Here is a 1,128,760-nt window from a genome sequence, read left to right as displayed (position 1 = left end):
AGTTTATATAAAGAGCCTTCAGATAGCAAGTGGGACAAACTCACACAAATTGCAAAGTTTTCCAATACTCTAAGATTCATGTTGATTTTCAATAGCATTAAAAACTATTTTTCAGGAATTCAGTACCTATCTAGCAGACTGTCTAATCACATGAATACAATTTATATTTCATATAATGTTTTATATTTCCTATTTTATTTTAATATTTATGACATTTTATATAATATTTTCATATAATATGTTTTATATGTAATGGTCATTATTGCAGGCATGTTGTTTAAGTCACAGCTATGCAATCCTTAATGCCTCAAATGTACTTTAATCCAACCTGTAGTACATAGTTATTTGAATTTATATTAGATTCTCTGGTGTAAAATAGTCACTGGATGAGCTGGGTTGATAACTTTGTCAACTGATTTTGGGTGTAAAGTTCTATAAACACCTGCCTTATTCACTCATTAGTGGTAAATCTCCGTATTACTTCCCGCTGCTTTCTGGGATAGCGTTTGTCTTCTATTTCACAGCAGAGTTACGGAGAGTGGATCCTGTGACTGTATGTTCTAGGGGGTGGAGTGCCACTTCTGCAGACACAGGGAAGAGAAATGGGAAGAGAAATAGGAAAATATAACAGGAAGTAGGAGAGAGAGGTTGTGAGGGTGAGGGAAACGCAAGTAAGACGAGAGTTCTTTATTGCAGCCTTCTCTCTTTAATGTTTCATCCCTTTCTTACTTCCGTTCCTGTTTCCTCCTGACACCTCAATTAGAGGGCAATTGTTCAGCAGTGATTTTGTTTTACACTCTCAGCCCATCTATTCCTGTCTGTCAGTGACCAACTGGAGATTCCGCTTCCAGCATTTCTCATTCAACCAGTTGGGAGACTGACAGCAATCATGACAAGAATGTATTACCCTTAATTCACATTGTAGCATGACAGAACCTTTAGGATTAAAGAAAGTCTAATGAAGATGTGTAGCAGACATATGTGCCCATCCAAGAATACATATTAATAATAAAACAAACCAGCGCTGACATCTGATGACCGTTCTATAGCTTATATGAAGCGAATTTGGTTAGCTCGGTCCAACAGCCCATGAAAAGGAGTCCACACTACAGTCTCTTTATTAATCTCCGTAACATAATGGCTTTATTTTCATATTGCCGCCCAGTAGTTGCTCATTGTAAATATACTTGTGCATAAAGAAATTACTGGAAAGCTCCCAATTAGAGCTGATTGATATCTTTTGTATTTTCAGAACCTCTGACCAGCAGGCAATACTAACTGAAATTAATGGTGTGGGGGATTTATTTGGTTATTGATATGGCAATAAAGAGCGAGAACAAACTACAGAGACTCGACAAAACTGTCAAGGCAACTTTCTAATAAAAATATTCTAAAAATATTCAGCTATTTAGGGGATTTCTCAAGTGCACCCTCATAGCGCAGTAGCAAAGAAATCATTATTGTAGAAGGATGGACTGCTGATTACAGTGCGATTTTGGGATGCAGGAGACCCAGTATCAACTCCCTGCTCTACTACAGACTGCCTGTGTGGCCTTGGGCAAGACACACAGGCTATGTCTACACTGCAACAAAGACCTGAGGGACAGATGTGGCTAGTCTGGGTCAGCTGACTCAGGCTGCAGCGTTATAAAACTGCAGTGTAAAATTCAAGCTTAGGCTGGAGCCTAGGCACTGAGACCCGGTGAGAGGGGAGGGTCCCAGAGCCCAGACTCCATCCGATTGTACCACTGAATCTAAAAAACAAAAAAAAGGGGTTGGGGGGGGGGGGGGGGGAAGGAATTACTGTTGGTCATCATGACATCCAGAGATTACAAATTAGTTCCTGTTGCAGTGTTACCAGAAACATGAAGTCTGATTCAGTCCATGTTTGGTTACCCTAAGTACCCCTGGAACATAAGACACTTCTGCACTGTAAAGCTTAGATTGAATTTAAAAAAAAATCCACAGAGAATTTTACACCACATACACAGGTAAAGACTTGCACTTCTCTTGTGCAGATGTCATACATGTTTTAGCGTTTTAATTCCTGCAGAGTTTTTTGTTTGTTTTTTGCATCATGTAGTTTTTTGGCACTATTAAAACATCTTGAAATTAAATGGCACGATGATTTAAATTAAACGTATTAAGTTACAGAAAAAAAACCAGACTCAGTACTGTCACTTGTTCTTTGTCCTCCTTGACCCCAAAACTAGGAGACACAGAACAGCAAAATATAAATCTGTTAGCTCCTAAACACCTCTGACCAAATACTGCAAGACCGAGCTGTCTTAATCACGCAATCTTATTACCAAAGACAGAAGTTTATCGGAACCCTCTGTCTTAATCATGCAGTCTTATTACCAAAGACAGAAGTTTATCAAAATTCTCTGTCTTAATCACGCGGTCTTATTACCAAAGACAGAAGTTTATCAAAACCCTAAAACAGATAATCAGCATACCAATGGACACTCACCCTGGTTCCAAAAATAGTGCTACTACCTTGGAAATTGCAGGAATACATTGACTCCGTTTGATTTAGAATGTTAATTGACCATCTGGATTAAAGCTCTTTAACACAGTTTGAGGGCAATGTTACCAAGTAAATCAATTATCAGCCTTTTTCCATTTTACAATAATCCTATTAGGAAAAGAACACTCGTCTCCCTCTCCCTTAGAGGAATGCATTTCTTTGTGGTTAACAGGTCTATGTATACCATGGTCCACACCATTAGACCTAGCCAATCAGATTCCTTTCATGACCATGATAATGGAGCTGCTTTTTTAGTTTCCCAAACAGAGTGGAATCTGTATGTGTGCTGGTACAGACGGCTACATGTCAGAGGGAATAAACTTCTGGGATCTCATAAAAGGGTATTGCTCGTATTTCCCCTTTGCTCTGTGTTGTGTAGGATAACTCCCTGCATTACAATGCGAGTTTCCATGCCACAACAGACAATTCTTTTGGAATTTAGAAAAATTTCTAGATCTGTGGTCAATACAGTCCAAGTAATCCTGACAGCTGCCACAGGCTTTATAGTCTTGCAAATTTCCAGTGTATTTCTCCTCTAGTTACTGAAGCTGAAAGAGGGAAGAGAGTCAAAATTAGGGGAAAAATCAAATGTATTTGATAACTGCTAGCCTGCATATACGTGAGAATAAATGCTACCTTTTCTAGAATTGATATTACATTTAAAAACTATCACAGAGATATTAAGAGGCTATAGTGCTAACAGAGCACTTCATTTCATATTGTTCATCACAGTGCATCTGAGGCATGTGTCAGGTAGCGGTGTGTATCATGTTGTTCATCTCTGTTTAAATACTGTACTTAACGTATACATATTCAATAAATCCAGTTGAATGAAACAAAAAGTTATGGAGTAGAAATGGGAAACTAGGAGATGTGATGGATTTGTTTATCAAAGGGCTTGCTCCCCTTCCAAACTGCATTACGTTCAAACTTCTTGTTCTTGACTTCAAGGCCCTGCATAACTGGTCTACTTTCTTTGTCTGTTCATTCCAACAACATCCTGTGCCCAAACCGCCCCATTCCCTCCATTCTACCAATGCTAGCAAACATCAAATTTGTACAGGACTCAGATTTTAAGGATCACGATGGTCTCTCATGACTATCTGCATAAGCCCAATAGCTTCACTCTCCTTATGAGCGTGTGAAGATACTTCACACATGTTCATCAGGGCAACATCAACCCCATAACTTGTGGTTGAACTACAGCATCTCTTTTGGAAATACAGCCAATCTTAATTTAAAAATGTGAAGTGATTGAGAAGCCATCAGGTCTTTAGGGAGATTATTCCAATGATTAATTATCCTCCCTGTTCAAAATGTGCACTTTACTTTCCATTTGAATTTGTCAAGCTTCAACTTCCAGCTATAGGATCTCATCGTGTTTCTGTCTGCTATATTAAAGAACCTCTTCTACCAAATATCGTCTCTTGTTGGCACTTCTCCCATGCATGAAACACCCTTCTTGAATTAGTCTGCAAAGCAACTCCAATCCCCATATTTAAATCTTTCCAGAGGACCCACTCCATACGTGACACCTACAAGCCAGCAACCTGTGCTGCGTGTACCACACCCACCAGCTCTGTCCTACCCCACCGGCAAGGGAACCAGGGAAGGGTCCTTGGCTGGCACTAAGAAACCCAGCGCCAGGCGCACAGAATCACAGGGTTAGGAGGCACCATAAGGCTAAATAACCCCCCTCCTCCACCTGGTCTTACTGGGAGGAGGAAGCCACAGGCTGAGCCACCTTCTCAAGGCAGGGAAAGGCCCCCAGGTGCCTACTGTGAGTTGTGGAGTCAAGATTCCGGGGTCTGGTCTCCTAGGAGCCTGACTCCTCCCCTGTCCCCGCCATACGCCCCCAGGCAGAGCTGCCCCCTCGCTCCCGCCCATCCCACCAGGAGCACAGGGTGCCGCTCCCCCCGGCTGCGGCGGCTTCCATCACACGCGGGGGTCACGGTTCGCTTCCTGGCTCTCACCCCCCACCGCACACGCTGTCCCAGCGCCCCGAGCGGGAGCGGTCACTGCAAGAGAAACGAAACAAAACTCACCGGACACCAGCGGGACCCCCCCGCCCTCGGCTGCTTGAGCCAACCCCGCTGGGGCCGATGCCCGGGGCCGACTCCGCCTCCCAGCGTCTCCTGCCCGCCCGCCAGACCCGAGCGACCCCGAGCCCCAGGCTGGAAACTAAACACAAGTCGCAGCCCCGGCCCCGCCCCGCAGCCCTACCCCCGCCGCCGCCGCCGCCCGGCTCCGGGTTCCTAGCGCCCCCCGGGCAGCGAGCGCGGCAGCACCCGCCCCACACGCGGGCGGCCCCCGGGCACCGCGGCAGGGGGCGCCCGGCCGCGGCTGGAACCAGGGGCGGCTGCTGCGGTACCGGTGCGGGAGCGGCTGGCGGCGTCGATCGCTGCTGAGCGCAGGTCGAGTGAAGCGGCTCCGGTGGCGCTGGGCAAAGGGGAGGTGGCCTCGGGCTTGTGTTAGCTCCGCTGAGCCCCGGCGTCTCTCCCTCCTGTTCCCGGAAGCGGCCGGAGCCCCCCACGGGGCGTTTAATCCTTCAGCCTCCGCCCGTCGCTGCTTTCCTGCACCAGCGGGTTTGAGTTGTTCTGTTCGGGGTAAATTTCATACATGCTGCTCCCGGCAGGTTCATGGAAGCAAGTCACTAAGGCCCTGCCTAGACTAGGAAAAGGAGATGCGTTTGCCAAGTGTGTTCCCGAACATTGCAAATAACATGATTTTAAACACCACTGTGCAACCTGATGCACACAAAGACAATGGTCTTTCTAAAAGTCTCAGCTGGGGGTAATCAGTGCTTAATTGGTGCTAGGTCTTGCCAGGGCTGAGCCCAACACCTCTAGGCTTGGCAGTTCATAGCCCTGGCACCTCTGGGTTTGCTGCATCCGTTATGTATGTAAAAAATTGCTTGAGCCCTGGCACCTCTTTCATTACAAATTAAGCACTGGGCATAATCAACCCTAGTTAAGTGACTATCATTTTGGAATGGTAACAAGGAAACTATTAAAAGTGCTTGGAATATCATATCAGACAAGTGACAACCCCTCCTCCTCCAAAACCCCACTGTCTATAATCAGCTAAATCACCCATTTCAATAGTAGATACATAATCTCAGCGTGTGGTTTTTTTATTGCTTTAAGTGCAAGTCATACACTAGAGTTATGGCTTAAAGCAGGGATCGGCAACCTCTGGCACACGGCCCGTAAGGGAAATCTGCTGGCGGGCCGGGGCGGTTTGTTTACCTGCAGCGTCCACAGGTTCAGCGGATCACAGCGCCTAGTGGCTCTCAGTGGCTCGGGTTCGCCGTTCCAGGCCAATGGGGGCTGTGGGAAGCGGCGGCCAGCACATCCCTTGGCCCACGCTGCTTCCCACAGCCCCCATTGGCCTGGAACGGCAAACCGCGGCCAGTGGGAGCAGCAATCGGCCGAATCTGTGGACACTTCAGGTAAACAAACCGTCCCAGCCTGCCAGCAGATTTCCCTGACAGGCTGCGTGCCAAAGGTTGCCGATCCCTGGCGTAAAATATCAGCTAAAAGCACATTGGAATTTGTGTAAATAACAGGAATAGCTTTGGTAAAATGCATTCTTGAAATGAAAGCCTATTTTTTCTACTTTATTGGTGAAACAGATATCTAGGAATGGGTTCAAATTACAACTAGTAATTACATTAACAACACATTACTGTTGTTTGAATGCTGCAGGTTTTAGATCACATGTCCATACGCATTATAGTCAGATAGGAGGCATGGTGGTGAAAGTTTTCATATCAGTTGTGCTCATCAGACCTGTTAGACAATCTAATTTACAAACATTTTCAAAAGATCAGGCACAGGAACAAACGTTAGTATGAGCAACATGACACACCTGTATAGCCCTCTAGAAACAGCAGCTGGTCATGAAATGGACAAAGATGACAAGTTCACTGGCTGGGGAGGCTAGGCCAATTCACTAACTCTATGCCAACATTGTCAGAGAGCACTGGCAGAATGTTTAATGCCTCCTCCAGAGTCCTTCCTCTGACATCAGTAAAAACTGAAATGGGCCCTTAGGGAGGAAGGATGGTCTCACTAAATATAAATGTTTAGTTTAGAGAGTTTCTGGTGAGGACTGAATTTCACATGCTTTTGCCTTGGATTTTATGAAAGATAGTTGACGTTTTTGTATACCTTCAAGTTTATTACACATCAGACAGTAAGATCTCTTACAAATTTGTTACAGTCTATGGTGATAACATGTCAGTCAGCTGGATCACACTCACAGTGAAGTCAGTGAGAGAAGGATTTGGCCAAATGTCAATTTTCCTCTACTTCTGTGAGCAGTGTTATTATTAATTTATTAACTCTTTTAGTGCTTTTAAATGTACAATGTATGTCCAGCAGACTGACTCCTAAATGGTCCGGCATCTGTCATGTAGACAGAATGACCTAGTTCCAAATGGAATGTTGTGGACAGTATGTGATGGGGTTAAATTTCTATTTTAACACTCTGAAAGGAAAAAAGAAAATATATATTTTGGGAGGGAAAAACTTTATAAAAATACAGCTCAAGGCAAATATGAATTTCAGAGCTAATGCTGGCTCTCTCTATCATTATATCATTAACTGGCCTTGTTTTGCCTGGGATTTGCAAACAGGACTTACTGTGTTTTCAATTACCCTTTGTATACAGATCTGCAACACCTGTGAATAAGAGAGCTAATTATTAAGCACTTTACTGTGACATCAGGAATGGTCTAGATAATACTTAGTCCTGCCATGAGTGCAGGGGACTGGACTAGATGAGCTCTCAAAGTCCCTTCCAGTCCTATTATTCTATGACTGGGTCTAAGGTGGCCATGGAGCGATTAAGCGATGACAAAAGGAGCGATTAAGAGCCCCCCGCCCCCAAATCATTCTGCATGACTGCTTTAGACCTGTCCCCATCTTGTCTGCAGGCATGGGGATGAGGTCATGGCCTGAACACCCAGGTGCATTCTCCTGTCCTATGAAGATGTAGGTGGGGAGGGACAGAGGCTACAGAGCCATGACTCTGGCCCCCACAAATTATGGGGATTTTCAATGACGATTTGAATGTAACTGAGACCCAAGTCAGAACCACACAGCCGCATTGCTGGCTTAATAACAGATCATCATTATGAATCAGATGGAAATTAAATTAGACATATGGTGAGGCCATGTAAAATTCATGGTGGCTTATTATACTCTCTTTATTATTGGGCATCACTGTTGTGCTAGATGCTGTATAATATATAAAGGTACAGTGCTTCCCCAAGGGTTTACAACCTATATTAAAAAGACAATGCATAATATACGGAATGGCCATATGAAGGTGTAATCACAGAGCCATCAAATGGTAACGATCAGATAAACTTATGGTAAAGCATAGATTGATTAATCTTGTCCCATATCAACATCTTTTCTTAAACCCTGCAAGTATATAGTACTTGTACTCTGTTTTCTAAAAACTGAAATCTAAACTAAACTTATGATGAAAATGTGCAGTCCCTATTTTACTGCATGACATGGATGTTATCATTTAATCTGCCCTGTTGGCTGGGGTTTAACTACTTCAGAAGACGTTTCAAAGAAACCTAAATATGTCTAATACCAATATTACATTACCTCAGATTCCTGTGAGAGACAAGAAATTACTTGCCTCGTCAGCTGGGTTCTGGATCTGTTTTTTAGGCAATAAACACATTTAGAAATATAAAACAGCTGTGCTTCCTTCTGGCTATGCTTCCTTCTATCCTCCACTCTTACCGTCCAATATATTTCACCACCTATGTTTACCCCTCCTCCCCACCAGTTTCCAGAACTTTCTGTTGTAAAGTTTGCCCGGATTGTTGACATACCGTGTATTTCTTGGGCAATAAAGTTTAGAAATAAAATCAGATTGCAGCTCACTTTCCTTCTAGCCTACGTTCTACACCCCGAGCACCTATCCTGCTTAGGTAGGTACCTCTTGATAATCTGGCCCTCGGACCTTGGACTCTTCAGGTTCCATGGCTGGCAACAGGGTTCATTATGGAGTATCTAAACAAATGGATTCTTTTGTTATGAGAAGACTAACAAGAGGATTACAGAATAAAAATCTTTTTCTTCCCCCTGAGGGGAACAACAATTCAGTGCTTGGCCCACTTATTTGCTGTGTTGTACCATCTCACAGCAAGAGATTTATCCTTACTTATCTAATTTAAGATTGTAAGGAACAGATTTTCGGTTCCTCTGTTTGTTGCACTGAGGGCAGTGTTTAAATTGCAGATACTGCAGGGGAATGCTTATGATTTAATTAAAACAACTCTGACACATTGAGGATTTAGAGACTGGCAGGCTTTTGAAAATGGAGGGATTGAGGTCTCTCTCCAGCTTTTCTTTCTGTTCAAGCCCACTAGCATATATGAAATTTCATGGCCTAGTCACATACCTTGTTCATTCTGAAAGGTTGTTCCTCTGTAAATCCATCCTTAAATTTCTTTGCCCAGTTTCCTTTGAAGTAGAGGGCACTGACAAGCACCAGCTTGGTGAGTTAATCAACAGAGTTGACAGACAATAGCACCTGAATTTTAACTTTAGGAAATAGTGAGACAGTCATATCATTGTGCAGCTTTTATGCTTGGAGTAAATACCAGATTTGAGTTTTGGAGAATATATGTAAGAAAAATGTACTATTTGAGACCATACTTGTAAGGCAGCTTCCTGTCTTAAGAGATGAAATATCCTCAAACATATTGGGTTGGACTTTGTGGTATCCTTCAGTGACTTTGTCCTACTCAGGCTGCTTCTCGTCAGTAATGACCCCGATTGATAGTCTTAATCTACATTCCTCCCACGGAGAGAGAAAGAAGACTGAAGTCGACATTAGAGGCGACTTAGGTCGGCATAAAGGACCCGGTAGTGTAGATGCATACATTAACAGGTCGACTTAAGGCAGCTTCCATCTACCTTGTCTACCTAACTCTGTAGTGTAGACCAGGCCTCAGAGTTTATCACAGTAGCTGCAGAACCTCAAGCTGGTGCTGAAACATCTTCACCCCTTTCTATTTTTGGAGGAGAAAAGGCCTACAACCCCCCCCCCGCCCCGAGTAATTTCAGCAGAGTGTACCCTTTCTGTCAGACTGTTTCATGACACTATATATATCAGAAAATGAACCCCCTGAACATATTGCAGGGAATCCCATCAAAATGAAACACATTTTGCTATGTAGGTATTTGTATGAGGCCCAGCACTCTGGTATCTTATTGCCTTCAAACACATAAAGGTTAAATTGTTATCATAAATATTTGTGCAACTGGAAAGCAGTAGTCATCACTGTTTTCCCCTGTGGTGCGAGTAGTATTATAACTGAAAGGAGATGTCATTTTGGATTTGGTGTTACTGAACTTTCAAATGTAGTTATCTGCCTGCCTCCAACCGGGGCAGTGGGGCAGCAGCCATTTTGTGTTTCAGTTCAAATGCAGAATAGAATGAATCAATGTTTTTTCTCTCCCCTCAGAAACAATTTAGGGTGGAAAAATACATGATGTCTCTCTGTGAATGGTAAAAGAACAGTCCTGAGCTCACCTTCAGTCTGGCATTCAACACTGGAATTGATCTCTCTTCTGACTTCTGCTGCTGCTCCCAAGAAATCAACAGCTCATGGCTCTATGTGGTAATATTTTTTGATCAATTGTAAGTATTCCTACAAGGCAAGAGAGAGAGAAGTCTTACATATTATTTGGCAATATATATGGGCCAACTACTGCCAAATAGAAAAGAGAATTCATGTTATTACACAGTTTACTAGGATCATAAAGCTATATCTTCAGAGAAGCAAAATATTTTTAGTTATATATGTTATCAATCATTTACTCATCTATGATTGTTCATGTTTACATACAGCCCAGTCCAGAAAAGCAAATTAAAAGAATACCTGTAATCTTGATATGAATATCTATGAAGAGTCAGTGGGAAATAAATCTTAAAGGATAATAAACCTTTTTGCAGATGTAATTGAAATATTTGCATTTAGCTCTTGTATGGTTTGTTGTCCTAGACCAACCATAAAGATGAATTTTCTCCCCATTACACAGATAGATGAACTGCTTCACTTTATTGAAAGATGATGATTTTTCTCCATGTAACTAGTTGGCACTTTTAAGCAGGTAATTTTTAGTGGGTTGGTTATTAATTTCAGAGCTAAGTGCCTGAAACCCTGCGTGGATGTTACGGGCTCAGCCAGGCAGTAATGGCACTTCTGGCTGCCTGCTCCTCTGCTGCTGGGAACTCTGGGATACATCCAGAGGACTTCTGGGACCTGACCGAATTAGGTCAGGGCCCTGCTCTCAGAAGAAACCAACAGGGCTCGGACCCTAGGTCTCAGCTTAACACTGGCTGGGGCCCTCCAGCCCTGCAGGAACCTGGGACCCTGGGTCTTAGCCCTAGGATAGCACATTTGTAGGACGCACATGTGGACATGTGGACGCAAAATGGGGTTGGCTTGAGCCTGGGCTCAGACCTGGGCTTAAATTGCTTTGTAGACATAACCTCAGTGTCAAAGCAGAGAGGTTGAAATATCTGCATAAATAGTGACAAATAAATTGGTTCTATGAAGTTTCATTTTTTAGTAACCCTAACTAGTCATAAGTAGTAAGTTATAAGTAATATATATAAGTATATAACTTATATATAAGTAGTATAAGTTATAAGTACAAGAAAATTTAATGTTCATTCTTAACTACGGTATATTGTTTTCACCTGATCGTTTAAAAGTGACATTTGTCCTCCTTGGCCTTGTTGCAGAATACAACTAAGCCAGTGCAGATGATGTTCCAGAGAGGGAAATTTAATTGGACCTACATACAAACAGTGCACACTCATATTGTTGAGCTCCCATATGTCAATAATGACCTCAGCATGCTCATACTGCTACCAGATGACATCAGCGATGACATCACTGGCCTAGAAATGGTAAAGAAATTAATCCTATTAATACGGGGAATTCAATTGTTTTTATATCCCAGATGTTTATCTGGCTGCTGTCTGATGGTAAGTGATGCTACATTCTTGTATTAGGAACAGGTGAAAAGATCTGCCTCAGGAAAAAATAAGGATAGACCCAAACCTTGTCTAACACTCAGAGAACCTGAGCCTTTATTGACCTATGAGAAGATTTTCATAGACCCAACACTTTTTTGCACTTCTTACTGTCATCCAGTCCGAGAAGCAGAAACCCCAAAATCCTGCAAGAAAGGCAGTTCTTTCAGCCCAAGCAAAACCAGAGACTACAGGAACCCTTGACAAAAAGCCAGAATAGATAGGAACACTTCATACTAAACAAATATCTACATCTTTGAATGTATTTTCATACGATAAATATTTTAAATAAGGATAAATATAACTAAGAATAACTCAGCTAACCAAGTGACTAAGTATATATGTAATTAATTAACAAATATACTTTTCTGATACATTGCATATGGATATGCTAGAATGCCAAAGACTAAAGACATACAATATGGTTACTATCATGTAAAACAGGACTCTGCTGCTACTATGCTACAAATAGTCAACACTGAAGGTATTCACAAGGTGGGGTCGGGAAGGAATTTTCCTTCAGGTCAGCATGGCAGAGACCCAGGGGGGTTTCACCTTCCTCTGCAGCGTGGGGCATGGGTCACTTGCTAGTTTGAACTACAGTAAATGGTGGATTCTCTGTAGCTTGAAATCTTTAAAACAAGATTTGAGGATTTCAGTAACTCAGCCAGAGGTTATGGGCCTATTGCGGGAGTGGGTGGGTATGATTCTGAGGCCTCCAATGTGCAGGACATCAGATTAGATGATAATGATCATCCCTTCTGGCTTTAAACACTGAAATCTTCCAGTTACTGCACGAACCTGCCGTAAGAAAACATGCTGCTTTACAGTTGAGAAGACACCTGTAAACTAGCCAGAAGCTTTTCAGTGATCTTCACTATATTTATAAACCATCTCTATAGTTTCTCCATTCAGGATTGTGAAGGACATCAATGTTAAGGAAGTTTCATTTTCACTGTGTAATTTTTGATTCTCTCTTTTTTAACTAACTGTAGCTAGAAAGAGACTTGACGTATGAGACATTATCCAGATGGACCAGCTCAGAAATGATGGAGAAAACTGAAGTGGACGTGTATCTGCCCAGGATCAAAATGGAAGAGAGTTATGACCTCAACTCTACTTTGAGCAGCATGGGTATGTGAGATGCCTTCAGTCAGAACCGAGCTGATTTCGGAGGGATGACTGAGAAAAATGATCTGGTTTTGTCAAATGTTTTTCACAAGTGCTTTGTGGAGATCAATGAAGAAGGCACTGAGGCTGCAGCTGCCAGTGCGGCTTCTATGCCAGCACGAAGTCTCATTTCTGCCATTCAGTTTGCAGCAGATCACCCTTTCCTCTTCTTCATCAGGCACAATAAAACTAACACCATCCTCTTCTTTGGCAGATTCTGCTCCCCGTAAAAACTCAGATTTCTGTTCCTAAACAAGATCTTGCAGCAGCAGGACTGTACCATAAAGACAACGCCTCAAGTGTCTAAATAGCTTGGGTAATTTTATTTCACTTTCCTGTATTATTGGCCAATCTTTGTAGCTTGGGGAACAACAAATAGTGCAAATAATATTGGGCTATGACTCTCAAAAGCACAATAAAAATGCACTGGTTGCTTTCTAAATGACTGTAAATTGCACTCTTTCTTAATACTGTGCAACTATACAGTTTGCCAGAAGCTGGGAATGAGTGACAGGGGATGGATCACTTGATGGTTACCTGTTCTGTTCATTCCCTCTGGGGCACCTGGCACTGGCCACTGTCAGAAGACAGGATACTGGGCTAGATGGACCTTTGGTCTGACCCAGTAGGGCCATTCTTATGTTCTTATGTTATAAAGCAGAAGAACAAGTTTGATCTAGAGAAATACATCTCAGGAATAAAACACTTACCTGTGCAGGCACACAAAGAGTACACAAGCAGGGCCAGATCTTCAGTAGGTGCAGACTGGACCACCCCCACTGAAATCAATGGAGCTAGGCCAATTATACCAGATGACGATGTGGCCCACAGTCTCACGAATTATACTGAGTGAACATAGGCATGGCCAGCAATGCAATAAAACTATTTGAATGTAAATGTTTTGTAATATTTACATTTCTAATGGTATTTTTTCCTGTTTGCAGACTGCTTGCAAGTGTACTGGAAAAAGTGGTAAACAGTGAGGTGGCAAAATTTGCAGATGATACAAAATTACTAAAGATAGTTAAGACCCAGGCAGACTGCAAAGAGCTACAAAAGGACCTCTCAAAACTGGGTGACAGAGCAACAAAATGGCAGATGAAATTCAATGTTGATAAATGCAAAGTAATGCACATTGGAAAACATAATCCCAACTATACATATAAAGTGATGGGATCTAAATGATCTGTTACCACTCAGGTAAGAGATCTTGGCGTCACTGTGGATAGTTCTCTGAAAACATCCACTCAATGTGCAGTGGCAATCAAAAAAAAAAAGCTAACCAAATATTGGAATCATTAACAAAGGGGTAGATAATAAGACAGAAAATATCATATTGCCTCTATATAAATCCACGGTACGCTCACGTCTTGAATATTGCGTGCAGATGTGGTTACCCCATCTCAAAAAAGATATATCAGAATTGGAAAAGGTTCAGAAAAGGGTAACGAAAATGATTAGGGGTATGGAATGACTTCTGTATGAGGAGAGATTAATAAGACTGGGACTTTTCAGCTTGGAAAAGGGACGACTAAGGAGGGATATGCTAGAGGTCTATAAAATCATAACTGGTGTGGAGAACATAAATAAGGAAATGTTATTTACTCCTTCTCATAACACAAGAACTAGGGGTCACCAAATGAAATTAATAGGCAGCAGGTTAAAAGCATAAAAGGCAGTATTTCTTCACACAACGCACAGTCAACCTGTGGAACTCTTTGCCAGAGGATGTTGTGAAGGCCAAGAATATAACAGGGTTCAAAAAAGAACTAGATAAATTCGTGGAGGATAGATCCATCAGTGGGTATTAGCCAGGATGGGCAGGAATGGTGTCCCTAGCCCCTGTTTGCCAGAAGCTGGGAACGGGCGACAGGGGATGGATCACTTGATGATTACCTGTTCTGTTCATTTCCTCTGGGGCACCTGGCATTGGCCACTGTCTGAAGACAGGATACTGGGCTAGATGGACCTTTGGTCTGACCCAGTATGGCCGTTCTTATGTTTTTATGTTCTGTTTCCCCTGTAGGTAACATACCAATGGCAAGTGCTGTACAAGAAACAACTGTGTAAAATATAAAAAATAAAATGCATTTCCTTTGCTACCATCTGCTTTGTAATAATTTTACTTTCAGCTAGCATCATACTGGGGACTAATTCTCCACTGCCGTCTTCTAGTTTTATGATGGAGTAACCTCACTGAAATCAATGGAGTCACACTGGTATAAACTAGGGCAATGGAGAATCAGGCCCTAAATACTTATTTGTAAATATTGTCAGTATGTTTATGTAGAACCCATATCTTCATAAATGTTGGCGTTAAAGCTGTTTGTGCAAATTCCCAGCAACTGGTTACCGGGGAATAAAATATTAGAAGCACAGAGCTTTTTGAGTAATTTCTTCCCTTTTTTTGGGACTGCTCCTAACTCTTTGATTTCAGGGTAGAGATTAAATAAGCTGGGTACACGAGCGAACCTCTAGGTATATTGAAAATATTCCCACCAGCCTGCAAGCACTTTGGAAGTCCACGCTTCTAGGAAGCAACACACACCTTACTTCTTGGTTCTGCTTCGTAAACAGGAAAAGAACAAATATGAAATGACATTACATAAGGGTTTATTTATTTTATTATACTCACTATGACTGCACAAACATATTCCCTTTAAATACTGTCCTGTTGAATATAACGTGATAAAGCTGTGTGCTAAAATGTAACCCCAAAGCAGTCGCTTTTATATAGGTCTGCACGGACACACTTTCAAGAAAAGGGCTCCTTCATACAGCTAACAGACTTGGATTTTCAAAATACAAGCCCAACCTATGTAGAATGAAGGTACCTGTTTATTTCAGAATTCCTTTTCTGCTATCTCGGAGAGAGGGAACTCTTGGCTGCACACGAGCTATTAATTTTCATGGTGGGTCTCAGCATGAAATAAACAAACAACCCTTTGATTTAAAAAAAAATGTTTGTACACTTCAGCATCCACTGCACTGAGTGCGGATCAGATTGTGTATCAAGGGATGTTCTTTAATCCAGCCTTTAAATTAAAAAGGGATACTAGCCCTCATCCTTCTGTGCTCACAGCACCCACAACTGCCTTGAATTAGAGAGAAACTTCTGACGTGGGAATAATTTAGTGCTCATTCCAGGCATTCTTTGACAAGCCCATTTTCGGAGTCTTACATCCTCCACTTAAACATCCGGTATTGGTCACTGCTGGGACTGAATACCAGGCTCAAGTTGATTGTTTGTCTGATCTGGCATGGCAGTATCCATATCCCTAATGGTTTTAAATGAGGATGGTGGAGTCACAAGGCCTCACTGATCCCTGCATTACTCCAGTTTTACACTGATATGCCTCATCTGAAATCTATAGAGTTACACTGATTTAAAACTGGAATAATGCAGTGGAGACTCAGGCCACACAGAACACACATCCAGCAGAAAGACAAACATTTGTGTTGTTTGGTGTAAGTTAAACACTAGCTGTACTTATTTCAAACAAAAGAGAGTTGCAATGGACATCACCAGCCATTCTTACTGTAGGCCACTTGGTGTTATTTTTGCTTATCCTATGTCTAAAATACCATATCTTATAAGATCATTGTATTCATCTTCTAAATCTCTAAGTTTGCTGTTTAAAATACATACAATGGATCAATAATAAGGTCAAACTTTACAACAAAAATTTCTGGGAAGTGGTCGGGAGCAAGAGTCGTTTTAGGTGGTGAAACATATTGGGCACTAGGGATGGAGAATGTAGGCTAGAAGGAAAGGGAGGTGCAATCTCATTTTATTTCTAAACCCATTTATTGCCAAACAAATATAGGGTATGTCAACAATCAAGGCAAACGTTGCAACAGAAAGTTCTGGAAATTGGTGGGGAGGAGGTGTAAGCATAAGTGGTGAAAGATATAGACCTGTAAGAGGGGATGATGCAGGCTGGAAGGAAGTGCAACTGTACTATATATCTAAACTATATATATATCAATTGCCTAACAAACAGACCCAGAACTTGGCTGAGGACACAAGTAATTCCTTCTCTCTCACAGGACTCTAAGGTAATGTAGATATTTGTATAGACACAATTAGCTTTTTGACAATTATTCTGAATTAGTTAAACCCTGGGCAGATTAAATGATAACATCCATGTCAAGCAGTAAAACAGGGCTTGCCCATTTCCATCATGAGTTTAGTTTAGATTTCTGTTTCTAGAAAACAGAGTGCAAATATTATAAACTTGCAGAGTTTTAAGAAAAAATGCTGATGTGGGGCAAGATGAATCAAAGGAGGAATTTTCTTAGTTCCTTAAAATCTTGAATTAGATAAATAAGGATAAATCTCTGCAGGTGGTAGTTCTTGCTGTTAGATTGCAAAAGACAGCAAATTCATGGGCCAAAAACTAAATTGTTGTTCCATCGAGGGGGAAGAAAAAAGATATTTTTAGTTTGCCACCTTCTTGTTTGACTTCTCATGACAAAAGAATTCATGACTTAGTATGTGTTTGGATACTCCATAATGAACCATATTGACCGTCAGGGAAACCTAAGAGGCCAAGGCCTGAGAACCAGATGATCAAAGGTATTTAGGCAACTAAAGATGCATTTTGGTGTGTACTGGGATTTTCAAAAGCACCTAAGCAGGTTAGGTGCCTAAGTCCTATTGAAATCAATCTTTAAATAATAATAAAGACCATGGGTGATTTGCGTGTCATACAAGAACCTAAGGATCGATTTACAGCAGAGACAATAGGTCAGATAATCTAAGGGAGTCTGGAATTATTGTCAACTAGATACGTGTTCCAGTTTCTGAGGAAAGTTAGTTTGCCCCTATACAGAGAAAACAACACAAGCTGGAGACTAAGGTAAAATCCTGGGCCCACTGAATTCAACTAGAGTTGTGTGGTTGTTCTCAAATGAGCCAGGATTTCACCCCCAAATTGCTGAGGGTATCAGATTCTGACAGTGAGTAGCAACTCACTGCTTGAGTAGTCCCATTGGAATGAACAGGACTACTCTAGGAGAAAGTCCTATTCAACATCCGTAAGGGTCTTTGAAATCAATTGGACAAGTAAAAGAGTAAGGCACTACTCAATTTCAGTCCACATATCAGAATCTGACCCTTACTATTTTCTTAGTCCTTAATCTGGTCAAAACTTTCAACTCCAATGGGAATTTAGACAGTGGAAGTTCTGAATAAAGACAAATTAAGGATTTTTTTTCCATGATAGTACTGAATTCCATATTGATGCACAACATGTTTATAGGAAATGAAAAATGTTGTAAGTCCATTTGGCAAATCATTAGCAGAGGAGAACATTAAGCTAGGAAATTCACAGGTTCCTGCCAACCAAAGTCAGCAGGAAACCACAACTAAATTGCAGTTGTCTAAAGTGATACTGTTTTATAGCTATAAATATGGAGGATAGAAGACTATAGCTGGGTTTAAAAAATTAATTAATAAATCCAGTTAAAATTACCAGGTGACACACAATATATATGTGGTCAATCAAACACATGTCATTTGGGAAATCTATGGGTCTTTGGCAGCGCTGTGCTTCCTATAACAGATATCAGGGTAGTAAGGAAGTGCGGCGGACTGAAGGAGAAAACAATAGTTAACCAGTACATTGAGGAAGAGTCCTTCTTTGGCCCCCAAAAACTAAAATCAAGAACTACTACTCCAGGAATCAAAAACAAATGTGAATTCAATGGACCTTCTTACATGAATAAAGTTATGCATGTTCCCTTTTCACTACCCACACTCTATTCATTACTCTTGGCTCGAGTGGCTCTATGGCAGTGGAGGACCCCTCTGTGGAGAAGGATTCCCAAGGGGGCTGAATCCACCATATTTAGGGCAGCTCTGTGTTGGAGGATCAGTGCAAATATACAGCAAAGTGGGGTAGAATCTGACTCCTAGTGTCTTATCTTTCCTGGAGTCCACACACATTATACAAGGATGGTAATTACATTTTCTGAATGATAAAAGTTATTCTATGGATTGCATTCTAATTAGTTATGAAAGTTACCTTTAAGCAACCATTTGGACATAAAAAGCAATAATTTTGCATATATGATAATGCCAGTGGGTGTTGCAAATGCTTTATATCCCAAAACTTTGCAAGATACCCCACCATAATCTAGCAAGCTTCAAACTTCATCTCTGATGACCAGGTAAGCTTTTCTTCCATTTAAGGTTAACGTTTTAGTTACTGTTATGATTGGTGAAGGGAAGTTTTGTAAATCCTTTCGCTATACTCAATCCTTTTTAGATTTATACAGATTAGTCCAGCTTCTCCAGAATTTTACATCCACAGAGGATTGTGTGTTAAAGGTGCAAGGCTGGGGCTCAGGAGTCTATTCCTGCCTGTGTGACTGTGGGCAAGTCACTTTGGCAAAATTTTCAGATGTGGATGCCTAAAAGTAATAATTTAAACCCAGATTTAGATACCTAAATAAACAGCCTGCTTTTCAGAAGGCCTGATCCCCACAGATCCTGTTGGTTTAAGGTAAGTTACAATGCATTTATATCAGTGTAAGAGCAAAATTTGGCTTGCAGGATTTACATAAATTGTTGCAGGTGTCACCACTTTCCAAAGCATATCACATTGCTACATATAATCATCAGCTCTTGTGAAATGTGCAATTTGCCAGCTATTAATGATTAGGAAAAGAAATTCTCAGCAATTTTCTTACTTGTTCCATAACAAAGCATTTTGCATTAACAATAACACACAAACTTCTCTTCTGAAGCTCAGACGTCAGTAAATCTGTGCATATTTTTGAAAAGAGTCTGAGAGATGGAAATGAAATATTTAAGTAAGAAAATCACAGAATCATAGGAATGGAGGACTGGAATGGAGGACTGAACAGGTCATCTAGTCCAGTCTCCTGCCCCGAGGCAGGACTAAGTATTATCTAGATCATTCCTGACAAGTGTTTGTCTAACCTGTTCTTAAAAACTTCTAGTGATGGGGTGTCAGTCCATGATCTGTTCCTCCTTGCATTTTGCTGTGACCCTGAGAGAACCTTTCCCAGTCATGAAGAAGAGCTCTGTGTGGCTCGAAAGCCTGTCTTTCTCGCCAATAGAAGTTGGTCCAATAATAGAAGATACCTCACCCACCTTCTCTCCCTTGCAATTAGGAAGTTTTTCCTAATGTCAAATCTAAATATCCCTTGCTGCGATTTAAGTCCATTACTTCTTATCCTGTCCCCAGTGACTAAGAAGAACAATTTATCACTTTCCTTGTTAGAACAACCTTTTATGTACTTGAAGACTGTGGTCATATCCCCCTTCAGTCTTCTCTTCTCCAGACTAAACAACCCAACTTTTTCAATCTTTCCTCATAGGTCATGTTTTCTAGACTTTTAGTTTTGTTTTTTTTTTTGGTTCTTCTCTGGACTTTCTCCAATTTGTTCACATCTTTCCCAGTTGTGGTGCCCAGAACTGGACACAGTACTCCAGTAAGGGCCTTATCAGTGGTGAGTAGAGTGGAAAAATTATTTCTCACGTCTTGCTTACAAAATGGAAGGTGATGTTATATAACACAATTTCCGAGGAACAACAGTGGATTAGAATTTGGAAGGGGAAAACCACGAGGATCATCCATTTGCATAGTGAAGAATCTCACCTAAGATGAGGGAGACCCACATTCAAGTCCCTGCTCCAATGACTAATTTATATTAAGTGGAGAAGCTTCAGTGGAAGAGACTCACTGAAGACTACCTGATAGCCTAGGCCGCACGGCATTCTCCTGAGCAATGAGAGATTCAAATTCAACTCACTGTTCCAAATCAGGCAGCGGGGCGAACTGAATCTCGGTCTCCCACATCCCAGGTGTATGCCCTAACCTTTGGGTAGAAGTTATATGGGACATTTCCACCACCTGTTTACTGGGCTAAAGATAAAAGGGGGGGGGGGGGCGCAAGGAGCACAGCACCAGCCACTTAACAAATCTAACCTGAAAATGTTTTTTTTGGCCCAAACTCTTTGGTAAATTTGTGTCAAATTCGTGAATAGTTTCAGGTTGACCAAGATTACATTTTTTTTAACAGATAAACTATGTGTCAGAAAAACTTCACCTGGGTCTTTTTATCTATTTGTGAAAGTCTTGGAATACCTCCCTGGGAAGAAATCAAGGGTATCCCTTTTCAGAGTTAATGGAGACAGATTCCTATCAGTCAACCCCAATGGGAAAACGTATTGCAATAAATAGATGTTCACACATCTTACATAGTGTATATTTCTTTTATAACAGAATAAGCTGATTCAGTGATACCTTATCACATATTAATCAAATCATTTTCTACCCATTGTCTGTTGTTGTTACCTAGATACCAGGGGTCAAATTAGGCTCTCATTTACACCTGTGTCTATCTAGATTCACTCCTCTGAAGTTGCTCTAGCTATAACTGGGTGCAAAAGAGAGCCTAGTGTGGCCCTGATCACATACAAACAGAAAGTGGAGCATCCCATAATCCCTCTCAGGAAGGCTGATTTTGAACTCAGACTGCTGTAAATCATGAGTAACTCCCCTGAAGTCAGAAGGGGAGATGCATCAGTGGGTTTCATTGCTCTAAGAAACAGTGTTGGTAGAAGATTTTACTCCTTGTAGCATTGTACATTAGCCGCAGAAAAGGAAGAAAAAGGATAGTCTCAATTTCCTGAGTGGAGAATTGGAGATGAGTCTGTTTTCTTAATGGGAATTCTTTTTTTTAAAAGTCTGTATCACAAAGTTCCCAAAACTTATGCTCATTTCCACTCTGAAGCTAGACAAGAGTGTATAACTAGCAAGAAAGCCACTGAAAACATCTGATGCAGTAAGAGGTTGAGAAAAGAGACTGTTGAACTCTATTGATTTGATTTATTTTTTTCCTCAGCAGCTTTTCATTTTCACAATGAACTCCATCAGTGAAGCAACTACAAAATTTTGCCTTGACTTTTTCAAAGTACTGAACAAAGATTTTCCATCTGACAATATCATCTATTCTCCTCTGAGTATCTCAGGTGCCCTGGGCATGGTCCTTCTTGGGACCAGAGGTAATACTGCCACCCAGATACAAAAGGTAGGCATCAATAAATCGTTTGTTTTATACCTGCATTTTTGTTCAACAATGGCAGACCATTCCCACGTGCAATGTCACCTGAGCTCCTCAAGGCTTTTCTTTCATTGTAACTCAGAGCAGTTTCCTTTTCCATGGGTAATATAGCCGGCACAAGCAGCAATTGCCCTGGTTAAGGTCGAAAGGCACTTCTGTATTGAATGGGATTGAACTTTGTGCCGTTGAAAGTGTGCCTGGCAGAAGATGCAGGTTGAGAACATAATTGTGAACTGGAAATAACATTTCCAGCCCAAGAACAAGAGATTTCCCCCCCTCAAGCCCTGATCTTGCAACCATTCCATAAGTGTGTGTCATTACATACATGAGTAGTGCATAATGGTACTTGGGTGTATTACTGTTTGTAAGACTCTGGCCTGTTGCAGCTTCACTTACCCTCCGCTGAGGTTGGTCTATTTTGGCCCATAGGGATGTTTGAGCCTCTTGGCCAAAAGCTCAGCCCCAGCAGAAGAGGTCATCTCAGATAAAACCTAGAGAAACATTGCTTCAATATTTGCAATTTCTGGCCCCTCATCTTCATTTTACTCATACTGCTTGGTGACATTTCTCTGTTGTGCATTATACCAAAAGAGAGAGATGTAGCCTAAATGGTTATTTCATAAATCTGTGTATCTCAGATGCAGGGTCCTTTTTAGTTGCTTACGATGAACGTGCTGAGCGTCAGATTTACTAACGCTGAAGTGTCACAAGTTTGGTCGTAGTTATAAAAAATAATTTGAATATCTAGTTTGGCAAAAGTAGTAACCTATTTTGGATCCCATGAGCCTGTATGAGTCACATTTTTCATTAGAAATGGGTTTGAATTTCTCAAGCTTGGATTGCACAGGAGTTAGTACTAATCAAGAATCATGTGGCTTCAGTCTTTGAATACAGCTGTCATTATTAGAACTTCCAGATAGATATTTTGCTGTGAAGGCTAGACATGTGACCCAATACAGTTAGCAGCTGTAAAGGGATCTGCACATGAGAGGAATGAAATTAAAAAAAAAACAAACAAAAAAAACCAGGTTCCAATGCTAGGCAAAACTCCTGTCTGCTTAAATATGGGTGGGAGCTAACTCTACATTTGACAAACAAACACTACATTTGTTGGAATTAAACCTAGCAAACTCTGAAAGCATTTCCATTGGTTTTGAGACTGTTCCTTAAATTTAGGTTTTGTAAAAAATAAGCTTTTATCCAAGTCCCAATCCTGTGATAGGATCCACTATTGCAGATCGCTGCATGCCTGCTGAATTTATTGCCCTATTGCAAGGTGTAAAAACGGAATATTATGGGAAGAAATAGAAAGTGAGTTCCACAGTCATAGAAATATAGCTCTCCCTTCTAGAGATTTTAAGTAGTATTCACTAAATGGCTTACTGATTTTGATGTCAATGGATGGACTGGGTTGAGAACACCTGCCTTTTGACATCGTGATGTCTATCTCCAGTAGAAAGGACAGGAGGTAAGACAGACAACTGAATTTTCTCGTGACAAGTTCTGTTTCACATTTTGTCATAAGTAAATCAATACAGAGTATGACTGTTGCAATGTTACATTTCCACCTCAGGTTCTTCGCTTCATTGAACTTAGAGAAAATGAAAATCCAGGAACAGGAAGCTCTTCTGAAGCAACAAGAAGGGATGACAATTCAGAGGTAGTCACAGACTACCTCTTCCTCCCCAGCTGCCGGTATCTTAGAACAAATGTTGGAGCTGGACAAACTTTGGAATTTAGGTTCAAATTCCCCAAATTGGCAGATTAGAATTATAACATAAAAATGGGGGGGAATGCTGTGATGGTGGGTGACAGAAGGTAAAGGGAGAAGGATAAAAATGTACACAAGATAGCAAAGAGTAAGGTTTAGGGGTTTTTTTAATTGAAAATGCTATCCAATTATATGCTTGATCTGGGGCATTCAGAAGTGATCAGTTCAGTTTGCATCTTGCTATTTCCGTGAGCTCCTACCTACCATGATCATGAGCACATGTGCATGTATAACTCAGACATACAGAAAGCATTTGCAAAGTACTACCCTTAACATTTTTAATTGTTCAACAAATTTGCATGTGTAGTGCTCCATAAGTAACAAGTGGAAAATCCCAAAAGAGCCACAGATTACTTAGTCCTTATAATAGGACTTTTGCTCCATAGATCTCCAGATTATCAGGAACAAGAACAAGTCAGAGAAGGCAAAGCTAGTTAAGTTATTGAATCTGAATGGTTTAATAGGAGAACAATTATTTTAAAAAAACCAGTGTCTCTGTTACTCTCAGCCTTCTTCAGTCAGAAATAAACTACAGCAGCTTTGTGTTATTTGAAGGTTCCTGATGATCAGTGTGATATATCTGGAGGGATTCATTCCCAGTTTAATGACATCTTCTCCGCAATCAACAAACCTACCACTTCTTACGAACTGGCTAATGCCAACAGACTGTATGGAGAAAAGACATTCAATTTTCTTCAGGTGAGTTGCACTGGGATTCACATTAATGGCCTGGGACATTGTAGGACAGATAGAGATGAACAACATGGGCTTAGTTCAGCTGAGGTCCCATTTCCTGCTGACTTGTATGTGATGTGGCAACGTACCTTGTTCTCCTCAGCAGACTCAGTCCTTTTTAGCCTGGGAGACACTGGCTTGGGCAAGGCAAATCCTTACAGGTAGCACAGGGTCTGGTTAGTCCTTTCCCTGATCAATCCCTGGTGCTTACTTTCCCTCCCTGCTGGATAGGGAGTGCAGCCTCCCTTCCTGGAAGGGTTCTGTGTCTTGCTGCCCTTATTCTACTGGCGGCTTCCCTGCTTCTCTCACTCTCTCACCCCCTCCCCCTACTTCTACCCCGGGGAGGGTTAAAAAAAAAAGAAAAAAAAAAAGAAAGAAAAAGCAAAAAAAAGGTCTCCAGCAGTTGGAGCCAGCTGAACCTAATTAGTTCTCTAGCAACCCCTTTTCCAGCTGAACCTTATTTCCCCATGGTTCTCCTCAGTGGGCAGGGAGAGGCCTTTTAATCCCCTGGGACTAATTACTACTCCTCCCTTTTTTGTAGCTGTTTGTCCTGGGTTTACCACAATGAGTTGTGTCCACTTAGACAAGGGGTGGAGTTGATCCCATGGAGGTACTGAACAGTAGGGCAGAACAGCCAATCATCTTAAAATAAAGTGGTTCCGGAATGGAATATTTAAGATAACTTAAATCTAAGGCCTTAGTTACAGGCTCTGCTCATTTCTCCCCTGGTCATAGAGCATTATAACCTAACTGTAATTAGGTGTGTTGAACAGCACTGAAAGCAAAATTTCTAAGTGTTTACTATTACTATTTATATTATGGTAGTGCCTACAGGCCAGGATCTCACTGGGCTAGACACTGTACAAAAATATAACAAAGAGACAGCGTTATGTAAACCTCACCCTGAAAAGCTGTTTTATACAGTACATTATTGTTACCCAGGTTTGTCTTCAGCTTTGTAACTATTACTTAAATAATTACTTCAGTACATCAACAGCAAAATAAAGTTTAGAGGGTTGCTATAGTCAAAAAAGTAACTGTTTAATCATGGCACCAGATACTCAGATATATATTCAGAGTTGTATTTGTTTATTTCATTGACAAAATTAAGATTTTAATGCTTTTTACTCTTGTTAGCACTCTAGAAGCAATACAATGATAGAAAAGTGAGCTAGAATTATGAATTCTGGCTCATGGAAATTCAATAAAATTGCTAGCTATGTTCTGGGGTTTCATGCTACATTTTTAACCAGTTTATTTCACATTATTTACAAGGCCTCACCATTTCATTTGTGTGAAATTTCATAGGCCCAAAAACTATTCACAAATCAGCTTTCAAAATTTGCTTCTAGTTTTAAATTTTATGTGGCAGCACCATTGCAGTCATCTTTAGTTATTTTGGCTGGTGGGGAAAAAGAAACATTACAGAACAGTGCTTCAAAACATTCATGAATTACATATAAATATACAGTCATGGACACACTAAGTTAGACAGCGACAGAAGTGGCCAGACAGTATATATTGGTTTCTACTTCCAAGATAAATTCAGGGTTCTACCTGTAGAACTAACAGAAAGACCTGTGGTGGGTCCTGTTCCACCAGTTTCTCCTGTTCCGCAGTCTACCCAGGATAGAAAGTAAACTTGAGAGACCTAAGGATTGGTTGCTGCAAGAGGAGGCGCATCTATCAGATCTTTCCTCTGAATGGGAGTAGGAAGTGGCCTACGTGAAAATGGTCCCCCAGTCCTTTAGGGCATAAGCAGCCATTTAAGGACCACGAGAGGACCTGTGACAACCAGATATTCTGGTTATTCAAGAGCGACCTAGGTCCACCTTCCATTGTGTAACCAGAACCTGATGTTCTCTAAATGCCTGCTAAAGTGGCTAGGTTGCCAGGGGGCTGTATATGTTTATTGCATCTAAAAAACAGAGAGTAAATCAGCCTTACATAACAAGATCACATGGAAAAGCAAACACCAGCCTCACCACAGCAGTAGTGAGAAGTCTGGGGAGAAGTCATTATTATTTGTGATGAGTAGTATAACATAGGGGCCCCAACCAGTGATGAGCTGCCAAAATCTTAACAACGGGTTCCCTCCTCACCCCACGAGGGGGTTGTTGCCCACCCCCACCCTCTGGGACTCCTGCCCCATCCAACCCCCTCCCCTGTCCCCTGACTGCCCCCAGAACCGGGCAGTAGGGTCTCATGGGCCACTGTAGTGGGTGCCCACCCCACCCCTAAGAGCCAGAGGCACCTGCCAGAGGGCGAGGTGGGGAGCCCCGGCGGTGCTTACCTGGGGCAGCTCCCAGGAAGCATCCGGCAGGTCCGGCTGGCTCCTGTGGGGGGGGAGCGTAGCTAGGAGGGGAGCAGGAGGAGCGGCCGCTCCCACCACTGATCACATCAAAAGTGGTGCCTTAGGCACTGACTCCCTGGGTGCTCTGGGGCTGGAGCACCCAAGGGGAAAAATTGGTGGGTGCAGAGCACTCACCGGCAGCTCCCCGCCCCGCCCCGCGCCCGGCCCCAGCTCACCTCCGCTCCGCCTCCTCCCCTGAACCCACCGCCCCGCTCTGCTTCTCCGCGCCCCCACCGGCTTCCCGCAAATCAGTGGTTTGGCGGGAAGCCAGGGAAGGCAGAGAAGCAGGCCGCGGCTTCCCACTCAGGCTGAGGGTGGCGGAGGTGAGCCCCCACCCCCACAGGTTACCTGCTGGGGCACAGGTGGCCCTCCTCGCGCTCCCTCCCCGCCGGAGCTCACCTCCACCTCCCTGGGCCTGAGCGGGAAGCCGTCGCTTGCTTCTCAGCCCACCCCGGCTTCCCGCACGAACAGCTGATTCGTGGGAAGCCTGGGGGGGCGGAGAAGCAGAACGGGGCGGCGCGTTCAGGGGAGGAGGTGGAGGCGGAGTGGAGGTGAGCTGGGGCCGGGGAGCTGCCGGTGGGTGCTCTGCACCCACCAAATTTTCCCCTTGGGTGCTCCAGGGCTGGAGCACCTGTGGAGTCGGCGCCTGAGGCGCCACTTTTGGCTGGTTAAATTTAGAAGCCCTTTTAGAACTGGTTGCCCCTCACGGAACAACCGATTCTAAAAGGGCTTCTAAATTTAACAACCGGTTCTACTGAACCGGTGCGAACCGGCTCCAGCTCACCACTGGCCCCGACCAGGGTCAGGGCCCTGTTCTGCTAGAATGCTGTAGAAACATAGTAAAAGACAGTCCCTTCCCCACAACTTACAGTATAAATAGACAGGACAGACACAGGGGTAGGAGAAAAGCAGTATCACTATCCTTATTTCACAGATGGGGAACTGAGTCACAAAGATTAAATGACTCTCTCAAGGTCATACAATGAGTCTGTGACAGAATCAATCAGCTGACGGAACTTCAAAAAGGTTCAGTGTTTGCCTCTTTTATGTAAACTGTCCAAACCTATGTGGCCCTGTATCTACGCTCTACTCATCTGGTCCAGTTCCTTCTGCTCGTCCCCACACTGTCTCTAACATGTACAAACACACTTTTGAATATTTTGTATATTTCTTGCAGTGTTGCAGAACTAAAAAACAGCGACATTTTATTCTATTCAGGAGACAGCCTAAAAAGAGACCTGTTTTCTGATATATTCTTCTGATCTTCTCTCTTATTGTACAGCAATACCTGTCCTGCATCCAAAAGTTATACCAGGCTGAATTGAAATCAGCTGATTTTCTGAATGCTGCAGAGGAAACCAGGGAGCAGATAAATTTGTGGGTTGAAACCTTTACAAAGGGTAAGGACAAGTCAGCCATTGGCTGCTATTTCTTGATATTTAATAAAAAAAACAATGAGGTAAAGTGTACAAGGTGCTTAAAAACCTGGAGGAGAAAACTATTTTGTCATAATTGGAGCATGCCCAGTATGCAGTGGCAGCTCTCAGCAATTTGACCACCTGAGTGACCTGAAGATGGATCATTAATTCCCACCGAGAAAACATATTTGAGGAGAACAGAGTAGCCAGCAGACTCTGGACCTAGTACAACACCCATTGAAATCAATAGGAATTCTTCTGACAACTTCAGTGGGCGCTGGATGAGACCACCAGTGTGGTTGACTGCATGGAGTTTAAGGAATTATTCAGTCAGATGCAAGAGGTATTGGGGCAAGGAGAGGGAACCTTCAAAAAGTACCTTGATTTCTGAGCTCCTCCACAGAGAAGCAAAAAGAAAAGGAGGACTTGTGGCACCTTAGACACTAACAAATTTATTTGAGCATAAGCTTTCGTGAGCTACAGCTCACTTCATCGGATGCATTCAGCGAAGTGAGCTGTAGCTCACGAAAGCTTATGCTCAGATAAATTTGTTAGTCTCTAAGGTGCCAAAAGTACTCCTTTTCTTTTTGCGAATACAGACTAATACAGCTGCTACTTTGAAATCTACAGATAAGGTAGATGACAGCACACTACTTAAAATTGACTTGGATCCAAGACTAGTCAGCAGAAAAAGAATAAAATGGCCATTTTAGGAGATGTCATCTATTCTCCATTATTCACTTGAAGCACATCAGTGTGGGGAAGCGACAAAGATGCTGCTTATGTTGCACTTGTTCTGTGAATAGATAGAAGACTTCAGCCTGTTAGGCCTGTCAGTCTAATATCTTTCATGTGTGTCCAGGGTCATGTGTATATTCTTACACCCAGGTACATAGATGCACTGTACATCAATGTTATTACAACAGATAAATGGAACTAGAGTTACTGAACTGCCAAAATGAAATAATTTGCCTCCATTTTTTTAAGGTAAAATCAAGAACCTCCTTGCCCCAGGCACTGTTTCTGCTGGTACTAAGTTAGTCCTCGTGAATGCTGTCTACTTCAAAGGGCAATGGGAAGTGGAATTTAAGAGAAAAGACACCAAAGAAAGAGCTTTTCAGATTAATAAGGTAGAGTACAGAAATACACATATCACATCATTGCTTCTATTGTTTTACACGCTTGGCAGAAAATGGGGAGCTACCATGGGATATGGCCCTCTGCCTGGAGACCAGCTCTGTGGGTGGAGAGGGAGCTGTTTCCCAAAGCTTCTGCTAGAAGAGTGCATCATGCCTGACACATGTACAATGCCTCACAAAGCCACTTGGAGCACAGGGGAAGTCAGTGTATAAGAAGCTGTGGCCTGTCAGCTCTTCATTCAGGAGTGGAAGTGCTCAGGACAAAGCCCTGCTTTTTCCCCTTCCCCTTTGGGGTTGCGGGTGCAGTTAGGTTTACTACCCTTGTAAAGATTTGCACTCATGTGAGCAAAGACCGACTGGCCCCTGAGCAGAGGCCTAGCATAAGGGTGCTTCTTGTACCTTCCCCCACTACACCCCTAATTTGGAGCAGTCCACAGTCTGGCCTCTAATCATTTTCTTCATAGACCCTTAACTGGTTTCCATTGTATTCAGACCTACAATGAACTGTTCTGCTGCCACAACTACAATGACGGCCACCAAGAGATCCATTTAGTTTGTGTTCGGTTTCCACATTCTGTCACCAGATTGAGCTCTCTCCTCATTAAGGTTGAATACTGAAAGTGGGTTTTTTTTGGTGACATTCTGCACATTGTCCCAGTGCTACTCCCCCTACCCCCATCCCCCCATGTTGGGTGGGCAATGAATGTAGAGTAGCCAGCTTCGTATTGCTTCAGTTCCATTTCACCTTCTGTTGGTCACACATTAGCACAATGTAGCAAAAACAGGTTGGCAACGTTGCGAGGGAAACATTTGTTTAGCTAAAGGAAAATTGTTCCTAGTGGAATTTGTTTCCATGAAATTGTTTTGTGGATGTCTGTTGCTTTTAGGTTTTGTACATTTCTGGGTCAACTTGACCTAAGAACGTGCTATTATATTGAAATTTAAATTAAACAGAAGATGGAAAGCCTGTAGCTTTAATGTTCTTAGCATGGTTCTCAAGCTCGACAACCTAACTGTGAGGCACACACTATCAGTGGCAACTACTGAAAGTGTTGGTCCAAGGAAATAGCATTAACTGTTCTTCTAAACCTTCTATTCGTTGTGGGGTGGGTGCGCCTGAGTGCAGACACAGGGAGATGATAAATGGTATCTTAGCTTTAAAGGGGCAGGGGAGAAGCAACATGGTGGAATCCTGGATCATGGGGATGGGCTTTATGGGATTTCCCAGTCCCCCCTCCCCCGATGCCTCACTGACCCCTTTCCCTTGAGTCCAAGATAGAGATGAATCTGTTGTGAGATGCTTGAAGAGATTCAAGGGGACTATATACACCTTTCTTTAGAAGGTGCTAATCTGGCCCTAAACAATCACTGCAGCATTTGGGTCCAAGTGAAGATGTAATACAACGAAAAACATGTAAATACAGGAGGATATATTGTATGTATTTCATTTGTTTCTAATTGTCATTGCTTTCAGACTACAAGCAAACCTGTGCAGATGATGTACAAAATGGGCGAGTATAAAATAGCTACAATAGAGGAGCATGATTGTCAGGTGCTTGAACTCCCGTACAAGGGTGATGACCTGAGTATGTATATACTGCTGCCAAAAGACTACACGGGTCTAACACAGGTAAAGTTACCTATGATGAGATGATAACCTTATAACCAGAATATGAACATGGCAATATATCTCTGACCACGTGGACAGGCAGTATAGAAGAAAATTACCTTTCCTCCTCCTTGTTGCAGAGTATGCAGCATGTTGAATAGTAAATCTGAAGGCAGGCTGCTTATGCTGTTCCTGTGTCTATTGAATTTTCAGGAAACAAACAATGAGCCAGCCTTTTTATTCTCCAAATAGCTATTAATTACATTGTCACTGTGCCCTAATTGCTACATTTTTGTATTATCAACCTTTCTAAACAGTTAATACCCACACAGACTCGTCTAAAAATGAATGAATAATAAATGCAAACAATATAGGTAACGCATCGGCAGATCCACAGAGGCTGTCTGCCACGTATTGCTGCCAGACTTAACATCTGATCCATCTCCCTAACCCTTCTCCCATACAATTTAATTGCAAAACACCCATTGACTTCACTGGTGCAGGATCAGGTCCTTTAGCTTTAATGGTAGAGGTCTGAGCACTGAAGTTAAAAGTTTCACCGTTGACTCCCACTGTTGACCCAGCATTGTGGTCATTATATTTACGTTAAAAAAAAGAAAACAAGATTCTATAATCAACACTGGACAAACACTTATTTGGAAATCTTTAGGGTACAGCTACATAGAGATAAAAGCCCTGCGGCTGAGGGGCTAAAAATTGTGGTGTACATGTTCAGGCTTAGGCTGGAGCCTGAGTTCTAGGACTCTGTGAGGGTGGAGGGTCCCAGAGGTTGGGCTCCAGCCTGAGTCCAAATGTCCACACAGCAATTTTTCAGCCATGTAGCCCGAGTCAGCTGAGACGGGCCAGCTGTGGGGTTTTTATTCTTTTGTAGACATACTGTTAGTGTACGTCATGCTACTGACCCCAGTAGTATTGTAAGAATCATGCCTGATGTGGCTACCACAGTGTGAATGAAAAATCATTTTTTCCAATTTCTCACACAGTTGCATGTCTTGTTGATTTTGACTCATAAGCACAAGATTTTGATTCCCATGTATCTTTATACCTGTAGCTGGAAAAGGAACTTACTTATGAGAAATTAACAACTTGGATTAGCCCCGACCATTTGAAAGAAGATGAAGTGGAGGTGTCTCTTCCTCGGTTCAAAATCGAGACAAGCGCTCAACTTAACAAATATTTAGAAGCTTTAGGAATGACCGATGTGTTTCGCCCAGGAGTATCAGATTTATCTGGAATGGCAAAAACAGATGGCCTGTCTATAAGTCATGTTATCCATAAGGCTTATGCAGAGGTCAATGAAGAGGGCACTGTGGCAGCAGCTGCAACTGACATTGGCGTAAGTGGATCCTCATTAAGAATACCTGTACAGTTTGTGGCTGATCACCCTTTCCTCTTCTTCATCAGACACCAAAAAACCAAATGCATTCTCTTCTATGGTAGAGTCTCTTCTCCTTAAAGGGAAATCTCTAATTAACCCACGAGATCCTGGGCCACAGAATTATAGTACAGAAAATACAACAGAAATGTTATTCTCTTCCTTTTCTCTTTTCCTTGCACTCTAGCTAGGTAGTGACTCCATAGTTATGGGTGAAAATGCACACGGTACTCATAGCAGGACTGTGATACTAGCACCACAGTCCTACCTTGTCTGCTGTTTCCCTCCCCCGCAAACTTGCTTCTCGTTCCTACTTAAAGAATGTCCCACTCTCTCAGCACCTGAGGAAGGACACCTCTGCAAAGTCCCAAATCACTAGGAATCTCCTTGACCAAAGCTTTGCTAACTAGTAGTGAAATAAAGAACTATGAATTTTATTAATCATCCTGAACTGAATAGGTATCAACACAAGCATTGACCAAACTCTTGCAGTGGAGAACCTGGCCCTGAGTTGTAGCAATGTAACAGGTGAATAATCAGGCTCATTGTTTTCACAGTTATTGTTATTGCCCTTCTGCCACCTTTACTACTCCTGGAGGAATTCTGTGCCAAAAAAATTAAAAACTCTGTGCACAATATTTTAAAATTCTGCAAAATTCTTCTTTTTAATTTGGGAAAATAACACAAAATAATCATGCCAGTTTCAATTATTTTGGTAATTAATTTCAAAATATCTATCAGCAAGTATGTCTGTAACAATACAGACAAAAATATAGCCCGGAAATGTTTTTTGATTAATAGATTCCTTATTAGGCATATTCATACAGAATTTTGTGTAATGATTAATTTAAACTAAATTAATACAGAACTTTGTGTAATGATTCATTTAAAGTACACCTGTACTCACAGAGAGTTGTGTTTACTTCATAAGGAATCCTGCTGAAGTGAGTAGGACTACCGGGGAGGAAGGCAGTACTCAATATAATGTGGAGCAAGAGGGAGAAGGGAGAGCTGGAAAACAGAGTCTGACCCTTTCGCACCTGAATATAAAGTTAACACTGTACACTGATACAAACTCCTACAGTCAGGGTGAGAGTTAGGGATGTTGTGGAAACTTTGTACTTCCTGACACCTGCACTGAAAACTAACAATAATGTTGCTGTGACCCCAGAACCTCTTAATACCAGCAGGCAATGGGGTGCAGAGGGCTCCAGGGTTCTCCTGATTCTCATTCGTCAAAAGAACGTCATGTGAGGTCAGAAATAAGAGTCCGTGTTGCGCTCTTCATCAATACTGTTGTGAAATGTATGTGAGGAAACTATGTAAGGAGTGATGTATCTATACTGAACATATGTTCTTAAAGTCTGTGTCTGGGGGCTGGTCACCAGCAAAGATAAAAAACAGGTTTTTTGTCATACACGAGATGTTTAGCCACCTACATATTTACATGTACATTGAGCATTGTCTCATTCACAATGGGTCTCCTATCACCAGTCTGAACGGAATGAAAATGAAGGATTGTGAATACTTCCGAAAGGAACTAATAGGAAGAAAACAGCAGGGAGGGAGAACCTTATCTTGAAGTGCACCTCAATGGTTTGTTCTACTATATTTGGGGGGCAAAGAAGACACCCAGGCATCCCTCAGCTAGGAAGCAAATGGACAGCAGATTTGCTTCATGAAGGTGGAATCTCAGCCAGGCTGGGCTGAAAACACTGGAGAGAACTTTGGGTGAGATAAGCTTCTTTATTAGCTGGTCAATTTCTTCGTTAAGTTTAGCTAGTCTATAGAAAGAGTGTTATTTTGCTTTATATGTAACCATTTAATTCCAGTATTTTTGCTCACTTTTACTTGAATCTCTAATCTTTGATAATAAATGTATTCTTGTTTTCACTATAAACATATCTAAGTGCTGTGGTGTGAAGTAAAGGAATGATCCTGAGTTGAATCTTACAAACTGGTGTGTACTGTTTCTTTGGGAACGGCAGGCCCAGTAATTCTGTGATTGTTCAGTGGATCAGGGACCAGACACTGCAGGGAACTGCTCTGAGGACTCGAGGGTTGATGTGTGTCCATCACTACTTGTGCAGAGAGGACAAGGCCCGAGGGATTCTGGAGGGTAGTGCTTGTATTGCCAGAAGCTGTTGGTTTCAGGGAGCTGATCCACAGCAGGCCCAGACATGACTGCTTCACACTAAGGCCAGATGGGGGTGAGGTGCCTCAGAACCCTGGGTACCCCTGGGGAGCGTCACAGTTGCATTAGCAGTTTTAAAAATCATTTAATTTGTTATAGTTTGACTAAGTCCAGTTGTTTGCCACGAGCTGTGAGACTATTGTGACAGGAAACTTGGGATCTTCCAAATTTCATGTAGCGATTTCCTGCCAGTTGTTTAGAGTTTAACACAAAATTAGAAAATTTTGTTGACTTGTCAGAAAAATCTAAATTGTAATTAACCAATTGTCTTCCAAAAGGGCAACTGGGGAAAATAACTCTTTCTGCAGCGCTCTCGAGATTGTAATTTTATGGCTTTTCTTTGGTGAAGTATTTTAGATGTATTTTGCTTTTGACCTTTTAATTTGTGCAATTGCAATGCATCTATACCGCTATCAAGTCAAAGATTCAATAAATCACTACATATTTTGTCATTTTCAGTAGTGGCAGGGAAATAAGCCAAACAGAAGTTAAAGACATACCTGTGTGCATGTGATAAGAGTGAAGCTGCAAGAGTATAACACTACTATAAATGGTCACATGGTGATAGACAGTATGTAGACCCCCTGTTCCAGACAGCACTTGGGCATGTACTTATGTCCCACTGATTGTAATGGGACTCAAGCAGTGCTTAGCATGTGTTTAAGTGCTGTCCTGAATACTCTCGTCAATCACGGCTATAACATACACCTTCTTCTAATAATTTTTAAGGGACAAGTGAGTACTAATAATTAATATCGATATTTTGGCAATGCTACTCAGTTTCATTTTCCAGTTTTATACTCCCCTGTTTCCTAATCATAAATGGGGAGTCTTAAAACATTGTTTCTCTAATAAACCAATATAACCTACCTAGACCAGTTTTTAGCATACATTTATGTCCCCTGAAAAAATGTGCAAAAGAAAGAAGTTGAATTCTACAGACTACTCTGTACATATGAGGTGAAAAACAAGAAAGCAGCCTTCTGCCTGTAATTTAGGGCTTGAAGCAACCCCCTGGGAACTGGGAGGAAAGAGTTTGGAGCAGGCACCAGGAAGCCTGTCTGTGCACATGGCTGGAAAGTTAGCTGCAGTTGCAGTTATGGCAGGTGCACCACTTGTGGCTGGGTGGTGTAGCAGCTCACCATCTTGCACCCCTTGCCGACAGCTTCTACGGCCCTGGGTGGTGTCTCTTCTCGTGACTTGGCCTTCCTGCCACTTTAGAGTCCCTCTCCTTCCAGAGTTTCCGTGTGCCACATGTACAGTGCCCTACACAATACTGGTCATCGATCTGCCATCCTCCTCCCCTCCCAGACTACTCTTCCACTCTACTCTTCTATCAGACTTGCAGCCCCAAGGCTTCTCCCTGGAGTCTATTAACCCGACTCAAAAGCAAAACACAGATTTCAGGGAAAGCAGTGTCAGGCCCTTTTCCAGGCTTGAACTTTTAAACCATCCTGTGTCCACACACCCCCTCCCGCAAAGCTCTCCATTCTTCTGCAGAGTACTGACTTTCGGGGACTACCCTCCTTAAGTCTTGCCCTGTTTGGATCTTCAACTCCAGTCCCTCCCAATGCTTTCTGCCTGTGGGGTGGCCTTCTCTCAGGCCCACTTCAAGATTCCCCTTCACTCCTGCTCCCTCTTCCATCAGGACCAAGGTATAAACGTCCTCCTGAACTTCCTCTGTGCACTATTACCCAGAGAAAGTCCTTTTCTACTTTGGGCTTCCTCCCTTTACAGAAACCATGTACATCCTTCCCCAGCTGGGTACTCATCTTTAACAGGCCAGGCCAGGCCTACCCTCCTAGTGCCACCACCTGTGTGTATTGGTCTCTCAGGCCCACATTAACCATTTCATCACCTGTGTGCAGTAAACACCACATCACACACCTCTGTAAACAGTTCTCTTAAAAAAAGAGTAGTTTCGTTTTAGAAACATGCTGTGACATTCTGCACCCCAAAGCACCCCATATTTACCATGGTGATGTAATTATGATATGTTTTGTACAAAGTATGCTTTGTAAGGTATTATTCTAAATGTCTTGATCTGTTGAACATTAATATCCTGTTGGAAGGATGTGCTATGCTCATATAAAAAGTTATGAAGTTTTGCTATGTGTGTGTTACTGAAAGATGTTGTGAAGTCGGAAACACCCACAACTAGCCTTTCAGGTACAACGATGAAGAAGCTAGACAGTGCTAATGGCTCATCAACAAAGACAATGGACCATGGAAAGGGCTTGTCCTCACCTGGGGACCCTTCACCCAGCCTATGAATAATGGCTTCTATGACTCAGCAAGGCATGCAAGGGCATGTGACCAGACCACAGGACACTTAACTCCATTTTGGTACCTGTATTTTTCCACAGACTGGGCTGGGAAGCTGGCTTGAAACAAAGGGGTTCCTGCCATAGGAGAAACTATATAAGATGGGGAGTGTTATCTTTTGGTCTTCACACCCCCACAACTCAACACCGAAAAGAAACGCTGGAAGACAAAGTACTTTGCATAGGGGAGTGGGAAACCCAGGCTACAAAGCAGATGCAGCCTGTGCCTCAAGAATCTGTAAGCCTGCTTGTACCATCAGTTAGGGTGAGATATTGCTGATTCAAATCCTATCTAGTATATATGACTTAGATTGCATTTTGTTTGATTTCTTAGGTAACCTGCTTTGATCTGTTTGTTATCATTTATAATCACTGTGTGGTTTTGAGTGACATGTTAGGGAATCTTTGTTCTGTTAACACAGGTGGGTGCATATCTTCCCCACATTGAGGGGGAAGCGGACTAATTTAATGAGCTTGCACTGTACAGACCCCTCTGCAGTGCAAGATGGCACAAGTCTGGGTTTATACTCCAGTGGGGGTGTCAGGCTGGGGAGCTGGGAAATTGACTGGGGCTCCATTGTTGGTCCATGAGTGGCTTAGGCAAAGCCCCCAGGTGACTCAGTTGGGGGTGTGGCGCCACCTGCTGTTGTGCTGGGTGATAACAGGGCCTGGAGAGGCTGGGTGTGAGTTGCCAGCAGAGCAAGTGTGGGAAGCCAACCCAGCTAAATAGTTAGGGGCCAGTTCCAACAGCTTCCAGGTTTCACCCCGGGTTCCATCCCATCACACATGGTTCTTCTCATCTTATTACCCCACATGTGATATGTGAAACATGGTGGCAGTGGTCAGTCTAATGAGAGACAATAAGAGTGTGTGATTAATAGGCAAACAAAGCAGCACCGAGAAACAGAGGAAACATGCAGCATGCAGGGGCTCAGACCAGAAAGCTGCCAGCCGTTCAACTACCATGTTTGCAGCTAAGCTAGTAGACCAATGACCAGTTCAATTCCAACCAGCTTGATTAGAACACAGAGGCTGTACGTACACTAGAAACTACAGATCTATCTGCACCATTGTAGCGCTGTTCCCGAGGTCAGGCACTGGAGCAAGCAGGGTAGCAGCCAAGGAGGGGTTCAAGGCAGGGGCAGGGCTGAAGCAAGGCTGGGTGCAAGGCAGGAGCAGCAAGAACAAGGTAACACAGGAGCAGGCACAGTTGTGGTGGGCAGGAGTGTTTAGAAACCAGCAAGCTGCTGCTGCTGGCTTAAGTGCCAGCCTACTGCTCTCTGTAGCCAGTCAGGGTGTGAGGCTAATCAGGCAGCCTGCTGCAGACCAGCTGTAGTGATGAGGCTGCCTGGAGACTAGCTCTGGTGGAGGCCCTGATTCCTGACAGTACTACAGAAAAGGCTCTGGGAGTTCTAGTGGATCACAAACTAAATATGAGTCAACAGTGTAATACTGTGGCAAAAAAGAGAATGCATTCTGGAATGTATTAGCAGGAGTGCTGTAAGTAAGATACAAGAAATAATTCTTCCACTCTCTCAGAACTGATGAGGCCACAACTAGAGTACTGTGTCCAGCTCTGGGCCCCACACTTTGGGAAAGAGGTGGACAAATTGGAGAAAGTCCAGAGGACGGTAACAAAAATGGCTAAAGGTCTAGAAAAGTGACTCTCAACCTTTCCAGACTACTGTTCCCCTTTCAGGAGTCTGATTTGTCTTGCATACCCCCAAGTTTCACCTCACTGAAAAACTACTTGCTTACAAAATCAGACATAAAAATACAAAAGTGTCACAGCACGCTATTACTGAAAAATTGCTTTCTCATTTTTATCATGTAATCATAAAATAAATCAATTGGAATTAGGGTCATCAAGCGATTAAAAAAATTAATCGCAATTAATTTTGCAATTAAAAAAATTTATTACGATTAATCGCGTGATTAATCTCACTGCTAAACAATAACAGAATGCCATTTATTTAAATATTTTTGGATGTTTTCTACATTTTCAAATATATAGATTTCAATTACAACACAGAATACAAAGTGTACAGTGCTCACTTTATATTTATTTTAGATTACAAATATTTTACTTTTGTAAAAAACTAAAGAAATAGTATTTTTCAATTTATCTAATACAAGTATTGTAGTACAATCTCTTTATTATGAAAATTGAACTTACAAATGTGGAATTATATAAAAAAACCCTGCATTCAAAAATAAAACAATGTCAAACTTTAGAGCCTACAAGTCCACTCAGTCCTACTTCAGCCAATCACTTAGGCAAATAAGTTTGGTTACAATTTGCAGGAGATAGTGCTGCCCACTTCTAGTTTACAATGTCACCTGAAAGTGAGAACAGGTGTTCTTATGGCACTGTTGTAGCTAGCGTTGTAAGATATTTATGTGCCAGATGTGCTAAAGATTCATATGTCCCTTCATGCTTCGACCACCATTCCAGAGGACATGCATCCAAGCTGATAATGGGTTCTGCTCTACAACAATCCAAAGCAGTGCGGACCTGTGCATGTTCATTTTCATCATCTGAGTCAGATGCCATCAGCAGAAGGCTGATTTTTTTTTCGTGGTTCAGGTTCTGTAGTTTCCACATCAGAGTGTTGCTCTTTTAAGACTTCTGAAAGCATGCTCCACACCTCATCCCTCTCAGATTCTGGAAGGAACTTAAACCTTGGGTCAAGTGCTGTAGCTATCTTTAGAAATCTCACATTGATACCTTCTTTGCGTTTTGTCAAATCTGCAGTGAAAGTGTTCTTAAAACGAACAACATGTGCTGCGTCATCATCCGAGACTGGTATAACATGAAATATATGGCAGAATGCAGGTAAAACAGAGCAGGGGACATACAATTCTCACCCAAGGAGTTCAGTCACAAGTATAATTTACGCTTTATTTTTTTAACGAGTATCATCAGCATGGAAGCATGTCCTCTGGAATGGTGGCAGAAGCATGAAGGGGCACACAAATGTTTAGCATATCTGGCACATAAATACCTTGCAACGCCGACTACAAAAGTGCCATGTGAACACCTGTTCTCACTTTCAGATGACATTATGAATAAGAAGCAGGCAGCATTATCTCCCGTAAATGTAAACAAACTTGTTTGTCTTAGCGATTGGCTGAACAAGAAGTAGGACTGAGTGGACTTTAGGCTCTAAAGTTTTACATTCTTTTGTTTTTGAATGCAGTTATGTAACAAAAAAAAAATCTACATTTGTAAGTTACACTTTCACGACAAAGAGATTGCACTATGGTACTTGTATGAGGTGAATTGCAAAATACTATTTCTGTTTATCATTTTTACAGTGCAAATATTTGTAATAAAAATAATATAAAGTGAGCACTGTACACTTTGTATTCTGTGTTGTAATAGAAATCAATTATTTGAAAATGTAGAAAAACATCAAAATATTTAATACATTTCAATTGGCATTCTATTGTTTAACAGTGTGATTAATCACAATTAATTGTTTTAATCGTGATTAATTTTCTTGAATAAATCATGTGAGTTAACTGCGATTAATCAATGGCCCTAATTGGAATATAAATATTGTACTTACATTTCAGTGTATACAAATTGCCTGTATGAAATTTTAGTTTGTACTGACTTTGTTAGTGCTTTTTATGTAGCCTGTTCTAAAACTAGGCAAATATTTAGATGAGTTGATGTACCCCTAGTTGAGAACCACTGGTCTAGAACACATGACCTATGAGAAAAGATTAAGCAAACCTTATTTTTTTCAGTATAGAGAAGAAAAGACTGGGGGGGACATGATCACAATCTTAAAGTACATCAAAGATTGTAATAAAGAGGAGGGTGATAAATTGTTTTCCTTACTACTGAGGATAGGAAAAGAACCAATGGCCTTAAATTGCAGCAAGAGTGATTTCAGTTTGGACATTAGAAAAAATTTCCTAACTGTAAGGGCAGTTAAGCACTGGAGCAAATTACCTAGGGAGGTTGTGGAATCCCTGTCATTGTGGGTTTTTAAGAACGGGTTAGACAGACACCTGTCATGGCTGCTCTAGATGATACTTTAGCCTGCCTCAGTGCAGGGGACTGGCCTAGATCGCCTACCAAGGTCCCTTCCAGTCCTACATTTCTATGATCCTCTGTGGCCAGAATAGAGAACAAAGCACTGATCATGGAGGATTACTTGCTCTATTGAATATGTGAGCACTCCTCTAACTTGGAGCTAAGTTCTCTCTTCTGCTAATGTGCCAGACAGAGAAAGCAGGGCTCTTGTTTGGTTGGACTGTGGGAGAGGTGTTAGCCAGAGGTTCACAGATGAACTCTATTTCCACACTACTAGTAGTACTGAGGGAGATGAGTAGGACTGAAGTGGGGGAGTAAAAAACAAAACAATCTACACCTCCCCCTGCAGTGCTATGCAAATTTCCTTCAAACTTTTGGCATGAACTTGCCATTTCCTGTATTTATTATTAGAGTTAGAGAAACTACTGTGATTGTATTAACATTGCTGCTGGAGGTAACAGATCTGCCTGGGATGTTGGTATATTTGTTTAATTAAGAAAATTGTCCTGTTCTGAATTATTTATCAGTGCAAGTTGCTTATTTGTTGGTGACTGACACAATAAAAAAGGGAATCCCCACCCAAAAAAGCTTGCAATCAGCGGTCCTGCATGGCCCTAGCTTTGCATGGGCTAGGTCTTATATACCTGTGGTGCTCATGGCAGGATCAGGGTCTAGGGGACAGAAAAACTCAGGATGTTCTGAGTAATCTAGGGGATACAGATTTGTAACCTACCTTTTTTGAGTGAATGTGTAAATTGTAAGTATGGTTAATTATTTATATGGGATGGTGATAATTTATGGGATAACAGAGGTGTCAGCTAATACTTAGAACTCCTTATCAGTTTAACTGGGTACAGTATAATCAGAGATTCATAGATTAAAAGGCCAGAAGGGATCACGGTGATCATCTAGTCTGACCCCCTGTATTATATGGGCCATTGGAGTTCCCTGAATTAATCATTATATTCCACATCTTATTTCAGAAATATCATGCCAGGTGTACAGATTTAATAGGTTTGTATAAATAACCCATCAGGTTCCAGCAATCTGATTTGAATTCTAACTGCCATCTTTATAAAGATGGAAACCGAGCCAAAAAAGCAACAGACTGGTCAAACTATGAGAGGAAAGATTATAGCTGCAAAAAATCCACAAAAATCATAAACTAACCAAGCCAAACCCCACACATAATTTAGTGAATTTTCAAAATGACACATACTATGGTATTCTCTTCCCTGATTCTCTGCCTAAGGTCTGATCAAAGATTTGTTTGGTCCAGACTCTATTGTGACATCTACTGCACTGGTCTTAGTTAATGCCTTCACTTCAATGGAAAGTGGGAGAAAGAATTTAAGGAAGAAGACACCAAAGAAATGCCTTTTCGGCTGAATCAGGTATGACGCATGAACACACCTATTACTTTCAAGATATCATATTGTAGACTCCAAAAAGAGCAGTCTAGAAATAATACCAGACCCAGTTTTACTTCTTATTTATTCAGCTCATAGTTCCCTTAATGCATTGTATTCCTTATGGGGAGCTTTCCTATTAACTACATTCCTAATACTATGTTCTGCCAATATAAATGTGCAACCAAGAAAAACGAGACCCAAGTTGTCTCAGAAAGAATCTTGTTCTAAGATATTATTCAGTTAATTTTAAGCAGATGCATCAAGCATGTTTCTCACATTTATTTTTCAGCAAGTAAGCTAATCTGTGCAGATGATGCATCAGAATGGTCCATTTGCCTTCGCCGCCATAGAGGAAGAGAAGGTCAAGATCCTGGAGCTTCCATATGCTAATAGAGAAATGAGTATGATTATATTACTACTGTCAATGTTCCTCCCCCACTCTGAACTCTAGGGTACAGATGTGGGGACCTTCATGAAAACCTCCTAAGCTTACTTTTACCAGCTTAGGTTAAAACTTCCCCAAGGTACAAATTAATTTTATCTTTTGTCCTTGCAATAACCACTGCCACCACCAAACTCTAACTGGGTTTACTGGGAAACGTAGTTTGGACATATCTTTCCCCCCCAAAATCCTCCCAACCCTTGCACCCCACTTCCTGGGAAAGGTTTGGTAAAAATCCTCACCAATTTGCATAGGTGACCACAGACCCAAACCCTTGGATCTGAGAACAATGAAAAACCATTCAGTTTTCTTACAAGAAGACTTTTAATAGAAATAGAAGTAAATAGGAGTACAGGAATCACCCCTGTAAAATCAGGATGGTAGGTACCTTACAGGGTAATTAGATTCAAAACATAGAGAATCCCTCTAGGCAAAACCTTAAGTTACAAAAAAGACATACAAACAGGAATAGTCATTCTATTCAGCACAATTCTTTTCTCAGCCATTTAAAGAAATCATAATCTAACACATACCTAGCTAGATTACTTACTAAAGTTCTAAGACTCCATTCCTGGTCTATCCCCAGCAAAAGCAGCATATCAACAGAGAGACACAGACCCTTTGTTTCTCTCCCTCCTTCCAGCTTTTGAAAGTATCTTGTCTCCTCATTGGTCATTTTGGTCAGGTGCCAGCGAGGTTACCTTTAGCTTCTTAACCCTTTACAGGTGAGAGGATTTTTCCTCTGGCCAGGACGGATTTTAAAGGGGTTTACCCTTCCCTTTATATTTATGACAACTACCAAATGTTGTCTCTGGCCTTGATGAGGTAAAGCTCAGTTACCTCAAGTGAGTAATATAACTTGTTGCCTATAGGGTCTTTCATAGCCAAGGTATCCCAAAACAATTAACAAAGTACAGATTTGGACATTGGCAGTGTGATAGCTGTGAAGGTAAATACAGAGGCTTACATGAGGTCCGCAATCGCACATGCCAAGCACTGGGTGCTAGAATCTGTTTTATTGGAAAGTGTTGTCCAGGACGGAAAAGGTTCTTCTTAACAAAGCAACTATTATCCATGTGCCTTGGATTTCAAGGGTCTAATTTCCTGCATAACTGTATACTGATATACACTGGTCAAACAATCTATATTGGTTTTACTATTAGTTATTGTAGTTTTAAAGTTATGTTTGATGCTCAGTGTTTGTTTCATTGAAGCGATTAACAAAGTGAAAGTGCAACTGTACTGCATATGTTGAAAGTCTGTGCTGACAAACGCACATTTATGATGGAGTTTTCACAAAGTGTTCTGTCGCCAATTACATGTGAAAGCTTTCAAGCCATTCACAAGCTGAAGTTACAGTGATTTGCCCACACACAAAGTAATAAGGATCATGCTGTGACATACCAGCGGCTTATTTTTACAGGTAACAAAGAAGCTGAACACAAAACTCTGTAAAACAAATAAAGGGACTGTAGCAGGGTGGCCACCCGCTACTGCCCTGAAGGGCTTGAAATCAGCCCTGGGAGAGGGCTAAGGTGGCGAGAGGGCTGCTGCTAGGAAAAGCAGCAAGCCTCAGTTGATTGGGGAACCAGCCACAGATGCAGCCACACCCCAATCAGGGCCCACCTGGCCCTCATAAGAGGGCAGTGGGCCAGCAGCAAACACCCACTCTCTCTCTCGATGTGGAGAGGGATGGGCCTGGTTGCTAGGAGCTAAGCAGGGTACCAAAACTGGAGCAGGGCTGGGGGAAGGCCAGAGGAGCTTGGGAGCTTTGCCTGGAAACCCCCCAGGCTGCAGGCCTTGTTAAAGGCCAAAGAAAGGTGTTGCAGAGGGCAGCCCAAGGGTAGGCAGAGGCAGCAGGTCCAAACCCCCCTTGCCAGTGATGAGTGGCATTTACACTGCAGTCTGCCTCAGGGAATAGGGGCTAGTTGATGACTGGCAGTGGCCATAGACTGAGGTGAGGTGGGGATAGAGGGTGGGGGTTCCCCGGGCAGGGGAGACCCAGATCTGTGGAGGTACTGTCAGGGGGTAGCACCCTGGCCTGAAAGGGGCACCAGGGTCCAGGAGGGACTCAGGGCCCAGTGGCAAGTGGGACACCGGCCTGCAGAGGGCGCTCCGGAGGCTGGAAAAGCTAATTCCCTGGATGACCAGCAGGAGGTGCTGCTACAGGGATCTAGATATTACTTCCCATATTTGTGCTGCAGTCTTTCTTATAAGTTGTAAGCTCTTTGGCCCAAGGCTATGTGTTCCTATTTGTGTGAAGGGAGTTTTTTGCCCTAATCCCGACTGGGGCCTCAGGGTGCTAGCACAACAGAAAAAGTTCTGGCTTACACTGCTTAAAGAGGTTTGAATGGGAACACTTTGCACTGCTAGTGGCTGTGTCTATTTCAGCTGAGGTTGTTGGACTCTTAGCCATTTATTAAAACAGAAAGCTGCTTTCCTTGGCCCAGGGAGCAGACTAACAGACAGCATCTCCACTTGTACTCCAGACACATGTCTGTGCCAAGTTTGGGAATCTTTTGGTGCTCATTTTAGGAAGCAAACGCAGACTACCTTACATGATAGTCATTTTAAAGAGTCCCACTTTGCAGTGATGCTCTGTTCTGCTGGGACGTGTTAAGCATTTAGCCGGGGAATACTATAGTCTGTACAAAGTGACACTTTTTGAACCAACCCATTTTCACTGAATCCTGCCACAACAACAATCATAGTGAGCGATTATCACCCCTATAGGGCTGTACACTGTACAGCTGTTAACTGATACAGTGAACCTGTGAAGTAGATTAGCAGATGTGGAAATAGCGGCTCAGAGAAGTTACCTGAAATTTGTTTTAGGCCACACAGCAAAGAAGTGGAAGGAACTCCCAATCCATCTTCATTCACTGTTCCATGTAACCTCTCTTATGAAAGAGCTCAGAGTCTTTAACACTAAAGAGGTGAGTGCTTTACACGACTGTAAGAGTCATTCTGCGCTCTAAGGGGAAAAGTAGACGCACTGATAAAGTGGTGTATTTCCTGAATGGATTAAGCTAAATCCCCGCTCTCCAGCACCTAACCAAGAGCAGACACACAAGCGCTGACAAATCAAACATCACACACAGCATGAGATGATAAACCTGATCAAATATACTATGTCACTGATTTAAGTACTGAGAAGTGGCAGAATATCCAGCAACGAAAGAGAAAAGTATTCCATTATTTGATGAATTGGAGTTTGCAGGCAGAATTAGCTCAGATCTTGCCCAAATCTCAAGGGCATTTGCACACAGGATTCAATTCAACCCCATCTCTTAAAAAAATTCCAATGAAGCAACCCAGAAGAATGGACATACTGTCCATGTATTTCTTTGCCTCAATAAGTCCAAGTTATTCCAGCTGTATATCTGATAGTCACAGTGAAGTGTCAGTAACGTTTTAGTCTAAATCTCTTAGAGTAAGAGCACATAACTTAGTCTGGATGAGTGAAAGACACATTACTGTTTCCAAGAATTATATTAAGGGAATAATTGATGGGTCATCTCAGCCTCAGAAGGATGTTTACCCCGTCAAAAATTTTGGCAAAGAAATCTAAACTGAAAAGCAGGCTGCCCTACTATAACAGTTTGTGTTTGAAAGGAATTTGTGCCCCCATTTCTGGGACTACCAGGGAAACAAAACAAAAATGAAGCAGCCCAAAACCAACATTTTGCCAGGCCAAAAAGGACTTGAACCTCAACATTTTCCATTCTAACTTTAAATTTGCAATTTTTGAGTAAATTGAGAGTCTGACGAACTCTCATCACTCTAACTTAAGGAGACTAATGTTGAGACATTTAATATCTTGTAAGAATTCTAGGAAATGACTTGTGCAACCCGTTGAATAAATTCGCCATTTAAATTAAAAATATACTGACTTAACAGCCTAAACATTTTTAATGGGATTAAAAGGACTGCATTAAAAGCACCTGTCCCAGTCAGGATGTGTTGTCTGGGCACTTCTGCAATACAAATGAACAGCAAACCAGGGCTGGCCTTACCATGAGGCGAACTGAGGCGGCTGCCTCAGGTGCCAGACTGTCGCCGGGGGGGTCGGGGGGCATCGTTAGGACCCAGAGTGTAGAAAATTGTGTCTGCTGCTGGTGCATATGTATTCTCTCTGCTCGAGATGCACAGAGATGGTGCAGTGCTGTGCTGGAAGAAGGAGGGCACAAGAGACATACCAGGCAGGCAGGAGAAAAGGTGAGAGGGAATAACAGAAAGCAGCAGGAGCTGCAGGGAGAGAGAGGAGGAGGAGTCTCTTATGTACCTCTCTAGCACCCCCAGGAGCCTGGACTGATAAACACCAGCTTCTCAGGGAGCTTCCTCTTTCCTGCTGCTTCTCTGAACCCACTTGAGGAGAACAGGCAGTCAACTGAAGTAGTAGGAGTCAGTTAGGCCCTTAAGATGCTGATATCTTCCCTCACTCAGGCCCTGCTACCAGCCTGCTTATTTGTCCCCTTCAATTGAGTGTTGAGAGCCACTATAGCGGGCACAGAACAGCAGTCATGAGTGAAAGAAGAAAACACCCCTCTGGGGCAGCATTCAGAAAAAGAAAGAAAGCAAAGGAAGCTTTTCTATCTAAGCAGGCAGGAGCTCTCCTGAGATACATAGACACAAATGTTCACGGGGAGCCTTCAGGCCCCAGTGAGGATGTGAGTTGTGAGGAGATGCCTGATCGTCCAGTTAGTCAGAGTGCAGGTGACCTAGCAGCTACTGCAGCATCCATATCTCCATCTCAGATGGATGTAACCATGCACATTCCTGAAGAAAAGTGTAGATCAGAGAAGAGTGCGGTGGAGGTGCAAGAAACAGCTGCTGCTGAGTTTAGTTCCTTAAGTCTAGATGATCCAGGACTGTGGACTCACTTGAGCAGTAGCCTGAGGGACTTCCTTGTACTGCATGGGCCACAGCAAGTGAAAAACTTCATGTTCCCCAAAGACAATGAAAAAAGAAGTTTCCATCCAACACACTGTCGCCATTGGGTAATTGAGTAAAGTGGAGAGGCCATAGCTTATGTACTCAAAAACCCAGAATGCTGCATGCTGTTTTTGTTGCAAACTCTTCCAGTCTAATGTTCCAGCCACATTGGGTTCTACAGGAACAAAGGACTGGAAAAACCTGGCTAGAAATCTGGCATGCCATGAGAAGGCAGCAAATCACCAGAGAGCATTCCATAGGTGGAAAGAGCTTGAGATGAGACTAAGGTTAAAGGCCACCCTAGAGGATCAGCATCAAGAGACGATTGCATCAGAGTCTCTTTACTGGCAAAATGTTCTGAAAAGGCTCATTGCCATTGTGAGAATGCTTGCCACCCAAAACCTAGCACTGCGTGGCTCTTCAGATCAGCTGTATGTGCCAAACAATGGAAACTTCCTTAAAATTGTGGAGCTGATGGCTGAGTTTGATGCTGCACTCCGAAGCATTTAAGAAGAATCACCACCCAAGAAATGTACACACACCACTACCTTGGAAAAACAATTCAAAGTGAGATCCTACAGATACTGGCAACAAAAGTCAAACAGAAGATTCAGGCAGATCTGAAGTCAGCACGATAGTACTCTGTTATTCTGGACTGCACACCTGACATCAGTCATATGGAACAAATGACTTTAATGGTGCGTTTTGTAACAACAACAGAACCTAGTGAAAATGTCCCTGCAATGGTGACTGTCAGAGCATTTTCTAGAATTTATTGACATTGATACTACAGGAGCTTGTATAACAAATGTGCTTCTTAAAAAGCTGGAAGATACAGGAATTGCGATAGCTGACGTGAGAGGTCGGGGCTACGATAATGGTGCCAACATGGGAGGAAAGAACAGAGAAGTGCAAACACATGTCCGAGAGTTAAACACTTGAACTTTTTTTGTCCCATGCAGTTCTCATTCACTGAACTTGGTGGTCAGTGATGCAGCATGAGCTTCTAGTGACGCTGCTGAATTTTTTAACGTAATTCAAAGCATCTATGTATTTTTTTTTCTCTGCATCAACTCATTGATGACAAATTTTGAAGCAACATCTGGGAACATCCTCTCTGACACTGAAACCACTGAGTGCCACACGATGGGAAAGTCGAGTGGAGGCGATCAAGCCTATCATACACCAAATTGGGAAGATAGATGATGCCGTAGTTGCCATTATGGAGGATAATACTATGACAGGAACTGTTCATGGGAGAACAGTGGCAGAGGGAAATGGAATCACCAGAAACATACATAACTTCAAATTTCTGTGTGGCTTAGTGTTGTGGCATGATATACTGTTTGAAATAAATGTTGTAAGCAAGAGACTCCAAGGTGTTGACCTTGATATATCTGGAGCAATGGAACAACTGGACAAAGCAAAGTCATACCTACAGTCTTACCGGTCAGATGAGGGATTTCAAAACGTTCTGAAGAGTGCACAGAAGTTGGCAGAGGAACTTCACACTGAAGCTATTTTCCCACCCATTCAAGAATACAAGAGTCACCGAAGAAGACATTTTGATTATGAGGCACGGGATAATCCCATAAGAGACCCCAAACAACAATTCAAAGTTGAATTCTTTAACCAGGTGCTAGATTGTGCAATACAGTCAGTTGAAGAACGTTTCATGCAGTCAAGGAACACAGCAGTATATTTGGGATGTTGTATGATATTCCGAAACTCCCCACTATACCTGAAGAAGACCTACACCAGCAATGCAGGGCACTAGACAGTGTTGACACATGATGACATGTGCGATATTGATGCGAGTGATTTAGGTGATGAACTGAAAGCCCTTTCAAGATACATTTCAGCAGGATCAACTCCAAAGGCTGTTCTGGACTATATGTGCACAAATAAGAGGACCACCCTCTTTCCAAATGCTTTTGTTGCTCTGCGCATACTTCTAACACTTCCTGTAACAGTTGTCAGCGGAAAATGCAGCTTTTCCAAGCTGAAGTTAATAAAAACACATCTACGCTCCACAATGACACCGGAGAGGCTGGTCGGCCTTGCAACCATCTCAATACAGTATGGAACCATCTCAATAGAAGCAGTTCAAATCTTTGCAACCAAGAAGGCAGGGAAAGCACCACATTGATTATTCAAACAGATAAAAATGCCAGTGTTTACTCTGCAGACAAGAAAAGTTACATTTGCTGTTCAGGCGTTGGAAAGTTAAGTGTTCCTTAAAATTTTTGAACAAGGCATTTGAAGTTGTTAGTTCTCCTTTATTGGGGTAGGTAGCAGAGCAGTACCAAGAGAGGAGTAGAACAGGAAAAAGGCAGAATTGAGACCTTTCAAAGTTTTGGCCCAAGCTAGTGGGTATGGGGGGGTCTCATTTGAGCTCCCTGCCTCAGGTGCCAAAATGTTGTGGGCTGGCCCTGCAGCAAACACTGTGTTTCTTAGCAAGTTGTTTCATGTAGATATGAAAGCTCCCATATTTAGCACTCGTACTCAGCCGCAAGTATCTGGAAAAGTCATATCTGTGATAAACCAAGTCAGCCACTGGAGGTCAGTCTCTGAACAGGTGCTAAAAATCCACCCAACGTCCTTTTCCTCTCCAAATCCATGTTCTCTAGCCCACTTTTTCATCTTCTATTCAGGCCAAGCTCTACTAGTCCACCTTTCAAACACCCTAAAATTTGGAGTTTGGATTAGGATTGTCCACTGACAGGGGCTAGCTGTGGAATTCTGCTCTAGCTCTGGGTTTGGACACAATGTTGGTGAAGTGCCTCAATCTGTCCATGGGAATAGAGTGCCCAGATAATGTCTGTTATCCTACACTTATATGGCTACAGCTATCCAAGCTATATCAGTTTCAGTATACAATATGATTTCTACGAGTTTGTGAGAAAGGCTACATGTATGGCTTATCAGACACACAATATATTCTTTAGATTTTACTGATGCAAACAGCTTGTATTTAGAACTGTTCTTATTTCTTATGTTAAAAAATGAAGCCATTGATTATTCAAAATTTCACACATTGTATAGTGAAAGGGAACACAATGCCTTCTAAAATACAGGGACAGGTAAATAAAACTGGCAAGGAGTTTTCAAGTGATCTTTAGTGTATTTTCAAACAGCACTAAAGTCTCTCTTTTGGGGATTGTAGAAAATGTTCACCTTAAGGCAAACAACATTTAATGTAGACATGACCAACAAGTTATATTTTCAAAAGTCTTTGATTTACTAATTCTCTTTTATAACTGAAGCCAGAAAGAGAATTAGCTTATGAGAGGTTTTGCAAGTGGACCAGCAGAAAACTGATGGCGAAAGCTATAGCAGAGTGTATCTACCAGGGATCAAGTTGGAAGAAAAGTATTACTTCCATCCATTCTGAGCTGTATGTGAATGAAAGATGCTTTCAATCCACACCGAGCTGATTTTACAAGGCACCATTGTGAGCTCTTCTATGGTGCCATGTTGTTCTGGAGCCGTCACTCAATTTGTAGCAGATCACTTATTTCTCTTTTTTTATGAGGCATAACAAGACCAAGAGCATCCTGTTCTTTAGCACAGCTGATCTCAAATGGGGGTCTGCGGCCTCCTGAGGGTCCACGAGCCCTTTCAAGGGGGCCGCGGGGCCATGCGGCTGAAGCCCCTATCCCCAGGGCCCCCCGCGGGGCTAAATCCCAGAGCCCTGGTGCTGCCTGTGGGGCAGAATCCCTGAGCGCATGAGCAGCACTGGGGACATGGAGGGCATTGTCCTCCCCGAAACTGCAGTGCAAGATCACGGCAGTCCCGGGGGTAGATTTCCTGCCCTCCCCATCTCCTCTCCCCACCCGCTGGCCAGGTCGGAGGCGGGAACTGGAGCCGGGCAGTGCGGGGTAGCTGCTGCTCTGGCTGGTGCCATGGAGCAGTTAGCAGAAGCAGCAGCGTTCCCTCCTCTCCTGCTGGTGCCCCAGATTGAAGCTGCTCCTCAGCTCCCAGCCCCCTTTGTTCCTGCAGAGGCAGCCAGTAAGAGCCCCCCGGGTGGGGAGACTAGGCTCTATGGCGCACAGGACCCTCTGGGAGCAGGGACCGCAGGGGAGCCCTCCCAGCAACCGGCCCCTAATACTCCTCTCTCTGCACCCTGAGCTACCCCCTGCCCACACAAAGCCCTTAGCCACCCCCATCCCTACATATCCACAGCCACCCCCTGTGTGCATACAGTCCCAGCTACCCCTTCCCTTCACCCTGAGCTACCCCTCCCTGTAGCTTGAGCTACCCCCTGCCCGCACACAGCCCCTAGCCACCCCATCCCTGCACCCTAAGCTGTTTTTAAACTTTTTGAGTTTACGCTCCCACCTTTGAGTTATAATTTTTGATTGCACACCCACCCCCTAACTGAAACAGGCTGGGTGGCCTGCTGAGGTGAGTCAGGGGGTGGAGGTGGCACTCCCTCCCTGGACCCTGCCATGCAGAGGTGGCTCAAGCCCCGCTGGCTCCTGCTCCCCCAATAGAAGTCAAACTATGCCTATGCCCAAGGCCCCTGGCCCGAGCCCCCACCCCTCCCCAACCCTGCTGGGCCCTGGCATTTTTATAGCATGTTGAGCAGGGCCTCAGAGAGAAAAAGTTTGAGAACCCATGCGTTAGCAGACTCTGTGCCCCTTAAGAAGTGTAGTTTGCTGTTACCTAATAGGATCTTGCAGAAGCAGGAATGTATCACATTTTCTTGAGTGTCTAAACATTTTGGGTACTTTTTCTTCACTTTCCTGTATCTTGGTCAATTGTAGAATCAGGAATAGCAAACAGTGTAAGTGATCCTAATAAATTTAAAGATAAAAAGGTGTTACTGTCCCTACAGTAACTTGGGTGGACCTGATAATGGTAGTAACAAATTTCAACTTAAACTCTCAACAGGAATGTACCAAATTTTTCTTCCAATGATGCTATAAAATGCATCATTTCAGACTTTTGTAGTTTGTATTAAGCAGTAAAAAAGGCTTCATTTGAGAAATACATCTCCGCACAAAAATAAATAAATGTAGAAACAACCTCCCCACCCTGATTTCATTGACTTGACACACAGGCATGACTAGAAAGATGATTTTATTGTAAAGAGTGGTTTGTAGTCTTCACTAGCTAAACAAGCATTTACATTGTGTCCATCTTTATCTGAACAACAACTGACAAATTGTCAATGTGCATTTTCTATCCCATATTCTCAAATATTCTTACCTTTGGAAAAGTTTCAGATTTGGGACAGATTCTGACCCTGTAAATTCTCTGATCCTGCAAACACTTATATATGTCTTTAACTTTACACACACGAACAGTCCCCGTTAAATTCAGTGGGACTACTCACCTGCATGAAGTTAAGCATGTGTTCAAGTGTTTGTAGGACTGAAGTCTTACTCTATAAGAAAGGTATTACTTGGAATGAGTTAGGGTGGTACCACATAGTCAAGACCATTCTTAAAAATGACTTGGTGTTCTCTCCATTTTCTTCTTTTTATGGAGTGTTTCCAGATTGATTTGAGAATACTCAAAGGCTTGTGTATCATTTCTCTAGGTTCTTGTTGGACAAGCTATTTTCTCTGAAATACTAGAAATCTAGTGATTGGAGCTCTGGGTGGCTTGTTTTCTTTTGGTTCAGCACCATGGGTTCTGCGAGCTCTTCAAAATTCAACAACACTTACCTCTGTATGTTAGTTATTTTCAGATTCTATCTCCTGTTGTCCAGAACCTCCTTTTTATCCACACATCCACCTTTCCTGACATCAGCCATTTCTTTACACATCTCTTGAGCTTCTACATGGCTAATTCTTTGATCAGTCACATCAACTCTTCTAATAGTTTGTCTAACTTGGACTCAATAGGGTGCTTTTATACTTTTTAACTCACCCAGTGAGTGAAGAAGTCTGATGTTTGTGGGAGTTCTTAATGTTCTTGCTGAAATCTAATTTCCATGTTGGAGCCCTCAGACAAGCTGGCGCTGGATACCGTCCTCTCCCCTTGCATCCATGGGTTATTTGGGCATCAGCAGAAGAAGTGCACTGACCGTAGATGATCCTGACTGTTTCAACTGATATCTTACTCTGGATGGATCTCTTGCTCCTATTTATAAATATTCGATAATCAGCTCGATAGTTCATAAAACTAAGAACTTGAAATCAGGCTAAGACGGCTTTTTCTGGGAGGTGGTGTTCATGGGATCAATCAGATGTTGTGCCCAATCTAGGTGTATCTGCTCACTTCACAAACATGGTGAGTCCTTCAGTCCATGTTACTTAAGCTTAATGTATCAGAGTCTTTATTTGACACACAATAGCAAAGTGTGTAGGGTAGAAGGGGAAACACATCCTTGAAACAAACTAGGAATGTGTAGCATGAAGCAAATAATGAAGAATTAGTTGACCTGCATTCCTATGCGAGTGCTAACTATCTAGGAATCTGCTTTTCCATTTTTCAGGCAGTGGTTTGAGTTTAGCAGCATTCACAGTAGACTCCAGTGTGGAGTTCAAAGACCAAAAAGACCAGGGAGGCATTATTGCCATTAGAGCTGTAACAGGTGGTTTGTGGGAGAATCAAAATATAGGAAGCAAGAATACCTGCCCCCCACCCCAAGTATCTTGGCTAGAAATGCACGCAAATTCACCAGTTGTCTGTTTTTTCTACAAACATCTTTCTGATCTGGTCAGATATTGGGCTGCAGCTTTCCATACTTAGTCTCTATAAAAGGTGATTTTTCTTGTCATTTTTCTAAAGATTAAGAAATATCTTTGGTTGTTTTTAATCTGAGGGGGTTTCTACTTTCAAATTTCTGCATGAGGAAGACTTAAAATTCAGGACTAGTTCTTTCTTGCTCTTACAAATAACATTACTCACATGAATATAGTTACTCGCATACACAAGTGTTTGCAAAATTGGGCCCTCAATAGGCAACTGGGCCCTCTGGGCCAAATTCTGGCCCCCTAAGTCACTCCTCTTTGACAGCCCAAAAGGGAAGTAAAGCTCTGTGACACCCTGGCATCCCAATATTCACCACTGTCATGTAATTAGGATATGTTTTGTACAAAGTATACCTTGTGAGGTATCCTTCTAAAAGTCTTGATCTGCTAGACAGTTATCTCATTGGATGGTATGTGCAATTGTCATATGGGAAGTTATGAAGTTTGGTGCTGTGTGTGTGTTACTGAAACATGTTGTGAGGTTGAAAACACCCACAAGCAGCCTTTCAGGCTCAACAGTAAAAAGGCCAAACAATGTTAATGGCTCATTCAGGAAATTCACACAAGCACAAGAATTACCCCAGGAACTGTGTACAATAGAAACCTCTCAGAGAGAGCACTACACAAGGGGAACTGTTTGACCCAGGTCACAGCAAAAGAGCTTTCCAGCAAGTGGGAAGAAGATATAAAAGGGGGACAATGACGGTACTTCACTCTCCCCACAACAACACACCTGGAAACACCTGAGGGGCAAGGACTGAACTGTGGTGATGGTCCCAGGCTAGAGGGATTTTTAGGCTTTGTATGAAAACCTGGGAAAGCCACTGCAGGTTGTGCCTTAAGAATCTGCCAGCCTGCTTATCACTCAGGGTGAGAATTTGCTAATTCATATCCTACCTATCTAGTGTGTTAAGATCAGTTTGCAGGTTTGTTTACTTACTATGGTAATCTGCTTTGATCTGTTAGCTATTACTTATAATCACTTAAAATCTATCTTTTGTAGTTAATAAATTTGTTTTTGTTTTGTCTAAAACCAGTGTGTGGTAATTATAACTAGGGGCAGAAAGTTGTTGCATGTTTCTCTCCACATTGAGGGAGGGGGTGAATTTTATGAGCTTATGCGGTACAGTTCCCTGTGCAGTGCAAGTATAATTTTGGGTTTACACTCCAGAGGGGAGGATGTGCCTGAGCAACTGGGAGGTGCCTTTACTGAGCCTTCCCATGCAGAGCTGATCTCAGCATCTGTGTGTGAAGCTGCAGCTGGGTGTGTCCCTATTTGTGTGTATGCTGGTGAAAGAGCAAGCTTGCAGAGCTTGCCAACTCATCACAGCAACACAGTGTGAAAGGCTGGTGGGTCAGATGGGCTCAGTGGTACCCCAGTCCCAGGAGGTACCCCGAAAGTGGGGGGGGACCCCACACAAGCTCCTCTGAATATTTGTCAGGTGTGGGAAAGGGAAAACAAGTGTGTTTAATCATTGTACATTTCTAGGAAGATATGGGTCTGTTCAGAAGTGTAAACAGATGTGGGTTATTTTTAACTAAGAATCGGGGGAGGTGGAGGGAAAGAGGAGAGAGAAAGGGGAGTAAGTTCTATATCTGAAGGCTATGCATGAAGAATGCCCAGCCCCAGCTGGAGCAGCTGTACTGAACACAACATTGTCAGTGTGGCACAGTGCAAGAAGCCACCTCTCAAGAAGGCCTGCACCTCCCCTGTACTCAGCAGCTATTTCAGCCTCTACACTATTTAATTTCTCCCCATATAAAACAGCAGTGTGTTCTAATAATTATAAACAGAGAAGGAGTCCACTTGTTAAGAACACATTAAATAATGTGTGCTGGAATTGTTTACACTCTGTCCTAGAAAGATATAGTGAAAATATGGCACAGTGAAGGAAGGGGCACAATTTGAAGGAGCAGAGCGGGGGGTAAAGACAATGTAGGAAAGCCAGGGGTGGGGGGTATTCTTTCTCTGTGAAATTTGGAAAATACCAGCTGTTTGATGCAATTTGGTTCATTCAAAAAGGAAAAATCATTTGGTTTTCAGAAGCATTAATAAAAAAAAAAAAAAGCAAAAGTTTTAACAAGAGGCCCCCAGAGTGCCCTGCTCTTGCACATCAGTTCATTGATACCAAGCTATATTGTTGTAACTGGTTTCTGTTTGGTATTCTCCTCCAGAAAAAATGGGGATAGAAAAAAGTTCTTAGAGCCAGTTACAATAATGTAACATGAAGCGGAGAATTTTCTGATTCAGCAGCAAGGCAGCTGGCATAAGGTCACACCCTGTGACATCAAAAGAATCTCAGTGAAGTTTCTGTTCATGAATATTACCTGTAAACCTATCATTAATCACAGTGTGTTTCAGTGTTACTATGCTTTGTTACAGAGAAACCCAGGTTACCCCTCATACTTTTAGCCTTATAAGTCAACTGGAAAATTTCAAGGCTGCTTGCCTATGTCTGCATCATCACTGGGACTGCATTTTTGTGAATACAAGATCTAAAGGTGTGTATAGTTAGCAAAGTAGTAAATTTATATATGAATTGCACCCTCCCAAAAAGTGTTTAAGTTAATTTAGATTGTGCTTTTGAATAAGCAGAAAAACTGAACAGAATAGTCCCCTGCATATAAACATTGCCAGTTTTGAAGATTTTGACGGAACAAAGATATTATGCTTCACCGGCATGAAGAAACTTTTGATACTTCAAGATACTCAACATCCATTTCCTTCTAACATGGTTTATTCTTTAGATACAACAGAGAGCCACAAAACACATCAAATTTGAACCAAATAATTTTAACCTGAGAGTTCTGCATGAGCAAGATTTCTCACTGGAATAAATGTGTCTGTAAACAAATAAGAGTCATGAACAACTGTACAGATTTTGGCAAAACTTTCAAAAACCAAGTCACTTGTTGGCAGAAACCAGCCATGGAAAGTTTCAGTCCCTGAGCAATCTGAAAAAGTTGAACAAGACTCACAAGGGAGCAAGAGAAGAATACTTATAATAGAAGATGCATTGTTGCCTCAATTTTGGAAAGAAACTTATATCTCTTTAATTAGAGAGAGAGAAACACTAACCAGTTTAGAAAAATAAGTGAAGAAAAATACTGAATTAATTGCAGGAGGAAGAGACGTAGGCAGAATGCCATTACACAAATGGAAATTTGCCAGGTCACTGAAATGGTCAACATTAGTCCTGCACAGAGTACAAAGGAAGCTTGAATGACCACAGTGGACAATGCCTCACATTTACATCGCTTCAGAAAGATAGCACCACCAACCCAGTGTCTCCTAACAACATGCTGGTGCCTTAATTTAGCATTAGTTTAGAAGGAAGAGTACCTCAATTACCAAATCACCAGCACACTTTCTACTCCCTTTTGTGTTTTCCTTGGAGAACCTCAGTAAATGGAAGAACTTGAGGATGTTTTTTTATTGTTCTCTCTCATCCCATCACACTGATTTAATGTTTATTATCCTTTTAAGTATAATTTTGTGTAAAATATATGCACTTCTTGTAGATTAAATGTCACAAGAGAATAGGATTTAAGAGAAGACAGCTTTAAAAATATTGGGCTACTTAGAAATTACAATATATTGAATAACCACGGAAGTCTTTAATTTAACCTTATACTGCACGTGCGTGTACAGTGCACCACAACCATTTCCCAAGATCTAACATCCTCGCTCTAACACCACTGATTACGCTACGGGATGAAACGAGCCCAGTACATCTGTCATTCACCTAATGAATGGGGAAGGCTTTCCAAGATGATTCAAGCCAAATTAAGTCTCTTAAATGACAGACAAAAACAGGTTATAATTATAACTTTCCAAAGTGCAAACCAGTACCCCAGCACCTGAGACTAACAGAGCCCCCTCCTATGCTATGCTCATTGTGAGGAAGTCAAAATAGAAACAACCTGGAGACCGAAGCTTGAAATCCTATATACAGCAGAATTACCTACATTGATTCAGTGCCTGGTAAGTGAATATTGCTGCGTCTACAGAATTTTAAGTTAGATACTATTCATCCACTTTGGCTAATAACAGTTATTGGTAAAGAGTGGCCTTTGCTTTAACATAGGCTGTAGTGTAGACATATCCTATGTCGGCAAAATTATGTCACTCAGGGGTGTGAATATTCCACTCCTGGAGCTACCCAAGTTACATCGATATAAGCACTTACGGGCACAGTGCTATGAAGTGGGAGAACTGCTGCTGCTCATAGAGGTGGGGTTTTTTTTATGGCGATGGGAGCGCTCTCTCCCGGCAGCATAGAGCGTCTTCATAAGACGCTCTGCAGTGGCGCAGTGTGACATGGCCTCACGCTTTCTGTGGAATGAGCCTGGGGAAGGATGTCACCATCTTGTTGGTTGTTAAAGTTGCATGGACTTCCAAAGTGATGAAGCAACTTAGCACAGCTCATAGGAGTAGCCAGCAAGGTCCCGTGTCTCAGAGAGAACTGTTCTATTTAAATCACAGGGGGGAGTCAGATGAAAAATCCCTGTCTGTTCAGCAACCCTCTGACGCTTGTCTCTCTTGTAATGTTATAATTTCTCTAGTTCTACACTTGCGATAGGTAGACAAGACCTGAGTACCTAATACGAAAAAGCAAATATTTATAATATATATATTCCCCTGAACCCCGTGACATACACCCTCCCATGTATTTTGCATACATTATGGAGCAGTAAAAGGGTCACAAGGCCTTTCTCCATCTCCCTCCCTTGCAGGTCATTAACTGATGACCTCATGGGAGAAAGCAATCAAATATTGCATTATGTGAAAATCGACACATTACAAAGCAACAGTTGTTTCAAGTAGTGCTGGTTCAAGTCATTACTAGCCTGTTCCCATGAAATGCCTGTAGTAACAATGTGGCAGCCAGTCCCATACATGAGATCATTCCCACCATCCCTTTACATCCAGCTCTCATGGGATGGTTCAGTGCTTCCATAGCGATATTCCCTTTTGGCAAAACTAAACTGCAACATTCTGAGTCATTGGAAATCTTTCTGTGGGAGGGGTGAAAGAAACACTATATATTCAGCCTACCATGTGTGTGAATTGTAGCAAACCCAAGAAAGAAGCTGAGTGCAAGACTTCATCCTCGAGCAAAACAAGGTATTGTAATTACTTCTATAGGTTCCACATTTTCATTCTCATGGATATGCTGTGGTGTTAGTAAATGCATAGAAAGTATACATGGAGGGGCTTTGCATGGAAGCAAAGTAATAAGGAACATATTTTAACGAGACAGCAGACACTGTCTAGAAGAGAGAATTAACTTTAATCTCTTACAGAAAAATAAACAACAAGGTCAAATTCTGTTGTGACTTACATTTAGACTTGGCAGAATTTGGATTTTTTAAAAATTTTTGCTGGATAAATGTCTATTTTTCAGAACTGTATGGATTTAAATTGTCACCATTGAGTAAAATTGGTGTGTGTGTGTGTGTCAGACGATTGTGTCATGACAGTAGATGTTGAGACTCAAATGTTAAAGCTTTCTAAACTGTTAAATACACAAACTGTTAATATCAAAATATACAAATTAAATATTCTTAAATCAACAAACCATACTTATTTTTACTATTCATTTTGTAGTTCATTTGTAACAAGCCTAATTCAAAAGTATAAATCACTAATATGTTCCCAAGGAGCATTTTTCTTTCTTTGAGTATGTGTAATTTTGATTATGATTGATGGAAATATTTTTTTCATCAGTTTGTGTGTACGGTGAAATCAATGTTTACTGATAAAAATCTAATCCTTCCAAGCCTACTTACATTTTATGCAACTCCACTGAGTGATGTGTTAATCAGGATAGAGTACGGACCTGTGTATATATTAAAGTTACTGTATTCTAGTGTTATTATTTACATCAAAATAGTACTTAGATTGGAAACTGTCTGGGGTCTGGACTGTCTTGTTCAGTATTTGTGCTTTACCTAGCTCAATGCGGTCCTGCTCCATATCTGGGGCTGCAAAGGGTAATATAAATAGTAATAGTGTGTATATTTGTAATCTACCTCCTCCCCACACACACCCCAAAAGGAGTCCTTGCCCTGAAGAGCTGGAAATCTAATGACATGCATGAGTACCATGCAGAAAAATAAAATACTGAATAAAGTCAGAGTGACTACAGATTGTTACAGCTGGAATGTTTCACAGAAGGGATAGGATTTCAGGAGCTTTTTGAAAGACAAGAAAGGAATACATGGTATTTGACATATAGTAGTTCGCAGTCTAGCTCACTGAATATAGCAGTGTTCAAAAACATTTGTATGTTTTCTGAATGGATGATCAATTTGACCATGGTTTTTTTTTCTGATTTATTCACTCTTTACAAACTTGCAAGTCAAAGGGCTTTTGTTTGCACAAACAGGAACATTGGAATTGCCATAAACAATTGTATCAATGGTTCATTTACTTTAGTATCCTGTCTCTAGTCGTGGCTAATACCAGAGGAAGGTGCAAGAAGTCCCACGTGGCCAACTATGGAATAACTTGCAATTGAGGAAGCTTCTGCCTAACACAGTTAGTTGCAGGCATATGCAATGAACCATGAGGGGTTAGCCCTTATAATATTTGTATCATAGCTAAAATAACTATTTAATGTTCTCATTAGCCATTAACCATCTAATTTTCTCTTGAATCCTACTAAGTTCTTGATGACTCAATGGTACCTGTGGTAATGAATACCATGGGTAAATTTCTGCATTGTTTAAAGCTTTTTCCTTTATTGCTTTAAATTTATTACCATTCAGTTTCATTTAGTTCTCCTTCTTTCTTCTGTTATAAAAAAGGAGCTGTTCTGTGTGCATCTACCTATTTCACAGGTGAGCAAGAGTATTCATTATACACTGCGTAATCAAGAAGTAGAAAATTACATGCAATTTAAATGGCCAATCATACACCATGAATAACAGATAGCAGATGGTTGACTCCTGAGCGGCTGAAATGTGTTCCTTCAACTCCTAGAGCTTCCTTCAGTTCAAAACAAAATACTTTACGCAATATGTAATAAGCCTGCAGAACTCATTGCCACAAGGTATCTTCGGGTCACACCTATAAGTAGAATCAATATATTCTATCAGAGGCCTTTTGAAAAGAAAAAGCTTCAAACATACTGTAAAAGGGTCTCTGTGAAATAACTAAAGTGAGGGAAATGTGTTTTAACACAGACATGTGGCACATACTAAGGTCCAAATGACTATTTAGCTGCCTGCACTGAAAAGCTTAGCTCTCAGGGTAGCTGCACCTGAGAAACTTTCAATCCACTTTAGTTTCTTCAGTGGGAAATAGGGTTGGGCAGAAATCACCAGTATTATGCAATGAGCTGCCAGCTGAAGATGTATTTTCTTTTCTCTCACTTTCCAGGTTTCAAATAATGGCAGCTCTGAATGTGGCAAACACTAGTTTTGCCCTCGATCTTTTCAAACATGAGTGTAAGACACAAACCAACACAAATATCTTGTTTTCCCCTTGGAGTATTTCAACTACCCTGGCCACTGTGTACCTCGGAGCCAAAGGTAACACTGCAGATCAGATGGCAGAGGTGAGTTGGGACTACAGAGAATGTCCGCTTTTGAGGAATGCTGCTACTATTGAGTAACATGCTTTGTACCACAGCTGGTGCTTATTGATGTGCGTGAGGGACTGCTGTATTAATTTAGATGGAATATAGGGGCCAAAAGTCAAATTTGTTAACACGATTCTGTCACTGTCCAACATCAAACAATTTAAAACAAGGTTTGGAGATTGGTATAGAGAGACCACAGCCAGCTTGGTACCATGGCAAACACACCACTAAAACTCCTTTAAACCTTTTATTAAAGATACAGAAAAGAAGGAACAATAGTTAATATATTTAAAAAGGCTTTTATTTTTAACAACATCCCTTGTTCTCTTTCCCTTAGCTGAAGAGAAAACCTCCCCTAGTCTGACAGCCTTTTAGATGGTGTTAAAGATGACATTAAGGCCTTGTCTACACTATGGGGGGTAAGTCAACCTAAGTTACGCAACTCCAGCTATGTGAATAACGTAGCTGGAGTTGACGTACCTTAGGTCGACTCACAGCAGCGTCTACGCCGCACTGGGTCGACTGGCTCCACTCTCTGGTCAATTTACATTAATCTTCTCATTCCGGTGGAGTGCCTGAGTTGACGGGAGAGCGATCATAGCAGTGGAGACATGCCCTAACTGTCCGTCTGGGGAAAAGGGAAGAAGTGTGCTGAAATGAGCTGGAACTGTCATTGGTGCTGTTGTTGTTAAAGCGTAATCTTCTTTCCTAGAAGGCAAAACAAGACACAAACACACAAAAGGGGAAAGAAAAGAACAGCAAAGATAGAAAATGCAGCTACTGTCTCTGGCTTTGACTCTCACTTGAAACCTTACTGCTGGAGAAACACAGGCACAGCACATGATCTTGTCAGCTACTTGGAGACCAGGAAAAATTGTACAAGTACCAGGCTGTTTTGGGCTTGGCTTTTAGCTGCCTTTCTGGCCTCAGGCTTACAGCAGTGTTGCAAAACATGCAGTCCTGGCTGGTCAGAGAAGAAATAAGGTGGGGAAGGAAAAGGGCACAAAAAGAGTGTGAATGGGGCGGGGGTGAGAAAGAGACAGTCTTAAATCTTAGGTGGTGTTTGGGATTCAGCTGGAGACAGTGGAGGTGGTGAGGTCACTTGGGTCCCTCTTTCTTGGCCCAGTCTGGTCAGGACATCTCTCAGGAATAGGAAGAAAAAGGTGAAATGGTGCCATGTTAGATCCTGGGGTCCCAGGAGACAGAGGGGTGGCAGCTGTGATGGTGACATTCACTCCCTCCCCTTCTCTTTCCTTTCAGTCAGTCAGCGATCACATCCATCTGCCTTCCCCTCCCAGTCCCAAAGGCTCTTTTCTTTAAGAACCCCAAGAGGGAGTGAACGGTGGACTACCCCATCCCATAGGCGAAGCGTAGCAGGGGGCGGGGGCACACAGAGGGCACGCAGGGGGTACCTGCCCTGGTTCGGCGAGTGCCAAGCTGCCCATGAGGGCTTGCTTTGTTTGGCCTGCCGCCAAGGGAGGGTGGCTCTGTCCTTCTCTTTCTGTGCCTCTTCCTGGGCACTTCCAGCTCGCTCGGCTCCTCCCGCACAAAGCCCAGGCCAGGCAGGGAGCTGAGGGGATGGGATGGAGCCACTTCTCATGCCAGCTGACTCCACTCAGGATCACTGTCTGCCTGAAAACCCAGCTGGGGAGGCGGTGGCGGCAGCAGCCCCCCCCCCCCACTCCGCTTCCTGCCTGGGCCTGGCTAACGGGGACAGGGGCCAAGTGAGCCGGAAACATGATGGGGAGAGGGGAAGGGCAGGACTCCAACTCATGCTCCCTGTTCCTGTGTCCCGAGACTCCCAGGAGCTGGCAGGATTGGCTGCCCTGGCCCAGGGAGGTGGGGCTTGAAGTTCTTCCCAGAGGTGATGCGTGGAGTGGTCGTGTGCCCCCCCCCATTACATTGTGTGCCCCCCTCATCAGGCATGAGTCGTCTATGCCCCATCCCTCATTATTTTGTTTGACAGTTAGCCTAATATCTGACACGCCACTTTTGGTCCACTGATTTCCAGTCCCCACTTTTCTTGTTTTCGAGGCATGATCTTAACACAGTCCTTGACTTGCAGGAGTGGGTCTTTTTGTTGGGACTAATTCAGTCTGTCTCCCTTTTGCAACTTTTCCTATCAAATTCTATTGTTATAGGTTATTGTGACACTTTACAAGCTCTCACTCACTTTTCACAGTTGAGCTCACAATTAGGATAATTTGGGAGGCCCAATTATTACAAGAGGACTGTGGCTGGGATCCTAGAGAGAGACAGGTACACCAAGCTGCAGTCTTTGAGGTGCACTGCCCTGTCACTGTGCTTAAAGTTCTGCCCCCTCCCTCCACCTCTCAGAGGCCTGCCCTCCCAACCCTCCGTCCTACAAGGGGCAAGGACCTCCCCCCAGACTCCACATAGCTCAGACGTAGACACTCCCCCCTCCTCTGCCCCTGAGGCCAACGACCCCTTTCACCAAACCTACCTCATTCCCCTTAAACCATCTGCTCCTGGCTCTAAGGCTTAACCCCCCCAACCCAATGCTGCATAGCACTTCACTGACCCACACATATGTTAGCTTGCTGTTACACATTTTGGATGCTGCTGCTATATTTCTGGTTTCTAGAAAGTTGGTAGCTGTGGTGCATTTATAGCATGCTCATCGGAGGGCCAGAGGTAGTATTCCACACACTATTAAGTCAGGCAGAAACTGGAATAAAAGATCCGTTCAAGCTCAGACTGGAGCCCACGCTCTGGGATCCTTCCCCCTCACAGGGATCCTCCCAGAGCTCAGGCTCCAGCCCAAGCCCCAATGCCTACACCACAATTTTACAGTCCTGCAACCCAAGCTCTGCAAGCCTAAGTCAGCTGACCCCACCAGCCACAGGTGTTTAACTACTGTCTAGCCATACCCTAAGTGACTAGCCTACGACCACACAACAAGTCAGGGGCAGAGGCAAGAACAGAACCAAGATCCAGGTCTGCTGACCACAAGTCTTCTGCTTAACCATAAGATCTTATATATACAGTGATCTATCTCTCACCGCATCTATTCTGTTTGCAATTCTCATTGTAGGTTCTTCACTTTAACAAAGTTGGAGGAACTGGAGTTGACATCACAACCATAAAACCACGACGAGCCTATTCCAAAATGGAGGAGCTTCTATCAAATCCGTGTATCAGTGTTAAAAAGGTAATTCACCAAAACACATGTTGAAGGTGTCCAGGTTATAGGCATGTTCCCTTCTTTTTTAGACTGCCTTTCCTTCCATGTTTGAATTCACTTTGGTTTGCCTTTCTCCCGTTAAATGTACACAATGAATGAGTACAGTATTCTGAGAGGTTTCCTCCTGTAATATTGTCCCTAATACAACAAGAGAGAAACCCTTCACCTTTTATGTAAATTGCAAAAGGTGTGACTTGTATTTCGCCATTTGAGGGACTCTGCAGAGTTGCAACCATTCTCTGTGTTTCTTTGCCTTTCTCTTTTTTTCCCTTTCTTGATTTTGTTAAATTTCTAGTAATTGAATATTGAAGTGTGCTCTGCACTCTTAAAGACATGATCCCTGCTTACAACAGCACCAGGGCTGCTCTCACACATGTAAATGCAGTGCTGGGTGAAATTAAGATATTATTGGCTCATACAAGAGACATGCGTGTGAGATTTTGAGAGGGAGAGATTTTCCCCATGACAATGCTAAAGAAATACACTGCTTTGCTGAAATGTTCTGATATAGATCAAATTATTGTGCTGGGTGTAAATGGGCATAAAAAATCATGTTAGAGAATATTTCTATGGCACCCTGACAAGTCCTTTATAGTCATTATAGTGTGCTTGATTCATCATTTTTGATGTAAGGGAGAGCAAATCACAATCCCCTGTGCCAATAGGGGCTGCTGCATCTCTGGTAGGACTCCCCCATGGTGGAGGAGAGATGGTCTTTTCACTAACTCCCTACCCTACAGTTCAGCACCTTTAAAGTGTGGCTGGCTATACAGAAGCCCTGACAGCAGATGATGGTCAAGGGTGTTAATTAATCAGCGCATTTGACAGCCAAACTGTTCCTGGCCAACACCACCACCACCACCAACACCACCACCAAAGCCCTCACTGGCGGAGAAGGGGTTTACTTTCTGCCAATAGGAGCTCACCATACAGACTGGCATAAAGCCCAGTGTCTAGATCTAACTGTTCCCTATCTGTTAGCAATCATAGCTCGTACCGTTTGCAACGGCTTATCATTGTTTTGAGGTTATGGAAGTGCTGCAGGTGGGGCTGAGGGAACTTTCTGAGTGTTTAGAAATTTAAAATTGTTTGATACATCCTTCATTGTCATGTGCTTGTAGGACATGAATGTACTATGCTCCCAAATTCTGAGCCACATTGCAGTTTTTGAACGTTGATACGATCTTTATTTCTCTAATTTATTTTCTATAGTAAGTTTAATGGATTGTATTTCCTGTACTTTTCCCTCAACATCATTTTTTAAAAAGACTCCAGAGGCCATCCTGGCAATTACAGACTGGTAAACCTAACTTCAGTACCAAGCCAATTGGTTGAAATTGTAGTAAAAAACAGAATGGTCAGACACAATATGTTGTAAGAGTCAACACAGCTTTTGTAAAGGGAAATCATGCCTCACCAATCTATTAGAATTCTTTGTTCTTATCAACATGTTGATAAGGGTTATCCAATGGATATAGTATACTTGGACTCTCAGAAAGCCTTTGACAAGGTCGCTCAGCAAAGGCTCTTAAGCAAAGTAAGCAGCCACGGGATAAGAAGGAAGGTTCTCTCATGAAACAGTAACTGGTTAAAAAGACAGGAAATGAAGGGTAGGAATAAACAGTTTTCACAGTGGAGAGAGGTAAATAGCGGGGTCACCTGAGGATCTGTACTGTGACCAGTGCTGTTCAACATATTTATAAATGATCTTGGGGGGGGGGGGGGGGAGAACAGTGAGTTTGCAGATGATACAAAATTACTCAAGATAATTAAGTTCAAAGCTGACTGCAAAGAATTACAAAAGGATCTCACAAAACTGGGTGACTGGGCAAGAAAATGGCAGATGAAATTCAATGTTGAGAAATGCAAAGTAATGCACATCAGAAACCTAATCTCAAGTATACATACAAAATTATGGTGTCTAAAGTAGCTGTTATCACTCAAGAAAGGGATCTTGGTGACACTGTGGCTAGTTCTCTGAACATATCTGCTCAGTGTGTAGAGACAGTGAAAAAACAATGTTAGAAACCAGTAGGAATAGGATAGATAATAAGAAAGGAAATTACATAATGCCAGAAATGCCACAGAGAAGAGCAACACAAATGCTTAAGGGTATGGAACAGCTTCTATAAAAGGGTAGATTAAAAAGACAGAGACAGTTCGTCTTGGAAAAGAGATGGCTGAGGGGGGATATGATAAAGGCCCTTAAAATCATAAATGGTATGGAGAAAGTGAATAAAGAAATGTTGTTTACCCCTTCACAGATCCCAAGAACCAGGAGTGACCCAATGATATTAATATGCAGCAGATTTAAAGCAAACATAAGGAAGTACTTCTTTATACAGCACACAGTCAACCTGCGGAAATTGTTGCCAGGGGATGTTGTGAAGGCCAAAAATATAACTGGGTTCAAAAAAGAATTAGATAAGTTCATGGAGGATAGAGGATAGGTCCATCAGTGGCAGTTAGCCAAGATGGTAAGGGACGTGACCCCATGCTCTGGGTTTCCCTAAACCTCTGACTACCAGAAGCTGGTACTGAATGAAAGGGGATGGATCACTCAATAAATTCTGTTCATTCCTTCTGAAGCATCTGGCACTGGCCACTGTCAGAAGACAGGATACTGGGCTAGATGGATTATTGCTCTGATCCAGTGTGACTATTCTTATCTTCATTTATTCTTAACTCCCATAGGTAATAAGTACCTTGCAAAACTGTGCCCCAAATTACTGACTCCCTGCTTAACTTCCTTAAATAAGTTGACATCATAATTTTACTTGCTTCATGTGCAGCAATGCAAACAGTTTTCAAACTAACAATATCCGCCCATATTGGAATCACTAGTTCTACACATTTTGGGGCAAACTTTCAATGTGATATATGGGAATTTTTGGTTATGTGACTTTCATAAATGCTAATGGGCATCATATAGTTAAGTCTCCATGCACTGTGCAGAAACTGTACTGTTACTGTCTCTGTGCGTATGCTTTGTTTTTTAATAATCTCTCTAGATAACTTTATATTTCAGTGTATTACAGAGCTCCCTCTTGCTCACACAGTGTCTATGGTGTGTCCACTGTCTGGAGATTTTACTGATGGGTTTAGTGCCCCTCATTCATATCAACACACAGTTCACAAAAAATTGCTTCAGTAACTGTACAGGATATTACATGCAACTGTCACCAGTGGAGCTATGTGCAATATATGATATTAGAAGTTCTGAATCACTTGCCCTAGAAATCGCAGATAAATAACCAAAATATTTCTTCCTCCTTTCAAGGCCAATCTGGAGAACTCAAGCAATATCCATGTAGGGTTTCAGGCACTTAGCTCTGAAATTAACCAACCCACTAAAAATTACCTGCTTAAAAGTGTCAACCAGTTATATGGAGAGAAATCATCACCTTTCAATAAAGTAAGTGAAGCAGTTCATCTATCTGTGTAATGGGGATACAATTCATCTTTATGATTGGTCTATGACAACAAACCATACAAGACCTAAATGCAAATATTTCAATTACATCTGCAGAATGGTTTATTATCCTTTAAGATTTATTTCCCACTGACTCTTTGTAGATACTCATATCAAGATTAGAGGGTTTTTTTAAATTTGCTTTTCTGGACTGGACTGTATCTAAACATGAACATTCGTAAATGATTGATAACATATATAACTAAAAATATTTTGCTTCTGTGAAGACAGAGCTTTATGCTCCTAGTAAACTGTGTCATAACGTGAACTCTCTTTTCTATTTGGCAGTAGCTGGCATAGATATATTGCCAAATAATATGTAAGACTTGTCTCTCTCTTGCCTTGAAGGAATATTTACAATCGATTAAAAAATATTACCACACAGAGCCACGAGCTGTTGATTTCATGGGAGCAGCAGCAGAAGTCAGAAGAGAGATCAATTCCAGTGTTGAATGCCAGACCGAAGGTGAGCTCAGGACTGTTCTTTCACCATTTACAAAGAGACATCATGTATTTTCCCACCCTAAATTGTTTGAGGGGAGAGAGAAAATGTTGATTCATTCTGTTACAGTCTGCATTTGAACCGAAACCACAAAATGGCTGCTGCCTCACTGCCCCGGTTGGAGGCAGGCAGATAGCTACATTTGAAAGTTCAATAACACCAAATCCAAAATGACATTCCCTTTCAGTTATAACACTACTCACACCACAGGGGAAAACAGTGATGACTACTGCTTTCCAGTCGCACAAATATTATGATAACAATTTAACCTTCGTGTGTTTGAAGGCAATAAGATACCACAGTGTTGGGCCTGATACAAATACTTATACTGACATAGCAAAATGTGTTTCATTTTGATGGGATTCCATGCAGAGAGGTTCATTTCCTGTTATAAACAGTGTCCTGAAACAGTATGACAGAGTACATTATGCTGAAATTCCTCAGAGGGGTTTGTAGGCCTTTTCTCCTCCAAAAATAGAAAGGGGTGAAGATGTTTCAGCACCAGGTTAAGGTTCTGCAGCCAGTGCGATAAACTCTGAGCCTCTTATATCTTTGTATTGTACTTTTATCTATGAGCCTCACACAAAATTAGTTTCCTCTCTTGGAGGCGACACTGGATTTTTTTTATTTTGACACATCCCCACCTCTTCCTTTTTATTTCAGTCTTCTTTCTCTGTCCATGAGAGGAATGTAGATTAAGATTATCAATCAGGGTTATTACTAGCAAGAGGAAGCCTGAGTAGAGCAAAGTCACTGAAGGGGACCACAGAGCCCAGCCCAGTGTTTGAGGATATTTCACAATAGTCTCTTAAGACAGAAAGCTGCTCTACAAGTATGGTCTCAATAGCACATATTCCAAAACTCAATTCCTACATTTGCTCCAAGCAGAAAAGCTGCACAAATATATGACTGTGTCCCTATTTCCTAAAGGTAAAATCCAAGCGCTACTGCCTGTCAACTCTGTTGATTCACTCACCAAGCTGGTCCTAGTCAATGCCCTCTACTTCAAAGGAAACTGGGCAAAGAAATTTAAGGATGGATTTACAAAGGAACAGCCTTTCAGAATGAACAAGGTATGTGACTAAGCCATGAAATGTCATAAATGCTATTGGGCTGGAACAGAGAGAAAAGCTAGGGAGAGACCTCAATCCCTCCATTTTCACAAGCCTGCCAGTCTCTAAATCCTCAGGGTGTCAGAGTTGTTTTAATTAAATCATAAGCATTCCCCTGCAGTATCTGCAATTCAAACAGCGCACTCAATGCAACCAACAGAGGAACTGACAATACACAGAAGTGAAACTTAGGGTTCAGGTCTGTTCTCAGGCTGTGTCTACACAGCAATGTCCGCCTAGAGTTAGTGGGACTTAAGTCAGCTCACCTGTGTCAGGGAACCCTGGGCTTGAGTGTCTACATTGCATTTTAACCCTAGGTTAAGAAGTTTCTGACCAGTGCTTGAACCTAGGGCTCTGGCATCCACACTGCAGTGCAGAGACCAGAGTCAAAGTAAACATATTCCAAGGTGCCTAGTGCCCCCCACCCACCAATGTTGACACTGTAGCCTATTGCCCACCCTGTTTCCTAACTGTGAGGGTGCTACTGATGGGACTCAGGTGCCCACAGGCGCACAGGATACATAAACTGCATAATGAGCTCCTTTGGTGGCTGTCTCAGTAGAATGACTGCAGTTTGAGAAGGCTTTTACTGAACTATCTTCTAATCTCAGAATTGTGCTCTCCAGCTCTAGGCCAAGTTACATTGGCAGGAAAATGCCCAAGTGCACCTGTACTGAGGAGAATAAGGACATAGGTCTCCAGGGCTGTCAAACTATTGAAATGAAACTTTTCAATTCTTAATTTTTAAAATGAGAAGCTCAGTGAAGGTGTTTTTCTTTGGTTGCGTTTTTATTTATTCTTGTCTGTTTGTTTTGAAGTTTGACATAAAATGAAGGTACCTGAAGAGAACCCCCCCACCCCTCCAAGCCTGGCTGCTGCCAGCTGTGGAGTGGCGAAGTGCACCCCCATGGCCGGGGTGCAGTGTGCTCCAGCACCCTGTGGGGATTCCTTATCCCTGCACCCGCTGCACCCCGGGAGGCAGGGATCAGGGATCCCCAGGGGGCTGTGAGAAAGTTTTGGGGCTAGCTCCCACTCACCACCCTCACAGTGCTTGCTGCACCCCTGCAGACGCAGCTCCAGGGAGGGCGGGGGGACTTCGGAGCAAGGGACAGAGAGCAGATTGGGATCAAGCGCTGCCCTGCAGGGAGGAGGAGCAACAGAGCTCTTGGCTCAGCACAGCCAAGGAGGGATGACCCCCAACATCCCAGAGACTGGGAGCCAGCTCCTGCTTGGCAGCTTTGCTCCCTGCTCCGGGCAAGCTCCACGCAGCAGCAAGGAAGTGGGAACAGGCTCAGCCAGGCAGTAATGGCATTTCCAGCCACTGCTTTCGCTGCCTGCTTCTCTGCACTAGGAACTCTGGGATACATCTGGAGGACTTCTGGGTTCCGAGTCAAGTGAGGGCCGTGTGCACACAGGAAACCAACAGGGCTCGGTCCCAGTTAAACACTGGCTGGGGCCCTCCACCCCGCAGGATCGTGGGACCCTAGGTCTGAGCCTTGGATTAGGACATTTACAGTGTGGACGCAAGTGGGGGTTGCCTTGAGCCCCGGCTCAAACCTGGGTTTAAACTGCTGTGCAGACATAATCTCAATATCAAAACTGAGAGGTTGAAATATCAGCATAAATAGTGACAAATACATTGGTTCTGTGAAGTATCACTTTTTAGTAACCTAACTCATTATAAGTAACACAGGAAAAATTAACGTTAATACTTAACTATATTGTTTTCACCTGATCCTTTAAAAGTGACATTTGTTCTCCTTTGCCTTGTTGCAGAATACAACTAAGCCAGTGCAGATGATGTTCCAGAGAGGGAAATTTAATTGGACCTACATACAAAGAGTGCACACCCACATTGTTGAGCTTCCATATGTCAATGATGACCTCAGCATGCTCATATTGCTACCAGATAGCATCAACGATGACACCACTGGCCTTGAAATGGTAAAGAAATTAATCATATTAATACGTGGAATTCAATTGTTTTTATATCCTAGATGTCTATCTGGCTGCTGTCTGAGAGTAGGTGATGCTACATTCTTGTATTAGGAACAGGTGAAAAGATCTGCCTCAGGAAAAAATGAGGACAGACCCAAACCTTGTCTAACACTCAGAGAACCTGAGCCTTTATTGACCTATGAGAAGATTTTCATAGACCCAACACTTTTTTGCACTTCTTACTGTCATCCAGTCCGAGAAGCAGAAGCCCCAAAATCCCGCAAGAAAGGCAGTTCTTCCAGCCCAAGCAAAACCAGAGACTACAGGAATCCTTGACAAAAAGCCAGGATCGATGGGAACACTTCATACTAAACAAATATCTACATCTTTTGAAGGTTTCCCAGCACTAATCTGTAAGGACACCAGAGCCGGCAGTGCCCTTCCTCTGGCAAGACTCCCATTAACTTTAATTGGCGTTTTGCAAGGGGCAAAGCTCCGCTGGATCAGTTCCAAGAAGGGATGATGGAAACGCCCTTTTTTTTCCTTTCTAGCTCCCCTCTTGAAAAAATACTAGGTGGGCGGGTTTCCAAATATATTTTCATACAATCAATATTTTAAATAAGGAAAAATATATATTAGAACAACTCAGCTAACAAATAGTGACTAGGTATATGTGTAATTAATTAACAATCATACTTTTTTGGTAGATTGCATGCAGGTAAGCTAGAATGCCAGAGGCTCAACAGATGCAACAGTAAATTAACTGGGTTACTATCATGTAAAACAGGACTCTGCTGCTATTACACTACAAAAATTCAACACTGAAAGTATGCACTTTGTGGGTCAGGAAGGAATTTTCCTCCAGGTCAGTTTGGCAGAGACCCAGGGGGGTTTCACCTTCCTCTGCAGCGTGGGGCATGGGTCACTTGCTAGTTTGAACTACAGTAAATGGTGGATTCTCTGTAACCTGAAATCTTTAAATCAAGGTTTGAAGACTTCAGTAACTCAGCCAGAGGTTATGGGTCTATTGCAGGAGCGGCTGGGTATGATTCTGTGGGTTGTGATGTGCGGGACATCAGACTAGATGATCATGATCATCCCTTCTGGCTTTAAAGTCTGTTCGAACTTCCAGTTACTGCACGAACCTGCTGTAAGAAAACACGCTGCTTTACAGTTGAGAAAACACCTGTAAACTAGCCAGAAGCTTTTCAGTGATCTTCACTATATTTATAAACCATCTCTATAGTTTCTCCATTCAGGATTGTGAAGGACATCAATGTTAAGGAAGTTTCATTTTCACTGTGTAATTTTTGATTCTCTCTTTTTTAACTAACTGTAGCTAGAAAGAGACTTGACGTATGGGACATTATCCAGATGGACCAGCTCAGAAATGATGGAGAAAACTGAAGTGGACGTGTATCTGCCCAGGATCAAAATGGAAGAGAGTTATGACCTCAAATCTACTTTGAGCAGCATGGGTATGCGAGATGCCTTCAGTCAGAACCGAGCTGATTTCAGAGGGATGACTGAGAAAAATGATCTGGTTTTGTCAAACGTTTTTCACAAGTGCTTTGTGGAGATCAATGAAGAAGGCACTGAGGCTGCAGCTGCCAGTGCGGCTTCTATGCCAGCACGAAGTCTCATTTCTGCCATTCAGTTTGCAGCAGATCACCCTTTCCTCTTCTTCATCAGGCACAATAAAACTAACACCATCCTCTTCTTTGGCAGATTCTGCTCCCCGTAAAAACTCAGATTTCTGTTGCTAAACAGGATCTTGCAGCAGCAGGAATGTACCATAAAGACAACGCCTCAAATGTCTAAATAGCTTGGGTAATTTTACTTCACTTTCCTGTATTATTCGTTAATCTTTGTAGCTTGGGGAACAACAAATAATTCAAATTACTAAGAATTTTGCTCTTCTGTTCATGTGGTGAGAGGACTTGATAATATTGGGCTACGACTCTCAAAAGCACAATAAAAATGCACTGGTTGCTTTCTAAATGACTGTAAATTGCACTCTTTCTTAATACTGTACAACTATACAGTTTGCCAGAAGCTGGGAATGAGTGACAGGGGATGGATCACTTGATGGTTACCTGTTCTGTTCATTCCCTCTGGGGCACCTGGCACTGGCCACTGTCAGAAGACAGGATACTGGGCTAGATGGACCTTTGGTCTGACCCAGTAGGGCCATTCTTATGTTCTTATGTTATAAAGCAGAAGAACAAGTTTGATCTAGAGAAATACATCTCAGGAATAAAACACTTACCTGTGCAGGCACACAAAGAGTACACAAACAGGGCCAGATCTTCAGTAGGTGCAGACTGGACCACCCCCACTGAAATCAATGGAGCTAGGCCAATTATACCAGATGACGATGTGGCCCACAGTCTCATGAATTATACTGAGTTAACAAAGGCATGGCCAGCAATGCAATAAAACTATTTGAATATAAATGTTTTGTAATCTTTACATTTCTAATGGCATTTTTTCCTGTTTGCAGACTGCTTGCAAGTGTTTTGTTTCCTCTGCAGATAACAGGCCAATGGGCAAGTGCTATACAAGAAACAATTGTGTGAACTATAAGAAATAAAATGCATTTTTCTTACAACCATCTGCTTTGTAATAATTTTACTTTCAGCCAGCATTGTACTAGGGCAGTGTTGGGCCAACTATGGCCCGCAGGCCAGATCCGGCCCGCCAGCCAGATCCGGCCCGCCAGCCATTTTAATCCAGCCCTTGAGCTCCTGGTGGGAAGTGGGGTCTGGGGCTTTCCCCACTCCAGCCAGGGAGCAGGGTCGGGGGCCGCTCCATGCGGCTCCCAGAAGCAGGAACATGGCCCCGCTCCACCACTCCAGCTGGGGAGCAGGGTCGGGGGCCACTTCTGGAGACAGCGGCAGGGCCCTACTCCAGCTCCTATGTGTAGGGGCAGCCAGGGGGCTCTGCTCTGCCCCCTGCCCCCACCCCAAGCGCTGCCCCCACATCTCCCATTGGCAGGGAACTGTGGCCAATGGGAGCTGCAGGGGCGGCACCTGCAGATGGGGCAGCACGCAGAGCTGCTTGGCTGCAGCTCTGCATAGGAGCTGGAGTGGGGATACGGCCGTTGCTTCTGGGAGGGAGCCGCTTGAGGTAAGCGCCGCCCGGAGCCTGCACCCCTCAGCCTCTCCCCACGCCCCAACCCCCTGCCGCAGCCCTGATCCCCCTCCCACCCTCCGAACCCCTCAATCCCAGCCTGGAGCACCCTCCTGCACTCCCAGCCGGAGCCCTCACCCTCCTCCCCATACCTCTGCCCCAACCCTGATCCCCCTCCTGCGGTCTGAACCTCTTGATCCCAGCCCAGAGTACCCTCCTGAACCCCAAACCCCTCATCCCCAGAGTCTGCACCCCCAGCTGGAGCCCTCACCCCCCCACACACCCTACTCCCCCAGCCCGGAGCCCCTTCCCACACCCTGAACTCCTCATTTCTGGCCCCACCCTGGAGCCTGCACACCCAACCAGAGCCCTCACCTCCTCACGCACCCCAACCCCAGTTTCGTGAGCATTCATGGCCCACCATACAATTTCTATTCCCAGATTTAGCCCTTGGGCCAAAAAGTTTGCCCACCCCTGTACTAGGGAGTAATTCTCCACTGGCTTCTTCTCGTTTTGTGGCAGAGTAACCTCACTGAAAGCAATGGAGTCACACTGGTGTAAACTAGGGCAATGGAGACTCAGGCCCTAAATATTTATCTGTAACTACCGTGCAGTATATTTATGCAGAACCCATATCGTCATACATTTTGGTGTTGGAGCTCTTTGTTCAAATTCAGCAATCAGTGACAGTGGAATAAAATACTAGAAGCACAGAGTTTTTTGAGTAATTTCCTCCCTTTTCTGGGACTGCTTCTAACTCTTTGATTTCAGGGTAGAGATTAAATAAGCTGGGTACACGAGCGAACCTCCAGATATATTGAAAATACTCCCACCAGCCTGCAAGCACTTTGGAAGTCCACGCTTCTAGGAAGCAGCACACACCTTTCTTCCTGAATAGGAAAAGAACATGAAATAACATTACATAAGGGTTTATTTTATTATACTCACTATGACTGCACAAACACATCCCCTCTAAATACTGTCCTGTTGAATATAACGAGATAAAGCTGTGTGCTAAAATGTAACCCCAAAGAAGTCCCTATTATGGTATAGGTCTGCACAGACACACTTTCTAGAAAAGCGCTCCTTCATACAGCTAACCGCCTTAGATTTTCAAAACACAAGGCAGGGTGACGGTACCTGTGCCTTTCAGAATTCTTTTTCTGCTATCTCGGAGAGAGGGAACTCTTGGCTGCACATGAGCTATTAATTTTCATGCTGGGTCTTAGCATGAAACAAACAAACAAGCCTCTGAAGTTTAAAAAAAAAATGTTTCAACATTTCAGCATCCACTGCACTGAGCATGGACCAGGGATGTTCTTTAGTCCAGCCTTTAAATTAAAAAGGGATACTAGCCCTCATCCTTCAGTACACACAGCACCCACAACTGCCTTGAATTAGAGAGAAACTTCCGACATGGGAATATTTTAGTGCGCATTCCAGGCATTCTTTGAGAAGCCCATTTTGGGAGTCTTACATCCTCCACTTAAACATCTGGTATTGGTCACTGCTGGAGGCCAAATACCAGGCCAGTTGGATGGTTAGTCTGATTTGGTGGCATGGCAGTATCTATATTCCTAAAGGTTTTAAATGAGGATGGTGGAGTCACAAGGTCTAACCGATCCCTGCATTACTCCAGTTTTACACTGATATGCCTCAGTTGAAATCTATAGAGTTAAACTGGTTTAAAACGGGAATAATGCAGTGAAGAATCAGACCACACAGAACACCCATCCAGCAGAAAGACAGACATTTGTGGTGTTTGGTGTAAGTTAAACACTGACTGCACTTATTTTAAACAAAAGTCTCACCACTACCAAAAAGAGAGTCGCAATGGACAACAACACCAGCCATTCTTACTGTAGGCCACTCTGTGGTATTTTTGCTTATCCTATGCCTAAAATAGCAGATCTTATAAGATCATTGTATTCCTCTTCTAAATCTCTAAGATTTGATGTTTAAAATACAATGGATCAATAATCAATTACAACAAAAATTTCTGGAAAGTGGTGAGGAGTAAGGGTAGGTTTAGGTGGGGAAACATATTGGGGACTAGGAGTGAAGGCTAGAAGGAGAGTGAGCCGCAATCTCATTTCTTTTCTAGACGTATTTATTGCCAAACTAATATAGGGTATGGCAACAATTGGGGCAAGCTTTACAACAGAAAGTTCTGGAAACTGGTGAGGAGGAGGGGTAAACATAGGTGGCGAAACACATAGGGCAGTAAGAGTGGAGGATGTAGGTCAGAAGGAAGCACAACTGTTTTATATTTCTAAAAGTGTTTATTGCCTAACAAACAGACCCAGAACCCAGCCGACGACACAAGTAATTCCTTCTCTCTCACAGAAATCTGAGGTAATGTAAATATTCATATATACATAATTAGCTTTCTTTGAAACTTCTTCTTAACTACTTAAACCATGCCTGACAGGGCAGATTAAATTATAATAAATTAAATGTCATGCAGTAAAACAGGGATTGCACATTTGCATTGTAAATTTAATTTAGATTTCAGTTCTTAGAAAACAGAGTATAGGTATTATATACTTCAGAGTTTAAGAAAAGATGCTGATACAGGGCAAGTTAATCAATCAAAGGAAGAATTTTCTTGAGTAGATGACAATCCTGTTCCTTAAAATCTTAGATTAGATAAGTAAGGATAAATATATTCAGGTGGTAGTTCTTGCTGTGAGATGGTACAACACAGCAAATTAATGGGCCAAGCACTAAATTGTTGTTCCCCTGAGGCGGAAGAAAAAGATTTTTATTCTGTCATCCTCTTGTTAGTCTTCTCATAACAAAAGAATCCATGATTTACTATGCGTTTGGATACTCCATAATGCACCTTGTTGACAGCCACAGAAACCAAAGAGGCCAAGTACTGAGTCCAGATTATCAAAGGTATTTAGGCACCTAAAGATGCAGAGAGGAGCCTACTGGTATTTTCAAAAGCACCAAAGCAGGTTAGGTGCCTAAGTCATTTTGAAATCTTTATATAACAGTAAAGAGAGTGCATGATATGATTTGTGTGTCATACAAGTACCTAGGGATTGATTTACAGCAGAAACTATAGGTCAGATATTCTAAGGAAGTTTGGAAAGTTAGTTTGTTATGATACAGAGAAAACAACGCATGCTGGAGACCAAAGGTAAAATCTTGGCTCCAATGAAGTCAAACTGTTACACTCTGTCTTCATATATCTGTCTTAGGTTTCAGCAATGGACTCTCTCTCAGCATCAAATGGTAGCTTTGCTCTCAGCTTTTTCAAAAAGCTGAATGAATCTTTTAAAGGCAAAAACATTTTCTTTTCCCCTTGGAGTATCTCATCTGCTCTGGCCATGACTTATGCGGGTGCAAAAGGTAACACTGCAACCCAGATGGCTGAGGTAGGTTGTGAAATTTGGCTATGTACTGTATATGTCTCGATATGACAAATGGTTCCTACACATGCTACAACAACCTGATATACTACAGTATTAAACACAATATCTTTGAAGGAATGGTGACTGGAAACGCTGGGTAGATTACAGGGAAGAACAAATTCACTGCAATTTTAACTAATTTCAGAGTTTCCCATCCAATTCTACCAGGAGAAAACAACTTCCCAGAGTGGTGCTGCTGGTTTGCCAGATAGGAGCTGCCCCAATAGTTTAGAACCTGATCTTCCATTTTAGCTTTCCCTTAAAACTCAATTTAACATTATTTTAAACATGTTTCTAAGATGTGAATATCAGCGTTCTGTACACAAATAAATGCCAATACTGAAAATGTGGCTTGGTTCGTCTATAGCTCTTCCATGACAGTTGTCTTACACGCACAACTGAAACCTTTTCAGTTTAGTCCTATTTCAGTCTATTTACATTTGCCTGAATTTTGTTAATAAAAATGATAAAGTTGCATAACCATTGTAATTTGCAGGGATCATATCTTGAATTGTGTTTTGTTGTTGCTGCTACCTATGCTTTGAGCATAAATGTATCTGATCATTACCATTTGATGGCTCTGTGACTACACCTTTATATGGCCATTCTGTGTATTATGCAACTAAACTGCATTTGTCTTTTTAATATAGGTTGTAAACCCCAGGGGCAGCACTGAGCCTTTATATATCGTACAGCATCTAGCACAACAATGATGCCCAATAATAAACAGAGTATAATAATACATGGCAGAAGCCACCATGAATTTTACATGGTCTCACCATATGTCTAAGTTAATTTCCACCTGATTCATAATGATGATCTGTTATTAAGCCAGCAATATGGCTGTGTGGTTATGACCTGGGTCTCAGTTACATTCAAATCGTCATTGAAAATCATAGATATAGTGTCCTTAGCAGGCTAAGTAGCAACCATCTTTGCTGACTAATTTTAATAAATTTGAGGTTTTGCCAATTAGGTCACTAGAAATCAATTTGTGTGTACATTTGTCTTAGATAGCTGTCTTCAAATATATTTACTATCTTTACAAACTCTGTTTGCAGGTGCTTCATTTTAAGAAAACTACAGGAACCGGAGGAGGCTGTTTGCAGGTGACAAGAACTTCTCGTGGGAGGCCAAAGAAAAGGAGGATGGTATTCTTTAGAACAAAAATATCAGAGAAACAAATCCGCTGTTCTTTGGGAATAGGAAAGTTCAACAGCAGCATCAGTTTGAATCATGCTATTGGTTGTTTGTTTTCAGCTTACATCTATATTGACTCCCCCCTCCCCCAAATTGTAGTTAATAACCAATTAAGGTTGCTTAAGTGCAAAACACACACACTCAAACCTTCAAAGGCAGGAAAGGCACCTTAATTCACACTCCTGAACAGCAACGCAACACACCACTGACTCTGGACTTCCCAGGGAACTCCCTTCCACCTCACACATGTACAGATGGACAACACACACACAGAATTCCTCTAACCCACATTGCAATGCAAAACCTGAACTCTGACCTCAGAGACTGGATAGGTACAGACATATCCTGCAGGAATATGTGCAGTTGTAAAGGGTATGATGTGTTGATATAAAGAGGGAAAGCATGATGCGGAAGTTAAGGCGGGAGAGGGGTATGTGACAATATATAGGGAGTATAGGGAAGATTTGGAAAGTGCTTGTGGAAAGGTAGGAGAATGGCCAGGTGCATGTACTGCTGGAGAGATGGGGCGGAGGAGACGATACCCTTATTTCCCCAGCAGATGCATTCTGATGGATCTGCCTTGGTTCATTAGACCAGAGTGGGGAGCTGCCTGAGGTGTTCTGCTCCTCAGACAGCCCTAAGGACAAGCCCCTTTCCTCTCATCATTTTGGGAGTGGGTCAGGGATAGGGGTGAATGTTCTTCCTGAAGATGTCTCAAAAGCCTCTGTGCCAGCATTTTCTGCAGATGAACCAGCTGTAATTCGTCAGCAGGGAATCCCTGGCTGCTGAACTAAGGATGGTTTGTTAGACAAAGTCTTCTGTTTTTTAAGAGAAACAGAGGCCTCTATCTCTCACCTTCTAAGTTCCCTAACTTGCTCCCCTTTAATAATCCCTCAGTAATGGCACTCCATTGCTGCTTCTCATGCTGAGGAGATGTGATCTTCCTCATCTCCAACACAGGTGTGCTCCATCAGAGATGTGATCTCCACCAGAGCTGGGTGACCCTGTGTTGAATACCACAGTCTTCATGGTGCAGGAGTAGAGCTCAAATTTTGAGTCCCACCTAAACTGCAGCTCTAAGTACTCACCTGATGATGTTTGTAAAGGTCTTTGCAGCAAGGGAGAAACTGATCTGCTCACTGTCCAGTGGAAACAATAAATCTGATTACAGACAATTCAGTCAAATGCACAGAGTCAATAAACAGAAAAAATAGAGTAATCCCTTCCCCCCAGTAACTTCTGACAACTGTAGTAATCTTAGTACAATACTTTAATAAAGAAATGTAATTTCCAAGTTCATTGTGTCCCTTTTAAAGGAACCTGAGGACTGCAAAACTGAAGACATTCATTCTGAGTTCCAGGAATTAATCTCTTTAATCAACAAACCCCAAACTTCTTACTTGCTTAAAACTGCCAACAGACAGTATGGGGAACAGACTTACCAATTCCTTAGTGTAAGTTGAATATTTTTATTAAGCTGAAGAGAAAGTTTTGAAAGATATTTATGACACTCAATACTGATCAAAATCCAAGATTATTAATAGAGCGGATTGAAAATTTTCCAAAGGAACAATTTGCCAATGGGAAATGCTGATGTGCTAAAACTGAAATGTTCTGTGGGAATGTATAGATTTTGTCTACATTTCTGATGAAAAATTATCAAAACTCTTAATTTCGATAAAGTCAAAGTGCTTTGTTTTGACATTATCAGTTTAACTTTTATATTAGATAATATACATTTATATTATTACTTATAGTTCATATTATATACAGTTGAAACAATAAAGCATTTCAACCATATTAAAATGGAAAATGTTCATGCATTCTAAGGCCAGAAGGGACCACAGTCATCATCTAGTTTGACTTCCACAGAACATCCCCAAAATAATTCCTAGATCAGATCTTTTAGAAAAACATTCAGTCCTGATTTTAAAATTGTCAGGGATGGAGAATCCACCATAAGCCTTGGTAAATTGTTCCAATGGTTAATTACTCTCACTGTTAAAAATGTACATTTTATTTCAAATCTGAATCTGTCTAGCTTCAACTTTCAGCCATTGGATTGTGTTATATCTTTCTCTGCTAGTCTGAGGAGCTCACTGTTATACATTTATTCCCTGTATAGGTACTTATAGAATGTAATCATCTCTTAACCTTCTCTTTGTTAAACTAAGTAGATTGAGCTCCTTGGGTCTATCACTACGTTTTCTAATCCTTTAACCCTTTTTGTGACTCTTCTCTGAACCCTCTCCAGTTTATCAACATCCTTCTTGAATTGTGGGCTCCAGAACTAGACACACAGTATTCCAGTTATTCTTATCATTACATCATTTTGATATTTCCTAAAAGAATGTTTTCAGAATTATCCTTTCACAGGAAATTTCAAAATTTTAACTTTTCGTTCTGATTTGGGATGAAAGGAAATTTCCCATGGAATTGAAATAGAGATTCAATCAGTTCTAATTATCAAATATACGGTACCATAGATCTTACTTTTAAATTTCATCTAGCTTCAGTTGAATTATACTCTCTTTAGTATTGTAGTAGTTATGTTGTACAGCAATCTGAATTTTTTTAAGTGATGCCAATTTGAATTTATTTTAATAGCAAATTTTCTCTCCTACTTTTCAGGGATACGTAGAATTCGTTAAAAAATATTACCATGCAGAGCCACAAGCGATTAACTTTAGAAACGCTACAGAACAAGCCAGAAAAGAAATCAATTCCTGGGTTGAAAGCCAAACTGAGGGTAAGCTAAGGACAAACCACAGCTTTGCTCTTCTCCCACTATAGTTGCTGATTCCTTTTGGATAGGTGGTTGCATTTCTACATGTGTTCCTCCTGTAGTCAGGCACTAGTGGAGTGAATGTGGAAATTGAAGAGAGAGAGGTGGACAAATGAACAGCTGAACAGCTTCTAGTGCCTGATCCAAACTTTTTTGAATTCAATGGAAAGACTCCCATTGGCTTCAATGAGTTTTGGATAAAATCCAGAAAGAAAGAAAGAAAGGGAGCAGCCTGTAGAACCTGATTTCCTCTAAAAAAATCAATAGCTCCCGCAGGGCCTCTGGTCTCATGGGCCACCATCATTACTGGAACTACAGGAGCAGGATTTATGACCATGGACTCCCTATTCCATGAGCCTGATTCTTCCCAGCCTAGCCCCTTGTTTTATTTACTCCTGTGCAAAAGGAGGATGCAATGGGTATAAAATGCTACCATTCTGATTTGGCAGAGTTTTACACCCACTATCAACGAGTATAAATGACTTCACAAGGGGCAAAGCAGTGGAGATTCAGGCTTTATATTTTTAAGATGCTGCATTATTTTAATTTCTTTCCAACATGTCACCTTGTGCCACAATAACAAAGATTGGTTTTAGAAATGGGTTTAAAGGCCAAATTAATTAAGTTTGAAAACTCACTCAGGGGTCAGAGATTCTGAGGCACATACATTCCCAATGGATAACTAAAGAGAAAGCAAGATTAGAAATAGCCACTTGCTGTACTACACTGGAATAAAAACATCACTCTTCTCCTTCTGAAAGAGAAAATCCATAATCTGTTGCCCAGAGGTGCTGTTGATGGAAATACCACACTGATCCTGGTTAATGCCATTTACTTCAAAGGAAAGTGGGAAAAGAGATTTCTGAATGAAAACACGTCTGAGAATCCTTTCAGATTGAGCAAGGTATGTCCCACCAATGCTAATGTTGTTGAGCAGTAAGAAACCTCCATATAGCATGAAAATCTCTCACCCACAGTTCATATTCCATTGTAAAACTATTGTTAGCTCAAAGCATGGCCTAAAATAAATAGCTGTGACAATTTTAATATTTAGTTAGTACATCTACTGCATTGTTTAAGAAAAGGTTTGAAAAATGGCTTTTAGCTTCAAGAGGAGACTGTTGTTTGTTCATATAATGTTATATGAACCTAGGACCCATATAACATAGAAACATTAGTGAATATCCTGACTGCACGTTAATGTGACAGCTGCGCAGCTCTATAGACTATGGTAACCTTTTCAAAAGCACCTACAGGACTTAGGAGCCTAAATCCCATTTTCAAAAGTGACTTAGGAGCCTAACACTCATTTAAAGTCAGTGGGACTTAGATTAAGGCTACAAAGCACCGTTGTGATAGTCTAATCTGACTCTTGCCTAACACAGGCCACAGGACTTCTCTGTACTAAATTCCTGCTGCAAGTCCAATAACTGTACTTGAACTACTGCATATCTTTTAGAAAAACAGCCAATCTTGATTTTTTAAATTTCCAGTGATGAAGAATCCAACACAACCCTGGCAAGTTGTCCTCATGGTTAATTACTCCCGCTGTTAAATATTTGTGCCTTTATTTCTAGTCTGAATTTGTCTAGCTTCAACTTCCAGCCATTGGTTCTTGTTATACCTTTATTTGCTAGGTTGAAGAGCCCTATATTATCAGTTTCTGTTCCCCATGTAGGTACCTATAATCTATGATCAAGTCACCCCTTAAAGTTCTCTATGATAAGTAAATAGACTGAACTCCTAAGGTCTTTCACTATGCGACATGGTTTCCAATCTTTTAATGATTCTTGTGACTCTTTTCTGAACCCTCTCTAATTTGTCAACATCTTCTTGAAGTGTGGACACCAGGACTACACACAGAATTCCAGTAGTGGGTTGCAGCAGCACCAAATAAAGAGATAATATAACCTCTATATTCCTACTTAATAGTCTTCTGTTGATACATCCAAGTATCACTGGAGCCCTTTTGGCCACAGCATCACACTGGGAGCTCATGATCCACTATGATCTCTAAATTCTTTTTCACCATAAGGCCCCATCCTGCAAGTATGGCCTACATTCTTTGTTCTCAGATGTATGACCTTGCATTGGCCTGATTGAAATGCATATTGTTTGTCTGTGCCCAGTTTACCAAGCAATCCAGATAGGTCTGTATCAATGACCTGTCCTCTCTGTTATATACCATTCCCCCAATCTTTGTGTCATCTGCTAACTTCATCAGAAATGATTTATGTTTTTTTTCCAGTCATTGATATAAATGTTTAATACCATAGAGCCAAGAACCAATCCCTGTGGGACCCCACTAGAAACACAACTGCTCATTGATGATTCAGTTTATACTTCCATTTTGAGACCTATCATTTAAAGAGTTTTAATCCATTTAACGAGGGCCATGTTGATTTTATATTGTTCTAGTTTATTAATCAAGGTGTCATGCAGTATTACTTAAACGTGTACAGAAATCTATTGTATCAATTCCATTATTTTATCCACCAAATAATCTCATCAAAAAAGATAGTAAGTTAGTTTGACAGGATCTATTTCCCACAAACCCATGTTGATTGGCATTAGTTGTATTTCCCTCCTTTGCTTCTTTCTTAATCAAGTCCAATATCAGCCCTTCCATTACTCTGCCCAGTATTGAGGTCAAGCTGACAAGCCTATAGTTACCCAGGGTCATCCTATTTACTCTTTTTTAATATCAGCACAACACTTGCTTTCTTCCAGTCCTCTGGAACTTCCCCTGTGTTCCAAAATTTATTAAAAATCAACATTAATGGTCCACAATCTTCCCAGACAGCTCGTTTAAAACTTTTGGGTTCTATGGACCCCCTGATTTATAAATGTCTAGCTTTAGTGGCTGCTGTTTAACATTGTCCTTAGTTACTGTTGGAGTAGAAAGTATTTCATCATCATTTGATATGAATATATCATGTTTTTTTCCCAAATACAAAACAGAAGTATTTAACACTTCTGTCTGTTCCACATTACTACTGACAATTCTACCATGTCCATACAGTAAAGGGCATATACCATTGCAAGGATTCCTTTTTTTCTTAATATACTTAAACTCCTTTTTTATTGTCTTTAACTCTGATGGTCATAGTTTTCTTTGTGCCCTTTGCCTTCCTTTATCAATTTTCTACACTCTGTAGCTTCTAATATATATTCATTGTCCCAACTTTCTCTTCATTTGTTTTATATATTTATATATACATATATATAGGTGCTTTCACTTTTATACTAAGTCAAACTGGTTTTCTAACAAACGCACCCATATTATTTGACTGTAGGGTTGTGACTTTTCAGTATATAGAAAAATGTTCTCAAACAGTTCCCTAAGTCACTTCTGAAAATGAGATTCAGGCTTCTAAGTAAGTTAGGCATTGAAACACTGAATGGAGCAACACCTAAATACTTTAAAAACTGGTCCTCAAATACTATAGTGATGGGTGAAGTCTATAGATCTGGTTATATCAATGATACAGTTTTAAACAAATGTGGGCTTAATTTCAACTATCATGGAGAGATTTAAAAGTTTGTGTGGGAACGAAGCAAAATATCAGGAAAAGCCTGACAGTCCTGTCTGGCTTTCACAGTAAGATTCTGGGTTCCTTCACACCTGAAACTCAAACTGGAACTCAGGAGTTGCAAACACATATGAAGTGAAATTGTAAAGGACTTCATGAAACTCCTGCAAACCAAAATTACTAACTTTCTCATGCAGCTAAATATAGCACACAAACACACACCCTTTTGCACAGCACTCCTCCATAACTGAAACTAAGTGATCTTCCTGCATCCATGAAACTTTACAAACACTGAGTTTTTGTATTTATTATCCATGGGGCATCATTAATATCTGTAGAATCCACTCTACAACTGCTACTACTAAGCCACCAGAGAGTCAGCCAAAGGCAATGTTATTCTGTTCTGCCAGGGTGGAGAAGAGACCAAAGCAGCCCCTGCATGCAGTGACCTTTCTCCTTGTACTTAGAAGTTCCCCAGAATTTTCAGTGTTGGGAGCTGTGAGCCCCCCCTGCTCTGTCTCCTCAGAAGTCTTCCCTGTAATAGGAACACTGGTCAGGAAACTCATTGAGGTGATCCTTGCAGAATTTTCCGGTTCCTTTGTCCCATCTTCTGTGAGTTATTACGCATGTACTGGGGAAGAGTGGAAGATGAGTCCAGGTCACAGAAAACAGTGCTTTGAGAGAAACAACAGGACAATTAATATTTTCTCATGAAAGGAACCCTGTTAAACCATGCAATCAACGTTGGTTCATAAAACTGTATTCAAAATTTTATTCTTATTTCATCTGAAGCAAGTCATAAAAATTTACTGCTAACCTGTATGTTTCAAAGAAAGAAGAAGTAATATTTATTTTCTTATGGAGATATATAATTTCACAGACCAAGACTAAACCAGTGCAGATGATGTTTCTGAAAGATACATTTCCAATATGCTACTTGGAAACAATGAAGGTCAAAATTGCTGAACTTCCATATGTCAATAATGACCTTAGCATGCTCATCCTATTACCAGATGATATTGAGGATAAATCTACTGGTCTGGAACAGGTAAAACCATTATATCATATTTCTGGTTGACGAAAGTGGAATTCAATGTTTCTTCAGTGTGAGACAGCTACGGGATAATGCTCAGCATAAGTTTAGCAACATCCTATACATTAATGCATACGGCTATAGACAAATGTATGGCATACAAGTGCCTTTTTGTGAGCAGGATAAGAACTGGGAAGTGAAACTGAGCAGTTCTGACGACGATACCATCTAAGGTACAACGTTAAGAAGTATCATTGGCATGATGTATTATTATCTAGATGAAGCCCAAAAGAGTGCAAGGAATTTTCCAGAACAAACAGACCAGGTCTGCGTCCTAGAATAGCTTACAGCCTAGTTTCAGATGTGATGCAATGAGAGAATAACAAACCATAAGGAAGTAGGGTGAGGAAGGAGAAAGGGGGATAATTGGTTTCGTTATGTGCATGTTTTGTGGATTCCATAAAAATTATATGTGTATTTAGGGAATACATGATTCTCTAGTGTGATATGCCGTATTTTCAGAATTCTGTTGAGATACCTGCATTACTCTTGAGTGGGAAGTGTAGTGCTTGTTATACATTATGTGGTGATTCCCCTAAACAAGAATTCCATACTGGTTATTGAAGCCAGTTCTTTTGTCCAGTTTCTGTTGCCTGGGTAGCATAAAGTAGACCACAATCTGACTCTCTGGCCCCTTGCAGTTAATACTCTTCCAAGAGCTGTACTCCCTTTCTCTGTTTTCTGTGCTCTCTTTTTCTAGTGAAATAATTAATTAGTAACCCACCTCGCAAGGGACTAAGCTCCTCACCGCAGATGCTGAGTGCCTCCAACGCAATGGGAACCGAGAGATCTTAACAACATGAAAAATCAGATGCTCTGTTTGCAAACACATCAGGGCAAGGACCATATCCTCTTACTTGTCTGCAAGACCCTGTGAACACCAATCATATATAGTTGCAATGGGAGAAGTCTTCCTTGCACGCACATGTAGATGTTCTATTAACATTAACAAGAGCTCTATATGTGCATAAGGGAACATTCCCATGTATGTTTACATAGAAAAAACAAGGAACCCTTGTTCTATGGACTCAATCCTGCACGTAAGGTCACCTCCAATTTAGATAAATGGGAGTGACGTCACTGAGCACCTTGCAGGATCAAACCCTATTTGCATGTAGCACATCCTATAATAATGGCAATACCATAGGGGCAGCTATGTATGTTTCATGCCTTTATCAGCTTTTCTCATTTACTCATGATTTCATTTTTGCCCTTTAATTGCCTAATTCCCTCTCTTTCTTAACTCACTGTAGCTAGAGAGGGAATTGACCTATGAGAAATTATCCAAGTGGACAAGCGCAGAAATGATGAAGACAACTGAAGTGGAGTTGTTTCTGCCCAGGATTAAGCTGGAAGAGAGCTATAACCTCAAGTCCACTTTGAGCAGCATGGGGATGAAAGATGCCTTCATTCTGGACAAAGCTGACTTCACAGGGATGTCTGAGCATAAGGATCTGTTTTTGTTACAAGTTTTTCACAAGTCCTTTGTTGAGGTCAATGAAGAAGGCACTGAGGCTGCAGCTTCCGGTGCAGTCGTTGTAGTAGTGAGAGCATCTGTAAATGCCGTAAGATTTAAGGCAGATCACCCTTTCCTCTTCTTCATCAGGCACAACAAAACCAAGAGCATCCTTTTCTTTGGCAGATTCTGCTCCCCCTAGAATGTGTTACTTTCCGCTACCACATAGCATCATGTGTTCACCATGCAACTGGGAAATACATATTGAAGCCTGAAATTCAAAGCATAGGTCTAGTTTGCGCTTTTAGTTAGAGCCCTGAGCATGAGCTGCCTCTGTCAGGAGTAGCCCCAGAAGTAATTGTGCCTCAGACACACACTGAGGCACATTTTCTCCTGTGCTCCTCTGCTGCACTAAGGGGACAGTAATCTACTGCAGCCCATTACAGAGTGCAGCATACTACCCACTGCACTGAGCCTGCTCTCCTGGCTAGTGTTATGGGGGCCAGTCATGGTTCTGTAGCCTCTGTCCCTCCCCACCCACTTGTTCACAAGACAGGAGAATGCACCTGGGCGTTCAGGCCATGACCACATCCCCATGCCTGCAGACAAGATGGGGACAGGTCTAAAGCAGTCATGCAGAATGATTTTGGTGGGTGGGAGGCTCTTAATCTCTGCTACTGTTGCCCATGGACACATTAGACCCTGCTACAGTCAAGTGCTTAATAATTAACTCTCTTATTCACAGGTATTGCAGGTCTGTATACAAAGGGTAATTGAAAACACAGTAAGTCTTGTTTGCAAATCCCAGGCACAAGGCCAGTTAATGATAGAGAGTCAGCATTAACTCTGAATTTCATATTTGCCTTGAGTTGTATTTATGAAGTTTCTTCCATCCAAAATATATTTTCTTTTGTTCTTTCGGAGTGTTAAAATAGAAATTTAACCTCCACACATTCTGTCCACAACATTCCATTTGGAACTAGGCCATTCTGTCTACATGACAGATGCTGGCCCATTTAAGAATCAGTCTGCTGGACAAACATTGTACATTCATAAGTGCTAAAAGAGTTGTTAAATCAGTAACAACACTGCTCATAGAAGCACAGGAAAATCAACATTAGGCCAAACCTTCCCCCCATTGATTTCATTAGGAGTGTGATCTTGCTGACTGAAATGTTATCACATAGACCGTGATGAGTTTTTTAGAGATCTTATTGTCTGACATGTAATAAACTTGGAAGTGTACAAAAACGTTAACTATCTTCAGTCTAAATTTTCACTTTGAAAATTAACATTTTGGAAATTATTGTAATTTCATAAAATCTAAGGCAAAAGCATGTGAAATTCAGTGCTCCCTAGAGGCTCTTTAAACTAAACATTTATATTTAGTAAGACCATACTTTACCTCCCTAAGGGCCCAATTCAGTTTTTACTGATGTCAAAGGAAGGACTCTGGATGAGGCACTAAACATTCTGCCAGTGCTCTCTGACAATGTTGGTACAGAGTCAGTGAACTGGCCTAGCCTCCCCAGCCAGTGAACTTATCAACTTACTGTTTCTAGAGGGCTATGTAGGTGTGTCATGTTGCTCATACTAATATTTGTTCCTGTGCCTGATCTTTTGAAAATATTTGTAAATTAGATTGTCCAACAGATCTGATGAGGACAACTGATGAACTTTCACCAGCATGCCTCCTATCTGACTATAATGGTTATCGACATATGATCTAACACCTGCAGCATTCAAACAACAGTAATGTTAATGTAATTACTTGTTGTAATTTGCACCCATTCCTAGATACTTGTATCAATAATAAAGTAGAAAAATAGGCTTTCATTTCAAGAATGCAGTTTAGCAAAGATATTCCTGTTATTTACACAAATTGCAATGTGCTTTTAGCTGATATTTTACTCCATAACTCTAGTGTATGACTTGCAGTTAGAGCAATAAAAAAAACACTGAGATTACGTTTCTACAATTCAAATTGATGATTTAGCTGATTATAGACAGTGGGTTTTTTTGGTGGGGGGGGGGGAGTTGTTAGTATTGTTTTGTTAAGCTATAATATTCTAAGCACTCTTAATAGTCACAGTATGTTTTCATTGTTACCATTCCAAAATGATAGTCACTTAACTAGGGTTGATTATGCCCAGTGCTTAATTTGTAATGAAAGAGGAGCCAGGGCTCATGCAATTTTTATTTATTTATTTATTTATTTATTTTTATTTATTTTTATTTTATCTTTGTATGCATTAGGCTGCACAATGGTATTTAAAATCATGTTATTTGAAATGTTCGCTAACACACTTGGCAAACACATCTCCTTTTTCCTAGTCTAGACAGGGCCTTAGTGACTTGCTTCTATGAATCTGCCGGGAGCAGCATGTATTAAATTTAACCCTAACAGAACTCAAACCAGCAGAGAAGGCGGTGTGTGCAAGCTTCCCTGAACATAAGTAGCTCACTAATACAAAGAAAAATACTTAAAAACTTTTTTTCTATATGTACCCAAATACATATATATAAATATAGATTCAGACAACAAACCTAATTCATGTACACTGAAGTCAGTGAATTTGAATTCTATTACTGCAGGGTTCAGTTTGGCCCAGATTAAATGCTGAAAATTGTTTGTTTTGTGCCAGCTGCTTGTGACACCACTGGATCTGAGTTTTATTTGTTCAGCTGCTTAACAAGCCTGTTTTCACAGGACAGCTGTACTAGAGTCACAGATGCTGACCAGAACTATCTGTCTAAGCCAGCAGGGTTTATGCTGCCTGAAAGAAATACTGTAAAACTGATTATACCCAAACAAAAATAAATAAGTCTTACTTTTCTAGACGAGTGTACACGTCCACATAAAATATCATAATGAACCAGTTGTGCACCTCCCTCACAAGTGAAAAATACTCTGTATGTACAGTTTACACAATGTACATTTGCAGCCAAACCTGACCGTACAGTACATTCCCCTTTCCGCCCCTCGTCTATACAAACGAAAATAGATTTTCTTTTCCACCTGCATCACTCTCCTTCAGTTTTAAGGCGTAATAAATTATTATGGACTTAGATCTTTTGTTCTGGTAGAAAAAAATGGCCGGGGGGGGGGGGGGTCACAGACCGTACAGCACAGCGTAGAGGTCCCTATCTAGCCCCCCCCGCCTGAAACTTTCCAGCATGTCTCTCCTCCACCCAGATCTCTGTTCACCCTTCTCTCCTCCAACAGCGCGCTGGGGGAGGGGGGGGGGGGCTTAGAAAGTGGGGCCGCGTTGAAACTCAATAGGCAAACGGCAGAGAAGGGGCCCCAAGCGTCTCTCTCAGCGCGAGCAATGAGGATGTGCACCCGCTCGGTAGTAGGCCAGCCTCGGCCAACGCGCTGGCACGTAACTCTGCCGGATAAACATCGGTCCTGCAAACCGGGCCCCGCCGCGCCCTCCGCAGATAGTGCAGGAAAGCAGCGACGGGCGGAGGCTGAAGGATTAAACGCCCCCTGGGGGGCTCCAGGCGCTTCCGGGAACAGGAGGGCGGGACGCCGGGGCTCAGCGGAGCTAACACAAGCCCGAGGCCACCTCCCCTTTGCCCAGCGCCACCGGAGCCGCTTCACTCGACCTGCGCTCAGCAGCGATCGACGCCGCCAGCCGCTCCCGCACCGGTACCGCAGCAGCCGCCGCTGGTTCCAGCCGCGGTGCCCGGGGGCCGCCCGCGTGTGGGGCGGGTGCTGCCGCGCTCGCTGCCCGGGGGGCGCTAGGAACCCGGAGCCGGGCGGCGGCGGCGGGGGTAGGGCTGCGGGGCGGGCCGGGGCCGGGGCCGGGGCTGCGACTTGTGTTTAGTTTCCAGCCTGGGGCTCGGGGTCGCTCGGGTCTGGCGGGCGGGCAGGAGACGCTGGGAGGCGGAGTCGGCCCCGGGCATCGGCCCCAGCGGGGCTGGCTCAAGCAGCCGAGGGCGGGGGGGGTCCTGCTGGGGTCCGGTGAGTTTTGTTTCTCTTGCAGTGACCGCTCCCGCTCGGGGCGCTGGGACAGCGTGTGCGGTGGGGGGTGAGAGCCAGGAAGCGAACCGTGACCCCCGCGTGTGATGGAAGCCGCCGCAGCCGGGGGGAGCGGCACCCTGTGCTCCTGGTGGGATGGGCGGGAGCGAGGGGGCAGCTCTGCCTGGGGGCGTATGGCGGGGACAGGGGAGGAGTCAGGCTCCTAGGAGACCAGACCCCGGAATCTTGACTCCACAACTCACAGGAGGCACCTGGGGGCCTTTCCCTGCCTTGAGAAGGTGGCTCAGCCTGTGGCTTCCTCCTCCCAGTAAGATCAGGTGGAGGAGGGGGGTTATTTAGCCTTATGGTGCCTCCTAACCCTGTGATTCTGTGCGCCTGGCGCTGGGTTTCTTAGTGCCAGCCAAGGACCCTTCCCTGGTTCCCTTGCTGGTGGGGTAGGACAGAGCTGGTGGGTGTGGTACATGCAGCACAGGATGCTGGTACTTGGGATTTATTAAATCTGTTGCACATACAGGGGCCCTGCCTTGACTGTTGACTCTTGGGGGAGAGGCTCTGGCGATGGGAGGTGCCTGGCACTGCCATTCACTGAGGCAGTAAAACAGAGCAGGTGTCTCTAAATGAATCCCTGCAGCCCAGGAGAGAAGGAGACAATAAAGCTTGCAATGAACATACTACGGTTATTTTCATAACCTCTGTATCATGGCATAAATCCGCACTACCCATGACAAAACTGAGTCTGAAGATTTTACGATCCACTGCAAGGCCCGCATGTTGTTTTGGCTGGTATTTCAATAAGTATATAATGTTGTAGCCCTGTTAGTCCCAAGATATAAGAGACAAGGTGGGTGAGGTAATAGCTTTTATTAGACCAACTTCTGTTGGTGAGAGAGACAAGCTTTCCAGCTATACAGAGCTCTTCAATACCTTTCTGAGACCCGAAGAAGTTTTAAAACTTGTCTGTCTCACCAACAGAAGTTGCTCCAATAAAAGCTGTTGCCTTCCCCACCTTGTCTCTCTAATAAGTCTCTAAAACAGACAGTACAAACTCACTGGAAGGTTAGACTGTGAACCTGAATTAAATTTTAATTGAAATGTGGGGATTATTTTTTTCTGACTCATTGCTTGTATTATGCACATTCTGGGTTCCTCACTTTCTTTTCCTCGCTTTACAGATAGAGCTAACTGTATTTCTAAAGTTATGTGACATTGTGGTCACCAGATAGTCTTATGTATTAGAGTAAAACAAGCTTTTTCTTTTTGAGGGGTGGGGATAGCCACTTCTGGGTACACCCTTTAGGCCCCAGTCCTCAAGCAAACCCTGCATAAAGGCCCACTCACTGCTTCATGGAGTCCTACCAGGCTGCAGAGGTCCAGACTTGCAGACAGACTTACTGCAAGATTGTGGCCTTAGTTTTTAAGATAACTGTATATCTGCACAAACATTACAACTTGTTAAATACTGCCTTGGCTCCCATTACACTCCCACACAAGGGGAGATAGATATAGGTATGCATACACAATTTTTTATGAGATGAATTTTTAAAATTCAAAACTATTCACAGTATTCAGAGAGCAGAGAAGAGATTTTTGACATTGATTTGACAAAAACTAATCAGTTGGCTGCCTTGTAGATGTCACATTTGGAATGGGCCTTAAGGAAGGATTTAAATATGGGGATTGAAGTTGCTTTGCAGACTAGTTCAAGAAGGGAGTTTCATGCATGGGAGAAGTGCCGACGTGGAGAGAAGATATTTGGTAGTAGAGGTTCTTTAATTTAGCAGACAGAGGCATAACGAGATCCTATAGCTGGAAGTTGAAGCTTGACAAAATCAAATGGAAAGTAAAGTGCAAATTTTGAACAGGGAGGATAATTAACCATTGAAATAACTTACCAAAAGACTTGATGGTGTCTCAATCACTTCACATTTTTTAAATTAAGATATGCTGTAGTTCAACCACAAGTTATGGGGTTGATGTTGCCCTAATGAGCGTGTCTGAAGAACCTTCACATGCTCATAAGGAGAGTGAAACTCTTAGAGTTAGGCGGATGGTCATGAGGGACCACTGTAATCCTTAAAATCTGAGTCCTATACAAACTTGATGTTTGCTAGCAGAGGTAGAGTGGAGGGACTGGGGCAGTTTTGGCATTGGGGGCGGTGGGGGGGTGTTGAAATGAACAGACAAAGAAGGTAGACCAGTTATGCAGGGCCTTGAAGTCAAGAACAAGAAGCTTGAACGTAATGCAGTTTGGAAGGGGAGCAAGCCCTTTGATAAACAAATCCCTCACATCTCCTAGTTTCCCATTTCTACTCCGTAACTTTTTGTTTCGTTCAACTGGATTTATTGAATATACGTTAAATACAGTATTTAAACAGAGATGGGCAACATGATACACACTGCTACCTGACACGTGCCTCGGATGTACTGTGAGGAACAATATGAAATTAAGTGATCTTTTATTATTATAGCCTCTTAATATCTCTGTGATAGTTTTTCAATGTTATGTCAATTCTAAAAAAGGTAGCTCTTATTCTCATGTATATACAGGTTAGCAGTTATCAAATACATTTGATTTTTTCCCCTAATTTTGACTGTTTTCCCTCTTTCAGCTTCAGTAACTAGAGGAGAAATGCACTGCAAATTTGCAAGACTGTAAAGCCTGTGGCAGCTGTCATGATTGCAGGATTGGTTCTTTTTAGAGTGTGTTGACCATAGATCTAGAAATTTTTCTAAATTACAAAAGAATGATCTGTTGTGGCATGGAAACTCACACTGTAATGCAGGGAGTTATCCTACACAGCACAGAGCAAAGGGGAAATACGAGAAATGCCCTTTTATGAGATCCCAGAATTTTATTCCCTCTGACATGTAGCCGTCTGTACCAGCGCACATACAGACTCCACTGTTTGGTAAACTAAAAAACCAACTCCATTATCATAGTCATGAAAGGAATCTGATTGGCTAGGCCTAATAATAGGGCCCGTGATATACATAGACCTGTATACCACAGAGAGATGCTTTCCTCTAAGGGAGAGGGAGAAGAATGTTCTTTTTCCTAATAGGATTATTGTAAAATGGAAAAGGGCAGATGATTCAGTTACTCGGTAATATTGCCATCAAACCAGATGGTCAATTAATATTCTAAATCAAACAGAGTCCAAATGTATTTCTGCTATTTCCACGTTAGCACTATCTCGGAACCAGAGTGAGTGCCCCTTTGTACTTTGATTATCTGTTTTAGGGTTGGATAAACTTCTGTCTTCAGTAATAAGACAGCATGATCACAACGGATCGGTCTTGCAATATTTGGTCAGAGGTGTTTAGGAGGTAGCAGGTCTGCGATTTGCTTTCTTGTCTCCTCGTTTGGAGTCAAGGAGGACAAAGAACAAATGCCAGTACTGAGTCTGTTGTTTTTCTAGAACATAATAAATTTAATTTCAATCAACTTGCAACTTAAGTTCAAGGTGCTTTTAATAGTGCCAAAAAGATACATGATGCAAAAACCAAATAAGCAAAAAACACCACGGGAATTTAAAACTATAAAACATGTATCACATCTACACAAGAGAGAGGGAGATCCAATTCTAGTACAGGGAGGGGGCAAATTGGCTTACACCTCATCCGTATCCTCTGGCCCGTCAGTGTGGGTTAGAGTATCCCACAGGGCTTCCCTAATTTGTGCCCTGTCTGTCTTGGATTGATAGGCCTTGTGACAGCTGAGGAATAGCCAGTGCATAGGAATGCACTAGTCAAGCCTTCCTCCCCCAGCACACCATCTAATATTGAAAAATATGGAAAACAAAAATAAGATTGTCCATTCTCTCACTCTGTATGATATAAAATAGAAGAGATCTGTCTTCCACTCCCAACCCTCAATTTTCTTGACAAGTGGGATGTGAGCAGGCCATTCCAAAGAGTGTAGTTCTTGTCCAGTGGACGCATTACTGTAAGATTACTTATCAACTGCTGATCATGAGGGCTGGAAAAAGGGAATCAGAGCGGTTACAGTGTGCAGTTTGGCACAAGTGACAAGTTGTAAAGGTGCAGATCAGTCATGCTGAGCTTGTATTGGTGACTTCACTCGAATCATGTGGTTCGTCTCACAGCACACAATAGATCATGAACTCTAATTTTGCAATCTTTAACTAAACCGCTCATATTCTAGGCGGATCCATTCAGCTGTAAGTGACGTGAATAAAAAAACCAGCAGGTTGGGGCAAAAGGTCTGTGTTGCAGACTCTGTGCAAACTTTGAATCAGGAATTAAGCACCCCTGAGCACTGAGATTGCCCCCAACAGAGTGGTTCCTTTGAAACTTTCCATTTTAAACAAAACAACCTTTCTCACAGTGAACAACTCCTAAAAGAGACACATCCATTGATGAGAATGCATACCCTAAATTCAAAATGTTATGTCCCGATGGAAGGCATGTGGATACAATGGTACTGGGTGACCACGTAACAACCTAGATGGATCATCTTTGCATCGTTGTTAACGTAAATGTGGTCTACAAGTTTGGACATTTGATGAGTCTGACAATTTTCTCTTCTGCCTCTTCCCAAACCCATTCGCTGCACTTGGCTCTCAGACCTGTGTATTAATGGAACTATCTTGCTGGCAAATCAGAAGTCTTATCTGTGTGACAGCTGTCAGGACCATGATATTCTGTAACCTAGAAACCCAACACAAATAGTAACACTGGGAATAGAGTAACAGTCGTGTTAGTCTGTATTCACAAAAAGAAAAGGAGTACTTGTGGCATCTTAGAGACTAACCAATTTATTTGAGCATAAGCTTTCGTGAGCTACAGCTCCCTTCATCGGATGCATACTGTAGAAAGTGTAGAAGATCTTTTTGTGTGTATAAAAAGATCTTCTACACTTTCCACAGTATGCATCCGATGAAGTGAGCTGTAGCTCACGAAAGCTTATGCTCAAATAAATTAGTTAGTCTCTAAGGTGCCACAAGTACTCCTTTTCTTTTTACTGGGAATAGATAATCCAGTCCAGTGTTTCTCAAATGTGACCACCAGGGGCTTTTTGTGGGGCCACAGACCACCTGGGTGGTGATGGGGGAGAGGGAGCAAAGCATTATCTCCCCTCCTCCCCCCCCCTCCTGTTGTTCCCTTCCAGGATGCACCACCCTGAACCGCCTCTGGAGACAGGTGAGGCACAACCCTGAAGAAGCAAGGTGAATTCTGGACCTATGGGGCAGGGGCACAGCGGGGGTTGGGCTTCAGTCTTGGGGTGGTTGGGTGGTGGGATTTAGGGAGCCGGGCTGTGTGGACCAGGGCTTCAACCACGGGGCTTTGTGCGCCAACACCTGGCTGCAGCCGCGATGTTTTGGGTGCTGACCCCTAGCTCTAGCCACATGGCCCCGGCCTGCAGCCAGGCCCACAGGGCTTCAGGCTCCAACCCCTAGCTGTGCGGCGGCAGGCTCTGATTCCTGGCTCTGGCTCTGCGGCACCAACCCCTGGCTCCATGTTCTGACTCCCGGCCCTGGTCACGAGCCCTCAATGCCAACCCCTAACCCCAGCTGTACAACAGTGGACACCACCCTGGGCTCTGGTGGGTGCTGGTCCTGGGCGTCAGTCCCTGTCAGTGATTGCCAATTCCTGATGCCAGCCCCAGCTGCGGATCCCCAGCCCGGGCTGCTGATCACAGGAGCTGGCCTGGCCACTGACCCCTAGCCCTGGCTGTGCATCAGTGGATGTCAGCCCCGGGCTCTAGGAGTGCAGATCTAGCCCTGGGTGCAGATTCCTGGTGGCGGGCTCCAACCCCCGTCTGCGTGGCGGCAGGCTCCAACTCCAAGCCCTGGCTGCCGACCCCTAGCTCTGGACTTGCAGCAACGGCCACTGGTCCCAGGTACTGACTCCCCAGCCCCTGCCGTGAGTGCCGACCTGAGCTCTGGCAGGAGCTGGCCCTGGGTGCCGATCCCCAGCCCTGGCAGGTGCTGGCCCTGGGGCTGAGCCACAGCTCCGGGCACATAGCAGCAGGTTCTGACTCCGGCTCCTGACTCTGACTGTGCAGCTCCTGCCCCCATGCTCTGGCCGCTGGCACTGACCCCCGGGTCTGGTCACAGGGCTCACCGTCCACCCCCATCACTCCTGATCTCTGCTGCCTCACCTGGCCCTGCATCCGACCCCCCACCCCCATTGCCCCTGGACCCCACTGCCTTCCTGGTCCCACATCCATCCCCCCATTGCTCCTGACCCCTGCTGATTCCCCCTCCATCCAGGGCTTAATTTGTCCTGGGGCTTGCTGCAAAAAGTGGTATTAACAAACGTGCAAATATCACTTTTCACAGCATTATTTTTATTATTGAGTCTGCAAAAAAAAAAAACCTACATAAGTAAATTACAATGATTTGGATGTCTATATGTGCATATATATTTATTTTTCCTAAAGTGAATAAAGTAATTTAGGAAATAGTGTCAGTGCGACCACCAGCAAGAGTTGGTGGCCGTACTCTGAGGCCACCAAAAAATTTTTTGTGAGAACCCCTGAATTCTAGTCTCTGATAAAGGCCCAGTCACTACATGTAGTCAATTAGACCAATGGCAGAAAAATAATCGAAGTGTAGCCGACTACAATAAGCATACTGCAAAGTATGTCTGAAAGTGGAAACTTAGGAAATTTGCAAGGGCATGATGGTATTTTTCTTCCAATACTTTAAAAATAATTGTTTAGGTGTTAGCTGGATGGAATCAAAACTGAAAACTTTGTCACAAAAAATAATCTTTAAATAGCATTTTTTTTTATTTCAAAATTCTGGTAGTACTGGGTTATCCCTTTCTGACAGCTCAGAGGAATAAGATGTGGAGTTACTTATCTTAGACCACAGAGAAAGTCCATTTCAGAACCAGGAAAAGAGCTTCTGGTTCCCAGTCTTTTGCTTGGATTGCTGGAACAATAAAACGTTTCGATGGAATTACATAGAAAATCTGCTGTGTTACAACAGTTCAACTGGCTAGCGTGTGTGTCTAGTAGGATTTTTGCTACTGCAGTTGTAACATACAATGTGGTTGGAGTGTGTTTTCCAGTAAGATGGCTACAAAAATTTGCATGAGTAAACTTAACTGCATTCTGTGCAGGGCAAAATTTTTTATTTTTTGTAAGTCCCACAAAGTGACATCACTAAATATTATTGTTGCCGGCACAGAGTGCCCGAGGCAGGCAACAGCAAGGTTGGTTGCCCGGTGTGCGTCACCCAATAATCACAACGGGGTGGAGAAGCGGAAAAGTTTATTTGAAGCTTCAACTGGTATAGGGAGACAGTAACCTCAAATCCTGTACACAGAGCAGGAAGTTACACAGACTTTTATACATCCTTTCTTCAACATACTTATCCAATAGCAAGCTGCCCTAAATATCCATATAGCCGGCCAATCCAGATACCAGCTAGTTCCCTTTTTCTTTGTACCATCTGTTAAACCATATATAAAGCTGCTTTGTTCAGCATTGTTCTGCCATATCTGCCCTGTCTGGCCTTGTTTAGTTTCAGACAGTCTGATTTTGCAACATATTGTTGCAAAATCCCCAGCATAACTGTTGCGAGTGCCTCTGGGAGGGGGGGCCAAGGACACTTGGGCCTAGTGCGAGGGGGCTTCATTGACACTCGTGGTCTTCCATACCGTCGAGTTACCTAGTGGCCATGCCCAGTGTCCCCAACATTATCCTTAATTCAGTGTTGTAGAGTAAATGCCCTTCTTATTGCTTGAGCTCTGATAATTTTCAGAGTACACCTCAAATATCTAAAGATCAATCAGATGATAATGTAGTGTAGAAAACCCATCCTGGTTAATCTCAAATTTAAATTTTAGTTAATCATTCTCAGTGAAACAGAAAAAAAAAATCTCCAACTAAATGTTTTTCTCTTTGTGAGGGCTGGAGGGCTGTGGAGATTGGTGCTCTTATTTTTAATTTAAATGCAGTTCTTTTGCACTCTTTCCTGAGTTTAACAAAGCCTCTGTCTTGAGTCAGTTACAGTAACGTACAATATCAGACAAATATACTTGACAGTTTGGCAGGCGTGTTGAATAATGCCTTAGTTAACAGCAAAGCTGACAGCAAGCATTTTTCTTTTGTTGAAACAAGAAGTTAGTAGGATGTGGGTTTTTTCCTCTGTGTTAGACATTGTGAGTTGGGAATGTGAATTTGGTGTAGGTTTGTGTTTTGTAGCAATAAACATACCAATGTTAGTTGCTGCCTTAGGATAAAAGATTTGAGACATTTTGAAGTTTTTGTTACTGGCTGAGATCATAAAATGGCTGTAAATTGTTATCTGTAGTTAATCCACTATTATCATCTCAACTGCTCATGTTGTAGGTGGCTGGATCTGTAACCTCAGGTTAACATTTAACCCTCCCCCACTTCCTTCAGGTGGACTGTTCGCACTTATTTTCTAACAACCTCAGAAGTGCAAGTGCAAGTGTTTACCTGTGTGGTGTAAAATTCTCTGTGGATTTTTTTTTTAAATTCAGTCTAAGCTTTACAGTACACAAGTGTCTCATGTTCCAATGGTACTTAGGGTAACCAGACATGGACTGAATCAGACTTCGAGTTTCTGGTAACACTGCAACAGGAACCAATTTGTAATCTCTGGATGTCATCATGACCAACAGTAGTTCCTCTCCCCTCTTTTTTTTTTTTTTTTTCTTTTTCTTTCAAGAGTCAATGGGGCAATAGGATGGAGGCTGGGCTCTGGGACCCTCCCCCCTCATGGGGTCTCAGTGGCTAGACTTCAGCTTGTGCCTGAATTCTATACTGAAGTTTTATAGCCCTGCAGCCCTGAGTCAGCTGACCCACGCTAGACACATCTGTGCCTCAGATCTTTCACTGCAGTGTAGACATAGCCTGTGTGTCTTGCCCAAGGCCACACAGGAAGCCTGTAGCAGACCAGGGAGTTGATACTGGGTCTCCTGCGTCCCAAAATAGCACTGTAATCAACAGTCCATCCTTCTACAAAAATAATTTCTTTGCTACTGTGCTGTAACTGTGCACTTGAGAAATCCCCTAAATAGCTGAAATAGTTTTAGAATATTTTTATTAGAAAGTTGCCTTGACAGTTTTGTAAAGACTCTCCAGTTTCTTTTAGCTCTTTATTGCCATATCACTAACCAAATAAATCCCCCCCCCCAACAATTAATTTAAATTAGTATTGCCTGCTGGTTATAGGTTCTGAAAATACAAAACATATCAATCAGCTCTAATTCATAGAATCATAGAATAATAGGACTGGAAGGGACCTTGAGAGGTCATCTAGTCCAGTCCCCTGCACTCCTGGTAGGACTAAGTATTATCTAGGCCATTTCTGACAGAGGTTTTTATAACCTGCTGTCATAAAAATAAAGGGAAGGACAACTACCTTTCTGTATACAGTGCTATAAAATCCCTCCTGGCCAGAGGCAAAACCCTTTCACCTGTAAAGGGTTAAGAAGTGATGGTAACCTCACTGACACCTGACCAAAATGACCAATGAGGAGACAAGATACTTTCAAATCGGGAAGAGGGGAAACAAAGGGTCTGTCTGTGTGATGCTTTTGCCGGGAACAGATCAGGAATGCAGTCTCAGAAACTCTGTAAAGTTAGTAAGTAATCTAGCTAGAAATGCGTTAGATTTCCTTTTGTTTAATGGCTGGTAAAATACACTGTACTGAATGGAATGTATATTCCTGTTTTTGTGTCTTTTTGTAACTTAAGGTTTTGCCTAGAGGGATTCTCTATATGTTTTGAATCTGTTTTCCCTGTAAGGTATTTACCATCCTGATTTTACAGAGGTGATTCTTTTACTTTTTCTTTAATTAAAATTCTTCTTTGGAGAACCTGATTGCTTTTTCATTGTTCTTAAGATCCAAGGGTTTGGGTCTGTGTTCACCTATACAAATTGGTGAGGATTTTTATCAAGCCTTCCCCAGGAAAGGGGGTGTAGGGCTTGGGGGGATATTTTGGGGGAAGACGTCTCCAAGTGGGTTCTTTCGCTGTTCTTTGTTTAACACGCTTGGTGGTGGCAGCATACGGTTCAAGGACAAGGCAAAGTTTGTACCTTGGGGAAGTTTTTAACCTGAGCTGGTAAAAATAAGCTTAGGGGGTCTTTCATGCAGGTCCCCACATCGGTACCCTAGAGTTCAGAGCGGGGAAGGAACCTTGACACCTGCTCTTAAAAATCTCCAATGACGGAGATTCCACAACCTCCCTAGGCAATTTATTCCAGTGCTTAACCTGACAGTTAGGAAGTTTTTCCTAATGTCCAACCTAAACCTCCCTTGCTGCAATTTAAGCCCATTGCTTCTTGTCCTATCCTCAGAGGTTAAGAAAAACTATTTTTCTCCCTCCTCCTTGTAACAACTTTTGCGTACTTGAAAACTGTTATCATGTCTTCTCTCAATCTTCTCTTTTCTAGACTAAACAAACCCAGATTTTTCAATCTTTCCTCATAAGTCATGTTTTCTAGACCTTTAATTGTTTTTGTTGCTCTTCTCTGGATTCTCTCCAATCTGTCCACCTTTCCTGAAATGTGGCACCCAGATTGGGAGCTTTCCAGTAATTTCTTTATGCATAAGTATATTTATAATGAGCAACTACCGGGTGACAGCATAAAAATAAAGCCACTATATTATGGAGATTAGTAAACAGACTGCAGTGTGGGCTCCTTTTCACTGGCTATTGGATGGAGACAACCAAATTAACTTCATAAAAGCTACAGAACAGTCATCAGATGCCAACACAAACTTTGTTTTATTACTAGTATGTGTTCTTGGATGGGCACATATGTTTACTACTCATCTTCATTAGACTTTCTTTAATCCTAAAGAGTCTGTCATATTACAATGTGAATTAAGGATAATATTCCTTTTAAAATCCTCTTGTCATGATTGCTCCCAATTGGTTGAGTGAAAAATGCTGGAAGCAGAATCTCCTGTTGGTCACTGACACAGGAATAGATGGGCTGAGAGTATAAAACTAACCCAGTGCTGAACAATTGCCCTCTAATTGAGGTGTCAGGAAGGGAAGAGGAAAGGAAGTTAAAAATGACTGAAACATTAAAGAGAAAAGTCTATTATAAAGAGCTCTTTTTGTACCTGTGTTTCCCTCACCATCATAACCTCTCTTTCTTCCTACTGTGCCCATTATATTTTCCTACTTCTTTTCCCATTTTGCCTCAATCTCCCTATCTCTGCAGAAGTGGCACTCCACCCCTCTTAGGACATATAGTCGCAGGATCCACTTTCCATAACTCTGCTGTGAAATAGAAGACAAACACTATCCTAGTGGGCTAGAAACAGAGAAGTAATATGTGGATTTACCACTAATGAGTGAATAAGGCAGATGTTTATAGAACTTTAAACCCAAAATCACTTTTTAGTTGACTAAGAAAGTTACCAACCCAGATCATAAAGTACATGCAGTGAATATTTTACACCAGAAAATGTAATATAAATTCAAATAATTATGTACTGCAGGTTGGATTAAAGTAAATTTGAGGCATTAAGTATTGCACAACTGTGACTTACACAATGTGCCTCCAATAATGACCATTAAATATAGAACAAATTCAACATCTGCTGATAAATTTGGATCACCTGTATAAATATGAAATATAAATTGTATTCGTGTGGCTAGACAGTTCTGTAAGCTAGGTACTGAATTCCTGAAAAACTGTGTATAATGTTTTTGAAAATCAACACAAATCTTAGAGAATTGGAAAACTTTGCAATTTTTGTGAGTTTGTCCCACTTGTTATCTGAAGGCTCTTATATAAACTTGGATTTTGAGAGAGAGAGAGAGACAGAACACATTGTCCTTAAACTTATTTGACACTGTGCTAGATCCTGAGGTGGTGTAAAACCAGTGTGGTTCCACTGACTTCAGTGGAGTTATGGTGCTTTATACCAGCTGAGAATCTGGCACATTAAATACTCCATTATATTTTAAATCTGTATCTTATATGATCTTTCCTTTGTGTTTTATAGGTTCTGAACCATGGATAACCTCAGTAAAGCAAACACCACCTTTGCACTCAACCTGTTCAAAAAGCTGAGTGAAAATGCCAATACACAGAACTTATTCTTTTCTCCTTTGAGTATCTCCTCTGCTTTGTCCATGGTTTTTTTGGGTGCAAAAGGTAACACTGCAGCCCAGATGGCAAAGGTATGTCTGGATAAACGTGAACCACTTAACACAACTTTGCTCTAGAAGCTGAACTACAGATCTCTATTGAATGTTCTGTACCTATGGAAAACTCCCATTATTATCCTTGTGAGCCTGAGAGTAGAACTTTGGTGGCACCATACAGCTGAGGTGCCTTGAAAAAGAGAGAGCTGTCTAGCTGCCTCAAGAGTTAGAAAAGAACTTCTTCAATTACATTCTCTGCTATTAATATCAGATTATACTAGTAACCTAAATATGTCTTAAAAACATAGCCAGGAACATTTTCTTAAAATCAGGCCCCCTGTAAGGTGTCAAGTTGGGCAACCAAAAAAAATCACTAGTCGCTTTTGAAAATGTAGGCCTCGTTCATTAAATTCTTAATGCCAAATCCTGCTCCAGTGAGCACTCAGAACCTCGAGAGAGAAAGAGGGCCTAGGGAAGAAGAGTTGGGTCCCAAGTATGGAGCCCTGAGGTCCCACTGAAAGCTCAAGCAAAGACCTAAGAGGAGAACCAGGAGATGGAGTCACAAATGCTAAGGGAGAACAAGATTTAGAAAAGGAGAGTGATCAATAGTGGCAAAATTGGCAGGAGTCAGGGAAGATGAGCATGGAGTTGAGGCCCTGAGATCTGGCTGAAAAGAGGTTATTAGAGGGAAGGACTTCTGTGTGGCATCTACATCCTTTTAGGTTCTCTTAGCTTGTACTTCTCTTATATTTTTAGTATAGTCTACTTGGAGTCTTGGGGTGAGAATTACAAATTTCAAAACTAGATTTGTAGCTGTCCACTTAGAGCCTTATACAATATTTGGCTTGGGGAGGGGAAGAGTATGTCTAAACGTGCAGCTTCAACAGTAAAATAGGGTGGAGTTAAAACTGATTCCTTATAATCTGTAAGGACTTTTAGAATTGGCATGTATATGACTTTTTGTTTAGAATGATGTTGCTAAAAATTACATGCACTAGTGGGTGTGCCGAAGTGGCATGACCTGTGAGTCCGTGACAGTGGGTGTGAACATTCCCTTGTTCTGTGTCAATAAAATCTGTTGCTCAAAATATCAAGCAGTACAACAGCTCTGCAATTGTCCTGGAATTCATATCATGGCATTTTTTAGCAGTTATTACTTTGAAGCAAACCCAACATTTGGGAGGTAGTTTTTTTGTAAAAATTCAATCTTTTTAGTGTCACTTTAACTCAAACCAAGGGTGAATTTTAAGCTTTGATACTAGGGTTATTTATTTAAACTACAATGTTTAAATAAACACTGAGACAAATTCTTCTGTTGCATTGGTGTAAAACTGGAGTAACTATTAGATTTCAGTGGAATCGTGTCCGATTTACACCTATGTAAATGAAAGCAAAGTTTGACTTGATCTTGATTTTCAAAACGTTGACCTACTAGATGTGACATCAGTGAATTTAGCCCAGAGACTTACCATGGGTCTCCCTCAGAGTTATCCCAGACTGCATTTGGTTGAATTCGGCCTGTTGTGTCCGATGGGGACTGTGCCTTCGATGAGCTGCCCGTCTCCCCTGTTGTCTGTTTGGTCCTTTGGGAAGCCTCTGAGGTCTTGGGCTATTTTTGTCACTTTGGGCATTTGCCTCCCCACATGCAATGAAGCACTGTAGAGCTAAAGTTTTCCCTTAGAAAGGGATGTTCAGGGTGTCTTACTTCACTACAGTGTTTCATACTATAAGAGCCATTCTTGATCTCTATTAAATAAATCTCGTTCATATTAAAGCAAAGGACTAATGTACTGGAGCACTAAGTCATTCCATAACATTTCTTCATTCCACTAATGTTTAAGCTCAGATAAAAGCCAGATCTGTTCTTGAATGTATTCCCAAGAGAACCTGTGCTAACTATTGTACTATAAGGTGCTTCATCTTAGTGAAGAAGGAAAAGAATGGGGAATGGAACAATGCAAACATAAAATGATGCAACAAAAATCCATTATGGAAGGCAAAATGGAGACCATGTTGCAAAGACAGCAGCATCCTATGGTAGTGCTTGAATTGAAGGCATAGTTCCAAAACATTGCTAGAAGCTTTGGGAAAAGGACTGTTGAAAGGGATACCATCAACATAATCTTACCTTGTCTGAATTTTTTTTAACCTCTTAGTGTTGCAAGTAACAGTTAAGATTAGGGAAAAATAAGGGACATTTCCCCCAGTTTGTATACTTGTGCATTTGACAGCACTTGGTGCTTCACTGTTTCTTCCATAGAGACATTTTCCCTGTTTGTCAGGCTCTTTTGCACAATGAAACAAATTAAAAGAAAGTAATTATAAAGCTACAAAAATTGACATGGGGATATAGAGACAAGTATAGGACCCGAAGCTACTTTAAATTCATGTATGTTTTGAAACTGAGTAGATTTCAAGTTGATGGTTTTCCTTTAAACTCTCCAGAACTGTTCATTTTATGTGCCCTAAAGGTAGGACTGAGTGAGGGGTCTCTTCAGAACAGCTATGTTTATTCCCACGGTAAAAATTTGTATGCAGTTTCTCTCTCCTCACCTGCACAATGAGCTCCAAATGTGTTGGGTTTTGGGAAATCCTTTCCCTTTTAGGGCTGTCTTGGGTGTTCAGGCTGCAGCTTTCATCTCTAAGCTGCTGAAAGGCATTGTACTAACCTGTTCCAAAGTGCATGTTTCAGCACATGTGTGTCATGCTGAGTGTATTCCTCTCTTTTTCTATAGGTGCTTTCTCTGGACGAAACTGAAGACATTCACGATGGATACCAGGCCCTTATTTCTGAAATTAACAAACCAGGCACTAATTATTTGCTTAGGATTGCCAACCGGCTCTATGGGGAAAAGACGTTTAAATTTCTTGCAGTAAGTCAAACGTTCAGTTTGCTTTTGTGTTAACACATTTGCTACGCTTCCATTTCTGAGTGCAAATAAAGGTGTTGGCTTTAATCTGCAGGAACTATGTAGTTCAGGACCTGACTAACCAAAGCCAGTCTCCTTGTAAAATCCATTCATGTGCTCAGCTGACTGTTTGACAGTCCCTAGCTCTGAACTCTAGAGAACTGGAGCAGAGCGTTGTCAATGGAAGGTCCATCAAACCCCAACTCTTCAGCATTCCATTAATCACTCAGGTATTTTTGGCCAGGAGCTAAGATTAAGGATTTCCTTCAAATGGTGGACAGGGAGGGTAATAGGCATTATTGTGTGACTTTTTGCGGTGTCTTCCTTCCCCCTAAATTGGGCAGTGCATTCAAAGGACACAGCAACGGGCACATAATTATTTTTTTAAATCAGACAGAAGAATGATTAAAAATTCTCCAAAGACTTAGCTGAGAATAACAGCTACTGGGGTATACATTTCCCTTTTAAAATGTGTCCAAAAACGTGTACCCCTAATTTTAACCTTACTCTTTCCGATACCCTTCCTTCATCTCAAAAAATTAAGAGATAACTGAAAATCTCTCAAGTTTTAGATTCTAAAAAACAAACTTGCATTTTCAGTAAGGTAATCAACCTTACCTGCCCCATTTTACAGTAATTCTGTTACTAAAAGGATTGCCAGTATAAATTGGCTCAGATCAAGAGTTCCTCTTCTCAATTAAAGTTAAAACCACTGTGATTACATATTTAAACTTTGCATGTTTGGCATTTGGTCCATAAAACAGAAGACTTCAAAATACAAATTGGAGAGAGAGAGCATGATTTTGGCCTAACCACATAATTACTGACCTATTGATATTTGCACAGCAGGCCTTTTATAAGGCTGAAGAGCACGTGGTTATGGTCCACACATACTGTAGAAAAAGATATAGAACCCCCCTGAGGTTTCACTTCTGAACTAGATCAGGTTTGGGTTACTCTGGGAGGGTTACAAAAAACTTTATCTAGAGATTGATTTACAAAGCCTTGTACTCTCAAACGGAAGCAAATTGATTGCATTACTCTCAGCATGCAGTCTTGTTGAACTGTCAGTAAGCCAGCTGCTTGGACTAATGTAATAATAGAAAATAAAACATTCAGTTTGAAAAGAAGTGACAACAAGTTGGTGTTAAAGACTATTTTATGACCCCTTCTGAAGGGGTGGGAGAGGAAGAGGTAGATTCTATGTTTGAGTCTTCTACAACTGCACATCAGAAAAATATACTGTTAAGACATCCTGCTTTGTTTGTCCTAGACATTTATAGATTCCTGCCAGAAATTCTACCATGCAGAGCTAGAACAACTTGACTTCTCTAGAGCTGCAGAAGATTCCAGAAAACACATAAATGCCTGGGTAGAAGAAAAAACTGAAGGTAAGTAGCTTGCAGAGTTCCAGTGTCTTTCTGAACAGCCAAAGCCTGCTTAAAAAGCATATGGTCTTAGGAGAGATACAATAAGGGAAGGAGAGGAAAAACAGAACTGAATCCTTCAGATTAAGATGTAGTTCTTGTCTTGTGCAGTAGGTAGAAGATACTGTAGTTAATAACGCAACTAAGTAGATAGGTGTGTACCAGCTAAAATCTGTTCTTCCTTTAATGTGTCCTAAAGGTAAAATCCAGAATCTGTTGGCTCAGAGTATTGTTGATTCAATGACCAGACTGGTCTTGGTGAATGCCATCTACTTCAAAGGCAACTGGGAAACCCAATTCAACAAGGATTGCACAGTGGAAAGGCAATTTAAAATTAACAAGGTATGAAGTAGGGAAATGTCACTAATTTTGCAGTACTCTTCACCCAGAGAAAACAAGAAATGCTTTTAATCAGGATTACCCTAAATACACTTTACCAGAATCCTCTATTCTATCCCATCCCATCCCCTCAACACAACCCCTTTGGTTAGTTTATTGCAAACATCTTTGAAACTACATTTTCAATTAAATACATTAACTTAGCTGTATCCCTTGTTTCGCTTTCTGCTGCACCTCTCACTGTATCTTTTCAGTGTTGGAGGGAGGTAGCCTTTAACATAAAATTTTAACATGGAAGGGAAGAATGTGGATAAACGAGTGTCGGATTCCATAAATTGGAATCCCATAAATTGTTCAGTGGTTAGAGAACCTGGAAGTCATTTAACCTCCTTGTCCTCTAATGTGCTGCAGTTTTGTGTGCAGAACTACCACAGAATTAAGGTTACTTACAGAAACTGGTCCCTTCTGCTTCAGTTTTTACCCAGTGATAAAATTGGAACACAAATAATGCTCAAGTACCTCACGTCTTGTAAGGTTTGATTTGTGGCGATGGCTAATTCTCCTCACATCAATGTAAATCAGGAGCAACTCTACTGCAGTCCGTGGAGGTAAATGAGTGTATGCTCTTTGGGACAGGGACGGTCTTCTTGCTGGGACAGTGGTGTCCTGGTCCATGACTGGGATTCCAAGGGGTACAACAGTATAAAAAGTGTGAGAAGAATTGGGTCCTAGGGAACACACGTGTTCAGATGCTTTGGCACATGCAACACTTCTCTTTACAGCAAGCTTTGATCAAAACAAGATCATTTTTGCTTTAAAATTGATTCCACAATTAAATTGATACAAATTAGATCAGGTTTCTTTTTTTTAGCTACTCACATCACAGTGTGAAAATCTCATCTTAAAGTGCATCCATACTACCCCAAGGCATAATACAGTAATTCTCATTGTGGCAATAGGCCAGCCCTCCTTCTTGCAGAAGCTCATCCATCCTCATGGGACTGTCTCAAAATAGCACAAACAGGGACTGGTAACATGATTCTGGAGAGCTAAATCCATTTGCATACCAAGAAACTGAATGAAATGTGAGCCATCCTGTGTGACTTGTACCCATCCCTTCCTGGATGGTGAAAGACATTCAGGAGTGTCTGGAAGCACTACTGTCTCTTAATGCCATCTTTTAGAGAGAGAATTTTATTGTCCAGCCCAACACATGTTATAGTCAGGCCAGCACTCCAGAAGCCGTGAATGGAAACCAGACTTTACTAATTACTGCTTGAGGGTCTAACTTCTTTCCAGTTTGTGAATAATGTAATGAAAATGCAAGTGGATACACCTGCTTACCATCTGTATAGTTGACCTCCCCAAATCTGGGCTTCAGATCTTGATAGGTAACAGACAGCACAAGTAGTGTTGATGGATGACCTGCTCTTGTCCATGGATAAGAGACATACATTCACATTACTGGATCTCTCTGAAGCATTTGATAGAATGCTATTGTCCTGCCTTAGACCTACTGGGGAGTTGGTGCCAATCTTTCCTACCAGGCCATCCCCAGAAAGAGCCCTAACTTGTGAAGTTGCTTAGTTCTCCCTTTTCTTCTTTGGGGGTTGGGGGGAACCTGTACTATGCTGACTCCCCATTGAATACAGGGTCATATTAAGGTTTTGACCCTAATCTTCAAAGCTGTCTCTGAAACTAGGCTGAGCTACCAGAGGACTGCATTTTCTTCTTGACAAGGAATATAACCTTTAAAGGAATTCATTAGGAACTACAGAACTGTCAGTCACCAAAACTCGAGTGGAAGACAGCAGATGACCCACAGCTATGAAATTCACTTTATAAGGCATAGGAATGACCACAAATCTCAGTGCTTCCAGAACAAACTGTAAAACTTACTTTTATCCTCAGCCTGCTTACACTTACTAGTCATAATGAACTGTCAGAAATGAAGTTCAGATAAGCACTCAGAAATCTAGATGCTACCTGAGCTTTTAGGCTCCGCTCTGGTATCAACCGTGAACACTCCCAACAGCCTTTCCAGCATACTAATAGCCATTCTCTTTAATCTACTTACAGGATCACTGTTTGTTTTTGCTGCCTGCTCCTTCCCTAAAATACGGCAAGATCCTTAAGAAAATCTGACTTTGTGCCCCTGTCCACTCAACCCCTCCTTTTCTGTATTACCAGGCAATATCAGCGATGGCCATATTTGCCATTTAGCAGTCAGAGATTTGAAATCTCCTGCCTACTAACCTTTTAGATTTAAGTTTTGGAAAAGTTGGATTAATGGCCTTACGGTTTCAGGCTAATTCCTATTTTCTCATCTTGTTACTCATCTTGAATGACACGAAAATAATGAAAAAGCCTCACAAGCCTGTGCTCCATAAGAAAAAGGGTAGGAGATAGTGGATTTCAAAATGGTCATTTCAAACCATTAGTGGCTTTATAATTTTAGGATTTAATTATTTGTATAATGTCAGTAAAATATTTTATATTTCTTTTGAGATTGCATTCCAGGACCAGTAGCCTAGAAGAACTAAATATTTAAGCTGAAGATGTTCCCTGTCCATTTGAAGCCAAGATTAAAATGTTTTTAAATTAAAAGGCTTGAATCCAGGTGTGAAACTCTTTAGGCACAGAGGTCCAGTGTTTTTACAATTTTGTTGATAGGAAGCTACACACTAAGCAACTAAAATACCTCTGTTGTTTTCCTAAAAATAAATCTCAAGGGACTGGGCATTACAAATGGGAAAAGCCTGATGAAATTCTGGTTCATTACCTCCCAACCCAATGGGCAATGGTAGGATCCTTCCCTACAATATTTTCTAGTGCTCTGTCCAGCCTAGTTTCAGATGTCATAAGTGATTTGAATCCCAGTTCTTCTAGGTTAGTACCAACATGCTGGATCTGTATTACTTGTTGACACTGATACTTTTTTTTTTTTTTTTTTTTTAAAGAATGAGACCAAACCAGTGCAGATGATGTTCAAGAAAGCTAAATTTAACATGAGCTACATGGCAGACTTTCGGACCAAAATCCTTGACCTCCCTTATGTTGATAACGAGACTAGTATGATCATCCTACTTCCTGATGAAATCCAAGATAATTCCACTGGCCTGGAACAGGTAAGGCATTTGTACCGAATACAAAGGCAGCTCAAATCCTGCCAGAGAAGAGCATTTGACTAAATCTCATTTGGAGCTTGGGACTTGAATTCACAAATCTAAACTCACCAGTATTAACACAAGGTGGGAGAGCTGAGAACGCGTTGCATCTGTCCCCCAAGGGATGGAAATACCATGTGTCACTGTCAAGTAAACCCAGCTCTCTCTGATGTCCAGAGAAATGTTAAGTTCTGAAAAGAGAGACTTCTTGACCAGAGGAGGGGTCACAGGGAGTGGGATGAAGCCAGAATGTAGTGAGCGACAGACTGAAGGAGATCCTGGAGAGCTTCCATTCTCACAAAAATCACTTCCTGTTTGACAGATTTTCCCCATATTCCTTTCTAACTGTTGTGGGTTGGGCTCTCCCTCACTGTACCTAACAGTTGCTTCATATGGGAGCCTTCAAGTGCTCCTCCATTCAAGAGATACTGATTTCCTTTCTGTACTATATTGTTACTGAGCTGGCAAGGGATGGCGAAATAGTAATGCTTCTCCCACAGTAGCCATGTGTCATAAATATAAAGGGAAGGGTAACCACCTTTCTGTATACACTGCTATAAAATCCCTTCTGGCCAGAGGCAACATCCTGTTAAGGGTTAAGACGCTCAGGCTAACCTGGCTAGCACCTGACCCAAAGGACCAATAAGGGGACAAGATACTTTCAAATCTTGGGGGGGGGGGGGGGAGCCTTTTGTTTTGTGCTCTTTGTTTATGTGGTTGTTCTCTCTTGGGACTGAGAGAGGCCAGACAGAAATCCATCTTCTCCAACCCATCCTAATCCAAGCCTCCAATATTGCAACCAGTATAGGTAAGTCAGTCAAGGCGGATTAGTTTCTTTTGTTTTATGTGAATTTTCCCTCTGTTAAGAGGGAGGTTTATTCCTGTTTTCTGTAACTTTAAGGGTTTGCCCAGAGGGGGATCCTCTGTGTTTTGAATCTGAATACCCGTAAAATATTCTCCATCCTGATTTTACAGATTTGGTTTTCACCTTTCTTTTAAGAACTTGACTGATTTTTCCATTGTTCAAAGATCCAGTGGTTTGGGTCTTCGATGATTTTGTAACCAATTGGTTAAGATATTATTCTCAAGCCTCCCCGGGAAAGGGGGTGTGTAGGGCTTGGGGGGGATGGGGGCGGGGGGAAAGACGTCTCCAAGTGGTCTCTTCCTCTGTTTTGTTTAAAACGCTTGGTGGTGGCAGCATACTGTTCAAGGGTTCAAGGACAAGGCAAAGTTTGTACCTTGGGGAAGTTTTTTTTAAACTTAAGCTAGTAAGAATAAGCTCAGGGGGTCTTTCATGCGGGTCCCCACATCTGTACTCTAGAGTTCAGAGTGGGGAAGGAACCTTGACACCATGTCTTCCAAGTACACTTCATTACTAGTGACAACATGCAATTGTATTAACTTGTCACCATGAAAGATGGATTTGTGACGGTACTTGCATATAGTACAGTGGGGCTCTGATCCTAATTAGAGGACCTTTTGACTATACTGATATAAGAATGTATCTGAATGCCATTTATTTTTTGCTTCTGACTACAGCAGTAGCATTCACTCCAGACCAGGAAAGGATGCTAATCCCTGCTGTGTAAACACACACAGTGGTCATTGTTTCATTAGTATAAATTCCTGGCTTTTCTTCCTCTTTAATTTTGACTCTTTTTCTTATAGCTGGAAAGAGAACTTACATATGAGAAACTTATAGAGTGGATAAATGCAGAAATGGACTATAGTGAAGTGGAGGTATTTTTACCCAGATTTAAGCTGGTGCAAACTTATGATCTGAAGCCTGTTCTGAAGAGCATGGGAATGGCTGATGCATTTGACGAAAGGAAGGTGGATTTATCTGGAATGTCAGCCAGCAATGACCTAGTTCTGTCTGAGGTTGTTCACAAGTCCTTTGTGGAGGTAAACGAAGAAGGCACAGAGGCAGCAGCTGCTACTGCAGTAGTGAGCAATTTCCGATGTGCACTGATTGTACCACGGTTCACTGCTGACCATCCTTTCCTCTTCTTTATCCGGCACAACAAAACTGGCAACATTCTGTTCTATGGCAGATTTTGTTCCCCCTAAAAAGAAAAAATGCAGCCATTAACACAGTGAAGCTATTTCCATTGTACTATCTTGGGATTTTTTTTTGCATTCTAAGCAACAAGATTTGTACAGATGCTGTACGTTACATGGTGCAACCCTAAACACTCTTCTCTCTTGTGCCTGAAACCGCTTTTTGTAGTCCTCTATTCAAATTTAAGCAACAGTTTTAAATAATAGGATCATTTAAGAATGTCTGTTCCAAGTGGTAAGACTTAAAATGGCATTTACCATAGTTCACTGGAAAACACCCCTTGTATCCTGTATATCTAAATAAATGCAGATTTCTTTAGCTTGAGTCCTGGCTCATCTTTAGCCATAACTACTTGCTTAATGCATCCCTCCATCTCTGTACATATTCCCCTAGAAATCTGGTTCTCATACTTGGGGTTGCTTAGCAACAAGTGGTAAGATCTTGTGGGGAGAGGAAGAAAGACTGGCTTCTGACTGACCTCCAAATGCTTTTTGCAAATTTCCCTTCTCCCTGTCTTATTTTCCAGACTGGTTCCTTCCATGTCTAGCTGTGCAGCCATCTAACAGATTTTTATGAACAATACTAACACAACTGTCATTGGGGAATAATTGATTAAGTACTTATTCAAGACAAGGAATGAAGTCAACTCCACTGAAGTCAATGGTAAAACTTCTTATTGACTTCAGTGGGGTCAGAATTTCACTCTGCATGTATCTTATCACTAGTTAACCTGGGTTACATTAATGTTTTTAACACTTGTGAAATAGGACAGACATTTCTATCTATAGCAAAGATTATAATAAACTTCCAGGACACATACAGTAACTTAAATGTGAGAGCTCTCATTTGTATCTAATGTAACAAACCACGAAGGCAATATGTAACTCAGCCGTTTGTACAGCTTTTTTGCTCAGACGAATAATGCTAAACTCTCCAGCCATAGTGGCTTTATATAGTGATTTTGGTCTTGCTGTTTCTGCTCCTTGAACCAAAAATAAAGGAACTGATGTGAAGTGCTATGTCGTCAGGTTTTGTTTGGTTTTAATTGTGTAATTCTTCAGCTGTAGTGTGATCGAAACAAATGTGTGAATTTTTGCCATCGATAACTACCAGGGACAGGCTCTACCATTCTAAGACTGCACTAGCAGGGCTCCCACTCCATTGAAGTCCAGTATGTATTGCCTCCTTTATAATACTTGGCTGCCAAGAACATGTGTAAATAGAGTCAATAGAGTGGTTAACTTGGAACACAGAAGTTAGTGCTGTTCTGAGTGTTGAAGCTAATTCAGTTTCAGCGTCCAATTAGGTTTGCCAACAGCACCTCTTAACCTGGCAGAGTGAAGTCTGAATAGGTAAGGAATAGTGTCAATGAAAACCTTGTTGTCTGAAAATAACCTTTCACTGTATTATAAATTGCAATAAGATACCAGTCCTGGGTTGTATGCAAGGTTTTCATTCCCTCTGTCAACTACAAATCCTGACCCTTCACAATCTTTGCCCTTACAGGCACTGGTACAGAGTTCGGCATTATCCACAAAACTGTAAGGAAGTAGAAACACTGACTTGACTTTAAAGGAGGTGAAAAGGAACAATCCCTGTGGGCAGAGCTAGGGCATTCTAAGCTGCCCTGGGATTTGACAGTGGGCATGCACCACAGCAGTTCCTTAACTCTGGAGAAATTTAGGGAAACCCTCCTACCAGCTGAAGCAGTTCACTATTAAAACATATTTCATTATGTGTATTTCAGTAGTGCCTAGAGCTCCAACCATTACTGGGGGCCTATTGCGTTTGTACACCGCCTACTACAGGGAGACAAAATAGTCAAAACAGAAGAAGGGGGAAGTAAAGTGCCTCGTCCAAAGTCACAGCAGGTCACTGGCAGAGCTGGGAGTAGCACCCACATTTCCTAACTTCCAGTCCAGTGCCCTGTATCTTAGATCCACGCTGCCTTATTGTCACCACGGAGCCAAAAATCATTGGTGGCAGGAACAACACAACTGACTTCAGATGAGTTGCTTGTGCTTCCATCAGCAATGATTTTTGACCCATAATTCTTTCACTTGGCAGGAAAGAAATGAGAGACTTTGTTAGTTTCATTTATACTATTGCCTGCAACTTGTGTATTTTTTTTTTAAAATTGTCATCCATTACTCAAATGCAGTAGAAATTCTGTGCTAAAAAGTAAATGCAAGCTTAGAATTTAAGTTGCTCTATATGACTAAATTAAACTGAGTGATATTACTGCTTTACTTCCATAGTTTTGGGATTTTAAAATCCCAAAGTCACATGCTTCAGTATCAAGTTCCAAGACCGTGAAAAGAGAAAATAAAAGCAAGGGCTGTTTGCAGTGGTGTCCTGACCAAATCCCAAATTAGGTTAAGGCATTCTGAAACCTATATTAACCACTTCTTCAGTCTGTTCTAAACCAACGCTCCTATGCAATACTGAAAATCTGCTTCAGTTCAGAGGTGACTGCATTTCTGTGGTAGGTAAAGTAATACCATAGACTTGCTAACTGTACCTTTTACGATAATTTACTTCACCTCAATCTTTGGTGTATTCTAGGTGTTCCCCATAGTAAGTAAGGGAAAGTTTAGAGAATACCGAGGTAATCGTTTATAAAAGACAAAGCTGACAAATTTAAGGGGGACCACTGCCTCGGAATCACTTAATCCATCACTGAAGCATACCCACCTCTGAGGTAGAATGCTGCAGCTATTAACAGCACATCATTCACCACATACATCTTAAGACCAAAAGAATTAGATACATTACAGGCTCGATTAATATTTATGAAGTTCTCTGACACCTCCTGGATGAAAGGCAAAGTTGGCAGTGAGATTTCTCACCCAAGAGAAAATCAATATCAATCCCATCTGTTATAGCATAAAGTCCTATAAACTTGTTTAGTTCTACAAATCTGTTTGAAGTCATAATGTGCAATATTGTTGCCGGGAATGTTGGTCTGAAGCTTACATGAAGTTTTGGCATTTTTTAAGACTTCTGTAAGAACATTTCTTCATAGGGATCAAGGAGCGTAAATTTCCTCTCTCTATCTTTGGTAAGTAAGGGAAGTATTGTCCTCTTTAGGTAATAGTATTTGGAGAGATTTATCCATCATTTGTCTTTTAAATAAAAAACTCCACTATTAACACCCTCTACTGCACTGACATTACTGCAAGCTGTAGAGCTTGTTTTGGACCAGTAGTTAAGTATTTATGAGAGTGAGGTCTGCACTTGTGGTTACTATTTATACTGTGACCACACCCAATGGTTCCAAGCAGAACGGGAGCCCCACTGGTAGGCACTGTACAAACTCAAGAAAGAAAAAAGAAAAGGAGTACTTGTGGCACCTTAGAGACTAACCAATTTATTTGAGCATGAGCTTTCGTGAGCTACAGCTCACTTCATCGGATGCATCCGATGAAGTGAGCTGTAGCTCACGAAAGCTCATGCTCAAATAAATTGGTTAGTCTCTAAGGTGCCACAAGTACTCCTTTTCTTTTTGCGAATACAGACTAACACGGCTGTTACTCTGAAACCTGTCAAGAAAGAAAGACAGTCTCTGCCCTGAAGAGTTCAGTCAAAAACAAACAAGATCTACGCAGGGAGGGGGAAATGGGCTATGCTGTGCAAGCACAGTGATTGGCTAGTAGGCATGCATCTTATTAATTCCGTGGGGGCATTTTTTGTTTTTAATGTAAACTTTCATTGATTAGTCTTCCATGTAACCATAGTTAATCACTTAAAAAAAAAAAAGCAGCCTCCCCAGCTGGTGGTTTAGTTACCTTTCTGAGGACAACCATCCTATACCAACACGTAAGCTGGGCTGCTTCACTGTTTGCCTTCTGCTTTCCTACTTTGGACTGACTAAAATATCACTGCAGCCAGTCAGAAGAACCCTTCAACAACTATGCTGATTACACAGTTCCTGGAGCTCATCTCACCAGGTGGAAGAGAAGGGAAGATTTCCCATCTGGCTGTTGAGCAAACACACAACTATTGTCTCCAATTACATTACTCTACCTACTTTAAAAAGTGGAGGTTGTTATTGCAACAGAGAGGGGAAGGGTGCTCGTCATCTTCATTTCAAAGGTGGGATATTACCTAATAAATGGTCACCTGAACATCAGTGGTGTCTCCTGTAAGACTAGACTCATGAAGGCCTGGATAACATTTGTTGTTTCCTTAGTGTATTTCCTTTACATGATGATGTCATGGCCAGCAGTACCCAGTGTGATTCTGCACACTCAGAGAGGCAAAGGAAGTATTGTGGCTGGAAAAAGGCAGGTAGCTCCAGGGGTCAGGTACTTTCTGCCTTTCAGTCATGTAGCCCCATGAATTCTTCCAATGTTGTAACTACCAGCTAAATAAACTAAATGAACTTGAACAAAGTTTACCATACTATATCTATGTACACATGGGCTTACCAATCTGAGCAAAAAAAAAAAAAATTAAGAATAGAAGACTACGTTACTGGACCCCATATTATGTCATGCTAGAGTACAGCAACAAAGAAAAGGCAATGGTTGAAAAGGTGTTTCCCTCACTCGAGGCAGTAAAAATTGTCCACACGATTGAAGCGTGGATAATACCAGCAGTCTAGGTCTGTCCACCTTTTTCCAGCCTACATACTGCCTCCTGCAGAGTTCATAAAATCTCACTAGCAAGGGCTCCTATTCCTCTGAAAAGGCAAACAAAAATTTGGCATGACAGTTACATATCAGTATAAGGGGCTTAGGGATCTTTCCTGCAAATGTCAGTCTCATTCATCTGAGGGAAGTAATAAACCTCCGACTGATAGAAGCTGGGAGGGGAAGACAGCAGTAGATTTCCCTAAAATTGCCCTGTTCTGTACACTCCCCCCTGAAGCTCTGGTACTCACCACTGGCAAGAGACAAGATATTGGGCTTGATGGACCATTGGTTGGACCCATTGGTTCTTATGCATGTTCCTCTCTTTTGACACTCTTTTTGTGTAAATTTTAAAGTCATTTCCTCTCTTGATAAAGATTTTGTAATTTGTTTTAAGGGGATATTTCAGTCTGTCCTCATTGTATTATCATTGTTTTACATCTAAAGGTGTTGCCAAGCCCCTTGTGGGGGAATTATTTAAAGTTGCTGTGGTAACAATATGGGGCTAGAAGTTAGATCTGAGACATATAGACCTTGAGCAAATTATTTGACTGGTTTCCAACCCCATTCACCTATTTGTAAATAATCTTTGTATTACAAAGTTGGTTTACTTATTTGTAAAGCATTTTGAAATCCTTGGAAGGAGCTATAATGCAACATAGTACCAATTCCAGCCTTTTCTAAACCCAACTGGAGAGAGAGAACACCATAGTTATAGTACAGGAATTTTTTGTTTGGAAACTGTTCATTCTTCAATAAAGACATTGAGCCAAGTTTTGCTCAGTTACACAGTGTGAATACAAACTAGTGGAGTAGCTCTGTATTTACAGTGCAAGGCTGAAAACAAAATTCAAGACATAATCTGCAGTTAGATAGTACAGAGAAAATTGCAGTTATGACTGAATTTCTAGTGGAGTACAACGTGGCTGTTGAACCTGCTACTACCATGCTGCAAGCTGTGCTGTGCCCGGATGGGAAGGGCTTCTGGCAGGTGGCTGAGGAGAAAGGTGCCCACTCCCTGCCAACCCCCAGTCATCAATTTTCCTTGTTTCACAAACAGAAAACTGGGGCACAGACTGCAGGAAAGGAGAACGTAAGAGTCTGCTGTTTTCTCTCAGTCTCAGCCCCTTTCCTATACTATCTACTACTCGATTCTTTTCAAGTCTATTTATCACCCCTAGGCAATCCCAGCCCTCTTTCTTGCACCCACACATCTCTTTTCTCCTCTTCCTCATGATGAGTTTTCTGTTGTTTTTTCTGTTTCGTGTCTTGCCATAATTTTCTTTCACTCATTTTTTTCTTTTGAACTTTATTTTCTTCTTTTCTGCCTTCCCACCACTTCTTCCTAGCTCCCCCCTTCCCCCTACTGACTTGAAGCTTGCCCCCCTCCCCCTTACTCCTCTCTTCTGCCCACCATTTGGCACCCTCGCCCACAAAAGCCTTAGGGACCCTGAGAATTCACCTGCTACCAGGCTCGCCCTAGTGCCTCACCCCCCAGCTCTAGCAAAGGCAGAGGCGCTGAGAATGCTGGTCGAATAAAAGCTATTACCTCCCACACCTGGTCTCTACCCTGGGACTCAGGGGGCTACACCAACCCTGCACACAGAGCCAGCCCAACAGGCTTTCGTGCCTACGCCCTTCCACCCAGCCAGCTGTAGCCGGTTCATCCCCTTCCCCACCTTTCCTTCCTCCTCCCCTCCCGAGCCAGTCCCTCCACCCTTCCTCAAGAGAGGGCCTCCCCCTCGTGCAGTAACACCGCACCCAGCTCGTCTGGCCGAGCGGCCCCGGACCTCCCCCGAGCAGCCGCAAGCCGCAGCCGCACCCTGCCCTAAGGCTCGTCCCGTCCCCGGCCCAGCCCGGCCTGCGCACACACTCCTCGCCCGGGGCCTGGCTAACACACGCAGGGCTGAGTCACCGGCTCACGTGTCTCTTCCACTGCCTGGAACCAGTGAATCCCCAGCCGGCTGCAGGGTAAGAAACCAGCTTGCGGTGAATTTGTCCCAGTCCGAGAGCGGGGCAGGGGGATGCTCATTGGCTCCGAGAAACGGGGCTAAGGGGAGGTCCCTGGGCCACGGGCTGGCGACCGATCAGGTGCCTGCGATGTGCCCCCCTCCAGTGTATTAGAAACGTGCAGCTTGGGCTGGTCCTGACCGCCTTGGCCTGTTCTCCCGCCCGCCCCCGCATGGCTAGGGGGGAGACGGAGGAAGCAGTGCCGGAGCCTCTCCCACCAGCCCCCAGGGCGGGGAAGCTGCTTCGCAATAGCCTGCCCATGGCAAGTTCTCCTGCAGCCTTCCAGGGAGAGCCCTAGATGCAGTTACTCCTCCTCTTTCCTTACGATTTGTCTCCTCGACTTTCCCCCGCGGGCAGAAGCAAAACGTGTCCACACTTAAAACGGCAGCAGTTAAACATCGCAACTTCAGGTTTCAGAGTAGCAGCCGTGTTAGTCTGTATTCGCAAAAAGAAAAGGAGTACTTGTGGCCCATTAGAGACTAACCAATTTATTTGAGCATAAGCTTTCGTGAGCTACAGCAAAAATTAAGAACATAAGAACGGCCTTACTGGGTCAGACCAAAGGTCCATCTAGCCCAGTATCCTGTCTTCCGACAGTGGCCAGTGCTAGGTGCCCCAGAGGGAAGGAACAGAACAGGTAACCATCAAGTGATCCATCCCCTGTCACCCTGTCCCATCTTCTGGCAAACGGAGGCTAGGGACACCGTCCCTGGCCATCCTGGCTACTAGCCATTGAAAAGTTATAGAAGAGTCAGTACCTTTGGAAACCTGAATGTGTCCCTGCTGTCAGTTAAAGGGCCTAATCATACATTTTAGAGTTTGTGTAGAACTACCATAGCAGGGCACAGTTTTATAACATGGTTTGGGGATTTGTGTGTGTGTATATATGGGACAAAACCATGTTTTAACAATAGTCCTGATCCTGAGCAACAACTCTGATTTGTAGTGTCAGCAACATAGACTATTGAGTTTAAAATAAATTTTAGAATGAAAGGGAATTATAAATGGCTAAATCCTGCAGTCCTTACTCCCCCTGAAATCAGTGGGGGATTTGCCTGCAGGCGTAGGCAGACAAAAGAAATTGGGCAATTTAAATCAATATACAAAAGGATTTTGCAGCATCAGGCCCAGGCTTTGTATATTCTATATTTCACTTTTGATTTCAAAACTCCAGCTCTCGCGTACACATTTGGTTCCATTCTTGGGCTCTGATCCTGCAAAGATTTAGGCACATACTAAACATGATACACTGTGAGTAATCCCAGTAAATTCAATGAATTCTCACAGTGCATGAAGTTAAGCAGATGTGTAAGTTTTTGGAGGACTGGGACCTTAATTTGGTGTGGTATGCTCAACAGAAACAGATCTCAGATGAGATGGAGATTTAAGTACCTTTCACCAGCTACTATATTGGGTGTCTTACTGTATTGCAATTAATAAATCCACTGGTGGGAAAACAAGGAGGAGGTCACCCACCGGTTGTCTTGACTGTCTCTGGTTTGTGAATTTGGAATAAGAGGACTATAGTGTCTATTCCTGCAAGCTCCTTAACCTTTGTTTGTTCCAAATTTAGAAATAAGAGGCTACTGAAGTTTATTATATAACATCTGTAAGGTTGGTGTAACCAATCTACTAGCTGTTGTATCTTATTTATGTGAATTTGTTAATGTGTGAGGAAGGTAAACGGAAGTTAATATTCCTGATTTCCATATGGTACAAATGCTCGTTTGTTAGTTTCACCTTTGTTCTGCGTAACACAGGGCATTTAGTTTTTGAAAAATCACTACCTGGAGCCTTGATTGCACTTGTTTTGTTTTTCAGTTTGTAACCATGGAGAAACTGAGTAATGCAAACACCCATTTTGCTCTCGATCTGTTTAGAAAGTTGAATGAAACCAACGCAACAGGAAATATCTTCTTCTCGCCAGTCAGTATTTCTGCTGCACTGGCCATGGTCCTTTTAGGGGCCAAAGGTAACACAGAGACACAGCTGCTGAAGGTCAGCAAAAAATTTCTTTCTTGTATAGATTTTTAATATTACAGAAAATAAGTTTTAAGAGAAAAAATATAAGAATTCATTGACCCTTCATATTGTTTCCCACTTAATTCAGTCACTGATTAATTTGATCAAAACCTCTGGAACCAAATTATTTTTTAATTCGTTTTCATGCCTTTTGATGCTAAGATCAGGGCTGCCCCAGGCCCCCAGTTCGAAAGAGCCCACAAACTGAGTGGTGTTGCAACCTAGTATGCCAGGTCACAATGCCTGGAGAGGGGAGCAAAGCCCAGTCCCACAGGACAGGAGTCATCGCTCTGGGGGTGAGTGCAGGGTGGGCTCACTCTCTACTCCCCCCCCCCCCCCCCCCCCGATAATTTTTTTTTGGAAGGGAGGAGAGCCTCTGTTTCAGATTTTGCCCAAAGCCCCTGTGCGACTCTGACAAAGAGATCTGTGATTTTGTAATACATAATGTTACGCATACTGCTGCCATGTTAAAAAAAAAACAAAAAACTCAACCCACCTCCCCCTCCTTAATTTTAAAGTATCAGAACTATGATAATGCATGATGACAATGTCTTAGCATGAGATCATGAATTTTGTAAAATGACGGGATTGTTATCTCCCACAAGACACATACAAAAAGAAAGGGAGTACTTGTGGCACCTTAGAGACTAAGGTGCCACAAGTACTCCTTTTCTTTTTGTGAATACAGATTAACACGGCTGTTACTCTGAAGACACATACAACAGATGTGAATCTTATTTTAATTCCCCTCACAGTTAATGTTGTTTGCAGTGGTGGTGTAGCCATGTTGGTCCCAAGATATTAGAAAGGCAAGGTTGGTGAGATCATATCTTTTATTGGACCAACTTGTGTTGGTGAGAGAGACAAGCTTTTGAGCTATAGAGAGCTCTTCTTCAGGTCTCGGAAAGGTACAGTTACGCTAAACAATCTGTTCCAGCTTGTATTTAAGTAGTTAACACATCTTTCAAGGGACCATTCAAGGTGAAGTGGCCCATTAATACCCCTGCAGTCATAGGACAAAAAATGGGCTGTTAGTGGATTACATGTTGGTGTAATAAACCATAAATCCTGACCTCTCAGTCCCCATCCTCAAACAAAACCTGCACAACACCTTCCAAAGACAAGCCTGGAAGCTTAAATTCATAACTTTGCCAGACACCAAAAATCATGATCTTAATAAAGACACTGGATTTATGGTTTATTACAGCAATCTGTAACCCACTAGCCTCCCCTTTTTATTCTATGACTACAGGGGTATTAACGGGCTGCTTCATCTTGAATGGCCCCTTAGAATATGTGCTAACTATTTATGCTAAACTACCTGTTTTATCTTAAAAAGAAAAGGAGGACTTGTGGCACCTTAGAGACTAACCAATCTCTAAGGTGCCACAAGTCCTCCTGTTTTTTTGCGAATACAGACTAAAACGGCTGCTACTCTGAAACCTGTTTTATCTTGTATTTGGCTGTGACACTGAATACCTTTCCCAGACCTGAAGAGCTCTGTGTATCTTGAAAGCTTGTCTCTTTCATCAACAGAAGCTGGTCCAATAAAAAATATTCTCACCTACCTTCTTATTCAGAGTCAAGTCATTACCAGTCTCATATCAAAAATGATCTGAATGAGATCAGCCACAATAGTAATATGCAGCGCGTTGTAGACTAATATTTTCAAAAATTGGTGCCTAATGTTCTAAATAAGGCCCAGATTGGAGATTATTTCCTTTTCAGCACACCATTTAAGTGCTTAAGTCTTGAAGGCCTCAAACACATGCTTAACTTTAAAGGCTTACTGTATTTTGTGTTTTCACTGTATTTGCTATATTTTGCGCCTGATAGCCCTGATCCAGACCCCACAGAAATCAATGGAAAGACTCCCTTTGAGTTCAATGGGCTTTGATCAGGCATTTCCACATAACTTTACATTAGCCATATTTTTTAATAACAAAAGCTTTAAGGTGTTCAGTTTTGTTTTATTACTGTGGCTGGCCTCAATTCTAGTGAAATCAATGGGAGTACTGAGCAGGGGTTAACACTGTTGAATATAAGCAAGGGTTGAAGAATTGAGCTCTTTGTGTTCAGCCTTTATCAAATTCAGCCTGTGAACAAGCTGCAAACTGCATTAACTAGTGCAGTGAAGATTTCCTGTAGGTTAAATTCTGGTTTTAGAGATGGGAGATTTCAAAATTAGTATTTATTAATTTTAAATTACAAAAAACAATTCTGGATGGCAGTGTTGGTACTAATTTTACGTGGGATTTATTGCTTAAAAGTGATTCAGCTATTCATGGTTTTCTGTTTTATTGGAATGTCACATGCAGTTGTAAAAGGGTATGTTTGAATTCACTCTGCTGGGGGTCACAATATATTTGTTTAAGAATATTGTCTCCTTTGTATTGTTGGCTTTAGGGGGGGCTCTTTTAGGTTATGAGGCAGTATCGAGTGATCCATTAGAACAATAAAACTATTTAATCGCTACATGTCAGACCTGAACTTTGTACAGAAACTAACAGCCCAACCCAGGTTGAACCTATTCAGAGTAGAAATAGCATGAAAAGGGGCTAAAAAACCTACACTAAGACAACTTTCAACATGCTAATCTGTGATACTTTATGTTCTAATTCAAAGTACTTTGTAATATTTGTGAAAATACATTACAACCATCATCGGGGGCGGGGGGGCAGAGAATCTTGTGGGAAAGGTTATAGCTACCAAAGATTTTAAGTTGCATGTGGATATTTGTTTCTGTGGGTCATGGACCCATTTCATAGTGCCTTAATACTGCATCTTTTCACCTATACTAAGAAGATTGAAACTCCCCAGGACACCTAGGCCTGATGCAAAGCCCATTGAAGTCAATAGGAATCTTTCCATAGAGTTAAATGGGCTTTGGATCAGGTCCCTTTGGATCAGGTGCCGTGTCCTACGTGTGGACTCTGGTTTAGTTTAGCTTTATCCAAATATTTCTCTGTGCATTGAAGATCCTTGGTACACTCTCATTGGCCCATCTAGATTCAGGTAGATCTCTCCATAATGCATATAGCCTGTTGAGTCACTTGTCTCTGAGAAGTACTTGTGGCATAAGCTTTCGTGGGGGGCCGTCAGGGAACAGGGGTTTGGATGGGGCAGGAGTCTGGGGGGGCCCGTCAGGGATCCAGAAGCAGTGGGAGGGGGTTTTAATGGGGGGGGCCGGGCCATGCCCCCGTCCCCTAATTGGCCCGCTATACAATTTCCAAAACCCGATGCGGCCCTCAGGCCAAAAAGTTTGCCCACCCCGCACTAGCTGAAGTTTTCAAATAGCTTACAATCAGAAGGCAAGCAGTGGTTGTTTGTTTTTCCTCCTGACTCCAAGGACCTGATCGTTCAAACACTTACCAAGTATTCTGTATTAATTGATCATTTCTTTTAATCCAGACCTTTCATTTTGATGTTGTTGAAGAGCTTCATTCAAGATTTCAGACCCTGACCTCTGACATAAACAGAAGTGGAGCTACCTATCTGTTGAAGCTTGCCAGTCGGCTTTATGGAGAGAAGACCTACAGTTTTTTAGCAGTAAGTTCATGCAGAAGCTCATGTGACAGAATTCCTGTAGAATTTTTCAAAACTCAATCATCAGTTACTTCCCATTTCTGTTAGGGCTTGGTCCTGCCCCTCTTGAAGTCAGTGGCAAAACTCCCACTGGAACAGGATTTATATAATACCTTAATACAATTTGGAATTCATTTAGTAAACTGCATAACTGCCATGTTATTGATTGATTCCAAGCAGAATAACTTAATGATTTGCATATTTATGAGGTAAAAATTTTGAGGTCAGTTGAAGGACCCACAAGGCAAACTATTTTTGGCTACAAATTTAGCATCCTGTTTTGGGAAGTAGCAGTCTGATATCCAGTTGTGCTTCTGGCTCTCAAACTGATAAATCTGTAAATATGAGGGGGCATGGGGGAAGAGGGAGATTTTTAAGGGCACAAATGGTTTTCAGTGGGGCTTGTGCTGCTATGTCATGGAGGTATTTTTGAAAATTCCACCCACTAGCTATATCAGTGGTACACCACCTGATGTACTTTAAAACCAACATATCTTCAGTTGGTGAAATTCACCCCTATGCAGAGAGCCTACATGAGGGCTGATGGCCACTTATGTCCCACTTACACTCTCAGTGGGAGTTCACTAGTGACTAGGCTTGTATGGGCCTGTTGCACGGGGGTGAACGTCAACCAATTTAAAAAAAGTCTAAACACTGGAAACATCAGTAATAAGCAATCAGTTCATATTCGTGCATGATGGGAGCATTGAAATATTAGCATTGTTCACCTGTATCTGTCAGAAACAAAAATAATAAAATGGAAGGTCAGTTCATCCAACCCTTGAGACAGACAGATTCTTTAGCTGACCTAAGTTAGTGTTGTTTCATTAGGCTCTAAATAGGCTTGGCAGAATTTTATTTTTATTTTTTTATAATTTTGGCAGATAATATTTTTAAACATTTTTTCCTTTATATTTATCAATTTAAATTTTTAGTTGTTGGAAATTATAGGGGGGTTCTAACAATGGGCGGATCAGACAGTAATGCTTTAATGACAGTAGAGATTCAAAAAGTTAAGCTACATAACAGTTAAAACACAAATTGTCAACATCATATGTCAAAATATACAAACCAAAGATCCTTAAATCAAACTCTAGCAAGCAGCATTTTTTGTACTGTGCCTATCCGTAAATTTCAATTATTATTGATGGAAATGTCTTTTTATCAGTTTGTATATGTAGGATGAAATAGATGTTTACCGACAAGTACTGAAAAAAGTCTAATTCTTCCAAACATAGCTATAAAGATATCTATGTGCAATGAAAGCTATTCTTTCTGACTGTGTATTCTAGGACTTCTTGACTAAGACTCAGAAATTATATGCAGCTGATTTGGCTACGGTTGATTTTCTACGTGCTTCAGATGAAGCAAGGAAACAAATTAACCAGTGGGTAGGGGAGCAGACTGAAGGTAAGAGATTTTGGTTAGTTAAATAAATCTTTTTGTGGCTACTCAATAGGAATATGTCCTCATTTTCTGCTGCCATTAGAATTGTTCCATCTTGTTATGGGATATCCAATAACATGGCTGGTAAAACCAGAGAATGCATGAGCATGGTGTTTATGGCAGCTAGATAACTCAAAAGACATTTGCATTTTCATACATTAAGGCCAACAATTGTTGCCTAAATATGGATTTAGGAGCCTAAGTTTAGGCATCTGGTTTTGAAAATCTTGGTCTTATTATAGATTTCTAAATCATGTAGCCCTAATTTTTGGGTGCCCAACTGCAGGTTCCTTAAAGAAGCCCTGTTGCCAGATGGCATATGCTCACCACTTTCTGAAAATCAGGCCCCTTTAAGTTGTCTTGAGTTGAGCACCCAAAAATTGAAGCATTTCTGAAAATTTAGGCTGTAAGGGTTTATACTTTTGTGAAATTATATATGGACTGTTATGATATGCAGCATAATGAAGTACAGTACAATAGAGAATGGCACTTAAATATATTGTATTTGAATCAGGGAAAAATATCAGAAATCTTTTCTTGAATTAAGACAGTGGATTTTTTAAAATGTAAATATGTATAGTGTAAAATAATGTTGTAATGATTTTTTTATTTCTTTGAAGGTAAAATCCCCAACCTGTTGTCTGAGGGCTCGGTTAGTAATATGACCAAACTAGTGTTGGTGAATGCTATTTATTTCAAAGGAAATTGGGCTGAGAAATTTAAAGAAGCAAACACGACACAAATGCCATTTCGATTAAATAAGGTAATGTAGATACATTCTGTTATCTTTTTGCTTGTAGAATATCTATAAAGGGAAGCTGTCAGGTAATTTAGGCCCCAAATTAAAGTTTTTGTAAAAAATTTTAAAATTACAAACCAAATATGAATAGAAGCATTTTCATGTTTTTGTTTTTGTTTTTTTTAAATGTGTTCAAACAGTTTTTTGTTTGGATATATAAACATTTTCCTGCAGTCAGTGGGCTAGACTCTGTGTTTCACTGCTCGTCCATTTTCTGCAGGAATGGAAGAGTGGAGGAAAATGTGGCATGTAGGTACATTTGCCTCTCCCATACTCTGTCTCTGGTGAGGGACCTGTTTTCTCCAAATACAATTTAGTGTAGCTTTAAATTATGCTTTTAATGCCTCCCTGGAAGCAGTTATGCTATCTGAGCGTAGCTGAATCACCATATAGTTTGACCAAGGCTTCTTTTCTTGTCATATATGCCCCTTATGCCAGGGACTGTGGGAAGAACCATGCTAGGGTTGCTAATTTTGCTTGGACGTATTCCTGAAGGTTTCCTCACATGACAATAATCTTTAATTAAAGATGAATTCCTGGAGATTCCAGGACAGGCCTTGAGGGTTGGCAATGCAGAGCAATCTATTAGTTCTACAATGCCTGGGGATAGCTTTTACACTGGGGATATTTCTCACAGGCTGTTAACACAGTTTGTGGCCCCTCTTGCTGTTGGAGGAGCATAGAGGAGCTACAATTGAATGAAGAATCTGGGCTAGTTTCTACGATCGAAGAAGGAAGCATTATGCTAGGCAAGAGAAACCAAAAGCAAAACTGAACATAATAATTCTTAGCATTTACATAGTACCAGGTCTTCAAATAATTGTTAATAAATCCAGCATTAGTGAATCTGATCTGTGTGTATTTTCATTGCCTAAGATGACGGAGGTGGGCAGAGAGAGTAAACCATACAGTGAAAAGTAATTTAGATTTTAAAAGTCAATTTTAATCTAAGATATTGTTAATAACATAGGTAAAGAAATCTGAGTTTTAATTTGTCAGTCTTCTTTTAATTTACAAAACATATTAATTAAAAAAAAATTCTTTATTTTTTGTAAACCATCCAGAATGAAAAAAAGACAGTGCAAATGATGTATCAGAAAAATACATTTCCTTTTGGATACATTTCTGAACTGAAATGTTGTGTGCTAGAGCTTCCCTATGACGGAAAAGAACTTAGCATGATCATCTTGTTACCTGATGACATTGATGATAACTCCACTGGACTCCAGCAGGTGATTTATACAAGCCAATCTCAGTTTCTGCTTGGATGGCATTTCACAGTTTTCCTGTAATATAGAACCTTGTTTTTAGTCTGCTTCTCACCCATTCAGAAGCCCACAAATTGTAACCTTCAACATTATGCCTTCACCTCTTTGTCCTTCCAATAGAACAGTAAAGAATTAATCACAAAAGGGGAAAATCCTGCTGTTTCCATCACCATCCTCGGATAGTCCTTAAGTACTTTCATTGTTTATTTTAGAAGTGTAGTAGGAGTTTTACTAATCAAATAGAATGATGTAGGGCCACTTTCCAGTGGCGCATCTGCTATCCAAAGCGGTGCGTCTGCTTTGCGTCACGCTGTTGGAGGAATGTGGCCGTGGAGACTGTCTAACTATCCACAAGAGGGTCAGTTCTGAGTAGGGGAATCTTCTCAAGTTGAGTGGATGCTATGCTAGTCCTCTCTCTTCTGGTGGCATGGGAGATTTGCCCGGAGTCAGTGGCAGATTAATGATTTTGCCGTCCCGGTCCCATATGAACTTGTTTTAGTTTTTTTTACAAATTCATTTGAACCCACCGGCAGCTCCTCGCGGCCCCCCCAGCTCACCCCCACTCCGCCTCCACCTCCTCCCCCGAGCGCGCCACTGCCACTCCGCTTCTACCCCCTCCCTCCCAGGCTTCCTGGAAACAGCAGTTTCCCACGGCAAGCCTGGGAGGGAGGGGGTAGAAGCGGAGCGGCGGTGCACTCGGGGAAGGAGGCGGCGGTGGAGCAGAGGTGAGCTGGGATGGGGAGCGGTTCCTCTTCTTCCTTCCCCTCCCCCCCCAGGGTTACTTCCTGGGGCCCACCCCATGCCCCAGCTCATCTCCGCTCCGCCTCCTCCCCTGAACGCGCCACCGCTCCGCTTCTCCCCCCTCCCTCCCAGCGCTTTCACGCAGCAAGCCTGAGCAGGAGGGCGAAGGAGGGGAAACATGGCACGCCTGGGGGAGGAGGCGGGGCCAGGGATTTGGGGAAGGGGCGGAGTTGAGGCAGGGCCGGGGGCATGCGAGCACCCACCGGAGCCAGGTCAAGTCGGCGCCTATGGCTATTATACATTTGCTGCCCCTGCAAATTTGCCGCCCTAGGCCTAGGTGATAATATGCCGCTGCCCGGAGTAGGGCAGAAGTTTCCGTACACTCTGCTGATGGTCAGTTCAGTCCTTTAGAAATCCATTGGCAGCCCCTGTTACTTACAGCAGCCTTCACTTTGTCAAAGTGCTGCAGAAGCTTTAACCAATTAATTAATCCTCAGAACTGAGCCAGGAGGTAGTTGACAAAGTCTATATTTACTTTACTTTGTATACATATATCATTATAGACCATGTTTTCAATATTGCATTTTACATGTTTTTGGAAGAGAAATACTTTTACACTGGTGGTATTTCAGAATCTCTCTGCACAATTTAATGATGTCTGTGCTTGTAATTCCAGCTAGAGAAGCAGCTCACCTTAGAAAAGCTCCAGGAATGGACACAGCCACAAAATATGCGTCCCATTGATGTTCATGTGCATCTGCCTAAATTTAAGATGGAAAACAGCTATGACCTTAAATCAGATTTATCAGGTCTGGGCCTGCAGGATATATTTGACAGTGGCAAGGCTGACTTGTCTGGAATGTCAGGCTCACAAGACCTCTTTCTATCTGAAATTGTACACAAGTCTTTCATAGAAGTGAATGAAGAAGGCACAGAAGCTGCAGCTGCCACTGCTGGCATTGCTGTGTTCTGCATGCTTCTGGAAGAGGATTTCAATGCTGATCACCCTTTCCTTTACTTCATCCGTCACAACCCAACACAAAGCGTACTTTTCTTTGGCAGGTATGCTTCTCCATAAAAGAAGACAGAGCTACAGTTGAGGACCTGATCCTATTTCCACTTAAACCAGTGGGAACCTGTAATTAAGTTCTTACTCATTTTCATTTTAATTCTGCATTTCACAATAGAATGACTACTCAGAAATTGATACCTAAGATCCTTCCTGGGCTTTTTTGCCAATTCCTTAGCACTGATATCTGTTTGTGTACAGTAAAATATGCCTTATGCAATGACTCACAGGGCTGACAAAGTCTGGTTGCTCAGTACGGTTGATCTTCTGATAGAGGTGGACCAGAATTGAACATAGTACTTTTGAGGATTCTTTAAGGCAGTTACTTGAGTCAGAAAATTCCCTAAAGTATGAACATCCTCTTGTGTGACTTTTGCAATATTATTGTGAACTGGCAGTGTCTTCCCTTTGGTGTAATTCCCGTCTCTGCTGACTTTGATCCAGTACTTCAATGTGCTTGCTCAGCAGGATAAGCTTGCAAGGCTTTTCCTTTCTTAGAGTCTCTTCTTTTAGAGGCCTTTGAACATAATGCTGTTTGGCATCAGAAGGCACTCAACAGCCGAATGGGCCTTATTATGTTTTGGGATAAAAGGTCAATTAGCATTTGTCTAGAGACACTTTCTTTTCTTAGAGAAAGCATTAAGCTGTTTTAAACATGTGCAACCCTTACAATCACTGTTTCAGAACTCTAGTATGATATTGCTTCTGAATGAGGAGGCGGAAATGGGACAGGCAATTTCTTAATGGTTTTTTAAGAAATCTTAACACTTCTGTACATTTTAAACAAAATTTTTAAAACTGTTTTATCCGTTTAAAATGTATGGAGATTTTGAGAGGTCTTGAAAGATTTTTCAGATAGTTGAAACTAACTTTCCAAAAGGGCATGCAATCTTGGCCTAAAACTATAATAGCAACACAGGAAGGATTCCTGCTTTCCAGGGAACTGCTTTGTCGGTGTTCCAAATGTCTTAAGTGCAGTTTATGTATATTAATGCTACAGTGAGTTCTGGCCCACGTGGCTGGCTGGCTGCCTACTGCCTCTTTACAAGCTGATTTTTGCACCAAATAACAAAATAACAGTTTGACTTCTAGGAACTGGTGTACTTATGTACTCGTAATGTCCTGCTGTTGCTTCCTGTTAGTATTAGTAGCCTGTATAATTTCATGTATATTCTGCGCAGTTATGTCTATGCATTAACAGTATAACCTCAGGTATATTCTGTATCCCTAATTCTGTATTCCTTTGTGAGCCTCACTATAACTTTGCCTTGGAACTACAAATAAACGGTTGTATTTAAAAAAAAAAAAAAAAGGTATCTTTTTGTCCACAGCAGGCAATTTTATGCACAAAATGTGGCATTTGACAGCACAAAAACAGTTGTATACCTAAGTGATAACACCAAAGAAAGCAAGTGGTTTGGGTGTGGTTTGCTATATAAGTTCTCCTTTTGCATTTTCAGAATAGTTGGCTACTGGGCAACAGCCTGTTGCAATGGGAGAGGGAGAGCAGAGAACTGGAGATTAAACCTGGGAAGGGGAGGGCAGAAGTGTTGAGAGAACCAGGAGCCGCTGTACTACCTGTGGGCTAAATGCACCTGTAAATATTTGGAATGATGCCTGGAACTGAAGGAGTGATTGGTGGGCAGAACACTGATGCTGGCAGCTAAACCGACTCATTCTGTGGGTCAGGAAATTATGGTGTGGGTGTTCAGGAAACTGGCACTCCCTTAAATAATTTTTTAACTTCCTCTGGAAGTTCGTAAGACTAACTGTCAATGTAACAGACTGCAGCTAATACTTTTGAGAACTTAAAAGCAACGTGGGGAGAACAACTAACTGTTTAACAGTATAGTCTCCGCATCAGTAAAAAATAAGGTTGAATCTGTTACTAACATCTTGGTTTCAAAAGCTGTGGTTTGTTTGAACCAGATCAGAGGAGGAGCTGCTAGAATCTTTGTATGTAGAGTAGTCCAGATATGAGGGGCTATGGAAGGCCACATTGGACAGTGTGGATCTGTAAGCACAATGACCTATCCCTGAAGATTTAGAGTACATTTTTTTTTTTTTTTTTTTAGGAATAAGATAAGTCTGCAAAATGCCTCATATAGAATTATTTGCAGTTGTACTAGGTTCACTGGTTTCCCTTCTGAAAATAATTCTGGGCCTGATTGTTCAGTCTTTACAAGTCAAACTTCTGTTGATAACAAGCGGGGCTTTTGTCAAAGTAATGATTAGGTTCTGTTTCATTGCACACTCTTTCCGTTACTTTACGCTTAGGCCTGGTCTACACTTGAAAGTTATACCATATAACTATGTCTGTTAGGAGTGTGATTATTTCACTGATATTGGTATATCTCTACAAGCCCTAGTGTGGATGTCATTATACCAATAAAGGTGACTTTTATTCGTATAGTTATCACCTTCCTGTATGGGGAGAAGCTATACCCATAAAAAGCCCCTTTACACTGATATAATGGCATTGCTTTAATTATACTGGTTAAAGAAATACAACCTTTTAGTGTAGAAAAGACCATAAAACAGTTTGAAAAATATTGCCCTGAATGTAGAAACAAATTACGTGTCATGTTATGTTGTTCAAACTTGCCCTGTCTTTGGACTGTTATGTAGGGATTTAGGGAACAGAAACCCTCTTATTAAATCCTTCCTTTGGCTTCGGTTGTTTGGTGATTGTGAGGTACAAATATGTCTACTTTCTCCAGCAACATGATATGCAGAGTCCAAATGGTTGTAATACAACAACTGATAAAAGTAAAACCATCTACTTCTTGAAATATAGTCAATTTTAAAAAAGGTAAGTATTTTGCCATATTACACTTGTCCCTCAATCTCCTTGCTGAGTTTTGTGGTTCCACAATCAAATTTTCCTATTTTTTTTAAGATGGTCTCCCCTGATCTCATGTCAGAAATTTACTCAAAGAGGGAAAACTGATTATACAGGAGAATGGGTAAAGTGACTATAGCCATAGGCAAGATATATAAAAATGGTGCTTAAAGTCAGGCTAAAGCCTGATTTAGGTGTCTAGATAAGTGACCTAATTTTTAAAACTTGAGCATACACCACCTCCAATTTAAGACAGTGGGAGACGCTAGGTATGTGGGATTTTTGAAAATCAGGTCACTCATTTGGGGTCTTAATCAGGCACTATGGATGAAATCGGAGCCCCACTGAAATCAATGGCAAAACTCCCATTGACTTCACTGAAGCCAGCATTTCATCCTAGAGGCCTGAATATGGAATGAGGGGTATAACTTCCGGCACACGTCTTGGCCAAAGCACAGTCACACACACAAAACCTACAAAATATATATTTTTTTTTCTCTTTTTTTTAAAAAACTCATTTATACTAGTCCTATGTGTACTTGTTTCCCTTTAAAGGATTGGTAAATGTTTGAAAATTAGCTTTTCCATTCAGCCCCGGATCATAGGACGGTACAATATAGGAAGCCACAACTAAAAATTTCTGTAGCATAGGGTTGAGGATTTCTAAAGGATACCAGTTTGCTTCATGTTGGGGTCTCCTGATCAGACACTACCATGTGTCACAAAATGCAGAACATAACGTATGCTGATTTTGGAATGATGAGTAAGTTGGACTTAGTCTTGCTGCTTGCGTGGCCTCTTTATGACAACTCCTTGCTTCAAACAGTGTCAACATACATGCCTATGAGATACCAGAGGAATGTTGACATTTGGTCATTGTCGGATCTGTACACTTTGAACAGCCCTTTCTGCAAACCAAGCAGTGCATTCTGCATAAGGACTTCCGATATCTCCAGGTTAAAGTCTTCTGAAATTAGAAATGAACTAAATTGGGTTGATTAAAAATTTAATTCATAGAAGATTTAATATTAAATTACATACTCCATTAAACATTTGATATCATTTGCATATGAGCAACTATATCAGGGGCGGGCAAACCTTTTGGCCTGAGGGCTGCATTGGGTTTTGGAAATTGTATGGAGGGCCGGTTATGGGAGGCTGTGCCAGACTGTGCCCCGCCCCCGCCCCCCGCTTCTCGCCCCCTGACAGCCCCTCTCCTGGGACTCCTGCTCCATCCAAGCCGCCCCCCTTCCCTGACAGGCCCCCAGGACCTCTACTCCACTCCCCCACACTCCCTGTTCCCTGATTGCCCCCAGAACCCCACCCCCCACGACCCTATCCAACCCCCCCTCATTCCTGACTGCCCCCCCCTGGGCTCCCTGCCCCCATTCAAACCCCCACCCCGTTCCCCGCCTTCTGACTGCCCCAACCCCTATCCACACCACCGCCCCCTGACCACCACCCCGAACAACCCTTCCCTCTATCCAACCACCCCCCCCGCTCCCTGCCTCCTTACTGCGCTGCCTGGACCACTGGTGGTGCTACAGCCGTGCTGCCCACAGCACCGGGTCAGGCCGCAGCTCTGCAACTGCACTGCCGGGCCGCCCAGACCATTGTGCCAGCAGTGTGGCATGCTGAGGCTGCGGGGGAGGGGGCACAGCAGGGGAAGGGCCGGGGCCTAGCTTCCCGGGCTAGAAGCTCAGGGGCCAGGCAGGAGGGTCCCAGGGGCCGAATGTGGCTCACAGGCCATAGTTTGCCCACCTCTGAACAATATGGTCAACTGTATCAAGCTGGCTGGCCAAGTTATGAAAATATCTTGGAAAGAGACATTCGACCAGATTCTGCTTTCAGTTACAATGGTATAAATCCAGAGCAACTCAGCTGAAATCACTTAATTTGGGATTTACTGTGGTGTAACTGACATCAGAATCTGGATCTTGGACTCTATTTCTTACCATAGTTAAACCCTAGCTAGCTCTGGCAGGCTATTTGGAGCTTCCCACATGGTTGGCTGGGTTATATATATATTCCTACATGTACCTATGAGAATTGTTCCATAGCTGTCACTTACATTACACGGGGGGCGGGGTGGAAGTGGAATAAAAGACCTACTTCCTTTCATGTTAGTGGGAATGCCTAGAGACACATGAGTTCAAGGATAATGTATTTGCAGCTCTGAATTCAACTGCCTGGTGCTCAGCTCACGTCTGTTAGGAGACAGAGAGTGAACAAATCCAGAGATCTGCAGAACACAAAGTGAATGCTCCTTCTGCACCCTTAAAAGGTGACCAGGAAATCTGGCATTTTCAAACGACCAGCAGCCAGTTCACCCTGCTTGGATGGATCTACCCAGCTAGATTTTATTTTTACATATAATTATGAAAAATATTATGTTGCTTCTGCAAACAAGAACTTTAAACAAATGAGAGAATCTCCTTAACAGACAAAATGATACAGTCCATAGGCTAATTGAGGAGTAACTTTTTCGGAAAATAGCACAAGGAAATTGGGGGGGAAAAAAGGTTTTACAAATATTTATTACAGAACTTCTGCACAACTTCCCCCTCCCCCGCATGTTTTAACAAGTTGGTTCTCTCATCTGGTAGTGCAGAGCTGGGCAAATAATGGAAAGACAATCCATTAGCTAATTTATTAGAGCAATATCGCTTTATTCATCCATTAGATTATTCAACTACTATTGTTGGCCTCTCTCTATTTTTGAGGTTTGTATGTTACTATTTGGGTCAGCTGCGGTCCTTATTTTTTTTAATTTGTTATTTTATATCCTGGTTACAAGTTGTTCTTTACTGTCCATCAAATTTTGATGACAATTCAATAAATTTGAAAGTCCTACTTATGATTTTTTGATCCAGTCTCATTTTGGAGGGGCCTGATTTATGATTTTTGAATGTTTGGGTTTGGCAATATTGCAGAAAATTGAAAAAAATAGGGGAGATATCAGAGTGGGGAAGTGGACATTTTGGCCTTATATCTATCTCAGACTTTATAGGGGAGAGGAAGTGGTTCAAAGTTAAATGTCCATTTCCAACTTTGTCTGATAACCAAGGACTCTGTCATCTAGCAGGCACATGTATAACAAAAGCCAAAGGTTGGAAGATGAAGGTAGACAAATTCAAATGGGAAATAAAGTGCAAATATTTAACAGTGAAACTAATTAGTCATGGGGACAGGTTATCAAGGGACATGGTGGATTTTCCATCATCTTAGTTATAATGGTCCCATCTGATCTTAAAAATCAATGAGTGTGAATTGATCACCTATGCAACAACAAGCTTTGAAAATATCTTATTTCAGTTTGCCAATATTGTGGATTGTCATTCACTACAAATTACAGTTTGCTTTCACATGAGAGACTCAGAAATACAGCAGAACAGGATGTTGAAACCATTTACTTTTTAAAAACTTATGCCCTCTGGTGGCTGCCACATTTTACTCAGCTGACTAACATAAAAAATGTTGTACCTCTGACTGATGGTACCTAACTTAACCCAGAAATGTAACTGGCAAAGCAAAGTGAGGCCTCACGTGCAACTCAATGGCATTTCTCTGTTTGTCTGTCTCACTGCGATGTGAAAACTTTCAAACACCACAGCCAATAAATTCCAAAATTTTAGGGGCTGTTTTAGGCATTAATGGACTGATTTTGGTGAAGACTAGAAAATCAGAGAAGAGGGACGCATGGCATATGGTTAGAGGAGCCAGCAGCTTCAGCCACCCCGGTACTTGTCTATAGATCAAAGAACTTGTTGATGGCAGCTATGAGCATCTTCCAGCATAAAAACACTCCATCTCATCTCTGCCCATCTTCCAAATATGATTTTTAAATGTTGACACGCTGAATGACACCCCATCTGCTCCAGTCAGAAACAAAAAGTAAAAATAGGTGAGGGTGAAGGGAGGAATGGAGGCTCACACAGAGTGGGCGGGGGGAGAAAGAAAATGTGGGAGCCTGGTGTGCGGGGAGGAGTAATGGGAGACACACAGAGCCCCTGGCATGAGGGTGGGTATGGGAGAGTTTCAGGGTACCTCTGAAATAAAGTGGGATGGGAAAGTGATACATAAGGAGTTTGTGGGAGAGAATGGACAGCTGCAAGTATGAGATTGTGATCTAATTTAATGACAATATAATTGATTTTTTGTTCTAGACTGCAGAATCTCACTGTAAGGTACTGCATGTATCCATAAGTGAATTAGCAAATGTCAAGCACTCGGAAGTGATTTAATAAAAATGCAATGTCATCTACACTGTACGCAGTGGGGACCAATGAAAACTAGCCTTCACAGCAGGGTAGTGCTTAACTGCCCAATATATTTCCCTGTTTATTAATGGTAATAAGTGCTTTCTAGCCTCTTAATTTCTAGACTGCTGCACTGGACAAAACTGATGCTCTTTCACTGAGGGCTCAGTCTTCTACCAGAACTAAGTCAGGGTCATGCCTTAAATGCGGCTATTCCGAAGTAGTACACTGTGTGATCCTGCAGGAAACCTGCATTCCAATAGTATTTCCTGTAGGAAAGGTTTTCACAGCAGCTGTGGAATAATTTGCAGCACGCTACGGAAACGACGACATTTCGAGTGGGTGGCACATTTGCGTGCCCTTCTGTCAAGTCTTGATGGCAGCAACATTTGCCAGATTCAATCTATCCAGGAGTCCTTTTATAAAATAAATAAAACTACGGCTCAAGTGCCCACCCAGAGCTGTACTACTTCTGTCTCTGGGACATAAATAAATAAAACCTCCCTGGTCAGACTGAAAGGTTTCCCCCTCACACGCAATCATTCAAAAGTCTTTCCAGAACATGGCACGTTGTATGTTTTTATCTGGGGCGGGGAGGTGGGGAGGAATCAGTAAAAAGAAACATGGAAACTCAGTATTAGGTTTGCATATAAGAAGCTGAGCAACCCTAATTAATACAAATCCTCAGTCCTAAATAATGAATATCCAGTTTATGGAGATCCAGAACTCTGTCTCACCACATACCCACCCACCTAAAACCACACTCACAGGTTGAGTTAGTCTCAGTGTTGTCAAAGGCATCTGAGGGTGACTGTCCCCCACTGATCTGCTCAAGGCCTGACAGAACTGCTCCTCCTGCTCTGACGTACAGCTCTCTGGTCCAGTTTTGTGATTTCAGCTCTGCTTCCACCAGCCAGGAGGAAGTCAGCTCAGCAGCCAGTGCTGCTCCAGTCACTCCTTGCCCTGAAATCATCTCTACTTGCCACCACTGGTCCAAATGAATCCCCTCAGTCCTCACTGTCAGCTGTGCTTCTATAGCCACTGGTATGGTCCGGTCCAGTCCAGTCCAGTCCAGTCCAGTCCAGGAAATTCTTCCATAGAGAGTTCAGGTGAGGAACCCAAAATAAAACAGGTTGCTTGGATAGAGTTCATGAGATACCATTCTTCATCTCCAGGATACAACCTTTTACCATCCTTTTGCCTAGCCTAAGCTTCATTACCCAACTAACATCCATTACTCATAAAAGTCAGGTTGATCCCTCACCTAGAGTATATCCTACACAATTCCTGTGTCCTTTTATGAGTACCATAAAAATAATAATCTATTGTCACATTTATTCATCAAATCATAAGCAAATTCCAACCAAAACAGCAACATATTGCAGGTGGAATTATGGGTAAAAAACACTGTAATTCAAGTGAAGCTGGCCTGAGAGCTCCATCCCACTAGTTATTCTAGCCCAGAGGCTTACTCTCAAATGTCTGTCTAGGGCATTCCTCCAACCATTAGTGGTCAGCTGGTAAGGATCTAATGTAACATGATTGATACCATTACTTTTGAGGAACATCTGAAACTGACTGTGAAGAGTTCCATTGTTACAACCTGTTCAAGACACACCCCTCACCCACACCAATCCTTGAAAATAATAGTTTTTACACCTCCACAATCTCCATTGAATTAGTTGAGGTCATACAGAATATGACAAGGCCTTTAGAATGGGAATCTACTGCTATAAAAAACATCTGTCCCATACGTGGCTCAGCACAGACCATATATATGCATTGCTATTCATAGTTAGCCACGCCCAGGGATGCAATGGAGCATGTGGGGCATGTGTTGGGTTTGCTGACAACCTTGATGTTGTTTTGCCAGTTCCTCTATTTGTGTATCAATCCCTTGCCACCTCACAAAACTCCTGGTCAGGACTGTCATTTTTACCATTCCCAAATGGTCTTCATGTAATTCTTGGAGTACTCATGACTGGAATGTCATAGGAATAACCAATTTGGGGCCACATATCAGGCAACCTTGATATACACATAGCTGTTCTTTCTGAGCAAAGAAAGCTGGAAACAGTGTTTGTGGAGGCAGGCTGTCTCTTCCTCTTCCTCAAGGCTCGGGGGAGGTGGGAAATGCCACCAGTGGGAGCACTGGAAGCAAGGAAAGACAGTCTCCCTACTCTCAGTTCCTGCACCTGGTGCCACAGTGCCCCCCACCCTCCAGGTCCTGGAAGGAGCAATTGCAGGGAAAGTCCTGATCAATCCTTGCAACCCTGGGCTGGAGCAAGCCCTGTACAAACAGAATCATCAGAAAACATATCTGCAAAGTCTCTATGGAGCACATGCAAACTGTAGTTTTTCAAAGATTTATAAATTGGCCAAATTTTGGAGGAATTTTCATGGGGATAGCCACAGGCACATTCCTGCCACTAGGGAGAGCCTCTTGCCAAATTTTCATGTCCTTGCTCCAATGTCTGAGGACACTATAGCTTCTCAGTGAAGGGGTTGTAAGACTTTAATATGGGCAAAGTAACACTTTTTTTCTCCTATTTTTGGTGAAACATTCCCAAAAAATTGCCACAGGGAGACACCCCAGCATGGAACATTTCAGCTCCAATGGCCGACGTTTGACAAAGGAATAAGTAGCTGAACACAGGGTCTAATCATGGAAAGCATTAGGCAACCGTCATAATAGATGTAGCTATCAGCTCTCCCTAAAACAGGCAAGAAACTACAGTGTGGTGTTGCCCTGTGACTGCCACAGGTGAAAAGTGTTAGCTGATGCAGTCTGAGCTTCAGTCAGGCACACAGAAGCTCCTCTACTCAACTTGTTTTAAGCTAAGAAAACTGAATTAATTATTTTAAGGGAACCAGTTGAGTAAAGAAACCTACATGTCAGAATAGTTCTTACTGCATTAGCTAACCCTTTTCACCTGTGAGTTGGGTTAGCATTAACACCACTGGTTTCTTGTACAGTTGTAAGGAAAAATCCCTTTACATGACTCAGCTCTACTTATTTTGGGGTTCGTTTGTTTTCCTGAAGGGGAGGGGAAGGGACAATAGTTATCTGGCACATTTTAAGACAATAGTTATGCTGACACTACCTCTTAGGAAAAAAAATGAAAATGTTCATTGTACAAGTGCGTATGTAGTTTTACATAGAGTAGAGGTTAAAAAAAATTTAATGTAAAACACCAAAATTGAAGCATTTTTGACTTTAGTTTACAGGCTATTCAATAGATGCCTGCAGATACCTAAATATCCTTTGCAATAGGTGGAATAAACTTGATTTGTGCTCGCCGTTCCTCCTGTAATAAATAAGGGCATGATCCTGCCAACTTTTACTTATAGAAGCTGTCCAAATGTTAGTAAGCAGTGCCATTGTAGTAAATGGGCCTGCTCTTCTGAGTAAGTACTTTCATGAGTAAAAGTTTATAGGATCTGACCCTCGGCCTCCTATAAACACCTAAGAGATCTGTATAATAAGTGCCTTTTTGTAATATTATCCCGTATATTTTTAAAGGGTTACATGGGGTTTTGGCCCTGATTCAGCAAAGTAGTTTTAAGCATATGACTAATTCTATTAACATCAATGTAACTACATGCTTAAAGTTATGCATCTGCTCAGGTATCTTGCTGAATTGGAACTCTACCCATTTATCTTCTCTTGTATGTTCAAATGTATATAAAGAGCTAAAAGTTCCATGGTTGATTCCATAGCTACGGAGTCCTGGCATTCCCGGTAGCTGTCCACCAGATGGCTGGGTTGCACCACACACACGGCATGGAACAGAAGCAAGGGGTTTAATACTGCTTCCAACAGTCTTACCTTGTCAAATGCTTTATCTTTTACCAATTATCTTCATGGTGTGGCATATGGCCATCCCTTTTTTGTTGTCATTTGTTTTTAATCTTTGCATGAAATATTACAAAGAGGCACCAGCGAGTTTTCATTGAATCATATATTTAATACCCCCAAAAAAGAGAAGCTACAAGCTTTTTTCCTAGAGTACAAAGCAACATGCTAATATTTTTTTTTATATCTTTCTTATGTGATTAACAAGTATAATACAAAAGAAAAGAACATAAGAACCACCATACTGGGTCGACCAAAGGTCCATCTAGCCCAGTATCCTGTCTTCTGACAGTGGCCAATGCCAGGTGCCCCAGAGGGAATGAACAGAACATGTAATCATCGAAGTGATCCATCCCCTGAAACACATTCCCAGCTTCTGGCAAACAGAGCCTAGGGATACCAGCCCTGCCCATCCTGGCTAATAGCCATTGATGGACCTATTCTCCATGAATTTATCTAGTTCTTTTTTGAACCATTATGGTCTTGGCCTTCACAACATCCTCTGGCAAAGAGTTCCAAAGACTGTGCACTGTGTGAAGAAAACAAAAACAAAAACCTTCCTTTTGTTTGTTTTAAACCTGCTGCCTATTAATTTCATTTGGTGATTCCTAGTTCTTGTGTTATGAGGAGTAAATAACACTTCCTTATTTACTTTCTCCACACCAGTCATGATTTTATAGACCTCTGTCATCTCTTTTCCTAGCTGAAAAGTCCCAGTCTTATTAATCTCTCCTCACACGGCAACTGGTCCATACCCCTAATTATTTTTGTTGCCCTTTTCTGAACCTTTTCCAATTCCACTATATATTTTTTGAGATGGGACAGGAATGGCAGGAGGAGTTAATCTTGAATTATAAGCAAAATCTATCCTCAGTGGCCTTCTTGGTGGCAGCACAATGACTTGTTACAGCCTCTCTGACATCTTTGGGGGACATAAGCAGGTGCATGTCCTCCCTCTTTTGAGATCTGAGCATTCTCAGTTAAATTTCTGATCAAAGGAGATTGGAATTCTTATCCCCTTCAAAACAGGTGTAAGAAGCATCTCATTGTGAGAGATGCTGTCATAACTTAGGCTCTGTCTGCATTAAGGAAATGCATTCCATTGTAACAATATTAGTCTCAATGTATTTATGCCAGCAAACCCCTAAAGCAGACAAGCTGCACTGGTGAAGCTCACTTCAGAGTCACACTGGTATGAATTTTCTTAATGTTGACAAAGTCCAAATCACAGAAACAAGTTATTAGGCAAAAAACCTTTACAGGAAAGGAATTCTTTATTAAATGAATTGATCCACAGGAGGTCAAATCCAAAGCACGGCCCTTGTACACAGATATTTCTCTCTACGAAGGATGGCCTTGCTGCATGCAGGAGTCATTGATAATTAGTATGAAGTTCAATTCTATTATATGCAATCGGAGGAGGAAAGAATCATTCCACATCCAAACAGCTGCGGAGTAGACTAAGCCAGGTTGAGTGAGTCCATATTACTAGCACATCCAGAAAGGGAACTGCATAAAAAAAAAAAAAAATTAAGGACACAATCCTGTCGCTGGGATTATTCACAGCATGAGGAACATTTCAGTGTGAATGATGGCATCATCATCTGCCTCTATATTATTTATGACAAAAACTGACGGGGAAATCTTTACATCTGAGAAAATTAAAGAAGAGATCTCTCAGCTTTCTGGTTAATTAGACATGTCAAAATATAAACAGTAGAGAGGGTCTCTCTAAATTTTCTGTAATCAAAATTGCTCAATCTACAGCCAAACAGGTTTTTGTTTTTTTTAAATGTTTTGTTGGACAGAAAGACACTTGATAGCTTTGACTAGAAATCTGGATGGAATTTGAACTCTTTCAGAAGTGTGTGTTGGTTTATAACTAGTTGCTAAGAAATTCTCTTAGTATGTACTAACTTCCCTACTAACGATGAATAGTATTTAGACTTAAATTTTATAAATCCAGACAAATTAAAGTTTGCCAGGGATTTGATATTCTTCCACACCACTTGTATGGAATCTCACCATACTCTTAACAAGTAACAATAGTGGAAGGCCTGGATTTTTCTGACCCACGTTCTCTCTCCATGGCATAGAATTCACTGAGGAAAACAGCACTTGTTCATTTTGCGCTTCCCAGGTCACAACTGACACAGCAGTCTCAAACCCAAGACTACCCAAACTACGTCCCCAATGTTCAGAACAGAAAAAAAACAGCTTCCTGCTCTTCATCAATAGTAACCTGTGAAAACTGCTAATGAAACCATCAAAAGGATAAAACTACAAAAGGATGCAACTGTGCCATAACCACTATAATGCTATTTTGTTAAAATGAGATGGAGTATTTAAAGTGAAGTTGCTGAGATTGACATTCTTGTTCAACGATCTGGTCATATAACATTGGATGCATCATAAATTTGTTATAAAATTTGGCCACTAGCCCTTTCAGGAATTAAAGATAATTTGCCAGTATGGTTTTGTGTGGTGTATGGTTGTTGAACTTACTTTTCATTAGCCTCCCATGCAGCTCAGGATTTAAGTTCTTAGCTTTCGATGAAACACATACAATTACCCATAGCCTTCAGATTTTTCACTAGGAGTTGTTCTCTCATCAAATCTCTCAAGCTAAGCAGGGGCAGAGTGACTCTGTACTTGGATAGACCTCCAAGGAAAATCCAGGTAATACAGGAATCATTGTAACGATTCAGTAGATTTTGCTCTTTTGAGTCAGTCTTGAACCAAGATTGACTCATGTTACTGATGCATTATATTATTGAAAGTGGTATCTTCCAGTGGAGACTTCATACAAGTCCTGGCCAAACTATTTCACGGCACTTTCACAAGGTGAGGGCAATTTAGCATTGTGTCCATGCCCAGTTTGTGTGTGCATAATAAAATCCTTCCAACTTCGTTTCCTTCTCTCACTCCAGTTGAGTAAGTTCTCTTCAGCTACCCAACATGGATGTGTAGTAGTGTTATGCTCTATTTAACAGTTGCCAGCATTTCACCAGATAGTTGGCTATACGATTCCTGTATCTAGTGTGACAGAGTCAGACCTGACAGCTACAGGAGTTAAAGCCCTTTTTTCTATGCACTGATAAGAGGTTACCTCAGGTTAATTAGAGTCACACCTGAGCCCAATTAAGGACTTGCTGGTGACCTTTAAAAACCTCTTCCGGTGGGAGAGAGAGGAGAGCAGGGACAAGAAACAAGCTGTGGAAGGATGGCAGGGAGAAAAGGTTCCACCTAGGGGGAGAGCCGTTCGCCTCCCTACTGGGGAAATACTGAGTTTACTACGGTTTGAGGAGGGGTTGACGACCAGGAGCCAGCATAAGAAGGATCAGTGCTCTGGTGGGAGCAAGGAAATGAATTTGTGTTGGAAGTTATGCTTAAGGAAGCAATTCAGGCCAACTCTGAGGCCTAGCTTGTGAAAACTGTATATAAACTACTATTAAGAATTATAAACCTCTAGAGAAGGACTGATTTACTCCAGCCACAGCCCCCACCCCCAGCCTGCTGCCAGAGTGAGAACTGCTGAGGCTGACGTGGTGAGAGAGATGCGTTGCCACAATTTTATATAAAGTTTGGAAGAGGCAATATGTAAATAAAGGGACACTGTTAAGGTCCAAATATTCCTTCCCCTGAACAAATTGCTTGATGGTCTGTGTTGTTCAGGAGGTGAGAGTAGATGATCATATTGATCTCTTCTGGCTTTAAAATGAAAGTCAATATATGCCTATGGTCACATGTGAAAATGATGAAATCCCTTAATTCAAATGTCAGAATTCTTAGTCTGTTATCGTGAGACACTGAGTGGTGGGCAATATGCCAGATACACACTGGAGTGAAGGGCAGTATCCACAAAGGAGTAACTCCATCTAGCGATGTTGCCTTGCAGCAACTGTGTGTCTACATAAAGGCTAGGGGAGAAATCTCTAGCGGAGAAAACATCAGGCGGTTGGCACTGCAAGTCAGCTCTATCCTCCGACATCTCCTGTAGATGTGTTGGCTTCCAAATGTCTCAGCCTCCAAGCTTTTGGGCTCAGTCAGTATCACCAAGAGGGGCTTTGGTCCTAAGACAAGCTTCTGCCTCCTTATTTATTTCTGCCTAGGCATACATGCAGCAGGTTCAGGTACAATGGTCGCCTTCTTTAAACTTGCTTGTTGGAATGTGAGGACAATGTACACGATATGCCAATGACCCTATGAAGTCCACCATCACAGACTGCGAGCTAGAGAAACCTGATTGATGTAGCCCCTCTATCTGAAACCAGACTAGATGACAGGTTCTCTACACGAGATGCAGTACAATTTTTTCAGGCATGGAAAAAGCAAACAAGACTGCTGCGAGCACAGGATAGGTTTGGCAGTTAAAAATTCATTAGCACCCAGGGCCAAATGTCTTGTTACAACATCAAAATGCATCATAGCATTAAGAATATCTACCACAGGTGGCTTTGCTAAAATCAGGATATATACCCCAATACTTTCATCTGTGAACAGAAGGACTTGCTCCGTCAGCAACTTGAGAGCATTACCCAAAAGCTACCACTGGAAGATTTCAACACTAGAGTCGGCTCAGCTCATTCTGTGGTGGCCAGTGCATAGTGGCCACATCTAGAGGGAAAAAATGAACCACAATGGGCAAAGACTACAGGAACTCTGCACTCACTGGGGGCTGTGCATTGCAAACTGTAAGGAACTTATGCAGCCAGTGCAAGGCCCGTCACTGAATTAATTTGGCTTACCCTGGTTCGTCATCATCCACAAGAAACCGCCCACGCAGGCTATATAAGAACTCAACAAGTGCCAGTCTGTGTCTGCCCAACCCAGCAGCAGCCTGACTCTCTACTCGCTAAGTGCTGTGTTGTGCTTTTTGAAATAAAGTCTGATTCTGCTTCAGTTGAAGCAGAGTCTGTTGTGAGTGCTATCTTGTCCAACAACATCAACATCTACTTCCAAGATGGTCGTTGCCAGTGCTGGTCATGGAGACACCTCAGATTTGAACACTGGCACCAACTGGATTTAACTGTCACCTGCAGAAAACACCTACAGGATGTTCTCCATACTTGCAGTTTTCACAGTGAAGTCTGGGCTGTGCTGCAAAATAAGGCTTTTACTATGGAAAATCCATTGTACCGAACACCACTGCCACCTATACAATATCAGCTCAAAAGACCAAACAAGGTGTCTTCAATTCATTGCAAATCTCAGGGAAGCTATGTCATTGATTCCATTTTCCCTGAATGCTGATGTAGCATGGAACACAGTCAGAATGAATATCCATATAACTGCAACTTTGGCTTTTGGTAAAAAGACTGTAGAACATAAAGACTGGTTAGCAGCATACTCTGAGAAATACTTCCAGTTATTGAAACAAAATGCACAGCATATCTTTACCACAAAACGAACCCCTCTCCTGAGATAAGTGCTATCCTCAGGCTGGCCAAGAGCGCATTGCAATGAACAACAAGGAAATGTGCACAATGACACTGGATCAAACTGAGAGAAGGTAAAAATGTCCTTTGAAAATGGAGAGCTAAGAGGTATGTATGATGGATTCAACCAAGCAATATATCCTTCAGCCAAGAAGGCTGTCCTGCTCAAATCTCTTAATGGAAACATATCGTTGACAGAAGCAAACAGATGCTATGCTGGATGGAACACTATCACAAACTCTATGCACGTGAAATCACTGTTTCGGAAGAAGCACTAAATGTGATCCCCAGACTCCAGATTATTGAAGAGCTAGATATAGAATCATCTATGAATGAGCTTGAAAAGGCAATCACTCCCCAGGAAAGGTGACAAGAAAAGATGGAATTCCAGGTGACATAGTGAAACAAGGAGGACAGATTGTGCTTAAACATCTGCCAATGTTCTGTTTGCCTGTTGGAGGGAAGGAGGTGTACCACAAGGCATGAAGAATGCCACCATCACAACATTGTACAAAAACCAAAGGAGATCAAAGTGATTGCAACAGCTACAGAGGAATCTCTCTCCTTAGAGTTGCTGGCAAGACATTAGCACAGGTCACTCAAAAGACTGCAAGTTCTTTTGCATCTATGACAGTAGATCAATTATCCATCACTGTTGCACTAAGGCAACTGCCAGAAACATTGACACCACCAACTGGGAAGACGCAGCTAGCAACAGCCCATACTGAAAGGCTGTACCAGGAAGTCAGAGAAACCAAAGAGAGTGAAAGTGAGGAGAGCAAAGAGGAAAGCGCAACAGGCCTCAAAACACTAGTCATGCTCCAGCTTCATTTTCTGGCCATGCCCCTTATGCATGCATTATCTGTGGCAAGGACTGTTGCTCGAGAATTGGACTTTTTAGCCACTCACGATGTTGCAGGAGTGCACACAGAAACTGAACTGTTTTGATATAGTTAAACCATTGTCTTTCAAGACAGACAGTTGCCATTCCATTCCGATCATAAGACAAGTCAAATCTGTGCCTCCCAACTATCTTGACTCGAGGCTATTGGAAACTCTTGAGCAAGACTGGAAGTATTTAGCAGATAATTTAGTATTATAGGGTCTTGCATCTCAAAAGCTATATTTAAAGAAAGCATCACATTATCAAAAACAAAATAAAGAGAGCTACAAGTAAAATGTCAGTTATTTTTCAACATGATGTGGTCATTCTACTTTCAACCTCAATTAGTCAACCAGCAAATGATTTGAATTTGCTATGGAAGCTGGTTATTAGAAATAAAACAAACCAGAATAATGTTAAGAACCCCATCACTACCATAACAAGGGGTCACACACATACATATAAATAACTTACAATAATTTTGTAACAGTTTTATTGATTTATGACATCTTGCCATATCAAAAACAGTTTAGAACACGGTATAATGAGTATTACATTGTAAATACATTTTGTTTTACCATAGGATTTTATATTTTACTCTGTGCAATTTCAGTTTCTTTTTAAAATAGCATCCTCAAAATATGAAGTAAATTAAGGTGGCTTTTAAAATATATAATATTCCTTCATTGTGTTGTTCTGACAGTTGTAGTCTGTTCTCCTCAGTGTTACATTTATTTTCCTTAAAGGGAAAAAGCCATGTTGCTTCAACCACAAAATGTTATTAAGTTAATAAAAGCCACCTTTGGTTTCCTAATTTGTGCAACTGTAGATTGTTTTTAAAACATCCTCTAAAATGTTTACAAAACAGAAGGACAACAGTGTCATCATGGGCCCAATAGTTTCATCATGTCATCCCAGGAGGCACATGTCTGAAGTAAGAAGAGATTTTCAACCCAATTGCAAAAAAACCAAAAACTTTATTAAAAAAAGTCACAGTAAGACTATTACGTTTTTTGTCCCTTAAAAAAGTCCACTCCTTTCAGCGCTTCAGGCAGATATTCTTGCTCTGCAGGTTCCTTGTACATCGGGTTATATTTATAATCTTTACCATAGCCCAAGTCCTTCATGAGCCTGGTTGGAGCATTTCTCAAGTGCAGTGGAACTGGTGGAAGTGGTCCCTGGTGGTTTCTCAAACATGCTTTGACATTGCTGTATGCACTGTACACCTCAATAGACTTGGGTGCTCTAGCAAAGTAGACTACACATTGGGCTAGTATGACCTGCAAAACAGAGGGAGAACAATATTACGTGACTTTTAGATTGTAAACTCTTTGGAACAAGGACTATCATTTAGTTTGTTGTTTGTACAGCATGTAGCACAAGGGACCAGGTCCTTGTCTGGCCTGTAGTTGCTATTGCACTGAGACTGTTTAATAATAAATAACAACAACAACAACAACAACACTTCCTCTTGCTTCTGGCTGATTAAGAAGCAAAAGAATAGTTAACTTAGAGTACAAAGTTTTAAATATTTTACAAAGAAACCAAGAGTGACAAGACAAAATAAAACTGGTTGAAAATGTGCGTATGGTCATACAAACAAGTTTGTGACAGCTTTACCTCACATTCTGGCATTCCAATAAAATGACAGCCTTGGTATGCAGCAACTGCTTGTGTTAATGCCAAAGGATCTCCCAGTCCTACAACAAAAAGGATCATATGTGAGTAAATTAAGAACAGCAAGTACTGTCTTTCTTCAGCTAGGCTACGAAGTCATACCTCTGCTACTAAAGCGAAGGTATGTATGTCTATTTTGGGGTGGCTTTTTCACATAACAGGTCATTTTAGATAATATATGTATATGGTTTCCCCAAGACTGCGTCCATCACATCTTTACTAAAGTATCATAAGGGAAGTTTTGGTGAATCAGTCAGCTGTGGATAAGCCAGCAAGGTGTTTACAACTGGGAAAACAGCTAGCAGGCTTTGAAGTTTGAAGTCAGGGTGATTTATGGAGTTAGTTTCCTCAACTACCAGAAAATATGGGTGTCCCTAACACCCTCTGGATAATTTACGTTCAAATGAAAATACATTTTTAATCAAAACAGTTTATTTTATTTAACTATCTACTGAAACTTAAAAATTCAGGATCTGTGTTTTTCCTCTAAGAGTTTATCAGATCACTAACACCGAAAGTGGAATACTGAATGCAGTCACCCACTTAATCTGAGGTGTCAATTATATCATCATTTGTTGCAAAAGAAAAAGTTTAGCCCTGAACTCTAGTTATGGCAACAGACTTTGATTTGTTGTTTTTTTTAAGCAAACAGATTTTTCCAAAAGTAACTGATGCAAACTGAAGAATGTTTAGATATTATTTTTTAAAATGTTCCGGTACTATTATTGTGGTGCCCACCTATATCTTCGCTTGCAAATCTCACCAGCCTTCTTGCCACATACAGTGGATCCTCACCACCTTCAAGCATTCGGGCAAGCCAGTAAAGGGAAGCATTTTCATCGGAGCCTCGCATAGATTTATGAAGTGCAGAAATACAGTTGTAATGCTCTTCACCTATTTAGAGAGGGGGAAGAAATGGCGAGAAATGTTATGTGCAGAAATGTAACTGAACAAACCCACAAAACATCTATTTGTTTATTACTTGTGCTTTCACTGGTAAATACATTAAGGGATTTTTTTAAAACTGGGTAATAACTAGATATGGGCCAAAACTCCAGATTAAAACCCTAAATCTGTGTGTGTATATTGTGTCTGATATGCAGCAGGCTTGCCTTTTTTTTTTTTTTTTTTTTTTTTTTTTTAAAGTTTTTACCTTTTCTTTATACACTGAAAAACAAAACAAAATTGTTTTTGTAGTTTTCCTTTAAAATCTATCTTCAATAAGAAAAAATTAATAAATTTTAGGGCAATTAGGAATCAGGAAAGCCATACAGAATAGCTATTCATGAGGCCCAAGAAAGGGAAAACATATTCCAGGCAATTGGTGAGTACTACTGGGGAAGAAATTAGTCAACAAGCTTACTGTACCACCGTTTTTGAATATTCATGGAAAACTGTTTTGTCCAGTCTTCTGTCACTTCCACAAACACTGTACTACTGATCTAACAAAGAGAAAAGGAGCCTAGCAATTATATTCCCATAAATTGAACAATATCTCTGACGACATACAGCAAAAATTAAGGGAAAGTATTTCATTCCTATACCAATTTTTTCCAATTAAGACAGGGAGAAACCTGGAAAGATGCAATACTGAAAGATCTACAGATGACAGAAGACAGTAAATCAGATGTGAATTTGCAGTATTAGATATCAACAAAGAAACCAATGCAATTTATGATGAATACATAGAGATGTCATATCAAAGTCTGGAGGAAAGAGTTTTTCTCTACAGTGCTGGTGCAACTGCATCCTGAAATACTGGATTCAGTTACAGGCACTTTCTTTACCAGACAGACACTGACAAATGGATGGGAGCTCAGGAGGGAAGAAAGCGATTACATATGGGGCTAGAAGGACTGAAATGCAAAGAAAGTTTAATATATAGAGATTGATTAACTAACTCTCCCAGGGAGACAACTGAGGAACAGGAATTTCTGAGCAAAGCAAAAGTAGATACAACTAAGAATAAGAAGGGGGAAATTAAGAAAGGGAAAGTTTCTATTTACAAATTTGTGTGTACTTGATTAGCAAGTTTTTTAAAAAAAATAGGTATGTGTTTTAACTTTCCTTATCATCTGCATTTTTTTTTGGCTCAGTGTCTGGTGTGCTTTGGTTCACACATACCATAAATATAACATGCATTATTAAGACACCTGACTGCACATAAAAGCAATTGTTACATTTCTCTTCCTCCTTTACCCCCAAAAATTCACAACCACAGGGCCATATCTTTAGCATTCATAGGTATTGCGTAATAAAAGCTGTGCATGTTAGTTTGAGTATAGTTGAGTAACCTTCTGCCATTGAACTGAAAAGGAAAACACAGACTTTCATGGGAGCAAGACTGGACCCATGTCCCATATGGTTATTGTAATTATCATATTGTTATTCTATCTGGATTTTAGACTCACAAGTGTGGTCTTCTGAAACATAAAGCCTGCAGACAGCTATTTTTAATAAGTATTCCACACAGAGTTCACTGGTATGCAGTCATTATCATGCCAACATACGCAGCATATCTGTGCTCCATCATAGCACTCAAGCTTTCAACTTCAGCCGGTAGCAATAAATCCAAGCAGCTGAACTCGCATCATGCTCTTGGAAGAGGCGTCTCTTTGTCTCTTATAAGTAAAGACGACACACTTGCCCATCTCTTTGTAATGAAAGTGCTTTCGTGTGCTGTTTAGGCTGCTAGACGGGAGTTCACTTTGTAATACACCACCAGATGGGGAGAACCCACACATGTATGTATTTATATACATGTGTATATATACACAGCAGATGACTAAGTCCTGTTGGCATAGAAAAGGCCATATTACTATTCTACATTTACATTACAGTCACAGCTAGAGACCTCAACCAGGTCAGCATCTCACTGTGCTAGGCACTGTACAGACAAAACAAGCAATAGTCCCTGCCGCACCCATATTCCGCCCTTTTCAGCCAGCGAAGAATGTAGCCAGCCTGTGGATAAGGGATAGCAAGTACACAGTAAAAGGGACACCACAATAATAGAACACTATATACCTAAAGCATCACTGAACTACAGTGACCGCTAGCATAGAGGGAAATGGTCAAGCAGCATACATGACACTTCACAGACTAGGGAGAAGGGAAATGTTGGAGGAGGAGGATACAGGAGGGCAAACCGCGACTCTTAAAAAATGCATCATGGGCTCTTAAAAATTGTTTGCTCTGTGTGTTAATCTTTCAAAGGCAATATCTGATAAACTCAAACAGGTAAACTGCATGAACCCAGTGTATTTACCTCAGGGATGAGCAGCTGACCTAATATGCTTATATTTGAACTAGTGGCTTCAGACAGACACATACTATGGCACCTGGATACATTCTAACTAGACAGACAGACGGAGGACTGGAAGTTGAGGGCACTCAACACCTCACAAGACGTGTTGAGCATTTCAAAGGACTGGGCCATAAAGAGACAGCAAATTGATAAAGGGTGGGGAAAGGTATAACACCACACTAGTGAATCCCGGGACATGAAATTTGGCATTTGTCTCCTTACTGCCACAATATCCTCTCCTTTCTATCTCTATCCACTGCTTTTTTTTTTTTTTTTTTGGTGCTGTCTACCACTGGTCTTGTGTCTCTCCCCAATCAAATCAGTTGCTGGCTGGGTGTCCTTTACCCAAAGATTGTAACAGAAACCTTAAAAGCACCATACAAAGTTAAAAATACCCAAACCTACAAATCTCTCATTACAAATTTTGGTAAGTGTAATTACAGATAATCCATTATATTTGATCTACTGGAAAATTAAGTCAATCCATTTTCCAAACTTTTCTTGGCATAATTTTCAGAAGCTAAGATGCAGTGTCATTCACATATTTCCAAAACACTAGCAAATAAATCGTTAAGTATAAGGAAACTCATCTAATCCTTAATACTCAATCTCTAATTCCCACACATATGGCATAAAAAGGTACAAATAGCCAGCATTTGAGACACATAATGTTGCCAAGTCACTAATTTAGCAAGAGCTGGTATCAAATTAGGAATCCTTACATGCAGTTACACATACATGGCCTGACATTAGCAAACTACAAAATTCATTACCTTATAAAGCAACTCCAAAAATAAAGTGAACCATTCAGATTTTCAAACTGCATTTTGTTGCGAATATGAGCACTGAAAGACTTTTCAGAACGAACAGAAATGCCACTGAAGCATTCCATCTCCCCCACAAAATAAACTTTTAATTTAAAAAAAATCCTTCTCTCTCAAACACCTACCAAACAACAAACCAACCAAGCAAAATACATAACATTAGTTGACACTGGCCTGCCTAAAGGTCATTTAGAAACTCTACAATAGTTATGTTGTTGCTGGTATATAATGTGTAAAGTGCTTCTGGACAGTAGAAGCTGTATACAAATAAAATTTCTAAGCATCCTCTGCTCTGCCATTCCAGCGATTCCATTCCAGGCCTTACACATCACCCTGATACAATGCTTCTCCAGGGCTCAGATGAGACCTAGAGTTAGCGGAAAGGAAAGTCTCTCTCACTGGCATTGGAAAGACTCCCAACTCTTGCCTGCCTCCAGAAACCAGCACTCTGGGATTAGGCAGGGACTCAGAGCACTGGTGTTTCACAGCTGGCAGCCTCTGCCAGATTGACAGTCTGCAGGCACCCACATCAAGACATGAGCAGTGGACTATTTCACTGAAACCATGTGCTGCGATACGTGCTGGAACTAGGGGTGCTGGCTTGAAGTGGTTTCCATTACATACATCGTTTACAGTTTGGTTCAAAGGCTCTCCCCGCAACCCCACTACACAAATTGTTCCAGCACCGCTGTGTGGCACTCTCTTTTGTGAGACCGGCACACTACTTTAGGTCATGTGATTTGGGGTCAACCAACCAAATTACATTTAAAAAACTGAGGTTAATAAACATTAGGTTAAGTCTTAAAGTATTTGAAATGGAATCTGTGCTCTGTGACAAAAATGTGCAAACTGCTCCCTCAATTTCCCAGCAACATTTTAACTACTCACATGATTTTGTTTATTTGAAACCGCATTTTTGGATGCTTACCAGAAAAAAATCCATGCATCCCCTGTCAACACTGACCAAACCTATATTACTACCTTGCAGCAAAATACATAATGGGCTTCAATGGCTTCTTCTAGGCTCCAGATGGAGAAGAGATTTTAGTCACTTGGCTTTGACCCTCTTTGGCAAATTTTCCACATCAGGGGGCCTAGGTTTTATGCCAACATAAGCCTCGGTGAACCTCATCTGAATTTGGCCCACATGTGAAATGGAAAGAGCCCAGCTTTACTCAGTTCTCAGGACAAGTTTGTAGGGCTGGCAGTTAGAATAAAGTTGGAAACTGAGCACATCTGACCTGGTCATTAAGAGACATAAGAAACCAGAATATCTTTTTGGGGGGGAGAAGAGGGGAAAACAGACCTTTTTTCAGAGTAGAACCACAATTCAAGACTAGTTTTTTAATCAGTGACAGCTGGGAAAAAATAAATAATTCAAAAGATATACAAGTATATCATCAGTCCTTGCTGCATAGCACTACCTTCAGGGTAACCGCTCACCTGCTCGGTCATACAGGATATGGGATCGCTGTAGTCCTTCCTTCACATGGTCTTCCGTTATAAAAACTCCATCCATAGAGCAACCTTGTGTGCTAGCCTGATGAGAGGTCTTCCCTGCAGTTAATCTGGCCTGAACAGCCAACTGGAGTCCATTCAGTCCAGTTCTTGCATCACCATCACAAAGGTAAGCTAGAGTGCTTACAGCTTTTTCCTCTATGTACACAGGGGACCTGCAATAGAATTAGCCCACATGTTTTCATATTCACTTTACATCCTTTTCATTGCAAATTACTCACAACATTATGTGTTTTTGTTTGTTTGTCTGTTTTGTTTTTTTACAGCATTTATTGAGAAGTATCTGGGTTTAAAGAGCTGTCCTTTATTTCATGCCATTGTGCTGAAGTATGGCAGGGACTCTGAGAATCGTATGTGACCTATGTGCCATGTGTGTTATAATGCTTAAGCACAATGGCATGTGTAAAAGCTGGAATGGAAGATTTCAACCATCTCTGAACTTCCTTGTTTTTGCAAGATTAGATTCGACAGGGAAGTTTATTTAATGGTAGATTAGATGATTTTAAAGCTCATCCTGTCTGTCCTGGGACTGTTGTGGACGTCACTCAATCAATATTTAATAAAACACTGATACCCTTGGATGGAAGGCACTTCAGAACTATTCTTATGCACAAAAATGTGGTACTTTTAGCATGAAATTATCTAACTGCACATATAGACTAATGAGGCATTATGCAATCACTATGACCTTTGAAACTACTGTAAACAAGAATTGACACCAGATCACTTTTTTAAAGTTAAAAAGTGTAAAAGTGTATAAAAGTCTTAAACCATAGAAAACAGATAACAGGCAATTTGTCTTGGGACCAAATCTTCACGGGTGTGCACATAAAACTAAGGAATAAAAAAGTCATTATTATGACCATAATTTGTATTACAGTAATTGTACTAACACTGTACAAACACACAGAAAGAGACATTCCCAGTCCCAAAGAACACACAATATAAACAGAAAAGACAGACCGAGGGTTGGAGGAGAATGAGAAGCATAAAGTAAAGTGACTTGCCCCAGGTCACACAGCAGATCAATGGCAAACTGGAAACAGAGCCCTGTTCTCCTCCTGACTTTCAATCAAGTGTCCTATCCAATACATAGCAGAAGCTACTGTAATTAAAAGTGCAGCATGAACAATGACTAACTGTGCCATTTCCAGTAGTCGACAGAAAATAAATAAGTTCATCAACTGGGGATTAATGCATGGGGACAGGAGAGATAGAGAGAGGTGATTCCACACTGAGTGCCCTGACACTCCAAACAATTTAGGATTCACCCACAGCTCTGTACTTCATTCACTGAAAGATTTATCGCTATTATCAGAAATGATGCATGACGAGGCCAGCTACCAATGCCAGCGTTTCCAGACACACTGATCTGCTAATCTTTATTATTTGACCTGGGTCTTTATAGGGTTATGATAAATAGCTTAGCCAAACCGGCAACAGCTGCAAGGGCTCTGAAATTATAGGTACAAGGGCAGCAGTAACTCCCTCTTGTTTTAGCCTAGTCAGAAGCAGACCTGAATGGCAACACCAGATATATATATCCAGTTTTTATTCCTCTCATACTAAACACTTGCTGCACACCCCCAAACCAGAGGGCCATTTTTACTAAGAAAAAGATAACATAACACGCACGCCCTCAGCTATCACCCTCCTCCACACCTTAGTACTTTTATCTGAGGGACACAAATACAGAACATTAAACAGGTGTTGCTAATGCCTCAGCGGTGTAGTCTGTAGCTTATGCGTCCAATCTCCTTTATGTAGTGGATTTGAGGGATTGGGAATGGCCTATGGATCTGCATATTCTTGTGTCCACACCATCCCCAGTCTCTCCTCCAATGCTGCACAAGGATCCCCACAGAACCATGCTCTGCAGTGTGCAGGGAATGCACATCTACCACACTGAGATACTTTACTTTTTCCAATAACATTTCAGGGGAGGGGGAGCTGTGGAATGAAGGAAGCACTGTGCAGTACATCTCATTGTAATAATGCATCATCACAGTCTCTTTTAATATTAAGGTATCAGGATTCATCCTTCAGAGCTACAGTTGGCCACTGGGTTTTGTTACGTTTTGAAACAAATCAGTAGGTGCTAATCAGTTGTAGCTGAATAAAAGGTTATTTTTAAAGCACAGCAGGCAGCAAAAACACTTATACTACAAGTGCCTACGTCAATGGAGAGCAAGAGCAAACAACATGCTGTATGTTTAAAAAACAAAATACTTTGGCTTTCCCAGTGGGGAAGATTAGAGAGGAGGATTCACAGAATAGTTCCTACAGAGACCAGGCATTTGCCTGATTAAAAAATGGCATGAGGCATTTCAGGCTTCTTGCTTTCAGAATATAGGCTGAAACTGAACCCACATCCAGTGGCTAGGGCATCAGACTGGGAGTCAAGAGAGCTCTTAGGGGCAGGGATTATCACTTACTATGTTTGGATAGGCCCCAGCCTTGTTGAGGCCTACCAGCCCTATTGCAATGTAACTGTTAAATAAGAATACATTTGAGTTCTGTTCTTGGCTCTGCCATGGACTCATTGTATGACCTCAGTCTCTCAGTGCCTCAGTTTTACTGATAAGGTGTTTATATATCCCACTCCGTTGTAACGACAGGGACAATAACCTTTACCCTTCTTGGTAAAGTGCTTTGAGATCTATGGATGGTGTAGAAGTAGTGGTCTTATTTCCACAAAAGCAACATTATACCAAATGTGACCCAATATAGCTATTTTAAATAAAAAGGTTCAGTACTGCATTGTAGAAAATTTAGACTGTATTATACAACAAATTCTTATCAGCTCCATTATTATTTATTAAAAGTCAATAATATTCTTAATGCCGTAACATGATCGAGACAACAGGCTCTCGCCTCAAAAGCTTACTATTTATTAGGCTAAAATCCACCAGGGCAATAGGGAGAACATCTTGATTAAAGCCAGAAGTATCAGTGACATTGCTCTCTTAGTTTTCAGGTGAAGGTATTTTAGGCAGGCAATAATACGACTCCACAATAGGGCATTGAGAGCACAGATGAGGGTATAAATAAAAAAATCTGCTTCAAAAGGGAGAGAAGACTGAAAAATATTATATTTCACTAAGCACATTTAAAAAAATTATTGCATATTGAACGTGAGATAAAACAGAAATGAGTGGAGAAATTGCCATGCATGAAACAGTCATGCATACAATACAGTGCAGACAAGGGTTTTAAATAAGGTTGGGATTCCTTCCCATCCCCCCCAAAATATTTCAGTAGAAGAGAATACCCCTTCATCAGAGGAAATGAATACTTACAGTAATTCATTCAAATGCATTTCTTCCCTTGAGAATTACTATTTCAGAACAAATTGGAGCTGTGATCCAGAGACTCCAGATTAAGAGTTTCATACACAGTGCGTTTGCTAATTTTGCTTTAGCAGGCAAGATCCTGATTACAAAGTAGTGTTTAATTATGTCAACACTTCGGTTTCCAAAACCAAACTATTTTGTCTTTTTCACCCTGGCCTGCCATCCTATGCTCAGAAGCTCAAATCCATTCTCTGTGTTTTTACAGACTTGCCCCTTACCCTACATGCCTTAACAATTGCAAGGCAGGAATACCACTCTGACCTCTCAACAGATTCATGCTCATCTTACAAATGGACTGTCTAGTATTTAACAGGGAACATACTGGATGCCAAGTCTTGATGTTTGTACCTTGTAACTAAAGATACTTGGAGACAAACATATAAATAAACAAACAGGGATACCCCAGGAACTATCACTTACTGACAACAAGCTGGTATACCAACTAAGGTGAAGGAAAACCACAGCTAGATAGTTTTTCCAAGAGTAAATATCTCGCTAGCTTGTCTCCACTATGGAATCCATCTGAATCCCAGCATGAACTACCCTAAAAAATTGTCATCAGACCAAATTCTGAGGTGATGTGCAAGATGCTATAAGTGAGTGCAAGGGAGTCAAAGTGAGTGTAGCCTACTTGTAGAAGGGCTGGAAATATAACAAACAGCAGGGTGCAATATAAAATAGCCCCTCATTTCTTTATTGTCTACCCTCAAACCTTACAGTCCCACAGCAAGTTACACTAGCGCAGACTCCCTTCTCAACAGAGCCATATAACATCAATTTTGAAGCACAATTTTTAAAGAAATAAATAAGCTCTTCATAAAAATAATAAAAATAACTGATGGTACAATACGTAGCTTCCACCACCTTACAAGATCACTTCTGAATTTGGCCCTTCATCTCAGCTACAATGTCTGCAGGAAAGTTGGAGAGAATATTGCGATAAGAGGGGAACAACTTTCTGAAAGGCTTGAGACCAAAAAGGAGATTTTAATCAAGAGGATTAAGATAAAACGAATAAGTGGAACAATATTTCATTAATTACAATATACTAATTACTAGACTGAATTGCATGGCATCTAGTGGTTGCTAGTGCAGGGGACTAGAAATCAGGACTCCTACATTTTGCTTGACTCAGATACTACCTTGCTCGGTGACCTTTATATGTGTTTATATACATGGTTACCTAAATAGACAAAGTTGGGAGGATTAAAAAAATAAATATTTGTAAAATCATTTGATTTCCTAACATTAATGTTACATTGCACTTATACAATGTATCAGTGTATATAGGACAAGGCAAGAATGAATACATTTTATTGTCACATTGTATATCTGAAAGACCCCAACAAATGAAAGTGTTGGTAGCCTCTCTTTACATTTCAGAAAGATGTCTAATCTTTGGTATGGACTTTTTTTTCTTCTTACTTCTCCCCCTCACATTCTTGTCTCTCTTTTCCTTTTTCTTCCTGGCTCAGGTTTACAGTGACTGAGATAATGGTGCAAAGTTACAAGGGAGTGCTTTACCTGGAGTAGTTTCTTTGAGCACAGAACTAGGACCATAGAATTTGCAACATTTTTCATCTTAGTATTTATGTTCACAGCTGGCATAAGCAGGGGCAACTTGGCTACAATGGATTTGGAGCAAGTGTAACACAGAACTTTAATAACTAAATTCAAAGGTTGTTAAAATAACATTAGGAATCTAAAGTAATAATTGACAAAAATAAGGAAATAAAAATTAGGTGGACAATCCACTTAGTTGTAGTTACAGGAGGGGTTCCTAAAATGCCAGGTGTTAGACACTATGGCCAAGGTTTCAAACTTGGGTGCCCGTAGTCAGGCCTCTAAATCCATATTTAGGCACCCACATGTAAGGGGCTTGATTTTGACAGGTCCTCAGTACTCCAATGCCTACAGAAGTTGATGGGATCTGTAGCTGCTTTGCATATTTGAAAAGCATTTTACATAAGAATCTTAACATGAATTTAGTAGTGTAACTTCATGCACCCAAGTTTGAAAACTTGGCCCATACATGCCCACTACACATAAGAGTGACTTCAGGAGAGAATCATGCTGAACACTGAAATCTTTCGCTTATGCTTTTTTATGACTAATCCCCAGGTTTGTGCTTTAAACTAGTTGTCCCATCACCAACCTCCTTTGTCACCAAATAGAACATACTGTATCTTTCCGTGCATGTGCTCATAATGAAAACAGGAGGGGGGGTGGGGAGGGAGAAACAGTATAGATCAGTTGGTAGAACTCCTACCTCTGGGCCAGAAGAACAAGTTCTACATTAGGACCTGGGCTCCTACCCAGTAATAAACAAACATTCTATCCAATGCTAGCAAGAGAATGAAAAGACGTTCCTGAGCTTTAATTACCACCCTCATCTATATCACAACAATTTTATTTCTTGAGAGTCATTTATGGCCCAAAGTGGGTTTTAAAAGTTGTATTAAATAGATACAGTTTTGTGGACATGGAATTTGGAGGGAACTCGACTGGAACATCCTTCAAGGAGCTCCAGAGGGCACTTCCATTGATGCAGCAGGAGGCAGCCCATCTCCTGAAGACAGAAGACCTTCAGCTAGAGCAGGGGTCCAGGGTCCCTTGGGGGGCTGCAGACAGGTTTCAGGGGGTCTGCCAAGCATGGCCAGTGTTAGACTTGCTAGGACCCAGGGCAGAAAGCCAAAGCCCCGCTGTGAAGGATTGCAACCAGGGGCCCCAAGCCCCACCACCCAGGGCTGAAGCCAAAGCCTGAGCAACTTAGCTTTGTGGTCTCCCCTGTGGTGTGGGGTCCTGGGCAACTGCCCTGCTTGCTATCCTTTAACACTGGCCCTGGCTTTTACATGCAGAAAAACAGTTGTGGCACAACTGGGCCGTGAAGTTTTGATAGCTTGTTGGAGGTGCCTCAGAAAGAAAGAGGTTGAGAACCCCTGAGCTAGAGGACAAGAGGAAGTCCAGCATATGCTGTTATGCATTCACGTCGCACTTCCCGTCAGTACCCGCCCAAGCTGGGGAAGCTAATGATCCAACCAGAGGACCAAATTCAGTGATGAATCCTGGTCACGTGCAACCTGAGACGCTAAGACAATGACCCTTTAATTTATACATCTTTTGTGCACCCTAACTAGTCTGTCACATCACTCAACAGGGGGCATGTACTACTTTGGGAAATTCTGCCTTAATCTAAATATCCCCTTCATCCCTCAATTTCAGGGAAAACTTCATTTTATATGAAAAGAAAACACCACAGAAAACTTTTTAGGCCTCGGGACTGCATCCAAACTTGTATGCTTATCTCCCAGTGCAGCGTGATGAATTATCAGCTAGCTGCATCTACTGCTAGAGGTATTCTGGAGGTGATTGGATTGCTGATAGAGAAGAATGGCAAGCAGGGATGAGATGAAAGTGGCTGGGGTGGAGGGGAAGAGGGAACATGCACTGAAAAGAGAATTAGCAGGACAACAGAAAAGCAAACAGAAGAAAAGACAAACCAGAGAGGTAAGAGACAAGATGTATAGAAAAGGATTTTTTTGGACCACTAAGAGCACCATTTGTCAGAGAGACAAGAAGCAGGAAGTACCAGGAAAGACCTAAAGAAATCTTTAAAGTTGGAGTTTCATCTTTACTTTTAAAAAGCTGGGCCCCCATTTTTGTCACTGGTTAGGGACACTGTCCCTCATGGGCAAATTCCTGAAACTATGCTAGACAGACTTCTTTTGACTCTTTGTGCTGCTTAATTCATCCAGAGCTAGGAAGGTTACAGATATGGAGTCGAATGAAACCTAAACCCTCACCAAATGCAACTGAAACTATGCCTTGTACTTTAATCCCATATACAAAGGAAAGCCTCCAAAACCCAGTCAGGGTGTAGTCGCAAACACAGCTGTGCTGTTACATTAAAGTTGACATGCAGCCCTCCCTCCTCCAAGCTACAATTCACATCCCTGTGTAATATATAAAAGCAACAAATGGGTAAACAATGTCAGGAATGGTGCCCTAAATAATGTAACAGAATTCCCTCATTCACTACTCTAAACTGTACAATATAGGAATTCACATTGCTCATGTAATATAACAGAAGGACAAAATACATTCTCCGGGGCTATATCTTTCTCACTTTCTATATCTACACGGATATTCCTGCACTATTACTTACTTCCTATGAACATACTAAGTTATTAATTATAACACAGTTAAGCACTAGTATGAAAACAAATGAAATAATAACAAGCATGAAATTTAAACAGCGCTATGCACTATTTTGAAGTCATTAGTTGCCCATTTTAAAATGATGACTGCAAACAATTTCCAGTGTGGGGAAGAGGGAGCAAAATAGAGAATTTAATTTTCCAAGAAAACGTTACACTCCTCTCTACCCTTTTCACCCTCAAGATCACTCAGAAATACACCTGTAATCCCCATTGTAACCTGGGAAGAAATTATGATTTTAGTTTCTCAGGTACGATACCCAACTTTTAGTATGGCTTTATTTTAATGCAATTGATTTGGACAATTGGAGGAAGGAAACAGGAACTATTTTAAAATATTTTATTGACTTCACACAGTGAAGAGATAAAGTCGTATGTGGCACATATCAACTTCATTTGCTGTATAGGTTCACAAAGTTTCCCTCTCCAACTCATTTGAACAAGTTATGCAAAATACAGCAGCTTTTTGGCTAGTGGGCTCAAAATAAGTAACACGTGATGCCCTATCTACCACTGCACAGTAATATGATGCTTTTACAACCAACAACAAAAAGTACTGCATGAGGGTATGACAGGACCCAGTTAGAGGCTTCCAAAGCAAAGCCTCAGCTGCAGAACAGATTTACATATCCTATGGGTGAGTCAGAGGTGACAAATCCAAGTATAAAACTCTGTACTAATTCAGACAGTAGGGCTGGGTTTTTTTGATCCACTGGTAGCTAATACTTTGTATTCCCCCCCCACCCCCGGCTAGCATCCAACATATGTTGCTACTTCTTTTCTTTACTATTAGGAGTGGTTAAGATTTCCTTTCTCACCTCCAGCTCTCTCTGGCAGCCTGTCAATAGATTCCTCGGGTCGTGCGTGCTAACACATGGCAGTTTGTAAAGTACTTACTCAGACCTCTTGCTGCCGCTGCCATTCGCAGAATCAGTGTGTTGCTCGTCTTGGACTAAAACCCGGATCCCCAAGGACCTGATAGCCCGCATCAGAATAGTTTCCATCGCCTCAACAGAGAGCTTCTCGAGAACAATAACTCGACATCGACTCAGAAGAGCAGAATTGACCTGGAAGGAAGGGTTTTCTGTGGTTGCCCCGATCAGCGTCACAGTCCCACACTCAACGTGAGGAAGGAAAGTGTCCTGAACATGGGAGGGAAACAGAAAAAATTGATCAACGACAACCTGAACCATCCCAAGTGAGTAGGTTATTAGGCATTTTAAAGTACATTTTTCATGGCTTGCTATTCTCCAGGCTTCCAGTTGATATACCTTACGAGCTCACTGACAAGACAGCTCATCAGCCAGTTGCCTAAATGAATTCATTCCATTCACACAGTACATGACTGGTTATTTCACTTTAATAACCTGTCCTTTCTCCAAGAATGAACTGAGATACTGAAAAGAATGGCATTAGAAAAATGCAAGTCATTACCATTTAATGCTGTGATTCTGTTTCATCATTAGGCAGGCAGCAGATACCATGAAAAGCTGCCCTTATGGAAAAGTCTTATAGAATTTAGCAGCCAACGAGGATACTTCCTATAGTTTTTTGGATCAAGCTTTAGAATTCTATGGAAGGGATAATAATTCTCTATTAAATGCTACAGAATAGGTCAAAAAACTAAAGAAAGAATTTATGAGAAACAGCTAACCTACCAGTTTTAAAAATGATTTCTATATAGCCAATTCCATTTCTGTCAAACCCTATTGGTTTGATGCCTACCAGTTTTTGTAGAACTTTTTCCTAAGGGCATCTGAAGTTTTGAAGCTGTGGTATTAAAGTTTTAAAGAATATGAATAAAAGAAATGATGCTCGAGAAAGAAAGATTCATATTGGCTGTGGTGAGGTACTATTCATAAATACATTTCATGTCTCAGTTCGCTTCCTTTTCTCAGTAGAAAAGAGTGGGTATGTACAAACAAAAAACAAACAAGGAATGCCTGCAGGCTTCCTAGTGACATGCTTTTAATTAAAAACCTGAATGTAATATCACTGAAATGAAGGCTCTTCTTAATAGGCAGATATATAGGAGAAGTGAAGTTGTAAGACGGCTATAAAGAAGTAAAATTTCAGGCAAAAAAAAAAGTCAGATGTGACAATGCATGTAAAACTTCTACAAAATCCGATTTGGTTTTGAATTAAAGTTCTTGAAAGGCCCACAATACACAATTGAGACTCCTAAATTAGAAGCCTAATTTAATTTTTAACTTCTACAATAAAGTTTCTGAATATATCAAGCAGTGACTTAAAATATAAAGGTAGAAGAAACATTTATTGTTCAGCACCAAGGTACATACATTTTAGGCAAGTAATATGTTGACAGAAACTTTGTTCCTGACAGTTAGGTGGAGCAGTACCTGCTGAGATTTATTGAAACGGTGAATCTCATCAATAAAGAGGATGGTCTTCCTCTTGAGGAGTCTTTTTTCATTCTCGGCTTGCTTGATAACATCTCGGACATCATTTGTCTTGGCACTTGTTGCAGATAAAGTCACAAATCTTGTACCATTCTTCTTGCTGTTGCTGGCTATGATATGTGCTAGAGTAGTCTGAAACAGAGGAAAGAATTAGCTTTTTGAAATAATTTTGGATATATGAAGTATTTGCCTAAAGGAAAGAAGCCAAGAACAGAGCAGCATGCTAACCTAGGGAGAGTGTTGACACCTTAGAGAACAGGAAGCTCATGTTGTTCTAACACAGGGAAGATGTGAAAACATTCTGCTAGAGATCTCTGCCAGCTCCCATCCTCCACTTTCCAGAATTGCATGTTAAGTACCTACTTGGTATCAATATAGAAAGAGCCAGTGCCCCAATTTAGCACAGCTTTTGTGACAGCTGTTTTTTTCGCCCACTGAAGAAAAAGGAACCCCTTCCTCCAAATGTGCTGTTGCTACAGAGGACAGGAGATATGCTGCTCTTCATTGGGGGATATTGATATAAGTTACCACACAGCACAACAGCTGAGGATACTGAGATGCTCACAAAAAGTTACATGAAATTAGACAGCATTTGAGTATTTTTAAAAATCAAAACACAGCATTTGCTGTTCTCATTGCAAGGAAAATGAAACAATAAATGAATAAATATTCAGCAAAAAGTAGTTGTCCATATGGCCTCAGCATTTTAATAAAGAGATGTTATAATCATGCTAAAAAAAAAAAACCTGACTCTTTACAATCTAAATAGGATATTTTCTAGGCAACCAAACCTGGTCTGGATAAATGCAATGCAATTACTACCTGCCAAACAAACTTTTAACTTGTTTTAAAGGATGGTTTTCTTGTTTTCCTCTCCATGACCCTCTCTATACCAAGCACTCCTTCATAGCAGTTTTTATTTATAGGGATTTAAATTGCGTTCATTTTAGCATGGGAGCAGCCTGCAATGCTACTTTATAGTCTGCAGTGTTGTTGCAGCTGTGTTGGTCCCAGGACACTAGATAGACAAGGTGGGTGCCATAATATCTTTTATTAGATCAACTTCAGGACCTGAAGAAAAGCTCTGTGTAGCTCAAAAGCTTGTCTTTCACCAGCAGAAGTTGTTCCAATAAAAAGGTATTACCTCACCCACCTTGTCTTAATTCCACTTTATAGGCAGACACACTAAACTGAATGTGCACATTTCAGAATTTTTTTTTTTTTCCCCCCCCCCAGAACCACCTTTGCTTCCTGAGCAAAGGCAGGTATATTGGTGTGTCCCAAGCAGAGCAGGCAGCTCTGTGTTCTGGAACACTGCAACAAAAAGCTGAGAGTTTTTTCCCTGAGCTGCGTCCTCCTTCAATAATGATGCAGGGGACAAGTGCCAGCAAGCCAAAGATTGTCTTGAAAATATATTCCAAGGATCAAAATTAGTGTAGCAGGTGCACTGAACCTGATCCTCTTGCAGGGAAAGATGTGGAAACAGAGTCATCTACCAGTCTAAGAGTGACCCATAGTGCCAGCAGAAACCTGTTTGGGGTTCCTTCAGTAACAGCGCTCTCTTCCTTTAAATGGCTCCTCTCCTTGCCCCCAAGGTGGGTCTAAATCCGACTATCCTCAAGTAGGAGAAGAGTGACTAAAGGGGATAATATACCCTTAATGGAGCAATAAGGTATCTCTTGCTTGCTCTAGTCATTGTGTGCTGATGGAAGATGCCTTCCCCATTTTCTTTAGATGAGGTTTGGTTTCAGTGTGCCTGATGTTCTGAAACCAACACAGAGTAATCTCACATGCTGAGTCCACACCTCTGCCCATCCCCATTGAGCTGGTTCACTAAAATATTAATTTCCCTGTTCGAGTGCTCTAGAAGACTATGCGAGAACACTGTAAACTGCCTGTCCTGCTCTGCTCAGGAGATCACCACCAAAGCTGCCCCTCAGACCTGCCTTCAGTCAGGAAGCAAAAACATCCAAACATACATACATACATACAAACGAGACACACACACATTATCGCCTTAGAAATTAAGTTGCCAAAGTAAACCCAAAGTTGGTGCGTCCCTACAAGTGGGATGATAGATTCAGAAAGCGTTGAAGGAGAGTATGCCCACACTTTAAAATACTGGGTGCACTGACTCATTGGCTCATCCAGTCTAAAGGCTGAAAACAAAAACTGATCTCCCATTTTCTTTGAAAGCAGCAGAAGAAATGGATGACTTGACCAGCTGGCTGTTCACTTTCCTGAATTTGTCCTTTAGCTCCACTCAGCGAGGTATCCCCCACAGTGAATTTAGGCAGTGATTCCACATGTTAATGGGACCACTCACACACTTAAGATTGACATACACTTAAGTAACGTGCTAAATCAAAGCCCGGCAGAAGAATGCAGGGGAAGCTAGTTTTCATTTCTGACTTCTACAATTGTCAGTCAAAGTATGCAGGATTCATAAATGCAGGTCAGATCTGCCACTTGTTTGCAAGGGAGGGACATAAATACAACTTTAAAAAAAACAAAACCATTCATTTTCGGTATAAAAATAGTTTGCAATTACTGTATTTTCCTGTGAAGCAAATTTGAGCTAGGGTCCTTGAACATGCCACCTTCAAAACAAAACATTCTCCCCCAGATATATAAATATTTTTGGATATTCTGAAAAATTATTTAGATAAAGAAAAACATTTGGGGGGAATAAACCTGAGGATAACATTAGAGTCACAGATTTCAACTGAGAACTTGATAACAGTTTTCAAGCTGATGAATCTGGATACTACTCCCTTCCCCCCCAAAGGTCAGAGGTCATGCCATTAGGATAAGGTAAACTGCATTTGAAAATTAATGCTGAAAGCAGTCGTCATATTCTTGGCCTCTTCCTTATTATTCCATGCCATCAGTCCTTTAGAATTAAACTGCCTATCACATAGGTGTGGAACGTTTCCTTATTTCCCCTGAGTTCACTTCTTTTTCATTTATGCATTTTGATATAATGCCTGTAGCCAGAGCTAACAACATACTATACATTTTTTGTAGTGTATTAAGCTACAATGAAGCCAGGAAATATATACTGTAGTGGAAACATAATAGGATCCCAAAGTACAACTGCTCCCAAGAATGCCGTTGCTTGCACAGACAAGCTCAAGGAAATGTGCCAAACTACTATGGCGTTTTCCAACAAATTTAGTTATAGTGTATTCTGGGGATGAGATGAAATCTGACTATTACTAAAAATCCAGTACAGTATAAGGAGAAAAAAGCACCAGATATTATATGGACATCTGAAATTAAATTAAGTTCCTAGATTTTTACAACATAAGCAGGCTATATTGTTAGTGTTACACTGAAGCTTGTTTTTTAGATGAATTAACAGTATTTCCCATCAGAACATAACACAATAAATTGGAGGAGACATTTAAGCAAGGTAATAGTCTGCTTCCTCATACTGGCACAATGTACAAGTACTTCTTGTTTAGATAGTGTTCTTTGCTAATAGCCAATATGAGCACTGCTCCCACACCTGTTTAATTCAATGGCATTTACTTAAGTGAGAACAGGACTGGTCCCACAGTTTGAAGTCTACAGCTTTAGCACAAACGCGAAGCAAGGGGCAGGACTGGGAGCAAATGTTATTATAGACCAAGACAGCCAGCTGGGATGGAGCAGCATGAAAAGGAACTAAATGTGCTCATTTCACAGCCTTGCGACAGATACCTACCCGGCCAACAGCCCCGGGACACCAGCAAGGAGAGCAGTTCCCTGGGATGGGTTTACAAAACCTGTCTGTCCCAGCTGAACTATGGGTTACCAGATATATTACTGAACTAACCTTGTAGCACCCCATTCTGTCTGGGAGACACAAGGTCAAGTCAGCTTCAGACTAAAGGAAGCTGGCAGGATAGGAGATGAGCATGGCTCAACTGTGGCGATGGCTGTGGAAATAATATCAATTTTTAAAATTGATAACACTTAGCTATGGGGAGATTCCAATATGCTTACTCACCTTGGATGGTGTCTGACTCCAAAAATAGCCTACTATGGACTACTTGAGGAATAAGGTACTGATCACTGTGAACAACAGTTTCAGAATCTGGCTGATAGCACCTACAGAACCCAATTCAGATCAGGTGTAAACAGGCACAAGGCCACTGAATTATACTTACTGAAAACAGAGCTGTGCCTGCTTACACTAGGTCTGAATTTGTCCCTTTATATTCAAACTGCTTTACAAATACAATGGGCCGATTCTGATCTCACTTTCACCGGTATCATTCCATTGACCTCAATGAAGTTGCTCCTAATAAGAGCTGGGTAAGATTTTTTGTCCGAAATTTTTTTTGGCAAACAAAAACACAAAAAACAACAAATCAGATTTGGTGATACCAAAACGTTCTATGAATTTATGTTGGTTTCACCAAATTGTTTGTGTCCTGCCCCCATCTCAAAAAAAAAAAAAAGTTATGAAAAAGTTGAAACACTTTAACATTTTGATTTTTTGTTTCCATATGACTTTGTTTCAAAATTTCCTTCATTTTAAAAATTCAAAAATGTACAAATTGCTCAAAATCTAAATGACACATTTCATTTTGGATTGACCACAGCATTTCATTCAACCCCAAATGCAACGTTTTCCAACTTCTTAACTATCCAAAATTTTTGGTTTTGGTCTGACCTTAAATGATTTTTCCCCCCTGGAATTACCAGCAAACTCAAAAATCCCATATTTACACAACTCTACTCCTGATTTACACCAGTGCAAGATCAGAATCAAGCCCATTACGTTTGGAGACTGGTTCTTAATGGCAGCAGAGATCATCACTTTTCCATATCTGTTTTTAATTTTAAACTCTGCGCTGTTGTAGAAGCCATCTTGATTCTTAGTTAAGATCTGAACTAAAGCTCACTGAAAGACTTTCATTGACTTCAGTGGGCTTTAGCTTAGGCCCCAAAGGATTAGGAGGGGACATAAAATGTAACCAAATATTCAAATAGTTCTGATGATAACTCAATTGCTAATTAGAAGGGGAGAGAGGAAATCATTTACAGGACATTTTACAACCAAGAGACCAGAATCCCAATCTGCAAATATTTTGTGTCTTGTCATGATGAAGTTTTGAATAAAGCAAATACAAGGGACTGGTTAAAAATAGATAAAAATAAACCCAATGAAATTTAATACAAATTGCAAGGACAGCTTGCTATGTTTTGATATTACACGTTCCTATCAACATTACCTACATTAACCTAGTATAGGATTGCACACACAAACCCAAGCAACAGTGGCTAAATGCTCTCTGCCCTAAAATTCTCTAAGCAATAGTGTCCCAGATACCCAGTTATTTACATTTCCCTCCCCTCCCCCACACAGGTTAACACCTTCCTTTTTAAAAAAAAAAAAAAAAATCACATTGATCTACAAAATTGTTCAGGATTTTGCAGCCCCAAAACTTATCTGTAACAGCAAAGTTATTCTGTGCTTGAGCTACTTGTATGGACGTCCCCCTGCTGTCTCTTTACTAAAATTGGGTGTCCCATGGCAGACAAGCAAAAATCTAAATCCCCACATTAAAGTGTCATAAATCACAGCACAGCTTACTCAAATTGCAAACTTGGATTTAAGCAGCTGGGCCAATATAGACATTCTTAAGAGTTTCTGTTTTTTTTTTTTTTTTAATTTGAACAGTCAGGGTCCATTGGTAGATAACCTTGGCATTTCTTTGAAATGTGCTATTTACATGCTGTCTGCTCATTTTTTGAAGAGCAAGGTTATTGAAATACATAAAAGAACATAAGTTACTAGCACACTTGTAAAATATAAATAATACATAATAAAATAAAATAAGATGGGTTAGCAAGATAGTCAGTATCTTTTTGGTTTATAAAAGAATAGAGCAAAGGGACAAAGTTGCAAACACATCCATGACCTTATCAAACCCAACTGAGAAAGCAGGCTTTTAAAGACCGTACTCCTTTTGGAAAACATGACAAACCTTTCAGTAGCAGGGAAACTTAAAAAACAATTTATCCTAAAGGTACATTAATTTGGTCCCATTAATTTTGATCACACCCCCTCAAACATATAAATTCAGTCAAGACTGAATTCAACATAATTAGTCAAGTCTCTCACACACACACACACACCTCTCTCTACCATTCTCAGCAACAGATCCCCCTGAACTGGGACCAAATGTAGATGGGATAAAAACCAATTTGAGACCTGAGAGTGGGTGGATATTAACTGTGCCTCTGGGTACTCCCTTGTTCTTGTTTTTGAAGATAAGAAAAATAATGGGATAAGACTCTTTATGGAGTGTTTTTCATATACCTTAATTGTACGTATGCTCATATTATTCAATTTCAGTTGAATGACATGATTGGGGTTCATGTGGATTTTAATATTGTTGCTATTTAGTTGGTTTGGTAGGCTGGAAAAGACTTACTTTTCTTAGCAAGAAGGATATTGAGGCTTTTCTATGAACAGGAGATGGTACAGCCCATTCTGAAGTTTACAATTTCTGTTAAGCATTCTTGATATTGCTAGTTTTGGTTTTAAGGAGGTAATGTAAGACTGCTACCTATTTCACAGGACTGAAAAAACAATGATGGGGCTTCTACAGAAAAATTCTTAACAAATACTTTCATGACAATTAAGAGGCCTACAGAAATGTTGCAGGATCCTGCAACAACTGCATTCTCTGTTATGTCTACACTAGCGCGGTAAGTCAACCTACGCAATGCAACTCCAGCTACGTGAATACGTACCTTAGGTTGAGTTACCGCGGGGTCTCCACCGCAGAGGGGTCAACGGGAGAAAATCTCCCATCAATTTACCTTACTCTTCTCATCGGGGGTAGAGTACAGGGGTCGACTGGAGAGTAATCTGCAGTCGATTTGTCGGGTCTTTACTAGACCTGCTAAATCGACCACCAGTGGATCGATCTCAGAGCGTTGATCCTGGCTGTAGTGTAGACATGGGTAGAAGTTGTTAATAGGTCTAGGAGTCTAACTTACACCACCTTATGTATCACTTCTGAATTTAACCTAAGGTATCTGATGCTATTCCTATTTCAACACATGAACACTTGAGATGATTTCTCTGGCATCTACGGCTTAGAATCAAGATGTGATACACTTGAAGCTAAATTACATATGGTGTCTGTTAATATTTCTCCACTGGAAAACCTGGCTAAGAGGGTGGAGCAAAGTCTTAAGGAAACAGAAGGAAGTCTGTACTGGAGACAAGACCAAAGGACAAAAAAAAGCTTAGTGGAGAATTTTGATTAAGGGCAATTCTCCCCCCCACCTCCCAAAAAGACAGAAATATGTCAAAGCTATACTTAAGTTTTCAATATCCATGTGTTATGTTTTCACTTGACATTTAAAAAGGGGAACTTTGTGATTTCTACACTCTTTGTTGAGCTTCTTGGACAATTTTGATACTCCCCTCTGGATAATAAAGATTTTCAGGATTATTAATAAAAGGTTCCACGCTTTTGTCTTTTAATTAATTGTTTTTCAGATATGATGATGCAAAAAAGCATACAAGACTGAGAAACCATAATGAGGTTAATTTGAAAAAGAATGGGGAATATTTTCTTCAATAACAGAAAAAGCTAACATCTTTCCTGAAGTTTCAAAGGATACTCAAGCTAGATGAAAAAACTATATTGCTTTAGGATGAACTTATTCCTTTAGTCTTTTCTGCTTTTGTATCCTTTCCAGCCAAAACAAAGCTAGGTAATAATCAGAAATAAATATGTTAAGAATATGTTAATGGTAAAATTTTGTTTTGTGTTTTACTTAAATTAATAATAGCAAGTGTTCCTCTGAAAAATGGGAAATACAATATTATCTGGTTCTTTGCTGCAAAATACAGTTTTTGATTTACATTGCTTAGGTTACAAATAAATATTTTTCTGATTTTACAAATAAATCAGTCTTCTTTTTTCTCAAGATGTTTTGAGGTCTTTTAAGCTTTGATAAGATTTTATGATATGCCAAATTATTTTACCTTTATCTGCTATATTGTCCATGTGAACGGATACTGAATTATTTATTAATTTAAATTATTCTTAAAAGCTAGAAAAAGAAACGTTTAATCCTGAAGAGGTGCTTATTGGTGGATAGAGACTTTGAACAACAGAAAGCTTTCACCCTCTGACCAGTCACTGTGTGGTATGAGCAAACATCTTTCTCCCTAAGGTCTTTTTGATTTTGAATACTGATTGAGGTTCTCCCTTCCCTTCTCTGAAGAGGTAGTTTTTTCCCCCATCCGACTAGTTTCTTAAGAGTACTGTATCCACACACACAGTAAGATCCCCCATTATTTCTTTATCAAATAAGATCTTAGACTATACTTAGGTCTATCAAAGACAAAAAGCCAAGGAGGATGACAGACAGCAATGTAGTCCTGTTTCTCATCATTAGAGTCATCTTGGTTTAGCAGTGTGGACCACCTGAAATTTACAGACCAGGAATTTAGGGAAGAACATTTAATTAAAAAAAAGAAAAAAAAAGAAAGAAAGAATTTTCCAGCAGTTTATATGAGAAGTGATTGAGGTATAGTTTAAGATTTTAGTAGAAGAGGGACCAAGATAAAGCTGAATTCTACCAATATTCTGGAATATTAAAGTTAGGCAGATCTGAACACAAGGAAAATGGAGAACTTAAGGGTAATGGGGCTTTGTGTGGGCACAGAAAAATGTTGCAGGACTGCAGACATATATTCACGGTCCCAAAGAGTTTACAATTCAGGTAGCTTTTTGAAATTAATCAGTCAGTGAATAAAAGGGATAGAAGAAGCGTGGAAGCAGGAAGAGAGAGAGAACAGTGAGACCAGAGAAAGCTGAAAGTTAACTAACTTAGAAATACATCAAATTTATTTACAAACAGAAGGGCTTGAACAAAAATCAAAAGAAAACAATCCCGCCTCCCAAAAAAACCCCTCTCCCCTCAAAGATTCATACAGTGAATTTCAGGTCCTATCTCTAATAGAAACTTAATTATTATACACAATAAGTACATTGATAAGATGTAAATTTTAATGCGGCATAATTTTTTATCCACAGGAGCAACTAACCATAGGAACAATTTATCGAAGGTCATGGTGGATTCTCCATAACTGCCACTTTTTAAAATCAAGATTGGATTTTTTCTGAACAATATGCTCCACAAATTATTTTGGGGGAAGTTTTATGGTCTGTTATATAGGCGGTCAGATTAGATGATCACAATGATCCCTTCTGGCCTTGGAACCTATCAGTTAGAAGCAAATAATTGATCTATTAGCAGACTTTTTGAGATGAGGGAACATATTGTTGGTTATTATTGGTTGAGCGCTGGCAGCATACAGCTCAGCACCTTACAGAAGGTGAACACAGCCATTTTCTATAATATGTCCTACCAGGACCGGATACAGAGACACCGTCAGGTGTTCTGCTTATCATCACCAGTTGTTCCAGGGAAGGCCATGGAATTACCCTGGTAAGCACTGCCCCATGGCACTGAAAGCAGCACTGAGCCCTAAGGAAATGCACAGAACAATTAGAATACCTAGAGGAGCTGGACTGCAAGGAACTGTTTCTCCCACAGTTACAGCCCCGTCCATCCCAGGGTATTAAGAGAGACTACGTGCAGGAGACTATCTTGTATTGGACCAACTTCTGTGCTGGTGACAGAGACAAGTTTTGGAGCCACAGACACCTGAAGAGCTCTGTATGGCTCAAAAGCTTGTCTCGCTCACCAACAGAAGTTGGTCCAATAAAACATAACACCTCCCTCACTTTGCCTCCCTAATGCACTATTCATTTAACCAGGTGAGCAGAGAAATTCAGAGCAGGAACAGAGAATGGGAAGGAAGCTGCGTTTGGGTAAAACCTTCAATGTTGGCCGGGATTTGTGAGGCCCGTGTCAGGGTGCTGGTGCCCCGGGTGGAAGCCGGGCTGACCCCTGTGGAGGAGGCTGTGCTGCCTAGTGACATTCGCGCAGGGGCTCCCTTGGGGCGCTCAGGCAGCCCCGGCGCCACTCACCTTGCCGCAGCCAGGGGGCCCCCAGAGGACGAGCGAGGGGATTTCGTCGGCCTCCAGCAGGGACCGCAGCAGGGTCTGTTCTCCCAGCACCTGATCCTGCCCCACGTAGTCCCCCAAGGTGCCCGGCCGCAGCTTATCGGCCAGGGGCTTCCCCTCTAGCTTCTGGGCCACGGTCTCCCCGCTCAGGGCAGCCGCGTGGCTCCCGGGGCTGGCAGCCGGCCCTGGGCAGGCGGGGGCCGGGCTTGCCCCTCGCTCCTGGCCTCGGGCTGCAGCAGCAGCTCCCCTGTGAGCCCCCGCGCCCGGAGTTCCCGGGGGGGCTGCGGCCGCCCGGCCCTTGTGGAACAGGGGGAACACGGGGGCGGCGGGGCCGCTCCCGCCCTCCGGCTCCTCCTCCTCGCTGCTCTCCCCCGGGGGCCCGGAGAGGCGCATTTTCTTGCTGGGGGCCTGCGGGCTCCGCTCCGCCTCGCCGCCCCTCCCCGCCTCCGCGTCCTGCAAGCACCCGTCCAGGTGCGAGTTGATGTGCGCGGCGGGCAGCTCCCACAGGCACACGGGGCAGCGCACCAGCGGCCCGGCCTGCTGCGCCCCGGCCCCCTCCATGCCCCTGCGGCTCCCCGCGCGGGCCGGAGCCGCCGCCGCCTCCCCCGGCCCCACCCACAAGCGGCCTCCCTTGCCAGAAGCCGGTAAATGCTCCCCCCCGCCTGCTCAAAGCTACAGGCCCGGGCAGGCAGATTGCTTCCTCCCCCTGCCGCTGCGCGCGGGAAACGAATGTGGCCAGCCCGTGTCCTTCTCTTGTAGGCGGCCGCAGCGTGTAGACCTTCGGGAGCTGTAGTCCTGCGGCTGTGGGCTAGCTTCGCTTCTTTTCTGCTCTAAAAGAGACACAGAAAGTTGTAACTCATCTTCTCCTCGCCCCCCGATTTATTTAGACCTGCTCCCTAGCAAACTTGGGGGGGGGGGGAGGGGGGGACTTGTCTCTGCAGGGGGGCTGTAACAATTTATGCAGTGGGGGTGCTGAGATCCATTAGACCAAACTGTAAACGCTGTATATCACAGAAGATTAGGGTTGGAAGGGACCTCAGGAGGTCATCTAGTCCAACCCGCTGCTCAAAGCAGGACCAATCTGCAATGTTTGACCCAGATCCCTAAATGGCCCCCTCAAAGATTGAACTCACAACCCTGGGTTTAGCAGGCCAATGCTCAAACCACTGAGTATATGATGGAAACCACTGCACGGCGGGCGGAGGGGGGTGTGGTAGCACCTGAGGTTCTCTGTGTGTCCTTTCAGGTATCTGCTGGTGAAAGAGACCAGCTTTCCAGCTGCACAGAGCTCTTAGTCTTCTTCAGGGCTGGGCGCTGGGTCAGAGGTGTCCTTGGTACCACACACAGAGCTTCCCCGAAGAGAATATGGCCCAGAGTTTTATAATGAGAAGGCGGGGGTTTGCTGGGTCTTAAGAATTGTTGGGTTGCGCCCAAAAATCCATCTTATTTGAATGTATTCAAACATATTTTTATTCCAGTTTATTTTGTTTGGGGTTACTTCTGGTGCCATCTAATACTAATGCTACTTAATAGTATTTTGAAAAATTAGGAAGCAGAATCCTTAAAACAAATTTTATTTGTTCCTTTTTTAAAGAGCTCAGTCTTTTAAACTGTCACATATTTAAATATTTCTAGTAGTAATTTGTCTCAGATTTAGGCCCTGATCTGCACAAGTGCACATGGTTAACTTTGCACATGCAAGTGGTCTCACTTTTCTTTTTTTCTTTTCATCTACACTCTTTCCTTTCTTTTATTATGCTATGCACTTCTGAGCAATAACTATTGTTACCACTAATACCTGTACCAATAAAACTCATTATCATACCTCAGCTTCAAACAGTGAAAAATCATGAACTTTATTAAACATCCCTGAGATGTGTAATGTCACCATTGAAATTCACCAAAAGCTTGAGTTCCGGCTGCACACTTCAGACATTTTAAAAATAAATCCTGACTCCTGCAGGCAAATCGTGAAGTGTAACTTCATAGAGTTTCTCTGATTTCATACTGGTGTAAGTGAAATCAGAACTGGGCCCTGTGTGTTTGCTTTGTTAGATTCACAGGCCATTTATCAAAATACCTTGATGTTTGTTTTTTTTCTTGAGAAGAGTCAGAAATGTTGTTAGTTTTTTTTTTTTAAGTTTTCCCATTATCCTACAGTGTAAAAAACATAGCATGGGTTTTACTAGATAGGAAAGTATTATAACTAGTATAGTTATCATCATAGTTCATCAACTAAAGTTGACCTAATGGTAAATCTTTCCAGGTTATATTGGTTTTTCCTCCTATTATACATTTAGTTTTAATTATTCATTATTATATAACTGTTCCTATCTTGTAAATTTCCAGGTCAGTCTAATGTTAAAGATGTACTGTGCTGGGGTACTGAAATGTAAACAAGTCTGGCTACTATGTAATAGTACCTGTCTTCTGACTTAAACCTTGAAAGTGTCTGGCAAAATACTAGTATATAGAAAAGGTAACAGATGAAGTTTTGGTTTGAACTCATGATGAAGGTTTATAGATTATTATTAATACAGTGCCCAAAAGTTTGCAAGGCACGTTACAGAATATGGAGTAAAGCAAGTCCTAGCTGAAGAGCTTACAATCTAAAGAAACAGACTGAGAAAGAAAAAGGATATACATTTTCTTAGCAGTGCCTGTATGCCTATATTATATTCCTGCCCAGCTCTAAACACTCTCTACCTTATTTCACCTGGGTTATCGATATGTTGATATTATGCAAATGATAGAGATAACATTATACATGCCCCTTTCCCACATAATCATGCGAGCCTCTGTGGCTCTGTGCAGTTGAAAATAGCTGTGGCCTTTAGGCATTGTATGCCCATGAAGACAACAAATGCTAGCTCTGAGGTAAGCTATCCTGGCCAAAGAAGAATGCTGGCCTATTGAGGAAGACTGAAAGGAAAAGCCCCTCAGGAATGAGTTGGAGCAACACTTAATTCTAGGTCCATCTTCTCCGTTCTCACCAAGACAGCCCGGCCCACAGAGATTTTTTTTTTTCATTTAAATAACATGTATATTTTCTGAATTATTTGACAGTAAAATTATGCAGGACAGACAGATTTTTTTATTGCACATGTTAACTGTTGGGACAGAGTTACAAGGTAGATTTAGGGCAGATTAAACCTGTTTCTGTGGTAACAGATGGCTCTAGGCCCAGTCTCATAGGTTTCTGCTTCGTCAGATTACCAAAGAGTGGTGGGGGTGCTCTGCTGTCTATCTTATCAGTGTTGTAGTGGTGATCACTCACTGCTGTTGAATTCCATAATTGAACCCTGGAAGCCTTCCCTTGTTTACCATGTTGTTTTAGGAAGGTGTGAAGATAATAATGGAGAGGAGTGACGTAACATGTGGGCAGTGGGCCCCCATCTTCTTTTCTTTCCTTGCTCCCTGCCTCTCTGTACCAAAGATAATGGAGCAAATAATTAAGCAATCAATTTGCAAACATCTAGAAGATACTAAGGTGATAAATAACAGTCCTGATAGCTTTCTTGGACAGCATAACAAGCCTTGTGGATGCGGGGAAGCAGTAGATTTTTAAGAGCAGGTTAGACAAATACCTGTCAGGAATGGTCTAGAGATAATACTTAGTCCTGCCATGAGTGCAGGGGACTGGACTAGGGGACCTCTTGAGGTCCCTTCCTGTCCTATGATTCTAAAACACAGCCATGAGGATCACAACATCTTTAGGCTTGTCACCCCTTTAACATTTTCCCCAGCTGATTGAACATCAGTCAGCTAGGGAAAAATGTGCCCTTTTCATTAGGACATGTCACTGTCATTAGACAGATTGCTACATTTGGTGATCATGGGCTGGGGAAGGATGTGGTCTGTAAGTGACTACAGAGAGATTTAGACTTTCTGTTGCCATTGGGGTACTTCTCTCTCACAGTAGGAAGCACTCTTTGCAGCTGTGTAGTCCAAAAGCATTTCAGAGTCTATGAGTAATGAGAGCCATGGGATTATTTTTACCTGGATTACAGCCTGTCATTTGTCTAACAGCTTTTAAATATTTTCCTCCGCACACTTGCTTAAAGCAATCTTCAAAATATATTGTGGGCTAGATTCAGTCCTGGAATATACCAGCTAAAGTAGCTAATCATAGACTATCAGGGTTGGAAGGGACCTCAGGAGGTCATCTAGTCCAACCCCCTGCTCAAAGCAGGACCAATCCCCAACTAAATCGTCCCAGCCAGGGCTTTGTCAAGCCTGACCTTAAAAAACCTCTAAGGAAGGAGATTCCACCACCTCCCTAGGTAACCCATTCCAGCACTTCACCACCCTCCTAGTGAAAATGTTTTTCCTAATATCCAACCTAAACCTCCCCCACTGTAACTTGAGACCATTACTCCTTGTTCTGTCATCTGCTACCACTGAGAACAGTCTAGAGCCATCCTCTTTGGAACCCCCTTTCATGTAGTTGAAAGCAGCTATCAAATCCCCCCTCATTCTTCTCTTCTGCAGACTAAATAATCCCAGTTCCCTCAGGCTTTCCTCATTAATCATGTGCTCCAGCCCCCTAATCATTTTTGTTGCCCTCCGCTTGACTCCCCAATTTTTCCACATCCTTCTTGTAGTGTGGGGCCCAAAACTGGACACAGTACTCCAGATGAGGCCTCACCAATGCCGAATAGAGGGGAATGATCACGTCCCTCGATCTGCTGGCAATGCGCCTACTTATACAGCCCAAATGCCGTTAGCCTTCTTGGCAACAAGGGCACACTGACTCATATCCAGCTTCTCGTCCACGGTAACCCCTAAGTCCTCTTCTGCAGAACTTCTGCCTAGCCACTCAGTCCCTAGTCTGTAGCAGTGCATGGGATTCTTCCGTCCTTAGTTCAGGACCCTGCACTTGTCCTTATTGAACCTCATCAGATTTCTTTTGGCCCAATCCTCTAATTAGTCTAGGTCCCTCTGTATCCTGTCCCTACCCTCCAGCGTATCTACCACTCCTCCCAGTTTAGTGTCATCTGCAAACTTGTTGAGGGTGCAATCCATGCCATCCTCCAGATCATTAATGAAGATATTGAACAAAACCTGCCCCAGGACTGACCCGTGGGGCACTCTGCTGGATACTGGCTGCCAACTAGACGTGGAGCCATTGATCACTACCCGATGATCTAGCCAGCTTTCTGTCCACATTATAGTCCATTCATCCAGCCCATACGTCTTTAACTTGCTGGCAAGAACACTGTGGGAGACTGTGTCAAAAGCTTTGTAAAGTCAAGGAACAACACGTCCACTGCTTTCCCCTCATCCACAGAGCCAGTTATCTCATCATAGAAGGCTATTAGGTTAGTCAGGCATGACTTGCCCTTGGTGAATCCATGCTGACTGTTCCTGATCACTTTCCTTTCCTCTAAGTGCTTCAAAATTGATTCCTTGAGGACCTACTCCATGATTTTTCCAGGGACTGAGGTGAGGCTGATTGGCCTGTAGTTCCCCGAATCCTCCTCCTCCCCTTTTTTAAAGATGGGCACTACATTAGCCTTTTTCCAGTTATCCGGGACCTCCCCTGATTGCCATGAGTTTTCAAAGATAATGACCAATGGCTCTGCAATCACATCCGCCAACTCCTTTAGCACCCTCGGATGCAGCGCATCCGGCCCCATGGACTTGTGCTCGTCCAGCTTTTCTAAATAGTCCCAAACCACCTTTTTCTCCACAGAGAGCTGGCCACCTCCTCCCCGTACTGTGCTGCCCAATGCAGTAGTCTGGGAGCTGACCTTATTCATGAAGACAGAGGCAAAAAAAGCATTGAGTACATTAGCTTTTTCCACATTCTCTGTCACTAGTTTGCCTCCCCCATTCAGTAAGGGGCCCACACTTTCCCTGACCTTCTTCTTGTTGCTAACATACATGTAGAAACCCTTCTTGTTACTCTTAACATCTCTTGCTAGCTGCAACTCCAAGTGTGATTTGGCCTTCCTGATTTCACTCCTGCATGCCTGAGCAATATTTTTTATACTCCTCCCTGGTCATTTGTCCAAGCTTCCACTTCTTGTGAGCTTCTTTTTTGTGTTTAAGATCAGCAAGGATTTCACTCTTATGCCAAGCTGGTCGCCTGCCATATTTACTATTCTTTCTACACATCGGGATGGTTTGTTCCTGCACCGTCAATAAGAATTCTTTAAAATACAGCCATCTCTCCTTTCCCCCTCATGTTATTCTCCCAGGGGATCTTGCCTATCAGTTCCCTGAGGGAGTCAAAGTCTGCTTTTCTGAAGTCCAGGGTCTGTATTCTGCTGCTCTCCTTCCTTCTTTGTGTCAGGATCCTGAACTTGACCATCTCATGGTCACTGCCTCCCAGGTTCCCATCCACTTTTGCTTCCCCTACTAATTCTTCCCAGTTTGTGAGCAGCAGGTCAAGAAGAGCTCTGCCCCTAGTTGGTTCCTCCAGCACTTGCACCAGGAAATTGTCCCCTACACTTTCTAAAAACTTCCTGGATTGTCTGTGCACTGCTGTATTGCTCTCCCTGCAGATATCAGGGTGATTGAAGCCCCTATGAGAACCAGGGCCTGTGATCTAGTAACTTCTGTTAGTTGCCTGAAGAAAGCCTCGTCCACCTCATCCCCCTGGTCCGGTGGTCTATAGCAGACTCCCACCACGACATCACCCTTGTTGCTCACACTTCTAAACTTAATCCAGAGACTCTCAGGTTTTTCTGCAGTTTGATACTGGAGCTCTGAGCAGCCATACTGATCTCTTACATTCAGTGCAACTCCCCCACCTTTTCTGCCCTGCCTTTCTTTCCTGAACAGTACTCCAGTCATGTGAGTTATCCCACCAAGTCTCTGTTATTCCAATCACATCATAATTCCTTGACTGTGCCAGGACTTCCATTTCTCCCTGCTTGTTTCCCAGGCTTCTTGAATTTGTGTATAGGCAGTTAAGATAACTCGCTGATTGTCCTGCTTTCTCAGTATGAGGCAGGAGTCCTCCCCTCTTACACTCTCCTGCTCGTGCTTCCTCCTGGTATCCCACTTCCCCACTTACCTCAGGGCTTTGGTCTCCTTCCCCTGGTGAACCTAGTTTAAAGCCCTCCTCACTAGGTTTGCCAGCCTGCTTACGAAGATTCTCTTTCTTCTTTTCGTTAGATGGAGCCCGTCTCTGCCTAGCAATCCTTCTTCTTGGAGCACCATCCCATGGTCAAAGAATCCAAAGCCTTCTCTCCAGCACCACCTGCGTAGCCATTCGTTGACTTCCACATTTCGACGGTCTCTACCGGGGCCTTTTCCTTCCACGGGGAGGATGGACGAGAACACCACTTGCGCCACAAACTCCTTTATCCTTCTTCCCAGAGCCACATAGTCTGCAGTGATCCGCTCAAGGTCATTCTTGGTGGTATCATTGGTGCCCACGTGGAGAAGCAGGAAGGGGTAGCGATCTGAGGGCTTGATGAGTCTTGGCAGTCTCTCCGTCACATCATGAATCCTAGCTCCTGGCAAGCAGCACGCTTCTCGGTTGTCTCGGTCGGGACGGCAGATAAATGACTCAGTCCCCCTTAGGAGGGAGTCCCCGACCACCACCACCCGCCTCCTTCTCTTGGGAGTGGTGGTCGTGGAACCCCCATCCCTAGGACAGTGCATCTCGTGCCTTCCAATCGGTGGAGTCTTCTCCTGCTCCCTTCCCTCAGATGTATCATCTGTCCACTGTCCACATTCGTACCTATGGAGAGAACATGAAAACGGTTGCTCACCTGTATCTGCATTGCTGGTACATGGATGCTCCTCTTTCTTCTTCTGGAGGTCACATGCTGCTAATTTTCTTTACCGTCCTTCTGTCCCTGCTTTGCAGCCTGCTCTGATTCTTCAGAATGTTGTGCCCGTAGAAGCATATCCTGACGCCTGTCCAGGAAATCTTCATTTTCTCTTATGCAATGCAGGGTTGATACTTGTTTCTCCAGACTTTGAACCTTCTCTTCCAATATGGAGACCAGCTTGCACTTTGTACAGACAAATTTGCTTCTATCCTGTAGAAGAAAGAAAAACATGGCACATCCTGTGCAGGTCACAACAGCTGATCACTCACCATCCATATTACCTTCCTTCTAAGAGCTTCTTCAGCTGTTGCAGTAACAACTCAGAGAAGCCTGCAAGATGAAAGCCTCAGTAAGCTCTCCCCAGGCGAACTCCAAGTCAAAATCCCTTTGTTCACCTCTCCACTGGTTCGCAACTGGCTGCCTTTTTATAACAATCAGGCCCACTCAAGGCCCACCTGGAACAAAGCACTCCCAATTCACACTTTTCAAAGAGGCAAGCACACGGACAAACTGTCCCTGCAACAGACACTCGGATACTCACCAACACAGCCCCCTAATGCAGCTCTTAGCGTACCTCCTCTCGGACAGATCCCAGTGAAACTCCCTCTGTTAGCCTCGCTGCTGTTCGCGGAGGAAAAAGGCTCCAAGAATCTCTTTCCTGCACTGGGGAGTCACAACACAGCAACAAGGCACTGTTCCAGGAATGAGTGGGGCAAGGTCAACTGGAAGATATGCTGACCTAACACAGCCTAGCTTAAATGCTGTCAAATAAATTTTCTATTAAAGGGAAAGTGTTCACATGAACAGCACATATTTAATTACTTACGTAATCCTATATTATACAAAATTACTTATCTGTGTTACTAATAACAGTGAAAGAATAATTAAATTCTAATTTACTTTGTATAATTTATGGTGTTTGTCCAGGTTGAGCAAAATGCAAGCCATAAACAATGCAACTGGATTGGTTTGTTTCAGCTTTCTTGTGCTCATGAGCTAGCACAATGCTATTGTATTTGGGTTTACATCACTGCTAGACAAAGCTTACAAAAATAATTCAAACATTTTATTCACTTTAGATTTTAGGTCTAAAATAAATTGAGAGTCCCTTTCCTTTACTACTGAAATGTTAGATTCCACTGCTCCCCATCAAAATCTGTAGTACTAGGAGACATTTTTTCAATGCGTGAGTGCAACACATTTTTATACAGATGTGAAAATGGAATTTAGGGCTTGTCTACACAGGGAAGTTGACTGGCATAGCTCGCTGTGTGGACATTATTCTAGAATATAAATCACTTTATTCCAGAATAATGAGTGTGCTTTGGAATAGCTATTGCAGAGTAGCTTAATCTGCAATAGCTATTCTAGTCAATTTCCCTGTGAAATCAAGCCTTTAGGTTCCTAAGTCACTAAAAAACTGGTAATGATATCTAAGACAGGCAAAGGTTACTAGTGTCAGCAATGTTTCTTTTTTGAGCCTAGCTAGTTATAGCTACAAAAAAATACCCACACAGATTTTAAGAGGAAAAAATGTATAACATTTTTATTGCACAGTTGACTTGTTTTTAAACTAAAAATGCAAGAATCATGTTAATGTTTCATCTGTTTCTCCTCATTACAGACAAGAAAAGGAAGATGTCAAATGTCATGAGTATTCACTGATTTATGAAACCAAGCTGGAGAGAGATGAAGATGGTAACCTTATTGGATACAACACAAAGCTATTTAAGATTAACAGGATGGAAGAAATCAATACACAGTACAGCAGTACCAAACTAGGCAAAGTGGCCTTTTTTCAGTGCTTGGAAAAGGTGGAGAGGGTGAGAAGCTTTTGGGAAGAAAGAATCAGTGAACCAGAGCCTGGCACAGAAGATAAAGAGGTAACCAACTACAGAGATATTACCTTCTGTCCTGTGCTTCCCACATATAGTATTAGTACAGTGAAATTTCACTTTCCATGCTATTTTTCATATTTCCCATTAAATGTAATGCAGTTACTGTAGTTTTGAGAGATTTTTGAACTTGGGTGCCTAAAGTTAGGCAATTAAATCTGTATTTAGGCACATTACCTGATTTTCAGAAGACTCATGGGAGTTGTGAGACTTCAGCACCTCTGAAAAAGCAGGCTGCTTATTTAAATGTTGATTTAGTTGCCCCTCAAGTTTAGCAGGTTCCCAATTTAGAAAATTCTGAAAATATGTAAATCTCTCCATGCCACTTAGTTAAAAATGAGACAAATGTTTTACCATCATAGGTGGTGATCCTGCATGATTGAAGCTGTGGAGCTTATTGACCTCCATAGAAGCAGGAGCAGGCCCATAGCGTAAAGGTTTTGTGCAGAAAGATGATTGCATGTTCAGCTAAAATTCTCCTTTCTGGTGGTCTGAAAGAATAAAATATTTCCTGACATCATTACATTTTACTAAGGGGAAAAGCCAGAGAAGCTACTGACTCTACTCACCTGTAGTTCAGACAATAGTTAGGGAGTAGTACTTAGAACCAATGCAGTGAGAAATTATTTGTTTACATACCAGTTTGTGAAAAATTACATACATTTTAGTTTTTATCTGTGGGAGTAGAGTTCAGGGAAATGTAAATATTCAAAGGTTATAAATGGCAACCTGAGACATTTGTATAATTTTAAAGTTATTCTGAGATGTTTTGCTTTTATATTCAAACACCAAGAAATTTAGTTTTTAATTATTTTAATCATTATTTTCATCATGATATATTTGGGGGAACTAATTATTTTACTATTAAGTGTGCTGCTACTGTTGTTAGTCATTTTTAAAAAGAAAATATTTATGTATTACAAAAAACCCCCTCTCCTTTGTATAAAATGCATTTCTAGTCAATTTCAAGGTAAAATCAAGACTCTTCTGATACATTTCTGGGTCTCTATATAGGATTCACACATTGTATTAAAACAGCATTGTCAAAGCTACTAGTCCCCATGACTACAAGGTTAATTTCTGGGTGGTGGGTTGTTGTTTTTTTTGTTTAGTTTTTTTTTTTTTTTTGGGGGGGGGGGGCGGCGGGGAAGGGAATCTACTAACTCTCCAAAATGAGGGTTGAGTCAGTATTAAAGTCACAATTATTGGGCTGGAGTGTGGAAGCAGAAACCAGTAGTGTTGACTTGCACCCCACCCCGTCCGTTCTTTCTGTCTGCTGCAACATTCTTATCTGCAGGGATTTGGAATGAAGAGATTTCCTGTTGTTCTGAAGATTCTCATTCATTTCAGTCCACAGCCATGTAACAAAAATGTGGCAGGCAGGAATAGGAGGGCAGGATGAACTGTTAGCCAGTACTACAGTAAACCCAACATATCTACCATCGTCAGTTTATTGCAAGCAGGTTGTCCATTCTAAATTGGCATTTTAAGTTTTTTGCTGGTGCCATATATATTTTACAAATATTGCTGATTGCCCAGGCAATACAAGTAAAATATTGCTCAGGGGTAAAACTAGTTGCCGAGATTGTTATAATAACTTGGAACTAAAGAACTTGCTTTAATTAACTGGGTGGCCACTATCATCGCTAAGCACGCTTTCCTTCCTAGTGGCCTGTGAGTGTCAAAAAAGGAATCAGAACCAAATCTTCTGCTTAGCAGGGCAGAACCCTAGAGTTTCTGAGCCTTCCTGCATATAGCAGGTAGTAGTCTGGATGATTGCAAGCTTGTTTCCCATTTCTTGGGGGGGGGGGGGGGAAGGGGCTCCATTAATCATTGATTCTAACTTCATCACCTTTGATATGTTTCAAGAGTTAGTGCTTTGTTAGAAGTGTTGCTGGAACTGGTGCAAAAACTTCTGAGGTTCATTGGAAGAGGTGTGACTGACTACAGGCCTCCAGGAGGAAAAGGAGCAAGTGCAGAAGCAAGGTTGTGTCCTCCTACTCTAGCCTAACAGTCTAGTCAAAAGAACAATCTTGCTCAAGCTAAAAGGTAGTATAATTCCATTCTAATGACATTCTACCATCTTTCTTGAGCAAGAATTCCAAATACATAAGCTTGAATGATGTTTTTCCTAATACTGGTCCCAAATTAACTCACATAAAAGTCATTGGCAAAACTCCCAGATCCTAATTCAGCACAGCACGTAGGCATGCGGTTAAATTTAATGCCTAAAATTTTTGCTGAACCGATTGGGCCTAAACCATGGTGTAGGTGTAGAAGAAAAGTGAGCCCTGTATATAAAAGCCTTTAGTTTTATCCCCAAGCCTGTTGAACACTATCATAGTTTTATTATATTATACAATGAGAGGAGGAAGGAATAATTTTCCCTGCAGGAACGGGTGGCTGTGCAGGGAAAAGCAGGGGGTGGGAGTGCAGACTTAATTTCAGCGTGTGGGATCTCACTCAGATTGAACTCAATGGTAAAGCTCCTATTCATTTCAGTGGGAGCAGTACCAAGCCCAGAAAATATGCCAGTGAGGTTGTGGGGGGAAATGTACAATATTCAGAATATTTATAAAAGATGTGTTCATTTGAAAGGTAAATGTTATCAGAGGCTAATTGGGCATAATTATAGAAGAAAATACACACCCCACATCCCTGGAAATAGCTGTCTTTCTAGAGATGTTACTTTTCTAAAATAAACAAACGTTATCTTATTTTCAATATTACTTATATTTTATAAAATCAAAAAGCTTAATCTGAAGACAAACACCCAAGGAACCATTAGAACAATGGAAAACAAATAACTGTGCTGCCAATTCAGTTATGTGTAATACCTCAAAGAAAATCACTGGGAGAAAGCTGTGGTGTGCATTCCCCTGGTTGGCACTCTTCTTCAGATCCTCCGCGGGATGAAAAGTTACTCACTGGATACAAAAAGGGTTGTTCTGGCAAATTAGAATTTCTTTCTCTGTTCTTTGTATATATTTTTGTTCCCTCTGGTCCAGTGTTCAGAACAGGCCCTTCCTATTATTTTTGCAACTATATGAGTTCAAATTAAAGAACATTGAGCTACCAAAGAAGAAAAGATGGAAAGCATGAGAGTTAACAAGAAAAAAAAAAAAAGGGTAGTTTTCTGATCAACTTTTATATGCAGAATGTTCTATTGCCCTCCCTTTCTACCTGTGGATCAAATTCTGCCCTTGGATATGTGCACAGTAGCACAAAAGCTGCGCAACTGCAGTCAGGCAGAATTTGGCCCCCCAAACTATTTCTATATCTGAAGACCACTTATAGCCTGGCAATTATTTATGCCACCAGAGTTCAAGAATTTTGGAGTTAACTGATAGCATGATTACTTTCGTCAATCACAGTCAAGTTCAACCCCGTCTGATTAACTCGGTTGACTTCAGACTGCTCCAATTACAGGATGACATCCTGGCCCACTGAATTTCACCCTCAGTCTCTGCCCCTAGCCCTCAGCTGGTAGAGAAGTGTGGTTTGACAGCAAATGGAACATGAAATCCACATTGGTTGCAGAGATTCAAAATGAGGGGAACCAAGCATAAAAACAGAGCACACTCTTTTAAATGATATGGGATTAGTTTCTTTAGTTGTAAACATGTTCTTTAATCTCATTTCCATGATTCTGGTGCAAGTAATTTATTTATGATTTATTTGTTAATTTTATTGATTTTTTCCAGTGCCCACTGCTCTAGCTGCTAGGCATTTGTTTACAGAATTCATAAAACAATAAAACCACGCATGATGGGTGGTATTAAAAGACCATTTCTTTAGGACTACAAAACCAGCCAAACAGCTAACCCAGTCTTAAACTCAAACTCTCTAAACTCTGCCAGACTACCCAGGGGAACAAGTTTTAAAGACAGGGCCCCTCAACTTTAAGAGAGCTCTGCTCTTGGTCCTGGAGTGATGTAATTCACCCCCACAGCCTGAAAGCAGATTTCAATGCAGCAGCTCTCTAGCTATTATGGTCTGGAGTGGTGGCTGCGACTAGTCCAGGCTTCAGTGCAGGGTTTCTGGATTGTATGATTTTGGGCCTGGCCAACCCCCTAATTTCCTTTTCCTACCAGCTTATTTAGGATCAGCGCAGAGTTCATCTTTGCAGTACACTGAAGTTGCAGAGACCCCTCTATGCAGCCACTCTGTCAGCAGTTCCCCACAGTCTCACTGCGGCGTATCAGTGATGTGGAAGGCCTTGGGGTAGTCCTCCATCCCATGAGTCATGTTCACCCAGCTTGACTAATGCAGTCATGGGTCCTAGCATTTGATAAACAATCCAACTATGTCATTTGCAACTGATTACTACCTAAGCAATACCATAACTCATAACACCACTAGCCGGGCCTTCTTCCCTGCAAAAACAGTTACGACAGGACCATGGTTGTTATATTCTGATTGTTATAACTCAGTGCCTCTTAGAATTGCATTGGTAAAGGGACTAGGACAATAAAGGTCACAAGAGAGCTTTCTGGTGGCGTTTAGTGGATGGGGGCAACAGTTTCATGATAAACTCATTTTTATTCTTGAAAGATGATGGCAGAGTCCCCCTCTAAATGCCAAAGCAGCAGGTATATTTTTATAGTCATACAACATCCATCAACAAGGTTTGTTTGAATAGACAGTTGCCAAGGCAGTCCATCATGGAGTTTGTTGGAAAATATATATTTTTTCCCCCCGACAGGCAATCAAAATAAGTTTTCATTGACATTTTTTGTAGAGGATTTTGACTTTTCCATCAAAAACCTGAACTTTGTAAAGTTTTTTGGGGGGTTGATCTGTTTTCCAACAAAAAATCAACATTTTTTCACAGAAACCTGACAGGTTTTTTGGAAAAATTAGTTTAATCAAAGCTCCAATTTTCTGTTGAAAATTTTTCCTTGAAACTGTTTTTCAACTAGCCCTAGTTCCAATATTTAGATATAGGACCTGATTGTAACTGGTGCACAAACTAGGCATTTGGCATTCAAACTAGCTGCTCCATTGGTACAGCAGGTGGGGGCTGCTCATCATTCTCTCTTCTTACTCCCTGTATGGGAAAAGAGGCCAGTGGATGATCAGTGGGTCCTTCTCTTTTAAGTCATGTCAGTGATGATTGTGGGAGTGGTGGAAGCAAAGAGTCTCTTTCCAGAGCTTTGTCTTTTGGGGAGAACAAATGCCTTGGGCCAGCGACTCCCCTGCAAACTCCTACACTAATGGCACCCATGTTGCCATGATGAGTCCAACATTATTGTTTGTTTTACTTAATTGCCCCAGTTCCTGGAGTCATTCCATGAGAATCTCAGCTTTCATTTCTTTCTGTGTGTGTGTATCTCTCATGGTTATGGAGAAAAGTCTGAAATGTGACCTGAGTGCACCCTAAAGTCTCACAAGCTAGAAGCAAATAAAAAGAATGCAATTTTTTTTAAAAAAATCTCTTGATTTTTAAGCCAATGTCATAATTTTGGGGGACCATATTCATGACTTTTGAATGTTTGGGGTTGGCAATACTGTAATTGTTGTCCTGTAGAATCATAGAGGTGTAGCACTGGAAGGGACCTCAAGAGGTCATCTAGTCCAGTCCCCTGTACTCAAGGCAGGAGTAAGTATTAACTAGACCAGTGGTTCCCAAATTTGTTCCACCACTTGTGCAGGGAAAGCCCCTGGTGGGCCGGGCCGGTGTGTTTATCTGCTGTGTCTGCGGGTTCGGCCGATCTCGGCTCCCAGTGGCCGCGGTTCGCTGCTCCAATGTCCGTCGGCCCGCGCCGCTTCCGGCAGCTTCCATTGGCCTGGAGCAGCGAACCGCAGCCACTGGGAGCCGTGCTCGGCTGAACCTGCGGACGCGGCAGATAAACAAACCGGCCTGGCCCGTCAGGGGCTTTCCCTGCACAAGCGGCGGAACAAGTTTGGGAACCACTGAACTAGACCATCCCTGATAGGTGTTTGTCTAACCTCTTCTTAAAAACCTCCAATGAAGGAGATTCCACAACCTCCCTAGGCAATTTGTTGCAGTGCTTAACTACCCTGACAGGACATTTTCCTAATGTCTACCCTAAACCTTCCTTGCTGCAGTTTAAGCCCATTGAACCTATCCTCAGAGGTTAACAAGAACAATTTTTCACCTTCCTCTTGTAACAATCTTTTATGTACTTGAAAACTGTCGGTAGAGAAGATAATTAAGTCCTTTTCCTGCCAACCTCTGGAGAAGTGTATATACCTAAGCACAGGGAGAATTACAGTATTCTACATTCACACTGCTCTACTCTGCCCAATTAATCCTCTTTCATGTTCTTTGTCCATTTTATTTATATGCACCTGCTATGCAGTTAAGGCTTTAGTTCCAGCCAACTGAACTGCAGCTCTTATCTAACTCTACATGACATCCTTTGTCCTCCAATTTCGGCTTCTCATCCCTGGAATCGAAACAGTTTCTGTGCTTTAATTAGAGGTAGATCTGGTAGCACCGTCTATTGTTAAGGTTGCCTAACACTTCCCTTTATAAGGCCCTGTTATAACTTTGCCAAACTTTACCTGCTTAGGCCAAAACATTTTCATCCCGGGTGTCTATCTCAAGCTGATTTTTTGTTGTTGAAAATTTCAGCTAAAATAGTCTGGCTGTTTCTCAGAACGATATTTCAAATATGTTGTTTTGCTCATCTTAAAAAGAAAAATGTACTACTGCTTTTCTGAGAAGCTCCAGCACCTCTGTGCTTTGGAGCAGGGACTTTAAACTGGTCAGGAAGGTGTATATTGGATAGGGGGAGAGAGCCAGGAGTCAGTGTGGGGAGGTGGATAGAAGGAGTGTGGGGACACATTGTGGGTACATGGTCAAAAGGGTTTATAACCATAAGAGAATACTCTCCTACAGAGCCTGGAATGGAACCCAGGAATCATTGTTCGCTCTAGTCCTCTCCTGTAAGCAAATAGTGGTGAAACTCACAGGCAAAATATGTGTCTCCTTCCCCCATAGTGGCTAGTCCACATAGAAGATAACAGCCTACTATTGCTACCAATAGCTCAAGTGGTAGAGATCTGTGCTGTGGCTCTAAAGATCTGACCCCTGCTGTTGGGGGTGGTATAGTGCAACAAGATATAATTTCTGCTTTTTCAGTTTTTTGAGGGGGGTTGTTTTGGTTTGGTTATATTAGAAGAATGTCGAGTTTGCAAAGTCCAAGCACTCAAAAGTGAGGAAATATCAGAAGTAAGGTGGCCATATAGCCTTAATTCAGCCTCCTTATGCATATGCATTACCATATCTTTAATTACATGACACATACAATTTTTTCCCACAGTTTTACCATCCAAATGTTGCTCTTTGTGTATATTTTTTATCCCCTGCAAATTAAAAGGCAAGAAGGGACTAGCAGATGACTGACAGCATGAACTATTAACTATTATGGCTGATGCTAATAGTTTTGGCTCATATGAGAAGTGCTGGGATGTCAGAGTAAATTACCTTGCAAGCAATCTTGTCTGTAGGCCCCTCACACCTGTTTCTCTCTTGTCAGTAGGCCGTCACTTTTTTCCCTTATAGGTCCAGGGAATGTGTTGAATTGTGTGACAGGATCCAGCCTACCCAGCAGCATGCCCATCCCTTCTCCAGCTAGGTAGTGCTTACTGAGCTGGGGAGGACACTTGATTGTCCAGCAAATTACTTCTAGTAAACCAAGAGACCAAAGTAAATGAGCTTAAAAAAATGGATCAATCCTTGAAGGTAGATGTCTGGATTGCAGGTAGTTTCTGCGTCTTAGCTTCATTCCTCTGGCACACGTTATGGGCTGTGCTAACCCGTGGAAGAAACAGAGAGACCTCTGCAACTGAAGATACACAGGTAGTAGAAATACTTTTAAATGAGGTGGATTCATTTCACATATTAGCCATGGTAGTTTTAACCAGGCAAATACTGCTTGTAAAGAGAGTTAGAATGTATATTCTATTAATCCCCTTAATGTATGTTCCTTAAGGAAAAAAGACAGAGATAAATATAAGAGCATCATTCCCTTGGACCACATTCACTTCTTTCATAATCTGCAGTAAATCCTAGTAGTATTACTGTAATTTTTAAAAAAGCTACATCTCCCCTTTCATGCTATTTGTTAGTCCCTATTGAAACATTGTTCTAATGACCTCTGCTGGGTGAGACAAATAGGACTCCTTGTCTTCTTTGGCCACTGCCTGAATAAGCATGTCAGGCCCTCTACTAGTTGCCGTATTATTGTCACATGACCAATGCAGGCACCCACACAAGATCCCGAAAGAGGTTTGTAAGAATTTCAACCCTTTGGGTAGACATCTATTATTTCCCCACTATTAGCAGGTGAAGATATCATCTTCCCAAAGATCCAGGAGCTGATTGATTGATTGTAGTAGATTATAATTATATTATTGGTTGTTGCAACCTAACCACTAAGTTAAACATGTGATTTCACAATGAGAAAATGAGAACAGCACGTACCAGCTGGGGTTTAGCTTGAGCATTTTTAAAAATAACTTACAATAAAAAATGTGGCTTAAATAAAAACAGATGAATTTAGGTTTAGAAAGGCAAACATAAGGGCTCTTCTCAAGTAGCTTCTATCATCCAGATTGTCAGGATGATTAGACTTAATTACATCACTACAAACTGCTGCATTCTGTTCATGAATGCATTTGTGCAGTCTCAGAATTAGTTTCCTGTGTATAGTCTTTGAGTTCTGAAATATCGCCGAACTCCAGTTTGGCACATTCTTCTTTCCTGTTGTTATGAGCTGCAAGAGGCAATTATCTCATGCTTAATACTACAGAGTTTTACATTTTGGGAAGAAGGTCAGAGGACGGGGATAAATAAAGGATAAGTTAAATTGTGTGTCGTCAAATCTCTTTATGTTGTTGTATTTTTAATTTAAAAAAACAGCAAAAAAAATTGTTATAAACAGAAAGTAAAGCCAAAAAGTCAACTGAAATTGTTCCTAAAAGGCTTTCAATTATTTTTGTATTTCTGTAATTGTATCATTTCTGTGATAAGCTGAAATGACAACTCTGAGTTAGTGTCTTATTCATCACACTTTCATAATATTGTATTAGTGACTCTCAGTGAATTTCATTGAAAAGTAGTTCTTATGCTATGAAAGTTTTTGATACAATACATTAAAATAAGTTAAAAAAACACGATGCTTCCATTTACGCTACCTCTGCTTCAAAGACAATTATGAGGAGAAAAAAGTATAAAATTATACTTTCAGGGTAAAATATATTTAAAAATACTTCTTTATGCAGTGATTAATAGATCTGATTAAATACTATTTGTTGAATAATATATACTGTTTTTAATCAACTACCTGGTTTTATTATTTTATGTGTGTGCATTATTTGACCAGCTTAATAGCTGATTGAAAAATAGCCTTTGAAGGATATATGAGGCAAATAAGATATTATTCATCACATATAACATCAATTAATCCAGTGTTTGATTAGTTTTAATTACTAACCCCACTTAAAATATATTTACTTTTCAAGTTGTATCCTGTTTATCTCGTATTCAGTTTATGCAATGAAAACAGATGATTTCACTTTGTTTATAGTTACATTCTAAACAATTTGATTTTGCATTTCTCATGCACTAGCACAATGCTGCAGTTTTTGAATGCAAGTGCTATAGGAATACGTTAGAATCAAGGAAACATTTCAATTGCTTGTAGGTTTTGTAAGATCTTCTTTTTCCAAAATTGAAATTTTGGAAGAAATTTGGTTTGATAATGTCTCTTTAAAACCATATTATTGGGATGTTCTTTACCTATAATTTTAAAACATTTTGTATATTGTACTGTCGCATTTTCAGCTGTCTATGTTTACATTATACAGATGTACTTGGTGTAAAGATAAAACTGGAAATCTTTGTCCTGGAAATTTCAGAACAGTATGAAGAAATTTAGACTTTTTTGGACTTTGAATTTATGTACTTGAGCAAATTTGGCACACACTGAGCAACAACTGACTGATGAACTTTGTATTGTGCATTCCATCAGTGTTGGGTGTCATATCTTCAAATTATATTGATGTGATACAATAACCACATTTGCTCACATACAGCTATTTTGAGAGCTGTGAGTTAAGATTTTTAGCCCACACATTGGAGGACATGCAGAAACCTTCTGAGAACTTCTGCTTGTTTCCAAATAAGACTGCCTCAGTGAGACTTCTGTGTTTCTGCTTTCTGTCATATTTTCAATGGTCCTGCTCTGCTCTTTGTCTCCTTCTCACATGTATTCACTATCCACCCACACATCAAACCTTAGATCATCTCAAAACCTGGCTTCTGCAGGATCATTGTCAAAAATAAATGAAAAGTCAAGCCTGTGGGCATGATATACTCATGTCACTTCTGAGCTACACACCACTTACTTTAGAGAGAGTTGAATTTGGAGGAAGGTCCAATTCTTTCCTCAAATACATGCGTATAACTCCCATTGAAGTCAATGAGAACAGTACTAATGTATCCAGGGGCAGAATTAGGCCTTGGGTTTACAGAGAGAGAGAAGCCAAGCAACAACAGGGTTGTTTTATAGTGCTTGTCTGTGACTTCCATGCTTTTATTTGTTCACTAACTTTGGTTTAGTTTTCTTCGGACACGCAAGATCTTTCCTCTCAGTTGGCATTTACCTCCAGTTTACTGCTCCACTGTTATCAATGCTGGCCTGTCAGTGACAGCACTTGAGTACAGCCCTTAGCGCTCATAGTGTTTCACAGGAAATGAACCAGAAATGGAAGATTTAAGACTTTATAGTACTACGGTTTGGCATCTCCAAACGTGAGCCGGAGAAAAACCAAAAATGTATTAGGTTTTAAGATAGCCTGTTTTGTCCTTTAGTGTATATGGAAGTATATACACAATAGCAAGTGGGCTGAAAGGAGTTTTCCATTACATTGCAATTCAGCAAAGATCCCACAAAAAGTGCTGTTAGCTGAATCCTGTGAGAGACAACTGTCCGTCAAGACATCCCCTTGTGGCACAGTGTGGCCCTACAGATGCGCTGCTCTCTACTCCACCTACCTGGATTTTTGTAAAAAAATCACTTCCAGGCCAAGCTACGTTAAACTGAGATTCCCTGTGGGAGGTGGCGCCTCCTTTATTAAGTCATTTACAGCATATCAATTAGTCTGTAGCCCCTTTAGTCCAGCCCTTGTTCTCCCTGGATTCAGTGTTCCCGCTGCCTTCCGCCTGGGCTTGTGTGCTACTTTGGGTTGGTCCCCTCTGAGAGCCAGGAGTCACACAGCTCTCCTTCTGGGACCTGTGTATGGTACTTCCTACACGCTTCCCCTACTTAGGTCAGGAGTCTCACAGCCCTCCTTTTGGGGCCTGTGTCAGTAACTCAGGCCAGCTGCAGCCCTGACTCAGCTTCTCTGAGTTGGTCCCTTTTGATTTTGCCTTTTCTCCCTACGCAGGCCTCTTCCAAGCTAGCTGCTCATACTCACTCCTTCTTTGGCTCTCTAGAGGCTACTTTTTATCACTAGGCCTGGGACTGATTTAGTCACACGACCTACTTGTCATGTGGCTATGATAATTTTCCCCACCTGGGGATGAGAGAGAAGCACAGGTGGGCTGGACCTATAGCCTCTGTGAATAAATACTTAAAGAGCCACTGGGCTAGAGACAGAGTAACAGAACGATTCTAACACCTGGTGGTCAGGACACCATCTGGGCAATCCACTGTGTAGTCCTCCTAGTCCAATGGCTATTACTTATTTATATACAATGTAGCAGCTTCAGCAGGAGAGATTGAGAGCTCCCTGTCCATCCTCCAATCCTCCACATCAGACTGTCTCATAGCTCAGTGGCTAGAGCATTCTCTGAGAGGTGTGGGAGATTCCCGTTCAAATCATTCCTTTTTCCTCAGGCAGAGGGGGAATTGAATCCAAGTCTCCTGTATCTTGGGTGAGTGCTCTAACCACTGGATTAAAAGCTATAAGGTGGCCACCTCCTCCTCTGGCCTAATTTTTGAATGGGGTCTGATGCCATAGGCATGCTCAGAGCACATCGGTGGGATCGGGCCCCACAGTGAAGATAGGCAGGTGAACACCTGTTTTCCTCCAGTTCTTGGATTGCACTGGTGCTTAGGTGGGAGACAGGCATCTGGATACCTATAGTGAAACAGCAGTGCACATGCTCGGAGACAGAAATTCAGGCACCTAGGGAACTTTAGGTCCTGAGCAAGCTGAGGCACCAAAGGATTAGGCAAGAAGGGATTCTGTGGGTCACAGTGGAGCCTAAATCTGGGATTTAGATGCCTATGACTGGGGTTTAGGTGCCTAAGTACCTTTGTGAACCTAGGCCCCTGTGACAGATCTCCACTGTATATTTTGCTGGAGATTTTGTGGAACTCGTTGCCAGGGGATGTTGTGAAGGCCAAAACTGTAACAGGTTTTTAAAAAGAACTAGATATGTTCATGGAGGATAGGTCCAACAATGGCTATTAGCCAAGACGGTCAGGGAGGCAGCCCTATGCTCTGGGTGTCCTCGCCTCTGATTATCAGAGTGGACGACAGGGGATGGATCACTCTATGGTTACCTGTTCCATTCATTCCCTCCGAAGCACCTGACATTGGCCATTGTCAGAAGACAGGATACTGGGATAGGTGGATCAGTGGCATAGGGAGGTGGAGTGAACAGAGGGAGTGGACATAAAGAAAGGTGCCACCCGCTTGTACTCACCGGGTGGTGCTCCAGGTCCTTGGCAGCACTGGAGGCCCTCATCGCTGAAATGCCGCTGAGGACCCAGAGTGAGTGAAGGCCCCTGCTGCCGAAGTGCTGGACCGGCTGGCGAAGACCCGGAGCGCCGCCAGGTGAGTAAAAATTTTAAAAGGCGCCAAAAAATTAAAAAGGCGCCACTTGTGCTCAGTGGGGGAGCGGCCGCTCCTCTCCCAGCTATGCTCCTGGGGTGGATCATTGGTCTGACCCAGTATGGTCATTCTTTTGTTCTCATGATACTTGGCTGGACTGCAGTAATTTTTGCTGAACTTTACTAGGTTTCTGCAAATAGGTTATTGAGCTATTTGTTGACTGTACTTGCACATAGTGAAAATTCATCACAGTCCCATCGTTCAAACTCCCGTGTGTCGTGTGCTTTGAATCTCACCCTTACTGAATAAAAGTTTACCTTTTATGGTCCAAAAATCCTATTTGAAGTACAAAGCACATCTAGAAATGCCAAGGTCACCCAAACTCTCATAAAAATCTAAGTTGCACTTAAAAAGTCTGTCTATACTCTCAGCATGAGTGGGAGTGGGATGTAAACAGCTGTGAATGGTTTGCTTTACTTTTCTGTGCTCTGCAGAAAAATTTGCTATAGCCTTCTGGAACAGGGTTTGGCATAGCAATATCCTTTACTCATTATGGTGTTCCCCAAAGCAGTACCAAACAAAGGAGCAACAAGAGAGCAAGTTAGACCTGTGCAAAGCAACTTTCAGTTATCTCTTTTCCTTTTTGCACATGGAACCACAGCAGATATTGGTACCAGTGTCAGATCATTCTCTGTGGGAGGACTCAGATTACTAGTGCAGCGAACCAGTGACAATTATTTCACCCATTTGTGACGTGGATGTAATACTGACCTTGTAGTGACCATGCAACATACTGGTACTTGTGTGCATTGACATGTATGCTTTGTGATGTGCAGCTAATTGAGTATACAGGCACTGTGTTCATGAAAGATTTCTCTTTGGGTGGTTCAGATGTCTGTTGTGGATATGACTCCTCCATTTGTTTTACCATATAGATGATTTTTGTGACTGAATACAACCATGCACTGCATTCCCAATCCCATGTTCCTCAATGAGAGTACCTTTCCTGCGGTGACAGGCACACACACAGACTGGATATTGCATGTGCAGCACCGTTTGACATGGTACCAAGCCAGTAGAACATTGACTTCGAAGCCATTACGTTCTTTTCACTGGCTTTGAATTTGCCCATCTGTTCAGTGGGTATAGTTACCGGCATAATGAAGAGGCTTTATTATTTATTATTATTTGTATTACTGGAGTGTCTAGAGGCCCCAGCTGAGATTGTGCTAGGCACTGTACCAACTCACATTAGGAGACAATCCCTGGTCCCAAGGGTTTTTAATATTAATAGACAAGTTAGAAAGTGGAAGGGGAAACAGACATACAGATGGGTGAAGTGATTTCCCCAAGGTCATATAGCAGGTCAGCGGCAGAGACATATATACAATGAAATTGAGGTGGTTGACTCCCTGTCCAGTGTCTTGTCCCCTGGACTATAATTAGACCTGGGGAGGGACAGTTATGTGTTATCAGAATTCTCAGCCTGTCAGGTCTAAGCTTTTATCGAAGCCATTTTATAAATGTAAATGTATTTTGTGCACATCCTTCACATCTATTGTGCTAGATTATGTTGCATTTTCTTGGTTAGTGAAATCAGATACAGCAAAAAGTGGAGAAAAAAATATAGCTTCAAAAATGTTTACCAACTTGATCAAGAATGTGTGAATGTTGATATGAATGTAAAGAAAGGTGAAATGCAGAGTGTCATCCTTAGACGTATAGCATAGTGAAGATTCCCCCTTGCCCCCCCACTAAACCGTCAACGGTGTCCTGTTGCAGTTATCTCACCAGCCAAACTGTAATATACACTGGGAGATATATGCAGACTGCCAACCATGACCTTTCTCTCTGGCATTCATTATAGCTGTGTAATGTCTCATTGAACACGTTCAGTGATGGCCATGGTGCAGTAAAAATTACATTCTAATGCTGAGTGAATGGTCAAGGATTCTGACCAAGGGCTTTTCACATTGGAGAGGTCACATTCTAGTTACATCAGACTGGGGATGAATCTTCCTCTTGGGTGGTGAACAACAGAAGAAGCTGATTCTCATTTTCCCCTTAAATAGTCAGTCCACTATAGCTCTCCGTGTTTTCTCCTACAGTTGCTTAAATTCCAACTTCACCACTAGATCTCTCTCTTTCCAGTGCTTAATTTGTAATGAAAGAGGTGTTGGGGGTCAAGCAATTTTTTTACTTTCATAATGGACATGGCAAGCCCAGAGGTGCTAGGGCGATGAACTGCCAAGCCTAGAGGTGCTGTGGATCAGCTCTGGCAAAAATTAAGCACTGTCTCTTTCACCCTCCAGTGGGCCAAATTCTGGTTTCAGAAACTCATGCGTGGTTCCCAGCTGATCTGAGTGAGAATTGCTCATATGTGTCTATGTATAAAGGTTTCAGAGTAGCATCCGTGTTAGTCTGTATCCGTAAAAAGAAAAGGAGGACTTGTGGCACCTTAGAGACCAACAAATTTATTAAAGCATAACCTTTCGTGAGCTACAGCTCACTTCATCGGATGCATACAAAAGCTTATGCTCTAATAAATTTGTTAGTCTCTAAGGTGCCACAAGTACTCCTTTTCTTTTTATGTATGTAAAGGATGAGTTTTCTTCTTCATATGTATGGAAGGATCAGGATCTCTGCTTCTCCAGAACAGAAGGCGGAATATTGTGGGTAAGTCTCTGGTCATAGTGTGATCCTCGGTGGGAGTGTAGAAAACTGAAGTGAATAATTAAGCAATAAACCTCTCCTCTCTAAGGGCAAGTTTACACTACAGTGCTACATTGGTGCAGCCGTGCTGCTGTAGCACGTCTGGTGAAGACGCGCTATGCCGACGAGAGAGTGCTCTCCTGTCAGCATAATTACTCCACCTCTCCTGCCGACATAGCGCCAGTGTGGACAGCATGAAACTTGCGTCTCTCGCGGAGGTGCAGGCTTTTTCATACCCCTGAGCGATGTAAGTTAGATGGACTTAAGCAATAGGGTAAACCTGCCCTAAGTAATCCTTTCCATCCTAGATATTCCCCATTAGCACAGTATGAATACCACAGATACCTAAAATACTTAATATTTCTCTAGCTCATCTTCAATCCAATGAAAAGCATGGACATGTCTGATGCAGTGACATGTTAATATAACTCAAACTTTTAACTATTTTGTATTATTGGAGTTTACAAATTAAACCATTGGTAGGGGGGACATGCATATGGAGTAGCTTAAGACACTGTTGTTCATGGTAGAGAAAGGACAGGACTAGATTGTAATTCACATCAAGGGATTCGTTACTGAAGCTTTTGAACCCAGAGCGAACCCAGTATTTCTCCCTAGCTCTTTAGCTTCCCAGCTAATCAACCACAGCCCGTGTTGCCAAATGTCACCACACAAGGAGGCCTCCCTACATCCAAGCCAGAACTAAGAAGTCATTGAAAGGGCATGTGGATCGATTTAATTTCATCTGTCACCCCCATCTAATTATGAGCATATTTATTTGAGCTTGTATATTAAATACTGTCTGGAGTTGAGGATTATAGAAGAAAACTATGGCCTATTAGCTTAATTAATGGCAGGGAGACCATAGAAGATACAGGCTGGTTTTCTATTGGCTTGTGATGACACTACAGCCCCTAACACCCTCATTACACTTTTAGGGGGAATGCAAACCCAAAGATATTTTGGTTTTGCCAAACCAAACTCTTCTCTTACCTGCCAAAATCTATGTGAGGCCCATGCTTGATATGTCTGAGCCTGGAGAAATTTGCTAAAACACATCCAGATCCTGTCTATCCTAGGTGCTCCATAAGGTCTCTCTGTTCTTTTACACACTCTAGATTCCTTCCAACAGTAGGTTCAGGTATTAACATAAACTTATTACGATTTCCAGACGTGCAGAGACTTACTGTATGGGCGGTGTAGCATGCTTCTGAGTGTATCTGAAGTGATCTGGAAAGTGCAAACATGAAATTAATGGGTCCCACTGATCAGTCAAGGATGGCCCCCTATTTCATCTCATATCTTGAAGGCAGTATCCTTGTATGTATTACAGAGCAGGATCTTTCTCCCATTCTGGACATCTTAGCACTGCCTCGTGAAAACTCATGCTCTGATGTACACCAGTTGCTTTTTTGTAATTTTAAAAGTAATTTCCCTCATTTTAAAATGGGGGAAACATGCATGAAACCAATAGTTCACTGCAGAAGGGTGGATTTATCCAAATCTCATTGCCCAAGTGGTTGCCTTCATTGTCATGCTTCACAGCATGCTTGAGATGAGATGTGAGGATAGCTAATATATAACCATCTATCTTGTCATCTTTTATTGGTTAACTACACAGTACTATTTCCCTATGAGGATAGTGACAATATACACACATTATATCATTTGTACATAAAAACAAATCTGTACCACAAAGATGTCATAAATGCAAATCTATCTTCAGAAGGTTTTAACTGGTCATCTAGAGCTTGGTTCTCATTTACACTTCCATATTACAGCAGTTTCTATTACCCTTTCAGAACGTAAGACTGTAACTCTTTTGTGTATGTATGGTTACCTGCTTTAACCTTGTAAATAACTCTTATTTCTTTTCTTAGTAAATAAATCTTTAGTTATTTAGTATAGGATTGGCCACAAGCGTTGTCTTTGGTGTGAGATCTAAGGTGCAGTTGACCTGGGATAAGCGACTGGTCCTTTGGGACTGAGTAACCTGAATATTGTTGTTGTCAGGGACTATCTTTCACAGAGACAAGCTTGCCTGGGTGGTAAGATAGACTGGAGTATGTATGGGAACTGTCTGAGACTCTATGTTAAGACTGTTATAATGCTTGAGGAGTTCACACTTGTTACTCGGTTGGTGAAATCTAAGTATTAAACTCACAACCGGTTTGGGTTTGTGCCCTGCTTCTTCACAGTCTACCTTGAGGTTGGTACTCACGCTCCCGAGCCACTCTGAACAGCTTGACGCTCACCTTCATGAATTGTAATTTCACACAAGTTAAAATAATAAATTAATTGCTTCAAGTTTGCTTCAAGAAGATGAATGAACTTCTAAAGATGGGCTAAATTCATCCCTGGTGAAACCTCGCTAATTTGTGCGTAAGTATTCCTGTTCCTTTTACCCTCAGATTTAATAACTCAGATTCTTCTGCAGCACAGAAGGTGCAGTTCAGGAGGAGAAAAAACAATGATAGCTTTACTCTTCCCCTATTTTGGGCCAGTATAGCCCCTGGAATAGGAGAGTAGCCTTAAGGGCCTTACCAAGCTGCCCGTGGGCTGCTCTGCAGCTCAGAATTGCTGGAATGCAGGGCACTCCAGCCACTTCCCTTCTAATTCCTGAAATAATTCCTCCCACCTTTGGCACACCCTTATCCGAAGGGCTGGGAGGGGCGGGAGCAGGGGGGAAGCAGCATAAGGCCATGTACACCCATACTCTGCTCCCCTTGCACTGGGGGGCCACTCTGCTCACTTTATGCTTGTGCAGCCCCATAAAAGAGCTGTAGCATGGGCTGGAATATGGCTGACTGTGGTTTTTTTTACAGTTGAAATAATCTCAGAGAGAAGCACAAGAAAGTGGAGATAAATTATGTGTTTATAACTTCAATAGTGCTAAGGCTGAAGGAGAGTTGTAATTCAGGCCTTTCCAAATGTCTTTGTCAATCAAAAAACAACAACCAGTGAATCAGTTATCTTGGATAGCTCCAAGATTGGCATCAGTCCCTGATATGGGTTATCAACTTTTCTGCTGAAAAGATATGATGATATATGAGTTTCTTAATTAGTCCCATTAGACCTGGATTCTCATTTAGTATCACTTGATACTTTTATTACTTTTTTATCACTATGCACATTTGATTCTTATATAGTTACAGTCACGTACTCCTGATATAGAGCTGACTGCAGAATCTGTGAAAAAACAAGATTTTACACATAATTGGAAAATACTAGTTAATAACATAGAGGCTTTTATGTAACATGAGTCAGAGAATACAGTTGCAGATGAAAGAAGCAGGTGTGATGTATGAAACCTTTCATTGCAAAGGGGACACGTGATGGTGAGATAGTCTGAAGCTCAGTGAAAAGATTCCTCATGAGGCAGTGTGGCCTAGCAGAAAGGGTACTGGACTGGGAGTCAGGAGGCCTGGGTTCTGTTCTTTGCTCTGACCTACTGTGTGAGCTTGGGCAAATCTCTGTGCCTCTGTTTCCCCTCACAGACTTTTTCTCTCTTGTTTTTTTTAGATTGTAAGCTTATTTGTGCAGGGACTCTCTCTTACTGTGTGCATGTACAGTGCCTAGCACAGTGGAGCCATGGTCTTGGCTGAGGCCTCAAAGTTAATCTATAATCAAAATATTAAATAAAAAATCATTTGGAAGCATTTGATTTAACAAATTAGACATGAGGTTACAACTAGACATCTTTTTATTGTGTGGGATTAGTGGGGAATGACACTCCATTAACTCTTCTACTCACCCCAACCTCAAAGGGCTTGTGTTGCATCAACCATCTATCCAGTCAAGAATGTCTGGATGCAACTCCCTCTGAAGCCCAGCATTGTTGCTTTAGACAGATGAGGCAGCCAGAGTAATTTAAGGTAATCTCTCCCTTCATGAACATGCCACCTACTAGCCTTTGGTGTCTCAGGAAGCTTGAGATGAATTCATACAAAGTTAAAAGGTGAAATCAGAGATAAATAAAGTATCAAAGTAATATGTTGGTGCAAATGTTATCCTCGACTCTAAAATACTCGAGGAAAGATATGCTGGGTTAATGTGAATATATATAATTAGCTTGGCAGAATTCAATTTTTATTTTTTTACAATTTTGATGGATAATATCAGTTTATTTTTAAGCAATTTTTAATTTTTTATCAATTTAAAATTTCACATTTCTCCAAAAATCGCTTGTATGCATTTTTAAATATTTTTATCCATTTAAATTTTCACAGTTGCAGGGAAATTATGGGGGTGATGTCAGACAATAGGTGCGGGTTAGACAGGTTCGCCAACAGCAATTCTGGGCCCCAGAGCAGAACAGTCAATAAGCCCCCTAGAAAGGGATGGCTGAGGTTTACAACACTACTTTTTATCCTGTTGATAACACATTAGAACCCACTATACGTAAGTTGTGACGCTGCTTGATGTAGTTAACTTTTTTTTCCAGTTACAAGCACCAGTATTAAACAAATTGTAAGCCTAAATATAAGATGTAGAATTTGTTATTTTGAATTAAATATTTAAATTAAATAAATACAATATGGAATGAAATTGGAGAGAGTCCAGCAGAGGGCAACAAAAATGATTATGAGGAGAGGCTGAGGGAACTGTTCTTAGTTAGTCTGCAGAAGAGAAGAATGAGGGGGGATTTGATAGCAGCCTTCAACTAGTTGAAGGGGGGTTCCAAAGAGGATGGAGCTAGGCTGTTCTCACTGGTGGCAGATAACAGAACAAGGAGCAATGGTCTCAAGTTGCAGTGGGGGAGGTCTAGGTTGGATATTAGGAAACACTGTTTCACTAGGAGGGTGGTGAAGCACTGGAATGGGTTACTTGGGGAGCTGGTGGAATCTCCATTCTTAGAGGTTTTTAAAGCCCAGCTTGACAAAGCCATGGCTGGGATGATTTAATTGGGGTTGGTTCTGCTTTGAGCAGGGGGTTGGACTAGATGACCTCCTGAGGTCTCTTCCAACCCTAATCCTTTATGATTCTATGAAATTTAATAATATATAAAACATATAAAGAAGTACAAAGTGAAAAAACACCTAACGTATCAAGTAGGCTAATTACACATGAATCACAATTTGGTGTTTAATCTAATATAATCTAACTGATATACAAGATGTAACTGAATATGAACAACAAAGTTAAAATATACAAGAATAAAAGAACTACTTTAAAAGATTTTTTTAAAAAACATAATATCTGAATGTGGAAGTGGTCCTAAAATGCAACTCTTTTGCCGCAAAATCATCATAGAATCATAGAATATCAGGGTTGGAAGGGACCTTAGGAGGTCATCTAGTCCAACCCCCTGCTCAAAGCAGGACAGATCCCCAGTTAAATCATCCCAGCCAGGGCTTTGTCAAGCCTGACCTTAAAAACTTCTAAGGAAGGAGATTCTACCAACTCCCTAGGTAACGCATTCCAGTGTTTCACCACCCTCCTAAGTTTTCCCTAATATCCAACCTAAATCTCCCCCACTGCAACTTGAGACCATTACTCCTTGTTCTGTCATCTGCTACCACTGAGAACAGTCTAGATCCATCCTCTTTGGAACCCCCTTTCAGGTAGTTGAAAGCAGCTATCAAGTCCCCCCTCATTCTTCTCTTCCGTAGACTAAACATCCCCAGTTCCCTCAGCCTCTCCTCATAACTCATGTGTTCCAGTCCCCTAATCATTTTTGTTGCCCTCTTCTGGACTCTTTCCAATTTTTCCACATCCTTCTTGTAGTGCGGGGCGCAAACTGGACACAGTACCCCAGATGAGGCCTCACCAGTGTCGAATAGAGGGGAACGATCACATCCCTCGATCTGCTGGCAATGCCCCTCCTTATACATCCCAAAATGCCATTGGTCATCTTGGCAACAAGGGCACACTGTTGACTCATATCCAGCTTCTGGTCCACTGTAACCCCTAGGTCCTTTTCTGTAGGACTGCTGCCTAGCCATTCGGTCCCTAGTCTGTAGCGGTGCATTGGATTCTTCCATCCTAAGTGCAGAACTTTGCACTTGTCTTTGTTGAACCTCATCAGATTTCTTTTGGCCCAATCCTCCAATTTGTCTAGGTCACTCTGGACCCTATCCCTACCCTCCAAGTGCATCTACCTCTCCCCACAGCTTAGTGTCATCTGCTAACTTGCTGAGGGTGAAATCCATCCCATCATCCAGATCATTAATAAAGATATTGAACGAAACCTGCCCCAGGACTGACCCTCGGGGCACTCCACTTGATACCGCTGCCAACTAGACATGGAGCCATTGATCACTACCCGTTGAGCCCGACAATCTAGCCAGCTTTCTATCCACCTTATAGTCCATTCATCCAGCCCATACTTCTTTAACTTGCTGGCAAGAATACTATGGGAGACAGTGTCAAAAGCTTTGCTAGAGTCAAGGAACAACACGTCCACTGCTTTCCCTTCATCCACAGAACCAGTTATCTCGTCATAGAAGGCAATTAGATTAGTCAGGCATGACTTGCCCTTGGTGAATCCATGCTGACTGTTCCTGATCACTTTCCTCTCCTCTAAGTGCTTCAGAATTGATTCCTTGAGGACCTGCTCCATGATTTTTCCAGGGACTGAGGTGAGGCTGACTGGCCTGTAGTTCCCAGGATCCTCCTTCTTCCCTTTTTTAAAGATGGGCACTACATTAGCCTTTTTCCAGTCGTCCAGGACTTCCCCCGATCGCCATGAGTTTTCAAAGATAATGGCCAATGGCTCTGCAATCACATCCGCCAACTCCTTTAGCACTCTCGGATGCAACGCATCTGGCCCCATGGACTTGTGCACGTCCAGCTTTTCTAAATAGTCCCAAACCACTTCTTCCTTCACAGAGGGCTGGCCACCTCCTCCCCATGCTGTGCTGCCCAGTGCAGCAGCCTGGGAGCTGACCTTGTTCGTGAAGACAGAGGCAAAAAAAGCATTGAGTACATTCGCTTTTTCCGCATCCTCTGTCACTAGGTTGCCTCCCTCATTCAGTAAGGGGCCCACACTTTCCTTGACTTTCTTCTTGTTGCTAACATACCTGAAGGAACCCTTCTTGTTACTCTTAACATCTCTTGCTAGCTGCAACTCCAAGTGTGATTTGGCCTTCCTGATTTCACTCCTGCATGCCCGAGCAATATTTTTATACTCCTCCCTGGTCATTTGTCCAATCTTCCACTTCTTGTAAGCTTCTTTTTTGTATTTAAAATCAGCAAGGATTTCACTGTTAAGCCAAGCTGGTCGCCTGCCATATTTACTATTCTTTCTACACATCGGGATGGTTTGTCCCTGTAACCTCAATAAGAATTCTTTAAAATACAGCCAGCTCTCCTGGACTCCTTTCCCCCTCATGTTATTCTCCCAGGGGATCTTGCCTATCAGTTCCCTGAGGGAGTCAAAGTCTGCTTTTCTGAAGTCCAGGGTCCGTATTCTGCTGCTTTCCTTTCTTCCTTGTGTCAGGATCCTGAACTCGACCATCTCATGGTCACTGCTTCCCAGGTTCCCATCCACTTTTGCTTCCCCTACTAATTCTTCCCAGTTTGTGAGCAGCAGGTCAAGAAGAGCTCTGCCCCTAGTTGGTTCCTCCAGCACTTGCACCAGGAAATTGTCCCCTACATTTTCCAAAAACTTCCTGGATTGTCTGTGCACCGCTGTGCACAGCAGATATCAGGGTGATTGAAGTCTCCCATGAGAAGCAGGGCGTGCGATCTAGTAACTTCTGTTAGTTGCCTGAAGAAAGCCTTGTCCACCTCATCCCCCTGGTCCGGTGGTCTATAGTAGACTCCCACCATGACATCACCCTTGTTGCTCACACTTCTAAACTTAATCCAGAGACTCTCAGGTTCTTCTGCAGTTTCATACTTGAGCTCTGAGCAGTCATACTGCTCTCTTACATACAGTGCAACTCCCCCACCTTTTCTGCCCTGCCTGTCCTTCCTGAACAGCTTATATCCATCCATGACAGTACTCCAGTCATGTGAGTTATCCCACCAAGTCTCTGTTATTCCAATCACATCATAATTCCTTGACTTTGCCAGGACTTCCAGTTCTCCCTGCTTGTTTCCCAGGCTTCGTGCATTTGTGTATAGGCACTTGAGATAACCCGCTGATCGCCCCTCTTTCTCAGTATGAGGCAGGAGCCCTCCCCTCTCACGCGCTCCTGCTCGTGCTTCCTCCCGGTATCCCACTTCCCCACTTACCTCAGGGCTTTGGTCATCTATTATATCTTCAAATTTCAATGACCTGACAAGATCTTGCTCAATAGCAAGAAGAACAAGACCATTAAGTCTTTCTTGTTTGATTGTTGATCTTTGTATACTTTTGATTTGTTTCATTTTGCTAAAATATCTTTTGGCTTCAGAAACAGTGATAGGTGTGGTGCAGAATATCCACAGAGCTATGGTGACATGAGGAAAAATACATTTCAACTTAAGCTCATGAATTTTATTTAACAGCTCTAATGGTTTGAGAGGTGCACTTCCAAAGTTTGCCTTATAAATTGCTTTCATGTCTTTCACCTCATCGATGATGTCCGTGGATACATAGTTGTCACACTGCAAAAAGCAGAACACGAGTTTTCAATTTGAGTATCAGTGAATTCCAAATATAACCATAGAAAGCTGAAAAAATTGATATCTCTGGCCTTGACGAATCGCTGTGTCAACCCCTGATTACACAGTCAACAAGCCTGTAAAAAACATTCATTTAAAAATCTCTCTCTTCACTCTCTTCTCCCAGTTGAACTTCTGTTGTTTCATCGTGAAACAGCTTTTCCTTTTTTGTGCGTTTCTCGGAGATTTTAGTTTTGGTTGGCAGGTCTGTTGACATGGCTTCGGCTGCATGCTTGGCTTCTGATAGAAGAGTTTTCCACTTACCACATAACTCTTTAAACTCCTCAGTCAAGTTTTCAACGTTTTGTACTTCCACATCAAGAGTTGCCTCTCTTGATTGAAGAACCTTATTGCGTTGATCTATGGCAACCAGTATTTTGAGCCATATTGTTGCCATCAAACTACATTTAAATGTATGTATGTATGTAGCGTTGAATTCCCTTCAGCTCTGTTTTACACTCAGGAGACAGATTTAGTTTCTCGCACTCGATAAGTGCAAATTTTATTAGTGGCAAATGTTTTGCAATTGGTTTAACAGTTTCCACATGAGCTGGCCATCTAGTCTGAGACAGATTATGCAATGAACATCCAATCTCTGTTTGCAGTATCTCCCACTGTTTAGGGCTGTGAGCAAAAAAATTGTTGATCTTTTGTACGATCCCCCCAAATGTGATTACATCATCACAGCACTCCGCTGCATTTGGGCCACACAAATTTAAGCTATTAGCTCCACAATTAGAAAATTTGGCGATAGGATTAATTTCAGTACTAATGGCATGAGCACCATTATATTTGCCAGCTACATTCAAACCATTGTGATACCCCTGACCCTTGCAGTCTTGCAATCGGATATTGTGTTTTTCCAGTACAGTTATAATGAGGTTAGCAATATGTTGTCCAGTTTTTTTGTTGCAGTCAACAAACTCCAGAAATCGTTTTTTGACAGCAAAACCTGTATTGTTGTGTAAAATGTACTTTAGGATGATTGTAGTTTGCTCTGTGTGAGAAGAATCTGGGGTAGCATCAACAAGCACAGCAAAATATTTAGATTGTCGTCTTTCTGAGAATATTACTTGAACTTCTTTTGTGATGCATGCCTGGATAAACTCATTCTGACTGTCTGCAGAAAGATAATGAGCTTAAAGTCATTTTCCATTGTCTTGAGATTGCCTCACTTTACTTGCATGATCCTGAAGAACTGGATTGTATTTGGCAAGCAATTCAACAATTCCAAGAACATTACCGTTGTGGCGGTCTCCAGTTGTGTTTGAAGTTCCCCTGAAAGCAAGTCCTCTCTCACCCAGGAACAAAGTAACTGACAGAATTTGGTTAAGCCAGAGGTGGGCAAACTACGGCCCGTGGGCCACATCCAGCCCGTGGGACCCTCCTGCCCAGGCCCTGAGCTCCTGGCCCGGGAGGCTAGCCCCCGGCCTCTCCCCCGCTGTTCGCCCTCCTCCGCAGCCTCAGCTCACTGTGCCACCGGCACAATGCTCTGGGCGGGGGGGGCTGCGAGCTCCTGGGGCAGCGCATCTGCAGAGCCTGGCCTGACCCGGTGCTCTGTGCTGCGTGGTGGCGTGGCTGGCTCCAGCCGGGCAGCGTGGCTGTAGCACCACCAACCACCAGTGCTCCAGGCAGTGTGGTAAGGGGGCAGGGAGCAGGGGAGCTTGGATAGAGGGCAGGGGAGTTTGGGATGGTGGTCAGGGGGCGGGGGTGTGGATAGGGGGCGGGGCGGTCAGAGGGCGGGGAATAGGGGGGTTGAATGGGGGCAGAGGTCCTGGAGGGGCAGTCAGGAAGGAGGGGGGGGTAGATGGGGCGGCGGGGGGCAGTCGGGGCAGGGGTTCTGGGGCTGGTCAGGGGACAGGGAGAAGGGGTGGTTGGATGGGGCAGGGGTCCTGGGGGGGCAGTCAGGAATGAGAGGAGGGGTTGGATGGGTTGGCGGGTGCAGTCAGGGGCGGGGGTTCAGGGGGCAGTCAGGGGACAGGGAGCGGGGGGGTGGATGGGGTAGGTGTCCCGGGGGGGAGCCATCAGGGGGCAAGAACCGGTGGGTGCGGGCGGATAGGAGGCGAGGCCGGGCCATGCCGGCTGTTTGGGGAGGCACAGCCTCTCCTAACCGGCCCTCCATACAATTTCTGAAACTCGATGCGGCTCTCAGGCCAAAAAGTTTGCCCTCTCCACCCCCCGCCAGGTTAAGCAAATCCCTCCAGTACTTCGCTTTAGCTTCTATTTCTTTGTCTAGCTTTGAATTTATGTCAGTTCCTTGGGCAAGTCTTCTCTCTAAATCTCGCCATTTCGGATAACATTGCTTGTAATGATCACTGACTTTATGCGCAGGCAATTTATCATACAATTTGCACCATGACAATTCCTTTTTCCACTCGTCGTCACTTGCCAAAACTGATTTGCAAGAAATGGCGTCTGATCTGAATAAGAGAAACAAGAGAAACAAAAGACTGATTCTGCACTTTCACTCCACACAAGTCAATCCCTCTCAGAAACCTCTCCGGTTTTTTGGGTGAGTTTTTTGGTTGATTTTAATATAGAATTCGGAAACTTTCTTTTTCCATCACCGGGAAATGTGTTTGAATGCCCAGGTGGCCCTTTTCGAACAACAGTTTTGATCAGAGTTGCAGATATTGGACTATTATCAAATGGTGCACTATCAAATCCACATCCTTCATTCTCTTGGAATGCAATATTACTTTCAGCAGTGCTTGTTTTTCAGTCTCGTTTCTATCAAGTTTTTCTTCCCATGCAAGAACATTAGTTTGGACTGTTTTTGTACTTCTCACACATTTTAACAGAATCATCACAGGCTTGCTCTGAACTATTAGGCCCACTACTAGCTGTAGTGACTAGCGGTTCTGCCTGATCTTCTCTAGGCCTAACCCCACAATCAAACGACTACCCTTCCTACCTTTTTCAAGTTGGGCTTCTTTTTCTTGTTTTTCTCTCCGTTTCTGAGCTCTGGACTTATGTTTGTACTCATAATGATACTCTGCCAGACTGTCAGTCACACCACCAGGGTGCAGCAGCGCTCTGGGAAACTATTACTGTCCAAATGGGCTATTTTAAACCAACAGTTTAGGGGTTTTTTTTAGCAGTTGCGATGTGAATTGTGCTATTCTGGGCTTGGGCTATTTTGCTGACCCACACTCCAAAATATATTGTTTTCCAGAGAAGTGCTACACTTCCACCTTTCACCCACCAGAGGGCACTGGTGGGTGGCTTGGCACCAAATACAGCAGGGCGTGGTGTGTGTGGTGGACATGTGCACAGCAGGGGACAGGTTGTTGGGGCAAGGAGCCATTGCTGCTGTGCATCGTGCAGGGCGAGCTGGAGCCAGGCCCCACGCTGCTGCTGGCCTGGCGTGGCGTCCCCACATGGGCGTGGAGCTGGACCAAGTGCAGCGGCTGGTGCACGCACGCACAAGCCGCGCCCACACGGACGCGGTCCGCCTGACATTTGGGTGGAGCTGTGCCTTCACTGGCTGGTGCCTAGGGAGCTGCTGCTGGACGCGCTCTTCTGGCACGGCCAGGGCTTCCACATGCCCGTCCGGCTTCCTTCGCCACCACTGGTACCACCCTGTGTACCTAGGAGCCCTGTGGCCTGCCAGGGTGATTTAAAAGGGCCCGGGGCTCCTGGTTGGTACCGCAGCAGTGGCAGCAGACAGGCGCCGTCCAGGCCCTTTTAAATCACCCAGGGCCCCTGGGCAATTAACCCCCCATGTCGGTGGGCCTGGGGTTACACAATAATTGTTTAATGATGGTACACATTGAGATTCAAAAAGTTAAAGCTTTATAACTGTTAAAACACAAGTTGTCAACATAACATTTCAAAATATGTCAAGTAAATATAGTAGAACCAGAGTTATGAGCACCTCAGGAATGGAGGTTGTTTGTAACTGAATAAAACATTATTCTGTCAAAAGTTTGCAACTGAACATTGACTTAATACAGCTTTGAAACTTTACTATGCAGAAGAAAAATGCGACTTTCTCTTTATTTTTTTTAAGTAGTTTATCTTTAATGCCGTACTGTACTGTATTTGCTTTTTTTGTGTGTCTTTGCTGCTGCCTGATTGCATACTTCCGGTTCCAAATAAGGTGTGTGGTTGACTGGTCAGTTCCTAACTGGTGTTCATAATTCTGAGGTTCTACTGTATTCTTAAATCAAACTAATAAGTTCTCAAGCAGCATTTTCCCTACTTTTTCTGTAAACTTTTATTTTTGATGGAAGTGGGTTTTTTCCATCAGTTTCTGTGTGGATGCTGAAATCAATGTTTACAAACATTTACCTCTTAAAAATCTAATCCAGTGGTTCTCAACTAGAGGTCCGGGGCCCCCTGGGGGGCCGCGAGCAGGTTTCAGGGGGTCTGCCAAGCATGGCCAGCGTTAGACTCACTGAGACCCAGGGCAGAAAACTGAAGCCCCACCGCATGGATCTTAAGCCCAGGGCCCTGAGCCCTGCCACCCGGGTCCGAAGCCAAAGCCTGAGCAATGTAGCTTTGCAGAGCCTCTGTGGCATGGGGTCCCAGGCAGTTGCCCTGCTTGCTACCCCTTAACGCCAGCCCTGGCTTTTATATGCAGAAAACCAGTTATTGTGACACAGGTGGGCCATGGAGTTTTTATAGCATGTTGTGGGGTGGGGGGGGGCCTCAGAAGGAAAAAGATTGAGATCACCTAATCTAATCCTTCCTCATTTATATATAATGTATTGGTTAGTGATATATATGTGTAACACCGCCCTCTAATGGAGGGAGTCATACTTGCTTCAGTATTTGAGATTGTGTCACCTCATAGTAACTGGACTGCAACAATAATCAGCCTTAAAACTGCCAGTCGATTCTCCATTAGCTCAACTGGCAGAGTTTTGTGCCTTCAGAACAGAAAGTCCTGGTTACTGTTCCCTGTGCCTTGTACGCTGGCGAGTGTGGGGTTTGCGTAAGTGCTGTTAGTACAGTCTTGCACCAAACACCTACCCAATGTAATATAGACACAAGTCTTGATAGCTCAGTGTCTATCAAAGTTAGAAGCAAATGCTGCTTGTTCCACTAGGAATCTGGGATTCTCCACTTTCCAGTGGGATAAAGGCTCCCATTAGCTGATATGGACTGAGATTCTGAACCTTAAACATGTTGTTGTAATTAAATAGTACTTATAATGAGTCTGGACACATGCTTAAAGTTAAGAATGTATTTAAATGCTTTGCTGAATCAGGGCCATCAGTTATTATTAATACTATATTTATTTATATTGAACTAGTGACTCGGATGCCAGTTAACGTCCAGGGCAGGGGTGAGCAAAATTTTTGGCCTGAGGGCCACAACTGGGTGGGGAAATTGCATGCAGGGCCATGAATGTAGGGCTGGGGCAGGGGGTTGGGGTGCAGGAGGGAGTGCGGGGTTTGGGAGGGGGTGTGGTGTGCAGGAAGGGGTATGGGGTGCAACGGGGGCTCAGGGCAGGGGGTTGGGGTGTGGCAGGGGGCTCAGGGCAGGAGGTTGAGGCTCAGGGCACGGGGTTGGGGTGCAGGAGGGATGTGGGGTGCAGCAGGGGGTTGGGGTGCAGGGTGAAGGCAGGGTTCAGGGTGCGGGCTCCGGCCCGGTGCAGCTTACCTTGAGCGACATCCAGTAAAAAGCAGTTCCAGCTCTGAAGAGCTTACAATTTAGATTATGACAAGACAGAACAGGTGGATGAAGCAAATGGACAATGTGATGAGGTAACAGTTAAGCAAATGAGTTATCATACAATATGCATCAGCCTCAGCTCGTCGGTGCCTACCCCTGGTGAAGTAGTTGTGCTTTGCACGCATCACATCAGAGGAAATCTTTAAGATTTGCTCTATCGCGTTCGGCTTTGTTTAACATTTTGGTACAGTGACAATAACATTGGCTGTGCAAACACCACTCTGCTCTGAATGCAAATGATTCCTTGAAATAGGCTGCAATGAAAAGGAATAAAGAGAAAGCCAAAATATAAAGCAGAGAATAGAAGGGACGTCTGTCTTTTTTTTTCTTCCACGTTGACAGGGTTTCTGATTGCATCTCTTTTCTAAAATGTTCAGATGAGAGACTCCAAGTCTCACTAGTCGTTTCTGAATGCCCTGCAACAATTTAACTCCATACCTGGTGTCCCTGCATCTCAAGGATACAATTGAAACCATAATTGCATCAAGTGAATGAATCAATGATGTATGTTCTCCTTTACAGAATGCTGGAGGCCATGACATTCTCACAATATTTTAAAATTCTGCATATTTTATTTGTCAATAAATAAATGTGGAGGCTCCAGCATGGCAGTGGGAAGCACAGGTCACTGGCTGCACAGAGGTGGGAGATCACCCTGCAGCCTCTCTCTCTACTCTCCTCCAAGCGGACACAGACTTGGCAGTGGGGCTGCATCGGACCCTGACACAGTGCAAGGGTCGGGCCTACCCCAGAAACACCCTGGGGCCCTGCCCCTGCACGCCAGGTGCACCAAGACAGTAAGCGAGAGAGACAGAGTCTCACACACACACCTAGCCCTGGCCCCTGATCCAGGTAGGGGGCAAGCAGGCTCAGCTCGGCAGGATCCAAGTGTGGAGGGGCTTAGTGTGGAGAGCGATGCAGGTGTGGGGAGAGAGGGTTCTGTGTGGGACAGTCTGGGTGCGGGCAGCTCAGTGGGGGTTGCAGGTGTGTGTGTGGGGATCTAGATGCACAGGGGCTCGATGGGGGTTTTCCGGGTGCAGGGGGAATGAGACTCTGAAGGGGCATCCAGGTAAAGGTGGTTGGGGCTCAGGAGGGGAGAGTCTGGGTCGGGGGGGTCAGTAGGAGGGTCCAGGTGCTGGGGGAGTCGGGCTTGGTGGAGGGGAGGTCCGGGTGCAAGTGGTTGGGGCTCAGTTGGGTGAGATCCCTCCCCCCCTGGCTGAGGAGCAGTGAGGGCAGGAAGCAGTTGTGGGGGAGTGTGGAGCTTCCTGCAACTGCGGAGGTTTCTGGGGTGGGTATGACGCAGCTCTGGCTGCTCCTTGCAGGGGAAGAGGAAGTCCCGTCATCCCCCCCACCCACCACCACCACCAGCCCAGCCCAGCGGGGACTAGCAGCTAGGTCTGGCACAGGGTCGGAGCCACCAGCCAGGGCGTCTCCAGCCCGACCCCCCGCCCACAGTGATTCACCTCTCTGCTGGTGGCTCTGGGCACCCAAAATGATGCGTCTGCGCTGCTGGGGAGGGGTGCATGATCACTCTTGTGGCTTTCCTTTGCTTCCCCATCATTTTCTGCAAGGAAGCAAAGAAATGTGTGAGAGACTGAATTCTGCGCACGCGCAGTGGTACAGAATTCCCACAATAGTAAAGCCAGGATCGTGCAACAGTAACAGGGATACTGACACCTGCACTTACAATGGGATCAGCAAAATTCTTAAATTCACTTGTGCTAGTCTGACTGCAGATTGAGTATAGTTTGGAGCTTGTTTGCCTCGCTGGAGAATGCGGTGGCACTGTCTAGACAAATGCAGACTACATCTGAGGTGGAGATGTTTGGGAAACACTGAGCCAGTTCCTCAGCTAGTGTAAATCTGCAGTTTCGACTCCAGTAGAGATATGCCCATTTACACCAGATCTGGTCCATTATGTTATATGCAGCAGAATATTAAGGAATAGGTATTGTGATGCATTGTTTCCCACAAAGAGGAATTTCAGGAAAAAATGCACTTTTCAGCTGAAGCTATGAATACTCTGATGTTAACATCTGTCCTGAAAATTACAGAGCCGTCTTGATTTCAGCCTTTCCTTCTGCTCTGCACATCTGCAGGGCTCATATAATAAGCGAACAGAGAGCTGTTCAAAATCTAAAAGCTGTTTCTCTGTTTCTCAGAGTTTATAATAATTGATGTACATAGCAGTACATGTATTTTGCTATCTAATATAGTAGGGTGAAAGTGGGTTAAAAGGCTGTCTCCCAAAAATGATTGCTGATGTAGTGAAAAGGAAATTGCTCACATTGTATCACACAGGATTTAGAACTTGAAGTTTATGGGGTTTCATGGATTCATTGGGAGCTGTTCCTAAACATCTATCTTTTGAATCCTCTAATTCTTCTGCATTCAGTTTTTGAAAAGGTGGAAATCTTATGAGATGTCAAGGAAAACCTCTTCTCAGTTACCTGTCCATCAGCTGCTAACTAACTAGTGGTGAGATACTTGTCTGGGAGGCCTGCATACAATAGGTATATAGGCAAATGCAAAATCGTGGTTACCTGTGTGCCACGTACATACAGCCACCTGTTTAATTTACAGTAACCTGCCAGTTGCTTTGCTTAGAATGAGTTGGAACAGGGATCCAGTGAAGAGAAGAAAACCCATCTCCTTAGCTATGGGTATTTGAAGATGACTGCAGTAAGTGGTACTTCAGGTCCATTTTGTCCCTAGATGTAGGCTTAGCTTTAGCTTTTATTGCACATCTGATTTCCTTATTACTGAGGAACAGCTAAGGAATAACCAAAGTTTACAGTGACCTCCAGTGGTGAAAAATGTCTTTGGAAAAATGATGTAAGTAATATCACAGTGATATCTAAAAGCATTGAGCTGAGGGGTTGACAAGGACACAAGTTTCATTCTCAGAAAGCTGTTTATATTCAGAGTTAATTTTTTTCTTCTTCAGTATTTTGGGTTCTTTAAAATCTTGGATTTTCCTCCTTTTTCTCCCCTTCCAGCATCCTTTGGATCCTCTGTGCATACATCCCAAATAGTGACAGTAATATCATAGCACTGCTGCATATTTTCCTGTGGCATATACTTACCAGTTGCTGATTGTATTGTGCTGATTTAATGGTATGGGATCATTTTTTTTAAAATGGCTGTTTCCCTCCTACATCTTTCATCTCCACCTACATTTCATTTCTTTGTACTACAGTAGTCTCATTTTTTATATTCTTTTACTCTCCTCTGATCCTCTGCACTTACTGCTTCCTTCAGCTCCTCCCACTTTTTTGCACTTTCATTCAAGCTGTTCCCTGTGTTTGAAAATGTCTCCCACTTTTTATCCACTGAGGACCTTCCTTCTTAAAACCCACTCTTCCAGAATCCTTTGTAAGCTGGCCTGTAGTTCCCTCCACTCTTCTCTTTTCTTTTTTTCCTGTATTAAGACCTGCTCCTGCAAAGTCTTATTCATCTAAGTAATCTATACCCACATGAGTATTCTCACTGCATTAATGAGTATATCTGAAGGATTTGGGCATTAGAATGTAAGCTTCTTTGGGCAGAGATTTTTATATGGTCTGTAATGTGGCATGTACATTTACAGCACTTTATAAATGTTTATTAATAAGTATCTTGTTTATGCCATCTCTAACTTCTGTGGATAGGTAGCAACTAACCCGATTATTGTCAAAGTAACTCTAGTGTTTACTTGACCCTCATTGGCTTCATTGTCCCTGCCCAGTGCAAAGCTATCTGCAATCAATCATTGAAACAAAATGAAAATGAAGCTGAACTATACAAGAAGCTGTAAACAGTGTACTTTATTTGGAGCTCTTGATCTTTCATGCTCTGGTTTCTAGGAGGATTTTATTCCAGATGGAGTTTTGCTGGCTATATGATACAGGAATTGTTTGCCTTTCCCACATGATTTTCATTCTCTAACACTGCATGAACTAAATAAGTATGCATGTGTAGGATCTAAAATCATCAGACTTCAGCCAGCAGTCCTGAATATAAAACTGTGACTGCATAACACAGAAGGTTTATTGGTTCTCTGTAGCAAATGTACTAATACAGCGGACTCTCTTCTCTGTATGAAATGAAGGCAGAGGAGCAAACAGCACGGAAACAATGAATTAGAGTTAGAATTTGTAGAAGAGGAGCTGCTGCTGAGTTTCTAAGTTGAATTTTTCTGATTGTTATGGGTTATAATTCTTGTGGAACCAAAAAGATGTTTTCATTGAGATCTGATTGGACATGTTATTGTACCTGAAACTGAAGTGGATTGAATTCTGCAAGAAAAATAGATAACTAAATAAAACATCATGTCCCTGCCTGAAAGATGGATTAGTAGTTTAAACATTAACCTTGAAATACCTGGACTCCTTGAAACAAAGGGTTCAAATCCTGGCAGAGATGACTCAGGCTACATCTTGCAAGATAGATACATTCAATACTGTGCATTTTATTGTGTGAGTCTTTATAAACCAATATCCTGACTGCTTCATGTGGGTATTAAAGATGCCATGGTCCTCTTTGTAAAAGTAGGGGGTTAGCAATTTTCTTGACCAAACTTTCACTTCCCTCACTTTTGACGTTAGTGGCATTTTTATTCTTGTGAGTGAGCGTTGAAAGATCAAACTCCAAATGATATGAAGCTTTCAGTGTCAGATATGCATCTTATACCTGCTTAGTTTTCCAGTACTCTATCTTAAAGTTGCTCCTAGGAAACAGTTCAGTCTCTTGGAAGTTAAGGACATATTTTTAGTGTCCAATTAAATATATCTAAGAATAGTTTGTTCTTTCAAATTTCAAGGCAGACAAAAAGCAGGGCATGTACTGGAGCCAGGATGATAAGCTGGTAATAGACTTAGCTTTGGTTGCTTTTGAAGTGACAAACATGTGCTGCTCTCCCTGTCAGGTTTACACCAGTAATCTTTGTGTAGTGTAACACAGACATCAGGTTTCATGCCCATGTAAGAGATAACGGACCTCTGAATTGACGCTGGCAGTGTCAGAGCATCATGGAAATTTAGATGTCTATAGTTGTCAGCAGAGCAGCAGGTGCTGATATAATGAAGGTTCAAACCCACAACGTGACATATAGCGGTGTCATGCCCATGTCTGGCTCCTCTGCTATGGCTCATAAGTCTCTTTACAAATAAATCAGTTGGAAAATGGCAGTATCTGCAGGAAATGATGTCAGTTCCTGCGTTAGGCAGATTTGTAAACATGATGTACGGTGGCATGACTGTCAACTATAACAACTTCACTTGGTGCCTATTGTTTCATGTCCTTATATGGCTTAAGCCAGGGGTGGCCAACCTGTGGCTCTGGAGCGACATGTGGTTCTTCAGAAGTTAATATGCGGCTCCTTGTACAGGCACCGACTCCGGGGCTGGATCTACAGGTGCCAACTTTCCAATGTGCCGGGGGGTGCTCACTGCTCTGCCACAGGCCTGCAGTGCCCTCGCTCCTCCCCCTCCCCGCCCCGAGCCTCCTGCATACCATGAAACCGGTGATCGAGAGGTGTGGGGAGGGAGCGGGAGGCGCTGATCAGCAGGGCTGCCGGTGGGCAGGAGGCCCTGGGGGGACGGGGAGCTGATGGGGAGCTGCTGACATATTACTGTGGCTCTTTGGCAATGTACATTGGTAAATTTTGGCTCCTTGTCAGGCTCAGGTTGGCCACCCGTGGCTTAAGGCATGCTCTCCCATCTGTGCTAATAATAGATGGGATTTATAGATGCCACCCTAAATACCATGCAATATCAAAATGTGTCATAGCCTCACAACAGAAGTCTGGATGCACTTTTCATGAATGTAATGGGCTCTCACATCTGTCCTGTACTGTGCTTCACAAAGTGCTTCCACAGGACTGTATTGTGGCTTTAAAGCCTTAGGCACTGATAGAGGGCATTGAGGATGGACTGTTCCTGAGGCATGTACAGTGGGGCTGATTCTGATATCACTTACACTGTCATAAATCTGGGTAACTCTATTGAAGGTGATGGGGTTAATTCAAGTGTAAATGTGATTAGAATCAGGGCCTGTGACTTCAGGAGCACAGGAGAACAAATACAGTACTAGTCAGTGTTAGACTTGTTAGTGGGTGCTTTCCCCTGAGCCAGCTCAGTTAGGGTTCCCTCCAAGTCCTCTTTGGAGTTTCTAGAGCTGTTCGTGGCATTACATTCTCCTGGTCCTTGCTCTTAAAGAGAAAGGACTGGACCGTGTCTGGTCCTGGCACAAGTGTACAACGGAGGATGACTCCTTGCACCCTTTCCTTTCTCTTGCTCATTCGCTCAGGCCTTAACACAATTTAACCTAGAAAATCACTAACAGAAAGAAACACAGTGTTCTATGGCAGCAGATCCCCTTACAGTCTAATGCAGCCCTGATCTGATCGAGACTATTGATGGCTCACCCCATCCTCAGGACCCGTAACTCAAAAGACAGTCCCTGTGGACGTCTTTGTCCAGGAGCACAGGGAAGTATTGCAATTTGGGGTGATACACTCTCTGCACTTTGTCTGGCCCTCCATGATCCCCTCATCTACTGGCGAAGACAGGAAATCAACTTCCCTTCAGAAGTTTGCCATCAATACTTCTGGGAACAAGGTGACATTGATTCAAACTCCAACCCAAGAAAATCTCAGGTAAGGGTGGCCATACACTCTCAAAGCCCATGGCAGAACTCCTCTCCACCCTGTAAATATCAAGAGTTCACTGATGTGTTTGAAAAGAAAATTGCAGATATCCTCCGTCACACACCGAGCCCATGATTGCCCAATACATTTGCAACCAGGAGCACAGGTTCCATCTGGATAAATCTATGGTATCTCAGAGCCCGGATTGGCAGCATTACAAGATTATCTCCAAGAAAATCTAACTAAAGGCTTCATTTGTAAATCAGCATAGTCAGCTGGAGGATCAGTTCGCTTTGTTATGAAGAAAGATGGCAGCTTCCAGCTCTATGTCGATTACTGAGCTTCAAATCAAATCACAAATAAGAATTGATTGTCTCAGCCTCTGATTCCTGACATGTTGGATCATGTGGGGACTGCCCGATTATTTACAAAGCTAGACCTTCGCAGGGGGCTTACAATCTTTTGCATATTAGAACTAGTGATGAATAGAAAATGGCATTTAGGACCTGTTATGGTCTCTTTGAATATTCAGTAATGCCTTTTAGCCTAATGAATGCTCCAGCCACTGTCCAACATTTCCTCAGCGATGTGTTACAGGATATATTAGACCAATATGTTGTAATCTATCTTGATGTTATACTTGTGTTTTCCGACAACCCAGAGTAGCAAAGTTTCCACATCAGGACAGTCCTAGAGAGACTATGGCAACATTGCCTTTAGGCAAAACTAGAAAAATATGCCTTTGATCAAACCACTATAGAGTTCCTGGGTTTTATCCTGTCTTCTGAAGTAATTAAGATGGATTCACATAAGTTATTCGAAATTGGGCTGCACCCCAAAATGTCCATGACCTGTAATGCTTCTTAGGCTTTTTCAACTTTTATCGTCTGTTTATCCTGAACTTCTCAAAGCAGATCACACCTCTCACAGCCCTACTCAGAAAGAATGTTCAGTTCCGTTGGTGACCTAAGGTCCAAACCACTTTCAAACAGTTAAAGTTAACCTTTACCACTGCTCCTATATTGGCTCATCTGGACAGCATACAGGCTTTTGTTGTAGAAGCAGATGCCTCCAGTTGGAGCAGTACTCTCGCAAAGACATGGGACTGAACAGATTTTACATCCCTGTGCCTGTTTCTCCTAGAATCTCACACCTACCGAGCAGAACTATGAAATCCTGGAGAAAGAACTTCTATCATCAAAACAACCTTCAAGGAATGGCATCATTACTATGAGGGAGACCAGCATTTTGTCCAGCATTTTACTGACCATAAAAATTTAGAGTACCTGTGTAAGGCTAGAGCACTGAATCAGCGACAGCTTCAGTAGACCTTGTTCTTTTTGCAGTTCAACTTTGTTATTTTTTACCATCCTGGAATTAGAAATGGCAAAGTCAATGCCTTAGCCAGGAGACAGACTATTATACCAATCAAAAGGGTCTGAGCCAGTAACTATCTCATATAGTTAAACCCCATAATTTTCTGAACGCTGCTGTCTGACAGAATTCATTTTCTTTAATCCGTTCTGCTTCTGCTTCAGGAATACTTTCCAATGAGTTATCTGCAATAAACAAAGAGCCACATGACACTCAGGAGGGAATCGCATTTGTGAAGGGCTGTATCTATGATCTCCCTGGTCCCCCATGCACTATTCCATGATTTCCTCCTGGGACATCTGGAGTGCCTCAAAACCCAATGTTTGGTATCCCATTTCTTCTGGTGGCTCCAAATGCGTTCTACCACACTGTTGCTTGTTGTTTCTTGTAATGTATGTGCTTGGCCCAAGACATCACATGGTACACCCTTCAGCCTCCTTCAACCCCTGGAAATCCCACTTAGGCCTTGGGCAACTATCACACTTGGTTTTATTGTAGAGCTGCCAGAGTCCAATGGGTTTACAGTTGTAAACACTGACAGTTGTAAACCACTTTCTGAAAATGGCCCATTTTATTCCCTGTGCCCACCTACCTACATCTGAAGAAGTACCCCAGTTATGGATAACACATGTCCTTCTCCAGGGTCCCCCAAAGCACATTATCTCTGAACATGGCCTCCAGTTCATCTCCTGTTTCTGGCAGGAGGCACTGTGAATTCTGGGGATCATCACACACCTCTCCTCTGCAAACCATTCACAGACCTGCAGCCCAGTGAGAGAGTAAACCACATCTTGGCTCAGTACGTATGCTGCTACACCAGCTACCATCAGGATGATTGGTCCTCATTATTACCCTATGCGGAATTCACATACTACAGTGCAGATCATGCTTCCACAGATCAAAGCCCTTTCTATGCAAAATACGGTTCCACCCACAGTTCCACTCAGCGTTACACTGCTGCTACACTGCCACTCCTGCTGCTACACTGGACCCTTCCTTCTTGCCTGGATCCTGGTTCCTGCATTCCTCCCTTGTTCCTGATCCTTGCCCCTGGACTCCAGATCTGGCTTGGATTCTTGGCTTGACGCTCAACTCTGACTCCTGCTCTAACCAGTAGACCAGCCACCTATGTCTTGTCCCTGACATTCTATTTCAACGAATTGACATTTTCCAATGGAAAAATGTTATGTTGGTAAATTTTTGACCAGTTCTAGAAACAATCTTTTGTAACCCTGATGTCATGTCATGTGATTGAAGCAGGACTAGGGTGACCAGATGTCCTGACTTTATAGGGACAGTCCTGATTTTTGGGTCTCTTTCTTATATAGGCTCCTGTTCCCCGCCCCCCCCCCCCGGCATCCTGATTTTTCATATTTTCTGCCTAGTCACCCTAAGCAGGACATAAAGATCAGTTTCTTGCCATCACTTCTATGCATCACACCTTTATTACATGATTTCAGAAGAAAATCAAATCTTAGATAAAAATGCAGCAACTGAAGCCCCCTGAATCCATCAGTCTGCAAGGGAACCAGGCAGAAAAGTGGATGAAATGGTTACAGGGCTTCCAGATTTTTCCAGATGCAAGTAGTATTGAAGGGAAACCAAAGAGTGTGAAATCTTCCATGCTGCTAACCTGGCAGGCCCAGAGGCACTGAATATCTCCAGACGTTCCAGTTGGAGAATAAAGAAGACTGCAAACTGTTAAAGAGAGACTTTCAAGAGTACTGAGATTCATATGAGAGTGTTATTTAGAAAAGGAAGATATTCTTTACAAGAAATGAGCAGCCTCAAGAGACCATGGAACATTATGTTACACTGACTTCCATATTAATGCTAAATCATCTATATTAAAGCTAATATAATTAACAGACTAATCAGAAAAGAAATTAGGTATTATAGCTGACAACCAGGTCAAAGCAAGAGTATTGTGCGAAATGGACTTGACTTTGCAAAAGAAGTGGATTCTCGCAGGCTAGTGAAATGAAAATGAAAGATGTAACATTAGTTACAAGATTCATTTGATAGGGTAAAACCTTTAATTACTTTGACTCCTCTCATGTGGCTGCTCCTTAGAAATAACAGCCAATCTCCTACTAACCTGTCATACAACCTGACATATACAAAGTCTATTTCAACATGATTGTTGCTAACACCATTTTCCTGTCCTGCATCAATGGGATGTTTTTTAAACATGTGCTAACAGAAATTGTGCCAAATACTATCCTTACCCCCATCCCTTAACAAATCTCTAGTCTTACTGATTCAACCAAAATTAGTCTTGTTAACCAGCCAGTATAGAAGAGCTAAATGGTGTTACAAAGTCCTGGCTCTCCCCCAAGATTTACGCTAGAGCCTGGTTTCAAAACCTCCTAGCTGTGGAAATGTGTTTTGGTATATAGACCATATAGAGAAACAATTTTGGGAAGATTAGGACAAATTTTAACACCAAAGTAAGTGATTTCCTGCATATTTGAAATGGAAAGTGTTGAAACTGAGAGGGATTAGGTCTTGTGGATACATCCATTGCTTGCCATTTATTTCAGTTAATGTGAAAACCAGAGATCTCTCCAAAAATGTCACCCATACTTAATAACGATGGAATCAATGGTGATGGATTCTTCAGTAGTACAACAATGTCATAAGCATATCAACTGATTTTGTATTCTTCCCTGTTTATTGTCCCATCCTCAATGGTTGAGAGTTTGTGTATGTGTATTGCCAGTGATTCAAGAGACGGATTAAAAAGGAGGGGTGACGGGATACCCCTGTCATGTCTTCTTTCTAGTTGAAATGCAGGAGAAAAAATATCATTCGTTAATAGTGAAGCAAGGGGACAATTGTATGATACATTGATCCAATTCAGGAATATTGGTTCACATCCAAATTTTTCTTAGGATAGCCATCAGATAAGGTTATTCAACCCTATCAAAGGTCTTCTCTGCATCTAGATATAAGGCTATGGAGGGAATATCTGACTTCTGATGTTGCTGGATCAAGTGAGAGATTTCCCTTCTATTATCAGCAACCAATCCATCCTTTCATGAGGATACCACTCCCATCTTCTTGTAAGGAAGAAATATGATTGCTGGATAATTCCAGCTTAAGCATTCGGGCGAGTAGTTTACCTGCTTTATATTGCCATTCATAATATCTTTGTTTGACCCTGTTGAGTGTAAATTAGATTTGGCTGGTTAAGCATTCAGTACATCTATATTTGGAGTTGATTAGAGAATGTAGGAGGTTTTCATCATTTGGGTCAGTCTTGTGTGTTCTCTCGAAATCATGTTTCCTTAGCCAGATAGTTTAGTAACTTGTCTTTCTCTCTTCTTTTGGGGGGCACACTTTGTGTATTCATCCCTTACAGGAGCTTTAAGAGCTTCCCAAAAGATGGTATATTTTCTCGTATGAAGTTAGAGATGACTGACTTAACTGTGCAACAAAATTTTGCATCTTTTGGTAGCAGAGTGTTCAGCAGCCACCTATATATTAAAACAAATTTCCAATGAAATACCCACACCCTTAAGGAAAAATCTAATATTTGCATCTACACGGGGCATACTGCAATGTATTAAGATTATTACAGCATCCAATTTTACTAATTCTCCTCTCATACCATCATGGCATAACCCATTCCTCAGTCTCAAGGCCAACTCCACGCTTAAGACAATTTGGATAGAAAAAAGGATTAACAAAATTTAAAGAGATAATACAAAATGATAGACTGGCCTCCTTCAATTACATGTGTAACGAAAACCAGCTACCGCCATCTCACAATTCCCTCTTTCAGTGACTACACTCAAGGCTTGATGCCCGGATGGGGAACAGCTGGTCTGTGTCAACTCGCTCTCCTCTAGAATAACACGTTAAGAAACATGGAAACAAAAGTCACTATGTAGGAATTATTAATAGGGGCTTAATGCTTTGCAGTACCTTCTCAATCTCAGTCTCAAAGAAAAATCTGTACAACAAACATTTAAAGCAACAGTCCCTTTTTGCTTCCTAAAAAAAATTAATAATCTGGCTTCACGTGAAAGATACTTCAAGTTCTTTATCCTTGCAGTTCTTTCAGAACAAGACATTAAAGAGGTACTACTGGACTCCAGAGCATTTGTTAAAGGCTAGATCAGCAACACACTGAGTGTTGGAGAGATAAACAGCCACATGCCAACCTTTCCCACATTCTCTGTACCTGTCAAAAATGCATATGTTCTGGAACACGACATTCAGTGCTCTCTCCACAACTGTAATGTCACTATTTTCCCTTCTCTAAACTTGTGTATTTTAGGGGTGCTGGAATTACTAGTTAACATTAAGAAATGGATTGCAGTAACTATTCTAGTGGCCAAAAAGAGATATTTCTGAGAAAATGGAAATCTGCAATTCCTCCCTCATATGCAGACTGACTGACTGAGCTCTCTGCTACTGCATACTGGAAAAAATGACTCATAGAAACGTGGAAAAAATAGGAGGATGTCTGGTCACACAATAAAACCTTTGCAATTTAGTATATGTTAGTCCCCGTTACTCATCGACTATGTGCTCACTTATTTATTTATTTAGTCACTATAATAATTAATGCCTTGTATTACCTTTGCAGATTCAGTTCCCACCCCCAACCCTCCAGGTTTTGCAAATAATGACTTGCTGAACTTTATTATTTATATGCTCTTTCCACTTTGTGGAATATGTATTATGTAATTATGTAAAATGCATATTTGTATTTATATAGGGTTGGTTTTGTTATATGCTTATATTTCATATAAAATAAAATAAAAAATCCTTCTGGCTTACCAAACTGTGCTGGAACCCAATTTAATCACATCTGAATTTTAAACCATGTTGAAGTTTTCAATTAAAAACCCTATGTAGCAGAGACTAAAGCATGGGTGTGAATACATAACTTCTATAATCATTTTAGATATGGACACAAAATGTTTTACAAACCTAATGGCCGATTCGCCTCCTGCTTACACCAGTTTTACACCCCTGTAACTCCGCTCATTGTGGATAGTTCTGTGAAAACAACCGCTCAATCTGCAGCAGCAGTTAAAAAAAGCTAACAATGTCGGGAACCATTAGGAAAGTGATAGAATATAAAACAGAAAATATCATAATGTCACTATATAAATCCATGACACACCCACACCTGGTCTGGTTCTGGTCGCCTCATCCCCAAAAAGGTATATTAGAATTGGAAAAGGCACAGAGAAGGGCAACAAGAATGATTAGAGGTATAGCACAGACTCCATACAAAGAGAGATTAAAAAGACTCAGACTGTTCAGTTTAGCAAAGAGACAACTAAGGGATGAGGATATGAGTTCTATAAAATCATTAATGGTGTGGAGAAAGTGAATAGGGAACAGTTATTTACCCATTCACATAAAATAAAGACTTGGGGGTCACCTGTTGAAATTTAATAGGCAGCAGATTTAAAACAAATATAAGGAAGTACTTCTTTACATAGCACACACTTAACCTGTGAAACTCATTGCCATGGGATACTGGGAAGGCCAAACAAGAGAACCAGGCAGTAGTGTCAGTGGGGCCTATCTCTCTGCTTCTTTTCCTCCCAAACAAGGACTTGTTATCTGTGAACCCAAAGAGCTGTTCCATTTTGTAAAGTGAAAAGACGTTATGAATCTTTCTCCAGAAGGGACTGTTACGATCATCTATTCTGACCTTCTTTATTACACAGGCTATAGAATTTCACCCAGTGATTCCTGCACCAAGTCCAACAACTTGTGGTCGAATTAGACCAAGTAATATTATTTTAGTTCTACAAATAGAAGAAGAGAGCAGATGGGGATAGGTCAGGGAAGGGCGAAGAGGGCCTCTGAGGTAAGAAGAGAGTCTGTTTCATAACAAGATGTTGCTCTTCTCATGTTTCCCAATCTCAAGAGTAGAGTCACTGGACATTCGGGCATCTAAAATTAGTCTTTCATTAACATCTATACAACAAACATTTAAAGCAACTTTAAGTTTACTCTTTTTGCTTCCTAAAAAAAATTAATGATTAACACTGAGAAACAAAAGGAAATGCAAAGAATCTGGATCCTGCAGTGATGTTAATCAGCCTACACTCTGCACATTCAGAGTTTCTCTTATTCCTGCTGTTTTTGAAATTGTAGTTTCATATTTTTGGGAGGGGGTTAGGTATATACTACAAAAGAAGCAGGATGGTCAGTGTTGTCAGATGTATGATGCTGCAGGAGCCTTAATCTTTTCTATTTCTTATCTTAACTGTGCAAATATACGGTTAGATTGTGGCTAGCCTTGTGCTGATGCACAGGGAGGGAGCAGGTGCAAGAAACCTAGTCATAATCACAGTCTTTACACTTCCCAAGTCAGAGGATTGATTGATGCAGATGCCAATAGCAGCACTAGTCCTCCTAGATGGGGCAAGGAGGAAAAGGGAAAGGAGAGGATGAGGCCATAGCCCCAGATCCCTTCTGACTGGCCACAGGAGAGTATGGGGCAGACCTCAGGCACACATGCTGCCCCCTTTCCAAGGGGATGACAGGTGTCATTCTGCTCAAAGTCATGTAGCACGGCTGAATGCATTATGCCAGAGGTATTAATGTATGCATTTTGGTTCTGATCCAATGTACATAAGAACATACTATTTTTTCCACAATCTCCCATCAGTGCACAAGATGGCTGATGAATGAGACAGAGTGATAAAATTAATGAAGCTGTTGATTGTCGGTCTCTTGTCTCCTCTGTTGCCGAAGCTGGCAGATGTGTAGTGCGTGAGGTAGAGGCTTGCAGGAACAGAAAGAATGGTCTTGTAATTAAGGAATTTAATTGGAAATTGGGAGAGATGGTTCTCCACCTGCTCAGCCACAGATTTCCTATATGATGTTAGGCAAATCAATTGGGCCACCATGTCCAGAGGTGTCCACTAATGGTCTGTTCTTTATTTGCTGCATGTGTCTCAAGTTGGTCAGCCAATTGTTGACACCCAGATTTAGAGGACACTCTTGAAAATTTCAGCCTTAATCTCTGTGCCTCAATTCCCTATCAATAATAACACTTCTCTGCCTCACAAAGATACTACAGTGCTGAATACAATAACTCCCATGGGAGTTAGGCCCATAGGCACTTTAGGCACTTATCTGCATTTTAAGTGTCCAAATACCTTTACAAAGCTGGTCCTAAATGATGTAGGAGCCTAAATCTCATTGACTAGTCCCTTTTGAAAATGGGACTTAGACATTTAAGTCACTTTTGAAAACTTTATCCTATATCATAATTCAGATGCACTAGAGAACAGAATTAAGCTATTATAAATCTGAATATTCCTGACTTGAATACTTGGCTTTGCAAACTTAACATTCTTTTAATGTAGATTTTTGGTATGGAATACAAAATACAGCACCTTTCTTCAGAGCATCTCAATCCGCTTTACAAAGATGGGCAAGCATTCTTACTCCCCACTTTTTTTTTACATAAATAAGGAAATGGAGGCACAGGCAGTTTAAGTAATTTGCCAAGGTCACTCATGTAGTCAGTGGCTGAGTTAGGGTAGCACCTGCATCTCCTGAATGCGAGTGCCTGCTTTAACCACGAGACCACACTGTCTTCCTAATAGACTTGGCCTATTTGCCAGAGCATATGGCTTTGGTCCTATATTATTGTATTGTATTATATTATATTTTATATTTATTTGGTCCTATTGTATGTGCCATTTTGAAATTCTATGGAAGAATGATGACCTCACATTATCTGAAAGAGAAAATGGATAAGACTCTTCCTTAGTTCCCTGGGATTAATAGCTGTTGGGTATAGGCAGTAATATGGGACTAATAGGAAGTACTGTTTATAGGCAGTACCGTGGGATGGATAGGCAGTGCTCCTATGTAGGCAGTAGCATATCTCTAATAAGACAGTTCCTCTTATTAAATATTTCCACAATAAAAAAAAAAGGGGGGGGGAGAAAATATGCAGATTTCCTCATGAAGTAATAAGCAAGCTCTGTTTTCCTTTTGCTTTGGATGAGTTGGATTCATTTAGCTAGGTGTACTTTATTGTTTGTTTGAGCCACAAATGTATCTAGGCTTATACTTCTATGAATTCTTTAAAAAGTAACTTCCAGCTGGGACAAACTTTCAGTTTCAGCTTGGCCAAAGAAATGACCCTTTTTGCTGCTGCAAAAGGTTGTGTAGGTCACATCTTGGTATGTTTATGTGCATCCTGTATAGTAATGTATGAGAGAAACAATACCTCTGTTCTTGGGACTGTAATGAAGCATTGTGGCCTTCAGGTCATTGGGCTCACACTGTTCCCACATGCACCTCTGCCAGCAACTGCCTCAGAGCACTATTAGGAAGTGGAATCACAACCCATTTTGCCCTTGACTGGGTGCCTACCCTGCTGCTTCACTCCTCACTCAGTATCCCTTCAGTTTAGATAGTGTTCGAGTTCATTAGGCTGCACAGTAAATTTCAGTTTTCTTAAACAAATGCAAAAGACAGGACACAATAAAGAAAAGAAATAGTAAATAAAAAATACAGATAATTGGAAATAAATACATCTATTTGAACATGATCAAAAGCTCTGCTGGAGGAGGGGGTCTAAGGCCTGCCTTTCAAAATATCGCAGGAATTACCTACTGCATGGCACAGTTACATCTCTCCAAAAGGCTATTTCCTAATGCCAGTGAGTCTGCCAGTGAAGGGTCTCATCATACCTCAAGGAAGGCCTATATGGTGTCCCAGGTTTTTCTTCCATGTTAACCAGGAGCCACCACTCATACACTCCTATTTCTATTTATGTACATATGACCATTGCCATAGCTCAGTAAACTACTGTGCGGTGACATCATTGTTCTTGAGTAAAAATAATACTAATATACTTAGTTTCTTCCTGTTACTCTCCTAACTTCATTAAGTTAAATTTCATATATACTGTTGCCCTCTCATACAAGTTTATCTTAACTGGTCTTTCAGGTGCAATGAATATCAATGTATGCTTTAATAAAAAGGGTTTATGCTGCCTAGGTTTGACCTAAATAGGTAGTCGTAGGTGCTTCATTTGAAAACTTATTATCTGGTTGATTGCCCGAAACACTATCTTGAGAAATTTTTTCAATACTTTGGAAATAGTAAAAGCTGCTTTCTTTCCATGCAGAACACAAATATAGAAATTAAATAATAAATGACACACAAAAAGCTACATAAAAAATGAACATTGCAAAGTCAAGCTCTCAAATGTTAGGAAATGCCAGAACTAAGATTGCCTGTGTCAGAATTAAAATGGTCTGTGCAACCTTAGTACACCTGTTTATGCTTTATGCTTAGGAATTATGATACAGTCTTTAATTTCATGATCACATACTGTTTTTCCACAGGACCCTGCCTCATTCAGTGTGCAGGATTGATGGTGCTTCCTGAATGAGCAGCTATTAAATACATTGTTTATTTCCTCATTATTCACTATGTGGCCCAATGCCTTGTTTACTGTACAGCACTCAAACCAATTCTTCAACCCTCTGCATTCTAGGCAGGCTGCTTCCTCCTTTTCTTCCAGGCTGCCTAGGCACCATAAGAGAGAGCACAGAAGAAAAATAGTCTTCTGCGCTTAGTTTTTGTGCCTGGTGCCACAGCAGTCCCTGGCATTTGGAAGGAGCAAATTATGGGGAAAGTCCTGCCCAGGCCCTGTTGTCCAGGGATGGAACATGCTCTGCGCAGATGGAATATTCAGAGAATGTAGCTGCCAAACTCTAACAAGTGTACTGAGCACATGGAAACAGATTTTCAGAAGCTCATAAATTGCCCAAACTTAGGTGATTTTTCTTATGGAAATGGCATAATGTGACGCCTCCCCCCCTTGCCAAATTTATGTTCTTGCTCCAAATCATGGAGATGCTAGAGCATCTCAATGAAATCACGGTATGAATTTTTTTAACAATGTATTTTTATCCAGGCTTTTTATCAGAAATGGTGGAGACTTTTTAGCTGAAACTTCAATCAGAGGCAGATAGCCAATATTGGGGACTTTCAGCCTGAACATTTAAAGTTCTGGTAAAGTTATAGGTGACTGAAAAGAGGTCACTAGCTAAGATTTATATTGCAGGTACAATTCATATTGGACAGACTGTTTCGCAGGCACAAAATTGAAACTGTGGGATTTTCTGACTGAAAAATCTTGCTGCTTTATGGATCTGAACCAGGAAAATAGGTATTTTACTATTAATTAAAATAAGGTGTACAGAATATGGACGGTTATATTTTTCTTTCCATGCCTGAAAAAAATGCTGCCGTTGTAGTAAATAAGAGCTGAGTGCTCAGCACCAATGAAAATCAGATCATTTTTATTTAGGAGTCTAAATATGAATTTAGTTGCCTAACTTGATGCATCCAAATTTGAACATTGTGGCCTAAGGTCTTTTAAAGGAGACAAAGAAATTGCTACTCTGAAACTTGATTTAGCTTGGTGGGAAATCAGGCTTATACTATACTTTAGGATGTGAGGAATGGAATCCACTATTAGTTCCAAAGTACAAATTATTTGGTGAGAGTAATCATGATATAATTTGGGAATTATGAATGTGTGACTATTTGGACACCAGCCCCTCCTAGAGTACTTGAAGTTGAAAGTAATGTTGAAAGTTATTAGAAAGGTAGATTCCTTAAGATTTGCTATTGAGCCTTGCATTTCATGTGTAACCTAGCAATCTCAGTAATTTGAGCATTGAGCGCCTGTTCCTCAAACTGGTTGTTACAACTAATTAGGCAGGCATAATGGTTGTTAACAGGTGGGATTTTCAAAAACAACTCGCACTCCTAAATCAGTTAGGCGCTTTTGAACATCTCACCGAACGGTTTTTGCTATAACGCTTTTAACGAACAACTGCCAATTTCTTCCCTGCCTCTCTTCCCTGATTCCTCATTTCCTTGACATTTAGGCCCCCCGGAATGAAGCAGCAGGGGTGGTTCTACTCGGAATCTAATTTACTAACTTAAATTGCATGGAGTAGCAACAGAACATTTTTCTCCCTTATGGAAGCCTCAGGTGAATTTAAGCATTAGAGTATCTTTCAAAGTTTTGGAACATAGCAGGTCTCCTCCTGGACCTCAGAAGTTAGCTCAGAGTCTCCATTAGGAATTCAAGAGATGCCACTAGTTTTGGTTATTCTAAAGGAAGCTGCTGACATTGATAATTTCCCAAGTGTCTTTGAAGTGGCGTTCTTTGGTGCAGATAACATTTGCAGTTTTGTGGCCTGCCATCTGGAGCCATCATTTAGTTGGACCATGCAGTGGTTAAAGTAGATAAAAACAGAGGATGGTGGTTATGATGTGTCTCACAGTTGAGAAGTTATTAAATAGCATCATCTTGTGTTGATGGGATGCACCATGCGAAAGATAATGGGGGACCAAAGGAGAAATGTATCTGAATGGAATTTCTGTCCCCAAACACCAAGCCCAGAGCCAGCCAAGTAAGAATATATATGTGCATCTGTTGTGCAGAGCGTTGAGGAGGAGGGTTTCTGGTGAGCCCTTACCTCACTCCCATAAATACCATCATTTGGAATTGACCAGGACCAAGGGAACACGTTGAAATATTTGATGCAATTTCCTGCATTTGAGGACATTTTTATATAGCTCACACCCCTCCTCCTCTTGCTGAATAAATCTACTCCTCCAGAGGCAAGTTATGTTTTATTAAAATAACAAATATAAATCAGCCTAAAGCTTCACTTTCCCCAGACATGAAGAAGAGCTCTGTGTGGCTCGAAAGCATGTCTTTCTCACCAACAGAAGTGTGTCCAATAAAAGATATTACCTCACTCACTTTGTCTCTCTAATATCCTGGGGCTGACATAGCTACCACTACGTTGCATACAAATATATACCAAAGCCATCAAAATCAGCAGCCATCTCAATATAAAAGTATATCAGGCTACCCTTCTCCTATCTCTAAAAATAAAGGACCCCTCTTCATCCACCACCTACATAATCATGTTCTCTGACATCTATATTAAATATGAATGTGCCATTTATTGCAGTACTTTGGTACTAGACTTTCTACACAAAGAAGTGGTGAGTTACGGTAGTTAGGTCTTGCCTACACACAGCTTTTGCACTGATTTAACTAAATTGTTAGAAAAAACGATTTGCTTAAGTTGGTGCAACCCCCTACTATGGCTGCACTCATAATGGTATAAAGGTATTTGTATCGGAATAGGTTCTTTCAGTAAATTAACAATCCCGCAGTGCAGCTGGAGAATTAATGCATTCCCACTTTTGGTCCAACACACAAATTTTAAAATGTGGGTATATCGCTACGGTGCAATTGGGGGCAATTCATCTCTTAAAAATATGTTATGAATACATAGGCAAACACGGTCACTGTGGAGAACTGTTTTAATTAACACCTGATATTTGCTTTTTTATTTTTAACTTCACCCTTCTTCCATATTCCCATAACATGAGTTTTGTAACAAGCAGAGAAGGTTCTACCCAAAATGAAAAGAACTAATACAGAGTTTACTAGAAGAGCACTAGTCCCCTCTAGTTGCATGGCATTGTATTGCCACAGAGATACTCTGCTAGTCTAGGTATTCTATCTCTATAGTATTTTCACAGTTATAGAAGATACTAGAGGAGCTCTCAGTGAATGCAAAATTAACTGTTTGTTTTATAAAGCCAGCTGGACACAGATTGATAGCCTGAAACAGATTGAGGTTCTGCCTAGCTCTGTATCTCCCTCACGTGTTAAGATTGCCTGTGGTGTAAAAGGTCATCACACAGTGTCCGTAAATTCTGACGTGGGCTGCACAGTTATGGACTAGAGAGTGGAGTCATTTTGAAAATGAATGAAAAACTCAACGTTGATATTCATCAATATATTTCTGTTGGAAGAGCTGATATGTTACTTTGTAAAAGTGCTACATCCCAAAAGGCTAAGTGGCAGTTTTGGAACTCTTCTCCACAACTGTTTTAAAGGAATTTTCATCGGTACAGCTTCCCTTCACACTGAAATCACATTCACTGTGTTTTTAGGGTGTTCTGAGGGAGTGAATGGAGTTACTTACATCCCATTTTCCATATAACCACTTCTGATGACAGTCCCTTTTAAGTTTTTCAGGCTATCCATCCTGCATTAACTTTTTTTTTTGTAAGAAAAGGTCTTTCGTGGTTTATAAATTTTTAATACAGGATGCTAACTGCCAGAAAAGTTTTGGAAGGCAACCAAAGATTTTAACCAGTCTCCCTAGCACATGAAATGAGGTACAACATTGGTGCACCTGGAGACAGTGCTGCTTTCATTCCTCCATTTCAGAACTATGACACCTTTGGCTTTAGCCTCAGAAAGTCAGGAATTTTCCTTTAAACTGGCTTCCTGGAAATAGAGTTCTGTGCTATTAATGGGTAATTTATCACACTATATTCTTCAGCCTTGAGAAAATCTTTTTTTTTTTTTAAAATGGGTGAAAAAACAGGGACTACTAAGCAGAGGTAAGAATCTTCAGATGGGGTCTGACATCTCGGGCGGCTGGGGACATCATTAGTGGAGTCTAACCAGCAATAAAGAAGTCACCGACTTTGCCATTTATGCTTTAATATCAGACATTAGATTATTTCTGTGCATAAGACTGCTGATTAGGGGCGTGATATTACAATCCTTACTCAACCTTTGCAGCATTTCCTCACACAAAGAGTTCCATTTACAGCAGTGTAGTCACCTAGTGTGAATTCTATTTGAACTGAGCAAATATTACTTGGTGTGACTGCAGTGATACTCACCTGAGTAAATGCTACTCAGTATGAGTTAGGTTTGTAGGATCAGGCCACACAAGATTATATTCTTAGGACATCTTCTTAATCAATGTCTTCCATTATAGTATTCTGGGAGTCAAGCATTTTCCAGAGTGAGGTGTGCATTATGGCAAGCATCTTTTTGTAAAAAGTTATATGTTAAAAGCCTTTGGAGGCTTTCAGAAGCTACTTTTTAACAAGTGAAGCCTTAAAGGAAGATCCTCTACATGTCTTATAATTATGTGTCTTTCTATTTGCCTTTTCAAGGTAATTTGAGTCAAGAAAGACACAAAATTTTGGAGAGACCGAGCCAGCTACATTGAGAATGGTTACCAGACACTATTTCATGTTTATTGAGGCTGTATGACATGTAGGGACTTTTCAGTAAAAAAAAAAAAAAAAACCTCCTCCAGTCATTAGGTGGTTTCTAAAGATTCATCAGAGCACTCTGTTGATGATCATCTTTTAGTTTGTTTCAGGCACTTACTGTTGTGATTTATCACTAGGGGCATCTATAGAATATCTTGTTGCCAGAGAGATTACGGAAAGGGAGGTCAGAATTCATAATTAACAGGTAATAAAGAAGTTGTATGCAGAGAGCCCTATGGGGCTATAAATTCCCTAGTCATATCTCATGAAGCTCAGTGCCAAAATTTTCTTGCTATATGCTCCTAACTCGTGTGAAGCAGTTTCCTTTTCATACCCTAAGTGGAGTTCCAGATGAGTTTTTTGGGTGGATCCCATGGGATCCATAAACATAAGTCACGTATGACACAGTATGTCACTTACTTTTAGGCATATGATTATTTCAGCTGCTTACACTGAGATACTCTATGTAACTATTGGTCTTTGAAATGAGTTGATGTGGATAAACCCCTTGATCCCTGTTGATCTGTTTTTGTTGTTGTTGTTTGATTTTGGGGGGTTGAGAGTGTTCCTGAAATCTGTGAACTTTCAGTAAACAGCATGACTTTCTGAATCTGCTTCATAGCTTTCATGCTTTCTTTCTAGTCTTTCAGTTTCTGTAAGTTTATATTGTTTAGGGAGCCATTGCCATATATTAGAGCAGGAGCAGACATGCTTTAACCAAATCTATCTTTATGACACTACTGTATATAGTAGTCTCTCAGCTCCTGCTCCAGCATATACAAATTTATATTTTTGGATAGTGGATCTCTTGTGCCTAAAAGCTCAAATGCATTTCTCATTTGAGACCCTAGAGTTCTCTATAACAAATTCAGTAAGCATATGAGGGGCTTTTTCAGTGATGTCTTTCTTTTGCATAAGGATAAAAGAAAACAGTTTTCTTTGTAAATTACCTATAAAATCTGTGACTGAGGAAAAAATGCCAGGGACATAAATTATACAAGTTACACAGATATGGCTTCTAATGTTATAGATGTTAATATAATTTCTCTGCAAAAAACCCGCAACAACCCCCCCCAAAAAAACCTACAAAATGTACAGTACTTTCTCTATTAGAAGATGATAAAGGTAAAAAAAAGACTTTCTAATTATAATATTTTTTATCATTTATAAAAGTTATTTATATAGCCTGGTGAATTTTACAGCACTTTAAAAAGGTAGATTAAGATATGTTCCCTGTCCTGAATAATTTGTAACCGAAGCTTCACAAAATGGACAAACAGAAGCCAAGACACAGGGTAAGAGCTGGAGGGAGAGAGGTAGTAGGGATTGCTGAAATAATTGGATTTTAAAGAGAGAAGATATATTCTCTCTTCCAGGTATATAGGGCAGCATGATAAAAGGCATAGAACTGACTGTGGGACAATGAGACAAAAAGAGCAGTAGGATGGAAGGCTTGGGAAGAGTAAGGGGAAGTCAGCAGAAACTGAGAACAGAGTTGTATATGAGGGCAGGATTATGAAGAGCTTAGTATAAAAATATAAATCAGATTTTCATTTTTTGTCATTAAAAATGAATATTTGGAAAATTTTGACCTGCTCTAGCAAATAGTAATATACGTATGTGCATATGTATCTAAATGTACATTATATGTACTACAACCAACCAAAGCTATTATATGTGTTATACTAGTTTAGAAACTTTAGCTGCTGTGCAGTATTTTTTTTTTTTTTTTTTTGCTTCTTAAAAGGTGCATATTTTCCACTGGGGTTCTCCCTAATAATCTTAATAGTAACTGTGAACTGTAAACCTGATCTCCTGCTATTGAAGTCAATGGGAGTAGGATCAGGCCCTATCTACCTACAGTGCGAGTTTCACAAAATAATGCCTATCTACACAAGTGAGGTTTTTTGCTGCTACTTCTTTCTGAAGTGTGGAAGGTGGAGATCACAGTGGCCTGGGGCTGGTAAGCCAAAGCTACTTGCACTTGTGTTATTTTTCTTAATATACACCCCTCCAAAACTGATCCATGCCAGAATTTAGAAACAGAAATGTCAGAAGGATTTGTGTTGCTTGCACAGATGACTAAGCAATGACTGGAATGTGCGGTGTGCACCATACACGTGCTGCAAACTCATGAGTGGCAGGTGTTGGTGTTTTGTTTGGGGAGGGTGGGAAAAATAAATCCTCTTTAAAAAAAAGGAAAGAGAACAGTAAAATATTGCGCTGGATATGGAAACTTTGGAGACACATTGTGTAAAACAATTTGGTATTGATGACAAGGCATTTTGCTTTATATATGATAAAGTATAGAGACAGCAGTCTTTCATGAATTATAGCATAACCCAATGCTTGGCTTACAGCCAGAGAAAATTGGAATCAGACTCTACTACTCAAACATTTCCACTTGAGCTCTTGTTTATGATGTTTGGTGCCAGCAGCCATAAATTTATGAGGTGCTCTGTCTAGGCTTGTAATGAATAGGAAATATGAAATAACTAATCTGAAAGGACATGGGGAGGAGGGAAAGCAGGAGGGGGAACCCCTTTTGGAATTGTGCCTTTAGAAGAAAACAAGATAATGCCAGGAAGTTGGCATCTCAGTCGCACCACCAAGGGGCTAGGCAAACACTGAAGATGAAGCGAATGACTTGTTTAGAAGAAAACGTTCTCTAGCTTTCTACTTGCTGATAGATCCTCACGCTAGAAATGCAAAGAGCAGATATTTTCCCATTTTACTGACTGGTAACTCTTGTAGATTCTCAGGATTTACTGAGATATCTGTATTTTTCTAACTACTTTGAGCCTGATCAAAATCCCATTGACTCAATAAAAACGACTCCCATTGTGTTCAACTGGCTTTGGATCAGACCCCATCAGAGTTGGGAGCGAGTATCTCTGAAGCTGAGATTGAATGTTTAGAAGCAGATGGATACATTGATAATCAGACCTGCTGTGGCATATTGAATCATGTAGACTAATTTTTCCAAAATAGTAGCCACAAAATTTCCATTGAAATGAACTAAGAACATAATTTTGACAGGAGTTTGAGTGAGTTCAAGGGTGTGAACAAAATCATAACTCTAGCTTTCTAACCAGTCCATTCAGACACCTTCTTCTGTTATGCTCAGCTCCTTTTATCTGTGCTTGAAGAATTTGTCCCTAAATGTATATCCATTCCACAAGTACACTTGGGGATGAACTTATTCTAAATACAGAATTATCACTTCCTTTAAAAACCTGTTTTGTCCTATTCACACCAGCTGCTTGTTGGCACATACTGGCTGGACAGTAAAATATAGAAAGTTACAAGTACTTTTGTACTGTAAAAAAAAGGAGGAGGAAAAACGCACTCCCAACTCCACATGAGTTTTTTATATTTCTTTCAAAATTTGTGTGTGACTTCTCTACTCACCTGCAAAATTATATATGCAACGTTAAAGCCAGTTTTGACCTGTTTGTAAAAGGTCCTTTGTGTCAGTGCAGAAACAAAGATGGAAGGAAATGCAGGGGTATCTTGGGGGTAAACTTCTAATACATAAAATTCCTTTAAAAGAATGCAGCATTAGTAGACCACCAAATACAGATAGTATTCTAAAAATATTTTCATTTCTTATTAAATACTGTGAATTTTCACAGGTAATTAACACTAAGTTATTTAGCATAGGTGTTTCTGTTATTCTGTGGAAAATCTCCCAATGTTCACTAGCCTTCTGGCCAACACTGTCACCGTATGGTGTGGTGGCTGAGTGTTAATATTCTGAGCTATAATATAAAACACATGGGAAATGGTGGCTTGCTCAAAACCTGCAGAAAGGTTTCTTTTTACATAATCATATGGGTGAGTTTCTTTGTTTCAACATCCATAAAACACAACCACTGCCAAAGTTGAAACAGTTCATCTCTTATAGGCTGGTTAGAAACTTGTCTACAGAGCAAATGTATATGCTTTTTTCACTAGAGCACAGTATCACCTAGAGCTGATGAAAAGATGGCAAAAAGATATGGGTTTGCCATTTTTTTTCATCAATGTGCAACATTTTATTGAAAATGTTCATTGAAATTTCACAATGCAGAAAATTTAAACATGTCATATCATTAAACCTAAGTTTAGGAAATCGGAGAAAAAAGGTGATCGTGAGTCAAATTCTGCTCTTTGCTTGCAGTCTGGAAGACAACAGTTATTGGGGTTACTTTGGATGAAAACAGGTGTAAATAAGAGTAAAAATGTGGTCTCTTTTTTAAAGCTAGTTTTTTTATCAATATTTAATGGAAGGAGAAATCCAAAAGGTAGCAATGCTGAAAGAGACTTGGGGCTGATAGCGCAATGTGTTAGGGTAGCAACAAAGATCACTGCAATTTTGGGCTGCATCCATTGGCGCATTACTTCTCAGGACAGGGAGGCCCTTCTCTCTATGGCTGTGGTGCAATCTGGAACATTGCATTCAGTTCTGAGCATTTTATTACCAGAAGGATATTGACAAATGGTTGCAGGTTAGGTAAGAGTGATCAAAATACGTGAGGTTGGCGATGTGTTGATTGTAAGGATTGGTTTATGAGAACAGAATGAAAGAATTAAATGTGCACTGAATGGCTAAGCAAAGACTCAGAGTGCAGGGTGAAGCAGCCTACAAATACTGAAGGATGTAAACACCCAGGATGGAAATTCATTCTGTATCGTAATAAAGTCAGTCATAGCTGGGAGTAATAGGATTAAATTAAGAAAGAGCTTGTAAAGCACTTTGAGAGCTGCTGATTAAAAGTGCTATATAAGAGCTAGGTATTATTATTATTTTATTATTCTATTAATAGAGTGCATTGATGTAAGTGCTTGGGGAAAACCTTTCTAATTTTTGGTGATAGAATTACAATAATAATCCATATAATAGTGCTGTAAAGGAAAATAGTGTCCCTGCCCCCAGGAGCTTAAAATTTATATAAGTTCATCAAATTGGCTTATTAGTGTGTTTGTGCTGCTAAGTTTTTAAACATACATACTACGCTGATTTTATTAAAGTACTCAGTAAACGACCGTTTTGATGTATTTCTAATGACATTTCCCTGGGTAAGTGTTATGAGAGATTTAAATGTTTAGTACGTGTGGCCTAGTGTGTAGGTTAGACTTTAGATTTACTATCAGTGTAGCTGACCCCTCTTTTTATCATTTCCCTGCTCCCGCAAAAGAACATCCATTTTAAAGAAGAACCTCATGACTGACATGCTTTGACTGAGACGTCCACCACAGCCATCCTGGCTGGATGGGTGATGACATATAATAAACCATTGGTCTTTTGTGTGCAGAAGGAAAAAGCTCCAAAGTTAGAATTGTGAACCTCTGCACAGACATTATAGCTGAGATGAATGGCTCTGCAAATCTGGCCATTTTGCAGATGGTGCAAACACCTCTGCTGGAATTTTGTAACTAACAGGGGCTTCTGCAGATGTGTAACTGTCAAGAGAATTTAGTTTATGTTTCTAGCGGAGATGAATGGAAGAACACTAGGGGCCTTAAACGTAACTGTTCTTTACTGGAATCTCCATGATGCTCTTGTTTCAGCATTCTTTTTAGTGATGTCTGGTGTATTATTCTTTCCATGAAATAGGGATCCCTAAACTCTCTTTTTCTACCCACTTGCCTGCTTTTAAATCATTGCGTCTTTTAAATCAATGCAGTGGAGGTACTGTTAACCATAACATATGATTGCAATCTCTCAATAATATCTGCTGTGTAAAGAGGAGATCTTAATCCAAGTTTCAGGGTCATGCCTGGGCTCACTTCAGGTTTCAGTCAGGGTGACAAGCTGCTGTCACGAGGGGGCTAATATACCTTGGAACCTTTCTTAAAAACATATGATAACCTGAAAGCAAGTAAAAGCTCCTGAATCAATTTTCAGTGCATTATCAACACTAAGTGTACGTTAATTCTTAAATGACTAAAATAGGTTTCAGTGGAAAGCTTTTAAAAATCCATTTGTGAGTGGTTATGAGAGCGAGAGCTCAGGCAATTAAAAATGGAGAACATTTTAAACACTACAGGCAGAAAACAAAGTAAGTTTAAAATATGTAGCACTTTAAATATATAAAACTCTCTGTGCATGCTACCTAATTATTTCTCACCATCTCCATTTGACATATGTGAAAACTGAGACAGGGAAAGGGAATTATTTACCCATATCACAAAATAAGGCCTAGATCCTGCAAGTTGATCGATGTGGACAGACCTCTTGCTGCCTCCAAAGTCCCTCTGACTTCACATTAGTAGTGTAGCTAAACTGGGATTGGAACCCCAACCCTGGGTTAATTCTTCTAGCCAATACGCATAGCTGAACAGGGATTAGAACCTGGGGATTCCAGACTCCCAGTTATGTGATTCTTCCTCTAGACCCCACACTGACTTTATGAAAAGTGAAAGCCCTCAGGAAAACATTTGTGATAGTAATATAATGACTGGTTTTAAGGGAGCCGTTTTCAGGTAGGCAATAAAAAGAATGGAACTAGAAATCATTGCTAGTGAACTTCATTTTCTGAATTTTGTAGTCAGATCATTGCAAATGATAAGAGGCTTCATTGGTGTTATATTTAACTACACTGGATAACACACACGATTAAGCTAAAGCTCTGGTTATAGGGGGAAAGACTCTTTAGATTTTGGATTGCCTGTGTCTGATTTGTTGTGGTGATTGCCCAGTTTAAAGAAAAAGGCTGTGGCTTTCTATAGTGTCTGCATACCAGTGTCTCTCTCACGTTCTCCTATGTATTATTTGTATATCACATCTCTCTCTCTTGCTCTTTAATGCTGCCTTTGATAAGAGGTTTCTTAAGCAACTGCAGATTTGAATCTGAACAATTTACATTAAGCTGTAAAAATTTCAAGAGCCCAAATTTAGCTTCCCCTTAAGGGCCCCTATTCTCTTCAGAACAGAGATCACATTGCATACTAGATTCATGTTTCTGACAAGCAGTAACACTACTGCTAAAGTGTCTTTACCCATAGTGGCTTCTCAGATATCTTGTAGCCTTTACACTGTCAAATTCCATTCCCTCCTCCCCACAGGTTTACGTCACTGAGCAGAATGCATTTAGGTTGCTCAGCAAATGTCTGTCTCTATATCCATTTCACTTTAAAACAAGTAAAAAAAAATGAACAGGAGTGTTTTTTCCTTTCTAAGTAATCCAGCTGTCTCATTACTTTTCGATAGTAAAATGTATTTGGATGTTTTTCAAATAGCTTGAGCCTGATTTGCCAAACCCGGATTTTGTGTCTGAGAAGACTGGATGTGGAGCTTTCTGAGCAGATATTGGCCTTAAATAGCTGACCATCAGAGTATTTTGTTCCCCTAACTAGACCAGCATAATGACCACCTCCAGTAGGACGATTGCTGCTACATCCAGGGTAAACTCCTTGGTCAAAATATTTGATCCGAGTGCCTTACAAAACCAGGGGCTTGCTAATGAAGTGGAAACCACGCAAATTCCTCTTGCTGCAAGCAAACATGTCAGCTCCTCTGAAAGTTTTAACAACTTGGATGTGAAGTTTGCCTCCCTTGGTCAGAAAATAGATAAGTTGTTGACTGTGCAGGACAATGTCCTTCAGACGCTAAACAGTGTTTCCCAGGAAATGTGTTGCATTGAAAAAGACATTGAGATGTTAAAGGCAAAAGCAACTGAACCTGGACCCACCACAGAAACAAGTGAAAAGCTAAATAACTCTGAAATGAAGGGGCTGTGCATAGAAATGACCAATACCCTTTCTGACATGAACAAGAGTGCAGAACAGCAAGCTAAAAGATTAGATGGAATGGAACAAATAGTGCTGGGGTTACAGGAGCTTATAGGGTTTGTGACTGAGAAGTTTAAAACGTGTAAAATCACTGATTTAATTCTCAAAAACAAAGCTCCTCCTAAGCTTGTCAAGGTTGGTGGTTACATAAAGAAATATAAGGTTGGAAACAATTTCAGAATGCAGACTTTCTCAGGCAAAAGGGATATGGGCACATCCAGCAACAGAAACGAAAAGGTGAGCCCAGGTTTGCTTTTCATTTTGCTGAGGACCATTAAATTGTATGGTTGTATTTTGCTTTGCGCTCGGTATTTTAATTTATTTCACCTTAACACAACCAAACCTGTATGCTTTAATATTGAACTGTATTAGACAAAACTGAGCAACTTTTAATGAAAATGAGTCAGAAAATCTAGTCAATGGTAACTGCGGTCATTTTCTGTAATGCTCTATTTACAGTTTCCTTGTGTTAGAAAACATAGTTAGGGGCCCAATTCTGCTCCTATTGAAGTCAATACAAACTTGATATTGATTTCAATGGGAGCAGGATCTGGCCATGGATTTTGCTATGATATTCTCTGGGTTTATAATTATTTGGGAAAAGCAGTTCAGTGAAGATCTTATGTGGCCTCATTCAAAGCTCATTGAAGTTGGTGGAAAAACTCTCACTTGCTTCAGTGAGCTTGAGATCAGTCCCATACAAGTCACTTCATTACATGTATTTTGCTGCAGTACTTATACACTTCTGCTGATTTTCAGGGGAGTTTTATCTGAGTAAGAATTCCAGGTCTTGGCCCTAAGAAGGTTAGATTCACTGTAAATGGAACTTCAGTTTGTATAAAATCCCCTGAAATAAAACTTTTCACTCCGCTTCACTGGAAATGGAGCTTTGCTAGGTTTTCCATGAGCCTGATCTAAAGCCCATTGGAATCTATGAAACAACGTCCATTAACGCTAATGGGCTTTGGATCACTCCTGTAAGCTTGTTTCATTGTGCTCAGATCTGGTAACATTGATATTAGCCTCTTAAGTTTAGATGTTTTATAAAATTGTTCTGACAAGTGATTTTCAACATTAACTACAATAAAATGAATTAAAATGGGTGTTCCCAAATCCTTTGCTGCTTTATTTTTCATTTTGTTTAAAGGTGTAAGACTTTTTAGGGTTTCATACATTAGAAGACCCATTCTTCAATATCACAAGCTTTTTAGCAAAGGAAAAAAAATATGTGAAGTTATTAACAGGAAATGGTGCTACTTGTATTGAGAAGTTTCCACATTACTTCAGAATGTCCCCTGAATGGCTAACCAGACGCCTGGCTATCTTTAAACAGCTCTACTTCCTAGTTAGATAAGTAGTGCTAGAGCCAACATATGTAACTTAGTAGAGGCTAATGGAATCTGAATAGCAACAGAGGAATAACTCATAAAGCTCTTTCTTCCAGTCAATTAGTCCAATTCTCCCGTGTCTTGTGCAAACTTGTTTTCAGAACATAACTGGATAGAAAAACTACTGCTGTATAAAACAATGAAACGACAAATGATATTTTTACAGGCAGGATCTTTTTGACTGTCAGAAATTCTAATAAACAAAAAAGGCTTTCACCTTGGTACTGTCACCTCCATTAATGAGTTGTAGGCTGGTTGAGTGGAAAAAATGTTACTTATTTATAGTATCCAAGTTTTATTTTAAACTTTTTTTTTAATGTGTAAAACACCGTGATACAAAGCTAGACACATGGGGCCTGATTGTCCTCAAACTAGTGTAAACCAAGAGTAAAACTGCATAGATGCCAGTGGAATTACACACTTATGTAAAATTGTTGTAAGAAAGAACAGAATCAGGCCCATGATGCTAATGAAGAGTGGTAATACCCCTAGGGCCCAGTCAGAATCAGGGCCCCATGGTGCCAGATGCGGTAGAAATATAGAGTAAGAGAAAGGATGAGAGAGTAGTGGCCTTTACTGATGAATTTATGGAGGCATGCCAGGCATAAGGGAGAGCCTGGAAGACGGCCCAGAGATGAGTGTGAGAGAAGATGACAAGTGGGCAAGCGAGACCAGCATCCTTGGCAGATTGAGCAAAATGAGACAGAAAGACACAAAGAGAGAAGGGAGGACACGTAGAGAGAGGAAGAGTTGCAAAGGGCCTTGAAGGGGTGGAAAGGAAGCTTGAATTGGATGCAGTAAGATGGGGGAACCAGTAAAGGGATCCAATGAGCAGAGTGATGTAGTCAGAGTGAGGACTAGGAAGATGAGCCAGGGTTTCCGTGTAGTGGATGGGGCAAGGAGTGTGTTAGGGAGAACAGAAAGGAGGAGGTTATGAGGGCCTGAATAAGAGCATTAGCTGTGTGGAGAAAAAGAAAAAAAAAAGCTTGGTCTCTTAAAATGTTATGAGGGAGGAGTGGAAGTATTTGGACATTGTCTGGGTGTGTGAGGCAAGGAGAGAGGGAGGAGTCAAAGATAACCTCCCCGGCTATAGGCCTGAGCAACAGGGCGGATGCGCAAGAAGCTTGGAAGGAAAGATGAGTTCTGTTTTGGCCATGCTAAGTTGAAGTTGCTGGTGAGACACTCAGAAGATGCCACAAGGACAGGCTGAAATTTTAGGAACATTGAAAATTCACAATAGGCTAAGTCCTGGAGCCTTTACTCAGACTTTTGTCACTCTCTCTCAGGCAGATGTATCTGTTGTGTTTGCCCCACCATAACCAGAGGAAGGAGACTGGGGGGGAGGCAGAGGTGTAAGACCACCCCACCATCACTATTTCACTTCCAAGGATTTAAGAGAAGCCCCTGCTTGGAAAAGATTCTACTCCTGCTCCAACAAAGCCTTCTCAATGAGCATCATCCCTAGCTCACAGCTTCACCTTTTACCCAATATCAGTCAACAGCACTCCCCCTTGCCAGAAGGGGAAGGAGCAAAAAGTCAAATAACTCTTTGTCCCATCAGCCTCTCCCTGTCCACCAAGCACCACCTCCTTCCCTCGCTCCCACACTTAGTCTTCAGACTGACTCACTGACGTTAATTGGCATCGATAGGGGTTTGTCTAGAGTAAGGATTGGGTAAACACCTCTAGATTTGCCCTGTTGATATTATTACATTTAATATCTTTTGTTTATATATATATATATGCTTGTTGTTACCTTACTCTGTGCGTGTGCATGATTTATTATAAAAGAAACATCATGTGAAATTATCAAACAATCCAGTGAACAATAGCAGAACTTAATACACACACATATTCATCCGAGACTTTTAATTTAGCTCTCTGCTAAGTATAGTGGGACTTAGTAAAAGATCCTTCAGCTGGGTTTGTACATTTTTTTTGCTGAGCCTGTTGCTTTAGGGCTGCCATTTACTGATTTTGGGGGCAAATAGAATCTTCTCTCCCCTAGGGAGGACAACAGTGTGTTTGCTGCAGCATTACTGGGAATGCTGGGTCCTGAGCATGCATTGTAGCAACACTGCTTGTCTCTTTGCCCACTGCATGTTGAGAATGGAAGCACAAGTTAGGTCTTAAAATGTTCTTGCAAAAACAAAGAGAAGATTTTCCAAAAAAGAGGGGTGGTGGGATGGGGAACTAAATAACTCCTTACACTCACACATGCCCACTGTTATGCCTTATGAAGATGTATCCATGAATATCTGTGGTATAGCAGCAGAGATATTATATGCATTCCAAGTGAAATTCAGCCCTTGGCAGGGGCTTGTGTACTGTAGAGACCCTGCAGTTTCCCCTAAATGAAGGAATAGTCAGAGCTGCCAGGTGAGTGGCAGTGATGAAGTGTCTCTTTAGCCTGTTCTTCTTCATCAGCTCTGAATAGTCCAGATTAGGCAGGCTGCATTGGGAATTGGACCAAGAAAGGCAAATCTTACATGGACCAACAGGTCAGAAGCCCCTCATTCTCAAACAGGCGGAACATTGTTTTACCAGAGCAATATATCACTTTTTCATGGTCCTCAGACCTTTTCCCTCTTCCAAAATGGCTGCAAATTGTACCTCTGCTCCCACTGAACCATCATGAACCGGAATAAACATTTACAAGCCCCTGGTAACCCAAACCACACTGGGGGCTGCAGTGACATCCAAGCATTGACACAACCAAGTTCATTTTGAATGCAGACCTTTATAAACTTCTATGTGTGCAAGCCCATAGAAGATGGATAGATGAAAGCAGAGAACCCACTGCAAACTGAACTGGGCAGGGAAACCAAGATTCTAGTTACCATGAATTTGTTAGGTAACATATTGGCTTGTAAAAAAATGAATGTAGTGGTGAAATGCACTTATGGCTTGACATCACCAAGTGATAGTGGGGCTGCGGAGTTTGTCAATAGGGATAAGGCTGAAGCATATAAGAGGAGAAAAAAGTCAGCAGAACTCAGACATAATTAGATACATATTATAGGACTATTTCTAGATCTATGATTTTAAATGAAATGGACAGGGAAAGAACTTGGATGCTACACTGATGGGGGCCATGTAGGAACCTAGATAAACAGATAGAGTGATAGAAATTATAGGAGAAAAATAATGAGCAAAGAAGTATCACCAGTGCTATGGGTTATGCTTTATTTTTCACAACATATCTAGATAGAAACACTCCTCTTGTCATTCATCATCTAATTTAAGTCATGTCCTGACGGGCTGAAATTACTTGTAGGAAAAACAGATATATGCTCTCTACTCTTTGAGCAGAGGGGTAGAATTATCTTGAACAGAACAAATAACTGTCTCGAAGTTCCTTGGACAGGAAAATAGACAACTTGGTTATAGACACAAGCAAGTTATTCCTTTTCATGGAAGCAGATGAGGGGAATGAAAACTCCATGAGGGGAACTTCTTGGAGTTTCCTCAAAACTCTTCCTTCAGGGTTGGAGACGTCCCCTTTTTTCCACCACAAAAGTAGAGGATTGAAGCCACAAGCTTCAGATCTGGCTATGTCTCCACACCAGCTTCAAGGCCCCTGGTGACATTGCTTGACTCCATGTCCTGAGGCCATCCTCAGAATCCCCCCTTAAAGTCTTCTCAGCATAGAAAATGGCTTGGTGGGAAATTTAATACAGACCCAGGCTGTATTAATTTTTCTGCTGAATCTCTACAGGTTGGTGAGAGGACAATGTGTGGTTCCTAACAGTTTCTCCATGCAACACACTGAGAATGAGTAAGCTGGTCTTTCATGTGAGAAGAAATAGATCAGGGCTGGCCTTACCATGAGGCGTACTGAGGCGGCCGCCTCAGGTGCCACACTGTGTGTGTGGGGGGGCACCACTTGGACCCAGAGTGTCTGCTGCTGGTGCATATGTATTCTCTCTGCTCTAGATGCACAGAGATGGTGGAGTGCTGTGCTGGAGGAAGGAGAGCACAAGAGACATGGCAGGCAGGAGAAAAGGTGAGTGGGAAAAACAGAAAGCAGAGGGAGCTGCAGGGAGAGAGAGGAGAAGGAGCCTCTTATGTACCTCTCTAGCACCCCCAGGAGCCTGGACTGATTAATACCAGCTTCTCAGGGAGCTTCCTGTTTCCTGCTGCTTCCCTGAACCCACTTGAGGAGAACAGGCAGTCATCTGAAGTAGTAGGAGCCATTAGGCCCTTAAGATGCTGATATCTTCCCTCACTCAGGCCCTGCTACCAGCCTGCTTATTTGTCCCATTCAACTGAGTGTTGAGAGCCACTATAGCTGGCACAGAATAGCAGTCATGAGTGAAAGAAGAAAACGCCCCTCTGGGGCAGCATTCAGAAAAAGAAAGAAAGCAAAGGAAACTTTTCTATCTAAGCAGGAAGGAGCTCTCCTGAGATACATAGACACAAATGTTCACGGGGAGCCTTCCAGCCCCAGTGAGGATGTGAGTTGTGAGGAGATGCCTGATCGTCCAGTTAGTCAGAGTGCAGGTGACCTAGCAGCTACTGCAGCATCCATATCTCCATCTCAAATGGATGTAACCATGCACATTCCTGAAGAAAAGTGTAGATCAGAGAAGAGTGTGGCGGAGGCGCAAGAAAAAGCTGCTGCTGAGTTTAGTTCCTTAAGTCTAGATGATCCAGGACTGTGGACCCACTTGAGCAGTAGCCTGTGGGACTTCCTTGTACTGCATGGGCCACAGCAAGTGAAAAACTTCATGTTCCCCAAAGACAATGAAAATAGATGTTTCCATCCAACACATTACTCAATTACCCAATGGTGACAAAGTGGAGAGGCCATGGCTTATGTACTCAAAAAACCCAGAATGCTGCATACTGTTTTTGTTGCAAACTCTTCCAGTCTAATGTTCCAGCCACATTGGGTTCTAGGGGAACAAAGGACTGGAAAAACCTGGCTAGAAATCTGGCATGCCATGAGAAGGCAGCAAATCACCAGAGAGCATTCCATAGGTGGAAAGAGCTTGAGATGAGACTAAGGTTAAAGGCCACCCTAGATGATCAGCATCAAGAGAAGATTGCATCAGAGTCTCTTTACTGGCAAAATGTTCTGAAAAGGCTCATTGCCATTGTGAGAATGCTTGCTACCCAAAACCTAGCATTGCGTGGCACTTCAGATCAGCTGTATGTGCCAAACAATGGAAACTTCCTTAAAATTGTGGAGCTGATGGCTGAGTTTGATGCTGTACTCCAGGAGCATCTAAGAAGAGTCACCACCCAAGAAATGTACACACATCACTACGTTGGAAAAACCACTCAAAATGAGATCATACAGTTACTGGCAACAAAAGTCAAACAGAAGATTGTGGCAGATCTGAAGTCAGCAAGATATTACTCTGTTATTCTGGACTGCGCACCTGACATCAGCCATACGGAACAAATTACTTTAATGGTGCGTTTTGTAACAACAACAGAACCTAGTGAAAATGTCCCTGCAATGGTGACTGTCAGAGAGCATTTTCTAGAATTTATTGACATTGATACTACAGGAGCTGGTATGACAAATGTGCTCCTTAAAAAGCTGGAAGATACGGGAATTGTGATAGCTGACATGAGAGGTCAGGGCTACGATAATGGTGCCAACATGAGAACAAAGAACAGAGGAGTGCAGACACGTGTCTGAGAGTTAAATCCTCAAGCCTTTTTTGTCCCATGCAGTTCTCATTCATTGAACTTGGTGGTCAGTGATGCAGCATGAGCTTCTAGTGACGCTGCTGAATTTTTTAATGTAATTCAAAGCATCTATGTATTTTTTTTTCTCTGCATCAACTCATCAATGGCAAATTTTGAAGCAACATCTGGCAACATCCTCTCTGACACTGAAACCTCTGAGTGCCACACAATGGGAAAGTCGAGTGGAGGCGATAAAGCCTATCAAACACCAAATTGGGAAGATAGATGATGCCGTAGTTGCCAATTTGGAGGATAATGCTATGACACGAACTGTGGCAGAGGGAAATGGAATCACCAGAAACATACATAACTTCAAATTTCTGTGTGGCTTATTGTTGTGGCATGACATACTGTTTGAAATAAATGTTGTAAGCAAGAGACTCCAAGGTGTTGACCTTGATATATCTGGAGCAATGGAACAACTGGACAAAGCAAAGTCATACCTACAGTCTTACCGGTCAGATGACGGATTTCAAAATGTTCTGAAGAGTGCACAGAAGTTGGCAGAGGAACTTCACACTGAAGCTAATTTCCCACCCATTCAAGAATACAAGAGTCACCGAAGAAGACATTTTGATTACGAGGCACGGGATAATCCCATAAGAGACCCCAAACAACAATGCAAAATTGAATTCTCTAACCAGGTGCTAGATTGTGCAATACAGTCAGTTGAAGAACGTTTCATGCAGCTCAAGGAACACAGCAATATATTTGGGATGTTGTATGATATTCCAAAACTCCTCACTATACCTGAAGAAGACCTACACCAACAATGCCGGGCACTAGAGACAGTGTTGACACATGATGACATGTGTGATATTGATGCGAGTGATTTAGGTGATGAACTGAAAGCCCTTTCAAGATACATTTCAGCAGAATCAACCCCAAAGGCTGTTCTGGAATATATGTGCACAAATAAGAGGACCACCCTCTTTCCAAATGCTTTTGTTGCTCTGCGCAAACTTCTAACACTTCCTGTAACAGTTGCCAGTGGAGAACGCAGCTTCTCCAAGCTGAAGTTAATAAAAACACATCTACGCTCCACAAATGACACAGGAGAGGCTGGTCAGCCTTGCAACCATCTCAATAGAGTATGAGCTGGCCCAGACTGTGGACCTTCAGCAGGAAGCAGTTCAAATCTTTGCAACCAAGAAGGCATGGAAAGCACCACTTTGATTATGAATCAAAAAAAGATAAAAATGCCAGTGTTTACTCTGCAGACAAGAAAAGTTATATGTGCTGTTCAGGTGTTTGAAAGTTAAGTGTTACTTAAATTTTTTGAACAAGGCATTTTAAGTTGTTAGTTCTTCTTTACTGGGGTAGGTAGCAGAGTAGAACAGGAAGAGGGCAGAATTGAGACCTTTCAAAGTTTTGGCCCAAGCGAGGGGGCATGGGGGTTTCATTTGAGCTCCCCGCCTCAGGTGCCAAAATGTTGTGGGCTGGCCCTGAGATAGATCATGAGCTCATTTCTCTAGGTTTTTGTGATGCATTGCTGTGCAATAATTTATAGCACACTAAGAAAATGGACACCATTTTTGGGGTCCATTATGACTCTTCCTCAAGCCTAGAATGACCTTCTGAGATAAGAGGCAGCTGGGAACTGTGATGAAAGGAGACAGGTTATGTCAGGAGAGTGGGCAGGTGGGAAAGAGAGGGCTCCTGGAATTGAGGAAGTAGGGGCAGGATGGACTTGGGCTAGGCAAGAGTCCTGATCTGCTCCCCCTCACAGGGGTGGGAAATCCTCCTTTTGCAGGTCACCAGGTTTTAGAAATTAACCAGTTCTCAGGTGACAGCCCACCTGGGAGTGAGCTAGTTCTTTATATGTAATTTATAATACATTTGAATATTTCGTTCAATATGTCCATCTTTCTTTGGATTGCCAATAGAATTTTAGTTCATTGCTGGGTCTCTACCATCCTGTCTTTGAATGACGAGAGTAGTTTCTCTGAGTTAAATTAATTTGGTGTCATTCTGGCAACATCCCTCGTCCTGCACAAACACACTACTGATGAGGAGCAAAGACTGGCTGCGCAGCAGCCTCAGTGGACCCTGGGGCCATTCCAAGCACATTCCATTCAGAGTTTTGTTGCCCTCATGACAAGGTGCTGCAGGAAAAAGTGTTTCTACATAGGGAAAATAAAGAAATCCCAGATCTTTAAAAACAAACAAACAAACAAACAAACAAAAAACCCTTTGCTCATAAAATAAAGTGCGTAATTAGGAAGCGAGCCTGTGTGTGGAAATCCAGTTAAAAGGAATCATCAAAGATGTAGGGGATGGTTTTGAAGTCTGTAACCATTTGGAAAAGTCCCGACGGAAAGCTTTCCCCTAAAACAGTGCATGGAGAAGTCTGGACATACCTGCCATGCATGACAATGCATGCTTGACTCAGATGAATCAGTAAAGCTGAGAAATGTCTTCTGACAAGGCCAGCTGCTTAATTGCTCTTGTAGCAAAAGATTGCCTGAGATGGTCTGACAGGTGAAACTCAATGTTATTTATACTACAGTAAGAAAAGGGCCACTATTGCTTGGCCTTCAGGATGGATCTCTTCTCCTCTATCCTCTTCAACCTAAGCTGTGACAAGGTTGCAGTCCACAGGGGAAAATAAGCCCTTCTGTCGATAATTCTGGAGTATTGTACAGAGCAAGTTCTTCATGATCTGATTTAGGTACACATGCAGCTGATGGGCCCATGCAAATAGTAATATACCGAGGTGTTTGTAATAAAGGTCTGACACACACAAGTGATGGTAAATAGATTGGTTTATTTCCTAGTCCCAGTCACCTGACATAGGTGAGGGTTACACATGGTTAATACTCAGGTTATAGCAAAGGTCAGTATCCACTGATTCCAGTGGCTGCTGTTTCTGTACTATTGCATGTCCTCCGGAGCCATTAGAAGTATCTTCATCAACTACTTGTAAAATCCATCTACAGATGACTGCTCTCTGAAGTGATAGCGACTAGTATTCATGGCGAAAATCAAAATGTTTAAAAGCAGTTCATTATTATTATTACAAGTAAGTTGTGTTGTGCTTCTTTTAATATATCCGAGTGCATGTTACAGACTCAGATTGTGAGCCTGGACACCTACACAGGGAATAAGAGGGCATTAAGAACCCCTTTACTCCCATAGGCAGGCTACTCACTTTGCTAGAGATCCTCCCTAGCAGAGGAGGGAAGGGAAGGGAGAAGAGCAGTTGCCACGGGATAGCTACTCCCTCTACCATACAGGTGGATGGGAAGTGGGCAGGCAGGTTCAAGAAGTGGACAGAGCCTTGGCTTCACTCATCACCCAACATAGCTGAGCCTGTGCATTGGGAGAGGTAAGCTGTGGAAGAAAAAGTCTGGTTCAAAGGGAGCAAAGGGGAAGTAATGACTGAACTGTGACTCTCAGTCATAGTTCGGTCCCAACCCCGCCCCTGGGGCAGTGTAGCTATGCACTACCCTTGATGAGGGCTGTCTTGCAAAGTGCCAGTTCCACCCTGCATGTTTCTAAATTAGAGTTTCACAGTAAAATAGTCTTTACATATAGTATTTTAGAGCCAGCTGTTAGCTTTGCATGTTGAAAAATTTACTAAGAGCCCTCATTTTCCCATAGGCTGTCTTTGATCTCCCATCCTGATTGCTAACCTCCTACTTGAGGTATTGGGGCTATATTTAGGCATGGTTCCAACTGTGGTTTTACTGTGACAGTATTAGAAGTGCACTGCACTGCTGAACTAATATCTTTTAATAACAAGTGAGGAGCATCATTTTAATTTTGATGGACTGCGATATATTTGTTTACTCATATATTTGCTGTTTCTATCTTCTTGATTTTTTGTTCTTTAAGCTTGAGTACAGTGAAGTGCATTCCAAGATTTCTTGGTATGTGATGGGTGGCTTGATGCACATTTCCTTGTAAATTCTTGGTATGTGATGGGTGGCTTGATGCAAATTTCCTAGTAAATTCTGTCGTTGTTGCCAAGTTATTTCAGGGCTGTTGGCCACATATGCATTCTCATGTATATCCTAGTATGGAATCATACTTTACATTCTTTGATATGGCTGAATAGATGTTATGACTTGAAATTAGCATATACAGAATAATTATTTATTTGAGAGTGCACTCAGCACTATGAAGAACATGGAAGAGAGAAGATTTCTGCATCTAGGTGCTTACGGCCTTCGCAGACAAGCAATAAATAATTATTCAATTACACTGAGTGCTATCAGACATGGAAGCAGATTTACCATATGACAGTGGAGTGTGTGTGTTTTGTTTCATGTATATAATAAGTATCAGAATTTCATTCACAGGTCATTTAACATTGCCTGTCTTTGCAGACAAAGAGTGCTTTGAGGAGGGAAATTGAAGTGGAGAGAGTGGATTCCAGCTGTTCCAGGATAGGTAGAGAGTTATGGAGCCAAATACTTTCTCAGGAAAAGAAGGCATTACATATATTCTGATTCCAAAAGTTAGTATATTGAGGATTCAATCATATACAACAAGTTGTTGTATATAGAAATATGTACATGTAGAGAGTGGCCTACATACCAGTGCTTATGTAGTAAAATCCATGACATAGCACTGGGTGATAATGACTGGCTCAAGTACTCAGTGTCATCTCACAGATCAAGTAACTCAGTCATGTCTATTCCTGGGTAATGTTCAGCTCTTACATAAAAGCTGGATAGCCAATCCTAATAAATCTATGTGAACTATCTTGGACATCCCTAACACAGACACTAATGACGTCCATCTGTTACTGTTATTAGGAAATATCTCCAACAGTTGGAGATGGGACACTAGATGGGTAGCACTCTGAGTCACTACAGAGAATTCTTTCCAAGGTGTCTGGCTGGTGGGTCTTGCCCACATACTCACGGTCTAACTGATCACCATATTTGGGGTTGAGAAGGAATTTTTCCCCAGATCAGATTGGCAGAGACCCTGGGGGTTTCTCCTTCCTCTGCAGCATGGGACATGGGTCACTTGCTGATTTGAACTAGAGTAAATTGGCCTCTCTGTAATTTGAAGTCTGTAAGTCAAGATTTGAGGACTTCAGTAACTCAGCCAGAGGTTAGGCTCCATGTTTGTCATGGAGGTCATGGAAGTAACTGATTCTGTGACTTTCTGCAACCTCTGTGACTTCTGCAGTGGCCAATATGGCTGACCCCAGGGCCACCCAAGTAGCTGTCTCCAGGGCCAGCTGCTCAGGTGGTCCAGGGAACAACCATACCATTTGCTGCTGGAGCAGCTCTGCAGCCACTGCTGGAGCAGCCCCAGGGCCAGCTGCACCAGCCGCTGCTCAGGCAGTACCCGGGGCCAGCCGCACCAGCTGCTGCTCAGGTGGTCCCCAGCTAAGTTCCCTGTAAACTGCGCAGCAGCCTATTTAGTGCCGCGCAAGTGCTCAGGGAACCCGCCCAGCCGGGACCTGCCATGACTGAGGGAGGGACACCCCTCCCCTGGCCTCAACTCAGCCCCAGGGGGAGTCCTCTCTCCCCGCTGTAGCCGCAGGGCAGCCTGCACCCCAAACCCCTCATCCTCGGCCCCTCCCCGCACCCAGCCAGAGCCCTCCCCCTCCCACATCCCAACCCACTGCCCCAGCCCTGAGCCCCTCATTCCCCCACCCCAGAGCCCGCACCTCCAGCCGGAGCCCTCACCCCAACCCTCTGCCCCAGCCCTGAGCCCCCTCCCACATTCTGAACCCCTCGGCCCCATCACCGCCATATTGTTGCACATAACAAAATTCATTCCACACATGAGTGGGAAAAATTAGAGGGAACAGTGGTCCCTGGGCAGCTGGCCCCGGAACTGCCTGAGCAGCAGCCTGTGTGGCTGGCCCTGGGGACCGCCGGAGCAGCAGTTCCTGTGGCAGCTGGAGCAGCCACTGTCACAACCCACAGCAGCGGTCCCCGGGCAGCCTGAGCTGCTGGCCCCAGCCCAACCCACCCAGCCCACCCCCCCGATCCCGCACAGCAGCAGCCCTCCGGCTCCCCTCCAGCAACGGCTCCCCAAGATTTAGTCAGGGGTATTTATAATATAAGTCATGGACAGGTCACAGCCATGAATTTTGGTTTATTGCCTGTGACCTGTCCATGACTTTCACTAAAAATACGTGTGACTAAATCGTAGCCTTAGTAATAGGCCTACTACAGAAGTGAGTGGGTGAGGTTCTGTGGCCTGCAATATGCAAGAGGTCAGACTGGATGATCATGATCATCCCTTCTGACATCAAAGTCTATAAGCCTATGAGTCAATGAATAGAAAATGTATTTTTACATATGCAAATTTCTATATATTACAACCTGTTGAATGGGATCAAACTGAAGCAACAAAATAGTACCTTTTGGCATCAGAAGAAATGTGATGGAGTCACAAAGGAGATCTAATTAAAACCTTAGGGCTGCTTCATGAAGCTATTTATTATAAGGTTGCCTGCAGTGGGAAGAAAATCAAAGGGTTTTATTAGGTGAATAAGAAAAGTTGAAAGTTAGATAGAAAAACATTCCAAAGTTAGCCCTGGTGCAGTATAAAGAAAGAATTTAAGTACAGCACAGCTCATTAAAAAGGAGTCAGATGTTCATAAAAAGCATTACATTAATTTCTGACTGAATCTGAAATTGCTTTTAAAATACATATTTATATCTTTTATGATTGCTTTACGCCTAATTACTAAGATTTTTTTCATCACGTAGTTTCTAATGCAACTCTGAATAGTTTCTAAAATAGTCTTATGCATCAGTCCATACTGTAGGTTTATAAAGAGTCTTTATTCTGCTACCATGTTATTCTGCTGCCATTACATATGCTCTGTCTGTGTTGCATGGAGTCTGAACATGGTGGATGTTGGAAGCACAAGTTTATGCCTGGAAAATGTTTTTTGTCCGCATAACCCCAACTTGTGTTCATGCACACACCTTTTTGCTTGTGCATATTTTTAAGCACACAAAATGTAACCTTTAATATTTCCCTTTGGGGCAATTCTGGATGAAGAATGAAAACAGCATTGGAAGCTTTGGCCTCCCGTGGATGGGGAGAACAGATGATGCTGTAAACCTCGTTGTGCATATGAAATTCTTTTTTTTTTAATTGTTTGCATAATTTCCATGCCAGTCTGAGATGCTTTAGACTGTAGAAACCCAAGACTAAGAAAATTGTTTCCTATAATTTTAGAAATTGTGAGAGAAGAAATCACCCAAATGAAAGGCTAAAACCTCCCTGTAAGGGTTTGGATTAGAGGGATCCTTAGAAGCACCCTTAACAGCTCAGGAAGCAGTATCTCATGGGGCAAATAGGATCCGTAGGTATCCATAGTACAGTAGCTATTACATTTTGGGTATTGCAGAGGAATGAGTTGTGCCTTTAGGGTGACATTTTCAAAGGAGTCTAACGGAGTTAGATGTTCAGATCCTATTCCAATTCAAAGAGAATCGGTCGGCTAATTCCCTCTCCTTTGAAAATCCCAATGTTAAGGCATTGCTCTGCCTTGGGGTGCAGAGGAGTCACACTCCCAATAAGAACTTGTGCCTCACAAAAGTGCAGGGCCTCCTGCAGCTCCCACAGAATACAGCCACTAGTCCTAGGGTTGCCAACTTTGTAATATTTAAAAACTGGGCACACCTGCTGGAGTCTCCCCTACCCCGCCTTTTACCCCTGACGCCCCGCCCCTGCCCCACCTCTTCCCCCAAGGCCCTGCCCCTGCCATTGCCCCTTGCCCCTGAGGCCCTGCCCCCCATTCACTCCTCTTTCCCCCTCCGTCTGTCATTCACTGCTTTTCCCCTCTCCCCCATCGCCTGCAGAGCCAGGATTGGGAGCTGCAGCCGCCTGATGCAGGTAGGAGCCGGCCCTGGCTCAGTAGAGGCTGGCACGGGTGATAACTCAGTGCCTCCTTGCCTCCCCTGGCCGCAGTAACCGGGCTTTGGGTGTCCAATAAGTAGATCTGACTGTCAGGTCTCCTTTTCAACCGGACTTTCCAGTCGAAAACCGGACACCTGGCCACCCTAACTGGTCCACCCTTTTTGAAGGACACTCCATCTACTCCCCCGGTCCCAGCCAGCTCTAAAGGAGCCAGGCACAATCTGGCACTTTGAGAAAAAGCGATGACTGAAAGTTCATATTTTTACCCCTAAGCTAAGATTTGACAAGTCAAACACAAGGCACAATCTACCTGTAATGGCAAAAACCTCAAGTGTACAGCTTAACTTCCTGTATGTACTATGGGTACTCTCTCTCATAGTTCCAGTTGTGGCATTAATTGTACTTCATCCTAGTGGCCTTACAATGTGCAACTTATTGGTCACAAACAACCGATACTTACTGAGTCTGAAGGATGCAAGTAAATGCTTCAACCTATTTCATTTTGTACCAGCTGGATTAGTTTTTTCACTTAAATGAGCATGAGCTCCTCAACCCCTGCTAAAATATAAGTGTTCAAAAACTATGTTTGAATAAATACTGTAGTGATTTATGGAGCTGTCAAGCAGTTGCAGATACTCAGCATCATCCAAATCTCTACCAGGCAGATTTTCAAAAGCTGCCTTCCATTTTTCACACCTGCAGACTGCAAGAATATTTAGTAAGAAAGCACTGTATACCTGAAATTATTTTTGGAAGCAGAAATGAAATTTGGCTCCATGTACAAAAGTTCTTGAAGTCCACTTGCATGGTTATTTGCCCAGCTGACTATATTTGATTATAGTCAGTGTCCTCATCAACATTGCCGGGAGGGCATACTTACAGGAATCAGAGTGCATTAGTAATTGCATTAACTTCTCGGTCTAAGGTTTTGCCCTACCTCTTTTAGCACTTTTCATTGCAGAGCGGAAAACCAAAGCAAGCAATGACCAATTCTTTATGATCACTTCAGAATTTAGATTCATGGAGCATTCTTAGATTTAGGTTCATTGAGCATCTTAGCTGACAAGGCTCTAGCTTGTTTTTTGGGGGGAGTTATGTGCTCATATTTATAGCTTCATGTTATAGCTTGAATGCTGCTAGGAACAACTGTATTCAAAACAGTTGCCAGTCACAGTTCTTACAGCACAGATTCCCTGTCTGTTATGGATAGGGATTTTTTGTAATAGCCAGGCTAGCTGTAGATGCAAACTCTGTATCTCACCATTTCCAACTCCTTTCATACAATTTCTTTTTTTATTATTTCTCTTCGTTTCCTGTCGAGTTCAGTATGCTTTAGATACAGTAGCTTTAGAGAGTACATGTAGTTTTCATTTGATTCCTGTTATCTGCACAGTTCTGTTTAGTTTTGTATATAAAAAACATCCTATAAAGAAGCAACCAGGGAGTGTATATAGTTCTGGCATCAAGTCATGCTCATTTGACTCCCATGAGTAAACAGTAGGATTACTTGCATGAATAAGGCAAATGGTCCAGTATACTCAGCAGAAATAGGTATCAAGCTATTTTAGTGGGTGATTCAAAGAGAAAGAGTCAGAGTAACAGCCTAATCTGGAAGAAATCCTTCTGAAAGTTACTTGGAAGTATCTAATGATTTACACCTTTTTGGACCCATTTCTATGATTAACAATATATACATTTCATTTTTACTATGTAGAGGTTAGGAGGGAGCTAGAGAAAAATGGAATATTGATGAATCATTTATGTCACAGATCGTAATGTTACCATTTTACTCATACATTAAGAATATTTAAAGAAAAAGACAATGAACAAATTCCATAGATATATTATTACATAGCTGTAAATGTAACAATAATAGTTAAGTTTTATGGGATGTCTGTTCAGTACAAAACTCCTCTAGATGTCAGTATAACATTGTAGAATATAGACATAGTAGGCTACAAAGCTAAGATTAGGGTTTTATATCCTTTGATTCCTGGTAACTGTTTTATCAGCTTGCAATAAATTATTAAAAATGCTGTTACCAGATGTTGTATGTAGTGTAGTTATAGCCATGTTAGTCCGAGGATACTAGCGAGACAAGGTGTAGTAATATCTTTTATTGGACCAACTTCTGTTGGTGAGAGAGACAAGCTTTCGAGCCACACAGAGCTCTTCTTCGTGTCTGCTGAAGAAGACCTGAAGAAGAGCTCTGTGTGGCTTGGAAGCTTGTCTCTTTCATCTACAGAATTCAGAGTAGCAGCCGTGTTAGTCTGTATTCGCAAAAAGAAAAGGAGTACTCGTGGCACCTTAGAGACTAACCAATTTATTTGAGCATAAGCTTTCGCGAGCTACAGCTCACTTCATCGGATGCATCTACAGAAGTTACCAGATGTTGTTTAACAGCACAAATCTATTTCAGATCTATCAGTAAGGCTATTACTGAATATTTTACCAGCACAATAAATATAAACTGTGTTTTAGACTAACCAACCTAATTTTTAAAAGCTGGTAAGTTATTTTTCTTGTAGATTATTTGTCAGCCCAGGAGGCTTCATTCTGATTTTTTCTATACTATTTTTACATTAGTGTAACTCCATTGATTTCAATCCAGTGAGTTACTCCTGATTTACATTGGTACAAACAGAATCAGGTCAATGGCACCTAAAACTGAGATACATCATGAGTACTGTCAATAACACTTAAAGGTAGATTTTGAATTAATCCATGCAAAATGTTTGGTTTGGTTCAAAAGAGGGAATGCAGTTTTGCAAATAACAGTGCAATGTGAATGTTGTGCACACTGACTAATGTATTGCTTGCATTCCTACAGGCCATTGGGGATCAGAAAGAAAAGGAGAAGTCATGTTTAAGTGCGAAGGGAACAAAGTCTATAAAAAAGAAGAAACCACCTGATTCCACAGGTTAGAGTTTTCACTCTGTATAGTGTCTAAGGGCTCAGTTGTGGAACCCTTACTTACTCATACAGGTAGGCACTTACTCATATGAGTAGTCTGGCTGAAATCATTGGGGCTAATCTTGTGAACAAGTGCTCACCAACATGAGAAAGGGTTGCCCAGTCGGCACCTAGACACTGAAGGTTTATTTACTCTGTTACTTTCAGTGCATTATGTGTTACCTTGCCTTTGTACATGGTCATAAACTTTCCAAGAAGGTGCTTTTGCTTGAATATTTTATTAAACTAGACTTAGTTCACCATGAGTTTAAGTAAGAAAAATATCTGAAAGGGCTACATCTGAAGGCCAAGAATCTATAGATGTTTTATATAATGGGTTTTTAAAAAAATTATACTTTGCTTGAAAGCTCATGACCATTACTATTGCTTAGAAAACATTTCCATTGACCTTGGAAAGTGGAGGAGAAAAGCAGGTGCCTACTCAGTAAGTAATGGAAATCATGGTAATTACGTAAGTCCTTAGTTAATATGCTTGGTATTCTCTGATTGTTTCCAGAGGGAGCCAACCAGGAAAACCAGTCCTGCCCTCACAAAGAAACGGTCCATATGCTCAATAAAGAAAATACTGAAAAGGCAAGTGCTTTTTTGGTTCAAAGGAGTTCTCCCAAATCTCAAGGGCCAAAGGACAAGGAAGAGGATTTAGCTTTGAAAAGCCAGAAGGAACACACAAAGAGCTCTGTTCAAACATCCTTCAGTACAGGAAAGAGCCAAGGAGCAGAGGTTGCTGTTGATGATAACCAAAGGATAACAGGGCAAGATGAAGAGAAGGAAAGTGAATCCCTGGAAGGTGTGAAGAGGGCTGGTGGACAGCAAGTCCCTGAAGAAGAAAGGCAAGAGGAGAAAGAAGAAGAGGATGATGCTGGTCACTGTGGAGAAGAGGAAGAAGAATCAGCAACTGCTTCCCAAAATGAACATGAGGCAGAGGATGATGAGGGTCCAACAGAAAGCCAGGGACAAGATGCACGGCTTCAAAGGTAAGATTTAAAACCCAAAGCGTATATTAGTCTATTCTTAAAAACCCATATTCCAGAAAGCCATTTATTTCAAGCATTAAATCAAGTAAGTATATTAGCAATATTTATTTGGGAGCTATGTCATAAATCCAGCCCGATATCCAAATGAAAGTGGGTTTAACAGACTGTCTCTGTCTCCAAATTGACAACCTGCCACACATGGCAAAACCAGTACTGTCTTACATGTTTGCCATTTGCTCAGAAAGAAGGTCTGGAACAAAGAAAGGGCAGCTGGATATTCAACAGTTCTTCATCTCTAAGAAGCATCCTCCCCTTCTGTGTCATGTTTATGTTCCACACCATGTAACCTGTGGCCAAAGTAAGGTTAGAATAGAGAGTGTGCTGGTTTGGAATTGCACTGCAATATCTAATAATACACGTGATAACATAAAACTGTGACACTTGCCCAGGGAACTAAATTGATAAGCTCTTTTACTGTAATTCTTTCTGTGCTGCATTATTTATAGACCTTCAGAGATAAGTGGTTCAAGCTCTCAAGGATCTTTGTAAACAAAGAGAGTTCTCCCACTACTTTAAAGATGTGGTTGATAGTCATATATGAAATCGGCAGAATTCAGGCCATTGTTTCAGAAATAGGAAATTTTCTGCTGTCAGGATTATTTTATTCTACAAAAGGAAGCTTACCCTAGTTAGTTACCATTATTACTTTACACCATAAAGCAAAAATAAATAAATTTTATTTAAATGCAGCGTGCCCCTGGAATTTCTCACCTTTAGTTCTAAGTTCATTCTGCTTTAAGTTTATACCAATGTAATGTAATGCTTTGTCTTGCAGGTGTAAAGGCAGTGAAAAAGGCACAGGAAGCAAACCATCAGGGACGTTCTCCCAGAACCCTGAGCAGACCTGCCAGCTTGAGCATAGAGGCAGCAGTAAGCGTCGAGTGAATGATGAAGGTCTAATCAAAGCTGACAACAAAAAGAGCAGGGTAGACGCAGAGAGTGCTGGTGACAAATGTAAACGTAAAGAGGCCATTAAACCAAATACTCCACAAGACAAACCAAAGGCAGCTGATTCCACTGGTACAGAGAGTGATAATCAAGCAGAGGCATCTATAGAAGATGTGGTGACTGTAATTGGTAGGAAATAGCTTTTGCTTAAAAAAAAGGCATATGTATCGTAACTATGAGCAAAACCATTTGTTCATAGGGGCCAGAGCCCTAGTTGATGCAAATCGGTGTCACTCCATTTACTTCAGTAGAGTTATGTTAATTTTTTATCAGCTGAGGATCTGATCTGACCTTTGTTTTTAGAGTATTCTGTTCTGAGAGTTGGAAAGTATAAAGTATCTTGGGGAAATCTGGCTGAAAGCAGTTGATATCGCAGGTCAGACTAGAGGCTCGTACTGGTCCTTTCAGGCCTTAACAGTTATGAAGTTAACATTTTTTAGCCCAGAAATGGTAATATTTCACTCTCTCTTGGAAACCTGTTTTCTTATGTTGTTATAAAGTATACACTGGAAGTTTGCAGCTCTTCAGGGTCAAATCCTTGCTCAAGAGGAAGAGAACTTTTTTGCATGTTATAGGCCTCAGTAACATGGAAAGGCCCATGTTTAAAGTCTGCAATTCAACCCCTGCAGAATCCAAAGTAGGTGGCAGAATTCCAGGAGCCTTAGCTTTCTACAATTCCTTGACCATGAACTAACTCACTGGCCATGTAAGTTATTAACACATTAAAAAAATCTGGGTACACAGCTGGTGTCCTGGAAAAATGGACATGCCCAGTGAATAAGGACAATCCAATCTTATATTAATGACCAAGGATTCCTGCCAACTATATGCTGTCATGGGATTTCTTTTTTATCATTTTCACTGAAGTAATGAATGGTTTTAAAATTGCTCAAAAAGTTCCACACGCAAGACAGCCAGCATTCCAAACCAAAGAGCTCACATAGAAACATTACCATTCTAGCCCTTCTTTCCCTTGGTAGAAATGTTTGTCACCTTGGTCAGCCAAAGGTCATTCCGAGGAATATAAATCAATTGACAAACTGTGGGCATAAAACAAAAATCTTATCACCCCACAAAAATCTAAACACAAATTTAGGGGCTAAGGGCTTGTCTACAATAGGGATTTTTGCATCAGTCAGGCTGCATGGTCCAGTGGATAGAGCACTAGAATGCAACTCAGGTGACCTGGGTTTATGACTTACAGCAAGTGATTTCACCTTTGTGCCTCTCTTTCACCTTTCAGCCTTCTGTCTGCCTTCTCTATTTAGACTGTAAGCTCTTTGGGGCAGGAACTTATGATGTGTATGTACAGTGCCTACCCTGTACTGCTGGAACCTCTAGATGCCACAGGATCTTTGCATCTACGTAGCTATGCCAGTGCAAACTCCCTAATGTAGATAAGCCCTAAACCTGGCCTTTAAGAACAATAGCCATGCAAGGGACAATGAAAAGCTGTACCATTGAAGTGATAGAGGCTAGAGGCATTCTGCATTGGGTATGGCAGAGGTAGACAAATCGCCTAGTGGAGCTAGAGGAGAACACACTGAACAATGGCTCTTACTATTCCTTTAAAAAGTTGCAGCAGGTACTCCCATGTTGGTAACCTCTGGGCACTAGTAAGTGTGTGAGAGAAGACATGGTGATGCCCCCAATACACTTGTTCATGCCCCATTGTGGGTATGAAGTAATGCTGGCCAGCTATCTGCCCTCACCTGACTTGGGCGCCCAGTGTGCTGACACATGAATTCTTGGTGCCTCCTGGATGGTGAGTGTCTTCAGGGGGGTGGCACAAATATAGTTGGTACAGAATTTGGCAGTACGTTAGCAGAATGAATGATGCCTCGCTAAAGAGGAAATTCTCCTAGGCAGGAACGGGTATAGGACGGAGGCCGCAAAGGCAACAGAACCATGGTAGGAAGGTGAAGCGTTTGGACTGCACAGTGGCCTTTTCAGTGGGCTTGTAGAAGAATGACTTTGAGAAGGAGCACAAGGATAGCCACTGGGTCCAGTTCTATGAGGATCCACTGGCCAAAACCTAGGTACTGCAGTATCATCGATGGAATACTCTCTGCCCTAGCGGTAAGGATGGGCTCATTTTCTTCTTGTCCCTTGGATAGCTCCCTTACAAACATCACATTTACTCAGGCTGTGCTCAGGGAATAAAATTTGTCCCTAAGTCCTAAAGAGACGCCCCCGTGAATAAAACTTGCCACCTGGTCATTAAATCCATAGATGGTTTTATTTATTAGGAAACAGGGTTTAATGTAAGTAATAAATGGTGCATGTGGGTACTAACATTTTGTTTTGTTTTGTTTTCTGTTTTGTCTTTTGTAGATGATGGCCCTGCTCCTCCAGCACCATTTGATCACCGGATTGTCTCAGCAAAAAAGGCCGTGGTCAACAGTTTTTATGAAGTCAACCGGAACGAAGTTCTGGGAGGGTAAGTGGAGCTAACGCTGTCAACACAAAATTGAGCTTTCTTAAGCCACTAGGAAAAGATAGCAAATAGCATTGTAATGGAGGGTTATGTTACAGTTGAATGGAAGCAGCATGCCTTGCTAAAGCCTAGCTCACAAAAGTGCCATCTAATTGTAAATTGGAGATGGACTAAAATCAGCAGGCTGATATTTTTGTGGGTTTTTGCGGAGGTTTTGGTGGCTTCATGCTTTGGTTTATATTTGGTATGTAAACAATTTCCTGAGGCTGCAGCATCAGTGCCAGATGGGGATTATAGTGCATTCCAACACAGAGTTTTATCATAGGCATTCCCAGGCAGGCCACCACTTGCAAGAACACTGTAGAAGACCATAATACCAGGGGCGGGGCACCTCTGTGACAGTTCAGGTAGGGCTCTTGAGCCCTCTCCCTCCCTTGTTTGTAAGAAGCTTTACAAATTACTGTTATTGCCTTTAGTCCCAGAACTACAAGACCCAAGCCTCAGTCCACTGTTCTTGGAAGAAGGTAGCAGGGGAGGCAGGGAAGGGACACAGTTGTGAAATTTTGCAAAATATTTTGGTTTTATGACATTTTGTGGAAACGAAGTTATAGCTGTGATAGTGCCTAAGTGACAGCATAGTAGGCTCCATAGTCTGGACTGCTGTTTTGTAGTTACACTGAAAAAAATGCTATTGTACCCTTTAGGAATGGTTCAGATCACTACAGCCTACCATAATGACAGTGCGGGTGCTCGTGACTATTCACTGTAGTCTACTAGAAAAGCCGGTGCTGAACCTGAACAGTAGTTTATTCTGCTTATCTAAGTTGCCTCCCAATCAGAGGAAGTATCTGAAGATGATGTAACAGGAGCATGTATCATATTTTGTTAAGAGAATTTTCAAAAGGAAAAGAACTAAGAATGTATTAAACGGATTGGGTATAGTGTAGTTAGGGCAAGGTTGTAACCCTCTTGCCCTAACCACAAATAGTCCCATTGGCTTTACTGGGAGTACTCATGTGACTAAGCGGGTCATAAACTGGCTTTCATTAATCAGTGAATATTAGTGGATCAAATAATGGATAGAGTAATAGCAATCAGAACTGTGTGTGATTTTGATGTACCTAAACGTATGGTAATAGGTGTTATTTGTGGGCTAGAATAGCATTCCAAAGACTCAAATGCAGCATGATACATACATCAGGATTTGCCAATGCAGGACAGAGAATAATCTGAAGTGTCTAAAATCCAGACTCCATGCTGGATTCCTATCTCATTGTCAACCCCATATGGTGAGGGTTTTTTTCTTTTTTTCTTTTCCCCTTAGAGGGCGATTTGGTCAGGTGCACAAATGTGAAGAAAAAGCAACAGGTCTCAAGTTAGCAGCAAAAATTATAAAAGCCAGAGGTGCTAAAGAAAAAGTAAGCATAGACTGCATGGCCCCCACGCCATCAATACCACATGACCAGTCGGGTAATAGCTGGTTTGTAGATTCTTTTCCCTTCCCCTCCAGGACTGCAACCAGCTCATCAACCTCCTTTCAGTTTTTTCATCTTTTTATTTTTTAATTTTCACTTTTCCAACTTTTTCTCACGTCTTTTCATTTCTTCCCCTTTTTTTCTCCTTGTTAATTTTCTTTACAGTTTCTTAGTGAAAATGTTTGTCGACTTTTGACTTTGCATGTGTTCTCTGGCGTGCATTGCACACTCTGCTGCAATTAATTGATTTCATCTTGTTGGACTTGGTAGCAAGGATTTTCTGGGCTCCAGTCACCAATGCATAAGAGTGGAGGGGGATTTGTCTGGCCGTTCTGCAAACCTCAGGGCACTTCCCCCACCTTCATTTAATGAGGAAAATCAAGCAGGCATTATTGTGTGGCAGCTGTGTCATTAGTAGTGCCTGCCTTTCTCCATTTTCCCCATCAGTCCGACCTCACTGCCACGAAAGCCAAGAGTGCTCTCTCCTCACTGCTTCTCATTATCACTGACTGTCACATCGCCATATATGGCCTGTGCTATACAGGAGGTCAGACCAAATGATCTAATGGTCCCTTCTGATCTTAAACATGGATGAATATTCCTGTCACCACAACAGCCATTAAAGGAAAATGCTGGGGTTAGTGGGCATAGGTGAGCATGTGGGAAAGATGTATTTACCCATCCCCCCCAATTCAAGCACTGACCCTATCCCATTGTGTTAGGTGTTTGCTATAAAAGCCTCAAGTATAATATTCCTTACTCTTTTCACAGGAAGAAGTAAAGAATGAAATCAATGTCATGAACCAGTTGAACCACGTGAACCTTATCCAGCTGTATGATGCCTTTGAATCCAAAAATGACATTGTTCTGGTCATGGAATAGTATGTATATCTCTCTCTTTCCCTTTTTTGCTCTTCCCTCTTTTCCTGAGGGTGCAGCATTCCATGTCCATTTCTCCTGAAACTAGAGGTGGAGCTTCTCAGGGGTGAAAAAAGCATATGAAAAAGTTTGAGTCACAGGAAACCATATTGAAAGAAAGGGTTTTCCTGAGTAGTCGTTCGTAAACCTTGTTTAATACTGTCACGGTGATTTAAGGCACCGTACTCATTACACCATCACTCAAACTCCACAGAGAAAGAGAGAGAGAGCGCTTTAGATGAGTGAGCCACGGGATGTAGTTCTCTGTAATTTCCATTAGGTGGTATTGTCTGTCATCCATGAAAACAGGCCTGGTAAATCTCCAGTTATGTGAGGAGAATGCACAGCCTTACCAGAGGACAAGAAATACATGCTGGCTCTATGCCACTGAGGATTACCCTTACATTGAGCTGATCCTCCTGGGTCTGGTTAAAATATCTTGAGGGCCAGACTACATTGGTGGTGAAGCACAAAGCAGCTGCAGAGCACTGTAGAATCAAGTAGAGGTTGTCTAGACTCTAGAGAAAGCCAAAACTTGGTGTATCATGCACATGGAGGAGGGTGGTAAAAGGTGTAAGTTATATTGGCTTGGACTCTTCTGAACTTTCTTAGACTTAGGGCTTGTCTACACTACAGACATGGGCAGCGCATGCACCCCCCCTTCAGGGAGGATAGCCCCCTGTCCCACCTTTTCTTCCCAAGGCCCCGCCCTGCTCTGCCCCTTCTGACCCCTCCCTCCTGCTCCCCCCGATCATGCTGGCCGGCCTACTGGTGCAGCCCTGAACCCCAGCCAGCGCCAGGAGCAGCCCTGAACCCCGCCAGCTCCCAGAACAGCCCTGAGCCCCAGCCGGCCCAGTGGTGCCCGGAGCAGTCTGGAGGCTTCCGGGACCAGGGCTGCAGTGGGGAGCATTAGCGGAGGTTTGGGGAGGCTTAGCTTCCTTTGACCTCCATTATCCGTCACCCATGACTACACAGCCTTTACTGATATAGCTATCCCAGCAGAGCCCTCTTGTCCAGACACAACATAAACTGGCAAAAAGACTTTTCCTACCTGCGTAGCTACACTAGCTCCCGCATCAACAGTAGCTAGGCTGACAAAAGCACTCTTCTGTCGGCATAGTTGCATCTATACTGGGGGATTTGCTGACGTCAGCTGGGGGTGGGAGGGGTTGATTTTTTTCACACTGCTAACCATCATACCTATGGCAGCAAAACTTTGTAGTGTAGACTAAGTCTTTGATTTGCTTCTGAATTTGGCCTGCATACTTCAGAAATGGCAAAAGCTAAAATTCTGCAAAAAAAAATATCTAGTGTTAAACTGAGGGTGTTCTAGAATTCTGGAAGACATTTTAAAAATCTCCATTGTGAGTTGAGATGGGCTCACACTGGAATCTTGGATCCCAAATCCATCAAAGTCTGGGGAGGTTTGGATCTAGATCCAGGAGCCTGATTCTCAACTGCATTGCCTCAGCTTTATGCGGACATGACTTCGCTGATTTCACTGGCACAAAAACCATGTTAACACAGCAGAAAATTGAGCTCAGGTCCAGACTTTTAGATTTGGATTCATCTAAGATAGTTGGATCCAAGCTGGTAGACTGGATCCAGGCACCGTCAAACATGGGGAAGTTCAGGTCGGGCTGGAGCTGAGCCAGTTTGTAGGAGCCAACCCCATTGGGAAATCTAGGGAAATTCAGATCAGCATACAAACTTCATATTTTGGGTCAGTCTCACTTTGCTCATCTGTGAAAGAGTCTCAGGAAAATGGTATTTTGGACCAGTCTCCAGTATATCTTCTGCATTAATTTCAAGACATGAATTTGGACTCAGTGACTGTTCTACCATTTTTCTCTCTGCAGTGTGGATGGAGGAGAATTGTTTGACCGAATTATTGACGATAACTACAGTTTGACAGAGATGGATACCATCTTGTTCACAAAACAGATCTGTCAAGGGATTCAATACATGCATCAGATGTACATTCTTCATTTAGACCTGAAGGTACAGAACAAGATGCATGCTTTATGCAATAGCAACTCGGCCTCTACCATAGAAATTAATTTCCCTAAGCGAAGGCACCTAAGGTTCTGTAGATTCCCATGGCATATCATGGTCTCTGTTAAATCAGTGTAAATTTACTTTAACCACATTGACTTCCATTAAATCACTCTGGATTTTTGCCACTGTAAATGAGATCAGAATCTGGAGAAGATCTCATCAAGCCCTGTGGCTTGAGCTTTTTGAGGATGATTTTCCAGCAAATCAGCTACTGACTACAATATTTTGCACTTCTGTGTCATCTTTCATCCATGCATCTCAAGGCACCATGCAAACATTAATTCATTCAACCTCACAGTGTCTCTGTGACAAAGGTAAACATGATTATCCCCATTTTACCAGTGAGGAAAATGAAACACAAAGGGATTAAGTGGCTTGCCCAAAGTCATAAGACAGGTCAGAGACAATGAAAACCCAGTGTCCTATTCTAATGTCTAGATTGCACTGCCACTCATGAGCGTGAACAGCATCAAAGGAAGGTGTGGTTAGTGACAATTTTTTTTAAAAAATGAGGTAAAAATTAAATGAAATTAAAAATCATTGGTGATATATTGCTTTTAATCAATTTAAAACAAGCTCCTACTAGTGTGTGTATTTAAAAAAAAAATAAATAAATAAAAAGCAAATGCTTCAAATTTTGGTCTAACAGTATATATGTAGAGACCAGTTAATTTTTAATGGGTTAATTGGCAAGTTCAAAACATCAGTGCTTGTATAGGTGTCTCTAGTTAGGACACAAATTTGCAGCAGATCTTTATCCCTCTCCAAGGCCAAGTTTTTTGCTGAATAATAAACTTGTCAGTTATCTCTGTTGAGAGCAGGAATAAGAGAGAGATGCTTAAATGCCCTTATTTTTATGACTAGCTATAAAACTTACTAATGATCTGCCAGGTTTACAACAAAGGAGAAGGAAACAACATGTTTGGAAGTTTGTTTTTCTTGGTTTGTAATTTGCTTAAATAACTGGAAGTTAATATACTGTATCTTCAATGTATTTAAAGCACAATATTGCATATTTGGCTCTCACAGACACTTGTGTAAGTCAGTTGCAATTCCAGAGCAAGTCCCTTTTCCTTTGTAAATATTCATAGCCTGGAAACCTATAATCAAGAAATCTGCTCTCTTAATTGAGATTAATTTCTTAGAGTTGGCACAGTTTTGATGTGAACTCAAAATGCAGAAAAGGAGGCATGCTAACATCCAGGGAGTTCTCAACAGAAACTCTTCCAGGCACATAATGACCATCAATTGTGATTCTATCCAGTTCTCCTTGCTCATAGATTACTTTGTGATACGAAGGTGTTAAAATGGAAGAATTAATGAGACTCATCAGGGCCAGTGTCTGGGACACAGAAATTCCATTATGAGAAATATGTTTTAAAAAAATGTGAAATGCAAAGTGAATTAATAATGGTGACAATGGATAACTAATGTCTTAAGTGTTTAGGCCTGTTTTATTTCAAAGAGGACACCATCAGCAACAAGACCAGGGTAGCTATAAAACTGCTGGCAGTGAACATAAGACTACATTGTAGACATTTATACTTCAAAGACAATGGGCCAGATTCTGCTCTCATTTCATCTGGTATAAATCTGGAGTAATTCCATTGATGCTAATGGATTTATGCCAGTAAAACAGAGAGCAGAATTTGGCCCTATGAAAATCCAGAAGGGTTTAACCTATGAATCCCACCTCTAAATGTCTGAGAAGAGCGTAAAGCTGATTTGATTAGTATAATGTATCATCAGGCAGTTGCTGCCAGAACAGCAGTGAACTCAGAAATCTGGGGCACAAAGATAAACTTCAAAGCACTGCAAAATCATTTTTAAAAAGTTCTGATGTCAGCTCATTAAGGGCTGTAAAATCACAACGCCAACATCCTGAAGCCTGTTTGGAAGCTCCTTCCCCCTCCCACTAATGAGTCCTTTCTCTGAACTGCTGCATTATATCAAACTGAGACGCCATGGAGAAGAAAAAGCAGTACTGGCACAGAGTCCAAAACCTCAAATGCCACATGATTGCAGGAGGAAGTACCCACAAAGTGAAACCTGCCCAAAGATGAAAGCATTGAGATGCTTATTTTATGCTTTGCAGTGTTTTTAGTTTTGATTCCACTACAGTTCACTACAAATCCAGTTTGTCTTTGTCATTTCTCTTAAAAGTGTGTTTTCTCTTTCCACCTGGCAGCCTGAGAATATCCTGTGCGTGAATCGAGCTGCTTATCAAATAAAAATTATTGATTTTGGATTGGCAAGAAGGTATGTACATGTAATCATGCTAATCATAACACATGAATTAGGAAACAATCTCAAAAGTGTTATGCCTTTGGAAGGATGAAGCTGATACATAATAGCTTCCTACCACCTTTGGAACAAGTTTAAAATGGCTCTTTTAGTGATGAGCATCCTTAAATTAAACAATGGATAGTGGTATGGTACATTCACACGAGAACGTAGGGTAAAAAATGTTAGTTTAAAACCTGTTCTCAGCTGGTATGTCTAAACAGGGTTGGCCATAATAGACGAGACCTGTGGTCCATCTAGTCCAGTATACTGTCTCCAAAGTTGTCTCCAGTACTAGCTGCTTCAAAGAAAGGTACAAGAAACCTGCAGTACACAATTATGGAAAAACCTGAAGTCCTCATACTAAGACTGGATGTCTTTCTAAGAGACATGCTCAAGCTCATCCTCACCATGGGCTTGATGCAGGAATTACCGATAGAAATTCTCTGGCCTGTCATGTGCAGAAGGTCACACTATATTATCATACTGGCCCTTATGTCTACATCTACATTAGACACCCTGCTGCTGGAGCCATGCACTGCAGTGAGGAACGGCTCTGCCAGGGGCTTTCCTGCAGCGGGGGAAGACTCCAGCAGCAGGACATTACTCTGCTAAAAAATAGAGGGGAGATGGGGAGGCATGACTTTGGTGAGTAGAGACATAGGCGCCAACTTCTCATGGCGCCGGTGGGTGCTCGCACCCTCCCGCCCCCGGCCCCACCCCCATTCCAACCCCTTCCCCCAAAGTGTCTGCCCCCTCCCTGCCCCAATGGACCCCTCCCCAAATCCCTGCCCCAGCCCCGCCTCCTCCCCTGAGCACGCCGTGTTCCCCCTCCTCCCCCCTCCCTCCCAGCTGTTTCACGGCGGCAAGCACTGGGAGGGAGGGGGAGAAAGCAGGCACGTGGTGCGCTCATGGAGGAGGTGGAGGCGGAGGTGAGCTGGGGCGGGGAGCTGCCGGTGGGTGCAGAGCACGCACCAATTTTTCCCCATGGGTGCTCCAGCGCCTATGAGTAGAGAGCCATGCAGCAAGGTACATATCCTCACCCTTCAGGTGTGTCTGTACTCTACTTGCCTAACCTGTGCCTCAGTGGCTACCCTGCTGTTTTTATCTGCACTAGGGGGACTGCATGTATAGTGCTGCTGAAAGAAGGGTGCAGTGTAGACACAACCTATTAATCTGTGAAACCTAAGTTTCTTTCTAACCCTATTACATAGAAATCGTCTTATACCCTGAAGCATGAAGATTTCTCTCTCTTACAAAAACTTATTTTCATCCTTACTGTTGTACCTCTGATTGTTCTTGTTTTCCATATCAAATGTCCAGTCCTTTTCTGAATCCTACAACATTCTAAGCATCAATGTTAGAAGTTGTATTAGATGTGAAATGGGTATTGACTGTCCCTGTTTCCTTCATCTAGATATAAACCCAGAGAAAAACTTAAAGTGAACTTTGGCACTCCAGAATTCCTTGCTCCTGAAGTTGTGAACTATGACTTTGTCTCCTTTCCCACGGACATGTGGAGCGTAGGAGTCATTGCCTACATGCTGTAAGTAGGACTTGTATCTGTAATGTGCACACAGTAATTTATATCGACTTTCTGACGTTTGCTATTAAACTGGAATATTGACAAAAGCTGTATCTGGGTTTCAAATTCGTTTGCCCTTCTGAAGTCTTTATTCGGGGAAAACTCCCATTGATTTCAATTCTCACCTGTCATATCACACATACTCATTCTGTGCATGCATTTTCCATTGACATCAGTAGGAATTCCGCATGCTGAATGAGTGCAGAATATGCATAGGGATCCACAGTTTAGAGAAGAGAACTGCTGTGCAGATCATAGAGTAACATTTTGCCCTTCAAAGGTGCATGATCATTTTTACTTGTTTTATTCAACCTCAACAAAGTTATAATGAGTTAAGGCCTAATCCTGCAAAGTGCTGAATGCCCTACATTTCCATTGACTTCTGAATGTGCTCAGCACTCGGTAACTCTCAAGACCAGGTCTTAATGGACAGCAGCTTGCTGCGAGGGATTAGGAGCACAACCATGAACAATGAAACAATCCCAGAAAGAATATCACAAATCAAGAGTAGGAAGGAGGAACCACAGAAGAATTAACATAAACTATGTCCATTCAGATAAGTAGACGCTGGTAGTGAAGATGTGGGTTATGCAGCTATAGTGAGAGTTAAGCACTGGAAAAGGTTAGACAAAGAGATTGTGGAATCCCCATCATTGGTGGTTTTTAAGAACAGGCTACACAAACATCTGTTAAGGCTGGTCTTGGTTTACTTAATCCCACTACTCTGTGTGTGTGGGGGGGGGGCAGGGAAGGGAGAGGGGAATGGACTAAATGACCTCCTGAGTTCCCTTCCAACCATATATTTCTATGATTCTGTGTTTTTCATATGCTATATAATATTCTTTAGGCTCAGTGGATTGTCTCCTTTTCTGGGTGACGATGACAATGAGACTCTCAACAATATCCTGGCTTGTAGCTGGGATTTCGAAAATGAGGAATTTCAAGATGTTTCTGAAGAAGCCAAAGACTTCCTCTCAAAGCTTCTAATCAAGGAAAAAAGGTATTCAGATTCTCACCATTCCATACCTTTGAAATCTACATTTGGTGTCAACACATTACAGAACACCAAAAATGCTCTGTCACTTGTACTGCTACACTTGATGATTACAGTAGCCATTTTGATTTTGTTTTGCCTATGTAGAATATTGTTAAATTCCACACAGTGTCCTGAGATTACATGAATGTATTTTCACAGGAGTTAGCACTTCCAGTTGCCATTGTTCAGCTGCCATCTGGCACAAAGCATCACGCAATACCAAAAGGATGGACAGCACACATCACTGGCTAGGGCATAACTGTTGAATCCTAAGATCCTGTATGTATCACTTACTAGTGTTCTGTTTTTCCTTTAGCTGGAGAATGAGTGCAACTTCATCCTTAAAACATCCTTGGTTATCAGACCATAAACTCCATTGCGGACTACACAAGCAGGTCTCCAAGTTTAAATATTCTTGTTCTTTGCAGATCTGCCAGTGCTTTTTTGTTCTTGTTACCTCGTTATTTATTCTGAGATTCTCTTCTTCTGTACTTGAGTCTGTCCTCCTGCTCAATTATGTGTCATTGGGATATATAAACATTTGTTTGCTTTTGTTTATTTTTTAAGGCTGGCATGTTTCTGTGTGTGTTCACTGGCTCTTGCATGTCTGTGTGAAGAAGTACCCATGATGTTGGTTACTGTACATTGTTGAATGGATCGATTTGTTAGCAAAATAACAGATTGCAACAAACCATAAACATTGGTTGTGCAAAGTTTGCGAACTTTCTTTCAGTTTCCAAACAAACATGGGCAGGTTTGGCTTTTAAAATCTCTTCTGATTCACTTGGGGTCCTGCATGAAATCTTTTTAAAGGTCAATCCCGCCCTTTCCCTTCTGACACCTTCCCACCTCCTAACAGAACGTGGAATTCCTGCCAGGACACATCACTTACCTTAAACAACCTTCAGGGGACCATCATACCCTCTCCAACTTCAGTGTGTTTGGGGCTGGCCAGCTCAGTGCTAATCTCAACAGGAGCATCCCTTACCTTGCTCTAAACATTCCATTTGGCTGCAACAGGATCATTTTGATTTAAAGTAGTTTTTGATTATTACTAACTTAACTAGTCAGTAGGTTTTGGAGGTTAAAAGCTATTGACTATCTCATCATTGGGTGAGGCTGAGCCATGTGGTTTCATAACCCAAAACAGAAAAGCCTCAGAAGAAGATACCTGAGGCTGCCATACATTTAGGATTCAAAAGTTTGAGCCTTTAAAATGGATTCCTACATTTATGCAGCATTTGGAGCACAATACATCTTTGTTCTGCTTTTCTTTAGGCTTGTTATCGGCATGTAAGCAACAAAAGTCATTAAAAGGGCAACGAAAACGTAGCAGAAAAATGAAAGTAAATAAAATTACTGTAATTTACTGAGTCTAGCATATAGGTGTCAGTGGTGCCTTCTATTGAACAGAATCAGGCCTGTTCAAAATCAGAACTGTCATTAGTAGGTCAGGGTCTCTTCCTTGAGCTCAGCTGGTAGAGCCCTGTGCTTTTAAAGCTGGAGGATCTGAGTTCTTTCCCTGCTGCTGAAGTTCCCATTGTGACAACCAGAGCTGGTCAGAAAATGGCAGAAATTCACAAACATTTTATTTGTCATTTTTTCATTTGCATGGAAATTTTCTGAGCTGCTCTAGAGACAAATGTGGAGTCTCAGGTGTCCAAGAGCTTATTCCAATACTTAGAAATATCCACAGATGCACTGGGAGGTACAAAACACATTCTGATGGAAAATTTTTTTTGAAAGTAAATATGAAGGGGTAGAGGGAGAGTCAAAATTAAGAACTTTACACTTTTAGGTACACCTCTAGAGGGATTTCAGGATCATTTGTACCCCTATTGATATGGCTGCAATGAAGCCATGGATATGGGGAAGAGGCTGTCATGGCGTAGAGCTGCAAGAAGCCTGGACCTCTTCATGAATGACTGGATCCTATTGCCCCTTATATGTTGGGGAAACCCCTTTCCCCCAAGGAGAACCTCACAGAGATTTCCTCCACTCTGACCTCCCTGCTATAGTTTCTCTGTGCATTCTCGTACTTGTTTAAAAAGTAGCTGTATTAAATAGGCAGGTGTTTGCAGTGTTTTGCTATAGAGCCAGTCTATATATATATATATACCTGTGCTGAATATAATATATATATATGTGTATTATATTCAGCACAGGTAAGAGATGATGAAGCTCGACTAACTCTTCCAATAATGTTGTCTCCTTTTTTCTAGAGGAAGGCTAAGTGCCACTCAAAGTCTAAAGCACCCATGGCTCAATGACCTTTCCAAGAAAGCTGCCAAATGGAAGGTTTGTCTCAAGTCCCCTTGTTTCTCTTCAGAAATAAATGGTGCAACATCTATGGAAGGTATCAGTGGAATACCAGAAATGGCCACAGTTAATATTGCGGGAAGATTTACTGACCAGCACCATCTGCACAACTGTTTGACATGCAGTCTGTCACCAAAGCACCAAACTATAGGCTTGCTCCATTGATTATGACCATCGCAACAGTGTGAAAGGGAGGAACAGTGCGAAAAAAATCATAGTTTATATATGAAACTGCACATACAGCAAACTCAGTGGGTGAAATCCTGGCTCCATTGAAGTCAATGGTAAAACTCTCATTGACTGTAATAGAACCAGGTTTTCACCCAATAAACGTTCGGTGCTGGAAGCTTTCGGTTTCATATATAATGGTTGTACGTCTGGTTTAAAAAGGGATAGAAATATGCTTGTATAGAAATTTCTTAACAAAAGGCTATGGGCCGTGTCTCAACTGGTTTAATTGGTGTAGCTGCATTGACTTCACTAGTTCCAAGCTGATTTACTTGAGCTGAGGATCTAGCCTTAGATGAAGTTGCCCTGTGCTGTTGAGGAATCTGTATCAAACAGCGCAGTTGAGACAGGGCATCTCTTTCCTTTTTCCCGGATCACTGTCTTTGCCCTTCCACTGGCAAACACTTAATTAGTGGTTCTCAGGCTGACGAGGTTGCCTCCCCTAAGGGGGCCAGGGCGACACAAATCTGCTCTAATTTTCTGTCTCTGGTCTTTGGCTGAAGCGTATTCACTCAGCCACTTTGAAATTTACTTAACCACTTTCTCAGATGGCAGACCCCCCCACACACCGCCCAATACACCACTGCACCAATTCCCACAGCCTCTCTTATGAATTACCATAGGACTGGTGCTTCCTTTAAAGCACCGTGGGAACCAGTGCAAATGATTTGGGGACAGATCTGATGATGACTGGTTGTGGATCATGGTACGAAGAAAGCTGAGAAGCCATGCATCATAATAACCACTTCCTTTTAGCATTGCACCATGAATAATGACTGAGATACCAAAATAAAAATGGTACCACTTTTCATTGTTTGTGCTAATTGTTAAGGGTATTATCATCCATCTCTTAAGAGCCAGTCTATAATTGATGTTTGCTTTTGTTTCCAATGTGTTTTGTAAAAAAAACTATCATTGTTCAGCGGGGCTAAAAAATTCTTAGTCTATTATGATTCACTGTCACTTGCATTTGATATCTCCTTTCCTGAGCTGCCAAAGCCACATGGTTTCTTAGTATGCTAATGTAGTCACACCAAATATTGGGGAGGGACATGTTGGACCCTCTTTGTACTGATCCTCACAATACTGGAGCACTGCCAATTTACATCAGCTGAGGTTCTGTCCCATCTAGGCAACAGCCACACATTGAAAAATATTTTTATTTTTTATTACAAGAAAGCAATTATCTGTCTGAGAAAAAAAATCAAGTTTGAGATAACCTTGATTATTGATGGCCAGTCCAGTGAAAAAGAAAATAAAATGTTCAAATACACTTTTTAAGGCTTTATAAATAGTAGCTAACTTGCAGTCTACCTTACAGGAGGAGATTGTTTTTAAAAAATGAGTTTTTCAATTTACTCCACAAGTGGACTCAGTCATTACTATGTTTTGTTTTTAGAACACAACCTTTGGGGTTGCCTCATTTAGTCCATGATAACATATTCATGTGGCAATTGATTTAAACATGGTATGGTAAATGTTTGATGTGATTGAACAAGCAAATGGAGATAATCACATACTCCCATCCCATATGACAGTAGTGACAAAATGACAGCGTTGTTGCATTTCATGAGAGACTTCCTGCATTTTTTTTTCATTGAACAAAGAGACCTAGTCTTTTTTATGTTGTAAATAGCATTAAATGATCTTTCACAATCTGAGGTGCTGGCGGGGAGGGAGGACTCTTTGTAAGCAGTCAGATTCTGCATTGCTTTCTCTCTGTCACACAAAGAAACCACCTGTGATGTTCCTAGGGAATTGGACCAAATAATTGTATTGAAAGTATATTGCTGAATTAACTAGATTTTTGGTTTGTTTATTTGCAGAAAAGCTGCTGTGTGGTTACTGCTGGTAAGAGATTTGGAGATATCAGCAGTTCTGGTGCTTTGACCTTGTGATGACTTGAGGCTTTTACTAAGTGGACCAAGACCACTTTAGCTGCAGGAAAAGTTCCAGCATTACTGAGCTACTTTTTCTTGCTTCAGCTTTCAAAAGAGGAAAACAACTGCTGCAGTTCACAGGAAGGTGTCTCTGCCAGAACACCATGTAATCTGTGTCTGAGATTGCTATGCTAGTTTGCGTTCAGAATATTATCTGTCTTGTCTTTGCTTTCTTGATTTAGCTAGTGAGAGATCTTTGGGGTTTAAATAACATTGGCTGTTTCTCATCTCAGCCCAGCAAGCAGAAGATCCCTGCGTTACAACAGTAGTTGGAGTTGATTTGAGATTGAAACCTCAAATTGCTTTTAAAAAACAGCTGGCTGCACATTTAAAACTGATTATACTCTGACAGTGGAGTCAACAAGGACTAACCCCACTAAAGTAAAAGAAGCTGTGCCAGTGTATTAACAGGCTCACAGACAAGCTCTCAGTGTGCACAGGATGCCTTTAGAGTAGAGTATGCTGCATACAGGACTGCCTTTGGTATTTCCTAGCATATCACATTGGTACTGTTTTAAGTTCAGTTGAGTTAAAAACACACGAGGATATTTTGTTATCAGGACACCCAGATTCTTATCTCTAGTGTAAATGCAGAATTAAGCCCTTGACTTCAGTAGAGAACGACTTCAAATCAGTTACTTTGGATTTATGCCAGTGCAACTGGCTACCTTCCTTGTTGTCACTGGAATTACACTGGTGCAAAACTAGTTTGCGAGTGGAGAATCGGCCCTCTAATCCTCACAACATAGAGTGTCCTGTTTGCTTCTAGGAAATGGCTTATTTAAAAGATTGCAAAAAAAATTTAAAAATATTTTCTGTTGCTTCTCCAGATTCCAAGCTGTTCTGATACATGGCTAGAAGAGGGGACTGGGAGTCAGGCTACCTGTACTCTATTCTCAACAGTGTGTGTCCATGGGTTAGTCACCTAAACAGCCTGAGCCTCAGTTGTCCCATCTGTAAAATGGAGATAATGACACTTAATTTTATATAGTGCTTTTTGGGTTAAAGACTAGATAAATCCAAAGTATCATTATTATTTTACTTTACTGACATATTGTTGTGGCTTTGGATTTTTTTTTTGGGACTACTAAGTTTCTAATTAAGCAACATGTCAACACAGCCCAGTATATTTTTCTTGAAATAATGGCATATCTTGTTACAAGGCAGAAGGGTAAAGGTCAACTCAGTTTAACATTAGAATGGCAATAATCCCCACATAATGACTGTCATATCTTTGCCCTTATGAAGTGATGTTTGTATATAAAATTTCAAGGAAAGAGTCAGATGCATACATTTGTTGGACAGCATGCATATGACATCCTTGACAGCCAGTTACAGAAATCCAATTTTGTTCAGAGTTCAAAAGCTGTTTCATTTTATATACTCTTAATGTATATATACTCATATATACTCTTAGTGAAAGCTAGTGTGCTGTATTGCATGCTGCAAATACTTGCATACATACAGCAACATTACTACCACAGTACAATAAAAGAAGAACCTAGAAAGCATTGTCCCATTCTGACTGCTCCTACCTCCTGTTTAAAATCTTAGGGCCAAATCTTTAGGCCCAATTAAAGGATTAGAAAGCATAATTTATACTTACCGTGATAGTGTCAAGAGCTCAATCTGTTTAGCTTAAAGAGAAGGTTAGTGGGTCACTTGATTACAGTCTGTAAGTATCTATACAGGGAACAAATATTTAACAGTGGGCTCTTCAGACTAGCAGAGAAAGGTGTAACACAATCCAGTGGCTGGAAGTTGAAGCTAAAAGAATTCAGAGAGGAAATAAGGCATAATGTTTTAACAATGAGAGTAATTAACCATTGGAACAATTTCCCAAGGGTCATGCAATCCATCACTGACCATTTTAAAATCACAATTGGATGTTTTTTTAAAATGATCTGCTCTAGGAATTATTTTGGGGATATTTTGTGGCCTGTGCTATACAGGAGGTCAGACTAGATGATCAGAACGGCTCCTTCTGGACTTGGAATCTGTGAATCAATCATCATACGTAGTCCTAATTCAAATAAACTCCCACTGGCATCAATGGGAGTTTGTCTGTGGAAGTACTGAATAAAATCTAAGCAAGGGAAATCAGGATTTCGGCCTGTCAGCTGCTTATTGTCAGTCACAATTCTCCTTTGTCTATGCAAAATAAATGTGAAAGCTACTAGAACACCTTTCCGTAAAGCTAGAATTCATATGATGTTTTGCTGTTCTGACTACACGCAAGAGCCTTGATACTGCGAGCATTTTGTATGATAAACAATTCAGTGATCAGACTAAAAGCAGCAGGCTAAAACTGGAATGATGACATTTCACTTACACAGTTCAGGGCCAGTACTGTGTTGTTTTTTCCTTAGTGTTTTTTATGTAACTTGCATGTAATTTTGAATCTTTATAATTATACTAAAATAACTGTGTGACTATAGTCTTATAACCATTACCTGCTTTAATATGAAATTCAGCTGGTGGCATTTGGTGTTTCTGGGGAATAAAGAACATGCATGCCCTTGAATAATAATAATAAAGAGCTAGATAGTACCTTAAAGAAACAGACCCGTATTAGCAGGGTGTAGAGGGATTGCACTGAGTCGGAGTCAGCCACAATTCCTCCAGTGATGATAGGGGACTGTGGTCTCCGCTACACTCTTTTACAGAGAACAGAGTTCACTACCACCATGCCCTCTTTTGGGTACGCACACATACACATGTGAAAGCTATGGGACCCCAACGTTCTCCACCCACTTTGGGAGGCTAGTACCACTGTCAACATCAGTCTAAAACATTTTTGGAGCTCCATAACCCCAAGGCTGAGATTGGCTCTAAACCAGGGGTTCTCAAACTTCAGTGCACTGCCACCCTGTTCTGACAACAAAATTACTACATGATCCTGGGTGGGAGGAGAGGGGGCCAGAGCCTGAGCCCTACTGCCCCGGTGGGGGGAGAGGAGGCGGAACTCAAGGGTACCAGCCCTGGGTCCCAGCGAGTCTAATGCTGGCCCTGGAGACCCCATTAAAATGGGGCTGCAACCCACTTTGGGGCCCTGACCCACAGTTTGAGAACTTTTTTCAGAGTAACAGCCGTGTTAGTCTGTATTTGCAAAAAGAAAAGGAGGACTTGTGGCACCTTAGAGACTAACCAATTTATTTGAGCATAAGCTTTCGTGAGCTACAGCTCACTTCATCAGATGCAGTGGTTAGTCTCTAAGGTGCCACAAGTACTCCTTTTCAGTTTGAGAACTGCTGCTCTAAACCATTTAAGGGTGCAGTGTAGGGGAGAGGAGCGCTTTTTGTTCTCTCCTTCATTTGTGCATGTGTGTGGGGCCAGATCCAGTGTGGCCCCTAATATTGTAAATATACTCCGGGGACTTGACTTTCACTCAGATGCTAAAATACAAGGTAAAAGCCAGATTCCAAAGTCTTGGCTATGCTAGCATTTTTAAATTTTCTACCGACGCACTGTCAGCAGTGCACCTCTGTCAGTTGTGGCAATGGTGGAAGCTGTGATGTGATCAGGCTGATGGGGTTTTAACCCAAATCATCTAGATCTGCTATCAGTGAAGATGACATGTATTTTATCTCACCTGCTGTTGATTTACACTCGTGCTTCTATTGCTGATGAAGCTGCACCAGCAACAGAGCACCAATGTGAAATATGAAGGGAAATGGTAGTGTAGCCTACATCACTGATGTGCTATTATGTTCATGTGTGCAAATGGAGTAATGGATTTATTTATTTATACTTAGTGTATCTTGCAATGAGCACTGTATGTTGCAGGTTAGGATCCGACCCAAAGCATGGTTGCAGATTCACCTTCAAAGACCATAACTTCTATTGTCATGAATTCAACAAGAACTTCAAGAGATCAAATGATCCTTTATTCATAAAACTGTTAGGGGGAACTCTTCAGACAAATTAGGACACATTTGTCCTGCCCCAAGTTGTTTATAGTCTCATTTGCACACGCCAGTTTGTATTGATTTAATTATCATCGCATAGTTATTGAACAAAAATGTATTTTGTACCAACTGTGTTTTTTGCAGTCTGTTAAATTTACATCAACCAAGTTATGTACATCTGTGTGGGGGGGACACCAAACAGCTGTATTTTTTTAAAAAACCCTACTCTCAAATGTGAGTATTTAGCTCCCTTTAATGCCATGTATGTGCAGCTAGAGGTACAATTTGGTCCTCAAAATCACAAGCATGGTATAGAGTGGGGAAAATAACAGCACTGTTGTCAGTGTTGTAACATTGATAAAATACATTTAATTTCTGCAGTTGAATGTGAGACAATGAGGCAAAATGCCCCCTGTACATTGCTTTCACTATGCTTAATAACAAATGGCTTAAATAACTATTAATAATCATTAGTGCTAATAAAAGTGTCTTATAAAATGTTGTTAGAGATATTCATTTGTTTTCCGGCTGTTGAAATTTTAGTAAAATAATACTGACACAACTTCTTTCATAGAGTTTTCGAAAGGACAATACTGTCTCATTACACTTTGAACAGCATGCTGTCTTGTTTTCTTTTTAATTCTGGTTTGTTGGTTTCTTTACTACATGATAAGTACCAGCTATAGATTGCTATATTAAATTATTCGTTTGTTTAACACATAATTTTTGATTTCATACTAGCTTAAGAAAATGGATTTTAAATAACTATCTGAATGAGTAAGCCGTCTGTGTTTTTGCTTATTGATGGTTTTGTTGTATATCGCTTTCGAGATTTCATTTGGAAACTGTGAATTCCTGTGCTTGAGAACAAGTTTGGGTGCAAAGGGCACTTTACCAGCAGGGGTAATTGCATTCAGCTGTGTCTTCACAGATGGGCAGAGATGGCTGTAGTTATTGCAGGTGTAACCAGAGAACAGGGTCGAGTAGAAGCAACAGGATGAAGGAAGAAGGTGTTAAGATGCAGCATCCAGTTAGCTTTGCTCTCACGTTGTCCCCAAACAGCAGCACCTTTCCTAGGTGAATAAATGTAAGGGCCAGCTTATGGGAACTACATTGATTTAAATCATCTGAGGATCTAGCCCTAAGCTTGATTGTAGAGAGAAAAACAACATCCATTTGTGCACATAGACAACTCTAGAAATAATACTACACAGTAATTACTTTGAGGTGCTAACCAGTGGAAAGTCAATGGGAAGTGAGGGCACTCAATGGCTCTTAAGAGTGCTCAGTAACAGTATCTGAAAGGGTTGGGACAATACAGTTCTTTACATGTTCAAGTACTGTAGGACAAAAGTTCTCTCGTTAAGCCTCAGTGCCAATATGAGTTAGAAATTATTATTTCCATTTTACAAATGAGGCAGAGAAATAAAGTGACTTGCCCAAGGTGGAAGGCAGCTAGTGGCAGAGTTGGGATTAGAACTAAATGCATCCTGATTATCAACCCCAGACTCTGTTCTTTTAGGCAAGATACTGGTAGCTTCTCAATTTGTTACATGTAACTTACTGTGTAAGTTATGAGTGAGGAAAATCTGTATTGAGTCATGAGTATAGTAAAAAAAACAAAATGAAAAAGACTGAACATAAAATTATATTTAAAAAGAACCTGAAGCCATGTGTTTACCACAGCATCTTAACAGTGCTCGGTGACCATGTGATGATCTGAATATTGCAACAGAAGCTGAAGTTTTTTATTAAAATTATTACCTTTCAGATGCTTTTTGGTAGCAGCTTCTATATGTTACTGAGCTAAGACACTGAGTTAAATTCTGCTTTTGGTTGGACCCATAAAATAGCAGTTTCATGGATCTAAATGAGATCAGTATTTGGTCAACTTTTTATAAGACTACCAGTATAGAAGCAGTCTCAGAAATAGTAAAACCAGTTGCTGCCGGGCTTGATGGTCAGAAAAAAAGAAGCTTTATAGTTTAATATTGCAGAAAACTCATTTGAATGATTAACTAGAATATGTATTTTTGCAGTAGTTAAACCAGTAAGAGAACAGGCTAGAAACTCTCTCTCTTGTTTGCAGCTCTTGTGGCTTGCATCACAAATTAATGATGGTCTTCCTCAGCAAAATGATGTACGCCACCCCCAAGCACTTTTCAATTGCTAGTGATCTGATAACATTATGGGGTGATGTAAATGCTTCTCACACTGTGAACTTGCAATACAGGATAGTGAGCAAAATGAGTGCCATTTTCCTTTAATGTCAAAAGCCACAGCAGTGATAAACTCACACTAATGTTCCAAACTCTATTGAAAACCATCCATCCTTGCTTCCCCCTGAAAGGATGCTGCATCTTTACACATCATTTTGCATCATCATCAATATATAGCTGTGATTGTGTCTAGTGTAAATGAGACTTACATTGCATGAATCCATTTAGCGACATTAGACTGTCAATATCACCTTCCATGAAGGCTTATAGTGCAACAACTACCTACCTATTTAAAATACTAGATGAAAACTGCATCAAGGTATCTCTTTGTAAATATGTTGTTTTAGCTACATTGTTAAAGTCACTAAACTCATGCGTGATCACACTTAGATGCAGTAGCGCACATGTTTGTGTCCCATACAGCAACATCTTCTTCAAGCTCAACAATAGGTGTAATAGAGTGAGAACCTGGAAATGTGTGGATGCTTATATAACACATAATTTTATTTTTGGAATAGGGTTTTATAGATTAACACTTGTATCTGGGGGATGTATTCCCTTGTGAACAATATATAGCAACAATGTACACAAATTATACATGTTAGAATAAATACTGATTTTGTTTACTCTGAGGTTCTTTGGTTGGCTGTATTTAATTTAATGTGTCTGTCCATTTTTGAGCATCAGAAAAAAAGATCTGCTCTTTTTCATATGCAAGCTACAAGGTAAATAAAGAGTAACCTGCAGCTGAGGCAAGCTTAGCTGACTGCCTAAACACAAAATCAATTTTTGGCTTTTCTGATAGTCTCAGCTCCCTCAGCAAATACAGCTAGGGCTTAATTTAAAGTCCATTCAGTGGGCTTCAGAGCTGTGTCTGCCGATCAGGGAGGGGAATCCCTTTATTGTTTAAATACTCTCGTGACTCAAGCTGAAGTAATAACTGATTTTTTCGGTTCAGTGACTGAACCAAAACATCTAGGAGAGAAATTGTTTCATTTCACAAACCGCAACTGATTTTTTGTTTTGTTTTTCTCACCAAAATAAAAATCCTAAAAAAATTCATTCCAACAGAATGAAACCTTTCAAATATCATTTTGAAGCAACATTTTGAAATGAAAGTTTGTTTCAAAATGGATCGTTTCTGAAGTGCCAAACTATCTCACCTTTTCTTTAAAAAAAAATCCTCATTTCCTCTGAAACTAGCTGCTGAATTCAACTCAAATTAGCGGTGTCAGGGTAGCTGCTCTCTGTGGATAGACTGAGCTGAGGGCCCCTGGGCTGCAGCATGTGAGCCCAGTCCAGCTAATTACAGAGAGCTCAGCTACACCTGGATCTATAAAGGGCTGCTAGTAGGCAGGTGGAAGGACTGTGATAGCCTGAGCCCTGGGGAGGAGGATGTCACAGTGGAGTGAAGGTAGCTTCTGTGGTGGGTCCCTGGAACCAGGGGACAGGGGCTTAGGAAAGCAGCCCTGTGGCAGCTGCTCCAACAGGGAGGAGCAGAGCTGACAGAGGGTGGGAGGCTGACAGGCTGGAGTGCCACAGATCCCTGGGTGAGGTGGCCTGAAGCCCCTCACCAAGGATTGAGTTAAGACTGTGTTTGTTAACCCTGTTATGAAAATAAGCTTTCTTGACTGAGACTGGGTGTGGCAGCACATGTTTTGGGGCTGGGAGAGAAGTGACAACTCTGGTGAGTCACTCTCTCTCTCCCCTCCCCCTCCCCAAATAAACACCCCTGCATTTTTTTCAGTGAAGTAACTATTTGACTAAAAAATGTTCCACTCTGCTAGTGCCTGACCACCATACAGGGAAGTCTGTTGCACTCTTCTCCGTAAATTCTACTTTATAGCAATCAAGAAGTCAGTTATTGATTATTTGAGCATCAGATTTTTAACCTTAATTAGGCAGGGAGTTTACCTCATGTAAATCAGAAGAAAGACCTCCATTAAGAGTTGGATCTACCCTACATTGGAGTGACTGGACCAGTAACAGAAGTAAAAGAGAAAAAACAAAATATGGACATTTTATGAGCGAGGGTGTAGGGGAGCCACAAATATAGAAATGATTGGGGTAGCCTCTCATTGGCACTTGATATCACAGAGTGCTCTAGAGCCTATAAGGTCTAACTGTTACTTTTTCTCCATAACTCATTCATAAGACTGATCACAACTCTTTTGACATTTACTATGCAAAGGACACAACACTGCTTTCCTTGCAGTAGAAAACTCCCATTTGAAGTCAGCTGGAGTTTTGGCAGAACACCACAGGACCAGCTCAACTGGACAATATGAGCCCATCAAATTAATTTGTAAACCAAATAATATTATTTCAATTTTTATCTTCTGATCTCAGCACTTTTTAAAAGCAGTTAATGAAGCTAGTCACCAGGCACTATGGCAGTAGAGTTTAGAAGTTGGAGGCTGTGTGGAGGTGAAATCTTCCAACTCAGGATCAAGGTGCAGGATACATGGGCTGAAATAGCAGCTGCTGCCCCTCTGCATCAATTACACAGGATGCTGAAACCACCATTCAGATCAACAAAGCTACCCTGATTTACACAAGTATGGATCTGGCCCAAAGTGGCTTGTCAAACTCCACAGAGAAAGTCACCAGAAGAACTAGAAGCAGAAGTCTGGAGACCTTTCTCCAAGTTCCATGAATAATGCCAGATGCGTGGCCCCCCACATAGGCTTTTAAAGCATAGGAAACAAGTATTTCTTCCTCCCCCATGAATACTAGACTATCCTGCGGTAATGGTCCCAAACAGAAGTGACTATAATGACACAAGAGCATTTTGGGGTATTATAGTCCTAAACCCTGATTATGCATTGGAACAAACGAGTGTGGTGAATCTGTGTGTCCATGTGGAATCACACTGAAATCAATAGGACCCTGCATAGGTGCAGGTGTCCATGCTAGTGCATGCCAGTGTATGTTTAGGGTCTTATATTTTTGCTATTTTATATATATATGTGTATATATATATATAAAAAGACTGTTGCTATGTCTCAGCTTTGGGTGCCTTCAGTCTGCCCCAATGGGTTTCTTTTGGAAATATTAGACCTCTGCACTGCACTAGGTAGTGATGATGGTTGGCAAGGAAGACATTTTCTCTAAGAACATAAGAACGGCCATATTGGGTCAGACCAAAGGTCCATCTAGCCCAGTATCCTGTCATCAGACAATGCCAGGTGCCCCAGAGGGACAGAACAGCACAAGTAATCATCAAGTGATCCATCCCCTGTTGCCTATTCCCAGCTTCTGGCAAACAGAGGTTAGGGACACCATCCTATGCGTCCGATGAAGTGAGCTGTAGCCCACAAAAGCTTATGCTCTAATAAATTTGTTAGTCTCTAAGGTGCCACAAGTACTCCTGTTCTTTTTGCGGATACAGACTAACACGGCTGCTACTCTGAAACCCATCCTGGCTAACTGTAGTAGTCCGTCATCAGGCCTTTCACATACTCTCAGTGTGTGTGTATGTGTATATATATATATATATATGCCTCTGGCAAAAATAAAATACACATATAAAATAACAGCTCCCTGCATGTGTCTGCAAAGCAAACATACATTTTAAAAATGTGTTCACTTAGATGCATGTAATTAAAATATGTTGATTGGGTAGGAGGGAGTTCAACAGGGGACATTCATAATTCTTCACTAATTGATTTGATAGCCAAACCTTTCTCTTCCCCAATTATTTCAAAGAACCTGTTCACAGTAAATGTCCTTTGAAATTTTTTAATGCTACTTCAATATTACCCAGAACTTCAAAACACACAGGGCTTCTCTTTATTTTTAATTATTTTCAAATTAATTATTTTCTGAATCCTTTCAACCTGTCCATTTGTTCAATAAAAGAGAATTTTAATTTTTAAAGGCCTCCCAACACTTCCAGAGACTGCTTTATGGGTTGCTTTTAATGAAAGGCTTTGGAAAGGGACTAGAGATTTCCATAGTCCTCTTCAGCCAAAATAAGAAAAAGAAATCACTTCATGAACTGTGACTCACTCACATCTCCTACGTACAACAGGTATTAACTTGGGAGCTAAGCCATCTTGTTCTTGGACTGCAGAACAGAACTGTATACAGAAACTATGAGCCAGCCCATGTTAGGTGCTGAGCACCCTTAATTCTATTGATTTCATTGAGAGTTAAGGGTGCTCATCACCTGGCAAGACTGGGGCACAAAGGGCTGTACCCTTGCACCATTTAAGGGCCTAATACAAAACTCACTGAAGGACTTCAGTGGGCTTTGGGTCAGGCCCTTAGTCAATGAAAGTTTTGGCGCTGACTTCAGTGAGTGCAGTACATGGCCCAAAGTGATAGAATTATAAAATAAGGAAGGTTTATTCAGTGGCTCACAACTTTTAGGTGCTATTGTTACATCCAGAAACTTCTTTCTCAGCGTAGCTTTTGTTGTACCAAATTGGCAATGTTACTACTTGCCCTGAGCTCATGGCAATGCTGGGGTGGTGGGAAGGAAAGCTTCAGATTTGTAATGGTTACAAGCCTAGTTTGTTATTCCATAAAGCATTGTAGCCTGCTGCATAAGGAAATAAAAATGAGAGACTAATAACACTGGAACAAGGCAGGTAAGGTATAGATAGACATTGTGCAGTTCTTCCCCAACCAATGCTTCTATGCATCTATGCTATCCCACTACTGCCATATTGTCATTTATACACAACACACACACAGCTTGCTAGTACACTTATATGGGATTTGAGGCCTTTGACATCTAGTAGAGGAAGCAAAGCACCTGTAATAAGAAAGCAACAAACAAATTCACTACCTTTGATAGATCAAAGAAGGAACTAGATGCAGAATATCTGGAAGGTTATAGAGTAATTGCATCCACCCCTGTTTGCAAAGAGATAATGCCACAATTTACCATGCACTGCCATAAATGTAGGGACTTTGACCTAATTAGATGTGATGCCTGACAACTGAAGACAGGGGATGGTGAAATCTTCAGGGTGTTCTTGCTCCTTCACAGACAAAGTTTTAATGCTTTCACAGAGGAATGATATGAAGATTCCTCTGTGTGAGACCGAGAAAATTGCTTGAAAGCTAATCACCCTCATTTTAATGACATTCCAGTTGTTTGGCTAAGGGATAGTAGATGAGGCATAGGATTAGGAAAGTTCTCAACCCAGACAAAGCTACGTCTGTTTTATATGGTATCTCTGTGTTACACTGTTCAAAATGTTACCTACCAAAGCATTATGTCAGCAGTTTCTTTGTAATCAGTTTGATTGTTCATCCATCCATCTCACTTCATGGGTAGCATCTCAAAACCACCAGACTGCTGAAAGGAGCTTATTTAACTGGCACCAAAATTTTGTTGGGTTTTTATTTTTGTTATATTTCAGCTGAGAGACCTCAGAAAAACTGATGTGAGAAGCAGTTGTGAGATGCTCAGCCACTTCACTCTTATGCCAGATTTGAGGGCCTAAAAGAAACATTTATGTGGCAAAGGGTATTTTTTGTATGGCTGCTGTCTAGAAGTTTAGGAGCTTGGAATGTTAGACATAGTCCGGGGGGTAGAGGGGGGATGAATTAGCAGATAGATTATCAAAGGTGCCTGGTAAATGTCACTTGTCACATGAAGCTGCAGTTTATCCCATGGATAGCACTACTGCACACAAATGCACCAGGGACAGTTTCCGGTGTTCTACAGTACATTTATGTACTCCCTTCATCATCTCTCTGAAATTTTACAAAGTGTTTTTCATTATTTGTATGTGGTGTTTTCCCATTGCAAGTATGTTCATCTGCACAGTTCTTAGTTCTCCCATACTTGCTGTCATCCAAGTAGCTTATGAGATCACTACACAATCTGAGAAAGAGACAGGTAGGGAATAGTACTTATAAAACATGGCTTTTTCAGTCACTTTTCAAAGGTCCATATTATCCCAGCACCAGAATGCTCCTTTGCAGATCATTCTAAAAACAACATTAACTCTCTCTTCCCTCTACCACACCCTCTGCTCTCACCCAGTACTTCAGATAGTACCCTGTTTCACCAGCTTAGACTTAACTGCAAGCCGGGGATGGATTTCCTAAACCATTAAAGAGACAGGAGCAGAACTGATTTATCCATTTTGTCCCATGTTTAATGATGTAGGGGCCAAAGCAGGCAACACCTTTTTGAGCTATCTCATCAGCTGTCAACTATTAGCTTCTCTCGGATATTCATTAAACATTACAGTCATTCAACAGGTAGGGATGAAACACCTTCCTTGAGAGTAGAACCAGGCGTGCAGCACCATTACTGTTTCCAGGCTGCAGATGGACAAGCTACCTAATATATTTGCAACAAGCTGTATTGCTTTGCTGAAGACAGAATACTTACCCACCTGGACAACATTTCACAACCAAAGGTATCTAAGTGAATTCATCTCTATCAACCATGCAAACATAACTGTATTTTGTACTGTTTAACCAGTCCCTCTTTCTCCAGCTTTTGACATAAATTATGTCCTTTTATGGTTTGTTCCCTTGACTAAGCCTGCTTGTCACAACTCCTGTACAAACGGGTGGATATCACTTGATCCTTGTGTATTTATTATTTAAAAGTTTCAAAAGATGAAATAAACACAAAGCTCAAGACTGTCAGGAGCACATAACCCTCATCTGTTTACAAAGATTGCTCTTCCATTGATCTCTAGTTCTTAGGTTACATTGTTTACCCCTCTTGTCATTGACTGACAGAAAACTTCATAGGTCACATTATTTCCCTTAGGTATCTTAGTTACAATTTAAGTAACACTAGCCAAGCTTGCCCAGTGAGATTCTTTCTTCTTACCATCCTTAGTAATGGACCTCTTCATGGAATGTTTATAATTTCTTATATACAAAGGTAAGTTATGTGAATTTCCATAGTTACACAGTATATCAATGGCAGAGCTGGGACTACAACCCAAGAATCCTGTTCCATTTACTAGATACAGTATTAGTGATAAAAGTGTATCAGAGTCATTTACACTTCCTGGAGGCCTAGAGTACTATCAATATAAAGTAATCATAATACTTGCATTATGGGATATCTTTAAGGTACAAAGTTCACTAATAGAACAAGTTTTCTTCCTCTTTACTGAATACAGCTTTCAGCTGAGGGCTTTTTAAAAAGCCAGATAGCATAGTTAGGTCAAACTAGATGATCACAATAGACCTGTCTGGCCTTGGAATCTATGAAGAGTTCATTCCTATTAACAGTTCACTTTCTGCAGCTGTGAAGGGATGTACAGTTTATGTATTTCTAGGATAGATCGCCTTTCATCATGGTGCAAGGTGTACCTTATAATATCCTTTTGGTCTTCTCCCTTGCATGCTGGGAATTAACCGGTCTCCCACCAATGTACAGTTTTGATTCAGGAGGCCACTTAACTTCATTCTATGCAGGATGGCACCTACGCTGATGCTTCACCTTCAGAAGAGGTTTTAAATCCCATTTCCCTCAATGCAATTTAAGCATGTGCTTAAGTAGCATCCTGAAATATGTATGCTCTCCTGAATCTGGGCGCACAGTAGCAGTAATTCTGTTGAAGTCAATGAAATTACATTGTTGAAAACTGGTGCAAGAGGATTCAGGCCCTATTATTTATATCTCAAGATTAGTGATGCAGATTGAGTTAATCATTTGACTCGTTCCCAAGACTTTCTCCCCAGCCTGGGGGGGGAGGCGAGGGGGGAGTGCAGTGATAAAGAAAGAGAGTCTTACCTTTGCTATTAAATGACAGACTCCTACATTTTATTAAGCAGAGATTAGGTGCTGAAACAGATTTTTCTTGCACGTGGCGACAATGGTCACTAGAGGGCAGCGTTGTTGTTTTCTCATTTAATGGAATGTTCACTTCAATTTGTTTATCGAGTAACTGGAAAGTCAAATTCTTTGCGGAATTATCGTAAGTGTTTATTTGTGTTTCTGTTTGCGCAGCTTGAGGGTCAGATTTGGGAAAAGGAGAATAATGGAGGTTCTATGCTCAAGCTACACACACTGTCTCAGGCTCTACCCGTAAGCCTGTAATAGGCGGATGTTACGATAAAACAATTAGTGATGTGGTTATAGATTCATAAAGTATGAAGCCAAAAGGGACCACTTGGGTCATGTAGTCTAACCTCTGTATAACACAGGTCATAGTCCTTACCTGAATTAATTCCTGTTTCAAACAGAGCATGTCTTTTGGGGGGTGGGGAGAGAGGGGAATCCAGTCTTGATTTCTAAAAATGGCCAGTGATGAATAATCCATCATACCCCTCAGAAAATTGTTCTAATGGTTAATTACCCTCACTGTTAAAAATTTGCACCTTATTACTAGTCTGAATTTGTCTAGCTTCACCTTCCAGCCATTGGAAGTTGTTATACCTTTCCCTGCTAGATTGAAAATCCCCCTATTATCAAATTTCTGTTTCCCCACGTGGATACTTTTAGACTGTGATCAAGTCTTCTTTTAAACTAAAGGAATTGAGGTCCTTGAGCCTTTCACTATGGCATGTTTTCCAATCCCTTTATCATTCTTATGGCTCTTCTCTGAACCAGCTCCAATTTGAATTGGGAACACCAGAACTGAACACATTATTCCCGCAGTGATCACATCAGTGCCAAGTGCAATGATAATATAACCTCTGAACTCCCATGCAAGATTCCTCTAGTTATGCATCCAAGGATCACAGTAGCCCTTTTGGCCACAGCATCATACAGGGAGTTCATGGTCACCTGATGATCCCATGTCTTTTTCAGAGTCATTTCTTCCCTGGGTAATATCCTCCATCCTGTATGTATGGCCTGCATTCTTTGTAACATTCCATTAATGATGATGGAATTGAAATTGTAATAATTAGACTCCAGAATTAATCACATTGAGATGAGGGCCCAGTTCACACTTATCTGAGTTATTGTTTTACTTCATCTGAAGACTCACCGAAGACAGTGATGCATTAGGCCAGTCAGAAGGTTCTAACCAAGCCATCAAGGGCTAGAAATGTATGTTTTTCGTCAAAGCTTAAATGCTGGAGGAACTGATAAGGCCAGCAGAGAACTGTTGGTATGGAAATGCAATGGCCCAATCTGATCTCTGTAAATCGAGAAGAAGTCTGTGTGCAGTTCAAGGGGAGGAAACCATAAACAGCCAGTGTTTGGGCAAAACAGGCAGTAACCCTGTCTTATCAAACTGCCGTGAAACTGCCTTTACTATAAAGATGGTGACAATGAAAAAAACCCCTAAAAATACTCGATTTGCCCATGAAACACATGACTTCCCTGGGGTTAGTGGAATGAATTAAAATGAGAATGAAGAACTGAGAAAAATTAATCTGTCACTCCCACTTGTGTTACAATATGGGCCCAAAGGCTCCAACCAAAACTGGAGTCCCGTTGTGCTAGGCACTGTACAAACACACATTAAAAGACAGTCCCTTCCCTGAAGAGCTTACTCTCTAAACAGAAGCGAGAGAGAGAAGGGAAATTGTGGTGTGGAGTGAAAGTCATACAGTAGGTCAGTGGCAAAGCTGGGACTAGAACCCAAATCTCTTGACTCCCAGTCAATTGGCCTAGCCACTAGACCCACTGCCTACCCAATTATGGCACTCTAGTATTGCATAGATCAGAGGATGTGTCGAACATTTACAAAAGTTAATTGATGAGAACATGAATATGAGAACAATTCCCTCATTAACGTAGTCAAGCAACGACAAATTTTTGGGATGACAGGAGGACAAAACTGTTGCCAGCAAAAGTTACAAAAGGACATAGTAAAAGCAAAGCGGGTGACACAAAGGTTGTAATTAAAGAGTCATTGGAGTAGAGGGACTGGGCCTTGGGCATCCTACCTCAGGTGCCCTAACCACCAGGCTATAGAATCAATCTTATTCTTCTTTAGGAGGCTCCCTGTCTAGCATGCTGGCTTTTGTGGATTGGATTCTTTGGATTCTCTCTCTCCCCATTTATCGTACATGGAGCCTTGGTGCCTAACTCAGGCTTTGTGGATCATATTGTTCCTGTGATTTTTCTAGGTATCTAGGTTCCTTTGTGGATCCTGGCCTAATGGACCATTGGCTTGATTATCCTGTTGACTGCATTCACACAGCTCCCACTGAAGTGGGATAATTGACCCCATGATGTTCCGTGGATAGTATACCCTGCTTCCACACAGGTAAGTGAGATTTCACGGATGTCAGGCTAGCAAGGGCCTGTGGAACTGGTACTCAGTCTCAACAGACAAGGGAGAGTTATGAGGAGCTTCTCTAGTATTCAGTTTATAGTAACTTTTTTGGGGGGGGTGTTACTTAAGCAGAGACGATAAAGAATGGAATTAAATAGGAAACAATGCAGATAGATAATATTATTAATTTGTTAAGCACCAACACTGTGCTTGAACACACAGTATTGCCATTCCTAAGAGGCCCTCAAATCTTGAGTGGCTTAAAAATCATGAGATGTTTAAAATAATAATAAATGTTGGGTTCCTTTTCTTTGCCTTCTGGTTTCTGCTGCACTTGCTTTTCTCTGCAACCATTAGAGCTGGAAACTTGCTTTTTGTTCTGAATAAACAAGCTCATGATTCCTGCTTCTGGTGATGACAGTTGGCAACACTGCAAATACAAAAGCAGTCTGTGCCCCCCAAGAACAAAGGTTCAAACGTCCTACTCAGACTCTGATTCCTGCTCTCTTTTCATGAGTGCCAGGGAGAGCTTTCTTGGCAAATGCCATATCCTGGTTAATCAGAAAAGCCCATGCTCAGATGCCTGAGTCTGCAGAAAGTGAGATTTTGGGCAAATAGCAACAGTGTTAGCAGGGCAAAATGGACATTATGGGATTAAAAATCATAGGGGTAAACATCGGAGAGAGGTTGAAATGGTTTCATTTCTTATTGGAAGTAATAGACAAAAGGAGATAGGTGGGAGGGAAGTAGTTATGGGCTATACACTGGAAAGCATTTGCCACTGAAAGATATTAATGATCTGAGAGTGGATTACAAATCCACAAGGGAAATTAGAACTGAAAATGGAAAAGACAGAAAGCTAGTCTGGGGGATTTGTGTCAGGTTAGGTTGTCAACATTTAGAGATGGATGGACACTGTGGCTCAAGTAAGGAGAAATAAAAAAACAACAAAGAAAAATGAAAAGCTGTATGGTACAACAGTGCAGTGACTCCCACTGTACAGTAGTTAAGATTATCAGTATTTCTATTGTAACCTCTATTTTCATTGTTATGCAACTTGGCCTTCAATATGTGCCAGGATGTGGTGGGGCAGCTTGTTTGTTTTACAAGCTTTCAGATAATTTTTTCAGCTATTTTGACGTTATCAGAAGACAACTATTGTGATTTACATGACTTGATTTTTACTGAGATGAACCTGGCCCCAAAAGGTAGTACTGTCTGAAGGTGGCTCAAAGGCTTTTTGAAAATGAGTTGGTGATTGGGCAAGTTAAGCAGTGTGCAGGGAGGGGGTCATACTGTAAAACTTGGGGCTTTTTTTTAGAGCACCAAGTCTGGATCAGATTGATCTGTTTTGATCCTGCCTCTGCTTCTCATCAGGAATCTATTATGAGATGTAATTGGTGGAAAAGAGCACCTATTTTTTCCCATCCAGCAGAGTACATACTGCCCTTAACGTCTGACAATAACTTGGGCAAGTAAAAAGGCCACTAGTTTTGGGATTTTCAGGTTTTGAATGCTCAGTATGTGACAACTAAATGAGGACCCAAAAGCTGAGGCATTCAGAATTTGGAGTCAAATCCCAGCTCCTACTGAATCAGTGGAAGATTTTCCATTGACTTCAGTAGAAATATGTGAATTTTTGGATGCTAACTAATAATCATTCAAAAATTCACGTTTATCCAGATTTATCCAAACAGATTTGGAAATTGGTCCAGAAACTCACGAGAATGAGATTTCTTGTGGGTTCTTCAGCATTTTTTATTTCAGCTGTATGGGAAGCACAGATCCACTAGGGCTGTCTTTTTGTCTGTTTCAGTATTTCTTCCAGTTCTGAAAGCATGATGTGCTGAAGTGTATGAAAAAGGCTTAAAATAAATTTACCAAACAAATAGCATAGCTCAGGAGTAATCAAGTCATTACAAGCTAAAGGCTGTTTGATATTGTACATGAAATAAGTGGAGGGTTTGTAGCATTTTTCCACAGGCGGGTGTCTACATCACTAGAATTAACTTTATATATAGCACTACAGGCGGTCTCCGCAGAGACAGCCCTGGATGGAATGGGAAAGAATGGCAAATGAATTTCCTCTAGTACCAGGTGGGGTAATGTGTGCCTAGCTGTCTTGTTGCTGTTTCTCAATATGCCACCTTTCATGGGCCAAAAAAGTCACTTTAAAAAATAAGCTACCAGAGAGGATAATTTGAGTTCACTTACCTCCATCCTCGCAGTCAGCTGATCACAGTTAGCCTGACAGCCTGCGAGAGAGTGAGGTGGGAACCAGAGAATTGAGTAGGGGAAGGATAATTGGAGAGAGCCTTAAAAATACATTTAGAGCAAGAGATCCAAATGCAGGTGATCTACCCAGGTAAGGGAGGGATAGAAGTTCACAAGGCAGGTTGTCAACCCCACTTGCACTGTGATGAACAGTTACTCAGGTAGTTAACGGACTGCCTCATGTGAGTAGCTATTTCCCAGTGTGAGTGAGGGCTTCACAGTCAAGTACTTCATTCATTCGTAGGGTATGTTTACACTACAAAATTAGGTCGATTTTATAGAAGTCAATCTTTAGAAATCGATTTTGTACAGTCAATTGTGTATGTCCCCACGAAGCGCATTAAGTCGGCGGAGTGCATTCTCAATACCGTAGCTAGCATTGACTCATGGAGCAGTGCACTGTGGGTAGCTATCCAACAGTTCCTGCAGTCTCCGCTGCCCATTGGAATTCTGGGTTAAGCTCCCAATGCCTGATGGGGCAAAAACATTGTTGCAGGTGGTTTTGGGTACATGTCAACAGTCTCCCCTTCTTCTCTCCCTCCCTCCATTCCTCCCTACCTCCATGAAAGCAACGGCAGACAATCCTTTCACATCTTTTTTCTGGGTTACCCGTGCAGACGCCATAGCATGGCAAGCATGGAGCCCACTCAGCTCACCGCTGCTGTTGTGAGCATTGTAAACACCTTGTGCATTATTCTGGAGTATGTGTAGAACCAGACTAAAAGACGCCAGCACGAGGATGATTGTGAGGAGGACATGGACACAGACATTCCTGAAAGCATGGGCTGTGGCAATTGGGACATCATGGCGACAGAGGGGCTGGTTGATACAGTGGAACGCTGATTCTGGGCCCGGAAAACAAGCACAGACTAGTGGGACCGCATAGTGTTACAGGTATGGGATGATTCACAGTGGCTGCGATAAAATCGACCTAATTTTGTAGTGTAAACACAGTGATTCACAGTGGCTGCGAAACTTTTGCATGCGTAAGACCACTTTCCTTGAACTTTGTGAGTTGCTTTCCCCTGCCCTGAAGCACAGGAATACCAAGATGAGAGCTGCCCTGACAGTTGAGAAGTGAGTGGCGATAGCCCTGTGGAAGCTTGCAATGCCTGACTGCTACCGGTCAGTCAAGAGTCAATTTGGAGTGGGCAAATCTATTGTGGGGACTGCTGTGATCAAAGTAGCCAATGCAATCACAAATGTTCTGTTATCAAGGGTAGTGACTCTGGGAAATGTGCAGGTCATACCAGATGGCTTTGCTGCAGTGGGGTGCCCTAACGATGGGGCGATAGATGGAACACATATCCCTATCTTGGCACTGGACCACCTTGCCAACCAGTACTTAAGCCACAAGGGATACTTCTCAATGGTGCTGGTGGATCACAAGGGACATTTCACTGACATCAACATGCGATGGCTGGGAAAGGTGCATGACACTCACATCTTTAGGAACTCCGGGCTGTTTGAGCAGCTGCAAGAATATTCTTCCCAGACCAGAAAATTACCTTTGGGGATGTTGAAATGCCAATAGTTACCCTTGGGGTCCTAGCCTACCCCTTGCTCCCATGGCTCATGAAGCCGTACACAGGCAGCCTGGACAGTAGTAAGGAGCAGTTCAACTGTAGGCTGAGCAAGTGCAGATGGTGGTAGAATGTGCCTTTGGACATTTAAAAGGTCGCTGGTGCTGTTTGCTGACTAGGTTAGACCTCAGCACAACCAACATTCCCCTTGTTATTGCTGCTTGCTGTGTGCTCCGTAATATTTGTGAGAGTAAGGGGGAGACGTTTATGGTGGGGTGGGAGGTTGAGGCAAATCGCCTGGTGTCCGATTTTGAGCAGCCAGACACCAGGACGATAAGAAGAGCACAGCTAGGTGCGCTGCGCATCAGAGAGGCTTTGAAAACCTTTTCATGACTGGCCAGGCTACGGTGTGACAGTTGTGTGTGTTTCTCCTTGCTGCAAACCTGCCCACTTTGTTGATTTTAATTCCCTGTAAGCCAACCACCCTCCCCCCTTCAACCACAGCTGGCAAAGGAAATAAAGTAACTATTGTTTTGAAACCATGCATTCTTTCTTTATTAATTAAAAAAAAGTGAGATAACTGACAAGGTACCCCAGGTCGGGTGGGGTGGGGGAGGAGGGAAGGACAAGGCCACATTGCTTATTGTAGCCACACTACAAACCAAAACTGTTTGAATGACAGCCTTCTCTTCTTGGGCCATCCTCTGGAGTGGAGTGGCTGGGTGCCCGGAGCCTCCCCCCTCCCTGAATTCTTGGGTGTCTGGGTGAGGAGGATATGGAACTTGGGGAGGAGGGCAGGCAGTTATACAATGGATGCAGCGGGGGTCTGTGCTCTTGTTGGCTTTCCTACAGCTCCACCAGACGCCTCATCATATCCATTTGCTCCCCTGTTAGCCTCAACATCATCTCCTGCCTCTGCTCATCGCGGTCACTTAATGCTTTCCTGGCCTCTGCCACTGAATGCCTCCATGCATTAAGCTATCAGTGTGGGAGGACTGCATGAGCTCTGAAAACATGTAATTGCAAGTGCGTTTTTTTCACTTTCTAATCTGCGATAACCTCAGGGACGGAGATGATGGGGGAGCATAGAAACATTTGCACCTGCGGGGGGATAAAAAGGGAGAGTAAAATTTAAGATGATACATTTCTGAGAACAAAAGGGAGACTCTTTCACAGTGAATCAAGCAATTTACAGCAGACAGCACATGTGCTTTAGGTACAAGGTCGCATTTTGCCTTTTATATTGAGTGCCTACTGGTATGGTGACACATCACACATGGCTGGGCAACAGAATTCAGTTTCTAGGCAGCCATGGTAAGCCAAAGGGTATGCGGGGTTGGCTTCTTACGCCTTCATAACATGTGGGAATGGTTTCAAACTGCAGCACCCTCCTTTCCCATAGCAAGCAATGCTGGTTGGGTTTCACATTTAAAAGGAGGGGCTGCGGTTTTCAAGTAGATGTGCAGCACACAACTCCCCGCATGCCACCATGTTGCTATCCTCTGGGATGATCCCTTCACCCCTTCCCCTGCCACGTAGCTATTCTCCAGGATGATCCCTTTTAGCCAAGTGCAAACAGCCCAGCATGAATGGAATTCTTTTACTGTTACAAAAATTCTCCTATTTCAGTCAGGTGACTATGAATAATATCACTCTTAAGGCTAACACAGAAAGATATAGACTGAATGTTGCTTGAATGCGACCAAAACCCAGGACCATTTGCTGCCATGCTTTTTGCTGCAATGGTTCCAGACTACTTGCTACTTGCTTGGCATGGTAAAGTGTCCTACTGTGGAGGACGAAATAGGGCAGCCCTCCCCAGAAACCTTCTGCAAAGGCTTTCAGAGTACCTTCAGGAGAGCTTCATGGAGATATCCCTGGAGGATTCCTCCTCCATCCCCAGACACATTAACAGACTTTTCCAGTAGCTGTACTGGCAGTAAATGCATCCCAATTCTTCAGGGCAAATCAAACATTAAACACTATTGCTTTTAAACCCTGTACTGTAGTTACAAATGTGCATTCACCAGAGGTGCCTTCTCTGGCTTCAGGGTCGGGGATCCCACCTTGGGAGGGTATTGGCTCCAGTGGTAGGGTAGTGGTAGGTTCCCCCCCTAGAGTGCCATGCAGCTGATCATAGAAGCAGCATGTATGGGGCTCTGACCTGGAGCAACCCTTTGCCTCCTTTGTCTTTTGGTAGGCTTGCTTGAGCTCCTTAACTTTCATGCGGCACTGCTGTGTGTCCCTGTTGTAGCCTCTCTCCACCATGTCCTGTGCAATTTTGGCATATATATCAGCATTTCTTCTTTTTGATTGGAGTTCGGCCTGCACAGAGTCTTCTCCCCATACAGCAATCAGATCCAGTGTCTCCCTTTCGGTCCATGCTGGAGCTCGTTTACGATTCTGGGGGGCCTGCTGCTGAGCTCACCACGCTAACCAAACAGGAAATGAAATTCAAAAGTTCCCGGGGCTTTTCCTGTGTACCTGGCTAGTGCATCAGTGTTCAAAGTGCTGTCCAGAGCGGTCACATTGGAGCCCTCTGCGACAGCTCCCAGAGACCAGTTCCGTCGAATTGCATCTGCACTACCCCAAATTCGACCTAGCAAGGTCGATTTTAGCGCTACTCCCCTCGCCGGGGAGGAGTACAGAAGTTGATTTTAAGAGCCCTTTAGGTCGACAGAATGGGGTTGGTTGTGTTGACGCAGTCATTTTAAAATCGACCTAATGTGGCTAAATACAACCTAACCCCGTAGTGCAGACCAGGGCTCGGTAATGTTCTTTCAAGAAAGAGAACCCAAACCAACCAACAACCCACACTGAAATGTTTCTAGCACATCTAAATGCTTTTACAGAATATCTGGAACCTATTTTCAGCAAAAATTGTAAAGGTTTCACAAAACTCAGCTTTGTCTAGACTCTCCCATCCTCAGTGCAAGGAAATAGGGTAAATGGCTGGGCTGTGATATAGCTGCTTTTTTGTTGTTGTTTTGTTTGGATTTCAGGAAATGAACAAGATAAGCTGTGAATGGTCCTTTCCTGCTCTTGCCTTTATATTTTTTAGTTAGTCCCAATAAGAAATGCTTGGAAAAAGAAAAATCCAGCTGATTCTGTCCAAAAAAACAAATTCCAAAATCTGAAAATGAGAGATGGCCCCAAAGCAAACCCCAGAATCCAAGCACCTGGAATATATGGGAAATCTGAAGCAAGATCTGAATTTTGCAGGAGGGGCCTATCTTTTTTTTTTTCCCCATTCCAGTTAGAGGTTTAGGGTGCAGCACAAATATTGAGTATCTGATGGAATTAGAATATTAGTAGAATAAATCAAGCACTAATTATTCTAATTAGGATAGGAAAAAGACCCTAGGAGATCATTGCATTCATTCCCCTGCAAGTGCACACCAGTCTGAAACATCAGAATATAGGAACTTCTAGACCACATCAGGTCAGTGGTCCCCCTTGTCTCTGACAGTGGCCAGCACAAACTGCATCGCAGGAAGGTGCAAGAAACACCAGGCTGGACAATTATGAAATAATGTGCACCTGAGGGAATCTTCCTTCCAAAGTGCTGTCAGCTAACTGGTTTATGGCCTGAAGCATGATGTCTTATTCCCCTTATAAAAGTACTTGTGGGTGTTCTCTTTTTCCACATCAAGCTCTGATCCTAATATACAAAATGGCTTGAAGGTTCATTAAACTGACATAATTTCAAGTGCTGACTTTTTAGCATCCAAATAATGGTGTTGGTGTCACATTAAGCTACCTATATCTGAAAATTGGTCTCTGTAAGTTTCTTCTGTTTTGTCACATTTTACAGTGGCTTGTTCAGATGGAGGAGAGAGGAAAAACAGGTTTCTGGACAACGTGCATTTTCTCCCTTTTCTCCCTCTCCTCCTCCCTTCAGCTTCCTGGACCCTGCACCAAAAATAAATATTTGCTAGTACTGCTCTGCAGGAAGCAATAGTTTCAATCCTTGATAAACCAAATCTCTGGACACCTGTATATGATTGCATGTTGGAAGCTGGGGAGATAAATTCTGACCCTCTGCTGAAACAAGCTGGCCTTTCTCTCCTCTTGTTTGTTTGTATGAGCTGAACTAATATCACAGTGGAAATCTATACCACCTAAAAATGTCCTAGAATTTTTTTTAAAGGATCTTTCTTCACTAACCTCCTCAGAAGTGCTGGGTGTGTGAGGGTCAATTTGGTGTGACAGTGATACATTCACAGAGAGAAGTTGTCACTTCACTAGACTTGTGGGGGACCATACTTACTGGGAAAACATAAAATATTATGGAATATAAAGGATTTATGTATGAAATAGCCTGTGAAATGCTACAAAGCAAACAGAAGAGCAGTTTATAAATCAATGGTGACAAAACAAGCAGTGTATAACATAAAATCTATAATGTAGAGCCTTTGTTCCAAAGCAGTGTTATTATTTCCTCTATAATATAATAAAAGCACTTCCCTTTCTATGTTCTGTAACAGCTAGGTTTGAGCTGGAGCCCAAGCTCTGGGACCCCGTGAGGGGGGAGGGTGCCAGAGCCCAGGCTCCAGTCTGAGCCTGAACATCTGCACTACAATTTAGTAGCCCCGTAGCCTGAGCCCCGTGAGCCTGAGTCAGCTGACACAAATAATCTGCGGGTGTTTTATTGCCCCTTGATTCTAGCCCCAGCTCTCTCCCTAGCTCACTTTATCTCTCCAGGCACCTCTGTGCCTCAGTTTCTCATCTGTAAAATGGAAATAATCTATTTCACAGGGATGTTGCGAGGTTTAATTAATGTTTTTAAAGTGTTCAGAGATCTTCAGATGAGAAGGACTGTTAAGTAAATAGTATCAGTATCCCATTAGTACCAATTAATGTCAACTGTGGTGGGTTTGTGTGTGTGTGAGATGTTGTCACCTACCCAACAGAACGTGAATTGAGATCACCAATACATTCACAGAGGACTATGGAATAGTCATCAGATTGTAAAATATTTTATTACTATTCATTACCAATTTGGCCCATTGCCAAATTAGTGAATTAGTGTCAAAAGGTTGCATAGCCTGTGATCAATTCCTCCCTCCATGTATTTTAAATGGAAATAATTTTTTCTTTTGCCATTCATTTTGTTACTACTTTTCTTATTGTCTTCTCACTGTTTTCGTTTCAGCCATTTATTTGTCTTTCTAATAAGATGAGAGGACAGGCTATTACAAGGAGACCTCAAGCAATCTAGGTTTTAGGATATCTTTGAAAAATGAGTGATTTGTTATTTTATTACTATTATTTATTTGTATTGTGGTAGCTCCTAGGAGTCCCAATCCTAGAGCAGGATGTCATTGTGCCAGGTGAGGTACAAACCCAGAACAAAGAAGATGGTCCCTGTATCAAACAGCTTACAAGCGAAGGGTCAAATGAAGGCAATGTCAGCCCAGTTATTCACCCAGATGCACATTTTTGTATATGTTGTCCTGCTTAATCATTGATAGTATATTTAGGCCAAATTTTCTTAAGCTCGGAGCCCAGAGTTGACATTAATGAGAACTGTGAACATTCAGCACTTCTGAAAAGCAGGCTGATTACAGATTTAGGTGTCTAACTTTCGGTACCTATGCTTAAAGAATTTGGCTATAGTATCCATTGCACAGTGTCTTGTACCTATTCCTACATGTCTCGAGTGATTACTTCATGCATATCTGAAGTATTGTTGATAACAGAATGCTTTTCAATTTGTGGAAGGCATTTAGACAGAAAACCTCCATCCATCACCCCATATTCCACTCTTCTGAACATAATACTTCAATGCATGGAGAGGGGATATCAGCAATGTACTGTGTGTAGATCCAAAGATTGAGTTCCTTGACAGATTAAACAGCTTTAGTCTATGACAATTGATTACATTTCTGCTGCATGAAGGGTGCACAATGATGTTAATAGCTGGGAAAGAACACTGCATGAGAAAGTCCCTTCCCAGCCTCACTTCCTCAGGATGTTGTTTGGATTTAGAAATGTCTGCGGGCTGTAAAGCATCCACCCACGTTTCTAACTCCAATCTTTCCTGGTTGCTCAAGTTCCCTTAGGACCAACCTACCATGGTTTTTTTTAAGTTTGCCCTTTGGATCAGCAATACCCTTTGGAAGAACCCTTTGTTTTGCTGGCAATCAGCACACACATGCTGTTCAGAGCTGCAGGATCAGCAGAACAAGGAGCATTGCTCTTTAATGGCAGCTGTGGTTGTCTAATCTTAAAATACCTCTCAATATAATGACAATCAATGGCTCTACCTCCCTCTTCCTTCTGCAGAAAGCTTGCCCAGGCCCGGCACTACACAAGCGCTCATTTTACCAATCTGTCAGATGAGATATCAGTAAGAGTTTCTTCATCCTCTGTAATTTCCGGAGGGACAATACTTCACCTAGCTCTGTAACAAAAGGTTAATCCTAGGGAAAGAAAAAAATATATAAAACATATTAAGGGTATAGAACAAATCCTATTTCTACATCACAGAGGAGTTTAGAGGGCAGCCCATAACCTTGGGCCTGAGTCACTGCTGCTTTGAGATCTGAGACACTCCTACCAATCACCATGGTGTAAATAGCCGAACAGAATGCTGTGCTTTTTCGCTGACGCTCTACTGGAAATGTGTCGCTTGATGGGACGGAGGGGATGCACGATTTCGAGCATTTGGGCAGTGCATTTCTACTGTGAAAAGTGACTCTAAGGATATCTCTGCACTGAACTGGAGGTGTGATTACAGGACAGGTTGGCATACCTGAGTTTGTTTGGTTTTTGGTGAAATTGCAGTGAAGACATGGTGGTGTGGGCTTCAGCGGAGGCTGTGAAAGCTCGCCAGGGACCCCAGGTATGTACTCAGGTTGCTAGCCCATGCTGAAGCCCCCACCACTGTGTCTTCATTTCTATTTTCAGCCATGCTAGCTAAATTAAAGCTACCAGCTACACCCGTCCACGCTGCAATCACAGTGTAGACATACCAATTAAATGGCTTTGTGGGATTCCATGTCAATTGTGTCTCAGTTCAGCACTATCAAATCTGCTCCATTTATGATTTACAAGATGTTTTGTTCTAACTTCCAGCCTTAGGCATTCAACCCAGGAGCTGAAAATCAGCTCCTCCCCCCACCCCCACTTTGTGAATCATTGCGCGTAATAAAGGTTCTGCAGACCAAATTCTATGCTCAGTTCCACATGCTTTAATGCTGGTGAAGATGACGGGGGATATGTGGGTGTTACTGAGGGCACCATTTGGCCCTGCTGTTGGAATTTAGTTAGCAATTCTGTTGATAATGAATGACCCAGAATAGAATCAGGCTCATTCTTCCAGGGCTGTGTTGTCTTTGCAGTGCTAACAGGAATAAAAAATAGTAACAGCTTTTTTTTTTGGTCTCTTTCTAATGTAACGAGCCCATTTTACTCTGCGTCAAAGTAGAATCACACTTTAAGCCAAGTTATAAAAAGAGCATTACCATTATTATCCCTACAGAGCCTAACTTGACAGGAAATCAGCGGAACTGACCTGGCAATACTAAGAAGTGGGATGATATTTTGTACATGATGGACACCAGCTTTCACCTTAAGAATCACAGCGAAGGGCTGATGGCCTCTTTTGCTCTTTTTCTTCCTTTCAAACAGGTCAGTTTTCACCATTATCCACTGGCCAGCTATCCTCCCATTCTAAACTTACCCCCTTTATAGAAAGCAACTAGACCTTCACTTTCCAAGATACATGGTTTATAACCAAAAAACAGGATCAATTGTTCCTTTAAGAATCAGGCTTTTGTGTGTGTGTGTGTGTGTGTGTGTGTGTGTGTGTGTGTGTGTGTGTGTGTGTGCGCGCGCGCGCGAAGGGTTGGGGGAAAGCACCTTCCTAGACCTCTCCGGGAGGAAGTGTGCATCCCAAACTCCAGCTACCTGAGGGGAGCATGCCCATACTACACCCCTTAAAAGGGTGGAGTGTGTGCTACTCTCTGTGACTGGCAGCTTCTTCTTGTCCATATGGAGGCTAGGAGGAGGATATAACCATGCCTCCTTTCAGCTCTGGTCCCATAAGAGGGCTAGGTTCCTTGTGCTTTGCCCTCCTCTTGTGCACCTGTGCAAAGCCCTGTGGAAGAGCTAATACCATCTGGAGAAAATTTCCTAGTAGAAAAAACTATTTCTTGCTACTCAAGGGTCAAATCCAGAGGCCATTCTTCAGCGTGTGCCCAGTCCTTGGTCATTGAGGTCAGTCTCTGGAGCTGTGCTCCAATGGGACTTGGGGAAAAGTCAATCCCTTTGAAGTTTGCCTAGCGTGGGACTGAATAACAGCTGAGTAAAAACTGAGGTCCTGAATCTCCTCTCATTTATAATCTGTAACTACATTAAAGTCAGTGGAGCTATTAGGGTGGAATGAAGAGGAGCATTAGGCTCCGAGTGAGATGATCAGACTATGGCCCCCAAAGGATCATTAGCCTAGGGGAGCCATAAACTCCCCCCCAACCCCCGTATGTGTAAAGATACCATATGGAGTGAATGTGTAGAATGGCTCATTAGGAGCAGTATTTGTTGTGAAAAGATGAGTGCTTGGCTTGCAGTTTTGAGAAATCCACACTTTTTTGCCTTTTCCCCACCTTGGGACACAGCCATCATTCTGCATTAAGCCATGAAATGATGTGATATATATAAAAAAAAAAAACACTAAAATTTAAATTCTAGGGAGATTGAAATCCATGCTTCAACCACCCTCAGAAAATGAAAACTGATGTGTCCCCTACCACAGTTCCTTCAGTGCTGAGATGTCTCATGACGCACATACTGCACAGTGGGGAAGCCTCCATTTGCAGGGAGACAAAATATTTACACACATACACACAGGCAGAAATACAAAAATCAAAATAATCCTCATTATTGGATGCAAGGCTTGATTCAGGTGTTCTTTCCACACTCTCAGCTGGATGACTCTATAACTGTACTTTTGCAAAGTTCTCACACTAGTCAACAGTATGTTTGGGGCTAAATTGTAGCTATATAGTTGGCAGTTCAGGAGGGGTGAGTGAAAGATCCTCTCTATCCCCCTCCACACCCACCCTGCTGGGCTTGTGTACAAAGGGATGTGCTACCTTGAGTTCCTGGTAGTCAAGAACCAAAGAAGTCTTTTGGGGCTCCAGACTCTCAAAAGAAGAGGACATGGGTGGGAGAGATGAGATGGGGCAATACTCGGCCCTTCCTCTGCACTGTACAGCAGAACTGGGGTGCCTTAGGGCACACTACACCCTCCAGGCCTTGCTGCCCAAGCATACCCATAGGCATTGGGCCTACCTCACGCCTCATCCCTCTCAGGGCTGATGCCAATGTGCAGCCTCCGTTCCCCACATCTCATCAGCCCCCATGCTGGTATTGGCTGAAAACCAAATTTTTTCTCTCAGGATTCCTTCAGAAATGAAACCTTTGGAGAAGTGAACTCCATCCCTGCTGCAAGAGCCAGGGCATTTGGCATTTCAAAGGGAATCTAGCTCAATTATGTGATGCAGTACAGTGTGAGTCTTTCCTAGCACTTTGCCTGGCAGGTTATACATCAGGGCAGCAGTGGGTTAGTTCGCTCTTCTGCTATATTAACAGATGTGCATAGTGAGTCAGACTGAAGGAAGAGAGAGGAAACAGAGAGGTTCCTTCTGCTTCTGGACTTTTGTGCAGCACAGCACTTAGCTAGGATTGCATGAAGGTGCTATAGGCCCCAACTTTCCAAGTCATATGACTATGCAGAATATGAGCTTTCGTTTAAAAAATGTTGAGCCATGATAATGGTGGTGAAAACATTGAAAATGGGGCTCAGCTTGTACCTGATGCAATGATGTCTGTTTGAGTTTGCAGAGAGCCTGAAACAATAACTCTGAGAGGTGTGCACTGTGCCATTCATCTTAGCAGTGTGTTAACTCCAAAGCCTGCTGCACTGGGGAGCCCCAATAACATTATCCCAGCAGTAGGCTCTGTGTTGTGGTCTGAGGAGAAAGTGCCATGGGACAAACCCATTTACTTACCCAAGCAGATACACCCTGAGTCCTGGTTAAGTATGCCAGATGGGTCTGTGTTGCCACTGGTGCCTCTCTGGTAGGGGAGAGGAGACCCCCTATTGCTGCTCTTGCTACTCCCAAGGGGAAGGAGGCCCTCTGTCATTTCTTGGGAGAGGACACCTTATGCCACTGCCCCTGCCTTCATGGAAGGGGAAAGGGCTGCCCTGCCTCCATCACCCCAAATGAGGGGTGGGGCTGCAGCGGGCCACATATCACAGTATGCCTAGGCCCCTGAATTGCCTTACTTTGGCCCTGACTCCAGTAAAAGTCATGATATAAAAATGATAGATAACTATCTAATGTGTTGATGAGATGGTGAGCACACGCAAGTACGTGGCAGGGAACAGCTCTAAAACTTGAAGGGATGTTTTTCCACCAAGCTGGAGAAAAGGAGCCTCCCACTGCCAGAAGCCCGTCAGGAACAAAACCTAAGTACTGCGCTGCGTCGTCTGTTTTGGGGTCTGACAGGCTGTGGTGCAAGTGAGGAGCTGAAAAGGAATATTTATTTAACATCTACTGGTTTGCAACTCTTCAGAGAACAGGGTTAACATGCAAAAAACAGCAGAGTCGAATCGATGAGTCGTATGATAATGCTGCCGCCATTGCTGTGGCATAGTGACTTTCAGAGCCAGACTCAAGCAAAGTTATAAATGGAGCTCTGCCATGACTGTCTACAAAGGACTGAATTGGATGGGGACAACCTAACTGTACCAAGTATGGAAATGTTATTCTTTCTGAGTCAAATCCTGAGAGCCTTTGTCAGCTTTCATTTAGGGTCGGATTGGGACTCAGTCTCTGCGAGGCTGATCGTGTGAGTAAGGGCTCAGGAGATACCATTATCACCATGGTGGTTTTCCCAAAGTGAGGCTCATCCATTGCACGCCGGGTGTGCTGACCCCTGCAATTTCCCTCAAATGCAGGAAACTCAACTGCATAATTTGTGGTAGTGGGGGACTGTGTCTGTGCTTTCCCCTGGGGGGAAAAATATGTGAGTAAGGGTTACAAAAATTAGCCCTTAGTGTTTACCCATTTGTTATTACAGTAAGTTCCCATTGAAATCAATGGAAGGCTGTGCCTAAGTAAGGATTGTATAAGGACTGAGTAACACTGAGTAAATTCCTCAGGCTTCTGGGGCCTGTTTCTTCTTTACACTAAGGTCTCCCCACAGTTCTATGGTATTGTAACAGAGCTTTAAAGTGGAACTAAATGAAATTTACATCCACCTTATGTGTAAAGGAGTCTTAGTGTAAATAAGAATCAGGTCCTTTGTGTTTTCCACAGATGTACTTAGTTTACCTGGAGTTAAGGGTGGGAAAAACCTATCACTTTCTCCAGAAAAATTCCCTAATGAGAACATTGCAGCTTTCTGAAATGTGTCGAAAGCCAAGTTAGACAAAGATGCCATATAGGGCTACAATGGCATAAATCTTTTATGTTTGAAAATCTGTGGTGGTGCAAATGGAGACAAACATTGCTCAGTCAGCCAGGCATCAGAATGTTTTTATTTAGGCCTTGGAGGAGCCGAAGGGAGGGGAACAGAGTGTGGGTGTAGAGACAGAAATTGGGCTGAGCTGCCAAGTCCTCAACCTCACTGTTACCAGGGGACAGGATTAGCAACTGGCAAAGTCTCTGAAATTAGCTCACCCATCTCTCCTCCTGCTAGTCCCCCAACCCAGCTCTTACACCAACTCCTGAAGCAGATGTCACAGGGGCCAGCCTGTGAGAAAGCAGCCACATCCCAAGGGAGTAGCAGACAGTGGCTGTGGTCTGTTTTGCCAGCCATCATGGCACGAGTGGGCATGTACACAGGACAAAAGGGTAAGTAGAGGAGATGAGCCACTAGTGAGGAGGGAGGAGGCAGAGCATATGGGTTAGGAGGGGGTGGTGAGGAAAGGAACAAATCCACCATCAGGGATTTTGGAGTGGATAGAGTAAGGGTTAAGATGATACATAAGAGACTAGGATGGGTAAAGGAACAGCGACATGGATTAGACATTATATTTTGGGTGGTAAAAAAAAGGGTAAATTGTGTGTGTGGGATTCTACGTTGAGCTTGTGCTTGTGGGGGAGGGGCCAGCCTACCCAGCCACTGTGCCTGGAACTGCTTTATCTTGCATTTTTTGTAATGCAGAACACCAACTTCTTTTGTGTCTTTTGGAGCATTTTATACATATTTTAACAATTCTTTTCCGCTCAGAATTTAGGCTGACAGACCATTTTAAATGGCTTCTCTTGACGATGATCTATTCGTTGGAGTAATGGCTTCATATGCAAACTAGGCACTCCTTTTGTTCAAATCCCTTCTCAGGAGTCATTTTTGCTGTGAAACCTACAAGAAATTAGCCAGCTAATAATTAAATAGGAGGACTGTTAAGGATAGTTTATGCAACCTCCCCCACATTCAAACCTCCCCCACCATCAAGCCTTGGAACTACCTATATATACCATAGCCAACAACTCACCTGACCACTCTGCTTGTATGTTGCATTCCCTTACCACACCTTTCATCCATTTTGGTCTTTACTGTAAGGTTTTGGGGTCATGGACTGTGTCATTTTTTACCTGGGAAGCACCTACCACTTTGTGGGTGCTCCCACACACTAAGGAATGACACTAATAACAACAATACTGGGCCAAATTCTCCTCTCAGTTACTGCAGTGTGGCTCCACTCAAGTCAAGGAGGTGGCACCCATGTCACTGAGAGGAGATTTATCCTGTGATACCTAAAGAAGGAAAAAATCTATGATAGAAAAAAGGTAGCAGTTTCAATGGACAAGGTAAACAAGATGCAGCAAGCATGAATTTGGTTCTCTTCTCCGAAATCTGAGCTCCTATGGGTTTATGAACCTTGAGTGGAATAGGAAGGAAAATTGCCCACACTTGTATCTTATTTGATTTGACCATTTAAAGACTTTTCTAACCTGAAATGGGTGCTGTGCCCTGTCAAGAGACCCGTCACATGGCTGTAGAGTCTTGCTAATGCCACTAATAGTTCTAGTACCATGCACTACCTCAGTGGGACTTGCCACTTGCTTAGGAATCTTTCTGTCCACAAAACACAGGTTAACTTGTATGTGGTAAGGTGAGAAAGAGTGAGAGATTATATCCAATATTGAATCCAATTGTCCAACATTTCTAAAGGCAAATGCCATAAAGGGCTCATGGAACTGGGCAAAAAAGATGACAAAAGGTGATAGATATTTATTTTTCCACATATATATTTTAAATTGACACATGGTTATTCCTACTGATTATTAACCTCAAACTTGAACAAATGATTCCAGTTGGAAATTCCAGATTCTGTTACCCTTGCTTGAACAGAATAGTACCTTACTCTGCAAAATAATCCAATTGATTTCAGTGGGACTATTCATGAAATAAAGTACAACCATATAGGGTGGCAGAATCTGGTCTTAAATGGTTTTATTTATGGGGAATCTCTTCAAACAGATCAAATTGTGAATTCAGCTAAATTAATCCCTGGTATAAACTGGTGCCCACTATGCCCACTTCAGTGGAATAGTACCTACTTTAGCCAAACTCTCTCTAGCGTGTCTATTTTTTATAAATATGGAAATTCCACAATTCCATAAATATTGCTAGAATTCTTCATTTAAATATTCAAAAATATATACAGAACAATTAAGAAATTGGGTTAATAATTACCATTTAGCCCTAACTGCTTGTAGCACTTTTGAAACAGAAGAGTCTGAAAGTGCTTGAAGAGTGTGTGTGTGTGTGTGTGTGTGTGTAAAATGTTACACGTACATACCCACCAAAATGTAGCCACCTCTATTGCTCTGCAAAGCAATATTACACAATGATCTGGGTAGGAAATGAAGAAGAAAACTGTATCCAAATGCAGTGTATTTATTAAAATTGAAAACTAAAAAGTATCTTGGAGTGGCATCTCTTTGATAGAGCTGGTAGAATGTCTCTCATCCTTTCATTTTCATACCCAAAATTATGAATCTAATTGTGAGATGCCCATTGATGTGAATGGGAGTTACAGGGCTGTGGTGCTTTGAAAAAGTGCTCTATAATTTTCTGAGCGCTACCATCCTCCTCCTTAGCCTACTATAGGTGGAATGTGGAGGAGGTGACCAAATAGGAGTTATGAAAAATGAATCTATTTTGTCATATCAGGTCTTCATCACCTGCTTTATCTTCCCTGCAGGGATTATAAGACCCCTAAGAAGATTATGTGTCATTACAGCTGGTTTCTCCCTTATGCCCTCTTTCCCCTCAGGGAAGCAGTTGTGAAGTTAACATTTAGAAAGTGGTTCTAAAAAATGTGTGGTTTTATCCTAACCGTAAAATATCTCAAATCATTGGGATTAGCCCTTTTCTCCTTTCCTGTGTGCCTTCAATTAGCTGCATAAAAGCAAACCCATGGCTTTAGAACCAAAAATAGCTGGAGCGAAGTGACGCAGATTTCACCCGAGATGAAAGAGTGGATTCCAGAAGCCTAATTAAAAGCAACTGAGAAACCAGTATTTGATACAGAGTTTACTCACCTGAAAAAATAAACCAAGATCTGTAGCGCGGCTTTAGTGCAGCGTTGTGGGAAAGAGGCTGGAGAGTTTCACGCAGGTCACAGGAAGGCCCAGCTCTGCTAGAACACAAAATCTTTCTGTTTCTTCATGCTCAGAGTCAGGGGGAGGTCAGCCAGTGAGGTGAGGCCACCATCATTCCAGCACTATTTCACACTATATTCAGTAAAAAGATAACAGAATTTACCGTAGTGGTAACCCCCTTTTTATTTTTCTTTTCATTTCTCTCTCACCACAAGACAGGTTACCCGATTAGTTACACTGAAGATGAATGTTATGGTTTCAGATCACAGAGCCTGCTTTATTCTTCTTCATACCTTCCATTCTCCATTTCGCTACCTCTCCTTCCCCAACTCTGCATGGAAATATCCTACAGAGTTTAACAGAGAATGGAAATCTTTCTATGGGTTTTCTGTACCCTCCTATAGAATTGAGTTAATAGAAAATTATATCCCTGCTATAGGAGTCTATTTAATTATATCCCTCATTTTTAAAAAACCCACAAAACGGATCTCATGCTCTTTTACATTCTACTGGGTTTTAGATAAATTTATGCAGAACTTCCCATATTTCTATAGAACTCTGTTGGTTTCATCCCTGTCAGATTTAAATTCTACTGGCCTTTCCATCAGATCCTACTCCCTTAAATCACATACATTCAGAATTAGAGCTGAGTGAATACTATAAAACATTTTCTTTAAATGTTCACTCATTTTTTTAAATGAATTTTCTTCGGCCACGTTCGTAGTCTGTGGTGTTTCATACAACTATTATTTTCTGGCACAAATATTTGCAGAAAGAGAATTTCAAGCATGCATATGCAAGTATTTACCAAAAAGTAAGTTTTAAATGCATTCTCCTGGTTTATACGCTGACACAATCAGGGAACAAAATCTGTATGCATGGCTTATCTGACAATTACAGCTAACAATGCAATCTGAATAACAAATATGAAATACTCACAGAGAACAGCTCATGATCAGTATACATAGAATTAAAAATATTTTCAAAAAAATTCATAGTATACTTTCAAACAAATAATACATTGGAACAAACTACATCCATGTTCAAAGAGCAGAAAATAAGGTTAAATTCATCAGATAACTTACTGCAAATTATTCACTCAGTTCTATTTACAATACAGGTCAGTTCAACAACAAAAGTTATCCAGGCTTCTTTCTGCAAGGATAAGTTGACACCAGGATGGGGTATTTGAGCTAAATCTCAGTCAAGAGGAGGAAGCAAGGAAACCTTTTCTTTCAATTTTCATGTGAATCTCTTTCCATGACTTTCAGGCCAGTCACAGATGAACTGCTTGTATCAAAACAGATGAATTACTTGATGAAAATAGATAAATTGTTTGTATATAATACATAGAATTAAGTCTCATTTCAAATAACAAATTCAGATTCAATCTAAATTTAGCAATTTCACATTCAGAAAAGTATTCACAAATTCAAAAATGTTTTTCAATCATCAAGTTATATAACTGGCATGAGTGTGTTTACTAAAGATTTAGTGCTAAATTCCTCTCAAATTTACACCACTAGGGATCTCATCATGCCAACATTTATGCACGGGTTGAACTTCATGCACTTAATTTGATTCAGTCTGCTCTTACTTTGAGTCAGTGTATAAAGTTACAGAAGCATGCAAGTGTTCACAGGAGAAAGGTGTAGAATAGCAACAGGTGTAACTGGGTGTAGAATTTGAATTTGGTTTGGCTTTGGTTTAGATTTTAAATTTGGCACGATGATAGTTGAATCAGAGGCAAAATGAAAACACTTAAAATTTTATTAAATTCTATCTGAAATGAAATTTCCTTTGATCATCCTTTGAAATAGCAGTTGGAGTTGGTCTGATGTGTTCATATTTGTTAATAAATTTCTTTGGGGTTGGGAGATAGGTGCAAATGTGGAAGGCTCATTCTTCCTGCAGTGCACATATGTACGCAATACAGGTAAGTCAGCTTGGGATACTGGAAGTTGGCAAGAAACTCCATTTAAATGTGGTCGTGTTTACAAAGAGCAGGCAGAATACTTGTGCCATACATGATACGGGCCAGATCCAAAACCCACTGAAGTCAATAGAAAGAATTCAGGGGGCTGTGGCTGCTTAGGCCCTTATAGCAGGGTTCTCTGTTCAAACGGGAGGTCATATTCAGTGCTGAGATTTCTTATATAGCTGGGTGAAAAATATAAATTTGTTATGTTGCAAAGATAGATTGAATAACTTTGACAAGCACTGATATAAAGAGGACAATAGGAAAGAGGAAATTGTACAATAGGCACCCACTATATTAACAGTTGAAACATCTTACACATTGAACGTTCCTTATTGGAATCCTACTATAGCTATTCATGTCTTCTGTGGGCATAGGTCTGATATATGACTGTAGTGTCTATTCTGCTGGTGCTGTGAGTACAAAGCATATAAGAAACAGGCAATCTTTTTTAAAAAACCCCAAAAACTAAACAGAAAAGATATGGTTAGGTTCAGGCAAGAAATTGCAGAAAAAAACCAAGAACTCAGCAATAACAGTCATAATCAAACATTTGACTGAGAAGCTAAAGAAACAAGTAATTAATCCACACTGAAGGAAACGCAGGCATATGGAAGCAAAGCTTCACAAAAAAAATTGCTATATTTTGCAAGTTTGTATGAGGAATGCTTTCTCTTAGAAATCATTAGAGTAACATATTCCATGTCCTAAAGTTAACTGAAGTCTGAAACTTTATCCTAAAAGCTGTTTACTTATGTTCAGGCACACGGAATTCTCAAGGACAAACCTCCCAACTTCTTTTAAAAACATTTAAAAAGAGTTTCAGAGGCCTTCCTGCCCCTTTAAGGCATCTAGTACAGATCCCAACGCATTCAAGGTCTAGACCTATTAGGGAAAAAATCTTCCCTGATGTTATTCCAAAGAATCAAACCAGGGGTGAATTTGACCTATTATCTTTAAATGGTAACATGCAACAAGAAGCAAGCTCAAGCTAGACCTATGAAATCTGAGGTCCAGCACACAGTACTAGCCTTTCAAATCTGAAATCTTTACCTGTATGTTCATGGCAACTGATTTGAAAAGTACAGCCCAGAAATACTGTACAACCAATAGGATCAATAATATTGTCAAGCTGAATGATAAAAGAACCTCACACAGATTTTCTGGAGAGAATTATTTTTGCTCTCCGCCAAAAATCAAAAACAAAACATTTGATCTAACCATTGAAATGTTCCACTGTGAATGAACTAGCTTCTCAAAAACATATTCTAGAAAATAATAGTAGTATCAGTTAATACCGGTGGCAAAATAAAGTTTGCGTTAAAGTAAAATAAATAAATGGATCATGTTTATCAAAAAAAGAGATTTTTTCCTCTTTAGTAAGATTTTAAAAACTTGTTTCATTATCCCGTTAGAGAACAGACTGTTTAGCTACTGCTACATGGTACTGTTCATCTGTGTGTGAGATCGATATGAGGGGGTTGTATGTGGACGGGGGGCTGTGTGGAAAGGAGGCTTGCATAGTTGCAGGTGATGGGAAGATAGCAACAACTGGATACACTTTATTCTAGAATAAATTGACTTTAAGGAAACCGAATTACCAACACTGTGCAGCGAGACAGATAAAAAGATTATAAACAGTCTTTGTATTTTAAAGAATATGCCTTAGGATTGCTGGGCTTGTGAGTTATCCAAACTACAGTACAACACGTAGAAACTTTTAGAATTGCCTGATAAACTGTTCTATTACAGCTAAATAATAACTTTTAAACCCAACCTATATTTTTTAAATAAATAACCCATTTTGGCCTCTCTCAGTAATAACAGAATAATTTAATTTACTTATATTTTAACTCACATTCTATTTTTTCAAATGCAACTTTCATTCTGGAAAAGATTCATAGGCACCAGAAAGCCTGAACATACATTTATAAAGGAGCTCTGTCATGTGCCGATGTAGTGCTATTGTATGTTTTGGAAAATAGAAATTAACACAGGCACAAAGGGTCCTACTCAGCAGTCCTTATTTCCTAGATGGACAGAGCTCTAATTGACTTCAACAAGAGTCAGTGGTGAGCTTGGCCTATGCAAAGAGAGTAAGGAGGTCTGAATAGGATGCAGAAAAAGAAACTTCGTATAATATAATCACCAGATCATACCTAGTCCTGTGCAGAGGTCGGGGTGAGATTGTTTTTCTACTCCAAGGGCAAATGCAGGGGGCTTGGCCCTCCAGGCCTGTGACTGTGGCTCCTGTGGATCTTCCAGCACTCAGGAAATGAGGTTTAGAAGTGTTGAGCACCCACGACCCCACTCACAGTCAACGGGAGCCAGGGATGCTCCACACTTCTGAAAATAAACCCTACAAGGCCCGATCCAAAGTTCCTTGAGGTCAGCAGAAAGGCTCCCACTCACTTCAGTGCACTTTGTATCAGGCTCATATCCAGTATATCTACATTGCAAAAAAACACGTGCAGCAGTGAGTCTCGGGGCCCAGGACTACAGTTGGGCTTGCAGGGTTCGCCTTACAGGACTAAAAATAGCCAGGTAGACGTTCCTACTTGGGCTCTGAAACCCAGGAGGGGGGGTAGGGTTTATATTGTGCAGTGTGGACGTACCCATAGAGGGGCAGGGATTTTGTGAAGCGGGCCAATACCCCACACAGCTCATGGGGGCCCCCTTATTTCCTCCTTAATCAGCCCTGCTCCCCCTCCATCAGCCACTGTCCTGAACCTCTCTTGGGAGCAGGGAAGCTAATCATACTGAAAGGGGAAAAAGCATAAGTTAAAGTTGACTCTGTCAATATTACCTTAGGCTGCCTCTACACTGCACCCATTTGTAGCTTAGGTAAACACCCTGGTGCTAGTTGTAATGTAGCTGGCTCACTAAAGATAGCAGTGAGGCTGCTAGGATGAATGCTTCCACACGGGTTGCACAAGCCTCTCTGACCTCCCTGGGTACATCCTAGCTTGTGCAGCTGGTGGTGAAGCTGTGTGGCACAGGTACATCTATGTGAGCTGCAAATCACCCTCTGTGTGTCTCTCACCCCACATCTGTTCAGTGTAGCTCCTCTCCAGCAGTGGAATTGGAGGGGAAGATGGAGGGGTTTATTTTTAAAACTGCTAAATGACTTCCTTACATTATTGCTTCTTCCCTGCTAGGCCAGAGGTAATGAGACTGGAAGAGCTGCCTTTAGACTACGCATTGGGGTCTCAGGATTAATTAGGGATTGTCACTAGCCTACTCCTAATACTCTCAAGCCAGGGCTGCTCATCCACATTTGAGAGGTGTTGCTATACTCAAGGTGTCGCCCCTTAATCCCAGCAGAGGCCAGACTTTGTTGCCCGCGAATCCTATAGCATGCCACTGCTGCTCATACGAACTTTAATTCTGGGATCTTAAAATTGTCAAGGCTAATATCAGTATTAAAGGAAAAGTAAATCTCTAGCCCTTTTACCAGAGAGATGGCCTTGAAAATGTAAATGAGGGGTGGAAAGTTTGTTGTGGTGATTTTTGCTGAAAATCAAGGGTTATTCACAGCTCCCCTACAGTTGCCCAGGGCTTGGATTTAGGAGCCACAGCAGTAGGTCTCTAGGCCAATTTGAGATTGGGGGTTGCTATTCAGGCTTCTGCCAATGGATTGCTACAGGCTCCCTCTTGACCAATGCCTGAAATTGAATAAGCTCTCTGTTGAGCAGCTGCTGTAGCTAGCATCCATAAGAAAGGGTCCGCCCAATAGTGTGAGAGGCTAGTGTACTTAACATTGGACTGAAAACAAGGCACTCCTGCATTCTAGTCCTAATCTGACTCTAATTCTCTCTGAGGCTTTGGTCAAGTCACTTAACCATCCTACCTTGGTTTTCCCTATTTGTTTTATTCTTTTTCCATCTGGCAAACATTAATTTCTCCCGACCCTTTGTTTCTTAAAACTGACCTGGCTTTTCTTTTTCTTTTTTTAAATCTACTTCCTTGTTTGTTTCCTTCCAGCAGCATATAAATGTCAAAGGTCAGCACAGATCTGGTGGAATGGCATTTATTAGTTTACTCATGTTCCCTCTACTAGCTATGAAACTGCAGCAGGCCTGCTGTTTTTGCATCGTTTTTGCCTGTGGCTCTGCAGAACTGAACAGTTGGCTGTCTTTACTTTCAGGGGGCCTCAAACTCAATTTTTGTCTTTCAGTACCACTAATTTTGGGGGGTAGAGGAGTTTTAGACTGCAATAATTGAGTGACAGTGGCAAAAAAATGAAATAAATGACTTTTAAAATCATAACCAAGAATCAACAAACTGTACCATAATCTGTGTGTGTGTGTGTGTGTGTGAGAGAGAGAGAGAGAGAGATCCTGACATTCCTACAGCCACAAGATACAACAAATACCTTACATGACTGCAGCAACAAGAAACTTTTACTTTTTATTCACAGACAAGATCTTTGGGAAATGTAAGTCACTTAACTTTCAGTGTTATGGCAAAAGTTATCTACCCACTTACACTCATTTTACAATGCCCATTGCATGTATGAGAGTGTTTATGTTAAATCTTTGCGTTCTCCGAGTTAGGAAACTCTTTCTGTTCTTGCACTGAGGAAACTGGTCTGTGGGGAATAAAAGGCATCTCTTTCAAAGTATGCAAAGTCTAGTGCATACTGCAAGGAAGGGCAGGTCTTCCAAAAACCACTTCATACATTCCCATTGCTGTCTGCTGGAATGACTACAGCATATGCCAATTGGCAACTATTAACATGCATTTTTGATTCAGTCGGGAGTGAAACAAGGAAAACATTTTTGTAAGGCTGTTTAAAAATGATATGCAAGGGAAACAATTTTTTAAAATGTGCAGCCATTTTCTTGATGGTGCAGAAATGTCACATCCAATTCAAATGGGCCAGTTTTCTCCAACTAGATTTATGTAGCAAGAGCTGCCAGTTAGGCAGACACCTAAATAGCAAAGTGTTTCATTTTAGTATAACTTTAATTTAATAATAATGCCCAAAATATCCAGACAGGTTTATAAAGTACAAGTTATACTATTCCACTTTCTCTTCTAGTCCCCAGTAGATAAGTATGTTCTTGTACACCACCTTAAACGAGCTGGTAACTAGGTATCGGGTTGGATCTGGTTTGGATTTAAAATCTTCCAGACTTCATTAGGATTCAACTTTTCAACCGTAACCCCTTGTACATCACCCCCCTGTGCACAGTTGTGCTCTCTTGTCACAAATTTTATATTTAATTAATTTATGTATTTAAACAAATCTACCCCACAGCACTTTTCTGAATGCAGTTTTGTTTCTTCTGGGTTTTTGTAACACTTCACTGCTATTTCACTGCATATTGCATTATGGAATATTGGCTTCTCCAAAAAAACAAGAGCACTTTGCTTTCATACAGAGGATCAGAAAATATTTTCATTTTCAGCATGGATCAATTGAGAGGAGAGATATCAGCCCTGGAACTCCTGTTGCTATATCCTGTGAGCTGCGGGCCCCGATCACACCAGTACTTAACGCATGTACTTAGCTTTACCTATCGAAGTCAAATGGGACTGTTCACTTGATTAAAGTTAAGCATGTATTTATGTGCTTTGTGGGATCAGGTTTCAGCCAAGGGAAGGGAAGCGCCTGTATCACTGGATTTTCACATTCTTTGATTCTTTTACTCAATCTTACTACAGCAATATGCATTTTCAAAACACCGTTCAAAAGATTTGCTGTTTCCTCTGGCTTTATAAGGTATTTTACAACATGGAGCAAAGCACTGGTACAGATGCATACAGCACAACATGTTTTCCAAAAGTCGCTTGGTAGCCACTAGTCCAGTGGTTCTCAGCCAGGGGCACGCATAGCCTTGGGGGTACACAGAGGTCTTCCAGGGGCTACATCAACTCAGCTACACATTTGCCTAGTTTTACAAGAGGCTACATAAAAAGCACTAGAGAAGTCAGTACAGACTAAAATTTCATACAGACAATGGGTTTTTTATACAGCTCTATGTACTATATGCTGAAATGTAAGTACAATATTTCTATTCCAATTGATTTATTTTATAATTATATGGTAAAAATGAGAATGTAGGCAATTTTTCAGTAACAGTGTGCTGTGACACATTTGTATTTTTATGTCTGATTTTATAAGCAAGTAGTTTTTAAGTGAGGTGAAACTTGGGGGTATGCAAGACATATCCGACTCCTGAAAGGGGAACAGTAGTCTGGAAAGATTGAGAACCATTGCACTAGTCAGTTATGGCCTCACAAAGCTTCAAGTTACAGGCCTGTGCAGTCCCTGGCTGGACTGCAGTGAGAGAGGAAGGTCAGAGGAGTCTTCAACCCGGTGAGCTGATCCAACCTGGCTAATGGCTACTTTTCAGGGCCTTCAGCGGACACTAATGATAGGCCAAGATAATCCAGAAGGCATCACTGAATTCCGTCTCTTTGTGACAATTTTGAATGCTTTATAAAGTAGCAGCATTTACTTCTGGCAAAAATTAGGAGTCGATGAAGCTCCAGGGCTTTGTCACTTTTTTGGCCTCATCGAGACAGGAATTTTTTTCCGATTATATGCTGAGATAAGAAATTAAACTAATATAGTTATCCCAGTGTTACCCTCCATGTGAATAGTCTTCTTCTGATATGTCCCTGGGGAAGGGGGTTAAACTAAAAAAGTCACTCTCATACCCAAATAAGAATTTCCATATGAGGAGTCCTATGGTCTGTGATATGCAAAAGGTCAGAGTAGATGGTCTCAGTGATCCCTTGAAGCCTTAAAATCTATTAATCTATATTGGTTCAACTGTGCAGTGTAGACAAGGCCATTGTTTGGATAGGCATGTAAATGTCTGGATGTTCCTTCAGAGTGTCTCTGAAATATCCAAACCCCTTGGGTATGCGAAGAAAAGCTTTCTCACTAGTTATACCGTACCATGTAATTGAAAGCAGGCTACAAGGAAAACTCTGTGTGTGGTGCTTCTGCTTATAGCCCCAGAGACAGCCTGGAAGCTGAAAGTGAAGAGATGCACAGAAAGGAATAGTTATCTTTTTTTTTTTTTTTTAATCCTCAATCATACACTTTCAAGCCACAAAGAAGGCTGGGTCCAAGTTTGGGGTGAAGGTTCAAGGACTAATTCTTATTTTAATCAACCCAATTCACCCATCCCTTAAGCATATTCCATTTTGAGAGTTTAGCCTGATACAAGTCCACCTTGAAGTGAAAGGCTGGCTTTGTGGACAGAACACGCATGTGGGGTCAGGACCGCTGGGCTCTATTCCAACTTGGGCAAGAGACTTTTTATGTTACTCTAGGCAAGTCACTTAACCTCTCAAATGGGAATAATTAACTCACAGAAGTCTAACTTGTGAGGCTTAATTTATTACTGTCTAAAGCACATTGAGATGGGGGGAGTGGGGGGTGCAACAGTGTAAAGTACTGTGAACGGTATATGCATATTTTTTGTGTGGTCCCACCTATAGACAGAGAAAAACAACTCCTGTTAGGCCTGATCCACAGCTCATTAACTTAATGGAGAGACTCCCATTGACTTTAATGGGATTTGAATCAGGCCCATCATGCATACATAGACTTGTAAAGAAGAGAAGAGTCCGAACAATTAACAATTTAGCGTACAGAAAAAGAAAGCTGTTCTTCTGACTTTCTGCCTTCTCTTTTTCTTTCCCTTCTGGTGTCTTCAGATGGTTGACCTTGCCATGGAATTTTTCCCGTGGAGATATTTTCATTTGAAGTTGTTTTTTTTCACTTGGAAATATTAAATTACCCTTTTACCCCTTAGCTACAGAGACAGAGTTAGGGTGAATAAAAAAAGACAAATTTCATGTTCAGGATATGAATTTCTAGCATTTTGCCCCTAGGTACTTTGTTCCTGAAATACACGAATGTTCTTTGAATTCGCATTTCACCTCTATATGTGGCAGAGGTCCCTAGTCAAGAAAGCACTTAAGCATTTGCTTAACATTAAAGATACATTTAAAACAGAGAAAAGATACATTGAAAACATATGGAAAAATAATCCATTGACATTAAAGCTAGGCACATGCCTAAGTGCTTTCCTAAATAGGGATGATTTCCAGAATCAGGGCCATTTTTTATATTTAATATTATACTACTACCTGTATGGCTCTTGTTGGTATGTATTTGATGGATAATAAAAAACATGTTTGCCCCACTCTGACCTTCTTTCCTGTTGCCTGCCATTTTCAGCTCCTTTCTGTGGTTTGAAAGAAGATACTTGTTGTTTATTTATTAATTTTTATTTAGTTTGGTAAGCCTTACATTATATCAGTAATTATTTAGTTAGAATTTCAGATAATTATCCTTTGAAATGACAGGAGTCAAATAATACCAGATTCTGTACAGAATAAAAAAAGCTAGGTTAAGAGATAAACATCTCTAATTATCTTTTCACAATTACACGACTTTATCAATCACCAGCTATTTGGTTTGACTCATTCACTTTTTGAAATGTTTTTCTTTTAAAGTTTTTACAAAGTTGCTGCTTCTGTAGGATTTCTGTGGCTGTGAGCCCTTATGGCCAACTCCAATTTTTTAATCTGATTTTTGTCTTGATACCTTGAATATTTTGATTATATTGTTAGACTGTGGCTGGGCTAAACATATTTGAGGGAAAGAAAGCTAAGAAAGAGGTATTAAGAAAATTACTCAGCATGAGAAGATATGTTACTGAAGAAGCAAAGTTTTTATTATGGGGATTGTGCCTTTAAAATGGATTCTGATTTTTAGTATTAAATAGAGCCAATAGAAAGAACTTAGCATTAAAGTAATAATATCTAGCTCTTATACACCACTTTACAATGGAGAGGTAAGTATCATTATCCCCATTTTACATATAGGGAAACTGAGGCACAGATTGATGGGGTAACTTGCCCAAAGGTCACCCAGTAGACTAGTGAATGAACTGGAAATAGAATTTAGGTCTCCTGGGACCTGTTCTAGTGTGCTCTATTATCTACTAGTCGACACTGCCTCCCTATTTTGTTTTCTTTGAATTTTGTGTGTGTGTTTGTGTGAATTTTAGTGCTTTTGAGAAGTGCCCCGACAGCCATGCTGAAATTGTATCTTTAGCTGCAGATCAGGTACAGAAGCAGGTACACACCCAGTTCTGCCAAAGTGCCTATTGCCTAATATACTGTACAGGGTGAGAGGGTAGTTTAGTTTCCATGGCTTATTCTTTCCTTGTCCCCTCAGCAGAGAGTGCTGAGAAGTGTGGGGATTAGCATCAGATATACTTGTAGCTGTTGTGTTGTGAACTCCTGCCACTGGGAGCTTGACTGTGACCTCCACCCCAATTGACATAAATTTACCAACTGCTATTCAAATAGTAACTTTTTGTCTCTATTAACCTTGGCTGTATTTGAGACATTGACCTAGAGGGAGAAGTCTCTAAATCTCTTTAGCAATCTCTTATTCCATCCATTTTGTAAAGCTCATCGGGGGGGCGGGAGGGAGGGGAAGAGACAGCAGCAATGTTGAGAGTAATTTTATGGTGAAATTGTGGTGAGCTGCTTGTCTCTTTGATGTACTGCCCTTGAAACCACTTTGTGAACTTTGTAGCCCTTCCTGTCATTTTGCTAAGGGGAAATGTTATGTGCAGGGCAGAGGGCAGACTCAAGACAGAGCCACAGCTGGATTGGCTGAGAAAGGCCAGCAGGGGGCAGCATCCCCATGGTAGAAATTAAATAGAGTTTGTTTTTCAGCTCTTGCTATTCTTTACTACAAGGCACAGCCTAGAGCTGGAACCAGGAGGATGCGAGAGTGCACCTGCAAAGTGAGCACGGAGGGTCAAAACTGGCTAAGGCAGAGAAGGAACATGATGAATTCAGGATTTGGAAAGTACAGATTTGGTAATCAGGTTGGGCATGAGTGCTCAGGAGGCCAACAGCAGAATCTGTGATAGGATCACTTAGCCGTTCAGATTTCTGCAACCCAGTCCCGAAGGGTGTGATTCTGACACCTTTATTCATGGTGAGCAGAGCCTTACTCCAAATGGGCTACGAACATGAATAAAGGTGCTTGAATCGGGCCCTAAATGAGTATTCCCCACATTCATGTGGATTTGGTCTGTATTTCAGAGAGGGAGACTCGTTATCCCTGCTAACTAAGTTTCTAAGTTAAAATGTGTGTGTGTGGGGGGGGGAGGATTCACACCATTTTAATGCCCTGGGTTCGATCTGTCTGGCTGCAGATGCATGACTACAGCGTTGATGAGGGAAATGAGTGCATAGTTAACTTCTGTTTTTGTTCATTTTGAATGAACGGTACACCCAGCAGAAATTAACAAAACTCCATCAGAGAGCCTTTATTGTATGATTCTAAATGAATGGCGTCAGCAGCCCTGTCAATGGCACTGGAATAATCAAAATATTAGTCTCCATACATGCCAAAAAATTTAAACAAGACATCTTGCAATATTACATTTCCCTAGTTGAAGATTTCCCCAGTGTGAGAGACTCTCCAGAAGGCATAAAGCTGGCACAGCCAGCTACTGCATACCCTCTTCCCTGTAGCTCATGGTGGAGGAGGCATATTATGGGCATGGAGGAGGGGGCCTGGTCAGAGCACACTGTGGTCTGGCAATTCCCCGAAGGCCTCTCACGAGCCACTACCAGATACTCTAAAGTAGTAAAGTGGCCTAGAATCAGGAACCTGCAACTGGCTCTTTTGTGGCTCCTCTTTTGGGTGCTCCCCTGGGTGCAGCTGCAAAGGTTGAGATCAGCTGGGATATTCATGGAACAGTCCTTAGATTTAAACAGGATAGGGCATGTTCAGTGGAGAATCCTGGATGGTGAAATTCATTTCTCCTCTTGGTTCAACCCAGGACACGGTTGTCTCCCCAGACATGCTCGCAGCCTCTGTTCATACAAAGCTCAGTCATGCGTTTAGGCACTGACACACACTGTGTGGGGCACAGAGCCATACATCCTGTAGGAATTCAGGAGGAACGTACCAGGGCAGGGAACGTGCCTTCATTTGCATTTGTACAGCGCCTAGCAAAATGTGGGCAATAATAAATAATAGTAATCTTGCTAAAAGGGAGCAGAATTCCCCCTCAGAACTCTGGTACACTGGTGGAGTGTGCTCACTGATACCCTTTTTTAGAGATGCACCTACCTCCAAAAGACACCCATTTGTTTAGCTGCTGCCCAGGGCAGGGTGGCCACTTGTGCCCTCTTCTCTGTGTTTACCAGCCAGCAAAGGACCCAGACTCAATCTATTTCTTATGCTTTTGCAGGGAGAGTGAATTAAGTAGAGGAAATTAGTACAGCTGATCAATTTTTTTTTTCAAGTTTTAAAATTTAATCAGAAATATTTCAAATTTTGAAAACAAAATCCAGGGGAAATAGTGAAAATTTCCCAAAATTTCCCCTTGTTTTTCCAATCAACACTACAACTATTTCAAATTTTTCAAACTTTTTAATTTTGAAAAAAAGGTCAGGGAATTCAAAGAAATTTTCAAGAAAAGATTTTCCCCTTTATTTTTTCAACCAGTTCTAGGTTAGAGACTGCTTTTAATGTAATTTTTAAAGTATTATGTTAATTGGATGATTATTCTGCTCTGTGTTAATTTTTGTATTGTATGTGCACCCAGACTAGAGATGGTAATTGGCACAAAATATACATCAAATACAGTTAATCCATTAATTTAATACATTGATTTAGCTACCTACAATGGGAAGCATAAACCAAGCCACAAGGAGAAATACAACAAAATACAACAAAAAAGAAAGAAAAAAACAACCAAATGCTAAATCGAATTAAAATATCTTGCATTCCACCCTGAAAGTTGCCAAACCTAAGAGTAAATAAATGATAGAAAAATAATCATATAGTATATTTTTATGCTGCCTTCTGTCTGAAAGAATCCAAAAGCACTTTACAGGCTTCATATGCACAGAAATCACCACTGAAATGCTGGCATTTTATGGGAAATAAACAGTATGGCCAGAATGAAGTTGATTAGAGACGTCGCTGAACTTTGTTTGGTGTCAGAAGCCTGTTAAATCCTTCCTCTTCTAAGCTTCAGCCCAAGCTAGGTTTACATGTAAGTTGCAAAGGAAAAAACAGTTGTGAGCAGGTGACAATATATTACAACAGGAAATAGCGTCTGAAATTGTTTATAACAATGTGATATAATTGTTTATAATAACGTGATATTTCAGACATTATGGTATCTAAAGAGTTAACCACAAATGGATCCCCAGAGGCAGAATCTTGTGCCTAAACCAACCCCTGCTGAAATCAATGGAGCTTGGTGTGGGCAGAGCCGTGTGCAAATCTGATTGCAGGATGAGAGCCCCAGCCTCTATAACCCTGTTATGGCTATGATGAGAGATGGGGGCCATTTTTATTATTGGTGTACACAGATATAGAAATGATGGCATGCCCTTGCACAACAAGATTCCGTGCTTCCCCTGATCTTTTCACCTTAAATAGTATCTCACGCTGTCCTTTCCTAAACTGCCTTATGGATACTAACACATCTCACCCACACCAACAGCATCCCTTTGCCTGCCTGGGATGCCCATGAATAAGGGAGCTGAGAACCGGCAGCCCCTCTGTAACTAATTTACAGGGACACAGGAAGATATGGGACAGGCGGGGTCGATAAGAGTTCACCCCTCGTTTACATCAGAACACATGCAGAGAAATATCTGATTGCACTAATAGCTTTTATTACTTTTAACATGTACTCACTTAGCCAAACAGGTGAAAGTGATTTGTGCCAGGTTTTTACGAGCCCAAGGGCCAAGCGAGCAAAACGAGTTTTGTGTGACAGGACCTGGCTTCTCCTGGTTCTCATCCCAGTTTGAAATTTGTGAGAAAATTCAATTTGAGCAAAGCACCCTTTTCAACTCTGAGACAAGCTCGCGGCCACCTGAATCAAAACCAGATGTACTTATCAGGCCTAAAGATAACAAATAGCGGCTTGAGATCCTGTCAGCAGAGGACCACCAGAGCAAGGGCTACAATACTCGCTTGGCTCATGAAATTCTAGCATGATGCATATTAATGCTCACCAGATCTGGAGTCAGGCCTCTTCTATTTTTTTTTCTTTAATAAATTCTTCAGAACATCACTGCATTGTAAACTGGTTATTTGAGACTGTTTAAGTAAAACCAAAAGCCTCCACATATCCCGCTAATTCCCCCCACCTTCCCGATCCCACTTTCCCCAGGCTTACAAAAGCAGGTCTTTTAAAATATGCCCATAGCAGGAGATGGTTTGTTTTGGCAAGAGAGCAGGTGCCTTCCCAAGTTCTGAGATCTGGCGTGTCAGCAATGACCAGAGGCCTTGGGTGGCCGGCTTCACGCTTACACTTCCCTGTGTCAGCTGATATACCTACCACCCACACTCTGAAAGATTCCAGCAAATTCAGAAACTCTTAAAAAAGGGAGCTGACCTTTCTCTCTGTCCTTCTCCCTCTCTCACCAGCCCTTTCCCTCCTGTCCCTTTGGAACAGCCAGGGCATATTATGAATTTCAGGCTTTACTTCTTATAAACAGCAAGGTAGGGGAACATTTGAAAACTAGGGCCGTGTAACAGTAGCTTCTTGCACATTAAAATATGACCGAATAGACAAATGATGCCTTAAATCTCTAAAATATTCTTCTCTGCCCTTGGCTAAAGAGAAAAAAAAATTGGGGGGAGGAGGTTTATTTGGTTATTTTTCAGGCTAATTTTATTTGGTGCCCCCAAACAGAGGGTGTCCATTTCAACACGGTAGTCGGCTATTCTCCCATTACCTTTTAATCATTCTCTTCTTTCTGCAACAGCCAAACAAAAGCATTAGGCTACATAGTGTCTAATAATCTTCAAATGTAATCTCTATCCAAAACAAAACTAAAAATCTACTCCTCAGAGGTTTTGTTTTTCAAAATTGTTATGAACACAGCACACCCAGCAAGTTGCCCTGTTTCTAAACCCTTCTTTTTATTTAATCTTTGCTTAAACAGAAGAAGAAAGAGCCCATATTGAACTCTTGTCGGGTACTAGTGATGCTGTGTTAGAGTGGGAAATCCAGTATCTTTCATGTGGCCCATTTCTGACTTGAGATCCATTTGGTCTGATTCCACTCCCTTTCAAGCTCTGGCAGCATAAAAGAGCTTGAAAGGGAGTGGAAAGGACCTTCCTGCACACTGGGCCTCCCTGGTGAGCACAGAGTTAGCATAAAGGCTCTATACAGGCTCTCTACCAGGTATTGGTACATGGGGCACATTGGGGCAGCATGGAGTGTGTCTGAAGTGCACCACATTACCGAAATTCTGTGCTTCCCAAGGCCCAACAGGAACCATGGGAAATACAGTGGCCCTGAAGCTGCTCTGACTTACACTGGGGACCAAACAGGGCCCTGAAAAGCCCCAGCCCTTCCCTCCCCCCCCCACCCCACACACATTCCTACCCCAAGCAAAGGAAGGGATTAACTGAGAAGCACATTGATTTCAACTGCTAATTAGGAATAGCTAATTCAAGCATTTGATAGTACCAGTCATTGCACTAGAAATATAAAATGTCATTTGGTAAGGTTACATAATTATCACTCCTGGCATGTGTGATGCTGAATTGGAATTAACATATTTTTGTTTAGTTTCATAAACCTATTTTCTCATGATTGTATATAGACAAAATAAGACCCCTGACAATAAATCCCAAGAAATGATAAACGTGTCCATCACATTTCACCACTAATGATGGCCTCTGGGAGTCTTTAGATAGTGCAGGCCAGAGTCTGCTCTCAGTTACTATGCCAACCTCTCACTGTCCATATGGTCGTAAGGGTATAACTGAGAGCAGATTATGGCCCAGTCAGCTTTGCTATAATGCCTTGGGTAGTGGGTCTCTGGGAGAAACACATAAATACACCAGTCTGTCAAAAAAGGTTGCTACATGCTTGTGTAAGGGAAATTAAGCAAGCAGTATGGGACTGGTGTGATTCAGCAATCTCTTTAACCAGCTACTTGGCTTCCAACTTGACAGTATTGCTGTGGTTACTGGAGACAGGGAGTGAAGTTCCCATGATTAGAATCATGGTAAATAAGCCACTTCCTCTTCTAAGCACTAGTCAACATTTTTCTTTTGCCTTCCTAAGCAGTTGCGGAGGGAATTATGTCCCCTGTGGAGGTGAGAAGAGTTAAATGAACAAAATGGAGGCTCAGTAGGAATTCCATATCCCCTTAACCCGTGCTACAGAAAGTCATCGCACTGATGGTAATTTTCTTAAATGTGCTAGCAACACTTGGAATCACACCCAGCCTCTGCTTTCTCTCACCCATCCCTTGCAGTAATGGATGTCACATTCTCAAACTGTCTCTTCCGAGGAGAGGATGCTATGACAGTTGGCCCAATGGCCAATGTATGTGGAAACTTACTTTGTGCTTACATTTCCTTTGTCAATTTCTTTTCCACCTGATTGATTCTTCATGTAGGAATATGTTCAGATAATGGGTCCCACCTCTCTGTTTTGCTATGGATTAGAGATGGGTCTGAAACCAAAACCCCATATCCAACTACCCCCACTTTGCAATCCTTTTCTTCTTACCTAGACTGACGAATTTTTCTTGTTCTTCTGTAGTTAGCTGAACCAAAACCAAAGATCTGAGCACCCCTGAACTATGCAGGTTTTGCCATCCAGATATGGATCTAAATTTTCCAGATCAATCCTATATCTCTTGCAAGGGCCACATTGTGCCTCTGGTACTCAGGCCAAGTAGTACCATACTCGTCTGCAAGTAGCCCTATTGACTTCAAGGAAACTACTCTTGAAGAAAGGTATTACCATATTGTGAGTAAGGGTGGCAGAATCTGGTTTTAGGCTGATAATACACTTTATAAAGTCATCCCGAATTGCTGGAATAGAGTTCAAAGATGAGGCTGAAGACAAGGGTGAAGATCTGGGGATGAAGCCAATGGAAGGTCTGGAATATTTAGGGTTTTACAATGTTTTGAAGCAACTGCTTAGGTTAAAAGTTTTGTGCATTTGGGGAACCTCTCTGTCTAGGTAGGGACCAGCACTTAATGGAATATCTGAAACTAGAGGCTACACATAATGACACCTTCTATTTTCTAAGGCATCTATCAGTTTGGGTCAGTTCCCATTTTATGAATAATTATTCTTCTGCCACTCTCTTGCTGGCAGTTTGGTGCAACCATTCATTGTTCAAAATCTGTGATGTGATTAGTCACTTATATTACGTGGGCTGCGTCAGTTTCCTGATTGGAGGAGTATAACTCTTAGAAACAGGCTGCTGCAGAGGAAAGATGGGCCAGTGGCCAAGGGTGCTAACCTGGGAAATGTGATTTCAACTCTGTGTTCCATCACAGACTTCCTATGTGACCTTGGGCAAGCCACTTAGTCTCTGTGGCCCAGGCCCGTAAAGGAACTTAGGTCCTTATGTCCCAGAGTTAGGCATAGGGGCAATCCATAAAACCCTACTTGGCTACTGCTCAAATTTTCACTGTAGAAGTCTCTGGGCAACTCTCTTTCTGACTCTAGGCATCCCCACTGCTGCCTCCCCCGGGCTCTAGGCATCCAGACATTTATCTCATACCTCGGTTCCAGGGTGAGTAAAACATTCCCCATCCATCTCACCTGCTGGGCCCAATCTGGTAGGCAGGCGAAGCATGCTTACCAAAGCAGGCCTCATTCAGAATCTGGCAGTAGGATCAGGTGGTGGTTCTGCCCTTGTGACTTTTTGACCCAGGGGTTAGAGCGCTCATCCAGGATGCGGGAGACAGGTTCAGTTCTCCCCTCTGCCTGACATGGAGAAAGGATTTGAACTGGGGTGTCCTACCTTTCAGGAGAGTTTTCTAGCAACTCAGCTATTGGATATTCTGATGTGAGGCTCATTCAGTCTCTCATGTTGAAGCTACTCCACGGGGTATAAATAATTAAATAGTCATTGGAGCAGTGGGACTGGGCCCTGGGTCTTCCCTGTGCTATAGAGTTATTCTCACTCACTCTGGCCAGCCCACTGACTCTTCAGTTATTTATACACAGTTGAACAGCTTCAACATGAGACCCCTACATCAGACTATACCATTGCTCAGTGGTTAGCGCACTCTCCTGTTCAAATTCTTTCCCCCCCACCAGGCTGAGGGGAGAATTGAATCTATATCTCCCACAACTCAGGTACGTGTGCTAACCACTGGGCTACAAGGGAAGCACTGCCCCACCTCCTCCTAAAATACCTAAGCCACCTGACTCCTCAAGACGGTTCCTGGCTGTGGATCACAAGCAGGAATAGGTGCCTCCCTGCAGCCCAGACTTAGGTGCCTATTGCTGTGAGAGGGGTAGCACTTAGGACATCCCTCTCTCCGCAGCAGCTCCCATTGGCCAGGTTAGGCATCTTCCTACCTAGCATACTGGCTTTTGTGGATCATGTTCTTAGTCCCCTAGCTCTTCCCATTCATTGTATCTAGAGTCTCAGGATTTGACTACACTTGCGAGTTAGAGCGCATTAAAGCATCCCTGGGCGCCCTACCTCATGACGCGTCCACACTGGTAAAGCACGTAGAGCACCCAGACTCCGCGGCTAGAGCACTCCTGGTATTCCACCTTGGCGAGTGGAATAATGGTTTTGCTCCCCCGCTGGAGCATCGCAGCGCCAGTGTGGATGCCCTGGCCTGTTAATGTGCTCTGATCAGCCTCCAGAAGTGTCCCACAATGCCTGTTCTAACCACTCTGGTCATCACTTTGAACTCTAGTGCCCTGCCCTCAGGTGACCAACCGTCAGACCCGCCCTTTAAATTCTCTGGGAATTTTGAAAATCCCCTTCCTGTTTGCTCAGCCAGGCGTGGAGTGCTCTCAGTGAATCTTTCCAGGTGACCATGCCTCCATGTGCCAGGCGATCCCCAGTATGGAGCAATTGCAAGGTGCTGGACCTCATCAGTGTTTGGTGGGGAGGAAGCTGTCCAGTCCCAGCTGCGCTCTGGCCATAGGAATTACAATATCTTTGGGCAGATATCAAGGGACATGATGGAAAGGGGCCATGACCGGGACGCTCTGCAGTGCAGGGTTAAAGTGAAGGAGCTGTGGAATGCCTACCACAAAACCCACTACTGCAAATCCCGCTACCGCAAAGCCAGCTCCGGTGCTGCCCCCTCGACCTGCCATTTCTACAAAAAGCTGGACTCAATACTGGGGGGGTGACCCCACCACCATTCCAAGTACCACCATGGACACTTTAAAGCCCAGTTCAACAAGGCAGGAGGAGGAGGAAAGCAGGAGTGAGGGTGCTGAGGAGGAGGGAGACACTCCGGCATTCCTAGATGCATGCAGCCAGGAGCTGTTCTCAAGCCAGGAGGAAGGTAGCCAGTCGCAGCGGCCGGTGCTTTGGGAAGGACAAACACCAGAGGAGGTTCCCGGTAAGTGGCTTTTATTTTGGGAATTAAGTTATTCGGTGCAGGCTCTTGGGGTGAGGAGGGTTAGGGCTGCATGCATGCCTAGATGTGGAATAGGGTTTTGATGTGCTCTCTCACATCATGGTAATTGGCCTCAGTGATCTCTTCAAAGGTCTCATCCAGAAGTTGGGCAATGCACTTGCTCAGGTTTCTTGGGAGAGCCACTGTGGTCTTTGTCCCAGTCAGGCTAACATCTGTGCCACTGTGCCATGAGGGGCGATTTGCACATTGTGGCCGGAACCATTGCTGCACACAGGCAAGCTGCATATGGGCCAGGATGGAAGCCACATTGTATTAAAAGACCCTCCCTTGTTTCCCAGGTCACCCTCAGATATCTTCCAGGACGATCTCCTGTGGAAAATGTAGGGAGAATGTTCAGTATAGGGGCCCCCTGCACAGAAACCTGGAGGACAGTATGGCTGTGAAACAATCAGTCCCCCTTGACCTAGTGCTTACTCACCATTTTGGGGCTCCCGTGGGTTATGTGTGCTTGCTTTGAGGTGGGCAAATTATGCTATTTTGTAGACTGTGCTTGCCCTTAAGTATGGGGGAATCATTGCTCTGTCTGGTGTGAACAATGCTGTCTCTGTTAAGTGTTGCATTTTGCCTTTACAGATGCAACCTTGAGATCTCAGCCATCCGTGTTATCACTGGCTGAAAAACTTCAATGAATTAGGAAGAGGCCACATAAAAGCAAAGAAGACATGCTGCATGAAGTCATGTAGCAGTCCCTTAACAAGAATCTAAAAGTGCAGGAGTGAAGTGAGAGTGAAAGGAGGATCCGCCAGCAGAATGAGGAGCGCTGGCACAAAAGCGCAGAGCTCTGGCAGCAAAGCACGGAGCGGCTGATAAGCATCATGGAGCACCAAGCAGACTCGATCCAGGTGCTCGTAGCCATGCAGGCAGAGCACTACTGCGCCTGCTCCCTCCCCTCCCCCTGCCAGCCCTTGTCCCAAAACTCTTTCCCTTGTGCCCCCATGTCACCTCCACCCCACTATCCCCAACATCCAGGTTCTTATCGACACCAGCTGCCTCCAACACCTGTAGCTTCACCAGCCCTGAAAACTATGACCTTACCCCCTGCACTCAACCCCCCATCACCATGCATTATAGCCATCCTGAAGTGCAGCACTCATTGCACAGCACTCCAGACCGGAAGGCAGAGTATGATAACAGGACATACACAAATCTGTGATTGTACCGTTCCCCACCCCACCCCCTTGGCCTTTCTGTTTCCCAAGCAGTTGTGTTTCTTTTCAATAAATGGATTTTTTGGCTTTGAAAACATTCTTTATTATTTATTGCGTAAAGCAAAAGATACCTTAGCCCAGAAAAGCAAGAGGCACTGCAAGTCAGTGTAGCAAACACAGATTCCTACTAACATTGGAACCACTGCACTTCACTCCCATGCAGGGCACCAGACTTTACTAGAGGCTTTCAGCCTCAAATTTCTCCCTCAAGTCATCCCTAATCCTTGCAGCCCCGAGCTGGGTCCCTCTAATAGCCCTGCTCTCTGGCTGTTAAAATTCAGCCTCCAGGTGTTGAACCTCCAAGTTCCATACCTGAGTGAATCTTTCACCCTTCCCTTCACAAATGTTATGGAGGGTACAGCACACGGATATAACCGCGGAGACGCTGTTATCGGCCAGGTCCAGCTTCCCATACAGAGAGCGCCAGCGGCTCTTTAAACGGCCAAAAGCACACTCCACAGTCATTCTGCACCGGCTCAGCCTGTTGTTGAACCGCTCCTTGCTGCTGTCAAGGCTCCCTGTGTAGGGTTTCATGAGCCACTGCATTAAAGGGTAAGTGGGGTCTCCAAGGATCACAATGGGCATTTCAACTTCCCTTATGGTGATCTTCCGGTCTGGGAAAAAAGTCCCTGTTTGCAGCTTCCTGAACAGACTAGTGTTCCGAAAGATGCATGTGTCATGCACCTTTCCAGACCAGCCTGCATTAAGGTCCATTAAACGCCCACGGTGATCCACAAGCGCCTGGAGACCCATAGAGAAATACCCCTTCCAATTAACATTCTCGGAGGCTAGGTGGGCTGGTGCAAGAATTGGAATATGCATCCCATCTATCACCCCTCCACAGTTAGGGAAACCCATTTGTGCAAATCCGGCCACAATGTCATGTACGTTACCCGGAGTCACGGTTCTTCAGAGCAGGATGCGATTAATAGCCCTACAAACTTGCATCAACACGATTCCAATGGTCGATTTTCCCACTCCAAACTGGTTAGTGGCCGATCGGTAGCTGTCTTGAGTTGCCAGCTTCCAGATTGCAATAGCCACCCGCTTCTCCACGGGCAGGGCAGCTCTCAGTCCCATGTCCTTGCACCGCAGGGTGGGGGTGAGCTCCTCACACAGTCCCATGGAAGTGGCTTTTCTCATCCGAAAGTTCTGCAGCCACTGCTCATCATCCCAGACTTGCATGACGATGTGATCCCACCACTCAGTGCTTGTTTCCTGAGCCCAAAAGTGGCGTTCCACGGTGGTGAGCATGTCCGTGCATGCCACAAGCAATCTCGTGTCGTATGTGTTACTGGAGTCGATATCATCGTCAGAGTCCTCATTGTCAGTTTGGATCTTAAGGAGTAACTCGACTGCCAAATATGACGTGCTGGCGAGACTTGTCAGCATACTCCTCAGCAGTTCGGGCTCCATTCCCACAGACCAAAAGGGAAGACGGAGCGCGCAATACAAAAAATGTTGAAAGATGGCACCAAGTGTGGACGGAAGCACAGGGATTGCTGGGATGCGAACTGATGCATCACGGGGTGTTGGGAAAGGACCCAGAATGCCCCGCACCTCCCACCCCCTTCACACAAGCCACAGCACCTGAATGGGAAGAGGTGCTCTCTGGGATAGCTTCCCATAATGCACTGCTCCCAGTGCCACAAATGTGGCCATGCCAGTGCGCTTGTTGCTGTCAGTGTGGACAGACTGCAGCGCTTTCCTTACTGTGCTCTCCGAGGGCTGGTTTAACGCAAAGCACTCTACATCTGCAAGTGTAGCCATGCCCTAAGCACCTAACTCAGGTTTTTGTTTCAGTGATTTTCTAGGTGCCTAAAAATGAGGTGTTGCAACACCTAAGTCCCTTTGTGGATGCAGGCCTCTATGTGTCTACACTGCAATTAAACACCTGCATCTGGCTTGTGCTAGCTGGCGTGGGCTAAGGGGCTATTTAATTGCAGGAGAGATATTTGGGCTCTGGCTGCAGCCTGAACTCTGGGACCCTCCCACCTCGCAGGGTCCTAGAGCCCAGGCTGCAGCTCAAGCCCAAATGTCTACCCCACACTGAGCTGCCCTATGAGCCTAAGCCCTGTGAGCCCGAATGAGCTGACATAGGCCAGCTGTGGGTGTCTAATTGCAGTGTAGACATTGTGACGGGATCCCCGGGGTGCAGCCTAGGACTGTGGGACCGCTGTGCTCCCTGAACTCTCTCCAGCCTGGGTTGTCTCTCACAATGCTTTGCTAGTGACAAGCAGAAACCCCCTCCAGGTGCTGTGATCACTCAGCACAACTGCATGTGGAGCCCCACACCCAGCTAGATTGCATGAATGCTCCCAGAGCACTCATGAATCACACAGGGAAAGGCACCAGCCAAATCCCCCCAGCTCCCAGCGCTGTACCTCAGGAATATACCGTCTTGCACTGCTCAAGATGAGCAGTGCAAATTTATTAATTGGTTCACCACTCCATCAATGGAAAGTGGATATACACCAGCCTTTCCAGAACCTGAGCAGATTTGCCCCACACTTCATACTAACTCACTGATAAAGATAAACAGTTAAGCAAATTTATTGACTACAAAAGATAGATTTTAAGTGATATTAAATGATAGGCAAAAAGTCAGAGTTAGTTAGCAAAAGAAATAATATAAGCACGCAGTCTAAACTCTCAACCCTAATAGACTGGGCAACATCCAGACTAAGCAGGTTTTCTCATCCCACTGGATATTGCAGTCCATAGTATACAGATTTTACCCTTGAAATCTGGGCCAGGCCCCTCAGTTGGAGTCTTCAGAGTGTCCTTATTGCTTGCAGCAAAGGTGGGTAAAGGAGAAAAGCCAAGGATGTGGCCACTGTGTCTGTTTTATACCCTCAGTCTTATGTGCTTGGGGAGCACAAGTCCAGGCATGTCTGGGGACATTGCGGAGTCTCCAGGAAAGGTTGAGCAATTCCCCCAGTGTGGCCTCATACAGGTGAGTGATTGAATTGTAGCTCCCTTGCTGAACAATGGTTGTTGATAAGTTGTTTGAAACCCCGCCTGGGCATTGGTTACTTTCCTTGCTGTTGCCTCTGGGGAGCTAATAACTAGCTGATTCCCCAATTTACAGCATGTTCTAGTGACCACCATACAACACAATTCTCATAACTTCAGATGCATTATTTATATATATATATATATATATATATATATATATATATATATATATATATATAGTTAGAGGAATGACTTTCAGCAGATCGTAAGTTTTCCCCCGATACCTTACAAAGCATGTGTTTTATTTAAGATCATGATTTTATAAAAATGAGGAATATGGGGGTTACAAGACGCACCCCCAAGGTATAGTATGCCATAAATATATCCTGTGTCTCAGTTCCCCATCTGTAAAATGGGGATAATAAACTTTTCCTACCTCACAGGGGAGTTGTGGAAAGTACATTTCATTAGGAAGAGCATTTTTTGCCGTTAAAGATTGTGCGGCTGTGATACTACAGTAACGGCAGTCACTTAAATACCTTAGATAGCTAGTGTGAATGACAATATAAAGTTAATTTTTGTAATGAAATTAGTACAAAGCACTATGAAAGCCTTTAAATTGGACATAAGTGGCACACAAGGCCTTGCGTAACAATGTTTGCGATGCAAATCATTTGCCATATTTTTTAATTTCACACTGATTTTTGTGTAATTCTGCAGACTTTAGTTTTCAAATTTAGTGACAGGGTGCCGATAAAGTTATTAATCCCCTTAAAGTGGAGTTCAGTTTCTGCAAAGCCACACAGAATGCATCCTGTGCCAACTGTTTTTATTTTTCAAAAATTTCCCTCTCCACTGTGCTCATTTTAAAAGTGAAGTTTTTTTTTTCTCTAACAAACAATCAGCTCTGTATACTCAGCCTGGGATCAGAAGGTCAGTGTGGGTTCTTTTCTTGTTGTACATTGTCCCATGTAATAAAAATTCTTGCAGGCCCAATTAGCCCCTTAGTGACACTTGTGAAATCCATAGCCTTCAAATTATGCCTTCAGTGACACCTGTGTACTGATTGTGTTGGCTTGGTTTGCACAGGTGCAATTGACTGGAACTTAGTAAACAACTTTGCTAATGATGCACAGGAAGGAATAGAATCCTCTCTTTCTCTCAGCTATGTTGGCTTCTGCAAGGCTAAAAGGAGGGAAAAATGAGGTAAAACTATTTTTTCCCTGAAGTCAGGAGATGGGAGTCTGAATACACACTTGGAGAAGATGTGTTCAGAAATAAGGTACCCTTTATATATATATATATATATATATATATATATATATATATATATACACACACAGTTATTTTTTGCAGTTAGACCTGCACTTTAAGTTCTGCCAGTTTACTGCTCACTGTAAGCAGCTGAAATCCGTTTCTTCTACTCTTTCTGAAATGGCCTCTCTGTTATCACTGAGCATTACCTGATCCATAATCTTTCAGAAGTTTTCATTAGCAGTAAGATAGAGATATAACTGCTTAGACCACCATGGGATTTATGGAGATGCTATGTGGGAACAATAGGTTTTTTAAAGGCTGCGTTTTCTACTAGAGAACAAGGCCCTGATACAAAGTCCATTGAAGCCAACTGTTCCTACAGACATTAAAGGGCTTTGGAATAGGTTCTAGAAGAACTAGGGAGGATTAAGGAGCTCCTATCTGTCCAGTAGGCTGAATAAAGATTAAACTTTGGCATTATTCTGACTGGGAGAGAAGTAGAATTGCATCTTGAGCCTGACATTTTCCCCAAAGGTGGAGGACTGAGTATTCAAATATCACATCTCAGCCAGCCAGCACAGTAACTTCATTTAAAATACTTTAAGTATCATTGAAATAAACATAAGAGTACTTCTCCATTTTAAAAAAAAATTGTAATAACTAATGTGGCTCTCCTCTGTATGTCCCCTGCAGAATAAGATTAAGTCATTTCCTATGAACTTTTTCCAGTCTTTGTAGGCATCAGAATTAGTTGATGGTTGATTGCAACTCCTATTTATATGAGCAATTTATATTTTTTGCCTGATGTGACATTTTGATATATTTTGCTTGGTGATAACAGTGTAGAAATTAGAGGTGTGGTGGGAACTTAAAACTCTCCACAATTTTCTGGCTTTCTGCTCTTTTTCCAACAAGATCTGGTCTAAAGAACTTAACAGAAAATTTCTTGGTGGGTGTGGGGACTAAAGGCTGGATTGAGCAGTACAATCCAGCTGCTTTGTGTTGCCACCCAGTGCAAAAAAATCTGGGTTGTATTGATTATTATGGCCCTTTGTACCTTATTAACTGATGCCATCTCTAATGTTATCCTATAATAATAAAAAAGTATATTCTGCAACATAATCTCTGTGTGTGTTGTAACAGTTTGCTAATTTGTCAAAATCATAGGGCTGACTCCTGAAGTCCTCCCTCAAAGTTTTCTCTGACTAGACCCCATTGAAGCTGGTGGAAATTTTGTGCTAGGTCATGTTCTCTGTGGGTAGAACTTGCTGGAGGGAGCCCATGGGAGGAACACTCCATTAGATTTCCCCGACAGTGTTTCCTCAAGGAGGAGCAGAGTTTCTACCTCGAGAAAGCAATGAGTCTGCCCATCAGACCCTGAGGATCCCCTGAGATCTGTCAATAGCCAAGGCCATCTGCATGTGGTTCTTCTGTACTCCCTGACAAATCTTCTGCCAGGGCTTTCTTAGCTAATAACTGCTATTGAAGGGGAGGGGGCAAGAGACATTGAAGAGGTAACTTTGCCTCCACCTTATAGAACGTATAATGGAAAAGGATGTTAGAATTGTTAGTATGGCAACAGATGTTATAGAGAGTTAATGGTTATGGGGAAAACTATACCTGTATTGGGCAGAAGTTTTCAAACTGAGGGGCATGCCCCTCTAGCGGGTGTGTGGAAGAACATTTGGGGGGGGAAGGTAAGCAGCAATGCCACGCAGCTTGTGCCAGCCTCACATGGCGGAGTCCAGGCCAGCTCCCCATTGGGGGTGGGGCGTGAGTGCCATCTCCACCCCCCCGACTCACCTCAGTGGGCCACCCAGCCTGTGGGTCAGTGTCAATATCTGCTGCAGCTGCACCAATTTCCACTTCCAGCAGCCTCCATGCCCAGCACTGGCTCTGCTCCCAGAGACTGTCGCAAGCACTTTCTCCCACCCTGAAAACCTGATGGGGGAGGGGCAGGTATTGGCCCTGCCCTAGCAGTGAAGCCTGACTGCAAGGTAGAAGGAGCCCGCTGCTGAGGAAGCCTTGTCTGTGCCACTGGTAAGTGTCTGTATATTTGAAACTTACAGGTGCAGCTAATTTCATTAAAGTCATGTTAAGATCTCTGTTAGGTTTAGGGGTAGGCTATCAAGCATACTTTTGCATGTGTCTGTTTTTGTCTGGGTGGGGTGCAATCAAAAATTGTAATTCAAAGAGGGCTGCTTAGCTCAGAAAGTTTAAAAAAAGACTGTATTAAGGTGAGCACTAGTGTTGCTTATGAATCCAGTTCAGGGCAGGGGTGTGCATTTGAAACAATAGTTTTTTTTTTCTGCCCCGATTGTTCTTTAGAGATGGCTAAAGCTTTGCTTCCGTAGCGAAAAAATTGCATGGGCTCAGAACCCAGGCTAATCGCAAGGAAGAAATGAAGATGATGTCGTCCTTAAAGAAATCTTTCCCACAAGTCCAAGAAATAGAAAGAAGAGGAATTAAGGTGACAGTCACTTACCTAAGTTGTGGGAAGAAATGAGTGGAATAATAAGCAGCCCATATTCATTAACCATTATAAAAACCAGACATACTCATTCCTAATTTCAGCTTTACATTCCCGGTAATTGTAGTGGGACATTAAAATCTTGGGCTGTGACACTGTGATTGGTTGACCTGGCAATATGCCCAGAGAAATCTTTTTGTCCTTGGATGAATACCAAGGAGCCAAATTCTGCATTCTGATCCATAAATTGCAAAAAAGGGGGCGTTTGATAATGAATGCCACTCTCATCCAGTAAGATCTTGTTCCTAGTGGCCAATTTGTCTGACTCAGGATTGAATAATATTGATGTGGAAAGGTCTGATGGGCATGCTCTTCCAAATAAGAGCTGGATAGCCAAACAAGCAGCAGTTTATTCTAAGAATATTAGGTGGTGACACAAAGACAAATGGCCTGATGAAAGAGCCCTGAGACAGATTGTGGAATTACCTAATTGTGGATAAATAGAAGTAGAAGTCATCAGCATCCTGGGTTTTACTAAATTTAGGATGACTGGCCAAGGAAAGGAAAATAGCTTTCAAGAAAATATAGAATAGTGGCCAAGAGGTTAGGAGGTGGAAAAAATCAAGCATCATCAAGAGATCTTTACGTTTTACAGTATAAGATTTAAGGTTAATTTGTTACCTTCCTGATTTGCAACACAATAATCAAACATAATCTTTATATATGCTACCAAAATTTAGGGATTTAAGAGACTGGACAAAAGTTTTTGAAAACCCAAATAAGATCCATTCATGTGTGCATATACCCTGAGAAAATCAGGTGAGATAAAATCAAGAAAATCAGATATAATTTGGGTAAACCAATCAATTACTAACTGCTAGAGAAAGTAATTGGGATGTGGGGAGATTCATAGTGCTTCCCTTAGAACTATAGGAATATCCTTGATCAAAGTGAAGAAAAACAGAGATTAACAATAAGGTTGGTCTAAACCAACCACCTCTCCTGCCAATCAAACACCCCAAAGAATGTTTTTTGGGGAGATATGGAGGACTCAGAACAGATCCAAATTTTGTAGTTTGATGCAGTTTTCTTTCCTTTGAACTGAATCAAAAAGCCAGATTTGAACAACTTCAAATTTAGGGAATTCAAAATCTATATCTGAATTTTGCTGATCAGGCCCATCATTAATCATGACCATGTTGGCTAAACAGAGGTGAGTCAAAAACCAAGAAACTTTGAGACCCAAAACAAATAAGTTTAAAAAAAAAAAAAACCCTCAGTATTGAGAACAAATAACACCAAAGCCTCCCTGAGCTGTGAACTTTTGGCATCTTCTCATTTCTCTCTTAACAAGAAAATAATATGCTTAGAAGGCAGGATAGTGCTATAATCACACCTACTGTGTATCTGTGTTTCTCTATATCCAGAAGTAGAGGAAACTTTTTACAAACTCTGGTCATTGTCCTGTGCTGAGAAAAACCATAAAGATAGACTCCTGAACCTGCATAGTTGTCTGCAAAGCCAAGACCTATGATTATTTTCAAATGGATAGAAGATGAGAAAATGGAAAGAGTAAAGGCTTTCTGGTCACAATATGGCATTGGTATTCTTAACTTTAGCAGTGGGTTTTATGTGCACCAGTGCAAAGAGGAGGGTGGGGGAAGTGCTGGAAAATAGAAGGCGGGAAGAGAAATCAAATTAAAGAACAGCATAAAAAAGAAACAGAGAATTAAACTGCCAATCAAATGTAAGTTGCATTTAGCCACTAGCTTATTGCTGAAATATTAAACTGCAATTTAAATAGCAACATACATGTATTCCAGTCTGCTTTTCACCAAACTGCCCTATTAAAAAAACAAAACAAAAAAACATAAAGTGAGACAGTGGTAACTATGATTACTGCAATAAATTATAATGGGCTAAAAATTATATTAGATTCTGAATGCTGTAAAATTTATAGTAACTCTGCAGTTTCAATTCCAGTAATTAATTCTTATTATACTACAAAATAACTATTCTTTGTTCAGAGACTGAAAGCAGAAATTAAAAAATATGGCTTGTATATATAAAAATGTTTTACATCTAATAAGGGCATATTATGCTATGAAACCATTTAATCCAAAAAATTCAGCTAAGTCCTTATTTCATGACATAATATGAGGCACGATGAAGCAAGCAAGGTACCCATATGTTGCACCAAAAGAAATAAAATACTGTCCCATTTGTTTCAAACCTGTTGCTAATCACTTTCCAATCTGTATCATTAGAATAATCACAGGCCCTTACATTTGCCAGCTAAGTCAAATACACTGTGTAAATTTCGTGAGCACATCAGACCCATGAGCACGTGCATTGCTCAGAGCCCCAATCTGAAACTGGAGAAAAGTCTGTTGAGAGTCTTTGGGTTAAGTTTAGAGGCGAGAGCAAAAAGGGTAATGTCATGGTGGGCATCTGCTATAGACCACCAGACCAGGAGGATGAGGTAGATGAGGTTTTCTTCAGACAACTAACAGAAATTTCCAGATCACAGGCCCTGGTTCTCATGGGGGACTTCAATCACCCTGACATCTTCTGGGAGAGCAATAGAGCAGTGCACAGACAATCCAGGAAGTTTTTGGAGTGTTGGGGACAACTTCCTGGTGCAAGTGCTGGAGGAATCAACTAGGGGCTGTGCTCTTTTTGACCTGCTGCTCACAAACAGGGAAGAATTGGAAGGGGAAGTAAAAGTGGATGGCAACCTGGGCAGCGGTGATCATGAGATGGTCAAGTTCAGGATCCTGACTAAAGGAAGAAAGGAGATTAGCAGAATACAGACCCTGGACTTCAGAAAAGCAGACATTGACTCCTTCAGGGAACTGATGGCCAGGATCCCCTGGGAGGCTAATATGAGGGGAAAGGAGTCTAGGAGAGCTGGCTTCATTTTAAAGAAGACTTATTGAGGGCGGAGGAACGAACCATCCCGACGTGTAGAAAGAATAGCAAATATGGCAGGCAACCAGCTTGGCTTAACAGAGAAATCTTCGGTGGGCTTAAACACAAAAAGGAAGCTTACAAGAAGTGTAAATTTGGACAGATGACTAGGGAGGGGTATAAAAATATTGCTTGAGCATGCAGGGGTGTAATCAGGAAGACCAAAGCACAGTTGGAGTTGCAGCTAGCAAGGGATGTGAAGGGTTTCTACAGGTAGGTTAGCAACAAGAAGGTGGTCAGGGAAAGTGTGGGACCCTTACTGAATGGGGGAGGCAACCTAGTGACAGATAATGTGGAAAAATCTGCCTCGGTCTTCATAGACAAAGCCCTGGCTGGGATGATTTAGTTGGGAATTGGTCCTGCTTTGAGCAGGGGGTTGGACTAGATGACCTCCTGAGATCCCTTCCAACCCTAATCTTCTATGATTCTATGACTTATTTCTGAGAACTCACTATTGCAACATATTCATTTGACTCACCTTACATTACAATGATAATATACCACTGAGTCCAAGCTTCTGCACCTGGGTTGTGCTCCACTGCACTTCCTCACATGAGTAGTCCCACTGACTTGAATGTGACTTTGATGTTCAAATGGATCCTTACTTCAGGTGGTTGCCATGCTATCTGTGCTCAAATACTATGGTGATGGGCAACCTGATATTCATCTAGGTAGAATCTTACAGATGCTGACTTGGCTATAATTATCTCCATGATTCTGTGACTTTTAAATTGGATTATTGGACTGGGTACAAAGTGAGACCACTTGGAAACTGAAGTTAGCACAGAATGTGCCTGAGCACTTCCTAAGAAGTACACCATATTGGGAGCCTGTTACACCAGTGTCCTGTGCTCTTCATTGACTGCCAGTGGTTTCTGGGTGGAGTTCAGATGTTTTGGGAACCTAGTTATCTGAAAAATTACTTCTAATGTCTGGCAACACTGCTGCAATTGAGAGCAGAAGAAGACTTTAACTGGAGCTCCCTCATTAAATGGGAGGGAGCTGATAGCACTGTATTATTGGTTCTGGAATTTGCTCCCCCTGATTAGCCAGACCCCGGATTGTTAACTTTTTGGGCCTGCTGAAAATGCATTGTTTTCCAGGAATCTGGGGAGGTAGTGTGTTCAGGAGCTGGGATATATGAGGAGAAAGGGACAATTGTTCGTGGGGTTGTGACACTATTGAAATGCCATTTTAATAGTGTAAGAGGGTGACTTTATCTTAGTGTCACTACAATTTATGTGATGTGTCTAGCATTCTAGAGGTTTCATTCACATTTAATTAAAGAAAATAAATAAAGCGGAATAGGATATGGCTTGTTCTTTCTCAGCTGTAGTAACTCTGGAGGACTAGCGGGTAAAAACTTGTCAATCAGTGAACTATGCTGGTATGAGATCGAAAAAAATACAGAAATACTAGCTAGTGTATGCATATTCATTGGGTCTCTGCTGAGATCCAAGGATCTGTGATCCACTAGACCTTGGATCTAGTAGATCTAGTTGCTAGATCTAAGCCTAAATCAGATCATGGTAGAGCACAATCCTTTTACTTAGTCTGTCCACTGGTGTACCACTGTCCACTGGTGTATCCTCATCCCAATTCAGAGAAGAGGCCAGGGGTTAAGAAAAACACCCACAATGTTCAATGAAATACTGGGAAGATGTGGGGATAAGTTTTTAGATATGGGTCCATCTCAAATCCACAGACCCAAACACACTAAAACTATATCCTATCTCTACTATTCTTCCTTACTCTCCTGGACAAGGAAAGTACATGGTAGTAACAATGGCTGCCTCTTCCCTGTTTAAAGTCTGAATTCCCCCTCATCTGATTCCCATTTAAATAAAAAAAGCCAAACAAAAGTATTCCTGTGATAACCAGACTTACAGAAAGAGTGGCCTGCTATGAATATGATGGTTGAGCTCTTTCTGCTTTGGACTAACAAGCTCAAACAAACTCTATGAAAACTGTTTAAATAGTTAAAGAATATTTTAGTTTCCATGATGGACACAAGGTGGTGGTTCTTGCAATGTTCAGCATGTTAGTTTAATTATTTTAAAATGCTTCATTAGAAGAAAAACATACAAACAACTACGGAACCCTAATAAAGGGCTCAGTTGTGTAAGAATCAGCATTGATAATATAAGGATATCTTGTTTGAAGGTTTTAGAATGGGTCCTATAGTTAATATTAGTTCTATAAACAACATGCTAATTAAATTATTCATTGTTATTTCCAGTGCCTATTATGAATACTCTGGGAGTTTGCTTTAAAACTTTCCCTAGCTAAGGAATGGCTATGTTTGTAATGATAGCCAGCTAAGACAATTATAACTACCCAGTTCCCATAGACTGAGGAGGACCCCATGCAGAAAAATGAAACAATGGTGTATCTTTTCATCCAGTGTCATTAATCCGTCAAATATGGAAAACATGAATCATACTACAGACTTGGAACCAACAGATATGGGAATTGAACAAGATGTGAAAAATAGTGTTTTGGTTTTTTTTAATGTTAATTGTTTCTGTTTTCTATCAAGAATTTGCAACTGCAAAGATCAAACTTTTGTCAAGGAAAATTGATAAGCAAAGGAACATCAGAAACTTCAAATATTAACCCTTAGTAAAATATCCAGAGTCAGCTGGTAGATCAACACAATTCTGACTTTAGCGGAACTATATTTGTTTATATCACCTTAGGATGTGGCCCTGGCTATGTCACTTGTGGTAATATTTTACCACATAGGATGCCATCTTCTACTTCCACAATGAAAAAACCCAATGAAGTCAAAGACTAGAGGACTACGCCCAGAAGTAAATCCGCCTCATTCTTTGATGTTGATGTTCTGAGCAACTGCAGGCTGAGACTCAGTTTACTACCTTCACTGTCCCTTGGTGTGAGGAACACGAGATTAGCACTCTTATTTCTAATCTTGGCTCCTATGGGTTCATCTACGCAGCGAGCAGCAGTCCACAGCAGGGACTCTAGGGCCAGGTCAACAGACTTGTGTGTGCAGGGCTTGCGCTACAAACTAAAAATAGTTGTGTAGATATCGTGGTTCAGGCAGAGGCAGACTAAGGGTTTGTGGGGCCCTGGGCCAGAGAAAGTGGGGGACCCTCCCCACTCCTTCTGCCTGCAGTCCCCCTCCCTGCCCGGTCCTCCTGCTGGGGAGTGGGATTGGTGCATTGGGGCTTCCCCTGCTCCCCAGCAGGAGTACTGGCCAGGCGGAGAAGGTTGGGATGCAGGGTGCCCATTTTTCCGGGGGGCCTCCAATTGGCCAGGGCCCCTGGGCACAGGTCCCGTTGGCCCAGTGGCTAATCCGTTGAGGTTCAGGCTGGAACTTGAGCTCTGAAGCCCACCCTGCTCTCTAGGCTTCACGCCCCAAACTCCAGCCTGAGCCGCAACATCTACACAGCTATTTTTAACATCATAGCGCAATCCCCATGAGCCAAGCCTGTTGACCTGGCCTCTGAGACTTGCTGTCATTCTGTATAGATGTACCCTTACAGAGAAAGTGTGAAATCACAGCTCCATGGAAGTCAAGGGCAAAACTCCCATTGATTTCAATGAAGCCAGGATTTCACTTTAAGAACATGGGGTGATATTACCCATCAGTCACAGCAAGTGGGTTTTCACTTCTATATAAATATTTTAAGAGGTACTTTAGACATCCTATAAAAAGATAGAACTTTCAAAAGTGTTCAGAGCTGCTTAATAGTTGAATGACCAAAATCAACCAATTAATGAGGGGTAAGATGGGGGCAGTTAAGCAGCTAATAGTTTTAAGCATACATTATCTAATGGGACTTAAAGTTAAGTAGGTGCTCAAATGCTTTCCTAAGTCAGGGCCTCAGTGCCTTCCAAATTGTTACAAACCAAGGTATAACCCTACCAACTTTGGGCAAACAGTATGGAAAATAAATACAGATGCTTCCATTTACAGGTTGGCAGTTTTATAAGTATTTTAAAAAGAGAGTTCAATGGTGGCTGTCTGGTTTTGTTTTCTCCTCCAGTCTCTTGAGAAGGGAACACCAGCACATGGAAGGAGGAGATATTGCTATGAAAAAACTGGGATAGTTGAGATGTGTGGTAAATGCAGACTAGCAGTAATATTCTCCCATGATAATTTTCATTTCCCCATTGCAGTATCTTTAGAGAGTTAGAGTTGAAAGTACTTCACCTTTGCAGAGCAGCCTGGGTCCCTGTTCTGTAACCAAACATTACTCACACTTGAGGGACCTAGCAACATCGCTTTATGTAATTTAGATTTTTAAAAAGGTTTTCCGCAAAGTAAGAAACATAAGTTATATATCTGGCAACCCCCAACAACTGCTATCCTGACTGGATGGCAGAAGAGGGAATAACAGCCAGATGACTATTGTCAAGAGAGTGACTAATTGTAAGGTAGGACAACTGGACAATGAGGTGCATGAGGGTTGGTCAAATGATACTGAAAAAGTAATAGACAGACAGTATAGGAAGCAGAAGCCCAGGACCCAACATCTACTTTATTTCAGCTAAGATCTTTATTAAGCTGGGCTTGTACTGGAGACATGGGGAGAACAACCCACTTGCTCCTATTAAGATAATACATGGTAGAAGAGGAAGAGTGAAGAGAAGAATCCCCCATATTAAATATTTAGTTTTAGAGCCCAGTTTATATCAAATGAGTTGCAAAGGTGCTTTTCACTGAAGAAGTTTCACATATAGTGTGTCTAAATGCAATGAGGTGTGTGTTTTCATTTATTTAATTTCTTTAAACTTCAAATAATGTTGATTTAAAAAAAAATGCACTGTGTTCTCGCATTTTAAAAGGAGTGTTTGGGAGGGAAAAGGCAGTCAACATAGTTGCAAATAAACACACAATAAAATTGTCTGTAAGGTTAAACCCCAAATAAGCTTTAAAACAAACAGAGCTTTAATTTGAAACACTGAAAAGACTAATTTATTTTTTCCTGCTTATTTAGGTCTGAGAGACCCTAAACTTAAGATCCATCTGTGAATTGTTCTGGAAACCAGACTGCCCGCCTCCAGTAAATACATATTTTCATCCTTATTTTCTAGTATGTTTAAAATCTTAGGGGCCAACTCTTTCAATTAGGCATGGGCCACACAGGATTGGCTCCATGTAGGTATCTGTAAATGCAGATACGTTTAGAAACCAGCCTGTAAATCAAGTAGTCACTATGGGTGGTGTGAACTAAGATGCGGTTCAGATTCAGGTTCTGAACACTAATTTATCTTTCAGACTATAAACTCTTTGGGGACAGCGATTGTCATTTGCTATTGTTTGTACAGGGCCTAACACAATGGGGCTCTGCCATGTTTGAGGCCTCTAGATCCTACTGCATTATAAATGTTTCAAAATGAACAATTATGGAGAACATGTGTCCTGGGGGCATGTTCCTAGAGTATAATGAATTACCCCATTTGCCCTGAGTTAACCCCCATTGACTTGAATGGGGCCAGGACTTTACCCTTACTTTTTAAATTTACATGAAAGCTGGGATTCTCCTTTACAGGAGATTTCTCCTCAAAGGATATTTCTGTTAACGTGGGGCTGTGATATTCCTCAAACTCATCAGTGTTGCTTCCTTAAAAATCAACTTCTGAGGAATCAAGCCTTTTATAAAACACAGAATTCTTTACTGATGTCCTTGGATTTAGTGGCTATCTTACCTTTGCTGTCTTGGGCTAGATGGATGATATTCCTGCTCTCCATTTTTTAATGTATATGTTAAAAGCTTGCCACCTTTTATGCTGACTTATTTAATTCAAAAGAGAACATATTCTCCCTTCTTAGTTCTGATGTAATTAAATTCAAATATACTTTTGATTAATTCCTGCTCAGTGGTTCTTCATTTTAGCATTTCTCTTGCAAAATAGGTCCTGGGTTCTTCCAAATGGTGTTTCCAGTTTCTTCTTATGGATACACTGAAGGCAAGGAGGATGTCAAAGCTATATCTCTATAGCTGAATATGTCTCTCTATTTTTACAGTTTCTGAAATAATTTTTCTTAGTTGACTATTATCAAGTTCCAAAAAATTACCAGTGAAAGTATGGGGGCTTTAGGTTTCTCTCCTGTTTCTTCTGTCTGTGATCTACTTGGAGAAGGGATGAATATATACTTTGACGTAAAGTATTTACCCTTGTATGTCTGTCTTTGTGTTTTGCTCTTTGCAGGTAATAGCTATTTATTTCTTTTCTGCTAACCTGGATATGTCATAGATGGGTCATAATCGGAGAAATCTTGCCAAATATAGCAATGTAGTAATGTTGTTAATAGGATACCGATTTTTTTTTCTTCAAGCTTTTGAGCATGCTTGTCTCTTTCACACCATCTTTAAGCCACTATCTTCATTTAGTTTGTTCTAGTTACTCTTGAGTGACACTGCTATGAGTGAGATCATTCTAGCTTTTATGTGGCCTTAGGGAATTCTCTTGGGTACAAATTTGCAAAGGTGCCACTAACTTTGGTGCCTCCGTTTTTACTGTCCATTTTGAGACACCTACAGCTTCTTTCTCCATGACTTTGTGCGGTCACCTCCACTTGTACAAAATAAATGGGCATAGAGTGTAAAATGCTATCAATCAGACTTCTCCAGTTCTAGGCAGAGTGGCATTCTACAGCTGCTTTGCACTCACTGTGCACAAATGGAAAATGAGTGCATAAGAAACAAGGTGCCAGGGCTCTGATTTTTCAGAAATATTCAGCGTTCAGAATTCCTGTTGATGTCAATGGGTGTAGAATCAGACCCTAAATGAGAAACACATTCATGTTGAGATGTTCAGAGGAGTCCTTTGAAAATCGCAGCCTTAAAGTCTCCATAAGAGACAATGAAGCGTGATTCCTGTAACATTCTCCCTCCTGAACTAACAACTCTCCATATGAAGCTGCCTTACATGCACTGCCCATGCAGGCAGAGTCCCACCTACATTTTAAAGGTGCAGAAAATCGAATCACCACTGTGGTGTATTGAGAATTGTGTTGGAATTGCAAGCTGCTGCTTTAAGAACCTGTCTATACAGCGTGGCAACGCACATTAGAAGGGAGTGATTTCTAAGGAGCATAAACAGTTGTGCTCTAACTGGCATATGTAAACCCTGCTGGTGTGAACTAAAAGTTCCCTACTGTGCTCGAACGTAGCGCACAACGTTATGCTCATGCAAACTAGGGAGTTTTTAGTTCACACCTGCAGGGTCTACATATGCCAGTTAGAGCATATGTGCACTAGAAATCACACCCCTTTAGGGTGCATTGCTACACTGTGTAGACAAGCCCAAAGTGTGTGTATGGAGGGGGGTAGAGGGGTTATTGGCCCTACTTGTGGGCTAGGGGGCTCTACAAGGAAGAATGTGATCACAAGCAGTCAGCAGATATCCATCCTAGAGTAAGGTGGGGTGAGCTGTCTCTCTGTTTTAGAGAGCAGCTTGCTCTGTGTGTCTGTTTTTGGGATCTCTGTCTTATCGTTCTGAATTCTAAGAAATAAAGTCATGTATGTTGCAACCTTCCAGCAAGAGCCTTAAAGTTGAAATTAACTCTTAAGTGTTAGATAGAACAAGTTGATATCATAGCTGAGTATTTCAGTTCCTCTTGTATGCCACTCCCAGACTGACACCGATATCGACATCCTTTCTACATGTATTAGAAAACTTGGTGGACTTGATTCTGAGTCTCACTAGAGCACCTTTGTGCCACTTTGGCATTGTAAAGGAGCCCTAAAGTGAGTATATCTGTAAAGTGATTTGCAGTACAAAGTGGCATTGGTGTAAATGAGAATCACGCCCACCATTTCTTATAAGGCATGAATTCACATGCACCCATTTTCATTAATTTTATTTTATTAACTATTCCATTATCAGAGAAGACAGAGAAACGTATGTTAATAAAGTATCATATTTTTCCGTATTCTGGAGCCTGATGTTTCCCCATACAGTCAAGAAACGCCAGAGTGTGAAGTGGTGGGTATTTGATATCAAAATCAATGTCCTATTAAAAATTTGCCAGGGATCAACTGCACTTAGATTCCACAACATTTTTGTCCCATTATACACTGTTGTTCAGACAGCCAATCTGGGTGTTTCTAATCTTGCTGTCACTAGTGATTGGGCTTCAGTCTGGCAGCTTTTTGGCTGGAAACTCAAAACTTCTGACAATCTCCATAAAGACAAGAATTTGGCCAAGAAACTCTCTTGGCAATTAAAACACTTTATTCTGCAATTGCCATCAGGGGCCTTCTTGGGCTGACCTACTTCAATTTTCTGTCTGATTTTTGTAGCATTCAGAGTACAAATTCCAGTTATTGCAATTAAAGCCCCTTAAATACTGAAATGAACTCTGGGTCAGAGCCCCAGCTGGGGCAAATTGTCATAGCTCAATGGACACTGGGAGAGGATCTCCCTCTCTGGGTCGAGCTTCTATTCTGAGAGAAATAAAATATTCGAAAGGGGATTTCTCCTCATTTTTACTACTACTGAGGGAAGTTGTGTTGTCACTAACTTAGATAGTAAGGCCTTTTGGGTAGGGGGCATGTGTGTGTGCATGCACGCGCACACACACACACACACACACACACAGCACCTAACACAATGGGATCCTGGCTTTTTACCGGGGCTCCGAAGTGCTACCATAATACAAATAATTAACATGAAATGTAGAGCAGTCTTGTCTTAGGTACACTGTAGTCTGCATTCTTCCTGCTCCATGAAAATTCCTCTTGGCCAGTTCTTAGTATGGTGGCTGGGACATCAGAGAATGTTCTGAAACCTTGTTCATGTGTATTTGTTCTGTAGAAAATGTTGGACTCCCCTCTTGCACTAATAATAAAAGTACTAGGTAATAGAATCAATCGTACTTTCAGACATGATTTAAGTGCTGCCATCTGAAAGTGAGGACTTCCTTTATTTTCATTCATCCAGAGAGGGTACATTATAATACCATACTGAATAACTGAGAGGCACTTTGGAATGACCGCTACAAATTCACTTAGCAGATCAGGTGATTTATGATGTCAGGAGAACCCAAGATATAGTTATAGATTTCTTCAAAATTCTCCAATTTTTATTTCATTTTACGTCATATGAATTTCACTATAAACACAAATCTATAAGAACTGGCAAAGACCCAGACATCTGAAGTTTAAAAAAGAAAAAAATACTTTGTTTAATAAAATGATCTGTGTAAAGATTAATGTTCTTGTTCAGTATTTAGTATTGTTTCATGTGCCTTAAAATGGGAATGAAACCATGAGGCATCATTTGAAATAAGATAGTTTGTTGCATTGCAGCTTTTGCCCTATCTCTGTGTCTTCTTGCAACATTCCGCTTTGAACCTTCATCCAGCAGAGCTTTTCGTACCGAAAAATAATTACAAATACATTCCTGCAACTCCCATAGCTACAGCACATAATGGAGGCTGCTTTATGGTGGAAGCACCCTGTTGTCAAAAGGGTGTGCTATATTAGAGCCTAAAGTCTTGAATCTCTTTTCAATGGTGGCAATACTGGGAGGGTTCTTAAAGTGAAGATGTGCCATAAAGATAGTACCACAGAAAACGCATCAAAATATTTGGGGTGCACCCATCTGTCCTCAGGATGGGTTTCATCTGTGGGGCAGAATGCCTAATATCAGAGTTCAGACAGGAAACCCCATACAATTTTCTTTCTTGGTAGAAGAGAAGTGGGTAGGGTGACCAGACATCAAGTGTGAAAAATCAGGACGGGGGTGGAGGGTAATAGGAGCCTCTATAAGACAAAGCCCCAAATATTAGGTCTGTCCCTATAAAATCAGGACATCTGGTCACCCTAGAAGTGGGGGCCATCAGTCCTCCTGGACCTGTTGTGATCCCAGGGATCCATTCATGGGGAGTGGATGGGCCAGTAGTGGAATCAGATGACCCTCATCGTTCTCCACCAACCATATAGGGAATTTAAAAAGTTAAGCATTCTCCATGTTATGTAATCGGCTCTAGAAATCTTCTGGAGTTTTGTCTGAGCACAGACTGCAGGCTCAGGCAAGTAATGAATGAGACTTTGGGCCTGATTCTTCACTGTCCTGTGTGTGGTTTTGTCATTTACCGCTGTGCAAAGAGAGTGCATCTTGGGTGTAAAATGCTACCAAATCTGAATCAAGCCCCTAAGGTTCAAGACACAAGACTCGGCACACTTTCAGGTAAACATACTCACAGTTTTTGTGGTCGTATTTAAATAGACAGATGTAATTACTGAAGTAAATACAGCTATTTGTGGTTGTGTATGTATGGAGTTGTATGCAGACCTACATCGGTAGGAATTTCAGATAAGTGCAGGCTTATCTATCCAGAGCCACACGCCTTGCTACATCTTTTACTAGTACATTTAAAATGTCCTGTACATGCACAACAACACATGATTTTTTTCCCCCTAATATTTGTAACTTTAATTTTCAAACCCTTCTCCTTTCAAATGCCAGATCATTGTCAGGACTGAAAGTTAAGGGTCGTTCTCTAAGACCCCAGGTCAGGAAAGCACTTATGCAGGTGCATAACTTTAAGCAGCTTCCATTGTCTTCAGCTGAACTACAGCTTGTGCTTCCGTGCTTTTCTGAGTAACAGTCTAAGTGCTTGGCAAGCTGGAAGTTTTAGAACTAGACTCGCTTGGAATGGAAAGCTAAAAATGAAAATGTCATGATCAGATAATTCATAAAGGGCCAAATGGAATTCTATTAAACTATCTCCCAAAACTTCCCTTTGGGTTTCAAACCTAAGTAAAAGAAACTCCAACTCAAAGATTAAAGTATTAGGATTGTCCCAAGCTCACAGTTGCTTGCTCAATTGTAACGGTTATCACTAGTACAATATATTCGTTCTTAGCTTCCAGGACTATTTTAAATCACCTGAGTTGTCACTGGCTAGGAAGAAGAGACATTATCGACACAGGATCACTGGCAAAAGCACCCTGCAGGGCACAGCTATCCATTGCTTCCATTCTTTTTCCTTCTCTGCTAGGCTCTGTTCCATGTGCTAAAAGCATTCTTTTCAGATAACGCAAAGATAGATGTTGCCATTAGTGGCAAAGCTCCATCACTCTGTACGCTCACTAGAATACTTAGAATACTTTTTGTTCCGCTGTACTAACACGGCTTAGTAGGGACCCTCGTAGATGAAACAGCTATCTTCAGAAGAGCAGTGGTATTTACTTTGGAGCGCATGTACTGTCTCAGAAGGTGATAAACACTTTCAGTTCTCTTTAAAGACTTCTTAGGTAATTTGGCAATGATCATAACTTCGTAAAATTATTTTTTTGTTTTAAATTTCATTAAGTAAACCATGGATGAAAAGAATGCTGACATAATCTCGTAGTCCCCTGGGGTATATTAATCCGCATGATAGGAGGGAAGGACCATGGGAGCCACTGTATCGTTTGGGTTATATATGCTAAGAGGAATCCATGGTAAAACAAAAAACTGTCATGCTGGCACAGACAGTCTGTGAGGGGGGTTTTTTGTTTGTTTTTTTGTGTTTTTTGGTGGTTTTTTTTGGAAAGGGTTCATCAGTGTTTCCTGCTTTTGGATCAAAACACATGGGAGTGAAATTCTGCCCATATTCTAGTCAATGGGAATCTTGCCATTGATTTCAAAGGGACTAAGATTTCGCCCCATGCCAAATTCTGTTCTCCATTTCAACCCCGTTGGAACCAAATGTGAGTATAACTGAAAACAGAACTTGACCACTTCAGATTTCTGGCCTGTGTTTAAAGGATGGGAATCACTATTAGCAGAAGTTCACTATAGGGTGGTCTTATCTAAATATTTAGAGGCATTGGGTGAAATCCTGGCCCCAATAAAATCAATGGCAACATTCACACTGATTTCAATGGGCTCAGGATTTCACCCATAGAGCATATTGACCTTCATCTACATGTGACTCCCATAGATTCAATGAAAGTTATATGCACAGATGCAGAGCAGTATGTGATCCTTCTATCTTAGCATACTAAAACACCATATGCAATAAAACTATGGGGACAGGGTGCTTCCATTAATGCCAAAGAGTAGCAAGAGAATTTTCTTGTGACCTAAGAAACTATGGCCTCAGATTCTCAGCTGGTGTAAATTGCTGATGCATAGAGTTACACTGATTTATACCATCTGAGGATATGAGGCCAAATTCCTTTGACAGAGATCTCTGTTCACCATGCTAGCCATAGGGCTGGTTAAGTATCTACCAAAGAGATGCTGCTTTAAAGAATGCTGCAGTCCACAGTTGTCTTTCACAAATGCCCCTCTTACATCTACAAAGAATGTCCACTATATTCTTTTATCATTTCTAGATCTCTGAAGATGTCCCACAGGCAGGATTTCTGTAAGCTAGGGCTCGAGGGCAGTGATGGAGGTAGTATTGGAATAATTGTTTCTATATACATATAAGGAACCAGTTCAGACAAGTGTGGCTTACATTAAAATAAGTAATAAATGCTTTAAATGTACTGGTAAAAGACATACTGTCTGAGGTGCTTTGGAGGTTGTACTTCATTTAGACTTCTCCTGAGTCTGCTTAAACTTCTTATTTGCTGCTCCAAAATCCTTTGAAACTATTACCTTATATTAAATGTAAGGCCAATAAATTCTTTCCTAATGACAGAATCATTCAAAATTGATAGTTTGAAAGACTTATAGCTAGCCTTACACCAGGGATATTTTATAGTGAAACTAGACCTGAGCAATACCTTCCTTAAGTGTACCTTTCAATCACCATAACTAGAGTTGTCTCAGAGCCCAATGGGAGAGAAAATTACACAGGAGAAAGGTAATGATTTTCTTCTCTCCCGCTGCCCAGGAATATTTATAATTTCCTCAAGCTGAGTGTCTTGCCTTTTGAATAGAAGAGGTTTAAGACCAGACTTTGTTAAAAACAGCAAACTGTGTTCAAACAGTTGTTTGTGTTCTGAAGGGTTGTCCCATCCAACAATGTTTGTGCCCATTTTATTTGCTAATCACAAAAGTTTGTGTGAAAGGGTTTTATTTGCACAAATATTTGGGGAATGGCTGTGGGTCTCGTGAATATCTGTATTCACCTGCAGACAATGTTAGTGTGCAAAGAAGAATATTTTGTCTTCAATATTTGCTATCTGGTCATTGTTTTTCATTATTCTCATGTTTAAAAATGTTCAGTCATCCAGTCGGGAAGAGAGGTCACATGATATTGTTTAAGTGACAAATCACGCATCATGAACAGTGAATAGCAAATAATCAAAGTAATCCTTTTGTGACCAACCCAGAGGGCAGAAAATTGTTGGTCCAAACTGTTTGGTGGATACCTACAAATGACAAATGTATTTGCAAAAAATCAGGATTGTTTCATTAATCTAGTAATTTATATTTGCAATGACTAATTCAGACAAACCTGTTTGTCCATTTACAGATGGGAAAACTAAAGCACAAAGAAGTTAAATGACTTGCCCAAGGTCATATAATTAGTCAGTGGTAGGGTCTCAGAATAAAACTTGGGTCAACTGAATGTGCTCTAATGCCTTATCTTCCACATGAGAAGTTTTTAACATGGGGCCATGAACAGGTGTCAGGGCATTGTGTAGCCCTTCCTATGTTGTTAATTAGAAGGGGATGATAACTAGATAGGAAGGGATCCATGGATGGTCCTGGCATGGAAAAGGGCTCGTGGTATGCAAAAATTGAAAACTACTACTCCCCATCATATTTCCCCTCTCAAAGACAGAGCAAATGCTACAGTAATGAACAGCCTTGAAGCCCTCAAACAAAACTGGTAAACTAAACCCAGCTTTGGGCAACAGTCTCTGTGCACACCAACTGAAATGCCATTGAAGTTAATGGAGCTATGTTGATTTACACCAACTGAGGATCTGCCCCTTTATTTTGTATTTGGGAATATCCACTCCAAATTCACACTCCTCTCCCTCCTGCATGAGACAAAGCTCTGAAAGGGTTACTTGGTTGGCCATCCAAGATTTTGTCAAATGTCTCTATTGATGGAGGTTGTTGGAGTTACTTCATTTGCATAAAAAGAAATATAAAGTTGTTCAGAAGCCAAATAAAATATTCTTTGGCTAACAAAAGCACCTTGAACATAAATGCCATAATAGTTCAAAGTTTATTAGTGCACATTTACTGAGCTGGGTTTGGCACGCTGATTTGTTTTCCATTGGCATTAGGAGAGTTAAAGAAAGTAGCTGCCAGACACAATTTTAACAAACCTGACTATAATCAGAATGTTTAGCAAATAATCGCTATATCTGGGCAGATCATTCTCTAACACTCAGCAGCTTCAGATGCTGGCATGGAAGCAGACATGAGAACAGACATGTGGAAGAGAAGACTAGGGACACAATTTCATGCGTTATAAAGCTCAGATGCCAATTTCCAGGCTCTGCAAGGAAGGTGAGCCTTTTAAGCTGTGCAAAGCATGACATTGTGCCTCATGTTGGGTTTTATATGACACCTTTTTAATATTCAAAGCATCCCAAAGTGCTTCAAGATACAGAATTAGTTACAAGTAATGCAGTAACTATATGGGTAAAGGCTGCAGGCATCATGCACTCAGCCAGATCTTTCACATAACCTCAGACATGCAAATGTATTTTTACTAGAAGAGGGAATTCTGGCCAGGACATAGATTTATATTCTATACTGTTTTCAGAAAGTGCCATACAATCCTTGACTTCCATTTGAACAGCCACTAGAGATGAGGGGAAAGATGCTTGTTCTGTCTCACCCAACAAATATCTAAACATAGAATCATAGAAGCCAAAATTTTCAAACTTGGTGCCTCTAAATCTATAATTAGGTACCTTAATAAGAGGCCTGATTGCCATAGATGCTGAGCACCCAAAACTCCCACTTATGTCCATGCAGGTGCTCAGCCCCAAGGAATGTCCGGCTTCTTATCAAAGTTCCTAACTATTTACATAGACTCCTAACTCTGGGCATGTAACAAGGTTGTAGATTGTGTATAGTCCAATCTCTAAGCGTGACTGCTATTTGTGGGGCAAATCCTAGGTCCTTTCTAAGTGGCAGTAAGGAGCTTCGAAACCCTTTCCGAAGCCAGCTTCAGGCTGACTTGTTTGATCCTGAAGTTGGCTAATTTAAATATGGAGGTAGGCACACACACGCTTTGATGCCTAATCTCCTGTCTAGACCCAAATAGTTTTGTTTTGGTTCTTTTTATTATGGGAAGACGGGACAGGGAGATCACGCAGATGAAATTTCCACTCCTCTGATGGACTATCTATAGATCCTGGTCTTTTTCTAGGCCCAAAAACAACTGTCAGATTACTCAAGCCCTGGAGCAGCCATAACCTCTGAAGATGCCATGTAGGGAGAAAGTTGGAATCTAGAGCAAGGTGTCCTATGCTGTAACTAACCCAACAAAATACACCTTTTAGTAGAAAGTGGGAGGTCATGCGTGGAAAGGGGAAGGCTCTTTGACCAACCTCTTCCCCCTGAAAACAGCTTCAGACCTGCCATTCCAGACTATGTTCATGCTTTTCTACTTTATGCTTCCCCTGTATCAGCCAGAGTGAGTACCATGCATCCCAGCCAAGGCGTAGTCTTGGCAAGGATTACTTGATGCAATCCACAACAGAAGATAGCTGCATCTGGGTCTTGGGGGCGGGGGGTAGTGGGTGATCCTGGAAGCTTTATGCGGCGCTTACTGTCCATATGTGCGAGAGGATTCTCTGGATGTGTTGGCCTGGGCACAGGCTAGTCACAGTACAGAGTCTCATAGGACAGTACAGTTCTGGGTGGGCTCAGAACAGTGGGTACTACAGGGGCAGGATTTGATCCTATGTTATCAAACTCTTCACCTACGTCATCTTGAACTCTGAAGCAGTTCAAAGGTTTGTTTTCTTTTCATTATTAATTTTGCCATAAACTGCATAACCTGATGGGATGACTTGGCAGTAAAGCCTGACAGTTACAGTCAACAAGGTCTTTCCTTTAAGAACTAGCATTTATAACAAGAAACTGAAGCAAAAGGGAGTAAACCTAAAACTACCTATCTTAGGCCCTGATTCTCCACTACTTCTGAGCTGCTCTTGAATGTACTTTCTGCTCCTTGATCCTTGTCTACCTGGCCCTACTGATCCTCCTACTGCTCTAACTTCAAACTTCTACCACTGTCACCAACTCTTTCTCAGTGCTAATGCCAGCACAGCTTCATAACTCTGCTCCACCGTGCCTCCTCCCTCCTCTGGAATACCCACTTCTCCCCCTCACATGAGCTGGGGACATCTGTCATAGGTCCAAAGCAAACATGATGGACCAAAGAATCCAGCCCTTGAAGTTCAACATGGTCTTATGACTCTGAGCATAAAACCTTGCCTTCCCAAAGACATGTTGTCTGTTTGTCTCCACATAACCGCGGTATAGTCCGTCTTGTGAGGACCTCGACAGGGGGGGGAACAGAAAATCTGGAGTTACCCCTTTTTACCACTGCAATCTATTAGTCATTCAATCAGCATTGTTATTTTTCCCAAGGAATTTTTTTTCCTGTCAGAAGAGAACAGACAGCCATGCATGCTTCTCCCTGCAAAAGAAAGATAGATCACCCTGATTAAGTAGTGTTGTTTCTCTTGCTCATAATAATGAATCATTCTGTTCTTTCCCTCCCACCATTCCTTCTATCTACTGCATTTGAATGATGGAACAATTTTAATTGGTGCATTTCTGCTATTTCTCGTGATGAGAATTCCCAAAGCTCCAGCGCTCAAACAACTGGAGTCAAGAAAGATGAGTTCTGTCTTCTGTATCATTGGTTTAAATGTATAGCATATTGGTTCTCTTTCCTTGGTTTCATGCTTTGGTAATCTTACACAATGATATTTGATAGCGTCTGTTTAAGAATTTACAATTCTTAAACATTGGGTTTAAGCACTAGGTTCTTTACTTACTTTTCATATGGGTTACGCAAAAGGCAGTGTTTTAAAGAATGCTAAGTGTGTGCAGGTGTGTGACACAAACCAACAAAAGCTAGATTTCAAGTTAAAACAACACTTCATCGTGCTGTCAGATGAGTTAAGCATGAATTAATGGAAAACTTTTTCTCCCACAGGTTTTCCATATCCTTGTGGTTTACTTTATTAATTCTTACAAGATAATTTTTTGTCTCCCTCTCTCTCCGTGAACTTAGGATCCAACCTGTGAAGAAATATCGCTAGTTAGACCCAAGTATCGTTAAGCAGATGGCATGCAAGCTTTTCCCAGTCAGCCTTATCCATCCATCCTGATCTACAGCATCCTTTGCTGTTCCAGTCTTGAGCCTCTGCTAAACGGATTGCAATATTTTTATAATGAAGGGCCAATGCTCATCGGCCACCAAGCTCATTTATAGGTCTAGAGAAATAGCCAAACCTCTTATTATCCTAGTCAAATTATGTACTGGGCTTGAAATAACTTGTTTATTCTACTGTCTATTCCCCCACCCCGACACACAAAAAAAGCCTGCACCAACCGACACCCACAGCAGCATGTCTCAGATGCCAGGTCAACTGATTTAGGCTTGTGCTATGGGATTAAAAATAATAGTGTAGGTGTTCCCACTTGGACTCGGACTCTGAGACCCCTCCCCCTCCCTGGTTTCCAAAGCGCCCCTCAGCCCAAGCGGGGAACGTCTACCCAGCTATCTTGAGCCCTGTAGTGTGAGCCCCACAGGCCTGAGTCCGTTGACTTGGGCTCCAAGGCTCACTGCTGTGGGGTTTTTTTTTTGTTTTTTTGCAATGTACTTTTACCCATAGTGATCACTAGTAAGGCAATCACAAGAAGCAAAGTATGCCAGTGCCAAGCACTGGTTTTGCTTGTCATGGTAATTTAATTTATTGGCTCAGTGGGTTCAGAATTGCTCTAATTCTCTTCCCAACACAGACAATTATGAGAGGGAGGATGGTCTGTTGGTTAAGGACTTGAACGGAGATTCTGGAGATAATGGGTTCTGTTTCCAGCTCTGCCAGATACTTCCAGTATGGCTTTCAACCAGTGGTGAGCTGGAGCCGGTTCGCTAGAACCGGTTGTTAAATTTAGAAGCCCTTTTAGAACCGGTTGTCCCGTGAGGGAGAAACGGTTCTAAAAGGGCTTCTAAATTTAACAACCAGCCAAAAGTGGCGCCTTAGGTGCCAACTCCATGGGTGCTCTGGGGCTGGAGCACCCAGGGGGAAAATTTGATGGGTGCAGAGCACCCACCGGCAGCTCCCCGTACCCAGCCCCAGCTCACCTCCGCTCCGCCTCCTACCCTGAATGCGCCGCCCTTCTCTGCTTCTCCATCCCCCCTCCCCCAGCTTCCTGCAAATCAGCTATTATCGTGGGAAGCCGGGGGGCTGAGAAGCAGGCGGCGGCTTCGCGCTCAGGCCCAGGGAGGCGGAGCGGAGGTGAGCTGGGGCGGGGGGGGCGTGAGGAGGGCCACCCGTGTCGCAGCAGGTAACCCGGGAGGCGGGCAGGGGAACCTCTCCCTGCCCCAGCTCACCTCCGCCTCCCTGGGCCCGAGCGCGAAGCCACCGCCTGCTTCTCAGCCCTCTCAGGCTTCCCGAGCAAACAGCTGATTCGCAGGAAGCCGGGGAGCGGGGGCAGAGAAGCAGAGCGGGGCAGCGCGTTCAGGGGAGAAGGCAGAGGCGGAGCAGAGGTTAGGTGAGCTGGGGCCGGGGAGCTGCCGGTGGGTGCTCTGCACCCATCAAATTTTCCCTGTGGATGCTCCAGCCCCGGAGCACCCACGGAGTCAGCGCCTAAGGAGCCACTTTTGATGTGATCAGTGGGGGGAGCGGCCGCTCCCCCGCCCCTAGGAGCCAGAGGGACCTGCCACATGCTTCTGGAGGCAGTCAAGGGACAGGGGAGGGTGGTGGATGGGGCAGGGGTCTGGCGGGGGCATATCAAGGAACGCAGGGGGTTGGATGGGGCAGGAGTCCCCGGGGGGGAGGGGGTGGGCCACGACCCCCCTCATGGGGTGAGGAGGGAACTGGTTGTTAAGATTTTGGCAGCTCATCACTGCTTTCAACAAGTCGTTAATCCTTCTGTGCCTGAAGTCACAGTCAATAAAATGGAGCTAATATGGCTTGCTGCCCTCCACAGGAGGTTTGTGAGAGTTAATTCATTAATTAAGCCTTTCAGAGAGCATGGAAATGAACAGGATAGAAAACCTTTTAAATAAACAATAAATTTAATCTTAGGAGACTCCTGTATGCTAAATTTATCTAACAATGGGGAGACCACATCTTCCCACTGAAGCCAAGGGGATTTTTACCTTTCAGTTCAACAGAAACAGGCCCTGGGCTCCTACTGCTAATTGTCAGTATGGTTAACCAAAGCTTATGCTCATTACTTCCTGATGGAACACATTGGTGGTGGCATAACAGATGTACAAGTGGGGAAGAAATGTAGCCTCTCACACTGTCATTCCTTGTATTGTGAACCATTGGAAAAGCTTTTCCATAACATGGGACACCAGAACTGGGGGGGCTAGAGTTTCTTCAGATCCAGCCAATGTCTCCTCACTCCCCTCTCCACCAATACACACTGTTGACTGAATGCCCGTTAACTTCATTGAGATCCTAGACTTCCAAGATGATCCCAGAGACTGTTTAAAGCTGCCTGAGTCTCCTCTGGAGATCAGAGCGGAGATGGGCTTTTTAGTCTTTTCACACAGCGTGGTGCCATCAGCTGGGTCTTCCTGCTGGCGACGGCATGATAGATGGTGACGCGTCTCATGTTTGCAGCAAAGGCTGCCTTGACCTGCGTCTGTCCAACTAGCAAAATAAAAGAAGCTGCCAAGAAAAACAGTCCAATGTATGAAAGTTAACAGTTAGTAATAACTGCGGTGTGAAACATTCCCATGAAGTCCAGACATCAAGGATGCTGCTTGGAATAGCTCAAATGTCGTGCATTCTTTTCCAGTGAAAACAGGGTACTACAACAGCAGTGTGGGAGACAGCAGCCGAGGAGGAATACATGAGCCCTGAAGAACAGGCCATCAATTTTCTTTCTGTGGCTGGCTGAGGGGAAACTGGAATGTATATTACAGTGGCTTCTGACGCCAGCCGCTGTTATGCACACGGCACTTGAAGCTCAAAATAAGTTGCCCTAAATTTTTTTTTTAAATCTCAACTATTAATAGACCTGTACAAAAAGGTCCTTTGTAGTTTTTAATCATCTTCATCTGTGATGGGGAAACCAACCATAAAACATCAGCATGACTATTACATGGGTCACTGAAATGGGTTTATATTAGCTAATATGCTGAAATAGTAGATAGTTTATGGCCTTTAATTCCTTTGTTGACATGAAGAATCAGGAGCAGATTTCTTTTATGCTTGATCCACCACTGAACAAATAGCCAGGGAGTAATGATTTAAAAACTGGGTAGCAACGGGATTGAGATAATAAGTTGATTGGATATTGGATATCAGAACATTCTGTGGGTGCCTATGATCCTCATGGAAGTGAGGAGCTAACGGGAACTCAGAGGATAGCATATCAGATCAGACAAGTCCATCTATAATGCTATACCAAGCCTCTGGAAGTGGACAATTACCTGACTTCGTGGGAGGACAAAATACAGATTTAAAAAAAAAAATACCATGCCAGTTGAGCAGCCCTGTACACAAGAGGGAAAGACTCTTTTCTGAGACCCACAGGAGACTAGCTTGCTTCTTGAGGAATGAGGTTTTACCACATCTATCATCATCTCAGCATGCATACTGGTATTCCAAATGGTCATAAAAGTGGCTAGTCCTTTCCTAAATGCAGCCGTTATATTTCATAGGATGACTTATTGTGCCACTGGATTGCATATGTTATCTATTCATCATGATCCCTGACTCAGTGCTGGCCTGCTGCTCCTGTCCCAGTGTCTCTCCCTGGGCAAGCAGGGGCTGTATGGGCCTGGGAGAGCAGCTTATCCAAACCTTTTTGTAGACTTAAGTTAATTATTTCTGCCAGGTCTCCCTAACACAATGTTGAATTACCAATCTGTGAGAATCTAGCCAGTTAAGGAAACCCCAGTGATTTGATGTTGTAAAGATATTCTTGTCATACTGCACTTTCAGTAAATGCTGTCGATGATAACTTCACTCAACTTCTCTGGACTCAAATCAAAGCTCACAGGCAGCCTGAAATTCTCCGTTCAGAGTGGGCTAGGCTATGTCACTTACAACCTGGCCCACGTTGGAATGACGCAGAGGGAAAAGTGGTGTGCAGAGAGAGAGTGAGCACGTGTACTGTCCCTTCGGATGATACAGCCTATTCCCCATGTCTTTTATGTCTTTGAAACAGGGGTTGTCACATACTACATTTTTGTACAATGCCTTTGAACAATGAGAGCCAACCTGGTTGCATTCTGTAGGTGCTACTGCAATATACGTGTTAAATGACAATAATCACAATAAATGCTACAGAATTAGCCACTTTAATAGAGGGCATTTTCTAATTCTTGTAGAACATCCTGATGTGTCTTAATATTCTGTATTTCTTGTGCCAGGTTGTTTTAGCTGCATTGTTTTCTTGTGAAATGCCTGGAATACTGCTGCAGAAACACCACCTGCAATGGGGTTTCCTGATCCAGTTCAGAGATTGACCGGGAAGGAGTTAATACAATCTTTCTAGCTAGAGTCAACAGTCCTGAGAATGGGGATCTGCCCAAGATTGAGACAGCTGTGGGGAATTACTTTCCACCAGCATACTATAAAAGGGACGTGCTGTGGAGAACCGAAGACTGAGTTGGTCAGTAAACCAGGGAAGAAGGGTGTCGCTAGGGAAATGAGTGGTGATGAGAAGCAAGCCATGGGGTGGGGCAGTTATGTTACTCTTCACATTTTATCTAAATTTTTAAGTGTTGATGCAGCTGTTTTGATGGAAGAATGCTTGTTTCTGTCGACATAGCTACTGTTCTTGGGGAAGTGGTGTTCCTACAGCAATGGAAAAACCCCTTCCATTAGCGTAGGCTTTATCTGCACTATGGGGTTATGCCAACCTTGCTATGTTGACATAGGTATGTTGGTATAGTCTCAGGCTTTGTCTACACTGTACTTTTGTTAGTAAAACTTTTGTCATTCAGGGATGGTGGGAAAAAAACACACACCCGTGAATGACAAAAGTTTTACTGACAAAAAGAGCCAATGTGGACAGCGCTTTGTCGGCGGGAGAGCTCTCCCGCCGACAAAGCTACAGCCTCTCATTAGGGGTGGATTTATTTTGTCAGCAGGAGAGCTCTCTCCTGCCGACAGAGTGGCTACACTGCACACCTTTTAGCGGCACAGCAACAGCTGTGTCTCTAAAAGTTACGTAGTGTAGACATAGCCTCTGTAATAGTGTAGACATAGCCTCTGTACAACAGGTGTTAGAATCATAGAATATTAGGGTTGGAAGAGACCTCAGGAGGTCATCTAGTCCAATCTCCTGCTCAAAGCAAGACCAGCACCAACTAAATCATCCCAGCCAAGGCTCTGTCAAGCCGGGCCTTAAAAATCTCTAAGGATGGAGATTCCACCACCTCCCGAGGTAACTGTTCCAGCGCTTCACCACCCTCCTAGTGAAATAGCGTTTCCTAATATGCAACCTAGACCTCCCCCGCTGCAACTTGAGACCATTGCTTCTTGTTCTGTCATCTGCCACCAGTGAGAACAGCCAAGCTCCATCTTCTTTGGAACCCATGTTCAGGTAGTGGAAGGCTGCTATCAAATCCCCCCTCACTCTTCTCTTCTCCAGACTAAATAACCCCAGTTCCCTCAGCCTCTCCTCGTAAGTCATGTGCCCCAGCCCCCTAATCATTTTCGTTGCCCTCCGCTGGACTCTCTCAAATTTGTCCACATCCTTTCTGTAGTGGGGGCCCCAAAACTGGACACAATACTTCAGGTGTGGCCTTACCAGTGCCAAATAGAGGGGAATAATCAGTTCCCTCGATCTGCTGGCAATGCTCCTACTAATAAAGTCCAATATGCCATTGGTCTTCTTGGCAACTGCTGATTCATATCCAGCTTCTCGTCCACTGTAATCCCCAGGTCCTTTTCTGCAGAACTGCTGCTTAGCCAGTCAGTCCCCAGCCTGTAGCAGTGCATGGGATTCTTCCATGGGTTGCCAGAGGGCATTTGTTTTTGACCATTAAAGAGCCATGCCTTTCTTTAGTTACTCTTGTGTTTTTACAATAAAACACACACAAAGGTGTTCAAACTCCACCTCTCTGAGCAGGATCCTTTTCTGCTCCGGCCAGCGTGTCTCGGCACCATTAAGAAATAAAATGCAGGGTTGTTAGAATAGTGACTAAGGTATGGAGATTGGATCTAGATTTGAATCCCAAACTCTTCCACAACTGGGAGTTGGTAGGATGTGGGGTCCTGGTCCATTACAAAGGAAGCCTTATAAAAACTTGAGCTGTGACATTCAAATCAGGATCCAAACTTCTGAACCCACCTCCCACACCAGCTTTGGAGAACTAATGTTCCTGGAGTTATTTAAAAAAAAACCCAAAACACCTAAACATGTGAAAGTCAATTTATTTGTAGAACCTTTGCCTCTAGTCCACCCCATGCTATTTCCCAAACCTCCTTTTCATCTATGCCCCTGAGACATTATATTTACCTCTTCTTCTAAATTTCCCATATAAGCCTCATACCTCACTATACCATTCAATGCCACATACTAATGAACCATCCATCCATTACATAAGATTCACCTGCACAGTCAGATCTTACTGAAACTCTAGTTTGACCTAAGCAGCTATAGATAGTGTCAAGTATTGCCTGCATTCACAAGGTGGCTAAAATGGCATATTCCTGAAGATTTTTTGCCAGGGGACAAATCATACCAGCTGTTATTTTGGCAATAAAGACTCAGGAAAGGAGAGAGAGACTTTTTTTTTAATATGGGCCATTATATACTATTTAACATATCAGAAATCACACCAGAAAATGATCAATTGGGGAGAAGTAGTCTTAACGATCTTCAGACTTAAATTCTCTGTTCTCATTGTTGTCTAATACAACATGCACATCACTGATTTGAGAATCCAAAGAAGACCTCAAATGTTACAGCATGTACCTTGCTGTCATCATTAAATATAGACGTAAAGCTCCAGGCTGACATCCTGGGCACTTGTCTGCACTTTAATTTGTTGCAGGCCGTCACTGTATGAATCATGTCACGTGCTTCTTAAGCATTATGGAATCTGTGTGTAAAGACTCTCCAGGCTTGGTGGTCTCTTTGCATGTATCGTAAACAGATTTTTTTTGACAATGTTGAGTGGCTTAGAAAATCCTAGGCCAGTACGATACCAAATGAAAATGAGGTGAGAGAAAATTCCCTATTTACAAAAGCGTTGTTCTTGGTGAACTAACAGATTTTGGTTGAAGAAAGAGAGAACCACTCAATAGAACTTTACCTTTCTTCACTTCTGTTCATGTTGGCAGTAGAATCTCTGTCCAAAATGAAGTTACTCTACCACCTTGAAGGAATAATACTACTTGAGAAGTTAGCATTGGAGATGGATGTAGGTGGAGGATGGTAGCATGGTAGGTGGTCTTTTCTTTCAGATTCTAGGAAGTCAATACCACTTTAATTGTATTAATTAAAGTCTTTGGTTAATCCTCAGCATTTAGCATTACTTTTTACAAACCAGAAGCAATGGTAATCCCAGGGCATTGGTAAAGCTCACACATGCCTGATGACTCTCCATTCAAATTGGTCAGTCTCTTAATCCCTTCCTGTCTGAGCAAACATTTTCAGTGCGATGTACTTGTCCTAATCACTAAAAGATTGGTTTAAATGGTTTTCCCTTCCAGTCCCTTTTCTAGTAGGATCATTCTAATTTAAAATGATGATTTTAACTCACAGCCTGTATTAGAGGTGTTGCTTTTAGTTCTACATTAAAAGAATTAGTATGATCTGTTCTTTTTTTATATAGGAAGGGGAAACGTTATGTGTAATCCTTGAAGTGCTACATAGTCAAGGAAGGTTGCTGCTCATTCTCATGCTTTAAATTTATAATTGAGTACTATATGTCAGCTGAGACTTTTGAGGGGTGGGGAAGGGATAAATGCAGTCTGATGTTAAACCCTGTATATCTGCATATTGAAAAGAGAATGGCTTTCCATGGGGCAAAGAATTTCCCTTTATGATCTGTATATTTCATGGAAACAGAAGTTAAAGTATCTGTATGATGTGGTGGTCCAGCCCTGAAAATTAAGTGTGATGTCCTGGTTCCATTGAAATCAATGGCAAAGCTCTCATTGACTTCAGTGGGGCAAGATTTCACCCCATATTTGGAAGTGGAAAGGAAACCATGACGATATCCCTGTGCACTGAGGCCAAGAGTACATCAATCTCTTAGCCAGATGATCCCAACTCAACATTCCAAGACTGGAAAATGAGAGACTAGAAGCTGATGACATTGGAAAGTGGGTAAGCAGAGCTAAACTATAAATTTAAACTCAAAAGCCAGATAAAATGGTAAATATAACATCTGATTCAAACAGTATAGGTAATGCATGTACCACATGGACATATCGCAGACAGAAATGGAACTGAGCTGTAACATTTGAATATGAGTTAGGCCTGAAATAAAACCCAATCTCTAGTTACAAAGTAGTACAACACCATACACACACATTACAAATGTGCACAACACAAGAGCTAGTGGAAAAGGGGATTGTGAGAGGGATGTTGTTAGGTTCACAGATGTTTTTCTCAAAGGTATACTGGTGCATTTGTTTCATATTTGGGTTGTTTTACTAGCAGCTTTGTATTTAACCAGGTGAGCATCTGTGCCTAAGAGCCTATGAAACCGAAAAAGAGAACAAAGTTCTGTAAGGTGCATTTCTTATAATGGGTAAGCATTGTAGTAGGTGTAGAAGTGGAGTAAGAACCTGTCTGGATGTTGTTAGATGGATCTCTCATCCTCCTAATCACTGTTCCCTTTTTTTTATTGAGGAGCCCTAGGGCTGGAGATACTTTCTTAACTAGTTCTACTTCTCTGGTTCTTTCCCCCTGCCAATTTCCCTCTAGGGTTAGACAGCAGTACAGATATTACATGCTGTGGGCTTTGCCTTATGACCCACTCTGTGGAGACATTTGTGATCGAGTCAAAGTTGCCGAATAGGACATTTTTCTTAAGTCTATAGTGCTGGAGTATGCTAAATCTGAGTCCCCATAGTTCATGACAGCTAACAGGTCTTTCATGATAGAAAGGCAGACTAAAGAAAGCCATTCTTTTTTAAGAAAGAGCCAGTATCTGATATGATGGGAAGTCACACACAATGAAAGCACCTTCCCCCCTTATTCCTCCCAGTTATTTAGCTGGGTTCTAACAATCTCAGCATGTGCCCCTGCAGGAACTATGTCTGGGACTTTTATTAGTCGAATACTGTTGGCCTTTCAAATAAGCGGTGTTTCTATTATCTTTAATAGACAAGGAATTGTTAAGTGTGTTTCCCTGGAAAAGATCACTTGGAAATAAATGTTGTTTTCTCACAACTATTTATTAATGTAGGTTTTCACTGTCCAATAGCTACTATCCACCTCACTTTATAGCAGAGGAGGAGCCCCATGCTCATGGTTCCCTCTCCATCTTAAAAAGATCTTTGATGTTTTGTAGCGTGTTGCCAAGACACCATCTTTATATTGGAATCTTTTGCTTGAAAGTAATACTAATGAAAATGAAGGACTCTGCGCTGGCTGAAGCCAGGCAGCGTCAGCAGGGACAGTGCCAGCCTCCCACACACAGCTCTGCTAATGCAACTCAGCCCTGACCTGCAACAACCCTGTTATTCCAGCTCTGGGACTCTCCTAAGCACTGACTTCCAAATATGCCAAACTGTGTGGTAATTTTTTGTGATGCAGACAGATTTCCACTAGGGAGTAGGTCTAGACCACCCCTCTCATTTTTCCTCTTGACCAAAGCCTGGATTTGAACTTGGGTCTCCAGAGGTGAAAAATCTCTGCCAAGACTTTGACTATCATAATACATGTACTGCACCACATTGCAGACTGTAGGCACTAGAAATGGGTTCAGATAAAATAAAAATCAACAAGAACCTTCACTCATAAATTGACTCGAATCCAAAGTGAAACTCTTTTGAGGTTCAGAAAAGTCTGTTTGACTTTTGTTTCATTTTCTTGTGCCTCTCCACTGCCTAGTTCCAGGAAGGGTCAGAGGCAGCAGTACAAACATGCCATGAGAGCAACTATTCTTTTTACTTACGGATATTGATTTATAAGGCAGTATAAAAAGAGCCTATCCCAGGCTCTAGGTGCCCTCTAACGCTTTTTTAAAAAACACAAATCATGTCATCAGATAAGACTGGTAACATCTTTCTATATTTCTCACCTAATTGGTATCAGAAAGTGTCAGAAATCTTGCCTGAAAGTCTACTCTGACTTGATGTAGAGCCTGGTTTCTGGATCAAAAAGAGCTGGATCATTCAAATAAGCTTTGGCTAGGTATTCTAGCCTTTTAATGCTTATCCAACACTGAACTAATGAATTTTTGAGGTTCATCACTAGTAGCTGCAACACTTTATTACTTTCCATAATGTGTTGTTAGTGGTTTTTGTTTTGTCACAAGTTATTTATTTATAGTTGACGCTGTCAGAGGAAAGTATCAGTTCTGTGTCTGTACAGCACCCACCACAGGAGAGTCCTGGTCCATGACTACGGCTCAGGGGTGCTGTTGCAATACAAATAACACATCTGATCACAGAAGATGTTATACTATTGGACATAAGCTGAAATATCAATATAGCATCACCACCTTCCCATTCTTTACTGCTTTCCTGCAAACGGAGTGTGGGTGCTCTAAACAAAATGTCTGTAAAAGCCACAAAAAAGAACATACTTCGGAGATGCAAGAGCCAATGATCAAATGTAACGAATTTGTATTCATAATATTTAGTAGTTACACAGTCGGTTTCAATTTGAAGGATATCTCACAGACCTCACTACTACTTACCATTGAGACGAACTTTTGTTTTTAATTATTGAACCTTAAGAATCCTTGCTGTAATTTGGGGTTAGCGTTTAGCTCTCGACGGGGGGGAAATAAGCACAGCTTATAAATCCTTTTCTTCTGGCACATCCAACAATAGCCTCTGGGGGTCCAATCTACCAGCAATTAACTCTTTTTTTTTTTTTTTTTTAAGAAAAAATTGAAGAAGCTAAGCCTACGGCAAATATGGCACTGAGCAACTATGGAGTAAATGGAAACTCCCTGGCCTGGAGCCTTAACTAAATCAAGTGTATATGCAAAATGTATTAAAATCTAATGGGCCATGAGTGAAAAACTGAATCTCTGTATAGCAGAGCTTCTGCTTCAGATGTCAATCCGTTTGATACAGCTCAGTGGTGGGGGAAGCATTCAGAATTTTTTGTCAATTTATTTTCTAATTTGACTCTTCCTTAAAGAGCTGTCTTTTATTATTTATTATTATTTGGAAGGCTGAGGGCCAATTTTATCAGTTTATAAGTCTAACAAGTGGGGCTCCTCATTTTCTTCTGAGATTTCACATAACCAGCTAACATTCATGGCAGCTGTGGTCTCCTGTTTAAGGTTCTCTCCAGTGGAATCACCTGTCTTTATTTGTACTGAAACTAAGAGACACCCATAGTTTGCAAAAGAGTTTCCAAAGTGCTGAGTAGGTTGTGCCTGGATCTATCACAGTTTCTGTGCTTCTGTGATTCCATTATGCCACCATGACTTTCTTGTTGACAAAGCAGAAGAAAAAGTCACTATGTCTGCTCTTTGAGGCCCTCCAGTCATTCACAGTGTCTGGTTATACCCGTAACAATAAAAATGTAATACCCATGTTAGGGGCTTGCTCAGGAAACTTTCTATTGATTGACATTGAGAATCTCAGCAATTATTGTCCTGTCTCTAATCTCTCTCTCTCCCTTTGCTGGTGGGACATAAAGGGGAAGACTATTCAGCAGGTGGAGGTGAAGCAGCTTTGGCGATATCTGGAGTCTTTAGATGCTCTTGACTCTTAAGTCTGTATGTGGTATGGAGACCACATTGGTCCTGTTAGTCCAATAATCTCCTCCTGACTATAAATGAAAATCAAGTGTCTGGTGATTCTTTTACTACTGTGTACCCCTCTGAGAAAATATATTCATTTTTTTTCTTTTTAATGACTGTTTATAGGTATAGAAACTTGGAACTTCAGTAGATACTTTGTTGCAGGGCATTTACTTTGATGCCTTCAATGCAACACAAAAGGCATTAAGGTAAATGCAAACTATGACATTAAAGCTGAGGTGTTAAACTTAGCCAAAATGCACAACCTTTTATCTCTGAATTGCTTTCTACCTGTCTGATTGCAGACACCACAGTAATTCTCTCTTGTTAAAATTAACTACCACAGGATCAAGTTTCTGTATGCCAGGCACTAGTCACCCCTTTGGTAATGTCCTAAATACCTTGATTGTGAAACATTACCCTCTTTGGCGCTCTGGAAGGAAGGATGGGATTTGCAGAAGAGTCTAGGGGATTTTAAAAGAACAAACCAAAACCAAGTGCTATCAGAAATGTCATAGTAATTAGATTTTTTTTTCCTACCTGAAATGAGGAGTCTGATCCGTTCTCTTTTTGGTCTGGTTTTAAACCAGAGCCTGGTTAGTCTTGTCCCTTAAATTAAAGAATCTTAACCACCAAGAGGTATTCATAGGCAGGGTTATAGCTACTTCTGCTTCTAGCTGGTTGGTACAAATAAGTGGTATTTGTAGTCAGACAGGGTAAAAAAACAGCTTTTTGTATCCTATCTGAAGGATCATGCCTCTTCCATTGAGATGATCCATTTACCAAGGAGACCCATTTACACAAAGCTTATCACAAGCTTCTCCTATCTGAACTCCATGTCTGAAGGGATGTGTCTATTGCAAAATTGGCTAGTGCAAAATTAAAACAAGGACTTCCTCAAGGAGGGGATTTGTGTCTGTGCATATGCATCTAGGCAGTGCAGAGGAAGAACCTCAGCTCTTTCTCAGGACATGTGCATAGGAATATTGTTTCCAGGCTTGCCTGTTTTTTTTTTTTTTTTAAGTTTTTGTTTTTGTTTTTTTTTGCACTGGTCAGATTTGCAGTCTCTCCAACTGGGACACAATATCCAATGGCGGGGAGGGGGTCCTTCTTTGAAGAATTGACATCAGATGTGGGGAACTTCCCACTCTATGGCCCAGGGCAGCAAACACCAACTTAATCTGACAGGACCCCAGGATCATTAATTAGAAACTGGTAAAACTAGAACATCTGGACACCTTATCAGAGGCTTATCAAGATTACTGGTATGACCCATACAAAGCTTTAATGGAAATCAGCTGTCAAACAAGTGAAGTAATTTAGACAAAGATTGATTTTTATCACTACAATATGATACAAGCTTTGTTTTGAGATACCGTTATATCTGAACAGTTTCATAACCAACATTATGCTCTGTGTTAAAGATCCTAAATCAAAAAGAATCTGAGCCCAGATCAGAAGATGGGTGAAATTCTCAAACAGTAGTGCAGTTTCACTCACCTAGACAAGTTCTGAATTTGGTCCCCTGACTATTAGTTCCACTTCTTTTTTCCTTATGTTAAAATATGCTCCATTTTAGTTCCAATTTTAAGACCATTTTGAAGCTGCTTCCCACCTCTTCACACAGCCAGCCAATACATATTTTAGCAGTCCACAAGGGAGAAAATGAAGCAGGAAAAGCAGAAAGAACTGGCTGGAACAGAAAGAACATGTGGAGCCACTTCTTCAGTGGGGGTAAATCAGCATAGCACTGACAGTTTCACCAGTTCTCATCTGCTGAGCATCTGGCCTGTGGAATTAACGTATCTTTTTAAAGCAAATGAAGGTGGCCCATTACATTTGGTGATGCAGACTTAATTGTGCATTCAAGCATCACTGGATTCTGGGGGTTGTGGGTGCCTATTCCGTGTGGCAGTTCTCGTCTATGCTCGTGACTGGATTAGAGCAGTGTTTCTCAATGACTGGTCTGTGGACCAGTGCCAGTGCCTGAGATCTCTCTGGCACAGTTTAGGAAGGCTGTAAACGGGTCCCTGGTATTAAAAAGCTTGAGAAACGCTAGATTAGAGCTAGTGCCTGAGGCTCTTGAAGTCCTAGGATGAGATCAGAATATTATCTTTCATTGTAAAGAAAATGACATTTCCAGCCTTCATGGATGCAAAGATGTAGGAAAACATGAGCCAAGTACACCTATCTGACCCTAGTCTGCATACAGCCTGAAACCACAACTCCTGGTTGTCCCTTTATGTTAGCTCTGGAACCTGCTGGCAAGACCATGGTGTGGCAGCAGAAATTACAGTATGGGGACGGGGCTATGGGGCCCCATGGGGGACATGAATTGCCTTGCTTTGTCCTTGCTGGGCCTTCATTTTGATTAAGCCACAAATAGCCACACAAAACAAACTAGATTATTCCAGAAATATAGGGCTAATTCTTCCTTTTGATATGCACACTAATTTGCAAGATGATATCATGAACTTTCATGAACATTACATATGTGCGTCTGAGGGCAAAATTGAGCCCTTCACTAATAAAATGTTATTGTTACTTTGTTATGGGATGAATCCAGTATTGTCCCTGTAGGCTAATTTTACTTTTCTTAGATTACATTTTTCCCCCAAGTGAATGTATGGAACATAGCAGTAAGTTTTTTGTTGTTTCCAAGAAACATATTCAAATTAGGATTTATTGCAGTTCTGTTGTGGGTGGGAGGTAAAACAAAAAAAGGACCCAAGTCATTTACTGTGTACTAACTTTAGCTGTGACTTTATTGCTAATCTTTCTATGGGCACAAGAGAGGCTTGACAACACTTCTCCCTTTTGGAAAGATCAGAATCATCATTCTACTTTAGAAATGCAACATTCCAGACAAACCCTTGGGGGGTTTTCGTGCTCAGAATGTTCTGTTTTGGCAGCTCACCTCTTCCAAGAATTGTAATCCGTATAGAATCGGTGTTTTAAATGGGGACATAGGGAGGGAGGCATTGGGAACATTTTGAAGGGAGGATGGCTAGCTTCCAGACAATCACATGGGGTTTTTTCATATTGCCAATGTACTTTATGTTGGTACTTTGTTACATTTTCCATACACAGAAAACACCATATGCTTCCACTCCAAATCACCTTTATTTTATATTAAGATATTAATAGAATAAAAGAGAATAAATGTAAGGTTTCCATGAAAGAGCAGACCTTGTATTGTGGACCTGATGGTCAGTTATGCTATAAGGCCCTCTTTTGCCTTCTCTGGCAGTGTAAAGTGGCCTTAATATGTCTACACTGCAGCTGGGAGCAAGTCTCCCAGCCTGGGTAGACTGACTCATGCTAGCAGAGCTCAAGTTAGTGCTCTTAAAATAGCAATGTGGCTATTCCAGCTCAGGCTCTGAAGTCTAGGAATTAAATGGCTTGAGAACCTGAACTCCAGCCTGAGCCAGGATGTCTTCAGCGCTATTTTCAGTGTGCCACTTTGAGCCCCACTAGCATGGGTGGGTCTGTGTATGTGGGCTGGGAGACTCAATCCCCAATGCATTACAGACCTAGCTAACATGGGTGGAATATGAGAGTGCCCCCTGTATACAGGGTTCCCCGGTTGGTATAGTGCTGGCAGAAAACCTCCACTCTCGCTCTCAGCCCCCAGAGTCGGGTCATGTTGTGGGGGCACACCAGAGTATACATAACTGGCAATTCTCTGCTTCCTGGAGCCGAAAGGGGGCCACAGGGAACAAGTGTAAATTAGAGCAGCACTGAGGCTGAATGAGGTTCAGAATACCAGGAGGTTTAATTCCCCTTCTCTCCTGTCCCAAGCAGACTGAAAATCAGGCTCAGTCTGTATTTCCTCAGAAGCAGAATGCATCTGAACCCCATATGGCAACTGCTTCTGCAGTGGGGAGAGGGACTTCTCTCCACTTGAAGGTGCACGGCACAGAAAACAAGTCATAATGGGGACAAGCTATATAAACAACACTTTGTGGCTATTCACTTTTTTATTGCATAAACTAAATTTACAAAGTACAACAAATAAACAGGGCACACTAATATTTCTCCACTCATCCCTTGGTCCCTAGTCCAATTTTAGAATGGGTCACAATCCAAATTCAAAACAGACAATATCAAAGGAGGCCTAAAATGTGATGTGTCCCATGACCCATCTGGAAACTTTTACTTTTTGGAATTCATCCTTTTTGCTTTATTCCAAACTGGTCATTTGCTGCTGCAAAATGATAATTGAAAATGAACATGTGTGACTTTTGGTGAGTTCTTATTCAACAAACGTGGGCTATAACAGGATAAAAATGTGGCTTGTTTAACGGTATAATGCAGGGCCTCATGATTCATCAAAAGTCTGCGGTGCCTCATAGTTACCATATTGTTACATTCTGTTAGTTGATATTCCATAGCTACTTTACTGAATTAATGCTGTGACCAGATTACAGTTGAATGCTCACATTGCGTGAACTTTCTCCGTGGATTTGAAGAGCGCTTTAATATAATAAGGTGACTAATGTCACCTAAATTGACACAACACTGGGCGCCAGCTGGAATGTGCAATCAAAGATTCCGGACCTTGTAAATGTTTCATTATTGGAATCTCTGGGGGAAAAATAAGTTTTACTGTCCCTGTGGTTTCTTGGTTCTTGTGATGAATACAATATTTTGCACTTAACGATGTTCAGTAGGGTTTATTCTAGCAAGAAATATTTCTGCCCCAGCAATTGTAATCAGAACTCTCAAGTGTTTAAATTTTGTTTTGCTGCTGTGTTTTTACTACAAAATCCATTAATCTAACACATGGTAAAAGCTGATTTCAAAGCTCACACCCTTTGTCTATGTTAGAACTCAGCTTCAGCTACCAAGACATTCTTTCACTGAATTTCAGTTTCTGTATTAAAGGGGTCAACTTGGTAGGAAGCACAAGGTCCTGGAGTACTAGATTACTGGCCCCTCTAAACTGCTTCTTCCATAGCATTGATATTTATCAAAGTGCCTATCTACCCATTTCACATATGAGCTTGGGTATCAGGATTAGGGAATACAGGCAACTAAAAACACTAATGAACGTTTAAAAAGGGTGCTGATGATGCTGGTTAAGAGCAGCCATGAACTGGTTCTGATTGAGAGCCAGGGAAGATTACCCTTGAGATGAGACAGGCAAGTCCCTCTCTCCATGCGGCTGAGAGCTTCAGGGGAGACTAGAGATGACTGTGAGAGACGTGCATTTTCTGTTGACTTTTTGGAGTCGTCAAGTAACTTCAGAAAATCCAGAAGCACACAGCTATCCTGTGGGCTTGTGAAGGAAGGGACTTCGAGTGCAAGTTTCCATGATCAGGAGAGAGATGTTACAGGAGTGCTGTATGTCTATGTATATGTAAATAGCTAAGATGCCAGCAAATGGTGCTCAGGAATATGCAGCATAGTTCTTGGATTCTGTAGGGCCAATAAAACATGGTATTGTGCATTGCAAATGGCTTCCCTGGCAGCTCTTAATACCTTCTGGGTGCTTTTTGCAAGTGTAGAAGCTCCTTCCTATCTCTCTACTTTTTTCACAATTTTTGTTTCTCTTACTTTTTACCTGCCTTTTACTTAGCAATTTCTGGTTCTACGTTAACTTTCTTCCACTCATATCTAAAACTGGTATAACTACTGTATTTCTGAATGTAGCGTCTCTGATCCACCTCACTGCTTTGGAAGTACCTTAGGAGTGCCAAGGCCAGACAAGCAATCTGAAAGAAGGATCCTCTGACTTCACAGTGTACCTTATCATTGCTTTTTTTGATTGGTTTGTGCAATTGTTGCTAAGCTTTGAATTGGGCACAAATTGAGAAGATTCTCAATTTAAAATGTATAGCATGCGTTTTAGTGTAGCACACTGTCCCTGATGCTGGGATTAGAATTACGATCAACTGATGTATTAATGCCTTCTTTTTAGCAAGCTACTATATGTTGCTTTGGTTTTATACTGTAATGAGACCAATATACTATGAACTCAGTAGAGACTTCTTGCATTTCCCTTCTCTCGTTTCGTTGGCTTTCATCCCAGACTTTAACTGGGTTATAAAATAGAGGAAGTGATGGTGGCCACATATTATGTCTCCAATTTATCTATCAGTTTAGGCACTTATGGCATCACCATAATATACACGTGCCAGATGCCGTCTACGTATTCTGCTGCATGTTTTTTAACCACTCAAGATGGTTTGGTTCTGGCATGGATTCTGTACTTTCAAAATGTGCCTCATGGCTAGATCATCCTCCCACTCTGTCTAGTTGTTGCTGATCCCATTTAAAGCTCCCAGGTATGGCCAGAAGCAGCAGAGACAAGAATCTCATCAGTTTGAACCTCGAGAATTGTTCAGAGGAAGACCATAAAATGATGTACAATAGGGGACTTGTTGGGAGTAGAAAGCTGTGCCAAAATTAGGAGACCAGATAAGTGAACCAGGCTGACTACAGTGCATACTAATGGTAGGGTAATAAAATGTCTTAACTGTAATATCTCTTGTTGCCTGCACTAGCTGAATGACCCCATCAGCTTCCTCAAATAAGCCTGCAATATACCAATAGACAGCATTACATTATTCACAGTTTGGGCTTGATAGACACAGATGCTCATAAGCAGTGATGCAAAGCTAAATTGTTTGAAGAGGTGGGGAGGAAGAGCTTCAGGACTAACTATGCATCAGGGATCTCGCTTCCTCCCAGAACTCCCTGAATGCAGAGGGAATATACCCACTGCTACACCCCTTTAGAAGGTGTACCATATGCCTTTTGACCATGGACCCATCTTCTCCGTGTGTCTCCGTTCCCCATTTTAGGTGATTTGCACCCAAGAAGAGCACAGGACTACAACTCCATTTGGGCAGGGTTTGCAAGGGAAGAAGGCTCCTTATGGCCTCCACCTCCAGTCCCCTGTATTCCCAAGATTAATCCTATTAAATACCTTAAGGTCTGGCTGAGACTGAGTCATAAGAACATAAGAATGGCCCTACTGGGTCAGACCAATGGTTCATGTAGCCCAGTATCCTTTCTCTGACAGTGGCCAGTTTCAGATGCTTCCAAGAGAAGAAACAGAACACAGCAATTTTGAGTGATCCACCTCCTGTTGTCCAGTCCCAGCTTTCTGTCAGTCAGAGGTTTAGGGACCCTGGGAACATGGGCTTGCATCCCTAACCATCTTTGCTAATAGCCATTGATGAACCTATCCTCCAGGAATTTATCTAATTTTTTTTAACCCAGTTATGCTTTTGGCCTTCAGAACATCCCATTGAATGAATTCCCCAGGTTGACTGTGCATTGTGTGAAACAGTACTTCCTTATGCATGTTTTAAACCTGAATCAATGAGGTTTGTTTGGCTGAGGATCAATGAGGTAGAGGGAAGTGATATTGATGAGTTAGAGAAAACAGTGGAATATATGGTGAAGATTATATCTGCCCATTGATTGCCCAACATTTGTCACTTGAATTCAAGATTTGAGGTTAGATTGTTAGCTGCTGTTGGACAAGCCAGTGCAGCACTCCCAAGACTTCATGGCCTGCGAGCTATACCTGTCTTAGAGCTGGTTGGAAAATAGAGTTTTGCAGAAAGTTCTGATCTTCTGAAAATTGTTTTAATTACAAATCAGAACAAAAAGTCAACATTTCTTGAGGAATGAAAATTTTTAGAAAAGTCATTTTGGAAACATTGAATTGTCTCTGTCTTAAGATTTCTTGATGATGTTGAAATATAATATGTATGAATATGCATTTTAAAATTGTTATAATAAAAACAAAACTAAATGAGAAGTCAAAATGCAATTTTTCACTTTAGCTCAATGAAACTTTTCAACATTAGTTAACAAAACTAGAAAGACATACAGATTCATTTAGATTTCCCATCATATTTCATCAAAGCTGACATGTTCCCATGAAACAATTTAATAAAACTGCGTTTTCCAATGGAAAACTGTTCCCTTGAAAATGCTTTGACCAACTCTAATCTTTTTTCAGACATAGGTCTCGTCCCCATGATCCAAGCCTTTTGTCACCTCAAAATTAAATTACTGCAATGGTGGGAAAATAAGGCAGCTTACTTCTTAAACTAATGTATCTCACTGCTACCACATGACACCAGTGACACTGTGCCAGCAGTGGGCCTCTGAGCCAGGCTCAACAGACTCTGGCTCATGGGGCATGTGCGACAGTGCTAAAAATAGTTGAGTAGACATTGTGGCTTGGGCTTGAAGCTAAGGAGGAAGGTGGGCTTCAGGGCATGAGCTCCAGCCCAAGCCACAACATAAATGGGTTATGGGTCTATTACAGGAATGGGTGGGTGAGGTTCTGTAGTCTGCAATATGCAGGAGGTCAGACTAGATGATCATGATGGTCCCTTCTGGCCTTAAAATCTGAGTCTAAATGCGCTGTCATCGCAGTTGTTTTTAGTGTGGCAGTGCAAGCCAGAGTCTGTCAGCCACCTGGGCTAGGAGGCTCACTGCCATCAGCTGTGGAGATGTACTCCAAGAGACTGCTTCTCTCCTGTTTTGATGCTGCTCAAAGGGTGTGGTTGGACTGGATTTTAAAAGACAGGATGCTGCTGCTAGTGCATTCTTCAAGAGGAAAATTTGGAAATCCTCCTCCCCAATAGCCCAAGATAGCCTGAATTTGTTGCTCTTTAGGTGAATCTGAAAGGGTCATCTATTCTCTTAGGCTTTCAGGTAGCAGGGAGGTGGCTGAGGGTGGGTATGCTCAGGCAGAATGGAGTTGATACTGATAGGGGCCCAAGTTGAGGAAGTGCTCTGCAATTTCTGAAAATAAGGCCCTTTTAGAGGGTCTCAACTTGGGCAACCAAAAATAGACACTCCAAACCACCAGACGCTTCTTAAAATTTAGGAGGTGGTGGTGGTGGTGTTTTGGTTGCTTATTTTACTCTGGCAGTGCAGGGGGATAAGCACTGAATGTGTATATTTGCTGTTCTGTAAATTTTTATAAGAGGCACCTGCAGCCTGAGATCGGTGCCTTTTTTCTTTTAGGCTGAGACTTTTCAAAATGCCTAGGGGGGGTTATATGCCAAACTCTCAACTGCTTTTAATGGGAATTGGGCCCCTTTGAAAAGCCCAGCTTTATATTGATGTTAGGTTGCTATTTCACCTTTTATTTTAATCTGTGAGAAATTCTGCAATTATAGGCAATTGGAAATCTGCTTATGTCAGAAATCTTTCCACTTGGTTGTTACACATGCTATTGATTTTTACTGCTCTGCCATCAAAGAGCTGTAAAAAAGCAAGACTCTCATTGCTTGCTTTGCTCCTTCACAGGTTCTGCAACAGATGATCCAGTGGACACTGCTCTGCACTGGAAGTCAAGAAACCTAGGTTCTACTCCTGGTTCTACCACTGACCTGCAAATAAACCTGTGGGCAGGTCACTTCACCCCACAGTCTATACTTCCACCCTTTGTCTTTCTGTCTGTTTAGATTGTGAGTTCTTCAAGACAGAATCTGTCCCTTACTATATGATTATATAGTGCCTGGCACAGTTGGGACCATGATCATGGCGGGGCCTCTAGACACTACTGTAATATAAATGCAAATAACCATAATGAAAGCAATTATAAAGTCTGCTCCATAGGACCCCTGTCAGCAGAAGCTGAAGGTAGAGATTTGCTCAGTCAGTTCACCCCTCAGGAGCCCGGGCTACACCACTTGTTTTTTTACGACTGCACTGGCTGTTTGCACCTCTCCTGACAAAAGAGTTGCAGGGACAGAAAGCATCTGCAATCTTCTTCCATTCCACCCTTCCTTGTGGACTTTCTGCCACTGGTAGCCCTGCCCCTTGGTTTACATTGGCCAAAGCACAGGTGCTGACTTTTGTTTTTGCAGGGCCTTGTTGGGAAGAGGTCAGGTGGGGCCTCAGGGGAAAGAGGCCGAGTGGGGGAATGGGGCCACAGTCCGAAGCACAGGCCAAGGTCACCAAAGATTAATCCAGCCCTATGGGTGCTGAGTACCCCCTATTTTTTTCAGTGGGTGCTTGAGCCCCGGAGAACCTATGGAGTTGGCACTTCTGGGCCAAACCCAGCCTCTGTAGCTGTGGGCTACTTGCAGATTAAAACTATTCAGTTTAGAGGTAGAAGTATTTCTATGGTTAGAGCTGGGAACTCAATCAGCCTGCACTTAGTGTGACTGGGGGCTGATTACTTAACCTCACCTTTTTGATGTAGGTCACACCTTTGTAAACTAGAGATAGTATCTACCTAGCTCACAGTGCCGGTGAGGATTAATTGATGTTTAAGGGCTATGAAAGCTTAATATAGGTGTTTTTATATTGTGCGCGCACGCACACACCCCGTATATTGATGTGGGATTGTGAGAAGAAGAAAAGTAGCGTTTTCCAATGACAGACAGCAATATCAAATATGTCATTTTAAACCTTAAACAAAATTATCAAAAAGAGAAAAGAAGGAATGGAAACAAAGGTGAGGGGAAACAGTGTGAATACTCTATTTTATTTTCATATGTATCTTAACATGTTGTGTGTTTTCCACAGTTCCATGGGGGATCAAGGCAGGTATAGCCTTTTATTCCAATTAATGTAAATTCTACTCCAGTGGGTTCAGCTCTGGCAGCTACAGTCTCAAGTTCAACACAGTTATCTCTGTTTGTTCTGGATCTAGAGTCCATAGGAATACATGAAACCGCAGATGCTCTTGTAACTGTATGTGTCATTAAGAAAACTGCTAAAAGATAGGCTAACGCTACCAAGAAAGTTATAAATGTCACAACATAAACAATTCCTAAAGATAAGTATCATGTACTAGTTATACCTACAGACATGCTCACATCCTCCTCCTGTTGGCCCCCTCATGGATTGAGCATCCATACAGGAGTGGTTCCTGTGGGAGTTTCCCGTAGGAAGCTCAATTTTCCTGCTCTAGGCACCCTTTTTTATACTGTGATTCTGTCTATACCTACATTCTTCACATGTATATGAAAGTGTTAGTCCTCTCTTTCTTATTGGCCTGTGTCCCATAGAAACACAAGGGACCCTGCATTCTATAGGCTGTGTGGGCTCCCATTAACATTGACGTACCGCCTTTATCTTGCAATTAAGGCGCATGTTGGAGACAATGTGTTGTTACAGCATTTATAATTAAAGTTAATCTTCCCAGCTATACTTTCACAATATTACCAGTTGGTACATCTTTTCTCATAACCTCTCTTTCGGGGTTATTTCTTGGTCACTGACTTACGCCATCATTTCTTGTCTCCCAGGCCTAAAGTAGCTAAGCTAAAATCTTGCAGGCCTCAGCCCACAGTTTCTTGAGTTTCAGCTTTTGTCACTTATGTCTACTACATGGTTCCTCTAAATACTGATCAATCTTATACTTTTATACACATTACCTCTGATTAACATACAATGAATATATATGGTATAACCTATTGATTAATCCTATCACACAAAAAATGGATATTAAACTCAAATCATTGGCTACACAGGAGACAGGAACAGTCATGTATATCATTCTACCACTCAGATCTGAAAGGGGCTGCAATTCCCATATATATATAGCCCTATGGCAACAAACAAGTCCAGCTACTATTAAGACCTCTGAGATGCATACTGTGTGAGAAAGTGCATATGATTTTTATTTTCTTGGCTCTGTCAGAAGCTATTCAGATAGCAGTTTGGGGGGAAATCTTAATCATAAAGAGTTTTACATTCTTTGCAATGACATCATAATAAAATACACACAGTAGACTAATTACAATTTCATCTTTAATTATACTCCAAGTTAGCTGAAACTTATGCCATTATCATTATTTTTCAAATAAATGGCCAAATGCCAGTCACTTACTTATGTTCATTTATATTAATACATTTTCTTCAAACAGCTGGGTAATCTGTTATTATTAGTATGATCTCCTGCTGCTGGACTTCATCATCCTGTTGGAAGAAATTATCAAAGCAAATGTCTTTTCCCTTTAATGGACAGTGGAGGGTGCTGTTGCATTTGATGTTTACAAAAAACAGGCATGCTTCTGGGCTAATACTTCTATTCTCTCCACGCATCTCATAAATTGTGAGCACACAGACTGCAGCTATGGAAATAATGATCAGATCAAGATGCTCCGTCTTTAAATCAGCTAGTTGTAAGACTGGGTGAGTCAATGATATGTTGATGTGAATGTCTGGATTGCGGGGGGAGCAGGGGAATTGATTTTTAACTCCTGCCCTAAAATTTGTCAATATACTGAGCATTTACTACTTTCACAGAATATAGGCTGTCATGTAGGGTGCTGGGCTTCTCCTTCGAGGTGCTGAGCAGATGAGTTAAATATTCATGTACATGTACCATAGGCCCAATTTTCAAACTACAAGTTCGTAACACAGTTAGGCTTGACTAAAATCACTTCTTTAAAAATTATATAGGAAAAAATGGTTAAAAATAAACCAACATTATCTTTAAATTTTGACAGTTGTGTGAAATTATGGGTGGGTCAAACAACGGAGGATGGTATCAGGCTATAATTATTTAATGACCGTAGATGTTGAGATTCAAAATATTAAAGCTTTATAACCTTTAACGCACAAATTGTCAACATCACATGTTAAAATACATAGAGTAAATACCCTTAAATTCTCTAATACATTCTCAAGCAGCATTTCTTACTTTGCCTATCTGTAAATTTTGGTGGTTATCATTGGAAATATTTTTCGCCTGTTTGTATGTGCTTGGTGAAATCGAAGTTGATTGACATTTACTGAGGAAAATCTAATCCTTCCAAGCAAACTGTAGTCTATGAATATGGAATATATCAGATAGTAAATTGATTAGATCAGATTTAAAAATTTTATTAAAGCTAATGTTTAAAATCAAGTTTTTACACAGGTTAAGAAGGAAGGTACTGTACATCTGGGGTCAGGCTTGAGTTATGAGAGATTACAAGTATCGGTTACAAGGTTTACAAGATACATACATAGCACATAACCAGCATAGACCCAGATTGGGGTGCAGGAGTTTTTAAAGAGTCCATGAATAAGTGATCTTGGGTACACCACCCATAGAAAGTATTTAGAGTCCAAGTCAGTATTGGGGTAGCGAATAGGTACCTGGGTGGGTTGCATCCCTTGGTTTGTCAGGGAAGGAAGGAAGTGGGTTATTTCCCTGACCGGCGGTCTCGTTCGCTTGTCCTAGTACTGACGCTGTCCTGTGATGTGCTCTGTGTAGATGTCTCTGGACCACCTGATGGTGTCGGACACCATGAGCTGTCTCATGAGCCGGGCTTAGCACCAACAGACTCCGCACGCTCTCAGCACCAGCTTGTGGGGGTCCCACACCCCCAGGGCTCCCACGACCAGAGCATGGATCTGGACCTCTTAGCCCTGGGCTCTCAGGGTGTTGGTCAGCGGGTGTTGGCCAGTATTTCAACAACACCTTCTGAGCTCGGGTCTCATGGAAGGTCGGGGACCTGTTTTTGAATGGCACCGTGACGTCCACCATGAGGACAGATTTAAAAATTTTATTAAAGTTAATGTTTAAAATCAAATTTATACGAGTTAAGAGGGAAGGCACTGTACATCTGGGGTTGGGCTTGGGTTATGCGGGATTGTAAGTATTGGTTACAAGGTTCACGAGGTACATATCACATAACCAGCATAGATCCAGATTGGGGTGTGGGAGTTTTTAAGGCGTCAGTGGATAAATGGGCTTGGGTACGCCACCCATGGAATGTATTAAGAGTCCAAGTCAGCGTTAGAGTAGAGAATAAGTACCATGACTTCTACCATGAGGACCTTACTACACTTGACCCTAGCCAAAAGGCCAAGAACTAAGGAATACATACCAAATACTCTGTGTGGTGAAATTATGCACATTTCTTTAAAAAAAAAAAAAAAAAAAAAGCAGTGGAATACAGCTAACAAAAACAACTTTACTTGAAGCCTCGCTGCAGTGCAACTAGCCTGAACAATGGCAGTAATTATTTTGTCCTTCAGTAGTGCCTTTCATACAAGGATCCCCTGTAAAAAGGTTAATTCAGTTTCACTGCTAGCGGTGTAAGTGTATTACTCATCTGTTTCACAGATGAAGAAATTGAAGAGCAAAGAGGTTAAAGGATTTGCCCCTAATCACACAGTGAGATAGTGGCTGAGCAATGAATAAAACTCAGAACTTATCCTTTCCAAAAGGGAAGAAAGGAGGCAGAGCTACGGGCCCACTCCCTCCTCACATATCCTCCAGAGCTGGATAGCCAAGGAGGGTTATTTCTGCATCCTGCAGTGACAGCAGTGCCCAGGAGCTCTGGGAGACCAAGCCACTTGGGTAGTGTCTGTGTGCGAGTCCCTATCTCTTCCTTAATGGCACAACCTGGCCCTTAACAGTGCTTTAAAGGAGCAAAGCACTGTATTACCAATGTTAGGGATTAGCATCAGATGTAGTTTTCATCTCCCAGCCTCTAAATGAGCATATTTAGTCTTAGAAATGTATTTGTTGCTTTCTCAGTCACTGCTCAACAAAGAAAAAAGTTCTCCCCAAAAAGCAAAATGTTCTAATGTGGTGGTTTTTTTCACCCAATCCTGCATGAACTGAGAACTTGAACAGTCTTTTTTTTTTTTTTTTTTTGAAGCTAGTCCCTTCTTTTAATGCCCATGACTTGAATTTAGTGGATGAAGCACAGATCAGATATGAGAACACCTGTGGATCAGCAAGGCAGTTTTATAAAAAAAGTTCCTCTCATCTAGTTTGCTGAGCACTAATTCTGCTTATGGGAAATGTTCCTACCTGTCCTGTACTCAGTTTAATTTCATTTACTCTTAATTCGAATTAGTAAAGGAGCCTGTTTATATATGTCTATAGATTATAAACCTAGGTATATTCATTACTGACAGACGTACATATACTTTATCTTAGAAGTTTGTTTTTCCTTGTCCACCCCTTCTACAGTGTCACTGTATTAGGCCTCTGGTTTTCATTATGCAAAAAGTAAAAAATGGACCATTGTAAGTCTCTCTCCCCTTTTTTATGTGCTGTTCTGTAGCCAGTCTTCCATTCCTTGCCTAACGGCATCAACTACCACAGTGCACTATTCCTGGGGCTTTGGGGAATAAGAGGTGAGAACAGGGGAGTGGGGGGGAAAGAGGTTTGCTTGCCCAAGGCTTGTTAACCTGAGCGCACGCTCTTTCTCAAATTTGTTTTCTCAGCTGGTGGCACAGTGCACTGCCCCAGCACCATCAGTCCAGCAGAGAACAGCTTCATACAAGATCTGAAGGTAGATGTTAAAGAAGTGGTTGGGGCAGGAGTCGAGGGGAGCTTAATAACAGCTTAAAGCCTGAAACTCTGTTTTCTTAGTATATTGAAATATGAACTGTGTAAACACGCTGCATTCCACCTGCTCAAGCATCTGCCAAAGAGCTCACAAATGTTCTTTGCTCTTTTTACATCCTCCCAGTTTGCTAGCCCCTCTGCCGGCCTCCTACACCACCCTGCTGTCCCTGTCCCCTGTCCAACCTCTACAAACACACACTCTTTCCACTGGAAATACGCTTTTCCCAGATCTCCATACACCTGCAGTTGTGTACTTTCTGATCCTCCACTTTCCTAAACTGTGGGCTTTTTGTGTTGTTGGAAAACTGTTGTGTTGGTCTATATTATTACACATATTAATGAGGTAACTATGACCGTAGCATCTGGGCACCTATGCTGTAACTTAGAATACTTAACTTTCCCCAAAGAGGAAGTATAAACTTTGCACCCCCATGCACTACAGCTTGAACCACTCGCCGCATCTCTCAAGGGAATTTCCATCTGAGAGGCAAACTATCAAGGGGCTTCACACTCCTACACTTACTAAAAAGTCTGAACAAAAGTGCATTTTTCCTCATGCTTTAGAAGAGGCCAAGCTCTGCAGGGTTTCCTGTGAGAGCAAATTCTAAAGCTGGGGCCCTCCACTTGGAATGCCCTACCACTAACGTCCATGAGAGGGGAACTTATAGCTGTAGTGTACCTGTTTGCTATGACACCCGCATTCTCTGGGAGGAGAGGTGACTCTAGGTGATAGATAATTAATTAATCTCCATGAATGTTCTTCAAGCGCTTAGAACATTTTAAATGTTACAAAAGTATTTCATCATTAAGAATTTTGCAGAGTAAATTAATGGTAAGTTAGGTACAAGTGATCATGACTGGATCAGATTAATAATGTGCAAGCACAATAAAGTACATACCAGTAATATATATATATATATATATATATATATATAGTATATATATATATACACACACACACACACTTGGTGCTTTAATAGGACCAATTCCACAAAGCTGAAGACAATTATTAGACATATCAGTTGGGAGGAATAATTTAAGCAGAAAAATGGTAATGATAATTAAGAATCATTTAAGAACACCTTACTAGATGCCCCAAAAAGCCACAACTGAGGAAGAGGGCCATACTGGTTAAAAACTGACTTGGTTTAAAGGGCAAGCTGAAAAAATTATATACATAAAACAGATGGAAGAAAGGGGAAGTTGATAGTAATGAATATAAATCCGAAGGTAGGAATTGTAGAAAATTAATAAGGGAAGCAAAGGGACACAAGGAGAAATCTATATCCAGCAGAGTTAAGGACAATATGGAGGAGTTTTAAAGTATATTAGGAATAAAAAGAATGGCAATGATCCATTCTAGTTGGAAATGGTAGAACTAACAATAATAATGCAGAAAAGACAGATGTGTTCAATAAATGTTCTGTATTTGGAGGAAAAACAAATGAGATAATCTCATATGATGATGACCAGTGTTCCCTCTAATTTTTCCCATGTATGTGGGGAATGAATTTTATGTGCACCAATATGGAGGTGATGTCACACGTCACCTCCACATTGGTGCACATAACAAAATTATGTGGCTGGGGTGGGGCCGAGGAGAGATGTGAAAGGGGGCTCAGGGCTGGGGTAGAGGGTTGCGGGGGGCTGAGGGCTCTGGCTAGGGTTCGGGCTCTGGGGTGGGTCTGGGGATAAGAAGTTTGGGGTAAAAGCTGCCCCAGGGCTATGGTGGGGAGAGAGGACTCCCGCAGCTCACTCTCTCTGCAGCAGCACCTGGGCTGGGGGGGGGAGATATGCCTCTTCCCCGGCCGCAGCAACTCCGGGGCTGGGGCCACAGGTTGGACACCTCTCCCCCGGCTGTAGCAGGTCCGGGCCGGGGTAGGGGTGCCTCTCCCCGCTACGGCAGGTCTGGGGCTGGGAGAGCGATATCTCTCCCCGTTGTAGCCCTGAGCACCTGCGCGGCGCTTAATAGGCTGCTGCGCAGCCGCACAGCTTAGAGGGAACTTAAGTGATAACACTCCTTCCATTCCACTAATATCTCTGGAGGACCTTAAACAAAAACTATTTCAGTTAGACTTTTTTTAAAATCAGCAAATCCAAATAACTTGCATCCAAGAATTCTAAAAACTGGCTAAGGATCTTGCAGGACCATCAGTTCTAACTTTCAATAAATCCTGGAGCACTGGGGAAGTTCCAGGAGACTGAAAGAAAGCTAATGTGCCAATATTTTAAAAGGGTAAATGAAATGATCTGGGTAATTGCCTGACATTGATCCTAAGCAAAATTATAGAGAGGCTGATACAGGACTCAATTAATAAAAAAATAAAGGAGTGTAATATAACTAGTGCAAATCAAATGAGTTTATGGAAAACAGATTCTGTCAAACTAACTTGATATCTTTTTTTTGCTGAGACCACAAGTCTGGTTGCTAGAGATAATAGAATTGACCTAATATGCTTAGACTTGGTACCCAATGACATTTGGATTAAAAAAAAAAAGGTAGAATGATATAAAATTAATATGGCATGCAGTATATGGATTAAAAGATGGCTGTCTGACAGGTCTCAAAATGTAACTGTAAAGGGAGAATTATCATTGAACGGGTGGTGTTTCCAGTGGGGTCCCACAGGGATTGGTTCTTGGCCCTATGCCATTTAACTTTTTTTTTTTTTTAAATCCGTGGCCTGCAAGAAAACATAAAGTTTGCAAATGACACAAAATGGGGTAAATGGAGTGATAAATAATGAAGAGTACAGTCACTGACTCAGTGATATGGATTGCTGGTAAAGTGGGTGCAAGCAAACACTTATGCATTTTTAATACAGGCAAATGTATACATCTAGGAACAAAGAATATAGGCCATACTTACAGGATGGAGGATTATATCCTGGGAAGCAGTGACTCTGAAAAAGATTTGGGGGTTGTGGTGGATAGTCAGCTGAATGTGAGCTCCTAGGGTGCCTCTGTGGTCAAATGAGATCCTGGAATGCATAAACAGAAGAATCTTGAATAGGAGTAGAGAGGTTCTTTAACACAGGTGTGACCGCTGCTGCAATACTGTGTCCATTTCGGGTGCCCACACTTCAAGAAGGATGTTGATAAATTGGAGAGAGTTCAGAGAAGAGCCAGGAGAATGATTAAAGGGTTAGAAAACCTGCTTTATAATGATAGATTCAAGGAGCTCAATCTATTTAGCTTAAAAAAGGTTAAGGGGTGACTTCATTAGTCTTTAAGTACTGATATAGGGAACAAATATTTAATATATCTCTGCTCTTCTATCTAGCAGAGAAAGCCAATGAACTAGAGTGATTAGGGCTGGTTTATCCTAGGGCATATGATGACTACTGCTAATGTAATGCAGATGGGTGGGCCTCTGGGGGTGGAAATTTTGTGATCTCTTTTCTGCTTGAAGGGTCAAAATGAGGAAGCACTGTACTAAAATTGGGTGGTGTGGGCTGGTCAGGTCAGTATAGCCATTACACTCAAGAGACGTGCTTTATTCAGCGTATTTCCCAGACAGCTGAAATCCATTGGGTTTACGCTGCCTCCCCCGGAGATTAATTCTTTCACAATGCAGCACTGGCTGCAAACTGCAATCCTTGCACTAGCAGGGGTGAATCAAGCCCCTCATCTGTATACACGCTGAAATCTCCCAAGATGACTAGTCTTGGCCACTCCCAGACCAGGCCCCATGGAAGCCTCTGATTTCTGTGGAGCTGCAGGGTGGCCTGTACATCGGTAAGACTCCCACTGTAACTTTATTTTGTGTTTTTTATTGTGATAGCAGCAGGAGTGCTACGCAGGCCCTTTCCAGAAGAGATTATTTAAATAATTAGTCACAATCTCCTGTCCTTGAAATAAAGGGGCCGGGGGGGAGGAGAGAGAATTAAAAATGTGAGAAAAATTATGCCAAGCATGGTTGATAGGCAATTTGTCACTAACTGTCCTGAAGAAAGTTTCCAGAAATACTCCATATAATTTGAATGGACAATTTCCAGTTGTCTCGATAACAAGGATCCACAGTGTATTACTACTAGAACATAAAAGTGGTGCCAGGGACAACTTGGTGGGAGAGTGGCAGTGCTTCAAAGTGTACAGGGGCTGCCATGCAGAGGACCCAAAGTTAAGGGTAACCCTCCCAGTTCCCAACAGCTGGTGGTGGAGACTCACCATTTCCTGGGAGAGGAAGGATGCTCCAGTGGTTAGGGTGCCAGCCTGGGATTTGAGAGACTTTGGTTCAGTTTCTTCCTTAGCCATAGATTTCCTGTTTGACCATTCGGAAGTCACTTAGTTTCTCTCAGCCTCAGTTTCCCCATCTGTAAAATACGGATAATAGCACTTTTCAATCTCACAAGGTGTTGTGAAGATAAATACATTAAAGATTGTGAGGCACTACCTTACCACTTCTACCATTTCAAAATAAACATTTTAGCACAAGGTCATGTGGCATCTTGGTGTAAAATCTCTGCACTTGCATTGAATCTAGGGTTACCAGAGTAACTTGTGTCCTAGAAGTCTGCTGCTGCAGGCAAGTTGCCATTTTGGCAGGAAGAGTTGATGCGCGCGTGCGCACGCACGCACACACACAGAGTACTGTCTCAGGGCCATTCCATTTGTTCTTTCACACTTTGTTGCTTTTTCCTTACTCTAAAAGTAAATCAGGCTGAAAGTGTGATTGTTCTATATGTGTAGAAACACATGACAGTTTTCATTATAAAACAATAACATTTTGCTTCTACAGCTGTGCCTCAAACTTCCATCGAAAGCCTTTAGCCTCTCTTGCAATTTTTTCTTGTACATCCACCTGACACATGAATCATGCAAAATATTTGAGTTTCTTTTCAAACCCTGACTTTTAAAACAACCCTTTTCCCCCTTCTAACAGCAGAATATTCAGTACAACAGCGGGGAGGGAGAGGAAATCATCTGCCCCACCCTTTCAAACAGAAGTAGGGATGTCTACCTAGAGCAAACCGTTTGATGGAAGGAGGACAGATTTTAAAAAATCATGGATAAAATGATCCCCCGAAAATAAGGATGAAGTGGTGGGTATAACCCACAAACAGACACCAGAGGCATTTGACATCAGAAAACAAGAAAATAAATGCATGATTTAAACTCATGTCATTATGAAATGAGTTATAATCCTTAAGGAGGTGTGACAGACCCAGACCAGTGGGGTACAGGAGTCTGGTCGAAGGCAAATATACTGGCCACTAGATGAACAGTTTTCGTTCCCTGGGTGACCAGAGCAGGGGCTGTACTCGAACAATCAAGAACCTGCTAGAACCAATTAAGACAGGCAAGCTAATTAAGTCACCTGGAGCCAATTAAGGACATACTAGAATCAGTTATGGCAGGCAGACTAATCAGGACACCTGGCTTACAAAGGATTTCCCATCAATTAGGGGAGGGTGTGCTGCTGGAGGACTGAGGCATACAAGCATGATCAGGCTTCAGGAGGAAGATCCTGAAGTGAGGGTAAAGAAGGTGTTGGGAGGAGACCATGGGGAAGTTGCCTAGGGAGTTGTAGCTGTCGCACAGCAGTTACAAGAGACGCTGTGGACAGTTGTACTCCACAAGGCCTTGGGCTGGAACCTGGAGTAGAGGGCGGGCCTGGGTTTCCCCCCATCCCCCCTCAAACTCCCTATTTGAGACAAGAGGAGGTGACCTGAACTGTGGGTCCCACCAGAGGGAAAGGTCCCTGACCTATCCCCGACTGACTAGGTGGGTCAGGAAAAACTGTGGGGATTGTTCTCCTCCCTTTCCCTATGCTGGCTAGTGATGAGGTTAGCTGAGTGAACGGCTGGTTTGAGCCACTAGTAAAAGTGGCCAAACTGAGGGCTGCCGTGAATCTCTGAGGCAAGTAAATCCACCAATAAGCGCAGGACCCACTAAGGCAGAAGAGGAACTTTGTCACAGAGGTTATTTGTTCTTGGAAGGTGTCCTGGCATCTTAATCGATTTTTTGTTCTGTTCTACAGTTGTCAAATTCATCTCAATGAAGAATAAAAACTTGAACAGAACCTATAATATAGTTAGTGCAGTGTCTGTTTTATCTCCAGATGATTTTTGGAAAATGTGGACTGGTGGCAGCAAATTGTGCAGAGATGTGTGTGTTTGTGTGCACATGTTCTACGAAAGGAGGCAAGGTCACTAAACTGGAATATCTAGTATGCTTGTGAAAGTATTGTATTTCACCAGAAGGCGCCAGAAATAAGAGATCATTTGTTAACATTGTTAATCCATTAAATATACATTGGGCAACTGAAGTATTTGGAACTCCTTGCAATATCTCTTATACCAAGGAAACAATGTTCCACTGAGTTTAGGTGTGGTGTGTTCTAAAACCACATAAAACTTTCAGCAGCTTTGTATAAAGTTGATTTTTATTTTAGGTAACAGCACATATTGAATCATTTGGGGGAAAGAAAGCCCCCCTACCAGAAATACACTAGTAGTAAATTGTCTGGAATTTCAAATGATCCATGGATATTTTTATCATATTATTCTGGTATTTATGGGGTTTTATGTGGCTTTTTTCTCCAGAATTGTAATTTGTTAGTCCATGTTCAGTCTTTCTAACTGATATGAGTCATTCTTGCTTTTTCTTATAAATTGGATATAGTTAGAAAGGAATTCTGAACAGCTGACAAACGATTTCACCTTGTGTATATTACGGACACTACTTCCATACAGATTTTGAGCAAGTTGTTTTGTATGTGCTGCATTCTTCCTCGTTTTAATAAATTAATGAGCACATACAAAACAGAATGTGAAAAATTTCTCCTGTTTTTAATTATTTAACCTTTGATTTATATTGAAAACAAGAACTTTATGATCCTGTTGCATCCTACTAGAAAAAGTTTAGTGTGATGAACCTTTTAATCTAAGGTATTGCTAGGTCCCTGATATAGCTCTGAAATTAATGTAGTCTTCACAATGGTATTGACCTTTGAAGAGGAAAATGGCATTTTAAGGAAACTTTTTTTTTCCCCTTCCCTTTTCAACTGTAAAAGGTGGTATTATTACAGCCTTTTGTCTTCCTTTTCCCTGTATGTATAAAGGTGGCACAGTGACGCTGATCTAGTGCTTTTATGTTAGAGGTGATATGTTAGTGCATAAAATATAAGGTAGACATCTTAATGACTAAAGAGAAATCTCCTGAAAAGCCAAAAACTAGCAATATGAGCTAATAGCAAGCACGTCTCCTACAGTATATTCTCCCTTCTAAGAGAAAGTTGCCTGAGGCATAATAGCATTGCATGGCCAACATTTTCAATTTTGGTTGCCTAAAGTTAAGTTCCTGAATCTATATTTAGACCCTTAAATTAGTGGTCAGTTGATTAGAGGACTGATAACTTCCATTGGGAGCTGTGGGTACTCGGCACCTTTCAAAATCAGGCAACTTATTTAAATGCTTAGCTTTAGGCACCCGTGTGTGACTATTTGGCCATATCCTTTCTGTCTCAATTTCCACATCTGAGAAATGGGGATATTAATAGTTATCCACCCCTCTGGGGTGTTGTGTGAATGAGATAATGGGTTCTGTTAACTTCTGCTGGAACAGAAGCCTGCACATTGCAGCCTCCTACCCCAGTGGAGAATTTGCCTTTAAGGACAGCAGACGTTATTTATATCCCTTAGCTCTCCCAGAGGTTCAGTCAGAGGGAGGTAGCCTTAACCTGTGGAGTTGCCCAAGGGATACATTGAATGCCCTAGTCAGCACTGTTCACTTTTAGGCCTGTCATGACTGGCTTCATTTGGCATTATGAGTGCCCGCTAACACCACAGAGTACATCAGCAGAAGATGATTCAACTCCAGTGTCTACCTAGTGTTTGGAGTGTGAAAAGTGAGAAATTTTTGTGTGGGGTTTAAAATTATTTTTAACACCCTTTTGCCTCTTCGGTGCTGTCCTCCTCAAGAGAGAAAAGAGATCATGAGTCAGACCCCAAAAGATCATGAGATGGGTCCAAAAAGGAGACTTTTAACAAATTATATTTTGAACTGTCTTTTGATTTTTTTGAAGTCTCCCTCTCCACTCCCAGTCTGTGAGAGACAATCAGTGTTGGGTAAAGTGATTTTTGGCTCCCATGGTAGGAGCTCACTCCATCTGCCTGCCTCTTCCACCAAAATTAATTTTGCACCCCAGTCCTCACATCAGTTCAGCATCATCTCTGCTCCTCCTGGGGCTCATCACTCTCTCTTTCCTAGGCCTGGCTGGGTACCACAGGGAGCATAGCAGGGAAGGGCAGAGGTATTGCCCTATCTCTATTGCTCCAGGAGGAGGGAGCAAAACCATCCTGGGCTCTTCCTGCTCCCTATTCCCCACCTGTGAGAATGGCTTCCAGTTGTTGAGGGGAGGGGAAGCAAAGAAGAGAGCTCTTACCACAGCAGCTTTGACTGGCTGCTCTTCCCTGGCAGGCAGGCAAGTGTGGCAGTGTGCCAGTCAGAGGGCATGCCTCCCCACCTCACCCCCAGGATAGGGCTCAAATTCACTGAAGCCCTGGAGCTTCTTGTATTACTGAGAGACTGACGTCAGCCACCCCCGCCCTCCCATCATCACTCGTGAAAAAATCATGAGAGTTGACACTACTGCCTTCCATCTGTGAAACATGGGCCACAATCCTTCCTTCATCCAGTTGCAGGACTGGATACAGTGCCTCTGGTGCTGTGTATTTAGAGTGTTCATGAGAACCCGCCTTTGCATGTAGGCTGCCTGATTTAAACTCAGATATTACTTAGGCCTTGTGAGACAGCACTTATGGCTGGTGATAAGTCTCACAGAATAAGAACTCATTTTGAAGCCAAGAGCAGATTCTGTGGGCGGGTTTTGGAGAGAACATAATTCTGTCTGTTTTAAAACATCAGTAAAAGCAACTGAATAAGCTGGTGGAGGTAAAGGCGTTCAGATACAGTGAGCCTAATCCTGTTATTGCTCTGCTTCTGGCAGAGACTGATAAGAATTTGAGGAAAGGGATGAAAAAGAAAAGAACACATAGGGTATAGCTACACAGCCACAAAACAAAAAAAGGAACCCACAGCACTGAGTCTGAGTCCAGGCCAACTGACTTGGGCTTGCACTATGGGGTAAAAAATAACTGTGTAGACATTCCCCCTTCGGGCTGGAGCCCAGGCTCCAAGACCCTCCACCCTGACTGGGCCTTGGAGCCAGGGCCGGCTCCAGGCACCAGCTTTCCAGGCAGGTGCTTGGAGCGGCGTTCAGAATGGGGCAGCAGTCCACGTCCCGTGGTGGCAATTTGGCGGCAGCAGTTCGGCGGCGACTGCTTGGGGCGGCAGCATTGGTAGAGCCGCCCCTGTTTGGAGCCCAGGCTTCAATCCAAATGGGAATGTCTACACTGCTGTGTCTAACCCTGTAGTGCAAGTCCGAGTCAGTTGAGCTGAGCTCTGAGATTCGCTGCCGCTATGGTGTTTTGTTTTTTGGGGGGGTTTTTTGCAATGTATATAAACCCAAAGAAAGGATGGGCCTTCACCTCTGTGTCTGCCCTGACGTGAATTAAGTAATCTTTTTCACTATGAACGTTTAACACATTTTAAGTATTATTGTTGTAATCTCGTAACGGATTACCGGCTGCTCAATATTGCTCATTGCAAGTATCCTTGTAGTAGGATACTTCCTTAGCATCAGTCTTCAAAATGTAAGCTGCATGTCCTAGTCAAAGAGAAAACCACAACTTCAGAAACCTAAATAAACTAGATTTGATTCTGATTTCTAAATTGTGTTGTGTAAAATAAGTGAATTAGATTGTATTATACCTTTGCCTATTAAATAGAATGACTTCTCAACTGTATGACCTTTAGTGGAAAATCACCTCTAGATCTGAATCCAAATCTGACTACAGAAAGATGAGGAGTGTGCCAACAGCTAAGATAAGAAGTTTGTTTTTCATTGCAAAATAGTTTTGCCTTCAGGAAAAAAGAAAGCACTTAAACACACATTTATCTTGAATTCAATGGGACTTAAGCACATGCTTAAAATTAAGCAAGCATTTAGGTGCTTTCCTGAATCAGGGCTAAAATGAACCAGTGTTACTGAATGAGCCGGAGAGAACTAGGCCTATAAGAGCATTATTTTTAACTATTAGCAGTGACTGTTCTGTGGGGACTTTGTGCACAGGTGCCCACAATTACTGGTTAGAGCCAAGATCTTGGGGGAGATGAAGAAGAGGGGAATAAGAAAGCAACAGCAGTTGAAATGTGATCTCTGCTATATTGCCTTTTTTGTGTGTAGAAACAAAGTGTTGTCTGGCATTTTTATGTACAAAGCCATGTACAGCACATTAAAAGATTATTTTAAAGGTTGTATACAACTTAACAATTTTAAAGTTCCAGCTTAGGAGTTATTCTTATTAGGTGACTGGACAATCTATCATCATAATAAAAAAGGGGGGGTTTATGCTAACACACTTCTGAGTATTCAACCAAAATGGAGAAAGATGGGGGGGAAACACATAATATATCTCAGAAGCAGTAATGTCCTGTTATTGTTAAAAACTGCTGGGACCTCATTAGTGACTATGAAAACATCATCTGTGAGTACTGTGAGGCAATAAATCTGCAGTGTCCAAGGAAGAGAGCGAGGGGGTGGGGGAATAGAGAAAGATCAATGTTTGTACTTGCCATTTTTCTTACCCAGCTGTGAGTTAGTAATTTCCATATCTGCTTGCCAAACGGCTTCCAGAAACTATTACTGATTATGTGAATTCAATAGTCTGCTAATGAACGATAAGATAATGGGGCTGTGTTCAAGAATGTAGGAGACAAATAGTTATTTACATGTAGGGCTGCCCTTTTTCAATTTTTTTTATACATTTTCTAGGCCAGACTGTCAGCTGCTGTATATCAGTGTAGCTCCAGTGATGCTCACAGAGCTGTGATGATTTACACACACTGTCCCAAACATCATGAAACTGCTAACAAATGAATTTATCTATACTTATTTCTGGAGTATGTATTCCACAGACACTAGTTGAACTTTTTCTGTAGCTTTAGAGGAAAGCGGGTTTTTTGTTTTGTTTTGTTCTTTTTTTACTAAAAAAATTAAAACAGTAATTGGGATGAAAGAAAGGTAGATCATTTCTTTTAAAATATTCAAATAGCTCCATAAATGTATGTAGTACTTTACAAGACTTAGTCTAAGACCTTTGAATAGTTTTTATCACGCCCCCATCTACTGTAGTTACATTAATGATATTTTTCATCCCATAGGTATATGGGACTACTGCAGCCATGGTGCAAGCAGGCATAAATCCATCAATGGCAGAATGAATGCCCTATGCTATGGCTGCATTTGACGCTGGATATGCACCTGCCATTATAATGTGGACCATTCTTGGGTGGAAAATCAGTTGTCAGTAACTGTTTTTAGCAGGGGAAGTGAAGAATAATTGAGCCAAGGAATTTAGGTAGAAAGAGTGCACAGTAATTACTTAAGATATCTACCTACTCATCCATTTGTGAGAAGTGCCATGGGAGCCTGTAATGACCACAAATGGAATGCAGACTGAACAAGTGGGGACAATTTGCTGATGTGGAAATTATAGATTGGCTTTACGAGTAACTCCAATTTTTTGGATTAATAGATCTGTTTGCTCCAGGCCCTTTCCCTCCTTTTGGCATTGTGGCACCTTAGTGGCTGAGTGAGGCTACTGGCTTTATGTTTATTTGCACTATCTACTCCACACCATAGAAAAAGTAGGTCTTCACTGAAATCTGTGTTACTTTTCAAGTGGTGCAGACCGTGCGCAGTTGTCCCAATAACTGTAAAAGAAAAATGCACGTTTCTTCCTAGAGACATAAGGAACCTTACACCTCAGGAAGAGGGCAGCTGCAGATCACAGTAGGAGCATCCTCCTCTACAACACAGCTGCGGCTCATGCAGATCACAGTATGCATCTTGACAATTCATACCGACATGGACTTCAGGGAAATTAATACCTACTTCTTAGCACCTTTCATCAGTAGCTCTCAAAGCTGTGACACAGAGAGGTGAAGTGACTCACCCAAGGTCATACAGCAAGCCAGTGGCACAGCCAGGAATAGAATGTAGGTCTCCTGAGTCCCAGTCCCATGCTCTATCCATTAGGCCACACTGCGTTGCTCAGAAGGAAAGAAGTGAATTGGGAATGAGTCACCTCCAAGGATATTAGTTGGCCTCTATATGATAAAATAACCTCACAGATAGTCACTAAACATGCTCACAGTCCCTATCCACAGTTCCTTTTTGAAAAAGTGTTAAAATTAAGGCTATACATTTTATTTACACTTTTTTGATATTTGCTTTTGTAAATTTCTGCTTGCGTGGAACGTCCAAACATTGTCAGACTCTTCAGTATGAAATAACATGGGAACCAGTGGCTGCCAAACACTCATGCTAACCTCACACTCTGAGGTGTGTGTCTCAGGGAAATGTGTTGCCATGGGCTTTAAAAAAAAAAAAATCAAAGGATGGCTTATGATTAAGCACAAATCATCTTTCTCCTGTTGAGTTAAACACTAAAGACATGAACATTTAGAAATAAACAAGTCCTGTGGCTAAGGTCACATGACTCATTAAAAAAGAAAACTTGGGCCTTACTATTAGTTACAATGCTCCCAGTCAACCAGTATGACACCAGAAATATCTAACCAAATTGTATCATAACCCATAATTTGCTCAGCCTGAACTCCTTGACCATACTGAGTTTACTTATTACATTCATACACAAAAGCATTTCTAGAGTCAGGGGCTCTGACCTGTCAACCCAGTACCAGGTAGGGTTGCTAACACCTAATGCAACCTCCAGGAATATGTCCACCTAGAGTGGCAACCCTCCCTGATACTGAATCTCATAACTCATCAAACCCTGTTTTACAAGACTTTGAAATTGTGTCTAATGGTCAGCCAGGTACTCCTATCCCGATTAAACATCTTGAGTCTGATCACAAACTCTGCTTTCAATTCCATTGGGGGTAATTCCATTGTCTTCAAAGAGTTATTCTGGATTTAAACTGCTTTACTGAGATCAGAATCTAGTCCCACGTGAGAACAGCAAACACTCAGGTCCGTATTTTAAGAGGTGCTGAGCACCTCAATTCTAAATTAAATCAATGAAAGTTGCAGGGTCTCAGCACCTTGCAATTCAGGACCTCAAATTGGGCACCCCGAACCAAAGACACCCAAAAGAATGGATGTTTGAAAATGTTGATCTAGCTTTCTTTTTTCTTTGGGAGGTCCCAGCTTTGAACTCTCCTGTTTCACCTGCATCATTTTAGACAAGAACACCTTTAATGTATCTTTTCTCTCTTCCTTGCCCACTGGCTGTAATCCAAAACCTGTTAGTTCCCTGCTGAAAGAGCCTTCTTCAGAAACCAGTAGCAGTGCTGGTTCATAATACAGGCAGAGCCAACAACAGCAAAAATGAAATCTGACCATATCCAATCAAAGGTCATCTCCAGGAGTATATCCCATCAGTCAGGAGGCAAAGATGGTCAATCATGATTTACAGTAATCTGAAATAAAGCTCTAGTGCTTGCCTTGGAAGGGATCCCAAGTTTAGTAATGGATCTAACAGAATTACATGCTAACTTGGTCTATATTTATGTTTCATAAATGCAAAAAACCCAACAGGAAAGCAATGAGCCCCCGATGAGCTGTACCTTTCAGAAGAAAAATGACATTTTATTGGACTGGGCCTTTGTGTGATCTCAGTTAATAGAGAAAAGGACAGTTTGACATTCATTCCCAAGGGTCAGTAGTATCTTCCTTCTACTGGATTGTGTGTGTGCACACACATGTGACCACAAATTGCCAATTAACCTATATAGTGTATGCATAAAGGAGTGTTTAACAAGCAAATATAATTACAGTTTCCAATCTGGACAAAGGGTTGGAGCAGTAGGACAATTGTACACATGAGCAATCTTACTGCTTAACAGGAATGAGGCGTATTCATGCCAAAAACTCCTGCTCTCTCCATCATGTATTTTATTAGAGGAAAATTAGGTGCATGCCTTTTTGAAACCAATGACACACAAACACCTTGATTTTTTTCACTCTGTCCAGAAGTCTAAAGTAGCATGTTAGCTTTTAACATCAGATCAAAACAAGTATAGTAAAGTGGTGTTCTGACAGAGATGTCAGTCCATCTGATAAATAGCAAGAAGAGAAACAATGGAATATGAAACAATTGGAGGAAAAATAGTAATACAGTATATGCCATATTTCCACATTATGCATTTGATTATCACAGCTCTAGTATGGCTTTAACTATATGGCTGGACTGTCTAGCATTTGTGTTTTCTGAGGTGGGGATAGGAATGGTTTTATGTTTCCTCGCTGTTTTGGCTTTTTTTTTTTTTAAATTAAATCTAGTATCTTAAATAACAGTCCATCAAAAGTGGCGAGAAAAACAAATTACTGTTTATGACTGTGTGATACTGTGATTACTTACTATCTGGGTATATGCAGTATACCCAGACAGGCTGTGACTGGCTAAGAAGGTCAATACTGAAGCTGAGATTTGCAAAGCCACTTAATAAATTAATCAGAATTGGGCATTCATATTTCTTAAACAGTTTGGAAAATCTCAGCATACATGTTTATTATCCCCCAGATTCACCACTACATGCTCGCAGGCACAACGATTAACATGTGATTCCTCCATGCTAAATTAGATCGCCAGACTGAAATTTGCTAACTTTTGGGGGGGGGGGGGGGGCTTAATCTTTTCTGTACAGCCACATATTTCCAGCCTTAACATTTTCCTGCTACTCTATTGGTTTAATCTCCTCCTTCTTCAGAGAAGATGACTAACCCAAGGGCTAGTGTTCACATCTTCTAGCTGTGAATTGCAATTTCAGCTAATTCTTGAAGAATTAAGTAATTAATAGAAACACTCATCTCGATTTCAGAGGAAATTAATCTACAATGGCAAAAAGTTTCCTGAAATCTGTATAAAAAGCCATCTGACTAGAGCTGGAAAATCAGCCCAAACATGAAAGCTATTAATTGGACCCTTATGCCAGTTAGTAACTCTCTGTCAATTAAAGTTATTGAAGCAAATGAACACTCAGCAACTGCCAGAGTTTTTAGTCCACCCCCTTGGTCATGTGCGAGTGCTGATAATTTACCAGACCCGTGACTCTGCCATTTTGGCCTCTGATTCAATTACTTTAAAATGTTCCTAGCAGGTCAGTTGTTGTTGTTTTAGGCTGTTGACAATACCAGTAATATGCACCTGATTCTGATCTCACACCTGTGCAAATCAAGAGTAGCTCCATTGAAGTCAATGGAGTTAGACCAGTGTAAAACCACTGTAGGTAAGTTTAGAATCAGGCCTGCTCTCATTAATGGCAGCCCAAAATTCAACTATTTATCAAAACAAGGATGGCATGGATGACATCAAAAGTTGTCCGTGTTCCCAGGGAGACTGTCACCCTGGGAACAAAAGAGATGCCCCTTAAGGACTATGTGATCTTCAGGTGGACTTTTCCAATATTGCACAATATCTCATGAAAACAGGTTAGAAGTAAGCTATTACTTCTATAGGACTGAAACAATACTTCATGGGCATGCCTATGGACAGAAAAGACTTCCAAGCCATGTGCTGGGCAGTTTGTGTTTGAAACAAAGGAAGCACAAGCCGTATGGCAAAAGACTATAAAAGGCAGCTGCATCTTCTCCATTTTGTCTTCAATCCTGTTTCTTACCTCTAGGGGAACTTTGCTACAAATGGAAGCTCTGAACAAAGGACTGAATGACCCATCCAAGCTGTGGATGTATTCGAGAGGGACTTTCAAGCTAGCAAACTCACCAATACTGCTAGGAACCTGATATATGGACTCTGAAGTCTTTGTATGTATGTGACTACTTTGCCATTTAACAGCTCTCTTCTTGTCCTTTCTTTTTTCTTTATAATAAACCTTTAGTTTTAGACACTAAAGGATTGGCTGGCAGCATGGTATTTTGGGTAAGCTCCAAATCTATACTGACCTGGTAATGTGGCTGACCCTTTGGGGTCAGAAGAACATTTTATATATGTGAGCAGAGTTTAAAATTTTCATTGTACAGGACCTAGGTGCTGATTGGGAAGCAGAGACTGGAATGCAATAAAGGGGGTTGTGTGATTTTTTTTTTTTTTTTTTGCTCCTTGATAACCAGTGTGGGGGATCAGAAGCGTAGTTTGTGACTGGTTGGGAGGTTTAACTTCAGTGTTACCCACCAGTCTTGGGAGTATCCGTTCTCCCTTTGCAGCCTGCCCTGACCTTGGCATTACCAGTGAGGGCTGCACCAGTCACCCCAGGTCACAACTACTATTACTTTAAAATGTACTCCCCTAGAATTATATGAGGATTCCACATTGTGGGTACTTGGAGTGTAACTGCAAGTAGACAGTGTTTATTGATGACTAAGGCCCCGTGCTGCAAGCTGCTCTATGCAGGCAAATGCCTAAACCTTCAATGAATCCTAATGAAGTCAATGGCTCCATATAGATATAGGGATCCGCCAACGCAGAATTGCTTGCAGGATTGGGGATCGTTTCCACAAGTTGTTAGTGCCATTTGTGTTTTTTGTTTCAGAGCCCAAGTGGGAATGTCCACATGGTTATTTTTAGTGACCTATCAGGAGCCTGAATCTGTAGACCTGGGTTCTGAGATTCACTGACACAGGCTCTGAGGCTCTTTTTGCAGGGTAGTTGGTACCCTATGGGGTGAGACAGGAAAGGGATATCCCATTCCAAACATGGGGGGAGAGGGTGGGAATCACTCAGCAAAATGAAAATCATATAAATTCATTACTGGGGCGGGGGGGGAATGTTATAGTATGTAAATGACACCCTTTTTTTTTTTGCTTCAGTAATTTTTAGGCATTATTATTTCATCATAATTAAATAGCATAATTATACCATATCCATCAGCTTCAAAACATATTTTAAAACAAAGTTTTTATTTTAGTTTCATTCTTTTATTTCTGTTTTTATATAAACTTAAAAATGGAGGATAATGTAAAAGCGAAATATCGGATAATGAGATCAGAGATGAGCTCGTCTTTCCTCTACCCTGGTGTTAGAAAACAGAGAGAGAGAACTGGTCAGAACGCAACAAATATGTGCAATACTTCACCTTCCAGTTACACTTTTTAGTCTATATGCAGGAACTAATATAGCTCGAGCAGAACCCAAAGTTCAGTCACTTCTCTCCATTATTAGCCCTAAAGTCTTTTTCATTTTGAAAGGATTATTTGTATTGATGTTTGGAGAGTTAAGCAGCACTACTAGCGCTGGGCAAATACTGCAAATAATATTCATGAACATCCATGCAAATAAAAACCAGGCATTTGATGTAATGATCAGTGTTGACCCCCCCCCCCCTTTTTACTTGCCTTTCACAAACATTTGTGGAATATATATTTCTTTCAGAAGAAAGTTAGCAGAAAGAGAGTCTCTCCAATACCTATGTGAATATGTATTTACAGGAATATACACATCAGAGGTGTTTGTGTGCACATCTTGCAAAATCTGCATAAATTTAGGAGTAGAGCTGGGCAAAGTTTTCATCCAGAACTTTTTTCGTCCAAAAAATATGCATTTTTGGCAGCAAAGAAATGATTTGCAAATTTGTGTCCGTTTTATCAAATTGTTCGTGTCCCCTCCCCACCTCCAAAAATTCTAAAGGTTTTTACATGATTTTTTTAGTTCATCTTGTTCTGAAATTTCCTTTAATTTTGTTTTTAAAAATTCAAAGTCATTAAATACTCAGCATAGAAATTAAATATTTTGTTTTGAGTCAAATGAAATGTTCTGTTCCACTCAAAATTAAAGTGTTAATAACTTTCTGATTCCCCTAAAACTTGTTTTTGGTGTGACCTAAAGCAATTTTTTATGAGTATTATCTTCAGAATTGGCACTGTACTGCAAAATATGTTGTTCACACAGCTTTCTGCAGGAGTCAGTCAATCAATGGGGACAGAAGTAATACCATGTGACTTAGGTAGCCAATCACACAATACGAATAGCAATCAGTGCTTTGTAATTCATCGTGAATAATTTGATAGCAATAAGGATGAAATAAATGGCTTATATAAATGTCAAATAACTTCTAATAACAAATGTTGAGTGAATGTTGTTCATAATAAAGTAGTGTAATGAGAAGAGCAGTAAATGTAAGTCAGGTGTAAATTAGACAGTGTGCACTGAATGGGACAGATCTATTCACTGAACAGATTGAATATCAACAAGTTAATGCTGAAAGTACTATGTGCAGATTTCCTCTTCTGTTCTAATATGTTGTTGCAAATAAATATTTCACACCTGTCTTGTTCACTTAATACCATCCAGACTGAACATTGCAGAAGGTAGGGATCCTGCATGAGTAATAGTATATAGTCACATAATTAAACACTGCATCTTAGGCCCCAATCCAGCAAGGCTGGGATTTTCAAAGGGAGTTACAGGAGTTAGGTGCCCAATTTCCATTGTGTTTTTTTTTTTTATGGGATTTGGGAGCCTAGCTCCCTTAGGCCCCTTTGAAAATCCCACCTAAATCATTTAAGCACTTTAAATGTAAGCACACGTGCGGTTCCACCGAAGTCAATAGAACTACTCACATGCTTAAGTGCACTGCTGAGTTGGGGCGTCTGGAGGCATATGGGTGGCTGCATTGATAGATAATTTCAAGGTCATTTTTTACAGCATCTGTCCATTTTTTTAGGCAGCTTTCCAAACTCTACTGTGTTTATCCACCATAATAATGATCCCACCTGTGACAAACCTCTAGCTCTCAACCTATCCCAAATGCTTGAGAAAAATAATATGCTTTGCAGAGTTCCTGGACGCTAGTCTACCAGAGCTTGGGTGTGTTTAAAACAAGGTAGGAGTGAAAATGCCCAACCAGCAGGCCCATCTCTTTTAAACCAGGGGACTGCTTGCTCAGGTGTCTCTGCTAATCACAGCTGTAGCAGAGCACAGACAGGGACTGTGTTTAAGGTAAACAGAGTGAGAGACGATAGATGAGATAATATATTTTATTGGACCAATCTTTGCTGATGAAAAGTACAAGCTTTCAAGCTACACAGAGCTCTTTGGATTTGTAGAAGGAAATCAGTGTCTCTTATCCTGGGACCAACACAGCTACAACACTGCAAATGATAGAGAGACCGTAGATAAACAGGTCCCAAACCATTTAAGGCTGCTTAAATAAACTCTTACCTCTCAGAATGTTATACTGGTACCCTTCCTCCTAGTATCAAAGTGTCCTCAATGTGAAATCATAGCAACAGTGAAATCCCTAGTGGACTTCCTGGAGTCTGACACTGCTCCCTTTTCACTAGTCTGCTTGGAGTAGTGGCTTGGTTAATATTCTAGATTTTATTATTTTTTTTCACTTTTTTTTTCTTTTTGGTTGGTAGGTGTTTCTTGGGTAAAAGGAGGGGTGTCAGTGTTGGGAGTGTCATTCTAATTGTGGAAAGGCCACTAACACTGCAAACCCCACCTTAAGGCTAATGGGCAGCCAGTGCAGATGACCAAGCACTGGTGTAATGTACTGTCTGTGTGAAGCACCACTTCAGAAGGAAGGCAGCTGTGTTCTAGTTTCAGCTTCCAAACAGTTCCAGGGTGTAGTCTGCATGATAGTGGTGTTACTCCTTTTGTCCCAAGTTAGTCAAATTCTGTTGTGGGTTGTTCCAGTAAGGAGGAGAAACTGATGACAGAAACAGGTATTTTTATGCAGTTTTATTTACAAAGATTATACATCAAGTCCAGTTTCCCAGAACACAGTAGGAATCAAGCAATAGGAATCAATTCCTCTGCTCACTGTTCTAAGCCTACCTTGCCAGACAGTGCTCTGTGCCCAAAAATCTTTCTCTCAGGACCACATTACCAGCACTTCTGTTACTGTCTGCTTGGCTTTCTAACTGCTTCTACCTCTGTCCTGCTACTCTCTCTCACATACACACATGGTCTCTCATTCACTCACACACACAACAGGCAGAGGAGTCCCTGCCCACATAGTTTGAATTCCTAAGCAGACTCATATATCCCTGTTTTGGGTGGTGACATGCTTCGCTCTCTCTTACAGTTATCTTAAAATTATGAAAGGTGATGGTTAAACCTGTAAACAGTTTAGTCTTGAGGTGACAAAAACATGGATAAGTTTAGCAAGCTCCAAGACCAAAAAAAAAATTGCAGTAGGAAAACATATCTTTTTCTACAAACACAAAGGATTATCTAAGCACTCATTAGTCAGGTCTGATATTTTGTTATCCACTGCTGACCAGTTCAGTTAAATCTGTTGCTGTGCTTTCTCACTCCAGGGGGAGAAAAAATCCATGATCTGAAAAGAATTCCTGGTCCCACTCCAGTTCCTAGTGCACAATTGCCAAATCACAAAAATCATCTCACTATCCTAAAGGCTGTGTTTATCATTATTTCAGATATCACTGACTTTGCACTCTTGTTGGCAATCTCCCTGGAAAGGCCAACGACTGAGAATGGAGACAGAACTAACTTATCTATCTAGGTACTTATGTGGTCCTCATCATCCCCATATCCAAGGGTTTCTTCAGGGTAGGGTTTAGGCACACTGATAGGGGAGAATGGCATTGTCCATGCTCTTCACCTGGTCAGTGGAGAGAGGACTTTATTCTCCAAGGCTATCAATCTAGCAGCTCGGAAGGGCAGTAAGTTCTCTTTCACTCTCGCTCTCACAAATATGTTTCAGTCAAAAGAATCTGTAAAATGGATATATAAACTGATTGCCCCAATTATTTTTACTTTTAATCTCCTTTCCAAAGCTATTACTAGTCAACATTACCATGAACCCATCAGAATATTTTCAGTAATAAGCTCTGTCTTGAAAAGCTGAATTTAAAATAAGGGGAGAAAACTGCTCATGAGGCAGCCTGTAATTCAAACCTGGATCCCCTCAGGCATGCTATGCATACATCTATATTTTAGGGATAATGGTCCCACAATAAAAATACAGTGAGTGGTTTTGCCCTAATGATCCTGTACAAGTTATACACAACACACGAGGGTTCTGTCACTTGTAAGTAGGGGTCAAGAACCCTGCCTGGGTGGAGGAGGCAGAGCCAGTGCTTTCCTGAAATCCTTCCTAGTGCCAGGAAATGTCACCACACCCACAGCTTCTAGATTTAAGCCAAGGTGTTCCAGGGGCACAGTCTGTCATACAAGGCACGCCTGTGGAAAATAGTTTTATAAAGTGTATCCCGTTTCTTTCATCTTTCATTCCTTATTGCTGAAAAAAAAAATCAAGGTAGTTCGTTATGAGGGGAAAAATAGAGTTTTTGTTCAGTGTCCAAAACTGAAAGAGCCAAAAGCAAACTTTTGATTTTTCACATATTGCAGACTGGTCAAGACAGGGTTTATTTCCACTGGGTTAACCAGTGGATAATTAAAATTTGACCCTGTTGGCGTAAAGCAATCCTGTTGATGGAGTGACATGAGAGAGAGAGAGAGGGAAATAGGCAGAGGCTTCCAGCTCAAGTATTACTGCAAAAATATTTAACCACTGGTTGTTTCTGGTACATACGTTAATTTGTGTTTGATGAAGTAATCACCCCCACCATACTTGGTTATAAACTCTGGTATTTTGTAATTAGAAATTAAATGTTTGAGCCTACCGGTGTTACTGTGAAATAACTAATCCTGTTTTATTACCTCACTTCAAGTATAATTGTATCTCTGGCCAAAACATCAGGCTCCAAAAAATGAATACTTTATTTTAAAAGAATTAAAATGAAAACATTGTAGGATTGGTTTGGTTTTCAATCACATTACTGATTATTGTATTGGGGATGAAGACACGAGCTGCTAGTTCCAATAAGCAATCATATCATCTGTCTCACATCGGCTTCCCCAGAAAGTGTCCAGATTCATTTGATTTTACAGTCCATAAATTCTGTAAAGATCTTGAATATCTTCCTGTTTGCCTCCAGACGTATTTTAAAACTGTATGTTCAATGGCTTTCTCATACATGCTGGGGCACCATGTTTCTCATTTTCAGTGGAGGGTGGAGACATCTGAGACGTTAGTATGCACAACTGATACATACAGGTACCCTCGGAGATAATCTGCAGCAGTGGGTAAAAAAAAAAATCTCTAGTATATGACTGCCTGCAAATGGACAGGAAAATCTATGTGCTGCAGACAGAAGCCACAATTATTTTATGAATCAAATGCAGGCACAGACACACAAGTAAAATGGAGCTGGGATTAGAACTTCTGTCCCTGAGCACTAAAACACACAAGACTTCCTTTAATTCAAATGATAAGAACCCAGGTAGTAGTAGTGGTAGCAGATCTCTTATCCTTTGTGACCTAGCCATAGAGGTAGGGTTATCACCTTTGAAATGCAAAACAACCCAGCAACTCCCTGTCTCCCGAATAAGGCAAACTTGCTGCAACCGTTACCCAACCCCCAACCACAAGGCAACTCCACACCCGTACCTGCAACAGCCACTTATAGTATCTAGTGAGATGTAGTCTGTTTTGTTTAGTCAGCTGTCATTAAATGTGCAGCTTCTGACGCAAGCTTTTTATCCCTAGGGGTAGTAGGATCACTTCACCATCACCCTTATTTTCCATTATTTAATAGGTCTTGCACATCTCCTTACTCTCACATGACTCAAACCCTCTCTTGCACACACACACGTGGCACACTTGCGTGTAGGTGGGCAGACAGCTGCTGTTTTCAACAGTTTTGCTCTGTTATCACTTTAACTGCAGAAGTGGGAATGCTGCAGCTGCATCTTTAGCTGGACACAGAAATGTTTAACATTAGATATCTCAGTGTATTGTGGTGATAATGCAAATCTTTCAACCCATGTAAAAAAAACCCCAGATTATTTTTCTGGCAACTGGCAAATCCATAAAAAACCCCTGACCAGGCTGGTCAAATACTGGCCAGGTGGTAACTGTACATAGAGGGGTGACATCACTGAATCTCTTAAACATACAAAGCTAGTAAACTGGATACTTCCCCTGGTTAGACAAAGCTCAGCTAGCATGCTAGCTTCACAGGACTACACATCCTATGTTTAAATGCCATCAGTAAAGAATCTATGGACTGAAAACAATTTCTATAGACCATGGATTCGTAGTCATCAACACTAGCTTTGAACTCCTGTGAATATTTCACAGAAAGATACACAAGGAGCTGAGACTAGAACCCTGGTGAATTTCAGAAGCTCAGGATTAGCTTTGTCTAACTTGGTGGGGAGGTAAGTAAGTATTTAGGGTGAGGTCTTCACTGCTGCTCTGGCCCCTTTATGCTGAGCAAAAGGGATGGAGTGGCGTAAAGAGGGTGTCAAGGTTCCTTCCCGACTCTGAACTCTAGGGTACAGAAGTGGGGACCTACATGAAAACCCCCCTTAGCTTATTTTTACCAGCTTAGGTTAAAACTTCCCCAAGGTACAAACTATTTTTCCTTTTGTCCCTGGACTTTATTGCTGCCACCACCAAGCGTCTAACAAAATATAACTGGGAAAGAGCCCACTTGGAAACATCTTCCCCCCAAAATCCTCCCAAACCCTACACCCCCTTTCATGGGGAAGGCTTGATAAAAGTCCTCACCAATTTGCATAGGTGAACACAGACCCAAACCCTTGGATCTTAAGAAAATGAAAAAGCAATCAGGTTCTTAAAAGAAGAATTTTAATTGAAGAAAAAGTAAAAGAATCACCTCTGTAAAATCAGGATGGTAAATACCTTACAGGGTAATCAGATTCAAAACATAGAGATTCCCTCTAGGCAAAACCTTAAGTTACAAAAAAGACACAAATACAGGAATATACATTCCATTCAGCACAACTTATTTTATCAGCCATTTAAACAAAACAGAATCTAACGCATCTCTAACTAGATTGCTTATTAGCCCTTTACAGGAGTTCTAACCTGCATTCCTGCTCTGGTCCCGGCAAAAGCAACACACAGACCGAGAGAGCCTTTATTTCTCCCCCACCCCCCCCGTCCAGCTTTGAAAGTATCTTGTCTCCTCATTGGTCATTTTGGTCAGGTGCCAGTGAGGTTATCCTAGCTTCTTAACCCTTTACAGGTGAAAGGGTTTTTCCTCTGGCAGGAGGGGTTTACCCTTCCCTTTATATTTATGACAGAGGGCTATAAAAGTCCTGGTTCCGGCTAGGAGAAAATTCCCCTGGTGCAGGCACTGTGGAAGATGGTTGTAAAAGCCCCCTCAAAAGATCTGGTATATAGGTTGTGTGTTGGGTGTGCAGCAGGAGATGGATGGGAAGAGGCAATGCTGTGCCCCCCAGGGTGGAGGGGATGCTGTAACTTAGGCCCCCATGGCTCTCCAAGTTACACCAGGAACTGCTTAAGTCCATGAATCTGGCATATGTAGATCCCTCCCTCATGAACTTCAAGTTCTTTGCTGAGCCTCTTAGAGTAAGATTCTGTCCTATATCTCTTAGTGCACTAGTTTCCCATTTATTGGTAAGTGATGTTGCTTTCTAGTGGCTATCCCACAGAGAGGATATGAGATCTAACAATTGCAAGAGGTCTCCTTTAGTTCAAGTGGTAGAAGTCTGTTTTTGGAGCTGATAAGTTCACAAGAGTTCCGGTCTCCATTTCACATTTGTGTCTGTAAACTTTGTAATTTCTTGTCTGCTGTTTTGCAGTACATTGATTCATTACAGTTTCTCATTCTTGGCTTCAGACTTTGGGTTGCTGCACGTAAATAGTTGCTTCTTCTAATTGTTTTAATTTTGAGTGTTATGCACATTCAGCTGTTTTTAACTATAATGGATACAAACATAGGATGAAGTATTGGCTAGTAGCCTGACCTATGCAACACACCAAGCAGCTCTACTGACTTTGGTTGGAAGTTAGTTAGTACCATGCAGGATAAAGTCCTCGCAGATTTGATTCCTGGCTGTATGGCAGTCTTGCTTGGAAAGCCACCTAAATTTTATATGTATCTCAGTTTTCCTTTTTTAAATGGGGGTATAAATGAGATATTTTGAGGATATATTAACTCAGGTTTTTTAAAACACTTCAAGATCCCTAGATGATAGGTGCTATAAAAGTGCCAAGTGTCATTATTTATTTTATATTCATGATATTTCTGTATTTTAGTCACAATTCTGATTGGTTGAAACAACATTTAATAACTAACTTGTGGGTTTTTTTGTTTTGTTCTTTTGGCTGGAAAATCACTCTAGCTTATTTAAAAGAAAAAAAATCTGGCAATATACCCAGAATTCACATATTCTTACCACTATTATTCGCACAATATATATATAAGAATAATAAGATACATAGTTTTAAAGAGCTAGAAATTGTTGTCCTCTGGAGAGAGAAAGCCTTAATTGTGAAATAATTCCCAAAGCTGGATATTATCATTTTAAGTAATACATCTGTCCCTTGGGCAATATCTAGTATTATTGAATGACATAGTTATTATTGAATAACTGCGGTTATATCAGTTGTTTACAGCAATACTATCAATTGTCAAAAACATATACAGAGTATGATCTGAAACCCGTTGAAATCAATAGGAACATATTCATTGACTTCAGTGGACATTGAATCAGGCTCAGGAAATCTACAGTTTAACACATACAGTAGGAGGGACACTGTGAACGCTGTCTGTGTTATATAATGGAGGGCAATAACTTGGAACAACTGTTCTGAAAGCATCATTTTCCAGTCATTGCTTGACAATAACAATCACCATTTCTTCATTAGGCTTTTTGCATGTGTGAATAAAAGTGCAGGGGACATGTTACATTGCCAGCATATTGTCAACAGAAAGATCATGTGGCTTTATTTTAGTCAGTACTAAAATTAGTGGGTGAGGTAGTGTTTATGTCCTTGGCTGGAAGACACAGTCCACTTCACATGTCATGTGAAGTAACTAATTTGACACTCTTGAATGATCAATAGTTTTTCTAAACTAATAATTGGCTACCAGTTGGCTGGGGAAAGCCCATAAGAAGCTTTATGACAAGATAACTCTGACAGCATAGTATGTTTAGGGCCACACTTTCGGAGGAGCTCAGCTCTTATTCAGGCACCTAAATAAGCGATCAGATTTTCAAAAAGCATTCAGCATGGTGGATACTGAGCTCATTTGAAAATCTAGCCACAAGTGGCCCAATGAGTGCTGCAAAAAATTTTGAAAATCTGGCACCTATTCTGGATACTAAGCACTTGAAAAACCAGGCCATGAGCTCTTTTTAAAAAGTGCCTCTGATTCTGCCAGATCCTAAGTGAGGATTCTATGAAATGCTGAGCACATCAGCTCCCATTGAATCTAATGGGAGTCACTCAGCACTTCACAGAAGAGACACATCACCCTGCAAGCTGGGGCCCTGAGGGTTAAAAAGAAACTGAAAAATGCTGGCTTTGAAGCACAGGATTAAATTCTCCTCTGAGTTGCACCTGTTCAACTCTATTGACTCTACTGGTGTCCCTGAGAGCAAAACTTGACCTACTTAAACTTGTTACACGTTTTGGGCTAAATCCTTGTAACAGTTCTACAGGGTGGATCTCATCTCAGTGGCAGAAATGAAGGCTTATTTTGGCAGCAGTACAAAAGGGCTGGATGTTTCCAGACTTCAAATAAGGTTTTGCATGAGCTGCACGCTATGTCCCCATTGGGGCAAACTGATCTCCAAAAGGGCAGTGTTTTGGCCACTAAAAGGGTGTTTCTAGCCAAATCACCCCTACAGTACTTTAGATTCTATTGTCCTAACACTGGCTGAAATTAAAGCCATATGAGATGCAAAAGTTACTCCACCCCTTAGGTGGAAAAATTATCCTCAACATCCTCTTGAACTCTGGAGCCACTCGGGAGAGGAATGGACATACAGTTTGGGCTATGTATCCTCCACATACTCCAGGTTTGCCAGTGTAAAGTTCTGAATAAAAATATTTGCATTCCAGCTCACAGCGTGGATTTCGGACAATCCTTTATCAATTAAAAATTGTTTGGCTGTTATCACTTTGCTCCTACATTTCATGAAATATGAAGGGAATTTAGGCTTCCATAGCCCAGGTCGGAACTCAAAAGATTAGAGATGCTTCTTGTCAGGAATAGAATCAAAAACATAGATAAATAATATATGGGATGACCAGGTTTCTTTTCACTGCTTTTGAATACCCTTTGGGAACACTGTTAGAGAGCTTATTCATTCACTCTCCCACTTCCCTGGTCCTTCTCGCATGAACAGAGAGCAACAATACCCGAAGTCCGAAGGTGCAAACAATTCGATGTTTATTGGGGTGAGCTTCCAGCAAGCTTAAATCCAAGTTCCTTTTTCCCTATTTTCGAATCCCAACTTACTTCCTGTTTGCCCCTAATTTATACAGTAATATTCTTAGCTATACCTTAACCTAATTTCTACTGAAATTTACCTAACCAATCCTAACATATTGTACATGATTAGCTAACCAATTATATCCCACCACCTTAATTAGTTTATACCCAGCAAAATTAATTATACAGCAGACAGAAACAATCACAGAACCAGACAGAGACCATGCAAATAAACAATAACAAAGTGGGAACTATAATGACAAAACAATACAGAAGTGAGGATTTCACAACTACATCTATAAAGACATAAGGGTTTCCCAGCTGTGTTGATTGATAAGTGAGTCTTGCCAGACAGAAAACTATCAAACTAAATTTCCTTTTACATCTTCTAGGCTCTTCCCTTTCTCTGGAGGTGATAGATTGGATCACCTTCCTAACAGCCCCAGATTGACTAGTTTGGAATGTGAGGATGTGACGTTCGCTTCCCAGGGTATGGCTGCCTCTGCTGCTTAGCCAAAGGCATTGGCCTAAGAACAGGGCCACAGACTGTCACAGTGAGCGAAGGCCCTTACACAGATTCTTTCTTGTATACCTCTATTACTAGCTAAATGATAAACATATACCTACATTCTTAAAGTATAGGCCTTTACAGGCAGGCTTGAATATCCATATCCTAACAAACATATCATGCAGGAAACTGTTTGCCCACAATGTGAGAAGGTCATCAGCCCTTTGTGATCTGTTGGAGTTGTGACAATTAAATGACAGACATATCAGACAACTGCTTTTTACTGCTGAGTGCCACCATCTGCCAGATCAGAATTGTCTCACCACAGCCAGAAAGTAGGTGTGTGATATGCAAGTAATTTTGCTGAACGTATGCAAAGTGTTCAAGAATTATACAGATTCTGTTGCCTTTCTTGATTTTGAAACCAACTTTTCCACCCAAATCCTTAGCCAAAGTAGTGCAGTGAGTGCCATGGCAGGTGGATACTGCAACAAGGAATCTTGCCCCCACGCTATGGAGTTGTTGCAGTAGAGGCTATAGCCCTAAATCACAATTCAACAAAGTACGTAAGCACATGAGTAACTTTAAACATGTACTTAAGTCCATCCCTATTCAGCAAAGAACTTAAGCATATGCTGAAGCATAAGTGTGTGAGCTAGTCCCATTTAAATTCATGGGATTTAGGCAGTGATTAAAGTTAAGCTTACGTGCTTTGTGAATTGGGACCCTAATGTGTCCTCTCCATAGAGGGTAGGTGAATGGGAAGATCCAAGTAGCAGCATGTCATTAAAGAGTGAGATTCCTATTGTCATGTTACAATGCAATGCTGTCTTATCTTCTGCTTTAAAAAGGCTATGTCACTGCAACCCCGTAATGTAGCCCCCTGACATCACAGCTGTAAAAGTCATTTTTGCACATTGTAGGTGCTCCTAAAAACTGGATGTTTCTTATGTATGTGGTATAGCATACTGGACTATCTGCATTGTTTTCTGTATAGAGTAGATAGAATATGCAAATTTCCCAGTAAGAGTGAAAAGGGGAAGACTTTCAAAAGTACAAATGGCAGTTACATGCCAAATTCCCATGGGCTTTAGAAAATCTCCTGCAGGGGCACAGGAGGCTGGAAACAGGGGAGTCTGAGTGGAGGTCTGTTGGAGGAGAAGGAAGGAGGCAAGCCCCTGTTCCCAGGGACAGTGCATGAGTTCTTGGGTGTTTCCTTGCTTGCTTGCTTGCTGGGTATGATGTTTTGGGGCTTTTTTAGTTGGCAGGGCTGGTTGGAGGCAGCATGCTGTAAGAGAAGCAGAACCTTTGATCACAGCAGAACCCTGATTAGGGATGGGGCTTCCCCGATTAGGGGGCCTATAAAGGTAGCCAAGCAGGCAGCCAGTGGCACAGGAGCCAGCCAACAGAGCTGGAAATGCGGGAGTCTGAGTGGGAGCCTGTGGAAGAGGGAGGTGTAGTGGTTTCTTTTTTTTTCTCCTTGGCAGGAGTATAGGCAGAAAGGCTGTGATAGTTACAGAGACAGCTGTGGTAGTGACCCAAGGAATGGAAGAGAGAATGAAGATGACCGGCTGCAGAAGCTCTGGCTTGTGTGTTATCCTGGAACGGATACTGGAAAAGTGCTTCATTTGTATGAAGTGCTGCCTGTTAAAGCTGATGAAAGAGGAAATCGGCGGCTTGGAGATGCAGGTAGAAACTATGGTTGAGTTTTGAAGGGGATTCAAGCAGATGATGGAGGGAAGGTTGGAAGAATCTGAAGGGAAAACTCAAGACTCGCAGATGCAAGCTATACTGGAGAACTGTAAGGGTAGACGGCTGGATGAGGAAAGTGGCCGGTGGAAGCATGTGACTAGGAAAACCAGGCAGAGGAAAAGACTGGCTAATGAAGGATAAACAGAGCTCAGGAACAGGTTTGCTGAGTTGGAAAATGCAAAAGGGGCACAGCAGGCAGTAACAGAAGGTGGGAGGGCAAGGAAGAAATGGAGAGCACCTACTCCTACAAAAAGAGGGAGCCAGAGTTCAAAGCCCCAGGAAGATAGAGGATGATTCCTAGAAGATTGCAAGTGAGAACAAAAGGCAAGAGAACTTGCAGCCAGAAACAACAGAAGAGGGAAGGTTGGAGAAACGCACCACCAAGACCAGAAGGAGAGAGGTCTATGTCATTGGGGACTCCCTACTAAGAAGAACAGATGGGCCTGTCGCCAGAGTTGATCCAGAGAACAGAAGAGTGTGCTGTCTGCCGGGAGCTAAGATACAGGATGTGGATCTGAGGCTGAAGAGGATCCTAATGGGAGCCGGAAAGAATCCACTGATTGTCCTTCATATGGGAACAAATGATACAGCTAGATTCGCACTGGAATGCATCAAGGGAGACTATGCCAGGCTAGGGAAGATGCATAAAGAAATAGAGGCTCAGGTGATCTTCATTGGGATTCTACCTGTCCCTAGAGGAGGAGCATGAAGGTAAAACAAAAGTATGATGACCAACAGGTGGCTTAGGCAGTGGTGCTATAAGGAGGGCTTTGGGACCAATAGGTGGCCTTCATGGACTGAGAACTGTTCTCATGGGATGGACTCCACCTAAATAAGAAGGGAAATAGACTTCTGGGATGGAAGTTGGCACAATTGATTAAAAGAGCTTTAAACTAGGAATTTGGGGGAGATGATTGGGAGATGCTCATGTAATCTCCACACCTGATTCTAGTACTGACTGGGAGGAAACTCAAGTAAGAGAGAATACAACAATGGGGAAAGGAACAACAGTGGGTATGCAAATGGGCATTAAGAGGAAAGATAGTGCCAATACTAATGACTCTAACAGTCAGCTAGGCGATACTGGCAGTAGAATGACTGTACCTAAGCGGGGAAGGAATCTGGGTGAAGCCAAACAGAAACAACCAAGACGTTTGTACACCAATGCAAGAAGCCTGGGTAGCAAAATGAAGGAACTAGAACTACTGGCACAGGAAGTGAAACCAGATATCATAGGGATAACAAACATGGTGGAATGGTAGTCATGACTGGAGTACTAGTATTGAAGGGTATGAGCTGTTCAGAAAAGACAGAAAAAAGGTAAAGGTGGTGGGAGTAACCTTGTATATTAATGATGAGGTACATTGTAAAGGAATTAGAAGTGATGGGATGGATAAGACAGAGTCTGTTTGGATGAAAATCACCTTGGGGACGAAAGATAATAGAGGCCCCACTGGGACAGTGTTTGCTACAGACCCCCAAGATCTGATTTGGATATGGATAGAGAGCTCTCTAATGTTTTTAATTAAATAAATACTACCCGGAATTGTGAGATTATGGAAGGCTTTTTAATTTACCAGATACAGATCAGAGAGCAAATGCTACTAAAAATGATAGGGCCCAGATATTCCTGGAATTTGATAGCTGACAGATTTCTTCACTAAATAGTCATCAAACCAACAAGAGGTGATGCCATTTTAGATTTAGTATTGATAAGTAGTAAGTACTTCATAGAAGAACTGGTTGTAGAGGACACCCTTGGTTCGAGTGATCACGAGCGAATACAGTTTAAACTAAATGGAAGGATAAACAAAAATAGATCTGCAACTAGGGTCCTTGATTTCAAAGGTGTTAACTTTAAAAAATTAAGGGCATTAGTTAGGGAAGTGGACAGGACTGAAGAACTCAAGGATCTGAATGTGGAGGAGGTTTGGAATTACTTTCAGTCAAAGTTGCAGAAGCTATCTGAAGCCTGCATCCCAAGCAAGGGGAAAAAAATCATAGGGAAGTGTTGCAGACCAAACTCCATGAGAGAGTATCTCAGGCAGGTTTTTAAGAAGAGTAGAAAACCTACAAGGAATGGAAGATGGGATGGATCAGCAAGGAAAGGTACGTCTTGGAGATCAGAAGGTGTAGAGATAAAGTGTGAACTGCCAAAAGCCAAGTAGCGTTGGACCTTGCAAAGGGGATAAAAACCAAAAGAAAAAGGTTCTATAGCCATATAAATGAAAAGAAAACAAGGAAAGAAGAAGTGGTACCACTAAGCACTAGGATGGGGTGGAGATTAAAGATAATCTAGGAATGGCCCAACACCTACACAAATGTTGTGCCTCTGTTTTTAATAAGGGTAATGAGGATCTTAGGAGTAACACCAGGCTGGCTAATGGAAATCAGGATATAGAAGTAGACATCCAATGTGGAAATCAAACTCAAACAACCTAATGGGACCGAATTGGGCAGCCTGGATAATCTCCATCCAAGAATATTAAAGGAACTGTCACATGAAATTGCAAGCCCAATAACAAAGATTTGTAATGAATCCATAAACTCGGGGGTCATACTCTGATTGGAGAATTGCTAATACAGTACCTATTTTTAAGAAAGGGAGGAAAAAAGTGATCTGGGAAACTACAGGCCTGTTAGTTTGACCTCAATTGTATGCAAGGTCTTGAACATATTTTAAAAGAAAAAGTAGTTAAGGCTATAGAGGTGAATGGTAATTGGGATAAAATACAACATGGTTTTACAAAAGGTAGATCATGGCAGACTAATCTCTTTGAGAAGTTTGATAAAGAAAATTCTCTAGATCTAATCTACCTGGATTTCAATAAGGCATTTGATACAGTTCCACATGGGAAATTATTAGTTAAATTGGAGAAGATGGGGAGTAATATGAACATTAAAAGTTGGATAAGGAACTGGTTAAAGGGGAGACTACAATGGGTCATACTGAAAGGTGAAAGGAAGTTACTAGTGGAGTTCCTCAGGGATAGGTCTTGGGACTGATCTTATTTAACATTTTCATCCATGACCGTGGCACAAACAGTAAGAGTGTGCTAATAAAATTTGTGGATGACACAAAGTTGGGAGGTATTTCCAATACAGAGGAGTAACAGAATATCATACAAAAAGATCTAGAGGACCTTGAAAACTGGAGTAATAGAAATGCTGTTGCCGGCACCCAGTGCCAGAGGTGTGCATCACCCAATAATCACAACGGGGTGGAGAAGCAGAAAAGTTTATTTGCAGCTGCAAACAAGGTACAGGGAGAATAGCATCTCAAATCCTGCACACAGAGCAGGAAGTTACACAGGCTTTTATACATCCTTTCTTCAGCATACTTATCCAATAGCAAGCTGCCCTAAGTATCCATATAGCCAGCCAATCCAGTTACCAGCTAGTTCCCTTGTTCTCTGTACCATCTGTTAAACCATACATAAAGCTGCTTTATTCAGCATTGTTCTTCCATATCTGCCCTGTTTGGCCTTGTTTAGTTTCAGGCAGTCTGACTCTGCAACATATTGTTGCAGATCCTCAGCATAACTGCTGTGAGTGCCTCCAGGCGGGGGGGCCAATGACACTTGGGCCTAGTACGCATAACTGCTGCGAGTGCCTCCAGGCGGGGGGGGGGGGGGGGATGGAAGGGGGGCAAGGACATTTGGGCCTAGTGCTAGGGGACTTCATCGACACTCGTGGTCTTCCATCCCCTCGAGTTACCTAGTGGCCATGCCCAGTGTCCCCAACAATGGGATGAAATTTAATAGTGCAAAGTGCTAGGTCATGCATTTAGGGACTAACAACAATAATTTTAGCTCAAAGCTGGGGACATATCAGTTGGAAGCAACAGAGAAGGAGGGGGTGTTATGATGAGATTGTCTACAATAGCATGTGGTCCATCTGCAACTGCTAGTAGCAAATATCCCATATGGCCAGAGATGGGATACTAGATGGGGGAGGGCTCTGAGTTACTACAGAGGATTCTTTCCTAGGTGTCTGGCTGGTAGGTCTTGCCAACATGTTCAGGGTTCAACTTGTTGCCATATTTGGGGTCGGGAAGGAGTCTTCCCTCAAGTCAGATTTGTCACAGACCCTGGGGTTTTTTTGCCTTCCTCTGCAACATGGGGCATGTGTCAGTTGCTGGTTTGAACTAGAGTAAATGGTGGATTCTCTGTAACTTGAAGTCTTTTAAATCATGATTTGAGACTTCGGTAATTTAGCCAGAGATTATGGGTCTATTAGAGGAGGGAGTGGATAAGATTCTGTGGCTTGCAATGCGGAGGAGGTCAGACTGGATGATCATGATGATCCCATCTGGCCTTAAAGATTATGAGTCTATAAATACTGAGGTGTGGTAGATGTCCATTTTTAAAAGAGCACATTCTATATCCTTTCAGATAAGAGAATGACTTGGATAACTGAGGATGATCTTTAAAAAAAACACTGGATGTGATGGAATATTATACAGTTTCATTGTCATAAGTCTGGAATGTCCAAATTTCTCCTAATTTGGTGACTCATGCTAGCCTTCCCAAATAAGTGATGCACGATGAAAGGAAATGATTTACAGAGAATGTACTATTTAGCCACTGGTACTCATCTTAAGCTAGATTGCTGAGTTTAGGCACATCCACCCCACCCCAAGGGACACACTGAATCAGTTCTCTGGAACATGCACACTATTATACCCATTTAAAGGGTGCAGCATACATCCTCCTGAGAAGCAAGACAGCTCAGCAGAGCAGTGGACATGGCAGGGAGGCAAAAATAAAGAATCTGAAGGTAATGGAGTTCATGTACCAGGCTGCACCTGGAGGAAGAGCCAGGCTTACATGAGGATGAAGCCCATGTGGAAAGGGACCGGGAAAGGACTATAAAACAGGAAGTTGAGAGCAAAAGGGGGCTGCAAGGAGAGAGTCTGCCACCACTCTCTGGGATTACAGAGAGGAGCAACAGGAGGGTCAAGCAGAAAGCCCAGGGAAGAGAGTTGGCTTTGGGATCCTCTCCTAAGTGGAGAAAGGTGGCAGGAAACTAAGGGAGAGGCTAAGCAACTACAGGGAGTGGAGCTGACTGCAGTGGCCAACTGGTGTGGTGGCATGTGGGTGGAGAAGGGGACAACAGTGACAGAGAGCCCTGAGAAGAGGAATCCCACAGTTGGTGCCAAAGTCCTGGTACAAGGACTTGGACTTTGGTTTGTTGGCCTTTCTGTTACCCCAGAATGGGTGGACTTAGCAACCTGGCCAGAGGACTGAGTCACAGGAAGAGGCAGATCTTTGGAGGACTAAAGCAGCTCTCCACATAGGGTGCCAAATGGGGAGAGAGTCACTATGCCATGCCTCACCGTGAGGAGGTGCTCCAGTAGTGAGATCATCACTTTACACACAAAAATGTAAGGCTCAAGAGGTCATCCAGTACCTCTCCCTGCCCCTATGCTGAAGTATGATCAAGTATATCTAGACCATCCCTGGCAGCTATTTGTCTCAGCTATTCTTAAAATCCTCCAGTGATGGGAATTCCACTGGCTCCCTCAATAATCTGTTCTGGTGCTTAACTATCCTTACAGTTAGAAAGTTTTTCCTAATAGCTAACCTACATCTCCTGTGCCACAAATTAAGCCAATTACTTTTTCTCCTAGCCTCTGCAGACATGAAGAACAATGGATCACTTTATAGTAACCTTTTACATATATGAAAACTGTTATGTCCCCCCTCGAAGGCAGCTAACAGGAGAGTTTTGGAGGATGTAGCTATGGACTCTATGCTTGGAGGTAGTGGGATTTGGAGAGTGATGTGTTTGGTCCATATGTAGGTTGGTTGACTGTTTGTTAGTTAGTTCTTTGTGCACAGGCGGTGTGGCTGGCCTGTGTCCCCCTGAATGAGCAGCTGAGACAGGTCTATTTGTAGGTGTCTTGGTAAGGGCCATAAGGCTCTGCTCCCTGGAGCTTTGATCAGCCTTGCTGTTTGAAGTCTATGAATAATTAATCACTCCCTGGTGGTGAGAGGTGATGCTGAGCTGCTAAGCAGGAAAACCTGGAACAAAAAGTCACATGCTAGGCAAAAACTAGAGAACCATGAACAGAGACGGAGGAGAGTTTGGAGAGGGTGTGTTATTGCTGATTGTTGTAGCAGCTGCTGCTGCTGCATGGCTAGTTGCTGTTGGCTCTGTCAGCCATTTCAGCAGCCTGTCCAAATCCATCTTTCTTAGACAGCCCATGGGAATAAATGACTCCTTCTCCTCCCCACCTCACCCCAGTTCCCCTTACATCAGGGGTGATCGGATGCCTGTGTTCTCCACTATTTGTCACAGTTCTCAGATGGGTGATGGGTGCCTTCTACTGGACAGGCACTGAAAAATCCTTAGGGTGCCCCCACCTGCCTAAGTAGGAGTCCCTCGGACACAAATTTTGATCGGCAGTCTTTGGATTGATGGGAATGGGGCTCTTGGCTCCCACTCGGCAAGTCTCCTTTGTCCATTCTCAGATTCTGTAACCCTGAAAGGAGTAGATGGTAGCGGCACCAACTGCCTAACTGGCTTGCCTTAGGACTTGCCAAACCTGTCTTATCCAGCCAATAACCCAAAGTTGCTGTCTCCTTGTAAGCATGGAACAGGGGCCTGGTAAATGGCCTTTCCTGGAGATCAGATTCCAGGTGTTGCCTTTGGGAGTTGTAGAGCCACTATCTGGTCTCTCTCAGAGCTGCCCTGCAACTACTGGGAAATTCCTCTTTTTAAGCCCTTATTCCACTCTTAACATGATTCACAGCTAGGGTGACCAGAAGTCAAGAACAAAATATTGGGACACTTGGCGAGGCAGTCACAGGCTCAACCCTCCCCCCTCTCTCCCCCAACCAGGGCCGGCTCTAGATTTTTAGCTGCCCCAAGCAAGAAAAAAAAAAGCCAGAGTGCCGCCAAAGCAAAAAGGGGAAAAAAAGCCGGAGTGCCACTGAAGCAACATATCAGGACGTCTGGTCACCCTAGTCACAGCACAGGGTACAGCCAGCTTTGCCCACAGCAGTTCTTTAACTCCTTCATCACCCATCACAGTCCTGTATTATACACCCCATCATAGTCCTGTATTGTACAGGAGATCAGATTAGGTTATCACAATGGTCCATTCTGGCCTTGGAATATATGAATCTCTGCCTTCTTGTCTCTAGACTAAACATGCCCAGTCGTTTTAACATTTCCTCACAGGTCATGTTTTCTAAACCTCCTATCATTTTTGCTGCTCTCCTCTGGATTCTCTTCAATCGATCCATATCTTAGTGTGGTCCCCAAAACTGGACACAGTACTCCAGCTGAGGCCTCATCATTGCTGTGCAGAGCAGAACAGTTACCTCTTGTCTTTCTTATGACTCTCCTATAAATACATCCCTTTTCTGCCACAACATCATATTGTTGACTCATACTTAATTTGTGACCCACTATAACCCTCCAGATCCTTTTCTGCAGTAGTGCTGCCTAGCCAGTTATTTCCTATTTTGTATTTGTACATTTTATTTTTCCTTCCCAAGTGTAGTACTTTGCACTTGTCTTTATTGCACTTTGCACTTGTCTTCATCTTATTGATTTCAGACCCATACTTTCATTTATCGAAAGTCCTTCTGAATTCTAATCCTCTCCTCCAAAGTGTTTGCAAGCCCTTCTACCTTAGTGTTATCCACATATTTGATAGATGTACTCTCTGTTCCATCATCCAAATTGTTAATGAAAATATTGAATAGTACTGGACCCAAGACAGACCCCTGGGGACCCCACTTGATATGTCCTCCCAGTCTAACAGCAAACCATTGATAACTACTCTGTTAGTATTATTTTTTCAACCAGTTATGCACCTACCTTATAGTAATTTCCTCTATGCCTCTCTCTGCTCTGCGCCACCTTTGATGTCTCATGCAGCTCAGGGGAAGTAATTAGGATGCAACCGATATACTCTCTTGTGCACAGAAACTGCAGATCTCTCCAGCCTTAACATGGCCTGCGTATGATGATGTCTCTTTATTGCTTTCCCCAACTGTGTATTGGCACAAGGGCCCGATGAATTTGAGCCCTGCATCACAATGAACAAAAGAAAGTAAAACATTTTACTTCAGACCCTTTCTACTTAAAATACTCCTAGGTTGGCATAACTTTTGTTATGTTCCAAATATTCTGAATGATAGTCTTATACTAATCCTTTCTGAATAAAACAATTCCTTTCCATTGCCCTAGTGTGGTTTAAACCTACAAGTGAAAAGTAATGATTTATGCAGCTATATTTCTGAATGACATCTTGTCTGATGAAAATGTCATCTCACTTACTTCTGAGGGTCAGTGTAAGCTGGAGTTAAGGACAGGAGACTGAGAGTTTGGCGACACACTGCATCCTTGGATAAATCTATCATATGTATTTTTAAAGAACTGTTCTATTGTGAAGAGTGAGTTCACTTTTGTATTCAGCAACCTGCTCCCCAAGTGTATTCAGGGGCTGCCCTGCATAGCTAACACAGTTGAGAGTGACCTGGATTCTATTACCGGTACTTCCCCTGTGTCATCAACAGAATGGTTTACTAAGTCGCACACCTGTGTCTGGCTTAGTGAGGCTTGCTTAATTAAATTTACTAGCGCACTTTCAGATTCTTGGATTAAGATGCCATTTATGTTCAATATGTAATCATAATACTATTTTATTAATTTGTATTGTGCTAGTACCTAAGAGTCCCAGTCATGGCCCCACTGTGCTAGACAATGTACAAACACAGAACAAAAAGTTGATTTAAATATATTTTTACCATCTACATTTGCAATCTAAACAAATATATTGAGCCAGAACCTGGTGTAAAGGAAAGTAAATGGATTTACTCTGCTGTACACCAGCTGAGGATCTGGTCCACTAGTTATTAATGAAAGTTCTGGAACAAGTTACCATCATTTTATTGTTCTTGTACCTAAAATGCTCATGAGATATTTTTCTTATCTGTACAGATCTGACCTTACATACTTCTAATGGCCCCTGTTACCAAAGTATCTGTGCACCTCACATTCAGTGCAACACCCCTAGGAGGTGCAGACTGTGTTGTGTTCTCCATTTTATAGATAGGGAACTGCACAGTGACCAGCCCAAGGTCATACAGGTTGTCTTCGGGGGGAACAGGGAATTGAAGCCAGGTCTCCTGGGTCCTATGCTAGCACCCTGGCCACTGGATCGTCCTTCATCTCCAGAGAAAATGCTTTTCAACAGTCTTTTTATTTCTGTTTTACAATGCTGCATGGCAGAGCTTTCTTAATGTATACGTATTAAAGTATTTTTAAGTTAAAATTGAGTGTTGAAGATAAAACATGTGCAACTCAACCACTATGAGTTACTTAACCAGCTACCAAATTTTGCAAGCCCAATTATTTTCTTTGTCAGAGAATCTGCAGTTTGGTTTAAAGTTTAAAATTCATTACTACAGATTCAGTTCTCTATCTGTCCCTCACCCAAATGATTGCTTAGTTATGACTGACATCTTAATATGAGCCAATCATTTTACTGCTTCTTTAATTGTGGGTGTTGGGGATAGCTAAACAGTTCAAAGGGGGGGGAAGAGGAGGGAAAGAGAATCAGAACAAGCCAAATCTGTGGCCTAGCCTACATACTGAACTTGATCTCTTTTTTAGGCTCCCACCTACCCATCACTCTAGTAACACCGCCAGTGTTTTCCAGTTTCCAAGCTGCTATAGTATTATAACAGTTTACCTGCTAGAAAGTGACACTGGTCATTTTTTTTTCAAGCCATTTCATATGACAATATTCATAGAATATTAGAAGTCCGTATTCTCTTTCTGCAAAAGAAGAGGGGGGGAACACTCGCAAGGATCACGGGTGTAAAAATGATCGGTGATCATTTATAGCAGGCTTCAATACTCTTTTTACTAGTTTTATACCTCTGTGCATGACAGTGTAATACCAATGGAGGCATCTAGATTTAAATCCTATTGCATTTGTCTAAAAATTAAAATTTCAGTCAGACTAATGGACCTTAGCACTGCTATAGTGTTATGTGTCAAGGAATAGAAGGAAAAACTTTAAGAGCTAGACAGGGCTTGCAAACCTCCAACTGACACCTTGTTCTCATTATACTGTATTTGTGTAATATATGATAGGAGACAGCATTCTGGCATTGGGAAATTGCAGGAGAAAAAGACAGAATTCATACTACAATATAAATACTTGTAGGAGCTGATTTTCCAACTCTCCTTTTAACATAATGCAGGTTTTATGTGTTCTGCTCCTCTATAGCCCATACAGCGAATAACGACATCAGAGTATCATTATCAGTTGTAAATAACTGAGAGGCACATCCAAGTATTGAATGAAGCACATGCAAAATATTCAGAACCATTCTGAGATTATTCGATGAGATAAGTACTATACCACATCCTCAATTTAATTTTTGTTCGCGCTGTGAGCCTGTATTCTGCTTTTTGTAACGGACTGACAGATCTGTTTTCATCTGCATGGGGTTTGGCGAGCCTTGAGACACAGCAGTGAAAGCCATATACTCAATCTCTTTTCTACCCATGGTGAACTTTTTTGGCAGGTATCTCTTTGCTTCCAATAGAACTTAAGGTCTAATGACAGGAAGTGTTTTAGTTAACCTGTAGAGAGAAATACTGGGCTAAATCCTCAGTTGTGCCAAGTCTACACCTGGTGCAACTAAGGAGAGTGAGGCAGGGACACCACCTTTCTGCTCCCACAATAGCAGGCTGGCCAAGGACTATTTCACCCCAGGAGTTATTAGCAGCATTAAAGCCCCAGGACTTGGAGCAGCCTCAAGTGCTGCTCTAAACTACCCAAACTGCAACCAGATGCTGCCCCAGTCAAAGATCTGGCAGACTGCTGGGAACTCCACCCTCTACATGCTCCTACCGGAGTATGCCTCCTCCTCAGAATTCTCCAAGCCAAAAATGTCCCCTTCAGATAGGGGTGAGGATGGGCGGCAAAACTAGCTTTGCCCACTCTGCTCAAGCTGTGAATTCCCTGGATCGGGAGAATCCTCAGTTGCCCCTTTAGGGCAACCAGAGGAAGGGGCAGGGAGCCCCGTGGGAATAGACAGACATGAGCTTCCACTGCAAATTTCAAGTCCAGTTTTGAATTGTGAATATGCCAATGCTTGGGGGGGGGGGTGAGGGAGGGTTGGACTGGCATTTGGATTCAGCTCATTATCAGGATGCTGTAAAATCCATTTTCAGAATGAGATCTGGATTTGGATTGCAAACACCACCTCCGTTTGTTTGAACAGTGGACAACTCTCACCCTGCAGAATCTGATTATCCAACACTGAGGTCAGTGGGAGTTATCTGGATCCTGCAGAGAGAGGGTCAATGGCCCAGAGATATGGTTCAAGCCCCTCTTTCTCAAATTAAGACTAATCGAGAATGTTACTGAGTCTACACCATTAATTAGGGGGGAGAGTAGGAATCTGGGCTCTCAGATTAGACCAATCAGTGAATATCACTGGTTCATGAAATCTAAGATGAAAATCTTTTTCATATAACAAATTCATGTACATTCCCCAACACAGAGAGAGAGAGAGAGAAATATCCCTTTCTTGGCTAAAAAATTGTCCTTTCAGATATTTCCATTGTTTGCCAATTTATATTTGCATTGTTTTGCTGCAGCACATGATTGCATGGTTTTGTGAATACCTATTGGTTGTTGTTTTTTGTCAGTGCCCCCTTGTGAAAGTTGCTGAGTTATTTGTCTCTGAGGTTTAGTTGGTAAGATATTATGAATAAACAAATATACAAATGGACAGTCCTGTAGTTACTTGCTTCCAAGTTTACTATTTTAACTTTTTTTTAATGACTCCTTAACTGTTATATGGGTGGGTGGACAGATGTTTGCAATTATGTCCATATATGTGGTCCACAGGTATGCCAGAGCTGAGGAATTTGCCTTTTTCTTAAATATTTTCAAGTAACCAGTTGCCACGTTGCTCCATGCAGCCAAACCACACAAATGGAAACATACTAAAAGAGATGGGTACAGTGAAATACTTCTTTAAAAACAGAAAAATGACTCATGCTCATAAAATATAATTACTGTAGTAATTCTTTAAATATACTAACCAATGATGGGAAGGAAAATCTCAATTGACTATTCATTAGAGTGATTTTTTTCCCATGTGTCCATAATTGCTATGGCCTACAAACAAGTGAAGATTGGAAGGAAAGACTGAAAGGACCTACCCAACTCTTGACAGGCAATAATGCTTCCTGTAACTGTGTGCTAAAAATACTGCAACATCACCCAGTTCACGAGTCTGCAGTCATCTGTGAAGATTGGATAGCCTTGGGTTTTCTTCTTTTTTCTGTCTTCCAAAACCAAATCCATTCTAATAACTTGTGATGTTTTATACTGAAGACATATGAAACCTGAAAAACAAACATTTTATGAAAGAAGGAAGAAGAGAGAAATTTTCAAATTTTAAAAATATCCACCAGGTATACACTGGTGCCATGATGATATAGCTTCTGTTTTTCTGGCATCTTGGGGGGCCATGCAATTTTTTCCTCCCAGCATCTTGCAATGGGACATATTTCTACAAGCCACTGTTTCGGTGGGAAACAATCCTCAGAGGACATGGGACCATACAACTAGACACTTTAATGTAGTTCTGTTGTTTCTCCCAATTAATGCAACTTTCACACACATCCCCACTCTCTGGGCATGATTCCTCGTTGCACTTGTACCTTGTCTTGTCATGTATTACTCGAGTGGAAAAAGTGACCAGATTAGAATGGGTAGCATTATACACTCACTTTGCACTGGTGTAAATGTGAACAAAGGTATACACAGGGATTCAGACTCTTTTATGTTCCATGTAATCTTTGCTCTGTGTCAGTAGGTGGAGGATATATGACTACACTGCACACCACTGGCATAAGCATGCATAGCTACATGCCTCGGTGAAAATCTGGCTGCTTCCACACTGTAGTGTGTAGCTACACACAACAGTGAAAGGCTCCGGCAGGGAAGAAAGGCTCCAGTGGCACAGAGTAGCTGGAGCCTTTCCCCACTGCAGGGAAAGATTCAAGCAGTGAGGAATGGCTCCAGCAGTGAGGAGCAGCTGGAACTTTTCCCTGTTGTCTCCCCATTGCCAGAGCTTTTCTCTGCTGACAGAGCCTTTCCCTGTAGCAGGGAAATGCTCTAACAGCAGGGAGGCAGCAAGTTATTATGCAGCTGAAAATAGCAGCATAGATGGGGGAGGCACTGCTTGGGCATGTAGACAGCTATATAGAGTATATAGCCTAAGGTTCTGGCATGTTTACTCACCTAAGCCGTGCCTCATCATCTACTCTGCTCTTTATATCTGTGCTAGGTGGAAATGCAGTGTATGTACTCTATATGCTCCTGCAGGGAGTGTGCAGTGTTAACCTTACTCTACACACAGGGTATGGCTTTCACAAAAGCACAGCACCCTGGAGATCACATTCTGCCCCAGAGGGTTACATGCATGTGTATGGTTGTGCTGGAGAAAGAGACAGACAGAGTGGGAGGGTGTCTTCTATTTCTTGTTATGAGAAGTTGTATTTTTAGAGCATTGTCCCTTTATTAAATAGCTCAGCAACCAAAAGGGAACTTGACAGCCTCTGGATGAAATGTCTGCTTTTTTACTTTTCAAAATACCTGGGGACAGGGTGGGTGGGAAAAGTATGTTCTTCCAATTCAGTCACAGTAATGTAAGGAACTTTATATCAAGGTAAGACAACTGAGAAAATATTAGTGAACAAGATTGATGGTCACAGAAGAGAGAGACCAGAGCTTTGTTTTTTGGTTCCGTCTGCCAGAGTTGATTGAAGGCTAAAAAGGGGAATGATAGCCCAAAGGTTCAGTCAGGAGGTTCATTGGAGCTGCACAACTAGTTGAAGCAGGAGCCTGTGATATTTTTCCTCCCATCCCTGATCTTCTTTATAGGTGTTCTAATGCTCAGAGCTGAGAGGAATTTCTCTGGTGGAACTGAATTTACACTTGACTCCCATTCTCCAGTCCAGCTGTCAGTTTTGTCAGTTTTTGGGAAACAGCCTTGTAATTTTATGATAAATGGTGTCATTTATGAAAAATGGTGTCATTCTTATCAGCTCAAGTGAGTTCTTTCAGATGGCTCTGAACAGGCATTTGGGGCTTGGCCCTACACCACTGCAGTCAATAAGCATTTTTCACAGTGACTTCCATGGCAAGAGGATCCAGTCCATTCTGAGCAAGTAAATGTCACATCCTGGCTTTTATATTTTTTAAATATGAATTTTCTTTATGTTAATGTGTACAGAGGCTTATTTTTTACTCCCTTAGTAGAAAGCCTATCTCTACATAAATATAAAAAGGATCCTAAAGAAGAACACTGATAATCTCAAGGCTTACTTTAATGTCTTCAGGTAAATTCTGTAATACCCATACACTCTGTAGATGTATATGACTAGTGAGTTTGGGTCCCCACTTTGACACACCTAAGTGAGTATTTAGGATTTTCACAGCCTGGATTTTCTAAAAACCAAGCCCCTTTAAGGGGTCATGTTTGAGGCACAGTCACTACTCACTTTTGAACATTTAAACCAAATACATTTTAAATAGAAACAAACTCACAGAATGAAATAGTCTTAAAGAAAAAGCTGTAGGAGAACTTTTGGAAGCAAACTGTAATAGTTAATGGATTCACATCATTACATGATGCAGTCGAAAGATGAATGCATGTGGTGGTATAATAACATAGATTGAATAAATGCTGCTTACTTTCATTTAGACTTCAGGAAAATCCAAACTCTTCTTTGGAATACGCCAGAATTCAAAGAAACCATATATGGTGTGAAAAGGGCTTGAGAGGAAATGAAACAATACTAAAGTGATAAACAGCACATCCATACCATTATACGATAATAAAGTGATTTGACACTGTGTGCAGATGGAGATGTCATTTTGTGGCCAAAAGGAACAGTTATGTTCCACCTTATCTGGCACCTTGTTTATTTGTTTGTGAAAGTGTAGCTGTGTGGGAAGTTCCCTTTAGTTCCAACTTTTTAACCAAAGTAACTTTAATAAATAGAGCAGAACTGGGTAAACACCATAATCCTTCAAAATTGCCTGGAGCATTAAGGCCCTCCCCTAAGTTTTGCTGCAGAAACTTTGTTGAGTATATTGCCTGAGTATTTATAAAGTTACAGACACTCCATTGCCCTGCTAGCAGGAACAGAAAGTTCTCAGCAGTTTTGTGCCATGCAGAGTTCTCTCCCCAGGCCCTGCCTGTCGCCTCACGCACCTCCCCCAGAGTATTCCCCAGCTCCACCTGCCACCCCACGCACTTCCCCCGGAGCGTTCCCCAGCCCTGCCTGACGCCCACGCGGACCTCCCATGGAGTGTCCCTGCCTGCAGCCTGGGCAGTGGGCAGCTGTTGCTGCTGCCAGCTACAAAAGGGAGCATCGCCAGCTGCAGGCGGAACAGTGGAGGGAGGAGGGGAGGAGGCGCACGCATGATGGCAGCCCTCCCCACTCCAGCGCCCACCACAGGGGAGGGGAGGGGGCTTCCTGGACCTGAGAGGGGCCCAGCCCCTAGGAGCACGTATAGTGACTGTGCCGGGTGAATGTGCTGCCGGGAGGAGAGGACTGGAGGGACTATGGAGTCCTTCTCTCTGGCCCCATCCCCGGGGCAGCCTGACTGAACCCCAAACTCCTCATCCCCAGCACTGCCCCACCCCAGAACCCACACCCCCAGCCAGAGCCTCACCCCCCCGCACCCCAACCCTCTGCCCCAGCCCTGAGCCCCCTCTTGCATGTGAACCCCTCATCCCAGGCCCCACCCCAAAGCCCTCACCCCAACCCTCTGCCCCATCCCTGAGCCCCCTCCCACACCCCTCATCCCCAGCCAGAGCCCTCACCCCCCCGCACCCCAACCCTCTGCCGCAGCCCTGAGCCCCCTCCCACACTCTAAACCCCTCAGCCCCACCCCATTAATTTTGTTATGTGCACCAATATGGAGGTGATTTGTCACACATCACTTCCATATTGGTGCACATAACAAGATTCATTCCGCACATGAGTGGGAAAAATTAGAGGGAACACTGCCGTATACAGTATGCATGCCTGAGGGAAAAAACATGCAACTTAAATTCAGCGGTCAGTTTGGGATATGATCGTGTATCGCACAATAGTTGATTATTTTATACTCTTTAAAGTATATAATTGGTTGAAAAACATCACAAAAGAAGGGGCGACATTTTGTTTTAATTTTAGAAAGTATTTGCTTTTGAGGGTTATTGATCCAAGAATGCTTGGTTGTTTCCGTATTCAAAAGAGTATTAATAAAGCTGATATTCTTAGTTAAATAAATTTTTCTGATGATAGTGATATTGTGCAATATAGGGAAACTGTAAAACACTTACTGTTTCCAGTCCATTTTTACATTATTTTAAAAAACATATATCAGCTTACAAGGCAGGTAGTGGTGGGCGAAGCGGGACTTGGACCTGTTCTGGGCACCAGCAAAAATTATACAAACCTGCCACCCCTGTTTCTGAACACCTACGCACTATGCCAGTAGGTGAGAGATCCTGATTCGATTGGTTTTACTCTAAAAAGGATTTTTGCTTCGCAGGTTAGTTGGTGCAGTGTTCATAATGGTGCCACTTACCGCCCCTTTCTCAAATAGCTGGGTGTTTCTAGAGCAGCAATCTCAGAGATGCTGCTTTGCATTGACAGCAGCATGATAATTGTGGCAATCACAGCTGCTGCTGTGACAAAGAGATGAAGGAGGCTGGAAGAGAGATTTAGACAGGAAAAATTAGAAGCTTAGAAGAAAGGAGTGAGCAAAAGCCCAAGGACTCCAAGTTGGACCAGCTAGCTTTGCACTGCAGTCACTGCCTTTGGGAACTGCAGGCCCTTTTGGCATACATGTCCTTGGCCCGGGTCAACTGGGTGAGGAAAAACATAGGCTGAGATCTCTCTGCAGAAAGAATGAGGGAGGGGGAAAAAAACTTTGGATGGCTTTTTGGAAAACTATAAAATCAAATGCAGTTCATAACACATGCTGTTTGATCAAGCAGAGCTTCCCCTCGCTTGCCAGAACTCTGCCCGGGGACTGAAAGATCTTTTAAAAACTGCCTGTGATATTCTGTTTGCTTTCGTGTACCATAGAATAAATTATTCCATTCTGTGTGGAAACAGAACCCAAAACATGCATGGATGTTAATGGATCACATCCCTGATTTTTATTTACAATAAAGATGTATATTTTGTAAGACAGCCTCTTTCATCTGGTCCTTTAATTCCTCTGCTTATCAATGACCTGTTTCCTCACCACAATCATGATGCTTGAAAATCTCAGATGATTACAGCTTCCTGGCCTCCTACAATAAAGCTGTCTGCCAAAGTAGTAATTAATTAACCTTCAATGACCAGCCGTGTCCTTTTAAAGTTTTTTACCATTTGAAAACAATAGATATTATTATTCTGTGCCAACTGGAAATATGCATTGTTGCCTGTCTTGGTAAGATGACTATAAAGCAATGCAATAAAACAAATCTATGGTCATATCTAAACACATCAGTCTCATGTCTGCCAGGTAGTTAGTATCTGGAGGGTCAGTTGGATAACTAATTGAGGCCTTTTCCACAAGAAGCACTTCCCCTGGTAGAACATCCTGTCCAGACAGCAAATACAATGGGAAAACAAGACCACTGTAAAGGATGCAGTGAGACTCAGGAAAACCAGAGTCTAATATGTCCATGAACAAACACAGATGACCTGTACTGCCCTGTCAAAAAAGTGTTGTGAGAGATATATATAGCTGTCTGTGCTCCAGGGGTCCACCGGGCTTTATCATTCAGTCTGATCTATGACTGTTTACAATATAAGTGAACCTGCTTATTTGGGTGACTGGCCTTGGAAGGCAGCCCACCATGACAGTCAGGATTTGGGATCTGAAGATTTAGGAGATCATTAAAGCCTTTTACACCTTGACCAGTTTGACAAATGAGGCCTGGCCGACACCTGTGAGCATAAAACTTAACACATCCTGTCTAAAAATAATTCCTCCATGTTTGTTTGTTTGAAAACTGATGGATATCCTTGTCGGATTCAAAGACTAAACAATTTCATATGCCTGAGTTCCAGTGACTAACGGCTAATTCCTTTTATTTCATTTAGACTCTGTAAAATACTGTAGGAAATCCAAGCTGCTCTCCTTTACCTTTGGACTAATTAAAAGAAATAATTTAAGCTTGATTTTTTTTCTTTTTCAAATTGTCTTCACCCGTCACACTTCCAAGGCAAGTTATTCCCAAAATTTTCCTAAGGTTTATTTCTAGAATCCATAGGTAGCAAGACAGTGAGTCAGATTCAGTGACACCATGAAGAATATGAAAAAAATTGAATGTCTTTTAAAATTCTGGTCATCTAACCAGAGACCACAAGTACAATCAATGAATCAATCATAACTGTATGGTTATTGCATAAAGTCATTGACTGTTACTTTACCATGTATTTCCAGACCTTAATGTTTGGATTTCTTTTTACTCTCATTGGCCTGGGTTTATAAAGCTGTTTTGAGGGATAATATCTCCGTAATTTTTAAAGTAATTTTTGCCTGGAAATATATTTAATTTACAGTAAATGCCTTTTTTCAAAGTACCGAGCTGAAAGCTTGTGACTGGGTAGGAAAACACAACCACCTCTCAGCATGCAGCAATACTTCACCCACAGTGTTGGCCAGTTTTCTTGAATATGAGAATATTGGCCAGGAAGCTTCTGCCCGCTTCTCCTTCCCTCCCAAAGTGCCGTGGATTCACTTTCACCTGACCCACCACAAAAGACAAGCCAAAGGTATCAGAGCTTAACGTAGCACCCAAAGGTTAGACTGACAAAATAAGCCATACTGTAGTGTCTGTACAGGGAACGAAGGCAAGTTCTGGTTAAGACATTCAAACCCATGGGGACTTTCTGGTTCAGAAGTGAAAGTGCTAGCAAATGAATTATATTGACAACATGACTGATTCTTCATCATTTGCCTGGGAAATAAATCTAAGTTTGGAATCAATCTTATTCTGATAAATCTTGTATGTATAAACATTTCCAAACAGTATTTTATTAATACAGCTGGACAACTGGCTAATAAAATAACATCTTACCTTTAAGACAAGGTACCTTTCATCCTGAAGCATTGCAAACAATATGCTGATTCTGCAACCTCTCTGCTCCTGGAACTATCATTGGAGTCAATAGAAAGTGCTTTGTGGGGCTGCAGGGTCAAAGCCAAAATATATACAGCCACCAACCTCTGAAATGCAGTCACCCACTAGAACACAGTATGGGTAAGGGAAATGTTGGCCAAGAAGATGGCTAAAAACTCCTAATAAAATGGAATGAGATCTTTAATGTTCACATGGATCAGATGGTGTTACGGTGGCGGCAGTAGTGTTAATGAGTATTCTTACTGGGGTCTTGAAAATAATTCCATCCAAATAATAATTCAAAGGCAGTAAGCAAAGGTAATAAAGGTCACATATGGTACCATATTAAACAAGGAATACTTGCTTTAGAAAGAACATGCCATAAGATCACTATAGGAAGAGGGAGCCTGAGTCTCCTCGCCTGTATCGGTGAAAATCAGGAGTAAAATCATTATAACTGCGACAGAAAATATATTTAGGATTTTGGCATGTTGGGCTTAATCCTCTGAGGTGCTAAGCATCCCCTCAAGATGGCAGTGGCCTCAGTTGCCATGTCAGTCAATGGGAGGTGCAGGGCCAGCCTTAGGGAAAATGGCACCCTGGGTGAACTTTCTTTGAGTACTGCTCCCCGTGCAGCGGGCAGCCGCTCAGAAGGCAGAGCAGCAGTGAGTGGAGCGGCAGCAGCATTGCAGCAGTGGAGTGGGTGGAGAGGGGATGCACGTGAGCACTTTGCTTCTGCCCTGTAGTCCCCTTTGTCCCCTCTCCCTGCCTCCTGGGTGGGCACGGCCCTCCTGCGGCTTCTTGACCACAGTGTCCTAGGCAGTCACCCACACATAAGGCCAGCCCTGGGGAGGTAAAGGTACTAAATACCAAGGAAGTGGAGTTCAACACCTTGTAGGATTCAGCCCATAGAAAATAAACTCTGGGACATGTTTGCTGTCTATTAGTTCAATCAAAAAGGGAAAAGAATCAACAAATATTACTGATACATAAAAAACAAAGTGATCATCAGTGTGAACAACACAATGTTTAAGATCTCAGCAGCAGAAGGCCAGAGAGCATGTGAGAAAACAGACCAAGCCTTCTAAAAGCGCTAGATCAATGCCATGCCTACACTGTGCTGCAGTGCACTCTATGGGGGTGTGAATTGCACCAAGTGACTAAAATAATGGTTGGTTTCAACCACCCGATATTAAAGCCTATGATAAATATGAAGGTTTGCTTCTTCACTGTAAGATCTAATGAATAGGGCACCAGACTGGGCATCAAAAGTTTTGGGTTCAATCCCTGGTTTGGTTGCTGATTGCTGTGTGATCTTGGGCAACGCATTTCACCTCTGTGCTTCTTGGTTGGAGCCTTTCAGTGCTACTGTAATGTGAAAACTAATAGAAAATCATTTTAAATTTACTATTAAATTAAATAATAAGCAGGTTATTAAGAGGTTGTTAAAATAGAATTTGTCTTATTTTAATTTCTGAAAATAATTAATAATCTCACAAGAGCTACAAACTACTTTATCTATTTTCATGTTTGAGTAAAATGTTATCATTACCTTATGAAAGAAGTAGCTCAATATTTTTCTTGGCTTTCATACCACAAGGGAAGTGAATCCAAACATAAGCATTACTGTACGCAAAAACAAGAACAGTGCATAAGAAGAAATGTGGGAGGTATTATGCGTACATGGTGATTACATGACAAGATTTCTGCTAAACTGAGCTTCTCTGTAAGGGTTACACACTCTTTTACAGTTGGTGCTATTAGTTCTACTATAAATGTACAAGTGCACTTAATGAGCTACCCTGATGTAATATGAGCAAATCTTTCCTTACGCTCTTTGCAGCCCACACTCTCATGAGAAGTGTTTGCTTATGAGCAAAAATGAAGTCAGTGGGACTACTCATCTGAGTGAACTGAAGTAAATGAGACTACATGAGGGCTAGAGAAAGTCTATCACCTTTACTCAGGCTGTGTAGTGCTTCACTTTGCCTTTGGAATGAATGGGCCTGCTTCTGAAATAAGGTACTGCTCAAGAGTGGCAGAATCTTGCCCTCAGTGAGTAAACCCTTAAATGTTCTTTTCTACCCCACAGCAAGAACAATACTGCAATGTAATTTTTACATGATTTTTGTAATATGTTTACTGCAGGTTACACTGGGTTACCTCTTGCTTGGGAGTGGGAGAAAGAGCTTCCCACTACATTTTATAAATCTCCCAACAACATAGCAACAATACAAAATCAAATTAATGTTTACCTCATATGAGTACATATCTCATCTGGTCAAGGGCTAATACTAAACCCTTTATTCCAAAGATCACAAAGAAGAAGAAGAACAGAAAAGGAATGTCTTTCATGCTTTTAGCATATCTGATCACAACAATGAGATCCCTTACCTTGTTTGCAGTGAATGTTAAAACAGGATTGTTGTTATTACAGTTTAATTTTGACAAAAAGAGCCAGAAATGATTGGATTATTTTGAATAGGTTAGTAGTCTTGTGACGTCAATGGTTTTGTAAGTAGGTATTGGATGTGTAAAATTCACCTCCCCCTACCCAATAGTCCAATTAAATGGGCAGTGTGCAGGGAATGAAGTGGTGGCTGAAGTGAAAATGGAATCAACACCCCAGCGCTAGGCTAGGTCTCAGGGCAGCAGTGCATCCTCTCTGCAGCTGCTAATCAGCGTCCACTGGTCTTCCACATCCTCTGCTTGGAGAGGTCTCAGGCACTGGTTCCTGGGCGCCTGACTATAAGGGCTCCTTTCCATGTGGATCAGTTTCCCCCTGCGCACTCCCAGCAACCCTATGCAGCGAGCATAGAGCCCAACTCCCTGATGTGGGCGAGGTGCACAGCTCCACTCACGGCCTCTATTGTGCAGTGACCTCAGTAGTTCAATAGCAAAGAGGGCCTTCAACAAGTCAGTGCTGAACAGTGAAATTCACCTGTGCGTATACTTTTTACAGTACCCCATGGGATCTCTTCCTAAGCCTCCCACACTAATAAAGAAAGGAGCGATAAGCCTTTTATAATGGAGGATGTCTGTCATTTACAATAATCTTGGCAAACTCTGGGTAGGTTTGTGACTTACCATACTGAACATACTGTGAAGTAATGAGAAAGCAGGAGAAGATTTGGACATACTATTAATGGATTAATAGTATGTTGAACCCATCATGCAAGGCAGATATGTGCCAAAGAACAGTAATACCAGTCAGTGAAAAAGTAGCACATTTCCGTGAACTTACATTCCTTTTAGTAAAAAGAAAAGGAGGACTTGTGGCACCTTAGAGACTAACCAATTTATTTAAGCATAAGCTTTCGTAAGCTACAGCTCACTTCATCTGATGCATTCAGTGGAAAAATGCATCCAATGAAGTGAGCTGTAGCTCACAAAAACTTATGCTCAAATAAATTGGTTAGTCTCTACGGTGCCACAAGTCCTCCTTTTCTTTTTGCGAATACAGACTAACACGGCTGCTACTCTGAAACCATTCCTTTTAGTATATTTCAAGTGCACTAAGTCAAGTGTAATATACTTCATTAGTGCCCGAAAATTATGTACTTATTTTGAAACTGTGCATTTTCAAATTTTATGTTTATTGGTGGGGGAGGAGTTGTTTGTGATGCAGAATTGTATGGCACCTATCCTGGAAAATAGAAAATGCAATCTAAAAAAAAGCTTTTCTAAATGAGACCAGTAGATGGGAGTGTTGACTTTATCCCAGAACCTTCACAAACCCTAACATGAACTTTTCATTGCTATAAAAGGGTAATTCCCAAGAAATGAGCAAATTAATCTTATCTGTGTTTTGAGACTTTCAAAGATATCATCCTTCATATCAAATACCGATATGAACCCTTTCTCAGAAGTACGGCATTGTCCATCTATTGCTTTTGGCGCCATGTCTTATTCAAGAGATAAAGGAGAATTCTCTGATTTGTCAGGTTTAAGTTAATCCAACTCAGATACTTGCTTATCAGTCCCATAGGTGGCAGGGGATTACTGTTCATCCTGTTGAATACGTGATTTTTAGAGGAAATCTGAGGGGTTGCAAGAAAAAACATGACCCATGTTTATGCAGAGAGCACAGGAAAAAGCATCCGAACAACTTTAAAGTAACACTCCCATACTTACTTTCAAAACAGAGAGAGAGATTTTAGAAAACCTTGTCTACATTTAAAATGGGGTACTTAAATGGAGGGATGAGGTGGAATGAAAGGCATGTCATTCAGAAGAGAGAGCAGGACTGAGGGAGCCAGTAGCCTGCTGTGGATTCTGTTCCCAGCTCTGCAGCTGAGTCACAGTATGACTATGGGCAAGTCAGTCACTTAGTGCCAGATTTTCAAAAGGGACCACTGATGTTGAATATCTCCATTTTCAGGTGCCCAACCTCAGACACCTGTGACCTGATTTTCAGAGGTGATGAGCACCTGCTGCTTCCTTAACTTTAATGGTGCTCTGTGAAAGTTGAATCTGGCCCATTGTAATTACATGTGCTGGAATATGGCCATTATACTCCTGCCTCAAAAAATGTCATGCCCACAAGAACCTCAGTTTTATATCTCAGGAAGAAGAGAGCACCTCCAGAAGCACAGATTCCCCCTAACACTATGCTCAGGCTAGGGTTCAGCAACTCAGCGGAAACCATACCTGCCAGTGGACCACCAACATGGCCTTGCTTTGTTTTGCCTACGGCGGCTCCAGGAGGTATTGTGTCCATGTCAGGCATAATGCCAGCCAAAGCACAGGAGCAGTGTACATACCAGCAGCTGCCCGTAGGTCCTTTAACCCTGTGGGCCAGGTCAGCTTGGCAGGCTGGTGCCAAAAAGAGATTGTGGCCCAACTTTCACCTGTTTGCTTCCTGCTCTTCTGGTGCAATCAGCATTGAAATACCCAGTCATTGTGCCACTAAGGCCAGATTCTCTCTCAGTTCCAGGATATAAACAAAAGCCAAATTTGGCCCTGGGAGCAGAACACAGAGCCCAAGATTGTATCTAGTCTCTTCAAAAGGGGAAAACTTGGAGGACTAGGAATAGTCTAGCCCGTCATACACAAACAGCCCAAATTCCAGGTGATGGGAAAATATGCCTGATAAAAACAAATCATAACAACAGTATATGGATTGAACAAAGCATAATTTAAAAAATAATTTTTAAACTGTCAAAGTATCAGCACTACATACCTGCACTTATGGAGTAACTTCATGACCAAATGTAGGTGTTCTAAGTTTGTGTTTATTATTCATTTTAATGTATACTGTAATAAAAAGTGCACCTATCCAAGGCTCTCAGAGTCTCTACCACAAGTTATAAGAACAAAAATAAAATAAAACAGCAGCTTACCCTCTGCCAGCCAGCAGAACTCAGCCCCCAGCAAAACACACACCCTTTCCCACATACAGCCTAACACCCATCAAACCCAGCCTGCACAAAGAGATGCACCTGGCAGTATGCTCTGGATTTCAACAGACATGGGATGTTTCAGACTGGAAAGCTTGTTGCAGAGTTGAGGGTCCCACGAGGAGGGTCCCACACTGCCAGCCCCTCGCTTTTATATCAACAAGCTGGGGCAGTGCAGTACAAGGAGCGAGGCAGTCTTTTCAGTAGGAAGGTGCCAAGCTATATAGGTGTAACCCATTCTAGTGGCTGGGCCATGTAAAGGTGTTTACGAGTCTGTGACTTCCTCCAAATGAAGGACCTAGCCTTTAGCTTGGAGACAGTCACAGACTCATAGACCTCTTTATGTGGTTCAGCATTTGAGTGGGACAAAGATACACTTGCCCAGTGTCTCACACAGGGTTTTACTTTCTATCGTTTTGGCTGGTTGATACAATATCTGCAGAGATGTAGGCAAGAGCAGCAATATGATAAGCTTTGAAAGTGAAGATGAAGAATTTGAAAGGGGCCAGTGACAGGGGACAGATTCAAACAAGGGAATAACATGATCAGAATGGTGGAAGGAAGTTTAATTTGGCTGAAGCGTGTTGTATGGATTGTAGAGGGAAAAGATCAGAGGAATGTGGGGTCCAAGAGGAGAAAGATGAATGTCCTGCCTTTTCTGCAACTAAAGTCTCATCCTTGACATTGTACTAATGTAAATTTACTGCATGAAATTTCCTTTTTTTAAAAAAGTAAAGGTATGAAAAATAAATAGAAATATAAATAAATATGAAAGTTCATAGGTAGAAAATGGAGGAGTACAAGGAGAACTGTTTGAATGAGTTCCAGAAACGATGGACTCATGGTTACGGCCATGTATGCAAAAGATAGGGATCTTCAGTGGACTCTTTTTCTCCCTGGAAGTCTCCCATCCAAATGCTAACTAAGGACAATCCAGTTTATTTTAGGAGCTCTAACACCACATGAACCTGCAGAATATGGCCATTAGGTTAACAATTCCTTACTGTTGTAGGCTGTGATTTACAAAGGAGTCTAAGAGAAACAGGTGTGCAATTCCTATTGAAATTCAAAGGGAGTTGAGTGCCTAACATCTTCAAACCCCTTTGAAGATCTCAGCCATACTCACTAAAACATTGGGGAGTGAGGTAACAGGGTCAGAATTCAAACCCAAATCTTTTGCAGAATACTGCAGAGCTGTACCATTGGCCACTGGATAAAACAACAAATACACCATATTAAACCTTGACAATAAAAATATAATGATAAAATCATTAAGAGAAGCTATTGCTATTGCACAAAAACAACAAACCAGATTTTCTCCCAACTACTCTTCCCACTCTATAACCAGGTCCAAATCTGCTTAGCTCTTAAAATAAGACATGGGGTAAATTTTCAAAAGCACCTAAAAGACTTAGAAGCATAAGTCTTATTTTCAAAAGTGACTTACATACTTTAGAATCATAGACATGTAGGGCTGGAAGGAATCCTAGGCCCATCAAGTCTAGCCTCTTGACTGAGTAAACCTAAGTAAACCGAAACCATCCCTGATAGATGTTTGTTCAACAAATGATAGAATTGTAGGGCTGGAAGGGACCTAGGAAGGTCAGCGAGTCAAATCCAGGGCTTGGATGGAAACCTCCAAGGTCAGAATGCCTGTCTGGCAGGGGTCCCAACAGGTGCAGGCAAAGAAAGAGCTAGTAGCACTGTTGTCAACATGCCATTTTCTTCCCACTGTGGGTCTTCCTTGTAGAGTACCTGCAAATTAAGGGGAAAAAAACCCTACCTCCCTGCCTTCCTCTACTGGTGAACTCCCTTATCTCCCATCTGCCTTAATTTCACCAGCCACATGTCCTAATTCCTGTTGACTTTCAATGAGTCTTAGGCTGCTAAGAAACTAAGGGCTTGTGTAGATGAACAGTTAGCGTGCAGCAAACTGGGGTGGAAATCTACAGCACACTAGTATGCTGCACATTATCTATATATCAGGGGATAGCCGTGTTAGTCTGTATCCACAAAAAACAACAACAAGGAGTCCAGTGGCACCTTAAAGACTAATTTTCACTCCATGCATCTGAAGAAGTGGGGTTTTTACCCATGAAAGCTTATGCTCAAATAAATCCGTTAGCCTTTAAGGTGCCACCAGACTCCTTGTTATCATTATCTATATAGACCCTGCTGCTGTTTCCTAGGGCACATTGACCTACTCCTTTTTTAAAATGGAGGTGATCGAAGCACACTATGGAACTTTTAGTGTGTGATAGCAGAGTCCATATGGACAGTTAGGGCGCAGCAGACTAGAGAGTGGTAGATTTACACCCCAGCTTGCCATGTACTAACTGTTCATCTATACAAGCCCTAAGTCACTTTTGAAAATGGGATTTAGACTGCTAAGTCGCTTGCGTACTTTTGAAAATTTTACCAAGATCTTTCTACCCTCGGTGGGGATTTGTAGTAGTGTCCATCACCCTAGTATTTGAGTACCTCCCACTTAATTAGATTAGCAAAGTGAGGTCCCTAGATTCTCCAGATGAGGGTCACCTATTCATAGCCGATGAGCCATCTGTTTTATGCATCTATCAACTGCTCCTTCCCCTGCGACTTTCTGTGACTCCTAAAAAATTATTAATCCCAAGATTCGCTACTACATCTGTAATATCATTATATGAGTTTATTGTACCATTCACCTCCATGCTTTTACAAACTGTTTGTAAATGACAAATGGGAAAAATTATGGAGGGTTAATGTGCTGTTACTGAGCTATCCACATCCTGAGTAAAAGGATCAGCATACTTAGAGTTTCTTAAAGCTTGGCGCATGATGCTTATAAAAATTGCCTCATCAAATTCTGATTCAGCTAGAATCTTTCCTCTTGGGTATATTCACAAGTGTGAGCAGTTGGTGCATTGCACACTGGCATGTGTTTTTGAACTTAAGGATATAACACTGTGTATGCATCAGTGGCTATTTTAGCAGTCTGTAACAGCATTTTAAATCCAAATGCTTTCAACATGCCCAGAGCACTATGGAGGGATTCACAAAGGTATTTGGGCACCTAACTCCTAGCACCCTTCTGACACTCCCCCCTACTCTTTATTAAGGATTGAGTTCATGGCAAGTGTGAGTTTTTAAAACAAGACCATTTACATATAATTTCAATTTATGAAAGGTGTTGCCCCATTTAGCAGGTGTCTGTCCTGAGCTCAGACTGCCCTTATAAATTACATCAACACTTTTTATCCTACCATTATCCAACGTGACAAGGGATAGACTGCTCATTCCAGCCATAGATCAGCAGCCAACATGCCTCAGTTCTCCTAACAATAAATAAACTACCCTCTCAAACTCCCCAAGGCCTTGACCAAAACCCATTTAAATTAGTGAAAGTCCCTAATTTATTCCACTGGGCTTTAAAAAAGGCCCCCGTGTGCCTGGGAGAAAAGATGAGCCTTACAATGTCTGGAAGACTAGCAGATCCAGGCTCTTGTAGAGAAATGGGACAAGCAAGCTCCAGAGGAGAAGATCCTTCACAAAGGATGCTAGTGTCTTCCTCCTGTTTACCACCTGGGAGCTCCAGCTTCTGTAACTCCACTGATTGCAACTAAGGCAGTGTGGCATGGCCAGAAAAGTGATCTTGCAGGTAATCAGGTGAGCCTTTTAGCACTAGGAAGATTAAAACCAACACCTTGAATTCCATGTGTTGCTCTTTCACAGGGAGACATTTTGAGGTTATCTAAGCGCTCACACAGAAAAAAAAATCTGAAACTGTTCTAACCAAGAAAATGTATGCAGTGGTGTTGTAGCTGTGTGAGTCGCAGGATACTGGAGAGATGAGGTGGGTCACCCACCTTGTCTCTCTAACCAAGAATAGTCCAGGTTCTCCTTTCTGATTCTGTGAGCAGAAGGGAGCCAAACCTGGTGGAACCTACAGGGGAGGAAAGGTCAATGGAAGGGTAATCACTGGCTCCTTTACATGCTCCTGCATCCCCTCCCCCTGGGGAGTGCCTCATCTGGGTGCCCAAGACTATAGAAATCTGATGATGATGAGGCCAGGAGTGGACAGAGCAGGGAGAAGCTACAGGCTGCAGCATGCTCACCTGCGGTCTCCACTAAAATCTGATTAGGAGTCAATGCTGCTCCAAGAAACATCACCATCCAATGAGCCCACACTATGGTTTGCATAATTAAAGAGGAGGCTGCAACCAGGAGGCAGGGGACTGCACTTGTCCTGAGCTTTAGATGGATCCTTGGTCATGCACTGGTTTCTGGGAAGGAACCTAACCAACTGTCCTGTCCATTCCATAATGAGGAAAGCCCTTCTTCAATCATTAATGGCATAATAAGGAGGAAAATCTGCAAATTGAAATTTACAGAGTTTTTTTGCCAACTCTGGGCGGAGTCCAAAGCCTATGTAAAGTAATGCAAGGATTCCCACTGACTTCAAAGGTCTTTGGATCAGTGTCTTAGTGGATTAGAAAATGCGCGGTAGTAGAATTTGTTTTATAGTGTAGCAACTTTGAAAATCATGTGCCTTCTTATGCATTTTCCAGTTTTGCAGTTTCTATCATCATACTGGACTTTTTGCTGGAATTTACCAATGAAATAGCTGCCCTCAATTAGAGACACCAGCTCGACTCAGAGAGATACCGTAACAAGACCGGGTATGTCTACACGCTCATTTTGAACATTCAGATTTGAATATTCATGCTGCCATATGTAACAAATGCTATATTTGCTTAGGTACCAAACATATTCCCATTATTTTTTGCAATTCTCCTTTGAAGGTTGCCCTATTTTCAGGGCCGGCTCTAGGCACCAGCTAAGCAATCTGGTGCTTGGGGCAGTGCTGCTGAAGGGGCGGCTCTCTGGCAGCAGCGATTCCTCTCCGTTGTTTCCCGCGGTGGCAATTTGACGGCAGCTCCCTCCGATGTTCCTGTTCTCTCCAGTGGCAGCGTATTCAGCAAGTTTTTTGTTTTGTTTTTTTGCTGCTTGGGGCGGCAAAAAACATAGAGCCAGCCCTGCCTATCTTGACAGTTTCCCCAGTTTAGGAACAGGCACCTCTTCTTCAATAATAGTACAGGAAAGCCAGTCTTAACCACCAATGTGACCACCAAATATCAGTATCCTAATGCAGGTGAAGTCCTACTGACGGTGGAGCAGAATGGTACTCAGAAGGTTTGGAGATGCTTTCCATGATTCCCTCAAAACTGTCTAATAAGGTTATGTCATAAGTACGGCCTCTCTTACAGCTTTTGTATGTTTTTCCCTAATTCATGCATCCAAGAGAAAAGAAGCAAACAGTAGATACTGGGTTTACTGTTAGATTCACAGGACCCACTCTTGTAAGTTCTAGTAAGTAAGTTCTATTGATTGCATTTTTTTCCCTAGGTACTTGAGAATAGATTTCAGCATGTAGCCCACAGCAAATGAACTGTTCTGAGTGTGATTTCTAGTAATATGGCGCAGCTATCAATATTGCATTGATAGGAGTATTGTAAAGGGGAAAATATAGCAAGTTGAATGACTCATTTGGTTACTTATGTGTTGGCTAATTATGTGGAATTGAAATAAATTAACTGCTGTGCCACATTTGCTGTTGGTTGGAGCCTACTCCAAAGCCCACAGAAGTCAATGAGAAGACGCTCATGGATTTCCATTGGATTTTGCATCAAGCCCATTATAAACAATTCTGCTTTGACCCAGGCTAAGCATGGATAGTAAGTGTTGAATAGAAAAGTTATGTTATAGCATTGAACAATGTATTTGGAAATAAGACATTAAGAGGTGACTAAACTTCAGTAAGAAGCTGAGCTTTGATGCCAAAGATGGCTAATTAAGAAGCCAAGCTCAATACCATCGGAGTTTCTCTGGGGTCAATCTGACCTGGGATCTATGTTCTGAAGACTGACCTAATGGTGTGTGTATTTCAGTATGCACTTTGATCAGATGTCATGCTCCACTCTGTGGCAGTCTTCTTTGAAATGTTTCTCAGATCTTACTGCTGAGTAAGAGAGTGAATTTTACAAGCTGCAAATAAGCAATGAAACAAAATCAGAGCAAACTGGAGACAATCAGTTACTTGAAAATAACTATTAACTATCCTGACTGGAGTTACTGGGTCAGAGTAACATTCAAAAGAATTTTTGGATGCAACCCCAAGTCTTCTTAAGTACTGTGCACGTTCTTTGGCAAGTGGCATCACAGCAGATCCAGGAGTTGTATAAATTGACTACCAGGTGTGTTTTTTTTCTGCAGTGCAGCAGTACTAAAAGTAGAACCTAATTCTGGGCCCAGTTTGTATTTGAACTAGGACTGTCGATTAATCGCAGTTAATTCTCACGATTAGCTCAAAAAATTGATTATGATTAATTGCGGTTTTAATCGCACTGTAAAACAATAGAGTACCAGTTGAAATGTATTAACTATTTTTGGATGTTTTTCTACATTTTCAAGTATATTGATTTCTATTATAGCACAGAATAATCTATGAATACAAAGTGTACCATGCTCACTTTATATTATTATTTTTATTACAAATATTTGCACTGTAAAATGATAAAATAAATAGTATTTTTCAATTCACCTCATACAAGTACCATAATGCAATCTTTTTATCATGAAAGTGCAACTTACAAATGTAGATTTTTTTTGTTATATACCTGCACTCAAAAACAAAACAATGTAAAACTTTAAAGCCTACAAGTCCATTCAGTCCTACTTCTTATTCAGCCAATCGCTAAGACAAACAAGTTTGTTTACATTTATGGGACATAATGCTTCCAGCTTCTTATTTACAATGTCACCTGAAAGTGAGAACAGGCGTTCGCATGGCACTTTTGTAGCTGGCATTGCAAGGTATTTACGTGCCAGATTTGCTAAACATTCATATGCCCCTTCATGCTTCAGCCACCATTCCAGAGGACATGCTTCCATGTTGATGACTCTCGTTACAAAAATAATGTGTTAATTAAATTTTTACTGAACTCCTTGGGGGAGAATAGTATGTCTCCTGCTCTGTTTTACCTGCATTCTGTCATGTATTTCATATTATAGCAGTCTTGGATGATGACCCAGCACATGTTCGTTTTAAGAACACTTTCACTGCAGATCTGACAAAATGTAAAGAAGGTACCAATGTAAGATTTCTAAAAATAGCTACAGCACTCGACCCAAGGTTTAAGAATCAGAAGTGCCTTCCAGAATTTGAGAGGGACGAGATGTGGAGCATGCTGCGCATGCTTTTAGATGTCTTAAAAGAGCAACACTCCAATGCAGAAACTACAGAACCCGAACCATCAAGAAAGAAAATCCACCTCTGCTGGTGGCATCTGACTCAGATGATGAAAACGAACATGAGTCAGTCTGCACTGCTTTGAACTGTTATCGAGCAGAATCTGTCATCAGCATGGACGCATGTCATCTAGAATGGTGGTTGAAGATGAAGGGACATATGAATCTTTAATACATCTGGCATATAAATACCTTGCAACGCCAGCTACAACAGTGACATGCGAACACCTGTTCTCACTTTCAGGTGACATTGTAAACAAGAAGAGGGCAGCATTATCTCCTGCAAATGTAAACAAGCTTGTTTGTATGAAAGAATGGCTGAAGAAGATGTAGGACTGAATGGACTTGTAGGCTGTAAAGTTTTAAATTTAATATATTATTTCTTTTGTTTTTTACAGTGCAAATATTTGTAATAAAAAAATAAAATGAACAGTGTATACTTTGTATTCTGTGTTGTAATTGAAATCAATATATTTGAAAATGTAGAACACATCCAAAATATTTAAATAAATGGTATTCTATTATTGTTTAACAGTAAGATTAATTACGATTAATTTTTTTAATTCCTTGACAGCCCTAATTTGGACCAAATATACAACCACTCTGAAATCAAAGCCAAATACAATGCTGGAGGGCAAACTTATGCCTAACCAAAACCAAAAACCAAGGCTTAAGCCAAAAAGGTCTCTCCAGTCTTACCAGTCTTCTAATGAAGAAAAATGTAGAGGACTTAGAGTCTATGATAAAAAAGCAAAATCTGCCTTATTTTTGCTTATATAGTTTCATGCATGTGTTTTATACATGTATGTTATTTTAAAGTATCCAAAGGCTAGACTGTGACTTCCACTATGTGCCTGCACAAGATAATAAGGGAGAGAGAGAGAGAGAGCTTTATTCTGACATGTCCCAGTTTTGTCCATCCTGCAATAACAGAGGTGGCTGGCTGGGGATGAGAGGAAGAGTGGGCGATTTGCTGGCAGAAGGGATGGAAGGGACCACAAAGTATGCACCAGTTCTGCTTCATCATTGACACACATTCAGTGTTCAAGTTTTTCATTGAAAAAATCCGCTCTCCCTATTAATTCCCCAATTCACACAAATGCTTCGGATGTGTAATGTTTTCCGAACCATAGTTGAAAGGCCCATGTAATTTACATAGCTATATAAATCACTGCTCTCTCAGCCAGTAAAGATGTGACTAGTGTTAATGTAAGGTATAAAATTAACAAATTGAAAGCCTGAATCATTTACATACATTATGCAATCTTGGTTTGCCATAAAACCAAGCATGCATTGATTCCTGATTGAGTTTCAAATAAATAGCAGCTGTGCCTATACAGGCACAATGTACACTATGTACTTTTCACTTTCATGCAGTGCAATTGATCGTTTCATTCAGAGCTTGGTGCCTACCTCCTTAAGGCTCCTTTGAAATTCCCAGCTGTAATTATTTTTAATATCACCTTGCCACTGGCATGTGAGGAGTAATATTGGATTTTATTTTGTTTTTAAAATCTTACTAATATACAATATAGCATATCTACATGCAAGATGTGGAAAAGTATTGCAGATTAATCACCGCGGAGCAGTCTTAGGGCTGCAGTTAAGAGTCCTGATCATACTTACACTCTATACAACATAGTTTTACCTTACACTGTCTTTAAAACTCCGCTTTTACCTTTCCTCTGCTGATCTGTTCAGATACTATATTCTAGTCTCCTTCCCGCCATCTTGGGTGGACTTGGGTGCTTGGTTTCCAGCACTCCTAGAGGAATTTTTTAATATCTCTGTGCAATGTAGTCCTGATCCAAAGCTATGGAAATTAATGGAAGTCTTTCCATTGACTTCAAAAGGCTTTGCCTCAGACTCTCTATTAATATAACTATTGATGGGTTCATTGTTTAAGTGAGTGTCTTGAAAATCTGGTTGATGAAGTTAGCTAAACATGTTATTTATTTGTCCCCTTTCAGCATGGCAGATTATTCATTTCGCTTAGTGTACTTTTTTAACAGAGGGCCAGATCTGATGCCCGCTGAAGTTAACGGACTTCAGTACAGCATTAGATCAGGCCCATCAGGCTTGTTATATCGGATGATACAGGATTCAACCCTGTAACCCTTTCTCAAATGAGTAGTCCTTACACATGCTGATAACCCAATGTAAAGACTGATCATGTGAATAAGGCTTGCAGGATTGGGCTTTTTGTGTCTAGAGATTAAATTTTAAGAACTTTAAATTTTGAACATTAAGAAAAGATGTCAGTATTAACCCGCTACATAAAAGAACACAGAATACACATACTCTGTATGTAGCTAGCAATTTAGCCCCTGGTTTTCAAACTGGTTTTCAAACTCCATGGACAGAATTTTGCACCTGCCAGGAAAAAGCATGAATGACTTGTGAGTGCAAAATTCTGCTCACAAAAGTGGAGACCCATGAAACCTAGGTATCTTTTTATATACAGAACCACTCCTGCATACTTTCCACCCCCAGAAATCCCAGTGAAGTTGGTGGGTTGTTCTGGCTGTGTATAGAGTTCAGGATGAGGGCCTTACTAGAAGAATAATGTGTATTGATAATATACCTCAGACAACTCAGAAGAATAACAATCTTTCCCATGTTGTTTAAAAATTCCACAAGTCTCCTGCAGACTTTTAAAACCTTTGTGGTTTCTGTTTAAAATTACAGCAGATTTTTTCCAGTGGAGCATAGCAGCCCAATACGTTAGCTCCCTGTTGCAGAGTGGGAGGTTTCTCACATTTCCACCTTACAGTTAAACAGTTTCTTGGCAGCAATAAGTGCTAATTTAACAAATTTCTTTCCAGCATTTTTTGCCAGCAGGGATCCAGAAACACCCCCAGGTATTCAGAGGAGGTGATGCTGGGAATGGAAAACGGCAAACTTCATCCCAAGAAGCCAGGTCAGTTCCAGAGACTCTGTACTGGGACCCCCTCCTGCTTGATTTTATACAAAGCCAGCATCTGATCTTACACAGCTAAATACTTAAGTGGACTGATGTTCAGCTGCCATTGAGAAGAATGAAGCCTATGTACCAGTACCATTTTAAATGGGATCCCATTGTGTCTGACATATAAATGAGAGGTTTGAACAGCAAATGTCTGTTTGATCTGTTTCGCCTGCTCTTTTTAATTTTTGTTTTCCCAGTGACCGAAAGAGTGATCGTTCCAAAACTGGGGTAGGAATTTGTGTGTGTGTGTGTGTGTGTGTATTTACAGGAAACCTTTCAGTTTGACTCAATGAGACCAGTATTCTAGTTTAAAAGGAAGGCTATGATTAAAAAGTATAAACTCAACTTGATTCTCAAGGATTCATGTACAAAATGATGCTTGCCGCTAACATGGTCAGGGGAGAAAGCACTTTGAAGCAATTACCAAAGTAAAGGAGAACAGACGTTAACATGGATTGGTTGAAATTCCAAAAGGGATTAACCACCAGAATTAAAAGGATGCTTCTGTTAGCAATCTGGCTTGGACTGGGAGGATAATCTGTTCCAGAAGTGGTAGAAACTACCTGATTCTTTAAGCCATTCAGCCAGTGAAAGTATCTTACAAAGACGATCAGTAATTATAGTCTCTGGAACTGTCAGACTCTTCTGTAAAATCAGTGGATTTAGCTAATGCTATCACTTCCTGTGATGTTGACAAATTGGAGGAAGTCCAGAGTCAAGCAACAAAAATCATTAAAGGTCTAGAAAATATGACCTATCAGGAAAGAATGAAAAAAAATGGGTTTGTTTAGTCTGGGGAAGTGTGACAGAGTGCAGGGAATGGGTAGGTGAGCCTGCACTCTGATTACTTGGAGGCTAATTGGTTCCCCAGGAGAAGCTGACTGGTGTAATGATCCAGTCAGGCTACTGGCCTGGATGGGGTAAACATTCAATAGGCCCCATCAGCCCAGGGCTGATAAAAAGAGGCATAGGAAGGAAGGAAGTGTAGGGAAAGGGAGAACAAGAACAGGGCTAGCAGAGTCTAGTCATACAGAGGCCTCAAAGTAGGGAGATCTCACTTCCCCTCAGGTCCTGCTGAGAGGGAGTAAAGCTTGGCAAAGATTGTAAATAGTTATGAGCACAAGGGACTGTGGTGTTATTGGTGAAGGAAAATAGAAATAAAGTGTCACTGAAAGCAAACCTGATGGAGTCTGTGCAGTTTCTGCAGGGAAGAGGATGGCAGGGGGGAGGGCCCCAGTTACAAGAAGAGACGACTAAGGAGGGATACGATAACAGTTTTCAAGTACATAAAAGGTTGTTACAAGGAGGCAGGTGAAAAAATATTTTCCTTAACCTCTAGGACAAGGCTAGGACAAGACATAATGGGCTTAAATTGCAGCAAGGAAGGTTTAGGTTGGACATTAGGAAAAACTTCCTAACTATCAGGGTAGTTAAGCACTGGAACAAATTGCCAAGGGAGGTTGTAGAATCTCCATCATAGGTTTTTAAGAACAGGTTAGACAGACACTTGTCAGGAATGGTCTAGTTATTACTTAGTCCTGCTTGAGTGCAAGAGGCTGGACTAGATGATATCTCGAGGTCCCTTCCAGTCCTACACTTCTATGATTCTATTCCTAACACATATGGGCCAAGTCTACCACCAACATTCTGGCCAAACGCTTCAGCATGATGTCAGGAAAGATGCCAAAGAAACCTTCCCCTTGCAATAAATGGAGAAAAAAGTAGTTTATGGGGAGGTGGGTAGGGATGAATGGTATATCAACGGAGACAACAAAACACCAGATTCATTGATGGGGCTAGTCTTTCAGGGCAGGAGACTGCAGCAGTGCAAAATGGAAACAATCTCAATACAGCAGGATAGGATATAGCCAGGCAGTGCAACCCAAAATATAGGAGTACTTGTGGCACCTTAGAGACTAACCAATTTATTGGAGCATAAGCTTTCGTGAGCTACAGCTCACTTCATCGGATGCAGCTCACGAAAGCTTATGCTCAAATAAATTGGTTAGTCTCTAAGGTGCCACAAGTACTCCTTTTCTTTTTGCGAATACAGACTAACACGGCTGTTACTCTGAAACCAAAATATAGGAGATTCTGGCCAGGAAAGGGGATGTGGCTAGCAGAGCTGGCCTTAAGAGCCCGCAAAGACCTTTGCTCAGCCCCGCTGGATTTAGACAACAAGAAAAGGCAACACTAATCTGAGCTCTTTTATTAAGCAATCTTTTAAACCATTTCCTTATGGGGATGGACCTGAAAATGTGAATTGATAAGATCAATCACTAGAGTTGAAAGTGTGTCACAGTTGATTTTTCCTGAAGAATATGAATTATTCATGCTTCCTCTTACAGTTAAGCCAGGCGATCCTTTGGGAAACCTGAAACCCACATTACAGATCTCTTAAGTTAGGGGAATGCTGATGAATTTGCTTCTTGGAGGCTATGACACTTAGGCTGCAGCTGCTTGCCATATGACTGTCACATGCATCCTCCCAGCTGTCAGTCAGCTGCCTATAAATTAACTGGTTCCTTTGCGGAAAAGCCAATGCAGCCTATGGCCATAAGGAAGAGGTAGGTGAATACAATGAGAGGCAGCATCAACTAAGGGGTTTAGCATGGAAATGAGAGCACGAGTCTCCTATATTCTAATTCTGGCTTTGCTGCTGCTGCCCTTTGTGGCTTTAGAGAAACCCTGGGAAGGGAAGTAGTGGTACCACCACCTGCCATTGCAGTATAGATTCCACCCAGGCTGCAGGAGGTTTTACTTATGCAGGGAGGTGTAATTTATAACTCCCTGACTAGCATTAGAGAATCTAGGCTGAAATCCTGGCCTTATTGAAGCCAAAGGGAGTTTTGCCATTGACTTTAAAGGGGCCAAGATTTCTGCCCTACTGTTTTATATCCAAACCAAAAGATGGGCTATTTAGGGCAGTGACTGTGTCTTCCTGTGTGAGTTAATAGCATCTGGCAGTCTGTAGTGCTATTGTAATACAAATAATGAGGAATACAAATTATTATTTCTTATTTATTGACTCATCCATTTTGTTTTGACCGCTATTAGTCATAGTTTGTTTTGTCCCAGACACACAAGATTGTGAGAGACCATTACAAAAAAAAAAAAAAAAACGTGTAAAGGTATACAAAATGATATAATAGATTATACTATTTAGCTACATATAATCTTAAATCAATATATAAATAGCATGCTGAAAGTAGTATGCAACCCCACTTACACTGAATACTGCATATGTAGTACTACAAAGACACAATTTCAGCAATATTCAAAGTGGGTTAGCCATCCTCCATTGAAATGATAAGAACTAGCTTCATTCCCTCCTCTTTGCATTCATAAACCCACACAAGTGAGCTCTGAATTGCGTCATGAGGAACATATTAGCCCTAGTTATGTTTTGTTTAACTTCTCATTTGAACAGATGAGCTAACCCTTTCCTAATGTGGATTTTTTTATTTGTTTGTTTATTTTTTACTGACATCACACCTTTATATAGCTGAATTGTTCTTTTTGCTAGCTGGCCTTTTTTTAATGTGTGAACTTTTCCTGATGTGCAGCATACTGTACAATATTTTGTAAGGCTAAATCTGGAAGAAGAGAAAAGGATAAAACAGCTTACGTGCTATATTTCAATAGCTAACTAGAGAAGCATCCTCTGATATTCTCATTCTCATTAATTAATGGACTAGATATATCCCTCAATTGAAATCAGTGGAGTAGCACCAGGGATGAATATGTACAACTACATTTCAGACGGTTTGAGAGGCAATTTTAATTTTGGAAAAACAACACAACTACTTACCAAAAGATTAAAACTGTAGGTATGAAACATGGTAAATAGAGTTTTCAAAGTCTACCCAGTTCATACTTACGAGCATGATATGCCTCAGGCATTGTACTATTGTTTTTATATCTTTTTCTCCTATATATTTCTTCTTTCCTTCTTCCTAAGAGCTTCAGAGAAAGTGCAACAAAGTTTCTCTATCAACTTGTTCATAAAGAAAATGTCAACAAAATGTGTTGTCTTGACATACAAGATTACTGTACTATATTTCAGGGCCATACACAGAATTATACAAGTGTATTTGTTTACATATAAGGGAGTGTAAATCATATTTTTTATGAAAAAATTGACTTTTCTATAGTAACTCTGCCTTTTCCTTCCTTAAATTGAGTGGCAAGGCTTGTCACACAGCACTTTTATGCTGACTCTCTAGTATCCTTTCCTGGAACTCTCTTGTATCCTTTCCTTTAGCCATACACTTTTTCATATCTGCATAACTAGGTTCCAACCAAGTCCTGTGATTTTTATTGTTAGATTTTATTAATTGAATTTTATAAGCCTTTGTCTAGTGATATATATCTTTGTAGCATCATATTTATGCTAGAACTGGGCCCAAACCAAACTTTAGATCCAAGCACCCTGAACTCTGAGGATGTTTGGCCCCAGATTCTAATTTTACAGCTTGGTCCCATCTATAATCTGCATCAGTGCTACTAAACAATTTCAATATTATGTTTATGTAGTTTTCCAAACTCTCACATTTGGGTTTCCTTTTAATAAACTGTCTGAAGAAGCACCATGATTCTGAACACACATTGAAATGAGAATAGAAACATTAACTGACAGTCAGTTCTGTACAGAGAAATCACCCCAAATTCCTGTTTTCAAAAATCATTCTCTTAGAACAGAGGTTGGCAAACTAAGGCCCGCGGGTCACATCCGGCCCACGGGACTGTCCTGCCCGGCCCCTGAGCTCCTAGCCTGAGAGGCTTGACCCCTCCCCCGCTATCCCCCACTCCCCCACAGCCTCAGCACACCGCGCCGCCAGCACAGGAGGGGGCTGCACTGCGGGGGCAGGGGAGAGCAGGGAGGAAGGCTCACCTGCAGCCACAGGGGAGCGGGCAGGGGGTGGAGGACTCAGGAGGAGCACCGGGCGGCCGCACAACTGGCTGGAGAGAAGTGGCACTTTGAAGGGGAAACCGCCTCTTCTCTCCGGCTACACGGCTGCCCCTGCTCCTCCTGAGGCCTCCGCCCATGTTCGCAGGGCCGCATTCTGAAAGGGGCTTTAGTGGGGGTGTTGGATCAGGGAGGGGTTCCGGGGGGCCTGTCAGGGGGCAGGGGTGTGGATAGGGGTCAGGGCAGTCAGGGAGCAGGGTGGGTTGGATAGGAGGTGGGGTCCTGGGGGGGGTGATTAGGGGACAAGTAGTAGGGTGGGTTGGCTGGGTCAGGGGTTCTGAGGGGGGCAGTCAGGGGGTGGGAAGTGGGAGGGGGTAGATAGGGTTAGGGGAGGCACAGCCTTCCCTACCCGGCCCTCCATACAGTTTTGGAACCCCAATGTGGCCCTCAGGCCAAAAAGGTTCCCCACCCCTGTCTTAGAAGCTAAGGACCTCCCTTCTGTCACTTGCCCCATTTTTACACCAGTGTAACTCCTTTGACTCCAGTGGAATTACTCCTGATTTATAATGGCGTTAAGAAGAATCAAGCTGTATGTGTCCTAACACATTAGAGGGCCTGATTCTCATTTTATACAAAGTCCCTTTACACCATTTTTGGAGTGAAGGGGCATTTTTTTTCTGTTTGTACAGCACCTAGCATAATGTTCAAGCCTGGTATGCCTAGGTGCTACTACAATACTAATAAATAACAACAATAATGAATTAAAGTCTATTCACTTCAAGCAGCATGAAGAGGCCTTGCTGTGAATGAAAATCAGTTGCCAATATATTTCCGACATTGTTTCACCTGGCAAGTGCAAAAAAAAAAGTATTAGAGTCTCAAAATAACAGGCACACACCTGTTGAAATGAAATGAAATGAAAAAATACTTTTCTAGTAAGCTGGGTCAGAGCTTGGCATTGACATGTTGGTTCTTCAGCTTTCTAGGTGCATTTGATGTTTTAAAAGTGGTTTTGCAATTTTAAGGTGTTGTAATGTATATTCTGTATGAATGGTTTCAGAGTAGCAGCCGTGTTAGTCTGTATTCGCAAAAAGAAAAGGAGTACTTGTGGCACCTTAGAGACTAACCAATTTATTTGAGCATAAGCTGTATGAAGATATACAAAGGATTCCAGCAGTTCTGGGCTAACTAGAAAGAACTGCAGGAGCACAGCTAGAGTATTTAAAAGAAAAACTTCTGTAGTTTTCTCTTGTGCAGTGGATTACAATATATCACTAAACTACATATATTCCATATGTAGCCCTATATTGTATTCATTATAGATAATTTGGGCTTGATTCTGTATTGCCTTGCACTTTGTGTGTATTTTACCCTGTGCAAAGTGTAAGTAAAAACTCCACTCCTCTGAGTTGGTAACAATTTGCCTTCCCTTTGCAACCTTATGAGTGCAACATTAGCTGCCAGGCAGGGGAGAGTCAAGTCCTTTATTTTATAAAAAATGACAACACCCTTTCTTTACATCCAATAAAACAACAAAAATCCCCCATGCTGACCGCAGTATATCTTCTCTTTTAACTAGGGACTGATCCAAAGTCTACTGAAGTCAATAGGAATTCCATTGATTTCAGCAGGCTTGGTATCAGGCCTTAAACTGATTCACCACTCTGGGCACTGGGTAAACTGTCCCCACGTGGGACAAATTAGGGAGATAATTGGTTAAGGACTGAATAATTAACCAATTAGCAGGGTGGCTCAACTCATCAGCTGAAGCCAGCAAAAAGAGAGGCAGGAAGAGGAAAAGGGGTAGGCTGGAAGGAAGGGTGGGCTAGCGATGCCTGGGATCTCAAGTAGATGAGCATTTTTCCCCTGTGCCTAGTGAGAATGTAAAAACTTTGAGCAGTAGGGAATGTGGTCTATTATAATCATGCTGTAAATAAAGCACCGAGTGTTGAACTTGTCACAAGTTCTGTGTGAGGATTGTATGTTGTAGGGAATCCAAGGGAACTCCACCCTAAGAAGGACCCTTATATTGCCTTGTGTTTGTATTAATTATGTAGTATGACTATAGCACAGATCAATATTTATTTTGTTTTCAACAGATGTGGTCCCTATTCTTTGCCAAATGTTATTTCACATGCATGTAACCGTTATCATACATGGAATAAATAGGCTTTGCAGAATTTGTCATTTTGATGGATAATCATTATTTAAAGCATTTTTTACTTATCTATTTAAACTTTCACAGTTATGGGAAACTTAATGGGGGGGTCAAACAAGAGAGGAGGTCAGACAATAATTATTTAATGAATGAGATACTGAGATTCAAAGAGCTAAAGCTTTATAGTCATTAAGACAGACATTGCTGACATCATGTGTTAAAATATGCAAAGAAAATATCCTTAAATCAAACTAAGGAGTTCTTTTAACACTTTTCCTATTTTGCTGATTAGTGGAAATATTTTTCTGTGTGTACAGTGGAATTTGATTATTTCTGATCCTTCCAAGTCTAGGTATACATGACATCAAAATGTCTTTTGCAAAAAGAAACTCTTAGACATGCCCTGAGCTATAGAATTCAGTATTTTCTGTCTTTTATTCTCAATTGTTTCTTATATTGATCAGGTTTTTAAAGATATATTTATCTTGGTGGTTGGTTCTTCCTCTAGATTTTGTCCTTTGACTTACTACTGATAATGTCAACTGTATGTTATCTCGATGATCCAGGAAAAGGAGGAGTTTGGACAAACTCCTTGTGCTTTTGGCAGTGTTTAGGTTTATGGAAGACCTAGAAACATACATTTTGGTAGAGGGCTTTCCTGACTAATCTAGGGTTCTCATAGTTACAAAATCCTATCTCCTCTCCTCTCCTCTTTTTGTCTCATTTTCCATTCTGTTCACATTTATCTGACTCAGGAAGCCCCTTTGAAACTTTTCTTTATTGGCTCTGGTCTGAGGTATGGCTGAAAAATTAAGGAGAGTCACAGCAGCTCTACAGAAGATGGAGAACCTTGCTTGTTGTAAATAAAACTGTTGAACCTTTCAAACTCTATATTTACCTAATGTGGGCTAGTTAATAATGTTGCTTTCTTCTTTACCAGCTTTTCAGTCTCCTGGGCCGTACCATGCAATGACTGAATTTAGCTCCATCATTTCTGCATGTGGCTATAGCCATATAGAAAACTGAACATGCAACACTGAATTTAGGCATCATACTCAGCAAAAGTAACAAGTTGTTGACCCAGAACAAACTTATCTCCTGTGCAACATTAATATTTAATAAATAAGCAAGTAACAGACACCTTTAAAAAGATCTCCCTTTTAGATGTGACTTAGATTCAGACTTCCCATGCAATAGTTGTAGACTATCTTGCCAGCTGAGGTGGGTGAATTAGAAGAGGTGGATCAGCATCTTGCACGTGTCAGGACTAAACTTTCTCTGGAACACTAACAGAATCTTTGGCTTGAAGTAGGAGCAATAATTTGTCTAATGCACAAGCAATTTGAGAGATTAGGAAATGAAATTAGAGGCAGGAATCTGCAAATAGTTGGGTGCCAGCAGATGAAGATATTCTGGGTCTCATCAGATTTATGGAACATGTCATTTCAGATATCAAAGAAGATCCAAGGAGCCTTTGTAATAAGAAATGAATTTGTGCTCAGACTGAATTATTAAACACCATGGGAGCCAAGATGGAGTGTAATGTAATGGCTAAAAACTGATCTCTTTCTCCCCTGGATTTCAGATAAAGTGGAATGACTTGGTGGCTTGAAAGATGCTCTTTTCAGATTACTTGGTTTCCTAGGTTAAAACTTGGACCAATATTGTAATAATTGATTGTCCTCTAATATACAAATCTCAGCTCATTAATTCCACCCCCTTGCTCTGTTCATAGTTATATTTTCTTTAAAATATAGCAAGTATCTTGCATCCCTTATAAGGCTTTTCTACTCGGGTGTTGTAAAGAGCCCTCAAAGGCAGTGGCTCAACTCCTGGGTACTGCTGCATAACGGAGGACTCCCTGGCCACTGTAAAGCTAGCAAAACAGCTCCACACCAGGCAGGAGTACAGAAGTTGCTTAAAGCTAACTTTGCCCTGCCTCCCACCCATGCACACTGACTCCATTGCAGTTCCAAGTACAGAGAATGAGAGAATGGGGGCCTTGTGTCTAATCCTGATCCCGTTTAAGTCAACGGTAGAATTCCCATTCACTTTAATGGCTTGCTCCTGCTCTCCTTAGACGGTAAGCTCCTTCTGACAAAGACATGGAGCTGGATTCTCCTCGTTTACACTAGTTTTAGTTCAGTGTAACCTTACTGACTTCAATTGAATTACTGCTGATTCTCACTGGTATATATGAGGGAAAAAAAGAGGCTCTGTGCCCTGTAGTTATCTGTAATGCACCATGCACATCTATGGCACTGTGTAAATAATAATGTAATAGGAACTGGGTCTCAGCCTGTCAAAGCATGTGGGTTTGACTGAGAGTGAGTAAACAGTCCATGTATTCCCAACCGCTATCCCATATAAGGAAGAAAGTGGTTGCTGGGAAGGAAAGGCACATGGAAGAACTTTCTGTACTGTGTACAGATCGGGAGTGTGGAACTAACAAACAGCTCCATGTGGTAGACAACAGTATCATGTTTTCCTTTGTAAGTGTTAAGGTGAGGTGCCCACCTCCAGACTTCCGATGTCTCTGCATCGGCCAGTGGAAACCCCAAAATGCTAATGTGTAAGACCTTTTCCAATAATCAGAAGTGTGAGAATCATCTGGGAGGCAAGAGGCCCTGGCCATGAGTCTCCTCATCCAGAATGAATCCCCAAGTCCCCACGCCATTCCTCAGCCAGCAGCAGATTACAGCAAAATAGGGGACTCTCACTTTCACCACTTAGAAAAATGAATGTGACAAAGGCCTTCCCACCTCTGCTCTCATTCTTCTGCCATCCATTCAGAATGCAGTGGCTAAAATGATTGTTTTGCCCATTTCTTCTCTTCATTCCACCAGTGAATCCTGCCTCACCGCCCTTGCTATCATCTCCTCTCAGGCTTTGTCTACACTGGAACCTGAACAATGAAACTTTTTTGGGTGGGACTTCTTTGTGCGGGGAAAACACACACCCCTGAACGACAAATGTTTTGCTGACGAAAAGCACCGGTGTGAACAGCGCTTTGTCGGCAGAAGAGCTCTCCTGCTGACAAAGTTGCTGCTGCATGTTGCGGGTGGAAGTATTTTTTTGTCAGCGGGAGAGTTCTCTCAGGCTGACACAGTGGCTACACTGTACGTCTTTTAGCGGCACAGCTGTAGCGCCACACTGTGTCGCTAAAAGGTGCATAGTGTAGACATAGCCTCGGTCTCATCTCTGAGCCTTCTTCCATGCTGTCCTCTATTCCTGGAATACCCTCCATACATTTTTCACCCTTTTGCCTCCCCTTCCATCCTATTACATTAAAAAGCAAATGGAAAAAGGGAGAGAGAATAACACTGGGACCTAACTCTTCTCTGCACCTGTCCATGCCTTTTGATTTCCTATTGTATGTAGACGAGTAGCTCCTCAAGATAGAGACTGGCTCAGATCTCATGCTGTATCCATTTTCTGCTGGCTCCCTATCCCCAGTGAATTTAGAGCAGCCAAGAAACTAGTGTAAACTCCACCACCTGGTAACCATTCCCAAAGAGCCATCAGCTAGCTGTGGAGAATCAGCATGCCCCTGCTCCCCTCCCCCCACTCACTGTATACCCCTTTGCTGGGACCTATGGGGGCATGGTGTAGAAGCTGGTTGTGCTAGTTCTGTGCCTCCTGTGGACGATACCACACTGGGGGAAAGTCCAGTAGGGAGGATGGGGCCAGTTTTTGTCCCTATTGCTCTGCCGGTGTTATGCAAAGGGAGTGGAGCAGGATCTGGTCCAGCGTCATCTTTTGTGTCTTGTAAAGAACTGAGCACACTGTTCGGGCTTAAATAAATGATGGTGATAAATTTACATTTATTTTCTTTATTAAAAGACCTCCTGGGTTTCTCTATAAAAATATTAAACAAGCAGAAAGATCTGTGTTGTGCATGCACACGATTTGTATTCAATCTCGGGTAAATAAAACATATCTAATTCCCTGTTCCAAACTTCCTAGCAGGATAGGATTAATTTTAAAAAGAGGTCAGTGCAGGCAGCTGTATTTTTGGTGCTATCCATTGAAACCTGCTGTAGACAGACTACATTCTTTCTGGCTCTGCCTGCCTGCTCTTGGGAGACTCTACTAATGCAAGCGCCATGTTCTCAGGCCAGCTTCTATCTTTGGTGGACAAAGGTCTTTTTAGAGTATCTTTTCTAAGATCAGCAGCAAAATCTGGTTTGGAAGCTCACCCTCTAAAAGTGGTGCAGATGTCATTGTCTTTGATTCTAAAATAGTCTCTAACAGAAGTAGAACAGTCTGTAGTGGAATGGATCCCACTACATTGATCAGCAGGAAAGGGTTCTGGCTGAGCAGAAAGCATCACAGTTGCCTAGCCTCAGTCTGGACCACAAGTCTGAGGGCACTATGACTAGGATCAGCTAAACCCAAGAGATTATAAAAGGAGTGAGTGGTAGGCTGTTTCTCACCTTGGACAGAGCTCCTTAAAACCGTACCTCTAGTGCAGCTAAGGAAGGAGCTATAGTTGAAAATGGCTCTTTTGACTGACTTGAGGAAACTGTGGGTAGGAGAAACTCTTTTGAGTTATTTGTGGACACGCTGACGACACAATGCCTTTTTAACATTCATTTAGAAACCCTGCCTATGGGATCTCTTGCTCTTTCCCAGCTGCATGTCCTCCATTGTTGGTTCCTCCTATGACTTACCTGAATTATATCTCAGGAGGAAAGTAAGATTTGCATGGGAGTATGTTTGACAGGCACAGGCTAGAAATGACTAACTTCTCTCCCCATACAAAGACTGGAGGCCCCATGAATCCTGAGTTTTTGATCTGGGTGGGAAAAAGGGATTCTATAAATGTCTCATGTTAAAAAAACTTTGCTTTAAATGAAAGCATATTTTTAGCATAATTCCCTGAGAAAAGCCTTGAAAATCTAAAAAGAGCTTTATGGTTGAAAGGTCTTCTAAAGATCAGAGGAAAAGCTTGCTGGACAGGATTGACTTTAAAAAAAGAACAGGACTACTTGTGGCACCTTAGAGACTAACAAATTTATTTGAGCATAAGAGTGATCATAGAAGGTTAGGGTTGGAAGGGACCTCAGGAAGTCATCTAGTCCAACCCCCTGCTTGAAGCAGGACCAATCCCCAATTTTTGCCCCAGATCCCTAAATGGCCCCCTCAAGGATCAAACTCAGAACCCTGGGTTTAGCAGGCCAATGCTCAAACCACTGAGCCATCCCTCCCCCTCAAAGATTTCATGAGCTACAGCTCACTTCATTGGAAACCGTGAGCCCAGGACTTTTTAGTGGACTTACATTAGGTCACAGTTTGGCACTTGGTAATGCTGCCAGTGGTAGAAGATGTCCTGTAAACTCACTTCTAACTGGCTGCATGTAGCTGAGACAACTCCTCCATTAAAGTCATTGTGACCTCTTGGTACCAGCTCAATAGCATGGAAACAATGTGGTCTACTGGGCTAGGCAGGGGAGGCTATAATCTCACTCTGTTACAGATGCCCTCTGTGGCCTTAGTAAATTCACTTAAACTTTCTGCCTCAAGGGTTTTAGTGTGTGGGTGGTGTGGTTTCCCCTCCCGCATTTGCCAAAAATAGGGATAATACACTCATCACACAGGAGGGGTTGTGAAGACACACTAACATTTTTTTGAAGCACTATACTGGTGAGAAACTTCACCAACATGTGCTCACAACCCTCCAGTACACAGGGGCCTAGCTGCTTATTTGTTCCTTGCAAAAGCTTCTCAGCTAGTAACTAGGCACAAGGGCCTACAAAGGTACTAGGATTTGGATTCACAAAGGTACTAGGATTTGTGACACCCAGTGCTGCAACGCCTAACTTTTAGGTGTCTAGAAAAATTACAGGAACACACTGTTAATCACAAAGCTGATCTAGGAACCTAGACGCCCTGTATAATGCATGGTGGGGGAGAGAAAGGCACCTTAGACTGTGTGTGATGGTTCTCGCAGTACCCAGGACTCAGTCCTCTTGATACACCTGGCCTCTAGCATGAGGGAGTCTTGCCCTGTGGTAGCTGAGAGTCCAACACCACCAGCCTTTCAGTCATTCAAGAACTATCTCCTTGGCTATACCATCCCTGTCTTTGCTTTGCAGACTAACAATAGGTGCATCCCACACCCTGAGTCACTTGGAAATGTTCCCTTGTGATATCTAGCCAGTGACACTGATTAATCCCGGATCCTCTGCCTCCAAAGGAGCAGTTCATTAGTTTTATCTTAAATGACTGCTCTTGTATAGCACACAGCACTTGTGAGTGCATGTAATAAAACAAAAGTCAGCTTATTTAAGAAAACAGAGATTCAGCTAGAAACCGGGGGGGAGAACAAATGACTACAATACAAAACAAAATCATAAAAGATGAATTAGGAGCTATACTTATTAGATCGGAAAGGTAACTATTAATAACATAAAAAGAAAAGGAGTACTTGTGGCACCTTAGAGACTAACCCATTTATTTGAGCATCCGGTGAAGTGAGCTGTAGCTCATGAAAGCTTATACTCAAATAAATTGGTTAGTCTCTAAGGTGCCACAAGTACTCCTTTTCTTTTTGCGAATACAGACTAACACGGCTGCTACTCTGAAACCTATTAATAACATAGGTTCCTCCCCGATTCCGCTGCACACCGAAGTTCTGTCTGTTGCAAAGTTGGCTGGCTTCACAGAAACCAGGATCCAAATTTTCATGAATTCCCCCTCTCCTGGAGCTCTACAAGATGATTCCTGAGTGAATGGATACAGTGTGTCTCTCCCCACTCTGTTATACTGAAATAGTCTCTTGTCTTTGTTCATACATAGGATGCTCCCCTGTCTGTTCTATTTCTTTTCGACCTCCAAGTGTTTTTGATTGTTTTGCAGTTGTTGTGTCTGATGGTTTTCTATTGATAGCCTTGGGATGGAGCAAAGCTAGACAACTGAACCTAGCATTGCATCACTGACTCACCAGGGTGGGGTGACAACTCCCTGCTACTTCAATGGGCCATCACTGGGACATATTATCCCCTGGTAACTAACTTTTACTATAAGTCCATAAAGTGTGCTTTCAGTTTAGTTACATTATTCCTTATATATTACCTGTAATACGTCTCACAATGACTGAGTCTTGATAAGTTAAGAGCTTCTTGTAGATACCTTACATACCCCTTATGGAAAAATACCCTGCAAGACATACATTTGGTGTAGTGAGTTCATCAGGCCTGACACAGGAGTTGCTTAGAGAGGACAGTGAACCCTTTTGCCAGTTGACACCAATGGTTCTTAGTCAGACTGTGAGTCACAAAAAGCCAGCATGCTACACAGGGAGCCACCTAGGTTAGTCAGTGGGAGATGCTGATGAGAGGGGAGTATCCTAAGCCCTCTCACAAAGAGAGGCTCCTAAATCCAGGCTGTAGGGAGGCACCTGTCTCTGCTAGTGTCTCACAAACAGAAACTGCTCTCCTGGAGTCAGATGATTTAGACTCCTAAGCTGCTGCTCGTGAGAATGAGTTAGATACCTAGAGCACCTAGCTCCACGCACAATGGCTGATGGAGCTGTGGGCTCTGGGGCCCACCTTAGAACTCTGAGTCCACTGCTTAGAACACTCCCCTGGGATGTGAGGGACCAAGGTTAAGTTCCCCGCTCTGCCTGAGGGAGAGTATTTGCATGGGGGGGGGTTCTCCCACCTCTCAGAAGGGTGCTATAACCACTGAGCAATGGGATATTCTGACGTGATATTCTGATATTCTCAATCTCTTCTGTTGACATTGTTGCTCTGTATATAAATAAAGAGTCATGGGGTGGGGGGACAGGACTCTGGGTCTCCCACCTCCCAGGTAGGTGCCCTAACCACCAGGCTACCGAACTGGTCTCTCTCTGGCCCAGTGAAGAGGTTCTGCTGTAGCACCATGGGGGCCTGGAATCATGGGTGGCGAGTTCTGTGGGCCTGGGGTGCCTGGGCATCAGGAATATTTCTGGACCAGGGCCCAGCTCCAGCACTGCTTGAGGCTGGGTCTCTCCCTCGGCCCCGTCTTCTGCCCCTGTGCGCCCCCCGGGCAATTTAAAACAGCCCAGGGCCCACACTCACCACCTGCAGCGGAGCTGAGCAGCTTCCTGCCTGCTCATTCCACGTGACTGCCAGCCCCTCCCTGTGGCCCCTGGGATGGGTGGGATGGGTCTGTGTCCACGTCGCTGATCCCACCCAAAGTGCCGCTGTGGCCAATAGGAAGCTGCGGGGACAGTGCCTAGGAGTAGCAGTGTGTGGAGGCCCCCGGGCCCGCCCTACCTAGGATCCCCAGGTAAGCACCACACACCCCCACCCCTTTTCCACACACACCTTCCTGCCCCCCAAACTCCCTCCCAGAGTCTGCATCCCCACCCCAGCCAAGAGCCTGCACCCAAACTGTCCCAGAGTCTGCACCCCTCACCCCCTCCTGTACCCCCCAATCCCAGCCCGTAGCCAGCACCCAAACTCCCTCCCAGAGCTGAATCTCTCACCCCTTCTGCACCCAAACTCTCTCCCAGAGCCTTAGGCAGGTGGGGGGTGGAGTTTGGCGGGCGGGCTCTGAGCATTCTGGGCACCACCAAAATTTCTACAAACCTGCCGCCCCTGCCTGGGATGTAGGTACCAAAGTCCCTTTGTGAATCTGGGCCAATGCCCCCACACATGCAGCTGGGCTCCAGGTCTGCCACAGAAGACCTGGGGGCCAGAGACCTTAGTCCATCCAATGCTTTGCTGCACATTGGGCTACCCACATTTGCCACCCTTGTCTGTCAACTGCCCTTCTCTCCAAATCTTCCCATTTCATGTTCAGGTGCTTGATGTCATTCAGAATTGTTCATTTCTATGTTATTCATGGTCTTCCTCTCTTTCTTTTTGCATTTTTCTAGCTTCCACCCCTGAGCAAGAAAGTTGCAGCGCTGTAAAGTGCCAGTGTAGACAAGCCCTCAATCCTCAAGATGGCCCTGTGCATAGTGGTATGTTTATGATGGACAGGAATTAGCTATATTGGGAAAGGGGCAATAAAAACCACAGATGTGCCCCAAAATGTTAGATATACGTGCCACAATCTTTGCTAGAGGTGCAATTGATTGACTATTCACTCAGTATCAAATGGAGAGCAATTAAACTCTCTTCAAAGATGGAGTTCTGGTTGATTTAATATAGATTGTGATTTCAGCTGGCCAAAATGAAGACTTCGATGTATTCTGTAAACTTCAATGGTGCTGCACAAACTCACTAGAGGAGGTAAGAATAGCTAATTTGAGCATAACTTTGTGTGCTAATTCTCAGAAGTGATTGCTAATGGAAGGATGCACTGGGATTGAGGAAGTATATTCAATTAAAATATTTTTCAATGCTTCGTCTCCAAATGCTTTACAAGCTGGATACAGGAATTGTGTGCACTGTTGTATTAATTTAGATGGAATATAAGGGCCCAACGAGTCAAAGGAGTTAATGTGATTCTTTCACTATCCAACATTAAACAGTGTTAAACAAGTTTGAGGGTTTGGTATACAGAGACCTCAGCCTGCTTTACACCATGGCAAATGCACCATTAAAAATCTTTTTAACCTTTTATTAAACATACAGAAAAGAGAAAAAGTTACAACATTTGAAATGTAACATATTAAATAAGGCTTTCACATCCCCACTGCGCCCCAGCCCTGAGCCCCCTCCTGCACTCTGAATCCCTCATCCAAATCCTGCCCCCACAGCTAGAGGCCGTACACCCCAACCCTCTGCCCCAGCCCTGACCCCCCTCCTGAACCCCTCATCCCCAGCCTCACTCCAGAGCCTGCACCCCCAGTCAGAACCCTCACCCCCCCACACACACCCCAACCCTCTGCCACAGCCCCCTCCCATGCTCCAAACTCCTCAGCTCCACCCCCATCACACAAATTTTGTTATGTGCATCAATATGAAGATATGTCACACCTCCATACTGGTGCACATAACAAAATTCATTCCGCACATGAACATAAAAAATTAGAGGGAACATGGGTAGAGAGTTGGGTTTTTTCTTTTTAAAGATTGAAAAGCCCTTTATTTGACCATCTCTTATGGAAATAACTGTCCTTTTGGGGTTAAAATGTATGAATCTATGAAAGAGAAAACGTTAGTTGAGATGGGCTGGAGTTGTGGTTGAAGTCTGATCCCATTTTTCTAAAAGACAAACCAGACAGAGGGGAGAGAAAAGAAAAGTGAAGATAGAAAATGCAGCTTCTATTTCTGGTATTGACTTTCACTAGATATCTCACTGCTGAAAAAACACATGCATAGTACACTGTCATATCAGACACTACGAGATCTGGAAAACTTTTCACCAGTGTTGGGTGGTTTAGGGCATTGCTTTTAGTTGCTTCTTTGGTCACAGGCTTAGAGCAGTGCTGCAAAATACATAGCCTTGGCTGGCTAAGCCAGACTCTTATTAGATAGAAGGCAAAAGGAAAGGCATAGGAAATGGACGCATGGGGTGAGTGTTAGACAGTTTCACATACCTGGTGGTGTTGGGGATTCAGCCAGAGCTGATGGAGGTGGAGACATCATCTGGATCGTTCTCTTGGCCTGGTCTGGTCAGAATATCTCCCAGGACCAGGACACTGAAGGCCCAACACTGTTAGGATAGATCCCGCAGTCCCAGGAGATGGTGAGGGTGGCAGCCATGATGGTAAAGCTCAATGCAGCGGTGGTTGGAATATAGCTGCTTCTTCTGCTAATTTGCCTCTAAATGTATTTTACCTTGAACCTCAAATGGGAGTGAAAGGTGAAATAGCTGATCCCCTCATTATTTTGTTCACCAATTAAGTCTAACTTCCAACACACCAACTTTGGTTAATTGATTTCCAGTCCTACATTTTTCTTGTTCACCAGGCATGATGGTAACACAGTCCTTGAGTTATAGCCTTTTTGTTTTGTTTTGTTTGGACTAATTCTATCTGTCTTCCTTCTGCACCTTTTCCCATCAACGTTGATTGTTATAGGTGGCACTTTATGAACTTTCACTCACTCCTGACAGTTGAGGTCTGTCATAAATATAAAGGGAAGGGTAAACCCCTGTAAAATCCCTCCTGGCCAGAGGAAATCTCCTCTCACCTGTAAAGGGTTAAGAAGCTAAAGGTAACCTCGCTGGCACCTGACCAAAATGACCAATGAGGAGACAAGATAATTTCAAAAGCTGGGAGGAGGGAGAGAAACAAGGGGTATGTGTGTCTGTCTATATTTTGTCTTTGCCGGGGATAGACCAGGAATGAAGCCTTAGAACTTTTAGTAAGTAATCTAGCTAGGTACGTGTTAGATTATGATTTCTTTAAATGGCTGAGAAAAGAATTGTGCTGAATAGAATAACTATTTCTGTCTGTGTATCTTTTTTGTAACTTAAGGTTTTGCCTAGAGGGGTTCTCTATGTTTTGAATCTAATTACCCTGTAAAGTATTTACCATCCTGATTTTACAGGGGGGATTTTTTTTTATTTCTATTTACTTCTATTTCTATTAAAAGTCTTCTTGTAAGAAAACTGAATGCTTTTTCATTGTTCTCAGATCCAAGGGTTTGGGTCTGTGGTCACCTATGCAAATTGGTGAGGCTTTTTATCCAACATTTCCCTGGAAAGGGGGGGTGCAAGTGTTGGGAGGATTGTTCATTGTTCTTAAGATCCAAGGGTCTGGGTCTGTAGTCACCTAGGCAAATTGGTGAGGCTTTTTACCAAACCTTGTCCAGGAAGTGGGGTGCAAGGTTTTGGGAAGTATTTTGGGGGGAAAGACGTGTCCAAACAGCTCTTCCCCAGTAACCAGTATTTGTTTGGTGGTGGTAGCGGCCAATCCAAGGACAAAGGGTGGAATATTTTGTACCTTGGGGAAGTTTTGACCTAAGCTGGTAAAGATAAGCTTAGGAGGTTTTTTTTTATGCAGGTCCCCACATCTGTACCCTAGAGTTCAGAGTGGGGGAGGAACCTTGACATGGTGGCAGAGTGGTGGGATTAACCTGAAATCATTTTGAGATCCAGTTGAGATTTTGTTGAACTAGAAATACAGATTTTTAAAAAGGAAGTCCAGAAGCAGCTGAAACTGAAAGCAGCTTGTTTTTTTTTCTCTGCTTTGTGGCCAAGCAGAGACAAAAGGGGATTATCTTTGTGAATTGCAGGTTTTCTTTGCCTGGAGGCAGGGTACTTAACTCCTGCAGGGAAATTCACAGTCTTCCAACCCAGAGTTTTTTTTTTTTTCCCTAAAAGTAAATAGAAGGGGGGGTGTTCTACCCATTTGCCTGGAGACAAAAGTGGCAAGGGTTTTTTTTTTTGGATTTTGATTTTTTACAAGGAGCACAAGTTTAAAAAGGAAACTTGGTTTTTCTTTGGGCTGGGTAAACAGGTTTCAAAGTAGCTGGAAGTTTTTGTTTTGATTTGGGCCCAGAGCAGAGACAAGGGAATTGTTTTTTTTTTTTTTTTTTTTTTTTTTTTTTTTTTTTTTTTTTGTAGGCTGACAATCACTATCAGAGAATAGGTATTCTATTCCAGCACAGCAAAATTTTACAGCCAAGTTTTTTTTTGTTTATTTCTAAACCTCGGGTGTAAAGTTAGTTAAAAACAGAGAGGTTAGAATGACAATATCTGCGGCTCGACTACGGCTGGAATTAGCCAGATTTCAGGCTGAGGAAAGACAAAGGGAACATGAAAGACAGATAGAACTCATGCGGCTGAAGAAGGAGGAGAAGGAACAAGAAAGGGAGGCAGCGAAAGAGGCAGCGAAAGAGGCAGAACAACACCAAGCGGCTGCTCACAGGAGAGCTATGGAAGCAAGGGACAAAGAGCTGGAGGAGAAGGAAAAAGAGAGGAAGTATGTGGAGGAGATAGAGAAGATAAAGGCTCAGGAGAATATCCCAACAAACCCTAGCTATCCTTCTCCAAGTACCACTTCCCATCCCAGAAAGTTCCCCACCTACAAAGCAGGCGATGATACTGAGGCCTTCCTAGAAAACTTCGAAAGGGCCTGCCTTGGGTACAACATCTCTACTGACCAATACATGGTAGAGCTGAGGCCGCAGCTCAGTGGACCCTTAGCTGAGGTGGCAGCTGAAATGCCTAAAGAACACATGAACAAGTATGAACTGTTTAAATCCAAGGCGAGAGTCAGAATGGGGATAACACCCGAGCAGTCTCGTCGGAGGTTCAGAGCCCTAAGGTGGAAACCAGACGTGTCATTTACCCGACATGCCTACCACATTGTGAAACATTGGGATGCCTGGATATCCGGAGCAAGTGTTGAATCTCCAGTAAATTTGCCCTTCCTAATGCAAATGGAACAATTCTTAGAGGGTGTTCCTGAGGAAATAGAAAGATACATCCTAGATGGGAAGCCCAAAACTGTAATCGAGGCAGGAGAGATTGGAGCCAGATGGGTGGAGGTGGCAGAGAAGAAGAAAACTGGTCGCAGTTGGAGCGGAGACCAGAAGGGACAACCCCAGACCACACCCTATTACCGGGGGCCGCCCAAAGCCCCACCTACCTCCCAAAGAACCCTCCAGACCCCTTATCGTCCCTCCACCCCGTTCTCCAGCAACCCTCCTCGCCCCAGTGACCAGTCAGCTGGACGATGTTTTAAATGTAACGAGCTGGGGCATGTAAAGGCCAACTGCCCCAAGAACCCCAACAGATTACAGTTCATTGCACCGGAATCGCACCAGAGGTCCACAGGCCCAGATACCTCCCAGATACCCTTGGAGCGGAGGGAAACTGTGAGTGTGGGCGGGAAGAAGGTCACCGCGTGGAGGGACACCGGAGCACAAGTGTCAGCTATCCATGCTTCCTTAGTGGACCCCAATTTAATCAACCCAGAGATCCAAGTGACGATTCAACCCTTCAAGTCCAACTCTTTCGATTTGCCTACAGCCAAGTTGCCTGTCCAGTACAAGGGCTGGTCCGGAACGTGGACTTTTGCAGTCTATGATGATTATCCCATCCCCATGCTGTTGGGGGAAGACTTGGCCAATCATGTGAAGCAAGCCAAGAGGGTGGGAACGGTCACCCGCAGCCAGGCTAAACAAGCCGTGAGGCCTAGCTCTGTTCCGGAAACTTCTATCAGGACCCGGTCAGAGGTGATGGATCCGGACCCCAGACCAATGTCTGCAACAACAGTAGTGGATCCAGTCCCAGAGACCCAGACGGAACCAGTCCCAGAACCGGAACCAGCCGAACAACCAACACCAGACCCATTGCCAGCACTGAATCCAGTACTTGCAACCTCAACACCAGAGGGCCCCACCGACCCTGAACCGACAGCAGCCGATAACCCGACACAAGAGGCTCAGCCGGAGCCTGAATCCCAACATAGTGCACCAGCGGAGAGCGGTTCACAGTCAACAGAAACAGCTCCATCCCCTATATCGCTTCCAGAGGGACCAAGCCTAGGTCCACAATCCAATAAGGAACTGATGTCTCCAGCATCAAGGGAACAGTTCCAGACCGAACAGGAAGCAGATGAAAGCCTCCAGAGAGCTTGGACGGCGGCACGGAGCCACCCACCGCCTCTCAGCTCTTCTAATCGATCCAGGTTTGTTGTAGAAAGAGGACTTTTATACAAGGAAACTCTTTCTGGTGGACACCAGGAAGACTGGCATCCTCAGAGACAGTTGGTAGTTCCAACTAAATACCGGGCCAAGCTCTTGAGCTTAGCCCATGATCACCCTAGTGGCCATGCTGGGGTGAACAGGACCAAAGACCGTTTGGGGAGGTCATTCCACTGGGAGGGAATGGGCAAGGATGTTTCTACCTATGTCCAGTCTTGTGAGGTGTGCCAAAGAGTGGGAAAGCCCCAAGACCAGGTCAAAGCCCCTCTCCAGCCACTCCCCATCATTGAAGTTCCATTTCAGCGAGTAGCTGTGGATATTCTGGGTCCTTTTCCGAAAAAGACACCCAGAGGAAAGCAGTACATACTGACTTTCATGGATTTTGCCACCCGATGGCCGGAAGCAGTAGCTCTAAGCAACACCAGGGCTAAAAGTGTGTGCCAGGCACTAGCAGACATTTTTGCCAGGGTAGGTTGGCCCTCCGACATCCTCACAGATGCAGGGACCAATTTCCTGGCAGGAACTATGAAAAACCTTTGGGAAGCTCATGGGGTAAATCACTTGGTTGCCACTCCTTACCACCATCAAACAAATGGCATGGTGGAGAAGTTTAATGGAACTTTGGGGGCCATGATACGTAAATTCGTAAATGAGCACTCCAATGATTGGGACCTAGTGTTGCAGCAGTTGCTCTTTGCCTACAGAGCTGTACCACACCCCAGTTTAGGGTTTTCCCCATTTGAACTTGTATATGGCCGTGAGGTTAAGGGGCCATTGCAGTTGGTGAAGCAGCAATGGGAGGGATTTACACCTTCTCCAGGAACTAACATTCTGGACTTTGTAACCAACCTACAAAACACCCTCCGAACCTCTTTAGCCCTTGCTAAAGAAAACTTACAGGATGCTCAAAAAGAGCAAAAAGCCTGGTATGATAAACATGCCAGAGAGCGTTCCTTCAAAGTAGGGGACCAGGTCATGGTCTTAAAGGCGCTCCAGGCCCATAAAATGGAAGCATCGTGGGAAGGGCCATTCACGGTCCAGGAGCGCCTGGGAGCTGTTAATTATCTCATAGCATTCCCCACCTCCAACCGAAAGCCTAAGGTGTACCATATTAATTCTCTAAAGCCCTTTTATTCCAGAGAATTAAAGGTTTGTCAGTTTACAGCCCAGGGAGGAGACGACGCTGAGTGGCCTGAAGGTGTCTACTACGAAGGGAAATGTGCTGGTGGTGTGGAAGAGGTGAACCTCTCCATGACCCTTGGGCGTATGCAGCGACAGCAGATCCAGGAGCTGTGCACTAGCTACGCGCCAACGTTCTCAGCCACCCCAGGACTGACTGAACGGGCATACCACTCCATTGACACAGGTAATGCTCGCCCAATTAGAGTCCAACCTTACCGGGTGTCTCCTCAAGCTAAAACTGCTATAGAACGGGAGATCCGGGATATGTTACAGATGGGTGTAATCCGCCCCTCTGAAAGTGCATGGGCATCTCCAGTGGTTCTAGTTCCCAAACCAGATGGGGAAATACGTTTTTGCGTGGACTACCGTAAGCTAAATGCTGTAACTCGCCCAGACAACTATCCAATGCCACGCACAGATGAACTATTAGAGAAACTGGGACGGGCCCAGTTCATCTCTACCTTGGACTTAACCAAGGGGTACTGGCAGGTACCGCTAGATGAATCTGCCAAGGAAAGGTCAGCCTTCACCACACATCTCGGGCTGTATGAATTTAATGTACTCCCTTTCGGGCTGCGAAATGCACCCGCCACCTTCCAAAGACTTGTGGATGGTCTCCTAGCAGGATTAGGAGAATATGCAGTCGCCTACCTTGACGATGTGGCCATATTTTCGGATTCCTGGGCAGACCACCTGGAACATCTACAAAAAGTCCTTGAGCGCATAAGGGAGGCAGGACTAACTGTTAAGGCTAAGAAGTGTCAAATAGGCCTAAACAGAGTGACTTACCTTGGACACCAGGTGGGTCAAGGAACTATCAGCCCCCTACAGGCCAAAGTGGATGCTATCCAAAAGTGGCCTGTCCCAAAGTCAAAGAAACAGGTTCAATCCTTCTTAGGCTTGGCCGGTTATTACAGACGATTTGTACCGCACTACAGCCAAATCGCCGCCCCACTGACAGACCTAACCAAAAAGAAACAGCCAAATGCGGTTCAGTGGACCGAAAAGTGTCAGAAGGCCTTTAACAAGCTTAAAGCGACACTCATGTCTGACCCTGTACTAAGGGCCCCAGACTTTGACAAACCGTTCCTAGTAACCACAGATGCGTCCGAGCGTGGTGTGGGAGCAGTTTTAATGCAGAAAGGACCTGATCAAGAATTCCACCCTGTAGTGTTTCTCAGCAAAAAACTGTCTGAGAGGGAAAGCCACTGGTCAGTCACTGAAAAAGAATGTTACGCCATTGTCTACGCTCTGGAAAAGCTACGCCCATATGTTTGGGGACGGCGTTTCCACCTGCAAACCGACCATGCTGCACTGAAGTGGCTTCACACGGTCAAAGAAAATAGCAAAAAACTTCTTCGGTGGAGTTTAGCTCTCCAAGATTTTGATTTTGACATCCAACACATCTCAGGAGCTTCTAACAAAGTGGCTGATGCACTCTCCCGTGAAAGTTTCCCAGAATCAACTGGTTAAAATCGTCCTTGAGATGTAGAAAATATTGTTAGTCTTTATGTACTTGGTAGTATATTTAGAGATGCATGTGTCTTATTAACTCTGTTTTTCCTAGAGCTCCAGGAAGAAATCCCAGCCAGTGTTTCACCCTAGCTGAGATTTGGGGGGCGTGTCATAAATATAAAGGGAAGGGTAAACCCCTGTAAAATCCCTCCTGGCCAGAGGAAATCTCCTCTCACCTGTAAAGGGTTAAGAAGCTAAAGGTAACCTCGCTGGCACCTGACCAAAATGACCAATGAGGAGACAAGATAATTTCAAAAGCTGGGAGGAGGGAGAGAAACAAGGGGTATGTGTGTCTGTCTATATTTTGTCTTTGCCGGGGATAGACCAGGAATGAAGCCTTAGAACTTTTAGTAAGTAATCTAGCTAGGTACGTGTTAGATTATGATTTCTTTAAATGGCTGAGAAAAGAATTGTGCTGAATAGAATAACTATTTCTGTCTGTGTATCTTTTTTGTAACTTAAGGTTTTGCCTAGAGGGGTTCTCTATGTTTTGAATCTAATTACCCTGTAAAGTATTTACCATCCTGATTTTACAGGGGGGATTTTTTTTTATTTCTATTTACTTCTATTTCTATTAAAAGTCTTCTTGTAAGAAAACTGAATGCTTTTTCATTGTTCTCAGATCCAAGGGTTTGGGTCTGTGGTCACCTATGCAAATTGGTGAGGCTTTTTATCCAACATTTCCCTGGAAAGGGGGGGTGCAAGTGTTGGGAGGATTGTTCATTGTTCTTAAGATCCAAGGGTCTGGGTCTGTAGTCACCTAGGCAAATTGGTGAGGCTTTTTACCAAACCTTGTCCAGGAAGTGGGGTGCAAGGTTTTGGGAAGTATTTTGGGGGGAAAGACGTGTCCAAACAGCTCTTCCCCAGTAACCAGTATTTGTTTGGTGGTGGTAGCGGCCAATCCAAGGACAAAGGGTGGAATATTTTGTACCTTGGGGAAGTTTTGACCTAAGCTGGTAAAGATAAGCTTAGGAGGTTTTTTTTTATGCAGGTCCCCACATCTGTACCCTAGAGTTCAGAGTGGGGGAGGAACCTTGACAAGGTCACAATTAGGATAGTCACAACAGTTCCTAGCACTGGGATGGTGTGTGGCAATTGAGTGAGAGTTTATAGCAATGGTACACAGTAGCCCACAATGGAAAGGGGAGAAGAACATTGTATCCAATGGAAAACTACAGGGGGAGAGAGAGGATGACTAAGCACTTTTGCAAATCTTCCCCTAAAACATCAGCCAACCTATGGGATTTTAGAGCACAAGTCCTACTGAAAGGCAGTGGGCTCTTAAATTCATTAGGTACTCTTGCAGATCTGCCCCTTAACATATTATGGGATTCTAACCACCGCCTATGAGTATACTGCATATTCAACATAACACTCAACAGTAATAATAGTTCTTCCCCTGTCAACTACCCAGTTGTCTGGGTCAGTGGGAGACCCACATGCTTAACAAGCACTGTCAAAAGTACTTTAAATTCTAATTCAGACAAAACCTTACAGTGGTAAAGTATCACAGAATCACTATTGACCAGAAGTAGGCAGGATCGTATGTGTATTTTTGTTTTGTTGCTGGGGGTGCCACCAAAATGCCCCAATACCATGCTGGGGAAATGGTTTATTACAGTACCCACTCTTTCACGGATGCCTCTAAACCAGTGGTTCTCAACCAGGGGTCTGTGTACTCCTGGGGGTACACAGAGGTCTTCCCGGAGGGGGGGGGATGTCAACTCATCTAGATGAGTGTTTCTCAAACTGGGGGTTGCAACCCCTCAGGGGGTCATGGTGTGGATTTAGGGGGGTTGTAAGTGCAGGGCTGATATTAGAGGGTGGCAAGCAGAGCAACTGCCTGGAGCCCCCTGCAACAGGGGCCCTGTGAAGCTAAGTTACATGCTTCAGCCCTGGGAGGTGGGGCTTGGGCTTCAGCAGTGCAGTAGTCTGGAAAGGTTGAGAACCACTGCTCTAAACCATTTGTAAGAACATGTGCATGCCTTGCATGGTGTATTGATCCTGGGCTACTCCTAGATGCCTGTCAATGGCTGTGGCAAAGCCCTTTTTCTTTCTTTTTTGTTTTTGTTTCTTCTGTCTGCACCTGGAGAAAAGAGTGACTTCTTTTCAATGAGGACCTTGCCAAAATTATCCATTAAGATTTATATTTTTTGTGTAATGTGCTATGTGTGGAGTTACACTTCAGGACCATACAGAAATTGAAATTAATAAGTGGATTGCATGTTTGGATCACATTATGCCAACGCCCTGGGGTTTCATAGAATATCAGGGTTGGAAGGGACCTCAGGAGGTCATCTAGTCCAACCCCCTGCTCAAAGCAGGACCAATCCCCAATTTTTGCCCCAGATCCCTAAATGGCTCCCTCAAGCATTGAACTCACAACCCTGAGTTTAGCAGGCCAATGCTCAAACCACTGAGTTGAACTGTCTCCAGTAAGTTTCTGGGTCGCATTCAAGACGTTGGGGTTTTAACCTGTAAAACCCTAATACATCCCTACTAACTGGACAAAGGCTAAAGATCTAATTATAGATTGGGGTTTTTTTTGCAGAGGGGTGGAGGGCTGTGTCACAGACTGGTTATGTGTGTGCCAAGTCACTTAATCTCTGGTTCACATTTCAATAATTATAATCAGTGTTGCCTACCACCAGCATTCAAAAATTACAAGTCTGGATTAAAAATCACAATTTTTATTTGGGGTTATTTTTATTTGCCTTTTGGTTTCTGAACCTTTAGGTTGTGAGTTAAAACTTTTTTCCACAGCCATGAGGGCTAGAAATTTAAACACAAACAACTGCAGTTCTCCTGCCATTTCTTGATTCTACCAACTGGGGCTTAAAAACATGCACAACTTGTTATGAGACTCATGATGAAATTTTCTGTTTAAGACTAACAGTTGATGGTCTGACACACAGTCTGCACTCAGTCTTTGTCCATTAGCCATAAAATTAAAACTGAAAAAGATGTTTGACAGATCCACTGCATTTGGACTTGTCCAGAATCAACAAAAAATTAACTACATTTTGTCCAGAATGGGTTTGAGGCATTGGCACAAGTGAAAGAGAATAACCCCAACGAACTTTGGAATAACAGAAAAACTATTATGCTTAAAACTGCCAAAGTGCACATTCCAAAAAGTCAGTGTCGGACCACACCATGGTTAACTGAGAAAGTGTTTGAGCTGGCACAAAAATGACACTGAGTGAAAGAGATTAGCTTGGAGATGGAGAATATAAGGAACTGAACAGACTGATTTAAAAGCAGACTAGACCAGATGAGTGACTATATAAGGGCAAAATGTATGGAACTCCAGCATTGTGAAGACAATAATACAAAAGGTATGTTCACAGTGGTCAGACTTACCAAAAGGTTTTCCCTGTGATCAAACATAATAAAAGATCATGATGGTGGACCCCTCACTGAGGGTGATTAATATTAAACATGGGTGGAGAGATTACTATGCTAATCTGTATGCCTCATCAAAGCCACTTGTAATACATGATCACAGGAAAGAAAGTACAGAGCTGGAGTCATCAATTCTGTGAGAGGAAGTGGTGCATACTATTATGAAAATGAAGCCTGGAAAAGCACAGGGATAGATAACTTGCCTGTAAATGTTAATAGCAAATGGCAAATATGGTACTGATCTTGCGTCAATAATTTGTAATGATGTATTGATGACTAGAAATTAGCCAGAAGACTGGATGAAGGGAATTTTTCTTTCCTTACCAAAGAAGGGAGACCTAACACAGCGTAGTAACTATTGTACCATCTCCCTTATACCTCATGTGAGCAAAGTTCTGCTCTACGGAACCTAGGATAGCATGAAACATGAGATAGAAGCAATCACTACCACAGCAAGCTGGTTTCAGAGAAGTCCAAGGCATGTATGACCAAATTGCGAACATCTGTCACATCACTGAAAATCCCAGAGAGTACAGTTAACCATTGATCATTGTGATGCTATCAGACCAGGTGCCAGCTCATTCCAATGCCCGTAGGCCTCACTGAACACTGGCAAATGCATAGCTGGAAACCAATTTGGTTCCCCTGTGTATTAACATTGTTAAAATAGATGTTAAGTTGATAAATATATGTTTAGCATTTAGACTTGATCAAATGCTTGTAGGCTGCTGCATATATTGATCTCACTTATAACATTTGTAGCCCATGGTATAAAGTTTATATTGAGTCTTTGCATTGCAAATCTCTGTAAATTTGTAACGCACAAACAGGAAAGAAGCACTAATTACTATAAAGTGCTGGTCCTGCCCACAAGAAGACCTTTAGAAATCAAATGAGCCATTGTGAAACATCAAGGACAAAGACTTTGATTGCCTTCCTCATACCCATGAACAGGAGACCGGCACCAATACTTGTTCCATCACTTTGAATGCCGGGGGAAGGGAATAAAAATCTTTGACCAGAAGGAACTGCATCACTGTGCTGTTTGGAATTTGGAGAGGGCAATATTTCTAAGCATAGACAAGGGATCCCTAAACTCCTGAGCTTGGGTTAGCTCTAAAGGACATAGAAGGCTTGCACATCACAGCAATTTCTATTATTTTTTTAAACCTAAGACTGTAACTCATTTGTGTGCATATATTTACCTGCTTTAACCTTATAAAGAACCCTCTCATTTCCTTTAATTAATAAATCTTTAGTTTATTATAATATTGCCTACAAGTGTTGTCTGGTGAGAGATCTAAGGTACAATTGACTTGGGGTAAGAGACTGACTGGCACTTTCGGATTGGGAGTAACCTGAGCAATGATGATTAATTTGGTGTAGGGAAACATCTATTGCAAAGACAAGTTTGCCTAGGTGGCAAGATTGACCGACTACCTCAGGGGACTGTCTGTAACTCCATATTAAACCTGTCATAGTGCTTGAGGAGTTAGATTTCACCAACAAAGTATAGAACACACAACCAGTCTGGGGTTTGTGCCCTGTTTAAGCCTGCCCTGAGGTTGGCATTCTCTATCATGAACCACTCTAGGTAGCTTGACAATTATAAGCTTCATTGACTACTCAAAAGTGTTTGATACTATCTGACATGACTGTCTTTGGAGGATACTGGTAGACATGGGAATTCCAAAGCATCTCATTGAACTCGCAAATCTCTATGATCAACAAGAGATCATGGTGCAAACAACAGATGTCAGTGAATGGATTTCCACTGGGCAGGGTGTGAGACAAGGGTACATTTTGTTCCCAAGCCTTTTTAACATACACAGAATTTATTATGAGAGAAGCCTTGGAAGGCTTTGATGAAGTGGAAGGAGATGGGATTTCCATTGGTGGACTTTTAACTGACCTCAGATATGCTGATGACATGAAGCTCTTTCCTGCAAACACCAATGCAATGCAACAAATGTAAACAAACAAAGAGTTGTTGAGGATTGTGGACTATTCCTGCATGTGACGAAAACAAAATGCATGTATATTGACACACAAACCGGATGCAATCTGGAAAGGCAGTAGATGAAGTTAATTACGTGGGATCATATATAGTCAACCAAGAAGGCTGTTCCAAAGAAATCAGAAGATTAGGGATGACTTGCACAGTTGTGGCCTCCCTTAAAGTGTGAAAAAACCCATGGTATCTCAGTGTATGAAGGTGTGACTGGTGAAAAGCCTATTTTTCCATAACAATTTATGGATGTGAATCCTGGAAAACTAATGCTGCTGACATGAGGAAAATTGAAGCTTTTTCAAATGTGGGACTGGCAGAGACTCATGCATATCTCTTGGACAGAAAAAAAAGATGAATGCTTATGTTGGAAATACTGTTGGAGAGAACCAGATCCTGATGTTGGAAGTCAACGGATGCAAACTTAGGTATTTCTGCTTTCATTAATTGTGGACATAGAAATAACCTTGAGACAGTTTAATTAGTATGGAGGGAATGGTGGAGGATCATCGTAGAGAGGATGACTGGGGAGAAGATCACTGGAAGGTCAGTTACTGAGTCCTCAAAAAGAAAAGGAGTACTTGTGGCACCTTAGAGACTAACCAGTTTATTTGAGCATGAGCTTTCGTGAGCTACAGCTCACTTCATCGGATGCAGACTAACACGAATACAGACTAACACGGCTGTTACTCTGAAATGAGTCCTCAAAGTTAGTGGTAGATTGTGAATGTTAGGATATAGATATTCAGGCCTGTCTGTAAAGGCCTATACTCTAAGAATTTAGGTGTATTCTTATCACTTGGCTAGTTAGAGGTATAAAAGAAAGAATAAAAATCACTGTTTGCCAATGTAAGGTCCTTCTCTTACTGTGACAATCTGAGGCCCTGTTCTTAGGCTAAGGCCTTTGGCTAAGCAACAGAGGCAGCCATAAACTGGGAAGTGACCGGTCACCTCCTCACATTCCAAACTAGTCACATTGAAATAAGGTGCTATTGGGCTGTTAGAAATACAATCCTGTCCTGATAATGCCTATCACCTCCAGAGAAAGGGAAGTGCCTAGAAGATGTAAAAGGAAACTTAGTTTGATAGCATCCTGTCTGGCAAGAACTCACTTATCAATAGCTGGGATGTGAAATCCTCACTTCTGTATTGTTTTGTCATTATAGTTCCCACTTTGCTATTGTTTGTCTGTATAATCTCTGTCTGGTTCTGTGATTGTTCCTGTCTGCTGCATAATTAATTTTGCTGGGTGTAAACTAATTAAGGTGGTGGGATATAATTGGTTACATAATCATGTTACAATATGTTAGGATTGGTTAGTTAAATTTCAGGAAAATGATTGGTTAAGGTATAGCTAAGTAGAACTCAAATTTTACTATATAGTCTGCACTCAATCAGGGAGTGGGTGGGTAGGTGGAGGGGGGATGGAAACAGGGAATGGGGGTGGGGAAATTGGAATCATGTTTGGCTAAGGGCAGGAATGGGAACAGGGACACAGGTGTAAGGCTCTGTGGTGTCAGAGCTGGGAAGGGGGATACTAAGGAAGGAAACTGGAATCATGCTTGCTGGAAGTTCACCCCAATAAACATCGAAACGTTTGCACCTTTGGACTTTGGGTATTGTTGCTCTCTGTTCATGAGAGAAGGACCAAGGAAGTAAGTGGGTGAAGGAATAAGCCCCCTAACAGTGAAGGCTGCCAAAAATTCTGTAATAATGTCACCAATATTCAGATGTAAATAAATGGATTTACTTGATTGAAATAGAGCTATTTCCCTACTTGACAAGACCTCATGAGAGAATTTATTAATATTTGAGATCCTTGGGTGACAAGTATTATAAATACTATTAATTGATTTAAGCTGAAATTCCAAAATGGAATGGGGATGGGAATGAGAGAGAAATTATAGTTACATTGTGGTGAAGTAAATGAGGAACAGAACAGTAGAATCATAGAACTTAAATGGAAAATGCCAATTATTATTACAACATACATTCAATCCCTTACCACTGCCCAAATGTTTTGGTACATAAGAGTGGCAGATGTGGAGTGGGAGAGGGGGATAAAATTGTTGCAGTTTTGATTTCTTGCCCCCTCTCAGTTCCAGAACTTTCTTCTGTGTCCTTAGATTCCAAACAAACATAATAGCCCTTTCATACCCTTACAATCCAGTGTGGCTAATTCATGCTGTTTTATTGGAAGTTGTGAGTATCTGGTGTCTTTTAAAGCCCCTGCTCCTGGACTAGGTGAAGATTGTGACCAAGGGCCTGGGATGGGCCACACTGAGAATGCCACAGTCAGGGCAGACAATTCTCCTCTTCTCTTCTGCCCCCCCTCTCCCTCCATGGTGGTTTATTCTATAATTTAGATTCACCAAAGCCAGACATGTCCCTTTTAGGCATTCCAGCCTTTGCCTCTCATCTAGGCACCCCAATCTAATATAGTGAGAGATTATTGAAAACCCATTTCATCATATGTGAGGATCTTTCTAATCCCAAAGGATCAGACACATACCTCCAGGTCAATCTGAATATCACACAGTCAGCCAATCTTTAGTAAACTTTTAGTTAGCCATTTATAGCTCTTTTATTAATAAAACTAATAGATCATATACAGACAAATGATTACAAAGTCCTTTATATCAGGTTTGAAGCAGTGTTGGACTAGACTACTAGCTTCTCTGTCTCTCTGGTAGCTTTCAAAAGATTGGACGGTCCTCAGTCCATAGTTAAAGATGCTCCTTATTATTGTAAATCCACAGTCCAGGGAATTAGAACAGGCAAGAGGCAAAATGGGGGTGTCTCAGAGGTCATTTATACCCTCTGCTGTGTGCATAGAAATGTACTGTACCAAACACAGACCGCATATGTGTAAAGTTACTGGCCCAAGTAGGAGTCCAGGGTCACATGAGCATATTACACGCCCCTATATGTTTTGCTGAATCACAGCGGTTGGCCATTAGTTCTTCCTGAGGATGCCTCAGATAGCAAGGAGCCATCTGGAGGGGATGAATTTCTTCAATGGCCCATTGTTAGAATGGAGTGTCCTCAATGGGCCATCAACACGTAGCTGTCTAGCCCTGATGCAAATCTATCTGAGGCGGTATTACTGAGGAATATGACCCATGTTTTAGAAACAAGTATATAACCAATATTCATACCTTTAGCTACAAAGATGATACACAGATTTAATCAGGTTAATCATACTGAGCAAATCATAACTTTTCCATTAATAGCTTACATGACATATTCTGTACAAGACTTATGGAAACTGTGTAACAGTGATATAAAAGGCCTTAAAACCCTTATGATACTGTATGATTGATCTTTTTAAATAATAACACAAAAGGAAATTTCTAACTCCTGTGGTTGTAGTGAAAAGCTTGAAAATGTGAACCAAATGTACCTTAAAGGCAAATAAAAAACCAGCAACCTTGAATGTGACTCTCTCCTCAGGGCCTTCCACACCTCTAAGCCCCTGTGTTACCCCTCAGCCTTAGCAAGAGTTAGTTTTGCAGGAGATTAGGCTGTGCGTCTGCTTTCCTGCCACACCAATCTGTCAATTTCACCTGCAAACTCCTCAAACCTCTGCCAGTCTTAATCTTGATTTGCAGGTAACCATCAGTGTAGTGTCCAGTCCCTCTCACTGTATGCTCGTAGAAATTAAGTTTGCTGTCTCCAAAGAGATGGACAACACATCAGCCTATTAGTTTAGCTGAAGACTCACACTTTACGTCAGTCTAACAGCACTGAGGTAGTTTACCATAAAAATAACTTTATTATTAATAAAGAGTGGCTATTTAAGTGATATTAATCAAGAGACAAGTATGGTTACAAACTAAACAAAACACACTTTCTAGTGCCAAAAATTTAAGTTTAGCAAGGTACAATCATTGCCTAAGAAGTTTTCTCACTTACATCCAGTTACTAGCAACTCTAGCCCTCCTTGCCCTAGGATCCAACTTTCACAGGAATCAGAGAACCCTGTCTCCTTTTGTTTCTTAAGTGACAGATAACTAGAATGACTTTTTTGCTTCCCCTTATATTTTTCAAAGGCTATTGTCTTTATCTTAGGAGCCAGGAAGACATAGACTTTAAGACCAGAAAGGAGCATCGTGATCATCTAGTCTGACTTACTGCACATTGCAGGCCACAGATTCTTGCCTACCCCCTTCTGACATAGACCCAGGACCTCTGGCTGACTTACTGAAGTCCTCAAATCATGATTTAAAGACTTCAAGGGAATCCACCATTTATTTTACTTTAAACCAGGAAGTGCCCCGTGCTGCAGAAGAAGGCGAAATACCCCCAGGCTTTCTGCCAATCTGACCTGAAGGAAATTTCCTTCCTGACTCCAAATAGGGCCATCACCCTGAGCATGTGGGCAAGACTTACCAGCCACACACCTGTGGAAGAGTTTGCTGTAGTAACTCAGAACCCTTCCCAGCTAGTGCCCCATCTCCAACCATGCAGGATATTTGCTGCTAGCAGTTGCACATGGGCCACATGTCATTGTAGGCAGTCTCATCAGAGCATCCCCTCCATAAACTTATCAAGCTCAGTCTTGAAGCCAGTTAGGTTTTTTTGCTCTTATTGCTCCCCTTGGAAGGCTGTTCCAGAACTTCACTTCTCTGATGGTTAAAAATCTTTGCCTAATTTCAAGCCTAAACTTGTTGATGTCAGTTTATATCCATTTATTGTTATGTTCACATTGGTGCTTAACTTAAATACCAGGGAGGGAAGGGAGTTATTTATCTCTGATGTATTTATAGACAGCAATCATATCCCCCCTGAGCCTTTGTTTGGTTAGGCTAAACAGCTAAGCTGCTTGAGTTTCTTCTCATAACATATTTTTGATTCCTCTGCTCATCTTAGTAGCCCTTCTCTGCACCTGTTCCAGTTTGAATTTATCTTTTGCTCCCACTTCCTGGGGGGTGCAGACTGTCCTCTGGTGTGCTCGCTAAGCCGTTTCCTCCTGTTTCCTCTGCTACTACTTAGCTTCAATGCTTTGTTTATCTTGTATGTAAAATGTATTTTCATTGTCCTCTGCCTGCAAATCAAGCCAGGCAGACAGGCAAATTACCATTCATATGTCTAGGACAGACCTGATTTATGTGTTGCTTCCGCAATACATTTTAAGAACATAGTTCTAGCACACATATACAATTCTTTATACATAATGTGTACATACATCACACAATGCTATTGCTGCCCTATGTGTCATTAGTTTACATTTGATACCTTTTACAAAATACCTCCTGGAAACATATTATGACTAAGGTTAAGATTTTGTCATGGTTATTTTTAGTAAAAGTCACAGACAGATCATGGGCAATAAACAAAAAATCATGGAGGCCGGCCCGTCCATGACTTACCTAGCCCTGCCTCCTGCTTATTTTTAGTAAAGGGGGAGGTACTGAAAGAGCAAGTCCCCCGTTATGGCAGGTGTGTACAGCCCTGGCTCCAGCAGCAGCAGCCCCCCCCCCCAACCCCCCTTGGGTGCACAGCCCCTCTCCAGATCTGGTGGCAGCTGCAGGACGGGTGCGTAGCCCCTGCCAGGCCCTGGACAAGAAGCGAACAGCCCTGGGAACGAGGAGGGTGCACAGCCCCTGCCAAGCCCAGGACTGGGGTGCATGGGCCCTGGTACAGCGCTGCACCCGCAAGCCTGGGACACTGCGGGGCTGGGTTGCACAGCCCAGCTGTAGCCCCTGGTGGAAGGCAGCCCTGCTGGCAGACCCTGACAAGCCCTGGACACCGTGGGGCTAAGGCACACAGCCCCGCCTGCAGCCCCCAAGCCTGCGGGCCTGCGTTGCACTGCCGCGGCTGCAGCCCCTGACGGAAGGCGGCCCCGGCTGCAGCCCCCACCAAGCCCAGGTCCCCAGGACTGGGGCACACAGCTCCTGCTTCAGCCCTGCACCCCACCAAGCTTGGGACGCCACGTGACTGGGGCGCATGGCCCTGGCTGCAGCCCCTGGCAGAAGCTGCCAGGCAGGGGCTGCAGCGTCCTCCTGGTTCCAGCCCCAATTGCAGTGCAGGGGCGCACAGTCCCCCCTCCGCCTCCTGAAGCCTTAGAAGTCACAGAATCCATTACCCCCGTGACTAAATTGTAGCCAGGCTGCCACAGGGTGTTTGGGATAGTAATGAGTGTGGCATTGTGTGCTATGAGTTAGACGAGAGTGGGCCCTGTGTCAGTGAGCAGGGAGGGGCTCTTAGGGTCACACGTCTTGTGGTTGTAGCGAAAAGCTTGAAAATGCGAACCCAGTGCATTTTAAAGGTAAATAAAAAAAGAGTCTGAGCATCTTTCTTGTAAAACGACCAGTCTTGATGGATGGACTCATGAGTTTTGAACATGTAGCAAGAGGGCTGAGCTCTGCCCTTCTCCAGCCGCCTCCCTGAGGGGATCCCAGAGCACCAGACCATAAGTGGTTTTGCCCTTGTCCAGGGTCCCCAAATCCCTCCCCTGGGCAGTGGCGCTGTCCGCTCAGAGCTGACTGCAACGGGACGCTCAGCAATATTCCCGCCTTCTCCTGCCCTTGTTCCTCTCTTTGCCTCGGCTAGTTCCCGCCGGTGGCACGGGCCCGCACTGGCGCCTGCTCGGGGAACAGGGGCTGTGCCCCTGCGCACGCTAATCAGAGGGGTGAGTGGCGCCTCCCCTAAGCGGCGACGGCTGCTGCTCCCAGCAGGGGCTTGCGGCAGCAGTTCGCGCCTCCACGCTGCAGGGGGCGCTGTGGGCTTCAGGCGCAGCCGTTGGGCTGAGCTGATGTCGCTCCTTGCACTCGCCGCCTCCTCGATGCTGCATCAGGAAGTTGGGGTCTCGCTTTTGGCGGCAGCTACAGCCGCCGCGGCCGGAGCCGGCCTGAGACTTGACGCAGTCCCCGCCCCCACCTTACCCCATTATCCAATCAGCGGCCCCACCACTCTCCTCCTAACCCGACGCTGCCGGCTTCCGTGCCGGGGCTACTGTCTCTTTAAGGAAACGACGCCGTTCCTCATTGGTTGGCTAAGGCCGCCGTGGCTGCTTTTCAAGCAGGGGAGCGAGGGAGCGCGCGCGTGCTTGGGAGCGAGCGCGAGCCGGGGGCTGCTGCCGGGAGCGGAGCGCGGGGCTTTACCTGGGCGGCTGCACCTTAAGGGAGGAGCCGCTCAGGGGACGCGGAAATGCACCAGCGCCCGGCAGCAGCAGCCTGGGCAGACCCCGCCTCCTTGCAGTAGCCCAGTTTCCAACTCTTCATCCTTGGTCTAGGCAGCACCTTGCAGCCACTGCCCCTGCCCGCCCCGCTCCCCGTTTAGCACCAGCAGCCCACTGCTCCTCCCACGAGCGGCAGCCTCCGCAGGTCCTTTCCTTATCCTCTTTACTCCCTGCTCCACCTCTTGCACCTTGGTCACGGTCTCCTCCCCACTCCTGCTAAACCGCACTACCGGCAACCGGGTCCCTCCCCTCCAGGGTTATGGCACAGGACGCCTGCCCCAGCTCTGCACTCGCTGTAGAGGACTGTGCAGACATGAATCCCAGGAAGGTGGCTCTCATCACGGGCATCACTGGCCAAGTAAGTTTGGGGGCGGGGGGCGAAGAGTACAAATGTAATTGCTTCTTTCTTCTACCCCAGTCGTTAGGCAAGGCCAGGGGTTAGTGACCCATGTGGGTTGCCTCTCTCTACACGTATCTCCTTGATTGTTAGCTAACTTCAGTAAACTGTCTAATGCCACACTGATCCGTGTGTATCAGCTCCGTGTTGTGCATCAGTATATATTGCATTGATACCACACTTGAAATAAGGACTGCTATTACTTACCAAAACATGTTTGGCACAACTTCATCCTTAACTGATATTGACTGAAGAGAGGAAAGAAATATTTGCAACTGGTATGTGTTAGTCTCTAAGGTACCACAAGTACTCTTTTTCTTTTTGCGAATACAGACTGACACGGCTGCTACTCTGAAACCTATGTAAGAATAGTGTCTCATCTCCTGTTTTCTATAGTTTTACAAATTTAAGTACAGCACATCCTGTGCTATTTACATGCAAAAGTGAGGTCACTTGGCTCTTAATATACAGTTTATCTGAAGTTTCAGAGTAGCAGCCGTGTTAGTCTGTATTCGCAAAAAGAAAAGGAGGACTTGTGGCACCTTAGAGATGAACAAATTTATTTGAGCATCAGCTTTCGTGAGCTACAGCTCACTTCATCGGATGCATTCAGTGGAAAATACACTGGGGAGATTTATATACATAGAGAACATGAAACAATGGGTGTTATCATACACACTGTAACGAGAGTGATCACTTAAGGTGAGCTATTACCAGCAGGAGAGCGGGGGGGGGGGGGGGGAGGGCGGAAGGAACCTTTTTGTAGTGATAATCAAGGTGGGCCATTTCTAGCAGTTGACAAGAACTTCTGAGGAATGGTGGGGGGTGGGGAATAAACATGGGGGAAATAGTTTTACTTTTGTGTAATGACCCATCCACTCCCATACAAGACACAATTCTTAATCGTGTGTTTAATTTAAAATTTTGGATCAAGTTTGTATCATATTTGGGGAAAAAAGCAAGCTTTTTACAAAAGTCAATAGACATGAGCTAATAACGTTGTAACTGAAGCTGGATGTTCCAGTGTTTGCAACCCAGTGCAACAACAGGAACTGAATGGTGAAACTGACATTTATTGTCTAAGCTGTGAGAAATACAAAAGGGAAAAACATAAATAGTGACGATTGACCAAAGGTGGAATTTGCCTGCAGAACGCTGTCATTGAGGAAAGATTGGGCTTTAGTGAGAATATACTTGAACAGTGGCATTACCTTCTAATGGCACACCTTTTATCCAAAATGCATTCCTTTGATGTAGCACAGCTAGATCTTTTATAGGCCTTGGTCAGTGGAACTCATTAGATTCCAGAGGATAGACTATCAGAACCTATTCTTCTGCCTGGCTGAGAGTGGAGGCCTGGAGTGAAGGCCTGAGCCTTACCCTCAAAAGGCCCAACTTTCAATGACTTACCTCCATTCCCAAAAATAAGACGTAGCGAGTAGAAGGCTCTGTGAGGTGGAGCCAGTAACTACTTGGGAAAGGGTCGTAGTGACCATACAACCCTGAGCGAACCAGCAGGAGGAGTTGATGGTGTGGATATTGAGGCCATCTTTGATACTTAAACCAAGTGGTGGAAAGGCCCCTATAGAGAGGAATTATCTTAGCTCAGGTAGGGTGTCATACAGCCAGATATGTGCCTTGTTCTTAGTCAAATCACAGTACTGACTTGTACCTGTTAACTTTGCATTTAATAACACAAAGTGAAGAGTAGGGTCACTATTAGCCTACCCCTGAAAAGAGAACCTCTGAAACAGCTAGTGGGACTGCAGAGTGCTGTAGTCTGTCTGATTCCAAGGTCTCAATATTCCTTATTTCCACTCTTGCACCACTACAGCAGTAGAGAGGCTCAAACCTTTACAACCATTGTACATGCCAAATGCTATATACCCAGCTCATTTCAGTGCTGCTCACCCTTTTTGGTCATAATGAAGTGAACATTAAAAGGAGGCAATTGCTGCAATTGGATTGCTAATTTTTTCTTTTAACCACATGAGCACTGGTTTGTGTCAGGATTGCTTGTGAGTGGTGAGCATGATGCTTTGTTTCATTAAGGAAAAAACATTATGAACTTGATTTATGCCCACTTCAGAGCCCCTTTACTTTGCTGTAGCAGATGTTTGCAAAAATGAGTGTAAGTTAATAAGAATGAAATATAGTTTTTGATTAGAATGGTTGGAAAGAAACTTTTATAAAGACAAGCAAAATGTTAGGCTTTTAAACTTTCTGATGTTGTCCCTTTGCAAGTTTATTGAGAAAAATTTAAGCGGTTAATCAAATATTGGTGCAAGAAACAACCACTTCTCTTTGGGTGTTCGCTCCTTTTAACATCACCAGCTTGCTTTTATAAGTCAGGAAGCCTTCAGAGCAGCACTTCTCCTTCTCCTCCTCCCTTTCGCTTATCTCTGAATTCTTGAAGCATTTTCATGGGCTGGTGAGGAGAACTTGTTATACACCTGCAGAGTGTGAGTGTGAGTTGGTGTACACGCTTGAGAGATGAATGGAGAGAAATATCAAAGGCTGCTGCAATAGGAATAAAGTTTTTGGCTTGATGGGCAAAGGATTGCTTTTCCATGTAAGAATGAGGGAACATTGTCTTAACTTGGTGGCCAGGTGTAGCTTTGCAGGTAAAATGTTATCACTTTCCCCATTGAAACAAACTTCCTTACAGTTAAAACTTGATACAGAGCTCCTTTATGGCTGCTAATTATTGGATCTAAATTGAGGTGCCTAGAGGTAGATTTTCCCTGCCAGAGATGTTGAATGCCTATGACTCCAGTTGAAATATTGGGAGCTGAGAGTGCTCAGCATTTTGGAATGTCCATCTCCAGTTGAATACCAAAACTAGTGGGAGATTTTGCAAAAACTGGCTTAGGTGGCTTATCCAAACCCGTATAACAGGTTAATGATAGAGTTGGCAATAAAACCCTAATACATAGTCCCTTGTTCTGTGCACTAGATATTGCTGCCTTGTAGAAGGAAGTTTGCAGAGTTGCAGCAAAAGCTATAATCCTTAGGAGTCTTTTAATACAAATAGGTGTGTCTGAGTCTTTGGTTATAGCAATCCTTATACCAGAAAGTGTGAGCCCTATTCCGAGAGTAGAGCTGGACAGAACAAAAATGTTGCAGAATTCCTCTTCACTGTGCCTTGGCCTCCTTTTTGGAATTGTTGCAGAATAGGTAAATTCACCTGGCATCATGATAACTTTTTGGCAGGCTCCTTTGGGAGACATCCTTCCAAACTACCCTTCCGTTCCAGCCTGCTGTGTATGTAGTAGTGTAAGAAACACCCATTGAGAGAGAAATGGGGCTTGCACCTTCTCTAAGAGCTCAAAAATAAGAACAAATGCTGATCTTGACAGTCTAAATAGCATGACCTTGCCCCTATCATCTCACTTTCATAAGCTTGCATCTGGCGACATTGTCGCCATAAAAGTGGGCTAATAAATATACATGTTAGGTAGCAGTGCTTGGGTAATCCAACCTGGTATTTACAGGAAACTGTTTCCTTTACCCTAAATGCTTTTCCTCAGTTTAAATAATTGCTCCCAAACCCAACAAACTGTTAATTTCCAGTAGGGGACAATCAGTGACACATGATGCAGTTAACATTTCCACTTCTTTGTGAGTACATTCTTGTCATCCTTGTAAACAGGATGTGTAGAGGACACAAATTGGAAACAGTGGATTGCCAGAGATTTATAAGGTGTCAAGTAACCTTGTGAAGAACAAAGAGAATAAAGGACTTGCCCAGGACTTGTCATGTTTAACACTAGTGGGGGATGATTTGGGAAGGTGAGTGCCTGCCAAAGCACACAACCCCAAAACATACCTAGATATTTCTAGTATTTCTGAAACTGCATGGAGGAGCAGCAGCAGCCTCTTCCCTTTCTCCTTGCATCCAACCCCCCAAAGAGGGGAAAATCCTGCTTATTTCCTCTGGCCTGTTGCGCTGTTCCTTTGTGTTTGGTCTTCTTCCTCTCTGGGTGTCTCTCCCGAGCCTCTCTAGTCCTTCAAGCTTTTTGCTTCTGGGATTTAGAAACTGGGTAGCTTCCCTATCCTTCTGCATAATTAGGTGGCTCAAACCAATTGATGCCAAGCAGATCTTGGCACTAAGTGCTTATCAGTCTGGCTGATTGAGCTTCACAGGGAAACTTCTAACTAGCAACTCCTCAAAAGAGGTGTTTGGAGCAGTCACAGGATTGAAGTTATCCTATGTGCCCCTCCTGTTGCCCAGGCCCTTCTTCCTCCCAGGATCAGCGTTCTATTAGCCTCACCTACCCCATCGTGGAAATTCCATGCCTCTGTGTGAGACTCAGTGACACCAGAATCACGGTAATGGAGCTAGGAACTCTTTCCCCGCCCCTACGCCCCCCTCTCCCAACCAAACAAAAACCTGTATCATCTTCAGGCACCTTTTGAGCCCAGGATAGATGAAATTTTCTTCCTCTTAGTCAAACTCAGGTTTACTTCAGAAGGTTGCAGTTCCCTGGGCCTAAAGGACAGCGGCAGCATGAAACAGGATCAGCAGTCCAGTGTCCAGATTGTTCCCCTTCCACAAATGCAACTTAGTGGTAAGACCAAAATTCCTTGCACTCTGCAACAGACATGAATGTGTCCCTTTGCAAAACTGTTAGGTAGGCTTCCTTTTGTGCTGTGTATGATCTGTGCTGCAAGGTAAAATTTGAGTTTTATATGTTTCACATCAGCTTTCTCTCACTTACTCTCTCTCTCTGCAGGACAGAGTGAAGTGGCTGTGGAGAGACTAGTAGGGTGTTGGCAGTGGGGGAGGGGGGGAAGAGGATTTTTTTTTTAATTTTTAATTTTTTTTTCAAATAAAATGGGTTAGAGCAGGTAGGATTTAGAGCCCCTCTTTGTAAAAGTACTCAAACATCCCAGCTATTGTAGCTCTAAATTTTCCAGGTAGTATAGGTCTAATCTGAATTGGGAACATAGCATATGTATATTACCCTGTGTATCTGAGTCGGGGTCTCTTTCTCGTATTACTCCTTAGCCAAATAAATCAAAAATTGAAGATTTGTCTTCATTAATCCAGTTCCCCCGCTTCGTCACACAGCCGATTATTTTTCCCGGCAACTTTCTGGCTCCTCCTTATACTGGACTCCTATATACTAGTTGAGATGCTCTTATTTCTGCCTGGTCTAGGCCTTCAAACAATTAGGCAAAGATGTTGGAGGTAAAGGAGAAAGTAGTGGTATCGGAGCCTGCCTCCTTCTTGCCTTATTTCTGAAAAGTCACTATAGCCTGTGGTTGCATGTGAGGTTGGGGGAGGTGGAACAGGAGACATAAGCATAGTCCTTACAAAAGCTTTGTTTACCATAGGTTAAGATCCTTTGTTAAAATTACTAGGCAGATTGCTGCAACTCTATTAAAATCTGTTTGATTTCTTTTGCCACCCCTGCTTTCTACATGCATTGTTGAGCAGGCACATTTCCTCCCACGCAGATTAATTATTGCAGTTATTTATATGTGCATGCTAGAACTTGTATTTGCTGCACCTGCTCTGTAGATGGAGGACTTCCTTTTCTGGGAGTGCCCACCTGGCATCTTTTGCTGGTGCTAAAGTCTTAAATTAAAACAAAGAAAAATGGAAAATATACAGTATGTCATAAACCAAAAAAACCATAAAATCATAAATCAAAAATAAAAGACAAGTTGGTTGATTTTCTGAGATCAGGGTCTAGTTTAGTTCTAGGTTGCATTGAGCAGTAGTTAGCCTTTTATTCTTAACTTGATTTAAGGTTGTTTTAGAATAATGGTATAACTTGTAGGTCTGGATTAGTTGCATAATTTAATTGGAACATCCGTATTAAAGAGACTGACATAGTGTATGGACAACAAATGTAACAGGTACACGATAAGCAAATTCTCTGATCTAGCTGGTTTGTCAGCTACAGGAATGTACTTCCTTTGGGCAAAGGATGCTGCAGGTCTTGGCTTTTTTTCCTAGTGAGCTTACTAAAGTAGTTGAGTGTAGATAAACTTGTTTGTCAGGTAAAAGTGTGGTGGCTGTAGTATATTTGAACAGTGGGTTGGGAGGGGAAATAGACCTTTGTCGTTACTGTAAACAGTAGGTAATGGAAAATATTGCAGATTTTTTTGCAAGTCTTGCACTTATGATCTGGCCTACTCATCTGTTTCCCTTGAAATGCCACGTAACAGTATGCGCTGGCTGCAGTGAAATCTAGCGTAGAGGAAAGAGCTCTTTCTCAGTAGCTCCTCTGTCCCTAAAAGTGCCCAGATACAAGCTCATGCTATGGAGAGAGTCAATGGGGAAAAAATTGTGGCTCTAACTACTTCATGTACTTCACCTCCCTCCCCTCTGGATAATAAGTATTCAGCTTTGTTGTCTTCTGGCATTTCCTCTCTATCTTGAAGAGATGGCATGTCTTCACACATTCCGCTGTCCTGGGTGGGTATGCACTATTCTCTCTTTCTAATGAGTTGGTTCTGCCAGAATAGGGTTGAGGCACACGATTAACAGATGGTGTGCTGTCAGTTTCTGGCACTTCTCATGAGCGTTAGTCACTTCATTTTTGAAGCACTGTGTCCATCTATGACACTATATAAATCAGAATAAGTTAAAAGTTGAAGGAAATCCTGTGCATCAGTCCCTAAATTGTAATGACTGAGTCTGTCATTACTAGTAGTGCTTCACTACTTTTTTTTTTTTTTCATGTTCTGCTTCATGAAATGAGTGAACTTCTCTAGGGACATGGAAATATAAGACTGGTATGCATAGAAGGAAAGGAAGTGCCAAATAATGCAAGGAATATCTGTGCATACTCCCCTTCCAGTTCTTTGAGATACTTGCTTTCTACTTTGGAGGCTCTTCTGCTGCTAGCAAATACATGCTCCCTGGACTCTCTACCAGCTGTCCTTTCCTCCTTGTCTCACATTCACGTGCTCTTGCCAGTACGGAAACCAGAACTGCATGACTCCTGCAACACTAGTCTTGAGCCTCCACATTTGAAGGTTAATCTATCAGTAGTCACACTGCAGTGGTTCTGTGGTGCTACCAAATTCAACTTCCATTTGTCTTGCATATGATTCTGAATATCTTTTTTTGGTATTTTTATTAGATTGCCAAGGGATATTTGTCAGTGGTGCGGGTGACGGAATGCACGGGTTTTTTCCTGCTGTTACTTCCCTCAGTGCTTCCTATCAGAAGAAGTGATGCAGAATTGCCTTCTTGCATTTGGTGTGTTACAGGGAAGCCTAACCATTCTTTTCCTTCATGCCCCACTAATACAAAAGCTGTATTTGTAATTTTTTTTGCATTTCAGAGAGGAATTTATAGTACTAATGGGGCTGGCACAGTCTTTCCCTTAATGTCTTATACAGCACTGAGCACATTGTCATCACTAAACAGACTCTTTTTCTCCAAAGGCTGTATCAAACTTGCATTATTTACTTAGTTATATCAAATGCTTGCTGCATTTGATAATACAATATTAGCCCTGGGATTTTAATTGTATGAAAGTCAGGATACTTATATATGCAGTACAGTTGTCTTTCAGTATGTTCATACCTAACCTATGTATGCGAAAGTACAGAATGCCATGCTATCTCAGGGCGTCTGGCCTCTGTGAATGAATTAGGTATAGCTCCCCTGTGCCTGAACAGGTCTCCTACTTTGGCCAGTGAAGAGCAAAGTCCAGCACCTGGGAGCTAAAAAGGAGCAGGAATCTGGCAGGGGGGGAGCTTTGGTGAGAGTTAGTCGGGAGGAGGTGTCTGGGGAAAGCTGCAGAGAGCAGAAAGCTCCCCAGGCTCTCCCTGGGAAGAGAGAGGAATGAACAGGAAGCAGTGGAGGGGCCAGCCAGCTGTTCTTCCTGAGCCAGAGCGCGCCAACACCATAGAAGGGTGGACAGAGCTGACATCTAAGACCAGTGGAGGGTGATGCCTGATGGCTCTCGGAACCAGAGTGCTGAAGCCAGGGGGCCAGACAGGGCAGTGCTGGAGAGTCTGGTTGCGGTGAGGGGTGCCAGGGCTGTATTTGGTGGATTGCAGTGTTGGGAATCATTATATGCACTGGGCTTTATTTTGCAATAAATTAAGACCACAAGGGCTGTTTGCACATAGAAAGACTCTTTGGACTGTTTCTGGGGAGTTAGTAGGAGGGAAACTGAGGCAGGGGTGCATATCTTGCTGGGGCCTGCAGGTGGAGAGTGCTCTAGGTGTGGGTGCCATGTGTCATGCCTGTATGGAAAAGATACATTTTACTTTAGAGGTATTTACAAAATATTACATCCTATTACACTTTGCTCATATGGGCATTGTCTGTACTAACCATTTTTTGGATGTGTCCTGCTATTTGTGTGACCACTGGTTGGAACACTTACGTAGACAGGGTTGGTTGTCTTTACTATGCTTGTCTAGATCTACTCTGACCAAAGATTATCAATGACTTTTTTTTTAATTGCCTGGTCGTTAGAGGTTGAAAGTTTCATTCCTGTAGGATTCTTCAGTATGTGCAATGAAATTGAACAGGAAGTATTGTTAATTTTGGACTATTGTTTGCGTAACTTCTAAGTAGCAGGAAAGGCACTGGAGCTGTGGCTATGCAGACTCATAAGGAGAATGTTTCTTCCATTTGTTTGCACTTGATTCATAGTTCTACGGTTATATTTCACAGCTGCAAATACTAAAATCTTTTACATAAATGTGAGCTTAATTCTCTAGACATTAATGGCTTGGGGGCCCCCCCCCGAATAAGCAGCTGAGTCCGTTCTGTTTGTTGGTGCCTTGGTAAAGGCCAAGAGGCTGTAATCAACTCTTGGAGCCTTGATAAGCTCCTTTTCTTTCAGTTCTCTGTGAGTAATTGCTTTCTGGTGGTGAGGAGCTGAGATAATCAGGGAGACTTGGTGTACAAGGTAACTTGCTAGGTGACCTCCAGAGTTGTGAACAAAGACAGCTAACCAAAATGTTTCAGTGAGTTGAGAGAGTTGGTGTGTCATTCAGGTCTACATGCAATTTCAAGATGGCCAAAGGTGGAACAGTAGTCGTGACCTGCAACAGATGTGCCATGTTTTTCCAGCCTGAAGCCAGAAGGGACTTCCTGTTCATAAATTTGGTGGTTCGGGTATTACTGAAACCTGGTATGATGGTGGTGAACCTAATGAGGGTTCAGAGAAGAGCCATGAGAATGATTAAATGGTTTGAAAACCTGCCTTAGATTGAGCTCCTTCAGTCTATCCACTATATCTAGCTTAACAAAGAATATTAAGGGGTGACTTGATTACATCTTAAAAACACCCATATGGGAAACAAATAGTTAATAATGGGCTCCTCAGTCTAGCTTAGAACATGATCCAATGTTTGGAAGTTGAAGCTTAACAAATTCGGACTGGAAATAAGGCATACACTTTTTAACAGTGAGAATAATTAACCATTGGAAGAATTTACTGGGGTTGTGGTGTATTCTTTGTCACTGACAATTTTTAGTGAATTTAAATGTGAATGTTTTTTCCAAAAGAAATCCTCTAGGAATTGGCAGTTTTACTGCCTCTGTTATATAGGAAGTCAGACTGAGTTGTCTCTTCTGGCCTTGGAATCTGACACTGAGCCTTCAAGAAAAGCTTCATACTTATCCCTTGGAGACTTTATGATCACAGCATGGTATCTGTTCGTAAATGATTGCTCTTTTTAATCACTAACATACAGTGATTGCCATTAAGTTGCAGTTTTCATGCAATTTTAATATTGCAACCACTTTTATTCCACTGCACAATGCAACTACTTCCTTCAAATTTAGCAGAGCTAAAATAGTTTGAGTTAAAGGTAAACTTTGAAGAAATTCACAAGATACTGATAAGAGTTTAAGAATGGAATAACCATCTGAATGTTAACTGTGTATCTAATACACCCCTGTCTAGAATACCATGTGTGCAAGTAAAACTTTTGTGCTCTAGCATTAGTAGTGCATCATGCTCTGACGAAGAGCTCTGTGTAAGCTTGAAAACTTGTGGCTCACCAACTGAAGTTGGTGCAATAAAAGGTATATTACCCATCTCGTCTCTCTTCATATTCTATAGTCCAATATCCAGTAAGATTACCAGTACAAGTAGTGTTATATATATTTTAAAATTGTGAAATGCAGGTGGAATTCCAAATTATTTAATTTGTTTGATTCTTTTCCAAATTAGTGTGGAGGGATATTTTTGAAACCCACCTTTTCAAATCAGAAATGAACATTTCAGTCAGATAAGGAGTTAGTAGAGACTTTTAAAAATAAAGCAATCCAGATGTGCCACACAAAATCATGTGTTAGTATTACTTACCTTTATCACATCGCATAACATCACATCTAGTTGGCTTTTTAATCAATTAAATTACAGTGAAATGTAACACAGGCTCTGCAAATTGCAAATAACCATTAAAATTCCCTAAACAATAATGCTGTACTTGCATAATTGAATTAGCTATAGTTCAGAAGGGATGGTTTAAATTATTACCAATTTATAGACGTTTTAGTTAATATTGTTTAAACTGGGAAATGTGATAGGGAAGCTGTATATTTGGAATGCCTGTGTGCTCAATCATTTACATTGCTGTTGGCACTTGCTATCACGTACACGTACCACTTTCATTTAAAATTGATTTATCCAGACAAAGCCTGCAGATTCTCTATTTATGATAGGAGTTCTTCAAGGAATTTCAGAGTCTGCTAGCAAAACGCTCAGACCCTCATCCTTGGGATAGATTTTGTCACCTTTGCTTAGGTTGAGTACAACTCTACAAATAGTCCCTATAAAATCAATCGAGCTACTCATGAAGAACCAGTAAGTGACCGAATCTGACTGGTACTTTTATTACATGAAATTCTTGATTGCTCTATCGTATAGCCTATTGGAATTATTACATTTCCCATCTTTCTTCACTATCAGTGTAATATTGATGGTTCTACTAGGCAAAGTACATATGCCTGCAGTTAAATTCAGTTTTGTCGAGGGTACGGAGTCATATTTTATAGGGCTTGCTTTAGAGTTACTGATTAAAATTTGCATATGTATCAACAACATGGTGATTCAGGAAACATTACTATGTGATATAGTAAGAATTCTTCTCTATTCCACATTTATATTAAAATATAACCCAACAGTTGCTAACTGCTTTTATAAAGATTATTTTCCTGAGACTACTATATTTATTGTGGTATGCTGTACTATATTAAATAGGCCCATAGAGCAGCAACTGGAAATGTGATCTCTTCGCTCCTCCCCCGAATCTTGTACCACTGAAGTCTGTGGCAAGCTGTTGATTTAGATGGGACTATGATTGGGATCCACATCCATTTCTTCTTTCCAGATAGTAAAATTAAATATTTATTATCTTCATTTGTATTGGTCTTCTATTGTACACAACAAGGGATAGTAAATTACAGGTAATCCTGTATAATGCAGTATATACATAGGTGAGTAGCTGTAAAACAGAGCCTGGATTACCCTCTACTCTGCCTAACATAGGCTTGAAAATTCTGTAGAGGCAGTGAACAAACAAAATCAGAATGTTTTAAAAATCCATAATTCCTAAATACAATTGAGGTAATGCTTTCTTACATTAGTAGTGCTTAATCCTTATTTAAAAGGACACTGTCAAGGTATTTTAAACTGTTTTGAATTGCCTTTAACTTAAGTGTAATAGGAAATGCCTTATGGGTTTTCTATCTAGTTTTCGGTTGTGGCTGCCAGTTGGATTGTGAAAACAAGCACCCCTTTCCACACCACCTTGCCATGGGGCCTCCCATTATTGTATGTTGGCAAAGAGGAAAAACAACCCACTATTCCTTCTTTTCCTGTGGGATGCAGATATGTTAAATATCAGCGAAAGAATAGTGACTTCTGCTTGACAAGTAGTGGGAAAAGGACTAGATTTAGTCCAGCTCATAATAGTAGGAACAAAAAATTGTCCCGTACTTTATTTCTGACTCAAAAACCAAATGTTTCCTTTTTCACTAAGTTGCTCTTGCGTTAGAGGAGTGAGCAGTTCAGTTCCACTATCCTTGACTGTCTGATGTGTTGGGCTTCCATCTCACCTAGCCCCACTATAATGTGCATCACAATGCTCTGATGCTGTGGGCGCTACACCTTGGACATTAAACATTCTCGTTTCTCTTTTGAGTTTTCCAAGACATTGTTGGTTCTCATTCTCCCACTTAGGTGTGCTCTTTAGTTTACCGTTTCCATGCTGGTGCCTGGCGTGCTCTACTTTCATGTTCTTCGTGAACCATTTCTTTCATCCCACTGTACTTGGCGTCACATGAACTTTCAGAATTAACTTCTAGATGAACAGCTAGGTGGCCTTCATTTTTCCCTTTCAATAGGAATGTTAAGGTTTTCATGAAGGGTTGTGGATACTGCTCAGGAAAATAAGGGGTCTGAATTTTGCATTTCTGACGGGCTAATTCCATGTAAAAGTGCCATGTTGTGAGGAGTAAAATAGACCTGTACTTTTACGGCAAGAACTTAAACCTTTTCAGTCCCTTGAAAATCTCTCTCAAAAACTCACACTGTTTCCTCTGTTGGCTCAGGGAGGCTATGGCATTTCAGTGGGAGTTGAAGATTGTCCATATTTCTTTCATAAAATGTCCCTATAATTACTTTCAAATGTTGACTTCATTGTATATGGCCTGTTCATGTGTGAAGGGCAGGATGGAGGCCAGATTGTAGCCGCACATGACTGGAAAAGGGAGTGGGTGGCCAAAAAAATAAGTAACGAATGTTCTGGTGACACAAATGCAAACCCACACTTTTAATGAAGGTTTGAAGTCTTGAGAGGTGCAATGCGCTAGCAAACCACAGTGTATCGAATTCAGTTCTGACCACAATTTTAAAGAATCGCAGTCTTGGGGTTTTTAATTGTTTCTATCTGATTCATGCTAAGAAGCAGTTTGTGTTTAAAGGAACACCAACTGCTCTAGTCTGAATTTATCTATTTTTACAAGAAGCCATAAAGATTCCTGTACTTGGGAGTTCTTCAGCTCTATTTGTGCATTTAGCAGTACATAGTTTCTGAGATTCGCTTTCTTAAAGATAAGCCTATGTTATTTATCGACAGTCTCTCAGGCAAGCTAGAGATGAGGAGCCTTGCCTGAAAATACTTGACTTAAAGGAACACATTCAACCTTAAAATCTCATCAAGTATCTTAATGCATTTATTTTTGCTTTCATTGTGGATCCAGAGATGGGAACAATGGCAGGGGGCAGCAGAGTGTCAAACTGTTCTAATACATACAAGTGTGCTGTAGTAGCTTGCATCCATGTCATGACTTTACTCACATGGAGGGGGGGGCAAAAAAATCCAGAATAGGCACTGTGACGGGTTCGGTCACAGAGACCCCCTTTGGACTACCACCTGATGTGGTGAGACTACCTCTGAGCTCGTTTTCCCTGCCAGCTTGGGACTTTAGAACCCTGCCTTGTTGAGCAGACACACTAGCCTGCTGCAACACAAACCCAGGGTCTGACCCACGTCCCCAAAGCTGCAGGCTTAACTGAAAACAGCTTAGCAAGTGCTCCTGTCTCTAGCACCCAGACACTCAGCTCCAATGGGATCCAAACCCCAAATAAATCTTTTACTCTGCCTAAAGCTTATACAGGGTAAACACATAAATTGTCCGTCCCCTATAACGCTGATAGAGAGAGATGCACAGCTGTTTGCTCCCCCAGGTATGAATTACTCTGGGTTAATAAACAAAAGTGATTTTTTTAAATATAAAAAGTAGGCTGTAAGTAGGTCCAAGTAATAACAGACAGAACAAAGTAAGTTACCAAGCAAAATAAAACAAAACACGCAAGTCTAAGTCTAATACAGTAGGAAACTGAATACAGGTACACCGGACCCTCCCTAGAACGTGGGGTTCAGGCTCCATGCGCAGTACCGTGTTAACGTGGGGGCCATGTTACCATGGATCCAAATTTAAATATTTAAATGTGAGATCCATCGCCGCGACCGCACTGTATGTGAATCCGCGCTCTAGCAACGCACGCTCTAGCGAGGGTCCGCTGTAAATCTTACCCTCGGAGATGTTCCAATAAGCTTCTTTCACAGACTAGACTCCTTCCTAGTCTGGGCCCAATTCTTTTCCCCTTGTTAGCTCCAGCTCAGATAGTAACTAGGGGATTTCTCATGACTGGAACCTCCTTTGTTTTTTCCACCCCCATGTACAGCTTTGGCACAAGGCAGGAATCTTTTGTCTCTCTGGGTCCCCACCCCTCCTTCTAAATGGAAAAGCACCTGGTTTAAGATGGATTCCAGTACCAGAGGACATGGTCACATGTCCTGTGAGACCCCAGGCCTTCATTCTTCCTGGCCTGACTCGCAGGAAGGCTTGCAAGTAAACAGAGCCATTTACCACCAATTGTCCTAGTGGAAGTGTCCTTAATGAAAGCCATCAAGATTCCAAACCACCATTAATGGCCCACACTTTGGATAATTACAATAGGACCTCAGAGTTATATTTTATTTCTAGTTTCAGATACAAGAATGATACATTTATACAAATAGGATGACCACACTCAGATTATAAGCTTTGTAATGATACTTTACAAGAGACCTTTTGCATGAAATGCATATTCCAGTTACATTATATTCACACTCATTAGCATATTCTTATTAAATCATATGGAGTGCAATGTCAGAGGCACAGTTCCCAAACATATACCCATTTAAAAAAAAAAACCCCAAACTCCACCCACATTTAAATTACATCAGCACATTGCCAAACTCAACAAATTATCCTCGGATGAATGCTTTCAAAGGTAATATATTCACAATCCAGATTCATTGAGATACATGTCTTTAAACGTAATCTTGTTTTTCAGTTTAATTACTAGCCTACTGTAATTTTTTCGATGTGATCTGTTCACCTTTGTCTCTAGTGTATGATGGTTTATGATAACTATCAGTATTAAGATGGCTATTGTTAAAAGGGGGGATATTTTAAATTGGTGCAATGTCTAATATATTATACACATTAGGAGAAAGCTATTCTGCATTCCAGTTACATGCCCTTGGTAGTATGGCTTTGACATTTTTAAAAAAATTTACTTTATATTGCAGGATCTCCCAACCTAAGTTCCATCTAAGATGCGTGGCCACGCAGCAGCGTATTAAGCGCAGTGCAGGCGCTCAGGACTGCGGTGGGGAGAGATGTTTTTCCCTTGGACCTGCCGTGGCCCTCTCCCCCAGGCCCAACCCAGCCCTGGCCCGGACCTGCCGCGGCCGGGGAGAGGTGCCTCTCCTGCCCAGCCCAGGTGCTGCTGCAGGGAGAGAGAGCTGGGGGGAGTTCTCTCTCCCTGCCATAGCCCTGGGGAGTTCTCCCTCCCTGCACCCCAAGCTCCTCATTCCCAGCCCCACCCCAGAGCCCTCACCCCCCTGCACCAACCTTCTGCCCCAGCCCTGACTCTCTCATCCTTGGCCCCACCCCGAGCCTATAGTCCCAGCCGGAGCCCTCACCCCCACGCCCCCCTGCACCATAGCCCTGAGCCCCTCCCATACTCTGAACTCCTCGGCTCCATGCCCACCACATGAATTTTGTGTTATGCACCAATACAAAGGTGATGTATCACACATCACCTCCGTATTGGTGCACATAACAAAAATTCATTCTGCACCTGGGTGGGAAAAATTAGAGGGAACACGGCTCCAACAGTATATTCCTGACATGTGTTTGATTCATTTAAGTGTTGAATTTCTCCCCTTTTTCTGGGATAATCACTGCCCCAAGATCAGTTTAAAGAGTGCTGAGTCTATTTTCATATATACTTGTGGCTAGTTATTCATTGTTATTGGATTACATTGTATAGAAGAGTACATCTGCTTAATTGAAGAATTTCAGGAGACTTATCAAATATTCATTAGGGAAAATGTCTTCAAATCCACTGTTCTGGTGTTTGAGCACACAGTAGCCAAGTTCAGAAGATCTAAAGCATTTGACTGCATATCAACAGCATTCTCAAATCCTAAAGCTAACATGGTCTTTACATATGGATCCATTACTTTCTTAAACAATACATTTTAGAATAAAATATAGTGATATGTAATTTGTTCCCACAATACCTGTGGCCTGTTAAGCCCCCTTTCTGCTTTTAAAAAATGAGTAAAGTCTCTTGTTTGAGGTATTGAGTCATAGCCAAAGATTGGATTGTATTTTCCATTCATAAATTATATCAAATATAGTAGACTTTTTTGTTATTGGGTAAAACAGAAAAGTGCTCCCTATGGTTATAGCCCTAATTTACCTGGTTCTAACTGAAAGCCGTTTTTACAGATGGGTGTTTCTTTCCTGAAAGTAGAACAGAACTGTGAATATAGCATTAATCATAGTGCTAAAACCAGCACTTCTATATTAGTGAATGACCATTTCACTTGTACGGTTAATAAATGGTGTCTTACAGGTGTTTGTTCGCAGTAAATCGTCAAGACAACCCTTGTAAGTTTCTAAACCGTCATATAAATTCTTATAACCTTCAGCTAGACCAGTGGTTTTCAATCTTTTTTCATTTGTGGACCCCTAAAAAAAATTTCAAATGGAGGTGCAGACCCTTTTAGAAGTCTTAGACATATTCTGTGGACCCCCCAGGGGTCTGCGGACAATAAATAGGTTGTAAACCACCAAGATGACTCTCCTCTTGTAGGGTCTTTAGACATCATTTCAGAAATATGGAATTTTGGTTAATCATTGCTTTTAATTATCAAGGCAAATGGGGGGCTGTGGTGAGAGAAAGGTAGAAGAAACTAGCTTTCTGTTATGACCTGGACCTAGTCTGTTTTTAAATTTCGTCTCCTTGAAAATAGGTATTTCTCTCTTATTGCAGTTTTTCACCCTGTGCATTCAGCTGCCAGGATTTCCCAGGTGGCAGCAGTAGTGGTACCATCTTAAGTAAATGCTTGAAGGGGTGTTTGAAGTAGACACTGTTACCTTTCCTGTTCCTCACCCGCAACATCAACATGAATTTTGAACATGCCCAGCTATAGGAATTTCCTGGAATACATATACAATATCAACATGAATTTACAGCTACACCTATCTGTTCTGTTAAAGCATATAAAACCAGCATTTGATTGAATTATTCTGCCCTTTGCTTCTGCAGAGTCCCAATTTAGGCACCTGCATTAGGAAATAAATGAAACAATTTGGTCCATAGTGTCAGGTCTGGAGTAATTTAGTTAATGTTTCTCTAAGCTCTCTGAGGAGTGACCCACCTTCTTCTGTTATAGTGAGAACCAAAAACTCAGTATTCACTTCTGTGGTTACTATTTTTAATCTTATTAAAGTAGTTGGAGATTGATACATTGCTTCTCTGGCGTACAATAGGATTAACGCTCCAGTGCATAGAGCTAAACTGCCTACTAGAGAAATTAATTTGAGAGCAACTGGAATTCAGGGTTGACAGATTCCATAGCCCTACTTCTAGGAATGGCTTTTTAAATTGAAAACAGGAAGGAAAAGAAACTTTTTATCTTGGCTCAGATTGAAAACTCTTATGGACTGTTGTTGAAATATGAATTGCGGAAACAGGTAGTCCAGAACTTATTCAAAAAGTATTTGGTTTTTACACCTGATACTTGCTGCTGTTCCGAAAATGTGTGTGTATGAGGGAGACTCATTACAGTATTACTCCTATAGATTTTTAGGGTATATCAATGTAGTATGCACATGTGTGTGTATATCTGTACATTAAAATTTATTGTACAAGAAGTATTTTATTTGGATGTGGTTAATGTATTTTGAAACAGTTGATCCCTTTTTTATTTATATGTATTTAGAAATGCTTAATCCCCTTGAAAATGATACAGGAGATGGAAAAACAGGAATTAGGACCAGAAGCTTCAGCTTCACCCAATGTTACTCTTATCTAGCCCAACTAATTCCAATGGGCTTCCATCCTTGCTACAGGAAAAGCTGTATTGTAAAGACTAGCTAAAACACAGCACCCCCATACTCTGTTTTGCATGCTGGTGTGCCTGGGGGATTAATGTTCAAAGCCAGTTTAAAAATTATACTTTAATCTCAGGAAAATAATATTTGGCTTCCAGAAAATGCCTATTAAAAAGCCCTGTCCTCTAATTTATTTAACACTAGATGATTAGATTTTAACTTACTTTGCAGGATAACTGTAACCCGTCTGTAAAGCAATAATTTACCCTAATATTATACTTGTGTTTTTAAGGTTGCCTAATATTGTCAAACTTCTGATATAAAGTAGTAGATTGTCTGCTTCACCACAATCTGAATATTCCTTATGACCTCTAGGCCTGCCTACCCTTTACCTCTGCAATTGTGACCCCATGGATAAAATTATTGAAGTAAAGCTCATTCATGTAGTTTTTTTTCTTTTGGCAAAATATAGTGGTTTGAAATGCCAGCATGTCGCATACTGTAGCAGACAGGATTAAAGATAGATAAAATTCAGTTCTGTATAGGGGTCACATGAAAGACCCTTGTTAAGAGTTTAAGTTGGGTATAGTGCCTTACGTGGGCTCTCTACACAGAAATGAATTTCACCCAGAAATAGTATAATTCTTCTGGAGAAAGCTTACTACACAATTTAAACTGAGATCTGTTCTGTATGGATGTGGCAGTAATTATGGACAAATTTTGGTATTAGTATTGTTAGTCTTCTGAGGAATTGGGTGCATGCCATTAATTAACCATCAGTTTGATTTATTTATTTAGGGATATTTCATTATCGCTTGAATGTAGCATCCAGTTCTTGATTCTTTTAAAATTATTTTTATATATGTATGTAGGTATATGTAACTTTCACCTTTATTGCTTATTCACAAATTATAATTCTGTGATTGTGTAAAGACAACACTTCAGTAAATCCTTCTTCCCTTAATATCAGGGTTTTCTTCATCTTATAACTTTTTCATTTCTGAAATTTAAAAAAATTGCAATTGGCTTCTGAAACTGCTCATTATCTTGAGGCGCTACTCATTCAATGGAGGGGTAGGTCCTACCTTGGTTTTCCTGGTTGGGCTGCTTAATAGTACCATTCTGCTATAGTAAAGCTGTCCACCTAGAGGTAAAAGTCAAATGGTGCCATTTACAGGACAGAATTAATATAAAAGGCATACACACTTCATACAAAGGAAAATGGTATTAAATGAAGTCTGTTTTTCTTATGGAAGAAATTGTAGCCAGAGGCTTTCATTACATAGCTTTTATTTGGTACATCAATGCTATTTCCTCTTTCATAACAGTGTCCTAATACATCAGTTTTGGGCTCTCTTTGCTCACAATAATATGTATATTGTGAAAATTCTCCATCTCCCTGTAGGCTTAAAAATGAAAAGTGAATTAGCCTGTGTAATATCACTTCCAGGTGTGTGCACACTCTAATTTGAAAATAGACTACTTTAGATGAATAAACTTTCTAAAATAGCTGTTGCCCACATTACTTTGGCTTACAACAATATATTATGAAGCACTTTTTTTCCTGAATGCATTTGAACACCCACAGCTTATACTCTGAGAAGGAAATTAATAAGACTGAAACATTGATTAACAATATCTTTACCAATTTATTATTACTGGTGGTAAGTGCTGTATGCGTACAAGATAACGTAGCCATAAAAGGCTTTGTGTGCCCAGTAAAGTTAATTATCAGATCTTACGCCATCTCTTTTAGTCCTATTCTTTTACCAACTGTTCTATATTCTTGTGTTTAGTTACAGTATAGCAGTTCATTTCTGTGCCATCCACTTCCTCTGGATACCTGGTGAGAATCCCAGCCACTGATTTTTGTCAGGAAAAATCTTGTCAGTAGAGTCGTTTTCAGCTGCTGCTTGTTACCAGCTTTGAGGCTAGGCTGATGGCTAACTTTAGAGCTGACATCAGTTTTTTAGTTTCTCAATTTGAGTGGGAAGGGAAACTTTTCGTGAGCAGTTGTCCAGACGTCCATATGGAATTATGAAGTATGCGTCTGTAAGCAGAGTCAGGATGAGCTCTACCCTGACATCTGGTGGCGAGTCATGGTGGGTTGTGGAAAAGAACTTCAGGGGCTGATCTCATTTGCATAGACACACCCACCCCACCTAAATGGTCACTTTGGCTGCTATAGGAGCCCCAGTTTCTCTGTTATTGGGGCAGGAATAAACTGTTATCCTGATTATGTGAATCAAGGACAGTGGAACTGTACTTGGCCTTTTGTTATGATGGAGGAACTCACCATCAACTAAGCAGCACTCGCTAGGCAAGGGTCATGGGTTCCAAAACCCAGTGAATGGAGAGAGGCTGAGGACAGGTATTCATACCTGGTGGTATGGGTCCCCTGATGAGGGCCTTACATGCTTATTGCACTTCTTCCTCTCTTCACTGTGGAGTATCAGAACTAATTTTGATTCCATTAGGAGTCTAATTACAGGCTGCTGAGCTGAATTCATATTGGGCTAATGGTGCACCAGCACTGAGGCTCCCCTACTACAAGCTGAAATCACACAAGCTAAACTTACTAAGAACTGAAATCACTGAGTGTTGTGTTAAGTAGTGGGGGAGCCTGAAGATATAGTGTGGAGTAGTTTGCGGGACAGCTAGCAGAGCGGCTCTTGGAGCAGAGCAGTTCACAGGGCGGCTGGAGTGGCTCATGGGACAGCTGGCAGAGCAGAGCGGCTGGTGGAGTGGAGCAGTTTGTGGGATGCCTGGAACAGCTCATAGGGGCGGCTGGCAGAGCGGAGTGATTTGTGGGAGGGGTGGTGGAGTGGATCCCCATGGAGAGATGGGGCGATTGGCTTTGGACCATGTAAGGTGCCCCTTAACCCCCCCCCCCCATCTCCACACAGGTTGGGAGGTAAAACTCGGTAGATAAACTTTCAAACTCTGGGGCTGCACTGACCAGGGGCAGAGACTTTTGGGTTGTTGGACTTTTGGGACTTTGGGTGATTTTGGGTGCCTGGACTCAAGAACCAAAGGGAAAGGACATGCCCCAATTTGCTTGGGGTGGGTTTTTAGCTCATGGGTTGTGTTTATGAATTCTGTTGGTGGTGTTTCCCCAACATAATGCCATATTGTTTCTCTGTTATTAAAAGGCTTTTGCTACGCTCAGACTCTGTGCTTGCGAAATGGGAAGTATTGCCTCTTGGAGGCACCCAGCAGCGGTGGTATATATTTGTCCCAGGTCACTGGGTGGGGGCTCGAGCCGGTTTTGCATTGTGTTATTGGAATGGAACCCCTAGATACTGAACCCGGCCCTTGTTGCTGCCAATTCTGATGGGCAGAAGGGTTACACGTCTTTCTAAACACTGTCTCACTGCGTCACAGGTGGACTGCTCCATTGTGAGGTAGCTAGATAATAGATGTATCCTGAAGTACTGTTTTATCTATCTTACCCTGGGAATTAGAAGAGTTGCCAGTTTATTCCCAAAGTCAAGCTTTTCTCATGCTTGAAAAAAGCCACTGAGTTGGCCAACATAATATTTTTTTACTGTTTAAAGATTTAGTCTTGTCTAAATGTGCAGAGATTTACATACGTAATACCTTTTTGTATTGAGGAATTATTGCATTAAAGAATAATTTTAGGAGGTGCTGGAACTGACCAGAAAGTAATACTTTTCTTTTGATCTCCTTAGAGTAATTTCTAAAAATTCCCTTAAGTGTTTTCAGTGTAGTACTTTTTGCATTGGCCCCTTGAGTAAGTTAATAATTTACATTGCAAAAATACCTTCAGGAGTTTGTTGCTCTGTTTTAGTGTCAACCTTCCCTTCCCTACCCGCATTCTGCAGTCCTTGCTCACACCCATGTTACTCTTGGTTGCACAATTGAGTTCTTTTTCTTTTAAAAAGTGGATGGATTTGATGCTTGTGGAGAAGGGACTAGAGAGAACCCAGGCTTATTTGGGTAAACTTCCCTCCCCCTGCCTGGATTCCTGCCAATGCACCTTAGTCTATACCTGCAATAATCCTAAATTGCTGCTCTTCTATGCTGGGTCTCTGAGTAGAGCCTTCCAATTGAGCTGAATGAGCCAGATTGGGAGTGGGTTGGGATAGCTCAGTGGTTTGAGCATTGGCCTGCTAAACCCGGGGTTGTGAGTTCAATCCTTGAGGGGGCCATTTAGGGATCTGCAGGCAAAAACTGGGGATTGGTCCTACTTTGAGCAGGGGGTTGGAATAGATCTCCTGAGGACCCTTCCAACCCTGATATTCTGTGATTGCATGGTGGCTTCTGATATGGACCAAAATCCTGGTATATATTTGAGCATGGTTAAGAGACAGGATTTGTCCAGAGATGGGTCAAGCTTGGGCACAAGGGCTTGTGGTCTGTAGAGACCACTCCTCTCCAGATCTTAGAATGCAACCCTACATTCCTGACTCTCACCATTCCTTTGCTGTCAGCAATATACGTGAAACCCACTGGCAAAGTTTGTATGTCATTCTCTTCTACTGCTAGAGGATGGCAACCTACTATTATCAGTTAGTCCATTATGTGGCAGAAGTCTGGGACATAATTAAGGTTATCCAGCCAACCTCAATTTTTGCAGTTCCTAACTTCTGAGTGCTTGACTTGGCAAGCTTAATGATGCTCTTTTAGTGTGTGTGTGTGTGTGTGTGTGTGTGTAATTTCTTAGGGTTTTTTTGTCATTTTGCTTTTTCAAAAACCTAAAATTACACACACACTACATTAAAAGAACATCATTAAGCTTGCAAAGTCAAGCACTCAGAAGTTAGGAACTGCAGGAATTAAGGTTAACCTCAGTTAGGTCCTGATGCATTATGATCTTCAATCACATGATCCCATATGGTCTTTCTCAACATGCTACCTCATTAGTGCTCATAATAGAAAGAGCTCATTGAATTTTTCTTATTGTTCAGTCTTTGACCCCATGTCGTGTATTACTCAAACCCTGATCTGAAGACAGAATTATTGATTTCCTCATAGGCTTTTGCATGTTGTGTTGCTCATCACTATAGTATCAGGGTACTTCACAAATATTAATGAATTTGTTGTCAACATCCCAAGAGAAGTGTATTATCTCCACTTCCTAAATGGGGAGTTGAGACAGACATTAAAGTCAAAAGTTACCACTAATTTTGGGTGCCAAGTGTGGGAAACCTAGGACCTGACTATTTTAGATGTACATGGCATTAGATAGCACTTCATGTGTTCAAAGCACAGTTCCAGTTGCAGCTGTGCATGCTCAGTACTTCTGTAAATCAGACTCATCTGCTAGAGCCCATCAGGTTAACCTAGCATTCTGTGATTTGTTGATTGCCTGACAATAGCTTGTGGAAAGTTTAATGGCTAATCTGTTTTAAAAATAAAATAAATGAGTTTATGAAACTGAAACAATGTCCTTAACTGCCACTGAAAAATGAAACAAAGATGTGTTTTTCACATAATTAAATTGACCCCAATGTGTGTTCCAAAATCACTGCTTCCTGCAATGTACAGTGCTTAAATTATAGCCTATTAAGTCAAATACAGTGCTGCTACTTCAGTATAATGATAGCTAGGCTTGGAAGAATTAGATTTGTATTAGTAAATGTTGGTAAAAGTCAACTTCACCATATACACACACAAATGATGAGAAAATATTTCCATCAATGAAAATTGGTGTTTACAGATAGGTAAAGAGAAGAAGATTGCTTGAGAACTTAGTTTGATTTAAGGATATTACTTTGTCAACATCACATGTCAAGATATACAATGTGTTATGGTTTTAAAGGTTTCATTTTGAATCCCAAGGTGTACTATCATTAATTGTGACCGTCCCCAGTTGTGGCAAAACTGTGAAAAATGAAATAGATTTTTTTGAATCTGTTTAAAAAAAATTGATATCTGTTGAAATAAACCAAATTTTGTCAAGCCTCTACATAATCATCTTACTCTTTTTATGATAGAATCCTTTCACTATTATGTTGTGTGTCTCTATAGATTGCATTGTTCGAGGTTTTAAAATGTTAGCTAGAGGTATTAAACCTCACTCATGTAAACCATATAAAATGTTAGTAGGTGTTTAAAAACCATCCAGTGGATGATAAATTGAAATGCTGTATATGTAATTGCACTGAAGCTTTTTCATCTGGAGACAACACTTTGCAAATGCCAGAAACTTTTGGTTATGCTGACATCAATTTTAAAAAGTAAATACATGAACAAAGGGAAACTTTTTATAAAACTGTATTTCAGCTTCAGGTAACACTGAAGTAATTACTGCATAAAGTAGACAAACTGCGGACAACTTCTAAAACACATGAATTATAGGTTATTCCTTATATTGGACTAATGGAAGATAATGGTAAAAAAGCAAACTCTTGAGAGTATGACTCAAACAGCCCTGAAATGTTATGGTAATATGAACAAGTACTTGGCATTAGTATTACCAAAATTTGTTCAAATGCCTTGTTTGTCCCAGTAGCAGGAATTTGAAGGCTTGTCAAGCCATTCAGTTGACCGGTTAAATGTCTGACCACAGTCGGCTATTCTAGGAAGAATGCCCTGAGATAGGTGGCCTACCTTTTTGATTGCACCATGGAACTATCTGTTAGCAAGCCTACTTAAATGTCTTCATCACTCACTTTACTACATGCTAATACTATATGTTGGGAGGGGCAGGGCAAAGGTGAACTAATTAAAAGTTGAGCAGCTTGATTGGCTGGAATCTTCTAGAACAAACACTGTATGTATATCTTTATTTGTATGCCAGGCCGTGGGTGTAGATAGCAGTTTACGAAGCACATTAAACAAGTTAGTGTGTTGGCCCTGCCCCAAAGGTCTGGAATCTAAGTTGACTAGACAAACATCCAAAAAGTGAGTGGAGGAAGAGGAGGAGGGTTCAGTCATTAACCAAATAAAACAGGTGCTCTGCCATTTAGCTTCTCCCTTAACAAATAAAAGGTATCACAGCTATTAACTCCCCTCATCACCTCTCCCACCCTCAACAAATCAAACAACCAACTAAGCGCCCATATGAATAATACCTTCTACTTTGCCCCCTCAACAAAAGTCCCTTAATAATCTAGTCCTCTACCTCCCCGGCTAAACCCTTCTGATAATATGACAGGATCTATGCTAATGAGGGAGAGTTGACCTTACATTTCCCCCCTGCTGCTGCTTAAACTAACTTGTTTTTTGTAATTAGGCATACATATGCATCGAAGGCTAAGCCTACTGGAGACCCTGAAGTTTTACTCCGTTTTTTGTTACTGTTCTAATAAATTAGTGCTTTGAAAAAGTTGACCATATTTGACTGATCAGTTGACCAATTATTATGGGATTGGTCAAATGCCCAACCCTAACTTGAATTCTAAGACATTACACTCTCCTTCCCATGTAATAGTGAACAACTTTTAATCCAAGTAATAAAAACAAGTACCCCCCACCTGCAAATACTGTGCCAAATTCTGCATAGATGGCTCCTGATTAGACACTGATTTGTGTGTAAGAGGAGACTGGAATTTGGGCCATTGTGTGAGAATTGCAAATAAGCAGAAATGTGAAACCTACACCGTGAAATCACTACGGTGGCATTGTGCTATTTTAAAGTTCCCATTGATTTAAGTGAGAGCATTTGACAGGATTGAGCCTTCACTTTTGATGTAAAGACAAATTGTGGGTTTGGATATTTGCTTATTTTTGCAATTGCTCAGTTCTTTTAGTTTGTAATGTTAAATCAGTGTGCTAAATATGAGTACTGTTTAGGTATAGCTGTAAGAAGAGACCTCAAACTGAATTTTAATCACTTAAAATTAAAGATTAAGGGTTAGTTCACTGAAGAATTCCAGCGTAATACAGAAGAGTTAGAGGCCTTTTTCTATTACAGGTTTCTCTTTTGATCACAATGCAAGATTGACATCTAAGTAAAGCCAAGATTCTGTTTGTTCATCATTACACGTCATCTTAATAGACAGGAGCAATGATTTCAAATAGTTGCACACTAGTAAGATTTTCAGGTAGTTTTCATTTGGAAGTATTAAAGCAAATCTTTTGTATATTGTAAGCCTCTCTTCTCCTTCCCTTCCTCGTCCCTCCCTCCCTCCTCCTCCTCCTCCCCCCCCCCCGCCGCTAGATATGGAGCTATATGTTCATATAGACAATGGTAACAGTATTTTTTAAATACTTTTGTGCTTTTCGTTTCCAGAGAGTAAGAAACTGATGTAAGTGCAGCTGAGGCTTTAGAAACTGACTGTCAGGAATTGGGCAGTTGGGGGCTTGAAGTATTGAAGAGATCACTTGTTTAAGGATTTATGAAAAGTCTCTGTTCTGGTGCATTTAGTATTACTGTTTTATTAAAAATGTCTAATCTGTCAAATGGCCAAACTGTTTCATGTTAGTACAGTAACTTACACCAGACTGTTAGTGCACTAAACACTAGAAAGACTGAATACTAGGATGACTGGCTAAAGAACTGTATTTAATATAACTGAATATTGGAAGGCATGTGTAGGAACAATTAAACAGTTCTGCTTTAAAAAAAAGTTATTGCCCTTCCCTGGTGGACTTTTCTGCCAGCTGTTTAAACTCGTGTGCCCCTGCCTTATGAGGTTGAGCAGTTGAGACTACTGTACTAGCCGGAAACCAGGGCATTTATGATTGAGTTCCTGTTATTGGCTTACTCTAAAGGAAAATGCCAAGTTGTACTAGACATAGTACAGTAGGCCCTCTGTATGAATCTTGTGTGAATGCTGTTTTGGTATTTTTAGACTGTGATTTTTGTTTTCTATTTCAAGACTGACTGTCTTTGGATTTTTCCCCGCAAACTCTTAAGTTTGTTCTGTAGGTAATTAGGAAAATGGCTGAGCTTAACAAAATGCATGTAACTTTTAGCAGTATCTTAGTAACATAGAGGAACACATTTGTGAATGTTATGAACGCAAACTCATTTCTTTGTAAACGTGGGTCTTTTTTGTATGCCAATTGAATGATGATTGGTTTTGGTCTCGATGTACAATATGCCAGTATTTCACAATAACATTTTACAAATCTATAATTCAAAGCATATTAAAAGTGCTCAGTTCGGCTGCTAAATCTTGTGAAAAGAAATGAAACGTCACAGATGGCTTTATAGGCACTTTTAAAAATTATTCATTAAAGGGGTAAAACCTATTTCTAAGATTAAGCTGGAAGTATTTTACTTGAAAACTTTCCTGTTTGCATAGCTGCTGTAAGTCACCACTGATGCTGCATTGGCCGCTATTTTTCTCATTGTGGAAGAGGGGAGACTTACTGTATTTTTCTTTCAACTTATTTTTTCTGAATACTTCATTTGACTTCATAGAACCGGAACTGCTCCTAAGTGAGCTAATATATTCCAATATGCTTTCCTAAAAAGCTACTCCATATGAGAACAATTTACAGCTGTGGAGGGATGGAGTTGCCACTATCATACAAAAGTAGCTCTGGACATGTATGCACACTTCATAATATAAAATGTGAATATGCTGTGCATTTCCTTTAATTTTATCTGGATCTTTGTCTCCATACTTTTATGGGGCACTCGTACAGTATAAGAGCACCTCTCAATTACTAAAAAAAAAATAATCTCTTCCTCACTTTTTTTAGGAGAAATACCTTGGTTATTTCGTGTGTGTTTGCAGTACATTATTTACAGATTAAAAATGGACCACTCTGTTTTTAACTTTAAAAAGCAATCCCAAATCATTAGCAGGCCCATCTGTAGACTTGAAAATTACAACTAAATATATATAATTTTAAGGATCGTTGACTCAGTTTAATAACTTGATTTCATTCTTGGAGCACTGGATCAAATTACTTACTGATTACTCTTTGCTTGTATTACAGTAGAGCCTAGGATTGGTGCTTCATTGTGCCATATAGTAGGGTACAGACCCCTTCCTTTAAGAGCTTACAATCCAAGGCTCTGGTCCTGAAATCAACTCTATGTAGATGGGCTATTGAGCTAAGGCAGAACCTGGTTTTCTTCTGATTGCCAAACAGAGACCTCTTATCTTAACTAAGGCAACACAACTGAGTGTAGCAATTGGGAAATTGAGAGGATAAGAGTAATGTCTGGTTACACGGACTAGCTTGGTGTTGCAAACTCATGATATTAGTCCCTGCTGCTGAAATCAATGGATTACATGAGCATCTCAGATTTTATTTTATTTTTAAAAAAAAAAAGGTTTTTGTTACCAATCATGAAAGAAAACTAGCTTGAAAACGTGAAGCATGTGTACCCTAAAGGTCAAGTTAGAATCCATGTGTATTTTTATAACAATTTTAAGCTTAAATTCAAGATTTAAAAAAAATGTTTGGGGTTGGCAATACTACTAGGTATGGATACGTGTGATGGCCCCCACCTTGGGTGATACCGTGGGGACTAAACTGGGAACCTCTAGATTTAGAAGTATGAGTAGTGACTCCTTCTCCACAGTCTCTCCGTTCAGCTTGAGCTATTGCATACTTCCATCCTTTGTAGACTGGGCGGGGGGGGAGATACGTTATACAAAGTTAGCATCTGTCAAATCAAAATAAATGTAGCAAACGTCCACTGTGGCAAACTACTTGCCTGATTTGATAGTGTTTGGAAATACATGCCTGCCAGCCTTAGCCACAGTGTCCTACACTGCTATTTTTAGTGGGCTAGCTCAAGCCCCACTAGCAAGTCTGTGTTTCTGGGCTCCTAGCTCCAGTTAGGGCATACCCTGAGACAACAGCCTTATTCATTTCACAGCCCTGATTTATACCCGAAGGTCTGTGAAGGTGCTAGAGCATCTCAACAAAACTGCTGTAAAGGAATTTTTTTTTAACATGGTAAAAAAAACTTATTTTCTCATAACTTCATTCTTGGAAAAGCTGAACCACTTTTACTGAAATCCCCTTCTCCTTACCTCCCTCATTCCCCCCCCCCCCCCCCCCCCCCAAAAAAAAATCCGTCCCAAGTCAAATGTAGTGTAGAAAATCTCAGATTTAGTGGTTAAATTTTGTCAAAGTTCTAAGCAACTGAAAACAGGGTCTTTATAATGGAAGATGGCAGGAAACCTTAACTACCTGCCCCACCTATGCTGAAAGAAACGAAATTTATATTTGGAAGTTAATTAAAGAGATTCATGCTCCTGTACATTGCTTTGGGAGGCAATGAAATGAGTCCTGAGGGATACACAATTTCATATCTAGTACATATGAAAAAGAAAAGATCATTACAACAAAATGACTTACAGAAAACAGCTGAAATGTTTCTCTAAATGATAGCCTAAGTAAAAGTGGGCAAACCTAGGAAGTTTTACACCTCCTTGAATCTTTGTATGCTCATCAAGAAACAAAAATAGTTTTAATACAAAAATCTTTGCGTAGGGAAGTGACCTGTGAAACCTGTTGGCTAAATTAGTTAAAAGTATGAGGGAGGGAACCCCAACAACATATCTAAACAAGTCTACAAGTCATCCGAATGAGTTGGACAGTCATGACATCGTCAGAAATAATAGAATTGTAAAAATGAGTTTTAAACTAGTGAAAGATTAACTGAGCTACAAATTCATTTAGTTTTAAATTATTGGAAGCTCTATTGAATATGAAGGAAATAAACTCTGCCCCTGAGGTTCTCTTTGCAAAATTGGGGCCATAGAGTGGGATTTTTGGTGCATGTGACACAAATTAAGTTTTGGGTCAGGTTTTATAAAATAGATCACAGCCCTCTATATGATGCCAACAGTTGATATTGCAAAAACAAACTAGTATCCTCTGTTTAAAGTTGAGAAGAGGAATGTAACAGGGTTTGTCCCTTTTTTTCATTAGTATTTAAGTGATTATAGAACATTGGGCAGTTTTAACATAAGAACAGCCATATTGGGTCAGACCAAAGGTCCATCTAGCTGAGTATCCTGTCTTCAGACAGTGGCCAATGCCAGGTGCCCCAGAGGGAATGAACAGAACATGTAATCATCAAGTGATCCATCCCTGTTGCCCATTCCCAGCTTCTGACAAACAGAGGCTAGGGACGCCATCCCTGCCTATCCTGGCTAATAGCCATTGATGGACCTATCCTCCATGAACTTATCTAGTTCTTTTTTGAACCCTGTTACAGTCTTGGCCTTCACAACATCCTCTGGTAGGGAGTTCCACAGGTTGACTGTACATTGTGTGAAAAAATATTACCTTTTTGTTTGTTTTAAACCGTTGCCTATTAATTTCATTTGGTGACTGCCTAGTTCTTTTGAGAAGGAGTAAATAACCCTCCCTTATCTACTTTTTCCACACCAGTCATGATTTTATGGACCTCAATCTTATTCCACGTTAGTCGTCTCTCTTCCAAGCTGAAAAGCCCCAGTCTGATTGATCTCTCCTCATATGGAAGCCGTTCCATACCCCTAATAATTTTTGTTGCCCTTTTCGGAATCTTTTCGAATTCCAATTCATCTTTCTTGAGATGGGCCGACCACATCTGCACTCAGTATTAAAGATGTGGGCGTACCATGAATTTATATAGAGGCAATATGATATTTTCTGTCTCATCTATCCCTTTTTTAATGATTCCCAACATTCTGTTCACTTTTTTGACTGCCGCTGCACATTGAGTGGATGTTTTCAGAGAACTATCCACAATGACTCCAAGATCTATCTTGAGTGGTAACAGCTAATTTAGACGCCATCATTTTATATGTATAGTTGGGATTGTTGTGCATCATTGTGCATTATTTTGCATTTATCAACAATTAATTTCATCTGCCATTTTGTTGCCCAGTCACCAGCGGTGAAAGTAACTTAAATTTCTTACTGATATGGTCGTATCGCAATTAACTTCCACTCCTACGCACTTAACTTCATGGATCCCTTTGCATGAGTTTGATACAGAAATTAAAGCTACTACTACCAATACTCTATAATAACTTTAATATTGGAGTAAAAGCCTGAACTTTCTGTCACATTTCTCTCCTCTCTTCCAATTTAAGGGAGTCCCCATAGAAAGAAGACAGCATACGGTGAAGGAGGTGAGAATCTAGATACAAACCAGACTCAAAGGAAATGCAGCAGGGAGAGGGAGGAGAGAGGGAGCCAACCCCACCAAGCTCTGCAGGTGTAAGAGAAAAGTCCCCTGCAGGCTCTGACACCAGTTGCACAGCATGGGATCCTGCACCAGTCGTCCTAGCCCTTTCTAATCGCGGCCACAAGCCAAAGCCGCCGGCTCCACTGCCCTGCACAGCTTCAGGACAGAGCTGGTGTCTTTAAAAAGTTTCCATGCAGCTTGCAGGGATTTCACTTTTGGCACTGTAGCTTTTAATTTCTGTTTAACTAACTTCCTCATTTTTGTGTAGTCCCCTTTTTTGAAATTAAATGCTACAGTGTTGGGCCGCAGTGGTGTTTTCCCCGTCACAGGGATGTTAAATATAATTATATTATGATCACTATTACCAATTGGTCCAGCTATATTCACCTCTTGGAGCAGATCCTGTGCTCCACTTAAAACTAAATCGAGAATTGCCTCTCCTCTTGTGGATTCCAGGACTAGCTGCTCCAAGAAGCAGTCATTTAAGGTGTCAAGAAACTTTATCTCTGCATCCTGTCCTGACGTGACATGTACCCAGTCAATATGGGGATTATTACTGAGTTTTTTATTTTAATAGTATCTCTAATCTCCCCTGAGCATTTCACAGTCACTATCCTCATCCTGGTCAGGTGGTTGGTAATATATCCCAAGTGCTATATTCTGATTACTAGAGCATGGAATTACTATCCATAGAGATTTTATGGTACAGTTTGGTTCATTTAAGATTTTTACTTCATTTGATCTAGCTTTCTTTCACATATAATGCCACTCCCTGACCAGCACAGCCTGTTTCTGTATTTCCGATATATTTTGTGTCCCATTAATTATACTCATTCCACCAAGTTTCTGTGATGCCTATTATATCAATATCCCCATTTAATGCGAGGCAGTCTAGCTCACCCATCTTATTATTTAGACTTCTAGCATTTGTATATAAGCACTTTAAAAACTTGTCACTTTCTATCTGTCTGCCATTACCCACAGTGGGTCCTACCAAACCTGGTATTTTGCCACCTAAAGGGGAGGAGGGGTGGGTGCTACCTCACCTGCTTCGTGGAAGAGGGCTTTTCCCACCTAGGCTTGCTCCTTTTCAACACTTCCACTCTTCCGGTCCCAGGGGATGAGTAGGGTTGCCAACTTTCTAATTGCAACCCTTACCCCGCCCCTTCTCTGAGGTTCCACCCTAGCTCACTCCATCCCCCTCCCTCCATTGTTTGCTCTTCCCCCACCCTCACTCACTTTCATTGGGCTGGGGCAGGGAGTTGGGGTGTGGGAGAGGGTGAGGGCTCCAGATGGGGGTGTAGGCTCTGGAGTGAGGCTGGGGATGAGGGGCTTGGGGTGTAGGAGGGGGCTCTGGGCAGGGGCCAACAGGTTTGGAGTACAGAAGGTGGCTCAGGACTGGGGCAAGGGGTTGGGGTGCAGGAGGGGATGTGGGCTCTGGTCTGGGGATGGGGCTGAGAGGTTTGGAGTGTGGGAGGGGGCTCCGGGCTGGGGTAGGGGGTTGAGGCACCAGGGCGTGCGGGCTCTGGGGTAGGGCTAGGGATGAGGGTTTTGGGGTACAGGAAGGGGCTCCAGGCTGGGGCTGAGGGTTTCGGCGTATGGGAGAGGGTGAGGGCTGGGGCGGGGGTTGGTGTGCAGGAGGGGGGTTCAGGGTGTGGGCTCTGGCTGGGTGGTGCTTACCTCAGGTGGTTCCCCAGAGGTGCCAATATGTCTCTCTGGCTCCTAGGCTTTCAGGCAGCCACGTGGCTCCATGTGCCTCCCCTCCCCCCAGGCACTGCCCCTGCAGCTCCCGTTGTCTACCGTTCCTAGCCAATGGGAGTTGCGGAGTCGGCGCTCGGGACGGGGGCAACGCGCACATATCCCTTGGCTGCCCCTACACCTAGGCGCTACAGGGATGTGTCGGCCACTTCTGGGAGCCTCACAGAGCCAGGACAGGTAGGGAGCCTGCCTTAGTCCCGCTGACTGGACTTTTTAGTGGCCTATTAAAATCTACTGGATTGCTTTCAGTAGTCAGTGGGAGATCAGTGTCGAATTCTGGTAGACTCCCAGCCAGTCTGGGAGGGACTCAGGCAACCCTCTGAGTCACCCTCGCCATGCTGGCCCATTCCTCTCTTTGCAGCAGCTTCTGACCTCCCTTCACCCTCCTCCTCCATCTATAAAGCAGTGTTCCCTTTCCCTTGGACAGCAGCACCCCTGCTTAAAGATTGTGATGCGGTCATTTTCACACATTCATGTGTGTTAACATTTTTTCACATGCACATTTCTTAGAGGCTTGATCGTGGTCTTGGTCAGGTTGCTGAACTCTGAAGGACTAAATCAATTTTGCTTTAATTAGTTTGGAGGATGTAGTTAAGAACAGTTGGACCGTGCTCTGTATTCAGTCTGATATCATGTCAGATTTCTTTTTTTAAGTCAAATTTGTAAATTCTCCTAATAAGGTTAACAGCTTTTGTGTGTTAATCCTTGTATCTTCAGTTCCTTTTAAAAGATACCATGAAGTCAGGATAGACTCATATGGTTGCATTCTCTCAATCTTTCTAAAAAAGAAAAAGGAGTACTTGTGGCACTTTAGAGACTAACTAATTTGAGCATAAGCTTTCGTGAGCTACAGCTCACTTCATCAGATGCAACCGATGAAGTGAGCTGTAGCTCACGAAAGCTTATGCTCAAATAAATTAGTTAGTCTCTAAAGTGCCACAAGTACTCCTTTTTCTTTTTGCGGATACAGACTAACACGGCTGCTACTCTGAAACTCAATCTTTCTAGTTTGTTTTAGTGCTGTATGTGACTTTTTTTCTGTTAACCCTTGGGTATTGAGAGTTGGGATTTCCCCTATCCAACTGCAACTGCATGAGCACTTCAGTCTTGGGGAAATCCCTACTTCTAGCACAAGTGGGTTAATGTACTGGACTTCTGTTGTAAGCAAATAAAGAGACATTACCTAAATCTCTGTGCTCTTCAGAAAATTGTAACTTTCTGTTAAACATGTTCTAGGAAAATCTTTTACTTTTGTGCCATAATTATTTAGGTGGCAAATACAAGAAAGTTAACCACACAGTAAATTGGACCGAGTAAATATTTGTATAACCACGAACACCAAGAAGCCTACAGTATAGGATTATGCAGAATTTTATATGAAACAGATCATTAAATTTACTATACTGTCGCAGTTGAGGGGAAAATAAATAGTTGGGTCTCATTTATGTGTTCATTTTCATGAATAAAGCTACTGTATGAGTTTTCAAAATGTTAGATAAAAATTTCTGGCTTATGTATTCTTTAATAGAAAGTGAAAAAGAATTGCTCTTTTTTAAATTGGATGTCTAGACAGGAGAGATGCATTTCCTTTTAGTACTAAGAGCTGTTTTTTCTTTAAAACTAGATTAGAAATTTTTCAGGTGGACTGGATGCTGATCAGCTGCAATTACTTTAGAAAAGTTACTGGGAGCTGATGAGCAACCTAGCCATTTAAATGAAGGTACCCTATCTGCATAAGGCATTTTTTTTTCCCCGTCTTGCAATGCTCTCTGGACTGCTGAGTCAAAGTGAGTCTTTTGCTTTTGTCTTAATGCAGCCTTCATAATGCATGTGGATAAGTGTTTTGTTTCTGAAAAGGATTATTGCTTTAACATGTTTTACGGAATGCCACATAACCCTAATTGTATTTTTAGAAGTTGCATGTGTATATGGGTGGGCAAAACCAGCTCTGGAGTTCGAAACCTGACTGCTAGAGTTCAGTTTTGGGAATCGGCCAGCGTTTCAGGGTTATTTTGGTGGGTTTTTTTGGTACATCCCTTATCCTTCTTGTGTTCCCTGCCTCTCCTTACCCCACTCATTAAGTGATTTCATATTAACGGTTCCATAAATTAGATGAAGGGCATAATCATTTTCTGAGGCTAGGAAGTAACCAAGAGTTTTATGTTCCAGAGTTCTAGTGCTACATTTCTTAGTACACCTAAAATTCCAGTCAGTATCCATTGAGTTCTGGGTTTGGAATGAGTGCAAGATCTACCCCTTTCTATTATGTTGTAATACTGCGAGTATTTTCAATAGATTATCACATCTTCAAAAGTACACTTCAAGTTTGGTTCCTTGGATTTTGGTTTATATGATAGGTTGATGCCAAGTTGCTTCATAAATGCAAGCGTCCTACATATCTTTTAAAAATAACTTAGCAGATTTAGGTTTAATTTAGACTCCTTGAAAACTGGTGAGGTAGGCAATGAACTGCAATATCATAAGGTTGTATATGGTTACATTGCAACTTTGCAAAACATGAAAGTTGAAACCATTTAAAACTTAAAAAATAAATATGTAATTAGTTTGTTGCTTAAAGTATGCTTTGATCTAGGATCACTGACATAGATTCTTATTTAATTTTTTAATTTAATTTTATTGCAGTCATTTCAAGTTTAACTATAGCCTTTACCCAGAAGCCCTATAAATTTAGTGACATTGCAATAGAATGCAGCAGCAATCCAAGATGATTGTTACAATTTATTATTCATTATTGTTTTTCATGTTTTAAATCTCCATAGTGCCTTTCATTTTGAGCAGTCTCTAAAGAAGTCATGTTTTGTTCCCCACCCACCACCCCATCTGTCCCCAACGTGACTTTGATAAATTTGTTCTTAGGGTGCAAATCAGTCATTCACGATCAAGTTCCTACAGGACATTTTACTGTTACATTTACTGTTGTAACATGCTTCTGATTTTTCAAGCTGCCTTCTGCTTAGTTTACATACAGTATGACTGCTTATGCTTGACAGAGTAAAGATAATGAAGTTTCTGTTTAAATATATCTTATTTTTAATCACAACTGTGTGGATTTGATGGCTCTTATTGAAAGGAAGGATGAATACATAGTGGCATGTAAATCAAGAAGGACTGCATCAGTCACTGAATGTGTGAATGACAAAGGTAATGTAGTGTCTATACTCTTACATTACTCCATGCTGTGTACTTTTTTAAATTGTTCTTCAGTCTTGAAACACTCTCAGTATTTCCATCAGCCTGGTTCACTTCTTCAGTCAAAATTTTTCACTCACTGGCTTTCCCTATACTCCAGTGTTCTGACTCATACAGCAGGATCAGCATGACAGTTGTCTCATATGTGCTGATTTTGTAGTAATGTCCTTGCAGATTTTTCTAAATGCAGTAGCAGTTAGTCTGTTTCTTGCTTTTATGTCATCTTCACAATTCCCATTCTTTCATACTAGTCCTCCAAAGGTACACAAATGTTTCCACTTGTTCTAGTTCGTTGACTAAGTTTGATGTTTGCCTCTCTCTCCTGTCTTCCAATTGCCATAATTTTTGTCTTCTCTGTGCTAATCTTCAATCTGAATTTTCTGCTTTCCTGGTCTACCTTTTCAGTTATTCTCTGTAAATCTTCCTTGGTCAATGCTATGTCAATATAATCTGCAAATGTAAGGTTATGCACTATTCTACCAGATAACATGACGACTCCTCTTTCATCACTCAGTGCTACGGCCATTACTGCTTCCGGTACCAAATTGAGCAAATCTGGTGATAGTATGCAATCCTTGTCTCACTCCTACGATCATCCTGACCCATATTGTCAGCTTCTGGTCTACTCTCCACACTCAATGTAGATGTTTTGTTTCAGAGCAATCAATTTTTCAGGGATACTATACTTTCCCATCACTTTCCATAATCCTTTCTGCCAAATGCTCTCAAAAACTTGTTTGAAGTCTATAAAGCTGTTGTAACAACTTCAGTTGTGTTCTGTGTGCTTCTCCAATATTGGTCCCAGTCTAAATCTGACCTGTTCCTTTGCAAGTACTGCTTCTGCTTCTTTATGTTGCTCGCTTATCCAGTTGTTTCTCTTTTCACTTTGTCTAAGAGTTGAGTACTACATACTGACAAGAGGGAAATCAGAAAGCAAAGAGCAAGTGCATATGTACCCACACATACATAATGTGGGATACATCTCGTGTAATGCTAAGCAAATATCTAGAAAACCTCTAAGAAAGCTTTTAGTAGCCTTCATAACTCCCAGCTTTCCTGGCAAGAGGGGCCCAACTATTGGAGGGGCAAGGGGGAAAACTATACTTGTACCAGAGTTGATCTATTTAGGTCATGATTGAGACGAATTGGTGAGGGGAAGTTTATGATGTCACTGTCCACACTGCATCCACACTGTGGAAACCGACTTCAGGCTCCAGTACAGTCAACCTGCTTCGCAAGTAATAAAACCATTTTTTGAAAAAGGGGAACTTAAAGCTCGGAAACATACCATTTCAGAACAATCTTTAGGACCAAGATGTATGGTTTTTAAAGATGTCTGAAAGTCCATGACTCTTTTTTTTTTTTTTTTTTTTTTTTTTTTAAAACCAACCCTACATATTCAGAAATCACCAGAGAAATTCAGAATTACTTTTTTGCATGGGTTGTAATTTTAGGGAAGAATTTCTTCGCCTATTTTTCTGTTTAGGTGACATTTCTAGAGCGAGTCAACAAATCTTTTTTACCTAAAGAGACCCTATCTGTACAGACTGGAGAATCTAGCAGGGAGGAAAAAAAATGTTTATGCTGTATTAGTTGGTTTAGAACTGTCACATAAACAGTGAATGGACTCAAACGCTTAATACAAAGCAGTCTTTAGGTTGACCCTGTAGTTTTTGATAATATCTTTCTGTGGTGCAACCCATATTCAACAGCAGTAGGTTTTTCTTACTAAGTTAAATGTTGCTTTATGACCACATTATTGGTAAATATTACTGTGTGAGAATTCTGTTGGGTTTTGGCACCTAGAAGTGCATGGAACAGGTAAAGCAGAACACTATGTGGTGTTCTGTTCAAAGATGTATACATAATACTGGTGTTTAGCACTGCAATAAAGCAAACATGCCACTAGGTGGCTCAAGAATCTACCTCCTAAGACATTTTTAAAGCTATATATGGCTTACATTACATCATAGCAATGCATTACACTTTAGCACTAATATTGTATCAAAGCACCTGTGCTGTGTAACATGCTGTCTCTCTTACTATCCTGAGTTTCGAGAAAAATATTTTCTTGAATGCATTATGTGCATTTTACATTCCTTGGATGGTGGGGATAACATGTTCTCTCAACTAATTTACTGTGTGGTATTTCTTTTAGACTTATCTTTACTATAGCTTTTGAAAGAGGTGGAGGTGTGAAAATAATATTTAACTGACCAGTGGTAACACTTTCAGAAGTACTTATGGAGCCTATGACAATTTTGATCTAGGTCTTTTAAACCGAGGATTTCTTGCCCTATCTGGTTGGGGGAAGACAAAAGATGGGAGTACTATAATTTTTAGGATATTGGGCAGCCTAGGAAATCTTCCCAAAAAAGTCAAAAATAAAACTGAAGTCTGTGCAGCTGATTCATTGAAACGTGATATTAGGGTTTCATGCAAATATGTCAAGGACCAAAAAAGTGACTGAAAAGCAATCACTCTGTTCTTCATCAGGCTTTTTTAGTTTCCAATTAAAAACAAGATTCTCCCTCTCCAAATTAGCCTGGTATCAGAACACACATTATATTTTAATTTTCATTCTGTCTTGGATGTGCTCAATAAGTTTTAAAAGCAGAATTCAATTGGCAAATCTACTAATGGTGACAGAGCCACAGTACGTTGCAGTACTGCCAGTAGTAAGATTCGGTTTTGACACAAAGGAAGGCACAAGGGAAGTAGACATGTACAGTAACAAGATGCACATCTTCTAGATCCTGTCTTGATCACAGTGTCTCTTTGGGGGAAAATTCTGCTATCTGATATTTTATACAGTTACCTGTTCAAGGAATGAGTGGTCCCATAAGCAGATAACTACGTGATGGCCAAAACATGTCACAAACTGTCAATCTCTTTGGAGCAGAAACACAGGCCAGAACAAGCTGTGCTAAAAATGATTGAGGTCACGCTATTACCCCTGAAAGCTTGAAGCATTTTGGCTTGCATCTGTCTGCTTACTCTTTGTGATTAGTAAGATAGAATAATCAGAACTTCCACTTTGCTTTCTGCAGTGAGGCAAAATTATCAGATTGTATAGTATTACTGTTACCTTATTAACTTAAAAAAAGATCATGAGGGGGGAAACAAGATAGATAAAACAAATGCATCTTGCATTGTGCCTTGGAAAATGCTCGACTTGTGCTTTGATAGACTGCCAAATTTCAGTTAAAGCCTTGCTACCAGAGGCGGCATGTTCAAACATAGGTTGCAACATCAAGTGCTTCCTAGTTAGTTTTAACTGCTGATACTTGTTGTCCATCTAGTACTTTTTGCTAGTCATGGACTGTGAAAAGTACTCTGTCATCAATGATATCCAGAAGCCAAGAAGCAATGATGGGTCCAATAGGAACCTAAAGTGGGGTACCACTTCCTATAACTGGAAATTCATGACAGCCTAATAATTGGTGAATTTGTTTTAATATACAGCGTTTCTTGAGGAAGAAACCACTGCTTGTTTATGCAGAGCCCTTAACAGTGCAGGCATCAACAATGCTTATCAATATGGGCCTAAATAGCCTCTATGTAGGACCTGGATCTCTGGTGTCTAGTTGCAACTCTTTAAGCCCAGCCAGAATTTCAGAAAGTAGTTTTTAGCAAGTTTCAATCTGCACAGATTCCATGCTCCATGGCTACTGTCCCTTGCTACAGTACAGGGGTGTAGTGAGAATCTCCTCTCCCTGTCAGACTTAGACCTGGTGCTAAACATTTCTGCTGCAGTCAGCACCAAATATTAGGGAAGAGGAAATTTCATGTCGAGACTAAACCACAACTCTTCCTCTTCCAGTTTGGATAGTTCTTAGCTGCTTCTTCACTGTGTACATTCATACATCCCAAGGCCAGAAGGGTCTATTGTGACTTCCTGTATAACACAGGCCATAGAATTTTCCCAAAATATACCCTAATGCGTGTCTTTTAGAAGAACATTCAATCTTCATTTAAAAATGGTTAGTGATGGAGAATCACTGTTTCAGTGATTACTAAACCTCACTGTTAAAAATGTATGCCTTATTTCCTGTCAGAACTTGACTAGCTCCAGCTTCCAGCCATTGGAGGGCATGGTGGGACAGACTTAGTGGAAGGCCTTTCAAGGTGATCACTCCAAAGGCGGGCAAAGGGAAGCTGAGCTCCACTCCCTCATACTCACACATCTGTCCCAGAGATAATTGGACCCTGCATTACATGCTCAAGTAGAAGCAGAATATAGATTGTGGCCCCCCTCACCATTTACTACTTCAACATAAATGTATTTAAGAACTTCGCATGAAAACGTGAGTAGAACATGTGAAAGGTAAATGGATTTAAGTTTGTCTGATTCACTCTGGGGAAAACTTCCAAGTTAAGTCCCTCTTCAGCTTAGTATTACTTGACAATGTCTTTAGTTAAGCATCTAAGGAAGCCACAAATTGTAGTGTTCTTTCTCCGTAATAATAAAACACATAAGACAGCAATTTAAAATGTGCTTTTATTCCATACAAATTGAAATAAAATGTTAAAACTTTTTAGCTTGGCGAAAAGCTGCTGTGGCCTTAGTGTGCACGACCTTTGAACAAACTACAGCTATGATTACTTGAAACTGAGTGCAATATTAAATGAAAACATTGTTGGTGGCATAAGTATATCACCCATTTTTCTGTTAATTCACAGTTTTAAAATACTTCAGTATCTCTCCATCGTTGCGAGACTTTGGATTCAGAAAGGACTGTCCTTTTTTTGCTTCGCTTTCTGAGAAAAGGTGAAACAATCAAAACTGAAGAGTCGGAACAACAAATAGTTTTTACTAAGGTGCCTACATTTTAGACAAACCGAAATATTATGCTGCAGGGTGTCAACGCTCTTAAGGCAAAGGACAATGCTGTTTTTCCTTACTGGGTGTACACAGCAACTTCTTTCACGTATTGCAAACGAATGTCCTAGAATTGCAATTTGACAGAAGCACTTCTTCATTTGCGTTTTTGAACAGAAAGCAAATAATAATCTATAAAACAGGTTTAAGAAGTGTAGGTGGGGGAAGGGGAGGGAGGGTGGTTTGCAGGAGAAGAAAAGGATTTTCATACCAATTATGGAGAGAGAAATCCTGTACTCGCTGATCCAGGACCTCTCCTTTTGGTGCCTATTATTTATTAACATCTGTATTTAGTGTATTGTGTTTTAATGCAAGTAAACACATACTATTGAATCTAATTTTAAAACAAGATATCTACTTTTTATAGAGCATTATTGTATATAGTTTTGTGTTTGTGGATATATATGTTCCTCTCTCTGTTTCTGTTGATTTAGTTTTTAATTTAATTGTTTAAAACTAAAATTAAAAATCTTCTTATGGGCCAGAGTGGTGGTCTTGTTTATAAATTTTGCTCAGCTTGTATGCAAGCTCCTGAAACTAGAGAGGAAATGTTTGAAGTCTTCTGGCAAAGTTATTTTAAAATGATTCCAGCTTTTTCTTAACCACGGAGCCTCATACATCTATTCCATGTTACAATGGAGTAATTTGTCTTTTGCTTGAAAGGTTTTTTTTTTTTTTTTTTAAAAGAAGACATCCCTCCTCCCCTCCCCCCCATGTACACAGCAGGATAATGTTTTCTTACCTTGTCATGAACACCAAAATCTCTTGCCACCAGTCATAGCATTTTTTTTGCCTTCCATAGTTCGGGAATTTCGTGTGATGTTTCTTAAGTCTAAGACTGAGAAAAGAGGGGGTTGGGGGGAGATCTACAAAACCTATCTTCCTGCCAATTCTTTCCCACTATTTTATCGCCTAAACTTACAGGACCTAAACTGAACTGATTTTTGCAGCTGATTACCATAATTTTAGCTTACTCTGCTTATGTTTACTTGATAAATGTTTTCCATGGTCACAAAACAGATTTGACATGTTCAGAGCTGAAATAACTGTGGCATGGTGCAATCTGTGTGATTTAGTGGGTAGAGTTGGACAGAATATATATTATCCTGTCTACTCTGCGTCAAAGGATCAAAGTTAGGAACTGTTGTGGCTTAGAGAACAAAATGAAAGCCAACATCTAGGAGTATGTCTCCACTGCATGCTTCTTTTTATAGAGGTTAGTGTACATCTCCACATAGCCCTCCTAGCACAGGTACAAATAGCTCCATAGCTGGTGAGGCATTGCTTAGGCAAGTAGAGTACAGTCGTGAGTACACACCCTACATGCTGTGTACTTGCCCACACCATGCTTCCTGATCTATGTAGTGTCTTGCTGTCTCTCTGCTTCTGGAGCCTTTCCCCCCATCAGGGAAAGGCTGCGGTAGGGGGGAAAGGCTTTGCCAGCTCCCCGCTGCTGGAGCCCTTCTCTGCCACAAGGAAGGCTCTGGCTGTGGAGAAAAGCTTTGCCAGCTCCCTGCCGCTTTCTGGTGGGGAGGGGGGGGAGCGGAGAAGGCTTCAGTAAGGCTGAAACTTGCTTCTCTGCCAGAGCCTTTCATTGACACGTGTAGCTACATGCTGCAATATAGATGCAGTCTGCTTTTCTGCTGCAGTGTGTAACCCTATGTACCTAACACAACCCCACCACCAGTGATGTGTAGCTGGAGCCTAAAAGTAAGACTATATTAAGGTTATGAGAATAGAAAGGAAATCATAAGAAAACGGGATGGGAGGATTTTTCAAGGAAAATCTTTACTGCTTACTACTAAAAATGTGTGGGGCTTTTTGGCCAGGCTACGTGCTGGAGGAGCAGGTACACTAAAAATAGGATAGTATAATTTTGAAGGACAAACACGTCAGAAGTAAGTTCCATCTATTGTGTGGTGCTACTTCACGTAATCAGTTGTGAATTCATAGATTAATAGAAGGCCAGAAGAGACCACTGTGAACATATAGTCTGATCTCTTGTAGAACACGGGCTCTAGAACGTCCCCAAAATAATTCCTACAGCTGATCTCTTCGAAAAACATCCAGTCTTTATTTGAAATTAGTTTGTAGTGGAGAATCCACCACAGCCTTTGTAAATTGTTCCAGTGGTTAATTACTGTTAAAAATGTACAACTTATTTCTGATCTGAATTTGTCTAGCTTCAACTTCCAGCCCTGGGATCATGTTACACCTTTCTCCGCTAAATTGAAGAGCCAGTTATTAAATATTTGTTCCCAATATGAAGGTACTTTACTTCCCTTTAACCTTCTCTTCATTAAGCTAACTAGATTGAGTTCTTTGGGTCTATCGCTACGTTTTCTGATTCTTTAATAATTCTTGTGGCTCTTCTCCGAACTCTCTCCAGTTTATCAACATCCTTCTGAACTGTGGGCAGTAGAACTGGACATGAGAATCCAGCAGTGGTTGCACCAGTGCCAAGTACAGAGATAAAATAACCTCTACTCAAGGTTGCCCTGTTTATGCCTCCCAGGATCTCATTAGCTTTTTTAGCCACAGCATTGCACTGGGAGCTCGTGTTCAGCTGATTATCCACCAAGACCCCAATCTTTTTCAGAGTCCCTGCTTCCCCCACCTTCTGTTAGTAAGACTTTGTTTCCAGATTTACATTTAGCTGTATTAAAACACATGGTTTGCTTGCGCTCAATTTATCGAGTGATCTAAATCAGTGCTACTCAAAGTGGTGGTCCCCGGACCGAGCCATCGGCTGCCAGTCTGCGCTCTCATGGAAAAAAAATTGCTGGTCCCCCACATCAGATAGCTTGCGAAGCACTGCTCTAGATCACTCTGAATCAGTGACCTCTTCATTATTTACCACTCACCCAATTTTTGTCATCTGCAAAGTTTGTTGGTCATGATTTTGTTTTCTTCCAAGTCACCGAAAAAGATGTTAAATAGCATAGGGCCAAGAATTTGTCCCTGTGGAATCGTACTGGAAACAGACCTGCTTGATGACAATTCCCCATTTTCAGTTACATTTTGAGACCTATGAATTAGCTAGTTTTTAATGCATATAACATGTGCTATGTTAATTTTATTATCATTCTAATTTTTTAATCAAAATGTGTGGTATTAAGTCAAATATAATATACTTCTGTAAGGCTAAGTATATTACATCAGCACTATTACCTTTAACAACCAATCTTGTCATCTGATTTTAAAAAAATATTAATTTGACCGGGTCTCTTTTACATAAACCTGCGTTGATTTGCATTAACTACATTACCATTCTTTGAGTCCCGTATCAGACATTCTGTTCTCTTGCTTGGGGTAGATGTCAGGCGACAGATTTATAATTACCTGGGTCATCCCATTTTTACCTTTTTTTAAAAAAAGGCACAACATTGGCTTTCTTCCAGCCTTCTGAAACTTCCTCAGTACTCCAGACTTACTTAAAATCAACATTAACAGTCCAGTGAGCTCCTTAGCAAGCTCTTTTAAAAATCCTAGATGCAAATTATCTAGACCTGCTGATTTTCAAATGTCTAACTTTAGGCTAGTATAGACTAATATGTAACATGGTAGGTTACCTTTTTTTCTTTAAAGAGGGGTGAGGAGAAGAGGGTTCCCAAAAAGCAAAAATAAGTCTCAGTGTAATGTTACTTGCAGTGTGAACTTGGTGCCTAGAGAACTTTTTGTTTCTGATATTGGGATTAAAATATTCTTAAATCTCAGTTATTCAAAGAAATAATTCATAAATCAATAGATTAGTCTATTTATATACAGTTCATAGCTAAACCACTAGTTTAATTCCTAATTAGGCCCCAGTATTGCAAACAGTTCTAGGAACATACTTGGCTTCACTCATGTAGGTAGTCCCACTGTAGCCAATGGACATGAAAAAAGGTAAGCACATGTTTTCGGGATCAGGGCCTACATTAAAAGAAAGTTGGTAGGTTTTTAATACCTTTCCATTTTGCTTTTCTTTACAGGTAATTACATGTCTCTTTCTGGCTTGTGGTGGTAATAGATATACATTAACTTGCTGTCAGAGGGGTTTCATTGTTCCTAGGTATTAGGGAAAGATTATATTTTAAAGGTGTATGGTAAATTATATTTAAATACAGTTTTCTGTGCCAAATAATGTGAGTAACCACACTCTGTGGAACAGTTAACATAAAGATACATTTCAATGAAGTCTTCAAAATAACAACCTCTCATTTCCTGTCAGAGTAACAGCCATGTTAGTCTGTGTTCGCAAAAAGAAAAGGAGTACTTGTGGCACCTTAGAGACTAACCAATTTATTTGAGCATAAGCTTTCGTGAGCTACAGCTCACTGCATCGGGATGCATCCCGATGCAGTGAGCTGTAGCTCACGAAAGCTTATGCTCAAATAAATTGGTTAGTCTCATTTCCTTGTAAAGGGCTTGATCCAAAGCTCACTGAAGTTAGTGGATTTTCAATCAGCCCAAACTGCAGATATCCTTGAAAGTGACATTCTTTGACCTCGCATACCAAGTTTCCTAATAAGTTGCTATGGTTGGTTTTACACATCTTTTTACTTTAAAATTTTTCATCTAGCTTTTATATTGGGATGGCCTTTTGCCAACATGAAAAGGTTTCAGATATCAGATGTTCATTTTGATATTTCTACTCAAAACGTTCTGGGTACTGTGGGAAATTACCTTATGCATTTCAGAAAAATACACTGTTTTCATAATGGTGTAGTATGTATGATGGCAGCCCTTAAAGGCTTAAGTAAAATAGCTTGCTCAAAGTGCTAATTTAATATGACAACACATTGTGAGAATTAATAAGTACTCTTTGTGGTTTAATTTAAATCCTACTCTCTGATTAGTCAGATCTTGATAAGTGAAAGTTGGTTGTTTTTGCTGAAACTTTATAGATGGTTGTGAGGCCTTTGGCTCTTTTTTTTTTTAGGCTCTCCGTGTACTTCATTAAAAATGCTTACAGGCAACTGGCAGGAAGAACAAATAACTACCTACATTGTTTACTACTTTTAAAAAGTACTTCTATGTTTTTATTATACAGCAAGAGTTTTTTTATTTATTACACACACTTTTTTATACAACACTGATTATTTCTGTTGAAGTGACAGTTCATACTAGCTACATAAGTGGCAACTTTAAAAAGTGGTGGTCTTGTTAGAGTTAATAGGAATTAAAGTAGATAGAGGATGCAACTTCAGAAGTCTTTTTTGCAAATAAGTTAAGTTAAAAATGGAAAATGAGAACTTTATTGCCTAGCCTGCTGTTCAAGGAAGCTTCTGATTGTTTGAGAAACAGATGTATCCTAAATGTGTGTGGTGTTTATGTATTGGATAAAAATCTTTTGAAAATCTAAGTTTAGGATGTATTGTTTACATCAATAATAATAATAATTATTATTTCACTTATGTGGCCTGCCCTTAGCAAAATTTTTCGGTGAGAGAAATATATCAGAATTACCAAAATCTGCTCCAAAGCCAATGGGAACAAGGCTAGCCTGATAATATCAGTACCCCTTTACTGTGACATAGCTATGGACTGCTTGTACTTTCACTATTGCATATTAATTAAATCAGCATAATATTAGTGGTCATGTAAATGTCAGACCTATACTCCTATAGACTTAAATGCCTTATCAGGAGAATAGTATAACACAGCCAGCAGCATTACAAGCTTCCTGCTGTACTGTTGTAAGCTAGTGGGGTGATCTACTAGTAGCCAGGGAAGGGAATCATACTCTGTAGCAGCACAGTTCCAGGAGTTTGTTTTACTCAGGGCAGTTCTTGATTAATTTTGAAACCAAGATTCAAAACATAGCAACTCCAAACACTTTTCACCATCCTTCAGGGTGTTTTAGGCCTTCATTCCAGGGGTTCACAGTCCTTTACAACCCTTCTTTCAGGGCTTTGCAATTGAGACCTCCCCAGCTGAGGTTTCCCCTACTGGCTCCTACTTTCAGGTCTCCCTTGGAGTCCTTGCATTTGAGCGAGTGGCAAGTACCCTCTAAGGTCGTTCCCTGATCCTGGGTTTCTTTCTACTGAGGGTAAGGTGCATATGTTTACATCAGGTACTGCTTGCAGCCTGCAGTCATGTGACCCTTCTCTTGTGCTCCATTAATTCAGCACACTAAGTCTTGCAGGGCTTGGATCAGGGTGTTGGGGATGTATGGTGTGCGTCCCTGAGGAACAGCATTCTGTTACACTTGCGGTGCTGTTTTAACTTGCCCTTGATATGGAAGGACCAGCTATATGAGTAAAGTATTTAGCCAAAGGCTGTTGTGAGTATTACAAAAAATTATCCATCAGTCCACTGGATATCTTAATCATATTTTGTGATGTGGATGTTGTTACGCTGCATACTGGACAGAAACTGACAGCTCATTTCACAGAGATCATGGAATTGTTTTTATATGATAGTAACAGAAAGTTATTACCAATCTAGACTAGACTTATTGGCTGAAGCTTAGTATAGCTAATATTCCATTACACAATCTCCTGAGCTATCAAGTTTCCTATAAATATTTTGTATATTACTATTTCTTAAAATCTGTGAGAAGTTATACAACTTAATAGTGTTGTGGCTAGTAACCACTGAAAAACAGGCTCACTCTCTCTTTGTACCTAACTTTGGTGCCTAGACCTGTAAATTCTGTAATTAAGCCTAAACCTGGTCAAACCTGCCAGAAGCTGGGAATGAGTGACAGGGATCATAGAATTATAGATTACGGTTGGAAGAGACCCTAGGAGGTCATCTAGTCCAACTCCCTGCTCAAAGCAGGACCAACCCCAACTAAATCATCCAAGTCAGGGCTTTGTCAAGCTGGGCCTTAAAAACCTCTAAGGATGGAGATTCCACCACCTCCCTAGGTAACCCATTCCAGTGCTTCACCACCTTCCAAGTGAAATAGTTTTCCCTAACATCCAACCTAGACCTCTCCCACTGCACCTTGAGACCATTTCTCCTTGTTCTGTCATCTGCCACCACTGAGAACAGCCTAGCTCCATCCTCTTTGGAACCCTACTTCAGGTAGTTGAAGGCTATCAAATTCCCCCTCACTCTTCTCTTCTTCTGCAGCCTGACTAAGCCCCGTTCCCTCAGCCTCAACTCGTAAGTCATGTGCCCCAACCCCCTAATCATTTTCGTTGCCCTCCGCTGGACTTCTCCAATTTGTCTATATCCCTTCTGTAGTGAGGGGCCCAAAACTGGACACAATACTCCAGATGTGGCCTCACCAGTGCCGAATAGAGGGGAATAATCACTTCCCTCAATCTGCTGGCAATGCTCCTACTAATGCAGATTGCTTGATGACCACCTGATCTTTCCCTCTGGGGCACCTGTTATTGGCCACTGTTGGAAGACAGGTTACTGGGCTAGATGGACTTTTGGTGACCCAGTATGGCCGTTCTTATATCTGTTATGGATTACTGACAGTCTTTCTTTTTGGCTGCTACATATGGTATAGTCAATTTTTGTACACCCAAAAGTGCTATTAGAGAGAGTACTGATGTAATGTAAAGTGTTGGAACAATAGTTCATAATATTGTCCCCTAAAGATTATGCTATTAAACTGGAACCTTTTTTATTTTGCTTGATTAGATGGGCGTGCCTACTGATCTGTAGTATCTCCAATTAAGTGAGAATTTAACGGGTGGTGTTTATCTTGGGCATTCATCAAGCTTTGTGATCGGTGGTCAGATGTTTTTTTCTTCCTTGCAGAACTTGCCTTTTCGTTCTATGTGTAAATCACAAAAGTTACATGTTTAAGTGGTAATTTTTTGTTTACTTATTATAGTGACCTTAAAAGCTCTCTTCTACTGCTTGTGTGGATGGAATTCCTTGTGTGCTTATATATGACTTATCCTCTGTTGCTGTGTTTGTATCAAGGACTTGTACTCAGTTTGCTGGAAGACATGTACATGAGTGTGTGTGTTCTGTGCAGAACTATAATTTGTATTTTCCCAATGCACATCTTCAAAGCATTGTGAGAGTTCTGTTAAACTGTAACAAGATAAACCAACAGCTCAAGAGGTTAAAAATTACGCAAGTGTCAGTTTCCTCTATACAAACAATGGTTACTGTCTTCATTTTCCCTCTTATTCTACTGGTTCCAGTGGGAATGTGAGCTTCGTAATATGAAGGGAACATTTTGCTGCAATGTCTAACTTTCAGAACATAAGCTTGCAAATTACTTCCAATAATTATAAGAAAGAATGCAATAGCAAACTTCTTGGAACAAAATTCTTCCCTTCAGTTAGAGGGAAGTAATAATTCAAAGTTTTATATAGAGTAAGGATTTATTAAATGGCAACATCTCTTTGCTTTGCTAATTAAAGTTTTGAAAGTGACTACAAAGTAAAAAAAAAAAAAAAATTAAAATTAGGGGTAAGAAATCAATAACAGATATTCATAACTTTGGAGCTCCTGGCACCTTGGGGGCCTATCTTTAAATTTTATTGCAAGTAAATTGTGCATTAGAAGCAGTTTGATTTCTTATCATATCTTGTTACTTTCTAGGACCAAGAAAATCTTAGTTAGATGCCCCCTGGACAAAACCACCCAGAAAATCAGGCATTTTTCCACACATCAGACTTCTGCCTCATCAGCCATGTAGTGAGAGTCATTCAGCTCCAGTAGCTGCACAGTTCACACAAAGGCTGCCCTCTTCCGCCCCCCCCCCCACCAAAATACCCCCTCTATAGCCTACTTGAAGAGACAGTTACAAAAATAGATGCCTTTCGAAATTTATGCTGCCTACTTAGTGGCTAGACCTGATTCAGCAGAGAACAAATGCATTTTCTTCTCTTATCCAGATCTGTATGCTGGTCCAATAAAATCTATCTTTCTAGTGGAAAATAGAACTATGCCTCAGGAAAAAAGAAGCACATGACCCTTAATCCTACCAAGGGAATGGTCCCTATGTCCTCTCCTCACACTGCCTTGTGCATCCACTCAGGGCTAGCCACAATCTGGCTCAAATTCTACCACAAAGCTCCTGAGAGGATACAAGAAGGAACAAGTCTGAGAAAATTAAGAATGTGGTGTCCTAGGCAGACTTTGAATCTGTAATTAGGCCAGCACAACTTAAACAAGGTGAGGCAAATAAACATGTTTTTGTACTAGAAAAATAGAGATTTCCCCCCTGCTGCTCTGTCAACAATTTGAAGCAAAAGAAAGCAGTCTCTTAGAATATTAGCTCTTCAGTTCTCTTTTAGATGATTACTCAAAACAAATTTTCAGCTACTTTTGATTCACTACTTTTTTGTTTGATCTTTTTTCTTGCTGGTTAAACGAGTGACCAAAATGTAATTAACTTAATGACAAAAGGAATTGTAAATGAAATTAAGATAAGCGAGGTCATTTAAATTTTCTGCCTTTGAAGTTTGATACACTGAAACTATAAATAAATATAGTATTGCCTTTTTCTCTGGGGTCTTGATTGCTGGGGCATAGTATAGTTAATTCCAAGTAGGTACCAGTTCAATGTTTACCATACCTGATAAAATTAACAATTTTTAATATATTTGGAGGTGACATTGTTTGAACAACCACAACCTATTAAGGTTTTTTTTTTAAAAAAAACAAACAAAAAACCAGTGGGTGGGATTGAAGGATTTTTCAAGGTTAACTGGGAGCCAGGAGACTTATAAATTACTCCATACAATTATTTTGCTTTCCATTGGACAGCCTCTTTAATGAAAAGCTGCAGTTTTGGTTTTCCTTCTTTTTCATAAGACATTGCAGGATTTACTCTGTTTCATCAGGCAGTGACTTCTGGTTATAAAATGGTGGTATTCATGGTTGTAAGTATTATGTTAGGGCATAATCTGGTGAAACACTACCAAACAGGGCAATTTAGTAAATATTACAATTTTCCTTTAAGGTGTAACTGAATAATAGAATCATAACTTGTCTAACTTGCTCTTAAACATCTTCAATAACGGAGATTCCACAACCTACGTAGGCAGTTTATTCCAGTGCTTAACCACCCTGACAGGAAGTTTTTCCTAATGTCCAACCTAAACTCCCTTGCTGCAATTTAACTGTATTGCTTCTTGTCCTAACCTCAGAGGTTAACCAGAACAATTTCTCTCTCTCCTCCTTGTAACAACCTTTGATGTACTTGAAAATTGTTATGTCCCCGCTATCTTCTCTTCTCCAGACTAAACAAACCCAGTTTTTTCATTCTTCCTGCATAGGTCTTCTTTTCTAGACCTTTAATCGCTTTTGTTGCTCTTCACTGGATTTTCTCCAATTTTTCCACATTTTTCCTGAAACATGGCTCCCAGAAATGGAGATAATACTCCAGTTGAGGCCTGATCAGCACAGAGTGTAGAGCAAAGAATTTTTCTTTGTGTTTTGGTTACTGCACTCATGCTAATACAGTCCAGAATGTGTGTTGTGTTTTTTTTTTTTTTGCATCTGTGTTAAGCTGTTCTCACATATTTAGCTTGTGATCCACTATGACCCACAGATCCCTTTCTGCAGTACTCCTTCCTAGGCAGTCATTTCCTATTTTCTATGTGTGCAACTGATTGTTTCTTCCTAAGTGGAGTACTTTGCACTTGTCCTTATTGAATTTCATTCTATTTACTTCAGGCCATTTCTCCAGTTTGTCCAGGTCATTTTGAATTTTAATCCTACCCTCCAAAGTACTTGCAATCCCTCTCAGCTTGGTATCATCCACAAACTTTAAGTATACTCTCTATGCCATTATCTAAATCATTAATGAAGATATTGAACAGAACCGGACCCAGAACTGATCCCTGTGGGACCCCACTTGATATGCCCTTCTGGTTTGACTGTGAACCACTGATAACTACTGTCTGAAGATAATATTCATTAGATTTAAATTCTTGTTTGTTTATCTGCAGCTGTTGAGTTAGAAGAGGGAGGAAAACCATCGTAGTAGTGTATCCAGAATAGTAGTTAAATGTGACTGACTTAGTTTTGTGTTTTTTGGTTTTTTTTTTTTTTTCCTACACACTTCCTCTGACACGGAAGAGCAGATTTTACTTTACTTTTGTTGTTGTTGGATTTTAATAGAGCTCTAAATACCAGTCTCAGGCTTCAGAATGTGGTATTAAAATCAAATCAAATGCTGAAATATTTCATTTAGAACAAGTGCACAAAACTTCAAACCTTGTGTGTGTGCTATTGTTTGAATACTCTTGAATTATTGGTGTTTTTTTTAAAAAGAAAAGATGAATTTGTTTAGGCAAAAGTAAAGACTCATAACTGAGTAAGAATTTCAAGTCAAGAACACTTAATCACACCTCCACATGTTCATCAAGAATCTTCTTTTTATGTGGTTTAATATGGCACAGAACTGTCTGCTAGTCTTACTACTATAAACATTAAAAGTTTACTTTATGCTCTTAAGAATGTAAGAATGGCCATCCTGGGTCTGACCAATGGTCCATCCAACTCAGTATCCTGCCTTCTGACAGTGGTGAGTGGTCAGTGCCAGATGCTTCAAAGAGCAATTTTATGGAGTAATCTCTCCCTTGTTGATCCACTCCAGCTTCTGGCAGTCAGGGGTTTAGGGACACCTGGCACATGGGGTTGCATCACTGACCATCTTGACTAATAGCCATTGATGGACCTATTCTCTGGGAATTTATGAAATTCTTTCTGAACCCAGTAATACTTTTGGCCTTCACAACATCCCCTGGCAATAAATTCCACAAGTTTACTATGTGTTGTGTGAAGAAGTGCTTCCTTATGTTTGTTTGACCCCTGGTTCTTGTCTTATGTGAATAGGGTAACCAGATAGCAAGTGTGAAAAATCAGGACACTTCTCCCTCTTTCTCCCCCCTCCCCCCAAACCCCTCGGTGGGTGGGTGGGGGGATATAGCTGTGTATATAAGACAAAGCCCCTAATATCGGGATGGTCCCAATAATGTCGGAACGTCTCTGGACACCCTGTATGTAAAGCAGTAAATAACTCTTCCGTATTTACTATCTCCACATGATTCATGATTTTATAGACCTCTGTCATATCCCCCCTTAGCAGTCTCTCTTCAAAGTTGAACAGTCCCAGTCTTTTTAATCTTTCTTCATATGGAAGCTGTTCCATACCCCTAATCATTTTTGTTGCCATTCTATGTACTTTTTCCAATTCTAGTATTTTGTTTTTGAGATGGGCTGAACAGAATTGCAGCCAGCCTTCAAGGTGTGGGCGTGCCATAGATTTATATAGTGGCATTATGATATTTTCTGTCTTATTATCTATCCCTTTCCTAATGATTCCTAACATTCTGCTAGCATTCTTTGACTGCCTCTGCACACTGAGCAGATGTTTTCAGAGAATTATCCACAGTGATTCCAAGATCTTTCTTTTAGATGCTGTCATTTTGTATGTGTATTTGGGATTGTTTCCCAGTGTGCATTACTTTGCATTTATCAACATTGAATTTCATCGGCCTTTTTTTCCCCCCCAGTCACCCAGTTTAGTGAGATCGCTTTGTAGCTCTTAGTTAAGTCCAAAGCTGACTGCTATCTTGAGTAATCTTGTATCATCTGCAAACTTTGCCACCTCACTGTTTACCCATTTTTTCTCAGATCACTTATGAATATGTTGAACAGCACTGGTCCCACTACAGATCCTTGGGGGAACCCACTATTTACTGTTCTCCATTGTGACAACTGGGCATTTATTCTGACCCTTTATTTTCTGTGTTTTAACTAGTTGTTGATCCATGAGAGGACTTTCTCTAATCCCGTAACTTTTTACTTTGCTTAAGGACATTTAATTAGGGACCTTGTCAAAGGCTTTCTGAAAGTCTAAGTACACTATAACCACTAGATCAGCCATCTCCACGTTTGTTTGACACCCTCAAAGAATTTTAATAGTTTGGTGAAGCCTGATTTCTTTTTACAGAAACTGTGATTCTTTCCCAATGTATCATGTTCATCTAATGTTTGATGATTCTGTTCTTTACTATAGTTTCAACCAATTTGCCTGGTACCGAAGTTAGGCTTACTGGCCTTTAATAGTCAGGATCTCCTCGAGTCCTTTTTCAAAATGTTTGTTAATTATCCTCCAGTCAGCTGGTACGGAGGCTGATTTTAAGTGGTGGGTTACATACCTGTTACTAGTTTTGCAATTTCCTATTTGAATTCCTTCAGATCTCTTGGGCGAATACCCTGGTGACTTATTACTGTTTAATTTATCAGTTTGTTTCAAAACTTTGTTGACACCTCAATCTGGAACAGTTCCTCAGATTTGTCATCTAAAAGAATGGCTCAGTGTGGGAATCTCCCTCGCATCCTCTGCAGTGTAGACCGATGCAAGGAATTAATTTTAGCTTCTCCCCAATGCCCTTGTCATCTTTGATTCATGTTTCATTAAGTAATAAGTGTCGCACGAAATGCAGCCCAAACAACTTTTGTACTAGGGCAAATTTTTTCTCGTTGACCTCGGTAACTAAGTTCAGATCAGAGAATAAAAACCTGTATCTCTGAAATAACAATTTATGTTGCTCTCTGGCTAATTTCAAAGCCTGTCCAGATTATTCGCCTCTTGATGCACGATTATTAAGGTGCCACCCTTTTTTACTGTCTTCTCATTGGGGATTTTCTAGCATCTCTTGACCAAAAAAAAGTAATTGAGAGCTGATGCAACAATGTTAGTCATAAAGGTAACTGTCCTCACCTTCTAGTTTGGCAGGAAAGATGAGAACTTATGTTTTTGGCTTTCAACTTAGCCCCTACAATTTCCAGTCTTCTTTTAGTGCACTAAATATTTCTAACATGGCCTTTCGTAAAGCTTTCAGTTCTTGCACTGCCTCATCTCCTTTTGGCAAATGTCTCATGCTTTTTCACGCTCTGCTCAAAATCTTTTTGTTCAGGCTGTCTTACCTAATGGAATCTGATTTCTCATGCAGTAAGAGAGGCCTGAAGTTACAAATTTTCAGGCACAAAGGGTCTGTGTGTGCTCTTGGGGTAAGTCTACACTGTCAGCAGCTGGAAGTTGTGATTTCATGTTTGTGTAGACATACACGCACTAACTGAACTTTGAGCTAGCATGCTAAAAAGGGCAGTTTGACCGCAGCATGGATGGTGGCTCAGGGTAGGCTGCCTGAGTACTGTACCGCCTGATCCTCTGTGTACATACTTGGATGGTGCCCCCTGTGGTTCTGCAGCCAAGCTGCCATTTTTAGCATACTATCTCGAGCAGAGCTAGCATGTGCATGTCTGTGCGAATTGGGAATCGCACCTCCCAGCTGCTGTGTAGATATGTCCTTGGTGCTGGTTCGCCACCGGTTAGGGGGCACAGAAGAAAGGAGGCTAATAGTAGAGTAAGCATTCTCCTGTGGCCTGTTTAATTTATAAAAGTTGCTTTTCTGATCTTTATTTGATCTTTTGATACCAAAGATTACAAACATCACTGACCCTTCTGGAAATAGATTGTCATGTAAATTCATTATTATTGTTATTATTATTATTATTATTTATTATTATTATTATTTATTATTTTAGAAAACAGGCTAGAAACTGCCCTCAAACTGCAGGAGCACTTGTTTCTCAGAAGTGAATGTCTACCTCATATCTGTGCATCTGATTCCTTCTCCTAAATGTTCTTATTACTTACAATGTCAGACTTCCCCTTTTTGTTATATTTAACCATATTTAAATACATAATATATTTAAAAACAATATTTAAATTTATGAACTCTAAAAATCTTGATGATGATCCTTTAATTGTATTGCCCATTTAAATTTTCTCTGGTATAGTTAGGATTTTTTTATTATTAATGTGTCCTGGTATAGCATAAAGGTAAACATGATCTTTCTTACAATATACTGCAGAAACTGGAAGCGCTGTGAAAATGCAGGATCTTTGAGTATTAAGACAAAGTCTTGACAGTGTCGTAGTCCAAGTACAACTATGTACTGACCCAGTTTCATCCCACTTTCACTCCATTGACTCCAGGAATGTGAAACCAGAGTTGAATTTGATCCACTTGCTGGTTTTTAAATAAATTTTTGCTTTTGTTTCCATAAATTTAAATCAGCCAAGCAGATGAGATCGCCAAAGCACCTTGTGCCTGGTTCTGCCCCATTTAAGTAAATAGGAGCTTTACCATTGACTTCAGCGGGAGCAGGATCAATCCTGTTAAAACATAATTCACCTAAGTAATTTAATTTGCTTTAGTCCTAGAAGCAGTAATGTGTGTTGGAAAAACTGCAGACCTACACTCTAAGGACAGAAATAAAAAGGAGATGTCCAGTTTCAGAGTAAAGATAGCTGTAGCCAAAACTGCTTTGGGGCAGTTATGATTAAGTCTGAATGTTTCTTCTGTTGACATTAATATGTTTTTACTTGCTTATTTTAATGGCTTCTTATCTGCTTGAACAGGTTAAGCAATTGCCAATGTTTTTAGAATTTTTAAAGTATCTCTTACAATCAACTCCTTACATAGCTAAGTAGTTTGTTTGTTTGCAGTTTGCTAAACCTTGTTTTTCAACGTAATATTAAAGCTAGCCAAGGGCAGATCTGTAAATGATATTACTGGTTTAATCATCAGGAGGATTTGTGTCGTGTGTTAAGAGTACCAGAACCTTATGTGTACTCTATCACTGTTTGGATTATATAGTGCAGTAAATGGATTGTTCATAACTTTTAGAATTCACAAAATTGCCCAACTGTTGAGAACTTGAGTATATATTTTAACTGAATCTTTAGTTTGCCTATTTATAACAAAACACCGTGCTTTCACAAGCAATCCTACAGTAGTCTTTTATTTGCTAATAATATGCTAATATCTAGGATTAAATAAATTCAGTTTGGCATGAACTCTAGAATGCTTGCATTAAAGTTTATTCATAATGTAGTTTTCTCCATGAGCTCCATTCATTCTTTTTTTCCATCCAGTGATTGCTGCTATTCATGCAACTTGACACTAAATCAGTGTGCTTTTTCCTCTCCTTTGCTAACATATTTTTATTGCAACATGTATTTTTAGGATTCTCGTACATCATAGTAATGCTAAAACTTCCCTCCCTGCCCAGCCCCCTTTGAGAATTTCTTTGTCTTTGAAGAAACTAATGCTCACTTATGAAATACTAAATATAAATTACAGCATTTCTAGGACAGAGTCCACTGCTAAAGATAATACAGCAAGGACTAACGTCCAAAAATGGCTGCTTCATGCAGTTGCAGGAAACTTACTACATCGTGTTACATTTACGTGAGCCTAATCAATAATCCCTGTTATATGCGTCATAGACACAATCTGGCATCCTCTGAATCCCTCCACCCAAATGTCAGTGTGCCTTAGGGAAATATTCTTTTCTGACACTATTGGCAATCAATTTAACCTTTTGCATGTTAACACCCAACTACATTTCTACCTTAAGATACTACTGGTGTCCCAGTAATTTGAATTTTATCAGTTATCCTGGGATAATTCCCAGAGAATTCCAAATGATTACCTCTTGGATGAAAAACATACTCCACAATGCACTTAAGGTGCTACAGTATTTCAAATCCATAAAGAGGGTTTGAAAAATCCATTTGCCTAGTCACCATTGGTGAGTAGGAAACTTCCACTGATGAGCGTGGGAGCCTAAACCATCAATTACTATTTTTACAAATAAAAGTTTAAAATGTAATGTTTCTAATTCTTATGGCTGTGATGGTAACCTTCCAAAATGTAAATGTTTCTTCCTAGGACTATAAACCAAGAGCTTTAGTGTCTCTGCTACTTTCAATTACCTTTCCAAAGCTACCTGAAACTGACAAAGCCAGTAAGTTTCATGGCAGGCATTTAGAACTGGCTGTGTAGTGCTGACACTGACAAGAATAATATAAATTTTGCTGTTGTGAAGCTATTCATCTGGGGAGGAGGACGACCCCACAAAGGGGAACACATGGAGTTTGAGAATCCTGTTTCCTTTTCGCAGCAGCCTGGGGACAGTTAGCGTATCAAAAAACCCCTTCTCCCCCCTGGGTGAAGGGGAAAGAGGAATAAAGTTTTGTTTTTCCCGAGCTTGTGAGATCTATCAAGCTGGCCTTTAGATTTATCAGACACCTAACACCTGCAGGCTATTGATTAAAGATGGACTCCAGTGACCAGGGTTTATGGATATCACCTTAGCAGAAATACCAGTTGCTGGGTCTGTCATGGGAAGAGCCCAGTAAACTTCTCACTAGGATTTTGCTCCTGGGCCTTGCTGATTGGGCCCTGTTCAACTTCACTGTAGTGTATGGGCTAGGAGCAATGTAGTTCTTGTTTGATAATGTTTACAACTTTCTTAAAACTTTTCAAGTTGAAAGGGATTCAGATGCTATTTACCAAAGTCAACAAGACTTTTTCAAACTCTGGTCCTACACGAGTTTAACACCCTCCTGCCCTTCCATCTCCCTGCAGAGTCTTAGCTCCTGCTCTTCAGAGTTCTTTCTCTCTCCCCCCTCCCCCCCCATCTCAGGAGAGAGCCCCAAATTATAAGTGTGTCATTTGTACACTGTGTAGGTTTGTGTATTTGTAAGACACCATATAAATACTTATTATTTGTGTGTTCCCTCTTGATGACAAAATGGTGTGTGGGGGTTGGACATAGTTTTCATGACTACATATCCCTTAGGCTAAATCTTTTGTGTTTTTTGGTACTACTATGAAAAAACACTGTTGAGAATCTGTGCAAGGAGAGCAGTGGAAAACCTACTGTGGGAGTAGAACATAAAAGGTTAGAGCCTTCATGAGTAAAGAGGATAATGATGGTTTTGGGGCCATGGTTGGTTTTGCTGTAGTTACTATCTTCGATACAATAGCGAAAAACAGCTGAATTGAGGCAGGCAGGTTTTAACATGGGCACACACAAATGTTTTTTAGATACATTGGGAAAGTCTCTGAAATAGGCTGTGTTTGTTTCTTAATTTACTGTTGTAGGATGGGAAAGCCCTGTGGAACTGTCTCAACTGTCACTCAAGAGTTGAAGAACATAAGTGTATGAGGCAACAGATGTTAAATTGGATTTTTCTCCTGTGGTCTGTGCTTTCTTGAAACATTATCTACATAAAGAAATAGTGAAACAGTGTTGCAAGTGTCCCATATTCTGTACTTTACCCATTCTAAGAGCCTGATCCAAAGTCACTTGAAATCAAAGAGACTATCTCCATTGACGTTGGTGGTCTTCTGTAAACTTTAATAGTGATTTTAGCAGTGTTAAGACAAAATTACATTCCAGATTACATCTGTTAATGTAATTGATATATAAGCATGTGAAATCACTGTAAAAGTTTTATGTAAGGGTGTGGGTTGGAGCTATGTGACAGATACCCAAAAGCAGTATTGGAGTAGTGTGTTGAAAGTGTTTGTTTGTAGGCTACATGAAGGTAAAAAGGAATGCACAAGTCTTTTGCCTTATCTACTTATTTCCATGTTCGTCAGGTTTCGGGTGCTCGGGGTGTGTCCTGCTGCAACACTGTCACTAAATGTAGCTTTTGTTAGCTAATAGGTACGCATTTCTCTTAAAAACAAAACAAAAAACCCACCACTCTCAAACTGGAAGTGATTCAGGTACTAACCACCAAAGTAAACAAGCTAGCTTCCATTTTCCTGTTATGTCCCCTGTTAATCAACACAAAATAACACACTAGTATTGTGTTCTCTGAGAAAATATCCAGTGTCATCTTCATTCTTTCCCTATACTCTTTGGCTGCTTTTTAAATAAAAATCCAACAAATCACACTAAAAATGAATATACCTTGGTGAGTATAAAGAAAAGCAAAACATATTTGTTGTAAATATTTAGATTTTGTTCTATGTATATCGTTTCTCTTTGAGTAAATATAATATTGGCGTATCAGAAACATACTTTGATTGCGTTTTATGAGAAGGTTTTAAAGATTGGTATTCCCAAATTCTAAATCTTTCTTTGTGTCTCTTCTTTCTGAGAAGAGTTGTAAGTACAGTTGGTAAGTATGCAGAGCTGATAAATGGAAGATAAGGATCAGAGAAAACATGCATCATGTTTTTGGTATCCATTGAGTTCATGTCTTTTGCTCACCACAATGGTGCCATGCCACGAGGATTATAGTAGTTAGAGATGGAAAAGACTTACTAGATCAAGTCTATATAGCCCTTCTAAAAGTGCAGGGTAAGCTGTAGCTCACGAAAGCTTATGCTCAAATAAATTGGTTAGTTTCTAAGGTGCCACAAGTACTCCTTTTTTTTCCTCATCATAGGATATTATCAGATGGTAAACTGACCTCTTGAACTTTGCCCAAAACCTAAGCTTTGTTTCTTCAAGTTTGTCTTTATATAATTTTTAAATACTGTACAGAATTTCTGCAATTTGCATTAATATTTTCTTGTGCATTTTACTCAGTGACAAGTTGGCTGAGGTTTCCCTAACTCCTGGCAGTGTGAAATCTGAAAAGGTAGTAACTGGTAATAGCCTTACTATCTACCTATCTTATGGTTTGGTATAGGACCCATCATCAATATGTTGCTTCCATGTAAGACTGGAAGAGTGAAGTTCCTAGTAGAGTTCATGAAATCTTTGGCTCTGTTGCCATCTCTGTGAATGGGAAGCCCACTCTCAGAGGGCTTGAAGGGAAGAGCTGTTTGCTGTATGGGTATGGGTATGGTGAGAGAGCTTTATAAAAGAGAGATCTTATGGGATGATTCTGAATTTGTCTGATTTTTCTTCTGGAAGTTTGCTTTATATCTGGCTCTCATACCCTTCGTCGTGGTATTTTTGATATACATTGTAAAACCCTAGGATTGTTTTATGAAGCAGTGTATCTTTTTTTTTAATTTATACATTTTGAATATTTCAAAAAAAATTTAGATTGTTTACCTGGCAGAGTTTAAAAAGAAAGGGTAGATGTGACTTAACTTCAGGTTATACTCTTAAACTATAGATATTTAGTCATAAATATTCCTATGGGTCTAACTCGATCAACAGTAACTCTAAACTGGACTACAGCTTCTCTTTACATTGTAATTTAGTAAAAAATATGTTTAATTTGGTCAGTGGAGCTTTTTCAGGATGTTTCCTCCTACCACTGGTGTAATCTACAAGATGGATGCACTCTACTCCATTTCATGGTCCCTTAGTTCATACATGCAAAACATTCCCCTCCCCCGAACTTGGCTGTTCGAAGATTTTGTCAAGGCCAGTACATGTACATTACTTAGGTGTTTCAGTAATTATTTTTTAAACATAACACACAGCATGTTTGAGATGAGAGCTCAGTAAGTGTTGAGTCTTTGTGCATATACACTTTGTAATTGCTAAAGCTGAAAATAGCAGGAAAAGGATAAAGTTTTATTCAGTAGATATACATTGACTGAAGTCCTGGCAGCTGTGAAAAATGGATGAAGAGTTGGTTTAGTCTACCCATCACCAATTGTATACAGTAAGCAGATAAGTTGTTCTGGTGAACAGGTGCTCATATACGATGATGGATGTAGCAGAAATGGCTAGATAAGCAAATTTTAGTTAAATTACAGTACATGGGCCTACTGCCTCAAATTGATCACCCTACCCAGCTGAAAGAACTAGGTCAAATCATAGTGTGAAATACTGATGCCATCTTCTCAGTAATTTATGTTAAAGTAAATACATGAATAGGATGTTTTAACCAAAATTAAAGGTGTTTCTCTTTAAGAATTTATCCTTTTAATTATACCAGAATGACAACTGTTCTATCATTAAACTTTAAGATCAGCTTTCTGTTTAAAACTTGACTGTTGTAAGTACTCTAAAATCCATACAGTTAATCATTTGCTTTGAAATTTGATGTGCCTCATGTGGGCATGGGTGCAGCCAGTAATCCCAATTTCGGGCCATTTGACCAAGGGCATATACAGCTCCTGGGAAAACAGCTTTTCTTAAAACTGACACATTCTGGGAATGGCTTATTTGCTGACAGGGACCATACCAGGGCTTAGATCAGAGGTGGGCAAACTTTTTGGCCCAAGGGCCACATTTGGGTATGGAAACTGTCTGGCAGGGCATGAATGCTCACAAAATTGAGGGTTGGGGTGTGGGAGGGAGGGAGGGCTCCACCTGGGGGTGTGAGCTCTGGGGTGGGGCCAGAAATGAGGAGTTCAGGGTGTGGGAGGGGGCTCTGGGCTGGGGGGGATGAGGGCTCCGCCTGGGGATGCAGACTCTGGGGTGGGGCTGGGGAATGAGGGGTTGGAGGTTCAGGAGGGTGCTCCGGGCTGGGACTGAGAGGTTCAGAGGATGGGAGGGGGATCAGGGCTGGGGCAGGGGTTTGGGGTCCAGGAGCGGGTCAGGGGTGCAGGTTCCGGACGGCGCTTACCTCAAGCAGCTCTGAGAAACTGTGCCGTGCCATGCCCCCCCCCGCCTCCTATGAGGAGGCGCAGCCATGCGGCTCTGCCTTGTCTGCAGGCGCTGTCCCTGCTGCTCCCATTGGCCACGGTTCCTGGCCAATGGGAGCTGTGGGGGCGGTGCTTGGGGCAGGGTCAGCGTGCAGAGCACCTTGGCTGCCACTACGCATAGGAGCCAGACAGGGGACATGCCACTGCTTCTCAGAGCCGCGCGGAGTAGGGCAAGCCCCCGACCCCACTCCCTGGCTGGAGCTTGAGGGCTGAATGCAGCCCCCGGGCTGTAGTTTGCCCAACCCGGCTTAGATTATCGCACCAGGATCTCAAACATGCAAGGGTTTCCCCAAAAGAATGCATGAAACCCATGAGCCCTTTGCGGGAAATAAGATTAAAACATTATTTGAAAGACTTTGCTTCTCCAGTTAGGCATCCTAAAGGTCTGAACACACCTTCTTGCCCCCCGTGTGTGCCAAGCTCTGGGAGGCCCCTGCCCATCTGTGGTGGTCTGGACCCCCCCCCCCATCCCTCATGGTAGCCAGATTCTGGGTAGGTTGTGTCTGAGCCCTTCTGCATTACCCCCCTTATATGATCTGGGGTCATATAAGGAGGTCTGAGCCCATCTCCCTACCCTGCCCCCCATGTGAGTCAGGATGCTTAGAAGACCCATCAGAAACTCTCCAGCATTGGGAAGGAGATAAGGGGACACCCACTTATCTGAATGGAGCAGTTCATTTGTCTCAGTGCTATTGATTCGGGCTATGTTCATGGGTATTCTTTCAGTTGAGAACATCTTATGAGTTGAATGGGAAACTGAACACCTGTTTGAGTCTTCAGTGCTGCCTCTTCCTTCCATTCTCTCTCTAATTTCATACAATATACATCAGTCTTTCACATGCTTAAAGTCACTGTAACAACCATGTAATAAAACTGTCAAAGTTTCGGTACATAGACCATGGATGAGATTACTCACCAGCACTGTTAGCAGCTATATGTTGCAAAGATTTCAAAACATGACAGTTATCCCTGTTCTACTATAACAAAATATACAGGAGTGGGGAGGAAAACTGTGTGTGGCTTAGTGGAAAGACTACTTGTCTAGGAGTATTCCTAGCTCTGCCACTGGCCTGCTGGATGATGTTGGACAAGTCACATAACCTCTTTGTGCCTCAGTTTCTGATCTGTAAAATGAGAATAATGATGTAATGTTCTTTGACATTTACCGATGAAACAAACTATATAAAAGCTAGGTCTTTTGACTGTTATCCAGCCACAATAGCATATCAGTTGCAAACTCAGGTGAGAACTACAACTCTCTAAATAACTAACTTCTGTCAACAAATATTTCTATTTCTAATTTAAAAAGAAAAACCCTAGGGAATTAAATGGCAAAAGACTTCGTTAACACGGGACTAAGGTTTCCTGATGATAGCTTGTGCTCTTCCAGAATGCTGAGTTCAGCAAAACTCAAATTTCTTAAAATCCGGAAATAGAGTTAATAAATGCTCACATAACCTTGACTCTGCTCTCTTTGAATGATATCCCAGTACTTTGTGTCTCTCTCACGCATGCATGCACACTCACTCTCCCAGTCTGCCTCTTCAATGTAATGGACAGGTGCTCAAACACTGAGCTTACTCCCATGACAGAATATCACACTTATAAAATTTAACAACCTCTTCATACCCTTTTAGAACACTTTAACACTTGCGCACAGGATGCCACCTAAACCTGTGCTTCCCCCTATCCATCATTAAATTCACAGATTGCTCTCACATTTCACCTCACTACTGAGAATACCCAAGAAAAGAAGACCCCAACGCCCTGCTACTGATGCAACTTGCACCATTCAGCCTGGAACCACAAGATAAACAGGCACCTCCTTTCCTTTGATAACACACACCGCGGGACTAAGTCCCAGGGCTCCTCATATCGCAGTCATAGCTCAGTGACATTTCTCAAACTAATCCCCAGGTCTCAATCACAGTTCTTCCAAGCCGCTCTTATTCCTCCATCATTCAATACAGCTACACCTAACACAGTGAGGAGCTGGGGTGTGTGCAGATGATTCCCAGTAGCTATTGCCAGCTCAAGGATGGGGGTGGAGGTGGGCAGAATTAGAGCTGCATGGTTGTTTACTTTAATTCTGTATTTCCTGGTTTGCAGAAGTTTGAGTTTTGCTGAACTCCAGTTCTGGAAGGACACGAGCTATCACCAAGCAACCTTAACTCTAACCTAACTTACCTTGGTTAATTAACCAAGTATTTGCCATTTAATTTGCAACATAATAGATTTCTCACTGGTGCCTTTATTTCTGATGAATTTGTGTATATTAAGTTTGAATCACAAATTAGATGGAGGTTGAAAGCTTTAATCTCTTGTCTTTTTACTTATATTTATTTTTAGTCCTCAGTCAGAAATTTAAAGATCCGAACCAGAGGACTGTGGCATGCAAAATGATTTAGGTCCTGGTGGCAGAGAAGGATAACGCCAGTTATTTAAGTAATCTGAAACTTCAGATTGTCTAAATTAATTTAAATTTTTTTGTCTACTGTGGACTCTTTATTAAATCTTGGATTGAAAACTTTTGAGAGCTTTTAAAAACACATTCTGCTAGTAAATGCCAATGACTTGAGCAAATCTTTGTTTCCTTCTATACTTTGTGTTGTGGAAGGGGAATAGTTGTTTGAACCCTGCCTAAGGCTATATATTTTATTTAAGAGGGAGGAAAAATAGAAGTTTTGATGCAAGTGTGCTTGATTACATTTATGCAAACAATTTGATTATTAAAGGTTTTATAAAAATCATACTTTAGGGGACTTGTGTAGTTATCAATGCTAAAAATAATTTAGCTCTTTGAAGGTTAGAAGAAGCACTGTTATGAGACACAATTCATTAACACTTCATTTTTTTCAAGGTTGGATTGTTCCATAGATCTTGCATTAGCTGAAAAACGAATAGAATTGTAGTGGGGTTTGTAGTAACAAACTGCATACTATCACTTTCTGCTATGTGGGACACACCAATCTTCTGCTGTCTGGACGCAGGTAAATTGAAAGTCAAACAGTCATCCACTGGAATTGAGGAAATAAGATGCTTCCTTTTAAATGGTGAGGGAGTTGTTTATGAGGGGTGTCCAACATGAGTTGTAGTCTGCTGGTCATGAGGTTTTGTAACACAGGACATCCACCCAATTTTTAATGACTTTCAACTACAAATTGTGGAAGTTCAACTCTCTTTTGGAACCTATCCAGTATTTTAGGCTCCTTTATCAATTGCCAAATTAGTGCAAACCTTTTCACTAAACTACAATTCCTCAGCTCCTTCAGTCTTCCTGTCCCTTAATGTAATCGGAGGGAAACAGCAAAGACTTTTCACAAATGCATGATAAGAGAACAAGTTTTGTAATGTGTAGGTGGATATTGTGTTTCTCTAAATAAATGTTCAGTTTTACGTGCCTGCGTGAAAGAACCATTATCCTTCAATGGAGTAAGTGCATGTAACTTGTGCTATATAAATTTAGCATTTTAAATAAAAAAATAACCTCCATAGTCACCTTTTTGGAATAGCTGTTGTGTATTTTATATTTGCAAATGTGAGAAGCTACAAAAAAGTAGCTTGGCTGGTGTGATTATTTTTAAATGTGTTTTTTAATAAAGTGAGCAAAAGCTTACAACTAAGTTTGGACTTCTGTATTGATTCTCTGTTATGTTCAAGCAATTACTGAGAAAGTGTTATATAGCTCTAAAACTGAAAGTGTGACATCAAGTAGTTGCCAGGTTTTTTTCTGCTCAATGAACACATCAAGAAATGGTTGCTGTCTCTCATAGTGTAATGTATTTTCCAGTGTTTGCTCTACCACAGATGAAACAAAACAGTTTAAAAAAATACAAAATCACTTGTGATTAAACAAATTAAAAGGTTGAAAATGCCAAACATAGAACAGTGTGTAGATGACTTGGGGTAAGTCAGGGCTCGAGGGAAGCCTCTGACTTCAGAATGGAGCAGCACTGCCTTAAGACACATCTTTTTACTAAATGAGAGAGCATTTAGCTAGCAAAAGTTAGTGTTTAGTTATCTGAAGATATGTTTTGGTGTCCGTTTGTCAGTGGAGCCAATGCCATATCTCCCTAGAGCGTATCTTATTGCAAACCACATGGATTACCTGGAAGTGAATTAATTCACTGTCCTCTGTCCAAAACATGAATAGATTTGAGAAAAGATGAACTGCTGATGATTCTTCTTAAGCTTTTTGAAACAGGATCCTAATATAGGTGTTATATAGGTCATAACCTTTGTATTGTGATCTATATATAATTCTGAGAATCTAAGCAGGGTTTATCTAGGTCAGTATTTTCTGTAGTATACTCAGACAACTGGAATGGGGGAAATTCACTTTGTCTTGAAACTGATATGTGCACTGTTTGGATATGTTTAGTTGGACTGTTCTCTAAAAGGGCAAAGTTCTGTACTCATATTATTTAAAGAGTACTTGTGGCACCTTAGAGACTAACCAATTTATTTGAGCATAAGCTTTCGTGAGCTACAACTCACTTCATCGGATGCATACTGTAGAAAGTACAGAAGATCTTTTTATACACACAAACCATGGAAAAAATGGGTGTTTACCACTACAAAAGGTTTTCTCTCCCCCCACCCCACTCTCCTGCTGGTAATAGCTTATCTAAAGTGATCACTCTCCTCACAATGTGTATGATAATCAAGGTGGGCCATTTCCAGCACAAATCCAGGGTTTAACAAGAACGTCTGGGGGGAGGTGGTGGAAAAAACAAGGGGAAATAGGTTACCTTGCATAATGACTTAGCCCCTCCCAGTCTCTATTCAAGCCTAAGTTAATTGTATCCAATTTGTAAATGAATTCCAATTCAACAGTCTCTCGCTGGAGTCTGGTTTTGAAGTTTCTGTTGTAATAGCGCAACTTTCATGTCTGTAATCGCGTCACCGGAGAGATTGTTATAATTCTTGACATCTGATTTGTGTCCATTTATTCTTTTACGTAGAGACTGTCCAGTTTGACCAATGTACATGGCAGAGGGGCATTGCTGGCACATGATGGCATATATCATATTGGTGGATATGCAGGTGAACGAGCCTCTGATAGTGTGGCTGATGTTATTAGGCCCTGCGATGGTGTCCCCTGAATAGATATGCGGGCACAGTTGGCAATGGGCTTTGTTGCAAGGATAGGTTCCTGGGTTAGTGGTTCTGTTGCGTGGTATGTGGTTGCTGGTGAGTATTTGCTTCAGGTTGGGGGGCTGTCTGTAGGCAAGGACTGGCCTGTCTCCCAAGATTTGTGAGAATGTTGGGTCATCCTTCAGGATAGGTTGTAGATCCTTAATAATGCGTTGAAGGGGTTTTAGTTGGGGGCTGAAGGTGACGGCTAGTGGCGTTCTGTTATTTTCTTTGTTAGGCCTGTCCTGTAGTAGGTGACTTCTGGAAACTCTTCTGGCTGTATCAATCTGTTTCTTCACTTCCGCAGGTGGGTATTGTAGTTGTAAGAATGCTCGATAGAGATCTTGTAGGTATTTGTCTCTGTCTGAGGGGTTGGAGCAAATGCGGTTGTATCGCAGAGCTTGGCTGTAGACAATGGATCGTGTGGTGTGGGCAGGGTGAAAGCTGGAGGTATGTAGGTAGGAATAGCGGTCAGTAGGTTTCCGGTATAGGGTGGTGTTTATGTGACCATCGTTTATTAGCACTGTAGTGTCCAGGAAGTGGACACTAACATTCATAAACCAGTCGGAGAACACTTCAATCTCTCTGGTGACGCGATTACAGACATGAAAGTTGCGATATTACAACAGAAGAACTTCAAAACCAGACTCCAGCGAGAGACTGTTGAATTGGAATTCATTTGCAAATTGGATACAATTAACTTAGGCTTGAATAGATACTGGGAGGGGCTAAGTCATTATGCAAGGTAACCTATTTCCCCTTGTTTTTTCCACCACCTCCCCCCAGACATTCTTGTTAAACCCTGGATTTGTGCTGGAAATGGCCCACCTTGATTATCATACACATTGTAAGGAGAGTGATCACTTTAGATAAGCTATTACCAGCAGGAGAGTGGGGTGGGGGGAGGTATTTTTTTCATGCTTTGTGTGTATAAAAAGATCTTCTACACTTTCCGCAGTATGCATCCGATGAAGTGAGCTGTAGCTCACGAAAGTTTATGCTCAAATAAATTGGTTAGTCTCTAAGGTGCCACAAGTACTCCTTTTGTTTTTGTGAATACAGACTAACACGGCTGTTACTCTGAAACCTGATATTATTTAATGTTGCTATAGATGATTAAACAGATGCTGGTGTTCACAGTAAAGGTGACTGCGTTTCTGTGGTTATTCCTGTGTAGCTAGTAATTAGCTTATAGTGCTTGGGAATGAAAGACTCTTTTATGAGAGTGTATTTTTAGGGATTTCGTGCCCATAGTGAATATGAATATGTAGAATATTGTCTACTCTAAGCCTGGGGGCTTTCTGAAATTTGGGAAAGGGGAGAAATTCTTTCCCAGATTTATGCCGAAAATTACCTATCTGACAGTAATTTAAAAGCTGCATTTTCAGATTGCTGAAAATAACATAAGACGCCCACTAGAAAAGCAAGGCCATAGAACCAGGCAGCTTCATGAAACTATTCTTTGTCTAAAACCAAATCCACATATTTCTGAGGAAAATTACAAAATAAATATGCCTGGGATAGTTATTGTGCTCAAATAAGGAACTTCTCTGTAGCAGGAGTGATACTAATACATCAGACACTCATCTAGGAGTAAAAGATTGGTGGTTGTGATTATAACTCTGGAATCCTTTACACTTCAGCAATTGATACTCTTAGGATGCATAATTAAATCTTGCCTGGCTCCATTTTCTTGGGAAGGGAAACGGATGGACAGTGGGGAGAGTCAGCTCCACAACATGCTCCTCCTTGGTTCCCGCAAAAAGTTCTGTGGAGTCTGGTTTGTGGAAATCTTGGATTGGACATCTGTCTAGAAATGGGTGGAGCTGGGGAATAGTGGCTCTATGGTATGATCTTTTCTGGCTCCTCTGGATAGTTGAATGGGAATTAGAGCTGGATTAAAAAAAACAGCACTGATTGCTGCTGGATTGCTTCCACAGGTGCTATGGTACCCAATGTTAGGACAGGTCTGAAAGAGTTGGGGAGGGTGTAGAATCAGAAGGTCAGAGAAACTAGGGAACAGCGCAGAAAAGGGGCATAGTTCCTCACAAATTCCAGGCCTCTGTGGGTTTGAAGACTCTGAACTTTCTTGCCATGCAGCCCCCTAAATTCCAATACTCTGATAGGGAATGTAGAAGGAGCCTGGACTTTGTTGTAATGAACATAAAAGGGATTCTTTACTGAGGCTAATAGAGATCGTCTGACATCTGTAATCTTCCTAGATATGTCTATATTGCAATAAAAATAAACAACCACCCATGGCATCAAGTCTCAGAGACTGAGTCAGTTGACTTGGGCTCATGGGGCTCAGGCTGTGGGACTAAAAATTGCACTGTAGAAACTGGGGCTTGGGCTGGAGCCTGGGCTCTGAGACCTTCCCCTCTTGTGGGGTCTCAGAGCCTGGGCTCCAGCCTGAGCACAAACACTACACTGCAGTTTTTAAGCCCACGAGTCTGGGCCAGCCATGGCCTTACTGCAGGTCTTTCATTGCAGCATTCTAGCTGTGTTCAGTCAGTCTGTATAGCCATCAGTCATGGGCTCCCCAAGTCTTATCCTGCGCGCAGTCATTATGGAAAAGATCATACATGGAGCATCCATAGGGGACTCCAGAATGTGAACATAATTATTGTCTTTTGTCTGCAGATTTCTATCTTCTGTCTCTGTTGAGCAAAACGATCTGAATAAGATACTCACTAGAAGAATGACCATAATGAGTCTGTCTTTGATAGGATCCAGGACTTGAATGTATTAACAAAACACTTCTGGATCTGAGAATTTACAAAGAATAAGTTCTATAGTCTAGAGTTTCAATGTTTATCCTCTTGGAAGATTCAGGGACTTTCTTTACTATTTATCTTCAGAACAAAATGTCTAGATCTTATCTTAAAGTGGTACACACATTTTAGAGTAATGTTTTGATGACATAATTATTAACGGGATGTGGGGGTCGGGGTGGGGACTGTATCCCATTCCTTCTTCCCCATCACCCACATATCTCTCATATGTGGAATTTAAACAAAACACAGTAAGAACATATTTTGTTCTGTGATATTGTATCAAAAAGATAATAGAATTGTTATACAAATAATTTAATTGAAATAGTGTTGCACCATTCATTTTCAAATATTAATGATGTATTCTTCCCTTGATCTCAGTAGAAAACTTTCACCCATATCTGTAGATTACAGGTCTTCACTTCTCACTTGAAGTTATAATAGCTAATTCTCTGAATTTGAGAGGGAGGGAAGAGCATTTTCTATAAAGCTGTTTCAATGCATTTGTGATGAAATAGTGAGTTAATAGAGGAGAAAGCATGCAGCATTACTCATGCTTCTGAAAGTCCTCCAGGTGTAAAGACTGTAAGATGTAAGCTATAGCCTGAAAGTTAATTAGCTCCAGCTGACTCCCAAGTGATTCTAATCAACTATTAGAATTTACATATTTTTTTCATTATGCCAAGTCATGAGTTGACTTGACAGCTATTTCCTTTGCATAGGATTGAATTGTTTGGGGTTGTATTTGCATGATTCCTATGTCTTTAGTTGATGTCTGAGCAGATTTATGTGATTATCTGATTATCTGCTAAACTGCATGTACAAGTCACATTCCTGGTGGAATAATTTATACTCATATGAAGTTTCTTTCCTCTTTGTGATACATTATTAGGGTATTTTGGAACTTTTTGTAGTTCCACATTTTGTTCTCTCAATCAGAAGTTAGAGAATAAACAAACTGGGATATTTCTAATAAATTCATTATTACAGTAGAACATAAATGTCTTTCCTGTACTCTCTAGTATATACTGTCTGGTTTCCCTGCTCATGTAGATGAGTAAATCTAAACTGTTTTGGCTGGCCGAGCACGAGTCCATGGGGCTGGATGCGCTGCATCAGTGAGTGCTAAAGGAGTTGGTGGATGTGATTGCAGAGCCATTGGCCATTATCTTTGAAAACTCATGGTGATTGGGGGAAGTCCCGGATGACTGGAAAAAGGCTAAGGTAGTGCCCATCTTTAAAAAAGGGAAGGAGGAGGATCCTGGGAACTACAGGTCAGTCGGCCTCACCTCAGTCCCTGGAAAAATCATGGAGCAGGTCCTCAAGGAATCAATTCTGAAGCACTTAGAGGAGAGGAAAGTGATCAGGAACAGTCAACATGGATTCACCAAGGGCAAGTCATGCCTGACATCTAATTGCCTTCTATGACGAGATAACTGGTTCTGTGGATGAAGGGAAAGCAGTGGACGTGTTGTTCCTTGACTTTACAAAGCTTTTGACACTGTCTCCCACAGTATTCTTGCCAGCAAGTTAAAGTAGTATGGGCTGGATGAATGGACTATAAGGTGGATAGAAAGTTGGCTAGATTGTCGGGCTCAACGGGTATTGATCAATGGCTCCATGTCTAGTTGGCAGCCGGTATCAAGTGGAGTGCCCCACGGGTTGGTCCTCGGGCCGGTTTTGTTCAGTGTCTTCATATATGATCTGCAGGATGATGTGGATTGCACCCTCAGCAAGTTTGCAGATGACACTAAACTGGGAGGAGAGGTAGATACACTGGAGGGTAGGGATAGGATACAGAGGGACCTAGACAAATTAGAGGATTGGGCCAAAAGAAATCTGCTGAGGTTCAACAAGGACAAGTGCAGAGTCCTTCACTTAGGACGGAAGAATCCCATGCACCGCTACAGACTAGGGACCAAATGGGTAGGCAGCAGTTCTGCAGAAAAGGACCTAGGGGTTACAGTGGACGAGAAGCTGGATATGAGTCAACAGTGTGTCGTTGTTGCCAAGAAGGCCAATGGCATTTTGGGATGTATAAGTAGGGGCATTGCCAGCAGATCGAGGGACGTGATCGTTCCCCTCTATGCGATGTTGGTGAGGCCTCATCTGGAGTACTGTGTCCAGTTTTGGGCCCCACACTACAAGAAGGATGTGGAAAAATTGGAAAACATCCCGCAGAGGGCAACAAAAATGATTAGGGGATTGGAACACATGACTTATGAGGAGAGGCTGAGGGAACTGGGATTGTTTAGTCTGCGGAAGGGAAGAATGAGGGGGGATTTGATAGCTGCTTTCAACTACCTGAAAGGGGGTTCCAAAGAGGATGGATCTAGACTGTTCTCAGTGGTAGCAGATGACAGAACAAGGAGTAATGGTCTCAAGCTGCAGTGGGGGCGGTTTAGGTTGGATATTAGGAAAAACTTTTTCACTAGGAAGGTGGTGAAGCGCTGGAATGCGCTACCTAGGGAGGTGGTGGAATTTTCTTCTGTCAAGGTTCCTTCCCCGCTCTGAACTCTAGGGTACAGATGTGGGGACCTGCATGAAAACCTCCTAAGCTTACTTTTACCAGCTTAGGTTAAAACTTCCCCAAGGTACAAACTATTTTACCTTTTGCCCTTGGACTTTCGCTGCCACCACCAAATGTCTAACCGGTTACTGAGAAAGAGTTCGTTTGGAAACGTCTTTCCCCCCAGAATCCTCCCAAACGTTACCCCCCACTGTCCTGAGGAAGGTTTGGTAAAAATCCTCACCAATTTGCATAGGTGACCACAGATCCAAACCCTCGGATCTTAAGAACAATGAAAAAGCATTCAGTTTCTTAAAAGAATTTTAATAGAAGAAAAAGTAAAAAGAATCACCTCTGTAAAATCAGGGTGGTAAATACCTTACAGGGTAATTAGATTCAAAACATAGCGAATCCCTCTAGGCAAAACCTTAAGTTACGAAAAGACACAAAAACAGGAATATCCATTCCATTCAGCACAACTTATTTTCTCAGCCATTTAAAGAAATCATAATCTAACGCATATCTAGCTAGATTACTTACTAAGTTCTAAGACTCCATTCCTGTTCTGTCCCCAGCAAAAGCATCACACAGACAGAGACTTTGTTTCTCTCTCCCCCCAGCTTTGAAAGTATCTTGTCTCCTCATTGGTCATTTTGGTCAGGTGCCAGCGAGGTTATCCTAGCTTCTTAACCCTTTACAGGTGAAAGGGTTTTTCCTCTAGCCAGGAGGGATTTTAAAGATGTTTACCCTTCCCTTTATATCTGACAACTTCCTTAGAAGTTTTCAAGGTCAGGCTTGACAAAGCCCTGGCTGGGATGATTTAGTTGGGGAATGGTCCTGCTTTGAGCAGGGGGTTGGACTAGATGACCTCCTGAGGTCCCTTCCAACCCTGATATTCTATGAAAGATCTATGTACACCATACCATATACTTGTTGGATAGGCAGCCAAGCTACCTCCAACTTCTGCAAAAACTCATAAAACTGCACACATTCCATATTGCATATCACTTAATTTGTCAACAGTTTGACAATTTTGTTTTTGACCATACTGTACTCAGCCTTTATACTGTAAATTCTTCGGGGATTTACTCATTCAATTCAAGGAACCTAACATTCCATGCCATATATAATAGTAATATCTAGCCTTTGTAGTACTTCCTATCAATAGAAAGTGCATAACAAAGGAGTTAAGTCTTATTATCCCCATTAGTGTATATAATGGAGCTATGTAATGGTTAATGCATCTTTAAAAGATGTAACCATGATTAGCTGCACTGTACTGCGTGTTTAAAACCTGTGTAACTTTTATTTTTAACACCGTGTGATTTTGAAAATGGAAGAGTCTTAAAAATGAGTATGAAAGCACCTAACTAAAAATGTTCTGATGAAAAATCTGTAGCATAGGAATTGCCATCTCAGATTGTATAATTTATCTATCTGGGATCCAATTCTTTACAACACTGAGTTTTACTGGGGTAAGAAGGGCGGATTAAGCAGGTTCTTAGACTTTTCGGGTATGTCTACACAACTTTTTGGAGTGAGTGGGAACGAGCCTCCCAGCTCAGGCCGACAGATTCGGGATAGCAGGACTTGTGCTAGTGCTCTCAATATAGATAAGTAAATGGTGCTTTTGTCTATAGTTATTTCTAGAACAGTAGCATGAGCACTGCTAGCCCAAGTCTGACTTGGGCTGGGAGGCTAGCTCCTACTCCTTCCAAAGTGCTGTATAGATCTTTATTGTTTAACCTTCTGGGAATAATTGCTCTGCTAATTAAATTCATGTGGGGCAGGGAGTAGTGAGGAGACCTGTAATGTTTCTTGTCAACTGTTCTACAATGCATCACCTGGTCGATGGTGGACAGAGGTGGAGAAAATTCCTGCTGGTCCCCTCAGTTGATTATCTCTGCTCCCTGACTAGATTACCCAATTACCTGCCTTTTGTTTTCAGACACTACCTGCAAAGGTATTTAGTGATTGTAAAACTATGTGGTAATTCTGTGAATTCCTAAAGAAGCTTCTATTTAATTCTCTTAAGGGCCAATCATCTCTCAATATCCTAGAGCAGGCCAGGGAGGAATCTCTGGAGGCTGGTAAGTTTCATATTACCATAATAAAAATAATGGCAGTTGTTAACTATATGGGTTGAAAAGCATCCTCAAGACCTTACTTCCATATAAAAAAGAAACTGTGTTGCCAAGCCCTCTCCGTTATTTCAACAAAGCTGCACTAATTGAAATTACATGCGTATATCTTTCTAACACCAATTAACTAGTTCTTTCTCCAAATAAAACCAATTTTGGGTTTCCCAAATGTTGATTCCTCCACACTTAATAAATTCTGTCTCTTACCCCCACACCAAATCACGAAATCCTGGGCTCCTTTCTTCACTAAATACATTAATTCTGGGCCCCTTACTTCTTTAATTTGCTCTTACATGTGCGGCAGAAAGCTGTTTACATGGGTCACTCTGTTCCTTCCTCTCCTCCTCTTCTGAGGGGAAAGTAGCAGGGTCCAGCTTCTCTCTTCTTTGATAGGAGAAATGGCATCTGTGCTGCTCTGTTTACCTGCCTCTGTCCTCCCCTTCCGCAAAAGAGCAGTGGTTCTTTCCACTATACTTCCTGCCTACCCTTCCTTTCCTGTCTGTTAAAGGAGTAGTGGTATTTGGGGTATCTTAATGGGCAACGAAGGAGCCACTTGCTCCCCAGCCCAATTTAGTCGCCTTGCTTGGGCAAAGTTTCTGTTTGCTTTAGGCTAGTGAGTTTTTTTTCAAGCCCTCTTGATATTCCATGATAGAAGGGCGTGGGTTATTTTGGACAGCCAGTGAAACCGTTTAGAGCCTCAGTAGTACCTCCCTTACTGCATCTTATTTTTAAAATATCATGCATGATATAGCTGAGTGGTTCTGGCTGCAAGAGAGATGCTGGCCTAAAAGGCAGTAAGGAGCTGTTCATTCACAGCAGTGGTTTGGCAGTAGTGATTCTACTGAAGTATCTGTTTTGGAATTGTAATCCAATGCATCACTAAATTTATACAAATATCAGTCATTTTTTTATGGTGAGACTCCAGATATTAAGAGCATAGAAATCATAAAATCAACTGCCTTTCTGAGAATAAATTGATAAATGGCACATAGACAGAATTTCCACATGGCTCTGAGGTAATGATGGTAGTTAAAGATTATTATTTGGAGTGCTTTGCCCAAACTTTGCGACTTTACATTAATGATCCTTCACTGAGAGAAGACTCAGACACATTTGCAGTTGGCTGGAGGTTATTGGTCCACACAAGTTCAATAGATTGGGAGTTGAAATGGGTCTTGCTGAACCAGCTGGTCCAGAGAGCAAGATGAAATTACCTGCAGACCTGTTTCCAGCAAACGCCTTCATTTGCTCACGAGCCCATCGATTTAAATGGCACTCCTCATGTGCCTAAAGTTAAGCATTTGCAGGATCAGGGAGGGCCTAAATTCTTAGGTGGTAAACAGTATTGTCGTATCTGTATGCCTCCACATATTAATAAAGTTGCCCTCGCACCACTGAGGTTAAGTGTCATTCCCAGGGTCAAACAGGAAATTTGTGGTAGAGTCAAATAACTGAGCCCAGATAAGACTCTCCTTCCTCTGCCTATTTTGTGCTGAGAAACCTACCGGGGAGAGAGAGGCTATAACTATTCTTTGTTCTTAAGAGCTGAGACTCAGGTGGAGCAGGGCATGGTGTCTAATCCAAATTCTTGAATTGTTTTAAGAGTTAAACTCTGAGAATTGGCACTATGACATACATGTAAGCATCTCCAGAACTTCTCAGTATGGAAGTGTTGGAATAAGGTATCAGAGCCATGAAAAAATGCATCTTACATTGTGGAACTTGAACTTTTACTATGTGGAATCAGCACAAGTATACAGTTTTATTTCTCTTTTTATGCATAATACATAAAAAGGGCTTTGTATCTTAAAACAAAATTAAATCTAGTAGCCTCTTGTAGTTTGAACAGTTGTACTGTAGTTACATGGCCCAATCTCTGAAAATAGCCACAGCTATTGGATGGAACAGTTTAGTTACCATCTTAATATATGAGCTTTGTTAGAATTTTTTGTGGCGATTGACTCTTTGTACTATTCTTTCTAGTGAGAATATGAATGCTTTGAGAGGCTGGATGTTACTGTGGAACAAACATACAAGGCACACAGATTTGTATTTGACATATGGCTCAGCTAATCGCTATTTCTTTCCTGTTTCTGACCACATCTCACAAAGGTCATTATGATCACTGGGTTGTGACATGTTAAATTGCATCCAATGTGTTTGAATCTAGCTTTCTGTGAAGCAATTTTAAAATGTTCTAGTTAAGAAATTAAAAAAATTTAAAACAAGTTTCTATAAAACATTAATTTTACTGAAAAATTCAGTGCATTACTGTGTCATAGAATTCATAGCCTTTAATACATATATAAAATACAGTGTCAGTAGCATTGATACTTGGTCCTTATTCAAGGAGATTGCCATTAGCTTGAATGGGAGTTTGCCTGAGTAAGACTTGAGTGACCATTGAGTTAGAGTGCAAGGATTTTTGGCTCTGTGCATGACGGAAATACAGGATTGACTCCTCTTGGAGCTAACTGGCGTTGCATATGGGCGTTTCTTGTGTATCAGCGAGTAAGTGCACAAAATCATCTCTTTCAGCATAATGTATTTCTATTGTATATTAATAGGTAAATTGAGTGCCTACTTTAGAATAGAAGTGTCCTAATTAGTGAGAATGTTGTACAAATTAGGAAGTGATGATGTGTATGTAGCACCTAAATACTGAAAAACAAAATAATTCTTGCTCTAAAGTGATTCTGTCTCTTGTTGCAATGGAAGTTGTAGGGCATGCTATAAGTGCTTAGCATGTAATTACAGTTGCCTTTAGTAAGCTTGATGTAAGATGGCCATTTTGGCTCTGCTCTTGTGCATTTGAGGGTAGAATGAGCAACTTGTCCATTACCAGCCCAACCATAGTGATCTCACAGAAGTATTTATGCCCACACAAACCTGATGGCAACATTAGAAGTACTGAAGAATTTCTCCATCTCCAGTCACTGCAGCCAGGTTGTAGGGTCTGCTTCCCCCTTAAGATCATATGATGAGTAAACATATACTTGACAGCACCATTAAGCTGAAGAAGTGTGTATGCGTACAGTAAGACCAATCTGGGCATATCTCAGATCAGAACTTAAACACTAAGGTATATATGTATGGCTGTATACAAATCAATGAAAACAGTAACACTCGTGCATCAAGCTGAGAATGTGTATTCCCATATGTTAACTAAAATTTGCCATGGAATTTAGAAACTTCTGAGAATTTTCTCACTAGTGGTCTGGGATTGCTTTCTTCTTTGGAAAGAGAGATACTTTCCAAATGAGAATATTGGAGATTGAGCACTGGCCATCGCCTTGGAATGACCAGATAAACACCCAAGTGTTTGATTGAAGTGTAAGATGAGAACAACTTTATTAATATTATACTGAAAATTAAAACACCTTTGCATTCTCTAATGCTGTTAGGATAGCATTTCTAATAAACCATTCTTAAAGAAATAAGTGACAGATGAAATAAAAATTATACTGTAGTTTCAGATTTATTTATGGGTATTTGGAAGTAGGAGTAGTCTGTAGTTTAGAGAATTGCCTACATTTATGAACATGCTTCATATTTTGTTCAGTATTCCAAATGAATGAATGACCTGGAAAATATAGTATGCAATGACCAATGGGTGGATCATGATGTCTTAGGATATAAGGAGTACTTTTACCCATATCTGAAAGTAGGTCACCACTGCAGAGCTCTTCTCTAGGTAATGCTATATAAACAGCTTCCTGTTTGGGGGGGGGGAAAAACCAAAACCCCACAAATTAGTATCAGTGAATTTTTTTTCTATCAGGTAACAATTTGGTGGCAGGGAAGAGAATGGGGTTGTGGTGATACCCTTACCTTTGCTGAAATACTTGCATGTACTTTGAGTTTTCCAATCATATTTAACTTGCAACAACACAAATGTATTTTCAGATTTACAAAACATGTGACTAAGAGCTACTTCAGAAAACACGTATGCACAAGAGTAGTTTCACTTATCTGAATAGTCCTGTTTAGTATTGTTAGACTGGGAAGGTTGGCTTAGGGACAGGGGGAATTTGACTGAGACGGGAGATGTAGGTACAATTCCCGTGTCAGTCACAGACTTCCTGTGTGAATTTAAGCAAGTAATTTAATCTGCTCCGCTCCACATCTGTAAAATAGAATACTTCTCTACCTCACATGGGTGTTGTGAGGATAAAATCCATTCACGATCATGATAGGTCAGCTGCATTGGTGATGATGGCCATGTGAGTGGTTGTTTAAAAGGTAGTTTTCACATTATTATACAGTGCTGGTTTATTATTTTTGCAATGATATTGAAAATAAAGCTGTCTTCTGTCTGTTCTCTTAGTTTACATCAAAATGCATGTGTAAATGTTTGAATGTTTAAGAGGCAAGGTGTGACAATTCTGTTTTGTTTTTAAACTATATATTGCTCTTGTGTATTGGAGATATGCCAAGATTGAACTAATAAGCAGATATTACTTCAGGGGGAATTGTGTGTGCTTTGGCCTATTGTATTTAAATGAAGTAGAAGCATTGTTTAAAAATTTGGTACTAGTCATTCCAGACATTCGTTTTATGGTTTCATCAAGCTGCAGCCTAAAAAAAAAAGGCAAAAAAAAAGCACACATACACATTTTCTTGGTATGCGAACTTCTTACACTAATGTGCTTGGTTTCCAGACGTGTTGAGCGCCAAAATTTCTAAGTCAATTGCCATTGTTAATGTTCTTGCACCTCTAAAAATCAGGCCCTACTGTTCTTTGCTGTTGTCATGATATTTACAATTTAATGAAAGGTTTTATTCCTAAATGTTATGGACGTTCACTGTAACAGCATAGCAATGTTAGCCAAAAGAGTCTTATTTATCTTGTTAAAGTGATTTAAGTGGTGTTTTGCAAAAAACGATAGTAAACATTTCCTATATGTTTAGCTTTAACAAACTACTGTGCTCTTTAGATTTTCAAGGAAAAAAATCCTTAATCCAAAGTATTTATGTTTAAACCAGTAATACTGTGGTGTTTGGCTTCAGTACTTTGTTAACCTAATCAGAAATAAATTTTAGAGAGCAGCCTGTGAAGTAAATTAGACAGGGAGGTTTCCTTAGTATTTCCTGCAGTTTCCGGGATGCAAGGCAATTCAAAATAACTGCTAAAAAACCCTGCGATTTGAGGAAATTACTGTGAATACAGACAAAAATGTCTAAAATTTGCCCTATGTACTCAATCTCACCACAGCTTGTAAAGTCAGTTAAATTTAGACAATTTCAGGTCCTATGGAACAGCAAATAAGAAAAGTTTAAAGCAAGAGATGTTTGTGAAAAACTCTTTAAAGTAATTTGTGTTGACATTTCTTAGTCTTCTTTGTGAAAGGACTTTAAATAGTAGTTCTGTTTTCATAGATGTAAGATTATAAAATAACACTGCATTTAAAGAGAACTGGCGTAAGAATATTTTAAGCTATAATATTGCATTTGCTTCAACAACATGGTCACCTTCAACAACTTACTTTCTTATGAGGAACTTTGTTAGGATCATAAGGCAACCTGAATTTGTGCACTAAAATAACCGCTGTGCCTGTGCCTTGTGTGGGTGGTGTTATAACTCAATTCATAAATAGGATTTTCACTGTATTCTGAATAAAAGGAAGCTATCCAGATATCCCAGTGACTTTCTAGCAGGGTTGCCTGTCCCTAAGCGTGTTTCTGACAGATATGATAAACAAGCAGACTTCATTGCTCACTTTGTCTGATCAGCATTTGGACAAGAACCTTGGCAGTTAATGAAACTGATTTTTCTAAACTGCCAAAGGATAACCACCAAGTTTGTTACACAAGGTATTGTGTGGTATCTGCAAATTATAAGACATTCTTCAACCTTCTCTGAAAAAACATTTAATCCATTTGCAGTCTATATCCTAGATTTCCCCCCCCCCCATCCTGTTTGGCTTCTTGCCAGTGGGAATGTCAGTACATGTGCAATCTAAACATTTGATGTTTACAAAAGAGGTGTCTGCCATAGGAATATCAAGTTTAAGAGCTAATGTTAACCAAGCTGTATTTAATCTAATAAAATATCTTAAACACAGATTTTCTATAGAGGGTTAAGCTTCTTCATTCGTAAATGCCATTGTTTGTTGTCCTTTTTTTCTTGTGTATGTACTGTCTGAATTGCTGAATACTTTTATTACCTGGAGGTTTTGACACATCAGATCAGGATTTACCTCAGATAGTCCAGTCCAGGTATTTCATTTATTTTGGATTGCACTATACAGCAGATACTTTAAAGTTTCTGGACTGTTTTAAAAATGGTTTTGAAGGATATTTACACTGTTGCTCAAAAAAAAATCTGATAAAATATGAAGGTACTTGCAGGCACAATAAAAATGCATTGCATACATGGAATTATGGTGAGTGGTGATTTTTTTGAAAAACACATCATTCAGTCCTGTCACAAAGTAAGCATTTTGAAGTGGCCCTCTTAAGAAAAGGGAATGACACAGCAGAACAGTCTTCTTAACTATCTGTGCCCTGTTCTTTCTTGGTTGTTGATTCTTGAGTCCATCATAGGCATATTAAAGACTTTGTTTCGGATGTTCTGACCATCAGAAATTAGTTGAGAGGAGGGATTGTCAGTGAAGACCTATCTCAGAACTTGAAGTGCTAGGGACAGAGGGTGACAATGCACTCAGTTGGCTGCAGAGGATGTCATTAATGGCAGCATCCCTGTTCCAGTACTCTTTAGCAAATTCTATGGAATATAAAATTGAAATAGAGAAGGGCTGTAAAGTTCAAACCAAGTGCATTCCTTATTTTATACCAAAATTTCCATGCATACGAAACATAAAAATTAGAGTAAATTTACAGTGTTGCTTCTCCAACACAAACAGAACAAGAATTTTCCTACATTTTGGCTATAAATTTCTCCATAAATAAGGCACCTTTCAAATGATTTTCTGTATGTTATTTTAGAGCAATTAGGTCTCTACAAAAAAAACAAAACAATGAAGTTGAAATACTTGATCTTTCCCATGTCACACCTCAGATCTCCCCCGTCGACTTTTGGTCCTGTGCAAATTCAGTTATGAGAGCAGTGATCTGTTGTTGGCATGGTGTGAATAATTGCCCTGACAGCTTGGAAAATATATATGTTTTGGACCAGATTTAGAAAGTGGCATATACTAGGAACTGAGCGTCAGTGTTGGAAAGCTCACTTAATTCTGGGGAGGAAACTGCAGTGTTGAAAGTGGCTATAATCTCTCCTCTATGTTAGGCACCTGCGGGAGCAATGTTCCTGCTTTGCTTTCCTCTGGGTAAATTTCTGTTGGACGTAAGAGGGAAGGCTGCTGCAGGCAGATATCCTCTATACCTCCCTGTCCCAGGATTGATGAATCCTTTACCTGTTAAAAATAACATGACAAACATTGTTTTCTTCAGAGCAAATTTTATTTCTTATGATTTATTTCCCATTGTTATTCCAAAGGAGGAGTCACTGAAGTCTGTCTTGTCTCTATGTAGGGTTTGTGTTGATCTCCATCCAAGGTAAATTTTCTTTCAAACTGTGGCTGGTGTCCAAAACAAAAATTGAAATGTGTCTCAGTCTGGCTGATTTTCTAATATTTCACGGAGGTGTTTCTGTTTCTTTTTGAGGTTTCCATTTCTAAATACAAATTTAAAACAAGACAAAAACAAAAGAGGAGTCAACTGCTAATAATGGTGATAGCTTATTTGTTCATTTAAATATTGGAAGATACTCAGTAGGGTGAATGTTTTGTTGTTGGGATACAGACCTGTCACATCTTTCTCTGATTCATATCTGTGACCCAGTTTTGTAGTCACTGAAAATGGTATGATCTGGTATATTGCTGTTAGCAGGGGGATGTTCAAAATTACTTGCTGATATTAGCCCATATACTTGTAGGTGGCCACATGCTAAAAACCACAGCTCATCCTATTTTATGTAAATGAGTGTATATAGCTGTTGTCCATGCTGTACTTACTGTGTGGGTGAATAGAAGACTTCACTTTCTTTTACTATCACTCCAGCACCTTGCACAAACGCTAATTCTATCTTTATTTAAAATGGGCCCGGTTTTCTTACTTTTGGTTAGTATTGTATATTTGGCATGAACTGTGTAATCTGTTTGGTAGTTAACAATGGGCACTTGTCTCTGAAAACAGGAGATAAGTTTTTGAGTTGAACAAAACAATTATGCTGCTATAGTAAGGATCTCATTGTATTCCTATTACAAGTACCAAGATGAGTTTTTTCCTTAATTTTTCTGTGTGGGGGATTTTTCTGTGTACATGTCTTTTTGTGTGAATGCCTTCACATCCAGAAAAGTGTTCTAAATGTTTTACCTCCTTTCCCTTCCCAACCATTTTCAATGCCCCCATTTTGTGGTTGTCATTATTATTTTAGCTAGGGAGGGTTGAAAATGAGTGTAGACCCATCATTCATTGCTGCTAATTATTTATTAACATAGGCTGCTACCAAGGAGCATGAAGCTCTCCCACCATCAGCTTTGTTGGTGCTCCCAGCCCCTGTTTTGCCCACGGAGAGAGATCGCTATGGGTAGAAAATAACCACTGGTCTCCTGCATGGCAGAGGAAATTACTGCTAAGTCATGGCATAAACCCCAGCTGAGTAAAGAATTTATAATTTGTGTTGATTGACCTTGAACAAATTCTCAGCCCAGAAGAAATCTTGTATTTGGTGTTGGTCTGATAAAAATCTGAGAACCTTTTAAAAACCATTTGTCTTCAGAGTCCTCATTTTTGCTAAGAAACTTTTCCTTAATATTTCTTTTCACTGGACTTAAATTTTCAAATGTGTCCTCTACTATTGTCTACCTACATTTTTGAGTGCACAACTTAACTTGGGGGCCTTATTTCTTTTCCAAGCTATTGAGCACCAGTAACTCCATTTGACTTTAGTAGGAGGAACACAGAATCATAGAAGGGACCTCAAGAGATTATCTAGTCCAGTCCCCTGCATTCAAGGTAGGAGCAAGTAACCTCTCGACCAGTGCTTCTCAAGCTATCTGATGTGGGGGACTGACCATGTTTTTTTCCAATGTGCACACAGACCGGCAGCTGATGGTTCGCAGACAGGCACCGGTCCGCAGACCACCACTTTGAGTAGCACTGATTTAGACCATCCCTGACCGGTGTTTGTCTAACTTGCTCTTAAATCTCTCCAATGATAGATATTCCAAAACCTCCCTAGTCAATTTATTCCAGTGCTTACTCACCTAGACAGTTAGGAAGCTTTTCCTAATGTCCAACCTAAACCCTCCCACCAGATGCAATTTAAGCCCATGTGCTCATCATGCTTGGAAATCACATGCTGGATTTTTGGCACTCAAAATCAGCAAATGGTTTTTGAAAATGTAGGTCTTAACATTTATTGCTTGTCGATTTCAATGAGATCAGTGATATGGGGGAGAACCTCAGATTTTAAAAGTTGCTACTGTTCAAGGGGTTTATATCTGTTTTGAGAGGTTTACAGCTTTACTATACAGTATTCCATTTATTTTACTGGGACTTAGTTGCAAAGTAAAAATTGGTGCACAGTCAGGTCCATATAAATGGAAATGTTAGGAACAACATGTAAATTAAGTATGGGAAAGATCCTGGCAAATGAAATAATATGCCAAAGCGTAATGAAAAGAATGACACGTCCCACTGAAAAAATTGCAGAACTTAGTTCTCCTAGTCAGAGCAACAATTCAGCTGGTTCAACTGATATTAATGAATTCAGTATGATCAAAGGGAAGATGTTTAAAAAATAAATAGAAGAACATTGCACTAAAATGCTGTATTGTTAGTTTAAGTTAAACCCACAAAACAAGAAACGTCAGAGCTGAGGCTGCTATTCCAGTCTTCTATTCCTCCAGGCTTTTATTCGCAGCTGCATGGTAACATTGCACAAGTACTAACACCTGAGAGTACATGAGGATAATAGATGAATGAAATCTGAAGCACCTATTTCTGTATTAAAGTACAAGAGGGAAGACGGACAGTTTATCGGGATGTAGACTGAGCTGCATGAAGGCTGAACTGTTATGGGCCAAACACCTGTACCCGGTCTCTGAGATTTCACTTAGGAGTTAAAAAATGGCATTTGTACCTGCAGTTCAGCTAACTGTATCTAGCTACCTGATTCATGTGCATAAACATGGGTTTTTGACATAAAATTGGATTGCTTACTCTGTTTACATCAGTACCTTTAGGATGGTATGGTAGTTTCTTGTAGAAATTGTGCCTATGACTTGGAGTTGTTTAATTGTAAATAATTGAATACTTCAGTCTAAAGCTTGAAAATCTCAAATATATAGATAATAGTGAGCAGCATAAAGATATATGGAGGTGAGGGAGAGAAGGACCACCTTTAGGGGCTAAAGCAAAGGAGAAAAAACTTCTTATAACTTAATTCACTTTACTGCTTAAATGTCTAACACTATAGTTTAGCAGCAGAACAGTTCTACATTCTAATGTTGCACAGATTAGAAAATACCATGGTAATTTTGTTTTTCATACAGATACTTGATTTGCAAAAGAGCAAGATCTGAAGTAGAATTAAAATTTTTTTTGGCAGTTATAATTTTCCCTCCTAATAATACTTACATAATACTGCAGTTAACCTGTTACAGAAACTTGCAAGAAAGTGAGGAACCTTTTTTGAATATGACATTGGTTTACATTTATATACGTTCATTGCCTTCATTTTTTTTTGGTCTGTATAGACAAAAGGACACTTGTTTTCCTAGTCTTGGCTAGAATACAAATTGTCATAATAAAATAACTACTGTACTTGGAGAGTGGGAGCTTTAACAAATCAGTTCACAAGTCTTTTTTTTCCCCCGTATGAAGTTCTTTTTTGAACATTTTAAAGTTTTCCCTCAAATATTGCCTTGAAGACTGTAGACAAAGTGCAGCACTGTTCTGTTTATAGTAGCTACAAAAAATCTGTTTCCTCCATAAGTCATCAGAAATTATTGGAGGTATGTATTTTTCAGCAGAAATAACATTTTACTATATTACTTTCAGACTTTTTTGAAAGAGGGTTATTTTGGTAACTTGCAGCTATATGTAACTATATGAGCACTAATTATATATCTTCCTACTGTATTTTCCTTGCAGGAAATTCAGGACTGGTCTCAGAAAAAAGAACAGAGTACGAAGAGACTAACAAATTTATTTGGGCATAAGCTTTCGTGGGCTAAAGCCCACTTCATCAGATGCATGCAGTAGAAAATACAGTAGACAGACACCCAACAGGTGTAGAGGGCTTCTGGGAGTGGATGGATCATTACACAAAGTAAAAACTATTTCCCCATGCTAATTTTCCCCCTGCTGTTACTCACACCTTCTTGTCAACTGTCTAAATGGGCCATCCTGATTATCACTACAGAAGTTTTTTTTCTCTCCTGCTGATAATAGCCCACCTTAATTGATTAGTCTTGTTAGAGTTGGTATGACAACACCCATTTTTTCTGTGTGTGTGTGTGTGTGTGTGTGTGTGTGTGTCTTCCTACTGTATTTTCCACTGCATGCATCTGATGAAGTGGGCTTTAGCCCACGAAAGCTTATGCCCAGATAAATTTGTTATTCTCTAAGGTGCCACAAGTAGTACTCGTTCTTTTTGTTGATACAGAGTAACACAGCTACCACTCTGAAACCAAGCCCAATATATTAAGGATGCAGATAAGGCATCACCTACTAAGCCAAAGCAGTTAAACTTGATTTTGACCACATCGGGCTAAAGCTAATCTTGATCTGGCTTGTTTGTCCAGGGCCAAACCTTGTTATAACCTTATTAAAAGCAATTTCTTCAACCTAGCCTGTGCTATTAAAATGGTTGCTCTGTTCATGGACATGGGGTATCATTCTTCCAATCTTGATATTGTTCAACAAAATATCAAAATGCATCATACTATTAGTGTGCTTTACATTTAAAAATACAGTAATTAAACCAGAGAACTTAAGTGTCTCTAAAACAAATAAAAGAGCACATCACCAATAAAACATTTTTTTTTCACATTTGGGATAGTTTCCAAGTAAAGTGAAGCTGTTTTTTGCAGGTGGCTTTTAAGTGCGATAAGTGCTCATGCATATTGCTACAGAAAGATTCACACTGGAAATGAAAGTCCTTTATCTGCAAGAGACATTGGCAAAACAAGCTTTCCAACACTTGACAATGTGTATCCTCTTCTGAACTTTAATGCCCTCCTTTATGAGTATGGTCTTGGGGCTTTTTGGCTTAAAATACTTAAATCTGGTGTCAGTTACAAGATGGCCAGAAGTTCGCTAGGACAAAAGTGCAGTGATCTGACAGCAAAGTGCAGTGATCTGACATCAATAACTTTTGTTTAATCTTCACCTGGATTTTGGTTTGAACAGATCTATACTAAACGCTCTGTATCTGATTTCCACTTACCAGAAGTGTCTAGTCCCCACATTTGAGTATTAAGAATTAGGATCAGGATTGCCCTATAAATAGTTTAAGTTGGGGGAAAAAAACCACAGGCCTTACTTAGTTTCTTGCATGAGTCGTCATCTTCGTATTGTTCCACACCACTTCTAGACTAATGCGTGTTAAGATTGGATGGAATGGAATGGCTGAGGGGCATGTGACTCAAAGCGAAAGCTGAAAACAGACCGAAAAACCAATCTAGTATAGTTAAACATTTCCTTAAATATTCCCTCCATTTTTTTTCAGTAAATAGAGCTCTCAAATTTTTAGTAATTGTTTGTGGAGTGGAAGGTATCCGCTTTTGTTCAGCCATTTAATATCCTTTGCTCCTCAATCTCATTAAGAAAAAGATTGAAACTTTACTGTACCTAGCAAGTTGTAAACTTATGTCAGTTTAATCACTGTTCTGATTACAGCATTCATTGACAGCTACCACACTGAAATAAAAAGGGGGTGGGTGGCGGGGGGAGGGTAATGAGAAACTCTAGGACTAACTGTGATACTGTATCTCAGAGCAGGACCACATCAATCTGCATTGTGTGAGATTACCAGACAGTAAATCAGCTGTGCTGTGTTAAAGCCAGAAACCAGTAGCATTTGCACTTGCTCCCTGTTTCCCACTCATTGTAAAACCATGCCCTATCACTTGATAGACCTGGAAAGGAAGTGCAAAGGAAGTGAATGCCACTGCTGGTTCAGAATGTTCCAGTGTGGTTGGAAAGTTTGAGAAACAGCCCGGGTGAGAAGAACAAGACCTTACTGACAGGGTTCAATCCTGGTTAGGTCTGTTTCACATCAACTTTCTAAATCACAGCACTCCCTTTCTCCCCCCTACCCTCCCTCCAAGCCCCTAGGCTCACGCTCTCTCTGGGTCTCTGGCACTCTCACCTCTGCCTTTTTTAACAGGTTATGCAGCCAAGGCAGAACATTGAGCACTTTTTTAATTTTTTCATCTTAGGGGAATTAAAAAATGTGTAAATTACAGGTCTGCTTGCTTCTGAAAAACCTCTTACTTCTCAGGACTTTTCTACTGTAAATTTTATATTGTGAATGCTTTTTCTGTTGAGTCTTATTCTTTGTCCTTTGATTTATGGAACCACAGATTATTCCAACATTTCCGTTGGTGGCATGGCAGATCTGGCTTGTCATGTTCCAAATTAACCAGCATCATAATCTGATTTTTGTCTGACTCTGAGCATTTAAAAGCTGAATGCATGTATATCATGTATATAGTAGAAGAAATTATGTATATGCCAAGAGTCTTTTTATTTTTTCCTGTCTCTCCACACTGGTCTATAAAAGCGTATAAAACAGAATATTTAGGTCACAGAGTCGTAAGAAAAGCTGCTGGAGTTTTAAATAAACCACAAAATGTGTCCCTTGTATACCACACCCTGCCATTTTGCATGGATTTATGCACAACTTCAGCATCAATATAGTAAACACTCTCTACTGGCAACCCTGTCATTTTAGAGCCTCCTAGTGCATCTCAAGTTCCAAATTCAGCAACAAGGTTTACTTACTATTTTTCACCCTCCTCCAGGCTGTCATTAAATGAAAGATCAAGTAGCACAATTTGCTGGACTGAAAATGTCTTTAAAAATGGGACTAAATGAATGTATGTGTTCACTTTACTGTAGATAGTGTCTTTGGCCTTACCCTGCAAAGACCTGTGCACATTGTAAACTTTGTGTGTGAGTAGTCCCATTTCCTTTAAGGAATCACTACAGCAGGTTAATTGACTTCAGTAGAACAATTTGTATATGTAAAGTTCAGTACCCGCATACATTTTTGCATGATTGGGGTGTGATTCATTGTCATCTTAAACAAATAATGAATGTGAGAATAACAATAAGAAGAAGGGAAATTTGCAGGGAATGGATGCCCAGTTAATTTTCTATATGTGGCCTGTGACTTTTGATATTGTTTATAGACATTTTTCTATCATTGCAATAATGCCAGGTTTAATACATTAAGTATAATACAATGATTTATAGTTAGTGGTAATCCTATCAGTGATGATGAACAAGATGAAATTAACCCTTCCCCCCCCCCCCCCAAAAAGTCAAAATCGGAGAAACCCAGCAACACACACACCACAAATATAGTTTTTACATTCATGTTTGTACATTGGAATATAGGTCTTGATAGAGGCATTTTGAGAAACCAAACCAATGAAGTAAATAAAATTAAAATAAAAGGCCAAGTCCACGTTCTGTCACAGACATGGAAGCATTAATATTATATGGAATGATCAGTGGTGCTTAAGACAGAGGTCCATTGGTAAAAAAAAAAAAATGCAGTGTCTGCCGTCAGTATTCTCTCTGATGGCCCCACCGATTTTTTTTATTTTTTTCTTCCTCCTCCTGATCTCTGAAATAGTCCAAATCTGATGTACACAGCAAAACACCTCCTTCTCCTCAAGGCATTAAAAAATTGGAGTTCGGTGTAAGGCTTAAGGAGAGGAGGGACAGAAGTTTCTAAGTTACTGCTGATGGGTTATCTTAAACAATACTGATAGTTAAACTTAAAAATTGGGTGCCCTTTAGTTGTTGTTTTAAATGAAATATATGCTTTTATCCAGTAGATTCAAAATATTTTAAAGACCATAGTGAATCTAAATCTTCCATGCCCAGTCACTGTTTCTAACGTTTTCCTATCTCTTTCTTTTCCCAGGATGGCTCGTACTTGGCTGAGTTCCTGCTGGAAAAGGGCTATGAGGTGAGTGACTCAATGACCGACTGCAGGCTGATGGAAACACTTGGATACAGCAACCTCTAGCTTCCTTTGCTGCTGTCCTCCTTTGCGTATGTTTTCCACTCAGTCCTAGATAACAAATCAAAACTCTAGTAAAGAATGTGCAGCCTAGCCTGTAATCTTGCCAGCTTATTGTACTATTTATCATCTAGTGTCCACTGGTGGATTCTCTCTCCTCCTCTGGGTATATCTGCTTTGCATGCTTCCCGCTAACTTAGATAAGCGGCAACTTGTGAAAGCCAAAAGAATTAGGGAATAATTTATGATGTAATGCACCACATTTAAAAAACAACAACAAAAAAAACCTACTCCCAGTGAAATAACTTTTAATTTTGAAATTGCACTAAGCAATAAAAACCTTGCTAATCCATGGCAGGCTCATACTGAAAATTTAAATCCAGAGGTTGCTTTCTCATAGGCATTCTGGGTTCTTTATGGAGGTTTAGACTGGAGTGTAGTATTGTGCAGGGTTGTTTTTTTTAACTTTCTCAGATTTATGACTTCTGTGCTAAGAATTTGAGCCTTGTTTACTAACCTTGATGCAACAAAATGCATGAGACTTGTCATTTTGCGTCTTTTGTCCTTGAGTTTGGACTCTAATGTAAGCTGTGAAGTGACTTGGACTTTGACAGGCTTAAGTACAAGGAAAATAAATCTTTTTTGTCACATGCCTATCCCAGGGATTATACAGCAGTAATGTTCTTTTTGATGTCAGCAATGCAAAGGTCACACAGTTACCGTATCCTACAATTACTTAGTACTGTTGTGACTGTATAGCCACAGGTGTTTGCCTGCTCAGTATTGAAAGGTTGTCCCATAGTCTTAATCGTACAATAGAGAGAGAAAAAGAACCCTTATTAACCTGTAGCCCATCCCCTAGTAATGCAGTATTGTTTTATTTTCTTTTTTTTTTGATTAGTCTAATGTTAAGTGTCTAGGGAGACTGGCCTTCCACTACTTTCCTTTGGAAATTATTGCACAGCTTAGTAGAACTCACCATAAGAAAACTTTTTTTCTTGATATATCCATCCTAAATTTTTTTCTTCATTTCATCTTGTCACTCCTAGTTAATTCTACCATCTCTACCAACTTGGTTGTTCTTCACCTGTCCTTCTGAGTGTTTATGCATCTTTTACATTCTTTCACAGTACTTGGTTCTTTCTGTCCCTTCTTTTTTGTAGCAACATCTGATAGGAATAATTCAAATTCTGGGAGAAGGAGACCTGTGTAGTTTCTACAATAGTGATTTTCACTGTTGTGTATGTTGGCAGTTAATAGTTTTCTCTGCTTGCTTCCCTTTCCCAAACGGAAAGGGACTCTACATTTTTTTAGTGTAGGCAGCTTCGGCATTCCCTCCTACATTTCTTACAGATAAAATCGTGCACTCTGGCCCTGTTCACACTGGTACCAGAATTGTGCAGGCTATAACCACATTTAAACATGATTGTTTCCACCAGGTTTTTAGCACACTTCTCTGAGTAGTGTAGAAAGTTTTTTTTGAGAGACCCATTCTAACTTCTTTTTCGAGTGCTGGCCCCATGTGTATTCCACATGTGGGTATGCATGCGCACTATGTGCCCGAGTACAGAAATTCTCTCAAACAGTGCCCGTTAGCCTGCATATGTGCAATAGGTCTCCTTATGCTCCTGAGTGAGGGTATAAGAACCAGTGCTGGTTGACGTCTCTCCAGTTCTTTCTTACCGCTGCATGGTCTAGTCGCAATCCTGTGTCCTCTCTTCCTTCAGATTCTTTCTAGAACCTGTCAATATAATTGTAAATAGTTTTTATTCTGCTTAGTTCATGCATTTTTGTTGCTGGCTTCCTTGCACCCACTTCTAGTCTAAGGCCTTGCTTGTCAATCACCCATGTGTGGAATACAGATAGAGACCAGCACTTGAAGAAGAAATGGAGGTTACTTACTGTGACTGGAAATTCTTCAAGATGTGTGGTCCCTATCTGTCTTCCACTTCCTGCCCTCCATCCCCTCTGCTTCAGATCCTGTTGGATTTGTGGTCAGGGTGTGCATGGGTGCGCATGGGTGCACATGTGTGAGCCAACAGGTACTGCTTGTGAGAATTTCTGGGCTTGGGCATGTGGCACTCATGTGTACCAGCATGTGGAATACAGATAGGGGACACGCATCTCAAAGAACTTCCATTGAGAGTAAATATCCTTCTTATTTGCATAGGTACTTCATCACAGTATCTGAGTGCTACATTATCTGTGCTGAAAACTATCCTACCTAAGTGGTTCATAGTATAGTATTCTAACACCATTTTTGGATGAAAACATCTCTAGCCATACAGAAACTGTTAAACTAAAGCTTGTAGGTGGCATATTTCTGATCATCCTATTGTGGGCATGGCTCTTTCTGTATTCTGCAGTGTGATTACAAAGGCAAACTAATTTCCAACACAATTTAATAAATACACTAGTATTAAACACCCATTGAAAGATGTTATTGCTGTCTTTGGGTTTTTTTGTTTTTGTTTTTAATCCCAACCTGCATAAATAGAATTGGAGATGCCATATGAGGAAGAAATCTCTTCTGGTAGGACTGAAGTCTTTATCGTCCTGTAGGTCTTAAAAAAACTGGTGAAAATGCATATTTTCTTTCTGGCCCTCAGTAACATTGGCCAAATTGGCCAAACTAATTTTTTAATGTGTCAGAAAAATTAACTTACTATTTATAAGGGGATTTGAAACTGAAACATATCATGTAAATGGCAATTGTTAATATTCTATCATTGGCTAAAATTTGGTATGCTATATCTATAGTTTTAAACTTTCTAACATTTATTATAACTATTTGGATAATAGTTGATGTCCTATTGTGACCTACTGTGTCAAAAACAATGTCACTTCATACACATTCAGACAGATAAGCTGATATTTGGTTGTAATGGAAATGGGTTCCCTTCAAGCACACGAATAAGGAAATTTACTTTGATGTTCCAATCTTCGTTCATGATGTTGAAAGTGGAAGGGTGGGGAGAAGTACAATGGCATGAGCTGAGATTAAGGATGGTAGCATTCTTAATTACAGTATAAAGTCCTTTAAAAACATATTTGTTACTGATTCAGGACCTAATAAGCACTCGCACGTGCATACCTTTCAACACATGAATAGTGACATTGACGTCAATGGGATTGATTACTTGTATACTTAAAGTTATGCAAGTGCTGAAGTGCTTTATTGGATCTTGGCCTTAATGGCAGTGCCATATATGGCCATGTGGGATACTTGGGTATGATTCCTGGTCCCAGTCTATTGTTAAAGACTTAGAATGCTGTGCAAGCTTGTGCTCTCTGCTCCTTTAGGGCAGGAATTACCTAGAATCTCTCAACTGTAATCACTCTGGCCAATTAAGAAATAGGCATAGATAGGGTGTATAGGGGGTTCCATCCAGTTATTGTCTGTGAAGGGGATATTACCTGAGATGCAGGGCTTCAAGGATAGGACAGCAATGCATGGGGGAATGCCCTTTGCTTCAGTACATAGAAAATAAAACCAAAGGCGTGTTTCTATGGGAGATGCTGGTAGATAATGCTTTAGGATTGTACCAGTGCTTTTCGAAAATACAGATAGGGGTCTCACATACAGCTGATCTTAGACAATTCTAACTTTTACAAGTCTAATGTTCTCAACTGTGGTTTAAGTATGCCATTTTTTTATGCACGCTTGTTTTTGGAGTGGTGCTTTCTTGCTGCAGTGTTTTTAGCCTTGTACCATATTCTCTCCATTCAGATTAATGTAATTCTTCTTAGAATGACCATGAGCAAGTACTCAATGTCAGGTGTGTGTGATTGCCACATGCACTGGTGCTGGAAGTTTTTCCCACAGTGGAATCCAAAGGGGGCTGGTTCTAGCGCCCTCTGGAGTCGTGCACCTATGCGTCGATATAAGGGGTGCTGCCACTGCCGCTTTCAGTTCCTCCTTACCACCATTGATGGTGCTGGAACATCCTCTTGCATTGGCAAGTGGTTATACTAGTGGTTGTTTCTCAGTCATCTTTACAATCCATCCTGGAATACATCTCAAGCACCAAGGGCTGGCATTCTCGTCGATCAAGGTGCACCTGGTAGCTATTTTGGCCTTCCACCCTCCCATCCAGATAAGTCTTCTCACATGCAATGATGATCAGACTTCTTAAGGACCTGGAAAGGCTCTTCCCGCAGGTCCATGATCCGGTTCCCCAGTGGGACCTCAACCTAGTTCTGTCTACGCTCACTGGTCCTCCTTTCGAGCCCCTGGCATTCTGCTCGCTCCTGCATCTGTCATGGAAGATCGTCGTCCTTGTAGCCATCACTTTGGCGAGATTAAGGCTCTGACCTCCGAACCCCAGTATACAGTTTTCTATAAGGACAAGGTCCAGCTGTGCCCTCAACCAGCCTTCCTGCCAAAGCTGGCATCACAATTCCATGTCAATCAGGACATCTTCCTGCTAGTCGTCTTCTCAGAGTGCACAATTCCAACCAGGAGCGGCGTCTGCATACTTTGGATGTCAGACGTGCCCTGGCTTTCTACCTTGAGTGAACCAAGCCCATCCACAGGTCTTCTCAAGTTTTCATTGCAGTGGCTGACAGAATGAAGGGTCTCCTGGTGTCATCTTAGAGAATTTTATTCTGGATCACCTCCTGCATCCGTTCCTGCTGCGAGCAGGCAAAGGCTACACCTCCACAGTTAGTGACAGCTCACTCAATAAGAGTGCAGGCATCATCAGTTTTTCTGACCCATGTCCTGATCCAGGACCTCTACAGGGCCGCAACGTGGGCGTCTGTCCATACCTTCGCGACCCTCTATGCCATCGCCCAGCAGGCCCGAGATGATGCTGGCTTTGGCAGAGCAGTGTTAAAATAGACACGTCCATGAACTTCTGCCCACCTCCAGAGGCACTGTTTGTGAGTCACCTGACGTGGAATGGACGTGAGCAAGCAGTTGAAGAAAAAACTGTTACCTACCTCTTGTAACTGTTGTTCTTTGAGTTGTGTTGCTTATGTCCATTCCACTACCTGCCCTCCTTCCCCTCTGTCAGAGTTCCGGCAAGAAGGAACTGAAGTGGGGTGGGGGTGGCTGGCAGCACCCCTTATACGGACGCATATGCTCACGACTCCAGAGGGCACTAGAGCTGGCCCTACGGATATCACTGGGGGAAAAACTTCAGGCACTGGTGCATGTGGTGAGCACACACACACACCTGAAATGGAATGGATATGAGCAACACATCTCGAAAAACAGCTGAGGTAGGTAACCATTTTTTATGCACATCAGATAGAGGGAGATGAAGCTGGTGTGAGCAGACAGCAACTTGTCTGTCCATGTTCATTTAATGTAACTTCATCAAATCCCGGTATAAGAAATGGTGCTAGGCTTCCAAGTAGGGAATCTTAGTATTGTCTTGTATGAAATCACTAATCTGTACTGGTAATTAGGAATTTCAGTTCCAGTGTGGGTGAGTGGTGTTTTGTTACAAACTGTTGCTTTGTTTTTTAGTCATTTTGTTTTCATATATAGATTTAGCCTCTGTACTGTCTCTCATCATTAGAGACTAATAATTATTTTGTAAGAACTATTAATATACACAATATTGTACAAAATATAAATGACACAATTCCTGTCCCAAGGCTCTTACAATCTAAATATTGTTATCCATTATAATTAGGAACATAAGGTTCAGCTCAGATTAGTGATTTGTAGCGTTCCCTCTCAACCAACTAGCTTCATTCTCTTTCCAGACTTTTCAGGACTCTGATTGTTTTTGTCTCTGAGCCCTTTCTATTTATGGTATATCCTTTTTGAGATAGTAACCAGAACTAAATGCAATATCCCAGGTGATTGTTCAATATTGATTTATATAACATAATTATACTAGTCGGGAAGTAATACTGGGAGTTATTCCATATGCATTTTGTTTGTTGCTATACTTTGAGAAATAGTTTTAATTGAGCTTTCAGCAATGATTGTCAGCTCTCTTCTATGATGATTGCAGTTAACTAAGTATCCAGTAATTCCAGTAATGGACACGTATGGGTCAGAGTATTCCTTCCAGTGTGTTACACCTTGCATTTCTCAGCACATAATTCTTCTGCTTTGATGCCCATTCACCTACCTTTGTTAGGTCCCTCAGAAATTCCTCAGTCTTCTGTAAAAAGAAAAGGAGGACTTGTGGCACCTTAGAGACTAACCAATTTATTTGAGCATGAGCTTTCGTGAGCTACAGCTCACTTCATCGGATGCATACTGTGGAAATCGCAGAAGACATTTTATACACAGACACCATGAAACAATGCCTCCTCCCACCCCACTCTCCTGCTGGTAATAGCACCTGCACATCCACCAATGTGATATATGCCATCATGTGCCAGCAATGCCCCTCTGCCATGTACATTGGTCAAACTGGACAGTCTCTACGTAAAAGAATAAATGGACACAAATCAGATGTCAAGAATTATAACATTCATAAACCAGTCGGAGAACACTTCAATCTCTCTGGTCACGCAATCAGAGACATGAAGGTCGCTATCTTACAACAAAAAAACTTCAAATCCAGAGTCCAGCGAGAAACTGCTGAATTGGAATTCATTTGCAAATTGGATACTATTAATTTAGGCTTAAATAGAGACTGGGAGTGGCTAAGTCATTATGCAAGGTAGCCTATTTCCCCTTGTTTTTTCCTCCCTTCCCCCCCCCCCCCAGACGTTCTGGTTAAACTTGGATTTATGCTGGAAGTGGCCCACCTTGATTGCCATGCACAGTGTGGGGAGAGTGGTCAGTTTGGATGAGCTATTGCCAGCAGGAGAGTGAGTTTGTGTGTGTGGGGGGGGGGTGAGAAAACCTGGATTTGTGCTGGAAATGGCCCACCTTGATTATCATGCACATTGTAGGGGGAGTGGTCACTTCGGATGAGCTATTACCAGCAGGAGAGTGAGTTTGTGTGAGTATGGGGGTGGGGGAGTGAGAAAACCTGGATTTGTGCTGGAAATGGCCCACTTTGATTTTCATGCAGGTTGTAAGGAGAGTGGTCACTTTGGATAGGCTATTACCAGCAGGAGAGTGAGTTTGTGTGTGTGGTTTTTCGAGGGGGGTGAGGGGGTGAGAGAACCTGGATTTCTGCAGGAAATGGCCCACCTTGATTATCATATGCATTGTGAAGACAGTGGTCACTTTGGATGGACTATTACCAGCAAGAGAGTGAGTTTGTTTGTGGGAGGGCGGAGGGTGAGAAAACCTGGATTTGTGCTGGAAATGGCCCAACTTGATGATCACTTTAGATAAGCTATTACCAGCAGGAGAGTGGGGTGGGAGGAGGCATTGTTTCATGGTGTCTGTGTATAAAATGTCTTCTGCGATTTCCACAGTATGCATCCGATGAAGTGAGCTGTAGCTCACGAAAGCTCATGCTCAAATAAATTGGTTAGTCTCTAAGGTGCCACAAGTCCTCCTTTTCTTTTTGCGAATACAGACTAACACGGCTGTTACTCTGAAATCAGTCTTCTGTAATTTTGCATTATCGGCAAACATTTTCACATCGCTGCTCCTTTCTTTTACCAGAGAATTGATTTAATACCCCCAGTCCTAGTGAAGAATATTAGGTCACAATACTTTTTGACATGATTTGGAAGGTGACCACTTATTCCCACTTTTATGTTCTTTTATTTTTATTTGTCCATTAGCTAGTTTCTAATCCATAACATCACCTCTTGCCCTGTGACTACTTAATTTCCTTAATGTGAGGGACTTTGCTGAAGACTTCTTGAAAGTTCAAATAACACACACCAGCCCATTCCTCTTTATTTTGTTGAAATATTCAAAGAATTCAAATTAAATACATTTTCCTTTACAGAAATCACACTAGTGTGTATCATATCTAGTTCAACTAGGTATTTTTAAATTATGTTTTCAAAGGTTACTTCAACCAATTTACCTGTGCATTTTATAGTACCTTCTTCTTGGGGATTTCTGTAGAACCAGCTTCTTTCAGGAAAAAATATATTCCTTTTCAGTAAAATGGAAAGTGAATGTACTTTTTTCAAAACACATGAAATCTTAACAATTTACTCAGCTTTGTTTATAAAAGTCTCTTTCAGTCTAACAGTAAAATCAGCCACAACACTTTTTTTTTAAATTTGAGCTTATTTAAAAAAATCAGTCCCTATTGAGAGAAATCCATTAAACTTCACTCTTAACTAGATAATCCAGTTTGCACACATTTTGGCATTGTCACAAAGTTTGCATTTCACCTGTCTCACAAGCAGACAGAACACCTTTCATCAGTTCTTACACTAATATTAGCTGTCATGGATTAAGCATTTGGCAGGTTTTCTTTCTCTTTTGTACACACAGGAAAAAAAAGGGGGAGAGGAGGGGAAAAAGATAAAAATGGGGTTTGTATTTATCGCTGAATGCAAGACACTCTTGATCTGTTTATCTGTTGGAACTTCATCATATTTTGCACTTAACACATTTCAGTGGTTAGCTGTTGGTGTCATAGCCATTCAGCTGCCACATAAAACTTCGGCAAATACAGTCTTTCGTCAAGCTTTGAGCTGGCAGTGCTTAACTACTGGTTTATGGTTTATGTAAACTTGAACTTCAGAATAGCTTAATTCAGATAATCAAGATATATCCTCATCAATCAGGACTTGAAGTCAGAATATTTTCTTTTCCAGAAATAATCGTAGAGTACTTCAATTTACTTTAAAGAAATTTGAAAAGTTTTTTGCTGGTAGAATGCAAAGGTTGTTGATGTGCCTGTAAACAAAACATTTTGAGTTAGTAAATACAAAGTTTCCAGCATTTTGTGCAACCTTATAAAAACAAAATCTTAATGTCTTTTATGCCTATGTATTTTTTTATGCATTTTACTAAAATTGTATTCTTACAAAAATAACTTCTTCAAACAAGTTCTGCAAAGAACACAGCAGAATGTGGATTCTTAGTATGGAACATTTTCTTCACAGTACTACAGAAATGTGTGATATAATGGAAACAATAAACCTCAAGGCTCAAATTTTCAGAGTCCTTCAACTTGGCCTTTAAAACAGTAGGCACCATATTTCCATATCAGATTTTTAATACTAAAAAAAAAAAAAAAATTGAGCACAAATTACATCGTGTAGACAAATTATGTAAGATGGATGGCAAATGTAGTTTGCACACGCAGATCAGTGTCTTTGGGCATGAAAAAACTTCAAACGTAACAATATATGGCTACAATGTTAGGGTCTGCTTTCAAAAATTAGCTTGTGAATTTAGTTAGATTAAAACATCTTAAACTCTGAAAGTTGTATGGCTAGGTTATACAGTTCAGTTCTTCGGGTGTATCGTTTAGTCAATTTTTGTATGCTTTAGACAGAACAAAATGAGACTTTTGCATGTATAACCAGCGGTCGCCGTCCAGGTCGTTTAAGGCTGTTGGTCACAAATTAATCGGGGGGCGGGCGTGTGATGATAGAAGAAGAGATGGCCCAACCCAAGCAAGCGAGTTGCATCAAATTATGACGGGAAAACTTCAGAAATATCTGGAAAAAGTCAGGTGTTTAAAGTTGAAGCTTCCACTTGCGTGAGGAGCACTTGGTGACCTAAACTGACACAAACCTTGGCAGCAATGAGGAGGCTAGCTTTACAGAAAGAGGAAATGGGATCAGTTTTTGAACAATTTCTCTAGTGTGTTAGACACAAACAGGCTTTGTCAGGCAGGCATGTATTCTTGTTCCAGCTAATCAGTTTTTTTTAGTCATTTATCATGGTCAGTTCAGGGAAGTTACCTTTCTCCATTTAAGTCTAAGCTCCCTCGTGTTCTTCATCTCCTACCTCAGAACACTGAGTCAGGAGTTTGGAACAAGGTCCTGTTCTGTCTGTCTATTTTTGCACTTTCAACACACACAACTCTTGAGTAATTGAAAGTGTTTATCAAATATCTGCACAATGCAATTGTGCACTGGAATTAACAGGAGAGGATATAAAACATTTAGGATATCGGACTAAAGAAGGCAGCACCAAAGAGCTGAACATAAAGTACTCTGTGCTAAGTCACTGACAAATTTATGCTGCTACATGCTTTCTGTCTTCGATTCAGGAATGAAGAGAGTTGCCTGTCAATGGTACCTGATACACTTGTGTGTTTTGGATAGGGATGGGGTGAATGGTGGACAGAGCTAGAGCTGTCTTAAAATTTTTCTTAATTAGCCAATTATTTATGCAAAAAAATCCAAATCAAAGTTCACTGATGGTATCCGAACATTTTACCAGATGTGTGGTTAATTGCAGCATTTGTTGTGGAAAAAAGTTCTAAGAGCTGTTTTAAATTAAATATCAAGGTATGACAGAAACCCCATTTCTTTTTCTATCCTTCTATTCCCATTTAAACTACAGGTGCATGGAATTGTTCGCCGATCTAGTTCTTTCAACACTGGCCGGATTGAGCATCTCTACAAGAATCCGCAGGCTCACGTTGAAGGAAGTAAGGTTTTGTCTGTATAGTTTCTTATTCTACATTTCTTCATGCAGTAAATTTTGTTTTATAGTATATCTTCTCCTATCGATGTACAAATCATCTTTATTTAAAGCATACCAGCCTGTAATCACTATAAAGTTGTCTCTTCCCAGTGGAGATTTGGGATCTGTTGTAAAGTTTGTTGTTCATCAGCCAGCCATTCTTCTTGTCTGTCTTCCTATCAGAAGCTCTGTCTCAGTAAGAAATGAAAGCAGTTTTCAGATTCAATTTGATGCAAAATTTTATACTTATGAATTGGCTGGAAAGAATATACAAAAATATTTAAAGTAATTCATTGAGAGAGGGTGGGGAGGCATCTTGTACTCAGTACAAATTTTGATGTTGCAGTTTTCTTACACCGATATGATCAATAAAAAGAGAAGTGAATGGCTAGACATGCAAAAAGCTGCGTGAGGTTGAGAGAGCTTTAGGAGGCTGGCAATGTGAAGCATCACTGGAGTAAAACAAGTTTTGAGGGTAATTATCTTTTTAGTTACATAATAAAATGGAGGATCATCTTATATGCAACTCTGTATGGAATATCGCTCTAGCACTGAAATAGTTTTACTTTCTCATTGCCTTTAGGGCTTTTTTTTTAAAGCAAGCCAGCAAGCCCCAGCTACACACCGTAGCTTGCAGCAAGCCCCAGCTACACACCGTAGCTTGCAGCAAGCCCCAGCTACACACCGTAGCTTGCAGCAAGCCCCAGCTACACACCGTAGCTTGCAGCAAGCCCCAGCTACACACCGTAGCTTGCAGCAAGCCCCAGCTACACACCGTAGCTTGCAGCAAGCCCCAGCTACACACCGTAGCTTGCAGGATAGTAGCAGATAAATATAGTAAAATATGAAGAGTTCTTCCAAGTTACACAGTAGATCAAGGTTCAATAGAGTAAGAGAATTGCAGTTGGTGCACTGGGGTAGATTCTTTTGACCTATGAGACTAGGCACAGGTCTGGTCCAAAAAAAGTTTGCTGCATGTGGATTTTGCTTTTTCACTTTTTCGATCCTCCTTTTTAATGACTATTTGAAGCTGTTAAGGAAGAGTGAGATGTTTTAAGATGTATTATCCATACATTAGTGAGGCTTAAATCTGGATTCCATTGTCTCATGGCAAAATATGGGGTCTGGATGAAAGCTGGTTATCTGTGACTCAACATGAATAACGTTATCTCACACATAAATAATACGTGCAGCCTTGCATTCTCCTGTCTCCTTTTCATCACCACTTTAGAAAGTTCATTGGGCTTAGAGAGTCCTTGAAGCAGTCTACGTTCCCCCTCCTGCACATGACTTCTCTTCATAATCATGGATGCTGTTACCCCTCTGACCTTTGCTGTCAGTGCCCTTCTGCTCTTTTGCCCAGTTTCCTCTACTTCTGCTCTTTTCTCAAAATGGTGACTGAGACCTTCTCTTTTATAACCTCCAGTCCCTTTTGTCAGGTGATCCTCCGTTCACCTTTATCAAGTGATCCATTGCATGTCTACACTGCAGGTGCTACAGCAGCATAGCTATGGTACCCCGTAATGTAGATGCAGGCTACAGCGACGGAAGGGTTTTTTGGTCAGTGCAGGAACTCCATTTCCCCAAATGATGGTAACTGGGTAGATGGAAGCATTCTTCTGTTGACCTAGTTGTGTCTACAATATGGGTTAGGTCACATAGATACGGTGCTCAGGGGTGTGGATTTTTCACACCACTGAGTGTCATAGCTATGTTGACCTATGTTTTAAGCGTAGATCAGACCTTAATTACCAGCTCCTCTGGGCAAACTGGTTCTTCTTGGTAGCAGCCAACTCTGTCCAAGGATGCTTTTATTTGAATAGAGCACCATCTGGGTATAGTGACCCCCTATTTGCCCTGTGTTGCCATCCCATGGAATTTGTCTAACATGGAGGTAGAAGGACACCAGAGAAGTCAGCAAGCCCCACATTCAGTCTAATACAGATGCACATGAAGAACTCCCAAAATCAGAGTTCTTAAGCTGTACGAAGACAGATTCCGAATCATCACAAAGACAGAAGCAGTACTTGCTGACACTGGCAATGGCAATTCTTGCTGAGCATTTAGAGAAATAAATGTGTGGACCTCCTTATATGTCACTGCTTTTATTGAAGTTATATCACCATTTTTTTGCCACAGTGCTTCGGTCTTGGAAGGGTGCTACCTCTGTCATTGCTCCTGGATTCTCGGATTGCTAATGGTATTCTTTATCACCTATGTTTGGTGAGAAAGCTGAAACCATTTCTCTCTAATGTAGACCTCGCAACAAACTTCCCCACCTTTCTGTTAGGTATTTAACAATCAGATCATCACATCTGACAGAACTTTTTCATTTGAGGGCCTTTGTCTTTGAAATTTGCTCGCTTGGATGGTTTAACAGAGCCCAAGTCTATCAAGCCTCAGAACGTAATGTAAGATGTATTTTTATTTGGTTTGACTTTTGCTTGTTTTTATCTTACACAATTTGAAAAAAGACCAGTGGTGGTCAAAGCTACCCATTATGGAAGGCTTGTCTTTTGTATTTTAAACTTGAAAATAATCGTCTAGCTGCTATAGCAAAAGAGCATCTGAAGAGCAATAAAATAAATTGGTATATTTTTATGAGGAATGCTATTCCTAGTGTTTCCAGCGAAGACCGTATTAGAACTTGGTCTACTACAGTTTAAAATGTCATGGCTAACATGGTAAACTGAAGCACAAGAAAATAGATAAATAAGTATTCTTTTTTGGGTACCTCTCCTGAGCTCGTGAAAGGAAACAACTGAAAAAAATATAGAACACCAGAAAGAAAGCAAACACTAATAATTTTTGACATTCTTTCTCGATCATTTTTCTCTAATAGAGGAATGATAACTATCTGAATCTGATGTGGAAGAATTAGGCTTGGAATCTCAGGAAAGTCTGTTCCATGGCAGCTGTTTTGAAACAGGTCTCCAAGCAGTACTGGAGGAAATAAAGAAGCAATCAAGTAGCTTTAGTCTCGTCAGCTTCTAAAAGCTGTGTGTATTCCCTGTGCATTCTTCACAGGAACAACTGATTTCAGTTTGAATAAAAGCACACTGCAAGGGGTGTGTCTCAAGAAGCAAGTAGTGACATTTTATAAAGCAAGCTGGATTGTGACTATATGCCCAAAATAGATTCCATATCTATTGCTTTCTAAAGGAGACTTCTAAGTCAGACACAAAGAAATTTTAAATTACTGTGTGTTGAAAGTTCTATGCACTTTGCATATTTTGTAAAAGTGCGTACAGAACAAATAAACGCTGTCCCAAATAAAGTCTCTCCTTTTAAACTATTATGTATAAAACTTCTCCTTTCCACAGATAAAAACTTCCCATTTTTATCTCGAACAGTCCATTCAGCATAGCTGTATACATTGCTGCCCTATTGTAAAGAGGAATGAGGTGGTCAAGATGGGAGTCTGGACCCAAACTACTGTGAGATTTACATTTCCTGCATGGAATTCCACTCAGTATGCAGACCACTGCTTTCTCTCTAATAGCTGAAATTTCTGCGTAGTCTTCAGGCATAGCTTATGTAGAATGTATTACAGTGATGCAGGTGACCCAAGCCATGGATAAGTATAGTAAGGTCTGCGTATGGGGAAAAAACCTTTTTGCCAACTGCAAAAAAAGAGAAAAAAGTGCAACCTTAACCACCTCTATCTGGAACCTCAGGGGCAGCTACTGATCAAACATTATGCTCCTTCCTCACACCCACCTCACTTGCAAACCTGATTAATAAACAGTTGTCTCCCAACTTCCATGGAAGAAACTCATATAATCTCTGCATTTCTTACTCCTGAGGGAATTCTGTGACCAAAAAAAATTGTGCACAATATTTTAAAATTCTGCAAATTTTATTTGCCAGTAAATAAATATGGAGGCTCCAGCCTGGCAATGGGGAGCACAGGCCACTGGCTACATAGAGGTGGGAGATCACCCTGCAGGCCCTGCACCCCATCCCGCCCGGGACACAGACTCCGCGGTGAGGCTGCACCCAACCCTGACACAGTGCAAGGGCTGAGTCTGACCCAGAAACACGCCAGACACACCAGTTTTGGGTAGACAGGCTCAGCCTGGCAGGATCGAAGTGTGTGTGGGGGGGGTTACCAGGGGTAAGAGGTTTGTATGGAGCAGTCTGCGTGCCGGCGGGGGGAATGCAAGGGCTCGTTGGGGAGGGTTCTGGCTGCAGGGGCAAGGGGTCTCTGCTGGAGGGTCCAGGAGAAGGTGCTTGGGGCTCAGTGGGCGTAGGGGGGGATGTGGCTCTTGGGATGGGGGCGTCTGGGTGTTGCTTGTTTGGGCTCAGTGGGCTGGGGGTGCAGGGGACTCACTGGGATGGTCCAGGTGTAGGGGGGTGGGGCTCAGCAGGGTGGGGGTTTGGGTATGGGTGGCTTGGTGGAGAGTTTGAGTATGGGGGGTGAGGCTCAGCAGGGACGGCCGGGGGGGGCGTGTCTGGATGAATGGGGCTTTGGTCACTCCTCAGTTGCAGCTGCCCGTACAGCGATCCCTCCCACTGCAGCTGAGGAGTGAAGGGGACAGGAAAAGAGAGTGGGGTGCAGAACCACGGGAGGTTTCTGAGGGCGGATCTGACCCGGCTCTGACCGCTCTGTGTAGGGGAAGAGGAAGTGTGCTCCTCGCCCAGCTCAGCCCAGCCAGGACTAGCAGCTGAGCCCGGTGCAGATTGGAGCCACCAGCCAGCGTGTCCCCAGCCTCACCCCACCCCACCCCATCAAAGTGATCTACCTCTCCACCGGCTGCTCCGGGCGCTTGAAACAATGCGGCTGCGCTGCTGAGGAGGGGCATGTGGCCACTCCCTTTGCTTCTCCGCCAGTCATTTTTCTCCTGGGAAATAAAAAATCTGCGGGGGCATGAATTCTGTGTGTACTCAGTGGTGCAGAATTTCCCCAGGAGTAATTTCTTCTGGTTGCTGCTCTGAATCCAAAAGCATTAGCTCCTTCTTGTCTGCCTGAGTCTCAGCCAACTAGTTCTCATTTAGAGAACCCTTGGCTAGATGCTGAGTCTCTTATCTGGCTGGTTGATTCTAATGAGACAGACACACTGCTTGAGTGTTGTCCACGTACTGAAGACCCTGCATGCCATACCATCTCACTATCTCCCCTAGCAGTCTCGTATTCACGTTGAAGAGGAGGAATGACAAAATTAGTTCCCTGTAGGACCTAACATGAGAGATCCTTCAGGCAAGATGAATAATCTCTTCTCTTGTGGGACCTCTCAGAAACAAAGGAATGGAGCCATTCAGTTTCCAGTCCCCTTTAACAAACTCTGGAGACCAAAAACATTAGCAAATAATCTGTTAATTCAATGTCCAGGGTCTTGCTTTAGCAGATTAAAAACGTCTCCGTCCATGATTGATTTTTAACAAAATGGCTTTCTTTAAAAATGGAGGTACTGCATAAGCTATTCATGTATGCTATTTTTGGTACTAGAAATGTTAAAACCTATTTACCATGATGAATCAATTGTATTTTGAGAAGTTCTCTACAGGTTGTAGTTTGAGGACAAGGACAAAGTTGATAAGTTATATGGTGTCTTCGTTTTGACAGGAGTTGGCTCATGCTGATACCTCCTTTTTCACGTATCTGTTAGAAACTAACCAAATCAGGAAAGACTAAATACAGCTGCATGACCAGTATATCTGACCCCCACAAATGAGACTTTTGTCAGTAATGTCATGCAACATGGTGCATTGCCTGTTGTGGAGTGGTGGGGTTTTTTGTTTTTAATTACTCTTTCCTTAGTGTTACTTCATTTTTAGAACCTAAAGCTTTCAGGTCAGCAGTGCTGAGTTTGACTGTATTATCACCTACGCTTTCAGCCTATGAAAAGTTTAGTGATGTGAGCATTCCTTCTTTGCAGGTGTTTGAGAATCATCTTTAGCTGCTTAATACACAAGGAAGCAAACTGACTTGATCACAAAATCTTGTACTACATAGTTTTGTTCGGTAAAAACAAACCAAAACACACTCTCTGTGTGACTCAATTGTATATTTAATGCTAGTTGTCACTGTGAAATATACTGTAGAGGGGAAATTGGCCATAGCTACCATTGAACATTAGAATATTTTATGTATTATGTTTTCAAAGAAGAATAGTAGAAGTAAAGCCTTGAAAAATTATCAAAGAGCTGTCACTTATGGATAGTTTTGACTGGCTTTCTTGTCAGCTGGCCATGAACAGAACTTAGCAGAATGTTATTTATGACCTACATCCTTGTTACAAATTAGTAGTGGGTGACAAAGTTAGTATGTTTTGTTCTTTTCTTATCCTGGCACAAGACATTGTCACGAGTACCCATGCTGAGTGAAGGATAGACCTCAGTAGAGGTCAGTGGTACTCATCTCTAATTGTATTCCTAGAAGACATTGTGATTATAAAATTGCAGATGTATATAAGGCTGGGTTGTATATGAAATGTCTGGGGACAGGTGAAAAAATAATTGTCATAAATAGCCGAGAAAATGGTGTGCTCTAGTGGCCTGAGCTGAGTAGTTGGTACAGAAACACTTGAATTCTAATCATAGCTTGACTTTGGCTTTATGGTCTTGGTGAAATCACTTAATTTCTCAGCCCCAGTTTCCCCATCTTCGTTGTGGGAGGTGTGAGGAAATGAATTAGTTTAGTTAACTTTTTGTACAAATATTTTGAAGGTGCAGAACTCTATACAAGCATTTGGTAACGGCAAAAGTAGTGATAAGAAGATACTTTGGAAAGAAGGCATAAAAATGTAAATCTTTTCAAGGGATAGGGTCAAGTAGTTTAGCCTTCAAATTTAGACTTTGTTGAAAATCTATAGCAGTCAGCATTAAAAAAGATAGTCACCAATAGTTATCAGACAGTGGTATGTGAGATACTGCACTTATTTCCTGCTATAAATACGGGGAAAACATTTAGTTACTTAGGTTTGTTAACAGAAGACAAATTCTAGCCAAGATTTTCAAAAGTTATTAATGATTTGAATTGGCTGTCGGTAATAGAGGCCTGATTTTTCACAAAGCTCTGAGTATGCTCTCCATGAAGAACAGGCCCCTCAAAGATGTCAGGAGCTGGGCATTCAAAACAAGGATCCAAATTCACTAGTTGCATTAGAAAATCTTAGTCACTGGCATTTTAATGGTGGTGGCTAAAATCTGAATTTGACAATGTTGATTTAAAAACAAAAATAATCGGTAAAAGGTATTGTTAAATGTTCCCTGTAAGTGTTGGAAACCCAGACTAAACAGTTTTGTGCTAATGGGTGAGAATAAGTGAAGCTTCTCAGATGAGTTTAAATATCCTTGTTGAATGAAGTGCAACAGATTAAGCAAGTAATATAAATGTTGCCAATTTAATCTAAGGTGGTGGTTACAACTCTGGTAAGGAAGATCATATTTTTAAAAATAATGATGTATTATATAGATAATTTTCTTTTAATTTCTTACCTAAGTAGTGTATATATTTTTAAATAGGACCTTGTCTAAGGACACCATATTGTTTTGAGAATTGAATATATAACTTTTATTAGTCTAACTGTATTTTCTTGAAATCTGAAGACATGAAGCTGCACTATGGTGATCTCACAGACAGTACTTGCCTGGTGAAGATAATTAATGAAGTGAAACCCACTGAAATCTACAACTTGGGAGCGCAGAGCCATGTCAAAGTAAGTAACTTTTATCATTGAGAATTTTGAATGGTTAGTGATTGTGTGCACTATATCTCTATTCATAATTTTAGTCCAGAGCCCCTACAGCATTTCAACAATTACTAGTTATAACATGTGAGCACTGCTTTAAATCATAGCAAATACTACTAACTTGGTGCTGAATACTGTGCCAGTTTCCGTACTGAATGAAAAATTAAACCTCAAGTGGCAGTATGAGGTTAAATTGGCATTGCCAACGCTATCCCCAATTTTTGAGGCTTAGTGTATCCACCATTTGAAATAACATTGGTTTCAAAATGTCTTGAAAAGAAACCCTAATAGAAGACTAGCACACTGTTGGTTTGTGTCTGAACCAAAACATTGTTTTAAAGTAATATTTTATTTTTAGCTGATATATTTGATGATGTGTACAAACCTGACTAAAAAATTCCAAATAGCTGAGTGCTGTTCTCAGTTCTGGTCAGAAGCCTTTGGGGTGAAACATTTAGTTCCGTACTATTCCTCACCCAAAGCCTCTAACTAGCAGTCTTTGACTTGCTCCTCCTTTTCTGTCCACCAGCAGTCTCCCCTTTGATCCTGCTGGTATCTGTCTTGGAATGCTTTGGAGTAGCCTGTCATTATTTTATTTTTATATATTTTTATTTACGAGGTATTTGCAACTTTTTAGTGCAGGGATTCTCCAGCTGGGGGTTGTGACCTCTCAAGGGTCCCAAGGTGGTTATGTGGGGGTCACAAACTGTTAGCTCTGTGGGGCTGACAGCCCTGAGTCCCCATTAAATTAAATTACCTCTCCCCCATTTTTAATTTATAAGGGGTGTCACACTCTGAAGCTTGCTGTGTGAAAGGGGACACAAAACAAAGTTTGAAAACCACTGTTTTAGTGTGTATGAGTTGCATCTGTTGTTGCTACTAGTCTGTTAAATGTCTAGTGGGTGCCATAATGAAACATTTACAGTGTCCTGTATAGTACCTACAGAAAGTCTTTTTCTGAGTGAAGGAGACTAACCTCGTTTAATCCTTTACTAATATGGAAAAGATTACCCAGAAATGAGCATTTCAAGGTCATTGCTGTCCCTGGTGATTTTTCTCCAAAGAACAATTTAACCTTTTCTCTCTTTGATGCATTTCCTTTTCTTTTCCTTTTATCCTGGATACACTACTGATCTTCCAGTGTTAATTGACAGAACACTGGCTGTAACAGAACCACAATACAATAGCCACCATTTTCACAGCCTCTTCTGTTAAAATCGGTTTATTCTCGACATAGAAATAATTTGAGCTTCTGGCACCCTACTTAACAGCGAATGCTTCAAATTAGTTTTGTACCCAGTCTTATTGATCTTCCTTCATTTGCAACTTGTGTATTTGTTCATGAAAAGTAACATCTCCACTTCCCCAAGCATCTGCTTAAGAATGTGTCATTACCAGTGAAAGGTTCTGCCTGTGCCAGTTTTGAGGTAGACAGTGTCCTTTGAAAGAATGTGACATGTAAATGGAGAGAGAGTGCCATATGCTCCTTCTGAAGGGGAAATGGAAAATTTTAATACTGTCAAAGGGTTGAACTTGCAGCTAGAGACAAAAACCAATTTGCTGTGAGTTCAGGAAAGTGATGTGAGTAACAAGGTGAATTTTCTGTTAATGGGATGGGCAGCTGCCTAATGTGCATGTAACTTTACATAGAAAAGATAGAAATAAAAACGGCACCTTATTGTAATCACAGAATTCTCTTTAAACACATGTAGTTTCATTTACTATGGGGAATCATCATTTGCATTTGCTACTTTAGTTCTCTCTTATAAATTAGGATCCATAGACTACTCTTAACTACTTGGTAGCAAATCGTGATTAGAAAACAATGGTAAATCAGCCACATGCACCTTCTGCCTCCTTCCTCTTCTAAGGCCAGGAGCGGGAGTGGGTACATAATTGCTTTCAAACTCTTGTCTCTAAGCCAGCAAAAGCAAATCATGCCTAAAGACAGCAACTAATGACTGGTCTGATCATAGATATAAAAATTAAATGGAAGCTTTTTAAGTTTTAAAAATAATACTTTGGTATTATCAAGATGATTTAGAACTGGTTCAGCAGTGCCAAATGTTCTAAGACTGCTGCTGACACTAATGGAGTTGGGAAAGTCTTGACAAATCAGACGTCAAGAATTATAACATTCAAAAACCAGTCGGAGAACACTTCAATCTCTTTGGTCACTTGATTACAGACCTAAAAGTGGCAATTCTTCAACAAAAAAACTTCAAAAACAGACTCCAACGAGAGACTGCTGAATTGGAATTAATTTGCAAACTGGATACAATTAACTTAGGCTTGAATAAAGACTGGGAGTGGATGGGTCATTACACAAAGTAAAACTATTTCCCCATGTTTATTGTCTCCCTCCACCCCCCCAATTGTTCCTCAGACATTCTTGTCAACTGCTGGAAATGGCCGACCTTGATTATCACTACAAAAGGTCCCCCATCCACACACCCCCCTTGCTGGTAATAGCTCACCTTACCTGATCATTCTCGTTAGTATGTATGGTAACACCCATTGTTTCATGTTCTCTATATAAATCTTCCCGCTGTATTTTCCACTGAATGCATCCAATGAAGTGAGCTGTAGCCCATGAAAGCTTATGCTCAAATAAATTTGTTAGCCTCTAAGGTGCCACAAGTACTCCTTTTCTTTTTGTGGAGTTGGGAAAGTACCTGTTCCTTCATAATAAGATTTTGCAAACTGGTGAACATCCTCATCAGCACATGATTTAAGCAAAGCTTGCTTTAATCATAGCCTATGTAAATTAACTACTTTTTTGTGTGTGTGGTGCTTTCAGAGAAAAAGTTCTAATCTTAGCTTACTTTACATTCTGGTCACTTGGAATCAATGACGTCTGCAGTGTTTTTTGGTGGTGTTTATGTTGGCTTGTGTTTATGTAGAATAAAGTTTTCTATCACTCTCACTTCCAGTTAATTTTATGTGAGCCATGCTGAAAGTAAGGAAAATAAAATAATAGGAAGTTGGTCTGGTTTCCTGTAGGAAACCAATGAAGATGAAATTGGTTCTTGGAATGAACCCACAGCAGTCTGGGAAATACTGACAGAGAAGACCATTTTTCTAAATCGTAAACAGTGAGGATTATGACTCATGAGTAGGTCATTGAGAGGCTGATTTGATCTTATGCTGGAGAAAATGAGAGATGAAGACTGAATTTGCTAGTTTTTGGAAACTGTAAACTTAACATGATATCATCATCAGAGTAGGAACAAATTATCCAGTGTGTAATCCTGCCTGTTTTCATGAGGAATGGGGTTTATAACTTCTACAGAGGGTGTTCAGTAACAGTAGCACATTCACTTCAGAGCTGTTACGCTAGTAGTTTAATCTTAAATTCTGTTCTTTAGACACTGCTGTATCATGAATCGTCACTAACCATGCAAGTATTTTTTTTTTTTTTTCCGTTTGGGTAGAATTGATGGAGGTAATTGGTTACTGTGCATTGACTCCAAATGCCAAGCACAGAATAGGTTGTTTTATGTACATGCTTGATTAACTGAAACCAGTTATCCAAAACTCCCTGCTAGAGACCCTGACCTATGCCATGTCTACACTACCACTTACGTCGGCAAAACTTATGTCGCTCAGGGGTTTCGCTGGCATAAGTTTTGCCGGTATAAGTGGTAGTGTGCACAGTACTATGTCGGTGGGAGAGTTTCTCCTGTTGACATAGCTACCTCTGCTCATTGGAGGTGGTTTAATTATGTTGATGGGAAAGCCCTCACTTCAGCATAAAGCAGCTACATGAGAGCTCTTACAGCTGTGCCACTATAAGGTCTCTAGTGTAGACATGGCCATAGACGCATGTACTTTAAAATCTATTAACTATATTCAAAATTCCTTCAAATATCCGAAACCTAGTTTGACTGAATTTGTTTAATGCCGTTTCCTCACACCATTTGGCTAATTGAGGGGGGTATTGCATATTTGTGTGTGTGTGTATAGAACAGTGCACAGCATCTTATATCTATTTTAGGCAAACATAATTATGAACAGTATTAATTGCACTAGGAAACCACAGTGCAGTATTAACTGTAGGTATTTTACTGTTGCCATCTTAAATTAATCAAGCAGGTATATACTCAGCTGATGATAGAAATGTTGAAAGCAAAGGGCAGCATAACACTGATATAGAGAATTCTGTCTTATATTAAACAGCTTAGAGTTAAATTCAGATGTGGTACAAAGGGATGCAACTGCTTTGTTTATAATGGAGTTAGTTTTGCCTAGTTACTCTAAGTATGAATGTGGCCCTTTTAGTGCACTTGCTGTAATCGGTAGGAGATGACCTATTATGGGCTGTTGGCAGTGATTATTAGTGTCTCTTGCCAAAACTGTTGTCATAAAATATATATGACGTGAAAAAAATGGGCTGATGTATTGCAACCAGGGTGCCTAATGTTTGCAACACAGACACATTGGCCATGTGCCAGTGGCCCTAGCATTAGACCTTATTTGCATATAAACTAACTTTTTAAAAAATCCAAAATACATGCCCATAACCACTGTGTTTGCTGATACTTGTTTCTATCTTGCAAGATAAATACAAATAGTTGATTGTTTTTGTTCAACAATGATGAAACCCTGAAGTTGATCAGGTTTTTTTTAAACTGCAGTTGCTGAGAAAGGGTGGATCAGGGCTACATTTTCTTGCTACGTGGTCTGCATTTGGCACTGTGCTTGGACATAGACACTCTACTGCTGTGATACCAAAATATCAATCAAATAATAATATGCATCACTCTTAAAGCACTTTTCATTTAGAGAGCTCAAAGTAATTTAGGAGCCTTGTCCCCATTTTGCAATGGGGAAACTGAGATGCTAGGAAAGGTTAAACAACTTCCTGTATGTGTAGAATCCCAGTTTTCCGACTCTTTGGCCTGCCCTCTGTCCATTGAACCACATTGCCTCCCAAATGTTGTAAGCTGGGAAGAGTCAATATGTGACTAAACAAGAGGAATACTTCAAACAACAAGTTGTCCTCTGGTAGCAGATTTTATTCCATCTGCAGCAGCAGCGGCATCTCGGTTTTGTCTCAGATTTACTAATGCATTGCTAGATTTGAATATTTTGACACAGGGCCAGTGTTTGCTTCTAATCAGAATATAAAGGTACCCCCAAAATGTTGGTTAGCTGGAATATTTTATGCAGTAGAAAAAGAATTCACAGTACATTGGGGAATTTCAACATTATGGGCCTGATTCTAGAGTAACTGCTGAAATCAATTTAAGTTACATTGGTATAAAGCTTGTGTAAATAAGAACAGAATCAGGCCCATTGCATTAAGTTTTTTACTTTAGCATAAAATTTCAGTGGGTTTATTTCTGCTTATGTAGTTCTAAAATGCTGATTGTTAATATACGGTACTTTTTTGTAGTTGACAGAATTTTTCACTCGGAATTTACCACAGCATTGTTTTAAATATTCTGCAGAATTGCAGGTAATGCATAAGTACGTATATGCTTTGATTTTCTTTTCATGTAAATCGGATTAATTTTTAATGCTTGGGTGCCTAAACACCAATATTCGTTTCTATGAGTGGAAATGTATACTTGGTTCCTAAGCTTGTGCTGATGTTTACTATCTATGTCAATATTGGAATTAGCACCACCTGAGTAATTTTTAATATTCGCTAACAGTGAAACATAATTCAAGATGTAAATTCAGAATATCTGGCAATAAAATAACATTGGTCCATGTTTGTTTGGAAAAAAAAATAACATGCTACCAAGCTAAAACACTTCCCTTTAAATTTACATATCAGAGGGCTCTATGTCTACAATAAATAGGAAGTATTTGCAAACTGGTTTATTTTCCTAAAACATGTAGGTACTAGAATAAGGTTTTGTAAGTTCTACTGATGATAGTAGACGGGTTGGTATTTGTATAGTTCAGTAATCAGGTGGATTAATGTAGTCCTTTTTAACTGATCTTCTGGTTAAGGCCCTGATCCTGCAAACACTTACTCAAGGGCTTAGTTTTAAGCATGTGAGAAATCCCATTGAAGTAATAGAATTTATATGATACGACTGGTTCTAATACCTATCTGTTTTCTTAAAACAAACCAGTTTTAAAAATACCATCTCTATATTGGGGATCTGTGTTACTGCTACAGTGTAAATTTAAAAGGCCGTGTTTTATCTTGGTAGTGTCTGGATTTTTTCCAAACAAACATTAATCAACAACTTTAATGCAATTACTCATGTATTTAAAATTAAATGTGGGCAAAATGCTTGTAGGTTTGGAAGATTGGAATTGAGAGACTTATCAGTGACATTTATATAACTTGTATCCATTCAGTTTTGGCCCTGATCCTGGAATCCTTACTTAGGTAACCCTCATTGACTTGAGTTCAGTTTTGCTTGAGTAAGAATTGCAGGCTAAACCCTTTGTTAGGAAATTCTAAAGTGTTCCCAGTCCTTCTGCACTATCAAAAATAATCAGAACTATACACTACTTATAGCATATAAATCATAGTTTTATCCGGTATGCAGAAGTAAAATGTTTCTGATCATTCAGTTTGCACGTTTTTTGTGCTTTGTTGTTGTATTATATTAAGTTTCCATATATTTAGCTATAAGCATTGCAAAGGCCTAAGTGGGCAGCAGTTTGACCATTGAACAGTGAAACACTCATTGTAACAAAATCTAGTTCAGTTAATGGACAAGAATAATGGCTGTGCTAAGGGTAAGGATGCAGTACACACTGTATAAACAAAAATAATCCAATAAATCTCAACTTTATAGAATTTAAGAACTTCACAGTTAGGTTTTATAGAATATTTTAGTGTATCACAAGCTGGTATCAAATTATCTTTAATTGAAAGTGTGTGGGAGTTCATTTGATCAGCTAAGAAGTAGAGCCCATTCCTGGTTTTTGCATCAGTAGGAACCTGAATGCAGACTGCTTTGCTGTAGGGATCCTGCTCACCAGGATAGGATTCCATAGAATGGGCTAGGGCACCATGTTATGGTGCATACTTTGCTGCATCTCTTTGCCAAACCACTGTGCTCAGCTACCATCTGTTAGCTAGCCTAGCACTGGCTTCTCGCAGCAGTTTGTGCTTCTAGTTTCCAGACCATAACCTCTTGAGGAAGTGGTGTGTGAGCCATTTCATTATTCAGGACCATCTCTTAACACTTGTGTGCTCTGAGGAAGGATCTTGCACTGCTGCTTCACAAGAGGAAGAAGATCCTTGCATTACCTTATCAACCTCACCTGCACCAGCGAGTGGCTTAATCCTTTAAAGTGCTGATCCAGCAAAGCACTTAAGCATGTGCTTAACTTGAAGTTGGTGGGATTACTCAGGTGCTTAAAATTAAGCACTTGCTTAAGTACTTTGCTGGATTGGGGCCACAATGTTGGGCTCTTGAAGGTCAGAGCCTCAATGTGGCTGAGGGAAGCGTAGGGTTCTTTGTGTTCCTTTTTTAAAGTGTGTGTGTCATTTTGCCTATGTCTAGCTTTAAAACTCTCTCTCATTCCATTTCTGAGCAATCTAATTCAAATGTAAAGCCATTTAAAAATTCCGTTATACGCACATATTATTTTACGTGGGGGTAGGGTTGAGGAACACTATGAAAATTGTATTATACCTGTTCAAACAGATTGTTTTCTTTTATAAAATCTGGGAGGAATTGTCATTTTGATAATAGGTGGTGGGGGTTGGAATTTCTCTTATAATTAGTAGACCACACAAAGATATGTTTGTTTGCATTTTATATCATCAGTCCAATCATAATAGCTGCGTGCATTGGCTAGCCTAAACTAAATCTAAAATCAAAAATATTTTTAGTAACTAAATATAATTGTCACATGGCTTCAACAGATTAATGTAATTGTTAGATAAGTATACATACTGCGTCTGCTAATATTATAAATGTATGCAAATGAATAATGGGATTATATGATGGGATTATATGATTGCAGTAGTATGTACTAAGAAGAATATGTTGATTTGGTTCTTTAGCAAGTATAGTGTTACCAAATTCTTCACTTTGTGATCTGAAACAAGTACTTTTCAGGCCAAGCACACTGGGAGCCAAATTGAAGCAGTATTTTTATGAAAACAAATGGACATGTTTTAGTACTGCAAAAACCTGTAAAATTACCTCTTTGTGCCTTCTCCCACCTAAAACACCCAAATCAAATCCTCTCTCCCAACACCTCACTGTAGCAATTTTTCCTGGAATGGAAAAAAATGCTAGAGATTATATGCTTTTGATAAGCTTATATCATACTAATTTCCTTTGTATTGCACATATTTATAATTTGTTAGGTTTTTGCTTTTTCAGTCTCTGATGTTGTTGTTTTTCATGTGTCACTGTTGTGATAAGCACTAAGAAGATTACCACCAATAAATTTTATTTTAAAGTATCAGGAAAGCAGTCCGGGGGAAAATGAAGCATGATAATGTATTGAATACTTATCAAGGGTGTGAAAAAGACAAGACAAAGCCCTGAAGCAAAACTTTTCCATGTGATTGGATTGTTAAATAGCAAAGAGTGTAAATATTGTGATCAGCTAACTGAAAAAATTATAGACTACATTGTCGGTTGGTTATTTGTAAATTCAACAGTTTTATTTTTTGCAAGATATTTTATAAATGCAAGTAAAGGACTTTTTTTCTTTAATTCCCCTCTTGTGCAATACAGTATATAAAGAGGACTAGACACTTTGATGGATGAAGTGGTCCTTATCTTTATGATCTCGATGACTGATAAACTATGTTCTTAATCTCCTGCTTGGTGCGTTATTGGTATTTTAACATTCTGGGATGGATTCTGAACTCAGTTATGTTGTTGTAAATGTAGAGTAACAACTGATGCAGTAGAATTACATTGACTGCAGTGGCACTGAAGCAGGTTTTCATGAATGTGACTGAAATCCAAAATCTGAGCCCTTATTAAATCTATGTAATTGCTGACGGATATTCTAGCATAATTAAAATAACCCACATTTTAACAGCATTACCATGTACATATTAAAAATTGAAAATGAGTTATGTATACATTCTCTAAGATCTCAATTGGAAAAGGTAGTTAAATTGGGAGTGCCTTTAAAAATAAAGATTTTTATTATGTACATTTGTTTTATTTTAAGTAGCCCAAATTCTGTTTTTAAATTCATTTAAATTTAGAGGGAGGAAAAATGCAAGTTCTGTAAAGGTTTCTGTATTTTTTGGGAAGTAAGCAAATGCCCCTTAGTACTTTTCCTTAGGACAGCTGGTTCGGTGGAAGATAAATTTGATGGAAAGAGAAGGAAAATAGTTACCGTGTTTCTGGCATATTTCTTCTGTCAAATAGATGGCAGCAGAGTGTTATAGACAATGGAGCAGTCCAGTCCTGTAGTTGTAGTGAAAGAATGGTGACATTGCAAGCTGACTTTTATCAACTGCAGCCCGGTATAACTTGTAGTTAAACACAAAATAAGAAAGCTACCACTGATAATGCAGGAGCATAGAGGATGAAGAAGGGTATGAGATGCTATAAAGTTCTGAATTCTGGAATAGTCCCAGGTGGGAAAACTTAATCTTTTAAGGTATGTCGTCCTCTCATGCAACATGACTGAAATCAACTAAAATAATATGCATGTCAAATTAAAATGACAGAAATAGAAAGTATTCGCAAGTTGCAACTGAAAGTAATGAACTGCTGCCTTGGGGTACTCTAGAACTTGGCCTGCATGCCTATTTTTTAGTTAAGCAAGTTAAAGAGAGGAAATGTCAGTCCTCAAATCAGGCAAGCATTCTTTGGGAACGTTTGCTCAAATGTCAGCATTTTTTAGAAACAGATCTGCAGTCTGTTATGCCCCAATCCCAAAATTAGATTTGCCATTAAAAGGGTTCAAGTATTAAATGCGTCTTCAGGATAAGTGGTTAATTAATTAAAGTGGTGCAGTGTTTTAATTAGCATTCACTAGTTGCAAAATTAATAATGGGGGTACAAGGGGTGTAGTAATCAAATATTATATTTGATGTTTTCAATATTTTGTCTGTATCTGGAGCTTTTAGTGGGATTACCTTCAAAACAGAGGATGAAATCCTGGCTACGTTGAGACCAACGGTAGTTTTGCAATGAACTTCAATGGAGCCAGGATTTTTCACCTACAGTGAAGAAATTTTGAAGCCTATCAGTCAATTTCAGCCCAAAATTGTTGTCTTATGATATAATTGTAAAAGTAAAGAAACAATCCGAGATATGAGTGTTTAGTTTCAAGATTATTGTGGCTTCATTGTACTTCAAGATTTGGAAAAAATCAGCCCAGGACAATCTTAGTGCTACCAAACCTAGAAAGGACTTTATTTCCGATAACACTGTATTAATACTACTGTTCAGGGTAAACATATGCCACACCATTTATTTTCCTGCTGTACCCTACATGGTTTAGTTTCCATAAACAGAGTTCATTGTTACAAAATTGTTTTCAGAAGTGTATATAACAACTGAGTAAAGGCAATATCTGGCAAGTCTTTGTTGTGACAGAAAGTTATTTCTCACATGTTTTTTCCTTCCTAAATCTGATATCCTAAGAATCCCTACCCTTATTCGACAAGTTAACCCTTCCTCCCCTCCCCAATTTAATTTAATTTCTCATAGCTAATAAAGGCATTTTCACTCTGAAGTGTGTTGCAACTCACTCTAGCTATTACAACTAAGTAAGACTAGAAGGGAGTGTAGTTTCCAACTGTGTAGTGTAACAGTGCAAAAATTAATAACCGTGGCTGCTGATGTTTCAGCTTTGATTAAACTGCTGTTGGTGACACAGTATGAGTGGGCCTGTGTGATTCTTTTAAAATGCTTTTATAAAATGAGGTGTTTTGACAGTTTTAATAAAAGTGCTACAGTATCATATGTACTGAATGTAATTCATGTTATGTCAACATTGCTAAAACATGGACGGTATATGGACTACATACATACAGTACTTTAGCTATGCAATAAAATGATAGTATTCTATTCCTTTCTTTTAACTTTCTGTATTTAGTATCAGTTTCATTAAGCATGCCATGTTTTACAAAGAAATCTTCTGTTTTGCTTTCAAATACACTTCTGAGGACATTCCAAATTAACAATAGTGTTTAGAAACATACCATGTTTGTTTTAATGACTTTTATGCTAAAAAGCATAACAATGCTGTTCTAATCACTCTAAAAGGAAACCTGAGTAAGCAAAAGCATGCATTGAACACACACACTTCACTTAATAGAACAAAATATAAGAACATTTTAAGATCCCTTCAGAAAGCATTTTCTAAATGTATTTCACCTGACAACCTTTTGTATCGTCAGAATAAAATGTTGCAGGGCCCTGCTTAGGCAAAATCCCATTGAGGTTAGTGCTATTTTTCTGAACAAGGAATTTATCTTGAAAAGCATGATTTAATTTTCTAAAATCTGAAATACTTCTGTATCTGTCTTTTTTTTTTTTTTTTTTTTTTTAAGTACCAGCATATTTTTTTCTCCTTACAATACTTCACCCTCCTCCCCCTTGTGCTGATTAATACTAGGTTCATTTTCTGTGTTCTTAGTACGGTCAGATATGTATGGCTTATGTACCTCTTTGAATCATATATATTCACCCCTTTTATTTTCATGATCAATGGAAGAATTACAGTATAACTTTTTTAAATGAGTCTGTGTAGATTTTTAATGCATGTGGAATAGTTGAAATAAAATTTTACTTACTAAAAAGGGTTTTGCAGATTTGTAGTACTACGAGATAACAATAAGGTTACTGAAAAAATCCGTTTTTGTAGTCCAGACTATCACACTATGGGACACATTCAAGACTCTGGAACCTGTAATTATGAAATGCCATAGGTTCAGTAGTCAGAGCACAAATATTTTATGAGGGGTAATTACATTGTTGTAATAGTGAACAGGCAATAGTTTCATATTTTTTTCTTTTCCAATAATATTTTAGAAAGTGAAAATTAAAATGTGGCATTTTTATATCAGAAATTGCAAACTTATAATGGTACATTGCAATGGTGATTTTTATAGTTTCATCACATTTTTTAAACATTAAGGGTAGACATAGGCTGTGCAACTTACCCGTGTTGTTAAAAACCATTTAGAAATGAGACAAATATAATTATTCATTCCTTCACTGATCTTTGAACTTCAGTCTTTTTTATTCTATAGCAGTGATCTTGAATTGATACTTATGGAATATTGTTTTTAACCATATTTACAAGTTTGAAATGTAAATTAACGTTACAAATTATTTCAGTCCATAAACAGTTTAACTTTTGAGTAATGTTTATCAATAAAACTGTCCAAATGAAGAATCAGTAGATCATTTGACTATAAAACTCCCTAAGATCTAAAAAGAAACAATTTATAATTGTTTTCAGTGATGGTAAACTGTACCACTATGAAATTCAGCATGCAGGAAGAAATAAGGAATAAATAGAAGTATTGTCAAATACTTTATGAAATGGTAAGGGATTAGATCCCATGAGCAACTGAGTGCCATCAGCTCCCATTGACAAATTAGGCTTGGAAAGGGAAAAATATCTATCAATGTATACTGTGGTATACTCTTTGATTTGAACATGTTACATGTAATGCAGCTCAATCAGCTGTTGTCTGAGAAACTGCATGCTCCCCTAATCTCCCTGCATTTTGTCCTTCTTATATTTCACATCCTTGTGACATAGAAGAGGAGTTGTATCAAATATCTCTAACCATATCCATTGATTTCAAAGAGAGTTTAGCCAGAGTAAAGACTTCAGGATTGGACCACTACTATATTTTCTTCCTGGCCCCTATTTTTATCAGTAAGAATGACTGACAGCATTCTCCTGTGTTTCCATATTTTTAATTAAGTATTTAATGGTTGTATTGGAGTGAATATTTTCACTGCAAATGTGTTTGCTGAGCTGCATTTTTCTTACAACTGTGTGACATTAAGTAGTGGCATTTTCATTTTAGACAGGCATTCTTGCATGATGTTGTCTCTTGGTGATGCAATTTAATTGGCAAAATATCAAAACAAATAAACCAGAAAACATGTTATAAAAATAAATTAAAGGATGCTAAAAATGCAAACTATTGCTTCCAAGATTTAATACTTAATATTAAACAAAGCTGTTTTTTGTATGGGACAAATGAGTTTGAGGGGCTTTCCCAATTTTATACTTTGGTGCAATATTTTGTTTTCCCTTGATGTGTACCTCTAAAAGTTCACTGTGGCAAATTGAATCCCCTGTAAGTAATTACATTGCCTATGCCTCATAATTAACATACATAATTATTCACTTAACTGGGTAGTAAACTTTAATTGGAGAGCCCTAATACGCGTTCCTGAAAATATTACGTATTTTCAACTCACCTGAGAGCGATGCTAGTAAAAGAAGAATAATATCTGTAATTTGTGTCACTGTTCAACTACCTTAAATTCTAATCCATTTTAAAAAAGTTTTAGTGCCACGAATCAGGAAAATTATGATTTATTCTATCTGCTTTAAATCTTACTTTCCATATTTTAAATGCGATTTATGGTAGTGGTCATCACATACATTTTGTCTGAGTTAGAACAATATAAAATTGTCTGTGGATTTCAAAAGTTATAACTTAATTTAGTTAGGAACTATATCTTCTGGAAATAGCAGATAAAAAGTATTCTATTTAGATATACTGTAAATATCCTCCTTTCTTTTTGAAAAATACTTGGTTTTCCTGAGTCTGTTTGTAGTAATTCTAATGAGAGATAATAAGGACTGACTTTCTTGTATAAGGGTCAGATCCAAAGCCCGTTGAAGTCACTAAAAATTACTTTGGACCAGGTCTTTAGTGTTTATAATACTATGTTAAATTAAATTTAAGATGAGATGTCATGTACATTTCTTTGTTTCTAGATAACATGCACTTTTATGCTGGTAACACAATCAGATGCACAGTTCTGTGTTTCACAATCTATAGTCAGTAATATTACAAGTTCCATTGACTGCTTCCTCTGTATTTAGTTGAATAATTTTTTTATTATTAAAGGTTTTAAAAATACCTTATGTTAATGGGATATATGCTTTAAAAGCTGAATTCTAAATATTGGATCCTAATTAAGATTTAAAAGACCATGAGATAGGTCAGCTAAAACTACCAAAGGAGTTTTAGCATTCCAAAGGAACACATACTTTTAAACTCTATTTAAATTGTGTAAGTATTTTATTGCTTGTAATTCATTGCCTTACATTAGTGGTCAGAATATTAAGGTAAAATTCCCTTATAAATATTCATAGAAGGTATTCTTTATTTATACTAAATAAATCAAAGCAAATGTCTTGCACTTTCTCTTCAGTGTAAAGTAAATCATGGGAAATCTGATATTTAGAACCCAGTAATGCTGGACTCAGAACTTCATGATGATGATATTGAACTGATCAATACAAATTTATGATACTGTCAATATAGTCTTAGTAATCTAAGATTGGCAACATTATTGCAATTTAATGCTTGAAAGTAAATGTAATGGCATCTAATGTGCAAACCTACCCATTGTTCAAAAGGGCAGCCTTTTCACTAATTCTCGTAGGTCATGGTTTTCATATAAAACTTTAAATTCTTAGTCCTAGAATATGCAACGGGGATAAAACAAGATTATCTGCTACACATTATCCTTTCTGTCAACAAGTGTAGATTAAAGTTGATTCTGCTTCTGTAAGCAAATGCTAACATTTTTTTTATAGGAGAGGTATCTTTCTTAATGACACGTTACATGTGGATATTTACTGTAAGATGTTAACACATTCACAAATTGCGTTAACACAATGAAACATGACTTTCCAACACCAACAAGTGAAAACAGTTCTGAAGTCTTAAAGGTAGTGGTAAAAATATACAGAAAATAAGCTTACTTTTAATACAAACAGTTGCTCCTTAATTGAAATGTAGCCTTAATTTTTGATTTATGGCTTGTTTGATATTTAAAAAAGCAACAAATATCTCACAGGTTAATCCTTTCACAGCCCACATAAAATAGAAAAGGTATGCATTTTTATGAGTGTTTTGGTTATCTTTTATAAGAGGAACTAATTATTTCATATTTTAAGTATAATACAGTAATATTTAATTACGCTTACAAAGTGTTTCCTAAGTTTTGAAGTGGCTTTTATTAAATATGTCCTAAAAACGTAAAAAGAGACTATCCCAAGAGGATGATGATTTGTTGACAGCAGATCTTTATGTAGATGTTATCAAACTCTGATTATTAAAATAATTAATTTAAACTTAATATATTGTATTTACAATAGAGTAGGAATAGATTGTAAACTCTTCTGGGAATGGATCATGTCTTCATATATTTCTGTGGAGGGCCTGGCACTATGGTCAGGCACAGAAGTCATGATTATGACCTCTAGTCATAACTGCAGTAATATGCTGTTAAGATACAATTTGCTTCAGCTATATTTTGTAAATGGGAATGTATACTTAATATAAATGTTTTAATGACGCGACTTATATTTGTTGCAACGCAAACAGTAATGTAAGTCTCTCATTCTGGAATACTAACTAATGACTAAGGCTAACCTTTTCAAAAGGCTTCTTATTGAACTATAAACTTTTTCATTGTGAACAATAGAGTATTGCTGCTGTTGATCCTTGATCTTTATACTTTCTTTAACTTTTTCAACCTAATGATGACATTCTTGTGCAAATCCGTTTAAAGATTCTCAAACAGAAATCAGAGTGGATACACTTTCAGTTCTCTATTTGACTGCTAACTGCATAATTCATTATTAAGATTTCATGTTTCATTACTATGCTGTAAAACTGTAGTTAAGAAATTCCTTTTTGTAAGAGCATTTAATGTTTGTCCATGTAAATCCAGCTGGATGCATTCTGAAATGAAATACTGATAAGATGACTATAGTAGTATACTATAAATAAATACATTCATTTGCAATGGTTCATTTAAATCAGATTTTTATTCCGGTAACAGACTAGCCTGATACGGCCACACTGAATAGGTTAGTAATGGAAACAGTATTAGTAAATGCAACTGTCTGTAAATTTAATATTTAAAATAAAAAGCTCTGAAGACACTGTATAAAGCTTTTGTTTTACATTTGCTAAAGTCATGCAGAATAAAGTCCATATGTAATTTATCATGCTGCACAGACAGTCTCAAATTGCTATGTCCTATGTGATTCAAGAAGGGATAACAATATACCTTTTTTATGCCACTGACTATAATTTTATGATAGGTCATTTATTGTAATATAGAAGTTTTCCTACAGGGTTCTAATAACAATATTTTCCATAATCTCTAAACATAACTGACATTTTAATCTTGTGTTTTTAAGAGTTTTTTCTTACAATAAGGAGAGAAGTTACCATACAGTGAAACTTAGATCCTTATTTCAGTGCTAGTTTCATAGTAATATGTTGTCTGTAACTTTTACAGTTGGGTTGCTTTCTGTTTTTTCTAGAAGTGTAAGGAAGGCTATTATACAGAAGGCATATGAAATTTTGTACTACTTATAGTAGGAAAAAGTGCTCAACTATTTACTAAATTCTTCTTAGTTATTACACCATATGCATGTAGAATGATCTTAGAATACATTCAATTGTTTTGTATGGCATGGATGAATTACTTAGAATCCCATCAAGCTTTTCCTGCTTATTAATAATGCGAAAGGCTTCAAGTATTTGTCACGTCGCACTGGTAAATGTAATAACAGTACTATACTGTAGTAGATTTAATAGTAATGAAACACTGAAACTCCTGAAGAAAAGTACAAAAGCCAGACTGAATAGTTTTTCATCTTTTTTTTTTTTCTTCCCCCCTCCTGTCACCTTTTGATTTAAACTTTTTTTGCTTTGTTTTGTTTTGTTAGATGGGTGGTAAGCATGGGGAATATGTGAAAATGTTACACTTTGGAACTGATTTAAAGGAATTTGACTAGAACCATCTGTTCCCACCTCCTAATCTTCAAGCTGCTCTCGAAAAATAGGCCAAACCTTATCCCAGGGGGCTAGTGGATACAACTAGTTAGAACAATAATAAAAAGTAAAACTGCAACATCTATAGATACCAAAATTTCAGTGATCTGCAATAGCCTGCTCATTGCTTCTGGATACATTTACAAACATTTCTTCCTTTAAAATCAATCAAACTTCTAGGATTCACAAACTTAAAACACACCCAACCACACCCTCTTTATCTGCATGTTGGGATACCATGATACCAGTAGGATGAAATGTATAAAATAACTTAATATCACCTGTTTGTCCTCAACATACACACATTCCTGCTTTGATGAGGTGAGCCTACCACCAATACTCAAGTATGCAATAGGCCAATGCTAAAAACTAGGGCTGTCAAGTGATTACAAAAATTAATAGCGATGAATTGTGCTGTTAAACAATAATAGAATAACATTTATTTAAATATTTTTGGATGTTTTCTACATTTTCAAATATATTGATTTCAGTTACAACACAATGAACATGCATCGGTCCTCTCTGCTTTGGATAGTTATCAAGCAGAACCTGTCATCAGCATGGATGCATGTCCTCTGGAATGGTAGTTGAAGCATGAAGGAACATATGAATCTTTAGCATATCTGGCATGTAAATGTCTTGCGATGCCAGCTGCAGCAGTGTCATGGGAACACCTGTTCTCACTTTCAGGTGACAATGTTGCCCGCTTCTTGTTTACAATGTCTCCTGCAAATTGTAACCAAACTTGTTTGTCTTAGCAATTGACTGAACAAGAAGTAGAACTGAGTGGACTTGTAGGCTGTCAAGTTATATACACTGTTTTATTTTTGAATGTAATTATTTTTTGTACATAATTCTACATTTGTCAGTTCAACTTTCATAATAAAGAGATTGCACTCCAGTACTTGTATTAGGTGAACTGAAAAATATTTCTTTTGTTTTTTTACAGTGCAAGTATTTGTATTAAAATATAAATATAAAGTGAGCACTATACACTTTGTATTCTGTGTTGTAATTGAAATCAATATATTTGAAAATGTAGAAAACATCCAAAAATATTTAAATGTTATTCTATTATTGTTTAACAGCACAATTCATCGCGATTAATTTTTGTAATCACTTGACAGCCCTAGTTTTTAGCATTGGCCTATTGCATACTTGAGTATTGGTGGTAGGCTCACCTCATCAAAGCAGGAATGTGTGTATGTTGAGGACAAAGAGGTGATATTAAGTTACTTTATACATTTCATCAAGGGGGTTTAGATTTAGTCTGCACCTTGGATTTCTTTTGGACTTTACAATGCTATTGGATGCTCAGGTAGCTATCAAAAAATACCCACTTCCATCTGTGACTGGCCAGAAAAATGTGCCTCATTCTGTCAGACACAGACTTGGCCACAGTGATCTATGAATTTGTAACCTCCAGGCTTGATTATTGCAATTCACTGGATCTAGGAAGCCACACAACCCTGTCAAAGCTACAGCTGGTAGAAAATGCCACAGGTCAGCATGAAGACTTCACCCTGGTACCTTCTTTTTCTGTACTGGCTCCCCATTTGATGACAGAGTCCAGTTCAAGGTTTGCCCTGATAATCAAAAGCCTCTGTGGGATTTGCTCTAGGTCAGAGGTGGGCAAACTTTTTGGCCTGAGGCCATATCGGGTTTCCGAAATTGTATGGAGGGCCTGTTAGGGGAGGCTGTGCCTCCCCAAACACCCAGGCGTGACCCGGCCCCCACCCCCTATTCAAACCCCCTGCTTTTCGCCCCTGACGGCCCCCCGGGACTCCTGCCCCATCCAACCGCCCCCGTCCCCTGACCACCCCCGGACCCACCGTCCCTGACTGCCCCCCACCGCCCCCATCCAACCCCTCCTCTCATTCTTGACTGCCCCCCGGGACCCCTGCCCCTATTCAACCCCCCCGTTCTCCGCCCTCTGACTGTCCTGACCCCATCCACATCCCCGCCCCCTGACCACCACCCCGAACTCCCCTGCTCTCTATCCAACACCCCCCGCTGCTCTCTGCCCCCTTACCACACTGCCTGGAGCGCTGGTGGTGCTACAGCCGTGCCACCCGGCTGGAGCCAGCCACGCCACCGCGCAGCACAGAGCACCGGGTCAGCCCGTGGCTCTACAGCTGCGCTGCCCGGCAAGAGCTCGCTGCCCAGAGCACTGTGCTGGCGACGCAGTGAGCTGAGGCTGTGGGGGAGGGGGAACAGCGGGGGGGTTGGGGGCTAGCCTCCTGCAGGCCAGCTGCGGCCTCTTGGCCGTAGTTTGCCCACATCTGCTCTAGGTACTTCTGAAATCATCATCTCCTTCCATGACACCCCCCCCCCCCCCCAACAATGCCCCCACAACAGTTTTCCATTTGAACTATTGAACAGTGATGGAGAGGTTTGTTAAGTGTGAGAAACAGAACTTTTGTGGGAACTGGATGTAGACTTGGATACTCACTCCAGGAAGAGGAATAAACTATTGATCTCGCCACTTTCAGAACTAAATGCAAAGCTCATTTCTTTACGTAAATGCTGTCTTGTAAACAAAAACCTGCAGACTCATCTAGCTCTTTCTTCCCCTGGGGAGGTGTGTGTGTGTGAGTGTGTGAGAGCGAGTGAGAGAGAGTGAGTACCATCAGATGTAGGAACCTTAGTCATAGACCAGGATCCCATTGTGCTTGTAGTATGCTCAGGTATTATGATAGTGAAGGCCATGTGAGTACTTAGGGCTTGTCTAAACTAACGCTGTAAGTTGATCTAAGTTACACTAGTTCAGTTACGTACATTATGTGACTGAAATAAACATAATTTAGGTTGACTTAAAGCGGTGTCTACACCGCACTATGCTGACGGGAGACGCTGTCCTGTCGACATAGCTTCCGCGTCTTGGGGAAGTGGAGAACAGACATTGATGGGAGAGCGCTGTCCCATCGACTTAATGTGTCTTCACCAGACCCACTAATTTGACGCCTCTGCATCGATCTCAGCAGTGCTGATTTTCCTTGTAGTGTAGACGTGGGCCCTAGATAGGTGCTACTTTGTCAGCTTTATAGGTGAGCAGATGGACCTATTTATTTAGATAGGAGTTGTGCTACATAGGAGTTACTCAGCAGGGGCAGGTGTCGATTGTGCAGACGTTAAGTCCCCCAGGAGTGGAGCCCCAGATAGAAGGGCTTATAGTAGAGGAAACTGCTTTGCTTCATCCCCACTTCTCTTTATGGCACTGCCTATCCCTGCTCTCTCAGCTGCCCACAGAGAGCAAAGAAGATTTCCTCCTGTGGAGCAGTGCAGGAATAGAATTTATTTACTACTCTCTGAATGAATAGCAGGCCTTGGTTATATATTCTCATTTTATGGTGCTTTTTTAGTATGTTAATAAAATTAAGTCCTCAAGTGATTTTGTAGTTGGTAAACTTTGCTGTATATTTTCCAAATTGCCACTCAATTTAGTGCCACTTTGCTATATAACTTGGCAACCCTTGCTACATAATTGAAGGCAAAAAGTGTAAAATACGCAAGGTCTTGATCATAATGCCTTGGTTCTTCACAAAAGTAAAAATGCAGCTGGCTGCAGATTGTTTGCCTTTATGGCTTTTTTTTCTCATATTACTATATAATTTCTATATATAGGAGTATGGATTAAGGCACAAAGATGAGAATGGGAGAAGGTTACAAAGGGAGCTAGGCATCCAGTTTCAGCCTCGTAGTATGCTGGGTAAATGGTGTGCAGGATGGGTGGGTGTGGGTATGTGTGTTTGTACACATACATAGCAAGGGGTGTATTTGTAATGTATGCAATAAAATAGGAAGCATAGTCCCTGCCACAAGGAGCTTAGTCAATATAAAAAACACAATTGAGACCCACAAAGCAATGAATGGCCAGGAGAAAAAATGTATCACAGCAGTTTAACATCTCTTGCCTTTTAATAAGGAAATAAAACTGTTTTCTACTGTGGCAGATTAATGATATATTGTTTTATTTCCTTTTATATAGATAAGCTAAATTATTTTTATAATTTAGCCTATTGCTAAACAACCATGGGCCAGCATACAAAGTAGCTGAAACTGGATGACTAGTGCCTTTTTTGTATCCTTTTCTCCCTCTTGTCTGTGTGACTTAATTTGTGCTGCTCTTTGTGACTGGAACACGTACCCTATCTTGGTAGAACAGAATTTGTCTTCTCCTTACACTTACATCTTGGGAAGCCTATCAGCATTAATCTACTGCAGTAAGACAGTTTTATTTCCTTATTAAAAAACAGAGAAGTTAAATACTCTGAGCTACTCTGTGATATGTTTTATCTTCTGATCATCCAGTGCTTCCTGTGTCTAAGTTGTATTTTTTGTGGACTGTAAGCTCCTTGTAGCAGGGACCATGTCTCCTGTTTTATTATCAGAACCCCTGAGTGCATTTTACAAGGGTTATGCTGGGTTCATTAACATTCCAAATAAAAGGAACAAAACATGCTCCCTTATGGCCTCCCGTTTTGAGACCGAACAGAGTAGTTCCTAAAGGGCCCAAACATGAGCTCAGGACTTTGTTGGGTGCCCTTGCACTAGAAAAACGTTTACCTGTATTCCAGCAATGATGCAGTTGTCCTGGCAGTAAGTGCTGATGTAGGCAGGGTTTGGGCATGTTTTACCCCAGCATCCTTCAAACTTACTCTGATCAGACTTCATGATCAGACTTCATGGCAATATATCTGAGTCCTGTCTCCATTAGCATGTACACATTTGCTAGAACCAGTGCAGGTGCACAGTTGCTGACTGTACCTGTATTCCAGCGAGTGTGTTTGTACAGATTAAGCCATCACTGAATCTGGAGGAAAATGCTGGACGAAAGAGATTCAAGTACATGTTTAAGATTATTCATGCAGAGAGTGAATTCTGAAAGTACAGGCTGGGTACTGAGCAGGCCTGAAATTCAGTTCCTTTTACCACCATCAATTTGTACAAAGCCAAATGCACACATTGCATTCAACTAAAAAAAAGGTACTTGAATCACTATATTAGTCACGAATCTCATATTATACTTTTGAAAAACTGCCCAGAAAAATGTTCTTTGGCTTTTCTTGTGATTTCAAGATGATAACTATTTGACATATTAGATCAGTGGTCCCTTTAGTTTGGTATTCAGCAGTGGTCAGGGCCAGATGCTTCAGAGAAGGATGTAAAGGAATTTCAAGGGTATTGATGTAAGTGAACTGAGTGGAAAAGACTCAGTACTATTGTGCTGCTCTGTATGTGGATGGTAACTATTAACTCAGAGTAAAGATACACTGGATATATCATGATCAGAAGTTTTAAATCTCAAATCCAAATTCATAATCAAATCAAATTCAAATCCAACTGTATACTGGACGTGGAAATGTTAATCATATAGAGTAATCACCGGCCTACTTAGCTCTAACACAGTGCCAGCTAATATATTTGTTGTACCTTGAAATAGTATATTGACTAATGCATCAGCCTAAACCTTTCAATGCTGCGGCTGATGTTTTCTAGTTCATTGTTACTGTGCAACAACACTGTAAGCAGGCTTTATCAGTAACATGAATAGAAATTCAGGGCATATTGGCTGTCTTACTGACTTCTGTTCAGAGGCAGGAAACATTTAAAAAACAGAACTTATCACAAATAATATTGGTTTCAGCCTCTTCAGCACAGTCCAACTGGTGACAGGAAAGGGTATTATATTTAAAAAAAAAAAAAAAAAAAAAAAAAAAGACCAAACTGAAAGCCAATCAAACAAAACAAAAACAAACAAAACCCCCAATGTTTAATTATAGTTGTAGTTAAAAATAATAATTTTTCACATGTCAAGAAGGAATAGGTACATCCAATTCTATCTCAATGAAATCCAGTGAGGAAAAACTGATCTTTTGGGGATTGTTATAGGAAAATCCCACTGGGCTCTTTATAGTTTTACATTATTCTGGTGCAAGATGATGATTCTGATAGAAGGCAAAATTTGATGCCCACTGAGTTATTTCAGAGAATATAGGCAATCAATAAGGCCAGCTGTTTGATCATTAACATGAGAATTTTATGATACCTTCAAAAGTAATCTAATGAGCTACACTGCAGCTTAACCTTTTTATTATAACAGTTCATAAAAACAACTTTTTTCTTGGAGAAATTTATGGATGTATTCTACAGTCCGCAATGGAAGTTTTAGTCTAGATGGTAACCCTGTCCGTATGTAAATTGGGTGACTCACTTTTTATGTGTCTAATTGTGATCCTTGGCTATTAAAGCCAAGTCCTGCCCAACTTATTCATGCAAATCAAGGGGCTGGATTTGAACCGTGGCTTCTATCTTGTAGAACATGTTCAAAGCGTGAATTTAGAAGAAACATGGGAAATGATTTATTTACTGTATTTTAGAGATGCTCTATATGTTGAAATCTAGTCAGGCTAAAAACTGTCTGAAAAGTAGTTCCCAATATTCCATCTGACAATTTTTGGTTTTTCATAATCACAGGGTTATCCTGTTTTTTTGTTTTTTAAAAAACACAAACATTTTTCCTCTGTGTGGTAGACATATATATAACAATAAGGATGTGACAATACAGAGAATTATCAAACATAAAGTGAATAGAATATTTTCTTCCAGTTCAAGTAATCTTGGGTATTACTTTTAATAACAGTAGGTTAAAAATGCAGACAGAAGAGCGATGTTTAAAATGACAGTGATACTCTTAAAATCAGTAGAGTATGTACCAATAAAAAACATAAATGTTGAGTTTTACTATGGGAATTTTAAGCATTTCTGTATGATTTATGTAGTTTTTAGATATTAGGCATGCATAAAACTCCTAACCTATAATAAATTCATTGCTTTTGGACAGCAAGATGCCTTGATAATCTGCCAGTATCAAACTTCTGGGAATATTTTGGACTTTGGGTTATTCCATCAGTGCACATGAAAAGTAAGCAATAGCAGCTAAACATTTTCTTGGACTTTTCTGCAGTAAACTAGGAAACTATTTAGTGGCAACACTAGCCCAAGATGTCCTTGTAGAAAGGCAGATTTTAGTTAAGAATTCCCTCAAGGCTTCTTATGATTCCTCTGATATGGGCTACATGACTAAAGAGTTTTAGGTTATCTGAAGATCTCAATGAAAGCTGATTGCCATCTAATGGCATGCAATATGAAAGTGAAATAAAATATATTTCCCCATACAGAGGCAGTCCACATTTTACACCCTAAAGGGAAGAAGCGCTGACATGATACATAAAACACTTCTTCTTTATGAAGTCCCGGAATCTTAAAATATTTATTATAGCAGTGCATTATAGTTGAATTACATGGACAAAAATGCGTTGTCATTTGCGTCTTTCTCTACTCTTGGTATGCCTGATAATTCAGTCTTAAATGAAATCCTGGTTTGATTCTTAGTAACATTATAGTACTGTTGATAGTATTTTTGCAGTAATTGATGCCACTGAAAAAATACAAGAAAAGAACAAAAATGTTTGATGGGCTGGTACATGATCTAGAAGTTGGGATAGAGGACGAGGAGTTGGGAGATCAACCCTTGGCAAGTCATTTATTCACTCATTTTCTCAGGCTAATTAGGGGTGCTCATACCTCAAAGTGGTGTAGTGCTTAATTATTTTTGAAAAATTCTTTGGCGTAGAGATGGTATGGAAATTGATATTTTTATTCTTTTACATGGTTGACTTAACTGAGAAAAAGCCGAGTATCATTGAAACAACACATAGACTTCACAATAATAAAGCATGCATGAAATGGAAGGATAACTACAGGTCTTGGCATATAAACACATTCACTGGAAACTATTTAAAATTGGCTCTTTCATTTCCTTTAAATGTACTGTGCATGTAGCTGTCACTGGTGGTCTATTTAGAAAGCTTATACAGCTATACCACCAATACCAATATTGATTTGTTTTAATGGTTTCCGTTTTCATTTTGAACTGTTTTAGGGAAACTTCTGATTTTCTCCTTTTTTCTTCCCAGTAGTGATTTTGTTACAGTAGCCCATAAGCTATTGGCAAAATTGCAAATAAAGCTTTTAATGGAACAAGTACAGGCGGCTTCAGTCTGTTAGACACCATATATTGTGTTGGTCTTGACTAAATGTCTCTGTTGATCAAAGCAGAAGTGCTCAAGATGTATACAAAACCTTAAAGAATGTTGAAGATAAGCCAATTATCAGCAGAGAACAAAAACGAGCAATACCGTTGTGTAGTCAGGTTGCATAAAAACAGGTAGAAGGAAACATAGAAAGATCCAGAGAATTTTAAACAGATTCTGGGCATTGTGGGAAAGACTGAATATAATAGGACTGGAATTGGGGGCATACCTAAGAGCCATTTTATGCTCCAGAATCTAATCTTAATTGAAAATTAAAAAATAAGGGCTGGATTCTCTGGTCCTACAAGTTCAGTTTGTGTTGTATAAGCAGCATCAAGTGAATCTAAAGTTTCTGGAGGTTGCCCGTGGAGAATTCCACTTGTGTAGGAGGAATTTCCGGCAGAGACAGCTGTGCTGCTTCCTCTGCACCAGAACCCCCCACTTCCAGCATAAGCAGAGATAGTAAAAGGCCCTCTGGGGGTAGGAGGCTGGGAGAAGTCTCTTGCCTCTTGTAAAAAAACGACGAAAAACTGTAATTTGCCTTTCTGTTTTAATGTTTAAAATTCATAGAAGAGGACTTGGACGAAGAGCCCATCCCCCAGAGTCCATGTGGAAGTCAGTCCCCATTCTCTCCTGAGAATATATTCTCTACCACTGCTACTTTTATCACCAGTTTTTAGGATCTTGAGAACTTTCCAAATTTGCTAACCCACATGGCTACAGCCTTAGGTTTAGAATGCATGACTGTCCAAGGTGAAAACCTCAGTGTCTGATACTTCAGAACTCCAGTAACTCCTCACTTAACGTTGTAGTTATGTTCCTGAAAAATGTGACTTTAAGTGAAATGATGGTAAGCGAATCCAATTTCCCCATAAGAATGAATGTAAATAGGGGGGTTAGGTTCCAAAGAAACTTTTTTTTTTTGCCATACAGTACAGTACTATAGTTGGGAGGTGCCCCTGCCTTACCCTACACAGGCACAGCCCACTGGTGTTGGAGACAATGAGGCAGGCAAGGAGGCTGAAGGTGCTGTAGGCTAGGAGAAGCACGTTGCACAGCAGCAGTGGCAGCTTCCCCTACTCTGCAAGCACCAGGGGTGGGGAGGCTCCACCCTCGGCCCGCTCACTCCACCCCTTCCCCTAAGCCCCCACCCTTAACCCGCCTCTTCTCCCCCCCACCTCCTCCCCCTTTAGTCCGCACGCTGCATCCTTGCTCCTCCCCGCTCCTTCACCTGTCTCCTGCCTGTGGCAATCAGCTGGCTTGTGGCTTTCAGGAGGTAGGGGCGGGGAGCGAGGACACGGTGTGCAGCCTCCCCCTCCCTCCCCTGCCTCTTGAATACTGCAAACCAGCTGATTGCCCCAGGCAGGAGGCGGGGAAGGGAAGGGGGAGGTGCGCTGTGTCCTTGCTCTTCCCCCCTCTCTCCTGCCCGCGGCAATCAGCTGGCTTGTGATGTTCAGCAGAGGAGGGAGGAGCGAGGACTCTGCGCGCAGCCTCCCCCCTCCCTCCCCTGCCTCCTGCCCGCGGCAATCAGCTGGTTTGTGGCATTGGGGAGGGAGAGGGAGCCTGCGCGCCGAGTCCTCATTCCCCCCCTCTCCCTCCTGAATGCCGCAAGCCAGCTGATTGCCACGGGCAGGAGGTGGGGGGAGGAGGGGGAAGGCGCTGATCTGCGGGGGTCTGCCGGCGGGTGGGAGGTGCTGTGGTGGGGGGGAGCTGCCAGCTGTGGACAAAGCAGGCAGCCAAATGACATAGTGAAGCATTGCACAACTTTAAATGGAGCATGTTCTGTAATGGAGCAGGGACGTAAGATTGAAACAACATTAAGTGAGAGGACGTTAAGTGGGGAGTTACTGTACAGTTACCAGGCAGAATAGTTGTACCAATCGATGAGGAACCAATTGAGCTAGCCAAGGACTTTTGGTTGACTCTGGTATCTATTCCAGCAACTTCCAGAAAGCTGAAAAACTGTCATGCTCGAATGCCTGGATTCAGATATTTCTGCCAGCATTCTGCTTTGAATTCTTTGGTAGTAGCTGCAGGTGGTAAAGCTTGGGTAGACAGTACACATGAATGTGCTCCTTATTATAAAGAAACAAACAAATTGCAACTCTAACAGTAGGGCTCATTCTTCAGTGATTTTGCTGCAAGTGAATGGCTGATTATCAGGCTGTCTTGGTGTGATGGTTATATCCAGCAGGACAAGTTGGCAACCCCAATGATAATTATCTTGAAATTTAAGAAAGAAACCCAAGATGTCCTTGTAGAAAGGCAGATTTTAATTAAGAATTCCCTCAAGGCTTCTTATGGTGCCTCAGATATGGGCTTCATGACTAAAGATCTCAATGAAAGTTGATGATCTGCCTTTTGAGGTCACTCTTCTTGGGCAGGAAAAAAACTAAAATTTTTTTCTAAAATTCAAGGCTTCCAGATCCACTCTGTGTTGAGTTTGTATCAACCATCGTCAAGGAAATGAGCTGCCTTTTTAAACCAGTGACAATTTTGTCAGCATACCGACTGCTAGAGGTTCAGAAGTCAAACTCTCTCTTTAGTTGAGAACAGGGAACTTCAGGTTCCACAAATGGGTCTTACCTGACTGTGATATCAAGCTCAGGATCTTCAGCAAAACATAATTCATGGGAGTTTCAAACTGAAACGTATTCTTTGTCTAAACCCTTTTGGGGACACGTGTTCTTTTTTTGAGTGGCAAGGAATGGAACTATATTGGACAAACAGGTTTCCAAAATTTATACAAAGAGGTTATTCTATTCAATTGGATGCCATGCTGTCCCAACAATGCTCTGTATTCTGTGGTTTCAGGAATTTTTCCCACAAAACAGCACTGAAGGAAGACAGCAACTTTTTAAATTGAGAGCAACAGAAGTTGCATCTCAGTGTTATTAAGGAGAGGGATTATATTTCCTGATGTTCACAAGAACAGGGGGATTTCAATCCATTTGAGATTTTCCTAGATATAGAATTCTTTTGAATGAATTTGTTCAAAGTTCAGAATGGCAACCCTTGTTTTCTTTATTAAACTGACACACTCAGTGTCTGGGAAAAGTGGTCCAAATATAAAGACTCCTAGGAATATATCAGAGAAATTAGGTGGGTCTGCAGAACAGGGAGAAGAGAACGTGGGTCTTGTGTACATAAATCAGTGCAACTTTTTCTTCGACTAAATGAGTTTAAAAACAATTTATGTAGTGCAAACTCCTGTGTGGACACTGTGTCTGTCTTCAGTTTCTTTTAAACTGATTGCAAATTAGGGTAAAAAGAAATATCTTTTCACCAGTTTAACTAAATTTGTTTAAAATTAATCCAGTGTAACTCTCTCATAAAGTCTAGGTCGGTGGTTCTCAACCAGGGTTCTGGGGCCCCCTGGCGGGCTGTGAGCAGGTTTCGGGGGATTGGTTCTCCAAGCATGGTCAGCATTAGACTTGCTGGGGCCTAGGGCAGAAAGCTGAAGCACCACTGCATGGGGCTGAAGCCTGGGGCCCTGAGCCCTGCCACCTGGGGCTGAAGCCGAAATCTGAACAATTTAGCTTTATGGGGGCCCCTGTGGCATGGGGCCCCAGGCAGTTGCCCTGTTTGCTACCTGCTAACGCTGGCCCTGGCTTTCATATACAGAAAACGAATTGGGGCAGAGATGGGATGTGGAGTTTTTATAGGATGTGGGGGGTGGGCCTCAGAAAGAAAAAGGTTGAGAACCCCTGGTCTAGATCATGGTCATCTGATTTCCTCCCTCCCACCCCCAGTGTATATAAAGTACTTGCAGGTTAGAATATATAACCCTATCTGTGAAACTTGTGTTGAAGCTACCAAACATTTTGCTGTGTATTTGTATTGACTTGATTATTTTTTCCTAGTGCAATTTTTTGTCAGTATATGGCTGTTTTTAACTGATAAGTGGTAGCATCTAATTTATATGTCCAAGAGCAGTACCTATCAGGTGTCTGCTAACATCACACTATTTGCCAGTCATCAGATGGCAAGGAAAAAGCATATTTTACTGGAGTGCTGCTTTGAAACTAAGACACTTGCCTCCACGAGGATCATTTTCTAGGAAGTGGAAAAAAGTTTAACTGCATTTCATCATTTGAGATGTTGGTGTCACACCCTGCTCCCCAAGCCAATCCTGACTATTTAAGGAAGGGATTCTAACCTGGGTTACTGGTTCTGTAGAAGTTGGTTGTATCTGTTGGCTGCAAGTGGCTAGGTGTTCTTCCACTGGAAAAAATAGAGCTGGGGGGGGGGGGAGGTGTGGCAGGATTTTTGTATACTACAGAATTATTGTACATTTAGGCTTGGCAGAATTAGATTTTTTTAAATATAATTTTCAAGGATAATGTGTGTTCATTTTTTTATTATGGATTTTAAATGTTCACAGTTGCTGGAAATGGGAGAGTCAGACAATGGGTGGTCAGACAATTATTTAATGACCATTAAATAAAATTTAATGACAATTATTTAATGATTTAGACTTTGAGATTCAAAAAGTTAAAGCTTTATAAGAATTAAAATGTGAATTGTCAATGTCACATGTCCAAGTATACAAAGTAAATATCCTTAAATCAAACTCTAATAAGCTCTCAAGCAACAGTTTTCGTATTTTGCCTATCTGTAAATTTTCATGATTATTGATGGAAATAAGCTTGTTGGTTTGTGTATAGTGAAATTGACATTTACGGACATTTACCAATAAAAATCGAAGCCTTCCAAGCCTTTGTGTATTGTAAGTAGATCCTTTTAAATTGACTCCGAGTATCAGCCCAGTCTAGTGCATTTTTATTTAAACTGAATCTTTACAATATTTCACTCTTGTGACTGTAATCACCCTGTCAAAACTTTCTCTGAATCCCTATAAGCAATTCATGTTTCTTGGTAACATCGCTTTGGATGAACAACCTGACACTGGTGTCTTAGTTGAAGTAGAAAAGCTTCTAAGAGAGATTATGCCACTCTGATCCTTATAAATCATAGATGTGGTAATTCAGTCTTTAGAGGCACCATTCAATAATGTTAATAATTTATATGGAACATTATAGGATTTTCCAAGCCATTTATTTTATGGAAATTCAGGATTTTTATAAGGGAACAGACTTATTTCAGTACACTGACTTTTTCCCCCTCTCTAAACAACAGCAAACACATGGCAACAATAACACGCCAAAAAAGAAAAATATAATTAGTCTAGACAGTCTGCATCAGCCTTCCCCCATCACATCCCTTTCCATAATTCTGACCATAAAGGGTTGAAAATGCAGGAAACCACCTCCTTCTTTTTGTTAATCTCTGCCATTGAAGATGCAATAGGGAAATAAAATAAAGTTGATTTATGCTCAGAGAAAAAAATCTCCGTCGGTGACTTCCTGCTGTTTCCCATAAAAGAACAAGAAATACAGAAGAAAACTGAGGGGCTTCAATATTTCACCTCTTTGTGCTCCATTAAAGCATGACCAGCCTCAAGAAATCTTATCTTTTTTTATTGCAATTACTATTTTAGTTTAGGGACCAGCTCATTTCAAAGCTCATTCTAATATTTTTTTGTTTTATTTCTGTTTATTCTGATTTATACACAGTATTAAATGTTCACGCCGGAGTTCAAAGCCTCTTTATGGAATAATTTTGAAACAAAATCAGCAGACTCTTCCTACTCCCAAACCCAATAGTTACTACCTAGATGACAAAAGTCAAAGCCAAACTACTGCTTTCTACCGTAATGGCTGTCATTATACCCCCTTCTCCAGATGCTTATGTGGGCAGGAGGTCAACAAATTCAGAACTTTCAGCTGTCCCCCAACTCTAGTATTGTGTGTACAGACAAAACAGAGGGCCTTTGAAAATTTTGCCCAGGATCTCTGCTGGCAGAGCGATCAGCTGGTATCTGGCAGTTCTGTGATGGATTGGCAGACTTGAGTTGCATGATGTTGAGACGTGTTTCCTATTAATAATAATGCAGATATTAACGTCTGGTTAATAGCAACAGTTTGCCAGGAACCGATCCCATCCCTATGACTTTAATGTTAATGGCATTTGGATATTGTCAAGGGTGTACTGCTTACTAAGTACGCTTTTTGGAAGAAAGGCCCTAGTTGCAGGCAGGTTTCTGGGGCTGTAGCCAGGAAAGGAAGTGCTGGGATGTGCCTTCTGTGGCTGCAACCCCACAAACCTGCCAGCGCATAGGGACTCCACGGGAGATGAGGGCTGGTAGGGGAGGCTGTGGGCTGGGTGGTAATGGGAAGAGGGGACTGCAGCCTGGATTCTGGAGCTGCATAGTACCTCTCCCTGTGCTCTGTAGTCTGTGCCCTGTTGTGGGGCTGTGGCCAGGGAAAGAAGCACTGGGACATTCTGAGCCCTAACCCCTGGAGAGCACAGTGAGAGGCACCATTCAGCTCCTTGGGCCTCCAGTGCCCCCTCTCCCTGTAGAAAGCCCCAGCATCCAGGTGGCAGCCCTCCTCCCCTCTGCTTTTGTGGGTCTGCAGCCAGAGACAGCCCATCCCAGTGCTTTGTTCCCTGATGGCAGCCTCACAAACCTGTCTTCCGCTTATTGGCAACTGCTGGATAATGGCAACTTTTTCCTGGCAACTGAGGGGTTGCTAATGAGCAGAATCTACTGTACTGTGAGCAAATATAGTTACATTTGGTTTAGCTAGTACACAGCCAGCAAAGGAAGTGCACTGGCCAGTTATGGCTGGGTCTCATTAGTCCTATACTAAAATTTTTTCCCAAGGAAAGTCTAATGGCTAATAGAGAACAGCAAAACTTTTCATACAACTCAAGCTTGTTCCAGTTCCAACGAAGTCTGCTATTAAATTGGAAATGTACAGAAACGAATTTGGCAGTATCACATGTATCTAGCTTTTCATCTTCTGTAGAAGATAAGAACACACATAATACTGTGCTAAGTGTCGCACCAAGGTATTTTTCCTAAAGGAGGTTTGGTATTTCTTAACCTTCATAAATGCTTAGGATGTCAGTTTTACAGTTCATGTGAGAGACTACATTTCTGTGTACACTGTGCCCTCTGGCACCATGCTAAGGCATTGATTTAGTACAGACTGAGAGCAAACAGCATCGTCTACTCCTGTCCCAAGCATCATTTCTTGAAGGCACAGCCACTCTTCAGAGCTGTGCGATCCAGCCTGGCAGTACTTAATTTCTGGAGCACATGTAGCACCTGGCATATCAAACTATAAAATATGCAGAGAGTTGGTTTAAAAACTTCTACGGAAACATTTTTCTGAGGGGAAAAAAATGAAAAACTTTTTCTCTAAAGTTTTTCTGTTTTGAAGTTTTTGTTTTTGATCAACTGTAACTATGCATCGCAATAACTTAAAGTCGTAGGCTAGGTCTACACTTGCAAACTTTTGTTGGTATAGACTGTTAGGGGTTTAATTTTTTTATGACATTTTTATACCTGTGTATGTCTTATTGTAGATGCAGTTATCCCACAAAAAAGGGTAAGGAATAAACTAAGATGTATATTTTCTTCTACACATAACAGGAGTTTGTAACACTTCTGCATTTTTCACCCATGCAATTATGGGATATACATTTTTCTCTCAACATGTGAGTGTTAAACTGTCATACTACTCATCTGCTCAACAATGTTGTTTTTTTTAAACTGGATTGGTTCATAAAACGGGATTGGGGGAATAAAATCCATATATGGGAGAAGGGAGTAAAGAATACCCTTGTGTGTGGTAGGGGGGGGAAGGAGAAAGCGAGGGAAGTGTTTAAAACAAAACAAGCCAAAATCTTTAGCTAGGTTCCTTGAATATTAACCTGATCCTGCTTAGTAATTAGTTTTACGTGCAGTGTAGTGTTTTAACATTTCATTGTAGCTTTGCCTTAATAAAAAGCTAACATAATAAAAAACCACACCTATGAGGGTGGGTGGGACTGGGAATATCAAAAAACACCCTGAAATATACTGGTACCTTCGTTTATTTTACTTACACACACACACACACACACACACACACACACCCGAATTCAATTAGGGTGTATGTGGCCCATCCCAACAGTTGACAAGAAGGGGTGAATATCACAGAGGGAAAATTACTTTTTGTAGTGCTAACAAGGCCAGTTCAATCATGGTGGATATGACCTATTCCCAACAGTTGACAAGAAGGGGTGAGTATTAAAGAGGGAAAATTATTTTTTGTAGTGACCCAGCCACTCCCAGTCTTTATTCAAGCCTGAGTCACTACAAAAAATAATTTTCCCCCCTGTTGATACTCACCCCTTCTTGTCAGCTGTTGGGAATGGGCTACATCTACCTGACTTGGCCTCATTAGCACTGATCCCACACTTGGTAAGGCAACTCCCCTCTTTTCATGTGCTGTATATTTATACCTGCTTACTGTATTTTTCACTCCATGCATCTGATGAAGTGGGTTATAGGCCACAAAAGCTTATGCCCAAATAAATGTTAGTCTCTTTAAGTGCCACAAGGACTCTTCAAAGGAGTGAAGTTCCAGAACAGCCTTCGAAGGAGAGCAATGGGGGCAAAAAACCTAACTGAGACCTAACCTTCAATACTGAGCTTGATAAGTTTATGGAAGGGATAGTATGATGGGACTGCCTACAACAGGATGTGGCTGATCTGTAACTGCTAGCAGCAAATATTCCCAATGGCTAGTGATGGGACACTAGATGGGGAGGGCTCTGAGTTACTACAGAAAAGTCCCAGGTGACTGGCTGTTAGGTTTTGCCAAAATGTTCGGGGTCTAACTGACCACAGTATTTGGGGTTGGGAAGGAATTTTCCTCTGAGTCAGAATGTCAGACACCATGGGGGTTTTTCCCTTCCTCTGCAGCATGGTGCATGGGTCACTTGCAGGTTTAAACAAAGAAAATAACAGAATGCCACTAATTGTCACCTTCAGCCCCCAACTAAAACCTCTCCAGCGCATCATCAAAGATTTACAGCCTATCCTGAAAAATGATCCCTCACTCTTACAGATCTTGGGAGACAGACCAGTCCTCACTTACAGACAGCCCCCGCAACCTGAAGCAAATACTCTCCAGCAACCACACAACAAAAACACTAACCCAGGAACCTGTCCTTGCAACAAAGCCCAGTGCCAACTCTGTCCACATATTTATTCAAGTGACACCATCATAGGACCTAATCACATTAGCCACGCCATGAGGGGCTCGTTCACCTGCACATCTACCACTGTGATATGTGCCAGCAATGCCCCTCTGCCATGTACATTGGCCAAACCGGACAGTCTCTACGCAAAAGAATAAATGGATACAAATCTGACATCAGGAATCCCAACATTCAAAAACCGGTAGGAGAACACTTCAGCCTCTCTGGCCACTCAGTAAAAGATTTAAGGGTGGCAATTTTGCAACAGAAAAACTTCAAAAACAGACTCCAATGAGAAACTGCTGAGCTTGAATTAATATGCAAACCAGATACCATTAACTTAGGTTTGAATAGAGACTGGGAGTGGCTGGGTCATTACACATATTGAATCTATTCCCCTTTGTTAAGTATCCTCACACCTTCTTGGCAACTGTCTAAATGGGCCATCTTGATTATTACTACAAAAGTTTTTTTCTCCTACTGATAATAGGTCATCGTAATTAATTAGCCTCTTACAGTTTGTATGGCAACTTCCACCTTCTCTGTATGTGTGTGTGTATATATATCTTCTTACTATATGTTCTATTCTAAGCATCAGATGAAGTAGGCTGTAGCCCATGAAAGCTTATGCTCTTAATAAATTTGTTAGTCTCTAAGGTGCCACATGTATTCCTCTTCTTTTTTTAGGTTTAAACTAGTGTAAATGATGGATTCTTTGTAACTTGAAGTATTTTAAGTCATGGTTTGAGGATTTCAGTAATTATGGTTCTATTACAGGAATGGATAGGTGAGGTTCAGTGGTCTGCAGTGTGCAGGAGGTCAGACTAGATGATCACAATGTTCCTTTTTGGCCTTAGAGTCTTTGAGTCTCATTGCTCTCTTTAGAGAGATCTGCCTTTTACTGTAATGCCTGCAGGATGGAACATTGTATTGAAATGCCTTTACTTGTTCATTGTGCAAAGTTATGGTTGTATGTTTAAACACAAGAGGCACTGCAAAAGGGATATGTAGTAACATTGATAATATAGTAACATTAACTCTGTCATATTGTTGCTTCTCAATGCTGCTAGTGAGCTTTTCGGTACACAAAAACATATAAATACTTTACATCAATTTAATGTCCTAACCTTATACTTCGAAATATGATGTGTGCAGTGTGAGTGAGTCAGTTTTTTACATTTCCTGTCTCTTTTGTGATTGTGTGGCACATTACATTAATGTAAAGATTTTGCCTTTTAATTTGTTTGGATTTCAGTAAAAAAGGAAAAGAAGCGCACACACACACACACACACACACACACACACACAACTGCGCATTCAACATAACATTTAAATGGTCCTAGCCAGAAGTTCAGATCTCTTTGAGATGAATGAGCATATGTATAAAGGAGTTCACTATTTCCCTCGTGAAGAAGTAGCGTAGGGGAAGAGTAAGTTCACATCTTGACGTCTGCAGACTGAATGAAGACATTTCAATGCTTGGTTAAGACCACAGTAAAGCATCTGTGAAAGTAACACATGAAGGCGGTAGCAGAGAAACTCGGGGGCTCTCTTGTGATGGTTTCGACAGCCATGTGGTAAGGATATAGAGGTTTTTCTGCATAACCGTCAGTTACAGAAGACATTCTGCCTACATAATGCTGAGGCAAGCAGATTGCCTCTGGAGGTACAGGGTTCAAATGCACTTTGAAGTGGCTTTCTTCCTTTGAGAGGTACAGCATCTATTACCCTGGAACTGTTCTCAGACTTCCAGCCAGTGTGTATGGTGGATGGGTATTTAGCCAGTTTTCACTACATGCAAGTGAAGCCCCTTTCTAGTGCACACCACCTCTGGCTGTGCTAAGCTGCCCCACCCACAACACGCTTGTGCTCAGACAGTGTAGACACCAGCATTCTAGGGGCAGGTCTACGCTTTAAATGCTGCATTGGCGCAGCTGCAGCACTTTAATGAAAACACTCTACACTGACAATAGAGAGCTCTCCCATCGGCGTAGTTAATCCACCTCTGAGAGAGGTGGTAGTTACGTTGGTGGTGGATTTTTCACACCCCTGAGCAACATAGTGATACCGAAATAATTCTGTAGTGTAGACCTGACCTAGCTGTCCAAATGCAACAGTGTCTGTGATGGAAGGGCCCTGTGCTCCCTCTCATATATCCCTGCAGGGGCAGCTAAACTCAGGTCAAATTTTCAAACTTTGCAACCGTGAGGGCTAGAAATGTCTTTAAAAAAAGGAAGGCTGAGTTTGTCAATAATCACATGACTTCAGGAGCTGGAATTTTAAGAAAAAGGCCAAATAATATGGAATTCAGGATAAAATCATGAGAATTGACAACAAAGAAACTGGAATCAAATAATCACAAATCAGGGGAGAGGTCCTGTTATCAAACACCTGTCAAGAGTAAACTCTCAGAAAAATGTATCCTTTTTATGTCCTGAGTTTATTCTGTTCACGTATTTCCAATGTGTACATAGTTAAAGTATATATTGGCACTATACTGGTCTGCCCAACCAAGAAACCACAGAGACCAAATGTAATTGAATATGTTTGAAAAGAGGCCTCCTGAAAAATCCAGAGCCATTCCAGAGGTGCTCTTGTGAATCCAGCATGCATGTGGCATGTGCATAAATTAACTTGAGTGGCTGAAGGTGGCAGTTATATTAATTTTCTCTGTGCACTGACTCGCTAATCTAAACATTCCATTGTAGAAATCAAAACCCTTAGTTAATACTTAAAGGTAAGAGGATCAGTGAGCCTTTGATAGTCATAAGAATGAAAAAAGAGCCAAGAAGATTTTGAGAAGGGCTGATACAGAATATTATAAACAAAAGTAAGGGACAGTTCAAATACTCATTTAGCTTGAGGTATCCAGGCACGTTTTCTTATTTATTTACTTTTTTGAGAAAGTAATTTTTCATTTGGGGGGAAGGTTCAAATTGGTGGCAAGAGAAGAGCAAAGTGAACATTCTGCTTTTTCAGCAACTTTTACAGATACTTCAATCTGTTTTCATTTGCAAAATCCTGATGGTATGATCTTGAAAGAATTATGCCTGTTGTTCTTGGCTTTTAATGATCTTACTCCATGCAGCGTGAAGGACCTGCTGCTTGTCCCAAAAATTATGAAATCGAATGAAGATTGATTTTGGATGTTTTCCAGTATCATTCTTTAAATCTTATGTTCTGTGAGCCTGCCTTACCCCCTCCTGTTTTTTCCGTTAAAGAACTATGGGTGAAATCCTGGCCCCATTGAAGTCCATGATAAAATTCCTCTTGACTTCAGTGGGGTCAGGATTTCGCTCTGTACCTCTTGTCATTTTGCATACACAGTGGACTAAAAACCCTAGATAAACACATTCAAACAGTAATATGTCTCCCATGCATATAGTTTGGTTTAGGCTGATAAGAAGGTATCTTTCTATCTGCCTCCTGGATTATTCAAAGTTCTGAAACACTCAGACGTATTTTAACAGAGCATCTTGTCCAGCTTTCACAACACTGAGGATTTCTATTCTACTATAGTAAAGGCTTCTTGTGCTTCTACTTGTAGTGTATGTTTGTGAGTGGCAAGAACGAGGGCACAAATAAACTTAATATGGTTTATAATTAATTAAAAGATTCTTTAACCCCAGGTGGATATGTCTTATGATAGGAGTTTCTTTTCACTTCACGTATGGGTGCCAGCACTCCTCAATTTTACTTTATGGTGAACTCACCCATGCCACAAATGAATTCTGTGAAGGGTACCCTACCCCTGGATATGAATGTGTTTCTGTACTATTATGTGTCACAGTCTTCTAAATCTTTTCAGTTTTCTTCTCTCATGAAGTAAGTGCTGTGACCTTCCCAGCAAGGGGAATGATGATCTCATTCATTCCCAACACCTTTCTTCTAATTTAGTGATATCACTTTCTTGCCACTGACCTTTTTTATTATTATTTTTAACACAAAAATGTCTACTGCTGAGTAGTTGTTGATATTGTAGGATCTAAGGATTTTTATTGCTCTAGTGACAAAGTTCTGTACTAATTCATGGGGGGGGAGGGAGGGAGTGAAATGGTAGCTGAAAGCGGCTTGAATAGCTGTTTTGTTCCTGTCTCTGAATGTTGCAGTTCTGACACGCATCCTTTTCACAGGAGAAGTCGTAATTTACTCAGGTGTTTGTTGCGTGGTTGTTTCTAGAGACATTCCTTCAGCTTCTCACATTTTGAAAATATTCTAGGCAAAACATAAAAAAAATTTTAAAGGATTTATTTAGTTGCATAGCAGTGTTACTGGGGCCACCCTTCTCTAATGCATTATGTATCCATCATAGCATTATGAATGGTCTTTTATGCTGTTCACCTTTGTTGTAGCTTCTTTGACAATCGGTCTAAATTTCACCCCGTCATTTTGTATATTGATTTGCCTTTTTAACTTTAGGCAGGTAAATGTTGAAGTACTTCCTTACTAGTCTCTCCTCTTGTTTAGAGATCTGTCTGTAACTGCATTATTTTTCTTCGTCCTAACCCACCTAACATGGGAGAGTGAATTAATTCTTAATGTTGCTTGATATTGATTAGTCCTCAGCTTTCTGTCCTGCACAATGAAAATGTTCAAAGCTGATTTAACTGGGTGTTTTTGCACACTCTTGGAGTTCCACAAATCTGAAAAGCGAATCTTGTGGTTGCCTTTGAATCTGGCTCCCCATATTAAAAGCCACCCAAAGGTGGGTGGAGCAGCAGTAACAAACACTGTCCTGGGATCCTTTTAGCAATTCTGCGTGGAGGGAAAGTGTTCTACTAGCAATCTGGATTCATGGGTTCTGTTCCAGTCTGATGCTGGTTTGTCATGTGACCTCGTACAAATCACAAGTCTCCTCTCTGTGCCTTAGAATCATATAATATTAGGGTTGGAAGAGACCTCAGGAGGTCATCTAGTCCAATCCCCTGCTCAAAGCAGGACCAACACCAACTAAATTTTACTTAGCCTTACTTTACTCCTGTGTGAATGTCTCTATAAAAGTAGTAAGGATGTGTCTCTCTCATGGCCATGACTTCCATGGGATTTTTTCATTAAAGGTCTTTACTGTATTATCCTAGCTAGCCTTCCACATGGACTCCATGAATATCTGCATATTTAGTGCTCTGTGGGGGAGTGCTGTGCCTCTTGCAGACTAGGCGTATGAGAGGTTAAAGTGGCAGCTCCAGGGTTTGGAGAGAGACCTGATATAATTTTTGGACGCCCCGGATGACCTCTCTCAATTATGGTGGTCCTGTTGGCCACAGTGCTGCCTGAAAACTACGAAGTGCTGCATGCTGTGGCCCCACCTCCAGGAAGCCTTCCTCAACACCAATGCCAGGTTTAAGAAGGGAGTCCTTGAAAATCAGCCTTACTACCATCCTGCACAGTCACTGTGGCAGGGAATCCTCCCCCAGCTGGAACTGGGACCTCAAGTGAGCCTCCTAGTGCAGGTAGACAGACTTGCACGAGCGAGGCTTGAACTAGCGTGCAAAAAATAGTGGTGTGGATGTTGTGGCTCTAGCAGAGACCTGGGCTTGGCCCCGGGGGAGCTACCACCTGAGCTGCAATGTCTGCGCTGCTACTTTTAGTGTGCTACCTTGAGACCTGCTAGTGCACATCTGTCTAAGGGGTACTGGGGGCCTTGCCTTGCCCCCAGCTGCAGTGTAGACCCTAAGAGCACCTTGTAGGCCCTTTCAGTCCCTGTATGTGAGGTAAAGGAGCCAAAGGAAGGGCAAGAAGCTCATTCTTTGTTTTCAGAATTAAATGATTAGTTAAAATATTAAACGTTTTAAAATATTTTATTGTAAATTAAAGTATATTTGTGATTTTTCTCATTTTCCTATGACAAACCACTTAATATTTGTTGTAAACTAAAATGATGGCTCTTATATTTTACCATGACAAACAGCAAACACTTAATGTGCCATACGTGTGTGCTGAGGCTTAAAATTAACATCAGTAAAGGGCCTTTGAGATACATGGATGAAAATGTAAAGTATTACCATCTGTCTACACATTCCTACATTCTACTTCAGGTTTTCCTTCTCCCCCCAAAACAAGTATAGTTGTGATGTACTGGAATACAGTGATTATTGTATGTACTGTGGACTGTAGCTGGACTAGTTGTGGCAGAAATTTTTAAACTAAACAATGACAGATTACCTATTTCCTTATTTAAGCACCTCATCTTACATTGAGACCATATAAATTGTTATGTGAGTGCTCAGCCAAGAAAAGTTCTACATTTATATTTAAAATAAAGAATAAGAACGGCCATACTGGGTCAGACCAATGATCCATCTCGCCCACTATCCTGTTTTCCGACAGTGGCCAATGCCACATGCTTCGGAGGGAGTGGACAGAACAGGGCAATTATTGAGTGATCCATCCCCAGTCCCAGCATGTGGGAATAGAACTGATTTTTTTTTTTTTCAAATCTTTCAGCTTATTTTAGGAGTTCATATTTGCAAACCAAAAAATGAAATAGTGTGAAATAGTTATGAAAGTTACATTCCCCTCCTCTCTGTTTATAGGCAAAATATAATGTGATGCATTGTGAATTTCAGTGAGAGATGGAAAATATGAGATATTAACTTTCAAACATTTATTTCTGGGTCCACTTTATAAATTGTACATCATTTTTAAGTTGTGCAATATGTTCCGTACTTCATGTCATCTATTATGTAGCCTTGATATCTAAATTTAGACACTAATTGTGTGTTTGTAACTATATTTGTACCATCTGTTTAACTAAAATCCTATTTTTGAGCATAAACAAAGGTGGCAAGAATGATTTGTTATTTATTGGTTGTTTTTTTTAACCTCTTAGAACTCTCTTTACTCTCCAAAAGCTTTTTCCCCCTCTTTTGCTCAGAGCGCATTTGATACACAAACAAAAGTGACTTTTGTTTTGTGATGGAAATATGCCAAGCTGTTTGACATAATGACAGGTGGGATATTATTTAGTGCTTCTGAAATTTGGGTTGTATGGGTGCTTTGTTCCTCCTAGATTGTGTTTTGACTTGTGTATTTCTGACTGCCATTGTGGTATTAACCTCCTTTATTGGACTTGGAACATGCCTGCAAGAATTAGCCTTATAAATGGCATAGAGTTTTTCCTATATTAACATGTTTCTGAAACAAATTGTACCACAGTAGTTATTCTTTTGCATATTTTTCCACTTGTGAATTACCCATTGTATTTAGATGTACTTGCTTTTATGGACATAAATAAATATCTCACACAGGTAAACTGCTAATAAACATCTAAATTCCATTTACTTAAGCAACATTTATAAAATTAGAAGTTCCATTTATGCTCAAGGGTGAGAGAAGCATGCAGCACATACACAACTTACCTTTTTAAAATTAGTCCTGCAAATTCTACACTTGCTGTCTGTCTGCTAAGACATCCCATCAGGCACCATGCTGTGATATCATGGTTACAACAGACACTGCTGGAATGTAGCTCTGTCTTGCAGCAGTTCAGGCAAATTCTGTTTTTATTTTCATGTATTGTGTTTTTTCAGAGTTTCTTTGTATTGTTGATTTTATGTCTGATTCTCAGGGGTATATGATTGAAAAGAAATATCAAAAGCAGTACAATGCGTCAACAGGACAGGAGTTCTGTGAAACTGAAAAACAAAATACCAGGGGTGGTCTCGAGTTGATCTCCTCCTTCGCTGGGTGATGGAATCACTGTTTCCCTATCGTAGTCCGCTAACATGTGAAACTTTACAGATTACTGAACATAAAGACACAGGTTGTATTTTCAGTTAAGAGGCATACAGCTCAGAAGATAAATACTCAGACCTACTTTCTTTATTCACCTCCAGCTTTCATTGGAAGGACTGTCTTCCACTGAGTGGAGGAGCATAGGAATTGCTATTCAGAATCAGAACCAAGATCCATTTAGACCAATGTCCTGTCTCTGACAATGGCTAGCATGATATGCTTCAGAGGAAGGTACAAGAGCCCAATGTAGGTATATGTGGGGTAATCTCCTCCCCCCACCCCGCCCGAACTGTGGTCTGGGTTTAATGTACTTTACAGTAAGCTGGACCTAAATTCTGTGCTGAAGTCCCTGGACTCCATGACACTATGATGAGGTGGACCAGAAATTCTGCAACAGCTTCATTTAAATAAAACTGAAGTTTATAATGTATAAAATCTATAAACAATGCAGTCCCTTGTTTATATTGACAGTCTATTCAGAACTGTCAAGAAGCCCTAGTAGTAAAGATGTGAGTTAAACCACCCGTGACTCCCACAAATTCTGATGTAATGAAAAAGGAGCTTTCGATTCATATGGTTCTTCTGAGGAGCATGTGAGAGCTGATCTGAGACTAGGGTGATACAGAGCTGAGTTGTCAACCTGCCAAGACATGTGCCATCGATCCAAAATATTGTCCCGAACCACCTGTGCTGCTGTTCCTTAGAAAGGTTGTGTCTGAGGTACTGCTTCAGAGGCACAACGGTTTCAGAAAAGGGGCGTCTTGACTTTAACCAGCATTTTTGATGGGGCTTTGAGATGAAACTGTGAAGTAAGGTGTCTGGATAATTGGCTGCACTCAGTAATGTAGTTAGGGCCCTGCCCTCATGCCTCATCACCGATGGCGCAATGCCGGAAAGTTGGAGACTGGAGTTATCTTGGTTGCACCAGTGATGATATGAAGGACAGATTTGATCGTTGAGTCCAGCTTGCCCCAGTGACGACTGGAGCCCTATGCTACTGTGCAGCATTCAGCAGGTACAATAATTAAGGCCTGGGTAAATGTCCATAAGGTTGCAGTGCTAGCCCTTCGTGAGTTGCTGGCAATTATGGGAAGGAGTGTAACTCTTGACTGGCTTTTAAGTGTGTGTCTTCTAAATGTGTTGTGATGTGATGTCTTTTTGGTAGTGATAAGGCATAAATGCATGGTGGTGGTTGTTAAGGGCAAGCTGAGAGTTTTGGCTGCTGAGTAAGTTGTGGACCTTTGGGGCACTTTGGAGGTAGGACAGACTATTTGGGATGGTGGGATAAGAAAATTAGTTGGCTGTTGCTGTTAAAATGATTCTTTATGAAATAGTTCAATGTTCATACATTGTCATCTAGGTTTATTTAATAACATATTGAGACGAATGGGACAGTTTATTGCTCTCATGGCTATAGTTTCAGGGTGTCTGAAGAGTCAGGATGCACTAGTTATTACTCATCGCAACAATTTATACTCAGTTCATGTTTTTAAAGTTACCTTCCCAGCTATGACAGCTATATTTTTTTTGTTTTGTTTTTAATGAGAACTGACATTCTGAGGCAGAACTCGGTAGCAAGAATTGCATTCTGTGTCCAATTCCATGGCTGAAGAAAAATAGAAGTGAGGATGCCACTGCCTGGGCTGCACAAGGCCACCTCGTCCCCCCCATACTTAGTTGTTCAGTTGGCTCTGAAACCCATGGCACAGTGTCCTCACTTACATTGTTAGAGTATAGCCACATAAGCTGCCATTCATACCCACAGCTGTGATGTAGACCTACCTTTAGATACACATCCTTTGCCCCCACCTTTCTTGACTTTTTCTTTTGAATACTAACATAACTGATAAAGAAATGATACTTTACTAACTCCGTTTTGAGAGATGCCTTTAAAATAAAAGGGCTGATTTGTATTTTTGGCATCCTAATAATCATATTTGTTTTGCTGTTCCTCTTCTGAACGGTGATGTGCTCTACATATGGTGATGCTGTTAGCAGTTACTATTCTGTAAAATCCATTGTGGCAATGAGACTGACTGTGTGAGTAGTTCAGCACAATAAGTGGCTGAATTCCTGGTCCCACTGAAGACAATGGCAAAGCTGTTACTAACTTTAATGGGGTCAGGATTTCATCCAGTATGTCTGCTTTAACCAGTTTAGTGACACATTCACTTAAACGCAGTAATAGTGATAACTGCATGCAGCAAAGAATTAACATCTATACAGTACAAAACACAAATTCAAATATCTTTTGAATTTCCCATGAAATTCTCCCAACCTTATAGTTAGACAACCAGCAGAAAACTGCCCTACAGTTGTTAAATAGAATTGCTACATTGGGGATATAGGGACTTCTAAAATTAGGCCATGATCCTGCAAACACTTAGAGATGCTTGCATTGTTGCATGATCAGGACCCTTCATAGTGTGCTGCTTATGAGTGTTGTGGATACTCATTTTCATCCTACTCCCATGGGTATCCAGCTTTCACGCTTTCATCCACCACTTCAGTTTTATAGGGTGAGCTTAGACCAGCTGTTAATATCTGTCTCTATATAACTGAGTTTGGTTGATGTAGTGAGACAGAGCCCCATCCTGATCAGGAAAGGTTTAAAGATCTCAGTCAGCTCCAGTCCAGCCCACCTGTGAGGCCTGTTGCACCTGGAAGAGGAGTGGCTTCTTAGAAGTGAGGATTCAAGCCCAGTAGAGGGTGGCATTCAGTGGGAAGCAGAGCTACAGAACTGAGCTTCTTAGCCCCACAAAGCAGGGGCTGCTTACTCAGACAGCTGCTGAAGAGCCTCTGCTGCCTAGATCTGCTGGAGAGGTAGATGGACCTGCTTTGCTTTGCTTCTCATGAGACCCCAGGGCCTCTCAGACATTCAGGGGATTAGGATCCCAACTCCCTTCAGAGAGACTGTTTGCCTTTTAACTGGTGAGGAACAGCAGGGTGAGCGAGAACTATTTTGTTGGCTGCAGGATTTTGTTTGCATTTTCCTTTGTTTTGTGGCCGGTCGTGCCCAGAAACCGACAGCCAGAAGGTCACACCCTGTGCTCCACACCTGTGCTACAGTGACACAGCCAGCCAGCAAGAGACATCTGGGACAAGAGTAGCACCCAACCTCACCCCAAGGGGGTGCCCTAGAGGTACAGCCTATGACAGTGGGTCTGGCTGATGTCCATTCTGGGACAGAGGCACCACATAGACATAATCCAATATATAACATCATTTATGCCCCCATGTGAGATGGATCTTAAATTCCTCAGTGTGGGCAGAGACTTTATATTCGGACATTCTTTCAGTGTTGAGAGAATTTAAGCCTATTAGCAACTATTTATAAATAAGCTGAGTTCAAAATGCCATTATTTTACTCTCAGCCTGAAGATTTTTTTTATTTACTATTTTATTTTTATTTTTTATTTACATTTATTTACAACAACAGTCCTATTATTCTATTTTATACATTTGATCAATTTGGTGACAGAAAACCAAGTTCAACAAATGTTGTTGGATGGACACAATGCAGTAATTTACAAGATAAATTCCTTGACCTGTGGGTTTTGTTTTTGTTTGGATTTGGGGAGGGGATAAAAGGCAGGAAACAGGGCTGTTGTGCCAAATACCTTCTGTATCATTTGAATTTCTTTGTATTCTTTTTTCAAATGATTTTTTCCGTAGAATAGACATAGTTCTAGTAGACAGAGGCAACACCTTACTATTATCCATGTGTTTACAGTTTGTAGGGCTTTGGGAAAAAGTAAATAGATGAATCTTGCTTTAGTGGTCCTATCCAACTTTCACTGATGTTAATAAGTCTTCAAGCTGACCAAGACCTAAGACCTAGAAGAGGGTCTTACAAAATATGCATGAAATGTGTTTTAAAACTCTTTACTTTCACTATAATTTGGAAATTGTGTAAAGATTCTGACTTTTCCTATTGTACATATTGTGTCTGATTAACCTTTGTGTTTCTCCAATCTTTAGCTTGTGACTCTGCTGAAGTCACAGTGATGAATCAGTGCCAAAAGCATCAGGTCATCACGTTTGCTTGGGTTTTCCTGCATCTTTCTTGCATATATTGTCAAATTTTCAATTTCTATTGTATTTCATTTGAAAGTACAGCAGTAGCATTAAATGGAATATCAAATTATTCTAGGAAATTTCATATTTTGTTTTATAATTAAATGTAGTACTTAAATGATGATCATTCCCCATGCATCTGTTTTAAAATGTTTTCTGAAATAATTCTTTACCCTTTGATTTATTCTTTTCTAGCTGACATGCCCTTGATGTTAAATTGTTACTTTTGAGATTATTTGGAGAAATAAAAGTATTTCTTTTCTTAGGAAAGCCTGAACATAAGACAAGCTAATCAAAAAAATTAAAATCAAATAGTGCTCTATTGCTCCTGGGGATAAATTATTCACAGTAGAAACTGAGGAAAACATTACAGAAATTGACTGAAAACACATTTTATGTATTTGAAGTCGTCTACTAGTCAGTAAGGCTGGTCTTGTAACTTGGAAGATCAATACTGAAACACCTGTACTGAAATGAACCAAAGATACCTTTCAACAGCTTAAGCAACTGGCCTGGCTGTACATCTCTGACAGGGAGTATACTAAAAGACATGATGTCATCACTCTGTTATGACGATGCAGGGCTTAAAATGTTCTGCCACAGAGAAAAACAGAGGGAGAGGGGAAGGAGGAGAAGAAAAAAACTCTCATCCTTGAGGTAGGCTTTTGAACAGTGCAAATACCAGAGTCATTATACCCAGACATGACAGCATGCAGCAAGATTGTTACATGAAATCAGACACACAATGCACAGTGAACTGAGTGACAATAAGGTAATTGTTATAAACTGAGAAATTGAGAAATAGACTGCTTACACTTAAAACCTACAAACATTCCTTGTGAAAGAGGCACACATAAAGGCTACATTATGTGCTAGAGATTATAGGTTATTACGCCACAAGTGCTGTGAAATTTCTGTTTGTCAACATGCCAGAATGGAGGTTCATTACTCTCATTTCAATCTCTTCAGCACTGTATGTGAATTGAATTCCACTGTATGTGAACTGTTTACTCCTTCTGATCTCCTTATTTCAGCTTTCTGACTAAAAGTGAAATCTTAGTTTTTCATGCTGTGACACCTAAAGCCTGTACACTGGATTCCCTTCTCTGACAAATGTGCAATCTGTGTTTGAAAATAGGCTTCATAGGTTTGAGTTAGAGAAATCTTTTTATAAAAACTGTGTCTGCTATTCTATTAATTCTGTTCAGATTTGAGTGTCAACTATCAATTATTGGATGTTAATGCTACTCAGGATATTGGGAATATAACACAATTAAATGCACTGCCTTCTATCTGTTTGTTTTTTGTTTTTTCCCAAAATTATTTGGTGTGCAACTGTGGATTATTTGGTTGTTTGTTCAAGACTTTCATTTGGCTGTTATACAACAAATGTATTTAAACTGTATACTATCATGTTAAAATATAGTTTGAAGTCACTTGTGAAAAGTATGAGTTTATTCCATTGTTCTCTGTGTGTGTAAACCACACATGTACATATGCGCCAGCTATACAGTACATGTGTACAGAAGTTGTATAATACCCTTTTCACTGAATTAATTGTTAAATGTATCCAAACTCTAGTAGGGTGTTACACTATGTAGAAGCAATATTATCAAGAATGATTCTTCAGTATTCACAATGTAACTGTCAATTAAATGGTTTAAAATGGGGTGTTTAATAATTTTGAAAATGTTTTTAGCATAAATAATGGAGGAAAAAAATCAAGGGTTAAGTACACATTCAAATAGAATCTACATTTAATAATTAAGATTGCATGAATAAGATATTTTATGACCTAAATGAAAGTTAGTCTTTGTGTTTGTTCAATTGTTATGGCCTTCATAATATTATATAACATCACTTGGGCTCTGTCACAAAGGCCATGGCTAACTTGTGAGAATAAATTTAGTACTTTGGGTCAGGCTAGGTGTTCTGCGTGTGTGTGTGTGTGTCTGTCTCTCTCTCTCTGTGTGCATGCATACGTAGGGCCAGATTCTGATCTCAATTTACACCAGTATAACGCCAGAGTTATCTAATTTAAGTTGATTGACTCTGGAACTACACTGATGTAACTGTTTTCAAATGTTATAATGGATACTCTTTCCTAAACATATGTCATTAAAAGCACTTGAAATATTGTCCATGTCTATACTGTGCACCTAAAAATGTTTTGTGCAAAGGATTTTTCTTTTTCACTACAGAACATTAAGGGTTGGGAAAAACTGGGTGTAAATTCTTAACTAACATTTTCCAATCTGATTAAATAAATCAACTGGAATTTATCTAATTATATCTTTAATATTTTTTTTGAAAATGCAGTAAATGCTGCTTCAACATGGAAGGCTATGTAAAGTTGCTGAATATGTCAAACAAACGTAACTTCAAATAAAACAAGCCCATCCCTGATTTAAATTCACCAGCAGAAAAAACTTTTTAAAATTTTTGCACTGTTCCACTTTTTTTTTTTTTTTTTTTTTAAAGTTTAATTGAGCCATTGGGCATGGCACTGTGGATGTTTAATCAGGTCACTGTCCTCTTAATTTACCTGGACTTTATATTCTGGAGATATTTTTAAATTCAGGTTTGTGGCTCAGAATTATTCCCACTTTATACAGAAGTTACTCTCCTTTGTGGCTGAGAAATCTGATACATGCCTGATACTCCAAGTGTCTTTGTTTGTTTGTTTGTTTGTGTTGTAAAAATATAGCTGGACTCCTGCCAAGGGGAGAATTCCCCATCAATTGATGTCTTTATATCCCTGATCTCCTTGTTTATTTGTTTTGACCTGCATTTGGCATTTGTCTCTTTAAATGTTTTACCAGCTGACTGCCATGGCTGCTTTTTTTATCAGCTGGGTAAAACCATAAATATCACAAGTCCTGTGTCTGTAACACATGTTCAAGTCTCCTATGCTGGCCTCTCTCTCTCTGATCTTCTCCACACTAAAGGAGTGGTGAGAAGATCTCTAAGGAATTCCCCCATGTGCCATTCAAACCTGCAGGGGTTACTTATTCAGAATGTTGGGCTCTTAAATTACGTTTAGGTTCCCTATGGAAGCTTACAAAGCCTGTTTTGGTCCAAGGAGCCACACATGAGGAAAATTTTATTTCCAATAAAAGGAATAGCTCACATTTTAGGGGTTTTTTTTTGGGGGGGGGGAGGGAGATTGATAAAATTATGGGATTATTATTATTAAATTATGCCCTTGATGCGCACTATATCTAACAAGTCATGTTGTTTTCTTGTTCTAGTTGTCTTTATTTTTTCAGTGTAACATAAAGAGAGGTTTTGAAAACAATAGATGCACAGACTAGTCTGAATTAATGGTTTCTAGCTATATGTGCTACTGTTCACAGAAGAGAAACATCTTGTGTAAAATTTTCCATAAATCATATAAACTGAAATACAAGAGGGTAATTCATATGATAGACCGAACACATTGTTGGCAATTCTTTCTTTCTTGTCATGTTGCAGAACTATATTTAAAGCAACAGGACTGACATCTTGCAAACCTCTCCCCTTGTGTACTTCTGTTTTTGGAAATAGTTAGCTCTTAAATTTGAAGAATATAATAGGTGAGCACATGCATAGGCTATAGAGGAACTGGCTCTGCTGTTTTATTGTCATAGGTTTAACTAGAAAGATTTGTGATCCAAATCTCTCTTCTTCTTAAAAAAAATACAATCAAAAACTATGAATAGTAGGTGTGATATAAAAGCTGAATCATAATGTCACTGGCAGAAATCTGGTATTGCTTGTTGCTGCAAAGGATGGAAAGGTATATTAAAAATATAAAGAAAATGAGTACATTTTACTAGTATTTAAGCAGACTTGAAATAAATTTATACTTGTGGAAGAATGACTGTGAAGATATGCTTTGACTTCACAAAGACACATTCCCACTCTAGCATGAAGAGGATTGCTCTGGTTACCAAACAAAAAGTTAGTATTTGGAATGAATAAAGTGAATTTTAAAGAATGATGCTGGAAGATGTGTGTGTGTGTGTTTTTTAATGGATTCCAGCCAATGTCAATTGCACAAATGACTTGGGTATCAGTTTTGTTACATATTCAGACTGCTTCTGATTTTTTAAAAATACTTGGAATTTGTCCAAACATAATAAAAACAAGTAATTAATACTATATGCAGCATGTGTTGCCAGTAACTCCTGTATTTGAATAAAAAGACTGGTAAAAGTCTAATTTCCTCCTTAAAATGGGTTTGGTGAGAGTGGGGGTTTCCCCCAGGAAGAGGAGTGTGTGACATCCTGAGGATCCATGCCAATATTTCCTGAAAAAACCCACATCCCTTCAGTTACTATTGGTTTACTACCATTTAGATCCCTAAATTGGCCACAGATTAGGGGGGCAATATAGTGTGTCAGTTTATCATTATTATGTGTAGCAAGATACTTTCTCTGCAGGGCTGAAAATTAAACTTTGAAGTTGGGTCTTACCCATTTGCATATTGTTCCCATCAAGCAGCCCAGATGATAACGCAGGTAATTATGACGGATTTTAATTAACATATAATGTTTTTAATTTGCCTTTTCATTCTAGAACCTGTCTTCAGTCATTCATTACTTTGTGAAAAATGTTCTCTTTGAGCCAAAAAATTTTTCTTGGCTTCCATTCAGTGTAAACTTGTATATTGTTGGAATTTTATATGCATATTACATACAAAACAAGACAATAGTAAAACATTAATGTCGCAAAGTCAAGCAAGCCTAGGAAATGCTTCCCTGTTTTTGCAAATGTGAAATAACATAAAATAAAATAAATTTAGAAAAATGAAATAAAGTGGAAACACCCATGATAATGCTCATGGCCCACCCTGCCATCTTAGAGTTGCCAACTTTCTAATTGCACAAAACTGAACACCCTATCTCCACCCCTTTCCCTTGAAGCCCCGCCCCCCACGCACTACATTTCCCCCTCAGTGACTCGCTCTCCCCCATTGTCACTCACTTTCACTGGGCTGGGACTTTCACCTAATAGAGTTGGTTACTTGCATAGTGCACTTCAGGCGTTTTCCTGGCGTAAATGAAGGGATTATTTGTTATTTTTCACTGTCGCCTCATGATGGATAACAACGTATATGGAGAAGCCTGATTCTCCATTCTTATGCCTTGTGCAGTCATTTACACCTGTGCAAAGTGGGTGCAAAACACTACCGTTCTGATTTTGTAGCATTCTTTGCCCACTTTGTACTTGCTTTGTACAACCGAAGATGCAAGGTGCTGTATAATCAGGCCCACAGCTTCAGTGTATTAAAAGAATGACAGTACTAAAATATTTACTGGCCTGTGACACGGGACAAAAAACTTGATGTTCATCAGACTACACAGTTGGTATTGACCACATTGAGGTTGATCTGATGTACCTGAAAGAAAAATCAGTAATGTGTTTCCCTTATATGGGACCCTTCAAAATTTGTAATCTTTTTTTTTTAATGACTTATGAAACTTTTGCAATAATTGGTCTGAAAGACAGGAAATAAGCAGATACTGATGAGCTGAGTTTTTATATACATATCAGTGTACATGAAATATAAATGAGAATAACACAGGGTGGAGTTTATCCCATGGTATTAAAATTACAATAAGAAATAGTGATGGATACAAGCCATAGGCCCACTCAAAATAAAGTGCTGAGATGAATAATAAGATAAGCTTGGAGTTAGGAGGCCTAGGTTCCTTTTGATATCTGCAAGACAGAAACATGACAATATATTTAAAAACTTAGCCAAAAATAGGATATTTAGTATGAAAGTGTATCAGTACTTAAAATTTGGTCAGAAGTAGTTTTGAGGTAAGGAATAATAATTAGTGTAAAGATATTAGATTATGTATAGTAGTGACACTTCTGTAGTTGTCATGTACAACATAGGCAATACATCTGCAACTTAGCAGACAGTAAGACACAGATATTTACATTTAAGTATATTTTTATCTTGTGTTTATGGACTAAGATCAGGAGGGCTTCCAAATATACCAGGGGTACACAGCAATTACTTTGTGAGAAAAAGCTTTAAAAAAAGATATCTTAGAATTTATGATCTGAAATATAAGCCTGATCCTGATGGGTATAGAGCATCTATGATTCCCATTTATTTCACAATGGTTTCACTTTTTTGAAATTTCATGCCATATGCAATTATATATAAATATTTTTACATGCATCAGGATTTCTCTAATTTTTTGGACGTCCATTCAGACTGTTTAACAGCTTTCTTCAATAATTAACTCTGACGTCTTGCAGAAGGTCTTGAGAATTGTTAGGCTTAAATAAATCACCTGGAGTACGTTGAAAGTAGCTCAGTGTGGGAGGGTCTTATATAGTTCTTATGTTTGTGTACTCCACGTGTGCAGTGTCTCTAGAGAATGGGTCTCTGAATCCCCTTATGGTTATGTATAAACCATAATATAGTATTGTGCAACGAAAGAAGTCCAATATTTTGCAAACTGAAGCCTAAAGTGCACTTTTCAGGTCCAAGCATAATACTGTCATCCATGAAACCTTTGTTGTAAGCTTGAAAACTGGCAGCTGAAAGATGTACACTTTGAAATGTCAGAATCCAATAGAACAACATGAACCTTTCAATGCATGTATCCCTTGCATTTCTGTAATACAAAGTAGGCTGAGGAATCTGTGGAAACCCCAGATTTTATCAGACGTATGTTCTTACTCTTAAATGTCTGAAGGATTTTTTCCCAGGAGTCATTCAATATTTAGAGAGAGATTTTTTTTTAGTTCTTTCAGAGCTGTTTTCCTCTTAATATGACCCCTTGTAATTTCCATTCATGTTTCGGGGAGTTAGCCACATACATAACCTCTTCTTAATGTATCTTAGATGTGCAATTTTTGTTTGTTTGTTTCTGCTTTGTTGCAGCAGCATCATTTAGCAAGAGATAAATCATCTTCCAGATAAATTCTTCCGGTGCTGTTATTCCTGTTCCATGGTTTGAACTTTAGTTTAAGCATTCGTATTTGTTGTTCAGTGGAGAGCATGTGTACCTCACCCAAGCCAGCCTCCTTTTTAAGCCCAGTTGAATCAGTTGTGTACTGATATACCCAGCCTGGCTCTGCAAGAAAGTTGCCTAGAAAACAGAATGTATAGAGGAGTCTAGCAATCTGTGGGCCAGATGTTACCACTCTTGTTCACACTGCAATTATGCCCTTTTAAATCAATGCAAGTACTCATGAAATAAGATCCTGCTCAGCATGGATAAGTGTGGCAGAATCTGGCACATAAAATAGTAACTTGGAGCCAGATTTTTAAAGGTATTTAGGTGGTTAGCAGAATTTTCAAGAGCACCTGGTAGGATTTTCAAAAACATTATCAATGGGAGTTAGATGCCTAGGCACTTCTGAAAATCACACTAGTTGCTTATTAGACATCTAAATACTTTTAAAAGTCTGGCCCTTATTCCACAGGTGCTTAACTTGATGTACTGTGACTAACAGATGAGACTAAGTACATGCCTAAGTCTTTGTAGTAGTGGGGCCTTATGCTGTAATCTGCTCAATGCAAGAAATGCATCCTTGTACATGTTTAGGTAGCACCTACCAGAATGGGGCCCCAGTCGTGATTTTGGCTCTTGGCACTAGCATAATGCAGATAAGGACTAGTAATAAGTCAACGTATTGCATGTGTGCATAGAAGAAATAAATGAAAATGATTTCATTCCACTTTTACTTCCACATTTACTTTATTGTACGGTACTCTTGCTGTAAGTCTCATATTCGATTACTGAAAGTTGTAATTTTGTGACTTTTAAACACACACACACATACCTCCCACAAGCCCAGAAACGTAGTTATGCTGGCATGTTGGGAAGCATACTCTATAGCAGGTATAGATTTGTTGCAGTTTACTCCCTCTTCAGAGCAGCAGGGAAACTGTGAGGGTGATTGTTTATTACCTGAGGCACAGCCTCCTGCCCACCCTTGTCTAGGAGTAGCGCAACCATCTGATCCCCTTATGATGGCCTGTAGTGCTGTCAATGTGACCTTTGTTTGCATGTATGTATGTATTGTGGTAATGCCCAGAAGACCCCTCATTACTGAGGTCGCTTTGTAAGAGACACTATACAAAGACACAGTCCTTGGCTCACAGCTTACAATTGGATTTGAAACAAGTGACCAACAATGCATGGCAAGAAGCTAGAAAGGATGGCTGAATGACCTAAGTGTCAGAATTGAAATGGTGGTAATGTTCTAATGTTCTGTAAGGCAGGCACAGAAAGGATCATGAGCCACATATTAGATGGGTAAACTGCAGTACTGAGAGAATAACTGATTTGCCCAGGACTACCCAGAAATACCTAGACTCCCTGAAAACACATTTCCAAATCCCAGCCTTGTTGCATTTAACGTTTTTCTACTGGTTTGAGAGAGACTATCAGATTCAGTAGTAGTATCCACATTTTAAGTAGAGAAAAAATGTGTGTCTCACCCCCCACTTGAGCCCCTTTATGGCACATAAAAGGAAACAGTGAGAAGGGGCCTAAAACCCTGAGATTTGGCTGGGGGAGAATCTTCCCCCCCCCCCCCCATACATATATTGCAGAGACAGCTGAGGAACTCCTTTCAAATCCTAAGTATGGGGCATGCTGGGGACAAAGGTGGGGTGGGCTGCAGCTCTTGTGACATAGTCTTGGCGGGCTGTCTGTTACACTCAGTGCTTCTTTAGCACCCAGTATCTCTCAAATGGATAGTATCTTTGAAATGAAACAAAAAAATATAAGTGGGATCATTGTACTTCATATCATGTTCTGAGTAATTTATTGATGTCTAAGGCTTTCAGACTGTTAGTGTGTTCTGTCTTATGAAAGGAGGACCACAGCCAACCTGGCTATGAAACACTGCAAAGACTTTGAGTGAGCGAAACTTCATTAGACAGGAAAGTATCTTAGTAATTAAGTCGAGGCCTTAGAAAGCATGTTGTTTTATTTTACATGTAACATTTTTGTTTCCAATACTTCGGTTTGCTACTTCTTGTACCTCTATACTTGTTTTCACTATAAACATATCTAAGTGCTGTGTGTCAAATGGAGTAAGTGATCAGAAAGGAAATGGGTAAGCTGTGGTGTAAAGCTTCTTTGGGAACAGTGAATCTGTGAATACTGTGATTGTCCAGAGCATTCCCCTGACAGGTATCATGCTAAGGGCAGATGGCAGCGAGGTACCTCACAGCCCTGGGTACCTCTGGGAAGTGTCACAATAGCTCTCAGCTGTGTTTTGCATTTGAACAGTTCCTAAATAGTTAAATTAAAACCACATGAACAGTAGGTGCACTCAGTTCTTAGCAGTTTGAAAAGTTTTGCTGCTTCTACCAGTATTCCCCAATTGGTAGTATTTTCAAATTGGTAGAAAGATTAAGTAATTACTTCTGACGGACCTAAATACGGTAGTTGTGTATTGATTTCTTAGTTTGGTTAAATGCAAACAGAAGCAGCACATATCTGTTGAAGTTAACAGTGGAATAGTGCACTGAAGTACGGGAAACAAACATTTTGAGAAAACTGTGAATTATTGTTTCTAAAACTTTCTAGCTGACTTCACATTAAAACATTACTTCTTTTGTAGAATGGTCAACGTTTAACAGGAAAATTTAACTTAAAAAAAAGATTGTATTGACTAAAACTTTGAAGCTTTGAAGTCTTCTATCTAGATACTGTACCCAACATGCCTGACTCCATTATGAAACTTATGTGTGTATGGACATAAAACCATCTACATTATTGTATACTGTTCTTCAGAATTATCTGGGCAAGTAACAGCCACCCGGACACTTTAATTCTTCCACATCCAATTCCTGTTGGCTGCAATAGAAGTGCCAGAGCCAGAACAACTGCAGGATGAAGACTTTATTATCAATGAAATATTAGCATATTTTCCTAGTGAGATAAACTTTCAGCCTACTGTGAAGGAAATATTTCCAACACCTTCTACCAATTGCACTGTATTGAAATTTCACCCCATTGCATTTATGGAATGGTAATCTTTATTTATAATCTGCTTTTCAAATGATTTAAATAGATGGCAAGTTAAGATACACACATTTTTATACTAGTGGATTTTAAAAATATATAACTTGGGGACCTACTCTTAGCGTTTCAGTTTGTTAAAATATTAATAGCTTTTTTTGGAAATGTCTAAATGACGTGCACTTAATTAATGAGTTTATTTCCAAAGCTGCTCTGTTGATGCTCAGAAATTAATCACAAAGAATCTTTATTAACAAAAAGTAATTCAGAGTAAAAACAGACAAAAATTTATGCCCATCTGTTGCTGGCTTTTGGTTGAGCCAGACAAGCATATTTCAGTGGAGAGACTGTTTTTTAAACACTACCTTGCTGGTAACATTTTGGATGAGGAAAACACTTTTTATAAAAGGTTATACTAAGGGAAAATTTTTAGCAGAGTTTTATATCTTTATTTCCCATATGCACAGGATATTGCTTTGACATATCAAAGAATTAGTTTTCCTGCAAGCAGACAGAAAACGATCATACACCAAAAATGAATAAGGGGGTAAAATAACAACTGGGGAGCACTATGCAAAAGGTTCAGGCTGCTTCTACCAAACAAGTCATACATTCATTCCGAAGAGGCTCAGTCCTGGCTCTATTGCTAGTTTTCACCACTATGGCCTGCTTATCAAAGCACTTTATCAGTAGGGAAGGGATGTGGGTTAACCACTTCACTCAGCTTTAACTTCCCAGCTAGCAGTCTGTCACCAAACAGCTGTTTTTTAATATGCACACTATGCACTGCAGAGCTGATTCAGAGCCCCCGACAAGAACAGCATTGTATTATGGGGCTTGTTCAAATTTGGTGTTGGTTTCCTTTAACCTTCGAGGGAAAGGAACCTAAGCACAACTAGAAGCTTTTTTTATTTTGGGGGAGTGCTTTCACCATCACCTATATCATACAGTTCATACTTTTGAAGAGAGAGAGAGAATGCCTACGGTACTATTTACTGAGCCTACGAATAATGAAGTGCCCATCAATGTAAATCACTAATTTCATTCATAGTATCTCTGACTGGCAGGCTTCAGTGATCATTACAGCTACGCAGCCCAGAATCCTTACAAACTAAAGAGGCTGTCGCCTTAATGGAATCTATTTTATATTGTTATCTAATACTTCAGTCATGTGCCTCACACTGCATCATAATGACATTATCAAACTGTTTTGCATTATTTTTATTACAGCTTAAAGATAGTATCCTGCTGGTCCCGATCAGTGGGTCTGGTCAAAAGTGCCCTGGGCTGACAAGCAGAATAATCAATTTAGGAGAGGAATTCCGGGTGAAACCTCAGCGTTCTCTGGATTGCCCATTTCTTCTCCTCCAGCATTTTTCATTTCATTCTACAGGGAAGCTAGCTGCCCCTTTATGAATTCCATGAAAAGTAAAGGACATAAATGCCCATTATAGGTATGTACTCCCTGGTGTAGTCAGGGCTTAAAAATTCCAGTGGCAAGTATGGAGGGAAAAGTTCACTGACAAATGTGGAGGCCCCATGCCCCAATTTCTACAGCTTAGACATTTTTAATAAAAATGTCTAATCCTCATGACTGTAAAGATAAGCTGATGTAGTGCTGTCTTCAGTGAAGCAGCAGCGAAATAGACATGATCAGTTTCACTGCTACTATTCAGAATCATGTGGGTAACTATGAAACTAACAGTTATGCTAGTTTTGTTGTGAGGTTGCTCAGGAAAGCTGAGAGCAACATTTTTAGGCAGGCAACTGAGCTATTCACAGGGCTAGATTCAGGGGTGAAAGTAAGATAAAATACTTACCGGTACGGGGTCCCAGCTCTGAGCCCCCAGAAGGGAAGGGGCCTCGGGTGGAAGGGGCGGGGCTGGGAGGTCAGCCTCCCCCAGCCAGCCCTTCCACGCTGCCCGGCCTGTACTGCCCAGGGCTCTGGCAGTGATTTAAAGGATCCAGAGCTCCAGTAACTGCCGTGGTAGCAGTGGTGGCGGCTGGGAGCCCCAGGCCCTTTTAAATCACGGTCCCGGGGCAGCTGCCCCTTCCCCCTCCCCTGTTGGTGGCCGTGGTGGGGTGTGGGCAAAAGGGGCAGCGACCTTAAAGTGCTGCCAGGGCAGTGCTTTAATGTGGGCTGTGTATGGGCCAGTACCGGCGGCCACTTCTTATAGAATCCTTTGGTTTAACCCCCTTTAAACTGTATGGGACTTTTCTGTAAGGAGCAGAAATCACTGCCCATGAAGGAATGTCTGCAGTTTCCATCATTTTGCAAACAGATTGGGTAGAGAGCCAGTATTGGTATGGTAATCAGACTGGATTTCTGTAGTACTTTCCCTCTGAAAATTTCATATCACTTTACAAACATTTATTAATGACATCTCAATGAGAGATAAATATCTACAGTTTCAACAAAGTTTTTCAATGGTCTGATGGCTAGAACAAAGATTCTTTCACTTTCCAGTTGTGTGCCTTTTAACCTTAGGCAGTGTGGTTATGTCTCTATTGTATATAGTGTTTCTTTATGACCACTGCACTGTTGAACATTACTATATACAGTTATACTTTTCAGTGATCAGTATAATTGATTAGTTTGTCAGGTGGTCATACAGGTAGCACTTGGATCTAGAAGATTAGTGATCTTCACCAAAAATAAATATAGACATATGGCATTTCCATTAAATGAAGATTTCCATTACATTGAAGAATATGTCCTGAACTTTGAAAAGGAACCATGTAAAGGAAGATAATCAATAAAGATTAGATTTGAGGGCCACTTTTAAAATACTGACTATTTTGTAGTCTAGGTCTGTTGTTCTAAACCTGGAAATTCATTGCTGAATCCCTACATTTCTGTATGGTAACTGTACTTAGCTTCATAGATCACCTTTGAACAAACATTTTAAGATATCTTTCTCTGAATTATTTCGAATATCAAATTAATGTCCATTGAAATGATTGTCTATAATAATGGATATTTTGTAAAACTGTTGTACTGCTGGATGACTGCTTTTGAAAGGCATTCTTGGTATTACATAGACAAATTCAGTGTAGATATTTATCTAGCAAATACTGATTTTATTAACACTTTGGTATCTTCAAGACTCTCCACAGAAGGATCATATATCCTTCAGAAAACAGCTTTATTTTATCACTTAATTGAGTCTTGCTGATTTCTTTCATTGGCTACATCTGGGGGGCTGGGCTTAAGTTGATTTTCCTCAAGCATAAGACTGCGTCTGTTAAATTAAAATGTGGTGTTAAAAGCTCATTGAAATAAAACAGTATCATCTTTCTCTTAGCAGCACAATCCTTTGGAGACCAGTGACAATTCCCAAAGTACAATTGATTTAAAATATACTGAAATTGTGAGAGATATTAGGTGAGAAAACACTGCTTCCCCTTATAAAGAAACTCTGATCATTTTTATTTGTTGTGGTAAATAGATTATTGAATGGCAGAGATTAGGTTTCAATTTTGTGTCAGGAAGTCAGGATTGAATATAGAATTTCCTTTGCATCTGAAGGAATGAACAAGTGAAGATTTATTAGGTCATATTGTTTCAGTAATTATCATTAACTTGCAGACCAAGGGTAGCTATGTACCTGTTGAAGAATCGTGTGCACTTTGTCATCCTTGCAAAATATGAAAGAAATTATTTATTCAACAGGAACTCCTTTTCAAAATAAATGCATTCTAATGATGCAGACCTTGCCACCTTCCCTTTAGGAAGTGCTCTCCAAACAGTCTAAGGGAAACAACATTTTGCTGCTCTGACTAAGTAAAGGTCTCGTTCAAATATTTGGCCCGCTTTAGTGTAAATCTTTTTTTCCAGAAAGACTGTAAAGATTTACCTGGGCCACAGGACAAAAATAACAAAGAATCCACTGCCAACTGCTATAGGTTTGTTTTTTGTTTTGTTTTTTCTTTAACTGCCTTACGTTGATTAGTCTTGCAGTTGCCCCCTTTTAAGTTGAGCTCTGGGACTTTATCATGTGTAGCCTTTTCCTGTAGCCTTCCCTTGTAGGGCTTTTTCGTGTTTTTCCTTGTGATCATTATTGTTTGTTCAATTATCTTCTTAAATTTAACTGCTGACTGTTGCTAGTTCTGGGGTTGACAAAAAGAATTCTGTAGCCTTGTCAGATTTTATTTAGAATGCGTATCTTTCATGATATACCTAGAATGTATCATGCCTATGGGGAGAAAGAAACAAAAAAATCCTCTGAAGTCCACCTCCGCTGTTTTGTAAATAACAGAAATGAATTAATAAATATACATTAAATAGAAAACCCCTGACATTTAAAACCAAAATAAATATAATATATAGTTGGGCTACTAAAACATTTTAGTTAGATTTTAATATACATTTTTAGTTTATTTCAGTTAGGTATTGATACCTAGGGTGACCAGACAGCAAATGTGAAAAACTGGAACAGGGGGTGGAGGGTAATAGGAGCCTATATACAAAAATCGGGACATCTGGTCACCCTATTGATACCATGCCTCACAATGTCCCAGCACTGCAAAGATCCACCCAACGTAGGACCTTGATTCCTGACATGTTGGACTTTTTATCTCTTGCCTGTTTTCCTTTTAGTGGCCCTTGTCTTTTTATCTCTCCCTTCATTCGTTCACTTCTGTCTTGCCATTGCTTCCTTTCCCTTCAGTATTTTGTTCCTTCATCCTCATGGTACTTTTTGTGCTACTTTCCTGCCCATCTTTGGGCTTGTCTACATACGAAATTAGGTCGAATTTATTAAAGTCGACCTGTAGTCTCCAGTTTTACAGAATCGATGGTGTATGTCCCTACTGTGCATGTTCTGTCAGTGGAGCGCATCCCCACTACCATGGGTAGCATCAACTCACGGAGTGATGCACTGTGGGCAGCTATCCCATAGTTCCTACTCCCAATTGGAATTCTGGGGTAGGCTCCCAATGCCTCATGGGACAAAAACATTTTCATGAGGTGTTTTGGGTACATATCGTCAGTCTCCCATGATGCACTTGGCTCCTCTCTCCCTGAAAGCAACGGCAAACAATCATTTTCGCATCTAAAAGCCTGGGTTACTCGTGCAGAGGCCATAGCACAGGAAGCATGGACCCCACTCAATAGTACGCTGTTGTTGTGAGCATCACAAACACCTCGTGCATCATCCTGCGGTATTTGCAGAGCCTAGCCAGGAGCAGCCGCACGGAAGAATGTGATGCCACACAAATAGCCGTGCTGGAAGCCATGGAACGGAGCAATTTGCACATACTGGCAGCAGCAGCTGGGCTTGTTCATGCAGTGAAATGCTGCTTCTGGGCCAGGGAAACAAGCACAGACTGCTGAGACCGCATCGTGATGCAGGTATGGGATGAGGAGCCGTGGCTCCTTTTGAATGCATGAGGCCACTTTCATGGAACTTTGTGAATTGCTTTCCCCGATCTTGAAGCGCAGAAATACCAAAATGAGACCTGCTCTGACAGTTGAGAAGCGAGTGGCGATAGCCCTGTGGAAGCTTGCAACACCAGATTCCTACATGTCAGCTGGGAATCAATTTGGAGTGGGTAAATCTGCTATGGGGGCTGCTGTGATCCAAGTAGCCAGGGAAATCAATTCACTTCTGCTAAGAAGGATAGTGACTCTGGGAAACGTGCAGGACATAGTGGATGGCTTTGCTGCGATGGGGTTCCCTAACTGTGGTGGGGCGATAGACGGAACGCGTATCCCTATCTTGGCACCAGACCACCTTGTCAAAGAGTACATAAACCAGAAGTGCTACTTCTCAGTGGTGTTGTAAGCACTAGTGGATCCCAGGGGCTGTTTCACCAACATCAAAGTGGGATGGTTGGGAACGGTACATGACGCTCACATCTTTAGGAACTCCGATCTCTTCAGAAAGCTGCAAGAAGGTATTTTCTTCCCAGACCGTAAAATTACTATTGGTGATGATGAAATGCCAATAGTTAACCTTGGAGACCTAGCCTACCCCTTGCTCATGAAGCTGTACACAGGCAGCCTGGACAGAAGTAAGGAGCAGTTCAACCATAGGCTGAACAAGTGCAGAATGGTGCTAAATGTGGCTTTGGATGTCTAAAGGGGTGCTGGTGCAGTTTACTCACTAGGTTAGACCTCAGCGAAAGCAATATTCCTACTGTTGTTGCTGCTTGCTGTGGTCTACGTAATATCTGTGAAAGTAAGGGGGAAAAGTTTCTGGCAGAGTGGGGGGTTGAGGCAGATTGCCTGGCTGCCAAATATGAACAACCAGAGACCAGGCAATAAGAAGAGCACATCGAGGCGCACTGCGCCTCCAAGAGGCTTTGAAAACAAGTTTAATGAATGATCCAACTCTGATGTGACAGTTCTGTGTGGTGTTCCTTACCAACCTGCCCCCTTTTTCGCATGTACTGCCCTGTAAACTGTGTGCACAGTGAATAAAAAGCTTCTTCTACTTAATTCATGCATTTTTATTATGCTAACAAACACTGAACAGAGACAGCAATGAATAGCAAAGATAACCCAGGTCTAAGGGCCTGATAACACAGGGGGAAGGGGCAAGGATATGCAGCTTATTACAATTGCACTGTCTAGCAATCAAAGCTATGGGAATGAGAGCCTTCTGCTCCATGAACCGTCCCCTAGAGTTGAGTTCAAGGGATAACAGAACTCCCCCCGCCTTCCGCCCCTCCACCCTCTGCATTCTAGGACCTCTGGGAGAAGAGGATATGGAACTTCGTGAGGAGGGCAGCTGGCTCATCACTGGGTGCAGCGGGACTCTAAGGTCTAACTGCGTTTCCTGCACCTCAACCAGACGCCTCAACATGTCTGTTTGCTCCCCCATAAACTGCAACATCTCCTCTTGCATGTTACGCTCTTGTTCCCTGCTTGCTTTCCTGCCCTCTTGGTCGATGTGCATGCTCTCTGACAGTGTGAGCCTCCATGCACTCAGCTGGGCCCTCGGAGGAACGCATGAACAAATCACAAACATGTCTTCCCTTGTCTGCTTTTTTCGCCTTCTAATCTGGGACAGCCTTTGTGCTGGAGTGGAGGAAGCACCCAGAGAAAATGTTGCAGCTGCAAGGAAAAGCATACACTGTTGAAAACAAAAGATTAACTGTTGCAATGAATGAAACAATTCACAGTAGTAAGTACATTCCCTGAGGTACTCAGCCAAATTTTGGGTTTTAAAAGAAGTAAGGTTAAACACATGGCAGAGCTCTGGGCATCAGATTTCGGTTTGCAGGCATCTGTGGTAAGCACACAAGAAAGGGTAGGCGGTGTCAGGGCCCACCCAGGGACATTTTTTAGTGTGGAAACTGTTGGCACATGAACAGGCTTTTCCGGGGAGCACCCTTTGCGTGGCTGCACTGCCCGCCACTGTATGCCAATTGTTTACTTCAAATGAAACATTTAATGACCATTGCATTTAACCCCTGGAGTGTTATTACAAGTGTGCCCTCACCAGAGGTGCCTTCCCCACCAACAAGGTCCTGCAGCATTGTATCCTGGGAGGGGATTGGCTCCAGAGTTAGGAAAAGGTCCTCGCTGTTGGGGAGAATGGATCCTCCGCTTGCCTGCTGCGCATTCTCCTCTTCCTCATCAACAGTGTCCTCCTTGTTGCCCATGGCCGCATGGGTCCCTTGGGAGGTATCCACAGAGAGTGCTGGGGTACTGGTGGGTCCCCACTTAGAATCGCATGCAGCCGCTCATAGAACCAGCATGTCTGTGGTTCAGCACCAGAGTGACTATTCTCCCCCCCCACCCCCGCCTCGTCTTCTGGTACACTTGCCTGAGCAACTTTATTTTCACGTGGCACTGTGTGCCTGGTGTAGCCTTTTTCCCTCCCATGCCCTGTGCGATTTTTGCATAGATGTCAACATTTCTTATGCTGGTTTGTAGCTCTGCCTGCACAGATTCTTCTCCCCACACAGCAATCAGATTGAGTGTCTCCTGTGTGCTCCATGCTGGAGCGTGTTTGCATACCTCAGTAGCCATGGTCAGCTGTGGTGGTGAGCTCTCCATGCTGATCAAATAGGAAATGAAATGCAAAAGGGGCTTTTCCTGTTTACCTGGCTGCAGTGCAGTGGAGTTGAAAGTGCTGTCCAGAGCGGACACTTTGGAGCACTCTGGGTTAGCTCCCAGAGGCCAAACAAGTCGAAATACACTGTGCTGTGTCTACACTACCCCTAATTTGACCCAGGAAGGTTGAATCTAGCGCTACTCCTCTCGTTGAGGTGGAGTACAGGCGTCGACAAACATTATAAATTCAACCTAATCCAGGGAATGTCGATCTAACGACATAGTGTAGACCAGGCCTTTGTGTCTTCCACCCGCCATTAGCATGGGAGCACTATTCATGATTTTTCTGTCAGTAGGTTGATTCTTTTCTTTTCAGTGAATGCTTCCCTTCTAGATTTGCTCACATGCTTCAGGCAAAGCAGGGAGGAAAGTGATAGTATTAGAGGAGATCAGACAGCACAAGATCAACAATTAGCAAAGTTCAGAAGCATGCTGGGACATGGTCAGGAAAATGCCTTAAAACAGGATGTCCCATGAAATGCAGTACACTTGAAGAATGTGACAGCATTTAGAACCCTGAAGGGTTGTAACATATGTAGTTGCTTTTTGTATCCACAATTTGCAGATTTGACTACAAGAGCATAAGGATTGAAAGGGAGTTGACAGTTCAGGTAGTTTTCTAAAAAGTGGCCATTAAAAGAACCATTATCCTAAAATTTCTTGGTTTTGTTTTTACTTACTTGAAAACTTTGTTTCCTTACAAATGCACCTTGTCAGTTTCGGAGATTTCTGTAAATATGTGCCGTGTTGCGAGTCATCTTCTTAGTTCATCTTTCAGTTGATTTTTAAGTGCATTATTTGCTTAGTCAAACATCTATTTTGCTTCCGCAAATGAATTATTTGCCTGATAAATCCTATTGGTTTATTTGGATCCGTTACAGCCTGTAAGGTAAACACAGATTTTGGCATGTGTTGTGGTTTAGAAAACATGTATTATTTACCCATCAGAAAGTAATGGGGCCATTATGGTCCTGCTTGTAAATCCTTCTCAGTTATTATTATTATTGACCCAATAGACAGTAACAACTCTTGGGAGCTGTTGTGGTCTGTTCATATTCATTTGGTAGTCATGCATGTGCATAAAGTCTGGTTGCTGAAAATATTTTTAAATGTTTGGCTGAAAAAAATGTGTTAAGCTCTGTTTGTAAATGAAATTTCTTGGACAGTTTTAATTTCTCTCTCCCTCTCCCCCCGAAAGAGTTTTATCCCAGCGACTTTTTTTAAAGGCATATGTAACTTAACACACTGTCTAACTTTTTAGAGAATTTAAAAAAAGTTTTTACAGTGAGATTTGTATGCCAAATTTCAAATAAAAGCAAAGTTATACAGCTGAATTATAAAACAGGAGTTCATAATGGAAATGTAGACACATCCATAACTTTAGTGGTGCAAGTAGTTTTGCTATAACAACACTTTTGTATTTTGGAATTAGATGTTTATATAATTTTAGTCAAATAACTTTTTAAAAACCAAAAAACCTTTCACATGACATTTGAGTCAGTCTAGACTAGGCTAAAAAGGTGGTGTCACCAGTGGTATTAACACTTGGCATCAGCAACAAAATTTCCCACAACCATGAGCCAAAAGAAAAAAAAAGGACATGGATGTTGTTACCAGTGGTGGAAGTGCAGCAACTCTGAACAATATACATTGTATCCTCCTGTTTTGTGCTCTATCATTGTGGACAGGAACATGTAAAGATTACAGATGCTTTGATGCACCAGGTCCTTCCAGATCCATGCCACAATGATTTGACCTGCGCTTTAATGATGGCTCTTTGTGGTGGGTAAAAATTCATGCCTGTTTACAGGACCAACAGAAGGTCCAATGAAGTCTCACTGAAGGCCTCAAAATAGGGTTTAAATTGTGACATAAGAGGAATATAGCCCTTGTTCTGGCCTGCGGCAAAGAGGTGAATTTCACTCTGTATACAAGGTCTGCTGACATACCTTCTTTTAGTAGGCTCAGCAGTTGTTACAGTGCTTACTGTGCTCTGCTCAATACCTCTCAAAACTGCTCAGTCAGTCACTGAATCATAGGGCCCAATCCTACATACTACCGGTAATGCATGTGTCATTTGACACTGAGTTAGCAAGTCTAGAATTTAGACATAAAATCAGTGATTAAGCCAGTGCCATACAAGGGTTCAAAATTTGAAACCTGACACTGTGGTCTCCTTAAAGTTCCTAGAAAAATCATTTGATCCAAAATCAACACATTTTATAAGTAGCTATACATAGAAGGGAAGGCTGGATTTTGGGATTGCAAAAGGGCAATGTTGAACTAGTTTTTGGGTAACTTAAACAGTGAATTTTCATTTTTTCAGGTGTTTGGGCTTCTTGTGAGGGTTGTCCTCTCTCTTAACAAAGTTATTTGACTGGGATTATATCTAATGTATATATACACATTAACCTCAGCCTAATTTCAGTCTCCCCTGTGGTTAAATGGAAATGTAGGAATAAAATGAGACTATGACAAAGCAGTCAGTGGTCTTTATTGGTATTTAACATTTACTATCTGATATTAATGAAATGCACCCTTCCATGGTGCATTGCAGAATCCTTTTTTTACTACAGCAATGAACAAAGTCCAAAGAATTTAACAGCGAATAACAATAAATCAATCATTTAGTGAGTTTGTCAAGCTTGAAGAGATTAGTGTCACATTCTCAGATGACCTTACATGCAATCTAGTAGTTCTGAATAAGGAGTCTAGCTTGCTCAAGAAGACTTGAAGCATTTTAACCAACCGCTTTGCCACCCGAACCACTTCCTGTCATTCTTTGTCATTCTTTGGCCTTCATATAAGATCATTAGTCAGTAATTATAGCTCTTGTCTGTGAAATATAGTAATCAGTATTTGCTAACCTCCATTATGCAAACATAAATCAGTCGAGAAAAATGGTAGAGGACGTTTATTTGCAGTCTGTTTATTTTAGAAGTTCTTCACAGGTAGTCCACAAGAAGGCTTCATTTGCCAAAGCTAAAGCAGTCTATCGCTCTTTTCTGTAGACTTAGCTTATCATTAATAGAAAGCAGCATGTGTACATCCTGCAAACTCATTTCCTTATTTAAAGTGGGCATCCTTCCGTTACTGAGATATGCTTCCTCTTTTAATACAGGAGTGAGGACCAAGCCTTTGTAAGTTCTTAAAGGCACATCCCTTCCAAATGACCTTTTGTCCTGTCCTACTAAGTTGCATTGTTTAGTCGACGACTCTGTGTTCATTATAGTTACATGAGATGTCTTAAGAAAAGAAAAGAAAAAGTTTTTTGGTAATTAAATTTGGAAACATGTCACATTTTCCTATTATAAAGCATAAATGAAAGCTCAGTAGAATGCCTGGTTCCTTTTTGTATTGTACTGGATGAAATGAGTTCCAAGGAATAATATAATATTTAACAAGGTTCTTGTTGTTGAGTCTCAGACCATCTCTGCTCAGGCAAAATTAAAAATACCCACAAAATTTTGTCTAAATCTTTTAAAATCTATCATGCAAATACAATATTTTACTCCTTTATCTTCTCTTGATTTAGAATTAATAAAAGGCACCCAAACACAGGCTCTGAGCACCCGCTGCCAGTTATGCGAAATAATGAACAAAATGCAATACAGTCAACATGTGCCTCCTATCGGGCAGCAGCAATACATAATCAAATACCATTAGCCTGACAACACCCTGATCTGTATCTCAGTCTCTATATCTCTCTTCAGAGGCCAGATGAAAAAAATGGATCCTGTAGTGTACCCATACTGTTCCTTTTAGTATCTTTGATTTTTCACTGATTAAAGAGCTGTGTTTAAAGAGAACTTTTTTACCCTTTATGTTAAAAACGCCTCTTGCTTGATTTACTTAGCAATGCCACAAACAGTTGAATTCACACTTCATTGCTGTGGCATTATTAAATGAATCAAACAGGAGAAGGTAGGTGATTATAAAGGAGATATTTCCTATTTACTGTACCTTAGTAGTTGGCAGTGAAGGAAAAAGGAAATACAGAAAAAGTTCATGAGGCTTTGACAAAGTCTTGGAGCCAAATACTGCCATTGGATACTTGTGTAAGCTGTAACTGCATAATGGGTTATTTAATTTTTTTCTATTTTTATCCTGGCACCAGGTAATTCAGAGGGGAATGCTAACCCATCTCTGAGGTACTTCAGATGAACTCCTTTGTCTCAAGAACAGATTTATTTTTTTTCCCAGTAAATAACCAGAAAAAGTCAGTTACAACAATACTTTTCATTTGGAACTCTGGGCAATTCATAGACTGTCTTGTTTTGAAATTAACAGTTATGTGCTTCAGAGAAACTTGATTATCGGTACTTGAACACTCCAGACCTATTTTCATCAACAGGTATAATGTCTTTCAATCCTTTTCAAGAATTAGCCATCCATGGCAGAAACTCTGTTTTTAATCTTTTTATTACTACTATATAGTTTATTTTTAAACAATTTGTGAATCTTTTCTTGTTTAAAGGTCCTAGCCTGAATTGGGGATCTGCTAATGCAGACGTCCCCACTCTCGTGGGTTCCATTGACTTAACTAGGATGGATGAATGGCCTGCACAGGGGATCCTGATTCAACAGTTTACCCAGTGCGTATCTTTACATACTGCAAGTGATCCCAACTTCTATGGGACTCCCCACGTGCATAAGTCATTGCAGGTTCAGAAACTTATTTGCAAAAAAGTATTTTATTGTGAAACAGAGATGCCTGTGTAGAGTGTACAATAACCCATATTACAGTACCATTTATTTAGGACCATCCAGAGTAATCAGTAGAAAAATATGGCTATTTCTAGCTTGTGAAACAGTAAACCCAATGAGTCCACAGAAGGCCACTTGCAACAGGACACAATGAAAGGGATGATCTTGTGGTGAAGGCACTGGACTGAGACTCCAGAGATCTGGGTTCAGTTCCTAGCTCAGCCAAAGGCTTCCTGTATGATTTGCATTATTTATTGATATTGAGAGAGCACCTAGCGGCCTCAACCAGGTTGGAGCTCCATTGTCCTAGTCATTGTACATGCATATAATAATTGACAGTCTCTGCCCCAAAGAACTTACAGTCTTGGGCAAGCCACTTAATCTCTCATGCCTCGGTTCTCCATCTGTAGAAGGGATATGATAATACCCTTTCTTCCACTTTTTGTCTGTCTTGGCTATTACCTTGTCTATGTAGATTGTAAGCATAGCTCTTACTGTGTTTAGAGTATGGCACAATACAGTGAGACTCTAGTCTTGCCTTCAGGCACTACAGTAATTCAAATCATAAACAATAATCAACTACCCCAAAAAGAAAAGGAGTACTTGTGGCACCTTAGAGACTAACCAATTTATTTGAGCATAAGCTTTCGTGAGCTACAGCTCACTTCATCGGACTAACCAATTTATTTGAGCATAAGCTTTCGTGAGCTACAGCTCACTTCATCGGATACATCCGATGAAGTGAGCTGTAGCTCACGAAAGTTTATGCTCAAATAAATTGGTTAGTCTCTAAGGTGCCACAAGTACTCCTTTTCTTTTTGCGAATACAGACTAACACGGCTGTTACTCTGAAACCTGTCAACTACCCCAAGGCTCCATTTCATGTATATATGATCTGGGGTCAATTTATGGCTTGATCAGAGAAAAAACAACAATAATAAAAGACTTTCCAAATAGACTGATATCTTATAAACTGTGTTATATTTTTTCTCCAAGTAAATGTGTCTGTCCAACTAAAATACAATTATAAATGAATGACTTGATGGAAAATTAAAACTTGCCATTTATTCTGAGTTTAGAATTGTTTGACTCAAGTTGCACTGCAGAACAGGTCTTTGCATGACTTTGAATTTGAGTGATTAGTTTCATGGTGTCTGTGTATATAATGTCTTCTGCAATTTCCACAGTATGCATCCGATGAAGTGAGCTGTAGCTCACGAAAGCTCATGCTCAAAGAAATTGGTTAGTCTCTAAGGTGCCACAAGTCCTCCTTTTCTTTTAGTGATTACTGAGAATCTTTAGCCTTAAGTTCATTAAATCCACAGTGTCTCTCTTGTAAAAGCAACTTGTCATATTTACTGTGCTAAAGGTGGCTGGGAAAGTGATACCAGCGATCTGAGAAAGAAAAAAGTGGCAATTACAGCCTCCTGACTGTTAGCGGAGTTTGGAAACAAAAGGCATTAACCTCAGACCTCTTGGTGTGCATGGGCAGATGTAGCAGAAGCTATGGAGGAGCTATGTGTCCATTCACACAAAGCAGTCTGTAGGACAGATCATGTGGTTGCTCTTTTACCTTCGTTAGCGACTGATAGCTCAGTCTTTGAGGGACAGCTTTAATTTGTGCTGTCAGTTTGGCTACGCATCTTTTAGTGACACAGCTGTGCCACTACAGCCATGCCGTTAAAGGCATGCCACTTAAAGGCGTGCAGTGTAGCCGCTGTTGGTTGGCAGGAGACAGCTCTCCCGCCAACAAAAATCTTCCACCCCCAACAAGTGGAGGTAGCTTTGTTGGCAGGAGAGCTCTCCTGCGGACAAAGCGCTGTTAACACTGGCACTTTTTGTCTGCAAAATTTTTATCATTCAGGGTGGGTGTAATTTTTTTACACCTCTGAACGACAAAACTTTTGTCGTTCAGGTTCCAGTGTAGACAAAGCCTTACTGTAAATTGATCTGACAGGTCTCTTCAGTTTTGTTTAAAACCAAGTAATATGTGTATCATGAATAAAACTGTATAAATTTTGTACACAAAAATTTAAATGTTACCTGTTTTATTATATATTTTTATTATAGTAGGGTCCCAGTCCTGTTTGGGACCCATCATGCAAGTCAATGTAGTATATGTAGTAAGAGATATTTTGTGTGCTAAAGAGAAATGATGAACAAAGGGTGGAAGAAAGGAAATACTGTCCCCATGTTACAGATGGAGAACTGAGGCCTGGTCTACAGTACACGGTTATTTCGGAATTAGCCGAGTTAATTTGAAATAAAACTGATTCCGTCCACACGACCAAACCGTTTTTTTCGATTTAAATGGCTCTTTAATCCGATTTCTATACTCCACCTCGGCAAGTGGAGTAGCGCTAAAATCGAGATCACAGTTCCGGGTTACAGGTACTGTGGATGCAATTTGACGTTATTGGCCTCTGGGAGCTATCGCAGAATGCTCCCTTGTGACCTCTCTGTCACAAAGATTAAGGTGAAATCCTGCACCCACTGAAGTCAGTGGAATTTTTGCCTCTGAGTTCAGAGGGGCCAAGATATCTCCCAAAATGAATTGCCCGAGGTCACACAGGAAGTCAGTGGCAGAGCTGGGAACTGAATTCAGTTCCCTAAGTCCCAATCCCAGCTTAATGTATGAATTCTTTAAAAACTCCCCAAGCTGAACACATTAAGAACTTTCAGGTTTCAGAGTAGCAGCCGTGTTAGTCTGTATTCGCAAAAAGAAAAGGAGTACTTGTGGCACCTTAGAGACTAACAAATTTATTTGAGCATAAGCTTTCATGAGCTATAGCTCACTACATCAGATGCATTCAGTGGAAAATACAGTGGGGAGATTTATATACATAGAGAACATGAAACAATGGGTGTTACTATACACACTGTAATGAGAGTGATCACTTAAGGTGAGCTGTTACCAGCAGGAGAGCGGGTGCGGGGGGGGGAACCTTTTGTAGTGATAATCAAGATGGGCCATTTCCAGCAGTTGACAAGAACGTCTGAGGAACAGTGGGGGGTGGGGGGGGAATAAACAAGGGGAAATAGTTTTACTTTGTGTAATGACCCATCCACTCCCAGTCTCTATTCAAGCCTAAGTTAATTGTATCCAGTTTACAAATTAATTCCAATTCAGCAGTCTCTCGTTGGAGTCTGTTTTTGAAGTTTTTTGGTTGAAGAATTGCAACTTTTTAGGTCTGTAATCGAGTGACCAAAGAGATTGAAGTGTTCTCCAACTGGTTTTTGAATGTTATAATTATTGACGTCTGATTTGTGTCCATTTATTCTTTTACATAGAGACTGTCCAGTTTGACCAATGTACATGGCAGAGGGGCACTGCTGGTACATGATGGCATATATCACATTGGTAGATGTGCAGGTGAATGAGCCTCTGATAGTGTGGCTGATGTGATTAGGCCCTATGATGGTGTCTCCTGAATAGATATGCGGACACAGTTGGCAATGGGCTTTGTTGCAAGGATAGGTTCCTGGGTTAGTAGTTCTGTTGTGGGGTGTGTGGTTGCTGGTGAGTATTCGCTTCAGGTTTGGGGGCTGTCTGTAAGCAAGGACTGGCCTGTCTCCCAAGATCTGTGAGAGTGATGGGTCGTCCTTCAGGATAGGTTGTAGATCCTTGATGATGCGTTGAGAGGTTTTAGTTGGGGGCTGAAGGTGATGGCTAGTGGCGTTCTTTGTTGGGCCTGTCCTGTAGTAGGTGACTTCTGGGTGCTCTTCTGGCTCTGTCAATCTGTTTCTTCACTTCAGCAGGTGGGTATTGTAGTTGTAAGAATGCTTGATAGAGATCTTGTAGGTGTTTGTCTCTGTCTGAGGGGTTGGAGCAAATGCAGTTGTATTGTAGAGCTTGTCTGTAGACAATGGATCGTGTGGTGTGGTCTGGATGAAAGCTGGAGGCATGTAGGTAGGAATAGCGGTCAGTAAGTTTCCGGTATAGGGTGGTGTTTATGTGACCATCGCTTATTAGCACCATAGTGTCCAGGAAGTGGATCTCTTGTGTGGACTGGTCCAGGCTGAGGTTGATGGTGGGATGGAAATTTTTGAAATCGTGGTGGAATTCCTCAAGGGCTTCTTTTCCATGGGTCCAGATGATGAAGATGTCATCAGTGTAGCGCAAGTAGAGTAGGGGCGTTAGGGGACGAGAGCTGAGGAAGCGTTGTTCTAAGTCAGCCATAAAAAGTTGGCATACTGTGGGTACCCATAGCAGTGGGTACCCATAGCAGTGCCGCTGATTTGAGCTGATGCTCAAATAAATTTGTTAGTCTCTAAGGCGCCACAAGTACTCCTTTTCTTTTTAAGAACTTTCAGTATACCTGTTGCACCTCCAGTGCAGGTTTGAGGATTTGAAAGTTCAATATATCAAGTTTCTGTGTCATGTGCAAATACATCATACTTGCATAGGTGATAGTCTGAAGTAAAGTATTCACTAAAGTTGCTCTTACTGCCCAGCCATAAAGAATGGCCATCTCCTGCTTGCTCAAGTTCCAAAGACACATTGTGACCTAGCTTTATAAATTGTGGGTGAAATCCTGACCCTATTGAAGTCAGTGAATGATTTTGTGCTATTAACTTCAGTGTGGGTGTGTCTTTATGAAATGTGAGTGGTTAAAATTAAGGTACTGGCAGTAAAGGAGACTGATTTCTCCTCCCCCATTCTCTTCTCTCAAAATAAGATACTGTTCAGGCAGCTGTGTGTGTCTGTGTGTGTCTGTGTGTGTGTACGCAAAATCCAACTGGTTAATGACCTTAACACTCTTGGAATGCTCTGCTGTAGTAGAGTGGGAGGAAGGAGGAAAAGGGGGAGGGCAAGAAATTCTCACTGCTTGGGTGTTCAGTCTGTTAAGCAAATGGACATGAGAACACATTCCAGAAGACCCTGTATGTCTACAACTCTTATTAGAAAAATAAGAATATTTATATTTTTAATTAAACAAGTTGCAGTGGTTTCCTTCTGCAGCTGTATATGAATATTTTCACCTTAAACATTTACTGAAGGTATAAAAGGGTTTTCATTTCTTTTTTTGTAATACGAAGAAGGAAAAAGCCAGATCAACTGCAAATTATATGAATAAAGACCATCTAATCTGCCTTCATGTGTTGTCTACTACTGGGCAATTTCTGCAGTATGGTATAAACTGGGTGTGTGAATTTATGTAGTATTTGGATTTGCTGTTTTGTACATGTATGAAAGTAGTATTAAGGCACTAATGCTGCAAACACTAGTGTATGCGCTTAGCCGTAGTTCCACTGTGTGCATAGTTCCATTGGCTTCAATGAGACTATTCATGACCTTAAAGATAAGCATGCAGCTACGTGTTCGCAGCATTGGGGTCAATTGGGATTGTATAGTGATGGCTATATCAGCACTTATAGAATAAACCTCAGTTTTTAGCAGCTTATCTATGCAACCAGAAAATATGTTGCTTGGTGCATTTTATGTTTTTAACAAATCAGAAAACATAAGAACCTTTTGTTTCTAATTTAGAGCAGATTTTTAAAATGTTTTTAAAATTAGGTTTTTGGATCTAGTTCAGATATGGTATAAACTTATTTGACATTAATGGTGTTTCATGTATGTGTCTGAGACCAGGACATGCACACTTGTATCCCGGCTGCTGGTTTTAAGAGCAATCTGCCTACTTTTCTGACCAATCTGGTGCCGGCAAACTACTACAGCTGTGATCATTAGTCTGAAAGGAAATAAAATGGTGCCCACGATGGCAGCTTTAGCTTAAGTTTTTGTGTTCTTTTAAAAGCAGATAGGTGGTTACGGATTTTTTGCAGCGTAGTTGCTCTGTGCTATTATTTTAAAGGACCGTTAGGTTTCCCAGAGACTGACTGAGTTAAAGGTCCTGATTTCTGTCAGCCATGTACAGTACCAGGTTTGAATTTGAGCATGGTTATAAAAATGAGTTTTCCTACTTTTTAAAAAAAATGCCTTAAGAATCATTATGAACTATTAGCTTGATGCTCTGGGATATAAGGATACAGTCTGCTGGCTGGGCTCATAGAAACCAATTTTTTAAAATACTTGGTATATTAAGAGAGAAATGTATAAGTTAGCAAGTATCTTGTGCTGACCCTGGAAATTACATTCATTCTGCTACCCGTTGGTGCATATTTTAATAGTGTACTTAATCATGTGGGGTGGAGGAAGGGGCTAAAGGAATACTTATCTGATCTGTTGGATAAATTATCCATCTATTAAAAAATCTGGCCCAACATACTCTTTTTTTTTTTTCTTTTTAAGCAAGCAAAGAAAATTCACAGAGAAAAAAGAATTATAAACAAGAATTAAAGTTTTAGTAAAAGTAGTAAAATCAAGTTCAATCAAAATATTAAGATTCCATTTTAATCACTGCATTGTCGTGTTAAAATAGTAAAAAGAAATGCAAATTAACAAAATCTTCTTTTATATTTCAATCTCTGTGAAAATGTTAGGAAAGAAAATCTTTTCACTTTCAACTAAGAATCCATGTCATTCTATACTTAGGTAGATTTTTGTAAAAATGCCAAAACACCAGCACACCCTACCAAGCATACCTGACACATTTTGAAATTGAACAGTGATGTAATTATTCTTGGTTTTTGATATATATATGACAGGTCAAGAGGAATTTTTCAAATTAAGAGCATTTTACATTTAAGATATATTTTGTTTGCCAATTCACCGAAAATGAAGTGTACTCTTTGAAAGAAAAGAGTAAATGTTACTCTTTAAAAATTAATGAAAAATAAGGTTAATGTGAGATAAGTAAATCTAACTTTAATGTCAATACTGTAGCATAAACAAACAAACAAAACAACAAGGAAATTCAAAGTTAATTCAGTATTTATTCATTACATCTTTTAATTGGGCTAAATATTGCAAGCCTCTCTTGGGATTGACGTCAGTGGGACTTTTGCCTAACCCAGGACTACACAGTTCAGTCTATTATGAAAATGAAATTCTCCTATATATGGATTTTTCTCACCTAAGCAATGAAAAATAAACTAATGATATTACAGTACAAAACTGTTGGTCCCTAAAATTCTTTGGAATTGCCCATTTTCAATGTATGCAGAAATTTTTTTGTACAGGTGTCTCAAATTGGAGTTTTTGGGGTAGGAGCTTGTTTTTTTACACTGGTAATCATGACTAGTCCCTGTAGCAACATTAGATTTGTGATGTACTTGCAGAGAGACCATTACAAGTTTATAAACCCAGCAATCAAGGATGGTAAAGTTGCAAAATATTCTTTTTTTAAGTAATTATGTTTTGGATTTCTATCATGAATCATTGATTATCTTTGTTTTTCTCATGATTTATTTTACACTCACCTCTTGTAATGTCAGGTTTCTCATCCCCACATACTGGCCATCAGCATGGTCTAATAGTTAAAGCACTGAGAGTCGGAAGACCTGGGCTTGTGTTTCCATCTCTTGCAACTGATTTTCTGGGTACCTTTATGCAAGTCATTAACAATATTGAAAAAAAAAAACCCACCTGTGTCTCAGTTTCCCCCTGTGTAAAATGGGGATAATACTTAGTTTTTGACAGGTTTTTTTGAGATCCTCCAGTATAAAGGGCTGATAGTAAGTAAAGTAAAAGTATTGTTGTTTTTTACCTACCACCTGTGGTACACAGGTAAACTTGTGTACCCTTTTCCTTGGTGTCCTTGTGGTGTAGACGTGAAGGATGTAAAAGCACGACTTTCAGATCCCAAGTGGAGTTTGCAAGGGTGGTATTTTTTTTAAAAAAAAGTCCATGTTTTGACTTTTTAAACATAAATAATTTGAAATGGAGGTTACAGAGGAAATAAATATGGTATCCTAAGATGGCACCTTTTGCTTAGGTTTTTGTTCTCTTTTAATAGGTGATTAAAGATTTTTCACCGTGTAGTTGCTTTATGCCATTATTTTAACAAGACTGTTAACTTGTAGGTCCTGAAGATGAAGAGGATCTGCATTCTGGTCTTCAGAGTGGTAGTTAAAAATAGACTTGAAAATGGCAACAAGCTGGATTTGCTGCTTCTCTAACAGTCTTTTCAAATAGTTTAAAGCAAATGATTCATCAAATAAAGAACACTAAAAGAAATCTGCCAATTTGTAGAATTTGACTCCTCCTAATCAGAACAAGGCAACAGGATGTTGAGTTCCTGCTCTGCACCTGATTAAAGCCAAATGCACTAGAAACAGCTGGGAATAAGAGGAAGCGCCAAGCTCTTCTCAGTTGGGGGTAGCACAGAAAAAGAATGTTTTTTTAAAAAAAAATCCCCTCTACCTTTGTTGTTTTGTTTTCCTGACTCTTTGACAGATAAGCACTTATTTCCTCTGGTATTTTGGACCCGTTAGAAACCACGTGCAATGTGCAGAACCTAAGAAGCAGCTAGATGTGTATATAGTCTAGAAAAAATAATTTTTGTCACAGTATTTTAGGACATTCCTGGTCAGCATAGTTTAGCCAGATTGCTAACTTTACACACTGTGATCATGCAGGTGCCAAATTCTCAGAGTTCTGCCCACCCACAGTTAACAAGTTAAAAACTATACAAGAATAGAAAGCAGACTGAGATGTATTTTCCATCTGGATCTTTGTGGGAGTTTTCACTGCTGTACCCTACCACAATTCCTTGAATTGAATTAGAGAAATGTAAGGGTGGAAGGGACTTCAAGAAATTATGTAAACTTGTTTGTTATTTTTTTACAAGGTGGCAATGCACCCAAATTCAAAATCTTTGTTAGGGTTTTATCTGTGGGTCTAGAAACGCTACACACATAAGTCTTAAAGTTAAAAAAGTATCTGAATGCCCTAAAATCAGAGTAAGTGTATGATAATTCTTTTCATAAACTGATTCCAAAATGTGTTTTAAGAATCCCATAGAACAAAATGGAGCACAAAAAGAATCTTGCAGAATATACTGTAGATCTAGTAATAGTTTGTTTTGCTGTTTAAAATATGTTCATTATTGTGGCATCAAAGTTCTCTTAAGACCTTAAAACAAAACCATAGTAGGAAGTGGCTTCTAATGTGGCTATTCCCATGATGCCGGCTCTCAGCACTGGCATCTTAATGCTCTTTAGTACATGTGCAGCTTCCTCTGTGCTCCTAGTGTCAACACAAGCTGTTGTTGCATGTCCTCTGCCTTTCACGACTCTGATCCAATGATGGTTGAAGCCAGTAGAAATACTCCTTTGACTTCAGTGAGCTTTGGATCAGGCCCGTGATTGTAGTACTCAGCACTGTTACCACACAGCTCATATCTCTCTCTCTCTCTCTCTCTCTCCTCTGCTGGAAGAGCAGAGTAAATAATCTTACTGTGGTGTTTCTGAAAAGGGGATGATGAGTTCTATCCTCAGGCAAGCTTTGTTTTCAAATGGAAACTTCTCTTTTAATTTTCCCTCAACCCTTTTTCTTGCAATAAAGACCAGTGGGACTAAACCATCTATATGCTGTTATCTCTTCACTCTCAACTGAAGCTGAAAAAGATGACCCATCCCTATCTCCCCATTTCAGGGTGTATCCCTTTTTCTTTTCATCTATAGCCTACTTGTCGCTGGTATTTCTGTGAACTTCCTTGTTCCATGAAACTGCCCTTTCGTGAGCCTCATTGTTGTTACCAGTGCACTGGCCATAATAGTTTTGGGAGCAATACTAATTTACATTAGCACCATGAGAAGCAGGGTGGATTTGATTTAAATCAAATTGATTTAAATCACTAGTCAGGAAGACTCAATTTAATCATGGATTTCTACATAAAAGTGCATTCTTGTTGGTTGTTATAACCTTAATACATATTCTTCACAACTCAGAGATAGATGTACGTTTCATTTTTAGAAGGTACACACTATAAATTTTTGAAGTGATTTATTTTGAAAACTTTTCAGATTAGTTTTATAGCTAGATCAGAAAATGAATGATTGGTTATTTCATTTACCAAAGATAATTGAAGCAGATATTTATGAAGTCATTGGGAGGTGAACTATCTCCAATTCAACAGGTTAATCCTTAATATTTGGAGGATTTTCTTGCCATGCTGCATTAGGAGGAGAACATCACCAGACAGACATTTAAATTGTTTTCTTTTTAAACTAAAACAATGGTATATATTCTGGATTTTTTTCTGCAACAGCAAACACATAATATTTTAACAAAACAAGCATATGAATTTTTGAATTTAGTTAAACATTCAAGTTTTTTAAAATCAGGTTTGTTTGTGTTCAAATTGTTTTTAACTAAAATAGTTAAATGAAATATTTAAAAAAAATAAAAATTAAATAGACTATGTCAGCCAGGTCAACATGAGAAACTTAAAATATTGGCTTCGGCAGCTAATTCAGTCGTCTTCACCTTCATTTTCCTGTTTGTTCACAATCTGGAAAAGAAAGACAAGCTTTCCTGCTTTTTCAGGTCCCAAACAATTTCTCAATTTGGAATGAATTAGTCCAAAGGAAGAAAATATTCTTTCTACACTGGCAGTCGAAGCTACTGCTGTTAAAAGTGAGACGATCACTTCAACAGTCTCTGAATCCAAGTGCTTAACTGACTTCCTCCAGTTCACTGGTGTGACTTTCCTAGAACATCATCAGCAAACATATATTTCTTGAATGGTTCACTGTTAGCTCTGAAGTTTATTATAGTTGGCATTGTGGAGGGATGATTGCTAGATGTCCATGTCATAGCCCACGCCTCTTCTTCAGCAGTTAAGGTTTGACCCTGGTACTGAGTTTTGAGAATATCTGCAAGAAAATGAGCTGAAGATAGTACTTGCCCATTTGTTTTTTTTAATGCTTGTAATTTAACTCTGTCATTGCATATTTCTCTTTTTAAGATCTCACTCAGTTCCTTCCAAATTTCAACAGCGTCAGCAATAAAACAGCTATTTCCCTGCATTTTGTTCAAGGCTACAGAAGTAGTATTCAGGGTGCTCAACATGGGTTCAGCCTTTCTCTTAAGCCCAATGTTGAGAACTTTGGCTGTGACAGTGCCATCTATTTTTTCACGATTTTGTTCACCAACTCTCATCAGATTAGGCCAGTTCTTGATATAGTGCTCAAAACAGTCCACTACTGAGTTCCATCGCACGTCTTGTGGGAGAGTTAGTTTGGTTCCTCCCACTTTTTTCAGAGCAGCTGCTGCAGAGTGGTTGTTATGGAATATTTTGCAAATTCAACAACATTAACCATTATTTCTGGAACACTGAAGTCTTTGGCTAGAAGGTGCATCAAATGAGCATTGCAACCATACGGTATTATCTCGGGACTCTCTTCACTGTCTTCTAAATAGTTTTTTTTCATCTTGGATACATTTGCAGCATTGTCTGTGACCAAGCTTTGCACTAGACATTTGAATTTTTTTTCACAGTTTGTTATAGCTTTTACTGCTACTTCTTGTATGTATTCTGCTGTGTGTGCATTTCCTGATGTATCAATTGTTTCTGTAAGGAAGACATTCCCTTCTTCTGTTGTCACACAAGCACATACAACAGGATCATTGTGAACATTTCTCCACCCTTCAAGACTCAGGTTAACAATTTCATCCTCTAGATCTTTTGCACACTGCTCAATTTTTCTTTCATACACTTTATCCAGCAATTTGCCTGCGACATCTGCTCTGTTGGGTGGACTGTACCCTGGTCTTAATGATGGAACCATGTTAATGAAGTGTGGGTTCTCAATCATACAGAAAGGACACTTTGTTGCATAAACAAACGGGGCAATTTTTTTCATCAGTTACCTCTTTTTGTAATCTGCTGGTTCTTATCACAAACGTATCTATGGTTGTTTCTGGATGATGGAATTTTTCTTTTTGCTACAGGTGATATACTGTGGCTGTGTGACATACATTATGTGACTGAAACACTATCATTGGCAGATAACTCTGAAACTATAGAAAATGATGGTGATCTTGAAGGTGGATAGTCTTCAGAATCCTGTATGTTGAGGATGGATTCTCCTAAACAAAATAAGTCAGTGCGGTTATTTAGTTATTACCCTACTGCTCATTTAGTATTACTCATTGCATTCACTGACACTCAGTACTACTTTAAAGGTGAAACTGTAAAAGGAAGATCTGCCTATTTCAGCTGTTTATTTTTTTTATCACAACTGCATCTAAAATGATAGTACCACAGGGTAACAACTATATTTTTTGCTCAAACATGAGAATTCAAGAATAGTCCAGAAGGAAGACAGGCAGTCCTTAAGAATGAAGTATGAAATAATAAAGTTTACCAACCTGAAGATCCAGCATGTTCCTTTCATCATCTTCAACGCAGCTTCCTCCTGAGAAGGAACACTTCTCATGATGGTAGTTTCATTCAGGCAACCAGGCCTTGCACTTCTTTGTTGCACTGTTTGCATTTTGCACACATGCCTGTCTTACCCCCAGGTAGAGGAACTTCATTAAAATATTCCCAGACTGGGTCTCTTTTACGGCCTGCTGCCATTATAGGTTTTCCCTTCTAGTGAGAGAATGATATGGTAGATCTCAAATCAATGAAGGCTACACTCAGAAAGACCTCAAGACTTCGGGATATGCTGCTCAAACAGTTTCACTTTTGTTTCTACTGCCTGTCCCTCCCTTTTCACATTTATCTCCAGACTTCTTCTCCTTGTCCAGATCTATTCCACCCCCCAACAATCTTCTATTCATTGAACTTTTTGAAACTTTGCACTTTTAGAGAGAGGGACAGGATTGACTCTGTGTACACAAATTTGCAGAGGGACAATAGGGTTGAGGTCTGTTATTTTTCACCTCTATATTTTATTTATTTATTTATTTATTTATTTATGTATTTATTTTAAAACATTTTTGCTGTTAATAAGCACGTTATCTCTGGAGACACATATCCACAGTTTGAGAACTGAAAAACTAAGCATCTCTGATGGTGTCTTCTTGGCTGATCACTGAATCCCATTGGGTAGATAGAAAGATTAACCTAAATAATCTATACAGAAGCCCCTGAAACCCATAAGATTGGGTCCCTAATCCATGAACTATTGGACTTTTCTTAAACATTACATAAATATATTGTCTCATACTATAGAATTAGAATTTATAATCCCTGTTCTATGATGATCTTTGACCTATAATGTATCTCAATTAAAACTATCTTTAGATAGGTTTTTCCCTCAAAAAGAATTTTATCAAAAAATCCGATTTAAATAAAAAAAAATTTTTTTATCCACCCTGATGAGAAGAGAGAGAGCCAAAATATGATGGCCTCCAAAAATATGTATTTAAGATTTTAGTCTATGTCAACAAAAACAGAATGTCTTTTTTAACCAGCAAAGGGGCTTTTACTTGTAACTGTTGAAAAGCCAAAATAATATATGCCCATTGAAAGGAAAGGACACTTTAATATAAACTTGCTCTGTAAATATGAAATGTCAGGTATTTCTGCTCCTCTTGTGGCTCACTTTGGGATTCAGGAAAGTTATTCACTTCAGGTTCTGTAGGAAACTTGTAAAGCAGACATTTCAGCTCACATATTTGTTATGACTCGATCCTGTACTGTTGAAGTCAGTAGGAGTTTTGATATTTACTTCTACTGGGAGCAAGATCAGGCCCTTTGTGAGCAAACAACATTACTTTATAGAACAGTCATGCTTCTGTGATTAGCAAGTATCACTCTGTTACTATGACTGTTAGCACCTTTTAGACAGCAACAGGTTACACTTTCCTCCTTTTCTACTATATAGTCTAGGACGCTTATTGATTGATAATGTATTTGCTTAGTATAGCATTGGAAACCATTTATAAATTATTGTGCATTGTCTATACAACAATGTGACAAGTTTGTTAGATTAAGTTAAAACAGCAGAGCAATAAACTCCCACTCATCGCTTAATGTGTTTTTCCTGTCTCGTTGTGCCAGAAAAGGTGTTTGAAAATATCAAGAGATGCACTAATTGTCTATGACTTAATGGAACTTGCCTGCTGCTATTTTGGAGCACACAGTGATGATGTATTCTGAGATGTGCCTGTATTTAAAGCCCAGAGCAGATGTTTGGTATTGAGACTACTTGTGGAAACTCATATGTCAAGTATGCTCATTTGTATTTTATTGCTGCAAAACAGAAAAAAAATGTTCTAAATGTCAGAGAGTTCATTGCCTTTTTTTTTTATTTGAATGGAAATATGTATGGTACTTTTGAATAAGCGTGTTACAGTTTTCCATTAACTGACTCAGCTTAGATGGTTCTGAAAGTATGCAGTGTTGTTGTAGCCTTGTTTGGTCCCACCATATTAGAGAGACAAGGTGGGTGAAATAATATCTTTTATTGGACCAACTTCTATTGGCGAGAGAGAGACTAAAGAAGAGCTCTGTGTAGCTCGAAAGCTTGTCTCTATCACCAACTAAAATTGGTCCAGTAAAAGATATTTTATCTCTCCCACCTTGTTTCTATGCTTCTGAAAGACATTTTTGCTGTGTATAATGCATATTGTACATTGAATACGGTTGCTGCGTAGCTGCTACTAGTTAAATTGTTTTCATTAAAAATAGTTTCCTATTTAGCTTAGGAGATGGAGGCTTTGAGGGAGAACTTTTTATCAGCTTTGATTTCAGAAAAAAAATTACATTTTAATAAATACAATACATCATTATTATTTGTAGCACCTAGAATTTGTAAGTTTTTTTTAAATTGATTTTAAAAAGGGTCAAAAGGTCAGAATACATAGTTGCTGTTAAACGTATACCCATTTTGGGCTTGCTGTTGCTCCATAGAAATTTTTTTTAAAATGCCATTGTTTTCAGTGGATCAGGCCTTTCACGCGCCTACACGATATCTATAGAAGTGATCAACTTTCATTCATTCATCTTCGGAGCATGCTTCAAACATTTCATCGTGTACAGTGACATTCTTTTATTTCATTTGCATTCTCCAGGTCTGCCTATGCCAGAGAGATAAGTCCCCTACAAGAGGACCAATACAAGAAGAAAGCAAAACTCTTGTGGTTTTGGTCCTTCTGTACAAGCTGGTCCCAAAGGGGAAGGCTAACTGGTCCTTATTACTTGTTTTCCTTTCCTCAGCAAGCAGAGGCTAACTCTTTTGGCTAATTTACTGGCTAGAGCTGGGATCTGATTTTCTTATTTATACTGGAATATATCAGGAGTGCTGTCAATGAAGTCAACAGAGGCTCACTGAAATAAAATGAGTGTAGTGAAAGGCCAGTCAGGTCCTTTTTATTTGGGAATATTCCCCAAATATTTCTTTCTTATAAGGATTTTAGTTAGTTTTCTATTAAGGTGTTTTTCTAGTAACGATGATTATTTCTGACATTTGCTTGAGCACTCCATGGAGAGGGTTCCCCCGATAGTAGTGTATCCAGACTCCTCTTGTTGTCAGAAACTGCTCTGTTAATGGGATTACGGTCATCCCGATTGAACAGACCTGGAGCAGCACAGTTCTCATCTCCATGAAGGAGGCTCAAAGGCACACTTGTGATATTTTGTAGTTCCGAAGGCACGTGATGAGTTTCACCGTTTCATGGATTTAAAGAATTCAAACTCTGTCCTCTGAGTGCATTTTTTCTGGATGCAGACCTTTCATTACATGATCCATGATCTATGTGCCGTGAAGCTGAGGGATACTTATCTGCTCCATTTGCACAGCCCGTAAGAGATTTATTCTGTTTTTCATTTTGGATTACAGTAGTATTAGTTGTTCAAGAGCCTACTGTTCCATATAGCTGCTGCCATGGTTACAGCCTGGGTGTACCTTCATGGAGGCAGATGAATTTGACCACTGCTCTTCAGAGCAAGAAGCTTTTCATCTGCCTGTACACAGATGATTGATTAGTGCCAGTAAAATCAGAAAGAAAGGTTACTCTGGTGTTGAAGAAAGTGCCATCTTTTCTGGAGTTGCAGTGCTGGTCAAGTTTGTCTTTTTGGGAGCCTCCAAAAAGGCTTAGCAGCTTAAGACATTGGTATCTCAAGGCTCACAGTATTAAGGAAGCTTGCACTGCCTCTGGTCATGAGCCTTTTTGCTTTCTGCTCGTTCCCATTCCACACAAGTGGTCACTACCTCTTGGGCTTCTCGTCTGCAACTGTGTAAGGTGGTGCTTCTACGTTGTGTTTACCCAGGTCTTGGGTCTGGTTCCAGGGGTGAACTAGGGGCTAGTGCAAAACTTGTCTTTTGGTATTATACAGTTACCATGTTGGAACAATAAATTCTATAAATCAGCTCTGTATGTAAATTTAAGACATGTTTTCCAGCATGCCAACCAATGTAAAAATCCCACAAGAAAATACGTTTTCCAGCAAGCCAATCATTCTCCAAAGAAACCACATTATTATTTTTTAACAAAACAAACAAAAATTAAAGACAAAAAGCTGAATAATCCTGGGGAATCTGAGTGGTTATAGCCTCTTTGTGCCATCAGAACAACACTATTTCTCTTCAGGAGGATTCAGAAAATTTGGAGTAAATATCTTGTGCCATAAATGAGCTGGAATTTTCATAGGGCGTTGAGATTGTTTCCTCACTGTCTAATTCTTCTCAATACTAAGTGATGACACATTTTACATTTTTAAAGTAAATTATTTAGCCTTTATGTGTATGTATATCTTTCACAACTGTCAGGCTCTACTTTCTCTACTTACCTGGCTGGAATCTTTGTCAGACCATCTTGCCTGATTGCAGCTTCTGACTCAATCAACAAAGAATTAAAGGATGAAAATAAAATTAATCACAATCTGCATAGTTTTGTGGTTTTATAGGTCTTGTCAAATAAACTTAATATCCTTTTTTGACCAGATTTAGAATTTGGGTCATAAAGGTGTTGATTTAATATATGGTACTTAGACTTCTGTAAGGCATTTAACTTAGTACTGCATGACATCCTACTTCCAAAAAAAAATTAGTACTATACAAAATCAACATGGAGCCTGTTAAAAGGACTAAAAGCTGACTGATTAAGATCTCAAAATGTAGTTGCTAATGGAGAATCATCAATGAGTACAGATGCTACTAGTGGAGTTCCAGAGGGGTCAGTTTTTGCCCCAGTGTTATCCTATATTTTTATCAATGATCTGGAAGAAAGTATAAAATCACTCCTTACGAAGTTTTCAGATAACACACCGATTGATGGAAGAGCTATCTGGGTCACTTGGTAATATGAGGCCAGTCAAACAATGTACATTTTAGTCGAGCCAAATGTAAGGACGTACATCTAGAAATAAGGAATGGAGGCCATTTCTACAGGATAGAATCATAGATGGAGGCCTGTGTCCTGGAAAGAAAGTGTCATGGCAAATAATGAACTGAATATAAGCTCTCAGTTTGATGCTGTGGCAAAAAAAAAGGATTAACACACTCCTTGGGTGTATAAACGGGAGTATTTTGTAGAAATAAGGGGTAATATTACCTCTGTAAGTAGCACTGGTAAAACCATTACTGGGATACAGCATCTGTACTGACGTCCATGCTGAAAAATTGGAGAGGGTAGGTAGAAGAGGTACAAGAATGATTTAAGGTCTGGGAAACCTGCTGTGCAGTGAGAGACTTAAGAAGATTAATCTCTTTAGTTTATTGAAGAGGACGTGATGATGATCTAAAAGTACCTACACTGGGAAAAGATATTTGATAGGCAGTAATACTGAGATCCAGTGCTAAATAATGAGGCTAAATAAATTGAAACTGGAAGAAAGGGGTGAATTTTTAATGTGAGGGTAATTTAAATATTGGAATGACTTTGCATGGAATGTAGAGGAACCACAAGTTATTGAGCCTGATACAGAAATCACTGAGTGAAAATGTTGAGGCCTGGGTTACGTGATATTATTTCATTTTTATATATATATTATAGAAGGGAAAAATAATCCATGGCGCTGTTACTAATAACTTCAACAAATTTACTCTGAATTCAGAGTTTTGTCTTCTCTCCTGGCAATGTCCGAGCAGATTGTGCTTTCCTGATTTATATGTCATTCAAAAGCACTTGAAATTTTTTTTTCGCATCTGCGAGCTGAAATTGACTCTGTGGACTGAACACAAGCAGTTCAGTATATGAATTAAATATTTGATTATTTGTCTACATTAATTGCAGTTTGACCACATGCTGATGTCTCTTCTGTGATTGGATGAGCATAACTCTTGCAATCAAGACAAGGTTTGAAGCCACCATTAGACTTCAGATCTCTTGGAAAGGAAACAGGAACTAGGAAGCTTCAGAATTCAGTCAAATCTTTTCCTTTCTGGTCAGCGCAGACCTTGCCCAAGGCATCATTCAGAGGGGGGAAAAAAACAAAAAAAAGCAAGCTACATTAAGATTTATTGGCTGGGTTTCAATTTTAATTTTGTCTTCTCACATTCACACAGTTAAATACCTGTGCATTCATGCTTCTAGTTAGATGCTTGTCTCACTCCTTTAATCGTTTTTTTATGAGGGGCTTTGTATGAAGTCTTCCCCTCTGCTGGGCCAAGCAGTGTCCCATCTCATATACAGTACACATTTCAAGAGTGATTAATGGAATATATTTGTTAGTAGTATTTGCATACAACAACCTATGATGATAACACTTTATCCAAACTGAAAGAATTTTAACTACTTGTTGAGTGGGCTAAACTGCCATTGGCCCATTGAAGTCAGTGGTTCTCTGACAGTTTACATCAGCTCCTTTATTTGTTTTTCACCTTTAATGCCAATTACATACTTTCTGTATATCGCTCATTATTTCATTGACACTTTTTCTTTATGGTCCGTTTTTAGCAAGTTTCACTTTCTGACTCATGCACTAGCTCAGTGGTGCAACATTTAGGATGCAAACACTGAAGTGTAATGTTTAAATTAAAAACCTCTCTTCTTTGGGAAATTTCTATTCATTCTGTGTTTCATAAAACCAGTTGTTTACAAAACCTAAATTTCGAGTCTAATCAATTTATCAGTGTTATTTGTTACTTATATAATGCCCTGACGTATCATGCTATACAAATTCACTCACACGAATACAGAGTAAGAGACCCATAGCTCAAAATGCTTTCAATCTTAAAAGACAACATACAGACTATGGAACAAGAGCGATGATCTAGCACTGTATTTTTATTGTTTATAGGGAATTAGAGATTCTGTTACCTGTGTTACAGAATTTAAAACGCCGCATGGGTCACATAGGTTTTTAAATATATTTTTAATAACTCCACAATTATCAAACCAAACTTACCAAACCACCTAACAAACTTTCCAAAAGAGTCAGATTCCCAGTCCCTATTGTGCACAATATAATTAACCGGATCTGAACTTTTTAGGACCAACTGTTTTAAAGATATGGTGTTCCCAAAAACATCGGCACATTTTGCAAAACCTTTGTAGGTGTGCCTCCCCCTCTCCCCCCGCCCCATACTTTCCCTCCTGATTACTTCCTTTCATCCCCCTATTTTCCTGGGGGGAAATCTTTGGCAAGGACTATACTTCTAAACCAATGTTGATTTTTTGTTTGTTTCTTGTTTTGGCAAGCTTTGGCTAGAAGGGATATGGACTTAAATCAGCTACTATAGCAATGGCTACAACAAGAGAACCTAGCAGATACCTTACTTAGGTTAGATAGAATATAGTCACTATCTTTGCTAGGGAGACAGATTGCTACCTCTCCACACTCTTGGTTCCCTTTTTGAGATTATGTTAGAGGAGTTAATGAATGTAAGTAAAGGTTGGGGGCAAATATCTGACAGTTCAATGAGATGAAAAAATTGAGAAGAGAATATTTCAGCACCAGATTTATCAGGCTGAGACTGTTTGTGAGGACTATAAGGCAGGCATGTTGTTGGATAGATGATCTGAACCAGCGCCTGCTCCAGTCAGCCAAACACTCTTCAGTTAATTCATCACAGCTCTAGAGCACTTCAATTCTGCATACTTAAAAGGTTAAGGTAGTAAATAGTTTATTGCCACTGAGGCCTGTTGCACATTGATCATTGTTGAATTCTCTGTTTAGATGTAAGATCTTTTGAAATATACACTGAAGGTTTAGTCTGAGAGTAGGATAATTGCCTGGAGGGTTTAAAATTTGAAAGCAGACATTTCTACAGCCAAAATGTAATAGGCTGCCCAGACAGACTAGTGTGAAACAATAGTTATATTTTTGTAGGTACTGTATGAAGCAATATGAACAGTGACTATTTGAATTGGGGACGGGTTAAATCATTATGCAGCTTCCCCTTTTATGTCTATCCATTACCTTTTTCTTAGTGTTTTATTATCAAATTTTTGCAGTGTATGCTGTAATTTTGAGCAGTTGGCTCCTGTCCTAGACTTTGTGTTGGAGAGTTATTAGTTTATTCATCAAGAATGTAATTAAGCTTCCTCAGTACATGAAACTGAAACACTGTAGTTACATACATTTCAGAATAGAGTCTCGCTGTTTGTAGTTTAATGCTGTTTCAACAACGCACTTACTTGATGTATATAGGTTTTTCTTGTTTTTCATAGAAGCACTGAATGCAGCATTTTTGAGAATTTGTTGATAGTTTTTTGTCTATACATAGTACTGGTTTTGTGCCTAACCAGCAATGCAACAATAGTATCTGCCAGATGTGGCTTAATGGCTCCAGGCTTTAGATCCAAATTCACCTAACTTCTACTATTTTTTAAGAAGTTACATAAACATATAAACTATCTCACACTTACACTAGTACCCTTTCCTATTACCATGTCACTGCATTTTAATTGCTATTTTCAAAATACATTCCTTGGTTCTCTTTAAAAATAATTAAATCCTACAAATTTAGGCTGCGGTCCTTTAGTGGGGCTCTGCACAGGTGCAGAAATCCAACTGTGAGAAGCAACTTGCAGCACGGTGGATTAGTTAAGAAAATTTATGCTTGTAAAGTTCAGATCAAAATTAAAGAACATGTTGCTAATTTGTTTCTAAACATTTAGTGAGCTGCACTGTTTTTTAAAAAGGTCAGTTGTTAACAAAGCACATTAACAGAGATACCTCAATCATTTATTATCCTAACCATACCGAGTAGCTAGGATATCTTTTATATACCATATTGTGGTAAATGTTGACTTTTAAAAGTGGGTTTGTATTGTGAACAGTGGCACTGTAAAAACACAGTTTCTTGTTCAACATATATGCTTCCTGTGTGTTTTTTTAAAGATGCATCTGCTGACTTCAGTGACACAAAATAAAAATATTTATTTCTGTTAGCCCTGCAGAGCTCAAAGAGAGGGAGCTGAAGTGGATTTCTTCTTATGGCTCATCAATGGAATTATTTTACTATATCCAGTTAATTACTCCTGTGCAACTCCATTGAAAACATTGTGGTTGCAAAGGTGTCAGTGAGTTCACTTTTAAACAGTGAGTTTGCACAGGTATAATAGAGGGCTTAATTTGGCTTGCAGAACCTCTCTTACTGGGGATGTGGAAGAAGGAAAGCACACAGTTTGACTTTTAGATCCCTGGTTGAGTCTGCAAGACTGGAATATTGGATACACTAAGTATATCTGATCTGCGGTCATTGAACATGGTACCTCGTTATGTCATTCTATAGAGTAAAAGTGTGCTTTAAATCTGTGTGATGTGCTAAACAGAGTGAGACTCATTGACAATCTGCTGTGATTAATAAAACTTGTTTAGAAAAGTTAATTATAAAACCAGAAAATGTATTCTCATCTCAGTGGGCCATTCATGCATGTAACTGTCAGTGCATCAATATAGGAGCGGATCTAAATAGAATGAAAAATCTGAACAATATTAACCTTGATCTTTAGTGGGTCAATCTTGACACAATAGGTTAAAAAAAATCTGGTCTTCTGTCAGTGAAGCTATTTGCATTAAAAAATTGGGCCAGATTCTGCCATGCTTACTCATACTGAGTAATATTTTACTGTGTGTAGTCCCTCTGATAAAGCTGGCAGAACTTGGTCCTTTGTATAGGGGGAGAAAAACTAGACTCCTAAATTTAAAATAAATTTAAGTGGTTCATTATATGGAAGCAGAGACATTAAGAGAGCAGGATAAAAAAAATAGAAACATTAGTTTTATGCTTTTGTGGAGAACAGTTTTCCTTAAAAGGATCAACTTGTGATCACAGGAGGTCTAGATTTTTACCTCTTTTACAAAGCAGTCAATAAAATTTCCTTAAATGTGAACAAACATTCATTTCTGCAATTTTTTAAAACTTGATTTAACTAATATATTTAACATTCAATATCAGAAATAGAATGTGCACAGACAAACTGACAAGTTACAAATACTTCAATGCTGTTTTAAACAAAAGGCAGGTGTTTAAAAATCAGTTCTTCCTCTTTGTATCTTCCAAGATTTGATTCAGGATTCTGTTATGCTGAACATCACACTGTTAAAAAAAAAAAAAAAAAAAGATTCTTAACTGATCAAAATAAAATGATGTCTCCTGACTTTTGGGGGTGGGGATGGGTGGGCATGTTGCCTCTTAGGATATTTTGCTATACTTTTTTGGAAGATGGCAACCATTAAAGTGCTGAGTGGTATATAAATATATTATTATTTAAAATGTTTCTAGTACTCATAACTTTGTAAAAAGCTGTAATTTTTAAACAACGATATTACAACTTGTTGATGTGAACCAGTGGCTTGGATTATTTTTGGAGAAAAACAAGAAGTTTGAGCTATGGTTGCTGTATCATTTTGGCCTATTATCTTATTAGATCTTATGGCTGGATATATCATCATTCACTTCTGGTCCTAAAACATTGTATAATATTGTCATGTGCTTGTAAAGAGCTGAAATGTTTTCCCACAGTGTTGTGAAATAAGTGATTTTATATATATATATATATATATATATATATAATAATAAAAAATCTGTGTAACTAAGAGATAATTTATAAAGTGTTTTGGCATCCTTCAGGATGAAAGGTGCCATATATGTATGGTAGGTGGGTGTGTAGCATGTTGTTAGACTGATATATATTATATACTTTTATATGTGCCGTCAATGTTTTGTATATAAACCTTACAAGTATTTAGCATGCAGGAAAATGGGGTATCTGCGCTTGTCTGCTGGGGTATAATTTTGTGCACTCACCATTAACATGAATGGGATTTATGCAGCTAAGCTCATATGCATGCAAATGAGAATTGTGCATGGATAACAGCCGGATGAACAGCTGGTATGTATCAGAATCTTATCACTATTTAATCAGTTTCTTTAGTGTAACACTTTATAGTACTATCCACTTAACTTTTAGGAGGAGCAAACACATTTAAAAAGGAGTACAGCGGGTTGTAAGTAAAATGCCAGAAAACTACAGGGCTCTCAAGAACACTTTCTGTGAAAGATGGGAGGCAATGTGAGACAGGGAATTGGGGCATGACAGCCTTCGAGGATAACACAATTCACCTGAAGTTGCTGTGTGCAGAGTAGCCTTAACCAGGTGATTTTTAGTGGAATTTAATGTTACTTTCTGTTAATCCCTATTAATCCCTTACTGGAAAACTTGATTTCTTAGGTATTTAAATGGTTTACTTTTTGACTGATCTGTGTCACTGGATGCTATTTATCTTTAATTATTTCTTTATCATACTGACGAGATTCTTGATTTGCTTCTAGTTTATATAACTTGTTAGAAATAAAAAGAGCAATCTAACCATTTGAAATAAGACATGTTCCAGGCTAAAAGACAGGGAACCTTATTTGGTTGAGTTAACAGGAGGAAATATACATAGTTCAGTAATGACAGGTTTCAGAGTAGCAGCCATGTTAGTCTGTATCCGTAAAAAGAAAAGGAGTACCTGTGGCACCTTAGAGACTAACAAATTTATTAGAGCATAAGCTTTCCGATGAAGTGAGCTGTAGCTCACGAAAGCTTATGCTCTAATAAATTTGTTAGTCTTTAAGGTGCCACAAAGTACTCGTTTTCTTTTTACAGTTCAGTAATGTAAACTATCAATCTCATGTTTTTCTTACAGTCAGAAATACACCTCTTATTTCCAACCAGATAGCAAAGTGGGAGCTCTAAAGGGTGTGGTTGTCATTAGATAATTGCATCCCTGAGGGATCTGAGATCTTCTGATTAATTTCATAATTACGTGTCCAGGGATGAGTTTTTTTTCACACCCCACAGATCTTACTTTATTGCTTAAATCAGTCTGTGTGCTAAGGGGTTATTTACTATTTCTAATATTCCCAAGAGTACAAGCAGTACTCTTCCATTCAACTTCCTCCCTTTCTTTCTCTTCCTCCTTTAAAAAGAAAAATTGGCAAGACAAATTGGCAATTATATAATGGCACATTTGGTATTTTAATGCAGAAAGTGTACATTACCATAAAACCTCTCACCCCCAGAGTACTCTTTGTACTTCGGAGAAAATGCTGGATGGTCCCTTAGCATACTTTGCCACTATGAAATTTTAAAATCCTTTCAGTTTTGGGAAAGTGATTACTGTCCTAAACATAACAAATATTGTGTTTGCAATGGCAGGTATAATGTACATTTAGTTTAAATCTGTATAAACTGAGGCCATTCTTAGTACATCATTGATGCTGAAATCCATAGAAATGGAACTTGAAACAGTTACTTACTGAGTTTGTGGGACACTAATATTTTATAATTTAGTCATTTATTGTACTCTTCGTTAAAATTCCATCTTTACGTTTTGAACTCTTTGTCTGAAGCTTCTGCAGTTCGGTTCCTGCGAAACCTACCTCTGATACAGGATCAAAAGATAACAGGCACTGCAAAACCAAACCCCAAGCTTTGGCAGCTTCACCTCTTCTCCCTACTAATTCAGAGCAAAATTCACTTCTCTCCACATTCCTGCATCTGGAGGGTGGCTCACACTGATGAAACTTGCTGTATGTCAGGTGAGCCTGGACATAGCATTGTGTGGCCTGTTCAGAAGCTGACTGACCACATTATTGCAACAGATTGCTTTAAACAGCATTTCTGGACTGGGAATCATAACCCACATTTTTCTTTATACCCCATTGCTAAACAGCGGATATACCTTATGTACAATTACCTGTCACATTTGCTGTAGGAGTCTTTCTCTTGCAGTGCAAATATGTAAACTCTTTGGTAGTTTCCCTAGCCTCTTTTATGCATTTGCTGGCTACTTAGGATTATGTCTCTTGGTTTATTTGATGGATTCAAACTTAGCATGACAAATGCACAACTTGTGCCTTGAGCTCAGTATTCGTCTCTTAATAGCAGTGTCTGTAAACTCTAGCCTTGGTGAACTTCTTGTGAACATTGATTGGTTGAAAGGACACAGAAGCTTAGTACATTCACTGTGTTCTATGGGCTTGCAAGCATTTGCGGAAAGATGGAAAAATTAGAAGGAAAAAGTGGATGAAAACATGCCATCCTGTGGCATTACTTCAGTGAAGTAAGAATGCTATTGGCATGTGCTCTTGGTTCTAATGTTGCTTGAGTCATATGTTCATTGTCTGATTCAAAAAAGAAAAGCATGATTGAAAAGAAGTACTAATTTAAAATAAAATACTTGTATGCAGTAGAAACAGGATAGTATGAGCCCAAGCTATGCAGTCTTTTAAAGATCTTTTTATACAGAATTTCAAAGTGTGTGTGTCTTGCTTGTGAAAGATGCCATCCCTGCTGATTGTCATGGAGAATGAATTCATACACCACACTGGCAACTCAGGCTTAACTACAAAGCCCCACCCACCCTGTCTCATTCCTAATTTGCAGGGCCCAACTCAAGAGGAGATAGGATAGTCTTCTATGTCCAGTCCACTATGTCTTTAGTGAAGTGTGCTGCAACTCCCGTCAGTGGGGGTGGGGGAAAGGAAAGGAGCTAATGGGGCAATTAATGCCATTATGTTTGTATTTTATGCTGTGTACCACCTTATCTGCTAAGAATATGACCTAATTTTTCATACGCTGTCAATAAAGTCTTTTCTCACTGTCATCCTCAGCCAATGACCGGGAAGTGAAGGGCTGTACCTCCTCAGAGCCAGCCAATTCTCTAGAGTTCAATCTTGACAGATTTATAAAATTTTTAAAAAAGTATAGAAACACAGCATGGATATAAAGTGGAGTTTTGTGTAACCCAGTAATTGTTTTTTTATCTCCCAACTCAACAATACAGTAATTCTTTCATCTCTTGAATCCATGAAACTAGAGGGAAATAACCCCCAAAACGTTATGGTCTTATGTTACTATTCTGAAAGCTACATAAGTGGCATAACATTTCTACCTCCAACTGTTTCCCGAATTCTGTATCTTAATGTTCAAATGAAAGGTCGCTATTATTCCTATTTGCTTAATGTTTGTTAGAACATGATGATGGATGAAAAAGGGACCTGGGGGATGAAACTGGTTGCAGTGCACAAATCCCTTGTAATGTTCTTCTGTGATTTCAGGATTCACCTCACAAGTGTCAGAGTTGAAACCCAGCTTTTTAGATGAGTGCCAATCTGTTCTTATGTGTGAATTGTGGTGGAGCCACTTAAATTTTCAAAATAATAATTTTTAAAATTCCCATTAAAGGCAAATCAGATACCAGCTGCAGATCTGATATTTTTTGATTTATGAGATGGTGTCCTCCTTGTTCAGTAAAAAATAATAATAATAATAATTAAACAGAAGGGTTTAACAAATGGGTCTTGTCCCTGAAAACTGTCGTCCTCCCCCGCCCTCATACCTGTCAAGCCCACATGGATTATCTGGTTCATCCCACAGATTTCTGGTTACTGACCCACATCCCTCTGAGTCAGATAATTTCATTAAATGGAGAATTTTGTGAGGGGGTTGCTATTGAGTTCACAGAGGTGCTTGCTTTCACATAGAAAGAACAGCAGTCATCTTCCAGAAAATATACGGCTGGAGAAAATGTAAGGATTTTGCATTTATGCATAACCACATTGAAACTGCAGCGACAGCAGTGGTGATGGTAAGAGTGCAGTGCACTTTGTTAATGTCTTCCATGTCAAATATCTTCTGTAGCATCCTACGTGCAGTAATGAATGAAGCCTTTCCCTTTAAGGCATGTAATGATTATTATCCCCATTTTACAGATGTGGAAACCAAGTCACAGAGACATTAAGTAAGTTTGTTTCCTTTGCTAAAACACTGAAAGCCTCTTGTAGGCTTACTATTCCACTCCAACAAAGCAGTTGCTATATTAAAGAATGCTAAAAATATTTTAAGCTTAAAATTAGTCATTAACCTGTCAAATATAAGAATACTGTGTCTGTCTGTGTGTATTCTAGGTGGGACTGGTAGCGCTGCATGTTGTTAAAGTTGCCCAGCACTTACAAGATCATGTTTTCAGTTGCTTTGCCACATTTTAACAGCTCAGGGTGAAACTTCTATGCCTGGTGTCTGTCTCAAGCTAAATTTTTTGGAAAAATTTCAGCCAAAATAGTTCAGCTATTTCTGAGAACAACATCGGGGGCGGGGAGGGGAGGAGGGGGGAATGAAGAGACATGTTTTTGCCCATATTAATAAACTCTGGTGACCTTTTCCCTGGAATGCTCTAGCACTCCCGTGTATTGGAACAGGGATCTGAAATTGGACAGTGTGGTGGCCTTCATTTGCAAACTAGTGGAGCAGGGGAAGAAGATCTGAAAAGGAGCCACAATGCGGTGGGGAGGAGGGGAATTTGGACTAGCTGTTCAAAAAGATTGGTCAAGGAGTCATGTTGTGGGGTGACACAACGAATGAAAAGCCTGGGGCTGGGAGCCAGTGGGGTTGGTGAAGGTGTAGTTGTGATTGGAAGATGGGGATGGGAGGGAGGGACTGATTGGATGGGGAGCTGGGATGAAGGAAATGAGAGTGGCTGGGCAAAGAGATTTGCACTGGGAGTGTGTGAGGAAACTCAGGTAATGATGGAATGTCCAGAAGGGCAGGCTAGGACTGGTTGGGCAAGGAGGCTGTGCCTGGGATGAGAGGCCTGGAGAGTGGTGACTGGGGCTGGCTAGGTGAGGAGACGGTGCCTGGGATGAGGAGTCGGGGATGGTACAGCAGCAAACCTGGGAAAGGGATAGGTTGGAGGGGAAGGAGCAGAAGAAGTGAAGCTTGAGGAAGTGGGCAGAGTCTGTGCCCATTAGAGCACGCTTCCCTCCAGAGCATGGAATGGAATCCAAGATTCCAGTCTCACCATTGCTCGGCTGTGAAACCCCCACTGCTACTGTTCCACCTCAAGGATTTCAACCTGTACTGTTGTATGCAGTGTAGTTGTGTTGGTCCCAGGATATTGAAGAGATAAGGTGGGTGAGGCAATATCTTTTATTGGCCCAACTTCTGTTGGTGAGAGAAGAAGGACTCTGTGTGGCTCAAAAGCTTCTCTCTCACCCAACCTGTATTGCTGACATTTACTCCATTAACTCAAGTTGCAGAGATCTGTGTGGTAGATTTAAAGGTTCCAAACCTTCTGGGGGCCCACATACCAATATGGTGCCACATTATGGACTTTCTGTTTTTTCAGTTTGCTTTTTGAAAAACCTTGGACATTTTTTTTTTAAACATCAAAAGGACAATATTTATGTTGCGAAGTCTAGCACTCAGAAGTTAGGAAATGTCAGAATTAAGATTGCCTCATTCCATGCACAGGGTGGGTCTGCTCTGAGGAGGAATTGCTCTGTAGTGAAGGAGAATGTTTTCTGTAGGACTCCTGCCTCATCCATTTCAGATGTTGGGAGGTGTGTAGTGAATGCGGCAGGGAATGCCAGGAAAAGAAGGGATGGTCTCATGGTGCCCTGGAGAACTGGATTCTAGCCTTGCTTCTGTCAGAGTTTCTGGGCAAGTCACTTAAACCAAACCTCTTAGAGGTGGTAACTAATTGTGTGCTCCTCATTTTCTCGGTTCCTGACTTGAGACCCTGGGGTCTGATTTATAGAAGTGCTGAACATTTCACAGGTGCACATGAAGTCAATGGGAGCTGTGCTTGAATATACAAAATGCTATATAATGCTACAGTGTATGCCCCCCCTAGCATGGGTATAAATACCAGTGTAGATGGAGAGGCATTGCTTAGGTGCATAAACATGTCTGACTCTTAAGGGTACATCTACACAGGGATAAAAGACCTGCAGCATGGCCGTGGCTGGCCCAGGTCAGCTGACTCGGGCTTGTGGGGCTTTGACTGCGGGGCTAAAAATTGCAGTGCAGACAAGGCTCAGACTGGATCCTGAGCTCTAGGGCCCTTCACCCTCTTAGGGTCCCAGAGTTTGAGCTGGAGCCTGAGACCGAATATCTACATCAGTTTTTCAGCCTTTGCGCCCTAGCCCCACAAACCTGAGTCAGCTGACCTGGGCCAGCCGTGAGTTTTTTACACCAATGTTGACATACCCATACAGTATGTGCCCTAGACAGCTCTCTCCATGCCCAAGCAATGCCCCCCCCATCTGCCCTGCTATTGTAAGGGTGCAGATTGAATTAATAGAGGCTCTGCTTTTTGTTCGTAGTTTTCTGAGTGTAAACAACAACCTGGTAAAAACAGATGCATAATTTCTGGAAACTCCTTTCCTTTTCTTTCCTCTGGGAGGTCTCTCAAGGCCCAGCCATTCTTAATTTTTAAAATTTAATGATTGGCTCAAGTGTATTTAGGGTCTGACTGTCTATCAAAGCTATTTATGTGGCCCCCATTTCTATAGTATATGAACACCTTACGATCTTTAATGTATTTATCCTCACAACACCCCTATGAGGTAGGGAAGCACTATCATCCCCATTTTAGAGACAGGGAAGTGAGGCACAGAAGGATTAATTCTTGTAGGAGACATTTGTTTTTGTTGTGAAATTGTAATGGCTCATGCACAGTGACGGGTGCAAAGGGTAACTTTACTTCAGGGCACATAAAAGGACTCCCCATTTCAAAGTTTGCCCAATTCACCCTTCTCTCATCTCTGTTCATTCAATAGAAAACATCTGGAAAGTTTCAGAGCATCACACTTCAGTGTAGGTTTACAAAATTGAGGATGCATTGAAATTTAGGGGGAGGAGACACTGATTGCAGGTTATTTTCCAGTTTTAATATCTGTCATTTTTTTTAGAATCTCAACAGCCGTACAGATCTATTTGTTAAAAAAAAAAAGGAAAAAAAAAGACAAGGACAAAATAATAGTTAGGTCATTTGGAGAGAGAATCAGAAAATTTTAGTCAATGGAATTTCACCCAAAAATGAACAGGGAAAAATCACACAAAAAGTTTTGTTTAAAAATGGTTTCCAGTTTTCATCAAGTTCTATTAATTTGTAAATGCCAGTATTTGAGGTGTTCGTTGATTTCTATTTGAGAAATTAACTGATCTAGAAATTCTGCACCTGTTCAGTACATTTTATCTATTTCTGAACCAAGTGTCTTCATACACAGCCAGGGCAATAGTCCATATTCAAGGCTACATACAAGCAAAATATGGAATTTTATTTGTTTTTAAAGCCATTTTTCACTGGAGGAAATACTTTTTTCACATTTCTTGTGTAACTGAGACACAGCCGGATAGACTCTTTATTGACCTTTCCAAAACAAGGTCGTTTGGGGCTGAAAATAAGCACGAGAAATTGCAGCCCAAAAGGTAATTTTCTTAAGTGATCAATGACAAAAAAATATGTAATTTTGCTTTAAGTAGAACACTGATTAAAAAAGAACTTCTGGCAGTACCTCCAAACTTGGCCGAGAAGGTGTGTGTGCAGAGGATGTATGGAGGGGCCATGCAGTAACTGCACGCTCTCGAGAAAATTTTAGCTTCCAGACAGCATAGCTGTTGCACTGTCCTTTAAGAGGATGCAGCATATACTCCAAGTCTGGCCATTTTGTTGGAGAGAAGGAGGGAGGTAGGGATGAGTCATATGCTTGTCTTCACCAGTCTCCTCCTTGTCCCCTTTCAGACAGTTGTTGTTCATGGGAGGATCTTGAGCGAGCAGGAACTACACTTCCAACTGGGACTCTGGCCAGCTCCTGTGCAGGAGCACAGAGGGAATGGGGATTTCTCCTGGCACTTTCAGAATCTAACGTCTTGTTTGGAGCATTTATGGACAAACACTGCCATAGGAGTATTTAAGTAAAGAGAACTACATTTCATTTCACTTCACATTCTCTGTCCCTTATTCCCCCAGCCCAGTGTCACCTCCTTTAGATCTGGGGTGTGGACTGACAAGCTACAACTCTGGCATCAGTCAGTATTTCCAAATATAATTTCAACGCTGCTAACAGGCTGAATCAGTAGATGATCCTGCCTACCCATTGCAATGCAGCTGAAAGACTGAAAACGTCTTCCGTATACATTAAAATAGGACAGCAAGGAAACTGTTCTGCTTGAGTAACTTACAGAAAATACAATCAGTAGTCTGCTTTACTATGCTTGCCACTATATTAAACCCCCTATTCTAAATTTTGGACTGTTATTAAACTATTATCACAATAGACTAATCAGCTGATTACAGTGTAAAAATGTTCTTGAAGAGATGTTATGGGTTTCAAACTCCCAGTAAACAGGAGATTAACCTCTTTTTGAAGTTTACGAATAAACTGAGTCAAGCACTTGGGAAGCATTTTTGTTAGGTTATTTCATAATAGATGGATTAAAGGGGTGATTGTTTAGAGAGAAATGGAATTGTGGCCTGCAGTTGAATTAAAATCAACAATCCAACTTGCCTTCAGTAGCAGGACTCCAAAAAATGGTGTAATAAACTTTTTTGTTTTTTGTTTTCTGCATTTTGGTGGAGTTTTCATGATTTCATGTATTTAAAAACATTCTTGCTTCATGTTTTGAAAGCATCCAGGGTCACAGGAGGAAATTGTGGAAGAATGTCATACCGTATGAGGTAGAAAAATACATTATAATAATAATGCCTGGTTCTAACTTTAATGAGCGTTTTTAAATCCATTTCTTTATCCATGGAGATGTGTGTTGTTTTTTTTTAAAAAACATTGAAGGAAAATTTCCAAAGTGACTCTTTCCCTCTCACATTTTATTCATGGTCCTTTATTCCCCTGGCACATATAAAGTAAAATGAATTGGCTATCTTTTTACATCTTCCTTTCTAATGTTCTCTAGTGACTCTGCAAGTCGCCCCTTTAGCCTTTTTCGAATAGTGTTTAAAGCTTCTGGCACAGCTGGATTTCACTATGTAAGAAAACTTTCAGAGTATTATAGTGTCACTAATCATTGAAGTTACAACATTTCAAAACTCTTCCTGGCTTTGCTACATGCTTATTGTGCTTTAGTAGTGTAAAGTAAACATAGATATGCTCTAAATATCCAGTTAGAAAATGGTTTAAAAACTCCCCCCAAAACACGTTTTTCCCCTAAGTTTTAAAAAAAACCTTTCTGTAATTTGAAACTCAAGCTTCTTTGAACACTTGGTTGGAGATTGTTCTACAAGATAAATTCCTTGCATCACATAACCCTGACGACTCCCCAATTCCATCAAATTAATAATGAATGGATGGGAAGATAAGCAAAACTAATGGGAAGGTTACATTTTTGTGACAAAGGTTTATGGTCATTCTGAATCTCATGTTCTATGATATCCCTCCTCCTCCTCTTCAGCATTTTATTGCTATCAGATCTGAACATTCCATTATATGAAGCTCTTCTGAGGAGGAGAGATGATGAATGGCAAAGGTACGTAGGGCCTGATCCTGCAAAAAGATGTGTGCCTCCAAATTGGTGCCGAGCATCTCTCAACTCCCTCTGTGACAATTAGCTCACAGGATCAGGCCTTAGCTTGCAATCTCAGTGACTATTATCTACTATTTCCTATTCAAATAATACTACTTATTTAAACTTAAATACTATAAAAAGCTGACAGTCACAACTTACTGCTTTTCTTAAAAAAAATAAAAAAATAAAAAAAAATTTTGAGATGACTCAAATATTTTATACAGCCAATGAAGCCTTTGTCTTGTTTAAAGTAATTCTGAGAGGCAGCTAATACTCTAGTGAAGGAGAGTGATGTTGAAACTTGAAAATAACTAACAGTCAGTGGCTTTTCTAGACAGCACATTTTTCAGCTGTCAGATGTCTGCCAATAGATTGCTTCAAAGACACAGGTGAAAATTGGGTGTGTGTGTGGGGAGGGGGGCGCTCACTGGTGAACCAGGCACCTAAATACACCTGCAGTAATGCAGGGGGCTCTCTTAGGGAACCTCTATTATTAAAGTTGCCTGACACGTCCAGTTATAATCCCATGTTTTCAGTTTGCTTTTATAACTGTCAAACTTTAACTTCTCAGGCTAAATTTTTCCATGCTTACTCTGCTTCAGGTTGAATTTTTGTTTGCTAAAGATGTAAATTGGTTAGTCTCTAAGGTGCCACAAGTACTCCTTTTCTTTTTGCAAATACAGACTAACATGGCTGCTACTCTGAAACAAAAAGTGTGTGGCCATTTTTAATAAACAGGCAAGGGGAAAATAGGTAGTTTTAACAATGCTAACCCGTTTTTCTTGCTGTTTCTTTGAAGACCTCTGTCACCTCAGAGGTTTGGAGCAAGATCTTGAAATTTGTCAAGGGGATAGTCTTGGAGTCAGAGAGGTGCCTTGTACTGTCCCCATGAAAATTTGGCTAGATTGGCCAAGTTATAAACCATGAAAAAAATCACCATTTGAACATATACAGAGGATCATGTCTTACTGCTAAAAATCTCTGAACATTTCATCTGCACTGAGCATGCCACAGACACCATAACTCCAAAAGCCACCTTAGGCTGCTCTGAATTATGTCAGAGACTATTTTAATTACCAGCCAACCAAATTACTGAGCGTAGAAAGGTGTCTTAGAGCCACCACACCTTCATCACTTTTCATCTGGACTACAGCAATGCAATACACTTGGACATAAAACCTTCAGCGCTTAGGGTACTGCAGTTCAGACAGGGCCCTGCAACACATCTCATCTGTAACATGGGGTACCGCAAGCACATCAGTTCTGTCCTCCACTCGCTATACTGGCTTCCATAGAATACTGAAACACATGGTCCTTATTGTCAAGGTGCTCAATGGACTGGGTCCATGGTATATAAAAAAATCGACTGAAGCTCTGGGATGAAGATCTTAGTCAACAGTTTTGCTCCTATGGGACAATGGAACTTTCTACCATCGGGGTAAAGCTCACCTGTGTGGAAGATGGATTTCTCTGGAGCTGATCTGAGACTATAGAATTAATTCCCACAGGAACTAAGGACCATCACAAACCTCAGCACCTTCCACTACGAGTGCCAGGCCTGTTTCTTTGATCTTGCCATCTCTAACATCCACATGCCACGCATGCTCACCACCTCTAATCAACAAAATGTTCTGCTGCACATACAGTTTTCTGGGGAGAGGATGAGAGAGAGAGAGAACAAACTATGTGTAACCAATATTAGTCACATTGCTTAATGCACTACTGGAAGGATGTTGAGATACTGGGACAGGAATCAGCAACCTTTGGCACGTGGCCCGCCAGGGTAAGCCCCTTGGCAAGCCGGTTTGTTTACCTGCCATGTCCGCAGGTTTGGCCGATCACGGCTCCCACTAGCTGTGGTTCGCAGCTCCAGGTCGATGGGGGCTGCGGGAAGTGGCGGCCAGCACAACCCTCGACCTGCGCCGCTTCCCAAAGCCCCCATTGGCCTGTAGCTCACGAAAGCTTATGCTCAAATAAATTTATTAGTCTCTAAGGTGCCACAAGTCCTCCTGTTCTTTTTGCATGATTTAGATATTCTTAGGAAAAAAATTCTACTAGGAAATGACACTTTTTTTTTTTTAAATAAAAACAACCCCTCCCAGTTTTTTGCCACTGGTTGATTAACCCTGAGAAGCTGAGGGTGGATAAAAGTTAAATTTGTCCCAGAAGAACAAACAAACAAAAAACTGATGTAGGGCCCTAATACTGCTTGTGTATTTGGAGGATGAGGGTGGAGGGGAGTTGGTTTAGCCACAAACTTTAGTTTGATTCCGGTTTAGTTCACTGCATATGGCAGAAGAAGGTGGAGCAACAGTTTTGCTTCCTAAAGCAGATGATGGCCCTTTCTCTCTCTCTCTCTCTCTCCCCTTCCCCTATTTGCTCTTCTCAGGTTTGGTCTTAAACAGCTGTCTCTAGTAGTTTCAAGGGAAGGAATCATACTGAAACAACTTGGGTGATATGTTATTACAGCAAAAGTGTGTGCAAAATTGTATATATGTCTACAAATGCACTTTACAGAGACAAGCATTTCCAGATTAACTTCAGTCTTCTCCGTGGCATCAGACCCCAGCTTCTTTGCATTCCTGAAGAGACTGGCACTGTAAAAAAGTTTGGATGGCTACTTTTTCCTGTTTGTCATTTTCTTCAGATTAAGAAATGCATTTCTGCTATAAAACACCTTGTTTTCTGCAACAGTGAGTGGCAGCCTGATCAGCATATGGTTGGAGATAGGAAGCCATAAATCAACTAAACTCAGTTTACCCACTCATTTGCACTTACTTGTGTTTTTTTAAAAATAAAAATTAATATGGTTAAATTTAAGTACCTCCTCAGATGAATAGTGAAAGCCTGTTTCGGATTAGTTGTAGTGCTGCTTCTCACATGGGGTGAACTGAGCCCTAAAGTAATGTTTTTAGTAGTTTGTAATAGGTTTTTATTTTTATAGAGTAGTAATTGTACTTTGCACTTAAGATCACCAAACAGCAGATAGCTTAGACTGTGATCTTCTCAGTAGGGCCTGAGGGTGAAATCCTGACACTTCTGAAGTCAGTGGCAAAACTCCCATTGACTTCTGTGGGGTCAGGATTTCACTTATAGTCTGCAGCCCTTACTCATTTTAAAACAACGAGGAATCCTTCTGGCATCTTAGAGATAGACAGATTTATTTGGGCATAAGCTTTTGTGGGCTAAAATCCAATTTTATGCCCAAATAAATGTTAGTCTCTAAGGTGCCACAAGGACGCCTCATTGTTGCTGATACAGACTAACACGGCTACCACTCTGAAAGTTGTACTCATGTTAAGTGTCACATTGACCTTAATGGGACTTCTTGTGCCAGTGAGGTCTAGTCACTCTGAGTGTGGGTAGCAGAAATGGGCCTCTATTATTCAAATTCCTTGTTCCCTTGCTGTGCAAATCACATTTTCATCTGATTCCTCCACATGTATTCATAGTGGGACATACCTTACTCGTGAAATCAGAGTCTGCTTCAGGAATAAGATATTGCTCAGCTTGAAAATTTTCCCCTGCCCCTAACAAAAATGTTAATTCATCAGATCAGCTGAAAGGGTAAGGAACCTGGGACTATAACTTAGAGAGAGCTTCCATATTATTTAACTCATAATTGATATAATTCAAAGTAAAATTTCGCAGCGCAGTCTAAGACTAAAAATGCAGGAGGGGAGTCAGAAAAAGGAACAGTGACCTGTTTCTGCCTGGTTTCGAACCGGTGACCTTTTGCGTGTTAGGTGAACGTGATAACCACTACATTACGAAAACCCAACTTGAATATATCCTTCGCGTGGTCGTTATTATACTTTATGTAGTATGTGGTTGTGTATTATTAATAGTTTGGTGTGTCACGGGGCTTCTCTTTTTTTGCCACAGACTTTGCCTAATGCACAGGAATGTTTTCTCTAGCTACAGAAGCTACCTAATGCGATGTCTAGATCCGTGGCCTTCCTGTTCACAAAGCGGTCAGGCCCCCACCCAAGGCTGACACAGCACGGAGTGCATGTGACACAGTGACCTGGCTCGGTCAGGATCGCTAGTGCATTTGAGTTCAAAGTACTGTCCAGAGCAGTCACAATGGAGCACTTTGGGATAGCTCCCGGAGCCAATACCATTGAATTGCGTCCACACTACCCCAAATTCAACCTGGCGATGTCGATTTCAGCGCTAATCCCCTCGTTGGGGAGGAGTACAGAAATCGATTTTAAGAGCCCTTTAAGTTGACAAAAATGGCTTCGTTGTGTGGATGGGTGCAGGGTTAAATTAATCTAACGCTGCTAAATTTGACCTAAACTCGTAGTGTAGACCAGGGCTAAGACCCTCCAATCTAGATGCACTTTAAATGTTGACCAGTCACTGTAGATTTTTTTCTTTAAGAGCTCTTATTTGGAGAGGGCTTAGATTTTTTTTTTTATCTTTAATCTTTGATTGGCTTCATAGAACCAGTATGTATAGAGGAAAGGTAGATCATTTGATATTGGACAAATCCTGAATTTTCTGTGGTCCGATTCATTTACAAATCTGTCTATATAATCTACGTAAGGAATTTCTGTTTTATAAAGCTCTGTCTTCTATAGTGCCAGAATGAAGTCACAAAAAATATGTCCCATGTTAAGAAGGTATCCAGTTATTTACATGCAAGACATTACTGCCCCTGTACTGTGTAAAGTGTCTTAGAATACATTATTGGAGTTGGAATGTTTAGCTGATAAAGCACACATTTTTCACTTTCATGGCTGCCATTTTAGTCTAACCTGCAGTCCTAATTGAAATGAATTTAGTGGTTTGAGCCTAGTCCCTAGTGAACAATAGCCCACATTACAAAAACACCAAACGCACACAAAGCTGTCAGTTTCTGCTCAAGAGACACTCAGGACTGGGCAAACATGGAGGCAGAATTACCTCACACCCTCAAGAGTGATTTTTTCCAGGTGAAGATTGAGGTCATTCTCAAGGAATAGGGAAAAGCTTGCATTGTGCATTTGGTCTGTGCATAAACCAGTGAGATCAGTTTCTAGTATTGCTATTATAGGCTCCGTGTTCACTTTGGACAGAGAATTTGTAATTTGGGATTTTTTAGAAAAGATTTGTTCTCATCTGAGCTCACCTGAGGTACATTTACAATTTACATGTATGATAGTCTGCTACGACTTGCATATGAGTGAGGATTATCATCTGGGAATACAGTAGAAATAATATATACTATGCAGGAAATTCTGGCCCCATTGCAGTCAATGGGAGTTTTGTAATTTATTTCATATATACACACACACCTCAAATAGTTGGAGGTGGCATCCATATGATAAATTGGAGAGATGTGATAAATATATTTATTCATGCTACTTATCACATTCTTTGACCTTTCAAAGCCCTGAAAAGTTTCAAGCAGCAGCTACGTTTTAAAATCAATCTGTCACAAAATTGTTTATTCTCTCTCTCCACCAAATCAGGGCTTGAATTATGCTGGTTCACACCAGATCAGCAGACTCTCACTTTTTTTTTTTTAGGCTTCCATTTTGTTCTCCAGAATGTCAGGTTTCATTTTTTTTAAAGTAAGAGCTTGTCTACACAGTAGACTGGAACTGAAGTAGTTATATTGGTTTTAATTAATATCTTCAGTTATTTCAATGGAAGTTTGTGTGAGGACCCTCTTATTTTGGAATAACAGTACCTTATTTTCATATAATTTATGTTAAAAATCAGGATTGTACCAAAATAATTAGAGGTGTTGCATTACATTTGACTTGGTTACTTGCTATGTATGTTATCCAGTTGCTATGCAGACAAGCCCTAAATCTCTAGTTCTTATGATTGCAAGAAAAAATAACACTTAAGTGTGACATGAATGAAGTGTTTTCTGTCTGAATCTGCAGAGAGCCTGAAACAATATATCTGAAAAATGTGAACTACCTTGTTTGTCAATGGGATAATAGTTCAGATACCCAATAATAGTAATTTAAATGTCATCACTGTTAACTATTTCACTGTTGTCAAAACATGGACTACAGGAGAAGGAAGGATCATAAATCTGCACCATCTGGTGGGAATAATCTAGAGATGGGAATGCCCTTTGTGAGCAGATTACCAGTCTCCTAGACTTTTGCTTCTTTTTGCTTTTTCATTTTGTAGTCAAATTGCAGAAATCTGTTTTTAAACATCGTTTTGGATATTTTTGTAAATTAAAAATTGAAATCAGCCTGAACGTATATAGTTGGTTCTATTGCTAGCAAGGCATAAATGTGAATCCGTTGTGTATACTTGTTGCATTTGTGGTTGCCTTTAGTAAATCTCTGTCATGGTTTTACTTCCTCTCTCCCTTGCCAAGATTTCTTTTGACCTAGCAGAATATACTGCTGATGTTGATGGAGTTGGCACTTTACGGCTTCTAGATGCTGTTAAGACCTGTGGCCTTATCAACTCTGTGAAGTTCTACCAAGCCTCAACCAGTGAACTTTATGGGAAAGTGCAAGAAATACCACAGAAGGAGACTACCCCTTTTTATCCCAGATCTCCGTATGGTGAGTGTTCGAATGTGTGCATCTGTGCGCACTCTGTTCCTCATGTCTCAGGGCTGAAGTCATTTGGGTATGAGATTAAAGTAAAGATAGCACAAAAGTGACTAGACATGTTGAGAAGCATACCTTTATGAATTACTAAATAAAAAGTATTTGCTGCCATTGCCTGAGGGTTGGAAATTACCATCTCACTTCACAAAACCTTGTTCATTCAGATCTGGAGCGGAGAACTCTTTAAACGGGTGAGAGGGAGGGGTGATTCCTTCTTAGTGAAGAAGTGTAAGATAGCATTGAAGTGATAAGGTTTCATAATTTTTGTTGCCTGAGTGAATATTTCCCAAGAGCTCACTTCTCTCATGAACTAACTTGAAACACTTATTAAAGCAATGTGCTTAGAATACTACAGTGATAAAGTTTCAAATCAATTTAAGTGTTAAGGCACCAGATTTTCTTTTATTCCCCCAACGTAACTTTTTTTATTAGCAGAGGTCACCACCATGGCGTATTTCACACGCTCTGACTGTGTTAATTATATTGTCAAAGAAAAAGTGCTATGCTTGAGTGTGCATAGGAAAACAAGTGAAAGGTGCCTTAAAACTTCCTAGCCAGGACTATGGCTCTGCAGAAAGGAGTGTTTTCTCATTCAGTTGCTGTTTATTGGGCTGGCTTTTTTTATGGTGAAATATGGCACACTGAGAGAATTAATCAAACCCTAGTTCATCTTTCTATAAAGAAGTGCATTTCTTTTAGAGTGGGTGTGGGTGTGGTTGTATTATGTAATATTTAAATTATTTTTGTAGGAGCAGCCAAACTGTATGCCTACTGGATTGTGGTGAACTTCAGGGAGGCCTACAATCTCTTCGCTGTGAATGGCATCCTCTTCAATCATGAGAGTCCCAGGAGAGGTGAGAAAATCTTTGAAAAACTCTATTGCCGCCCTATTGTACGTCTGAACAGGAAAAATGGAGCAGTATATCCACAGGTCTAATTTAAATTTACCAGAGTTCTGAAGCAGGGATGTCAAACTCTTTGCCTGCTTGATGTGTTTAGTTGGCCCCTGTGACAGATTGAGTCTGCATAGTGCAAGTTTTCATTTTCAAACTTAAATTTCCATTTCTAGCCCTTTTGGTTTAGGAGGTAGTCCTCTTCATATGAACCAATGTAACAGTGTCCTACGCAGATTGAAACAACATCTGTAAACTTCATTATTCATCTTGATGGGTATGGAAACTCTAAAGCCTAAAACAGACATTTTAAGGGAAAGGTTTTCTTTAGGGTAGGCAATTGCACTTAACAGACACAGTTTCAGGCACTTGGGCATTGCATTTGTGCTCAAATACTATAAGGGGATAGAAATAGTAGTATTTCTAAATTCATAAGATATATTTATGGTGGTGTGCATGACAATATATGGATTGTAAACCAGCTGCAGTATTTTCTGTGAAGGTCCTTACACATAGCTTTAAAATGCCTTTCCATTTGATTCCAGTTAGTCCTTGATAGCAATGCCTGGGAATAGAATACAAATGATCTTATGTTCCATTTAATAAACCCTTTCCAGTGCATCATAAACAATTAATATTTGTCTTAAGTGTGAGTTATAAACCACAGTTAGTTTAGTTCCCTCTCATTTTATACTGATGAATTTCCACTAATCGTAATCTAGTAGAGCTTTAACTATGCACTGTAAATGAAAGCTGAATTAACACATGAAAGTAGCTTCTTGCTTCAGAAACCTTTTCTTGCAGCCTGTTTATAATGAAAAGTAAATTCAAATTATTCTTTCAGTTGTTTCAGACGAGTATTTCACTTGTGTGTGCGCGCCCAGCGCACTAAAGCTGGAGAACTTTGCCTAGCAGTATCCACAGTGCCTGTAGCCCTAGCCCCTGCCCCTGGCTATCTAAAGGTGGCTTCACTCTGGACAACCCTCTACCCCCTGCAGGTCCTTCTTATCGTCTATGGCTAGGGTTAGTTTGTTCTGAGTGGTGTTTTACCTCATACTTTCAGTCTGTCTTCTGAGATTTCTGGTTGTATACAGTTGTCAGTTTTAGGGTGGTTAAATAGTATCTTTTTGTTTAGTTTTAGTTTTTAGTAGGTAGTTTGCTCTCCTGAGTGGTGCCCTCGCCAAGGTTTAAGCATTGTTCAATGTGTGGGGTGGCTCTTCCCAACATTGACTCCCACCTGAGGTATTTTCTGTCTCTGGGAGAAGGGCACATTAAAGAAAGGTGCTTCCTCTGCAAGTCATTCAAGAGAAGAATGCAGGTGGTGAGGGGCTTGTGCCTGAAAGCAGCACCTCTTGGAGCAGGCCACTAAGCTCACTTCAGCACTGAGGGACTCCGCTGATTGACTGGCTCCCCTTTGGTGTTGTCAATGACGTTGCTCTGCGTTCGAGGACTGGTGCCTCCTCTAAGAGGAGGAAGGGTCATTTGCCTTTCCCAGGTCCTCTGAGAACCCATTCCAGGATTTAAGAAGATTGCTGATGGCACCATGGTTCTTCTGACACGTGGGATGCAGCTGGTCCATCTAACTGCTCCTCAGTACTGCATCTTGACCAGGGGGTGTCTGTACTATCAACTCTGGTACTGGCTGTCGGACATCCGTTGAGTCTAGTAGCAGTGACATCGGTGTCAGCACTAACTGTCATATGAGGACTTCCAGGGCTCCTTGGGATCTGATTTAGGGGCATCTTTCTCCACTCTCTAAGCACTGCTTTTGAAAGCATTTTAGACCGTTCCTGGATCACTATTGGTACCCGACAGGCACTGCTCCCATAGTAGGGAAAGTAGCTGCTAGCTCAGTACCCAGTGGCCTCCTTGAAACTCTTGGGACATCCTTCAGTCCATGAGATCCCGCTCTTCAACACAGTCCAGGATAAGTTCACTGGTCCAAGTTGCCCCCATTTCAGAGGCTGATGTCGTCCCTCCTGAGCTGGTTCAGCCTGATCCTCTTGTATAAGAGCTAGTTCCCCTGTAAGAGCCTCCATTAGTACCATATCCTGCTGCTTCTTCATCACCGGAGTACGGGACTCTGCTTCTCCTGTGCCTGAAGATTTTAAGGCATATCAAGACCTCCTGAAGTTTATGGCTTCCGCCTTGAGCATCCCCACTGAGTTTGTACAGGAGCACACGTGTAAGTTTTGGATATTCTGCTGTCATCAGCTCCGGGGAGGTGGCTCTCCCGATAAATGAAGATCTCTTGTAGCCTGTGAAGTCCCTATGGAACACTCCAGCTTCATTGCCTGCCACTGCGAATCGTTCCGAGAAATGTTATGTTCCCATCGGAGGCTTTGTGTGCTTCTATTCCAACTCAGCTTCTAACTCTCTCGTGGTAACCGCAAAAAATGACAGATCACAGCAGGGGAGGTATATGTCCACATCTAAGGACAACAAATCAAAGAGGCTAGATTTGATGGGGCGAAAAACTCTTAACACTTCATCTTTACAGATGCACATGGTGAGCAAGTAGGTAATGCTATGCATATATGACCTTTGTCAAATGGGACACTGTATCCAAATTTATGGATAAGCTGCCAGAAACCTCCAGGGAAGAGTTTAAGGTGTTCATTTTGGAGGGTTGTGTTGTGGCCAAAACTTCGTTGCAGTCAACTTTGGACATGGCAGATGCTTTGGACAGAGTTATGGCTTCAGCTGTGTTCCTGAGGAGGGCTTCATGGTGGCAGAATTCTGATATAGCTCTGGATGTGCAGCAAACTACAGAGGACTTACTTTTTTGTGGTTGGTTTTTGTTCTTAGACAAAACTGACGAGACCCTGCATTTGTTTAAAGACTCCCAGGCTTTATGTTCATTGGGAGTTTATATCCTGGCTACAAAGAGGTGCCACTAAGGCAGTCAGCAGCACTGTCGCTCACAGCGTTTCTTCCGACTGCCCTCCTTCCCTGAGAAAGCAGGACTTCCCCAGGAAGTCTCATGTCCCAGAGAGGAACGTCTTCTGGCTCTAATTTTAGTCACTCAGCTCATCATCCACCAGCACTGAGCAAGCAGCCATTTTGACTTTCAGGTCCCAGGTAGCACTCCAGTTGTGACCTCCCTATCCCTATGCCCTTGGTTTTGGGGATAAGCTGTCTTGCTTTTATGATACTTCGGATTCAGCAACCATGGACACATGGGTCCTAGGCACTGAGACTGAGCTGTACCATTCAATTCCTGAACATCCCTCCCCTCCACCCTCCTACCCTGTCCCCCTTCAGGGACCTGTCTCTCATAAGTCACTGTTTCTTCGGCAGGTCCAGATTCTACTTGCAGTGGGAGCTGTATAGGAGGTCCCTCTGCAGCAACAGGGAAGGGGATTCTATTCTCTGTTCTCCACAACCTCCACTAGTACATCAAACATGTGAAATTCTGGATCGTCACCCTAGCAATTGCTCTCCCTGCATTTAATCACAACAACTGGTTTGCTACCCTGGATTTTCATGTGGTGATTCTCACAATCCAAAGGAGGTTTCTGAGGTTTGTTGTGGCAAGTCAGCACCATCAGGACACCGTGTTTTCCTTTGTTCTGTTCTTGGCTCCCCACAATTTTACCAAGTGCATGACCCTGGTGACAGCATACCTCAGAAAGAGGGGAATTCATATCTTCTCGTACCTGGATGACTGGTTAGTGAGAGGTAAGTCCAAAGGAGTCCTCTATGCTGTCCAATGCATGTCTAAGTCTCTTAGATTGTCTGACCCTCATCCTAAACAAGGGACAATCGACTCTAGTACCAACTCAAAGAATCAAGTTCATTGGGGCCCTTCTAGATTCTATGAGTTTTTGAGAATGAGAGCTAGAAGTGGTTAAATGAAATCAATTACATACAGTAATGGCAAAGTTCTTGGTTCAGGCTTGCAGCAGTGATAGAATAAACTGCAGGTTCACATCAAATCTCTGGAGTACATCCACAGCTGAGATGGGTCATCAGTCCTTGGTTCAAAGCTTCAGTGTAACAAAGTTCCTCCAGAGGTAAGAAGCAGGACTGAAGACCAGATGGAGGAGCTGCAGCAGCATTTTATATTCTTTTGCCATGTGGCCTCTGCTTTCTTTGTTTCAAAGACAAGCTGTCCATCACATGGCATGGAAAAACCTCAGAATTCTGTCCATAGGCATGTCCCTGCATGCCTTGCTGAGTCCCAAGGCGTGTCTGCCTTCTCTCAATGGGTCAGTTGTATAGCTGATGGTCCTTAATGGGCTATGAAGCAGGCTAGGCAGAGTTGACCCCAACTTGTTTGGGGCGTCACCCAGAAGCATCGGATAAGTTTGAAATACAGACAGTATAGAGCCAATATGCATAACTTTAACTACAAAAATGATACACATATATAGACAGCATAATCATAACCAGCAAACCATAACCTTGCCCATACACCTTATTTGACCCCTGTCATAAAAATAAAGGGAAGGGTAACTACCTTTCTGTATACAGTGCTATAAAATCCCTCCTTACCAAAGGCAAAACCCTTTCACCTGTAAAGGATTAAGAAGCAAAGGTAACCTCGCTGGCACCTGACCAAAATGACCAATGAGGAGACAAGATACTTTCAAAGCTGGAGGTGGGGGGAAACAAAGGGTTTGTCTGTCTGTGTGATGCTTTTGCCGGGAACAGATCAGGAATGCAGACTCAGAACTTCTGCAAAGTTAGTAAGTAATCTAGCTAGAAATGCGTTAGATTTCCTTTTGTTTAATGGCTGGTAAAATACGCTGTGCTGAATGGAATGTATATTCCTGTTTTGTGTCTTTCTGTAAGTTAAGTATTTGCCTAGAGGGATTCTCTGTTTTGAATCTATTACCCTGTAAGGTATTTACCATCCTGATTTTACAGAGGTGATTCTTTTACCTTTTCTTTAATTAAAAGTCTTCTTTTAAGAACCTGATTGCTTTTTCCTTGTTCTTAAGATCCAAGGGTTTGGGTCTGTATTCACCTGTACAAGCCTTCTCCAGGAAAGGGGGTGTAGGGCTTGAGGAGATATTTGGGGGGAAGACGTCTCCAAGTGCGCTCTTTCCCTATTCTTTGTTTAACACACTTGGTGGTGGCAGCATACGGTTCAAGGACAAGGCAAAGTTTGTACCTTGGGGAAGTTTTTAATCTAAGCTGGTAAGAATAAGCTTAGGGGGTCTTTCATGCAGGTCCCCACATCTGTACCCTAGAGTTCAGAGTGGGGAGGGAACCTTGACAACCTCCTTTATACAAGATTTGGTGCTACTACAGGACCTTGATTGCAACCATGTTCTATATGGTCCGAGTTCAAGTCAATAACGTGACACCCATAGACCTGGTTCCTTGGGAGCTGAGGTACATAATCTTTTAGGGTTGTTTACACTGCTTTTGTTTATGCTACACAGAAAACTTCCCACTGATATCAATTCAGAACTATTGTACATGAGCATTAAATATACTAAAAATCCCCAAAGGTCATTGCTGAATCTGGGCCTAAGACAAGAAAACTAGATTTGCTTTAACTAGTGTCTAGTGTGAAGGGAAATCTTTGTTAAAAAATACTCAGTTAATCAGGTGGATTGATTTTAAATCAGAGATTTAAAACATCAATTTTAATTGTGTATTGCATTTGTACGTTAGTTATTTTATGAAAGAAAGGTTGATTCTTATTGGTTGGTAACCAGTGTTAATTTGCAACTAAATATAGTCTGTACACTAAACTTGGTACTACTTTTTGCTAACCAGGAGAATATACTATATCTTTATTAAATAAATAAATATTTATTTATTTAAGCAGTTATGTAGTTTAACTTACATTTATTCAGATCCTTAATTTTTACTTTTTTTATTATGTTAAAAATGTCAAATTATACATTTATTATATACTAGATGGTTCATTTTTATTTCCAAGCTCTATTTGGATGAAAATTCAAATTCAATTAAAGAGTCACAAAGATAGGAATTTTTTCTATTAAGTAAAACTACCTTAAGTGTTCTGTATAACTAAGAAAACCATGTTTATCAAAACATTGTTTGCCTTTAAAAACTAAGTGAATTATTAAACAGTTAAATTATAAATATTATATAATTATTACTACTCCATCTAGTGCATCATCTTCTAGATCATTCAGTAGGGAAACATGTTTCTCTGACATCCGTCCAGGTGAAGCAGTTGTCATCACACAATTGTTGTATAGCCAGAGGGAAAGGATACAACTGCTCTTTTCTGTGACATCTCTCAGCCATGAAGGAAACTGCTCGGTGTTAGATTGCAGGCTGCTTTTGTCAAAGTACTTGTTGTCAGATTAAAAGGGGAAAAAAAGAGGAAAAGAAAAGAAATCATAGAATTGAAAAGAGTGGTGGTAGTCTTAGCCATTATATTCACTTTTATTTATTTTATTTGTGATTTGTTTCATGTATTTGACTTACTGTAATGCTTACTTTGGGTGTCTTTGTACTGGTGGTTTTGATTACCTTCTCCATGCCTCTTTCGCCTGCATATCCTAAGAGGGCAGTTGTAGTATGCTGATATCTAATAGGAAGCCCTACAACATGCCAGCTGCCTCTACTGAGGCTCCCGTAAGAAGAGCTGGCCATTTTCTCTAACATTTCACCTTTCCATTTGTTTCTCCAACTGGGGAGACAAACTGGCAGATTCCCTCATGTCTTCTGCATAAGTGGAGCCAGTGAGCTCAACCCTACCAAAAAGACAAGAGCTTCAGCTGGACAGCTGACCAGCTTGACTTGGACAGAACTTATTAGAGAACCTGCTGTCCAGTGCTGTTTTTATACACTGAGCTGATCAGTTTATGTGCAGAAGTTTTCATCTTATATAAATATAAAATCTACAAATGTATTCAGTATTTGGTTTCAGTAAGCCATCAGTTTTTATCTGCCCCATGAGTGTTTGCTTTAGCTAGGTTTCAGTGTGTAACTTATATGTTTCAACGAAGGTAGGCCAATGAGAGGTGTTCTTGCAAGCCTATGGGTAGTAAACATCAATGAAGTAGTTTTGTTACTCATTTCTAAATGGCTTCTTGGTGCACAGGGAGGAGAAGGCGAGTTGGGTCATAATAGTAAATATCATCCACCTAGCCGTATTGAACGGCGAGGCACTTCAGCCAGTGTAAAAGCAGTTGCTTCAGACAGGTTTGTGTCATGGAGCAGCCAAGATGACTTCATGTATTTTTAGTTTGCATGTTTCAACAGCGAGAGCATACAGTGGCCTAAAGACATAAATTCTTACTGGCTCATGCTCCTTATTATGGGCCTGATCCTGAGAAGTCATCTGTGGAGGTGCATTCTTACAACAGCAGAGAGTCAAACTTCAATAAAACTAAATGTGAGCATAAGGGTCTGACTGCACAGACTTCTTTGTAGGAACAGTGACTATATTAATAGAAGATTATCAGACGCTGTCTATCTACCTACCTGTCTAGGTTCATGTATGAGCCCTAACAAGGTAGTATCTGAATCAAATATTTTTAAAAAACATGAATCTGGTTAGTCTTACTGCTCAAGAAGCTGATGCTGGCTAGGACAAAGCATAATATGCGCAGGTGCTGTCCAGCTTCTTGTGAGGGATCACAGGCCTCAAACCCGGGCCCCACAGGCCCCAGGCAGCGCTCAGGTTATGACTGCCATCCAGCAGCTCACCTTCGGAACTAGGGAAGGGTCCAGGGAAGGGCTAATTTGCAGAGGGCTCTACCCCCAAAGCTCCTGATTCTGGAAACATACATCCCCCTGATTGGCTAAGAAGTACTATATGAACCAGGAAGTAACAACAGGAAGTTGTCCGAGCATCTAGCAAAATCCTTAGCTGCGACTACAGACCCTTTCTGCTTACCTGACTCCTGAGCCCTGCATTCCTAATGCTCTTGGTTGCTGCTTCCCTGGCTGCTTCTGGTTCCTGTCTTCCTATCCCAGACCCCCGTCTACTCCCAGTTCATGCCATCCTGCCCTCCTCCAGGTCCCCGATGCGGTCTCTGACTCCTGGCCGAGTACATGATGTTATCCCCAACTCCTGACCCCTGGCTTAGCACCTGACTCCTTTTCTGACTCTGACCTTTGCCTGGGTACCTGATGCAGTCTTTGGTTTTGACCCCCTGCTCTGACCACTAGCCCTGACCGCTGCCCACGCCCTTGTCATTGTGCTTTTCTGTCGTGTTGCTAACTGTTCATCTTAATCTTGACTTTTATCATCTTTGCTTTTCTAGTACTGGGCCTCTACTGGACAAGGATACTGTGATGTGTCATTCCATATTCTTTATGAAAATATGCTTATGATATGAATGACATTACTGGGATATACTTTATGCAAGATGGCTCATATCATTGGAAAGGTTATGATTTACTGAATGCGATTATCCTATTTGTATGCATGTATCATTTCTGTATCTGAAATTAGGAATATTGACTATGTATCTATTTCAACTGTGCTACTATGCCCACTGCCAACGCTTCAGGTACAACAATTTAAAAGCCAGACCGTGTGGATGGCCCGTCAACAAGGACAATGGACTATAAAAGAGCTTAATCTTCCTGTGAACGTGTGGGTCAGCCTGTGAAGAATGGCTACAAGGGCCCTACAGAGTCAGGTGGTCTTGTCACCTGATATTAAAACATTACCTGGGACTTCTTGTAACTTTCCACTGTGAGGGAAGGGGGGTCAAAATAGGAAACAAAGGACTCCCGCCTTATGCAAATCCTATCCAAGGGTGGGGAGTGAGATAATCCAGGTAGTCAGTTCTCCCCTGCGCTCCCTCCCAAGATGATGTCTGGAAACGAGTAAGACTGAACAGGGGGAAAGAACTGGTCCCAGGCTGGAAGGGCATCTGGCCTGTGAAGAAGATTATTAGAACCACATTTAGGGTGAGAACTTGCATGTAACCAGTTTCTTTAGTGTATTAAGCTTAGTTTCCATGCTCCATTTTATTTTCTTAGTAATCTGCCTTGTTCTGTCTGCTATCTCCTTAACTACTTAAAATACACCTGTTACAGTTCATAAATTTATTTCTGGTGTATAATGCAACCCAGTTGATGTGATTTCTAACTCAGGGGGGTTGAGAAATTGTGCATACCCTCTTCCACATTGAGGGAAGAGGCAAATATAATGTATCTTTGGGTCTGTACTCCAAGGGAGGTGGACATCTGAGTGTTGGAGCAAGTCCCTCAAGCTGAGTCTTCCCAGAGCCGATCAGCAGCTGGGTGTGGCCCTGCCTGTGTGTATGTTAGAGGAGATTTTAAGAGCCTGGCTCAGCAAGACAGGTAAAAGGGGGCCCATGCTGGCAGAACAGGTAGACTCAGTGGTATCTCAGGACATCAGGTGACTTCCCAAGGGGTCCAACCCATCACATATACACAATCCTGCCTAAGTATGAGTTGGTTTCATTAGGGAAGAAAAAACTTTACAAGTAACTACAGTAACCTGAAACTTCCAAACTAAAGGCCTGATCCTGCAAACACTTATGTGTGCTTAAGTTTACACATGTGAGTATTCCCATTGATTTCAGTGGAACTACTCACATATTCAAAGTTAGGAACATGTGAACAGTAACTCCTCGCTTAATGTTGAAGTTACGTTCCTGAAAAATGCGACTTTAAGCAAAACGATGTTAAGCAAATCCAGTTTCCCCATAAGAATTAATGTAAATAGTGGGGGTTAGGTTCCAGGGAATTTTTTTTCACCAGACAAAAAACTAATATATACACACAGTATACTTTTTAAACAAACAATTTAATACTGTACACAGCGATGATGATTGTGAAGCTTGGTTGAGGTTGGGAAGTTAGAGGGTGGGATATTTCCCAGGGAATGCCTTACTGCTAAATGATGAACTAGCTTTTGGCTGAGCCCTCAAGGTTTAACACATTGTTGTTAATGTAGCCTCACACTCTACAAGGCAGCAGAATGGAGGGAGGGGAGACAGCATGGCAGACACACACCCTGTGTGTGAGAGAGAGATGCACATTTCTCCTTTAAGTACGCTGACCCCACTCTTAAGTACACTGCCTTTTTAAGTTAATCAGCAAGCTGAGATGGCAGCTGCTGCCAGGAAGCTCCCACTGTCCTGAGCCCTGTCATGTCCCCACCCTGCTCTATGGAAGATGAGATAAGTGGGGTGCAGGAGCAGGGGGGAGGGGGACACCCTGACATTAGCGCCTCCCCCGCACAGCAAGCAGGAAGCTCTGGAGAGCAGCTGCAAGGCAGAGGGCAGGAGCAGCACATGGCAGTGAGGGGAGGGACAGCTGAACTGCTGGCAATTGATAGCCTGCTGGGGAGCGGGGTGCTGATAGGGGGGCTGTCGATCCACCCTGGTTCCAAGCCCCGCCCTTCATCCCCCGTAATGGAACTGTTATAAGTGGTAGAATGTTTTGTTTTATCCACTTGACATCCTTCTCATAACACAAGGACTAGGGGTCACCAAATGAAATTAATAGGCAGCAGGTTTAAAACAAACAAAAAGGAAGTATATTTTCACACAACGCACAGTCAACCTGTGGAACTCTTTGCTAGAGAATGTTGTGAAGGCCAAGACTATAACAGGGTTCATAAAAGAAGTAGATAAATTCATGGAGGATAGGTCCATCAATGGCTATTAGCCAGGATGGGCAGGGATGGTGTCCCTAGCCTCTGTTTGCCAACAGGGGATGGATCACTTGATAGCCTGTTCTGTTCATTCCCTATGGGACACCTAGCATTGCCCCCTGTCAGAAGACAGGATACTGGGCTAGATGGACCTTTGGTCTGATCCAGTATGGACGCTCTTATGTTCTTATGTCAATTCAGCTCTGGGAATATGAAATAATAACAATTAGTAATTGCATAGTACATTTCATCTTCATGTTACTAATTGTGACTGAAGTACAGGAGCACAACATTTTGTGGGCTTGATTCTCAATTATGCTACATTTTTTGCACTGTTCTGGAAGCATAAAGGTACCTTAAAGTGAGTGGAAAGCCCCCCCAACCCCAGGGTATCCCATGTGCGGGGAGCATCCTTGGCCATTGTAAAGCTGATATAAAGTCTCTACACAAGCCTCTACTCACAGTCGCTGGCATGGGGACCAGGCTGGAGTGCATTGCAGCACAGCTATTCTCCTTTTACCAGGGCCTAAGAACTTCTGGCAACTCTGGCAGTATTGGAGGAGTTGGGATTTCTCAGATAGGACCCTCAGACATTTCTGGAATTTAACGCCTTCCAGCCTTGTCTCCACCTCTCATCAGCCCAAGGAGTGAGCAACTGAATTCCCCCATAGCCATCCTATTCCTAGGACACAACTTTGTTCCTATGCCCTTTCAGTCATCTTAATGTGGCCATCAAAGGGCCGCAGCTACTGTGGCCAGATACCCAATAAAAGGGATTTCATCTGCAACAGCATAGTGACCTACCACATCCCCAGCCACCAACAACAGGTCATCCCGTTATCCCATTAACCTCCCAAATAATTTCACTCTGCCATACTCTCTAAAACAGGAAGACTAATCCTCCCAAAGTTTATCGCAATCTCCACAAATACCTATTTTAAGTAATCACAAAGCGGGGTAGACTAGCAAATTTTAAAAAAAAAAGAAAGAAATAAAAAAAGAAATAAAATGGAAATACCTATTTGGCAATGCGCTACAATGCAAATCAGTTATCTCAGTGTTCATATTACAGCTTTCTTGGCTGCAAACATTACATAGTAGTTATTATTAAATACTCAGCATTTACCAAGAGCTATTATACAGTCCACTCCAGTTATCACATATTCTAAATCTAAAGGGAATTATGGTATCTCTGGTACCATTATGTGTTAAATATTGACAAATGTCAACTGTTTCTGTTTAAAAAAAAAATAGCTAAGGTTAAATATGCTACAAAGTTCCATTGTAATTCTATTCTCTCTCACTCCTATCTTTCTGAAATAACTAACTCTCTATTGGAACTGAAATTTTCTATGCTTGGTCTCAGCCCAGAAGTGATTTGAATGTGAATGCATGAGAGAGAGAAAGAGGCTGAAAGAAAATGCATTCAACCATTTGAATTATGGGAGACTGAAAAAAAAATAAGGCTTTTTGATTCAGTGTTTTCTTGAAAACAGCTGTAGAAGAAAATTTCAAACAGCATGAAACTGTTCCTCATGAAAAATAATCTCTCATTTGAGGTTGAAGGATTAATTAAAAAAATTGAGAAGTTTGAAGTAATCAAATGTCACTTCTGAACATGCTCAATAGCATATGGTCAGATTTTACAAGAGCCTAGTAAAGTGCTGCCCTCAGCATATCACGTTTACCTGAAGGAAATTTTAAGTATCTCATTGAAAACACAGTTGGGCTCCAAGTAAAACCCCAGATCCTAGGATCTCCAAATTTTGGGGAAGTTCCAAACTCTGCAGCTGGCACCTATATCTCCTTTATTCATTTTTGATTATATGGAGTGCCGATAGTCTCAGTCAGGATTAGTGCCCCATTTTGCTAGGCATCATACAAACACATAGTAAGACACAGTGCCTGCCACAACCTGCTTTCAGTCTAAATAAACAAGAAAAAACAACGGTTGGGAGGAAAAGAGAGAGACACAGGAGCGAAATGACTTGTCCGAGGTCATACAACCAGTCAGGCCAGAGCTGGAAAGAAAACCCAGGGGGCAGAGCCTCTGCTTGATGTTTGGAAATGGAAAATTTTCTATCTTGTGTTGAGCTAAATCATTAAACATTCCCACCAGGCTGTAGTAAGAAAACGCAATTCTAGTCTAAAATCAGATGGTTGTGACCCTTAAATGTGTGGTTCTTTCTGTATATAGACTGATGCATGTAATTTTTTGGTGAAAAGACTATATTTAGGCAAAAACCCTATGCCATCTTGAAATGTTTGAAAATCTAAACAATGGGACAGACTGTCCATTTGTGGCAGTCTCGTACTCTTAATTATGGGTGTATTTTAAGCATTTTGTAACCTCTTTGTTACCACAACATATTTTATTTTAAAGTACATACTGTACATTAAACCTGTTTTTCCCACACTGCCACCTGTGAATACATTGCCAACTGTACTAAAAATGTTTCTGCCTCACCGATCATATTTCATGGATGCTTACAGAGGACTGAAATGCAACTAAATGTTCTCTTGCATTCTTAGGTTCTGACTGGCTGCTGATAGTGATGTCCACAACATGACAAAATACACAGAAGTTTAAAATTACAACCCAGTGAAATAAAAATTAGACTCTTGTGATCTTCAGATTTGTCTGAAGATCAGTACTTGACAGGTTACTGGTTTAGATGTGAAGGAGCTACTTGAAGTTTATATTCATTATTCAGCATTTGAATCTGGAATTAGATTCTAACCTTGGACGAATAGAGCCAGTGCGTGCAATGCATCTCTTCCCAGGCTTTTGAGACGAGAGAGGTTCAGAAAGGTAGGCTTTCTTTAGGAACAAGTGTACTTAATCCAGGTGATATTGATAATCTTGTTGGGTTAAATTATTACCAGATTAAAGTAGAATCTACTCTTTATTATTTGCTTGAATTATTTTTGTGGGTGGGAGGGGATTACATTTGAACTTATTTTCCTGTGTTTGTACTTAGAACAGAGGAAGGTGCATTTTAACAATCTGAATACATAAGTGAGGAAAAGCAAGGGCAAATATTACACTTCTAAAGAAGTTAAACTCACTGTATTTATCCTATGTTAGTCTTGCCTGAATAGGTGAAAAACACCCATTTTGAAGAATGAATGTGCTTAAGTAGTTTCAGTAAAGAAGGGACTACTCACATGCTTAATTTTAAGCACATACTTCAGTGTTTTGCTGAATCAGGACCATGGTCAGCTATTCATCTAATTAACCATTTGTACGTACAGATACCTGTTTTTCTTTGTAATCATGGTATTTGTGTACACAAATTATATGTGCACAATTACATTCACCCACCATTGAGAGCCAGGCCAATTGCTAAATGTAACTTGAGTAGTAACATTGAGTAGTGTGTATTCATCAAGACCACGATTTCCACCTCCACCCCCTTCTCTGTGTTAAATCTCTGGGAGTTCTGGGATGCTGAAGGGGAGTAAGAGAGTACAGAGACTCCCCTTCCACCAACAGGCCAGAGAGCAGGAAGGATTCATGGTACCAGGGGACCCTGCTACCCTGTGTGTTTGGTGCACCCTAGCCTCAAGTGGGCATGGTCAGCCATTTAGGGGGGATGGAGAAGTCCCCAGTGCAGTGTGGAATGAACTGGCAGAAGGAAGCACATGCTACTGCTTTTCACAGCAGCAGTAAGATGCACTGTCTCATAGTGTGGCTGTTTGCCCTAGCAATTTTATCCTGCCCTTGTTGGAGGGCTCTGAGAACCTGAGTGTGGAGGCTGGCATCATTCTATCTCTCTCTCCCACCCATGGCTCAGGTAAGCAAGGACAGGGTTTTATTATCTTAAATGAAATTAAAGGCATCTTTTCCTTCCTTTTCCTTTATATTCTTCAGAACTCTGAACATATTGGGTGGGATTTTCAAAAGGGCCTAAAGCAGATTTTTTTAGAACTATCAAGGCCAGAAGAGGAACCACTGTGATCATCTAGTCTTACCTCCTGTATTTACACAGGTCAGAGAACTTCCCCAAAATAATTCCTAGAGCAGATCTTTTACAAAGTCCCAGTGACTTCCAATGAAAATCTTAGCCATTGTGCATATGAGACAAAAAATGACTCCATTGCTGCCCTTTGTACCTGGCATGGCCTCAGTGAAATGCCAGCATCCCAACTTTAAAAAATGTAATTTCACTGGACACATGCCTGCTTCATTGGTCTTACTACAGTCTAATTCATGAGTTGCATAACAGTACCTTTGGTGTTCCTGTAATGCATTTTTTCTGAGATAATTTTAGTGTCTTCATCTTGTGTTCTTTTTTTCATGCATGTTTAGGAAAAAAAGAAGCAGTTAATTAGTTGACTTGTTCATAAAACGATGCTCTTGAATACGCTCGTCAGCTGGGAAATAAGTTGACAATACAAATAATATATATTTTTTCTTTAAACTGTTAAAGATTCATGTTAAAAAATTGCAGCATATAGTGTTACAGTTCATCTTAGTGTTAGCCAGCGTAGTGGCAAGATTCTCCCCACAGGCCAGGCAATTTTTAATAAAAATATTTAGAACTAGATTGGTGTAATCGTAACTTGCAAAACTGTGAAATAGAAAGCTTGATTTCAGCTCTTGGTAACAGTGGGCAGATGCTACTTTCCTTTCCAATCCAGTTAGTGGCCTTGCCAATGTTACTAAAGAACTGGCAACAGTTTTGATCTTGCTAGTGAATCCAAGTAATGCAGCCAAAAGAGTGTCAAGAAACTAGCAAACCAATAAGTAACAGCTCATTATTTTATTTAGCCTTCTATCTCTTATAGTGATGTCTCGTCATTTCAAGAAGAACATCACAGTTGCACTTAAAGGAAAATTAAACTGTATGTTGTGAAACTATGGGATGAAGTAATTCTGGGGTTGAGTTCATTAGTGTGCTGCAGGTATTGCACAACAACATTTTACTTGCAAGTATGTGCAGTGTCTGCCTGTCACTTTGGAGCAGTCAGGATTTAGATACCCTTTCTGGGTTTGCTATTACGGTGACATCATCTGGTTTACCATCACATTTGTAGACTATGATAACTCTCCATGATGGAACACCACAAAGTAGTGTGGCCCAGTTATTCACTCTTTAAAATAGAGAGCGGGGCTGCGGGGGGGGGGGGGGGGGGGAGTGACTGTCTGGGTGTAATTGCTCTTATTTGAAAAGCTGTAAAAAGAGCTTGTAAGTTCAGTGAAAGTTGCTGTAAAATATTGAATGAATCAAGATTGATTGATTTATTGTTCTAAAGTCGGTCATGTATTTCAAGGTTCATTAAAACTTGCTATCCACCTTATAAGTTGAAGTCAGGGTTCTTTGTTTTTATATTTTTATGAGGGGTACACATTAGTCTTTACTCAAAAAGTCCCAGTATTGCAAAAGGCCCCAAAAGACTTCCTTATCATACTTTTAAATACACTTTTCCTTTAGATTCCTGTGGGGGGAACTTAATAGCATTAATATCCAGCTGGATATTATTTATTTAACTTGCTTGTTGGTGCAGAGACACAAAATAATTTTGGCTCTGAAAATTTGGGGTGTTTTTTAAATGTGGCTTTTGTCATGTTTGTTGATCCTGTTGTCTGACACAGTTTTCATCTTAATATTTTCTCTGTTGCTTAATAAAAGGAGAAGACTGGGAGAAAAGGTCCCGTTCAGTATCTAAATATGAACAAAATCTGTTTAAAAGAAATGCTCCTCACTAGACAGACAGGTAATATAAATCTGGTTATAAAACCATGTAACAAGCAATGATATTGATGAAGAAATCCATCTAAACGCAACACTTGGTGAAATACTAAAAAAAAAACCCAAAAAGCAACAACAAAAACCTTTTCAACATCATTTCACACACTTATCAAGGATATTATTTACTTATTCTACACACTTAACAATTTCACTATTTTCTAACATAATACTCTTATTTTCTTTTTCCTAATCAGAGTGCACACTTATTGTGGAATTATTTAAGATCATGTGCAATGGCAATTTTAGTAATCTGGTTTCACTGGATTTTATTGTATGTCTTTTTCATATCTGGACCATTAATATGGAAATTGTTCTCAGACATATGTTGTTTAACAGCAGATGCTGGATTTACAGTTGTAGATCACATTTATGTTGTTTTGTTCTCATTTCCATGAGGTTTCCTGCTATATACTTTTTTCCAGCAAAAAAAAAAATCATGAACATCTGCTGACTTATCCAGAGAACTGGATCTTTAATATCTAAATTCACCCCGGGGGGGGGGGGTTGTTTTGTTTTGTTTCGTTTCACATACAAACTAGGCTTTTAAGATGTGTTATTTAGTTTGTTTTAACTTGGATTATTTTTAACTAGAAGCAAAGTCACATATATGCAGTGTGCACATTTTTGCTGGTACACTTGCCTCTCTCCACCGTTAGAATCCAGACTTTCTCCTTTGGCACACTTGGCAACCACAGTGGTTCAGACAGGATCCTGAGAATCCATCACTCTTTCATGAGACCACCATATCCACCCACGTCCTCCTATCGTCCCTCCTTTTCGATAGGGCCATGAATATTGTTCTCATCCTCTGTCTGAAGGGGATGAGGCAAATGGCCTCCTCTGAGGTTAAATGCCATTTGTTGTTCTACAGAGCATCCAAAAGGAATGTTTATGCAGCCACCAGCTGCAAAGAGTTTTTCTTGAACCCTTCAGGGTTTTTTAAATACTTCTCTGCTGATTGGGAAGCTTTATTTTCTACATAGAGTATATAATCTGAGCTCTTCTCTTTCATGAACACCATGAGGGAGGGCGGAGGTTAGGAAATAAAATCCTAATTCTACAAACTGTTAGACACATGAGTGGTCCCATTGAATTCAATGTTTGTAGGATCTGGGCCTAACTTTGTATGTATGCATTAATTCAAAACTTTTCTGGTCATCAGTGAGAGGTAAATGATAGTTCAGTTAGGAGGTCACATTGGTAATTTCTACATTTGCTATTTAATATTAATAGCATCACTAACATAGTACTCATTTTCAAAGCACTGTGAATACCTCTGTGCCTAAATGCCATGCTGATTGATGCATTACAGAATTCTTTAGATAAACAGAACACAGTAAGAGTATAAGGTTAAGAAACAGTCTCCAAAAATTCACAATCCTGTGATTCCTTACTTCTTAAAGCAGAATTCATCGCATCTCTAATGTGACCAGGTTCAAATAAATAGAAAGTATGGATTTAGCTGCCTTATTCTTTTACTCCACAATACTTATTTATTGGGAAAGGACATAGTTTAGTTAATTCATTCATTTGAAAAAAAATCCTGTGTTATGAGCAATGTTCCCTCTAATTTTTGACAGGCTGTGTGCACAAAAAATTTCTTCTGTGCAAATTGTGGTACTTCTGTGCAAATTTTTGTGTGCGCGGTGTTTCGCCGTGTGCATGGGGTTTAGGATCTGTGTGCGCGCGCACAGCTTAGAGGGAATAGTGGTTATGAATAACACCATGGATTTCAATACTTGAAATATTTGAAAAAACTAATGGACTTTTCACCTTTAATGCTTTCTATTTACATTTTACACTTACATTTTGCTTGGATAAGTCAGCTTTACTTTTGTACAAAGTCTGTTTCACTTTTTGGCTCTCATGCGTGAATACAATGCTACAGTGTTGGTGTGGCAAATAATGTCGGAATATTTTGATCGAAGCAAAAAGCTGTTTTCATGGAAACTAAAATACATCAATGGAATTATTTCTGTTGATCTGACATTTTTGTTAAACATGCTTGGACAAAACATAAATTTGGGCCAAAATCAACATGACAGTTTCAACTTGATTGGGGAAATATGGTCAGTAAAAAACAAACAAACAAAATCCCCGCAAAACACCCCTCAAAATATGAAATCAGATTGTTGCACCAATATTTGTTTGTATTACCTACTTATCATAGGAATCGGGCAAATACAGCATTTTATATCATGAATAATATACTATTTAATGACTCTAATAATATCCAGTGAATGTGCTCGCGGTTATAAGTAGGTAACGGAACTCCTGAGAATCACCATTTTGCTTTTGCTTGGTACATATATGCCTATACTACTGACTGTCTTCAAATCCCTCCGCAAATTTATTGTCTGTGCTTTGGTATATGATTTGTAAGTAAGTTTGCTGGCATATTCTTACCTCCCTCCCCCAACACCTCATTTATAAATTGGAAGGTGAGATGTTATGGGATCTGGTTTGTGCAACAGTCTAAAATGTACCTTTAGTGAAAAGTAATTTCTTATTCAAGCCTAATTAGAATCTATATTCTTTGCTCCACATATATTTGCAAAATGTTAGGGTTTCTGTCTGTCTTATCCTGTTCTGTAAATTGTAAAATGAATTCACTGGGGCTTCACACAGGCAAGGGTCCAATGCTGTGGAACACCTAACAGGCTCGGGGCATTGCATTGCAACTGTGCCCAAATGTATCTCAAGTCGCTTGTATCTCCACTGTGCTGAACAAACACATCAGACTAAAAGGTTGCTTCCCCTAAAAGCTTCCAAACTAAGGCTTGGCCTATGTTTAAAAGTTAGGTGGATATAGCTATGTCAGTCAGAGGTGTGAAAACACTACTCCCCTGACTGAGTTAGCTCTGCTGACCCAGCCCCCATGAGACACAGTTATACTGATGGAAGAATGCTTCCGTCAACACTGGCAACTCTGTTCTAGGAGGTGGTGTTCGTATGCCAATGAAAAAACCCTGTTGATGTAGGCTGCGTCTGCACTATAGGATTATGCCAGCAAAGCTACACTGACAGAGCTTTGTGGGTACAGTCTTCTTGGTGTAGACACAGGCTTAGGCTTTGATCCTGTGAAGAATTACACAGGTATTTCACTGATTTCATTGAGATTACCCATTGGCTTGGTCCTACAAGGTGTTAAAACACTCAGGCCTGAACCCAGTAAAGTATTTAAACATATTTTTAAATTTAAGCACAGGAGCAGTCCCATTGAAATTAATGAGCTTGTTCATGTGTTTAAAGTTAAGAATAAATTAATAAGAATAAACCCTAAAACCTCAATCCTGCAATGAAACCAGCTAGCACAGACTGCATTGCCCATGCATAAGCCCATTAACTTCATTGGGATGAAGATGTCTGCACTAGCAGGTCCAGTTGCAGGATTTATGTTATAAAGACAAATCAGAGAACAGGTGATGTGGGAGGTGAGATGCAATGTATAAACTAAGCAGACATGACAAAAATAGGCACGACTAGTTACACAGCCATGCTGGTACAGTCTTTCTGTTTAACTCTGCCTGCTCCATTGTTTACAAATATTTTTAATCCTAGTCTTTGTTATTTATATCATTTTTCTGTTTTTAAATTTGCATTTTACCCTGCCTATAAGCCAGGAGAGTGAGAGTGTGTGTGTGCGCGTGCATGCATGCATACGTTTATGTAAAAAAAAATTGCTATGGGTATATTTTCTTCCTTTCCTTATTTTAACTATATCTCCCTTTATTTAAACCTTGGAAATCCATGTTTTGGCTGCAGCATCACCCCTTTTCGACTCCATAACCCCTGGTTCCAGCCCCATGCCCATCATCCTAATTTCTCTCCTAAAATTGGGGATGATAAGCATCATCTACTGTGGGGAGGGGAAATGTTGATATCCCAGGCCACTGGGATGTGTGAAGGTCAGTGATTGTTCCCCTTGGAGGGGATGGGGAAGAGGGGATGTCAAGCCTTGCCCCTTCCCACCTCTGGAACCGCTTCTTTTTTGAGAGGGTAGAGACATTTTGAAGTTCCCTTTTGGGAGGAGGGAAGTTCCTGGTTCTCATGTGGCTCCGTAGAGTGAGGAACTGGGTTCGGTTGTCCACTGCTGCCTCCTGTGTAATATCGTAGAGCTCACTTGCCTACTAGCCCTGACCCATGAGGAGAAAGTGGGGAATAGATGAACTTCTCCGTGCTTGGAGGATTGCACCCATGTGGAAGCAGCAAGGACTCAGCAGACTGGGAGCAGCTGGAGGGACATAAACTCACTACTAGCCATGGAGTTTCCATGCAAAAAAATAACACAGAACTGAGCTATATTACTTTTTCTCTGCCCCCTCTTCCCACCCAAGGATGGTTCCTCAAGCAGCGGTAGCCAGAAGATGCCCTGGTATCTGAGTTCCAATAGAAGCAAATTGCCAGAGACCAAAGGACTGCCATTGTCCCCAAAGCTAACAGGGGCCTTTCCTCCTGTGAACTGGAACCTATAGCTCATTATGTGGGGGAGAACCGATGCCTCCTGGAGGGATTTGGGGAAAATTTCAAGAGGACTTTCCAAAGAAGGGAGTGATGAAGGCCATGATTATTTTTCTTGATAGCTTTGCATGAAACACTGCAGCTGCTTAAACGTGAATTTAAAATAGGTGTAAGAAAGGTGAAGAATCTGTGTGGGATGCAAGCAACATATGAATCAAGAAACTCATAAATAAATACAGAGCCAAACTCTTAATAGATGTTTTCCATATCATAACAATTGCCACAGTGTTTACTCACAGGCACAAAATACTTAGATGCTCTCCTTAATCTTTAATTATTATTGACCTCTTTGCTTGACCTCTCTTGAAGTGTTTTATAAACAATTTAAAGAATAAATGAAGTATTAGAAACAGTTATTATAGGGGAAGCAAAGTTATTTGCTTTCCTTGGGTGAAAAGATATCATTTATAAAGGCCTGATTACACTCATCTGTTTTCTGGGTAGCCCGTAAGTTTACTTTACCACGGCAAGAGAGAATAACAGAGAAATTGTGTCATGGGAGCCAAGTAAGATATTGTAGTGGTAGGAAATCCAATTGCCTTGTTTTACAGCCATTTGTCTTGTCCACAGTCTCTGTCGAATGACAGTTTGGATCAAAAGCCTTTAAAAGGTTTTCCTGCTTCACAGTAATGAGAACAACAGAGACTTTTATATTGTAGGAGGTTCTTACTGGGCCTTTCCTGCTTTAACATGGCTACCTGCCAGTGCATTTTTTATTAAAAGCTGCTTCGCATAATAAATTATATGAAGTGGCTCTGCCTGGCTGCTTGACTGTCACTAAGGTTATGAGTCAAAAAAGGGGGCTGTTAGAGAAGGTCCTATTCAAAGAAGCTTAACTATGAAAGCTGTCAAAAAGAACATTAACAGCCACCTTTGTATTTCAAACCTGTTCTTGTAAGGATGCATGTCTATACTGAAAATAAAATACTGCGGAATGTGGGATTTATATATTTTTTTACTTAATTATTTTAACAAATGGGCCGGTCTCTCCTTTTGTTTACACTGGTATAAACCAGGAGTGACTCCATGGTAGTTGATGGGACACACAGGTGTAAAACCCACATACTTGAGATCAGAATCAGGGCTATTGTTTCTAATTCTAGTAAAGAGAAGTGATTTCCAGGAGGGAAAGGTCTAAGGATTTTAGAAGTCCCCATATGATGCTGAGGGCCTTGCAATATTCTCACCTTCACTTTGTGCTTCTGGCAGGCAGAGAGGAAATAAGACTAAATGGGGCCAGGAATCATCAAAACAACAAGGCCTGTTGGCTCCAAAGCTGCTGGGGTTGTGGGGGAGATGTCCGCTCCTCCTCTCACATGTGGCTTTTTCCTGTCTTCCTTCCTAACTCCCAGCCAGGCAGTCAGATTGGAGCAACAGGGAAGGGGAATGAGCGGCAGCAGCTGCCTGTTAAGAGCAGCAGCACTCTCAGTGATCTTTAGTGATTGGAACAGCACATAGTCACACCAAGCACTCGCCAGCCACAGCTCTGAAGCTCCTGTGGCAGCATGTCCCACTGTAGTGTGTTTGACTGTTCCCCAGAACAGAGATAAGGGAGAGTCTCAGCTGTTTTCATAATCAGTGCATGACTGCTGGGGTAGGGGAAGAGCCTATATTACAGACAGCTATACCTTCACTTCCTACTGCTGCTGGTTGAAGTAAATGAAGGTGAGGGTGGGAATGTAATGGCATATCATTACGTTTAGGAAGATGCATAATATGATTTGTTTTTCCAGTCCTAACTCAGTTCTTAAACAGTCCTAAATTTTTACATTCATCTGTTTGGAATGGACAATGCACTCTGTATGGAAGCGTGCTGTGCAGTACCCCTGAAAGCGTTAAGAACGAAGTACGGGACAAAGTGTGGGTCACAAACTCAAAACAGAGGGACAGAAGGAAAATGATACTGTAGGGACTTTAAAATGATCTTTCCTGAATCAGAATTTCTGGGAGCAGATTCTCCGACCATTTTATTTAGAATTGGAGGTGCCCATGAAGAGAGGTAGATTTGACTCTGACACGAGGGAGGTCCCTTGTCATGAAATGATATATAAGGGTTATGCATGTAGGTTCCAAGCCCTCATGCTTCCATACTGTGCAACATTTCAGAGCCTGGAAACAAACAGAGTGTAGCTGTTTTACAATAACAACTATGGATTTTCTCTGTTTATCTCCATTCAGTGGGATGACTATTAAGTCCTTTTTGTTTATTCTTTGATAAACCCTGGGTCTTCTCTGGACTTGTCTGTCCTTTAGCTCCAAATCAGGTGCAACTGTGAATACGATCTGAAAGAAAATGTATTAAATGGTGGCAACTTTTTTTTAAGACTCACTGATGAATAATTGCCAAAAGGTGGTAGCTACAGTATCCCCAACAAATGCACATTATGAATGGTCCTCTTTTAAGCCTAAAATTCCTTTAAACTTGCCTGTTGGGTTTTGAGTACCTGCAGTTAACTAGTGTTGCTTTTGGCAAGGCTTGGTGAGCAAATGAGGCATAATCTCTCTGATCTTAGTAGTCTGGTCAGTCAGCCATGACATTCTCAGTGTCTTTTCTTTCTACACCCTGTCTGAACAGAGCCATAGCCCAGGCAGCTCTCAGTGGGGTTGCCAAAGATTACCACGTGCAGTGGAGCAGCAGATGGCAGGAGAGTGGAAAATATGCAGCCTCCAAGGGTTGGGTTCATGTGGGGTTCAGGGTTAAATTTGAATGATTTTTCTCCCCCTCCAGAACATTTGACTCTTTACTGCAAGTTGGAAGCCCTGTAAAATGCAGGAGCCTGGTTTTACGGAGTAGAGTGGGTTCTAGATCAGAACTGGATTAAGAAGTTTATATGCTCAGTGAGCACAAAAGTTGTTGCTTTCTCTTTAGTCCTGGTTCCGTAGTGTGTATAAGAGAATGTAAATGTAAAATACATGAAAAGAACATTTAAGGGGGCAAAGTCAAGCACTCAGAAGTTAGGAAATTAAGGTTGCCTGAGCAGCCTGAGTTCAGCCCACTTGTGTGTATGTATTATGATATGATCTTTAATTACACAATAATATGCTGTTTTTCGACGGGACCCCTCCCTCATTTAGTGCACAGGATGGATGATGCTCACTTAGTGAGCAGCTTTTCAATATTTTTTTTTATCCTTCTTGTGTGGCCCCAGGCCTTATTTACTGCACAGTATTCAAACCCTGCTCTGAAAACAGCATTATTAATTTCTTCATTGACTTTTTCCGTACTGTGCATCACTGTAGTATCTGAGTGCATCATAGATATTAATGAATTTATTTTCACAACACCTCTGTAAGATGAGGGGATATTCTCTCCATTTTACAGATGGGGAACTGACGCCCAGAGAATAAATTCAAAAGTGTACACTAATTTTGGATGCCCAATTTAAGATACCTAGGACCTGATTTTTCAGTGTACTAAGCATTATATAGCACTTTATATGCTCAAAGCACTGCTCTCATTGACTTCAGTTGGAGCTGTGAGTGCTCAGCACTGCTGCAGATCAGACTCCAGGGTCTGAAGTCCGGCACCCAGAAAAAGAGGAACACACAAATCGTAAACATTTTGTTTGTGACGTACCCAGCATCACATAGGAACTCTGTGGCAGAGGCAGAGATAAATGGTGCTCTGGAGATCTGGGTTCTAACAGTTTTAACCAAATTCTCCTTTCTCTTCCTGCAGTCTCCTGCCTCCTTCACTATGCAGCTTCCAGCTTCTTAAACAAATGAATCAAGGGTCCTGCACACAATAGCCTCTTTCACTACACGACCCTGATTCATCTACAAAGCAGGTCCATCCTGTGCACTGATGAGACATGGGTCCTGTGGGAAAAAATAGTTTGTAATTAAAGACTGGACCCGCTCTGGGGATGTATTGTAAAACTATATCATAATACGTATACACAAATGGGCTGGATTAAGGTTGCACACACACAATTTAAAAAATATTTAAAGATCTGACTTACTAGGACAAAGCCAGGAAATGCATAATTTGGCTAACTTTCTGTCCTTAATTCACCCTATTGTGCTTAAGTTTTGTAGTGGTCTCAAAACAGTGGGTGATCTTGACTGCCTCTTTTGTCTGTACAGGATAAGTAGCCTGACTTAAATGGGAAACATCATAAAAACAGGATAATGTTGTAGAGCAGGAGTCCACAAGGAAAGAAGCATTCTGAAGAACACTGACTATAGCAGTAGTTAGGCACAACAGTTTGAATTATGGACCAAATGGAAATTTCCCTCATATGCTTTTCCTTTGGCATTTAATCAAATTCTTTGTATTTTTGTGCAGCTGATTTGTATTCTTTCTCACTGTTTCTTATTCAAAGTTATAATGTCAATGGAACTTTTTTATATCAGTTGTGTAACTCAATCACTTTGGATTTTATGGGCCAGATTCTTCGCTGGTAAAAATTGTACAGCGACATTGAGATCAGTGGCTCCAATTTATGTCTGCAGAGAACTGGGTCCTGTACATTTATCGAGTCACATTTAAAAGGACATTCATGCACAAGCTCATATACAATAAGTGCAACAAGACATGTTTCCGGTTACCTCATAGTAGTTCAACAGGTCAGTTGAACCTGATACAATTTCAGAGGAAATTTTACAGTACTGTAGAAACTCCCACTGGAAAAAAAAAGTACTTTTCAATAAAATGCTACCATTTTAATCTGTGTTAAAACATTTTTCTAAGTCAGTGGTTTTCAATCTTTTTTCACTTGTGGAACCCGAAAAAATTTCGAGTGGACGTACAGAGCCCTTTGGAAATCTTAGACATAGTCTGCATCACCCAAGGGTCCACAGAACACAGGTTGAAAATCACTGTTCTAAGGAACAAGGATAGGTTACACACAGTGTCGGTGCATTTTCTGTTTTAAAATGAAGAAAATAGCTATAGTTACCAACCGATACTGAGAATTAAGGTTCTAAATGGTTAAACCGTTTTTAGCTAGAGCCTGACAAAAACGCTGGAAACCAGCACACACATTTTTAACAGCTCTGCCACTGAAAAATCTGTTTCATTGAATTTGATTTGCGGGACAACTTGTATAGAGAATGTGATAGTCCTAAACAATTTAAAACACATGCACTAAATTCTTTGCACTAACAATGTTGCTTTGCACATATCTTTTAGTCCAGTAACTTAAGTGATTATTAATTGACAGTGTATGGACCAGGTGGGAATAGAATTGCAGGGCGTCTCACCCAGTGCTGTTTCAATGCCCTTCACAAGTGCCAGGGACAGTCATGGTGCATTTCTCCCCCCCCCATTGCTCTGTTAAGAAGGAGGTGGGATCATGCTTCTACTCCACAGCAGTCCGCAGAACCAAAAGGACAGTCTAGCCTACTTGTTCAGCCTGGATGCTGGGAGCTCAGAAGGGACAATCTGTACTTGTTCAGCTAATGGCAGCTTCATACCACCCTCAATGCAGGACAATGCCTAAATGACAGCCCTTTAGATGGGAGAGTGTACACTGGTGTGGTTCTTCCTCAGAATCTCAAAAGGGATGGTATGTTGTTCTTCTGCACTGGTCCTGGATCCTCCACTATCCCTCTCCTACCCTGTGACAGTGCCATTCTTATGAAACCATCCTGCCAGGGCCTCTCTTGACTGCAGCTTCTCCAAGAACCCCATAAAGAGAGGGTGGTCCATGAAAACTGCAATGCAGGTACCAAACTATAATACTGAGCTTTAAGGCTTCCCAGGCAAGTTGTGAGTTCAGGGACACCTCCACCAAGGAACTCTACAGATAGCACTATTAGATCCCAACAAAAAAAGGTCCAAATAACAAAGCTCAGGAAAGCAAGTGGGTGACTTTAATCAAACCTGCCTATGACCTCCTAAAAGTCTGTATCAGAGTAAAGGGATGGGCAAAGTTGCAAGCAGATTATCCTCCTCAAACCAGTTGATTCATCTCTCACTTTTTTTTAAGTCTTAAATTGGTGAAATACGTATCAGTGTGATTGTTGTTAAAGCTAATTCCACTATTTTCTATGATTAGTGAATTAAAACCTTTCTTTTCCCCCGATATGTTTTAAGTAAGTCATGCATATGTAAGGCGATCCAAGTACTGACAGTTGGCATTGAATTGCATAGGCAGAGAGGTATGGGAAATTCGTACAAAATCTGCTTGCACTGTATCAAGACAGGCTAGTGTCATTACACTAAATCCTGATCCCACAGAAACTGATGTCAAATCATCTTTCCCTTTATTTTTTTTAGTAGGTTACGTTTAACACCATACTGTACTGTATTTGAGGGGTTTTGTTTTGTTTTCTGCTGCTGCTTGATTGTGTACTTCCAGTTCCAAATGAGATGTGCAGTTGACTGGTCAGTTCGTAACTCTGGTGTTTGTAACTTTGAGGTTCTGACCGTAGTTCTGAATTTTTGTTGCCTCAAGGACTGGATTCAGCAAAGCATGTGCTTAACTTTAGTAGTTTAAGTGTGCTTAAACAATGTATGAGACTATTTGCCATATGCTTACAGTTAAGTATGAGAGTGTTTTGTTGAGTCATGGCCTAACTTAGCTGTTTGCTTCAATATCAATAGTATAATTTTAAAGAAAAATTAGGGTTTAAAAAAGTGTTTGAGAAAATCACCTATAGAACATGAAATGAAGTTTGTTTTAAAAAATCAGTAGTTTGGTGGAAAAGGGTGAGCATACAGTAAGAGAAACACTGCTCTGTTTATCTAAGTGCTGTTAACAGCACACGATAAACTTGGAACAGAAATAACACGTTTACATTTTAATGATGAAAACAATGTTCAATTTTTTTCCTCTAAAAGAATTCTTTGATGCCTGCTGTGTCCCTGTCCAGGACATATTTCCCGAGAGAAAAAAAATATTTTAATTAAATGTACTGAAATAACATTTTTGTTGCCAGTGATGATTATTGGCGTGTTTCTGTGTCCTTTTAATAAACCTGCATGCTAGGATTTAACTTTTTTGTGCCCACCACAGAATACCTGTGTAAATCCTACCTTTGGAAAATATAATAGTTTTGTATTTATTACAAACAATCCTTCAGACTGTTCGCTAATTAGATGTAACTTTTCACAGTGATTTACACAGTGCTGCTATTCGGTAGGGATAGAAAATATTCTGTCATTGTTTTACTTGGAGTTAGATCCTTTGGTCATTTTGAATGCAAAACAGGCTTTAAATACAGTTTAACTCTTAGAACACTGAGGCAAATATCCATGTCCGTTGTGAACTGAACGAAACTACCAAAGAATATACTTATCCATGCAGTTGCCTGCTGACAGGCACCCTGTCGGGCTCTCATCCTTTCACTGCATTCCCTAAGTGGCCAGACCCTAATATCTCTGACTCCTACCTACAGATTTCTCTTTTAAAGTGCCTTCTCCTAGCCTCCCATCTATGTAAATTTCCCATTATCTTTCTACCCACTTTCCTTCACTCCCAACTCTGTGCACTCTTAGTACTCATCCTCACGTGACACCTGAGTTCCACCCTTACACTCTCCAGTCGTGGAAACCACAAACTATGCCACCTCAGTCTCCATTTTATACCATCTTCAGTCTGTCTCAGCCTTCAAAATGCTCCAAGCATTTAGGCTCATTCCATTTTTAAATGTGATTTGGTTATTTAACCACATGACTGAGAGCCATGAATCCAGGTGTTCTGTTCATGGTTCTGATACTTGTTCCTTCTCAGGCCTTGATTAACTCACTTAGACTCAGATCCTCCAAAGTATTTAAGCACCTGACTCCTATGGAAATCAATGAGAATTAGGGGCCTAAATATCTTTGAGGATCTGGATCTTAACCTATCTGTCTGTAAAATAATGCCTGTAATTCCCAGAAGAGAGAAATCTCAGGTAAATTCGTATTTAAGGCCTCTTTTAAAACTGGTTTTGACAGTAACGTCTCCTTCATCCAGTCAAAAGATTACTTGAGGAGAGTTAAAATTGTAGGTTATTCAGACAGCAAACCATAAAGGCTCATTTAGAGCAACTGGGCCAAATTCTGCTCTGAGAGTAGAGTAAATCTGGAGTAACTGCACTGAAGTCAGTGGCAGCATGAGAGCAGAATTTGGCCCTTTGTGTTATTCCGTTCGTTGCACGAGCACAAAAAGTCTGCAAAGCAGATATCTTTTTTTCTTCAACTACCTAAAAGGCTATTCAGTGTGTTCTGATACATCTGTGATTACACACTCGTGGGCTACAGATCTTGACAAAACAACTATCTGAATTACAGAAGTTAAAAAGTGTTCTAAATCATGCAATCATAGAAATGTTGAGGGACCTCGAGAGGTCATCTAGTCCAGCCCTCCATACTGAAGAAGGACCAAGTATACCTAGATCATCCCTGACAGGTGTTTGTCCAACCTGTTCTTAAAAACCTCCGATGGTAAGAATTCTGTAGCCTCCTTTGTTAACCTGTTCTAGAGCTTAACTACCCTATAGTTAAAAAGTGATATCTAATCTAAATCTCTCTTGCTGCAGATTAAGCTGATTACTTTTAATCCTACCTTCAGTGAATATAGAGGAGAGCAATTGTTCTCCTTTCTCTTTGTAACAGCCCTTGTCGTATTTGAAGACTGTTATCAGTTATCCTTTCTCAAGACTACACATGCCCAGTTTTTTTAACCTTTCCATATAGGTCAGGTTTTCTGATCCTTTTATCATTTTTGTAGCTTACCTCTGGACTCCCTCCAGTTTGTCCACATCTTCCTGAGGGTGTGGCACCCAGAATGAGACAAGGTACTCCATCAGAGTAGAGCAGAACCAGTGCTGAGTAGAGCAGAACAGTTACCTCCCAGGTCTTACATATCACACTTTTGTTAACTTACCCCAGAATGGTATTAGCCTTTTTTGCAACTGTAACAAATAAATCATTTAGTCAAGAGCCACACCTTTGGCTGATTAATAGCAAGCATTTGAACTCTACAGGAAGTTCATTTCTGCCCTGTTGTAAAAGATGAAGGGTGCCATAAGGAGCATCCAAGATTAAGGGCAGGAGATAAATGGGAGGAACTTTTTTTCCTTAAAATTTCTCACCAGCGCTACCATCAAAGCAGCTCCACTGTTGAAGATAATGGCAGAAGCATTAGTGTAGAAAAGATTGTCAGCCAATGGCATTTTAGCTACTCCATCATCGACATATCTCAGAGCCAGTCTGGATGGTGGAGTGGTTAAAATCCCACCAGCCACCTTGTGCTCCGTCTATACTTATGCTCCTACTGTTACTGTTACCAGTGAGGCAGCTCTGGTAATAGCAATGGTGAGAAATTTTAGGGGGGAAAGACTAGTGCAGATACAACCTGCGAGAGTCCTGAAGACCTCTTAAGGAAGAAAGAAGCTAACCGTTTCTGTGCCGCAGCCCTTATTTTATTTTTAGCCATATAAAGATGTCCACAGAGCTACATGTAAATCTATAGATAGAATCACTCCTAAGCAGCAAGACATAATGTCTGCCAAGTTTCAGGCCAAAGCAAATTTATATAGCCAAATTATAAACCCTAGAAATAGGGCTTTATAGTGGAATTGCTGTCATAACTTTAACTACTGTGTATGGCTGTAGTGGGCATCAGTTTAAGTTCTAGTTTTGATGTGCGTTTAATGGCATGAGATCAGTCATGAAGTGTAATAGGATATTTTAAGATATTATGTTTGAAGAGAATTGGTATTTAAGCATTATCTATGAATCACATCATTTTAACGCCTCTGAAACGCCATTCAGTCCTTGGTACAGAGTCACATGAAAAAATTCCTGACCACATTTCTCAAAATGAACAGTAGCTTAGGTTTCATTAACTGCTTTATGTGGTATTTAGAATAAGAGAACTGAAATGTTTCTGCTCAATATTCAGCAGAATATTCCAGTAAAATAATGTTTCCGATTTTTTTATCCTGATCCTCTCTAATCTTTCATTTCTGCCTTTGGGGGTATACTCTGTTTGTGTTTAGAAGAAATTTTTGAACATAATTCTTTCTATAACAAGAAAAGTAATAAATACTTTTTGTAATGTTGCACCTAACCACTAATGATTGATTTTAGTGGTTGCCAGTGATACCTCTCCCATTTCCCACGTAGTATTGATTGTATTTGAATACTATGTTAACTTGATTGCTCAGAACCATTTTTCCCCAAAATATTTGTTTTTTATGTTCCCTCAGGAGATGATAATTCCAAAATTGAAGCTGTCATTCTTTAGCCTAGTAGTTCAACACAGTAAAGCTTGCTGCAATACAGATGATGATTATTACTCTCACTGCTGATACAGGGAATGGGAATGTGGTGATGAAAGCTGCTAGTTTTACTCCCTTGCAGTCTGAAACCTAAGACCAGATACTTTAACTCTATCCTTGTAAAAAGACTTTAGTGCTGAAAGTGCCTCTTGTGTTCATGGAGAAAGTATAACCTACTTTCAATACAAAATGTTAAACCTCAGAGTAGTGCTTAATAGTTTTGGCTAATGGTTAAAATATCATGATATAAATTCCACTTTTACAAATAATAAGAATACAAGTGAAGATCTCAAAGCACTTTACTAACTTTAAATAAGATGCAGAATATGCTGGGTAAAATCTTGGCCCCATCAATGTTGGTGGGAGTTTTGCCATCGACATTAGTGAAGTGCATCATTCATACTCATTTTGCAAATAACAAGCCAATGCACAGAGGAGTTACAGTACATAGCTTTTTCAAGACTGCAATAATATTCCAAACTTATCAGAGGGGATTAGCTAAGGACCTGTTCCTGCAATGAGCTACATGTAGGTGTTTGTCTGCATGGAGTTCATAACTGTATTGGGCCTAAGAGCAGAATTAGATCCAAAGTGTCCTAATCAGGATTCCGTGCTTTATTTTCTAGACCACAGTCTCTTCCATTATCCCACATTACTATCAAAAGGAAGGAAGTTTCATTTTCTATAATTCCAGGCCATATGCTTAGATTGTTTGTTTAGTTTCTGAATTTTTAATTTCAGCTAATATGTAACATTTCAATTTATTAACAAATTGTAATTATAGTGAATTGTTCCGTTGATTATTACTGATTGTTACACTCTGATGCACCCAGAACAGCAATCGTAAAACTCAAGGAAATTGAAGCAAGATACCCATGTCATCAAAACATGTAATAACCATGAACCAGTTAGTCAGCAACAGTGTGAACAAAACATAACAGTCCATATGGCAGGCGCTGAGTAACTGCACACACCCATCGCTATGTGTGTGTAGACACACATGCGCACAAACTGAAACACTGAGTTCAGGGAGCCTGAAAAGAGCATGAACAGGAAGTAATAAGCAAGAAGGCAGCACACCCACATCAGTCATCACATTGACTTTTAAAATATATGTATTAAAAAATATCACTTCAGGACTAGATTTTTCCTAAGTGCATTTGCACTTAGGTTCATCGTCCAAACCTCCCAGTGAGCATGCATGCCCACACTCATTTGCATATGCACATAGGCATGTTTGTGTTCACACATCAGAGTTTGCACACAACAGGGCAGGGGCACACATTCTGTGTGCACATTCTTTTGAAAATCTGACTCTCAGTGTCAAACTGTGCTGTGGTCTACTACATATATGAGTCACTTTTCCAGCGAATATAAAAACTGTAATCATAGAAGATTCCCTAACATTTTAAAATAACCAGTAAATCAGAATGTCATTTAGTCTTTAACATTTGACAAACAAAAGCAAAATATCTCTGAATCCTTTTGATAAATCTGATCTGAGGGACTTTAATTTTTTCAATTCTTATGATGCTCATGGTGCAAAAGAAATAATCCCATTTTTTACTTTGTGGGACAGTCAAACAGGACACAAGCAGTGTCTATGGTTTTCTTATTTTGTGTGACAGAAGGTTTTGGTCTGGAATATGCAATATATATCATGCAGTAAGTCCAAAGAAAGACCATTTGTAAGACAAACTATAGAAAATGTACAGGTAGATCTCATGAGAGCTGTTTTGTATCATGAATGTGTCTAGTTGTAGACACACTGATTTCCTTCCTATCTTTTAGTTATGAGCAATCCTTTATTCAAACTGAAACAACAAACCAATAATCATTTTAGAAAGAGAAATAATTATGTTCCATACTATTAATGATACTGTTTCTCTTTGGATAGAGTAGCCCATGTCACTAGTTAGTCATATTCTTTGGCCCAGTAAATGCCATGTCATTTTAATTCTAGTAGTGCATTAGGGTGCTAATATCATTGAGCTTGTTTAGCCTGACTGTCAGTCCCCAGTTCTGTTAACTTTCTTTTTTGGAGCAAACAGTTGATCGTTTGTTTCTTATTGGTATAGAAGTCATAGTCTTAGTATTAAGGTATCTAAAGAACTATGTTGTGATGAAAAGATATGAAAAGCCAAATGTAATTTGAAACAACTCTACAAGGAGAAGGCACAGGCATGTGAATTTCGCAATCAAATATGTAGAACCAGGCTACTTGTGGTATGGTATATCTGTGTGCAATTCCCAAATGGTAGAGTTTATCATCACTGTGTCAATGTCTTACTCAAATGTGGAGATAGAGAATCCCAAATTAATTAATGAATTTATTCTTCTTTTCTAGTTAACCAGTAAAACCTTTTGAAGGAAGTTTCAATTTTGGATGGTCTCACCATCAGCTTTACTAAGAGACAAAAAGTATATATATGTATGTGGGTTTTTTTTTTTTTTTAAGTGAGGATAGTCTAAGATGCCTGTCTTCCTTTCTTTATGTAACCTTTTGCATTTTGTGTTTAGAAACTGACATTCCAATTGATTTTCATTGGCCTTCTGCCTAGGTTGAATACTGAGGCAGCAAATTCGGAATGCTTCAGAAGTCCCACAAACAAAGACGGTTTGCTGTGAAAGTGGAGATAATGTGACACTTATATTTCGAGCTTCTTAGCTTACTCAAATGATAAATGATGGCATGGTTTGGGTAGTGTGTGGTGTGTGGGGGTTAAAGACTGAAAGAAGTTGCTTTGAGCTGAGCTTTGGGATTCTACTAGCAGACAGTTATCCATCATGTGACTATGCTGATGATATCTTTTATCTCTGTTTCAGGGGCTAACTTTGTAACTCGAAAAATTAGCCGATCAGTAGCTAAAATTCACCTCGGACAGATGGAATATTTCAGTTTGGGCAATCTGGATGCTAAAAGAGACTGGGGCCATGCCAAAGACTACATTGAGGTAGGTTATTGGCCATGTGCCCTTTTTGAAACAATGCCGTTGATCTGTTTAATGCAATAACTTCAGTGAAAATGCATGACCTACAGAGGGGTATCTCATGAATTTTTACCTACAGAGGCCTGTTAACTTAGTGTTGCTCTCAGTTTCAGACTAGGGAGTTCAGTAACTTAGTGGGCTAGCCCAGCCATGACCTGAACAGAAAAATAAATCTTTAGGTTTACATTCCTTTACTGAATTCCTCTGGGAGGGGTCTATAAACTGGAACTATTTTAAAGAGTTTTTCTCTGATTGTTTCTGCGAACTTTTATGTCCAACATTAAGATCATAGCAAGATGCAGTGAAACCTGACTTTAAAGACCTCTCTGCAGGCTGGCGGCCTTTTACTGTGATGGGGCAAAAACACCATTAATGCTGACAATCAAAGGTTTGGTTAGTTCTGCTTCAGAATGAAGCTTCACATTAATATTATGATGTCAAGTACTGTGTCACCTATGTGTCTATAGCTATTTACTTTATTTCAGATGTTTTTGTTAGTCAAAATTTGTTTAATTCTATTCTATGCATATACTTTTGTTTAAAAAAAATCTGCATTGTATTAAAAGAGACATGAATAACCACACCAGAAATATTATTTTTTTCCCAGGAGAACATTGTCCCCATTTTGCACCTCAAAGATTTCCTGTGGTAATTGGGCTATTTCTGGCTTTTAATAATTTCTCTATGGGAAACCAGATCTGGCGTCCATATTCATTGGTGTGATTCAAAAAGAAGATCATTGTTTGTGTTTCTTAAATTACAAAGTTAATACCAAAATAGCAAGTGCTTCATTGGGTAGGAAAAATCAGGTTTTTGGTATCTCGTTCCTGGTTAATTCTTTGGTTTTTAATTAATTTTTGAGCTCTTTGACCTTGACTTAAGCAATTAAAAGAGGACACTAGTAAGGCGAAAATATATTATAATTTAAATATTGTCTTGTGAGGTAATCATGGTAACTTACCAACCCTCTTGATGATGACGATAAAAATGGGAAATGGGAACATTACATATGCATCGAAGCTATTACCTCAGGTGAGTGGAGAAGTAGAATTTGGCCAACTGGGCTGTAAAGTTGAGCCCCAGTTCTGCAATGCATATAACTGTTAGGAGTCCTAGATGTTGGTATGATATTTCATGGGAGTAAGGGTCCACCTGCTTGGATATCATTTTCTGTTTGGGACCTTAGCATGGTTAATTAACCCAGGAAATCTTCCAGATATAATTAAATATATATATAATTAGGTATAATTACAAATAATTTTATACACAACATTTTATAACAGATAGAAAATTATGAACAAAATCTATGGTACAAAGGATCTCAGTTCTGTTATTTTTAAGTAAAACATAACCTTCCACAATAAACAAGCTTTTCATTTTTAAAAATTTAAATGGCATAAAACAGACATTAATATCAGAACATTAAAATAGTTATTAAAGTAAAATATCCAAAGAAAATATATAAATTGAGTTTCAATATGAATATTCAGGACTGAATTCCGCTGTCTTCTATGCTGGTATAAGTCCAAATCCTGGTCCTGCTGAAATCAATAGCAAGACTCTTTGTTAATGGAGCAAGTTTGGATGCAGTGACTCAGTGGTTTCACTAGGGGCACAGTTTGGTCTACATTCATCAGATTCTACCTGGGATGACCTGTGTGCAAACCTTAAAAAAACAAAACACCCTTCATCTTATTCAGCAAAACCACCAGATAGAAAGTTCTCAGCTGGAGTCTCCATCAAGGACACATGGTGGTAATGTAAGCAGCATTCCAGATCTTTCGTTCATATGTTTTTGGGACTGTCCCAAAATCTTCTGGAAAGAATTTCTCACTAGGATAGAGTTCATCTTAAGTATCTCATTAGTGGGTTCCCTTTGCCTAATGGGAGACTTATTAGTTCTTCTCTAAATATATTTAAAATGTGGTTACTTCCATTCTTATAATGGCTAAAAAAGAGAATAACTTTAAAATAGAAAATAAACTATTCCAGACTTTAATGGACTAGGTTGGATTTAGATATTTAACATCATTAGAATAAGTATGCTGTATAATGTTAGAAAGCATGATCACATTTATAAGCATTTTATGAGATTTCTTAAATGTACGATTGAATACATTCGGATCGATAGTATCCTCTCTGTATTTAATTTTAAATTCCATTGATGCAAATATGAATAACATATGCCCGTAGGGTAGACCCCATTCTGTCTTTTCTTTCTCTTTACTTCCTGATTAGGAATAATAATAGTAATAATAATAAAACCATAAATACAATCATACTTGTTTTATAAAATATTAAGGGTTAAATCCTGGTCCCATTACAGTCAATAGCAAAACTCTTACTGACTTCAATGGGGACAGATTTCATCCTATATTTACTGGGGTGGGTATTGGTATGAAGTGTTGTCTAGCGATCAGAGACTAGGACTAGGAGTCAGGACCCTTGGGTTCTAATTTCAGGTATGCTACTGTTCTTACATTATGATCTTGTGTAAGTTACTTCCTAATTCAGTAAAGTACTTAAGCACATGCCTAAATTGAAACATGTAGCTGTCCCATTGAGGTGGGACTACAGACATGCTTAAAAATTAGGCACATGGTGAAATACCTTGTTGCATCAGAGCTTAACTTGTAGATGTTTTTTTAAAAAAAAGTTTAAAAAACCTAATGTTAGGGGGAAAATATTTTTGTTTGTTTATAATTTCACCAGTATTGGTTGGTACTTAAACTTCCACCTGCAGAGATTGAAAATCAGATATTGGAGCATTGTGCTATGGATGAAAACCTGAAAATGTCATTTGCTCAAAAGAAGAGTATAACTCCTCCATCTAGTTTTATTGTCCAAGCAGAGCAAAACACAAGTAAGCAAATAGTGAACAGTAAATGTGATTTTTTTTAAATGTCAGTTTTCAGCTAAAATATTAGTGATAGATACAAAATGTTTTTAAAACATCTGATTTTTAACTTGTAATTGATCATTTTAATTACAATGAAGTTAATATTTGTCTGAATGTAAATTGGTGGGAGGAGTTTCTGATTATATTATGAATAGCAATCAATACCACTAAGTGGGGGAAGGAGGGGAAGTAATATGTCAACACTGTTGATGTATGAATCTTCTGTGTGCTGTTTTGTTTTGCGAGGTTAATTTATACCTTTTATTTTATGCAGAACGTTACAATAAACCATCTGCTAGATATTTTCAAACACTAGTACAATAGTAAGCACTTAACAGTCTATGACTCATTCCTATACCATGTGAAAAACACAAGGCATCATACAAATTTCCTCTCACAACCACCCCAAGAGAGTCTTATTTCAAATCAATACAGGTTCTCACAAACATTTAACTTAGAGCACTGAGAAAGTACCCATCAATCCATTGCTAACTCTTTATTTCCCAGCCGCCAAATACCGTTAACACTAAAATCATGAAGGGATATATGCAAGTGAAACCTTAAAGAAGTCTCATTGTATGGGAAGTGAGAGACATGTTTATTTGTAAAGTTGCAATAGGATATCCTGCAAATAGAACACAACCTCTGTAAAGCTGCCCTAGAGAGAAAGTGAGTTTGCCTTTTCCAAGAAGTTCTACAATGGAGCTTTCTCCTCCTCTCTTATAACCCCTTTGGCATAGTGTTCTGGGGCTGGGCAGTGCAGCGCAAAGTTAAATGTTGTGCAGGCAGGAGAGGTGCGGAGAAGAAAAGCACTCCAATAAGACAGAGCTAACTACCCAACCCCAGTGTTACTGACCTAGTTGAGCTCCCCCAGTTGGACACTCTCTAGACTTCTATGAATGGATCCAAATACTGAATCTCACTTTTACTTCCTGGGTCTGGGCAGAGTTTAGGCATGGTTCCTGGCTTTGGGTCTCTAGGCATGTACTCTAGATGTAGCCCTCATATCTGATGCTCGTTTTGGCAATGGGGACTCCACAGTCCAATTGCCTAGGATCTGAAATTAGTGCTATGCCTCCTCAGCACTCAAATGTTTTCCCCAGAATCCCATCGAAGGCTTACAATTTACCTCTTCACAGGAGCATGTGATTGCAATAGAAAGCCTAGAAATAAATAGGTATTAGGCAAAAGTCAAATTTCAAACCAGGGTAAAGTTTTAATGACCTGTAATTTACAACCTGTTTAGATTTTTCTACAGTGTCTACAAAGTTGAAGAAACATTCTCCTTTGCCTTCTGTGTAAATCTGTCAGTGTTTGGGGACAGGGAATATTGGATACAGTCAACAAAGCATTTAGGTATGAGACTATTCAGATGCTTATAGCTGAGCAGGAGCTTAAGTGCTTTCTGAATTGGGGCCAGCTTTATGCTGGAAGCTGGTTGCCACATTTTTGTATTGATTTTAGTAAAACAATAGAAAAAGTAAAACAAAACCAGAACACTTCATGCAATAGAATAGATTATAGCTGGCCCACAGTACCATCAGACATACTAAGAAACCATTTAAATAGAACCATCATAGCGTAGTAATGTGATATTGATCATGTTTGTGATTTAAAGTCAACAGGAAAATGCACTTGGCCATTTATCAAAGTTACTTTTTTAGTCCATTTTAAGTATTTTAACATAGCAAAATCTAGGTATTCATACTGAGGTGTCTTTTTTCACAGCAGTGTTACATTTATAACTCCCATTGGTGTTAACTGGACTTTTGTGCATGGTTCCTCTATATGCCATTCTATCCACTAGAATGTATTCTTAGTGTAGACAGCTGCCTCCTAGTACTGTTGTGAAGGGGAATCTCTCCCCTTCTTCCTATATGTTTAAGATATTTCTATATTTTTTAAATATATACATATTTTTAGTTTTTCTTGTATTTTGTGCACAGTACTGTCTTGTAAAAGACTCCCTAGCACTACTTTCACTGCAGGAAGTAATACAGTAAAATTGAACTTTCGTCCAACCAAACTGTCGGCCAAGACGCCTCTGATTCTGCAACGTTGCTTTCAAGGAATGTTAATGATCCGAGTTGTCTTCTCTGGTATGTTTTGCCACAATCTGCTTTTCTCTGCATTCTTTTTTGTGACAAATCCTGCAGTCCTTACTTGGGCACAGCAAAAGTCAGTGCGTGTTTCACCAGAGTAAGGACTACAGGAATTGTCCCTTAAGTAATAAAAGGAATGTCAATTATATCTATCTGTAACTGTCTATAGAATATGATATATGAGATCCCTCGCCAGCTGACAAACATCCTCTCTCATGAAGGGGTATTCTACCGTCTTCTGTTGTTTGCCCCAATTTTAAATGATTCTTTTCCCTTCTACACTCTTAGTTAAATTCTTGCTTTCCTCTCATAGTGAGATCACTTTAAACAAATGTTATGGAAATAAGTTACAGGGCCAGTCATAATTTCCAGGTGTTGGAATTTTTATTTGTTGAGCAGGAGGATAAATATTGTTGACCCTTCCAAGTATTCAAGAGTATTTATATATATGAACTCTGTAACTTTTTTTTCTGTCAGCTCTCTTGAGCCAGGATAATTGATTGCTTTATTAAGTCAATTTGATCTTTAAATCAGATCCTATCTGCCCTGATTGATGTGGTGATCCAGTGCACTGATTATCTTATCACTGGCTTCTAGGTGCAGTAATTGTGAGACTAGGGCTTGCATGAACCTTCAGGAGAAAGGTTTGATAGATTGTGGTCTTTTGTCTGAAACGGATACTGCACATTCATAAAATTCTTGACGCTTACTTGCTGGAGAAGTATCTTTTTTACATGTGCGTGTACTAGTGGTCATACCCCTTTTGACTTAGTTTCTAACAGTTTAAAGACCTGTTGGCCTCAGTAAAATGTGGATGTGAGTCTCACCTTGAAGCATTTTTATTTTAAAAAACAACAATTTCCAAAGAAAATACATATTTATTTATGCTAGAATATCCTTTTGTTCCCTAGTTCACATATTTTAAATAACTTGGAACAAACAAAGATATGTTGCATCCAAGAAAAAGAAATTAATATATGCCCTTTCAGACAGTGTTTATTCACATGGTGAATAAAATATAACAATCCAAATTATGACTAAAGTGACATGGTAGTAATAATAGTTATCATATTAAAGAAACTGTAAATCCCAAAGTGCTCTATCCATTGAAACTGAGATTACTCACCCTCTACTCAAATGCAGCCACCTCTTGGCAGAAATGTAGCTTCTTTTCAGCTGTGCAACAGCTTCATTGTACAACAGTTTGAAGAGGAATTGAAGAAGAATGCCTTCTACAGTTAAATGTATATAGAAAAATAGGTCGATGGAAAGCAGTTACACAGCTTGGACACCTGAGTTAATGCCATTTCACTTTAAATGTTGTGAAATCGCTGTAATGATCACAAGACCTGCCATGCTGAGTCAGACCTAAGGTCAATCTAGCCCAATATCCTATCTCCGATAATGGCCAATACCAGAGCTTTAAGGGGAACATTAAGAACAGGGCAGTTTTGGAGAGGTACACCTGTCTTCCCCTCCTGGCTTCTAATAGTCAGAGGTTTAGGGTTGCCCTGAGCATGGGATTATGTCCCTGACTATCTTGGCTATTAGCCACTGATGGACCTAATCCTTTTTTGAACCCAGTTATACTTTTGGCTATCACAACATCCCATGGTAATGACTCTTATAGGTTAATTGCATTGTGTGAAAAGTATTTCTTCTTGTTTCTGTTAAACCTGATGCCTATTAATTTCATTGGGTAACCCCTGGTTTCACACCATTCATGATTTTATAGACCTCTATCACATCCCCACTTAATCATCTCTTGTCTAAGATGAACAGTCCCAGTCTTTATAGTCTCTCCTCGTATGGAAGCTGTTCCATATCTTTGATCATCTCTGGTGTCCTTCTCTGAATGTTTGCCAGTTCCACTATATCCTTTTCGAGATGGGGCGACCCGAACTCAACACACTATTCAAGGTGTGGCCTACCCATGGATTAATATAATGGTGTTATATTTTCTGTCTTATTTTCAGTTCCTTTCCTAATAGTTTCTAACACTCTGTTAGCCTTTTTGACCGCTGCTGCATACTGAGGTGAAGTTTTCAGAGGACTATCCACTGTGACTCCAAAATCTCTTTCTTGCATAGTAACAGCTAATTTAGAATCCATCGTCATATATGTGTAGTTGGAATTATTTTTTTCAATGTGCATTACTTTTGCACTTATTAATGTTGAATTCATCTGCCAGTTTGTTGCCCAGTCACCCAGTTTTGTGATCCCCCTGTAACTCTTTGCAGTCAGCTTTGAACTTAACTTTCTTGAATAATTTTGTATCCTCTGTAAACTTTGCTACTTCACTGTTCACTCCCTTTTCCAGATCATTAATGAATATGTTGACCAGCATGGACCCCAGTACCGATCCTTGGTGGACCATGCTATTTACTTCTCTCCATTATGAAAACTGACCATTTATTCTACCCTTGGTTTTCTGTCTTTTAACCAATTACTATCCTTGAGGGGATGTTACCTCTTATCCCATGACTTAGTTTCCTTAAGAGCCTTTGATGAGGACCTTCAAAGGCTTTCTGAAAATCCAAGTACACAAAATTGACTGGATCACCCTGACCTACCTGCTTGTTGACACCCTCAAAGAATTCTAATAGATTTGTGAGGCATGATTTCCCTTTACAAAAGCCTTGTTGACTCTTCCCCAACATATTTTCATCTATGTCTGATAATTCTGTATTTTACTGTAGTTTCAACCAGTTTGCCTGGTAGTGAAGTTAAGCTAAGCTACCTGTAATTGCCAGGATCATCGCTGGAGCCCTTTTTAAAAATAATCATTACATTAGCTTCCTTCCAGTTATCTGGTACAGAGGCTTGTTTTAGCAATAGGTTACATACTACAGTTAGTAATTCTGCAGTTTCATATTTGAATTCCTTCAGCACTCTTGGGTGAGTACTCTCTGGCCCTGGTGACTTCATACTGTTTAATTTGTCAATTTGTTCTAAAAGCCCTTCTGTTGACACATCAGTGTGGGACAAGTGGTCAAGAGCTTGGTTTTACATTTCATCTGAACTAAGTGACCTCCTGTGTGTGTGTGTTGACTGAAGAGTGCCACTTAAACAATCATAGAAATTTAGTGCTGGAAGGGACCTCAAGACACTTAATTCAGACCCCTACACTGAGGCAAGACCAAAATACCTAGACTATCCCTGACAGGCTTTTATCCAACCTGTTCTTAAAAACCTCCAACGACGGATTCCACAGCCTCCCTTGGAAGCCTGTTCATAGTTAGAACGTTTTCCTTATATCTCACCTGAATCTCCCTTCCTGCAAATTAAGCCTCTTACCTTTTGTCCTAAGGTGGACATGTAGTGGACATGTAGAAATTGATCCCTAGCCTCTGTTTGTCAGAGGATGGAGATGGATGGCAGGAGAGAGATCACTTGAGCATTACCTGTTAGGTTCACTCCCTCTGGGGCACCTGGCATTAATCCTCCTTTTTCTTGTGAGCTAGCACTATAGTTGTTGCAGGGAAGGTGTGGAATCAGGGTTGGAAGAGGTTAGTGTCTTAAGAAGTGGTTCGCTAACATTTGAGAATCACTTGAATGGACTATCCACTTTAACTCCTGATAATTAGAGATACACTTGAAAGGAAAAGCAACTTAGAAAAGTTCTCCATACAGAATTCTCACTCTTCTATTCTTGACATCATCATTCGCCACCACATTTGTTTCCATTGCATTTTTGAGCCATGCAAATAAACAGTTGGCTAGCTGTGTAGAGCCCAGTTTGTTCTTGTTTCAGAAGGTTAGTTTGCCATCTCGCATGTTAATTGCCAGTCGAAAGCTCAGATACACATACGCACGTCTGCTGCCCGCCGCATGGAAAGTAGATCTTCCCCCCATCAGTGATGTCTTCTGTTTTGGTTTGTTTTAAAGGTGAGAAAAGAAAAACTAATTTCCAAATCTTTCATCTTTTTTTTTTAAATAATGGTGGGTAACTCCCATAATTAAAAATCCAATCCCATTAAAAACAAAAAAAAGGAAAGGAAAAACAAGAAATGTTTGGTTAGAAGAAAACATACATGGAGGCCCAATAATACAGTAAAATCCAAATGTGTTTTAAGAAGACATGTCCTCAACTTTAGTAACGGAAGAAACAATGTACTTGTTTATTTGTTTTCCAGTTATGTTTAAATTTAATTTCTCCTCTTAACATATTGTTGTTAATTTCTTAATTAAAAGGCTGCCGTTTCCAGCTCCTTCTTCTGATCCCCAAACTGGATAACAGTGAAACCTGTATTTCAGCCAGGAGAGAGCGATACGTCAGTACATCCACCATCTGAAATTGCTTGGTTACTTTAATAGTATGAAGCACATTAAGAATTCGGAGAAATCTAATCCTACATTTAGGATTATGGGGCATGTCACATAGTCACCAATCTGTCCTTCCCAAACCCTCTCTTTGGACTATATTCAGTTCTGGAACATAGGTAGTGCAACTCCCTATTTATGTCCGTAGGAATTGTGCCTGCTTTCACTATAGCTATAGCTGGACTTCTGTGTCTGAGTGCGCTTCTAACTGCTCTACCTGCTTGCTAAAAAAGCAAAAAGTCAAATGTTTTGCTTTCAGCCCATCCCGCTCCCTTTCTGAAAACATAAGTTGGGTTTTGTTGACATTCTGGGTACACCTGTTTTCATTATTTTAACATATACTATAATATAATATTATAATGTTTGGTTAATTTGAGAAATTATGTAGCCCTAGTTGGTAACCCAAATTTGGTGGGGCGGGGAAGAGAAACCTCTCTTAAGGGTCTGTCCTCAGAATCATGTTCACAGCTCCATTTCAATCAATAGGAGCTGTGCATTCATCTAAGGACAGAATGTGGCCTTTATTATTTAGTTTAGGAAGACCATGGATCAGGAATATACTGCTCCAGGTTTGAGTTAGCTGCTGCAGTCTTTCTGAAGCTCAATCTCGAAGCTTTGCTTAGAGAGACTGTTTTTAATACAGTATGTTAAAAACTGGACTGACAAGTGTTGCCCTTTCAGTTATATTGGATAATCCAGTTCTGGTGTAAAACCTTGTGATGATCAATTTATCCTCCTAATTAATTAAACCAATTTTTTAAATTTTTGATTGTCCTAATATGCTATGTATAATAAACTCATTAAGTGACCGTCTGTTTTACCTTGCTAAATAGATTTTGCATAGCTGTGGGCAGGAAACAGTTTCTCATATAACAAAAAATTTTGAGATTTAAGTTGGAAAATTTCTGACCAGCTCTAGTTTGACAGAGATTAGCCTTATTATAAATTGGTTATTGATTTTGTTATTATTTATTAGTATTTGTACTGCAGTAGTGCCAAAAGTTCCAAGTCAGGATCAAGGCCCCATTGTGCTGGGTTTTGTAAAAACACATACCCTGTCCAACAGAGTGTACAATCTAATTAAAGACCGCAGCAGTTGAGCATAAGCATAAGAGAGAAGGGGAGAGGACGGACCAAGGCAACAGTAATAAGATCGCACATTTACATAGACTAACAATGTGTATCTGTCTGTCTCCTTCTACATGAGACAGTCTCTCCATGGTGTATCTGCCGCACGCTTGTGAGACTGGAAAGATACTGGGGCCAAAGTCTTCTGCTCTCTCTACTGCTGTCAGGGAAGGGATAAGTCCCTGTAGGTATCAAAGTCCATTGATCAGTTGTGGAGCATATGGTCTAGTGTCCCTGTGAACTGGGGCTGAAGTTCTATTCCCATTATTTAACCCCTTTTTGACACCTTCCCCACTTAACTATCAATCTCCTACCCCCACACAACAGTTAACAAAGGCTGGACCTAGTGACATTTGGGCTTCTGAGGTTGTAAAGGGCATTGGTCCATTCCACTGCTTGGAGGGGAGGGCATACTTGCCCCAAAATCCTCGCTACACTAGCAGCATGGAGAGTAGGGAGACCACCCTGTGCTGCTGAAAGTGGCTTCTGCTCGTGCCGAGTCTCTCCCTGTGGACCGATGCTAAGGCCTTATTAAATACTTGTACAGCTATAAGCATTTTATTCAGTTACACCCAAATCACACTGATACAAGATCCTCAAGGTCATAATACCTAGCACGTTATAAAATACCTGGCTTCCACTGTACTCTGGGACAGATTAGGGAGGGAAAAATGGTGGTGGGTACTCTTCTAAACTCCACCTGCAAAATAAGCTCCACCCCCATTGGGTGCCAATCACAGTAGGTTGCACAGATTTTTAGAATATGATCACAAATGTTCTCTTGATTTTTTTTGGCTTGGCTTCCTTAATGATTATCCCAGATACATATATGGGCTTTGCTGGCCTACTCATGCATAGCTTCCTCTGGGTGAGGCTTCTATGTTCTACTTGTCTTCTTGAGCTTTGGGAGGGGCTGAGGGCTTAGATGCCCCATTAGGTTCTGCTAGGCTACTTGGGTTTGGCCACTTCTTTTCTGGCTGGGGCATGGTGAAAAAATTGGGGCCAAGTGTGCTCACTCGTGGGGCCAAAGTGAGCTCTCGCTCTCGGTAGATTCTTCAGATCTGCACAGTATGATCCTTCTCCTTTCTTACGTGCTTTAATGGAGCAGAGAAATGTCAGCATTGTTATCATTGGGTATCTGAGTTAGGACACTCAGAGATGAATGGGGCAGTTCACGCATCCAGAGTTCTTATTTCAGATTCTGCAAAGACAGGCAACACATCACTTATCTTAATACAAGTTGTTCAGGCCATTTCTTAATAATTAGAGATTTAAGTACCTGAATACCTTTGAGAATCTGGGCCTTACTTTAAAAGAAAAAACAAGCAGCTCAGATTATGGAGAATAAGAAAGCAGCACGAAATAGGTTCTCTGTGGGGTACCGGCATGGCATGCTGGCTGAATCAGAGCCCTAAATCCTTCCACCATGCAAATGACCATGGCCCCCAACACAGTGACATGCTGTCTTCTGGATTTAACTCGAGTATGGCACACTCAGTTACTGAAAAAAATTGCATGGTTTTTGGCAATAAGCCCCCTGTAATGAGGAAAATGTTTTTAAAAGATGTGATTGTAGGCAACTTCTGAAGTGTGGAATACAAAAGGAATTAAGAAGCTATGGGTTCAGAATTTTTTCCTGGCAAGTAGAAGAACCTAAAGTTGCTTCTATTAGCTGCTTTCTTGCATTTTTGGGGGGGCGGGGGGCTGGGATGATTGATTGGTAATAAGAAGTGGAAGAAGGAAGAGTGTAGGCCATAGTTACTTTAGACATGAATAGGCTCTGAATTTTAAAGCACATAAATGAGGCAAGAAAAGGGTTTTAATGATATTATGTAGGTGCTCTGTCTAATACAAATCATATGGCATTAATTTTCAAAGCTCTGCAGCAGTGCCTACTGTAAGTGTTGCTAATATTTTTCTTTAAGAAAACGATACTGATCTATTTCATAACTACGGTACCATTCTCCCCTTCCTTTGTTTTCCTACAGCCATTTTTTTTTAATGTGGATGGGAATATAATACAGAAAACAAGTTTATTTCTTATTTACATAAATCTCCCATTTAGCTTTCTGTTTCACCATATCTGCATTTTTGTGTTTGACCTATTAGGTTTTTTTTTGTTTTATAAAGCAACAAAAGTGCTTTCCTCAGCAAAACCATCTGGTTTAGTTTCCTGTGCTTCAACAACTATATGTGTATTATTATCGAGGCCACCCCTGTGGTTTTCTAAGTGGTCTTGTTACACCGGTGGTCTTAAAATTCAGCTGGAGTGATGGAGAGGTTAGACTAAAGGCTTCTTTCAAGTATAAAGTTTCAAGTTTGAGAAACTGTCATATTTTTGAGACCAACCTATTATTTCATTATTAACTAGAATGCAATATCTTTTAAAATGTGAATACAGTAGTCTTTTAACATGTTTGATTTTTCAGCAGTGCTCAGAGATTTGGAATGGAACAAATAAAAATGTAATTTTGGGTCCCTGCTTAGAAATTATTCATATGCTCACTACAGGAGTCAGGAGAAAATATGAGAAAAATCAGAACAGAGTATTTTGTAAAATATATGACGGATAATATGACAATTTAGTCATCTTCAGTGCTTTGTCCTTTTCAATACAGACTGAATATGTGCTGTATGAGTATATTTACTCATTAACAATGGATAATATTTCACAGGGGTGAAAACAAGCCAGACTTCTTAACGTGAGTTTTGGTCAAGTTCCCAGAGCTTTGTATTGCTTCTGGATTCTCCAGACAAGTGCCCCCCTTTACTGGAGGTTTAGGGAGGCATTGATATTGGACAAGGAGCCCAGGGAGGGATATTGGGACTGGGAGCCAAATGGGACATAGAATGGAGGACAGAAACAGACTGGCTGATGAGCCAGGAGGGAACTGGGACTGGCTGGGCAGCTCAGTCGAAATGAGCCCAGAGCTTCAATTGAAGTGAAAGGCTTTCTCAGCCCTAGATTGGAGCATGCTCAGTGAGAACAGAATCTTCTGGGAATTATGCTGTGAAGCATTGGCAAGTGTCTACGGAACATGTACAAACTGCAAACGTTCAAAGGTTTATAACATGGCCTAATTTGGGAATTTTCATGGCAACATAACTGACCCAGAGGCTACCCTGGAGCCCTCAAATTTCAAGTACCTGTTCCTGAGCATGGACACGCTACAGATTTTCTAATAAGAGCTCACCAGAATTTTTTAACATGGGTAAAACAACGTAGTTTGCACTAGCCTCATTCTCGAAAACAGCCGAACCATTTTAGCTGAAATTCAAAAAGCAAAATAAAAAAGGCTGCAGCAGACACCAGGTATGGAAAATTTCAGTCTCAACATCTAACGTTTGGAAAGTTTATAAGCAACTGAAAACTACATCTTAGAATGGGAAGTGTCAGGCTACCTTAATAATAGGTGGTGCTACCAGCCTCATCTAAAATAATTTAGTCATTTTCCCTTTATTATCTAAACTCTGATATTTGCAGATTTTCTTGAATCTTAGAATAATGCACCATGCTCTGTGAAGGCTGTATAGCATACTCATTTTTAATTTTAACAGGGAAAAAATATCTTAAAACTGATCATTTAAATTTAATGAGGACCTTTTAAAAAAGCCAACAAACCAGAATGGTTCAATTTACATCAGTGAACGGTAAAACAGTGAATGGTATTATTATGTCTGTGTGGTAACATCCTCACAGTACTATAACTCTTTTCATTTGAAAAGAAATCAGTAAAACATTGTGGGCAGTTGATTCCCAGAATTTAGATTTTCAGTTCTCCAGTGATTTCAGTGCATTCCACTGAGAAAACAAATATTTCAGGGGGTAAGTTTAACGTGTCAGGGCCCTTTTGTATTGTACTGTAGCTGTTGTTATTGTGTATATTATTATGGAGAAAATCAGTTCTCATCGAAGTATGTTCTTTGCTGTCTGCACATGGAAAAAAATGTGATTTGATTATTTATTTATTTATTTTTGTAGTGGGGAACATTCCCCAAATCCACAGGGTGTACTTAATGTGCCACTTTCAATTGTAGAAGAAATACTTCAGTTTTCAGTTGTAGGTGTTTTTGGATATAGCCTGACCCAACAACCAATATTAATGGTCCAAATAGAGCATCTGAACTTTCCAGTTGGCCTTCTTTGGCTGACATTTAACTATCTCTTGGGATAGCTAGGTCTGGTTACCAGGTTAAGTATGTGGAGAATGCTTATTGGTGTCAGGCACTTCACTGCAGTATTGTCCTCTCTTTTTCCCCTCCTAAAAAACACATTTTCTTTCTACAACAAAAACAATTGTTTGTTTCCTAAGGATTGTAGACTGGCAACTTTAAAATCTTTTCCACTGGGCTCAGATCTGCAGCTGTTAAATGTCCTGGGGTGGAGGAAGGAAAGAGACCTTGGAGACATCATGTACCCCCAGCTTGTGGGGGCAGGGAGTGGGCTGAATAAGGCTGTGATATTGATTCTACTGCTTTCAAACTCTTCCTACAACTACAACTCCACCTCCACACACCCCCACATTTACCAATGCCATGAAGACCCAAAGGCCAGCCTGTCAGGAGGCTGTTTACACTTACGAACCCATATCCTGGTCCCAATGAAGTTAATGGGAACTAAGCCTCGGGAACCAAGATTTTGATGTGTACACTTAGGCAGTTGGTCTCTATGGTATCTATGTCTGGTGAAACATAGTGGGATTTAGGAATCTTTCATGTTGGATTAGGGGAGAGGAGATTATGACAACCCCTAATCCCTAAAAATGAATGTTCCTGAAGTATCTGCTTTCAGGGATTAGTGGTTATTTTTTAATAACATTGCAGACAATCTAGGAAGTTTTTCCTAAATCAGCGATTCTCAACCTTCTCCACACTGGGACAACTTTACTATGTACCTGCTCCCTCCCAGTTAGCAACGTGAAAGAAGCGGGGTGATCACAATCCCCTGTGGGTCATGACCCCCTCACCCTCCCTCCAACCACCCACTTTAAAAACCCCATCCTAAATCAACATGTTGCTTCTTTTTGTTGTGTCCACACAATTATTAAAACTGGTAAACAAAATTCAGCAGTTTTTAACTAGTGTGTTATATTCAGTAAATGTTCCTATAAAAAGAACAGGTACAGTTATGAAGATTACAAAGTTCACTCTCCAGGTTTGAATTTCATAAAAGGTTTTATACATTCTGTAAATTATTATTCCTAGCATAAATGTGATTGTGCCTCAGATTTTTTCATCTAAAAATAGGCTTGATATTCGTGAAATCAAATAAGATTTTCTTTCTGCAAAATGCACCTACACAGATTTCTTTCCAATATGGTGAATTGTATTAGTGGAGCATTAACTCAGATTTGTGTCTTGACCTTTTACATGTGGGATGTTACTCTGCAAGTATTCTTTAACCACAGTTGTTTATCGTGGCAACCACTACTATATATCACTTGACACACTTGTTACTTTCGATATAATGAACACCTGTTTAAAAACTATGCTTCCTTATTACACGTGGTATAGCGTAAAATTATTTGTATGTTGTTTTGCATTGCTAAAAGAGAATACAAAACATTTTCTCTTTTACAAGGCAGGCATCTTTTTGTTATTGCTCATTTATTTTTCTCCGCATGTCTATAAACAGATCATAGTTTTGGAGTAACGGTGTTTACCCCATTGGCAGCATCTCCCTTACTTTGACTTGTTTAAAAAAAATCTCATGAAGTATAGCCTGTTGATTTTAAGGAGGAAAATGATTGGCAGGGAAAAAGTAAAAATTCCCTGTTTGTTTTATTGCTAATAGCTTTATTGCCATGGGAGGGCAGGGAGAGAGCCTGAGTGAGTGTCTGATTGGCTGCTAGCCTGCAGGGGGCGGGCATTAGGGTGTCTGTGTGTTTGCGTCAGGGAAGCCTGGCTGTTTAAAAATAGCCAGAGCCTCGCGAACCAGCTGAGCGGCAGCGAACCAGCTGAGCAGCGGGGACAGCAGAGCAGCTCACAGCAGGAGTTTGCCTGGGAGTTCGCCTGGAGTGAGCCCAGTGAGGCTTACATCTTGCCAACGTCTCTGAGGAAGCTCATAGTAGGTAGGTGATATGGAAGGGGGGGGTTCAGCTGTTGTGACCTGCACTGGATGTGCCATGTTTGTCTTTCTTCCACAGGACAGAAGCGACTTTGTCTGTACAAAGTGCAAGCTGGTCTCCATACTGGAAGAGAAGATTGAAGGTCTGGAGCAACAGGTAACGACCCTGCGTTGTATACGAGAGACTGAGGATTTTCTGGACAAAACTCAGGATAGGCTTCTAGGGGCACAAAGCTCTAAAGATATAGAGCAGGTTGCACAGAGGAGCCAAGAGGCCAGTGAAGAAGCTTGGCAACATGTGACCTCCAGAAGAGGTAAGCGGAATGTCCGGGTTCCAGTAACACAGACACAGGTAACTAACCGCTTTCATGTTCTCTCCACAGGTACCATTGAGGAGAGTGGACCAGATGATATGTCTGGGGGGAGAAAGCAGAAGGATACTCCGCTGGTTGGAAGGCATGAGATGCGATGTCCTGAGGTTGGGGGTTCCACGACCACCACTCCCAAGAGGAGAAGGCGGGTGGTGGTGGTCGGGGACTCTCTCCTCCGGGGGACTGAGTCATCTATCTGCCGCCCTGACCGGGAAAACCGAGAAGTCTGCTGCTTGCCAGGGGCTAAGATTCGCGATGTGACGGAGAGACTGCCGAGACTCATCAAGCCCTCGGATCGCTACCCCTTCCTGCTTCTCCACGTGGGCACCAACGATACTGCCAAGAATGACCTTGAGCGGATCACTGCGGACTACGTGGCTCTGGGAAGAAGGATAAAGGAGTTGGAGGCGCAAGTGGTGTTCTCGTCCATCCTCCCCGTGGAAGGAAAAGGCCTGGGTAGGGACCGTCGAATCGTGGAAGTCAACGAATGGCTACGCAGGTGGTGTCGGAGAGAAGGCTTTGGATTCTTTGACCATGGGATGGTGTTCCATGAAGGAGGAGTGCTGGGGAGAGACGGGCTCCATCTTACGAAGAGAGGGAAGAGCATCTTTGCCAGCAGGCTGGCTAACCTAGTGGGGAGGGCTTTAAACTAGGTTCACCGGGGGAAGGAGACCAAAGCCCTGAGGTAAGTGGGAAAGCGGGATACCGGGAGGAAGCACAGGCAGGAATGTCTGTGAGGGGAGGGCTCCTGCCTCATACTGGGAATGAGGGGCGATCAACAGGTTATCTCAAGTGCTTATATACAAATGCACAAAGCCTTGGAAACAAGCAGGGAGAACTGGAGGTCCTGGTGATGTCAAGGAACTATGACGTGATTGGAATAACAGAGACTTGGTGGGATAACTCACATGACTGGAGTACAGTCATGGATGGTTATAAACTGTTCAGGAAGGACAGGCAGGGCAGAAAAGGTGGGGGAGTAGCACTGTATGTAAGGGAGCAGTATGACTGCTCAGAGCTCCGGTACGAAACTGTGGAAAAACCTGAGTGTCTCTGGATTAAGTTTAGAAGTGTGTGCAACAAGAGTGATGTAGTGGTGGGAGTCTGCTATAGACCACCGGACCAGGGGGATGAGGTGGATGAGGCTTTCTTCAGGCAACTCACGGAAGCTACTAGATCGCATGCCCTGATTCTCATGGGTGACTTTAATTTTCCTGATATCTGCTGGGAGACCAATACAGCGGTGCATAGACAATCCAGGAAGTTTTTGGAAAGCGTAGGGGACAATTTCCTGGTGCAAGTGCTAGGGGAGCCAACTAGGGGGGGCGCTTTTCTTGACCTGCTGCTCACAAACCAGGTAGAATTAGTGGGGGAAGCAAAAGTGGATGGGAATCTGGGAGGCAGTGACCATGAGTTGGTTGAGTTCAGGATCCTGACGCAGGGAAGAAAGGTAAGCAGCAGGATACGGACCCTGGACTTCAGGAAAGCAGACTTTGACTCCCTCAGGGAACAGATGGCCAGGATCCCCTGGGGGACTAACATGAAGGGGAAGGGAGTCCAGGAGAGCTGGCTGTATTTCAAGGAATCCCTGTTGAGGTTACAGGGACAAACCATCCCGATGAGTCGAAAGAATAGTAAATATGGCAGGCGACCAGCTTGGCTTAATGGTGAAATCCTAGCGGATCTTAAACATAAAAAAGAAGCTTACAAGGAGTGGAAGGTTGGACATATGACCAGGGAAGAGTATAAAAATATTGCTCGGGCATGTAGGAAAGATATCAGGAGGGCCAAATCGCACCTGGAGCTGCAGCTAGCAAGAGATGTCAAGAGTAACAAGAAGGGTTTCTTCAGGTATGTTGGCAACAAGAAGAAAGCCAAGGAAAGTGTGGGCCCCTTACTGAATGAGGGAGGCAACCTAGTGACAGAGGATGTGGAAAAAGCTAATGTACTCAATGCTTTTTTTGCCTCTGTTTTCACTAACAAGGTCAGCTCCCAGACTGCTGTGCTGGGCATCACAAAATGGGGAAGAGATGGCCAGCCCTCTGTAGAGATAGAGGTGGTTAGGGACTATTTAGAAAAGCTGGACGTGCACAAGTCCATGGGGCCGGACGAATTGCATCCGAGAGTGCTGAAGGAATTGGCGGCTGTGATTGCAGAGCCCTTGGCCATTATCTTTGAAAACTCGTGGCGAACGGGGGAAGTCCCGGATGACTGGAAAAAGGCTAATGTAGTGCCCATCTTTAAAAAAGGGAAGAAGGAGGATCCTGGGAACTACAGGCCAGTCAGCCTCACCTCAGTCCCTGGAAAAATCATGGAGCAGGTCCTCAAAGAATCAATCCTGAAGCACTTAGAGGAGAGGAAAGTGATCAGGAACAGTCAGCATGGATTCACCAAGGGAAGGTCATGCCTGACTAATCTAATCGCCTTTTATGATGAGATTACTGGTTCTGTGGATGAAGGGAAAGCAGTGGATGTATTGTTTCTTGACTTTAGCAAAGCTTTTGACACGGTCTCCCACAGCATTCTTGTCAGCAAGTTAAGGACGTATGGGCTGGATGAATGCACTATAAGGTGGGTAGAAAGCTGGCTAGATTGTCGGGCACAACGGGTAGTGATCAATGGCTCCATGTCTAGTTGGCAGCCGGTGTCAAGTGGAGTGCCCCAGGGGTCGGTCCTGGGGCCGGTTTTGTTCAATATCTTCATAAATGATCTGGAGGATGGTGTGGATTGCACTCTGAGCAAATTTGCGGATGATACTAAACTGGGAGGAGTGGTAGATACGCTGGAGGGGAGGGATAGGATACAGAAGGACCTAGACAAATTGGAGGATTGGGCCAAAAGAAATCTGATGAGGTTCAATAAGGATAAGTGCAGGGTCCTGCACTTAGGATGGAAGAATCCAATGCACCGCTACAGACTAGGGACCGAATGGCTAGGCAGCAGTTCTGCGGAAAAGGACCTAGGGGTGACAGTGGACGAGAAGCTGGATATGAGTCAGCAGTGTGCCCTTGTTGCCAAGAAGGCCAATGGCATTTTGGGATGTATAAGTAGGGGCATAGCGAGCAGATCGAGGGACGTGATCGTTCCCCTCTATTCGACACTGGTGAGGCCTCATCTGGAGTACTGTGTCCAGTTTTGGGCCCCACACTACAAGAAGGATGTGGATAAATTGGAAAGAGTCCAGCGAAGGGCAACAAAAATGATTAGGGGTCTAGAGCACATGACTTATGAGGAGAGGCTGAGGGAGCTGGGATTGTTTAGTCTGCAGAAGAGAAGAATGAGGGGGGATTTGATAGCTGCTTTCAACTACCTGAAAGGGGGTTCCAAAGAGGATGGCTCTAGACTGTTCTCAATGGTAGCAGATGACAGAACGAGGAGTAATGGTCTCAAGTTGCAATGGGGGAGGTTTAGATTGGATATTAGGAAAAACTTTTTCACTAAGAGGGTGGTGAAACACTGGAATGCGTTACCTAGGGAGGTGGTAGAATCTCCTTCCTTAGAGGTTTTTAAGGTCAGGCTTGACAAAGCCCTGGCTGGGATGATTTAACTGGGACTTGGTCCTGCTTTGAGCAGGGGGTTGGACTAGATGACCTTCTGGGGTCCCTTCCAACCCTGATATTCTATGATTCTATGATCCTGTACTGATATATAGTAAACATATTGCCACTTCAGAAATTTTTCACATCACTGACTACTAATGACAATGTAATACATTCTACACATGTCCTAGCTTTTGTCTCTGCTGCATGGCAAAGTGTGAAAGTGTTGGCCTGCGTCTGTAAATGTTGCACTCTTGCATCTGCGGTCCATATGCATATCTAGCTTTGGAAGAGGATGCAGCTTTATAACTACAGCAAGAAGTGAAATAGATGTAATGAGATATTTCTGGATAGGGCAGATATCGCATTGATTCAGATTACCCCTAATTTCTTCATTAAGAGTTGAGGGGTCTCAGCACCTTTCACAAGTCATTCAGTGCCTTGAAGATTCATACTGTATCTATGGAGTTGCCATTGCTGCTCCATTTATACATGTGCACAGCACACACAATGTTTCACAAACCTTACAAATTACTTATACTCTACATTCATTTCACTCACTACTGAAATTTCGCTTTCTGCCTTTGGTTACAATGATTATTATTTATTCGTATTGCAGTAGCACCAGTCGGGCCAGTCATTGTCCAGAGCCGCGTAGCACTAAGTGCTGTACAAACACAGAACAAAAAGTCTCTGTCCGAAAGGGATTACAGTCTAAGCAGTATTTGAAGGTCCATGCTTGTACATATTTTCTTCCTAAGGAGAATATATTGCCACTTGAAAATATAATTCAGGAAAAAAGTGAAGATACATTACACTCTTTAAAAAAAAAAACCCCAAGTAATAAAACATCCTTTCTTTTGTCCTGTTCAGGGGCAAATAACCCAAGCACAGATATTCCGTTTCTAATGTATTGTCTTTAAGTACAGACTACATTATTTTACCCAAACTTTACCAATTAAAGGCGAGATATTGATTTTTGTTTTAAAGGACTTGCCTGCTGTTGCAGAGCTATATTACCCTTGAGCAGTGGTTCCCAAACTTGTTCCGCTGCTTGTGGAGGGAAAGCCCCTGGCGGGCCGGGCCGGTTTGTTTACCTGCCTCATCCGCAGGTTCGGCCGATTGCGGCTCCCAGTGGCCGCGGTTCGCTGCTTCAGGCCAATGGGAGCTGCGGGAAGCGACGCGAGCCGAGGGAATTACTGGCCGCTGCTTCCAGCAGCTCCCATTGGCCTGGAGCAGCGAACCGTGGCCAGTGGGAGCCGCGATCGGCTGAACCTGCGGACGCGGCAGGTAAACAAACCGGCCCAGCCTGCCAGGGGCCTTCCCCGCACAAGTGGTGGAACAAGTTTGTGAACCGCTGCCCTACAGCCGTGCTACTGAAAGTGGTGGTCCGCGAACCGGTGCCGGTTTGCGAACAATCGGCTGCCGGTCTGTGCGCACATTGGGAAAAAAAATTGCCGGTCCCCCACATCAGATAGCTTGAGAAGCACTGCCCTAGAGGATAAGTTCCAGGAGGGGGTTAACTGCAGGAAGCACAGTCCCTCCCAAAGCTTCCTACCATGCTTGGAGAGTGAGCACACTGCAAACCCACTCTGTATCTCAAGAGCTGATCTTGGGTGAAATCCTGCCCCTATTGAAGTTATTGGGACTCTTGGTCTTAATGGGGCCAGGATTTCACCCATTGTATCTTGCCCTTACAAAGGGAGGATGCAGGGTGGGCAGGAGAGAAAGCGGCTCTTTGCACACACAGCTTACTCACACACCCGCAATAGGGCCAGCCACAGTTTGGCCCTAAATGTGCCATTGAAAGAAGCAGTTAGAAGCTAAAAGACCTGTTTCCATTTGGCACAATATCCATTTTGAAAATAGAACTGGAATAAAGAGGCTTCACCTGACCCAGTCTCTGTCAACTTTCAGCAGCATGCGTGACAGAATGATGAAATTGATGTGTGACTGATCTCTCCTTGTAATTAAGTAAATTTATACTTTTCTCAAGGAAGGTTTTTGTACTGATTATCGTAACATCTAAGAAAGGCGAGCACAAAACCAACAGGCACATACGTAAAACTGTAACTGGCAGAAGAACAAATTGTAGTAAGTCTGTCCAAAACCAAAATAAATCAATCACTCATTGCATCAAAATTAATGCAGTAACTAGAATAAATAGTCTAGAATAATTGCAGCATTAAGTATTTACTTAAGATATTGGTATTTAAATGCCCAAACTGTGTATATATTTTTATATTAGTTTTTCAATAAACTATACAAGGAAATTATTCATTGATTGTATGCATTTTTATATTGATTTGTAGAATATTAATCATTTATGTGTACAATAGTCCATAAATATTTCAATGGGGAAAAAGTTACATTTTTACAATTTCTGATTTTTAGTTTTTCAATTTTGAGTAAATATAGCTCCCTTATAATGTACTATAATTACTTGTAAAATAGCAAACTTTTATCTAAGTTGATAGGTTTATAATTAGCAGATAGAAGAATTTCCTTTTTGAAGATGATTCTTTAGAGCTATGTTGGTTCATTTAAAAAACCTTTTCCAAATGTAAGCAACTAATTGGTCTCTCAGTTTGCCATTTTGCTCTCTCAAAATGCCAGTCTGTGTTGATATTAGAAAGTATTGCTACAGCTTATAGTATCACTACACTTTCTTAAAGGGAACAAATACATTTTATTTTTCACTAGAGGTGTTCTAATTACATTGTATGTTATAGGTAAGGTACATCCAAAATGAAATTAAAACCCTCTAGATGCTAGAATAATGTACTAGTTCATTTTTATAAAGGGGAAAACAAAATATGCTGTCCGATAGGTCCCTTAAAGAGAGACTGTTAGAACTGTGTTGTACCCCTTCTGCCAATCTACAGGTTTTATGTAGCCTAATATGAATAGAAATGGTTTTATGAATTTTCATAGATTTCAGCAAAAACTGTTTTTGATTTCAAGTTAAACATTTGTCTGCAATGTTTATAGCAGAGTGCACAGCAGTGTGCTAATTACAGTATGAAACCTGCAAAATGAAATGGACTAAAAACAAAAGTAAAATTCCAGTGTCAAGGTACAAGGCAGAAGTTAGACTCTGGAATCTTGCCCAGCCCCAGCCCTTAGGGCGGCTGTGGAAATGGATCAGCCAATAAATGGACACAAATCTGACATCAGGAATCATAACACTCAAAAACCAGTCGGAGAACACTTCAATCTCTCTGGTCACTCAATAACAGACCTAAAAGTGGCAATTCTTCAACAAAAAAACTTCAAAAACAGACTCCAACATGAAGCTGCAGAACTGGAATTAATTTGCAAACTGAATACCATCAGATTAGGCCTGAATAGAGACTGTGAGTGGTTGAGTCATTACAAAAAGTAAACTTAATTTCCCCAATACTAATTTCTCCCTACTGTTACTTACACCTTCTTGTCAACTGTCTGTAATGGGACACTCTCTTACCACTTCAAAAGTTATTTTTCCTCCCTTGGTATCCTGCTGTTAATTGATTTATCTCATTAGACTGACCTCACACTTGGTAAAGCAGCCCCCCATCCTTTCATGTATTTATACCTGCTCCTGTATTTTCACTCCATGCATCTGATGAAGTGGGTTCTAACCCATGAAAGCTTATGCCCAAATAAATGTGTTAGTCTCTAAGGTGTCACAAGGACTCCTCCTTATTTTTACTCATATCAAGGAGTGACTCCTAATCAGAGGAAGCAAGGCTGTGGCATCCTCCAGTCTCCTCGCCGTTGTCAAGAGGATGATGCTGTGGCCCTATCCTCTACTCCCGCATTACCCTGGGACAAAGTGACCCACCACTCCCCTGTCTGCCTTCCTGCTGCTTCATTCAAACCTGCAGTGGGGCTAGGCCAAATCATCCAAACTCAAAGGAGTTTGAAATGTAAACAAGCAGCATAAATAGTAGAGATGCTGGTTCTTAATTTGCTTAATAAAACATCTTGCCTAAGAGAATCCCTTTAAAATGCAAACAATGTGGCTTCTACTACTGAAACTAAAGTGGTCCAGTTCCCTTGCAGTGCATTTATTAGCATATGAATATATTGCAGTTAAACTATTTTAATTTTTGCACTCCTCTAAAATCGCTGCTCAGGGACAGCCAGCCTTGGGGAATGAGGTCCTCCATGTAACTAGAGACAAGGGACAGCACAGGTTGTGTCCATGAAAGCTTCCTTATATTATTTACTAATACTGAATTAGAAGGAATTCCTCTGGGATAATAATAAAATAGTTCAGTCTCCGTGTCCCTTCTTGCCGAAATACATACAAGCCACTAAGTAGCCACTGGATGGTAACAACTTCCAATGGCTATCATTCTAAAACAGATTTGAAACAACAACATAAAAGTGAAAGTCTCAGTATTGCATTACCAGTCCCCTTAGCTACCCACTGCCTCGTTTTATTTTTTAAAGGTGACCCATAAAAGATTTCTTTTAAAGCCAGGTTTGTGCTTTTTGTCTGTGTTTTGTTTATGATTGATATAGAAGGTCTTAAAGTTGGGGTTTTGTTTTGTTTTATTTGTATGGGGTTTTTTCCCCCATGGTGGGCTTTGGGTGTGGTCTTGTTTGTTTGTTTTGGGTTTTTTGTTTTTCTTTTTTTTACTCTTTAGAAATATCAGGAATGTGAAATATGATGTCCCCTTGTATAGCTGGAGAACTTTTTGGGGTAGCTCCAAAGAAGTTATTGAGACCTTAATAGAAAAGGACGTTGAATGTTTAACAAAAATATCTTTTCTGTCAATTGTTCACTCTAGGCACTGGAGTTTAATAGATGTCAACAAATAAAAAGTGCCAAATTGTTCATACTAAAAATCCTTTGCCTTTTCAATTGCCTCACTTTCCCCCTTTTCTGTAGTGAGATCATACTGCCACTAATACTCCAGTTTCCCTGTATCTTTCTGGCTAGACAAGACCTGGATTTCAGATATTAAGAAGTGTGTGGAGGGAGGTGGAGGGAAGGGTTGGTGGTGGAATAGATTATATATTATCTATCTATGTGACATTTCAAGCACAAGAGAACAGAAATCTATTTTTCCCCTTTGTAATTTGAACACTAGAGGTTTGTTCAACTGTGCATGCAACTGTAGCTGATCAGAGAAAACTGACCTAAAGTGGTATATGGGAAAAATTGCTAAGTTATCTGTTCAAGAGCATATTTGAATGAAACAAAACAAAAGTAAAAAAGGACACACTGACAGTGTTCGAAGAGAGTAAGCAATAAAACAACAGTAAGAAGTAAAAGAGTAAGAAACAAAAAGCCTTTATATTTCAGCAGATTGGATTTATTGTTTAGTGGCTCAGATTATTGTTTGTTGCTTTATTTAGATTAATAGTTTGGCGCTTGTTGCCTTGCTTTCTGTGCACAGAAGACTTGGCACATAGCATGCCTTTCACGGTATCGTCAAAGTGGGAAGACCAGTTAGAGGACATTCACCCAAGATGGATTGGCAGACAATAGGAGAATATCCTTTTCACAGAAAGCAGCTCATCAGGAAAGCATCAGCCAGTTTCTCTGTAGTTAGCTGAATGCAGATGAGAGTCATGATTAACTCTAATGAGTGACTGGGGATTTATTGTTTGCTTAGAGATAAGACGTGGGCTTCCTTCGTTGGCACTGTCAGCCAAGTAGTACAGTCTTAGTTTGCTAAACCATTTTTTTCTTTTACCAAAGCCTTCACATTACTTTTTGTTGTTGTTGTTGCAAACTGTCTGAACCCTTTGTCATTTGGGCCACAGAAATCTGGACGTTCTTTACTTGAATCACATGTTCTGCATCCAACAGTGCTTTTTCTGTTCAATGCTTGCCCTCCTCCCCAAAGCTGAAATAAATCAAAGTTGGTTGAGACTCAGTCGCAATAAATCAAGACCTGTCCAAAACTGGAGCCTGCCCAGTCAAAATGTCATAGCTTGGCTTTCACTGAGGATTAATTAAAGGCCTGATATAAAGCCCAGATGTGCTTCAGGAGAGTAGCAAAATGCCTGGTGGTGGCTATACTAAAAACCAAGTCTCCCCATGAATCTGCCCACCCAAGAACATGGAGGAGGAGAAGGCTGGGAGGGAGGGAAGGAGTAAACTGAATCAAGCATGTTCTCTGTGATTTTACAACATCTAGCTTGGTGGAAAACAAGACAGCTTTATGTTATAGCACCTTTGGAAAAAATAACAAAGGCTTATATAATAATTCTAATAGCAGCAGTGAACATAATTGTTAAAATTTTCTACATTAATCAGGGGGTGAGAGAAAACTAACAGAGTAAATCAACTTTTGCACTTATATGATATTTTTAAAAAAAACCCAACCAGGTCCAGTGATTGAATTTGTTTGGTGCCTGTTTTGCATTAAATTCCTGAAAGTCATTGTGACTAAAATAATTTAGCTGAAGATTCCTGAGGCTCTGATAGGGATGGATATGAAAAAAAAAATTGAATTAAATGCTGACCGCTTTCAATGTGATCCTCAGAGGATTCTAACTTTAGTTCCAGATAAGCGACTATCCAACTGAACAGTGTGCATGAAAGAGACACCATTTCAGCTCTTAAAATGAACCACATTGAAAAGAATGCTTTGACTTGATGTATAATGTATGGCTGTACTCACTTTATTTCCTGGTCACTAGGACCTGAAGCATTCCTGAAGTGAATAAAGTACTAGTGAGCATAATAAAAAATAATGTTAAAAAGGTATTGCTTGCAAACTGAGTGCTTCAAACAGCTTGTGTGAATATGATTGTCCCAAAAGCTCCATTGTCTTAATGCTTCAAGCTTGACGTTCCTGAATGATGAATGCTCATTTGATAAAATGTGATGTGAAAAATGCTCAATAGGACTGAATAGATACCATGGTGATGGCCATGATATGAGAAACTGAACGGAACTGTACTGCACCATTGAAATCTGTGTTGTGGGTCTGTGCATTCCAGTTGTTCGTGGCTGTGGCTGTTTTGTTAGTATGATCATATCATAGTTGTCAGCAGTTCTGTGTGAGATCGTCATTGAGAGATGGCCAACCCTTCTTATCTCTCTCCACCAATGGATAAATGAATGCTGTCACTCAGAATAGAGCTGGAGGCATAGCGGGCTTAAATCCATGTATCTACAAAATGAGAGTCAAGGGTATAGCAATTCTTTATTAAGGACAAAACAACAGGGCTTGCTACAAGCCTGGGTGTGAATGGTTAAATTCAATGGCAGACTTCAGAATCCTGCTATATTTGTTTTGTTTCTATGTCATATGTTTGATAAGTGTGTCCCTGTTCCTGTTTCGTGAGACGTAATATAACTGATCCTAAGTGTAAAGCGTGTCACATGGCTGGAGAGAAATTGGTATGTACAAAGGGCAAAATCCTTTTCTGGACAGTACAGTGAAGGTGAAGCCAGTGATTGTGACAGATGTATCCTCTATTCCAGAAATCCTACCTGCTAGATCAGACTTGGGCAGCATGTGGCAAGATGCACATTTCTGTATCTTAAAAAGGAGCAATTTACATCATCATGGCTAGTGCACGCTGCTGACTGTAGCGCATTCCTCCATCTCCATCCAACCACCCTCTTGCTGATCTCATCCCTATCCTCTTGCCATAAAACCATACTGCTTCCTCTGTCTTTCTCTCAGTCTTATGTTACTTTGGGAATGTTATCCCTCTTCTTCTCCAAATTCCCCCTCACTCTCCTCCTTAAACCCCACTTCTTCCTGTAACTTTTCTTTCTCTTCCTCTCCAATAATCTCTCCCCATTCTCCCAGGAAACTATTGTTCCACTCTTTGTGTGCATGTTTTACCTGTCTCTCTTAGATGGTAAGCCCTTTGGGGGCAGGAAGGATGGCTACCGTGTGTTTGTAAAGTGCTGTAGAAATATATAGTTGATTGTTATTATTACAACCCCTTTTTAATGGTGGTGGAAGAGGATTAAGAGGCTGCAATGAGCAAGTGGGAACATTAGCTTGGGATTGCCTTCTAACCCTCTGACGAGCCCTAAGGAGAATTCATGCCTTGTTGCTTGTGAATGTGGGAGGCAGAGAAGCTCCTGTGCAGTGAAGGGAAGGAACTAGTCCCCAAGTTTGTTTTCTTTAGCAATATAATAATAAAATTTAATTACCAAAAAACCCCTGTGGTTTAATTCAAGGGAGGGATTTACCTTAATTAACACCAAGTTACAACGGTTCTGTGTCCCAGAATATTGGGCAATGGAGAGTCACTCCCATGCATGCTTTCTCTCTGGAGAAACAGAATTACAGCAGCCTTGTATCACAGCAACTTAACTCACCTCTTAGAACAATGGGTGGCTTTGAGGTAGCTGGCATTGCAGCAGTGTTTTGCCTCACCTCCTATTTTTAGGTGGTGTTAGGTGAACAATGTCTGAAGAAAAGCCTAGAAAAGTGAGGATTACAGCAGAGTATCTTTATGTACTGTCTGAACAGTAACTGACCAGTGTAACGTATAACACCAGTTGTATTGTTATTTTATGTGATACATCTGAGTTCCATAACATAGCAACGTGCAGTAGCACCATTACGGCTAGGGGTCCCTCTCTACTCTTATATCATATTCAGTCTATAACTTAGCCATACGGTTTCACTGTGGCTTTAAATTTAGCAATGGACATCAAAGCCTGGGAGCATTTTAAAACTTTGGTTTTTAACAATTTTTCACCAAGTTCAGTCTTTAAGTTGGGATTTCAAAACACAGGGGTGGTTTTGTGCAAAAGTTAAAAGCCTTCTCTAGTTCTAAAAGCTTTTGCAGCCAAGTCCTCAATGTGTGTGGGGAAGTGGGGGTGAGGTGTGGAGGTGGAGAAATAGATATAAAACAGTTAAGTGGTTAAAATTTGACAATTAGCTACTGTACATGCTCAGGAGCTTCCCTTCTCCCCCCCACCCCCGCCGCCGACAACCCCCAATGTTTTCTTTTTCTCCTGGGTGGTCCTCAGCATCCCTGTTGGTTTTCCCAACATTCCACCGCCCCCATTTTCTCTATCTGTACTCCCCCTGTTTGGAGGCCCTCCCTTCACAGCCATCATCCTTCCTGCTGAAGAAGACAGGCGACGACTCCTTTTGGAGTGAGGCAATGATGCTCTTTATTGTGTGTGCATAGAACCAAGGAGGGGTGGGTTATACAGAAGATATGAGGAGAAATTTAGGGTAGGTAACAATGCTGAGTCTTGAATTTCCCAGGGCTGGGCACAATAAAGATGCCCTGTCTATTTGGGTATGAAAAGGTCTATAAGATGCTTCCCTAACCATTTGTCCGTGAACCTGCCTTATGGATAAGATATTGTCCAGCTAAGACAGGTCATTCTACGTCTTTCTCCCATGTAGGTGGTGGTTGTGGGGAAGGTGACAATGGGATAGTTGTCTGGATATTACTGTCAGAGAACTCCTAGGTAGCACTGGAAACAGTTCGCTCCCTCCTTCATAGAGGGCTAGATCTAGAAGAAGGGAGTTATGCTGATTTATGCTAACTGAGGAATTGCCCAGGGTATGGTTTAGTTATATGGGCCCATGTTTGTTATATTTATGGATGAGCTTTTTGTGGGTGTCATTTGTGGGTTTTATGATGCTTGTTTTGGCAAGTCTATGTGCGTGAGAGAGAGAGAGAAGTATATACACAGTACAGTAGGCTCATATTGATGGTGGCTCTTTGAAATCAATGGGAAATTTGACTTAGGCCTTGTCTACACTAGAAAGTTGTACTTCTCTAACCATACCGGTATAGTTAAAGTGGTGCAGTCCCCTTAGTGTGGAAGCAGTTATTCGTAGAATGGTGCTTTATACCAGAATAGCTATCCTGAATGGGAAGGGGAAATAACTGTACTGGTAAAAGGCACCTTTATGTTGGTATATTTGTGTGCACACTTGAGCTTTTCCACATACAGTAGAACCTCAGAGTTACGAACTGACTGGTCAACCACAGATCTCATTTGGAACTGGAAGTATGCAATCAGGCAGCAGCAGAGACCAAAAAAAGCAAATACAGTATAGTACTGTGTTAAACATAAACCACTAAAAAAAAAAGGGGGAAAGTTTAAAAAAAAAATTGACAAGTTAAGGAAACTGTTTCTGTGCTTTAACCATAATAATATAAATGAAATAAAGCAGCATTTTTCTTCTGCATAGTAAAGTTTCAAAGATGTATTAAGTCAATGTTCAGTTGTAAACTTTTGAAAGAACGGCCATAACGTTTTGTTCAGAGTTACAAACAACCTCCATTCCCGAGGTGTCCATAACTCTCAGGTTCTCCTGTATAACTATTCCAGTTAAAAAAAACACCACCACCACTTTAAACCAAAATAGTTATATCAATAAAACATTTAAATATAGACCGTACTTTCTGAAGACACATTGTACACTGCAGGCTTTGGTCTGTCATGATATGGGTAAGTGAAACTTCCAGAGTTTCACAGGAAATCTTTAACAAAGTTGGAAACAGAAACTTCATCTCCTCAGTCCCAGTCCTTTGTCTTGACCACATATTGCCCAGCAAGGTGCATGCTTGCAGTTCCCATTGACTTCATGTATTTCAGGATAGAATCCACCCCCCTTGTTTCAGTTTCCCATCAATAAAATGGGCACAATAATAATGGTCTGCTGCTTCTTCGAGTAGTGTCCTTATGGGTCCACTTTAGGTGTCTGTGTGCCCCTGCACCTCTAATTAGAGATTTTTGGTAGCAGTGTCCCGTTGAGCCCACGCATGTGCTCTCCCTCCCTCATGGTCTGCCTCGAGGCTATTTAGCACTGCACGGGCGAACTCCCCTCACTTCCTTCTCTACCGCCTTTGGCCTCTGACAGAACGAGCGTCCCTTCCTTATCTGTGTCATTAACATAAGTAGTGTTTGTTTTGTTATATTTGTTCTCCTTAAAAGTACTCAGGCATTTCTTTTCAAGGGCGCAACTTGCTTCCGTCCATACATACTCCATGAGATCAGTTCCTACCTCAGTCACATTCCATAGGGATACCCCTATCTCCCCCTCTGTCCATACTTTTGCAGAACATTATGCGATTACTGAAGATTTGGCTGCTGACACCATCTTCGACTCCGCAGTAATCTCTGTAGTAAAAGACTCCGCTCCAAAGTCCCAGCCTCCAATGGTGGGTACTGCTCTGGAGTCACCTAAAGTGGAGCACCCATAGGGACACTACTCGAAGAAGAAGAGGAAATTACTCACCTTGTGCAGTAAAGATGGTTCTTCAAGATGTGTGTCCCTGTGGGAGCTCCACAACCCGCCCTCCTCCCCTCTACTTCGGAGTTCCCTATCGGGCTCTGTGGTAGAGAAGGAAGTGAGGGGGGTTCGCCTGTGCAGTGCTAGATAGCCTCAAGGCAGACCACGGGGGAGGGAGAGCACATGCGTGGGCTCAGCGGGACACTGCTACCAAAAATCTCCGATTAGAGGAGCAGGGGCACACACACACCTAAAGTGGAGCACTCATAAGGGGACACATCTCGAAGAACCATTGTTACTGCACAAGGTGAGTAACTTCCTCCTTGTAGTGATTTTTGAAGGTCCTAGTTAATTCCTACGGTATGGAACTTCATCCTTATCTTAGCCCATCCTTGCTTTGAAACATCTTCAAACTTAAGCCCCTTGATTTGTTTGCAGTTTTAAGAGGGTATTTTTTATTACGTTTTACAGTGTTTCAAAATGTTGTTGTATGCATCTCCAGCATGTCATAGCAGGGTTGGGATGTGCTTTAGAAAAAATTATTAATATTTAAAGAAGTTGGACTTAAATTGAAAGTCTGTGGAAACAGTATAACCCAGAATTTGCTTACCAAAGTAAAATGGCTTACCATAGAATATAGTGATATTAGGTGTACCTCACAGAGTTTTCATAACTTTAGTAATTAAGGAATTAATGCCTTGAAAGGACTTCAGTGTATTGTGATCAAACAATCACTTAGCCTATGATGCCTCTGAACTTTTCACCATGTAACACTTTATACTGTATTTGTTTAATATAATTATGGAATAATCCTCAGTCCAGTTTCCTGGAACGATACAAGCGGTCTTTCTTCTCCCCATGTGTTCCTGGTTTACAGCCTGACTTAGAAGGGAGCTATGTTTGTGAACCTTTGTTTCGCTGCACTGCAAGGGCCAATTCCAACATATTTCTGATTTGATTTTTTTTTAAATGTGTCAGTCTAACATACATTTTTGCTGAAATCTCGTCCTACAGTTTTACATAACTGGATACAAACTGAACTAACAAATAATATATATCTATCTATATCTATATCTATATATATTTCATTAATATAAAAATTGAAACAACAAAAGGTTGGTTGTTTTTACAGTTTTGTTTTTCATCTCTTCAACCAAGTAGAAGATTACACTTTATTTTCAGACTCAAGTTACTTATCTTTTTGTTGGAGCTGTGTCAACACAAAAGCCCTGCATCTGAACAGCGCCAAACCTAGAAGCACTTCAAATCTGGATCAGACCTATCTCTGTTAAGGGGCCAGAACAAAACCCTGAATATTACCTACCCAGAACCTTCAGATCTTTAGTTCCCTCTTTATTAAGTATTTTTAATAAATATTTTATTTATTTTATACTGGGGAAGGAAGACTCAGAGGAAGACACCTGTTAACTTAAATATATTTAAGGTTTTAATTTTAGCAGAGTATTAGTTATATACAAGCACAAGGATCCTACTAATATTTTTATGGGATGGAAATATTTGAAAAGAGAAAATAGTTGGAAAATGTTGGCTTTGCTGTTGCCATCCTCTCCTTCATCCTTTAAAAAATGTTCATGGTTCCTTACACACACACTAAATGATCCATCGATATATCACCACTTACCACAGTACTTCATTCATGTAGGTGGTGTTTTTTGTGTGAATGCAAAAGATCAGATCTTTTAGAACTTAATTGCTGAATGCCTGAATTTTTGAACAAGACTTTTCTTTGAAATTGGTATATATATTATTTATATAATAATTCATCATTAAGGTAAGGAGGGGGAAAGCATTCCAGCTGTAGACCAAGTTTTCTAGGATATTTTGGTTGATTGCTTATATCTATAATATCACAGTGTTAACATATGGATGATATTGTCTATAGTATTAAAAGTGAGAACACACAACAGTCCCGAAACAGAACTGCATTGGATGAATTCTTGTTACATGAGATCTCCATTACTGGAGGTTTTCAACCATGCTAGCCCATTCTATACAATTCTCTGTTAATCTCTTTTTGTGGATGAACAGTCCTTTTGATCCATGCAGGATACCACATCATCCATCCAAGATCTTCTTTATCTGCCTTGCGTTCTTCTGCCATCAACTTTCCCTTCCAGTGCTCATAAACGTGCATTATCTGCTGAATCCCTTAAAATGTGTTCTGCAAATCAAATCTTCCTTTTCATAAGATCGCTGACTAGTGTTTGCTGAATTCTGATCATCTTCAGTGTGAATGAATTACAGAGCATTAAATGGTCATGGGAAATTATTAGAAAAAGAGTTAAAAAAAAATGTAGTCAGTAAATTATTTTAGTTCTATATATCATATTTTCAAAAGTTACTATAAGCTTGAAGTTAGTTCTTGGCATTGTTTAAGCTAATTCTTTACAAATCCCTTTAAAATGTGCACTCGACCTAGAACACATTTTTAGGGCCAAACTACAAAAACAATATCTTCAAGTCTGTTCTCTTGGCTGCGGGGGGGGCTGAGTCGGTGGTGAGGAGTCCCTTCCTTTTCATAATGTTTTTGCAAATAGAAGTCTTGCAACAGTATGAGGAAGGTAAGTTAAATGGGAAAGAAAAAGAGGAGTGCTTTCATGCACTTTATTCAATTGTAATTTTCATAGAAACTGAGATCTTATCAGTACATTAAATAAATAATGAAATATATCAGGATGAAATAATGAAACGTATGGATTAACAAAATACACAAGTAGATGTGCTAACTTCATATAGATTTAGTAACCTGGCTTTCAAAATGTGTTTTACAAATTTTAACACAGTGCTGCCTGTTCGTGTCAATATAAGTAAGGGTCTCTGAGTATTTCCATTACAAGAGTCTATTTTCTTGGGTTTATAACCCAGCTGTTAAAAAAATAAATAAAGAAAGAAAAATAAAATTGCCCTGGGCTTCAGTATGATATACAAGGTCTGAGAAAAATTTTTATACTAAATTGAATTTAAGCTGATTTGTTGTATACAGTTTGTAAGGCGCTCTGGGATTTTTGAGGATAAACGGGCACACCGTATGTAAATTTTTATCGTCAGTAATTAAGTTCTAGGAGTGCCATACGGCAAAAAATAAGGTAGAAGACTTGTCTGAGAAAATAACCTTTTCTTTAAACCTTTGTCTGGTTCAAAAGTAACTTTGCTTGTTAAACATTGGAGTTAAAAATTAAATCCTACAATAAAATTTAAAAAAGGAAATTTTGCAGGCTGCATTGAGGATTACTATTTTAAGGGAACTTAACAACATTTAAAGCTTTTGGCTATGATCCTGGGCTGTGTCCATGCTGTGGTCAGTGCAGCTCAGTAAGGGGAGAGAGCAAAAATGACTTGAGGGAGCAGGCTGAGGACGTTGCCTCAGCCTCAGGGCTGCTGTATCTTATACCCAGTTGCCTAGGGCTCTAATGGGTCATTCTGGTAGCTGGAGAATGTAGAGAGATACTCTGGCCCTTCTATAGGAGACATGGGGGGTGGCATAGATGCTGCTCAGACAGCTCTATGCCACCTGGAGATTCCCTCACACTGGGGGGAAATATTGCCCTGGTCAATTAAAGCCAGCATTTCTGGCTGGTTTAAACTGCCATAGCAAGGACCAGGACTTGGCCTTATGAATTTGTTATTGTGCAGTAACTAATTACTATAAACTGATAGAGTATTTTGCATTAAATATCCTATCTGGCACAATAAATCTGACAGTCAGTAATGTCAATATATTGTCTGATAATCATTTTCCTTATCAGCAAACCGTACGGTAATAGACCAAATTGTTCTCATTTAAAAAGTGTTGCAGATCTTTCCAAAAAAATAACACGCAAACAAAGTTGAAAGTTTCTGCAACGTGTTATATGGCCTGCTATGTTATAGTCACAATTCTGGAGTTCTTCTGCCTTTAAGATGCCTCGTTGAGCAGTAAACTATACTCAAAGGAGGGAATTTAAAATGCTCAAGGTGAAAATATTTAAAAATTTGAACTGTGCTCAGTTCAACCAAGAATTTAAAACACTTGGTGCTGATTTAGGCCCCAGTCCTGCAAAGGGTCAGTCTCAGCAGAGTTCATTGATTTCAGTTGCACAGCTATGAGCAGCTGCCTGAGAAGGATCCCTTTGAGAGATGGGCCTAAGGGTCCTTGTACAATGAACTTGCTCAAGGCTGCACACCATTTAAGACCCCCTATTAAGGGCTTATAAGGGACTTAGAGAGGCATAAGGTCTTGTGCAAGCACTCTGCACTAGGGTGAATTTCCTTCTGTAGCTGATTTAAGCTGTGTTCAAGGAGGCATTTTAAATCTCAACGAAAACTTTTAAAGCTTCACATGTGGCTGAATCAGGAATGGGCTGATACAGTGACACATCAAGGCTCTGGAATTTTTCTGTCTCACTTCACCAGAGTCCAAATTTGTGACCTTCAGGACACTGCAAAACTCACCTATTCTCTTTTGCTCTCCTAGGTGATGTGGAATTAATAATAAATTAAGAAGAATTTATGCTAGAGGTCACAATAAAGACATCATTGCTTGTTGGAAAGTATTCATTGTTTTAAAAGTTTGTCTGAAGTTTAGTTAACTGAATTCTGGCAAAAAAAAAAAAGAAAAAGAAATAAAGAAGACATTTAGTGAGATTTGTTTCCAGATGGGCCTAACTAATTAATTAATTTAGTAACTATAAGTAGCCACAGGAGATTTTTCTCCTCAATGGAGTAAGTGCAAGATGGCGGCCCAAATGATTATTCATGACTTTGCAGGATATATTATGCAAGATATCACAGGACCTCATGAGTCTTCAAGACTTTTAAAGTGAAGAAAGTATTGTTTGAGTAGACTGCTGTGTGACTGACCTGCAGATTACAGTAAAGTCACTTACAAGTCCATTGAGAAAGTCACTTTCAAGTCCATTTTTACCACCTTTTTTTTTTCTTTTTTTAATAAGACTTAGCACTTAGGGCTCTGACATGCTCCCAGGGAAGCAAGGAAATTGATAATGAAGTTTGTCTTTAAGCTTTCACAATCATGATTTGAAATGTTCTTTATGTATTTATTACAAGTCACTTTGTTTAATTAGATAATGATTCAATTTCAGTTTAGGTAAATATTTATAGATTCAGTATTTGTTTATGTAAATATTTTAGGGTTTGATTTCCAGCCATTGGCCTCCACTTGGACACGCACAATTATGCATGCATATACATGCACCTGCATGTGAAAAATCTGCATGTGTACATTAATAATTCTGAAATTCACATAAAAGTGTTAGAATACCTATTTCTCCTCATTTGTTTTGTGGGTGCAAATTCTAAACCTGCTCACAAATTATTAGAATTCCCAATACAGATGTGCACAAGTGGAGGCCTTGTAAAGTCCCAGTTAAAACTTTGTGCCTGAATATTAATCAAGGTGGAGACGTGTTGGTTATATTGTTTTATCTGAATATTTAAATCTTTGATTTATATTATCTTTTTTATTGATTTTTGCGGGTTTTCCTCCATGATGTCTGCAGAGTCCACTCTATCTGAGAAGATAATGTAAATGAATGATCAAATGTGAAGGTTACACTACTGAACGATCATCTATTCACCTTGCAACAGCTATAAACTTTCCATGCCTCTTTGTAGACTCTTCATTTGAACTCAGGGCAGGTCAAATTCCCACAAACAGTCAGCTAAATGGGTGTGTTCGTGGATAATATATGATGGGTTATATTCTTTTGGAAGACATCATAGTTAGACTCTGATGCTGAGAGAAGTCAGTTCTTTGGGAGTTACAGATACACTCTGTTGCTCCAGATCAGGCCCTTAAGGGAACAAATTTGCGTTTCCTTGTCTCTGTTGGTTTCAGTAACCAGAACAGACTCACCCATACACTGCATATGTTCCAGCAACAGTGTACATAGTAGAAGACACTAGCAGAATGACACAGAGAGTGTTCTTACTTTATGTACCTCCATTCTGCCTGGCTTTGGAGGAAATGAGTCTCCTGGGGCTGAAGTTGAGGTGAAGTGATGGAAAATCTGATTTCTCTCATCACCAAGTTCCTAATATCATGAGTCACATAGTTTGGAGGTGGCAGTGAAGAGGAAGGTAGGCACGATTTGGCAAGCAGAGAGGAGGGACAGACAAACTAGTCACCCCACCCTAGAAAGCTCCCTCATACAGTCACACTTGGCAGGGGGGGAAATGGCAGGGTGCCTGTGTAGTGGAAGGTTTCAGAGTGGTAGCCGTGTTAGTCTGTATCAGCAAAAAGATTGAAGAGTACTTGTGGCACCTTAGAGACTAACAAATTTATTTGGGCTTAAGCTTTCATGGGCTAAAACCTACTTCATTGGATGCATGCAGTGGAAAATACAGTAGGAAGAGAGAGATATATATATATATATACAGAGAACATGAAAAAATGGGTGTTGCCATCACTGTTCCCTCTAAGCTGTGCGCGCGTGCATGCGCACACAGATCCTAAACCCCGTGCACATGGCGAAACACTACACGCACAAAAATTTGCACAGAAGACATTTTTTGCACACATGGCCTGTCAAAAATTAGATGGAACACTGGTTGTCATACCAATTCTAACGAGACTAATCAATTAAAGTGGGCTATTTTAAAGTCTTTGATGCCTGAAGAGATCTGTAGTATACAGGTTTATTTTGAAGGTTCCAGAGATGTAAAAGACATACTGAAGATAAGTTAAAGATGTATATGAGGAGGATTTTGTTACTTACAATTCTTTTTGCTGATGCCTTAGTAATTGCTATTACTTCAGTAAGGCTTTATTTGGAAAGGGAGGGATTGATGGTTGGTTCTGTGTGCCACAGGTTCTGTTTGCTACTGACTTCCCATGAGACCCTGGGTAAATGAGTTAAGTTCTCTACTCAACAGTTTCCTCATCTGTAAAATGAACATAAATAGGTGTGCTTCACATGAGAGAAGATAAATTCATAGATAATTGCAGATCCTCTGGAGGTCATTATCAGTACAAACTATTATTAGAGGTATAATTCTGGTAGTTTAGAGGATTAAACATAGCTATCTCTAGAATATGAATAGAAGAGTTTACCTTTATTGTACATAGATATAAAATTAGAACATATACTGGTTGTGAGATACAGGGAAAACCTCTCACAACCAGGTGGCCTCTGATCTGAGTAGATTAACTATCATACTGAGCTGGCTCCAGTCTTTCTGGAATATGAGGTTGAACTATTTAGCTCTGCTATGGGGAAACAGATATCTCTATTGCCTCCAATTCCACAATCAGCCATTCAAAGGTGCTACGTGTAACCATAGAGCAACACTGCGATCAGATTAGGGAGTGTGAATAAAATATTATTGTAATGAATTATGGTATTAGAGTTTTTAAAGTTAATCAATAATCTTTCCAAAACAGGATAGGCCATGATTTCTTTTGATTTCAGGGGAGAGAGTTTTGGCAGCAGGGATAAAAAGGCATGTTTATTTTTTCTTTAGGTATCTGCTGATTAGTTAATTAAATATTTTCATCAGTCAGTGTGACCTCTGTATTTGGGCTGCATATTGTCTTACACTGGATTTGCCATAACAGTGACTTTGTGCAGGGCTGACTTCAGTTAACAGAAACAAAATTTGCCTCATTCACATTAAATCTGATTTTTTATCAAGTTAGGTAGTATTCACCCTCCAGAACCTGTGCCTTTGGCAGGGAATGAAACTGAAGTTAAATTGGTCCTGTTAGCCCAAAGGTTCCTGCTTTGTTAAAAGGTTAATAGCAGGTCAGGTATTTTTTAGTATATTTTTAAAGGGTTGGTTGAGCTAATTTAATTTCTGTTCATTAATTCCTCTCCCCCAACCCCCCCTACAAAATAAATGAATCCAATTTAGCTTCAATATACCTTATTCACACTGCTTTTTATTGCAAGCTGCAGTTCAGCCAGCTGTAAGATTGCCCAGCTGCCTCAGGTTTCCCAATTTAGCACTGGAAATGATTTCAGCATGGCTAAAACTTTTCAGTGGCCAATTTGGAAAGGGGATTCAATTTGTGAAAATGCCCCAAAATGCCCACTGAAAACAAAACAAAAACAAACAAACAAACAAAAAATTGGCTGGGGGAGAGGTGAGTGCTGGTGAGTGCTGTAATTTTTTGTTCTTGGGAAGGGGTGTGTGGATAGATTATAGAGCAGGAGAAGTTGAAAATCAATTCTTAGTCTTGCACTTTTGCCACCCTCTGAGGGACTTCTCTTCTTGGCCTGGGCTTAATTGCAGCACTGACATAAACAAGGGGTTTAGTGTGAAACTCTGTACAGGCAGCTGGAGGTGAACTGGCAGCAAAGACCAGGATCGAGTTTAGCACTGAGGCAAAATAGCATGGTTTTATCTGGGAGCAATAGTAGGAAGGAAAAAAGGTTTGCAGCTGTGTGGTGAGAATGCATGTCTAATCAAAGAAGTCCCCGGCATTAAATGTTCATATTTACATGGCCACGGGTAAAAAATAGTAACAGTTCCATGTCTCAAACACTATTGAACTTGAAGCTGCTTCACTTTTATACAGAGGGTCCAGCCATTGGATCTCAGTTGTATTTTACAGTGTCCATGTGTGTGCAGCTCAACAAAGGGTTGATTAAGCATGGGTTTATTGTTGCACTTTTATAGAAAACCTCAGTGTGTCTTGAAGTTTATAGAGACAGACATGTTAATGAAAGCCCGTTGGCAAACCTAGAATTCCAAAATAGGCAACAGTCAAATAGTCTGATCTTGTGGCTATGTGAAAAAATATGCATATACTGTGTGACTATATAAATACACTGTGATTATTCTCTATATAAATTGCAGTAATCAGAGAGAAGGTTGCAAGACTTATTTGTTAATCCTTTGCTTGTACCATGGACCATTTTAATACCTTAGGGATAAGGATCATTTCTTATTGTTCACAAGTGGGGTTATTTTTAAAATTTTGTTACTTAGACTTTTTAAAATTATTTATGTTTTGTTACTGGTTCATTTAATTATTTTAAATTGCCAGGGTGAAGAGCACTGTTATAACCCTATAAATATTTGTCTGTTTGTCTAGTTCAGGGGTTCTCAAACTTCATTGCGCCGTGACCCCCTTCTGAGAACAAAAATTACTACACAACCCAAAGAGTGGGGACTGAAGGCTGAGCCCGCCCAAGTCCCACTGCCCCATGTCGGGGAGCCAAAGCCAAAGCCCGAATCCCACTGCCCTGGGCAGGGAAGGGTCAAAAGCCCAAAGGCTTCAGCCCCAGCCAGGGGGCCTGTAACCTGAGCCCCACCACCCAGGGCTGAATCCCTTGGGCTTCGGCTTCAGCCCCAAGCCCCTGCAAGTCTAAGCCAGCCCTGGCAACGCACTTTGGGGTCCCGACCCACAGTCTGAGAACTGCTGGTCTAGTTAAAGAGAGAGTGAGTGTGATTGAAATCTGTCTCCAAATATATATACATATAAATTTTACTTTTAACTCTTGGTGAACAGCATACATTACTGATACTGTAGTTCCTGGTTTTCTCTGTATAGGTATTTGTCTACACAATCAGCAGCACCACTTTTGCAAAAAACCTCCGTGACGATGAAAAATGCCCATTCAATAGATCATCTTGTTGTTATATCCAAAAATTGCTGAAATTCCAATAGACTTTGTATGCAGGGCTCTATCCCACAAATATCACCATTAAAGTGTTCTGTCCTTCATGTTGTAGAAATCTTTGGTCAACCTTGAAAAACTTGGGTTTCCCAACAGGTATGCTTATACCTAATCTGTACACAGGAAAAAAAGAACTTCAGAGGCTAAAAATTCAGCTGGCATTTTCACAGTGGAACTAATCTAAGATGATTCCAAAATGTGGTCCTGCTCTGAAGAGCGACTCTGTGAAACTGGTCTTCTATGTTTATTATTTCTCAATGATTTTCTGATCAAATATGTCCACTTTATACAAATTAAAAAATGGCTCTTCTAACAGTCCAGCAAACTCAGCCAGGGATCTAAAAATCCCGCCATTCTGACACAAGCATCAACACTAGTAATAAAGGTTCTGCTATTAGAATTTAGCTGACAGTTTTACGGACGTTATGTTACAGAATAGCACTTGGCTCACTTTCTCATAGTTGTGCTTGCCTTATTGTGGGCATAAAAAAGGAATAAAAATGTATTTTTGTCAGTCAAATAAGTAGATTTGACTCTGAAAACACATAGTGAGCAGATCTATTGACTAAGAACATAATTTTCCATAGCCACTTTTCTGACTATAATAGCACATTAAAAATAAGAAAAAATTATTGACAAAATAAGCAGAATTTCAGTTCCCAGCAAAGTTGTTTTTATAATCAGAAGCAATTGTTTTTGTAAATTGTATCCGTAGGCCTGAATTTTATCCATAGACCTGAAGAATAGGATAATAAGTTTTAACATTTAAAGAATTACAATTAATTATAGAAATTCTCTCATTTGATTTTAATTGTTTATCTCAGCGTTCACTTAAGTCATGTATTTTTCTTCGTAACAGACTTCAAAAAATGTGATCAGAAGAAAGAAGCACGGTTTTTGCATATTAGATTTTACAAATATGCACATTGCAGTTTATTGACACTGGTAGAAGTTGAATGCAAATATCTGAGAGTAGAATTTGGTCCAGTGAACTTTCTAGATGAGTGTCATTTGGCTTCCAAAGGATGGGCAAGATGCACAAAATTCTTGCAACCTGACACCAGTGATTTAACCAACATTCTGGTATTTATAAGTCTATATGTAATATGACCTAGCCCCACATCCATCCCTCTGTCTCTTACGTGCACACCCAAAGATAGGGCATTATGTATGTAGCAGGCCCTGACAGCACAAACCTAAGTAGGTAAAATGTCATGACAATAACATAGCAGCACAAAAAAATAGTTATCTATGTATTATGTTGCTATTTATGGTCCTAATGCAGCGACATAATTAAGTATTTACTAACTTTAAGAACATGAGTAGGCCCATTAAAGTTAATGGGGCAACTCATGTGTTTAAAGTTAGGCATGTACTTAAGTAACTTGCTGAATCAGGGCCAAAGGTTGGACTTGAGCTGCAAACTTTGGATCCAGATCTAAACTTCCCCAAAGAGTTCAAGGGATTTTGAATTTAATGTTCCAGTTAGGGCTCATATCTGTCTTCCCTCCCCAGAACAGACATTTTGTTACTTCAGTTGTGATGAATGAATGGGAAGTGTGTATAAGATAGTGAAGTGCTCTAGTTGGCCTACACCTTAGTAGCAAGCATACTTTCCTTTGTATCTTAAACTGACATTAAAACAGCTCTATGCATTTGTATCGATTTCTCTTCTTACGCTCACTCACTCTTATTTGCCTTACATAAATAAACAACCCCTGAGAAACATAGTTGCATTTACACCAGAAATGTTTTGGATACCGTCTTGAAATCAAGAAAAAACTATAAATGCAAGACACTAATCTATATATAAAATGTATACAGTAGTTTGATTTAATTTCCTATGAGTTAAATAAACCATGTAGTTGCATATGTAGATTAGGCAGACAGCAGTGACAAAAGGAGTGCAGGCATAATTTATGGGAATCTGATAATATGCTCAGTTTTATGCCAGAAGTTATAATAATTTACTGGAGAAATAGGGATGTTGTGCAAATAATCATTTATTACAATTAAAGTCTGGTTTAGGCTGCCATAATTAAGTTTACTTAGACTTTTTAGGCATTCAAGTCTAATCTCTCATTACAGTAACCAGACAGTATTACCTTTTATATAAGAATTCTGTTCCATACTTCTTCAGTTACTGATGTTGATAGCAGTACTAAAATAAATACTGGGGGAGGGTTGGGGGGGGCGGCACAGGAGTGGACTTTGATTAAACACACTGTGATTAATTAAACAGAGGTAGATAAGGGAGTGGGGGAAAGTTTTGTTAGATCCCAGAAACTCTAGACCTAAATTGAAGATACTTTGATGTAAATCTAGTGCTCCAGGGAGCATCTGTTTCTGAACTTTCATTTTCTTTCTTAAGACTTTATTTGTGAAGTGTGAGTGAGTGTTAGAGTTGCCTTTCAAAAATAAATCTTTTTTTTTCCATAACTGCTCTCTTGAAATTGCTGAACTTCCCATGGCAAAAGTTATTTATGTCTGCACCTACAGTCATTATTCCATGTAGATAGTACCATCTGAAGGTATTATCTGATTTATTAGATTAAAGGTCTTGATCCTGCACTCCTTACTCAGGCAAAATGCACATTGAAGTCAACTAAAATTTTGCCTGAGTGAAGAGTGCAGTAATGGGCCCAGAACCTATAACTTCTGTTCACAGCTCATGTCCATTTTTTCATTGAACAGATACTTAAATCAAAGTTCTCAATTTTACAGATCCAGAAAGATAACATCCAAGGGGTTTCCATGCAGTGCAGAGACAAGATCCAAGGGGTTTCCATCTCACATCTCTGACAAATAGCAAAATGTAGTCATAAAGAGTTTCATTTTCCTTTTAAAATCCAAATACAACTGTAGCTATTAAAATGTCGTCATGTGCCAGCTACTGACGCACACTTATTACAGGTTGCCTCACTTTTCCCCTGTTTGGAATAGGAGATATCTTTGGAAATGGTTGGCAAATGTTGACTTTCTAATGTTATAAAGAGGTTGATAGTTGGAATGTGTTTGGTAACTGTTATTGACATGTAATACTGATATTAGTATTTTATCGCCTACATTGTTAAAAGTGACTAGTGATTCTGGGTGCCTCTGTTTTTGGCATCCAACTTAACGCATCTTTCCAAAATTTGATTTTCAAGAGGCCCTTTTAAAAAAGTGTTTCAAACTGGGCACCAAAAAATCAAGGTGTCCAGAGTCGCTAGTCACTTTTGAAAATGTAGGCCAAATTATGTTTTTTTTTAAATCTATCTATAGTAATATCTAAGGCCCACTATCAGAGCCATGAACATGCTTTTTAGAAAACAATTGAATCTCTTTAAAGGGACAGTCCTACTTCATTAGCTTAATTGTTGGCTTTGGAATGCACCCCTGGGTTTTCTGCTGTTCTGGTGCTTTGGGAAATGCCTTATTGAAGAAATGAGACTTGCAGCATGATCTGAAGCTGGCAAAATTGGGCTTTCCTGATTTGTGAGAATGTTTCACCTTAGACCTGCTATTGAAAAGGCTGTTCCTCCAGCTCTTTCAGGGTTTCAATATGGGCTCAGTTAGTCAACTGTATCAGATGAAGCAAATTCTGGAAGGAAGGGTGATGCATGTGACTGCAAGGAAGAAAGATTGGTAAGAAATCTACCTTGAACAAAGAGTGCAGCTTGTTAAGTTGGGTCTGAGTCACTTACTTTTTAAGTTTAAAAACTTAAAAGTTTTTACTTTTATTTGCTTGTAACCATTTTCATCTTTATTCCTTGTACTTGAACTTACTTAAAACCTTTTTGATTAAATAAACTTGTTTTTACTTTTAATCAAAACCAGCCTCATGCTGTGTTTAAATTGAAGTGATTGTTAGCTCCAGTTTAAGTAATCAGCTGTGCGTTTGTCTCTGCAAAGGAGCAACAAACCTTATTACATCATTAAGTATTCCAGAAAAGGGCTGGACGCATCAGGGCACATGGTGTTGGGGAAATGGAAATTCAGGACTGGGGATGTTTTGGGGTCACCCTGTAAGTAGTAACCAAGGCTGGTGGAGACCTTGGTGGGGTGGTTGTGTTGTTGGCAAGCTGTTGGGGTCAGAGTGCTGAACTGCATTGCACATGGACAGTCAGGGAACTGTATGTTTGTCTGCTGGCTGAGTGAGTCTGGTCTGTGAGCCTCAGCAGTGGAGCATTTTAAGGCATCCAGTGTTAAGGGGAAGGTGGAGACGCAACCTCTTACTGGTCTTCGCTGAACCCCAAAACATCACAACTCTGACTGCTTGAGGATGTATTAGGAGGCCCCTTTGCTGCCCTGTGCCGCTTCAGGTTGGGAGTTGGGGCCTTGCTGTTTCCAAGAGGAAGATGTCCCTTCTGCTGCTCATGGCATGGCAGGAGATGAGGAACCTGTGCTGCTGCCTCAAGGAAGGGAGGAGTCCCTAGACCACTGCCACTAAAAGTTGGGGGTGCACCTGGAAGATGGAGCTGCAGGAGGCATTCTATCATGGTAAGCCTAGGGTACTGGAGTGCCTTAATCCAGCCTTGGTCTTTAGCATACACTAAGTGATCTCCTGAATAAATGAAAATCCCATGCTTCAAGTTAAGCACATGCTTGAGTGCTCTTCTGAACATGGATGCTGTCCTGAATCGGAGCCTAAGATGCTCTGCCTATCAAAACTCCTGAAGGGGGAAGGAGCTTCTAGTTTGTCTTTCATCTGAGGCTCTCAGAAGGTTTTATATATTTTAGCCAAGGAAGCTTGTGACCCATTTCTGGGGTACTATATTAGTATAATGATTTGATTCCATAGCCAGGGGCACTCAGTTATCAAAACTAATTGTAGATTAATGAAGGTAGAAACAGCATATTGTGTGCTATGTGGGTTCTGAATAAACCTTTGAACTCCTGGTCTCCAGACTGCGGGCCACCTAGTGTGTCGTTGCAGTGATACAGCTGGGTCTTCAGGAAGTAAGCTACTGATTGGACAGTTGTGTGAACGCCCTGTGTGCAGCAGACTGATGAAGTAGCATTAGCGATGACTGGATAAAGGAGTAAAATAAAGTCAGTTGCAAATGTAGAAGGGTGGTAGACAGTAGTGGCCTCAGTAGCATAGCCACCTGTCCCTATCCAGATCAAAATTTCAGCAACCTTTAGGAGTGTTCTGACATCTGTGTGGCCCTAGTAAAACAGATCTCTAAAAATGAGGTAGGTTTTATGTAAGGCTATATCCATTTTTAATTCATTCATTGTGTTTTTCTCAACTTCCTAATAATGCTGACAGAATCAGAGTTTTGCAAAATCCAGGTAATTTTCTAATCTTCCCTCTGCTTAAATCTGATTGAATACAGGTTTAAAATAAAAGTTTTAGCTCTTCACTAGGATTTACAAACGTATTAAAAGTAAATATGCAAGGTAAACATGCAGTTAGAAGTGAAGGAGAAGTCCAGTTGTCCCTCAGTAACTTCTCTATTTGGCTTTAAAATGTGAAGTAATTGCACTTATCTCTACAGCACAGAACTATCTCCATCACTATTTAGTTTTCATCTAATAAACTACAGATCCATATTATTTTCAGGACATAAATGCCCAATATATAGGTCAAATGACTTGAGGTCTCTGATCTTGGTCTCTTTAAATTTTATTGCATCCCATTTTATCCATAAACTATTCAACGCATCCTTTTAACTTCTCAAAGGAGAGGTGTCAGATTGTTCAAGTTTTATATTTTATCAAGCAGTTATATTAATTTTTCATTTGTTTCAATGTAGTTTCCCCAGGCTTTGCAGTTAAATCAGTGTTTTGAAAGTTAACATGTAGTAGGGAGTTTATAGATAAATGATAAAACTTTGTAGCCTGAATAAATAAATCTTGAGTAGCTGCCAATAGGTAAATGACTAACTTCAATTCAAGCAATTTAGTAGCAATCAGCTTTGAGGTCAAGTAACTCTGGACAGTGTAGCTTAATATATTACTTTTTTACGAGTAAATCATTGCTGACTTCTACTCTCATAATTTAATTTTTTTATACATTTCCCATAGTCTACTCCTTTCAGAAGTCAAATAAGGTACTGTCAGGGCTGTAGGTGACTGGGAACATTGACAAATGGACACGACGCCGATGTGAACCAATGGATTATTTGCATTCCAGTGCTTAAGTTATCACTTAATAGTTATAGGCTCTGATGGCAAGACTGTGGACTGTGTTATGTTAGACTCAAGTACAAATGCTAATATCTTCGATGTTTGCAAATTCCCAACCATATTTGGTAAATTGTGCTAGTATAAACCTATGAAGGCTGCCAAGAGTCTCCTTGGCAAAAATGCCATTTTGGTGAAGACATAATTTCAACCATAAGCTTTACTTGTAAGCTATCCTTATTTAAAGCGCTATCATCTTGCTTTATTGGGACTCCGGTTTGGTTTGGTTTTATTTATTTTTTTTAACTAAATATGTTCATCTGGGGTTAGCAGAAATCTCCCCCACCTATGACATACTTTTCTGATTTAATGTTTTCATCTTTAAATCTCTTCAGCAATTAAACAAATGTAGTTAATCTGCTTGGCAAATTTATAGAAAGTTGTACCGATCCTTCTGACCTGCGTACGTGTACACAAGTAATTTTTTTAAAAACAAGTTGCCAGGCCTTGCTGAATATGTGCTGAGTTGTTTCAGCAGGTCTGACCAAGGCATTGGAATGGCACAAAATGAATTCTTATATATTTAAATTTAGGAATCTAGGCACTCCCATAATAAACCACACCAGTTGCCCATCTAGTCCAATATCCTATCTCTGACAGTGGCCAATAACAGGTAATTCAGAAGAAGGAGCAAGAAATCCTAAATGGGAAGTTGTAGAAATTTCTTTCTACTTTCCTCAGTTAGAGGTTGCATTATGCCCTGGAATATCAGAGTTTCATATCCTTTCCAAACTTCTGTGGATTATATTTTATAATTGTCTGTGGTTTTTTTTAAATCCAATCTACTTAAAGCTATTGGCGATCACTAAGAAAAATTATGTGTTGTTTATTTAAACATGAACCATATACAGATAATTAAATTTAAAAGGTCTAGGTTTAAATGATGTTATTGTGATAGATAAAAGGAAGTTTGGTTATTTTAAAAATCAGAAAAACTTGATTTGTATTGTGATATGGTGCACTAGGCCCTGAACCACCACTATCACCCATCCCCCCCCCCCCCCCCCCGGAGGCCTCACAACCCTGCCACACCGTGCCCCAGGAAAGGGCAGTGGAGAGAGTTCTGCAAGCTGCCTTGAGCAGTGGCCTAGGATGCTGCCAATCAGAGAGGCGCTAAAGGGAGCAGCCAATCCCAGCCCAGCAGACCTATATAAAAGGAGCTGCAGTGTAGAGCAGAATTCAGTTCCTTGGTGGAACTGGAGGAGAGTGGATGGTGTGCCTGACTGGCTGAGGGAGCTACAGGACCTCGGACAGAGCAGTTCTGGCAGAGACCAGCGGAAGCAAGAAGGAGCTCCAGGCTGGTGGCTGGGACTCAACCAGGACAAGGCCCTAAGGTAAGGGTGAAGAACGTGGTGAGGCCACAGGGAAATGGTCCATGGAATCATAGCAGCAATACAGCTTGGTTAAAGGGACACGGTGGATGGCTACTATCTTTAGGGTCGCTGGGCTGGGACCCGGAGTAGAGGGTGCCCAGATCCCCCCTACCAGCCACTGATGAAGTGGCCCAGAAGGATAACTGAACTGGTTAGGAGTACTTGTGGCACCTTAGAGACTAACCAATTTATTTGAGCATAAGCTTTCGTGAGCTACAGCTCACTTCATCGGATGCATACTGTGGAAAGTACAGAAGATCTTTTTATACACACAAAGCATGAAAAAATGGGTGTTTACCACTACAAAAGGTTTTCTTTCCCCCCACACCCCACTCTCCTGCTGGTAATAGCTTATCTAAAGTGATCACTCTCCTTACAATGTGTATGATGATCAAGTTGGGCCATTTCCAGCACAAATCCAGGTTTTCTCCCCATAGGAGAGTGGGTTTGTGGGGGGGGAGAAAACCTGGATTTGTGCTGGAAATGGCCCAACTTGATCATCATACACATTGTAAGGAGAGTGATCACTTTAGATAAGCTATTACCAGCAGGAGAGTGGGGTGTGGGGGGAAAGAAAACCTTTTGTAGTGGTAAACACCCATTTTTTCATGCTTTGTGTGTATAAAAAGATCTTCTGTACTTTCCACAGTATGCATCCGATAAAGTGAGCTGTAGCTCACGAAAGCTTATGCTCAAATAAATTGGTTAGTCTCTAAGGTGCCACAAGTACTCCTTTTCTTTTTGCGAATACAGACTAACACAGCTGTTACTCTGAAACCTGAACTGGTTAGTGGCTCAGCTGGAGCCAGAAAAGCCCAGAAAGGTGAAGAGTCTCCAGGGAGGGAGTCCTGGGAGACATGGCCCCACACCAGGGCCAGGACTGATTGAAAAGCAGGGACAATTGGACAGCGGCCAGAAGGGATTCAGAGACAGTCCGAACCAGGGTACTGGGATAGGCTCTGCTGGGCAGATTGAGGATTCAGCCTAGGGATAAGGCTGCAGATAAAGAGACCTTAGAGGGCACTGAGAGAGGCCCCTTGTTGGACTTGTACCCTGGAAGGGGTTTGATCTTTATCTCACAAATGGATGATGTGTGACTCAGACAGAGGGCTGAGTTGCTGAAGACTCCACCTCAAGCCAGAGAGAAAGTGCAGGCACATGCACTCAGACAAGGGGACGCTCGCCAGAAGTGAGTGCCACCCCATTACATATATATAAAAGGATAAATAAAAATAAACCTTTTTGTGCATTTATCTCAAGCTATAGAAACCTTTACTGTAGGTGTGGAAATCCCTGGTTCAGTCTCTGGGGTCAGCCAACACAGGGTCATCACATAAGTGAGAGCTCATCCAGGATTCTAACTGCTGTAGGCATCAGATGTTCAAAACAGGCTTCCTCTTTCTAAAGTTAAATGTGTACAAGTTTGATTGCACAGATGCTAGCAATGTTTAGAACCCTGCGGTAGACGCAACTCCTATGGCTGGAGCTGCTTTTACCACTATATCAATTGAACCTGCTTGTAGCAAGCTTAACTGACAAGGTATTGAAAATAGCTCTGGGCACTGTAGGTTTGTCTGTACTAGAGCTCCCGATACGTCTAATACTGGTGCTCTCTAGCTCCCTCGATAACTTTCCAATGTGGAGGGAGGTTGGGGTGCACACCAGAAGAGTTTGTTGAGCAAGGGAGAGGTACCTGAATGTCTTACAGTAGTGCAATGAGCAACAGGACTACCAATCTGTCACATGTTTGTTCTCTCATCCTGTCCCCACAGGCAGACGCATGTGCAGTGGAGTGTCTTAGGTTTTTTATTATATTTTAAATATACATTTGCTTTGTATATATTTGTATCAGAGAAAGCAATATCACAGAAATGAACCTTGTACTTGGAATGGAAAATGGTGAGGTTTGTGTTGGTCCTTAGTTCCTATATACAGTGTAGGACGGCCCCCAAGAAACTTCTGTCTCCCGCACAGATGAACTTTATCTTTATTGTAGAGTGTTCCATTTTGTGTCAGAAGAGAGTAGTTGTCCTGCCCTAAAGATTACCCCTGCGCCCCATAGCCTGTCCCCCCCCCCCCCAAAAAAAAAAAAAAAAAAGAATAGTCCTGTCAGATAGACAGAATACTACTGAACTTCCCCCGGATAGTAAGCGCTGAGGCAAGAATTCAAATAAATGTATTAAACAAATACTAACAATCTCCAGGGTCCCAGTGCAATAGCCGTACAAATATGTCGAGAGAGAAGAGATTGCCCTTGGACAGAATGATTCCTTTGATTGCACACATAGAAAGCTGAAGGATGCCATCCATGTTCAGACTACACAGTTCAGTATCTGGAACTGCTTTTTTACTGCTATTGCCCCGGAACTAGTCAGTGGACTAAATCCTGGTTTCTGTATTTAGATGTTACTTTTTTCTTCTTTTTAAATTTGTCCAGTTCTAGAGTTCTTAATCAGGCAAACTCCCTTTGAAATGTGTGGAAATTAGCTTGAGTAAAAATTGAGTAAAGAACTCAAGATTAGGCCCGAGGTTGGTGTGATTAGAGATTGGGCACTCTGTATATACACATACATAATGTGTGCACTTACATGCTGGAATCATTTTATAATGAAGTCATAATTTTCACAGAGCAGTTTCACATGAAACAGTTTCATTATAACTGGATTTTCAATTTTTTGCACATTGCAAGGCTCTGTAAGAATTTGAGCTTCACTATGTTAATATTTACTATAAGCTGACTCCTGTGTATGTGTATATATATATAATATTCCTGAATTACTATCCAGCCCCCTCTAGTTTGATTTTTAGTCTCTCCCTGGAATGTTGAGGGCTGAGATATAATCTGTTTATATACACACACATAATGCAGATGCTCTTTGGGGGTTGTTTTGTTTTTGTTTTTTTCTTTTTAAGCAAAACAAAACTTGCTGATTCCACTCTGTCTACTTTCTCACTAGAATGCTGGCTGCACCACACTGGCTGCTGATTCATTTGTTAAATCTTGAATGATGACTCTTGCCTCATCCCTGCTGTGTCTGAGATGAAAGCAGATGCTCTTGATCATAGTGTAATCTGAATCTTCAAATTTCAGCTTGACCTGGCAGGATTTATGAGAAGATAGTCTGTAGCACTCACAGCATTACACAGAACTGTAAAAAGAACAACACTGAGGTTTTGTGTGTGGCTTACAAAAATAGTTTCTGTTAGTAATTTAGTGTGTTATGACTTCTTCAGACTTTCATTGTTCTAGCTAGAATGCCTGACTTTGATTCCCATCCCATCTGCCATCTCATAGCAGTGTTCAAAACCTTCATGCATTTGTTCATCGAGTCTTTGATGATGCCCAGGGTTGTGCAGAAGGGTGGGGGTTTGCCCCGGGCCTCCAGTTGAGAGAGCCCCTGCCATTGCGACCTGGCCTGGAGGGGGTCACAAAGCCACTCAGATTTGGCTTGGTAGCCCCTCCATCACTCAGGCTGAACCTAAAGTCATAACTCCTGGAGTGGGGAGCCAGGCCCAGCTCCGTGGGACAGGTGCTGCCATTATGGGGAGAGTGAAGTATGAGCTTGCTCTCTAAACCCTGCCCCTCCCCAGCCTCCGCTCGGCAATTTTGTTTGGAAGGATTGGGGGGGGCCTCAGTTTCAGATTCATGTGTGTGGTCCTCATGATGCTTCAAGTTTGTCTACCAAACCCGCTTAGCTGTGTGCAACATTTCATTTCAGCAAAGACTTCTGTTGCGGGATTTCACTTTCAGGTGACTGACTGTTGCATTCACGTGCTGTAGAAACATTTTGCTAACATGACCAACAGCTACAAGAAGTAAACTTGCTTCAGATTCTGCAAATTTCATTGTCCTAGTTTGGTAACCTAAAATATTGGACTCTCTATGACCATGAATAGGAGGGATAAGTTTTTCTTACTGTGGCAAACTGGCCTTGAGGCAATTAGAAGGATGCAATGGAGCAGCAATATTTACTGAGGGAGAGAAAGGAAACCAGCATTTTATGAGCAGGCCTAGAGGCTATCTGGCCTAACAAACATGAACTAGTCGATGCACCAGAGACTCTGTCTGGTTTCAACACTTTCAGCTTTGCATGTTAGACAGACTAGCTAACTGGTGCAAACATTGTGCCACTGATTGGCTGAAACTCTTGGTTAGTAACAGCTATAGAAGGATCACTGTGTTCTAAGAACTCCTTCAACATTATTTTAATTAATGCCATGGGATTTAACAACTTTTAGCAATGTTTTTCACATCTTGCCTCTTGCCCTTCTCCCTTCCCTTCTTCAAGGGTGCATTACTATATCCTGTGCGCTTAACATCCTAGCGTGTCACAGATACCCACTCAAGGGACTGCACATGTCAGTCTGGTAATGTGAGATGTACATACAAAGGCTAAGAAATGGCTTAGCGTGGAAGAGACATCAATAAGCACTAGATAAAGTTGTCACATTTCAGGAGAGGGTGGAGTGGGAAACAGCTATTGGTTTTACCAAATAATGAAGACTTCATTTGATCAGAATAACAAGTAATTGGGCTGGAGAAGGGATATGTGTAATTACTGTTGCTAACATTTATGAGGGGAGGGGCTCGGGGGAGGCATGTACAAAAGTAATGGGATAAAGGAAAACAAAGAAAAAAAATCTCACAAGCAAATTATTTACTTTTTTAAAAAGTTTGGTCAGCCAACAATAAATAAATAGAGATGCAACAAGACATAGGAAGTTAAATCAAACTACCTTCAAATAACAATACTAATTAATAATATAAGGGAAAGAAGTGATAGAAAAGTATGTGACTCACGATGAGCTGCTCCTTGCAAAAGGAGCTACTGGGTAGACACTTATACCCACACGCTGTCCCATTGAGTATATTAATTGATACTCTACAGGGAGATTATGGTGTGAGTGGGTGGATCCCTTTGCAGGATTGGAGCCTTATTCCATTCTTGTCCCCTTCAGTTAGTAGAGGAGACAGTGAATTGTGACATCATAATATTTGGGACATATGTTTGGAATCATAACAAGTAGCTGTCAGTGGTAAGATTGAAACAACGCCACAGGACTTGTCTAAACGGTGTGTTAGTCCGCACTAAATTCTCATGCATGCCAGCGTGTTGTGCACTAAATATCCATTTGTGTTTCCTAGTGTTCATTAATGTAATACTGTTTGAAACAGGACTACAACAATGCACACACGAAGGAACTTTTAGAGTGTGCCAGCAAGGTCTACACAGACAGTTAGTGTGTTCTCAAATCCACTCCCCAGCTGGTGTGGACTAACACGTTGTGTAGACAAGGCCACACTCCAGTGGTATTTTTGTGTGTTTTTAATTGGCTACAGTTGCTGTTAAATACCAGCTCCCAAGATCTGGGTTAAGAGATTTCGGCGACAGTCCTATCAAATAATACATTTTAACCTGTGAATAAAATTTTAGTCTTCTTGGTAACACACAGTATGCTTCAAGACTAGAGCTAGTCGAAAACTTTTGAAATGTTTCAATTAAAAATGGGACATATTTTATGTGGAAAAAATCCCCAATTTTTCAATCACCTCTACTACAGACACTTCTATGTCCCCTTTTAGAGGGGGCGGGTCACCCAACTGCCTGTCTCCATTCCCTGTGCAGGGCATCGAATGTTCTGGTGGAGGGAGGTACCCTCTAGTACCCAGTAATAAGGCCCTACCCCCTACAAATAGTGTCACAGAAAAGAGTCTGAGAATATAGCCAATCCTAGTTTGTAGTACATTTGACAGAGGTATGGCTATTTGTTAGAAATGAGGCTCAGAGTTCAAAGGAGAGTAGGCTGGATGTCTGCAACGAAAATTTTAAGACTCTCTCATTTTTATTGAACGGGCATTTTATCCATCATCCTTTTTCTCAGGTAAACTACTGGGAAAGGATTGCAAAATGAGACCTTTTTTTTTTTTTTTTCTGATCACTGTGTGATCTGATCCCAAGGAAAATATGGTCATTGAGGCTCGGTCTACATGTAAAAAGTTAAGTCAACATAGCTGTGTTGACCAGGGGTGTGTGTTTTCCCCACAGAATGCTGCCATTGATGTGGCTGTCTTTGTTTGGGGAGGTGGTGTTCCTACAATGAGAGAAAAACCCTTCCATTGGTATATGTGGACTATGTCTACACTACAGGATTATGCTGCCATAGATACGGCAACATAGCTATACCAGGATAGTCTCCGAATGCACACCCAAAAAGGGACTCATGCAATTTGACTGCAGTGTATAAGTCTCAGTGAAAAGTGACATTCCAATGAAAGACAATTACAGTGGTTGTTGGCTATGAAGTACCTACATTATTATTTTGATATATCATACAGTATTGTCAACCCCGAGCATTCAAAAATCATGAGGCAGGCCTCAGAAGCCAGGACAGTATCTTTAAAAAAAACCCACGAGATTTTTAAAAATAATAAATTCTTTTTCTTTGCCTTTTTATTTTTGAACCTTCAAGATAACCTTTAGTCATGTACTCAACCCTCTTCTTCGCAACCATGAAGGCTAAAAACAAGTTTTTAAATGAAAACTGAGCTGCTTTTGTGATCCCATGGCGCCAGGAGGAGGGACTTCGAGGAAAAAGTCCCAATATCTTAAAACTCGCATTCAGATCGTGAGGGTTGACAACACTATGTTTACTCCTCAGAATATGAAATTTGTACTCTGCCGCTCATGACTGTGTGTCAGACGATTGAACTGGTAATTAGCTTGCTTCATTGTTTCTCTTTTAGAGAACCTCTCCCTTTTTCCTCCTCCTCCTTATTTCCTCCAACCCCTCCCCCCCTGCAGAATGGATGCTGGAGCCAGGTCCCTCTCCATCACCCTTCTCCTCACCCAACCCTCCAAAATGTGGCTTCTCTAGAAATATTTTTTCTTCAGAGTATGAAGTTTTTTCATAAGCTAGAGTAACAGCACAAGTCATTCACGGATATACAAAATGTGATAGATGGATTATTACATTAATGCAGTAAAATGACCTCTGGTACAGTGTTCAGATAGCTGTACTTTGTAACTTCTGAGCTCAGCAGCATCGTCTTAATGCATGGGAACAAAAGCAAGACTTGACAAAGATGTAGTGATGCCAAAAGAAAAGGGGTGAAGGACAAGATGTAAGAAGACTGATGAAATATTGTGATGTAGTTAAGTTTCTATAATGTTTAGCAAGAGACCTCTAGAATTTACAGATAATCATAGGCCTCTGATCTCTGTATGTAGCTTTTCCCCCACCCAAATAACTAGAAAGTCTCCATAAAACAATTTTGGAGAATGCATGGAGATGTGTAACTATTTAAAAGCTATTTCTACCATTTGGACCCACTATCTTAAAGTAGTCACAGTATCCAATGTATGGAAATATTTGTTCCATCTGAAAAGTTTATCTCATTTTTGACTCTTACATCCTCCCTGTAACAAAAATTTATTTATTTTGTACTGAAAAGAATTGAAATTTTTCCCCTGCTTTAATTTTAGCAAACACAAGGTATGAAACTGAGTTGTTCTTGTTTTCATTGAAAAACTGATGCTCTAACAAATGGACAAGTTAAATCTCTTGGGTGAAGTCACTGTGCAATAAATGATAGTTGTTAAACATTCCTCCATGCAGGTACTTTTCCCTCAAGCTATCTGGAATCACAGAGTTGCTGTAATACAGCTGCGGCTCTTGTGGAATGCAGAAGCACAATCAATGGATTGTTTCATTTTAATAAAATATGTGTGTTGTGTAAAGAGAACTTTAATTAGTTCTGCTACATGTCTGTAGCATGGGGGAGGGTGTGGGTAAATGGCTTGGACTGATCATTGTGAACATGAGCCTGACACCTGCCTTCCCTGACCCCCTATTCCCTCCCCCCACCCCGCAATAGTGTGGTCATAGCCAAATGAGTCAGGGTGTTGTGTTTTCTTGCTGTCACCAGCTCATTCCCATTGATTAATCTTGTCTTTCACCAAGCATAGCTATGTGCTGTTTCTATAACCACAGACAATATAGTCAAGCTCTTTGTGGCTTGTGAAAGAAGCTGCAGTAGTTTAGTAAACTGGAAGCTTCATCAGCTGTCTTCTTACCCCGTTTTTATCTGTTGGCGTTTCTAGACAATGATTATTTTATCTCTTCTTTGCATTGCCTCCCCCACTCCTCCTCCTTCTCTCTCCTTCACGCTCTCCCACCTTGAGCACCTGCTTAATATCACTGGATTTGCACGTCTTGTCATCAGGCTTCTCTTAATTTCTACGGCTTCTATTTGCCTCTTTTCCAATTACATTGGTAGCCCTTGGGCAGGCTTTCCTCCACAGAGATGAGGCTTGACCCACCGTTGCTGCACAGATCACTCGCTTCTGTTTAACAATGCAGGAGGTGCTTTGGCTGAGCACCATAGGGTGTGGGAGGGAGGATGAGGACCGAAAACGGTTAACTTTGCAATCCAAGTAAACACTTCCTTAGTTGCCAATAGTGAGATACAGGGGGAAGGGAAAACTGTGTATTATTGACAAAAGCACAAATGGTATAATGAAGATGGAAAAGAAGTTCAAAATATAAAGGAGGAAGATGAAACAGAGACGTACAAGTGAAAAAAGAAAAAAAGTTTTTAAAATGTCAAAAGGCTTAGGGTAGGTATCACACATTCTAGTCATTCGATAGCCTCGGGGTCAACAGCATGGAGTTTGGAAAGTTCTCCTGAAAGACCAGCACAAGAGAAGCAGCTGTTCAGTAGGTGTGCAGCATCCTCAACTGCATCACAGTTAAACAGAGGGTTGTCCCTGAGTCCCCAGGTGTGGTCATTTACCGCACACCTCACCTCCCTGTGTCTGAAACAGTTGAGCGTGCACCAGAGAGAATGTGGCAGGTCAAAGCCAGGCAGTGTTTCATCAGGTTGAGTGATGAGGAAGGAGTTTCTTAATGGGAACATTTCATTCCCATGCTGCTCACCATGATGTAAAAGCATCTGCTCTGGAGATGGTCGGTAACATAGTCCAGGTTGGTCTTCTGATGAGTTGGGGGGCGAGATGCTTTCCATATATCTTTGAAAAGTGGCAGTTGTGGTATCTTCTGGATTTTGTCAGAGGTTCTTAGCTGCAATATAATGCATGATGGTAGGAGGTATGATGTTAGAGAGGACTGGTAGCCACTCAGTGTTCGTTGATCTCAGAGCCCCTGTTGTTGTTCTCATCATTTGATTCATTTGTACATCAGTTAGCTTTGTGTGGGAACAGTCTAATCACAGAGATGCACAGCATTCTTCCACTGAGTAGTAGAGAGCTAGCACCAAGATGCACAGGATTTGCTCATTTGCTTCCCTTATTTAGGAAGCCATTTCTGCTCTTAATTATCTGAGCTACTGTGGTGAGGTGGTCGTTGTAGGTAAGCATGCAAGCTAGTTACTTCTAGATATACTGGCTTTGGGTCATATAATAGTCATTCTCCATTCAAGATGTTGAGCTCTCATGATGCATTAGAATGGTTGAGAGCAAAGTATGATGACACTGTTTTTACTAGACTGGGCTGAAGCATCGACGTTGTGCAATAGCCACTCATGGCAGCTTCAGAGGAGGTGGAGAAACACAAAATAGCCTCTGATTTCCATAATTAATAATGGAAAATCATATTCTAAACTGTAATATTTCTTAATTAAAATTGGACTGAGCCACTGGATTCAAATCCAGACTTTCCCAAAGCTTGAGCCTGTTCAGATTCATGCATTTGTTTGGCTCACTATTAAGAATGGTGCCAGTACTGGATCCCAACTTTCATAAGTTTCAGAAATTTTCTGATTCAGGATTTTTGTTCAGGCCCCTCTTCAGCTCTAATATTTCTCTTCTCCTACTTCACAATCCATGTAAACTTACAAAATTCCAGTAATTTCAAATGTTCATAAAAGCTCATTCATGATACAGACTTGAACTCTACTTGTCCAGTTTCAAGGTAATGTACTACATAGGTTTCATCATTTACAGCAGCTTGTAACTTGTAAGGGAGAAACACAAACTGCAAACACGTAAACAGCTGTTGGGGGGGTGTTGTGTAACAGAATAGGCTGCCAAATTCATCGCTGCCATGTGTGCTGTGTAATACTTGTCATCTCAAGTGAGTCATTAAAAGGTTTCCCCTAATGGTGCTTTGAAGTGCTGTGACAGCTTGAGAGCATCTATAAATTGCCACAAACAGCCCTCATACTGAGTTAGCTAATTGCTTGCTCTTTGACTTATTAGGAGTCACTGAGTTAGATAATTTGTCACATGTGTGGCTCATAATAAATAATGTGACTAGCCCATTTGTGAGCTGTTTTTGTGATATATAGTGCCCCTTTTGGATGTTGTCACACACAGCTAACAAATAAGTTCATTTTGACCTTAGGATTGTTAGAAACTTGTGAAGAAAATAAGGCCTGACAGAGCAGCAGGTAAGAAAAAAACTATAACCAAAAAGGGTGTTTAAGAAGAAATTAAGTTTGCAATAAAGCATTATATAGTTGGATCCTTTTATAATGGTTATTAGGAACACACACAATAGTAGAGCAAAAAGAACCTCTTTCTTTTAAGTTACATAGGTGCAGTCACTGGTTGTTGAAAAATCCTGTGAATAGTTTTTAAAATATGTTAGTGAGAAACTGATCACTTTTTCACATTTTATCAAGACGTGGGGAAACTTTCTGTCTGACTCAGTCTGACTTCTAATTCTGTGCATCCAAGTATTTGGGAGTACAGCTGACACTCTCAAATACGAGCTGGTTGGAAGCTCATGTACCTGATGTACAAAAACAACCTGGTGATTGTAGGTTCAAGCAATTTTGTGCATGTGAAATTAAAGGCTGCTTTTGAAAGAATGGATAAAACAATGATATAACATTCCAGTTATATGTTTACAGCTTCTACAATTAAATAGGAGAAGAGTCCCAATTGTTTTTTTCAGTTATGCAAATGGCAACATTCCTATTTGGTTTTTGTGGTGGCTTAAGACTGAGCTGCTCCTGTGATCACTCACTCACACTCACACTCACACACACTTCTGACTGTATTAACATGATAGACCCAACAGCAGTTGGTACCTGCAAGACTCTCCTTTTTGAATGCCTGGTACCAATGGCTGATTAAAGAGACTCACAGCTAGAGCTGGTAGGAAATTTTCTAATGAAATTGCCCATTTGCCAAACCTGAAATGTTTTGTGAAACCACTTTGGGTTTGACAATTTTTCCGTGAATCTCAGCTAGGGTCAGCTTCACCACTGCTATTCATTGGTGGGCAGCTGTGAAAGAGACATGAATCATATCAGTTTCACTTAGCTACTGCAGATCTGAAGCCCCTTTAAAAATTCCAGCTGTATAGTAGTGAATGGCCCTGGTGTACAGTGTCATGTCCACTAGTGAGTAGTATAAGATAAACAGGAGTGGCAGGGCCACTGCTATTTGATGCAAACACGCTGAATTGATTGCAATAAGTCAATATATTTTTGAAATAAAATATCATTTAAAATAATTAACGCTGCTTCTTCCAACTCATAGCTTTGCAACAAACACGGCAGTCAGACTTAAACAAATATTGGTGATATTCTTTAATGTTAATATGTGGTGGTGTTTAGCTCAGGTCAATCAATAAAGCTGGTAAATTAATAAGTCTGCTAGATGGCGATTTACAAAACTGCTGCCAAGAAAGGACATTCTCTTACTATATGTTTAAAGAGGCTTTATTCCTTATGGCCCCAGTTCAGAAAAGTACCTAAAACTGTGCTTAAAAAGTTTATGGTATTTAATCACGGCTTCAAGTTAAGCATACAGTCAGTGCTTTTTTGTATATGGTTGGATTTAAGCATGTGCTCACATGCTTGACTGAATTGGGGCCTATAAGTGGGATTTTCAAAAGCACTCAGGCCCAGCTCCTCACAGATATTTAGGTGCCTTAGCTCATTGATTTCAATGGGAGTTAGGTGCCTAAATACCCTCTAAGGATCTGGGGCTCGTTTTTGGCTTATTTTAGCTCCTATTGGAGTCATTGGTAAAACTCCCAGTGCACTTTAATGGGAGCAGAGTTAGGTCAAAGATGAGCTCTTTTGAAAATCCCACCCTAAGAGGGGTTGATGCTGCTCCCATTCAAGTCAGTAGAAAAACTCCCATGGACTTGAATGGTGCAGGATCAAGCTCTATATGTTTAAGGAACAACCTGCAGTGAAATTCCAATGATGTGCCCTCAGCATGTTCATAATATGCTAGTACAGGCGAGTGTTCAGTGCCACCCACATGCAGCAGAAGTCTTTTAATCTTATTCTTTGATTATATTTATTTGGATGCAGCTGAATGAACTGCAGTAAATCACAGTAAAGATACTCAATATACAGTATATTGAATAACCACAGAAACAACAGCCTTTAAAGAATTGACAATTTGAACACCCTAGTAGATGACTTAATCCCACCCACCCCCAAATGTTCCTGTTAGGCAGGCATCCTAGGGGAAGGGTCAGAGAATGGTTATAGGGATAACCTCAAAGGACCAGGAAACTAGAAGGGAAGATATTGTTCCCTATGCTGCTTGTCAAGAATTGATTCATTACTGTATTAGCATCAAATTTCTGGGGAGAAATGCATTTTGGCGGGGGGGGGGATAACTACAAAGTAACTGCTGAAAGTAAATAGAACTCAGAGCAAGGTTATCTCATGAGAAACTAGTAGTCAATTCAAGTAGTTAGTTCAATTGAACTAGTACTGTTTGCAGCAATAATGCATCAAGGAAAAAGCACGTGTACTGCCCTGGTTGGCTAGCACTTTTCAAATGGCAATTTAAAGATCTAAGATTAAACATATCAAATAAAGGACCAGTTTAAAAGCGAATTTTCTTCATGCATATAGATTTATTTGAGATTTTTGATCAAGAAAATGTGAAAATAATAGCAATGGTAGTTCACCAGCTGTATGCGGCTGTGCATGAGGCTGAGACAATGCAGGCCAAATTCAGGAAAGATGATGAATAGAGGGGTACATTTCATCTCTCTGTGCCAGCTAATCCTCTTGAATCCCATGGGGGAATCATGCCCGGGAGGCCAGGCATTAGTACCACTGCTTCATTTCTGTTTGGTGATGGGGGAGGAGGCAGTTTTAATTTATGCTGGTGTCTATGGGAACTCTACCAGTAGGAGTAGCTGAACAGGACTTAATCACCACACATCCTAACCACTTTGGTCTTGCCTCCTTCCCAGCCAGCACTGCCTACTGCTCTGGACCCTTATGGTTTCCCGAAGTAAGTGAGCCCTACTTTCTACTGTTACAACCTGCAACTGTTGCTGCCAGGCACTTCCACTAAGGTTAGTGCTGGCAGTATCTACAGTAAGTGTTCATTTGTATCAAGGTGTGTGTATTTCCGTAACTATGAAAACACTTGTGAGGGACACAAAAATTAAATGTAAGGACTGAAATCAAGGTTACACAGTTAAACCTTAAAACCAGGACTAAATATTTTTATTTTTAAAAATACATTTCACTTATCTGTCCAGATTCAGGCACATGCTCTACAAAGGAGTAAGTAGAGAAAGAGGCATATGAGAGGGAAATCACAAGGCATGACTGTTGTGTCTAATTCCTGACTTCTAGAAAACCCATGGAATTCACATTACAGAGTCTGAGCAACTATGGCACAGAAAAGGTGTGTCAAAGCAGGGTCTCATGTCAAGGTGTTAGACCCAAATCCTCAAAGGTATCTAGGAGCCTAATTCTCGTTGTAATTAATAGAAATTAGGCCTCTACATATCTTTAAGGATCTGGGCCTTCATGCATGCACTACTTGATCCAGCTGTCTTAAGTTTCACACTTCTACGCCAGGCAGTGATATACTGCATGGAGCCATGTGCGACCATGTACAGGCTCAGAATTCTGCTTTTTTTTCCAGGGTTAAGCATGCGCCCATTTTCATAGAAACTGGAATGGGGCACGAATTTAGCTCCTAGACAGCACATTACTTCATGTGTGAAATCAGGTTGGTTCAATCCTATTGAACTACTAAAAAGAAATCAAAGTGCAGTTTTGTTCCTCCTCAACAATTCTTCTATGTAGCCATTATCATCCTTGTGACAAAACTTTTGCCACCTACCAGAAAATTCAGGGAAATTGTATTTTACCCTATGCATGCAGTAACAAGATGGAAGAGGCAAAACATAGATATAGTAATGGCAAATAATTCAGTAATTCCAATATTACTGTATTTGGATTAAAAATGGGCCCAAACAACAAAAACAGATGTGACCCCTCGCCCCACCATAGCCCCTGAACTTAAGGGACAATTTGGCTGCAGATCCCAATTGAAACTTCCCAAATCAGGCTCTTTTCTAATTTTAATGACTTGCTTCCCGTCTAATGTCCAGATCTTATCTTCAGCTGTATGTAGTTTGAGTATTCAGTTAGTAGAGTGTACAAAGAGGCATGTGTCAAGCCCACATTCATTATGTCTTAACACGGGGTACATGGCTTGTAGCCAGCCAGTTTATTCACGGAGTCAGTAAGCCATCTTTAAGTGCAGAAAGCTCTTTAATGGAACATGCAGTTCAAAGCAGAAGAGTTATCTATTAAGCTTTAATCAAATGCCTCAAGAATCCTTTGCCTATAGGATAAAATAACAATCTTTAATAATAAAGGATGAAACAATGAATCATAGCATAAAAGGACATTTAAAAAATCAATCCCACGCTAAATGACACAAGCAAAAGCAATCGTCAGGTCACAGAGGGCAGGAAAGGGCTAACCTAGCTACACTGAGCTAACAAATATGACAGCACAAATTAAAGCAAATACAGTTCTGTGGATTAATAGGTACATTCCTTTTCTCAACCCCAGGCAAATGTTTCATCCTCTTGCTGCATCCGAGGCCAACCTCGGATTAGATGGCATTGTAAGGTTTAATCAGAGAGCGTACTTTCTCCACACCAAAAAGGTTATTTGAACAGTAATGTATCTGATATAAATGTGTAAACTGTTGTGAGCTAAGCCACGGTCTTAAGGGTAAAAAAACAAACACAAAAACAAATAAAATTACCACAAACAAGTCTATAACATTCAGCGGTAGCTGTTTGCACCTCTTAGCTTAGACTTTCTGTCACTTATATTGTCAGTTGTCCCAGTGATAATATGCAACCCAAGAGATATGTTAAATTGAAAGAGGAAAAAATGGGGGCCACATAGAAATTGGGAGACATATGTCATTCATTTGCTAACAAACCAAAAAGTTCTAAAAACAAGTTTGGTAAATAGGATAATTTTCTGATTTAAAGTCTAATGGGAAGTTTGGTATTGCCAAGGCTATGCATGAAAAAACTATGAACCAGGCACTGAAAGATCATGATTTAAAAAAAAAATAGATTTGAGGTTGTTTTTATTTGCCTTCTGTTTTTTTGAGCCATAGGGGTTTGTTTTCAAGCTTCTCTCTGTAAACACGAGGTGTAGAAACTTTTTTATTTTTATTTTTGAAAGTGACAGCCAGGATTCTTATGAAATTGACTCCAGGAGCTGGGGCTTTAAGAAAACACCACCATCAAATTGTGTGAGACCTGTGATAAAATCATGAGTTGGCAGTGCTGACGTTTGGTTAAAATATATATTCTGACACTGAAATGTTACAATAGGGATCATATAAAATTCTGTGAAGTGAGAGGGCTGGATCAAGCTATATTCAGAGAAACAGAAATCTTAGTTTACAAGTATGTATTGGTTAAAACATCCATTATGGTTATATTTGTTCACTTGTTGTTATAGAATACTTTTTAGAATACCTATTCTTTTAGTTATGAATACCTTGAACTGTTGCCAATAGAGGTGTACAAATTACCCAGAGGATGAGATGCTAGCCTCATTGAAGTCCATGGCAAAGCTCTCATTGATTGATTTCAATAGGGCCAAGATTTCACCAGTAGGGTCTTGCTGTCACTGAACTGTGGGGAATGAGGGAGACACCTGTATTATTTTGTATTAATATTATATGTGCTTCAGTTTACCTGCTTGATATATTCTGACTGCATAGAGTTAAATCCAAGCAGGCAGTTGTGGAGGGTAAGCAGAAAACAAAACAGTGAAAGAGAGACAATAATGTCTAGGGAGAATACCAAGGGTCCTTAAGAGAAACAATGGGTGAGCTAGTCATTAGGAAATCCTTACCTGCCTATCGGAGGCAAGGGGCTGGGGCCCATGGATGTGCCCAGCACCTGGCTGACTAGATACATTGTGCTGCTGTGTTTCACCAAGTTATAAAAGGCTCTGGGACTTTCTGAATCCTATGATCTCCTGAAAGTGGTCCACCTTGTCCAGTTTATCTTTAGAGTATAAGTGGGGTCTGCCTTTTTTATGGTTTTGTTTCAAAAGCCATTTTCTTTTGGAAAAAATGTGACCAAGCGCCAGTGGATCAAAATAATTAAACATGCTGTTGTTTGCTGTATCATTTCACTTTTGTGGTTTTTTGGCCTAACTCTTTGTGGACCTCTCAGGACATTGCTGCTGTTTGAGCACAGTGATGTTGTTGTGTCACTGCTTAGTATATTGTTCACAAGTTCAGGAGGAGGACCAGGAAAGATAAGAGGTGCTGCATTTTTCATCACTGCTGTGATCTGCTTATTTCTGTTTGATAATGATGATCTCATGGCTAAAATTGCAGAACATCCTGAGGAACATCGTGACAGTGCTCTTACCCATGTTCTTCATACAATCATTGCTTTCCTCGGAGTTGCATATCACAAGGGTGGAGTGCTGTTGCTGGCACTGGCATTGTGTTGCAAGGTTGGTTTTCACATGACTTCCCAAAAGCTCTCTGGAGACCAGGAGGATAATGGGCCTGTTTTTCCAAGGCCAGAGCCTAAGATCAAAAGATCACTAAGCCATAAAACCCCTCAGCCTAAAGGAGAAGGAAGGGGAATGGGCAACTGCTTCTTGGGGAGAGACACTGATCTAGACCCCCTACTGAGCTCCCTGCACTCAAACCCCTACCCTGAGTCCCACCCCCCACACCACCCTGAGCCCCCACATCCAAACCCCCACCCCACCAAGCCCTATTCCACCAGCACCTAGACTTTCCCACTGAGACCCCCACACACAGACCCCTCCACTGAGCCCACCCACCTTCACCTGGAAGCTCCTGAAGAGTCCCATTGCCCCTGCACCTGGAACTCCCCTCACTTCCCCCCAACAAGCCTCTGTGCATCCAGATACCCCCACACCTAGACCCCCACTCAGCTGCCTACATCCAGATTGTCCCACACAGAAACCTCCCACCCCACACCTGGGTCCCCCCACACTGAGCCCCTTCACACTTGGAGCCTACCTGGTTGAGACTGCCTGTCAGGCACAGAGGGGCAGGGCCCCAGGATGTTTCTGGGCCTGGGCCAGGGCCAGGCCTTGTGCTGTGTCAGAGTAGGGTGCAGCCTCACCGCTGAGACTGTTTCCCAGGGGTAGGGGTGCTGCAGAGTGGTCTACTACTTTCGTTCAGCCAGTGGCCTGTGCTCCCCTCTGCCATGTTTATTTATTGAAAAATAAAACTTTTAGAATTTTGCAGAATTTTTAAATTTTGTGCACAGAATTTTTATTTTTTTGGCGCAGAATACCCTCAGGAATAGTATATGTTTGCTTTCTGAAAACTTTTGAAATATGAAGGACGATGGAACTACTCGCACCCGATACCTTTTATTACAGGCTTAACAACTCTTAATCATATGAACTTCGGCACACATGGTGACTGTTGAATTTGTTGCAAACTAGTGATGAACCAGTTCCACAACCAACCAGAATTATGGGTCATACAAATAAATAGTGACCTGCTGTTATCCTAAATTCAGTAATTCTTCCTAATGACCTGCTACTAACATTTTTTTAAAATATGCCTATAATGTAATTTAATTGTGACATAGTTTAGACCTTTATAACATGTGAGTTTCAGAGCTGTAAGCTGGCTGATATAGTAAAATCTTTGTTCCTTATAGTGTTTGTGTAAGTGTGTGTGTACAGTATATATTTATCTGGTCTGGAATAAGCATTAATCTTTAATTACTGTATAAACATTTTAAACAGGTGTGGAATAACTTCACTTTCAAAAATGCAGTGTTTATCTACTAACTCAGTGGATATGCTGGCTCTGAGGTTTGAAGGGTTTCACCTTGCCATGCCCAAGGTTTGGGGGGGAGCGGGGCAGAAAAATGCCCCAAATCCCACATAAATCAGAAATTTCCCGTTATAACCCAGTTATAAATTATGCACCATCATAACATCCTTTACCGCAGTTTGTGAGCCAGGACTGGAGTTTTGGGTAGTTTATAGCGGAAAATTGATTTTTCAATGGATAGTACACCCTCGGCCTACTTCTCCTCCTAGGTCTGAGGCACTGGGCCTGTGGTGTGAGGAGATATAAAGCAGCATTTTTCTAAACTGCCTTTGAAAACAATGAGAGCTCTGTTACCAGAAGCCCAAACTTATGCAGCCCCTGCCTCAGAAGGTTGGAATGACTGGTTAAACCCAGGTTCAAAGCTCTTGGCCTCCAAGTGCTTTAATTTAGCACTATTTTTGCTTCTCTAACCTCTGTTTTTTCTACTTAAACCATCTAAGGTCTCCTTGTTTTGCAGGGAACTAAGCAGCTCCTTTTTATAATTAGATTAAAGATAATCAAATGAAGACTTGGATATTTTTTAATGTCATTTAATCTTCACTTTTTTTTTCCTTTTCCAAAATTGGTTTTTATCACCATTTCTTAGGTTTTTTTGTAAATTTACATCCAGTTTGTTGCTCAGCTATATTTCAAGCTTCTGGCTTTTTGATTTAAAAAAAAAAACAAAAACAGTTTGACAGGTATTTTTTAGCATTTTTGATTGATTGCATAAAATAAACCTCAACCAGGTGTTTTTAGGCATGATTCACAACAGACTCGTTCTTTCATTGTCTGTTTGGTGTGAAATTAACAGAGGAGCTATGTGCAAGTGCACAAAGAAGTACAAAGAAAGAGGGGAGATATGAGATGTAGAAGTGAGGAGCAGCACAAAACTGCAGCAAATAGATATTTCTACAACTTTATTAAATACGATAATTAGTAAGTGTTGACAAAATATGGTTAGTTTTGTTTTATTATTTTAAAACCAAATCCAGTTTGGAACTATTCACATAACAATCACGACAGTAAAGAATTTTCTGAAAAAGCTGTGTAGAATTATAGTCATACAAAAAGTATAACTATTGATTCCAACCCTCAGCACAATTTTTAAAATGTCTTCTTTTTTTCTTATTTCAAATCTTACTTTCCAGTTACTTCATAATACAAAATCAATACAAATGTCTTTGAAATAAGATCTCAAAATATTATCTTGTATAAAAGATTTAGATCAACCTAAACATTTTAAGCCAAAAGAACTTTAAAAAAAAAAAAAAAAGTAAAACGATAACCTCACTTTACAGTGTATAGAATATCACAGTGCTCTTTGTCTAGCCAAAAACATCATGCTGGAAAAGACAACAGGAGATTCACCACTCAGGTCTTGACAAGCTTATCGTTTACTCTGCAGACATATTTAGGGAGGCCAAGGTAGAGATCAAGTTTCCAATTTGTTAGATTAGCGGGTACAGGGGGTATTGGGTTGATAAGTCTGGTTTTCATTTTAAAGGTGGTGCTAAAAAGGTCAAGGTTCACATTTTTTTCCTTTTTTTTATAATAAGGTCGTTGCCAGTTTTTGTATTAGTCTTTACTTTAACTCTTTTGTTAGCGTTCAGTTTGTATTGCTTTTTTAAAAAATGTGATCAAATGTCTAGAGGTTGGTTTGGTTCTGAGGTTTTTTCCTCTGGCTATATATATACACACACACATAATGACCTTATATATTTTTTCTATATTTACATTGCAAAGTGGAGTTTTAGAAAGAGTTACATTAAGATTCAAGAAATTGCTGTTATAAAAATATCAAGCTGAGGAGGGTAAACTGCTCTTAATATTAAACCAGTAATCAAATGTATTTAATACTATAAGGGTGCAATACTTCAACCTTCATTTACATGAGTAATTCTTTTGCATATGAGCAGTCCCATTATGCATGTGTAAATATGACTTAATCACAAATAAGGATTTGCCAGATCTGGCCCTATAAATGTAGTTTATTTATTCAAATTGCAAAATAAAAGTAATAAAAAACATAACATTTAAACACTGTACCAGATTTGGTTTTGCTGTTCCATCATGTAATCTTTTACGTGCTCTCTGAACAATACAAGTAATCAAGGGTCAAATTTTGCCCTCGCATACACATGAGTTCGTTTCCCCCCCCCGACCCCCCCATTTCAGTGGCAGTTTCTTTGCGTGCTTGTGAGGGGCAGAATGTGGTCCTTTAAATGTGTGTTAAAAAAAAAAACAAAAACTCTCACCACTTAGTATTTGTTACATGATTTTTTTTCTTGATTTTACAATATTGTGAAAGATGCTATGAGTGCTATTGTATAAACCGTGAATATATTGCTCTCATTTTTAATTTATTCTTTTGTAATAATATTGGGGAAAATGTAAAATATTCAAGATGATATTGCAACATCATTCATCACTGTTTCTTGAGTTCCTTAAACATCCTAAAATGTTTAGCTTGTCTCAAGGGAATTTTATTTTTCTTGTTTAAAAAGAGTTAAAATAGCTTTCCAGTGAGGACCGTCAAACTTGATTTTTTTTTTCATTCAAAAATCTAAATATTATTTCTTTTTGACAGTATCATTTGGCTAATGCCTGCTATGTGACAGACAGGAAGAGGTGCTATATTATGACAATAGGGTTTGACCTTTCTGTGGTGTTAAACTAGCATATTATCAGCTTAAAAATGTAACATAATGTGATGTGATTTTTAAAAAACTGATTGGGTAAGCAAGCAATAATTTATTTATTAAATGATTGGGGAAAGAAGCCCTCCAGATTGTTCAAAGAATCAGGCTGTGGTAAATAAAATGTCATAATAAGGATGTAAATAGGAGTTCAAGGTGATTAACACCTTCCAGAAGATGAGATTCCAGTACCTCCTGGAGGTGATAAATACGACTATGTAATTGCAGGACATTAATATTTATTCATTTATTTACATTTAGCAAATTATGTTTTCTACTGATAAGCATATAGAAGATGGGGGGAATTACTGAATATTTTAGAGTGGGTAATTTCCCTGACACTCTCCACAGATGTAAAATGATAAGTAACTATAGAGGTGTATTTTTATGACAGTGTATTTTTTTTATTATTATTTTAATGGGTTTTGTTGATTAACATCATATGGTTCAGTGAACTAGTGAGGCAAAATGTTTGTCCAGGTCACAATCTGTGAGATTATATTTTAGTTAGGCATCTTGTGACTTGAGATAACTAGAACAATTCAAATTAATGTTTTTAACCTTTTTTTTTTAAACATTCCAAAGTACCCACATATTTGTGTCTTGAGAAAAATGTCTTAAATTTAGGTTATGTATTCTTAATTTCTGAGATTGCAAATAATTTTTACCCAACTGGAGTCTTCAGGTCACTCAATTACTGTAACTAAAAATATAGATGACTCATGAAATTAATAGTTGTCTCCATATTAATTTCTCATTTATAGATAAAGGTTTTATTTTTTGAGAGGGACTATCCATATTTTAAGTCAATGTTAAAATTCACACTAGATTTATTTCCCTCCCACTCCATCCTCCCCTATGAAATAGGTGAAATGTAACTTACCAAAGCAAATGTCTGAAACATTTAATTTTATCTTGTCAGGTTTTCATTTTCCCTGTTCGAGTAAAACATTACACTATACATTTCTTGGGGCAAGCTTTCTTGTGAAGGTTAGAATTAACAAAAGTGTAATTTATCATTCAGAGACAAAACATGACTAATCGACCTGCCTAATCCATTTCCCAGGTCCTAGGTGTACTTAGTTGAAAGCCATAGGGTAACAAAGGTTATCAAGACAAAGATAAGAAGCAGAAGCTGTTAAATTTAGTGTCTAAAATCAGAATTTCCTCATTTTTCTTTTTACTATGTAAAGCAGATTCATGCTGCAGAATTAATACTGTGCTGGGACTTGTCTTGTTCAGAGAAGAGTTATTCCTTTTAATAAACTTAGCTAATTTTAGAGTATTTTCTCTCATTATTTTTAATATAGATACTGAATACTCATGCCTCTTCTATTTTGCAGAATTGTTCCTGGATCTCTTCATTATAAATGTGTTGGTGATATTTTAGATCTCATTTTGAATGTTGTGTTTCTCTTGGCTTTCTGGAATGTCTTTTTTCTGCCCAAGAGCATTCAAGTTGGGAGTAGTGTAAAACATATCTGAAAAACCATTAAAGCCACTGTGTTTCACTCACAGGCAAATGTCATATGAACAAAACCTAATTTAATCATACCTTTCATTTTGAAACATTTATGTCTGAAGGAATTGTGGCAGATTCCTTTCTCCTTATTTATTTGACAGGGGCTATTATACAGGTAGGCAATTAGTGAAATTTGTTAATCATAAAATATGCTACATGTATGAAGAGTCACTGAGGATGAAAGTTAGGTGTGTTAAAATAGAAATCCTGTTCCAATTAGATGTAAGAAAGGCTTCCTGGCAAAGTGATATCACTTTTTCTCTAGCTGATTATTTGAAAGGATTTACTTACTGGTAATGAAAATACATGGCTCCTGTTGTAAATGTTCCTGGTATGTTGTTTTACTAAGGTAAATACAGACAGAATGGTGTTAGGGCCTAATCCTGCTCCCACCGTAGTCAGAGACAAAAGTCCCATTGATTTCATTGGTGAATTGACTTAGGGGTTTCAGCCCTTTAAAAAGCACCATGTGCATCTGGAAAGTATATTTAATGGTTTATCTAATCTTTTCCCATTGCCTTTTGTTGAAGATGAATTTATGTAGAGAGGAAACTGTTGAAATAAAATGATTTTGTTTTACATACTACACTATAACAATCTCAAATGCTATTGGATCACCCACAGTCTGTTAAATGAACGAATGTACTTTCAATTGTCAAATGGAATATTATTTTCAGTACTCTTGATTTACAGAGAATGAATAGTTATTGTGCAAAATACCACTGTGCTGTCTCATCATCATTGTCCTTTTCCTGTTCAGTTATTTTGTAAGGTGCTGAAGTCAGAGATTTTTCTGCTGCATTTAGTTGCAGCTGGATCATGCCTTAAGTCTAATAGGTTGAATACTGTAATGCTTACAAATGCAACTAAAATTTAACACTATGTGGGGAAAATTCACAAAGCAGGTGGGCAGGGAAAATGGTTTAAGGAGCCAAATCCCTTCCTACTGAAATCAACAGGGTGGCTTCTCTCCCTGCTGCTCAAGAGTGCACTAGGTGGGCTAGCTGAAGCATCAGGGGATAAACAGCAAAGTGTGCCTATCATTTGCCATCTTACCCTAAAACTGCCGACAGTTGTTGTGCTGCTGGCACTGCACTGCTCCCTCTCTTGTGTACCTCCCTTAGATAAGGGCAGTGTTTCCTCCTCCTGGTGGCCTAATTTCAAATAAAGCCGATAAAAGATTGTATGCTCTTCAGAGGAAACCAGTGCAGTTCTTGCATAAATGTCTGCCAGTAACTTCTGATTTCACTTTGATTTCTGATGGTTGTAAATTCCAACTTCTATGAAACAGGTGGCATACATTTTGTCTGAGGAAGTATGTACCACAGACAGGCTGAATCTAAACAGGTTACATTTGCATATTTGAACCTTGAAACTTAGGTTAAACATTTATTTTGCTTTCTTACATACTAGTTTAATCTCTTTCCATCACATACAATATAGATTTGGTTTTTTGTTCACGCCCGTTATAAGTGGCAGTGGAATATCAGAAGATCTATTGTCTATGATATGGTTGAGCATTGTACATACTCAGCTTTGCCTTTGGAACATAATCCTTCGCTCTTTGTACACCCATTGGCTTCAAGAACTCTCTATTTATTCAGGTTTTTAAGGGGGGGAATAAGGTACGTGTGGCCGTTGGTTGAGGAGAGGTTTTGTTTGGGTCTGCTTTAATATTTGACTGTTGGTTTCTAGGTTGGTATGATGAGAAGCTACTAGATTTTTGGTTTTTATGGAAGTATATTTTTAATTCATGGAAAAGGTGCCTAGAACTTGAGATACAATTTTTTTAAATGGCTATCCTAAATCTAAATTAATGTACAAGGCCCTGTGCTCTTAGTTTTCCAAGGGTGTAATTATCCCATCTTAACTACATGATAGCTACCGCTGGCTGGAAATCAACAATTTTGTTTCATGAGGTTTCAAAATCTGTTTTCAGACTGGTGCAAATCTCTCTCTCTCTCTCTCTCACACACATTCTCTCTCTCTCTCTCTCTCTCTCACTCTCACTCACACTCACACTCACACACACACCTTTCATTGAAACCAATTCATTTCTGCAAAACATTTTGGTTTCAGTGAAACAGCATTTTTCAACAGAGAAAAGCTTCATTGGCTAATTTTCAGCCAGCTCTAACCGTAGCCGTACGTTACTTTAAAAAAAATAAAGGCTGCAAATGGACAAAGCTCTCTTGTCTTCGAAAATAAATTGTATTTTTCCTATAGTTTTAAGTAGCTCCATAAATGGGCATAAAAGGCGTAATTTTCAGAGGTGCTGAGCTCTCAGAAACCCTGTTTAAGCCGATGGCAGGAGTGGGTGCTCTGCATCTCTGAAAATCAGCATCAATGTGATCTAGTGCCAGTGGTACACTTAATGTTATATTGGATACCCGCGCACACATTTAAAAACCAAACAAAAAAAGTACAGTCCGTGCTGTAAGAAGCTCAAAGGTCTCAAAATATTGCACTACATAGGCTGTGTCTGTTCTAGCCACCATTTTTTATTTAGCTAAGATACGTGTTTGATACTGAGGTTAATAAAATATCATTTGTTTGCAGAGCACTGATAAAGTGCTCATTCTTCAGTCAGCGTTCAACGATAGCATGAACAATTGACTGGAGGCCCATATAGCTAGACTACTGGCACAAATATTTTCTGTACGAGAAGCAGAGATAATGGGCCTGATCGTCGTCTTTCCCTTTCACTGGTGTAACTCTATTGACTTCAGAGAAATGACTCCTGATACATACCAACGTGAGGAGAGTCAGGCTCCATTGGCTTCTAATACTAGTCTGTTGCTCTACCTCTTAGCTTCGCAATAGCTCTTCCTAATGTTTGTTTTCATGTAGGTGAGCTTGAAATAGTTTTAATTTTTTTATTATTATTATTCCTTCCTTTCTTCAAATGTCATGGTATAAAATTGTTGCTTATTTGATGGGCTGCTCTGAGTGATTTGACACTGCCAGCGCATTCACTCCAATGCTAGCAGTACACTGGAAAATATTTGATCAGCAAAGGAATAGGACATATTATTGACCTCATAGCAAAGATCTAGGGAATTACTACTGAAACAAATATGTATATATTATAGGACGATTTTATAGACTTCCAATCCAATCAAGTTAAAACACTAATATATTTAAACTAGCCTTTTTAAAAAAAAAAAAAACATCTGGTTTTCATCAAGGTTCTTCTTGGAAAAAGGCATCTATTTCTCTACAGTGAAACAGCTACAGTATAGCAAAATAAACTATTTGTTCTGTGCTTTAGCTGGAAATACAGAAATTGAACAATGATCTCATAAATACCTTTTTGAGTTTAAATAGAAGCTGGATGAATGTGTTTATCTTTGTGGTTTAAAGATGTATTGAGAGATTCAGAAATGTATCCCATGAATTTTATGCAAACAAAAACAAATGTATTTTGTTCCTGGAAAATAATTATTAAGGTTTTCTTACCATACTGGGAAGATATTTTCCATTTGCAACACTTCTGAGAGCAGTCGTTGTGCTAATTTGTATTTAATGTAGCTACTGCTTTTATGAAGAACCTGATTTCTGTAAAGACGTTTCAGCCTGACACAACTTTGCCTCAGTGCTCCACCTTTGTTTTATTATTTATCTTCAAGCTTGAAACATTTAAGTATTTACTTAATAAATAGTCATTTTCCCTCATTGGGGTTTCTGGAGAAGCCATTTCTGGAAGCAGATCTTAAAATAGCCTTAAAGAATTGGAGCAATTACATTTTTTGTGATGCAGTATCAATATATTCTTGCAATCTCCTAGGTGAGTGCTGTGTCTGGATGTCAAAATGGATCATGTGCAAGTTGGTTGGTCAATTAATCACTGCCAATGAGCCATAGCATGCCAAAGCTCCATTTCATACTGGCCTCCTTGTTAAGTTTACAAAATCCAAATCAACAGGCCAGATCTCCTCCTTTCAGACCTCCAATATTGACCTTAGTAACTATGGCTTTCTTTTAGTCATCTCTATGGCAAAATGCATTTGAAATTTTGCAGGCTTCTAGATTCAACCCGTAAAAGAAAAAGTGCAGGGTTTGGCATACAAGACATATTTTTAAAAGTAATTTTATTTAATTGGAAGATTTCCAGGTAACTTGTTCAGTGGATCAGATGATGCTGAATACAGATATTGGTAAATGTAGTGAGAGGCGTCTAACATAAACATAGAAAACATTGAGTGAATTTTTGGTGTAGCTTAATTCAGAATTGCCAGGAATCTGACCTTTGATTAATTATAGCAGTGACTCATTTTAGGCAGAGAGAATCATTCACGTTTAATATTGTTTTTTCCTCTCTTACCTGTTTCTCAGTCCTAGTCTTACCACACACACATAGAGTAAGAGGAGTAAGGAAACACAGAACTGAATACTAGTTTAACATACTAGAAAAATTAAATTAAATTCTTGTGACAAGCAAAGCATTGTTGTTGCAAGTGGGGAGGGAAGCCTCTTCTGCTTTGCTGGCCCATTGAGGAAGTTTGGTCACTGGTATGAAGCCATACAGCTGCACACAATATAAAGTAAGTTTAACAGCATATTTGGTGAGTTTATAACTTCCCCAGGGCATTTTAACATTAAAAATAGTGATTGTTAACCCGGTCCATCTGAACTTAAATATGAGCTTACTTTGCAAGAAATGAGGGGTAACGTCTCAAGTACTTTTCTTTATGTTTTGTTATTGCTTAAGGGCTTCCCATTGCTTTATAGCTGCATTTTGTCTGTTTTTGCATTTTGCACTCAACTTGCAGAGATATTCGGACCCATGGTCTAAATGAGGATGGTAGTCCCTATATTGGATTTTTATATATATAGTGTGAAATAGATAATTATAGGAAAAATAAAGGTATATGATAAAATGGCAGTTGCATATATCTCAGATAGTACTAACAAAATCACTGATTTTTTTTTTTAATCTCAACTGGTTATAGTATACTAGATTTAAAAAAAAGGGGTGGGGGGCAACAAAAACTACTCTTCTTTTAAGACACCGGTATTTCAACCTGGAAGCCAGATTAATACATATGAGGATATTCAAAATATCTCGTCCAGGAGGTTAACAATGCCACACAGTCAGTCAGACTGAACTATCTTACCAGAAAGTAGTATAAGGCTTGGTATATAAGGGCACAGCCCTCTATATTGGATTGTCTCTAAAGAAGAGATTCTACTGTCAGATGCACATGTGACTGCAAAAATATGATCATGCAAGCAGTATTGCACACAAGGTCAAAAATCAGGAGATTGTACCAAATAATACATTATGGGTTCTTATTTCCTTTCTGGTTGTTGTGCCTTTAGGGTTCACATTGTCAAGCTCTGCAACCGTCAGACCTAAAAGTTTGTTTGCTTATTCATGAAAACTGTAGTTCTCATGTCATCATTTGACGTCTGGAGCTGGGCTTTGGGGAAATATATATAATATTTCAAGATTTGTGATCAAGTTGCAGAAGTTGGCAACACTGTGCAAGGGCAGATTTGGCCCTAAGGCCAGGTCACACTACAAACTTACATGAACATAACTACATTGCTCAGGGGTGTGAAAAAATCCACACCCCTGAGTGACGCAGTTATATTGACCTAACCCCCGGTGTAGACGGCGCTATGTCGACAGGAGAGCTTCTCTCATGAAAGTAGCTACCGCCTCTCACAGAGCTGGATTAACAACATTGACAGCAGAAGCTCTTCCATCAGTGTAGTAGCATCTTCACTGAAATGCTACAGGGCGCAGCTGCACCCTTTTAAGTGTACACCTTCCCTAATACTATACTGTGTTTAGAATGTCAGCACCATGCTCAGTAAACAATGCTAGTCCCTTCACCCCGTTACTGGTGTGCAGTGGCATATACAGAGTGCATTGCTCTTTTGTCTAACATGTTTTTGTTTTCCTCTAGTCTCAGTTTTAACAAACAAACTGGAAAAACTGTTTGGAACTCACATTAATTCCTTTCTCTTCTTCCATGAATTTGACTCCTCCTTTAGATGAAAGTGACATGAGAATGAGGTCGCTAGTTTATATTTAGGGACTGCTTAAAATACAAGCTCTTGTCCCAGTAGATTGTAAGGATTTTGGCGTCACGACTAGACTAGGGTTTTAGAAACCCTTTATATAAAATTCTGTGTTAAAGACTATGTGGCGTCAATCAGTGATTGTCATGACTTTTTACTAAAAAAGGTCTAAAAGACCTTGATTCTGTTGTCCACACTACTTCTGTAAAGCCTTTGCTTGTTTATTGGATTAGAGCAGTTTCCGTGCATACGCACTAAAGGTGAAATTCACATCCCTGTGTAAAGCCTAACGAAACTGGTTTTGCACAGGGCATCAGTGTTGAGGTTGGAAGGAAATAGAACACCCACCTAGAGGTAGAGTTTAGGGCATGCCACAGCTGTTGCTATTGTCCATGCTTGTAGTAGCAATCATGGCCTACTATACCTCCATATAGTAGTGTAGTTTCAACCCCGTGTATCTGTACAGTTTGCAAAGTCACTGACCTAGTTTTTGCTACTACCAAAGCTCACTTCAAAGGCCTCCTCAACACTTTCAAGCAATGGGACAGGGTCTTGAGAGACCCCTGTCCAAGCTTTTCATTTCTTGCCCAGTATATGTAGCAGAACTTTTAGAATATTTGGAAATTAGTTCATTCTAAAAGCTGTAGCTTGCACTGGCTTCCAGTTAGCTTCCATGGGGAGTTTAGTGTAGATTTTGACTTCTAAACCCCTAAATGACTTGATCCTGGCAGACTTAACAGCCACCTTGATTAATTAGGAGACGGGTCTGCTTGAGGTGGCCTTGCAGTTTGGAATTCACTTCCCATCCCCCACTTGGTCTAACACAGTCTGATTTTGTGGACTATAACGGCATGCTCCAAGGGGTCGGATGGCAGTTATTGAGTGATCGAATGAATATATTTTATTGTGGCACTTTCACCAGTTGAGGTTGGTTTGAATGGGTAGTTGATACAAAACTAAGGACTGTTTGGCCTTTTTTCAATAGCTGTTACAAGTACCCAATGATTGGGGTAGCAGCTTTTCTCAAAGATGACAACAAATAAAGAATAAATAAAAAAAAAATACATATGCCAGAAATATCATTCCACAGGATTGGTTTAATAAACTACTGCATGTACCTGATAGGTAAAGACAATGGGATCTTTGCCACTGACATCAGTGAGTATAGGAGCAAGCTTGAGATGTCTTGGTATGGCTTATCATTTGTTTTCAATGTGTACTCCTATAGCCTGACACACACAACAAATAATAGCTTCACTTATCCCCAGAATACCTTATGATGCTGCCCACAATATGGATTTATCATATCCATTTTGAAAAAACAAATAACTTATTATTTTCAAATAACAATTATTTTTGAATTATATAAAACATCAAAAAAGTGTGCTGTTTCTTGTGGGGTATTTTAATTTCCTGTAAATGAAAAGTACACTACTAAATACCCACATTTTAATCTGCCTGTACAGCATATGTACAATTTTACTATTGTGAGTACTTTCACTGAAATAATTGAGGCTACTCTTGGTAGTAAAAATTAAGCATGTGCATAAGTGTTTGCAGAAACTCTATAATTTCCAAACTCTCTAATTTCATCTAAACTTTCAAATAGTGAGGTGGGACAAAACGACAATCAAATGATTCAGGGTACTTTATATTACAAAACAAAAAAACACAATGACAGCAATCCAGAATTGATTGGAATCCTATAATAATAAACCAGTGAGCACATGTGAAGGAGGAAATTAAAGAATCTGGTAAGCAAATAAATTTGAATTTCAAGCTTTATTGTAAGTAAGGCAGTGGATTTGTCACAAGGGTCTTTGAATCTGGGACTTTCTTTTAGTTTTTAGTGTCAAGACAAGCTAGGCTTCCGCCATCTCTGGTGTGAGAAAATGCAACTTCTGTGGGGGGCTATGTGAAACGGTGCTCATAAATTGCTCCCTGGTTTAAGAGGTGGGCAAAGTGAGGATGACCAACATAACTGTATCCTTTGCTATCTAATGTCAAGGAGCACTGTATTGACCATCCACACCAAAAAATGTTGTCTGAATAGCAACTGTACCCAGAGCTGCTTCACACAGGTCTGTGGCCCCTTATGAAGCCATTTGACTGTATATCTCGCCCACAGCTGCAAAGCCCATATATGGTGTGTAGTTTTGCTACCTTCTGCCTCAAACTCATGTACAGCTGCAGCGGTGAATTCAGCTTTTTGGAGGAGGCAATAGCTAAGGTGTCCAGGGCTGGTGTATGCATTTGAATGGATGGAGATGGAATAATGGATGGACATTTACTGTTACATGGGAAAAGGACGCTGTGATGTGCTCTAGCCAGGGTTCTAAATTAATAAAGGGATAGAACGACCATCACAGTTCTCCATCAGCATGAAGTAGTATGTGCTCCACCACATGTAGCACTAGAGCATGATCAGGAAAAGTCAGAATAGCATTTTTATATCTGTCCCTTGTGGGACGAGACACCCATGAACCCCCTCCAATGCACTTTTGGCATCATTGTCTGATAGGTTTTGGAACAGGTTCTTGATGCTGGACACTAGCTCTCACCGGGGTATTTCAGTGACGTAAATTCCATTTAATCTGGCCCACTGCTGTTTCCCCATATGTGCATGAAAAAGTAGCATAAAGATGTTGAGATTTCAAAAATAAGTGGTAGGGGTAGAGGGGACGGTGTATGATGGGAACGCCTTGATCAAATGAGCTTACACTGGCACCACAAACTGCTCCATCCCCTGATCGGATATACCGATTTTCAAACCAGTCTATGTATGTGGATTTTAGAGAAGGAGCAAAATTCAACTTTTAACTGAAAACATGTTGCAACCTTAATTATGGTGCAACCATAGGTACCTACAATAAATATATGCACATCATATATATGTGTGTGCATACATATAATTTTTTTAAACAGTTTTGCTAAAAGAATGTGTCCCATGACTGGAACTGTGTGCCAAGTTTCAGATGGGAGTGATTTTTTTTATAGCAGTTATTGACCTCTGAAATAGGGTTTTATAATGGAAGTGCTGACATAACCTTTAACTATAGAGCCACGAACAGCATCATTATATTACTTGTTCTCTGCTTATGTCCATGCTGTGGAAACAGTGGTGGTACTAATAGTGCTAAAGGGTCAGAGAGAGTTGGCACTGATATCAGAGGGGAAAAACAACTTAAAATTAAAAATTCAGTTTACATGAGTCACACAAACTCAGGGGATTTTAAAATGAATGAATTTAGTTTGGATCTATGTGCGCAAAACTCTAGATCTTTCTGTAAAATACAGAGAAATTAAACTGATAAATGATATTTACTGCATATATTATACGCATTGTAAACCTCCTCACATTTATAAATCTTCAGCTGGGTAATCAAATCCTTTTATTAATTATTATTAATAATTTTTATTTCCCCCAGTTCTCAGAGTAAAGAGAAATCAAACCATCACGTTGGTCCCAACTCTCATAATATCTGGCATTTTCATAAAGTCCAAACTCCTGGAGTTAGATTATTAGGATTTTGTCGCTTTCTCACCCTTGTGGTTGCAGAGAAAAGCTTGAAAATGTGAACGCCAAGTGCTCAAAAACAGAAGGCAAATAAAAAGAACTCAACATTCATTATTTTTAAAATCTCATTTTTAAGCCAATCTCATGACTGGCTGACTCATGATTTTTAAATGTTTGGGGTTGATAGTACTGAGAATATAATCAGCTTGAATATGTGTTTGGAATTCATATTGCCGTCAATGCTGTAATTATAATAGTATTTCTTAGAGATATATCCAAATCAAAGTCCCAGAGCCAGACACTGTTGAACTTAGAAGTTCATATCCAGATCTGTATCCTTATCAGGATTTGTTGCTTCTTGTCTAAATGGGCCAGCGCAAAAGCCCAGATCAGAACACTGCTGAATCTTTAGGGAAGTTCAGATCTTGAGCCAAACTTTTTGGTTGGTTAACCAATAACATTTCAGTGCAAACTCTAAAATCTCAAACAGTTTAGGTGGTTACTTTTGTTTGGCTTTGTTTAAAAAAAAAAAATTGTGTAATTGGAAGACCTGCAAAACAGCACTGTGCTCCTCTGCTGTAATAAAGTAACAGTAATTAATACTGCAATCTGTTGTATAAATGGAGACCAAATGTGCTGATTCAGAGATATGTAACACTCTATATTAACAAAAAGAAAAGGAGTACTTGTGGCACCTTAGAGACTAACAATTTGTTAGTCTCTAAGGTGCCACAAGTACTCCTTTTCTTTTTGCGAATACAGACTAACACGGCTGCTACTCTGAACTCTATATTAAAGGCTTCTCTTGAGAAGCCTGTCACTATTTTTTCTTTTTGGAGGTGCTAATTTCCGGAGATAAAGAGATGATTGCTCTTAGTGAGAAATGCAAAGGCTGCAAAAGCTATTAACTGTGGGAAACTAACAAACATGTGAAGCAAATGGTTGAATGTACAAGTTTCAGTCAATTAACTTTTTCTACAAGCCAAACTTTCAGTAGTTCTCCCATCTTCCAGCTGCTCTGTTTCCAGTGTCAAACTTTGTGTTACTTAGTTTTGGGGAACTGGAGGTCAGAGGGAACTTTCCAATATTTGAAACAGTTGCCTTTTCATGACTGATTAGCCCATCTTTTTATATCTGCATTAAAACATACTTTTTTTACGACATGGGTGATGTTGAAAGCATTGATTAAACCAGGAGTCCAGTTGAGCGCCACATTGTGTTGTGAAAAGTTATCAAAGGTCACACCTAATTCACACAAAATGGAGTAGATTGCAACCCGTCTCATCTTTTAACATGGTGTGGTACCTTTATAGAGACTCCATGTCACACCTCTCTGTTTTGATCCCAGTGATCCTATGGAGGATCATATTCTGAGATGAAGTCTTCATGGACCGCATTTCCATATAAAAGATGGGGGGAAAAGGGGAGCCTGGATTGTATGATCACATTGTAGAACTCACACTTGGCCCAAGAGCTGCTTTGGCCACTCCTGGGTTAGAGGCATATATTGTCTTTTTAGGAACACAAGATAGAGAAAAGCAGAAGCCATTATTAATCTGTAACTTTATTTACTTTTTCAAAAATCTTTCTAAAGAAAAATGGTTTGCTAATGCCTAATACCCAGCATTCCACATATTCCATGTATTTCAAAGTTTTAGTGTTTCTCTCTCCATACAGCACCATTGTAGTACATTTCTGAAGCCTTGCATACCTTGATCACTACGTAAGATGAAATATTTCATGCTGTCAACAGCCACCCACTGAAAAAGATTTGCTGTCATAAATGTTCCCTTATTATCTTGCATTATAAATACATCAATCATAATTAAATTAAATGGTAAGAAGACAGAATTAAATACAGCAAACTATCTGACCTTTTTCCTTTTATGCAAAGAAAACACACAACGCTTAAAGTTTTCTAATATGTGTGTTCCATAGTGTGTTTCTGTTATCTCTTTTTTAGATTCTCTAATTTGTAAGAATGAGACTTTGATTGAGTGAAAACCCCTAGTAAATCTCTCAAAGTCCTTAACCACTTACTGCTTGCTTGATATAGCATTTGCTGTTGTTTATAGTCTGCTATCCATGGGATTGGTTTTCTGTGTAATAAAGTACTAAAAATCTCATAGAGTCAGATCAACTTGGGTGTTCTGTGGTTAGTATGGTGGTTGTTATGCCTAATTCCCACAGCAGAGAGGGGAAATTAGGAGGAGCATCATAAAGAACAAAAGTTAGTGGATTGCCAGCTGAGTAAAGCCCTCACTGTGAACAGGTTTGGGTAACAGCAATGTTTCTAAAAGGGAGGGTAATGACACTTAAGTGAGGTGGGTCTTATAAGCAGTTGCAAGTCTGGATCCAATAATGTATCATTTACTGCGTCTGGAATAGATCGCTTGGATAAATTAAGTGAACTCTTACCCTGCTGTGAGCTTTTTTGCTGTATGCTCTGTACTTATTAGCCTCCTAGCCCCTAGTTTGACCCTGTTCCTTTCTTAAATTAATGCATCTCCAATTCCCTAATCTAGACATTTTTTTAATCTCACGTTTCTTTGTTTCCACCCAACTTGAGGAAATAGCTGAGGAGTTTTCAACTGTTTACCCAGGGGCAAAATTAACAGGTGCATTCAGGGTTATTGTCAGACTCATCAAATGCACTGAGGGCTTGGCCCAGCTCCAGTTGAGATAAACAAAACGGTATTGTATATTAATTGAAAACTGACAAATAAAGGCTTTATTTAACGCTTAAGTATGGTTTTTACAGTATGTGGGCACAGGAAGGTGCGTTGCAGTATGGATGAATCTTATCGCCTCTGGCCAGATGGAAAGCAGTAATGAACAGTTTTCAGGCTTGATGGAAGTGGAAGCATTAAAAAGACATAGCGTTTAGTGTATTTTGTGGCATTTGGCGCTGGTGTTAGCTTGATACAGTGGGGCACTTAGAGTACATTCCAATGTTAGAGAGAATTAAAATTTTAGAGATATTCCCTATATTTAAAATGGGGACTACTAAAGAAATGGTAATATCTTTAATACTGCATTGAACTTAATAAAAATATTCAGCATGATGAGGTATACTTGCTGGTGATTCATGGTTTTTATTTGGAAGTAATCAGCAAGAGTTTTGAGTATGGAAAGGGAGGAAGGGCTAAGAAGAAACACATTATCGTATTGTGTATTAGGACATTCAGGGATCATTTACTTGCAGACTTCAGAAAATGCTGTTTTATATTCAAGGACAACATAACAGGTACAAAAAGCCTTTAAGATTCAACTTCCTCGTTGTGAAAATTGAACCTCATATTTTGAAAACAGACTCTCCTTCTAAGCACTTCTAGTACTAAGGGAAAAAATTGCTTTGAAAAGTTCTTTGTTAGAAGAAGTTTTGCAATCACTCCTCTTTCACAGTATCTGATATTCTGTTTTATAAAATGTCATGAAACTTCAAGATGAGCTATTGAGTCCCCTTGCATAATAGCTTTGTTATTATAGTAGAATTCTGAAAAATAATATTAGAATAAAATCTAGATGATCAAATTCAGGAGAGAACTGGAAATAATTCCTGGTTTGTTTGTTTGGGTTATTTTTGCAAATATGCCATTTATTACAAAAATCAAGAAACCTGGTGTTTCCTTAGGTTGTCTTTCAAAAGCTGATCCTGGCAATAGAGTACAACGTGGTTAATGTTTAATTGTGCTACCAGTCCAATAGTTTTCTACCCCTCCCCCATTATTTTAATTAGTTTTTTGGCAGTAGATAGTATCAAGGGACTCTCTCTCACACACACACAGTCCTACTGGTGAGTGTGTGTGCATTTATGAGGTATGGGAATTATTGACAGCCTAAGGCACAGACTTGGAATATTAGGCCTGTCCATCTGAAGATGCTCTAGGTTTTCGCCTTACTGCTGCAACCTGACCCTCTTCTAATATTTTTTCCCAATGTGCAGCTGTGTAGAAGTCATCCATACTGGTCAAGAAAAACAGAGTGTTGAGTCATATCTGAGACCATTACAATGCTCTGGGTTTTAATAATAATTTGCCTGTATAGAAAGCAGTATGAAATACTCACCCACAGTAGAATCACATGCATTATTTTTTCTTTACACTACACTTGCACTTAAAGGTCCCAATAAGGATTGAAGTGCTGGGAACACTGCGAACACATAGCGAGAGGCAGTCAATACCCCAAAGAGTTTATAGTTTAATTTGAGACAAGATGTAACAATCAAACAATTTGACAAACAGAGAGAAGGGAGTAGGAAACATTAGGGAAATAAAAACAAAATCATCCAATTATGTAGGTAGCTAATACCCAACTTGTTGATTCCTGATGATATCTTTATATTTAATGTTTAAAAAAATAATTATCAGCCATCTCAGACACGCAACTGAATCAGTATTGAATGGCTGATGATTATTTTTTTGCGGGCATCGTAGCAGAGGTTGGCCTAGAAGGAAGGATTTGAAAGAAGACAGAATAGTGATTGTACAGATTAATTGAGGGTGGATGTTGTGTCTGAAAGGAAGAGAAGGTGCAGGGGTGGTTACTGCATAAGCTGATAAATGGGTGAGCGTCACTGGAGGAATGCAGGAAGTGAGGAGTCAACAGAATGAGACCAAATTAATTGTGAGGGGCCTTGAAGAACAGAACAAGAATCTTTGATCTTGATATGGTGAATCTGGGGGAGCCATTGGAGGGATTCAGAGAGGGACGCCGTGTGATTTACACAATTAGTTGGAGGACCCATTGAGACTTACTGAATTTTGCAAGTTACAGATAAATGAGCAACTAAAAATGAAATGGATAATGCAACCCACAGACATACTTAATTCATTTATTTGGCCATTGTAGTGTAGTTTAATGTTTTTAAACTATACTTTCGTAAATTTATTGTATTATATTAAGTCTTGATAATATGTAGCCTCTCTATATCATGTGCTGTTAAATCTTTGATAGATAGGGAGAGAGATCTTTCTTTTTTTTTAAACCACATATTTAGTAAGGATCGTATGTCTGTCTGACTGTCTGGTATTCAACACATGTAAATCAGTGTAGTTCTAGTGACTTCAGTGAAGTTACACCGATTATACCGGCTGAAGATATGGCCTACAGGCATGATTCTCCACTCCCTTACACATTGTGTAGTTATTTACACCTGTGCAAAATGGAATAAAGCATGAAGAAATCAGAATGATGCCTCATACTGTGTGTGAGGGTAGTGGGGTGGTAATCATAGCCATTTGATACAATTGATCACATGGTTCAGCAATTTATTTAATATACACCTTTAATCCCCTTGCCTGCACTCTGGCCACAAATCCATCTCCTCCAGGATGTCATTCACAATTCCAAACTTGTGAGCAGCTTTGTGTCTTAATAGCCACTGGAATAAGTCAATACTGACCCCTGCCTTTTTTGCTCCCTGAGGTGGTGGTGAGGGAGGTGTCAGTATCTTCCAATCACCACTGTCCGAGGCATCGAAGTGAGCTGTCACGCACACAATATTCCCTCACCTTGTTGTATTTGAACAATATGAAGTATCTAATTATCATAATGGAGTATCTGATTCACAAACATCACTAAAATAGCTATGAGCAGTTTCAGTTGCAGAGTTATTGTTTCAGGGTCTCTCCAGACTCAGACATTGCTGTTATGGTTAAAATTGGTTCACAATTTTGCAAGCATGAGACTTAGTTTGCTGCCTTTATTTATTTATTTTTTTTATGACAACTTATATTTTGGAGCAGGCAGTGGCAGCTCAGGGGGTGTGAGCATATTGCTTACAGAAATTCATGAGTATGTTGACGTGTCTGAGCAAATTGACTCCTAATTTGTCAGAATTAAAAGCTTTTATTTACCCTGAGGATTTGCCCCCTTTACATCTATCTGTGGCCAGCTGCATCAGTAAAAACCCATACTGTAGAAAGGCAAAGTGATTTGTTGCACTGGGGAATTTTACCACTGTTTTACACTGAGGTAGACTGAACCAGTTCAAATCATTAGCAGTTTGCGACATGCCTATAGTGTAGGGCAGGGGTGGGGAACCTTTTTTCTATCAGGTGCCACTGACCCACAGAAAGAATCAGTTGCGGGTCACACACAGCCCGGGGGGGGGGGAGGGAGGAGAAGGGTGGCGGAGGCTTGGGGCTTCCCCTAGGCTCTGGGTGGGGCCAGAAATGAGGAGTTCAGGGTGCAGGAGTGGGCTTCAGGCTGGGGCAGGGGGTTGGGATATGGGAGAGGGTGCGGGCTTGGGTGGGGCTGGGGATTAGAGCTTTGGGGTACAGGAGGGGGCTCCGGGCTGAGACCAAGGGGTTTGGAGTGCGGGAGCAGGCTCAGGGCTGGTGCAGGAGGAGGTTCGGGGTGCAGACTCTGGGAGGGAGTTTGGGTGCAGGAGGGGGTTCCGACCTGGGGGTTTGGGTCCAGGTTGCAGCAGGATGGTGCTTACCTCAGGCAGCTCTTGGTTGGTGGTGCAACTGGGCTAAGAAAGGCTCCCTGCTGCTCCCAGAAGCAATTGCCATGTGCGGCCCTTAGGCGGAGGGACGAGGGGGCTCTGTGCAGTGCGTGCTGTCTGCTCCCGCAGGCGTCACCCTTGCAGTTCCCATTGTCCATGGTTCCCGGTCAATGGGAGCTGCGAAGCCAGTGCTAGGTGTGAGGGTAGCACGTGGAGTTTCCCTGATTGCCCCTGCTCCTAGGGGTTGCAGGGACATGCTGGTCACTTAAAGGAGCTGCACGGAGCCGACCGGACTTCTGGCAACCCGGTGAGCCGCACTCGCGGCTCCAGCCCCGTGGGGCAAGGGGGGCGCTGAGGCTCAGGGCTTCCAGCCCGTGGCGCAGAGACTTGCCACAAGCCGGATGAAATGAAGCAGCGGGCTGTAGGTTCCCCACCCCTGGTGTAGGGGTTTGCACTGGTGTAGCTCCGCCAGCGGCTGGTCACTGTTGGCTGAATTCAGGACAAATCCATAGTATCTGCAAGACTTACATGCTCTTCTCAGATAGCAGCTTAAGGACAATACAGAATGGCACCAAGGCAAAAGGTTTTGTGACTAAAACAGTCACAGAAGCACTAGTACTGAAATTTTTGGAGATTAACAAAGAGCGTATCATCTCAGTCAATGGAAGTTCAAATGGGCTGGGACCTTTCCTTCAGCAAGATGATTATCAGTGGCTTATACTTGCAGAATACCAGACAAAACCATGTTGTGCTGGAAATTGTTTCTGATTGTGATATGTTTATGGGCAGGACTCTATTGAGGTAGAAATAGACCATGAATCATTGGAATCATATTTCAGAACACACTGTCTGAAGCACCTCTTAGAATTCCAAAAACCATCATGAAAGTTTAAACTTTCCTTTTTAAGTGTGAAATACAGACCTAGTCAGAAAATTCTTATAGCAGACATGCATTCAAGAGCACCAATAAATAATGAAAGCATGTAGTAGCAGGAAGAGAAGTAAATAGGACAAGGAGGGCAACTTGGGTAAAAGTGGTCATGAAATTATAGGATTTAAGATGCTAAGAAAAGGAAGGAGTGAGAGCAGCAAAATAAGGACAATGGCCTTTATAAAAGCAGACTTTGACAAATGCAAAGAACTAGTCGGTAAGGTCCCATGGGAAGAACCTCTAATAGAAAAAGAGCTGGAAGTTTCTGAAAGAGACAGTATTTAAGGCACAATAGCAAACTATCACAATGCAGTGGAAAAATAGGAAGAACAGAAGGAAGCCAATATGGTTCCATCAGGAGCTCTTTAATTATCTGATCCTCAGAAAGAAGTCCTACAAAAAGTGGAAGTCTTGACGAATTGATACAGAAGAATAGCTCGAATGTATAGGGACAAAATCAGAAAGGCACAAAATGAGTTAGATCTAGAAAAGGACAATAAAGCCCATGAGAGGGGTTTCTATAAATACATTAGGAGGAAGAGAAAGACAAAGAAAAGTATAGGTCCACTACCTAGCGGGGAAGGAGAGCTAACAACAGAAAACACCAAGAAGGCTGAAATATTTAATGTCTGTTTTGATTTAGTCTTCACTAAAAAAGTTAATTGTGACCAGATGCTTAACACTAGGGAGAAAGAACGCCAGCCAGAATAGGGAAAGAACAGGTGAAAGACTAGTTAGATAAATTAAAAGTCAGCAGAGCAGAATGCAACAGAATATGAAGTATTTCCCATTTTACATTTAGGGAAGACAGCAAATGCCACAGTAAATGTAACTGCTGCTCAATGGTAAACAGACATTTCAAAAATGTTGCACATGTTTATGTATGTGTGCGCACATGTGCATGTTTGTGAGTATCTGCACACACAATACTTCATGATGCAAAGACTCATGCTTGACTTTTCGCTTCAGGGAAGTGCTCATAGTGCATAAATTAAGCACATGCCTCAGATTTAGAAGCAGGATCACAGCCAGAGGCATACACACAAGATTACTTATACATATTTGGCAGAGACATTAGCCTCAGAACAATTCTTCAATATTGCTGTTAAATCAACAAGATGGCTCAAAATAGAATATAATTAACAAAAGTTATCAAAAAACAAGAAAACAAGAACAAGCCACAACCCCCAAAGCATATATGAATGAAGCATCTAAATTAGACAACTTCATGAATAGAAATCAGCAAGTAACTAGCACAGAAGTGATTCAATCACTTGATATACTGCACTGAAAAAAAGGTAACATGGTTCAGATATTACATTTCAAAAAGTGATAGGTGCAAACTAACTACAAAAGCATTTTATTCCATTGTTGATCTGTCTCCTAAAATGTATGACACTCATCAAGATATTCAGTAAATAATACATTCCACAGTTTTCATATGTAAGCACACAAAGAAAACCAAATTAAGTTCACATAATTTGAAGATGCACTGCAAAATGACAAAATCCCGGAGATTCAGCATTGGGGATGACTGTTCTTTCTTCCCTTAGGCTATTGTACCTTTTAAAGATAATACATACAGTTTGTAAAACAAGATTATTGATATGCTGATTTAATAGCTCATCCGCCCTCTTCAGTTTTCAGTCAGCTCCAGCTTCAATCCACACCATGTTTTCACATACAAAACAGAGACATTGGCACTCCGCACTGTTAAACTATACCAGCATGTGGATCCTTTCAGGGGTGTTATGAAGGATCGGGGGTGGCCAACCTGCGCCTGAGAAGGAGCCAGACATTACGTATTTACATCTGGGAGGAGGGGAAGGAGCGAGGGCGTGGCAAGCTCAGGGAAGGGGGCAGGAAGGAGAGGGGGCCTTGGGGGAAGGGGTGAAGTAGGGGCAGGGCCTGTGGCAGAGCCAGGGGTTGAGCAGTGAATACCCCCCCAGCACATTGGAAAGTTGGCACCGGTAGCTCCAGCCCTGGAGTCAGTGCCAAAACAAGGAGCCGCACATTCACTTCTGAAGAGCCGCATGTGGCTCTGGAGCCACAGGTTGGCCAACCCTGAAGTATCATGTTGGACCCTGATCCTGCAAACACTTACTTACAGTTAAGTAAACATGCACCATTGATCTCATATATAAAGTTAAGAACATGCATAAGTGTTCAGAGGATCCATTCCTATATTTATACCACAGACTTAATATAAATGCTAGAATGCGTCTCATTTTGAGAACAAGAGGGCCCAGGATCAATTCCTAGACAAGCCCTTGCAAAGGTTGAGAAAATTACTATATTTTAAAATTCCTCAGATAATTCCTTTAGTTCAACCAGATGTTGCTGGATTTGATGTGAATTACTGGGTGAAATTGTTGCCTCTTTTATGCAGAAGATCAGATTAGATGATGATAATGATCTCTTCAGCCCTAAAAATCTGTTAATTCATAGCATTAGTAAATACAGTAAGGAGAGAAAGTTGGTGTACATATAGAGTGACAAAATGTGAAACAATGACTACTATAATTTTTTTAATATCCAAAGAGTGTATGATTTGCTCCAAAGCCTATTGACATCAATGGAAAGAATCCCATTGACTTCAGAGGTCCGCTAAAGCAGTGCAGCCTTCCTTGAGTGAAGGCATTTTCCCACCTGAACCCACCCCCAACACAGAAGAACTTCATCGTAAAACAAGGTTCATAATAACTAAAACTGCACTGTGCTCTTTGGAACACACTGGCCCTTTTTTTTAAATTTATTTTCAGTCTACTTCACTAAAGTTTCACTGTATGAAAAGTCACAATATGGGAATGTCACTGTATATATTTATGAGGAAATGATTTTTATATTTCATCTTAAATAAATTTAATTGTGAGCTATAAGATCAGCAAACTTATTTCCCTTTTACACTCCTGTGACTCAAACCAAGAACATGATCTATATATACATATATTTTTAGCATGAGCTAGAAAAAATTTTAAAAACAATTCATGCTGAGATTGGGTGTGCCAGATTTCAATACATATCAAATGTTTATTGCCAAATTATAAAGCCTTGGAAAAGATAAGGAAAAAAGGCTTATACTAGAGACTATACTTTACGTCAGAATTGCTTTCAGCTATGAATGTAATAGAGATTACCGCAGAGGAAACATGAGAACTGAGAAGCATAACTAAAATTAATAAATATAACCATTTTTCTATACTGAAAAGGAAATTTCAATTCTTAGACGAGCCTCAGTTTGTTACTAAGAAGCAAACTACAATCCTGATTAAATCCTTTATTTTGCATGAATAGCAAAACCATGCGTGAGCTAGTCAGGTCATCCTAAATGAGCTCTGGTCAAATACTAGTGCACACGTCACTGCCACATACTATGGATGTGCAGCATATTCCACAGAAAGCACCACTCCAGTCCCCAGTAATTGCATTTCAGAAAGTTTTTTAAAAATGCAAATGGGAATAAAGTAAGGTGCCATGATTACCAAGAGGGAAATCCTGGCTCAGTGAAGTCTATGGGAGGTTTCCCCTCCAACTGGAACTCTGTGAAAGACAAAAATTGAAACTGATACATTTTAAAAACCAATTATGGTAACCTATTCCAGTACTCAACTATTCTTATAATTAGAAGATTTTTTCTTAAAGTTCCCTTCCTGTAGATTAAGCCAATTACTTGTCCTACCTTCAGTGGACATGGAGAACAATTAATCACAGTCCTCTTTCTAGCAGCCCTTAACATATTTGAAGATTATCACGTCCTCCCTCAATATTCTTTTCTCAGAACTAAACATGCCCAGTTTATTTAACCTTTCCACATAGGTAAGACTTTGTAAACCTTTTGTCATTTTTGTTATTCTCCTTTGGACTGTCTTCATATGGTCCATGTCTTCTTTAAAGTGGACATAATAAGCCAGCTGAGGCCTCCACCCGTGCTGGGTAGAAAAGAACAGTTACCTCCCATGTCTCGTATATGATACACCTATTAATACACCAAGAATAATACTCTTTTTGGTGGCTGCATTACATTGTTGACTCAGTTTGTGATTCACTGTCACTCCCCAGATCCTTTCAGCTGTACTTGTGCATTTGATTTTTTCCTACATAAGTGTAGTACTTTGCATTTGTGGTTATTGAAATCCATCTTGTTGATTTCAGAGCAATTCTCCAATTTGTCAAGGTCTTTTTGAATTCTAATCCTGTCCTCCAAATACTTGCAGCCTCTCCCACCTTGGTGTCATCCACAAATGTTATAAGCATACACTCCACTCCATTATCCAACTCGTTAATGATTATATCGAATAGTACTGGATAAAAGACAGAACCCTGTGGGACCCGCTAGATATATCTACCCAGTTTGACAATGAACCACTGATAACCACTCTGAGTAAGGTCATTCAGCCAGTTGTTGCACCCATCTTATAGTAATTCCATCTACACCACATTTCTCTTGTTTGCTTATGTGAATGTTGTGTAGAACTGTATCAAAACATATATATCATCCACTGCTTTCCTCATCCACTAGGCCAGTAATCCCATAAAAGAAGGAAATTAGGTTGGTTTGGAATGATTTGTTCTTGATTAATCCATGCTGCCTATTATTTATCAACCATTATCCTCTAGGTGATTACAAATTGATTGTTTAATAATTTGTTCTTTCCAGGTATCGAAGTTAGGCTGACTGGTTGAAAATTTCCAGGGTTCTCTTTGTCTCCTTTTAAAGATAGGTAGTATGTTTGCCCTTCTCCAATCCTCTGGGACCTCCTCCATAAATTCTCAAAGAGAAATTGATAATGGTTCAGAGATTGCTTCAGTTAGTTCCGTAAGCATGCTAGGCTGAATTTCATTAGGCTCTGCTGACTTTCATTTTCCCATGGAAAAACCCATGGAAGAAGGACAGAAGGCCCAGGAAATTCCACAAGATTTACTCCAGGGAGTGCTTTTCTCATGCTCCTCTTTTACAGTGGACAAGTATTTGTGGCCACGGAAGAACTCTAGGTACCTGCTAGGAACTCTGGTCCCAAACTCAGTGTCTGCAAGGGGAACCTACCTCTCTAGCATGATCTGCATAATCCCTTCACACTCCCTCACTTTGTAAGATGTTTGCGAAGGAGCTGGGATGCCATTGTCTGCCTCCTCCCTACGTGCTGCAAAGGGGACTCTGAAGGTGTTTAATGCGGCATAGCGAAGCATTAACTTCCATGACGTTATTGATGTACTTTGAAAAGTGGCAGCTTCCTGGTTCTGTCCACTCCTTGCCAGTGGAAACCTGACCTCATGGAGGGGCTTGTGTGGGCTCAATGTCATGAGTTGAGCTTGCCAGAGAGGAGTTCTTCCTCACCCTTCTCTCACGCTTCTTATTAGAGAGGAACATTGGGCCCATAATCAGTAACAGAAATCTCATTTGGTACTCTTGTTAATAAATACTACTCACAACCCCGTTTATTATCCATTTGATACAAGTTATCTTCTAACATGCTTCAGTTGCTGTTAACAGATGCTTGCTATATCACATAATTAAGTAAACTTGCTTTTTTTTATTTTTAAAATGGAAATTAAGCGTAATTTCATTGGGGAGGGAAGGATGTGGCTGATTTGGAATGACTGGCTAGTAACTCATGGGTGGAATGATGGATCTGAGATATACTTGAAGGGATAATTGTACACAACCAGTTTAAAAGCTGGTAAATATTTAAAGGTCAGGGGTTAAATGTCAAAGCCACAGTACTTGGGCTCAGCTCCATAAAGTATCAAGAATGACTGGTAATTAAATCCAGGGTATATTTCACCAAAGGGAAATAAATTTGACAGCTAACAACCAATACTGGATTACCACCTTTCAGAGGTTAGGGATCATGCTAGTAATTGTAGGTGGTTTACAGTTGTTAACATAATAGTAATAGGTAGAATGATTACTCACTCATAGAGATCACAATTACCCCCCCCCCCCCAAAAAAAATTCTGTGTGTTTAAAAGAAAGAAAGAAAGAGAGAAGGAAAATCATTAGAACACTGATTGCCACAATGTATATATTTTAGATCTTTCAGCATTTTACTGTTTAAAATAAACGTCCGTAAGCTGTACTTACTTGAATCGCCTAAGTAAATGTAATCATGAGATATTGTCCAACTTTTTTTGTGAGGTAACTATTTTCACTGTGATTAATAACTATCACTATTATGACCAACTGTGAAATACGCTTAATAAGATTCAGGACTATGTCAACAAACTGCAGTTAGAAAATTTTAAGGTCAGGATATGAAAATGGCTTTGTACTATTGTTATTTTTGTCTGTTATGTATAGAAACAATAAAATATGTTACAGGAATATTACCATATCCAGTGACTTTTGCTAAATTTTCTAGTTTTTTAGTGGCTGTTTTTACATGATACTGAGACTTTTACAAATGTATAGTGCGTTACTGAATAAGCTTCCCTTGGAATACTGCTAATAACATACATTCATAGAGCACATTTCAGTTAAAAATCTGTGTTTCAAAAGATGAGTCAGAATTATCACCATTGTTTTACAGACTAGAAAATAAAGTACTGAGTATCTTACAGCCAAATTAACAAAAAAGAATTGTGACCTCTTATTTTGGGAGCCTCAATTTTCAGTGCTCAACTCTGGATACCAAGGGACTGATTCGCGCTGTCCCTGCCCTTCCAGAGGTGCTGAGCACTTGCAGCTCCCATTAGCTTCATTTGCAATTGTGGGCACTCAGCAACTCTGAAAATCAGACTCTGGGGTCAAATTCAGAGTTGAAGTGGCAAAGAGTCCTGTGGCACCTTATAGACTAAAAGATGTATTGGAGCATAAGCTTTCATGGGTGAATACCCACTTCGTAGGTTATGTAAGTTACACCCCCTCAAACTGTTGACTTCCTTAGTCCAGGTGAGACTTCCTTACCCTACTTATGCCTTCTTTACTGATATGTAAGGTAATCTGAGTTAATGTCGTTTACATGCTGCATATCTGAAATAAGGTGCAAGTTAAGGCAAGGTGTAGACTACTTTATACATTTCACACCTTTGAGCTCCTTGCTACGTTAGTTAACAACTCAGACTCATTTAAATTATGTAGATTAGAACAGTGATTCTCAACCAGAGGTCTTCCAGGGGGCACATCAACTCATGCAGATATTTGCCTACTTTTACAGCAGGCTACATAAAAAGCACTGGCGAAGGCAGTACAAACTAAAAGTTCATACAGACAATGACTTGTTTGTACTGCTCTATATACTATACACTGAAATGTAAGTACAATATTTATATTTCAGTTGATTTATTTTATAATTACATGGTAACAATGAAAAAAGGTTATTTTTAAATAAAAGTGTGCTGTGACACCTTTTATTTTTATGTCTGATTTTGTAAGCAAGTAGTTTTTAAGTGAGAGGAAACTTGGGGGTATGCAAGATAGATCAGACTTCTGAAAAGGGGTACAATAGTCTGGAAGGCTGAAAGCCACTGAGTTAGAACATACATAGCTAAATGGGCAGTGTTGGCAGCTGGCTGATACAAGCAAGATCATAGGCTAGTCCGGTAGTACACCAGCCCAAAAAAGCTAGGGGACACCCAGTCATCAAAGCAAACTACCTGCTATATGTTAAGGCTCCAGCCATATAGGGAGCTTAGTACTTTGGACCTCTGCACTTGCAAAGCCCAGCTGACTTCAGTTCAGGTGGTATTTTAGTTCATTGAAGATTTTTCAGAAATAAGCTTCTTTACATGAGATAATGATAATTGTAGGAAGGCATTCTGTATTGAATACCTAAGCTTACATTTACCAAAAGCATCCCACAATAAACCTTGGTTTTGGGAGGCACTGAAGTTGATTGACTAAGCCATCAAAAGTTGTCGTTGTGCTAGTCTTCACTGCAGTATTAGCTAGAGGTGTAATGTGCGTGTTGCCCCTAATCCAACTCCCATCCATGCACAAAAATTTCTAGCTAGAGTTAAGTGATACCTTAAGTGCAAGCTAGCAGGCCCGGGCTGTCAGGGATGAGAGTGGTTGATGCTTAAGCTAGTAAGGCAGTAGAGAGGCAATTTCTCTGTGCTGCTAATCCAGACACTGTGCAGCTCAAGAGCTTTGGTTTGTGACTGCACTAACTTGAGAGGAATTAACTTGAGCTAATTTTGCAGTGAAGACAAGCCTATTGTACTGGTTACAATGTTTGACCAAAACCCTCCTTTGGTATAGATCGCTGTAATGTTTATTAAAATATTGTCGTACACAGTGTAATAATGGGTTGGAGTGTTCAATGCGATGGCTTATATTTTCAGGTTCTCATTTACAGATAAATTGAGGCACAGCTCTTATAGAATAATTACTTAGGTTCAAATATGTAAGATGAGATGGTGCATAAATACATGAGGGAAGTTTCTGGTTGTTTCTTATTATTATTTATTATCATTATTATATATTTATGTGTTTATTTATTTATTATTCCTTTCCTGTACCTGTAGGCTTCCTGCTGGAACAGAACATTCCCTTAGATTAAGGACAAGGGAAGTTTTGTATGAATAGCATCAAGTTGTTGACCTCAGCGTAGCTCTAGCTACCTCCTTCCCTGCTCACCATAAAGGCTTATAGAGCTCCCTCTGGGCACTCCTAATGTGTGGCACAGCTTTGGGTTTGTCTCCCAGGTCCTCCTGTTTCCTTCTCCTGAGGCCCATAGTTTCCAGTGTCTGCAGTAGATTCAGGTCTTCCTTTCAGAGAGGCAAAAGTTGATCGGGAGATCCTGTCCAGACCTGTGGGAAAGTGCAGCAAAGCAATAGCTATTAATACTGTTCCTTTCCCACTCACTCTGAAAGGAACTCCCGACAGGAAGGTTTCAGCAGTCTGCAGAACTTAGCTGCTTGGCTTTAACTCTTTGGCTCCTACAGCACGAAGCCACTTGAACGGTCTACCTTTCCAAAATGCAGGGTTTTTTCCCTGACACAATCACAGACAGAATTTTGCCTTTGAGAATTTTTATAACTGTGGTTTCCCACTACCCCTTAGGGAGAGGTTAATAGTGCCTGATTCAGGCATTATTGATGTGGACTTCAATATCTGGAACATGTCTGACTATCATCAACATTAACAAATGCTTTAGAGACTAGTGTCAGCAAGTTAGAGTTTGGCTTATTGGTAAATGGTCACAATGTATCAAGTAGTTTGTATCCTGGATAAAGCTTAATCTCTTCAGACTGTGGCTTGTTTTTGTTCCTTTGGGGTCTGCTCTCCCCTCAGTGTACCTAGTTAACTCCTAATGAGAAATTGTGTGCATGGCAAGGGAAGAAGAAATACTCTTGCTGTGTTATTTTAGTACCTATCAGCTCATATCTTTTCTGACATACAACCCATTATCTAGGTACTTATATGGCCTGCATTTCTTCAGTAATAAATTACCACTATATGTTTTTTGGTGCTGTTTATTTACCATTGTAAATTTTGGCAAAGTACTGAAAGGAATAGTATCAGGTTAAAAATATATATATACATGTGTGTATATATATCTTAGAAAAAACTAATTATCTGTGCTACAAACAAAAATACCACACTGGAATATTAAAGCAAAATTCCTTTTTAAAGGAGTTTCACTGTTTGTTGTGTTCATTTTTTTTTAACTTCACTCCACTTGGAAATGAAAGTGGTTGAGTCAGTTTCGCTTTTGTTTCTGGTCAGTTTCTAATCAATATCACACTAGTTATTAGGCACTGAGACCCTGTTGCCATGTTTGCACTGCAAAAATTGCAGAGAAATGTTTAATCTGGTAAAACCTAAATTCTGGGCAAGGTTTGTCCTCTTTTAAACTTTCTCTGCCTCATTTTCCAGATCTGTTTACAACAAACACACACACAATATTATGTTATAGTTACATAACCACTGGGATCTACTGTGGCATAATTTTAAATTGTCATTGCCTACATATTCTAAGTGGCTGTTTCATTAAGAGTAAAAAATAATAATCATAATAAACAACAGTTAATTTACACAGTTCTGTCATTCTGACTCGCAAGGAATTAAATGAGTGTTTTATGAGTAAGGATTGCAGATTCAGGCTCAGTGCTTATATGCTCTTTGAGATCATCCAACTATGAATGTGACATGTACTATGAATATTTCTTAATTCTCATGGAGTCCTAATGCTACTTCATTTTCCATAATACTTTCCTTTAAATCTCCCAGTAAAAAAAAAGTCTTCCTAAAACTCTTCTTTAAAAAACACAATTTAAAGTGTTCTCTCCTTTTGTTTTTTTAAAGAATGTACATAAATAAGCATTCTTTTAGAAAATCTCAATTACGTAACAAAATAAATGCTATTCAAGAGGAAATATAACAGATGAAGTATAAAGAGTTTTACTTCCTGTATTTGGATTTTTAACCTTTCCCAAACTTTCTCTATTGTAAAGTTAAAACAAAGTCTTATCAGCAAGTAACATATAGTAGCAGCTGGATATCATTAGAGCCCTCTGTGTGAGCTATTCTTCTTCATTACCTTTTTCATGACAGCTTTTACTTTGCACAGAAAATGTTACTTTGTGTTGGAGATTTATGTAATTCAGGTGTCTTCCATTCTGAATTAATGCATGGCTGCAGTGGGAATGAGTGGTTTACAAGTGGAGCCAATAGAAATTTATAAGAGAAAAAGGTAAAATTTACAAAGATCAGTGAAAAAACATGAGTTTATACAACTAGTTTAATGATTGCCTCACCAAGTCTCCCTCTTCCCCAAGTGTATATTCCTTCATGGGCATGTCATGTAATACCAGGGTGAGGTATTTTGTTTGTGTTTAAAAGGTAGAAGGGGTTTGGTGGCAAATTTGTTTATAGTTTCTGTATGCATCTAAACTCTCCAATAGATCTGTTCCTGATAGAATGAAAAGGGCACTCTCTTTTGTTTGTTACTTTATAAACTGATTAGCATAAGTGGTTAATTTCTAACTTTAGATGTTTATTTAAAAATCTCTTTCATATTTAAATAGTAATTCAAATTCAGAGGTGGCTAAGCTGTCCTTTACTAGTACCGCACTGTACCATACAGGGATCAAGTTAGTGTCTTGGGCCTTGTCCTTTGCCACTTCCATACAAGGCGTGAGAATACTATGGAACCACTGTGCATAGGTCCTGAGGGAGGAGGCATTGCTTTGCATTGCACTTTCTGGTGACCCCCTGCCTGTTCTTGGAGCGCCATTGACAGAATAAATGGACTCAGTTGAGCCCCCACTGGCCAGAAAACAGTGTTGGTGATGAATAATCTATAAAGATGGGAAAAAGAGTAACATTTTAAATGGAAGGATATATCTGTAGAGGAACCTCTTCAAACTTCCTTCTATTTTCCCATGGCTCTGTTTGCAGATCAGGGACGCCGAGTGAAAACTGTTCTTGGTGTTTCTCCTTTGTTTGTTTTTCTTTGAAGAGAATTTCCACAAAGAGTTGCTACTCTGCATACCTCATTGCAGTATCTCTTTAGGATGTGGATCTGTGCAAAAGACTTTTGGGGACATGTCAGAATGGTCAGATTGCCACTCCTTCGCTCATCTCTCATGATATAACTTAGCCTCTAGGGATATGTCTACACAACGAAGAAAATACCCATGGCTGGTGCAATGCCAGCCGACCCAGGCTCGTGGGACTCTGACTGCAGGGCTGTTTCATTGCTGTGTTGACTTCCAGGCTCAGGCTCATAAACTTAAAATACATGATATCATCTTACAGAAGCCAGATGATCACTAACTGAGTTCGTTCTGCACTACCATTTTAAAATTCGAAGGTTCGTCTAAACAGATGTGCCATATACTATCCACTGGTGGCTGCCAAACTCTAGCTGTAGTAAACTTTGTAAAGAAAAGGGTTATTAGGTGAAAGCCCTCTACTGAAAATGTTCTGCCATTTAAACCCCAGGCTTGTGCTAGAGAATGCTTCTCAGATCTTTATTAAGTTTCTTTAGGAACAATATCCTGAACGTTAGAAAAGAACAATCTGAATCAAGAAGATATACTGTACATTGTTTAAAAGAACTTTTTGTTTTATGTATTTAAAAAAGTTATAAAACTGTCTACTGCCTTCTGCCAATTGGAGCCAAATCTTGAAGTCTTTATTTAGTTTCAATTCAGGCCTTCCTCAAACATAACTCCCATTAGCTTCAGTGAGAATGTTTTCCTGAAAATGACCTGAATAAAAATAGAGTAAAGACTCTAGGAGTTGCATCCAGGTGTATGGAACTCATCCCAACCAATTTTGGGCTGTAAGACAACAGAGGCAAAACTACCGAAAGTACAGAATTCTCCTCTGAATCAAGACTGTTAAGACTTATAAGCCTGAAATCAAAAGCCAGATCTTTACATTTTACCTTGCTTCCCCTACTGGGTCAAGGGTCACATAAAATGTCAATTTGAAAAGGTAAGAATGCTCTTACTAAAAGCATTGAATTGTGCCAACAGCTAACAAGCTCTGAGAGGGAAACTGAGAATGGAGCTGGCAATGGGGTAAGAGAACAAAAATTTAAGTTAAACAAAGTTTGATCTGAATGGGAGGAATGAACAAGAAACAACTATCATTTTCAGAGATGGTTATTGAGGCAGTTCTGTGGGAACGTGTACTATTCCGATACTTGAGTGAAGATTATAAGGGCCACAAATGTACACAGTGCAAACTGCGTCGTGTTCCACAGGAAACAGTATAGAGACATGAACAGTAATTGTCTGTGAAGGCCACAAAAGAAGCCAAACTAAATAGATACCAAAGGAATGGTCATGAGACAAGTCATATGATAGGTTGAGATTTCAGCTGGGATAGAGGTGTTAAATGAAGAAAGAGAAATGTGACATCAAGGAGAAGTAGAAGCTGTAGGAAGAGTAGAAGGGAAACATGTAGCTAGTCATTCAACCTTAAAACCCACAAAAGTTGTTCTTCCCTGTTCAGGGTAGAGGAGCCCAAGGAGACCGGTGATAAGAAGGCAAGAAACCTACCAAAAATAAAGAAGAAGCAAGTTATCCTGATGCACAAACAGAATTTTGGAGCTTGCCTGAAAAAGATGAGAATAATTAGTATTAAAGAACTAAATGTTAGCTTGGGGGAAAAAAAAGAAATAATGAGGTGATGAGCCCCCCTGAATATCAGTACTTTTTTTTTTTTAGTACCAATATGGATTTAGATGCCTAACTCAGACACCTGAAAATTTTGGCCTAAATATTTATAGCTTGGTTAAGCATTGATAAAGAGGAGGTATGTCTGAAGAGCACAAACCCAAAAGGCAAGATTCTGCCTTTTTTATATGAATGTGCAGTTGGGGGGAAAAGTGTGTGGGGGTTATCTATTACACCCATACAACAGTAGAGCAGAAAACAGATATGGTAACTAACCCTTTGAGTGCTCTGAGGGGGGTCTGGCTAACGTGCCTATGAGCCTAAGGAGATGTGGAAGGTTTTCCTGGAGGCATAGACAACACTGTAAAACAGTGACTCTCAACGACCAGTCCCTGACACAATTTAGGAAGGCAGCAAGCCAGTCCCTGGTATCAAAAAGGTTGAGAAACACTGCTGTAGAACATGTTAACTTCTCACCCTCTTGAACCATTCTGTCTCGTCCTACAGTATGATGTCTCAGCTCCACCCTCCCCTCCCACCATGGCTCCCTCCAGTATGCCTTATAATTGGGAAGGTAGAATTTTGCCCCAAGAAAAAGAGAGACTATTTAGATGCTTTTCTGAATAGTGGGGAGAAATTAGGAGAAAACAGGTTTAAAATCAGAACAGTCTTCCTATCAGTGAGATGTTTCTAGCTGCCACAGGGTTTCCAAAGAGAATCGTGGAACATTTTAAGCTTGTGATTTTCATAAGCAAGTTAGATGCACAGTCACTCAGACTCATTTGAAAATCCCACCATAAGACTACACTAGACAATATAGGGAACAATCCTGCATTAGCAAAGAGAGGAGTGGACAAGCTCATCTGCTATAATAGACTTTTTAACTCTCTCTGTTTCCTGTATTTATCTGAGGGCAGAAATTAACTGTTTTACTTTATCACTTGAAGTGGTGTGTGGTTTTATGATATTTACAATTGGACATTTTGTACTGATTATTGCTCATTATTTAATTTCTGAATCACTAGAAATGTTACCATGGTAGCTTTATTAACAGAGGACAGTAATTTAAGGACACTCTATGTATTTGTCACACACTTTTTTTAAAGTGGGGGGAGGGATCCCAATTTGAAGAGACTATCATAGTGCCTCTGACATTAAATATTATCCCTCCCATTCCCCTCTGGAATCCTCAGCATAGTTACTAAGGGAAATATTACACTCTGTGTCTGTTTCTGTCCTGCAGAATGGAATTAAAAGACTTAAATAATGTAACTTCTTTTATTTTGTGACTGTGAAAGCTTTGAAATATTGGGGAGGAAAAGAACTGGTAGACTATTCCTAAAGCAATTCAAGAGTTCTATTGGAGAAATTACAATTTACTGATGTCATTTAAATCTTTAATATCGTTATTGGTTCATCAAACATTATTAGCCTTCGTATATTTCTGCTCTTATCGATTCAGTTCTGTGTGATTCTTTGAGTAAAGAATCTTTTCATCATTATCTTCCAAAACTTTTCACCAGATCATACAGTGAAATTGATTTTTTAAAAGACTTTATTTTTTAAAGCGTTAATAAATTAGCCTAATTGTATTAGGAATTAATAAAACATTTTTTATGGGAAAACATATTTTAGAGAGATTTTTCCAGGAAATATCCAGCAGATGATAGCACATTGATTTACTTACTTAATATATTTAGTTTCTTCACTTTAGTAATAAGTTCATCTCCTTCCCACAAATGTGTATGTTCCTTAATAATTAAGATGTTTAATGTCGGTGTGTCCGTAATATTTTTGGAGCACATGTTTCATTTTTTAATCTTAGACCTTTGCTGAAGAAAACAGGTCAACAAAAGTGTGTGTGTGTTTCATAAAGTGTTTTATTTTTCATGAACACAAGCATATGTCTCTCTTTATTTTAAGTAATTTACAGTTTAATTACAACATGCTCTGCTCCCTCAGGAGAAAAAAGGAGAAAAGACAAAAAAGGCTTTGTAACCTTGTGCTGCATTCAGGGTTTAGATCTCACCTTGTAAAAGTTTTTATTGCAGCCTCCTCCTCCACTTGTGCCATGAAATAGTGAATCACTCCTTGTTGTCTCTAAGTACAAATGCAGTTCTCATGTTTTATCCTGACACCTCCTAGATGAGCTTTCCATACCCGAGGAAGGGAGGATATTTGATGCTTCCAATGTTGTTCTGACACCTCCCCTTCTCAGAGGAGTCAACCTCACGAGCAGCATTGGCCGTGAAATCCAGCATGAGGTTGCATTCGTCCTCTTGCCCTGGTGATTAATGTATGTGTAGGTTCAAGCCACCCTATGCCTTCTTCCAATGTGTTCGTTCTCATGCCATAATGTTTCATATGTTCAGCTGTAGGATGACCTGGGAAGAGGCCCAGTGGCGCTGGCAATTTTCCTTCCTTTGTACCAAGTATGCAGAGAGACTAGTCCAGAGGAGCAGACACTGGCCTCACTCATGGCTACTAACGATCTTCAGTAGCCGAAGACAACCTTCCTTGTTTGGCTGTAGCATGTTACTGGATCACCATGTGTAGGATTGTATCAATCAAGATTAAAAGCGATAAAACTCTTTTTTTTCTTTTTAACCTGTAATATTTTCTTAATATAAAAGTTTTTCTCTGAGGCCTGTCAAGTAGATATATTGCAGAGGCAGCTCACTTAGTAAATCTAACATTAACCTTTGCCTTCAGGGCCTTAAGTGTTTGGGTTTTCCTAAATACAGAGACCTAACTTAGCGCACACACAAAATTTCTCATACTAATATACACATGAGGCAATAAATACCATTAAAATGCTACCTTTAATAATCTGATCATTTTAGGGCCAAAATCTGGTAATCTTACTTGCAATGAATAATTCCTTAATTTCAGTGGGACTGTTTCTGGAATAAGGTACTAGTAAATCTGAGTAATAGTGACATAATATTTTCCATAAGGATTAGGTGTCTTAAAGAGGTGCATTAACTTGATACTTTTGCAGATTGTTTATTAAAGTTACTTTCATAACTGGGTATTGTAAAAATAACATATTATGGTGCCATGATCTACAAATGCAGCTGGATAGGAGTAACTGGCCAACGTTTGAGTGACACGGGTATGTGCTGAAAACGTCGGAAGGGGCGGGGAGAGTGCTTGTTGTTATAACACAAGTGCATCTTAGGGGCACCCACCCCAGTTTCCATTTCTGTTGGTACAAAAATTACAGTTGCAAATGGTAACCCTTGGATATCCAACTACCTGATTTGTGGGTGAAAGTCTAAGGTTGGTGCTGGAAATCTGGCCCTTAGAGAGCCACAATAAAAATCATTGCTAATTAATTTTGGAATGAAGTGTGACTCAGCATATTCCTTCATATAGATATGCGGTATATCATACAATCAGCAGGCACTTGAAAGCTGACTCCTTGACGTTAGGCCCATGGGAACTCCTTGAGTTCCTTTGACTGCACAGTTGTAGACATTGTTATGTATCCTGGGGAAATTTACTACCTTGCTAGCAGCCACAGAATGCCCACGCTAAGTTCCCTGTCAGTACCTGGTACCTATTGCCCACTTCCCCATGTGTGATTTCACCCAGTGCCGTCACAACATAAAGCTTTAAAGTTCATGAGATGACTACCCCAAACTCCTGAGTTACTCCATAACTTGTTTTGGATGAACAGCTCTAGATTTTCTGTTTTCCATCCATGTGGCACCCTTCTCTTACCTATATAAAATTGGACTTCTCTGGAGTATCCAGCTTCAGAGGTCACCAATATGTTTTTTTTTCCCTCCCCTGGATCCAGACGCCTAGATGATAGGAATGGAAAGGCGAAATAAGGATCAGTTACTGCTTAAAACACACCTTGATTGAAGGACCTAGTTGAAATGTATTCCTGCTTTCCCAGATATTCGTTCATGGGTATGTTCGGTTCAGTACTTAAATAAAGTTCAGAATTCCCCAAATTTTTCTAGATGTTGTGTGCTTGTTTTAAAACATGATGTTTATGCTGAATATTCCAAGGGACGCAAAGAATTGCCCTGTATTTCTGATTCCCAAGAACATACGTGTCCTATCTATAATCCCTGGTGCAGGTTGTCCGAGAGAGATCCATGCATAGAAGAAGTGATTTATTTAGAACCAGATCCTGCAACCCTTAATCAAGCAAATAGTCCTTTTAATTTCACTGTGACTACTTGTGTAAGTAACAGTTTGCATGGTCAGGCCCAAAGAGTAACAATTGTTTAAGGAATAAAAGAAATTATGCTATAAAATATCCACTGCTGCTATTTATTATGTTTCTTCTTGCCTTTCTAGATAGGAAATAATGTTTCTAGGAAAACTAGTGTAACTGAATAAAAAGTGCATTTATTAAAATAAAAAGGAATTTGCTCTTCCTGAATAATAAGAGGAACAATATTAGGGTCTAGTCCTGCCCTCATTGCTGTCATTAAGAGTTTTCCATTGTCTTCAATAGGAGCAGAACTGAGTCCTTAGTGAATCTTTTTTTTTAAAGATGTCTAATCTGTATTACATGTATATCTGTCCAAGACTGATGCAGGTAACCTAACTGGTAAATGTCCCCCCTTGACATGATTTAGACACTGGTAAGGTATCAGTCTGAAAAGCTAGAAGATGTAGATGTGACTTTCTCAGCTAATAAATTTTCTTTATCCTCCTATGACATGTTCAAACAAGGTTCCTACACATTTTCATGGGTCGTGTAAACATTGTACGTTAGCAAAGATCTTTTGTGTCGACAGGTCTGCATTTATACCAATGAAAACCCCAGGCAACATGTACATTTTGTGTAAAAACAATGGCAGACAAAAATCTGATGAATCCATACTTCGGAAATCAAAAAGACCTCTGTTCTGCTTCATGAGTCCAGGTCTGCTATAATTGAAATATATGACAAAACATCCATTACACTCAATGGGTCCCATAGCTTGCATTGAGTGTTGGGCAAAATCCCCTGATAGTTTCTCCAAACTTGGCAGATATTAGTTGTCAAGCTTGTAAATTCAAACAAAGAAAGGGTGGGTTTTTTTAAATAGTTGCTTGTTCAAGAAGAAATGTATCATTTCAAAATGTCCTATGAAAACCTGTTGATTTGTAATATTTAAAAAACAAAAAAAGTAGACAACAATTGGTAGAAGAGCAAGACTTCTGTGGATAGAAGAAAATCCATGTAAAAGAAATAGACCTGAGGTGAGGCAGCTCTATATCAGTGCAGCTAAAGTGAAAGACATTTCCAGATATTTCTTTATTTTCCAGCTGAGTTAATGATTCTGATGATGTAAGGCTGATTATACTGTGCCTTTGTGGCCATCAGCATCACCAAAATTAAATTCAGTTTAATGAGCAATTATTTTTAGAACTGCATATTTTGATGAATAAAGTTTTTGTCTGTAAATTATAGAATTTCCACCAAAGGAAATAAGCATCTACAGTACTTATTTCTGTACTTTTTATGCTCTGTGCATTGAGGCCCTGAACCTGCAAACACTTATGTAAATAGTCCCATTGAAGTCGATGAGACTACTCATGCACAGGAAGTTCTTTATGTACATAAGTGCTTGCAGGATCAGGGCCTAGGCTTACATTCAGTGCAATCTTAATGTTCTCTTCTATATTGGATCTTTGTCCTATAAACTTATTTTTGCTATTAGTGTGTTTAAAATGTATTTTATTTTCATAGCAGAGGTTTCCTTTAGAGGATTTGTATAAGCAAAATCTGTGAAGATTTTTGTTCTTTGTGTTTTCATTTTCAAATTCCACATATTGGGCTGAATTCTCAGCCTGTGTAAATCAATGTTATTTGTAAATTGAAGCCAATGGATCTATGTCAGTTTACACCAGTTGAAGATTTTGTTCATTTTTAACATTTTACTTCTGTCTTCCAATAATTTAAATATCATAATATCATGTAAGTGCAGTGTTATCAGATGTTCCCTTAGTTAATTTTTGAAATGTTCCTCTTTATGAACTTTAAAATAGTAAAGTTCAAAGAATAACTTTAAACTCTTATCAGTTACGAAAATAAGTACAAAAGGAATATATACCTGTATGCTAATATAAATTATGGATAGTTAAAGGTGCACATGGTTATGAAACACTTCTACAAACCTTGGCAATTTCAAGGTTGCCATAAATATAAAGATAGAATTAGTTTGTTTGTTTCAGTTTCCACAAGCCATCCTCTTGTAAAGCTTCCTTGCTTTGGGAATTTTAAATGAATGATTTAAGGCGTTTTACACTGATGATAAATACTTCTCTGATAAGGCTTAAGTTAGAATATTTGGTTTTCCATAGGTCTAATGCCCATTGCTTACTGTATCACTTCATTAAGAAGAATGAGTGAGCAAGCGGCAGGTTTTCAGAGCTGTGTATTTCATGGTAGTTTACACAGCAGAAACAGAAATCTGAGAACAGAACTTGAAAGAAAACAAAGAGCTTTACAGTATTTTTTTTTTCTTTTCAGGAAAACAAACAGAAGCTAATTTTAGCTTCTTGATCAAATTGACCCAGTCTTTAACCCTGGCAAACGTTACCACAACACACTTCCAATAGACAATAGTTTGCATACCAACACCACACTGGAAACAGATGTGCATGCTGAACTGGCTTTTTTGGGAGTCTCTCTCAGAATTCCGCAGCAGTGAAAGCCTGAAAGAGCTTTCTTCCTAATTGGGGTATAAACTGGGTCTTCTTTCAAATCAGACTCTGAGCTTTACGGAGTGTCTCTCTCTTTTTTAAAAATTTATTATGTCACAGCTATGTTTTGACCAGCGTTTCAAAATATCATTTGCTTAGAAAAACATTACTTGGCATGAAGCTTGATTATTATCTTGAAAAAAAAATTGTTAACAGCTGGGCTATTCATGGGTGATGGTTGCACAGTTTATATATCAAAATGTTTGGAATGTGAACAATTACCTCTTTTACTTTCTCACAAAGTCTCCTATAGTTTATATAAACTGCTTTTGTGTTACCAAAAGTATATAGTTCTCTCCATGCTGCCTCTTCTCCATCGCTTCATGCTACCCTCCCCATGCCCCATCGCCACATTCTCTTTCATTTCCCCCCCCTCCCCCCGACCTGCTGGGGTTCTGAGGTCACAGTACATCGAAGGCTTGGCCATGCCAAGGACCATGTAATACTAGTGGTCTGTTTACAATGTGCATTGTTAAAAGGCAGGGCTGTGTGCAGAATGGACCCTCCCACTTAGAGTGCAGTTTGGAAAGGAATGAGCAAAGTTTTTTAGGCTTCCAAGTATTTAATATGGATTCCTCTTGTGCACCCTAGAGAGTCGTTACAGTTTGTAAAGCACTGATGAGGTCTAAGCCATGTTTTCAGGGAACAGAGAAATAACTTATTATGAACGATGATAAAATATAAAAAAAAGCTTTAAAAAAGATTTGACAAGGTAAGAAAACTGTTTCTGTGCTTGTTTCATTTAAATTAAGATGGTTACTATGCAGAAGAAAAATGCTGTTTTTAAAGTTTCAAAGCTGTATTAAGTCAATGTTCAGTTGTAAACTTTTGAAAGAACAACCATAACATTTTGTTCAGAGTTACGAACAATTCCCAAGGTGTTTGTAATTCTGAGGTTCTGCTGTATAAGGCAAGAGGCAACAAGTGAATACAGGCAGACAGGGAGCACAAGGAAACAATGAGACAATGTTGGTCAGCATGAAAAGCGGTTAGGCCAGCTACCTAACTGTTGTCAAGTTTTTTTCATAGGCATCATGGCAAAGGAGGGTTTTAAAGATGGATATGAAGGAGGTGGCTTTGTAGATATTTATATGGAGCTACTTCCAAGCATGAGGAGCAGCCTGAGGGAAAGCACAAAATTACTTGTTTGAAAATGCCACGAGTGGGCAATGAAAGTTGGCATCATGGGCCAATATGAGGTGGGAGTCAACATCACAATAGTGACCCCTCATGTCAGGCTGCACCTCAGAGCACTGTGGGCATGGCTCAGATCAGTCTATTGTCCTCAGTTTCACCATCTAGACAAGCTGGTATGCCTCCTAGACAGCCTGTCATCCTTGCTGGACTGGTGGATGAGTCAGGACAATGTGGGCAGGGGAGTTTCCTTTTCTCCCTCTCTCATCTTGGGCACCTCAGCCATGGGGTAGGGAGTGCCTCGTGGTGATCTTAAGGCTCAGAGTTGTGGACTGCTCATGAAGCCAGGTGTCATAAACACACTTCAGTTGTGCATGATATTTCATGCATGTCATCAGTCTGTCTCACATTCAGGGCAAGACTGTCCAGATACTCACTAACAACACCAGTACAGTGTTTTATGTGAACAAGCAAGCCAGGTCAGACAGTTCTGTAGGGAGACAGTCAAGTTGTGGAATTGGTGCTTTCGAAGCTCAGTCACTGTCAATGCATCTTATTTACCAGAGATTCAAAATGTCTTGGCAGATCCTTCAGCTTAGACCATGAATGGTCTGTCAGTAAAAACATTCTCTCTTGAGTGTTCCGCATAGGAAGTTTTGCATCCGTGGATCTGTTCATGCGTAGGCAGAACAGAAAGGGTCCACGAGTCTATTCCAGGGCTGATCACAGCCCTGGATCAATATCCGATGCTTTCCTGTTTTCGTGGAACAAGAACCTGCTCTGTGCATACCTATCAGTACCCCTGATGCCCAGGGTCATTTTCAAGCTCAAGCAAGACCATGGAAGAATAATCCTTATAGCTCCAGCCTGGCCAAGACAGACTCAGTATTCAGACGACCACACGCTGTCCACTTAGGAACCTTTGTCATTACGATAACCAGAGGCCTTGTAAAGCAAAGCCATGGTTGGTGCTGCACCCACATCCTTACGTGCTGCACCTCACAGCATGGATCATCAGTGGTTGAATGCAGAAGAGGAACATTTCTCAGCGGCAGTCCAGAATGTTGTCCTTAACAGCAGGAAACCTTCCACAAGAGCACCTTACCTGAGTGGAAGTGTTTCTCCATCTGGATGGCCTTCCATAATGTGTCCTTGACTCAGACTAAGATGCAAACAATTCTGAACTATCTCTTGCACCTTAAGAAGTCAGATCTAACCCTCATCACCATTAAGGCTAATTTGGCTGACACCTTGGCATTTCACCCTTGCATAAAAAATAAAACAGTTTTCACTCACCCTATCATGATCACTTTCCTGAGAGGTCTTAATAGATTGTTTCCACCTATCAAGGACCTTTTTGGGATTTGAATTTTGTTTTGTCTTCTCTTATAGACTGTCCTTTCGAGCCTTTAGCTTTGTGCTCAATTCTGTACCTGTCAGTGAAGGTAGGTTTCGTAGTGGCCATCACCTCCGCTAGGAGGGTGGGAGAACTGGTCATTGATCCACCTTACACAGTTTTCAACAAGAACAAGTTTCAGCATAGACCACATTTTAAGTTTCTCTCAAAGGTGGTGTCTGACTTCTACTTAAATCAGTCTATGTACCTGCCAGTTTTCTTCCAAAAGCTGCATACTTACAAGGACAAGTGAAGACTCCAAACCCTCAACATTTAAGTATTGGGTTTATACCTGGATAGGACAAAGCTCCCCTTCATGTTTCTTTACAGCTCTTTGCAAAGCATATGAGAAGTCAACCAGTCACAAATCGGAGACTCTAAAGATGAATTATTGCTGCATTACAATGTGTTATGCTTCCAGAGGGGTAGCACCTCCTGAGAAATGCACAGCCCACTCAACCAGAGTACATTCGACCTCGGCAGCATTTGTCTCACACATCTCAGCTGTGGACATCTGCAGGACAGTGACATGTCCTCCATTCATATATTCACCAGACATTATGCACTCGCTGCTGCATTGAGGAAAGGTGCAAATATAGACAAAACAGTCCTAATTTCTCCTCCAGTGAGACTCTGAAACCCTCCACTTGGGAGTCACCTACAATATAATGGACATATGCAAGTGCTCAAAGAAGAAAAAGTTACTCAACTTTTCATAATTGTTGCTCTTCGAGACCCGCCCTCCTTCACTGATGCATTGGAGTCTACCACTGGCTTCCAAGGTGAAGGAACTGAAGGAGGATCAGGGTGACTCTCCATCCTTTTATACCCTTGTTTCAAAGCACAAGGAGCTCCTCTGGCAGGGGCGCCCCAGCTGGTACCGCTAGGGGAAATGCTCTGGCCACCAGTGCACAGAATGCACACTCTCCTACCATGTAATGGACATGTGTAATGCCTCAAAGGACAACAGTTACGAGAAGAGGAATAACTTTTTTCCCATTTTTTTTTCTACATGCTTGTAACATTTTTTTAAAGGGTTGATACGTTCAATGTTTCAGCTCTCCCTAGGGTTAAATTAAAAAAAAATCAACTTTAACACAAACAGCTCTGCTGCTGTTTTTTAATATTTCTAAAAGGGGGGTGAATCAGTGACTTTTCTACTGTACAGAATTGTCCACTTTTTTTTCTTTGTCCTTTGGGGATAATTCAAAAAGGGACTGTACTTTCAAACTTCTCACCTGAGACCCAAAACTGTGAGCACCTATGCACGTGAAGACATATGAGTTGTATCTGAAGAGACAATCATGCTTCGTTGAGCTTTAAATATAATTTAATATTACAACATTGGATACCTGCTGCTTCTGCAAACAGAGGGTGTGGTGATCCTGGAGATTCCAACCCTGGAAACGGGAATGGGGACTGCCACCTCTGCAGTAGCATTCCCCCACGCCTCATTTAAGCCCTTCTAAGGGTCTGTGCAGTTCAGGGGAGACAGTGGGCAGGTCTGGTGAGAATAGACACCTCTGTGGCATTGACAGAAACAAGTACCCTGTGGTAGTTTCTTAGGTAAGTTAGTAGTGATACTGTTGCAAGATCCATGAGTATGTCCTGGGGCATTTTGAAGGGCTGGAGTATCCCCAAAGGATTTCAGATCCTTTGCAATATCCACAGATAAATGTCCCCCAGTTACCCACAGATAAATGGCTCCCTCATGAGCCATCCTGCAGCAGTCTTACCCTTCATGCCTGAACCAAGTTCATTCCATTTAGAGCGGCCTTGAAGTTTCAAAGAGGGAGTGGTAGCATCACCATTAATTTATTCAGGGAAACTCCAGTGAGTGATGCTTTGGAAAGTATTTCTGGACTGTCATCACATCCCTTTTCTTATCTATGTCTCCTTTATGACAACAAGAACAACTACCCCAGCAGCCATGAAATTCCAGTCTCATGGGTGGTTTTCTAGGGCTTTGAGCAAAAGTTATTTTCTTCTGACAAATTTTGGCCCAATGAAATTTCTTTACTCTCTCCCATCAAAAAAATCTGATGGGACGAGGTGACCCTAAATGAATAAAAGTATGAGGTTCAGATAAATACAAATAAATATTTTTTTATTCTCCCTCTTTGTCTTTAAAACAAAAAAAGGAAATTAAATGCAAACATTTATATTAATGGAATGTTAATGTTGCTTTCACAAGCCAAGAGATCTAAAATTTAAGGCTGAATATGCAACTTTAACACCTTGCACACATGCATTACCAGGGCTTGAAAAATCTGCTCTACCAGTGACCCTTTTTAAAGGCTAATTTTATAGATGAGATGCATTTTAATTTCTGTCCCATTTAGTTCTGCATTTAATTCTGCAAAGCATCTCGGATACAGAGTGTACATGCTATCCAAAATAAACTTGTATTGAATCCCATAAATGAATGTCCAAAGCGGTATAATAGGTGTTAATCGACAGGTGTCTTGTAATGTTGAGCCCCTCTTGAGACTGATCCAAAGTCCATGGAAACATGTTCTGCTGTTTTCACGTATCTGTTAATTCAGTCTCTTCCCCTATGAAATCGCCACCTTGTTCAGCTTTTTACATTGTGCTGTGATGAGGAATGAGAGAGACTAGAAGTGGTTGCTTAATCAAACGGTGGTGGTTAGCATTAAAAACAAAAACTTGTTTCACAACTGTTTGTTTGCTTACAAAATAGGGATCTTATCCAAAAACCCTTACTCAAGTGAGTGAAGAGTACATAACCAAACCTGTGTTACAGTCCCTGAACAAAGAACACTTTGCTGGCATGGAAAGCATTCAAAAATGTTCCATCTAGATATAATATTTATGCTGTTTACAAATGTGCCGTCACTTACCTCTTCAGGGAGTGGCTGTGATTTATCATTGAACTTTACTAGCAAGTTAGTACCTGTATTTCTTTTTGTTGAAAACTCTCTAATTTGGCTTTGAAAAGAAGTGGAGTTGCCCATAAGATTGGTTTTTTGTTTTTTCCCAGAACTTCCCACACAAAAATTAGATTTGGGTTTGAATCACAAAGCTTGGATATTAACTTTGCCAAAGATGGGGAGTGTTCAGTTCCAGGGTTTTGATTCAGCCAATTATAGAAATAGTAGCCAGCATAAAGTTAGGAATTTATTCTGATGCGTACTTCCTGAAAGACCGGGGGAGTTGGTATCTCTGGTTTTCTTTCAGGCTCACCTCAAACTTTTTTTTTTGCCTTCTTACATATACATCTGTAAGAAGCTAATGTGTCTTCCTCCCAGTGTGTTCATCATAACATACTTTCAGTGTATGGTTGTAGTACAGTTGTCTAGTTATAACTCTGTGCCAGAATCCAGCCCCGATTCTGTTATATAAGATTGAAGTCATCCACTGAACTATAATGTAATGCCCTTCAGAACCCAAAGCTGACAGATACAGCTGAATATTAATGTTCAGTGAATTTACCAGCAGGGCCATTGGTGCCACTTACAAGCATCGGATCATGAGGAATTTATCCTCAAATGGGCAGAGAACGTTAAATTGTTTGTTCTGCTACGAAGTGAATGCCCTGCAGTGAACTTCCGTTTGTAATTTTCATATGTTTTTCTGGATAATGTTTTCAATTACCCGTGTTAGAGTAAACCATAACTCCTTTCATAGGCATGTTACTGTAGTGAGGCTGGCAAAACTCTGGGCCTCTTGAAATATTTCACTACTTGGAAATGCAACAAGAAAAATGATTGCTTCATGGACATTTTACTGAGGAATTCATTTTTTTCCATCTCTGGCAAGTCCATTTGCTGCCCTGCTTACATGACTGTTGAATAACATGTTATTATAGTTGGGAGAAGAGTAGTTCTTTTGTCAGTTGTGTTGCATTTTGTGGTAAAATGGGAGAAAACAAATCATTAAGAGGCTATTTTGGTTCAAGACATTACACATTGTGAAGAATCTGGTTTTGAACCTCCGTCAACTCCAAATAAATTTGGACCTATTTGTATTGAGCAGAAAAATTTATTGAGCCCAATCATCCATGAAGCAGACTGTGCCATGCCCTGTTGCTTACTTATTTACATCTGTTAATTCTTGTCAAGGACACATTAAAGGAGAATGTTCACGCTCCTAATGGATACTGACACATAAGCCGTGTCTTCCTAAAGAGAACATCATAATTGTTACATGATGTGGTGGGGTGTCCAGCCTACACAGGACTAGCCAGGGAGCAGAGAACTAAGTGATTGCAAGCAGGCCTACCTGTGCAGGATCAGGTGGGACCTAAAAGCCAGGTAGCAGGCTACAGACTGGGGCAGCTGAGCAAGGCTGCAGGAAGGCAGGCAGGAATCACTCCCTGGGAAGAGGGAGGAGGAGGGTTCTTGGAGCTGGTACACTCAGAGAGAGAGAAGGGGAACCAGAATGGTAGGAAGCAGTCCAGGGAAGGAGTAGTGGGAGCGCAGAGAGGAAAATCAAGAACTGTTTTGCTGAGGGTCCCTGGACTGGAACCAGGAGAAGAGGACGGGCCTGAGTTCCCCTACCAGCCACTGAGGGAGTGGCTCCGGAGCTGTGAATGGGAAGACTGCCTAGGACTGTTGATGGACTAAACCCCAGAAGGGGGAACACTGAGTGACCTGGCTGAGGGGCTAAGTCACGAAGAGGATGCTGTGGGTCCTGGAGCAAGAGGAGCTGCAGACCGGAGTTAGAGCGACAGCGTGCAAACCACGGACAGGGGTGTTGGCCTCAAGAGCTAATCTCCAGAGTGATCACAGAAGGCGCCAGATCGGCAGTGAGTGGAGCACCCCATGACCCATGGAAAACAAGAATAATTCTTGCAAGTGATGGCTGCAGTAATTGTTTGGACTATAGAGAGTATACAATCTATACCCATTGCACCATATTTATAAACCTTTAAGTTCTGATGATGGTCTGTGGATCAACTCATTCATCTGACCTACTCAAACCTGGCCAACTGCTTAGGCTCCCATTCAGAAAGCATCTCTGTTCAGGAAAGCACTTAACTTTAAACACGTGCTTAAGTGCTTTCCTGAGTCAGAGCCTTAAATAGTCATGTGGGAGGACTTTCTCAGCAGTAGTCCTATTGAGGTTGAGTTCAAATGCCCACTAATGCACTGAAGTCAAGGGAGCTACTCACATGAGTAAATGCTGCAGAATCAGGCTTTCAAAATGCAGAGAGCAATTCCAAATTTGAACAGAATTATATTACTCAGACATAATTCATTGCAAATAATCTACCCATTGGGCTAGACAGACTTATTTTTGTTCCAGTTTGTCACACCGCTTTCTATTTAAGTGTACTCAAACTTTTTTGGTCTTCCATTACGAAAATAAATAAAATACTTGTTACTGAACTTACACAGCGGTAGGTTTCCATCATTTTGTATTATAATTATTTAAACATTTTCCCTTCAGAAATGCCAAAAGGACTTATAACGCATTAGGAGTTAAATGCTTGCCCAATTTTACTTTAAAAAAAAAATTGTTTTTGTTGATATATGGGTATTGAGTCAAGTTGCACTGTTGCAAAATAAAAGCAATGCGTTCAAAATTAGCAATATTTGTGGCAAGCTTTTATCCATACAAATAAGAAATGAAAAACCATGTTTTCAAACATAAAAATCCACTCTAAGTTAAGACCTAATATGCCACATTTAATAAGAGTTATTATTTCTACTCAATTTATAAACCATAGAAAAAAGAATTCTGATGGTAAATTATTTTACGTAAGTAATGTAAATATGACAACTTTTCAATTAAAGGACACTTTGGGGCTCTGATCCTTCATACATGGAGTTCAGAGGGTATGATGACTCCTGCATAATGAATGACATTATACACATTTGAAAAATTACTCGCTTACAAAAGTAGTGTTATGTGTTTGAAGTATTGAACCATTTTACTGATTATTCAAGGGATGATCAACTTGTAACAGGGAAAATCTTTGTGATTCAAGGGGAAACTTGAATCAAAGGTAATGAAAAGCAGCCACATCTGATGATTCTACCAATGATTTCGTCTTGTAATTTCTCTGTTTATAAAAAGATACCAGCAACGGATTCTGATGTAAGCTTATTCATACTGAGTTGCACCTTACTCCATAAGTGGTCCCACTGAGTTCAGTGCGGTAAAGTACTATCACCATGAGTAAGAGTATCGGAATCTGGTATTATATCATTTTAATGTCTCAATTCTACATTCAGCCCATTGAATGAGTGGAATTATGAGGTGATTTCTCTTAATTTTGAATGGACAATTATGACTGAGTACCTGATCCTGCTTCTACTGAAGTCAGTCACAAAACTCTCATCGTACTTAGATGGGAGCATGAGCAGGTCCTTAATTTAGTAAGAGTCCATGTTTTTTGCTCTGATTTTTCCACTTTGAGTGAGAATGATGGTTACAGGGGGCTCCTCTCTGCAACTCTCTGATCCTCAGCTGCCCAGCCTCCCCCCACAAGTTAGTGCAGCAACGCACCCTCCCCAGCTTTCACCACTGGCAACAGTGGAGCTCTGTGTACCAGGTCCCCACCCTTCCCTCACACTGGGGATGATGGGGCAGTAGCCAGAGGGAGGCACAGAGATGCCTCTGCCAGCAAGGAATTCTCCACTAGCTATCTCTGGCCACTTTGCCCCTGTCCCTTCATTTTCTTGCTGTGTGTACACAGTGAACGAGCACATTTTAAATAATGCTAAATACATAAAAGCAGATTCTAGTTCAGTCCATCTTTTAAAACATTTTCTCAGCAGCCCCATTTCTGATGAGTGATGAATATTAATGTTCCACTAAATGTACATCCAAACAGCTTGAACAACACTCCACATTCCCACATCATTGCTTCAAGCTGTAGGAAAGTAGAAAAACTAATGAACAGGGCTACTTTGGAGTCAAAGTTTCATTTCATAGCACGCTTTTTAAGAATTTAGGTTTAGAAGTCAGCTCAGTTTCTTCTTTATTTCTTCCCATGCTGTGAACTCTCATGTCAAAGCATTTTTGAGAAAAGTCTGGACAAGGACACAGAGGTCTGATAGCTGTGCACAGGGCAGTGACCAATTAAACAGTTAAGCATCTTCCAAAACCATAATCCGACCTTCTAATTCCTTTACTGCTTTTTATGTCAGTAAAGATAGCTTGAAGTCTGTCTTATGATGGTGTCAGTATGCCACGGTACAGTGACACCTGGCGTCACTGTAAGGGATCCATCATGTAAAGTGCTGAGGACACCAGCTCTGATCCAGCAAAGCACTTGAACGTACGAGTAGACCTGTTGACTGCAACAGGCCTACTCATGTTTGGCTGGCTCTGACTCTAAATGAGGTTAGAATTTGCCACACAGTTTACTATCTTTAAACCTATTTAACTCATCCAGCCTCCTGGCCTTGTTTAAAGTAGAGCTAATTTGAAGAGCTAGTATATTGTCAGAAAAGATTTCCTCAAGATATCTATGGCAGCATCACGCCACGTCACAGAGACAGCGGTGTTTGACTGTTTGGCTCTGCTCTTCACATCTGATAAACTTAGTTGCATTGTGATATTTCCCCCATTTACTCGGTCTCCTTGCCTGAAGCAGACATGCTCTGGTGCTTCTTTCAAAGAGGAAAAATGTCCATTTCTTTGGTCTGAAAAAATTCATTTGCTGGGATAATAGGTCCCCTCGTTCTTTTTGTTATTTATCAGCTGTCTGTTTCTCTACTGCACAGGCCCTGGCTCATTAAGTGAAAGTGATGACAAGGCCAGCTGGCAGTAAGCCTTAGTTACAGTTTAGCCCATGTGGCCATAGCGCTTAAAGAAGAATTTGGCTTGCAAAATTCATTGCTGGTGGTAAGGCGTTCTAATTTCGCTTTGGTCTGGTTAGTCACTTTCGCAATTCAGATAATTGTCTGGTTATTGAACTGTTCTTTTCTCTATCATAACAGAAATTGCCAGAAAGAAAATTAATGTGCAGGACAGGAAATGTGTGGCCCATCTAGAAAGCCAAAGTTGTTGGCTGCATCTCTGAAACTGTGACAAGCAGCCATTAGCTGCAGTTGGATCCAGCTCTCTTCCTGCAGACAAGCACATTAGGCCATGAATCTGAAGAACCTCAGATGGAGACGAATCCCTCTCAACCACAGGCCACAAATGTCCCTTAGGGGCTTGCTTCAATCTTCATACAGATGCACTTACCCATTTTTTTCAGGCTACTACTTGCTTTCTCAGACCAGATGTATTCAAACATCAAAATGAAATGTGAACTCCTGACTTGACTCTTGCAGATATTTTCAGATACAGTTCTTGCTCCCAGGAACTCCAGAAAGTAAATTTTTAACTATAAAAGGAATGCGGGAGACTGAACACACAGGAGTAGCTTGTTCTCGGTCCCTCCTTTACCACAGAAGAAGAAATTCATTTAAATATAAATGAAAATATCATAGCTCTTCTTCAGAAGAGGTAAAATCAGAGAAATGTAAGGTTGGACAAGATCTCGAGAGGTCATCTAGTCCAGAATCCTGCGCTACGGCAGGACCAAGTATCCCTATATCATCCATGACAAATGTCTGTCGAATCTGTTCTTAAAAACCTCCAATGACAAGGATTCCACAACCTCACTTGAAAACCTGTTCCTGTGCCTAACTATAATAGTTACAGAGTTACAGACACCTCAGGAATGGAGGTTATCCATAACTTTGAAATGTTCGTAACTCTGAACAAAATGCAGCTCCCGCTCCAGCAGCTGACACTCCATGCCAGGTTCCAGAGGCAGCTAGGCAGATTCCTTGCAGGCAGCTTCTTTCCTGGGCAAGCTTCTCCCCCTTCTGGACGAGGTGGGTATGGGGGGTAGTGAGGATGAAAACAGTGTCCCCCTCCTGGCAGGGTGTGTGTGTGTGTGTGTGTGTGTGTGTAACAGTGCCCCCCCCCGCCCCCGGCTGGGGAAGGAGAGGTGAAAACAGCACCCATGGCTTACGGGAAAGCAGCGCAGACCCCAGTGCTGCTCCTGCTCCGGCTGCTTTGAGCTGGCAGCGGGGGCTTGCAGCTTTGCCTGCGAATCTCAGCATCTTCGCTTTCTAGCTATAAGTGGGTGCCTGGTGCATGGGTGAGTAGGGGTGGAGGTAGGGGTGCGGAAAGGCAGCCCAAATCTGGCTACCTTTAAGATGCAATACGGGCACAGTACAGTATTTGCTTATTTTTGTCTCCGCTGCTGCCAGATTGGTTACTTACAGTTTCACAGGGTGTCTGGTAGACCGGTCAGTCCGTAACTCTGGTGTTCGTATCTTTGAGGTTCTACTGCATCCCTATATTAGAAAGTTTTTCCTAATACGTAATCTGAAACTCCCTTGCTGCAGATTAAGCCAACTCTTTCTTGTCCTACCTTCAGTGGATATGGAGAACAATTGATCACTGTCCGCTTTATAACAGCCCTTAACATATATGAAGACTATTTTCAGGTTTCTCCTCTCCTCCCTCCCCCCCCCAAGTCTTCTTTTCTCAAGACTAAACATGCCCAGTTTTTCTAACCTTTCCTCAAAGGTCAGGTTTTCTACACCTTTTATCATTTTGTTACTCTCTTCTGGACTCTCTCCAGTTTGTCCACATCTTTCTTAAACTGTGGCACTCAGAACTGGACACAGTACTCCAGCTGAGGCCTCACCAGTGCCAAGAAGAACAGGACAGTTCCCTCCTGTTCTTTATGTACAGCACTCCTGTTAATACACCCCTTTTTCACAATTGCATCACATTGTTGACTCATATTCAGTTTATGATGCCATATAACCCCCAAATCCTTTTCAGCAATTGCACTACCTAGCTAGTTGTTCTCTGTTTTGTAGTTGTGTGTTTGATTTTTCCTTCCTAAGTGCGGTACTTCGCCCTTGTCTTTACTGAATTTCAACTTGTTGATTTGTGCTCTTCTATCCCCTCGGGCTCAGATCAGAGTTCATTGTTTCAATAAACAGATGGCACAAATTCTGTATAGTAGACTTTTGGCCCCAATCCTGAAATTTCATCCATGCAGGCAGACACCTGTGCTCATGTAGAATCTCATTGTGAGGACTCCACCCATGGAGATGCGATTGCAAGGTTGGGCCTTTAGTTGATTTTTTTTTTTAAATAGAAGCTTCTCATAAAAGGAGGAATAAAACAAGTTTTTCTTCAAGCTTACAATGATCAATATTGCCTTGTTTGAGAGGAAAATCACACATTTCATTATTTAGACATTGTCCTAGTCAAAGCAGACTTATTTAAGAAGGCATTCTGGTTACTTCCAAGGCAGTTCAGATACATGAGTACTGCAGCATCATTATAAATCTGGAAAAGAGCCCCAGGATATCAGGAGATTTCACTGTCTGCAGCAAAAGAATTTCTCACATCCAAAGGTTTAGTCCTATTTCTGTACATCACAAGAGAGTTCTCAAACTGGCAAACATATTACAAGTTACATGACAGCCAACTTGGCACAAGGTACAGACTCTAGGTATCACCATGTCATTCCTAAGAGTATAATAGCAAATTTGCCAATTCTGGCCCTTAAAGCTTTTCTCAGAGGGCCTGCAAATCTGATGTCCTCAATACAGGGTTTAAGTGAGACTTTAGAGGTGTATATAGGCCATGTAGTGCATTCTGCCAGGGGATAACTTCACCTTTTGATAACTAGATTGTTATGACAGAAGTCTGGACCAGTGGTGTCAAAGACGCATATGATGTATTGTGATTCACATGTGAATGACGTGTAACCGATAACGCACTGCCTTCCTGAGTCTGCAGACAGCCTGAAATAAACTGTGGGAATTCCTCACTGCCCCAATTCTCTCTTTTTTTGGTGTGTTAACTCAAGGTCTAACAACAAAAAATTAAATGTCAATATTAACTATTTCATTATTGACTGTTTTTAACAAGTGGGATGGGAAGAAGGTAAAAGTGCAGACTAGGGGAGAAGAAAAACTGTGAACTGCTGCAGGAGGGAAATGCAGAGGATGAAAAGAGGAGAGATACAGAAATGGGACGGAGTAAGTGGCGGGGGAAGAACATGGGGAAAGAAGAGTGGGGAAGAGTAGACACAGCAGTGGTCATAAAGGCTGATTGAGAGTGGTAGATGGTCGTAAGCTTATACTCTGACCAACATAATTAAAAATGGAATGGTCTTCTCCACAGAATGAGTCTTATGTCTCTGGCCTAAACTTTCTCCTGAGATTACCACCACAAGCTCTGCAGACAGTACTTGATGATGAAGAAACAATTGTCAGGAAGCCATTGGTAGACCCAGTAAACCAGCAATGCTCTTGGAGAGTAACATGACTTCAGTTATGCAGCAATAAAGGGACAGCTAGCATTCCAACTTATGTCAGGGAGCAGGGTGGATTCTACCATGGCTAGGGAGAGAGAAACAAGCTAATAAATGCAATTTGCATTTGCATACAAGGGAATCCATTCCACCAAATTGATTGGTTGAGCAGCCAGACCTTACTACCGGGAGAATGGAAACTTAACCAACAGATGTTTATTCAAATAGCAAATGTGGAATCTTCCGGTGACTGATTTATTCAAATCCAGGTGGCCAGGAGCCAGGAATATTAAAAAGAGACAGGTCAAAAATCATATTTATAGCTACTTACTGGCCCCACAGACCATGCTTTTCACAAATGAAGGAGATTTCAATCAGCAAACTCTGGAAGGTACCGATATTCCAGGACTCATTGTGACAGACCCCTGCTTATTTATCCAGATGTGAAAAAAATAGATGGTTAAATCTTCAATCTGCTAGATACTACCAGAATTTTATCAATAGTCTTTTAAAATCTCGGAAAGATTCTGCATGTATAGGAGTCAGATGCTGTCCTCAGACACATAAATGCTACTCCCTTGGATTTCAGTGGAATCCTGGCATGTATGTGAGGGTAGAAAAATGGCCCAGGTTGTACAAAGACATTTGGAATTTTTTGTTTTTCTTTTTGTGGAACAAATCTCATGCTGCAAATTGTCTGTTGGATCCTACATCAACTAGTTAAGACATTTTTCTTTGTATCCAGATATAAAAGATGACCAATTATACTAGTTCTTTAAGAATTAAGATTTCTGCTCTAGGGGCATGACTCCAGATGAAAATAGGTAAATTAGTTCCCATTCCACATACTTCTCATTTCTTAGGGCAATGTCTGCTTTGTTTGTTTGTTTTGAGTTTTTTCAAATTGTGGCTGTGTGTGAGGTCCCCAATCATAAATTAGGACTCCCCTGTGCTATGTGCTGTACAAATACATAATAAAATGATAGTCTTTGCCCTGGGGAACTTAAAATCAAGTATAAGACAAGGCAACAGATGGATACAACAATCCACGGGAGAGCGCAGGGTAATAATGAAACAAAACTGATCAGCCTGAGAAGCAAATTTCACACACACTGACCACTTCCATGGTTTTGGGGTGGGGTGGGGGAACAGAATCCTACCCTAATTCTAAATGCCTTTGTAAAGCTTATTTTTGAATCTTGAAATAGCTAAGACCTATTGTACAGTCAGTTTAATATCTGATATCATCTTTTAGGAGACTTTATCTTGGTTTTACTGTATAATTAGCATTATGGTTGAGCATAGAGGACTCAGAGGAGACTGAGACCTCATTGTGAATGATATGTATGAAAACATCTTACAGTTATATAGTGTGCTTTTTGTCTCAATGATTCCGCAACTTTCTTACTAGCTATATGCATCCAGATATCACCTCTGCAACGAAATGTAGGTACCTTATTTATGGGGTGGAGGGTGGCTTAGGTGGACAATTACTGCAAAGCACATTGCACAGTGTTGAGAAAGAGGAAGTATTTGGCTAGAGGCACCCTAGGGCAAGCCTTAACACCAGCAAAGAGTGTTCGTTACTGTCTCGGTAGAGCAGACAAAGTCTTTCTTTTTAAGAGAGGCATGGGAAGTCAATTTAACTGCTATCATGGGGAGCCTTGCAATTCATTAGGTAAACTGTGAAATGGCCAATGAGAACCAAATGCAGGTTTGGCTCTCTACTGCAAGTGGCTGAGCAGCTTTTGCAAGGATCTGAGCTCCTCCACTATTGGGGTGCAATCCTTGCCCCATTAAAGTCAATGGCTAAACTCCCATTGAGTTTAATGGGGTCATGATATCACCCTTGGAATTTAAAGTTTCTTTGCTGCTCCCATGAAGCACGTAGCATCTAGCAGGGCCAAGCCCTCTGTTATGTGGTGGAATAGCTGAGCTGTATTTTTTTTTGATTCAGGGATGTGCGTCTAGGAGAACTAAATATACAGATAAGGAAAAATATCGCCTCTCTTTAATTTCCTCATACTCGGGGATGGGACTGCAATTAGTTAGTATTGCATTTGTATTTGGCATTTACACAGTGCTATATTATATGTTAATTTAGCATTTAAACCTCTGGTATAAAGCATTCATATGTATTTATACAATTATTTGGTTTCATTTTTTAAAAAAAGAAAAGAATTGTGTAATTTTCTGGGAACATTGTCTAATGAAACTTTTCTTCCCTGTGCTCCAATAAAATCACTGTAGAGTTGCCAGAAGTAATCTAGAAAAGTAAATAGAAAATCATTTGATTTTGGCTCATCCAAATGCGATGAATATTGTAAAATGCTCTTCAGGGTTAATCAATCTTACTTTTAGACATTAAAGTCCCTTGAAATGGATTAGAATTTCAGTTATTTTAATGTCCCACAAGTGACAGTTAACTTATCTATCTTCAATAGAGACTTCTATCAGTGGTTTTTCCACCGCTATAAACCTCTTTTTGCTGCAGTTAATCCTTATCTGTATATCTTTATGATTTCAGTACTGTTTCACATAGTCCCACACTTTGCCCTAACTCTTAATTTACACATTTGCCTTGGCTGGGTCCCCTCACCCTGCCTACAAATTTATCCCATGTCATCTCCTTATAGCAATTTATAACCTCTATAAAATGTCATGTAGAGTCACTTTTTATGTTTCTGAGTAATGGCTAGAAAGAATTGCACAGGGAATCAAAAATCTAATGAGTTGTACATTATTTTACTATTTATAACCAGAGAGCGGTCATTGACAATGTTTGGCAATTTTACAGCTAAGAGCCCGGACTATTGTGCTTTTGAATGTAATTTATTAAGCAAATAAAACTCTTATTGGTAATGGGTCCTGTTAAACCTGGGGCACCACATGAGTTCCAGGCCCATGCAGCTGTGGAAGTTTCATAGTAACTGCATACATCTTGCATGTCTGGACACTAATATTTTACACTTACTTCATAGTTTTATTTATTCAATTGCTTTTATGCTCTTGATTGGGTTGTAACCAGCCATTTATAGTGAAAACCTTAGGTGAGGGGTGGAGCAGCGAGAGAAATAAAATGCATTTATTCTGAGAAGACTTAAATCTTTGTTTTATGAGGCATGGCATATAGTAAGCTAGGCAGTGGAGAAAATGGCAGAAAAATTAATGGCTTACACAGGTAAAAAAAAAAAAATCTCGATAAAATAGAAGAAGGTAAGGAAAGGGCAAAAAAATTACTCTAGGTGCAGTTTTCCTGAGATTAGATGTCATGAATCAAATCTTATTCTTGAACTAGTCATTTATTTTTAATTTTTTTTGTCTTGCTCATTTGTGGTGTTAAATTAATGGAATGCATTATTAGAAGGGTTTGCCTTAGAACACCGAAGAGAAGGAATGTGATGTCATTGTATAAGTGTGTATAAATGTAAATGTGTGTCGTCTTCTTCCACAGGAATTTGTCTTAAGGAAAAAATATTTTAAATTTAAATTTTATTTTTTTTACAATTGTAATCTGTGATTATCTTCTCATTTAAACTAGTGAGACCACTGGAATTATACCAACGTAAAACAGTTGTACACAACAGGAGAACCAGGCCCACAGGATCATCATTGGAAAAGACCAAAGATTGTCCAATCAGTTTTCCAGCTCACTTGTGTTTGTCACTGATTTAATCTTGCCATTTATGTATTAGGTCTTGCAGCCAATCAATGGGCATAGTGATATGCAAGAAATACAAAGGGGTTTTTTGCGGGGGAGGGAATGTAGTGGGCCAAAATCTGATCTCAGAGCTGTGTAAATCCAGAGTAATTTAACAAAAATGAGTGGAATTAGATCATTGCGAACTCAGAATAACTGGTTTAAAAATGTAACACTGCATTTAAATATATGCAGATACAAACAAACCCAAAGTGTATCATTAGTTTTTTATTTATTAAAAATTGTCCTGTGTTTTGTAGAGGAAAGGTTATGGGTTTGGTTTTTGGGTTTTTTTAATACTATATTTATAGAACTGTAAATGATATAGGAGAGTAGTCACCAGTTTTTTAATTGATTTTTTTTTAGTTAAAAGAAATTCTGTACTGATTTAGGCCAAGATTTTCAGACGTGATAGTTACTTTGGATGCCTTAATTTTGGGGTGCCTGATTTTAAGACACCTTAGAAAGATCTGACTTTCAGAGGGTGGGTGGTCAATAGTTTCTGCAATCACACCCCTTTAAGATGTCTCATCTTGGGCACCCAAAATCACAAGGTGCTTTTAAAAATCTTAGTCTTATTGGTTTAATAGTTACAAGCATATTTCCTTCAGCAGGCACCTTGAAGTTAGCTTAATCTACAGTCTCTGGGACCATCGAAGAGACCTGGATTTTGGAAACTAAGATTTCAGAACATCAGTCTATCTTGAGCCCCTACAGATCTCTATGTGTTATAGACACGGCACAGTTCATTGTTGAGAGTACATCTTTTAGTTGCATTCTCCCTGTTTGGTTGCTTTGCTCTCAAGAGGACTTCTTTAATTTTTTTCTGGCTGCAGAGCAAAAGGAAGCTGTGTCTTAAATTAGTTCAAATGGCACCAGTAGAATGAAATGTTTGTGAAAATCAGCAAACCTCCTTTCCCCATTAGCATTAACCAGGATATCCTGTGCCTTGGTCATTGCCTTGAGGATGAGGGACTTTTTTTTTTTTTAATGTACAGTATCCTTTAGTTTGTAGCTAAGAAAAGAAGAGACTCCATCCATTCTAAGAATCTAAAGGAGGTGGCCATGGGGGGAAAAAGGTTAATAGAAAACAGATTTAGAAAAATATTATATCTATCCTTCTGGGTAAATAAATCAGTAAATAAAACAGCTTGATAGCCATAACCATAACCTACTATGCAGCAAAGACATAAATATTCTTGTTAGGTCAATGGCTGCATACCACATCATATCTGTGCAGTTGGCAACAACTTCTTATTAACTTACAGTAAACAGTTGTGAATGAGCAGATGGGGATTTTGGTTTGGGGTGAGTTTTTTTTAACTTAAAACAATTGGGAAAATATCGTATCTGGATATTAGTAACACATGACTTAGATTTCACTATACTTTGTCTACAATACATCTGGGACATAATTTAATCATCTGTACAAACACATTGTTAAACCCATACCTGAAAGATCAGGTAGCCATGTTTTTTCAGTAGCTTGAGTCATTTCAGATTTAGGGCCGCATTCTCCTCTCTGTTCCATTGATTTTAGAGCAGTTGCCCCAATGTAAATGAGAGAATTTTAGTCCATCTAATATACACCCTACATGTTGTTGTTCAGAAGTAATCAAATTCATACTCTACCACCTTAGTTATCCATACATCTCAGGGAAACATTTTAAAATTGGTTTAAAAACGCTACAAACCTTTTGTGTTTCTTTGATTGAAGTATTTGTTGGCACATGTAGATCTTTTGTGCAGACTTGCAATGCAGAGCATCTATAGGGTGGTTTTTTTTCCTGTGCACCAGGTTGGTTTGTTTCTTCGTTAACTTCCTCCCCACCCCCAGTTCCCCTAAAGTGTAACCAAATACTAGCTGCAACTGGAGTACTGAGCAACCTTGTTAACTTAACATTTTCATTCAGATTTCCTGACGTAGCAGAGTTAGACAGGGCAAGTGTTGATCAACACCTCTGTAGTGTTTCTCTAATTATTGAACTGGTATCTCTGGGGTCTAGTAAAGCTTTGCACTGTTGGTAATAAAGCAACTGAACTTTTTTTTTTTTTTTTGGGGGGGGGGGGGGGGGGGGGGGGGGGGGGGGGGGGGGGGGAGGTACCTTCTGGCCTTCCTTAAGAGAGCCCCGGCCTACTGTAGTAAATTGTAGCTGTAGCCTTGATAATACAGTGCTTGGACAATAAGGTCTCAAGGGGTGCTTACTGAAAGAGATTAAACTGTAATTAAACTGCCCTGTGAGTAAGGAGGAAGGAAAAAAAAAAAGATTTGTGGTTTTCATAAAGCAGAAAAAAAACACATTGACTGGTGTTTACCTCCCAAAGACTTTTTTGCCGTCTTGACTACAAAACAGTCTTATTTTTAGCAGGCCAGGGTTTTGCAATAGTGCCATATCAATCCCACAATCCTGTTCTTTGAGATAATTGCACTGAGCTAGTCCCAAATCAGCAGTAACTGACTGAAAAGCAGGAAAGAAGCATTTAACATACATAGAAATAGATGAAATTTACCATGAATGTATGTAAGCAGTCTGCAGTTCTATGTATTATTTTAATGGGGCCTTAATTGAACACTCAGCTATATAATATCCTTTTGTTTAGGCTCAAAAGTAGTGTTGGGATTTTTTTAACCCCTCCTATCAGCTTGGCTATTAAATATTGTGGCTTTCCAGCTATCAGTCTCCGATCAGCACAGTTAGTGCATTTTACCTTCCAAGGAAGTGCTCTTTGAGCCAGCTGGAGCACGAAAAATGTAGGAGCTGGAGAAAGTCATAATTGAAACAGGCGACTGCTCCAGTACAGACAGGAAATAAAAGGAAGACTGGGCCCTTCAATGGATTAAATTAGATGTTTCAAATTCAGACAGTATCAGGAAAAAGAAGACTTATGTTAGCAAAAAAAAAAGGTAACAGTAAGTTCATTCAGTTGAACACCCATCCCTCCTCTCCTCCCTCATTCCCCGCCCCCTCCCCCCAACACATGTTTTTGCTGGAATCTCACTGTGATGCACTGTAGGGTAGAAATTGCACAGGCTGCTCTCCTTGCCAAACAACAGAGTAGCAGGTTCCTGTGCTAATGTTATGCTACCTTCCGCCCCCCCCCCCCCCCCCCCCCCCCCCAGAAGGTCTTTTGGTATTCTCTTTCCATAAATTAGGCATGAAATTATGTTGGGCTAAGGATACAAGATTTCAGCTGTTCTGTAGTTAGAAAGAAAAATATATTATACCTAAAGCAAAAACATGAAATATATATACTTCCTGCATGTTAGTTTGAGATATGCCTGTTATGCCTGTCTCTCTCTCTGTGTATTTATACATATATAATGTAAATATTTTTTTCATTCAGACAAGTTTCTGCTTGCTTTATGGAAACTGGCAGTGCCTGAGAGGTTGCAAAGTTTTCCCTTTCGTTGTGTGGGTTGGGGTGTGTGTGTGTGTGTGTGTGTGTTAAATACCTCATGATGTAATATTCTTATTGGCATGAATTTAAGATGGCCACATTACTTATGAGTGGCAAATTCATGTAAGAGTTATGCAGGTCATTCCAAGCAAGTGTTGATAAAACTTTTATACCACACTGTACGTAATCATGGGCTTAATTTGCAGCAATGGGTATTTGAGTTAGATATTAGGAAAACCTTTCTAACTATAAGAATAAGTAAGTTCTGGAATAGGATTGCAAGAGAGCTTGTGAAATCCCTATCATTGGAGGTTTTCAAGAACAGATTAGACAAACACCTACTGGGGATGGTCTAGGTTTACTTGATCCTGTGTCAGTGCAGGGGAATGGACTTGATGACTTCTTGAGGTCCCTTCTAGCCCTACATTTTTGATTCCGTGTATTCTATGTATGCCACATGTGTTACAGAAAAAAATATTTCTCAAATATTTTAAAGATTTTAAAAACAAATTATTGAGACTATATTTGTACCCATCCATCAGTAGAAACAGGTGCTTTCATTCCATGGGTCCAATGTTTCAGAACTTGGAGAGAGCTATAAAGACCTTGAAAAATGACTTAAAATTGGGACTGGTAGAGTGTTCAAAGTTTTTTCACTGAAATGAAAATTTCTGTGGAAGTAGTCTGGTTTTTGATTAAATTTGTCAGTATTTCATTAGCAAAGCTGTTTGGTTTGGTTTGTTTCAGTTTTCAGCGACCAAAAACATTCATCTGAAAAATGATTTTCAGTTTTTTGGCTGAAACCCCAAAAACTTGAAGAAAAATGTCAACAAAAATCAAAACTACTTAAATCACTTTTCCATACCTCAAGATCCATAGTCTTGGGACCTTCCAGGGCCAGAAGTGAGTGCTTTGTATCCAGCTGGGAATCTCCACTTTTATATTAAAACAAAAAGATGTATCTGATTGGTCAGACTGTTTAATGAACTACAGACCATTTTAGTGGTGTGGTATACACCACTAAAATGGTCTGTAGTTCATTAAACAGTCTGACCAATCCGATACATCTTCCAGTGAGCCTTCAAGCTTGCTAAACTTGGCACTTCAGAAAAATGAAAACTTTGACTCAGAACAGTTAGGCTTTACAAAGTGTATAAATTACAGCAGGAATGTCTCTAATCACTCTTTTACCTTCTAAAATGCCCTCAGGGCTTTGAATTAGAAAGAGAACTATTACGCAGATTAGGAGGCAATATCCCATAGAGGCAAATGGATACATAGAAATACAGTAGTTCTTTTTTGGGCTTCACGGAAGAACAACTTTTAGATATATGGTACCTATGAGGAAAGGGCTATTTTGAAGATACAAAGAGTAAAACACACACAGGAACCATGCTGAGGAAACTGAAGTGGTGGAAGGCAAAGCCTGGGTGGACCCTCATCTGTTGTAAATTGTAAATTCATTGTGTTTCTATGTGTATTTCTACATATCAGTTTGCTTCTGTGGGACAGTGCCTTCTGATTTGTATAACGATTCTCTCTCTGATCCAAAATCCTAGTCCATCTAATCGGGTGATGATGTGGAGGAATAATGTAAATTAAGTATGCTACTCAAAATCCCTGAAACCAAAATGAGGGATCATTCACTTCAATAAATGCATGTGCACTTAAGCTGATACACAAAGTTTCATATCTGTCTTTATGTCCTCTGAGATTCTTGGTCTATTGTTGATCTCTCACTCATTGGAAACCTTTTTGATGTGTGTGGGGGGGAGGGAAACCTGTCCATCTTGTAAAGAAAATGGTAATTCTGAACACTTTGTGATTCTTTAATACACACGGTGAGCATGGAGGAAGCGGAACAATAGCAAAGTAGAACACAACTTCAAATGTGGCTAGAATGCAATACTGTACTTCCTAGTTGATCCCAGAAATTCTGGAAGTGTTAACCAAATATGGTAGAAAAGCAAAGCATCTGAGTTATTTGTGAACCAGGGGGAAAGAATAACAAAGGCACACTCTATTTCACGATAGCATGAGAGTGTATGATTTTTCATTTTTGTAATACTTGAGGGTGGGGGCAGGAAACTTTCATATGGCTCAATACTATATGTCTCTTGTTTATTTCTATATAATGTACACGTATACCAACTGATCCATGTAATCTATGGAGTTTGTGTTCTACAGCTTCTGATCCAGCCATCCCTTTTTTATTTAGAAATTTTAGAACCACCGGTTGTCTGTTTTTGCAATTGGACTATCCAAAAGTTATCCATAAAATCGGGGCTGAAAACAAATGATCTCGTTAAAGAGTCTTGGTGTTATGAGGGTGCCTTAATGATCTCTTGATGTGGCGGAGGAGCATACTTCAAAAAGGTAAACAACGAGAGTATCTTTAAAACAAGAGTCACAGAAAACTAGTTTAATGCCTGAACTCATGGCTGACTCTAAGCAGGAAAAGTAGGCTGAACTATGGTAGTGTAAAGTATATTTCTAGAAAGTTGTGGTTTTTTATTAAAGCACACTCTATACAAAGTCTATTTTTTCACTTGATATTGCAAGTAAACTCTTGCAATGTGGCGAAAACTGTGTTTATGTAAGTTTAAAAATAAAGATCAAATTTAGTTCTCAGCATACCTTCAAAATAATGAAACTGAGTTGTGCTTAGGGACTTAGACCCTGATCTCCATATGAAAGAGGATACTCCATTTCACAGGCGTCCCTGGCAAAAATCTCAGGGCTTGTCTACACTACAGCTGCTGGTCGATTTAAGCTACACAATTTGAGTTACATTAGTAGAGTAACTCAAGTTGACGTAGCTTAGATGTGCTTACCGTGGGGTCCACGCTATGCTATTTCGACGGGAGACACCCTCCCACGTTGCTTCCGCCTCTCTTTGAGGTAGAGTACAGAAATTGACGGGAGAGCGCTCACCCATCGATTAAGCATGTCTTCACTAGACCCGCTAAATCAATGCCACTTCATCGATTGCAGCAGCGTCGATTTAGCTCCGTAGTGAAGACCAGCCGTCAGTGTCCTGCTTAACACCCAGGAGAGTGATAGTGGAGAAAAAAAGAGAAAATTTTAGGACCTCTGATCTGGCAGTTGTACCACTTATGTTCAATAGTTAGTAATTTAGTGAGTTAACTGGCCATGTGATAAACTACATTTAGGTATCATACTAAATATAGTATGTGCTTGTCTAGCCACTATTGTTATATTCTGGTTAATACAGTCAGTAACTCATGCCGTCAGAGTAGGTGTCAAAAGAACTAACAAACTATCTCCATGTTTGTGACAATATGTAGTTCCAAAGGCAAGGATCTGGTTGGATTGTATAGAAAAAGCAAGAAAAACAGTAGACACGTTAAAAATAGGACTTACTGAGGTTTGTCCCATGTGGGCTCTGGGGACATTTGTTTGGAAAACCCTCATATTCATCACATATTGACAGGTGAGTGGAGTGATTTTTTTTCTCTGTGGCTGTTAGGGATTCCTGACTGTGGCAGAATGGTAAATCCTTGTGCTGAACCTGAGAATCCAGGTACCTCGACAAGATGCAGAGTAGCTGTCCAACCATAGGGAAAAACCCAGACATAGTTCCAAAGCCACTGACATAACATTGTTTGAAGGATTTGCAACAGAGGCTAAGTTTATCCAAGTTCTTTTATTGTCTTCAAAGGGAGGAGGGAAGAAGAGCTGGAATCCAATCCAGTTTCTTCAATTTGAAATTTGATGTCAGCAGCCTTTAGGAATGAACCTCCCTACAATAAACTGGAGGGAGGCTGCTGGGAGTTAACTTTTCAATCACATTAAATTGTTTTGTTAGGGTTGTGAAACTTTTTAAAATGTATGGCTAGAAATGATTGTGTTCATGTCTCATTTATATCAAGAATGAGGTGTGGTTATGCACCTAGGGCCAGATTCTGCTCCCAGTTTACACCAAGGTAACTCCATTTATTTCTTCCTTAGTCGGTATAACAGATTTACAGAGAGCAGGATCCCATTCCACAGTTTGTGTAGGCATTTGTGCAAGAACCTATTTGGTTCTTATACACATAGAAAATAGGAATGACTCAAAAATTAATTGGTAAAGGGGTATATTTGCACTCTGGCTTACTGTCATAGTGAGTGATTAGTGTAGTTCATTAATATCCCTGCCTTCCAACTCAATAGCATAGGCATGTAGCAATATGCAAAGCTCTGCAGTCTTGATCTACAGAGGTTCATAGGAAACCTTCTTTTCTGTTTCTCTTGCTGTGTCATGCATTTTGTGTTGGCCTTTTGAGTTTGATGCCAAAGCTGCCCAGGTTTGCTTGTTTCAAGAAAAAACAATTACGTTTTTCCTGGTTTTCAACTGACATCATAATTTGGCCTAGGTTTGCAGAAAGGTTCACAAACCTCAGTGAGCCTTTTTGGTGACGTTGTAATGAAGCTTAAATCAGGTGAATCTTCTAGGTTTCATTGCGAAAGTTTCTTGCATCTGTATAGGCATGTTAGCTTCAGCAGATGCCAGCTGCATTGCTCTGCTGTTTAGCCTTCTTATGCACAGACGCTTTCTAAGCCGGTAGAGGGAGATTTTCGAAAGCACAAATGGCAGTTAGACACCTACCTCCCATTAAAATTCAGTGTGTATTGGGCATCTAATTGCCTTTTCACCTTAACTCCTCCCCCCCCCCCCCCCCCCCCGCACCACCACCAATAAATTCTAGGTAATGGTTGAGCTCTACAGCAGAAGGAGAGGGAGAGGGTTTGGAGGAGGGCACAAAGGAAATGATGAAGGGGAAAACATACACTCTGGGTTTGCTTGACATCAAAGCAAGGAGAAAAGTTGAGAGAGATGGGGTAGGGAGAAAATTAGGTTTTTAAATGGTATTACCATACTCTGAAACATACCACTTGGTGCTGTGCTCCCACCAGATCTTTCAAGTTTAGCTGCTGTAGGCAGGGACTGTAGTTGGAAACCTCCATGGAATAAGTGGATGCTGCAGTAAGTAGTGTTGATGGTTAAGCAGGTGGCACTGTTTTTTTCCTAAGTCAGTACTGAATCAGAGACCCAGCATTGTGTTGTACTCTGAGAGGTGCCATTGTTTGGATAATATGTTAAATCTCATTTCTTAAGCACTCATAATCTCATGGCATGTTTTAAGTGTCTGGGGTATTGGTCTGGGTATCCTGACCAGATTTCAATGCACTGTCTACCGATGAAGTGAGCTGTAGCTCACGAAAGCTTATGCTCAGATAAATTTGTTAGTCTCTAAGGTGCCACAAGTCCTCCTCTTCTTTTTGTCTACCTAACTAAATTTCTCCTGCAATTTCAAAGGATCTATCATTTTTCAGTTCCTACCATAAACTGTAGTGCAGTACTGGGGTGTGCTATTAAACTCTTGCTGCATTTTGTCCCCAGAAGTGGCTGTATTTCTGTAGTGTGTGGGTTGGTTCCTAGGTATTTCAGTTTATAAAACACTTTGGGGTGAAAATTCTCAAAATTTTAATTATTATAAAATGTGGAGGAGGACAAATGAGATTGTGGCAATCGTGTATTTTCAAGGGTAATATAAATAAAAAAAACAAAAAGCTACAGGTTGATATTGAGATAACGTGCAGTTTTTTTTCTTAGATATTTGTTGGTGAATCAGGCTGACCTATGAAAAACTAAATAGTAGGATTCTCTGTTATTTAGGAGTTTAAATTATTACCACACTCTTTGTTATGCAGAGAGATTCTTTAGGGTCACGTTACAGTCCGCTCAAGTTATGTTTAAATCAAAGTGCTATTTAGGTTCATGGGGCAGATTCTCCTCTCATACTGGTGAAAATCCAAAGTAACCTAAAATTTACGCCAGTGTAAACCACTTACTTCTATCGAGTTTTTTTGGATTTACATCAGTTTAAGTGAGAACAGAATGTGGCTCAGTGTTTGCAATAAAAATATTTTATTGAAGCTGATGTGAGTGAACTAATGTCATGATAAGCATATCTATTTACATTAGTATCCATTAAAACAAAATACACACTTTACCTCAAAATGTTTTATGTAGATTGCATACCGTGATATTGCTATGCTCTAGCCTTTTATCACATATGTGGAATAAGCCAAATTTTACAGTTGCTGTCTCTCATAGTTTTCTGTTTGCCACTCATAACACAACACAATATCCCTTCTGATTCTGCAACTCTTATCCACGCATAAATAAGAAATACTCAGGACTTGCAACACTGTCATCTTACTGTGATAAATTTTGCACTGAAGGCCAAATCATGCTCATCATAATCACACACACACAGAGACAGTTAATTTCTTATAATTATTTAGTAAGATATTAGCATACTGTTGCTTAAATAATAATAATGGAATTATTTGCAGAAGTAACACGATCAGGGTTTGGACTGTCTTATTACCTTGAAAGGTTTGAATTTATTAGAGTTGCTCCCGAGCTAAATTTGAACCTGTATTGTCAATATTGAATTTTGTCTCAGAAGTCCCAGAAGTGCTACATGGTACTGCGAAATAATAATTTTTCAATATGCTATAGATTATTAGTTATGTTTCTTCAGTTTGGCTTCATTACTGTGGTATGGTGATGCATTTTTTGTGTGGAGAAGAAAAGCAGAGTATTTGATAGGAATTCTAGCACATGACCTTGGGTTTTGGCATTAGCAAAGGGAAAATTTCAAAAGTTCAGCTCAGTTTGGATAAGCATCCAGAATGTCAAGTGCTTGCTTAAACCTTAGCAAACCTATAGTGGTCTCTCCAATCTTCGACTAAGCCTATATGACCTCTCTTCCTCCCACCAGACCTATGTGGTATTTTCACCTAACCCCTGAGTCACTCACTGAGTGGACCCTCTTCCTTTTTCTCAGTCTTTCTTTATTCTTATATTTTCTCCATTCCAAACTTTTCAAGCAGGGGGCCTAAGAATATGTCTGGGAGTTGTGATTCCCAGTGCGGGTGGACGGTCTTGCACTAGCTCAGCCCGAGCTAGCATGCTGAAAATAACAGTGTGGACGTTGCAGCACTGGTGGTGACTTGGGCTAGCTGCCTGAGCTTGCATACAGGGGGTTGGGTAGGCTTGGACTCAGGCAGCTATGCCCAAACCACCACCCATGCTGCAACATCCACACTGCTCGTTTTGGCATGCTAACTCAAGCTGAGCTAGTGTGAGTCTGTCTACCCACGCTGGGAATCACTGCCACTTGCAGCATAGACATACCTTAGCATCCCTACTGTGTCCCAGTGCTTTATTCACTGTACATTTGCTAGGTCTTTGGCTCATCCCTGTTATAGTGCCCTGGTTTCCACCCTCTGCGGGGAAAGTTCCAAAGCCTGCAATCTCACATGCTCCCAGGGCTTCTTGGTCTTTTTCTGCAACTCTGAACAAAAACTGGACACCCCTCCAAGTTCATAGATCTCTAGATAAAATCTGAATTTCACCACCACTGCCCTGCCCTCCCATCTTGTCCTCCGTTTCAATCCCCAATCCAACATGCCATACTGCTCCCTCTTCTGTGCCTTTGTCGGATCCTAAAGCTCTGGTGGTCTTTTTCCAAGGCCCCAGTACAGCACTGATTGCTGATTTGCTAGCTCGCTAAGTAATCAGGGATGCTAGTAACAGCCAAAATCCAGATAGCTAGCAGATCTGCAGTCAGTTCTGTACTGGGGCCTTGGAGGAAGAGAAGGATTGGGGATTGAAACTGAGGGCAAGATGGATGGGCAGTGGTGGTGTAGTTCAGATTTATCTAGAGAAATGTGAACTTAGAGTGGTGTCCATTTTTTGTTCAGAACTGGTACAAAAGACCAAGGCTCGTTATTTTGACTGATTGGTTCACCCTTTCCTGTTCGATTACATCAGTAGCCAGCTTGGGTCATGATTAATCCACCAGATAAATTTTCATTTGTGACCATAATGCAGGTCTCCAGAGATGAAAGGCTATTGTATCAACCCACTGTACCAAGTTCCCCCATTCCCTCCTGACTAGTTACATATAAAATGGCCTATCATTTGAAATGTCTGCCATTTGTATTCGTATTTTTAAACATTTACACTGTAATGATTTTAAAGATTTTGCTTTCCACACTATCAGAGGCTCGTTCACCTGCACATCTACCAATGTGATACATGCCATCATGTGCCAGCAATGCCCCTCTGCCATGTACATTGGGCAAACTGGACAGTCTCTACGTAAAAGAATAAATGGACACAAATCAGATGTCAAGAATTATAACATTCATAAACCAGTCGGAGAACACTTCAATCTCTCTGGTCACTCGATTTCTGATCTCAAAGTGACTATCCTTCAACAAAAAAACTTCGAAAACAGACTCCAACAAGAGACTGCTGAATTGGAATTAATTTGCAAATTGGATACAATTAACTTAGGCTTGAATAGAGACTGGGAATGGTTGATTCATTATAAAAAGTAACCTATTTCCCCTTGTTTATTCCTTTCTCTCCCCCCCCGCCCCCGCCCACTGTTCCTCAGACGTTCTTGTTAAACCCTGGATTTGTGCTGGAAATGGCCCACCTTGATTATCATACACATTGTAAGGAGAGTGATCACTTTAGATAAGCTATTATCGTACACGTTGTAAGGAGAGGTTTCAGAGTAACAGCCGTGTTAGTCTGTATTCGCAAAAAGAAAAGGAGTACTTGTGGCACCTTAGAGACTAACCAATTTATTTGAGCATAAGCTTTCGTGAGCTACAGCTCACTTCATCGGATGCATACTGTGGAAAATACAGAAGATGTTTTTATACACACAAACCATGAAAAAATGGGTGTTTATCACTACAAATGTTTTCTCTCCCCTCACCCTACTCTCCTGCTGGTAATAGCTTATCTAAAGTTATCACTCTCCTTACAATGTGTATGATAATCAAGGTGGGCCATTTCCAGCACAAATCCAGGTTTTCTCCCCTCCCCCCCGCCCCCAAAAACAAACCCACTCTCCTGTTGGTAATAGCTTATCTAAAGTGATCACTCTCCTTACAATGTGTATGATAAGGATGTTGTAAGGAGAGTGATCACTTTAGATAAGCTATTACCAGCAGGAGAGTGGGGTTGGGGAAGAGAAAACCTTTTGTAGTGATAAACACCCATTTTTTCATGGTCTGTGTGTATAAAAACATCTTCTGTATTTTCCACAGCATGCATCCGATGAAGTGAGCTATAGCTCATGAAAGCTTATGCTCAAATAAATTGGTTAGTCTCTAAGGTGCCACAAGTACTCCTTTTCTTTTTGCTTTTTAGAGAGTGATTTTTGGCACAGTGATGTTCAGTGTAGTTTCTACTTGTGTGTCTGTAGGTCTCCAGAGAACAGATTATAGGCTATGAGAGTGGAAATTAAGTTTTCGTGTAAGAGAGACATTGTAAAGCGATTAAAAATCTTCAAGTGAAAAAACACATTTTACCACTTTAATATGCAATGCTGTTTGCATATCTGTATCTCTCCTGAAAGTGAGTTTTTTTTTATTTTATGCCATTCTTCTGATTTAAAAATACTATATAGATCTGCATGATATTTTTTGTCAAAAAATGGTCTAATGACCAAAAGAAGACTTTTCACAAAAAAGTCATTTTCATCAATATTTTTCAATTAAATGAAATTTTTTAAATGAAACAACATTTTTGAACAAAGAATTTATATTTTTTTCCCAAAAATCTTTATGGCAAAATGGTAGGGAAATATCCCACTTGCCTTCATTTTCTTTAACTCCCTCCTCCCTTTTTTCCTCCTGTGGAAAGCCAGAAATGGGGGGAAGAGGAAGAGAGGAGAAGGATAATCAGAGAATTTAATCTTTTCATATTTAAAATCTGAGCTTAAAGATTGTTGTGTAGTCAAGATCCAGTATCAGGGCCGGATTTCCAATTAGGCGCAGTAGGCACGTGCTTAGGGGTGCCGGAGTTCTAGGGGCACCTTACCTCTCCAAAACTGTGTGAAACATGAAGGTCAGCTGTAGGAGGTGGGGGGTGGGGCCTGAAGATGCTGTGCCTAGGGGCATGTAAGGTGTAAATCCAGCCCTGCCCAGTATACCTCTTAATCATATGTTTGCTTACAGATTCCTAATGATTTTTTTTAAACCTAATGCTGACTTGCCATGCAGTTTACATGCAGAATCAAACCTACACACAGGGAAAAGCACCTTGGGGTCTGTTCTTCCCTCAATGTCGACATAATTTCCAGTAAGGTAAATGAAAATTAGGGTCATGTTCTGGCAGGAGAATAGAAGCCCTTGTTTTCTGAGATGGACTTATCACATGGTTAGCAGCTGGAATTTATGTGGAGTCTTATTAAATAAAACAGCAGTAGCCAGCCACCTCCTGCTGCAATATACTTGAAAGTACAGTACCTGAATTTTTCCAAAAGCACTTGGCCTTTTCAACTCCTTTTTGCATCTCTGTATTTTGTCTTGCTTGTGCTTGACAGTTTTTGACCTCAGTAATTTTATTATTATTTTTATTACAATTTAGGATCATGATAATGTAGGGTTTGATTTATATGATTACAAGTTAGTAAAGAGAAGATAGACATAACCAGAGTGCATGCAATAAATGTAAACGTCTTTAACATTTGCTTTTATTTTATTAAGTTGTGAACTTTTTTGGCTGAAAGAAATTCACAAGATGGTGGGTGGAACATCTGGAATAATTGTGAAGAATAGGAGTGTGTGGGGAAACAATACAGTACTTACATAGTAGTACTGGGTATTTTATTCCAACAATCCCACCATATATATAGTTGGTAAATTACAACATTTGAAGAACAGTTCAACATATGGGAACATTAACTCCTTTTGAATATTATATTATTTTAATGGTGTCTCATTTGGTGGAGAGATTATAATTTTGAGAGCAGTGGACCACAGTGCACTGAGCTGCTGCATAGGTAATGGAGAAACCCACAGATTATTAATGTATCCCTTGGTAATGGTAATTTTGATATTTTATGTGCTCTATTAGCCTTGAAGAGGAGGTGCAAAGTCTATACTGTTGTCACAACAGAGAAGCAGGGGAGAGAGCGCCATAGAATAGCTTACGTTGCACACTGAGTAACCCCGTTGCAGTGGATCTTGGTGCATGGCCACTGGATTTTTAAATCCAGACATCTCAGACAGAAATTCATGATTTATTTTCAGTCTTTTAAAAAATGTCCTTGTAAGTGTAGTTTGTCTTAAAGATGCCAGATTGACACCTTTGATTTAGCTGGGTTTGTCCAGAGAACAGGTACAGCATGGGCAGTGGTACTGCAAGCTTTTCCACACTGTCCTGCCAATGCTTCAATATGGTCAGCTTCTCTTCTGGTCTCCTAACAAGAGTGCCAATTGTAGAGGTCTTTTTTGTGATCTGGACATAGCTCCAGAGGGAACTGAGGTGCAGTACTGTGTTTACCATGGCGCCGGGCCCACAATCAGAAAGGGCCTGGCTAGCCCGATCCCCAGCCAGTTGAGCTGGCCAGGAAAGCTGCCTCCGCCCCCCTGCCCTGCCCCCACCCCTTCCCCGAAGCCTCTGCCCCTGCTCCTCCCTCGCCCTGCCCCTTCCCACCCCTGCTCCGCCCCAGCCCCTCTCCCACTCAGCCCCTTCCCCTGAGCTACATCCCAGGGGAACGCATCAGGGGTCGGGCCCGCCCTGCACTCACCGGATGGTGAGAAGTGGAGTGACCCGGTTCCAGCCCACTCCGCACCACCAGTGAGTGTTGGGGGCGGCTCCCCCTTGCTCCCCAAGTCCAGGAGCCAAGGGAGCAGAGCAGAGTGGGCTGGGGGTGGGTCACTCCACTTCCCGCCGCCCCGTGAGTGCAGGATCGGGCCCGCTCTGCAATCACCAGGCGGCAGGAAGTGGAGCGACCCGGCCCCAACCCACTCCACTCTGCTGGCTCGTGCTGAGGGATGGTTTCCCTCCTGGCCCCCAAGCCTGGGGAGGAGATGCAGCAGTGGGAAAGGGGCATGGGATGGGGAAGAGAGGGGGGCAGGGGAAGCGGGGGTTGGGAGGAAGAGCCAGTGGGGATGAAGAGGGTGGGGTGCGGCGGAGTCGGAGCAGTGGGGAAGGGGCATGGGATGGGTAAGAGAAAGGGGGTAGGGGAACTGGGGACCGGGGGAAGCGGGGGCAGGGGGGAAGAGGCAGTGGGGACAAAGGGTGTGAGATGGGGAGGAGATGGGGCAGTGGGGAAGGGGCATGGGATAAGGAAGAGACGGGGATGGGGGAAGAGGGGGCAGGGGGAAAGCTGGAGCCCAGCATGCGGCATCCCCTTGGTAGAAGCTGGGGCTCCCCTGTTAAGCAGGCCCATCGAACCTTCACCGTGACAAGCCCCACCTCCCCTGCATCTGTACTACCCTGATGAGCCCCCATACGCCCTCCCCACTGAGCCCAAACCACCTGCACCTAGACCCCAGTCCAGACTGTCCCACAGAGAGCTCTCTTACCCCCACCTCGATCCCCACACACTAAGTTCCTCTGCACTTGGATCCTGCTGCCAGGCTGAGCCTGCTCACCCACAGAGGGGGGCACACAGGGGGGAAGGGCCCCAGGGTGCTTCTGGGGCAGGCCTGGCCCTTGCACTGTGTCAGGTTCGGGTGCAGCCCCACTGCCGAGTCCTTGTCCCGGGGTGGGGTAGGGGAGGCTGCAGGGTAATCACCCAACTCCATGCAACCAGTGGCCTGTGCTCCCCCTGCCATGTTGGAGCCTCCACGTTTATTTATTGACAAATAAAATTTGCAGAATTTTAAAATATTGTGTGCAGAATTTTTAATTTTTTGGTGCAGAATCCCCTCAGGAATATGGGGTGCTGTGCAGCTGTGATGGTGGGACTGTGAGGAAGGTGGTGGGTAGTGGGGAGGTCTATGGGCGGGGGACGCTGGGCGAGTGGTGTGGTGTGCAGGGTGCTGTGCAGTTGTGCTGTGAGGGGAGGTCTCGGGGAGGGGTGGGGGCTGGGCTTAGAGATTTGTGGTGGAGGTCTCTGGGCGTGGGGGCCCTTGGCATAAGGGTGGGGCACTGGGCAGCGGGCCGGTGTGGTGTGGGCCTGCTGGCAGCACAGGGCTGGGCAGGCCAGTGTGCGCTGGCAGCTGCAGGTTCATGAACACTGCCCTCCTGCTGGGCTGTGCAGAGCAGGGCTACTCCTGTCATGCTGTGCCTCATTGCCCCCAACCCGCCCTTCACTCTGGAGACTGACCATCTTGCCTCATGGGGGCCCACAAATATGTTTGGCGCCAGGTCCACAAAAAGTTAATCCGGCCCTGCTGATGTGACACCACAAGGCTCATTTCTCAGGGCCAACTCTCAATTGTTAATAAACTGGTTGGTAGAGTTAACATTTTAACAGCATGGAATCAAAAGTCACATGAGCATATAAAGAGTCCATATAATGTCATTTACTCATGTGGAACTTGCCTACCACACATTTACTTTCCTGATTGCAGTGCAAGGCGCTACCACTAGGCCAATCTGCCACATTTTTCTTGTTACCACTAATTAGCAGACACATACAATACCATTTTGATATATAAATAGCTAATCAGGACAGATTTGTGACTGTGGGTAGAGTGGGAAGATGTGCTAAGAAGAATGAATAAGAAAAACAGCTTTTGTTTTACTTACTTGGAAATACATAAGCATTTGAGTAAAGCTGATTCACCTGCTTATATATTCAGTGGGACTACTTATGATGATGAAGCTAGTCAGTGGGGAAAAATAGGCTATCGCTGAGCTTATGACAAAATTGGCAGGAATAAAAGCAGAAAATATTAGTTCCTTATTTTTATGTTTTGGTTGGTTTTATGTTTTGGTTGGTTTTATCTGAGTGTAAGATGCTCGCACACACACACACACTAGTGCAGGAATGGATTAAAAGTCCATTGTAAATGTATATCATACTATAGTAGAAGGTTAATGAATTCCTAGACAGGATGCTCTACCCACTGCCTAGATTTTACTGTAGAGGAGGCAATTGATAGCCTCATAGTCTTTTCTCTCCCTCTTTTTTAATTCAGCTCATGTGAGAGTAGGCAAGGTCTCCACCGACTCAGATGCAGAGAGGGGAGAGAAGAATTTAGAAACAAAAGTTGTTCTCAGCATTATTTTTTATTTATTTATTTTTAGCCCTTCCGGTTTGTACAAATGTGTTTTTTATTTCCTAGACTAAGTCACCAGCAGGCAGCAACGATAAGCAAAGCCTGCCCCCAAAGAGAATGTTATCTAAATAGCAATTTTTAATACAAATTTCCTTTGTAAATAAGGAAAGAAATCAGTATTGACCTGCTGAAATAAATGAGTATTGTCAAAATATTTTTTTTTCTTTCCTAAGAAAATTAATCTGTCAGATTTTCCTCAGGGGAAAAACCATTGAACATCAGTTTGCTGTCTGGCAGATTAAATTTTGCACGAATTCTTAAGAGTTAGTATGTCACTAACTACCACTCGTCTGTTCTGCCTTGATGTGCCTGGGTCATCAATATGGTATGCTGCATTGTCGAGTAACTTGTACCTTCTGTTTTCAAATTTCCTGTCTATTTCAGATTTTTCAGCAGGGACCAGGCAATATCCACTACTTCTTGTGCCACCGTCTTTTATTTATTTCAGAAAGCATTATTGTTACTGATGTAAAAAAACAACAGCTGTTAGTGTGTCTCAGTGAAAATCCAAGTGCACATTTCAGAAATCTTTTCTGTTGCTCTTAGTGCTCTTGAAATTCTGCTAATTTGTTTCAAATCCTAGATTCTTTTTCCACATTTTACCTAGTTTGTAAGAAGGAGAACAGTCACCACTTTTTATCCAGTTACGAATTCTAAACTAATGGAGAATAGCTCAAGCAGGCTCTCATATGGGAAAAATGACTTCATTATAACCTGAATTTAAAAGGCTTTACATCTCCAGTGCTTACTTTAATAATATGTGAAGTCCTTAGAAAATGAATGTTTCTGCATCCAAGCCCCCCTTTGACAGACTATAGTTGGAGTTTCTGACTTAGTTCATTTTTACTCTTAATATCTTAAACCTTCCCTTCCCTCTTCCCATCCTCTCCCAAACAAACAAACAAAACCCTCAAACCCCTAAAACACACACAGACTAACAAATCTCTCTTACTGTAGGCCTTCCCTGCTCTGGCACATCACATTAAAGCTTCTTGCCCTCACCTTTAAGACCCTTCACAATTCAGCCTTTCCCTTCCTATCCACTCTTATCCACTCCAGATTCTTGGTTCATGTAGGGTCATAGCCAAGAAGGTAGAGATTGTGGGAGAGGCTTAATGGCTACATAGATGTGGGAAAACATGGTCGAGGAGCTGAATGGGATGATGAACGTGTCATATCAGACAAGTCAGGGGCCTGCCCTGTAATGGTATGGTAAGCTGCAGTGTTAACGTTTAGTTGGAAATAGGGGTGGCATTTTAACCCCCTCTTTTCAGCCATTTATATTTTTCTCAAGAAGTTAACTTTGAGCTATCTATCTAAGATCTTACACTGTCTATTAAACAGTGTCCAAGCATTCTTGAGCTTGGCCCCAGCCCAGCATAAAGTTGATTGTGTTTTTGTGTGACTTGGCTAGCCCTTTGAGTTATGCATCTTTCTCTGTGGTTTTACAGAGGTTATGTTCATTATTTTTTGTTTAAAATATAATATTTTGCAGGCAAAAAATCACAAAGGAACAAAAAAAAATATCTCCGAACACTGACCACATGCCCAAAAATCACTCAGAATGACATTTTTTGCTTCACCACTTTTGCATTTTTAACAAATCTAATATCTGGGGATTTTTTAGAATTTGGGTTGTAAGTTTTTGCGAACCCAGTCTTCTGCAGATATGCTTCAAACCATGTAAGCTGTGGAGCTTCAGCGGCGTTCTCGATAATTCTACCAAGTACTAGAAAGTTATGTTGTTAAGGAGAAAATCAGTTAAAAACAAATTCTACTAAAAATGCTTGTATTCTTTCACTAATCTATTTCCCTCAGTTTCTATAGCTTTTGACCAGTTCCCTACCTCCTTCTGTTCTTACTTCTTCCAGTAAATTCACTCGTGAGTTTTCCAGGTGCATGAAGTACTTTTCAGAATCAGGCTCTTAGTGTCCCAAACTATTTTTACGTTTTATTTTTATTTATTTAGATTTAATAATAAAAAGATCCCTAAAGCTCTAGGTGCTCTGAATCATAATTAAGAGTTTAACTAAATCCCAGCAGCATTAAAATAATTGTAAAGGGAGTCTGCCAGGGACAAAAAAGCTCCTTTCCACTCTTTCTTCATTCTGGGAAGCATACCTTCAGCCTTCCCTTTTACAGAATGCCTGGAAGGTCTATTTCAGGTTGAAACTTAAATGGGCTTCTTCCTTACAAGTGTTCTTCAGAATTCTGCCAGGTACAGAGTGGCAGCATCAACTTCTTCACTGATAAAGATCTGTTTGATTTGATGTATTTCCTTCTTCCTGTGCTGCATTAAGTGAGCTGAAGTTGGGGGCGGGGGAGGGAATTAACAATTTATTTCCGCTATGCACAAAGTCTCCTTTTTTTTCCTGCTGGCTTTCAGCACTTTCTCTTTCTCAGTTATACTGGCCATTACCACAGATGAGGCTCCTGCTCTGACTCTTTCCCAAGTCACTCTTCTGAGAGGAATTTTCTGATATTATTCTATACGTAACAGATTCCTCTTTTATCCCTAATTGATAGCGGATATTTCTCCATAAAAACCCCAAGATATCAGTGCTTCTTTACCCATCCATATGCCCCAAAACTTAAAGTTTCTAGTCTCCACCTGGTTCTCCACCATCTCACATTTACTTTCCATGCTCTCATGGGCCTTTGCCACACAATCTGCAAAACTTTCCTTTCAAAACTCTTTCTTTCTTCTTATGTAATTTTAATAATAAATCATTTACAGACATTTTTAGCTATCAAGCTTTTTGCTGTGCATGAGATCCAAGGAGAGCCTCTCACCCATGTGCTGAGGGGTCCCTGAGATTGGTGAGGGGCAACTCTTTTATAGGTCTGTCATCTGCAGGCAGGCAAAGAGGCCCAGCATTACTCTATTCCCCCCCAACGACCATCTTTGCTGGCATAAAGGAACCATAAAGCAGGCCTAAGGCCCTTGCAGTGAATACCTCCCACCTGGGGCCTCTCTCAGAGCTCGGAACTGGCCCTGACACTCTTTTTGCAGAAGCCCTCAGTAGTCCCCTCACCTCACCTCAGCACTGGGAGCTAAGCCAGACTCCAGCAGTTCCAGAATCAAGAAGGAACAAGCCATCCCTCCTGTTGTTCAGTGGGCTTGTGTAGAGTTCACACTATCTGCACCTACCATTACCAGGGTTAGGGTCCACCACAGTCCTGAAAAAGGAAAAAAGTTAGACACCAAACTTATAAAAATGCCAAATTCAGGGGAGTTAAAAGTAGTATCAGGTGCTACTCTTGTCCCTGAGTCTCTCCCCACCCCCAGATTCTCAAGCCACCCACAAACCTCATTTCTCCAAGGCAGTGATCTTTTCAGAAGAGACCACAAGGTGGATAGGACCAGTTGGGAAGGGGTTGTGGTCAGCACATTCTCTTGGTGCATTGATTGAGGGCATCACCAAGCAGCCTCTGCTGGAGTTTCTCTCCTTGAAGAAATCCCTGGGGTGGAGACACTAATGGTGTTCTCCTCTGGGGGCAAATGGAGCTGCCTTCATTGGTGGAGAGAGCTCCAGTTTGCATCCTTTGCATCTACAGTGGTGTATCAGTTCCACGGTGTTTTATATTTGTTTACTCATGGCATTTATTTCAATGTACACATCTAAGACTAATTATAACTCCTCCATGTTCTAAGATTTGGCTTTATCCAGTAGTCATTAAAAAAAAAGAGTTGTTCTTGTATACATATTTATATGGTGCCATCAACCTAAGAACAAGAACGCTTAATGAGATTTTACATGGTTCTGTAGAACTAAGCTAAGTGGTGCTTTCCTGAGAACTTGCACTGTTTTATGGTGTTAACTAATTCCTGTCATTTACAAGAATTTACCCCAATATTAAACTGTTAGCACAGTATGTTCACATTGAAATATCTGATATGTGGCATACCTAAATAAGCTTTCTCTCACACATACTTCTCAGCCGCCAACGCCCAAATGTGGGACACAGTGCGTGACAGACACGAGTGATGGGGAAAAAAAGTGCAGAATTTAAAATGCTGCGGGATTGATGCCTTCAGATTAAACAGCTTTATAACCCGACTAACAATTCTTTGTTTCCAATATAAATAATTTTTAACAATAAAAGTGTGGTGACACCAAATTTGTATGGAATATCATTAGCTCTGGTACTAAAATGAGAGATACTTCTTGAAATGTGAAGGAGCATGTCTTTCAAATGTCTCAGATACTGGATGCAGTAGCAGAGAAAATACCTGTCATTTTGAATAAGAGCTATTTAACTGGAGGAAAACCTGAAAATTCCTTAAGCATCAAAGACTGAAGTGAATTTTAGAAATCTCTCATCTTTGCAGGATGGATTCTTGTCACACACGAATATCAAGAGGGCTTTGGCAGCCAAGAGGGGAAAGGTGAGGAAAAGGAAGCCCTCTTTTTCTTGGCTTGCACAGTGATTCATCTTATTTGAGAGAAAGGAAAAACCAAAGCAGTAGGGTTCTAGTCAGCAATGAGTCACTGTGAGATAGTGTCCAACCAGTACCCCAGGTTATTTCCATTTTGTTTTCTTACGCAAGTCATGACTCACTCTCCTCCCTTACTGTTCTGACCGCTGTTTTTTCTGATGGGACAAACTGTCTCTCTTTTTTTAAAAAAAATGTTAATTTGTATCTCTACTCTTAAAGTGGGTCTCATTATGGATTTGAAACTCCTGATCTGTACCAGAGTCTCTTTTCATATGGCTACTGATATCACAGAACAGCAGGGCTACATTCCTACTGAAGTACCTAGAGAGGAAAACCAACCCGAAGCATCTGAACTGGGTCTAGTAATTAAGACATTAATTAGATCTCTTTTCCCAAGCCATATGGTATAAAAAGGAACTGAAATGCTGTGATGTATCAATGAAAAAATTATAGGGAATAGCTTAGTTAAATACCATGTTGATTATTCATTTATAAGGGTTGGAGTGTCACATATCGCTCTGTCCCTGGTGAGTGGTCCTATTTGTTTGCTCTGAAAAAGTTCTGTAACTTTGTGTTGCTGTGGTATATTGCATTATGGGCAGATGAGCCTGTGCGAGTGTGATAGAGTATATGAAAAGTGTATTGGGTGTATGTTCCTCCAATGGTCATGACTGACTAATGAAGAATTAATGGTACTGTAGTTTCATACATTCATATTTTCATTGAGGGGAAAATACATCTCTGGGGGAGTGGGATAGCAATCTGACTACATTGAGCTATGGGCCAAATTCACCCCTGCAAGCACCTTTCACCTACCATCATCCGCCTCCAGGTTCAGCCAGTATGGAGGCTAAGTCTACATAATAAACGTACATTGGTATAACTGTGTCGCTCAGAGGTGTGAACAATCCATCCCCTGAGCAACGCAGTTATACCGACCTAGCCCCCGGTGTAGACAGCGCTTTTTTGGTGGGAGGGCTTCTCCCGTCAACACAGCTACTGGCTCTCCTGGAGGTGGATTAACTAGACTAGCGAAGAAGCTCTCCCGTCAGCGTACATAGTGTCTTCACTGAAGCGCTATGGTAGCGCAGTTGAACTGCTGCAGCAGTTTAAGTGTAGACTTGTCCTAAGGCAGCTTTCATTTTTGTTGTGAGCTTGATATGATCTCTGGTGGTGAGGACTGCGCAAAAATACAGTTGGATCTCGTGGTTGCCTTGAGCATGCCTCCTAGCCTGGCAGTCCTGCCCATTTGTGGTACCTATCGATTCCCTCGTTGAGTGGGGCGGTTGTGGGCTTCCTGATCTACCACAACATTCTGCCAGCAGACTTCCAACTACCAGGAACTATCTGTGAGAGTCTGTATAACGTCTGTGAGTGATGATAGCTCTGTGTAGGCCAAAAACTCACAGTTTTGAAGTATTCTATTTAGAATTGTTACACTGGGAGAATTTTAGGGTGTTCCTTCAACCTGCCTATTTAGCAATTTTACTGGGTTAATCCACAAAATTGACTTTGCCTGACTTGTGAGTTGGAGGTGTTAGGTAAATTAATATTATGGTCCAATGTCCCTAGTGATCAAAATAGTCAGCATTAGAAGTCACATGGAGGGGAACCCTATTTAAATATATATGTTGGGTGATTTAATGTAGGTACAGTATACTGTAACCTATAGATGGGATAAATAAAATCGCCATGTTCCCTAGGGGCTGTAGAACACCAGCAGGCACGTTACTCTGCAAGAGAGCACTGGCATAGATTCCTGTGCAGCTGCATCATCTGCGTTAGGGCGGGAAAAGGCTCCCAGCATCCGCATCATCGCACCCTGGTGCACCCGCACAACACAAGGCACGATTTTGCAAATCAAACCCTTACTGCTTTCTGCTCCATAACACTGCAGCACATTCATTCATGAGTGTCAGTATTCATCCCAAGAATGCCCACCTTGAGAGGAAGTATGCTGCTGTGTTTCAAGGTTGGTGTCCTTTGGTTCTTTGACCCCACAAGAAGAGTAGATCTTTGAAATGGTATTTGAGAAAGCTCTGCATTAAAGAGCTGTTTTTCTCAAGTGTCTGGATATTAACTGGCTGTGTACTGTAATACTCTTCGAGGGAAAACAATCTCCAGGTGTGTGGCTCTTTTAAGGACTAGTGGATATTAATGTGTGTCCTCCTAGCAAAGAGCACAAAGAGAAGGTTTTCCTACATAGAAAGGAATGCGGAGACTGGCGACCTATCCCTGGCCTGATTGTAAACATAAGGGGAGGTCAGTTCTGTGTTTCTCTTTAAAATACCATTTTCTTTTTCCCACACCTCCCACATGGTGCAGGAGGCTCTCTGTTGAGGGTGCCTTCTGGGCACAAGACATGGGAAGAAAACCAACACAAATCAGTGACAGGGAAAGGCATTTCAGAGATCTCTCTCCCAGGCTAGTGACCACACCAAGGAAGATGACAGTTACAGCTGGGCTAACAAAGAGAATGAAAAATAATAATAGCTGATTTGTAAATTCCCAGCAATCATGGGGCACATATGCTGTAAGCGTAGGGGGTTCAATGTGGATCCAAGCAATCTGGCTGGGTTTTGAAATGTGAACATCAATGGTGCTTTCTTTTTTGCATGTAGTAAAGCAGGAAATTTCACTCAAGAGACAGAAGAATGAGTCTGGGACATGAGGCACAGACTAGGCTATAATGGAAATTAATTGGGTAGCATGTTAAATAATATTACTTTAATCCTGCAGCTTTGGGCAGTTGAGCTGAATTTCTGTTTTATGGCATGTTTTACAAACTAAAGTATTTTAAATCTTGGAAACCTCTAGGCTTTAGTAATTCAGCTCAGGAAATACGCTTCTTTGCTCTCAAATGCAGCAGTCTGTACTGTGCATTATTCACCCTGGCACAGTACATACAGACAGTTGTCCTTATTTGCTATCTCTGCTGAACCTTTCACATCAGCTCATTTATCTTTCAGGTGTTATAATAATTGACCCTCAATCAGTATTCCATTATCCTAAACAGGCAATTATCCACATTGTCACTTTTGCATTTGCTCTTTTGACCCAGAGGTCATGGAGGCCTAGTGTAACTGAATCCAACAAAATTATTCCCTTACCTGTCATATAAATAGTCATCCTAGCAAAATGAGACCCATGGGGGCTTTTGCTGAGGTGTTGAGAAGGCCAGTCTAACTCGATCCTTTATTCAGCTCTTTAAGGAATGCAGTACTGTTTTGGCACTCTATCAAAATAAAACAAAGTCCCATTTTTAGCCTTTTTTTTTTTTTTTTAAAGTGAGCACCCCTGTGCTTACAAATGTTTCTTTGTAGCCTACTTTATTGAAATTTCCATTCAGCTCTTCCATCTGTTAGCTGTGTTTACCACTATTTCTAGAGAAAGAATTCTGCATTTCACCTTCATTTGGGGGTGTAAGGTCATAAAACTGTCTAGATTTTTTCAGCTATATTTATACCTAAGTTAATATTACTACTTTAGCAGGGATAAAGCTTTTAATTCCCCAGTTCATTATTCATGGTGAGTGAACAGAGTTTGTGTTTTATAAAAGGCAAAAACAGTTTTGCATTCAAAAAGCATTCTACAAATGGGAATTTCATCCCAAAATATTCAGATTAAGCTTGTTTCACACTCTTCCCCCCTCCACTTGTGGCCACTAAATGCCACATTATTAATTTTTTTTAATTTAACCAACTCATATGGATAATTCCTGCAGATACACACACAAAATTATTCTTATACATATTAATGTGATTCCCATCTTGCAGAACTAAGTGCGTAGAAACTGATAAATTGTGAATGTGAGTTGTGTACAAAAAGGTGCAAATGGTAAAACTATCTGTTGTATTTATATGGCCCCCATAACCATAGTACCTGGGTACCTTACAGTCTTTGTGTTTGGTCTCACAATCCCCTTTTGAAGTAGAGATTATTCCCATTTTACAGATGGGGAACAGAGAGGCCCAAACTTACACAGGAAGTCTGTAGAGGAATAGGGCATTAAACTGAGATGTCCCTGAGTCCCAAGCTAGCCCCGTAACTGCTACACCATCTTCTGCAATTTGTTTAGAAGGGGGACAGTCAGCACTTTCAAACAGACTTGGAGCTATACAGATAAACTGGGAGCTAAAGGAAGAGCACAGCAACAGTAATTTATTTTTCTTTGTAGATAGATGCCTGGAGGTTTTCACTGTTTTCCCAATGGCAGCACAACTTCAATGGCTGAAATCACTGTATGGGGAAAACCGATTGCTGGGAACAGTCTCCCCCCAAGCATGCTTTGCAATCAAGCTACCGGGGCAGTTCCACTAGCTGAAGCCAGCAGACAGCTGTAGAATGTTATCCTTCAATTTATCACAAAATACAGACAAGGATATTTTGGGGATTCCACTTCCATTTGATTATATAACCAATTATTGTTGTACCTATTAGTTTGCTGCTTAGCTTTTCCACCCCTTCATTTGTTCAGACTAAAGCTTATCTTATAGACTCATAGACTTTAAGGCCAGAAGGAACCATCAAGATCATCTAGTCTGACTTCCTGCACATCGCAGGCCACAGAACCTCACCCATCTTCTCCTGTAATGGACCCTAACCTCTGGCTGAGTTACTGAAGTCCTCAAATCATGATTTAAAGACTTCAAGTTACAGAGAATCCACCATTTGCACTAGTTTAAACCTGCAAGTGACCCATGCCCTATGTTGCAGAGGAAGGTGAAAAACTCCCTGGGTCTCTGCCAGCCTGACCTGGGGGGGAAATTCCTTCCCGACACCAAATATGGTGATCAGTTAGATCCTGAGCATGTCAGCAAGACCCAACAACCAGACCCTGGAAAAGAATTCTCATCAAACCACCCTCTCCATAAACTTATCAAGGGCAGTCTTGAAGCCAGTTAGGATTTTTGCCCCCACTGTTCCCCTTGGAAGGCTGCTCCTGAATTTCACTCTGATCATTAGAAACCTTCATCTAATTTCAAGCCTAAACTTGTTGATGGCCAGTTTATATCCATTTGTTCTTGTGTCCACATTGGCACTTACTTGAAAAACTCCTGTCCCTTGCTGGTATTTATCCCTCTGATGTATTAATAGAGAGCTGTCATATCTCCCCATAGCCTCCTTTTGGTTAGGCTAAACAAGCTATGCTCTTTGAGTCTCCTTTCATAAGGTAAGTTTTCCATTTCTCAGATCATCCTAGTAGTCCTTCTCTGCAGCTCTTCCCATTTAAATTCATTTTTCTTAAACATGGGAAACCAGAACTGCACACAGTATTCCAGATGAGGTCTCACCAGTGCCTTGTATAATGGTATTAACACTTCCATGTCTCTACTGGAAATACCTCGCCTGATGCATCCCAGGACGGCATTAGCCGCCTTCACGGCCACATCACATTGGCAGCTCATAGTCATCCTGTGATCAGACACTATACCCAGGTCTTTCTCCTCCTCTGTTGCTTCCAACTGATACGTCCCCGGTTTATAGCAAAAAATTCTTATGGAGCTCAATGTGAGGAAGAAGCACAACAGAGAATTTCTATTTGTACAATAAGTCTTCAGTCATAATCTTTGCACCCTACACGGTCATCATGCTAATACGTTACCCAAAGAGGAACTTGACCAGGACACAGTTAACGTACTTATTCTTGTCAAAAGTGTCATGGGATCTTTGATGGCTACAAATAATCAGGTATAGGCCACATCCAAAACACTGCATCCCTAAAAAGACATGGTTTCCATACTGACTGTTGATGACAAATGTCACCTGTAAATCGCCAATCAACTTCCTGTAGTGCCAATAGTAGATGTTACATTGAACATCCATGTTTCATGTCTCCCATCCAAATAGCTGTCTCCGGGAAAACTACCAGCACGTCACTACAAAAGGTGTTATGGCTGATGCAATATTTTTCCCTTTGTAATTTCATTCTTTAGATTTTCAATGTTTTTCATGCACTTTGGATTCATTAATTACCTATAGGCCTTGTACTTTGTCTATTGCCTACTTATACAAATTTATCTTAGAAGTATGCTTTAATAGCGTCATTTGGTGTGATGTCAGCGATTAATTTAGAGCAGATACCATCTCTCATAAAGAAAGGAAGAAATGAGATTTTTTTCATTCTTTGAACCAGCCAGTTACTTTTAATAGTGAAGACTGAAAGCGGTATGTGTGATCTCTTTTTCCCCTTGCATCATCCTGCTCAGAAACATATCCCAATTTAAACATTTGCAAATCAAACATTAACACAGGAGTTAATGTTTTAAAATAATGACCTCCTGCCGGAAGCCTGTTGATCCTGACACACTGCCAACTACAAAATCTAAATGAAGTTAGAAGCTAGGGGAAAATAAACTGTGTTGAGTCTGTTTTCATTCTCCACTAACAACTTTTGTACTACCTGAAAAGTCAGTCAATTTATTTTATGGTACTGAAGTCTTCTTTCAATAAATGATGATGCCACATTCCTACTCAGCAATATTTAGGCTACTTAATTTTTGTTGTTCGGTTTAGTTTCTTGATTGAGTGATTTCATCAGTTCATCAGCGTTTGTAATTGCCATTCTCTCAAATAATAGTAGAGGAAATTAAGATGCTGAAAGATTAACTTTAGACAGATGATAGGTATTATTTATCAGTGTACAAGAAAAGCTAGCAATAAAACATCTATGGTATTTGTGTATGCTTGTAAAAGCTGTACAGGATGTTGTTCAAATGATCCACAATATATAGCTGAAAGGGCATCTTGCTGGGAATCCAGGAGCCACCCCTAATTTTCATGATGTGCCATGGATTGCAGACTCTGTCATCTTGAATATAGAGGTGTGTCCCATGCAGACTAAAGAACCCACCATAGAATAGTGCTTGGATTAAGTTGGAGCAGTTCATTCCAAGTAATCTCCAGAGGTTAGACCTCCACAAGAAGCTAATGATGACTTTCAGCATAATTTAAGCACTTCAAGAATAATATTTGGCTTTAGGATTAGAACGTGGATATGGTGCTATAGATCAGTTTAATACAAAATCTAGTAACCATTGTTTGTGTGTTTTATTTTTCCCTCAGAGGTGATGTCAGAGGGAATATTCAGGATTATGAACAGGATTGGGGTCCAGAAACTGCTCTGAGTTCTCATTCTGTTTTTGCTATTTGCTGCCTGTGCTACCTTGAGCAAGTGACTTCACTTATTTGTCTGTTTCCCTGTAAGTAAAATGGGGAAACATTTACCCACTATCTTCTTCACACCAGTATTGTGAGGATGAAATAGCTAAAGCATGCAGAGCACTTTGAAAATAGAAAGTATTCTTGTTTATTATAATAATATTAATCCTTGGCATTCATTCCATTGAGATTTAACACACATTAAATCTCTTATTTCAAATAATTGTACCAGTGAAGCACTTAAGTATATGCTTAAATCCAATTAAAGTCAATAATATTTAAGCACTCTTCTTAAAGATAAACATGTGCGTCAGTGCTTTGCTGAATTGGCATGGAGGTAAGCATGTGTTTACAGTTAAGCATTTGCCTGAGTACTTTGCTGAATTGAGTCTCTGATGCAGAGTCATACCTAGTATTGAAAATTCATACAGTAAGAAGTATTTCCTAATTGTTTTGTTTTTATTACACCACTCACTAAAATGAGAAATGGAACAAACACAAAAACACTTTTAATAAGAGGCAAAGAAGACTGTAGACTTTGGAAGAGTCTGTTCTGTGTCTATGTAAGGATGAGGGTGTAATATTTTTATTGGCTCAATATAATTTATATTGATTTGTTCGTCAAATAGAAAAGTTATCAAGTATTCCACTGTATCTACTTTTCTATACAGCTACACACAGAGACCTTCTGTAGTATGCATTGAATGGTAGAACAGACTACAATAGCCAGCTTTAGAGATATTGTAAAGGTGTATGACAAATCACAATGAAGGTGCTTGCAAGATACTTGAACTTCACAGCACACCTCAGGACACTGGAAACATCATCAAATGTTTCTGTACCATAATTTCTGGCAGTGTAGCCAATAGTGATCTAACTAGATAAGCAAGGCCGTCTATTGTGCTTTGTCTTTCTTCTTCGATGTCACATCATGACTGAAGAAGAATTTATGAAGGAGAATGTTAACATTACACTTGGGAAAGAATGCTTTCCCTAGGAGACCTACATATGCGAACATTGTTACTTCAACAAAGAGATTACATAGCTTGGAATATGTACTAGAAAGAATTAATATGAATTCCAGTCATTTAGCGATGCCTGCTGGTGAGATGAGAGCCGACAAAAGATGAGCTTTTGATGACAATGTATTCAAGATTTTGGCAGATTTTTATGTTCTTCTAGCTGCTGAAGAATTTGATACTTTTTTTTTATCCCTCCGTATAGCAGAAGTCAGAGCCATAATTTGAACCTCTAGAATATGTTATTTGTCACCAAGGGCTTCTTGCATAGCTGTCTCCAGATGGGGAATGAACTAGGAAGCATTGTTCCTCCAAACCTACTCCATTTGGAAACAGGGAAAGGGATGGAAGAGAGATGGAGTTCTATAGGTAATGCACAAAGTAATGCAAAACAATTAAATTGGCTACATTTGTGCTTTTCATTTTCTTGTGAATATTATCAAACTAATTTTAGTTACAATTTAATGCAAAATATAAGTTTGCAATCTCCCTTGAGTGAGAGGCAGTATGCAGCTGCTCTTCCTCATGAGAGGAATAGGAAATAAACTGACTTTAAAAAAAGAAATCAAAGTTGGTTCCTTCATTTCTCCCTTGCTCCGAGGAAGAGGTAGTCTGCTACTGGTAGAGACTTCTAGGGTAAGCAGATCAGCTTCCTTTTTGGGGTCAGCTGTGCTGGCTGACAGTGCTGGAAGTAGCAAGCTGAAGACTCTCCCCACTTCCTGTCCTTGCCTGTCTAGGCCCTAACCAGCTATATGGGAGGAGAAGAAGCAGCTCCCTCAGATAGGTAGCCCACACAGGAAGGTTGCCCAGACATGTAGGCTGAGCCTCAATCTCATCCTTTTGTAATTATTACAAGCCAATAGTTAAAGTGCCAACAATGCTTAAAAATCCCAATGTATCATATCGCTATGTCTCGCTATGGAGTGTGAGAATTTATGAAGACCAGATCTGGTAAGATGTTTCCATTATGCACATGAAATTTGAGAAAAACAATCTTCCACTGAAGAATTACTTGACTAAGGAGTAGAATCATCCTGTGAAAATATTCCAAAAACCTCATTTTAAAAAAAAGTTCACAACAGAGTACATAGATACAAAGTTGTAGTTACCTGTCACTTTTAAAACTGAAATGTGTAAAAGTAATGAAATGAATAAAGAATTAATAAATCTTATGCTGCCCATAATAAACAAACACATTACTTTTACCAAATATTAAATAAATTGTTTTTACCGTTACAGCCTTAACTCTGACCCATGAATTGTTTTTGGTTTGGTTTTGGTGGGGCGAGGGTAGGTGTTGTTTTTATTATTTTCAGTAGCTATATCCGGTATTTGTTTTTAAGAAATGCTGTCTGTTAGTGTATTTACCAATTGGCAATAGAACATTTGGTAAAAAGTATTTATAACAGTTGATATTTATATTGTACATGTAATTTAATAAGTTTTATAAAATTGACTTATTATAAAACTGTTCAGCAGCAAAGCAAATCTATACACAACAATGTGTGTCATTAATAGGTATGTACATAATTTTTAAGTTACTTTTTCAAAAGAGTTTGGAGTTAAATTTATATTTTCTTTTACTGATAAAAGAATGTATTATGGTTCAGAGTTTTGCTGTGTTTCCTTATCATTGCTAAGAATGATGGTCCTTATTCTGGTCTGTTACACTAGTGTAAACCTGGAGTAAAATAATTGACATCAGTTGCTGACAGTGTAACTGAGCAGAATTTGATCCAATATGTGTGTTTATTATATTATATAAGTGGCATTAGATTGATGGTGGCCTTAACTATTAGTTTCCATGCTTCTAAATGCTTTGGTTTTATAAATGATGGGGTAGGTAACAACATTGTTTTCACTTGAACAATTGCTTTTTGAAACCAAATGTCTTGTTCTGGGGATTCCCCAAGGGGGAGGGGGTTGTTTTGTTTTCTTGTGTAAGTAAATTAAACACAGTTTTAAATGTGGGTTGGATACCTGCTATCTACTATGTGTGCAAGTATTTGCAGAATCAGGGCCTGCCTTTGGAACTATGGGGGACCCTCCTGGCATCCTGGATTTGCAGGAGTAAGAAAGCAAATTGAGGCATCTATCTTTGATCCACTCAGTCTTAGGCCCAGATCCCACATACACTTAAACTCATAATTAATTTTATGCACAGGTATGAGACTACTTTCGTGCCTAAAGTTAAATCCATCTGTAAGTGCTTGCAGGATCAGAGCGTTATCAATTATTCTGTTTTTCTTGACATTCTCATAGCCTTGATCTTACCAAAAGAAAGAGAGAAAAAAAGAGATCAGCTTTTTGTTGGTTTTTGTATACCTGTCTTCTCCCAAAAAGAGATGGAATGAGCCATTATTGAACTTCACTGGGCTGCATGGCTTGCTACCTTTCAAAGGTGTCTGTTGTTATATTTACTGTGGAAATGTTATTAGAAAATCTACATTTTACTTTTGTTTTTTATTGTTGAACGTAGCAAACGTGAAACAAAACTAAAGCCGATAAACTGCAAAACAAGTCTAAAAGACCTAGTAATATAAATATACCAAAAGGATAAGTATTTCTACAGGTTGACATAATACACAGATCAGCCCTTACTTGCTTGATAGAGCAACTATTCATATGGCTTTTCATATGGATTATTGGAAACACTAGCCTGGTGTTTTCTATCCATTGTAATGTCAGACTGAGTTTTGATATTTTTAAAGGCCTCTCTTGCTCTTCCATGCGTATAATTTTGGGACAGAGGGTGTCGAAAGAAAAGGATGGAGAAAACTGTCTTAGGGGCTTCTTCCAAGGGTAGACACTGCAATCCATCGGTAACGTTCCTCCTGCTGAGTTGGCAGCTGCTGCTGTAGGTTCAGAGAGGTCACCATAGTTTCTTTCCTGTTGCTCCTGCAGGCGTTGAATTGCTGGAGGAGCTGGAAATAAGGCACCTCCCTTTCTTGTTCTGCAACAAAAACCTTACTCACTATGTATGTCTATTCTGGTTATAGTTAAGGTACAAAAGTTCTGGTAATGATCAGAATGATTTACATTTATATTGCACCTTTATCCAGAAATCGCCTAAAGTACATTATAAACTGATTTACAGATACGTGTGTGTGTGTGTGTGATATAAATATGGACATGTGCGTATATCTCTTTCTCCGTGTAAGTAATACTGCATGTAGAGGAATATCTTCACCATGAAATGCTGCTTTTGCATGAGGTGAAACACAGCATTTGCTTCAAAGGCCATAGCAATGCTACAGAACAGTTTAGGACAGGAAGTGAAGCCCACTATGTCCATTTGTAATTACAGGGGGAATTATAAGTAGGCAGAATGTAAAATAACATTAACGATCTGACTTAAGATCCAAAAAAAAAGCCAGGGAAATTCAGTGTTCAGGCTGAAAATTCTAGGCTAAAATTCCATCTTCTACTCCTTTTGCTGTACCTAGGTAGAGCAGCACACTAGGATAAATTAAAGGCAAAGCCTTCAGGCATAACTTTGGATTTTCTTGCTTGCGGTTGTAATTCAGACCTTTAAAGTTACATTGGCTTTAAAAATATATGTATTGTTTTCTTCTGTATTAGCATTAAAAACAGGAAGAAACCTTGCATAGAAATGTCTGAGTCAGTAATATCTGCTAGTCTATTGGGCATTTAAACTATTTTTTAATGCCAATCATTCAGTTACTAAATTACAGTAACTCTGAACTGTTTTCTTTCAGATGCCTGACTTTAAATATAACAAACTCATATTTTAAATTTCCTCCTGTTTTCAAAAGTATACAAACTCACACCCAGTGCCAAATGCTCCCTTCCACTCTATAGTGACCAGGAGCTAATTATATCGGTTTATCCCAGGGTCCTGGGAGTAAGGAAGCAGGGCCTATGTGGAAAGCTCCCCTTGCCACTGACATCTCCTACATATGCAGGAGCAGCAAGTTGTATGGGCCCATGGTGCCCAGGCTCCAGCAATATTCAAGGCACAGGGGCCCAGTTTCACCAGTGTTCAGGGCCAGGACTCTCCTGCGGCCCCGCATGCCACCCCCGCGCATCTCCCCCGAGCGTCCCTGCTGCGCCCTGGGCAGCGGGCAGCTGCCCCCGCAAGCTCCGTGCTGCACTCCGCTCTGCTGGCTCCCAGCATCAACTGCCGCCACAGAGTCCTACAGCCCCCCCAACCACTAGTGCCAGGGCAGGTTGACCCAGCCTGCCCCTGCCCCTACCCTTCCACCTCGGACAGATGGGACCCTTCCCTTTTCCAGCAGGACCCTCCACCAACACAGGGGGGCCCCCACCCACAGTCACCTCTCCTGCCCCACGCTGGGCAAGGGGCAGCCCCATCCCCCCACCCCCAGTGAGGGGCAGCAGCAGGGGAGGAGGTGCACACATGATGGCAACCCCCCCCCAACTGGCACCCACCATAGGGGAGGCGAGGGGGCTTCCTGGACCTGAGAGAGGCCCGAGGAGCATGTGCAATGACAGTGGTGCAAGGTGAGTGTGCTGCCGGGTGGAAAGATGGGGGCCCCTCCCCTGGAGCTCACTGTTGCCAGTGGGGAGAGGGCTGTGGGGAGCCCTGCTGTCTGGCCCCAGCCGGGGGCAGCCTGCTTGCACCCCAAACTCCTCATCCCAGGCCCCACCACACCCCAGAGACCGCACCCCCAGCCAGAGCCCTCACCCCCCACGCTCCAAGCCTCTGTCCCAGCCCTGAGCCCCCTCCTGTACAGTGAACCCCGCATCCCCAGCCCCACCCCACAGCCCTCACCCTCATATCCAAACCCTATGCTCAAGCCCCTCCCGCACTCCAAACCCCTCATCCCCAGCCCCACCCCAGCCCCGTCACATTTTTACATTATTTTAAAAAATATATATCGGCTTACAAGGCAGCAGGGCGGGGTGGAGGGGGCAGGACTTGGACCCGTTCTGGGCACCACCAAAAATTATACAAACCTGCCACCCTTTATGGACACTATAGGTGGAATTCTCTCCCCAGTGAAGTCAATAGCAGAGCTTCCACTGTCTTCAGTGGGGCCAGGATTTCATCCCAGATGTCTGAGGCTGTGTGTGATTTCAGGGTTTGAGGCCAGTTTAAGGGAGAGGGGAGAACTGGTGGGCACTCACTGTGCAGAAGCTCTAAATGTTGTTTTCCATGCATTGCCCCCTGCTGCTGCAAATGTAATACTGCTCCATGTCACAATAATATGCTGTCTCTGTCCCATTTCCAAAATAGGATGGAGTAGGAAATCTCATACAAGGAAGCTGATCCTTCTCCTATTGAGGTCCATGTCAAAATTCCCAATGACTTCAGTTGTGCAGGATCAAACCCTACGGGGCCAAAGACGACAACAGCCATCTGTGTGGTGGTGGGGGTCTACATCAACATGCAGAGGGGCTGGCGTACCATGTGGCATACCATGCCCTTAGATCTGTGGTCTTGGAACCAAGCTTACCCTCTGTGCAGTTAGGAGGCCATACTAATGCTTCTCTCCTGAGGAGAGAATGTATTGGGTTGTCCCTGTGGTGAACTGCATGAACTTTTGTACTTACATTTTCTTGTCCACATGCTTTTTCACAGAAGGGAATCATTTGTCCCATAATACCAAAGGGGGCATTACATCCACATTATGCATTCAGGAGCCCACAAACATCATTTCATTTAAAATACTATAGTTTGACCACAGCAATCAGCAAAGCTAGTACATGTTTCACTGCCTTCAAATCACAGTATACTACGGAGTCCAAATTTACAACTACTGGAAAAATTTGGGACCTCTTGAACTGTGAATTTCTGGGTCTTAAAACTCAGCTGTGCCACCGGGGCAAAAGAATTAGCTAGGGCTTCAAGGATACATTTTTAGGCCACTTCTGTTTCTCTTGAAGGAATCATAGCCTCTGTCACAGTGAAAAGTTTCTACTTAATTTTTAATCCTGTTTATATATAGAGAGAGAACACGTATTGGAAAGTGGTCAGCATAATATTTTCGGTTATGATTTTCTCATTAGTGGAAGACTGAAGTGTGGGCATAAGTGGCTTTTGTTTAGACATCCTTGTTTGAATAAAACTGCATCTCACACTGGACATGTGACTTCTTAGAATTGCGCCATTACAATGGGCTGAGATGGATATCATGCTCTCTTTCCTAGGTTATGAGATGTGATTTATTCTCCACTGATTGATAGGACATAAACATGTGCATACATAAGTATAAACTGTGTATGTGTGTGTTTGGAGGTTTACAGTGTTTGCGTTCCTAATGAATACTAAATCTGTGCATGTATATGTATGAAGTGTAATATTCCTACATATTAGAGTTCATGTTTCCTGATTAAAGAGCTCATATAAAGACTGAAGTACTTCAGTGTTTATCTTTTGCTATTGGATCTCTGTGCTCCACATAGTAACACATAAACAGGCTGAGCAGCTACTAATCAAATCCTTTAAAGCCGCCAAACCCACTTTTTGTCTTTATTATGAAACTAAGATTTGGTCAACTGAGGTCAAGTTGTGCACTTAACACAGCTTCCATTATAGTCAGTGAACTCTGTAACAGAGAGTAAAGTCAAAATATAAACACAGAACATTTCTGCAGCAGCTCAGGGCTGGGATTAACTTGGATCACCTAGTCTTCTGCTTTTAATGAAATTCTCTCCCCTGTATTTTCTTGTTTGGAAGAGAGTCCAAAGTTATCTCATGCTAATTTAGTTAGGCAGTGCCCTCCAGGGATGTCACATGCCTCCATGACCCCTCCAGAGAGACTCAGCAAAGGGATGAGGAGAATTAAACATTCCTGAGAAATTGCAAAGCAGCAGCCCCCAGAGATTTTGCATAGAAACTAGCTCCAGACTAGCTGCCAGAGACCCAAGTCACCTTTTCAGCACATCCTTGACAACTCTCCACCAATCCCATCTGGCTTGATTCAGGGGGTCAGCGTGGGGACTGGGAAGAGGTGGCAGCTCGAAAGAGCAGAATTCAAGGGAGGTCTGACTCTATTTTCAGCTTTCATAGGTTTCTGTGGGATACACAGATAAATAAAAAAAGCAGGAGAAAAAAAATCATATATCTAATCTCACTCTAATGCCTTCTTCTGAGGGGAAAAAACCCACTTTCTGTTAGAGGTACTGAATATGTAGTTTCAATATTTTCAGTAATAGTATGACCATTTTATGTACATTTTTGGTTGTAACTGGGCTTCTATCGCAAATGCCTTTAAAAGCATGCTTATGGGGCCTGATCCTGCAAACACTTACTACCTCGAATGGTCCCACTCTGATTTCATTGGAGCTACTCATAGTAGTAAGCATTATGGGCCTTATGCTCGCCTCACTTACACCAGTGTAAACCTAGAGTAAGGCAGTTGAAGTCAATGGAGTTATACTGATGTCAGCAAGGTCAGAGTCAGACCCCATGCCTGTCTGCAGGATGAAGTCCTTTATTTATACATTTTAAAAAAACAGATTTTGGGAATCATTTTCTGGATTTCTCTCCACATTTCTGAGCAAAAGGCAGAACTGGAATTTCCTTAGTCTACGTATGTGTATGTAACAGAGAGACCATCCATATTCTGATTTTTTTTTTTAAATATTTTTAGGGGGTGGGGAGCTAGCTATGTGATCACAAACACTGCCTCACAGACCATCATGTGAGACACCCAATGTCTGGTAAATGTGTAATTCAACAGCCTTTAGGAAATGCCTTTGAAAAATAGTTAATGGGCAAGTGCAGTGCGATAGAGCCTCAGAGTTACAAACACCGCAGGAATGCATGTTTTTAATAACTCTGAAATGTTTGTAACTCTGAACAAAATGTTATGGCTGTTCTTTCAAAAGTTTACAACTGAACTTTGACTTAATACAGCTTTGAAACTATACTATTCAGAAGAAAAATTCCCTTTATTTTTTTAGTAGTTTATGTTGAACACAGTACTGTATTGTATTTACTTTCTGTGTGTGTGTGTCTGCTGCTGCTGATTGCGTACTTCCAGTTCGAAATGAGGTGTGTGGTTGACTGGTGTTCAGAACTCTGAGGTTCTACTATATTCTTTTTTTTTAAAGATTAGATTTCTTTGCTATTTGATTTATTTTGTTTAATTATACCAAAGAACATAGTCAATATTATGGAATAATACCTATTTTAAAAATACCTATTTTTTTTTCATTGTAAGAGTGTAGATCAAAGCACCTAATAACACTTAAATCTCACATCGTTCATTTCATCTTGAAATGCCTTTACAGACATTAAAATTCTGACAACACTCCAGTCATGTAAATATCATAGTTCCCATTTTACAGATGGAGGAGCAGGAGAACTGAGGATAAATGTCTTGCTCAAGGCCACAGGGAGAGTCATTGTCACAGCTGAAATTAGAACCCTGGAGATTCTGGCTCTTCATCATTTGCTTAGACCAAGCTGAAACGAATAAGTAAGCTAATAAAAACCCAACGATCAGAATCTGGTTGAAGATCAAATTGATGGCAATATTCATGTCGGAGCTTAGATATTATAATTGAATTCCAGCCTCAAATATATGTAAACAATTGAGTTATAAAACTCTGGAGAATTGACATTACAGAAATGAGGGCAGTCGTATAACTGAAAGGATGATAATTACACAGTAGTGATAAATCTCTTGTGGCCTTTTATGATTCCTGGGTGTGCCACCATTGTTCTCTAGCGGGTAAAATGTCAGACCTAGCCAAGCATGTATGTGGGAATGTCGCTCTCTAGTGGCTGGCCTACAGAAGAGACAAGCTTTAATATTTGCCCGTATAGCTACTAAAGTTTCTCATTTAGATCGAGTGGTAAGGGCCTGTGTCTGAGGTGCTGAAATTCAGAGTTCTATCCCTGATGATGTCTGTGTGGTAGAGCTGATGATTCTTCTCCATGTGTATGCAGCACGCAGATTTATTACAAGTGTTAAGTTGTAGTGTGGTAATGTTTCTGGGTTATTCTGTGATAACGTGGTAAAACGCTTGTCACCACTTCATCTAGGCATGTGAAAATATATTGTATGTGTTATACAGAGATAGATACCAAAAATGAATACACTTAGAACTTCATATGGTTTGCATTTTTAGTAGCAGCTCTCCTGACTCTAATAGAAGACACATTTTAATTTTGTTTTGGGTAAGTGGATGTGTTTACAATCTCACACCCACAAGTCCATAGCTTTAAATAGAAATGCTTCCATAGTGTATAAAAGAATACACGCTGTTTCGTAAAGGTTTTATCAGAAATGCCAGTACTGTATTTATTGCTGGGAACAAACTGAATAAAATTTTATATTCCACTGTGCCTGCAGCTGATGAAAAGTAGCTGTATCTCCAGTTTATTGACACAATTCGAAAGCTCTGCTTCGGGCTCTGGTGTAATTAATAGTTGTTGTTATTAATGCTAATAGAGTTGTAAGTACATTCAGTGTTTTTGAAAAATGTCTGAGTGACCGCCACAGAGATTGAATGCACAGAATAAGTACAGCAAGAGGAGTGGCAATGCAGGCTTCCTTGGGCAACGTACATAGGGCACGTTAAACGTGGCCTGGAGAGAACTGCATATTAGTTTGTTGATAAGCTATTATCCATTTATGTTTGAGCTCTGTAGGCTAACATACATAATTCCGTTTCTATGATCACTTAATGCTTGACCTTTGCTGGCTGAAATTCACCTCTGTGTCAAGCTCTTTTTTAAGGGCTTAAGTGGTACATAGGTTTTGTGGTGGTATTCTCCACTGAGCTGAATTTTACTCTTCTGAGACTGGCAGCAGTTGTGTCATTTAATACCAGTGAGTTTGTGAGGTGGACACTTGTCTCCTAGCAGCTGGAGTAAGACCACCAAACCCCTTTTACATAGGCCACTGAATCAGATGATCACAACTTTGGTTTCTGTTGACCTGGATTTGAATTTGTGACATAAGGTAAAGATGCTGTATCCCGTTACCAATTCCCAGAGCCATCCAGGCTGCTCCCCGACTTGCTCCCCAGCAAATAACATTTTGGAATTATTTTTCAAACCTATCTCCTGAAATGATCTTGTATACAAAAATTAAAAATTCCACTGATCCAAAGATAAGGCTACTTTTGCATCTTGCCAACTAAGGAAGTGAATTTTGTTGAATTCTAGCTGTTGGTTTGAAAACACTGCTAGATCTGTGTTTGTTCCCAGTGCTTCACAGCCAGTGAGTAAGAGATGTAAACATACCTTTTCTCTTTTGAACTTTATATGCAGAGAACTGAAAACTGGAATAAATTAGAAGGTAAAGTTTCACTGATATTGTCAAATGGAGCACGCTGTGGTTTAGACAGCTTAATTATGCATACCAGTTTATTTTTGTAAGAATGGAACTCATAGTAAACCTCTTCCTCGGGATGAGTAAATTAACATTTTCTGTCAGCTGTTTAGATTATTATTCAGCGGTCTGAGATCACTTGAAAGCCTTTAACACTTTTGAAAATAACTGAAAGTCATACAGTGTACCGAAGCTAGAAGTGGGAGAATTTTTAGTACTTGAGGGAAAAGTGAATTTAAATGCAGAAGTCAGATATTCTGTTTTAGAGTTATTAGCTCATTCATTCTATCTCCCTGACAGTGCAAAATTGTTTTCTACATTACATTCTAGGAGTTTGTCCATTATGATTTTAAATGGCCCAAGTATTTTGATGTCCTCCAACGCCTTTGACCTAGATTACTCAACAGCCTAATAGATCTCACTTTCCCCAAGTTGTTCCTGATATTCAGTCTAAATTTTCCCATTCTTAATTTTATCCCATTACTCCTACTATAGCAATTCTTCTCCCTCCTTGATACGAATGCCCTTCAAATACTGTCAACTTTTATCACCTCCTTCAGTTACTTATCTCTTAACCAATGTGTATGTGCTGAGAGCTCTAACAGCCTGATCTTGCAAGGTCCTGAGCACTGTGGTGGTGTTATTACTTTATAGAGGCTCAATCTGAGATCAGGGCTCCTTTGTGATGGGCACTGTACAAAAGACATAGTAAGAGGCAGTCCCTAGCTTGAGGGAGTTACAATCCCAATTACAAAGGGTGGGAAGGGAAACAGAGATGCAGAAAGAAAAAGAGATTTACCCATGGTCATGCAGCAGATCAGTGGCAGAGCCGTGAATAGAACCTAGGTATTTTGACCCATGGACTGTGCTGCCTCTCTGGCCCTGAGTAGAGCATGTGATACATTTTAAGCATGTGAGTAGTCCCATTGACTTCAGAAACACAGAAGCATTATAAACGGAAACCACAATCTTTTTCCAGCCAAATGTTGCATTATAAACTTTTTGCAATCAATACCTGCATTGTGATTATTATTTTGGAGCTGATCAAGTTGTTCTAGAAACAAGCCAACACTTGACTTGAAAGTCTAGTCTAGTTTCTTGTGGTAAGATCATGGCCTTGACTAGCCCTTTCTTGGCATTGATCCCTAAGACTGCTCTACCCTGACCGCAGCCTAGGTGCAACCCTTTACTTTCATGGTGAGTAATCCTGTCAAATGGAGTCTGCTTCTTTATGAAATGGTATTTTGTCTTTCATGTAAAAATAGCAGGGAAAATTAATTCTGAAAGAAAAAAAGGGAAACTGTCAAATATCTTCTTTTAGAAGTATCTACTAGGTGGAGCCTGGGAAACTTAGACTTGCTTTATGTTTTTGTATAGCTAAGATAAACATGAGTGATGGAAAATAATTGAATGCTTTCTGTAATTGGTGCATGAAGGAATAATTTAATAAGGAATATTACCTTTGGGCTTATCCGCTATAGATGGTCCCTCATCTGCCTCAGGACTCTGTGAAATTTCTGTATGGTAGTTTGGATTTTAGTTTTTAAAGATACTAGGATTTAAAACACTTTTTTATTAATGTTCATGATCTCAGAAAGAAAAATGAAAGAAACTGAACTTATTTGCATCTTCTCTGTACGTTTTCATTGATATTACTTTCCATGTCACACACATTACTTTCAGTTTCACCACTTGAAAGGTAAATAATTGATTATGGACTTTACAAAAAAATCTGTTCAATTTTTTTTGGCAGAAAAAAATTAAATACATTAAATGGTTTCTTAATTTTCATTGTCAGTGAGATTTCCCAACAAGCAACTTCACTGCTTTATTCTGGCTCTGGCTGTCATATGAAGATCAGTAATAAAGCTTTATACAAATAGTTTTATGTATTAAAAGAACAATATTTTGACACTCATTGACACAAGCAAAAAAAAAAATCCAACACAAAATCAAACACCAATCAACCATGCTAATTTAGTGCTTGACAACACAATAAGAGCATTGTGCCTTCATCTAAAATGAACGTGAAAAGTGTTGTGTTCCACTGACGAGGAAGGTTACTCAGAACTTGACCTTTAAAGTTGATCTGGATTATGCTGCTTGTGGTTTTTAGTAATAATGCTGCCTTATTAATGTCTCATGAGTCTTTACTGAGAGTTGTAAAACAATTGGACTATCTGCTTACAAGAGAAGAGTTATACAGTGTTCCTAGTATTTCCTACTGGTGTGAGGGCTTTTGTTTCATTAAACATTGATATTGTTTTCATTTAAGGTGTTCCACAAAGATTATCAGATATTTTATTATTTTAGCGACTTTAGAATTGTTGGATTATTGTCTCTAAATATCTCACCTATCTTCTTGAAACTTTTGAAAAAATAGAAAAGGGCCTGAACCAAGATTGTGTATCTGAACATCATTGAACTTTGAGAAAGTTCACATCTGGATTCCAACTTTATGGCTCGGGTACAGCACTGAAAAATGTTTTAAATTACTTCTGTGACAATTTGTTGGTTGTAACATTGTAAGCCTCTGAAAAAGCTTGTAAGGCAAGAGGTGACAGAGAGCTTCCTTGGTACACTCTGCGGGACTTAAATATCTGGTCAGAACCTATTAAAATTATGTTAGATGTTATTTTGTATTTCATTGTCCATTATTCTATCAAGTACTGTGTGTTTTCTCAAAAGAAATTTTTCTTATCTTGAATCTGTTTCCTTTTTTAAAAAAAGTCTCTGGTTAGTGGTACCACAGTCCATTGTTTGTAACATCACTGTTGTGCGCAATGAAAGTAACTGTGACTAGACTAACAAGGACTAAATGATAACCACTGAATACAATATGCAGTGAAAAGTGGGCAACTTGTATTCAAACATGGGTATCTTTATGTTCAGCATTAAATTAGTGGGAAAGAAACACAGACAACAATAGTTCTGACTGGGCTAAATATATTTCAACTATTTACGTTTGGTAGAGAGACTTAAATAAAATTCACGAAAACTTATAGAGAATTTAGTGCTCATGAAAAGTGCTGCATTAACAGAGCTGGGAACTGCTTTGTCTACAGAATAGCCTAAATTTTCAGGAATTGCTCGTGATTTTATGTGCTCAGGTTGAGCTACCATAAAGGGACTTGATCTTCAGAGTGTTCTTAATTTCTGAAAATTAGTTGCCTCATGTTAGGGACCCAAAATACATTGGTCCTGACGTAGAGTGTCTCCCCTTTGGTGTTATACAGATTGAACATTGTTCTGTACTTCAAGCATAGTTAGTATGTCCTTCAAGAACAAACGATCACTATTTCTAGGAAACTGCGGGTTAATTTGGGTGTGTTGCCTTCCTTTTTGATTATGATTACACAAAACTATTTTTGTTTCAATGGGAAAACAAATGACTAGATCAGTCATACTCAAATGGCCCTGATATCACAGGCTAAAAAGCAGGGAACTTTTTTTTTTTTTTTTGTCAGAGCCCCTTGTCAAAATACTGCCAATACATCACTGCTGTTTTCTTTTATAAGACATAGAAGGCAGAATACACTTGTAGTTTGGGGACTTGCTGCTGTATAAGTCTTGTCCATATAACATTCTCAGTGACAAGAATTAATAGTAGGCCGAGTGCTACTATCCTTACTTAGTAAGAACTCGCATTGTGGTAAGACTGCAGTGGTTTTATATTGGCATTAGGATGGAATTAGCTTATATGACTCAGAAGGCATGTTCTGTTGTAACTGAGCTTCATTAATGTTTTTCAGCCTTGCGTGGCTGTATGTATTGTGTACAGTATCTGCATATTAAGCTATTCGCTCTGGCATACAGATTGTGTATGTATCACTGCCTCTCTTTATCCAGTGTGCTTTCATGCATACTGTTTGTATACTTAGTACATACCTATACTTTTTACAGTGTGGTGTAAGCAGTCAATCAAATTTCTGTGACTCAGACCAGTAATACCTCCTTTTACCCACTTTGAAGTAAATAAATTAAAGGGATGCTATTGTTTCAATTTAGGTCCAAAACTGAAGCTGTCAGAGAACCCAAGAAGCAAATATTAGCCATCATTCCCAATTTCTCATTTTAAGTTTCCTTCTAATAAGCAATCATTGATATCTATTTATCAAGTAGGTTTCAGAAACCACAAAGTTTCTGTGTGGGTTACATCATAAAAGCTAGTGTGGGTTACATCATAAAAGGCCCAGTTATGCCATTTAGCACTGGATTTAGAAGACAGTGGTAAGGAGCCACTTCACATTATGGGTAGGTCAGACAGGGATTGAGTCAGAGGAGGGCATAATACCTTCCCAAGCAGCCAGGGTGCAGGGGATAGGGAAGCCTGCTATTCCCCCCCAAGGCACCTGACCTGCTCCATGGGACAGTACAGACTACAGAGGGAGGTGGATCAATTGTGGCACAAAATAAATTGTCCCTCAGTATGAGTGCAGGAACTGCAATTGTGCCAGACCCTTGGCTGGCCTCATTGGGGAAACAGGATATTTTACTTCCCATCCCACCATATGACCTCTGTAACGTCTTCTCACACTTGAGGCCAAAATGTTCAGTTATGCTGCTCAGTGATGACCCCAGCAAAGTAGCTAGACTTTGAATCACCAGATAGTGCCTTGTTCAACCCACTGAATTCCTCTATCCGCTTCTAGACAGTGGAGGTCTGAAAGATTATAAAAACAGAATTGCTATAAATAACACCAGTGTACTCTTGAGTCTCTCTAACTGGTGATGTTTTTTGCCTGAGTCACAAATTACTCTCTAATTTTTGGCAGACTTGAGGTAACCTGTGCCCTCCATGCACAAAAAATAAATAGAACTAGACAGCCACCAGTCAGTGTGTCTGTCTCTGTACCGTTAGGGTGATGCGTTCTGCATCAGACCCATGCTATCTGTTAAGGCTCCTGTAGTAAGTACATTTGATTTGTGGTTAGAACATGTTTTTCATTTTGTTGCAGGACTGTATATGGTACATAGAAATATGACTTCATGTGATGCAGATGTTCTGTAGTGGTGGAGTACAAAAATTAAATCTATCAGAATCACTGGTAGCTATATTTTCTAAGTAACACACATCTATCTGTCTGACTGTGTTTAGACATCTTGTTAGAATTTAGGACTTGCCATCGCATGAGACACAAAAAAGGTTTGGTTCATTTTGTGGACAAATCAGCAATTAGCATTTTATTTCTGCAGTAGAAATCATCAGTTGTCATTTAAACCATAGGCACTCTTTGAGGTTTAGCTTTGTTTTTTCTTCTTAAACAGACAGGTCCCTAATTAAGCTGATTTCTAACAACATATTGTGCTCGCTGCCACCAGTAGAGGAGTGGATGATTTAAAGAAAGGAATCAAATAAATATAGTTAAACATAACCTTGATTAACAAGACTTGTTATTCATGGATGACAGCACAGTTAATAAGTGTTTTCTGGCTGGGATGCTGGACTGGAATTTAATGGTGAGGCACAAGTGCAACAGACTACAGATTCTCAAGACAAACACACACATCACAATCGCACTACGAGAGGCATGTACGGAATTAGTATGTATTGGCTGTGCTTGTCCAGTTCAGGTTTTCCCCTTCACTGATCCAGGTGTGAAATGAACAACACTGTGAGCAAGAGACTTCTGAATGGGTGTTGGCCTGGAAGAAAACTGGTTCAGGTTTAGAAATGTTGACTGAAATTAGAGTTCCTCACTTGAAGGGACATTTTTTTTTTTATATTGTCTTCAGAGAAAAAAAATTTTTTTAGCAGCAGTTGTAGTTAAGACTTGTAGAACAGATATCCAGCTCACGTAATCACGAAAGTGCATCCGCATGTTACACGTGCTATCTGTTCTTCTACAGTGAGTTTTCTGTCTTTAAACGTAAATGGCATAGTACTGCCTTTCGACTTTGTGAGTCACTGGTGCAGAGACAAAATGAGTTCAAATATGAAAAATATGTTTTGTACATTTGCCATTAAAGGAACAATGCAATTTGAAGAGAGCTAGAGCCTGGATAGTTTCTGTAATAGTTTTCTCCTCCTATGCAGCCTTAACCACATTTTGGTAACCCAAAATCCACGTAAAGAGTAAGGAAAGAGTTATAGATATGTATTGTGATAAGTGGCTTTCTGTCAGCCCATTAGGGATATCGAAAACAAAACAAAAAAAACACTACAGAGGAAATTAGGAAAACCCATGCCCCTCTTTCCACTTCACAAAAATTCCTAAAATATGTGACCTCATGATGGTTAAAAGATAGCCAAGAGCCAGAGCTGGGCAATGATTTTATCACAGATTGCAGCCCAGCCATGTCATGGGTCATGTGGTTCAGCATGTGAACAGGAAGGTGAGAATTGGTGAACTTTTGCCTCAGTTGTGCAGTCCATCAGAGAATAAATGGACCAAATCACTGAGCAGCTGTATAAGGAGGTGAATGGCTGAATACTTTTCACACAGAGGCCTTTGTGTTCTGGACATGATCTAGCATTATGATGGGGTGCGCTAGGCTGCGGCTTTGTAGCAATTACGAAGCCATTATCACGCTAGAACACAAGATCATTTATCTTCTAATTCAGAATGTCACCTGTTCTTCATTTACCAGTCAATAACCATTAATTATGCTCAGTGGAAATTTAAACAAAGCTGTTCCTCTCTGTTAAAACCAGTAAACCATTCAGTAATGACAATTAAATCTGGAGCTGTGTATCCCCTCTCCCTCCTTATTCTTGTTCTCGGCCTGGAGTGTGGTACAATATGATCTCTTACGGGAAATGTCTAGAAATTGATAGATCAAGGGCCTCTGATAGTATGATGAAAAAAGAGCACATTCCTGGCGCATTCTGTAGGGAAAGTATGTAGCTACTACTTATACACAGATTTCTGATTGGCTACATAATATGTAACAGCAGAAATTAACATTTTTAATGCTGAGTTTGTTGAAGTATTTTCTGCCCACTGACTTGCCTTTGTCTTTATTTTACAAAAACTGCATGCACACATGTTCAAATGAACAACTCTTTACCTCCTTGTTAAAACAGTCAGTGATTTTTTCATAATTATTAGAATGTTACTTTTCACTGGTTTGACTGGGCTAATTATAAGATGGACTGAATGCCAAAAGAAAAATAAAAGGACAAACCGTGATAAATTTTCAAGTAATCATTATTCCAAGCACCACTTTTCCTAGCAGAAACTCAGGGAGAAGTTACTTGTAGTTTAACAGCATCTGTGTTGTTTGATCATTACAAGCCTGACCCCGTAGAAATTTACCACAATGTATGCTCCAAGATTTGCTTGCTCTTTGAAATGGTAGAAAAGCATGACAAGGCCAATCCAAAAAAGCTGGTAGGAAGTTTTAAAATATATATATATAGAGAGAGAGAAAATTCATGTTGCCAAATTAAAAACCAAAAAACCCAGTCAATGTAGCATCAGATATTTATGTGGTTACTGTTTTTTTTTGTATGTGAAATATATATATTTCTGTAGCTCTCTGTGAAGCTAAAATGTGTTTAAGCATCACAGAAAAATAACAGTGACTACATAAATAACTGATGCTGTATTGACTGGGTTTTTTGGTTTTTAATTTGGCAACATGAATACTCTATCACACTAAATATATGCAAAAATTAAAATATTTGTGTTATTAAATCATAGAAAATTGCTTTAAAATCTCCAAATAGCATAGGCGATATCCTGATTTAATTACTCCTGTAAAGTCCCATTGATGGCAATAGGAGAGTCTGTATGAATTTTGACAGATTGAATAAGGACTGAGAGTCTGATCCTACAGTCTCTTATTCACTCAGATAGTGCCTACTCCTTTGAGCAATCCTATTGGTTGCAGTAGGTCTACTTAGGTAACTAAAGGTTTGTGGGATCAGGGATTGAGTTAGGACTTCAGGATTAGCCCCATGTTTGAAGTATTCATTTTTGCTCTGTTGAAGCTTGATATGCCTGCGAACCCTACAAGTCTAGTCAGATGTGAAAGAAAGGGTGTCCATGATTTACTGTAACCTTGTGAATAAAACAAAAACCCGAATGTTCCAAGAAAGATAGTATTAAAGATAGCAATTAAGACCTCTCTTGCCAGCAGAAGGAATTTCATCCGTCAATCATATATTGCTGCGTCATTGGCTAGAGAGCTCAACCCTGGGGAGGAAAAATAAAGCTGCTGCCATTGTCCCACCCAGCATGCCACATCCCTAAAGCACAATTAATGTCAAGGACATACACAGGAGTTTCCCAAAATCCCGCCTTCCGTGCACATTTAAGAGGCAAAAGGAGAGTGTTAATAAAATCTCTCAAAAATATTAAAGATTCAAAAAAACAACAGGAAGCAAAATGACTTGCAAATAGAATACTTTGAAGGGAGTATATCTTCTTGCTTTGCCTGACACTGATGTACTAAAAGGGGGATTGGGGGGAGAGAAGAATTGAACTTTTTAGGTGGTATTTACTGAGAGAAACGGAGCTGTCCCAAAGCTTTTATTAATCTGATTTGCAGAGTATCCGCTAGCATCTGGGGACCTACTAAAGTTTTCTTTAAATCTGATGTGAAGAGGTCAATGCAAATAGCATTTTGGATTACACTGTAAGAAGATGGCAATTCCTTTTACCATATGGAGAAAGAGATGAATTATTTTGCTTTTGTGAACTGATTATTTATTAAAAGAAGGCTGTGATGTGTATAGATTGCTCCCTGTTTCTAACTTAAGGAAATAAAGTGTTTCCATCACTTTGACCTAGAGTGATAGTTTTATTTTTTCCATCTATAGTTTCTGGGTGGCAGTGTGGTCTCATGGATAGAGCATTGGATTGGGTGTAAGAAGACCTGGCTTCTATTACTGACATTGATTGGCTGTCGGCCTTTAGGCAAATTATTTTACCTCAGTTTGCTTCTGTTTCCCCTCCCACCCTATGTCTGACTTTTCTATTTAGACTGGAAACTGTTCGGGGCAGGCGTTCCCTCTCATTATGTGTTTGAACAGTGCTAAGTACAATAAAGCCACACAATCTCCTCTGGGGCCTCTAGGCACAAATGTAACATAAATAACAATAGTAGAAATCTGTGAAGTTGTGATTTAGAAACAATTCTGATTTTGGTCACCGTTCTGATCTTTGCACAGCCTACGCTCTTTGAAAGAGAAGGAGAAGTTAGGCAAACACTTAACAATTAGTATTTCCATACATTGAAAAAGGGAATCTTGCTTGCTGTACCTTGAAATGCATCTCCAGGTGTGTGCAGGAGGAATAGCTGAATTTGAAATAATGCACTATGAAAATATTGGTCCTTGATTTTTTGTAGTCCTCTCTGTCCTGTATTTATTTGGGTTAAATCTAGTTTAAAATAGTCAACTGTGTATTTGACCACAGTTAGGTAGTTCTACATTTTTGCCCTACTGACAACATTCCTTAAATTGGAGCGGGGTATATAATATTTTGCTTTCCATTACATGTGAATAAATGTAAGGTTTATAATAAATGGGTTCTTACTCCTAAGCAGTACTGTCTACTTTTGAACACTGAGTCTTGATTTCAAATATCCGCCACAGAAATCCCTGGTGTGAAACAAAGAGAAAATCAGGTATATTACAGGCAATTTTCTGTAATGTGAAATAATTCCAATTAGTCACTCGTAAGAGTTGCGCTGATCTAGTTAACAGCCTTGTGTTAAAAAGTTCTAATTTCCCTAGTTGCATGCATACATATATCTGATTATCTGCAAATCAAAATGTGGTAATATAATATCATGTACAAAAGGGCCCACTTACAGGTGCACTTAATCTGGATTTGTTTATCTTTCTGCAGGCTATGTGGCTGATGTTGCAAACGGATGAGCCAGAGGACTTTGTCATAGCTACTGGGGAGGTCCACAGTGTTCGTGAATTTGTGGAGAAGTCATTTAAACACATTGGGAAAACCATTGTGTAAGTATGAATGGGAGCTAGCAGCAATGGGTTTCAGAACCCTATCAGCTACTGACATGTGGCTTTGATTTTGCCATTACATCGTAATATTTCTTTTGTATTCTTTTTCACTTTCTGTGTTTGTAACATAAGGCCTCTGGATGTGAACCACTGACTCTCGCTCACCCTCTCCAACCGCAGGATATTGCTCCAGCACCCGCCCCTCCACCAAAAACAAATCTAGCAAAATTTCATCCACTCCAGGTGGGGTAGGTTGTAGATATCTCACCTCAGCATTCTTATAGGCTGATCGTTTTCCATTGTAAATCCCATCTCCTTGCCCTCAGCTCCCCAACCCCGTTGCCCTCCATAGTCTGGGAGGGCTGACCTCCGCGGCTGAGATTACAGTGCTATACTATTCTGTACTGGCTCGTAGGGAAGGGATGCTTGAGACGCATTTTATTGTTGGTGCACTTTTGTCCTCATCACCAGCCCCGAAACAAAACCTGCCACTCCAGCCACATTCCCGGACTCCGCCCGTTTAAGATGTGACACATGTAAACGCGGTTCCTTTCCGTGTGGCAGCACGTCGGCCTCGCTGCTGGGACTATATAGCACCATCGCTCTGCATTCTTCTTAGTTCTTGTCCTACTGAGCCATAAAAATGTTGAGCTGCGGGTGCAGAATGTTTACAGTGCATATTCTACATAGTTTGACTGAAAATACAAAATTCCTTCTCAAGGCCAGATAATGAAATCAGGCTGGTTTTGTGAATGCTTTCTGTAATTTATATTTTTATTGTTTGTTATTTTTTCAATTTCCCTCCTTCTTTATCTTCTCTGGGCCCCATGCATCAACATACCAATCTCAGCTGGAAGAGGGAGAGGAAAGCCACAGGCTCTTCCATGACGCTAGCACCAGGGCTCTTCCTCAGGCCATCAAAGACACTGGTGCAGCTGGTGAACTTTTGACAGGGCCAGTAAGTTTTACTTGGGAGCAAAAACTTGACACATTCAATAAATATGCAGAAGTGCACAGATATATACAATATTATTTGAACAGTCAGTGGGTGATTGGATAGATAATAACATTTTCCTTTAATGAGTGTTAGCCTGGTTTCAATTTTTGGCATTTACTTTCAGAAAAATTCAGAGAGGCAGTATAGTTATGAATTTCCAGCCCAAAAGCTTGATTTTAGGATATTTTTCTTCAAATATTTATCATCTTTTTTGATTTGCTTACCCACCTTCTCTACCGCTACACAGTTAACAGTGTGAACTTTAACAACAGTGACATTTTTCAAGGGCACTAGGAATTGTTTCCTCTCTTTTTTTTTTTCTGTCTTTATTAAGTTTCTTTTTTTATGACTGACTTTCACTGGTAAACATTCTTTTAAATTGAAAGCAGGTGAAACATTAGTGTGTACTGTGGAAATTGTTGTTCTGTACAGATGCGTAATCTTATGATATCCAGAACCCTTTCTTCTGTCTCCTGTTGTATGTTGCTCTGCATTAAGAAGAAGGCGACTTGGTGGCCAAAATTTTTAAACGTGGATCTCTAAAGTCAGGCACCAAAATTCATGTTTAGAAGTGCTGGGCACCCACTTACTTCAAGTCTACTCACTTATTTAAAATTAAACACCCTACTTTAGAGTTTTGCTGGACTGGTCTAGTGTACTCAGCACTTCCAGGATCAAGAGCTAAATGTATATATTCTTGTAAGCAAAAGAAAAAATAAACTCTGAACTCATCTGCCCTGCAAAGGAAAGGAATGGTGATTGTGTGGAAAGCAAAAGGGAAAGAATTTTGCAAATAGCTCCTATTATAAATAATGAGGAAAACCCCATTTTCAAAAGTCACTTAGTTACTAAGGCCTCTGCCTTCCATTGAGTGTCAATGAGATGTAGGGATTTTAGGCTCCTAAATCACTTAGGCACTTTTGACATTTTTGCCCTTTTACATAGAATTTACTAACTACTCCCATAAGCAATATCTGGCAATATTAATATATTCACTTATAGAAAAGGAGTACTTGTGGCACCTTAGAGACTAACCAATTTATTTGAGCATAAGCTTTCGTGAGCTACAGCTCACTTCATCGGATGCATACTGTGGAAAGTGTAGAAGATCTTTCTATACACACAAAGCATGAAAAAATACCTCCCCCCGCCCCACTCTCCTGCTGGTAATAGCTTATCGAAAGTGATCACTCTCCTTACAATGTGTATGATAATCAAGTTGGGCCATTTCCAGCACTAATCCACGTTTTCTCTCCCCCCCCACACACACACACAAACCCATTCTCCTGTTGGTAATAGCTTATGTAAAGTGACCACTCTCCTTACAGTGTGTATGATAATCAAGGTGGGCCATTTCCAGCACAAATCCAGGGTTTAACAAGAACGTCGGGGGGAGGGGGGGGGGACACGTTCTTGTTAAACCCTGGATTTGTGCTGGAAATGGCCCACCTTGATTATCATACACACTGTGAGAAGAGTGGTCACTTTAGATAAGCTATTACCAACAGGAGAGTGGGTTTGTGTGGGGGGAGGGGGTGGGAGGGGGGGAGAGAAAACGTGGATTTGTGCTGGAAATGGCCCAACTTGATTATCATACACATTGTAAGGAGAGTGATCGCTTTCGATAAGCTATTACCAGCAGGAGAGTGGGGTGTGGGGAGGTATTTTTTCATGATTTGTGTGTATAAAAAGATCTTCTACACTTTCCACAGTATGCATCCGATGAAGTGAGCTGTAGCTCCGGAAAGCTTATGCTCAAATAAATTGGTTAGTCTCTAAGGTGCCACAAGTACTCCTTTTCTTTTTGCGAATACAGACTAACACGGCTGTTACTCTGAAACATATTCACTTACGGATCAAGTAAGGTAATGTGTTAATATAGTTTTTGCTGTTTGGGTGCATAAAAAACTATGTATATTATTTAGGTGCTAATGACTTTTGCTTTGAGAATAGCGCAGTTGTGATAATTTTAATGTAGTTTCCCCAAATAATCTCAGCTAAATGGTGTTGATAATAGGGATAGACAAACTTACTTAGTTTAATGTAAAAACCCACCTACTCCCCATCCCAAAACCATTGCTCATCTCTCAAACTGAACTAAATCTAAAACTTTTTTGAGGTTTGGGAAAGATTTTTTTTTGGAACCTCCCTGATTTTCTAGGTCCCAGCATGGCCTGTATGGCTTCCCAAAACATTCTCTCTCTCTCTCTCTCTCTCTCTCTCTCTCTCTCCTTACTAACTACTGTCTTCTTGGCTGGATGGCTGGCAATCTTTTACCTCTTTGCTGAACCCCTGATGGCCGTTATCTTGAAATTGGAAGAGGTGGGGTATTGTCTTTGGGAATTAACCATGCAGTCCCCTTCTCCACTCTAGTAGGTCATATTGATCTGCCACTTTAAAATTAATGATGCACCAAAGACGTGATGCTCCAGAATGCACTGTGATCATTAAATCAACTCCTGCAAGAAAAGCTGATTCCTTCCTCCCATCCTCCCTCCTTGCAAGATCAGTTTTTCATGGGAGTTATGAAATTTCAGGATCTCAAATGGCACTCTTGGGAATAAGCTCCTGGCTGCCTTTTACATTTTTAAAATGACAGCAAATCTTCCCACTACTGTCCCACAGTGCACCAGTGGTCTTTCGAAATCCACAGCTTCTGTAAGCTGTGCCCTGAAACTGTAGGATAAGTATTCAGAATGCAATGCCTTGAAACAGTTCATGAAAGGGCAAGCCTGCAATGGTTCTTCAACCCCTTCAGCTGGGCTAATTTGTGTTTGTCAGCGTAGTAACAAGTGTCTGTCCTCCAGTTCAGACACAGCCATCATATTTTTGGTTGCTTGAGATTGCAGTATATGGTATCCAGGAAAACAGTTTTGAATGCTCCATCACCACATTTAAACTTCTCTCATCATTTGTACAGTCATTTTTCTTTCTAGTACATATTAATTTGTGCAGTTAAACATACAGTACAGACTAATAAACCTTTCAATAAAGTTACATCATACTCTCCTAGTCAAAGATTACAACATTTTATTTTACCATATTATCTAGTCTAAAACATGAAAAAAGGAAAATGTTAGTACATCATGTAAACAATTAGATATATAGCTGCAACAAGACTAGCATATTATTTCTCTGAAATGTAGTATAAAATGAACACAGAGATTTATTTTTACAGGTTTGGTTTGTTTGGATTTTTCTCTTAACACTTTTTTTTACCAGGAAGAAATTTGAAATGATATTTATAGAATGGCTCACACTCATTCTAATTCAGCCTTTGCACTGACAGGAAAGCCTCTGAGCTACAAATATTTCCCCCTGTAAGCATTACACTTTTTTTTCTTTTTACTTTCCCTTCTACTTATTACTAATTAAGTAATAGTAGGGGAAAACACTTCCCTCCTATAATTTGAACTACAGCAGGGTTAAACCAAACAGGCAAACGCTTGTCTTGACTAATTTTCTGTCATTAATCTTATTAAATTAGAACAGGATTGCAAGATAGCCTGAAACCACTACAGCACTTAGAATTCTTTGCAGACTACTGTCTGCAAATGGCAAAAAAAAAAATCTATTCAGGGAATGGAAAGATTTATTGTGTTTTTTTTTTATGTTGTTAATATAAAGCTGCATGTACATTTGCAACAGAAATATGCATTGCTTCAAGGGCCAGAATTAATGCAAGAAGATGAACATTTTACCACATTCATGGTGGCTCCATGTTTCATGCTTTGTGATGGTTAACTTGCCACCTAGTCTGTAATGATCACCCCACAAATGGGATTCCCTATAATAAGAAGAAGGTCTGATGAGGTGAGCCTCTGGAAACCAAGGAGTGTTTCTCTCTCAGTGATGTGGAACAGCAAATGGGAGGTGGAACTGAGAGAGAGGGGCTTTTTTATTTTAAAATGGAAGGTTAGAATTAGGGTGTAGGAACATGTGAGAAATTGGAAGGACTACTGAAGGAATGCAAGCAGACAGTGCAATGATAGTGATGTGGGGAAGGGGAAAGGGAGCCGTCCAAAGACTTCATGAAGAGTCACTGGTTTCACATCTGGCTTTTGACCACAAGGTCTTGCTGTCTGGCCAGTGACTGTGTGTTGTAATTAGCAGTATGAGAAAATCAGAAGCTTTCAGATCAGGAAGAAAGGAACTGAAGCACACACAAACTGAAGAAAATGTGAGAGTGAAGGATGGAAAACATCCGGCAAAATGCGTTTGTTTAGATAAATTCATACATACTGTTTCCTCCTTTTGGTTTTTTTATTGTTGCTTTTTCTTTACATTAGGTATTGTAATATCACTTTAAACACTTCATGACAGGCATTCGAGTCTCCACCTTATAAACCCGACAGGCATTTCTGCCTCCCCTGAACTCTCTGATAACATGCGTTTTAGGAACTGGCAGGTGAAATAACTGCCCCAATCTGCCTCAGACTGATTCTGTTTTGAAAACTTTATTAACATTTATTCATTTTCATATGCCAAAAGTGCTGAAATACTGTGAGCGGCTACTCGCGTGATATTTCTAGCCTGGCCAGAAACAGGAAGTACTGAAAGAACTTTCACAGAACCTGATGCAAAATTTGGGGATGGAAATCTTGCAAGAAATCTGTTTAACTTGGTCAACAGGGAGAAGCATACTTTGGCAGGGTGCAGTAGCCCCATCTGATCCTTGATGAACAAAGAGTTAATTTCAGTTGATTTTCTCCTCCTCCCATTGTACAGATGCTCATGGAAGGGAAAGCTGAGCTGAAGTTAAGTGTTTTCACCAGTGACCAGGCAATGACCATTCTCCCTGTCATTCATCCAAACATTTTGCGTAATCATCTGATCTAAACCTTCAGACCTTTTGAGATTCACAATTGTTAAATGAAAACATTTGCTCCTGAACACAAGTGTTCCTAATAGGATGCAGACCTGCCAACTCTTGCAATTTTATCCTGAGTCTCATGATATTTGGTTGTTTTCTTAAAGCCCCAGCTCTTGTTGTCAGGTGGTTTTTTCGAGAATCTCAGGTTTCATTTTTTTAAGTAAATTTCTAGCCCTCACAAAAGCTTGAGCAGGTGAACCCTAGAAGTTGAAAAATCAGAAGGCAAATAAAAAGCTACCAAAAATATATTATTTAACAGTCTCATTTTTAAGACAATTTCATGAGTTTTTGGACCTGTCTCATGATTTCTGAACACTTGCAGTTGGCAATATTGGGAATGTACAACTCCATTACTCTAGTGTGGTCAGTCAAATTATAGATATGGGGGTCCAATTAATCAAACCACTTGAATACATGCTTAAGTTCATCCCTGTTCAACAAAATACTTAAGCATGTACTGAAGTTCATCCCAATTTAAACAATTTAGATTAAGTTGAATTAGGGCTTGTAGAGTCAAATTTAAAATCTAATCACATGCAATAATTTTGTGACATGACAGGGTGGGGTCCCACTCCTGTCTCTTTTCAAGCAACAAATCACTCAGAGACCATCTTCTGGTCAAACCACCTCATGGGTTAATCCACCGTGTTCCCACCACCACCTGTGCAAACTCATGCAGCTCTGTATTTATAATGTCATACAATCCTTAGTTTGATCAGCCGTGGAGTAGGGAGACAGAAGGTATCTTCTCCCTGAAAGATCTCTCCTGGCTCTGACTGTGAATAGCCTATGGATCTCTCTCTCCCTCCTTTTGCCTTTCCTACCTCTTGGATAATGGGCTAATTAGCCTTTGGGCTCTGCTCAACCCATCCCAATTCACCAGTTAGGCACAGCTCTTCCTAGTCAGGGCTACTCTGGCACACTACTTGTAGTTGCAGTGACCGGATTGCTGCACCAGCTGCTGTTTCCCAGCACTCTGTCACAGACATGCATTAATAGTCTGTGTTACACATACTGGGTTACATTTTATAATACACGAGACCAGATCCAATGCAGTGGGCAATCTAAAGGAATATTGGTGGTAAACTCAATAATCTGAAAAGTCTGTGCAAGTTATATCTCCTGACAGCTGTGAGTGATGAGTGGGATTTTCCTAAAGTTTTGTTTTTTCCGGGTTCTTGTGAGAGGTTTTATTTTTAATCAACTTCTCAAGAACCCCAGAAATAAATGGAGAAAACACATGTACCATTGCAATCACAGTACATTTCAATGTCATGGCTTGTATGTGGGATGAACTAGCAGTCATGTTTTGGAGAGAAGGGAGGTTGTATGGTTTTATTTGCATATTATCTTGCTGCTGATTAGGATGGTGGTTAAAAAATTGCAGGGGAAATCCTAATCTTCAGGACTAAAGAGGAAAAATAATGGTTTAAAATCAGTAATATGCACAACCCTAACAAAGATAATAGTAACCTTTTAAAATAAACTTTTACCTCTTCTACTGAGTCCAACAGTATGAATGTTCATGAGGTGAGACTCCTTTTACACTCTGAACCCACATTTGAAACTTGATCAATTTTTTTTATTTACATGGAAATTTCTGAGGCCTCTTTGTAGGTGGTGTCCACTGTGCTTAAAAGTGACTTCATGTAATATAAGTATTATAAGACACGCACCACAGGTGACTAGGTGCCATGTAGGGATAGCCTGGAAGTAAGGGCTGTCAAATCCAGGTTATCAGTAAGTGAAGAAAAAAGATCATCATCCCACGTCCTTCTTTCGAGGTGCATAGAGTTCTGGAATACAGCTAAAACTATTATCTATTATGAAGGACAAACCACCATCACAGATCCTTCCCCAAACACCCTGCTCTTGGTTTGGAGGATGTGGTGATCAAATCATTGTGGTGGTATAGTCACTGTCTCTAAGCGTGTACGTGTGTGTCTGCCTCTAAGTGTGTCATGAACGCATAGGGCCAGAGAGTGTAAGGTCATGGTTTTGACTCTAGCATTGTGGGAGCTCAGTTTCCAGCCTGCTTTAATTTAGGCAAACCCTGTTTAACCCAACTTTCATTAAATGAAACTCTGGGTTAACCTAGAGTCTTCCCCAAATTCCACGAGTACATTTTATTGCATTGTCAGGCTTCAGCCTTGTGAAGCAAAACCTTAGGGGATCACTACTAAGGAAGGGGATCACTATATTAGGAAAAACTTTTTCACTATGAGGGTGGTGAAACACTGGAATGCGTTACCTAGGGAGGTGGTGGAATCTCCTTCCCTAGAAGTTTTTAAGGTCAGGCTTGACAAAGCCCTGGCTGGGATGATTTAGTCGGGGATCGGTCCTGCTTTGAGCAGGGGATTGGACTAGATGACCTCTTGAGGTCCCTTCCAACCCTGATATTCTATGATTCTATGATTCACTAGGACTGAAGCACCTAGCTATCTAAAACCACAGTGGTATGAAGGTTTCTGATGTCTCTTTTCTCTGACCCCAAGACCTTGGGTTAACTTGGCTTTACCTTTTCTAGATTATTAACTGTTCTGAACAGAACATCACTGTGTATTAAAAGAGATTTTTCTTGTGATTTTAAAAATGTATGTAGCAGGTTAGATTAACGTGCTCTTCATATCTAGTCTGTATCAGATGTAATGTCCCATTTCAGCAAGGTGGTCTCTACTGGTGTAATGTGAGTGTCAGTGATGCCAATTGTAATTAAAAGTTCTGTTTGCAGTTGCATCTTCCCTTTTGTTCATACTGAGAAATGCTTCTTTCCTTATGAACTTTTCACATTATTGAGCAAAGTGGGTGGAGTTTTCCCTTAGTTATTTCTATTGTTGTAAAACTTTGATGATGGTAATAGTGAGTGAGTTTCTGTTGGCTCTGAAGAGCCTTTTTTAGACTGTTGGGTATTAAATGGGTCTCAGTGACCTCCAACAGCAACTGACGTCTCCTAGTCCGAGCACTTCCTGTAGTTTTCCTGGTGACCGTTGGTTTTCTATTAAGCTCATTTGAGTCCTACTTAGTTTTAGCCTTTGCCCTTTAAAGGGAGGGGCTAATGTTAGTTTTGGCTTCTGAATGAAAATGTTTCTTACAGGCTTCAAGCAGAACAGCTGCAAAAAAACCCAAAACAAAAGTTAAATCACAAATCATATTTAGCATCCCAGTGTTACTCTTTACAATGTTGAATGCAGTACAGCACTGCCACAAACATTAGTGCAGTTAATGTCTACAGTATACAAAATTAAGTGTTTTCAGCCCCAAACATGCAAAAGCCTTGAGTCAGCCCTCCCACCCTGCAAAAAAAAAAAAAAAAATCATGTGATTGGCTTAAAAATCATGAGATTTAAAAAAAAAAGTTCTTTTATCTGCCTGATGGTTTCTGAACCTATAGGGTGCACTTAAGTCACATTTGCAGGTTTTCTCCAGAACCATGTAGACTAAAAATTTACTTCTTTATTTGTTAATGAAAGCTGAGATTCTTATGAAATTAAATGCTTCCAGGAGCTGAAGCTTCAGGAAAAATACCATATATTGTGTGATAAAATCACAAGAGTTAGCAACACTGAATATATTTCAGGTAAAGGGCACGACTGGTAAAGGGAGATAAAGGACACTTCTCTCCTGTTGCAGATGATTGAAACTGAGTAATCTAAATCTAAATCACAAGTGCTGCTTTTCAGAGAGTACTTGTGGCAGCTTAGAGACTAACAAATTTATTTGAGCATAAGCTTTCGTACTCCTTTTCTTTTTGCGGATACAGACTAACACGACTGCTACTCCGAAACCCACAAAAGCATGGAATTTCACCACCACCACCCTTTAGTGCGAAGTATTGCAACACACCCACTGTTCAAAGCTCCCATGCTTATGCACAGGCTTAAAGGAATAAAGATAGTTTCAGTCTTAACTCCGAATTTTTTAGGTTTCATGAGTCAGACCTTAATATTTTTTGATAATTTATTTTGAAACAGGCCAAATCCGCAGACTTCAGATCTGGACTTTCAAACTCCCCAAAGTTAAGGACACGTTGGCTCTAGTGGTCCAGCAAGCCATTTGTATTATTCTTCAGATCTTGCCAGTTTGGAATGTGCAAATCGTGTTGGAAGGATAAAATGGGAAGCACAGATACAAAATGTTTCGGTACACCCAACAAGCTCCTACAAATTACATTAATATTAGAGTATCAAAGCAGGAAGGAAACTAATTTAGGCCCCAGTTCAGTTAGACATGTGCCTACTTTTAAGCATGTGGGTAGTCCCGTTCACATTGGGCATGTGCTTAATTACCTGGATGCATTGGGGCTTAAAACTGAAGAGCCTTTTCTTGGCCTATGTCTTAAAAAGCTAGTGTGGCACAGATGCGGTGCTGCAGCTGCACTGTTGTAGCACTTCAGTGTATGCACTCACTATAGCCATGAGAGGGGTTCTCTTGTCGTAGTTAATCCACCTTCCTGGAAGGCTGTAGCTAGGTCGACAGAGAATTCTTTTATTGACCTAGCGCTGTCTGCACCAGTGGTTAGGTTGGCTTCCCTACATCGCTCCGGGGTGTGGATTTTTCACACCCCTGAGCGACGTAGATGGGTCAATTTAACCTTTTAGTGTAGACCTGGCCTTAAACTGAGCGTGAATTAGAATATGGCAGGATGGAATAATAGTGCTCTCGAACAGAGCTCAGCTTTGGTAAATTAAGAGGCAGATAAAAGGTTTCCTGTGAGTTTTGCCTTAGCTGTAAAAACAAAAAATATTTTTTAAAATAACATTTTTATCGACTTCATACTAAGCAATGAATAAAAAGCATGTGGGCATATCTTTTAGAAGATAATAAGACATTGGAAATACCAGTAAGGTGCTCATTTTATTTTATTTTAATTTTTTTTCAGCCTTGTGTGTTTAACTTGGAAGTCCCATGTTTTAGGACTTACAAAGCCCATGGACTTCAAAAGCCATTGTTGCTCCATTCTGGTCAAACTGCTGCCTTTGTTCCTAGAGCTAATGAGTTTATACAGTCCTGCAGAGAGAATTGACACCAGCCTCAAATAAATGAAAACAAACCAAATGCTACTAAGATCAGTGTACTAAAGTAATTATGGGTTGATTAAATGTTTATCTTCTTTACAGGTGGGAGGGAAAGAATGAAAATGAGGTAGGCCGATGCAAGGAGACTGGCAAGATTCATGTGACCGTCGATCACAAATACTACAGGCCAACTGAAGTGGTAAGCAAATGCCTTCTCTCAGCTTTGCAAATGAATAATCCAATCATTCAGCCAATAAATTGCTGCATTTGGCCAGCTGTCTGTGGAAATGGTTCTAATTGCACTCCTGCTGCCAGCTTTCAAATGCTCTAAATTAGGTTCCTCATCAGCCCTCCCCCCGTAGCAAGTTATCCAAAAACAAACATAACAACAATTTCTGGAAAAAATCTGGAGGGCCACATTTGCAAGGCAATAATTGACACAGCTGCGGTGTTTAAACTATTGTACTTACACAGGACAGAAAGAGCATGTATGAAACTTCACCATGCAGGAAACTAACAAAAGTCAAATCAAAATGTTCTCTCTCTTTATTTAAAATGCGGTATTTGATCATCTCTCTCCTGTTAGGAAAAAATGAAGAGAGGTGCGTTGATAAATTTGCATTTTAAAATATTTCCTCAATATATAAAATAAAAAATAGCTTGTAGCGTAATCGATAAACTCCCTCCATTGAATAGCCTGGGTAAAAATTCCATTTTTGTGAACTTTGATAGTATAGTAGTTATGAAATACTTTTTTTTTTTTTAATGTTTATAGGGTCCCACTTAGCAAACTCTTCCTCTCATAATACTCTCAAACTTTTATTCACATGAGTACTCCTATTGAAGTCGACAAGGATACCATAAGCGTGGTCTGCTAGATGTGGCCAATAATGTGTTTGTTCTAATTGAATAGAGAACTCGTGACAAAAAATTAGTGAACGATTAGTATGCAGCCAGGTGGGGTCATGACAATACATGGTGCTGGCATGGGCGCCGCCCAGGTTTTTACACCCAGAGAACAATTGTTGACTGTGTTAACGGAGAGTGGATGTGCCCAAGAAAGGATGTGTTCTGTCTCCTGGGGAGGACACTGACAGCCCTGCTGGCAGCTGACACAGCATCAGCTGTCCCTGGGTCCATTCAGAAGTGCTGGCATTAACTTCCTGATAAGAGTGAGGTGCTACAAGAGCACATTTATCTTGACACAGATTGCGGGGGTGGGAGGGGAGGAAGAGGAGAGGTATGTTTATGAGTGACCAACCGTTCCAAACTGAAAATTCAAAGAGCAATAGAAACTTTGTTGTAAATAACTATTCAGAATGGCTGGACTCTTATACCAGAACCATTTCAGAAGCTAAGAAGTCGTTAAGAATTGCCTGTCATTCTTTACTTGGGCAAGGTGTCGGAGTGATAAGAGGGACATAAAGACAAAAGGACTTGCTGAACAGGAAAAGGACACTTCACCCAACAAGTCTGTGCTGTATAAGACACCACTTTCCTGCTTTGTCATACCCCCAATACTTTTCTCTTACCTTGCAAATACATATTCACTCCCCCTAACTCATTGGAATTAGGTATCTGCTTCAGTGACCTTACTCTAGTTCTACTTTACTCCATCTGTTTGCTGCTTTCTGCTTGAAATAGTTCTGTCCAGGATCTCTCCTCTCTGCCTTACCCGTCCCCCTTTTTTAGAGCACGATTTCTGGATTTCAAAACCTTCTGCACTGTGAATAGATTGTTCTATGGCTGTGTTATTGCTCTAACAAGTAAGCATTGATTCTTCTCAGGACTACTCATGCAACCACTGATTTGTGCACCTGCATGGGTATATGTGCTTACAAATAAAGGCTTGCAAGTGCACTTTGGTGTTGGTTTCAGAATGGTAGCCATGTTAGTCTGTATCAGGAAAAATAGTGAGGGGTCCTTGTGGCACCTTAGAGAGTAACAAATTTATTTGGGCATAAGCTTTCATGAGTTAGAGCCAACTTCATCAGATGCACAGACTTTTGAAAATACAGTCCTATTTAGCTAACATAAAGATTTCTCTTGAACCATGAGAATAAAATAAATCTTTAGTGTTTCCTGAGAACAATAAATAATCTGAATTTTGGAACCCACCTAACTGCCACAGCTATAGTATCTCTGAGGTCACAGTATCCTTACTAATGAAACTGGAACAGAATTCACTGTTGCAGAGTAGCTCTCACAAGGGTATGGTACAAAAATAAATATCAGTGAATGAACCTCAAAGAAAAAAAAAAAAAGTTTCATTGTGCATAAGCCCTGAAAAGTTTTGAAGGTTACTGGAACTTCTCCAAAACTTTTTATTTCTTTGCTTCTCCCCTTCTCTAGTTTCCATTCTCTCCTTCCATTAACCTCATCTCTACGCAGGCTTCCTATTTTCATATTGCCATTAAAAGATCCAGGAGGGCTGCAGAGCTGCTCTATTAAGATCTGGAGCACTCCAGGACTTTTCTGGGTCAGAGGCATGTGTTTTGAGGCACCTCTGTCCCAAGGAAACCTCAGACTGAATCTTCATTAAATCCTAAGCCTAATAGTGAAGTGGCAGAAGCTGTTAAATTTCATGATGGGCCTGATGGTGGATGCAGGTTGTAAGGGGACTGGAGAGGATTTATCCAAACCTGGGAAAGGACAGAGGTTTGTGGCTGGCTGGCTGTTGTTTTACTCCCAAATCAAGTTAATCCATCCATATTTACAATATTCAGAGCAGTCAGCAAAACATTTAGGGCTTCTGCAGGGTGATTTGTAAAATCATGGGTCAGTACAACTTTAAATGCACAGCATTTCTCAGAGCCACTCAGACTGGCTCTCTGATCTCAATATCCTTTGATTCCATTTATATATGTACACCAGTGACACTGGCCAAGACTTTCAAAAGTGATGAGTGATTTTGGGTGCCCAACTTGCTGAACATCCACCATCTGAATATCAAGCCCCTTTAAAGTCCCTTAAATTGGACACCAGAATCACTATTTACTTTTGAAAATCTTGGCTGGGCTCAATCCTGCTCTCACACCAGTGAAAATCAAAAGTAAATCCATTTAAATCAGTGGAACCACATCCATGTAAACCCAGTATGTAAGAAAATCAGAATGGCCATGCAGGATCAGACCAATGGTCCATCTAGCCCAGTGTCTGTCTCTGATAGTGGCCGGTGCCAGGTTCTTCAGAGGGAATGAACAGAACAGGTCAATTATTGAGTGATCCATCCCCTGTTGTCCAGTCCCAGAACCCTAGCTTCTGGCAGTCAGAGGTTTAGGGATACCCAGAGCATGGGGTTGTGTCCCTGACCATCTTGACTAATAGTCATTGATGGACCTATTCTCCATGAATTTACTAATTAGTTTCCAAACCTAGTTATACTTTTGGCCTTCACAACCTCTCCTGGCAATGAGTTCCACAGGTTGACTGTGCGTTGTGTGAAAAAATACTTCCTTATATTTGTTTTAAACCTGCTGACTAGTAATTTCATTGGGTGACCCCGGACTTTTCTGTTATATGAAGGGGTAAATAACATTTCCATATTCACTCTCATATTCAATCACACCTCCCCTTAGTCATCTCTCTTCTAAGCTGAACAGCCCCAGTCTTTTTAATTTCTCCTCGTACAGAAGCTGTTCGATACCCCGATCATTGTTATTGTCCTTCCCTGTGCCAATTCTACTCCATCCTTTTTGAGATGCAGCACCCAGAATTGCACGTAGTATACAAGGTGTGAAACCAAAATCTGATCCAAAGCCAAAAAGCAAGGAAATGTAATCGGGAAAATAAAAGGAGTTATTTCACTCCATCTCCATTCAAGGGCAGAAAGCCCCAGCTTGAAATTTTGAAAGCCAGCTAGGGGATTTAGCCACACTGCTCCCATTGAAATTAATGGGAATTGTGTGACTACATCCCACTGCTGACTTTGAAAATCTAAGTTTCTGCACAGGAAAGCAGCTTTCTGCGCTCAAACTGCAGACATGTACACGCTGCCAAGCCACTTTGTGCACAGAAACTCCTCAGTTGCAGTGCTGCAAAAAAAAAACCACCTCGACAAGCACCGTAAGGCTATTTGCGCAGGGGCTCCAGCGCTCTATTGCCAGTGTAGACACTTGATTGCTTTCTGCACTGTAATTGGCCTCCGGAGCTGTCCCATAATGCCTCAAGTGACCGCTTTGCTCATTGTTTTGAACTCGGCTGCCCTGGAGACATACTCTCCTCCCCTTTCAAAGCATGGTTTCTGACAGCCATTGCGTGCTGTGCTGATTGCTCTGGGACACAAAGCAAACCATTAATGTGGAATGCTTGTGCTGTTGAACACAGAGGCAGGTGTGTGTGTGTGTGTGTGAGAGAGAGAGAGAGTGTGAGTGTGTGTGAGAGAGAGAGATTGCTGTGCAGGGAGGGGAGGGCTGATGTCGGGGTTTCCCCCTGCCTCAGGACTGGTTGCTTCCTGCCGCTGTTTGAACTTACAAGACAGCATGCTGACACACACTCTCTGTCCCCAAAAACACACTTTTTTTTCTCTTCCCCACTCCCACACACACACACACTCCCTGTTACACACACTTCCCCGCCCTCCCCCCCCCCACACACACACACACTTCAGTTGAAAAGCAGCTGGCAATGTAGTAGGATGCCCAAGGAACAATGGGATTGGGAAACCTGCATCATGTGATGTTGTGCCTGCCCCATGAGGCATTGCAAACCCTTCCCAAAGCACCCTGCAGCCAGTTGCACAGTGGGATAGCGACCACAATGGATTGCTGTCTTTGCCGTTGCAAGAGCTGGTCATGTGGATACACTCCAGCGTCACAGGGAGCATAGTGTGGACACGGAACAGTGGTTTAATTCCAGCATTTTAATAAAAGTGGTATTGCTTGTGCTGCTGAAGCTTTTTCTTTTTTAAGGTTAATATAATATTCTGAAATGTACAAACAAATGGACACGCAGACTACATACAGTTCTGACTGCATGGATGAGTTCATTTTTTAAATGTATTTATTCCAATCAGTTAGCACTCCCTCTGCTTCAGTACTGAATTGAAAAGCTTAGCAGCTTTAAGCATCTACCCAGCACTGAAGAAGAAACCTTGAAATGTGAGACTATCTTCTGGTTGAACTAAGTAAACTTTGTGAATGCCTTGCCTCTAAATCTGTTGGCTGTCTTTGGATATTGAAACCTTTGACTGCTTTGGGGCCCCCTGGTACTCAGTGGCCTTGGGAATTTTCCCCTTCTGACCCTCCCCTTCCCCCTGCCTCTCCCTCCCCTTGCTGATCACACACCTAACAATACCATTTCTTTCTATTTGTATTCTATCCCTCTCTGTATCCAGTCTGACATTTTTTTTAAAATGTATAGACAGTATAGGCTAATGGCTACAAGAACTTTTATACCCTTCTCACAGTCAATAGGTTTCATGAGTGCTGTGCCACAATCCCAAATACACTCTCTATGGGTTTGTTGCCTTTTGTGTTCTGTGATTATGTTTTCAAACAGTGTGCTGGCTTTTTAAGCACATGGCTCCTTTGCTAAGAGGTGCATGACTAAAACTAAAGCTTGGACAATATAGTAATAACCTCCCCTTACTGTTTCATTTACCTACAGAATTCAGATCCCTGTGATTCTGGTCTCATTAGCTCTTGCTCTTTACTATGGGCTAAATGTTTAAATGTAGATACTTGAAGTAAGGCAGCTTTAATCCATTTTTAGGCACCAAAATAAGGGATAGAGTTACCGAGAGCACAACATGTCTGAAAAAACATGCCTTTTATTGAGGTACTTAAATACAAATTTAGCCACCTAACTTTCAGTGCCCATTAAAAAAAATTTGGCAGTATCTCCCATGTTTTGATCTTTCAGCAAATGTGGTTTATCATTAATTTGCTATCTTCTCATTAGCCTAATTTACATATATTAGAAGCAAGGAATGGCTCAAAACTAAAAGACGTCCTAGTAATATCTGAAGAAATTCAGTAAGCTAGCTCTAAGCAGAGACCTCCCTCCAAGACTAACACAATGGTTGCTTATAATCAAATTATGCTTCTTGAGGTGATTTAGCAAAACTGCTTCTAATATTTTTCCACAAGTGATGTTAAGATAACTGTTCTATAATTGCTCCCTCCCTTCCATGGCCTTCTGTTGCAATGATGTTTAACACTTCCCAGACCTCAGGAATCTGATCTGTCATCAGAGAACTTAAAAAAATACCAGTTAGGATTTCACTAATTTCAGTCTTCATTTCTTCAAGGAAAGGAAAGAATCTCTTTCACCTTGTGGAAACATTATATGTAATCTAAATCTAGCACTTTGTATATCATAAGTGGGATCCTTTTTTCCACACTGTTCCATTGGCATCTTAGGGTTTGTCTAAGATGGGAAAATTTACACTCTGGATTAAGTTGCATTGATACACTGTGTCTACATTAGGGGTTTACACTGCTGTAACTACTGCTTACCTTAATACAAATTTCCCTAATGTAGAGACACCCTAACACTTCTCTCTTACCAGAAGACACACCACTGGCCTTGAAGCAGTTGTCCATCCTCTTCTGTAAAGAACAATGGCACACTAACCTGTTCCTTTTGTTATATCCCCTACTTCCAATTCTTAACAATTTAGGGGAGGACCATTTCTTTCTCTTTGCCTTTCTAGTGTAGCTATACTTGACAAAAATTGTTAGCTGGAATGGTCTTGACAGCAGAATGTCCAGTAATTCTTTGTCTTCCTGTAATTATCTGTTTAACCTGTTCTTGCTTGTTTTTAATAGATGTCTCAGTCCTCCTTACCAACTTGTTTATATTGTGAAAGGATTGTTTGTTTATATATATATATATATATATATATATATATATATATATATATATATATATATATATATTTAAAGTCTTCTACTTATTGCTTACCCTAATCTTTACATCCCTGCTTAACCAGGATAGCTTTAAATTTCACTCTCTTTAAATGTTTTTCAAATATTCAGCTCTGTGTTTCCCATACTTCCTAGCATTCCAGTAAAAATTCCTTGGGGCATATCACATTCCCCCAAATTCAGCTCTCCTAGAGTTAAAAAACGTTGGCGATGCTTCCTTTAAGTGTTCTTGCCCTAAAGAGTATTTAAAATCTAATGAAACTGAACACAGAATGAGACATGCTACTGGACCAATTCCTACTGTCAGGTCCAGAATTGTCTCTGACCCTGTACACTGTTGAATTGTCTGTATAAGGAAACCCATACTTCCCTTCCTTAAGAGTCTGTTTTGTCACCAGTAATTTGTAATTATGCATATGTAATTTGCATTACCAATCATGAGAGTTAGATGCTAGCTTTGAAGGAAGAATAACAGACCTCTCATCTATTTATTTTAAAAGAAAATCTTGATCTGCTTTCTTTTCTTGTCCTGGAAGTCTGTGTCTCATCCGATAATACCTTAGTATATGATTACCTTGCTTGTCCTTAACTCTTCTCCAAACTGACTCTGCTGCTGTGTCAGCCAATATATTTTCTTTACTTAGTTCAGACTCAGTATTATCCGTCAGTTCCATTGCCACCCACCCCTCTTTTTCATTTTGCCTTTCTGTCTGGTAAACTCTGTCTTCTGGTATTAAAACCCTGCAGACATTTTTCTATTTCAGTACAGGTGTCTCTTATGTCAGATACTTCAGAGTTATCATTGAAAACTTACATTTCTGATTTAGCTATAGAAGAATAATAATGTGTCCCCGTATTGTGCCTTTCATAAGGAACTCAGCCCTTGACAAACACTGAATAATTAAGCATCTCAAGCATGTGAAATAGATCAGAGGCGCTGCTGCCTCCCTGTTTCACTAGTGAGTAAATTGAAGGACAAAAAAAGCTAAGCAACTTGCCTATGGTCATGAGTCAGTGATAATGCCAGGAATAGACCTGAATAGCAATGTGCTCTAACCATGTGCTTAAGTGCTTTGCCAAACCTTCATATGAAGTGAAGCAGTTCAGCTCAAATAAGAATTGACCCAATTAAGAACAGAAGAAGAGCCACACTGGGTCAGACCAAAGGTCCATCTAGCCCAGTATCCTGTCTTCTGACAGTGGCCAGTGCCAGGTGCCCCGGAGGGAATGAACAGAACAGGTAATCGTCAAGTGAGCTATTGCCCATTCCCAGCTTCTGGCAACTGATCCAATTGATCCAAATATTTGTGGAGATTCAAAAAAATGTCAACTGTTTTTTTTGTTTTTGTTTTTTTTCATTTCCATGCACCTCTCTAGTCAGGACTGGACAGGCCGAAATACTCCAAGAGAGCCTGCTCTCATTCCATATGTATATGTCTATGTATACATGAAGTTGTTTTGCTTTCTTTTCTTATCCCTCCTTTGCTTTTCTTTCTCCTATATTCCTTTACATTCTTTTTTTACCTTGAATATCACTGTGTTCCTAGGTGAAGTATGTGAAGATCATTTTTGTTATTAGATTGTCTTTTTTGCAAGGTGTCTTCCACCCTGCCTATCTTCAGCAAGTTCATGCACAATTCTGCTCGCTGTCTTATTAATCCTCTTAATAAATACCCTTGTCCTTTCCGTCTGCTGTAAGACTAACTACTACCCGGGCATTCATCCCTTTGTATAGGAGCCGCTATCCACAATGCATGCTTCAGATACTCTTCTGCTTGTTGTTGTTTCACAATTTGCTCATTACATCATACTTGACAGTCCCATCTTTTAAATCCACCTCAGTGACATTCAATGCTGGAATCCTGCTGCATGCTACCATTTAGTCATCCCATGCTATGCTTCTCAGTTAACCAGTTGCTGCCCTTTATGTCATCCCGTTTCTCCTCTGCTGTGCCTCCAATGTACTCCTCTGGCAACTTTCACAGCTGGCCCTGCTCCTCCTTCTGCCCTGTTGTCATTCCTGAGGTTTAAAATGAGCTGTGTCTCATCTGTGAACTTCCTGTATTCATTGATCTTCCTGAGAACATCTCTCTAATTCTGCCATTTGATCTCTTAGTACTGCAACTAACTGACAACCCTTAACAAAAGGAAAGTGTTCCCTTAACTCCTCTGATCTAAGTCAAAACTGTTTTGCGCTCTCAATGTTGCACTGTACTTGTTATAAGATTCATGGCCTTTTTTTTTTTTTTTTTTCAAATGGTGAAAGTGGCTGAAGAAAATTGACTTTAGGTAAAAATTTTCTGCTGTGGCTGGGTGAAGAGATGTCAAATCCTTTGAAAGATTAGTTTGGAGACGGAGCTGTCACCCAGGCTGACAAATGGTAATTACAGAAATGCAGGAGATCTACACCCAACTCTTGGAAACAGTTTTAAATCAAGCCTGAGAGAATGGAGGATTGGAATTGAGGGAGAGGAGAATAAGAATCGAAGGTTATTTAGCTTCCTAATTAGGCCCCAACCCTGCAAAGCATTTAAGCATGTGCCTAACTTTATTCATGTGAGTCATTGATGGGATGTCTCACACACCTAAAGTTAAGCATGTGCTTAAGTGCGAAACCTTCAGATGAAGTGAAGCCCTTCATCTCAAATAAGAACTGACCCAATCAATCCAAATATTTGTGGAGATTCAAAAAATTTCAATTGATTTTTTTTCCCCCAGGTCCCCATACCTCTCTATTCAGGAGTGGACAGGCTGAAGTATCCCAAGACAGCCTGCTCTCCCCAGATTCCCAGCACAGGTTTGCAGACCTGAAGGGATCGGATTAAGTTCACATAGCTTTTTATTTTTAATCAACTGTTCCCCAGGCTGTGCTTCCTGTCTCTGATTGACAAGAAGTGCTGTCCCCATCAGGCTAGCTTATTTCAATCACTCCTCTCCTGCTTTCTTCTCTTTTGATTTTGTGCCTCCTCTTTGGGTTTTCCCCCCATCTACGTATTTATTTATATTTTACATCTCTTCTTAGTTCCCCAGTTATCCCCTTGTCTCCTCTTTCCCTCAGCTCTCCCTCCCCCCCATTTTGACTCTCTTCCCTCCTTCATGATCTCTATCTGTTTTCTCACCCTCTTCCCCCACGCATTTGTTTTCTTATCTCTGCCTATACGCAGGCTCCAGCTGTGTTGGAAGAAGCACAGTCTCACCAGAGAAGGAACTGAGGGTATGTCTACACTACGGAATAAGGTCGAATTTATAGAAGTCGGTTTTTTAGAAATCGGTTTTATATATTCGAGTGTGTGTGTCCCCACAGAAAATGCTCTAAGTGCATTAAGTGCATTAACTCGGCGCAGTGCTTCCACAGTACTGAGGCTAGCGTTGACTTCCAGAGCGTTGCACTGTGGGTAGCTATCCCACAGTTCCCGCAGTCTCCGCTGCCCATTGGAATTCTGGGTTGAGATCCCAATGCCTGATGGGGCTAAAACATTGTCCCGGGTGATTCTGGGTACATATCGTCAGGCCCCCCTTCCCTCCCTCCCTCCGTGAAAGCAAGGGCAGACAATCATTTCGCGCCTTTTTTCCTGAGTTACCTGTGCAGACGCCATACCACGGCAAGCATGGAGCCCGCTCAGGTAACCGTCACCGTATGTCTCCTGGGTGCTGGCAGACGCGGTACTGCATTGCTACACAGCAGCAGCAACCCATTGCCTTCTGGCAGCAGACGGTACAATACGACTGGTAGCCGTCCTCGTCATGTCCGAGGTGCTCCTGGCCACATCGGCTGGGAGCGCCTGAGCAGACATGGGCGCAGGGACTAAATTTGGAGTGACTTGACCAGGTCATTCTCTTTAGTCCTGCAGTCAGTCCTATTGAACCGTCTTATGGTGAGCAGGCTGGCAATATGGATTGCTAGCAGTCGTACTGTACCATCTTCTGCCGGGCAGGCAAGAGATGACGATGGCTAGCAGTCATACTGTGCCATCTTCTGCCGAGCAGCCATGAGATGTGGATGGCATGCAGTCCTTCTGCACCGTCTGCTGCCAGCCAAAGATGTAAAAGATAGATGGAGTGGATCAAAACAAGAAATAGACCAGATTTGTTTTGTACTCATTTGCCTCCTCCCCCATCTAGGGGACTTATTCCTCTAGGTCACACTGCAGTCACTCACAGAGAAGGTGCAGCGAGGTAAATCTAGCCATGTATCAATCAGAGGCCAGGCTAACCTCCTTGTTCCAATAAGAACAATAACTTAGGTGCACCATTTCTTATTGGAACCCTCCGTGAAGTCCTGCCTGAAATAATCCTTGATGTAAAGCCACCCCCTTTGTTGATTTTAGCTCCCTGAAGCCAACCCTGTAAGCCGTGTCGTCAGTCGCCCCTCCCTCTGTCAGAGCAATGGCAGACAATCATTCCGCGCCTTTTTTCTGTGCGGACGCCATACCAAGGCAAGCATGGAGGCCGCTCAGCTCACTTTGGCAATTTGGAGCACATTAAACACCACACGCATTATCTAGCAGTATATGCAGCACCAGAACCTGGCAAAGCGATACCGGGCGAGGAGGCGACGTCAGCGCGGTCATGTGAGTGATCAGGACATGGACACAGATTTCTCTGAAAGCATGGGCCCTGCCAATGCATGCATCGTGGTGCTAATGGGGCAGGTTCATGCTGTGGAATGCCGATTCTGGGCTCGGGAAACAAGCACAGACTGGTGGGACCGCATAGTGTTGCAGGTCTGGGACGATTCCCAGTGGCTGCGAAACTTTCGCATGCGTAAGGGCACTTTCATGGAACTTTGTGACTTGCTTTCCCCTGCCCTGAAGCGCATGAATACCAAGATGAGAGCAGCCCTCACAGTTGAGAAGCGAGTGGCGATAGCCCTGTGGAAGCTTGCAATGCCAGACAGCTACTGGTCAGTTGGGAATCAATTTGGAGTGGGCAAATCTACTGTTGGGGATGCTGTGATGCAAGTAGCCCACGCAATCAAAGATCTGCTGATATCAAGGGTAGTGACCCTGGGAAATGTGCAGGTCATAGTGGATGGCTTTGCTGCAATGGGATTCTCTAACTGTGGTGGGGCCATAGACGGAACCCATATCCCTATCTTGGCACCGGAGCACCAAGCCGCCGAGTACATAAACCGCAAGGGGTACTTTTCAATAGTGCTGCAAGCTCTGGTGGATCACAAGGGACGTTTCACCAACATCAACGTGGGATGGCCGGGAAAGGTACATGGCGCTCGCATCTTCAGGAACTCTGGTCTGTTTCAAAAGCTGCAAGAAGGGACTTTATTCCCAGACCAGAAAATAACTGTTGGGGATGTTGAAATGCCTATATGTATCATTGGGGACCCAGCCTACCCCTTAATGCCATGGCTCATGAAGCCGTACACAGGCAGCCTGGACAGTAGTCAGGAGCTGTTCAACTACAGGCTGAGCAAGTGCAGAATGGTGGTAGAATGTGCATTTGGACGTTTAAAGGCACGCTGGCGCAGTTTACTGACTCGCTTAGACCTCAGCGAAACCAATATTCCCACTGTTATTACTGCTTGCTGTGCGCTCCACAATATCTGTGAGAGTAAGGGGGAGACGTTTATGGCGGGGTGGGAGGTTGAGGTAAATCGCCTGGCTGCTGGTTACGCGCAGCCGGACACCAGGGCGGTTAGAAGAGCACAGGAGGGCGCGGTACGCATCAGAGAAGCTTTGAAAACCAGTTTCATGACTGGCCAGGCTACGGTGTGAAAGTTCTGTTTGTTTCTCCTTGATGAAACCCCCCGCCCCTTGGTTCACTCTACTTCCCTGTAAGCTAACCACCCTCTCCTCCCTTCGATCACCGCTTGCAGAGGCAATAAAGTCATTGTTGCTTCACATTCATGCATTCTTTATTCATTCATCACACAAATAGGGGGATGACTACCAAGGTAGCCCAGGAGGGGTGGTGGAGGAGGGAAGGAAAATGCCACACAGCACTTTAAAAGTTTACAACTTTAAAATTTATTGAATTTTTTTTTGGGCAATCCTCTGTGGCGGAGTGGCTGGTTGGCCGGTGGCCCCCCCACCGCATTCTTGGGCGTCTGGGTGTGGAGGCTATGGAACTTGGGGAGGAGGGCGGTTGGTTACACAGGGGCTGTAGTGGCAGTCTGTGCTCCAGCTGCCTTTGCTGCAGATCAACCATACACTGGAGCATACTGGTTTGGTCCTCCAGCAGCCTCAGCATTGAATCCTGCCTCCTCTCATCATGCTGCCGCCACATTCGAGCTTCAGCCCTCTCTTCAGCCCGCCACTTACTCTCTTCAGCCCGCCACCTCTCCTCCCGGTCATTTTGTGCTTTCCTGCAGTCTGACATTATTTGGCTCCACGCATTCGTCTGTGCTCTGTCAGTGTGGGAGGACAGCATCAGCTCGGAGAACATTTCATCTCGAGTGCGTTTTTTTTTTCTTTCTAATCTTCACTAGCCTCTGGGAAGGAGAAGATCCTGTGATCATTGAAACACATGCAGCTGGTGGAGAAAAAAAAAGGGACAGCGGTATTTAAAAAGACACATTTTATAAAACACTGGCTACACTCTTTCAGGGTAAACCTTGCTGTTAACATTACATACATAGCACATGTGCTTTCGTTACAAGGTCGCATTTTGCCTCCCCCCACCGCGTGGCTACCCCCTCAACCCTCCCCCCTCCCTGTGGCTAACAGCAGGGAACATTTCTGTTCAGCCGCAGGCAAACAGCCCAGCAGGAATGGGCTCCTCTGAGTGTCCCCTGAAGAAAAGCACCCTATTTCAACCAGGTGACCACGGATTATATCTCACTCTCCTGAGGATAACACAGAGAGATAAAGAACGGATGTTGTTTGAATGCCAGCAAACATACACTGCAATGCTTTGTTGTACAATGATTCCCGAGTACGTGTTACTGGCCTGGAGTGGTAAAGTGTCCTACCATGAAGGACACAATAAGTCTGCCCTCCCCAGAAACCTTTTGCAAAGGCTTTGGGAGTATATCCAGGAGAGCCGCGAATGCCAGGGCAAAGTAATCCTTTCACATGCTTGCTTTTAAACCATGTATAGTATTTTAAAAGGTACACTCACCGGAGGTCCCTTCTCCGCCTGCTGGGTCCAGGAGGCAGCCTTGGGTGGGTTTGGGGGGTACTGGCTCTAGGTCCAGGGTGAGAAACAGTTCCTGGCTGTCGGGAAAACCGGTTTCTCCGCTTGCTTGCTGTGAGCTATCTACAACCTCATCATCATCATCATCTTCGTCCCCAAAACCTGCTTCCGTATTGCCTCCATCTCCATTGAAGGAGTCAAACAACACGGCTGGGGTAGTGGTGGCTGAACCCCCTAAAATGGCATGCAGCTCATCTTAGAAGCGGAATGTTTGGGGCTCTGACCCGGAGCGGCCGTTCGCCTCTCTGGTTTTCTGGTAGGCTTGCCTCAGCTCCTTCAGTTTCATGCGGCACTGCTTTGGGTCCCTGGTATGGCCTCTGTCCTTTACGCCCTGGGAGATTTTGACAAAGGTTTTGGCATTTCGAAAACTGGAACGGAGTTCTGATAGCACGGATTCCTCTCCCCATACAGCGATCAGATCCCGTACCTCCCGTTCGGTCCATGCTGGAGCTCTTTTGCAATTCTGAGACTCCATCATGGTCACCTCTGCTGATGAGCTCTGCATGGTCACCTGCAGCTTGCCACGCTGGCCAAACAGGAAATGAGATTCAAAAGTTCGCGGTTCTTTTCCTGTCTACCTGGCCAGTGCATCTGAGTTGAGAGTGCTGTCCAGAGCGGTCACAATGGAGCACTCTGGGATAGCTCCCGGAGGCCAATACTGTCGAATTGTGTCCACAGTACCCCAAATTCGAGCCGGCAAGGCCGATTTAAGCGCTAATCCACTTGTCAGGGGTGGAGTAAGGAAATCGATTTTAAGAGCCCTTTAAGTCGAAATAAAGGGCTTCATCGTGTGGACAGGTGCAGGTTTACATCGATTTAATGCTGCTAAATTCGACCTAAAGTCCTACTGTAGACCAGGGCTGAGAAGGGGGAGAGACTGGAGCATATAAAATACATAAGAGTTCTTGCTTCAGAGAGCTCCAGCCCTAATGCATCCTTGCCACCTATCTAGTTTGTCGCCCACTGATCTTTTTCTGCCTGAGTATTGCCCAGCAGCCCGGTCCCTTTTCCATTCACCCACATGGGATGAGATTTTCAAAAGAGACCAGGGCCAGATTTTCAAGTGCTGAGCACCCAGCAGCACCCATTGTAACACTATCATATTTTCAGAAGAGCTCAGCATCTGATTTGTTGGGTTCTTTTAAAAGTCTGGCCACTCAGTTTGGTTCCTAAATGGGAGCTGAGCTCTTTTTGAAAATCAGGGCCCTTTGTAGAAGCTTGTCAAAAAAGGTTAGAAATTTTTTTTTTTATGAAAAATGGGCAAATAATAAAAAAAGTCACCATTTTTCCGCAACTGTAGCCCTACATTTTTCGGGTATACATTTACCCCCATTGCTCACAACCCAGATGGCATTCTCCCAGGGTGTTTTGTGCATTTAGAATGCATTAAGGGCATGAACTGTGTGGAAAAGAAAAATGCCACCTCTGGGCTTTGGATTCAGGGGAGAGAAAGAGTATGGGGTCAGGTTTCCTCCATCAATCCTGGAATAAAACGCTGGAGTGCTAGCACTTCATCTACTTTCCTCTGTCTACTTCTGTTGCATGTGTGTGGGTGTAGAGAGGGAAGTGACAATTACAAAATACTAGAATGTGATGTGTGAAGCTTCATGCTGCAATATTGATGTTAAAATACCTTCTGCTAAATTTGCATTGAAAATTAGCCTACTTAGTATTTAAGTCTTCCAAACAGGGCTATTCAACTGTATATGCCACGGCACACAGTTTTTTCATGTTTTAGGAACATTATTCATTTTTATGTAGAACCCCATCTCTCTCATCGCTTCCCCTGATCTCTCTGGTTTACCCGTACAGTCAGTAAAAAAAAATCTGACAAATTACACATTTGAAAATAAATAAAAAAGCAAGTCTCTATAAAAACGAGACATTGATTTCCAGTAAAACAGTGAATGTTTCTGCAACAGGATGTGGATTTGGAGAGTTTTCAAGGGTGGAGATACCATGCAGAGAAGCTGCTGTGCCAGCTCGGACTCCTGACAGATGACTGTACTCTTGGTTTCCAAACAATCACCTTTTACAGTGATATTAGGGAAATACCAGTTTGTGTCCACCCTATCAGCAAGATAACTTGACCTTTTAATTACCAAGATTTTTTGTTCTGTTTCTTTCCTGTCAGCCTTTTTTAAAGAGCCGTATAAAGGTAGCCATTCTTTTTTATTCTGATAATGGACTCAGAAGGTGTCTGCTTTCTGAAGTGCACATAACAATCCTCTCAGGTGCATGCAGCAGTCTGATACCCTACAACAGCAACATACTTCCTGAAAGGGTGAACATAGACAAGTTGGATAAGTGCCAGATTGTGGCCTGTCTGGCACTCCTGCCCAGGCAAGCAAGTGTCCACAAGACATCTTTTAGCCCCCTGTACCAGCTGCCCACATTGCAAATAACATCACAGTGGGGAAAGCAGCCTCAGCAGAGCTGCTACTCCCCTTCCCTTTTGGTGGGTGGCAAATGAGCCCCCCAATGCACCAGGCAGTGCAGTTATGCTAATGCTCTGAGGGATGTACTAGGTATAGAGCTGCATCTGTTTCAAAACAAGGGGAAACTAGCATTGCAATAATAAACATGGGGCTTGTGGAAAAGCCACAGTTTAGCCTAAGGTTCTTCTCTACGTAACTGACAACTAAATCGTACTGATTTTGACACTTGCAATTCCTTTTTAAATCTCTGAAAATCAGACCATTAATGTGAAAGGTATGAAGGAGAGAAGAAAATGCCAGATTTGGTTACCAAAGGAATAGCTCAAAGAAAGAAAATAGGTCAAAGACCAATGTAAGGGAAACATTTAACTTGCTTATATATACAAGTTCAAGAAAGGATACTCGAGTGGTTAAAATGTTAGTCTAGGACTCAGAAGATCTGAGATTCCTGGGTCTGCCACTATCTCCCTTTGTGGTGTGGGCAGATCTGTTTGGCCAAGACATAGCAAAACTCTTAAGCATATGCTTATCTTTAAGCGGGGTACTAAAGTGCTTTGCTGAATCAGGATCTTGATCTGTTGTGTCTTGTTTTGTAAAATCTGTACAGTGAGGATACTGCTCTTCCTCAGAGTGAGAGTAAATTCATTAATGTTTGCAAGGTACCTGGCATAGGTTACTGCTATGAAGACCATAGAGGTAGATAAAGTTGTAAAGAAACCTGGGTGCATAAAATTCAATGATGTCTAATTTAAAAAAGACTTTTACATACATTGAATTTTTAATTAAAATTAAATACAGGTATATTTTTAAAAATAAACATATTTAAAATTAAATTTGAAATTAGCAGCTTATGTTGGGACCTAAACTACTTATAAACTAGTCAAATAATATAAATTAAATATCAAAAAAAGACACATAAGCAGTACATATGTGCTGCGAGGTTGTAAAGAAAGTCAAACCACTGACTAAGCACCGGGACCCAGAGTTTGCTGAAAAGTGCTAAACCGACGTTTGATAGCAGTAACCTCTTTGGCAGGTACAGAGAGAGAATTTTCGTCATTTCAGTTTATTCAACTAGTTTAGTTCAATGACTATTTCATTCAGAGTTGAGAAACCAACTGGAAGCTGAAAAATCAGGAAGGCTAGTGTTCCTCTTCCAATCTATGAATAAAAACTAGGTGTGAGAGGATTAGCTTTCCTAGTTCTAAAATCTTGAAGGACATAGTGCCCAGAATCAATTAGTTCAGTTCACTAACTACAGATAAATAGTTTAGATAAATGAAGTATTAAAACAGTTTACCTATCTATCTTTAAATGCAAAAATTGTTTTGATAAATTTTTCTTCTGCATGAAACACATTTAAGAGTTTTATTTAAGAATAATAAATAAATTCATATTTTTGTGAATTTTCAGTTGAATTTGAATTGCAAATAATCTAGTAAATAAAAATGCATCATTCACCATTTTCTAACATAAAAGAATAAAAATTAAGAATATGAATAAGAGTAAAAAAGTTTAGCTGTATAACTGCTTAACTAAATGTGTATAGGTTTAGTGTATACTCCTGGTTAGCAAAAAGAAGCACCAAATTTAGTGTAAAGGCTATATTTAGTTGCAAATCAATATGTTTTAATGGTTAACAACCAATAAGAATCAACCTTTCTGTAGTAAAATAACTAAAAAGTATAAATGCAAAACATGATTAAAATCAATTATTTAAATCAGAGTTTCCTGCTTGCTGATTTCAATCATGATTAAAAATGGTGATTTAAATCAAAATGATTTAAATCAGTCCATCCTGAAAGACATCCATAAAGGGGCATCCAGTTCTGAGGAAGTTTATTCCTCTTAGAGCTGATCATAACCTGAGTGTTTTTTTTCCTGTTGACTTTTCATTGGAAAAACCAAGCGCTGAAATACATTTGACCCAAAAAAAAAAAAAAAAAACAGATATTCAGTTTTCTAACAAAAATTAATAATTTTGGGAGAAAGCAGACATTTTCATGACAGCTTTTGCTTGGTCAGAACCCCAATTTTCTGTTAGAATTTTCCACAGAAAATTTTTGATCATTCTGTTTTACCCCCAGCATCTCCATCCTTTTCACTTTAACTTTTCTCTCTTGCTTCACTTTGGGCAAATGGTTGATGGGGGTGGAGGATTTGAAATGTTTGTTTTAAAAACTTACAAATCCACCCCTTTTTGTCATCTTTACCAAACTGGCAAAATTGGGAGGGAGACATGAGGATGTAGGGCATGTTTCCAATGGCGCTGCCCAGATACAGTAGAGATTGCTCCTTGAGCAATACACTGGATGGATGTTATCTTTGGATCACATTATTTCCCATCTCTGCATGACACCAGGATAGCCTGTAACAGTGAGGCTGCCTGTAACAAAACGTAAGCAATTTTGAACAACACTGCTAATTGATTTTAGCCTCATGCCACATTCCCAGTGTTTACTAGTGTTCAAGGAGTACTTACATGTGTGTGCAGGCATGCATGAGAGATCTAGCTGTCCAAACATTTTTTATTGATTAAAACCCCCAGAAATGATTTGTGTGCTGTAATAGCTACAGTACTCTCCCTGAACCAGGGAATGGATCTTAATGCCAGTTTTGGATGGTCCCCAAGTTGTCTGGTCTCCCAACTGGGTAGGTGAAAGGGGACACGGTAGCTCTCAGCAAGGCAGGGGGAACTCACAAACAAACAAAGAGCATTATGCTTGCGATTAGCTGGTGGTCACGGCCAATGTTCAGGCATAGTATCTGACAAGCTGACCAAAGCAGACTATATGAAAAATATTACCAAGCATCAAAAAGATTTAGTAATAGATTAAAAGTGAATGCCTGCCTCAACAGATTTTTTTTTCAATTGAGAAAGGATTAAGGTTGACAAGGTGAAGTTGTTTTAATAATTCACAGACAATAATACATCTGTCACTTGACAGAGATATTGTTTAAGATGTTAACATTGTCTGGCATAACATAAAACAGGGTCACTCACTCACCTCTTGGAAACACCTAGCCTGGCCTCATTTAAGTGTCTTCTTTCCAGCCTTGCCAGTATATTTTTATAGCTTTGGTAGAGCTCTCAGATGTAGTGACTTTAGAATTTTATCTATTGTATTATGGTTAAGAATGCAGTAAACTAAAACTCCTCATCAGCCCTTCTGCAAATGCAGTAACACTTAAACTACAGTTCTATCGACAGTCATTGAAATTCAAAGCAAAGCATCTGATTGCCTACCAAAAATATCTTTTAAATCAGGTGTCCTTTTTGCAACCTTTTTGTATTTTTTGCAGGCTCTCTTTTTGCCAGAGTGCTGAACTGTACTGCATTTCAGTCATGCTTAATATTGAATAGCTACATGCAGAAAAGATGGATTAATAATAATGAAAGCAAAAAAATGTATTTTGAAGTGGGACAGCTGCCTATTTTCTTGTACAGTAATCTGTGACAAATATATGGTTGTAATTCACTACATCTGTTACTGAGTCAGTGCTTTCCAGAGCGTAGTTTAACAGATTTCCGGGTGGGGTGAGTGGAAAAGGAATTGTTTTTGTTTTGTTTCGTCTGATTAACTCACAAAACACATTTTCCACATTCTGATCCTTAATATATAAAAAAATTTTAAAACAACAAGGACTGTCCTCTGACCAAAGTGATTGGCTCCTACTATAGTTTCTCATTAGATACCAGTTGTAAATCCCCATACCTCTAATCTCTGGCACAGTTTCCCTCTTGATCCTAGGCTCTATTTCAATGCATTGGGGGGATTAGAAAGTTGGTTATGATGATGGAATTGTAAACAGAGGAAATGTGAGGTATTAGGAGAAGCTCAGGTTAGCGAGATGACCAGGATTGCTCTGTGTGCTGTATTGGTACCTAAGCAACAAAGCCTACCAAACCCTCTTTTTATATCACTTTGTGTCACCACTGACTGTGTGTTGTGACATTTACTCCTCACTCCAAACAGTTCTTCTGTACTACTAATCCCATAAGGTTAGCACAGCCTTTTATCCTGGACATAGTTAAAGAGGCTGCAGAAGAGTTTCCTAAATTGTATTCAGGCTCCCTCCCCACCCCACTCTTCCCCCCACCCCAAGAAATGGTTTATGGGTATTATCTTTGTATGTAACATCTTTGTCGGGTGCCTATTGCAAGAGCACAACAACAAAAGTCAAAACCCAGAGTGTTACAATCAATCGAAAAGAACCAGCTAGCTCAAATACTGTATAGTGAGACAGAACTCAGGAATTAGGCAAAGGAGGAAACCAAATAGCCCTAGAGATAAGCAACCTACCTACAAAGAGGTCAGTATTCATATGGTGCAAAGGATGGAGGGAAAGATGAACACAACAGCAAAAAGAACCAAACAAGGGAGGGAATCTGCAAAATGGTCAGGGAAGGGTTAATCCCAACATAGAAGATTTATGCATTTCGAAATGCAGCCAGTAGGGGTTTGTGACAAATGGGTCTGAACAGAGTTTCACTCCTCAGACACTTGGCAGAGAAAGCCCTACATTTTTCTTCCAGTGTTAAGGACCAAAAGCAGATCTACCCTGTCCTGACTGTTGTTGCTGGGCAGATTCAAAAAGCAAGATGTGATCACTCACTCAGGTAGCTAAATCCTATATTGTGAAGGAGTTCATATTTAATACTAACACCTTGAACTATATTCTTTGACATCCTGGTAACAGTGTAGCTTGTGACAGTTACAAGTAACCTGTCCCTATTTTAAGAAGCAAGCAGCTGTCTCCTACAACTGCCTCAGTCAATGATCAGTTTCAGAGTATGCCCAATTAGGCAGCACATTATAATAGTCTAACCAAGAGGTCACAACGGCATGGCTGACTATGGTGAAGTTTGTGTCTGAAAGAGAGTAGCAGTTTTTCTAGAAAGTGGAGAGGATTGTCATCACACGTGCTGTAGTTATTGTAGAACAATTACCAAGATATACATACGCCAAATTTAACTGAATGGGTTTTTGTAGGCCAATGTAGAGTTTTTGAAGTGTCCCATTGACTGAGATCCTCTGTTTATCTACAGTGTTGGTACTGATGCAAGTTTCTGCACACTATTTTACCAGCTGACCACAATCATGATCTGGAGGGATCACCTTGAGGTGAAAGAAAATCAGCAAGGTCTCTCTGCAGAGACTGCCAACAAATGTACCAATGATGGGGTTTTTTTATGTGGGCACCTGTCTGCTAGTCAAAGCAATGTGATCAACAACTCATTTCACGTAGGCTACCAAATACTAGTTACTATTAGGGATGGACAAACTAATGTAATTAAAAATCAATCCATCCCATCCCTGTCCACTAGAATTTCCTGCTTCTCTCCAACCAACTTCTCTCCAACTTTTGCTGAATCTTGGGAAAGGTGGGTTCACCACAAATGCCTCCTATCTCACGGTTAGATGACCGAAATTCAGCCTGCTGCTGTCTGGGCTTTCCTGCTGATGAAGCCTCTGTGGGCACAGCACTTCCATAAAAGACCCAAATCTTGGGTGAACTGAAGGTTTCTGAGGAACGCTGTGTAGTTTACAGTATTTCTGTCAAGGAAGCCTCAGAAACACCATATTCAGAGAGGACATCAGCAGACCCCAGTACCACAGCCTGATGTGATGATGTGGAGAGCCTGGGGGGAATGTCATACCCCTTACTTCCCTTTAACACTTCCCAGACCCAGAGACCCACAAGAGGATCACTGAGGCAGAGGAAAGAAAACTGTTATCATTCTCACACAACAAAGGTAGAGAGCAGGGAAAAACTCAGAAAGTTTGTTGAACTAAGTAAAGATCCGAAATTAATAGAAATTCAGGTTTGCTCATCACTAATCACTGACAATATGTCTGAGGTTTGAACTGGTGACCAAGGTGTAAAAGACGTCAACGACTAGTAACCTCAGCCATCCCAATTTATCATATCCAGGTATTTAAAGTGAACTCTACAGGTTTATAAATTGAGAAGCTATAGGTTGTATAGGCATGTTTCAAGGCAGCCAGTAACCCATTTTACTGACACAGATTGTTTATTTTAAATCTGGATTATATATGTGTGTGTTAGAGAGGGAAAACTGAGGTTTTGCCTTTCCCGTAAAGAGGGTTCCAGTGTGTGAGTGGACAAAGATGAGTTAACATTACGTCAGTGGAGGTAAATAACCTCATTTCTGTGGAAAGGGTGCTGACAAGCAGTAATTCTTGGGAAGCCTCCAGCTAGAGTCCAGATACTGATTTTAGGGATTTAGGCAATATAAAAGTGATTATTAAAAAAGAAGAAGAAAAGATATGTACATAACTGGGCCTGTAGTGTTTCTTAATAATTTGTTTTTCTATTAAACATTTCCAGAAACACTTGTACAGTTAAGCCAAGTGCTGTGAAGAGGCTAGTATTCAGTTTCGGGTACATTGTTCCAAATTTATGTTTTCAGTTAAACTGAGTAGGTTTCAGCTGCAAGTCTAGCCTGCTTGAAAAATACACACACACACATACAGCCTGAGTCTGGTGGACCTCATATAAACTTGGACTGAAAATATTGCATTTCAAATAACTCTTCAGGGCAGGAGCCTTGCTTTTCTACTTTTTCTGTAAGGCTCATTAGGGGTCATTGATGCTGCATAAAAATAAGCAAGCAAAATTAGGTCCCGTTCCTCCAAATCAGAGTCCCGAATATTCAGCTGTCTCCTTCACCCAGTAACTCAGACCCAGCTGCTTGGGCAGCATTCCTCCTTCCACACTCCACTCTTTGTTATTTTAGTATCAAACCTCATCCTAGTCCCTTGTCCTAGGTATCTAGACCTGTCACCCCAATCATCAGAGTTTGATCCCTAGATAACACCCCATACCCGAGTCCTAGAAGTTTAAAAGGCACCTCCACCCCAAAACCAAATGTTGGACTTCCAGGAGACACCTCTCACCAAGGGACCTTTAGTCCTGGCTATCCAAACACACATGAGAAAGTCATATTAAATTGCAAGGAGTGATTTCTTTTCTATGGGTTTTTCTAACCTTAGAATTCTGTAGCAAGGATATAAAATTATGTAGGATTGATAGAAAAACCTATAGAAAGGAAATCACTGTCTGTTAAAAACTGTAGATTTTTACAGTAACTTTTATGGAACCCTGTTGGCTTTATCTCTTAAAAACCCTGACCCATGAGTGCAAGCTCCCATCTGTATGCAAAATCAAAGGGAATATAGGAGCCTGAGTTCACTGGCTAGGCAACAAGACCGCTTTTCAGTGTCTTCAGTCTCAAGGATCTCATCCTCTTACTGGAAACTTTGTATGTCATCTTAAAAGGTTTGACTGTATTTCTATACATAGTTTCCAGCCTTACGTGGATCAATAGGAAGCCTGTTCTGAAAGCCAAACCCTTCTTTCTTTGCATGAGTAGGGTGTGTAAGCTTCAAATTAATGGTCCGAAACTGTAAACTTACATCCTCGGTGACTGATATATATTTAACATATAAACCACTCGTGTATCTGTGCAGCTAAAGTAGGGTGGAATATCCACATGCAGTGAGGAGATCTGCAATGTGACCGTGAGCACTGCTAACAATTCAGTAACCAAACTTCGTTATTCTAATGTACAGGGAGAAAAGAAGTGCCAATGTTACAACACAATGGGTTGTTGTTACTGTAATACACAGGTGTTAGATAGATACTGTGTTCATGTAAATGTGAAATCAACACATTTTTAACAACTGTGAGGAACCTTCACAAACCTTCCTGCTGGCATAATTTTTGAAGGATGTATATTATATAAATAGAAATCAAAGAATTTTAAAGATTTAAATGTGGTCTCATCTTATTCCTTACTTAGAAAAGCTGGGGAAATATAGTACAAGCTGTTTCAAAAGGATCCTGTCATTATGTAATAGGCTCACAATGTGGTCTATTATACAGTAGGAAAGGAAAGACCTTCTAGATTTTGATTATCTTGCCTTATGAGAGGTAGTGGCTTCTGGGAAAATGAGCACAGGGTTAACAATTGGGCAATTGTGAGTTCTAATCCTGTGGCTGTCACAGATTTACTGTGTGACCCTAGGCTTGTTACTTCATCTTTCTGACCATGTCCCCATCTGTAATCACGTGAAATTGTGCTAGGATAAGAATACTTATCAGACCTGCTTCACAGGGATGTAGTGAGAAATAATATCGTCACTCCAGTTTGAATTTGTAAAGTGTCATAAGTGCTAAGTATTATTTTTTATTTATTTTAGGAAGGTGGGGTTTTTTTTAATCTACCACACTAGGAAATTAAAAGTAACAAAATGCCACTTGTTTTGTAGACCCTACAACAACTCAGTGACTTGCTTAGCATTAGCTGACTAACAAACATTGTTTCCATCACAATGTTGATGTTCAAGACTAATCTGGTAGTGCACAACTGTGTTTGCTTAGAAAAGAAGAGAAAGGCTGAAGTTGTTAAATGCAGCCATAATAATTCCAGCTCCATTTAAAACACAGGGAACAATTAAGTTTGCTAAGTGAAAAAAGAAAACATTGGTGGAAGAAAAAAAATCATTGGCTTCTAAGGGAGCGTTTCAAACAGTAGGAAGAAAAGAACAAATTTCAAACAAGTCTTGTAAAAATTTTCCTGACAGTACCATTTTTTGATTAATTTTATCATTTTAACATCAGAAAGATTTGTGTGTATTTTAAATGGGAGTAAATTATATTTACACTTACTTGAAGGCTACTTTCCGCTGCTCGCACAATGTAAAATGACCTTAGTGTAAATGAAAATCAACCTCTTTAGAGTTTAAGGAATTCACAGAGACTTAGGCACAAACTTAACTTGACTACTCTTGTGTGTAAAATTAAGCAGGTGTATAAGTTTTTGAAGGAGTGGGTCCTAATTGACCGCTACTTGTTCCTAGTTTCTATTCATTGAGCTCTATTCTATTCATTTTCTATTCATTGAGTGTTTGTACACTGAGTCACTGTATCTAACTACGGAGATAAATTTTCTTTTGTTTGATTTGACCTTAGATGAATTGTGTGATTCAGCTAATAACCTGTGTTCCTTCACTCCCTCAGACATTCTGAATTTCATTTCCCTCCTCCTTCCCCACAGTTTTCTATTATCACTAAATATCTTATTTACTATTATCACTAAAGGGAATGGAAGTTTACTCAGTATTAATCTTCCTCTTGCTACTTCTCTCTCTCTTGTTCTCTCGCCTACTCGCTCGCTCCTCTTTTTTAAACAATACTGGTGGCTGTTGAAACTTGTAATCCATACACAATTCTATCATGGACTAGCCACCAGGTAGCAAGACAGACCTTCAGAATACTTTGCAACCAGTCAAGGAGTTAGAGACTCATAAAAGAGATGAGATAGGAGCTATATGAGGGAAACAAAGTTCAGTAGAACACAGGCAATGATTTCTGAAAAATATTTTTCTTACAGCCTATGAGGCCTACAAAGTCTTTATCTGGTGCAGTTTCTACACTTAGCCAGGGATAGTATTATGGTGTGGAAAAAGGCAGAAACGTCACATCTGTTCCTTTTTCAATTTCAGTTTGACAAGAAATTTCACACAACTTCAAATTAAATTTAAGGCACCTGCAAAAACCAGCCTTTTGCTCTATAGGGGAGAAAAACACCAAAAATGTGGGTGAAAGTAACAAGTCTTTTACTTTTTTGTGAAACTAGAATAAACATGATTTTTTTTTCTTTCTGCTAGGAACACCAACAGTGTGAATATTTTTATACAGCTCTGTACATCTGATTCCAGGAATTTTCCCACTGCTAGGATCATGCTTATAGGTCTTTAGTTACCTGCCTGGGGCTTATTTGCAGAAATTTGTCTTCACATGCACAATTATTTTGTGTGTACTTAAATGTGTACTTCATTTTATTAAAATAGGTAATATGCTAAGGTATATTTACATTTAGATTGTTTGAGCTATACGTTAATAACCCCTATACTGCAATGCTACAGAGTAATTTCCCAAAGCACTGTGGTAACACTACTGTAAGGCAAAATATTTGAGACTACTACTATAGAATACTCTACAATTTAATAAGGAAATTTAGAGATTTAGAACAGAAGAACAGTCATACTGGGTCAGACCAATGGTCCATCTAGGCCAGAATCCCGCCTTCCAACAGTGGCCAATTCCAGGTGTTTCAGAGGGTCTGAACAGAAAAGGGCAATTATCAAGTAATCCATCCCCTGTTGTCCATTCCCAGCTTTTGACAGTCAGGGGCTAGGGACACCCAGAGCATGGGGTTGCATCCCTGATCATCTCGGCTAATAGCCATTGATGGACCTATCCAGGAACTTACCTAATTCTTTTTTGGACCCAGTTACAGTTTTGGCCTTCACAACATCCCTGGCAACAAGTTCCACAGATTGACTGTGTTGCATGAAGTAGTACTTCCTTTTGTTTGGTTTAAACCTGCTGCCTATTAATTTCATTGGGTGACTCCTGGTTCTTGTGTTATGTGAAGAAGTAAAGAACACTTCCTTATTCACTTTCTCAACACCAGTCATAATTTTATAGACCTCTTTCATATCCCCCCTTAATCCTCTCTTTTCCAAGCTGAGAAGTCCCAGTCTTTTTAATCTCTCCTCATATGGAAGCTGTCCCATCCCCTTGATCATTTCTGTTACCCTTTTCAATTCTAATATTAATAGTGAGTACTCTTAAAACATTAAGTACCATTCTTTATAGGACTATATTTTAATCAAATGTCAAATATTCTACTTAATGATCCAAACAGCAACAACCTAAGCAAAACAAATGGTAAATGATAACCCATTATTAAAATTATGACAGCATGTGTTTATTTTGTTGTTGTTATGGCTGACAGTGGTTCCTATTTGTTATGCTTTAGTTGGTGTACTTACCTAATGTATCAAAGCAGCTGCTCTGATTTGTAGTAGTACAGATATAGGAAGAGTTTTATGACACTACAAGTTACTACCTGAATGTGAGAATGTTTTGGACTTCAGCCTCCAGGAATTCAATACATCCCTGTACTTCACATTTCTGCTTGTAGCCATTTGTCAGGTCCACGTGTTAAAAGCTGATTAAGGTGGAATCTCTCAAACAGTTATGAGAATGAGAAAGTATGGAGTTATTTATAGCATAAATCATCTTTTTGGGAGATTATATTGAATTGATTTAGTTGTAGGTTGGGACTTGTAAAACAGAACTGCTAATACTTGGAGTATATAATACAAAATAAATGTATCTGTGCAGTCATGTTCTTTAGATTATTATTTACATAGCACCCAAAATGTGTGATATGCTTTACAGACATATATCCCTGACCAGAATATCTTGCAATCTAAGAGCCAAGTCCTACAAACAAGTAATACCAGTTATAGAGTAAAATCCTGGCCCCACTGAGTTCAAATGGAAGTTTTGCCATTGACTTCAAGGAAGCCAGGATATTTCACTCTTTCTTTGTGTTTACTTCCATTGAAGTGGACTAGATAGCACTGATAGGGACTCCCCACAGTAATAAGCATTATTCATTATTAAGGTCTCTTAATAGACCACATACAGTTGGGTGGAGTTAGGGAGAGGAATCGATATGCAGCATATCATCTCTGGGTGGAGAAATGGAACTGCAGTGCATCATGTTTGCATGTTACTTTCAGAACAAGTCCCACACATACTGTTGTGTCTTGGCAGTGCAGTAAAATTTTGTCACCATCGGCATTTTTCCAGTGAAAGGTTTGAATTGCAATCCCTATAAGGACTAACGTACAGCTGGTACTGGCTGCTCTGAAGAGGTGATTTAAAGAATGAGTTTACAGAACTTCCCCCCCTTTTGGCTAGAATATTGTTCATAATGTTGCAACAAATCTCTGATGCCGTTACGGTGACTTTACTAATCACCTCAGCCACATTTGAGGCCAGCTTTCAGAGGTGCTGCTCCATACCGTCTAAAACTATTTTAGCCCCAAAAGCTCAGTCATGCTCTAATGTCTGATAATCATGCTAATGTTAGACCAGATTGTGCCTGAACCTGATGCCACCACTCAGCAGAGTAAGACCTTCCCAGCTGCATTAGAGCTGCTCCTGGACGTTGGGTCCTGCTGCAAGAGGCAACGTAGTAGCTGCACACACCCCTTGAGCAGGTGGGCAAGGGAAACAATCCTGGAGCCTTGGGTCTGACACCCCTCCCCCCTCAGCAGATCTGAGGCAATGGGGAAAAGGGCTGTAACAAATTACTCCCCTCACCCAAAGCAAGGGAAGAGCAGAGGTACTGAGCAAAGGTTCAGTCTAACGCCAAAATCTTATCCTTCTGATTCTCTTTTGGGAAACAACCTTCTTCCTGAACCAGTCCAGTTGTGCCATGTCCCAGTTACAAGCTCATAATCTACACATATTAAATCAGTCGAATGGTAACGAACTGGCATCATAGACAGATTTTATGGAAAGGCTGCTTGTTTACCACAAGCAATGTTGCATAAGCATGAATGTCTTTAGCACAAACATATGTGGCGTCCAAGTAGGGGGTTCTGTTGAGTTCCTCATTCAGTTTCCTTCTTTTTGGTAAAACAGTGGAATTTTACTGATAGTGGCTGTGAGCTGAGACTAACAATTCTTACATCCTCAAGATGGAAAGGTACAACCACCCAGCCATACAAATGTTCGGCAACAATCTGGACACTGATCTGGTCTGAGTTTGTTATTACAGGATGAACGAACACAAAATCAAAGAAAGTAAAACTGTGTGTAGAGCTGCTAAACTTAAAGCAGTGGCACCAGAGCTTATATTGTACCCTATATATTATGCTTTGCTTTTTAAACAGGTTTATATTTTTACATTACTGTGCATTTTACAGCAGCATAAGCTTTAATTCTTACTTTAAATTTGTGATTTCACAGATCTCTCTGTGTGCATGTAAATACTGTTGATAAAGTAAACACATACAATGAGTGTGTCTCCAGTTAAGAAAGGAGTTGATTTCCTCAGTGGAAATGTGTACTGAACATAGAAAGAGCTACAATTCAGCACACGCATCTCATTTAACACTTCAAACTGTCTTTTGCATATATAGGCTAGAATCCAATAACATTAGGAAAGCCTCAGTGGCTAGTAAGCTGGGACACAAAAACCAAAAGTCATAATTCAACACATCAGTCTCTAGTTACAGCAGTCTTGGGGCTAAATTATGATGGAGACTAAATTAACTGTCTTTCACTGAGAGGGTGGTTCCTTCCAGATCAAGGTTAAGGTCATTGGTGGGGCAGCATGGCTATGTGGTTATATGCAATCTACTTTACTTGTTCAAAAAGGAGTTCAGCTTTAGTGCTGTCAGCCTTGACACATGCAGAATCATACATCCAGAAACATTAGTCTATCAACCGACCACATTTGCCACCAGACAGTACTAGTTTAGACTTGCAAACAAAAGCGTTTTTCCCCTCTTGCTACCTTTTTTTCCCATTTCTGTGAAGCAAATAGCTTTGATTTCCCTCTGTGTCTCTCCCTGAGCAAAGTAGAACAGGGAACTGTTTTTAGACTTGTTGATTGTGTAGGAGAGAAATCATTTACAAACCTTAATCCAGGTAACTTGGTGTTGGAAAAACCAACTGTTCAGTATGTCATACGGAATTCCCTCTTCACCTTGAGGGTATTGTGGCAGAGCTCCGACCTTGTTCCCGTGGGTCCCGCGCTTCCAGGTGGTTTATGCTAGCTTCAGAGGCTCACTGCAACCCTCCACATAGCCCTTCTCTCTCTAGGGCCAGGGATACAGTCTACTGAGCCCTTTTCTTCATAAGCGAGCAATGGAGGTTGGTGAGAGAATGCCCACAGTCTCTGTTGCTCCTGCGGCCTCATGCCAAAACAGTTTAGCCTCCTGACCTGACAGGGGCCTGTTTTCCCCTCCCAGGAGGTGTTTCTGTAGTGGTGGGTTGGGGGGAACCTGGGCCTACCCTCTACTCCGGGTTCCGGCCCAGGGACCCTAATGGTAGCAGCTGTTGGCAGCCAACCTTTCACTGCAAGAGTTGCTACATTTCCCTGGGCCACTTCCCCACAGCTCTCCTGCTTCTCCCTTCTTCACCCTTACCTTAGGACTCCCTTACCAATGACTTGAGGATGTCTTCATTAACCAGCCCTTCAGCTGCACTTCCTCTCCCTGGCTCCTCTCTGCCTGACTGGAGTGAGCTCTTCTCTATTATCAGAGGGCCCTTAATTAGAGTCAGGTGGTCACATTAGCTTAATGGCCTCATCTGACTCTTTGCAGGTTAATTGGAGTCAGGTGTTCTCATTAGCCTGGAGCAGCCCCTGCTCTGGTCAGTCAGGGAACAGAAAACTGTTAATCTAGTGGCCAGTATATCTGCCTTCTGCTGTACCCAACTGGCCTGGGTCTATCACATATCCCTCCCCCCTGCTCAACACCAAGGGGTTGGGCAGCTTGGGATGCCAGACAGTGTATGTGCGGTAAGCCATCAGCGTTGCCATGGCGACTCCCTGCTCTGTGCTGTATGCGGAACTGGAAAGGTTGGAGGGATAAGAACCACCTGGTTACCCTTGTGTTCTTTTCCTTGTTCCGTTGCATCCACTGAAGAAGGGCATGGTCAGTCACAAGGATAAATCTGCGCCCCAGCAGGTAATAACGCAACGTTTCCATGGCCCGTTTTACGGCCAGGCACTCTCTCTCTACCACTGCATATTTTTGTTCCCTCGGAAGGAGTTTCCTACTGAGGTAGAGAATTGGGTGTTCCTCTTCCCCAACCATCTGCGACAGGACGGCCCCTAACCCCACCTCGGATGCATCTGTTTGTAGAATGAATTCCTTCGTGAAATCCGGGGCTATAAATATGGGGTTACTGCAGAGGGCAGGCCATAGGTCTGTGAATGCCCTCTCTGCTGCATCGGACCATCTGACTGGATCAGGACCATGGGCCTTCACTAAGTCCGTTAGGGGACTTGCCCTTGTGGCAAAATAGGGCATGAAACGCCAGTAATACCCCACCACCGCTAGGAATGCTCGGACCTGCTTCTTTCGACTCGGCCATGGCCAATTTTGGATGGCCTCTAACTTCAGTTGGGGTTTTACCAGAACCTTTTCCTACCATGTAGCCAAGATATTTGGCCTCCGTGAACCCTACGGCGCACTTAACAGGGTTCGCGATAAGGCCAATTCGCCTGAAGGTATCAAGGACCACCCACTCTTTTTCCAAGTGGGTCTCCTAGTCTGGGATATGAATCACCACGTCATCCAAGTAGGCCGCAGCACAACTGGCATGGGGGCATAATAACTTGTCCATGAGGTGCTGACAGGTAGCTGGGACCCCACGTAGTCCAAAAGGGAGGACTGTATATTGGAAGAGACCCTCTGGTGTAGAAAACACCATCTTTTCCTTTGCATCTTCGGCTAGGAGAATCTGCCAGTACCCCTTTGTCAAGTCTAGGGTTGTCAAGTACCGGGCATTGCCCAGATGGTCCACTAGTTCATCTATGCGGGGTATAGGGTAGGCATCAAACTGGGATATCTCGTTTAGTCGACAGAAGTCATTGCAGAACCTCGTGGTGCCATCAGGTTTGGGCACCAACACTATTGGGCTGGACCACTGACTGTGGGATTCTTCAATGATCCCCATCTCCAGCATTTTCCTGACTTCTGCTTTTATTTCCTCCCTTTTGGCTGCTGGCACCCGGTAGGGCCTCATAGTTACTCTGGCCCCAGGGTTCGTGATGATGTGGTGATACGTCCCAGTTGTGCAACCCAGCTTTGTCGAGAATACGTCTTGATATTGGGCGATCATCTCAGTTACCTCTTTCTTCTGGGCTGTCGTTAGATCAGGAGACACCCTCACCTGTTCAGGATTTTTGTTCCCTGGGCGCAGCTCTTCTCAAACCACTGTGCATGCCTCTCGCACATGCCAGGGTTTCAGAAGGTTGACGTGGTATATTTGCTCTAGTTTTTGAAATCCCGGTTGTCGCACCTTGTAATTTACTTCCCCTACGGGTTCGACTGTTTCATAGGGCCCTTGCCACTGGGCCAACAGCTTGTTTTCGGCTATGGAGACCAGTACCATTACTCAGTCACCGGGTTGAAACTGACTAACCTTGGCTTGACGGTTGTAGTAGGTTCTCTGGGCCTCCTCTAGGTGCTCCCTCACTATGGGAGTGACCCGGGCTATCCAGTCCCTCATCCATAGCACATTATCAATTACATTCTTCCCCTCACTGGGTTCCTCCTCCCAAATTTCCTTGGCTATGTCCAGGATGCCTTGGGGGTTACATCCATACAACAGCTCAAAGGGGGAGAATCCAGTGGAAGCTTGGGGGACCTCACGGATGGCGAACGTGAGGTACAGTAGGAGGTTGTCCCAATCTTTCCCATCCTTGCTTACCACCTTTCTTATCATGGCCTTGAGGGTCCGGTTAAATCTTTCCACCAGACCATCGGTTTGTAGATGGTAAACCAAGGTCCGCAGGTTCTGGACATGGAGAAGGGAATACAGGTCCTTCATCAACTTGGACATGAATGGTGTTCCCTGGTCTGTGAGGATTTCTTTTGGTAGCCTTACCCGGGCAAAGATTGCCACTAATTCTTTGGCAATGCTCTTGGAAGCTGTGTTTCGTAAGGGGACAGCTTCTGGGTACCTGGTTGCATAGTCTAGGATGACAAGTACATACTGGTGGCCTCGGGACGTTTTCTCTAGTGGCCCCACAAGATCCATGGCGAACCGCTCGAATGGAAGCGGTCGCTGACCCCTCCTCCGTCTCGGGGCTCTCCCCTTCAGTTGCTCGTGTACGTCGGCCTACACAGGCGGCCCTTTGTCCTTGTATCAGGATTCGGGTACCCAAGGCCTTGGCCACCCTTCTTTCTCTCTTGGTCTTCCTGCCTTTCCCCAGGACAGGGAATAGCTCCTGGGACATTTCCGTGAAAAATGGGAGATGACATTCTGCCGCGGAAGCCTCCTGAAGTTCGGGGAGCTCCTCTCCCTCCAATTCCTCCGGTGGGAGCAAGTTTCCAAACCCAGGGAAATCTCTACCTATGAGCACAGGGTATGGGAGGTTTGGGACTACCACTGCTTTCACCCTGGTGACATTTCCCTGAATTTCAATTTTCACTAGTATGATGGGATAGTAACTAACAGTCCCATGGACACAGGTTACCCCCGTACGCTTAGCCTGCATTTACTGGCTATGCTTCACTAATTTACCCAAAATTAGGGTGATAGCACTCCCCGAGTCTACGAGTGCCATGGTTTCTACCCCATTCAACTTTACCTGCCTTATATATTTATGTAAGGTGACTGCAACCCCTACAATATTGAGTAGGCTGCATGTGTCTGCTCTGTCCCCCAGGTTACACTGCATGGGCTCTATGACATTGGGGCACTGGGCCGCTATGTGCTCCAACTCCCTGCACCCGTAACACTTATAATAACTTCTAGTCACTCCCCTATCACGTGGGTTAGGGGGTTTAGTCCCAGGGTCCCCCCCACTCAGGCCTTTTCCTTCCTTCTGTGTTCCCTGCTGGTTTTCAGTTCCCCTCTTCTTCCACCTAGGACTCCCTGGGTATTTGGCCGCCCAACCCTCCAGGGTCAGGGTCGAGTGTTTGCTTTGTGAGGGGCCTTCCTTGGGGAGTTGGGTCAATTCCCTGGCTGTCATCCATCTTTCCACCAATGTGATCATTTCATTGTAGGTGGACGGATCATTCTGGCATACCCATTTGCCGAGATCTGTCGGCAGTCTCCGCATGTAATGATCCATTACCAAAGTCTCCAAAATCTCCTCTGGGCTGCATGCCTCAAGCTGTAGCCACTTCCGAGCGAAGTGTATGAGGTTGAATAGTTGGGACCTCAGAGGTTTATTCTCCCTGTATTTCCACTCCTGGAACCTCTGGGCCTGTACCGCTGCCGTCACCCCAATCATGCTAGGATCTCTTCCCTCAGCCGGGAATAGTCAGCGGCGTCCTTGGTTGGCAGATCAAAGTAGGCCTTCTGGGCCTCTCCGCACAAAAAAGGGGCGAGAATGCTGGCCCGCTGCTCCTGGGGCCATGCCTCGCGCTGAGCAGACCTTTCAAATGAGAGGAGATATGCCTCTACATCATCCTCTGCTGTCATCTTTGGCAGACAACCGGAGGACCTCATGGTTCGGGGCCCATCGGACCCCCGGGCCTGGGTGGTGAGGATCTTCAGCTGGTCCATTACCCCGAGCAGGAGGGCTCGATCTTGGATCGCCTGGCTCATTACTAATTGGTTGGTTTCCTACTGTAGCCTCATGCACTCCCGTTGTGCCATCTCCTGAGCCCGGGTTGCCTCCTGCTGGGCTGCCGTGGCTTGCACCACCACCCACACCACTTCCTCCATTGTGGTACAAACAAAAACCCAACACCAAAAACCCTAGTGCACTTTTTTTTTTAAACCTCTTTGTTCCGTCACACTGTGAACAATCACGATCCCACTTTCAGAGGCTAACTGCAACCCTCCACTTAGCCCTTCCCTCTCTAGGGCCAGGGATACAGTCTGCTGAGCCCTTTTCATCATAAGCGAGCAATGGAGGTTGGTGAGAGAATGCCCACAGTCTCTGTTGCTCCTACGGCCTCATGCCAAAACAGTTTAGCCTCCTAACCTGACAGGGGCCTGTTTTCCCCTCCCAGGGGGTGTTTCTGTAGTGGTGGGTTGGGGGGAACCCGAGCCCGCCCTCTACTCCGGGTTCCGGCCCAGGGACCCTAATGGTAGCAGCTGTTGGCAGCCAACCTTTCACTGCGAGAGTTGCTACATTTCCCTGGGCCACTTCCCCACAGCTCTCCTGCTTCTCCCTTCTTCACCCTGACCTTAGGACTCCCTTACCAATGACTTGAGGGTGTCTTCATTAACCAGCCCTTCAGCCACATTTCCACTCCTCTCTGCCTGACTGGAGTGAGCCCTTCTCTATTATCAGAGGGCCCTTAATTAGAGTCAGGTGGTCACATTAGCTTAATGGCCTCACCTGACTCTTTGCAGGTTAATTGGAGTCAGGTGTTCTTATTAGCCTGGAGCAGCCCCTGCTCTGGTCAGTCAGAGAACAGAAAACTGTTAATCCGGTGGCCAGTATATCTGCCTTCTGCTACTCTGCTGTACCCAACTGGCCTGGGTCTATCACAGTATTTTACTATCAATTTCACTGAGACTGCAAGCTGACCTCAAGTTAGAGGTCCCCTTACTGCAGAAAAATCTCTAATTGATAGTATGTATCCAAAACAAAACATGTACAAGGTAAAAATTGCTTATTAATCTGGACAAAAGCTAATTGAAAGTGTCATTTCTTGCTGAGAAAACAGGTTTTCTTGGCAAAGTCACTTATTGATGGTTTTAGCAGAATCTTCTGCGTTTTGATATCTGGTTTAGGAAGGAGCAGTATTGGTTTTCCAGTCCAGTTCAGGATCTTACAATACCCAAGGGAAGGGATGCGTCAGTTTTAAGGAATCCCTCACACCCCGCGAATCTTGGAAAGCTTACATTTATAAATCGTGTCTGCTGTTGGGAGGCAAAATGTTGTTTTCAGAATTGGCTTTTAGTCTTTTTTCAGTATGGTTTTCTTTTCAGATGTCTCAAAAATCGAGTTGGCTGCTGTTACGTGTCAGCCATCGGTATTAAATTGAACAGCAATAACTAAATGGCAGCTTGTTAACAGGTATACCTGAAAAGTGAATGCAATGTTTTGAAGAGAACTGGGCCAGATCCTGGGTGTAAATTGGTGTAGCTCCATTGACTTCTCTTTTTCTTCTTTGTTAAGGTTTTAAAGGGTTCACACAAGGCACTGTCCATTTTTCTCAGCCAAAAAGAACTGGTAGCCCAAGTCATTAGTGTTGCTAATCTCTATTCCTTGCTCCCACTCTCTCCCTGCTATCTGTGGGGGAACAGAGCTCATTTTAAAACAGAAAGTTGTCTTTCATATTCTTTTGTTGCACACACCAAGGGGACAACCTAAACTGCCTTTCAAGTTTTCTGCATTGTTACCAAGATTTATGAAAAGGATAAATTATTCCCACTCCGGATCTTTGATTCCATGCTGCGTTTTTCCAGAGAAGTCCCTAATGCCCCTACTCTACTTGCACTATATTGATGACATCTTCATCATCTGGACCCATGGAAAAGAAGCCCTTGAGGAACTCCACCATGATTTCAACAATTTCCATCCCACCATCAACCTCAGCCTGTCCCAGTCCACACAAGAGATCCACTTCCTGGACACTACAGTGCTAATAAATTATGGTCACATAAACACCACCCTATACCGGAAACCTACTGACTGCTATTCCTACCTACATGCCTCCAGCTTTCACCCTGACCACACCACACGATCCATCGTCTACAGCCAAGCTCTGCGATACAACCGCATTTGCTCCAACCCCTCAGACAGAGACAGACACCTACAAGATCTCCATCAAGCATTCTTACAACTACAATACCCACCTGCGGAAGTGAAGAAACAGATTGATAGAGCCAGAAGAGTTCCCAGAAGTCACCTACTACAGGACAGGCCTAACAAAGAAAATAACAGAACGCCACTAGCCATCACCTTCAGCCCCCAACTAAAACACCTCCAACGCATTATTAAGGATCTACAGCCTATCCTGAAGGATGACCCAACACTCACAAATCTTGGGAGACAGGCCAGTCCTTGCCTACAGACAGCCCCCCAACCTGAAGCAAATACTCACCAGCAACCACATACCACACATCAGAACCACTAACCCAGGAACCTATCCTTGCAACAAAGCCCGTTGCCAACTGTGCCCACATATCTATTCAGGGGACACCATCGCAGAGCCTAATAACATTAGCCACACTATCAGAGGCTCGTTCACCTGCACATCCACCAGTGTGATATATGCCATCATGTGCCAGCAATGCCCCTCTGCCATGTACATTGGTTAAACTGGACAGTCTCTACATAAAAGAGTAAATGGACACAAATCAGATGTCAAGAATTATAACATTCATAAACCAGTCGGAGAACACTTCAATCTCTCTGGTCATGCGATTACAGACATGAAAGTCGCTATTTTACAACAAAAAACTTCAAATCCAGACTCCAGCGAAAAACTGCTGAATTGGAATTCATTTGCAATTGGATACAATTAACTTAGGCTTGAATAGAGACTGGGAGTGGCTTAGTCATTATGCAAGGTCGCCTATTTCCCCTTGTTTTTTCCTACCTCCCCCCCCCTCAGACGTTCTTGTTAAACCCTGGATTTGTGCTGGAAATGGCCCACCTTGATTATCATACACATTGTAAGGAAAGTGGTCACTTTAGATAAGCTATTACCACCAGGAAAGTGAGTTTGGGGGGGTGGGGGGTGAGAAAACCTGGATTTGTGCTGGAAATGGCCCAACTTGATTATCATACACATTGTAAGGAGAGTGATCACTTTAGATAAGCTATTACCAGCAGGAAAGTGGGGTGGGAGAAGGTATTTTTTCATGCTTTATGTGTATATAATAAGATCTTCTACACTTTCCACAGTATGCATCCGAAGAAGTGAGCTGTAGCTCACGAAAGCTTATGTTCAAATAAATTGGTTAGTCTCTAAGGTACCACAAGTCCTCCTTTTCTTTTTCCTAAATCCAGTAATACTCTTGGATGCCCAGTACTGAGACTCAAATAGAGTACGTCAGCTGGAGCAGTTTATGGGAATTGGTGCTACTTGGGTGATACCCATATTAGTAGATTGCAGGGAAATGCTTCCTAATGGACAATTTGTACCTGAGTTACTATTTGCAGAGAAAATAAAGTATGTATTAGTGCAATGATGTGCTGATAAGTTAGGATTTGATTTAGGCAGTTCATTCTTTTGGCCGGTTGTCTTAAATATGCACCGTGTGAAGTACAAGGCCTCCATGTACCCAACAGGCACACACTTGCCCCAGGTCATCCTCCTCCTCTGAGTGCTGTTTTTGGCCGTCAGTGGCTTATTAATGTCTGCAATTCATCTCTCCTGTCTTTTGTAGGAATTTTAAATATGATACAGTATCCCTCCGATGTAGCCTCTGACCTTGCTTTGTCATTTGAATGACTTGGGGGCCTAAAAATCTTCAGGTTGCTCATTCAATGAGAACTTTTCCTCTGAGATAATTTCAAGGCTGGCTAAAGGCTACAGGCCTAATCCTGTAGCTCTTCTTCAAGTGAGTAACCCTGGATCAGGTGAGTAGTCTCACTGAGTTCAGTGGATCTGCTTACATCAGAGGGGGCAGAAGGATCAAGCCGTAAGTGTGAAGGACATAACAAACAATGTAGGACTATAGAAATAGCTCAGGTTATTATGACATCACACCTACTTATCCGCTCCATTCCACAGTATTTCCAATTTGTGTCCTTCCCTTTCTTTTCTACAGCTGAGTCCAGTATAGGGTTTCCTCTCTCTATATTCTGTTTAGCCCTTATACCATGCCCGTCACCATTGTATCTGAGCACTTCATGTTAATCCCTTCATCCTATCCCATAAAGGTCTACTTTCAGCACTGCTGTCTCCTGGCCCTGCCTCCTCAGGAAACTTCTCTGCTATTTTATTTCCAATTCTCAAAATCAGGGTTCTCTGTGGTTCCTCCCTCCATGTTTCCATCCCCATACGTGCCCATGGCAAAGCTTGTGTTGTCTGCCTCTCTCTGTTCCTTTCACTTCAGTCCTTCCCATTCATTGCTATATTTTTATTTGTACAAAATCTAGAGCTACATAAATGTACTTATTTATGTACCTCTAGATTTTAACAGCACTTACATGCATGCAGCCTTCTATGTCTTTTTGTTGTCAAAAACTGAATCTGGAATAGTAAGTACTGACGATTTTAGCTTTTCACTGTGTGACAGGTTTTGGATGTTTCTAAAACAGTGTATTGTAGCCACAGACACACATACTGTAAACACCACAAAACCTATTTGCAGTTAAAGGTGAAATTATGTTTATTGTTGGGACATTAAAGACCTGAAGTGTTGTCCTTTTTGTCACTATATGATTGTGAGTTATAGTTTTTAACTCTATAAAATATATGCACAGTACATACAGTCTTCATCCTAATAAGGTTTCCTTTGCCAATGTTAATCAATTGGCACATTGTATTCCTTTCTATCAATAGGGTTACTCTGAATTTACACAGTGGTTATTGAGAGCCAAATGTGGCCCTGTAAATGGAAATCCAGTTGATCACATACCATAAGAATATTTGTTGTATAATCCTGTGTGATGTGTTTAAAATTCGTACTTCTAAAATAAAGAAAATTGAAAGGTGGGTCATTTTAGAGTCATCCATATTCAACCAGCTTGACCATCCCACAAGGTAAAATTATACATGTAGCCCAAGCATTGTAGACTTCATAGGACTGAAGAAATACTGAACAAAACAATTGCTAGGTAAGGACACCTTTATAGTCTGTCATGCCTACCGCACTCCATCCAGCTGATGCTGACCATCCTATTGAGTACATTGGATCCCACTATTCTATTGGTCTGTTACTTTGACTCCCTGGCTTTGGGACTATGGCCAACCTTGGTAAAGTTCTGGTAATCTCCTTTCTGTTATGAGGCAGAAGAAGCCACTGAACCATCAGGAATGGTCAGGGGCAGTCAGTTAGGAGTTGGGTTATAGCCAGGGTTCTCTGAGGGAGAATGCTGGAGATTTCTCAGACATGTACTTCTTGCATACAACTTGACATAGAGGAGTGGTGGGCAGTTAGTGCAAAGTCAAACTTAAAATCTAGATAGACTCCAACTAACTAGGATTTTCCCACCCAGGGACAGCTTCTTCTCCAAGAATATTTCTTTACATATCATATATATAAACACAGTGTATATCTGTGGATACATTTATAAATATATATATATATATGTGTGCTTATATATGTAAATATATATATGTATAATACACACAAAAGTAAAGTATACATTACCCAAGATAAGCTGTGTTTGCCAATGCTTTAATCTCAGTGGGAGACTGTTTTTACTGGAGTCAGACTCTTGAGCACCAGCTGAGGATAGGAAACTAGATTCTGGCGTGCAGGGTGTGGGAGGAATCTCTTTGTCTACTCCCTTTTTTTTCCCCAAATACATACATAAATAAAATTCACATGTGGCCTTGAATGATGTCATGTGTGCAACTGACTCCAAAAGAAGTTTTCTTAAGAGTGTGTAGCCTCTTCAGAGCCTCTGTCATTTTATGGAACAGCAAGCAATGCAATGTCATACAGCAAGGTAACTTGCCATGTTTCAGAATGCTTTTTTCCCCCATGCAAGGAGTTAAAAAACAAAAAACAAAACAACAACTTACAAACAAATGTTGATGCAACAAAAAGCCTCGTGCTTTGCATGTCTGTATTTTTTTTTCTGCTTTTAGTACATCTAATCTTCACTTAGAGCCCCACGACCCTGCAGCGCATAGATTCCTATTTCTGTGGCTTGAATAGGAGAATTTTTCTGAGTTCTTGTAGATTCTCCACCCGCTGATATTGTCTGTCTGTAGCTGCAGTGTTCCCACTGCACTGTACATATCTGTTGTGTTCAAAATCAAAGGAGGGAGGGAAGTTATGGAGAAGATCCTCAGCAGGCATAAATCAGCATAGATCCACCTTACGGATTTCTTGATGAAAAGGGTTTGGAAAGGTGATGTTTCCACTGACTGCTAAAATGAAATATTTTGGAGGCAAAAACAGCTGAACCATCAATGCCGTGGATGCAAAGTGGATTAATGAAAAAGTGGCAATTCCTCCAGGGTCCAAGTAAAACAGGGAAACCTATGTTTGGAAAATAGCCACAAAATCTTGTAGGATCTGCTATGGCGAGAACATTCTTTATTAAACATCATGTAAGCTCTGTTCACGCTGACCAGGGAAATGGTGAATCTGAATCTGCTTTTATACCAGTGAAAGGGCCACTGAGAGTTGGATCAGGTCATAGATCAGGAATAACTCCACTGATGTCAGTGTAGTTACACTAGTGTAAGTGAAATTAGAATCAGGCCCAGCATGAGTGCTTCCTAACAACAATTGTTTTAACACACATGGAAGGTGCTAACACAGTATCCCTGGCCACCATAGATAGGACCAGAAAAATTGGTTTCTCTAAATCAATCATAAATTGTTGGTTTGAAATTGCATGTTGATTATGATTTATTACCACTGTTTATTTAAGTCCTGGCCAGGGATAAGCATTGACCAGACTCAAATAATAATTGTCCTTATCCTATAGTGCTTGTGATATAAAAGACAGACACACAGAATGTAAGACACATTGAAAGATCTAGAGGAGGTACTCAATTCAAACGTAAATATTCCCCTTTATTGTAAAATGACACCTTATATGAATAAATTCTCTTTGGCCGGTGGATAAACTTCAGAATAGATTTTAATAATCACATGTAATGATATATTCTAATTATTTTTACATACATAATCAATATTGAAGGAGAGAAAATGCCTTGGAATGGAGCTAGGTGTCAGGAGTATGGAAAGTTGTTGTAGCTGTCTCCATCCCAGGATTTCAGAGACACAAGGTGGGTGAGGTAGTATCTTTTATTGAACCAACTTCTATCGGTGAGAGAGCCAAGCTTTTGAGTTTACACAGAGTTCTTCAGATGTCAGAGTGTCACAGCTAAGTACAAGATGGAACAGATTGTTTAACAAAAGAAATTAACAGGTATTTCACGGGACCATTCAAGGTGGCCCATTAGCACCCCTCCAGTCAGAGGAGGAAAAGGAAGGGGGGGAAGTCAGCTGAGGGAGGAGGAGTTGTTTTAGTGGGCTATAGATTGTTGTATTAAGTAAGGCTGCATGTCTGTCATAAAAGTCACAGAAGTCATGGATTCTGTGACTTTCTGTGACCTCCATGATTTCTGCAGCAGCAGCAGTTTGGGTGTGTGGGAGGGGGCTCAGGGCTGGGATGGGGTTGGGGTGCGGGACGGTGCTTACCTCTCTGTGGGGGGCTCCCCAGCTCCTAGGTGGAGGGGCCAGGGGGCTCTGCGTGCTACCTGCGCTCACAGGCCCCGCCCCCACAGCTCCCATTGGCTGCGATTCCCGACCAGTGGCGGCTGCGGAGCCAGCGCTTGTGGTGGGAGAAGCATGCAGAGAGCCCCTGACCACCCTTCCGCCTAGGAGCTGCAGGGACATGCAGAGCCGGGTAGGGATCCTGCCAGCCCCGCCAACCCTCCCCTCACCAGTAAAAGTCAGGGACTGGTCACGGGCCATGAATTTTTGTTTATTCCCAGTGACCTGTCCATGACTTTTACTAAAAATACCCATGACTAAAATGTAGCCTTAATAATACGACTCTCTATTGAGTCCATGATTTTTAGTGGCTAGCAAAGTTATGAATTTAAGCTCCCAGGCTTGTCTTTTGAATGCATTGTGCAGGTTTTCTTTGAGGATGAGGACTCAGAGGTCAGAAAACTCTGTGTATCTAGAAAGCTTGTCTCTTTCACCAACAGAAGATATCACCAAAAAAAGATATTACTTCACCCACCTTTTCTCAGGAGTATGGAAAGGAGACCCTTGAGAACTCTGCCTCATGTCCTCACAAACAACAAAAAAGTTCAGCTCCTGGGTTGTTGGTTTCCTCCCCACTTATTAGATTTCAATCGAATGACAAGCCTTCATTGATTTTCATTTTCATTTATTTAAAATGAATTTAAAAACCACTGGAAACCATAGGTCCCTGAGGTCCCCACAGCTCGCAGTGAGCCAACAGTATAAGTCTGAATTTTGCTTCCCCCTTACCCCCCGTCTCTTCCAACTTAATCTTTTAAATTGGTGCAAGTGGAGTTAGACCTCCCCTCCAGGAGCAGCCAGTTTTATTTTTCAACCTGGAGTTGAGTTTAAAAGTCAAAATGAAATGTCCACTGAAGTCAGTGCAGTCCTTCCATTGCCTTCATTGGCCATTGAATCAGGCCCTGATTGAATGGGTATTTTTATTTTTGAGCATGGTTTGCTTGCTGAAGAATAGATTTAACCCTAACCTGTTTCACTGTACCTGTGATGAGAGTGCAGTAAGTTTGCCAAGTGGAGGAGGAGGTGGGCTAAGAAAGGCTCTACAAGACACAATCTCATTTTATTCCTCTCTCAGAAGAACAAGCATGTCTGGTGCTTTTGCCTGCTAAAACTTGACCAGCAGCCAATTCCAGGTTAATCCTCCTGATGGGCACACCCAGATGTCAGTTGTTTCTATCTATGGGACAGAAAGAGCCAGCTGGCTCTATCTTTTGTATCATTCTTAACTTTGCCTGCATCATGCATAGGAATGTTCCCCATTCAGAACAAATAAATATGTCTTTTTGCCATTAGCTAGCTTGTGGTTGAATAGTTGGCGTTATAGCTCATTTGTGACTAGGTAAGGCTTAATGTTGGGGGAAGATTTGCCGAAGACATTATATTGTCATAAAATCCATCTGAGCTGAAACATATAAGTAGTGCTGTATATTTCCATTGCACTTTCCAAACAAAGATAAGACATGTTCCTGCCCCAAGGAGCTTACAATTAAATGGAACAGAATCCGCCAAATTACGAAAGCTGTCCATCTGAGCTACTGCTTTGCATCTATGACTTATTTATGAAGAAGCACACTGCCAGGCAAACATGTTGACATGAGCACAGGCAGACAATAGACCAGGGGTGGCCAACCTGTGGCTCCGGAGCCACATGTGGCTCTTCAGAAGTTAATATGCGGCTCCTTGTATAGGCACCGACTCCGGGGCTGGAGCTACAGGCGCCAACTTTCCAGTAGGCCAGAGGACATTCACTGCTCAACCCCTGGCTTTGCCACAGGCCCTGCCCCCACTCCACCCCCTCCCCTGAGCCTGCCATGCCCTCGCTCCTACCCCCCACCCCTGCCTCCTGCATGCCACGAAACAGCTGATGGGGAGGGAGGGGGAGGCACTGATCAGCAGGGCTACCGGTGGGTCGGAGGCACTGGGAGTGGGGGAGGGGGGAACGGATGTGGGGGCTGCTGACGTATTACTGTGTCTCTTAGGCAATGTATGTTGGTAAATTCTGGCTCCTTCTCAGGCGCAGGTTGGCCACCCCCGCAATAGACCATCACATAGTTTGTAATGATCAGATTTCCAAAGATGTTTAGGCATGTAAAGATGCAGAGAGATCCCTAGTGGGATTTTTCAAAAGTACCTGAAAAAATTAGGCACCTAACTCCTATTAAAATTAATGGGAGTTAGGCACCTACCCTGCTTAGGGGCTTTTGAAAATCCCACTAGGCTCCTATCTGCATTGCTACATGCATAAATACCATTTTTAAATTGGGTCCTAAACAGCTGTGTCTGGATGGTGAAGACAAGATTCCCAGCAAGGGCAAAGAGTTACTTTTGAATGTTACATGCCCACAATCATGGGTATGTGCTATTGTTAATCAGGTCTGCTGAAGTAACTTAATGAAAGCTTCCACAGTCATATTAAGATGGTATTTTAGTCTTTTAAAAGAAAAGAAAGGGATTGGGTTTTGTGAGGAGCTGAAAAGAGTGATTTGAAGGCTTAAGCAGGACTTAATTTGTTCACAGGCATTGTTCCAGCCCTTTGCATAGAGGTGAATTTCATAAAATCCATATACAATTTTATCCTATTAGTAAGATGATCTTAATGCCACAGTGTTACTTAACTGATGTTCTATTCCTGTATCTGATTCAGAGGATGTGAAGAGATATTCATGATTTGGTGATGGGCATGCAGACTTGTACAATTCATGTGTTCACAAGCTGCTTAGCCTTTCACATGTTTTGGGAAGAATCAAATTAACACTTCCTGGTTTATGAAGAATTTTTTATATAGCCTAGCCGTATATTCATTAATTGAGAAATTACTAGGACTTAAGATGTAAGATATGTATAAGTTTATCTAAACAGAAATGCTATCACAGAAATAAGCAGTCTAGCTTGGAAAACAAAAATTGACCACCCAAACATGATAAACTATAAGCCAATTAAGGTGAGCCAGTTATTCCCACATCTCCACCCTCCAAGAATGATAGAATGTGAATTAAGAAGCACAAAGCTCTTAGGCACTTACGATTAAAGTTAAAAACATGGTAATGATACCTTGATGACTGAATGATGTCTGCCAAACTTCCTCAGGGACTTCAATAATATGAGGATAATACATCATTAGAAGTGTTGAACACTGTGTCTGACATGTTTAAATTTATGTATCACATTCCTCCGAAATAATAACAAGTAAAAAGTTATTAGCTCTGGAAATATGTTGGAGATGTATGCAAAACCACAGCATAGGTGATAGGTTGAACTGGTGGCATCTAATGAAGGTGTTCAAGAATAATTATTAGTGGATTTAAAAATTAAAAGAAGAGGCCATAACATAGTATTGTTAAGATTTTATTTCTTTTAAGTTTCTTTTTATAACACACTAAAAGTGTGAAGTCAGTTGATGGTACAATTAAGTGCTTAGCACTAAAATGCATACATATTACTAGCATTCCTTGCTAATAATGTAATAATTCATCATTAGCTGCAGTTGTTGAAGAAATGGAAAAGAATCAAAGTGAAGGCTGGTCATTTCCAAACAATATGTCTAATAAAAAGAATACACTGACTACCTAACAGTAGTCATCCTCAATTTATGGCTTTATAGCTGTATGCAGAAGTTTGGGACAATATATACAACTCTAATGGAATCCATGAGTTTGATTGGAGTTGCTGTAAGCAGTCAGGAATGGGGAGCAGAGTTTGTCAAGCGACGTCACAGAGAGAGAACTATAAAATAATCAAGTTGCTACATTCGGGTCGGTACTGGGACCAGTCCTATTCAACATATTCATAAATGATCTGGAAAAAGGGGTAAACAGTGAGGTGGCAAAATTTGCAGATGATACAAAACTACTCAAGATAGTTAAGTCCCAAGCAGACTGTGAAGAACTACAAAAGGATCTCTCAAAACTGGGTGACTGGGCAACAAAATGGCAGATGAAATTCAATGTTGATAAATGCAAAGTAATGCACATTGGAAAACATAATCCCAACTATACATATAAACTAATGGGGTCTAAATTAGCTGTTACTACTCAAGAAAGAGCTCTTGGAGTCATTGTGGATAGTTCTCTGAAAACATCTGCTCAATGTGCAGCAGCAGTCAAAAAAGTGAACAGAATGTTGGGAATCATTAAGAAAGGGATAGATAATAAGACAGAAAATATCAGATTGCCTCGATATAAATCCATGGTAGGCCCACATCTTGAATACTGCGTGCAGATGTGGTCGCCCCATCTCAAAAAAGATATTGGAATTGAAAAGGTTCAGAAAAGGGCAATAAAAATGATTAGGTGTATGCAACAGCTTGCATATGAGGAGTGATTAATAAGACTGGGACTTTTCACCTTGGAAAAGAGACGACTGAAAGGGATATGATAGAGGTCTATAAAATCGTGATTGATGTGGAGAAAGTAAATAAGAAAGTGTTGTTTATTCCTTTTCAGAACACAAGAACTAGGGGTCACCAAATGAAATTAATAGGCAGCAGGTTTAAAACAAACTATAGGAAGTATTTCTTCACACAACTCACAGTCAACCCGTGGAACTCTTTGCCAGAGGATGTTGTGAAGGCCAAGACTGTAACGGGGTTCAAAAAAGAACTAGATAAGTTCATGGAGGATAGGTCTGTCAATGGCTATGAGCCCGGATAGCCAGGGATGATTTCCCTAGCCTCGGTTTGCCAAAAGCTGGGAATGGGCAATGGGATGGACCACTTGATGACTACTTATTCTGTTCATTTCCTCTGGGGTACCTGGTATTGGCCAATGTCAGAAGACAGGATATTGGACTAGATGGACCTTTGGTCTGACCCAGTATGGCCATTCTTATGTTCTTATACAATTTATCAACACATAACATCCAAAGTGTTACAAGATGCAGAAAGGATAGAGAAAGAGATTGCTGTATGGAGTTTGAAACCTATACAGGTTGAAATGGAAAAAATCTATGGAGTATAGGAAGAAAAAAGATGAAGATATGGAAGGAGAAAAGTAGAAGTTCTAGTAGTACAATATAAAGCCCTGCTCTTATTTGACTTAATGATGCTTTTGCCATTAACTTCAATGAGAGCAGAACTGGGCCCTTAAGAATTAATTAGAGCATAATCTTCTTGTTCTCAGGCAAATTTCCATTGCTTCACCATTGATATTAATGGGATTTTCACCTGAGTAAAGACTGTAAGACTTGACAATTATGGTTTAAATCCCTTCTTCTGAGCTTTTATAATTATGCACTGATTCTCTGTCCCATCCTCACATTGCTCTTCTGCATATCAGGGTCTGTGTACTGGTGTTGGCAATAAAAAGATCACCTGAAATATGCAAAAAGGCACTTCCATCTGGGTGTGGTTTGGTGCCTGCATACTTCAGGATAGATATTTGGCAGGATTCCCCCCTTCTTGAACCAGACAAGTCATAACACCAACTTTGAACAGTTTATAAAAATATTAAGCAACAAAGATGCAGCTTATTCCAGTGCTTGTGTGAATCTACAAAATGTGGGTGGCTTCACAGTATGGCACAGACCTCAAAGAGGTATAGACATCATCTTTTGTTAATTGGAAAAGTTGTTGCAGAGCTTCAAGTGTTAAAAGGTGGAAATTTTGTTTCAATATCAAAATATGGAACTACTACTGCTTCAGAAAAATCAGTAAACACATTTCCTCCTTTACGGGTGGCAGTAAAGCCAGGCATGGCAAGTAGAAACATAAATGGAGATAATGATTTTCCTTACATTTTCACAATCTTTTTTTTAAAAGATTGATTCTAAGATAATATAAGATACGTGACATAAATAAATAACATTTTCTGATGCTGAAGGAAAGACTAACTGTACCTGATAACGATGGAACAATTATTCATGAAAAAGCTCAACCTTGAGATGGTATTACTTACATGATGTTCGCAAGGACAGTGACTCCTAGGGTTATCTACACCATAAGTTAAAGCTGTCTAGAGACAACTTTGCAGCTGAATCCTGTTCACCTTCCTCACACAAGAAGTTCATTGCAGTCAAAAGGACTACTCACGTGATGCAACCAGATTTGGTCTTTCTGTATAAGGGAAAGCACTAGTGCCATATTTGTGAATCGCTGTGGTGTTCTTGTTCACACATGACTTTACATTTTACTCCATTTATGTATCCAAAAATCTAGGTGTCCTACCAATTATACCATATCATTTAAGTTGGGAGAGCCATGTCCCATCATTTTTCTCATTTATCAAGATGAAATCCAGATACATAATGACTGTAGGAATCCATCAGCAAGAGCATTAGGAAGCAGCAAAGATATAAAGTCATTCTAGATGCAATAAGTGACATGCAGCAAACTCTTAGATGTGGAATTATTAGATCGGTGCATATGTTTGTACATATAAGATGGGACATTCAAGAGTGCTCAGCAATGGCCTAACTGTCTTCTCCCATTGAAGTCATTGGGAGCTTTATAATTGACTTCAATAGGAGCAGAATTATGGAAACATGGGGTGCTTTTGAAATTACTGTTCATACAGTATATGTTCTGATTTACAGGTACCATTGTAAACTTTAACACTCAAGAACATTGTTTGGATTTGAAATATGCACTGTGGGATTTCAGTTAATTTAAAAATATTATTTTGTTATCTAGCATGGGGTAGAATTCTGTTTCTGCTTGTTTCATGACTAAAGACAAATTGTGCAAGCATTTTCTTCCAACCAGCTTTCTCAAGTTTCAGTGAAAATTAAATTGATGTCCTATTTTGGTGCCAGGTATGAGAGGGTAGAATAGAATGTAATTTGTTGTTAGAGAATGTAGGAAAGATTGCAGTGTACGTGATGTGCCTGGTACTAAATGAAAGCCATGCACTGTAGCACTAGAAGCAGTATGGCATAGCCTAAATGGCATGCTGCAAATGACAAACAAATATGTGGCATGCTTTTTACTTTACTCTTGTGCTAGCTACATGCCACTAAATATTATAACCCCATCTCTTTTCTTCATGGCAGTAATAGTGACTTGATGGAGTGTCCAGGCTAGAAGTTACCTGATCTTTGGCCAATTTGTGGTATCTGATATTTTTACAAAATGTCCAGGATAATCCAGTGTAAAATGATTTTTTGGATTAATTCTTGTGACAGATTTTTGTTATTCCTAGCTCTATTAAGAGATAAGCAGTATACTTTCAGATAAGGTGTTTTGGGGATCTGTTCGCTGTCTCAAAGCCAAAACCAGGTATCCCCAGTGAACAAAACATGATTAAATATAGCCATGATTAAATATAACTTCTGGAGGTTTCAGAAGTTCAGATTTGCCATGGTTCCATCTATGCATTGGGAACACATCTTTCTTTATATAAGGAAGAATCTGTTGACTATCATGCAGCCCTGAACACACCAGGGGTAAAATTCACCAATGTACACAGGAGCAGCACAAGGCCTGCTGACTGCTTAAATCCCACTGAAGCTCTCAAAATTGATAAGAAGGCCTGGGGCTGACCCTCTGCACACTGGGTGACTTTCACTCCCAGACAGTAGAATTTCCTCCTCCTCAGTTCTAATAAAAGGGTATAAATCTACAGTCAGCACCAAATAAATTTTGAATTTACTACACCCAATGCAATGTGTGAAATTAAATCCTAATTTAAACTAATTATCAGTTTGGCAGGTATTTACGTAATACCAACTGTGATTTGTCCATTGTGCAACATCAAAGAACAATACAGTCCATTGTCAATCTTTTTTTTCCCCCTATAAGACCAATTGATTGTTCAAAGGTAAAATATGAAGGGTATTTTAAGAATGTTTGCGTTGATGTACTCCCTACCCAATTATGGTCTGGCTAACAATAGAATTTACATTTGTTTTGTTATGGCAATTCCAAAATAAGCTGAAATTCCTTCGAATCTGCTATGCTTTACCGTAAGGGGATCTCAGGCTCTCATCTGACTATTGTAAAACACTCCTTTTACGTTGTCAGAATATGGGACCTAATTCATCACTGCATAACTCCAATTTTATACTGAGGTAGTTCCGTTGATTCAATTACTCTGGCATAAACCTGGAACAATGCAGTGGTGAATCAAGCCCATAGGTTCAAACACAGGAGTTGTCCTGTTGGCATCAAGGAGGCCACACAGCGTGTAAAGATTACCCATATGAGTAAGGAATTGCAGGATTAAGTCCTATGTTCTCTGCTGAACTGTAGCCACTTTCAAACTGAGGACTCCCCCACCCCCCGAAAAACTATTCTACAGGTATGAAGTGTACATGTACACAGGATCATAGTAACTAGAGATGGGAAATATTTCCTATAAATCCATCTGCCACCTTTTAAATGCACAATATAGTTCTTAGGTCAAGGACAAGATCAGACATTACTCTGATACTGTATTTGGTCTTAGCCAGTGTGCAGTCTATACTGCACCTACATGTATATATGGCTTATTTGCTGTGTGTTACAAAATATATGGGGCCATGGAGGGCAGGGATGGAGAAAACAACTAAGTTTGAATACCAATTTAGGGTCAGATTCTGAAATTACAGTGTGAGGGTGGGTCGCAAAGGTAATTACCTGTCTTGCCCCATGCCTGGCCCATCTAAGGACCAGGCAGATTTGCAGCCCTCCCCTGAAGCAGGCACAGAGACTACTCCATCCCTACTCCTCAGGAGCTTATAGAGCCTCTAAAGAGACTGGTGTCGTGTCCTGGCCTATGTCCTCCACCATAGTTCATGGATCAAGGGCTGCAAGAGGATCCCTGTGAAGGAGATTAGCAACTGGGAAGTTACCCCTGCATGTCAGGAAACTTCGGGAGTTATTCTGCCTGCCAGTGGTCCTTCTGAGGTGGTGTGACTCCATGCCGCCCCTTACTCCAGGTAAGATCTAGTCTCTTAGCAAGTTAGAGGAGACCAGCAGTAGTGACATCCCTGATTTGATTTCAATTAAACTAACCAGAATGTTAGTTTTAGAAGAGATCTAGCTCTTCTGCCACCGGTAAATGACCATATAAATTAACTGACCTAAATTATAAACAAAGTTTATTGCCTGTAAAAAGAAAAGGAGTACTTGTGGCACCTTAGAGACTAACAAATTTATTTGAGCATAAGCTTTCGTGAGCTACAGCTCACTTCATCGGATGCATTCAGTGGAAAATACAGTGGGGAGATTTATATACACAGAGAACATGAAACAATGGGTGTTACCATACACACTGTAATGAGAGTGATCAGGTAAGGTGAGCTATTACCAGCAGGAAAGCAGGGGGAAAAAACCTTTTGTAGTGATAATCAAGGTGGGCAATTTCCAGCAGTTGACAAGAATGTCTAAGGAACAGAAGTTACCTACTACAGGACAGGCCCAATAAAGAAAATAACAGAACACCACTAGCCATCACCTTCAGCCCCCAACTAAAACCTCTCAACGCATCATCAAGGATCTACAACCTATCCTGAAGGACGACCCATCACTCTCACAGATCTTGGGAGACAGGCCAGTCCTTGCTTACAGACAGCCCCCAACCTGAAGCAAATACTCACCAGCAACCACACACCACACAACAGAACCACTAACCCAGGAACCTATCCTTGCAACAAAGCCCGTTGCCAACTGTGTCCACATATCTTTTCAGGGGACACCATCATAGGGCCTAATCACATCAGCCACACTATCAGAGGCTCATTCACCTGCCCATCTACCAATGTGATATATGCCATCATGTGCCAGCAATGCCTCTCTGCCATGTACATTGGCCAAACTGGACAGTCTCTACGTAAAAGAATAAATGGACACAAATCAGACTTCAAGAATTATAACGTTCAAAAACCAGTCGGAGAACACTTCAATCTCTTTGGTCACTCGATTACAGACCTAAAAGTGGCAATTCTTCAACAAAAAAACTTCAAAAACAGACTCCAACGAGAGACTGCTGAATTGGAATTAATTTGCAAACTGGATACAATTAACTTAGGCTTGAATAAAGACTGGGAGTGGATGGGTCATTACACAAAGTAAAACTATTTCTCCATGTTTATTCCCCACCCCCACCCCCCACTTTTCCTCAGACGTTCTTGTCAACTGCTGGAAATGGCCGACCTTGATTATCACTACAAAAGGTCCCCCCAGCCCCCGGCTCTCCTGCTGGTAATAGCTCACCTTACCTGATCACTCTCATTACAGTGTGTATGGTAACACCCACTGTTTCATGTTCTCTGTGTATATAAATCTCCTCACTGTATTTTTCACTGCATGCAACCGATGAAGTGAGCTCACGAAAGCTTATGCTCAAATAAATTTGTTAGTCTCTAAGGTGCCACAAGTCCTCCTTTTCTTTTTGCGGATACAGACTAACATGGCTGCTACTTTGAAACCTTTATTGCCTGTGTATTTAATTATTGTCCTTTTCTGTGTATGTAAAAACAAAATATAAAAACTGTTTCATCCACTCCCATTGGCTATAACAATCAATATGCCGCATGTAAGATGGGTGTTGGATTGTTTACATAAATTTTGACCTAGGGCCAAAATTAAGCTTCAGAAAAGATTATTATTGCTTTTTTGAGATGTAACTCTACCTTTATGCACCAGCTCAAAAATATTTGATAACCACTGTCTGCATTTGGCATAAGGACCGCCAACTCAAACAGGAGTTTTGTATTTTTCACTCTTTTTTGGTAAATTCTTGTTTTAACATGAAAGTTATTTTATTTAACCACCATTCATGAATGGGTGCACTAATAACAATTATTATTATTATTGCTATTATACATTTGTTTTGCATTAGGAGATGACAGACTTTGTGGTAGTGCTAATTAACACTTAGGCAGAAGGCAAAGCAGAGCATCTTCTAACAAATTACCACACAATCTTCCATGTTTTACTTTCAATTGAATGCCATGGGCCTGATTCTCATCCTCTTTACACCACCATAAGGCCCCAGTCCAGCACTAACATCCATGTTAACAAACCTCTAACTGGAAAGTGATTCCATTGAAGTCAATGGAGTGACACCACATAAAGCCTGTTTAGAATTAGGACCAAAATGTATTTTTGTTTTGTTTTTTAATTTAAAAATTAAATTTCTAAGCAGTATACATCTGCCTCAGAAAGTGCTTCTTAGAGATTTTGTATTGTCTTTTTTAATTGTAAAATTAAAATTTTAAAGGAATTTTAACCTGATTTTTTAGACTCTCCTCCTCCTTTTCTGCTTATGAGCCCTCCCTAGGAAAAAACCCAGGTTCCCTACCTTCCTGCTGCAACCTCAATGTGTCAGCTTTATTATGTATAGACAAATTAAATTAGAATCATAGAAACATAGGACTGGAAAGGATCTTGAGAAGTCATCAAGTTCAGCCCTCTGGTCTGCAGCAAGACCAAACAAACCTAGACCATCCCTGACAGGTGTTTGTCCAGTCTGTTTTTAAAAACTTCCTATGCTGGGGATTCCACAGCTTCCCTTGGAAGCCTATTTTGGAGCTTAACTACCCTTATAGTTCGAAAGTTTTTCCTAGTATGTAACCTAAATATCCCTTGCTGCAGATTAGGTCAATTACTTCTTGTCCTACCCTCAGTGAACATGGAGAATAGGTGATCACGGTCCTCTTTATAACAGCCTTTAATGTATTTGAAGACTGTTATCAGGTCCTCTTTTCCCTCCTCCCTGTACGCATTTTCTCAAGAATAAACATGTCCAGGTTTTTTTAACTTTTCTTCACACGTCACGTTTTCTAAACCTTTTGTTATTTTTGTTGCTCTCCTTTGGACACTCTCTCCAGTTTGTCCTCATCGTTCCTGAAGTGTGGTACCCAGAACTGAACACAGTACTCCAACTGAGGCCTCAGCAGTGCTGAGTAGAGTGGGGCAATTACTTTCCATGTCTTACATATGACACTCCTGTTAAAACACCCCAGAATGATACTTACCTTTTTCTCAGATACATCACATCGTTGACTCATATTCACATCCTTTTCAGCAGTACCACTACCTAACCAGTTGGTCTCCATTTTGTTGTTGTGCATTTGATTTTTCCTTCCTAACTGAAGCACTTTGCACTTGTCATTATGGAATTTCATCTTGTTGAATTCAGACCAATTCTCCAATTTGTCAGGATCATTTTGAATTCTTATCCTGTTGTCCAAAGTGCTTGCAACCCCTCCCCGCTTGGTGTCATTCACAAATTTTATAAGCCTACTCTCCACTCCATTATCCAAGACATTAATGAAAATATTTGATAGTACCAGAAGCAAGATTGACCCCTACAGGACCCCACTAGGTAAGCATTTTGACAACGACCAGTTGTGCACCTACCTTATAGTACTTTCATCTAGACCACTAGACCATGTGGGAGTCTGTTGAAAGCCTTACTAAAATCAAGATATAGTAACCTGGCTGCTACTTAATCTTTGCACTTGGATTTTTTTAATGTAAAATGAGAATAAATAGAAATTATGTCATTGAAAGATGACAAAAGATAAACTATATCAGAATATACACTGTCATATATTTACTGTATATATGTTTCCAATATAGATAAAAGCACACACTTATATTACTTTATGGTCTGGTGAAAGGGTCATTCCATTTGCTGTGTACATGGTACAGCCATGATGAAACTTCCATGATGAAAATCCTGCTTCTGCATGAGTAGTAGCTGTGTTTGAAAATTTGCAGTACTACCACTAGACCTAGTTCTGTGAGGTGCTCAGTGCCCTCAATCCCCATTGACTTCGCTAGCAATTGAGGACAGTTAATACCTTATAACAAGTGCTCCGGTCCTCTCAGAAGAAGGCCCTACTGTTAGAAAAATGTCTCCTCCATCACTAAATTCAGCAGTTTTCAATAAGCTAGTGCCAGATTCTTCTCTTTTCAGCCACTGGCTGCCAGCAAGAGAGTGTGAAGAAACATGGTCCCAGTGGGAGCTCTTGGAAGAATTGGGCCACGTTCTTTGATGCCTTATGATTCCTTGGTGCCAACTAGACTGGTACAAAGGAGCCATCAGGTAGGCATAAGGCCCCCAGAGAGCATTCTCCAGGTCAGAGAAAGGAAGGAGCAGAAGAGGGCATGGCTGTGGCATTCTTAGACCTGGGCAATTCTTCATCCCTGCAAAACCCATAGGGGCTACTGCAACAGGAACACTACTTAGGACAGCCTTTGGATGTTCACTGGAGGCTGAATGAGACCCCAGCACCCCCTGTCCCAGAAACTGCATCCACACAGGGATGAATCTGGCTTATTGTGCCTCAGTCAGGCACAATGCCTCCCACAGGTCAAGGGGAAACACCTTTTTAAAAGGATTCACCCTGCACAGTATAACTCTTAACATTGAATTTGTTTATATAGGAGAAAAGTTGTGTGATATACTAATATTGTGCAATTCATTTTGCGGGGAAGAGGAGGATGACACTTGCTTTATTTTTTACCCCTGAGCCTGTCTTGTCTGTACATTTATAAAAGAAGATAAGCCTGCCACCAAGCTGAAAAGGCTGACACTTCTAGAGGTCATAGGTTGTTTAGAAGGATAAGCTGTGGTCTGCTGATTGACTCATGAGAGTGGGGGTTTGTATTGCAAGGAAGCTGTTGTCAGTTACCCAGACTGAACCAGTGGACTGAAATCATTTTGAGGGCTGCATGTTTGTTGGGAGGGAGCTATGTGGAAATGAGCCTCCTTGTCTAGAATTTCCAAAAGCCCTACAGCTGTGCAATGACAGTCAAGCTCTGAGCAAAAGTCAATTTTGGTGAGGGGGAGAGAAGAGAAGCAGGAAGTGGGGGCAGGGGAGGGGGGAGCCGTAGTTCAGATAAAGGCTATTCATGGAAATCCATCCTGCCCAGGTTGTGCATAGTTAGTATGAAAACGCTTTTTTTTTTTTTTTTTTTTTTCAAAAAAAAAAATTTAGGGAACACCTCCGGCCATAGCGTGACCTGCAGATGACTTTTGCCTTTGCAACGGTGGAATGCAGAATAAAGCAAAGAAATGTAGCAGTAGGGGAAAAAAGACATCGTAAAATGATCATCTTTGACTACTTTAACCATCTTTTAGGGGGACGTCTGTTGTCTCTAAATATTGGCTTATTTTAAACAAAGGTCTCGATACTTTTATATGATGTTGGATTTCTTTTTTTCTAATCAGTCTAGAAGCACCATGCCAGTATGTTTACATATAGTGGACATGTGTATTTAGATTGTAAGCTCTTCAGGGCAGAAACTGTCTTTTCACTGTATGTTTGTACAGCGCCCAGCACAGAGGACCCTGATCCTAATGGGGCCTGGTGGCTACTACTAATACAAATATTAATAATGGTAATAATTTAGAGGCATGTTTTTCAGGGGAGATGCTTTTCGTCTTCTTTTTTCTCTTATCCAATCAACTGGGGTCGGGTCCTTGTGCAAACCTCAGCCATCTGTGTCTGTCTGAAATGGCACTAAGGTCCTTCTGCTTACCATCTTCTTTGATGCAATCCATCCATCGCTTCCTCCCGTTCCTTGGGGTCCCTTTCCTACCACCATCTCCTGCCATGCTATTTTCACCAGGTCCCCTTCATTCACCATCTGCATCTGTCCAAATCAGCAAAGCCATGTTTCTTGAATTTTGTCAGACACATCCTGGACTTGGACTTTCATCCTAATACTTTCATTCTGAAATATTTTTCTTCTTGTAACTCCTCTTATAGTGTGAAAACATCTCATCTCAAACACCTGTAGCCATTGAAACTGTCGGCTCTTTATCACCCATGTTTCTGCACCATACAACATTGTAGGGCACTCCATTGTTCTGTATGATTGGGCTTTCAGTTTCAGTGGTATACACTTGACATTCACAACCCCTGGAGTTGCTTTTGCAGCTGCAATTTGCACCCTCATATTTTCTCCTACAGATATTAATTTCAGGAATAAATCTGGGTATCTGCACCTCTGAGTATTTGCACTTGAAACTGGGTAGTTAATTTTTCAGTTGCCCAGTTAGCCACAAATCAATTGAAGGTGCACAAATGTTCTGGGTGAAAATTGCACCTGGAAAAGGAAGGTGCTCCAGATGAAAATACATCCACTGAGTATGTACAACCTCAGATCAAGAACATCATTTCTTGGTGATGCATCTTTCCCTCGGTTTAATGGAGTGCCTTCTGGAACTCTTGCTAGCACAGTGAGTCCCCAGCATGGATAATTGTCTTAATGACGTTACCTTACAGAAAAAGATTTTACCTCATTCTTGTCCTTTTCCCTAACAAGTAAAGAGAACTAGAGAAGGGCTCAAGCCAAAATATGAGATCTGAGTACATCTGCATGTTGGCAAGCTGTAGGTCTCTTCTGATTATAACTGGTCGTTATCTCTGTAATTTGCAAATAATTTTATCAAACTTGGTTAAGTCACTGAAGCAACTACTAAAACAAGTCTGACACTGAGCTGACAGGGTGTTCCAACTCAGGTGTGAGTTTGGCTTCAAACCGAGCAGGTATGATCCATCTTACTGGAGGGATGGAAAGACAGTTTGTGGGAAAGAACTAGGACCCTTTTTTAATTATAAGAGAATTGGAGTCCCAGGCTATACAACCCTGCTCAGATATCCCACAGTTAGAAAAAGTATATAATAAAAATACATAAAATAAATAGAAAAGGGGGTTATAGTTAGCAATCAATATAAATTAGAAGTTGTGAAGTGTAGAAAATTGATAAGGGAAGCTAAAGAAGTCAAGAAAAAATTCATGACAGGCAAGACAATAAGGAGGGTTTATTTTTAAAGTAAATTAGGAACAAAACAAATCCTCCCAATGGTATAAACCCATTATTAGATGGTGTCAATAAAACTGTTAATCGTGCAGAAAAGGCAGAAGTATTCAATAAATACGTTTTTTCTATATCTGGAAAGAAGCAGGATGATGTGCTTATCACATGAGGATGATGAAACCTTTCTAGTCCGTTAGTGATTGAGGAGGATGTTAAACAACATGTACTGCAGAAAAACATTTTTAAATCAGCAGACCTGGATAACTTACATACAAGAATCCTAAAAGAACTGGATGTGGAGATATTTGGACGGCTGATGTTAATTTTTAGTGGTTAATCTTGGAATACCATGGAAATTCCAGGAGACTGAAGAGCACTATTGTTGTGCCAATATTCAAAAAGGACAAGTGGGATGAACCAAGTAACCAAAGGCCAGTTAGCCTGACAGCTCCTGAGCAAAAGAAAAGCTAATATGGGATTCAATTAATAAAGAATGTAAGGATAGCAATATAATTAATTATAGTCATTAATAGCAATAGGAATCTAATTAATGTTAATCAAAATGGCTAGACTTGTCAAACAAACCTGATTTCATTCACTGAGGAGATTATACATTTGGTTGATAAAGATAGCTGCATGGATTTAATACACTTAGGATGTTGTAAGGCATTTGGTTTAGTACTACATGACATTTGATTAAAAAATCAGCACTATGAATATCAATAAGGCACATGTTAAATGGTTTAAGAACTGGCTTACTGACATCTCAAAAAGTATTCATCAATCGGGAATCATCATTGAAAGTGGGTGTTTCTAGTGGGGTTGTGCAGGGATGGGTACTAGGCTCAACACTATTCAACATTTTCATCAGTGATCTGGAAGTAAATGTAATGCTGATAAAATTTGCAGATGAACAAATACTTGTGGAGTGGTAAATAATGATGAAAACAGGACAGTCACAGTGATCTGGATCGCTTGGTAAACTGGGCCCAGTCACCCAAAATACATTTTAGTACAGCCAAATTCAAACTTGTACATCTAGGAACCAGGAATGCAGGGCATACCTACAGCATGGGGGACTGTGTCCTGGAAAGCAGTGACTCTTAGAAGGCTTTATGGATTATAGCAGACAAACAACTCAACAGGAGCTCCCAGTGCAATGCTGTAGCAAAAAGGGATAATGCCATTCTTGACTTTATAAACAGGGGAGTAGTGGGTAGAAATAGGATCGCGATTTTACTTCTATATAGGTGAGACCAATGCAAAATACTGTGTCCAGTTCTGGTGTCCTAATTTAAAAATGGATGTTGAAAATTTGGAAAGAGTGCAGAAAAGACCCACAAAAATGATTTGAGGTTGGGGGAAATACCTTACATTGATTGACTTAAAGAGCTCAATCTGTTTAGCTTATCAAAAAGAAGATTGAGAGGTGACTTTTATTGCAGTGTATAAATACCATCCCAGGGAGAAAATACTGGGTGCTAAAGGGGTCTTCACTCTCGGGGAGAAAGACATAGCAAGTGCAAACAGCTGGAAGCTAAAGCCAGACAAATTCAAATTGGAACTAAGGCACAATTTTTGAATCGTGATTAATAGTTGGAACAAACACCCAAGGGAACAAACACCCACGAGACCATCTCTTGAGGTCTTCAGGTCAAAACTGGATGCCTTTCTGGCCTTTATCCTTTAGACAAATGAAATTATGCTTTAGTTAAACACAAGTTACTGGACTCAATGTAGGGATAACTGGGTGGATTTTATGGGCCAGTGATAAACAGGAGTCAGTCTTGGTGAACTAATGGTTCATCTGGCCTTAAACTCTATGAATAAAAGAAAAGACTAGTGATCACTGGACTGTCCAAATGTGCTATGGGTGACATCCTGGCCCCATTGAAGTCAATGGCAAAACTCTCCTTACCTTTACTGGGGCCAGGATTTCACCATGTGATCTGCTCATACTAGTTTATATAGCAGAGTTTTAGCTCAGGGCCAATTTTCACTGAGTTACTTTTCATAATTTTCTGATACAAAAAATGTTTTCTTCATATAATAATTAAATATAGTTGGTGTTCCTAATTTCATAGATCGGCTGATATTCTTAATTAGCCCATTGTTTTAAATGAGAGTAATAGCAACCACCTCTCTCTTTTTAGCCTGCTAATCCTCATGGTTGCTTTATAGCTGTAAGGAATCATAATTGAGGTGTCAAGTATCAGGGGGTAGCTGTGTTAATCTGTATCCACAAAAACAGCAAGGAGTCTGGTAGCACCTTAAAGACTAACAGATTTATTTGGGCATAAGCTTTCGTAGGTAAAAAACCACTTCTTCAGATACATGGAGTGAAAATACAGATGCAGGCATTATTATACTGACGCATGAAGAGAAGGGAGTTACATCACAAGTGGAGAACCCGTGTTGACAGGGCCAATTGGCTCAGGGTGGATGTAGTCCACACCCAATAATAGATGAGGAGGTGTTAATTCCAGGAGAGGTAAAGCTGCTTTTGTAATGAGCCAGCCACTCCCAGTCCCTATTCAGGCCTAAATTAATGGTGTTAAATTTGCAAATGAATTTTAGTTCTGCTGTTTCTCTTTTAAGTCTGGTTCTGAAGTTTTTTTGTTCAAGTATAGCTACTTTTAAATCTGTTATAGAATGTCCAGGAAGATTGAAGTGTTCTCCTACTGGCTTTTGTATGTTACCGTTCCTGATGTCCAATTTGTGTCCATTTATTCTTTTACGTAGGGACTGTCCGGTTTGGCCAATGTACATGGCAGAGGGACATTGCTGGCACATGATGGCATATATCATATTAGTAGACGTGCAGGCGAACGAGCCTCTGATGGTGTGGCTGATGTGGTTAGGGCCTCTGATGGTGTCGCTAGAGTAGATATGGGGACAGAGTAGGCAACGAGGTTCGCTACAGGGATTGGTTCCTGGGTTAGTGTTTCTGTGGTGTGATGTGTAGTTGCTGGTGAGTATTTGCTTCAGGTTGGGGGGCTGTCTGTAAGCGAGGACTGGCCTGCCTCCCAAGGTCTGTGAGAGTGAGGGATCGTTTTCCAGGCAATGTCCCTCTGCCATGTACATTGGCCAAACCGGACAGTCCCTATGTAAAAGAATAAATGGTCACAAATCGGACATCAGGAATGGTAACATACAAAAGCCAGTAGGAGAACACTTCAACTTTCCTGGACATTCTCTAACAGATTTAAAAGGAGCTATACCTGAACAAAAAAACTTCAGAAACAGACTTCAAAGAGAAACAGCAGAACTAAAATTCATTTGCAAATTTAATACCATTAATTTGGGCCTGAATAGGGACTGGGAGTGGCTGGCTCATTACAAAAGCAGCTTTACCTCTCCTGGAATTAACACCTCCTCATCTATTATTGGGTGTGGACTACATCCACCCTGATCCAATTGGCCCTGTCAACACGGGTTCTCCACTTGTGAGGTAACTCCGTTCTCTTCATGTGTCAGTATAATAATGCCTGCATCTGTAACTTTCACTCCATGCATCTGAAGAGGTTTTTTTTTTACCCACGAAAGCTTAGGCCCAAATAAATCTGTTAGTCTTTAAGGTGCCACTGGACTCCTTGTTATAATTGAGGTGTGATTTAATTTAACAGTGATCTGCCTTTACTAATATGAACATTATCGGGGGCAATGGAGTGGCTACCCTTCCTGAATCCTTCCTCTGCACAAGCTATTCCCTTGAATTAAGATGTGAATGGCCTCCAGACTTCCCGTGCCTCCTGTATATTTGGTGAGGTATCATTTAGGGGGTGGATCTTGTTAAAAGTTGAGTCCCCAACTGTCCATATCCAAGAACCTCTACAGGAATGATGGCTTAGGGAGACCCATGTGATCTGATCCTAGTGAGTCCCCCATGTCTGGATCTGCCACACTTGGGGATAGGAGGGCCCCTTAAACAAGAGGTTGCTAACAGATTCCTCCACACACACACCAAATTTCCTTTTATGGGCAGCAGTTGCAACAACAGGGAGCAGATTGTACTGGACAGTCTACTGTAACGGCTGCACCTTGATCCTCCCATGACATCAAAGCTGCTGCGTGGAAATGAGAGAGAATTAGAAAATACAGAGGCTTTATTTTTTAACACTTAAAACGTCTCTCCTCAAATTTTGCTTCTCCCCATTGAAAACACTTCTTTATAGTTTGAGCATAACTGCACTTTAAAAAGCTGCTCCCTTTCACCTGAGGATTTGTATTTCTGTACTGGTTGAAACCATCTCTTCATAGTATATCTAGTTAAGTTTTTTTTTAAGTGATTTGGAATTTGCTGCATGAAAACCACCCTATAAATTTAAGATATTGTATCATTAAGAACAGCAGCATTACCAGATGCTAACACTGATCCTATTGCCATAGTGTTCATAGACATAGAGGGATATATTCTATTCTGCTTAAGATGTATTTATGCAACTCCTATCAATGCAAACAGAAAACACACAAAAGAAGCAATTGTAATGTTTTTAATTTTATCCTGAGTCTACATCTTAGAGGGCCCGATCCAAATAGAAAGACTCCCTTTGACTTCAGTGGTCTGTGGATCAGGCCCTAAAAGTTTAAATAATGCTGAAAACTCTGTCTGTCTGTCTGTATATTACAATGAGCTGAGTGAGGTAGGGTGGGAAGGGGAGGGGTATTAGGAACAAACCATTGAGATCTAAATCTAGGACACGTTAACAAAGAAAATGACAGTGTCTCTTGTCAGACTTAAGCTTCCAATAGATTGCTTAATAAATGGCAGTAAGAGCAAAGTGAAATGGGGAGACTTAATGCTTAGCTATCTGTGGGGGGGCAGAGGGCAACAGGGGATGGTACAATTGAGCATCACTCAACTCACACAAAAAATTGGTTGAGAAAGAGCTCACCAAAGCCTTCTTTCCCTGAATGGATATTTATAGACTAAGGGTCTGTTCTGTCTCTCCCATTCCTGTAGGGAAAAATGAACAGAGATGCTTTCAATCAGGCAGGCTATTTGACCAAGTCTTCTTTAAATGTTGGTTTTAGTTTTCATCGTTTTAATGTGTATTTCACTAACCAGCATAAATGACTCCACTTTGATTTGAATCACAACACTGCTCAGTTTCAAATCCTAGCGTACACATTTCTTCTGGATTATGTGCAGTTATGCACCAGATATTTCTTTCCTGACATTTTCTTCCCGCCATGGTATACTCGCATTTGTTTAGTTTAATGAAAATCAGATGACATTGCTGCTAGAAGTAACTGAGGTAATGTGTCAGGTAATTTAACTCTTACACAATATTCTCTTTCTTTAATTATTTAATACTGGTGGGAGGTTTTTGGTTGTTGGTTAGTTTTGTACAGTTACGTACATGCATCTCCTTGCTGCCTCAGATTTGTAAAGCGTGAAGCAAGTTAGCTTTTTAATTTATGTAGTGAACTAAGACATGGTTTGCATAAATATCAGTGGGGACTGAAGTTGTTCAGTCTTGTTTAATTCACGTCCTCGCTGCAATACTGGCAGTAGTTTTGAATGACTCATCTGCTATAATATATTAACCAAAGACAACACAATTCTTCCACTTCAAAATGCCTGGCCATTAGTAGATTGGAGGTTTGATTGTTGTTCTTTGTTATTGTTATTATTCTTTATTATTTATTTATTCTTTCCTGTGTTTTCTAATTAAAGACCAAGGGTTTGCTCCTGCAAAGCACTCCCACTAAAATCGTTGGGACTGTTCACTTACTTACTTTGCTGGATCGGGGCCAGAGTACTGAGCAGCTGGCAGGATTGAGACCCAAATCCTGTTCACCTGTCTCATTCATTACTGGTATTTTGTCAGTCTACACAGTGCAGAAATGGTATTTTATCATTCTGCACATAAGCACAGAAGATAATAAATCTAGATGGTCTAGATAATACTTAGTCCTGCCTCAGTGCAGGGGACTAGACTAGATGACGTAACGAGGTCCCTTCCAGTCTGATGTTTCTACGATTCTGTCCTTGGATTGTGTTTATTTCATGATCGTTCCCTACTTCTTTGGAACTATTGTGAATAAGTGCATAATGGGGGGCGGAGGGTTCAGTTTAGCGTCTCTTATAGTTAACCACGTGGTAGGGTACACGTGCTGCTATGGAGAAACATTTGCTGGGGTTAATCAAGATATCCTTAAGGTGAAAGAGCTCAGGATTTATTAGAACTTACCCTTACTCTAAACTGGAATGATAAAGAGACTATAGAGTTTCTAGAGGGAATACAGGTTAATCTAGGATATATAGCTTTGGTTTTTTAAAAAAATTACTTTTTATTGTTTTGGGGGGGGTGTTCAATCAATCAGTCTTTAGGAGCAACAATTTGAGATGAACACAAATCTGTCACATTTAAAAAACAAAAACAAAACTATTTTAGCCTAGTTCCCAGCTCTTCTTGTGCTGACATTCTACAACCTGATTTTCAGAAAGGACTGTCACCATCAATTTTTCTGTTTTAAAGGACTTTAATTCTTTCAGCATGTTCATATGGTTTTATAAAGCCCCAGATACATGGCAAATCCCCTTGGTGTTGTAAGACAAGATTGCTGTTAAAAAATGTTTAGGCTTAGTCAGCTTCTTCTCACCACTGAACTCATGAGGGACTCTAGGAAATGGTGTTTATACTAAGCTTAAATTGATAGGGCAAGTTTAATGCAATCAGGTCAAAGGTACAACTGCTTAGCTAGTCTCATCAACCACTCAGGTTTCAGCATCAGTTTATAAGTAAAGGCCTGTAATGATAACATCTGGCTGCTAGCGCATGGGCTGCATTTTGTGTGCTGTGATTGAATGTAATTTAATGGTGGGGAGGAGCAAATTTAGGGGCAGCTTCATTGCTGAATTATGATTCCAGATAGATAAACTAGGACTGACAGACTTTGATCAAAATCTCGGTTGTGCTATCAATTCATTTGATAAAGAGCCTTTCTTCAGCACACCCCAGGACAGAGATTGCTCATGCACCACCCCCACAGAGCAACTGAGCATGATCCATCCCCTCACAGTGCCTCCTTGTGAGTGGAGCGTGCATGCCTCATCCCCAGAGAAGACCTCAGTGTGTTCTAGCCCAGGGCTAAAGGGATGAAGCTGGATTTTCCCTATAATTAATGCTGCAGGCTGGGATGGAGTCAGACACTGGAACTCAGAGCAGGGGACCTGTCGCTCCTGCGCTATCAGTGACCCCCATCTGAGGACAAAAATGGATTGGGGAGAGTGAAAGGAATAGACTGGGGAAAGGAATTTGGTGAAACTGTGGGACTGGAGAGGGTGCAGAGAAACTGGGACTGGCTGGATAAGAAGACTGGGACTAGGAACTAACGTGGTGGAAATGAGGGCGAAGGGGGAGAGGACACAGATCTGACAAAGAGCTGGGTGTGTGGGCAGAACTGGAACTAGCTGGGCAAAGAGCATGGGACAAGGAGCCAGGTCAGGAGGACTGAGGCAAGAAGCCAGGGAGAGCGTGGGAAGAGACTGAGATTGGATGAGGAGTCCAGGGAGAGAGACTAGGGCTAGGAACCAGGGGATGGAGGAGGAGAAGGAAAGATCAAATGAGGTGCTTGGAGGAGAAAACTGGGACTGGCTGGGCAAGGAGACTGGGTGTGGGAAAGGAAAGAGTCTGGGAGCTGATGGATGATTGGGACTCAGGCAATAAGTCTAGGACTGGCCGGGCAAGGAGACTGGGACTGGGATGAGAAACCTGAGAAGTGGAGACTGGGTCTGGGTTGAAAAGGAGAATGGTACTGGGACCAGGAGCCAGAGTTGGGGAGAAAATAGGACTGGGACTGGATGGGATGTTAGGAATGAGGCAGAAAGGGTCAGGCTTCAGGGAAGCAGGCAGAAGAGTTTCTGTCCACTAGAGAACACGCCCCTCCATAGCGTGGAATGAAACTCAAGATTCCTGAGTCTCACCATTCCTCTGCCATCAACAAATCTCACCCCTCTTTAGTGATGTTCCACATAGGAGATGACAGCCTATTACTGCTATCAGTTATTCCATTAACTCAAGTGGCAGAGAACTTTGCAGTGGATCTAAAGGTTTCAGCCTTTCCACTGAGCCACTGGGGTGTCACTATGATGACACATCATAGCATGTCTGTTTTTTCCGTGTCCTTTTTTTTAATATAGAAAATTACATACCAAAAAATTACTTTAAAAGAATATTATTAAGGTCACTCAGGCAAACTTAATTCTGACATTTCCTCTCATGTGAGTACTTGACTTTGCAATCTTAATGTTCTTTTAAATATAAGTGGTTTGTTTTGGGGGTGGTTAAGTGTAGCACACACACACTTTTCAAGACGGTACAAACTGACATGTAGGCGCAGTGTCTTTCTGAACTTCTCAGTCGTAGTGCAGCACTTGGATTCGTATGCTCCCCTTAGTTTGTGTGTGCAACTCTCTCACATACAACCGATTTTTGCCACAAATGGAAGGGGCTTGTTTTGGCTGTTAAAGAGATCTGTATCTACCATCTAAGATCCTTTTCTGTGCGTAACCGTGTCCAGGGCAGATGGGTTTCCTCTTTATCATATATTCTAAAAAAGAAACTGCTTATTTCAGGGCTCTTCCAGGTTATACCTTGAACATCCAAGGTGACTATAAAACAGGCATTTGTAGCTGGCTGGTATGTTTTCATTGAAATATGGGTAGCGATGAAGGTAGACGACAATTTCTTATCCAGCCACTTGGGGAGAGTGAAAGGAATAGATTGGGACAAGGAATTTGGTGAAACTGTGGGACTGGAGAGGGTGGAGAGAAACTAGTGTCTATGCTGGAGGTCAGTCTACTCTATAGGATCATAATGGTCCCTTCTGGCCGTAAAAAGTTTTTTAAATCTAATATGCTGCATATGTGACTATTTTAAAGAACGCTTACAGAACACTTCTGTTTGTTTCACTTTAAAATTTAAAATCAAGTCAGCATTAACATATTATACTGGGGTTGTGTTGTTAAACTCTTTTTAAAAATGATCAGGAGATTCCAGGGATAAGTATGAATTTACTCTTCTATAACCATTTTCACAAACTTCCTGTAGATGGTAAGACATGCTGTTCTTTGTGGCTGGATGAACCACTAGGTACAATAGGTCAGTGTTTAGGGCTCCTGGTTCTAGGGTCAGATACACCTTGGGCCTGGAAAGCACAAGAAATATATTGCCTCCAGTGAGGCAGTCTGGTTCTCAAGGGGCTACTGAATCGGACTGGCACCACCTGCCCACCACAGCTGAGATCTGTGCACCATCCCAGACCCAGTGCCACTCCTGTTGTTCCTGCAGGCCAAAGGGAGGAAGGGATCCTGGCTCACAGCTGTCACTGCCACTTACTGCCATCATCTAAAATGAGGGCTCTGAACATCACCCCTTGAAGTGTGTGTAGGTGGGTGAGGAGGTGGAACTGAAAGTAGCCACATATTGAACATACTTAGGGCACTGAGTTGCCTTCATTCAACCTTGATGCTCTTGAAATCTTATGTGACACAAGGTTTACCCTTGTATGTATTTGTGTGTGTCTTGCCCTCTGTCTGGTAGCATTTGCATGTGGATTGTTCTCATATTTGTTTGAGGATGCTAAGTATGGGATGTTTCCACTTCAATTTTATTAATCAGCATATATGGAATGTGGGTGGGGGTGTCTATGAAAATAGTCAAATTTTTGGGACTTTTCATCTGAAGATCTCTGTGTGCTTTTCAAACATTCATTAAGTAAACTTCACAATATGCCTGTTATGTCTGTATAGTTATATCACTGTTTTCCAGAAGGGAAAAGCAAGGGTCAGAGAAATTAGGAAACTTGCCCAAGGTCACATGCAAGTCAGTGGTAGAAGCAGACTCCTATTCCTGTGCTCCAATCGTTAGGCTACTCTCCCCCACTTCTTGTTTGTGATTTACATCCTAGTGTAAGACTAGCTATAATTCATTGATCTGGGATAGGATTTCCACCTCTGCTATTTTTGTAAGCTTGAAATATATGGGGTTTATGTTTGTAATTACAGGTCTTCTAATAAAATACTTACTAATTGCACTGTAAATAGTCAGCCAAGGGTTGGCTCGCATTTTTTCCACTTCTTTTGGATTGCCTCGATTGTTTTTCAGTGCCGAGATTAGCCCATTTATGTTCCTTCTCTTGCAGATGGGATGGAACCCTTTTAAAGCAATAATGAGTATACATCATACTGCTAGAAGTATAAACTGCCTTTGAACATATTAGCGAAAGCTAAACTACCAACTGTTAATTCAATGAATCATACTCTGCACAGGAGTGTTTTATATATATATGAAAATCCAACTGTATATGTATATGGAGGGCGTATATTTATACACCACATGTGTAAGATATAAATGATCCCGATGAATACTGCTGAAGTAAATTATGTTAATACCCTAGTTAGAACTATTTTAACATTAGTTTCTAAATGTTTTTGTTATACTGTAGATTGGATGTCGGCAAGATAAAGGAACCTGGACTCTTAAGTGCAACCTCTGCACTACAGTGCAACTCTGTGGGGATGTTCAAAATTAAACATTTGGTTTAAGCATTAAACATTAAAGTTTTCCTTTTAATTCCGAGGCCTGTGTTAAAGCAGAATGGGAAATGGTTTACAGTATCTCCCAGTGTGGCGGATTGCCACACTGATATTGTCAGAAATTACATAATTTTCATTTCTTTTTGTAAGATTATCACCAACAATAGAAGGCTTAAAAATTCTAAATGTAATTACAAAAATATATTTTAAAGTAGGCTTATAGTGTGTTCCTGGTAATAGGTGCGCCTTACCTTTAAAACATAGATTTATGGGGGGGGGCTCGGCCTTTAAGAGTAGGGAGCTTGTTTTAATGAGTGACTTACTCAGTGGAAGCTCCCACTGCCACCACCCATTCATACTAGACATGATAGATATCAAAAGACCTATCACCAAAGGATGTTATTGGCTCTTCATTCACCTGCACTGCTCAGCCAGAGTTGCTAGCTGCTTTGTGGCAGACAGTCTACAATGTGCATCAGGCTGCTGGCACTCTGTAAATGAGAACCTAGTCCTCTGGTCTCCCGGCTAGCTCCTTTACTACTCTCTGCACTCTGAGTGTCTCTTGCCGTACATTGGAACAAGAAGAGGAGACAGCCTCCATACCTGATCCGCCACCAACAATATTTGGCCCCATTCTCATGACTTTAATACTTTGGTATGTTGGGGGAAGGTAGTCAACCTGAGTGGATCCTCGTATGTAGAGGTGGTGTGACGAGACTCCTAGAGGGAAGAGGGAGTCCTAGTGGGGAGGGAAAGAAACCATATAGCAGATGAGAATAAGGGAAATTCCAAGGTGAGAGGGAGGCTGGAAAACACCCCAGTGAATGAAAAAGGGAGGTGACTCTGAAGGGAGAAGAAAGTCAGTGCACCCTAGTGGGAGGAAGAGAATAGAGAAGCAAGAGATTGTGAATAGAGCAAACACCAGGGGTGGGAAAGAGGGAGAGATTTAGATGGGGAAGGGGCAGAAGGAAAAGAGCCAGGTATGCAAAGAAGGAAAGAAAAAATCTGAATGAAGATAAGGAGAGATCAGGCCTTAAGAGAAGAAAGGAGTAGTAAGTAAGGTTTTACTATTTTGTGGGGTTTAGTGAAAGGTTTGGTACTGGAGTGGAATGTAATCAAATGTTAAAAAAAAAAAAAAAAAAAAAAGCCACACAGCATGTTTGCTTTTATACAGTAAATTAGGGGGCATGATTCTAAAGAACAAAATGGAGGTTGGGAGACCTGGCTCAACATGTGGGATGGCTATAGGAGACCATATGAGAGATGGAAGATACCTTGTTCTGGTTTAATTTGATGTTTACCGTATGGATTCTAGCTTATATTGACCTATATGGCCAAAATCCTCTGCTGTGAGTGGGAGTGTACCCCACAAATGGCAGGGAGGAGTGCAAAGGTGAATTTAAACCATCTTTACATTCCCTTGACTCTGAGATAGCTATGTGTCTGAAGGCTGCTGTAACTTATTTACAGCTTCCAAGGGCCTCAAGGGCCATGATGGCAGGTGGAATGCAGGAGAGTTCTGGGAACACTTCTCAATGTGCCAGATCCCCTCTGCTGGCCATTCTGCTGTTTATCACACCAGTTTAGCAGCATACTAATTTCCATGCCAACTAGTTGTGATGTCACAGAGGGTTATGACTTGGCATGTAAAATAAGCAACAGGAGATGAACTTTTAAGAACCTAGGAATTGCCACACCAGATCAGACAAGTGCTCCGGCTAGTTCAGTGCAAGAAATCCAATAGTGAGCAATACCTCTTTTCAGGGTTGGGCCCATTTATCAATGGTGGAAGCTGTCTCTCTAATCAGTCATGCAAAATGCTAAAAGCTGAACCCCAGACTGCGTTTTATTTTTATTATTTATTTATACTTGTGGAAAGATGTTGATGTAGTGAGCCAGGAGCACCCCAAATTTGTTCAATCCTTATTATAAAAAAAACAGCTACAGAATTCAACACCAGTAGTCCTTTAGAACACTGAAACTTACGTTAGGGAAACTGCAGTATTTGGGGTGATTACGGTAGACTGTTGTAGTCGTAGTATCTTAATAAGGGAGTTGAGGATTGTTTTGACAGCTTAACAGGAGCCTGAGGGCAACTGCACCTAATTTGCATTAAGTGGAACACATTGCAGCCCTCTTCCTTCTTAGTACAAAGGTGTGCCCCATAGAAACTACAGGTGCCAACATGCAGTGATCTAGTTTAATCCAAACAGAGAGGTCGGGACCTGTGTAATCTTCGCAGTCCGCACCTCCCTGTTAAAGATGTGGCTGACTGCAAGCCTACTGCTGTTGTACTCCACGAAACAAGGACTTACAAAAAATGTGCAACCAATAGAGTTAACTTTCATCTCACACCAGTTCAAAAGGAGAAGCCTCTCATTGTCACTCTCCTTTCATAGTTGTCTGCTCTAGGCCAGTTCCGTCACTGATATTTAGCATAGCAAATAAAAGGGGGAAATGACTGTCACAGCAGGGTATTGACCTCTAGGGGTTATTTTATGTGCTACGATGTTGAAATTGTTACCCATCATCATTAAACAGACATTAAATAGTCATTAAAAACTCATAGCAACCTTTTTCATGTACCAAATGAGCAAGTAATTTAACGCTGTTATTTAGTTGTGTGTGTGTGTGTGTACACAAATGCATGCATTCAGCTGTTTGTCCTTATGAGCAGATAGTTGTGTATATGTATGTACAGCTGTATTTTCAAGGTTTGATTTATGATGTATTCAAGAGATCAAATTTAAAAGAATGACTCTTGAGAAAATTGTCTTTGTTTCATATACACTTGTTTTTCACTCTGCTGATCATACATAGATGATGTTTCAACTCTGTATAGAGCTACTTGTAAACAGCAGAATTTGTAGTTCTAAACTATTGGAACTTCAGCTCAAGAACATGAATCTCCTCTTGGTATAAATTACTGTGTGTAAATATTCCCTGAAATCTTTTAGTATTGTAATACTAAGGCTTTTGAATTGTTGATACCGTGAGAAAGATATACATCTAACACTTACAAGTACTTTAAATCACTTCAGCATAATTCATGAGCTAATGAACATTGAATACAGGCTATTCATTTTCATTATATTCGCAGCTTATGTTCAGCCAACCTGAAAAGTGAAATAGAAATATGTTAAAACATGCTTGTATCATTTTACTGCCTTGATTACATTTATTTGTATGATTGTACCCTCATAACAGAGGATGTAATTTGCCTTCACTCTTCTTCTTAATGTAGAACATGCAGTTGGCGGGTTAGAATTTTTCTTTCCAGTGGAAGTACAAAAGCTACAGTAAACTTTTCTAAATACAACAATAATGGAATAAGTGTAAGCATTGCTTTTTACAGAGAACTTTATGAAAATCAAACTTTTCCACAAATTTTTAAGATGACTTTTTGGGGGGAAGAGGATACAGAAGGGTGGCTTTTAGAGCTTATGAAACAATGGAACTAATAAGACTGGCTACTATATATCAAGGTATCTTGAAGTCTTATCCCTTGCATGCTTCTCTGTAAAATTCAGTCAGTGTCTTTTAATCGAACCATACTTCTTCACTCTGGTTCTTTAATTTAACATAGGATGTCAGACATGCCCGATTGTGGGGTGGTTTGGTAATTGTGACAAACATCCACTGATAAGGCAAAATTCACTAAATTCATATTCACCCTTTTCACTGGACAAAGATTTCAACTCACTGACCAGCCCCTGCTGCCTTTCATATTGTTTTATCTTGGAAGTTAGAAATGTTAGTAAACTAAATTAAGTCCTTACATTCTTAACAGATCAGTTTTAAAAAACTTGCCTTAGCAAATATACAAGCAGTTATTTTTATTAGGGTCCTTACAGTGTGTGATGAAATGAAACATGTATTCCATATCATAATGACTTGTGTCACACCTTGCTGGGTCAGATTACCATGCCATTCAAAGTATTTGGGGTTTAACACAATAAAATTGACAAAATTTAAAAGGAAATGTTTATTTTCTTGTTCATATATAATAATTCATACTACAGTAGTAGTTCTCTGTAAGATGAATCTGGCAAGCTGACGGTATATTCTTTTTGCACCAGCATATAACCACATTTTGATAGTAGATAAATGCAATTGTATTTAAGTGATATACCGTAGCTGTCTTTCAAATTTAACTTATATTTTAGACATATATCTGATAGTATTTTAGCTATAGTTATCTAAAACAATTGAAGATATACTACTGCCAACTGGCATCATAGGATACATCCACACTGCAACAACAACAAAAAAGGTGTTTTCTTAACTTGGGTTCGCTAACCCACATTGGCTAACTCAGGTTAAAATGGCAGTGAAGATGGCAATTCAGCTTTTAGCTCAGGTTAGCAGCTCAAGTTCAAACCCAGGCTACCCTGTGGATTTCAACTCAACCTGCTGACTGATAGGTACCTTTGCAAGTAAAATATGTTTCTAAAATGGTAGGCCAAATTCCACCTTGATTGAAGCGCATTGGCTTGATTCTGCAGATGGCCAAATTTAACCATTTATTAAAAAGTTTGGAGATGGGGAAGCATTTGGAATTGGATATGGAAAACTCTGAGTTAAGATGAGATCTGAAAACATTGGCTCAGTGGACTCATGATATTTAAAATACTTGGCTAGATTCACCCCTCAGTTTATGCCAGTTTCAGAGGATGCAAATACTGGTGAAGGGTAATAGCTACAGAAAATCTATCAGGGAAAGAAGTTGCAGCACAAGAAAGTGGCCACAATCTCCCTTGCAAGAGTGGGGGATGCAGGGGGGGGGACTGTGTAATTCCTGCATAGCCCATAAGTGAGCAGTGCTGACTAGGAAGGGGAAATGACCGTCACCCGAGTGACTGGGAAGTGCACAGATTTAGCTCTGGCCTTCCCTCAAAAGCTTCCGCCCTCAGAACTCCCATGCATCTCTTTGGGGAATTGAAGCTGCTTTCCCGTACACACACCCAGCAGGAACTCTGAGGTCAGGTGACAGTGCTAACACCATCTGCCCTTCCTTAGGTTGAATACCTGAAAGGGCTTTGCTGGCATAGGGAGGCTTAATGTACACCTCCCTCCACAAACTTCAGTTCATCTGACTCACTCTTTACTCCTCATTAAAAATAGGTTTCTTGAGAGGGTTTTTGTTTTGTTTGTTCAGTTCAGTATTATGATGATGCAATGGTATTAGACACCCTAAGGTGTGATTATACTGTGAGAGGTTATTTCAAGGCCAGCAACATGCCCTACATGCAACACTATCTTGTGGTATCATAACATATTACTGTTCCTTATTGCTTAAATATTTTGAGATGTGCATCATGCTTTGGCAATGCATGTCAGTCTTTTGAGACATAAGAATAAAGATTGCTAGGGCTAAACTGAATAACACAGAGCTTTACATCCCAATGGAACCAAAAATCCTTTATTCATCACACTGAAATGCAGCCACCTCAGGGGTGGAACACAGCAGCCGTATAACAACATATACTGACATTTCACAAGTTTTTAGAAAAGAAAGTTAATATGTTGTGACCTGATTTCCCTCAGATAATTTGTATATCTTCAAATTAATCCTTGTTCAAATTAAGTTTTAGGAAGAATGGCATAACTGCACACATTGGGACAAATCCTGACTTTACACTGATGCCAACAGGGATGCAAATGGAATTATACCTGCGTCAAACCAGAATCAGGCCCCTCCTGTTGGTAACACTCAAAGTAGGAAGATAGATCTGATTACTTCTGTCTTCTTATTTGACATAACTACTTAGCAGGGAAGGAGAGCTAATAACGGACAACGCCAAGAAGGCTGAGGTGTTCAATGCCTGTTATGCACCAGTCTTCACTAAAAAGGTTAAATGTGAGCAGATGCTTAACACAATTGATATTAACAACAAGGAGGAAGCATCAGAACAGGTTTAAGGATATTTAGATAAGTTGGATGTGTTCAAGTTGGCAGGGCCTGACAAAATTCACTCTAGGGTATTTAAGGAACTAGCTGAAGCAATATTGGAACCATTAGCAAAGATCGTCAGGAACTCGTGGAGGATGGGTGAGGTCTCAGAGGACTGGAGAAGGACAAACATGATACCCGTCTTTAAAAGGGGAACAAAGAGCACCTAGGAAATTATAGACCAGTCAGTCTAACTTTGATACCAGGAAAGATAAGGGAACAAGTTATTAAACAATCTATTTGTAAGCACCTGGATGATCATAAGATAAGTAATGACCAGTGTGGGTTGGCTGAGAAGAAATCCTGCCAAATCAAACTCATTTCCTTCTTTCACAGGGAGTGAAAGAATAGATTGGGGGAAAAGTGTACCCCTTTAAGGGCCAGGCTGGAGCCTACAGCCTGGGGATAATCCAGGAGACCCTGCCCCTGTCTGAGCTATTTAAACAAAGGAAGAGGCAGCTGAGGGGAGTTAGAAACCAGGCAGGCTGCAGTGGTGTATGGTTTCTCTCTCAGGCACCAGGAGACAAGCCTAACCTGACTCTCAGACTTGAGTTTGTGGACTTTTGGGGAGCTCTTACCAGGGTCCTGATAAATGGTCTTATGATTCCTGTCCTGAAACCTTATTGAAAGGGGACAGGCTATTTAGCTAATGCATGCTAGCTTCTCCTTGCCCTGGGTGGTTAAAGTGAATCTATTGCTGCTCCACTTGGGGAAATTCAGGTGGAGAATGCCTGCAGCACCACTTCAAGTCACAAGGAGGGAGTTTACTAGCATAATAGATAGGAGGAAGCAGTAGAAGTCAGATATCTTGATTTTAGTAAGGCTTTTGACACAGTCCCACGTGATATTCTCATAAGCAAACTAGGGAAGTGTGGTCTAGGTGAAATTTACTATAAGATGGGTTCACAAATAGTTGAAAGAACATACTCAAAGAGTAGTTATCAGTGGTTCGCTGTCAAACTGGGAGGATGTATCTAGTGGGATTCCACAGGTCTCAGTCCTGGGCCCAGAACTATTCAGTATTTTCATTAATGACTTGGATAAGAGGGTGAGGAGTACACTTACAAAATTTGGGATGACACCAAGATGGGAGGAGTTGCAAGCACTTTGGAGGACTGGATTAGAATTCAAAAAGACCTTGCTAAATTGGAGAATTGGTCTGAAATCAACAAGATGGAATTCAATAACAACAAATGCGGTAGGAAAAATCAAACCCACAACTACAAAATGGGCTAGGCAGTAGTGTTGCTGAAAAGGATGTGGGTGTTATAGGGGATCACAAATTGAACATGAATCAGCAATATGATGTGATTGTGAAAAAGGCTGATATTCTGGGGTGTACTAATAGGAGTGTTGTATGTAAGACATGAGCAGCAATTGTTCTGCGCCACTTGGCACTGGTGAGGCCGCAGCTACAATACTGTGTCCAGTTTCGAGACAGAAAAGATGTGGACAAATTGGAGAGAGTCCAGAGGAGAGCAATAAAAATTATAAAAGATTCAGGAAACTTGACTTTATAGGAAAGTTTAAAAAAACTGGATACGTTTAGTCTTCAGAAAAGAAGACCCGGGGAGGTGGGAGTGTGGGGCTCTGAACAATCTTCAGCTATGTTAAGGGCTGTAATAAAGGTTTGTGATCAATTTTTTTTCCATATCCACTGTCAGCAGAACAAGAAGTAATCAACTTAACCTGCAGGATGGGAGATTTAGGTTAGATATGAGGAAAAGCTTTGTAATTATAGGTGTAATTAAGTTCTGGAATAGATTACCAAGGGAGGTTGTGAAATCCCTATCATTGGAGATTTTTAAGAACAGGTTAGACAAACACCTGTCAGCGATGGTGTAGGTATACAGGTGATGGAGTGTTGGAAGTCCTTCAACATTGCTGATTGCATCACTTATATTAAACAGTCAATGCAGCTGGTGAAACCTATGGAAAGAATGTGTGAATGATTTTAAGGGTTTCCCGACCATTGACAAAGAAGTGAAACGCATTGTTCAGGTGGCCAGGCAAGTGGGTGGTGATGGCTTCGTCAACATCCTTGAGGAAGAAATTGAAGAATTAATTGACAGCCATAGAGAAACATTGACTAACGAAGAGTTAGAGGAACTGATAAAATCGTCTACAGAAGACGAAGATGATGACGACGAACAGGAAGAGCCAGCAAGTTGGAATCTTCATAAATTTTCGGAAGTGTTCCAAACAGCGAAACACTTGAATGATTTAATTTCTGAATATGATCCCTCTATGGAACGAAGCCTCAAAATCACACGTAGTATTACGGACGATATGAGACCGTATCAAGAAATGTTTGAGCAGCTCAAGAGACAACAGCGACAGTTGCCGATCACCATGTTTTTCAAGGAAAGACATCCAGCAGCAGATGAGCCTACGCAATCAACTTCTCAAGCTGAATGAGAGCTGAACCAGAGCCAACCACTTTGTGTATGACTCTCTCTCTGTCACCTCCATCTCCTGGATCGACATCAAGCATTGACGACCCCCTGTAATTACCCCCTGTAATTAAAAATACAGTACTGTAAAATTATATTTTGCATATGTACGCTTACGTATACATATTACTGTACAGGGTTGTACAGTATACACAAAACCATGTACAGTATACTGTACTTTATGGGCGATTTAAGAGATTTTCAAGGGTAATTTTGACTATGTGTGATCTTTGCTTTAAGCGCTGACTTTAGAACCCAACCCCCGCTTAAGATGCGACTCTATTTGGTCCTGCCTGAGTGTGGGAGGACAGATTAGATGACCTCTCAAGGTTCCTTCCAGCTCTACATGTCTGTGATTCCATTATTCCCACTAGTTGCCAGCCCTGTTTAAGAGTCTTTATTCTGTGTTATTTGGAGAGTAACGTTCTGTTTTTTCAAGGACTGCTCTGTGTGTATGATCCTTTATTATGTTCTTAATTTATAGTTCTCCCATTAACTATAACATATGCAGAGTTAGAATAGCAGTTAAAGGTATAATACAATTTGGTAGCTGTGTCATGTCAAATTGGGGGGGGAGGGGGGAGTGACAGGATGATCCCACAATTACCAACAAAAAGTGATGATATGCTCCAGTTTGTTTGAATTTTTTTCTGAACCCCCCCCCCCCAAACACGTTTCAGATTTTGCCATCTTTTGAGCTGGCAGCGATGAGAAGTGGAGAAATGCCATAATTACCTAACTCCCTTAAATCTCTCTTTTGAACCACTGAAAGTGTTTTAAGCACCTTGAATATCAGCTGACAGAAATTTGTGAATGCTAACATCCCAGTAGTTAGTGGCAACAACCGACTCGATATCACCAAAAACATTTTTTAGGTCAAGGCCTAAAAAGATGTTTAGCTAAATTGTCAAAATATGTATTGGTGTTTTAGCATCATGAACAATGGCAATGACCGGTTGCCCTCTGAAACACTGGGAGTTACTGATACCACTGCCTAGAACAAGTGCATGAGTATGTGCAGTGAATTTATGGAAAATTTCAAACTCACTTTCATAGCGTTGTGTCACCAGTCATGTCACTATGTTTTTATGACTATGTAGAAGTCTAAATTACAATATATTTTATATCTATAAAATGAGTTTTTAGCAACAAAGAGAATTAAACTATAACCGTGTTGAAATCTTAAAGGTACATTTACACTGCACACTTCTTTAAGTGGATCTGTATTCTACATGCTGTTGAGACCAACTAGCTGCTGAGACCAACCATATAAACGGTAGTGTAGCCAATGAGGCACGGCTAAGGCAAGTAAAGACACACCTGAAGGGTGTGAGTATGTACCCTACACACTCTCTACCTGCCCAAGCCGTGCTTCCCCATCTATACTGCTGTTTTTAGCAGTGCAATGTCCAGCTGCCTCCCTGCTGTTGGAGCCTTTCTCCTCCAAAGGAAAAGACTCCCCTTGCAGGGAAAGGCTGGGCGGGAGAGCCTTTCCCCACTGCCTCCCGCCTGCTGCTGCAGCCTTTCTTCACCACAATGAAAGGCTCCCTCAGCAAGGAGCTGCTGAAGCTTTTTTCCCCGCCGTCTTTCCCCCTGCCAGAGCCTTGCAGTGTGTAGCTACACGGGCCAGTGAAGTGTGGACACAGCAGGCTTTTCACAGTGGCGTGTAGCTACACAAACTCGACACACCACAACCAGTGGTGTGTAGTGTAGAAACTGTAGGTGTAGCCTAAGACCCCACCCCCACCCTCCCACCCATAGGAATGGATTGATTCTAAGATTCAGGGTAACTGCTGAGTCATACTGGCAGATGAGTCCAGTTAGCTCCAAGCAGGATATAAGGAGAACATTGGGCTTGTTTGGGCAGAGGCTTCTCTGGGAAAGAAGAGAGGCCTCCAGGGGGAAGGTGTAGGAGCAAGCTAAGTGCTATAGTTGGTTTATTGTGTTATTTAAGTTAAAAATGTAAATCAAAGGTAGGGAGAGAGTTTTGGACACTGGGTGGTAGCAGGACGTGCTGTGTTGAGAGAGTGGGGTGCAACTCTCCCCATTTGCCCATACACAAGTAAAAACATGAAGTGTCTTGATTAAAACAAGATACAGATGTGTGTCATTGTATATACAATTTTCTTGGGGTACAACAGATTGTTGCTGAAGCTTTTGCCATCACTGCACTTGAAGATATAAGCAGATCAAAGGGGCGGGGGAAGAGGTAATCAAAGAATTCTTGTGTGTGCTGTAGACTTGGCATCCAAATACCAATTAAAATGTTCTTAAAGCATGATAGGGCTTTGCATAAGGGGTTCTCATGTTTGTAAGCTCTCCAGAGCCAGGGACTCTACCTTCCTGTTTGTAAGGACAGTGCCTAGCCATATTGTGGGCGCTATTGGAATAATGATGATAGTGCAGAAAAATTAAGTTGTCTGGAAATTGTTTCACTGAAGGTTGATTCTTCAGTGTCAGACATCTGAAATCATTAGCCAGTGGACGTTTTTCTTTCCTTGTTCTTGTAAATATATGCCTGCTTTCATAGATTAAAGTTAAAAATAACAGTTCAGCATATGCAGCAAAGAGTCCTGTGATGGTGTCCCTGGTGTAGATATGTGGGCAGAATTGGCATCGAGGTTTGTTGCATGGATTGGTTCCTGAGTTAGAGTTACTATGGTGCGGTGTGTCGTTGCTGGTGAGAATATGCTTCAGGTTGTCTGTGGGCGAGAACTGGCCTGCCTCCCAAGGCCTGTGAAAGTGAGGGATTGTTGTCCAGGATGTGTTGTAGATCACTGAGGATGAATTGGAGAGATTTTAGCTGAGGACTGTATGTGATGGCCAGTGGAGTTCTGTTGGTTTCTTTCTTGGGCTTGTCTTGCAGCAGGAGGCTTCTGGGTACACGTCTGGCTCTGTTGAACTGTTTCCTTATTTCCTCATGTGGGTATCATAGTTTTGAGGATGCTTGGTGAAGATCTTGTAGGTATTGGTCTCTGTCTGAGGGGCTGGAGCAAATGTGGTTGTACCTCAGCGCTTGGCTGTAGACAATGGATCGTGTGGTGTGTCCAGGATGGAAGCTGGAGGCATGAAGGTAGGCATAGCGGTCGGTGGGTTTTCGGTACAGGATGGTGTTAACTTGACAGTCACTTATTTGCACCGTGTTGTCTAGGAAGTAGACCTCACGATCAGCCATACCATCACCGGTTCATTCACCTGCACGTCCACCAATGTAATATACGCCATCATGTGCCAGCAATGCCCCTCTGCTATGTTCATCGGCCAAACTGGACTACGTAAAAGGATAAATGGACACAAATCAGATATTAGGAATGGCAATATACAAAAACCTATAGAAGAACACTTCAACCTCGCTGGACACACAATAGCAGATTTAAAGGTAGCCATCCCGCAGCAAAAAAATTTCAGGACCAGACTTCAAAGAGAAACTGCTGAGCTTCAGTTCATTTGCAAACTTGACACCATCAGCTCAGGATTAAACAAAGACTGTGAATGGCTAGCCAACTACAAAAGCAGTTTCTCCTCCCTTGGTGTTCACACCTCAAGTGCTAGAAGAGGGCCTCATCCTCCCTGATTGAGCTAACCTCGTTATCCCTAGCCTAATTCTTGCTTGCATATTTATACCTGCCTCTGGAAATTTCCACTACATGCATCCGACGAAGTGGGTATTCACCCACGAAAGCTCATGCTCCAATACGTCTGTTAGTCTACAAGGTGCCAGAGGACACTCTGCCGCTTTTACAGATCCAGACTAACACGGCTACCCCTCTGATACAGTTCAGCATATGAAATTTGAAATTAAATAATTCTTCAGACTGGAAACAACAGTGCCACAGCTAGATAATAAAATAAAAATAATGCAGGCAATATGAGGAGTGTAAGGATGGAGTATCAGCACAGGTACACATTTTTACTTTTTTCTGTGGACACAATTAGGGAATTAGTTGTTGTTGCTATCTCCCAGTTATGCTTTTAACTTAATTATAACAACTTTAGTTCAGTCAAAAAATTGAAGTAACATAATAAGTGAAGGAAGAGGGTGTCATGTTTATTAACTACATCCAGCCCCATTTAATTCTTCAATTCATTCTCTAGCCTCAACCCTGGCCACACTGGCTTCCAAGTGACAAGTACTCTATTACACCCAGAATGTTCCAGATCTTAAACGTGGTACACAGTCACCATGCCTGGTAGAGCTCCCTACATCACAGTTATAATACTTTGAAAGCCTATAGGATCTTCCATGACTATGGCAGTCCAGTGGCTTAGACAGCAATTCTACATTTCATAGGTACAGTCCACTTCTTGTCCTCTCCAGTTTCTTTCCCTCTCGGTTTCTCCCTGAGATTTCTGGCCAGTTAAAAGACAAGGTGAGGACAAGATTGGGTCAGTCACTTGGTTACATTTTTGGCCACCTTCTCAGAAGGCTCACAGTGGCCAAAATCTGGTATTTGTGCACATGTACCTTGGCACTCAGTACAGTACTTCAATAGTCCATGTTTTACCAGGTAAATGAAGACAGCTGTAGTTCAGAGGGGTATATGCTGGCTTGGAGTCACCCTGGCAACCAGGCATACATGTTCTGGAGGCATTTTTTTAATTAATTATAATGATATGACATTGGGGAGTTTGGCATTCAGCTGAGAAGGTGTGTACCAGCTCACTAGAATGATGGAAAGACATTGTATGTAAAGAACGTGGATTACCCCGTCATCCTTGAAAAAAGGATTAGAGATACAGGTTGCACAACACATCTCTGATGCCACTTAGGGAAAGGGTGAGGTTTGGGGTGAAGAGTTCATCAAAGCATCCATGTAGACAGTAGTGGAGGACTGCACTGTAAACTGAGAGACTGGGAGTCTGTTCTTACTCTGTTCTAACATTGTGGGAGCTTGATAGCACCTGCTGAATTTGAGTCTGCAAAACCGTTTTATTTACACCCTTCGCCCTCCAAATCTTGCACATCTGCACACTTGGGAGTTTCTGTAACACTTGTCTTTTGGGATGAAATTGTCTGTGCTTGGTCTCTGTCCAAACACAAATGTAATTACCAAGTTGAAGCAGAATCCCTTCTGTTGTTGCCTCTTTTTCCATTTTAAAATAGTTCAGGCATACCGGAAAAAGTGGCTACAGTTTGGAACTTGTTATGGACATAAGTCTTCACTGAAGCCTGGCTTTGGTTTGTTTTGAGGGGAGGGGGAATTGGTTTTGAACCATTTGAACATTTTGATCATGGGTAGTAGAAATAGCCTTATCTGGGACAATGCAGATTTGCAAATTGAGAACAAATCTATAATTTGGAGGAACTGGCTGAGCCTGGTATCCTGGATTTCTCAATTAGTCCATCATGAGGACTTTGTCCCTTTTCTAATACTAAAGGAACATTATGACCTGCCATCTGCAGTGGAGTGGCAGTACTTACAACTAAGACACCTGCTAATTTATCAGTTTGGGCCAGATGCTCTAGGACTGCCAGAGGCCCCAGAACTATTGGGAACCTTAGAAATGCTTCATGAACTCCCCAGGCCAATGTCCTTAGGTGCCGGCTTCCTCATTTCCCCGGGGGTGCTTGATCCCCACTCTGCCCCAGGCTCCACCCCCACTCCACCCCTTCCCCCAAGGCCCTACCCTGCCCTGTCTCCCACCCTGCCTCTTCCAACCCCCTTTCTGCCCCTGCCCTGCCTTTTCCCCCCAGCCTCTTCCCTTGCCCTCCCCAAGGCGCTCCCCACTCTCACTCCACCCCCTCCTCCCAGCACCTCCTGCACTCCATAGAACAGCTGATCTGTGACAGGTGGGAGGCGCTGGGAGGGAGGGGGAGGAGCTGATCAGTGGGGCTACGGGCAGGCAGGAGATGCTGGGGGAAGGGGAGGAGCTGATCCGTGGGGCCGCCGGTGGGTGCTGAGCGCCCCTTTTTTATTTTCTTTTTTCTGTGGGTGCTTCAGCCCCAGAGCACTCACGGAGTCGACGCCTATGCCCGTGTCCACTGTGTACACTTTACAAATGAAGAGAAACTCCATTGTTCTGGAGTTCTTTGTGAAAGCGTGGGAAAGGGATTTATCACAGCCCTTAAAAGAATCCCAGTGGCAGAGCATATTACGGAATGTTAAAAATGCTTCTGTTGATCTCAGGCTGCACTTGATAGAAAAGATTTTATTGAAAATGTATTGGATGCCACCAAGGTTTCACAGGCTAAAGACCGTATCCTCAGATATTTGTTGGCGCTGTTCCAAAGAAAAAGGAACCCTAATGCATATGCTGTGGGACTGCCCCACAGTCAGGCAGCTGTGGAAAGAGGTGAAAATAGTGCTTTACTTGAGCAACCAAACCTCAGCCAAAAATTATATCCTAGGTGATATCCCTGCTGAGCTGGGTTTAACTCCTCCATAAAGACTTTGGGCTACAATGATCACTGAGCGCATGATTTTACAAAAATAGAAGAGTAGGCTTATGTCCAGAATGGAGCAGTGGTATGCAGGCATGTCTAAGTTAGCAGCTTATCACTGTAGAGAGCAATTGTATGAATTTGAAGAAATTTGGACCCTGTTTCTAGATACATTTGGATAAAAAATGTTGAGATGGCTCAAATAATGCCAGACCTCCATTCCACCTGACCTTTTCTGCTTTTTCTCTCTCTCCCCCCACTGGTCCCCTCTTTTGCCTGCTCTTGTATGTCTTCTCCTATTACGTTACTGTTACCCCCACCCAAACATGTTATGTCTGTGTAAGTACTTGTCTTGCAGCTTTGACAAGTTGTAAAATTGTGCAGTTGCATAACTCTGTTGATGATCCTGTGAAACGTGTAGTATTTGGAAACATATACAAGATGTAAGTTAGCTACCGTTTTGTACTTTTCATTGGCTGTTTCTTTATTAAAATAAATAAGAAATTCATCACACAAAAAAGAAATAGCCTTCGGTCCCAGCTCACTGTAACACACAAACACTGCACCTCTGTGCACAACTGATGGGAATGGGAGTCTGTTGATTTCAGCGGGCTTTTAATCATCCCCCTAGTTAGGAACACACTTGTTAGGTGAAAGAAATTACAAGCTCTGCTGGCAGAGCTGGGTACATTTGTTACCTCTGGTCTCCACTGTTGGGGTTTCCTTCTGTGTTGCAGAATTTTTGCCACATTAGTGTTTTAACAAAATGTAGGATAACCTTTGAGGAGAATCTATTATAATAATTGCTTTCAGTAGCATGTCTTCCAGTGATGTTACACTGCTGTAAAACTCTTATTTCCGCTGCATAGTCTAGTGGCTGGATCTTGAGTTTTACTCCCTGGTCTGACGCTGGCTTATTAAACATATTCGGAAGAGTGAATTAACCTTTCTCTGTGTCTGTGCTGCTTTGAAATTATCTGATAAAAGGTGCTATGTAAATGCAAGGAATTATACTATTAATATTATTATTTATTGTTAGAACTTTTAATTTTATATTCTTGAATTGATTGTTGTGGAGGAGCTTTGAATCATAAAAGGAAATAGGATAGTATGTTTGTCTGAAGGGGGAAGGGTAATGAGTCAGAAATGTAGTGGTTATCATATACCTTTTCTGACAATTACAAATAGAACTATTTGTTTACATTACAGTGGTGGTGTTTTAGTAATCTGACTGGTGACAGTATTGAATCAGTGATCCTGGTATCGTTCCTCACGCTTACCACTGCTAATAATAATTATTGCATAAATAACTATTTATAAATACTCCAGGTCTGTTTATACCCACAGCTAACATCAGTATCCTGCTTGAAAGCATTCCAAACTTAGCCAGTGTCATAAAACAATAGAGAAAATTAACATTTTTATTGTGGATGCAAGTTACAATTGAGCAGTAATCTGGTGGATCATCTGATTTTTATGATCCATGATGAGAAGTGTAGCTGTCATATAAAGAATAGATTTCCCATCATAAAACCTCCCTATCTAATTTCAGCACCAGACTGAGCACTGCCTCGGTTGCTCATTCTACTAATAAACACTGTTGGAGGAGTGAGTTCCCCTTCTGCTTCCCCTCCCTCCATTCATTACACATTTTGGCAACAAGTGTTTTAATGGAGCCTACCTTCCTCAGGCAACTGTTATCAGAGGTCCCCACTGGGTAGCTGGTGCTGCTGAAGATTGCCCATGAGGAAGTCTCTATAAAATAGTGGAGTAGGATATTATTTCTGTCAGTATTCTGTGAAGCAGTTTCTCTTCAGGGAGTTAAGTCCACCAAGTATCATCCACTGTGGAGCAAATAGAATCAGGTGGCTGGTGCCATCAAAGGATCCCCTGTCAAGCTGCAAGTGTCTCAGTTTGAGCTGAACTCATAGCATTCTATTTATATACAAGTTTCCTTCATGTGAGAAAACTCTATGCATGTTGTGTTAGGATCAAAACACAAAGTTACTATAAACTGGAACCACTCATTCATGAGCTTTAAGATTTTTGGTATAAATTGCTTTGGTGCAAATAGGAAAGGAAATTAAACATGAAACCTGATGATTGAGCAAAAGTACAAATTCTGCTTTCAGATTCACACTGCAGAGCTCTTATATTTGGAATAGGTTGCACGGTTTGCAGTGCTGACAGACACCACTACCCATAGTGTTTGATTCACCATTCTTCTACTGTCCTTCAAAGGTTGTGGATCTTTGGGTCCACATGTCTTTGGTATTAATGATAGTGAATCAGAAGGGGGGCTGTTTAAGCTAAACATGGGTGATTTTCACAAAAAGAATAAATTATTCCTCTGCTACTGTCTGAAAAGGGCAGATCTGGAGCCAATTTAGTGAGCATAAGTTACAATTGACTTTGGAAGCAATAACTTCTGCTCTAGAGCTTTCTCAGATGTATAGCCAAGGAACTGTCTGGCTGCATGTGTTTTTACACATCCTTCAGCTAAATCAGAAATCCAAATGCAAAATCTAGTACTTAGAGACATCTTGTGGATTTGTGACATTCCCAGAAGGACTTGGAACCATCAAACAATGTATGGTTCACACTGATAAATATAATATACATAGATTTTTCATCTGTGGCAGATACAGTAGCCTTCATTTTAATAGTTACTAATCTTAAATAATAAATCCAAATATAATTTACCCCAATCCTTGCAAGTGAGGAGCTATTCTCACTGGCAAGCTGATTAATAGAAGAAGCCAAGTTAATTATACACCTGCTGCACATACAGATAAATGACCAAGGATTCAGGATTGATATTTGTGTGTGTCATGGTTAGCAGATGTTCAGGGATTCATGAAAAGGTAGGATCAGAAACTGGAATAGATTGGGAAATTGAAGGTCAGGTAGCAGTAGGAGAGGAGCAAAATCCTTCTGGGACTCAGGGAAAAATGCAACAAAGAATGATCACGAGGGATCACCAGTAGAAAGAAGGAAAGTCATGAACAGAATACCTTGGGGAATGGACAAGAGCAGCCAATGTAAAGAGGGGAAAAGGTTGGGAAGAAGCTTCTTGTCGACTGTTGATACCCACAAAAGAAGACCTCTCATCCAGAGTCCACCGAAGACAGTCAAAAAATTCCCATGTACTTGAATGAGCTTTGCATCAAGCTCAGATAAAGGAAGAATAAATAAAGGCAATAGAAAGAGCAGGAAATGAGACAGGCACAGGGTAAAAATATATACTTTATTTATGTTGTAACATTTCAGGAGTTTAGCCTGATGAGATGCTAACAATAATGGACAATGTTAAGGACGAATATTAAAAAGCTCCTGTTTATTTAATATCCAAAAGCTGCTATGTCCTTAGCCATTTGTTTACTCAGTCCTTGAGTAATGGTCTCAAGTTGCAGTGAGGGAGATTTAGGTTGGATATTAGGAAAAACTTTTTCACTAGGAGGGTGGTGAAACACTGGAATGCGTTACCTAGGGAGGTGGTGGAATCTCCTTCCTTAGAAGTTTTTAAGGTCAGGCTTGACAAAGCCCTGGCTGGGATGATTTAATTGGGGATCGGTCCTGCTTTGAGCAGGGGGTTGGACTAGATGACCTCCTGAGGTCCCTTCCAACCCTGATATTCTATGATTCTATGATTCTTACTTGGCCACATTCCTGTTTATTTCGGTGGGAGTTTGCCTGCGTAGTAAATCAGGATGTGGTCATATATATGAGAACACAAAAGAATGGAAATTATTTATACACAGTATGCTGCTAGACATATTGGAGAGTTTTATTGAACTGCTGGGGTTTACTTAGTTTGTGATTCTAACAGTTACGAGTACGCAATATGGTCAAAACTTTCAACATTAGGTATGTAAAATTAGGTGCCTAAATCTATATTTGGGCATCTGGGAAAAGGGGATTTATTTTCAAAGGTGCTGAAAACCACAGTTCCTGCAGACCTCTGAAAATACCTGAACTTTTCATTAGGTGTCTAAATATGAATGTTGGTGCCTAGCTTTAGGCACCCAAATTTTCAAATGTTAGTCTATGTGAATTGGATAATCCTTATATATGCTGCTTTGTCTTGTCATACGTTTATTGGATATGTTGTACATTGTCATTTCTGATGAACGTATACTCATAATAGGGGACTAGATTTTCTTAATTCTGTGCATGCATTTATGAGCATGTATCTTCACTGCATTGTACCTTGTCTAGTCCGCACCTATGCAAAGCATGTGCAAAATGAGTGTAAAACACTTACCTAATCAGGTTTGTAGCATCTCATACCAACTTTATGCAGGAGTATAAATGACTAAGATACAGGGTAATGGAGAATCAGGACCTATGTGCCTAATTTTTGCATGCAAGTAACCATGATTGATCATACAGATTACACACAATAGTAATTGCATGTGCAAATGGCCAGTTAGTTATCTAACTGGTCATTTTAATATGCAGTTGGCCAGCAAATAGGTCAGCAATGCATACACACTGTTATGAAAATCTGGCCCAAGATATCAATCACTGTTGCTATTCTGTTTTACATTATGTCCAACAGAGAGGTGAGTTAGAAGTCATTCTCAGATTAGTCAGACAGAGCAAAACACATAAGTAGACACAAAGATAGGAAAGCAGATATTTCTATATTGACTGTATTTATTTAAACATTGACCATATTTGGTAGAAGTGAGGATCTGGAAATCCCATCGCCTAGAGTGCAAACCTATTTAACAGAAAGAGCAAAATATGATCCTAAGGTACATTGTCCTAGTCTCACATGTCCTTCTTCTCTGGGGGTCTCTTCTAGTCACATTAGATTGCTATTTTAATCCAGAACTACTTTGATTTATCAGCAGTAGTTCTACTTTGAGCCTTGCTCACATTACTAGCAGAATAAAACTACCGAGATATTTATCTAGCCCATTATTTCAGCTGCTTTTTAGTTTCTCCACAGATACATGACAGTTCTGTCAGTCCTTGTTCTCTGTGTTGGGTAATATTGCCCCCTGACTTTGGAAATAGATAAAATCAAATAAGCCAAATGGTAGAAATTATAAGTGACCTACCCAGGAGAGAAGAAATGAGATTTAGAAGTATTCTGCTTGCATTTTTCAGGAGTATATTTGATTCTGACAGCTTTTTGAAGTAGGGACTGTCATTTATTACGTGTATTGGGAATGTACAATGGAACCTCTGCCTGGCCTCTGTGTGCTACCACCATGTAAATGAAAACTAATAAGAATGGGGGGGGACAATTGAATATCAGGGGAGGATGAGGCCATCTATAGCCTGGTTGAAGAACAATTCAGCCTGAAACTTGGCAATAGGTTACTGTTTGAATGTCTAAGGGACAGTTTAATCACAGGATAATTAAGTAATGGATGCATCTTGCATTTCAAATATCACACAGGTGATGCCTTAGGGAGATTCCAACCCATTGCCCATTGTTGCATATAGAGCTCCACAGAAAATTGCTCTGGACTTCTTTTTCTCTTGGACTTAAAAGAGGTTTGGTAATTAAGGAAGGATCACTAGAAAATGTTAACTTTCCCCTTTCTGTAATGCCTTGTCTTATTCGACTGCTACAGAGTGAAATAATCAAGGTTTTTTTGGTAGCAGATCAAAAAGTCCTTTCTTGATTTTACTGAAGGTAGTTATGCGAAGAAGGTCATAGAGAGAACAAATTTAAAGCAGCGCTCTTTGCATTTAGCAATGCTGTGAAAAGGAGTGGAGTATATTATGCATATGTTTAATGTATATATGATGAGTGCATTGCCATATTTATGGAAGCCTCACTCGTACGCAACTTCTGTGAACAGTAATAGTAGTAAATGTCTGTTTTTGTTACTGTAGGTGAGAAGATGCCCCTTAGACTTCAGTGAATCTTGCGTGCTTTTTTTTTCATTTGCTTCCAGATACTACAGTAGTTTTAGCCCTGTCAGCTCATCTGCATTGTGTGGATGGCACTGCAATTTCTCTCACCCTCTGCAAAATATTCATCAAAATTCAGAGGCTGATGGGATTTGGTTTGCAGTTACCACATATCATTGACCCAGAAGAGCCTCTGGGAGGACGAGTAAAAAGGAAATGAGGCTCGGGGAATAGGGAGAGAAGATCAGAGCAGAAGAAGTTGGAGGTGGAAAATACCTATGGAGAAAAATAAAATGAGAACGAAGTATGAAAAATCAGTGTTGAAGAAAAGAGGGGAAAGGACCAGTAGGGGCATCTCACTACGAGGTGACTGGAGAGCATGGAGGGAAACTAAGGTATGGGAAATGTGGGAAGGAAATAGTGCTCAACAGAGAAATGTGAGAGAGATTGAGTTAGAGAGAAAGGGAGAGAAACATCAAATCAGAAAAGAAAAAATGTCTTGAAAAAGAGAGAAACTAGGTTTAACAAGTGGGAAAAACCTAAAACATTTCCTAAGAGTGAAAAAAAAAATAGAGAAAATGGGCCAAATTCAGACTTGATGTAAGCAAGTACAACTCCCCAGAAGTCTGTGGAGAATGAAACCTCTTACCCCATGCTTAATTTGGCCCAGGTAGTCTGTGGGAAAGTACAAACACTGAAGAAAGAATGCCTGAAAATGAAGTTGCGAAAGAGGAATAGAAAAAGGAGAAGATGGAGGAAATGTTTGTCTTATTTTACCGAAAGATAATTTTATTAGCTTTATTGAATTTGTGGTTTATGGTGATTTGTTGTGTTGTTGTCTTTGTTTGTTCCTTTTAAAGAAGAGAGAGAGAGAGAGAGAAAAAAAGCATTCTGAAAAATTTCCCTAACCTTTCCTGCATAGGGAGCTTGTGTCGTTCCCTGGATCCAGCATCCTTTGTGCATAGTATTCCTGTTTTCATTCTCAAAAGTTGACTAGTAACATAAGAATTTGCTTTTATTACCAATCTCTGAAAACACAAAAGAATAAGTAAGTTTATTTTTTCATGTCACATCAGCAAGACTTGGGCTTTGACCAGTAAGAGTTCTAAGGCCAGATTCAAAGGCACTTTGCTCAGTTATCTGAATTTACTGTTACAGTCCAAGAATGTTACATAAATGCTGGCCAGTTCGCTCAAAGGACAATGAGAGTTTTAAATATGTTGTTTACTTAATATATGACAATGCACATATTTTATGTTCTAGAATATCTAATTTTTAAATCAAAGAAATGCACTCATTTGTTTTATTTTGTAAATGCAAGATCATTTGATTTTGCAGTCATGTTTCACTTCTTGAATTAATGTTAATTGGAGATTTAGAATAACATTATGATAAGTCCATGTGTATTTTCACTGAGCCAAAAAAACCACCCATTTAGAATACACTGAATGCCTTGAGTCCTGGATAGACAGACAGACAGAACTATCTCTCATCTTTGTAAAGTATTTTTGGATCCTTGGATGAAATGTACAACTTACATGCAGTGTGTAGGTAATGGTGTGTGGAGGGCTTCCTTGTGCCCAGATTAGGATTCAAATTTTTGTCATTGCATTTAATAAATGATGTTGGTAGAACACTTCAGCCAACCTTGAGGATGATCCACAACTAACTCAGAGATATTCCCTCGTACTCCAACTACAGGCTGATGTGATGGTGCAGCCTGATTTTCAGAGGTGTTGAGCATCCACAACTCTGACTGAACTCAACAAGCTGCAGGTGCTTGGCGCTGAAAATCAGGCCATGTAATGTATAAGTGAGCAGGGAGGGGTGGAGCAGGGAGGGGTGGAGTTGGGGTGGGTACTTTGGGGAAGGGGTTGGAATGGGGCAAGGAAGGGGTGGGGCCTCATGGAAGAAGTAGAGTGAGGGCGGGGCCAGCGGAAGACGTGGGGGGCTTTTGTATCTTTATATGAAAAGGTGTCAGTGATGTGGCCCTCGGGCCAATGTACTAGTCCTCATGTGGCCCTTGTGGTGATTTGAGTTTGAGATCCCTAGATTAGATTGTGAGCCCAGCTCTTGGGGCTATTTGAGCACGCTCAGCTCAGAAACCAAAAGGGGAGGGAGGCAATGGTGTCTTTATACCAAATTTCCACTCCAATGGCCATTCCAGTAGCTAAGGATCATAAAAGCAGTGCTCAGACTACAGCCCTGAGGCACCTGCACCAGGACTGTGAGGGTTAGGGGAGCATAAGACCATCTAAATCATCTCTGCACTGCTGGAGGGATCTTCCTATACAAAGGAGGTCCTCAGTTGGCCACTTAGGCCATTCTTAAAGCTGCTTTCTGTCACCAGAGTGGTGCACAGCAGACTTCACGTTGGCCAGGTTCTGACCCTTTGTCTTCAACAGTCTGATTTGGTGGCATACATATACAATATAAAAATAAACTTATTTATGAGCAGGAAATACAGCAGCCTCCTATTGGGCAAAACATGAGTCTGAGGTGTTAGCTGTGGCAAGTACCTGCAAAGGGTTACTATTTGTAGCATCCTACTTGGACTTGTATTCTAAAGCTTTCATCAAAGTAAATCTGATTATTTTGCACATGGTTTTCCTGAAAGGATGTTATGATTTTCTAGATGTTTGGTGGCTGGTGATAAATTAGGCTTTTATGATGTCATGTGAAAGGCCACTGCTTGGATTTCCTTCTCTATCGAGCATGCTGAAGAATACGTTCAGGACATGCTCAGAATGTAAAATTGTCCTACCGTGCTTTACTTTAACCCTTTCATGGATCATTTGTTTTGTAATGAGAAGTGTTTGAGGGAAAATAAAGCAACCTATGTGCCAGCTTCATGGAGGGCCCCATAGCGCCCCTTCCCCAGTTCTTTTTCTCTTTGCACATTTAAATGGCTTTCTTTAAATACAGGTAATTTTTGTGGCTGTTAGGCATGTAAGATAAACATAACTCTTGAGCCTCTCTTTTAAACGTTAAAATCCTACATTATCTCCAGTTATCGTCTACTGATATCTGATTCTGACAATTGTCAGTGACTGATTGAGATGCAGGTAGAAAGAGTGCTTATAGACAGTTAATCAAGTATGATTGGTAATGAAGACATTTAGGGCTAGATTGTGTCTCTAGGACACAACCAATAACAAGGGGCAGCATATAGTTGTTTTGTGCAAGGAAAGGAATTGTGGCTCCGGGATATATATTGGCCTGTAACACAGCAAATTATTAACCCCCCCTCTCATGCTGATGCCACATGAGTGGGTGGATACAAGAATCCACTCATTCCCCACCTCTTCCCTCTCCTCTGGCTTCCTGCCCACCTGCTTCTGGGTAGAAAGTAAGTGAATCCAAGGTCCGAAGAGCCACGGTAGCAGTGTAAAAGGGGTTTTTACTTTTCTGCCCAGGCGTGTAGTCCAAGTCACAACTTAGCCTTTAACTGTTTGAGGTTATTAACTAAACATATATCCAAGAAAGGGAGATAATATATGATGATCACAGCTGTTGGAATGTGTCCATCAAAATGTTTTTAGATAGAAAATGGCTTTTTGATTAAACTCAAATTTGGGGGGAGGGGGAAATGTTTTCATTTTTAAAAAAAATGAGGTTTTTGTTGAATAAAAAGTTAAATACATTCTCCTTCATCAGATATTACATTTACATCATCACAAAGTAGTGATGGTAGAAGAGTGATAGAGATGTACCTTTAGACATCCATATTATAGAATTAAAATATATTAGTTTGGGTATTTTTGTCAAGCAGTCATGATATAAGTGTGAGTCCGTAAAGGGAAATATTGGAGGTGACATGTCCAAAGACAAAATGAAACTCAGATTTTATTATCCATTGTGGAGGAGAGGAGGATTCTTTTTCTGTGAAATGCTTCATCCCTAGGTCTGTATCAAAATAATCTCCGGAGATTTCTTAGCAGAAATGGTCATGCTCAAAGAAATGAGAGTTAATCTTTCATGTGTTAGCAGCCACTAGCCTACTGATAACCTCTAATTGGAATAAGAAAAATAGCCCAGAACTAGAGAAATAGTTCCTAAAAATTTAGGAGGTTGTTATGGAAAAATTAATACATCAATAATGTACCCAGCAAAATAGACAGAGGACAGATAGATACTTTGAATTTTGATTAAATGGTAACCAAATATCTAACACTGTGCATCCACCCCCGGGGGAGAGATGGGGGGGAGAGAGCACACACCTGTCCAATTTTTTTAAATAATTTTTGATAGAAATGCCTGGCTTGCTAAATATGAGTAGAGACAGTAGTTTCACTCAAATTAATGAAATCCCCATTAATCACATGGCTTGGATGTTGTAAAGAGGTTAACTCTGTAATATGGTAACACCCTGTTAAATAGAGATTTGATTATTCTATTACTTTACAACATTTCTCTAAACCAGTGGTTCTCAACCTGTGGCCCGTGGGCCACTTGCGGGCCAATGAACACACAGCTGTGGCCCATATGACATCCTCAGGGTCATAAAGGTAGTATTGGATGCGGCCCACAATGATAAATAACAAGCTCGCTGTTGTGATTATCATTTTCGTTTCTGATACTTACGTAGCAATGACTGGCAAACCTACTAACACTTCTTAAATGAATAAATGGTTTTTAAAAGTGATGCACTGTATTTCTGTGGCAGAGTTAAAATTTAGCAATATACCAGTAGGCCAGTTTTCATTTTCACCTTGCTGAGCAGATCAGTGAATGTGTCAAAGGTTTTTAAGCATGCGTCAGCAGCTTGCCTCATAAGCATTGAATACCTGATTCCACCACCTTCGTTCACATTTCTTACTACATAATTAATCCCCGTGAAATCAAACAACTTTAACAATATAGTAAAAACACATGAAAAGCATGACAGGAAGAGGAAATGATGAGGAAAATAATCTTCAGACATAATTAAAAATTATCTACGGCAATTACATTTAAAGAGCCTCTCACCCGCAATAATAAGCTCTCTGCCTGGTAACAAGTGCTTGTAGGATCAGAATGTGATTATCCAATTCTTTATTCCTTACGCAAGTAAAAGTCCCATTCACTTCCACAAGAGTTTTCAAAAGATCAGGGCATAATGGAACACAAGCTACAACATAATACAGTTCAGTAATTAACAACAAAAAAATTGATTTATTAATGAAAAGATGGGCTGATAGCTAGAATGGTATTCTTCTGTTATGTCACAATTGGAAATGACCTCTTCTCATTTTGCCTCCCTGCTGCCTTCTAAAAGGATCCCACTATCAGTAAAGCTCGCTAAATTTCTCTAGAAGATTTGAACAACTCAGTTTTGTTTGTCATAAAATGTGGTTTCAAGTTATTTACTTTTCAGATTTTTTTGCAAGTTAACCCAAAGGTTTTTTTCTGTGCACGTGTGTGGAGCTGGCTGGCTGGATACACAATATCAGAGAGAAAGAATGTGTATTTACATGTGCATCTTTAAGGTCTGGTCTACCATTAGAAGTTTTATTGGTATAACTATTTCAGTTAGGAGTGTGATTTTTTTTTTTTTTTAGACTGAATTAGTTAGTGGTGAAAGCTTTAGTGTGGATGAATGTATATTGGTATAAAGATGATTTGTAATTATTCCCCTTCCATATGGGAATACGGTATAAAGTATCTTTATACCGCTATAACTGCATCCACACCAAGGGGGTTATATCACTTTAACTATACCAGTGTAGTTAAAGCAGTACAACTTTCTAATATAGACAAAGCCTGCTTGAATAAATTTTCTATGTTGCAGTGGGGGGAAGCAAAATCAATGCATTGTAATTAAGATTTCAGCCTTCAGCTGCAATGTGGCCACTTATTTAACCAGTGTGTGTGTGTGTGTTTTAAATTTGTATATATGCACATGCTCAAATGAATTTGTTAGTCTCTAAGATGCCACAAGTACTCTTTTTCTTTTTACAAAATAGTATATTGTCCCATGTTTTAAGTTTCTTTTTTTCACCATACTCAGGATTTACATAATAAATGGTACGTGCAAGTGTAGTTGATTTAATTTTATTCATCTTCCCTAGAATTCTCACCATTCTTATCATCGGCACCTGTTACACTTCAAAAGATCTCATTAAGTGGAAGCCTTCATTGGTGTCTGCAGAGTCCCAAACTGTGCCCTATGATACATTTCTAGGGTGAAATCCTGGCCCCACTGATGTCAATTATAGTTTTGCCATTGCCTTCAGTGGGGCCAGGATTCCATCTCTAGTGTCCAGTCTAGTTTTCAAAAGTCCTGAGTTGTACGGCTTCCTGCACTCTCCTTGTGAGACTATTCCACATGTTTACGTATGTCACTGTCCATACATGAATCTCATGTTCCTGAAGAGTATCTGGGCTCAAACTGGATACACTGTAACAGTAGCTGGCCTGTAAAAATCTCCAGTAGAGAACACTTGTGCTGAGCAACTGAAGGCCTGATTCAAAGCCCTTTAAAGTCAGTGGTCTTCTCATCCAGCCCAAACTCAGGAGGAATTTTATCTGGACCAAAGACTAATTTTTGCCAAGACATTTTCTCAGGCTTCATCTGGGAAATTAAAAGAGTGACTAATACTTGACCATATTAGGCATGTAACTCAGTTGACTTTTGCACAAAGATAATAACTGTAGTAACCTAACGTCTGCATATGCTCTCCTAAGAGGTACATATGCATTATGCTCTCGTGTTGATTAACTTGTGCACTGCCTCCATCAAAGTGATAAAGCCCTGGCAACGAGACTCAAACCACGCAGAGGGTCAGCTCCCTCTCTTGCTCCATTTGCCATTTTATCTCCAATGTCAGTGTGCTTGTCCGAGCCAGTGCTGACTGACTCAATTTCCCTGAAGTTGAGCTGAAGCATTGTTTTAGCACTGACGGCATTCTGTTGGCCTCCCTGATGGACAATGCCACTGATTCCCAACTTCCTGAGCAGACCAGACAGTTTGCTGTTTTCTTCGTGTCTCTTATCACCCCTGTCATTAAAAGAGAGGTCTGGCTTCAGCTTCAATTTGTGCTGATATGCAGCAATAAAGTGGGAAAGTGGTGGGGGAGGGGAGGAAGAGAGGAGAGAGAATATTCATGACTAATTATCACCCTTCTGTTTATTACTGCTGTGAGTTCTCATGCCTGCCTCTTTTGAGGCTGATCAAATTGGAGATTATCAAACAGATCAATTAAAGACACTGCTGTAATGTGTCTGGTTTGTGGTACAAGAGGAAAGGCTGATCTCATTCGATTTATGTTTAGTTGATATTAGTTCATACAATGGAACTCTTTGATTGGGCCTTATCCTGAAGGTAGTGAGCACCCCTAGCCCACCAAAGTCAATCACAAATGCAAGTCCTCAGCACCTCTCAAAATCAGCCCCATGCTAAAGTCCTTCTATTCCACAGAACTGTTGGATTATACGTGAAGTTTCCTAAGCAAACAATTTCTGCATATTAAAATACACTTAGGAAAAAGGTCAGGATTTCATTGCAAATGGAGTTTCACAATATCCAAGGTCAGTTTGAGCGGTTTCCACCATATAGGCATTTGCCCTTGTCTTTCTCTAGGGCTCTTTGTGAAAAGTACTATATTTCGGGGGGGGTGGGGGGGGAGGAATCACTGACGCGAGAGTGAAAGCTAGCCTGCTTATGCCACTTTAAAACAATTTTAGATAGGGAACCAAATTCACTGGCATTCTTTTATTCCCTTGATACGTTAACTGTTCCACAACTTTGCTTTTCTAAGAATAGTGGTGGAAAATGAAAACTGAATGCCACTCCATAACTGCTCTTCTTAAATTCAAGATGTTTTCTCTGTGTGTGTGTAGATTTTGGGCTTTCCTCATTGACACACTTCATCTTAACACTCCCTTCTTATTTACAGTGCTTAGAGGAATAGTCTCTAAGGTGCCACAAGTACTCCTGTTCTTTTTGCGGATACAGACTAACACAGCTGTTACTCTGAAACCAGTTGTTTTATTATTATTTCCATGGCACTATAAGTGTGTATGGCACTTTACAGACAAATTAAGGACAGTGTCCCCTGCCTTGAAAATCTCAGAGTATAAGGGCTGCAAGCACCTACTGCCAAACTATTGTGACTAGTTCCATATAGGTCTTCATTTGAGCTCAGTGGTACTATTCCCAGTAGTACTATACCTAGTAATATGTGCTTTGAGGCTCTTTGGCTCCAATCTTGCAGATTTACACACGTGATTAACTTAACGCAGTGAGTATTTCCATTTAAGTCAAGGGGACTGTTCACGTGCTTAAGTCTTTTCAGGAACAGGGCCTTAGTTAAGACACACAGTATAACACAGCCTGGTGACAAGTAATGGGAGTGTTAGGGGAATAGAAGATAAGGGCGACAGCAATTGATGCAGTTAGTGATGCATACATCTTGAGTATCATGGGTTGTCTGGTTGATCAATCTCCTCCCTAACTAACTGATTTCAGGAAACTATTTAACAAAGTCTGCTATGTTTTAACAGTGAAGTGTAGCAGACACCCAAACATGCTATGGGGCTGACCTGTCAATGAGCTGCGTTATATGATCTCTCAGTAAAAATACATATGAAAACTGCTCCAAAAAGTAACTGACGAGAGAATAATATTCTGAGTAATAAAATACTTATAGGGGAAGCTCAAATGGCCTCAGCATGTGCCCCCAAAAATTACAGAAATGGAGAAATTGTACAATATTGCAGACTTCTTAAATGGTTGTTTTTTTCATAGCATGAGTCAAAGATGAGAGGGCAGTCTCAAGAAGGAAATACATAGGATAGAGGAGAAAAATGGTGTTTAAGGAAACCTTGTATTCAAATTACTACATTCTGGAAAACTTTATGACCTAGAAGCCCAATTCTGACAACCTTTCTCAGGCAAAGAACTGCAGGAACAGGCACTTAGTTTGGTGACTTTTCAGAGCTTCGTCTAACCCCTTTATCAGTTTATAAAAGATCTGTGACATAAAAAGTCAGCTTCCAGAAAGCCTTATGCATCATCTTGTGAATGTGACCACCACAACTTTCTGACTGCAGAACTATTACAATTTAGGTCAACTCTGTCTATTTTAGGGATGAAATCCTATCTTCATTGAAGTCAGTGGGAGTTTTGCCATTGACTTCCTTGGTGTTTTATAGCACCTATAATCTCATTAGATTTGCTCTGGATTTACACTGGTGTAACTGGGGGCAGAATCTGACCCTAGATGCTGAGTTAAATGAATTAATCTAAATATTATCAGATCAACTGTAGGATTAGGAGAAAACTTACAGAACTTTTAAGCAATCTGTATGCCTTTTTTTCCCTCATGTTGTCTTGAGGCTTTTCAAATTTTCAGTTAAATTTAATTGAATTAGACAGTAATAAATTGCACAGTGAAACCAGATCATTCACCTAATGAGTCAAAATAAAAGTAGTGATGACACTCAGAACCAGAGCTGAGGAAATGTGATCTTTACACAGAAATATTTTACATTTTTTTATCTGGGTTTTATAACTCTTTAAAAAATACCAGGCCACACTACACAACAAGTTTCTCTGTACTCATGTGTGTACCTTTTTGTTTGTTTGCTTTAGCTTGGTTTGGACTATAAAACCGAATCTCCATAAAATCAGGTTTAATAAAATTTAGAGGTGGTTTTGGGGGTGTGGTTTTTGGTTTTTTGCACATTTAGGCTTTAAGCTATAATTATAAACAGAGTGGGAGAGGGCTAGACAAACAGAAAAGATCATATCAGATAGATGCATTCTTTTCCCTGGCCTAGAGAGAAGATCATATCACAGCTAAGTGAAGTTAAATCTGTCAGAGATTTCTACAATAGTGTTAAATGGCAACAGACAATTTGGCTGTTGCCTTTTACCCCTTTAGCTACTTCACCGATTGCTCAGCTTTCCATATTCAAGAACAAGTTGTAACTCACATGTAAAACTTGCCATTTGTATGCTTCATTTTCTTTTTCATGGAAAATAAGAGTCGGATGGCACTTCCTCCTAAAATGGATACTTAAACTTTTCACTGTTACTTTATTTGCAAAGTCCAAGTACTGTAAAATAACACAAAACAATTAACATCATTTTCAGCTTTGGTAAAAACAAAACAAAAAACCTCTTACTTGCCTATCTGTTCCCTTGAATTCTACATGAAGTCAAGGAACTTTCTTTTTATACATTGTGTGTGTAAAACACAATGATAAAAAAAATCCTGCAGAAATACTACTATGTGACTATACTTTACCGACTATGGTATCAGAAACAGGAATATTGGCTGGTCTGTATTCAGCAGCAGCTGTCTTTCAAGAACCACAAAGATCCATTTCTCCTTGTGGGACTCACCTCATCCTCTTCCTTCATAAACTTTTTTGGTCTGGTTGTGCCTCCAGAAAGTAAAGCCCTGGGACTGAAAAGCTGTAAGCCCCTGGAGTGGTAAAGTAGGGCTTTACCAGACTAAATCTGAAAGTTAAATAGGTGCAGCTCTAGTTTCAATGAAACACTTTAATTACATAAATAAGCAGTGATTCAGTTCCAAGAGTTTTTTTTTTTTCAAATACTCTTATTTAATTGTAATTACTTCATTGTTTTCATATTATGTGCTACTTGTAGAAAAATACAGCAAACGTGACTGCAATACAATCCTTTAATCAGTAATAGCTTTTTCCAGTCATCATTAAGAACATTTCCATTCTGTGTTTCAAGCTTTCACTAACAATACGTTCAATCCTCAAATTTAGGTGTAATGTTATGATGATTGGTTTAAACTATAATATTGTTTTTCGTATCCATGTTATCTTCTATCTACTAACTTTTATAGCTGAACAACTTAAAACATCCATAGGAAGAAATTCTGGTTATATAATGTTGTTTGTAATTAAATCTTATTGTAAAATAGGGTTTCAAGAAAGTATATAAACTTCTCTAGGAAAGTCATTTAAAATGTTTTAACCTGAGTCAAATGAGGAAAATTGTATTATCGTATATAGTAAATCTTTTTACAAACTAAGCACCAGAGTACTTTTACTATTTTATTGTTAAAGTACGTGAACTTTAAGGTTTCTCGTTTGTTTTTTATCTTATATTCTTATGTTGATTTCATATACTAGCTTCTGTGTTATCTTGTATCCCATCCAGCTGTACTCACTGCAACTTCAGAACTTTTATTGATTTGAAAAACAAATCTTATTTTTTGCTTATCAGCAACTGAGTGCTTATGTTTGTGAATGGAGGGTTTGAATTGAAAACAAAAAAATGTTTTGGAAATGAATGGTTTTAAAGGAGAACATTTGTGTTAGGAAGTTTAAAGACGGCTCCCAAACCTTTTAAAAGCAGCATATATGTAGTTTTCCTGTAAACTTATTTGCTGTGCAATGAGACAATGACATACCTTGTCTCTTGACCTTTTTCCACAATGAGTAAAAAAAAAAAAAAAAATCAATACCCTAGATTTGGCAGGGTTTTGAAAGAATCTGGTTTTGAAATAAAGATTGTGGATGTAAAATTATTACTTTATACAATGTTTTATAAAAATGAAACTCTGGTTTTATTATATACCTTTTATTATGACTTTTAAAATTAGATTATATTAAAAATACTAAGTTACTAGCTAATGGTTTAAATGTTTAAAACAGCTTGCATTAGTATTGATTGAAAGGAAACTGGTTTTGAACAGAAATTTGTATTTTAAGAGGGTTTTTCTTGCTTCTAGACATATGTAATGCATGTTAAACTAAAACGAGAGAGAGGGCATACATTTTAATACTTCCATTTGGATTTAGAACCTGATCCAAAGTCCATCAGAGTCAATGGGAGTCTTTCCTATTTCAGGGCCAGATTTTGCAATGCTATGCTCACTTGGGTATTCCTTACTCGGAGGAATAATCTGATTACTCCAATGGGGATTACTCAAATTGATAAGGGTTTTACCGAATTTGGCCCCAAAGGTCTACTGCAATTTCCAAACGCCATGATAGAATTGTAATAGGAAATGTTTAGGATAACTTAGGAAAAGAAAATGATTTTGCTTGTCATTTTATTTTGTTTTGGATCTGGCTGTTTAGTCTTTTCTGGAGGAAGCCAACGTTATTTTTAGCATACAGACTGAATTATTAAAAATGCTGCCTGGAACATTCTCAGCAGACCTGTTTGTTCCACAGCCCCGTCTGCAGTACAGTACCTGAGGTGATTTTCCCTCTACTCCTGGAAGGGAACTCTAGTTTTACATAGCACACTTATGAAGAAGAATTTCCTACCTTTGGCACAGGGCGAGGCTATTTTTGGAAGTTAACATGATCACAGACACGCAAGAAGATGGTATCTGTGTGCCGCGGTACTTCTTTTGGAGAGCTAATGCCACAAAATGCTCATTAGCTCCACCACTGGTCAGAAAGGATGGAGGAGGGAGGGGAAAAACCCACATTTTCCCAATTTTAGAGACACCAAATCCTGCTGTGTTACATCACGGAAGTCAAATATGAGGGCAGAATTTATCCCCAACATTTTCCCCCCCCTCAAGGATGCAGAAGACAATTAGCTGTGGAATTATACCCCATCCTTTCACATACAGAAAGCTTTGAGCTGTGTACATAAATTCAAGCAAAGGGATATTTGTATAACTAATGTTTAATCTAGAAACAATAACAAAATATCTTTCAGTTTCATTAGAGATGCAGCATGTTTGTGTTTGTGGCACTTTAAATAGTCAACCACATCTTTATGATCCAAGCCTAACAGTGTCTGGGTTCCTGTAATATACTATTTCAGGGTAGTTTCTATGTGGATGTTCAAGTTAGTTCTTGTAAAAAATAGTGTGCCAAAAGCTTTCACTCTCCACGTATCTGCTGGACGTGCTATCACTGCCCTATAACAATGCAGTAACATGGGTTCTAACAGTTATTCAGCAGTCCTTCCGTGATCACATGGTTTTTATTTGAAAGAGAACATTTCAGTTGTCATGTTTGCTTTGTGATTTACTTCTGTTTAACCAAAAGGGGGAAAAAATGCAATAATTTGAAACAGCTCTCTTAGTAGCATGATCAGGACATATGACAATGTAATGTAAAGGGTTTACCATTAAAGAGTCAATAAGGTTTGATGTAAAGAAGAATTACTCCTTACGTTTTAAGTGGCCTGTGCAAGGTTTCTTAAATGTGCGTCCTGGTGATTTATAGGCATCTGAGCTTTAACTGAAATTGCACAATCACAAATAAATGATTTTTGTCAGAGTTTCTAAGTGTGGCCTGTAAAGACACTGATCTAGCCCAGGACTTGCAAGGAAATGTGTGTGGACAGAGGAGTCTCTTGTATAAGTGGTGCTAGACAATAGCTGTCAGCAGTTTTGTGTGGCCCTTGCCTTACCTTTCCACCTCAACTGCAACCTGTTAAGGGAGTCAGGCCGATGGTTTCGTTAGCCTGAAGGTTTTTAGTCTAGCTTCATTCTTTTAAAGACAAATTACAGCTGCTGGGGGCCTCAAGATGCTTTAGATAAGGAGCAAGCAGTGCAATGGCAAACCTTACACACTGCAACAAGGAACACATAAAGAGGTCCTGCAATGTTTCTTTTCTTTTCCTTTTCCCAGGATTTTCTTCAAGGAGATCGTACCAAAGCAGAACAAAAACTGAATTGGAAGCCCAGAGTCACTTTTGATGTAAGTTCTCTTACTGGACTGTTTTATTCCTGTTTGTGTTGCGTTGTGGAAAGAGGGAAGCTCTTAACCGGTGAACAAAAAGAGAAATTACAGTTTCAATAATGATTACATGAAGGCTATTTAAAAATCCAGGTGCTCATATTGAAGGATTGAATGCTGTAATAGTCATTGGACTGAATATCGTGGTGCTGAACGTTTTGGAAAATAGTTAGCTTTAATTAGAGTCCCAGCCTTAAAAGCCAAGCCATGGCAGAAAAAAAAAAAAAACAGTATAAAAGAAGCACAGCACTCACTTAAAGCATGGAAATGCACAAATAAAACAAACCAAGGTTTCTATTAATAAAGCATTTACATTTCGTGTCACTGCTATTTTAATATTGGATCCTTCAGGAGGGCATTTTTCTCATAAATTGTGGTATTTTTTAAATTACTGCTCAGTTGTCTCTGTATTTGACAGCCCCCTGGAATTTTCTTTCCTGAACTTCTGTTTGCTGCTGTTAACATCAAAGTTAACTTTTCCCTACAAGTTAAATAATAATTGAAATGATACATAAAATGAGGGGTTGGAGGGGTGGGGTGTTTTGTTTTTAGTGCGTTGAGTATTGCACAATGGATTGGCAATTAAACTTAAAAACAAAAAAAACAGGCATTTGAGTCTTCCAAAAGACCAGAATAACCACCACATGCTGTTCCTTCTTGCAGGAGTTGGTGAAAGAGATGGTGGAAGCTGATGTGGAACTCATGAAGAATAACCCCAATGCCTGAGCCTGCTCTTTGCCTCCAAATGGTCTTCATCTCCTCTAGAGAAATCACTCCTGACGGTTGGTGGAGGCTGCCGTCTGCATCTTAGTTGGACATAATCGATTGGAGGAGAATCATAATCTGTATAAAATGCTGGGGGGGGGCTTTAATTAATTTTATTTTATGTACTTGTCTAAAATATACATTTAATTTCCAGACCTTTAATTTGCAAGTAAGAGAAGATCTCAAACCATTGCTACTGCTCCTGTTTAACTTTCTTAAATTTGAGGTTTATCTCCAGGGTTGTTTCCCCTCATCATGTACCTGAAATATCCAGTTAATTTCCTTTTGATATTAAAAATCATCTTTCTACAAAGGACCTGAAGTGCATTTTAGTGCTCTCCCCAACTAAAAATGAAAGAAAATCAAAACAAAAAAAAAACAAAAAACTTTGCCACTAACTTTCCTCCAGCTCTTTTCCCCTAGTCTTCCTTTTCTGTACACTCCTTGTTTTGATTTCCTGCTGCTTACCTCCACCCCAATATATCATTTCCACCACTTGAACTCTTCCAAGTTTGGATCACTGATATAACTTAACAGTGAAATTGCCTTTGGTCCATGGTGAATTAATTCCTAATTGATCAAATATCTTGCAAACTAGTCAGAAGGGGTTGTTTTTTTTTGAAAACGCCAGTTCGTGTGTGCATGAGAGAGAAGAAATACAATAAGCTTCCCTATCCAGCACCTTTATGATCCAAGTCCTACAGAACTGAGCCATTCACATTTCTGCTTACTATAATTAGAGCTCACCCCGGAGCTCCAACCATCTCGAAAGATGCCTTGAGAAATAAATAAAATAGCAACTTCAAGGTAAGTAAATATTGTTGAAAGATGTCGTGCCAAGGTACCCAGGTTACCCAGAGGTCGTGGAGCCCATACATTTCCCTTTGGTTGAAGATCTACCACCCAGCAATTAACTCTTCTCTTAACTGTCTGTCTCGAAAATTTGCCAGACTTCTGTCTTAGGCAGCACATTTAGAAACATAAAAATTAGATCCTTTAGACAACTACAGAACACACAGGCAAAATAACTGGAACGCTGATGTTCTCTCTCTCTCGCTGTCGTGTGCGTGTGTGTTTAAAAAGTAAATAATGTTCTATAAGGATTAGAAGAAGGGGGGACAGTCTAAGCCTATAAAAGGAAAGGCGGGGGCACAAGGAGATTCCAGCACCAATATCTGAACGTGATCGTGTGTGTATTAGCCCCAGAAACGGTCCTGAACGTATTCAAGAGCCATTTCATGACGTGCCTGTATGTGTGGGGACTTGAGCGAGCTTGTCACCGTTTGGGAGTAACTGGGCTGCCGGAGAGAGAGGCTCTTTGTGTGCCTGTGTGAAAGGCAGGCAGTTGCCAGAGGTGTAATGGAAAAAGCGTGTGGTGCGTGAGGAGGTGGTTTCAGTGGGATACGGAGCAAACTTGAGGCCGGGCTGTTCGGAGCGGAGCGGGTGCTCAAAGGGCACCTCCTTGCCCGGGAACAGTGTTCGTCTCAAGCAGGAGCTCGGAGCCTGCTAATTGGAAACAGATGCTTCCTTTAAGGCTGACCCTGCAGGACGGAGTCTAAGCACAATAGATGTGTGTATACACACACACACACACACATATCCCATCGGTTTGCATTACTCCCTACAGGTGCAGAGCGCGCACTTCATCTTCAGACGCTGAAAGCGAGGGGGTCTGTTTTCTTTGCAAATACAATCGCGTCCGGGCCTTTTCAACTGCAAAGCCGCCCGCTTTCATTCTGAGACGTGAGAAACAGGCAACGTCTTTGGGCTATTGAATACAATCCCAGAGTGGTAGCAATGTCTGCTCGAGGCTTCTCTAGGACAGGCAGAAATAAGGAGCGGAGATTTAATACACGTATACTTTGAAATGGCTTTTTAAAAATACAATAGCTCTTAAGATGGAAGAGCATATGTTAAAGGAAAAAAGTGTCCGACAAGTACTTTTGTCCCTTTCTGTGCGTGCTTCTAGATAGTGGTGAGCTTATGGGTCTCTTTATTTCCCTGCCTTCAGAGCCTCAAACCCTGCCCTGAGTTATCCCCGAGGATGCCCCCCCCCCATTATTTTTCATAAATTTTCCTTGTAAGGGGAATAATGCTGTGAAACAGCTCTGGCTGTTCCTACCTGGGATTTTTTAAATTTAAAACTCCAATCTCTGTGAGTTAGCCTCTACAAACTATGTAGGGCCTATGCACCAATGGCTAAACATGGTTGAAAAATAATTGTTAGGGTATGTCACGCTGGTTAATTGTTATCGTGTGTAATTAGCACGCGAATGGAAGTGTGTGTACCTATACTCTCACGGGTCCCTCTGTACACAAACAATTGCAGACAAAACACACACACCAATAAGATGAAATACACAGTAGACGAAAGCCCCTGGTTTTGCATGGTAATTCCAACGAACAGGCGAGCATCCCAAGAGATTTCCTACTCATGAGAGAAGCTGTAACTTTCAAACGTGTCATTTCAGAATGGGTGTCACGTGCGCACGGAAATTGCCTTGCGCCGGTGACAACGACATGAGTATTTCATGGATGGGGCAATCGCCACAGGTCCAATTCTTCAATTTCAGCGGCTCTTGCTAGCTAAGAGACCGGTCCTGCATGGAGATCGATGGGAGTTGTGCCGGAAAGGCGCCTAGCTGACGGACTACACTGCCGGCTTTTCCCTTTTAAAGAGCTCTGACCCACATCACTAAACGTTTTGCAGCTCTTTGGTGGCACATGTAACTAAAGGCACGAAAACAAGGAGCGTTCCTTGAAACAAAGTGCTTTTGTATCACAAAAGACAATTTGCTCGGGGGAAAAAATCTGTAATGCTGGTATGTTTTGACATACGTATAAAGAAACGCTGCGTTTGAATAGTGGTTAACGTACCTATAAAGACGCACTGGACTATTTTGCACAAGCTGCAAAGGTTTGTTTCCCCCTCCCCCATCTTCATTTTTCTTCAGCAACTTGAACCGAGAAACCGAAGTGTTCCCGTCATTTACTTTTTTTTTTTTTTTTTTGGGGGGGGGGGGAGGAAGGAATCGACAGAACTACATCTGTATTTCAGAAAATAGCCCTAGGCTTCTATAACCGTGCTTTTTAATTTTGCAAGGGTTCAATTTGTTGTTAATTTGAGAATACATGGCCTGTGATTGTAATTTACTACATTGTCGTCCTGCTAATCTACTGCTCACTAAACTATATTACTGAATCACTCATTTTGTAGAGCTGTTTAAGAGAGCTAGCTAATATCCAGGTGCCGGTTATACAATGAAGTTTTGTACACTGATTTGACACGCAGTACATCTTACGTACACAAAGATATAAACACACTTTTCCCTGTAAGAATGTGTGTATATTTATAGCTGCATGGTTTTGTCCAATTGGCGTTTTAGATCTAAATTAAAAAAAAAAAGTCCTCGCTAATAAAAAGGGCAACGGTAATTGCTGAGGTTAATTCATCACACTTATGAACCTGCCCGTGCAGTCTGTGCTCATCCAAGACTGCCATTTGCGTCAACTAGTGGGTGTCCACGAGTACCAGGAATAAAAGGCAAACAGCGTTTAGAAAAGGAAGCGACTCCAAACCCTCATCCCAGCCTCTGTCCTCTGCGAGCCAATGAGCAGGGACACGGGAGCTCTTCCCGCCCTGCATTCCCCGCTACAACGCCAGGCCCTGTGGAGCCTACGGGCGCCTTGCCTGAATAAGGGATGCAAGAACTGAACCTAAGACAGGACCAGCCGCTCTGTTTCGAAAAGATCCGCAAGTCGGTCGAAATCTCAGCGCAGGATTGTGCTAGAAGGACAAATTGCGCCCAGTTGCCCAGTTCCCCTTTTCAGGGATACAGAGGCCTGGCGCAATCAAAAGCTTAGGACGTCTGCTCCTCGCTCCATTCTAACTTCGGCCCGTCTGTTGGTGGAAATAAACTACCACATTGCTACACCAAACTATAGGCCACCAAGGCTTCCTAGGTTTCCCCAGTAGCCTTGGGCGCAACGTTACAAACATATGGGGGTTGCAATTTTAAAATAAAGTTACAGATTTTGTGACACTTTGGGTCAGAAAAGCCTCACTCTTCCTGGCGTCCCGCCCCCATTAACAGTAGGTTGCGGGGGGGGGGGGTGGCGGCTCAGGGTGTAATGAAAGCATTGGCTGTAACAAGGCTCTGACACTTTTTCCCCTGTTGTTTACGGTTGTACTTGTTAAAGTCTAGTGAATCAAAACAGGAGTTATGACCAGCTAATGTATCTGTAGCCCATTCTCTGCGCCTCTTTTGATAACTTGTCAGCGCACCGAGACTGCGGATGAGGGTTGAAGTCCTGCAGCAACAACCCAACCCCGAGCTGAACGCCCGAAAATGCTTGGGTCTTAATTAGTGAGCCTCACTCCCGGCCCCCTGTGCTGCCCTGTCCAGAAGGACTAAAGTGCATTTTCAAAGTTGCTGCTGCGGCTCCTCTCTACTCACTGAGCTCCTCTCCTTCCAAGTTTCTCTTTATCACTATAAAAAAAAAATCTTTCAGAGAGCCTTACTCTGTGGGCGATTCCTACTTCTACGCAGACAGACAGACACAAGGTACAGACAGTAGCTAATAAGACCTAACTGAGAGAGGAAAAAGACTATAACAATGCCCAGCTGGACCATTTGGGGCAATATGTAAACATTTGCACCTGATAAAGCATGAGCGCTCAGCACAAGAGCTCAAGCCCCTTTCACCTCTGGAAAAGGACAGGGCCAGGGCCAGGGCCTAGTTCCGATCTCGGATTGCCAGCTCTTGGTGTAAAATCAGAATCTGGGCCCAGCAGTGATCATATACACACACAAGCTTCTCTCAACTTTCCTTTTCTTACTACTACTGTTCAGAAAACAGTTAGCGTTATAAGGTTAGACGAGCCAAAGCCATGGGGTGGGGAGATCTGCTGATCTTTCCTTAAAAAAAAACAAAAAAAAAACCTTCCCCACATTGCAGTTCTCAAAGATAGGGTAAATCCTCGACAGAGCACTATCAGCTAAACGATATGTGACACTCCGGTGGGCACACACACAATTCCCGCCCCCGAAACTAATAGGTGATTAGAAACGATGCTAAAGGCAGCCATGACTGAAGGGTGAGACGGATCGATTTTTTTAAAGTGTGAGATTTAAAAAAAAATCAGCCTTAGAGAATGGAGTTCCCTCATGTTCCTGTGAAAATAAAGAAGACGCTTTTCTGGTGGAGATAGGAGCTGATTCTGGCTCATCCTTTTGGCTTGTCACTTCTTCTGCAGGGCCTAGAAAACGGGCGAGTCCCCACCAGCCACTCTGGGAAAGAGGAAAGGCTTGGGTGCCATAGACTTAAGGCAGTGAAGGAAAGATCTCCAACAGTCCTTGGCCCTCGGCACTTTTACTCCTGCCCTTCAGCAGCATCAGAGCTACTGGACCGCTTGGTCCAGGCCTGAGCCTACTGCCTCCCTGTGACCCCCCCTTCACCTCTGACATTTCATTGGCGGAGCATTGTCTCCAGACACAACAAACCCAGAAAGGCTCATTACAGCAGGCAACGCTCCAACGTTTTGTCGGGTGTAAGAAAAACACCAACAGCCACCTCGCAATTATTGGGGGGGAGGGAGGGAGAAGAAAGCTAGCGGGGACAGAGGCAGCCTAAAGAGCAAAATCTGCTTGCAAGCTTTCTAATGAAATTGTGTCACTTCCCTCCACTGGTTTCTTGGGAGGTAGGCAGCCCTGGGGAGAAAGTTGGGTATTTTTGCAATTTAAAAAAAAAAAAACCATTTCCATTACAGGGACAATGTTTTAGAATTGTTGGTGGTGAATATTTTAATAATTATATATTAGGAGGGAAACTGTGGTCAGTGCTTTACTGAAAAATAATAGGGCGCTTGCTTTTTTTCTATCCCGGTGGCTGTTATCCTGTACTACAGTCCCTGTATTACTAGTTTTTCCATTTCATAAACTAATAACACTATTCAGAAGAAGGGAGGAGAGGGGAAATGTCCCTGCACTATCCTGCAGCTGCAGCCCTGTTTCACGTACTCAGAAAAAGCTCTAACAGAACTTACATCAAAACCTAAACTCAGTGTGAACGTATTTACACTAGGAAATCTTGCACGCACTGACATTATTTAAACAATTCTCTTCTGCTTCGGACGATATCAGTATTTTTACATTATCGTGCTATGAAAAAGAATGTTTTTCCTTATTTCAAATATTTATTAAAAGAAGTCTTAGAGATGTTCTGGCAACTAAATAAATTCCAAGAAGCTTGGGGGTGGGGAGGAATTGCGTTGGTATGTGTTTTAAATCGAATGCTTGTTTTTTTTTACAGACATGTATTTTTAGTGATATGCCCTGTCTATTCATATATAATACGTGTAATAATATCCTGAATACAATTATGAGCGCAATAATTTGAATATCTTTTATACTCCAGGAAATGCAGCTATTTTCAGTTAATGGCTCTATATGTGTTGGTTTTCCTGCTTTCTTTTCCCAGAGGTAAAGGGGGAAGGGATGCTGTCTTTTTTAAATTTGTTGCTGAAATCAGTCTAAAGAAAGTTGAGCTGAACTCAGGGTAATATATTGAGCAGCCCCTTGACAGCTAAAGGTCAGGTGAAAGTCTCCAGCAGGTAAGTCTCGGGCCAACTGCCTGCCCAGAGCTCGCTCCCTGGTTCACAAATTGTTCCCTTCTGCCCACCCAAGTCGATTCAAGCTGTGTTTATTTAGGGGGCAAAAAAATTGCCGACCACCCAATTCCCATCCAGCCGGTGACCTACAAGCTCTGCCCTTTGCAGGCAGAAGTGGCTGAGACATGCATTTGTTCTTTTGCACAAAACTAAAGACAAGTTGCAAAATAAAGAGCTCTACATGTCTGATTTGGGAAGAAGACCAGAGCGTAAACACGCTACATTTTCTTCTTGCTCTCCCCACTACTCTCCGGGAAAAGCTCTCCTCAGGCTGTAGGAAAATCCAGAGAGGGCTGCTGCACAAGGAGCTCCTTAAAGCGATGCGCAGGAGCTGAGAGAAAGGGACACGCATTGAGCGTGTGCCTGGGCCCTGCCTGGACTGCTTTTTCTCTGCAACATTACAGACGAGCTGCAGCCCTAGGAAACTTTAAACTGGCGTGCGGGCCGCCCACGGAACTCGGGTCTCGTTTTCTCAGCAGCAGTAAGTGTGTTCGGCATAGTTAACCCGCTTTCAGTCCAGAGGAAAATAAGCTGGAGGAGATCTCGCCTTCCTGGCAGGGACAAACTAACGTTTGTAGTCATTGTTACAGTGAATAAAGCAGGAATTGGAACTAGCCTCCCTGGGTTGGAATAGCAGTGTCTCACTCCCAAAACGCTGGGATGAAGCTGTGGGAGACACATCCCCAGAGCCTGGACATATGTGTATGGGCATCTGTGCGATAGCACTCACCCCAGCACGTTATACATACATTTAGAATTCCAGCTGCCCTCAGTCTCCCATAATATGCTCAATATGCCAGCAAATTTAAAGTCAGTCAGGGAAAACGTCAAGTAAACAAATTATATATAATATATAATACAAAACAGAAGGTCTCCTCCCAGCAACTAATAGAATGTCTGGAAATAAATGTAACAAAAGAAAGAATGCTTCGTGCCCGGCTTTTTGTTTTCAGTAAGGCGGATATGGTCCATTTTCTTCAATTTTACACTCCTAATCTCTTTTTCTAGTGTTTGTCGTTTCAATCTTTAACAAAAAAAAAAAACAAAAAACACCCCATAACTGGACCCTCAGCTCCACTGATTTTTCGTGGACTGGGAGTGCTGAACTCGGTGAGCCTACGCTGCGGGGCTGTGCAATAAGATACCCCCTTAAACCTCTCCCTCCACTAGCGCCCCCACCCCAATTATTTCTAATCGGTTGGGCCGATTTCTGCTTTCCGTTTACACAGGCATGACACTGAAGGAAAACTTGGCCCAGCAGCTGAAGCGGCCTTTGTCAAATGGATCAAACAACTATTAAATCGGAACCCAGCACAACTCGCCCGTGTTAACACCAGGACAGCTCATACCAAATTATGTTAATGATTAAAGGAAAACAATGGTGGGAGGGCGTGGAGGGTTGGATTGTTTGGTTTTTTTTTTTTTTTTAAACAAAACAAAAACCGAGCAGTGTCTCCACTAGCAAGCCAAGAGAGCTTAACACTCACATAATGATTTGTGTAGGGTTTTGTTTTGTCCAGTGAGCCATTTTAAAACATAAATGATAAGATTGTTTTTCTCCTTTGTATCAATCACTGAACTCTTCTTCACCGATCACTGATAAGCCCCTAATCCAGTTTTCTGTCCCCACAAATTGTCACGGTTTGGATCATTAGGATTTATTTTCCCACGCGATTAGTACACTTTTAACACAGCCAGACTTTCTTGTACTAGAGAATTGCAAGCTCCTACACTTCCTCACCCTTTTGGCCCCCACGGAATAAAGGAATCACCCGAGTAAAGATGGGTAAGAGCGGGCTCAGAGGCGCTAATACCCAAAGAGCTGGGATTTAAAAGTCTCAGGCCTAGTCGTCCACCCCTCCCCCACTCATCTAGCGATTGTTTGATTAAATTAGACTCCACTTGATAAAAACAATCGCTCATTAGCTCTTCCCTCCTCCTCCTCCACCTCCGGTGTGTTGTGAAATGGTGACATCCTCTCCCTTGACCTCCGTCTCCCTTTCTGCCTTTCCATCCCCCTGAAAAATGATGCCGCAAACTCTGATTGAATTTTATTCCTTCCTGACCTGGCCGGCTTTTATGGCACGAGACACCATCAATCGCGACCTAACGCGACGTTTGTTTATGACTTTGGAAAGAGGAGAATGGCTTTATGAGCCTGATCATAATTAAACCTGGAGGGACAAAATTCATCCCACCACCGCGCTACCTTTGTGCATAGTTGCCCGCACATTAAAACGCTCCTGAGCTCGAGCCTCTGCAAACACACACAGAGCTGGTGTAAACGGCAAGAGGGCGAGGATATTTGGAAGAGCCACAGATAAATGATCGAGGAAGATTCTCGGATAGCACAGAAAATGGTCCTATTCCACTACATCTGTTACTCCATCCAGGAAAAAGGTGAGCGGTCGCATTATGCTTTTGAATATATAGATAGATCTTGTTTAGCAGGTTTCTCGCGCCCGCCCTGATAAAGCCATATCTTGCTACCATCCATCCATCTCTCTCTCACACATACACTTAAACATATGCTTCAAGCACCTACCAAGAATCGCAAAATGTATTTGACCCACTTATTTTATTAATGAACTCGTCTTAAAAATAAGAATTTTTTTAAAAAAAGAGAACTGGACTGAATAGTAACAAATGAACCTTAAAGAGAACAAAAATGAACCAGATAAAATAATGGGGACATTTTAAACGAGAAGTTCCTCCTTCTAAAATTCAGTGAAATCTGGATAAACTTGGAGGGCACGCTATGACTCAATACACTGTCATTGGAGCAAGTATTTCTAAAAGTCATGTAAGCGCTCTCTCTGTGTCCACACTCACACATACCTGTGACACATATTGATTCCTATTCAATGAATAACTAGCCTTCAGGTGTACGTGATAAGTCACCAGTCCGGAACACTACCCTTCCCCCCTCCATATCCTAATACTAAGTGCCTGGTTACGTTAAAAATCTTTGCCACAAAATATGGGCCAGTGTTAGAACGTGTAACTGGAAACACAAAATAATTGAAGCCTTGAGGTGGCTTTCCATAAACAATGTTCGCTTAATTCAGCGTTAGCGTTTGGGAGTGGGGGGGGGGGGGGGGGGGGGGGGGGGGGGGGGGGGAGGGAGGGAGGGAAGAGAGAACAAAGGAAAAGAGAGATTGTTGTTGGAACTAAAAAGGATTTGAATAAGATGTAAACCACAAGGGTTACTAATAACATGCGAAGATTATGATGTTGAAGTCCACATATGGAAAAAAATATTCTCAAGCTTCCTTTGAAATGTATTTTTTCTGAACTTCGCGAGTAATCAGCAAAGCCTTGAGATCATGTTAACAAATATATTGCATCCTGAACAAAAATCTACCGTCCACTTTAGTTTTATTCTTACCTGGAATGTGAGGATAAATAAGTGTAAATATGTTCAACAAGGCTTTTAAATTATTTAAATGCGCCATTTCTCTATGTAAAAAATATACAAACTTTTTTTAAAAAAGATAAGAGGGAAATTATCTGGGAAAGGAGCATTTTCCCTTTCTATTTAATGCAATTTAAAATTAATTTTGGCTTAGTTTAACCGTTGAATTAGGAAATAATCATATTCAATCAGCTAAAATACAATACTATCTAGGGTCAAAAACAAGAACAAATTTTTTCCAGAGAAAAGCAAGTAGTTAACAGTGTTTTCCAATTTAGTTTTAACTTAAAAATACTGACACAAACGTTGAGCTAACCATTTACCTACCCAACCCCACTGAAGTTAAGGCAGATACCCGGGATGTATGGCAGCGCAGAATGCGGCCCACTCTGTTTGAAGGATAACACCACAGATGCAAGGGGTTCATAGATGCATCTTTCATCTGCTTCACTGGCTCCAGTTCCTTGCAAATTCATTACAGGGTTTGATACTCTACTTGAGCTTGTGTCAGACCGATCGCTACTGGGTGGTTATCGTGTATAATAATGTATGGTTTGCTTTTCCTATTTCTCACGGGCGGCGGGGTGGGGGGGGAGGAGAAATAATCTATTATTGGTTGAATAAACGTCAAGGGTGATCGCTTGTTCTGAGCTGGGCTCCATCTCTGAACTGCTCGAAGTTTATGTCCTAAAGGCAAAACGTTTGCCTACAAGGAGGGAAACGCAGCAAACTGAACAGAAGAACCCGTCAACATTTGCCAGAGTCCAAAAACTTTCCTAACAAAGACTCCCAATCGTCTCAGTCTTTTAGCTTTTACTAGCAGCAACGTATCACAGGCCAAAAAGCAACTTTTTACTTCTCTGCCTCCTTCCCATCGTTATTCTGAATGTTAGGTTGAAAGTTGTATCAGAACAGCTGATCAACAGTAGGAGAGCACCTAATTGTATTACCTAGCTGCCTATCGAGGTAACCTTCGCCAATTTGCTCTGAGTCACTGTCTACCGGGGAGACTTTAAGCACCCACTAATATTATTTACATTCTCATTTTCCGCCTTTAAACATGGTGTGGCTAGCAAATGCACCTTTTCCTTCCTAAACGGCATCAGGGCGAGCCATTTGCCTTAACGTTGTAGTAACACTGCCGGCGCCTTGTATTTATTACAACTGCGCGCCTGCACACACAAATCAATGGAAATACCCGATACCTGACTGAGATGTTTTCATTTGCTACCATCTAATGCACAGTCACGTCACGCAGCCCCAAAGGATAAACGTCTGAAACATCAGCTCCTGGTTTTTTCCTGTTTAAGCGAAGAAGGGCTGCTAGGAACGCAACGAAGCAAAGTCCAACTATCTGTGAGGCGTGAAGAATGAAATGTCTCTGATCCTTCCACCTGTGGCTGGGTTCCTCAGCCCACGTGTGCCTTCACAACAAAAGAAGGCGGCAATTGATGAGTAAATAATTAACAACAACAGCCTGGACCAGCTCACAGAAGCCAGCAACGCCAATTTTCAGAGAGACAGTGAGAGAAAGAGCATAGCCCTGTTCACCAGGCGTTGGTGCTTAGCCACTCATGGGGCATGCGGGTCGTCTCTATTAGAGCCCCTGGGCTGCTTTGACAGTAGGAGTAATTATCCTACGCTTGTTCAAACTGCCCCTCCGACTAACCCCGCTCGCAATCCAATGGGTGATTAAACAGTCAAAGCTAACACGGGTTTGCTGTGCTATTTATACCCCCCCCCCCATTTTATTTTCGCAGACCGCTCAGACAACAACTGAAGACTTTGCAACCTAGTTTTAACCAACTAAAACAATCATAAGCAACAGAGTCTAACAGACAAATGGCACAGGCAATTATCTCGGTACAGCCTATAATTAAGTTAATTAAATGGAAAAAGTCAAAGAAATTACCATACAGACAGCTCCATGGTAAACACAGTTTTGCTGCTGCCATGCTTCTGATCCGCCTTTAAAACAGAAAGAGCTGAAAAGCTAGAGTGGAAATATCCCTCCGTTTCTAAGTAAATCAAAGAATCTTTTCCTCCAGGGAATGATCTCATTCTGGTCAGCCTAGGCTACAAATATAAAAATATTTATGTCACGAAATAATCGGCACCTGTTTAAAGCCTGGGGGTGCTTAAAAATCAAGCTACTCCTATCTAAAAATTAGTAAACGTAACTTTCTCAGTAATAAAGTTAACAAGCCTAGGAATTTTACTATGCAACCTTTTGTATCGCTTCTGAGGGGAAAAATACTTGGTTGTTGCTGTGCTTTACAATAAACAAAACCTTGTTATCTCAATTTCATCTTTATCGGCTAAACTATATTGCGTAAATATATACACAATAGCTATTTAGAGCGGGGGGGGGAGGGGAGAAAGCGTGTAGGAAGTTATATTAAATATATTCCAAACCCCTGTTCTGTGGAAAAAAAAAATCGAACCGTTTATTCGAGCTGAACATAAAATGTTCTAAATTTTAGGTGATTGCTTTGGAGAGGCGACCCAGAAGCCACATAAGATTTCACTGAAATTACCTTGTATTTATTTACAGTGTAATCCTTAACAATGCAACAGCAATTACTGCTAAGTGTTGCCTTTTGATAAGAACGGCTGATAGGAAACTGTATTATCTAAAGCAAACTTTAGGCCCTAAATATCTGTAATCAAATAATTGACTTCCAAAGTCTGACTGACAGGGCGGCTCATTCTAAGCTAATGAATTTATTACATTTTCTTAGTTATTTACAAAGAGAGAAGGTGATCCTGATTGCCCCTACGATCTAATTGTAAATTGACCAGAAGGCGAAATTCTTTATCTGACAAGGCATCACTCTCTGGAACAGTCATCTACCCTGGTATTTTCTTCTGAATTAAGAAAGAAAGAAATGGGGGGTGGGAAAGAAAAAAATACGTAAGAACAATTCTCCCATACAAAGTCCTCCTAAAATAATTTTATTCAGAAGAGCAGTTAGTTATTTCCAACAAAGCAGCAACGTTCTTAAAAAAAAAAAAAAAAAGTCACAGCTTTGGGCTGAGGTTGGCAGGGAAGGGAAGAGTTGTTGGTGTTATTTAAATAACTGGTTCATTTTATAAGACAAAGGATTAAAAACTGTACTTTTAAAATGTATATTACATAACCTGCTTAATATGTGAGTATATATAATTATTAATTCTATAGAGCACAGACCTTTTATATGCTTTCATTACATCTAAAGATATATTATAGAATGTCTCCTATATAAAATCTGTACTATGTCGATTAGATACGTGTGTAATATATACAGACATATTACATATATACACACACTCAAAACCCAGAGGGAAAATTGCATATCTAGGAGAAAGAAAAGGAGGACTTGTGGCACCTTAGAGACTAACAAATTTATTTGAGCATAAGCTTTCGTGGGCTACAGCTCACTTCATCGGCTGCATTCATTCATTCGATGAAGTGAGCTGTAGCTCACGAAAGCTTATGCTCAAATAAATTTGTTAGTCTCTAAGGTGCCACAAGTACTCCTTTTCTTTTTACGAATACAGACTAACAGGGCTGCTACTCTGAAACCTGTCATATATAGGAGACAGTATTTAAGATATCCCTATAAGCAATATAAGCATATATTAAATATGGAAGGTTGTAATACTATTGTGTATAGTCAAATATATCCCAGGTCCTGTCTAATCAATGCTAAGAAAATGTGTTGGTTTATTTGCCAAGTTACAGCTGCCCTGGGGAAGTATTTTCTTTTCCTAGCGGATAAAGCAAGCTGACTAAGTGGAACATACTGCAGAAGAGAGCGAAAAAGGCCGACCTGGCAGTTTCTAAGCGGTCGTTGGGATTTGTGCGGAGGGGAACGAATTGTTCCATCGCCAATGTTAGCCATGAAGTCTTTTCATTTAAAAAAAAAATGTATGAAAGTATCCAGACGTGTAAGGTATTCCAATTGAATGGTAATTTATTAATAAACAAACAATGCAATACCTCAGAATATTTTCAGGAAAAAAATCGATAGAATAAGATTAATACAGTTTCCCTTTTTATATATAATGAAAAAAAATCAACGTTTCAGGCACTTTTAATGTCCGTTTTCGGGGGGAAAACACTTTCTGGCGTTTGGTCCACAACATCCAACTACACATTAAAAATAAATTACTATATCGCAATTTACATTTTAAAACAAGTCCTTGGGGGGCGGGGGAAGCTTGTAATCTATACTGCATATTTTGTCCTCTTTTAAACACAGGGCATAATAATAATACCTTATGAGATGGGGGGAGTGGGTGGGGGGGAGTATTTCTCAAAAGCAATAAAAAAACTTACGTGTTATTTGGAGTAACACTGTCCTTTTAACAAACCAAGGCATGACTTATTTTTATTTTTGGGGGGGCTGTCTCTGTACAAACTATGTGAGAGTTCGCTCGGGTGCTCGCTGCTTGCAGGAGGCGGCTTGGTTTGTTAAAGACAAGATCTAGTCCTTGCTTGAAGTTTGGCCTTTTCTCTGTATTGTTCGGGGGGGCTGTCCGCCGGGCCTGGTGTTGGTCAGAACTTGCTGCAGTCGTACACGAAAGCCCCTGAGGTGCGGTAGAGAGACTGGCCGGAGGGAAAGGCCATCTGACAGCTGCTGCTGTTCCCGTTCACCGGCGAGTTGTTCAAGCCCAGCCGCTGGGACTCGAACATCTCCCGCACCGCGTGGAAGTTCTGCTGCGGGGCGGGGTAGCCGGCGGCGCTGGCCAAGTGGCCCAGGTCTCCCGCCGCCGTGGCTTGGTTTAGGTACCAGGAGGCCAGGCGGCCTTGGTGCGCGGCGGGGTGCGCGTGGTGCCCCTCCTGGTGGCCGGCCGCCGTGCTCAAGCTGCCGTGGCCCAGCGAGGAGGCGCTGCTGTTGCTGGGCATGGCGTAGTCGGGCAGGGGGTCTTCCACCGGGCTGGCCCCGCTGCTGGCCAGGTGGCCGGCCCGCTCGCCTCCCCCAGCGGCGGCGGCCGCGGCGTACAGGCTCATGGCTTGCATGTTGCAGTGGTAGGTGCCCCCGCCCGCGGCCCCGCTGCCCGGGTTGGCGCCCTGGCTGCAGGGCGAGCTGTAGAGGGAGCTCTGGCCCGGGGAGTAGCTGCCGAGGGCCACCGAGGGGGGGACGCCGGTCCGGGACGAGGCGGCCGAGGAGGAGGAGGCGGAGGAGGCGGCGAGGAGGCTGGAGCTGAGCTCGGTGGCGCCCTGGGGCGAGCCCCGCAGGGAGGTCATGATGTTGTCCACGCTGAAGCCTTGGCTGTGGTGCGGCTGCTGCGGCTGGTGCTGGGGGTCGGGCGCCTCCAGGCTGAGCGAGCGGCTGGAGGGGAGGCTGCTGTGGGGGCTGCTGCCGCTGGACAGGCTGCTGCTGCTGTCCGGGCTCTCGATCTTGGGCACGGCGCTGCTGAGGGCCGCTGCTCCCCCGCCGGGAGGCGAGACGGCCTGCGGGGGAGAGGCGGTGCCGTTCTCGGTCTTAATGTCCTGGATGCGGACCGGCGGCGGCGGCTGCGAGCCGGCCCCGCTCCCCGCCGCGCCCCCGGCCCCGCCGCTCTCCTGCTCGGCCTGCGGGTGCTGCCGGGGCTGGGGCTGCTCCTTGAGGTGCAGCCGGTCCTTCTCCTCCTTGTCCTTGACGGCGTCTTTCTTCTTGAAGCGCCGCCTCCGCCGCAGGAAGCTGCCGTTCTCGAACATGTTGTAGGAGTCCGGGTCCAGCGTCCAGTAGCTGCCCTTGCCGGGCTTCTTGTCGTCCCGGGGCACCTTGACGAAGCACTCGTTGAGCGAGAGGTTGTGGCGGATGCTGTTCTGCCAGCCCTGCTTGTTGTCCCGGTAGAAGGGGAAGCGCTCCATGATGAACTGGTAGATCCCGTTCAGGGTGATCTTCTTGTCCGGCGCGTTCTGGATGGCCATGGTGATGAGGGCGATGTAGCTGTAGGGGGGCTTCACCATATCCTTGGGCTGCGGCTGCGGGGTGTAGGGTCCGTAGGCTCTGGCCATGCCGGCCGGGTACTGCTCGTGGGCCGGGTGCGAATACATGCTCATCGGGGCCGGCATGGCGGTGTAGCCCCCTCCCGCAGCGGCCCGGTAATAGCTCTGCTCCCCGCCGAGGTAAGGCACGACTCCCAGGGAGTTGGGACTGGACACCGAGTAGCGAGCCTGCATGTCCTCCCGTCAGGTTCCCGCACCCTCCCCGCCGGACCAAACAACTTTCCCTCCCTCCCTCCCCCCCCCGGCCCCTCCAGACCGAGGTCCTGCCGGCGATCAGTCACCCCCCGGCCTCGCACACAAGCGGAGGGGGGGGGGAAGCCGCCTCTTCTTCGGCCTGTAAAAGGCACCCGCAAAAGCCCCGCACTCCACACCAGTGCTTGCCGCGGAGAAAGCCACTTCCAATGCCAAAATAAACGCCCTGGGCCGAGCGGCTCCCACACGCCCAGCGCCTGGCTCCACCGGGATCGGCAACACGTTGTCTCTGCCCAGGAGGGGACAAAAGTGGTGGTTTCTTTCTAAGGGGAATTTACAAATATCCACCTTCCCGGTCTCCCGATGTCAACTCTTTTGGGGGGTGGTTCTTTTTTTTTTTTCAGTCTCTTTTTCGGTCGCGGGCAGCTTTGGGAAGCATTGGAAAAACTTCTGAACTTTTGAGCATCCGTCACCAAGGCGAGGACTTTTTTACGCACTTACTGTTTTTTTTCCTCCTCCGGCGGCGGAGCTCCGCCCTGCCTAGGCCGGGCGGCCAATGAGAAGGGAGAGCCGGGCTCTGAATGGGGGGAAGCGCGGGGGGGACGCTGGAGCCGCGGCAGCAGCCCCAAGAGTTCCAGCTCCGGGACTGGCCACACACACTGGCCCACGCTCTCCCCCACACGCAAGTACCTATCGCTCTCCACGCCTGCCACAGCCTTTCTGCCTCTCCCATGCGCAGAGCAGAGATCGGCTGTCCACGTACACCGGCCTGCCCATACACACGTTACACACACACATTCCTATTACAGGTCGTGCGTTCATACCTATATATTTCTGTCAACACATTTGCCTAATCCTATGCGCAGATGCGCTCTCTCGGAGGACGCAGCTTTTCACATACACCTAAGTACAGATGATTCCTCTGCACGCCCGCTCACCCGCCTCCGCTCAGATAGGCGCCGGTCTATGTTCCTCGCCTCTCGAACACCCTTCCTCCCCTTCGCACACATTTACCTTCTTCAGATCTGTCTGTATATAGGCAACTTCCACACGTGTGTACGTGCTCAGAGCTCACTTTCTGCTCCCCAGGGCGAAGGAAGGTCGGTGTCAGCCGCCCACCCCCATCTTCCCACCAGGCAGGGTAAAGGGGAGAAGGGGGAGGGAGAAAGGGGAAGCGAGAGAGACCCACTCCTCACCAGCACCAGCCTCCTTACAGGCAGCTGCCTGACCACGCGTTTCTGAGGGGATTCCATTCGACAAGCTTTTGACGAGTCCTGCAAAGCTCCTTTTTATTAATCGGCCACGAAGGGCTTTCCTCTGTCAGGCTGCAAAGCAAGCGCCGGCTGCCTGTGCTGTTTATAAACACAGACAGATGTCTTTGTACGTGTCTTTAACCGGCTTGTTCAGGTAACCTGCCGGGGTCTGATAGGCTAAGCCCCCCTTTTTTGAGAGAGAGAGAGAGAGAGCTGGAACGAGCATACTTTCGTACGAAAGCCATTGCAGCCCGCGGAATCAGTGGCATAACAGGTGCGTTGTTGACAAGAGAAAAATAAGTGTGTTCAAAATTGTTTAACGGTTTGACTATCAGGAGCTTAATTTCTGCTAAGACCGACTCTCTTTAAATGGCTGAAAGAATACTTGTGCTGTAAAGAAATGTTTGGATTGACATTTTAAAGTGGATTTCAGGCTGAGCTGCGGGAAACAAGGAGGGTCATTTTTCTTACTTTTGAACATCGTTAATGGAAATGACTAGTGTCTGCGGGTTGAACAGTGACAGCGGTTAAAGATGCTGATTGGACTGAAATCCAGCCCTACACCCCCTTTTTTTAGCCTGCTGCTTTTTACCTCTGCACGCCCATTGCAGTTAACAGTGGGTCAGTTGATAGAACAAGCTGAAGTGCAGACGTTTGGGAACTTGTGAAGGAAAAATGGTCTTGAGTACATGTGGTTTGTGGGAGATGAGTTTCACACTCCCCTGGGTTTGTGACAAACTCTCACGCTGAAGATGAGTCACAAGACCCTTTTGGCTCCACTGATTTCAAACCCCCTTTCCTCAATTTCTACAGTGATTGATTGCGCTCCAGACCACAACAAGTAGAAGAGACGTGACGGTGTTAAGGGAACGTGATTTGCTTGGTAGTATTTTAAGTCAAGCCTTTTCTCTCGAATAATGAATCAATTTAAAACAAGTGATGGAAAACGGCGAGAAAGCTGATATGTTCTAAGCTTTCCTCCATTTCCTACTCAGATGTAACTGTTCTAGTTTTGTAATAAAAATAAGTCCTTTAATGGTGACTATATTATTCAGTTTTACCTGTTGCGTTTGATCTTCTGGAATCCTTTCACCTGCTCCTGTCCAATTCTACATTTCCCCCAAATACTGACGAATTAATCGTCTCAGTGGCACTGACCTAGGCATTAGTTTCGATGTAGTTTCGACATTTTGTGTCTTCAAAATCTCTCACTTGCTTTACTAGAAAGAACAGCATTTTAACGCATATCCATAGAACCCAGGTCACCCAGCGTTTCCCACGATCTTACCTGCAGTTAAAACGATTTCCAAGTATTTCACATTCATTCCCACTAAGCATTGTACTGTTCTGTTCAAAAAGCCTATCTTTCGGTGACTTATAAATGTAACGGGATACTGTGTTGGTTTAATGCTCATGATTCTGAAGTTAGATTATTAATTATTCTTTATTATTTTATTGGGATTATTTAATCCCAGTTGTATTGCATCTAATATATTTTGCAATAGCTACGCTCTTACATTACTGTGCAGTGATGCAATAACTAATGTGTGTTAAATTACACATCTGAAAGCAGCAGCAGCACTGTGGTTCTCTACTTTAGGTACAAAAATTGCCATTGTGAAACTAGTAACTGGCACGCGCAAACAGTTTTAGGAAAAACAGTTTTATAGAAGCAGAAAGATCAGCTTTCTGACTGGTTTAATTTTGGATACAATCCAGGAAAAGTAATTTGTGTTTGTGTTTTACATACTTAAGTGCGGGACAGGAATGAATTTCAGATGTCTTGTTTGTTTGTTATTTATTGTCGTACCCACCATGGCCTCTAGATGAAAGAGTAACATTTTGGGGTGTGTTTTTGGTGTGGGACAGAAACGAAATCGGCTGAGTAAGGTTAACAATCGTGTATATTGTGGAACCAAAATCCCTCTTGGAATTAACTATTCAGCGTCCTTTTTAAAGCTGTGGAAAGGGCAGTCAAGCCATTGTGGGGGCGTTTGTTGCATTTACTCTTAACCTTATTTATTTAGATGATGGAAAGATAATATCAATAGCAACACGGTGAAGGAGTAACATTTAAAGTGGTTAAAGCCAACAGGTGGATCCAAACAATTTGCTGAAGGGTTTCCTCTCCGCTTAAAGACCTAGAGGTGAAACGTTTTTCAGACTGAGGCTATTTATGTTTATACCTACTCAGAGCTTCACCTCTCTCTCTCTCTCTCTCTCGGTTTTAACATCACTGCAGTATCCCTGCAATTCACACCTCTATCTCCCTACCCAATCCCGGCTCCTTGAATCTCAGGATAAGGATTTCCATGTTTCCCAAACCGAAGTGCAGGTCATTTGGAGTGAACTGAACTATATGCTTTCAGGTGAAAATATACCCTGGCTCAGCAGCTGAAAACCTATTGTCCCAATTAAACCTGCTCAAATCGATCTATGTTGCAGCTAAGAATAGGTAATTTCCTATCTATATTGTGATTATTACAAATACATTATTTCTGACCTTTGCGCAAAAAATTAACGCAAGAGAACTGCAGAGAAAGTCTGTTTTAATGGCAAAGTAATCAAATTTAATGAGATAATATGCTAATTTTATTGCCTGTTGTAACTGTGTAGCTCGATAGTCTTTGAATCCAGGGAAAACTTTGTAGTTTATCATCTGAATTAAATAATAATGAAAAACCTCTTGCATCATTTGGCTTTCTATTCCAGTTGAAGAAAAAGAGAATTTTCATTTTAGCTTGATAGACAGTAATCGGTGATTTATTTCACAAACGGAATAAGTTGCATTTTAAATCTACAAAGTATATACAATTAACAATCTACAAAGAAAAATCGAGACCCTACATTGTTTTGCAAACGGTGCTTCCCATCTTTCCACAAGAATTGTCTTGGCAAAATATTACTTGGTTTTCTATAAAAATATTGTTCTCCGAAGAATAGTTTGCGACTGAATGATGACATGAATAAATCATTAAAACACATACAATGCCTATGGGTTCCAGGATTTTTATTTAATTATTTATTTAGCTATTAAAATGCAAGTCTAATAACTTCAAAAATGCAACTTCCTAGGGGAAATAATAACCCAGTGCGTTTTCTAACCTTGGCATCTGCAAAGTGCTAATATCTGCGGGAAGATCTCCTAAAAAGATGAGAAAAATTCAGACCTGGATATATCTCCTATTTTTCTTCAAGGTCCATCCCCTGTCTCTTTTGTATTCCCTTTCCTTCCTTGCTAACTTCCTTTCTCTGTCTCTCAGAAGCTCTAGGGAGAGGCAGAAAAGGTGGAGGGGGGCTGAATCCATTGGGATCTCCAGCATCCCGTAGCTGAACACACACGCGGACACTGCTGCTCTCCTCCCAGTATTGCGGGAAGGGGATGGGAAAGGGAGAGACTTATTTGTTTCCAGTGGTTTATTTACGTGAGAGTGAAGCGACAGTTCCTCGCTGGTGAAATCTGGGAGTGATAGGTGTTTAGCAAGTCAGTGGATAACAGGCAGGCAGTTCAGTGGTAGGCTACCAAAGAAAGCTTGCAGTCAGTCTCTGATTATAATAGTCAGTGAGTTTACACACACACACACACACACACACGTTGGGAAGCTAATACTGACTGATTTGTTTTAAAGCACCCCTGCTTCAGTGAGTCAAGCCAAAGCAGGCAGGTCCCTCTTAGAGTTATTTGTTGGAGAAGTTGGACGCTCCTCACAAGCATTTGCAAATTCGCAACCTGCGGAAGGGATGCTGCCAAGTGCCCCTCCTAGGGGATTAGTCATTGAGACCAGCGTCTCGGAAAGTAAACCGAGATGGAAGCAGTAAGTTCAGATGTTATCGCCTGGCAGAAAGATACACTGAGGCTCTACGCTGGGTGTTCCTTTCCTGTGGCTACTTCAAGCAGCTCCTACATATCCATCTGCTTTTTTACACGAGTCCAGTTCCCATTTCTGAACTGATTACAGTCCCATCTCTTTATGCCTTTCACCAGAGGCGTCCAGGGCACACATCCTGTCGCTACGGTTACCTCCCTCGGGCGATGATGTCCCGTTTCCTGCACGTGGCTTGGGGCTGGACTTGCTGCCTATGCAGCCGCCCAGCGGGCCGGGAGCCTCTGGGTCTCCAGGGCGCTCGCTCTGCTCTTTTTTTCCCAGCTGGCGACCACCTGTGCTGTCGGTTCAGGCGCTTCTTGTGGCTGGAGCGCCCCCTGATGGGCTAGGTTAGACGCATGAGCACGGCCCTCTTCCCTCCAGCTCCACCGACAGGATCCGCTGTCTCCCCCATTCCCGTGTTTGCCGGCGATTCCTCGCTCCCGGAGGAGCAGCAAGTGGCAGGAAAGTCAGGATTTCAGCAATGTCGCTGAGCAGGCGCCTCAGTGAGCTATGAGATCCCCAACCCCTCCAGGCTCCGTATGACCGGCCTCCCCCTGGGCTCGTAGCTGGCCATTCCTCCCTACTCTTTTGCAGCGGGGCTGGTGCCAGGATATGAGAGAGACAAGGTGAGTGAGGTAATAAGTAATATCTTGTATTGGACCAACTGCTGTTGGTGAGAGAGAGAAGCTTGGAGCTCCACAGAGCTGAAGACGAGCTCTGTGTAAATCCAACACACTTGCCTCTCTCACCAACAGAAGATGGTTCGATAAACTATATTACTTCCTGCACCTTCTCTCTCATTCTTCCCTAGTTTCAGAGTAGCAGCCGTGTTAGTCTGTATCCGCAAAAAGAACAGGAGGACTTGTGGCACCTTAGAAACTAACACATTTATTTGACTCTCAGTGCTCCCTGCAACAAACACATAGGCACACTCACCTCCTGCCAACATCCCAACACCCCACACTAGCCTACACTCCCTTCCCAGCTTGGCCACTGCCCCGATAAACACACACCAGCCAACATAACTATATTGACACAAAATATATATCACCTCCTCAACCAAAACACACCATCCTGCCTACCCATGTCCAAATTCCCTTGCACAATTATCATCCTCCAACACTGGCAAGGAATTCCCCAGATCAACTGTCTTACACCAACCAAATACCCCATCAACCAATTGCTCCCCCACTTCAACATCCTCCTGGCATACCCAAACCCAGCAAACAGCAGACAGTCCAGCCTCTCCACTCATCAATTAATTACAGCACTTGCCCTCCAACATCCACCCATCGATGACACCCACACCCTTCTCCCCACCCCAAAGAGGAAAAAAAAATCCTTAGGCCAGTCTCTTTTTTTGTTGAGAACCTTGAATTTTAGCCAAAAGGCACAGACTTCCTGAAACAACTCTAGTTATTAAAAGTGAACACTACAGGAAGGCAGTGCCACTACAGGAAAGCAAGGCCATTATTTTCTAGGCAATGCCAAGGAATGCTTTGGTGGACAGGTTTGCCAATAAAAGTTGCAAAGGAAACGTGCCAGTTTCCAGGAAAATGTACTTCTGTGTTTTGACCTCCCCCTTTTCTTCTTAATGACTAAACACTGAACCTCAAAAAAAAAAAAAGGCTTCAGAAAACTGAGCACTAATGAAGAGCTAAATTCTTCTGGCAACTACAGGGGGTGGTAACACATACATTTACATATAGGGAGGCATTTATACATACCCACACACTTTAGACAAGTACACGTATTTTCCAGCACAGAGATTTAATAACATTTATGCGCAGGCATAGATTCATGCAGATATTTGCCCACACATAGCTACACAGAAACACAAATAGCTATATTTGCACATAAGTAGACCGAATCTACATATAGGTCTCTATACAGAGAAAAATGGCTAGCTACACTAAGACTGTTTAATCTGTAAAGGAAAAGAGTAAGATAAGATAGAAGAATTTAAAATAATAAATGGTATTGCAAAAGTTGATTGAACCTTCCTATTGACCGTTTCCCATAAAGCTGGAGCAAGAGGACACTGAATTAAAAGGCAACAAGCACAGAAAATATGAGGATTTTTAAAGCGCAACATATAATTAATACAAGGAACTTTCTGCTGGAGGATAAGACTAGCATCTGTAGTTATGATAGGCTAGGATTAAATTATAGGGCTATCTGGATTCTTACTTTTAGGCCCTAAACATATTAACAATTAAGGTAAGAAGAAGGTATCATCCACCTCCCACACTACTTTGCCACTTTCTCCCCACTTTTTCCAACTCTCCTCTCCCTGCATCCTTAAGGATATGTGTACTAGTTCTTTAAATCTGTAGCAGGAAGTCAGGCCGGATGGTTCTAGACAGAAGTTTTGCATTAAAGCAGAGGGAGAGAAGCTTTAGAGATATTGCTGTTCTCTTGTTTCTAACCGATCTTTTTGTTCCGTCTTAGGAGAGAGTGACTGTTGCTGTGATTCTTTACCATTGGCAAATTATTTTTAGCTCCTTTTTTTTTTTCAACCAGCAGTTGACAGGAGCGTTTATTTGTTGTTCCACTTATACCTGCTAAGTTCAAGCCCTACTGAGAATGGTTGCCCAGCTGTGGTAGGGGAAGATGCCTTATCTTTAGGTACAAGAAAGGTGAGAGGGCACTTGAGCCTGAGTTGCCTTACTTCTGTTGCTTTGCACAGAGGAAGAGTTTGGAAACCTAATTCTAGTAATCAGATTATCAACTTAGAAACATTTCATTTTGTAATTGCAAACACAGGTTTTGTCTTTTACTGAATCATATGGAAAATCTGACAGTTTTTTTTTTAAAGTAGTTATTTTTAAGTGTCTAGTTTGGTAGCCCTTAAGTAGACTCTTAGCATCTCAGCTAATGCATACATCTGAAATCAAGTTTTATACATATGAGCATGGGATGTATCTGTGGGTCAATGGATAAATATGTTTTCTGGTAAATTTTATGGCCATAAGTTACACATGAGAAATTGCTAAATTGGGACATCCTGATGCATGTCTTTTTGCCCTAATTAAATAGAATTGTTAATAGAAAACATCATTTCAGTATTAACAAAGCTTTCTGGTAGGTCACAGTGAGTTTCTGACATACTGGACAGGCTCACAGAGGTAGTAGGCAGTACCATATGTACTGGGATAGAGAATGAATCTGTTGCTACTCTCCAAGGGGCAGGTAGTTTGCTCCTTGAACATCTACTAACAGCCAGTTCTGCCTGTTAGAGAGACAAGGTGGGTGAGGTAATAGCTTTTATTGGACCAGCTTCTGCTGGTGAGAGAGACAAGCTTTAGAGCTAATACAGAACTCTTCTCAGTTTTGCCTGTGTCATTACTAAGGAAGAACAGATAATGTTTCAAGAGGAGCAGACAGACAAAGCCATTTTGAGATTGAAACACAAAACCCCCCCAAGCAGTATTAAGAACCACTAAATCACACAGAAAGATCCCAATTAAGTGGAATTACCATTCCCATCAAGATGAAGTGATTGCTAGTAAGCGTCATTGATCGTCAGTTCAGATATTCCAGTTAGGTAAATTTCCTGACTAGGCATGTTTAAACCTTAAGTAGAGTGAACTGCCTGTGTTGATGTGTGTGTTTGTTTATGTAAATGACTACCTTTTTTCAAAAGTGACTAGTGAGGTTTGGGTGCCCAAACTGAGAAACCTTAAAGATCGATGGGGTATTTTCTGCGAGGATCACTCAGCACTGTTTGAAAATCCATCCATTTTCAGATGCCTCAAGTTGGGCACCCGAAAACTGGGTACTCAAAATCACTAGCCACTTTTGAAAAATGTGTGTGTGTGTGTGTATGTACACACACAGTTCACTCCACTTAATTTACACATGCTTAATGTCTAGAGCTTTGGATGTTTTGAAAATAAGCTGTGCTTTGGATCTCCTAAAGCAGGGATCAGCAACTTAGAGCACGTGGCCCACCAGGGTAAGTCGCCTGGCGGGCCAGGCCGATTTGTTTACCTGCCACATCCGCAGTTTTGGCCGATCATGGCTTCCCTATGGCTGGGGTTCGTTGTTCCAGGCCAATGGGGGCCGCAGGAAGCAGCGACCAGCACATCCCTTGGCCCGTGCTGCTTCCTGCAGCCCCCATTGGCCTGGAGTGGCGAACCAGCAGTGGGATTCGGGATCGGCGGAACCTGTGGACATGACAGGTAAACAAACTGGTCCAGCCTGCCAGGAGGCTTACCCTGTTGGGCTGCGTGCCAAAGGTTGCTGATCCCTGTCCTAAAGTATAGTTTTAGAGGCCTCAGAGATGTTTTCAGATGCAAAGATTTCTGTAAGATGTAATGTGCCATATGTTTAGGTGAAAAGTTAGGCACATAGCTTCTTACATCAGTGCCTCCTTCTTTACCTAGTTGTTTATGTTCAAGCTTGAAGTCTAAAGCCTGGGTTCAGCAGAAACAGAATACTAACAGTGCTATGGAGAAGGCCTTCTAAGTAGGCTTGTTGCAGTGGCCCTGAGCTGAGTTTGCCAAAAGAGTTTGCAAAGACGGGGAGAAGGGTCTAGGACTAAACCTAATCACCTTGCCCTCTTTAATAGAAATCACCTAATCACCTTGCCCGCTTTGCTGTCTATATAATTGTAGCTGCAATTATATCTTCTAGTCCGGAGAGTTTTCTAGGCTGGATTGGAGGAGAAGGAGGTTTTCTTTGGCAATTGGTAGTGCTTTGTCTGTCTGTCCATTCACAATCTTCCCTCCCAGAGTTGAGTTTGCACTTCATCCATGTGCTGAATGAAGAAAACACTTCACCACACCCATGGCTTCCAACATTTGCCAAGTCTATTTGTATATCGTGTCTTTTTAGCTTGTAATTTCTACAGGGTAGGGGTTGTATCTGATTCTATATGTGTACTGTGCCTTGTACAATGGAGTCCTGATCCTTACTGGGTCCTTTGTGTGGCTATTTCACTGCAGAAACCCATAGATTGCATGCCCTTCTAGCTAACACATCACAGCTAGGGAAGTGCACAGTTAAATCAGCACTGAGATTTGTGATTTAGTTTAATTTTTTTTATTCTCCCTTTTGATTTTCACTTTTCGTTAAAAAAATGGGGCCAGATCCTCAAATCACTAAACTGAATTACATCAGCTGGCTCAGGGAAATTACAGTGTAAACACCTGTTCCAGCTCAGCGCTGAGGCTGAGCAATTAATCATGCAGGCGTCAAGACACTCATACATTAACATACTTACAATATGGGCAACTCTGCCATACTACACATATGTATTTTGCAGCTCGCTGCCTTTGAGCACCACAGGGAAAAATTGGCTGCTGCCCAGCCACAGGGTTAGGAACAGACCTCTCTCTACCGACAGGGTAAAGACCATCCTTTAGTAATTGCAAAATGAAATAGTGGCCAGTCATAGCTTTTTGCAGGACAGAAGTTTACTAAATAATCCTTTAAACCTGTTAATATCCTAGGGCTGAATTCAACTGCTGTTGAAGTCAATGGAACGACTCCCACCGACTCTTTAATGAGAGCTGAATCTGGCCTGTGTGAAGCATAATCTTTTATCATTTCCACTTTTTAAAAAACTTTATCAAGTGTTTTCAGTAGGAATCTGTGAGTGCTGCCTAACTACTAACTCACTTTGCCCAGGAAAAATCAAACTATAAACTGAAACATGATGCTGAAAACTAAGTTGAGTAGAAAGTGTTTAGTCTAGGGTGGGCTGAATACTGAAAGCACGTATCTGCAAATAATTTCTCTGACAATCAATGGAAAAGAAAAATCATTGAATAAATTCTTTTCCAATTATTCTTTGACTGTCTCTTGAGTTGATATAAATATTGCAAAACCAAATTGCTAACATTTATTCAACAATAAAAAAACTGCTTTGTCAGACTAGCTCCGAGTTAGTCTAATTTTCCAGTGCCCTTATGGACTGAGAGAAAAGGACAGTATTGTAGTAATTTTTGCATTTGCTGTGTATATGTATCTAATCTGTTGGTTACATTTTACTGAAAATTGCAATTATACCATAATCCGGCAAACACTTACGCACATGCTTAATATTATGCACATGAGTAGTCTCACTGAGGCTTTAGAAATGTGTGCAAGATCCCAGAATGCACTCACTGTCCTTACTGACACATGTCCCTCCCCAATTCCTGCCAAGTACCACACGCAATATTGTACCATGCGGTATGTACCAGTCTGGGTTCGAAGAAGCTACCCCTGTAAAATATAAGGCATATTTTATTGGAATAGCTACAATCTCCATATGTGATGATGCAAACTACAATATATTAGCTTAATTGTTGTACAGAAGCTGTTTATTCATTTTTTAAGAGAGAGGGAATACTGAGTTGTCTTTATTAGCTTGACCTTGCAGGTGTATGGAGGTGTTTTGCTTGGGGACAAAATTTACAGTTTGCATTGCAATTTGATAAGCTTCTTGGCATCTTTTCCCACATTTCCTCCTACACCACTTCCCTCTTCTTAAACTCCACTCAAGCTTCTTTCCTGCCACTCCCTGTGTCTCTTTCGCCCAATATCACCATCGTGCCTTCTTCTGTGCCACTGCACACACTTAGAACAACTTCCTAATTAACATTTTCCAGGCTCTCTCTGCCTGGCACCTCCTTCATAAGAACTCTTGAAAACTTGCCTCTCCTGTGAAGGATTGATGCCACAAGACAATCCATGTTCATTCTGAATTGCTCCACTGAGCCAAATTTGGCCTATGGGAATGATTTTCATTCCAATGTGATTGATGTCAGTGGGCTTTGGATCAGACCCTTAGATTGTGAGTTCTTGGGGGCAGGAAAGATAAGAATGGCTTGATTTCTAAAGAAGTGCTGAGTACCCACAAATCCCACTGAAGTCAAGGAGAGCTGCAGACACATTTCTTAATCAGACTTGGTCGGTGCACTTTACCTGTTGCAGTGCTGCACTGCTATAGAAATACACAGCGTGTCAGGCCAGATGGCTACAGGAGAGTGTTTTTTTTCCCAGGAGAGAGCGCAAACACTGTCCCCCACTATGACAAATTATGCAGTCGAGTTTCCTGCATTTGGGGAAATTGCAGGGGTCAGCACACCCACAGTGCAATGGATGAGCCTCACCCTGGGAAAACCACCTTTGTGATCATGGTATCTCCCCTGCCAGGTAAGTGTTTTTTTTTTTTTGGAAGCAAAAGATATATTAGTCCCAGATTAAGCAGGTTCATTTTCCCTGGGTAAGGTAACAGGGGCAGTTCCAAAAAAAAAAAAAAAAAAAAAACCTTGCTGGAAAAAAGTCAGGCAGGCAGGCTAACTAGGACACCTAGAGCCAATTAAGAAGCTGCTAGAATCAATTAGGGCAGGCTGGCTAATCAGGGCACCTGGGTTTAAAAAGGACTTCTCTTCAGTTTGTGGTGTGTGTGCGTGCGCTAGGAGAAAGAGGCACTAGATGCTGAGAGTGAGAAGGCTTACTACTGGAGGACTGAGGAGTACAAGCATTATCAGACACCAGGAGGAAGATCCTGTGGTGAGGATAAAGAAGGTGCTGGGAGGAGGCCATGGGGAAGTAGCCCAGGGAGCTGTAGCTGTCGCACAGCTGTTCCAGGAGGTACTCTAGACAGCTGCATTCCACAGAGCCCTGGGCTGGAACCTGGAGTAGAGGGTGGGCCTGGGTTCCCCCTGAAACTTCCCAACTCCTGATCCGACTCAGAAGGAGTTGACCTGGACTGTGGGTTCTACCAGAGGGGAAGGTCTCTTGTCTGTTCCTTGCCCCACATGGTGGATCAGCAGACACTGTGGGGATTGTTCTCCTCCCTTTCCCCATGATGGCCAGTGATGAGGTTAGCTGAGTGAACGGCAGGTTTGAGCTACTAACAAGAGTGGCCAAACTGAGGACTGCCATGAATCTCTGAGACAAGCAAATCCACCAATAAGTGCAGGACCCACCAAGGCAGAGGAGGAACTTTGTCACAATAGTCATTAACAACTGTCTATGCATCTTAGGAGATAATTTTTTGCTGTTTGATTTAAGCTATTTAGTTTGATTTAATACCATTTCATTGTAATTATATATTTGATTTGTTTCTGTAGGGAGCAGCCCTCCTAATGTACATTTTGCTGGAAGGGTGTGAGAGAGAGGCAGGCTTTAAATAAACGCTTAACAGGCCACATGTCTCCATCCTGCCTCCTGGGGATCCTCCAAGGCAAGGATCATCTGCTCATCAGTCCCTGCAAAAGCCCCGCCGCCACGGCTACCCCAATTGATGGCTATTCCAGGAAGCACCCTTAAGGTGAGGAAAGGGGTCTCCAACACTGAAGCAGGCTGAAACTTACTCTGTTTCATGAGCATACAGGTAACACACTATGCCCAGCCTACCTCCTGCCCTATCCACTCTACATATATGGAATGGGGACCACAGAGCCCCTGGGGGTTTGAGGCTCCTGCCTGCTGTGGAGCAAGCGAATGCAGGGGAGGCCTCAATTTTTAACCAGTTCTTTCTCTGGGAAACATCCCAATACATTTCAGGGAGTTTTGCATGATTAAGAACTAGTTCTGTTATCGGTGCCCAGGGATACACTGAAGTGAGTTAAATGCTTTGCTGTGGATCAAATTCTGAAGTGATTGCTCAGGGCTATGTCCTCAATCAAGGCCAAAGTTCAACACAGCTGAGTTGGGGAGCAAAGCAGACTTTAAGCCAGCTGGGCATTGGCATAATCTGAGCAGCAGCCTCCAGAGTTGGACAGGTATATCCTGCTGCCACCGACTTTCAATTGCCTATGCTGGAATCGAGGGAATGCAGGGACACTCCTGCCCTGTGTTCTTTACCTTGGCCACGCTCCTTAGGCTGGGGAACTGGGATCAGGTCTCCTATGGCAGCCTGAGAGCACTGCAATGCATTAGCAGGTTAAGCCTGATTTAAGGCTGGTTTGTACTTCTGGAACAGCACAAAGCAGCCTTAACAGTGCCAAAGATATGGCCCTTTGTTTTTACTTTGTCCTTATTCAAGAAGAACCTCTTACTGAAGACCTTCGGTAGGGGCTGTGTGAAATCTGAGTAGGAACTTCAGGATTTGGTGCTGTAATATTGATCTTTTGCTGTTTGTGTTAATTTATTTTTCCCCTCTGTACATTATTTAAGGGATCAGCCTTGCAAGATGCTGAGCCGCCTTAGCTCCTGTTGAAGGCAGAAGGAGCGGAGGGCAACCAGCATCTTGCAGGAAGAAGCTCAAAAGCTGGAAGGACCTAGCATGGTAAAAGCTCCATTCTGGTTCACCGGTTGATTTAGCATGTGTTTTGGCACATTTATTCACTCAAGAAAGGACCAAGCACCCATTTCTCTTGCGAATGACCTGCTTTTCCTATTTATGTGTGTGTGTGTGTGGAAAAGCCACTCCTCCTTACTCCTTTGCAATAGTATTACATATTCATAATAACTGCAATCCTGAGCACTTGTATCAATGTTTTTAATCTTCAAAGCACTTAATGAGCACTAACTACTCTGATGCATCATAATGGGTAATGTGGCACCCTGTGTAGGCAGAGAGTCATGTAAGAGTGCTCCAATGCACTCATGCATGAAGGGCACAGGGAGTGTGGGCTTCTGACTGCACCAGTCCCCGCATCCTGCAGATCTAGGGGGATCTACATGGAGTGCCTGCTCCTCTGTATAATTTGCAAGCTGGTATTTCAGCACTGCTGGCATATTTGGCCCATTACTTTTTCTGCTACTGGTCTGTTAGCCATGCTGTCTGGTTCTTGACCCCTAGGAGGCTGTTGAAAGGCATAGAACCGAAGTTGATGCTATTCTGAGTGGATTTTCCATCTGGGTTACATAGGTGATATGGGTTGGTAGCTGTTCTTCAGTTCCAACCCCTTTCTAGCTGAGCATGACTGCAAGGTTTTCTGCAGAGTCTTAACATCTTGCCCATGATACAAGACTCGTGGGGAAAACAGGAGCACACAGCATTGCCACTTCTTCCCTGCTTTGGTGAAGTCTTGGTCATAGCTATTCTTTCTGCTTCTTTGGCCATCCAAGCTGCAGAAGGGAGCATCTGTCATGGTAAATTTGGGGAAAAAAGAAGGATTCTAAAGTATGATTTTACTGGAGGGTCAAATTTTCAAAGGGCCTCATCTGTCTCCATTTGTTTAAACAATAAACACTTAAACACATGGAAAGTAGTTCTTTTTTTCTTTTTCTCCTCTTTATCACTTATGCATCCAACTGCACATGTATAAACCTGTTTGCTCTTTATGCTTATAAACAGTGTTATTGTGTGCATGTGAAATCAATCCCCTGAATGCAGAAGTGATAGTGTACAAAGCTGCATGTATTAGTGTTTCCATGTGCAAAGTAACACGTGACAAATGAAGGTTATGTATTGAACATTTGACCCAGACTGCTTAGGTAACTTCAGGAGGCTTATACATGTCACAATTTCATTAAAAGAAAACCCCAGACCCTATCACTGCAACCTCTGTTTCCCAGATAAACACTCTGTAATCTGTGAATATTTGTAGTTGCTGCTGTTTGTGAGAAAAAGGAATGTAGTATAGATCAATGCACATAGTTACTATTTTTTCTAAACTAGTTTTAGTTTAGGGTAAAGTGTGTGTGGTTTGGTGTGTGTTTTTTTTGAGATGAGGGTTGTGTCGGTCCTAGTGGGAGGCAAGCATGGCCAGTCTGTCTGCACTGCCATTTTGTTGCTTATCCTATTTGTAGGGCTTGAGGAAAATGTGGCTTCATAAAATAAGGGAGTATGATGGTAATGTCTCTGATCATGTGATCAGTGAGTCATCTGAGATTAACTCTTGCCAGATCACTGACTTTTATTGTGAATCTTACTATAGGTTTTTCTTTTCTTAAAACCTCAGCTCCTGAAATCCATTGAATAGGTAAGAATCTCAGCTTTCAGTTAAAAAAACACAAATATTTTCTAGCCCTCACAGTTGCAGAGAAAAGCTGCCTGAAAATGTGAACCTGACTGTGCTCTAATGGCTCAGTAACTGGGAGGCAAATAAGAATTTGAAGTTTATTATTTTAAAAATCTTGTGATTTTTTTTGAAGCTGATCTTACTCTTTGGGGGGGCTATCTCCTGGTGCTTTTTGAATGCTTGGGGTTAGCAATCCTGTGAAGGGTTAATTTCTAAAAGCCAGCTGCTTCCAAAAAGGCAGTGTGCCCTGCCCTCTGGGTCATCCTGCAGGTGAAGAAGCCAATAGGAGTTTGTTTGGAGGATTTAAGCCTGGTAACACAATGTCTTGCTGCTGAGGTTGTGGGGATGGAGTGTCTGTGGGACCAGAAAAAACTGGAACCCTCCCTCTTGCTCATGCAGTTCCAATTAAGCTCAATCAATTAACCTTTTGCTCTTAATAAAGTCATTTGTTATCTTTTCTTTCTAATTCACCCCCAACTCTTTTTGATGATTGTTCAGTCAAACACAGCAACCAGCTTTTGTGAAGGAAGAATGGGGTATGCCTATGCTGCAGCTGCGAACGAGCCCTTAGGCTTGAGAGCTCAGGCTCAAGCCTCAGCCAGAACATCTACCCGGCCATCTTTAGCGTGCTAGTTGGAGCCGAGCTAGCAGGAGTCTGTCTCCCTGAGCTGGGAGGCTTGCTTCTAGTTGCAGGGCAGACATATCCCAAGTGTCTCCTTTGGATGATTTCTGCTTGTCATCACATTATGCCCCTTCACGCTTCCAAAATCCTGATCACCTACAACGAGTGTTTGCGGAGTCAATGTTTCTGTTTCCAACTGAAATGGAATATACACCCTAATCTGAAAGCAAAACCAAACCAAAATGGATTGGGGAACAAAACTTGGTCACCTAATTATTAGTACTGAGTCAGACCGTTTGACCCAAACAAAGATTTGAAAAGAGAGGTGAAAGGCATGGCTGTCTTATTTACCCTGAGAATCAGTTGGGTATAGCGTGACCAGATGACCTGATTTTGGGGTCTTTTTCTCATATAGGCTCCTATTACCCTCCACCCTCTGTCCCGATTTTTCACATTTGCTGTCTGGTCACCCTAGTTGGGTAGAGGGAGGAGCTGAAGAAGCTTGAATAAATGTGTCGCTCATTCAAGCTTCCTTGAGAAGAATAAAGGGGTCTGCAAGCTTATGGGTGTTGTATTAAATTGTATGTGTATTGCTGAGTGGTAGTGAAGGTGAGAGAGAGGCCTACATACAAAAGTTGTACCACTTTAACTGTACTGGCATTCACATGTGGCAGGGGAATAAGCTATATTGGTATAAGGCACCTTTGTATTGGTATGACTGTATTCACATTTTGGGTTGGATCAGTATAACTGAGTTAAAAACCACTCCCCTAGCTGACATAGTTACATCAGTACGGAAGCCGTGGCAAGAGTCTGGAAGGAAGACTGGATACGTTCAGAATGGTGGAAGAGATTAGCTCAAACAGGCACAGAGCAGCTACAAAGGCCTGACTGGAATAGTTCAGCATGACCTGAGCGGGAAGAATAGATTTGCAGGGCATGGTGAGGCTAAAAAGCCCTGACAATGCAGTCCTTACTCCGCTTCCACACAGGTTAATTTCAATGGGACATCTCCCTTTGTAAAGATTGTAAAATCAGGCCCATCAAATAGAGTGGCCCATAGTGCATAAAGCAGAGGGGAAACTTCAGAGAGATGAAGTTACCTCACTCTAGAGACATTTAAGTCTGTTCTGTACTTCAGTATTTTACCTTTATAACTGTTGGTTGGGGTGCAATGTTTTTACTGAAATTGTTATTGGTACAAGCCCTAATGAAGATGCAGTTATTATCTGTATGAAGGCAATTCATATCAGTGTAGTGTACTCCACTTCCCAAACCAGAATAAACTATACCAATGTAAGCATTTTATATGGGTATAACTGCATCCACACTGAAAGTGTGTTTGTCTTCTGCTTTAACTATACCATTATAGTTAAAGTGGCAAAACTTTCTAGTGGAGACGAACCCTGAGTCTGAAAATCAGGGAAATCTTCCCCCAATGAGATCTGTTTTGGCAGTGTAATAGTCTCCCAAGGGAAGTGGTGGAAACCAAACCACCTACGACATTTAAAACTAGGTTGGATAAAATGCAGGAAAACATGCTGCTAATTTGCTCTGACAGAGGAAGTTTCTAGATTAGCCAATGGGTCATTTCCACCTCTGCTTTCTATGATAACTGTGTGTGGAGGTGGAGTCGCGGGGGAAACAAAAGACTACTCAGACCTATAATACAGGGGCTTTAAGCGACGTTTGCTCCTCCCCGAAGCTGGGCTCTCAGTACCCCAGGCTAGATCCCCAGCATATATTGGCTAAAAGCTGCTCTAATTACTGTGGCGGCTGATAGTGCCAAGCAGCCATTGTGGCAGTTGGGAATCACGGGGCACAGGGATGTTCCAGCAATGCCCCCTTTGCCCAGGTCAGCCCCTTAGCCTGGCTGCAGGGAGTGAGGAGCAGGTGTTAGGAGCTGCTATGTTGGTTGTAAGCTAATAGAGGGGATCTTTCCTTGGTCAGCTATCCTGGCTTTTGGGTTACTGGTAGTGGTGCAAAACAGCCCTGCTGCAAAGGAGGATTGGGCCCTGGCTGTTATTTCACAGATTATTTTAAATCTATTTGTCTGCCACATTATTTAGATCTTATTTGAATAGTCTTGTATCAGGCATGCTAATCATGAGGGTGAGAGTCTAGACAAGATTAGCTAGGTTCAGCCTGGCTTTAACCCTCTTATGTTATCCTTTCTCTTGTGTCTCTCTCTTCAGGACTACCCCCACATTGTGCTCCACATGTTGGCCTGGCAGGCTGAGGTGCATGGAGGTCCCTGGAATTAGACTGAATGAACTCTGAGTAGCTCACGCAGACCCAGAGTAGGGATGAAGGAGAAGGTAGGGAAGGGCAGTGACTGTATGTGAGTAGTTCATCTGGTTCTACTGGGCCAATTCTGTGTGAGCCTGTGGGACAAAAGGTGCTGGACTTGCAAACTATAGAGGGACTTTGCCACTTGAGCTTGCCTTGTAGCAAACTCTTCTGTGAAGAGCTGCTATAGGAGAGACTTCATTTGGGCAACAACAGAAGAAGGTCTAGAATTACCTCATGCTAAATGGGCTAATGCCAGAATATGGAACCTAAGAGTCGGAGTAAACAGAACAAAAAAGCATTTGTTGTTGTAAAGATAAGCTAAGAAAACCTGTTATTGCTTCAGCTTCTCCCCACCCCCGAGAAAGTTAATTATAAAAGTCTAATTATTCATAAAGGGCTGGTGTTATGGCATGCTTGGCAAAATCATCTGTCTCTCCTTCGAAAGGCATGTTCCAGATTTGTGCCTCATTGTCACAAGCTTGTTATGATTTAATTATAAATTGATATTGATAGACGTTTCCTGTGACACTGTATTCACTAGAACTGAATCGTTGCTTTGTAAAACAGGACTGGAGCTTCTGGTTCATCATTTTTTCAGCCCCAAATGAAAAGAATTTACAATGTTCAAGTCCAGGCCACTCTCGCTAATTGATCTGGCCCTTGAAAAGACTGAGATGGAGCACTAGTTCCACCTAGTGGTAAGAGGGAAGTAAGACAGCTTGCTGGAGCTGCGGAAATCAGAGCCACCTGAAAGCCACACAACAAAAGCACAAAGACATTTTGTGGAATGGTTACGTTCTGCTCTAATAGGCAGTAATAAAATATTTTGGGCTTGTAGTCCATTTGTCAATTGACTTAATTTAGTATTATTCTATACAACTTGAGAGCCCAAAAAGGGAATTCAAATGTGACTGTGGCTAGCAAAATAAAGCTGTAAAAACAAAATGTTGTGCTCCTGAAAATAAAAAGGTCAAAATCCAACAAAAGCTGGAAGAAATTAGTATATTTGAATGTGAGAAGACTAGGCAATTATAAAATGCCTCAAATCCAAGGTTCTCAAAGCATTTTACAAATGCGGGTATTTTCATTCTTAATTTGCTGGTGGGGAAAAGTGGGACAGAGAGGGAGAGGCCCACAATTGTGATAAATAGCATCTAATTCTGAGCACCTCCGTTGTTTGGTACTCAGTCTGAGACATGTGGGCCCTGGTTTTCAGAGATGGTAAGAACTGTCAACTCGAAATGGCACAAAACAAATTTAGATTGTAAGCTCCTGGGAGCCCGGACTGTGTCTTTGTTCTGCTCCATGATTCAGGCCCCTCGGTGTTATGGTTATACCTATAATAATGGGTCCAAAGTCTCTCTAGTTGGGCACCCAAAACTGAGGCACCTGCAATTAAGCAGACACTTGAAAATATTAAGCCTAAATGTCTTTCTGCCTGAGGCAGAGCTGGGAATAGAACTCGGGTCAAATCCGGTTCCCATTTAGTCAATAGCAAAAAGCCCATTAATTTCAAGGGAGACTGGTCCTGGCTTTGCTCTCTCCAAGTCTCCCACTCGAATATCCAGGTTATGCTGCCTCCTTTAAACAACCAGATGCTGCAGATGAGGGATAGGCTGCATGGAACAGCACATCTTCCGAAAGGGGATGGGAATTGTGGGGGGTGGGGAGGCAGTTATGCACACAACCCTGGTTTCTGTTAAGGGAAGTTCTGAGTTCAAAAGTCAAATGCTTGCTACAGGATCAGAATGAGAGCAATTGAGGTGATTCTTCAGTGAATGGAAATGACTGACACTTCTGGGCTGATTAAACAGCCAGGCATGACATGAGGTGTGTTTAAGTTATTTTAAGATGCTGTGGGTTGCCTCAGGTATTATGAAGCTCTGACACACATCCAAGTGGATCTGATTCCCCAGGGGTGTGATGATCTCACAGTAGCCACACCCTCAGGATTGGCTGCCTGAATGCAATTATATAAAACGTCTTTTTATTAACAGGGAAAAGTGAATAATTTGTAGCTGAGGAACACACAGATAATTGTTCCTCCTCACCTGTGTGACTCAGCCAGATCAAGCTGTCTGTTTTAGGATATCAACTAACATACCGTGTTGGGAAAGCTAAATAATACATGAAAGAGAGAGAACACACACACATACACACACAATTGGTGGTGATCTGTGATTTTTCAGATATTTTAAGCCTGTTCCTTTTGTGAAATTATTAATGATTATTTTTTAATGAAATAATAAATTATTCTCTGTCCCTAGACTGCACCTTCCGTTTCAGTGTCTCAAAGTGCTTTACAAATATTAATGGACGAAGCCTCACAACGTCCCAGCGTGGTAAGCAAGACTGATGGCTAACAAAATGTAACCAGTTATCATTGAATAACATCTGAATACAACCTTACTGCCCAGATCCTGGAGCATGGCATCTCCCAGCTAAAGCCACTGACAGTCACTGATGATCTCTCTGGGACAGGGAGGAGCCATCTTACACTCCGTATCCCCTTCTCCCCCCAAAATGGCTACAGCGTGTTCTACGATTGCCATAACAACTCTGCTGCTGTAGGTTCTGTGGCCTGCATGGGTCCAAAGATAGGTGGAATCCACATAGATGCATATTCACCAGTTTCACTTCCAACCTCTTCCTCCACTCTGCTGCATATCCAGACCCTTCCAGCCTGGCAGGGAGCCTGCAGGAGCACCATCTGGCAGCACCCCCTCACCCCAAGGCAGCTTGCTTAACTCCTGTCCCTCTTTGCACAGCAGATCTGCACCAGATCCGCTGTGTCTGGCAAGCCCTCTGCCCACAGAAGGAGGCAAGGTTTCATCCCTAAAAGCAGTAACGTTTCTAGTCTCTTTTTTCCTCTTTGTTTTCAAGTTGACAGACCATTAACTTGTAAATTGTTTGGGATGAAATATTAATGAGTCAGGTTAATATCTGAATAAATATGAAACCCAGTTAGAAAAAGGATTTCAGAGACTGCACTATCCCAATGCTGCTTAGGTAGTGGAAGCAGCTGCAGGAAAGCTAATAGCAGGGTTGAAACCAGACTTGCCAGCAATTTCATTCTTGGCCAGACAGTCAATTTTTTCATGCTTTTGTCTGGCTGTCTCTCTTTTTAGGGCTGCAGAAAGGAGAGCAGTTTGATTTTATTTAGTTATTATATGTACATTTTTCTGCTGAATTCAGCTCCGAATGGCATAATAATTTTCCAAGGATGCCTGAGTGACTGAATAATGAAGATGAATCAGGATTATTTTTTTTTCTCAAATCTTCCTTTCCATGCTGCCCAAGCCCAAGAATCTGCTTTTAAAGTCCATACAAAATAAGAGCCATTTATTTGTCCCTCCTTATTCACTATACATACAGTGAAAAGGATTTTGTGTGTGGCTTTTCTGTCACCCTCCAGAAAACAATCTGTGCCTGTGATACTCCAGGAAATGCACAAGAGCAGTGACTCTTTTTTTAATAGGAACTCATTTAACATACCTGCAAGTTGGTTTTCAGCTGAGGACACACTCTGTACTTCAGTTCACCTAGGATACTCCTCTTGACAAAGGTGAGGGGTCTAAAGCGTCTTTGGCTTGGCCAGAGCATTCATTAAAATACCACAAGTTGAGACAATGCCGGTTCCGAGGAGTGCGCAGTGCGTTACAGTGTGGGAGTAGTTGTGCCGAGTTTCCAGTAAAATGAAGTGATTTAGAAAAGTCTCTTCTTCAGCCTCGTGTATCCCAAAGAGCTTATTTTGTGTCTGGGTTTTTGATGAGGCTCACTATGTAAAGTGTGTGTGTGCCATTCCCACAGAAAATCTTGTGAATCATTTAACTCCTAACACACACACAGGGCAGCTTTCAAAATGTCCCAAGACTGTTCTTTTGTGTCCAATAAAAGGAAAATGTTCTGCTTTGGACTTTGAGCACTGTGCATATTGGGCCAAAGCTCCAACTGCTGTAAATCCGCATCACTCCATGGAAGTGAGTGGAGCCAATGTACACCAGCTGAGGATCTCGTTCTAAATATCCCTGATACTCTTCCAGGCAGAGTTGGACATCTCAGACAAAAGGTACAGAGTTGCGAAATAATCTCCACTGTAACAGGCTGCCATGGCATTGTGATGTCTGTGTCTTGTTGCCCACAGTTTTATCACGTATTCATGCAATGCTGTGATGTTAGCATTACAATTCAATGCCAGGCCAAATTATTTTGTGGCCCTCTGAGGCTCCCTCTGGACTACAGTTTTATTCTCTTCTCAGCCCTCCTTGGGGGCAGAGAAGAAAGGGGGTGATGCAATATGTAGCAAGTAAGCTGGCAGCATGAGTGTAGCTAACATCTATCATCTACGTTGCTGGGCCAGATACGTAGCAGGTATAAGGTGGCTTAAACGGAGCTTAAGATCTAGCCCAATGTTTTTCCAAAATGAAGTAAACCCTTGAGACTGGATTTTATGGCTGAACATAGTCACTGTTTGCTCCATCTTTTGTTATGTTCTAACCCACAGTTAACCTGACTGCCAGTTTGAAATATGTATCAAATCTGCGTTGGGACAAAAAGAAAAGTAATTTGAACTTCACGCTTTAAAGCCTATCGGAATGATTTCCCCCCTTAACTTTATAACCATTGTAAATCATTCTTTTAAACACGCTAATGGAGGACCTGACCCAGTGTAAGTCAGCACAGCTTCAATGAGGTCAATAGAGCTATGCTGATCTACACAGCTGAGGTTCTCACCCAATGGGCCTGCCTCTCTTTCTGGGCAGGCTATGATGTTTTATTTTTGACTTTGATGCTCTGAATCGTTTGGGATTTGACTACCTGAGAAACCACATCTCATCTGTTGTGACAAAGCAGTCTGGGTACAGGACATCTTCCTTGATTCATGCTGTACTCTGAATACAATCTCCGCCCCCAAATGCATCCAAGTCCAAAAGAGTCCAGAGGAAGGATGGGAATCAGCAGATCTGGGTTCTCTACCTCGCTCTGCAACAGACTTCCTGCATGTCCTTAGGCAAGTCGCATGATCTATCTGTGCCTCAGTTCCCCATGTGTAAAATGGGGATACTACTTCCCTATCTCACATGGATGATGTGAGGATAAAGTCCATTCATGTTCGTGAGTTTCTCAGATTCTAGTGACCTCCTATAAATAGCTAGAGAGAAGGAGTCCAAAACTGTGTGTCCTCAGGGCACACTGCAAGGCTCATGTATTTTCTTGTGCGTTTGCTGGAGGTGTTGGGTTGGAGTGGCAAGATGATAGAGTTTGCTATTGGGTGGGTTAATTTCTAGCTCATGGGCTGCATTTTTTAGCATAGGCTGATGAACTTATTTTGGATTTTTAGTGCTTTGAGAGTCACAGGGTGGGTCCTCAGCTGGTGGGGTGTCACCGCCCCACTGAAGTCCAGTGGTGTGATGAAAATATACACCTTCGGTTTCCCCATCAGTCCCTAGAGCTTTGTGTAACCCCTCTGGGGTTTAGAGAGCATGGCCCCTTTAAATCTTTTTCCGGGGGTGGGGGGAGGGGGAGTGCTGTTGGTAGGGTTGCCAACTTTCTAACTGTGCAAAACCAAACTCCCTTACCCCACCTCTCCCCTGCCTCTTCTCTGAGGCCACTCCAGCCCCCTCTCTCAGTTGCTCCTTCTCCCCCACCCTCACTACTTTCACTGGGCTGGGGCAGGGGGTTGGAGTGCAGGAGGGGGTGAGGGCTCCAGCTGGGAGTGCAGGCTCTGGGGTGGGGCCAGAAGTGAGGGATTAAGGGTGCAGGAGGGGGCTCTGGGATGGGGCAGGGGGTTGGGTGCAGGCTCTTGCTGGGCATGTGGGCTCTGGGGTGGGGCTAGGGATGAGGGGCTTGGGATGCAGGAGGGGGCTCAGGGCTGGGGTAGGGGTTGGGGGGTATAGGAGGGGGTGTAGGGCATAGGCACCAACTCTGTGGGTGCTCTGGGGCTGGAGCACCCACAGGGAAAAATTGCCCCAACTCACCTCTGCCTCCTCCCCTGAGCATGCCTTCCCTGCTTCTCCTCTCAGTGCTTGCTGCCACGAAACAGCTGTTTTGCAGCATAAAAAGCTGTGGGAAGGAGGGGAAGGAGTGGGAACATGGCACACTCAGGGGAGGAGGTGGGGAAAGGCAGGGCCGGGGGGGGGAATTTGGGGAAGGAGTCCAATAGGGGCAGGAAGGGGGCGGAGTCTGGGGAAAGGGTTGGAATGGGGGTGCGGTGGGGTGGAGTCGGGGCAGTACCGGGGGTGCGAACGCCCACTGGTGCCAGGAGCAGTTGGCGCCCATGGTGTAGGGTGCGGGCTCTGGGAGGGAGTTTGGGTGAGGGAGGGGGCTTAGGGGTGGGGTAGGGGGTTGGGGTGCAGAAGGGGGTTCAGGCTCCAACCGGGCAGTGCTTACCTCAGGCTGCTCCTGGTCAGTGGCGCAGTGAGGCTAAGGCAGGTTCCCTGCCTGCCCTGGCTCTGCGCTGCCCCCGGAAGCAGACAGCATATCTGGCCCCTAGGCGGAGGCATGGCCAGGTGGCTCTGTGTGGTGTGTGCTATGCACCAGCAGGTGCCACCCCCACACCTCCCATTGGCTGTGGTTCCCAACCAATGGGAGCTGCGGAGTTGGGGATGGGGACAGTGCGTGGAGCTTCCCTGATCTCCGTGCACCTAGGGGCCACAGAGACATAACAGCCGCTTCTGGGAGCCTGCCTTAGCCCTGCTGTACCACTGACTGGACTTTTAATGGCCCGGTCAGTAGTGCTGACCGGAGGTGCCACGTTCCCTTTTCAACTGCATGTTCTGGTCAAAAACAAGATGCTTGGCAACCCTAGCTGTTGGGGGAAGAGGGCAGAGACAGAGGGAAGAGCAACAGGGTGTGTGGCTGGAGCTCAAGACAGAAGGGCTGCAGCAAGCAGGCCCTCACAGAGTAAAGGAGCCAAGAACCTTCCTGAAGTCTCAGAGGGATAGAGTGGCCAACTGGGGACACCCCAGGACAGGAGCCAGTTGGCCACTCTGGAGGACAGGAGGAACACCGGGCCAGAGAGCAATCGCCTGAGAAGGACAAATGGGAGCTGGATCCAGTACCACTGCTGCCCAGAGCTGCATGGGGCTGAGAGTCCTGGGGCTGGTGACTTTGCATTGGAAACAAGGAGGGAGGCTGTATACCTAGCTAACTGGGGAGGTGGTCATTCTGTGTGGCTTTGCAGAGAGCAGCAGAAGAGGGCACTGGAGAGTTTGTTGGGGAAAGTTTACTCGTGCGGAAGACAACCAGGAGCACCCAAGACTCAGCACTGGACTGGAACTTTGCCTCTAGGGCTCCTGTACTCTGTGTGCAGACACTTTGCTCAGTGTCTGCCCTTTCAGACTGTGGTACCATTGGGCCGGTGAGGTCTTGTGTTGAATACAACCCTGTTTTCCCATTTCCCCCTATATTTTCTCCTGTTCGTTTTTCTCCTCTCATTCCTCTGTAAATAAAAATTTCCCTTTCCTATATTAATTGTACTTTTCCTCTCTGTGTGTGTTCACACTGTGGAGTTTGGAACAGGTGCTCCTGGGGTGGAAGGGACTTGCCTGGCTGCATTCCCGCACGTGCCTTCTCTTGGCCAGAGCGGCCTGCAGAGCAGACTCCATCTTGGCCACAAGGGTGCTAAAGTTACACTTGGAACAGGTGGTTTTAAAGAGAGATGAATAAAGTTTTAAAAGTGTGAGTTCTATAGGAATTTGGCTTTCAGCTAAAGAGAGATTGTGTGTGCCTCTTCTGTGGTGAAAAATGTAGGACCTGATCCTTTTGCTCCACCTCCCCTTGAAGCCCATAGGACTTTCAATTGTGCCCAAGTGACTTAGGAGCACCAGTTCCAATTGGGACTTGTGCTCCTTAGTCACTTAAGCACTTCGGCCTGAGTCGACAATGCAGGGCGCAGCCCTTTGAAATGTGCTTACTTACCAATCCGCTTGCCAACAATAACAAAAAAACCCAAATCAAATCCTTTCAACCTGATCCGTAACTTCAATGATTGTGACATGTTGTTAACCATCCACAGCATGGCTTTCAAATATAGGCCTTTTTTGGCTATGACTCTCATTCAAATATCTAGTTCTTTTCCAACACCAGGAAACACAATTTAACTGCAGTAGGCTGCCACTGCAGTGATTACTATAGCATTTAAATGTTATCTCCTTTTCACTTAATCTTTGTCTATTAAAAAGCAAGTACTAATGTTACATCCAGGCCTACTATCTGGCATCAACACTGACCAATGTGCATTTGCTCTGAAGATTTACATGCAGAGAAGAAATTTGATATGACAAGCTTTATATTTTCACGTTGGCAATTGAAACAAGGCATGAACATTTTATTACATGCTCAGTACTTGAGTCCATAAGCCAGTGATCTGCAGGCAGCTGTAGAAGAACTACTTAAGGCAGACACAATTCTGGGCCTGATTTGCCACTTATTTACACTAGTTTTAGGCTGCTGTAACTCTGTTGATGTAGCTGGAATTACTCCTAATTTACTATGGAGTGAGGGGTGTGACACTTTCTCTGGGTGCCCGGGACTGTGAGTCACCATATTATACACCCGCCTTCAGTGAGAGGAAGTCTTTGTTGTGATAGCTGGGTGGGCGGTAGGCATAAGCAGACTAAGCAGTTGTTTAGGGCCCTGACCAGGTCAAGGAGGCCCCCTATTCACTCTGTGTGTATAAATATTCATGCTTAAGGCCCCCAGTGGGCTAGCACCACCTCTGCCTGATGCTACCAGCCCTTCAGCCACTCAAGCTTATGCCAGCCCTGAGTTTGCCTTGCAGGTTAACACTAGGTGCACCCCAGTCCTCAAGTTCCCCTACAGCACTGGCCATTCACAGAAATTATTGGGTAAGCTGTCCTTAAAGAGACAATACACGCACATGCTTGTTTGATTCAACTGAATATAAGCTCTAATATAACAACACAGCACTGTAATCTCATTATATTGAAAACAAATATGTTTATTAACAAAGGTTAAGATTTAAGAGCTAGTGAGCAAGGGTAAAAAGAACAGGTGACACAACAAAAGGTAAAACGTGCTTCTTATAGTCTAAACTTAACTTTAACAGGCAAAAGCCCTTCTCTAAAGAAGTCTATTTTACTTAGGTGCTCTTTACAGTGCTTTCAATCAAACCCTGGTTGAGATCCCGTTTTCATAAATTTAATTGCACTGACCAGTTACTCCTTAAGTGCAGGATAAAATGGGGTCCTCTTGCTTTCCTCTTATACCCCAAAGTTCACTGTCTTTGCACCCCAGAGAGGACATCCCTCTGTGGTTTAGTCTTCCCATGTTGACATCACTGTTTTCATGTGCAATGCAAATGTAGGTCCCATTGTGTCTGGCTTCCAAGCATAGGCGCTGACTCCGGGGTGCTCCAGGTCTGGAGTACCCACGGAAAAAAATTAGAGGATGCTCAGCACTCACTGGCAACCAGTTTCCTCCAACCCCCTCAACATCTCCCATCTGCCAGCGGCCCTGCCAATCAACTCCTCTCCTTCCCTCCCAGCGCCTCCCACCCTTCATGATCAGCTATTCTGCAGCCTGCAGGAGGCACTGGGACGGAGGGGGATGAGCGAGAACATGATGCACTTGTGGGAGGGGCGGAACTGGGCAGGAAGAGGCGGGGCAGCAGTGGGGACTTGTGGGAAGGGGTCAGCAGGGGGCAGAGTGGGGGATTGAGAACCCCCGGGGCCCAGAGGAAGCCGGCGCCTCTGCTTCCAAGGCTTAATTTAAATCAGAGTCAGGTATAGGTGAATAGACATGCTTTGTTTGGCAGAAAAACCTGTTTGTCAACTCTGCCTGGTGACATAGTTTAAAACATATTTTTAGTAGGTACACATAACTCCTTACACACATCTTGCAATGCTTATGATGACCAGCGTGTCACTGGCTTACATTTGATACCTTACAAGACACTATTTATGGATAAATACTATCACAGCAATCTGTTGGGTGTAGCGAGTTTGTCAAGGCCTCTCAGGAGTTGCTGACACAGAGTAATAGTGAACCCTTTGCAAGCTGGCACCAGTGGGCTTCTGAGTCACAAGAGGAAACTCAGGCCCTCTATTTTTAAATGCCATACATTTTTAGAATGTATGGAGCCTTCTGTGTGAAGATTGAGCTGAACTCTTTTGTTCTCAAAACATTAGTCTAAACTTGCATACTAAATATGCCCCGCTAGAGTGTGATAAGGATGAAGTGGCTTTTGAGAGTAATTTGTCAAATCACATTGTAAAAACAACTGTGTGTCTTGATAGTTATTTGTCGGTGAACACTCTGAAGGGGTAGGCTAATCAGCGACCCATACACATCAGCTGTAATCCTGATGCCAAAGGAGTCATTTAATATACCGAAGAAAAAGTCACAGAGTGTGTAAGTATGTATACATGCCTTTCACTTCAGCCCCTCTCTCTCTGATTAGGTAAACGTGGGCTCTATGATTCCACCAGGGTCTTGGAAGAACATTTAATTTTTTATTAATCCAAATGATTAATGTAGTGTTTTTTTTATGTCCAGCCTCAATTTTCCTTCTTCCATTTCATTACGTTGTCTCATTATTCTTTTTAGGTTCCCTTAATCATATTCCTTCCGTTAATGCTTGGGCCCTTCAGATCTTTGGAGCTGGTTGGTTACACCAAATCTTAATTTTCACACATTACTTTGAACATGTAAAGCACTGCATGTGGTAAGAATGATTCATGACATATTAATTATGTTCGCTTCATTCTTCTAGCTAAACTACACATACAGTTCATCCTTTTAGCCTTTAATCCCTGATCGTTTCTTTCAGGCTCTCAATCATCTTTGCTGTCCATACTTTTCTTTTACGGGGATGTCCCTGTCCACAACCGTATGAACTGTTTCAAATGTGGTCACACCATTCTGTATAAAGATGGAATGATTAACTCGCTGGTCCATGATATTTTGATCTTTCTATATAGAAAACCCAAGGTTATTTGGCTACCATATCAGATTGTGTAAAATCATATTTGTTGTGCTATCTACTGCCATACCTACCTTTCTTGGCATTATTGTTTTTTAAGCATCTCACTTTCCCATTATATTCTGTGCTTTGGTTTTCCCACAAATATAAATGTTACATTTTCCTGTACTGAATCCCATTTGGTTAATTCCAGTCCAATTCTCAAAACCCTCTAAATTTATTTGCATTTTCACTTTGTGCTTCCTCTTTTCCCTTTACCTCCTCTGCTCCCCCGCCTTCCCCCAGCTTGGTATCAACTGTGAATATAATTGTTACTCTTTTTTCACTTCTGCTTCCAGATAACTTCTGAAAATGTTCAACTAAACAGGACTCTGGTAGGACCCTGCTAGACACTTCATTCAGACGTATCCTACAGAGATGATACAAGGATCTGTAGGAGGAGACAATACATTTGTATTCAGTGTAACCAGTGTTAATGGTGTAGAAAGCACTGTGGTCTAACTTGGACAGACTATTAAATACAGCTATGCTATGCTAAGAGACATATGAGAAATGGAAAGAGTCATGGACAATTTGCATTGACAACGGGATTTATTTCATGATAAAATCGATTTACAAATTATTGGGTAATAGGCCTTAGGTACTGGAAAATTGTGGAGACTCTCTTGCCATTACCCATTTATTGGTGTTAGGCTAGAAAATATTTTGTCAAATTGTCATCTGTGTTAGGTTGTTTGGTACATTTACAAGAAGAAAGGGAGTGAAAAATTGAAAGTGGTTTTAGAGTTTATTTCTCCTTTGCTTTTCCAAACATCTTCCACAGGCATATTTTCCACTGCTTTAAAATAATAAGGATAATAAAAGGAATAACAAGGACAATAGTTAGGATAATAAAATATATTAAACAAAGTAAAGCACTGCCTACATGCTGTCTTCACCTTCACGTTCAAATGTACTGCTGAGACTGAGAGTCGCAGTGAGCGCAGATCATTTGGCAGTGAAATCCATCCAGAAAAACTTTGTCTCTGCAAGCGCTGCAGCTCTGGGCCTTACGTGCCTTCTCTGTGTGCGTCTGTCTCCCTCCAGGCTGCTTTCAGACAAATTCCCTTATTTTACTCCTTTGCTTTGTTCCTTGATTCTTCTCTAATGTTGTCCCTTGTTTTGGGCCTGATACAGAGCCCATTAAAGCCTATGGAAACACTCCCACTGCCTTCCATAGGTCTTGGATCAGACCCTTTCATGAGAAAGATCTGGCAAGTATGCTGTGGGGAGCTGCATAATGGCTGATGCATGTTCTCTTCAAGCTTAATGCACTGACGTGGAGCATTGCAGGCATAAGGTAAAAAGTGTTGGGTTATGTCCATTTTGTATGTTTTGTATAATTTCAGGATCCCATATTGATGATCAAAATGGAGTTTGTGCGCATGTGATCCAGCTGATCACAGTTTCCCCGCCTTTTATTTCTCCTCAGAAGTGGTAAACAACTTCTGAATAGAACTGGTTTTTACCGCCTTTTCCCAGAAGGCGTCTTCTCCTCCTCCTACGGGGTTTCCCGGGCCAGATTATATAAGTCTGCCCCGAGCACTACTCAGCCGCTGTCCATGACAGTAAGGGTCAGACTTGCACTCACCTACCCATCCTACCAGTAGAGGGGGGCTAGGGTTTTCCTTCCACATCTCTGCTTCTACTTTGTCATCACCTGCAAGGAGAAGAGAAGGACAGACAGCCACATTCCACTTACCATCATCCACCTTCAGCTGCTGTCCCCCAATGTACCATCTACTCTTCTACAGACCCAGAGGAACATCAAGGGACTCCCTGGAGCTCCTCTCTAATGGCTTTCAACTAGCTGGAGGACTGAGGACCCAGGCAACAATCAACACTTGATCTATAGAAGGAGGTTTCTGTTAAGGGGCTTACTTACCTGTTTATAGGGTTTATTTTGGGAAAAATATGTATTGCATAATTTTACTGTTTACCCCCTCCTTTTCTTTGGTCCATTCATTGTACACCAATCCCTCAATACACTTCATTTGTTTTTCACCTTATCACGACTAACTCCTCGTTATTCAAGGTGGGAAGGACCCTTTATGGGAAGATCAAACCTACCAGATGACAGATGCTGGATAGGGAGGGTCAAATCTAAGGAAAGAGGAAGCATAGGAATCTCTTGCCTTATCCCACATATATTTCTTTGCCTTTCTGCCCTGTCCTCTAACAAAAGTGCTGAGTGGGACAGGGGGGGCAAAGGAATCTGACCCTGCATGAAGGAGAGTGCAGCTGAATGAGCCTTGAGCATAGTCTTGCCTAGTGGTGGGAGGCTCAAAGGGGAACACTAAGCTAAATGCCCCATCAGCACTCACACTTCAACCCCTGTCTCTTCAGACATACCTACCGCGAGTCAGCATGCAGGGATATTGAGATTTAATACCACTTAGTGCAAAGGATCAAATCTAGGGCTTGTCTTTACTTGCACCCACACATAGTCTCTGCTGGAACGTGTGCAGTAGTGCACTGACACTGGGGCAGGAGGGAGAGATAGCTCAGTGGTTTGAACATTCACCTGCTAAACCCAGGGTTGTGAGTTCAATCCCTGAGGGGGCCATTTAGGGATCTGGGGCAAAAATTGGGGATTGGTCAGGGGGTTGGACTAGATGACCTCCTGAGGTCCCTTCCAACCCTGATATTCTATGATTCTATGACACTGGACTGCACACTGTGTGGACTTGACCTTGCACAGAAAAATGGGGTATTTGCAGGGCTAGCAAAAATTGTGCTTCCCAAATAAAAGTGAGAGCAAGCAGGGAAAGAAAGGCATCCCCAAAGCAGGAAGAGAGAACAGTGGTACAGATTCAAGTGAACCGTGAAAAATTAGAACACCGTCCCATTAGCAACAAGAGACAAATTAAAAGCTGAACTCTATTGGACAGTAAAATGAAACATTATTGAGTGAATTCAGAGTGAGTGGGCAAAGACTATGGCCATTGTTATAAGACACCATAATTTTATATAGATCCAAAAGATTTGAATAAGGCTGTTAAATGTGAGGATTAGCCCATGAGGACAGAGGAGGTGGTCACAGCTAGACTTTTAGATGATATTAACATCAAATAAAGTTGTAACGTTTTGCAGCTCTGCAAAGAAGGTGAAGGTGATACAGAAAGAGAATGGGGAAACAAACCAGAGAGCTAGATCTCCGCACTGGACGTGCTTACAGAACGGCCAGTTTCTGAGTGTGGCAGTGCTGAGGCTATAGGGCCGCCTCCTTTCTCACAATCTCCCAGGTCAGAGCAGCTCATTTAAGAGAATAACCGTAAGCTCAACGGTGGGTTCAGGAGCAAATGTGAGAAATCTGACCACTCTGAAGAGCATGAAACTTTGATGAAAGAAAAGTTAGCTTATGGGCTGGATCCAAACTGGAGTTTCCCAGCAAAGTTTCTGGTCCCATTCTGGTTTTAAAAAAGTTCAACTGGAGATCTTTCACACTGCTTTTGTGGAAGGCAGGAAGAATGAGCTTCCTTTCCTTAGGCTCAGGGCTCACCTGGTCTGAGCCCCAGAGTGTAATGAAAGCTGTAGAAATATCACTGAGATAGCTGATAATGTAGAAGAGGATTCTCAATCCAGCTAAAAAAAACCTTAATTGTGAATTAGCCTCATGGGGGGAACCTTAGGGAATGTGGAAAACTAGGGAAAGAAAGTCAAACAAATGAAGAAAAGGAGAAGGAAAAGCGTTACGTCTAAAGACAAAGAGAGGGACGAAAAGTGCAAGGATAAAGTCAAAGAGAATTAAAAAGAATTAAGTTCCAGAGAAGAAAGAAGCGCAATTCTTCATGAGAGGATCAATTAAACAGGAGGCAGTATAGTCCGTCCAGTAGGCTCCTACATTCAACAAGTCTAATCTCTAGTTAAAACTGATCTAGTCCTCCTAGTTAAAGTTTATCATTAGACCATTTGGGGCTTTTCAGTATTCATCTATATGAGAAGCTGAGATTATTAAAAGCCACCCCTCACTCCCTGCTCTGTCTTATTGACTTCATTTACCTAGATGCTATTTTTCTATGCATTCTTTAAGGGACATTTTTATACGTGGTCAATAGGGCAACATTTTCATAGCATGTGTATGTGCTGGGGAGGAGGAGGAGGAGAAAGTGCAGCTTTTCCCAAACTGGGGGTCATGACCTGCCAGTTTAGGGGGTCATGGCTGAGGATTTTAAAAAAGTTTTAATTTCCTTTCTTTCCAGGGCTGATGTATCAATGAAAATGCAATAACCCTGCAAGCTACTGGCTACTCCCCCTCTCCCATCTTCATCCAGGAGTTATTTTGTACTCAGTGCAGAAATGGAAACTGCTTGTGTAGAGTGGGATGGGGAGGGGACATTCCTACTGATGCCACGGTTTCCAGGATAAAATGACAGGCAGTTCATTCTTGTCATGGATTCACTGGCTGCTGCTGTCTCCGTCCCCAGCAGCTAAATAGTGGTACGTTTAAAAAATTCATCTACTGCTTACAACACAGACATCAGCTATCTCATGCAGATGTGCAACCTGTGGAACAGCACTCATCATGACCTTCTGCTCCAAAACCAAACAACTCTGCTACCTGAGCTAATGGAGAATGTCTGATAGCTTATGGTAGTAATTGTAGAAGGGGCATATGCTCTATGGGCCACTCATTTGTTCAAGGGAGACAGTCTCTCTCACGCTCTCTCACGCACACGAGCAGCTTTAACCCCTAGGGGGTAGTAGTGACACACATGTTCTAGTAATTACATTACATAAGCGACTGAACATTGTTCCAGAAAGTCATGAGTTTTTGAATAAAGTGTCGCTATGTAGAATCTCTGAAATGAGGGCAACTCAGGTGAAGATTTTGGAGGTTGAGCACCTGTAATGTTTTTGAAGCTGCCTAATCTGTTTTTGTTGCCTTATACCTGGCACCCTGGAGAAGTCCATCACAGAGATTAGAGCTTAGAAAAAGTATACTGCTGTTTGCTCTTTTTAAAAATAATAACGTAAGGAAAAATGCTCCCTTCAGAAACATGCATGCACCTTCCAGGAAAGCCAGTAAGGTTGTGTATGTGTATCAGTGGGAAAGGATTTAGACATGAGTACTATGGCTAAGATTTCCCATTTCCCAAATACAGTCTAGCCCACTTAATATCAATTTGCCCAAGAGACAACCACACTGTTTTCCATTCACCAAACCATTTTGCACCAATTCAGTACCTGCCTGTTTAATATCGATTTAACACTATCTTGTTTAATACCAATTGAAAACCACTGATCACCTGATCCAAACAGCTCATTGTGTCAATTGTTGCCCCACAGCACAAACATTCTCCCCTCCCCCCATCAATTAACTACACTATAGAAAAAAACTGTGTAGAACAATGATATGGACTGACTGGGATGATGATTTCACTTTTTTGTTTTATGGATCCAATCTGATGCACACTGGAGTCAGTGGGAGTTCTTTCACTGGCTTAGGTAAATATTGGCTCAGGAATTATTGCTCTCAGGTGAGTTCACCCAAAACAGGGGGGGAGAAGATGACAACCACACCTGCTATAAATTTTATCCCAGTGGTTAGGGTAGTCACCTGGGATGTGAGAGACCCGCCCCAGTTCAAGTCCCCCTCCACCTGAGGGGAAGAAGGCATTTGAAAAAGGATTTGCCATCTCTCAGGTGAGTGCCTTAACCACTAGGGTCTGGAATATTCTGATGTGCGGCTCCCTCAGTCTCTCCTATTGACTTTGTTTCACTTTAATTAAATAATTGAATCAGTGATTATGAATTGGGCCACTGAAAGAGTTAGAATGACTTACGTGCCTCCCCCTGTGAGAAGGGCATGGCTTAGCACAAGCACATAGACCTCCGGTTATTGGCTAGCTTAGGCAGCTCCCTGACTTTGCAAATCGCAAGCTCAGGAGCCTACCTCTCCCCATTCATTGTATAGAAGCCGAAGTGCCTCACTCGGCTTTGTGGATCGCAGTGTTGTTCCTGTGATTTTTCTAGGCACCTAAAAGTTAGGTGCTGCGACGCGATGCATAAGTCCCTTCATGGATCTGGGCCTTAGTTATTTCAGCTGTAGTTTGAGAACACATCACTAGGACCACCGACAGGGCTGGGCAAATGGGGCAATTGCCCAGGGACCCGGGTGATTTAAAAGGGCCTGGGGACCCGCAGCCACCGCCGGCAGCACAGCGGGGCTAAGGCAGACTTCCTGCCTGCCCTCACCCCATGCTGCTCCCAGAAGTGGCTGGCACGTCCCTGTGGCCCCTGGGGAGAGGGTCTCTGCGCACTGCCCCCGCCCCAAGTGCTGACTGCGCAGCTCCCATTGGCTGGGAATTGTGGCCAATGGGAGCTGCAGGGGCGGTGCCTGCGGGCAGAGATGTGCGGAGACCCCTGGACTCCCCTGCCTAGGAGCTGCTGCCAGAGAGATGTGCTGGTAGCTTTTGGGAGCTGCCCGAGGTAAGCGCCAACTCGTTGACCCCCTCCTGCATCCCAACCTCCTGCCCCAGCCCAAAGCCCACACCCAAACTCCCTCCTAGAGCCTGCACCCCACACCCCCTCACACATCCAAACTCCCTCCCAGAGCCCACACCACACACCCAAATTCCATCTCAGAGCCCACACCCCTTCCTGCATCCAAACTCCCTCCCAGAGCCTGTACCCCACACCCCTCCTGCACCCCAACCCCCTGCCCCAGCCTGGTGAAAGTGAGTGAGGGTGCAGGAGAGCGAGCGATTGAGGGAGGGGGAATGGAGTGAGCTGGGGCGGGGCCTCTGAGAAGGGGCAGTACAGGAGTGTGGCCTCATGGAAGGGGCGGGGCAGGGGGCAGGGCCAGGGATTTGGGGTTTGTGCGATTAGACAGTTGGCAACCCTACTGCGCGGGCATGCGGAAGCCCTGGCCGTGCCGGAAGAGCGCACCCAGCAGCGCAGCTGGCAGCTTGCTGGGCACCAGACAGTGCGGGCACAGCACTGCCCAAATGTCAGGCAGGCCGCATCCACGTGGGTGTAGCTTGTGCGTGCGTAGCGGCCCCTTGACTGTTCTGCCCTGGGGCCCGGAATTGCTGTCGGCGGGCCTGCACGTCACCTACGAGAAAATCCCAGATAATGCCAAAAACTGTGGCAGATAGAACTGACATTTCCCAATCTTGACTAACTGTGGCCCTGTGTGTACAAGAATGCTGCAATGTTCAGCCTAACTCAGTTATTAATTTATATTTACTTAAGTCCTTTGCCTGGACTCCTTTATTTTGGTTTAAGAGTGGTGTAGTTTGTTTTAGCTTAATTTGATGCCTAACTGATTTAAGCTAAACTGAAACAATGCTGATTTCAACTGAAATATGGGCATCTGCACAGTCTTTTGCACTGGTTTAACTAAATCAATATAAAATCTCATCTTAAGTTTAAACCAGTGCAACTTTCTCATGTAGATGTAATAGATGCATACACACCTATCACTGATGCTGCTCCAGAAGTGCTTTTCTCCCTTTTGTTTTGTTTATATTTAGGTTTAAAAATTAATACAAATATGCCCTAATTTAAAAAAAACCCCAAAAATAAAATAAAACTGAAGGCTTCAGAACATAATGGAATGTAAAACATCCAATGATGGTGTTTAACATTAATTGTCTTTATTTCTTTAAATAAAAAATGATGATGGAAAAATACAACACATTGTCAAAAATGTGAATAGAAACTGCACAAAATTGTGATCTGGGGTGTTTTTGTTGGGTGGTGGTGTCTCAGAAATTTCTTTTGGCTCTTAAGTGGTTCTCAGCAGGAAAAAGTTTAAGAGACACTGAACCTTATTAGTTTGTTATTGGTTTCTCCTATCATGTCTCATGGGTAATACCAAGAATACAATATGACTCTATTCCCCTTTGTCAAACAATTATACTTATGTTTAAAGTTGTGTAGAATAATAAGTCTCTAAGCACTCTAATTTGCATATTCCCCTGTTGTATTACATAATATGCACAAAACCCCACATTTTTAAAAAAATAAAATTATTCTTTTGGGTTCTGATCATTTCTGGATGATTCTATTAGCTGTTAATAGGTGTTCACAGTGGTGTGTTGTAATAGGAAGTCAGGTTGGAGTTAATGGTTTCCATAAGGTAGAACAGTTTTAGAAACAGTCATCTTGTTTAGCTCAGTCATACAATCAGGGCTCTGTCTTTTAGAACTTAGCTTGGTATATTGAAGAGGCAGGACCATGCTTTCTGCTGGTAGTTTTATTACTTTTTTTCCTCTACTGCTCAGTTAATTTGAATAGTTATGGCTATCTGGGACTGTGCAAGCAGAGATTTAACTAGATTTAAGATTCTTAATATTGGTTAATTTGCTTGTCTCAAGACAGCTCTGTAAATGGCTTCTTCTAAGCAATAGTTTTAAATATTTTTTTCACTTTCATAGGCTGTAGTTAAGATTGCTTACTTAACCAACTATAAATTGGCTGGTTATTTATTAATAACCAGCAAATCCACCTGCCCTGAAACAAAGTTATTTTTCTCCTCTGTAAACATTCTTCGTTATCTATAGCTATACTAAAAAATGGATTCACACTAATTTTGGGAAACTTTGGTCTTAGCTTATCAAAAGGAAATCACACCTCAGAGGTGTTCACTCTCAGGGTTCTAATCTTTACTAAAAGCTCTCCACAGAAAGACATTACAGAAGAGTTTGTAACCAGTGTGTTTGGTCATTTGTGTTGTTTGATATTTTCTTTTCCTGTCCTTAATGATAGAATAACTATAACTAATAATTGTGACTATTTTGCTTAGTCTTGATCATGGTGTCCCCTAACATATGTAAATGGACTGATTGGCAGTAAAATAAACTGTTAGGAAAAGCTGGCCAACCATTTCTTGTTTCTCTAAACTAAATTTTTTTGGTAATTTTTAAAACACAATTACTTGGTGTTCAACAATTTAAAATGACCCCTTCCAACTCCACAGTGACTTGCCCAAGGTCACCCAGCAGCTCAGGAATGGAACCTAGGTCTCTTATGTCACCATCTACTGCTCTAGCCACTAGATCATACTGCCTTTCACTTGAAAGTCAGTTGACTACTAGTAAGCAAAGATTGGAGGATTAGGTCTCTGAGGGTTGCCAGTATTTCACAACAAAAGCATGTTTTGTTATGTTATTAGCTAAAGTTTTAGAAAGCACTTAAGCATATGTCTACAATGCACACTAAGCCTGGACTATGACTCAGGTTTGAGCCCAAATCCCCCTTCCGTCCACACACAAATCAGCCTGACTTGGGTCAGCAAGAACTCAGGTTCTCGGATGCTGCTTGTGGGTAGGTAGGAGCCCAACTCCTGCTGTGACTCAGCTCTCAGCCCTGTAATTTTGCAGGACGGACGCAGGTCAAGCTGAAGACCCGAGTCAGAAGGTCTGCGTAGTGCAGTATGGCTGTGTTAGCATGGCTGTGAGACCCAGGTCCAGCACTTGTAATCCCAATGTGGCTGCTCAAGTGAGGGGTTGGAAATACTGAGACCACAGACCCAGGCTTAGTGTGCAGTGTGGAATGACATTGGCTATGTCTCCAGTGCAAAAAAAGAGCTGTGGCAGCGAGTCTCAGAGCCTAGGTCAATTGATTCGTGCTTGTGGGGCTTGTGCTATGGAGCTAAGACTAGTAGTGTAGACATTTGGGCTTGGGCTGGAGCCCCGGCTCTGAAACCCAGCAAGAGGAGTGGGTCTAACAGCTTGGTTCCAGCCTGAGCCTGACTGTCTACACCACTATTTTTAGCCCTATAGTGCAAGCCTGAGTCAGCTGACCTAGGCTCTACTGCGGTGGGTCCTTTTTTTTGCACTGTAGACATACCCTTAGGAGACAGTGATTTAGGTATTTTTTTAAATTTTACCCATTATTCCATACAGGAATAGACATGATAGTGTCTAAAATTTGTACTATGCTTTCCTCATGTCCAAAAAGCTGTTAATGCAGTAAGAGACAGGGGTGTTGGAACAATTTTTATGGTGGGGATGCTGATGATGGAAACTATGTATTTGGTTTTTGTTATTACTATTTCAAGCCAGGGGTACGGCAGCACCCCTAGCATCCCTAGTTCCAGCATCACTGGCAATAGAAAAATCCCTCCCCTCACATTTAGGACTAGTTAGTGGGCTTTAGTGAACGTGTACCCTTTGAAAGGATGTCATATAGACGTCAAAATAAAATGTCTGCTTCTCAAGATTTGTATCTTGAGTTACATAACTGAAGATACTTAGCTCCAAGTAGATTGTATCTTTTTTATTATTATTTTTTGGGTTCCATGTTCCCAATATTTCCAAGAGCTGCAATAATAGGGAAACATTGTCTGCTACCGCTAATTCTGAGACCTTTCTAAGGAGCCTGTCACCTTGGTATCTAAGCACTGTATAGACTGAAGAACTATTGGAGTTCATAACAAAATATGGTGCTATTACATTTTAATTTGATCTTGACAGCTGTTGTTTCATTCAAATCACCAGGTTAAAATCTATTTGCAGAGGTTAAATAATAAAGACATTATGATGGCTGACCTCCTGGTTGACCAAGGAGATGATGGAGGGATAACAGTGAGGGAGACCGAAGAGCTCTTAATATGAACGGAAAAAATATGCCCTTGCCAGAAGGAGGCAGGGGTAAAGTGTAAGAGTGGCCAAAGACTGCCGTGGTCTATACATAGGGCATGAATGTGTAGAAGAGGGATTTAGCAGAGGTGAGCTGATACTGGGCTAGGAAAAATCCTATTGCTTAGAACATGAGACAAAAGCAAAAGTGCTATTTTAGCAAGTAAAAGTATTAGACTTTCTACCTGCCAGACAAAGGCAACAAAGGAGGCTGTGGGTGGACTGAGTAACACCAGCCTTGAGCTCCCAGTCAGATGAGAGGGAAGCCAGAGGGGTTGAACGGGCATGGAGCAAAGAGATTTCAGCTGCCTCCAAGAAAGCATGGAGCTGAACAATAAAGCTCAACCGCCTGTCAAAAGGGAGGAGCAGCAGGAGGAGGGGCTGAGTGGAGCATTGACTAGGTTGTCAGTCAGCAGTGAGGAGGTATGGGGAGCTAGGGCTGAACAGGGCAAGTGAGTGGAACCTGCCAGTCAGAAGAGAGGGGGAATGAGTCTCATTGATGTCATCCACACAAGTAATGCCTTGGGGTGGGGGGATTGAGGCAGAAGAGCACTGCTGAGCATGCCTGAGGGTAAGCCTCTGTTTGAAAGTGTGGTTTATAAATGCTCTGAGCAGAGGTTTGTGAGAATTTGGATGGGAAGAGACTGGGTTTGGGTTTTTCAGCTGCAGTCATGTAGTTCAAAGTAACGATTATTGCTAAAAAGGCAAACAACAATGTAATGTTCAAGCCAAGCCAGAATAGCAAATTCTAGAGCCTTGCAAAATTAGCAAGAATTGCAGCTGCTGCAAGACAGTTTGATTTCAGAGTGAGAGGGAGACAAAAGCTGCAAACTCTAGGCTGTAGTTAAATCATTGAAAGGCAGTTATTTTTGCTAGACAGGCAAGTGATAGTTTAATTTGCTAAGGAAGCCACTGTAGGTTTTCTATTAAGATAAACTGCAATTTGATTATTTGCTTCAGCTGCAAACACAATTTGTTTTGAGTGTTAGAAGAGTGATGGCCTCTCTCTAATAGTGTATTACAGCCTTTTGTAATTGCAGATTTAGCTGCTACTTCCAGAGCCAAGCAGTTTAATTTGCAAATCTTTCCTTTTGATGCTAACTATTTTGAACATATTTCTATGAAAGCTACATGGATACAGATGCTGTTGATTTTTATAAAAAGAAAGGAAAATGTCCAGAACTACACACACAACTACCCTGGGTTTTGTTGTTTTTTGGTGGGGTGAGGTGAGTTTAAATGTCCTCCCACCCCCCCAAGAAACAACCACTTCAATCAATAAACAATTATACAGAAGGGGAAAGCACATGACAGAGTATGTTAAGGAATCTTGAGAAACATAAGTCTCAATACATTTTCCAGCATTAACTGGAAGATAAATATGCATGGGTTCCATGTCAGGGAAATGAAATGGCTTGCAGAAATCATGAGACTCTTTCTGTGAGGAACAGGCCTTTAGTAAATGGGTATAAGCCATTTAGAACTGATGACTTGTGTATGCATTACAACTGTCTGAAATGCATAGAAATAACAAATGTATCGCTTTGTCTGCTGGATGCTCTTATTTCTGGATAGCTTCCTTAACATTCCCCATGAGGAGATCCAAGCATTTGCCATCTTGTTTAACTGCACTTATACAGTCATTAAACATGATTTCAATTTTAAAGATTTTTAGATACACTACAATTTGGAGGCCAAAACTGGCCATGATCAGACTATATTAACATCCACTGAGCGAGAGATTTTTATAAAGGCAGCTGCAAACTTTCTTGAGAAACTGTCAAAAATGCATACAAAAAGCTAGGTTTATTACTGTGCTTGTTGATGGAACCACAGATAGGTCTGTAGTTGAGCGAGTTTGTATATGCCAGCTTCTTCAAGAATGATGTTGAAAAATTGGAGAGGGCTCAGAGAAGAGCTATGACAAAGATTAAAGATTAGAAAGCATGCCTTACAGTGATAGATTCACGGAGCTCAATCTAATCAGTTTATCAAAGAGAAGGTTAAGGGGTGACTTGATTACAGTCTATAAGTACCTACAGGGGGAACAGAAATTTGATAATTGAGGGCTCTTCAATCTAGCAGACAAAGATATAAGAAGACCCAACAGCTGGAATTTGAAGTGAGACAAATTCGGACTAGAAATTAGGCACACATTTTTAACAATGAGGGTAATTAATCATTGGAACACTTACCAAGGGTTATGGTGTATTCTCCATCACAGGGAATTTCTAAATCAAGATTGGGTGTTGTTCTGAAAAATATGCTCTAGTTGAATTACAGCTTGAAGTGGGAATTAATTCAGGAAAGTTCTGTGGCTTGTGTTATACAGGACATCAGAGCAGATGATCACAGTGGTCCCTTCTGGCCTTAATATCTATAAATCTATAAATTTGTACAGCTCTGGGAAAATTTGTACTTGCCTTGGAATCTAGGACTGCTGATGATATCACAGAAGGAATAAATAAAATTGAGGTGTTTTGGGCATCAAGGCAGAAGAGCAAAATCAAAACTGGTTGCCTTGAATTTAGAAGGTCCAGCAGTGAATATGTGCTGTTTAAATGATGGGCAGGGCAAATTTAGACAAGACACTTCTGATGTTGGTGTGGAACACTGGGTCAACCACAACCTTGAGTTTGTCATTTTGGATCTCAGAAAAAGACAATCCCTGTCTTCAAAAGTGAGTTTAGTGGGAAAGACATTCTTGATGTTTGTTATTTAAGTTCCAAAAGATGAAGGCAATTTCCAGTTTTTTTGCTGCTGGTGCGGAAGCAACTGAGAGCTATTCGGGAGTTATGTACTATGCACACTGACTTGCTAGTCAAGCCATTATGTTGAAGGTGGTGATTGGCGGGGAGAAAAAAGCATTTGTTTGTCACTCATTTGGACACTTCAGAAACTAAGTCGGGGCTGAGGTAGCCTTTGTTAGGAATATTCTTGAGGAAACCGAGAGGCAAATTTTTGAGCACACTGTGTTCTGTTATTGAATTATCACTTTTTAAGGAGATCTCTTGTGTTTCTGAAGCATTGCAAAAGTGGTATGGTGGGACTCCCATTAGTCAAAGGATGTCTTGGCACTCGTGTCCAAAAATATATCCCTAAAGATGTCAAATTTGAAAGGGTAAGCATTTCTGTGTCTTTATGGCAAAGCTTCAGAAAAATCCATGTCTATATGCTTGGATTTGCCATTGAACGTACAGATGTCAGAGCCACAAGGCTACCACACCCATTATTCACCATGGTTTAAGTGCTTTAATTCCTCATAGTGGCCGAGTGACTAAAAAAGGTCCCTCACCCATTATGGCATTGTACAAACTGACAATCAGCCATTTCGCTTTACCCAGGTATTGAAAAAAGAGGAGGAGAGTGCCCAGGTTGGTATTGCCTTTAAGATGACACTTGAATCCCATCAAATCCACAACAGTTGACAGTGCACATACATGTTCATCAAAGCTCTTAACCATCAGGTCACCTGTCTTTCAGTTCTTGGTGGAAAATACTGTTCTCATTGTGCTGTAGCAGAACAGGGGTTTTCCACAATGACCTTAAGCAAGCCTATGTGCCTCTGTGTGTGTGTGTGTGTGTGTGTATATATATATATATATATATATATATATATATAATGAGAGAGAGCAAAGCATGCTGTTATACCAATAAAATAAAAACCAGCAGGATCTTATTAAAGGGGAAAAGGCAAAATACCACATTTATTGTGGATACAGAAAGAATCATACTAAGCAGTTAGTTATAGCTATAACATTGCATTCAATCTCATATTTATTCACACACACACACACACACACGTTCTGCAAGGTTGTTATCATAGTTACCAGCCTTAGAGTTGCTCATGCCAAGCCACTGGCTAGGTGGCCTGGACATGAGGAGGGAGCAGGGCCTCGTCAGATGCACATCTGATGCTCCTGGAAGTTGGTTTGCAGAATCAGACCCCAAAGTTCTCACTTTCCAGAGTCCATTTTTATAGGAATTTCTTCCTATGTCAGTCTATGGGAATTGCTTCATCATGTTGTTGCTGAATCAATCAGCAGATGGCACATTCCTGACGGCTCCGTGCTGCCAGATGTTATATTGTTCTTTGGTTCTCCCATTCTTGAGGCTGTTGGGTGGATTCCAGTCTGCCCTCCGGGGGTCCTCTGGTTATTTCCACTTGACGCCTTCTTCAGCCGATGGACACTGGATTCTTAGGCTAGCACCTCCCTGATCATTCAGTTATTATCCACACCAAGCATCCATCCACATACATCCTCTATCTCTATTTTAATCACAATTGTTAACAAAGCGAGATGAATACAACAAAAGGGCGGGGAGTCTCTGGGTGCTGTTTCTATTGTTGCAGAGTATTGCTTTGAGTCTCTCTCTGTGTGAGTAGTTGTTGTTACAAAGAATTGCTTTGAGAACAGACTCTGTCTTAGAATGTACTAACACAATTAGCAGCTTGCAAGTTTCACACATAGAGGGAGAGAAACAGTACCAAAACCCAAGAGACCTCTTAATTGGTAATACCCTGGAATTTAAACTATGGGGAATCAAACTCATTTGTGATTTTAATACAGAACTTCTTTAATATGATCCAGCAATACTCCAGGGTTTGGTGAAGATACCAGTAAGTGGTCCAAGTGTTGATGATTTCTGGCCTCATTGCGCTATCTCCTACTGAAATCAATTTCTCAAAGAAAAAATACAGGAAATTCTAGAACAGTGGTTTTCAACCTTTTTTTCATTTGCAGATCCCTAAAACATTTTGAACGGAGGTGCAGGCCCCTTTGGAAATCTTGGACATAGTTTGCAGACCCTCAGGGAGTCCATGGACCACAGGGTGAAAACCACTCTTTTATGGTAACAATCTTTCATGGGCCCTTGAGACATAGTCTGCAGACCCCAGGGGTCCATGGACCCCAGGTTGAAAACCAGTGTTCTAGAACAACATTAAATAGACAATGGCCTGTCTCAATGAATTCTATAGCACATTTATATCTTGGGGTTTGAATCTGGGGTCAGACAGCTGGAAAAGGAACTAAAGCAAAAATAGTCCAATCAAATTAATTTTGCTCCTGGGGATGTTAAAAAGCACTATAAAAGCTAGGTATTAATATTATAATCATTTAATAAATCAAAGAGCAACTTCCTCTCACTGGAAACTCAGTTTCCAGCAGATGGTAGGTGGAGGAACCAAGTGGATTGAATCTGATTTTTAAAATATCAAAATTGAATGATATGAAGAGATGCATCTTACAGAGGAGAGATTCTCTGGAGTGCATGAAATGTATATGTGAGATTTAAAGTGTCCATAATGTGAGAAGATTAGATCAGAGAGAAAGGTCCTCTGAGAATTACATTGGCAATGCAGGAGAAAAAAGCCTAATTCCTCTGCTGTGATGTAGGCAAGGGTTGACAAATAGAATATAAATGTAGGAATCCAAAGATTTTTATATAGGTGAGTACAGCTGTATACTGTACAAAGATGAAACCCTGCACAAACAGAAAATGTAGACAGCTACAATACAATAGCAATCATAATCATTTTGGGATTAGGGCACTGAACTGGGCCTTAGGAAATATGTCTCAGTAAAGTGAGCTACAGTGTCCCACCTAAATTTTTTATCTAGAACCACTGCAATGTATGATGTTATACTCTTGTGACTTTAACAGCTTACATTGGCTGTTGTCTGAGGCTTTAACTAGGCCCATGAACCACTGGAAGGATTTTGTGATTGTGGTTTCTGATTTTCTAAAAACATGAGTAGCAACAGTTCTTCCAGAGGGTAACCTGGAAAGGAAACATACCTTTTCCCTGAGCAAAAACTTCTCTTAAAAATTAAAGAAAAATCTGTTACTTGTGCTATTTCAGGAGTAATTTTTTCTCTCTCTGAGAGACTTGCCTATGTATGGTCTTGAGAATCTAAGGGCTTGTCTACAGAGAGAAATTTACTGGAATAATTATATAATTATAATTGCATTGTGGATCCATTGTCTCTGAATGCATGCCTAGTGAGGAGTTTTGTTGACCATGCTTGACAGCTATGGGCTCACTGCCTAAGTCCTTTGACTGAGTTCCCTCATTTCGAAGTAGGTAGTGTTGTTTGGATACTCAGAGTTTGCATTAGACTCAACAAAAAGGTATTGGAATAATCAGCTTTTGCAGAAGTAACTAGCAGTTTCTTTCGAATGGTCTTGATTAGGATATATGGGTCACCACGGTCTTTTAGGCAAAGTGTCGGAGCTCCTCAAAGGTGTATGTGAGTGCATCTCCCTTTTTAGCTGGTGAACTAATGGTGTTATAATTAGTAGACAGTCTCCTGTAGCTGAAGCACTAAGGGTTTGTGTGTTTGGAGCAGAAGAACCTGAATTCAATGCTTCATGTTGCATTTCTGTAAGTATCTGAGTTGTCTGTAGCACATGGATTTGTTTTGTAAACAATTTGCATATTCATTTACCAGTTTTGGATACCTTTAATACATTTAATACATCTTCCCTTTCAGTGTAATTATAAAATCATTGAAGTTAGCGAAAGAGAAGACTTTTGTGGCCCGATTTTTAGAATTACATGTACACAATTGCGCAGCTAATTTGCCCATTTTTGTAATGATTACACAAAAAATTGCAGACTTCCACGTATAAGTGGCCAGTTAGATGAGAAAGTGGCCATCTATAAACCCAAATATCCAATTTACATATGCAGTCACTGAAACTAGGTGTCCACATCATGTGAGCCTGGATTTTTGCATCCCCAGTCCCCAGACCTGGCCCATCAGTTCTCATTTCCATCTCCTTGACAATGAAGAATTGTCCTGAGACTCTGTTGTTGTTGTTGTTGTTTTTTTTTTAAAGGATTATCAATTTGGCTGGCTATGTTTGAATTGTAAATTGTTTAATTTATTAGAGATTGGCCTGAACCAACCTCCCAGATCTGAACAGCCTTGCACTTTGGAGATCTAGATCTAAATTTTGCATTTCGATTCCTTTTATTACTATTATTTTTATTGTCATAGTACCTAGAAGTCCTAGTCATGGACCAGGACCCCATTGTGCTAGGTGCTGTACAAACACTGGTCCTCTCCTTCAAGTGACCTTTCTGGCAGCAGACGTTTGTACGTTTTCTAGTTTTGAACCACGTAGACTACCAGTGGTGCTGAAAAGTGTAATGGTGTCGCTCAGGTTCCTGTGCCCATGCTAAAAAAGTCAGAAGTCTTTCAAGAGCACAGTTCATTACTGCTTATTACAAGTTGACTTGGGCAATGTGCTTCTAAACATATCCTCTTGAGTGGCACATGCCATTTTTCTGGTGCTAATTCTGAAAATAAATCCCTTAGACGGTGGTGCTCCTTTTTAGTTCTTTTCATGCACACCTGGGGGGAAGAGGAGGCAGAATGTACTACATTTCAGCTGTCACACAGATATAGACTTGAGTATTTAAAAAAAAAAATTGCAGTATGTGTATGCACAATTCAACACGTAAATGTGTCAGGCCCATTTATGTATTTCTGTTGTGGAAGTACTTAATGGGTTCCAACTGGAGACTGGGACCCAAGGAGCTTACAAATGCTCCAAGGAGTGTACGGTCCAAATAGAAGATGAGAGCCAACAGGCAGATGTAACAAACAGCTGGAGGTGCACAAGATAACAATGGGATAATTAGGTTTAGTGTAATAAGCAGTGGTTGCAGCATGCCAGCTGCCTAGTGATTGTTGAGTGGTTTGTGCACATTGCAGCTGAGGTGAGTTTTGAAATATTGCTTAAGTGTTTTTAAAAATATAGCCCTTCTTATTGGGGAAAAGAATGGAGCTGGAGAGCTGCTGCTCTTCAAAGCATGCTCCTGGTGGAGATACAGGTGGCTATTGGGGTAGCACCTGTGCTTTGCACCTGCACCCTTTGTAAGGAAGCTGTTGCACATGTGCAGGTATCTGTCAGTTTCTTATAAATGTGATGCAAATAATTTATCTTCCTTGTTTATATTTTGTAAATTTAAATTAATGGGTTTTTTTACCCTAAATCTTTCAAATTTGATAGTAGAATGTAAGATATTCAAGTGTGTAATAAAATTTGCCCATGAATTAGAATCCCCTTTCCAGATCAAATAAATATCATTACCATTCATTATTGGTAGTGGCTAACAGCCCCAACTGAGATGAGCATCCTATTGTGCTAGGCATTATACAAACATACAGTGAGGGAAAGCCTCACAGATTAAATAGTTTACAGTTTAAATATCACATCAATAAATCTCATTAGCATATTGCAATCATAAAAATATCTCTTCTTAATCTCCTTTAATGTATATACTGATTCTTCTTCAAATAAACCCATGAATAGACTTACAGTTTTGCATACACTGGAGCCTTATTTGTAGCAATAGCTCTTAATTGTAAATAAGTGTCTGAAATAAAAAATAATTCTAATATAATATGATATAGCTAATTTACCAATTCCCATATACAGTAATATTCAAACAATATCTGAGAGCATTTACACCATAGGATATAGATGTACATAAGCCCCCTGCATCAAGGGAGCATAGATCCAGCTTAACCTTTAATATGCAAAGCTCTGAGTTCAGAAATGAATTCTGTTGTCTTTTACACAATGGCAATGCAGAAACCAATGACTGTGAATAAAAATCTTTATATTTTGAGAATGCTTCTGTCAATGAACCAATACCAAAAACTTCTGGATATCCAGGAAGTTAGAGATATGTGAATATTATGTAACAGGAAAAACAGGATGAAATGGATGATCCTGTATTATTTGTTAGTTTCTATATCAATCATTTTAACCCCATTTCAATAATGTTATGCATTTGCTTTTCCTAGTGAAATGTGGGGGTCATAATAAACTATCTGTAACAATTTATATCTGTTAATTCAAGTTACTTCAAAACTACAATTGCTTTACTCTGATCAGCTGACTCAATAATAATTTGGTTATCCCTTGATAATTGTACCTGAGAAAGAGCTGAAGCAGTAGAAATGTCATTACTTGTACATTTCTGGAAAAATGACATATGACATAATGATGTGTAGTATATATTTTGTTGTCATTTTCGGTATATAACTTGGCTATATTTTTGATCTTTTGATCTTGCTAGTTTTGAGCAGACACAGTTGCTCACAGGACATTTGAACCCTGCTTTTTGTTTCTGTAACTAGATTCTTTGGTTTGTGTAGTGCTAATCCTTCTTCTATGTAACTTTGCACTGCAGCCAGTGTGTCACATAATTTTCCTTATGGGTCTCCTGAAGTCCTGGGGGTCAGCCTGCAAAGTGAAAAATACAGAGATAGAGGAATGGCTCAGTCAGCTGAAAGTTACGGGAAGGAAAAGGCTCCAGTTTCACTCAAGGAAAAAAAAAAGAAAGAAAGAAAGGAGCCATTCAATACAGACAGAGGCAATCTGGCTGAGAGTCAGCGAGGTTTAAAAATCCAAGAGGTCCAATAACTGAAAATCTGTATACATTCAAAGCAATATTTTAAATACCGCACAAGTGCAGATAAAAAAAAAAGTGTGGTGGTTTTTCCATCTTGCTGGTGCATATGGCCAGCCATGTTCCAAAACCATGTAATATTTCTTTCTCAAACTCTGAGAGCATGTGGCTAAGTCCAGCGCATGTTGTCAAAGGATGTGGGTGAAGGCCTCCTATTGGAATGACTCCTTTGGTCACTTTTCAGTAGGATGATGGCTGGCTGCTTCCACGAAAAAATGAATTACTTTTGTTATCCCATTAAAACATGAACACTGCCCTTGTTACTGTAAAACCTGCGCTAAGCTAAGGTTCCGGCAATGGTACAGTCATTAGCATCTGAAACTGAATTACTGTCTGCTGACAAGGGTCTAGTTTATAGTATTCATTTTGTGCTGAATAAAATGACATGGAAAAATAAGAGTCCTGGGATTTGAAGCACCTGGTTGTGAGTTTATCCCAGAACTTTCACACTCCCTCCTTCTTTATCTCCCTCCCCAGTGCGCTGTCTGTCTCTCTCTCTCTTTCCCTCTCCATCTGTATCTCTCTTGCTCTCTTTTTAATCCCCTTATTCATTGTTCCAGCTTCTTCCCATAGTCCCAGACAGGCTCTGAAGCCATACATGAAAATGCAGGCAAAGGGCAAGAGATCAGTGAATAAAGCACTGAGTACTTACCTCTTAGAGCCCGTTATACTGTCAGCTCAGAGTTAAAGTGCAATAAATCTGGTGGTCTCACGTCAGTCCCTGGTGTATTGCAGTCCACCTCATAAAACTACTACATAATTAAGTACAGTTCAATACAATTGGCAGTCTCTGCTCAGCAAAGGCCTAGGACTGAACACATAAACTTGCTCTTGGTCCCTGTAGGTTGAGGGCTTAGCAGGGGAGTGAGAGCGGCAGTTGCCAGTACAATCCTTTTACCTGCTTGTGAGTAAAGAGAGAACTTCTTTGGGTTCCAGCATTCCTGGTGAGCACAAAGGAAAGATCAGACTGGACTGCTCAGGTGACCCCTGAAAAGAAGTGGTAGTGGCTTTATAGAGAGGTTGGCTTTGATCTCAAACAGGCTGGTAGTACCACCAAAACTCGTGACTGTCCACTTTTTGTTGGCCAGCGCAGAGTGACTTGCTGGTTTCAATTTGGTTCTCAGTGACACGGTGTAATGGCACCTTGGCTGGTGGTCTCAGTGGAGTGTCCGAGGCTGTAAAGACTGAACTATCCTGTCATGTCTAAAGGTGATTGGTCCTCCATGTCAGTGCTGAGTTACACTGCCACTTTGTATAAACACCGGGCTTTGGTCTCCAGGGCAGCCAAGCTAGCACCTGCCATAAATATAGAATCTACTTCTTAAGAAAGGCACAAACTGGCAAAAGAAGCAGCATGTTTTTGCCATTTATTTCTATTTATATAAATATTTCCCTCCTCCCTTATCCCTGACGTCTAATCAGTGTTCTATAAACATTTACTTCAACATCTCTGCTCAATAAACTGTTAGACTATCCTGTCTGTTTAAAAGGATGAAGTAGTCCAAAAGGTCCTGTGTTCATTCTTTAGTGTCTCATGCCTATAACTCCTTCAGGCTATCTGGGAGCTGCAAATAGCAAGCTCTGTAAGACGCCTACCACACGCTTTGGCCTTTAATAGAAGTACTGTAGTGAATGCTCTCCACTGGGCATATGTTCTTCTGGAAATTAGTCAAATCTCTCTTTTTAAAAATAATAATATTTTTTGCTTAATCACTGTTAGAAAGTGTTTTAAGTGACTTTTAGCTCACGGTTAATGTCACTGAGAATGATGGATATTGCAGCTAGAGAACTGGTCATATCATAGCGGTGCCCCCTAGTGTGACTAGAAAGTTCTTGCAGTCAGCTTTTCTACCTGGCAGTAAATGCAGGCTGGCTGTAAATGTTCGGTCTGGGCTGTGAAGCTTTGCTCACAAAATGTCTGAAGGAAGGGAATTAATTTGCATTTTGAAAAATAAAACATCCCTTTTGAGTTGCATATGTGAAAAATAAATCAGAGGGCCTAAACCAAAGCCCAGATCCAGACAGTCCCCACTTTTTTGACTGGTATTGATATATTTTTAGCAACTTCACAGCTCTTTTTGGGGTCAGATTCACTCCTGTGCAGAGGGTTCCCAATGAATGTAACCCTTTATCCTTACTGATATGCTAGCATCTGGAAGTGCCAACCAACATCAAGGTCCATTATGCTAAGCTCTTAACATACACTTAATAAGAAGTTTTTTGGGAAGGGATGCTTTAACATTTAACTAGGCAAGATAGACAAAGGAGGTACTGGTTTCGATATTTTTAGAGATAAAGAACTAAGGACATGGAGGGGGAAATCCTGGCCCCTTTGAAGTCAACAGTAAAGCTCCTATTGACTTTAGCGGATGAGGGTTTCGCCCACAGAAATTGGATGACTTACCAAGGAAATTTGTGGCTGCACTAGGAAAAAAACCCAAAGCTCCTTAGTCATATGACCAGCATTCTACTTTAACTGTTCCAACACTGTATGATGGTAACTAAGTATTATTATCCCCATTTTACAGATGGGGAAAATGTAACCCAGAGAGACTAAGTGACTTATCCAAGCCACAATGAATGAATGGCTGAAATAGGAATAAAACCCAGGTCACTTTATTTTCAGTCTGAACCACATGAAGCCAGGTCTCCTGGACCACCCGGGTCTCCTGGTTCCTCCCTTTGGAATTTGAATTTGGAGCTAGATTTGAATTTCATGGCTGGTCCCTCTTTATGTCTTGGCTGAAACAAAACCCTAGAGGAAAACACCCTGAATGCTGAGGAGTCCAAGATCTGGATTCAGAGCCAGATCCAAATTTTGGGAATCGGGTATTTCCTCTTAAAACAAAATAGAGGTCAAGGTTTTGGATCTCTCAACTTTTTCAAAAAAAGGGTCTGGGATTTTTTTTAAAAAGAAGAAACAAAAGTTTATAACCTGTTTTTTCCATAAGGCAAACTTCTGGTCAAAGTCCTTTTGGGGAATTTTTTTTTAAGTGACTGGCATACAACCATGCAACTTAGTGGAGTAAACTGTGCCTGTGTCCAAGGAGCTTGCACAGGTGTAAGTGAGGGCAGGCTTTGTCTCACTGACCTCGCAGTATCCACCACACTTCTGGAGGATTGCTGTATTGTCATCATTACAGTAGCATGAAACAAAGTTTTGCCTTGTTTCATGAACCTTTCTAAGAATCTGAGACCATAGCCCTTGGTCTAACTGAGCTGTGCTTGGTGCGAAACCAGAATGGTGTGGAGAATGGTCCCCAGCATAGTTTTGAGGGACTCTAACTTTTGCCAGTAGAGGGACTGTCTGGCAGTCAGGGATTGATGAGATGTAGAGATGTCCTAACCAGGTCCTCTTCCCCTGGACCTGCTTTCTTTTGCCATGGGTCAGTGGTTAACATAGGAACCCCTATGGCAGCTCTGTGGCACAGAATGATTCCTCAGTATAGGGGAAATGCTCATGGGCTTGATTAAAGCAGCTCTGTGTGCGCTTTGCACCAGCAGAATCGCACAGAGCAGCACCAAGGATCTGGCCCCTACCCTGAATTGTGAATGAACTTGGACTGATATTTTGAACGCAGAAGTTGGTGGCTTTGGCTGTCTCAGGTGGTGCAAATCTACACCCATTGCAACTGAAAAAAGGGTTTGCATAAAGTCCTGCAAACTCACACTGAGGCTTTTGTACAGCGCTGTCTCTGTGGTATCATGCCGTTATGTGTTGTAACTGCATGACTGCACACGGGGCCTATGTGCTCATAGGGAGAGCTGCCCTCTTAGTGAAATAACAGAATGGTAGAGTCCTCTGCCACAGAGAGAATTTTACCCTAACTGCAAAACTCCCACTGACTTCACTGGGATCGGGATCAGATGTATTGACAGTGATGGCTAAGAGGATGGAGAATGCACACTCCATTGTTCTCCTTTTGGAATGGGTTTTGAAAGCTGAGACTTTAGCTGTCCCAATTAATGAAATCCTCTTAACTTCTGCATCAAAACTTTTACAGCTGGAAAGTTAGAAGACAAACTCTTCTACTAGCTCTTGTTTTAAAAGTTGATTTGTTTAATAACTGTTTGAAGTTTGATTGTTTTCTTTATCCCAGTTTCATAAGCTTCTTAATTACTTTTTCAAACTTGTGTTGGCTGGGAAATTCAGAGGGAGAGTTCAGAGGAAAAAAGAATGACTACATGCAGGTTCTTTTCCAAAAGGAAGTTTTAGCATTAAGGGAAAATTCCGCCCTCAGTTAAACCATGTGCTACTGTCATAGAGTGGGAAGGAGTATGGAGACAGAATCACTTTGCTCTCCTCCCAATAATAATGAAGCTACTGGGCTCTTTCTGAGCTGCAAATGGGGAATCTGCCTCTGAGCTCTTACTACAAGATTTATTGCAATAGTCTATGTCACAGATGCATACTGTATAGTTACTTGGTCAAAGCCCATAAATCTGGTGACTTTGCAAAGATGCTATAAGCAACCTGTGACCAGGGATGACGTCTGGTCTTCTGAAGTCAGCTCCTGATGGACCCCAGTCAGACACTAAGCCCCTGAAGCACCTGCTCGTCAGAAATGTGGGTGGTCAAGAAAATAGCTGCACATCTCCTACCTGATGCCACCAGTGTCTTTTTAATTTTGGGCTAGATCCTTGGCCCCACTGTGGCTGCTTTGTACCCCGTTGGCACAACCATGCTCAGAATTTCACAAGAAGATTGCCCGTGTATAGGTGAATCCTTTGGAGGGATCAAGTCACTCTAGTACCACATATGTCCCCCCTTTCTGTCATATGGCATAGAGGGTGTTTCTGGGAGAAAGGGAGTATGGCAGGAGCTGCCAGAACAGTCCTTTGAGGCTGGGGGCAGCAGGCTGTCCTGTATTACACCAGAAGACTTGTCTGGCAGCCATTACAAAGTCACATCTCTGGCACCAGGGGGGCATTGGATTCACAAAGGCTGGACTGGAGAATCTGGCTCTTAGTTTCTGTCAGCATTTAGTCACTAGTTTCTGCAGCAGCATTCCTCGCAGGGCTGGGAACAACTGGAGGTGGGAGCAGCCTCTAATACCCAGTATGAATCAGAAATAGGGTGGCGGGTGACGGGTGGGATGTCTTCTAACAGACCTAGAGATGCTGGAGTGAGTGAAGTTTAGATGCACTCGAACCTGGACCTATTGAGGCATAAGGAGTACATCTGACCCTGTGCCAGAGCTCTGATTCCTAATTGCTCCTAATGGCAAAGTTGATTGTTTCAGTCCTACTTTGCATAATCAAACTGGGGCCTTGTTGGAAAGTATAATTAAAATGGTGGTTCTGACTGAGGGAGAGAAGAGACCCATTCACTTGTGAAACAGAGACAAGTGTTTCTTAAAAGTGTTTTGCAGATTCCATTTTTTAATCATTCCTATTCAATAGCTGTTTATTTAGATACCAAATGCATCGGAACCAGTCACCACAGTTCTCCCTTAAGGGGGGCTACCCATTTGGCGTCAGCAAAGGGGTGAGCATGACAAGTCTGTGGTCACTGGCAGGGTACCTTTCTGATGTAAGGCCAGGGGATTGTCTTTCCACATGCAGGTAGTAGAGCCTCACACCTCCAAAGTCATAAAAGTAAGGCTTTTTAATCCACAGCTGAGGATTAAAAACTGCAGAAGCCAGACCCAGTGGGACAGCGCCTTGATGTTGCCATGCTGGGTACTGGAGTTTTTAATGCCTAACCGTGAATTTCCTAGCTCATTTTTTGTGGGGTTAACATTTCTGTCATACGGTCTTTGTTGTGTGAGTACTGCCACACTGTCAGCTTGAAGCTGAAATGCCATAAATCTGGTGGTCTCATGTCAGTCCCCTATGTATTGCAGTTCACCTCATAAAACTACTACTTAATTAAGTACAGTTCGGTACAATTGGCAGTCTCTGCTGAGCAGCAAAGGCCAAGGACTAAGCACATAAATGTACTGCTGTCGTATTTATGCCATGAGGAACAGTAAAGGGCCTTGCACTGCTGAAGTGTGTGTGTGTGTAATTTAAGCAGAGCTGACAAAGAGATCCCTTTAGAACAACAGAAAACATTTATAAATCACTTTAAACCCCACTCTTTTAATCAGAGAGCAGCTTTTCTATGCCTGAGGGGAGTGCTTTCTTTTTTTCATATACATGAGTACCTCATCCATTCCGAAAAGTTTAAAAATAAACTAACAAATTAGAAGGAAGTGTATGAACATTTGTGAATTGTTAGCATGTCCTGGTTTTTAGGGTTACCCAAATGCATTGCTTCAGGCTGTCTCACTCTAAGAATAAGCAAGAGATTATAATAATGAATATTTAATAACTCTTGGCACCTCTTAATCCAAGATGTCCAAGAACTTTACAAACATTAATGCATTGATCCTCCTAGTGCTCCTAGTAGAGGGGTAAATATTATTACCCCCTCTATACAAATGGGGAACCTGACGGTTGGGGAAGTTAAGTGACTGTCGGTTGTGCAGCAAGTCAGTGGTGGAGGCAGAAATAGACCCGCAGCCTCCTGACTCCAAAACTGTGCTCTAACGTCTAAGATGGTTTTATTATTGACTGGTATTTGTTCCAATTAAAAGAATTGTTATTATCCAAATAATAGGCATCTGAATGGCCAAAATGGCTTCTTCTTTGGCGACGACTGGATAAGCACTACAGGCTTCTCTTCAAGTCCTTATGTCTTCTATCTACTTAATAAATAATAATATATTCCGAGGATTTATATAGTGCCCCTCGCGGTGCCTGTGAGTTATCATTGCCTAAGTTAGGGAATAGCAAGAATGGATGGTGTTGACAGCTGGGAGATCCAAATTGAAACAGGTTGGAGAATTCCATATACTGACCCAGCAAGCCCTGGATATATTATAATAGAGGCTACATGGCACTGTGTCCTGCCGTCATGTCACACCCCGCCTCTTTCCATACACTCTATCCATTCCCTAAAGTCTGTTATAATCCATGTCAATTTTGCATTAAAAGTAATAATAGGCTATTGACCTGAAGTCCCCAGCATGAAAAGTATTTAGTCCTCAGTACTAGGGACAGACCTATAATCTGTAAGCCCCCCAAACAAAGCAATGATTTTCCTCTGCCTTGTATTGAGATCCAGGGTCAGGTGAGGTGATGGGTTTCCTCCCCCTTCTGCTCATGCTGCCAGAAGGAAAGATCAGGGTTAGGCAGTTAGTTTCCTTTCCCTCTTGTCCCATTGCAACACACACCAGGAGTTCCTGAATACGCAAAAGTGTTTGTGTTCAATGCTTGTCACTGCTCAGTACTGTCATTTATCAAACCAGTGGAAGTACAAAAAATATACAACATGGAGACAGTTGTAGGCATTTGAAAAGCTGAATGAAAAAGAATGTGATTTTTTTTTTTCATCTGCCGTGAAAATCTGTTGCAATCTCCATTAGTATATGCATTATAAATCTCTGTAGCAAGGAGAGAAAAACAAGGCTAGCAAGATTTTTCTCCTAAGGATAGAAAACATGGAAGGTTAATGGAAAAAACTGCACCGAGTGAAGCACATCTCTCATGTATTGCAACAAAACAGTGCAAAACTCAGTGCATCTGAAAGCTAGCTCTGTCATGTCTTCTCCATTTCTTTCTCTTGAGATCTGTAAGAAGAAGTAGCAAATCTCCCCACGTTACCATAGCAAACAAAATGGTAATCTGACACCAGGATACAGCATGTTTTCAAAATACTTCTTACTACTATAGTCATGTGCGACAGAGCATGAAAATGAGAGTAAACTAACTGAAAGTGGAGGTGGAGCAATACAACAATCTGGATGCAGGGTCTTTTTGAAAAGACATAAGGGCGATATATTTGTTAGGATTTGATTTGATTTTTCCACTAGACAGGAAAAAAGGAACTTAAAGGGGGTTTTGGCCTAAATATACTTGTGAGTATAACTATCACAAAATGGCACGCTTGCTTAGACCAGAGGCTATGATAAAAAACACTGTATACATGTGAGGTATTTATTATTACAATTATTTAGATTAATATCCTCATCAACGCTTTTACATCATGATCCCACATGCAGCCACTTGAAACTTATTCTTCTCAGTTGTGTCCCAGAATCCTTTGCATTGATTTCCTCCACACTTCTAAGGAGGTACTGGTTCCCTTGGTGATCTGAAGTAAGTGCTGAGAACACTGGTTTCTGGCTATGGCAGGGGTGGCCACACTTACTGACCCTCCAAGCCATATATGACAATCTTAAGAAGTTCGAGAGCCAGGGTGTGCCTGCTGGGGTACAGGGCTTCAGCCCTGCTCCTGCAGAAACCCCAAGGCCTGGCAGGTGTGTGCTGCAGGGCTAAAGCCCTGAGATGCCCCTTCCCCACTGGGCAGAAGCTCCAAGCCCCCCCTCCCTGCTGGGCAGAAGCCCCTACCACACCACCCTGCTGCAAGGCAGAGGTCTCAAGCTTCCTCCCTCCCAAGTATGGAAGGTGGAGGTTGGGGGTGAGGGGCTCCACAAGCAGCACTTTAAAGGTAAAAGAGCCACACGTGGCTTGTGAGCCACAGTTTGGCCACCCCTAGCTATGGCATCTGAATGGGAACAACTGAAAATGAACAAATTTGCCTCAACAGACGATTGGACTCGGGATAGGGGAGCAGGCTGACTGCATTGCTCCAGGCAAGCACTGGTGACCCTGTGAGGGTCATGATGTACAGACAGAATTGCTGTATTAGACCGTCTGCTGAAAGTTAGCTGTTTGAATAATGAGAAAATGACTGAACTGTAATGACTAGTCATCCTTAAGCATTCTGCTACTTCAAAACATCATTCCTACATAGAAAATTGAATAGCAGATTATTTGTAAGAGTTCTGGGATGATAATACTTGTTAGCATTTGCGATTCTATTACAGTAGTGCCTAGAGGCAACCTGCAAAATCAAGGCCCCATTGTGCTAGGTTCTCAGCCAACATAAAGCTAGACATGCTCCCTGCCTCAAATTGCTTACAGCAACTGTGGTATATACTCACTTGGTGCTAAATCCCACAGTCTTCTTTACTTGGAATAACTTCAGTTGGGCTGAGGCCGCCTTGCTCACTCACATGACACTCCCAGTGAAGTGGAAGTACAAGTGAGGCAAGCAAAATTTTGACTGGCTTCATTGGGCATTTGGAGTAGGTGGACTTCAGGACTGGGCCCCTGGGGAATCCAATCAGATATAAGCTATGACAAATATATTCCTCAGAATGGTTCTTGAACTACTCTGTATTAGCCATGTTAAAGCTCAGTGTTGCTTCACAGATGGATATATTGTTCCCTAAAGTAATTTTTAATTGTGGAGAAACTATATGAAAGGAAGGCAACTGTTCTTTTTAAGGTTGCATGGTGAAAAGAAATTTGTGGACTAAATCCTCAGCTGGTATAAATTGGCCTAGCTCCATTGGTCCTAAATTACTATATGGTCCAAATATCTGAAATGTGCAACATGGAGGCTTTCTGCTAAATGGAAAATGTAGATGTCAGTGGCAGAAGTTTTGTAACACAAAAAAACCCAACCCCTTCCCGAACAAACCCCAAAACACATGTTCCAATTTACAGCTCGGTTGATATCCTCTCCTGAGGCTGCAGTAATTTCTAGTTTGGACATGTCAATAGATCAATGCCACAATCCATCAGTGAGGCAATACCCAGTAAAGTAGCTGACATTTGAAAGTCACACTGTGACTCTGAAAACATGGAGCCAAAAATCTCTCAATACACTTTCCTACTTCATTAGTTTTCGCTTTACACACACACACAAAACCCTCATTTTTTCCAGTGAATAATCATGTCTGCCTTAAGACAGATAGGTCTACAGGCTGTGCTTGTTAAATGAAGAACAGGAAATTGATTCCAGCATGGCAGTAATGTAAGGACATTCTGAATGATGATTTTTTTCCCCACACTGAATATACATTTCTCTATGTAAGCATAGGCTCGTCTCTTATTATACATAGACACACAGAGATGCTATAAATAAAGGTGCACCTTTGCAGAAGAAAAGCCATTGTGAGTCTTTTGTACTCATGCATCGCGTGAGATTCCATAGCTGACATCTTTTTTTACTACTGTTATATTTAGTAGAAAGTTGTGACACAGACATAACTGTGTGTCCAGAGGTGACTTCTTCACAGTCCTCATTTTCCGCTGCCTTGTGCCATGCGAAGTTCTATACACCTTGGCAAGGTGTGTATAAAATGCTAACATGAATGGCACAGTTTTATCACTCACTCTGTTCTTATTTTGCACAAATGTAAAGGACTACACAGTTTGCAAGACAGTGGAGAATCAGGCCCTTCTGTAGAAATAGATAGGGATAGAGTTAAGAGCTCTATTTCCTTGAAAATAAAATCTAGCTTCTTGCGTCTAGGAAATGAAGCCGCCTATTAATGGAGACAAAGAGACTGTCATGTAACTAAATGCATATATCTCTATAGTCTTCAAAAGATGATTCCCAACACACACACGATTGAAAACTTCCTTTTGGATGACAAAACAGTGACTTCTGGGCACAGAAATGGAGAAGGCCAGGAATGGCAGGGGTTATTATGATGCATTGACTGCAAAAAAAATGTTCTATTACATACTTAAGGCAGAAGTTAAACAAACAAAGCATACAAATCTAGAATACTTGTAACAAAATAGGTTTTTTTTTTTCCCCTCTCAGTGGAAATATATTGCTTTTGTGGACCAGGCCATGACACCTGGAAACCTTTACAAGTTTTGGAAGAATTCATCTGTGCTTGCAGTGGTACCAGGAGATAAGTTAAGCACTCCAAGGGAACATTTATGGGAGCCACAATTTATTTCTGCATTAATACTACCTATAAAATAGGTTTTTAGACATTTATGATGTAGAAAACAGTAAGTGAAATACTGAGATGAAAACCAGCAAATGAGAAATTTATGACCAAATTGAAGACAACTTAACAGAGTTTTAGTTCTAACCCCAGCTGCAGTTTAACAAATGCCATGCATCATTAAAAACAAATTTGTATTCTTAATGGTAATGTCTACAATATCTCCAGATGACAGCTCATAGTCAGAACACTTGATCTCTTCCCAATGACAAGAAAATGATGAAAACAGAAGAGAAATGCAAACTCCACACTTCAAATATTTTGTTACTGGATCATAGGGACTGGTTCTCTGCTGCCTTGCAGTCTGGGCAAGGTAGGTGCAAAACCTTACTGCCAGTGTTTGTTAGTGGAGAATTCTGATTTGGTAGCACAGATGTAAATGACTGCCCAAGGTGTGAGATAGGGCCTGATTCTCCATCTCCCTTTGCTGAAGTTAAGATCAGCCAAGTTGCCTTTGCTCTCAAATTTGAGATTCCATCTCAGGGCAGAGAGTACTGGCATGGATATCTAGGGGAGGAAGGATGGCTCAGTGGTTAGGATGCTAGCCTGGGATTCTAGAGCAAGGGTTCTCAAACTTCCTTGCACCGCAACCCCCTTCTGACAATAAAAATTACTACATGACCCCAGGAGGGGGGACCAAAGCCTGAGCCTGCCCAAGCCCCGCTGCCCCCGGGTGGGAGGGGCAAAGCCCAAGCTCAAGGGCTTTAGTCCGGGCAGAGGTCCTGTAACCTGAGCCCTGCCACTCATAGCCAAAGTCTGAGCCTTGCTGCCCAGGGCTTTAGCCCTTGGGCTTCAGCTTCAGCCCTGCATGGTGTAACACCGACCCAGGCAACTCCATTAAAACAGGATCCCAACCCATTTTGGGGTTCTGACCCACAATTTGAGAACCACTACTCTAGAGTGTCCCTGTCCTGCCACAGTCTTCCTGTGTGTCCTCAGGCAAGTCACTTGGACCCAAATCATCCAAGGTATTGAGGCAGTTCTCTCTAACTGAAATCAGTGGGTGTTAGTCACCTGAATATCTTTGAGGATCTGGGCCTTAGTTACTTTGTGCCTTAGTTGCTTCCCTATCTCACAGGCTGCTATGTGGGGTAAATATATTAAAAAGCTGTGAAGCGCTCAGGTACTTCACTGATGGGGCCATATAACTACCTAAGATAGCTATTACATCTAATACCTGCAGTGCAGCATTATTCTCTAGTATATATGTTGCTAATAGTTTTGTAGGTTAGTTACATGTAGGGTCAAATTTAGTTCCCACATTGAAGTGGTCCCTATCAACCTGTATCTTGCATACTGCACACATGGTATGAAAAAGGAGATTTTAAAAAGTTTTTTATACTATTGTTAATTATTATGAAGATGTTTAAAATAATTTTAACGTAAAATAAAGGTGAATTACTCTGAAGCGGCCATTGAGCTGTTAAATGGCTAAATGTTTATCAGTCAGTCATAGATTCACAGGCATTTGAGCACTTTCAACTGCTGAAGAATAAAATCCTAAATGAAAATTCCTTCTTTATTTCATACACTGACCTAAAGTCTGCTGATTGCAAATGCAGACAACAAAACGGTTCTCTGCCCTAATTAATTAGTACATTGGTTTACTCCTGAGCCCCTTGTGGCCTGCAAGTTCATGCACTAGGCTGTATCTTTGTCATGGCCATGACTTCCAAGGCAAACCCCTGTGACTTAAAGGGAATTTTCCTTGGAAGTTAGTCTTTGTCACTCTGGCCAATCTGCTACTGAGCGTGAATATCTACGCCACAGCTTTATGTATATCCAGTGTAGTAGAGTATGAGATGTTGAAATGGTTTTATATGATTATTGAAATATTACCAGATGATTTTAAAACCATTTGAACTGTAAAATAAAGGAGAATTATTTGACTTTGTCATAATTTGCTATTGCAACTAATACTGATTAAAATATTCTTTGCCAGCGTTTTTTTTTTAACAACTAAAAGCATTTTTTTGCTATGAGTAATATCCCTCTTTAAATCTAATTTATACATGTGCTTCGTAAACAGATTTCCCATTAGCCACCTTGTTTTGCAGACTGTCAAGTCAGCAGGTGTTGGACAAACACCTGCATTGGCACTAGACAAGTGCCTCAGTTGTTAACCCACCTCCAGTTCATTACAAATAATAGCAGGGTAGTAGAAGTGTGCTTTTGGGGGTAGTGGGAAAAATAAAAGACCATATATTATCTTCCTCTTTAGTCAGCAGCCTACATTCTTCTTGATCAATGAATTCTTTCTTGCTCTAGCCAATTGTAAGAACTTGTTTTTAGAACTATCAGAGTTTGATTTTTCTTCCTACAGTGCCATGCACTTCATGGCTCAGTGGGAATGTACATTTGTCTTTCAACATTGGACGTACAAACACATTTTACATTTTGGAAACTGTGTAATAGAGCTAATTGGACAACTTGCTCTAGAGCTGTCTGTTATATGTGGATCAAGTTTAAACATGTCTTTTTAAAACCCTGAAACCAAGATTAAAAAGTGAAGGCCTGATTCTCCTCTTACTTGCACCAGTGTAAATCAGGAATAATTCAGTTGAAGTCAATGCAGTTACATGAGTGTCAGTGAGATCAGACCATTGTTTTCTGTTTTGCATCAAAGATATTTTTAATTATAATTATGTTACCTATATTTTCATAGACTGAGTTAATGCTTCGGGAGATACATGGTGGGCCAAACTTATGCTGGTGTGTGGGTTGGTGCAAATCCCACTCGAGTGAGATTTGATGCAAAAGTTGGTAATTGTTCACATGTGCACCCATTGCCCTCTTCTTCATATATAGCATACCAGGATATTGTCTCTGAAAATATCAAGATTGGTTTTATGCTTTCCATGGTGAGGGCATGCTATATTACACGACTAAGTTAACACATAGGCATGTATATATCTGTACTCAGAATTCCAGTAAAAAACAACAAAAACAAACAAAAAACAAGCCAAAACAACACTCAGACAATAAGGATGGAGTTTTGTTCAAAGACACTACACCTGGAGCCCTTCAAAAGAATGGAGCATTGTGGGTAAAGGTCTGGCGGATTCAGGAAGTTCTGTGCGTATAATATTGTTTGTGCTCGTGTGTGTGTCTGACTTATTTCCAACAAGACAAATAACAAGGAAATTACGGCATTTTTATACCCATTACAGTAGCAAAAATAATATTTAAATACCCTTTTATTTCAACATCAAAGTACGCATAAAAGAATAGCCTGTTCCTGGGGAAATTACGAGACAGAAAGTCAGGACACTTTGCTATTTTTTAAAGCAAATTGTTTGTCTCGCCAGGGTCCTCAGGAAAATAGGTCATTTCAAAAAGTCAATCCTATGCCTTTTGGGCTGTTATCAAACTAATAAATGTAATGTGAGGCAGAGTCAAAGAATTACCACAGAAAAAGACAAAATACAGACAAACTGTACAGAATTACACTGAAATGAGCTAATGCTATTCAGCATTACCAACGACAACAAATTGTCCTTTAATTATTCACTTGAAAGCGTAGTGGGATATCAGATTCAATGAGAAATGAGCCGTCATTCAAAGAATATACCTTCACAGTCTAAGGGGCTGCTGAATTCCATTTCCTTAGTGACAGCCTGATCCAAAGCCTACTGAAATCAATGGAAAAACCACAGGGACTTCATCTGGACTTAGATCAGGTTGTATGACCCTGTCAGGTGCTGGATGCTTTCAACTTTCCCTGGGGTGGTTTATTGCTAAGCACCTTTCAGTGCCGTGCATCTCTCAGAAGGGCTAGAAAGTCTTCTTCTTCTTCTCTTTTTTTTTTTTTTTTTTCATGAAAAAGCTGAGCTTTCTCCCTGAGGGAGAAAGGCTGGTTATGTTTAAAAAAGGCTTGCATAAGCCCTCTTCAGCTCATCACTGTAACTTGTTGAGCCCTTTTGGGGTTTTTTGTGTCATCCGTGACCTCACCTGCCCTGCTCCCATGAAACACAGTCTGAACAATGTGTGTTAATCTGACTAGGAAAATATTGACAGCCCATCACTTTCAAAATTCAACCTTGGAAAATGCAAATCGCACTAGAAGGGTATGTGGTTGCTCTCATTTTTTAGTTGGGAGTTTAGAGCCAACTAGAGTTGAACCAAAAGGGTGTTAGGAGTGGGGGCCTTGAAGTCACACTTGGAGGCTGTTTAATTGCTCTCACTCATTGAGCTGGTGTTATGGGAGAGAAAGCAAATATACCCTGGACATATGGAATAGCCTAATCCAAGATCAGACCTCCTGGCCTCCTTGCTGCTTCAGGGAAGGGGTATACTGTGACAAGTCTATTCGTGCATAGTACATGCTCCCCTGATGCACCAGCACAGCTACCTCACTGGGACCGTTAGGGGTGGGAGCCGTGGCTCTACCCATTCCACACTCTTTCTCATCTGCATGTGCCCAGAGCCTGCATCCACACCTGGGATGTGGATAGCTGGCGCAGGAGCACAAGGAAGCTTCTTGTGTTCTAGTAGGCTGCTGTATAGCCCAAGCCACAATTTGGCCTCTAATCACAGTTGTCTATTGGGTTCTCAGGAACTGGATGTGATGTTATGAAGCCCAAGTATTATTAAACTGTTTTAAGTTGCTGAATTGGAAATTGAAAAATGCCAGTTATTAGGTGGTCTACAAGTCTGTGATTTAACAAAGAGGTTTGATTTTTAAGATTAAAATTTTCATGTGATCATTTGACAGCGGGATTAGTACACATACACAGTGGGGGAGAATATATACATAATAGTAATATAAGGGGCTATAGTGAAAGATAAAAGAAACTGAAATGTCAGTACAAAAGTAAAGGATTTCAGAAAGACCTTCATGAAAGTATGGGGATTTAGTGGTTATAGAAGGGATTAAGAAATAGAAGTGAATTTTGCTATTCTACTTGCTTTAAAAACCACAAAAAAATAGTTTTTCCATTTTGCTTTTGGTTTGGAACCCTTATGTGCAAATTAAATTTAAACAGATGTGCACCAGCTATTTGGTTTCAAATGCTCGAAGAAAGACCATGTCTGCATTTCCACCAATATAAAGTGACACACAACCACCATAAAATGAAAGTCATTGTATGATAGAGCTATTTATCTTGTTCGTTTAAGATACAGAAACATTTTAAATGAAAATGTAAACAGACCATTAAACCTCACTGAAGGGGGATGCCAAAAATGTTACTTTTAAAACATATGCTAGAAATTAGAAAATTGAAAATGAAAAATGAAACATTGTAACTGTTAGATCAAGGAGGGAGAACAGGAAGAACTGTGTGTTTGGGGGGGAGGGGGTGGGACGAGACGGACAGGAGACACAACAGCATGTGAGGAGAGTCTCACATCCAGTTAAGTTATTTTAAATAACATTTTCTAATTAGAATTTATATTACTGGGTTGTTGGGGGAGGGAAGCATTTTGCTAATGCAGCATTTGGTTTGTTTCTCTGTGTGGCTCTCGGTTGTTGTCTCACAGAAAACAAGTTGTGGTTGTTGTCTCACAGAAAACAAGTATGCACCGTTCCCCTCAAAGTCAGGAAGTGTAGAGTCAGTTCCTCAGCTGGTGCAAATCAAATTAGCGCCAATCAGTGGAGCTATGCCGATTTAGCCCAGTTGTAGGCTTGGCCCATATTCCTCAGTCAAACGGGAGATGATAGCATCCATTTTGTTTTTGTTCTTTCTGATGGTTTTGCTTTTCCAGCCCTTAACAGGGTGCCTGGGTAAACTTGGCCATCTCATCAGACACAGCTTCTGCCCCAGACCAAGTTCTGAGAAGGTTCCTGTGCTGACTTTCTCATTTTGCATGTATCTTTTCTTCCCCCAGCTCTTCTCTGTCCTTTGCTAAATTCCTTCTAATCCTGCTAATTTCCGCCCCTCTTATTCTGCACATTAATACTTCCCATTTTTGCCACTCTCCTTAAAGCTTCTACTTAAGGCTTTGCAGATATCTTTAAATGTCAGAAGTGCCATTATTCAGCAGGAATGTTCCCTCCCTCTCCCCTCTTACATCCGGGCTGGCACTAAATCAGGCAATTGTCCTTCTATAATATCACCAAAATTAACAATTTCCTCACGATCCCCGCTGCCAAAACTCTAATCCATCATCTAGCAATTTCTTGCCTCAACTACTGTAACATCCTGGTCTCTGGCCTTCCCCTATGTCACCTTTCTAACTTTCAGTCTGTCCAAAATGCCGCTGCCAAGCTCATCTTCTTCTGCCATTCATACCATTCTCCTTGAAACTGTGCTGGCTTGCCCTCTTCTTTTGCCTGCAGTTCAATCATCTCTTCCTTCAAAAACACTCCACATTTCATTCTCTGCCTACAATAGTGACCTTATTTGTCTTATATTATGTCCTGCTCCTGCTAATCTGCAGTGACTGCCCCCTTATGTCTCTTTTTCCCACTCCCAGTTTTGTGCCTCCCTCTATGCCAGTGGCTCTCAACCTTTCCAGACTACTGTCCCTCTTTCAGGAATCTGATTTGTCTTGGGTACCCCCAAGTTTCACCTCACTTAAAAATGACTTGCTTACAAAATCAGACATAAAAATACAAAGGTGATCATTTTTACCATATAATTATAAAATAAATCAATTAGAATATACATTGACATGTAAATACAATGTTTATAGTATATAGAGCAGCATAAACAAGTTATTGTCTACATGAAATTTTAGTTTGTACTGACTTTGCTAGTGCTTTTTATGTAGCCTGTTGTCAAACTAGATAAATATCTAGATGAGTTGATGTACCCCCTGGAAGACCTCTGCGTACCCCCAGGGGTACACATACCCCTGGGTGAGACCCACTGCTCTATGCTGCCATCTGATTAATGTGTGTCAGTGCCCTCTATTTCCTTCTCCAAATCACTTCTTGACAGTCCACCTGGTCCATAAAGCTTACCAAGGATAATGTCTCCAGGCTACTTTTTGGCCCTGATTCTGATCTCTTTTACAAAAGTATAAATCAGGAGGACCTTCATCATACTCAATCGAGTTAAAACCAGTGCAAAACCAATCTAAGCAAAAGATGGAATTCTAGCCATTTCTTTGGCACTTGGTGTAGTCCTTTATACCTGTGCACAGTATATAGCACGCTCTTTGTTTGTAAAGTCTGTGGCTCTGATTCTCAGCTGTGCCAGAGATAGCCTCAGAGCAGTTGAGGATTGTGGGGACAAAAGATGGCTCTCAGTTACCTTCGGGCTTCCCTAATTCTGCCAACAACCAGACTGGCCCTTGTTGCAAGTTAGAGCAGCCTCTGCTCTCACCTATGTTGACTTGTAAAAGGCTCCTGTAAGCCATTACACCTGCAAGCGGATTGCTGGAATGTTTCACTCTCTGGCCACATTCTTGTCCTCCTCCACTCTAGCCATGTCTCCTTCTAGACGGTGGTGTATTGCTATCTAAGCAGGCTCCATGCTAATTGGGTATTTCCTGTGGTGTGCAGGAATTTCCAGGTGTCAAGTTAGGGCAGCCCTGGAACAGTGAAAAACAACCTTATTGGAGGCATATCTGGCTCTATCAATATGGGTCTCTAGACTGAATATTGTGAGACAGGGCTTTTGTATTTTGTTCAGTATATTTTACTTGTTACAAAGCACCATGTACAGTTGTGGTACTTCCCAAGTAATAATAGCTATAGTAATCCAGTAATAATAGTGCTTTCTGCATGGACATTTTTTATGACTGTAATTATATTGCATGTGTTTAATTTTAATTTCAAGATATCTTTGCAAATTTCCTCAAATTAAATTGTAATTATCCCCTTTCCTATGCAGTAGATTACGAGTGTATGATGGATCTATTCTTATTTTTTCTCTCTAGTCTAGCCAAGCCCTCATATGCAATATTTCACCTATATTAAAGCTGTGTCTCGTTGATATTACGTGCGTTTCAACTTAGCTGCATTTGGGTCTATTTATTTTGGCTGTTGTATCATCACAGATTTAAATGAGAGGAAATAGCTATGTGCCTTCTAAATTACTAACACTAAGGGGAGCACTTAATCTTTAGACTATTTTAACTATAAATCCAATATCAACATGTGTTTCAGAAAACACATGAATTCTTTGTGCCTAAATATTCAGGGATCATGATTAATACTTAATGCAAAACACTCATACTAGGTGCATGAAAATGGAATGCCAGTTGCATTAAGCCTCATTAAAAAGGTTTAAAGTCGACATGTAATTATATTTTTTAAAAAGTCACATGTCTCTTGAACCAGACCTGTTTCTTTGCCGTTTCATCATTGCAGTTCTTCTGGTAATAGCTCTTCCTCCTGAGTATCTGACTTCGTGGCCAGATTCCCCATACAGACGCACATACATGGCATGGAGCGAGTGGGGAGGAGAGACCATGCCTTCCCTGAGATCCCTGCATGAGGGCAGGCCCGCCCCAGCTGACTCAGCCAAGAAAATGTTGAGGGGGCTGACCAGCCCTACCTCTCCGTAAGACTAAGTGGCACCTGGACTGGAAGATTCCCTTCACCCGCAGACCCAGGGGGGAAAGCAATGATTCCCTCTGAGTCACAACTGCACTCCACTTTATATATGGGAACTCTGATTGAGCTCCCTTTCCTAGGGCTCCTCTTCTTGCTCCCACAGGTCACTTTGGGAGAGCTGTTGCTCACTGCCTCCTTCTGGGACTCTCCAAGATCTGACAACAGAGGGACTGAGCAGTTTCTCTGTGCTCACTATTGGTCTGCCAGTGCTGGTCTCAGAATTGATCAGAGCAGCGAGCGGCACACCGCTGCACAAGTAAGGACATGTCTCATGGTCTTCAATGGGAACAGTTACATGAGTAAGTGGACAAGGTGTTTATCCAAGGAGGGTTATAATGACTCACAAATACAGACAGGTACAACTTCAGAAAGGCTTCTCTGGGGCTTTCACTCTGCACTTTTATGGCCTCAGTGAGACCACTTCTCATGACACCTTTGTGAATGATGGTGCTGAAAGACCTATGGGGAGTTAGCCACAACTGATTGCCTGATTCTGATGTGTGCATCTGCATATTGTATGCATTTAGGAGTGTTTTATACTATCTTTTAAAGTGTGTTGTGTATACACTGTAATGTTGTGTGGGTTTCACTTTAAGCAGTAGCTCTGCACTCAAGGTATGGTGACCAGACAGCAAATGTGAAAAATTGGGACAGGGAGTGAGGGGTAATAGGAGCCTATGTAAGTAAAAGATCCAAATATCAGGACTGTCCCTATAAAACTGGGACATCTGGTCATCCTAACTCAAGGAGCTATTCTAGTCAGAGAGAATCAGGCAGTGAACAAACTTTATTGGGAACAAGCAACAGTTTCTATAGAGCTGTCTCACAACAATGATAATACTACTGCAATTCTCCAAGATCTAACTACCTACAGATTCAGTAAAACAGTGTCTGTGAGAATCTTTATAATAGTGCCATCTAGTGACCCTCTGGCAAACATATCTTTTAACAAATACACTTCTATCTTTTTAAGTGATTTTAAAATGTCTGGTATTGTGAGGATAAATTCATTAATGTTTGTGAGATGCTCAGGTACCTCAATGAGGTTCATCATAAAAAGTCTATAAATAAAATGTGTCTAGCTGATAACACACACATGTTTGATTTATGCATTGTGTACAGTGTGATGCTCTCTTTGCAAAGTGTGCACAGTTCCCATGGGGACTTTGCAATTTGTACGTGGTCCAGATGCAGCCTGAGGATGATGAGGAGTGGCCAGCAGAGACTCAGATGAGGTATCAATGGATCTAAAATGCTCAGAGTGGGAGAAACAGATATTCTTTTTGGAGCAGGGACCATAAGTTTTGTTAGTATGGTGCTTAGCAAAATGGGGCACTGATCCTGACTGGAGCCTCTAGACACTACAGAATACTTATATTTAATAATAATAATAAATAGAGAGACGGCTGGGGGGAATGAGAAAGAACAGGCAACATTTGAAGGTGGGAGCAAGTCCAGGGGACCATCAAATGGGTTTGATAAGACAGAGTAAGGTGTTAATGTCTTCTTGGTGACTAGTAAGATGAACCTCTATAATAGATGGATAAAGTTGTCTCAGAGTTTCTAGTTGTTCCGTGACTGGCATTGTAACACAGTGGGCTCAATCCTGCAATAGGGAGGTGAGGAGGCTTTCTAGCACTCTGAACTTGAAACTCAAAGGGAAACTCAGGGAACCCCAAACCATGCAAACGAAAGCCAGTGGGTGTTTCATGGCCCTAGTTCTAAGATTACAGCTGAGGAGAATGAGGGAGATACCATTTTATTTTGTATGAGTATTATATGTGCCTTGCTTTACCTGCTTGATACTATTCTGGCTGACCGCATGGTGTTAACTTAAAGAAGGCTGTTAGGGAAAGCAAGTAGGAAATGAAACAATGACAGAGATAAGGTATGTCTAGGAAGGATGCCAAGGGTCCTTAAGAGAAAAAATGGGTGTGCTAGTCATTGGGAAATCCTTACCTGCCTATCACCAAAAGGCCAGACACTAAAATCAAAAGATCATGAAGCAGTTAAAACCCCCAGCACAGAGGAAAAGAAGGGGGAAGCAGGCGGCCACTTCTTGGGGAGAGACACTGAGATAGGCAGAATGCAGCAGGGCTATGGGACTAAGGCAGGGGCTCTGCAGGCTGTGCCAGACACAGCTGGATTCATTTAAGCTTTGAGAGAGGTGATGAGCTGCAGGAAAGACTCAGGTGTGCAGATCACCATTTCTCCCTGCTTGCTGTGCACCTTTGGGTGAATGGATGATACATCTGTTTGGAAAGAGCTGTTATGAATCAGCTGCTGGTATCAGATACATCACGTGGAGCATCTTGCAGGTACCAAGTGCAATTGTGTTAATATGATTCACTTTGGGATCCAGTCTATAACTGGTAGGACCCAGTGTGAGGAGAAAGTAGCAAAACATGAGGGACTGCAAGAGGGGCTAAGGCACTGCTTGCCCTTTAAGTGTGGCAGGTGGCTGGAAATGGGAAGGAGGGTGTAGCCTGGTGATGCAGTCTAAAGTGGGGTGAACCGCAGAGTTCTACTCTGAAAAGAGTGCAGGCCTCCCACTTGGAGGCAGTACCCATGGTAAGATCACAGGTACAGCTTGCCCCTGAGCCACCATGCCAGCTTTACTTTTATAGCAAGGGGATTTCCTCCCAAGTATATAATAAAGGCATGACTGCATACTGTAGCCAGGATGTAACATTACCATGAAAATCTATGCCATGTTTATGTCATTCCACTGAAATCTTGCTCTTTGGAAGATTCTTGTATGTGTGTGAAATATAAGCACATCTCTGTTTGGACCCTGGCAGGGAAATCTTCCTGCATTTTGTTTTAGAAGTCTGTGGATCTGTGCTGAGCGGTCTACCTGGGGGGGTGGGTGTGTGTAGTGGGGGGAGGATGTGTTTTTCCTCCTATATCTTTTTTTGTTTTTTTGGCAATCTGGCTCATTGTTCTAAACCCATACATCTCCATGTGTCTGTAGTTATACATTATTGTGTCTATCGTAAGCCTCATTACATTAGTCAAATCTGGGGCAGGTTTCTTGATAGTTTCTGGACACAGTATAGACTTGTAGGGTCACTGTGTTTAGGTTAGCTGAAAAAAAACCAATGGTCCCAACAAAGTATGCAATAAGAATTTCTCCCCATTTCTGTTTCCTGGTACTGATCACTTAGTCACAGAACTGGCACAGCAGCAGTATTGTATTTTACAGGTGGGATTGCAACCCTTTGTGTCATGTGGATTATTACTCAATAATGTAATTTATATGCTGCACTCTGACCTTTTAGCTGTGGCGTATCAGGCCATGGTATCTGTGCCTGGGATCTGATCATTCTGGAGTCTATGCTGTCTATATGGGAATGGGTATGCCTTAGTTACTGTTGAAATTTTCAGTGGACAGTGCTACTCTCAACAAACAGTCGTGTTACTTAGGTCCTGTTATGCACAAGCCTCTTCCATGTCTGATCCCACAAAGTCTCTGTGTGAGAGCATGCTTCTGTGTGTTTTATTCTGATGTAATCTCATTTGGGACACCTTTTTCCAGTGGTCCTTAGATTAAATTGAACTGCAGCACCTTGGACTTTTTTTTTTTTTTTTTAAAAAGAACTGCTTTCAAAATCCAACAGCTGTGTATAAAGAAAGCATCAAAGCTGTCACATGTTATTTGAAGTCATACCAGTAAATATACTTGATGACAGGATCTTTCTAGTCCAAATAGCAGAGCTCTGTCAAGTGAACTAGATGAGGGACTGTGCCAGCTAGTATTTAATTTAGTCATTAAGAACTAGCCATACTGTGAATACTTACTCTTTTTTGGGCAATTCCAAAGTGTTTCAGAATATATTATTATTAGAAGGCATCTCCAGGTGGCTTTCTTACACCCAGCATTCCTAGTTCTTTTTCTTAATGTGTGAGCAAATGTTCAGTCTTAGCAAGATATACTGTGCTGTTGTCGCTTTTGCTCTGAATGATTCTGTGTAGAGCCAGTGATCCAGAGTGAGCTGGGCGAGCAGCAAGAGAGTATGCTGTGTGCCTTGGTCTTGGCTTAGAATTAATCCTTGAGGCATAGTTGTGCCCATTGGAACCAGAAATTGGTGGTGTGCTCAGATTCCTGAAAGAAGAGATTACCTGCATGATGTTTGACCCCTTCTGTTCTGGGACTGGTGTACATATTTGTAAATAAAACAAGTTATACTCAGGCTATGTTTGCGTTTGGAACTGAGGATGTGATTTTCTGCTCATGTAGATGTACCTGTGCTAGCTGTGCTTGATCTATTTCAATAAAAATAGCAGGGGAAGCGGCTTGGGCTAGTCACACGTTTACGCTGCTCCAAGTAGTGTAGCCTTAGACTATACCTAGACTCCACATTACTGATTTCTCTATTCCACTTGAAAACCACTAATAACTCAGAATTCTGCTGCCATTCGATGTCCGCATGGGACTGTCAGAAGAAGAGGCACTATTTATTTGATCCTTAGTGAAATTGCTCTAGATTTGTATTGGTGTATCTGAGAGAGGAATCTGGCCAGTATGTCTGATTTATCACTCCCCTGTGGTTTTGAGTCCTTGGCACATTCAGGCCTTGTTTACACTGGCTAATTTTTGATGTGCTAACCACCACTTACACTCCTTCACCTGCCTGTAATACACCACATATTGCACACAAAGGTACTCTCAATAACGCATGGGTAGGGCTAAGATTTTGTCATGCATAGCTTTTAGTAAAGACCACAGGCAGGACATGGGCAATAAACAATAAATCATGGAAGCCTGAGCCTCATGGCCCAGGGCTGAAGTCATGGACATCACAAAACATCACGGACTCAGTGACCAACTCGTAGCCTTATGCATGGGCCATCGCAGCGCAATTTGGACTGCACTTGTTCTAAGCAAAGGTAACATTATGTCCTCTCCTATCACTGTGTCAGTCTCCACCAGTACAGTGGCCACGTAGGCAGCTGGTACAGCAACTGTCATCTGTCAAGATGGCTGCCCACAGGCCTCTGCCGTGGGCCTACTCTGTTGGGTCCCTCCTTTCTTTGCAGGCCCAAGAGTAGCTGAGATGGTACTTAACTGATTTTGCTTCTGCTTGGCCCTGCAACCTTGACCTCAGACCCATGTCACAAAAACATAATGGAAAATACTACTCCGAACTATTTTTATTGTGGTTATTTTTCTCTCTCTCTTTTTTGTCCCTTGTCTTAAAAATCAGAAATAACAAATCAATGCTTAGTTAGCAGACGCACAGGCAGGCTCTCCCTCCCCCCCAGTACACTACTCTGGAGGTTGACATGGGTGTGTGGGTGTTGTTTTAGCAGTGCCCCCCTCACTCCTGAGAGCAGGTTATTAGTTAACTGATACAGAGCAAGACTATTCCTCCCCTTGCTGCCCATGCCTCTAGTAAAGTCACTAACCTCTGCAAAGTGCCCCAGTACCCACTCAGTCTCCTCAGTCCTCCATGAGGTGTGATGCAGCTTCTGGAGACTCAGTTGGAGTAGGTAGGAGAAGAGTAATGGAGGGAACTTGCATGGTCCCAGAACTGGGGCTGGAGCCTGAGCCTGAATGTCTACACAGCAATTTTTCAACCCCGGAGCCCGAGCCAGCTGACCAGGGTCAGCCAGGGTGGCGCTTGTAAACGTATCCTGTGTGAATCCACACATGATCCCTAGTGTAGATGCTGTGCAGCATCGCAGTTTACACTGGTATAAATTGCAATGGTGCAATAATCTAATGTAGAAGCAGCTGAAAGCAATTTGAAAGTGGCTTCAGCTGATTACATGGAACAGAAACAAAGACATTGTATGCCTGATCCAACTTCAGTGGAAAGATTCCCAGGGACATACATCAGGCCCTAACTGAATATCACCACACGAATTGCCAAAATTAAAAAAACATAGCCCCATGGATGATTTCCAAGTTGACCCTATTACAGGGTCTGTTATGTGCAGCGATGTGCTTGAGGTCACGTAGTATAATGCATATGGTATAATAGTGAATGCAACAAGCTAGCCATGTATTAGAATGATTCTGCAAAACTCTTTGGTAACCATGTACGTAGTAAAGGTATTTAATGCCTTTAGAAGAGCCGCTTTTATAGCAAGGATGGCCAAACTTACTGACCCTCTGAGCCACATGCGACAATCTTCAGAAGTTCAAGACCCGGGTTGCACCTGCCGGTACTCAGGGCTTCAGTCCTGTAGGAAGGGGGGTCTCAGTACCTTCAGCCCCGGGGGAGGTGCCCGTCTGGGCTCAGGGCTTCAGCCCTGCTCCTGCTGAAGTGCCAAGCCCCAGCAGGTGTGCCTTGCAGGGCTGAAGCCGTGAGACACCCTCCCCGCCTCCCCACTGGGCAGAAGCCAGAGGCAATGTGTGGGGGGCACATGGCGTTACGTGCCCCCCCAGATTTTTGCCAGGGTTTGCTGGCCCCACTCAGTCATATGGTGCCACCAGGCCTCCTCCCTGAACGGCAGCTGCTGGAGCCTGGGAGCTGTGGCCCTGGGGAGAGGAAGCAGCGAACAGCTGGGAGCTGTAGGGAGAGCAGCTACTTTTGCTGCTGCCTCTCCCTGTGGAGCTAAAGTTGCGGGCCCTCCCTGCTCTTCCGAGCTCTGCATGAAAAGATGGCTGCAAACAGCTAACACCCGGGAGCTGCAGGGAGGGACCCCTGAGGGCAGGAGGGGGAGTGCCTGGGAGGGAATGACTCAAGCTGTTGGGGGACAAACTTTTAAATTGTGCCCCCTCCCTCAGCAGGTACCAGTTGTGCCTGGCAGAAGCCCCTAGCCCCACTACCCCACCGCAGAGAAGAAGCCCTGAGCTCTCTGTCCCCCATGCTGGTCTGCTAGGAGGAAAATGGGGGTGGGGAGCTGCGGGGCTCCATGAGCCACACTTCAACTGTAAAAGAGCCACATGCAATTCATGAGCCACAGTTTGGCCACCCCTGTTTTATAGTCTTATCACCTTTTTTTATTTTAGTGGGGATGCCCTTGAGACTAATCAAATGCTGATGCCTATGGCATAAGGAAAATATTTCTTCCATGTTTTGAAGATTAATTTGCATTAGTATTTGCCAAATTCCTTGTTTCTTTATTTCTGCCTTTAATATACAAAACTAACTCTCCCAATCCATCCACTTGAGCAAGGCATCTGGGTTTTTCTTGGCTGTTTGTTTGTTTTGCCACCAGCCTAGACACTGCCATAGTTGCTCATGCGCAGCCTAAACAGACGCTGTGGGTTTAAAGTTGCATTTGTGCAATTCCTAAAGCATCATTGTTCACTTAAAAACAAAATAAAATAACCCCCCACCCCCACAAACACGCCAACACATAGCAGGG

The 1,128,760-nt window shown here is 41.1% G+C and overlaps 10 protein-coding genes, 4 long non-coding RNA genes, 1 other non-coding gene and 1 pseudogene across 30 annotated transcripts; 11 read left to right on the top strand and 5 right to left on the bottom strand.

The window, feature by feature from the left end:
- The first annotated feature begins 11,323 nt into the window (after positions 1-11,323).
- Positions 11,324-13,045, top strand: LOC119565632 (serpin B10-like). Its single transcript, XM_043540199.1, is given in 2 exon segments — positions 11,324-11,485; positions 12,607-13,045. Coding segments are annotated over 2 exon segments (552 nt in total). The 5' UTR covers positions 11,324-11,338; the 3' UTR covers positions 13,012-13,045.
- A 3,646-nt stretch (positions 13,046-16,691) lies between these two features.
- Positions 16,692-34,254, top strand: LOC102948042 (serpin B3). Of its 2 annotated transcripts, none has more exons than XM_043540198.1 (8): positions 16,692-16,840; positions 21,665-21,847; positions 23,454-23,540; positions 24,207-24,350; positions 28,022-28,139; positions 29,145-29,287; positions 30,771-30,926; positions 31,978-34,254. In XM_043540198.1, the coding sequence occupies exons 1-8, from the start codon at positions 16,712-16,714 to the stop codon at positions 32,380-32,382; spliced, it is 1,365 nt and encodes a 454-aa protein (XP_043396133.1). In that variant the 5' UTR covers positions 16,692-16,711; the 3' UTR covers positions 32,383-34,254. The 2 variants fall into 2 exon arrangements, with proteins under 2 accessions (XP_043396133.1, XP_043396131.1); XM_043540196.1 differs by having other exon boundaries at positions 16,707-16,840; positions 21,662-21,847.
- A 24,961-nt stretch (positions 34,255-59,215) lies between these two features.
- Positions 59,216-74,795, top strand: LOC102942446 (serpin B10). 2 transcript variants are annotated; one of them, XM_037893254.2, is made up of 9 exons: positions 59,216-59,491; positions 61,177-61,209; positions 61,751-61,928; positions 65,008-65,124; positions 68,438-68,572; positions 68,978-69,095; positions 70,062-70,204; positions 72,020-72,187; positions 73,521-74,795. In XM_037893254.2, exons 1-9 carry the CDS (start codon positions 59,424-59,426, stop codon positions 73,923-73,925), a joined length of 1,365 nt encoding a protein of 454 aa, XP_037749182.1. In that variant the 5' UTR covers positions 59,216-59,423; the 3' UTR covers positions 73,926-74,795. The 2 variants fall into 2 exon arrangements, with proteins under 2 accessions (XP_037749182.1, XP_007058880.3); XM_007058818.4 differs by lacking the exon at positions 61,177-61,209 and having other exon boundaries at positions 59,219-59,491.
- A 2,680-nt stretch (positions 74,796-77,475) lies between these two features.
- On the top strand, positions 77,476-91,270 carry LOC102942826 (heterochromatin-associated protein MENT). 2 transcript variants are annotated; one of them, XM_007058820.4, is made up of 8 exons: positions 77,476-77,668; positions 78,523-78,699; positions 79,797-79,886; positions 81,252-81,389; positions 82,567-82,684; positions 83,482-83,624; positions 87,134-87,301; positions 88,600-91,270. In XM_007058820.4, the coding sequence occupies exons 2-8, from the start codon at positions 78,532-78,534 to the stop codon at positions 89,002-89,004; spliced, it is 1,230 nt and encodes a 409-aa protein (XP_007058882.1). In that variant the 5' UTR covers positions 77,476-77,668; positions 78,523-78,531; the 3' UTR covers positions 89,005-91,270. The 2 variants fall into 2 exon arrangements, with proteins under 2 accessions (XP_007058882.1, XP_027677113.1); XM_027821312.3 differs by having other exon boundaries at positions 77,520-77,668; positions 79,797-79,844.
- LOC119565631 lies at positions 85,816-91,946 on the bottom strand. 2 transcript variants are annotated; one of them, XR_006288732.1, is made up of 3 exons: positions 91,635-91,946; positions 88,071-88,217; positions 85,816-86,927 (listed from the first exon to the last, which is right to left on the bottom strand). It is a non-coding gene; the product is annotated as an uncharacterized LOC119565631 (long non-coding RNA). The 2 variants fall into 2 exon arrangements; XR_005224426.2 differs by having other exon boundaries at positions 85,816-88,217.
- A 371-nt stretch (positions 91,947-92,317) lies between these two features.
- Positions 92,318-115,816, top strand: LOC102943045 (serpin B6). 8 transcript variants are annotated; one of them, XM_043540191.1, is made up of 8 exons: positions 92,321-92,454; positions 93,302-93,463; positions 104,758-104,935; positions 107,635-107,772; positions 109,082-109,199; positions 109,435-109,577; positions 112,535-112,702; positions 114,410-115,816. In XM_043540191.1, the coding sequence occupies exons 3-8, from the start codon at positions 104,768-104,770 to the stop codon at positions 114,809-114,811; spliced, it is 1,137 nt and encodes a 378-aa protein (XP_043396126.1). In that variant the 5' UTR covers positions 92,321-92,454; positions 93,302-93,463; positions 104,758-104,767; the 3' UTR covers positions 114,812-115,816. The 8 variants fall into 8 exon arrangements, with proteins under 8 accessions (XP_037749180.1, XP_043396126.1, XP_037749181.1 ...); XM_037893253.2 differs by having other exon boundaries at positions 93,302-93,570; XM_043540190.1 differs by lacking the exon at positions 93,302-93,463 and adding an exon at positions 102,488-102,564 and having other exon boundaries at positions 92,333-92,454.
- Positions 115,817-121,004: 5,188 nt separating this feature from the next.
- On the top strand, positions 121,005-133,689 carry SERPINB1 (serpin family B member 1). The gene is made up of 7 exons (XM_037893250.2): positions 121,005-121,408; positions 123,269-123,445; positions 126,881-127,018; positions 128,347-128,464; positions 129,121-129,263; positions 130,364-130,531; positions 131,985-133,689. The coding sequence occupies exons 2-7, from the start codon at positions 123,278-123,280 to the stop codon at positions 132,384-132,386; spliced, it is 1,137 nt and encodes a 378-aa protein (XP_037749178.1). The 5' UTR covers positions 121,005-121,408; positions 123,269-123,277; the 3' UTR covers positions 132,387-133,689.
- A 16,432-nt stretch (positions 133,690-150,121) lies between these two features.
- On the bottom strand, positions 150,122-177,740 carry WRNIP1 (WRN helicase interacting protein 1). 2 transcript variants are annotated; one of them, XM_007058822.4, is made up of 7 exons: positions 176,991-177,733; positions 166,912-167,103; positions 165,449-165,693; positions 156,907-157,136; positions 152,071-152,226; positions 151,276-151,355; positions 150,122-150,935 (listed from the first exon to the last, which is right to left on the bottom strand). In XM_007058822.4, exons 1-7 carry the CDS (start codon positions 177,585-177,587, stop codon positions 150,660-150,662), a joined length of 1,776 nt encoding a protein of 591 aa, XP_007058884.2. In that variant the 5' UTR covers positions 177,588-177,733; the 3' UTR covers positions 150,122-150,659. The 2 variants fall into 2 exon arrangements, 1 of the variants encoding a protein (XP_007058884.2); XR_005224425.2 differs by having other exon boundaries at positions 150,793-150,935; positions 152,096-152,226; positions 176,991-177,740.
- A 68,219-nt stretch (positions 177,741-245,959) lies between these two features.
- Positions 245,960-284,330, top strand: MYLK4 (myosin light chain kinase family member 4). The gene is made up of 14 exons (XM_027821326.3): positions 245,960-246,658; positions 264,190-264,280; positions 264,830-265,307; positions 266,143-266,444; positions 268,650-268,755; positions 270,077-270,170; positions 270,999-271,108; positions 273,005-273,146; positions 275,392-275,462; positions 276,904-277,032; positions 277,919-278,071; positions 278,424-278,502; positions 280,330-280,405; positions 282,481-284,330. The coding sequence occupies exons 1-13, from the start codon at positions 245,996-245,998 to the stop codon at positions 280,375-280,377; spliced, it is 2,466 nt and encodes an 821-aa protein (XP_027677127.2). The 5' UTR covers positions 245,960-245,995; the 3' UTR covers positions 280,378-280,405; positions 282,481-284,330.
- A 29,223-nt stretch (positions 284,331-313,553) lies between these two features.
- On the top strand, positions 313,554-313,708 carry LOC114019292 (annotated as a pseudogene).
- A 23,914-nt stretch (positions 313,709-337,622) lies between these two features.
- On the top strand, positions 337,623-338,446 carry LOC122464289. The gene is made up of 2 exons (XR_006288227.1): positions 337,623-337,674; positions 338,326-338,446. It is a non-coding gene; the product is annotated as an uncharacterized LOC122464289 (long non-coding RNA).
- A 70,168-nt stretch (positions 338,447-408,614) lies between these two features.
- LOC122464567 lies at positions 408,615-422,661 on the bottom strand. The gene is made up of 3 exons (XR_006288731.1): positions 422,514-422,661; positions 421,815-421,820; positions 408,615-408,624 (listed from the first exon to the last, which is right to left on the bottom strand). It is a non-coding gene; the product is annotated as an uncharacterized LOC122464567 (long non-coding RNA).
- A 71,117-nt stretch (positions 422,662-493,778) lies between these two features.
- Positions 493,779-1,036,119, top strand: GMDS (GDP-mannose 4,6-dehydratase). 4 transcript variants are annotated; one of them, XM_007058823.4, is made up of 11 exons: positions 493,779-494,539; positions 584,431-584,475; positions 594,887-594,974; positions 602,561-602,670; positions 710,319-710,511; positions 711,309-711,413; positions 745,347-745,474; positions 921,049-921,167; positions 932,155-932,251; positions 1,034,934-1,035,002; positions 1,035,705-1,036,119. In XM_007058823.4, exons 1-11 carry the CDS (start codon positions 494,441-494,443, stop codon positions 1,035,765-1,035,767), a joined length of 1,116 nt encoding a protein of 371 aa, XP_007058885.2. In that variant the 5' UTR covers positions 493,779-494,440; the 3' UTR covers positions 1,035,768-1,036,119. The 4 variants fall into 4 exon arrangements, with proteins under 4 accessions (XP_007058885.2, XP_037749174.1, XP_043396123.1 ...); XM_037893246.2 differs by lacking the exons at positions 1,034,934-1,035,002; positions 1,035,705-1,036,119 and adding an exon at positions 1,000,615-1,004,682 and having other exon boundaries at positions 493,805-494,539; XM_043540188.1 differs by lacking the exons at positions 1,034,934-1,035,002; positions 1,035,705-1,036,119 and adding an exon at positions 953,562-953,948 and having other exon boundaries at positions 493,807-494,539.
- Positions 1,036,120-1,049,832: 13,713 nt separating this feature from the next.
- FOXC1 (forkhead box C1) lies at positions 1,049,833-1,052,590 on the bottom strand. Its single transcript, XM_037893245.2, has one exon. The coding sequence runs from the start codon at positions 1,052,043-1,052,045 to the stop codon at positions 1,050,432-1,050,434; it is 1,614 nt and encodes a 537-aa protein (XP_037749173.1). The 5' UTR covers positions 1,052,046-1,052,590; the 3' UTR covers positions 1,049,833-1,050,431.
- Positions 1,052,591-1,064,172: 11,582 nt separating this feature from the next.
- On the bottom strand, positions 1,064,173-1,064,336 carry LOC114019291. Its single transcript, XR_003564394.2, has one exon. It is a non-coding gene; the product is annotated as a U1 spliceosomal RNA (small nuclear RNA).
- Positions 1,064,337-1,064,480: 144 nt separating this feature from the next.
- Positions 1,064,481-1,073,277, top strand: LOC122464566. The gene is made up of 3 exons (XR_006288730.1): positions 1,064,481-1,064,688; positions 1,066,300-1,066,411; positions 1,070,910-1,073,277. It is a non-coding gene; the product is annotated as an uncharacterized LOC122464566 (long non-coding RNA).
- The last annotated feature ends 55,483 nt before the right edge of the window (positions 1,073,278-1,128,760 follow it).

The sequence above is a fragment of the Chelonia mydas genome, chromosome 2 (genome assembly GCF_015237465.2).
Source record: "Chelonia mydas isolate rCheMyd1 chromosome 2, rCheMyd1.pri.v2, whole genome shotgun sequence".
NCBI classification, from domain to species: Eukaryota; Metazoa; Chordata; order Testudines; family Cheloniidae; genus Chelonia; species Chelonia mydas.
The sequence above is the reverse complement of the archived record's forward strand: the minus strand, read 5'-3'. Positions and strand labels throughout refer to the sequence as shown.

Bases quoted from the DNA above. Each gene is read 5' to 3' on its own strand.
- LOC102948042 (XM_043540196.1), top strand. From the start codon at position 16,712: ATGATGCAGGCTGGAAGGAAGTGCAACTGTACTATATATCTAAACTAT. The intron at 24,351-28,021 runs GTGAGTTGCACT...CTTATTGTACAG, and splicing joins AGACATTCAATTTTCTTCAG to CAATACCTGTCCTGCATCCA. The intron at 29,288-30,770 runs GTAGAGTACAGA...CATTGCTTTCAG, and splicing joins GAGCTTTTCAGATTAATAAG to ACTACAAGCAAACCTGTGCA.
- LOC102942446 (XM_037893254.2), top strand. From the start codon at position 59,424: ATGTGTGTGAATTGTAGCAAACCCAAGAAAGAAGCTGAGTGCAAGACT. The intron at 68,573-68,977 runs GTAAGTGAAGCA...CTTGCCTTGAAG, and splicing joins AATCATCACCTTTCAATAAA to GAATATTTACAATCGATTAA. The intron at 72,188-73,520 runs GTAAAGAAATTA...AACTAACTGTAG, and splicing joins ACACCACTGGCCTTGAAATG to CTAGAAAGAGACTTGACGTA.
- LOC102942826 (XM_007058820.4), top strand. From the start codon at position 78,532: ATGGACTCTCTCTCAGCATCAAATGGTAGCTTTGCTCTCAGCTTTTTC. The intron at 78,700-79,796 runs GTAGGTTGTGAA...CTCTGTTTGCAG, and splicing joins CTGCAACCCAGATGGCTGAG to GTGCTTCATTTTAAGAAAAC. The intron at 82,685-83,481 runs GTAAGCTAAGGA...TCCTTCTGAAAG, and splicing joins GGTTGAAAGCCAAACTGAGG to AGAAAATCCATAATCTGTTG.
- LOC102943045 (XM_037893252.2), top strand. From the start codon at position 104,768: ATGGATAACCTCAGTAAAGCAAACACCACCTTTGCACTCAACCTGTTC. The intron at 104,936-107,634 runs GTATGTCTGGAT...CTTTTTCTATAG, and splicing joins CTGCAGCCCAGATGGCAAAG to GTGCTTTCTCTGGACGAAAC. The intron at 109,578-112,534 runs GTATGAAGTAGG...TTTTTTTTAAAG, and splicing joins GGCAATTTAAAATTAACAAG to AATGAGACCAAACCAGTGCA.
- SERPINB1 (XM_037893250.2), top strand. From the start codon at position 123,278: ATGGAGAAACTGAGTAATGCAAACACCCATTTTGCTCTCGATCTGTTT. The intron at 123,446-126,880 runs GTCAGCAAAAAA...CTTTTAATCCAG, and splicing joins CAGAGACACAGCTGCTGAAG to ACCTTTCATTTTGATGTTGT. The intron at 129,264-130,363 runs GTAATGTAGATA...TAAACCATCCAG, and splicing joins TGCCATTTCGATTAAATAAG to AATGAAAAAAAGACAGTGCA.
- WRNIP1 (XM_007058822.4), bottom strand. From the start codon at position 177,587: ATGGAGGGGGCCGGGGCGCAGCAGGCCGGGCCGCTGGTGCGCTGCCCC. The intron at 157,137-165,448 runs GTAAGTACTTTA...ATTCTATTGCAG, and splicing joins AGCGGCAGCAAGAGGTCTGA to GTCCCCTGTGTACATAGAGG. The intron at 151,356-152,070 runs GTGGGCACCACA...TTTTTGTTGTAG, and splicing joins ATTTGCAAGCGAAGATATAG to GACTGGGAGATCCTTTGGCA.
- MYLK4 (XM_027821326.3), top strand. From the start codon at position 245,996: ATGACCACCTCCAGTAGGACGATTGCTGCTACATCCAGGGTAAACTCC. The intron at 270,171-270,998 runs GTAAGCATAGAC...CTCTTTTCACAG, and splicing joins CCAGAGGTGCTAAAGAAAAA to GAAGAAGTAAAGAATGAAAT. The intron at 271,109-273,004 runs GTATGTATATCT...TTCTCTCTGCAG, and splicing joins ATTGTTCTGGTCATGGAATA to TGTGGATGGAGGAGAATTGT.
- GMDS (XM_007058823.4), top strand. From the start codon at position 494,441: ATGGCACAGGACGCCTGCCCCAGCTCTGCACTCGCTGTAGAGGACTGT. The intron at 494,540-584,430 runs GTAAGTTTGGGG...TTCTTTTCCCAG, and splicing joins TCACGGGCATCACTGGCCAA to GATGGCTCGTACTTGGCTGA. The intron at 710,512-711,308 runs GTGAGTGTTCGA...TTATTTTTGTAG, and splicing joins TTATCCCAGATCTCCGTATG to GAGCAGCCAAACTGTATGCC.
- FOXC1 (XM_037893245.2), bottom strand. From the start codon at position 1,052,045: ATGCAGGCTCGCTACTCGGTGTCCAGTCCCAACTCCCTGGGAGTCGTG.